Source organism: Agelaius tricolor, unplaced genomic scaffold, assembly GCF_023055355.1.
Source record: "Agelaius tricolor isolate 1412-34295 unplaced genomic scaffold, bAgeTri1.0.p SCAF_1, whole genome shotgun sequence".
In the NCBI taxonomy this organism is placed as follows: domain Eukaryota; kingdom Metazoa; phylum Chordata; class Aves; order Passeriformes; family Icteridae; genus Agelaius; species Agelaius tricolor.
The window spans coordinates 45,357,527-46,510,959 of NW_027269261.1; the positions used below are offsets into that span (position 1 = coordinate 45,357,527).

The 1,153,433-nt window shown below is 37.6% G+C and overlaps 9 protein-coding genes and 1 long non-coding RNA gene across 35 annotated transcripts; 7 read left to right on the top strand and 3 right to left on the bottom strand.

Moving 5' to 3' along the window:
• Positions 1 to 27,697: 27,697 nt before the first annotated feature.
• On the bottom strand, positions 27,698 to 70,961 carry NID1 (nidogen 1). Its single transcript, XM_071432340.1, has 20 exons — positions 70,724 to 70,961; positions 63,978 to 64,277; positions 62,630 to 62,859; positions 61,563 to 61,990; positions 60,492 to 60,641; positions 59,020 to 59,271; positions 57,706 to 57,906; positions 55,727 to 55,972; positions 54,608 to 54,751; positions 53,392 to 53,520; positions 50,431 to 50,574; positions 49,582 to 49,704; positions 41,631 to 41,855; positions 40,852 to 41,024; positions 38,754 to 38,880; positions 34,705 to 34,876; positions 33,751 to 33,908; positions 32,329 to 32,452; positions 31,027 to 31,139; positions 27,698 to 29,558 (listed from the first exon to the last, which is right to left on the bottom strand). The coding sequence occupies exons 1-20, from the start codon at positions 70,928 to 70,930 to the stop codon at positions 29,437 to 29,439; spliced, it is 3,768 nt and encodes a 1,255-aa protein (XP_071288441.1). The 5' UTR covers positions 70,931 to 70,961; the 3' UTR covers positions 27,698 to 29,436.
• A 23,975-nt stretch (positions 70,962 to 94,936) lies between these two features.
• GPR137B (G protein-coupled receptor 137B) lies at positions 94,937 to 120,308 on the top strand. Its single transcript, XM_071432354.1, has 7 exons — positions 94,937 to 95,458; positions 104,145 to 104,194; positions 109,004 to 109,226; positions 113,033 to 113,186; positions 115,136 to 115,260; positions 118,112 to 118,236; positions 119,703 to 120,308. Exons 1-7 carry the CDS (start codon positions 95,090 to 95,092, stop codon positions 119,812 to 119,814), a joined length of 1,158 nt encoding a protein of 385 aa, XP_071288455.1. The 5' UTR covers positions 94,937 to 95,089; the 3' UTR covers positions 119,815 to 120,308.
• A 2,011-nt stretch (positions 120,309 to 122,319) lies between these two features.
• Positions 122,320 to 151,571, bottom strand: ERO1B (endoplasmic reticulum oxidoreductase 1 beta). The gene is made up of 16 exons (XM_071432370.1): positions 151,117 to 151,571; positions 146,632 to 146,751; positions 143,473 to 143,556; positions 143,015 to 143,056; positions 138,839 to 138,921; positions 136,954 to 137,027; positions 134,281 to 134,401; positions 134,143 to 134,189; positions 133,059 to 133,070; positions 132,204 to 132,230; positions 130,717 to 130,809; positions 130,316 to 130,562; positions 129,463 to 129,532; positions 128,254 to 128,340; positions 126,698 to 126,831; positions 122,320 to 126,037 (listed from the first exon to the last, which is right to left on the bottom strand). The coding sequence occupies exons 1-16, from the start codon at positions 151,213 to 151,215 to the stop codon at positions 125,977 to 125,979; spliced, it is 1,401 nt and encodes a 466-aa protein (XP_071288471.1). The 5' UTR covers positions 151,216 to 151,571; the 3' UTR covers positions 122,320 to 125,976.
• Positions 151,572 to 159,631: 8,060 nt separating this feature from the next.
• On the top strand, positions 159,632 to 176,895 carry EDARADD (EDAR associated via death domain). 3 transcript variants are annotated; one of them, XM_071432391.1, is made up of 6 exons: positions 159,632 to 159,784; positions 163,991 to 164,049; positions 165,254 to 165,293; positions 168,263 to 168,351; positions 171,119 to 171,164; positions 173,644 to 176,895. In XM_071432391.1, the coding sequence occupies exons 1-6, from the start codon at positions 159,754 to 159,756 to the stop codon at positions 174,018 to 174,020; spliced, it is 642 nt and encodes a 213-aa protein (XP_071288492.1). In that variant the 5' UTR covers positions 159,632 to 159,753; the 3' UTR covers positions 174,021 to 176,895. The 3 variants fall into 3 exon arrangements, with proteins under 3 accessions (XP_071288492.1, XP_071288484.1, XP_071288500.1); XM_071432383.1 differs by having other exon boundaries at positions 159,651 to 159,784; positions 163,988 to 164,049; XM_071432399.1 differs by lacking the exons at positions 159,632 to 159,784; positions 163,991 to 164,049; positions 165,254 to 165,293; positions 168,263 to 168,351 and adding an exon at positions 168,368 to 170,411.
• Positions 176,896 to 183,292: 6,397 nt separating this feature from the next.
• On the top strand, positions 183,293 to 214,254 carry LGALS8 (galectin 8). 6 transcript variants are annotated; one of them, XR_011680009.1, is made up of 12 exons: positions 183,293 to 183,443; positions 185,136 to 185,345; positions 189,135 to 189,223; positions 189,783 to 189,993; positions 190,664 to 190,780; positions 192,447 to 192,503; positions 192,582 to 192,608; positions 194,010 to 194,098; positions 196,430 to 196,595; positions 197,058 to 197,192; positions 199,095 to 199,214; positions 208,174 to 214,254. XR_011680009.1 is itself a non-coding variant. In XM_071432429.1 (11 exons), the coding sequence occupies exons 2-11, from the start codon at positions 185,232 to 185,234 to the stop codon at positions 199,143 to 199,145; spliced, it is 1,056 nt and encodes a 351-aa protein (XP_071288530.1). In that variant the 5' UTR covers positions 183,293 to 183,443; positions 185,136 to 185,231; the 3' UTR covers positions 199,146 to 199,504. The 6 variants fall into 6 exon arrangements, 4 of the variants coding, with proteins under 4 accessions (XP_071288530.1, XP_071288552.1, XP_071288546.1 ...); XR_011680006.1 differs by lacking the exon at positions 208,174 to 214,254 and adding an exon at positions 200,654 to 201,079; XM_071432429.1 differs by lacking the exon at positions 208,174 to 214,254 and having other exon boundaries at positions 199,095 to 199,504.
• On the bottom strand, positions 199,343 to 235,284 carry HEATR1 (HEAT repeat containing 1). The gene is made up of 45 exons (XM_071432414.1): positions 235,221 to 235,284; positions 234,838 to 235,015; positions 232,961 to 233,177; positions 231,937 to 232,078; positions 231,308 to 231,409; positions 230,297 to 230,437; positions 229,524 to 229,735; positions 228,264 to 228,397; positions 227,464 to 227,572; positions 227,003 to 227,113; positions 226,436 to 226,553; positions 225,080 to 225,187; positions 224,577 to 224,672; positions 223,467 to 223,555; positions 222,956 to 223,167; positions 222,557 to 222,678; positions 221,085 to 221,282; positions 220,168 to 220,351; positions 219,756 to 219,904; positions 218,901 to 219,093; positions 218,190 to 218,362; positions 217,695 to 217,862; positions 216,625 to 216,867; positions 215,743 to 215,874; positions 215,230 to 215,336; positions 214,032 to 214,175; positions 213,192 to 213,310; positions 212,804 to 212,925; positions 211,239 to 211,367; positions 209,777 to 210,007; positions 208,974 to 209,100; positions 208,508 to 208,671; positions 207,835 to 207,881; positions 207,043 to 207,166; positions 206,137 to 206,277; positions 205,632 to 205,921; positions 204,726 to 204,876; positions 204,048 to 204,206; positions 203,294 to 203,428; positions 202,930 to 203,034; positions 202,668 to 202,836; positions 201,805 to 201,959; positions 201,296 to 201,454; positions 199,925 to 200,033; positions 199,343 to 199,561 (listed from the first exon to the last, which is right to left on the bottom strand). Exons 2-45 carry the CDS (start codon positions 234,977 to 234,979, stop codon positions 199,473 to 199,475), a joined length of 6,471 nt encoding a protein of 2,156 aa, XP_071288515.1. The 5' UTR covers positions 234,980 to 235,015; positions 235,221 to 235,284; the 3' UTR covers positions 199,343 to 199,472.
• Positions 235,285 to 237,903: 2,619 nt separating this feature from the next.
• On the top strand, positions 237,904 to 319,446 carry ACTN2 (actinin alpha 2). Of its 10 annotated transcripts, none has more exons than XM_071432505.1 (22): positions 237,904 to 239,728; positions 275,504 to 275,618; positions 276,850 to 276,969; positions 282,848 to 282,934; positions 284,013 to 284,100; positions 286,158 to 286,236; positions 288,877 to 288,958; positions 291,061 to 291,146; positions 293,781 to 293,873; positions 294,929 to 295,159; positions 296,275 to 296,422; positions 297,946 to 298,096; positions 305,160 to 305,268; positions 306,099 to 306,239; positions 306,387 to 306,569; positions 306,965 to 307,099; positions 307,585 to 307,764; positions 308,123 to 308,269; positions 314,518 to 314,595; positions 315,710 to 315,775; positions 316,666 to 316,824; positions 318,140 to 319,446. In XM_071432505.1, exons 2-22 carry the CDS (start codon positions 275,594 to 275,596, stop codon positions 318,296 to 318,298), a joined length of 2,547 nt encoding a protein of 848 aa, XP_071288606.1. In that variant the 5' UTR covers positions 237,904 to 239,728; positions 275,504 to 275,593; the 3' UTR covers positions 318,299 to 319,446. The 10 variants fall into 10 exon arrangements, with proteins under 10 accessions (XP_071288606.1, XP_071288616.1, XP_071288570.1 ...); XM_071432515.1 differs by lacking the exon at positions 237,904 to 239,728 and adding an exon at positions 242,620 to 242,714; XM_071432469.1 differs by lacking the exon at positions 237,904 to 239,728 and adding an exon at positions 252,318 to 252,764.
• Positions 319,447 to 330,626: 11,180 nt separating this feature from the next.
• On the top strand, positions 330,627 to 381,763 carry MTR (5-methyltetrahydrofolate-homocysteine methyltransferase). Of its 5 annotated transcripts, none has more exons than XM_071432626.1 (33): positions 330,627 to 330,862; positions 337,113 to 337,327; positions 339,797 to 339,886; positions 340,738 to 340,807; positions 341,889 to 341,981; positions 342,071 to 342,177; positions 343,460 to 343,519; positions 346,684 to 346,778; positions 350,461 to 350,561; positions 350,915 to 350,976; positions 351,693 to 351,760; positions 352,908 to 352,984; positions 354,078 to 354,190; positions 355,554 to 355,694; positions 356,333 to 356,518; positions 357,109 to 357,288; positions 358,275 to 358,391; positions 358,489 to 358,629; positions 361,103 to 361,192; positions 361,856 to 362,008; positions 362,530 to 362,637; positions 365,428 to 365,528; positions 367,972 to 368,039; positions 368,890 to 369,010; positions 372,108 to 372,189; positions 372,949 to 373,047; positions 373,890 to 373,965; positions 374,949 to 375,104; positions 375,803 to 375,999; positions 378,317 to 378,517; positions 379,218 to 379,410; positions 380,186 to 380,298; positions 380,431 to 381,763. In XM_071432626.1, the coding sequence occupies exons 1-33, from the start codon at positions 330,841 to 330,843 to the stop codon at positions 380,521 to 380,523; spliced, it is 3,789 nt and encodes a 1,262-aa protein (XP_071288727.1). In that variant the 5' UTR covers positions 330,627 to 330,840; the 3' UTR covers positions 380,524 to 381,763. The 5 variants fall into 5 exon arrangements, with proteins under 5 accessions (XP_071288727.1, XP_071288717.1, XP_071288738.1 ...); XM_071432616.1 differs by having other exon boundaries at positions 330,704 to 330,862; positions 337,116 to 337,327; XM_071432637.1 differs by lacking the exons at positions 330,627 to 330,862; positions 337,113 to 337,327; positions 339,797 to 339,886; ... (3 more) ...; positions 343,460 to 343,519; positions 346,684 to 346,778 and adding an exon at positions 350,182 to 350,344.
• Positions 381,764 to 413,317: 31,554 nt separating this feature from the next.
• RYR2 (ryanodine receptor 2) lies at positions 413,318 to 798,720 on the top strand. 6 transcript variants are annotated; one of them, XM_071432561.1, is made up of 104 exons: positions 413,318 to 413,623; positions 509,977 to 510,096; positions 528,903 to 529,007; positions 549,277 to 549,297; positions 569,237 to 569,311; positions 570,054 to 570,132; positions 570,923 to 571,035; positions 584,253 to 584,352; positions 587,753 to 587,849; positions 597,488 to 597,562; positions 600,530 to 600,686; positions 607,443 to 607,607; positions 608,659 to 608,780; positions 610,725 to 610,908; positions 611,586 to 611,721; positions 614,301 to 614,396; positions 620,441 to 620,559; positions 620,935 to 621,068; positions 624,634 to 624,875; positions 628,271 to 628,463; positions 630,220 to 630,436; positions 630,651 to 630,755; positions 635,337 to 635,440; positions 639,540 to 639,623; positions 642,614 to 642,773; positions 652,918 to 653,065; positions 656,898 to 657,106; positions 659,021 to 659,195; positions 664,121 to 664,329; positions 665,203 to 665,555; positions 665,780 to 665,894; positions 666,820 to 666,980; positions 667,601 to 667,760; positions 667,904 to 667,990; positions 668,678 to 668,904; positions 669,805 to 670,606; positions 671,122 to 671,322; positions 671,454 to 671,559; positions 673,913 to 674,056; positions 675,993 to 676,266; positions 678,951 to 679,065; positions 679,652 to 679,784; positions 680,960 to 681,063; positions 682,470 to 682,605; positions 683,287 to 683,473; positions 683,960 to 684,065; positions 685,269 to 685,389; positions 686,660 to 686,829; positions 688,508 to 688,728; positions 690,039 to 690,129; positions 692,610 to 692,750; positions 693,462 to 693,625; positions 695,583 to 695,661; positions 696,290 to 696,379; positions 697,459 to 697,596; positions 698,455 to 698,532; positions 701,235 to 701,310; positions 703,670 to 703,796; positions 706,823 to 706,938; positions 708,497 to 708,561; positions 710,347 to 710,468; positions 713,510 to 713,559; positions 717,247 to 717,307; positions 718,972 to 719,210; positions 721,420 to 721,501; positions 723,548 to 723,678; positions 725,419 to 725,739; positions 727,106 to 727,346; positions 727,756 to 727,843; positions 728,901 to 728,993; positions 729,361 to 729,531; positions 730,507 to 730,566; positions 734,679 to 734,813; positions 738,012 to 738,124; positions 738,758 to 738,854; positions 743,103 to 743,206; positions 743,749 to 743,800; positions 743,934 to 743,987; positions 745,610 to 745,633; positions 751,581 to 751,680; positions 752,569 to 752,648; positions 753,846 to 753,922; positions 755,308 to 755,381; positions 763,351 to 763,431; positions 764,396 to 764,484; positions 765,923 to 766,051; positions 766,713 to 766,817; positions 770,374 to 770,455; positions 771,348 to 772,651; positions 773,043 to 773,107; positions 774,955 to 775,102; positions 776,551 to 776,637; positions 777,457 to 777,675; positions 779,774 to 779,904; positions 780,491 to 780,533; positions 782,450 to 782,583; positions 786,517 to 786,577; positions 787,837 to 787,983; positions 788,845 to 788,979; positions 791,368 to 791,524; positions 793,326 to 793,390; positions 794,146 to 794,246; positions 795,743 to 795,794; positions 797,433 to 798,720. In XM_071432561.1, the coding sequence occupies exons 1-104, from the start codon at positions 413,576 to 413,578 to the stop codon at positions 797,526 to 797,528; spliced, it is 14,880 nt and encodes a 4,959-aa protein (XP_071288662.1). In that variant the 5' UTR covers positions 413,318 to 413,575; the 3' UTR covers positions 797,529 to 798,720. The 6 variants fall into 6 exon arrangements, with proteins under 6 accessions (XP_071288662.1, XP_071288672.1, XP_071288686.1 ...); XM_071432571.1 differs by having other exon boundaries at positions 703,673 to 703,796; XM_071432585.1 differs by lacking the exon at positions 745,610 to 745,633.
• A 157,500-nt stretch (positions 798,721 to 956,220) lies between these two features.
• LOC139590065 (uncharacterized) lies at positions 956,221 to 977,337 on the top strand. The gene is made up of 3 exons (XR_011679221.1): positions 956,221 to 956,368; positions 975,013 to 975,078; positions 976,825 to 977,337. It is a non-coding gene; the product is annotated as an uncharacterized lncRNA (long non-coding RNA).
• Positions 977,338 to 1,153,433: the final 176,096 nt, after the last annotated feature.

A 1,153,433-nucleotide genomic window follows, 5' to 3' on the forward strand; every position in this document is an offset into this window, starting at 1 on the left:
CAGCACAGAGTGAGTAGGTTGAGATGAGTTAAATGAAGCTCGGATTCTATGCACGGTACATTTAAGCTACGTGTTGTGCTTTGAATATAAAAGAAGACCTGGTTTACCCAACATTTATGTAACAGTTTTCCTCATTAAGAATTTATTAACAATTTCATCAGCACTGACATCACAAGAAGGAGTGGCAAAAAAACACCCAAGTCCATTTAAAACCATTAATTAGTTGGGCAATCTGATTGTTCATTCACAACAGCTGTTGCCTCCTTGGGGTTTCAGTGATCAGCTGTGGAAACAAATGCACACTGGAAAATACTAAAATAAGAGAAAACTGGGTTTCGATTTTTTGTTGGTTTTGTTTGTTTTTGGTTTTGTTTTTTAAGGAAACAATCACAAACAGTCCTCAAAGGTGGAAAAATTCCATGAAGGCATCAGGTACATAAATCTGCACAGTCAAAATTGAGTTTAGTTTTCCTGAGGAGCATTTAGAATGCTGAAGATGTATCCTGCTGCTGCATGATTTACTTCCCTCATAAAGACCATGGAGTACTTTTCTGAACCATAGCCATGTAGAGCTTTACTGCATACTGCAACTCATTGTTTGATTCATAATTATCCGATAGGATTTTCAGCTTTGGCCTCTGTTCCCCCTGAAAGCAATGGGAGCCATGTTATTGATTTCAAGGAGGTGCAAGTGTCAGCAGCTTTTCCATCCACAGCCACTAGATACATGCAAGAACATGCCACTTTGGGCTCCAGTTACTTAGAAGTTAAATGTACCAGAAAATAGTGCATCTTTATCTACTCTTTACTTCCTGCTGCCAGTGAGGGCAGGCACTGACAACACTGACTGCAATTCCCCTTTTTGTCTTAAGACACCAGCTCCTACATGGCTGCTACCTCTACAGAGAACCAGGAGCTGTTATAGGCCCTGTGCTACTGCCTAGGTTGAGGGGACTTTTGAACCAAGAAGGTTTCAAATCTGAAGTCCCTTGAAGGATAATGACCTTCATTTTCCCTTGAACAGAGGCTGACTCACTCAATTCTTTTGCACACCATGACTGAGTTATAGTGGTAATTTCAGCCAAAAACCATTAGCCAGCTAGTGTAAATCACACAATGTCAATGACATATCTTGCTTTTAATGTAATTTTAGAAGTGGTCTGCTCATGCAGTCTTTGCAGTCATGTCTTAGCTGGTGCAGGATGTATTGATGAGAATAGATTTTTTCATGTCTGTTCCAGAGGGACGGTGAGTCACTATAATAAAATCCAAGGCTATCCTTCCCTCCCCTCACATGATCACAATTCCAGGAAATCTTTTTTGTCATGCCTCAGTCGTAACTGCAGATCAACCACTGAAAACCTCTGAAATCGCATCTCTTCAGACAAGGCCATATAGCTGGTGAGTCACATTTTCTTCAAGTGCCCCTAATGAGCAGGGTTAGAATACAGTCAACATATTTAAAAATAAAGTAAGTTCCAAAATCACAACTCTTACTACTGACCTAATTTCTGTGACAACTTCCACAGGGAAAATGTGTCCACTTATTCCTCCTTCATCACAGAGCAGACAGAAAGAACTGTTTCAGCCTTCAAAGGACCAATGACTTATCCCCAGAGTTATGGACTGAAGCTTTTAAAAGCAAGCTTGTGAAAGATGTTTGCTGATATTACCTAATTTTTACCTAATCAGAGGCTTAGAGAGCTTGTCAGTTGGTGGCTTTTATGAACTCTTAGTTTTAAATTACCCCTCATCCTACAGGCTGAAAAATTTTCAACTAGTAATTTTTAATATAAAAATGTTCCTAATTATTTTGAGAATTAAAGTATAAGAGCTGACTGTACTATTTTGTTTCTTTTTAAACAGAGAAATACCCATGAGCACGATTATACATCCTCTTCCTGATTCCTGTCTAATAACGTACATTGACTTTGATCTCTCCTAGCTTCTACAGGTAGCTCTTCAGGGGAGGATATTGGGTGTTTTTACCAATTCTGTATGAAATCTGTGAGTTTGCTTTCTGCAAAAACGAAATCAGTTAATTATGATTTTACTGCTTTTTGTATTTACATGAGCTTTCAATTCTGAATTTTCAAATTTACTTGGAATGAAACACCTAGTGATACACCTATTGTGTACAAGAAAAACCCACCACCTCCCTTGTAGATCCCTGTCCTGATTCTGAGACTGTCTAGAAAAACTGCATCATCTTTAGTCCCATTATTTTTCTGTATTACAAAGAGAAAGGAGACCTACTTTTTCTTCTTAAAAAGGAAAATTAAATGCACTTAAATGCACTTAAATTAATCTTAATACACTGTTGCTACTCTGTTGTGAAGAACAGGAGGTTATTACAGTTTTTTCACATGCTCTGATACAACAGCTTATGTTGCTACCATGATTCTGTTACACACTCAGCAGACTTGGGGTTTGTTTTACAAATACATTTGCTTCCAGTAGCTAGCCTAACCCCTGAAATAGATATTCTACAAGTGCAAGTTGCAAAGAAAGCAAAGAAAGTTAGCATTTTACTCTCAAGCAAACAAATAATGTTAGGCATTAACTAGTGTGAGAAATTTTATCTTGTAAAAACCATTTAGCTATTCAAAGTAAAAAAGAATAACATGTAATCACAAGAGAGCATCACAAGAGAATCACAATTCTTTGGGATATTGAAGAGAAGGAACTAGACCTATAATTTTTCCAAGAATATTTTCTTCTGATAGTGCCCAGTAACCTTTTGCCAGTGAAGGTGTCTAGGGAGCGTTAACTGTACATGCACACACAGGTACATTGACAAGTCATGCTGTGCATTAATATTTGAACTTTCACTGTTTATCTCTTCAATAATATGTGAATCCTGCCTAGGTCATCTGAGGCCAGTGTAGCCAATGAGACTACAGAAGTTGCTCAGGCAGGCATTTAAATCTTGTTATCCAAGTCAAAACCCCCAAAGTTTGAATCCAAACCTGGTCAACAACAATAGCTTGGAGTGAACTCCTACCTAAGGTCCTTAGGAGGAAGAATAAAGCAGAGCTGAAAACAAAGACCCTTCTAAGATACTGAGAGGAAACCTAGTCAGTAAGAGACAAAGTGTGAGCTTTTCTTTTCCTTAAACATTCACTTCTGCAAAGATTTTAGTATATCCCCTTGCAGGGATAAATACAACCCCTAGTATTTCAGTGGAGGGGGAAAAAAAAGACAACCAGAACAGTTTTCAATGAATGATGCCAAGAATAAACATCTACTCCAGGTATGCAACCCTGTAATAGTGCAATCTCCCATTGAGTTTGTTGTTAACTGGGTAGAGGGAAAAAGAAAAGGAGGAAAGACTGAGCACAAGATTTTGTCAACCAGGTTTCTAGAAAATAGTTGATGAGGTAGGAAGACCTTTGACTGTGAATTGTGCCTTTAAGCCCAGCATGTGGGCAATTCTTTTCTCCTGTACACCAGCTAAACAGAAAGTCACTCACTTCATTTCATTTGACTGATTTAGACAGCCTCTGCAGAGAGCAGGAGTTGATCAAATGTGACTCAGTGTGTTTGCCTGCTGCTGTCAGCCCCAGAGGAAAAGTCTCACAGCTGCTGCATTTCCTGGAGCTTCTGAAGAGCTGTGGTTGGTAAAAAGCGACCAGCCCTAGAGATGAACACAAGATGACTTATTCTGGGATTTCACAAAAGACAGTGCAAGAGAGGGAGTACAGTCCAGAGGGGCCAGTGATAAGCAGAGATACAGATGTGCTTGGAATGCTCTTCTAACAGGTACAGGAACAGCCCAACAGCACAGAATATAGCAGCTCATCTTGCAGCTACCTATGAGTTCCCAGGCCTGTCCTCACAGACCTAGCAGGCAGTTGTTCCATCACCAAAAGATCCAGCTGAAGAGGTTTCCTGCACCCAGAGAGTCATCCCTTCCTCTCCTGTAGAAGGTGATGCTGTCACCCATACAGGTTCTCTCAGACACAGTTCAGAGTCCAGTCACACAACCCATTGAATCAGCTACAGCAGGGAGGGAGAGAGGAAAATTTTAAGGCAGATTTGTCATCACATGTTTGCAACATGAGGGTACAAACTGAGCTGCTCTGCACTGCAAATCTGTGCAGCTCTGGAGTCTTACTGTGTTGACATTCACATTTGACAAGCTAACTCAAGATGAGTTCTCGTGGACAGCAGTTTATTTGGATTAGTGCTGCGATGGAAGCAGGCTCTGCAGTGCTCTCACTGAGCTTTCATTCTTGAGCATGAAGGACATTGTGGGGATGACACCTATTTTAATAAAGCCTAAGATTTCTTCTTTCTCTTCCCATATTCAGTGAAAAGTGGTTGCTTTATCCACAGGCTCTGGACTCCATTTTTATTTACTGTGAACTATTAACTCTTCAGGTTTTAGACATTGCACAACAGATGATCATATTAAATGTGTTATGCGCAACACCCTGAGCACTGTTAAAAGAAATTATGAAGGTCCCAGGCAAAAAAATAATGGTTAAAAACATGGTGGTAGGTCATGCTAGTAAACTTTTGGACATGGGCTGATCACTACACGTGGAGTTATACAGAACATTTAAGGAAGCAGAATAATAACCTGATTCTGCTAATCAGTCAATTTCTGTGATGTATGGAGAGGCTGCAGCCTTATACTCTTGCTTTATAAAAGAATCACTTTGCAAGATGTACTGAAACCAAAGATGTCATACATATTGATGCAAAAGAGGAAAGTATCATGATATATGACCCATGGCACCATGTATAACTCGACATGCATTGGAAAATGTGGTCTGTATCTAAAATGAAGAGCCTCTATGCTTGACTCCTGAGAACAGCACTTGAAATCACGACACTGACGGATTCAATGTACATGGAATCCACCACCAGATCCTAAGAGTTGCCTTCTGTCTCTTTTCAAATGTCAAACCATTAGAAATCAGTGTTCTCCTGTTCTAGTGGAAGCACACAGGGGCTGTGGCTCACAAAAAGAGGAAAGCTTCTTCAAGCCCTCAACCATACATTGTAACATAAATGGAAAAAAAATTAAAATGCTGAAAAAATATAAACAAAACCTTGAAATGCTCAGAAAACTTGGCTTTCACAGGTGAGACGTGTTATACCTGTAAACACAGCCCCCAGGCCTTAGCCAGACTTCTGTGAGAAGGTGCAGTGACAATGGAGAGGAAGTCCAGTGGCTCTAGGCAGGTCACAAGGGCTAAAGGTGCCATTATTTATCTGGTCTTAGGGGTGTCTAAATTGAGAAGTAGTAATCTAGCTCTGCTTTATCTAATTACTGCATCTAAATTACTGCTTAGACGTTGAATAAGTCCTCCCCAGCAAAGAAAAAAAAAATTTTTGTGGGTTTTTTTCATACAGAGAAACAAGCTCCCTCCAGCTCAGAAGAGTTTGATGCATAATTTTCTTCTGGCCGTGATATTTCTGTGGCGTGTACTTCTGCATGTTGACCATGAACTCGTTTTCTGTCATTGAACAGCAAAAAGGGGGTAACAGCCCTCTCCTTTTTCACATTTTATCTCTAGTAATGGGCACACAGAGTTGGGCTATCTGTGAGCCAGCTTGCTCTCAGGCACAAGAGGAAGCAGAAGGAGCAGTCTAATACTCTAAAGCAGGAACAGAGAAGATATAGATAGTCAACTTCTCACAGCCACTATAGGCAATTTGTGCCTTGATACAGGCACATGTTGCTGAAGAAATCCCCCAAGACCACTTTTTAAATAAAAGTGTGGGAGTTCATAGCTAGCAACTCTTTTCTTCATCTCTTTGTTTGCCCCATACCTGGGTATACCACCACTGACATCTCCTCACTACCTGCAAGTAGATTTGCATGCACTTTTAAATTGAGGTTGCAGTTTAATATCATAATAAATGTGAATTTTTAGATTTGAGGCAATATATGAAAAATCCTGAAACTTCAGCTACTGGCAAAGCATGATACTGCTCAGGAAGGAAGTTTTTTCCATAAGGTACTGAGCCAAATTTTTAATGACATACATAAATGAAGGAAAGAACCCTGTGATTCAGCACATCATTATTAAATGCATATCTGACAGCATGAATACAGACAGACATGTTATATATATTGTTCAAACCCATGTTTTCAGTTCAATATCATGGTTTTCTCCAAGAAAGAATGAACTCTAAGATATGTGATACCTGCTGCAGACTCAAATGATGAATAATTTCAGTTAGTAAAAGTCATCCAAAGCCAATAAAAGCCATTCACCGTTTTCCTCCCTAAAGATAATAAGCATTCTATTAATATTTGGGACAGTACAAGGTAAATATCTGTTTTCTTTTAAATATTAGAAGGCTATCCAAATCTCTGAAGATTTCTCTTTTAAAGATGGTGATGACTAAATTCCTGAATTTTTTAATCACTTTGCAGATTTTATTAGAGACAAAGTCTCTTTCCATAAGTGATATGACAGTGAGCAGCAACATGACCAATCCACACCCCTGGCTGCAGCACAGCAGACTGTAAACAGAGGAAGCTGTTGACAGTGGCTGACCTGACCTGAGGAGAAAACTTGTGAGTCATGGAGCCTTTGTTCATTTGAAGATTAAGTTTGTACTCTCCGTGAGAAGGATTCTCCCCCATCCTTTGCCTCAGGAGGAAAAATGAAACATGAGCCTGTTGGAGCATGAGCGTGAGAGAGGTCCTCGTGCTAATGGTTGTTTTAAGAAGAAATTATACCATGTGAAAATGGTTGATTGCAACCTTTCTTTTTTTCATCTAGAAATTGCTTTTTATTGCTCATTTGACATCTCCATATGCTTTTTGCAACATGGAGATTTAAATTTTCACTCTTGCATTCTACGTCTTGATCAATGGCTGCTTGGCTATTTTGTACTAAAAGTTCCCCAGTTTCATTCTCACTGAAAATGACAAGCTCAGTAAATTATCTGAATCACCACTAAGGTTTAGAAGGCAGAACAGAAGAGCTTTCTGATCCCTCCCAGCCTGTGGGAATTTTGTTCTTTCTGAGAGTTCGCTATCACGCTGGCCTGGGGGTCAGTAGCTCTTACAGACAAAACCAGCACAAGGAAAATGCTGAATTACCCAGACTAAGAAGTGGTGAAGCTTTTTACCCTTTCCAGAATTTTACTGTTAAATAAAAGCATTTAGAGTAAGACAGCGGAAAGGAAGTGGTCACTGCAAGTCCCTTCAAAGACAGTCAGTGACTGTATGTGTAGCCTGCCTAGAGACACAAGTCTTTACAACATGTGTCCTTCCCACAGCAGGAGAGAGTGCTGTGGGATTTACCTGCTGTCAGGTCTTAGGATGGAAATTTAGTAACAGGGGTAATCTTGTTTCTATACAGACAACAAATACCTGGTGATACTTCCACAACTGTTAAAGGTTTCCCAGTACCCCAAAGCGTACGTTTTTGGCTGCTTCTCTCTATCACTGGATGACTTCAGAAATGTTGTGTCATGGGTAAGCAGATTTTTATTGTACTACCTTTAAAGTCAATTTTAACACTTCCAATTTTCTCTGTGTAGAAATTACAAATAGTAAATTTCTACTAAAGTGTTTCATCCCCTCCAAGTTGAATTAAAAAAAAAATAAATTCCAGAAGGTAAAAAGATCAAAAGCCCCCCATGTTTTAGGAGCTAAACCAGTCCTAGTTCCTAATGCTTAGGAGAGAAGATGGTAATAGAAATTAGTTACCCCCATCTATCTATTGCTGCTCCCCACTGTCAGGGATGGAATAAAGGAATAAAGGGGCAACAGGGTTGCACTCAGTAGGGCAACATTTAGGAGAGGCTTTGTGAATGCCTCTCCATATTGCCATGTGAATTATGGTTTCACTAAGAACTGGTGCAAATCAGTGTCAGTGACATCACAGAGCCCTAAACGATGTCCATCAGGCTGCCTGCTCTCCTGCAGACACACCATCTGTTCCAGCCCAGGGTGCTAGAGGCTCGAGTCAAAGCCTATTGAAGCTACTGGAAAGATTCCCGTGAATCTTTGCCTCTGTGACTCATCCAGAGCTTATACAATGCACAAAATGTCAGGCTCACAAACTGCACTGTGCAAACATGACAGCTAAAACCTAAACAAAATACAGTGAGAGCAGTCAGCTCTCTCACACCAACATATGCCAGGATCTGGCCTGCTAAAACCAACCCAGCTGCAGTCCTGTATAGCAGAAGTACACAAGAGGAGGATGAAACTCTGAACTGCTGCCTGTTACTTAGAGGACTTTAGGAGACAAGAAAAGTCTCTTACAGACAGAGCCAAAGGAATCAATTCTGCCTCTTGAGTGATGCTGCCATCAGAGGGGACGATGTGCATAAAAGGAAAACACGGGTCACAGTGCCTGAGTAGATCAAACACCACAGGAGAGGTGGGAGGAAGGAATCTCTGAAAGAGCAATAAGGCCAGGCAGAATTCAATGGCAGTGGGTAAAACAGGAGGATGACATAAAAATAGTCAGCTGTATCTATAGATTTAGCTTGTCTTCTCTAAGTAGGGATGACAGTGTTTTTCTTTCTCAAGATTACATAAAGGCACCCACTTCCCTGCACAGCGCTTCCACTGAAGTCAGTGTGACTCATTTGTGCAGGCTGCTGAGAAATACATTCCCAGGAGAGCTAATTATTGCATATATCATAACGAGCTTGCAGAAGAGGCTTTGTAAACATCTGCCACTGTTTCATTAGCTCCAGTTGAGGAAACAGAATAACTGTCAGCCTAAATGACATGGCTTGGTATTTTCCACAAATTCCAAAAATAGGGCAGTGAAGGGCAATTCCTGATAACACATTGAGCTTTCAAATTAATTTCAGGTAAAATGTGTATTTTAAAAAGCATGCTAATTTTATCTCCAGTCCCCCATCGCAACATGCAGTTGTTAGGATCTCTTCTATACTTTATGTACAAGAAAAAAAGACAACCAAAAGGCCCCCCCCCAAGCCCTGATTTACTCTTGGACCTGCACAAAACAAAACACTCTACCTGTGCTAATTGTTCAGCAGAACTCAATGAGGTGAAAACCTTAAAATTTGAATGTATAAATCCTGCAAAACAGAAATGAGGTTTTATTAAGGAAAATGCTTATGTGGTGCTCTCTGTAGATTATGAAGTCTGTTGGGCTAAAATTTATGGCCTAAAATTTTATGACTAGAACCTGTCCTGTCTGAAAAGACTTACCTTTATTATACTTACAAACCTATAAAGCATGAGTCTGCTTGTGATTTAGTCAAGATCTTTAAGTGATCAAATCCTTTTATTGATCAAGTACTGAGCATGAGCCTTATGTATGGCAACTGAGATGTCTGTCCCATCATTAGCAACAGTAGAAGTTCTATGGCAATTCCAAGCATTTAGATCATAGAATAGATGCAAAGTTTGTTCTTCTTTCTCATTCCAGGAGGAAGAATGAGAGACTGCAGGCAGGGAAAAGGAAAATTACTTCAGAAATCAGAGAGATGGAAAATGAGGGCAAAATGTCAAGCAGAACACCTAATCCTGAAACTAAACTCTGGGATTTGCAGCAGAATCTTTCAGGGTTAGTGGTTCTTTATATGTCTCATACTCAAGAAATCCCTTCTCCTGGGGGACTTTCCTTGGTGGGTGAGAAAAGTAGTTTCACATGACACTTTCCCCATATGGTTTGCAACATACTGAGGCAATAACATCTCTCACTAGGTACAGCCTAGAGAAAAATAGGGTTCTGATAAAAACTTGTACTCATCTTTATTATCTTGTACCAGACAGTGACGGTTCAATAAAAATTAGTAATTAATAAATATTTAGCAAAAAATGAGAAAGGGAATGAGGATTATGCGATTTTTCCCAGGCTGGCAATGTTTCTCTCAGTTGATCAGTTTACTGATGAAGGCCTTCCTTGTACATACTTTCCTGATAATTTTTCTGAGGAGTTTGCCTTTTAGGCAGTGTAGCCTAGTGAAGTAGCCCTTATTCAGCAGAGCAAGGCAGCAGAACAGATTGACTGGCTCAACAGCTATTTTAAAAAATTATCAAGCTGATCTATTTAGCTGTCATGAGCTTCAGCATCTGGACAGCTTTTTATCATTTTAACACTTCATTGACTTTTATAAAGTAACAAAACAATTCAAGAAAGAAATGCAGCAAATCTGGAATATGGTACTTAGAACAGAAAATAGACTCAAGGACTAAAAATGGCTCTGGATGCCATATTTTACTGATAATTGCTTTGGACTGAGCCACATTATCTTGAAAAAAACATGGAACTGAAAAAAATATACTATTTGGTTTTTGTTTTGTAAAAACACTCTCTGGAGTCCTTTCCATATCCCTGTATTCTGACTGTGTACCAGTGTAAGTGAGAAGTTACTCCAAAGGAGCCAACCAATATTAACTGGAATAGAAAAAATGAGAATTAAGTTCAAAAAAGCAGTAGCTGTATCTATCCCGCATCTCTAACACAAGAATTTATGGTGTTCTTCCAAACACTCTTCATGGGTGAGAATTCCACTCTACTTTCATTTTGTCACAAACTAAGAATCCAGCAAATACAGAAAGGCATTTTCCCAGTTCCAGGAAGATTTCTAAGCTGGAGCAGGTTTGGGCACAACTCAGATATGGCTTTCTCCTTTAAATAACATTAATAGGCCTAAAATATTCTCATTTAAAAAAAAATCTGAATAAAAAGTATCATGGAATAAATTTTATCTGGAATAAAATGATATCTGCACTGTGTAGCAGGTATCTGGGACCCTTTGATATATTTTTTACTGGTTACCAATCAACACGCCTCAAAATTACTTGGGAAAACCTTGTCATCAGACATTATCTGGCCACATTTGAAGAACTCCATATCCTATCAAATATATACCACAGGCTGCACCACTGTATTTATAGAACTGGGATATAGAAAGATTTAATCAGGGAAAAAACCCCACACTCTTATTATGGCTTGACCAATTCAGAAATGACAAAGTCTATACTCACACTGCTCAAAGGATTGTCTGATGTGTCCTTTTTAAGGGAAGATGCTGCAAGATGAATTTCCCTTTTTGCACCAGTTTTTAATTTTTTTTCCCCTGCAGTTTGCTTTCTCAGCTGAAGGAATGTAAAGACATAGGACACTCAACTGAGCTGGGCATGCCTGTGATGATGGATGAAGGGACTGGGTGCCAAAAGCTCGTACGCAGTGCAGCACTCTTGGAGAAAACCCTGTGTGAGAGTGCCACGCTGTGAGGCACTGCCTGGGTGAGGCTTTTTCAGGACAAGGCAGAGCATAGTGGATCCCCATGTTCAGAAAAAAACCCAACTCATGTTGGAAGGAATGCAGAGAAAGATGCTGGGGGTTTAAAACTATCTTATAAGAGGAGAGTAAACCAGCTAAGCTTGTTTCATTTTAAAAAGTCTGTGAGGGCATATGATTGATTTTTGTAAAAACACTGGAAAGGGACACAAAGAGGGGGAAAGAAAGGCTTAAAAATGGCATAATATTGGCACAAGAACACATGGCTGTAAACCAGTCACATACAAATTCAGGCTGGAGTTTGGGGATTATTTCTACTCATCAATAAAGTGATGCACTGGAACAGACTTCCTGTCAGGAACGGTAACTGGAGAAGGCCTAATCAGTTTTAAGATGAAGCTTAATAAATCCTTTAAAAGGATAATATGACAAGGCTGCCTGCAATGGTAGACAATTGGATTCAGTTTTGGAAGATTTCTCCAAGTACTAAGCTCCCAGACAATTGCTAAATGCTATATCAAATTTGCTAAAGTCCATGCAATATAAAGCCTAGAAATGCGTACTTAATTCAGTTCGTGGCTTAAAAACATTGCTATTTCAAAGTGTCATATATAAAAATTATTTTGCACAGAGAAGGAAATTGAATGGTACAATAGTGTAGAGATAATCTAAAAAAACTCTGATATTCTCAATTTGTATCATCCCTTATTTCCAAATACTTAGATGATCCTATTATTGTAGTGAAACCTTACATCATTATTTTTTGCAAGGTACTAGTAACTATCCTCATTATTTTGTGACTATAATAGAAAACATAGAGGGCTCAATTAATTCATTAATTAATAAAGCATGTTGTAATGCCCTGAGCTACTCCATGAGAAAGTTCTTTTAAATCACTATGCTCAGAATTTGGAACCTCTCCCTGAAACACTGGAGTGGAAAAACAGCTAGGCCATCTACCTCAGAGTTATTCAAACCCTGGCTCAAGGACCAGGCATGACCCTCCAGAAGAAGATGTTTTCAAATATTTTGGGTTTTTTTAACCACATTGCCATTCAATTGGCTCAGCTACATCAACAACCTGACAATCCCTGCTTGATGAAGGAAGGTGGATGAAAATCCTGGGAGACTTGAAAGGCAAAGGCTCTCTAAAGGTGGGACAACATTCATTACAACAGCTTCTTGATAGGCACAGTGGTCAGTCCTGAAAAGGTAGCCTAAGGAAGATTTTGGAGTTTTTTCCCCCTATGACTGGAAAAAATAATAGGGGGATAAACCCAAGAAAAATACATTTTACAAAGTTTCAGTGATATCAGATGAGTCACAGACCTGAACCTTCTCCCACAGTCCATTCCAATGGCTCCACTGTGGTGTGGCTGGCTGATGGGCAGGTGCTCTAGGCTCTGCCAAGGATGGGGACACATTGGTAACCCAGGACACTGGTGGCCTTACATGGCAGCTGGTCCCAATGGGCAGCCAGGCAGATGGACTGACTGACAGTCAGGAGAGTGTGCTAGGAGAAAAATCAACATTTTGGGGTTTGTTGAGCATTTACTGGAATCCATTTTCACAACAATTTGCTTTGTTGGAGCTTTGTTTCCACAGGGAGCTAGTTAATGAGAGGATCACTGACTAGTCCCAATGTTACTGTTGGCAGTGGCCAGTGTAGAGCAAAACAAAGTTTTTTTTCACAGGTCTGAGCTCCTTTCTGTCTGAGTCTCTCAGATTGTCAATGTTGAGGTTCATTTGTAACATCTTTGTTCAAGAAAACTAACAGCAAGTGCTGCAATATATATTACTGATAGAAATGAACTAAACTTTAATTCAGTTCAGCTTTTCAGAAGACTTTTTGTGAAGCACAGGGACCCATAAAGACTGCATAGGGCCTAGATGCCTTAATGCAGAGTCATCTCAGTAGCTTGATAGCTGCTGAGAGCTCTAAGACAGATTAATAAACTGATAGCAGCTTCCTCAGAACAGCTTTTTTGCAACCACCCACAAAGTCTGTTTGGGACAGTGCCAACCCAAGGGGTGCCTCATCAGCATCTTCGGCCAGATTATGGCTTGTCTCTTTTTTCTGCTGCTCTTTTATTGGCAATGGGAAGAAAAAAAAATAATTCCCAGCTGGTAGTTAATCTTTCTTTTGTTCCATATTCTACTAACATTTTACTTTCTGAACCCGCTGTACTTCCCGATGTTACCATTCAAACTCACGATCACCACAGGTTCTGCAGAGAACGTGCAAAGTTACATTCCTTTGCAGTCGAGGAACCACAGCAGAAGCTCTGCGGGTGCAAAGCCTGCCCAGCTTCTCCCTGCTCCAAGCTCAGCCTGGCTGCCCCTGCTGCAGGTTTGGCAGGATCCCAGCTGCGGAAGGCATTCTGTGTCCATACGCTACCACCTAGTGGTACCTATGCTCCCGCACAGAGTGCCGTGGGACAAACCCCCGGCAGCCTGCTGGGCTCCCAAACTTCATCTCACGGCTTCTGGGCAAGTCTGGAGCAAAGGCACTGCTCGTGCTCTACCCAGGCATGGCTCCTGCAGCACCTTCGGGCTGACAGCAATGTTTCCCTAGGCCGCTATGAACAGCGGCATCGATTCTCACCATTGCTCTTTTATTCAAATTGGCTGTCTGTCCCATGGAGAGCTCTGCCCAAACCATCCATCCCTCCTGCAGCACACAGGGCTAAATCTGTGTCTGAGCAGAGACCTTGAAGGACTGCCTCAGTAGAACTTGCTACTCTCTGGACCTCAGCTGCCCTTTCCAGGGTTAAGTAGCCAGCTGTGCTGTTGATCTGTGAGACAGATCCAAATTTCAAAGTGGCTCAGGTCCTTTTGGGCAAACTACAGCTGTGGCCATCAGCTGCCTAGGCAGACACCCTGTGCCTGCCCTCAGGAGCAGGACCCTTCAGCCACTGTACACAACCAACACAACCCAGCTTGGGGAAAGGAAAGAAGGAAGGGAAAAGCAGACACTAGGGCACAGCTTCAGCTGAAGGGTTTCTTGTTTAACACAGCACCATCAAAGTTGTTCTACCTCTGTTCTTATTTTCAGGCCCTGGACTAGAAGGTGTGGAAAACATATTAGGCTAAAGACACTAACATTTTAACCAATACACATTTTTGAAGATTTGAGAATGTTACATTTTACTCTGATGCTATGCTTGCCCTGAGAAACCAGACAACAGGAGGTGCTTAAAAATATTCCCCAAAACACAGAGATGAAGAACATCCCACAAAAAGTGCTTGCTGTAAGACAAAATATTACATCTGATTCTGCTCCCTGGTTTATCAGTGTGAATATTTATCAGTGTGAATATGTGTTGTCATCATATTGCAAAGCTCCCAAACCTTCTTGGTGATTTCTCACAGGCAGCTCCTCACAGCTCTGACTCCTTCTTCCTCACAGCACAACCAACAAACTCCAACTCTCCCCTCACCCAGCTAACCCACTCTTTTGTAGCACTCCTCTTCTTATTGGACACAGCTGTAGCCTATTAAGGGCAGGCCTGCTCCTAATCTTTGGTGATTGGTACAGCTGCAACTCCTCAGGTGTGAGACTACCTTCTGCACTGTCTCTATTTTCTTACATTCTATCCCACCACAAATATGCCATTGCAGAGCACTCATATTTCATGCTGAGATGAGGCATGTGAGTACTGACCTTAAATATTTCTCTGACTGAAATTCCCCCTTTGCTTTTTGTTTGCTAGTTAGCAGATTTTACAGTTGAAAGTACAAAAGAAATGTTAATTACCCCACCAGCTTAAATATGTAGTAAAAATGTGCAATAGTGCAAAACTCTATCTAACCTCAACTTTCTTTGGAAGAAAAGTAGACAATTCTTTGCAAAAACTCTTGACATTTTGTTTCAGCTGATTTTGCAACTTAGCAGCTTTTCACCAACAAAGGATCACAGCCCACTAGCTGGGGATTGTAGTGAGGTATGGGATGATTACTGTTTAGCAGTTCTTTATGTAATGTATTTCTAAAACTTCCTGTTGCCTCTCCTACGTATTTCTTGTCCTTGCTCCAAAAACATTCACAGGCTAGTTCTATCCTAGAAGAAGACTGATTTCCTACTTCTCTTCTGGTACTTTCACACTGCCTCCCAGGTTACCTCAGAAAAACCTTCCTCTTGCAAGTCACCAAACTCACCACTGGTACAATTTAAAAGAAGGCTGTTCCCTAATGCATCCTGCTAACTCTGACCCAATAACAGAGATCTAAGCACCAAAGACAAGGGACACAATTTTTACCTGGTTTCTGTTCATCTGGCCCAGCTCCAGCCTGCTGTATGATACCTACCTATCATACATCTTGTTTAAGCCTGTAACCCTCCATGGATGATGCTGTAATTTTTCTGATGTATTTATCTTACATTCATATGGGCTAGAATTTAAATCAAACCACATCAGACAAAGCTCCTCATTGCCTTAAGTTTGAAAACCTTTTTTTAGGCAGCAAAGGTATGCTGACAAAGCCTTTCCCCAATCATTAGTTTAGAGAAGGGCTGTGAAGGGTCCCATTTTTTTAAAATGCAGAAGTGCCCAAAAATTTCCCATCTCCTGCTCCTCCATCTTCATGAGTCAGGACTTAGCCCCAAAACCTGTGTGAGAGCTTGTTCATTCAGGAGTCTCTTGTGTCTAAGTGAGGAACAGACAGACTCACTGAGCAGGCAGCAGAGCTGTGGCTCATGACTCTCCCTGCCAGTGGAGCAGCCATCATGGGCAGGTTTATGCAGCCTTTCTCCTCCTGCACCTCCTCACATAAGACCAAGGCTGCATCTGCCCTGTTTCTGACAATTGGCAATTCTGTAGCCCTTCTCATACTCATGGTCTAAATTTGATCTTGGCAACAAACCCATGGGGTGAGGAGCTCTTATTTTCCCAATTTCTGAGCAAAATAAATGAGCAAGTCACATTGTCTTTCTGTCTCAAAACTATCAACAGAAAAGGTTTGAATGCAGAGCCTTGTGCTTAAGCTTGGAACGTGGCATGCTCAGCAGTCTCTTTCACACTTGACTTGCATAAGAACTAAGATAATATTTCTGAAACTGCCAATTATTTCTTTTCAAGCCTGTAAAAGTTTCACCATGCACAGCTTGCAATTCTGCACACCATTCAAGCAGAAAATGCACCCACAGGAGACCACAGAGCAGAGAGATCAGACAGATCCTTATCCAATCCCCAACAAATGCTGCAAAACTTTAACCCACGTGATGACCCCCTGACCTCTAACTCTAATAGGCACTAACCACCAAACCTTTCTCCTCTCTAACAACTTCTGCTCAGTCGGTGCTAATACTCTTAAATTCAGAGTGGCTACTTTTAATCCATAATTAAAATATGCTACTCATATTTCACACCTGTGCCTTAAAACTGTTTCCCCAGGGCTGTTAGCTCTATCAAATCACAGCTTCCCACAAATCTGAGTTCTTTCAAAAAACAGGGAATGCCAGCAATTGGGCTTCTCAGCCAAAAGCAGCATCAAAGACAACTTTGCTAGAGCTGCACAAAACCAGGCAGCTGCCAGTGAGATTATGAAGGGAGGATGGGTTTGGGGCAAGCTTCCTGGGCTGGAAAGAGAGAGAGATGGTGGTGGCTGGGTGTGTGAAAACCTGCAGCTGTGTAAGACTGCTGGTGTATTGACACTTCCCAAGAATGTAGAAAAGGTCATTCAAAGTGCTGGCAGCAAGTCTGGGCACAGTGCTGATGTGGCCCTGGGTGGTCCTGCAAGGACTGGCTGAGGATGGGCTTTCACAGGTGCCTTGGGAAAAAGTGAAGGAGGAAAAAATTCAACAGTGGGATGTTTAATACTTGATGCTGCAGATATTTTGTTCCTAGTGCTAATGGGACTGATTAAACCATTTGTGTTTCCTGTGTAAAGGAATGTAAAGCTATGTTTTAAGGCTTGGAATTTTTAAAGTTATGCTTGAGCTATACTTCATAAAGGTTTTAAATTTACTTCACGAGCTACATAGATCTCAATTTTACTTGTGGTTCATTTGAGACCCTGGATAAAGCAGGACTACATCTACTGGGATTTCTCATACAGGATTGTTGAAGCAAGATCCCTCATTCCTTCTGCTTTTATGTGCATAACCTGCCTAAAACATTTACTTCAAGACAGAGGTTAGTGTCTCAAATTTTCTGTGCAAAGCCTAAAGCTCTGGTAGAAGTTAAGGGTCTTTTCATAAAAGAGAATGAGATCCAGCTGTGAAGTTTCAAATTTCAGCTCCTCTTCAAACATGGTATTTGGACTGGAGTTCACAGTTCCTAAATTGCACTTCCCTGTTTGGATGGTCTGAATTAGCTGGTCTGTTCTTTAGGACAGCTCTTTTTTGTTCTCAGCAGTTTTGCTATTAAATGCCAATTTAAGACATTTACAAGCAGTGACCTTGCCTTTCACTTAGGTCTTGAAGAGAAAAGGATTGTCATAGAACGAAGTCAAGGAAATACATTGCTAACAGGCAACATCTATTTCTGTTGGGAGACGGGTCCAGTGAGAAAGGCACAGACTTTGTATCAGCTTCCTGTGCTTGCAAGAAATACATATTTTAGAGAGGAAAGGGATGAGTTTCAATTTTACTATTCTTCAGTTTTACCTTATTTTGACAAATATTTATCCCTGAGACCTTGCAGATCTCAAGAGAAGAAAGTACTAAGTTCTCAGCTTTAGTAACTACTAGCAGTACATTACAACTCAATAATGAAGGCTGAGATTTGTTCTCTATTCTTAAATTAGGCTTTATTATGCTACAAACAAACCAAGAAAAGGAATCTACACTATCAGCCAAGAACCTCCACAACTCATCCATCATGCTGTGCTAGCCAACAGAAAATGAGTTACTCAATATCTTATTTGCAGTGTAGAAGAAGAAAAAAAAAATAGTATTTTGTTTACAAAAAATGGGGAAATGGCACTAAAGCCTTAACAAATGTTTGCTTGCATAAACCATATCCAAAATAAACACTGAATTGTCTTTTGCTGTTTTAAGACACTGCACTCTCCAATAACCTCAGAACAACCAATACATGAAGTTTTAAGCAAATATTAGGTTAAACACGTGTTGCAAATACTAAGCAGTATTTCCTTGCCAAGTTGCTCTAAATACTGCACTCAAATAGTTCATGCTTTTAAATCGGAACTGACAAAAGGAAAAAAAACCAAAACCCCACACCAAACCCAACACCCAACTCACACCCAAATAAAAATCCTATGCACACTTAGGAACAAACTGGTTTTAAATGCTATACTGAATTCCACACATTGGACTACTCCTAATCAAGATATGGATTGATCACATGCACTAGAAAATCATTTCAAATGGTAAATACCCTCTTGAGGGCTGCAAATTACTAATAGATTATTTGACAAGAAACTGACATTTAATTTCCTGAGTTTTTGAGTCAGTACAACAAGGAAATTTTTTGTCTGTGGACACAAAGATCTTCAGAAAGAACCTTCAGAGCGCTGTAAGCATTTGAATAAACCCCAGAGGAGGGATCGACGTGATTGTAATCAGATTATTTTTGATGTTCTGCCACTAGATGGTGTCCGGTTACCCGAGCTGCAACCACAGCTGCATTAATCAAAAAACAAACTTCAGACTCACTGAATTCTCAAGCTTACAAGCTTTTGCTGATGTTTTGGGTAAGGTATTTTCAAAGGAGGTTTGGCTTTTCAAGTCTTAGTTTTGATCTCTGTATGGTCTTTTAAATGGGAAAAGATGAAGTCTTTGATGAGGATTCTTGCATAAACAGAAACAACAAACTACAGAGCACCTTGACTGCAACCAAGGGAATGTGAGCCAGGCTTGAGCAATGCAAAATATCTTTCCTAAAAGTAAGGGGGAGAACAAAAAGGAGAGCAATGCAAAGTCCAGAGGGCAAAAACCAGCACCACTGTCCAACTTAGCAAGCATCAAAGGACCATAAAAGTCAGTTTGAAGAAAAATGAAACCCTTCCTGTGTGTGCTGTGCAGCTTGGTATTTGTGGTGTTTTACCTCTCCTTTGAGAGCTACTTCAGAGTTGTTGAGAGGAAAGCTGCAAGAAAAGGAAAGGGTATGAGGGCACGGAAGAAATGTGGGGTCCAGGCTTGAATGTGTAGTGGCAAAGAGCATTATCTGTTTTACCCATGTAATTAAACACAAGGACAGAGAGCTGCAATGCTTCTCTCTGCTCCCAGATCTGCTAATAAAAAAGGCACCAGGGGGCCTCAGTCATTCACGGGCAAGGAAACCACATTAACTCTTTACTTGCTGAATTAATACACTTCAAAGACTTCATTTAAGCACGAGAGAAGTAACAGAAAAGGAGCATTAAAATTCAGCTACGTGGAAAATTGCAGTAAAATGACTAGAAAAGTGATTTGAGCTCGGTCCTTATCTGTGCATTGCAAGTTTCAAAGTATGGTTTCATGGTGGAAAAATAACAAATCCCCCTTACTGCTATCAAAATGGGGGGTGGAGGGATTTAAAATTGAGTTTCTAAAAAGTGTATTTGAGACTCTTTAATCAGCTCAAGTGTTGAGGGTGTTGGGAGCTACCTGTGCTGTGTGTGAAGGAAATCTAGTCAGTGATGAAACTCATGAGTTCAGGGATGTTTAGCCATAATTTAAGAGAGCCCTCTTTGAGCTTTTCCTCAGTGATACTGCACATACAAGCACAAAGCAGACTCTTATTCTACGAGAATATTACAAATCAGTGCACTCACCACAATTTCTTTTCACTGATGTCAGTCAGGTTGCATGTAGTCTCTCCCACACATCTGGAGCTTGTAACTTAGCACACTTGAAACCATTCAACAGCTGCCTGGCAATAAGATTAATTCAAAGTAACATTTTCTACAGAATGACTTGAATTTTGCTTTCTTTTTTTTTTTTTTTCTCTAAAACACAAGAATTACAGCCATTTGAGCACTGTAAGGAGACTGCCCAGCAAAGTAATAGGGTTGTGGGATCCAATTACAAGCAGCCTAAAAAAACCCCAAACCTTCTCTGATGTCCAATCTATTTTCCATTTGAGGCAGCTGCAGCTGGCTGCATCTTGGGAGTTCAAGGCAGCACACAGATCCAAGATACAAAGAATAAAACATTGTTCTCTTGCACAACTCTGGGAAGCTTCTCAAGTCATGAAAACAAACAGAAAACTGTACTTGAAGGCTCTCCCTTTGGAATTAGTGACTTGCCTAACCACCTGAAATGCTGAATCAGAAATTATTGTAATTTAAGTGATACTGGGCAGTTTTGCATTAAGAAAATTATACCTGAGCCATGTGCAATGTTATAGCTAACTTGAATATAATAAACTGTAGTTAGATGGCTATTAACTAATTATACTAATACAGTACTTAAACTTTAAAACATTAGTCATGTTTTACAACTAGATGGTATACATTGGCAGTAAGGAATAAATTCTGAGGTTTGCCAGAAGGTATACTGCACTCAGAAGTATTTTGCTGCTGAATATTTCAGCATCTCATGACTGGACTCACTGTCTTTTAAACATTCCACGAGACCAATGGCAACCTAGAGCAGAACAAATGCAGAATCTGAAATACAGTGAGATACAGAATATAAGAGATCTCATCTCCAGCATAGCCTGCTGTGATACAGCAGCAGTTCTTCATTTTCCAAACCCATGATTATCATTCAGATTTCTATATTAAAATCATTATTTTATTCATATTATGCCTTGTTAGTAATTAAAATGAATATTTAATTTATATGTTTCATAAGGCTCCCTTTCCTATGAAAACATTAATCCCGACTTCAACATAATATCAATCATTTTGATGAAGGTCCTTCTTGTCCTACTGATTTAGTCCCCATCCTGCATTTGCAGCACCTGTAACTTGCAGCAAATTCTGAGGGCTGTGCTTTTGAACTTCATGATTCAAGACTGTGGCCTGACAGGTGAGCTGCTCACCTGATACCTATGTCAATAGCCTTGCTTTTAAACCACCTAAATTATGGAAATTTTCACATCCTACCAGTGAGCTTAAAGCTGCTGATATCGCCTTGTACCAAATATTTATAAGCAGACAGTAATTTGGCACAGAATGTCTCTTGACACTGAATAATGCTGTTAGCCATCAGTGCTCAGCAAATTGCACAAAAGGAATGAGGAGCAGATCCAGAAGGGGTCTTACTCATCATAGCTGTGGCATTGAGACCTTCATATCCCCTCCTGCACAGTCAGTCACTACAAGGTCCAAATTTCACCTGGTGCATACGCAGCTCAATAGTTTGACCCTGTCTAGGGCCCAGCAGAACTTCAGAACAATCACCTGTTTGTGTGTCTCACAGCACCCATCCCAGTGAAGCTCTCTCTAAGTACTCCTGCCTTCCTGTATCCAGAAGCCTTTCAGCTGCAGTTTGACACTGGGAAAACTCCTGTGTTTGTGTCAGTCCTTCTAAAGTTGAAGTTTGGTGGATTAATTCCCCTCTCATATGGGGTATGAATACAGCTCTCATTTTTCAAGGCTTCTCCCAGTCCTAGGGCTTTCAGGGGACAGGGGTTGTAGTTCAAAGAATTCAGTCGAGGACCAGCAAATGCACAAATAGCTATTTTGTGTGCTGGAATAGGGCTCATACAAGACAGAAATGCCAACAGCCATGAAGAATAACATACTTTCAAAATGACCAGGAAAAGAAAGGACACCAACTCTCCCAGCTTCCAACACACATACTCCCTAAAGGCAAGCTTGGTGTAGTCTTCTTACCACCTAAAGAAAGGGCCTAGAACCAAACCCTTTTGGGGAAATGACAAGCAATGGCCACTAGTCACATTAAAGGAATTTCCCATTGGACTTGGACTGAAGTGGTTCAGGGCTGAAATGCTGCTCAGAGAGGCTGTTGCATCTCCATCTTTGGGGATTTCAGCAGCTGACTGGACAAGGTCCTAAGCAATCTGCTCTTACATGGAAGTTGTACCAGCTTTGAGCTGAAGACTTGACATGCTCCTTACAAAGCTGCCTTACAAGCAAAATTTCTCCATGAATTTTCTAAGAATGTGTATAGTTAACAAACTGGAGAAATAGTACCATGTGTATTGGTAATTTTATTTGCCTTTTGAAGCCAAGGTTATTGAGGGTCATGTGTATAAAAGCTATGGTTCTAGAAGAAAAAAATATTCTGGATAAAAATTTGTGAAAGAAACTCTTCCTGTGTGTTTAACTGTTGTACATTTGTTGCTTATTAAAACAACGTCTGAAGAAGGGCTTTTTATATAAGAACATGCTCATTCTCCTTTTATGATTCTTCATTAAAGTAAAAACCAAGCTCAAAATGAAAGAAATAAGAATTGCATAACTGCAGGAACATAAATTTGTCACAGCACCAGAGAATGAAAAAGAAGCTAAATTTTCTTGCTCCACGAGTAATAGAATAATATTTCAGAACAAATGTGCAGTCTACAGAGGTTTTGGGACCCTAATGTCATTTCTCACAGGCAGTCAATCTAACAGACAAAGTAAGAAACAGACAGACAAATATGAGTACCACCAAGCTGTCCTTGAAAAGCTTGGATTCCAGGGAACACCCAGTGAGGACTGAACTTTCACAGGGAGCACATAAATCCCACAAGAGAAGCAATTACCTCCTTTCTATCTTAATCAATGGGTAACATTAAAAACATTTACTGGCATATTCCAGGCTCCAGGTCCATAAAATTAATCAGCAAAACGTAGCAGAGAGATGGGTACCACAGGCAGCTAGGGTGAAGCACATGAAGAACACAGACATCTGTCATTACTGAAAGTTTGCCTGCCATGACAGAGCACAGACATGTCTGTCTGGAGGAGATACATCATGCCAAATGTTTTTGGCCCAGATCCAAATTCACTTTATTTAATAGATACAAGAGACCATATCAGAAGTCATCCTCTGACTTATTAGCTGTGTTAACAGTACAGAATCTAGCAGACACGTCAGGATTTAGGCTGAAACACCTATAAAGCAAAACCCATGGGTTCTTCAGGTTAAGGTCAAATAAAAATGCCAGTGTGGCCTGTCAGTACAGAAATCTATCTACAGAAATCATATAAGCACAGAAATAGATTGCAGTATATCAGCCTTGTACTGTTTTCAAGAAATCAGTGCCATGGTCACATTGTCAGTTGGGAAGCAAAATCCTGGCAGGATACTCTGCCTAGAAGAGGATGAAATGTGTGGCTTGCCATCTCCCATACGCGTATGCTTGAAATTACAACAGACCACTAACAATAAATTATCAATTACAGTGCCATCCCTTAAAAATACACGAGATGCATTTTCTCAAATATTAATCACTAATAAGACTGCTGTAATTCAACACAAGGGGATGAATCTCATGCTTACAAATGCATCAATGGGGACCTCTGGATTCAAGCTGCTGGATAGGTTTACCAGCTTCTTAGCACACTGGTACTTTGCTGCTGTTTGGTATTAAAGGAGGTCCCTGTAACACAGTTGCTGTACAGTTAATATGCACAGACACTCATAGCTAGAGGACCTAGTCCTAGAAAAGGTGGTGCAGGTGGGTATTAGTTGGGAGTACCAACTTGAGAGAGCAGCTGCACCATGAAATGCCAACAGTGGCTCACTAGGGTTATCTGGGGCTGTGTCAGAAATGAGGGAAGTTATGCTCAGTATCCTGCTCTCCCCCTCTGGTTGGGAGCTGGATAGACTATTACTGTCTTCTGGCTTATCTAGTTAGGTGTCTTATCTGCAGAGAACAGAGATGTGAAAACAACACCTCCTGCTCTTGGTTTTGCCTTCAAACAGAAGGGTCTGAAATCAACAGTGCCTGAAGTGCCTGGGATAGTATGGTTCTAGTGGGAAAGGAAGAAACTGAAAAGGTTTCTGAAATCCAGTGTAACACAGTTACTCTGCATCTGAGTTTCCCACCCAGCTGAACTGACTGAAAACCTCAAGTACACAGTACAACCATTATCTTGCTAATTGCTTACCCAATCTCCCAAACTTCACACACTTCTGCATCCACTGCCATAAAACCTTCAGCTGCCTTCCACAACATTTTCCCCTTCACTATAACCCTGGGAAGATTTCCCCAATGCTGCTGTGCAAGTTACTGGGTAAGATCCAGAAGCACCGTGTGCCACAGCCCACTGACATCCGTACAGCTGACCAATTTCCTCATGCCGAAGGCCCTGCACTACACAGCTCCTCTGTGTGCTTCCTGTGTGTTCCAGAGACCCCATGGAGTAGGAAACACTGCCTGCTTGGAGTGAGCAACACCACCACAAACCAAATGGATTCTGGTGAATACTGAAGACTCAGAAGCCAAAGGCTGAAACACAGCATATCCTAGTTATTTGTGGGAATGGCAGTTTGTCCCCATTCATCAGCTCCAGAATCCTGGTCAAAACCCCCATTAAGTTACTGCAGTCCCATCTGCTTTGCCACAAAGCAGCAGGGAAGCTCGTTCACTGCATTCCACTGCCAGCTGAGCCTTTTGTGTGTCAAGCAAAACTCCAGTCTCATCAGTATCATCAATATGTACATTTGTAGGATGCAATACACTGACCTTTCACCAATTTTACTGCCATGCTGTCCTAAACTTATAAATAAGATAAAGGACAGACTTCAATTAGACTAGAATTTAAACAAAGAAAGTGATTCAATCAGCTCATAAACAATCTCCTGCCACGCTGGGCACTCAGGTTCTGGAGGTAATATTTCATTCATACAGACAGGGTAAGCAGGAGTCTTCTCACAACTGTATTCCCTATATCCATACCTGTTTCACATCCTGTTGGCTTTTTTTTGTTTTTGTTGTTGGCTTTTTTTGTTAGTTTTGGGGCTTTTTGTTTTGTTTTTTGTTTTTTTCCTTCCCAGCAAATTCTCCAAGGAATACATTATTAAATACTACACAAAAGCCCCCAGTTTGCATTTAACCATAGGTTAAACTGATGCATTGTGACACTGCCATGGAGGGACCATTATCCTTTAGTAATCATCTGTCATTCTTAATCATATGCAGGCAAGTTAAAAATCTAATATGTTGTGACAAAACTGTACTAGTGGATAACTGCAGACTAAGCTGTTTGTCAGCCTGGTACAACACACTGGTCAGGATGCTGAGCTTCAGAAAGCCACACTGAATTTTCACCATGAGGAAGGTTATTTGCAAGTTAAAAAGTGAGTTAAATTGGGGTTTTCAAACACCCTTCAGATGGAAAGGTAACCAAACCATCCAATTAAGCCATAATGAAGCCACCCCTACTTTCAGTAGCTTCCACTATTTCTACTATTTTCTATTATTAGAAGATTGGTAAACATCATTAATAATCTTATCAGTAAGTGTTTTCATGTGTGCTGGAAGATCTGAACAGATGCATTCAAGAAAACATTTAACTTACCTCTGGAATAGCTCTAGGAAGTATTTTGTCTTTTCTTTAAACATTGAAGGAATTGTTCTTCATTCCTGGAAAACCTGGGAATCTACAGATTTTTGTAGCAAAAAACCCATGAACTGCAGTCACACAGAATCTTTTCTTCAACCAGAGACCGATATGACTACCAGTCCCAGCCTATCAGAATAATAATAAAAATAATAATAAAATATAACATCATAGTTTCCATTATCTCTTTAACCTCAAACAAAATGTAAAAATACATCTGAAATCGACTTGCTCCTGAGGCAAGTCTAGCAACAGTTAGAAAAAGGACAGAGTAGGTGAATTAGACCCAGGTCAGCAGGAGAAAACCCTGTCTTATAGAAAGATACCATTAAGTCTCTGGGGTTAGAAGAAGGAAACCAAAACTTCAGTATTTTCAGCATCCAAAATACTTTTGAACTTTGAAGTGGAAAAACATGATAGACACAGGAAGAGTATCCTCAAGTGGATAATGCTAAATATGTCATCAAAAATTGACATTCTTGGCCAGACTGATTAAAATAAGGAACTCAACACCACTGATCATTTTCAGAGGCCAAAGATTTAGCAAGATTCACTGAGAAAGCAAACAGATAGAGGAATAGAGAACTCTGGAGTGCCAGCACACAGAGACCACCCAAGCACCACCTGCATAGCTGGCTATTCAAGGCCCACCAGTTAACAAAAGGTGTGAAGAAAACTTGAGGGAACTTCAGCAGACACCCATCCTCAAACAGTTCTGTTGGGAGTTCTCAGCAAAGGCAATCCTTTTTCTCTGCTGTTAAACACTGCTTTAAAGCTGGGGCTCTCACCCTGGTACTTGCCTGAGCCATGCCACAGCCAGGAGCTCCATTGATTCAGGTCCTGGCCAACTTCCCAGTGTGGCTGTGGCCCTTTCTCACCACAGTGCACTTGGCTGGCAATCACAGATCCTGGTCACTATGCCCAAACCTGATTATGATCTATGATCCTGACTCAGTTTCCCAGCTTGACATCAGACCTACCCTTTCCACTGCAGATTTGCTTGGTGTTCTGGCCCCTGGCTGAACCCAGCTACTGGCAATGTCAGCCACACTTGGAGTACAGTGGACTGGTCCATGACTGGAAAGGCCACAGCTACTACTGGCCTCCCCTCCCTGAAGGAACAGCTTTACCCTTGCTGCACACTGGCATTGAGCTACACAGTTGAATTTAACAGAAGCATTAGCTGAGAAACAAAACATCATGCTAGAGTTTTTAAAAGTTCCTCATTTCTAGGGACTGGAATGCTGAATTTGTGCAAACTTTGAAGTTTTGCAAACTGCCACAGCTACACCACTGACATGGATCTGCTGAAGCTTCCCCTCGTTTAGTGCTATCTACTCCCAGATATGATACCTGAGGCTAAAAAACTCACTCCACAGTAATACTGTTTCTCTCTTTGTGCTACAGACTGCTCAGAGGCTCGCACAACAACACTAGAAGTTCTGCTGATGTATATTTTCCTTGGCATCTTTGTCATTGCTGATTGATTTGCATAGCATTAGTTGAGTAGTGTTTAGGAAGTTAACAACCATCATAATGCAAGAAGAAGCATAAATTAAAAGAAAAAAAATCAATGCATACAGTCCAATTCCATGTGCAGTCCCCAGAAAAGATCACCAACAATCTCCTGCTGTAACTCCAAATGCCACCCTTTGGATCCCATAATATTCTCCTTGCAAAGCACCCTATCACCCAGAAACCCAGTACCATTTGAGCATAGGGATAAATTCTACCCCTTTTTATTCTCCTCTTTGTTCTATGTTTTCACTGTTAAAAGTCTGAAGTATGGGATAACTGAATTATGCTTACTTGACCAAAAAGGTTAACAAGAATTTACAACCAGCAAAAAGATTCAGCCAAAACAATCTGAATTGAAGGCCCTATATTCTTCAAGCACTCTCATATGTGTTTGTTTTGAAGTATCCTACTGCTTCCAGAATACAAAGCCCCAAAAGCAGTTTTTTTCCAAGTGTGATGCTGCATCTTGGAAGAGAATTACCATATGAGTTAGCTAAAACCCAGAACACAACAAGAAAATATATTTGAGACACCGTATATCACTTCCTTCTGCAAGCACAACATTATTTTGTAGAGAAAATAAAAACCAACCATTTTTATTGACTGTACTGCAGATACCTGTACAGAGTGTAAACTTTAATATTTCACCAGATATGTGAATACTTCTGGAGAAAGAGTTATCAAGCACCTTCATTTCAACAAATTTTTGATATTTACAGTAAGACATACCTGATTAAGTGTATGAATAGAATGAATTAAGAGTTATAAAAAGTTATACAAAAAGATCTTTAAAATGTTTATATGTTTTGTTATTTTATGATAAATATACAATTAAAGAGGAAGATGTCACACAGTTAAGACCCAGAATTGGCTCTGTTTAAAACTGTCACCATTGTGTCTGAAGAGAGAGTGAGGAAATGGGGATGGTTAGCTTACTGCTCTGATCATGACACACAGTGAAATGTGCTCTGGCAGAAGCCTCACAAGCCTGTTTTGCTCTGCTACAGGTTGGTTTGCAGGCAAGCTTCCTTCCCAACACAGTGGGGAAACCAAACTTCACCTCCAGATTTGTTCTGCTAATTTGACATATAAGAGTGCATTTAGATTTTCCCTCTCCAAACTTACTGGTGATGACGAAAACATCAACTTGACTTTGATTTTCAGATCACCATTTTTGCTGTTACTGAACACTGGCACATAAATGGGGCATCAGCATCTCTTTTTCTTTTAAGCACCAAACCAGAGGTGAGCTTTTTGAAAATCAGATTTTAACTGCCATGGTTTCTTATGGTCCATAAAAAGGCATGGCATGGTTTGCTAAAGAAGAAAGATTACTAAGATAGAATTCAGAGACCACTTTGAGGCTTATAGGATCAAACATAGAAATACTATTTTAAAACCTCTCAGAAAACAAATGTGACTATCTCTTTAAAACCCCTTGTCTCCCAATGAATCAACATCCATTCTTTGATGACCTATCAGCAATTATTCAAAATATGTAAATTTTGTTTAGTGGATTTTAGGGAACTACTCAGGAATCCACCTCAAACAGAAGAAAGATAAATCTCTTAAAATCTAACAGAAACTTCAAATATATCCACTAAACTGCGTTGATTATCTATAACAAATCATGTGCTATAGAAAAGGATCACATGAGCCAGGGTGAGAATTATAATCCTTACAACACATGGATAAAATACTTCTGTAGTAGGGAAGTCAAAAGTTGAGATTCAGGTTTTAGAAGTGGAAGGACTGGTAGTGAGACGGAATGTGGTTGGGCAGTAAATATGTGCTATTGCTGGGTATTCCCCCTCATCTGTTCAACCTTGTGACCCCCCTGATTACTTCTCAGCTAGAGATAATCCCAGCCACAAATATGATGGGCCAACCATATCACTTCTGCAGAAAACTGCTGCTCACTCCAAGGTACAATTTAGTCTCAGGATTTGAGTAGTTCCATTCTCGTTACTCTGTTCTGTGTTTATTTACTTCAATTTTGCCAAGAGACACATCCTCCTTGTCTGGAGCAGATGCAACTATGGCCTCCACATTTACCTTTAAAAGCAAAGAGATAATTTTAGAAGAAATAAGGTGATTTTGGATCCAATATGGGCAGCTCTGTCTTACTTAACAGCTACAAAAAACAGCCTCTGTGTGTGCGTGTGTGTCTGCATATGTGCATAGTGGCTTGCTGTCAGCAGCATGGAGCACTTATCTTTAGGGCCTAATTGTGTTGATAGGAGTGAATTGTTTACAGCACATTTCCAAAAGGTGTCTGCTGCTCTAAAGCTTATTTTAATGCTCAGTTTCTTTCTATACAATCTACTCCAACTGTGTTGTCAGGGCAGCGGCAAGTGCGGCCTCCTGGGGTAGCCAAGCAGAGGTGAGTACAACCACCATTATTCACAGTACAGTAGTTATGTCCTGGAAAAAAAACAGAGATGCAAAACCTTAGAGAAAAGCAAATGCACGCCCACAATAAAATCTGAAAAAGACATGCTCAAGAGACGTTAAGGTTTATGGCTATGCTAGGGAAACAAGCCATAATGAGATTAGGAGTAGAAGAAAACTTTGCTTTGGGGAGATAAGAGTCACCGTATCCCTTGTGTCAACTTGACATTCACATGAAAGAAAGATCAAGATATCAGAGTGAAAGAGGCAGCATGAATCAAGTGGGCTGTTCCTAAAATACCCCTCATAAACTGACCACATGGTCACAGATATTAGAATGAAAAGAAGTGAGTGAGTAAATAGAGAAGCGCAATGTGGGGACAAAGTCCAAAATGCTACAGAACATCATCCTCAGATACCAATCGTACAAAGACAGAGGAATGATCCATGAAAACAAACACAAATGAATTGGGTGGTTGGGAAAGTGTTAACATTAAAGAGTGAAATGAAAGAGAAGCCAGAGCCAGAAGCAGTGGATCAGAGAGGAAAGGCATCCATCCAGAAAACCACTTGAAACAGACGTAAGACAGAGAAAGAAATTACACCAAGATTTTGAATATTATAGGTATAAGCATATACTCAGAGCACACAATATTGTTAAATTTTACACTCCCTACCAAAATGGATCAGTGAATTAACTAGTAATAACAATATAACTGATTTCTTAATTATGACATTTGTATCTATTTTTAAGCCCTGAGCCAAAACCTCCACTAAATTGTTTTTTACTGCATATACCGAGTAATTTGAAGAGAAACTATCCTAAGGGGTTTTTATAGTCCCAAAGTAAAAATAGTACAACTCCTATAATTCCAGCCATATTGCAATAAAAAACAGCAAATGCTTTCTCTTGCGATTTGCTAAGAGCAACATAACTGCACAGTGATACTTCTTCATAAAAACCAAGTTATATTTCAAGGGTATCAGTTTCCTCTCTTCCTCTTTTCAATAGCCTATCTGGAAAACTTCACATTCAACAGAGCAGAAGGGCCAGCTCAGTCCAGCCACTCTACCACCTGCTGTTTTCTGAACATTCCATTTTGAAAAACACTGGATCTTATTAAGGACATCTGGAAGACCATAATATTTCAGTAGTTTAAACTTAATAAGTGAATAAGGCCCTAGCCACGAATATAGCATTCAGTTTAGAAGATGATACATTAGCATTTCTGCCAGGTCAGATGCCCACCTTAATCATACACATCCTTTGACAAAGGGTAGAACAGGCCCCTTCTGCCCCTCCAGTCCTGGTTTCATGTGGGAACTACAACTGCTTTTATGGAAAAGAAACTTTTAATTTCTTACTAAATAGAAATCTAAGCACTAACCTAAATCTTCACTACCCAAATCAGTTCACAGCTTGTAATGGGAGCTGCTACTAAGCTCATTTATACAGTAAAGTGTTACACAGCTGTAAAAACTCAAGAATCATCTGGATTACCTCCTGGGCACTGAGCAAAGGCTGTGGTGATTCCATACAGTCGTGAGCGCTTGTGAGGCTGGAAGTTATCATTTTCTAATGAAATGGTGCGATCCACTGCTACAACAGCATCCCTGCCATGTGCAGAAGAAAATATACAGAAGTGAGATGAAGGTGAAAGTATAGGGGAAAACAAAACAACACAAAAGAAAGCCCCCCCCCAAACCAACAAAACCCCCAACCAACCAGACAAAAAAAACAAAACAGAATGTGGAGAAAAATTTGAAGTTGCTTTTTTTTTACAATTAGGAAGAGATACCAGAAGTAAAATCCCCCAGGACATCACCTTTCCTGGACAAACCTAGTATGTTATGACCGTCACTCTAGGCAGAAATTTATCAGGGAGACACCTTAATAATTTTGAAGGTATTTCCAGTACAGCACAATGTACCTCTACAGGAGGGATGCATGTGTTAGTAGTTTTGGCACACTTTTCACATTCTGCTCCTCTGACAAGTATTGTGGTATAGCTGACATTGCAGCTATTAAGCATAACAATTATGGAAAACAATGAGTTTTAGGTGGAGCCTGATCTCCAGAAGGAATATAGCTAGTCATAAGCAATCCTTCCTTCCTAAGTATAAAAGGTTAGTCAAATGACAGACCTGTAGCATACGGTTCTTCAAGCCTGTTCTAGAATAGAAACTAACATCTGGGAAATTCTCCCACAGTAATAGCTACTGCTTCTGCAATTGATAGAGGCATTTGGGTAAGTTTTCTGATAGAGCCCATAAAACCATTTATATCAAGTAAAAATATTTATTTTGAAATGCAGGGACTGGATTTTTTTTTTCAGAAGTTAAAGTAAACCTCTAAGTCTTGTTCATATGGCAACATTTTAGAGCATTTGCAATAAAGTGTCATCAAGATAGTGAACACTTTTTTTCCCTTAGTTTTGATTGAACATTCATATAATAAAGGGCATAGAAAGCTGAGAGTGATGAAATATCTGCCCTCTACAATGCAGCTGCTGTAAGAGAAACAAGTTACTGCCCACTCCTTTCCCAAGAATGTTCAGTGTTAAAAGCATTTTCTTCAAGGACAAATCACTATGCTAAAAAGCGAAAACTCAGTTAACTGGCAGCATCAATAGGTCAGCTCTACATATCCACTCCACCCTGCATCAGCTATTGCCAGGAAAGCAACAAAACAGGAATGTGTGAGAGGTCAGGCATGAGAAATGCAGTATATACTTCAGTTTCTACCAGGGAGAAAAAAAAAAATTATAAAAGTACTCCATAATCTCTTTAGCAGATAACGTACCTTCTCCAGTCTGTATAGTATAAATTCTTCCCATAGCTTGTAACACCAAAAGGATACTGAATCCCTTCAACAATCTTTCGTCTACCAAGCTGATTAGGGTTCATGCATTCCAGCCTCTTGGTACCTGGATGTAGTGAAACAATTAAGCCTTTGAATCAGAACAAGAGAGCTCTCATCAGGGATGAAAGACAAGCACAAATATGCAAGCATGAACAGCGTGGAAAGTCCTGGAAATCTTTCAGTGCGCTGCTTAGTCAAAGCCTTCCTCCGTGTCACATGTGTGCATGTGCCAAAAACTGAATGGATAAATACTCCAGTGCTAATGCTACTCAGCACATCACTGAAGTTAAAGAAACACAGATGTCCCATGCAGCCATGGCCAATGCTCACAAGCTGAGATTCCTTCTATGGATTCCAGAATCCTCGGGTTGGTGTGGAAGCTGACAGAAGGCTTCCTCCATTCTGGAGGGATACTTCAACCATTTACTTGGTTCCCCTCCTCTGGAAGACATTTTTGAGAAGTTTGGTGAGCATGTTCCTGAAATACTTGTTGGGTTGGGCATGAAGGTGAGACTGCAGGAAGAACATCTAACTCATAGATGCAAATAGGGTGCAAAAAGGTCTAGCTGCAAAGCCACTGCAGCCTGGGAACACTGCTAATGAATGTAAACACCTGGAGGTTTTTCCTAAGTAAAGTGTTTCAGAATTAGACAAAAAAGGAGAAGATGCAAATGTGAGAACAAGACTGGAAGAGAGAGAAAGTAACTAGAGATAGCAGAAGGTTGAAGGTTGGAGAAAGTGTTTTACAGTGAGAAAGAGAGCCTGGCCATTTTAATTCATCCAAAATTTGAAAGGTGACCTGAAGTGTAAAAGCACCTCCACAGGAAGGCATCCCTGCCAGAGTCTACAGGGCGAAAGACAGCAAGATCCCAAAAGATAAAAATTAAATGACAATTAAAAGCACACTTCCCCTCTACTCACTGTCACAAAACTAACAATGGGTTTGTGGCAGAACTTTGATCCCTTGATCTTTTGTGTGCATTGCTTTTTCAAGACTTGCTTCAGTCAAATATAAGCCAGACTTGGCCTCAGGTTACAGGCCTTAAAACAATAGTGCCAGGATGACATTCTGGAAGGCAGATTAGATAAATCTATGGTTTTCCCTAGTCTTAAACTAAGAACTTCTACAAAGCCCTAAGCACTACGTAAAAAAAATAGCCACATACAAGACATAAAGACATAGATCTGTTGCATTCCTAGAAAGTTTTGTGATCAGAATTGAAATCCTTCAGCTTGCACACACTCTCATGTGAACAGCAATGAATAAATTATTAAAGCCAGAAGCTATGACTGTGCATAATTTCAGGATTGGATATGCTTACACTACTACTATTACAAAGAAATATTTTAGCCCTCCTTTACCTGCATCTACCCAGCACAGCATTGAGGAATAAGGATCAAATGTCAGTCCATTTGGTAACCCAAGATCATCTTTAACAAGAATTCTTCTATTTGTGCCATCCATGTATGAAGTTTCAATTTTAGGAGCTTCTCTGTTCCAGTCAGTCCAGTACAAGTTTCTTAGGAAGAAGAAAAAGGCTAGAGTTAAGACAGGGACTTATCTCAAAAGATTGGTGTAATTAAGAAAGTGCTAAGAACACATAACTAACATACAGCCCCTAAATCATTTAAATAAGAAGGGCCATATTGCACTTTGATATAGAAGTCAAAAAAGTGTAGTAAAAGCGTAGCAAAAATACTTCCCTCAAAAACAAAAGGAGCAAGCACTGACATAGGAAGAAATGCTTTCCTTCCATTGTTTAGCTTATGATCAAAATGCCAGCCAAAAAGACTTGAAACATTTCTGAGGGCCGTTCAAAATGTACATCCACATTTCAAGTTCTTCATCTCACTTCCCATCATGTCTGCTCAGGCTAAAGAAAGAATATTTGGCATACATTTGGGACCCATTTGAAACAATATTTTTCTTTTCAGTGTACCAAGTAAGCAACAATGGAATCAGAATAGTTTATCCTCAGCAGAGATCCCCAGAGAGGGCCACTAACTCTCTGATGTTTTACTATTAATAGCCATTTTTTAATGGTAGGATGTTTTTCCCTGGGATGTACGTTCTGTGCCTAAGAATATGCACGGCTCCTCAATGGCGTCTTTGTTGTTTACTCCTTAACACTCACACAATTTACTATAAGATGGAAGTCCCTGATGCTTGACCTGAACCCAGAGCCTTACTCCATCACTCATCACCATCCTCACTCCATTATTTAATGACCTGGGTTCTGCATGGAACACCGGTCATTAAATAACCAGATAAATAAAATCAAGCTTTGCACATGTTTCTTGACAACACATCCATACCCTCTCACAGGATCCACAACAATTGCTCTGGGGTTCACCAAACCAGTGTCGAAAAGGATGCGACGCTGCCGCCCGTCCAGCCTGGCCACTTCTATTCTATCCAGCTGAGAGTCAGTCCAGAAGATGTTGCGACCTAGATGATCTACAGCTATCCCTTCAGGGCTTCCCAAGTCTGCAGGAGAACAGAGAAAAACATTCCTAGGTATTATATTTATTCCCAATACACTCTGTCAGCCTCAATGCTGCATAAGGATAACCTTTAGAAGAAATAAGTTTTCTTCAGCGTTCTGGCTATGGTCCGACAAAAGCTACTTTATATCAATTGGAAGAGGAGCATGCATTTTACCTGAAAGTTTAAATACACAAAACTATCATAAAGACATAAAATGAGAAGTTCCATGCGGAACAAACTTGCCACACAAAGAAATTGTACTTGGAGGGGCAAACATAGGAGTTTATAACAGAGAAAGGAACAGCAGATGCTGTCAAAATCTTATTCTACCATACTTAGAAGGCCATAAAATGGATTTTATAACCCTTAATATTTCTCCTTCTTTAGTACCAGCATACATGACACCCCTCTGACAACTGAATTTATGCTAAGTGATGCAGCAATTAAACAAATCAAACTCTAAACACTAGAGACAATGTTATTAACTAACTGATGCAATCTAGCTCCAGTTCTTTGTTTTTGCAGAGCTATTCTTTTTGGAACACATTTTAGCACAGTATGAGCACAGTTTTTCTTGGACAGTTAGTTGTTCCAAAAGCAACAGGAAATAGCAGATAATGACCTTACTGCTCTAGCATCAGTAATTTCTAACTTGGATGCAGAAAAAAATTATAAAGCTTAATTCAGCCACTATGAGAAACTGCTCTGTTTTTTTCAAGGTTCCATTGAAAAAGAGCAGGCAGGCTGTGAGGAATTTAAGGAAGTCAAAGACAAGTTTAAAAAAAAGAAGAAAGTCTATTTTCATTCAATTTCACTTCCAAAAAAAAGCAAAGAATTTTACATGGTCACTTCCCAAAAGAGGCAAAGTGACCCTTTATACCAGCCAGCTGTTTAAAAAAAAAGCACCTTTCAAATGCTGATCTACACACTGAATGGAATGTAGCCCATTAGCCTTCTTTTAATTCTTAGGTTTATTCACTGACAGCCATTAAACAAACATTATGTGACACAAGCAACCTTTCTGGAGAAAAGGCACTTGGCCCAGAACATCGGAACCTAGGGCTCTCTAGACTTCGCTACTGTGATGTTGCTGTGAGTAACAGTTGCACAATAGTTCAAGCATCCTCTGCTCTCCCACTCAAGTGGATTGCACTTTATCTGCACACATGACATTTTAAGTTTATATTAATTGCTGAAGAAGTGGAAAGGAACAAACAAGATGTATCTTTGGTTCTGACTCACAGCTCATGGCCAGAGGGGGAAGGGTGACGGGCAAGAAAGTAAATTTTAATCAGGCATTTCTTTACTTCTCCTGAGGGCTCTTGGGCACACTTTAACTCAGTTATACTGAGTTCACATTGATGGTCTTTATTTCTCTAAGTGCTTCTGTGGAGCTAAACCTATCAGCCACAAGAAACCACCTCACATATACTTCAGACCCTCAAATGATCCTACTTCTTTCCTTGCTAATAGCAGAGTCTGCTGAGGGTGGCCTCATTTTGAGTACAACAGTCCCCAGTGTCTGGGATCAGAAAATTACTGACTAATTGGTAATGGAGGAGCTCCCAGACTCTTTTAGGAAACAGGAGACAGTAGCAGGCAAAAGATTTGCAGTCACTGATTCCCAGGAGCCCCTGCTCCCTGAGTAGTTTCCTTGTTTCAATTTCCTTATGTCAGCTATATGTAGGAGATTTAGAGAAGTCTTAAAGTAAATGTCTCTTCTGTGTGGTTGATAATGAGCCAGAAAAAAACTATCCCCCATGGAGGGAGGGGTAAGGGAATATTTCAAAGCTTCATTTATCACCAGTGTTTCCAGAGGCACAAATATGTTCCTGCTATATTGTCATCAAGCCTGATACAGTCACAGGCTCTGTCCCTGAGGGCACGTTTGTACAGACATGCACAGCTGATAAGACTTTAAGCAATTACTGCAAAGGAAAGCTCTGCTTCCTAACCTGCTGCCACAGCTGCAGAGCTGAGAAAGCCTCCACAGCTGCAGGGATAAAGGAGAACTGGATGGGGCTCCACAATTAAACAGTGTTTCTGCAAAGCAGCACAACTTGGATCACAAGAGCTAAAAAAACCAAGCAAAAATGTAGTACATTCCACAGAAATACTCATTAACTGAAGAAAGCAGCTGGAGCTCACAGGAGGAAGAAGGCAAAGATCAAAACAAAACAAAAAAATTCTCATAAGTCTTCTGAGGGGGAGGCATTTTCCTATTTCATGAAATTTGCAAGTTTCAGTTTTGGCCTGCATAGAAGATATGCATTTGAATGCTGAATATCAATACTTTTTGATCTGAATCCTTATTGAAATGTCCATTAACATACAAAAACTAAAGTGCAACATCTCTCCTGGTCTCTTCAAGAAAAGTATCCACATCCTATGCAACCAACAGAACAACAGAATTCGTGAGAAAGCTTCATACACACAATATTTTTTGTAGCAGATAAAACTCATGAGGTTTCCATGTGGCATTGAAACATCTTGAATTACCTTAAATAATCAATCAAATTTAGCTGAAAACCTTCACAAATAATTTTCAACATTTTACACCAGAATTTTAATTCCTACACACACTCTCATTAGACAGACATCCATATCCATATAAAGTTGTTTGCAATAGTACCTTTCCTCATTTTTAAAAGTGCAGATTCTGAAACAAAAATCATTAAAGCAAAAATCTCTTCCCTGCAGAGTTTCTAAGTTGCACAGGCAAGCATAGGATTGCACTGCCGGTTAGAGTCCCTTTCATATTAAATACTTTGGGAAGGAAAAAGAAGTCTTACAAAATACCTCAGCCATCAAGTGGTATAGAAATATGAAGCTCCATAACTGCTGGAATGGTTAGGGATGGCCTTAAGCTCTCCCTTTTTCCTTCCTAGGACAATGCTAGGATCCAAACCATCCCCATCTATCTGCTGTCCCTAAGAGCCTGACTGGAATCTCACAAACTGACTATTCCAAAGCACAAAGTCTGGATGTGTAGAGAATCACTGTCTAAAGAAAACGAAATCAAATTAATTGCAGACCTTTATAACTGGCTGATCATTTTTCTAAAATAATTTCATATGTTTTTTAACAATGTCTGCAAAGAATTCAAAGCAAAGGTGACCTCTTCCAGTACCTTGACTTCACAGGTGTTCTAGGATCTTGAGGACACTAGTTTTTAAAATGTGCCTCCAGCAACTTTTGCTGTTGTTTTTTCTTTATTAAAAAAACACCTCCCCCCAACCACTCACTTTTTTCTCTAAACCTGTCCTTCCCCTTAGCCCTTTCCACTCAATAACAGGGTTTAACATCCAAGATGCATGGGCTTGCACTTACCCCTAATGAAAATGAACATGGACTACAGTGAGCAGGAGTCTTGAAGGAAAGAATGCAAGAACAAGACAAAAACTGGATAAGCACTAACTCCACAATACCCTCTAGTCTAATTCTCAACTCCTTGAACAACTACAAAGGGTAAAAACCAAACAAGGTGGCTTTACTCACTTTCCATGCTCACTTGAGTAGCAGGTATGGGAAAACCACAGCTGAAATGATTTCTAAGAATTTTTCAGCTGTTTGATCCCCAAGCCAAGGAAGAGAGAGCAGGAGTTCTTTTCAGCCTCCATGCTCACCAGCCCTTTCTCAGCAGAGCAGGCAGCTAACAGGTAGAGTTCAGGAGAGAAAAATAATACTACATGTCATAAAATCTCAGCTATCCAGCACCTACCTAGCTTGCCAGAACAAAAATCAAAGACACTGTCTGATGATATTCCATGTTAATGAATAAACCAAACTCTTAGTCAGCTCAGGCAACACCTAGGAAGTACATATTACTAAATTCAAGTCCAATACCATTCCTAGAGAAAGAATTTTCTGCGGTTACCTGTTTTGATTATGGTTGTTGGCTCCCCACCATGCAGGCTGGCCCTGCTGATGGAGGGGCCACTGATGTCTGTCCAATAAACCATCTTGTCCACGCAGTCATAAGCAACTCCAATAACAACTCTGTCCTGTTGGACAACAGGCAAATTAGATCAGCTTAGGATAAACAACAGTTACTCAGCAGCAGCATTAATTAATGCTTTTAAGTCTCAAGCCTGAAAAAAAAACTTCTTGAGGAAAGGTGGGAAATGGGGAGGAAAGGGCAAGTAAATAATTGGGCAACATTGTCAAATATCTTTAAAAAATACTTCAAGTTAAGGTCCCTTTTAACTATCAGACATCATTCACCATTATTTCAAAGAAGCATTGGAGATACACTGAAAAGTTAGTTTGACATCTACAGCTTCACCTGCATACCCATCTAAAAAAAGTTCACGTTGACATTTTACTGTGTCACCCCTTCCTGTACCTTTTTCCTCTCATTCTTTCCCTTTAAGGGGGAATAATGACTTCCATCAAATCTGGCTTGCACTAACATCAAAGTCATGCATTATGGCTATGCTTCCTATGTAGCACCATTGGACTCAAAAAGTTCTAGCAAAGTAAGGGTTTAAAATCAAAGTTAGCTTAAATAAGTACTACATAAATCATTGTGGTGGAAACAATATTCTAAGTAACAAGAAACATTTATATGCAGTTTTTTAGGCAGAAAGAAGGTAGGACTAGAGTTTGAGTTTAGAGTTCAAACTCCCTTCCCCAGGCAAATCAAAGGGACTATCAGGGTAAAGCAACAACTGCACATGGATTCCCAAGTCTGTCACTGCTGCTGCTTTTTATACACAGCTTCTTAGAAAGATGTCCCAAACCCATGAATTAAACCAGATGCACTTATTCATCACTGTACATAAATTCTGTGGGTTGCAAAACAGTATAAACACCTCTGGTACCACTTTGCAAATACACAACACAGACAACACAAAGTCAACAGTGCTAGCACAGACCTAAAGTTTCTTTTCAATCCAAAGTTTCAAGAAAGAATTGCAACTTATGCCTTGGAAGTTCTTTTGCCAACATACTTCTAAGTAATTAATTTAAGTTAGATCGAGTAAATAATGAGACTAGGTAACAAGTATTCAGAATCATGTCACCTTCAGCCTTATTACACCATTTTTTATACTGCTTTTAAATTTTTTTAATGTTACTGCAGCAGAACTTTACATAAGGGACAAAACCGTGATTTTGACCTTACCTCACAGCAATTTATGGTGCTATTTAATGAAGTGAATCTGTGCAATTTAGCCAGTATTTGATTTACTAACTACTCGGTATAATATATAAGGAAAAAAAGAAAGAGATCAGTATGTTACTTTATATTGCCATTTATTATAAATAAAGCAACACTGGAATGAAAAAAATCCTAGGCCTTGGGCAAAACAAATGAATGCGATGAAACTGCCAGTGAAAAGGGCTTGCATGTGACACAGGTGGTGGAAAAGAGAGATTCTCAGCATCAGGAATTCATTTTCTAGGAAAAAAGATCTCAAGATGGTAGTAACAAGCACGGGAAAAAGATCTACCACCCACTGGGCTTACACATGGGGAAGGAAGCAAGAAAAAGAGGAAAGAAAAATATATGTGTAGCCAAGAAGTGGAGACAACTGACTTAAAAAACCCAGGAATAGATTAAGACTTAGGAAAAAACTTTGACCGAGTAGGAATGGAAAAAAGAGCCTTCTCCACCTACTGATACTGTAGGTCTCCTAAACTTTTATACGGGAGTCAGAAAGTCAATAGAAGTGTGAATAAACAGTAGTTTATATGAAGGCATGTGAGATTAGATTTTTGTCTTGTCATCTTGTCATCTAAATTGTTAGCCATTCTTTAAAAGGAAATTATTTTTTTCTATACCTTAGGTTTAAGATTTTTAACTAGTCAGATCAGGAAATTTCAGTATCAAATTGGCAGGATACTGAAATTTTAATGAAGAGTAAAAATTGTGTTTTCAACTTATATTATTGAGATATGCAGACAAACAGTAGCTTTCATCTTTGTCAGGAAATTTTCTAAAAAATATGGACTTAGTATAATAAATTACTTACTGGAATATGCAAGAGTGCTTTTGCACCATTTTTCTTCATATTGTTTCCCTCTAGTGGAACATGTTCAATTTTACCACTTTGGGCAAAAAGCAAGTGCGTTCCTGGTGGCAGAGGTACCGTGTCTGGTCTAACAGAGGGCCCAACAACAACAGGGGGAGCGGCTGTGCTCAGACCTTGTTAACAGAGAAGGAAACAGATGGGCAAAAAGTTAGTCTGTACAGCACAACAAGGTTCCTTATTATTTGCAGAGACGCAATTACAGTCAGACTTCTAAGAAGGAAACAGCCCTATAAGCAGACATTAATAACTATAATCAGATGCAGAAAGCTTCTGAAATTTTCCCCTTGGCTGACAGAGAAGGAGCAATTGACATAATAGGTCTTTTCATGTTTGCCTCTGTAATTGCTCTTTGCTTCAAATGTTTAGAAAAATCTATCTTATTTTGCAGCTGAAGTGAGGAAGACGTAGGAAGAAACATCCTTCATTTCCTGAGGACAGTCAGCCATTACAGCTCCCAGAGGGCCTCTCACTGTTTCAAGGCAAGGAAGAAGCTGGAAAACCTTATTCAGAAGCTTACCACAGCTTCCAGATAGCCTGGCTGAAGGAAAAGTGTGTGTTGGGGTCACTGAAGGGCATGAGGCCTACCACAATGGGACAGCAGAAATGTGCATTGCTCCAAGCCAGTGCTCTATCTCGGGAAAGGACTAAGCCCCGCCTTTGGGAGACAGTGCACTCAGATGAAGAGATACTCTCAAGAAAGAACTGCTTCAGCCACTTACATGGTGGTCGGACTCCTGGACCGCTTCTGGTGCCATCAATCTCATTTCCATCCCTATCCACACACCAGCAATATCCACTGCCAGCATGGCACTGTGTGGGTAGGTAATTCCCATGCTCATCACACTGGGGAATGAAGTGACCAACTCTTACATCCCTTGGGAAAAAAGCACCTCCACTGCCAAGAGCTACTTCCCGTTCATGCTGGCATTTGGTCTTTTCTACTTCTGGGGAAAAAACCAAGAGAACAAAACAAACCCCAGTGAATATTTCTGTTTTAGTTAATAATTACAGTCCATTAACAGTTAGCATACACTGACCACCTACACACAAGAATTCTTACCTCTAGTGGAACATGACACTGTTACAAACCTTGAAGGCATGTGACTTCAGAAGAGCTTCAACCAGTCTGCCCTACGTAAGTGTGACACATTTGCTTTAAACTTATTTTATCTTTCACTGCCTAGTTTGAAAGAGAACAAACAGGTCACCTGCATCTTCCTTCATTGAAGGGTCATAAACAGAAGTTGGAAAACACCTTGAAGCAGATGAGCAAGAACATTCTGTCTGACTTTTGACCCTGCTGTCTACTCACTGGCAATTGTCCATGGGCCCTAAAATGTGACTAATTAGATAGACCCTACAGTGGCTGAAGGTTTTTTTGTAATGCTAAAAGTCGAGATTCCCTTCAAAGCCACAAGAGAAAACCACAACATGAGGCAGATGCCAAACTCTCTACAGATCTTAGGAGATGAAGCAATTAATTGCTATGATGTATATTAGGTTTTTAAAGTTCGGTTATGAAGTTCGAGCACTCATTTGATTCTTCTGGATCTAAGAAAGAAACTGGAGGGAAAGGTTGTCCGCTCCCTGGCGAAGCACAGAGAAACATACCATAGACATTGGCTACAGCACATACATATATATTACTGCAGAGACTACAAAGGAAAGAAAGTTTTCAGATGTCAAATCAGGACATTCAGGGATCTGGCTCTTTATGTTTCAATTTTACAAAATAGTCTGAACTAAAATTTACACCTTCTTATTATATTATCTATCATGCAGTAGGGAAAGTCATCTGGATCAATATATCTTCTAGAAGCCAAAGAACTTAATGAAATTAAAAGAATACAATGAAAATAATATATATCCTTCTCCAGACAAAGAAATCTGGCTTGGTTTTACCACACACTTGAGATCCCTGGGAGAGAAAGACATAATTACGGGAGAGTATCCTTTGCCTGTCAATGATTTCTACAGACATTTAGAAATACTTAGTCCAAACTGTCTGCTGAAGTGTCTTTAACACTACAATTCCATTTACTCCTTTACTTGTTTTTACACTGCCAGGATTAGGACAGGATTATTTTTTTGTGGCTCAGACTAGACTGACCCCAGCTGAGCAAAAAGCTAATCCCATGCATCTACAGACTGTTGTGGTGTAAATCTCTGTCCTGTAAAAAAGAAGGGAGGTTTTTATTGATATTTAAACCAGTTATGCAAGCAAAAGCTTTGGACAAGTTTCATGCACCTGGACATAATTAGAGAAACATAAATGACTGGAGAACAGCTCACTGAACAACTGCAATATTTGGCATCAGTTTTAATGTGGGTGGTGGAGAGCCTTGAATCAACCTACAAAACCAGGCCCTGTGGGAAAGCCTCCATTATCTGTCTCAGATTTTGTTTTCATGTATTCAGTGTCCTGTGCAGTATGCAGGTAAAGGAAATGTTGATTCCAAGTAAACAGATGGCTTTGCACAGTTTTTTTTATTCTAAACTTTCATTAAAGGCAGTGTTCACAGAAGAAAACAGGAGGAACACTGAGTATTGGTAAACTACTCCCCATGCATATTTTGTCCAGTGCAGAAAAAAAAAAATCCTAATTTCATTCCAATCAGCTTTGAGAAACACTATTAACTCCTGCTCAGTAGGATATTTAAAAAAAAGTAGAAATTATTCCTTTTCTTCTTTGCATCAGAAACCCATAAAAATAGGGTATATATCAACAGGTTACAATTTGTTACTCAATATTCTATGTGAATTATGGAAAGGAGGGTGTATACAATCCCAGGTAGGACCCAGTGGTTACACATAAAATATATTAGTGTTATCAGCAACTTGAAATACCAATATCTGTTCTAATTTAAAGACAATGGTCTTGATCACTGCAAGTTCTCTTAAAAAATACAATCAGAATTCCTGAGTAAAATCTGCAGATATTAATGTGAACAATCTCACAAATGGTCTGCTTATGCACTTAACAACACCAAAGTCAAGACACTTGTCAAACAAAATAATTTTCAAAATTAGTATTGAATTTCTAGAAGGCAGAGCATATAGTTGGTTCTTTATAAAAACCAGTCAATGCTGAATTTTTACTTACATAAAAATATTTGCAAATACCCTATTGTCACTCACTTTTAGGAATAAAGGTGTATTTTACTACTTTTTGGCTCATGAAAATCCCTTATACTAGTGATCACTTTATTAACAGTATCAAGTACAAAAAGTAATCAATGTCAAACAGATATTCTGAAATGAAAGAAAGCCAGGGTTACCATGTTCATCTATGCTGAGTCAATAATTTTAACACATCTTTCAACATTTTGTTTTGACTCCCTAATAAGAATTTAACCAGTATTAAAACTTATAAATCAAACAAGTGACTAAATTAAATGATAGTTCAACCAAGCATTTGGAATCCATTCTCCATTTTTTTTCTTCTTATCTCTGGATCATGGCCGGGATTACTATGCTTACAGCTAAGAGGCACCTAAAGAAATGTGAGTTGAAACCCAATCCAGTGTTGTAGCCTGTGCAACAACGAAGGCACAATAATATTGGATACAGATGACAGTGGGCTGGGATAAATAGTCTGCTTACACTGCTTATACTGTCATACCTTTTACTCAGTGATGGTAGGAGAAGATACTCTGATTTTGCAAGTTTTAAATAGCATTAAATAACTCTCTGAAATTAGTCTAGCTATGACAGAGTTTGAAAGATGAGATTGACATGACAAATAAAGCACATTTCCTGCTTTGATGAGCTAACAGCAGAAGCTAGACAAAATGAGTAACAAGAAAGGACACATATTTAGGTAGCACCAGGGCTACTTCTTAAGCCAGCATCCAGACACAAACCTAAGAGCCAGTGAATTTCCTTCACTAGAGCAGCCTAAATGTTGTTTCTTCATGAGCCTGCCTTTAACATAAGTACTGTTGTATTGCATCCAGTCAAGAGTCTTTAAAGATACAGAACAATTAGGATTAGGAGAGTTCTCTGACCTCATGATTGGCATGAAGAAAAAGTCCATTAAATACAACTAGTAGTGCCAAGAGCAAATATCACCTATCTGGTGTAATGGTGCTGTTACACCTACTGCACCTGACTCTAGCAAATGGAAAACAAGCCACAGCTGTTTCAAGGCTCCATATACAGGGATAACTAGCCCTGATTTTCAGGAGGTTCTTACCATTCTTGAAACCCATATTTGAAATGCAAGGCAAATGATTATGTCAGTGATGATAAAAATGGTTACACCAGGACTAGTTCATTCTGCTAGAGATGAAACAACCAGTAAAAGCAGGACCTAGGTAATCGTTGGTGATGAAAAAAAGCAGGGGGACCATCAGCTTTTCATTAACAGCAGGATCAAGTTACAGTATTTTTCAGTGTATAAATTTAAACATTACCAATCAGTATCTGCTGTAAAATTAAGTAAAACCCCATTCTCCCTGTGTTTTGCTGCAGTCGATGCTTGACTGCTGAAGGTAATACATTGACCTAATAGCTTTGTGTTTTCCTATGGTGCACTATTTATGCCCATACGAGTGTATAATTTTTGAAACTAAGCACTTAATTTGGCAAATAATTAAAAACTGAAAGAAATCATCTGAGTCAGAAGTCAAGAGTCATGAACTAGTGATATCTTCGGTAAATTCCCATATTGCCTTAGTATTGCTTGTAAATTTCCCTATTAAGAAATTTAATTCCATCATTTGGATTCCAGAGGAAGATATACAACCATAGCTTGCATCATTTGTAGACATGAAACAGGCCACATGAGAACGACAGGATGTAAATGTAGAGTTACGCTTCTTGGAATAAACTGTGTAGACAAGCCGCTAAAGATTAATCTATCTTTGAAATTACAACCCAAAAAAGCTATCAGCAGATCACAGCTCGGTGGTGTAAGGATTGTGAGAGGGTATAGAAAATAATTCAGCATATACACAGGGAATATACAGGCACAGAGAAGAGTAATAGGTTGGGGAGGTGATTAAAGAAATACTGCATCCAGCTCTGGCAACCACAGCTCAAAATAACAGCGAGAAATTGAATGAGTGTACAGAAAAATGCTCCTAAGACAGAAGCTGTAGAGCAGAACAGAGAATTAAGGTGCAATGAATAATTTGTGTCCCGTGGAACACGGTACAAGTCAGACTAAACACATAGAATGGTGCATCCTGAACCTCAGCTAAATGATCAATTTTCAAAAGAATCAATTTGTATTTTATGAGTATTAAACTTTTTTTTAAGTTGATTAATGAATTACCAAAAGAAATCTGGAATTTAAAAGTCACTGAAATAGATTAAGGATAAAAATGAAAATGGAAGTAGCATGAATATGGAAAATGAGATGAAAAACATACATGTACATATTTCTCACATATGTGAAGAAAGAAACAGAATGGAGAAAAAACCAAATTAATAAAGCCATAAACAAATATTCAGCGAATTTTTTAGCCATAGATGATTGCTCTTGTAGCAGCCATGTAGAAAATTACTTATGAACTTCTCTTGTAAAGATGGAAGCTGAATAAAAGGATGAGAAACTGAGATGTATGGACTTCTCTTATTCAAATACTTATACTGACATTTTTAATTGCTGTCCTCAGATACTGGAGAAAAAAAAAATTAAAAACTCGAATGAAAAAGCTTCCCTTTGTCCCTTCATTTTCCTTTGTAATTCCTCACTTACAGTTTTGTCCTGGTAAGTGTGTTTCTCATGTGAAACTAGTTGCACACAGATGATCAGACAACAGCTCTTAACAGTTCCTAGTTCCAAGAATCCAGGCTTGTTTCTGTTTAGTAAACAGTGTCTGGGGTCTGCAGGGGTAGAAACACTCAGACATCTGGTTTTTTTGAAATGGAAAAATGAAGCGTGAGGAAATAATGAAGTACAGGCTTCCTTAATAGCTGGGAGCAGCAGGACATTCCAGCATCATTAACTCTTTCATTAACATGCCCGTTCACTCCTACAGACATTCCCATGTCTGTGACTCAAATCCAGTTTTCTTGTTAGTCTACTTGTTTCAAGAGTTGCCATTGAGACTTAACAGTAGGTTTCATACAATAATAAAGACACCAAACAAGCAAGTAATTGTACACATGGGTTGGAACTGAGAACAGCAAAAAGAACTGAGTATTTGGATGAATGAAACTTTCCATGATATAAACAACCAGGAAAAACTTCAGTTACTACACTGAAGCTTATTAGATCAAAACCTCAAAACCTTAGTGCGTAAAAAGGGGGAGAAAGGGTCTCTAATTACAGCTGAATACAATACAGCCTTCTCTGCAATCTCCATTCTGAAGCAACTCCAATGCTAGAGTAAACTAAACTACTTCTGTGAGGCTTCAGAAAGTATAGCTTGTTCCTGTCCCTGGCAATGATTAACTGATGGATCTATCCATTCTAGAAGCACTAAAACTTTAGCAACAGATGACACCCCAAGGGCAGCTATTGTTCTATTAACTCTAAGAAGGGAGCAGTCGCTAAGTTGTAAACATTGCCATTGCTGCAGACTAGCTCAGCAACACAAATACTTTATACTTCAGTCACAATTCAGCAAAAGTGGGACTTCTTATCTACTGAGATTTTTGATTTTTTTTTTAATGCTCAGAACATTTAATGAGCAAAGATAATTGATACTGTGTTTCTAAAAGCCTGTCTTCTACTGGTAATACAAAACTGTATTAAGAAGAATATCAGTGAGGCATATATAAAGACTAACAAAGCCTGACAGATCTCCACTCATTAAAACAGTAGAGACAAAACTCTTAAAAATATTTTGTTACTGTTATTAAAATTGTGACATGGAAAAATCCCTATTCAAGACAATTGTGTTAAGCACAGAATGTGAAAAAGTGTACAGGATAAATAGGAAATAAAGTAACTACAAAATAATACCATGTGCTTAGCAGTTGAGTAGACACACTAACTACTACATAAGAAAAGGTTTTAAGAATAACAAAACAACCCCCTACTTAAGCAAATCATCACATACACTCAGAAGAAATTAATTGTGTGCCTGTAATAAAGTTAATTGGTTGATTGCAAATATCAGTCTACCAAACCACCTGTTTCATCTACAAAGGCATGTGGCAGACATGAAAGTAATGTTTTTACCTCTACATTTCTGCCTGAAGAACCGGAAGCTTTAAGGTTTGATTTGCTTCAAGTTATTCACATCAAGTTTCTTCTCTAGTAGAAATCATTTTGTTTTTATCAGCTGGATAGTTAGCTAAATATTTTGACACAGGTCATAAACACCAGTTAATTCCTCATTCATCTAGCACTAAAATGAAAATACACATGGGTAATTGTGTATGAAATGTTAGTTAAAAATTATATTAAAAGATGGACAAAGTGGTGAAAGCTATGTCTCAGAATTAAACACCAGAAATCCTCCTGAAATTTATCTATGATATAAAAATCTACAAGGACTGGGTGATTTCACATAACGTGTTACTATGCACATGGTGAACTGTCATGTAAATATGATTTAAAACTAGAATCAGCTTTGTGATGTTTTTTTCTCTCCTCCATACAATCCTTTGCCTTTTGATTTCAAAAGCTGAGCATCCAATTGTGGGGGGAAAAAAAAGTCAGAAATTCAGAATTAGGGAATATAGAAGCAAAATAAAAATATTAAGTCTCAGGTAGTAACATCATACCACACTGACAAGCACGTTGAAGCAAGCACCTCCACTATTAAAAAATAACAGAACAACCCAACCAAGACACCCAAACCCTTTCTTTCCTTCTGGCTCTAGGATATTCTTGTGACTCTTGTCTGCACAGTTTGAGTTTCAGTCTCTTGAGAAATGCCCACCAGCAAGAATTTTAGAGGAAGAAGAATTTGGTTTGAATATACTGAGAAGTTAGGGTTTATTTCCTGGCTGAAAGATTCACCATCTACAAAACCTGAGTGCTGTCCCATTGGTTTGCCATGCTTTTGAATTAAAGTAAAATAACACTATCTTGTGCTACAATGTTCCTTCCTCTTTCTTTTTTTTTTTTTTTAGCACACCTTCAAGATGAGTTTTATACTTCAAGCTTCAAAGTACAATGGAGAAACAGAAGTGTGAGGGTAAAGAACTTCCTCCTAAATAGAGAATAATCTGGATAAATACAGAAACAAGTAAGTGCCAGCTGGAAACTGTAGTCTTTTTAGACCACAGGCTGATGCTACGTATGTGGCACGTAGGCATCTAGATCTTACTGCAGACAAGAGCCTCGTGACTTTGGTCTCATTTTTCACTTTTCTCTTGTAAATATTGCATTCATTTGCATTGCCAACAATTCCAGATATTTTATGGTAAGTGATTACTGAGTATGCAAACCAAATCATCCCCACAGTCAAACCTTTACACAAGGCAACTTCAAAAGATAGTATCAGCTTGGGGCTGAAAACTGCTGGGGATAGAATAAACAAAGCATAAAATGGGACATTGAACAGGACATCGTGAAAAAGCGATAGCAGTCAAGATACAGTTTTGACACAAGCTTGGTAAAGTCCTTAACTTGAAAGACTTGAGAAGAACAAAGGCAGCAATGTGGAAGTAGGCACTGTGTTTCAGAAGGGAACAAAATTAAGATATATATCCTCCAAATCCCAAATTATATTTCTGGTCCAACTTTCAAGAACTATAGAATTTTACCTCCTAACACACATCGGAAACCATCCCCACGATAACCTGCCTTGCAGTGGCAGCTGAAGGACCCGGGAGTGTTGTAGCAGAAAGCATCTGGATGACAGCGGCCCTGTTGACATTCATCTACATCTGTAAAAGAAAAGATCAATCTCAGGTGACTGCTCCTTCTGATGGACAAATCAGAGTGATGAAATAAAGTACAAACCTGTCACATTTTCAGGCTCCTATTTTAGGGTAACTGATTAGACATACAGACAGTTCTTGGGAAATACATCTAGTACAGAAATGCAAGGGAGATAAAAAAAGGGGGCCAAAGAAGGGGAAGGGGAAGCATGCCTGTATTTTAGGTTCTCCATCCCAGCAAATCCCAAGATTCCCTTATTCTAAAGGGTAATAGGCAATATTAACTCACACAGTATTTTAGACATACATATCCATATTTCGTGAAGAAATGACTTAACACAGCAAGAGAAATAGGATTTGGTTAGCCATGTTTCCAACAGGTAATTAGGTAAAGCTCCCCCACTGCACTCAGACTGACATGAAACAGAATGCAATTTTTTTTACATAATCAGAGTATTATGTTTCACCATGTTTGTAATTTAAACCAATACAGTGCAAACAGTTGCAGCAGACAAAGGTCTGCAGCTGCAGATTCCTGCAGTTGTCTATCTTGGACCTTCTATGAATCAAACATTGAAGAGAAAGAGAAATCCTTAATAAAAATTTCTGCCTCAGGGACTCAGACTAAGAAATTTCTTACTTGAAATGACAAGTAGATATAGGACACAGCAAATACCAGCCCAGGAGTGCAATGCAGAGTATCAAAGTGCCACAATAAATGGTGCTACCCACCCTCACAGGCTCGCCCATCTCCAGAGAAGCCAGGGAGGCAGGTGCAGATGTAGGCAGACCCTCCAGTGTACACACACTGAGCACGCTGAGGAATGTCACAGTTGTGTGTGCCCCTCTGGCAGTGGTTTACCTCATGCTCCACAGCTGCAGGTTAAATGTGTAAGAGAGGAGATGAAAATCCAAACTTTCCTTCACAAAGTCTAAGCCTCATAGTAAGTTCATACAAGAGAACAACATCTGTGAAAGATTACAGGAGAGAAAGGAAACAAGGAACTGAGGGGTTTTTGCTCTGGGGATTTGGATTTCTTTCTTTTTTTTTTTTTTCCTCTGAAATCTCCCCTTTCAGTGGTGTTAAATCTTATTAATGTTTTACAATGAATTGACTGTCCTCAGCACCTCACAGGTGCTTGTTAATATAGAATGGGGCAGAAAAGCTACCATAGTGACAGATCCCAATATCCATATCAGTTTTGGTTGTGAAAAGGAGTCCTGAATGAAGAAATGTAAGGCATCACACTGAGCTAACTCACATGTTAGCTAAGTGGCCAGTTCCCTGCACTGGCAATTATTTAGATGACCTGCTACACTAACCTAGTACTGACCCAGGGCTGCAGTCACTTGGCAACAAATAGGAGCTGTGACTCACTCAGTGGGAGATAAAAACATTTGTCAACTGCTGGAGAGATCTGGGACCAGACCTGCAGCTTTTCATCACTTTCTCATGTTGACAGCTGTGGCTCTGAAAGCACTGCACTACTTTGCACATAAATTGTTTTACGAAGTTGCTGGAGCTCTGCCTATGCTTACCTATAACATCAGAGAACAGGGAAGGAAATCATGGTACTTGAAATAGGAAGAGGTAAAATACTACAAAAATTTTGGGCCTGAAAATAGGGTGTCCAGTGTGTACATCTAGGAACAGAGTTCCAGCTGCTCTAACACTGAGGCTGTCTTTACACAATTATGACAAGGATTTGAAAGGGGGCCAAGACATGAGTCTACAATGTTCATTTCATCACAGCACACAGATGGAAACTACCACAGTGTCAGCAGGGAAATAACAAAAATCTTCTATCAGAGCCATATCTGAAAACACTCATTTTGTCTGTTTCTCTGGAGGAAATGACATCATTGTTAGAATCATTAATATCTTTATTTGATGAAGTAAGTTTCAGATTAAAAAGAAATTCATTAAAAACAGTATTATAAATACATAAGGTAAGAGTTGGACCTCAGAGGGAGTCTCCAAGTCTTTCTGTTTCTGATCCTACAAAAAGGAGGACAAGATTTATTTACAACTCTCTTATAAAGCTACTTAGTGAATCACACAGCTGGTATGAAAATAAAAGGCTGGTTCCAAAGGAGCTGAGTCAGAGCTGCTATCCCAGAGAAAATTGCAAAAGCACAGAGGGTTGCTGTTGCCCCTTTTGGGGTTCAAATTCTTGGTAGGTTATAAGACCCTCCACCATGAAAAGATTATCATGACATTTATTTTCAATCTCTTGGGAAACTAGAGTTTATCTTCCCTCTCTTCAGCCTTAAAAATGCAATTTGTTTTTGGTTGAAGGAAGGGATCAAACTGAAATCCTTCAAGCTGGGCAAGTAATTACTTAGCACTTGCTAAAAGTGGAACATCAGCTTCATGGGAAAGTGGTAGAGTGAAGCTGGTGAGGTCATGGCTGGAGGGAAGAATGTTCCCTTTCAGGTCCAAGTCACAAAACTTCGGTTGGACATAATGGAAGGAACATAAAGCTGCTCTTCCACATCTCACCCTATCCCTTCCAGTGGCCTTGGTAGAAGGAGCTGCTTTTTCTGACTGTTCTGTGAGAAAGAGAATTAGGGTGCACTGTGACTTAGGGAACAGACATGAATTGTAATTCATACTGGAGCAGAGAAATTTGGCTTGTGAGAGAGTGTAATACACAGCATGCAAAGTCACAAACTCCGGGAAAGTAATGCTTCTCTCTGCTGTAAGATGAAGGCTCCTCACTCTTTGCTGAAGAGCAGTCTTTGCAATAATGAGCAATGACCTGGATGCATTAGCTGATCAAAGGGTAGCTAAACTTCCACCACAAAGCTGTCACAACAGAAGCAAAAAATCCTCAGCTGTTATCACTTCTTTCCAAAAGAAAGAGGAATTTCCAGCCATACTGGTAGTATAAAGTTTCCAGCCATACTGGAAGAGTGTGTATAGATTTTTTTTGGTACAGAATTACAGATTGCAACGAAAAATTCTAACAAGCAAAAAAAAAAAATCTCCATCCTATCCTGACAGTTGCAGCTCTAGAGGTAGAGTCATTATTCCTTTTTTGTTATTTGTCATTATCTCTCTTTTATCTACCATTTGTGGATTCCTTTTTCCAAAAGGAATTTCTACAACTTGAGTGAAAAATGGGGCAAAGAGGAAAAAGAAAATATATCCCTTTTTAGGAGAACCTTAGTCTAGCAAATAGAGATTAACTCAGGCTTCCTCCAGAAAAAGTTGTTAAATTACAGAAAAATAAACTAGTTTAGGTGACAACTACTGAATTCGATATTTAATGCTCCATTTAAAAAGCTAAGAGCCAAATTGCAAATATTTTAACAGTGAAGTGATCTGAAGCTACAACTCTTTTTCATCATGATAAATTATCACTTTGGAATAAGTCTGCAATAGCCAAGACACATTGGTTTAGAGCTGTACACTATCTTGTCCAAGGGATGAATTTGTAACTGAAATCTCATCTGTTAAATTGAACTCTGGATTAGACATTAGCAGCAAAACACAAATCCCCAAAAAGTCCAAAGCACAGCACCTAGAAAATGCAGGAAAACCCAGTAATCATGAGCTGCAGCACAAAGTCCTGAACCCCACTCATGCTAAAAATCAGCACAGATCATGAAGCAGAGTTTTCTATCCCTGTGAGATGGATCACAGCCCAAAGGCTGGTGGGCAATGCTTTTCAGAAACATGAAACTCACCAACACAAGTCTGCCCATCTGCTGCAAACTGGTATCCCCCAACACACTCGCAGCGGTAGGTTCCCGGCTGGTTGTTGCAGTCTGCATTGCTGCCACACAGCCCTGGCTGTTCTGAACACTCATCAATATCTAGGGTGTTAAAAGGATCTCAGTTATTACAAAAATGCATTTAATATGGATGCCAGAAAAACAGAAACTGGGGAACTCCAGGTTAATAGCCGTCTTCTGTACTTCTGTCTATCCATGGCTTGGATAGACCATACCTCTTAAGAGATATTAATAACCTGAAAATAAGTTTTGAGGTAACTGTGACCTCAGTTAGTCTGCACCAAAAAGAAGAAAACAAACCAGGAGAAGTTCTATCATGGAGTAATAAGGGCATGCCACAGGAAATTGCAGAAGAAAGAGAAGCCAAAGAAAATGCAACCTTAGGTGATCAGAAGCAATGATAACTACTGCAGGAGCATGTACTCTAAGAAAGGCTTCCCCCTTCATTATCCATAGACATCTCTAATCCACTGCTGCCCAGCTCACAGCATCAGAGGTCTGGAAGGGACAGAGTGATGCCATTGTTTTCACTAGCAAGTTGATTAAAAGGTTGGAGTGGAAGGAGAGTTGTGCTTTGGGTTTTAAAAGCCCCAAAACTTTTTTAGGTAATAGGAATAACACGTTTCATTAACACACATTTTTTCTTGAAAACACTTATTAGTGCTGTGATTTGATTGCAAGGCAAAAACCAAACACACTAGGAATACAGAGTAGAACGAACTGGGAAATATGAGTCTTTTGGAACAGAAATGGATTTTCAAAGTAGATTGTGAAAAAGATAATTTCAATGAATTGCACATATCTGTGCTCTGTCGCATGTGCATTTCCTATTTCTCATCTCTCTTGAGAACTTTTAACCTAGCTGACTCATTTTAACCAGAACTTACAATACAGTAAAGTTCTCACAACTAAGTTCCCACATATTTTATAAAAAGATGAACTGGGTGGGAAAGATGCTTTGCAAGATAGGAAAACATACTCTTCAAGACAGACAAACCTGCTTACTTTGATTATTGAGATACATAGCCCAGCAACCCTCTAACCTTAAAATCAGCCTCTCAGGGCAGTTCATTTTGCTGGAATGGCTAGTCCTGAGGGTCAATATACCCCAAGCAACATAAATTCTACACTAGCTTTCATTTTGCAATGTGTTGAAGTGTTTCGATACCGTAACAAACGTTTCCATCTCCGCGGAAGCCAATCGAACATTCGCAGAAAAAACGATTCCCAGTTCCTGGACGGCACACAGCATTGGTGTCACAGTTATGAGTGCCAGTGTAGCAAGGGTTCCGGTTAATATCAGCTGAACCATCTGGCAAGAGAGACCATATTTAGCCTTGATGACTCTTGTCCAAGTAATAGCACCCAGTTAAGGCCAGGAATGAGATTCCAGGTTTAATGTGTTTCCAGGTTTAATGTGCTCATAATGCACATTAAACAAGGAAACACATTTTTTGCATCAGGAAGAAAGGGCCTTGCAGGTGATATCTTAGATATGTATTTAATAGCACCTGTATTCCTTTTTACTTGTACAGAGGACTACTGAGTTTAAAAAGAGCCACAAAAACCTCGCTAAAGAACAAGATAGAAAGAAAATTCATTTTCCAGTCACTGACACAAGACTCAAAACATGATTCCCAGCAGCTTGGTTTATTCATTTAATTAGCAGAACTTTATTTTATAACAAACAAAAGTGAACACAACCTGGTTTTATACTCATCTGGTGTGCATTTTCAAATAATCTCCTTTCTTTCTTTCTGATATTAGTGGAAGCTTGGACAGCTCATCTAAAAAATACCTTTCAAAAGCAGCCTACAATTCAAAGATAAAATGCTATGTTTCAAGATAAATTATAGAAACTCATCCATGGTAAATCTCATTCCCCTCTTTTGCTCTCTTCTCTCTTTTAGGGAGGGACAGTGTCCCCCCAGAAAAAATGAATAGAGGAACTACAAATAAGGTAAAGATGACCAACACACTCCATGCTTCCAAGTGTAAATAGATTCAAGGTGGTGTATTGAGAGTATTTCAAGGAATTAAACATAAACCCCAGTGACTTCCAACAACACAGCATCACTTAAATTCTCTTTCTCAAGTAAAAATACAAATTTTCAATAATTCCGTTTCTCTCCTTCACTGGTGGATCTGGACTGCTACTAAATAATGAAATTAATTCATGTAACTCATTAACACCTATCTAGGGCAGGCTAAAAAAAAATGGATGACTGCTTTTAATTGCTTACAAAAGAGAAAAGGCAAAATTTGTATACCTATCTAAAATACGTACCACTGATGGGGCCAATGGAATTGCTCATGGCGTATCGCAGGATCTGCTCATCCCTGTTGTACAGGACAAACACACTGTCCACCGAGAGCTGCTGAGTGGCAGGAGCAGAATGGGGGGAGTCATCATGGATGCATTCATCAAAGGAGATGGTCTGGCGCCACTGATAGGCACCCATGTAGGTGGCAGCCACTCCATCCCTTTCTGGCTCTGTCACCGTGTACTCCCTCGAGGACGATGAAGTGATCACTGTGACATGACAGCAAACACACTGATCAGAGCAGAGACTAAAAGCACCCTGTCAAATGCTATGCAAATGGGAATTTCAAAGGCTAGAAGCTGTGAAAGGGGATGCATTTCCATGTAAAGGAACGAGCACTGGAGTATACTTTGTTCTCAGGATCACAGTTTTTAGAAATGAGTAATTTGATATATTTTGACATATTTAAAAAATTCAACTTGGTGGATTTCTACGTAATGAAAGGAAAATTCAACTCAGCAAACTCAGATTGCTTTAGGTTCCTTTTCAGATCCCCAAGCTAAGGACAGTCATCTCACCAGCCTAAACTACATCCACTTTTTAGTTCGTTGTAGGCTACTAGCCTTGGATTTTAACAGAGCCCTGAAGAAGCTGCATGTCTGAGAGCTCCTGCATGCTTCACAGTAGTTTTCTATACTAGGAAAAATTGTGAACAAAACTCTTCAAAAAGATCTGGGCTTGTGGATCTTCCCACTGTAGGAAGGGTCCTCAGAACACCAGTATTCTTTGTTTGGACACCAGAACACACCTATATCCATCCACTTGCAGCAGCTGGCTAAAGCTGGATTTCTGCTAAGTCCATTAGATATGCCATGGGACAGCAGATTTGCAGCTGTTTGAGTCATCTCCCTCCAGCCCCTAACTTTACCTCCATGGGAACAGCATTTCTGCCAAGTAGACAACTGTTCTGTAAAGCAGATACTGTCCAAACTCTCAAGCTGTTCAGCACAAAGCAGAAGCTTCCTGCTGCTTCCACTTCCTCCTCCTCCCAGTCCAAAACAACAGGCAAAGCACAAGCAGGTTCATTACTGACTACCAAACTCAGACATTAGTGAAAATAAGGCAGTGATGATGTAACCACAATATTTTCTAGCTCTAGCAACCAAAAGTGCACCCTTGGAGAAAAGTGCAGTATCTCCAGAATTTATGTGCACGTGGGTGCACCACAGGCTGCTTCATCTGTAGTATTCATCTCTTTGATGGCTGGCTGGCCAGCAGGAAAACTCCAACCTCACTTCTCCACTTTCTGTATTGAAACACCCACCATTTTATCCAGGAAGAGGAAAGCAAAATAATTAAGCAAAACAAGATTGTCCTGTAAATAGTGAATGAAGAATGGTTCTCTTAGGAAACCTAGGATCTGTGAGAAAGCAATTGAGAGAGAGGAGTACTGAAGAGAAAATGCAGGAAACTGATAAGGGAATTAAGAGGTAATTTCCAATTGGTTGTTAAAATTCAGCTCAAATAATACTGATAAATGCTTGTAGAGTCATTGTAATGAAGTTCACGTGAGACACAGTGGTAAACAATGGGTTTAGTCTCAAAGATCACAGCTCACTTAATGACATTACCACAAAAAGCTATACACCAGTACAGGGCTAAAGGGCTGTGGATTTACAAAGAAAACTTTTATTCCTTGTACACTGCCATCAACAGCATAAAAAAAGGGTCAGCAAAAAGGGAAATCAAGAGTGTTTTGCAAACAACAGTTCAGAGAAAGTTAAACCTGTATGTTTTTGATGAAAATATTAGAAATATTTGCACTGTCCCACTCAAAACCCACCTTCTTTTGATACCTTTTCCTAAGGGACAAAATGCAACTTTCTAAAAGTCAAAGGGTCCTAAATACACTTGTTAAAAAAGTAATAAAAGAATGTTTTTCAGATTGCACGAAGCAGAGATTAGGACACTTTCTCATCATTTCATCCTTATGGAACCTTACCAGAGCTAGAGGTGTGGTAGAGTTCGGTGTAGGGCTCTATATGGACTGATGCCCCAGATGGGATCTCAGGTATTCTGCCCTCCATTTCTGTGCTGATGGTGAGGTGACCATGTTCATCAATGCCACTGAACTTCTGCTTTACAACCAGCTTCTCATTGTTGCCAAGAAAAGTTACTTCTGTTTGCCGTGTAAACTCACCACCTAAAGAAAGATAATTGGTTTAACACTAAACTTAATAGAGGTTTCCAATTCCTTCTATTCCAAATATGGCTTCTAATAGATAAAATATAAATTACTATTGTCTGCAAGTGTTGATGTTAATTGCTAATATCTTGTGATTGTAATGAAATAACTTTCAGAGGCATACTGATAATATACTTGGATACTGCAAGCAAATTTTTTTAAGCACTGCACATAATAAATCATAAATCCTTGCCCTGAGGCATTCTTTTTAATAAAATTAAAAAGAAGTTCTGACTAAGCTAATAGCAGTAGGCCTTATCCTACCATTTAAAAGGACATTTTAGAGAAAATTTCCATTAGGAGTACAGAGAGTTAAAAAAAAAATCAAAATCCAGTACATCTGTTTCCAAATCAAAACCAAGTGGAATGTATGTTGCAAATTTCAGAACAAGCTTCAAACATACCAAATCCAAGAAAATCCCAAACCAAAAAGTTGTGTTCAACTGAATTTATATTACAAGTCTGTAAAGGATCAAATTTTCAAGAGAAACACATGTTCTGCTAGAACAGATTGAATCTACAGCTTGAATTCACAGCAGCATAACCAACCAGTTTTGGCCTTAATCTCTTATGAAAAGCTCAAATTGTGAGCAGGGGTTTCCCTCAAACTAGCTAACAGAGTTATTTGCATGTCATGCAGCAGCTGTTTCTGTAAAGTGCTTCAGACCCTCAGGAGGTGAGGTTACTATTTCTCTTTTGCTGGGTTGGGACAATCAGATTTAACAAGTTAAAGCTCTTGAAGACTTAGGAGAAGCTTTTTATAGTAACTATGCACACTCTAGTAACAATTCCCCCAACAGATCTTTTTTAAAAATCACTTTCTTGAAGAGAAACTGCCAAGTCAATCTTCTCTCTAACACAGTTGTTGTACACTGAGAGTAAATTAAAAGGTCCATTGTCTATGTATTGTAAACAAGAAAAACAGTGAGAAATTTGATTACAAAAAACACATTTTGCAGCTCAGAATAGATGTGTGTTTTCACCCTATATTGATTCTAAATACAGATTTCTTTTCTATCAAGATAGAGGAAAGCATAGCAATTTTGAACATTATTTTAATTTAGAAGTTACCAGTAATGCTGAATCCATTTTTATATCCTTGCTGTTCCACAGCAAACATCCATCCTATGATACCTCCAATAGAGGCAAGAGGTAGTAAAGAATACCCCAAAGTCTCTGGGATTGTGCTGATAGCAGTGTAGGCACGTCCTTGGTTCATCACAACATAGGAGTGGAGATCAGTGTTCTCAAATACAATTGGGACAGGGTTGTTTCCTACAAAGATTCTTCCTCTGACCTTGCCGTTGACTCTCTGAGGAGAACCTGGCAAATAATACAACACATCAGAACCAAATAACAGCATTCTCATACTCTCCAAGGAACATGTCCAGAGTGTTTGCAATGTTCAGTGCTTAGTGTTGAAATAAATGGCAAACAAATACTCAGAGTTCAGACAAGAAATTGCCACGTGCTCACTTGCTTATGTAGTCACATGCAAGTGTCTTGTCTTATGTGGATGATTAAATGGTCAAATTTGCCTCAAGAGATGGTCTTTATCATCGTTGAAAGTTCTGTCTGCAAAGATACACTGTAACACTGTTATGAAGTTATCTGGCAATAAGTGGCAGACAAACTCCTTAGGATCACACTTCATATCAATATACACTGAATACAAATTTGTTCATTCCCTATCAAGAGACTAATGTCATTAGGCATTAGAATAATTTACCTGTTATTCTAATCTATTACATTTCTTGGCTCTGAACTACTGGCCATTTTGAAGACTGTCAGTGTTATACAGAAGTAGCTATTTTGGATTGCTAATTTTCTCCTGTTTATAATTTCCTACATGGAACTTTTAATTTCACTATTATCAGATCCTTCTTTTCTTTCTATGGAAAATCCAATTTTATGAACTGACAGCTAAGTATTAGGTTTTGCTTTCCTGGTTTATAAAACACAGTCTTGCAGTAAACTATTTGAGTTGCTGAAACGCATCTGTGCTCTGAGCCAAATCACTATGAGGATTACAAGTGTATACATAAGAAATTCCTTTATGGATTTTACATGGGAACAAAGTTTAAATGGGTATTTAACAGAAATCTGGCAGATCACCCTTTAGTAAAGCAGCTTAAGAATCAAAGAGGAGCCATGCTCTTTGGTTCAATGATCAAAGTTAATTTGCTCATCACTTTGAACTGCCCATTTCTAGAGTGAGGACCATATCAGATTATAACACGTTGGAACTTCATGACTAATTCTAGGAAATACCACTGGATGTTATGTTTTCTTTTAAATAATGTCAGTTACAGAAGAAGTTTATTTTTTCCAGAAAGTCACATTAAAATGCATAAAGCCTATAATTGACCACTCAAAATAATTTGCTTCACTCAAAAAAACATTTTAAAAAATAGAGCTCACTGATTCAAATGCCTTTCACTATATCCCAGTGATAAGTCTTTTCTGGAATTGAATACAGGTCACCTCATTCAAGACCTCCATATGTAATTGTTGCTTATGTTTCTAAATTTCAAACCAGTTACCTTCTGCTACACACTGTCTGCCATTTCCTTTGTAGCCAGCAATACAACTGCAACAAAACCCACTGGGATAATCCTTGCAAAGAGCGTGAACAGAGCACTGGTGACGGTTGTTAGCACAGGTCTCTTGGACATCTGTGTGGTAGCGAAACACTGTGGAAAATAAGACCAGACATTTATATTTCATGCAGTTACTGTGGTATTCACATATCACTGGACTAGTTTAAAAGTATCTCTGGGCTTACTTGATCAGATTTTTATTTTCTCTTTAAGGAAAGCAAACTATTGCAATTGATATTAGTTAACCTTGCAATAGGCAGACAACTTCCCACTATTTTGTAGTAAACCTCAGGGCTTCAGCTGTCTTTTGTTGAATTATTGTCTATTGTTGAATTATTTAGTTGGAAAACTGTTTAATTCTGACTTCAGCAGATCTATATTTACACAGATCAGTTAAAATTCCTGTCAAAGCTAAACACATAATTTTTATTTGTCCTTGTTTCTGAATCAAAACAAAAAGGGGACTTTTTAACTTTAGAACAAAACATATCAGTACAGTACCCAGGACCATGCAGCAACTGATGCACCCTATAATCCTAACTGTTTTACCTTGTTATTTAATGAAGATCGCAATTCTCACACCTGCTTCAGGAAACAATTAACATCTGGGCTGTCAGTCACACTCCTCTGAAATTTCTAGAAACGCTTTATTAGAACTTAGAATTGCTAGTTCCACCCTTCTAAGACTTGAGGCCATGAAAGCCTAGCCAAAAAAAATTATGACAGCTTCTATTCCCAACCTCTATTAAGTCATCTGTATTCAGCAACATATCTGAGAAAGGTCTGTGAGCTTAACTAGGGGACTAGTTTACTAAACCGGCAAAAACTGCATCCGAGGTGACATCCAAATTAACTACCTCAATAAATAACACAAACAAATGACAGGTGTCCAGATTTTCAGATATTAAGCAAATGCGAAGGAAACATTGCTTTTTTGGTAATTCAATTTCCTTCATGTGTCTTTTTTGCAGCCTGTCCAGGTTAGAAGAAGCTCAACTGTACCAAAGACCTTACCTATTCCAGTTTCATCAAATTCTTCCACATCTATGACTTGAGGTGGCTGTGGGGGGAACTGCTGGATCCGAAAGTGGCGAGGTGGAGCTTTTGCTGTCGGGAAATTTTGAGGACTGTAAAAAGTCTCAGTTGAAGGTGTTCCTGTTACATCTTGGTATGAAGTCAGAAAGTCTTCTGCAGCTAGCTGAGGAACACTGTATGTGACAAGGTGCTGATCCTCTTCAGTGCTGTCTGTGCTACTTGTGATATACTGCTGTGTTATTTCAGTGGAACCATAGTCAGACATAAAGGGCTTAGAAGTCATCTCCTGGTCTTCTTCGTTGGGCTCTACGCTCTCCAAAATATTGCTGATGTTGGCAGGCATGATACTGTCAGATGAGCTACCAACCTCGAACACCCAAACGCCCTGCTTCCCAGCATTGCTGCTTCTGTCAAAGAGAAGCACAGGCCAAATAAAACAAGCTGTGTGGTATTTCTAGCCTACACACAATGTTAGCCTTCACTGCAAAGTGTCAGGACAAAGCTGTCTAATTATCTTATCTACATTACATACTTACCTACAGGTACAGTTTATTCAGCTGTGGAAAACCCCTGACAGTTTGGGTAACTTTTTTTCTCCTCATCCAAAACACTGTTGAGAATTTCTAACTTTCTTGTCTCCAAAGAAGACGAGATCAGGAGAAGATTTTAGGGCCACAAAGATCTTGCTACCACTTACTAAAACTTTCTAGCTCATTCCCTTTCCTGATAGTTCACTCTTTCTTTAAAAACACAACTCACAAAAACAACCTGCCCAGGATAGATTATGAAGAGTTGAAGTCTAAGTGATACTACTTATAGAAGAACTAAGTATACTGGAATTCCTACCAGTAACAATGGGAATATGGACTTTTAACAAATTCCACCGAAGTCCTCAAGGGGGTGGATATTTATCACTGGCAGATCTTGTGACTTCCCATGCAATGGCTAATGGGATCTTATTAGTTCTCATAGATTCATGCTACATTTAAGAAAACCATGGAACTCTGATGTTTTCTTGAGGTGTTTAAACAAAGAAAAAAGCATACTTGACAAGCTTTCTAATGCTGTCTTCATCTTCAGCAATGACATTGTAGGATCCTGGGTTTTCCCAAAAGTAGTAGTTTGTAGAGGCTTGACTAAAGCCAACGATAGCAGGAATATTTTCATTGTCCTTCTTGGAGTACGTGCTATAGAACTGCAAGCTATCTTCTGGATAAAGGAAAATAGCATAGGAACTGGAATCAGAAGAGGCTAAGACAGCCTGGAATGTGTTTCTCTGTGGAAAAAAAAAAATTAACACACTTTTACTCACATCAAAATAGTTAAGAAAAAGTAATTTTTTCTTTTTAAATGCAAAATGAAAATCAGAATTTTCATTAAAAAGAAAAATTTATCAAAAATAAATTAAATCTGTAGGAAATAGTCAGATAGGCTGCCCAAAGCATAACAACTTTAAGTTCTGCAGTGCCATAGGATGCTATTTCATTTCCTTAAAATAACAGATGTGCTAGACTAAATAAAAAAATCTGTAAACAGAATGTTTGAAGTTCAAGCTTCATGTTGCTCAAGTAATTTCCCACAGGAACCCTACTGCCTGCTGTAGGAACCACTGGGACAGCACCTCAGACATCAGCTGTTCATTGCTATCAGGGTGCAGTATTATTACTATAAACACAATGCTTGTGCCAAGTTCAGCAAAAGAAATTGGATGTTGACATAAAAAAATGTTTTAAGTAATGTTCTCATCAACTTTGATAACTATAATACAGACTTTATAATCAACTTTTATAATGGTATACAAAGTTACATATCCTTGCAGGATAGTACCTGCATGGTTTAAAAAGGGGAAAATGATTTGTGAATAATAACAAAAATAACCTTTAGCTGTTTCTTAACCCAATACTAACTAAAAAACATGAGCTTTTGCTAAATGCAATATCATCTGTTCAAAATGGGCTTAAGTTCCTACTAGTCCATATAGTTATCTGATTTTACATAGTTTGATGTCAAAATTACTTAAGAGTCTTTTGAAAAATGCATGCCAGCAGGATTACATTTCACAGAGAGAGGTCAGGATATTCTGGTTCAGTTATTATCACAACACATTTAACATTCAAATAAGAGTCATTAGGAAACAACTAAATCAGCTATGTAGTTTCAAGCATTATCTTTTGAATTAATAAAACATTATTAAAATAAATCTCAAGTAAAAGTTGTGGAAACTTCTATTTTGCTGCAGCCTTTTCGATGATGATGTACATTCTTAGGGCCGCAGAATTAATTTAAACACACAGAACTTCAAGCCTTCAAAGCAAAAGGTTACAGTGTTACAACAGTGTAACACTTTAGCTGAGCATGTGTCCAGCATGACTTAAAGCTCTGATTAACATTCACCTTTTCTTCCAAAGCATGATCTTCTCCTGGTGCCTGGAAAGGAGCCACAAGCTTCCAGGTAACAATAACAACACTGCTGGGATCAAAAGCAGTCTCAGGAAAACCTCTTTTGATATAGTCTGATGCAAGTTGCAAGACATCTGAGGATGAATCTTCTCTGTAGTACACATTTCCACGTCCATCTGTTGTGTCCAGATCAGCCATAAAAGGAGCAATAGCCCCAAAACTCACTGGGAATTGACCAAGGTATTTTTCTTCACTTGAGGGTTCATTCACTGCAATAATCCCATTAGTGGTAATCTAATAAAAAGATGAAAATTATAACACAAATACTGTTCATACAACTGTCTCCCACACATGTGCTCCAGATCACAATATTTTCATTTTAATTCCAACAGAAATTGAATCAAAAGTCAGCTTTGTATTTAAAAAGTAACTGTGGTTTTTAAGCTTGTGTGTTTTTTATCCCATGTCCGGAGTCCTGAGATTTCAGTTGCCCAAAATCAGAGGTCGACTACACAGATGGAACAGCCTTTTTTCCCTAGATAAAGATTTTAGCTATTTAAATTTCAGACACCTATTGTCTCTTCTAACAGGGACATACATAATCCTCCCACCAATGCTTCAGAAGCTGATAGAATTTCTGAGCAAAGAATAAATTCACACATAGGTGCCAACCCAAAAAAACTGCTCCATGCTTACATATTGTAATAGCCTGGGTGAAAGTCTTTTGGGAAGACATACAGATTTCTCTTTGCCTGGCCAAGGCTGCTTTGGTTTTCACTTCACTACAGCCACCCTCCTAGGAACTTCTCTGCTACTGTGCAAGGATTACAAGCTGCTGCTCCCTCTGAAGATATGATGAGAGCACAGCTCTTATACCAGAGGCTACAGAGCCTAAGAGACAGAATTTCCACAGCAGATATAGGCCACACGATAAATTCCTTTACAGCTGAGTGCCCTGACACAGTCTGATAGGAAAATGGGTCTAATACTTGAAGGGGGTTGGGGGAAGGAATTTACATATGTAAGTGAAACTCTTGGTCTGCAAATGCATAGGTACTGACTCAGGGAGATGCAACCCATCATTGAGATGAGGATTCACAGTCAGCCACCTCTGATTAAAATTGAGATAATTACATACATATATAGGTGCTAGGGCACATCCAAGTGTGACAGCCAAACTCCACTGGCAAACCAGAGCTGGCTCTCACACACAGAAGCAGTGAGCAAGACCTTGAGGGTCTGCACAAAATGCTCACACACAGCTTTTTGTGCCTAGCCCTTCCACCAGCTGTGCTTGGCACTGACTCAGCCACATACAAATCCACCTCCAAGTCTTGGACTACCTGCTAACAGGACACATCTGGCTACCTGCAGGCAGCCAGGTGCTCACTCTAGAGCTGCTGCCACATACACAAGTGACTCAAAATGTCACAGAGGTCCCAGAACTATCATTATAAGCTATGAAATTAAAACTGCAATCTCCCACAGAAAGGATTCTTCTAAGTCCAAGAAGAACAAACTGTTGCTGGATCTCTTTACACAGTCAAGATACTGTCAACATGATAAAATCTTTACAAATGCCTAGAAGTGGGTCAGAATGGCTGCTGACTCAAACTCCAAGGCCACCTAGCCCAGTAGCCTGCCAGCTTAGAGATTCAGCAAAAGAAGACATGCACATACTTCTCCAGTGTGCCTCCAATTGCATCTACTTCCAGGGATTCCCTGTGGTTTGACTGTTTTTCCTCAGTGGATGTCTTTCTCATATTTGTTGAGTCTTCCCTTAACACATACAAACTCTAGGTATCCACAAAATCCATAAAAAGGAACTCCATGAATTTGTGACTCAGGTCTCTCCTACTTTTGTTTGTTTTCAGTCTGGCTTCCACCTACATTTGATGGCCCTAATTTTTGTATTGGGACATACAAAAATCCTACCCAGTCTCTCCCGCTATGTAATTTCTCCTCCAGAATGACGACCCCCAGTCTACTCATGCACTCCCTGGCTAAGAGCTGCTCTCTGTCTTGAATCACTCTTCATTGTCTCCACATATTTCTTCACCCTTTTCCACTCAAATTTGTAAACAAGGAGGCCAGTGGGAACCCCACATATTCTTCACAGAGAAATTGTGGTCTATGCAAGCCCATCAAGGATGCTGGCTACTAGTGCCTTGGCAACATCTTTAAAATCTGGACCACCACTGCTGCTACACACAGTAAATCAGAAAAAAGTGTAGTACAATCATGATACAGAGCACTCCTCCGGACACAAGAAACACTTATGCCTTGAACTCTCCTTTGGCTATCCAGAGGGTCAGAGCATGTCATAGACCAGTGGTCAGTCAGCTTGGTGTATAACTGGATAATGCTTATCACAAACCATTAGCTAAACTTGGCAAAATAGTTCCCACAGTAGATCAGAATTTATTTTAAAAGTGCCTCAACATATGCCGACTGTATTTTCTGCAGACGTACAATTTCATTTGTAGCTAGAGCGTAAAATACTAAAAAGTTAAGATTGTGTAAAAAAATAGGTGAGTTGGCTTTATGCATGAACAGTATCTCTAAGGTATATAAGCAGTAAATAATCTGTGCAAACACGTTGGGAAAGCAGGTCATGTTAGAAAGGGGGAGAAGAAGCTGAATGTGAAAATTTTTATCTACTCATTCATGACTTGACAGTGACCAAAGACCCTAAGGTGAGCTATAGATCTGAGGAATAAAGAACTAAAAAGACAGCATGGATTACCTAATTACAGACCCTGCAACTGGAGTTGGATATATAAGAGAAATCTAGTCCAGAAAAGTTCCCAGAACTCCTACAACATCTGTACGCACTAGAAAAGGCTTCATATTCCTGTAAAACAAAGCTAGAACATGACCTGAAAATAAAAACCCACCAATTATACTATACAACTACTGGAAGACAGGATGGAGAGTGGTGGACATTTAAATCTGTTTGCCAAGAACTTTTAGCAAAGAGATGCACTCCATCTTTAAAGTTATAAATTTAGTGGAAGTTAAAATTTTCCTTCTGCTTTCTTACATTTTTTTTTGTACACAAACAGCCCTATCCTCTCCTAAATCCTCTTGTGAGAGATGACTGGAGTTTGAAGTATTTTAAACAAATTCCATGGTGTTCATAAGATCTGGTGTGTGTAGATTTTGCAGCTTCATGATCCCCCATTTATGGCAGGGATTAAAATAGCATTAAGAGAAAACACAATCAGGAATAGTTAATACTGCAGAATAAAGAAGAAGCCAGAAGAAATGGCCCTCCTCTTTTCACCTCCTAGTGGCATGCATCTAGCTATACCTTTCCTATTTGCTAAAAAATCTAGTGTAAATTTATTAAGGAGATGCAAACCTCATTTTTTAAAGGAGGTTTTTAAGTGAGACAGTTCAGCTTTAAGGGAATGTTTCTATAACCCAGAAAACATTTGCAAGCCATCACATGAAAATAAATAAACAAGCTGCTCAATTTGTGCAGTGATTTTTAAAGCAAAAAAAGAAACTCACCAATAATGAAAAAAAAAGGTTTTATCTTTCAGATTCAACAACACGTTTATATTGACAAATACAGTGAATACTCCTTTAACTTCACCCTGCTTCTTTCAAGGTCACAAACATAGGTTTAAGTGTGAATCCCAAAATAAAAAGAAGTAATTTTGGGTAAGTACTGGGTTTCATCAAAGCATCATTCCTGTCAAAAGGGAGAGGGGGGAAAAGAGGCCTCAGGTGGGCGTTGTCTAAAGACAAGCTTTAGAGTAGTCTTTCCTTTTAGGGTATAACACTATTTAAATTGACAGGAACTAACATAGATGTATTTTTAGCATGGTAAACTTCTGGATTACACACATAGTTAACATACATTTGTGGTTTGTAGCAGAACCAATAACACACACACACACAATTATAGGTCCACCTCAAAAAACAAGTGAGAAGAAGAATTCAAAGTAAGGAGTATTTCTGTTAAAAGAAAAATTGTATCTCTGTATGTACAACAAAAAATTAAAGTTTCTAACAAATGAGGCACTTTCTCCCTGTTCAATGAAGAGGCATGTTATGGACTTGAATATTTCTGAATAAAAAAATGTTTAGAAAATTCGAATTTATTTTTATAATGAAGTGACAGTTGACTTAAAGCAACAAAGCTTTCCAATATAAACATTACCAACTATTAATTTAAGGAGTTAATAAAAGTAAGGATTAAAAAAATTGAACCAAGCTTGCATTAGAGGTGTCTCAATTCTTTTCTAAATGGAGGTAACCCCTAATCCTTCAATTTTTCCACACCAGTGAGTTTTAGCGTAAACTGAAAAAGCCTTAATAGAAGTGTGCTATTAAAACAAAACAAATGGAATAGTACTGGTTAGTGATAGAGTTCAATGCTATAAATTTTACAAGCAAAAGCACCATATTGAAGATTACAATATGTGAAAGTCTGTTTCCACTTATATGAAATAAAAGTGTTCTCTTCTGTCTGTGAGGGAAGATTTTGTTGCCAGGGATTTTATGACAACTTGGTACTAAACAATCACTTCACAGAACGCCTTGCCTTTCTATTCATGTGTGCAGCTAACTTAGCTTCTCAACTGTCAAAAAAGATAGAAAGAGAATCCACATAAAATTTCTACATAAAATCATGTGCACTAAATGTTAATTGTATCAGCTTGATAATATTTACTACCAACTAGGAATACATCGGATACTCCAGCCAAGCAAGATTGTAGAGCTTCATAAATACACATTGCAAATATACAATAAAGACATGTATTGTGAAAATGCATTAAAAACTGCTCAGTACATTTCCTTAACAGGTATGCTTCTCTTCTCCCTACCCCCATGAAGTCTGTACTGTGCTTCTGCTCTGCAATGCTTGCACATTGTTCAGTGCAAGAAAAAGCCTCTGCATAGTGTATAGACTGATACTGAAATGCCATTCATTAAAAGTGCCCATTCTTAGTACTGAGAGATGCTGGCAGAGCCCTGGAAGGGATTTGGAAATAGACACTTCATGGGTATTCTTTCAGGCAAAAACTAATTAGAACTGTTCCTGTTTGAGGGCAGGGCAAGTAACAGGTCATTAAACTAAAGAAACCTAGACTGGTAAGTCAATTTACTGCTCTTTGAAAACTCTGTCCTGTCTCTGTGGCTTACCTGACATACTACTTGTCATCTTTGCTTCTCTGTGGCTGAATATACCGTCCACTATGTTTCAAGAATATTTTTGTGCTTTTAAAGGCATATTTTTTACTTGGTTTGACTAATCAGTGACCAAATTAGAGTACAGAAAGCAAGACAATGAACTAAGGGTCAAACTGAAGTCTGAACTCCACCTAATACTTCATCTCAGTCAGCTTCAGTGAACAACACCCATTTTCCACACAAGCATAACCCAAATCCCTCAAAATTTTAGATTTCAGATATGATGTCAGGATTTATCTAAGTAGTGGCAGTATGGACAATGAAAAGGAGTGTAACTTAAGTGTCAGCACTATTACACCTCAGTGTAGCATAAGCAAGTTATATCTTGAGTGAGTACCCATGAAACAGACTCAAGTGCATGGGAATTACATCAAATTTTGAATGACTGCAATCACATGGAGCTCTAGTTTCCCAAGTGTCTCCATGTAGGTTAATCCACTGAGTTGCCTCTTAGATCCATGATACTAAACCACACTGCTTTATCTGGCCAGGGAGGTGAGATGACATTTACCAGATTAATACACTAAACACATTGTGCCTTCTCTACAAAAACCTTTCTAAACGTGCTACTCAGCATGTTCAATTGCTAGCATAGGTGGGGCTTAAGGGGAAAGAGGCAATGATAAAGTGTGCAGTACCCTTGCAGTATTCTGAAGACATGCTGCCATTTTAAACTGTTCTCCTTATGGCTGCTTTTGAGCAGCTCTGCCCCAGACAATCTGTTTTCAATCCCACCTCCAAATACTGAACACCCTTCCCACCAGCTATACACATGCACACAGCACTCTGGGATGCAGATTCAGCTGTGAGACATGCACACAAGGCTGAGATATGCTTGCAGCCCAAAGCCTGCAGTTACTATGGATATGGACTTCCTCCTCTTTGATCACTCTTATTGTCTCCACATATTTATTCAACCTTTTCCACTCTATAAATTTGTAAACAAGGAGGCCACACATATTCTTCACAGAGAAATTATGGCCTGTACAAGACCATCAAGGATGCTTTAAGACACTCAAAGCAACGAATGCCTGAGAGTGCCCAAGACATTGAGGAACAGAAACATCTCCCAGTGCTTAGAGGTGCAAGTCTTCGACAGGTTAGGCTGCTGGTTGGACACCCCATTTCAGTTTTGTGACTCTGGCATGCTGAAACACACAAAGCAGACCACAACGAGGATGTTTCTGAGCTGAACACTCTGTATGAGTGCAGAAAACGCCTGGGGATGGCACTCACTCCGGCTAATCGAGTGCATTTTCTTTGCGCTCCTACTATCTGTTGAATTGTCTCCCAGCGGAGGCTGTGCACCTAGAAAAATCTGCCCAAGCCATAGTGTGAGAAGGGAATTAACACGGCCCCGATATCTGACTGAACACAACTGGAACAATTAAGTTCTTTGGGCCGACCTCTGACCTCGGCATTCACGCAACCCACACGGAACCCACAAGCACCACGGCGCACCCACCCAAAGCTCCCCGAGGAGTGCCCAGGAGCGGTCCCGACCCGCGGGCAGCCAAAGGGGGCCCCACACTCACAAAGAGGGAGCGCACAGCCGCGCCGTAGAAGTGCAGCGCCGTGCCCAGCTCCAGCGCCGCCGAGTGCACATCGTCCCCGGGCTCCAGCGCGGCATCGCCGCGCTCCTCGCCATGGGGCAGCAGCTCCAGCGGCTCTGCGGGCAGCGCCAGGACGGGCAGCGCCAGGGCCAGCAGCGCCCAGCGCGGGCAGCTCGGCGGGGCGCGCATCCCGGCGGCTCCCGGCGCCCGCGGCAGCGCCGTCCCGCCGCTATAAGCGCGGGCAGCGGGGCCGGCGGAGCGGGGGGGCCGCCGCCAATGGCAGCGCGGGGCGGGCGGAGCGGCGGCCCCGGGACCCCGCGGCCGCTCCCACAGCCCAAGCGGGGCTCTGCCGCGGGATCCGCCACGGGGATCGCCCCCAGGAGCAGAGCGGGGTCCGCGCAGCCCGCGGGGACCGACCCTCGGAGCGCTCCGGGGGCGCGGGGATGGGAACGCTCAGCCGCTCTCGGGATCAGTGTCACCTCTGGGGCGCGAAACTCGCGGAGTGAAGTCGGTGCGGGGTCGTAGGCATCCGGCAGATGCTTTCAAAGCACCGCGGCTCTCCGTCAGAGCCAGTGGGGTTTCCTGCGTTAGCTTGGAAAATGTGTGCTCAAAGCGACTCCAGCAGCCGCAGTACTTCCCAACAGCCAGAGCACCGAGACCAAATACCAAAACCAACATGAATCAAAAATAGGAATCCCCATGCTATCTTCTGAAATAGTTTTGATACCAGGTGCTCATTGTCGGGGGAAATGAATAAATGAATTGGAACGTGTTTCATAAATTTACACCATCCATGTCAGAATTGCTTTTGGTTGTAAGACAAAACTAAAAAATAAGTAAAACAAATCTACAAACAAAAAAAATTGCTGATGATATGAAATACAGAGAAAATAAATATGGTATATGTAAATATTTTACTTCTGACTATGTCTTCTTGTTTTACAGCGTAGTCCTGCTCCCTTGGAACACTCAGAAGCAAGTGAAGAATGGTTATATTTCATATATTTTTCCTAAAGCTACCAAGTGAGGACAGCAGTATTTAGGGATTAAATCTTGGCCAGTAAAGAATATGCTGTGATATGTCCATAGAAGGCTTACAGCAGATAACCATCTGAAGAAAGGCAGCTGAAATGCTACCCACATGCTTTTTGCATGGCTTTTTACTTTAAATGTCTGCGCTTTTTTTTTCTTTGTAAGAAAGCGTGATTTTGCATTTGGCAAATTGCAACAGCACAAGACACTCCTGGGTAGAGCTATAACCATGCCAGCCTAAAGGGGAAACACATCTAGTCACCATTATTACTAACATCTATTTACTACTGGGTTCTGTATGTCAGTGAAAACAGTCACTGAGACAAAGTAGCATGGAGGTCCGGGAGGAAGACAAGTCTGCTCTCCTTGACATACTCACTGTACTTTGACCTGCAACTTCCTTCCATGTTTTCAGAGCTTCTAAGACAGTAACTGGTGGACTCATGGAATCCATGGCTTTATACATCCAGGAATATGTGGCTAACCACTGCCACGAGAGCAGCCTTTTGGCTGGATCACCTCCATATGTGAGCATAGACATACCTTAGCTGGATGTTGAGTCATCTTTGTCTGTATCTTTCTCCTCATTTGACAAAGCAATGCTTAACCACAAGACCACTGTAAGTTCTTACGTTGTATGTGTGCACTGGCATACCACCAGCTGCCTTCACTACAAAATCATCTTCCTATTACAAACCTGCCCCCCCATCATAAGCCCATTTCCAAATTTGCAGAACCCATTCTTGTGCAACACAGTTCCATAGCAAAGAGAAAGCCTAAATTAACCCCCATGGTAACATATACACATTTACAAGAGAATAATTTCTGTTAGGCTTAATGTTTCCACAGCCACATTTACTACAACAGTGAGACTCAACAAAAGGAAAACATAACCAAAACAAGAAGAAAATTCTGAGGGGGTAACATTTTCCTGTCAGATTTACTTGATTTCCTAGTATTATGTCCAGAAGTTGAAGGACAGGGACTACTGAGAAGCTAGAAACTCAGTGTAGTAAATTTGAAGGCTCAAGAGTTAAGTATCTTCATCTGCATGTTTAAAACATGGGGTAATAGCCATGTTAGGGTAAACCCTTTGTCCATTAGTCAGCATATTGAGATTGTTTAGTCTATACTTACCTTAAGAGGATTTCAATGTTTCTCTTGTAGTTGCAAGTTTACCTTCTATACAGCACCCACTGTGAGCAGTTTTAAGCATTGTTAGTTCTAAGACAAGTAAATAAAAGTCCCGTTGTCCTTTCGAGCATCTTCAAGTAAGGACCTAAAAAGGGGGATGGAAAAGCATGTTTGCTTATATTGTAATTAATTGGGAGATACTGATTGGTAACTCCAAACAGAGTGGAGAATGCAAAGGACTCCAGCAAGATTTAAAAACAGAGGGAAAATATTTAAATGCAAACTGGAATGTTCCAATTGAGAAAGACCTTCCGGAAAGTCTTTCATAGCTGTTAAATACCAAGAACTCCACATTTCCATTGGATATTAAATCAGATATGGCAGCAGTTTACAAAGCAACAGTAGTCCCTGAGCAGCCACTGAGAACCTGTACAACAAACAAGCTGAGTTCATTTTGTTACAAGGAGGCGACATTTTCTAAAGGTGTATAATGACACTGCTTTTCCAGAGATTGCTTGTGAGATCAGAGGTGTCACAGAAAATTCACCACTGGAAAGAACTGAGACTGAAACTAAAAATAAAGATCAGGGGACAAAAGAAAATTGCTAAAGAACTGAACATATGTACTCGATTAAATTATAATGAGGAGATTTGATTGAGATCATGCTTCAAAGATACGTATCATCTTCAACTTAAATATCTGAAGAGGGGTACCAAACAGATGGAGGAATTAAATGGGTGAGTTTGAGGATTAAAGGTAACTAGGACACTGAAATAACTAAAAGAAATAACTAAAGAAACCATGTATCAGCAAATGCTTCCTTACCATGGGGTCTATTTTCAGATAAATCATAGATGAGGCATAGTGGAAGCAGAATGATAGAAATCTTTGAGAAGTCCACCCTAGGTTGATCAGATCACTAAGCAATAGACCTTAAGGAATAATTCTGCATTTAACAACAAATTGAGACAGTCCAACAGATCTGACTTAAGCTTCTATGTCCATACAGTACTAACATAGCTCACAGATATACATACATGTTGTCATATTGCAAAAGTTCCATACCTTCTCAGTGATTTCTCATGGGCATCTCCTCACAACACTAACTCTTCCCACAGCACAACCAACAAACTCCATCCCTCTCCTCACCCACCTAACCCACTCTTTTGTAGCACTCATCTTTTTATTGGACACAGCTGTAGCCTATTAAGGGCAGGCCTGCTCCTAATCTTTGGTGATTGGTACAGCTGCAACTCCTCAGGTGTGAGACTACCTTCTGCACTATCTTTATTTTCTTACATTCTATCCCTCCACACATGCACGCATATATTTGAGCATTTCACTGTCTAAATGTGAGGAGATTTGGAAAAGGGGGTGCAGATATGGAGAAGCCTGACCTTCTCAAGCCCCTCCCTAGGTTTCATTAACAGAGAAAACAGAGCTAGCCTTCCATTTGCTGGCATGACTGGAGTAAGGAAAGTAATGCCCTGGGTCTCCCATGATGATATTCTGCTGTCCAATGACAACAAAGTATTTCAGTGGATAGATTAAAGGACAGAGTAACCATATGGTCATAAACTGGAGAGAACTGAGTATTTGGGATACTGGCAGGAAAGAATAGTACTGAGGTCTGCTCAGAAGGAGCATTTTTTAGAGGGACAAGGTAATGGGAATCAGAGAGTCACAAGCAAAGGCAAAGCTCACAGGAAGATCCTGGAGTGCACATCATAAATTTAAATCGCTCTGTTTTAGAACTTAATGTTCATTGTTCACTAGAGATTCCTTCTGTAACTCTACATGAGCACAATGAGATTCCTTCTGTAACTCTACATGAGCCAGTATCACCAGGCAGGGCACATAACTCTGGAGCATCTTCAAAAAAAGTGCATTTTGCAGCAGAACTCTCTACAGAAAGAAACTAATTCTGAGTACTCTTAGATGCTTTTGAGAAGAGGTTCACATGAATGACGATATTAATTCTTGGCCTCTGCATTAGAGCAGAGTATAGCAGATTGTAGAATCCCTTCTTTTTCTCTCATGCAGAACTATTGCAGAGCAACAAAAGAGCAGCATTTCTGCAGGACAATCTTCTTGGAAACTCATATCCTGTTCTGGAGAAGAGCTGGGCAAGAATGGGAATGTGTTAACACTTGGCCAGTGACCTGGTCAGTACAGGAGAGCCACGCTGCTGTAATACAATGGTACATAGCAGCAGCAGATTCCTGCCCTGGAGCAGGGCAAGGAGCATGGGAGAAACAGAAGTTCTTAGACCCTTCCTAGGTCTGGTGCAAGGAGACACTTTGTATTTCTGGGGTTCTCTTAATTTATTTCTATCTCTCATTATTAGAGCTGGTAACTATAGTAATAGGGGACAGAAAAAAACCTCAAAGAGGAAGTAATACTTGTACAGAGTCACGAACTCTTTTTTCATCCCAATTTAATATTTATGGGATATATATAAATATTATATATATATATATATATATAAAATATTTAATTCCATTTAATATGGAAAAATTAGATGGAAAATGGAACAGAAAAATATCAGCACTGTAAAATGGCTAGACAAAAAAAATAGTCTTACAATCCTCCCACCTGACATGTAGTCATATGAAAAATATGACTTTTTAATATATATATTTTCAAAATATTCTTCTTACATCCTAATGTTTGATCTCTTTCAAAAACAGATTCTCTAATCCAGTAAGAATTCCAGAACTTCTCTGTAGTAAGAAAGAATTGTAACAGGGCCAGAGAATATATAATTAGTCTCCTATTTAAATATTCAGCTCAGCAGTAACTACTACATCTACTCCAAGTCTTACTGTTTTGTTATTATCTAAAGGTTTTTGCTTTATGCCATAAAAGTCTCCAAACAGACAATAAAAATTACTTCAGAGTTTTAAAAAATGCAGCGAAGACAGGAAGACAAAATGTACAATCATTTTCTCATACACACAAAAACCAGTTACAATATGAAGGAACATTGTTTTTCAAACAATGGGAATGGGATGCGGAAAACCAGTTTGAATGGGACAGGAAGACAGCTATGGAAAAGGTATCATTTACCACCTATCTTCTCCAAGACTAAGGAAATAATTACTCTGACCCACTGATAATTGTGTCAGATTTTGGAGCAGAGATATTACACACAGGTAAAATACATATCCTTGTAGTCTGGCAAAGTATTTAGTATTGTACTAGTATTCAATACATCTCAAGTTAAACACTGCTTCAGATTGAATGTGCACCCAAACCAAAGGCAATGATAAATGTTGTATTCTCTTTTATGTGGCATCCAGATTTTGACTGTGAATTTCAGGTGCAGATGTAACACATAAAAAATAAATGCCACATTGAGTATCAACAGCAAATCTTCTAAATGACAATCAGAAAGTAAAGAGAGGCCAAGCACTCTGATGCTTGTGGAGGCTGAAAATTCTCTAACAAATGGTTACATCCTCAGCTTTTCTACAAACATTCAGAAAGGCTACTAAAGTCTGAAACACTGACACAGTCTTTCCTGTGACAGCCAAGCTATTCTCTCACATCAGCTTCTTGTGTCTGCAGAGCAGCCAGCCAGCCTCACAGAGCCTGGCTCTGCCTGGATTCTCTGCCTGCTAGAATAATATATCTTGCAACAGTTGTCATTTAGAAAGAATATATGATTTCTCAGATGGGTCTAAATGTTCACAACAATTCAGACAAGACAACCTGTTTTCCCCCATGATTATTAAATAACATTTTTTACAAGGAAAACATCTTATATGTGAAACTGATCTTTCTGGAGTGGAAACCATTGCCCAAGTTAGTGAAATTCACTCAGGAGAATCTATCATTACCTTAAGTGACTGTGAGTAAAACACAGAAATTGACTTTCATTCAGGATAGGTGGTGCAGTGGTGCAGCAAAGGTCAACAGTTTTAATTACTGCTTTTTACAAAAGGACCAAATTAGGGAAGAAATATTTAATCAATATAACACCTATTCTCATAAACTGCATGGTCTCAAAATTAGGTTGTGGTTTATCCTTACATGTAGATATATTTGTGAAAGCCTCACAGAGAGGAAGAACAAAGTTCCCCACAACTCCATGCTTGGCTAGATTGAACACTAGATATTAATATTTCCTTTAATGAGGCTGCTTGTAAATGTTTTCATTTTTGGTCAAGGTCTACTGGGAAAGAATATTCCTCCATCCAAAGAAGAGGATGTAAACATTTCCTGATGTCTCCTGGTCAGCTGCTCAAGGTTGGCTACACCAAAGGCTTTTTGCCTTCAGGAATCCAGTCAGCACACCCCAAAGCTTCCTATAAGTTACTGAGATTTAGCTGTGAGCTTAACATAATTTTCTGAGGGGGGGGTGAGGGGGTGGATGTCTGTGCTTAAAGACAAAACTTGCCTGAGAATGGCTGAATCATAACCTTTGACTCCAAGAACATTGTCATCGGGCAAAATTTTGGAGCGACAATTCTGTCAATCACTCCACACAAAATGGTAAAAAATTGGTGGATATCAATTCAGTAGTTTCATGCTTTATTTTTTAAATTATTTTTCTTCTTTTTTTCATCTTCATAGGTTTTCCAGTGTCTTGAACTGAAATTTTAGCTATGAGGTGGCATAAGTGTAATAATTTATTCTTAGATTAGACATGTGTGAATTCAAGAACTGACTGTACATTTTCAACCGGAAGACCTAATTTGTGTGCTTGGGGGCAAGTTATGTTTAAAATGTTGGACATAGCACATGTAGATGGCTGTAACACACCAAACATTTCAATGCTGAAAGATTTTTTTTTGCTCCTTTTTAAAACTGTGTAAAGACTGTGAACTTTACCCTGACTTGAAACAGTCCAGATTCAAAAAGACCCAGGAGTAATTCCATGAATTACAGCTATTTATTCTTTCTGACCCAAGGATTTATACTGCTGTTCACTTCACTTGGAATCTGCAGACTAATTGAAGCAATGGCCCACTCACTTCTTCCCAGAGTTTAGTGATTTAGAGTAGGATGTAACACTATAGTTTTGCCACAAAGCAACAATAAAACATGGGGATCTGCACTAAAGTCACTCAGCACAGAAACAATTGCATTGCCCTAGGGAAAAAAACAGGCTTGATTCACAAACCCTGGGATTGATAACTTATTCACTGGAGAAGTGACAGGGTGAGAGGACGATAAGTCTTTTCTACAAGAGGTTGCTGGAAACAAAGTCCTTGTGTATCTACACTCCCAGCTGAGAGAGAGACAGAGGGTACTCCCTGAGGTCAAGCAGCAAGGACTGGATTGTGTCCAAGCTACTAACCCCAGACCTTACTGGAGTGTCCACCCTGCAGAGTGTTTAGCCCTCAATCTCTGCTGGGCTACTGCAGCCATAAGACACATCTTTTTTCATTCTTCCCCCTCTTGCCCACTTGTGTTCAATGTGTCTGAAATGAAATGAACCATTATGGAGACCAGCAGTGGTTTAGTTAAAGCACAAAACCAAGGGTGTTAAAGCACAAAACAAAGCCAGTGACATGAGGGAATGTGCAGGTATTTGAAGTCGCAAAGCCTTTGAGCTAGCTCTGGAGGATGAGAAAGGACAAGAATAAAGTCTGGTTGTGGCTTGTGTCTGCCTTTTGAGCATGGTCCTTGGAGCAAACTGTTGCCAGACCACTCTGTGTTTTGTCATGGAAAGAGCCTTTTGGGGCAGGCAGGAGATCAGCTTGCACTTGGGCAGATATTCAGATGTTCAGTGCATGAGGGAGATCCTTGTCCATCTCTCATTTAGGGGTACAGAGGTACCTGTGTACCTACATCAGGGGTGGGTTTCTCACCTTGTCAAGGGGGAGAGACAGCAAGACTGTCACAAAAAAAATGTAACAGCTACATCAAACCAGAAAAAAATGTAAAAGCTACACTAGCATATGAAAGGTTACCAAAGCCTTTTCAGGCAATTACTGGTTCTTGCTCTGCGGTCATTATTGGACCCCCAACTAGATGACCTCACCTGTCCCACCTTCTCTCCCTTGAGCTCTCTGAACCCACTGTCAACTTCCTTCTCCTTTACCTTTTCCCCACAAGGGCCTTAAACACTGTTAAACTGTTGTTATCTGTATCTTAGTTTCCTTCTTTATCTTTTTTCAGAAGAGTCTTTTAATTAACCTTATGGGATCTTAGGGCTGACCCTCTTTATGGCTCATTGGCCAGTTCTCATTCCTTGAGTTCTTTCGCAGAGGAACTCATGCCTGTTTCCCTTTAATTGTAAATCTTTTATGAGTCCCTCAAACTTCCTGTATGAAAAACATTTGAATGTTTTCCAGCAGCACAGCTCTTTCCAAGTTACTCAGTTGCACAGTTCTGCCAGCATGGGTTATACTTATTTACAAGTAAGGCCACTATACTTGAGGAAATAACTTAGGAAAGAAAAGGTATTATTCAAAACAAAACCATGTCTGGTCCTTAATTCTCTATTTTTCTTTGAAATAGATAATAATTGTTGATTATGATTTTATGTATTTGATGCATTTGTCCCTTAAAATGCTCATCCTATCCAGCAACACATTCATCTTTAGAGCCATTAAATACAATACAAAATTCTCATTTAGACACCCTTATTGAACTTGTCACAGCTGGTATAGTCTGAAAATAATTGGAGATTAAATTGTTGAAAACGAATAATTGGGAAAAAATATGTACTATATTGGACAGAAGTTTTAACAAAATTATTGATTTTCTGGTGGATATTAACCTTTTTATCATCTGAGGAGGAAGAATAACTTCTGAAGAATGAGCCACGGCATTTGAAGAAACAAGAGCATTGCGCTCTTTCTGAGGGAAATCTGCTGTTCTTTGCTTCTTCCATTTAGTAAATAAAATTCAGTTATTTAAGTACTCAGAACAGAACTTTGTTTTATCCAAAATATTTTTTTTCCTGTGGCTTATTTCCTGCAACAGTGCTAAAACATAAAGCAGATTTTTCACACAGCAATCACGGTACAATATTCTCAAAATCATGGTGTAATAGTTTCAACAGCACTTTCCATTTGTCAGATCTCCACTCTTCCAAATTTCAAAACCTTTTTTGATGATTTAAGAAACATTTATTGTTTTTCCACTTTCCAAAGAGAAAAATTCAGGTATCAAAGAAACACAGTTTGTCCACCTGGCAAATCAGAAGACACATAGGAAAAACTCAGTGAAGATTTCCTAGCAAACAGAAGCAGCAGATTAAAGTGGAGCAGATTATGTTTCTACCCAAGAAAATTCAATTTCAGCTAATTACCCTCTCTATGGGTGTGGACTTGTGTAGTTATTCCTAAAGCTCACAAGCCTTCACAGAAAAAGCTCACCAACTTGAGATCCTCTGTGGGCTACCACATGGCAAAAATTAATGAAAAAACCATCCCAAAGAAAAATCAGGAGTCAAGTTTTTTACAGTGAATATGTAACAAATGATTCTGTTGCTGGCTGCCAAATTCAGCCCCATTGGGGAGGATATGACTGACAAATTACAGTTTAGTAAGCAGGGAAAGATACAAACACTTATGCAACAATTTTCATTCTGTGTGGTGGAGGAATTATCTGCAAGCTGTTTCTCTTCTCTGTAAATTGTGCCATTACTTTGGAAACAGGATGTATGCTTCAGAGTAAAGTAAAACAAATAGATTAATTCAACAGCATAAAGCCACCCCTGACAGCGCAGTATTGTTCAAACAACCCTCTTCTTCAAGGACAGCAAAATACAAAGGTAGGACAATTAGAGAGGAAATTCTGTTTAGTATGATTCTTGTCTGAATAAAACCTTACCTTTGAAGTTTCCAGAGCATCGTGTCCATTTTGCTTGGCAAACTATGACCAAGAATAAATTAGTTTTCTTTCTTGCTGATGCTTCTTTCCAGATATTCATCAGCATGCCCTGCATGTTTCATGCATCTAAGTGTTCTCCAAAACTTGGGAACATTTCTGCCCAAGTATTTGCAACCGTGGGGCTTATATTCAACTGCATATAAGTTACATGTACAGAAGAACTTACAAGTACATTGTCCTTATTATTTCACTGCCACTAATGGTAATAACTTTCCTACTTTCTAAGATTTCTGAGCATTCCCTACAGTGTATTAGAGTTTTCAGACTGACTTAAACAGCAATCTCTCCAGACTGCTCAGCCTTGCCTGAGGTCAGGACATTTTTCATTTCCAAATAGCCGATCTTCTCTGAACATGCTTTCCCCTCTTGGTACCAGACATAAATATTTGTTGCATGTGCTGTTTCAGCAGAGTAACAACTCAGTTACTGTCCCAGTATCTGAACCAGCTGCTCTCAGCTGCTCCTGCTGTGGCAGAGCCAGACCCAGGACTAAGAGGAAGCCTGTTGGACTCGGTAATCTCACCCCATACTTTCAGAGTGTCTTTTTTTCAATTATGAAGGAACAACCAGGGAGAAGAGAACCTGGATTTCAAAAAGGAGTCAAATGAGAGAAGAATGGTGGGAAAGCAAAAGAGAATTTGAGTCTTTTAAGTCAGAGGATACAAATATTAGGCCTGTCACAACCAGCATTTGTTTGTGCAAGTTGCCCCAATGACTTCAAGAAGGGGGCTGGTAATGAAGAAAAGCACAACTTGGGCGATCCAGTCCTGCAGGCAAAGAAGCAAGAGGTGGACTGCTGCCCAACCATGTGTGCACTCCCAGCCATGCCAAATGAAAGCCAGGGTCTGCTGATCCTGCTGGTCTTGGCAGCCTGCAGGATAAAATGGATCTCCTCTTTGATCAAAGATTTCTCTTACTTACCTCCCGCAGTGCTCGGCTAAGACAAGTGAACTCTCTGAATGAGCATCTGCTGGTTTTAAATAAAAGAGAAATGCTGCCACTCAGTAATAAGGAAGGATGTTTGAAGAGATGAAAGGTATAGGCAGGACTGTCTTGCTAGAACAAGAAGGGCACTGGTATTGGTGCAAGGAGCAAAAACTGGGTGAAGTTAGTTCCAATCAAAAAGAGAACAGCACAAGAACAGCACAGATGCTAAGAGGATTAAATACTGTATTTAGAAGTTATCCCTTGTCGAGCTTGACTCCTGCTTCCTATGTCTAGTAGTTTATTTCTGTCTTCAGATTCTATTCAGTGAGAGTTAAAGACTTGGTGTTGCAGGCTTTCACAGCTGGTAAACTGCAGCTATAGCAAAGCAGAAGCTGAGGGCTCCAGCAGCTTTTTCCCTGGCAGAGGTCTCCTAGCTGTAAAGCCAACCAGTAAAGATTCAAGCATATGCTGTTCAACACGAGTGGGATACAGTACAGGACACTTTTATTACTGCATACTTTGCAACCTCCAAAAGGTGACTTTTCAATCCTGATCCTTGGCATTAGGATTGCTTGTGAATAGCCAAGAATCTACAGTATCACAGGGGAAGTGAAAATTCACCACAAAGGATGCACCATGCAGCCAATGCCTGGAGAAGACTGAGTGGAAATCTCATTGTGGTCTTCAACATTCTCATGAGGGAAAGAGGAGGGGCAGGGACCAATCTCCTCACACTGGTGATCAGTGACAGCACCCAAGGAAACAGGATGAAGCTGAGTCAGGGAAGGCTAAGGTTACATATCAGGAAAAACTTTTTCACCCAAAGGGTGTTTGGGCACTGGAAAAGGCTCCCCAAGGAAGTGGTCACAGCACCAGCCTGACACAGTCCAAGAAGCATTTGAGGAACACTCTCAGGAACAAGATGTGATTATTGGGATTTCCTGTGCAGGGCCAGGAGTTGGACTTGATGATCCTGATAGGCCCCTTTCAACTCAGCATGTTCTATGACTCTATGCTAAAGCATGTAAACCTCTGTTGCGCAGTTCCACAAAGATATTTCAAAATAGAAACAAGCAAACTGAACCCCCTGCCATGACAGAGTGAGTGCTGTGGCTGTGTCTGCCAGCGTGTCAAGCCTTACACTTGGAAAGTGAGACACACCACAGCCTACCCCCCAGCCTTTTGGAGCACTCTGCTGCAGGCTCCCTCTCTAGGGAAGCTGTTCCCCTCACGCTCCCAACCTCCTGCGGTTAGAGACGGTGCTCACTATCACTCATCATTAACCATTTCACAGATTTTCGGGGTGTGGCGGGCGGCAGCTCGCACAGCCTGTGCCGGGAAGGAGCCACAGGACCCCAAGCCGGCACAGGGTACTCCCAGCACAATGCTGCCCTCGGGTTTGTATTTTTTTTTCCATCGTGCTCTGGTGCAGAACAGTAACAGCAGCACCCTCCGCTGGCCCCTGCCATGAAGGCACCCGCAGGGAAGGGGCTGATCAGAGCTGCTGCTAGACCTGTTACGGTAAATCTAGAGAAACACACCTTTTTACCAGACTCATTAATAGGTCATGCCCTCTGTAAGCGGCCCCCAGCTGCCTCCAGTCACTAGGCACACACACGACGTAAAAGCAAGGTCAGGGACTGTAAACCTTATGCACAGAAAGAGCACTTAATTTTAGTGTTAATTACAAGACTCTCAAACAATGTTACAATATATGAAAATATGTAACCCCCAAACAGACTAATCTTAATTAGAACTTTATTTAAATTACCAATCTTATTTTGGTGCTTGTAATGAAAAGTTAATATCTTTAAATTTTTTATTTAATTATTAAAATTATTATAAATTATTGCCATTTATTTTCCTCCAAGATCTCTGGACATTGGATATGTGCAAAATTCAATAAAAAAAAAAGGCACAACCTATGCCAGTGCACCTGTGGAAGACCTGGTGTCTGTGTGCATGGCAGCTTGCAAAAATATCTTTTAGAAGTAGTGACTGATTAAGCACATACAACATATTTTAACTTGTTCTCTTTTTCTTTTAAGATCACCTGTGTAATCACATCAGTGATTTAAAAACTTTTATTCTGTGTAGTTACAGAAACTCTACTTATATTGAGGTGTCCAATAATAAAACCATAAAGGTCCATGTTGAAAATTATGGTCTACCTAAATCAGTTCATAATCTGGTATATGATATCACTCCCACCCCCTCAAATAATTATTTGAGGGGGTGGGAGTGATGTTTGCTTTCTGTTTAGCATATGTGCATTCATGCAGAGAAGCAGTGGTTCCAAGAGCTGGCTGATATGGATATTTTATTCTGATTACTCTTACACAATTGTGTAACCAAAACCACCTTGACTGAAACAGGGAAAGGTCATTAATATTTTCTTACTGTAACTACATGGATGTGGATATTTATATGGAATTTGAATGGATAGACAGCATTTGAAATACTCTCTCCAAGTTCATGTGAGTAGGTAGATACTAAATACATCTGCAGTGACTGGAGTAATTCTTAGCACAAATTTCTGGACACCATAACCATGTGTAAGAATTCTCATTGGATTAGATCTTTAGCCAGTATATCGTAGAAAAATGAGTGAGATAGGTATATAAAGTGACTTCAACAAAGAATGGAGTCATATTTTCCAAGACAGAAATATGTCCCTAAGTGGGGGGATAAAATCAACATTAAGTGTCTCTGCCCAAAAAGACAAGTGGTGGCACTGTTAATAAAGTTACTTACTTCCATTTTGGTAATGTTCAAGCTTTCTTTTTAACAAATTGTCAGTGTGTGGGTTCCTAGGAGTTTAAAAATGTACTGATCTAGTATTAGCAAGGCAAATTTTTTAAAAATCCTCATAAAATTGCTTAACTGTAAAAACTGTTAAAAATTAGGTTGATGGTAATAGGAGCATAGAATATATAATGAAAGCTAACACACTCAGACTGCTAAGTTTATATCAGTGAAATCCCTCTGAAAGGTTAGAATTTGTTACTACTGAGTGTTCAGGATTTTCAATTACTTTGCATATATAGCTGTCTATCTCAAAATTTCACAGAAACATTTATATGTCCTTAGTAATCTCAGGTTTTATGGTGAATTTCAAAAGGCTGATATTTTTCCATGTTCTCTGTCTTGCAGGAGAAAGCACAGAAAGCACATTTTGGGTTTTTTCCAAAATATATCTCATGCCTTCTACCATTTAAATAATTTTTTATATACTGCTATAAGGGTTTTATAAAGAGGATGCAGTGTGAAAACTAGCTTCATGTTTTCATTTTGCTTTAAATAGAAATTACTCTTCTCTATAAAGTTCTGTAAACTTAATAAATAAAAACTATTTAGATTTAGTCTGTCTTCTGAAAATACTTGGAAGACTGAATTTTTCTTGTGTTACTCACTGACAGAGCCCTGTGGGGGAAACTGACCATGCATCTTCCCTACTGTCTTCTGACTACCAAATTACACTCTTTTTTAAATGCAAACATTCTCTGACATTACTATTTTGCTACTCTTAATTAACAATTATTGAGAAACATAATAAAACAGATAGGTGGTTAGAACAGATTTGGTAAGATTGTAACCAAATTATAACCAAAGCTGCCTGCTGAGAGACCGAGGCTTGCATAGCCTGCCTTTGAAGATGCAGTCCTGGATATGAGCCAACCTTCCTTTCTTTCTTTCCCTCTCTCTCTCTTTCTCTCCTTCATGTCTTTAATTTTTTTAGCACAGAACAACAGGACACACAGCAATGTAAAATAAATGGCCAAGTGCCATATACCTTGAAGGACTAAAATTTTATACCTGTAGTTCTCAAAGCCCCCAATACTTAGCAGGATATATGCTGGGACAAGCAGTCCCAAGAAGAACTGCCAATTCCTTTTGCCCCAGCTTTTGATTTTAGCTGTCATTGACGCTGTTGGCTGAGGCCTCTTTAGTACATACACCTCTTGCATTTAAAACTATAAATTATCTTATGCAAATCTGAAAACATTTCATACCAGTTAGTAAAACTCAAATTCAGCTGCTCAGTTTCTTTCATTAAGGTAGATTGAAATTCTGTAGATTTTTTCTATTTATTAATCACATGGCTGTACCACCTTTCCTTAGCTCAGATTGAGATTAGTCATTACTTCTTAAAAAAATATGGGGCAACAAAATGTGAAAAATAGCCCAAAACCCAGCAGTTTCTGATGAAACATTCCCTGCAATGACATGGTTAAGAAGCAAATACAGCTGCATGCAGGAATACACCTCTTAGAACATTTTAATAGCAAACACGATTGAAGGCATTTTACTGCAAAGTTGTCCATTCTATAAAAGGATTGGAAATCTGCCATTGGGCTATTCTGTATTTTACTCAAAAATAAACTACAGTCAGCACAGCTGGAGGTGATAGAAGTATGTCCAGGCCAAATACTCCCTGCTCTCCATGCCAGCTGTTAAATCTTTCCTTTCACAGCATGTACCACTCCTCTCTGCAGAATTTCTCAGCTCCCCCCGTACTTACAAAGAGCTGATATGATTTGATGCAAACCCTCATTTTACCAAACCTCAGCTCACATATATGTTAAACCTTACAACCAACCATATCACATTTTAACAACCCTGGCTCCTCCTAAAACATTTGTTGCATTACCATTTTGTCCTCCTAAGCAAGGACCCTGCAGGAAAAACTTTCACTAAGGTAAAACTACAAAACACTTGCAAAGGTGTCCTAAACCTCACATCAACAACCTTAATTCCATCATGCCCTAATATTTAAATAGTTAATATCTTGTTACTTAATGCTATGACATTATAAATTATTACCTAATTATAATTTAAATTATATTTAGCAATATATCAAGAATAATATTAATATAGCTATATAATGTGTTTTTCTTTTATAATTATAATTTATTATAAATTTATTGTCAAATATTATTATTAAGAAATTATAATTGTAGTTGTGCTGGTTTTGGATGGGATGGAGTACATTTTCTTCTGAGCTGATAGAGTGCTGTATTTTGGATTTAGTACAATAATGCTGATTAATTGTTTGCTGGGGTTAAGCCACAATAATGGCCAAGATGCTTATTTAATATAATAAACTTACATAGACACAGTTTTATGAAAAGAAATGAAAAAGACAGAGTTTTTGCTATCCACATGATGGTATCATCAAACAACTTGCTTGTGAGAATTTTACAAAAAACCCCAAAGGTTACAAAATGTCACTTACTGTCTCCAAGCAGAATTTTTCTTTAATGTCGTTCCTGTAAAAACATCTGCAACTCTCTTTCTTCAAACGTTCTCATTTCTCTTTTCTTTTTTCTTTACTTTTGATTATTTTCTCTTTTTTACACTTTTACCGCTCTGCTCCACCCACTAAGGCAATTTTTTCAGCTGGGCCATTTGAAGTCTAACGCACCTAATGTTCTGCATGATAAAACAAACATAAATTGCTGGCATGATTATTGCACTCATGAAAAGATCATATTTTATTTTACTGTGTTTGAAACAAATGCAGTTCCGTTTATGGACATACAATATTACCTTGGCACTTTTCCCCCAATAAAACCAACATTTTTTTAAGCCAGATACTATTTTTTCCACATAAATGTATTTTAATTATGTTAAGGAGGAGGAGATAAAGCTCAGTCGATTTCTGCCACTGAGGCACAGTTCACAAGCAAGTAAACCCTGCAGAATAAATCAGGACGGTGCTGGTTACTGCTTTGCAACAGGGGTAAATACAGAAAAGCTGCCGGTCGGGACAGGAAACCGCCTGGCTCAACGCAGCTGGCTGGGGGACATGAACCTGTGTAAGAACCTCTGTTCCTCTTCCAGGGGAGCTTTATGGAGAAAACAGGCTGGCACTGCGGAAAAGCAGATGCCCTCAGCACACACAAAGCTGGAGGGGAAAGCAAGCAGCTGCAATCTCTGTGTCCATCTCAGGTGAACAGAAGAAAAAGAAGCAGAAGGAAAAAGAGAAAGAAAAAAATAAACTAACTAAACAAAACCCCAAACCAAAAACCCCCACCCTAACAAAGCCGGAATTCAAGCCCATCACCGAGCGGCCGATGAAGCTGTTCCCGTCTCTCCTCACCCACGAGGGGGCGCGGTGGCGCCGGCAGGCCGGGAGGGGGCCGGGGGAGGGCCCCGGGCGGGCCGGGGGAGGGCCCCGGGGGGCGGTGGCTGCGCCCGCCCCGCTGTGAGGGAAGGGGTGCGCAGGAGCCGCCTCACCGCTCCCCGCATTCCTTGTCCTGCTCCTGGGACAGGGTCTGCCCTCCTGCCGACACTTCTGGCCCTGTCCCCGCGGCCCCGGGCCACACGGGGCGGCTCCCGGAGTGAGGGGCTCTGAGCCAGCCTTCTCTGTCCTTTCCTGTTGGCAGACGGGGACAGAGGGACGGTGGCTTGAGGCGAGAGCCTCCTCCGTAGTGTCCTCACCTCCTCTCCGCTGACAGAGATGCCCCTCGGAGCGGGTGGGGACGCAGGAGGTGGCAGCCTCTGGCAGATTAGGTGCCAGCTCTGTCTCCTTCGTCTAATGGGAGCTGGAAGTGCTACCGGAGTGCTCTGCACTGGCAGCTCAGACAAGTCTCCTGCCGGCAGGGAAGTGCTAGCACAAACACACGAGGGTGACACATGGGGTACGGCATCCAAAGGATCCATGTGCAAGGCAAGGAAGGGCACTGTTGGCTCAATCTGACTTAACAAAAGTTGAATGCAAATTTGCTTGCAAAAGGTTTGTTTACTACTTGGTTTCAGCCCAGGAAATACAAATGTATCTCAGGTCTTCCCAGATACGCTTAAGTATCAGATTCACTAATGATCAAAGAGCTCATCTTGTAGGAATGCATCTCTGAGCTGTGAACTTGACACTATCTCAGGAATTCTGTTCTTCTGCTCAGTTACATCACCTTGCAGTGGCAGACAAGATCCTTTGCTTCCAGCTACAGTAGCTATCCCTTTCCACCCTGTTTTTATATCCCAGAAAGGCTAGACCAACAAACTTGTCTTCATCAATACTCCAAGGACAGCTGAGTAGCTGACAAGTTTCTCCAGCAGCCACATTCAGAGCACAGCCGTGGCAACGCAGTTTCAGAAACTGAAGGAGCACCAAGCTGCTCAGGCCTGTCTGTGAGCACTTCCCAACATAACCCTCATTTTCCTCCGAGCTAGCCTGGCTGTCAGCACTAACTGGCATAGATTTAGGACACTGGAGTTAAAAACCCTCTTGAGACATTAAACTGAGAAGGCTTAATCAAGATTCTTGACTTTTGCTTCCACAGCTGAATTCTCAGCTGCTTGAATGAACAGATAATCAGAGATGAATCAGGTGATTTCTAACATGGAGGGGTTTGTTAGCTGTGAGCCAGAGGCTTTGTATTGTCTCAGAAGCCAAGGGAAGAAAATTAATTAACTCACTTTCCTGGATGTGGCTAAAACAATCCCTTTTCAAATGGACTTTTGTTATTTACCTGTCAAGAGTCTTGTGAAAAGAAGAAAGAAGACATGTTCCCTGCTAGAAAATGTCACAGGTAGTATGAAATGCCCAGCGCTGGGCCAAGTAACCTTTAGCACTCAAATCTTCCTTCCTCTGTTATCAGTACACATCTAATCCACATCTTTTTTCCAGCCAGCTCATACACAACTGACAGATCTGTCTAAGGGAATCCCCAGTGAAGGGAAATGCCCAACTGCTTCAGTTCCCTTTTGATGGGTTTTTCCAGTGGAGGCTGGGGATGGGTGCAAAGGAGTAAGTACAGTGTAAACTGTGAGTCAAGGAAAGCAGAAGAAGGCTAGCAAAGGAGAGGATATATTCTGCTTGAGCTAACAAGGATTCAAAGTGTCTTTCTGGGTTATGGAGACATCCAGAAAACTGAAAGCTGCAAAGAATGATTTAAACAGTGAAAAGCAACAAATCATTTTTGATTCTTTTCAATGTTAGATCTCAGTTTGCTGAGTCTTGCTTTAAATCCCAAGGAACATGCAACACAGACAGAAATTTCAGGATGTCCAGGACTTTCTTAACCAGTCTAGAATCCAAACTACAACTCCAAGCTTCACACTGCTCCTATTGCATAATGCACAATGGAGAAGCCTGCAGGACAGCCTGAAATCAACATTCAATCAGCCTAATAGTGACAAAGCTCAAAAATGAAACACGGGCACTTGTATCCAGATGCTTCTGTTTTCAGAATTTGTCTCTTTCAATCTTCTATTCACTGAGTTGTGTATTTTGGAAAATTTTCTTCTGGTCAAGTATAGGCTGAAATTATGAAACCACACTTTTCTTGCTTTAAAGGTATTTGCATTACTCTGATTAGTTTGTGTGGTGAGCTCTTGCCCTCAAAGTGTAAGTATTACTTTATGTGAAGCCAATGAAAGCTTTGGCTGCCTTAAGGATTATGGGTTAAGGCCCTGAATTTGTACTGTTTTACGCCACTGTATGACCTAAATGAGATTAGAATAATAAATCCTGATTTTTTATGAGGGTTTTATTTAGACATGTTTTGAGTATGAGGTCTGTGTCAGGATTAATAGTGAAATGTAACATGCCCAGGCACAGAGAAAGCCCAGCAATGAAATGACATTTTTTTCCCTTGAGAAAACTGGTTCCCAGCCCTCTGTTTGGCTTTTAACAGAGTTACTAAATGTTGAATGGCAGAGAGACGCTGGATCCCAAAGATGGTGACGTAGACCATGACTTGGAGATGAGCCCATTCCAAATGAAGGACAGAAGTATCCCATCAGCAGTATTTTGCAAGCCTAACTACGTATGCTCTGCAATGCAGTAGCAGTGAAAAAGCTTCCAACAAGGTTCTCAGAAACCAAAGACAAACGAGAAATTACAGGTTAGGATTTATTAGCTAATTCATCCGTCATGTTGAGCAGGCACTGGTTTAGGTGCTTGCCCGGTAGTGAAATCAGATTGCTGAACCCGTTCAAAGAAAATGTCCATTTTTTTCAGCATCCTGGCCACCGTGTCTCATCAAGAAATGTGACATCTTGTCATGTAGTGCACCACGTTGCATTGGCCTAAGTTTTAGATGCAGAAGGTGTGTGCTTACACCACATAGTTAAATTTCTCTGTTCTAATGGTCACATTACACAAGGCTTCTGAGGAATTTGTATATTCAAAAGATTATTTAAAGTGAAATGAGACGAGTGCACGGAATTGAGCTTATACTTTTGTGGGGCACAAAATGAAAAAGGAGGAGGTGTAAGTGTTGTGACAAACTTGAGAGAATTAAATAATCATGAATTCTGTGGTACCTCTACCCTTTGCCTGATTCAGAGTATTAATACTCCCACTCCCCACCAGATACTTGGCAGATCTTGTTCAGCATCAGATTTCTGTCCCACTTGGGTTTTTTTTTGTGTAGAAATAGGAAGAATTATTTACTTCAAAATGATGTTGTTGAGCTTTGTAATCATAGGTCTCATGGGGTGCAGAGCAAAAGAAAATGTTGAACCAGAATACCAGTTTATTTTTGTTTGGTTTGGCAAGAGGCCTGTCTATCTGACAACCTCTACTGGTATGTCTCAGCTGGGGTGGAACCGAATAGAAAGGCCTCACAATTTTCCAGATAACTTTGGGAGAAAGCAACCTTTGAAGGACGGACTTTAAGGTCCAGCCATGATACTTTCTTTAGTACTTCAGGTTTGAACCATGAGAGCCTGAGGGTAGTTATAAGAAACACAACCCTTCCAAGAAGTCATGAAGCCTCAAAAGAATTTAAAAACTTGCCCATGTAACTAAGGAGGACAATTCATTAACTGCAAGTGACATCATAGGTGAGAACTCAGACCTCTTTGCACAGGAGCAGGGGCAGAAGTTCAACTTGCAGAACCCAGACACTTTATGTTAATTACTTTTGCTCATTTCAAGTCAAATAGCAGTGGGACCGCCTAGATAAGCAACTTTTTGAACACAGGCAGTTTAGTGAAGTTTCTTTCTGTGACCATGGTCACAAGGGTTTTCAGGATGAAGAAGAGACGAGAATGTTGACTCTATTATTAGAAGGTTTGATTTATTATTTTATGATATATGTTACATTAAGACTATACTAAAAAGAAATAGAAAGGAAAAGGTTTCTTCAGAAGCTAGCTAAGCTAAGAATAGAAAAGAATGAATAACAAAGATTTGTGTCTCAGACAGAGAGCAAGAGCCAGCTCTGCTATGAGTGGTTAGTAAATCTAAACATTCACAGGAGACCAGTCACGGGTCTACCTGTTGCATTCTACAGCAGCAGATAACTATTGTTTACTTTTGGTTGCTGAAACTGCAGCTTCTCACAAGGAAAAATCTTAAGAAAGGATTTTTCATGAAAGATGTCTGTGACATCTTTCTTTGACCAATGGCTCTTAGAAAGAAAATAACACAAACAGATCATTTGGAATTGCCCAACATCCACAGACAGCAGCAGGGCTGCCGAAGACCAAGAAGTGGATGAACTTCCTGAGCACTGAAGAGCTGCATGGGAAGATGGGCCTATTAAGAAGTTTCTTATAATGCTGCAATGCAGAGTTGCACAAGCAACCTTTGCTCACCTATGTCAAGGACACTTGTCTGGGGCATAATCTGTGTGACCACTGCTTTTGCTGTCCCTTGGCAACACCTGTCTGAGGCAGCAGCTTCTTCTTTAGCTGTTTACAACACACAAAGCATGAGCTGGCAATCACATCCAAAGGGCACTAAACCAGCAGACTGTTGAGTGGAAATGGATTCCTGCTCCTCTGTACATTTTATAGAATAGTTCAGGCATGTGGCAGTGTTAAAATCCTAGCGGCTCTTGCTGAAGGAATGCAATGGAAGCCTTTACCCCATGTAGCAGGTTAAAGTCCTACAGCACAAGCTGTGAAGAGCTGTTATAGGTCACTGATAAAAAGCAGTAGAGTGCTTCTGGTCACTGTGGGTTAATGATGGCCACAAGCACAATCAGAAAGCTTGTGCTGAGAGCAGAGAGGTGGTGTATAACCCACTTAATTTGTTATTGCTGTACTCTGGCCTCTCAATAGTGTATGTATGCACTGGGGTTGTGAAGACTGACAGACATACAAGGCTGGCCTACTAGTGAAACTAGGAAGGCTAGGAGGTTGTTTTCCTTGTCTGCTAGGAGGAAGTATGTTTCAATATATGGGAGATGTTTTCCCTGATCTGGGAGATGGAGCATTCTGTAGTATGTATTGAAATATAATTTATTGTGTCTTATTTGTTATAAATATTTTACATATTTTCTAAACTCTTGTTCAGGCCTTTTACCTCCCACCATCTATTCCTAATGAACATTACAGCCTGAGTACAGACAGCTTCTCTGAAAAACTTGCTTCAGCAACTGTCAGTTTTCTGTGTCCTACCCTGGTATTGAGTAAATTTACTCTTTATTTTACCCTTTCCTTTCCTTTCCTTTCCTTTCCTTTCCTTTCCTTTCCTTTCCTTTCCTTTCCTTTCCTTTCCTTTCCTTTCCTTTCCTTTCCTTTCCTTTCCTTTCCTTTCCTTTCCTTTCCTTTCCTTTCCTTACCTTTCCTTTCCTTTCCTTTTTTTTTTTCCCCAGGAATTATGCAGGATCTAGGAGCATGTGGTAGTTCAAAACTAAGTCCAAGTTTATTTGCACTGAAGCCATATAATTCTTTTTCTGCAAGCTCTAACCTCTGTACATGTACAAGATTTTTAATGCCTAGGCATTTCTTAGCCTCTCTCATCTCTCCTATGTTCACTCTGTGTTCTGTACATTTCTGTATGTAGTCAAATCAACCAGCACCCAGTGCTGTGTATCACCCTGCTTCTGTAAGCTGTTTTTCTGGGATTTTCAAGGCTGCCTGCTCCTGGTAAGAGTCTTAAAATCATATCTAGAAACTTTTATCAATGACTAGATTTACAGAAGCATTGAGAACCCACAAATCCTTTTGCAGTCAATGGAACCTGAGTTTACTCAGCACCTTGAAAATCAAACTGCTGAAGTTTCAGTACCTAACCTTGGATTTTGGAACAGAGCTTTAAGGCTTGAGGATGGCTATTTCTGGGGCAGAATGGGGTTCACTTTGAGATATTTTTAAATAGATATGCAAACTTTTATATATTTTATTATATTAATAAGCACAATTATGATAACTGTCTTTTTCAACAAAATAGTAGTTTTGAACTCCTCTTAGTGCAAGGCATTAATAATGGAAATCACTATTTTTGTTGATAGTGTCAATTTCTGCATATCATGTACAGTGTGTTAGTTTATTACATGGACCCTTCCACTACAGAAATCTTTTTTCATTGCTCACCAGACATATGGGGTCTTCCCTGGGGATTGGTCCAGGTAATAAGCACTTCTTGCAATCAGCTTACAATAAATGATAGAGAAAAACGTGTCAGTGCTACAGTCATAACCAAAGTAGCTTTTAAAATCTTGTTGTTGTATGGTACATGGCGCTGTACATGACCTAGAGATATATGAAGCATTTTGACCACACTACAAATGTCTAAACCGCTCAGTTTCAGTTCTCAGTTCTCACCCCCATGAGTCAAACCCATCAGCCTGCCATAGCACCTATTAATTTATAGATTTCATCCCAAGGGCATATCTGCACACTTGTGAGAAGGTGTGGCCGGTCAGCTGTTTCCAGAGTGATGGTACAAAAGCAACCAAGAAGAAAAGAACCTGTAACTGCATGTATGCTTTGGTGAATTTAGATCTCTAGGAGGTTTTATTTTGTTCCTATATATGCTAGGTTTGGAAGTCCTGATGTACCTTTTCTCCTATTCTAATGAAGCATCTTATAAGAAAAAGAAGAAACTGAATATATTAGATTTGCTGTGCCAATTGTGTAACTCTTTATAAACACAAAGCTTTCTGCAATGGCAAGCTGAGCTGTTGCAGCTTAATACAGCAGTTTGAGTTTCAGGAGTATTTGAAGGTGTTTAAAATGATTTCTAACAAAATGCAGCTAAATGAAGTACTTGTTAAACAGGAAACAAGAAAAAAAATCCTACAAAGATATTATGTGTCTGCCACTGGGAAAGTGTCAGGTACTTGTTTCTTGTAAAAAATAGAACATTACTTAACTAATTTAAAATCCAGATAATTTTCCTTAGGAAAAAAATTAGCAGCAAACCGTTCAGGGGCTGGTGGATTTCTTTGTTTCTTAAGGATGGCAAAGATTTGTGCAGAGACATCAGCAAAGAGCAGCTTTCTGAGCTGTTCCCTGCCAATTGCTGACAAAGGCAGTCCTAATGAATCATTCTGAATTGTGATCATGTGCTACCAGCCCACAGTGAGCTGCCAAAGAGGAAGTGCAGCTTGTTTTCTTTCATTTTCTTGATTCCTATGCTGTAGGAAGATGAAAGGAGAAGGAGGAGGAGGCAACAGCGGCAGCCAAACTTAAATAATTCTGACGATTCCCGATATCAAATGGAGGCCCCTGAGTGGGACCCACTGAAAAATGACACCCTTCCGCCGACCCTGACGCCAGCTGTCCCTCCGTATGTGAAGCTGGGCCTGACCATTGTATATACTGTTTTTTATTCACTGCTTTTTGTGTTCATCTACGTCCAGCTCTGGCTGGTCCTTCACTACAGGCACAAGAGGTTCAGTTACCAAACTGTCTTTCTGTTTCTGTGCCTGTTTTGGGCCTCTCTTAGGACAGTGCTCTTTTCATTTTACTTCAAAGACTTTGTCACAGCAAATTCTCTCAGCCCCTTCATCTTCTGGCTTCTTTATTGCTTCCCAGTCTGCCTCCAGTTTTTCACCCTGACCCTGATGAATCTTTACTTCACACAGGTAAGCAATAGATATTTAGTTGATTAAATCTAGCTGAATGGTAAAGTCTTATTATGTGAACGTGATGAGAAAAATGTAATTTACAAATGTACCTTGGCAATGCAAAAAGCAAATTTCAATTGTTTATTTGGGTACTTTAACTTCTGGTCTATATGCCAGTGATCAGTGTTATAATGAAACCAGAGCCTGAAGTGATCACTGCGAGAATATAAATTAACACGTCTACTGTCTATAAAAATAATTCAGAGATTGGAGAAAAAATGGGAGAGCTTAGAATTTGGACACCCAAAATGTCATTTTATTATTATGCTCTATTATTGTTATTAGACTTTAGGAACCCCCTATCTTACCAGACTTGATCTCTGTGTGCAGTCAGAATTGTAATGTCTGATTTTGCCTGCAACAAACCCCCAGTTCCAGTTTTTTCATAAGTTGGCCGACATTTCTCAGTGAGGTTTCTATTATGTGTATAACAATCGAAACTGTTGATGGAAAACTACTGTGGGCCTAAATTCCTGTTAGGATCTGTATTACAAACAGCTTTGACTCTGTTCAATAACTGCTAAGTGTTGTGCACAGATACACTCTCTATTTCAAGGACTCTCTGATGTAAAGGTAAATTCACTGTATATTGGAGTAAAGGAAATAGTGTCTCCTTTTCAGGAAGAGGTCTTTAGAGTGTATCTGTGCCATGGACATCTAAGAAGTCAGATGAGTCAAGCTGCACAGGGCTCCAGGTTGCTGCAGCTAGAATTGCTTGGAAATATTTATGGTGAGCATGGTGATCTTGCTGAAGGACAGGATATTGGCATGTTGAGACAAAAAAAAGGCTGCTGGGCTTGCCTAAGATCTCACAGGAAACTTGCAGGAAGGCAGAGACTGATTCTTTACCTCCTCAATCCCACTGCAGTACCTGGAGCAGGATACCAAGCCTGCACTCATGTGGCCCTGACCAAAGTCCACTTTCCCAGTGCAGGAGCAGTTAGTCAGGAGAGCATCAGCCAGCCCTGAAGCACACCAGGCACTGCTCAGGATGCTTTGGGTGTTGCTGTGTGCTCCACTTGGAACCAGCTGGGTGCCTGGGGCTGGTGCTTCTGTAGTCCCCATGGCGTTTAACAGTGCTCTGTAGTGATGACAGGCCTTATCAATTCTGAACAGCCTGACTGGAGACATCAGGCTGCATGCAAGGGCTGCTATCCCAGAGCTGGAAAAGCAGCAATGGTAAGCATGACAGCTGTAAGAAGATCACTTGAGTTGTAGAGGGTATTAAATACTTAGAACCACATACCCAGTTTTGTGCTTAGGTTTGCTTTCATGGATTCAGTGTCTGAAATGCCTGCTAACTCACCCTGCTCCACTCCCTGGTACTTGAGATATATTAAGGGATTACAAGAACCTTTCATCTGCATACTACTCAAATCCAGCTCAAGCATATGGTTACCTATGCTTTATCCCATAGCTATTGTGAGAGTCATTTGATAACTGTGCAGCTTTGCAGGGTCAAATGTCCATCAGCACACAGTCCACCCCATCACAGTGCTGGGGCTAAGTCACAGCCTGGGGTCAGACTCTTCCCTCAGACACGCATGTGGGGCTGCTGTGGAAGCCTGGAGGCAGAATGCAGCATCCTGGCTCTTGGCCAAGAGAAGCCTGGGCTGGAGCACAGGGGGGGCACAGCAGTCTGTGCAGTAGTGTCAGCACTCAGGAGGCTTAGTGCTGCAGGTAGCATTCCTTTTGTCTGAAGAAGATCTGAAAAGGCAGCACACAGAATGCAGACATTTGTCCTTTTCACTTATTTTTAGCATTGTTGTCTGATAGCGTGCAGGAAGTACAAGTCAGTGGTTGAAAACAGAAAAAAGCTAAGGCTGTTGGTTCTGCCTTTGAGACAGAATTCCTGCTTTGTCATTCTGAGTTCTCCTGATCTTCCTCTGAGCCCCTCTGAGAAAGAGTGGAATAGTTACCTGTCTTGAAGAGCTGCTGTGAGGCTTTTGAAACAATATTTGCAAGGGACTTTCAGAGTTTGTGATGTGCGTCATAAACTTTAAATACCTTGGGCCACTGTAGAAAGACTTAAGAATAGTATTGTTGTTTGCTCTAGAGCTAGTTGCAGTCAGTGAAATTTAATCTCAAATATCTCCCCACCTGAAACAAAGGTTTAAGAAATACAAGCACAGCCATTCTACGAACGCATGACAAAATAAGTGCATGTATTTTTAATTCACTGTTATTAATTCTTTACTTCTAACCATTAAAAGGTGGTTTGGCTTGAAATTCAGCATCTTGTATATAATGTACATCTAGCTTTCCACAGTAGACAAGCAAGAACTAGTGTGAAAGGGGTGGAGAGAGAAAATTTTGTTTTCAGTAATGGCTTAAAACTTCACAGACCTGTTTAGAAACAGCTTTTATCCTTTTATTCTCTAGAAGACAGGCAAGAAGGGTCTGCAGCTGTGTCTCATTGCATGAAACCCCTGCTATTTCACTGGTGCTTAGCTAGAGGGAAAGAAATGTATAGTATAGGTACAGAGCACTGGAAGAGATCCCATGGGTCTCTGGAATTTGTAGGTTTTATTATCTGCTGTAGAGCACCTACCATTCCTAAATGTAGCACCGCTAGGGAAACTGATAAATGTAGATGTGAGAGGAAAAAAAGTGGTTAAAAAATATTGCAAATCCTCCTGGCCAAACAAAAAGCTCATTTGGCAAGTGCCAGAGGGCATTTTTCAAATAACAAGCACCTTTGAACTTGATGGAAAGTTAGCCACAACTATTCTCTTTTTTAATAGGTATCCCAAAGCCATAGGGAATTTCAGGGGTGTTTCATGTGTAGCTGGACAATTGAACCCTGATGACATCAGCACAGCAGAGTTTTGTCCCCAGACTTGAGCATCAGCAGCTGCAGCAGAAGAACCTCTAGTGTGTTGGAGCAGGTTGCTAAAGCAGGGAAACTATGAACAAAAGAGAAGTTAGAATCAAAATAGTTTTGACTCAAAATGGGATCTTTGGGTTAAGAGCCAAGTTCAGTGTCCTTTGATGCAGTTGTAATACCCTACTTAGGGCATGTAGAAAGGGTGCTGCAGATAAGGCTTATAGAATATTGGTTACTCTCAGAGATTCCATACTGGAGAAAATGAATATGATTTTTAATGGAATAAGTAAATGTATTAGAATTTATTAATCCTGTGTCTGTATTGATTTCCTTCTAAAGAAAAATAATAGTGTGATCTACGCTCTCAGGAGGGGAAGCCCTCTGCCTACTTGGGAATCATTAAAATAAATCTCAAATGAAGATGAGATCCAGTGACACTTTTGTAAAACAGTAGCACAACGCCAGCAAGTAACAGCACTGTAACAGGACAGCCCCCTGATCCTGATCCACCACACAGGGAGCCAAGGTGTATTTCCACCTCCAGACCAAAAATCTCATAGAGATATTTGCCTCACACATGCAGCTTCAAATGTTTTATTTTCTGATAAATAACATATTTTCCACTTTAAAGGGAAAGAAGTGGAGGATCCCACAGTGAGGCATCCCAGGCTAATGAAAAATGTGAGGATTTCAGGACTTGGACACTTCTTTATTTATATCCTCAAATCTTCCCTGTCCCTGACAAGGGGACACTGAGATGAGTCCTCAGGCTTTACAGTTAGTGCTGTGAGTGAAAGAGTAAAGAGGCTCTGGGAAAAAAAATAAGTTGCCTTTTCTGGTGCATGTGAGGGGTGGGAGAGAAGGACTTGCTTCACTTTGTCCTGTTTGCTCAGGCTTTGCATTTCCCTGGGGAACAGAAAACAAATGAAGCAGGAGAGAGGCTAGGATGGAGGGTTACAGTCTCAAAGAACAAGGTCAGGGCCAAAGACCATGAGCTATAAATTTCCCTGAAAATCCCAGGCATCCCTTGTGGCCAGGCACAGAAAACAGTTGTGTGGGCTCTAGGTTTTGTCATCAGGTTGGGAACTTCTCCAGGATCAAGGACAAGTAGTGCTGAGCTAAAGAGCTGTGAGACAGTATGGGTGGAGAAGGCTGGTAGGCAGATTTTACCTCTCCTTCCTCCTCCCTAACCATCTTCCCTTTTCTTTGGCATCTGGATTGAGAAACTTACCCTGCCTCCCAGGCAGTGCTGATAAAATCAGGGACTTTCAAATGAAGAGAAGTTGTACAGAGTAAGAGAGTTCTGAGGGGAGCTGGCCATGCCTGGCAGGGTAAGGTAAAAACAGCACAAGGCTTTCAGAAAGTTTTCATGTATTTCAGTGGAACCAGAGTAAATGGTAGCTCTGGGAGGAGAAAATTCCTCATTCTCTAATTACTGAGGATAGCATTTCAAAAGTTCTCACCAGTCAGAGAACAGAGAGGGCTTTTTATTTTGGATTATTTTTTTAGCCAAAATTAATAAATCATATCTTATAAAGCTTATTATTAATTTAAAACAAGATTTAGATGTATATAGAACTACACAGGAGTCTAACTACATATGGTAAAGCATTAGCAAATATGTTTGCTGTAAAATGTTGCCCTTACTATTGTATCTACAGAAGACAAATTGCAATTGCAGGTTGGCTGGCTGTCAGTATCTGACATGAAGGATGAGGTCATTTGACTTAGAAAATAATTTGATAGGAAAGCTACTCTTGGAAGTTTACTGTAGCTGTCAGCCCCCACAATCATCCCTGTCCTTTTAGGACTATTTTTACCAATTTGTGGAAGACTGAGGATGGTAGTGAGTCACATTGCCCATGTCTGTAGGCCTTACAAGCTGTGTAGAATTTAGAGAGTAGAGGGAAAACTTGCCTGTTTTGGGAAATCTGATCCAAATAAAAGAATGAACATGGAAGAAGGAGAGGAAGGGGAAGGTGGGCCTGGGACTGAAAGATACACAGCTGAAGAAAGGTACATGTGCTGATGATGAGATTGTGGCATTATTTTCAGGTTTCAAAGGGAAGTTTGCATGGAGTGTGACAGAAGGAGAGAGGGACTGTGATGAAAAGAACTGGGAAGGAAAAATGCATGATATTGTTCTTATAGGGTTTTTGAAGTGAGAAGTGGTAAATAAAGCTGAACTTCATTCCTGTGCCGAGGGCCAGCTTGAGACATACGCAAGCATTTACCACATATCTGAGGCTTTTTGGTAAGCTGAGCTGCAGCTCCTGTAAAAGTGAATTGATCAGCTAGCACAGGAGAGGTTTGTGCCAGTCATCACATCAGTTCAGCTAAATCAGAGCACAGACAGGAAAATTGCTCCAGGGAGATTTTATTTTCCTTTTGCTTTGGGAATATCTGTCTTGGCTTTGACAGCTGTTTCACTGATACTTATAGAGCCAAAGTGGCTCCCGATTAGCTGGAACCCCCATCACCTACAACAGCCTGGCCCAGTCTGCCTGCTCTGCTGCCCAGCAGCTCTCCAGAGCTGTCTGCAGCCAAGCTGCTGATGGATCCCATGCCATCCCCACTCCTGGGGCCTGGTAAAATGTCTCTAAGGTCAGCTGTTTACATCAGTTCGTGCAATGGGAATTTTCTCTGGCTGTCTGAAGGGATTTTTGGAGTCCTTTTGAACTGCTGCAGTTTTATATGCCAGACATATACCTCAGGGGAGTGGAGGAGGGAGTGTGAGAATCTCATTTGAGGTTTCCAACCCTTTGGCAGAAACAGAGAGTCAAAACAGGATATTTCTCCTTCAAAGAACAAGCAGAAGGGGAAATACTTTTACGTCTAAAAAGTAACCCTTTAGACATAAGAAAATTAGCAAGGACTTTCACTGCGTTTTCCATGTTCATCTTGGGCCTCTCTGAAAGATCTTTTTAAAACAGCCTGCTCTCTGTTTGCTGTTTAGTCTATTCTTAGGAATAGTCTGGTTTGCTCTGGTTTGCTGGAAGACTTACTTAGATGACTCAGATATTGACTGGAAGTTTTCTCAACACTGCTGCGAGGAGGGGCCATTGAGCAACCAGGCTCTTGAGCTAAATGCTAAAAGCAAAAAGCTGCACCCACACATGTGAGGTATATTGAGATCAGCTCCTGACATCCTTACTCCCACTGAACAACCCTTTATTCTGTGACAATCCCATTGCTTACAGCAGGGCTACTCATGAACTAAAGCCTCATCAGTTTTTAAGCAAAGGTGGCAGAATCTGGCTGCCTGTGCTCCTGCCTAGCAGTGAATTGGTAAGAATTCTCCATGCCTTAAAGTGTAGCTTTCATTCTATGTAGCATCCTCTTGCTTTGGTTTGGTTGTTTTTGTAGGGTTTTTTTGGTTTGTTTGGATTTTTTTTTGTTTTTTTTTTTTGTTTTGGTTTTTTTTTTTTTTTTTGGTACAGCACTTATTTCTTTTTCTTAATGGTCATTTTGCTCTGAAAATTTCAGAACATGTATCACCTGGAACAGGTTCACCAAATGCAGAACCACAGTAACAGCTGCTTTGGTGATCTTGAATCTTGAGATCCCATTGGATCTGCAACAGGAACATCACATTTGGTTTTACCTGTTATCCATGGAGATTTTGCTGGACAGTGGTCTTGGATTGGTTTATGTGGCAGTACCTTGTGACTTAAGAGGGATGAGCAGATAATTTTTGGGGAGCCACTGGAGATGGTATTTAGGAACTTGACATTTGCTAGGTTTTGTGAAACCAGAACAACTCCTTGCCCACTGGAAATTGCTTGTCTTGTGAAGTTCTTTGCAGAGGCTCTGAACTCTTGTGTTCAGTGCAACTCCTGAAAGGTGTCATAATTAATGGTAGAATGTGTATAAGTGATACTCACAATAGGTGAGGATTGTGGAATGACCCTAGAGACAAGGATTACTCGTTTAGTTTCATTGAGGTCAGGAATCTGCTTCCTCCCTCCCTTCCAGAATAAGCAGGGTAGGCAATAAATCTTGTACAAAATGTATCTGAGAAGTATTTTGAACCTCATCCCTTCTCTGAAAGTGACAGCTACTCTTTATGCACAGCAGAAGTGCAGAATATTTGCAAGCCCCTTGTACCTTTCCTTTCAAAAGCAAGTAAATAAAACAACCTAAAACTTCTTCCTGAACTCCTGTGAGATTTCACGATCCAGGAATTTGGAGAATGAATCACAAAACTCCTCAATAAGGGATACTATCAGAGATGTTATCTATTTGAAAACAATATCAATGGTTGCAGAATATTTTTACAGACTTTTTTCTCCCAAGTTTTCAATTTTATTCTCAGTTTGCTGAAAAACTCCGTGTTCTCTGCTGCTTCAGCTAATGCTAAGCAAGCTGATGCATCACAAAAATAATTTCCATGTCAAGGCAGCTGTTTATGGTGAATAGGAGTTAAATGACAAGTTGTTCCAGGAGATCTGGAACAAGTTGAGCCTGATTTTCTCCAGATCTATGTCTCATGATTGACTCTCAGTTGTTCCCATAACTGGAGAATTTTTTACAATATTTTGCTATGCAGACTCTCTCCTACTGGGTGATGTGTAGAATCATTATGTAGGCTTGTCCTGACAGAGGACATATATTAGATATATTTATAGAGTTCCTTTTTTCCTTTAAGTAATTGATTTTTAGAAGGATGATAAAGGATACTTCAAGCATTTTCCCATCAGTTTTCTGAAGTATTTTAAGATTAGTAGAGGCCAGATAAAGAGACTGACAGGCAGACACATGTCTACAGTCATATTGTGATCATTTAAGTCCTATTTCCTTGGGAAAGCATAATCATCATAGAATATATTATGCAAACATAACTAAAGGGCATGCAAAACCAAGGTAAATGGATAAGATAGCAGAACTTGAGGAGAAAATGATTGGGAAACTACCCAGAATAAGTCATACATCATGAGGTTTTTATAGTACTTGTAACCAGTGTGCTTTGTTGTTGGTGTAAATGAACATTTGTAAACTAAGTTTTTGTTTTGCAACATTTGTAAACTAAGCTTTTGTTTGGAAACCATGTTAGCTTGTAAAAAAGCAGTGGTACTTTCAAGTGATTTTTTAATAAATAAGATACAAAACATGGTAATATATTTTTGTATAATTTCTGATGATGGTTAAACAACTATGACTGATGGCTCCTAGCTACATTACAGAAAACTTTGTCAGTATTTGATCTTTTCTGGTACAGCAAGCCAGCTGCTGGGCATGAGCTATCCCTCTGTAAAAGCACGTATTGTTGTACAGAGAAGAGACAGTCAGCAGATGCCAAATAATACCTCAGAGTAAAATAATGAGTTTGGCTCTCAATGGTATCTTTTTGGCAATGCAACATGAATGTGAAAGTATATATCTAATTTCAGGCCAGGTTACTATGATAGGCTCTTCAGGGGAACATTTGGCCTGGTGTGAGCTGGTCTGTGTGAGAGACATGTACTGTCAGGTCATGCAAGAGCCCTACAATAGTTTCCCTGTATGGTTATGCTGGCATTGGTCCTTTTGTTAATACTGGTATAAAGGACCTTATTCCTAAACCATTCCTAAACCAGAATAAGTGAAAATAATAGTGTAGGCAGTTTGTATACAAGTGCATCTGATCACCTGCTGAGTGGTTCTAGTACTTTGCTTAGAGCTTGCCTGCCATGGGCAAGCAATCCATGCAAATCCGTTATGTAATGAAACCTGTCATGACATATCTTGTGGCCTGTGAGACAGAATTGCTGTGACTCACACTGTCTTTCTTTGCTGACATGTATACTGTGTTTGATGCAATATTTTTTTGTTTTGCAGGTGATTTTCAAAGCTAAGTCAAAATATTCCCCAGAGCTACTGAAATACAGGTAAGAACTTTGCAAACATTCAATGTGGGAGGGAAGAGCCCTACTGTTTGAGAAACATAGTTTCTAATTTGTGATGCTCATATTTCAGCTATTCATATTTGTATACCAATGTTTGATGATGATGGCTCTGAAGCCACCTTCTTCCTATGACCTTTAGGGGACTGTGTCCTTTCTCAACACAGGGATCATTTTTAGACAGTCACATATTTCAAAAGCAAATATTTCAAATGCAAGTGGAAAACACCCACCCTGGGGATTTGCTTATTGGTTCTTAACATTTGTTTTACTAGGTAAATTCAGATCCAGTGCTGAAGAAGCAGAGTGATGTTTTGGTTTTTTTGACAGGAATGAGTGGGAGTGGATAGTTTTAACCTGTGAGGTCAATGTAATAGAAGTCTTAAAAGTTTTGGGAAGATGACAGACAAATTGTGAAGAGAAAGAGCTAGGGAGAATGGACTCAATTTCATGATGTGTTTGATAGCTTACAGATAGCCTCCCCTGATTCCATAGAGCTGAGGTTATGGTAGATTTACATTTAGGTGGAGAGATTCATTTGGCATCTTGTTGTGGACGAGAAGCTGTCAGGATGTATTTGAAAGAACCCCAAAGGGCAGTAATGTCCAGAAAGCTCAGGAAGAGCTCAATAAATTAATATTGGTTGTGCCAATGCTTAAAAGTTGGGCAATGCTGTTTAGAAGGAGGAGAGAGAGAGTGGTTGTCTCCATTCTAAAGAAAGAATTTACAATATGAATTCAGGATAGGAAAACAGAATAATTTAAACTGCAATCTGAATTGTCACTTGCTGACTGTTAGGAGAACATAGTACTGTATGAACAGGGCAAATATTATCACTGTCCTTCTCTAGAAATTTGTTATCCTACTGTTTTTTCATACAGCTTGTGAGGCAATCATCTGTACAAGTGCTTTGGGAACTGTGTTTGGTATAAGGGCAGTACAGTAAGAGCAGGCTTGAGGTGGGCTGGGGAGGACATGGGAAATGCAGAGTGTGATGGCTGGCTCAGGAATGTGGACTCCAGGCTGAACCGCAGCTTTGAACCCCCCTTTTGCACTCTGGTTCCTGTGAGAAGAAAATCCAGGAGTATGGGCTGGCAGACAAGCAGAGCACACCCCAGGCAGGTCCCCCAGGGCAGATGAGGCTGCCCCTGATGGGGCACATGGGCAAGAGAGACAAAGAGGATTGCTGTGCACAGAGCCAGCTCAGGGTGGTGGAGGGCTGTCTGTGGACAGGTTCCTGCATGGCTTTGGAGGTGAGAGCTAGAAGCTTTGAACCTCATCTCTTACTGATGCTTGTGGCAAGGCTTTATTCCTGAACACTGCTTGAAAATGTCTTTCTTGAAGCACAGGAGCTCGTGATATTTAGTCAATGCCTATGAAGTGACTGCATTAGCAACCTGCATGTAGCTTTTGGAGCATTTTGTTCCTAAATACAAATGTACTGTGGCTAGAATTACTCATGCACAGACTACCCTCCTCATGAGAGCTCCACGTCCACCCTGACTCTTCCCCACTGGATTTCTAAGACAAATCACTCTTGGATCTGGCCTAGTTTTTTCTTTCTTGTTCAGCTCTGTTGGTAAGGGATTTCAGTTGTATTTTAACATCTCAATTGCAGCATGAGTGTGGTTAGTTTGTCTAAAAGAGCTACATTAATCAAGCTGACCTCATTTCCTATCTTACACAGGGCAATTGAAATTATGTAATATGTGCACAACCACAGATGAATTAATTGTAATAAGCTAGTGAAAGAACACAGACTTTCATAGTAGCTTGTGTTGGAAAGGACTTTTAAAGATTATCTAGTCCAACCCATGTCCCATGGGCAGGGACATCTTTCATTATATCAGGTTGCTTAGATTCTGAGGGAGAGATAAATGATGGAAAGATGAAAGGCCTACAGACAGGTCTGGAATCTGCACTTACTGAATCTGATTTTTCTTCATTACTGAATGTTCACTTTTTCATTTTTTTCCTCCATTTTCTTTATTAAGTGTGAGAGCCTATTACCTGGTATTGCCATTTTTGCAACAGATTATGGCAACATAAATGGGGCAACTGAGAGGTAGGACTTCTGTCTGTGTACTGACACAGGTCTCAGAAATCGAAATCATTTCAGATGCCAAAAAAAATCCTATAAATCCTATTGGGGATCCAGAATCTTAAGCAAACTTTATTCAGAACAGCCTTTATAATATTAGTAAAAGAGCTCAAGGTGAAGTCTCTGTCCAATTTCATATTTAAACAGTACTTCTGCCTGTCTCCCTGGACATGGGCATGTCTTACTGTCACCAGGTTTTTGGATGAGGCTTACTGTGCTGTGTGTGCATGTCTTGTTACACACAAGCCTCAAACACTGCATACAAAATACAGTAATTTCAAACAGATTTTCTTGTTAAACGAGGCAAATCTCACTGCATTTATCTGAGGTTTTGTTTTCAGCTCAAAGAAAAACTTATGGGTGCATTCAGCCTGACACAGAAGGAACAGAACAGCCTGACATGTGTCTTCCCCAGCCAAACCAGATTACACAAGGCTCCTTTAAAGACTAGTCCCAAAGTGGGGATTAGGCACAATACGCCTTTGAACTTTCACTTGCACTTTCACTGATGCAATCTGGAAACACCTTTCCTGCCCTGCTTTTCTGTTTTCTATAAAACTCCATGTGCTTCTTCATGCCTTGTAGGTGCTCTTGTAGTTGAATTGTAAAGATACTTTCTGCCTTTAATCTGCTGAGATCCTAAAACCCTTCCCCTAGAGAGACAGTCTGCATCTCTATCAGTGCATTTCCATAAATTCAGCAACAATGCTTCTATTGCATTGCAAATCAGGCAGCCATTTCCCCAGCCACATCATGGGGGCTGGAAGATCCTCGTGTGAAGAGCTACACAGCTGACTGGCCACGACAGCTCACCCTGGCACATATGGGAGTGTGTGGGCATGGGAGTGTGAAAGCACCGGGATTTTTTTGTTGCTGTTTTTTGGTTTTGGGTTTTTTTTTGCTGAAGTCTGCAGAGGAGGAGCCTGGCCTGGAAGCCTCTCAGCCTTGCTGGTTGCAAGCCAGCTTGATGCTGCATGCCAGCATGCAGGCTGTGCTGCAGCAGAGGGTCCTTCTGCCCAAGGTGAGCAAGAGGAAGGCATGTACTTTCTGTCCCACAAGCAAGGCAGATGTAAGAGTGTGCCCTTCCTCACAAGCCCCCCACAAGGGGACTGGAGATGGGACTTTGGGAGAGGAAGGAAAGGAAGACATGTGACCACTATTTAAAGTAGCTTCTGAGCTACTAATAAAAGCTGTAAATGTACCACCATTGCAGAGGAAATCGTGTGAGAGAGGAGCTTCAGGAGTGCAGTGCTTCCTGCATTAGACTATGAGGTTTAAAGGAGCTACCTCCAGCTGCTTATCCTAAAAACAGAGCCCTGCCCTGGGAAGTTAAGAATGAGCACAATCTTCCTGCTGAGAGGGAATTTCCGTGCCTGGCAAGGAAAAAACAGCATCCTTACTCACTGCCAGATATAGCTGGAAAGAAAGGCTTTGATTCACAAGCTTTTAGGCTCTCAGTTCTCCCTGTAACACAGTTAAAATACCTCAAAGATGTATTCCTCCTTTCTTGCCCTCTGAAAGGAAGCCAGCTATGCTTCAGCTTTGTAGCTGCACTGATGCTAACCCAAAAGAATATGAATCTGTGAAAGGAAAAGATCCCCATTGGGTAAAGTATTGTTAAACAATTGGAACTGGATTCCTCAGGGACAGTCTGTATGTTTGTTTTCAGCCAAATTCAAAGTTCCCAACAGGCATGAAAAGCTTGGGCCAAAACCTCTTGTTCAGTGACTGCAGATTATGCATCTTATCAGTAGTTTCCTTGGTCAGCAATGATAATGAACTAAGCAAATGCTTTAAATGGAAACATACTCTTTTTTTTTTTTTCCTAATGGAAAGCCCCACAGGTTTGTGTAGGCATAAAGAGGAACTACAACCAGTAATAAATTAAAAAATTACATACCATGTAATACCTTGATTACATGGTATGCTTATATTGTACGTATCAGTGCCGGGTAGGTTGGAAAAGAACCAGATGGATAAAAACAGTCCAACTCCTGGGCTTCTGTCTGTCACATTTCGGTTCCAGGTCTGCTTCTGTGGTGGTGTAAACGCGTTTTTCCCGGCCTAGATGGCAAGATGCCAACCCAGAATCAATATGCATAGTTAAATTTCTTGATGTTTCTTTCAAGAGGTTCACCATGACCAAATTGTTTAGAAAAAGAGACAGAGATGGGAACCAGTAATCTGGAGATTTTTCCTGCTGTTAGACACTTCCCTAATTTGATATCTGATGATATAAATTAACAGTCAGTGATGCTTTACATGGCAGTGGTGGTATAGTAAAACCAGGGTCAAAACCAGTCCATTCCAGGCAGAGGTTTTTTTCTGGGAGTGATTAGGCAGAGGGTTTGTGCTGTGTATGAAGCGCACGGTCTAAGAAGGTGCATGTATTTTTTAAGTTGTTTTTGAGAACTGTGCTGTTCAATTTCTGCTGCAGTCTTCTGTGTTTTGCTGCTTGATATTAGTTGTTTTACTTAGAGCTTGTTGTGTAACTGTAAAAACAGGTTTGAAATGGGCTAGGTTAATCTCTCCAGCAATCTGGAGCACTTTGATTTTGGCTCAGGCACCTGGTTACTCTGTCAGCTGTGGCAGCCCAACAGAGGCAGATTTCATTTCCCAGAGTGCAACTTCCAGCTCATGATTGACACTTGCTGAACAATGTTGCTAAAACTGTTTTCTTCTCACTCTCCCAGGTTGCCCCTCTACCTGGCTTCTTTTTTCATAAGTCTCCTCTTCCTCTTGGTGAATTTAACATGTGCAGTATTGGTGAGGACACAGAATTCAGAGAGAAAAATCATTGTCTCTGTCCGGGTGGCAATTAATGACACATTGTTTGTGCTGTGCGCTGTTTCACTCTCCATCTGCCTGTATAAGATCTCCAAGATGTCTTTAGCCAACATTTACTTGGAGTCCAAGGTAAGGTACATTTTCAGTTCTTTTCAAGTATCTTCTGAGATACAAGGGCAGTACAAGGCAAAGCCACAAAGCCTGAGAGCTGGAGGCCTTAAACTTCACAGCCTGCGCTTGGCTGGCCATTGTGCTCAGTACATGAATTAAATATTAAATGTTAGCAAGGGAGCTTTTGGTTAGAACCAGTGATCCCAAATATGTGGTTTTGGGACAGATTTTGCATAACTTTTTGGCTGGAGTTTCTCACAGCTCTTTTCAAGCAGACACTGCTTTCTCTGGGTCCCTTGTCTGAAGACCACTTCATTTCAGTACTGCAACATAGAAGTGGCCTGTACTTCAAAATCCTTCAGCTTGTCAAATCATTGACTAAGCTAACTGTTTGAGGTAGCAGCATGCTGAAGATAAGCCAGACAGAGAAATATTAATCTCCCTTTATATACTTGCATATTCTTGTATATATTCCTATAGATAATGAGAATGTGTTTTAAAAGACAATACATTATAACTTAGCCAGCTGGGGAAAAGGGTTAAAAGGTGTCTCCTATTACTCTACAGGATGTTCTTTAAAGAAATATTGGTAGGTTTTTATCTTTGGACACATTCAGTGGTCAAGGAGCTGGATGGGATCACATAAGCATGCAGTGTTTATTATAAAATAAGTGAAGATGTTTTGTATCTATAAATAATGAAACAGGGCTTTCAAAAGTCCTTGCACTTGCAGAAGACAGTTAAATCTTGAATTATCAGTTTAACCAATAACATATTGCTGTTACCACAACAAAGCCTTTAAAAGTTTAAGGTTCAACTGCTATTAAGAAAACCTTAACATAGAATTCCTCTCTACATTTACCTAATCAGATGAAATAAGTACATTTCCTGTTTAATCAAATCCGGCCATGCTGCACAACAACTAAAAGTTCAGGACTGAATAGAAGATTTAAAAACACAGCTCAGTTTTGTTTCTTTCAAGCCTGTCATTTGCTGGCCAAAGGGCACTGGCAATGGATTATTTTTATTAGCAAGAAAAGTTTTTCTTGTGCTGCAAATCAGAGAGGCATAAATCTCTGTAACAAAGCAGTGTTAACCTAAAGGAGGCTTTGGTTCTGTTTTAGTTTGGTTTTGGTTTTGGTGTGTTTTCTCCTTCTGTGGGAAACCCAACCTTCCTTACTCCAAACTATTTCACAAAGCCCAAAGGATCTCTAACATTACTGCAGACAGGAAAGGACAGAACACTCAGCTGATGAAAGTTTGAATGTGGAAATGGGAGTTGAAGAGTGATTTGCTCCTCCTTTCTGCTGACCTGAGATGGGAGTTCCTCTGAGGACTTCCAGTAGGGTTTGACTGCACATAATTTCGGGATACAGATGACTGAAACTAGCTGTGACTAAAACATCCTGGTTTTATCTGCTACTGTTATGCCAAAAAACTATTTAGAGAAGAAAAATCCATTCTCTGCAGTGATATGACAGAATACTGTTGAGATAATGCATGCTCTGTGGTGCATGTAGGAAGGCATCAGTACTGGCAGCCTTTTATTTGCATTTCCCATTTGCTGGTATATATCTTCTGACCACATGTGAAAACAGATTCATCTCCATGACCTGGCATGGGGAACCATCATGGTGCCCTGTGCCAGGGCTGTGCCAGTGCCAAGGAGGTGCACAGCCCTGCCCTTGGGCTGGTTCTCTGGTGGGACACACTACCAGCTTGGGGCTCCCCTTCTTTTCTGTAGGGGTCTGTGACAGAAAAATGATTCCTCTGGATTTACTTTCACTGCTTCCTTCTCCCTTCACCGACCCACTAAGTTTACTTGAAGCATTTGAAGTGAATGGAAGCAAAACCAGGACACTTTTATCTGCTTTTTTGTATTTGGGGTGGTAATTTGTTAAATCTCTACACATTTAACTATTAACTGTTAAAGAATGACAGCTATGTAGGGAAATCTATACAGGGAAATACCAGCCCCGTTCTGCTCTTTGCTTCTGCTGTCTGCAATCTGTAAATGCCACCGAGCTGGGCTATGGTATGTGCCAGTCAGCAGCTTCTCTCTGCTCTCTCTCCCTCAGTTTCCATGACAGCACCACTGACTTGTTAGTATCGAAGGAGAACAGAGAAGTGCCTAGCAAACATTTCCTCTTTAAAGCATTTCCTGCTTGCTGGTATTGCCACAGCTTTCACCCCTGCCTGCTATGGATCTGGCTTCAGTTCCTGAGTAGCTGCAGTCTCTTGGCTCACTCCTGACATGGCTGCAGGTTATGGCCTGGTGAACGGTGGTGTTTCCAGGCTGTTATCAGCTGGAATTCAGAGACATTGACTGCAGTGGGTATTTTCGGAGCCTGGCTGTTCACTGAACCAATGCTATTTTGCTGGGAAGACAGGCAAGCTTATTTTCCACAGACTTTTTCATACTCCCTGATACTCCCTGAGCTTCTCTTAGCTTATGCTCACCGGGGAGGGCAGACTGAGGAGCTGGGTCAATAAAGCTGCAGGGCTAATACTCAACAGCGTGGGTGAGCAGCACTGCAGCCCTGGTAGTCTCCTGAAGTCCAGGAATTCAGGACATGGTGGCTTGATGACTTCCCCTGATACTCCTTTAGCCCTTCTGCTGTGTCTGCTCTGCCAACCACAGTGCTTTGAACCTCTGACCCTCAGCTGCAAACCTGGAAGCAGTGTGTGGGCAGAGGGAATAAGATGCAGACTTTCCAGTCTCCTACACTGATTTAAAAGGTCCTGTGGCAGGGAAAAGCAGCTTCTCTCTCAGCCTGTCTCTCTCACATAGATGAAAGGAAACCATCCTCCTGGTGTGAATCTCTGCCAGGAGAGGGAGAGGACAGGGCTAGAGAAGCAAATGACTGCAAATGGACACAGCACATTTACCCATCTCTCCCTCCTTTAGCTGTGCAAAGCACTATTCCAGAGCCATCTACAAAGAATTTACTTGGAGTTTCTTTCAAAGCCAGTCCCATTTTTGTACATCTGCCTGCCTCTCTGATCAGACTCACACAGATCCCTGCAGCCATGGCTCCTGAATTCCTTCCTTCCATGCTTCCTTCCTACTACAACTCCTGTGCTGATGTCTCAGCCCCTCTCAGTGACCTTGTCCACTTGACATAGTGGCAAGTCAGGCACTTAATCCTCCCACTGGATCAAGGTCTTTCCCCTGCTTTGTCCAGTCTTCTCTCTAGGGCTTAGGAACTGTTCCAATTTCACCCTGCAGTCTCATTCCTCCCCTTGTGCTCAAGCTGCCACTCTGACTGCCCTGCCATGGTTGCTCAGCTCATAGGCTGTGCTTCCACTTTGTCTCCTCTGTGTTGACATTAGCTGAGGCAGGATGTTCTGTTCCTGTCTGTGCTGTGTTTAAGTGCTGACTGTTATGACCTGCTCTGTACTTTTGAAATTGGTGCAAAGCAAGCAGTTGTAAAAAGATGCAAGGTTGCATCATGCTAGCCAGCATCTGATACAGGATGCTCTGTAGCTCGTGCAGAGCTGAAGGCTGAATTCTGTTGCTCCACCTCATGCCAAGTGTGGGTCTTCTGTGTTTTCACTGCTCTGAAAATAGCACTTGTTCAATAAAATGTAAAAATTAGTCACAGCCCATCTTGCTAAGGGCTGGAACTGCTACTGTTGCCTGGAAACCACTGTGCTGATAAAATACAGGAATATACATAAAACAGGATATATTAGCCAAAGAAGGAAAGACAAAAAGTCAATCGCATGAGACAGACTAGCATGACAACTCTCAAAGTCCATGCAAAGCAAAGTTGTTCTCAACTTCCCTTATGAATAACAACCTGTGCTTAAATCTCTTCCAGGGCTCATCTGTCTGTCAGGTGACAAGCATAGGAGTGACTGTTATACTACTTTATACCTCACGAGCCTGCTACAACTTGTTCATCTTATCGTTTTCCCAAACCAAGAAAGTCAACTCTTTTGATTACGATTGGTACAACGTGTCAGATCAGGCAAGTATGAAAATATTTGCTAATGAGAAAACCTAATTCTCTAGCTGTTGATTGACTTCCTAAATGCTATCACAAGAGGAATAAATATATTCAAACCCTATTTTATTTCTTTTATTCAAGGCATGAAGATTGTTTTGCTCCAGAGATACAAATATCTGATCATTTTGGCATAAGGATAAAAAATCCAGCTCTGTGCTAAAAGAAAAAAGTAACCACAAGACTAATAATTTTTAAAAATCAATCTTTTATTTACCTTGATTTTGTTGTCAAAAGAAAGAGCATCTTTTCTTAAAACATGTATTGTGTCCACTGTAAAGACTGTAATGTACTTAGAGAATCAGAAAAACAGTACTTGATTCCACTGAAATGCTCAGTTCTAAGACATCATGACATCTCCCACCACCATCCAGGGCTGTGGGGTTATTTACTTTAATTCTGGAATTAGCATGATAATTTCTGTTGTTTTAGGATAAGGCTCTGACTCTTCCCAACCTTTAATTGCAAGTGACAATTTACACTTCAAACTAACAGTAATAAAAACTCTAAAGGAAATAGCGGGGGATTCTTTGTTGAATTCTAATAAATTTCAGTATCTAGCTCTTTTCTTTGCTTTGAAGAGTGTATTTAGGTCCCAGTATTTTTTCAGCTCTGGGCCAGGGTCTGGATCGTGTGTATCTTTTTTTTTTGGTCTCAAAATCCCTTGTCTCCCCTGCAATCAGCAAGCACCTGCAGACCCAAAGCAGTCTTCCCAGCCATGCAAGGACCTTGTATTGCCCAGGTGGCCAAGCAAACCTGCAGCCATTAACAAATTTCTGTTGAGCAGTAGGTAAAACTCTAATTAAGAAGTAGGTAAAGAGTAGGATAGGATTGCCCTGAGGACCTTGTTATGAGTAAGTTGAGTAGGGTCTGTCAAGGGACCTTTAATCAGCCCTCTGCTGCAGTGCAGAGAAGAGGACTGCAGGTGTTGCCAGTGGAATTAGAGCACAGAGGTTACAGCAGAAGGGCATTGGGCTCTGACTTTCTCCTGAATCAAACAATTTCCCTCTTGTTAAGCCCTGAGGAGTTGCTGCTGCTCCTGCTGACCCCTTGCAGGGGACAACTTGTTCTCTGACTCCTGCAGTCTGGAGTAACAGGGGCTGGTATGGCCAGACTTCCTTGATCCTGTTTGCCCTCTGGAGGCAGAGGTTGTTCACTGGGAGCTCACTGGAATGCTTTTTAGCCCTTGAGTTACTACTACATGTTTTGAACATCTATTCTGGCTTGTGATGTTAGGGTTGCATGGATTTTGGGGTAAGTTGTTTGAACTATATGTAAAGGGCCTGGAATGAAGGAGTGGGCACTCAATTTGGTACCAGGCTCAAAAGACACATTTAATATTACAGCCCAATAAATGTACTGTAATATTGCTCAGGTCACCGGTCAGAAGCATCCTTTTCTCTCCTTTACAAAACACATGAAAGGACAAGATTTGCCCTCTGTAGCTACAGGCAATGGTGGAGATCTAGAGAGAAGATCACAGCTAATGTTGCAGTGCCAGCAGAGTTATTCAGCCTTAGAATGTGCACCAATTTGAACAGACCCAAGCCTTTCATTTTTAAAAGCAATGCCCTTGACCATTGATTGTTCCTTTACAATTATTTCCAGCCGGAAAGGGACTGGAAAACTAGTTTCTCATCACCTGAATTTGATCACTTCATCAAGTGATTGCTTGCCAGGCTTTTAAGCTGAGAAGATCCCTGCATTAAACTGATATTTCTGAAGGAAAGATAGCAAGAGGAGGAAAGGGAAATCATGTACCCAAGATAGCATATTGATTTTTTTAGTATGCCTTTAATCATTAGCCAGGTTGATCTGGCTCTACAGACTGGTATTTCTGGCATTGCCCCCTGCACCTTCAAATGAGCTGCCATCTTTATTTTTAAACACTTTACTCTTTTTCTTTTCAACAGGCAGATCTGAAATGTCAGCTGGGAGATGCAGGTTACATAGTGTTTGGAGTGATCCTTTTCATCTGGGAGCTCCTGCCTACTTCCTTGGTTGTGTATTTCTTCCGTGTTCGAAACCCTACAAAAGACCTAGTAAGTGGAATTTGTTAGTGTATTTGCTAGTGTAATGTCCAGGCAAGTCTGAGGGGCTCAGCTGCTGAGGGATCTTTTGCTTCTTTACATTCTGACTTCTCTTTTTCAATGTGTCCTCGGCAGAATAAGAGCAACCAAAACTTCCCACTTCTTTATGCTAACTCCTCCTGAAAGAAATTCATCAGGTTTATCCAGAAAGAAAGGCCAGGTTCTCAGGCAGGTTATCTAGAAAACCAGGAGCTTTCTTAAGCATAGGGACAACTTCCCTTTGAGTTAATGCAGCATTTTATTGGAATTGGTGGAAAAGCTGTTTGTTATCCAAACTTGGCATCTTTCATCACATAGCAGTGAAAATGCTTGTGTGCTAACAGCTCAACAGGGTTATGAAATAATAGTTGAATTTTTTCCAAGTCAAAGACCAGTGGCCATAATAAGCACTTGCTGACTTGTTGGCTATTTCAGAAGACCAGAAATTAAAGTGTGAGTTGTAAGGATAATTCCCCATAAATGTCCTTAATATCTATGGAGGTAATAGATGGACAAGCATTTTTTTGTAGTTGTAGGCAATGTCTCCAGGTCAGCTGGTTGACAGGCACACAGGCAATACCAGCCCTCACTAGGATTACTGAGGTAATGTCTCTGTTTCTGTAGGCCAAATAAAACCAAAGCTAATATTATTCAAAAGGGGTGTAAATGGTAAATACACAAGTAAAAGAAACAACAGAATAACCTAGACAAGGTGATGGGCTTTATCCTCATTGATAAATAAATAAATCCTCATGCACATTTCAGAGACAATGATAAAGCCAAGATGAACAAGGAAGCAATACCTGACATTGCACTAAGAAACCCCATGGATCCCAGTGCCTATGACAAAACCATCTCAGACTCACTCCTGCTTAGGAGTTAACCAGGACAACTGCAAAGAGAAGAAATGTTTTTAAGTATAGGCCAGAGGTCCTGTTCTTCTAAAAAGTGACCACAGAGAGATCTCATTTAATTTAAAGTGGGCTTAATAAGACTAGACCTGGTGGCCAAGTTTGGATAGTGTGCGGGAGATTCAGAGAGAATGAAAATAATGGAAGTGATCTAATCACTCATTTTGAAAAGCTAATCCCATGAAGGCTTGGAATCCTAAGCAAACAAGAGCTCAAATGGAGTCAAACAGGCAGTATTCCCTCACAAGAGCATGGCAGTAACATGTATAACATATTTTTGCATTGTAATTTGCAGAAAGCCTTAAATCTCCATAAAGATGCAGTTCAGAAGAGGCAATCAGTGATCCTGCCTCAGTATCTGCAATTGTACACTGCAATCAGTATCACTTCTTTTATGGATAACTTTTTTAGGGTAAACATTATTTGTCACATGGGTTAGGTCATATATAGATTTTTTTTTTTCACATGGGACAAATATTTCTTGGAAGACCAGAAATAAGTAGAACTGAACAAAAAATGAAGGGATTGTAGCAAAAGAAAACTGAACTTCAGTGTGAGGTTGCCACAAGAGGGAGATCAAGGGCCGCAGGATTTTAGGCTAATGTATTCAGTAGGTTGCTACTTGGCCAGAAAGCACGGGGTTAGAATTAAAGCTAACCCTCCTTTAGTTAAAAAAATCATAACAACCAGTCTGATTAGGTAAAAATCAAAATTATTCTTTAATTTTTAATAAACGATCCTGAGAAATAGTTCTTTGGTTTCAAGGTTCATTTGGGATTTCAGAAACAAAAAGTTTGAGTAGAGGCATCTTGCATTCAGCATTACTTAAATATGAAATAATTCAGTGAACATGAAATAATTCACTGAAATAATCAGTGCTTATAGCCTGGAATTAGCTGTCTGTTGGCTCTGGTGCTTACACAGGTTTACAGCAGAATGTGGCCCTACGCCTTGCCAGACAAATGTTGGAAATGGGGGCATGACAGAGATGCACTTAATCCTCATTTCATCTTTGAACGGTCAAAGTTATTTAGCACATAAAATAAAGGGGGAGACCAAACTGCTCTCCTTTTTAAGAGAGAAGATGTCATCCTGGCTTATTCACAGGCACAGCAAACCCCTCTTCCCTGGGGATGGGAGCAGTGGATCAGTGGTTGAGGCTCAGTGGGTTCTTAGATGTCCCTCTGTGCTATTTCTGGAATCAAACAAATTTCTTGCATCATGTATGTTTTCTGTTTTGATTCACAGGGGAAAAAAAGTGAAAATGCTTTGTAAATGAAAGAGGTACATGTACACTCCTTTCCCTGTTTTGTCAAAGGACCTGACCTCAGGATTTGACCGTCACAGCACATTTGAACCTCACTATAGATTAGATACTGAAATTGCTTGGTGAGGGCCTAAGGGACTTTTCACATGTGGGTTCACTAAGCAGGATGCCAAGCTTCAACATGATCAGTTCCTGTGGTAAGGGAGTTAAGGCACCAGAAGAGAGTGTTAGCAATGTGGGAGGTAAAAATCAAATCTCTTTAGATATTCCATACCTTTCCAGCTCCTCAGCTGCTTCCTATTGCTCACTTCAGGTCAGCTGCCTGAAAGCATGAAGTGTCCTGGATGGACAGGAATTCAGCAGAAAGGTTGAATGCAGACTGGTGGCTTCAGAAGAAGGTCAGGTGTTAGCTATGAAATAAGGATAAATAAAAAGCTGTTGAGATGAATATCATTGTGCTGGTAGACATGAACAGTAAATGCAAAACTATTTCAGTTGTCTTCAGCAAATGCAAAACTGCGTGTTTTATTTTGGAAACCGTGAGGTAAGTTGGCAGCAACTTCTTCTGGAAGTCAGGCACCAGGCAATTGATAAACAGCTATTTGATACATATTGCAAATACTGACTGAGGTTTCCCTTCCCTCAGGCCAATGCAGGAATGGTCCCAAGCCACGGCTTCAGTCCCAGGTCTTACTTCTTTGACAATCCCCGTAGATACGACAGTGACGATGATCTGGCCTGGAATATTGCACCACAGGGGGCACAGGGCAGGTGAGACACAACAGTGAACTTCTTGCTGCCCAAAACAGAAACTGGAGGAGCAGGAACTCTGACACACCACAGAAGACGGATGTGAATTGTCCAGCTGCAATTGCTGTGTAAATCCCAGCAGGGTGAGGGGAAGCAAAAGGGGAAGCTGAAGTGGACAGGCAGCACTGAGTGAATGTGAGGGTCCAAGGGCACTGTAGACACCATAAAGACACAAGAATGAAAATTGTTACATAATTTAAGAATTGTACAAATATACTGCTCATCGAAAAACTCAGGTCAGAACTTTGTTTCATCCTCTATTTCTTCCAAGAATGGCTTCAGAAATTCCATTTACTCATTCAAATTTGAGAGCAAGACTGCCTAGAAAAACAGCTGTCTCCCTGCTCAGGCAGAGCAGGGAAAAGCTGGACAGCACAGGTTTCAACTTAGGCTGCCCTGTAACATGGTTAAATATCTTGAGGGCGACCTGAAATGAAGGGAGCATCAGTGTTCCCAGATGGTGAAAGCTTAGAAAAGTCCATCAAACTGCTGAAATCCCACACAACCCAGAACTGGCACAAAAATTCTGTCTTCTCTGCACAGGTGTGATGTTTGGGAAAGGATTCCAGTCCAGGAAGGAGCAGTTCACATGAAAAATGGTAGCACCCAATTCAGAGAAGGAAAGGCACTGACAGGACTCTATCCTGCCCTGAAAGGAGTCTCAGTTGTGTTTTCCCTTTGCTGTTGCTGTAGCTACACTATGATATGAATAGATTAATGTAACCCAGATCTAGTTCTTGTCACTCATTCAGGTGAGACAGTGTAGTCACTGTCTGTGAGCCTAGACCATGGCTCAGTAAAGTTGCACACTCACTATTTACAGTTATCAGTCATCCTATTCCTGCATTAGTTAGTTTTTCACATAGTAACTAGGCCCATGGAGAATGCTAGAGGTGGCTTTGAGCCAGCCTGGTATCACCCTGTCTTCCACACTGAGCCATCAGGGAGCCAGCCACACTGGTAACACATGCACAGCTCCCAGTGGAAGCCAAACCAGCCACATGCACTGTGTCATGCTGCTCATGGGAGAAAAGACAGCATGGCAGAGCTGCAAACCATGTCCTGGGCTCTGGGACACAGACACGGGAGATTTAGATCTCTGACAGGGCCCTTGCAGTGCCAGGACTTGGCAGGGATAAGCAGCACCATTTCTGGGATTTTCCAACACCTTCTGGAACAGCAAATCAGAAAGAAGGGGGTCTTTAGTGAACTGAGAGAATCAGGAAATAGATAATGAATACTTGGGCCAAAATAATTGACAGATCAGAAAAATAGATAGCTGTCTGTACCTCTGGTTGGGGGCTTATTTTATTTTTGCACTTCAGCATGAGAACTATCTCTGCATAATTGCATTTTCCCCATATTCTCTAAGTAGGTGCTTAAAGAATCAATCTGCCAGTCACTAATTCTTCTATTTTCTTTCTCAGTTTCTCTCCAGACTACTATGACTGGAGCCATCAGAACAACAGCTTCATGGCTTACATAGGATCCCTCCAACAAGATCCAGCCCTGGACACAGACCGGCCGAGCCCTATTTAACTTCAATAAACTACAGCGTTCTAGGACATTCCAATGTTAAAGCCAATGTTCCGAAAAACAAAGCTTAGCAACTTTTCTTCACCTTTTGGTTTTTAGAAATTTTCCTATGCACACATAAATGAAGAACCTTACCATGAGCTTTTCATAGTTCAAGGAGAAGTATAAGCTAATGATTTAAACTTTGAAGACTGTTCCAATTAATACCTTGTTCTAAGCCATGGTATTTTGGCTTTGAATAGAGTTGTTAGAAGGTATAATTTAATCATTTTTATGCTCAATTTAAAAGAGCAAATTTCATGAAGTGAAATGGCATAATTATTTTCTAAGTATTTTTATTTTTACACTGTGTATAGTTAGAAATACATGATTATGATCAATATACTGTAAACACATGAATAGATTTTTCAAATGCATGACAGTTGCAATTTTTATGTGCACATAAAAGCCTGTAAGAAAACAATATCAACCCAATTAAATACTGTCTTTTCAAGTTATTGCTATGTTCTCAGAGCACAATTTACTCTTTGGATGTCACTGCTTACTCAGTGTGGTGTGATAGTTGGAGGCAAGAAGTTACCTGTACCCTATATTTTTCTAAGAAAGTAAGAAAATTGTATTTTCTCAGCAGCTTAGGGACAGTCTCATAAGAGTGGAGATGGGCATCTGCTGCAACTGGAGCACTGTGAAGTGCAAAACAAGCTGAAAATTTGTATGCTTGAAAAAGTAAAGCTATGCAATCGTGTCCATCAATTAGATCTATATATATTACATGGAAGAGTCAGTCAAATACCTCACCAGGGAGAGGGATACATAGAACAGTATAAAAAAACAGACTTGTTTATTTATAAAGAACCTGGGAATTGCAGTGTGGGAATAGAGCAAGAGCCGGAAGTACATAAAGCAGTAGAATCTCAAAAGTGCCTTTCTGCATACCAAGCAAGCAGAAAAGCTGTGCTTCAGCCTTTTATCTTCAGGGATAAATGTAGTGAGCTTTGAGGGGGGTAATGGTGGATAAATAATGTTCCAGGATGTGACGTAGCAGAGAGTAAGCCTAAAAGTAATTATTAGTAATCTAAGGCAAACAGGAACCCTGTCTATACTTCAGGTCTTTTTATTATGCCCAGTTCTCAGCAGTGAAGAACTCTGTACACCCTCAGCATCTCTTTCTGCTTATCTAAGTGGAACAAATACTGTAACTCAATCCACATTTTCCCAGGAGATAAATATACTACTTCCAATAATTTTACTTCTATAAAAATATTCCATTTTGAGGTGTACTAAAGCATTCCCAAATGATGGACAAGCCTCATGTTTTCCTCATGCTCGACTTCAGGAAGTACAAGTAGTTGAGAATTCTTATGCACATTTCACAGAGAATACAAAGAGTAAAAAAATACAGGACGGGGAGTAGATCTGATCAGATCTGCTTGAAAGCCAAAGTGCCATACTCCCACATCAAGACTTCCACAGCATCTTTGGGTTTTGGGGTCTTTGTAGGAAAGCCAAAGCACAAGCCTTGCCTCCAGCAGAGGTAAACTATTTGCTGTCCCAAAACTTACATTACATTCTTCACATATATTCATGGAAGAAAAAAAGCCAATTAAAGTATCAGTCAGATTAAAAGAAATAACCCAGGGTTGGGAGAACTGAAATTTTATTAAACACTTTGGAGGTCTACAATCATGTTTGTACAAAACTGCCTGAAGACCCAGTGCAAGAGAAGTCTGCAGCAATTTCATTTTGTTCACAGCAGTTACAGCTGCACAGTAAAAATGTAAGAGAATTCTCCACTTAGAACAAACTTCAGCCCTATGCCCAGTATGCACACAAAAAAAGTGGAACTGCAAATGACTGTAACCAACCATAGTGATGAACTAAATACTCTAAAACACAGGAAATTTGAACAACAATGTGAGAGGTACGATCTAAAATTTAATTTATCATCACCTGTGTAACAGGCACTTACTCACCTAAGCTGGGGATGAAATATGTCTATCAAATTTCAGTAAGATAATTTGTTAAAAATGCATACATGGAAGTAAAAAGAGAATTCTTTTCCTTTCAGAGAAATAATTTCAACATGAAGACCCCCATTGCATGAACAAACAAACAAACAAAAAAAATTCACAAAATTGTTTTTATAAGATATTCTGAGAAAGGGACAGAAGAGACTTAATTTCTAAATAAGCCTTTTTGTATCTTAAAACAATTTGACTGAAACTGGGGCTATATTTGGCAATATCCATACAGAAACGTATTGTAGTTCTACAATGGATTCCTGATGTGCACACACACCACAGTGCAATGTTATCAGCAAGAAATATACAGGTTACCTTCATCTTTTGAACGAAATTTAAGTGAGAGTGAAAATCTGCTCATAATTTTAATCTTACATGACTATTACAAAAGGAATTTATGTAATAGCTGCCAAGTGTCATTGAAAGGTAAATGAAAAGCAAAAAATATATTTTCAAATGAAATACCAAAAAATTACATCCAGAAAAAGAAGGTGTAGCAGAAAATACTTTAATTTGCATTTTGTAGATTCAAACATAGCAAAGATTCAGAAGTGTTTAGATCTCAATAAGCAGTTCCAACATTGATTCTGATTTTAATAAATATTACATTTTAATAGGATAGCTATATGGAGAAATTGTGAAGCGATGAATTGCTGATTGCTACTTTATAAACATGAGCATCAAGATTATTTACAACATATTACAGGTCATTTCCCAGAAAAGCACAAAGCAAGGTCAGATAAAGGCAACCCAACCATCAAACACAACTCAAGAAAATGTGGCACAGTGTATTTCATGCACATACAATGACAGCACAGATCATCAGCTGAAAACTAGGAAAACACTTATTATTCCAGCTTACACAAGTCTCTATATTTCATTGTTTTAAATTTATATTCTGACCTACCTTCTCAGGCACTGAAGAACAAGTTATTCAGCAAGTGCCCTACTTTTTACCTATGTAGTTTGCACCAAGTCTTTTTTCACCATTTCACGCAAGTCTTCATGACTTGGGAACAATTAAACATTTTTGTCTTTGTCTTCTCACTACCTCTGGGATTACAATCATTGTGTCATTTGTACAAGAAAATGTACTGCTACTCTGAAATGAATGGCAGACAGTGTTGACAAGCTGATCTCCAACAGGGAGCTGGAATTTAAAATAGTTTACAGATCATGGACGGTGTAACTAACCTTATTCTTTAGTATAAAAAAAGAGCTGTAAATTTTTAAAATTTAATTTAACATATAAAGAACTAAGTCATCCAACTCACACAGCAAAACTTCATAGGCAGCATAGTCACAGAATGTACATCAAATACAGTAAAAAAGATGGTGACAGGAAAATTGTTTCAACTAGATTTGTTACAGGAAAAATCTTATGTCCTATCTCTACAATGACAGTGAAGTGAAATGCCTTCCATATTTGATCATCAAGAGATATGTACCTTCAGGTGCAACAGAACTTGCACACCCAATTTGCTGTTCAGTTGCATTCCTGTGTTCCCATGACACAAAGGAAAAGAAGAAAAGCTTCACATCTCTTTATGTCCTTACCCTACAGTATTTGCCTTGTGCCAACGAGGGCTGCAAGGACCAGGTGTCCAGGATCTGCATGCCTGAATCTCTCACCTGTCCCATGAGCAAGTGCATGATTCTGCTTCAGTGTCTGTTGATTTTAACCAGGCACAGGTGGAAAAAGAAAAAAAATAGCAAGTTGCATCCCCAGGAGGAGGCTGGAAGCAATTCACTTTCCCCACACAGCAAGGGGAGAAAAGGAAGAAACGTTTCTGAGACTTAGGTCCTTCCTGGGGCAATGCAGTCATACAGTTTTGTTTTTTATTTTAACTAGAAAATCCTGCCTAAAGCTTTAGGCACTATAATATATAACAATACAGATAAATCCCAGTTATAGGGCACTCTTCACACAAGTGAGCCTACAGTTCTAGCCCTTGCAGGTCTATCCAAAAGGCAAAGAATTAACAGCCAATTAAAAATTACACTCTTTCAATATATACAATTACTCAGAAGATTTGGATACTCTGTATAACTCATCTACCAAACACAGCTGTTCACATCTGAGCTACTTACCTAGATTCCCACTTCAATTTAATAGAGAAAAATAAACTTTGAGGGTGCAAATACAGAGCTTGGAAGAGGCCAGATGAATGCACCTAGAACCCTCCTGCTCCTCTACCTAACTAGAAAACAAAAGCCTGTGATGACTTGCTCAGACACAGGTGCCCACAGGCCAGAGAGGCTACCAGGAAAAAACATAACATCCCCAAACTGGCATCAGCTTCCCCTAACACCATGTCCAATTACCTATAAGATTAAACAGAAACTTCCACTGGGATACCAGTTCACTGCCAATTTGTGCAACTATCACCAAAACTTCGTAAGGGCGGTTTGGATTTTTTTTTTTTTTTTTTTTTTTTTTTTTTTTTGTTTTGTTTTATTTCCCTTTCTATTCTTTTAAATTTCATTTAGCATATCCCAGTTTGACACAAAGGGGTTAACTTTCTTAAGCAACAGCATTTTTTATAAAAGCCAAGTGTCAGCAGAATAGCCTATTTCATTTCCAGTCAGGTAGAAATTTGAGGCTAGTCTGGAAACAAAGGACAGAGTGTATTCCAGCCTTCAGAAAATTTCAGCTGTAAAGGAACACAGTATGGAAGCCAATACAATTACAATCAATTATATAAATAGGTCACTCAGTATCTAAGAGGGTGAAAAATGTTTAAGAGCACTTAATTTTGTGAAGACTTGGTTTTAAAAACAAGAGATGTATCTACACTGCACCAGCACTTCCTACATTCATAACACCTAACTTCAATTTTAAACATGCTGGTTTAAAAGAAATTATTACTTCATTTTAAATTTAAACCAATATTTGGTTGCTACTAACAATAATGCTGTTTCTGAATTCTGTTTTGACACTGGTAAGTTATCACTGACATTTGTGGACAATGATACATGAGTAATTTCTTATTTTATGAAAGTAATGTTATTAACATACCCGTTTTTTATGCTGAATATCCTTTTAAAGAAGATACAGTATGGGTTTGCATAGATAGAGTATGTGGCATTAAATGTCAGTATGATTATGAATTTTAAAAAGCATCTTTTTTAAAAGTGACTACAAAAGCAAGTTATTTTTACACTGACCTTTTAACATAGCACTCAAACATAACCCATAAAGAGCAAATTTATTTCCATGGCTCAAAGACCAAGTGTGCTATTTTAACATTTAAGACACTAAAAAGACAACTTTTGGAAACTGAACTTGTGATTACAATCTAGAAAAATAATATGGAGTAAACAGAAATTTGATTGACTGAGGTTTTTCAGCTAGCAGCACTCCACTAACCATTTCCCCTGTCCTGATCTCTACCTCCAAGTAAATGCAGGTAAAAGGCAGCAGCAAGGGGCTACAGAAAAGTCACTTTCAACTCTGCTGCTTCAGAGACAAAGTAATAATTAAAAAAAAAAAGTGCTGAAAAGCACAAGACAAGGGTAAAAAAAAATGGTATCATCATGATGCAAAGAAGCCCAGCATGAAAAAATTTCTGCTCGGTAAATTTGCTATTTTTAAGTAAGTTTCATTATTACAGCAAGAAGCTAAAACTCAGCAAGAGCCTTATTTCCTTTTTGTGGTTAGTTTTTTTTGTTGTTATTTTTTTCTTTGTTTGTTTGGAGGTTCCCCCCGCTTCCTTTTGACAGTCAGAACTAACATACCAAATCCTCAGAATACACTGAAGTTCAGTAAATGGGGAGACACAGAAGTGATCCCCCCCTTTCCAGACAGGCCAAGTCAGGGTGGAGGTACATTTGTTTTCATATAAAACAGCTGTCTCAGAAAGACAAGGAAATAAGAAAATTTATGAAGTTTCAGTACAACAGAACTGTGAGCAGAAAACTTACAAAATAAACAGATCAGCATAATTTACACATTTAAAAACTATATATTCCATTCATAAATATATTTTCTAATTAATAACCATTCCTAGTTTAAACATAAATATTCAAGTTGGGATTTGATTTTACTTTTTATCAGTTCATGTGAGTCCTGTAAGGATCAGTTCCTTCTGCTCAATGCAGTCATGTAAATGATCTTCACTATCGGGCTGTGCAAAGACCTTCATTACCTAGTTTGTTGTAATAAAACTTTAAAATTCTGCAACTCTTTTATACTTGTGGAAAGCCTGTAAAATAAAAACCATCAAAGTGTTACCAATTCAGCAAAAGAGAAGTACAAATTATCACAATCATTTTCCTTTAGATTTTTCCTCAGACACAATTCTGTTCTCAAAAAGTCTATTGACTCTCCATTTTACATTAACATAATATATGACAGGGATTAAAGTTTATATATAATGTTTAATCATCTCAGCTTCATTAAACTTCTAAAAATCCCTAACCACAGGTAGTAAAGTTTATTACATTGTTTTATCAGATTGTTTAAATAGATTGTTTAAACAGGAACAGATTGTTATATTCAAGATCTGAAGAATCAACATAATGAGCAAAGCATGCTCTATGTAAACTTCTTTTAAAGCTGTTAAAATGTTTCATCATTTGAAGGAGATAAATTTGATTAATTTTTTTAAAATGTAAGAGACTTAAGTTTCATCTTGCAGAAAGTAGATTTATGAGACTTGAGACAGAGAGGATGAATTAGATCCAAACGTAAAATGAAGACTAAGGCTAATACTCAGTTTGAAGGCATTAAGTTTATCAATATTACTGGTAGTAATTCAGCCTTTCAAAACCTACAGCTATGTGTACAATACCTTCTTTCCACAGAAACTGAGTATTGGCACTGAAGTTTTATATTTTTCTTCTATAAATTTATAACATTTTACCTTCCAAAGGCATTTACAAGAGCAACTATTTCTTGCCGTGTGAGCTGAAAACCTTTTGATGGGCTATTCTCAGGAAGGCTCTGTATTTCCTTCTCAGAAAACAAGATCTTCAGAGCAGTTCCTAAGCCTTGAGTCTATAAGAAAAGTCCAATATTTTAACATCAGTAAAATCATTCCTTCAATTACTCATAAAACCATTAAAAAATAAAACCACACTAATCTAGGCAAACTTTAGTACCAATTCTTATACACTGACCCTCAACCCAAATAACTGTACAAAAACCAGGGCACTAATACAATTGCATGACAGCAATTGTGTACCAGGTTTGCATTTGTTTGCTCAAGTATACTTGCTCTTCACCCTTGCCTTCTTCATCTCTTCTTTTCTCATCTCTTTTCTTCTTGGTTATGCATATGAAAATATGTCCATTACATAGCTTCCAGTTCCTTCCTGTCCCTCACTTATAGATGCCCCAACTCCTGCAGGAGCACATCTCCCCTTTCCCTTTGAAGTCAAACTAAGTTTTTTATGAGGTATCACAACACATGCACTTTTTTCCACCTTCAATTCTAGTGGCAAACAATGCAGCTTCAATTTCAACCCCTATTTTCTACGCAGGAATAGAACAGAAGTAGATTTTCTTATTTTCACTTTTAGTTGGGCTACATAAACAACCACTGGCTTTGACAAGAAGTGGTTGAAGCTGGCTGCAAGAGAATTTTATAGGTCAGGAAATTTGGCCTTCTTCAGTTCTTAGTGAGGAGGAACAATAACAACAGATCAGAAGTATTAACTAGGACAGGATAAGCAGAACTCCAGAAATTCAGCAGAGACCAACAAATTTTTGATGCTGCAAACTCTTTGAAAATTGCACTCTGATAAGTTTAATGTGGTATAGTGGTATAGTACAACAGGCACTCCAAAATAAGTTTTCTCAGTCTGGACTTAACATTAGTCTTGAGGTTTAAAATACTGTTGTCAGTAAAAAAAAAATAGTAGGAGCCAAGAAAATGGAACTGGCTTTCAACTTTCAGCTTTACTGGGCAACTTTGCATTCATTTGCTGTCCTTTGCATAAACTGTGAAAATCTGTATTCTTTCTTTTTCTTACACCTCAATTTGTGGAGTTAAATATCACACTGGATTCCCTAACAAGTAAGTGCTGTGTTTAAAAGAAGGTTTCCCATAAGTGATTCTACAAGGCTCCTCTGATCACTGAATATAGGTAAGATACTGACTGTTAGTAATATCTCACCATGAAGCATCTGCTTTAAAAGTAACTTTTAGAACACAAACTCTACCTTTTAGTAAGCTACACAGCTGTTGACTAAACAAAATAAACAATTTGAAAAAAAATTTAAATGTTAAATAGATACATGTTTAATGGTAAATTAAACATGTATCTATTTTTAATATATAGGTAAGGATACCAAGGACCAAGCATGTGCAGAAAGCCTGAATGCTAAGGTAAGAGGTGTCCTGCCAAAATGAAATAGATGCTTATCTTGGGACCTGCCCCTGCCAGAACACACAGACCTACACAAAATAAACTGTACCTGCAGCTTGCCCCACAGCCTGCATTTGTCACATCCAACACAGTCCATTATGCGGGAGATGTTCTTGAAATGCAATCTGAATTCTTCCTATCAGTTAAAAACAAAATAAGAAAGCTTAAGCTAATGTACATCTTAGCTTTGCAAAAACAGAACATTAATGAATGTGGTATCATTAGAAATCTAGTACCATTAGAATATCAATTCTCTAACCAAAACTGAACAAAACTATTGTTTTATGTAGTCAGGCCATAACAAAGATCCATGAAAATCCAGAATCTGATTTCCAAGTCACTTCTAACAGTTAATTCTTTAAAAAATCCCCCAAAAATACAGAATATGCAGGGTAATGCCTGGATTCTATACACTGATTTCCTACCAACTTTCTCCAAATTTTCTGAGGTATAAGTACTGTATCTGTATCCCATTTTTTTTCCATTATTCAAATCCTTTTTGAACAAACCATCTTTTTGACAACAAGTTACAATTCACAAAAAATATTTTCAAAACTATGGGTAGATTGTTGCTGTGCAACTTTAGACAGAGCAGGAGCAAGCAACAGTGCAGAACTCACCAAGCTGATCTCAATTTTTTAAGGTCCAAAAACACTGGCTGGGCTGATAAAACACTGCCACTTTTCTAATAGCATTTTTTGTAATGCTGATGACATTCCAAACCATTACTGAATAAGTGTTGTAAGTGTTAATAAATATTAAAACAGAACTTCATTACCAACTATGGAATTGCAATTTACACCAGTGGCATGTTAACACCAGAAGCTGATGGTAGGTACAGCATTCCCATTAGGTTCCCATGTCTAGGAACTATGCTTTCTAATGTTAAATATCATATTTCTGAGACTATACTGTATATTGTGTTCTATTACATAAGTCATCATTTTGTAAAGCAAACATGACTGGGTGGGTTCTTTTTATCCAGATATTTATGAAACAGTTACTTTACTTGAAAATAAGCATCACTGCATTTACTGGTAATACTCATGTGCCCCACCACAGTCCTGATGCCAGACTCAAGGCACAAAGCCAGAGATTTCAGTCTTCTTGGAACAGGACAGCACCTCTAAGTTGATTAAAAGGCCTCATATACAGCTCTAGCAAAGGCAGGGATAAAATCTTACTCCCAGCAGTGTGTTTGTGGTAGGCAGAAGGGCTTTCCAAAGTAACACAGCCTAACTCCAAAAACTAGCTTTACCTTTAGTGATTTGGCTCCTTTTTTATCTCCAGCAAACATGGACTTTTCATCAAAGTGCATATGGAAGGACCTAATAAAGACAAAATGCAATCAAAACAAATGCTAGCATAAACTACAGTGCTCAATTAAGCTTGGTAAGCAGCTGATTCCATCAGTGTAAGATATTTTTCAGAGTTCCTAGTCCTTGCAGATTAGGCCTTAAAAAATACTCAGTGGTATTGGTTTTACTGTGCAATCACTGTAACTTGATATCTGTTATTCAGAGTTTTGTTCAAATTAATACTGAAACTGGCCTAATGTTTGCCTTCCAACTGATAATTGCCTGGCTACATCTCAATTACCTAGCAAGACCACGATTAGGGACAGCAATGAAACCACACAACATGTTACCAATCACAAAAACTAGCAAAAAGGAGAGCAATGAAACGGAACTTGATGATATTATGGAATAAATAGAAGGAAGAGGGGATGGCCAAACTACCAGAGGTTAAGTCTGTGATAACAGCAGAATTACTCAGTGGGCCATTAAAAGACTGTATGTACTACTTTCCTTTTCAAAATAAATCATGTGCATCTTATACTGAAGAATCAGAAAAAGCAACATACAGGAAGTAGCCGAGGGTGTTGATTTGTTTGGGGTTTTTTGGGTGCTTTTTGTTTGTTTTTAAAGAATGGTATATTCAAACTATTAATCTGTCCTATCAAATGTACAAATTCCACTTTAAGCCCTCCCATTACTTAAATTTTATTTCTTCATTCCACTCTCCTTCCTGTCCTATCCTATCAAGGATATTCTCACTTCCAAATATAACTAAAAATGTCAAACTGCTGATAAAAACCCCTCCTGCCTTACTTGGTGTCCCTGAAGATATCTAGTAGGAGAGCTTTAGATTCAGCATCCTCGTGGCCGTTGCCAGTGTAAAGGTCGACAACGGCACGCTCAAAGTACGGAGCAACCTTGGACAAGGCACGCAGCTCTATCAGGTACAAGAAATACAAGTTCTTCAGCCTCCTTGGGCCTTCTCCTTTCGTTTCAGCAGGGTCAAAGCGGCGAGTGAACTCTTTCACATTTGGTCCCCAGCGGGGCTTCCCCCACGTTTCTACACAGAGAAAGAAAAAGGGGGGGGCAGGGGTAGTAAAAGAGACACATTTAGAACATAAAGTAACTAAGCGTACCCCAACAACTTTCAGAAAAAACAAGATACATACTACAGATATTGTAGAATTCCATTCAGCAATTTTACCTAGACATACCTTCAAGAAGGTAATTTGCACACAGATGCAGGTTGATGCTAGCATGAAGTCCAGAAATGAGTTTATAAAACACTCTTTTCTCAAGGCACAGACCTGTCCAGGAAAAATGACAAACAGATACCAAACTAAATACTGGAAATAATTCATTAAAATGAATATACCCTGACATTTTAATGATGCAAATCTGCATTGTTGGCTTTCAAGAATTACAATTACAGCACTTGAGTATTGTTAATAAGCCCTTATAGCCATCATAGGAAAAGCTTACCTCCTATTTTTTATCTAAGTAATACTATTAATGACATTTGACATTTTTGCTTGCTATTTTTGTGTTCTAGTAAACACAGTCAAATAAGGATCTGTTCAATTGGCACAGATAAATTGTTACACAAAAATAAGATGCCTACACTGTTTGAGCAATAAATTTGAATTGATGTTGAATTTTTACAGTCTGGAAATCAGAAATATACTGTGACCCATCTTAATTACGATTAAAGCTACCACTGAATTAGAGGAATGGCTCTAAAGAAAAATACCAAAAGGCCCAGAAAACCTTACAGCACTGGAAAACAGCAAAAATACCTCCTTACAGCTGTACTACAAAGTCACTGAAGATTTAAATGCACAGGACAAAACCTTGGAAAATATCACTCGATCAATACAGACTTCTACAGCATCAACAGAAATACAGTAGCATTGAGATGTCAGAATACAATTTATATGCAGAAATTACTTATAATTCCAATTAGAACCAAAGTTAGAGACTACACTTGAAATTTAAAGAGTTTGTTCCTCTCAAAAATATGTTTGGGCAACTTTCCTGCCACTCCAGTCTCCACAAATGGAAGCAGGAAGAGCTGATGGTGAAGGCTACCTGTGAGGCTGACACGTGTCGTCACTTAGACATTACATTTTTAAAGGCATGTAAATTTATATGCTTTCCTATAATACCACCAGACAAGGACAGGCTTAGAAAAGCCAGAATGAACTAATTTTAAAATTAAGTACATTTGACTTACTTAATTTTCAGCACACCTCCAAAATGGGATTTTGATTGCTACTACTGCAATAATAATTTCCATTTCAACATGAATGAAATGAAAAGATTATAAGCTGGGAATAGAGCCACCAAAATCTTTAATTTTCTTTAAAGATGTTTCCAAATAATGATGCTTACCAATATTACTACTAATAATGCCTCTGCTTAAATGCCTAAAATAACCAGAAAATTCAAAGTAACTGGCAATGAAGTGAATTCCCTCTTTATGAAAGATAAAACACTGAAACGTTTAAGGCGTATGCTGTCTAAGTAAATGAGAAGATTTGTAAAGACCCTCAAGGTAAGAGGTATTTGAACAACACTTGAAAGCTCTGCACAATTTACAAAAAAGCCTATGCTATGAAAAATATTTGAGGAGATTAAAAAAGTGCTACAGTGTTCCTTCTAGTGAATATAACACTACATTAACTCATCCAAGAGCCTTTACCTTCTAGCCATGTGTAGAAAGATTCTCCTGTAAATACAAAGTACATAGTTAAATGAAGAATATTCATTTTCAACATTACAGCATCTTTATATTACTATGCATACAACATCAGCTGCCATCTAATTTAACATGAAGTTAAATAATTTAGCTATTAAAATGAGAATAGGCACTGAAGCAGCTAACTTGGAGGCTGGTTTAAATCTGTTGGGGACAGAATAGGAGAAATACAGGAACAAGCATGCCTAAGCTACTGGTCAGGGCATTCAGCAGTGTATGGAAGCACAAGTTTGATTATTTGCACTGCTGGTGAAAGACATGATGGCAGAGTGCAATTCTGACAGCCTTCACTGTAATCTGCCTAAAGGTTTCCTTCAGACTTAGATCTTTTGCCCAATAGCTTTCGGTTGGCTGAAAAATCTTTAAGTCTGCCTCACTGTAGGCAGATCAAATACTTTCTCCCCACTCTCTCCCAGTCTTCCCAAAAGGAAGGGCATTCAAGAAAATACACAAGAAATTGTCCCTCTTTTAAGACACCTGACATCAGTATCAATCGGGTTCTGGAAGAACTAATAACATTATTACAACACATTCTGTTACAAGAATAAGAACCAAGAAGAGAATTGTGTTTTGTTGTTATCCACTCCTCTTACTCCAAAAGAAAATATGAGTTCATTAAAAACATTTTCTTATTAATAACCTGCATAAAAACATAACTTTCCTGCTCTCTTATTTAATAACAGAAACATAACTTTCCTGCTGTCTAATTCGATAACAGTAAAGTGAATAAATCCAAAAATCCAAAACTCTCTAATGCTTACTTCATTTCTGCAGGTCAAGGAAAATAAGATGACTTACCATCATCTCCTCCTTAGAGGGAAAAAGAAAAAGAAATACATAAGCATTAAAAAGATAATTTCCACAGCAAAGCAGTAATGAAACACAGACTTTAATACAAACACTCAAAAAGTGCAAGAAATCTTATTTAATTTATAAAAAATAGGCTACTTTCCTTCCTTAATTCCATTCTTGCTGCTCAAGACCACACAAGACTTAACACATTGTATTAATGAAAGTCACTAAGAAATTTAAATCTTAATAGCAGCTGATTCACATATTCTTGAAAGCTGTACTTTAGCTTCAGAAAAATGGTTGAGAAGCCACAGTCTTTAGTTTGCATTGTTCAACAATCAGTCCAGTGTTCCTTCCTGAAATTCTGATCTCTGAATTAAACAATTCTCACAATTCTTTTGATTTGTGTGTATCAGCTTTTAGTAATTATAAATATTGAGGTATCTTGATTTTCTAGTGGATGGTGATTTTTTAACTGAATCTATTGTCTAATAGTTAATTTTTAAGGGAAATGAGACACACTGATAGAGGAAAGCTGATTCATTTGAAACACCAGGTTATAGCTTTCAACCTAAATTTGAAAACAAATCCCAAGCTATTAGAATACTTTTTTTAAACAATTTTGCACATAACTGATTCTTCATAAGTGTACAGTCCTTCAAATTATTTGTACACTTGCAATACATTGAGCACTATGGATGAAAAATGTACAACTACATTACACCAGGGTAAGCATGAACTGAAGTGACTAAATTAAATGCTTTTTGAAAAAAGAAACAAGAATACAAAAGTGCATTCAAAGTGGAAAACTAGCGTGACACTTCATAAACAGTTTGAGACTTACAATTTAGTTTTCATATCAGCTCATCTGATAATAATGAGCCTATTAATAGGGATAAGATTAGACATGTATGTAATAAAGTATCACACGCTTTAGTCTAAATATAAAAATGTACAGCTATCTCTACAGAAGAAATTTAAAAAGCAGAAAGCACACCTACAGACTGAAGATTGCTATCTGTATTCCTTGTACTGCAACAGTCACTATGTTAAAAGAAGTGCATTGGAAAATAAAACAGGCAGGACCCACCCCTACTAGGCGCCAGTGGATTTAAAGGACGATAGACAGATCGAGGCCTAAAAAATAAGTTGGAAAACACAAAGATCAGTTTTTAGCTAAACTGAGGTACAAGTATAAAAAAATAGGCTTCCTCTCCCTCCCAATTACTTGAAGCAGTTTTCTTCATAAATGCTGTTCCATACTCTCCAAGCAGAAGGCCCCTTGTATCCAGTGTAACGTTCTGGATTGAGCAGCAAATCCACATACTGTGCATCTGGAGATCTCTCATCTAAATAGGAAACATGTTGTTACATATGCCAAGTGATCAATTGAAAAAGATTTAACCAGTCCCACAGAACTAAATATAAACAAGGGGTCTCATATAATACTATTCTGTCTTCCAGTTGGATTTTAAGTGCCATGTATGTAAAAATGCAGCAATATACACACTAAATACAAAGCTCAAAAGCACATAATCTATTCCAAAGTCTCCTGTGTGTCTCTAATTTCTATAATGTCTGATGATCATCTATGTCGCTTCTTTAAATCTACCATAAACACTTGACATGCACTATAGTCCCTTACCCTAGGCTAAGACATAAACAGTGTTTTGTTTTAAATGGCCTCCAAATTTAGGGCTTGTCTGGCAGTATTTGCTTGGGGGTGTTGCTTTTATGAAATGGATATACTGCATACAGCAGGTTGTTAATAAAGACAAGATCAAAGTAGTACATCTTGAAGCTGGTACATACTGTAAATTGATTAGCTAAATCCATTTTTCCTCCAAATACCCTCGTATACTGGCAGAAAAGTCTGAATCACATTGCTTAACTGTACAAAACTTTCAGCATATTGCAGAACATATCTCTTGGTTACCACAGAAAGCATGTTACTTAAGCAGCCTTTCAACAAGCTATACCCTCATCTCAGAAGTTCACTACAAACTTCAGGTAATTTATCCAAAGAAAATTGTTAAACAAGACTCCCTCTGCTTAAAAACATTGTAGAAACAGAAATTGTTTCAAGCTACAACAATTTCTTACAAGTAAAAAGCAGGAGGAATTCACCACTCTGAAATTCTAGGTCAGGATCAACTCATGCTTAAACAAACCCCACATACAATACAAGCCGAAAGTCCAGAGACTTATTCATAGGAATAGGCCAAGAAGTGCCACGTAGTACTTCCTCAGATATCAAAAATCCCCACAGAAACAGAGAGTGAAACTGCTCTAAAAAAAGAGATGATTCTGCATGAGCAGTTAAGCATTGCTTCAGCAGCAGCAAAAACAAAGAAAGGACACTGATACAAGACAGACAACAATGAGTGCCAAATGAGAGAAAGTCAAATTACAGCTTTACTTATTTATTTGACAGTGTGGCTAACCTAAGCAGTTCCTACACTCCCTGATCACTTCAGGGTCCATTTTTCTTCTTGTCATCCACATACTGAGTTTATGTTCTCTGCTGGGCCATGCAACAGAAAGATGGAAAGGTGACCCAGGTTAGTAAGTTTTTTCAGCTAGATCAATTCTCTTATCTAGTTTATGATTAAGCCCAACAGGAAGAGAGGAGAAGAGAGCAAGGGTTTCTGCTTCGTCCCCATGACTCCCAGTAGTTATTCTCTCTCACTCTCCCTGCCCCAGATGACAAACTCACCTCACAAGCCAGTTCATCACAACAGCGTGGGAGGTGGCAGGGAGATGGCAACTTACTTTCCCGCTATTTAGGTAAGCCTAATCAGTTTACCATGCAGAAAGATGCACACCAGAGCCAGTGCAAAAAAAAACCACACTGGAAGAACACAGCTGGGGACAGCCTCCTCCAGCAGGGCATGATATAAGGAGAGATGGAGGTAGAATCAGGAAATACTTAAGTTAGTATTATATCTAAAAGAAATGCTCCTCAACTATACCTTTCACAGCTCAGTATTACTAAAACATGCATGTAGACAACTTGAAGATAGTAGAGACAAGAGCAGATAATTCCACACAACAGTTAAGATCTACAGTAATGCTCATCAGCTGTTACAGAAACAGCTCATATAGAAAGCATTCAGATCAGACACAGAAGTACTGAAAGAGAAGTCCACTGCTAAGTCCACTGCAGCAGCTACTCTCTCAAATGACACCAAACACAAGCCTAAAGGTAGATGAAAACATCTAGCATTATGCCCTAAATATTCCTTGCATAGGAAGCTTTCTAAGGTATTTATTAAAAAGGATTTCAGTAGTCAATCCTGAAGATGGCAATTCCCACACTTACCTGAAAAACACTCCTTTGAACTTTGATTGTTACAAGCAAATAAAAAGACACACACACGTGAAGGAGAGGAAAGACACAATCTAGTATCCTCATGTTTTAACAATAAGAAAGTCCTTTCAAATGAGGATGCAGAAATCATTTGGAAATAGCAAGGCTGGAAGAGGAACAAACTCAATCTAAGCATAGTAAAATAGCAACAAAACAATATAGTAGTAAGAAACAACCAGCTGCAAGCCATTTGTCTTATATTTGTGCTAGATGCAATTTTTTTGTGAGAAGCTTTCTAAAAAAGTGTTAGCCCTCTCCCATTTACCATCTTTTTTATTTACATAAATATCTCCTGTTCAATATACTAAAAGGAGGTAACAGTAAATGTACACTGTGTAGGTTACCAAACACTCCTTGTAAAATTGCAAAAATTTGCACTTTGTGTGTATGATACGAGCTATCACATTTCTGTCACTTAGAACAAAATTAAAACTTCTTAAAAATGGCTATTTGTACAGAAAACACGATCTTTTGCATTTTTCATGAGACAGCAAATAAAACAAACACTATGAAAAAGCTTAAACATTTTACCATCAAGTTCACAAAAATGATCCTGTGAATCGTCGTATCTTGCCCAGTCAATGAAAGCCTCCTTACTTTGGTTACTGAAGGGAAAAAAAAATTGATCTTAAATTTTTTAATAAACAATGTCAATAAGAGCTTCTGAAAGAAATATAACCTACATATAGCTTGGAGGTGGATTCTGAGTCAGTATATCTGAAACTTGAGAATATATGGAGCTACTCCTTGTTAACTGCAATGAGATTCAAGCAAGCATCAACTGCAATACTTTCAAAAGTCAATTTGATGTTGAGACAAAGATTTCACCATTATCTGAACAAACTGCAGTGGCTTCTCTTCTTCAATAAGAGCTTGGTAAAATATGTTCATAGTACATTTATAACACATTTCAAATACTACTTTAGCAGCTGTCACTTTGAGGGTGGGGAAGGAAGGAATCACCCTATTTTCATAACCTGTACTTTCAATGAAAGCTACAATTGTTAGTGACTTACTTTTTACTGGGAGACTAGATGTCTAAATGCCTCTTCTAAGCTAAAGTACTCAATGAATATGATCTGTCCTAAGCCATTTTAATAATAATGGCATTCCACTCACACTAGTATTTTCAAAGGTGCACTGTACTAGAGAGACAAATGGTTTGAAGCTCCCACACTATGAAACACAAACAGTGCCAAAACCTTCCTTCTGTGACTGTGCAGCACAGAACTGCTGATGCCACACTACTGACAGCAAAATGTAAGCAAAGTTAAGATTGGGAACTCTGCTCCGGGGTGCAGGGAAGTGCCTTGAAATAACAAAAACAACCTATTCTGTTTGATCAAATTAGCACCAGCTCAACGCTACAAACAGAGGCAATTCTACAAGATTAACTTCTAACCTTCTGCCAAATCACAATAGGAGACATACTTGGCATTAGGTGAGGAAATTCTCTGCTAATTACCAAGAGACAAGATTTGATAACCACAAGAAATACAACTTGTAGAGGAAAACAACTCAAAACCAAGAGGATAATGCACTGCTAGATAGAGAACATGGAGGTTTTCCTGCAAAGCACAAACTCGTCCTCCACTTGCAGGATCCATTACCTGCTCTCTTCCAACTTTAATTATCTATCCTACTTCCATAAAGGCATTTTCTCTAGCTCTCCATTTACACTGTCACATTCTTTTGCCTTACAGAAATGGAACAGAATTAATAATTTCTTACTTCCCCTAAAATACCACACACCTGGCAGAAACTGTCATTTTTTTTATGGCACAAGAAAGAGTTTCAAAATCTTTACCAGGTAGAACTGCTGAAATTTGTGGGCAAAGACACCATATCCTTCCATTAACAGTGAAAAATTGATTTTTCTATTTCTGCTTTTCAAAAGTGAGGAATCCAGTAGACTGCTATGTTTTCTAGATGCTATTCCACAGACTTCTGTGCCTAGAGGTAGCACCATCCTGAAGAATTCCTCCCACCCAACCTTGACAGTGCCATGCAATAAGCAAGATCACAGAATTGATCCAAGTTAAAAATAACTTTACCAACAACAAAAGTAACTCAACTCCCTGATCTGGTTCACTGAATGATCACAAATAGGCACATCAGTGCAACAGTGGGACAAAGCAGGACCAAACCCCTTAATCCAGCACAGTTGCTGAGAAAAAAGATTAGAGAAAAGGTGGTTTTATTTGCAAGTTTCTTCTCACTCTTGATGCTGTAGGATACCTCTTTTAAACAACACAAAGTCTACTTATCATTTAATACCTTTACCTTCAGATGTTCTTGCATCATTTCTCATTTACTTTCTAATGGGAAGAATGAAGAACAAAAACCACCACATCAGACAGAAAAAAATTGTTCCTATCTTACTATTTTTGTACTGTTGATGTAAATCCCAGCATACCTTAAGGTACTGTTAACTGCTCCCAGCTTGTTAGCTTGCTCGCAGTCTTCCAATTCTTTGGAATTATTTGCTGCTTTTGAATACTGTAAAAAAAGTAATATTTAATATGGAAATGAATTACTGAAATCCTCAAGAACGGGTGTTGCGAAAGGTCTTTCTAAGTTTAGCAGCGAGTTCCCTAGTATTAGGGAAAATCCTCTAATTCTAGAAGCAGTCTATGGTTCTGGAACATTTCTTACTTTGATTTTTTTTTCACTTAAGTTCATTGGACTGATTTCACTCTGAATTTAACTGCTACAGGGAATTCAGCTAAAGATGTGAAAATTTTGTTTTGCCTTTTGATTGAGTTCTTTTGTTATGAAACCCCCTACATGGAGTGTTTCAGATACTTATTTACCATCTTTTTTTTTTTGCAAGTATAATCATATGCCAAGTTTAATTTCATTTTAGTAGGCATATTTACTACTTTTGGCCATTTTCCCTTCACGTTTCCTTTAATCCAATTCATCAGCCCACTTCAGATGTGCATGGGTCTGGAAGACAAGCTTTTTCAGCTGAACTCAAATTTTGCTTATTTTAAAGACAAAATGGAAATGTATAAGCTGAACTTTGATTCTGAAGAATTTTTTAAAAAGTAATCACTAAAATACTTACATCTAAGGAAAACATTTGAAGAATTAAAGATTATATTCCACTATTCTATAATAATATGGTTATGTAAGCAGGGAATTTAAGTCTGCCAGCTTAAAGCTCAGAAAGTTCTTCTATGTTTAGGAACACAAAAGGTAGTAACAATGCTGTCTTAAAAGATAAACTCAATTTCCTCCTTTTGGGGGTTTTTGGATTGGGGGGGGGGGGGGGGGGGGGTAAGTGTATTTTTTCCAGACTAAACCTTAGGTCAATTATTAAAACAAATAAATTATAAATTTTAAAAGAAAGAGTAATTTATTTCTGTGGACAGCTTTGTGATCAAGATGCCAGAGGCAAAGTACCACCACAATATGTATCACTAAAAAAGAAATTTCATTAAAACTGTTCAGATGAGTAAGCAAAATTATTTGCTTTTTAAAAATGCATTTGCCTGGACCAACACAAGGAAAAACAGCAGAAGACCTAAGACACAAAGGAGATTAGAAAAAACAAATAATTTAAATCTTGTTAGGGACCTTGCCCACATATGCTTACTCCAGAAAGAATTTCTCACTCAATTTTCTTGTATTTGGCAGGCATTCTTCAGCATTGTATAGATGTTAAAAGGAAAAATGGGAACAAGGAATGGCCTTAACCTAGACTGAAACAGATACTGCTGATGAAATAACATACGGAGATGCTGAAGCAAATATTCTGCGTGTCTAGAGTTGCAAACCAATCCCTACCCTGAAGTGAAAAAAGGTTACTGCCAAGATTAGAATCCTAAATTTAAAGTTTCTAACAAAATGAACATTCAGGTCTCAAAACATGTTTCCAGGCTTTCCTATTCTCCAGTATTTAATAGCAACAGTTGTTGGATCAGTGCTCTGTGACCCCTGACAAGATCAGGACAAAATATCTGTTCTTGCCAACCAGGATCTCCTAAGGCCAGTTACTGGAAAAAAAAAAACAAAAAAACAAAAAAACAAAAAAACCCCAAACAAACAGAAAAGAAGGGCAGGAAGTAAATTACGAAGTTGAATGTTGTAACCTGGAGTTACTGTATCCTGTCCTTTGCTTTAAAGATTAATACAGCTTTAATGTCTAGCCACAAAATATGCATTCACCACTCAAATGCAACAGAACTATAGAAAAGGAAATTACTGTGTGCCTCTACAGCACTATTTCAAAAGGCTTATGGTGATGTCAAGAATTAAAAAGACATCCTCTGTTTCTAGCTGCACTCTGTGGGGAAGCTTTACAAGTGTAACCTTGGTCTTTGCAGCTAGATGGGCATTCAAAAGAACTGTTTTTTTCATTGCTCAACAAACCAAAAAATCCCCACAAAAACCTAAATAACGCTAGAAGTTTACAAGCTCCTTTACTTTAAGGGAGAAAGGCAATGGAAAACTGGACAGAAGCCACAGAAAACCTCTCCACAGGATTCTACTGTGGGTGTATCTATTCAAGAGATTGTAAGTGTCATTATTAAAAACATGCCTTTGGTTATTTTCAGCTTCCTAAGACTGACACTATCAGGATGAAAGACAGAAACTGGACATGCATGTGTTCTCAGGGAAAAAAAACATCCTTTTTTTAAATCCAGTACTTTACATATAAGCCATAAGGTGTAAGACTTCCCCAAATGGGAAATTAGCACAGGCTAATAGCACAGTACTTGCACAGTCCTTGAAACAAAACATTCATACTAAAATGAATTTGATATTTCCTTAAAAGGGATATTAAATGAGATTGTAAATTTTTAATTGGCTCTACGAAAGATCACTTAACTGAACCATAAGAAGTAAGAAAATGGTGTAGGTAAGATTCATGTCCATTCTGATGACAAATTTCACCCAGAAAAGCAGCACATATTAATGTCTTCTACTACAGATTAAAGGTACAGAATTGCTTAACTTTCAGTACTGTAGCTGGTTTCAACAACCTGCAAGGCAACTCAAAGGAAAACACTGTAGCGAACATACAGCAAATGACAGCTTCCCAAAGAATCTATCCAACTTTCTTTATTGTGGTGAAAGCAAAAGGCATCCATTTTTTCACTTCCTAAATCCAATTTGATATGCTCATGTGAATTATCCAAAGAACAGCATACTCTTTGGTTACTATTTAACACCTTATTTATGGCTCTCAGGATTAATCAATCAGGAAGCTCAAATTCAGAAAGAACCCTTTCTGAAGCAGTTTTTAAAGTTTACAGTCCCTCTCTTTAGGAGGCATTCCAGGAGTCATTTTCTCTACAATCAAGCTTGGAAGATAAAAGAGTCAATGAAAAAGAGAACTGGCAACACATTATTCAGCTAAAACACAAAATCTGCTGCCCAGAGATAGTGTCAGCTTTTCAGAAAAACTACTGCTGCTTGTGCTGGAATGGCAAACAACTGACATTTAGGTCATGTCAGTGAGAAAGATTTTTCTTTACTGATTACCAGGAACCTTTAAATGAAGAGGCAGTCTTTACTTCAAAGTGAGTTAACAATGTATGTGTAAAAGAAACAAGACTTCTTCCTCTTGAGCTAAAGCTTGGACAGATTTGCCTGCTCTTTTCCAGACAGCAGCACACAAGTCATCAATTCACAATGAAGTATTCATCTCAGCTATCTCTGATAATGCTTCTTGGCATGAGATCTCAACCTAATGCCAAAAGTCCCGTTCATAAGTCCTTTATAATCTGGTGAACTACACCCAGTCTGCACTGTGAGGTAGAAAGCACTGGGCACAATGGAGATATGATAGTTAATCAAGAGGTAAGTGCCTACAAAACAGTCAAGGCACTCAATGGGAAGATCTCTCATTTGGGCACCATTAACCCATCAACTGCTAAAATCCTCATTCTTGGGCACCCTGTTTCAGATTTGTGGGTAATCCTCCTGCTCTGACCTCTTTTCCTATGCATATATAGCCTCTTAACTTTTTAGCTTTGCTAAGATCACTTGGTGATCTAGAAAGGATGGCTTGGAGAGATGCAAGCAAAAGCCAACAGCACAGACTGACTGCTTAAGTTTGCACTGGCCACTTTGGCCTAAACTGTCTTTAGACTAATGACCAAATAATCTCTGGACTAATGACCTCTTGAAAATAAGGCATAGCAGAACTCCATGCAATCACTTGGGTTCTTTTAATATTTGATGTTGTGATTACTTATGATTGTTAAAAAAGATTGCGCTGCTACTGCCTCTGTGCATCTTAGCCTGTAGCTTTTTAAAAGGTGACCTGTACTCAGAAATGAAGCAACAATTCTGCATCAGGCATTCTGTGGCCATGCACTGCTGTCCCTTGTCATTCATTGATTCAGTCTGCAGCAGCTCTCCAGCAATGACAGACTCAAAATGACACAACAGTACCAGCTATGTCAGAAACACTGCTATACATAAAGGCAGAAAGGTTAAGTCACATACAGGAAATGATCAGTTAACTACTTCATCAGTGTAAGAACACTGAAGGTTTACACTAAAAAGTCACATAGATGTTCTAAATTTAAGATTAAAAAAAAATTAGAAAGAACTTTAAAAATTAAGGAGTACTTACCTTATTAGAGCTCCCAGCCTTAATTCCAACAGGTATTTTGCTCTAGAAACAAAAAATAAATCATAGCTTTTACACTGCTCATAGAAATACTTGATTAAAATCTACAAATTAGGTATCATTCCTATAGAGGTCAAAGCAAACTTGTTTTTTGAAAAATTAACTTTTTCCTTTACCTTATCAACATGCTATATGCAAAACAGTGCTAGAGCTTAGAAGATATTTACTCTTGAAGCTATCTGCTTTCTCCGTAAAATGACTAAGACCTTAAAATATTTTGGTTGTATTTATACTTTTGGAATAGAAAAGAAATTGGTCACTTTTACTTAAATTTAAGTTCTCACTAAAAAGTATTTCTAGTAGTGCTTGTATCATTAGCTAGTACTATAGTACTAGCCACTGCAAATTAGCAAATTTTTAGCCAAAACCCCTTTTTCTATTATATATTATTCAATCCATACCTCAGGACAAGGCTCTACATGACAATCTTTGATTGAACAATGGCCATCATCAGCCCAAAATGGGCATGGTCTCTTCAGGTTGACCTAAACATACAAAACCAGAAATTTACAATCCACACTGACATAAGGCAACTGTAGAAAAAAAGCTCTCAGTATCAGGAAATCCTTTAAATTCTTTTAATTAGTTTCTCTAACTACATAAGATGAAGCTTTGTGCAGTAAAACTGTTAATGATAATGGTCTCCAGTGAATGAACACAAACACATAATATATTAAAGCAGAAATTAAATCTCTCGCTATTAAATTGAAATTTACTAATTTAAATAAGTGAAAGTGAAATTTACTAATTTAAATAAGATTTTGGATTTCAAAATCAAACTAAAAACAGATTATTATTTTTAAATGTTAAAGATATTCCTCAGTCAAAAAAACCCCGACAAGACATTTAGCAGATGGTATGACTTCTTAGAAGTGATGACAAATATCTTCTCATTACAGCTCAAACCTTGCAAGCTCAGATACAATAAAAGCAGAGATTTTAGGTTGCCTCCCCCATTTCCTCTACTCAACACACAAACACCATTCCCAGAAAAAAATAATGCAAAAATATTTTTTGTACTTGTTCACTCATATCTTCTCAAATAAAGCAAGAAATAGTTTTACATTCTACATCACCTTCACAATAAGGCCCACCATATAAAACTTTCACCTCCCACCAATTTCTATCAAAAAAGATCAGCTAAAATAGTTAAATTACAGCCTTCTTCAAAGCAAACTCTCACAATAAAAAATGCTTACACACTGAGGAAGATATAAGTAACTAGGCAGTCACTGTTTTTGCACAGAGGAATGCTGTAAATATAATAAAAAAATAATCTGCTGCCTAAACTGCAGATTAATTCAGAAAGAACACATGGGAATCAATATGTACTAGTCCAAGAATGACTGAAGAGCACTGAAAACCAGTACACACAAACTGAGGTTGTATAGCACTTGTACTTTTATCAAACCAATCATGTACTGTCTACATAGAAGATCCGATAATCTTCAGGGTATGAGGCATTGGATTTCATTATTATCACTCAGAGTATTATTCAGTCCTTTCACAAATTAAAAAACATTCTTGATCGTGAGGCTTCCACAGTTGGTGTGCTTTGATGTATAAAATTAGAGACACAAATGTTTATTTCTTTCACTGGGAAGTGTTCTACTATTTAGAAACCACCTAGCACAATTTCTGCAAGACTTCATGAAGTTTTTTCTGGCCTTTAAATAAAAACTACCTCATCCATTCAGTATTAAGGTTTGAGTTATTCTATACCACCACATATCATTGCCAGGGGCAGGGAAAACTACTTTCTTCCAGGGAGAAGGGGTTCTTTCCAGTGGAGAAAATGTGGCAGAAGGAGTCATCTGATATTGTCTATTATTGTTTTCACCTCTGTGTGAATCACTTCTTTTCTTATGCCCTCTGTCATTAGTACTGTTGCTATTACTGTTCATTTTCTTATCTCACTGCTGTTTCCAGAAAACTGTTCTTATCTCAACCCATGATCTTTACCTTTTGTGCCTCCAATTCTCACCTCCATCATGGAGAGGGAGAAGAAAACAGGGGAAGAGAGTGAGTGGTGCGTGGTTTGGTGGGGAGTACCATTCCTAAACCACAACACCTACCTTCACAATTTCCACATCCATTTATGTACTTAAAAGCACTTCCATCATTCTGCACAGGGATATCAATTGAGCTGTTGCTTACTGAAACAGCAAAGGGTGAAGAATGTTCTGACTGACTTATTCAGTTTGTTTGTTCAACACAAATTCTTCCCTGCCACCAGTGAAAGTACTAAGTGAAGTGTGGTGCTGGGTGGGCTGCACACAGGCCCTTGGAACTGCTCATCTATTACGAAGATCAGTATAAAAGATGAGGCAGGACTGAAACACACCTTTAGAGTATGATCTGCAGAACTGCTGTTGAAATGAACATTAGCTCTAAATTTGCAAGATGAAGTTACTGTGTTATGAAGTCTCATATACCTGTTGCTCCTCATCTTCATATACTTTGTTTTCTATCTTTCTGTTACCTCTGGAGAATCTCATTACCACTACTACGTGATATATTAGTACTGAAGTTGCACATATCCTGTTTCTCCTGAAAAGTGAATTTAGAACTGTATCATGTAGAAGGAGATTCAAGGTGCAGTTGAATGTACATTACACTGCTTGCTCAAAGTAGAAAAGTTAAAGTCTAGTGCTTTCTTCTCCTTCTGCTCACTCATAAGGCCATCTTGCCTGAGTTTAGTATTTGCCTGACTCCAGATCGGCTAGATGGCTTCTTACATCCTGAGGAGAAAAAAACCCAAAACCAACAAAAAAACCCCAACAAAATCAACAAAACTTTACCAACAAAACCCCCTACCAAATGACAAATGGAAACACCCTAAGTAAATATCTACCAGGTTAAAGAGATGCATTCTTCTAACTGAGAGGTAAAAGTAGCAAAGGGGCAGGATGCTGCCCTAGAGGAGTGTGAACTCCCTTTTCCAGTGGCAGGCAGCCACCCGATTAGCTCAGTCAAAATGCAACTTCACTTTCAGGTTAAGCATATCTGAAAACAGAAGTATCAGGCTTCAAATCTTCATTTGCACCTCAGATAGTAACACAGACAAAAAAATGCTTCAAGTAATAAGAAGTGATATTACACACTACTTGAAAAAGGAACAGTTTTATCTATTTTTCAAAAGAATAACAAACACTAAAATCAGAAATAAGACAGTAACTTTTTAGAAAAGTAAATCATGCCAATATTTTCATTTCAAATTACACACATTTCTTAGAAGATAAGCACTTCATGCTTTCATAAAATTGCTAAAATATCATCCTTTTCCAGTGCCTTTTGCAAAGACCCTATCTTTAAAATTACCACTTATCAATTGAATGAAAGCAGTCATAATTTACTGTCACTGACTCCAGGATGAACATAGCAAACAAGACTTACTACCAACATAACTGTCAGGGACTAAAAACCTGCTTCAGCCAAATTAAAAAGCTGTGGGCTTCTAATAGGCAGCTTAACACTGGCAAGTTGATTTGATATGCAATCCTTCCTATATTTTCTGCATTTTATTTAAATTATTCAGAAAAATACCATTCTAAGTATACCTTGTAATATCTGAAGTAATCACGTTCTTGCAGTTTCTGTATTTTGGGAAAGATCTTGAAAGTATTGAAGTCATCGATGCTTTCTATGTCACATAAACAATCATCTAGGACTCCTGTGAGCTATTGAAAAATACATAAACACTTATTTTAATATAGAAATAGAATACTAGCTGCAGAAAAAACTATTAAAGAGAAAAAGATGGTAATTGAAAAAAATACTAGTGAAATGCAGTTCCATAGCAAATATTTCTCATCACAAAATACTCTGTAACACACCTCATAAAGTAAAACTGTAGCACTTTGAGCTTAAGCCCACCTCCAAATGCATTGCTAAATCAATGTTAGCAAGATTAATTTCACCCCTGAAATTTGTTGACACTTTCAGCACATAGAACTTTTTGAAGAATGAGCAACAAGAATTTCCAAATTACAAATACATGGTATATTAGCAAAGTTCCATATCAACTGTTCTCCTACCAAATGCTCACAAGTCAAATTGCCTAAAAAAACCCTACAATCACACACTGTCATCTTATTTTCATATTTCTTCTCAAAGTGTGAAAACACTCCATCTAGTTTCCTTAGAGGCATGGGGAAAAGGACTGTAGGTTCTTCTGCACCCAAGAAGTTTGCAATTTCACAAATAAATTCAACAAACAAATACAAGGAAAACCAGGCACGGGGATCTATATTTCAATGTTGTGAATCTACCATGAAACTGACTATGACTTTTCCAGGCCTCATCCCTCTTCTTTTGCCCGGACAGCAGGCTGTACTGCCACTGCACTAGGTTAGGAGCACCTCTAGGAAAATCAGCACACGCTGCAAGTGCAGAAGTTCTACTGCCAGCACAGAAAGGGAAGGCAGGACTGTGCATGTAGCAGAGAGGGCAGCTCCAACTAACATCCCCAACTAGGCTATGGAAACACTTGCTGAGAGCCTGGTGGTCTTATTGAAAGGTGGAAATACCGAAAGTGTGATTCTATGCACAGTTATATAATAAATTTCAATAAATCTAAACTAACTCTCTTAGGCATAGCTTCTTAAACTACTACAAACATGTCAGAAGGCTTCAGACATGTTTAAAAGGGAATGGAACCAAACACTGGTGCTTACTGCTTCTGTTCTTCATTGACATCCATTATGGCCTAGAAATTATTTAAAATAGAAATGCCCACACATCTTATATCTTGCATGGGATTAGAAGAACTTCTAACTATTGAAATGTTATGTGGAAAAGGAGACAAAAAATATTTTATGCCTTTTTTTTCTTCCACAGATTTCACACAGATGAGATTATTAAATCATCTAATCTGTTTTATGCATGATAAATCACTCCTGTACTTTACAGAACAGATACCCTTATATAACCAAGCTTGATGTAAAAGAGCCACTAGAAAACAAATTGTAGGCTTATGCTCCTTTATAAAGCATAAAGGAGGCCTGGAAAATGGATTTCCCCCAACTCTCTGTGCGAATAAAGAGGTGAGGATATGGCAATAAAGCACTTAAGTGGAAAATTCACCTTATGTAGATCCTACTTTTCCTGAGGCACTAAATAGGCTGTCACAATTCTGTAGAGCAGATATGGCAATGAAGTAAAGCTAATTTAAGGAAAGATACTTTAAACAAATTTTTTTTCCTGCTGTTATGCTTGCCTTGTTAATCAAACCTGGGCAAACAACTGTCAAAGAGCCAATGTGTAATTACAGGTTTTTCACAGTCCACACAACGTCAACTTCAAAGTCAGAAGAAGAAGCTTGTTATTAATGATGCTTACAGAGAGAAAACCCCCATACACTTTAGTCTATAATAATTTCATTTAAAACTTGAAATTTTCTTATTGATCACACACAGGCAGAAATCTGTAAAGGTGCAGCCCTTACAGGTAACGCTATACCACAAAGCAAACAGCCCAATATTTCATTATAATATAAAAAGGCAAAGAGATAACTCTGAACATTTTACTCAAATATTACTGAACTGTATAAATAGGATAATACACGGAAGGTTTTTTGGACTGAGAAGATAAAGAGCAGGAAACTATTTTGATGACCAGCCTGTAAGACTATCCACTGCTTACAAAAATAATTTTACCATCTATGCAAAATGGAAAATGCTTTTCCAGGGGAAAAATGTCCCAGGTAAATGCAATAGTTACATTCAGTGTCTAATCCTCATGGAAGAATAAAAAGCTGCAGCCATTTTATTTAACTAAGACCTCAATTCTAAGAACAACTTTGAAAATGCAGTACAGAGATCAATGAAGTTTCAGAAATAAATCCTCAAAAACTAGAACTGATCTAGGAAATTATGAAGAGAAAAATTAATTCAGAGTAGTAGAGCAAGCAAACTAACTTTTCCATTTTTTTTCCTCACAACTTTTTCAGAACTGGAACAGTTAGCTCCCTGTGTACATAAAATGGCAAAATCAATGTTTCCTTGGAAAGGATGCTCTAAAATTAAACTAAGCTGTATCTGTACCAAACCACAAATTATAACATATTTTAACAGCATGCATGAAACACTAATACTGCACAGCAGTGGAGTCAGTTCACAGCACAGTGATGCAACAGCAACCCTGGCTTCAAGTACCCCAGTCAGAGGTTTTTTAATTAGTCTAAGTGCAGGCTTCAGTGCTCTCACTCACAGTGCAACACTCCAAGAACATGCAGGAAATAGTTTCAATTTTGTCAGCATCTGGATCTTCCAATTAATTTGCTTTTTCAAATTGGAAATACCAAAATAAGAACAGTGTACTACACAGTTAAAACTACGTATTGCAAGACCTACTTTGTTATTCACACAATTGGTACTTTGCCTTTTTTTAATTGAACTACACTAGTTAAGTTAGTCTACAAATATAAAGTCAAATTCTAAGTACTCTAAATTTTATTATGGTGGACAACTATCATGGTTTCTTTTCATCTGTTAATTACTTTGAGCTCTAAATAAACTCTAAAAGCATTAGCCTACTATCATTTGTGTTCAAGAAGTCATCTGAAATGGTGCAGCTGCTATTTTTTCTACCTTTCCAATATGCTTATCAAAGTACTTCCATTGTTGTCAAGCCTAGTTTAGTTCTTGAACAGGTATCAGAGCTCTACTGGAGAAGTGAAACTTTTAACTTATCTTCTCCAAGATAAATCAGCCTTTCAGAAGGTCAATGTCCAACCTGCATCAACTTCTCCTTATAAAATCTAGAAAGAAAAACACAGTCACCACTTTAATATTAAGGAAAAAAAGCTAAATAAACACATATAATAATAAGCAATCTATTCATATAAACAACCTTATTAGTGTTATCAGGTTGTTGTACTTTAATTGCTTCGACACTTAGAAGACCACCTGGGACACCTTGTTTTGTTCCTCAGACATTTCACTTTGCCATGGCTGCGGAATGAGAGAACAGCCTCAGGTAACATGACTCCAGGAACTATTGGTTAGCTTACCATTCCCTGCACAAGCCAAACTCTGAACTCAATACGCTAACAATTGCATGAAACAGCAACAACCAATTTCTCTGCCAAGCATCACAAAAAACCCCATGCCACTTTATTAAGTGCTTCTTTAAGAACCCCATTTCAATTAGCATTTAGTTATGCTAAAATATAGTTACTGAAATAATGTCAATCAGAGAAAACTTCAACTTCCAACAAGCTGCAATAAAAGCTATCTATGATACTGTCATCACCACCTTGGGTAGCCACTTACACTACAGCATATTATGCAACACAGAAATTTAGAAACTATAAGAAAAATAATAATCCAGAGGACAAGCTTTGCTCCGTGTGGACGGTGTATTCCTCAATAAACTCTCTCCAACATCTCTGGCCCAGCTGAAAGCCTCTCCTACTTGGCACCAGCGATCTTATCAGTCACGGTCACACAGTGGATGAACAGCGAGCTCCAAACTACAGACACATGTCCTCCTAAAGCTGGGAACGCAGCTTACAGAAGGGAGGACTGGGTGTTCTCATCCTTGTCGCTAATGTGGGCAAACAGACACGACCTAAGCACAAGCCAAGCCCGGGCACTGGCATCACCATTGGAACATATGGCTTCTCACAGACTTTATCAGGGCACCGAAGTTTCTGCCTGAAGCCACGGGCATGATCCAATCCGGAGCTCCCCGACATATCCCACTGACTGATGCTACCTTTGGTTCCCAGGCCAACCAACTTCTCCCGGCGGCACCGGCCCCGGGCTGGATCCCGGCAAGTGCCAGCCGCAGGGTGTGGAAGGGGAAGGACGTGGGCTGCAGACTCGAATTAGACATTCCCCGACTTCTCCGCGGGGAGCCGACCCATGACACGGCCCAAAGCTGCCCTCTCCCCTATGACTCCCCGAAGTGCCCTCGCCTCCCGCCTCAGCCCTGCTGCCGCTCCGGGAGGGCTCCGCAGCCCTGCCCACAGCCGGCGGGCATCCCTGCCCGGCCACGCTCCCTGCCGTGCCACTCCGCCGCACCGTCCCGCCGGTTCCTACCTGGGCCTCCGCTGTCAGCACGCAGCCGAGCACCGCCAGCAGCCGCGCCGCCGGCCGTGCCCTCGCCGCCGCGTTCCGCCCGCCACTGCCGCCGCTCATGCTGCTGCTGCTGCTGCTGCCGCCGCCGCCGCGACTGACGGAGGAGGGGGCAGCCCTCGCCCCGCCGCCGCCGGCACAGGAAGGAGAGGGACGCGCCGCGGGTCGGCGGCGGCAGCGTCTCCTCCCGGCGCGGCCGCTCCTGTGGGCGGCGGGACCCGTCGGGCGGGGGCGCCGCTCTCACCGCGACCTGTCCGCGGCACTGCCGCGCGCGCCGGGATCCTCTCGCGAAGCCGCGGCACCGCCGCCGCCGCCACCACCCCGCTCCACTACCCGCCACTCCCGGGCCGCCGGCGCGCGGCACGCCGGGAGATGTAGTTCCCCTGGCGGTCCCCGGGCCGGGCCGGGCCGGGGCGGGGCGGGGCGGCGGTGCCCAATCGGAGAGGACCACGCGCGCCTCCAAAACAAGTGGTGGCGGCGGCGCGCGAGGGGCCGGCTGGGCGCGTGCGCGCGGCGGCGGGAGGGCCGCGTGAGGAGGGGCGCGCGAGGGGCGGTGGTGGAGCGGACCCGTGCGGCCCGGCCGGACCCGCATGAGCTATTCGGGCCCAGTAGGTCCCAGTATTTCCCTGTTCACCCCAGCCTAAACTGAGTCCAGGCCAGTATATCGCTGTTCATCCCAGTATAGCCCAGTCCAGGCCAGTATCAACTCGTTTAGCCCAGTATCACAGAATCCCCTGAGTTGGAAGGGATCCACGAGGATCATCAAGTCTAGCTCCCAGCGCTACACAGCACCATTCCCAAGAGTAACGCCACATGCCTAAGAGTGTTGTCCAAGCACTTCCGGAACTCTCTCAGGCTTGGTGCTGTGACCACTTCCCTGGGGAGTCTGTTCCAATGCCCAAGCACCCTCTGGGTGAGGAATCTTGTCCTGATATCCAACCTAAACCTCCCCTGACTCAGCCTCAAGCCATTTCCTTGAGTCCTTTCGCTCGTCGTGAGAGTGAAGAGATCGGTGTCTGCCCCCTGCTTCCCTTTGTGAGGATGCTGAAGACCACCATGAGGTCTCCCCTCACTCTCCTCTTCTCTAGGCTGAACAAACCAAGCATGTCCCAGCATATCTCCCTACAAGCCCAGTCTAAGCCTGGTCCAATCTGTCCAACCCAGTCCAGACCTGTACAAACCAGTTTGGCCCACTATATCCCAGGGCACTCCAGTATAACCCAGTGGGCTAGGGCCAGTGCTACAGAGGTGAGTTGGGCAGGGCCACAGGACCCCCGCCCTACTGTTGGGGCAGCTCAGAACCAATCCTTTGCTCCCAACAGTTAAATGTTTATCTGTTAAATGTTTATTTCCCGAATTGCAAAAAGTCATATTTCTGTGAAAAACTTGAGGGTTGCACTGGTTTAATGTGCAGGGTTGCTGAAATTAGGATTTTATTTTCAATTCAGATGCTAACTCAGGTTCTTCTTACACCCTTTCATTTGGAGAATCCCCCTTTACTGGAGTGTGGAGACAAGCTTTAAGTCTAGGGTAACTATGTTAGAGGGCTTAAAAGTTTTTAAACTGACTTTTGTTACTTACAAATTAATTCAAATAGTTTAAATTTTCCATTACATTGGTCCTTAAGGGGCCAGTGTGTTACAGATTTTTGCATTGCTGAAAATGTCTCAAAGGGATGCTGTCTAGGAATTACAGAGACCATAAAATGAAGTAGGCAGTAGTTAGTCTGGTTCCAGAGAGATGATGTAAGTGCTCCTTTCTTTCCTCTCTGGAGTATGGGCAGTACAGCTATAATTTGGGAACACACGACTAAATGAGAACCTAGTCCTACTTTCAGCACCAGTGGAGCAATACATTAGCTAGATACTTGAGAAGAAATTAGCAGAGCAGCTAATGTTAATGTTTACATTGCCATAGTTTGCTCTCAGTATCAGTACTCCATACTTTATCACAAGTGGCTTGTGCTTCTCACAAAGAAACTGTTTCTGTTCAGCAGATTAAGGTGAATTCATTGTATCTGTTTACATTTTGTACCTTTGATTCTGGAAAAAAGTTTCCGTCATGAGTATTTAGAAAAACCCTAAAACCTTGGAAGAATCAAGCACTGTCACACACTTGGGCTACATAAAGAACTCTAAAAGTTGGAAGTAAACAATCATATTTTTAAGTCTTAGTGTTCACTGAGTTTTCAGTTCAGAACACTTTATGTTAGTTACAGGGGGTACTTTATTTCTTCACCACTGAAATACTTGTACCAGAAGGCAGTTGTGGTTTAGCTTTTTACTGCCAGGTGAGAAGGATAAGGAATTGGCTGTAAAAATATATAATGGATCATTTTAAGAGGCAGTAAAAAAATTATTCCTTTTATATGTAAGTATTATCTAAGACAGCAGAGCTGAATGTAGCTTGACACAGTTTTCTAAATTCTAGGGTATTTTCAATCTTATTTTATATTTTAGTGTAGATTTAAATCTATGAATGCTACTTTGCTAGTGGTATAAACATGTCTAAAAAACCCCAACCATAAAAATCCTAATATAGGATTTCTGTGTGAAATCAGTTTCAGGAAAGATCTGCAGAAGAAGTAGTGTTACAATCGCAACCAAAACCCAACAGCATATTACAAAGCTGTGAGTGTCTACTAAGCCTCTTTCTTTTAAAGAAATTTGCCACAATGTTATAACATTTTAGCAAGGGCTGAGGACAAGCTCTTACTGGGGACAGGGATAATCACAGTTTACAGGTTGCTGGGGTCATGAAGAGTCTGGCCTATATATTTAATTTTTCAGTGTGGTTGTCATAGGAACAAACATCTGTGATTTCATAATATGCATTGTTGTTACACATGTTGACAGTTTCATTTACAAGCACAAATGTTTTCTTTGTATGTGCAAGCAAAGAAAGCCTCGAACACAGGAACTAGAAACATTATTCTTAAATAAGAATTAAGTAAAGAACATCAGAGTCACCTCCTCTTCATGTCTCTGTTATGTCCTCCAGCATAGGCACAGATCTGGGTGCATGAGAGAGAGACAGTCTTTTACTGGATGCAGCAAATCTGCAATTACCAAACTTGCCTCTGGCCTGAAACTGATCAAGTCCTGCAAGTTTTATTGTATTACCTCCAGTGGTGCTCTTTAGCCAGCTCTTATTTGCCAGAATTGAGCTTATGGACTCTGGTTGTAGACAGAAATAATGATCTATGGGCATCAACTGTGGAATCTAAAAATGGATCTTAGAGATCATTATGGACTGATTTAAGTGAACATGCATGATAAAAAAGTGTGGCTTCACATTTCCCATTAGGAGAAACTTGATAAATCCCAGCTGCTTTTTCAAGTTCTTGAGCTAGATTTCAGTAATGTGAAATGTGGATTTGTAGGGGGATAAAATATAAGAAAATAAAGATAGTGCAGAAAGTAATCTTACTCCTAAGGAGTTGCAGCTAGGCCAATTATCAGAGATTAGGAACAGGCCTGACATCAACAGGCCACAGCTGTAAGTAATGAGAAGAAGAGTGCTATAAAAGAGTGGGTTGGTTGGTTGAGAAGGGAATTGGAGTCTGTCGGCTGCTTTGTGAAGAAGAGTCAGTGCTCTGAAGAGTTGCCCATGAGAAAACACCAAGAAGGTATGAAACTTTTGCAATAGGAGACAACAGTATGGAACCCCTGCAGTTAGGTGACAACATGGATTTTTATTTTGAAACTTTTTGCCCTTGAAACATTTGCCTTTATTTATTTTTCTTTATTTATTTTTTGCCTTTATTGATTTTTCCAAATTATCTTTTGAACGAGTCCTTCCTAAACTTAGGCGAGTAAACCAGAGGAATCAATATGTCACAAATTTCTGTTTAAATCTGGCAAACAGCAGCAGTGGGAGAGCAGTGCCTGTTGAGCAGTGGAACATCTTGTGGTAGTCTAGATTTAAATGATACAGCAAGGCACAGCTGTGGGTGAGAACTTTCAGTAAACCACCTAACACAAGTACAGAAAGCAGCCAAGGCCACGAGTTCTGTGGTCTGTCAGGCCTTCTGCTCTGAAGAGCTTGTACACCCTGTTCTGTCCTACTCTCATTAGGCCTGATACAAGTTATGTTTCCTTGCAAGTCATGCCTCACTGACATCTTGTTCCCCACCTACTGATGTCTGCCTTAAAACCACAACCCGTGCTCATGTCTGCAGCAACGGGTGCAAATATCTTTTGAAAAGTACCTATGGATGTCTAGGGTTATCTCAGGAGCATGGCCTGCGAATGGCAGAACAGTATGTCAAATTCAGTATAGTGGTAAAAAAGGTAAAATTTTAATAAGAAAATACAGCAATATTTTCACAGTGACTATGAGGAAAAAAAGCAAGAATGATAGAATGCAGTAAAAAATAAAGAATAGCAAACTACAGGGAGGAAGTGCATTTTTAGGAAGTTTTTGTAGGTGGTGAAAAACTAACTACAAATCTTAGCTGTAGATGTGTATTCTCATTTCCATGTTTCACGTGTGTATGTGTTGCAGGTGGATGTTAACAAAGTGCTTTGTGTAGTCTATAACAGCACGATCTGAGTGAAGAGTAGAAGTAATCTATAGAGTTTTATTGTCATTCCTGTAGTACCTATACTCTTTTTAAGGAGTGCCAACATAGGAATGAGTCTACTAGCTCTGTCAAACTTCTGAGTATAGTGAGTGTGTTGAAAATACATAATCTTATTTTAAAAAAACATCTAAGATTTGTGCACTTGCTCTTTCAGTGTGTGTGCTTATCTGTCAGCAAATCTGACCATAAGGCCATGAGGTATAGATCTCATATAAATTGTACATTTATGGAAACAAGCAGCCAGGCAGGGGGACTGGGCTCATGTTCCTGCAGAGCCATAAGCTGCAGCCTGAAATCAATCGTGTTAGGCTCGGTTTCAACATGTCAATCTAGAGGAAGCAAGGTTTCACTGTTTCTGTGGTGCGTGTTTGACTTGGACCCAGCACAACTCCTGGAGCGGTGGGAACATTCCCATATCATGCAGTCCTGTCAGGCAAACAAATTTTGCACAGGGTTATATAAGATGGTCTAGGTATGTGTCATTTCTTATGTTTTCTCCATCTAGTGCTGTTTCTGTCAATTAAATGTCAAAATCGTGATGTTCCTGTAAAAGAACTATACCAATGTCATTATTGACAAAGAAAGCAGTTTTGACTTTTTAGTTGCTGGTTAATTATCCCTTCTCCAAAGCAGTCTCAGAATGTTCAAGAACTTTTCTAGCAGCAGTCTGAAGCTGTTGACAATTAAAAACTGTCTAGAAGATCCTGGGAGAGAAAATGCAGGGTGGTTTCTTCCTAAATCTCCTGAAATACAGGAGGGGTGAAGAGTTTATGTTGACATAGAGGTATTTTACTCAATGTGAACTTCCTTAAGTGAAAATATTTGAAGTGTAGAAAGCAAGCAGATGACAAAGAATAAACAAGGTTGCCACGTGATTTTGGTAGGCCCGCAGTTACCATGACTATTGGCAACCTGTGTCAAGGCATGGGGAATACCACTGATCCCCTGTGTTATAGTAGCATTTATGATCTGGAACAAAAACTCTCCACATGGAAAAGCTACAGAAGATCAACTGGAAAAAAATGTTTTGGTGGGTTTTTTTAATTTTATTTTTCGTGGGGTTTTTTTCTTCTTTTTTGGGGGGGTGGGGGGTTGTGTGTGTGGTTTTATTTTTCTTTTTGTTGTGGGATGTATATGTTATATTTTTCTGGAGAGGAATATATTGTCCCTGGTTTTGTCTGCGGTCTTGTGTTCAGGAGGTGGGAAGCCCCTCAAGACTGTGTTAATTGCTATTTCAAACAATAAATTCTCCAGCTCTATATTACCAGGTCGTTTGTAGATCTTTGAGAAAAGCCTCTGTCATCAAATATGGCTGGGTTTTTTGATGGGGCCAAGAGGAAAGGAGTGAGAAAAGATTTGCATAGACTTGATTTGTGAAAACGAATTGAAATTATTAATTCTGCATTTGAGGGGAAACTTACAAAATTCTGAACTCTTACCATTATAATTAGCTATGCTGAATTTAGTAGCTTATAGGTTTATATCAAGATAATGTATAGATAGTACTTAGGTTTAGAAATTTGATGAGAAAATTAATCCAGCATTCTATGGAATGCCATTGCTTAAAGTTATCTCATTCTGAACTTGGCTTTTATGATACGGTTGTGTTTAGTTTTGCCAAAATAATTGCTGGCTTTCTGCACTGGTCAGTTGGCTAAGTAACAAAGACTTCAACAACACTCATTAAAGAACGATACAAGAACAGGCATGCAACAGCCAATTTAATCTGTACTGTTATCAGTACTCTAGAGATACTTGTAAGTAATTGCATTCTCCTCCTTCAGTACTATGGAAAAACTGTTAAACTATTATTACTAACCTAAGTTTTAAAGCACTAATATATTCTAGACTATTCATTTCTATTAAATTTAATTATTTTAAAAAGTTCTCTGTAAATAATTTTTTTAAAAAATCTGCTTCAAATTGAAAAGCCAATCTAATTTATAGGTATAAATATTTATATTCTTAAAATACATGGTTTTGAGTAATATTAACCAGTTTTGGCTGCTGGCACAAGTGTTGTTCTACTAAAAAAAATTTGTTATTGTTTACTGAAATATTTTTTTAATCCTCATATAGGAAGATATCAGGTTGTAAGTTATGAGAAGAGTAAATGCCATGTTGATTGTAAAACCTGACTTAGCCCACAGCACCAGTGTTTTGTAGCCTTCTGTTGTTTACAGCCATCTGTGCAACAATAGTACACTAGGGATATTTTGAAGGAAATCAATAGATACATTTTTATATAGGTTGTAAATATATTTTCCAAAAGTTTTCACAGTCACTGTGTCCAGTAGTTTTTGAACAGCACATAGAGGCAATAAATACATGGAGGTCCTCAGGGTAGACATGGCTTTAATTTTATTGAAGGACAAATTTGACAGGTCTGAGTTTAGAACATTCTTAGCTCTACTGTGGCTGTGTCATTCCTCACAGTTATAAAAGAGACTCCAATAATTAGTATAGTATTTGTGCAGATAAGAATACACTTCTGCTCTCAGCCTAATTATCCATCACCAAACCCCTTGTGCTGTAAGGAAATCTAGGGAAACACACAGAATCAGCAGTGTTTGTTCTAATTTGATTTGGTGTTACCTTTTTGAAGTATGCCCTTATTCTTTGAGGATGAGTTTTAATATGAATGTGGAAGAAAGGAGATGCTACTGGCCCCTTGAACAGTTGGACTTCAATGATAGAGCTAAAAAAAGAAAAATCTTTTTCTGCACATGAATTGCAGAAATCGTAGTGATCTGTTAGCTGTGCCTTGGAGATTAAGATATATAGAGATATACGTATGTTTGTGTTTATAATCCAGTGGTGGAGCCTCCATTTATCTCAGATGAAATTCAGTAAGAAAATAAATGAAAAACATCAATATTACTGATGTTAAGCTAAAAAAATAACAGGTGTGGTGGTGCATGCCACATCCCCACCCTTTCCAGGCTGCAGTGTGAGAAATACTTGTTCAGGATGACAGCTACTGTCATCAATTTAAATTGTGGAAACAACAGCAATTTAATCTTGATCACTTTAAAAAAATTATTATTTGGAACATGCACAAGAAATGAAAAATAATCCATGGAAAAGCACTTAATTTAATGCTTAATGGACCAAAGGCTACTTATAGTTGTGCCAGTGGAAGCCAGTTGGCTAAATTGGAGCTCTCTCAGTGTTACAGAACAGAATCTATCTGTAAATTTACCTCTTTAATAAATGAGCCAGGTGGTTCACAGAAGTGATCTTTATAATGGCAGATTCAGTTGTGCCGGCTTCTTTTGCTTCCATTGTAGCAATACATAATATCTCTTATTTAGAGCTTGATTTCATGCACACCCCATTTAAGAAGCCTGTATTACTCTACATGGAAATCATAAGTGAGAGAATTTGCCAGAGATGACAGTGGGGTTCAAAAGCAATTATATCCAAAGATTTGACTTCGTCATGGTATTCGAAGTGCCTGTAGCATAAGAGAACAAACTTTAAATATCTGTGAGAAACCAGTGCAGTCTATGATTGTGGCTCTGCAGTACTTGCTTTTGTAAACTCTCCCTGTACACGTTGAGCCACCTGCAAATGCACCTTAAGCCCTAATGGAGACCGCCTTTCTCTGTCGGAAAGCGGTGATTTAGGCTCGTAAATGTTCGCAAGAACAGGACAGCGAACACTTGATTTCATACTGCTGAAGTGGCCCATTTTTAAATCCGAACTAGCACTACTTGACGAGCGGTACGTGCACTCCATGTCTGTGGTCTCAGCGAAACACGGCGTTTTCACTCAGGGGAGCACCTGAGTTAGGGAGGACTTAAACCGACGTATCCGCGGTATTTCCCGCTGGGAAATGCGGGCTCCCGGCAGACGCGCTTCCCTACCGCGCCGGCCATGGGTGGGACCGACCTGCGTGGCTCCGTCCCTGCCGGAGCGCCCTACCTGCGGCGGGGCGGCGCAGGAAGGGGGCGGCACGGCAGGGCGGCGGTTCCGGGCACGTCGCGTTCCTCGCCGCGGGAGCGCCGCGCCCCATGGCCGCTCCGCAGGACCCGCTGCCCCCAGGTGAGGCTGGGGCGCCGCGGGGAGCCGGGCGGGCGGGCGGGGATGCCCCGAGGGGCGGTGGCCGCAGCCGGGGCCCGCGGGGGTCCGGGACGGGCGGTGCGCGGGGGGCGGCCCGCGGCGCCCATCCCGGGCCGGGCGGAGCCGGGGCCGCGGCTCCTGGGGGCCAGGTGAGGAGCGCACACCCGGCCGGGCTGAAAAGGGTTTTTAAGTTGCTCCCTTCCCCCTCCGCACACGCCAGTTAAGTACGGTAATAATTTATCATGTGCTCTGCTGATGTGATTTAACGTAACTTGTCTTGTCAAGCCTGCTCCAGTATTTAGCGTCTAAGTTAGTTTGCGCTAGTTAAGAGCAGGTTCAAAATACCTTTTTAAAAGGCGTTTTCTTAGGAGCCCAGAGCTCGGGTGGCTACGAAGTCCACGTGCCTTAATTTACATAGTAATGGTAATGGTGTAAATGACTTTTAACGCCTCACCTGTGGTGTGCCAGCATCACAGACTTTTCCATGAGCTATCTGCTCAGACAGGGACAAAGTTTTGAGTAATTGACAGTAAACAAAAATACACAAGTGCTGATGGACTTGGGCTTTTCAGGGTACTGAATATTCTAGTATAATTTGCCATATCTTCTCCTCCTATTCAAATCTAAATTCATGTGCCCCTAGTCAAAGCAACATTTTTTATTTGGGTTTAGTCAAAGAATTCATCTTTGTGAGCAACATTAGTATTAGAGTGATTACTTGTTAAAGTTGTGCTAAGTTAAAGTATTAATGTGTATGCCAGCCTTGGTGTGGAAATGTGCATGGTTGAACTATGTAACTACAGCTGATTTCAGGGGCTTCACTCACTACTGTCGGTGTCAAGACTGTGTTGCAGAGTAAAACTGTAAAAGAGGAGAAGACTGTCTCTGCTCCTTGGTGCTTTTTGAAACCCCTTCTGCTTAAAGGTCAAAATCCTGAGGTCCCTAAAACTCGCTTTTAGACTTCCTTCCAATGCAAGGGTGAAAGGCAGAAAAACTGTTCGCACTGGTAAGTGCAGAGCATTGCATCCCAATAATAGCAGCGGTATTGGACAGAATGAAAAGGTGGGCATCGGTACAAGTCTGCTGCTCTTCTTGCAGACTGGTCATACTGGGGGGGCCCTGGCAGAGCTGTGGCAGCTGCTGAGCAGCATGCAGGTGCAGAAATGAACCTCAGGAGCAACCACTGAATCTGATTTGTGTCTGTCCGAGTCAATGTGCACATGCTGATTTACATCCATCTGAGTCAACTCACTTATGGCTCCCTGCAGAAGATTGGGGAAGTAAATGGTCCAGTGTCTGTATCCTGTTGGGGTGAGTACAGGGTAGTGATTTTGTAAGGGATCCCATGTAACGTTGTTATGAAGCTGTCTGTCAAAGTAACCATGAAATCAGACAGTCAATCAGATGATACCCTCAGTTCCTGTTGGCCTTTCAGCATGCAAAACTGTGGATAGTTTACATCTGAGATAAACACAGAACTTTCCTCTCTACTGCTTTGTGCACCTGTGTCCAGCTCTATGACATGAGCTGTGGAATGTTGGGGCAGATGCATGTGGGAAAGGGCGAAAGGACATTCAAATTGCCTTATTCACAATAAAATACTAGGTCTGTGGTTTTCAGATTATCTGCCATATGAGTGGTCAACAAGATCCTGGTGAATCATCTGCAGCCCAATATGTGGAGTTTTTAATCTTAGGTGCAAATATTTATACACATACATGCCACTTACAAAAAAACTGGAGACTTAATAGTAGTCTGCAACCTAAACAAAACAATGAAAATTACTATTCTTCATAAAGAACTGTTAAATAAAGGAAAGCAATTGAGGTATAGGAAATGAAATACAATTTTAAAATACTTTTCAGGATGAATGCCAAGCAAGAAAGATGCAGATTCTCATGACTGTGTTTATGTGTGAGACCTAGAAAGCAGGAGTGAGAGGTACCACCCTTGTACCCCATCACCTCTTGTAAAGATACCCTTGGGTCTATCAAGTCCTTGTTTCAAATGCCTGTTTTCTCTGAGCTTCTCCAATTTTTTCAGTGCTTCCCACTGGGTTGTGGGAAGTGAGTTACCAATGTCAAAATGTACCTTGGTGGTCAGGGAGATGTAACAGAGAATAGAGGACAGAGCCCTTTTATAGCTACAGTAGCCGGTGAGGTTCACCAAGGCTTGGACATTCTGTGGGGTCTGCCTTCACCTGCCTCAAGGCTCATCTTACATGGGAAAAAGAAAGTTCTGGGGGTTGTTTTGTTGGTTTGGCTGGTTGCCTTTTTTTTTTTTTTTAAAATTCATCTAAGAATCTGTAAGGAGGAGCTGAAAGGCTTCCAGAATAAACAACAGTAAGGTGCATGCTTTGCCACTGGTTTTGAGTGGAAAAACAGTGAGACTAGGGATGCCTGGGCTGGCCTTCTTCCCTGGAGCCTTTCTTTGGCTCCCAGTGCCTCGTTTTTCAGCTTTCCTTTACTGGGTGGGCTTCTATTTGCCCAGCTCCCCTGCAACTTTCCACTGCAATTCCCACTAGGAGCTTCTATTTTTGGTCCTACCCTCAAACAATGTCTTATGCCAGCTTATTGTATTTTCCCATGTCCCAGCGACTCTCAACTTCTCTGCATTTGAGAGTTTGTGCTGACTGTTGCTATCAAGGCAGGCTTTATCCAGAATATTTTGTTAATTCCATGTTTCTGGAGCAGGGATTTATTATATACAAAAAAAGACATATGACAAGAACATGGGGTTTAGGTTGTTTGTTTGTCTTCCTCTTCTGCATATGGCTTTCTAATTTGCAGTGTGAACAATGCTCAATGGCATTTTCATAGGCCCCTGCCTTTTTTGTGCCTTTGAATGTTTACATTCAGTGTGCAAAGAGTGTGCTCAGCCCTTGTCATCTACCCCTCTGATCATGTGCCACCTGCCTGGACAATGCCTGTGGGTTTCCTGGGGGCTCTAGCACTGAGAAAGGCTTTACATGGAATCTTAGGGACACCCAGGAACTGCTGGTGGTGGGGCTGCCTCACAGAAGCAGGAGGGAGAACAACTCTGTCCCACTGCTGCCTCCTTTTTTATTTTCAGTTTACTGTGCTGTCTTGCACTGGTTATTGCTGTAGCTCGTTCTGTTGTATTGAGTGGATTGGTAGGAGTGGGTCCCCAAATAAGCAATTATGTTAAATTTGAGCTCTTTAGAATAGTGTCTGTGTAACTTCTGTTCTGTTTTGGGGCTCAGTGTTTATGATGTGTGCTTTGTAGTTAATTTCTGTGACTCTGTTCTAAATCTACTGGTTTTTATATTCCAAAGAAGGTAATCACCAAATACTGATTACAATCATGTCTTTCTTGTTGCTGCTGAAAACTTAATGTGTACTTGCAGTAAGTGACTTTTAGAGCAAGAGTGACAAGAATGAAGATCTTAGCACATAATTTAAAATGTTTTTCAATTTTTGAAAACATTTATTCTTATCAACAGAAGAGATTTCTGAAAAATATGGCAGGATGATGTTAAATTATAGGAGTAATTTTGTGAATCCTGTCTTCTGTACGAGATTTCAGATTTTCTGTGCACTTTTGGTCAGTATCCCACTAGTATTTGTCAATTTAGCTATTGATGCAGAGGGGTTAACATTTCATGACTCACCTGCAGGTACTTTGAAGATTCATGCTTTGATTCTCTTGATATTAATATAATAGATTTTTACTGTTCTATTGTATACAAATAATTAATATTTTGCTCAAATATTTTTAAATGAGTGTTTTCAATTTTCTGTTGTAATCTGATGTTCAATCTAGTATTTTTTGTTGTAGTGGGTATGTTCGTTTCCTGTTTGAATTATTTCTTTGAGGAAAACTTTCAATGCTGTCAATAGGAGAACAGAACTTAGCTTTTAGAAAATTTACTGAATTTTAGTATTTATTGCTGACATGTTTTGTGATTTTTTTTTTCAATAAAGATAGACTTCAACTAAAATCTCTAACTAGAGTTAGGTGTCCTGATTACATGTAGTTTCTAATGTCTGTGCTAGTAGTTCTGACATTTTCCAGTTTGTCATGTTTTCTTGTGGAAATATGACATAACGCATGTAATGGCTGTACAGTTGTGTTTTACGTTGAAGCAAAATAGCAAAGAAGCAAAATATGAATTGGCAGAAATATTTTAATGACTATGCAGTGATAAAGTTTTCTTTTTTCCAGCAGATCATGCAGCAAAAGAGCCAGTGGAGGATACAGATCCAAGCACTCTTTCCTTAACAATGGTATGTGTTTCTAGTCTAGTGCAGTTGAAATCATTATAACTCTGTATGGTTATGTGATGCCACAGTGAGAGAAAACATTCAAGGATGCTAACTCACACTGTCAGTGTATATAAAAGATTTGAGTGCACAAAAAGCCTTAATAAATTAACCTGTGCAGTCAAAGTGTAAATAAAAATACCAACATGTGTATCAGCTGAACTGGATGGTATTATCAGTGAAGCTGCCCATGGGATAACCTCCAAAGGCTCTGGCAGTGACATCTCTTTAGTTTAAGAAAGTCCCAGCAACTGAGAAAAATTAGTGCTGACATTCTTTTGTCTACATAGTTTGAACGGATAAAATAACCCACCTAGGGCTTAAAAGTTCAACACTCCTAAGCTGTTATTACTTCCTGTAGCTGATTTGGAGTCATGGAAAGGCAGAATCCAAGAGCAGTGCCTTAGGCAGGCCCGGCTGAGCCTCGGGAGGGACCAAACCGCGCCCTCTGGTGCTCGCTGGCACACGAGCGCCGCTTGTGTCTCTCTTGGATCTCAAACATCCCGGGCTCCTGCCCACGTGGGAATAATATGAAATTCTGTGACAACTTTTTAAAATGTGCCTTTCTGTAAAAGGCAGACCTGCTTTCATATAAGGGCGAGAGGCATAGGGAAGGAGGTAAGTGTCAGATATAATGATAAGTTATGTTATGCCTGGGAATCAGTAGCTGCCTCCTTAAACTCAGTAATAACCACTTCCTATTCCCTCTTAATCAGCTATGTAAGTTTAGAGCAGAAGGGAAAATATTTCTTTTTCTTTCAATGCAGTAACATTTTATTAAAAGCTTAATCTCCTAAAAGACAATTTGAAGTCATGTCTGTTCTTTCTGACATGCGTTACCTTTTCAAGATTATCTTGCTACTTCAGTACAAAATTTCTTTCCTAAACTCTGCTTTTTCACTAAAAATAGCTTTAAAAATACCGTAGCAAAGCAGCAATCTCTATTACTTCTTCAAGTGCTAATGAGCAGTTTTAGTAACATCTCAGTTTCCAGAGAAGAGTGTTGCTGTATTTGATGGTGAACAGATCAACTAGTAGCAACTTGAGAGATACTACTATAATTGTGCACTTACAAAAGTACATAAAGAAAGAGTATATAACTGCTCTTTCCCCAGCACAATTGCACTCAAAATAACAAACATCTGTGTTTCTTGCCTTTTTGTAACAGACAGAAAAATATCCTGTCCAAGACACAGGAGTACCTAAAGGTAAGTATTGTGAATTCTCTCTATTCAGATATCATTGATCTGTTGCTATCTGCAATAAAACCAGTGGTGTTACCCAACAGATTAAAATACTCATGCTTTTTCTACATATTTGTGCTTTAAATGTAATGCCCTCTTTATTTTTGAGGTCAGTTTGGTGTGTTTATCTAACTTTTGAAATTTCCTTCTCAAGTTTAGTTTTCATCTTAAAGTCACTCTAAAAATATCATCAGAAGACCTGAGTTCTTGGTCTGAAAGGAAAATACAGTGGTGCCATTGAAAGACAGGGTTCAGACAACAGATGGTAGGGACATCATAATGTTGGGTAGTGACTTCGAAGGGACTACCAGTGCCTTCATGCTGTTAGAAATAAAATCAAGAAATACTTTCCAGGTCTTTTGCCTCTGACTGCATTCCCAGCCTTATAAGCTGTCAACTCTTCATGCCATCTTTTACCTTTAGCTGGTTTAATACCATCTACTGGGGAACCTACTATTAGGTCTACTCTGCACAAGTTCCTGCCCCTCCTTGCTGAAAAAGGAGAGAGGGAGTGCAGGTTCTGAAGAAAAATACATGGATTATACAGAGTGAATATCCTCCTTATGTTTCCTTGATGTGTGGGGTGGTTTTTTTTGTTGTCATCCCAGGCTTGGCCATTGACTTTTGTCCAGAGAATGCCCTGGCAGGGGCTTGCCTGAGGAGCACTCTGCAGGTAGTGTGTTCTCCATCCTGTATTGCAATTGCACAGCAGGTCTGCAGTGGGACAAGCACAGGAAACCAGGCTTGTCGTGATGGAAACTTGTGCTGAGGAGTGGGAGGGGTATATGGCTGGGGTTAAAGAAAAATTGGAGATTATTCTGGAGCTTGAGAAAGCCAGGCAGAAGAGATGAGCACTCTTCAGAAGTGCTGCTCAGCAGGGAAGGATCATGTGGGATGAAGACTCTTGAAGTTACAAACTAGTTTCTGTTTATTTGCAGGCAGGTCCTTCAAAATTGTTTATTAGCACCAAAGCAATTACACTAGAACATTATTTTCCATGTTCTGTTTTTTATTTCACCTGTGACATTAGATCCTCCTCAAAATTAATTAGATAAATTCCTAAATTTCAAATTTGCCATGGCTGTTTAAAATCCAAAATTGCATATTCTAAATGCATCTAATTTAAAAAGGAAAGCTAAGACATAAGTAAAAAGGTCATCACTTTCTGTAAAAAGGAAGTGCACTTGGTTTATATTTAATTTTCATTTTTATTTCCTCTTATTAATTGTAAGAAGATGTAATTACTTGTATAGCTTGACATTTCCCCTTTGAAGTTGAATGTAATACAAATACCTCTTAGTATTCTGTTCATTACTGTAAATTTCATTATTTCTTTAAGAATGGCTTTTCATAGTTATTTCTATAAAACATACAAACTTAGAAGTATGAGTCTGTCAACTAAAAATTGTGACAGATATGCCAGTCTGATTTTGTATAACACACAATTATATCTGTTTCAGATTTAATGTTTGAACAGACAGTACATTGGTGAGAGGGGCTGTCTGTATCTTTTATTGGTCAATTAATTAATGGACTGTTTTGGAGCCATAACTTGTTAAAGTTCTTGGCACCCTTTGCTGATTATGAGAGAAGATGGAGTTGAGGGAACTTCTTATCTTGCAGAGGTCGCCTTAGTGTTTATCATTATTTGATAATAATTCTATTTCCACCCAACTATAGAACAAATTTCATGCATATTATTTTCACAGGTTTGATGCCCATGCTTTGCATTTTCAGACAGGCTTTTTTTGCCTTTTTTTGGGGTGGGTTTTTTAGGTTTTTTTTTTTGGTTGGTTGGTTTTTTTTGCTGTTTTGGTTTTTTTGTTGTTGTTGTATCTGGACCTACAGTCATAAAGAATAATGATGGTCCTCTACCAAACACTGACATCACTGGGGATGAAGTATCTTCCATCTGTCTTACAAAACCAGAAAAAGAAGAGTGATTTTTGGTTTTCTTTTTCTTGTAAGTGTAAGGATGAATTATTTGATTCAGATCAGTTTCTTGAGTGAGTTAAGAAAATATTGCTTCTTTCTGTTATGTGATGATTCATAAAGGATTCAATGAGATCTTGCCACTAAACAAACAATAAATGGAAACATTCCAGTGCTACAAATGTAGTCACCCTCATGCAGGGTTCTTGTGTGTAAAAACATGTAGAATATAACCCTTTTTAACCTTGTGTTAATGGGTTAGGTCTCCACCTGACTCAGGAGAATCATGCAAATAGTTTGATGAAGAGGACCTTACTAATCATGCAGAGTGTACAAGGTCCACAAAGGGTTTATGTATCCTTTGTATCCCATTTTGAGGGCCGAAGTGATGCTTGAGAAGTTAGTAGAATTTGTGCTGTATTAGGGAATGCTGTGCTCTTCAGTGGACTCCCAGGGCTGTTGATAAACACACTTTGAAATGGATTATTTCAGTGCTTCAGCACATTCCTGTGTAGTAGGAATCACTAGGATGAGTCTAGTTCACAAAGGGGCAGAATAAAAGATAAATATTTATGCAGTATTTATTTTAACTGTCATTTTAAGTGTGATGAGAAAAAGAAAACAAAAATTAGAGCGACTTGTGACATCTTCAGCCTACTTTGTTGTATTGGTGGAGTTAATATTCTGTAGTCAGCTTTCTGAAAGAACAACATGACTCTTGCTTTAAAAATAGTGTGATGTTTGTTTAGAAAACAACTGCTACTTTAGTATCTAATCTCTGCAAGGATTATATTTCTTCTCACGGTCATGCTCTGCATGACTGTTACAGCCTCTGCTGACTTAACATTTTGGGCTTTTAATCTAGCAATTCCCAGCATTTGATCATGATATGGAGTTAAATCTTTTGTTAGGCAACTATACTGTAATTTGTTTGATAACATAAATTACTTACTATTTAAATTTGTGAGTGGAAGACTAGTGTTTCACACTCTTTGCCTTAGATGAGGAATACCTAACAGATCAAGTTACTTTGGAAATTGCATCTGTGAACATCAAGACCCTTACATCAGATTCTGGCCTAATACAACAGGTAAGAAAAATGATGCTTGAATGTGAACTAAGTTACTGCTGTTAAGTCAGTAAGTATGTTAACGAATAAGTATATTTTCAGACTGTATCTGGAGAGCAGAAAATTATTCAGTAAAACAGACCAGAAATTTGCTTTCTTTTCAAGAGTTCAATGAAGGGAGCTTTTGTGGAGAAGAGCAAAAAAAAAAAAGATTATTTTATGATTAACATGTACTTTTTAGTTTAAATAGGTTTTGATCAATGTATAGATGTTCTGAAGAAGAGCCAGCAAAGTGTTAAAGCTTTGTCATGCATGCTGTCCCTCTGATGAAAATATTTCCTGGTGAAAATAAAGCCAGGCAGTGAAGAAGTAAGAAAACCTAGATTTTGTCTTTAGGGAGGCATTGGATGGTTTTGCTTTGATTTTGGGATACTGCTCTTCCCATAGCTGAAACATTGTCTGCTTTTTGTGACATCTTGCATTGCCATAGGAAGGGCAATGCTGAGTGACTCCCATGCTCCATGGTTATCATCTTTCAAGTGAATGTTTTTTGCTGAATTTCAAATTGATTCTCTTTGGGTTGAGCAGAAACTTGGAGAAGAGAAATGAATGAGCATTTTCCAGCAAGATGAAGAATTAAAAGGAGTTCCTAATGCCAGAGTCCCAGCTGAATTCCATCAGAAACAAACATGGGTTTGGTATGCATTTCACAGATGATGGAGGTAACTGTTCCTTGCCATCATCAAGAAGAGAGCATTTGTTGGCAACTTAGAATCACCATAAAGATAATTCAGTGTATTAGGGTGGTAATGGTTCCACAGAGCTGGAAAATTTTCTGCTTACCTGCAGACTGCACATAAGTTTATGGCTTTGATTTGACCTGTAGAGGATGATTGGATCTTCACTTATTGCAATTACATTACAAGAAAATGATCTTGAATAAACTTGAGTGCATCTGACATGATAATTTGGATTATGACTGATCAGTAAAAATATGAATTTTGAAAACATGTGTGGCACAGGTAAGTATTGCTGCTTTTCTTTGTACTTTTTGCAGTACTACCCACTCTTATTTTTTATGCCTCATAAGGCATGTATAATGACACAAGGGCACTTAGGCATTGGCTTTCACAGTAAGGTTTGAACTTCAATGAATTGATAAAGTCTGAGAAATGAGGTTCAGTACAGCAGTTAAGTGAACAGTATCTGCTTTTCCTTTTTTTTTTTTTTGTTTTTTTTTAGTGTGGATTTTTTTTGTTTTGTTCAGTTTGTTTTTGTTTTTTTTAAATTTGCTTATTTATTTTCTTTTGAAGTAGATGTCTGGGGAGGCTGAGCTGTCCTGGGAAGTTCCTCATTCTCCCCAATGACTTAATCTTCTGGGAATTTGCTCCTTGAGGCTCAGTATGGCATTTGTTGGAGTGGAGACAATTACTATAATCAGAAACTGCAGATTTAATTTTTTTAAATTTGTGTGCTCACATGTTGCCGTGAAGGCCAACTTTGTGTTTAAAAAGCGTTGTCCAGATAAAGCTGTCGTGGTAGAAAAGTAAACTGCTAGAAGATAATGGCAAGGCTTATTCAGTTGCAATTGACATCTCTCTTAGATAGAGAGATGATCTCTCTTGAGCAGACATTTTGATGAGGTTGCATGTGTGGTCTTGCAGTTTTCAGGGAGTAAAGAAATACTGAAAACAGTATGCAAATTTTTCCTTTCTTAACAAAGTCTGTAAATATTTTGGAGAGAGTTCACCTTCTTTATAATTAGATCATGAATGCATGCAAGTTCACCACAGCAACTGAAATTGCCTGTATTCTATTTTTAGTGGATTTCTTAGTAAAGAAGGTGTAGCAGGTTGGACTAGAGTATCTTATTACACTATATTGTTACCCATATATTGACTTCTGTTTGTATGCACAACTTGCAAAATTAAGAAGCCTGCTGTTTCAGAAGAATGACACAATACAAAAAGATCAACAATACTTCATTGCAGCTATCTAAAGGGAAAATCCCCTCTACTTTCATCTTTAAATCCTCAACAGAAGAAAGCTATTTCACCTGGCTCCACACCTGCATAGTTAAAGTAAGGGCAGCTGCAGTTTCCCCACAGTTCTACAGTCAAGGGGCTGTCCTTCCAGTTATTAGAGGTTGCTAACTAGTAGAATTTAAATGTTACAACGTGTGTTACAGTCTCGGGCTGCTAAGTTATTTCATTATGTTTAATTAGCAGATGAAACATCATTGAGGGAATGTTAACTTCAAATAGGGAGAGGGGTAGATGTGATCTGCAAAAATATTCACCTCCACCTGTTGTCTGTAAAAGCTTCCCATGTATGTAAAGAAGTTCGTAAAAAAAATTTCTCCCCTTTGCCTAAATCCATAAAACAATCCCTTATTGCTGCTTGTTACAAAATTCTTGGTTTTTACATTGCAAAACATTTTAAAAATCTTTTAAATCAAAACATATGGCTTGTTAAATAACTTTTGGGTGTTTAATAGAGAGTTAGTCACAAGATGCAATGCTATAGCATATCATTAATAAAAATGCTGTTGTTCAGTGCATACAACCGACAGAGCAGTTTCATGAGCCAAAGCATGGAAATGCTGCCTGAAAAGACTCCAGATTGTTAGCAATTCCTCAAAACTATATGTCTATTTCCTGTCTGATTTTACAAGTAGCTTGGGATTCTTCTAAGTAATCTCCTGCTGGTTGTAAATTAGTCAAATACTTATTCTGTTGTTCAGTTACATTGTTTTATTTTTACTTTATATTTGTTTTCTGCTTTGTAGCCAGAAGACAAAGACACACAAAACCATACTGACGAATCGCTTTCAGGTAATATGTCAACTTTATTGTTCTTCCTATTTTATTCCTAGGTTTTATTAGAAAGTGCTTTTTTAAAATCTGCTATTTGTCACAACAAATAACTGCCTGGATAATTAGTGCTTATGGAGCTCATTTCCTTACCAGTGTCATTTACAGCTTCCTCTTTGTTCTAGGAGGATGGTGATCAATAACGCAGACCATACAAAATATGTAACTTGGGCTTTCCAAATACTTTTAGTACTTCTGCCTTTGGAAGTGACATGCAAATAGCTGTCAGGAGAGAGCAGAAGCTGGCAGTAGGCTGTGAGTGCTTATCCCACCATTTGTGTGAGTTCTGCTGGGGAGGGGTGTATGATATACAGTTCTCTTAGTCTAACAGTAAGAAACTGAGAGTTTCCTATTAGTAAGGCAGCTTGTCCTATCAGGTAGCATTAGGATCATGCCGTTAGTTGGGTAGTGCTTGTCAGTGTCTAGGACAGGACCACCTTAGAAAAGCAGGGTTCTTTATGATGCTTTTGATAGTCTTCCAGATGGTATAGCACAAGAAGCAGGTTCGTTTAGTTTTGTTTACTTATATCTCTGCCCTTTTACAGAGGTGTTTTCTTTACCCCTTCTTCCCTGTTTCTATTGGAAGAAAAACTTTCCCTGTCAACCCTGCCAGAGTAAATAAGATGAAATTCAGATAGGGTGCTCTCCTGCCCCATGCGCTCAGCCAGAAATTTGCTTGGATTATATTATATTCATTTTGCCTTGTTGGTATAAGTAAAGGTTGGCATGAATGAAGCAAGAAAGTTTTGTCTCACTTCAGCAAGTTTAGAGAAGAACAGAAGAGTTAACATACATATTCCTGTAGAGAGCAGCTGCAAGGCCTGTGGAATACTTGTTAGCTAAGATGTCACCAGAACATGTTTCCCTTTAACAGGGAATCTATGCCTTTCTATGAAGTTATGTCTCCGCAGCGGTGTTGTTGCTGCACGTCCTGACTTGTTGAAAACTTCAGAAGTTGTCCTTGGCCTGCTAAAAAAACAATCTGATGAGCAATGTTACAAACTAACAATAGCCTGTTCTTTCTTTAAAAATAAATAGAACATGCATGCAGACATTATATTCTGGAATTTTCACACAATCTGACAATAATTACTGAAAATAAATAATTGATGTTAAAAAAAGAGCCACAAAATCCCACAAACAAACAGCCTGAACAGATGCTGTTGTCCTTATGAGTAGGTGGCACTAACTACCAGATTTTTCCTTTGCCAGAGATACAGTTCAGGCCTCTGATACAGCACTTGTAAATTGTGTGTCACTGTTTTCTATTGTTTTTAATAAATCTTTTGATTACTATCAGCCCCTTTTTCAGAGTTTCATCTGAAGTAGGACTAGCTACTTCCCTATTTCAAGCTGTGCACTGAGGCTGGAGCACAGAAACTTTATGAAAAGCTTCTAGGCTGTGTCCATTATATACTATTTGGAGATACCAGATTCTCCCTGCTTTCAAAAAGGAGCAGGGAGAGTGAAGGTCATGTCTGCAGCCAAAATGCTCAGGCCATGTCCTGAAGTGTTGCAGTGTTAAAGGTCTTGGTATTAGACTTGGACTAGAGGTACGACTCGAACTGGTTTCTATGTGGTTTAAGGGGTATTAATATATAATATAGCCTGATAGCACCACATTTTTCCCAATTTTGGGGGAGATGCTGACTGTGGTGTGTAGGAGATATCTAAATGGCAATTTTCAGTATTTGATGCAGATTTTAGAACATATCACCACTTTTTTTCACCAACTTGGTATTTTTCTTTTTCTCGCGTGTGGAGGAGTATGCACTTTATTCCTTTTCTGATGTACCTTTAAAATAGGTCTTGTTGGCAAAACAGAGACAGTTTTTATTGCAAGAGCCCTTAAAAAGCAAAGGAACATATCTACTTTTTCATTGTGATAAAGTACTAGATATTAGTTGTATTTGGATCTGTCAGCAGAGATTCTCCTGGTGCATGTATTTCATGTTGTTTTGAAGGTAGCAGCTCATAAATGCAAAGCCTTTTCCTTCATTCTACAACACAGGCACACAAGAAGCACAGAATGCACACATAATCCTGTTGGTGATGTAAGTGGGTATTATGGTAGATTCAAGGAAGAGACGTTGTTCCAAAACAAAAAAAGGGGACTATACTAGCTCATATACTGCATTGAACCCTGTGTCTTTTCTGTACAAGTATAAATAACTTTTCCAAGTAATGTACTGTCTTTAAAAACTACTGTCTTTTTGATTAAAGCCACTTTTGATTAGAGTGTAGTGAAGAGAGAAGTTTTAGAAAGTAATTTAATGAGGTCTTCATGAGAAGAGGCATTACATATCACTATTCTGACTTTTTCAGAAGCAATTCAAAGAAATATAATACTCCTCAACCCTATATGCTTTTAACTTTTTGTTCCTGGTGATACCACAGCAATAGATCCTAATTTCTTCCCACGTAATTATTTTCACTGCAGATCTCAAGAAAACCTGCAAGGAAAATGTCACCTGCTCCTTGTGCTTATTCCGTGCACCAACCATCAGTGACATGCTCGATGATGAGGACTTGTTGTACACAGTGAGGCTAAAGCTGGATCCCTGCCATCCAACAGTGAAAAACTGGAGAAATTTAGCAAGCAAGTGGGGGATGACTTATGATGAATTGTGTTTCCTTGAGCAAAAGCCCCAAAGTCCCACCTTGGAATTCTTGCTACGGAATAGTGACCGGACTGTGGAGCAGCTGATTGATCTCTGTAAATTTTATAAGAGAATTGATGTTGTGAAAGTGCTGCTGAAATGGGTGGAGGAGGAATGGCCCAAGAGAGGGAACAGAACTTACCAGAATGATTTCTAGGTCAAAGTTGTTATTCTGTACGTGTTAAATGCTAGCTACCACTGATACATTGGAAGTTTCCCTTGCAAGAGAGAGAAAGCCTGTACTGAGGGTTTGTATACTGTGTAAGCTTTATCTACTGTATACACAATGTAAGCTTTATGCCCTCAGGGTTGCAAAGATAACCTTCCAAAGTGGATGGAATCATCCAGGTTGAGTTCTTGAGTCTGCAAATACCTTCAGTTTCTTTGCTGCTGTTCACAGCCTTCCTAAATAGAAAAGGAATGAAAAAGCCAGACTGCTTGTTTTACTGCAGCACTTGTGAACCACATTAGTTGTGTGCTGTTGTTATTGGGAAAGCCACAGTTAGAAGGCAAGTTTCTAGGCCTTACTGGTAGCCCTTCCACAATTTTGTATGTTCTACCTAGTGGAACATGAGGTGGAATCTTTTTTCTTCCTTTTTAGTTGTTTTTTTAAGCTTTGTGACACTGTTTTTGGCACAGGAACACCTCAGTGTTCCAGGCAGCAGTTTGGATCTGAATGTTGCAATTAACTGAATATTCAACATCACAGTTGAAAAAATTAAGTCTCTTATGAACAAGAGTAGACATTAACCAATAACAGCTGTTAAACAAAATAATTACATGCTACTACATCATAGTGTATATATTTACTCTTAAGAGAAATCATGCAATTCAGAGAGACTTTTCAACCCATAACCTTCAGGGGCAAAAAAAATCCAATTAAAAGGCTCTGTGCTTAAAACTACTTTCCAAAGGTTTAAAGACTGTGTACACTGTGAGTGCAGGTATCAAATCCCTCTCACTTTGTAGTGTGGGATGATGGCACCACAGGGTATTGTTAGTATTGACTGTAACTTCCCTTTTCACAGGCTGTGGTTTTCTTTACAGTTCTGTGGGTTGGCCTACTTTCTGTCCCACACCAAGGCAGTTGCAGTCTTGTGTGAAACTAGCACTATATATTGATTAGAACCACTCTAATGGAAAATGAACAGCTGAGTTCACCTACAGCCCAGGTGGATGGCTATTAAAGCACTTACAGTAGTTTAGACTGATTTTTTTAAAGGATTCTGATTGTCTGAATTACACTGTTTACATTTTAAATGTTTCAGAATTGGCCTTTCTCCTACCATTCTTCTGACATCTCAGACATGTAGTATGTATATAGGTGTATATACCCAAGCACTGGTCAAGCTGTAGGGCAAAACTAGAATGGGGTGCAGGTTGATACACTGTTTACTTTTCTCGAGTAGATATAATAATTAGTAGTGAAGCTGAGGGAAGTCTAATGCTGTATGCTGAGTTTCTTACTGTAAGAGTTTGAAAAGGGACCTCTAGTAATACTTTACTATAGATACTGAGTGATATGGTTACAGAGGAGCTAGAAGTAAAGACTAACATTTTCAAGTCAGGCACTTGTTCTGGACTGACATAAAATTAGCTTTATTTTAGTGATTTCAAGAAGCTGAAAGTCTTGTTTCAGGGTAAAGAAATTGACCTAAATTTGAGGTTTGAATTTTAATTTTTTTAGAAAAGACTGGATTTTGTGATGAATTTTTTTAACCATTCCTCAAAAAAGCTGCTACTCTTTAGAACTCTAGTTTTCTAGCTGTATTTTAAGGAGAAAATTTTACTGCTCTGTCTTCTTGGGGCTGGAGTTTAAGTGTTTAATGGTTCTCTTCTAAGAGTGGGTGTGTCACAACAGGTGTCTGTCAGCTCATAACTTTTGCAAATAATCTGTCTTGAGTTAGATGCTCTAGATTCAGCTTTGGGGACTATGGCTGTGGCTGGGCTGCCTGCTGCTTTCAGGTCCTGCACAGGCATCCACTGCTGATGTGCAAATAGCTCATAATGCAGCTTGTCCAACATAATTCCCATACCTTGGGCTGTCTGCATGCAGGATTTAGGTTCATATGTCTCTGTGTTTATTGTTATAGAGCACAACAAAGTACAAAAATACACAACTCCATCAAAAGGGTGCAAGAGAGAGATTTATTACAGCAACATTACTTTTACACATCTTCAAGATATTTACACCCATCCAACATACACATTCAGTGCCCATTGGTCATAAGAGAGAAACAAAATTCCCAGTAGGTGATCAGGGAGCCACATCACTCTGTGAGCCAGCCAGAGCCCATATCTCTTAACTTTCTCTCCTTCCTCTGGTCTCCATGGTAACAACCTTGGTCTTCCTTCAGGAGAGATATGGGGCTTCTCCTTATCTTCAGGAGGCCCTTGCTAGCTCACAAGGACAGCACAGAATCTTTCCTGCATGTGTTAAGTTGTTCTTCTGAGTGATGAGTGCTGGCATGTATGCACACAGCTTTTGCCTCCCATAACATACCACAGGTATATCTTGTGTGGTATTTTTAACATGCTGTGCTTTGGTAGATCCAGACCAGCTAGGAGCTGGAATCCTCATCTAAGAATCAGAATGGGAATATGAAATGATGCAGTAACATTCCTGAATCAAGGTGTTCAACTGAAATATACCCACTTTTGAGGAAACTCTGTTGTCTTGTGAAGATGAGTTTGATCCCTTGAACTTCTTCAAAAGTCAATGTCATATGCAAGAGTTCATGTTAGATGGAAATAAAGCTGCTTCTGAGAGTTCATAGGTGGATTCAGTATAAATTCAGCTCTGAAGGTTGAAAATGTTAGCCTTAAACTTCACCACACACTGGATTACTCATAACTATACTTGAAATACTTTTTTTTCCTCCTTGTATGGCATAAATGGAGATGTACACACTCTTTTTCTAGTTTTATATCTGTTTACAAGATATTGGTCTTGAGTGTTCAATTTATTCTTATGTCTTCTGTTATAATGTGTACTATTTTAGAAGAAATATAGTTGTCGATGTTTGACTTTATTGTATTTGTTTTTATTACAGCTGGGAAAACAGCTGTTTTCCTTCTCACCAGACCCCTTGGAATTACTGAACTATCAATTAGTTGTTCTGTGTAAAAAATATCTTGTATTGAAATTCATGATGCCTTAAGGCACTTTCGTTTGCAACACATACTGCTGTTGAAGAAAGGAACATACATTTTTTTAAAAATGTTTTCTGTATGAAATATTAGTTAATTTTGATAAGATGAACAAAAATATTTATCTAGAAACTTGTAGCTGAGTTACTGACTAAGAGAGGTAAGAAACCTATATGGGGTGAACTTTTCCTGAATTAATACCCAATCTGATACTGTACACTAAAAAGGTTCTACTAGGCTATCAGTTTTGTTCCATTATATCCTTCTCCTATTCCTGTGAAAGACCTGCTCTCCCTTCAGGGATTTCCAGTTTTTTGCTTGCTGTCTCTGTGCCTGCAGGATGATCAGTGGCCTTTGCCACCCATTTTGGCTTCTATGAAGCTGGTCAAACCACTGTATTATTTCATTCCTGCAAGCTTATCTAAGATAAAGTGAGTTTAATTACTGTTCTTCAATGACAAAGTTGTAGTCCTGTGCTCCAGGAGAACCTAGTTTTCCTGTGAGAAACTAGTTTTCAGCCTGTTTTGTCCTGTGAGGACAACTATGGTTATCCCCAGCAAAATGGTGAGAGTGTCCAGTTGCTTTACTCTCCATGCACTTCCCTTGGATCTGTGGAGAGGAATGCAGGATAGGTTTGGGACTGTCTTTTGGAACCTACCATAAAGGATAGGCATAGTCAGTGTGGTCCCAGATGCTTGCTTCAAAATTGGTTTACAGTTTCTGTACAAGTTAAGGTTATTCCTGAACCAGTACTGAAAAATGGAGATCTGCAGCTTGGCCTGGGCAATGCTTTGTGCAACAGACTACATGTTTTTCACTGTCTCAAAAGGCCTCCCACAGTTCCAAGTCAAGCTGTTAGCAAGAGGAGAGAAATGTAAATTCTGTCTTATGATTCTTTAATCTAGGGTAGCACTCTTGACTTGTGGCCAGACATAGCTGGAAATTATTTGTCAGACAGAAGAACTGTTTAAACAAGGTCAAAGGAAGTGCATGGCATTTATAATAACTTAAAGAGCAGCCTACTTGTGTAATTTTTGCAGCAGATCATGTTCTTCTGTCCATGAAGGCAAAGCAATTAGTTATTCATAATTACTTTCAATATATCTTGTAAATTTTAAATTTTGGTTCAGTTTTGGACAGAAGGGCAGAGCACCATTAAATGAGGATGTGAGCTTGTTGCCTCTTTTTTTCTGACAGAAAAGTGTTTTTCCTAGTCTGAATTCAGCTAGTCTTGATTCCATGTCTATGGTCAGTTGGCCTTAAGTGGATAGGGAAGGTATGGATCTACGGGTTGAACAGGCTGAATATCAGCAGCACTAAAAGAACTTACTTTGAGAGGTGCAGTCAGTAGTATTTGCCTGTATTTTGGCCAAGGACTGGGACTGACTCCATCTTACAAGAAACTAACAGCAAAGAGAAGTAGACAGCCTTGGGAAAGGGTTGCTGTACCCTCTGTTAGGGGCAGAGGGGCAATTAACAGCTGGGCATACTTACTAGCTTGATCTCTGTGTTTTGCCTTTGTAAAACAGTGATTCTTGAGTTCAAAGGCAGGTCATTTGAGGAAATGTATATTTGTTATTGTGGTAATGAGAGTTGCCCGAGATTCTTAAATGAGAAAGATCAGCGCAAGTAACTTGGATAATAAATGTGTTCTGTGTATCTATGTACAGCAAGGAATGGATACACAACTTTACACATGAATGTGAAATTATTCTTTTTTTATTATGAGTTTGTTTCAAAATTACCCCCCCAATATTTAATTTGGGAATGTTTTTTGTCTCAAAAAAAAAAATCCCAAACCCTGAAGTTTCATATTGTTGATGACATAAAAAAAATTTACATAACTAAAAAGTTCTTTAATGGAAAAAGCTATGATAAGAAAGGGGCACACAAATCCTTACAGTAGTAAAAATATCTTGAGTCTAAGCTGAGAATTTATTTTTGTCTTTGCACCCAATATATGTGAGCTTCCCCTACTTCATTCACAATCCTGCAACCAGTGGGTGGTTTTTTTGGTCCTTATTTACTTTTGCCTCTGCTTTCTCTGAAGCAGAGAAGTTCACCATCTCAAAGGTCTTTTAAAAGCCTGATTGTCTCTAACCATCAGGAAACAGCTACCATCTCGTGGTGAGAGGTGATACTACACCCTCGCACGTCTCCCTTGAAAATGCAGCAGAGCTGAGGGCAGGTGAGCTCATCTATAACTGCAGAGACCCACCAGGGATATCCAGGAGCAACTGCAAGGAGGATAATGAAGGTGTGAAGGTGAAGTTCTAGGGATCTTGGGCTTGGTCACGGTCCCTAGTTTGAAGAACATCACACAGTCTTTCCTTTGGCACAGATATGTGATATTTCCTAGTTTTTATGTCCCTAGGTAGGCAGGGATTGAATCACTGTGCAGACTGTGGCACAAGCGCCCGGGGGTGGGGGTGTGCTGGGTGTGCAGACAGGGCAAGCACAGCACAGGTTTGCTCTCCCAGCTATTGCAATGCAAATGAAGGCGTGATCCTGACTTTCAGGAAACCTGGAGTGTTGTGTCACTGATTTAAGAAAGAAGGGGTGAGTATGTTTTAAGGGTTATATGGCCTGTAATTGGTTTTCAAAAGGTCTAGTGACTTGGTATCTTCTTTATCCTTTGGCCCACATATCTATTCTGTAGCTTGTTTGCTCTTATGCTTCTCTTCAGTGTTTTGCTTTAAAAAGCAGGCATTGCAACAAAAAAATAGAATACTTGGTAGTTGCTGAAGCAGCTGTTGCATTTTAAGCTTTTGAATCTGTAAGCCCATTTAAAAAAAACATTACTTTTTGTTTCCTGTGATTTGCAACTTTAAACTGAAACCTGGAAAATCTGAATGATCACTGAAGCTAAATAGTGACATGTCAAGGAAGAGTTATGGAAGGCCACTGATTAACTCATAGATAAGTAAAAACTGAGCCAGCTGGGCTGTCAACTGAAATTTTAATGTTGGTGTACCAAGAGGTGGTGACTTATGTCCTCCTTGAGTCTAAAGCTTTTCAAAGAAGCTAGGGGAATAATTTCCATCAGAAAATGCTGTAATGTACAAACAACTCCACTAAAACTACAGAAGACACAACAATGTCAGTCTTTTGAGATCATGTGAAGTCCTTAAGCACAAAATGTCTGCTGAACAGTCCAATGTGCTAGAGGCTTTACCCCTGTGGCCTGTAGTATTGTATAAACTAGGGAAAATTAGTTATTATATACAACAACAATTTAAAAACATTAGTCAAGAGTAACTTCCATGGGCAGGTTTCTTAATGGAGACTAGTGTTAATTTATGTCAAGTCTAGGCAATTCCATTATTGATGGAAATTTTATAATTTGAACTGTGCATAAAATACCAGGCCAAGTAAGTGAGTGTGACTATGTTTGTTTTCACCTTGACTTTGGGACCATGGCTTGCTATCCTGAGAGACACAAGGTTACAGGCTTGGAATCAAGGACAGGAGAGGCAGGTAAAATTTCTTAGGGGTAACAGGGTCCTCAGTTAAAGGCCTTTTGGCCAAGAATAGCTGCTATATTAACTTCAGCTGAAATTGGCTGCATCTGTTTTGACAAAGCATTTCTGTTTTTCCAGCAAGCAAAATTCTGCCAGAACATGAGAAGTCTCTGCTGACAGGATTACACACAGTCCCAGCAATGGTTGAATGCACATCAAATTTGGAAGAAAAAGCCTGAATTAGGACTTGGACTGTGGAAATAAGGGAAGACTTTGTTATTTGCTGCCAAGACTGCCATTAGTAAATGGTGCTAAAAATAGCAGTCACAAGAAATCAGCAGAAGACTGACAGTCTATGAACAAAGCAACAGCACTGTAGCTAGCACAAAGCTGCTGAAGCTGTAACCCAACTGACTCATTGTCAACCCTGCATCAGGTTTGGGAGCTGGAATAGGGGCTTCCCTGCAAATTTCATAAACTGCCTATGACAGCCTAAAATCACATGAATCAAGCAGCTGTTCTGCTTCAGAAAAGAACTGGTGCATAACTCAAATCACTTTATTTCCTCTGGTTTGTTTCTTCCCAAAAGTAGAAGAGCCCTGAGCAAGAAGTAGTAAAGTAGTAAAACTTTATTTTCCGTGGTTCTAGAAACATTTCCACCTATTGCTCTTCCTTTCTGCATCATATTTTTTTATTCCAACCTTTCAGCATATTTTCTGTCTTTGCTGTTTGGCCTGAACTTTCAAACCTACTTTGAGGTTGCAGTCTAATACTGACAATTGAGTGTATTTCATGTACTTCTGTCAGTCTGGTTTTATTAAAGTGTTTTACTTTTTCAACTAGAGTGCCTAGAAAAATAGCTTCAAAGAAAAACTAAGTGGTAGTTCAGACCTTTTATTTGTTCTCTTTTTAAGTAGTGCTGTGGAATAATTCCCGCTGTGGAATTATGTAGAACAGTTGAATAGCAGGCTTTTTGCTAGCACCTGACTACACACAATAGTTGTCAGTCCTCTCTCACAACCATTCATGATTCTAAGGTACCTTTCCCCAGGCAATCTGCTCTGCTGCTCTTTTATCTGAGTACCTCATTTCTGCAATTCTCTTCAAAAGAAGTGTTATTGTACCTTTCTGTGAATGAATCCTTCCAATCTTATTTAGCTAAGCTGAGGTACCCATTAAAGCAGCAGTCCTACAGCTATCAGCAGAACTCTAGCAAGTAGATAGATGATTTGAGATGGGGCTTTTGTGTTGGTTAATTGTGGAATAAAAGACTGGATATTATCTAGCTAAGATACTCTAGTGGTCTTTGTGATAAGTGGCTGAATGCCATTCTAAATTCTCTACAGCCACATACACTGCTTTTTGCAAGGTAGAGGAATACTGAATGCCTCTAATTGAATAGGAGATGGTGATTTAAGCTTGTGAGCCTTTTATATTGCACTCTTTATTTTTGTGCTCATCTTTTCCCCATCCAGCATATTAACAGGGGAACCTGAAGTAGTGCTTCTCTGAGCAGACTGTTGTTACACATCATGAGCTGTGAAACTGCAAGGGACTTCATTGGCCATCCTGCTGACCTTACCAATACTGCCAAAATCACTCTTACTGGGGCCTGCAAGGGAACAGGAGGATGGAAGTGCAGCCTTGGGGCGGTGGTTTTAAAGATTGGGTTGGGTATAAGATTTCCATGTTTTCAGAAACACAAAGGTTCTGAGGCAGCCAATGACCCAGTCTGAGCTTTGAAACTGTGTTTGGGTCTGGTGACATGAAGATGGTCACAGAAATGACCACAGTCATCGTGGGCCATTGGAGAGCCTGGAGAGTTGAGCGGAGAGAAACCTAATGAGGTTCAACAAGGGCCAGTGCAGGGTCCTGCACCTGGGAAGAATAATCCCAAGTACCAGCACAGGCTGAGGGCTGATCTACTAGACAGCAGCTTGGCAGAGAAGGACCTGGGAGTGTTGGTGGTTGAAAGCTGACCACAAGTTGGCAGTGTCCTTGCAGCCAAGAGGGCCAATGCTATCCTGGGGTGCCTTGGGAAGAGTGTGGCCAGCAGGCTGAGGGATGTGATCCTGCCCCTCTACTCCACCCTACAGAGGCCACATCTGGAGCACTGTGTCCAGTTCTGGGCTCCTCAGTACAAGACAAGGAGCTCCTGGAGACCGTCCAGTGGAAGCGACAAAGATGATTTGGTGTCTGGAGTATCTCTTAGGAGGACAGACTGTGAGAGCTGGGCCTGCTCAGACTGGAGAAGGGAAGGCTGAGAGGGGATCTCATTAATGCATAGATCTCAAAGGTGAGTTCAAGAGGATGGTTCCAAACTCTTTTCAGTGATGCCTAGTGATAGGGTGAGGAGAAATGGCCATAAACTAAAACTCAGGAATATAAGGGAGAACTTCTTTATGTAGAGAGAGGATGGCAGAGCACTGGGAATAGGCTGCCCAGGGAGGTCGTGGAGCCTCCCTGTCTGGAGCCCTTCAAAATCTATCTGGCCGCATTCTTGCGTCACCTGCTCGAGGTGACCCTGCCTTCGCAGGCTGATGGGACTTGGTCACCAGAGGGTTGGAAAAGACCTAACAATTCTGTAACTCGGTGTGAGATGTGCCTCGTGAGGAGATGGGGCTGCGCTGTAACACGGGGCGTCCAGAGGAGAAGCGCAACACACATAGGAAGCGAACGGTTCGCAGGGAAGGGAGCGCAATGTAGATCACAAAGTTCAAGCCTGGCCTCCATAGCTGCCGCCTCAGCCCAGCCCCGCCGGCCGCAGGGGGAGGCGCCTGCGCGCGCCGGGGCCAGCAGGCCGCGCCGGGCACGCGCCGCAGTCCCCGCGCGGGCGGCGCCGCGGTGACGTCACGGCGGTGAGGGCCGGAGCGGGCGCGGGGCTGGGAGCGGCGGCGATGGCGGCAGCGGTGGGCGGGCGCGTCCCGCGGGTGAGCGGGCGCTGCTGATCGCCGCGCTGCCTCCTGCAGGTAAGAGACGGAGCGGAGAATGCAGGGGCACTCCCCCTGCCCGCCCCTGTGCGTGTCGGGGAGAGGGGCTGCTCCCGGCGGGGCTATGGGAAGCCGGGACTGCCTCGGTTCGCTGTAAAGCTGAAGTCACCGCGGTTGCTTGGTCCTGTGTCCTTCCAGTGTTCGAGAGTCTTGGGTTTATAGCGGGGGACGAGGGGGCATCGCCAGTGTTTTGTACTTTAATTGCTTGCAGATATCCAGAAAGCATCTCGGTAATTCTCTTTGCAGAAGCCTTGTTCGCACTGGTACAAAATCTCGCTTTAATTGTAAGGGCTGGCCGGAGTTACCGTCGTGAAGGTAACTCGTGAAGGACACATTTTCTCTGTGTCACAGTGGGAAGCATAATAGCTGCTTATTATTATTTTTTTGGTCTCTATGGTTTCATGTTTGTCTGTGGGGGATACTTCCAGCCCCTTGGAATATGTGAGATAACAGGGCAGCCAGGGAACCTTAACTTGCCGCGTTGCAGCTTTGGTGTAACACGTACCCTGGTAGTGGTTGCTCTGGCAGAAGGATACAGGAGAGCTTTGCAGTTGCATGTCCTGCTTTTAACAAACAGAGCCTGAATTGCAGCTTTCCTTCATCATTGCGACCTTGTCAATAAAATAGTAATAGGCAAACAAGAAAACCCCCAACTCATCACTTTGTCATAGTGCCACCTGCCCTGCCAAGATCCTGTGCCAGGATCCTCTCCTAGCAGGATCTAGATTGCTTTTGCAGGCACAGGAAGTTCACATAGCAGGCTGCTGGGTTGTAGGCTTCATTTTCGTGGGGTCTGCTGTTGGACCATACAACCATAAAGGCAAAATTATTGTTTGATTTGGTCTTCATTTTCTTCTTTTAAAAATGAAATTGATAAAATTTGCCTGCACAGGTAAAAGCGAATTTACGGTAGTATCTGTTGAGAAGGTCAAAGGGCAAATTAGTTTTGCAGTGTTTAATTAAAGTACGTTATGCTCTCTGAACTGTATTCTAGATACTGGTCTTAAGTGGGAGAGGTAATATCCATCTGGTCCAAATCTCCAACAAGTTAAGTCAGGTGTTGCAAAATGGACCACTCTATTGTTTAATCATTGCAGAAGATTAATCCCTGTGGAACAAGCCACAGACCTTGGAGTTTTGGTTTTGTGTTGTTTTGGAGTTTTTTTCTGTGGTTTTATTTTTTTGGGGTCTTTTTGTTTGGTTGGTTATTTTTTTTTCCTTCTTCATAACATTGCTTGCTGTTGTCACACAATAATGTGGCTAGAGCCCTCACCTTTGACTTCTTCCCTGTCTGCTTGTCATCACCACATAGCTTACATGCTACCTCTCTCCAGAATATGCCAGAAATAATAACACTTCTGTTTCTCTTGTTTTTGCCTATTATTTCTTAACTTTTATGTAAGATAAAGGTGGAAAAGGCAAGGTCACCTGCTAAGGCTTGACTGCCATGGGAAATCTGGGGATAGCACCCTGCTGCTGACACTATTTACCAGTGGGGCATCTCCGTGCTCTATGCAAGCCTTTTAATTTCATATTTCAAAACTCCAGCAGATTTACTGGAAAGATGTTTGCATCATTCTTGTGCTCTTTACCTTGGAGGTACTGAGGGTTTCACTTCATGTTGTGTCACCTTGTTTCTCTTTAACTAAAGTTTTTGGACTTTTTTTTAAGGGATCACTCCTTTAGTGTTGCCTGATCAGTGAGTTCTTTACATACACTCCAGCAGTGGCCACAGAGAACTGACAAACTTCGGCTGGAGGAGGGAAGATGACATCCTTAGGTGCACCACAGGAGGAAATGCATAAACTGACCTTGGATACGCCACAGAAAGAAATACATGAACTGCCCTTGGATACATCACAGAAGACAATCAGTAACCCGGTAACTCCTCTGGCATTTCAACAATGTGTCCCCTGGGAGGGGGGACTTTGCTGTTTTATATCAACAGCACTGTTGTGCACAGTGAGGGATGCTGCTGAGAGCTCTGCATCACTCAGGTTTTTGAGGGAGAATGTCGCAGGTGACACGAAGAGCTGATGGTGTTTAGAAATTGTGCTGTAAACAAATGGACAGGACTTCCAAAAGAGGACGGATGTTCTGTCAGCCTTGGAGGATAATCCTGTTTCATGTACAGTTTATGTAGATGTCTGGCATTTTTGCAGAATATGCTGGAAAGTGAAAGTGCTTTCACTTCTTATTCTCTGTAAATATGGGTGGTGCTTGGCAGCTCTCATGGAATGTTTTTTTTGTGGTGCCTGTAACTTCAGTCTGAACAACTGAACTTGGAATCTTTTTTCATAGTTCATATTTTAATTCATAATAAATTCTGTTTTCTACAGAAGACTTGAGCTGATGTGATTCAGCAATTGCAAAGACTGGATTTGACAGAATTTTGTTTGCCTAGCTCAGAGTCTGAAAACTTTCTCTGACAAGTTCTAGCATTCTCATGGTTTGTGATAGCAACCTGACTTTGGCTTACCCTGAAGGGGTGACCTGAAGCTGTGTTTTCTGTTGTGTCTTAAAAAAGGTTGTTCATTTGAACCTGCAGGAAATAGTATTTTTACCATTCTGTGCTAGACCCCTTTACAAGTACTAAAATGTGTGAAGTATTTATGGGGAGTGTGCAGTAGCACAGGCCTGCACACTTCCTTATCTGTTGCAGCTTTCCACTGTCACTCTCTTGGGCCCTCAGAGAATCTGATTGTTTATTCCCAGTGTATGGTCACTGCTTGCAGAGTGAATAGAGTTAGGGGTGAGGGGGGAACAATTTCAACCTCCTTCACAAGAACCCAGCTGGAAGAGGAAGGAAATGTATGATTAACTAGAAGGTGGAAGGACTGAAGTGCAAAAGGAGAAGGGAGGATGAAAGTTGATAGATGGAGATCTTGGTGGGAGAGGAGGTGTGAAGAGAAGGTCTAGGGGATGTTTAGGACAAATGAGTAGTGTCAGAGAGAGACTAAGAGCAAAATTGGGTGGACTGACCAGTATGATGGCTGAAAAGACCTAGCAGGAGAATTCAACTAGAGCTTAGGGGTCAAGAGTCTCTTGTGGGAAAAAGAATGAGTATTTGGGATTGGAATGTGGAGGCAGAGTTGGGAAAGATTGTGCCAGATGACTTTGGGGCAGCCTCCAGACAAGGCAGTGAGCAACCTGCTCTGTCTGACCTTGCTTTGAGCAAGGCATTTCGTTAGAGAGACCAGAGGTGTCTTCCAGCCTCAGCCCTTCTGTAGCAGGGCAGGCTATGAAAATGTCATTGTTTCAGTACATCGTTCCATTAGCAGCAAAACTTCCTAACTTTATTATAGGTTTGAGTCTGAGATGTATTTTTTCCTTACTGTACTGTTCTCAAACATGCAGAAAATCTGCTTTGCTCCTTTATGCCCTTTACTCCACCCATCTGACAAGAAATGATGTCATGTCCCATCTGGTGGGGCAGCTGTCTGATATCCAGCATGCTGGATAAAAGCTTTTGTCGCAGTCCTTTCCTCTGTAAGATCATAATTCTGCTCTTGTTTTATGAAAATTGGCATTTTCTTTTAGGAAGAACATCATCTTTGAGACCTCTCAAACTCAGTTGATATTGACCAGTTGGCTTTAGAGCAGCGTTTTGGAGATCTGGAAGAAAGGCAGGATGATGGTTGATCATGTCATGTGACAAGCACTATTCTTGATAAATGAGGAAAAAGTAGAACAGCATCTTGAGACATACGGAAATTACAGGCACATTCTGTGATGACAAAGTCAGTAGTATTGCACCCAGAAAATTCTCTATTATGGTCTTGTGGGTTCCACATCTGAGCTTCTGAAGAGTTGATGGGCCACCTTTTCTTTTAAATGAATGCATCCTTTTGAATATAAAGAAGTGCTTTTGCCACAGTTCCATTTCATGAGTATAGAACTTTGCTTCACTAAAGTGGTCAAGTACCAGTATCCCTGACTTGTGTGTGCTTCTTTGGTTTGTCTTTGGAGAATGAACCAGTAACTTACTACTTTATTGCAGTAGAGCTACTGCCCCTCAGGAGCAGAGTGTAAGAATGAGAACAATCAAGATACACTTTTAATTTTTTATCATTATTGTTTGAATAAAAATTATCTTCTGGTATGCAGCTTATATTTTAAGGAACCAAGCCACTACTAGTAAGCAAAGGGATTTCACTTTTCTTATACTTTTAACACTTAATTTCTCATTTTGGTCCTCCTCTATGGCACCTGCTAAAGCCAATAAACATGATGAAACTTAAAAATCCTACCAATTTGCTTGAGAAGCAAGTCCTATTTTTTTCCCCAGTGCAGAAGATGACTCTGAATTCGGTTTTATGCAGTGGGTGGGTAGCTGAGAAGGAAAGTGGAGAACAGGCAGAAGAGGATGTGTATCTACTGGCAGAAATGATCAACACTCTGGATTTAGACGATTTCTGTTGTTGTTGTTCCTTTTTCCTCACAGATTAACAAAAATGTGTCAACAAACACATATCCTTATATCTGCCTGTTTCATGCAATGATCTATATATTTTAAAAATAAAAATCTCAACTTGTTGTTTTATGGTCCAATATTCCATTCAAGAGTAGTATTACAATGTGTTTGTTATTTTTGTTGTTAAATTACTGAAACTCTTGTTTGCAGTTGATATTTCATTTCAGGAGTATCCTAAAATCTTTTAAACTACCAAAACCATCCTTGGCAGAATTTCCTTTTTGTTAACCAGAGCAAATGCAACATTTTCTACCATTTACTTCCGTTTTTAATCTGGGGCACATCACACATGTGATGAGATGTAGACTTACTGCTTTGCTCTTGGGCCAGGCACCTGGGAACTTTCACAGTTTAATGTTAAGGTGCTTCCCATCCCTTTTGGAAATGCTGGATGATCAGGGTAGGTCTTCTGTGAGCACGTCTGAGTCTTTGCCAGTGAGCTGTGCTGGGGTGTTTGGGGCTTTTATCCTAAAGGACACACCCCTCCCTATGGCTTATCAACTCTCACCGTGCTGCCATTTCAGTTCAGTGTAACATCCATATGTTACCTTCTCCAGCTATTGATAAGGAAGAAGACATAGTGAGGCTTTGAGCCAGTCTGCATACTGTAGGCACCTTAAAATCCGAGACTCCTGGACAGGGCTGTTTTAGTGCATTTTGCAGTTCTTAGCTCATTAGGATGAGGTATTTTGTTGTGTTTGTGTAGGTTTTACTAAGACACTCTGTGACAATCTCTTCCTATCACTGTTTTCCCTAATGGAGCAAGAGCAAGCAAAAAGGCAGCTCCTGTAGTCTGGGGTCAGAGGAGTTGTGGAAGTTCCCTTCTGGTACCAGCAAGGGGCAGATAATAGTCAACTTTTGGGAATGACCTACTTTGAAGTGAATCCTCTTTATGCTTTATGAATAGTGAGGCAATAAAATATTATGACTCTTCATTTGAGAGCTAAGAATGGAGGATGGAAATTTTAGTTTTATCTGAAAATCTTGGTTTTCATAGGGGAAAATATGCCAGGTTTTCCCTTCCTGTTGTGTATTCTTTTATATTAAAAGCTAGTTGTGTTTCTTCTAATGTTGTAGAGCATCATATAATTAAGAATTAGAATACTAATTTTTGAACTGGTTTGGGGTTTCTTGCCTCCATCACAAAATGGTATTGGAATATTTTTTCCTTCTTTTTTTGTTCTTCCCTCTTCTAGATCATTCCATATGTTGGGACAATACATGGTGGCCTTGTTCCTGGAGAGCTGATTGTGATACATGGGACTGTTCCTGATGATGCAGACAGGTAGAGGCTATGTTGTCATGTTTTGCAGTGTCACCATGTGAGCAAGACTGTAAAGGTTGAAATGTTTCCAGGGATCCTTCTTAGGACAGCACACAAAGGCTTGATCTAAATCCTTTTGATAACATCAGATTGAATGCAGGCTTAAAGGGTAATCTGACACTAACAAAATTGGTAACTGAATGTGTTGTATGTAGGAGTTAAGTGCCCAGTAAGGGAGTTCTGTTCCCTGACCTTATCCAAGGTTCATTTGATATGTTCTGCTGAAGGTGTTGGGAGGGAAGGTGATGAACACAGTAAGTGAGGAGTTTACATGATATGAATGATAACCATTAAATAAATTTAAACATTTATATTCACTGCAAGTAGATCATGGGAGAACTTTTCACATCTATGTAGGAAGAGAGGAGGACAAATGTTTCTTTGAGGGTTTTTTCTTATCCAGTGACATTCATTGTGTCTGCCTGTTCTGAGGCTCCACAGTAAAACACAATGAACCAAACCTTTAGGTGAGTTCTTGAGAGACTGAGATGAATGTGGTTTGTCTTATTTTTGTGATTAGGTTCCAGGTGGATTTACAGTGTGGCAGCAGCATAAAGCCTCGAGCTGATGTGGCATTCCATTTCAACCCCCGCTTCAAAAGGTCTGGCTGCATTGTTTGCAACACATTGGAGAGGGAGAAGTGGGGCTGGGAGGAGATCACTTATGAGATGCCCTTTGCAAAAGGAAAGTCATTTGAGATTGTCATCATGATTTTAAAGGATAAATTCCAGGTGAGTCTGGGTTGATTCTTTATCTGCAGCCATTTTCTGGCCAATAAAGTAGAGGTATTTTGTATAATTGAAATAAATATTGGAGGTCTAGGTGTCTCTGTTACCTAGGTATAGTCTAACTACAAAAAAGTTTAGAGCTTTTCTTTAAAGAGGTGCTAATTAAATCAGACCTTTAATTTTGTATTGCTTCCCTCCAAATTGGATGAGTAGGCAAGGAACTTCCTGCCACAGCTAATGGCTGCTCCACCCTTCCCTGTGTATGTTCAAAGGGCTAATCTTGGGATAAACCTGTTCTGTGGCTAGTACCGGACAATCCTCTTGGAGGGGACATGTGAGGTGTATTTGTCTTGCTCTGTTAGACTGCAGTAATATATTCTGTTGTATTGATAGTACCGCATTGATAAATGATCAGGTGTTAGAAACAAAGGTGTGAAGTGCAAATTTTAGTGTAGATAAATGAATCTCCCTCACAGTGATGGAAAGAGTGACTGAATCATGGATGAGCTGAAATTAGTTGATCTGATATTTCTAGGACACTCCTAGGAGTGTTTTGTACCAAATTGTTTCTGTACCAAACCAGTGTAAACCAGATGTGTGCATACAGTTTGATACATGGCTGGTGGAATGCATATTTAATACAGTTTTTCTGTTTGGTTTCCCATCTCTTTAGGTGACTGTAAACAAAAAGCACTTGCTGCTCTACAACCACAGAATTAGCCTTGAAAAAATAGATACTCTTGGAATATATGGCAAAGTGCAGATCAAAACCATAGAGTTTGTTTCTAAGGTAAGATGTATAGATAGCTGACTTGTTTGATTCATTTCCTCTGTCCTGCTAAGCTGCATAGTGGGATTTATGGTGAAAAGGAAGGAGAAGCAGCTACACAGTCCAACATTAGTAAGAAGATTTTGGTTTCCCCACATTTCAGCATGTGACTCTCATGAGGATTTGTATCTTCCTGTTTCAGTATTGCAGTTTAGGGGCAAGAATGTGACAAAAGTTTACAGCTTATAAGGTTAACAGGGCAAATAGTATAAGAATTGATTGGATAGTTAGTCTACAAGTGGATTAGACTTTCCAAATATTGCAGGGCTTCAGAATAAACTCTTGAGTATTCAGTGCTTCTGAGAGACAAGTGTAGCCACGGCTGTAACTTGTTTCTTGCATTTGAAATGCCAATGTTGGCCACAGCTGGAGCTCCTTGTGCACATAGCCCTGTTTTTTCTGACTGATTTGTTGACTGAAGTCAGAAGTGTACATTTATGGGAAAGAGAAGAAGTATTCTTTCTCAGACTTTGTAGTGGACCAAACTGCAGTGAATTTGAAGTGAAGGCTGTGCTGTGCCTCCTCTCAGCTGCCAGCTCTGCTGCTGATAGTAAACTAACAGGGAGTTTTTCCCTGTGGAGAAGATCCTTTTGTTCTGAATGAGTTAGATTTTTAGAACAGAAACTGAAGGTGATAAATTCCAGGGAGACTGAGAAGGTGAATGTCTTTTCCCTTTTCTGCCATTCACTAAGATAGCCTACCTTCTCCTGTGAGATACTCTGGGTCTCTTCAGCACAATCTTCACTACATTGTGGGTGAAGCTTTTGACTCTTGCTGCCAAACACCAGGTCTAACTCAGGTCAGCAGACTAATAATTGTTTTAGTAGAAGGCAAAGCTGAGCATAATGAAGTCTAAGCTTTAAACATAGGTCTGCTGCGTTTAAAGATCATTTGCAAAGACAGTAAACAGATCTTCATGGGTCCCATCACTTGGCCTTGGGCATGTTGCCAGAATAATATTCCTGCAAAAGCTGTCTGCATCCTAATCTTGGAGGACTTGACTCCAAGAAGAGCTTGAGGGCAAGCAGGTGCTGTAGGTTGGTTTCTGACCCAAGCACAAAACATACACTTAGTTTAATCTGTACCAGCTGATGCTGTATGCTTTGTGGAAGAAAGGAATGGAGAAAGGCAATTCTTTCCTTTTAATCTTTGCTTCTAATACACTTTTCTGAGGAGGAAGTTGTAAGTTTGTATTGAAATAACCAACCTGAAGACACAATCTGCTAGGGCTAAGCTGGAACTGTCTCTGCCATGGCCATGTTGCTCATCTGTCCTTCCCGTGAGAAGGGACAGTGATGTAGAGCGCTGATTAGAGTCCCAAGAACCCTGCTGTCTGGACTTGCTACACTATGAGGAAAAGTCTATGGGTACCCTCTGATCCTGAGGGTTTGACAGTGCTCTGACTGTTAAACAAAGATTGAAATTGTAATGAGGTGATCTTCAGAAATCATCAGAACTTTTCTGTAGTTTGTAAGGGTTTTGCTAACTTTTTCATTAACATAGCCCTAGATTTCCATCTTAACAGTTCACCATTCAAAGCATGATGATCCTTACATTGCTCTAAACCAACTTTATGCTAAAGTTATATGACATTAGCAATGACACCTAAATATCTCTCTTTCTGCAGTCTTTACAAGGCTCTCAGCCATCATCTCTAGGAGTAACAAAGATAAGCACAGAAAATGTACGTATGTTTGTAAAAGGTTGAATGAATCTCCCTGTTGTCTGATAAGCTAGATAATGTTGTTTTCTTCTCTTGTAGGGGGAAATGCCAAATGGTTCACAATTGGTAAGTGCTTCCTGTAGATTTGTGGCAAATGTAGAATAAAAAACAATCAAAAATACTTCAGTTATTTATGAAAAGACATGCACAAAAGACAAGAAGAAAGGAATTGACAATCAACTGCAGAAAGATCATCAGTGAGGTTTTGTGGAGGGTAATGCTCTGCTGCAAGTACAAATGAGATATTGTTAAATCATTTAGAAAACCCAAAAGATAAACGCAGCATCCACAATCATAAACAAATTTAAAGTGAAGTATCTGAAGTTTTAACAGACCAAGTCACTTTTTTTTTCAAATAGGCATACTTTTTTTCTCTGCCTTAGGGAATACCTGCAAAACAAAAGTATTCTGCAGTCATATTATGTTAACGTGTGGAACCTGTCTGCCACATCTTCCTCTTGTTGACAGATCTCTGTGTGCACTTCAGGTAGCTGGATGCAAGTATTGCACCTCAAGGGTGGAACTTGTACTCAGCTAACATGGGGTGTAGATGGAGTGAGTGCTCATCTTTTTGCAAAAACCTGTGCAGGTGAACTGTATCCCCCCTGGAGCAAGGACTGCACTCAAACTGAAAAGGGGCTGAAGCCAGGAATATATACAGATAGAATTTGTGGAGAAAGTGAAGTTGCAGTGAGTGCCATAATTTTAGATGCTTTGTCACTTGACAGCCTGCCTTCTCCAGTCTTTTTTCTAAACCAAGTAACACACAATATTGTAATTTGCAAGTGGTGGACTTCAGCAAAAACATAAAAGTGAAGTGCTTCTCCATTCCCTTCTTTTCCCTGGTAAAAATAACTCCTAACACTGCTAAAAATGAAAAAGTAAAGATGAATAAAATACTTGCACTGTCATTATGAACTGCTGCCTGGATCTCAGAACGCTTAGTGACTCTACTTCTAATACATATGTGACCATGGGACAACAACACACCTTAACATGAGTCTTACTCTTTAAAGCAAAACTGATATTTCCAGAGATGAGAAGGCAGGTATATGTCTGAATAATTATGTGATATGAATTTGAACTATTACAGGGAGTTTCATAATTACTTTCTTCTTTTTTTTTTTCTCTTCTTTCCCTTCCTCCCCTCCTTCCACCATTAGTAGTGGCAGAAGTAGTTGTAAATAAGGTTTGTTTTGAACCCAAGGTAGAAGTCTAAATTAAAACCCAGTACACTGATGTATTTATCTCAGTGTAAGTTTTCCACTGTACTGTCAGGATCCTGCAATATAACTTAGGAATAATATAATATAATATATTCCTATAATATAGGAATAACTTTAGCTGTAAGTGCAGGTTTGCAATTGTAGGCCAAAATTTCATCATGCCATAGTAAAGCTCAGCTTGTGTAAAAAAATCGAAAAAAGTAAGTCACAGTCAAGATTTTTACTGGGGGTGTACTTCCAGGGTGTTCCTTACGTTGGGAAACTTGATACTGCAGTTCGTCCAGGATGCACAATTGCTATTAAAGGAGAAGTGAATAAAAACCCAAAGAGGTATGTGTAATGATGGGCTTTTTTTCTGTTATTTAACGGAGGTGCTCTTGAGAATGAGTAGGCCTTTCCATTGCCTTTGTATATCCTTACTCACTAACAACTTAGCATCTGGAATCACCTGAAACTACAGTGCAGTTTCCTCAGGAACCAGCAGGATTACCGCTTTAGAGAGGACTTGAATGAGCAGCTCCGTTGTGAAAAGTGAAGGTAAAACCTGAGTGTCTTACCTACTAAATCTGTGTCACTCACAAATTTGTGTGTTTGTTCAGGGCTTTCCATTGTTCAGGAAGTGTGAGCAGATGTACTGTACAGAGACAGCTTTTATTCTAAAGAGATCCAGGAGTAAGGATGTGTCAGAAATAGGTGCAACATAAGTGAGGCGAGTTGCTGGTGTGCTCAAATGCTGCATGTTACAATATTTCTCTGACAAACCTCCTTGGGATAAGCATGAAGGTGCCTAATTGACAATAACTGAGTGATGAAAGTGATTAAATGAGTGATTAAGAAGGATGGAGCACCTCTCCAAAGAGGAAAGGCTAAGAGAATTGGGATTGTTCAGCCTGGGAAAAAAAGTGCTTCAAGAAGACCTAACTGTGGCTTTCCAGTACACAAAGGGTGCCTATAAGAAACCTGGAGAGAGACTTTTTAGAGGAGCATGTCATGACAGAAAAGGGGGAATGGCTTCCAACTGAGAGTAGGTTTAGGTTAGAAATGAGGAAGAAATTCATTACGGTGAGGATAGTGAGACACATAGGAATAGGGTTTCCAGAGAAATTGTGGATGTCCCATGTCTGGCAAGTGTTCAGGGCCAGGTTGGATGGAGCCCTGAGCAACCAGGTCTGGTGAAAAGTGTCCCTGCTCATGGCAGAGGGGTTGGAATGAGATGAGCTTTAAGGTCCCTCTCAACCCAGGGCATTCTGTGACTCCATGAAAGCTGATAGGGGAGTATCAGCAATAATTTTGATACCAAACTAGGAACTAAGAGTTGCAAAGAACACATTTTCCAAACATGAAATAAAGCTCAGGGAGTAGGGGAGCATAATGCAGTCAAAATGGAGCTGAGCAAATGTCTGTGCTTCAGCATGCCCTTTACCTGAGGGGTAGGTTTGGCTCTGCAAAAACATGCCTAAAAATGAAGCAACTAATGAAAAATGAAAATGATGGGAAGCATGTTTTCACATTTTGTGTGTGTATTGCACTCCTGCTTCCTCAGGGCATGTTTCTTACCTGCAGTTGAACAGCATTCAGAGTTCATACTGGAATCCAAGGTCTGGAATCTTATCCACAAAGTTTGGATTGACTTCAGATTGAATAGGATAATTAATACTTAGAGAGTAGCATTTCTTTCCCTTCTTTTAGCTTGAAAAGTTTATTAGCACTTTTCAAGTACTGAATGTGCTCAGATGCATGAAGAGGCTTTTGGCTGTTAAAGCATGCAGGTTGTCTGCTTTTTATGTCTATGCTTTTAAACTATATATTGAGTTTATAAGTTATTCAGTGTCTTTAGATCAGTTCACACAGCTTTAGATGTTTCTTTTTCTTGGTGAAAAAGAGAACTTCACAGCTTGGAAGTGTTACAATATTTCCTGTCTGGACTGAATAATTCTCAAGAGAGGGCAACAATCTGATAGCTGGAGCTAATTTGGTTGGGGAAGAAATATTTTTTTCCTTCAAATGCAGTAAGGTCTTTGCCACAGATTGAAGTATTCATTTGAATTTGAATGGCTGTTCCCTCTGATCACCCTTTTCCAGAGCTCCCCTTTAAGAACCCTGTTTGGTGGGCATGTGAGATGAAAGAGTATTCACTCAGCCTGGGCAGAGCTTTGCTGCCTACAAAATAATGTTTGTATGCATGGCATCCCAGCAGTCTTAAATGTATGGAGAGAATCCTTAAACTTTTCCTTAGAGTCCAGCCAGTTTGTTGGCAGAAAGGATATGATATCTTCAGGTAAAAGAAAGGCTCCCACTCCCCATTGCCTGAGTGAGGGGTGGGGAAGCAGGCAGCTCTGTGTGTTCCTGTGAGAATGCTGCTTCCTAGTGCACTATGGGAGCTGCTCTTGGCTCAATAGCTTCTTGCTGAGACATGTACAGAAAGCTGTGAATGATGAAGTGGATCTAGCAGGGTCATGTCCTACATTTGCTGCCTCCAGCAAAGGTTTCTGTGCAAAGATGAGTGCATGCTCGCTGGCTGCCTGCTTGGATCTTCAGGCGAATCACAGCCCTGGCTCCCAAACCGCCTCAATATTGGCTGAGGACTTGGTAAATGGCCTTGACTGCTCTTGTCATGTCTGTAAACCCTTGGTGCAATAAACTTTAAAAAATATCTTACAGCTTTGCAGTCAATCTGAAACCAAGTGACTCAAAGGACATTGCTTTACATCTGAATCCCCGAATGAAAAATAAAGTTTTTGTAAGAAATTCCTACCTTCATGACAGCTGGGGAGAAGAAGAAAAGGAAGTTGCTAACTTTCCTTTCAGTCCAGGGATGTATTTTGAGGTAAGATGAACTAAAAGAGCATCAAACTGAAAAAATCTGCCAAATGGATTAACATTGGTGCTTAAATGTCTTATTAATAATACAGATTTAAATAAAACTGCTATTCTTGCTTTTCATGTCTTGCAAATACTTCAAATTAAATGGGACCATAGAGACCAGAGATTTGTCTTTATTTAGTAACTGTTTTCTTTTTAAGTAGTTGCAGAAATTCAACCTGTGCTAAGAGTAAATTTAAATAAATTGAGTTGAACTTGATGATCCTTATGGGTCCATTGCAATTTAAGTTATTCTATGATTCTGTTAATTTTATTGATGCCCCATTTTTGTTTTTGAATGTTGCTTTTGCATGAAACATTCTTTGTAACCGAAACATGTCTAGCCCAAGTCTATACTACGACATCAGATTGTTTTTCACATCTTACCTGAGCTTAAATCTTAGCTGTTTCTCTTCTTGCTTTCCAGCTGATTATTTTCTGTGATGCCTACCAGTTCAAAGTTGCTGTTAATGGTGTTCACACTCTGCAGTACAAGCATCGTTTTAAACAACTTGAAAAGATCAACATAGTGGAAGTCACAGGAGATGTTCACTTGTTGGATGTGAGGAGCTGGTAGTTCTTTTCAATCAGTACTGAAATAATTTAACCTCTTCTAATGACAGTGCCTCCTTGTCAAGTACAAACAGGTGCTGACTCATGCTGAGCCTGCCTTTAACCTATCTAGGCTTTGCATTTGCCTCTGTGAGTTAGGCAAGTACCAGAAATGCTAACTGCAAATTTAAATCCTTCTCTAGTCTTCAGTTTCCTGGCAAGCTGTTAGTGTTTGCTCAGATAAATCTCCTGCATTACTGAACCTAGCAATATGAAAATGCTGCATCATACTGTGTCCAACAATTGCACTCTGTATGTTATGTTTAACTACCATTTAGCATTCCTCGACATCACACATTCAATATTGTGAAGTAGAAATGAGACTGAAATAGAATCCAAAGATAGTTATCCACCTCAAAAGGGATGTTTATAATTTATTTAATATAGAACTACGGATTATAATTTTATATGTCTTAATTTTATGTTAGACCAATAACCTTTACAGTGAGGCTTCAACTAACAGTTGATCCTTTACTTCTGGCAAAAGGCAAGAAGTTTGATCTTACCTCTTAGCCTGCTGCTGCAATAGCACCTTCTCTGACATCTATGGTTATGTCACCTCCTGCTTACAAGGGCCCAAGATTTCTAGCTTTTAGTTTTCCAAAGTGAAACACGGGAAAGGGATTTAGCTGGTTTCAATTCAACATGAACTTCGCACAGCTTGTTTGATCTGAAGTGGCTCCTAACTGGCTTAAGAATCCTTGGGGTTTGAAGTAGAATAAAATAATTTTTAGAATATGTCTGAATCCAGGTGGTCCAGGTAGAGTTTCAGCTGAGATGGCACTCAGTGGACTAGAGAAGGAATCCTTTTTCAGTCTTGTATTGCAATACTATCTATGTGTAATAAACTGTTCCTATTCATTTTCCATACAAATGTCAGTCTTTTTATATCCTTTTTAAAAATAAGTTACTATTTGTTGTCAATACATGCCTGAAGGATGTCCCTGTATATCTTAAGACTGCTAATACCGAAGCAATTTCCAGAATAAGATGTACACTAAAAGACTTTAAATGAGCAAATTTAATGTATAAAAAGCATCAATAAAAACATATGTGAACCCTGCTTTTCTTCAAGTGTAACTAAGTAGCTATGATCCCTTTTCGGTTTATTATCTTGTTTTGTTTTGTTATTGTCTTACCAGTATCTCTAAGTTGGCAAAGTGACCCTGACTGGAGAACCATTTCTACATCAAGGAATTAGTAATGCAGAGAGCAGTTAACCTGAGCAGGCACTGGGGCTGGGCTGTGGCTGTGCTGGGGTGGCCCTCAGGGCAATGTGGTGCTGTGCTGTGCTGTACAGACCCCTTGGCTGCAGCATAAACTCATTGGAACACGAGAGCTGGTAGGCAGCTCTTTATGGCAGTAACAGCACTTGTGTGTCCTTGCCTTTAGCTGAGAGTTCAGCAGATGTTCTCATGGGAATAGCCTTTTTGTTTGACACCAAACACAATTGACAGTTTTAAGAAAATCCCGTAAGAGCTTGATGTGGTAATCTTTCCACATATGGGACCTACATGTCATGCTGCACCCTGGACAGAGGCTCATTCCCAGCACCCAATGGGATATAACATTATCCTCTGTATAGTGCCACTTTTACCCTGTTGCATTTTAAACCCTATTTTACAGAGTCTGAATGCCTTTCTTAGTACCAGTTTAATGAACCAGCACCTCATGGTGCAAAACAATTTTTTGGGTAAATCCATTATCATAGCAAGCAATTTATTCTTGAACTTCAGCTAATCAGTAGGAGTCTTTAAAGACTGTAAAATAGATTTAGTTTCTACATGAATCATAGTTTCTTGGAACTTATTTTTCAGTATCTTCAGTGGGTATACTTTTTACTTCCCTACAGATGACAGAAAAAAACCAGATTTTTCAGGATTGCAGTGCATTGGTCCAGTGAGGACCAGGCTTGGAGCATGACAGCCCCTCCACTGGGACAGTAACTACGCCCTGAGCACAGTGGAATTCAGTAAGTCTCACATGTTGTCATTCAGGATTTGTTTATAGCCTGTGCCAATTTCCCACTGATAAGAAAAGAGCAGTTAAGGAAAAGTCATAAGAAAAGTCCCCAGTCCATCCAGAAATGATAAAGCCAGATTCTTAAAATATTTTATTAAAAAGTTAAAATCTGGTCTCTGATAAAAACTGTTATGACAGTTTGCCTGTAACACCTGAATGTGTAAAGCTAACACAATTCAGACAAAATTTGAAAATTAAGGGCATAAAATTAGAAGTAGCTTTGGAGTGGTTCTCCCAAAATGACTTCCAGTTGTTGAATTGTCTTCTGACATTGCTGTTCAACTTCTTCACATTCATCTAGAAAAAGAAATTGAGAAGGAATTACAAGGCTACCCAAGGAAGGCTTCAGCATCAGGGTTAGAACCATCCTCAAACACTGTATTTGAAATTATTATTCAGGAATATTTTGTCACTGAACTAGGCAAACTCCTTCTACTAACAGTGATCTAAAACTTGCACATGGGGAGATGTGCAAAGGCTACAACACTGAAGAAGCCACCATAATTTAACTGAACTTCATGAGTGTTTGACATAATCCATTTTAGTTTGCATTTTGCACAGTATAAGCTACCGTATACAAATTCATAAGATTTATAGCAGTTACAACAATGAGCTTGTCTGAATCTGAAATGAGTCACTAATGCCAGTTTAGAACATTACCTTCCATAAGCTCAGCTAAGAATGGAATAGATTCTGGTAGCAGGACCAGGTAGTTCTCCTTCAGTTTTTGTGCAACTTCTATCAACGCAAGCAGGGCGGCAAATCGGACCTAAACCAAAACAATTACGTAAGGAAACAAACATGACAGTATAGTTCCCTGTTTTCCCCCACCCCTGCCTTCCTTCCGTTCATTGTGGAAGATTATAATCTTTCATTACTGAAGGGAAGTAGTTTTAAGCTAATTTGAATACTAACATCTTGGTTAACATAATGGCAAATACAAAACAGATTGTAAGAAGCAGGTAATGTTGCTGGAAGTTATTTGATACAATGGATTTTAACTTCCTGTCACAATGCCACTTCCACTCTATCAGAGCTTAGCTCAGCACTGTGAAAAATCCAAGTACACTCCCTTGATTTCTGTAACCAATAGGAGAATCTTGACAAAACTCTGAACAGGTCTGAAAGCTGATAACTGTCTTCCCGTTACCCCTCTGAAGTGCCCCTGTCTTCGTACACAAACAAATATCTCTTATTCCAACAGATACCAAATCTTTAAAAAGCCCAAACCTCACAGCACAAAAGACATGTAATATTAACTGCTTACAGCTAGAGCATGTTGCAGTGTGATTTCCTGTTTCACCTATCCCAATCCCTCAGGTGTGCCAACCTTTCCCATCCACCTTTTGCCCTCCTGCTAAGAGCTGTCCATCAATTTTAACATTCCAGCAAGGCGTCGTGTGGTTGGCAGAAGTTCAAAAGATGCCCTCAGGTCTGGGCTCATTGGCCCGTCCTAGCGTCTGTATCCCTTGAGCCTTCCCCTCCTCACACCTGGTTGGCCCTCACCTGTCCCTTCCCTCCCCCTGTCCCGGGGCTTAAAAGGGGATGAGACCATGCGGCCAGGGTTCTATTGGGAGCTGTTTCAGAGGTCTACCATGCTGCAATAAAACTCTGGATTAAGACTCTACGATAGAATCTGCTCTTTTCACTGTCGCCTGAACCTTTTCCACCAGAGGTAAACTGAGTTCCTACTTTGCCTGGATTTGTTGCGAGTGCCCAGCTGCAGCACCCAGCTGGCCAAAGGTGTCTCTGAGGTGAAAACACCACAGCTGCAGCCTTTGGTCCAGCAGCTAGGGTCAGACGCGGCCAGGCACAACACACCCGGAAACATCAGGATTAATATTCTATAAGAGAAGAAGAGCATGTTGCACCCATCTCTACAACTTGGAAATACTGTTGTACAGCACCAGTATTTTAATTTAGGCTACTATTTCAGCAATGACTTGGTTAATTCACTTCTGATTTTGGGAGCACTGTTCCCATTTTCTAGCACGACAAAGAAAACCAGTTCAAATTCTGATGGCTCCCAACCTTAGGAGAACTGTGCCTTGTCTTCAGCAGGATCTGGTAGTTCAGTGGTTTCCAAAGAGAATCATCTGCCATTGCCACTGAAAACTGAGCTATGCAGGGTATCAGGTGTGCTGTCACTCTTTCCTGGAACTTCTCATCTCCTCCAAGCACATTTTCTAGCTGTGGAAGTAAAACAGATCCAGTCTCAGATAAACCAGCCAAAAACACAAGCTCTATAGCTGTGGCTTGTAGGTACTCAAGAATTAAGTCAAAGCTCATCAGTGGGAGTGCACTGGTCTGCAAGAGCTCAGTAAACATGCATGAACCTTAATGAATGAAGACATTTAAAAAAAGGATACAAAAAGTCAGTAATTCAGAGCCTTAGGCAAAGAAATCAATACTGTCTGTGGCCCAAAAGTGATGAACTAATGCCCCCTTTTTTGTTAAGGGAGAGGACTGACATCTGATTTTTTTTGTTAACTATGGAAAAAAAAAATCAGCTATGAATTGTTTCTATTGTTTGTCAATACCTGATCGACCAGAGGCTGCATCAAGGTTTCTGCTCTTTCTTTACTCAAGAACTTCTGGGTGTCAAACAGGAAGAGCTTGTGCAGACAGTCCATGGTGAACTGCAAGAGTAGACAGCTCTTTTCTGTGTTATTGTCTGAGTCAAAGAAAGCTTCATCTACACACGAGTCAAGGAGAAGAAAAAAGTATCATCAATATGATATGAAAACACAAAACTTTGCACAAAACTGCAGGACAGAAACATTGCTAGTCTGTCAATGTAGCTACAGGATGTACTCCATAGCAATTATGTACTTATCACTCAGAACAATCAAGTGGATGTGATACATTATCTGCCTTTGAGCTACTGCCCCAGCAGGTCTGCTACTGAGGGAAATAAAAGAGAATAGCCACTGGCTACAGAAGTGCTTGGCCATACCTGTGGATATGGAGAATTTCTTCAGGTCACGACAACCGGGATGGGCAAAATTTCCCACAGAAAAAAATAACACCTATTTTTGCCCAAGAAAGCAGAGGAGTATAGATACACCAGGCCGCATATAAGAGAAGTCAATGAATGAAAAATAAAAAAGTAAAAAGAGAAACCCTCTTTCTTTACAATTTCATAGTCAGGGAACTCATTGGGGCTGACACAGAAAATTTTCATTTGGTCACAACATTGTAATAGCAGCCCCATGCCCATGGATGAAAAACATCCTTTGGTTCCATCAGAGAAAGATTTCTCATTTACCACAGGAAGAAAAAAGAGAGAAATGAATTATGTGTGCTGTGAAATAAATCCTGTAAGATTAAAATTTCTGCAATTAAAATTAGCCTCTCAGCAATCAAGACTAAGCCTCTCTGTAGCCAGTAATTGACAACTTACCAGTTTTAGAAATGTTGACCTGGTTCAGTGTCTCAGCAAACGGCTTCACTAAGTGACCAGCAAAGAGGGTGAAGAGCCCCTTGAGCTTGTCTGCAATGCAGTCTGCTATTCGGTGGAATGTCAGCAGCCTGTCTCTTAGGGTAGCCTCTGTTTTGGACCAATCAAAGAGCTGAAAGTGAAAGGCAGATTAGCTGTTTCCTGTGTCTGTGCACTGGAAAACACAAACATGCTGATGCAGATGAATTATATTTAGACTTCTTACCTTGAAGAAGAGGGGCCTGAAAGAAGCCTCGGAAAGTTTCATAACCATACTGATTAGACAGTCAATAATGTAAGCCTCTATCTTACCAACTTCCTCTAAATCATCCTAGAAAAATCAGAAAACATAATTCTAAGTTTGAAATGCAAGAATTTGAGCTTTCAAAGCACATTTTCATTTTGTCTATTTCAGACTAAATACTTAACTACCATGTTTTCCACCATAAAACCAATGTGGAACAGAATATCTGATACCCAGAATTTCAGAGCACGTGTACCCAATAGAATCTACAAATCTTTTCTTAAACAAGTGATGCACTTGGCATGTAGAGAGGTGCCGCTGCTGCTCATCCTCCCAATCAAGCTACCTCGGCATGCTCTGTTCGGAAGTCCAAGACTTTCATGAAAAATGCTGTCAGTTCAGGCTGATGGGAGATCAGGTGCTCCTTCTCCATACCAGTAATGTGCTCCTTCAAAATGTTCATAAGAGGACCCAGGCAGTTCTGCCAAAACAAAAGCAAAGCAATGCAAAGGCAACTGTGATATTGACAGTAACTGAAAAACATAACTAGGGAATTGGATTTATATACTTCATGCATTTACTCACTGAAATACTGTTGATAAAATAAATAAGCTTTTTCCCTGTACTTTTGGGGGCTTAAGTTAGTAGGATTCCTGAAAAACATACTGGAGAAAATTCTCACTCACTTACATTCCTACCACATAAATGAAGTCCTTTATGAATAGGATGATCTCCCAAGCATTCATCATCTAACATGCAAAAGACATTAAACTGCTGGATCTCTTCCCAATCTACCTTTCCTGAATCACTGCAGCAGTACAGAAAACCCCAGAGATCATAATATAAAGCCTATGGCATATTTGGCTGGGATGGAGTCAGTTCTCTTCAGAGCAGCTCACATGGTGCTGTGCTTTAGATCTGTGACCAAAGCAATGCTGATTACACAGCGGTGTTTTAGCTATTGCTGAACCACAACACCAGCAGGCTGGTGGTGGCCAAAGTGCTGGGAGAGGACACAGCTGAACCAAATTTTGGCCTGCTTGTTTGTTTGTTTTTCCTCCTTCTTTATCACAGTACTGAAGGATGAAAAAAGCCCTTACCTTGCGGGTATGCAGCACTTCACTGTAACACTTGGTGACCGCAGGCAGGAGTATTCGGGGAGCCAGCCTCGTCGCTAGGATGGATTTCAGTGCTGCTACACGGACACTGATCTGGGAAGTGGGACCGAACTCGGCCACAATCTTTTCCAAGCGGACAACCTGTGAGGAATTCCAACAAAAGTTAGGCCTACTTAGCAACTTAAGAACTTACTTTATAGTAGTTGTCTGCTTCAAATGTCAGACAGGAATTTTGCTGTTTGCACCACTTGGAACACCTTATGCTAAGGTCTCTGTACAAAGCCTCACTGTCTTCAGAAGACAAACACTGAAAAATGCCCATGTCAGCAGCAGAGGGTTAGAATGATTCCAACAAGAGTGTCAGATACAAGTTTGAGGAGACTGAATATTACAGAATGATTTATTGTGATTCATCTCCCTTTTCAAAGAGGAAAAATACAACCTATCTGAGGGAGGAGAAAAAAAAGGAGATGCTTTTAGGTTCTGTATCTGAGTTACCTGCATAAGAAAGTGAGTAGAAGAGTGGTTATGAGCTTTCACAAAGTTGGCACATAGCCTTACTTCAGTTTCAGAGAAAAAAAAGTAATCTCTACAGCTTCTTCTGGGATCTGGGAAGGTCCTGTCCCCCCTTTACACACCTGTAGGAGTCACAGAGCTCACCTGCAACAGGCACTCCAAAAGGTAAGGACTAAGGAAGTGTGGCAGTGTTTCTGCAACCTTTAGCAGAGCAGTGATGGCACTCAGCAGGTAAATCTCATTGGAGACCAGCTCCTTCTTACTTTTTAAAGTCTTCAAGAGTGCTGGCATCAGTCTGTGAATAACCAAACATAAACAGAGAAATGTGAAATAACTGACCATTTGGAGGTATGTTTCCAATCCAATAAATCCATCTGTTAAGCCTGCAAGGACAATTTTCACAAGAATTTTTACACGTGTATTCGAGAAAGCTCAGTATTCTGGGCTCACTGTCATATTTTATTTTGAAGCTAATGAAGGATATTAGATTTAGAATAACAGAATGGTTTGATCAGAAGAAATCTTTAAAGATCATCTAGATCAACACCTTTCACTCTATCAGGTTACTCAAAGCCCTGTCTTTAATTTAAAGATTTAATGACAATAAGAGACTTGTATTTGTAAAGAAATGAAAAAGTTTTACAAGGAACAAGTTAGATACTTGGATTCTTCTTGGATAGGGAGAATAAAATAATGTAGCATGAAGGTTTTTCAACTGTACTTGTTCTCATGTTTTTAAATGCAATCTGTTCTACAGAAAAAATACCAACTATGGTCTGATTTTTCTAAAGCCATACAGGTTGCCTCTCTAGTGACAGCAGCAGACTCCATAAGGAACTGTACTGGGCATTATAAAAGTCTTGCAATTTTTCCCACTAGTTTCTTAGTTCTATGACCACAAAACACCTTCAAGCACTAGAAATACTTTTAATCTTGTCTGCACAAAACACACACGGGGCAGACTACTTTCATCAGCTTTCCTTCAGTAATGCATTTTGGTATAACTAATTCCTGCTGCAGTTGGTTCTGTTAAGAAGAACCCAACAGTACCTTGGAAGCTGAGGTATTGCTTGGGCTTTCAGTGTACAGGTGACCTCAGCTATACAGAGCAAAGCACTTCCCATCACATTTTTTTCTTCCTTCTCTGAAGAAATGAGATCAATGGCTGTTTTCAGAACAGGCACAAATGGCGCTGGATTTTCTGTGCCAAAACCTTTGCAGAGCAGCTTGAGGCTGAACAAAGCAGTCTGCCTGTTGATGGCTTGCTCCTCTTCTTCCTCCTTTCTTCTGCACTTGACAATGGCAATGAGCTCAGGAACCAGCTCTAAGAGCTGCAGGATCTGAGAGGACAGGAGAACACACACATCAGACATTCAGTGAGAAACTCAGGACCTGAAAGGTAGCTGTGGGCAGGTAGCCTTCATGTCACCGCTCAAGAGCCCTTGCCAGGCTTGGCACTGGTATGTGCCATCTTTACAGGGGGTCAAGCGCTTGCACATCAATCTCTCTCTGGGTACTTTTGCTAAAGGAACTGGGTTTAACCCCTTTGCCTCACCTGGCTCTTCTGCCACTTGGTGCGCTGCTGCACCTTGTTGTTCAGGAGGTCCATGGCCTTGCGTCTCACCGACGGCAGCTGATTCATCATCAGCCCCCCAATTACAGGGATGAAGGTTTCTGTCGGCAGTAGGGCATTGACCTACGAGAAAACAAACAAAACAGTACCATAAGTGTTTTTGCATGCACTGTGACATGGCAGCCTCCTGATAAGATTCTGTTCAACTCATGGGTTTCAAGAACAAAGAAGAGGGGACAAGCCAGCAATGCTGTATCTGAGGCATGCAAAACAATAAAGCAGGTTCCAGCTAGTCTGTGTTCACTGGCTGCTAAGCAGCCATTATCCACTAGCTCTGAGATTTCCTCAGCAAGTCCTTTTGTCTACCCTCGTGAGCTCTATCCCTCTTTAGCCAAAATAATTCTGCCAATGCCCTCTGCATGTACATAATGAAAACTGGAATATGCTTTACAGAAAACTTCCAGCAAGATAGCCACTCAAATTCTACAAATACATTTCTAATCAGAAAAAATAGTAAGATGAAAAGTGTAAGGATTTAATTTCATGTAGAAATATCCAACAGCGTTAGCTAATAATTTTGTGAGTTAACAGTGAGAAATGCTGCCAAGAGCCATTTTTCTCCACCAGACATAGTGAAATGACTGCTTACAGCCAGTAGAATATTAAACTAGAGGAAACAAGCATTCCTGATTTTTGTTCTGCTTGTCCTAAGAAGCTGTTATCTCTAGTTATTCAGGCTGTTAGCTGTGTTTAAACATTGATGTACCAGGCTGCAGACCCAATGAAATGTAGTACTAATGCAACAAGAAACCCTACAAAGTTTATAATCATATTAACAAGCAAAAGCAGCAATGTCCCAGTGCTAACATGGGGGCTAGTGAGACTTACTTTATCCAGCATATCATAGCACTTGCTAAGCAGAACCCTCCAAAATTTGGCCGTTGGCTTGTCCACATTTCCTTCCACTGAAGATGCCACAGTGTTTATGTACTGAAGAACTTCTTCTAACAGCCTAGACAGAAAGGAAGTAACTTTCAGCAAGTAACACGGAGACTAAAGAAGTCCATTGTTATTACTGGAAAGCATAAAATTTTACAAGGCAACAAAAATACAAGGAAATTAAACAGAAAAATTTTAAAATGAGCATTCATGGAACACAGCATTTAAATAAATCTTACACCCTTTTTCTCTTGGAACAAACATGTAAGTTAGGCCTCTGCAAAAGAAACCCTCAATCTCCCTATCACTGGCTTTTACAGCACAATGGCTACAACTATGATCTTTGATTACACCAATACAGAGGCACCTGTGAACAATGATTAATTTTTTTTTTTCTACCAATGAACCAATATATTTTGCTAAAAATCTGGAATTCCTTTAGTGATTCAGACATGAATAGCATGACAGTTATGGCCAAGCATGCAAATAACCTCTATCAAAAATAGAGAAAAAGAGTGCATATTGGGGAGAGCAATCTTTCAGAAATAAAAAGTTTCACATTCCATTAAAAGAAAAAAACAAACCAAAACCAAGTAACTTGTACATAATAAATACTGCTTGTTACAGAGGACATTTAAACAGTATCATTGGAGTAAAAGATATTCTAATGGCACTACACTTAAAGATATTCCTGAGTTGCAGTGAAAGCTAAAAATAGGATAGGGCATATTTGAAGCATACCTCTGTTCCAACTCCTGCAGCACTTCTGGTTCTTCATATTCAACTATCTGGTTTAAAAAGCAAGAATGAAAATATGAAACTTACCTCCTCTCATTAAACTAAAATGCCAGAATTCACAAATTTGTTTTTTTTGAATCAAATGTCCACTAACATGGTAATTATGAGTCCCTACATTTGTACTTAAGCCATCATTCTAGAAGGAAATCTGAGACCCTTGGGCAATGCAGTCACATTAGCAAATGCATTTCATGCTGGTGGATGATTTTCAGCTGAAAAACTGGGTCTACCTGCTAGAGTCAGAGCCTGAAATTCATAATATTTTGTCTTTTCAATTAACAGCATGAATCCCACACTGAATTTGGAGTTACATAGGCTGTGAGTGAAATCCCAAGCTCCATAAAGCCAGTGGGAATACACTGGGACCAGAATTTCACTTGGTTACCTATGCATCAGTCACATAAATGGAGACTGTCTGGAAAAGCCTTATTAAAAATAAATAACATTACTGAGAGGTTTCAAAACTGTGCCAATAAAGGTGTCAGCACGATACACTGGACAATGCCCCACCTTGAATATTAAGTCATACTAAAAAGTAAATTACACCTCAGCTATTACAATATGGCACAAACACTTACTGTGATCAGTCTAGAAGCAAATTACCTGCCATTATTACCTTTTTCACAAAACTCTGAGAGGACAGAAGTTGTGACATGAAGGAGACTGACAAGAATTTGAAATGCCGGAGTTGTTTGTCGGAGTGAGACTCCACATTAAAGAGCTGCCCCTCCTGATTTTTCGGCTTTGTCTTACACGTTAACTTTTTTGTCCCAGGATCATCTGTTGAAGACATTGACAAAACAAATTTGCATCCAAAAATAAAAGATATTTCATTTCTGATGACAGAAACAAAGTAAAATTACAGTTGTTCAAAGCCCCATCCAGCCTGGCCCTGAACGCTGACAGGGATGGGGCACCCACCACCTCCCTGAGACACTTGTTCCAGTGCTTCACCACTCTCAGAGTAAAAAGTTTCTTCCTTACATCTAGTCTGAATCTATCCCTTTTCAGTTTAAAACCACTACCCATTTTCTCTTCTATTCAGAAGATTTATATGCATTTGCTGTCTGTTTTATGGTTACCTTCTTTATTCTCTGGCAGCTCTGTCAGATACTGGATTATCTTCATCACGCTCTGGAACTGAGAACGTACATTAAATTCGCAGCAGATGGATATCCAAAATTCAGTGTCTGCTTCCAGAACAGCATCCTGTTTATGGTTCAGGAAAAAAAAGAAATATTTCAAGGATTAGGAAATAATATCTCTATCAATACTAATAAAAATACTTGAAAATGCCTCAGTGAGCTTGTGAAAATGCCATGCTGAGCTGGACACTTCCAGGATTAACACCAGTGGTAAAAGCAGCAAGCCCTTGGAGAGAACAAACCTCCAGAGGGTAAAGAGAGAGATTAAACTGCTGCAGCAAAGACTATCTTCTCACCAATGTTCCTTTAATAATTCTTTCTGTTTCCCCCATAAACTATGCTTTCACCTAATCTCAGGGCCTGCCTACACAAAAACCTAATAGGGTTTTCATCTTAGTCTGTAGAGAAAGACCAGTATCATGTTTCACAAACACAACTGAAGGGAAAAAACCAACTTCGTTACTACTGAAGCACTATATAATTAGATTATCAGCTCTTCAGATCAAGGATTGCTATACAATCTGATCTAATCTATTGTTCAGGCCCCAGGACATAACACTATTGAATGTGCAGTACAAGTCACAGCCAACATCACCATCAGGTTCTGCTGTAGCACAAATCCAGAGCTCACTACCTTTTCCAGCATAACCTGGGGCTTATTAGGAACCTTCCTAAAGACAAGACCATGAAGAAAAGAGATCAGGCTCTCAGGGAAAAAGGTGACCCCTCAGCCTGCTAACCTTGTCTGTGCTTGGTGTTGCTGTCACAGTTTTGGTCACGTACTGCTCAAAGAGCAGCACCAGGAGAACCCAGAGGAATTTGTCTACTCCCACTGTAGTGATCAGCTGGGACAGGATGGGCAGGCGCCGGTGCTCCGGCACGTGGGGCAGGGCATCCACAAACACACGAATGATCTTGATCACCACCTCCTCCACGCTTCCTGAGGACTCTGACAAGTCACTGTCTTCAGCCTGGGCACAAACACAGCAGCTCAGACACGTTACTGCAGTAGGTACAAGGCCTTTCTTGCAACTTCAGAAAATAAGAGAAAGCTCTAAGTGCCAGACAACAGCACTGCCAAATGCATAACCTCAAGGAAAACATAAGTGTTCCCAAGTAAAGTTTGTAATCATACAGCTCCTTTGCAGTGTTAAAGGAAGATGCTTCAAATAAAATTTAAAAAAAGGAAGAAAAAAAAAAAAAGAACAAAAAACAGAAAAACTCTACTCGGCATCAGCTGAAACAAACAAGACATTTTCAAGAGAAAGCAAAGCCACGTCCTTCAGAAAACTTTGAGTTAGGGTCTTAGATTCAAGGGCCTAGGAAAAATAATATACATGGGCTACACGGTCTCAAGTAACATTAGTCTCTTCCCACATGAAATAATTGTGTGCAAAAAATAATTTGTCACAGAAACTTGTGTGGGCTGCTAGGAAAGGTTTTAAAGAAAATAATAAAGAAATTAATTTGTCTTTCTTTTTATATAACAGAGAACTATAACTGATGAAGATATAGAAGGATGAAAAATGTGTACACATACAATTAAATGTAGTCTGGGAAATCTTCAGCCCATTATCAAAACCATTTTTTCCTCAATTCATTTTTACATGACATTATTCATCGTGTTTCATGTTTAAATCTAATTATGATCCAGAATCGAGATTTCTTAGGTGCAAGTGAAATCTGACTGAAGAAAATGTTGATTTGAAAAACAAGGATCTAGTTTAGTTTTGGCTGATAGTCATTTATCTAAGAGGTCCAGGCAAAATCAAGAAAGGCCCTACAAACACCAGCAGGAAGAATAAAAGCACTTCCACTTCTTTCAGACCACATCTATTATTCCTATGACCATGACATATTATAGGACTAATAACCAGATTCTTCCTTCCCATGGTTCCTCTACTAAACTTGCCTGCTATTTTTATGACAAAAAGCTTGAACTTAAAGTATGTTTCACGACCTTTCAACGTATAGTTGTGGTAATTTTGGTTAAACCATTTACAAAGTGCAGAAACTCAAAACTGAAAAGAAGCAGCATTCTGATGAACTTGGTCAGAGACAGAGGAGTCTGAATTACATTATATTACATACAATTTATTGTCTATCAAAATAATCCTAGAGTAGGTGAGAATTTATTCTACCACCAATATTCTAAATAAAGTTACTTAATTAATAATCTTTTCATTAAACAGACAAATGTACCTGTATAAGAGCAGGAATAACCATCTGCACTGTCTTGTTAATTACTTGGAAAGTGTAGGTATCATCCAGACGCAGGACATTTGCTCCCATGAATGTAAAAATGGGCATAATGTTGTGAAGAACTTTATCCTGGAAAAGAACAGATGAAATTAGTTCTTGCTGCTGTACCTTGAGATGTTTCTCATTCCCACAAATGACACTAGATTCCTATTAAAAAAAGCCCAAAAATAAAAAAAGAATCATGATTATCTTTCAAAATCTCCCTAAATGAGTTTTAAATGCATATTGTCCCTTAATGCTACTTGTTGTGTGATTGGTAGAGTACCAAACATTATTTAGAAACCAAGACACACATCTAAGCAAGTAATTAGAGAGTAGAAATTGAGAGTTTAGTGTGATAAAACACCTTGTATCCTTCCACTCAGTGCCAGGTGAACACATATAAAACCAGCTATGAGGAAATCTGCAGAAGCACAAATGTGGGTGTGGCACAGATTCCAGTGATTTTCCCACCCACCTTTTTTTGTATCTATAAAACATCTGCAATATCCACAATCATACAGTGTAAACTAACCATGCTAATTTCAATTTTTGGCTTTTTGGGGCCTAGACTGTAATGACAGTAAACAATTTTAAGAAGGCTGGATTAGAGGTGTCACCTAGCTCAAAAGTTAGTTTCCTAGATTTTGCCAGGACTTAGAGCAATAAATTATGGACATATTTTTCATTTAGTTTTAGTGACTGGAAAAAGTGTTTTAGATTTTAAAAGTGAGATTAAATTAATACAAAATGTTTCCTTCTATTCTGCCCTGGAAATTTTTTTAGGAGCCAATATTAATGTAAAATAAATGCCTGGTGATGGCAGAAAGATGGAAACAAAAACCCCAAACAATAAAACCACAAAATCCTCCAAAATATATCAAAGACTTCACAGTTTTGTCTTTCAGAAAACATGCTATAATTCCAAATGTGTGGAGAAAATATTGAGGTGAATATGAAGATGCAAACTGAGTTTGAGACACCTGGATACATTTTGCTGGCTTAGTTTCAAAACAAAAGAATCTTAGAACAGTGTACAGTCAAATTTCAGTCCATACAAGAAAGGCCTGTTTCTTGGTCAATTAAAATCAGAACAACTCAGTTCTATTATCAACTACAATTTCATTTTTCCGTGTTGTACAAGATAGGAACTTGTAAGAATGCATATGCTAACAGGTCAGGTGTTTTCCTTTTTTATATAAAAAAGAAGGCGAAAGAAGAGAAAGGCATGAGAACTCTGACCAGAGTGGAAAGGTCAGGCAGAGCTGGTGTCAGAAAGCTGCTTCCATTTCTGCTGCACTCCACTGTGAGCCACAAATGGCCGGTGACCAAAGCATCAAGACAGAGGTTTGTTTTCAACTAAAATGGAACAGAAAGCCCTAAAAGAGCAGGGAACCTGCCCATTTTGCCTCTGTCTCCTTTTCAGGAAGTTTTTCCCCACAGAACAGATCTGTATGTTCTTCACTCTACCCAATATTTGGAAACCAAAGACAAGAGCCGAATCATAAATTCCAGGTGTTACTTACAGGAAATATTCCAGCAACAGCACCAAGGAGCAGCAGAGCATGGTGGTGTGTCTGGGGCATTTTAGAAATCCTGATGCACTGAACTATCAGTTCCACATTGAATTTTTCTTTGTCCAGGATATCTGCAGGTAAAAATACTCACTGATTAACACATCAATGGTCAGCCATGTAGGAGTAAACAGTACACTCAAGCACTGTTTTCAGCGTGCAAACCATACCTAATGCATCTACAAAAAATGATTGGGAAGGCAAACTTGTATACCCTCATAGAGAAATCCCTCTCTCCTCAACAAAACAGTGTAGACTGAGGAAGAAAAGCAAGTTGAGACCATTGTTTTAATGCTGAGCTGTGAGAGAATTACCAAGAGATGAGTCTGGTGATTTTTACCTGCTGGGACCTTGCTACCATCTGATGACAATTTCTGACAGATGTTCAGCAGGCAGCTGAGGATCAGCTGCTTTGTATATTCCATATTTTCTTCTTTCGATGCCGTGCGTTCCAGACACCTGTACATTCATGGAAAAAAAAAGAGATGCAAAAATAAGTAACCAAACTGTATATTAAAACACAAATAAGAAACAGCAATTTTAATTCCACATAAATTCTAAATGGAGGCTTCCAAAAAGTCTTTGCCAAAAGTTTCTTTTTTTTGTTTTCAAATGCATCAACTGGTCTAATAAAAGACACTTATCAAAGCTCTGCCAAAAACTTATGTATAACCTGGACTATAATTGCTAGTCTATGTACAAGCAAGTCATAAGGAAAAAAAGACAAACACCTAATCTATATAAATTTATCCTAAGTGCCTGGATATAGGGCTGGCAGGAAAAACAATAATTTCCTTAGGTTACACTGGACTAAGACTGTTCCACAATGTATTGGGAGGAATTTCAAAGCTTAGAGAATTATAATAGCTCTGCTGAAGACACAAGTTCTGCCAATTATCCCAGTTTTAGGACAGGTGTCATCTTTCTTGGTAATCCCAAACTCTCTGCCCAATGAAGTTTTCACAAGACAAGCCATGCATCAGGTAAAAATCTTACTGTTTCAAAGAGAAAAAAATCGTAAATTCCCATTCCCCTCGTCCTCCTGACTGGCCTAAAAGAAGTTCAGCTGAAAAAGACAAGCTAAACTACAAGACATGGCAACAAAGCACAGACCCAGTAGCCCATATTTCCATGTTTAGGGTGTCTGCTGCAGCAGAGAGGGGTCCAGGCTCTGTTTTACCTGCTCAGAAGGTTGAAAAGTGCAGGTACCAATGCCTGTGGATGTCGAAGCTTCTTCTTATGCTGCAGTAACTCCAGAATAAGCATCACCCTCTGCCAGCTAGAGTGCCTTGTTTCTGGTGCCAATTCTGCACCTTGAGGCTTTCTAAAAAGACAGGACAAACAATCATGGATTGTCAAAGCAAATGCTACAGTGCTTCAGGAAACACACACACACACACACACACACAACTAAAAAAAGACAATTTTTCTTTCACATAGGATTGTATGTCCTTTACTGCTGCTCCCTGGAGGGGTGGCAGTGTGTGGGCTTTTGATTGAAGCAACACATTTTAAACAAATAACAAAAAAATTTCAGACTGAACTTGAAAAAACAAGTGTTTCTTGGAAACACTTCTGGAAGTGGGGAGGTAAAAAAAAAAACTGTTGCCAGGTAAATGTCCAAATTATGATCTGCTTGCCATCCAGGAAACTTGCTTCTCTGGAAATACTAGTGGTTAACACACTGACTATGCAGGCAATGGGGGGGGTGTATGAGTATGTCTGTTTGTAAACTGTGACAGGTACAGTTTACAGATGCATCAATCTAACTGGTTATGATTATTCAAAATGGTCAAGTGAAGGAAAATTAGAAAAGCTATTCCCGGTCAAATCAGAAAAATTAACTCAATATCCTGTTTCAATATGGCTGAAAGAATGTTTAAAGAGAGTAAGTACAGTGGGTAAAACAGTTCCTTATGAGAACAGAGAGAAGAAACAGGACAAAGATTTAAAAATTAGTGATTATATTACCACCTTACTGGAAACAAAATACTGTTTTTCAGTCAACTAATGAATATTTTGATGAACATCTGTTAGGTTTCAGCCAAGTGTATGTAATTTGTCCATGCATCTATATTTAAAACTAACTTTACCATTAACAAAAAAGAATCTTGGTGAACTGTGTCAAGATTCTATAACAGCAACTGTCAACATTAAATATACTGGATTTTAAAATATATTTTGACTGTATTTCCATCAGCTCTCAAACAGCGATATGAGCTGGTTTTCCCATGCCAAAAGTAGCTTGGATTTATTTTACTGTGAAAAGAAGAAATGCTTGCTTGTGTTTTCAGTGCAAACTATGCAAAGTATTAAGACAATACATTTGGTGTTTTCAAACTGCATGGATAATACTTGTGAGTTTCTAGTTACTTTACCTGTGTTGCTGCATTTTCTGCCTTCTAGTCTGTTGAACAGTGGCCAGACTTTTGGTTTTCTCAGGAGGTTCCAGTTCTTTGACAATCTGCTCAGCACACACTGTAATCTGAAACAAAACAATAACAGTGCAAGCACCAATGAACAATTTGTCACATCACATATCTGTGCCCTGCCTTTCTTAAAAACACATCCCTTTCATGCACATATGGGTATATAATCCACATATTCCTGTCATATTCCCAGAAAATGAAAATCAGTGCAGCAGAAAAGAAGTGACTTCTGCTGCATTCATTCACTTAGTGTAGTAAGTGACTGATAGGTGGCTATTAAAGAAACATCTTTTAAAAGCAGTCATTTAACAAAATTTTCATGCTATTAACACTATTCTTTGACAAAAAGCTTCCCATTCCTTTCCCACTATAAATGACCTAAACAACAAGTGTTACTGAATGTAGGTGACACAAAATCACACTGCAATGGGTTTAAACATATTTCTGGAGGTTGCCACTTACCCCTTTAAACACACTGCTGATTGTCTGGGCACAAAGTGGGTTCTTACAGTCTAAGAGTAAGTCAAACAATACTTTTAGTAGCTTCTGTTGTACCATCCCATCTGACACAGCTGCAAAGAATGGCTTAGTAATCTACAAAAGGGGGAAAAAAAAGATGCAGAGAGGTTTACTTTAAGAGGGTAACAAAATTGCAGGTTGTTGAATTACTATATGTTGGATTCTGTATGACATGCCCCATTCATGCAGTACTGCAAAAAATGCATATTAACTACATATTTGTATATATCCAGGAATGAACATACACAAAAAGATGTAGATCACTGACACATGATATATTCAACAGACAAACTGACTTCTGAAATTTTTCTCATAACTGACTGGTGTGGGGAACAAATTTGCTGTTGCCAGCCTTTGGGAAGGACATACCAACACCTGGCCAATATAGGCCCAAATCTGTAGCTTCCTTCAAATTAAACTATTTCTCACCTCTGTATTTTGTTGACAATTTTTCCTCAGATGAAAAACATTAAGTAAAGCTCTTGCCTGACTGACAAAAGCCTAAAACCTGTGGAACAGTAGTACCTGTAATGATACAGGAACTCATCTGCAAGCAAATACAGTATTGCTATTTTGTGCTTGTCAAAATGCAAAAAATAGAGCAAGCAGCAATATCTCCTTCTGATAATTTTAAGAGATCAAGTTTTTCAGCCTGTTTAGATGTTTCAAAGATAGTATGAAGACACTTGAAATCTTGTAGTGAAAAAAAGACAGGTTGAAAGCTATGGACTCCTCCACACTGAAAGAGCCCTTGTAAATCCAATCTCAAACACTGCTAGCTGCTTTAAGCATAAAATAAATAAAAGGTATTTCATAAAGCCATACCTGCCCAAGTGCTGTGATCTGAAATGGTGGAATTTCTTCATATATTTTCTTGGCAGCATGCAGACTTTTGATAAATAAATCCAGACTCTTCTGATTCTTGCACAGGAGGGTTGCTGAATATTCATTAAACTTTCCAAGGATTAGATGCAGGAGAATGACTTCATCTTTTAACATTTCCTCAGCTTTGTGAAAGACCTTCTCTAGCAGACGGTCTAGTAGAGGCAAGAGGTGAGAGAGAACCATCTGCAAACAGAGAAAATGCATAACAGGAGTTTTTATCCATTCTCAGTTTAACAACTTTCCAGTACCACAGCTTCATTTTACTGCAGCACCCCCTCTCTTGGACCACACTGCACACAGTATTTTAGGCAGCAGCTCTTCACAAGGCATAATATGAGATTACCCCAAGTACTTGCTCATCTGCTCCTTCACTATTGAAATAATAAATACTGTTCTGCAAATGACAAAGTACAGAAGCAAGGTAATTTTCCAACCCATTTATGACTGCTGTTTTCCACAAAACCCAAATGTGAAGCAAAACAACTAACCTCCTCTATGCAGTTCATAATCTTTTCAAGACACATACAACTGAACAGAACATAAAAATTCAAAATTAATTCATTTTTTGAACTTTGAAGTCATATTTTCCAGCACTTCGAGAATTCTGAATATGCTAGATGAGGCTAGGCTAATATATATAAAAGAAATTCACAGTCACTATTTAATACCTTGCAATTCTGTACAGAAAACTCAATGTTCACTCACCAAAGTTATACATTTCTTCTGTAACAATCTCTTCTGAAACAGTATTTTTTTGTAATATCAAAGGAGTTTCCTTAAAAACTCCAATGCAAAATTCTACAGCCATTACATTCCAGAAGGAGCATGCAAACGTTTTATATTTCATTAAACCTTACTTTGCAGCTTTACTGCATATTATTGGAGGTGTCAATACCTAATAATCTAATACATTATGGAATTATTTAACAGCATTATTACTAAATGATATGTGATTTCAGCATTTCACTCAAGTGCAGAATCCATAAAAAAACTCAAAAGGCAGCACTTACTTCACCATGGATTTCATGAAGAATTTTCATTAAGTTTCTTGCAATATATGATGGGAAAATACGGCTCTGTACACAATCAAGTATGTTTTCCAAAGCTTCCAACAATTTTTTCTTCTGGGATTTCTGTTTTGACTGTGTCTCAAGATCCTCAAATAGAGTTCCCATAATCTAGTTCATTAGCAAAGTGAAAATTATTTTCTTGCAATAAAAATGCCTTAAAAGAACAATTATTTGATGCTTTCATAACACTGTCATCTATATATAAGCAGAGTTCTTCATCTGGAAATAAACCACTGTTAATGCCTCTTATGTTCTCAGCTCTCTGCATGTAATAAATCACCTGAATGTTTTTATAGTGCCTAAAAAAATTATAAATCAGTCCACTATAGGATACAAAGACAACTTTCCTGGTTAAATTGATTTCTTTTCTGTGAGATAGAAGCTCACAGCAGCAGACAAAACTTGCATTAATGTATGCCTAAATTAAAAAAATACCTGTGCTATGTATGTAGGGTCAGATACAATCTCTTCTGTCTTTTGCTCCAAATGCTGAAGGACAGGATGAAACAGAGACTCCTTTATTCCTCTCAAGGAATGGAGGCAGTTGAGAGCAGCCCTTCGAACTTCACTCACAGGACTACCCAAGTTAATTAGCAAAGATATCACCACTGCAAGAACAATGAGGAAAGGAGGAAAAAGAACAGAGTAAAGTGAGTGGTGAAAATTTTACTGTAGCTGTCCCTGAAGAGGCATCAACATTACTTTGGAATTAAGAAGTTGTGTCTTTTCACTGTAAACCTTTAAGGTACACAAAACCAATATGAGTCTCACAGATTCATGACTCTGAACTTCATCACAGTCCTTACACTCATGTTTAAGCTCAGAGCTCATATATTGCTACTGACTGTCACACCCTGAGACTGCACAGACAGTAATGTCCTGTAACTGACTCCTTCAGCACAGCCCTGTGCTCCTTTAACGCTTATAAAAATAAAAAAAAAAGTGACTTCACTTACTTCAAGCTTGGACTTACAACTGCACCAGTGAATCAGCGAGAGAACTGTCTCAGCAAAGGAAGCTGAACATAAATAACTTGAGATACCCTTCATGGTATAAAATATTGTATAATTGCACAAAATTAAAAAGTACAGTGATTGAGTTCTAAGATGAGAGACAGACAGACAGACAGATACTCATTTAATTTACCTGGACATGATGGTGATAGCAGTTGTTTCTTTTTCTGGTTTGCTTGTGATTCAAGCAGTGCATAGCCAATATACAGAGCCTGAGTCTGTAGCATTGCACTGACTTCAAAGTTCAGTTGATTTGAAAGGTTATAACTGTAAGTCCATAAAATGGAAAGGAATTTGAAGAGAATATCTGAATCTTCTAGATGCACCTTAAATTTAACACAATGGAAAACAAAAGAAAAGGAAAAAAGCACTTTTTTAATTTATTTGGCAAACTACTCCTGAAAATATTTGATAAACCACCCCACCCACGTCAAAGGAGTACACTGAAAGAGAACTTTGTCTCACAAAAACAGAGAAACAGTGTCTTTTGGGAAGAAAAATTATTGAGTAAATGCTGCATGTATATACAAGGCCAGATGTTATTTACATATGCATGTGAAAAATCATGAGATGATGTAATAAGGAAACACAAAATTTCTCCTAGAAGTTTTCCTTCCAGTTTCTGTATATAAACACTACCAAATTTTACAGAGCAACTTTTGTCTTGCTACCAGATAGAACAAAAACTTTTTGCTCAAACTTAGGCTCTTGATCTTGTCCTGCGAATCAGTGTTGTTTTCATCTTTGCCTCCACTAGTACATTTGTGTTTTGTTTTGTTTTTAACTTTAGCTTTCTATTATTACATTTAATTAGGGTTAAGTAACCCAGGTGAAGCTTACGCTTCCATCTCCTCACAGTACTTGAATGCCACAAGCAGTGTTGCATCAATGTTGACCATTTTTCTCAGTTTTCCTTAAAGGTAATACAATCATGAAATAGTTCATGACTCTGACTCATAATTCAGAGCAACAAATGCAAAAATAATACCTTGAAAAAGAGATTCATCAATGCTCTGTACTGAAGAGCATTGCTTCCCTCACTAGCTCCACTGACAAGCAGGTCAAACAGCCCCAAAAGGAGGTGCAGGTAGTCTCGGCTATCTTGCTTCAGAGATTCAGGATTCCAGCAATATTTCTCTAAAAAATACAGGTTATAATTAAGACACAGCAGGTGCATAGGAACACCCTCAGAAACCAGGAGAAACCAGACATCTCTAGTTAAAAGAGGATAATACATTTAGTTGATTTCATGTTCACAAGTAAGCAATCTTTACATATGTCAGAAACAAAGGAGAAGGTTAGGGAAGCAACATTTCCATGATTCCAACAACTTCGGAAGGAAAAAATACAACCTTTCCTTTTTCACTGGTGTAAACAACAGGCAAAATCTTAACACCTACCTCTTACAAAGGCCAGGGGAGTTTTTAGGCCATTAATAAAGTTTTTCAATAAGAACAGAACCAGAGCTGACTCCTCTGCATGAGCAGTCTCATCACTATTGAGCTTTTCTATATATGCAATTAACAAGTCCTCAGGCACCAAAGTGTCCTCTACTGTTTCAACAGACCAGCTTAGGGGAGTTTCCTGTGAATGAGAATCAATTTTAATGTATTCTGTCACAATTCCATGCAAAAGAAACCAGAAATTTAGCATTAAAATTCAGCAACATTTCATTTCCAACCTTCAAAGAGATATCCTTACGGAGTGAATTACATTTCTGATTTTACATTGCAACTTGCATCTGCAGTTTTAAAACCTATGCTAGCTCTTTCTACCATAATTACAGTGTACATAAATGAGGTAACAGAAGAGTAAAATATTAGTCTCTCTAAAATATCTCTTCAAAGGGATTGGGAATTGCAGCATTTTTGACAGTCAGTTTAACACTTTCATCTAGCTCTGTTCCAGAAAAATAATCTATGTTTCAGATACTTGCATATACAAAAAAAACCATTAATGGAATAACCTGAGGTCAGAATAAATAATTACCATGTGCCATTATGCATTTGTATATGAAGGGATGAACACACAGAAACACAACCCTGCTCACATGGGTTTCTTACACACAGAAAAAAAACCTAGAGCTGTTTCTCAACAAAATAAGTCAAGAAAACTCCAATGGAAACACACATAAAATATTAGAGTAATTCTTAATGGCACTATTTCCAAGTGTGTGATTTTGCTCTGAGAGGAAATGAAGGTGAGATTTTTCATTTCAAGTTTCTGAACCTGGTCTTCAGTAAAAACAATTTAAAAACCTTCTTAATACTGTTTTCAGTACAAAGAAAATGCCCTCTCCACACTGTCTACATCTTACCTCTGCAGGTTCACAAGTTCTGAGATTCTTAATTTTTTTATCCAAGAACCGGAAGACTCTGATAGCCACTGGAAGATAATTTTCCTTTATGTGTGCATTGCAGCAGCGCTGAACAAGCACTGCACCAATTATATGAGTAGTTACTTTCTGTCTCACAGTGTCAGATTCTGTTTCAGCAACGACTATCAGGTCATCAACCTTAGGAAAAAAGAGTGGAGGACAACAAAAATCAGTATAAGAGTGGGACTTCCCTCTGACTAAACTGAACATGTAAATGAAAAATGGTGTGTCCTAGATTGCCAAGCAATATGTATTCTATTTGCCATCTATATGGCAGCTGTCTTCTGTTAAGTGGGCAGTTTACCATATCTCTTCCACAACCAATCCTCCCTCCAGGGAGACATCTGCTGATAACACGCTATTGAATGTCACTGCATGACTGATAAGAACTAGAGCATCTTATTGTGAGATGCTCCACCCAGAGGGAGGAGCCAAGCATTCCTACCTGGATATAGTCTTGAGATTCTGGAACACCAGCACGGCTTCTCCACTGGATTTCCCAGAGGAGCAGCTGCCTTTTCCACTAGACCTTCAGAGGAAGACTACACCCTTTCTACAGGATCACTGCTCCAAGAGAACCACATCTGCCGCACCAGGAGGACTGCAGCCACAATTCCAATTGGACTGCTACCAGCACCCTGACCAACAGGGTGACATGTTGTATTCTAACTCTATCAGTGTTGTTTTGGTTTACTGCATTGTTTATTTTATCTTTTTAAAATTTTCTTCTCCAAGAAAGAACTGTTAAACCTGGTCCCATATTTTTGCTTGAGAGCCCCTTAATTTCAAATTTATGACAATTCGGAGGGAGGGGGTTTACATTTTCCATTTCAGGGGAGGCTCCTGCCTTCCTTAGCAGACACCTGCCTTTCTAAACCAAGACATGTTGTAATACTGTTTAGTTTCTATCATAGGTAAAAAGTTACTGTCTGCTGTAATTGTACTCTTTAAAACCTTGCAATGCACAAACATCAGTTTCTATGAACTACCCAACGGTATACCTGCTTACTCTCTAGAACTTTTCTTTTACTAAAGTAAAAATTCCTCAAATTCAGTTACACTAATCATTTGTCAAAAAAGGTAATCAGTTCTTTTCCTTACGTTAAGGAAGAAATTGGTTTTACATGGATGGTATTATGGTTTGGTATTATATATATATATATATATATATATATGTATATATATACATATATATGTAAATTGTATATAAATACATGAATACATACAGACATAGATAGATATAATTTTTATATATACATGTATTTGCCTAGCAGCTTGACGATAGCATACTAGTGCCTAAAGCAGCCATGCAAAATTCTTCAATATCACATTTGTTTACTTACCTGAAAAGTAATCAGTCACCACCTGAAAAGTAAAACTTCTCTAAGGTTAGGTTGACATGGTATACTTACCATTTGCAATAGTAAGGAAGGGTCCTCTGATGTCAAATTTCCAGAAAGTAGAAGAATCATTTTCTCATTGGCCACTCGAACCAACTCTGCAGGCTCGGTAGATTTAATTGCCTCTTCAAGAGCTACTCCAAGGGAAAAAAAAAATCAAATCAATAGTCTAGGCATAAAATTCACATATTAACATACTGGTGACTCAATAATATTTAGAATGAGTCAGAAACATACTAAACAATTTCTACCTCTTCTCAAAGAGTTTTTCCTAAATCCATTCACAGTTACTGCATGATAGCCTGATAGTGACAGCCTGCCTCCTTCAATATGTGTTTAGGTTCAATAAGGATGAGGTCCTAACTTGCCACAAGTTTTCCCTTATCAAACTAATTACAAGGAATGCTTTACCTTCTGGCCAGCCTTTCAGTAAAGGATGTAAAGAGCAGAGATCAGACTGTGACAAACAAACAGCCATTTTCCAATCTGCAGATTTTGAATTTGCATTAGTGATTATCATAAAAGGTAATAACTGCATTACTGCTGCATCTAGCAGTTCTTTCTTCTCTTTCAAAATCTCCTCTTTGACTAAAATTTTTACTGCTTGCTCCAAAACCTTGTACCTGAAAGAGAACAAATCATGTTGAAAATACATTACTCAAGCACATCAGCAACATTTCTTTGATTTGTTCTCTATTCTCCATGGTGATTTTCTGTATCTAAACAGCAGTAACAACACATAAGGAATTAATGGGAAATGGTATGAAAATAATTGGACATCTCTCTTGTAACTCAGCATAGACAGCATAACAAACAGCATTTGCAGAAAAACACAGTTTTTAAAGTACTCTTTATAGTTACTTTAAAAAAAATTAATTTGTACAGAAAGAATGTAGACTAAAAAAAAAAAGCACAAACATACCACTTTCCATCCTTCGAAAGATCAGCTTTCTGGAAAATGCTCAAAAGACTTGATACTATTACTTCTGGATTGACTTGTTCTCTGAAAATCTGAACGATAATCAAGAAAAATGAATGAAAATACAACAATATACAAAACAGTCGACCACATCACAATGGAAAATGCATCTGCTATAACAAGTGGGAACAAAGGTCAAACATGACTAACTGCATTCCTGCTGATGTTCATAAAATGAAAATACTATCAGGTGAAAAGAAGTAATAAGGCGGCCCAGTATGCCCTCTCGATAGCTAAAGTATGGAGAATTTATTGAATGTGGAAATGTTTGGTAAAATTGATAAACGATATGCAAAATATGTTATAATTAAATAAGAATTGCTTTTACTTTATATTACATCTGGATCACAAAAATAAAAGGCACATTAACAAAAGACACTAAAGTTTAAAGGAGCCCTCACGTGCTTCTATTCCTATTTACTGGTGATCAAGAATGAATGAACACACAAGACCAATTCCACTACTGCTAATAATATTCTCCACTACTACTAGCAGAAGCCATGAAGAGAGACTGTTACTCTAGCTGGAAACAATCAGTACAATGCATACCAGAGTCCTATCCAGTAAACCTGAGCTGGAGCTCAGGACTTTGCCACTATCAACTGACCAAATGACTCGCATATGGAAAAACTCAGCTGAGCACCTCTCACTGGAGTAATGTCTTGTGACTGCAACACTTTCCATCCAAAAGACAGATAGTGCAGCTTGCCTTTTTATAGAAAAACATACAGAATAAGCAGGAAGTGTGCCTCAAATAATAATCAAAGATTTAAGTATGCTTCAGTAGCTACATTAAAAAAAAAAGGAAAAACAAAATTGATAAATTCACTTTAACTGCCTACCCCTTGGTAAGGATCAGGGAGCAGAGATTTGGGGGGAATTTGTGAAATGGCAAACAACACAAGCTTCCTGTATTTGTGCTGCTTTATCCTGTTAAAGGACAAAAGTCATCCAATAGGAACACAAGGACAAGAAAGACAACTACACAGAACACCTTCCAGACACACACATTGGAGACCAGGTAAAATCTCGCATGCCAAAAGACCCACTTACCTCCAAAGAACTGAGAGCAGACATCACAACATCTCTGTTGTCATCCTTGAGCCGTCCAAAAATTGCTTCTTCTATGAAAGCCTGATCAAAACCTTCCTGAAAAAATAAAGGAAAACAGAGTCAAAAGGAAAATAAATAATTTGTCTGTCAAACACTTTACAGGCTTTTAATATCTGAATTCTAGTGTAAGAGAAGTGGTAATATTATCTAAATTAAATCTCACAGGCAGACTAACTTTCAATAACAAAAGAAAGAAAACTAGAAATATTAACTAACTTGGATTTTATGAGAATGTGAGCAGCTTAATCAACAAGAACTATAACCAACTCCAGAATATGGGGAAATGGTGACAGAAGCCTACTGAAAACACCATGAAAAGCAGTAAGGATGAGGTAGGCACAGTTTCACATACCACTCATCTTCAACTGCTAAGTTTGGCAAACAGCTTTTTGAAGACATTCTATGTTAAATCAGTTCTGTAAGGGAGAGGTTCAGACACAAACCTTTGAAGTTTCAATAACATCTTTCAAATGCTGAAGAGCCAGGACCCGCACAGCAGGCTGAGGATGATTCAAACTAAGCAGAAGGGAGGTATCAGAGACGTCCAGAAACTGAAATACAGATTTCACAGTGACCCCAGTGCATGTTAAAAATATTTTAAATATACATGAGGATAATGGGAGACATTCTTATGGCAATTTTTTGTATCAGAAGAAAACCTGCACAATCAAGACCTAGAAAGTTCAACTACAGTACAATGTTATTGTATAACTGTTTTAAATTATTAATTTTCCTCACTGTTGCAGAAAGTTTTTGGAAGATAGCTTGAAAAGTACAGTAGGCCACAGACACCATTATGTCCTTATCTAAGGACGCTTATCTAAGGATTCTGAGAAAGCTCTAGTGACAATGTCAGTGTGACAGAGCACAGACAGAAACTGCTAAAAAGGCATCCCTGCTAGTCCAATTGCGTGCACTTATCTCAGGAACCTTAAAAGCTGGAAGAGAGTCATATGCCTTTGTTCTGCATGCCTTGTGTTTCTGTTAATCCACTGTTACTCTGGCACAGAATCTGTGTCTTTGTTAAATAAGTACAAAAATACGGAAGCGCTTCTTTTTGTAGTTTGTCATGTTTGCTTTCAGTCCTTCAATCATTGCAAACAACAGCCATAATACTAACCAGCTCTTCTAATAAATTCCCAGGCCAGATCTGTTGTAGTAATGGTTATTCTGTGTTAGGCTGAGTTTCAATTGCTCTTCAGAAATGGTACAGGAAGAACTCTGTGGTCACTCTGTTCTTCCCTGTTACCGACTGCAAATGTTCATAAAATCAGTGCAAGGAAAAGGACCAAGCCATCTTCTCTCAACAGTGATAAAGTTGTTTCTCAGCTTTCCCAAAACAGACTCCTCTGCCACTGACAACATCCTTGAGGCCTCGCAGGGCACCACTGTGTTGTCACTATTGACCCCTACAGTGTATGTAGTGGCCACGTGTCTAAGAAAAAAATTATTGGTAGCAATTGGAGCAGGTGGAAATGCAGACATTTTAACCAGGGGAAAAATCTCACGCTTACAAGTCCTTATGAAAAAAAAACTTAAAAGACCTGATAGCTTTTGTTTAACCACAATTTTGGCCAAGCTCCCCCCTCCAAATATTTTATCAAGTTAGGATCCTTTACTTTGGTATTGGGTTGGTTTTTTTTCTTGTTGCTGTTGGTTTTTTTTTTTCTTTTTTTTTCTTTTTTTTGTAGGAACGGCAGATAGCTTGTTCATAAGGAGCAATAGAGAGCAGAACTATGTTAAAAATCAGCCTTCTGATAGTATAACCATATAAGAGTTAGGATCATAATCCTACCTACCTTGTACTTGCCACAGCTTAATGAAAGAGAAATAAATTGATGAAAAAGATTTTGGTCAGCCTCATCTGTGCAATCTTCCAGGTGCTTCTCCAACACAGAGTCTAAGGCTTTAGGATACCTGCCAAAAGACAAAACCATCAATACTTTCTGCAGAGGATTATAGAAAAACGTGTATTTACAGGAGAAATACAGGGAAAACCAAGGAAACTGAAAGCACATGCATTCATCCAAACCAGATAGTTTAAGTGGTTTTGCAAAGGCAATAAACCATTATATCTTAACACAAATGAATGATATGCAGACCACTAGGAGACGTAATGAGCAGAGAAGGTCATGCTACAAAGTAAAGAGCTGTACATCCAGTAGGTCTGTGTCCATGTATTACAGTGATAACAAAATATATAAGGACAATCAGTAAAACAAAATTTGGACAGAGATTAGGAGTCAGTTATTACTTTTGTATCTATTTCAGCAAGACTATTGTGCTTACTACACCCAATAATCCAAGATCATAGTTGATATCACCACTCTACAGACTTGGGTACGTCACAGAAAAATGAAACTTACTTTCTCTCGAGAAGTCTGATGAGAGGAAGGATCTTTTGATTGAGTGCAGCCATTTTGGTGGGACTAGATTCAATCTCTGTGCCACAGGAGATAAACTCTTCAAGAAACTTGCTAAAATTACAAACAAAAGGAAAAGCCACCATGTTTTGCATGGTATCTTTTCATTTCTGTTATAAAGCACAGTACTTAACAGATAAGGATTAATACCCATTATTTACTGCAAGTACAGATTTGCTGCTGGCCTCAAATTTCACTCTGTCCCACAACTATTCCCACAAATGCTAAATGAATGACTCTTCTGGGTTACTGAATGTTTAAATTTCAAAATCCACATCTGGACTTAACTTATGAACTCATAAAAACATACTCATATAATGCTAATGCCATTGTCAGGAATTATTTATAGTTAAACCGGAAGTGACTGCACTACTGCATAGGAAAAAGAACTGAAGTCAACTCACGAAGCCAGCAGGGAATCTAAATCCTTTTCCAGTGGAATACTCTCAAGAATAGCTTGAAGATGCTGGATATAAATGTCATTTTCTATCTCCTCAGATTCTTCTTGCTCTTCTAAGGACAATCATAAAAGATGAACAATAGTTAGAAAACAGCCCCCTCCTACTCATTAAAGCAAACAGCTTCTACAGGCATCATCCTCTGCTGAACCAAGTACACAACTTGAAGACCGCAGCAGCACTAACTCTCTGTGATCCATTAGCAATGCTTTATACCAACATCATTAAAATGCCAAAGCCTGGATTGCTGCCAATAAATTCAAGGATGCTTTGGCATGTTCCAGACCTGCTGCTAAAAGCTATGCCAGCAACTACCCTAGAACATTCCTTGGTGTGAATCTGGACCTTTTTAACAAAACAGCTTTCCCAGTCGTGATTCAGCATTACAAAGCCACAGTGCAAACAGACTCTCTAGCACAGACACAGGCTACAACTGCATGCCAGCCAGCCTTGCTGCCCCAGACTGTTCCCAGGCACATTTAATCACTGGGTAAACACAGCTGTCCCCTAATTAACCACGTATGGAGTACATGCAATCTACCCAAGATTTCATAGTACTACAATACACCTCTAAGAAGAAAAAAAAAAAAAAGAAAATAGAAGAAAAAAAGCAAACACACAAAATCAGGTCTTCACAGATACTGGCACAGTTTCAATGGAAGAAGCAATTACACAGCTGTGACATCTACCACAGTTATCCATCCTAAGGCTGATCCAAGTTTTACAGAGAACCTGTGCTAACTTACCTGTATCACTTTTCATGATGGTGTGAACAAGGTGAGGCAACAGGTAGCGGAGGAGAGGAGAGATATCATAGCCTGCTGACAGGCCTTGCAAAAGCATTACCAGTTCTGGAGTTTTGCACAGATAATTAAACGGCCTGCACAATTAAAAGGGGGGAAAAAAAGGAAAGTATGTATGCTCATCTGGGTTACAAACACTTTCAAAAATATGCAGACTTCATGAGGATTCAATTTTCAGCATCAGGTAACAGCCCCATTATAAACAAACACTGAAAAGATTCAACGGGCTCCACTTAATGCCAGGTGTTTATTGGCAAATTTAATATCCAAGAAGAAATGAGGGTACTGCCAGCCATGTTGAGCACAGCTGCTGCAACAGCACAGTGAACCTACCTACATTTTTTGCAAAGCTGGTAGTAAAAAGAAAAATACTTGTATGAATTACAGAAGATATCCTCACACTGCAAGGAGCATATCTATCCCCCAGAAGCAGCAAAAGGGATGAGAAGTAATCATGCAATGACAGATCCTCTGAGGAGAAGCCATTTCGCTTTTGGCTCACACAAAGCCTCACCTTGTCTCCTTTTACACCCACCTGGCTGGATGCTGCATAACACATCAACCCCATACCTGCACTTTTTAACCTATGACAGTGTTTAAGCAGCTGGAAAGTAATCACTCTATATATCCCTCAGAAGATTTTTCCTATTGGAATACTCCTCTCTGCCAGCAAGCAAATTCCTTGTAGCATGTGGGACTATGTTCAAATGCATGTTACCAGCAGAAGCCAACTGTGCCAGAGCAGGGCAGACAGATGGATGGGAATCTCCCACACAAGCCCCCAGGAGAACACCTCAGCTGAAGTGAAACCAAACAAGGGGTGGTAGAGAAACACTTATGCTTCAGGTGTTAAACTACACCAACTCAAAGCCCTTCCACTGAAGGGGCAGAACTTCTTTGCACTTTCCAGAAAACCTCTTACTGGACAGGGCTCCGTTTTGCACACTGACATCAATCCCTTACTAAGAGAAGTAGCAGAGGCACCAAAAGATGACCAGCTCACACCACTGACACTCCCCTGCTGCAGTGAGCTTACAAATTTTCAAAGTAAGCCAAAGGAGCTTGCAAGCCCTTTGAAATGTCAACTACTATAACTTCTGACAGGGAAGTATCCCTTTCATGATGAGGATATAAAAATTTCAAATTATCAAAGCACAGTTTGGTATTTTAGAAAGAGGGAAAATCTGATTCATGTAGACTTACTTCTTCCCAAGTTTATCTCCTTTCTGAGTTTGCAGAAGTAGGTTTAAGCAAGCTAGCCCATCCCTGATTAATGAGGGCATTTTAAATAATGTCTTGCTTATCTGTACCATCAAGGAATGCACTAAGGAAGTCTCCACTGTCACTTTTACTGTCATCTGACAGATTATCATGTATGTTGCAGCTCTGTAATCCTGTACAGAGGATTTCAAGCCCTAGAAAAAGAGAGAAAGGTGAATTTTTAACACAGAATAACACAGAAGAGTACATTAACATAAAAATAATTTTTATTCTGACATCCACAGATGTTCTTTTCCATGTGTTAACGTTTAAGGTATCTATAAACTCAACTTTCAAAAAAAAGCTGTCATGCAGGGGGTCCACAGATAAAGAAGACACATTTATTAACTACTGCTTTGTTTGTTGACAAAGCAACAGTCATGGACAAGAGAGGATATTAAAGCAGGCTATCTACCCTGACACAATTCCCTCATGGTTTAGTGTGATAAATCTCAAAGCAAAGACACTTTCAAACCGTGTATCCATTTCTCACAGCTCCATTCCTCATGCAGAGTAGAAAACAGTTCTTAAAGTGCTCATCTGAGGTGTGAAAAAGCATTATTTCCCATGGGCCTTCACCTGCCTGAGGTTTCAAATCAGGCTGAGTGGTACAGTATGAATCACACAGGATACCTCCCTCAGAGGTTATCTGCAGATGCACATCTGCAGAACACAGCACACTTCATCACACAGGAGGGAAACAGAGCTTCACCCACCTTTTGGACATAAGGGAGCAGCAGAGACACCATAGTGTCTGTTATCTTCTCTGCAGCTCCAAGAGCTGACACAATGGTGGAAGCATAAAACACAAGGAGAACTCTCAGTTGAGCTGAGTTGCCAGGACACTCTGAAAAGACCTGGATCACAGAAAAAAATTGGTTGTTCAGACATCAGGGCAAGTGGACATGCACATATGGCTTCTCTCAAACCACCAAAATCTTAGAACTCCAGCCTGCAAGCTCCAGCAGCTCCTGCTGGCACAACTGAAGTCATCTCCTCTCACAGCAGCAACCCTCACCAGAGGTTACTGCTCCTCCTCACAGACAGAAATGGGTGCCAATGTGGTTAATCAGAGTAAGGCAGCCAAAATCACTTGTGATCCTGGTGTACTGCTCAAGACTCAGAGCTGGACAGCCAAGAAGCTAAATGGTGTTATGTTTAACACCTCTTTCTACACCTGTGAATGTTACTGTGTCCGCTTTGCTTAGTTTGACAGCAATTGCATCCCAGTTCTCTAAATAACTGGATCTGTCATACATCTTACCCTTCTGAGACTACAGAACTAGCCCTCTATTTGACATTAACTGAAAAAAACAAAAAAAAAATTGCCCACCTTCTAACATTCTCAATTTCAAATTCTCATTAATATTTGAAAATGTGTATTTAAAACACCCATGACAACCCCCAGAAGAGACATGGAAATTCAGAGCACAGTTAAAAGACTAATGGCAGGAATGAGTTTATGGAAGAAATTAAGACAATTAAGTACCCTGAGGCAACACAGTAAATAATACAGTATGGCTAAATTGTTTTGTCATGGCTCATTGGTTCTCAGTCACTTCCCTATAAGAACTTCTGACAGACTGTCATCTTCACAAGTTATAATAAAAGAAGTCCTCATACTGTTTACTGATGAATGAGTTCAAAATACTAAGAAATAGCACATTACTATAAAAACCCAGGAAGACAAAGTGACAGCAAACAATGCTCTAGAATAAATGAACAACCTTCACAGATTTTGCCACCAGCCTGCAGATGAAATCCATGAAATCCAGGTCTTTGTAGCAGTGTGTAATGACAGTACCCCTTGCCAGAGGGACTCCAGGTTTCTTTACACGGTGGAAAAAAAGTAAAGTTAGAACACTCAGAGTAAAGTGAAGCACAAAAAGTAAAAATTACTATAATCTCTAAATTAATCCTACTGATCAGTTAACACCATTGAAACTGAAATATGTAATGGATTGCTACACACTGCTTTAGAATGTCTTGTGTCTACATTAAGACAGATGATGAAGAGAATTATATTTAAACTACATGTGAATAAACCTAAATTTTAGTAATTGATGTATCTTCCTAGCAGTAGCAAATACTTACACCTTAAGTGTGCTTTAACTTAGCCAAAACAAAGAGTAATTACAGTCAAAGCTTTTTAATATCAACTTCACCTTTAAAGAATGATAGCAGCAATAACATGTGGGCATCCAGGCTCCACTCCTGTAATTAAACCTTTCAGTACAGTTCTAAAACTAACCACATAAATTGGTGGACCATATTCATAAGCAGAGTAGAAGTGTCAAGATATTATTAAAAAAAGTCCCTCAAGGTCCTTCTATCTCGCATCTGTTAAGTACTTTACCCGTATTGGATCCATCCAATGCCATTTATGAGTTGGGCTTTTTATATCTAAAAGTTGAATAACTCTCACAAATAGATTAGTCTCATGATATGGCAGAACACAACCGATCAAACTGTCTTGATTGTAGAGATGAATGTGAAATCTAAGGAAAAGAACATACATATGTAGTTTAAAAGTATCTGGAAGCCAAAAAGGAAAAAAGACCCCTCCACATTCTTCTCAGAACACCTTGTTTACTTGCTTTTAAGCAAGACCTGACATGGTTGTCAGACTGACTCAGATCTATGGTCCACCTACAGTCCAGAAACTCAAGGTGGCCTGTATGTGCTAGAAGAAAAAACAGTGCAAGCATATATTTTCCCCTCACTATCAGCAATTTTAGGTCCCTGTACAACAACAATTTCTTCTGCACAGGCTTCAAGAGTAAATCAGATGTTACAAAAATCTAGTAGGAATCTCTCAGTAAATATATGCATAGAACAAATGTGACTCAGAGAAGTATGTTTCAGGAAAATCACACACTCTTTCATGATAAGAAGTACTGCACTTTCTGCATTTGGATAGATTAATTTATATAAATAAATATAACATCACAAAATACTTCATTGTTTTTTTCTTCACACCTTCTTACAAAACCTTGAAATAAGAATAGTTAAGGTTCATGGTTTGTCTTAACATTGAAACTTTGCTATTTTACAAAGCCCACTTCTAAAAACACAATATAGAAGTGCCTCTCTGTGTGCTCTGTAAGATCCCTAGGGCTGGGCAACTTTGGTGAAATTGCTTTTATACAGAATATCATGACAGATCAAAATAATCACAGAAATTTATCAAAAGACAAAAATCTAATTAGCAAAGAAGAGCATCTGGCCCCATAAGGACTAAGTCTAAATGCACATCATTAACATTCTATCCTATTTTCAGAAAGCTGAAGTAAAATTATTCAAAATTTTTCTCACTGGGGAGAAATAAATCTTGCATTTCTAGCCTTATCTACTGACATGTAGGATATTCAGTGGATTACCTCTGAATCAGCCATTCAAGGCACTTCTGGGCTGGCTTAAGCATGAAGTAGGGGGACAGGTGAATGAGGAACAATGAAATACTCTTATCCAGCTGCTGATTTACTGCTTTAGTCTGAACACTGCGTTCAAGGCCTTTGGATGTGGAACTAAACAAACTGGACTGGAACTCTTCAAATGAAGGATCAATGCCCATCAGCTCTTCTAAGCCAGTGCACCCTGTGGGGGAAAAAAAAATTAATGGGAAGAATGCTTTTAACACAATAGTTTTTGTTCTCCAGTCCTACCCATTTACTTCCCCACTGGCTTATCCAACTTTTCTGCTATACTGGTACATGTCATCCTCACCAAGCAAACCAAAACAAAGAGTAAAGAGGGCTAAGATCAAAACCTTTGATATACTTGGAACTATTTCTGAACTGACAAAGAAAAAGAACATTAACAACTATCAGCAGAGTGCTCTTGCAGCAGTGAAGGCCAGCAGGCTGACGGAGGGGGGAACTGCCCCTTCCATTTGTGAGCTGCAGCTGGAGCCCTGTGTGCAATTTGAAGATCATCAGTAGAAGAAAAAACATTTCTGGATGTGAGTTCAGCAGAGGAATGCTGACATGGTCTAGGGGCTGGAAAACAACATAAAAGGGAAAGGAGGAACTGTTCAGCCTGGAGAAGAAGGAGTCAAATGGAAATCTTTCTGCTGTCTGCAGCTACTTAACAGGATATGGTGTTGGTTATCAAGGAGATGGAGCCACTCTTCTCAGAGATGCACAGTGGAAGGATGGGAGGACTACAGATGCAAGCTGAACACAGGAAACTCAAACTCAATGATGTATGGATTTTATTTTTTCTAACAGTGGAATGATCAAATACTGGATCATAGATGCAATATTGGATGAGAGACCATAAAACTCCATCTTCAAACTCAGCCAAGCAGTTCTAGAGTAACTATTTAAGAAACCAAACAAACACACTGTGCTGCATCAAAGATAGAGATCTACAATCCTGTTACTTAAAACGGAAACACGATATCAATCTGCCTGGTTTTAGAAAACAGCTTTCTTATTCAAGAGTATCACATGCCTGGATAAAAATTTATACAAAAATGGAAAGAGATAGAGCATAAAGAGTTTGAAGTGTGCCAACACGGCAAAGGCTACTGCCACTTCACATTATTTGTGACCATAACGTTACCCAAGAGCAGAGCATCAGCAAGTTTTCATGAAACAAGAATTCATGTCAGAAGGCACATTGGGAGATTTCCAGTCCCAGGCTCTGCTCAAAGCAGGGTTAAAAGGGTCTCCAAAATTGGACTAGGTTGCTCAGGGCATTATTCTGTCAAAGTTTTCAAAAAAGTCACTTTTTTTCTTTTCTCAACCACAATCGCCCCAGACAATCCTGTTAAATGCTTGACTGTCCTCACAATGAAAAAGCTTTTCCTTCTATCCAGTTTTAACTCCTATTTTTCCAACTTATTCCCACTGTCTCCTGTCCTCCAGCCATGCATGCCTGGTGCATCTTCTGGGAATATCGTCAAAGGCAATGGCTGGCTCCATGAGACACATCCAAAGCCTTCTCTTCTACAGACGGACTGAGACCAGAGATATTCCTCTCATCAACTTTCCCTTATTGGGCAAATTCTTCAGTCCTTGAGCATCCTGGTGATCCCTGACTCTTCCCCACCACCTTACCCTCAATTGCCTAGAAACATGCTCGTAGAGGAACTGGTTTTCCCGAGGACTGGAGTGATGCTGACCAGCCGGTAGCTTCTTCAACTACTCTTTTGGCCTTTTTTGAATACGGGTTTGCCTCTCCTATTCATCTTCCTCCATCTGTTTTTTTGGAGTGTTTTTAAAACCAGTGGCATCTAAGCAGCCAAACTCACCGATGGCAAAAAACGTGTCCCTGTCAATAGTCGCGGCTTCCTTGCAGGTGAAGAGCAGCGATGCCACCTCGCTGCGGTCCAGGAGGCTGGGATCGGTCTGGGGAAGCGCCAGCCGCTTCAGCTGCTCCGCCAGGGACGTCATGGCTCTGAGTATCGGGAAAGGAACCTCCGGAGAAAACTGGGGGGAGAAAAACACAGCAGGCCCGCCGATGGAGCAGCCGCATGCAACCAGCCGCCTCTCCCGGCCCCGGCGCGGCCCCGCTGCCGCTCGGCCGCGCACGTGTGGCCGGCCCGTCCGGGGAGGAAGGGGACAGAGCCCGGCGGTGACACGCGTCCCTGTCCCTGTACCTATCCCGATCCCGGCCCCGGTCCCCGCCACCGACCTGGCTCCCGCCGGGCCCACGTGGGCTGCGCGCGCCGCTCACCCGGAAGTGGCTGCTCCCGAGGCTCGGGAAGTTCCCGCCCCGGCGGTGAGGGACGGGCCCGGGCACGGCCCCGGCCGGCGAGCGGCCCGGCGGTAAAGGGGCTGCAGCCGCCGGGCGAGAGCTGCGAGATGGCCCCCTGTCCAGCCGGCCGTGGTACCCTGGCCTGTGTCAGGAGTAGTGCGGCCAGAAGGACCAGGGAAAGGATCAGATCCTGTGTCCAGCTCTGTGCCCTGCAGTGCATGAGGCGCTGGAGCGAATCCAGAGAATGGCTACAGAGCTGGTGAAGGGTCTGGTGCACAAGTCCTGTGAGGAGCAGCTGAGGGAGCTGGAGGTGTTTAGCCTGGAGAAAAGGAGGCTCAGGGGGACGTTGTCCTAGACGGTATCCAGGGAGGAGTTGGCCTCTGCTCCAAGAAACAAGTGGCAGGACTAGAGGAAATGGCTTCAAGGTTTGCTGTTTTAGTTTGGATATTTAGAAACATTGTTTCACCATGGGGGTGGTCAGGCATTGGAACTGAAGGGAAGTGATGGAGTCACCCTCCCCGAGGCAGTTAGAATACATGTGAATGTCGGATTTAGGGACATGGTTTAGTGGTGGGCTTGGCAGTGCTGGGATAGTGGTTGGACACAATGAGCCTAGAGGTCTTTTCCAACCCAAATGATTCTATGATTCAGCTGAGTGTGCGCCACCTGCGGGAGGCCATGCCGGCGTGTGGCTGGTGTCCGTGAGGAAAGCAGCTGTTGTGGCCATGGAGGATGGTGTCACCCATCCAGGCAGGTGCCTCGCAGGGCAGTGTCCCGTGGAGGGATCACCCAGGTGCGGGGCAGGCCCAGCAGGGATCACCCAGGTGTGGGGCAGGCCCAGCCTTTTCTCCTGGCAGCAACCAGTCCAGGCACCAGCCAGGGTGGGAAGGCAGCCGCAGTGGAGAGATGGAAACACCTCAGTGTGCCAGGGCTGCTGCTGGCTTTGTGCTGAGCCCAGCGAGGCAACAGCCTGGGCTGGGAGTGGGGATCCACCAAACATCTCTTCACAGTGAAGAGTAACATTTTATTTAAACGGTATGCTCTGTCTCACCCCTCGAAAACGTACGGTTTATTCCAAGCCTGTGATCCTCCCCTGCAGTGTCATGTATCTGTAATCCCATTGGCCCAAGTCCTATTCCGCGCCCACTTTGAATCTCCCTGTTAAGCTGTGTGGGGGAGACCAGGCTCTCTCTTAGCCTTATTTCTCCCTCTCTCCCCCTCCCTCACTTCTCCCTCAGAAACCATGCAGCTCCCGGGGGTAGGATCCCCAATAAACCCTCATCTCATTAGCGTCCTCAGAAGCCGTGTGGAGTCTCCTGCCTGCTGCTGCTATCAGCGAACATGCAGCTTAGGGGGCTCCCCGGAGACTATCCGGGAACCAACAAACCAACAGCAACAAGAGATGGAACAACGAGAACAACCAGAGTTGTTCCACTTTAAGATTTTTCCGTATCTGGAGTGAGTGAAGTTAGGGAAAGTGCAGGACTCCCATGAGCAGAAGGTACTGAAAGCTGCAGTGATTTGTGTGGGCTGGATCGTAGCTGCAGAACCAGAGAACGATACAGACTGGAATAGTCCTCCGATTCAGCCCCAGAGCAGGGCCAGCTTAGAGCATTTTGCTCATGGTTTTGCCCAATTGTGTTTGGAATATCTCCAAGGGTAGAAACTCCATGGCTTCACTGAGCCTCTCATCCGAAATTTGGTTAACCTCAGATTAAAAATAAATTTCTGATATTAAAACCTGTGATGTCTCTCCCATCAGTTTGCATTCAAGATTGCATGGATCTGGACCTGGAAGTTGGTGCATAAAGCCATAAAGGGAACATGGCTTGTGACAAAACCAAGAAAACCCTGGCAAAAAAATCAGAAATAAAATTTATCCCAACTGATGTCAGCAGATGGACAAAATGATGCCAAAGATAACAATTCCAGCACCAGTTCTGTAAAACTATTTCCACATATTGTTGGAAAGCTTCATAGCTATGACAGAAATAACAGATTTGTTTGTAAGACTGCTGTATTTGGCAATCATTTAACATGCAGTAGAAATATGAAATGCTGATAAAAGTCTGGGATTTTTTTAAATAAATCTCTGCAGAGATTTATTTAAATGCCTAATTTTATCCATTGTGAGTGTCCCCAGATTTCAACATTTTGTTATTCCTCTCTGATTTTATTTTGCTTGGGTTAAACCCTTGTAGGTGTGGCAGCAGAGGGAGGAAATGCAGCTGGACGTCCAACTCTGTGCCTGATGATATTTACCAGTGCCTTCTTAGAGAGTGTGTGTTAACTCTGTATCACGTTCCTTCTGACACAGTATGATCTGGATGTAATCACAGCAATTGCTGAGCTGGTAAGAGCTGCTACCACTGCAGTTACAACAGTGTCAGAGTGTTTGGAGGATATAACTGGTTTAACAGGAATTGATATTATTTTTCTGATGGTTCTAACACTTGAGATTCTGATCACTGAGCAAAGGGGCTGGCTGGGAGTGGTGCAAACCAAAAGGCCAGTTTTACTGCACATTTTCACATTCCCTGTGGCTTCTGTGTATCCTTTTCTTTCATGAAACTTTCAAATGACTTTACTTTTAGCATAACTTAAAACGTCCAGAAATATGCATATTTCCATGCCTAAAAATGCCAAACATATTGCAAGGGGCAGAATGTTGGTTCTAAAACAAGAAAACTAGTCTTGTTTGTTGTGTTCAGCAACAGGCTTCATTATTTAAATACTCTAGCCAGAAAGATAAACTGGAAGTTGTAAAAGCTGGAAAGCGTTCAGGTTCTGTTTTTTCCCATGGAGAGATGCAAGACAAAAGTTTTATACCTTTCTGCTTTCTATTCCATCCTTGTTTGGTTTCAGAGGAAAGCTGGGATTTCCCTTGGAAGTTAATTGGAGGAACAGAGACACCTTTTACAGAGAGAAAAATATTTGTTCTTGATTTGATTATAAACAATGTTTTGTGGAAAAATATTAGCTCAGAATGTCTATTAGGAAATATGCTTAGTTGGCATTGTAATTATTCAGTGTTGAAGCTGAGCCTCATGGAGACTTGCTCCATGCTAGACTCTGAAGGGTGCTTTTTTGAACTGACATCCAAACCCATTTCAAGTAGTCTATTTTCTCATGACATAGATGGTCTGTGTAGGTGAAATTCTGATAGCCACACTGCAGCTGAGATCACCGCTGCTGATGGCTGCTATTAAACTACAGGCACACAGTTTGTGGTGATTGGGAGTGGGGCTGTGGCAGAGCCTCATCCCCAATGGGCCCCAGCTGTGAGAAGCAGGTGAGCAGCATTGAAGGCAATGAGCCATGGAGTGCCCAGGGGCACTGACCAACCACCAAAGGGAACAGAGAGCACACAGATGCAATGCATCAACATGAGGGTATAAAAGGTTGGGCTAAATAACAAGAAGAGCAGATGCAGCCTTCTGAAGTGATATGATGGTGTTCTGTATGGGCAGCAACTTGAAGCTGTCTGATGTGGTAAGATGTTACTCTGTTTGGGCAAAAGCATAAAGCCTTCTGAAATGGTGTGGGGATACTCTGTGTATTGTGGCCATCTCAACTGTGACGTTAAATTGCATTTGAAAGAATATATTGCCTGTTAAAGTTCTTAGGGTCTTAGAATATAAACTGTCATATGCTAATTTTTAATTGGGATAAAGGTAATCTGTTTCAAGCATTTTCTGCATGTTATTCACTTGTAAGCATTGGTGTGTTTGAAAAGGTTTGATTGAGAAAGGTAAGTGCTATGAAATTTTAAGTGTCCTTTGCTTTTGTAAAAGTACCACCACTAAGTTTGTGGTATTTCTGGAGAAAATATAATGCATATCTTTATATAGTTAGAGGTCTAGTCTTTATATTCTTGTTTTTTCCAACTCAGCTCATCAGCTGTGCATTGAGCAGAGCTTCATCTACCTTGATAAGTAATGCACCCAGCAGGAGGGGATTTGTAGAATGAAGTGGTGCTGAGGAACCCTCATCACACTATATGCATTTCAGAAGTTTTATGCAGGTCTGATCAAAACCCTGTGAGCTGCACTCTTGGAATGCATCTTTCTGATCTGGCTTCATTTGTAAGCAAGAGGTGGGAGGAATTTCATGTAGAGAGAAAAAAGGATTCTCTTCTGATTAAAAAAAAAAAAAAAGAAGGGACTGTTCAGTAGTGTTCAATTGTAATATGTTAGAATGAATGTGAAGGAATTGAGTGCTACCTATTCAGTGTTTGCATACCAAATTACACAGTAACAAATTACAGTGCTTATATTAAATGCTCTTAAGCGTTCTCAAATTGTTATTAATTTACTAATATGCGACTTCTTTTTTCCTTCTTGCACCACCTTCTGTAATCTTGTGAGCCACCGTGATAAGCAATTCTGAAGGAGAGAGAAGAAAGCCACCTTCCCTGTGCTTCCTATCACTTGCTAATAATCTTGGTATGTTGCCTGACATTTCCCCATGCTATTTCTAATTCTGGTGTTTAAAGTACCATCTGATTGCAGCATAATGAAGTAACATTAAAACCTTTCTAGGATATACAAAGATTGTCACTTTTCCAGAGTGTATGAAGTTCTTTAATGTTTTAAGCAAAAGTAAGTTAACAAATCTGTGTGTTTAATGTGGATTTGTGGCTGCTAACTGAACTGTAAACCAATCTGTGTTTCAGAGTAGTTGCTTGAACATCTTGTTCACCCAAGGTAATCTTGTTGTCAAGGAATATATTGTGTTTTGCTGTTGGTTTTAGGAGCCATGCTGAAGTTTTGTAGTTTGGGAGACTGCTACTCTGAGCTAATCCATGTCCTTTGTTCTTAATTGATGTATGTATATGCTTCCTATTAGAACATTATCATTTATAAGGACACACCTGTCTGAATTTATAGAGTTACTGTGATTATCAGGAAGAACCGTGCTTTATTGTGTTCTTTAGGTTGCATTAATATATTTTTCTCTACTGTCAGTTCTTTCTGTACCCTATGACAACACAGCAATCACCTTTCACTGGTGGGCATTGTGAAATGATGAGGCAGTACCTTTCTGCAGGGCACATGTTGATAAGGCCTTGAGGTCATTATTCCCTTGGCTAGGCTTTTGCTATAAGCAAAGAGATGGGAGCTGTTTTGCCCTATAGCAATGCACGGATCTAAAATGAGGGAGTTAAGATTTCTTTTCCCTTTCTGCTTTCTCCCATAAGGGCTTGATCTTTTTATGCTTGCATCAGTGAAACTCAGGAGTAATTCTGATGAGGTCAGTGAAGCTGTATGAGTGTACAGCTGGACTACCTAGAGGCAGACACAATCAAGCATAATTCATAGAATCACTGAATGGTTTGAGTTGGAAGGGGCCTTATAGATCATCTAGTTCCAACCTCCCCACCATGGGCAGGGACACCTTTCACTAAACCAGGTTACTCAGAGCCACATCCAACTTGGGCCTTTAACACTGCCAAGGTTGAGGCATTTACCACTTCTCTGGGGAGCCTGTCCCAGTGCCTCACCACCCTCACATTAAAGAGTTTCTTCCCAACATCTAATATAAAGCCACTTTCTTTCAGTTTGTAGCCATTCCCTGTGTCCTGTCACTACAGCTCTTGACAAGGAGCCCCTCTCCTCCTTCCCTGTATACTCCCTCAGATAGTGAATAGTTACTGTTACATCTTCACACAACCTTCTCTCCTCCAGGGTGAACAGCACCAACTCTCTCAGCCTGTGTTCATAGAATAGGTGCTTCAATCCTGTTACCAACTTTGTGGCCCCCTCTGGATTTTGTGGTCCCAGCAGTTCCATGTTCTTATGTTGGGAGCACCAGAGCTGGATGCAGCACTCCAGGTGGGGGTCTCACAAGTGCAGACTAGAAGGGCAGAATCCCCTTCCTTGCCATGCTGCTCTGGATGCAGCCTGGGATTCTTTTGGCTTATTGGACTGTGAGCACACATTGCTTGATTGTGTTGAGTTTTTTGTCAACTGTCACCACTCATTGGTGGTTGAGGTTATAGAGAGTTGCAATTCTCACTGCTGGATCAGGCTGAAGGGAGAATGATTCTTGAGTTGAGCTGAAGGACTGGAAGAAGTTTCCTTGCTAGGCAATGCATCCAGCACATCATTGACTTACTGACCACTGTGGGAGGCTGTGTCATGTTTTCCTGGATTTCCTTGAAAATCTACTGTTGCTTCCCCCAGCCATAAATTCTCATGTTAAGCTGCATTCCAGATCTAATAATAAATAGAAATTCTTTAGATCGGGTGGTGGAAGCTGTTTTGGGGATCTTACTGTACTCAAGTCTTTCTGATATGGTAATACAGACTAAAGGCTTCTGAATCAAAATTGCTGTAAAGGAAGCTTTTAAATATATATTTTACATAAGGAGAAATAAGCCCAAAATAAGCAAACTAGCTTCAGCTAGACACATGCAGAGAAAGCATTGTCTTGAAAAGAGTAGGCAATAGTAATTTTTGTAAATCCATTTGGGGTAGTCTAGTTTATCCTAAGAGCATTAGGGAGAGTAAGGAAGACAAATGGAGAAGGTAAAGAATGGAAGAAAAAAAGCTGTTCTTTCAGTGCAGAGCTGCTTGATGAATAGTGACTTTTTTGTTTGTGTAAATAAGGCAGCTAGAAAGTTGGATTACAGAGACTGCATAATAGTTGCAATGAAAAGTAGGAAAAATGTCTCTCATGATTGCTGTGAATGTATAGTCCTTTGTCATGCTCTGATGTTTCTTAGCCTGGGGAGTACAATACTGGAGTGTATAAATTAACTGTTTTTATGAAAAGGTGCCTGTGCCAGGAAATCTGCTGAGAGAGTAGGTGTTATAGATCTGCTGTGTGGTAGTTGTGAGTCACATTGTTTAATGCATTGGGAGAACTTGGAAGTTGGAGTGTAGCAATGTGGCCATTGGGGACTTGGGTGTAATGAACAATAATGACAGTAGCGTGTACTAGACATGTCTCATTGTTCATAGCAGGGCTGTCAACAGGAGGAGAGACAATAAACTGAAGGATGGCAGGAGGAAGAAGTGATCAATAGGGGACATGCTTAACACTTTCCTTACTGCAGTGTATATCTTGCTATCACCTCCTTCAGTTGCCTGTTAATCACAGGTGTTGGCACAGCAGCAGATCTCACTCACCCATTCCTGAGTTGTTCAAACTTCTATTTGCTTGTCAGCCAGCCACTTTTTGTGTCTTTTTAAAAATGTTATGATGAATCACAGCTCTTTCCCTGAAGAAGAAATAGTGTTGTTCCTATCTGGATGCACTAAATACAGATTCCAGCCTTTTTCCCAGGCTGGCCACTGAAGTCTGTGTTGCTTTCATTTCTTCATTTGTCCCAGCCACTGCCAGTCTATGGGCCTTTTCTGCAACTGGTGAATACATGATTTAAACTACGGTGAGCTCACAAATTTATATGACAGTTCCTGAAAACAGGTATGGTCTGCATTCAGTAGCACAATAAAAAATATTTATTTGCTGATTTTGCAGTTATATTCAGTTACATATTTGGTTTATCCACATTCTAAAGTTTAATTATTTTACGTATTTTTTGTGTAGGAATGAGTTATGTGTTCATGTAATGCCTGGCACAGTGGCACTGTAAACACTGCAAGAAACAGAACATTTTTTAATGTTTGTGTATGTATATGTGTGTACATATATGAGAGATATTAATACTGTTATATTTTAAGAATATTAAAGAGTTAGTGCATTCTCATGATACTGAGTCACATAGAGTATCTTCAGTCACAAAAATACCCCAATTTTTTCTGTGTTTCAGTGCCATTTGAAAAAATGGCTTTTGTATTTGCTTTCATTGTGGATTGGAAACTGTTCATGCTCTTATGTATTGTGGGGATTCTTGGAGGGGAAAAAACCCCTGTTTTTAGAAGAAATAGTGTGTTAGATGAGGGTATGTATCTGAGTTTTACTAATAAGCCTATATCTCCAGATTTACTGATTACTAGAGGCATCATGATTTCAGATTTAAAATAGTGGCCCTGCTGTTTCTGTGCCTTGCATGAAGTAGTCTTGACAACTGGCAGCGTTCTAGATAACTGCTAACAGCTCTTACTGACAAGTGTATGTCAGTGGTTTCTCTGCTGTGTCTCTCACTCTCTGACACTCTGCCTGCACTGTCCATATTGGGAACTTAGGGGAGTTCTCTGTAGGGAAACTACTTGAGAGAGAACTTGGAGACCCTGTGACGTCAGAGGCAATTCCTTGGATACACAGAGATGAAGGAACTATTTCTACACAATGCTCGACAGGCACATAGTGTAGGGCCAGGAAGGCAGCCTGGCCTTGAACATGTAGTGGAGGGGAGTGTGGAGCACTGAGCATTAGGTGCTTCTGATGCTGATACTAATGATGACCAATTTAATGAAAAGTCTAGTCTGTGGCAATGTAACACATTTAATGACTCTTGTGTGAACTGCAGACAGATCTGAGATGCAAAACATGATGTTATTTCTTGAGCAGATGCTGTAAGGGTTATGCAGCTGCTGGGCTGCATTAGAAGCCTTTAGTGCTTTTCTTGATGTTGTGTATGAATTGTCTTCCAATTCAGAACCCATTTAAAATAACTTAATTGTGCTATAACTAATTATAAATAAGGTATAAATTATCTTAAAAAAATCAAGATCACAATTTAATTCATGGTGGGTTGTGCCAGAGTTAAGTTTTCCAAGCTGTTTTGCATGTATCAGAATGCAGACTTTATTTGCATAGTCACAAAATTTTTTCCCAGAAATTGTGCTTTTAGTGTACTACATAAGGCGTGCTCAACGCCATTGTGATTTTTCTTCTTTGTTCAGTGAATGTCTGTTGCACTCAGTTGGTGCATGTTCCTAAATATATAATTTATGGTTTTCTGCTCTGGTCATCACAGTATTTGTACTTGTCTTCAAGTATTCCAAATTTATCTGGTATTTGATTTTCACACACTTCCTTATACATCACAGTATTAGTATTATTCCTGGAAATAAGTCTCTAGAAAGAAAACTGAGGGACTTGGTCCAAACTGTATATACTTCCATTTCCCTATACAGTGCATAGTTTTAGGATAATGAATGCTGTTTGTATGGAATTTGTCTTTTTTTTTATGTGCTTTACGGAGTACAGTTGCATACTGCACTTTTCCCCACTGAGTAAGCCTGATGGTTTGAACCTTTAGGCCCATCAGAATTGTAAGTTTTCCTGGTATTTCCATCATGCACTGTTTTAAGCATTCTCTCCTGCAACTGGAAGTGCAGTGACTCTCCTAACTCCCACTACTGGTACTGTCACAGTAAAAAATCAGGCCCTACAAATTTAGAGTCTGAACAGCCTGATCTTCCACAGATCATCTATGTGCCGGGGTTACCAATGAAAGTGGTACAAGAGGAATCACTGAACCATGGGGAACAAATGAAAAAGTGTCATGGTGTTCTAGAAGCACATACATGACAAAATAATTTCCTGTAGAGAAACCTCAAATATATTTGAGTCCATTCATTTGAGTTGCAAAATGAGCTTTCTGCAGAATGTTTTTATCGGGGAAGATGTGTTCAGATTGTATCTACTGAAAAATTAAAGTGGGAGTTTGTATAAATACATGTGGAGCCTTACAGCCTGTAGGGGTAATTCCACCTTTGTTGCTGACTCCACCTCCAGTAACTGTTCATATGAACTGAAAAATTACCTAGAACAGCTTCTGGCTTAGGAAAAAAACCCCACACATGCTGAATTTGGTTCAGCTGTGAAATTCTGGAAGATTACAGGTATTTCAAATTTGACTACAGGACCCAAAAGAGATCTAGACTGCCCTTTAGCCAATTTATTGTAAAAATGAACTAGTTTCAAAGTGAAGAAACATTTAAATGCTTTCCTGTCCTCCTTTGCTTATGCTTAACTGAACTTAGGCAGGGAGAGAGGTTAGCTAGTTAAGAAACAGAGGACTTGTCGACATTCAGAGGGATTGAAAATAGACAAGAACCTTCACCATGAGTAGGTTGTGGCTGGTAGATCTCAAGAGCAGGCCAATACTGGAAAGTGTGTAAAACTGATACTTATTTCTCCTGACGTAAGAATATGTCTGAGGTTGGTGAAAGGGATCATAGCTGAAAGGAAACAATTGTCTTTAAAACCAGAATTGGAAAATTCAGGCCTTGAGCAATGTTCATGCCATGTCTGATGCAAAAGCAGCATTTTCACAGTGCTGGTTCTTAATGCAGCTGAGTGTCAGAGTAAGACTTTGTTGGACAGCATGGAAGGATGACAGTTCTGGAAAACTTGTGCTATCCATAAAGAACATAATTATCCCTGTTTGGCAGTAATTCATGTTGTGCCTAATACTGCTGTATACAAGGATGAATTTGCTGCTTTTATTAATCTCTATCTCTTCTGTGGAATGAATAATAAATAGATAGTATTCCTTTTTGCAAACTGGCCATTTGTTCAACCAGGTTGCCTTCTTGACTGTGTAACTTGAGTATCATTGATGTTAGTGATATTACACTGGTGTATCTGGAAAAAGAAATGAGGGCATTGAGACTGCAACTTGTCAAAGGTCAGTCAGTCAATGTGTACAAATGCTGAGTTTAGAACACAGCAGTGCCTGATGTCCTGTGCCTATAATCTCTACCTCATACCTCAGTGATTTAAAACGTGTGTCCCTTAGATAATTGTTGTCTGGAAGCTAGCTTAGTTGATGGTGTTTGTTTCTAGATAAATAAAGGCATCTTTTCTTTGCACTCCTTGTCTCACACACACCCCTCTCTCATTGTGACCAAAATTATTCCTGAACAATGTGCTGCCATTTTAGATGGCAGTCTCAGTGAAATAATTTAAGGGTCACAGGCTGGCCTACAATGGGATTTTTTAACTGGTTGTATTAATGAATTACAAATCATATCATCAGTTGCAGCTTTCTCATTGCCCTAGTCACACAGGATTTACTTAGTATCTCTGTGTGGTAAAGCTAAGCCAGCATAAAATAGGAACAGAAGCAGTATTCTGGAAACACATGATGTGTGGTTTCTTCAAAAGGTTCGTAACAGGCCATGCTATACCCCTAGTCCTGCCCCTTGCATTCTCGTCACTGAACCATTTTTAAAATCCTGGATCTGTCTCACCATTTTTTCCACTATTACGCCAGCCCTATTTGTAGTTTCCCCACCTGTTACTGTGTGTATTGCTCCATAGCTTCAGTGTGCCAAGACTGACTGCAGCGTGGTATATAAGTTACAATATACTTTTCCCAGTTTTTCCTTTGCCCACTTCTAATCTGTGCAAAGCATCTATCAAAGCTTCTGATTTTATTTAGTCCATGATCCAATCTGTCTTTGTGAGTTGCACCTATCCTGACAAGAACCATTAAATCAAAAAGACATTTGTGAGAGTCTAGCTCAAGGGATATGGGACTGCAGGTGTCATGGTTCCTTATGAATAGAAATGCATCAGAGTGGGAAGTCTGAGGGATCTGATCTTGTGCAGTGGTCCCTGGCAGTGCCATCCTAGAGGGTTTGCCCAGCTATGTTACACCTTTCAGCACTCTCCTTGCAGTTTGTGATTGTTACTATGTATCACAGTACTGCCTAGTGGCTCTGGCAGAGACCAGATGTTGATTGATTCCTACTGCCCTGAGCCCTCTCTGAGAACCAGGGCCATCTGCTGTGCAGGATGCAGGGCTCTAAGCATGGCCCTACAAACAGTGGGAACCATGCCTCCAGGGTATAAGGGACCCTAAATCCCTGCCATTCTAGAATAATGCTGGGCATGTTTGGGTGCAGGCCACACACAGTCAGGAGAGGCGAACACGGAGGGGAAGGATGTGTGATAGGTGAAGCACACTGTAATCATAATTGTTGTGTAGATCCCCCAGGGCTTTGAGACAGACAAAGTCTCTGCTCCTCTGACTTCTTTCCTAGGTGGACATTAGGGGCCAAAGGAAGCATTGCTGATAGTTTCAGAGATGGCAGAGTGCAGCACAATAAGCTCATTTCTCTCAATGAGAGTAATCTGACAAACTAACACTCAGATTTTTGGGAAAATTTTATCTGAATTGATTTGCTCAAGGTCAGATAAGGGCATCTTGAGCTGGCATGGTCACACCACATCTCAGCCCCGTGATTTTCCTTCTGCACAAAGGGTTGGCAAAAGCTGGTGATGTCAGTGCAGTCAGCATTTTCTCCATACCCCTGAAGCCCAAGCTATGCTTTGGTAGTATTTGTTGGTCCCATAAATGTTTCTTGCTACACTTCATCCATGGCTGAATTCCAGGGACAGAGCAAGTAGTCTCTATATATAGCTGATGAAACACTTTGGGGTCTTCTGACAATGACAGTTGTTACTATGAAGCCAGTAGATGAATGTTTTCTGTTCTTTCTTAATTTTTATTTCCAAACCTGTCATTGGAAATAATATACTTTAAAAAAAGGAATTAGCTACTATCTAGTTACTATCACCACATATGACTAGCATGGAAATTTTTCAGAGTCAAAGTTTGTGCCTCTTGGTGCTAAATGTGGGAGGGCTAAATATGCTCAGTGCCCACAGTGCTTTTCCTTAGCTCAGACAAAATTGAGGGTTTTGTTCCCAGATGTATGTCTCTGTTCTCTTCTCTCTTTCTGTTTTTCTTTTTTATGTGTTGGTTTCAAAAACATTAAGTGAATTTAAAATTTATTCATACTACCTTTACAAAATGAATTAAATTCCTTGGTTTTCATCTTACAATATAGTGTATTTTTTACATGGAAGAAGGCAGGTTATATTTATTGTATTGCAAAAAAAAACCAAAACCCAAAACACCTCTAATAAAATATGAATACATTTTATAAAACACCTTAACTTTCTGCTTAGCTTTGTTAGGGAAATTGATGCATAATTTTTAACAGAATCCAACATTTTGGCCCAATCTAAATCATAATTTTCTTAAATAATTCAGATTTTTGTTGGTTAAGCATTAAACTAGTGGATATTTGCTACAAGGAAAAATATATTTTATGTCCAAGTCACAGATATGGCATGCTTTGAAAAGAAAGGGCTTTTTGATCCCTGTTTTAAGATTCTCTTAACAGTTTATACAGAATAATAGTCACTTTGAATTTATTTTCTTTTACCTTTCATTGACTTCTTTCTTGAGAAAGCATCCTACTGTTCTTTTTCACAAAGAAGGAGGCAGTGACTAGGACAAGATGATTACTTAGACTCAATGGCTGATTGAGCTCTCATAAGGTTCTTTTATCTTCCTGTGGCCTTTCTGAGACAGTTTTGGCAGATATGAGCTATTGTGTTCCTACACAGAAGTATTACAGCTGAAAACTGATGGTGACCATTTTGATGTCAATTGATTGTTTCACAGGCAATTATTGAAGTAGAGAAATCTGGCTCATTTCTTATTCTAGATCTCATTAGGTTCAAATAGAAGAATGATCTGGTGAAACACTCTTGCAGTGTTCAGCATTTTTGAACTTTTAATAAAAGTTGTCAGTTTATTCTACAATTCTGTGAGAGGGGAAGTGTAAGAAACGTGTTGAAGGATTGAAAAATCTGAGAAACAGTAAAAATGTGAAGGACAGAGTTCTTGAAAGAATGGTATGATGGCTTTTGACAAGTGTTGAATATAAACTCTGTCAAAACCTTCAGTTTCATTAAGAAGAATGATAGAGATTAATGTCCTTTAGGTAGAAAAGCCTTTTGTTTCTCAAGGAGCTTCATGCAAAGCATACCAGAAGGCTTTCACTTGGGTGGTACTTATGTGAACTCCCAGACCTGCTGCTAGGAAAGATCTGGCCTTTTGGTGTTCCTCATGCATGGGAAGTGATGCCTGCTTGCCACAGTGGGTTTGAAGCACCATTCTCCTGGGTAGGCCCTTACTAGTTTATATGTTAGCATGAACTACAGCTGCACATCTTCTGCCAAATAAAAGACAAAAGTAGTTGACAATTCAGCTCTGCCATCTCTACTCCTGATCTCCCCCTGCCACCTTATTTTTTCTAATCTGTTTGGCAGTCATGAGTATTCTTTTGTCTTGCCTCATTGTAAACAGTCTGTGTCATTTCTGCCTTAAATATACTTGCTGACTTTCAGGTATGTTGCCATGTCAGCTTCAGATTCCCTATTCACATAGTTTGTGTTTCTTTCTTTTTCTCTTTTGGAGACTTTTGTCTATTCTTTCCTGCTCAGGTTACTTATTTCTTTTTTGATTTTATTTTCTTTATTTTAGGCATACATAGTTCATGGCTACGCAACTCTACCAGCTTTATTTGGAATAATCCTAACTTACCTCAGATGTGGGAAGAAGCTTGGTGAAGCAAACTGCTTTATTCATACCACTGTGCTAGGCACAGCTTTCCTATTCTCTTCTTTCCTATTCTCTGAAGTGGAAAGGGAGCAGAAAGAGGCAGCTCCCTTTCCACTTCACATTTGGCTGTCTTTCCACTACAGACCTCCATTCATATGCTTCTCATTACCATCCACACAGTTAGTTTATAAAATTAAATTAAAGTAGTAAACAAAATACCAGATACTACTCCTAAAGCTCCATCTATAAATATCTCCCTTGCCTACTCATGCTGTCTGATTAAGAGACAGTAAGCAGTTAGTTAGAGAACCTAGAACAGGTCAGATTCCATCAAGAGAGGCAGGATTTTTTTAAAAAAATGGGGCTACTCCATTTAGCTTTCTGTTTCATAGGTAAAAAGCCCAATGTTCCCAAAATGCACACTGACAATGTTGAAGCCTCCTATTTTGACATTTTCAGAATTAAAATATTTCAGAATGAAAAATCTTTTTTTGTTCCAAAATGGACTAATATAACATAGACGAAGTAGGTCTTGAGACACTTGATTTTTTTTAATCTCTCCAGCTAGCTGAGAGATACTATGGTTCTGGCTGTTGGTTCCTAGGAACAATGAAGGCATTTTTGTTTTATTTGCTTTGTTATCAAGTGGTGTTTACCTGTGTACAGAGTAAACATAGAAAAATGAACAGTACCTTTGTAGCAGTGGCTAGCTGTATTTTAAGAAAATCCAGTTATTTTATGAAAAACTTAATAACCTTCTTTAATAATTCTAGAAAATTTGGGTAAGATGTCCTTTGATTTCTAGAAATCCAGACATGGGTCTGATTCCAGTCCTAATTCACAGTGTGCTTGGAAACTTTTTCAAAGAAATTCTTTGCCAAAGCACCTCAGCTTTTATTTCATAACTGAGGTGAGCACCCTGGCCCATATTAGAGGGTGAGGATCAAAAAATAAAATGTGGGTTGTAGCTAATGCCTCCCTTTATGAAGCCATCAGTACCTGTAAGGCTCACCTGTACTGCACAGCGGGGACCTGTGCAGAACCATTTCTATCCATGTAGATCCCCAGACACAGCAGTGCCAAGGAAAGGCACAAAGCTGGTTGCAATGGTTCCCCTCTAATGAGGGAGTGCATGGAAGGTCACAGGTTTCATCAGTGCAGGAGAGCTCTTTGCATGGGGGACAGCTTGGGTCACACCATCACAATTTATGTGTGTACTTCTAGGACCTCTCTGCCTTCTTCTTGTATTTCCTTTAGAAACTTCTCCTGTGCTCGATATAGCAAATAAGAAGAAATGGTTTTAGTGACTTTGAAGGCTTGAATTATCATTTAAGTGATTGCAGTTAGACTTGTATTGAATACCAAAGGCGACTACCAAGCTATAAAAATAAACCACACAAGTTGGACCAGCATACATGTTATGTGTACACACATGAATTATGTTGCTTTGTAATTGCTATTTGATCTGGTCTCAGAGTATCCTAAGAGAATGCTTGTTTGTATTTGAGCAAAAAAGGCTAAGCATAGCATTTGCTTTGGTATGTAGATAGAAGTGTAGCAACCTTGAAAGTATTTGCAGTGAGCAGGTGAAGAGCATGTGGTTCTGTCTGGCTGCTTAGATTTGGAATTTCATTTTTAGACTGTTTCTCTCACAGTATGTACATCAGTCTTCAGGAGTTCAGTTTGCTGTTATTGCATGAATTGTTGCAATCCTCTTCTGAATTCCAATTTGCAACCTTGGTGCTGCATTTACCAAGTTTTTTTGAGCTGAGGAGTAGGTATTTTCTGTGCACGTGTGCATATTTTTCTATATTGCTTGGAGTTAAGGGATAGAAAGTGAATTGGAAGAAAACAGAGCTTTAGCTAGCAATATGAAATCGAGGGTATATGCTGTCTAGGTGTAAATTATCCTGGTTATTCATTCCCGTTGGTTTGGAGACCTACTCAGCCTTTAATGAGCACAGTTTTCCCTTACACCTGGTTTCGTAACTTGCGGTTTCCAAAAGCTCAGCTTTGGGTGAGCATTTTCGTTTTCTAGGTGAGGTTGGTATTGTATCCAGTGTGGACACCGCTAGAGAAGATGACCTTGGCTGATGATAGGTGCGGGCACGAATGACAAGCTCCATGAAGAACGTGGTAAACTTGCCAATTCCCAGAAGAAACATTGTTGCCAAAGCAGCTGAAACGAGAGGGCACGGGAGATACCGGACATGCTTGCCAGGATGTTTGATCTCAGCGCTATCCTTTGAGATTTTGCCCTGTGGAACACACGGGCAAATGGCTCCTGCCGCACGCTTGTAAAATTACCGGCTCCGCAGAGCTTTGTATGTGCTTCTTGGTGCCCGCTTTTGGATATACTGAGCGTGGGTTTTGGCGAAAATACATGTGTTGCTTTTTAAAGCTGTGTTTCCATGCTGTCTGGTTAACTCTAGACCCATTTCCACTGGAAAACGTTTCATCACTTGGGTGTCCTTGTTGGGCTGGCTCGTGTAATCCTTAATCTGAAAGTGCCAAGTGGCTCAAGGCGGGACGCGGGCTCAGACTACCGCTGAGCAGTGTCGAACCGCATTAGCAGATCGTAGGCGGCCCTCGGGCAGCAGGAGTAGGTGTCGGTAAGAGAGAAAGAGCCCAAAGCAGAGGCCAGGCAGGTATCAGGCTGGAAGAGCGGGCGGGCGGGCCTTGGGGCCGGGGCGCTGGGCAGCGCTGCCCGCCCGGCGCCCGAGCGCCACGTGACGGCCCGGCGGGGATAATAAGCGGCGGCGCGGAGCCGCGCCGGGCTCCTCCGCAGGGTCAGCCACAGGCACCGACAGCAGCAGCCGGCAGGGACAGGACACAGGGAGGGAGGGAAGGAAGGTCATCACAGGTCAGCGCCTACCTGGCAGTTTCAGCCTCTGCTCTCAGCAAGATTAGTCAATATTCGTTTCCTGTCACCTTGCAAAAAGAAAAAAAGGAAAAAAACAAAAGGAAGAAGGAAAAAAGACACCGATATCTACAACCTCTCAGCAAGTAAACTAAAGTTAAATCGTAGTAGAAGCCAGAGCAGCTGAAGCTGATCCCCGGGCAGCATGAATAGCATGAATCAGATAGAAACAAACATGCAGTACACCTACAACTATGAAGAGGATGAGTACATGACCCAAGAAGAAGAATGGGACAGGGATCTGCTCCTGGACCCAGCATGGGAGAAACAGCAGAGGAAGGTCTGGAAATAATGTGTATCTGTCTGTGTGCTTCTGTGTGGAATGATGCCCTATCTTATTGCCATGCTGTGTCTGGAATTGTCGGGGTTGTACAACCAAGGGACTGCAATAAAATATATTTTATGTTGTATAAACGATTTCTAGAACGTATAGTAGCTATGCCATATTTTTAGTTTAAAGCATTAAATTTTTTAATTCTGAAGTGAAACCTTAAATTGTTATTCATGGGAGCCAGGAGTTTATTTTTGTATTGCACTGCAAATATTATGTCAGTACCTCTAGATTTATGTGTAAGTATTTCAGTAGCTTTCAACTTCACTTCCTGGGTCTTTCCTTTTGGAAAGCAGACTCTGAATTGATGTTTGTGCCTGATTGATTTTCAAAAAAGTAAATTGCAATTGTAGGCAGAGATGAATGAGACTGTTCAAAATAAGTGTGCAGAAAAGTTTGCAATATTTCTGAAAGCAGACTGAGAAGTCACTTCTGAAATTGTGATCTTGCAAGTCAACTCTTATTAGAATTTATTATTTATCTCCATTCTGACTGACTGACCTGACAAGGAAAATATTGCCTAGAAATATATCCAGGCTATATTTGGAAAACTGTATGTCATGATTATTTTCCTATATGCCAGTTCACTGTCTGGGGGAAAAACCCCAACAACATGTCTGTAAACTCCTCAGAATACACAGTTTCAGAAGAAATGCTTTTTGCCTTGTAGGTATAAGAAAACTATTGTGCCACCAAGTACTGCTCATGTTTTATTTTTTAACAGAGGCAGAAATTATGATCCCAGCTGCAGTCATGTCAATGCTTTGTTACTTTAGTAATATTTCCAATATCTAATTTAATGATATTAAGTTTTAAGCAGCACATGGAAAAGAAAGACGAAATAATGCAAAGGATTTATTGCTTTCTAATTTAAAAGGTGATGTTGAAGTCACAGTTGACAGATCTGGGATTAAAAGGTTATCTGCTGGTTACAAGAATGAAAAAAAGGGAGGGAGTGAGAGACAGTGCTCTGGACAATAAGGCTCAATATACATTTTGCCTAGATGAGCAACTTAAGTAGAAGGTGACAATTTAGATCTAATGACAGTCCCACTGTTACAGCTTCTATAAAAGCTATACTGTAAAAGTGTAATTATAGAAGTTAGAGCTGTTAGAATAGTTGAGGCCAGTGAGTTTGCTTTTCCATTAAAATATGTAGAAGCAATATTTTTCTCTCAGATTTAGCTTGTAGCTTCCCTCCTTCTGTTATTTGTAGCTGGTTTTGTTCATTTTCTTACATTCATACCTGTTCAGATCCTGCTCTGTGAGGATAAGGGGAGAAGTTCTGTCCTAAATTGAAGTTCACTTTTCTTGATCTACCAGCTGCTGCAACTCCTAAGGAATAATTAAGTTGTACTCAAAACTGGTGTTTGTATTAATTTGTCACTCTTCAGATGGTGAACTATACTTTCATGTTTTATAATGAGAATGAAAATTATCTTAGTGCTAAAGTGCTTTAGTGATTTGAAACCCCTCAGCTGTAAGGGGTTGTGTTACATCTGATAAGGATTCAATTGTCCATTATTTCAGAGAAGGCTGTTTTCAAAAGAAAATGGGCAGGTTACTAGATGCTAATGCACTCTAATGCAGATAAATGTTAAAAAGTAAAGGGAGTTTGGATTAGGTAGACATTCTTACAAGTCTCTTGATTTTTACAGGAAAGCAGGGAACAATTAAACTGCATTGAAAATTTTATGTTTCCATTCCTCTGAACAAGCAATACTTCAGCAGAAAGTCAAATTTCCACACTGTCAAATGAAAGCAGACTCTGCTTTGCTTCCATGGAGAATGTGGTTTTGCTACTTAATGTTGCCAATTCCCAGGGTTTAGTTTTAATATTAATGTGATGCCATATTCAAATAAAATTTACAAGAGGGGATCCTTATTCTTCATCTTGGAAAGAAATCTGAATTTATTATTACATGAAAAGTAAGTACTCGCATGATAAAGGGCCTGATCAACTTTGTGGAATGTCAAGGCTTCTATCTTTTCCTAATCTTTGCTCAGACAGTTGCAGAAAGTGCTTTAGTTTCCTTATTCATTAGGGGAAGACTGCAAGTACATGAGCACAGATCTTTGTTCTAATTGGTAATACAATATTCAGAAGTGATCTTGGTGGAGCCCTGGCAGTTGGCAGCATATATTTTCTATGAGATGGTCTTGGAACAAACCAAAAATAAATGCCATTGTTTCTATTGTGGGCTGCCCTCTCCAGACTTGCCATTTCAGTGATATGCCTGGTATGAAATCTGTCAACAGATGCTGGTAACACATGATGACGTCCATAGGATTACAATGGAGGAGACGCCTAATTATAACCATAGTTCGTAGAATATTATGGTCTGCTGTAATCCAGGCTCCTTGGTGGTTGCAGATGTCCAAAAATATATGAAGAACACTATAGGAAGGAAAGCTGTGTTGTAGTTCAGCACTATCTCTCTGAATGTGAACAACAATTTCAATGACTTAGTTGAGGTAACAGCCTCAAGCCTGTGTCAGCTCAGGATATCAAAAAAATGCAACAATTTGACCATTTTTGCATTAGACGCTCTTGGCAAAAATTTAAATGTCATTGGGCACTTCAGACAGCAACTTTAAAGAAAGTAAAAATTACATTTTGGGTAGAAATGCTGTCTACTGCAGAAAATAGAGAACCATGGGCTTTGTGTCTTTTGAATATATAGATATGTACCATGAAATAGAAGACTTCTCAAGTCTGCTCCTTGACCCACTACATTTCCACTGCCCATGTGTGCTAAAACAGCAGCTGAAAGATCTATGGAAGTGGCCCCTTGTTTCTTCAGTACTGTACCACACAAAAATAAATAAGTATTGGAAATTAGAAAGCCTGGCCAGAGAGGGTGGGATTTTCTTCATTCTGCTCTGTAACCCTAGACAAGGTCAACTCACCTCTGACCTCAGTTTTCTCATTGGTAGAAAGAGGATGCCAGTGACATTTCTAAGAACTGGTAGAAGTGGTTTGTTCTATGGTCTGTCAGACTAGAGATCAGATGTCTTTTAGTCCCTACCGTGCTGGACTGGAGTGGAAGTGGAAATCATACTAGCTTATAATGGAAGACTTAAAATGTAATTTCTCTTTTCTTCATAGTAAATTTATTTCTTAAGTTTTCTAGAAAAGTTCAACAGACTTCACAAACCTTGTAGTGTCCCCCATATCTCAGTAGAACTAAAAGGAGATCATAAGGAAATGCAGTGTCCCCTAGCTTAGGGAACTAAATGCAACAATGCTACTTGAAATGCACGCACACTGTATTTTTGCAATGTTTTTGATCTGCCAACACTGCTTGGTTAGCCATGTGTTTAACATGGCTCTTGCCTATTTGCAATTTTTGCTGTAAGTAATTATAAGGGTGAGTGTGCTTTTTAAAACTTCGACATGCAATGTGGTTTGTTAGATTTCCAAGGAAGGTTGTGAAACAAGTGTGGTCCCTTTTTCAGGACAGTTGTATTGTATTGTAGGGCATTAAACTGAACTCACATATTTAACATGTGCCTTCAGCAGTCATAAAAATGTGAGTGACACTATTGCCCTAACACATGTAAGGAAAGAACTGGGAAACAAGTTCCTTGCCTTACTGCCATTGTTACAGATGAATGATCTTATTCTGGCTTGCTCTGTAGCCCTGGTACCACTTCTTTGTTAATGCAGAAGGGTTTTAATGTAGATGTCAATGTAAATGATGACCATTTGGCTGGTGTTATTTATACTGGTATAAAATAAACAAGATGATTTAAAATATTTATTTACTTTAATATTGCCCTCTTTATGAATGCAAATCCACTTGATGACACTGAACGTTGTGCATGAGTGAGGACTTTGGAAAAGATTCTTAAGGAAAAAAGCTGTGTCTTTTCAGTCTTCAGCAGTGCATATCAGATTACTTTTCAAGTGTGACCTATAAGGATTTATCTGTATTACCTCCTTTGGCTGGTAATATAACTCCTGTTGTCCTTGCAAGCAAAAAAAAAAAAAACCCAAAAAACCATTTGGAAGTCATGTGTATGGCAAATTATTTGGCAGGGCTATTAGAACTATGGATTATGGACAATGTTCTTATTTTTATGTTGCCGCAGCAACATAAGTTCAGCAGGTTTGTGAGGTTCTCTTTCTGAAAGAGAAATTGACCTTGTGTTCAGTCTGACTTCAGAGTCTATAAATAGAGTTACAGTCAGTATCCCGGATTTACTCTACAGTTTGCTTGGTCTTCTATGGATGGAATTTAAGTTGCTTTCTTATCAGAAACCTCTTCCTGTAAGTGGAGAGGTGGAAAGAAACAACTTCATTCTTCACTGGGCAAGAAAAATCAGCAAGGATAAATGAATGAAAGATAAGTGTAAGGCAGAAAAAGGTTGGCAGGAGAGGCTGGACGCCACCAACAAAATTAAATTCTACAGAACCACTTCTCATGGCTCCAGATTGAAACAGTTGTGGAGAATATAATGACATTTTCAATGTGTAGAGGGCATTCCAGCCTAGGTCTTCCTCTGTTACTGAGATTATCTGGAAATAAAATTGGCTTGGGTTTTGTTTTGTTTGTTTTAAACCATGTAAAATTCTTTCCTTGAATAATGAGCCTTGGTGTTAGGCTCATATGGCAGACACAGAAACCACCACTAGAGGGTTTTTACTGAGGTGGCACTTTTTACCCACTTGGAATACCAGTGGGATTGTTGAGAAGGCATGGATTCCCCTCTGCAAGTGAGCAACATGAGTAGGGCCTGGACATGAATGTAGGAGGTGTGAGGAAGCAAAAGGTCCTCTCCTTTTGAAGAGAGTATGAAAACTTCTCATTACCTATTCCTAGTACTAAACTGTTAACAGTTGCATATTTCTTATAAAGAGGATATTTCTTATGAAGAATTGAGTAGCTTTAGAACTACTTTCAGGAGGGGATTGAATATGTCAGGAGGAAAATCATCCAGAGTCAAAAGCAGAATGATAATGGAAAAAACCATGTGCCACGGTAGCGTATGCTATTTCATATGCTGAGTCCTACACTGCAGTTCTCTCCCTCCCTTACCTTTTATGCAGGTAATTAGGATTATGTAGGTGAATTAGGAATTCTGTTGGCTGAAATGCAGGATTTTCTATTAGTATTAAAAGTTAAAAAGTGCCAACAATTCCACCTTCTTTAGACTTTTTTTCCCCTGGTGTTCAGCAAGTATTTGGCTGTCTTGTATAGAATAGCAATGTCTTGCCAAATGATACATGTTACTGTAAATGCAGAGTGCACCTTATGAACCATAGGTTTCAGCATTCCAAGGCCAAATGCTCCTCTTTTGGGTGCATAAAGAATTTTTTTTTTCAAACAGTGGATGCCAAAAGCTCTAGCATTGAGAACACACAAAGAACATCTCTTGTTCTCTTTTAAATCCTATGTGCATTCTCAGTGGCAGATGGCCCCATAGAAGGTCTGCTGAGAACTTTGTAGTCAATAGACAAACATATATTTTTTCTACACCAGCATGTCTTGATTTCTCAACATACACTGTAACTGTCCCAAGTATTAGACACTGATGCAACAGAAAGTCGTGGAGTGGCAATTTCTTTTATCCTATGAAGAATTGCCATGAGAGCAGGAGGCTCTGTAGAAATAGGGAATGTGCTTATGGCCTGTTCTGTACAATTTGCCTCTTAGAGATTAGTGCTTTTTAAAATAGTAACATGTTAAATTCCTCTTGCTGATGTTACTTGCATGGAATGGTGCTTGAGAGAAGCATGCTGAAAGGATAGTGGAACGGTCACATTTTGTCTAGGAAGCTGTCAATAAGGTGTGCAGCCCTGAATACTGTGGTGCTGGTATATAAAGGAAAAATCAAAGAAAGATATTATGAAATTCACTTTACTAGCCATGATTATGTAGGTACTTTGTTTGAATGGGAAGGTTTTCTTTACCAGTACTAAGTGAGAGAAATCAATATATTACTCAATATTATGTTTTCTATTTAAACTGAAATGAACCTCTCAATGTTGACCCATTCCAGGCTCTGTATGCTTTAAGTGTTGTCAAATTGATAATTCCTACAGTCTCAGTTTAGCTGTTAATTTCCATTGACCCCCAAATATCTGCCAGCAACAGATTATGAAAAGAAATTATCAGAACCATTTTATAATGGGAAGCAAAGGCTACCTGCTTCCTGTACTCATAGATACACACCACAACCTCCCCTGAAATTTGCATAGTACAATGTCTGTCTGTAGATATGCTGATCCAATTAGTAAGACAATAAGGATTGGAAGAAAGTATGCATCTAAGTGGGTTTCCATAAGCTGCAACCAATGTGCTTAAGAGCTAGAGAAAAGCTGTGTGTTAAGCAGTAGACTTTGCAATAATCTCTTGGGGGTGGGATGTCTGTATCTTGCCTGAATCTCTGTTTGGGTCACTGGAGAGCTGAAGAGAGAGGCATGGAAGGTGTTTGCTTGGACAATCTGAGGGTTTTCAGCCCTGGGAACACTGTAAAAGTGAATCCATGCTTATGCAATTTCTAGCCCTGTGCAGACAAAAGCAGAATGGGGTAAATTCTGTAAACGAATGAATTTCAGTAAAAAAGTATCATGACGCTATCATAATTTTCCAATTTAAGCTAAAACAGCTTTACAAAATGAATTTTGACTGCTTTTGCCCAATGAGGCCAGGTCAAAATCTTTCATTAAAACCCATCTGTCCTCTCACAAGACAAAAGACGTCATTATGATGGAAAAATCAGTTGCCAACAAATGCCTCACATGAATTGATCACTGTTGCATAAATTCTCATCTATTTAATGACTTTTAATTTAGCTAGTGATTTCTGAATTGCACTGTGCAGTTCTCCTGATTAATTTCCAAAGGACTGAGCATTAGGATTTTCTTTAGTTTCAGATAGTGATTAATTAGTAGATATTAATAGTATTTTAGAAATTGTACTGCAGACCCTGCTTACAGAAGAATGCATTTGATTTGCAGCTGGAATGCAGGTAGATGTGATGCAGGAAGAAACATGTCAATGAAATAGAATTAGATGGGAATTTGTGCTGCTTTGCTTTGTCCCAAGTCAAAAGATGTCCCTCCTGTTTGTTGTTTTATAGCCTTACAAATAAACAATTATAAAAGTGCTTACACAGTTGGCAAAGTTAAGTTGGTTTCAATGGCTTTACTGCCAAGCATAACTTCTTCTGAGCCATAATTGTTGGGATAAACAATGTGTAGCTGATGTGGAATTCCTCCACTGTGAGCAATGAGAAGTTGCTGACTCTGAGTGAATATCTCCTTTATGGCCATGCATTCTTTACTCTCAGCTGATACCAGAAGGAAAGTGTATTCACACTGAGTACTCAATTTCTCCCTTAATTAAATTTCATTTCTCTAGTCTGGGGTAATTTTCACATCTTCAGTGCTTGGGGAACACCATTTCATGAAATGCTATGATAAGAGTGTGTGATGTTTGTTTTTAGATCACTGGATTTGTTGGTTTGAAATATGCCTCAGGCTGAGAGACTTGATGAATAAATGTTATCATAACTATACAGGTCCTATACAATGCTGTATTTCTACACCATAAAATTTGGCAGGTATTTAAACATAGAAAGTTCCTCTTTTTGCATCATTTAACAGCAAACACAGTGTTATGATCACCCTCTGTGCCTTGTTTCTGTACAGAACCTGTAGTAGCTCTTTCTGCTGGCACTACAAGGAACACTTCAGTATAGATCAAAGCAGCATGGTCTCGTTAATCCTCAAACTGCTGGTGTGAAAGGCTTACAGGGCAGGTGTTACTGCTCTGCAGAAAGAGACCGAGGCAGAAGGCTTAGAAATGCAATGATCTCCTTTTATGAAAGTGTCTCCTACTTGAAATGGTAGCTTGTAGAAATACACTTCATACTTTTAAAGCCTCTCCAGAGGGAAGCAGAAGGTGACAGCTGTCTGGCTGATTTTTAGTTAGTTTCTATAATTGGACCTAAAATTTGAGTGTGCACAGAGGGGAGAAAATAAATCCTAAATTTCTGTCCTAAGTGCAAGAATGGGCACTGCTGCTCCTGTGTCTGGTCCTAGTTTTACCCACTTTTGAGTTATAAGGACACATTGCTTTGTCCATGCCTTCATCTCCAAAAGAGTGGTTGTAATACCTATGTGCTGGCTTGGCAGATGGCAGTGTTAAGTGTTTACTGTACTTGATATGAGTAAGATTTTCCATTTACTTCAAATGCTTCCTCCCAACTGCTCTGAACTGCCAGAATTCCTTCAGCTTGAAATCTGATGTTTGTTTTTATTTCCTTTCAGAAAACTTGTAAATTAAAGAAGTCCAGCCATCCATTACTTCAATAACTTCAATAATTTAGAGCAGACAGATTCTAATCTTAACTGACCCTCTGAAAAGCCTTGCTCACCCCACTACCATAGCAGGAGTCAGTGGAAAGTGACTACCCCAGGCTAAATTTAGTATCCATGATTATTCCTTAAGCATCTAAGGAAACTCATTTTTTTTATAGGTGTTGAACACCCAGGCATTTCCACTGACGTCAGGAGGAACTTCTGTCTATTTTGCACCTTTGAAAATCAGCCTGCTATTTTGGCAGTCACAGAAAGGCTTAGCTATCTAGCATTAAGTGATTTTTTTAAACTCTGTTTTATATTTAATCTTGGCACCAGTGTAGCTTTTCACTGCTGCAAGACTTAAGACATTGCACTCTTTAATGTGAAGAAAACTGGTACCCAGCTGCATTGAATTCAAATTTAAAAAAAAGCAAAAATCCCAAACACCCAACTATAAATGATTGTGTAGCTCTGGGGTTAGAGGAGTTCCTTTGAGCTATGAAAACCTCTATAGTCCAAGCTCATCTCCAGCTCATTTCTGGAGAGTAGTTCCACTACAAGTTTTCTTTGGCAGAGTAGCTGATCATCTTTGACTCTACTACTCTCCATAGGCTTCTAGTCCCCTTCATTTGCTGGTACAATGATCTTTTGCTATATACCAGATCATGGAAGAAATTTGAGGCAACCCTCCCTCTCCTTAATACCTTTTAATCCTAAATAATTTCAGCAATGTGGTTTGCAGTGCAGCCCCACAAGCAGCTGTATCTGTGCATGCACATATTATGTACAATGTACTTGTCACCCATCTGGCATTATAGTAAAAGACAAGCAAAACACCAGACATGAGGCTGAAGTTGGTTTTCTTTCCTTTTGTCTAAGGCCCTCATTTCCATGATGGAGCACAGGTCCCGGAATGGCTCCTGTTGAAAAGAGAGAAGCTATAAACAAATAATTGTTTATTTAATTGATAAAGCAGTTTGCTTATCACAAACTGTCTAAAACTGTTGTTTATGCTTTCTGCAATTACAGTCATCATTGTTTATTTACCCATCTATTCTTAGTTAAGTGCTTGAGAACTGGTTACTTAGTTAAATTTCTTATTCATATATAATCAAGTCATCCCAAGTAATGTTTTGCTATTTAATCTTAAAGAAAATGTAAGTAATTTAGGAACCTGAGCCTCACTAAACGTTATGTTATTTAGCAACTCTGAAATTTTTCTGAATGTCTGCTGTCTTATAGGATATTTTAAATGTTTTAGAAAATGTATTCTATAGATAATGCCTCATAAAAATAATTAAAGCATAAACAAATTAACCCAGTATGTTTAAGTGGTATCTTTAACCACAGAAATAATGAAATTCTTTAAAAATCAGTTTCGTAAACCAAGCATGAAATAAAAATTGAATTTTTTTTTAGTCATCAGTTACAATAGTAAAATAATTCACATGGACAGATAATGTGCTTTGTGTATTTAGAAATACTACATTGAGTAATGTGGCATATAGGCCACAGAAAAGCCTTTTGTTGCATAATTGGGAATTAATGTATGAAGTTTTCCTTTCTCTGTAAGAGTATCAACTGAAACCTTAGTTTAGATTACAAGTGAAACTAGATTTGATTGTCTCCAGATGTGCTACATAACAGAGTGCAAAGACAAGGTTTACTGTGTACATGTTTTGGGATCTGACTATTGACATATTTTCCTACCATTTATTGGTGTCAGAGACCTAAGGATGTGTGTTTTGGTAAGGGTAAAATTGAAAAAACTTTCAGTATCTGTCACAGCCTGCTTTTATGATTATGGAAGTGCTTTAAAGAATGCTGCTAAATTGGATAGGAACATAGTTTTATCCTACTCTGACTGTATTGACAAATTTATACTGTATTTACTTACCTGGCAATGTAGTGTATAATTACTGGATAAAGATGGCATGATGAAGAAAATCAACAGAGAAAGCAAAGGAAAGACATTTAGAAATCCAGTCAACTAAATCCTGCATTAGCCTACTTAAATTAATCCTTCTATTTCCAGAGAACATACCTTTAGTTCCTTCCATACTGTAATGTGTGAATGCTTCTTTCATCTCATCCTAAATAGTATTTAGCCATTAAAATATGTATCTGCTGAAACAAAACTGTTAGCCAGTGCTGTCTGTGATAGTTCATGAGCTCTTGGGAAACCAGGAGGAACACTGTAAGGTACAGCTGGTGGAAGGACCTAAGAATACAATAGGAGATCCTACCTCTTTACTAAGAAGGTTCATTTGGCACTGACAGGGTAGTGACAATGCATGTTCCTTGTTTAATACACTTGAGAGAAAGCCCCAGGCAGTATGAGGGGCATGGATTTCCCCTTTGAAACATACCTGTGGATTTCTCCCTTGAAGATCCACCACAGGATCCTTTTAGGATTACCTGTACTTCATTTTCAACTCTCCACAGTGAGAGACAAATGAAACAGAGATAGTTCTTTTCTTCTGTAATAGTGAAGAAGTGGACAATTGGAAAAGAATATAGAGGGAGAGAGAAAACAGTCAAGTGGCTTGTCTCAAATATTTTATCATTGCTGAAACAGTTCCCTTCAAACCTGTTAGCTTTTTTAATGCAAATCTTTTCCTGAAGAGGCCTTATAGTTTGCTGATACTCTTGTGAAGCAGACATACAGGAAAGGTGGTGCTTGAAAATGAACTCATTCTGAGCCAAGTAGAAATGGGTGAATTTCTTTTGACCTATGACATTTGAACTTTTTGTTGTATGTTTTGGCCCCATGACATATGAAATACCATTTCCTATGTTTTTTTTTTTTAATGGTTTTTCAATATTTAGATGCTTTGTCTAACTAGCATTTCGAGTGAGACTTCCCAAATGTCACTTTGCTCAAAAGTGATCCAGAAAGCACCAGAGTGCAAATAGGTCTCTGCTGCATTAACTGAGCATGCCTTTGAAAATATCAGGAGTTGTCTTAATTTTGTTCGCCCAAGATCTGTATCTAAAAGTCTTGTAGAGAGCAAGAGAGAGGGTGCGTGGAAAAGAGATATTTGGGAGTGTGCATCAGTACTTTGGGGTTTCTGACAGAACCTGCAGACTTTGTGCTCTGCAAGCTCTCTGCTTGGGTCCCTGGTGCCCTGCCTGACTGACTGGGGAGGGGTATTTGGACAGCACTTTATGAGATATGAACATGTACCTCTGTATAAATGCAAAGATGCAGTCTTTATTGCATGGATGACAGAGTCCATTAAAACTCTTATAAAAGTGTGTACATTTCTTTGTGGCACTCAATTTTGTGCAGTGTAGTGGCAAATCTATTTTAATGCCCTGACAACTGAGCAAGAACTAATTTATTTCTAGGCATGCACTGTGAGGTTCTGTGGCATAAAGTGATTGGGAATGCTGTGTAAGATGTTAGTAGCCATACTACTGCAGGTTCTAATGTCAGGCTTGCTTGTTTATAGAGTGTACATGCAAGCTCTGCAAAGTGCAGTGTATCAGACCAGAGAATATTTGGTGAGGGCACTCTAAAGTTAGCTTACCCTTCCAGAGGGAAATACTGTTGTGCCATGCAAATAGCTGGCAGTCCTCAGAGGTTCAGGCTGGATGCTGTGAACTCCTTGCTGTGCTGTGTAGGAGTGCCCTGGTTCTGTCAGAAAGGCACAGGTCCTTGTGGGGGATGCATCTCTATTTCTGCAGATTTCAGTAGGAGGCATTTTGAAGGGCAAAATTTGGCAGTGCTGCATGTAAAAAGAAAGTCTCCAGTGATTTGTTAATTGCTGAATTAATAAATGCTAGAAATAATATGGCAAATTTAAAGACATCAGCATGTTCATAAACTTTTCCTTTGAGGGAAATATAAAATCAACATCTAAAAAGAAAAGATAAAAAAACAATTGACCAAAAATGGGTTATTCAAAACTTTTCATTTGTGTTGTTCCGTTGATTCCTTTTTTTGGTTTGTGTTTGGTTTTGTTTTCAAAGCTTTAGTGCCATTTAAGAACTGTGTTCTGAATATACTTGATTCACTGATAATTTTTTCACCAATATTTGTTTTTTCAGGATTATGAAATACAATTTCTTTCACTTTCTACAGCATTTTATGTTTTCAAAATATACATGAGACCGTGAAATACACTCCATTGTAAAGAGTAACAGCCTGTCTCATCCTGCATTTAGAGGTTTCAGTCCATGGAATGTATTTATACTTCCTTCTACTGTGGGATAAAGGTTTTGGACATGCAAAGAGGTTTTATAACTTGATGGAACTTGTACAGAAAGCTGTGGAAGAGCAAGAACTCCAACACTGAGTCATTCCTCACAGTCTGTCTTTTCACTCTCACTGGAGAATGCAATTTAATATGGGGGCTATTATAACTTGGAAATTTGTTAGTAATTTGAGAACTTTGTTTACTTCACAGACTATACAATTATTTACCATTCTCTAAAGCTAATCTTCCACATTGAGAATGTGCATTGAATAATGGCCTACAATCCAAAATGCAGAGGTATTAATTCTGTTATGATGAGGTATTAACATACCTGTTGGTTTACATAAAAGGCAAAGAGAGCAGAGTCATCAGAAGACTGTTGTGTAACTGTAAATGATGTCATGCATATTGTTACTGAAGTAGAAGGGAAAATGAAGAGCTAACATCATTATAAACAACAAGGGATTGCTCCTCATCACTCCTTCCGGCTACTGTGAATTATCCAGGGCTGACATAATATATCCGGACTTGAGTATTTGAACAAAGGATTCTCATAGAGTATTGTTGTTGGGGACCATCTTTTTTCCAGGGATTCATGCATGTGATGTGAATGAACAAACTGTACTGCAAAAATAGTCATTCACATCCAAGAGAAAGCTGACTTGCACTGCTTAGCAAGGTGGTGACATTAATTAAAAGTCTCAGTATTGCAAACCCTTCCTAGTGGAATATTCTGATAACTCCCACACCCCAGCTCATGATGAAAGATAACCTTGTGCTGAAGATGGACTTTTAATTTATTGGTTGGGAATGTGTGGCTGATGGGAACCTTTCACTTTTAGGTCAGTGTTTTGAACCCAGGCCAGGTGAGTAAGTGACAAGGTTGCTAACACATGCAGACTGTTTGGTAATATCTATGAGGTGAGTTGTAGGCTCAGTTTAGCTCTCAGAGGGACAGGTGTCCCCATCACTTAAACCACCAGAAATGGCAGCTTCATTGGAGGTGCCCAAAACTGACCTTATTAGTGAGAGGTAGGGACAGTGACTTTTCATCCTAGAGGTGAAAGCTAAAAAAATTCCTGTATGTGAAAATACTTTCTCAGATTGCATCTGTGGGGTTACTCACAGTCATTGCTATTCTTAACCATTCCCTGAGCTACTTCTTGCTCCATGCTGGAAAGGCTGGCACATTCACTAAAGAGTTTAAGGAGAGAAGAATAACTAGCATGTAACTAGATTTACAGTAATAGGTAACTGGTTATACTAAAAACCTCAACTTGGTTTTTAAATGCAGAATTAATGTTGGATGACAGTGTACAGATACTGAAGATGTTGGTAGTTATGTATTGTTTTCTGTCTGTTCAGAGTTGGTTCTGGTTTTGATTCATTTTTTCACGGTTCTCTATTTACAAGACATTTATAGTTTTGTCAACTTTCTAATCTCTCTTGCTACTTTTTCTTTATTGGGCTTTTTTTCAGGGTAGTGTTTCAGCATCTCAAAAACAATTATTAATTTCCCCACAAAATAGTGCTGTGGATTATGGAGGGTTTATTATTATCCTTGAATACAGAAGTGGGATGCTGAAAAGCACTCAGCTATGGCTAAATGTTAGCCATAGTTGAGTGCTTTTCAGCATCCCACTTCTGTATTGTTGTGAAAAGGATTATAGTCCCTTGTGAGCAATCATGGGTCATAATTTGCTCAGCATTTAAGACAGTAAAAAAATTTTAAAAATTCCTGTCTTAAGTGCCTTAAAGGCTGTTGCAAAGCTGGGGAGAAAACACAAGTGTCAGGGTCTCTTCTCAAGGATGATAATAGAGACCTCGGGAAAAGTGTGTACCCATAAAACAGATAATGGAATCCACTTTCTTTTTTTTGTTTGTTTGTTTAGTTTCCCATAAACACTCTTTTGCCTATTGACTTTGACTCTCCCTCTACCCTCTATTTCTTCAGCTTTGTTTCATTATTGTTCTCTGTCTTCATCATCTTTTCTTTTTCTTTAATATCACTGACAAGTCTCCAATATTAGGTTTCTTTTTGCTAGGGGAAATTAGAGGGTCATATGAAAATAGAGGATGGAAATGGGGATCACCACTTAAAGAACACCCTGACAGAAACAAAATTTACAGCTACCTTTTGCTTGCCAAGTGCTTGGATTCTTACAAGGGAGTTGCTTTCTGCTGAGTGACTTCTTTTTTTGTAGTCTTTGGATCACTTACCTGGCAGGACACAGTCTGGCAGGAAAAGCTGTCTTCTTGATATTCTCCCTTTTCACAGCTGCAGTGTAGATGTCTGTTAGGATATAAATCTTCCATGAAGATCATAGAAAGTACGATTGGGAGAATCGAGACTTCTTGCTTATCTGAATCTGGCTTTCTTCAAGTTATTTCACTGATTTGTTAAGATTAGTTTGAATTGTAGCTCTGACATGAAACATGCTTGCAGAGCCATCGTTTTTTTGTCTTACTCAAATGTGATAAGCATGCACCCTGTTCTGTTATCCATATGAGTAAGTAAAGGGCTGTATAGGAAATGCTTCAGGGCAGATTCCTACAGAAGTCTGTTTAATAATCCCTTCCACTTAGAGTGGGCTACTACTTACCATTAGTAGGAATAAACACCCTTTTTTTTTTTTTTTCCACTACAGTTTTGTGTTTAGTTTTCCCCTTTGATAAATAGTTGGCTGCTATTTCAACTGATCCAGGTACAAGAAATAAGAGATCTGCTTCTGTAGAGTCTGGGTGGAGGAACTCTAAAATACTTTGGCTTAACCAGTGCAACTAGGACCAATGGCTTGAGTCTAGATAAAGTCATGAGCAGAGGATGTGCGTGTACATAAATGCAGGCTTAGAACTGTAGTACAATGTTAGTTTTGCTTGCTTGTCCTTGGAAGTTTAATTTAATATAAATTGGGTTTAGCAGAAGCTGATGCTTAATTACCTAGTTTCCCACTTTCATGTAAACAAAATATGCCAGACCTTTTGTAGGACTGTGTTTCTCAGTTTTTTATTCAAATTGCCACATGCAAATTTTTCACAAACCATTCTGGTCTGCTTAGATGATAGGAGTGTGTTAAAAAATATTCAGAATTCAGAGAACACATCAGAAGAAGGCAGGAGTGGGGTTTTTTTCCACCTGACAGTTCCTTTGTCGTTCTAATTCCTTCACCTTAACAAATTGGGTAGCTTGCAATTGTTGTAAAGATAAGAATGAGTAAAAAATCTTACTATTTTTATAATGCAAGATAAAACCATACCCATGCTTTTACTAAAGGTTTTCATAGGATCCCTACATCTTTTATTTCTGTGTTATTTTTCTGAGTAGGCATCTCTTACATGCATGATGCTTGAAATTCCAAAAATTAAAAGTAGATTTAGACAAACGTTTTCCTATGGATCCTAAGTACCTTTTAGTTTCAAATGAATTTTTGATATTGCATATCTTCTCACTTCTGAAATATCTTTTTTTTTTGTTTGAAAATATATTTTGAATAAGCAGAATAATTTTAAATTGAAAAAATACTCCAACAGGCAACCCTATGGTACTGCATGTATTTTGAGAAGTCACATAGTTGGATTTCACAGATGCTTTCTCAAACATTTCTTAATGAGCGTCATCAATACTATTGAAAAAGGAAGGGGCTTCCTTCAGAGAATAGAGCTGTTGGAGCATTATATTGATGGTCCATCAAAGCTCTGAGTTGTCTGAACACTTGCCTAAATTTTCACATTTATGCCTGAGGTTTCTCTTTTGCATGTCAAGATGGGCTTATGTGCCTAAAAGCTCTGTGCCTTTTCCATCTATCTCAGGTGATCCAATAAAGATATCTGCCTGCTCCTAATAAACTTTGCAATATTTTAACTGTTTTACCCTCTTTAAAGACCTTGTGAAACCTCTCAGCTTCCTTCCTTTCCTTCCTGTCCTTTTGTTAAAAAAAAGGGCTGAGGTGAGGATAATGCAGCCAGTGATCCATACTAAATTTTCCATGCAACTTGCTACCACCTGAGGGTTTTTATTTTTTTTTGCAGTTTAGACCACTGGGAAAACAAACATTCTCTCTGTTGTCTCCTCTGAAAGAAAGAACTAATGTCACTCACTTTGAAACAAAAGGCTTAATAATCTTGACATTGCTCAGGGTTCAACCTTGCCAAATTATTCTTCAAGGGCTATTTACATGCTCTGGGTGTTTTTTTGGTAATAGTGATCACTGTAAAACAGACGTGCAGTCATTCAGTACTGGAGGGAGTTGCATGTTTTACAGGAAACCCTAGACTCACATGGGATTAGGCCACCTGCTTTGCAAGGACTGAGGGCTCCCCAGGCTCTTCCATGCAAGCAAAATGCAGAGTGCCAATAAGATGTGTGCAAAGTCCTGTGTGATGAATGCATCCCTTTGGTGACTTCTCCTGTGAGTGATAAAACTAAGGGAGTGGAAGGAAGTTCCCTGAGTTAGTAGAGCAAATCTGCTGACAGTGCAGAATGTGCCAGCAGATCATATCTGACACCATCTGTTCAGCTATATGGGTGGATGTGCTGGAGCAGGAAGGGCTTACCCCAGCTTTGGGTTTGGGGTACTTGTGATGGAGCTTCTATTCACTTCCATTGTGAGATGGTTCTGTGCTTATCCTTTCTGGCATTCCCAGGAATTTGGCTTTGACATGGTGCCTGTGATTTAAGGGTTTCCTTTTAATACCATTTTGGAATATGCTAAACATTTCCCCTACCTTAACCTTCATGCCATCCTTCACAATATTTTCCCTCTGCTTCACTTGAATTGTTGCTATGCTCTGGTACATTTGGTGTTAAAATCCCACGTTGCTTCCTGATGTTCTCATGTGATCCAGTTGTACTGGTGAAGCACCTCTGCTGTTAGTTATTCTAGTTATTTCACTAACATATGTCAATGTATTTAGGTTTCCACTGTAAGGGAAAAGTAGAGCAAGGGAACAGTTAATACTGATTAAATCCAACAGCTAAAATAGAAGATTTTATTTCTTTTCAATTCATAAAAATATACTCATGCATGTATACAAGTATAGCTGCTCTAGATGCTCTAGGAACAGCTGAAGATACCCTGTGTAGTTATTGGTTTACATCAAGCTAGTTTAAAAGTGCTGCTTTAAAAATTTTCTGCTGCATTTCACCTTCCAGCCTCCTTTGGTAACAGAATAAACAGTCAAGAGAAGGAGGGCCAACACAGACTGTATCCTAAGTCCAGAGAAAACCCCTGATTCTGCAGCCATCAGAACATGCTGTGGACACAGGAGCTAGGATATCATGTTGCAAGTTCAACTTATATTTTAAAACATGGATAACAGTCAGATGGGAAATTCTTCAAGGGGAAACCTCAGTCTGGCCTACTGGGAATGTTCTGGCAGAGCTCCTTCTGTAACACCCTTGTCATGCACTCAGAGCCCAGTAATGTTCTGTATAATTGCAGAGTGAATCACTGCATCCCATTTAGCCTAGAAGTAATGAAGACCCTCAGCCAACACAAAGAGAGAGGAAAAGCCCTTTAGAAGAAGGGCTGTAAATCAGTTTAAAGAAACAGCTCTATCAGACTGAAATAATTCAGGATAATATGTATGTAAACAGATGTGTTGAATGTTTGTATTTGAAGTTAATTTTAGTCAGGTGAGTTCTCTTGCTCTAGTTATTAGAATTTAAGGTCCAGGAAAAACAAATTGTGCTTCTGTTTTCCTTAGAAAACAGAAAATATTACATTTCCAATTCAAGTAAAACCAAATTATTTCTTTGAGCAAGTAGCCTTTCTTAGGCTACTGATAGGGGTACAGACAAGCAGACACACGGCTTTTGAAATAAATATTAATTTTGAACACTTATAAATACTATAGCAGACAGAAATTGATTTGAGTTGGAGTGAGTGAAAGGCAGAGTTAGCCTTGATATGAGATATATGTACTAAATAGGATACAGGTCCCAGTGCTTCATTAGGCTGGATCTACTTCTGAATTTCAATTCTGAGTGCAAGTGTATCTCCTGTGCACACAAGTTCTGCTGCTGCTTTAGCAATATTCATTATGGACTCGCTGTCAGCGCCAAACTAGAAATTTACTTTATGTCTGCAGGAGGTGGAACAATTGTCTTGACTCACCAGTGTTGGAGGGTGTGGTGACTGTTGCTTTCTCAGTTGTCTTTATCCATATTATTACATGCACGTGTGAAACTTGTTACCATAGCATCTTGTTTTCTGGCTTTGAGCCACTATCAAAAGCAAATTATTATTACACACACATAAAAAGGACACGTGGATGTTCGCAGAGCTGTAGGACAACTCATATCTCAAAGGCACCATTTTTCCCTGCAAAGCGTGTCTTTCATTGTGTCTGTGTAAAAAATATTTGTACAAATTGGGCATACCCTTTTCTTTTTTTGGCATTAATTATTGATTGATAGTTAATTAGGGATATATCCTTTTGCTGCCCCTGGGTTGCAATTTTGTCAGAGAATTGTGAAATTAAGTGGCCTGAGTAAATTACCAGGTAAGGGTTTTTCCCCCATAGATATACACTTTGCCATCACAGATCTGTGAATTGTGGAAAATATGCTATTGGCAGTCTTCACAAGGAGGCTAAGTGGGCATAGAACATAAACTGCATTCTCTTTCCTGGAGTTACTGCTTCCAAAATAGACCTGTGACAGCAGTAGACAATTAATGATGCATTAAGAGAACATTCACCTGTGGGACTGCAAGTTCTTTGGCTTCCTGCCCTGCATCCTCTTTTCTAGGGTCTCTCCTCTCAGAACATTAGCAAACTTTCTTTTGTAATAACAAACTTTGAACAGAGAAAATTTTATTTATTTATATTTTCAATTTATAGAGCCATGTAGGGTAAATAAAACCTAAAAAGAAATGTATAGCTTTGTAGACATTTATTTGTGTTCTTCCTGGTATTTAGCTTGGTGCCTTAAGTCCTGCTTTGTTTCTCTGGGCAATTTGATACTCTGAAATGTTCTGTACAGCTCAGCAGAAAAAGGAATTTGCTTTGTCTAAGTCATTTAATAGCTTTTAAATCCCAATGGATTACAAATTTCCAGGGTACTGTATGCTGGCTGTATCTTGATCTCCAGGACTTGAACGTGCTTTGAATTGTTTCTCAATAACTATGAATAGAATTGTTAGTTAAAGCCAAAGCAGTGAGAACAAGTGGTATTGCAGGGATGAGGGTTAAATAAAATGTGGATTGAGGAAATTGTTAAAATCTATAAGTTAAATTGTGCAGTAGCCTTCATGCAGTCATTAATAAATTGCATCACTGAAACAAAGCTAACACTTCTGTAAGAATCGTTTCTATAAACATGTTTAGTCCAGGAAGAAACAAGCTAGTTTGGAAGGCACCAGGCTTCAGAAGCCACACACCAGGATTCTGCTGTGAAGTGCAGTGGCATTTCCATGAGGCACAGGACAACTGTTGGAAGGGGACAGACAGCACCAAGGCATGGCCTGGGGCACTGGTAAAACAGAAAACTGAGCAACTGTAGTTTAAATAAAAGATGTAACTCTCTTATTCTAGATATAGAAGGTAATCAAAACTATCTAGATACAGATGGTCTAAATAAAGACTCCAATCACAGCAGAGTGCTTCAGCAGAACTTCTTATCTCATTGATGGAGGCCTTGTGGTAATTCCAAGTTTATCCTTCAAAATGCTACAAATGCAATACAAATGGAAAGAATCTTAAATAGCCTGCAAATATAGAAAAGCATAAAAAAATCATAAAAACCACTCTGTCATCAAACTATTTCTTGAAAACAGTTTGACTCAGCAGTAGCAGCATCTTTTCCTTGTCTATATCACAGCAACATAGGCTGATTGTTGTCTGCATAGAAAGAATGACACTAGAAAACCATTTGTCTCTCAGGAAATTCAGTCCCATAAAAATGTCAATTTTCAAAAGAAATTATTTAAATTATTTGAAAATTTTGTGGTCTTTGGATAAAACTTATGTTTTGTATCTATCAGTGCAGCATCAAGTAAGTTAATTCATATATATATATATGTATATATATATATATATATATATATATATATGCATGTATATGAGCTAAGTGCCAAGATCCTTTTCTTCTTAAGAAACTGAGAAGTAACCTTCTTCACAGTAGGCATCAGATTCATATTTTAAGACTTCTCACCCAGTGGGGTTGCTGCCATTAAACTCATAATTAAATGAAAAATGAGGAAAACTCATTTACTTGAGTGGTACAAGGTGAACATTTACCATAAATATCTAAAAGAAGAGATGGAAATGGCTGAGGTTTTTCTCCAGCTTCCTCTCCGAGTTTGTTATGGCGTGCTTGGAACAGTTCTACAAACTGTAATAGCATCTGCAAATAAGCACATGTCCATCACTTAAGCCTAATTAATGAAATGCTAATTTATTTAAAGGTTCAGATTTCTAATATTTATTGCTAAATTGCCATGCAAGGTTCATGTGCATTTACCCTGGAGTGCCTTCAGCTTTTTTTTTTTTCTGTATTGCCATAGTATTATTCCTTCCAAGAAGCTTGTAATAATTTTTAATGTTTGCAAATGACTTAATGTGGTGCTAAACCTTTTGGGATACATACCACCAAAACAAGATACTGCTTGAGGCAGACAAATGAGTCTTGTAAACTGGATCCTAACCCTATAATGATCCAAATGAAATGCCATCCTCACACTCCATCATGTCATGCCCCGATGGCAGAGGTGCCTACAATCTGTGCTGTGAGGATTGGGATGCTCTGGTTTCAGGTCTCTCATGAACTCAGTAAAGCTATTTACCTTAAAATGAGGAGTGTTCTGCCTTCCTGAATGGGAGCTAACATCCCTTTATTAAAATGTGTTTGCAGATATGCTTCCCCTGCAACCTTACTTATCCCTATGTGCACACAGAACAACTCACATTCCTACCTACAATTCATCCTCTGCATGTCAACACGGACCTCTGCCCAGAAACACTTCCAGTATTTCTTCTCTCTCCTCTTTTTTCTGGGTTCCTAGAATTAGGGATTTCACTGCACAGCTCTGCCATATCCATAGCATTTCCTGCTTCCTTTCGATTCAACAGGAGAAGATGACAAAAGGAAGCTGTTCCTTTCAGTGTAGGAGCACTGAGAAAAGAGCCCAGTAAGCTGCCCATCAATTCTTCACAGAAACTGAGTCAAGCCCAACAATAGTCACATAGTTATTCTTAACAAAAAGCTGCTTTTTTAAGATTAGACCACTTGGCGGAGTTCAGTCCATGTTTTATTAAGGTATCAAATCTGTCTAGAATTTGTAGAATTCGATTCCAGGGGAGATCTTTGTCTTAATCTACTGGCCTTCCTTTTTCTGTTTCTGAGAGATCAGAAATTAAATAGTCCAAAGGAAACAGGCAAGAATAAAGAAGGCCAAAGGGAATTTCTTATTTACAACTGGGATATATCTTGTTTCTTTCTAATTATTTGAATTAAATGTTTTTAAAACTGCAAAGTTGATGTAGCAAAAGAAGGGGAATTCCAAATATCTGACAAATTTAAAAAGCTGAGGTCTAATTTACTAAAAATATTCAGTAACAGTGACTTTGTTATATAACTAAACAGCTGCTAAAATACCTAGTAAATACAAACTTGCTTTATGTATTGTAACAAACGCTGAAAAGCAAGGACCATTTGTCAGAAGGCTGAGAGAAGTAATGGATATTTAAAACCAGACTAATTTAACTACTAAGTTTTATAGTAGCCCATGTTTTGACTTCATTCGTACAAAAGGTAACATGTATATGACCTCTGCAATGGAATTAGTTCTGCTTTTCACCTCTGCAAGTAAAAGCAGACTTGGTTACTTGCTATGGACACAAAAATATCCATGGTTGCTTTTGTGGTCATTTTTTCCCTGCAAACTTAAGTATCTGCATTTCTGTCCAAGTTTTGCCTTTATGTGTAGAACTTCTGTCTGGAGATGCATCTGCAAGCAGAATCTAGCACAAAATTGTTTCTATTCAAGAAATTCTTTGCATCTTCATGAACATCTGGGGTAAGAATTTTGTACTTGGCAACATGTATGGAGTGAATGGGAGCTGGACATCCAAATTTCAGATGCAGTATTTACTCAGATGGCTTAGCAGTTGTTTGGAAATAAGTATTGATAAATTGTTGATAAGTATTTTTTTTTTAATTGCTATTACAGACGTTTACAGCTTGGTGCAATTCCCACCTCAGGAAAGCAGGCACACAGATTGAGAACATTGAAGAGGACTTCAGAAATGGCCTCAAACTGATGCTTCTCTTGGAAGTTATCTCAGGTTAGCTAAAATAAAGTTTTCTGTGTATTTACAGCACATGAACTGAAACACTCTTAAATTGCTAATGATTCAAAACCGTGAACAAACTCTAAGTAGACTGAAAAGTGAGAGATGAAACACACTGTAAAGCAAAAAGGAGGGGAAAAGAAGCTCTGCTTTTTGCTTGTCTCCAGAATTTTCTGGTTTGTGCCTGTGTTCCAGGATATCGCAATGTATCAAGGTATCATTGACATCACAGTGGTGCTGGACAAACCAAAAACATTGAGGACCTTGTCTTAGCCCCTAACACTTAAAAACCCTTTACACATAGGTTACAAATGAATTTTATTCTGCTTTTAGCATAAACATTTTGCTTTGCTTTTAATGACTTTATTGGTCGTACCAACGCTTTCAAAAGTGAGCGCCTAAAGCGCGCCTAGATCAATCTTTAGTCACAAATAAAAGGTCTCATTTTTCAAAAGAGTGGAGCATTCAAGAACTTTTGCTAACTGATGTAAACTCACTATGCCCCTTTTGTTATGCATTATTCAGAGGGGCAGTCTCCAAGGTAAGATCAGAATGTCCCTTAATGGGAAGGGAATAGCTCAAGCAACAAATACACAAGACAGTTTAGATTTTTGCTGGAGATTTCAGTGTGGAAAGAAATTCTTTGAATGATCATTCTTCATGAAATGGACAATCCCTTTTGAAATTATTAGTCTTTGTGATCATTTGAAAAGATAAGTTTGTTCAAACACATCAGCCCTGAAATGAGCTCTGCTGTGCTGGATGAGGTTGTTAAAAGCCATCATTCTGGGTCAGATGTGTAAGGATGCTATGGCTGATCTGCTGGATAGAATCCAACCTCTCTTTACAGTCTGGCAGATAAGGATGATGAGCTCTGACAACATTTTGCCTTCTTAATATTCAGCTACTGTAGCAGACAGTAGCAATAAACCAGAAGTGGAGTAGGAAAAAGTACAAATATCTTCCAGATGTTTAGGAAAAACAAAAATTTTACTGTGGTTTTACTGCTATATCAGAAAGATCAAAATCAGATGCTTCAACATTTGAATTTTCTTTTCAGGGTTTGATTCAAACCTCTTTGGCATTTTTTCAGAAAAATACCCATATAAAATAATTGCTGACTTTTAGGTAGTGTTAGGGAACATCCACTCTTGATTTCTAATCACTTTTATGTCTGTAGCAAGGTGTATTTAAGAATAATCACATTAAATTTGTTGTTCTGCAGGGGAAAGGCTACCGAAACCAGACAGAGGGAAGATGCGCTTCCATAAAATTGCTAATGTTAACAAAGCTCTGGATTACATTGCCAGCAAAGGAGTGAAACTTGTGTCTATTGGTGCAGAAGGTATGTGACAGACCTTGACAGTGCACCTTACTTAGGTCACATTACAGAGCAGTCTGGTGGAGACCCTTGGCCACATTATGTTCTCTACATATGGGTGCCTCAATGTTGCTTGCTGGACTGTATCTGTGAAAGGACAAGAGGTGGAAATTTTTGGACTCCTGGAGAGGGACAGGGGTATAAGTGAACACTAAGCTTAGTTTGTCTCTAAGGTTAAATTGAATTGTCTGTGGTTCAGTAGGTGTTCAGATAATGTTTTTTTTTTCCTTACAGGACATTGTGGTTTTCCCATAGATAATTAAAAGTAAGGAACTCCTTTAGAAACCAGGTTGGATTCTGGGGTGTGCCTTATACAGTCTGGCATCTTTAGGAGATATTATTCAGCCAAAACAAAGGCTGACATCATTGCTGAGGGGCTGGAACCTACTCCCACTTTATTATGAGATTTTCTGCAGCTGTGTTTCTAAAATTCAGATGTAGAGTTAAGGGAGTGATCAAAAGAAACTGGTGGCTGGGGAGAGATTGAACGTATGAAGAAAGTGGAGTGGGATGCTATTAACTAAAGCAATTGCTTTTTTATTGTTCTGCTGTTCAGGTAGCTAAGTACCAACATGTGGTTGGCTAGCTAGATTCTGATAGATGTAAACTGAGCTAAAGAAGGCAGTCTCTCACTATAACTGAACCTATGTCTCCCTAGGAGATTCAATTAATTGTTTAAAAATTACAAAGGTTATGTAGAAATTGTTGCTCCATGCAGATATTTGCACACTGGTTTCCATAGCCATTACCATACCAAGACTGATGTGACTAGCATGATATTCAACTATTTTTGATTCCATAGCCTCAAGGATGTGCTTTCTGTGCTTTTCCCCCCCACTCTAACATGTCCTTAGAGCAAAATTTTGTTTGCAACCTCATTATGATGATAATCACTCCTATATTCTATGACATTTTTAGACCTTTTTAGATTGATTTATAAGCCTCTTCTTCTCATTTCCAGATTCCTATAGGCTTATATGTATCCTTATTCTGGCTTCCAAGCCTTGATCCCAGGGAGCTTACTGTAACTGTGGATTGAGCTGGAGATTCATTATGTGGGATAAGGGTATCTGTAGAAATAATGGAGAGATTTGGCAGCGTTCATTGATTTTACTATGGTTTGACCTAGCCCATTTAGTTCGTCAAGTGTTGTTCACCAAATGTGTTCAGGTTCTCAAAAATCCCAAGGAATGTGCTCTGTGGCCAGAGAGTTTGTTTGAACTCCCTCTTTATTTATTTGAGACTGAACTGTGTGAGTCACCTGAGCCCAAATTCATATCATCTGCCTTTAGGCACATAGTAGAGACCTTTTTTAGGGAATGTATCATCAGTGGGGAGAAATGGGCAATTCTTACAGGCACTTCAGATCTCAGAAGAGCTCTACTGCATTTCAGAGGTTCCTGGCTCCCTCCATCACTTGTACAGACTGCTGGGGCACCTGTGCCCTTTCCTCAATTAAATGAAATGGGATGGAAAAATATGCTTCTACCTTAAACCTCTGCAGCAAGGCTCTTCTGAGAGTGACATGGCATTGAATGGACAGCAGAGGGTACTGAAGAGACAATTTATGTGTGGAAATGAAAATTAAGAATAGAGATGCATGTTTGATAGCTGGTGAAGAAATGCTGAGATTACAGAGCACGGAGCAAATGAAAAGTAGCTTCTGTCATGTCGGGCAGAAGACTCTGAGGCTTCCTGGCCAAAACCAGAGCGTAGCAAAACAAATATCTTGTGAGACAGAGTAGTTGTTCTTGCTGATCACTGTTTACACAAGGCTGGAGTATTTAAACTAAGATACATCAGCTCATATCTGCTCCTGAAAGGAGCAAGCCTGCACTCCCATCTCCCTCATTTTGCCCTGTTTATTGCTGGTCACTACTGCCAGGGTACTCAGGCTGGGGAACAGCACTTGAGCACTTTTTGGAGGCAAAGCATCTGGGATAGCTCAGATCAGACATTAAAAACATTTAAACTCTGCTGTTGTCCTTAGCAGCAACTGGCATGGATTCCAATGCTCTGTGATTCAGGTGCTCTGTGATAATTCCCTTTGGAAGGTGGCAGGAAAAAGGGCAGTAATGTCTTCCAGCTTTTCAGGCACTTGCCTGTCCATGCATCCAGTATTTATTCTTGCATGTAGCAGCAGGCCATACCTAGTAACCCAAGAGATTAAGGCGATGGTTTTAGCTATTCCCTGTTTCTGGAATTCTCAATCTGTAAAATGGATGTATTGAAAGCAAAACCAAATTAATTATCATTAAAAAACCCCTAATTTATTAGATGGAAGCATGAGAGAAAAATTCCCAGCCACTCTAATAGCCTAGGAGCAGAGAGGAACCTGTCATGGTAAGACATGATGCTATGTTGAGTGTGGCCTGATGCCCACATTAGATGACATCCATGTGGGCAGGAGCAGATGGATTCACGTGCCTTCCCTCCCACCCTAAAGAGGCTGAGCACAAAGCCAGCTCTGGCACAGACATGCTTAGTGCCCTGTTAAGTTTACTGCATCCCCTCTCTAAATTTGTTACCTAAAGCACAGCTTTGTGCTGATGCAGCAAAGCAGTATCACATCTGACTGGGTATCGTTTCACATTGTGGGACCTCTGGCACCAGGGGGTGTTTAAAGAGTCCCTGTGCCCCCTGGAACTGCATTCCTGCTCCCACACTTCACAGCCCTGCCCTCTCACTTGGGCTGACAACTGTTGCTGTAGCTCTGCTGGAGACTGGATCAGCAATCTGATCTGTTTTTAAAACACACTTCACTTTTCTTTTTCCTTTTGTTGCATTTTTCAGCATTGTTGACCAGGCAGTCATTAATAGTAGGTTGGAGTGAATGCCAGAAAGGAGAGGAGAGCACAGTCTCCTTAAGTTTGTTTCCTTATCAAAGTCTACAATCCCTTAACTCTCTGCCCCTGTGGGTGAGCATGGGGCTCGTGGGCTTGCCCTCACCCATCTGTTTGGGCATTCTCTGAGTTACATGGATGCTTGGAATACTTTTTAATTTCCAAAGCATGAAAGTTTTGTATCTAAATCTGCTGAGGATCATGTTCCATTATCTGACATACTGAATGGTGAAGAGCACGAAGGCCCAAGGGGAACAACTGGCATTTAAAATGGGGCCTCAAAACAGTGGTTCCTGTGGGACATCACAGTACAAAAATAAAATTAGTATTTTAAGGGTCCAGGGATATTCTTTGAAGTCATCAATATTGTTCTGAGCCTGACTTTTCTGAGCTGTCTGTGGAGTGGAGAGAGCTGATCACTTTTAATTGTGATGCTGAGCAGGAGCCAAATTTATTCATGCTGATCTGTTGTGTCAAAGAATATCTCTCTCCACTGGTCATGAAATGAGACTAAAGAGTCAAGAAGCTAAAATTAAAAACTGTGAAAGTAGTCCTTATGAACTATTCGAAGTCCAGGATTTAGAAATTTTCTCTCAAGTTTTAAAAAAGTGCAGTAACTGCATTTGGAAGGCGCTTGCATCCTGAATGAAATCAACTAGATATGGAGAACCCCAAAAGACAAGTATCCTGTTAATAGTATTGGGAAATACTTCTGTACTGCTTTTCTGGGAAATGGGAAAAATGTTAAAGACCAAGTGATCTGTGAATCTGCTACAAGAAGGTTAGAATAAAAAAAAATTAATACATACAACCACAGCAGAATAAAAAAAATGGGACTAAAGCCTTTGAGAAATTGCTTTGCTTTACTTTTTCACTAGACAGTTTTTATTGTTTCTGCTTCATTTTCTCTTTTTTTCTGCCCTCATCCCCAGAAAGCTGTAGCTTTGTGTATGTGAGGGGTAGGAGCTATATTCCAGCCAGAGCCAACAGGTAGTGTGAAAAAATTAATGAAGTCTTCTATTGACCTGTAGAGGAAAATTATCGGAATGAATCTATGCTTTTTTGTCACTGATACTTTTCAATATTTTATCAACTTTGTTTTTCTTCCTTGTCCTGTATAGGAGTCTTTTTTGTTTTGTGCAAGCAGTTTTGTGAGAAACCAAAGCTGGAAAATCACTTGAAAATCCTCCTGAGGCACAACACAGAAAATTCCCTCTCTTGCTCTTTCATTCTGTATGTGTGTACATACAGATATGTAAATCTAAACAACGATGTGGTGATTATGCAAATCTATTAATTGATTGCCTGAGAATCAACAATGCCTCCTGAGTATTTAAATGCATTTATTTTACATTTGAAGAAATTTGTCTTTACTGTATATACATATCAGACAGCTGATCAAAATTGTGAAGTGACTTGATTTCACTCAGGAGGAGGGGAAGAAAGAGAAGTAGCTCCATGCTCTAATTGCCATTTGGTCTTTTTTTTTTTTCTGGAAGGGTTTTGTTTTTAGATTTGAGGTCTTCCAGGGCCAATAAAGCAGGATGCATGGAAGGCAGGCAGCGTAGTGTAAGAAATCTGGAAAATTAGTGCAGGATCTAAAGGGGAAGTGAGAAATTAGCCATTTATATATAAACTTGAATTATCACACTAACAAAATAAATATAGGGCAGTGATGGGTTACATATTTCCCATCACATTTGTTAATTCCATAGGTTCAAATGACAGCTTGTGTCACATCCTACTGCAATTTAACATGTATCTCTAGTCTCAGAGACAGCAGCTGCTCTTGCTCTGTAAAAGTTGCCCCTGGATTCAGGCAATTTTAAGTAGCAGAGTGACTGCATTTTCTGCTGGCACCTCAATTGGCATTTGATGTTAAATTGAGGAAATTCCTCCTGCTGCAAGTTCCTCCTGCTCCTTGCCCAGAACACCAGTGGGCCCCCAGGCAGACACAGCTGCTTACTTTTTGAGAAAGGCTGGAGGTGACTTTTAAGTAGGGGAGCAGCTGGTGCCTTCCCTGCTCCACTCTCCTTTGGTGTGAGGTGACTGGAAAGTCAATCTGCAGCCCCATCTCCTCCCTTCTCAATGCTGCACCCTCCTTATAGTCTCACTATGTTTTTCTGAGTCTCTTGATTCACTTTTGAGAATTATTTAACATTACCAGCACACTGAAGTGATCTGGAAGTACATTTTGGTGTTGAGAAATTTCAGCAGTATCACTTAATTACAGTGTGGGAGCATTGGATTCTGACCCGGCTTGTGGCAGGGATTCCCACATTCCCTGTGTTATAGGTAGTCTCAAGCAGTCTTGAAACAAATTGAAACCCCAGAGGTAAAAAAAACACCCCAACATTTATATTAAAGATAGTTAAATGTGTGTTTGCTTCAGAGCTGTGAGGCATTACAGCCTCGTGGCCGTGGTTCTGAGCAGCTTGGCAGGAAGCTGTGTAGCTCAGTGTCTCTTGAGCTGCTCTTCATGTCTTGTCTGGGCTGGCACTAGAGGTAAATTCTCAAACATAAATAGTACAGGGGAAATTCTGAGTACCATTTTATTAAAAAAACAATATTGTTAATGTCGAGTAGTTTCTTAAAAATTGGGGTAAGACTCCAATGTTTTTTTGATTCTGTTGTATTTGAAAACTGTTAATACTGATACTGTTCAAACTTTGAATATTTCCCTTCATGTTCTCACTAATACATCATCCTAAAAGGTAAAGATTTAAAACTGTTACAACCACCCTGAGAGAAGCCTTTCAGCATGGAAGGACTGAAGTGACCTTGACCTCAGTAACATTCAGTTCTACTGACAGAGTAGCACAAGCATGAGTTTGTTGAAAAATGAACCCAGGTGAACTACGTGTGCATAAAAAATTATAGTAAAAGTAAAATTAGTTTATTAGTTAGAATGTATTATTTATAGAAATGTGTGATTAAATAAGATGACATTGAAAAAAACCCATTTAAAATACTACTACTATATCTGTTTTTCACGTTAGAAATCGTGGACGGCAATGTGAAAATGACACTGGGTATGATCTGGACTATCATCCTTCGTTTTGCTATTCAGGATATTTCAGTGGAAGGTAAGAGTAATACAATTATGTTAAATAATTAAGAAATGTGTTTAAAGGCATTTTAAAATGAGTTGAGTATAAGTGAGAGAAGTATTTTAAAAATAATTTTTCCACAGAAAATGGTACTGTAAGTTCTCTACCTAGTGACAAAATGAATTTCTGGAAGGAAGGAAATTATTTACTCTCCTTATCTTGACAGAGACCTTGAGCCAGCTTTCTAAGTGCAGAAGTTCTGGTCATGTCTCTCAGCTAGAGACAGGAACATCACTATGTTTCTGAGCTTCTGAGATGTACCCTTTGTGTTTGGTTCTATTTCCAACATACATTTTTAGTCCTGTCCATTTGTCACATTTTTTGCAAATAAATATGATCTGATTATATCCTTCTTCTTTCTATCTATGCTTTTTTCCCCTCACTGTTTCAGAATTTTTTTCTTAACTTCCACTTGGTCACTGGCTCCAAAAAGCATGTTGTTACAATACTCTTTAAATCAAGTCTATGCTTTGAAAGTCTAGAATTCTAGAAACTAATCTCAATTTTCAGCAAAAGTAGAATTGTTTCAAGCTCTGCCTGCTTGTTGTCCTGCACACATAATTTGGATATTAAGTGTGGACCTAGTTGTTTATTTAATAATTTCTGACCTTTACTTATGCACTCAGATGCCCACAGGGTTCAGATAATAAATGTGTTTTTTTGGCACTTAAACCTCCCCATAAGCAAATGAACTGAGACTACAAGCATATTTCATTTACATTTCATGGCACCAACACAATCTTTTATGTCTATTTGTGTTATATTTTTATTGGATATTTTTCTCCAGTGTACAGTCTACTGTCCAAAAAAATATAATTCCTTTAATTTCTGACATCCTAGAACATTCTGTACAGGCTGAGACTCTAATCTTAACTGACCTTTGTATTTTAATGAAATGCCAGTAGTGCATTTATATGAACAACCTTTAGGATAAAATGTTGGTTTATGCTATTCGGTTTCAGATGGCCAACCACATTTAAGATGACAGGAAATTAATTACTTGAGCAGTTTTAAAATTTTTCCTTTTTTTTTTACTTCCTTGTGTCTTTTACAGAGACCTCTGCCAAAGAAGGGCTGCTGCTGTGGTGTCAAAGGAAAACTGCTCCTTACAGAAATGTGAACATTCAGAACTTCCATCTTAGGTAATCTTCCATTATTTCAAGAGATAGAAGCAATCTCAAAAATGTTATGTCAAATTTTCCCCACAGTTGTGCAGGTATATATTTGATCAGAGAATTTTGCTCTTCCCTAGACCTTTTTCAAATTCTCCTCCTCTATCTTCAGAGTGTTATTTTGGTTAGCCTTTAGCATTATTTACTATGACTTCCGGAGTTACTATTTAAAAGAAAAAGATCCTGCTATATACAGAATTACCATATTACATCTTTAGAGGTCCTTTGTAGTAATTCCTGAGTACTATAGCATAGTGGCAAATGACTGCTTTCAAATGAGAGCCACAGAGAAGTTCTTCTGGCAAAAAGACCAGTGTGCTGAGCATGTGAATATTTCATGATTATGATGAATCCATCTGTATTGTTTTGCAATGTACATTACTATAAGGAGCATAAAATGCACTCAGTAATACACAACAGCAGCACTGTAAACACATTTGTTTACAAAATCAGGCTCATAACCTAAGTTGGAAAATTTGGTGAAAGCTCCAGCCTTGTGTTTCTGTGTTTTCATTAAGAGCTAGAATGGGAATTCCAGGCCCTATACAGTCTGCCTGGTTTGGGGATTTGGCTAGTTCCTAAATCTCTGCCACTGGCCTACCTCATTAAAGTACATGACTTAGCACGTGCACTGTTTAATCAGGTGATCTTCCCTTCCCTGAGAGCCTTCTAGTATTTAAAACAAGAGCTCTATATTAGTGATTTGAATTCATTCTTTATGTGTAATACCTAAAGCACATTTAGTGGCAGAGAAGATACAGTTCATACATATGTTACAAGATAAGAAAAATTTGTCTGATGTACAGTCCCTGTACTGCCTCTCAGAGATCTGAAATTTTCTCTGTGTTACTTTCCTGGAATATGCAAAGAGCTGTGAGGGGAACTTTTTATGGATTGATGGTATACTGTAAGTTACAGTGTCAGAATCTTAGTGTATTTATGTACATACACTGGTCTGATACATGATATAGGGAAAACATCTTGAATAGAAGTACCTTCATTTATGTTTGTGTGGATTGGCTCTTACAGTACTACTTTGCAGCGGGCTATCCAGATCATTTTATTTTGCACCTTTTGGAAAAAGAAAAATAAATTTTTTGGTGCTCACTTTGATTTGGTTTTACATTCTAGATGATTTTATGTTATACAATGTAGGTATATTCTGCTTGATTTTGTTTTTGTTTGTTTTTTTTTTTTTTTTTGGAGATGGTTCTATTATTTGAAGAACATACCCAGACATCTCAGTGGTAGGGATTTTAACAGTGTTAACATGCTTAGGCTCACACAATTACTGCACAGGACAAGACCTCAAACCCTCAGTCCCTGTGATTGCTTAAAGTCTTTACATAAAGTATCTTACAGAATAATTGCTTCTGGCTGAAAGAAACCTCTCATAATCTTTCCAAAAATATGTTATTTGTAGCTGCATTCATTTCCTGTTCTTGCCATAAAAGGTAGCAGGTTCTGAAGTCAGGCTGAAGTGTAAGAACTCAGATCAACGCTGTCATATGTGTGAAGTGTTTTAAATAAACTGAGCTGATTGACGATTTCTTACTTCTCTAAGCACTTGGTTGTGCCAGTAAAATTCTCAGAAATAACAGAGGAAAAGCCAAATTCAAGTAATTGCAGGTTTGCTCTCCTTTTATTTTTTCACAAATACGCTGTGAGTGTAATGGGAGATGATGCACTTTCATGGATGAATGTGTACTTGAGCTGTCCTAGAACACTGCATGAATTAAGCAATTGAAATCAGGGACTGTTGCACAAAATGTACATTGCCTAGAAAGTATTTGAAGTCTACATGGAGTTTATGGAGTATACCTTAAGTATGTATGGATGGTCGAGTAAGATATGTACTATAGATAGATAGAGTACAGTAACAGAGCAGCTCAGAGAGAGTTGACAGGATCTAAGTTCAGGATTTGACAGAATTCCTGCTTTAATTTAAGCCTTGAGCAAGGATCAAATTGTAAAATGCCATGACTTTATTAACTAATTTTTTTTCCATTTTATTTTTTGCTGTAAAGCTGGAAAGATGGCCTTGGATTATGTGCACTTATCCACAGACACCGACCTGATCTTATTGACTACTCCAAGCTAAATAAGGTCATCAGCCTGGGTGGTACAGCATGGTGTCCTGCAGTGATTTGGCTGGCTTCTGGTTTGCTTAGCATGTTTTCTAAAAGACAGGCTGAGAAGTGCATACTAATTTTGACTGACTTTCTAAAGTCCTTCCCAAAAAAACCTCAGTGACACAAGGGAGAGGACCTCCTGACTGTCCTGTGTCCTTTCCTTCCCATTACAATGACTTGAGCATTTAATTGCAAATAATCTGGCCCTCAGATTCTGACAGTTGATGAAGTCTTTACACTGCCCAGTATGGATGTTAAATCAAATACATGGGAATTATCCATTTACCACTGATAGTATTGTCCATCCTGTTTTTATCTGGTGTAAATAACTGGAGATTGCAGACCAGTAAACAATGACATGACAATCAATCCTAAGATTCCTTAGAAAAAATACTGCTCTTACTAACTAGGAATACACAGTAAATTACTAGTCTTACATATTCAGGAAGTATTCACTGATTTTCAGATCTACTCTTCTACCTGTACTTCCAGACAAGTGGAAGCAAAACCCATAAGCTAACCTCCTTAGGTAGTACCTCATGGGGATTAAAAACTATTTTATTACAGTTTGCTACTTATGGCAAAATGCATGTTTTCTAAAAGATACTTTGGTTTGAGAGGGAGAAATGAAGAATGAGCAGTAATGTCAGAATTTCTTGGTATCATTACTGAAGGAAAAAAAACCTAGAAAGAAGTAGAATGTTCTTGTTTCACATTAGCTCTCAATACAGACACTGTTTTCTCCTCTCTGGAATGAATCTAAACACCAGTCTCATGTAAACACCAGTGCAACAGAAACCTTAATCATGGTTTTAATCTCTTGTGTGCAACTTTGCATTGATGAGAGAGAGTGGTAAAATATCAACTGTCCATGCCCTTTCATTGCAAACTGGTTTACTAGTGGAATCAACTGTTATTAGAAGGTCCTTGGTGAAGAATAGATAAATGAATGAACTGAAACTATTTTAAATCCTAGTCTGCTTTATATGTTTATATGTTCAATTTATGTCAGAGTCCCTGAAATTCGCAGTGATGAAAATTAAAAATTAATTTAGTACTGAGCACAGTACTAAGATTTAAACTTAGGCAGCTGTTAAGACAACTTCAGATCTGAACCAATGGGCAAAATATTAGCCATCAAAACCAGCTTGTTCTCCAATTCTATATGCAACCTTTCCTACAGATAAACAGAGTAATGGAATGACTGAGCTACCTGTCTCTGTGCACGTGTGCTTATTATGCATGGCATGAATAGAAGTGAGTTTGATTGAATCTGTGCTTTGAAAAGTGGTACGTGGTGCTGAAGAACATCACAGTTAACCATCCCATAGATGAGTGCTGAGAAAAGGGAACAGAACATAAGCAGGTCTGCTTCAATGGTACTATTTTCCTCTTAGAGGTTTCCAAAATAAGAACAGGTCAGGTTTCAAATTGAGGCTGAGCTGTTGAACATAAAGCACATGCAGAAAAAAAAATCCTAAAATAGATCTTGCTTTTCTGGCCTGGCTATGTTTGACTGACTCTTCATTTTGGTTACATTAACAGCTGTCTTGGTGTCTTGTTTCTTACCACCTGCATGCTGTCCTTTCCTTTTCTCACCAATATGTTTCATGTGAACCTGTAGCTGGAAAGATGGCCTTGCTTTCAACGCCCTTATCCATAGACACAGGCCTGATCTCCTTGACTATGCCAAGTTAGATGAGGTATTTCTTTAGCTGTAGCAGAGATTTTTAGTTACTGCAGCTTGTAGTTCTGTTTAAAAGGATGGGTGATGGAAATCTCCAATGCTTCAGAAGCTGCTATGATTTTAAAGCATTCCTTTACCAGTGGAGCACTATTTGCTCGTGCACTTAGTACCAAGCACACAAATAGGAGGTGATCATCACTCATTCATGGGCAAAGTGCTTTAACCTAGTCAATAGGTCTCACTTAGATTTACTGTCTTTTAAATTTTCTTTTACAAAATCTGTGTTCCCTATCTGAAGTGTGCTCACAGCTTGCTTTCTCTTTCCTTCAAAAAGCAAAATCTTAAAACCAGAGGAAGTGTTTGAATTTCCACAGACCTAAAATTTTGTTTGTAAAGGAATTACGGATTTTTATTTCCAAGCCCAAACTGGCAAGTTTCACTCCTTCTGGAGAACAATTCTGCCTGTGCTTGCTTCTTCTCATGCATGCACCTAACCAGCAGAGAACTCAGTGGAAGTCATATCCCTCTGATGTACTGTATAGTGGGTATAAAACAGGCAGGGCTAACTCTGTGTTGAACAGTCTCATTTAGCCTGCTGGTCCAGTGGCATTTAGTGTCTGTATAACTGCTGTACTTCATTCAGAATTAGCTCAGAAGTGAGAGTACACTGTTATCTGTGTTCACCTCCAGAGTGCATTTCCAGCAGAGTTCTAGCTGTAGAGAACAGCTTATTAAAGTTTTCTTTTGAAAATATAGCAGCAGATGGACCAAAAGTTTATATACCTAGACTGTTTTTTGAAGAACAATAGTTGTGACTCCAGTTTACAGTTTGGAAAAATAGAAGCTAAGTTTTAGTGTACTTACGCTAGTCTTGCTTCAAAGAAAAACTTCTATCTTTAACTCATTGTATTTTTTTCTTTAATGCAGGATGACCCCATAGGGAATATCAACCTTGCCATGGAAATTGCTGAAAAGCATTTGGATATCCCAAAGATGTTGGATGCAGAAGGTGAGAGTTATACCTTACTGAAGTTTGTGTTGTTTGTAAGCAGGGCACAGTAAAATTTCTTTTTTTGTTGTTTTTTTTTTTCCTAACAGATTTTCAGTATTCCTTCCATATGACTCATAATGTAGCAACTTGCTTCATTTTCAAAAATATATTTTCTTTTCTTTCTGGCATGCATTGGATAATTTCACTCACTTTTTGCTTTATTATTTATTGTTTGTTAATGGTTGCATTTATTATAGTGCTTTGGACCCTAACCTCAGCACATGGTCCCACTGTGTTGAGGTAGAATGCAGGATCAAAAGTTAATCCTTGCTTTTAATAATTCAAATTTAATAAAGGGAAATATAACTGTTAGCAACTTAAAGCATATTCAGTTTTTTAAACATTTAAGCAAGAGGCCAGAAATAGAAAAGTAGAAGTACTTCCAAAGCCTTCAAAATATGCTAACACATGGCTCACCTCTGAAAAAGAGCTAGGTTGAGGAAAGCATTTTTTTTGTTCATTTTAGTTGTAAGCTTTTTGCAGTGATACTTTTAACAAATAATTCATGTGTCTCCAATTATCTTGAGAATTTCCTGAATTTCTTCAAGATAATCAAACTTTCATACTCAGGGCTAAAAAATGCTGCCAACTACTGGAATTTGCCTAAATTAGTTCAAAGCATTCTTCCCCAAGAATGGAGACTCAGCTCTGGTGGCTTCTCAGTAAAGCAGTGATAAGATGGGAATCATCCAGAGCACTCAAACTGACTACACCGGCTCCTCTTGAAGTCTTCATTTGGAAAGTTAGACAGGATGATTTGGAAAGTCCAGGCTGTAATCTCTTCATTGAAGAGTAGTTTCACTTTCATGCTTTAAAACAAATTGTTTTCATCTTTTGAAATGCAATTCACCTTTCAACAACACCACTTAATTATTTTGTTCTGAAATACTGTGCAAGGAATAAACAGAGAAGTGCTGTCCCCTTGCCATTGAGCAGCTTTCTTCATTTTTTTCCTCTTCTCTTCATAATCAATATAAGAAACCTTTTATTTTCCTCACCAAATTTTCTGCACATTCTATTCCTTATCTCACTGTTCTCCTCTTGGCAGGGGAGGAGATAATGAAATGATATTCTTTCTAATACCCTTTAAGTATTTGTGGTCACTTTTTGCCATCTTTATTTCCACTGTGCTCTCCATAGAAACTGCAAAATTTTGTTCACAGCTACATAAAGTAGATGCAAAGTCAGTAAATATATTGATCCTGAACTTAGAAATCTCACTGTTAACATTAGAAATTTTCACTCATTTTAGGGTCTTTTCAAGTCAGTATCTTCCCACTCCTTTCATTGACAGGAATCCATGCAGGTTGCAGTAGAATCATTCATTACTCAGCCATAACTGCTGTAAAAGCACCTTTCCTGCCTTTCTCTGTTAAGTATTGAAAAGGTCCATTTTTACCTATGCATGCATACCTTGGTTGCACCCACTTTATATTTCCACTCTCCTGCCATGGTAGGGACAAAGCTATTAGCCAGCCAAGCCAAACCCTCCTGTGATTTATGCTATTAATGAAAAAGATGGGCTGGCACAGGGATTGCAGAGCTGCTACTGTCCAACTTTTCTTAGCACAAAATGTATTTCTGGCCTGCAGGAGTTGTACAGGTTCCCAGTATATGCCAGTACCCTGTCAGACACAGGGACCCTGTGCTGATACACACTGAGTGCAGTTCTGGTTTGTGACTGTCAGTGGCTGCATTTAGCTCTGCAGTAATTGCAGAGATTCAGATGAAGTTGCTTTGGAGTGGCAGTGAAGCTGAACCCAGCAGATCTGCCAGCCATGCCATCTGCTTGGAAGTTTCCACAAACCAGAAGGTAGCAATACCCTTCTGTACAGTCTCAGCCTTCAGATGTTTTGCCATTTCAGGGAGAATTGTATCTTTTGTGTTTGCTGATTGCTAAAGCTTAGGTGGCTTTGCACTCATATCAGTAAACAGATGCAACCTGAATAATTGTGTATTTATTTGGAATCCTTACAGCACTGAGGTGGCACCATTAGCATAATCAGATGAAAGTACCTTGTGAGAATTTCTGAGCAGTTAACCCTCTTCTCTCCACACAGATGTAGTAAACACTGCCAGACCTGATGAAAGAGCCATTATGACTTATGTTTCCTGTTACTACCATGCATTTGCTGGTGCTCAGAAGGTGAGATTGTAGATGGATCAGATCTCATCCTTCACCTTCTGTCTTGTTTTTTTCAGCAATTTTTCCTTTTCTGATCTTTTTCTCACTAGTTACTAGAACAGCATCTTAGAGCTGAGCTCATTTCCTGTCGCCTCTTTTCTCTGTGAGCTGCTGTTTTGGTAGAGCCAGTAGTAGTCTATCCATTTGTTCCATAGAAACAAACCTTCCTGTCTCATCTTTCTGCATATTTACTAATAATATCCAGTAGGTTTTTGACAGCTAGTTACCAAATGGGAGAGGATGATGTTCCCCTTAAAATGAATTTGTGTGCATTCATCTGAAGCACCATTAAAAATGTAAGATGAAAATAAGCTCAGAGTGAAAAACAATTGTAGAATTCCATCTTTCTTCTCTCTGCTGGATATTATTTCTGCTACAGATGTCAAAATCATCATAACATGCTCAGAAAATAAACCCTTCTCTTATGCTTTCAGGATTGTTTTTAAAATGTTAAATGCTTAATGGTAAGTACAAACAGCAACATCAAATGATGCTACTAAGCAAAACAGAAACATTTATAGACATCTCAGACAAGCTCTGGAATCATGTCCTAAAGAAAAGAAGGAAAATTCTGAAAAGTAAGGCGGTTTGGAGTTGGGCATACTTCAGGTATTGGTAATAGGAAAAATACTGATGCTAAAAATGCTAACATGCAACTTCCAGAGAACATCCCCCTAGACTGAAATGTAGTCTGTCTTTCCTGTGTCTTAGTCAAAACCCCCACAATTTAAGTCACCAGACATGTGTGCTAGTTCTTATGCAGACAGTCCTGGTAAAATTAGGGTCACTTCCCCTATGAAAGTACTGCTGGATTGAGCTTAATGAAAAAAAATCATCATCCTCTTTGTATGAGCTTACACTGAATTTTTAGTGTACTTTTTATTCTGTCAGCACCCCTCAATCTAACAGTAAATTTTTTACAGCTTTGTAGAATTTCTCGGATACAGAGCTAAGGACAAGAAAGCAGTAAGAAGGACGTGAAGTGATGCATTTATTTATTCATCCTGTTTTCTACTTCTCGATTCCTTTTTTTCTTGTTTTATTTTAATTTCTCCCCCCTCTTGTAGACATTGTGAACACTCCCAAACCTGATGAGAGAGCTATCATGACATATGTGTCCTGCTTCTACCATGCTTTTGCTGGAGCAGAGCAGGTATTAATCAACTGTCTCTTCAGGTTGCTGTGTTTTTGACTGGTTGTTTCACATTTCCACTAGTTTATTAAAAAACCAACCTCAACTAATTTAGTACTATGTAGTTTTAATTAACATTTGCAAGTATCACTTGAGCACTAATGTTTGTTTTTAACCAACTCTCAAACCTGTTTTAGTTAAATGTTGTGTAACAAGTTAACCTCTTTAATTCAAATACGCATTCTGTTTCTAATTTTGGGTCTTTATTTGATAATTTTAAGGACTGTTTCGGAAAACGCTGATTTGAAGATATTAAGTGGAGTTGTTGCTTGTTGCTACAACATCTTATGTGTTTGCTACATAACAGAATGTTTGACTTTTGGAGACTGAGACTTACTCATGCTGAGTCGTAATTTAGGGCTAGATTTTCAAAGATGCCTAAAGAGACAGAAAGGCACAGAAGACATCCAACATGGTTTTTGTGCCTGGTTCCCACTGAAGCCAACAGAATTTGTGGATGAAAGTACTAGTATAAAAGGCATGAACATCAGCAGCAGATGTTCATGTAATTAATGGGATACTCACTCATAAATGTGGCACTTCCACTCTTCTCTTTCATGCATTTCTAGCCTACAAATGGGCATAATCCAATTTATGTTACAAAAAAAGCAACAAACCTTTAAAGTAGCTGATATTTTGCCTTCATCCTCAGGACTGAATTTCCCTTCCTGTCTGCTAGGTCCCCTGTACCTTACCACAGCATAGCTATGCTGTTGCGCTCTCTCATTCCTGGGTAGGAGGGTTTTGATATTCATTCAAAAGGGGAATTCCAACTACTCTGTAACATGGGAGTCTACATGGATATTTATTTGATTAGATATATTCCAGAGTCATATTTTAATGAAAGTACTGCTTTGTGGTATCAAACTAGTAAATTTAAAATATGGCAGAGCTACACAGAGCCTTCACATATAAATTTGTTAAGAGGTGTGAAAAGATCTGCTGTCAGTGGTTGAGCTGCACTTAGTCTCAAGGGTTGAACATTTGGTATGCAGATATAGAGTGGTCTGAGACTCCTGCATCACATGTGGTGTCTATCTAGTGTGGCTAACAAATCTAATACTTTTTGGATATGACTTAAAAAAATAACCTAATAGGATATCTTTAAGAATGACCTAAGTTGTTTTTAAAAAGAAAAGATTTATTAGACAACTATATAATAAGGCTTCATTGTACAACAAGGGGACCTCTGTGTTGATCTGTGCCTCATTCTCAGGCCATTGGAATCTATGGCTGCAGAAGGAGGGAAAATGAGTATCTAAGCAACTTAGGAGCATAAATCACCAACTATAAAAAAAGTGATCTTTTATTTGCAGCAGCCACATTCTCTCTCTTTCTCCAAGCCTACACCTTTCTCAGAATGTGTTTATGAATATGTTCTGTTTATTTGCTGTGTGTTACAGGCTGAGACTGCAGCTAACCGGATCTGTAAGGTGCTTGCTGTGAATCAGGAAAATGAGAGGTTGATGGAAGAATATGAGAGACTAGCAAGTGAGGTAAGGATGCTCTATCTGTAATGTGGTGACAACAATGTTCATGAACTATTGAAAGCTGAAAGTTTTGTGCACTCTCTTCAAGACAGAAAAGCAGAGACACTGTGAAGGTAAATCTCTCAGTGGCAGGTTGCAAAGCCCAGCTGCCCAAGACATTGAGTTTCAGGTGAATCATTCACCACAACTTCCTGTGTGACTGAAGGTTGCACAGGAAGTCAGTCAGTCAGTGAACGTGCCCTAGTCAGTCAGACAGTCTTGTTAACGTGCCCAAAAGTGTGTCTTGAGGGTTGCCATCTGTATGCCCCAAGATCAGGCTTCCAGTTTCTCTAATCTTCCAAGACAGCCTACCTTGACCACATGTGGAACATTCCAGATCAAGCAAGCCCCTTGGCTTTGTGTACTGCAGAGCACACCTGGAGGGGGTCTGTCAGGTTGTTCACAATCCATCTGTGAGTGAGGACAGCAGATGAATGTACAGATGAACGTGCTCCTCCTGTCCTTTCTTGTTTAATGGCAAATCTGCCAAGCAGGACTACAGATGTAGAGTGCACAAATGAGCGCTCTCTTATCTTTTATTGCTTAATCTGCAAAAATAAACTGAAATCGCAGCACTACTTTCTGTATCTAAATTTGCACTAATGGCCTTCTGAGTGAAGATTTTAACATGACCTGAGGCTGGTTTCTGTCCTGATCCCATAACTATGACAAACCTGAAACACCAAGACCAATTGTTTTGAAAGTGGCAGTTGATGCTGGGTAACTCAGATTTTGAGTAATTAGAGGAACCTTAGGTGTGTGTTAATCTTTCTGAAAATCAGGTTATTTCTAGAAATACCTGGAATATCTGGGCAAATTTGTTACTTTTATAAAGCAATACAATATAAAAATATTGTTTAGCTTTGAATATTTTGTGCTTACTCACCATTAAGGCATCAGTACCAACTGAAGTCAATAATATTTAATTGGAACAAACTTAATTAAGATTTGTAAGTTCAATATAATATTTTTTGGTTGTTTTTCCATTGCCTTTATTTGACTTGTTTTTGTTGGCTTGAAAGCTTTTGGAATGGATTCGCCGGACAATTCCTTGGCTGGAAAACAGGACCCCAGAAAAAACAATGCAGGCTATGCAGAAGAAATTAGAGGACTTCCGGGACTACCGCCGCAAGCACAAACCTCCCAAAGTCCAGGAGAAATGTCAGCTGGAGATCAATTTCAACACCCTGCAGACAAAACTGAGAATCAGCAACCGGCCTGCTTTCATGCCATCAGAGGGGAAAATGGTTTCAGTAAGTAAAGGAGGCTTTAATATTCTGTTTGTTTTATCAATGATCTCCCAAAAAAGCCAATGTGAGGGATTGAAAAGCCATTCTAAGTCATTCTCAGAAACATCAGTTTGTTGTACTTTTTCAATACCAAACTCCTTTTACACATTCCCTTTTGTTCCAGAATCTTGCTTTCTAATAAGCATGCTCCTGCCTCTTTGAAGGCTTTCCCAAAAGCAAATTATCTGGAGATGCAAGACTATAGAGAGCTTCCTTTGGCAGTGTTATCAATACTTGTGTATCATTGGGCCAATGATTGCTTATTTAAGCAAAACTCAGTTGTTTCACTGACATTTTAATCATCAAACAAACAGACATTGCTCAATACATGTTTCTACATTTTTTCTATTCTGCCTTTTCTCTTATGTCTATGAAGATAAGACAGTCCATACCAAGAATTCTCATCTGCTGATAAATACTGTGGCTTGACTGGGTCAAAACATTTCCTGTGGAATCCAGCAAACCTGTTTCTCTACTCTATTCTATCATTGTGTTTTGTTTTTCATAAACAAAAAAATTGCTCTATCTGGAAAGGGTTATCGTCCACCCTCCATATGCAGAAAATAAGGGCCCCGTTACTTCAGCTTCCCACTCATGTCTTTTGAGTTTGCAAGAAAGCTCACAAAACTTTGTATACCACAGAAAGTGAAATGAATTTGTGTTCCAGGTAAAACATGCACCAAATCCTCTAGATAGTAATTACCTTGCTATTGTCCACTTGTGAAAGCAAAGCACTTTCATTTTGATAACACATAGATATATTATAAAAGAACACACACATTGTAAAATGGGAGGTAAAAGCAATATATTGTGAAGACATTGGACCTGCAGCCATGCTTGGAAACCATTTCTATAGGGGCTCCTTTCATAAATGCCCCTGAACACAACACACTGAGGAGCAGGTGTCCACACTAAAACACAACGCCCTGACAATGTGTTATATAATTCTGTGATTTTACAAAATCTGCACATAAAAACTTCTCTTTTTGAAGCCAAATTGTGAATGAATCAAAAATCTGTAAACGTAGATAAAAAGAGATTATAGTTTCATCCATCTCTCCCATGTATTCTCTTCACAGGATATTGCCGGCGCTTGGCAGAGACTTGAGCAAGCTGAGAAAGGCTATGAAGAGTGGCTGCTGAATGAAATACGACGACTGGAAAGACTGGAACACTTGGCTGAGAAATTTAGGCAGAAGGCTTCCACTCATGAACAGTGGGCATATGGTGAGGAGAGATGGCTTTTTACATTTTTAGTATTCGAATGTTTGAAGTCGACCTGTCAGTGCTGACTATTTGCCAGCTAGAAACTCACTCATAAGTAGTTTGGACAATTTCAGACAATCTAAAATAATAACAGATAAAATGTCAGGTTTTGTTGACTGTAGTAACGGTCCTAACTTGTTGGCATGTTGCTAATGAGATGTAACTGTAAAAATCATGCTTGAGGCAGTGAGTCAAACTTAATGGGAATATTCTGCATTTGAATAGAAGCCATTACTGCTAATGTATTCCTACACAGTTGTACACCAGGAATGCAGTCATACCACTGGCTAAGTGTGGAATTCTTAACAGAAATATTCTGAGTTTATTATTATTTGGTCATCATGATGTTCTGAATAGTCCAGATAAACTACATGATACTGGACTTGTGTCTGCTTTGCTCCAAACTCTTAATTATAAACTATTAATAGTTCTGGCTTCTAATGCTAACCTAACCTTACCTGTAGCTGTGACACCTGTAGGACCTTACAGTGACATTCAGTTTTGTTCGGGCCTATTAAACGTAGGTCTGCTCTATCATCCTGACGACTGTCTTCCTGTTTCTGCCATGCTTCTGGCTTTTCCCAGCTAGATTATTTTGACACTGTGAAAATGAATCAGAGTCCATCCTCTTACAGTTGCTGGAAGCATGCAAGGCTGTAAATGGTTGCCAAGCAGATACTAGAAGGGAAACTACAGCCCTGAGAGCCGATTTTCTGAGCATAAAAACTCCTCATGGTCACAAGTCATAGCTGTTGTGTAGGGAAAACTTCACATAAGCTGGTACACAGCAAGTGGAACAATAGTTGCTTCTGGCTCTAGGATTCACAGAGCTGCAAATGCCATGTGGTGAGTGCAGCTGCAGGGCCTGTCTGTGTGGATTCAGTTGTCCAACATAGGAGCTACTCAGCAGTAATATTTCAGTTTCTACTTAATCTTTGTTTCTCTAGCCTTTTGTAGATGAGTTGGCATTTTCCACTTAAAATTCAGAGTTCAATACAAAAGGCAGTCACACATCTCAGGTTTATTTTTTTTTTAAGTGCTGAAATGACTAATGAATTGAAGACAGAACATAAAAAAAGAATAACAGATCATTAGTAAGAGTGAAGCTGAGCATAGCAGTGTAATTTCTGGGTTTTTAAATCTATTCTACAAAAAATTATCACAGTGGTTTAGAGATACAGTTTTTGCTAATATACCATTTTTATGCCAGTTTCTCCAGCAATGTAGTACTCACTATTTTAGACCTGTATAAGCTGCCTATGCAAAACCCAGGACATTACTGTGAGAGCCTTAAAAATATATGTTTCTAATTAATATGTGCTGACAATTTGCTGCTGATTTCAGTAGGGGTGGGATTTAATCAAATCATATGAAATCATACATTTGATTTTCACCATGCCTCAACTAAAAAGTTGATTAAATTTACAATTTTCCTAACAAATAAATTGCTAAAAAATTAGTAATATTTTTATTTCCTCTTTCAGGCAAAGAGCAGACCTTGCTTCAGAAGGATTACGAGTCTGCCTCTCTGACAGAAGTCCGTGCCATGTTAAGGAAACATGAAGCTTTTGAGAGCGATTTGGCTGCTCACCAGGACAGGGTGGAACAGATCGCTGCCATTGCCCAGGAGCTGAAGTATGTTCCATTTAAAGGCTTGCAGCTGCTGACATTTAACTTTGCGATAAACTCTTTCCAATGAATTTGATAGTGTCATAGGTACCAACGAAGGAATTCCAGGCATAGCTTCATAAGTATATTATCTGAGCTGGTCACTGAGACCTTTCCCTCATCTCCCCCTTACCCCCAACCAAATATAGATATTCAACTGAACAAAACTATTTGAAAAGAAACATTTTAAACTTGACTTTACAGTAATATTTTAGATTAGCTCTACCCATGAGTCCATTATGGGTTGATGGGAATCCTGGAGGTGTTTATTTCTCAGTTCATATGGTCTGCTGAGAGGTATGAGCTATGAGTTGTTTAACTTAGAAAATAATTTCACTTACACAAATTACAGATTAAGTATCTTCACAAGAATATTGGTCCTTTCAAAATGCTTCACATCCCTTTATTATCTCTATAATAGTGGGTAATGCACTGACTTCCTGCAGATTTAACTGTCTCTAATATGCTTATTTTCACAATCTCTTGGTATTATATTTGGAATTGCCATTGTCTCCTTTTTACTGAAGGGACGCTGGAAACGAAATAATTTGCTCTCAGATTCCTGCCCTTGGCTTCCTTGAAGCTCTCCAAGCTACAATTTCTCACCTTGAACTGGCAGAACAGTTACTGCTCAGAAATGAAATCTTAGAAACATGCCCTTTTTTCACTTTGTGAAGGACCATGACTCACAAACAGCTCCATCTTCATTAACAATTAAAAATCAGATACTTGTCTAAAAATGTAGTGTATCATATCTCATAGCAGCAGCACTTACAGTAATTATGGAATTCCAATGGATTTAAAAGAAAAATTCCATCTTCGGGATTATTTAAAGGAAGAAAAATTAAGCATAGTGGGCAGACTAAGTACTGTGCTTTGGTTAATGTGAAAGAAATCAGAAAAAAACGCAGAGAATGGAGATTGCCCTGAATGAGTGAGATTATGAAACACTTTCTGGCATGCCTTGATCTCTGTTGTGGAGTTATTTCATAGGATGGCTTGGGTTGGAAGGGACCTTAATGATCATTTAGTTCCAAGACCCCTACCATGGATGAGGACATCTTCCACTAGATCACATTGTTCAAAGCCCCATACAACCTCGCCCCACACCTCTGGGTATGGGACATCCACAGCTTCTCCAGGCAACCTGTTCCAGTGCCTCACCACCCTCACAGTAAAGAATTTCTTCCTAATATCCAGTCCAAACCTGCCCTCTTCCTGTTTAATGCCATTCCCCCTTGTCGTCATTGAAAGTACCTCTCCAGCTCTCCTGTAAGTCCCCTTTAGGCACTGGAAGGCTGTCGTAAGGTATCCCCAAAACCTCCTTGTCTGGACAGCCCCAAGTCTCTCAGCCTGTCTTCTTAGGACAGATGCTCCACCACTCTGATCATCTTTGTGTCCCTTCTCTGGACCTGCTCCAACAGGTCCATGTCTTCTCTGGGGATTCCAGAGCTGGATGCAGGGTTCCAGGTGGGGTCTCAGCAGAGCAGAGCAGAGGGGCAGAATTCCCTCCCTGGCCCTGCTGTCCACACTGCTTTGGATGCAGCCCAGGACACGTTTGGCTTTCTGGGCTGGGAGTGCCCATGGCTGGGTCATATTAACTTCTTGTCTAGCAACATCCCCAAGTCCTTCCTCCAAGGGCTGCTCTCAATCCATTCTCTACCCAGCCTCTATTTGTGCTTGGGATTGCCCCGAGATTTGTTTCTCTTTATACTAAAGAAAGTTTCTGTAACACCTAATCATTGCTACTTCAGCTTTATGAATTATGAGAAACTTTGGGAATGTAGCATACATAGCACAGCATCTGCTTACCAGTGTTTTGAACCCTCTGTCCTTTACCTCTGGTGACGCCAGTGAGCACTGTATCCTGTCTATTTTGGGATTGTCTCTTCTCAGTTGTTTCAGTAATTTGCTGTGTGAAGTAAAACAAGTTATTTGTGGCCTGGGCTGCAAAGGTGCTGAAAGCTGATTGCATTTAGAGATGCTCTAATTTGACTTCTCTGCTTCTCCATACAATGGTGCTATCAGTGCCTGATTTTTCACTGTGACTGTGTAACTGAATTAGGCTTAATGCCCATGGGGAACACTGAATGAAAGGTCATAAAGGTCAGGTTTTATCACTGGTGCAAGCAAATGGGCAGCTTCTATTTAAATACTGATTTTAATTATTTATACATAATTCCTCCCACAATAAAATTATGGAGGAAAATGCTAATTTCTTTCTTAATCCATATTTTTAAAGAAGGACTAATGTCTGAATGCTAAGAAATGTGCATTGGCATCTTGATACAAAGACTGTTGAAGTCAGTGTGGATATTTATTTCTTGATTTTCATTTGGTTGGTGGGTTGGTTGTTTTTTTTCCTCATCACTGGAGCAGGCCCTTACAGAAAGCATCATCGTCTGTGTCTAAATTCCAAGTCAGTACACCTCCATGTTTTGTTTTAATCATCTCTTGGATGCCTAAAGTTGCAATTTCAAAGGAGAACTATTGCTGTATGACCTTGAACTCTACTAGTTACAGTTTCCTCTCCTGGTATTTCTGCTACAGCTCAGTCCACTGTGTGCTTAAGGTTAAAGTTGCTAAAACTTGTTGATTGATGTTATTTAATAGAGAATTTATGTGTGTATGCAAACAGGCAATTCCAGCCAGGATGCTGCTATAAGATTGTTGTGTTCCCAGCCTATATAAACTTAGATATTCCTTGGCAAAGAGGCATGACAGGGCTTGGATAGGGCTTTATACAAAGCTGAAGGGGAGAGGCATTTCTAAAATGAGATTTGCCATTTATGACATAGTAAATGCTCATTTGAGTAAGCTGTGCCATAAAAACCCATATTAATTTATTATGTGCTAATTTCAATGTTTTCAAACATCAAGACAAAAATTTTGGAAAGTAGTTTCTTGTATATCTGTCACTTGTAGTATAGTGACTGATTTTCAGCCAAGCAGACCATTATCTGTAAGACTGATTTTAGAGTCATTTTGATTCTGGAGACCTGGGCTCAAATTGTGCTTACGTGCATGGTTAACATGAGCCTTGTTCTGAAGCACTGCTAAAACATGTTGCTCAGCAGGTTATTTTTGTGGCACTATCACTGTTCCCAAAGTGAGCTCACACTTAAGTGTTTCTCTGGATCAGGTCAAAATTTGACTGGATTTTTAATTTTTGACAAAGAAGATTGAGTTGCTCATAAGATCAATAGTGGTAACTTAATGACTTTAAATTCCAAAGGCTGTAGGTTTCAAGTGGCCAAACAAATAGAAAGATTGTTCTCTCAGAAAGTCTGTAACACATGAGAAGCAGTACTTCACGCACTGCATTTTTACAAAATGTAAATCTAGTCTCCTCAACATTGAGAAATATACAAAAATTAATAGCACGGGGTATGTAAGCCTGTGTTTTATTTCCAGCTAATTAATCCTTGAGTTATTACTTCATCTGCTCCTGCTTTGAGCAGAAAAATGTTCTTTGATACCTATAATACACTTACTTGAAGTAAACAACAGCAGGCCAGAAAGGTAGTGGAGCTACACTGCTTAATGCCACTTGGTAAACTAACGTAGGATTTAGTTAGCACCATGAGTGCCCTTTTAAAAATTTGTTTTGATATTATTCTCCTACCTATTTGTCTGCAGCACATATCCCTGGAAGGAACAGGATAGTAGAGATCTTGCGGGGAATGACTGAATCTCCCTGGCAGAGCTTGTGGAGGAAGGTGGCGTATCACCTTCCAGGACTTTGACCACAGCTGGTACAATCAGTCCCTCACTTTCATGGAAGGACACCTGCCCTTACCCTTAATTGACAAAAGGAGATAAGTGATCCATTGAAGCAAAAATAAAGTTTGCTCACTCAGGAACATAATCTAATAAACTTAATATGCTCTAAAAAAAAAAACAAACCAACTTTCAGCCAAAAGCTCCTGACAGCAAAATCAATCTCAGCCTGTTTCATCCAAGACTCTATGCTTCTAACTTAAAGTTTCTTAGCAGAGAGGTGACTTTTGTTGTACCCCTTGAAGGCTAATGAAAAGGCTTCCAAAGAAGGAAGTGAGTTTTCCAGTTAAGGAGCCCTTGTACAGTGTGACTTGCTGTCAGTTTTCTCTTTACATATGAGAATTTACTTCCACAATTCTGGGGTTTTTTTTGTTATTTTTAAAACTTGTTTAGAGGATTGGATTAGAGAATACCTAGGCAAACTTGACATCTTACAAGTCTATAGGCTCTGATGGGCTGCGTCCATGAATGCTAAAAGAACTGTTAGATACCATAGTGAGGCTGCTCATGATGATCTTTGAAAGGCCATGGCAGTCAGGAGAGGGGCCTGAGGACTGGAAGAAAGCAAATGTCACCCTAGTCTTCAGCAATGGCAAGAAAGAGGACTCAGGGAGCTACCAGCCTCCAGCCTCATCTCAATCCCTGGCAAGGTGATGGAGTGTCTGATTCTGGAGGCCTTCTTTAGCCAGAGAAGACAGGAAGGTGATCAGGAGTAGTCAGGTAAATCACGCTTGACCAACCTGGTTGCCTTCTACAATGAGTCAACTACCTGGATGGATGTGGGAAGACCAGTGGGTTTTGCGTCTCTTGATTTTAGTGAGGCTTTCAACACCATCTCTCACGACATCCTCATGGGCACAGTCATGAAGTGCAGGCTGGATGAGTAGACAGTGAGGTGGATTCAGAACTGTCTGAATGGCAGATCCCAGAGGGTTGTACCCAGTGGCACATGGTTGAGTTGTCACTTGTGGTGTCCCCCAAGGTCCAGCACTGGGCCCAATGTTGTTCACCTTGTCCATCAATGCCTCAGGTGAAGGGGCAGATGCCTCCTCAGCAGGTTCACTGACAACACAAAGCTGGGAGGAGGGGCCAGTACCCCAGAGGGCTGTGCAGCCCTCCAGAAGGACCTGGGCAGGGAGGGGAGCTGGGCAGAGAAGAACTGACTGAAATTTATCAAAGGCACGAGCAGGGTCCTGCACGTGGGGAGGAAAAGCCCCTGCACCAGCACAGGCTGGGGGCTGAGCTGCTGGAAAGCAGCTCTGTGGAGAAGGACCTGGGGGTCCTGGTGGACAACAAGCTGCCCAAGAGCCAGCAGTGCGTCCTCATGGCCAAGAAGGCCAAAGGTGTCCTGGGATGGATTAGGAAGAGCATTGCCAGCAGCTCAAGGGAGGTGATCCCGCCCCTCTACTCAACCCTGGTGAGGCCACATCTGGAATGCTGGGTCCAGTTCTGGGATTCTCAGTACAAGAGAGACATGGAGCTCCTGGAGCAGGCCAGTGGAGGGATACAGGGATGATGAGGGGACTAGAACATCTCTCTTATGAGGAAAGGCTGAGGGAGCTGGGCCTGTTCAGCCTCGAGCAGAGATGACTGAGAAGGGACCTCATCCATGTCTATCAGTATCTAAAGGGAGGGTGCCAAGAGCCAGGCACTTCTCAGTGGGGCTGAGCAATAGGACAAAAGGCAACAGGCAGAAACTGATGCACAGGAAATTCCATCTGAATATGAGGAAGAACTTCTTCATTGTGAGAGTGACTAAGCACTGGAACAGGTTGTCAGGAGAGGTTGCATAATCTCCCTCACTGAAGATATTTAAGAACTGCCTGGCCTCAATCCTGTAACATATGCTCTAGGATGACCCACTCTAGTCCCTTTCAACCTGACCCACTATGTGATTTTGTAATTCTGTGATTCTGTTATGGTATTTTTTTTACCTGTTTTACTATTCTTTACTTTCAACAGTCAATCTGAAGCTTCTTTTAAATGAGAATGGTTCTCATACTTCTCAGGTTTTTCCCAAACCAGATTGCTCTGACTGGGCTTAGAAGAAACAACATGAACACTGCCCCTGGCCTACAGAGCTGATGGCTTCTGGCCTCTGGCTTCACAGAGGAAAGCTGCCTCTGTTCTCATTTTGTCCTCTGCGATTCTCTGTATTACTGGCAGTGTGATCTGTTCACTCCTCTTGCCAATTGCCTAGAGAAGAATGCTCAAACAAAAAGGGAACAAATTCTATTAGGACTTGCTGTCTTGTTCAAGCCTCAAAGTAAACCTTAGATTCATTATTGCCATGTGTCACATATTTACAGTCCCTGTAACGTTTAGTACTGGGCACAGTGTTCTCAAGGCAAAGCCAAGAGCTAAATTCAATGAATGGTGATGCACCAATAAAAGGGAGTTTCCAAAGTGTCAAACACATGTATTATGGATGATTTTCATTTGCCACTGAGATCAAAAGTTCAGTTTGAAGCAGAGTCAGTCCAGAATCTCAGGACATAACCTCAAAAATTTATTCCAGTCTCAGTCTGAATAGTAAGTTTCTTTCTTCAGGATTATACTAGCCTATTAAGCAGGTGAAAAAGCAATGGTAACTGTTGTCCTTTGTGAATGCACTCATTCATCCTGGTGGCATATGTGGGTCTGGAGATCCCTGTTCTCTGAAGCAGCCAGTTCTGGGGTGTAGATCTGTGAGGAGATCCTGGAGAGGAAGATGAAAATTGTTCTCTGTTCCCCAGATCCTGCGAGCCCCTATTAGTACTGACAGGCTTGTGAGAGGTTATACTTTGAATGCAACCTGATTTGTGTTTCTCAGTTAAATAATTTCAAAGCATATAAGGAAAGGATCATTGGATTATTTAAAACAAAGTGGATATTTCAGACCAATTAATTAAAAAAGGTACCAATCTTTGCAAACTTGTTAAAGACCAAGACTGAAACATTCTGGCCATCAGGGGATCAAATTGCTTGTGTCACAGGAATAACTACGACAAAGATGCTTGGACACCTTAAGTGTGATTAATACCTGGGTGTCACTTGATTTTTCTCAGAACAGAGGGGATTGATCCTGTTCCTGTGCTGTGCTTCTTGAAATGCTGAATGCCTAAACACAATGTCTGTACTGCAACACTTGCTCACCTTAGGAGAAATATTGCAAAGAAGAGGGGAAGAATTATTGAGGGGCAGTGGATGTGTGGACACTGCTCCTGTCTTTCAAAAAGTCACACAGAGTTTTGCCTTTGCTCTTTCCTAGTGAACTGGACTACCACGATGCTGCAAGTGTCAATGATAGATGTCAAAAGATATGTGACCAATGGGACAGTCTGGGAACACTCACCCAGAAAAGGAGAGAGGCACTGGAGGTAAACCATATAATAAGGATCAGCAGCTCAGCTGAGGAAGGGAGAGGGAAATGAACCATTTATTTCAGATCTGGAAATGGTGCATTTGAGCATCCACTTTGGAGTCCAAAGAGCAAAAAGCCTTATCTCAGATAATTTTAATTTTTGTGTGGTTACTCTTGCAAATGGACTGAATTACTCAGAGTAGACTTGACAGTTCTGAGCTGCCACAGACAGTTGTAATGCAGCAACAAATGTCATGTGGTTTGTAGCACCCCTCTGTGGGAATCTGATGTCCAGCAAGGCTAAAAAAAGCTGTTGGTTGGTTACCTTTTCATACCAGTCTGAGTTTGCAGTCTTGCATACCTTTCTGTCCAGCAGTAAGTTAGTTTTTGGTAGTGAGTATTTCAAAGCACTGAGATACTTTGCAAAACCTTGTTCTGTTGGAAAAGAGGAAGTCACACACATAAATGCCAAGGTGAGAAATGTGTAATTCTTCCTTTTTGTACTTAAAAGAAATTGGCAAATCAAAATCAGCAGATTTTAATTCATTTGCAGATAGATCCCAATAAGAAAAATACTTAATATACATGCATATTAAAATACTTAAAATATTAGTATTATACTTCACAAGCATACACCCACTCCTTTTAATGTGTTGCATATGAGAGTACTACTGCAATTAGTCCTATTGCCTCAAGAGGGAATCCTTAAAGCGGGTGGTGAAGTCAATGCAATCAAATGCATTTCAAAAAATGAGGCATGACTTTGTTTCTGGGTGGGTATGTGGTATGTGTGGAGCTAGATTTTGCCCTAATAACAAAAGAATGCACTTTTCCCAACCCGTACAGAGGACAGAGAAACTGCTTGAAACAATTGATCAGCTTCACCTGGAGTTTGCCAAAAGAGCTGCTCCTTTCAACAACTGGATGGAAGGTGCTATGGAAGACCTACAGGACATGTTTATTGTTCATAGCATAGAGGAAATTCAGGTAATTGTATTATTTCCTGCATCTACACCCAGCAGCCAGGATGTTTGAGAGCCTGAAAGAGGAGCTGTGCTTATTTACAGCAGATCTTCCAGATGCTGGAAGAAATGTTAGAGTTTTCATGCTTTCCCTCTCTGTTTCCGATTTTAGAGTTTAATCTCTGCACACGATCAATTTAAAGCTACTTTGCCAGAGGCAGATGGTGAACGACAGGCCATACTGTCAATCCAGAATGAAGTTGAAAAAGTCATCCAGAGTTACAGCATGAGAATAAGTGCAACCAATCCTTACAGCACTGTTACAGTCGAAGAGATTCGTAGCAAGTGGGAAAAGGTAATGTATGCTAAATTGCTAAATACAGAAAGGACATTGTAGCACATTATTCCGCTTGAGAATTACTGAGAATATTCAGAGAACTTTACAATACGTCTCTAAATTATTCTAGATCATCAGATGCCAGAATGAATTTCTACAGTACCTTATGCTCTCCTTTATGCTTGCCCAGCTCACTTCACAATATCCCTTGCTCCTGTCATGCAATATTACCTATGTCCTCTTTGTCTTTCTGCCAGGACAAGAGAAGCATGTGTTGAGGCTGGTGCCTGGCTAGGGGTGCTGTTAAAATACAGGAAATGATTGCATTCTTTCTCTGTAGACTTACTTGTTCTATTTGTTTTTAAACTATTGAATTGTGCCTACTCACCTTTAGTGCCCTCCCACTGTAACAGGTGAAGCAGCTGGTGCCTCAGAGGGATCAATCCTTGCAGGAGGAATTAGCCCGCCAGCATGCCAACGAGCGCCTGCGCCGCCAGTTTGCTGCTCAGGCCAATGTCATCGGGCCATGGATCCAGACCAAGATGGAGGTGAGTGCCAGACCCTCATGCTGAAGCTGATGAACAAAGTGATTTTTAATTTTTTCATCTTTATATACAGGGCAACAGCAAAGTCAATGACAGTTCGCCAGCTGTTTGAGCCTAAACTATTTAGCACCTGTTAAGATTATTCTTAAAACTTTGTGGAACTTTGTACAAGTGGTACCTTAATGGTAGACCAAGAGATTCAGCTTTGAAAAAATCAATCACTAACCAATTACTGTTTAGCTTCTGCTTTTTGTAGAAAAGATACCAGGTTCACTGGGGTCTCAACACTAATTCCAGATATAAATCTGACACGTTTCTTTTGAAATGTGTTTTCTACAGTAAAGTTTCTCATCTCCACTGTATGAAGGTGTTATTACTGTTGCTTTTTAGTATAAAATACAACATATTTATGTGAACATTGGTCAATTAGCACAGCTGAAGCTTAAATTTTGTGGGACTGGGGGGGTGTCTTTTTTTTCTCCTGACAGGAAATTGCCCGCAGTTCTATTGAAATGACAGGGCCTTTGGAGGACCAGATGAATCAGCTGAAGCAATATGAGCACAATATAATTAATTATAAACACAATATTGACAAACTGGAAGGAGATCATCAGCTTATTCAAGAAGCCCTGGTGTTTGACAACAAGCACACCAACTATACCATGGAGGTAGCCATTTACTCCCTTTTCTATTTATTAGTTCATTCTGTCCTCGTGTGCTGTGTAACTACCTGCCCTGATTTAAAGGGACTGCCACAGCAGAGGGAATTTGGCAGGCTTTCTGACAATCTCATAAGACTTGTTTTATTTTCATTTATTTTCATGTTTTAGTGAAGGAATACCCATTTAGTTTCGTATTTTTCTGAAGGCCATTTTTATTTTTAGTGATCGTTGGTCATAATACAGAGTTAGTGGTATGGAAAAAGTATCACATAAATATTTAGAGCTGATTTATTTCTTATTGTACCTTTTACACTCTTAAAAGAATATATTTGCTTCTGTAATAACTCAGAATTTTCTCTCATAGCACATCCGTGTTGGATGGGAGCTCCTGCTTACCACCATTGCTCGAACTATCAATGAGGTTGAGACTCAGATCCTCACAAGAGATGCCAAGGGTATCACCCAGGAACAGATGAATGACTTCAGAGCATCATTCAATCACTTTGACAGGGTACAGTACTCCTGCTTTTTCTCAACTAGCAATATTTATACTTCCCAAAAGCGAGTTTCTTGGCATTCCAAACATAAGCCTTTTAAAAAACCTTCAAATGAGCTAGCAATGGGCTCTTTTTAAAAGAGAAAAAAAGATCAGTTAAGAAAGAATTTATAAAGTCATGGGATGGCTTGGGTTGGAAGGGGCTTCAAAGATCATCTAGTTCCACTCTCCCCACCTTGGGCAGGGGTACCATCCACTAGATCATGTTGCCCAGGGCTCCCCACAGCCCAGTAGCATTGTGCAAATAAATTAAAGATTAATTTTTGCTTTTTAAGTGTAATGCAGAGTTATAGCTCTGCTAATATGATTTAGTATTTGTTCAAATAATAAGCAGAACTGCATAAATTCATGTGTTTTGGAAAATAACATGACTCTTTTATTTTAAGACTGTACAGTATGTTCTAAGTACTTGCTGTTGTTTCTATCTCATTAAATTTAGCTGTAATCTATATCACAGAGGTTTTTTTCCCCTTTGAATCACAACTTGTGTCCCTAGAAATTTATTTGTAGGGAATATAGTTGGGACACTTACAGCTGTCCAGGAATATCTTTTATTTTTCTGGCTGTATGTGGGAAATAAGAGGCTGTTCCTTTTTTTAGTTTTCTAAATATGGATGAATAAAAAAGTAGGAAGGAAAATTGTGCTGTGAAGAAACTTAACTCACTTCTGTGAGTTATGCAGTATTTATGGACAGGGTGTTATAAAGGTAACTATTAATATACACAATAGCAAAATATATGCAGATGGGGATCTGACATTTGCAGTTGGAGAACAATCTGAACATGAATTAATTCTGATGCCTCTGTGCTCACATGAACCCACCTTTAAAACCAAGTTCACAGTTCAAATACTGAAAACATATAATGCAGCACCAGTCTGTCAAGTCAGTCCTTCAAATAATTTCAGGGTACAGCAAAATGCCACTTCCTTTTCACCTACATCCTGTTGGTCCAGCTCAATTCAAATCGGTTGCCCATACATGCACTTTCATTTGATATGCAATGGATGCAGATAGTCAGTTTACTAAGCCTTCTTTAGACTGCACCTAACTATTTAAGAAGAAGACCAGAATTATCAAACCTCTGCTTGCTGAAGAAACATACAAGCAGAGGGAAATGTAGCTACACAGAACTAGGAATGGACTCTATGGAAAAATCTTAATGTGATTCTAGTACAGCATAATTCTTTTTTGTATTTTCTAAGAAAGCAGAATATAACATCACAAAAGCAGAGATAGTTTTCCTGGGGTGGAAGGAAGTAGCATACCAAATGGCTTTCCCAATGCACGGGAGCAAATAATTGAGCAATTAGAGCTATTAAAAGCAGACATAGTACCAGGCCTGGATAAATTACATGCCTGAATTGAGAGACTTCTCTAAGGGAAACCAAGGTGTTTGCACAAAGATTTGACAGTTCCCTAAAGATAAGGAGGCAAAGTGACTGAATCCAAGTCTATTTTATGCTGGATGGGCATCTCTAGCATCCCTGTACCTTTGTAGCTCATAGGTGAGTTCTCTGTCCTACTTGCAGCAAGGCTGGCTCTGTGGCAGAGGAAATATCACAGTCAGCGCTTGGTGCCTCAGGCTGCTTGAAGGGAGAAGCTAAATCCTACACCAACCAGCCCTACTGTCATGGATTTTCAGGCTTTGCAGATGCAGTAAGACACTGAAATACGAAAGCATAACACAGAGCAAGGCCTTAGGAAAGGCTGTATGACCTGAAAGGAGGAGGTTGTGTCACACAGCTGCTAGCACGCTGGAGATGGGCTACAACAATAATGAGCAACACAAAATTGCTGCCCAGCTCTTAGATTCTTACGTGTTCCTGACTGTCTCTTTCCTCAGGCTATAATGGGTCATGGCTTTAGGCTGTGTCCCTTTTGTCCTGGCTCCTGTTGAAGGAAGCCTGAATGGCCAGGTCAGAAGCAGAAGGTGACAGATGTTTTATCTGTCATACATCCTCATCTGTTTCTGTGGCCTCAACAACCTGGGCCTGGTCTGCAAGCTTAGCTGTAGACCCTGCCTTTCCCCATGACAGATATAATCCAATGGCTTAAAAAGAGAGGTCTGAAACGATCACATAAGGAAAGCACCATTTTACAAATGCCCTCTTTAGTATACCCCACCCCTCAGAATCAAACAAGGGAAACTGGTCTAGGTGGACGTTTGCACTGACAGAGTGTAACTATTATTTTCTCAGTAGCATAATGCAAGTTAAAGAAAGGAAGAAGATAAGATCTAAAATGACTCAACCATCAAGCCAGGCTTTTTGCAGGAACAGATAGTAGAAACACTGATAAAAGAGAAGTTTATAAGGATTAAATTACACTGTTATTTAATGGACAGATGCAACTCAATCTACAAAGGCTAGAAGGAGGCTTTGAACAAACATGTTGGAGAAAGACAGGCTTGTTTTTCATTTTTCTATCTTTCCTGTGTCCTTGCACATTTGAATATTTAGTGTTGGTGAATGAAGGCAATTCAGGGTACTTCAGACTTAACTTCAGTGTACATAAAATAATGAAGACTTTATATTTGTTCATCTTTAGAAAGAGAAGGCAGTAATGGATTATTTTATGGTTTTGATTTCCTTAAATAGAAATGAAGATAAAACTGGATTATCTGAACATAAGCACTAGCATGAAAAATACTGTCTTCTTCATGTCAGATGGAATTAACAATATATGTACAAATTTTGTGGCACTTAGCAGTATTTCTGAATGCTTGATATAGTTTAAAATACACTTGAAGGATTGGATTGCTGTTCACCATGATGAATAGCCAGAAAGGATCCCAAAAATTAATACTGTCACTGACAAGGAGGCTTTAAATATCTAAGTACAACAGAATAATTTATGCATGGTATAGCTCTGACTTGTGTGGCATTTCTCACATTTAAGACATTTCTTAATGTCTGACAGTGTGTGTTGAGGATGTCAGCAAAGTACTAATATGCAATTCCTTTCCCCATTTTAAAGTATGTATTTTGGTACACATAAATCTAAAAACTCTTTTTAGGGTGCTTCTAGAAACAACTTCCTTTACTTGTGAATCTGAAAAAGGAACCCCTGTCTTCCTCCCTGAGAAGAATATATTAAAAAAAAATTCTCACAGTGCATGTGAGAATTACAAGGGCAGGAAGAGTCACGCTTCTCTCAGTGCATCCCCAGCAGAGATGTGCTGGCACAGAGAGCTTTGCAAGTCATCCTTGAAAAGGCAAATGGCAAACAGGCTCTCTCCCCTTGCTCATGGGGGCGTGAGCCCTCTTGGCTCTTGTGTTCCCAGCAGGCATGTACACATGCTGGCACCCCAGGGGTTATTCCTGAGGGTGCTGATGCTTACCCTTGCTTACCCCTGCTGCCCCACTCCTTGCTAGAAATTGTGCCTGAAGGCACAGTCTAGTTGTAGTTATAAATATAAATCTTTAGCATTGCTGCTATATTTCCTTCCTTAATGTGACTGCATGGAGAAAAAAAGAGAAAGTGGGACACAATGTCTGAATCACAGAAGCGGTTTAGAAGTGTTCAAAATGGTGCATAGCTGAATAATGGTATGCAGCCAAATCAGGATACCACACAGATAGGTTGTCAGTCACTGGTTTTGACATTTCTTTATGCAGGGATTCCTTTTTCAGATTAAGTATATTTAATAAATTCTAAATAAGATTGCAAAGTACGTGATGAAATATCTGCAGCTGCTCTCCCTGTACTATTTTAATGGCTGCTAATACATTCTACTATTGATTTTTTTGCAAACTCCAGATTTCAAGTAGGAGCTCTGCATGCAGAAAAATAGCGTCATGCCACCCTATATTTTGCTAACAGAAAAACAACAGCTCTCTATTAAAGGAATCATATGTTTAGGCTTATGCAGGTCGATTAGCATTCAGGAAAATTAAGGACATATTTAAGAATGGATTAGTTTGACTCAGAAGTTCACTTGTTTTATAAGGTCACATATAAGTCACAAGAAGAAGGGAAAAGATTTCTGGGGACTAATAATGAAACATGAAGGAGATTTTAGTGTTTTTCTTTGCATTGGAAGGAAAATAAAAACAAGGCAAAGTTATTTATATTTGTTAAAAGATTAATTTCAGCTCCTAATGTTGGTCTGCAAACAATAAAAGTAAATGTCAAGAACCATTTCCAATTGAGAAAGCCTCCACATGGGCTTGATCTATGCTTTAATTGCAAAATGCCATTGAATTCCATGAAACTCTGATATACTTCAAAGATGCTTTTTTTAGGCACCATATGATGAAGATTTGAAAATTTCACTACAAGAATGTGAAAACCTGCTATAGCACTTGGCACTACTACTTGGACCCTCACTGGGGAGTCCCACTTAACCATATGACTGTTCTGAGCTGCAGCACAACCACTGCACTTCTCTCCTAAAGAAAATGGTATTTTGCAGCATGTGCCAGCCCCTCACTCCCATCTGCCCTTCACTGCCTCAGCTCCTGCTGCTGTGTGTGCCTGGCTGGGCAGCTCCTGCACACACTGCCCACCCACCCACCCACCCTCTGTGGATGGGGTGGTAGCTGGTGATCCTCCACCAACACCGACTAGAGGAGATGGTGGGGTAGGATTTGGCTCTTAGCTCTCATTTTTGTATGATTTTGTTTGCAGTCACACAGAAGTATCTTCAGCTTTAGAAATGAGGTAAAATGAATAACTTCACCCCTGGTGGGACCTGCCATAGCCTGTCTCCAGGACAGCTTTTGAAAAGTTTCAAACCAGCCTAGATTAACATTTTGAGAATGATAAAATAAGCCAATTTGAATGCTTTATAGCATCATCATAGCTTTATAGGAATCATCATATAAAATGGAAATATTAAAGGCTAGAAACTACTGTGATTATGGCTCTTAACTAAATGCTGCTCCAGATTTGTAACTTTGCTTTTTTCCTCTTCATTGACTTCCCACTGTTAGTTTTCATCTTTCTTTTATGGGGGTGGTGGATGTTGATGCAGAGGGAGTCAATAACAGCATGATATTTTAAAAATGCATGGTGTTATTAACTTACTAAAGCACCACTTCATCCTATTAGTATATTAAATAAGCCCAGTGCATTTGTTAAACTCTTATAATTTTACCTATGCATAGCTATATAGAAATGTTCAAAAATAAATTATTCATCTAGCAGGCAAGTATGTAGCAGACAGAAAACCTTGGATCTTCTCCAAACTATCTGTAAAATCAATAAGGGTAATAATTTTTCATCTTGGAATATCTCCTTAATTGTATTTATGTTAACTCACTCTAAAGTACCCCTCTGATAGGACACATTTTGTAAGAACAGGAAGAAAAAGACAAGCCAGTCTGTTTTAAAGAAGTTAGTGGGACTTTCTTCACCTGCAAAATAGAAAAATATATTGGTTCAGAACCATGCTCCAGTTTGATGTGGTTTTACTAGGAACCATTTAACCTGGAATTCAATGTATGTTTAAAGTCAGTTTTCAAAGCAAAACCTGACTACATATATTGTTAAAGAAGACTGATAACTGAAAATAAGTTGTCAATTATAAATTTATTTTGTATTTGTCTCCTTTGAGATATGCATATTATATTAAGTAGTATTACCAGATCAAGAATGAAGTAACAGTAATTGAGTGGGGAAACCATGTTTTGCCCGGGTTCTGTGATATTTTTATTGCATCTCACATACACTGAATCACAGAATCACAGAATTACTGGGTTGGAAGAGACCTTCAAGATCATCGAGTCCAACCCATTCCCTGACACCTCAACTAAACCATGGCACTGAGTGCCACATCCAGTCTTTTTTTAAACATATCCAGGGATGGTGACTCCACCTCCTTTCCGGGCAGACCATTCCAGTACTTCCAGTACACTGCATGACAACAGAAAAGGAAGGAAGCAAATGGAAGTTCATAGAATGCAATCTGCCTTGTTAGCAAAGGTATTTTTAAAAAAAGATGGAAGGAATCAGAGTTTTAACTCTGTAGTTGAAGTGAGGACCCTCTTCTACTAAGAAAAAGTCTAAAGAATGAAACTGCAAAAACTGCACACTTTTTAGGTAATTCATTGCATATGTTGACATTACATTTCCATGAAATTCTGGAAGAATGTAATTTTTAATTTGTGAATGGAAGGTTCTTTACTAACCAACTAACCTGATCTGTGACTTTTCTTTCCTTTCCCCTTCCCAAATGCATGGCCTGTGATGGGATGCTAGGACGAATCTGACAATCTACAGTCTGATGAATTTAAAGCCTGCCTCATCAGTCTAGGACAGGTTGGAAATGACTTGCAGGTAGAGGAAACTAAAATAATTCTATTTTCAGATGTAACAATAGCCAAAAAGTTTGCATGTTTAAACTCCAGTCTGTTGGTCATAATGCTTTGAAAAGATCCTGCCTCTGGGAAGACAACTGGTTTAGATGGACTGTCAGCATCACTTTGGGCTATATTTTTTTCATTTTTCAAAGATTCTTCAGTTTGTTTGTTTTACTTGGTTTGAGGTATTTTATTTGGACACTACTAGATGACTAGGAGAGCTCTTATGCTTGTTGCATTCAGACTTTTGTCAATTTTCCTTCCCTCAGGCTCAATACAAGTTCTCTTACGCTCTCTCCTAATACAGGATGACACAATTCTCTCCAAGCCACTGCAATCTATCACAGCACAGAAGAAAGATTTATTTGCCTTCTTACTCTCATGCCATTTTGTGTTTACTTAGCCTCAAGTCTAGAATGTTGCAGATATGTTATTGCCTGGAAAATGAGCAACCTCATTTCATACTAGGTCTTCAACTGATCTCCTAAGTCTTGCAGGTCTCATCCTTTAAGCCATTATGCACATCTCTGCTGTATTCAGGGTCTTGACAGCCTGCAGTCAGAGGGAAAATCCCTGTACTTATTTCCCATATATCAGCAGACTGCTCTCATAATGTATTTACTTTGGCCTTGGAATGAAGTATTTCATTTTTTTCACTGTAGTTTTGGCTGCTAGAGATTCCACGCAGAACATTTCAAAGATATTTCATATCAGGGAGGCAGCTTGAACATCTACTGAGTTTGACTAATTTAGTAACAAATTTTTCTCCTCGCTCTTCTCTTTGTCTTCTCTGGTTGTGTTCTCTGTATTCTTGTCCCATTCATCTCCTCCCTTATCTCTCCCCTGACCTTTCCTGACGTTACTTTTTTTGTGGTGAAAATGTCTCTTTCCTGTGTGTAATATGTTAGTTACTTCTTCCTCTTTTTTTAAAACTGATGATGGTTCTGGTGACCTGATCGGGCAACATCAATGAATACTGTTCATGCACTGGATCCAATATGCCAATGGTCCAAACTCATCATCTCTCTGGAAATTACCTTGGATTCTTCAAACCCTCCCTTCTATATTCCTTACATTGTTTTGGTCGATAGAGGAAGAATGGATTGATGGACCACGATGATTTCAGAGCTTGCTTAATTTCAATGGGTTATGATTTGGTACGAGCTTTAAGAAAAAATCTCAGCTGATTCTGCTTGCAGCTAAAATGTTAACCACAGCAATACTAAAGCTTATCTAAATAGAGAGGATACTAATGTCATTTACACTAGAGATAATACTTTCTTTGCTTTTTCTTTATTTTCAAATGGTTAAAAGGGAAGTTAAAAGTAAAACAAGACACTTGAAAACCATATTCTATGGTGCACTGCATTGCTCTTTGAATTAATGAAACTTTAAAAATTGAAATTTACAGTTATTAAACTGATGTTTTTGTAATTTTATCCTTTTCTACCTGCATGACGAAGAATGAGTTTGATACTGTTTAATTTTTATAAACTTGCCTTGGGGGTTACATTTTTCTTGCTTCAATTATTTGTTCTAAAAATTTCCTCTGGCGTTCACCTTTTTTATGGAAAAGAAAGAGATTATCCTTAGTTAAGCTGTCCTGTATTTGGCATGAAATTTTCAGAATTGTTTCCCTTCTTAGTTCTGTGGGTCTGTGACTACCCTGCTTGTTGGGCTATTGTTTCACTTCCCTGCATGATGCCTAAATTACAATGGCTTTAGGATGAGATGGAAAATGAAGTGTTAAGTTAGAACAAGCTAAACTGGTACTGTGGGAGGGAGAGAATATGGTGACATTTAATTGAAAGGTACATATTATGTATTCAGGACAAAGGATACACTTTCCAAAAGCACAGTCCTTTTTACAGAAGCGGGGTGGGCATTTAAGGTGCAGATTTAATTGGCTCTGATTGTTGATGTTCCCAAGTCAGGAAGATGCTTTATAAGCTCTATAGCCAGCGGTTCCGACTGGCTCATGAGAGGCTCGGGCTGCTGGAGATCAGTATTATGGTGACCATTTTCTTTGTTTTGGATTTTGTGAAAGGGTGAAGCTGAGTTTGCCCGGATCATGTCTCTGGTTGACCCCAATGGGCAAGGAACTGTCACTTTCCAGTCCTTCATTGACTTCATGACCAGAGAAACGGCAGACACCGACACGGCTGAGCAAGTGATAGCTTCCTTCAGAATCCTGGCTTCAGATAAGGTCAGTCACCATGCTGCTGCTGCTGCAAGGATTCAATTGCTCTCCTGTTTAGCCCTTCTTGTTACAAGCCTTTTAGTAATAGTGAAGCTTTGTTTGCAGTTTGTCAGACTTCAGTGAAAGCATGTGCGTTTTCTTCTTGTTTGGAACCAAGGCTCTTACCTGAAATAGGTGCAGAATAGAAGGCTTGGTCTTTGTATCCTCATATCATAAAGAGCCAACATAAAATTAGACATCTTAGACAAGACTTAGATGGTTGATCTGTATATTTTACATCAGGTTATTTCCACACTACAGCTTTGACTAGTGGGGAACTTGTTCTGCCTTTCATGCTGTTGTCTGGATATTTCAATGCAGTTTTGCCCTCTGGAACATAGCCTAGATCAGGTGCACAAGGCTAACCCTGATTGTGAGCCATGTTGTGACTGGACAGCTCACTCAACAGGATGATGCAATGTGGTGCATCCACATCCTAGAAGGAGCAGCAGGAGGAAGCCTCCTGTAGTTACTGGGTTTGTAGAGAAAGCTCCTGAATTTGGCATACTTTCATCCCCACTGCCAGATGCACTTGTGACTGAGTGGTGTTTGAAGATGTAAGGGAGTATAATGGCAACACAAGAGCTTCTGGAGGAGTCAGGGCCATAAACAATGCTGCCACAAAACCAATCCTCTGCTGTGGAGAAAGGAGAGATCACAGCAGTACAGGTCTATTTGCTCAGGCTCACTCTATTGATTTTCTCATTCCAGCTGCTTGTATTGATTTTGTGATTTCAGTTAATGTGGACCACATTTTAAATTCCAGACATGTTCTCAGTAGCAATTCATGTGGAAGATGGTCTCAGGAAAAAGTGGTTTAATTAGATTGCTATTTTAAGCAATGTCAAGTCTGTTAACAGAGGGTATCCTTCATGTCATAAATGCATGCCATTAAGAAAAATAATGCATCTTTCTTTACACATATATTAGAACCTTGAAACTAAGAGGAACTACCTGCATCTGTCCTGTCACTGCAGAAGGGGCAGTAGTGCACTGCAGAGATACTGACTATCTAGGAATAAGCTGTATCTGTAGCACTCTGCCCATGGCTGCACAGTGCTTGGTAGCTAACATAGGCAGTCACATATCCTGACACTGCATTTTGACCTAATCAGTTTGTTGGTGGAATTCAACTCATAATTTGTGATGGAATTTACAGAGGAAAATATTTGCTCTCAGAAAAATAGGCAAGATGCCCAAATCTATTAGTTACAGAAAATAAATATATTTTGTGATTTTGAAGAACAAATACTGAATTTGTCAATCCTTTTCCCCCTCCCAGCCTTATATCCTGGCAGATGAGTTGCGTCGAGAGCTGCCTCCTGAGCAGGCTCAGTACTGCATCAAGAGAATGCCTCCGTACACTGGCCCAGGCTCTGTTCCTGGGGCTCTGGATTACACCTCTTTTTCATCAGCACTGTATGGAGAGAGCGACCTCTGAGTCAGTAACTGGCTGTATTCATGGTAGACACTAAAAATACCCACCTTATTGCCCAGATTGCTTCTCAAAAGCTTTGACAAGCTGATTTAAAAACAAATTTTACAAATACAGTAGGTACCGTCAGTGTAAAGTGCTAGTAACTGATGTAACCGGTGTATATTAAAGTGTGCAGCACGCTAGATACCTGCCTTGTTGGTTTTAGGTTGTCCGTCCTATGCAATGCTAGAAAATCTATTAAAAAATTGAAAGATATTAATTTTGGAAATATACATTCAGAAAACAGAATGTAAAACCTAAAAACATTGAAACTCACAAAATATTTCTCCATTTTCAAAATGTTTCAATGCCATATGTGCTTCTTTTATGATGTTCAGAAAACTGTTTTAGAAGTCATGCTTTTTTTCTTTCATAGAGCAATATTACTTTCCTCTTATGATTTCTGATTTTGTATGCTTCTATTGGTAGAATTTAATAAAATACTAAAATGCAGATTTTCAGGGAAGAAATATAACAACCACATAAACTACTTAATTGCAAAAAAAATCCAGAATGCTATGCTTTTGTCTCAAAGAGTTGTAATATAAGGGGGAAAAGCTGATTAAAGTGCATTTTTAGAGCTCTGTAAGCAGTTCTTTTCTTTTAGGCCTTTAACTTTTGCAGCTGAGGGAATACAACTTTTATAATCAGAAAAGCTAATTTCATGTGAACTGTTTTGTTATGAAACCCTCATTCTTGTCTATGTTGGACAGTCTTTGTTTCTCAGTATAAAAATGCATTATTATATGTATTAGTGGGCAACATTCATCTCTATCCTGCATAAAGCAAACTCCCATCTGAGCAAATGTAGTATGGTTGTCTTGCAGCTTTAACTGTTCAGCGCTCAGAATTCACTTTGTCTTGAGTTCTGCTGCGTCGCAGGCAGTTCTGTCTGTACCCTGCTCCTGTGCGCGAGACGTTTACTGGTTTTTTCCATCTTGAGAAATGACAGAGAATAAAAGCAGTAACTTTTTTACTTGAATCCTACTGACACTGAGGAAATGCAATGTAATCAAACAAAACCATTTACAAATGGTGAAGCAAGCTGTGCAGCCCAGTGCTATTAAAGCAATGATGTGCCTATTAAATAAAGTCTGCTTTTCAAAACCTTATGAGACTCTGTCGTTGGCAATTAACCTAGTGGCTCCCTCTATGAACTGGAAACATCTCTGAACATCAAAGGAGTTTTCAGATGCAAAAAATTCAAAATCTGTCACACATTTCAATACATTGTGTCTGCATGAACAACAGTCTCTGTGTGCTGGAGGTATAGGTCTGTTTTCATGAAGAGAGATGGAGCTCAGGATGAGTTGGAGACCTTCCATTTAGGTCACCTGAGCACAGATGTCCCTAATTTGGTAGACTCCAAGCTTAGATTGATTTCAGTGGGACAGAGACACTACTGCTTTTGAGGACATTGGCCTTAACTTTTCTGTATGTCACTTTTTCCTCATATGCAAAAAAAGCAGATGTTAAGTATGCAATGGTGCTTTTTCTGGCCATTGTTTGGAAATTTATGGAATGGCAAGCATTAAAATTCTGTGTGTGATTTCAATCCTAAAACAGGCACCCTGCAGGTTAAGGTGGGTGGAGTGGGAGCGTTTTAAAACAATCCCAGAGGAGACAGACAATGACCAAATACCTATTCCTTCTCCCTTGTGTACAAAGGCCAACAGAGGACTTGCTAGGGCTAGGATCTCATCTCCTACAGTGCACATGGAGCCTTGCACACAGCCAGAAGCTGCTACAGCCACTGCTGATAAGGGCATGGTGCAGTGCCATCTCCTTCTGTGATCACAGTGCCTGTACAAACTAAGTCAGGAAGCTCTGCCTTAAAGCAAAGCCATCTCCAGCTGGTCAAGCTGAAAACCTATTAAAAAATAAATCTATCTATCTCTCATTGTCACGGTTTAATGCAACTGGAAGAACAAAACTTCTGAAAAGTGTGGCACAAAAGCAAAATGTCAGTGCTACAGGCAGGATTATGCAAAAAAAAATTGGCACAAAGTTTATATCTTACACCTCTCTCAGGTTCATGTTCTCTATCCACTATTTTTTATATTGTGATATTACTCCTGTTTCTGATAGTATGGACGGGACTTCTAAGCTCCTTTAGCTGCGTTCTGTTGATCAAAGCATGTGAGAGATAATGTTATCAGAAGCAAGAGAAAAACTTGAAAAGTAATTTTTCCAATCTTATATCAGGTTTCTAATTTCTAAAGCAGAATGAACAGAACCAGTGGCTGAGAACTGCAGGGATTAATTATCCATTCACACTTGCCTAAAAATGTTATACCATAATTATTACTTTAACATGACTTGTGTAAAATGAAGATATATCATAAAATGTTTCTCCCAGGATCAATATAAGTAAACTGTGTTATTTTACCCTAGAGAGGGTAATCCTCAAGGTCCTTTAAAATGTTCTGTGATCATGTTCAGGGACTGTGCGTTTTACAGAGAGATTTTCTTTTCCTCTAAGGCTCTGTTTTTAGTAGGTGGCATTTGTATATTTCTGCAGGATCACTCTTTCCACTGGGAATCAACACAGCAATGTTTTCTGTCCACATAATTCTGGCAGCGAACTAGTTTTACTATGAAAAAAGTACAGTAGTTGAGTCAGGGGTAATAAATGTGTTAATCACAGGGGCCAAATCAAGGTTCAGTAGCTGGAGGTATAGCATTATTTTGATGAACATGTGAATGAAGATTGTAGAATAAATTACAGTCCACAAAAGTTGGTAAGGTTTTAAGTTGCTTAAATGACTGTAATACAGATGTCTTCTGTGACTTGACATGAATACAGCAGTTCTTTGAAAAAATCTCCTGCCAAGATAATTTTCATTTCATTGTAATAATTTTCAGACACTGATTTTTAAAAGGTGCTGATACAGGTAGAAATCTGCTGTCAGCTCTATGCTACCTTCACACCTCCCTTCTTTGTACACAGTTTCCATCACTGTTTTTTTATCCACTGACCACAAAAGGCTTGGGTCAGAGCCATTCCTAGAGGCTTGTATTTTCATTAGAACATCCTGTTGTTCCATTTCTGAATTCTTGGAGATCATGTTCTTTTATTCAGGTTGTTCATGGTGTCTGTAAAGGTTTTCCCAGACACAAGTGGTCTCACTGAAGGAGGAATATAGCTCCAGTTAGCAGCTGGATTTGGATGGTAAGCAGTTTCCTTTCTTGATGGAAATAGCTTGTAGTTGAGGCTAATTCTGTAAAGTAGTAATAGTTTGATCATCATTAGTAAATGAACATGCTTTCCTCACTGTAATGATATCAATATTTTTGGTAGGCTTCTACAAATAGTTCCAGTAATATTTAATGAGAAAATAATATCTATTCATTACCTGTGCCACTCTTCCCCAAGTCTCATGGTTAACAACTGGTGCACATACTTCGTTGTGCATAAGTCTACCTTCTGCTTGTGTTCACAGGGTATTTTCTTTGGGAGCCACTTCAGCAGCATTAAGCCTGGACTACAGACAGTTGTTAGCATGTTCTGGTGAGATTCTACTTGTTTTAGATCAATATTTTTATATAGGAAAACTGACTGTTCTAAGCTGGATTTTATTTCACATTAGTCTCTTTTTAAAATGTGTAATTCCTTTCTAATTTTAACCCAAGGTGTGGGCTGCCACCACAAAGGACAAGTCTATCTCTGCTTTTTCCATGATCCCATTAATTTATAAATAGAACAGTTCCCTGGTCTGGTTACCATGCTGGCTGGGAATACATATCTAGAGTGCTTAGAACTGTAGATTATCCCCTGGAGCAGTAGCCTGTATTTACATTACCTTAAAGTGATTGTATAACTGTGGAATTAGGGACCTAGCCACCTACTTTCGCTGAAAGTCCTTTATTATTCCCAACAAAAGAACATTTATGTTCAGACAACAAACCTTGAGCCAGTACCAGGAGTGCCAGTCGTTCCCCTCATTAATTAGGGCAGCTATATTAAACAATAAGCCAAGTCTTTTCCATATATGAGCTTGACTAGGATTTCATATTCTAATCTTTGAAAGAAATTCCTCTGCTAATTTGCTAGGTTTTGGGAAATTGCATTAGCATTTGTAATACTGCTTTTCACAAATTTGTTTATCAGCATATTGCTTTAATTACTTGGAAATCGAGTATGTTGGATGAATGTCCTGAGAAAAAAATGTCCTGAGGCTATTTTAACACCCATCCATCCCTTATCTACTTGCACCTGGCTGTTTTGTTTCAAAACCTGGCTGTTTTATTTGGCCCCAACACATGGAAACTTTCTTCCTTTCAGGATTCCTTTTAATGCTTTGAGTGGAAAATGACCTTGAGCACTGTCCTTGGGAGGAGTGGTTGTCCTGTGTGCTCTCCTGAGCTGGAGCCTTCCAGCTGCATAAGGGATACTTGTGGCAGAAGCCCAGGTATAGAACAGCTCCTCTGGCTCAGACACTGAAGGTCCTGTTTCAGGTTTTAGCTGGTCTGCTGATAAGACTGAAAGAGAAGAAATGTTTGCACAAGTTGCCAGCAAGTCTGGTCTTGATTTGAATGGAACTGTCAGTACAGGCACTGCAAATTCTTATAATTAAGAAAAGGCGCCACAGAAAAGCAAAGAATGGCTGTATCACACATCTTGTTCAGACTTGTATCCTAGCTCTGACCATTATGAACTGGAGGAATAATGGAAAAGTCTGAAAAGGAAATGGTAAGTGGTCATGTGTGACCAATAGAGTCTCCAAGCTGACAGTAATTTGTGGATCACAAACTTGCAGAACTCTGTAGAACACAGTAGAACACTGATGCCAAAAATTTAGTTTATTTTTCTGCCAAAGTAATATATCTGCTTTGAGAGCTCCTGTATTCCTTTCAGTAGGACCTACTGCACCTATAAACCCCCTCCACTAGCCTATTGGATATGCTTGAAAAAAAGATTTACTTTTCATTCCTTTATCTTTTTCAAGCTGTTTCCCAAAGTCTTTTTGGTTGTTCTGGTTATCTCTTTATCTTCTGGTAACCTACCAGAATTAATATGGAAGTGATTCCAGCTTTCCGACTAAATGTTTGCAAAACACAGGCAGTCCAGGAGAGAGGAAATGTTAGCTCCCAGGAAACAAACCTCAGTAACAGTTGTGACAAACTCTTTAGCAAACCTATTTAAATGAAAATCAGACATCCAGTAATGTTTGGGGGGTACCCAGGTGAGTGTGATGAGCATGTATGGCAGATGTGATGTGGTCAAACACCACATCCCTGACATCTTGTCTATTGCTGCTGTCATTAAACCAAAGGCACAGGATCTAACATTGGGTGGTCTTGCTGTGATTTGTGCAGTTCTTGGGACAACCACTCCCTGGCACCTCTAACTTTTACCTTCATTATTTGCCAGTGGAAGCTGACAAGGCCTGATTTGCCACAGCAAGCTGGCAAACACCCATACTACCCTGCAAATAATTTTGGCACTTGGAAATAATAAGTGTCTCATTATCTGAAGTGACTTGTAGGTCACTTCATGGGCTTGAAATGTCAGTTTTTTAATATGTAAATAAAAATGTACAAGTATTATTACATTCTTAAGCCATTGAATTACATTTAACTTTTTTCCCATTTTTCATTTTAGTATAACTGCATATGCAGTTGTAAGAAGTGGAAATTATGCAAAAAGAAAAATGTAAACTTTATATAAAAAAGACAATACATTTTTAAACGTTTTTCATTCTTCTTAACAAAAAATACATTTCTATCAGCTGCCTAAACTTAAGAAGACTTGTCCCAACAGCACTACAAACTAATTGTTTTGATTATGGTTGTGCAAACACCTTCAATCCATCAAAAATTAATAACTAGCTTTTTCATTTTCTTACAGCATGAAAAACTGAAACCATTCAATTATGACCCCACCTGACTGCCCCAACACTCTTGCTCTCCTGGGAGCTAAAGCAGATTTCCTGTAAAACTCATTGTTTCTTCAAGCCAGACCCTTAACCCAGATGGCCTGGCTGGCCTTATTTGCAAGGGACAACTGGAACAGCTATAGTGAAATGAACATTCTGCCTTTTGGAATAAGGCAACATTCCTGATCAGGGTCATTACCCCTTCTTGTAGTGGTGGCCTTTAACTGAAGTGCTGCTCTGCAGACAGGATTGCCTTTAGCAGTCCTGGTCATTAATTTGCCTTTTCTGAGGAGGCATCCCTCTTCCTGCCAGCATTACAGTCTCTGGGCAGATCACTTTCCCTTCTAACTCAGACACCAGCCTCTGTCTGCCACTGCTCTCTTCCCACTTTTAACAACTGTCCCTTAGAGCTTAAATGTTTCTGACTGGAGATGTTGACTCAAATCTAGTTTAATGATTTCAAGGCTCCCTTGAACTGGATTTTAAAGGGAGACACTTTATTTCTGCTTGATCAGAATGCAGTTATTCTTGATTTGTACTAAGGCAATAGAGTGTTCTTCCCTTTGTTTTTATTTAATATCTTTATCTTTACCTGCTACTCCTGAAGTACTTATCAGACCCGTCAATAGACAGGAATTATAGTATGCTCTTCAGTCATCAGCTCTATATGGAAAGATGTTTGTGTACCACACGAAAATTTAAGATATAAACCACAGATTATTCCACCAGCACCTGCTGACATCAAAATCCAAGTGCTTGCAGTGAGTTTTGCTCTACATAGGAAAGAGGGGACAGGAGACTTAAGTGTGATTAACCAACATCCCAGCCTCTACCCTCTTCATACCCTCCTGGAGGTTTTGCCAGCTCCCAATGTACCTGTCCTATCTGCACGTGGGAGAGCAAACAGGAGAGGAGGGAAAGATAATACACAGTATTTGCATGTGCAAGAATATACAGGGAGACTTGGATCTACTTTCTCTTGCAGCTCTCTTATGTTGCCTCCAAGCTCAACTCATTGACAGTGACTCTGCTACATGAGGGGTTGTACAAAGACCACTTTCCTGATCCTGGAAAATATACAAGGAAAATGCTAATACGATGTAGCAATGCTAACAGAGACTTCTGAGGACTTGTCAGCAGATCTTAGATTGCTTAATACATTTTATTATTATGTGCCACCTTAGCACTTTAACAAGTGTTAAGGCCCAAAGTGAAGTCCTTTAGCTTGACAAGGCAAAAAAGAGATACCAAAGGAAAAGAAAAACTCAAATGGAATTATTGTAGACCACAGGCTAACAACAGAAATTTTTCACTTCTATGTTGAGAACTTGCCAAAGAGTAGGACCTGACAGGTATCAGTAACCAACAGGGTGGAAATACTTGGCCTTTAGGATGACAAAGTACACTCTGGGCATTTTTTAAAATGTAAATGTGTATTACTGATAACTAAAGAAAGACTCTGCCCTAGAGCAGCATTCCTGGTCAGTGTCTCTTGCCCATGTTGTTGCTGGTGTAAGAGGCTTGTTTTTCCTCACAATTTTATTTCTGAAGCTTAGGCAAGATTTAGAACCAACATCACCACTGAGTATTTTTTCATGTTTCTTCATTTCTTCATTCATACATACAACTTTCGGCATTAAGGTTCTTTTTTGTCTGATAATTCTATATTGTTGTATCACTTGCATTTTTTTTCATTTAGTATGTTGATTTGACAATAATTTTCTTTAGTCATAGTTAATATCCCTAGCAAAAGAAACTTTCTAGAAGGGTTTATATTTCTGGAAGAGGTTGCTTAAACTTGTTTTCTACCTCAGATCTGGGACTTGAATCCATGCTGCTGTTTCCTTGCTCCTGACCTCATCATCCTTCTCCCCTCTCTATTTCTGCTCTTCTAGAATGAATTGAATGCATGGGAGGGGATAGCATTGCTCAAATCCCTCTCAAGGTAAGGGAGATGGTGCCTGCCTATAGAAAGGGTGGGGAAAATGTCACGGTTAGGTCTGTGCTCATAAGCAGCTTCCACAAAGTTTTGAAACCTAACATGTTAGACTTTAAATCAAACTGAATGAACCATGCAGTTTCAAAGTCCTTTAATGAGAAGAGAACTGTCTATAAAACATGATTTTTAAGAGATTGTTGACAACATACTGGGCTGTTTCTCTGTGTAAGTTAGAGAAAGCCAAGTAGAGCACTGGTCTTTGAAGTTTTTTTACACAGAAAGATTCCCTCTGCCCTTGCAAGAAAAATCTCACAAGTTTTGCTTTTTAATGAAAGAAAGCGACAGAATTGAGGCTGCTTTCTCCCAGCGATGGAGCCATGCCTGACAGCTGGATGCACTGCTGGAAGCTCTCCAGTGCCACTCGCACATCACACAAAAGGGACCTGTGCACGTCCCTTTTCTCTGCCTCATTGTGCCGTGGCGGCACTACCAGGATGCAGATGGCTGGGCTGATTGGCTTTGTTTTTTCATTGTCCACCATTCAGAGCTGCTCAAACCTTTCTATAATCCTCCTCAGCCACCACATTTTCATAGATCTCAAGCTGTGTCGATCACAAACCGTTGTGCTTGTCAGGAGAAGTGTAATCCCATTTACAGTGCACAGGCAGCAAAAGTATGCCTGGGGCTCGTGCTCTGACAGTTCCCTTCAGCTCCTGGAGTCTGTATCTCTGAGCTTGTCTATCGACTGGTATGGCCCAGAGAACACCACCAGCCTCTCTTCTATGATTTTGATGTGTATACCTGAAAGGTGCATACTTAAGAGTTTTAAAAATGCTGCAAAATTTCATAATTAAATAAATACAAAATATTTACAGGCACAAACCTGTAACTAGTTGAAAGCAGTTGATACAATTTGCCAGCAGTATCAATAAGCTCTAAGACTACATCCCCTATTGAATTTCCAGTCCTCTCATGCCTGCATTTTAGTTCTTCCAGGCATTTATACACTCTTTCATCAACAAAGATTCTCTAAAGATGCAAAAGGTTATACTCAGTTCACTCTAAGTGTGTTTGTTTTCACTGTCATGAAGACTTTGGGTTTTTTTTAAGTAGTGAAGTCCAAAATCTTTGGTAAATACGTAGAACAAAGTTGTTGGTTTAATATCTTTAATAGGCTATTCTGACATTTGGAGTGTGCTTAGAACTGATCTCAAAGCACTCAGCTTTCTTTTACCTTCATGTAAGATTTTGATCCTGGAAGAAAAATGTTAAGATCATAATTTAACTTATACAGAACAGATAATTTGTATTTGGATCACAGAAAAATCACCCTCTAAATTGTGGGTCTACAAAATTATTAAAAATAAATAGTAATTCTTAAGCTCAGAGGAAATTCTGAAAATATGAAATAAGTCGTGCAAGTTAGTAATCAAAATTGAGCAAGAATCCAGCTGCAGCAAAACAGCACAAGTGGTAACTTCACAGAAGAGAGTGCCAAGACCTGTACTCTGAAATCAGATTAATCTGCTTTCCACTTCAGACTTCTGCATGGAGTTGTAAATGCTTTGCTTGGATATATTTCTCTAAAATGCAACTCTTCTATAGTAACACAACTAATTCTACTTTCTTGTTTAAATAAGGAGTACTTATGTGAAAAACCCATTAGGAACTGCATCCTCAGAAATAAAGGCAAATAATATGGGAGATGTGTATTTTTGTAGTTAATATTGTGGAGATATTTAAAACAACTCCAAAAGCTAAGAGTGGGCTAAAGACTTGTGTTTGACCTTACACACATGTAAGGTGAGTGTGTTGTTTGAATGCATGGGTGTGCAAGTAGAGTAACAAGCTGGTGAACAGATCCTCAGCACTGAAAAAATAATCAAAATATGAGGATGGCTTTGTTTGCTTCAAACACTGCCTGGTTTAAAAGATCTTTTTGTGAGAGTTTATCTCTGTGTGTGGGAGGAGCTGGGGAAGCAGTGGTTTGAAAACACATTCAAATATACTTGGAATAAACACCAGAACTCGATCTTAGAGTGTTTTTATTTCTTTTGCTAAGGATATTAATTTGGATTTAGTCTTGCTGCAATTAGGAAGACGCTAGCTTCACTAAACCACCACATATAACCCCCTTCAGAAACCAGGATTCTCACCATGATGTGTGAGTGACTCCATGTCTGCGCCTGATGTTTAAATAGGGCTAATTCCCCACAGTGCTAAGGTCAGGTTTCTCACACACAGGAATGATGCCAGCTTTGTGTTCTCACCTGCTTTACTCACTGCTCTGCAACTCTAAGCTGCTCCTGGTATTAAAGGGAATGTATTAAATGGAACAGTATTTTGACAGGCTAATTTAGCAAAATAAGAACAATGCTCCGTAACAGAAAAAAAGCCAAACCAAAACAAAAAAACCAAAAACCACCACATTTCAAGCTTAAGGACATGTTCACTGCAAATGCTTGAATGCTCCCTCCAAACACACCATGTGTTAGAGCATCTCAAAAAAACAGCTCAAAAATCTTGGTAATTGCAGGTGTGTGTCAGCCTTGGGATAGGGACACATATCGGACTCCCAGCACTGTGCAATACTGTCAGCATTGAAACTAAAGCAGGGAATCCCAGGAAAAGGGACCTGGGATTCTCTAACACTGCAAAAAACATTAAGGCTGAAGTTTTGTGTTGTTACTTCTTTGTTGGATGAATGATACCTTTACCACTCATCCACTCATTCCTCTTCAGTGTATCCTGCTACAGTTGTGCTCCTTTGGTTGTTTGTACAACTGTAGTTTCTCAAGCAGACTGAACACAGTCTGAGGCTGGAAGGTTGTTGCCCTCTCTTCCTGCTGCTGTTCCTACATCACCCCTAGAGATCATTCTGCTGCAGATGAATTGGATCAGAGATCTGTTACCACTGATAACTGACTTTTACAGAAGAACTGTGTTCAAGGGCTAGCACCCACACAAGGATAAGGATGGAAACAGAAGGACAGCACAGGGTGGCATTTGGGACTAATCTTTCACAGCATCACACAGTCAAACTGGCTTAATTTGATTGTGAAACTGCAAAGGATCTGGGATATGTGAAATGATCCTTTTCAAAAGCACCCTCAAATCTGCAGCTTTTTTTTTTTTTCCCCACTGACCTACTTTGCAGCAGTTACACAAACAACTGCATCAGCACAAGGACGTGCTGAACTGTGGTACAAAGATCTGTCGCCACAAAGCAACTGTGTAGACAGTGAGCTTTGTAACCTGCATTGCTGCCAGAGGAAATTTTCACTGTGTTATGTCACATGACAAAAAGGGTGGAAGCTGTCAAAAAGTCAAGCAAGGAAATGCACCCCCTAAAATCTCATAACGAGCAGTTTTCAAAGCATTGCCTACCTCTGTAATATATGCAAATTGTGTCTATTAGGGATCAAACTAGGCACTCATTAGGAATACCTAATTTCTGCTTCTGTTTAGTGTATTCCACTTCTCTTGTTAGGATTTTAAAGAGTATGGGTTTCCCAACAACCACATCTTACACTGGAATTTTGGGACACATTTTTGCTTTAGGAGCTCAGGCTGACCACTGCAGTGGTTTGCTGACAGGTAAGGTCTGCTCTCCAATGTCTCCTGTCATTCAAAACTGGAGCATGGCCTCCTACAACTGAAGTTGGACTATTACAAAGTTGATCTGTGGGCTGCCAGCATTTATTCTGAAAATGAATGAGATATATATATTACTTAAACATGACTAATTACATATAAATAAATAAATAAATAAATAAACTTGATTTACTATTCACCAAAGGGACTGTTGATTATGAAAGTTCTTACATCACACTGGACCCAAAGGAGTTTGTAATCACTGTTTCTGTGTCTCAAAAGAAAATTCAAGAGTGAATGTTCAGCTTCCATTTTACAGGCTTCCTTCTTTTCATATTTTCACCATTGAACCTGTTTAGATGACAATGCTCCCCAGGCTTGTTATTGGCACTTGAATTACTAACACGAAATGAGAGGACTGGTTATTCCTTTGAGCTACTCCAACTCTTGGCAGTACATTCTGTACACAGTGTGGTGATTGCAGTGTTGTTCTGTGAATATTTATTTCTTTCAGAAGGTGAGTCCTCACATAGCAGTTGAAAGGATATACCACCAAAAGTCAAACTCTTGTGTAAAAATATGTCACATTTAATTTGGTTTTTTTCATCTGTCAAGAAAACTGTGACTTGATTTTGATTTCTTTAGTATAATTTTGCTTCCAGGTTTACGTGACAGTAACGTGCATCCATACATCACTGGCATGTCCGGCTTGCAGCTTCCCTAAGGCTTATTTACAAGCCTCCTCCCAACACTACATTCGTCTCTAGTGGCAGCACATTTGCTTGAGTTTGAAAGAATCATCCTCCTACACCACATCCCCGCCCCGCTTCTCCTCGCGATGAGAGACAACTCAATTTTACTGAACTCGGCCTGGCTCCAAAATCATCCCTCCCCCCGGGGCATTTAACGCGTCGCCTGGGTTTGTTTGTGCGTCTGTCTCTCTGTCTGTCTATCGGCCAGGAACGACAGACGCCCGCCGCTGCCCTCACGCCAGGGGCAGCGCGCGCTGCCTGCCCCGCGCTCGGGGCGGAGCTCGTGCGTCACGGGCGGCGCGCGGGCCCCCGGCCGCGGGCGGTGACGTCTCGGCAGCAGCGATGGCTCCCACGGGGCCGACGGGTAACGGCCGCGAGCGCCGGGGGGCGCGGGGGCACCGCGGCGGGGGCGGCCGGGCGGGCTGTGAGGGGGCGGCGGCCGCGCCCGCCCTTCACATTCCCTGGTGCTGCCCGCGGCTGGGTGCAGGCAGGGGCGGCACTTACGCACCGCGTCTAACTTTTCTGCAGAAGCTGCGTGTGGCGTGTCGGGAGTGAGTGAGTGAGTGAGTGAGTGAGTGAGTGAGTGAGTGAGAGAGTGAGACAAAGAATGAGTGAGGGCGCTTTTTGGTGCCGGCCGCTTGGAGCAGCTGCATCCTGCCAGGGAAGGGCTGGGAGGGACCTCCAGGGTACTCGCACCGACCCGTCCAGCGGCGTAGCTATGCCGGGAGAGTAGCTGGGTGGGAGGGGCTGGGTGTGCTCCAGATGCTCGGGACTCTTGAGTCAAAAGTGTCATTTCACGGGTTAAACAGAAGTCGTTGGATGGGGAGGATAAGTAAAAGTACAGCTCCTAATTGGCGTTGGTGTTTTAAAATGGACTGGTCTGTCAGTGGCTGCTTTCACTGGTGCTGCGGCCAGCAGAGATCCCAAGAACTTCCCCTTTTAATACTTGTGAGAAGCAACTGCTCACTTTTAAAATTTAAAAAGGTTTATTAAACCTTGACAAAAATACAACAAAAGGACTATATAAGGAAAAATTCGTAGCGCTGGAAACTCTCGTGGGTACCACGTGGCCCGTTTTCTTCAAGATGGATGCTGAGTCTTTTATACCCCTGGGCGGTGCATCCGCCAGCCCTGGCCCCTCCCAAAGTCTGTCAGTCAGCTCTTCCTTGCCATTTATCGGTGGAGACTGCTTTCCTGTAACTTGATTGGAGATGAGGTGTTGCCACCCCTTAAGCAATAAGCTTTTCCATTCCCAACTGTCCCGTGTGTTCCCCCCTCTTCTTTTTACCTGACCTCGACAACCCCGGCTGTCTGATGGTCACAATACAGGGGGAAAAGGGCACTATGGGGAAAACAGAGGACATCTAAACTACAATGACATAACTATACATCACTAAAGCTTTTCTTAATATTCACACAATAGTTATCCCTTAATTTTGAGAGCCAATCATGTCATTATCCATCTGTAACAATACTCATGAGGGAGTGCCTGGTGCTGAGCTTGTGCTTCAGCTCGGGCTGCATCCCTTGGCATGTGAAAACAGGCCTGCAGTCCTGCTCGGCACCCACTCCACAGCCAGCTTCTATGGCCTGAGGTTTCTCCAGGTTCCTCTGGCAAAGAGGATGTTGAAATGACCTGCCCTGCCCTTTCTCTCGTGCCACTTGGGGTCCAGCTGTGGGCTAGTGACTGCCCTGCTGCAGATCCGAATGGGTTTGGCTGAAATGGAAAGTGTGAAGGTGTTGTGGCAGCAGCTTGAGAAGCGGTGGCAGTGGGAGAGAAGTTCTGCATAGAAGCACAAATTGCGTGACGGGCGTATTTGTGGAGCCCCAGTGAGCAGGCATGAGGCAGTAGGTGGTGGTGTGTCCCTCTGGCAGCGAGGCAAAGGACCTGGGTTCAGGAGTGGCTTATGGAGAAGCTGAGCACAGTGTTCCTCACGAGCCTTTGAGGGGCAGGGCGTCCCCCAGAGTGAGGCCATGCAGGTCTGTTTCCCTGTGAGTCCTGCCTATAATGAATATCTGTTGTGGACAGTTTAATGTCAGAAGATGAACAATTGTGGTTCTAACACAGGGAGCTTTCTAAACCTAGGATTTGCATGTTTAGCTGGAGACAGTGGGCACAGCTAACAGGGCACTGCTATTCTGAAAATTCAGTGACTTTTGTAGTGGTTGTTTGCCTCTCAAGCTGACTTTGTAAATGCATTGGGTACATAAGTATCATGTCTGTCTGTTCTGTAAGAACTGAATGGTTCATAAGACAGCTGCTGACATGGAAGTATTAGCAAGGTGCACGTAAGTGCCCAAGGTGAAGTGGTAAGATCCAATACTTCTCTCCTTGGATAGGCTGGGTAACAAATAACATAGCAACAGGGCGCTGCTGCCTACTGTTGCAGAGGACCTGTGTAACATCTGTTGCTACAGTTCATGAAGCTCTTATTGTTGCCAGAGGGCATCCAGTTGAAGACAATTAAATTAATTGAGTAGCAAATAATGCTGAAGTTATCATAAGCTGTCTGTGGCAGGCTGATAGCAAGAGCATTCTTTCTAGGTACTAATACTGTAAATTCTGCATGCTGCACAGTAATTTTTTGAATGATGGGCAGACTTGTGCTTGGAGCTGTTGGGGGGAATGCTGATTTGTTGAATTTGGATGTGCAAATATAGAGAGGCCCTGTTTCCAGTGAAGAGAGGAGCTGGTCAGCCTAGGAAACAGCGGGTCCTGTAAGTGCCTCTCTCTCTGCATAGTTCCTCAGCTTGTGTTCTGGCACATTAATGTGATGAAAACACTTTAATACTGTCACAGTTGGCTTGCTCCCTTAGAAGAGCTTTGGAAACAACTTGTAATCCTTTATTCTCTTCAAAGTACTTCTATACCAGACTATTTTATACTAAAAATAAATTTGTAATGGAAGTGCATCAATAATAAAAAGCAGTACCTTTTGAGAATCATTGCAAGCATCACAAAAGTTTGGTTTAGAGTAAATTGCAATCTTTGAAGTCCTGTTTCTTGTGGAAAACACACATCCCTTCAGTTCTGCACATGTGGTCTGTATGTGATTGAATTGGGATAAGGAGATGAAGGAACATCGTCTTGCCTTGTTCCCTGACTGTTTAGTTGCTTACATTGTGAAAAATGAAAGGTTACAGTTGGGAGAAGTTTATAATTGTTGGTGAATGACTGTAGGGGTGAACAGCTACTCTACAAGGAGTAGAAGTTCTTGTAACTCAGATAATTTCTCTGTTGTAGACAAGTCATTCCCTTGTTCATATGATTTCAAGACAGAGTGTTTACCTTGGGGAAGTGAAGCTGGGAATTAGGATTTTTTATTTTGCATTCTGTATCCCATTGACTTTTAGGCCAGTGCTGTTATTTTTGTTCATTTGGTTTGGTCCTCTAAACTAGTTCCAGCCCTACAGCACTCTGTGGTAATGGGCTCTATGTTTTAAGTTTCAGTAGAGTGTAAAATCAAGGTAATTGGTCCTGGGTCCTGTTACCGCTGCTGGTTTCCTTCTGTTTCTTTTATGGTAAGAGAAGCAGCTTATTTTCCTGGACACTTCTGAATGGAAAAGGATATCCATTTCCCAAAGCTCACCAGTAACCTTCATTAAACAAAATTTTCATCAGCTCCTGGCTGAGCAGCGGTAAGAGCAGGGTACATAAGCAAAATCAGCAAAAAAGAAAAGGCTGACCTGATTTTTCCCTGCTTAGGAATTTGTCCAAACATTTTTTTTCTTTCATTTTGTAATATTCTGTCATACCCTGTTTGTGCTGGAGAGGGGAATTGCTTGAGCTGAATGCTGAATTAAGGTTGTGATACTTGTTGGTAGAACTGACTCCCAGCTTCCTCCCTACTTTTGTTCCAAGGATGGAGTTCAGCACTTCCTAGCATGGCTTTTTGAATCCATCTTCTTTGACTTCTGGAGTGTTTTTGGACCTGTCTGCAAACTTTGCTTTCAGCTTGAAGTTGCACCATCAATATTCCAGGGCATGACAAGTAGTGCATGCTCCTGTTGGAAGAAGAGTCTGTTGTTATCCATAGCCAGGACAGGTAAATTGGGTTTTGGTGGGCTTGGAGCTGTTGCATCCCTCTGTAAAGCACTGATGGCCACCCTCATGATTCCCACCCTGTTTCCTGCAACTTTCTGAGTTGCTGCTGAAGAAGCACAGATCTGAAACTTCAGAGTAAGGTTCTTGCAGCAATGAGGCAGGATCTGTGCTCCTATGAGCAGAAAACCATAGGCTGCTCATTGCTTCTGTTCCATGAGGCAAGCAGTAGAGAAAACGATGGACCAGGGTGAGGTTCAGGATTTCAGCCAAAGGGTAAATCTTTGCTTCTCAGTGTGGGTGAGATAGTTGGGATGCACATAAGTTAAAGCCTATGGAAAACAGGACTGGCTCTGGGAGGACTCCAACAGCCTGTCTCAGCTGCCTGGGATGCAGCTGTCAGGGCCAAGGATTTCGCTTAGGAGGCTTGTTAAAGCACCAGTGAGCTTCAGTGCCTGTGTGTCTCACTGGGCTGTGGCTCTTGGAAGCACATGAGTTACACTCCATTAGGACTCTGCACTGCAGACCTACTTTCAGATACAGTTTTTCGTGTCTTGCTTCTAAAAGCCTTTAGCTCAAGGATTAATTTTATTTTCATGAATAATTTGATGGTTTAATGTGAGTAGATTTAAGCTCTTATGTAAGAACCTGCTGAGCCTGCCTGTGTGGTGTTAAAACTTATAACTTGAAGCAAGGGTGGCTTACTTTTTGGTGTTTTAATCTGCCTTCAAATGCTTCATACTTGTTAGAGAGCACATTTTCTTTGGCTTCTCTTCATGCTGAGCCTACTTCTGATTTTGAGCTGTTTTTCCAGCGTTGGTATAAATGTAACCTTGTAATGCTTTCCTCATGGCCTCAGCTTCTCTCCAGCACATTGCTTTTTTAACAGTACTGATGTCAAAACATCAGAAGATGCATTGCACAAGTGCAGAAGGAAGAAAAGTCAAATCAGTTAGCAGTTGCCAGTGATTTTTAAGTACCATTGTGTATAGTAGTAAGTTATGTTGTAATGAGACGTGTGGATGCTTTTGTGCCTTGGAAATCATTCATTTTTTTACAAGGGCTTTGATGGTAGTTCATAACCTAAACGCAAAACAAGTCTTTAAGAGTAAAATGAAGCTGAATGAATGAAACAGATGAGGAATAGCACATCATTCACATGTTTGTGAAACATCTGTGGGGTCCTACTCTTGTAGTTTGCATTCTTGGTAAAGAGGTTGTTTGGTTATTTTGCTATATGTACAATCTTATCAATGCCTGTAAGTATCTAAAGGGGGGATACCAGGAGGATGGATCCAAGCAATTTTTGATGGTGCCAGCCAACAGGAGAAGAGACAACAGGCAGAAACTGATGCACAGAAAGTTCCACCTGAATGTGAGGAAGAACTTCTTCACTGTGAGGGTGAACAAGCACTGGAATAGGTTGTCCAGAGAGGTTGTGGAGTCTCCCTGTGGAGATGTTTAAGAACTGCCTGGTCTCAATCCTGTGCCATGCGCTCTAGGATGACCCTGCCTGATCAGGGAGGTTGGGATGGATGACCCCCTGTGGTCCCTTCCAACCTGATCCACTCTGTGATTCTGTATGTGTGTTTGCATTCTGAAATGATTCTGTGTATGTTCTAAAGGGGAGAAGCAGAATTACTTTTGCTGTGGTCTTGGAGGTTTTACTGTTTTTTTTTTTTGTTTTTTGTTTAGGTTTTTTGTTTGTTTTCTTAATGCCTCAGATTAAGCTTTTTATTAATGTTTGGGATGGGCTGTGTTTGGGATCTTGAAGCAGTACTGCATATTCATTTCTAATGATAGTGCTGAAATGTCTACAGTGTTTTGTTTCAGTCATGGTTAGATTTACCCTGCTCAATGTCTTAAAATTAACCATGTGATTTGCCTGATCTATTTTCCTCTGGCATTACTTAGGAGGAAAAGAGTATCTTGTTACTTTTGTGCAAAAGAAAGTAAAGCCTGTATAAACAGATACTATCTGTTGGCGTATCTTGATGTTTGTCAAGTTGTCATTTACTACTGTAATCCTGAGGGAATTTAGGACTCAGTTGAAAAATTGTTTTTGTTTGCTCAGTTTATTTCTCTTTCTCATTATGACATAGGCAATTAGAGTAGATGTGGGTATTTGTTTGTTTGTTTGTTTTTTTAATGAAGTTTAGTAATTTCTGCTTTGTGCTTGTGTACCACTTATAGTCTGGTGTCTGGTACCAAGAGGCAGCTCTGTATTGCTGTTCAGACATTGCTGGGGTGGAAATTATCACACTTTTCAGTTTTGGAAACTAGTTTATGTAGAGATTTTCATGTTTGCCCTTGTGAACTTCTGTTAATGTTTTCTGTGGTTGACTGTGTGGGTGACTGTCCTTAGGTAAAGGACCAATTGAGCCTAATTGTATTTAGATAGATGCAGCTGTTACCTCACATCAGGTGATTGGAGCTGCAGGTGAAGTAAACCAGTTACTGTCTGATTTCAGTAGAGGATTACTTTATTCTTGAATGGGAAGAACTCAAGTTGGCCATGTGTATAGATAGGGAATTTCAGAATGACTTAAATATTGGGTTTATCTTTTTCCAGCAGATCCCCAGAAAAGAGTGCAAGATGAAATTGAATCTATTCTGCAGGAGCGGATAATGGTTTTGGATGGGGGTATGGGGACCATGATCCAGCAACATGCGCTGACAGAAGAGGATTTCCGAGGGCATGAATTTAAAGATCATTCCAGGCCTTTGAAAGGCAATAATGACCTTCTGAGTATAACTCAGCCTGATATAATCTGTGACATACACAAGGTAGGTGGTTCTGGTTTCTGTCTCTTGACAAGAGAAAGAGGGAGAGCTTGGCCTCTGCATTCCCATTTTCTGTACCACAGGCTCCTGGCTCTCCACTGTCCTTTGGGGATAGGGAAGAGAGAGCTAGATAGCCATGTGAAAAAGAATGAGCAGATTTGACTGTTCTGGTTGTGTGAGCACAGCATTTTTATCTTGGTTTCTGATGTCACCCAAGCAGTGCTATTTTTAAATCCCTTTTTGACTTATGTCCCTGATGTATTTCTATTAATTGCAGATTCTTTTTTATTTCATTTTTATTTTCTCTTTTTGTTCTCAGCTAGCACTTGAGATGCATCTAAGTAGGACATATCTGAATTCTGGATGTGTTTCTATAATTGTGTATTGAAGGGCTGTTAAATGTGGCAGCCTGAAGCAGGCTTGTGTAGTTAATGAGTATATGTGCTTCCACAGTCTTGTTTTTCCCTAGAATATTAATGTGTGGCCCACAGAATAAAACAGTCTAATCTTCTGATGATTAGGAATTTGCAAACAGATTTCATTGTTTTCCTGTCTTCAATTAGACTTTAAAAAACAACTTCCTAAGTCTATTTATTGAGCTGCAGGTATTCATAGGTCTTACTGTAATAATTGGAATGCTTGAATGGTGTTGCAGCTATTTGTTATTCAGTTGAAGCCTGTATTTCATTGATGAGAATCATATTTGGCTTATGTTGGTTAAACTTGGAAAGTAATCTATAGTTTTTAATTAAGTTTTAACTGCCATTCTTTGGATTTTAAGAGTGATGAGCTGGAAAGAATCAGTCTTCGACCTATAAAAATTTCAGAAGGAAGTATTTGTAGATTGAATTCAACTGAGCAGTAGTGCTCATGAATCTTGGAATTTATAATAGTTTGTGGTTTTAATAATGTAAGCTGCTTTAACAGTTGAATTTAGCAGGTTTAGCAGAGCAATATTGATGTAACTTGAGAATATATGTATTGATTCAAACCAAATAACCTGTTGGTATCTCTGTAATGGCCAGTTATAGGTGCTTTAGGAGGAGTGTTGAAAAACCTGTCTTTTGTGGTCCCCATCCCTGCAGCAACTATTGGGCCAGAGGCCTTCTGGGCAATGGGTAGTGACTTCATATTTTAGAGCTACCAGGGGGTTATTACTTCTGAGAACTGGACAGAAGGAACTTGCAATAATAGATGAAAATATTTCTACAAAGAAATATTTTGTTCAGGTTTTTTATTTTGGTTTTTTTTGTTTTGTTTGTTTGTTTGTTTGGATGAGTTTTTATATTTTTTTATTTTTTGTAAATGACCTAGTGAGTTAGATCTCACAGATATCAGTAGCTTAAAAAGTAAATGTTAGCTGTGCCTTGGCTGGCAAAGTCAGATTCAAAGGTTAGAGATGTGATGTGTTTTCAAAGGCAAAAATTAACTTCCTGCTTTGAATATGTTATTTCCTTCTGTATTTGTAGACAGGAAAGTTGGAGAGCTTTTATAATCTAACATGTTTAGATAATTTTCAGAAAATTAATATATTGTTGATTGACATTTAAGAGCTTGTATATTTTCATATCTCTATTTGTAGGTATTTTTATGTGTTTTCAAGAGGAGTTCAGAGAAAGCATATTTGTTTGCAGCAAAACATGTTTTAAAACAAATTTATTTTCAGCTGTCATTTGGATCAAGACTTTTTTTGCACTGTTGAACTCAATGAGTTCATCTGGTTCTTGTAGGAAAATCTGAGAGGTTTATGTTTAATGGTGGCATCAGCATTTTTGATTAACTAGCAGTTCAAGTGTTTTAATTTCCTTGAATATGATCATGCCAGGGTTTAAAGGGATCAAAAAGATGAGTTAGGGAAAAGGGCAACTGATAAAGGTTATACAAATGCAGGCTAGAATCTGAAAAATTGTTTAAGTTTGCATTGATTTCAGTTTACTTCAGTGGGAATTAGACAACAAAAATGGAGTAGAAGTCTTAAATGTTTTGTGAATCTCTGTCATTAGTTAACCTTTTAATGAGATCTGCATAAAACATAATTCTCCTAAGCTTCTATTTGTTCCCAATGTGCTCTTATCCTGTACAAATCTCTTCAGAACTTCTACATTTTCTAATCTTTTCTGTTGTTTAATTTGGGCCTTTTCTGAGACTGCCCACAGCAGCCCTTGCTTGCTGAAGGTGATTGGACTGTGTCTGACCATATCCCTGTGCAGAAATCTAGAATGTGCTCCAGTGGCAGAGGTGACTCTATAAATGTTACTTGTTAATAGAAAGTGTGACTGGCACTGAAATTCTGAAAATTCTTTACATGGAACACTTCTACTGCTTTGGCCCTCTGCTTTTGAATAAAGCCTTTAAAGTGTGATCAGATTTGAATTGGGAAATTATTTGTGACCTTTTGTCAACTGGATGAGACAAAGTAGTTGGGTTACTTGCATTCCATAGCTCAGGCTTTGTTTCTTTCGTGTCTTGCAGGAATACTTGCTGTCAGGCGCTGACATCATTGAAACCAACACTTTCAGCAGCACCCGAGTTGCACAGGCTGACTACGGCCTTGAGCATTTGGTAAGAATGCTTAACTATTTACACATTAAATATTAATTATGTGCTTGCAGCCAAGATTAGCTTAGTCCCAGGACTCATTGGTGTTGTGCCTCTTGGCTGCATGCTGCCTCTTGAGCCATGTGATGGGATTGTAGCTCCTTTCTGCTGCTGTGGACATTGCACTTGCTGTGTCACAGACATAGTGTGCTTCTTGTTGGCAGAGGTACAGGCAATAATAATCAGTCCTAGATTTTGTTTGAGCATTCGTAGAATCTCTCAGTTCTGTGAACAGGGATGTTTTGCTTCAGTCATTCTAACTTACCAATGCCACAATGGAACTGCTTTTTTCCTGGATATTTCTTATGTGTTGTTTGTGCTGGTGTATGTAGAAGTCCTTTCTAGTTTGTATTTATTGTGCCTATTCTTTGTTTTGTTTTCTGTATTGTTTTGAGAATTCTATGTGAAATATGGAAAGTAAATATTATATGGGAAATATGTGAAAGTAAATACTTGGAAATACACTACTTGAATAAAAAGTGGACTTAAGAGTAGGCTAATTTTGTCATCAAAGTCCTGTCTTTCAGCTTCTGTTGATCTCAGCAGGATTTATTTACTACCTTAAAGAATGAAATTTTATGATTGGCAGCTGTAGGCCGGGGCATGTGCAGGATGAGCCTGCCATGTAACTTTGTTGCTGAGATGTATTGAGCTGTTGCTTTTGAAGCCTCTTGATAGTGCTGATACCTACTTGTGTGGCTTGGCACCTTTGGAGTGTACTTCAAGCTGCGGGATGCAAGTGTCGTGTTTCTTTGAGGATGAGTTACCCTGGACTGAATGAAAGGTTGCTCAGTAATTTTCTGTAATTGTTGCAGGCATATCGATTAAACAGAGTCTCTGCACAGGTGGCCAGAAAAGCAGCAGACACTGTAACTGCTCAGACAGGTTAGTATTATTTTAACTTTTTACTTGTTTGTAGTTTTGACAATGCTGCCGTCTTTGAAATGTCACTAACTAGAGGATAACTTGATGGTTTACATTATGGGGACATAAAATGACACTGTGCATGTTTGCAAGTTATGCACAGTAACAGCAATTTCATATCTCTGTTTATATCACACTAATTTCATTATGTTTGAAGGATCTGGTCCTTAAGAGGTTCAGCACAGCTGTCCTGTGCCTGCCTGGTATAGACTGCAGGTGATACAGATCTTCAGATGTGTTTTAGAGAAAGTAAATTCAGCAGGGACTGTTAGAAGTTCCTTAGATTTGTACAGCAGAAGTCTTTGTACTCCAGAACTAGAATAGCTGATTGTAGGTAAATGTGAATTACCAGTTAATCCTAGTGTTTGTCTAGTAGTTTAACTTTATTTGGCAACTAATAATCTTAGTATTTTCATTTCATTTGTACAGATGCCTTCCAGGCATTATGTGAGAAGGGTTAGAGCTCCTTTACACTGCTGTAGACGATGCTGTCTTTCTAGACTCATTTCTGCTTGTATTCTACAATCAAACTGTATTTCAGGCTAACAGTGCTGCTGCTGTTTAGATAGCACCTTGCTGATGTGATTCATAGTATGCAATAAAAAAGTAAGATTTGGAACATGCTTTTAAAGAGTGGGGCTTTTATGACACATGCCAGAATATTCAAATAAGGTTATGTAGTGAAAAATGCCAGAACAGTTCTATGCTGTGCATTTAGAGTAATTAAATGAAGTTTCTTGTGTTAGAGACAAATGATTCTTAGAAGAAAAATTGAGATAGCTGACCTTTTCAGAAATGTTCTTCTGTCCTGTGAGTATATATTGGACATTCTGTTGGATTGAAACAAAAAAAGTCAGCTGTGCTGGATGATCCTGTGCTGACTAAACTCTAGATTTGAGACAAGAGTTTCCTGTTTTATAGTTCTTCATCCTTGAATGATATGTATGCCTTGGTGTCCTCTGAGATATTTTACATTGACTGTCACGGTAAAGCCAGAGGTTAATAATTTAGGGTTTTTTTCCCCTCCTGTGTCTTGGTCTAGGAATTAGGAGATATGTTGCTGGAGCCATGGGTCCAACAAACAGGACACTCTCTGTGTCACCATCTGTGGAGAGACCAGATTACAGGAACATAAGTAAGTATTTATAACCATCAAGTTATTTGACTTAGGCAGTAGTCTTGAAAGGTTTTTCTCCAGATGAAGTTATCATTCCTGTTTTACAGCTTTTGATGAACTAGTTGAAGCCTATACAGAGCAAGCCAAAGGACTTTTGGATGGAGGAGTTGACATCTTACTGGTGGAAACCATATTTGACACCGCCAATGCTAAGGTGAGACTTCTGGGGAAAAAACCCTACCACACTAATGTAAGTATTTGGTCTACTACCTAAGGAAATTCAGGATAATATTCTTTGAGCTATCAGCTACTGTTTCCTAAATATATGAAAAGACTCTTCAGTTGATAGCAAGTGGGTAGAATTTGAGAAGATGGTTTTTAATCAGCCTTTCCCAGAAGGTTTCGCTTAATATGTGCCATTTGTATCTTTCTGGCTGGCTGTGCCAGCTGTCCTCTTATTCCCAGAAGCTCTACTGTATTGCTCATCATCTCCAAATACTTCTGATTGTATTTTTCACTGTAAGCATGTCTGTCCAAGGGATGCTTGTGATGCCCACTGGAGAGGGAATGTCCAGTGAATCTGGTTTCAGGTGTGGGAGGCTTGTAAGGCAGTTCTATTAAAAGGTGTCTTTTGGGGGAGAACTCTGCCATCAGTTTTAAGAAAGAACAATTTGGAATAGAAGATTAGAAGGGTAAAATAGAAGGAATAAAATGTTGAAATATGCCACAATTCACGGGATTTTAACACCTCTTTCTTTATCTAATAACTGCTCAGCACAGGGGGTGAAGTTGTTAGGGTACTTAAAACTGTCTTACGATTTTATGGGGAAAAGTGGCTGGATGTGTTACACAGTGTTTCTTTAGATTTTTGCCACAGGCTGAATAACATGTGCAGTGACATCACTTGCCATTTGCAGATCTGACCAGTCATCGTGGAGGTTTGCCTAGGAGCCTGTAGGCTTCACATAATGCTAAGGGCATGTTCAGGGGTGACTTTCTTACCCTGAGGAGGGAGGACATTTTCAGGACCTTCAGAGGAGAAATTTGCAGCTCTTACTGTAAAATTTGTGGTGGTTGGAACCCTTTGGAAACTACGTGTCTAACCAGACTCAAGGGCAGTGAATGTGTACTGGGAAGAGTACATACAACCATATTTGGGGTGGGGATTGTGCTGCAGATGAGAGAGGGAACCACATGCTGATGTGATTTGGGTTTCAGGGTAGTCTTGGTCTTACTTGGTTTCCCTGTGATACTTCCTTTCTACTCGTTACCAAAAGAGTATGTGTTGTGGAACATCTGGAAGATGCTGGGGGTAAGGGTAAAACTTACTGAGTGTAGTAACTTCTGGCAGGCAGTATGAGCTAGCAAGTTGCATAAACAGCCATAGAATAAATAAATAAATAAAAAGGGCATCAATCCCATAGAAACAAAAATAAATGAACAATCTGAAGAACTCTCAAAACATCATTAATGTTTTGCAACATATTCTTCTGTAGGCAGCTCTTTTTGCACTCCAGATGTTGTTTGAGGAAGAGTATGCTTCCCGGCCCATATTTGTAAGTATATTTCAATATTTTACATATCCTTAAGCTTCATTTGTGAACTAGCTGAGATGGCAGTTGATTAAACTGCTTTGAAGTGAAGGTAATGAGTTTATTGGAAATGTACTTTTTTCCACATGATTGTGAAAATAAAACCTCTTATAGTTTTGTCAAATCAGCCTTGGATAGCTCTGTTCAGCATATCAAACCATAGTCTAAGGAATGACTTTATTCCAGTGTGCATTCATTCTGTGTATTTCCACAAGAAAAGATCTAATCATGGAGTTTTTTTCAGGCCTGCTGTCTTGAGGGCGATAGGAACCAGTGCTTCAAGGAGGAAATTAAGCAAATTCTGACATATTTTCAAGTAGAACGAGTGGCCATTTGAAGTCAGAAAAGTCTGTCTTACTCCATATTCTTTTTCTGATAGTTGCTGCTCATGAATGCATTGGAAGAAATACAGAAAAGGAATAGTTCTGAATGTATTCTTCCAGTTTTCTACAGTTTGCAGTCCAGGCTTTCTGATTTGCAGTTGATGTCTGTTTGTAGGCTTTTGTTGAATATTTTTACTCCTTCCTTGCATCTGTGTTCAAACCTATGTGGGACCAAGGGATCTACAAAATAATCTGCCGGTAACTTTCACAGCTTATGAATGTGCTGGTTTGAAAATTTGCTTACTTTTGGCCCGTCCACCTGATAACTTCTATTGTGTCTTGTCATTTATCTCTTGAGAATGATAATGAGCAGCTGTTCTGTGTTCCCTTTGCTGCGTAGTCGTGGCATTTCTAGTCCTTTGTGAGAGCCTCCTTTAGTCATCTTTTTTTCAGCCTGATGAGTCCACTTCTATTTAGCTGTTCTATTTGGTTCATTCATTATTGTTGCATTTTTGTTTTCTATTTCCTCAAGTCAGAGTGGAATGACAATAGAGCATAGTATTCAAAGTGCAGACATCAGGGATTATGTGACAGCCTAGTGATGTTCTCTGCCTTTTCCATTTTTTTCTTTGTAGTTTCTGATGTTTTGCTTCACTGCTAGTGAGCTTGGAAATTTCATTCATAAAAGTCTCTTTTGTTACTTAATTTAGCTTCTAGAACAGTAAAGACTGGTTTGGAGGTGTCATTGTGTAGAACTTCTGTGTACACAATTTTATACTTGGCCAGTTAGCACAGGGGGTTTTCTGAGTTGACTTTTTGTCTTCATTGCCCTGAACAGAGAGGTCCTTGAGCCTGGTTCCTTATTCTTTGTTCCCTGTTCAGTTATCCTGGGAAGTTACAACCCTTAGCACAGCTTTCTAAGATTCTGCTGATCACCTTTCTTGACTGAGTACTTTGAAGGCAGGAAGTAGCATCAATATGAAAGCATGCTTTGGAGTAAATAGTGGATTTACTTTTGCATGGAGTCTTCTAAACCCATTCCATCTTCTGGAAAAAAAGGCTTTTATACCTGGTGTTGTGGTGTAGGAATGGTACTCTGCAAGTCAGTGCCCTCACTGAGATTCTCTAAATCATGCGCTGCATTTTTTGCTCCCCCACTTTCTTCCCCTCTCTCTTTCCCTGCGGCAGGAGGGAGAGGAGAATTGGAAGCTCAAAAGGCAAAGATCAGGGCTTGAGGTAGGAACAGTTTACTGGAAACAGAAATAAGAAAAGGAACAGTAACAGCAACAATATTAATAACAGAAGTGTATAAAAGAGTGAGTGACTCACATGCAAAGATGCTCACCTTGGAGCTCAACCTGACTGCAGCCACGCAGGTGCTCCCTCTGGCTTGGGACCGGCATCTCCCAAATCTCCGGCTCAGAGCTGGTGTTACCCCACCGCCCTGTGCCACTGGAAGGAGCCCCTTCTCACTGGAGGGTCTCCCTTCTCCCACACCTGGCAATGATGTGGTATAACTGTTGTCCTGGCCATGTCCCCTCCTGGCTTCTGCAAGAATTAACCTTATCCTGGCCAGAACCAGGACATCTGAGGAGCCTTTCCTGGCTCATCCAGATGCCTCCCGAATTCTTGACTTCATAGTTAGTTGAGGTCAAGATATTATTTGTACATCTCTCTGTATACTGCTGAAGAAGTGTGATTATGCAGGTTAAAACTTATACTTCCACTACTAAGTTGCAACATTTGATGTTCCCTTGTGGTGAAAGGAGTAACTTGTTAAGGTCAGACCCACCTCTCCCACCAACCACCACCAAACAACTTAATAGTAGTCCTGAGGCCTGAAATAACTTAAATGGGGATTAAGTGAGGAGAAGGTGACTACTGAGAGCTGCCAAAACAAAAAACCCCTGTGGATTGGTTCAGAGGCTGCCATCAGAATGATACCATGGTACTCATGCTACCTGGCTGCTGGATGGTTCAGAGTAGTTTTCTCCCTTTTCTTTTGTTTTCTTTCTTCCCCCCTGAGGAAGTGAAACATGGACATAACAACTCTCCAACTAATTAAAGTTGAAAAGAAGGGTATTTATTACAGCTCCAGAAGCATGTGGAATCTTTTCCAAAGACATGCAGGAGGAGTTTGAGGTTCCTGCTCTGTATTTATACAGAAAAGGTTTTACATATCTGAGCGGTTTCTAAGGACGCATAATAAATAATCGTTACCTGCCCATTTTGTTTTATAATCAGCTGAAGATCCATTATGGCCATGCAATTGTCCTCTTTAATTGGATTGGTGGGCTTCTGGGGAGGAAGTAAGACATCTTCCTTATGGTAAACTCTTAACCTATGTCAAGTCAGCTGGGCTCCTTGATTTGCTCATCACAGTCCAAACCTGCTCTCATTTTTAGAAGTCAGTGGTATTTATGGCTTATGCACTCTTACAATACTTCATAAATCACCTGTCATTCCCAACCTTGTTTCAGGTATCCCCACCTGGTATTGACTGATTTTCTTGTTAAGCTCTAATCACAATATATGATCTTTGCTAACTACATTTCTAACTTAACCCCTTGACTCAGAGGAGGGAGAGAGGGAAAGACAAAAACCTTTAACCAATCTTCTTTCTACTAGAAAAATATTTAAACATTTATATGGTGAAAAGGGTTTAATTTTTCTGTTTGAGTTGTGCCTCATCACTTTGAGTGGAGCACAGGTCTCTCTACTTTGAATAACAGCAGTTCATCCGTTTTAATTTTCCATTCTGTTGTGCATTTAATTCTTCTTTCTCTGTGTTCAATTGATATTTAGGTTTCTGGAACTATTGTGGATAAGAGTGGGCGTACCCTCTCTGGCCAGACAGGAGAGGCATTTGTCATTAGTGTTTCCCACAGTAAGCCACTTTGGTAAGGAAATGTATCATTCATTCTCTTAGTTAATTAGTTGTAGATTGAGATTCTTTTCTATTTTAACCCTTGCTTGCAGCTAAATGGAAGCTATACAAATTGTAATCATACGTAATCATGTGCATTGCTAATGTGTTTTTTTAATCATTCCCTCAACAGAAATTATGTTTCCAAAGAAAGCTTAGTTTTTAATTCATTGCTTTAAATAATCTGAGGCTTTGTGTTTACACTGAAATCACAATTAGGTCAAAATCTGAAACTGTAGTTTGCCATCTCCTACTGTCTTGGGCTGTGCCAAGAGCCAATCCCTGGTACAGGCAGGACTTGTCTCTCTTAGAGGGAAGCAGTGCCATCTGAGAGTGTTTTAGAGTGTCTTGAAAGAGCAAAGCATAAAATACTATTGCAATGTTCTTTTTACTGAACTCTTAGAAGAATGTGCCCTGAGTGATTTTCTCAAGGATGTGCATGGTTTTTTTAAGAGCTCCTGATGCCTCAATTTATTTTAATTCTTTTCTCTCCAGGCAGAAAAGTTCAAATAAATGTGAGGTTAAGATCTGTGCAAATGGTTAATGTGTCAGATTTGGTCATTGTGCAAGGTTTTGCATGTTCATTTAAATACCATCCCCTGGTTATCTACTCTTCTATGTTGCTTTACCCTGTTCTACCTCCTTGTCTTCACTTCCTTCTTTACCTTTTTTCACTCTCAGGTTGAGTCTCTTCACACAAAAGCCAGAAATAGATGTTTTTTTATTAGAATATTCTAATTGAAAGCACTTAGTTCGCTGTTAGTAGTGCACACCATTCACATTATGATGAGCCATTGTTTGTTTTTACAACAAAATTTCAGCTAAACCACGCAATCTGTCATCTCAGTGATGCAGAAGCAGAAGACTGCATTCACAGTTTTCCTGACTGCCCTTGAGGCTCCACTTTCCCAGACCAGACGGTGTTCCAGAAGTAACATATGGAGCCTCTTGGAACAGGGTGGTAGTTGACTTCTTCTCTCAGCATCACGGCCTCGTGATCCATATTTGGCATGAGTCTGTCTCAGATAATTTTGCTCTAACTTTCTTGCTTCTGAAGAAGAGAGAAGGGCACTGGAGCAGAAATCAAGAATTTAATAAAGCATATTTCATAAAAGCTGTCTTATGGATCTCAATGTGTAAGGCCTGTTTCTCATTTGTGAAAAGGCTACTATACAGCACTGTAGCAGAAGGGTTTTAGTGGTTGGAACAGATTGCATTTAATGTTGTTTCTGTGGCCAAATTGGTGCAGAGTGGCTTTAGGGTTGTGAAAAAACTGATTAATGGTAGGATCCTAGGAATCGTGTTACACATGTTCATGTATTTCTGTTTGGGTTGTGTATGCCCCAATTAGGGTGATATGTCATACTTAATTCAGTTTGGTTTGGACCCCACCCTTAAAAATGTGTACTTTGTGTCTGGATGAGGGAAGTGGTAGCTGAGAAACTCATGAGCTGTACTTAATAAGTGCTGAAAGAGATGTGTCAAGCTGCTTGCCATGAAAGATGCTCAGATGTGTTGTTTCAGATCCTATGATTATTTCTACTGTGGCAGCATTAAGAAGACATACACTGAATTTTGGGCCATAATGTGGATTTGTTCTGGTCCCAAGGGGCTCTGCAGCCTTATCTTTCACAGGAGTTTATGTATGACTGCTGTGGAGAAATGAGCAAGAGAGGGAGGTGATGTTTAAGATGGGTGTGTGATGCTTATTTACGCTAGGGTAGCAGGGACAGAATATCACTATTTGCCTCAAGGCTGCTTGCTTTTATGACATGCTTAACAGTTGGCTTTTCTCAGATGTTTTCTTGCATGATGTTGAGTGCTGTGAGGAGAATGATACTGGCCACATGAGCTACTTTTTGTTTCTGAATGAATGTGCATGTCTTTGGTACAGTTCTGACAAGTAATGTTTAGATTGTGTCATGCTCATGAATATACTTGTCAGCAACTCCTATAATGGGTAATAATTCAGGCAGTTTGGAGTGTGGGGAGTATGAGCTGGAAGCTAGTAAATTGAGTGACTTAAGAGTAGGAAATACACTGCATTTGTCCTCATTTGATAAGGGCAGGCTTGGTAACTGTTCTGGACTTGCTTTGCTTTGAAAATCTTGAGGGTGGGGGAGCCCATACTTTGAAATGAATTCCAGACCCTCATTGCTGTAATGAATTGCGTATTCCTTGGGCTTGCTATTTGTACCCAGGGAATCTGTATGATGGATTTAAAGATATGTAAACATCAAATCTTGATGTGAGGAAAAAAAAGGTTATTTTCAAAATTTTCTGGCTAGTATAAGATGTATTAGAGTAAGCACTTTGAAGGTGGAGGTTGCTGTTTAAGAAAACATATACCCTCCCCCCTTAAGCACCAAACCAAAAAAACAACCAAATCCTTACTCATCTCATCCCTAAGTTATTTGGAGAAGGGGTTTGTGTGTTATTTGATCTTGATCTGTGACTGTGATATTCAAGATCCTTGATTTGGATGTTGCTGTGAGCCCCTTAGATTTCAACAGTTTTTCATTCTGTTCAACAAGTAAATCTGACTGCAATTGCTACTACTTACGGAGTTACCAATGCCCTGCCTACTCCTTGGAAACAGGAGAAAAGTCAAAAATCATTTTATGCTCCCAGTCTTGTGTGGGACTTTTCTGCTTTTGACCTCTGTGAAACTAAGTGGGCATACAGGCACTTAATTAGCTCGGCTGCCTGTGGAGCTCAGTCAGTTGGGAGATGTGGCTGTTGTGCATTCCTGTTTCTGTGGGTTAGCTTGCATCCTCCCTGAGACTGTTATTCCAGGAAAGGAGAAAGCATTTTTCTTGTCTTCCTCTTCCAGCAGCTCTATGAACACCTTCTGAGTTCTGCAGTGCTCACAAGGGGGTTTCTAGAATGGTGCAGAAAGATCAGGAAACATGTAAAAGATATCTATGTACTTTCTGCAAGAGAAATTTCTGTATTTAATACAAATGGAGATATTTTGAGTGCAAGTCTCATTTATGTATCTGTCATTGAATAAAAGAAAATATTATTATATCTCATATACTGGTAAAATTGTTTAGAAACTTATTAATGGAAAAAATTCTTCTGCTGTAGTGCTGTCATGATTAGTAAGATGTAGCAGATTCAGTTGCTCAAGCTTAGTGATGCCATGAGGCTTCTTGGGGGAGGCACTTGCTCTCTTCCAAAGTTGACGGAATTTATGTATAATTTGTAAAGGAAATTATGAGTTAGCAGCTTGAAGCAGGTCTTGCCTTTTCAACCTTTTTTCATACTTTTTCCTGCAGCACAAGACTCCTTTCCCATCTGCCATTCTCATTCCACTTGTTCTCTCTCTTACCTAGAAAACAGAGTCGTCGTGTTGCTGCAGTTGCTGTCAAAATGCTGCCACTTTCCTCCTGGATTTTGAAATGAAATCTTGATTTATTGTTCCCAGTTCAATTCAGCCCAGCCCCCTTCCCTCTTGTGCTTTTCTTCCATCTGAGGGTTCTCCTTTTGCACAGTCATGCTGTATTGATGATGATGATTAAAGAAATTGGAGATCAGGTTGGTTTTGTTTTAGATGATTGTGGGAGTTAGCAGTTGCCAGCACTAACTTTTATCTGTTCTGTGTGTAAAAGGTGTTTTTACTTCAACATAATTTTTGAAAATTTATTTTCCAGTATTGGCTTAAATTGTGCTTTAGGGGCAGTTGAAATGCGTCCATTCATTGAAACAATTGGAAAATGTACAAGCGCCTACATCATCTGTTACCCCAACGCAGGTGTGTTGGTGCCCATGTTCCTATGCTTACAGGCACATGAAATGTAACTAACCTGTTCCATCTCCTTAGCAATAATAGAGTTGAAGTAGCTTAAAAACATGATTGATTTTACTATTTAAAATAAAGTAAGAATATTTTAAACTGCTGAAAGTAACTGTTGTTAGTTCTGTGACAATGAATCCAGAATGCTTTCTTGCATAATTAATAATCTGCTGAGTAGTGATTGCAAGGGTGATGAGGCATTTTAGTCCTCATACAATTGTAGCTGTTTTAAATGTGCCTTTTATGGAATTAAGTTCTGTTCTTTTGGACTTTAAACAAATTGTAATACTGAAAAAAATTTATGTTTTAAGGTCTTCCCAATACTTTTGGTGGTTATGATGAAACTCCAGAAGTGACTGCCAAGCATATAAAGGTATAAAATACTTCTGATTATGTCACATCTGATCTACTAGTAGATAGGAACTCTGCTTGTATCCTGTGCATACTTGTTACAATATTGGGGATGGATTTTTTTCCTTCAGATAGCTATGTATGTCATTTGGATTGTTTATAGACAATTTGCTCAATGATAGTGATTTGAAGTATCACACTAGGAAAACTACTTAGGAAACTGAAAACCTTAATTACTTCCATGTACTAAGCTAAGGTTTCCTGCTGCTTGATCTGTGCGTGTTACTCATTGCACTCCTGTGTTCTTACTGTTCTATTTGGGAATTGTTCAAAAAGCTGAGTGGTGTTTATGAACTTGGCACAATTTTACAGAGTTGTGTGTACAGGAACTGCTGATGTTGGGGGTGTTACAGAGCAGGGTGTCTTTCCCCATGCCACTGGATCTGTGCAAGACAAAACTGTGGGTCTGAAGCTGCAGTGTGTCAGCAAGAACACAGTATAAATAGGCCAGTTTCAAATGTAGTCTCTTGAAATTGTCTGTTGAAATTGCTGGTTAGCCTTGGGAATCCAATCTCAAAACAAATCCTGAAGAGACAATATAGTGCAAATTGTTTTTTTAATTTCGTATTTTTCTTCTGAGCTCCCTGAATTGCTTCACATGTGGAGAAAAACAAATAAATAAATGTATATATAACATAGCTTTAATAACTCTGAACAAAATGTTCCTTCCTCTTACAGAATTTTGCATTGGATGGTTTGGTCAACATAGTTGGAGGTTGCTGTGGTACCACACCAGCACATATCAGGTACTTCATGTGCTACAGCTCTGGACTGCAAAGTAAATTTAAGTGCTGCTTCTCTGGCACAATATTCCATGGCTTGTCTTAGAGTTTCCTGAAAAGGTGAATCACTTGAATGCCAATAGCAGCAATATATGAAGTGGGAACAACCTGTTCATATCATGAAGAATGAGTTGAGGTGTGGTTCAGACAAGGATTAAACCTCTTTGGTTTTGTCATCTAAAATTGTTCTGGAATTACTTCTCCCTCTCTACTGATGAATAGAATAGACTCTTCATTTCTCTCCTTTATTGTGCTGTATCTTCTTTCTCTTTTTTTGCAATCTTAGCCACAAGGTGAAACTTAAGGTTTCCTTTGATGGTAGATGGAAGGAAGGGATGTGTGTGTGTTTGTTGGGGAAATTCCTAAACAGACGTTCTGTGAATGCTGTACAGCTGGTGCTGGTCCTGACTACTAAGCAGGAGCATTGGATGTCTTTGTCTCTGCAAGTAGGTCAGTGGGAAAGCCTCGTTTTTTCACTTAAACTCAAAAAAGAAAGGGCTGTTGTGATTAATTTTTACCCTGATATAGACTGGGAAGAAGTGCCATGTAAACTTGTGGAGGACACTGTGTGTCAGTCCTGACTAGTGTGAAGAGAAAATGAGTATGAACAGCATGAGTCATTCTGGCATCTGAGAAGTGTGTCTCAGTAGAGAGAAATGTTTGTCCCTTGGGTTTTTGCTTTTGTTTTTTTGTGGAGGGTGATTTTGTTTTTGTTTTTGTTTTGGGATTTTGTTTGATTTGTTTGCATGGGGTTTTGTGGGGTTTTCTTTGGTTGGTTTTGGTATTTCAGTCATTAGCAGTTGCTCAGCAAGTCATGAATATGGTAAGAGTCAGTGTGGTTGAGCACTGATTCTGAAATCCTTCAAGTATCCCATTGTATCTCATTCTGTACTTTAAAAACCTCCAGCATTGTATACTTCCTGCAAAGTTATGTTAGAATCTTCTGGGAGTATGTTTTTGCCTTTGGCCTCACAAAGTGAAACTACATAATTAGTCTTGTCTCTACAGGGCTAAATTGGAAATGTAGCTATATGTCTAGTATATACGCTGTTTGAGTCTTGTCTGGAGTAATTTCATTTTAATTGAAAACTTTCTTATTTCTGTAACTCAGAAAAATTGCTGAAGCTGTGAAATTCTGTAAGCCTCGTGTTCCACCTTCTCTCTCTCAAGGATGCATGCTGCTGTCAGGTAAAGTGTGTAACAGTTTAGTTTCATAACTAATGCAAGTTTCCTTTATAAATTTATTGGCTGTTTTCTGCTGATCAGAACAATGCTGTGAATGTCTGGTTCTACCTGACTCCAGCAAGCTTATGGACGTGTAACCACATCTAGGTCTTACTGTTTTGCTTAAAGGAGTAGTAGAGTATTTTTGCTGCCATCTTGTATAACATAATCGAGCCAGCATATTTACTCTGCAAGTCTCAGGCATGTTGTAATGGTGTATGAGTATCTTTGTCTTCACTTTACAACAGGGAGGGTCAAACACAGAGAGACCAGGTAATTTGGCTACAGTTATTGGCAGAGCTGGGATGAGATCCTTGTATACCAGCTGTGTGAGGGCTGTCCTGTCTCACCTCAGATGCTGATTCAGTCATACTGGGACTGTGTTCCAGCAATATATCCAGGTCTAGAACATGTTTTGTTGGTATGTTCCTCACTTTAGGCATTCTTTTAAGCCTTTGAGCCATATATCTGAATAAAACAGTACCATCTTTTCAGTCAGGCATTTTAACCTCAGGTCACATCAGTTTAGCATAAATAAAATATATCATGGTTGGCTTGGGATGTCATGCCTTAGCTTATTTGGTTCTTATGTAGAGCTTGTTTGCCTCTGCATTGCCTGCTACCCAAGGGCCCAACTGGCCTTGTTTCTCTGAACTAGGGTATGTGGTTATGAGCTGCCCTTGTTGGTCAATGGGCTGTTGCTTCTCGCAGGGTGTCATGCATGAGGTAAAATAGTTGAAAGTTGAGAGGACATGTGCACAGATGTCCAAAGAATCATAGCTTAACTTCTGTATTGTAAAAGGTGGTTGTTATTTTTTGTGGGTCAGGTAAATTATTGACTGTCATTGAGGAAGAACAGAAGATTTGGTATATGTATTGGCAGCTGTTTCATTGCATTGCTTTTCTAGTTACTCATTAGAGCACTGATGTACTGAGAAATCACTATTTGCAGAGATAGAGAGACCTTTATTTTACAGTTCAGAAAAGAGATTTTGTCTTTCTTACGCAGTTTTTTCTTTTCTGTTTTAACAAATATGTTCAAAAATATCTTTTTAAGGTCTGGAGCCATTCAGGATTGGGCCATACACCAACTTCGTTAATATTGGTGAACGCTGCAATGTTGCAGGATCACGGAAGTTTGCTAAACTCATCATGGCAGGCAACTATGAAGTATACATATTAACAATAATCTCATATGAAAAATAAGCTTTATAGCTGATGCTCTGATTTTCTATTGCTCCATTACACTATTACTGTTTGTTTTGCTGGCACAAAGCACTATTCTACACAGGTTACAAGAGTAAGAAAATGTGGAGGATTTATTTTTTCTCTGTTCTTTGTTTCTCTGCTTGCCAGTTACTAATAACTGTGAGAAGGGCTTTACAAGGACTTCTGTTTTTTTTGACAAGTGTTACAGGCAACTTTTAATTTTTAATTTAGTTATACAGCTGGTAATGGATTAGAAAATGTCCTGGTCTGTGCTGCATGTAGGGGGTTGGTTTACGGAGAAGAGGGGAAAAAGGTGGGTGTAATCCCCTATTTCAAGTTATGAGGAACATCTGACTTGGGATAGATTGTGGCACTGTGCAGCTCTCACTCTTTCTCCCCTTCCTCACTTCCCCAGTTCGACTCAGCATTATGATTACATCTAATTGCTACCTACTTTGATCTCTGAGTCCGACATGCTACATGAGCATTGGTACAGAAAAAGATGCTTAGAGGGTAATTGCTTTCTTGAAACTACTGCAGGGCAGAAATGAAGAAGCCGGAAGACTCATTTTTTACTGGAGTGAATTGATGCTGTAACATTGAAACAAATAGCAGAGTGACTTTTCTTGAGAGTTGAGACTCTTTTCCAGAGTATACTCTGATGTTACATCAAATCAGAATTAAAGCCTTAGTTGGTATTTTTGGAAGTCTGACTCTTAGGCTAGTAGAAGTCATGAAGCAGGTTAGGCTTATTAAATGAAGAGACCTTTAAACACAGGTTGTTAGGGACTCTGCAGAATGACAGGACATGGGTGTTCAGATAGTTATCTAGGCTGGGGGAAAAGCTTTAGTTTTCCTTCTTAGCACTTGTGATTATTATGCAGCTTGCAAAAATGTTGAACAGCCTTTAAAAGTTAAGTATCCTGTTGCAAAACACCAGAGCTTGTAATGCAAGGCCTTATTTCATACCATCACAGAGACTGTATTTTCCTGTCATCTTGTGCAGTCACAAGTCCTTGTTACCATGCAAATCTTAAATTATTCAATTAAGCATATGACCAACTTTCTACAGTCAGTGATGCTACCAGCACATCAGGTCTCTGATGTCATGTTCTGTAAACAAATTAAATATAGGTTGTTCTATATCAGCAACTTTTTTGTTTTGTTGTACATGACAGACCATTTCCTTATTTTCTTATAGGATGTCTTACAAATTTTTAAATTTTTGACTGCATGCTTAGTTTGGAGAAATGAAATGTTATCCGGAGAATAACTAGGATTTTTTCTTCTCAATGTTGTTTTGGTTTTTGACTTTCTTGTTTAGGAAGCTCTGAGTGTAGCCAAATTGCAAGTTGAGATGGGGGCCCAGATTCTTGACATAAATATGGATGATGGGATGTTGGACGGCCCCACTGCAATGACCAGATTTTGTAACTTCATTTCTTCGGAACCTGATATTGCCAAGGTTGTAATTGAGTCACAATAATGGACATGTTATTGACTTGTAAATTGCATGCAGGAGATGTTGATACGGTTTCATTTAAAAACCAGTTTATGTGCTTAGGCAGGTGTATTTGTCCCCCGAGAGGAAGTGACACTGTAGTAGGGAAGGCCTTTGGGTGAAACAGAGGCTTTTCTGTCTGTTTTGACATAAATATATGCCAGTCCTTTTCACTGGCTGGAAAAGCTGAATGCAGGTTCATTCTGGAGCAGTTATAAGCCATAATGTATATGTTAGCAGTGCATAATGGTATTGCTTTCCACGAACCTTAAAGTTGCTATGGATATAGAATGGCTTTAAAAAAATAGTTCTCCAATGTGCTTTCTCTAAAAATGAGTATCTAAATCAGAAACACTAGATATTATAGGGAGAAGTAGAGATCTCTATATGATATATGATGGAGCTGCCATTGAAGCTCTTGAAATAAATTTGCTTGGAGTTTTGCATTTAAAGCAAAGTGAATCTCAGAATATAATGTGGAAACATTTTTTCATAAATACTAATGTTGTGTGCATTTTTATGTCCAAATGGACAAACAGCACGTAGAACTGTAATTCATAACTTCTGTGTATTCTCCTGGCTTACTTCTCTCTTATTTACAGGTGCCATTATGCATAGACTCCTCAAATTTTTCAGTGATTGAAGCAGGTTTGAAATGTTGCCAAGGGAAATGCATTGTAAACAGCATCAGTCTAAAGGAAGGTGAGGAAGACTTTCTGGAGAAAGCGAGGAAAATTAAATTGTATGGAGCAGCTGTGGTTGTTATGGCTTTTGATGAAGTGGGGCAGGTGAGTGTCACTTTAAAGGAGAAGTGTTTTTTTCTGAAGTGTAAGGCTTTCTTCCTCTTTTTCAAGACAAATTTGTTTTGTTTCATTTACACGGTTGATTTAGACATGTTCTGTATAACCTAAGCAGTTATGACCTTAGTTTTGACCCTAATTTGTAAGTATTTCTTATGCTGCTCAAATGTTTGAAAAATCCATGTACTTATCTAAGTGGAGCTCTGTTAGTTCAAGAGAATTTCTTGCTATTCAGACATACTGAACTGTTCCTTCATAAAAGATATTTTTAGTTCAGAAACTGTCTCTCATGAGAGTGAAATCTTTGTGAATTAATTTAGTTATGTCAAAAATCACATATTAGGCTTTGCATAGGATGATGAAACATTGGGCAGTGAGATTGCTTTTTATAAACTGAGTGAAAACTCCAGGTATTGGGGTGGTGATATTTTAAGTACAATATTCTTATGTATAATCCTTTTTTAATATTTGTGATGTTCACATTCTGTCTTGAGTCACTGGAGCTGTAAATGATTTCTGGAGAGTTTATTTTTTGTGTGGTCTATAAGTTTCATGTCAGAATTCTTTTTCTTCACTAGGCAACAGAAACAGAAACCAAGATTGCAGTCTGTTCCAGAGCTTATCATCTCCTTGTGGAAAAACTGCACTTCAACCCAAATGATATAATATTTGACCCTAATATTTTGACCATAGGAACTGGAATGGAAGAACATAACCTTTATGCCATAAATTTTATCAATGCTACTAAAACCATAAAAGTGAGTTGTAAGGTTATTTTAAGTTGAAGTGTATTGCTGAGATGACTTAAAACCCTAAACGCCTATAAAACAGAAAAAACACCCCACCCCCCTTCAGACAACAACAAAACACTGCTGAAAAATGTTACACATTTTAGCCTAGTGAGCAGGACTACTCTTCTGAAGTCCAGACATTCCCCAATATTGCTGTATTTCCAGCAGAACAACTTCAGATAGTTCTATAAATATATTTCAGTCCATTTGCTGTACTGTAAATATACTAGCTTAATTAAACGAGGTAATGATCACATTTATGTGCAAGCTAGTAGGACCTCTTTGAAGGTGTGCGAAAAGTGCTTTTTTTCAGTAAAATTCCTTTTTCTGTGGAAGGCATTTGTTTGGCAACCTGACTTTTTATGTAGCCAAAATATGTGTAAAGGAGTATAGCAGTAAGGAACGTCACCTGCATGCAGCCAAGGAAACAGCACTGTTGTGTTTCACAAGACACCCTGATAGATGTGGAGATGCTCTGCCAGTAGCTGTCTGGGGGTGACACCCCACAGGCTGCTTTGTCACCACAGGGCCCCTGGAAGCAGGGCTGCACCCTTGAGTTTGGCTGCTCAGCGTCAGCCTGCTTCTGAGATGTGCAAGCAGGCAAACTGGCTCCTCCTGTTTCCAGAGGAGCGGGGACAGGAAGAGCCAAAAGTAGGTTTGTATGGAGAAAATATGGAGTGCTGCAGTGGGAGAACTGATGTGTTCAGAATAGCACCTGTGACAATGGAAACCACAGTAGCTGTTGGATCTTTCCTTTATTTGTAAATTTTCCTGAAGATTTGAATTGATCTTTATGAATTTGAGTAACTAGAAGGATATAGAACAGGGAAAAGAGAAAGGGTACATAGGCAATGCACTGAACTCAGTGGCCAATTGTTTTATGAACTGAATGCTTTACTTACATTTCCTTTTTGGAAAGCACTTCTCTAAAAATCTGTGTGCAATTCCTATAGGAAACACTGCCAGGAGCCAGGATAAGTGGAGGTCTTTCCAATCTGTCCTTCTCCTTTCGAGGAATGGATGCCATTCGAGAAGCAATGCATGGAGTGTTCCTTTACCACGCAATTAAGGTATGATGTGCTTTTGGCTTCCATAAGTTTGCACTTGGCAGATGTGCAGTGCTATGTCTGACAGCCTTTCTGGAGGATTCTCTATGTTTTTTTCCAGTATGGCATGGACATGGGAATTGTGAATGCTGGGAATCTGCCTGTGTATGATGATATCCACAAGGAATTGCTACAGCTGTGTGAGAATCTAATCTGGAACAAAGATCCTGATGCAACAGAGAAACTTTTACATTATGCTCAGGTAACTTCCAGTTTTAAGCTTTGAACAGTAGTTAGCTTAGCACCTGAGCCTTACCACCTCCCTGCAGGTGATAGGTAAAACAGCCTATAAACTGCATGTGTCAGTATAACTGTGGGTGTAAAAATTTCCGGATGATATTTCAAGTGGTTCAGTTATTAACACAGAATAAAATGAGTAATCTGTGATAAATCAAACCTCTCCAGTTTCATACTGTGGAAGAGCTGGTGCCAGAGCTCTTCATATGCTTCAGGAGACCAAGCTGAATGCATACGCATTCTCTACAGAAAAAAACCAAACCCCCAAAAAATAAGAAGCAAAAATCCCAATCAGACTTTCCCCCCAAAAAAATGCTCACAAACCAACAAATACCAGAAAAAACAGCCAACTCATAAGCAAGCTGATCTTGGTGCTCGAACTTTAATGACAAGTGCGCTGTGGTAGATTAAGAGTAAACCTCTCTCTCTGGTGGTAATGGTTTGCTTGGAGTATATAAAAAAGTGAAATAGTTGCTTGTGATTTGTGGCTCTGCATAGACTTCCAGTTCATGTAATGTGTCAAGATTGAGGATCAGGTATTTAGTGGTTTTGAGATATTTTAATGATGGTGGTGATAAAGGACAAAAGTTACAGTTGTCTGTAAGGTAACTGGTGAAATTCTGTTCTGAATGGGAGATACAGAAAAAAATCTCACTGGGTTAGGTGGCTGTTAGATTTGAATGCACAAGAAGATTTTCATGTCTGTTTTATAGCTCCTGGAGACAGTGTTTCTGTGCAGAGCTTTACTTGGTTTGTATTTTGCCCTGTGGTGGTGCATGGTTTATAGTAACAGTGGTGACATGTTAAAAACTAGTACAGGAAGACTCTCTTTATCCTTTGTGCTTAGGCTATTCCAGATGGTGTTCTTGGTGTCCAAGCAATTCACCTGAGAGGGATCTTGTCTGTTTAAGCTGAGTTGCACCATTGGTGTATTCAAGATTGCCTAAGGAGGAAGAAAAATAAAGGGAGAGTTAGAAAGGGATTACTTGAGCAAGTGTTTCTGCAGAAGGCTGAATGTGAATTTAAATGGAGCCTTAAAAGTAGAAATAAAGTGGATGTTGAATCCTAGGTCTATAAGTTTGGGAAGCCATTGTTGGAAAATCTGCTTTTATTAGTGGTGGTAGTTTTACTGAGGGAGTAAAATAGTCTAGTGGCAAAAAAGAGGAACTTTTTCCTTGCAGATTTAGAGAATCAGTCCTCGTTTGAAGTTTGAGATTAAAAACCATTTTCTATGATGTATGTAACTGCAGACATTCTCGAACACTTTTCCTCCTGCATGTCCATCTTACAGTGTCATGGGTTACTTTTAGGCTGGAGTGGTTCCCTTGTTAAACTTTCTGGCCAGAGGTTGAAGAGCACTTGGTATCATTTCAGTGAATCACATAAGGTGATTCCTGAGGTGGATAGAGACTTCTGGAGATCATCTACTACAAGCCCCCTACTCAAATCAGGGGCCAGCCAAGATCAGGTTACTCAGGGACATGTCCAGTCAGGTTTTTAATATAATTAAGAATTAATATAAGTGTATATTGTCTCCAGGCAGCATTTTATTCCTTCCTTCATTCCTTTTTACAATCTAGACATATGAGGGGAATAAGATTAGGAAACGAGAAGTTGTGAAGTTAGCTAATATTTGTATAAACATGAATGGAAGCTGTTCTGTTTTCTGTTCCCATGAGTGAGGTCTTGTTTCCATGGCTTTATCTTTAAAAACTTGCTGATGAGTACTCAAAAGTATAGGAAGTTCATAAGGCCTGAGAGATGTCAGATTATGTCTAATAACTGAGTAAGGAAAAGAAATTACTTGCCTGAAGTGTGTTGGATAAGGTGCTCTTCCATGAGTCTTCCTGGGGGGGTGCTTGTGAACTTCCTTGCACTATGAAGCCTTTTTGGCCTCTGTGTTCATAGCCAAGGGGAGTGTGAGTGTGAGACAGAGAGGATATGTGGTAGCTTGGGGCAGTCTATGTGTGTGACAAACAGTAGTTTTGTAGGCTGACTGATGAAAACATGTCTGTGATATGGAATAACATAACCTATTCCAGCAGAAACTGAATTAGTGCCAAATTAATTAGAATTTTAAAATTAAATGTAATGTGTGGGCCAGGAATCAATTTAAAATATGTTCCCAGAAGTAAATCCCTTAGGATTAGTCATGTCATCATTTTTATGAGCACAAAATTTGTCAAACTGCTCTCTCTTTTTTAAAAAAAAATATTTTGTTTAAATTTTCATTGAGGTGTATACCTATTGGGATGTAGACACCTTGGGTGCATGTATTACATCACAGGTGTTTGCAACATGATTTGCATGTATATAAACCTTTTGCATAGTCTAAAATTATTTTATGAGTCACTACTTGGAAATATCCTCGGTTTTCTGAATGTGAAGTCCATAATTGTACCTCTTATGCATGCAAGCTCCTATGGATGTCTTTTCAGAATCATGCCCAAGGAGGAAAAAAAGTTGTACAGACTGATGAGTGGCGTAAAGGCTCTGTGGAGGAAAGGCTGGAATATGCTCTCATCAAGGTAATCTCGCTGGAAAACTGTCCTAGCCATCAGAGCTCAGAGCCATGAGCTCAGCTCAGACCTTAAGGGACATATTTGCCTTTAAAAGTTCTTCAGCTACCATTTTTCCACAAGCTATTAATTAACAATGAATAATAAAGGCAACTGATCTATTTAATTTCAATAACAGAGAAAACTAGAGAAAACTTATCGTAGAGGTGTGTCTTTAAGCTTCAGAAGTTGAAGTCTTTGACCTATAATATTTTATTCCACTAGTGTTGGTAGAAACATGCAGCTTTTGCTTTGGAACACACTCCTTTTACTTCCTAGGGCTGTTTTTGGTCCTTCAGTAGTACTGCACTGAGTGGCACCTGGACTGAGGAAGCAGCCTTTTTTGAGTGTTGGGTTTTTCTGATGACAGAGTTAAGAAAAGTGAACAAATCTGTTAATACTGGGGAAATGCTGTGAGTAGCTTTATCTGCCTAAGACCTGCAGTGTTTTGGTTCCTTTGAACCAAAGGAAGAAAGACTATTTTCAATTCACATTTGAGGTATTTTTAAAGACTATCAGTATCTACAGTATCTATTTGTACTTTCATTGTGGGGTTTTTCTGGGGAGAAGGCAACTAAATAAAAGCTGTATTTCTAGCAAGATAAAAGCTTCTCTTTTTTTTTTTTCCCTCAGGGCATTGAGAAGTATGTCATTGCAGATACAGAAGAAGCAAGATTAAACCAGGAAAAATATCCTAGACCTCTAAATGTAATTGAAGGGCCTTTGATGAATGGCATGAAAATTGTTGGTGATCTTTTTGGTGCTGGAAAGATGTTTCTACCTCAGGTAATTAGAAAATAATGTCATATATTTTCCTATTTCCTACAAAAACTAGCATTGTAAAATGTAGGAATTGCAAAAATTCAGGTACTGCTGAGAAGCAGTCACTTTGTTACTTTACTTTGAAACTCGACTTTCTATGCGTATGATTTTGTTTGTTTCTGTTCTTCCTGAGAGCTTTTGCTTTATTTGAAATGCAGTTTTAAGTCTTTGGCCATGAAAAGTGCAAGAGAATAAAAGCCCAAATAAAATTTGCTGTGTTTAGCACCTTCCAAGTCTGGGTCTGTCTGCAGCTTTCAGTTCTATTGTGATTGGTCTGGGAAGCTGCACTGTGGAAGAAATGTTTTGTGTAGAGCCTTAGCCCAGTAAGGTCAGCAGCCTGCAGCCGCAGAGTGATCTGAAAACGGCCTCCTGGGGCTGCAAATGAGGTTTCATTTATTGCCTGAATGAGAAAGCTAAAGTAAAACTGGGTTTATTCCTATACCTTGTCTTTATTGTTTATTCTGCCCCCACCTTTACCTGTGCAGGTGATAAAGTCTGCTCGAGTTATGAAGAAAGCAGTTGGCCACCTTATTCCCTATATGGAAAAAGAAAGAGAGGAAAGGAGAGCCAAGCAAGGCAGCACAGAAGAAGAGGCAAGATACACTCCTTTGTGCTGTATTTCTTTCATAGAGTGCTATGACAAATATAAGAATTATTTGTTGCTATTTATATTTATTATGCTGGAGAGTTGATGCAGTCACATGGAGACTGACAATCTCAGTCAAAATTTGAATTACGTTTGAAATTCATGATTTTGTGGAACTCTGCTTGGTGTGTGCCTAAGTTCACAAAGTTTTCTGAACTATGCCAGTGAGCCTTTTTAAGCCCTTTATGCTAATGTTACTAATTTCTTGTGTTTTTACAGACATTTAATTTTGGTGTTATTTATTCTAACTTTATGGCAGATTTTGCTACTTGCTTGTAATACTTCTGCCCTGGGCGAACTCTCTAATTCTCCTTTAAAATTTTTAATGGTTCCTAATTCTTTCCTTGAAATCTTCTTACAATGTATTTGCTGTGTATCTGTTGTGTGATTGTCCAGCACAAATGTAACAAATACAGGAAATAATTTGGAAAGAAAGATAGCCTGATAATTAAATCTGACTGATCTTCATGAAAGAAGGAAAATGCCTTGTCTCTTCTCCCATGCTCTTTCCAGATATGAAGGTGTCTTCTCTCCTGTATCTCAAGTTAATGTGTTCTCTGGCTGTCACAAATCACCTTTCACTTCATCATCTCTCTCCAGCTCATGCTGTTCTCTTTTAATTCAGACAACAGGGCTGGTATTTCACACCCTCTGTTTTGTTCTGATGCTGTTTGAAGTTGTTTAAAATTGCTACCCCATTGATTCCATGAACAGTGGATTAGGATCTTCTGTGAACCCTCTGGCACTTAATTCTCTGGCTAGAAAGATGTGAAGTGGAATTTGAGATGTTCTAAAAAAGATAGCAAACACTCTAAGAGAGTGAGTTAGGTGCTCTGTGTGGCTGAGGAGAGCAGGACAAAAAGGCAGGGATTCTGTCATCCTGCCTTCTCTACCTTCTGCTGGGCATGGGATGTAGTTCCTTCCTCTTAAAAAGACATGCCCCTATATAGAGAATCAATGAAAGAGATAAAACAGCTGCATCTATTCCCAAAGTACATTGGCTTGAAGGAAAAAGATTTGCAGACTCTGGTAACTGATCTGTCTGATGTTACCCAGGCCACTGTACCCTCCAGGACAGTTTTAGTCACAGACTGCCAGGAAATGCAAAGCGTTGATAGTGACATTTGAGGATAAATAGCTGTGGCTGTGGATCTCTATCGAAGATGAAAAACAATGAAGGCCTGTTGGATGTATGCCCAGAACTTGAGGACCTCCTTGCTTAAGACAGTTGAAATAAGTGTGCCTTAAATAGGGTTTATTTAAAGTGGTATGTGCTGTTTCCCATGTTGTTTGCTATCCAGCAAAGATTTTCCTTCTTATGTGCAAATCCAATTTTTTTTTCTTTTGTATCAATCACTAATGAAATCATCAGTAATTATTAGGTATGATTAGATGTGATACCTAATGTGGGCCAGCATGTTTTGTTCTTCTCCCAGTCCTTGATTAATCTCTTACCCCATTCCCCAGCAGTATATTTTCAGCTGCAAAATTTTCTGTTGATTTACTGAGATGGCTGACTTACAGACCTTCATTTTGCTTCCTCTGTTCTCTGGCCTTGTGTAAAACAGAAGCTCTGGGGAAATACTAGATTTTAGTAAACAGCAACATTGGTGGAAATCCAGGGATTTTATTCAACAAGTGTGTTAGAACCACAGGAAAATACTAATGTCACTCTTGATAATATATCAAGATTTTTTAACCCATAATATTGCAACTACAAAAGCAATGTAGGTTCATGAAATAGAGAGCTGCTCTATGTGTCCAGAAATATAACATGCTTTATAGAAGAGTTCAGTCATCCAGTTCTGCCATGTGCGAAGGAGATGAGATACTGTCTGGAAAAATATTTTATAGTTTCACATACAATATGCTCAGATTTCCACTTTATTTAAATTCTGTGCAATTTTTGTAGTTGCTTACTGGCATCTGATGCTGCAGCAGCTCAGACATACTACTGTTATAGCCTGGAGCTGTTCCAAATGACGGCAGTGATTACACAACTAAAGAGGTATTGCCACGTCCTGTGTCCCGGTGGAGAACTGCTGTGGGAAGTTCCACTGTTGTGCTGCTGGCAGCACCCTTTGTCAGGCTGAATGCCATCTAGCCTAGGACCTGCTTGTGACAGAACAGCTTCCTTTCTTCAAGTTGATCCTTCTTCAGCCTGTTTGTTCAGCTTGGGTAGTCTGAAGTAGCCTGATCACTGCACTGAAAACTCCGTTGTTATTTGCGTTGCATAAAAATGAGCCTCTTCTGCTTTTTCTAATTGCTCTAATTTCTCTTCTAAGTTTGCTAATATCCTGTTTTTCTCAGCATTGCATCAAAAGATTGATCTTGATGCACAAACAGACATGTAATTATAAGTATTCATGCCCTTCTGTTCTAAATATTTAATCTCTTTATTGGCAAGGTGTGTATTTGGAGCAGAAGAACCTCAGGAGTTCAGTTATTGCACTGCAAAAAATGCTATCCAGATCTGAAATGGTTTTATGTGATGTTTTGTTTTTTCAAACACAGATTTTTGAATAACATCCATGCATTTTAAAAGAATAATTCATGTGCACGTTTCTATTACCTGGATCTTTTAAGATGGTTTTTAATACTTACTGTATTATCTGTACTACACTTTGCAGTACTATAATAGAAGTCTGGGTCGTGGATTAGGATTGCAGTGTTGAAGGATGTGTTCAAACATACCAAGGCTTCTGAGTAATTTAACTCTTGCTACTTCAACTTCCAGGATCCTTACCAGGGTACAATAGTTTTGGCAACTGTGAAGGGAGATGTACATGATATCGGCAAGAACATTGTGGGAGTTGTTCTGGGCTGCAACAACTTCAGGTAAAGAGACATCAGGTAGCTGAGAACACAACTGTAGAAGGGTCAGTAATTAGTACCTCTCTGTAGCTGCAGCTGTGGTGATAACAGAACTGGGCATTTCTTGGGAATTTTTCTCTGTTCCCCAGGTTGTCATTGGGAACACAGATCATAGCAGGTATTACTAAATGGGGGGGCAAGAGGGAGTATTGCATTCTCCTTGAGTATTGTTTTTCCTAATAAATTAACATCTGAGGTGATTCTGCAGTTGAACATCAATTGGAATATAGATGAGAACATCAATTTTTGTGTTTGTTTTTTATCAGTTAAATATAATAACTGTGATGTTTTTGTAATGTCTGAAGAAATCAGATATGACAGTTGCAGTAGGCAATACTGTATATGGCTTGTGTTGGGAAAAAATAGTCTTGTAAGATTCAAATGAATCTTGTAGTGTGTTTTTCATGTTGTTTGTTAACTATGAGGTTTTAAAAACTTGCTGAGGTATGTTTTCTTAAATAAGAGATGAGATTCTCATTCTGTTTCTAAACTTCAAAAGTTAGAACTTCAAGAAAAGTCAGGTCTTTCATGGCCTGTGTATGTGCAGAAGGCTTGGCAACAGTGTTGGAATGAATGGTCATGTTCCCATTAGTGTTTTTTTCAAGGGTCTGTCAGACATTGTGCAAAGCTGAATTGGTTTTGGAACTCAGTCTTACTGTTCATTCCTTTAGTTTAGTTTTGACTTTGGGTTGTCATTTGCTCTGGAAAGAGCCAAAATTATCCCTTTTTTTCAAAACACAAAGTGTTGAAGTCAGTAACAGTGCTGTATATATGCAATATATTCCATTGAATTTCCTCTTGAAATTCTGTTGATTGGATTCAGGCTTTCTTGAGCTTTATTTAGATTTACTGAAAGGAAGCCATAGTGTTCTCTGTCACCATGAATATGAGTGAGGCTGAGTGAAATCTGCAGGCTGGGGCGGTTTACTTGAAGAAATAAAAACCTTAGCAATGGCTAGGGTAATAGCAATAAAATGCTAGAAAGGGAAGTTCAGTGTCCTGTTTCATAAAATGTATGCTTTAATAAGGCAAACAAGCTTGGTGTGAATCATCTTATATTCCTGATGTAAGATATAATGTAGTATTTGCAGGGGTCCCCAGGATGAGGTGAGAGATGAGTGAATTTGACTCCATGTTTTTGGAAGGTTAATTTATTATTTTATGTACTTACATTATATAAAATAATGTTATACTAAAACTATACTAAAGAATAGAGAAAGGATACAGACAGAAGGCTTAACAAGAATGATAATGAAAAACATGTGACTGACTCCTCAGAGTCTGACACAGCTGATGGTGATCGGTCATCAAGTAAAAACAAATCACATGAAGCCAATCAAACATGCACCTGTTAGTAAACAATTTCCAGATCACATTCTAAAGCAGTAAAACAGGGAGAAGCAAACAGATAATTATTGTTTTCATTTCTCTCTGAGGCTTCTTAGCTTCTCAGGAGAAGAAATCCTGGAGAAGGGATTTTTCCAAAAAATATGACAGTGACAATACGATGTCCACAAAACATTTTTGTATTATCCAGATGCCTTCAGAAATGCTACTGCTGTGGGTAGCCTATTTGGTGGCTCAGCACCACACAGCATTCATTCACTTCCACCCAGCCAATCTCAGTGAGATGGGAAAAGAGGAAAGGAAGAAAGAAAGCAAGAAAAATTGTGGGTGGAGAAAGAAAGCAAGAAAAATGGTGGGTGGAGAAAAGTAATAACTGAAGACGAAGTGGAAGAAGAGAGAAAGAAAGAAAAAACAAGTGATGCAATCCCCTTATCACCTCCTATGGACAGACTAGGTGCCTATCCAGTTCCTGAGCAAAATATGGCTAACCCCTGCTATGTCCCTTACTCTCCCTTTTATTGCTGAATTTGACTTCATGTGCCATGGAATTTTTCTTTGGTTAGTTTGGGTCATCTGCCTAGCTGTGTCTCCTCACAGTCTGTTTCTTGGGGGGGGTAGAGTAAGAAACAGAAGAGGCCTTGATGCTGTGAAAGTATTGCTCATCAACAGTTAAACTTTAATTTGCAGAATTGTTTTGGCCGCAGATTTAAAATACAGCACCATACCAGCTGCTGTGAAGAAAATTAACTCATCTCATCCAGACTTAGTACAACCACAAAAATTTATTTTAAAGCAAAAGCTCTTCTTACACTTGAATTTTCTTAACTGTTATGCCATCTGGAACTCTTACTGAAAATTTTACCAGACCCAGAGGTATTTCCTATGTAAAGATTCCCCCGTTTCCCATTTCCCAAATAGTCTTAAGAGAAACAAACAAACATCTCAATCTTAATATATATTTTTAGGTCAGTTGTTTACAGCAAGAGGAATGTATTTGCCCTGTAACAGAAATTTGATTTGCTATTTAAAAGATCTTGTGTCATCTCCTTTCTTTCCACAGAGTTATTGATTTAGGAGTCATGACACCATGTGATAAGATATTAAGAGCTGCTGTTGAAAACAAAGCAGGTATAGAGAGACTACATTAGTACTTCTGAATTGTTTGATTTTTAAATCACATTTTTATTGCTGTTTATTGCATACCTGTACTGTCTATGATTTGATCAGATTATCTTCAGAGAAATCAGAACTTCAGCTTTAACCATGTTAATTATTTATCGTTTGGCACTTCTGTGAAACTTAGCCTGAGGAACTGAAACGCTGTATCAGATGGACAACTCTGAGAGAGATAGTGTATTTCTTTTACAGATGGATAAACGGAGCCTTGAAAAGGTCTAACTAACTTCTTTTTGGGTCTCAAATCAGTAAAAAGAACTTGGCATTTGGCCTGCCAGATCAGTGAGTGTGAAATCAGGAATGAATTGTTCTAATAAATAATGAACTTCCTGATACAACTTGCAGTTGCTTTGGAATAGTCTACTACATCTTGGAAAAGATGAATGGTGTGAAACATGGTGAAGATTGAAAGCACTTGCTGTTTCTAAGAGCAGAACTTATAATTATTTTGTCTTATTTCCCTCTTCGGTGCTGAACTTCTGAGACTTGGAGCTTGCTAATCAAAAGTGCTGTTTATTTATTGCTGAAACTAGAGCAGTAGGTGTTCAGCAACTGTGAAGACTGAGAAATATCTTAAACTGGGGATTTGGAATTGCTATCATTCTTGGAAAGCTTTCACTTTCTAATTGGGTCAAACATCCCTTTTAGACTAGTGACTATCATGCTTTTCATCTCATTATTTTCTATCTGATGCATGAGGCTATCTGATGTATAAAATAAACTTTTCTGTAGTAATTTTTGTGTCTTTCTAGAATGGATTGGCTAAAAGTTTTGTGCATGTGTGTTTGTAAATTTGCAATAGATATAATTGGCCTGTCTGGTCTCATCACCCCATCTTTGGATGAGATGATTTTTGTCGCCAAGGAAATGGAGAGATTGGCAATAAAGATTCCTTTGCTCATTGGAGGAGCAACTACTTCTAAGTAAGCTATCTCTGTTGGGAAGATGGGCAGCTTCTATGCAAACAATATTATTACATATAAACAGATGGGCAGCTTCTATGCAAACAGTATTATTATTATATATAAACAGTATTATATTATATATAAACTATTTCACTAGTTAACTAATGAAAAAGAAAATTTATAGCCATTTCTTCCCCCCTTTCTCTCATTTTCCTGCAACACACATACTGATATGTATTCACCCTAACATTGACTGTTATTTCTTGTTTCAGAAGTCCTAGGTTATTGAGGTAAAATCTAGTTAGTACATAACAAATAATGGACATCTTAAATGTTTAATTTTTGCAAGTATATATTATATGTCGAAGTACTGTGTTTTCTCTAAAAGTTTTTGCTCATATGGAAATAAATAAAGTCCTGTTCTTCTGAGGGGTTGGATGATCTATTTTAGTTCACCAAAGCATTTTAAAAATGCAGGATTTTGAGACTAGTTTTGAGAAATAGTTGACATCAGGGAGCTGTTATCTTTAAGGAAGTTACTGTATTTTCCTGGATCACTGTTCAATGTAGTGATGACTGTGTTGAGCCTCCAGTGCTGCTCAGGCAGGCTGGTAGGGGATAAAGCCCCACTGCTTGCTGGTGAAGTACTTATCATGTTGATTTTGATGGACTGAGCTGTTAAAATCTTGTTCTCTCAGATCTGTTCAAATGAAATAATACAGCTGCTGTGATTTCCTGAAGACCACGTTGACAGCTCAGTGACACCTAGTATTAGCATTACTGCACATGTGTATTGGGCACGTATAACAGCCGTGGGTCACGCTTTGCTGACTGATTTGTGTACAATATACTTGAGGGGGTGACAGCTCAGAAGACTGTAGAGGTCATTTTTTGTCTAACTAAAAGCTGTGAGCAGTGTTGCTTTCTTTATCAGAGCAGCACGTCCTGTATTCTGTATTTTTGGCTTTAGCAAATCATCTCATCATTTGACAGACAGTGAGAGTAGGATCACTACCTGCCTTTATTGTTCCTGTATTCCTTTTCTCCTTTTCCATACGAGCCTCTTCCTGCTGCTTCGATACTGACAGCAAATGTGGAGGATTTTTTCTTACAATAACAAAACAAAACAAAACAAAAACCCCACCAAAAATATGGGGAGTCGAGGGGAAGGCTTTATTCTAAGTCGAGGTCTTAGGAGAGCCTTTTCAGTTCTTTTCAGTTTTTTCACCCAGGGCATTTTGGCCTAGTAATTGATGTCAAATAACCAGCATCAAACAGTTCTGCAGAATTTATTAGCAGAGAGGAATGTAGCTAACAGGGAAGCTGCACTACTTTTATCCTTGAATATGGAAATTACTAAAGGATATATGTATACTTTTGAGTACAAAAATTGATTTTATTCATGTGAATTATATATAAATATATACTTGCACATATGCCCAGATACAATGCAGTGTCTATTAAATACTGTCCAGTAAAGGTACTCTTTATGGAAGACTGGATTCTTAATGTATATTTTACGTTACTTTCCTAGTCTTCAATTTAACTTCCCATGTGCATTCTTAAAGGTTGTGTATGTGTCAGAGGTTGCTAATGAAGAAACATCTGCATTTTTTTCACTGTAATAAATAGGCATTGTTATTTGGAATAAGGAGATCATGAGTACTTGGAAGAGTGTATAGTGAGGTTAGTTTGAAAGAGAGAGAGAGGGAGGCTGGATTTAGTCTCCAGAATCCACACAATGAGAGTTTCTTCATAATTTACAGTAATGAGGATTTTTCCATTCATATTATGCTACTTTGGTAAATTCAGGTGCTGAGAAATAATGGTGACATTCTCATTGCCATAAAATTTACTTTAAAAAAATACAAAAGTTAGTATGTAATGGTTGATACAGTGCCATTTTAGGACCATGTCTTCTTTTGTTTCCTCTGTCTGTTCCTATCAAAACAGATGAGATACCTTTTTGTAAAAAATAGAGCTGCCAAGATCAAAAATGCATCTCCTAGAAGCACATTCAGGGGATGCTGGACAGTTGTTTACACAGCTGTGTTGCACAGTCATGAGTAAACCTCCATATCCAAGTGCTTTAAATATTTGACAGAACCTGAAGAAAAGGGGGATCCTTACCTTTGTTAGGGAAGATTGCTTCTTGGGCTCTGATTCAAATTTAATTTTAGAAATGTTATTTGACCTTAGTATATAAAAAAGCAAATTATAAGGCCTATAACATCTTTGCTCCTACGCTTGCTTGCAGAGTTTTGGTAGGACTGAGCAGAGCTCTTTTTGCATCACTAGAAACTGTTAGCAGTGTTGCTTTCTTTATCAGAGCAATGCATATTGTAGTAGATCTATTACAGTCTATATTTTGTAGCTTCAGCAAGTAGTCTCATAATTTGACAGACTTCGAAGAGAAGGGTCTGTCCTCATTGCACTTAATGCAAAGTTCACTGCATCTTCAAGGTGCAAGTTTGTAATATTTATTGGCCACTGGCAGAATTCATTGTTCAGGTGTATAGAGGACTTGTGCCTCTGATACTGAGAAATGGGATAATCATCACTGAATTAGGTTAATGCTAATCCACAGAGCCAAAAATTAGCATGCAGGAGGAAAAAAATGTAAGATGAGCAAAAAGGATTAAAGAAATGGCTAGTTCTTGGTAGGCTTAATTTGGAATATTCTTACTGATTTCTGAGACTCAAAACTAATGAGTTGCTGATTTTCATTCAGCTGGTATGACATTGAGGGAATGTGAGTTGGCACATTATTTATGAAGTGTTCTGATACTCTTTGAAGGAAAATGTTTATACACCTGTTATTAAAAATCTGTGTTTAATGATTCATGGATAGCAGATGGATGAATGAATTTCTTCGTTTGAAGTTCTGGTCTATGCATTAAGTCAGGATTTATTTCCCTGGGGATGTTGTCTGCTTTTTTTGTTGGTGGGTTGCTTGGGGGTGTTTTTGTTTGTTTGTTTGTTTGTTTGTTTGTTGTTGTTTTTGTGGGGTTTTTGTTTGTTTTTGTTTTGTTTTCTTTCTGTTTGGTTTTTTGTTTGGTTTTGTTGTTTTTTTGCTTTAGTTGTAAAATGCTCACTCTTTCTCTTTTTACTGAAGAACACACACAGCTGTTAAAATTGCCCCACGATATAGCGCACCTGTGGTTCACGTCCTGGATGCATCCAAGAGTGTTGTGGTTGTAAGTTCTAAATTCTAGTTTCTTGTCCATGCAAAGATATGTGCCCTGTTTTTCTGTTGTCTCTTTCATCCTTTCCTCTAAGGCTTAGTGTTGTGGCAGAAAATTAAAAGGAGCACATCAGAGACAAGTTTCTAAATTACACTTGTTTCAGCTGTTTTGTGCTGCCACATAGTTCTCAACTGGCTTGTGACAGTTATTGTCACTGGGCACTTTCATTTAAATGTCCATTACTCTAGTGAGGGTGACATTCACTGAGTCCTTGACTGTAGTTTTGTAGTGAAACTGATGGAGTTCTATGTGTACTGCTGTTCTGGCTAATTTAAATATATTTCTGAAGTTAGATAGCAACATTTGTACTGAGAAACATGTGGCTGGAGTTTTTTGGGATGGATTCTCTTTCAGAGAAATGGGTGGTCTTAGCTGGCAAATACATGGTGGTAAAGAGTAGGCCAAGCTGTGTGTTGCTTCTGTGACTAACTTCAGTCTCTGAAGTTTTGGAGTATTTTCCTCTCAGGTCTTTCCAGACTTGGACTTCGCTCTGCTAATGTTACCTGTGTCTTAGGGCAGAGATCTCAGTAATAATTGTAGTCTAAACACAGCTAGTTTGAATGGAGGTTGCGGATTAATGGTAAAGTTTAGTTTAGTGTTGCCAAGAGAGTCCAAAAGACAGGTTGCCTAGTCTGAAACTTACACTGTCTTTCCCATAGTGTGTTACACTAGGTGTAACACTTACTGCTTTTTCCTCCCTGTTCTTTTCAGTGCTCCCAGCTCTTAGATGACAGTATGAAGGATGATTTCTTTGAAGAAATATTAGAGGAATATGAAGAAATTAGACAAGAACACTATGAGTCTCTCAAGGTACAAATATAATTGATTATCTTCTTGTTTGAAGCGGTTGGCACTTGCTGTTCAGTTATTATGAATAACTTGCTGTTCTCTTACTGTTCAGCTCCTTGTGAAGACCTTCAGGTATATTTGTTTTGATTTAAAACTTGCAGTAAAATGGATTGAAAACTTCCAGAAGTGCTTATGAAATCAAATTTTTTAGCCTGTAGGACCTTGCTGCATGACTCTTAATACATGCTTGGCAAATTCTTGGTTGTCCTCAATGGCTAATCAGTGGTATCCAGGACCTCCATGGAGCTGGCAGTCATGTCATCTTAATCAACTTTGGGAGACCAGTGCTTTCCTGGAGCAGTAGCAGGATATGTGGAGTTTCAGCTGGGGTAGGGAAAATGGTACTGGTAGCTTTTGTTGGTTCTGAGCCATACTCTATTGGGAATTTTAAACCACAATGCTTTCCTAATGTCTTAGTCTTGTTACTCTACTTAGGTAGAGTACTCTACTCTACTTAGGTGAGTGATCAGAGCTGTAGGAGAATATAATTTTCTGCTTGTATTTTAGTGTATTGTGAAGTATTAATAGAACTTCTGGTGTAGCTGAGAGGAACCAGAAATCTTGTAGGCCAGTTTCATTAGCCTTTCATTAGCAGTTTCATTAGCATTATACAGGCAAAAGTAATGATCTGCTTGTGATGTAATCTTACTTTACACATGGGAACTCAGAGTTGTTGAAGCTGAAATTATCTGTTGTTGGATTTAGCCTGAATAGTATTTTGAGTAAAACTCTACCATGAAGTCTGCAGTTACAGTTTGAGTCTGAAAGGTGGTGTTCTGAAATGAACCTTTATGTCTATATAGGAAAGAAGATACTTGTCTCTACAGCAAGCTAGAAGAAAAGGTTTCCATCATGATTGGTTATCAGGCCACATACCAGGTCAGCTATATGTTGTTGTTTGTGATTGCTGTGCCTTTATTGTATTTTGTCTGATTATTTTAGTTGTATTTTTAATTCAAATATGCTTTAAACTTCAGAATGTAGCAGTGTAACAGCTTAAGTAAATTGGTATCTGTCTCAACTGAGATTTTTTTGCATTACTTTTAACATTCTGTTTCTGCTTTTTTACAGCTCATTTAAAAAATATATTAATATTCAATAAATGTAACTGAAAAAAATCCCAAAACAATGAGTTACCCATCACAACAGATAATCAAAGAAAACACTAATGACAGCTTTTGAAAATACTGTCTGCCTGGCTCATTACATTGCACACCTTACTGTACCATATTTGGGGAACACATGCTGTAACATGGCATTTTAATCAAATGCCTCATTACACTCTTTCCTACCCCTTCCCCCATCAGTTTTTGTACTTTTTTTTTTTTTAATTATACTAGAAGTATAAACAGCATTCAGGTTGCATCCTGCAGTGACATTAACACTGCTTTCTGTCGTTTCATTTACAAGATGCAACAAGATGCTAATTTTCAATAACTTGCTTAATGCATTACAAAGTATTGTACAGACAAAACAAGTGCAAAGCTTCTGGCTTTATGCAGATAGATCCATCGTGCTTTATCACTTGTGTGTGTGCATCTAAATGTGCAAAAGTTCTTAGAAATTACATAAAAATAAGTTCCAAAGTCCAGCAGCTAAAAGCTGTTTATTTACGTGGAAGAACAAAAGGCCTTAATTTTTCCATTTCAACTTTATATGCCTTTTATACTTTTTTTTTGGGTTCTTTGTAACTGTGGATTATGGTATGGCTTAGGAAAATATGACTATGAGAATTTTAGGACAGTTAGTTTGGAAGAGATCATTTGCAGAGATGGAGGCTGCTGAACATCAGTTATACTGCAAATGTTAAAGCAATTTTAAATTATTTTCATCATGTCCAATTGTACTTCTGTTTCCTACAGTTAAACCAAAATTCATTGGCACAAAAGTCTTTGAAAATTATGACCTGAGGAGGCTGGTAGAATACATTGACTGGAAGCCCTTCTTTGATGTCTGGCAACTTAGGGGAAAGTATCCCAACCGGAGTTTCCCTAAGATCTTTAATGATAAAACTGTAGGTAAGTACTGAAATTGCATTTACTTCATATAACGAATTCTAACAGGCCCAGTGTGCTGCAGTGGGATTCCAAATGTTTAATGAAATACATTAGGAATAGTACAAATACATGCAAAGAATGTCACTGAAATAAGTTGTTCAAAGCAAGGTTTAGTGAACCAACTGTTGCCATGTAAGGCTGAAAAATAAGTGTGGAAAAATGCTTGGTCATCTTATTTAGCATTCACCTGCCAAAGCGCAGGGAAGTATTTTATTAACAGAAAATGTCAGCAGAGCACTTAATGTATCTGTGGGTGAAAATGGCAAGCTCCTTTTGAAGCTATTCAGTAGGCTTTGAAATGGGTGATAAAAATGCCAGGATGACACTGAAAGCAATGTTCTGAGTCTGCTGCACTGTGGTAATGTAGGTACACGCACCGGGTCTCTTGCTCATTTTACTCTGTGTTCTCTTCCTCTACTAGGTGCTGGCTGAAACATTTTGTGTTTTGTTTGGGTTTTTTTATTCCCTAAGATATATGTTGTTACAGCCCTGTGATCACACTGCAATCTTCCTATTTGCTGTAGCTGACAGATCATTGCAGTCATTGGACAATTATGTAGAAAATGAATCAGTCTTCAAACAATTCTTCAACCTATTTAGCCAATTATGAAAGCATGCTTTTTCTAAGGCAATTTCTTTTTTTCTTTTGTTTTTAATAGGTGAAGAAGCAAAGAGAGTTTATAACGATGCTCAAGATCTACTTAAAACATTGATTAATGAAAAGAAATTACAAGCCAGAGGTGTGGTTGGGTTCTGGCCAGCTCGAAGTGTTCAGGATGATATCCACTTGTATGCTGCAGAAGAGGCAGTGGGATCTTCAGAACCAATAGCAAAATTTTATGGTCTGAGGCAACAGGTACAGTGACAGCACATTTGTTAAGGGACTTTTCTTCCCCCTGAATTTCAGGAATGTAATAGAAGTGCCTTATTAAAATCTGTAGAAAATTGTTGTAATTTCTCTGCAGCCATTGTCTTGTCATTTCTTTCAATAATAACAAGATTCTGTTAGTGATGAGCCAGGTCTTTATATTGTAATATTTTGCATTGTAATAATTGTACAAAATGCTTTGTAGGTTTGACATCTTCAGATATGTTGTGCATTTTCTGTTTCAATTTTAAGATGTCCTAAAGCAGTATGTTGTATAAATTAATCACATGAATCTTGTTTCAAGATAAATTAGAACCTAATGAACCTTAGTTCTCTAATATCACTGGATTCTACTTGAATGTGTTAATGCTTAAACCCATGTATTTTAGCTGCATCTCTTCCAGCCTGGTGTATACAGTAACTCAAGAGAGTTTTCAGCAGAGCAAAGTAGAAGAGAATAATTGTCTTCTGTTTCTTATATAAAATGTTCCTTTTAGTACACAGAGTTCTATCCATGACATTGATGCTAATTAAGGATGTGATATAAATTTAAAAGTTAGAGATGCATGTAATATTTTCCTTAGCTCTAAAAATTGCAAATGAACATTAAAATTAATATAAATTTCACCTGTGGGGAAAAAAGATATTTTGTTAATTTTATGGTACTTTCTGTAACTTTGCAGGTTAATAGATTTTTTTGTTGTTGTTTTTCAGGGGTAGGAGTGTTTTATTTGCTTTTAAGATGCAGTTGGGAATGGGTGAAACACACTGCTAAAATATTGTCATAGGTTAAAAAAATTAATCTTCAGCTAAGTGACAGCCATTAAATAACTTTACTCTCTCTGTAAGTTGGGTAGATTTACAAGAACTGTGCCACCTCTTAAATAGCAATCATGCTTCCACAATGAATATACTGCTATGATTCAAGATTTCTTTTTAGGTGCTCAGGTACCTCTTTCTGTTACCTTTCTTCCATTTTGAAAAAGGATCCACTGAGCAGTATAGTTCCCTATTTCACAGAACCAATTAGTTGGAAAAGACCTCTGAGACTGAGTCCAACCTATGATTCAACAACCATATGTCAACTAGACCATGGCACTGAGTGCCATGTTCAGCCATTCCTCAAATATCTCTGGGGACAGTGACTCCACCACCTCCTTGGGCAGTCTATTCCAGCATCTGATCACACTTTCTGTAAAGAAATTCCTCCAAATGTCCAACCTAAACCTTTCCTAGCACAGCTTAGGACTGTGTCGCCTTGTTCTGTCGGTTACCAGGGAGAAGAGACCAGCCCCCACCTGGCTACAGCCTCTGTTCAGGTGGTTGTAGAGAGCAATAAGTTCTCCCCTGAGCCTCGTTTTCCCCAGCTCTCTCAGCCACTTCTCATAGGATGAGTGCTCCAGAACCATTACCAGCTTCATTGCCCTTCTCTGGACTTGCTCCAGCACCTCAGGGTTCTTCCTCAGTTGGGGATCCCAAAACTGAACACAGTATTCAAATGCAGCCTTACCAGTGGCAGGTACAGGAGAAGAATCACTTCCCTGGTCCTTCTGGCCATACTGTTTCTGATGCAGGCCAGGGTGCCATTGGCCTTCTTGGCCACCTGGGCACCCTGCTGATTCCTGTTCAGCTGGATATTGACCAGCACCTCAAGGTCCTTTTCCATTGGGCCCCTTCCCTTTGCATAAACCCACTCGAACTTTGCTTAGGATTCAACTTTCCAGTACTGATACATACATACATTTTGTTTGTGCTTGTGTGTGATTAGAAAAAAGTCTGCATCCTGGGCACTGTTTTGTCTGGATTACTGAGCACATAGCTTGTAGCATAAGGACTGGTTATAAACCCATAACCATTCTACAGTGGGAATTGCTGGAGAATTCTTCAGTTTCCACATCAGCCATCAGTTTTGTTAACAAATGTGGAATCTGTTAAGGGTAGAGATGAAATATTCCTCCTCTTACCCAGCTGTTGGCACAAGACTATTCCTTACTTTGTAATAATTTTTTTGCAGTATAAGCTGTTAAATCTTAGTAGCTGTCAATAGAAGCATCCCAACACTGTGTGTTCAGTGCTGCATCTCTCTTCTTTGGTGTTTGTTCTTCAGTGGTCCAAACATCCTCAGAGTAAGAGAGGTGGTTTTCTTCTAATTTAACTACAGAAAAGCTACCATGGCTCAAAGACTAGTTAGGTGTTTGTCAGAAATGCCCTAGGCCCTTTAGTCTTAAAAATGCTGGTCTTTAGCTTAATACTGCACTAATGATCTATTTTAAAGTGATTTATCGCATTGATTTTGTTACTTTAGGCTGAAAAGGACTCTGCCTGCACAGATCCATATTACTGCCTCTCTGACTTCATAGCACCACTGGATTCTGGCATTTGTGACTACCTAGGCCTGTTTGCAGTGGCCTGCTTTGGTGTAGATGATTTATGCAGTGAATTTAGGAAACAGGAGGATGAATACAACATCATAATGGTGAAGGCTCTTGGTGATCGGTTGGCAGAGGTATGAGGTTTTATCAGGTGTTTCCTTGCAATTTTCAGCAAACTTAGAGCCACTTCAGTACAATGCAAGTGGGGCTAGCTCTAGCTGGGGATTTCAAGCTATAGCAGGGTTTCAGAAATTATGATTATTATTGTTGTTGTTGAAGATATTTACTGAAGTGGAAATTCTTCCTGAAGGGCAACTGGTGCTGGTAAAATCACATAGGTTGCAGAAGCAGTCCAGAAAAGCTGTTGCCCACTTTGAGCTAGAGGAAAAGTCCTCTGCTAAAAGGAGCAGCAGCACATGCTTGTATCTGATTGTAGCATGGAAGCAAGAATGATGTGGCCTTCTATAGCTAGACCTGGGCGAGACACCCAGATAGTCAAGACCTAATGACCTCAGTGCTATAATGAGGTGTCGCTACCATAGGTTAATGAATTTTATCTTTTTGCGTTTCTTGTCCACATCTTTACCTCTTTAAAGCAGGACAATCAAAAAAGCACATCCACCAATAAGAGAAGTAACTAACATACTTGAATTAGCAAAATAAGTGTTTCATGTGAACTTTAATTCTTTCAAATAACACACCTGTGTTAAGAGCTCTCTTAAAAATGAAAATGGGAATGCGAGAAAGCATCTATCATTGTTAATCAATCAGCTATTGCATCAGTCTGTACAAAGTAAAAAATAAAAAAACCCGAACTTTTCATTCTATTCCAAGGCATTTGCTGAGGAGCTTCATGAAAGAGTTCGAAGGGAATTCTGGGCTTACAGTAGTAGCGAGCAGCTGGATCTCTCTGGCCTACGCAAAATTAAATATGAGGGAATTCGCCCTGCCCCTGGATATCCCAGCCAACCTGACCATACAGAAAAACTCACCATGTGGAAACTTGCAAACATTGAGGAAACAACAGGTAACTTGGCTTTGCTAAGATTCTTAAACAGCTTTTTACGTGAAATCAAAATTCCAACCAAAGAACAAATTGGCTGTTGCAGAGTTACATAGAATACTAAACTGAAGTGCTTCTGGGAATTGCTGTCTTCCCCTTTTTATTCCCATTTTTATTTTGCCTCATTCAAGGAAGAATTTGCAAAACATTGCCAGTGCTTTTGGTGGAGGAGTTGTGTCCCCTAATTAGCAGATTGCATGCAAACAGGGTTCTGCTGCACAGAAAAAATTTCTGGCATCCTTATGGTGGTAAGAAGACATTCCAGATAGAAAAAAAGTCAATTCAGCAGAGTATTTCCTGGTCTGCAGGAACCTTGAGATGGTAATTTTTAAAAAGGGATTAAATCCATTTGTTTTCCTCTTACATTTTGCATGTCAGATGTTTCACTGTTTCACTGTACACTGTTACTGTAGTTCACTGATACTGTTTACTGTTACTTCACTGTTACAATTCCAGAAATAATTTTCAGTGCTTCAAAACTTCATTTGCCAAAATGTCCAAGTTTTTTCCTTCAAACCATGGAGTTACTCTACAGTAATGGTAATGAAAGTCTGTGGTATGTTTAAAGTTCTGAAGTTTTCTTAATGATTAAGTGGAAAAAGGGGTTGGTTTCAGCTTTCATCTGAAAGCTGCTTGGTTTTTTTTGAGTTTGCTTGAAGCCACCCAGCATAAAAAAAGGCTCTGAATTTGTGCTTAATCCTAATTCAAAGAATAATAAAATCCTCATTCTCTTTTTCAGGAATTGTTCTAACGGAATCACTAGCAATGATACCTGCTTCTGCAGTTTCTGGCCTTTATTTTTCCAGTCCCAATTCCAAATATTTTGCTGTTGGCAAGATATGTAAAGATCAGGTAACTAACACCATCAATTGTAGCAGTGTTAGAGCATTCAAAATCATCTTATGAGCAGATGTCTTAAAAATTTTGTAAACATTTAAAGCTGGCGTTTCAAAATTTTCATCATATTTTGTGATCCCTTTGCAGGTTGAAGATTATGCACTGAGAAAAAATTTGTCTGTGGCAGAGGTGGAGAAGTGGCTGGAACCCATTTTGGGATATGATACTGAACAACTGTGATATTTGTGGGTGAACTTCCTTTTTTGATGGTCATGTTTGCCAGAAGGAGCAAGAAAATTCTTCCCACTGGAAACAGCTTTCTTCCATCCACCCCAGTAGCTTGTCTGATTGTCTTAAATTTTTTATCAAGGAACTTAATATTTCAAATCAAGTCTGCCTGATGCCCTTGGCTTGGGACCATGAATGTATTTAGTTTCTCAGTCACAGCAGCATACTTTTATTTATTTTTATGTTTTCACAAAGACTCTAGCAGAGAAAGTAGATGTAGGATGAGATGGGGAACTGCAAAGCTTTCCTTTTCTCTGGAAGATTTTGAAATCAGGGGCAAGAATTTCTCTCCCATGGCTGTGGATATGCATAGAACAGAATTTGATTGCTGTTATTTTAGTGTGTTTTGGCAAGTCCAGGGACAGAAATATGATGCAATTCTTCTGCAAAGTCACAAAATGTTTTATACTGAGTGATCAAGAACAACTGAAGTACAACAGATCTCCTTTATAAAAATCATCTGCTCGGTGTTTAGTCTTGTGCTTGGGAATACACATTGTTCTCAATGGTAGAACTATAAGAATAATACAATCTTCTGGAGTAGCATCAGAGATCTGTATTGGGAAATGGGATGACAGAGCCCATGGAGTTGTCTTCTCTGTGCTTCCTCTTCCTTTCAGCAAGTCACAATCTGTCTATTCTGTATAAAGGGTACTGGCACTTCCTACCTTTCAGTTAATGTTGTCAAGCTTAATTAATACATAAACAATCATTTGTACATGAAAATTATGAGAGTAGCATATTTGCTGCTGTAGACAGCTAGAAAGCTTGGAGCTGACTGTTACAAAATTTTAACCTTCTAGAAAACTGGATTTTAAAAGCAAATAGTACTGTCATATGTAACAGCTAATATTGTAGACTATTCTTCAGATTTAACTGAGTGTGCTAATCGTTCATAGCTTTCAATAATTTCTGAAAAGTGTCTCAAGTATTATTTAAATGCTAATTTGTAAAATATTAGGACAGAACCCCCTCATTTTTTGGTCTCTAATTGTAAACAAAAGACCAATATTGTAAGGAAGGTGTTCTTTTAATAGTTTATTGCAGTCTATTAATAGCTACATAATTTTTGTAATGTCTTCATCTAACTTTATGCTGAAAAAATCATCTTGTATCAGCAGTTTAATAAAGATGGTGTTATCCTATTAGAATTCTTTAAATGGCAACAATAAAATGTGTGCAGCAATCTGAACAGATAATGTCAAAATTAATATGTGCTTGTACCATGAACCTGAAATTACAGAGGCTGCTATGGGGTTTTTAAAGTAGTTGTGTGTGTTCTTAACTGAATCTTTTAGAATGGCTCATCCTTTAATGATTTACAAAAATAATTTCTAAATGGATCTCCCCTCCCCCTGCCTCCCTCCATGTCAAGGGACTTGTCACAAGTCCTTGCTGAGCAGCTGATTTTTGTAGTGGGAACAGTTTCTCAGTAGAACACTCATTTAGACTGCCAAAAATAAAGTAAAATGTTCTTAATATAAAAGATTATTTGTTCCTGAAATATGCAGCATATGAAAATTGAAATCCTCTCTGCTGTGTTTTTGGTAATTGCACTTCTGCTGATCATTTTAATGCTTGGACTCTCTCCTCTCCGGCACTCTTCCATATTCTTACATTTGGAAGCAGAGTACCTTATTAGTCTGAAAATTTTATTGTGTGAATGGGGTCAAAGTTTGACTTGCTCAGCTTGGTTTGTTTATTGATTTATTTTCCTGAAATCAGTGGCAGCCAGTTCAGTGAGTACAGCTGGCAGCAGGAGGTCCCTGCTGTTTAACAGTGGTGGTGTTACCTGGTGTACAAGCAGAGGGTTTCAGTGGAGTGCAGTTGCTTTAGCCCTTCACACATGGCATCACACACTGAGAAAACCTTCATGTTTGCCTGAAAAAATTGTCATTGGGAGAATCTGTTTGGAATAATTACTCCTTGTTATTATGCAAATGTTTTTATAAAGAACAATTACTTTAAAGCTTTGTTATTTTAAATTGTCAGTTGACATTTTGGGTAAGACAAATTTTCATTTTTGTCTCCAGAACTAAGTTAAATTGTGAAGCAAAAGAGTCTCATAATTGTACCAGGTAAGGCTGTTTTACTTGAAAGACAAGTTTAGAATGCATAAAATATTTTTGCAGTGCTTTTCTAAATACTACTAACAAAGTTTCTAGATGTAAGAGATGATGGAAAATTTAGAATGCATTGTAAATTACTCTGGTTTAGTTCTTGTGAGTAATAGAGTTTGGATACTGTTTTTTTTTTTTCTTGTAAGTCAGGCCAGCAGCCTGGAGATTAAGTTTCAAAGCACATAAATTTTATGACTGTCAGGAGGGAATACTACCCTTAAACCTGCCCTTTCATCACCAGGTCTGTTTCAGTGCTGCTGTTACTCCTGGGAAGAATCTAGTGCAGCTTATTTTGTCATGAGAGTGCTATCAAGGTCAGTTCATGTCTCAAAAAAATCCCTAAAACTCAGGTGTTTTTTTTTTCTTTGCAAGTATTTCTGCATTTTTTGTGAAGCTTCTGCTTTCTTGTTCAACAGTGTGAAAGTTATGCACCCTTTCAATTAATTTCTGCTTCTTAAAACACAAGTCATGTCCAGAAAATGAGGGGAATAGTGAGAGGCCTGTGAGGGCCTTGCCTTTTCTAAAAGGATTTGTTTACTAGTAATGGTGACTGGGTGTCATTAAACCTTTTTAAATCTTTGTCTGGTTTACCTGAGCATGCCTTGAAAAAGTGGATTCAGGGTCTTAAAATGAAGAACAGGAAAAGAAAAATGGAAAATAATCCATTAATTAGTTCAGGAGGGTGGTTCCCTTAGAGAAACAGTAGCACATGTTCTCAGTCACTGAGAAATGGATTCCTGTGCCCTCAATTTATCATGGTCTTGTCACGGAAAACCTGTTCAGCCCTGCTGCTAAGTTCTTTCATTTGATTGTCAGGCTTCTGTAGGTGCCAGTTTTCAAATGAAGATGGACTGTGAGCAGAATGCAAACACATCCACCCTGCTTTCACCCAGCATTTGTAAACTGTCCAGCTAAAGGCAGCACTGAAAACCCAGTGGAGTTTGCCCCCATGTTTGTTCTAATAACACCAGCATGGCTGAATATTGTGAGTTTCTGACCATGCTGCATGCCTGACGTAAATAGCTGTGCAAAGACCTCAGCTGAGATTACCAAACTTGGTGGTTTGGGTTTGAGATTCAGCTTCAGCCAGGATGGCAAAAGCAAGCTAATAATTATCCTTGCTGGCCTGAAGCTGCCGTGATGACTGTGGGATGAAAGGCGTCGTTTTCTTCCTCACTGCCCTGGTGTGTCCTGTGCCTACAGCTCCTGATCAGGCAAAGGGGAATGATCCCAGGCCAGGGTGGGGTCGTCTCTGCTGTTCCTTCCTACAGAAAGAGCACGAAGTATGTGGAGGGAGTGTGGAAACTCAAACTGACCCCATATTAGTTCTTAGCTCATGGTCTTTCCTGTCCCAGCTTCCTGTCAAATTGGCCTCCTCTTCCTCCTTTTCCAGCAGTCCTCCTCTATAGCTGCATGTCAGGGTTCTCTGTAGGTTCTGCCAAAATGAAGCTGTAGGAGTCTTTTTAAAAAGTTTCTTTTATGTCTGAACGAGTTACTGTTCCAGAAAGAGAGGATTTTTCACCTGGCAAACATTGGATAATATTAATAAATGGTGCTGATAGCTCTGCCTATGGGAGACTTATACTGTGTATGTCAGTCATTCCTAAAATACTAACGAGAAGGCCACACAATGGGATACACTATTCCCTGTGTTTTAACTGCATCTTTAGTTACATGGTGGTTTTCATCTAGATAGCAAAACCAAAATGTGTGTTAATTGCATCCTTTGTCAGTATGCTGTTTTAAGCCCACAATTAATAATAAGCTGCTAGTAAAACTAAATAAAACTAATGTAATTTTCAACGGAAGTATTTTAATGGTATGGACTACTAAGAAGTAAAGAATTTATCTGTGCCTTGCTGTTACAACAAACGCTTTTAAAATTCTTTAGGCAGCTGATGACTTAAATATTTTATGAAGCAAAATTTATCTTGACTAAAAACTCAGGTTACAAAACACTTATAATTTGATTGAAAAGGCTTTATCACTGCTTTCTAGAAATAGCTAATAAAAATGATTTATGAGACTGGAAAGTTTGCTGCACTAGCTGCAGAAATTTCTATGCATGTACTACATATGACAAAAGAAGATAGAGTAGTGTGGGATTCACAGAGGGTAACTTAATTGCAGAAGAACAGGCAGTTCTTCAGGGAAGAACTGAAAGATTAAGTTATGGCGAATGTAAGTCTCTTACAACCAAGATATTCACAATATTAGTAATTGCAGTAAATGAAAATAAGGGAAACATTTTTATGTATACATCAAAGTATAGGAAATGCAATTTGAGAATAATTTTTAAGGAGCTTTCATAAGTCTAATGCATACTTGGGATTGATGAGTTGTATTTGCACATTTAGAATGGGAGAAGGAGGAGGAAATAATAATTAGGTCGTGAACTTGTTCTGGGGTTAAGTAAGAAGCTGTTGAAAAAAAAGGATAGCCCATGTCATAACACCCTTTCCCCCATTTTGAAGTTGTTGGATTCATTACTTACATGATTGTTTCTGAAAGGATTTTCAGTGACACTGGCATTCCTTGACTCTGGAAAAATATTGGGAGAAATGAAAACAAACTAGCCAGTTTTTTCCACCGTTTTCAAAAATTAAAACTCTGCATCAGCTCTGTAGCTGCACATAGGTAGGTGTCAGTGCAATTTTGATCCAAGAATTCCTTCGGTCTAGCAGATAAAATGGCTCTGGGTGTGTAAGTGTAATGGATTTTTTTCCTTACTCAAGGTGTTGAAAAGATAAATTTTTCCTATTGGAGTGCAACTTTTAGGGGATGTTTTGTTCTTACTTTGCTTCTTTATATGCTTGATCTGTACTTGTTTCCCCTTCTCTGGCTTCATAATACAGATGTGGAGATGTGACAGAGTTCTCTAATGGCCTGTGAATGCCATATGTTTGTGGTTTTAACTAAAAATACATATTATTTTCAGGTTTTGTTGAATTTCATCAAGGTTCTTGCCAAATAACTTCTTCCCAGGAAGTGGACAACTGTATTCCTTTTGATCCGGCCATCAGTTGGAAATCTAGGTTGAGGTTCAGAAGTGGAGAGCAAATATGAGGTCTAGAAAAGGTGTCAGTTCTCTGTGGTTGGTGGACTCCTTCTGTACCTCTGTTCCTGCTGTGACCTAGTGAGAGCAGCTGTGTTTGTCTCTCTGTTGATGAGGGCAGCGGTGGGACACCAAGTCAGGGAGATGAAACGCTGCCCTGTACGGCCAAAGGACTCTTTTAGCAGACTGTCCTTTGCAGGTGCATCAGTACAACGTGTGCTCCTGCCTGCCTGCTCAGGGCCTGTTTTCAGCTGCTGTCTCAAGCTCATCTGTACTCAGCTGCTTTTATTTCAGGAAGCTGCTACTCGTGAGATCTCCTGCTAAGCGCTCCACGAGGCCCTCTTTCCATAATCGGTCATTTGTAATGGCTGGCTTCACACTAATTATCTGCTGGTACAGTTTTGGCCTTGTTTAGTTTTTCTGTAACCAAATAGATGGCTTCAGAATACTAATGCAGAGCACATAAACACATTGTTTCTCTCAGGCCCCTAAGACCAGATTTTACTATCACCACTTAACAACTTTACTCATGTGGTCAAGGATTTGCTACTTACAAAAGCATGACTTTGTTTGTGCTTTATTTAGGAAATAAATGTAAGCACTTGGGTTTATTGCTTTTATTTCTTCCAAATATTGTTCCTCACCTCTCAGGGCAGCGAAAGGAATAGAAGTTTTGATTCAGTTGTTATAATACCAGATGTACATGTGATAAGGACTACTAAGAAAGACATTAAAAACTTAACATGATGTAGGAGTGTACAAGGTACACCAATTATCATCTTGTCTAAAGATAAGCATTAGCTGAAAATGCTGTAAGACAGGAGTGAGCAGTCAGCTAGGGGTACATGAAGATTTTAGACTTTGAAGTGTTGGATCAGCAGTATTTCATTAGGCATTGTATTGCATGCTTTGCCTCTTTCTGTGTCACTGTCTCCCTCAACTGGAACCCGCTATTGCGTCCAAATTTCTGGTTATTCCACAAGAAGGATTTGACATGGGTTTTGTTGAAGTTTATGTGCATTTGCAGGATTATTTGTCCAAAAGTTTAAAGTACCACACTGGAGATAAATGATTCAAGTTCTTGAACCATAAAATCCTTGCTTTTCCTCAAAAAGTTCCCAAGTACTGATACATTTTTTATTTCTTAGTGAACAGAACCAAATATCTTGCATTTTCTCAAAGCTACAAGTATGCTGGAAGAGGGAGTGAATATCAGTGAGAGGACTTTTTGTGGTGCTGTTTTATTCTCAGTTCTTGATCAAGCATTGTCTTTTGGGTGTCATATTCATTGCTTGAGAGCTGAAGTGAGCTAGAACACCTCTTAGCAGGTTTTCTAGTGCTGACCCAGCTGCTATTAAAGTGTCAGGAGAAATTACTACCTCTCCAAAACACCAGTTTGATCAGTCCTAGTGCAGTAATCTGGAAAGAATATTCGGTCGAAAATACATGAGAACTAACAGGATGTACTGTTAAACCTCCTTCAGTGCTCAGCTTCATTGAAATAGATGGCTGGGACTATGAAAGTAATTTCTACTCTCATTCTGAAGCACTTACCTGAGAGAAAGTGCTACCCTATCAAGCCAGGAATAGATGAGCTTTCCAGTCCAGTGTGATTAATGGTAGCTATCCATCTCAGGGAAGCTTGAGGGAGATTGCCTAACAGAACCAGCAACATGGGCATTGATTCTATTCCGTACTCTGAGTGATGGAAGGTGTTAGAGTGCCTTGGTTCAGCACATGAAGATTGGCAAATACTCCAAAAATATTTTTGTGTTTTTAAATCTTGTGATTTTTTAAAAAATATTGTTTAATGAGAGTTTGAACTCCAGAGTCTTTGATAGTTGTGAACATACATTGCACTAACTTTCTATGTACTCTTGGAGTTTCACTTGGCCATTTTTTAAACAAGAACTGCCTTTTAGTTTAACTTCCTCCTTAAATATATGTTTCATGTTGTGTAACTCTACAAATATCAGGAAAATCACAGTACTGTCACATATTTCGTGCTGTTCGTGCACACAAAGTGCTGAGCAATGGCAAGGCAGCTGCTGCAGTATGGTTATTGCTAATCAATCTGAATAAATTTGAGAATATTATTGCGGTTTCTCTCCAGAACTGTCAGCATGAAGTATACAAAATCTCTTGCTTTTGTAGCTCAAATGAAGCCTGTAATGAGGTGAAATTCTTAATGTTATATAAGACATGTTATCATGTGGTCTCTTGATCTGTCAGTAAAATATGCCTTGATTATAAGTAAACTGAGAGAGCTTTTTCATTTCCTTATGGTACTTTTATTTGCTCTATACTTCTGTGGAACTTTTTTCTTTTTAATTCATCATATTTCTGCTGCCTCTGCTGCTTCCAGTCTCGCCACTGGAGTTTTTACTTGGCTTCTAGACCATTACAATTCTCTTTCAGTCATGTGTATTTGCCAAGTGTCTTGGATGTCATACTTAGCAGTTTTCATATCTTCTGTAGGAAATGCCACCATGCATTTGCAAAGAGTCCATGCATTGCACTCAGCTTTATTGTACCTGGGAATCTTCCTAAGCCAACTGCTGACTGAGGAGTTGAGGGTGCTGGGAAATTAGGTGGACCAAGTAAGTGTGTGAACAATGTAAATGTTTATCTCTGTACAATTGGGTTACAGGGATTTCTTTTTACCAAAGGAGGCCTGATATTCCAGAGCTTGTAACAGTGTATTCACTGATTGCTTAGAAAAAGAAATGCCTGAACGCTGCTCCTATCTCTTTCCCAGGTAAGAATCACTGAATTTACTACAAAGGTAATAATGACAGGATTTGAGGAAATTAAACATGAGACTGCTGCTAAAGTTAAATGTATTTCTTCACATTAATTTGACTGAAAAGTGCAAAATTAGCTTAAGGAGAAACGTGAGTGGTTTTGGTTTTGTGTCTAAAATAAGTTTTCCATAAGACATTTTGTGGGTGTGGCTGCATGGCTATTTTCTCTGAAGCAAAAACTGAAGCACTTCAAATATTTATGTCACAAACATTACAAGCTTTTTAGTATCTGTGGTGGGAGATATTTTCCCTTGCTGTAAGGAGTACACCTGTTTATGGGTATTGGGTAAAAGCCATTATTTAATCATAGAATCATAGAATATACTGAGTTGGAAGGGACCCTTCAGGATCTTTGAGTCCAGCTCCTGACCCTGTGCAGGACACCCCAAGAATCACACCATATGCCTGAGAACATTGTCCAGACACTTGAACCTCTCCTAAGCTTGATGCTGTGACGGCCATGATTGAAGGACAGCAGGTACCTGCACAGATTATTGTTCAAGTCCTGAAAATCCCACGTTATCAAATGTGAGATTTGTCCAACTCTGCTATTGAACTTTTAGGCACTTTATTTAAGTATACTTGTTTTGGTCATTTGCTAGTTCTACCCAGTACAGCTGACTGGTCCTCTAGTTACACTCTGCTTTGTCAGTCCCTGGAAACAGCCATGTAAATCGGAAAATGTTTCGGATTAAGAAACGTAATCTGTCACTGGATGATACATTTCCATCCTTCATAGCCACAAGAGCCACTTTCTGGGTTTAGTTCTGCAAATATGGTGGAGAGTTCACAACACAACAAGTTCTGATATGTTTTTAATTAATTTTTGAAGACTGCAGTCATTAGGGCCTCTACTTGTACATATTTAAACGGTTGTGAGTCTTGGATTAAGAAATTCAAACAAGCCAACTAAAACAAACACAGAGAACCCAGCAGCAAAAAACTGTAAATTTAAATGCTAATCTCCAGGCTAGTCTGTGGTACTTGAGTCCAGTTAGTATTTCCATTATCTGGTACACTCTTCACATGCACTTATGTAATATACATGGAACTGTAACAGTTGTCTTTGCAAGGGAGTATTTAAAAAAAATCATTCCTAGATGGCTACTGGTAATGACAAGCCAGTATTAACTTATATAAAACACCTATACCTATATTGATTAACATTTTTTGGTACCACTCTGATGGCAGAGATAAGAACAGGAGTCAGCCTGGTTTTAGACCTCAGCATTTTTGCTTTCAGCCAATTAAAAAACTGCAAACAAACAAAAGAATCTATGAATGATAAGACTTTGTTTCAGCCTGTTGAGTGCAAATGGGTCAGCATTTGCCTTGCAACACTGCTGCAAGGGGTGATGGGCTGAGTGTAGACTGCAGGATGCATCAAGATTCTGGTGCACTCAGCTTCAGCATGGCCCTATGCCCAAATGTATGCAGGGAGGAGAGCCAAGTGTGCACTTGGAGAATGATGTAGACTCATCCTGTCTGATGGCTAGGGATCAGTGAAATCCAGTTCCCATATGTCACCTCTTGATTTACTGTGAAGCTACTGTAGAAAATTGTCAGCACACGAAGCAGATTAATTTCTTCTAATAGTTTGTGTGAATTTTATTCTCAATTCTTGAGATTCTTAACCAGCTGTTGCCACAGAGTAGCTGCAATAGTGCATGAAAGCATTCCCTGTAGAAGCAACTAGTGCAGCACAGTGTGGAAGATACCACTGCTTATAGGATTGGGGAATTGACTGCTGGATAACCTTGCAACAGAGCACTTGAGATATGACTTAGCAGCCTGTAATTTGTGTTCCAATTTGAGCTCCAAGATGGTTTTTTAAAACCCATGGATATGGCTCCTTAATGAAAACCCGTAGATAATATAGTTCCTGTAATCTTCTGATTCTTCTGTCAAAACTCAATGATTGGCTCAACTCCAATTTATAATATAAACCTGATCCATCTTAGAATGCAATTGGCCTGACTTTAAAATATATTCTGTTGGTAGAGAGCAACCATGCTGCCTTTTCCCAGTAAAATGAAATGTTGCTGAATACAGTTACCCAGTTACTCTGTAGAAGCCAAATATACTGTACTCAAGGTTGTGCTTTATTAGCCAGCAAAATTCTTACTGATCCCAAAATCTGAAATCTGCTACATACCTTTTTGAATTCTAGAATGTGTGAGCAGTGGGTGTTAGATTATTAGACAAAAAATATTGCTGAGCTTGTTATATTTTCAAAGGCACAATAGTTTTAAGAAATAACTTTTGGCTGGAAAAAATTACGTATAAGCATAAAATATTTCATTCTTCCAGAGAGATAACTGGGCAGTATATATGTAAGCACATGAGGTAAGGACAGCGAACACTCAGGTTGGTTTTCATTCCATAAATATGTATTTAGCAGGTGTGTGCCATCCTACAAGCACAGCCTTATGCTCCATAAAGGAGAGCTGGAGGAGCACAGTGTAGTTAATCATCAATGCTTGTGTGAAGCAGCATGAATAGTCTTTAGAAAGAGTGAGAATTCTATATTCAGCTTGAGAGTTTACAGCTTTTATACAATATTCCTTTTGAGTAAAGCTAAGCACACTTCACATGCTTTGTGGGCAATTATACTCTTTGTTGCATGTGAAATGGAGAGCACCAGCCTCTTCTGCCACAGAAATGTTAAGTGAAGTGATTAATTTTTCTTCTGGAGTGGGAACTTAGTCTCACAACTTTTGATTATGTAAAGGATCCAAGTGCCATATAGGAATGGATAATTACCAAGAGATGCTGTTCACATGGGAAAAACAATATAAACTTTTTATTAAGGTTCTTACTGAAGAATTCTTATCCTCCATCAACCAAATAGATTTGCTTTGAGCTGACAGCAACTGTATATTTTTTTCTTTCATCATTCTTGATGTTGTAATAAATATTACAAATTTATAGGAAGCACTGTGTTATCAGGTACACATTTGAGAAGCTGCTGGGCATCAGCACATCAGAGTGTAAGCAATAAAATAAATGCATGTACCATGCATGTGGAAGTCAGATAAACAGTTTGAACCTCCTCCTAGCTGACTGGAAATAAAGGTTTTGAGATATCCATAGAAAAATTGTGAAGATAAGCACTTTTTTAACACACTTTCACAGATACCCTTTGAATGGTGTTATCTGTACACCTTTGTATTATTTTAGTAGTTACCTCAGAGAAATGCAATATGAGTTCCTTTGTTTCCAAACCTTCTGGTTTTGAGACTGGGTATTTTAATTCCCATGCATGTCATTACTATAGTAGTTTAGTAGGTTCTTTGCACACAGTTTAAAATCACTTATGTTTTCTCTTTCTTAAAACTGGGCATATACGTGTCTTTTGCAACACCATGACTTATAATGGAATTCTGTGAAAGATTGACTTGAAGTTTATTCTTGAGTAGTGGAGACAAACTGTTGGGAGTTTCAAGATTTACTTCTAATACCTAACATGGGACTGAGTTGGATCAGATTGGGTTCAGATTTATATTCTTTTTTGACTGCTTTGACTCCCCTTTTTCTGTTTTTCACTGTATTGTAGTAATCCTGTAGAAAGCAGTGGAGCTGTCAGCAAGGTCTGTCCTCTGAAATCACAACTCTTGAGGCTTCTCTGCACTGTTGCGTCAAGAATTGTGCCTTTCTTTGTTGTTTCCTCCTTGAAAAGGGATGCGCTCAGTGCAGAACTAATGATGACATTAAGGAGCGAGATGCTCTCCTGTGAGGTGTTGTGAGGCTTGCCAAATGCCTATTTAGACTGCACTAATGCACAGTGGGCTGTTCTAAGTGGAAGCCTGCCAGTGACCTACTGGTGCTGTTCGTGCCTGGGAGCTGCTGCTGTCATTGCCTGGCCCCGTCCCCAGCCTCCCCACTCATCCCTGCTGGCTCCAGTGCTCGTGGCTGCAGGAAGGTGCCTCAGCCACCTCAGTGCCTGCAGCTCTGACCCTCTCCCCACACTGCCTGGGAAGCCAAAGCACCTAAATAACGCTGTCTTGTTTCACTATCCAGCTGCTTACTGTGAATGTTCAAGGGAGATGCAGAGACAAGGTGGGCAGGGTGTGAGGACTCCTTTTATTTTGTAGGAGTGTCATCTTAAATATATGTTAATGCATAGCTCATAGCTCAAGTAGTTTGCTAAATGGCAGCCCTGACTCCACAGCAATTAAGGTTAGAAATGTGGGAGAAAGGGCAAAAGAAACCATCATGTTTTGAGGTGGAAGGTATAATGCTACTGACAGGACACCTAGCTTACCCTGCCAGTGTTCATGCTCCTGGTTTGCTGGTGGTGTTCAAACTAATCTGAAGTGCTTACTTGAAAAGAGTGGTAATGACATCTGGCTGAAAAGTCACAGTTCAGACATGCACTCTTCTTTGACTAAAAGGATAATTAACTTAGATTCTTATTGCTCAAGTTTGTTTATTCATGTTGAACCACTGACATCCAAGGACCATGTTTTAAGTTATGGCATTACTATGAATTAAAAAGCATAGTAAAAATACACATGCCAGGCTATAAATTATAAAAGCAAGAAGTGCTGTGCAAAGAAGTATTTTGGGCACTTTCTTGCATTGCACTTATTCTAAGCACTGAAAATGAAAGCCTTCAGAAGCTCTGAAGTATTTGAAGGAGTAAATGTAGAAACAAAAGTTTTGACAGTTTTGCAAAATCTTTTCTTGTGGCAAGAAAGACTTGATAAGATCTAAAATGAAGTCCTGCCCAAATATGGCCATGGAAGAGTGCAGGAGCACAGTGATTTTCACAAGAGCCAAAATGTTAGCAGCAGCCATATTTCAATGGGGACAGCTACATCCTTCCCACGTTCAGCACAAGACTCTGTAACCCTTGTCTTAAATAGCTGTATCATGTTTTTGTGACTTAGCAAACACCAGCTGGGCAGGGCTCTGCTTTGCACAACAGCATAAGAAATTTGCTCTGTATGGCACAAAGAAGCTTTGCCAAGACCAGTGCTGCTTTCCTGGTGCAGCTATGGTTGGAGACAGGGGTTTGTCTCCCAGGCTGTGTCAAAGAGGAGTCTGCTTCCTCCTCCCCATCTTGCAGAGCAAGGCTGGCAAGAGCCTGTGGATCAAACAGGAAATGAAAGACAGACCTTTATTTTTTTTATACTCCGGTAAGTGCCTGATCAACAAGCCACCAAGTCCTGATATACTAAGGATTTTCTAACACAACTAATTTACTGAAAGATATCAGTCTTTTTGTCTGCAATTACTCTGCAAGAGTCACATAGTGAAATCTCTGTTGTGCTATAGAGAAATGACATAATATGGTCAAAATCTGAAACTTGTAACTGGGATGGTGTCTCTGTCAACACTTAATTTTAGGCAAAAACTTGTCCCTTTTTTCCTTATTTTGTCTTAATTGTACTTATTTTTGGCCAGACTAAAGGACTACTACCCCAAAATATCTCTCTGCTCACTTACCAAAGGGCAATCCAAAACTCCCAGGCATGGAGACAAACCATAGGAATTTAAGATGCAGAATAACTGTCTAGAAACAAGAGGAAGGCACCCTAGACTGTACTTTGGAGCATAGTAGAAACCCAGTCATTTCACACCACTTCCCTGACCCTCTTCCCAGTAGCAGCAAAGGGAGAAAGGTATAAATGGCACCCAAATAAAAGGGCAAAAGAACTAAATCTCCCATGAAAGTCCAGGTCACTGACATTTTACTTTGTTCATTAAAAAAAAAAAAAAAAGGGTCCTTTTAGCATAAGGAAGTGGCAGAAGGAAGTGGTGGAAGGAAGTGGCGGAAGGAAGGAAGGAAGTGGCGGAAGGAAGGAAGTGGCGGAAGGAAGTGGCGGAAGGAAGGAAGTGGCAGAAGGAAGGAAGTGGCGGAAGGAAGGAAGGAAGTGGCGGAAGGAAGGAAGGAAGTGGCGGAAGGAAGGAAGGAAGTGGCGGAAGGAAGTGGCGGAAGGAAGTGGCGGAAGGAAGTGGCGGAAGGAAGTGGCGGAAGGAAGTGGCGGAAGGAAGGAAGGAAGGAAGGAAGGAAGGAAGGAAGGAAGGAAGGAAGGAAGGAAGGAAGGAAGGAAGGAAGGAAGGAAGGAAGGAAGGAAGGAAGGAAGGAAGGAAGGAAGGAAGGAAGGAAGGAAGGAAGGAAGGAAATTCTTGGAGGGGGAGAGAGAGGTTAAATAGACAGGGAGGGTCATCTTGGGCTTAAATTCTCTTGGGCAGTGGAGAATGTGTGGGCTACTGCTAGGGGAATCCCTTCCCCAAGCAGCATCTGCTGCTGTTCGGCATACTTTTGAGGGCTGGAAGGACGATTCTCAGTGGCTTTGTGTCCTTACTCCATGGGTCATGCAAAGAGCAGGATTCCCTCCTTGCCATATGCAGAGACACTTAGGAGGACAGGCTGAAGGCAGACTCAGGGGAAGAGAGAATTGATGGAGGGGCTGTATCCAGACTGATCCCCATGCCCTACACCCCATCATCCTGCTCTCATCCAGGAGCTGCCTGAAGCATGGATTATTTCCCTTTTAGGGATTTCCTCACCACAGAAATGAACCAAGGGAAGACTGGGGGGCTGAAATTGGAATATAGACAGAGCCTAGGGTGGAACTCTACAACTGCTCACAGGTCTACTGCTGAAAGTGCAGCCCAGCAAAACAGATCCCTTGTAAAATATTAATCCTTGGTCCTAAATACTATTATTCCCTTTCCTGTATTTTACCTTCTTGATGCTGCTGTCTGGTCTGAGCTCTTTCTCCTCCAGCCTGAAGCTTCCCCTCATACATCATCGTAGGCTGCTTGCAGAGGTGAGAGCTGGGGGAAGAGTGATTTTACAGCACAGTGACATTATCCCAGACATTCTCCATTCTCCTGGAACTGTGTCTTAGGAAAAATAGGTACAGGCACCTTGCTTTGAAGGTGTCTCTCAGCCTACTGCTGCACCTGAACCTTGTATTATCCTAAGAGATGAAGTTTCCCTGGGCTCCCAGCTGGCCATGTAGGGCAAAAGCCATAGAGCACTTTCTGGCAGATGCATGTAGTGCACACAGGTTTCTCCTGAATTAAACTCTGCCAGTGCATGAGAGAAGCCTGCTGGGAGAGTGTGCTCTGCTGTCTGCTTCAAATGGCAAAAGGCTGCCTTGGCTGTGGATGGCAGTGTGTGCTGTGCTGAGCACAGGGCAGTCACGCTGCCTATGGGCACCCAATTTAGCAATGTAGCTGTGCTCGGTTCCCTGTATGGGCTATGGAAAGAAAAATACTTATTTGGAGAGAGATTCAGAACAGCAGCTGAACTGCTCTTCCATTCAGCACAATAAAATGGAGACACTAAAATTTCCAAGCAAATAATTGTTATAAAAGGCCTACGCAACATTAACTGGTCTGGTAAAAGACTACATTTGCTGTCTTGTACCCAGAGCTGTAAGGTCTGTGTTTCTTTACAGCTACTTCAGTCTGTTTTGGATCTTTTAGCAGACTGTGGCATATGGAATGGAAAATTAAAGCTTTTGATTTATATGTTGCTGCTTTCCAACTTTGGCCACGGTAGAAGACTTACAAATGTGAGATGACAACAAATATTTAGTTGTACGAGTTACTGAGATGGTTACATCTGGGAGCAGAGGGAATGGATAATTCATCACTCTAATAGTTTCTATGTGCTGGAAGGGGCTCTGTGGTTTGTAGAGGAGAATAAATAGAGAAACATTCCCAGCCCCCCCAAGCTGCAAAGCTAAAAACTGAACTGCTGCAAAACAAGTTTACATGAGCATTGCCAGCCTGATGGACACACCAAGAATTAGCAAAACAGCAAGTGCAGTCTGAAGAGACAAATGCTGTGCATGAAAAATCTTGTTAATACATTCATCCTCTTACCTAAATTTTCTGTATGGCTAGCTTTTCAATATTTTCTTTTTCTCAAAAGTTTTAGGGAATGTTCTAAATTTTGAAAATCTGTGCAATATCTGTATTATCTTAGGACTTGTCCCAAAAATATCAGGAGGCACTGAACTCTTGATGATCAACTTCAGAAAAAAAAAGCAGGCAAGGCCTTCATGGTTTTTAAGATCAGAAGAGACCATTAAAATCATCAGTTACTCTAATTTCTTTTACAGAATAAGATGAGGGTACCTTATCAGTTAATTCAGCATAATACCTTTACCTCTGATTTAAATTGCATCTTTCTTAGAAAGCCATGTAGGCTGTGGGGTTAAAATATCTGTCTTTAGATGGTGCTTGACTTTGTTTCAGAAATACCTGTTATCTATGGATAGTACGATTCTTCTCATGTGCTTGCAGACAATGACACAGGGGGAAACCTCTGGCTATAATTTTCCTCTCCTGAATTTTGCAATTCCATTCTTTAATATATTCTTGCTGACTTGTGCCCTCTTAGAAAGACAAGATCAGGAAAAACACTACAGGCATTTCTTGCTAGCTTAGTCATCAGAATCTGTTCACTGTCACACTGAGACCTCTGAATAATATTTATAGATATAAGAGGAGAAACTCTTAGATTCATGGAGTTATAAGGAGGCTTCACTTAAGTTTTCTAGGAGGCAAAACTTAATATGCTAAAGTTAGCTTTTGAGAATTAAAGCAATGAGATTTTTCCTTAAGAATTTAGATTTGCAGAGGCTTCCCACTATACATTTATTCATCAGTAGTTGGAAAGTCAAAGACAGGGCATAAAATCCAAACAAATCAAGTTCTGTCTTGGTGAGTGCATGGCTATAATTGTGTTGTCTTTAACAAATTTTGAAGACTAGGCATCCTTACTGTTCAAGACACAGAACCCTCACTTTGGCCTGTTATTAGCAAAAAATCTTGTAAAAGTCAAAACACGATAGGCTAAAAGTGCTGAATATTCTGCCTGGGAAGCTTGGTATTCCTCTTCTCATATAGCCCTTCAAATTTAGGAAAATTACTCTGAAGGCTAACTGGACAGGGTTTAATATGAAAATTGGATATATAGCCAGCCATCTTCTCAATTTCAGACAAACATAGATCTTGCTTCAATATGTGACAAGTTAGTATTTCTAATCAAAATGATATCTAATATAATTTTGAAACAAGTCACTAAAAATACCTGTTCAACTAGATGCAATTCTTATTATATATGGAGTATAACAACCAATTTTTTAGCAGGTGGTGACACATATATGCGTACCACTGACAATTCAGAAACAAAACTAAAGGTCATAAAAACTAAAAATCAATGGCCTTTGTGGTAGAATCAAATTTTGGATAATGATATATTGAGTGGGAGAACAAAACAGGCAATCTGAAACAGCAATTGGTATAAAAATACTAAAGATAGGTAAGCAAAAATTTTACATGGTTATATGGAGCTTCAGAGTGACAATACTAGAAAATGCCTTTTGAAAATGGAAAGGAACACTTTGATAGTCCCTTTACCTAGATAGAATCACTGAGATAGGGGCTATTAATAAGTCCAAATAGAAAAGAAACAGGACAGTCAAACATCTTATTCACAACAGTCTTTTAAATAGGCTCAGACTGTAATTCTCTTTGGGCTGTTAATTGCATGTCCACCTGATATCCAGTTCTGAAATTAGGTCTTTGTGTTCTTGTTAAACTGGTTATTTAAATACTGAATAATATGACTGAAGGAAGTAAGTCTGCTTTGCATTGAAAGGCTTCTTTTAACAGGACTAATTTTTTTTTCATTAAAGCAAAAGAAAAGAGTACATCTCCTTAGAGATTAAGATTTCCTCTGTCAGTCTTCATCCATTCTCAGCTACAAACAAAAACTGTTGTCATTCACCTCATTGTGGAGAGCTCTTAAAAAGAAAGTATCGCTTTATCTCCTGCAGCTTGTTCTCAGGATGCTGCTTTGGCTCAGGTGGCTGTGAAGGGCAGTGGAGAACTAAAGTTTGTGTCTTTTTCACGTTGCTTGAATTTTATCAGAAATTCAAGTGTTTGTGCAGGCATCACTGGATATACCCATCTGAGTTCCAGCATCTTTGTAAAATTTACCAGAGGTCTGGATAGCACTAGTGTATTTATTGTGATTCTTTTCTGCATCTGTTATAGGCTTGGCATGAAATAACATATTTTCTTTTACCAAAAGTTAGCAAATTGCATGTGGATATGAGAAGAAGGCCACTGCTACTTGAGACAAACACAGAAGTAGTCACGGATAAGGAGATGATTTAGAAGATGATAATTTTCCACATCTGTGTTTCTTAAAATCTTTCAAGAAACTTGTCATCTGTCATCTTCTCTACAGTTTTTGTATATTCAAAGATATTTACTGTGTTCCTTTCCTCTTGGCAGTTTTAGTTTGAAAACAGCTACAACATGAGACATTACCTTCAGTTTCAGTATCTCTATTGTTTAGAAAAGTAGAGTCAAGTTACACTTGTCCATGTCACTGTCTGTCCTTAGCTTAACACTGTTTCAAGATAGTGTTGAAATTTTTGTACTAAAAATATCCACTATAGCTGACAACTAAATGGAATCAAACCTATAAGGTTGTTTTATGTAACACTGAAAGGGAAAGCAAATACCAAACCGAGTAGGAAACATTCGGTCAGTTGCATAGCAGACTTTCAGATTTCAGCTCTTCGTTTTATGTCTACTGCCATCCCTAAATACATGTATGAGTGTCTGGAGAAGATGATCAGTCAGGAGGCACACAAATATAAAAGCCTTCTGGTCACCTAAGGGAAATTTTATAGCTCTGTACTTAGCCAGAGCTCTCCCTGGGTGGAGGAGGGCCAGAGAACAGCTTGGAGCTACATTTCAGCCATAACTTTTGGATCTGTGGCTGGGACTATGTAAGCTCCAATGTCTTAAAATTCATATTAAATAAAAATGGGAAATTCATGGGAGTAGGAAAGAAACAGAATGTATTTGTTGAGCAGAAGCCCAGCACATACAGTGTAATGGCCTTTATTTTGAGATGAAATATTAACCATCTGTACAATGAAACTCATCCTGCAAGCAAAATATGTGATCAGATCTAAGTTTCTATGATTTCCTCACCCTTTGAAATTATCAAACCTTCTTTTACTCACTTTTATCTCTCCCATTGTTTTGGTGTCTCTCTAGCCCTACTGTTCCTCCTCTGGCACATGGCATACAGCTCCACAGTCAAACAAGTCATGGTTTCACACTTTCCTGCTGTCAAATACCTCTTGCTTCAAAAACTGCTCTTAGCACCAGGCTCTACTGTTGCTTCCTATGATGCACACACTAAGAGCAATCATTCGAGTTTGTTGGGGCAAGGAACCTCCTCCTGGCTTTGTTGTTAAGTGTTACAAAATTGCATCATCTATATAAACTGTTTTATGAGTTGATCTTTGATCAGTAATGCATTGCCGATATCCTCTTGGGTCTCTTGGTCTTCCTCCCATGACAGTGGGAGTTTTTGAAGTTCTCATCTTGTGATGAAAGTCTTGTTTGTTATAATGGGATTAAGTGTGCTTATGCAGCAATGTTCTTATGGATGCTCCTGTACCAGCTGTTTCCCTTATGGCATTGGTTGTCCTCAGTGGCGATGGCTCTGTTACAGTCATGTGTATCCATGTGCTTCCAACTTACACTGAATGTGTAGTTAAATTTCCTAAATTAACAAAATTTTGCAGTCCAAGCACTGTATGTTTGGGATGCAAAAACAAGTCCCAGGTGTACTGAGTATCCAGGGCTAGAACTGCTCTCCTTGTCACTGCAGACTTCTCTGTGGGAAGGAGCTCTGTGAAGGCACTTGCAGGAACTCTCTGCTGCCACACTGAGACACAGACCTGGCAGGTGTGGCTCCAAGCAGCCCAGAGCAGACCCTGTTGCTTCATTTCCCCACAGGGCACAGCCCTTCATCCCACAGATGTAACCTGCTGCTCCACACCTGCTTGTGCCTGTCACATTGCCTTTTCTCCTCATGGAGTGACTTCTGTTTCACTTTAGAAAATGGGTAGCAGCATTTTTTTGCTGCTAATGTCACCACAGATGGGAGCACAGCTTCCCTGAGAAATCTACACTGGATTTATTCCACTAAATGTAGTGAGAGAGGGCTTTTTCAGGAGTATGCAGTTTGTGTGATTCATATTCTGATCAAAAAGATGGGACTCATGTATTTATATAGTTTTTTTAAAGTCAAATGTCTTGTCTATTCTTGACACGTTCAATTGCTGGGCCATTTTTTCTGCACATGAATTGATCCTTGTATACTTTCAGTTGCATATGAGTGAAAAAGTTGTTCACATATCTTTTGATTTGTCACATTAAAAAGTCTTATTTTTGCAGTCTTATCATAACAAAGCCACCCAGAAGAACATGAGTTGTAGTAACAGGCCCTGTGTGTGCAAACAAAATTCTAATATGCACTCTGCAGAACCCTTAGTAATAATATCCTAAATTATGTATACCTAAAAGGATTGTTTTAGCATACTAAGAAGAATTAATAGCACAAAAATTTATAGATATTTCAGATGGATAACTAGTTTTTAAAATTTCCAATACAGTTTCTATTACATGAATTAATATCCTGAAGGAAGCTGATAGATACAAATAAATCTCAGCAAAATACTAAGGAAGCTGCAACTGGCAATAATACTGGGATGGCTGAAAATCTTTATTATCTCTAGATCTAATCTTTATTATGTCAAGATTCTGTGGGATCAAGAACAAATCAAAGGCAAATCCAATTGGACTTTAAAGAAGTGACTTCTGTGTGCTCAAGGGCAAACCTGATAATCTAAGAAAACCGAGAAAAACAGGCTTTTGTACTTTGAAAAAGGCAGTTACTGAGTGCTGCAGGGTTTAAGGAAATGACACAGTTATCTCAGCTTGTGTTTCCTTTAGTACAATTCCAATGATCTGGTTCCTTTTGCCATGTCTGATTAAGTCTTTTTTCTTCTTTTTGATAATAGGGAGCAGAATATGTAAAATGCTCCATTGTGTAAAAACAAACCAAAATACATCAGTGACGGATCTTTCTAAGACAACTAAACATCGTAAGTACATCCACCATCTTTCCCCCATCATTGGTTCTTTGGGCCAACAGATACTGAAATGAAGGGAAGGGACAGATGAGGCTGATGGACAGTTGTCATCTAATCCTGACAGATCTTCTGCCCACCTCCCCTGAGGAGAGACTGAAGGGTGCTGTCATTCCCCTGAGTTAAGCTAAATCCATGGCACCAAACGGAATCTATGCAATACACAGCAGTTGAGTTTCACCATCACCTCCTATCTCGTTTTCTTTTCTACCCTCCTCTTAGAGGTCTTTTTCTGACCTTTGTGTGTGGGTGTTTTCCTAGGATGTGTGACTTAGCTGATTAAGGCTATGGCATGTCTTGTTTCCCTGCTATGAACCCATGATTAAAAGGGCAGCTAAAAGCAGCATTGTAGTTATCAGATGCTGCTCAGAATTTGCCAGGTTTTGGAGTGGCTGATAAGACCATGTGCTGGGTCTGTCTTTTTCCAAGGGCAAGTGAGTTGAAATAGAAGTTATTTTTCCTTTCTAGTTCCCATGCTTTGCTCCCCTTTGCTGTGGGAGTCTGGTTTGCTGCAAGGAAGTAGTACTGATTTAGCAGTCCTGATTTCAACTAACTGTAATTTTGGTGCTCTCTTTCACAAAAAGTAAAATTTTCCCTTATAAAAACCTAAAGACTGTAGGGAAAGGCAAAGGAAAATCCTTTACTATTCTGCTTAATGTGTTTTATTGTGGTTTTTTCCCCCCCTAGTTAAGAGTCAAAGCATTTTAATTTTTGCTGTAAAACCAAGTGGATAGTTTGAAACTCTTAATCCAGATGTTATAGACTGTCATATTTAAATAAAGACTTTTTTTCCCTCCTTTTCTATCAAACTTAATATACTTCTCTCATCATTTGACAGAATGAAATGTGTTTGGGGAATGACCAAACCACTTGGACATCTGGCTGGTTAGTGTCCTACCCTGGATACTTCATAAAGGTTACTTTGTACCTCTGACTAGCAAGAACAATTTTATTCAATACCAAAAAATGTTACATAACCTTAGACATAAGTCAAATGTGCTTAGAGTAATTTTTGCCCAGCCCTAATCAGAGACCAGGATGTCTTCCACATGCAGGAATCTCCTCTAACATTCATTTTTTAAATTCAGCATACAGTAAGTACGATCTAAGACTTTGCTCTCCACTATTTGGAGCATGGGGCATAAGTATACTACATAAATTTGAGGGATTTTGCTTTTAGTTTGGCAAAAATTAAAGCTGTGCATGTTGCCATATGCAATGAAAGAAATAAACTCAGCTCTGTTGATGCAGCTAGTTTTCTGTGTCAGTTCAAGTGTAACTAAATAGTACTGCACTTGCACTTTGAATGGGCAGAGCTCAGAAGGGGTAGTTTTAAAAGCACCACAAGCTTTTATTTTCCACAAAGGAAAATAAATGAATGGAAGTATCACTACAAATAGCTACCTCCTTGAAATCCAGTATATATTTTGTTCCTAGGTTGTTTCTTTCTTGGACCAGTAGTGAAGGATAAAACTTCAGGCACTGTGGGAACCTGCAAGTGAAACAGAACCGTGATATCTTGCAAAAATAACATTTGAAAGGACAATGGGGAATCACACTTAATGGGAGAGGAACTACCACTACCAATGTGACTATTTGAATGCCAGAACTTTATGTCAAGACTCACTAAATGCCCTCCTTTGTCCTCGGCCAGGACTAATGTTTCATTTGAATGTTTTATCTTGTCTGTGAAAAATTGTATTTATGAACTCTGAGAGCAGATCCAAAGTGCAGGGGCTACTGCATGCAAAAGTCACAGTTCTTTCCCCTGTAGCCAACTGACATCAGAATACAGCTGAAGAACCCAACAACCAACTACTGATTGTACAAGCTGGGGTGAAGAGACTGTAGGCAGCAGCAATATAACTGCAGAAAATACTGATCCTAAAGCTAGTGTTACTTGATTTGGGCAAAAATTGTTAAAACAGTTTCCTCCCTTATAGTCTTGCTTGGATTTAATTAAAATAAGTTCAGCTGTCAGTAGGAAAGATCTGTCTTCTTGAGCAGCAATAAAAGCACATTTCTGCAACAGGAGAAAAGCAGTCTTAGTTCTGTCACCCCTAAAGTCTAATTCAGAGTGGATGTTGCAGTTGGTGCTGCTTTATTTGTACTGAGATCTCCATCCTCACTTAATGCTGATGGGTATACCTACATTCTTATCAGTGTGTATTTGTACTCTCATTATATCTATTCTGTGTGCTAAGATAGGTGAAGAATGTTAACATTATCCTTTAGGATCACTAGGCAGGGACTGAAATGAATTAGCAAATTATGTGTTTCTGTTAGGAGACAAGCAGTGAATCACCAGCAAATTGTTGCCTTCTGCTAAATCAGCAGAAACATGAGTGTCCCATTGTTAATTGTTTATGAGCTCCTAATAGTTTCCTGTAACAGTTAGCTCAAAATCTACCAGTATTATTCCAAAGCATAAAATCCTTATGCTCTGCTGCTTTGTAGTGATATACATCTGGATAATGTGTGTGTGTAAAATGTTATCAGTCTGTTGTGGGGGAGCTTTACACCCACTTTTTTGCTGGTGACTATATATGCTAAGAGGGAAGCATGAAACCAAGCCTTTAAAAAACATTTAATAAGCAGATTAGGCAGAGTTGTCAGAGAAACCGTAGTGCTGCTGTTAATGCTGGAAATCATGATGCATTGCTAAAAAAGAAAATGTTAATTGAACAATTAAAATCTCTACTTATGATATACAGAAAAGCCTGGGGTTCTGCTTTAATGTAAAGCTGCATTTTTCAACTGGAACTATCCATGCCTGCCTTGAAATGACGTGTGGCAATTTACTTATGTATGGTTTATAAATATCTGTACGTTTATGGATTTCTCTAATTTCTAGGTGGGTGACACTGCGGTGCAGTTTCCCTTTCTTGCTGAGGAATATGCTGGCCTGTTAGAAATGTTGGAACTGGATGATGCTTCAGTCATGCCACAGTGTGAGAACACTCACTCTGCTCAGACCGAATCATGCTGCCCTGAGCTGCCCTTTTCACACTGCGATTACCAGGAGGTTAGCCCAACTGCACTGGAGTTATACAATCTCCAAAGCTATTGAAATGACCTCAGTAACCTCGAAGAGAAGATGATTTTAAGTGGATCACCTAAGTGGAGTAAGAGTGATTTTCTTGCTTTTAATGGAGTAAAATCATACTGCTCAGAGTGACTCACTAACACCACTTTTCAATCGTTACTTCATGGATACAGATTTTAGGTGATTATTTTGCTGTATCCCAAGGCACACAATGCAGTGTCATATAAACAGACTTAACAGGCTGCACAGTGTTTATTGAAAAAGAGCTGTGCACTAAAAGGAGTGAAAAGAAAGATACCACAGTACTATGATATTATAATATGATTAATATTAAATAATATTACAATCAAAGAGAGAAAATCAGTAATAAAGATGGAAAATACCTGATATATTACCTAATATTGTCCTTCTGTTTCAGTGACTACAAAATTAGTCTCTGCTGTCAGGAAAGCAGAAGCACCTTAGTTAAGAATTTGAGATGATGCAAAAAGGAAACAGTTCAGCTTGTTTTCACTGGTCACTTGGTGAGATACCCATGCAACTGGCAAGAGTTGTTCTCTTAAAATGCCATGTTCTGGGCAATGTCATGGAACTTTGCCTGTGGAATCAGTCTCAGCTACAAGAAGTACAGCAGAATCCAAGAACTGGGAGGGAGAACTGAACAGGAAGAGTAAGGTCTGGAAGAAGCTGGTTCTTGAAAATTATGTGAGCAGTTCTACCAAATACCAAATAGTCACATCTAAGATTTTCGTGATGGTACAAAATGATCCAATCAAGAGGTAGAAAATATTTTTGAAACAGTTAATGATTTGTGTATTGTTTGACCCAACAAGAGTCATTGGGTTTTAAGTAAGATTAAGTTAGAATTTTGTACACAAAACAGGAAAACCCATTAAAAAATCAACTGAACAAAATATTCAACCAAGATGAAAAATTTATGACTGAAAATGAGGGAAGAACTAGACATTTTCCATTTGCATCAGTTCTTTGCTTGCCACAGAAGCTGACTAGAAAATAGCTCTCACAGATTTTAGGTCCAGTTCAGCATAGCAAAATATATCTGTCTTTAAAATAACAACACAAACCCCCAAATCCTTCCTTTTCAGAATTCAGCACATTCTACTCTATAAATTTTGATTTAGGTACATTTCAGCATATGTCCTTACTTAGTTCAGTGAACAGTCACAAATAGATGGTGTTTCCCGTTTCTAGAGGTGAGGAATTTCTTTAGGGCTATGGGATAAAATCCTAGGTACCTAAACTAAATATTTATGTAAGATAGTTTCCTCACAGAGCTTCAGAAAATGGTTTTCTTTTTAATTATAGAAGTAACTGAACCATAGCAAATAAAAGTTTTGTGCTCTAGCAAGAATGCTGTAAGTACTGTTAATGTCTTAATTTATTCCTGGAGTGTGATACAAGAATCCTATTCAGGAATTCTGCTACTCCTTTATAATAAATATTATTTTTCAAGAATTTAATCTATTTGTTTCTGCTTTACAATTGTGTTAATGACTATTTTCTTTCATGTTAGTGAAACAGACAAGTGAATGTCAGTTATTTACTATATATCATTTCCCAGATACCTTATCCACAACAGTTAAGTGCTTGTTGTGACTGGAATGTAATCTCAGTGGTTTTGGTTCTGTTACCTCCATGGAGCTTTCACTTCTTAATGGCTGCAGAGACTAATCTTGAGTTAAGAGCCAAATATTTTTTCCTCTGCAATAGCGTAATGATGTTTAGATTTGTGGCTTTTAACATCCAAAGGAAATTATAGCTCATGCATGCCTTTCCAAGCAGAATAGCTCATGTAGAGGACATTAGAATAACTTAAAGGAAGGCTGGAATAAACTCATAATAATTAGAAAGAAAAACAAATTATGTAACCTGTGTAATTATCCTATATTAAAGAAATTAATTAACTGTATGTGAAAACTGGGAGCCTGTGTTTATGCTGGCCTGTGGAATAACGGTGGGAAAAAGTAGCCTTGCTACAGATTTCTCTGAGGAGTATGTGGGGAACATCTATTTTTTTCCTCAGTTATCTGCACTGGCATGTGCACAGTGTTATTTGTGCTTACGTACGGTATGTAATGCTTGTCCTTCTGACTCTGTCACCCAGTGAGGCAGCAGAAACAATACTCTGTCACTTACATGACACCACAGACATCACAGAAGCTGTGGGAAGTATTCTAAGGAAAAACCCAAATGTATACCTCTGAAAACTATGGCCCTATATTTTGTTAACAATGCTGAATAACAAATATATTGGTGAATGACTTGGCACAAAATTTTTGATTCAAAAAAAGCTAAATTAGGTTCTTCATGCAGAGGGTGGTTGGGCACTGGAACAGGCTTCCCAGGGAAGAGGTCATAGCACCAGCCTAACTGAGCTCAAGCACTGTTTGGACAAAACTCAGGCACTCTTGGGGTGCCCTGCACAGGTTCAGGAGTTGGACTTGGATGATCCTTCCAATTCAGCATATTCCATGATTCTGATAATTTGTTCACAGTGAATAGTTTGCCTGGTAACAGTTGCAGTTCTGCACTTGTGTTGCCATAATCACAACTCAAATAAGATATTTGCATTATGACCAGCCTAAGTTTTAGTTTTAAATGCTGGATGGTTTTGTGTCTTGTGTGAATATTCAAATCTTGGGCTTTATGTTATGATATACTTGAAGAAGTGCACTAGAAAGGCAGACAGAAGGTGAAAATTAAGATATTACTTTAACAATGTTGTGGTACACAGGTTCAATATTTATGACTGGAAGACCTTAAAAGTTTTCCCTTTCTCTTTCTTTGTTTCCTTTCCCCCCCTTTTTATTCTGGCAGCTTCTCCAGGCTACCACATCATCACCTCACATAATATTTATGAGAAAAATACATTTCACCTGCTGGCATAAAGGATATCCAGTTGGAGAATGGTCAGTCTGAGTTTTGCATTGATTACCAAATTCTTTTACCATTAATTTATAAACATTTTAAGTAATGTAAATATTTCCCCATGGAAGAATATTCTTTTTATTGCCTCTAAAGACAAAAGAATTAGTTGTTTCTCCAGAACCTGCCAAAAACTTTGACCTTTGGTAGCTACTATCTGATTAATAACTGTAATGAATCCTAGCAGCAGTTTCATGTTGTTCCTAGTATTTGTGCTGTCTACCTTCATCCTTCCTCCACCTACAATTGGTTGTCTCAGCAGCCAAGGAAAAAGTATTCTTTATCTCTTTAGAAAAAATGCAAGTCTGCTGAAATTTCATTTTTTGGAAATGAAAGTGGGAATATAATGCCTTCTCAAACAAGTTTGTTTTTTGTTTGTTTGGGTTTTTTTGTTTGTTTGGTTTTTTTTGTTTTGTTTTTTTTTTTGAGAAAGACAAATCTCTTAACTATTATTTGCATTACTCAAGTTTCAGATTAGCCCTATAGCTACTAAAATCTCTCCCAGAAAACTGCCTGTTTCTTTAGAAACAGGGTTGTTAAATATCACAGAACTGTACTTTACAGCAAAGATTGTCATGGTAGGGAGAGGGGATGAAATTTTTCTGGTTTTATAAGTTTACTGGAAAATTGTACAGTGGATTGCTGCATATTAATAAGAAGGAAGGCTTTCCCTGCCTTTGTTGTGCCTTTATAATAATAATGGAATTATTTAAGTCCTCAGATATTAACTCAATGAGAATAAATCAGGAACATGGAGTATCTAAAATATTACTTTAAAAGATTTTGGAAAACCTAGAAGGGCTGATTTTCTCCAACTATTTGCAAAAGCATTGATTTTTGAGACAGACGTATGGTTAACATAAATTATTAACAAAATTAGAATTACCTTCCTATTGATTCCTTTTCACTGGCTAAAAACTGACGGTATTTCATTTGCAAGAATGCAAGCTGAAGAAGGCACCAGAAACATCTCCATTTATCCATAAAAGTGTGAGATAGATATATCCTTATATACATTATAGTCATATAGTACATGTGAATAGTTACATAATAACATAACCTGTTACAAGAGTGAGAAAACCAGGAAACTCTATTCTAAGGATGCTATTTGATGTGTTCTTTTAATTTAAACCAACATTTTTTTTGAAAAATAATATGTTATTGCCCCCAAAACCCAAAATGACCAGAGGGGAAAAAAGGCCACCTTCAAAAAACCACTTCTTCTGGATTTGTGCCACACCATAGATTCCAGTGATTTTATCAGAGAGTACACCAGAAAAAGATTAGAAGAGCAATAAAAACCTAAAAGGATGCAGGAACATGAAAACACAAGCAAACTGTTTTCCCCCAAAAGATAACCAACAAGATCCATAGTTCCCCCTTAATAATCCCTCTCCCTTCCCCCCACAACCCCCCATCAAATAATAAAGAGAGAAATTAAAAGCTTTTAGCTTTGCCATGAAGGGTGCTTCAGACAGTGATGGTTTCTTGTTCTTAGGTGAGAAGTGTAATTTCCAGCCATGTTCCCGACTACACTTAGACATGAGCTCTGTAGCTGCAGAACTGAGGTTTTTATAAAAGGAAAAGCTTTGCTCTCTAAATTTTATTATAGCACTGTATCCCTGTGTAAATCCTTGCATACAGGCTATATATAGAGTACAAAACATGTACCTGATGACAGACATGTAATTAACACTTATACTGTACTTTATGGGTTCAGGATAAACACTAATTGAAGATAATGCAGTATATTATTGAATTCCAGGGTGATCATGACAAGTATATAACTATGTGATCTTAGACATAATTACTCTCACTTAAACTCTGCTTATCTGCAATAAAATCTTATAAATTCTGTGCAGAATTTGGTCTGCTAATTTTACTATTTCTAAGTCACATTTGGGACCTAACTGGCATAGATTTTACATTGACTCAATTTCATTGACCACAGGGTGTTGATTTATGACATGTGGTAGGACATGCCATCTTGCTAGTTTTACAGTTTTTGGAATAACATGTTTGCAAGATTGATATTTGGCTGAAAAGTCTGACATACTGCAAGAAAGAGCAGCACCAAGAAGAAAGGACAGTAACTGCCCCATTTAATTCCTATTGGCATTATCTTATTCTGTGCTCCCAAGAAGAAAAAATAGTGTGGTAGTATATTCTGTTATAAAAAACAAAGAAACACTTGGGAGTTCCCCTCATGTTACTGAATACTGAATGTTCACAATACTTGTTATTATTATAAATAGAAAACATTGTTTGTTTCACATAGATTATTACTTTGAGTGTGTGCACACAAAATTACCTATGAATCTTCTTCTAATATTTAATTTAGATGATTAAAATTTATGAAATGAAAGTGCTAAAATCCTTATAATGGTGCAAATTTATGTTCAGTTCAGAGTCCTGCTGTGATACCTCAGAAGCACTGTCATGCTGGTGCTGCTGTGCTGCCTCTGCAGCACACAAAGAAACCTGGGTTTTTTTGTGAAAATTGCTAAGGGCATGTTATGGATCTTCAGAGTGCTGCTGCCTTGATAATCTAGGCTTGCAGGAACAAGAAGCCCTTGCTGTGCAAAGGGAAAATGCACTAAGTGAAGTATCTGTTGTAGTGACAATTACAGACAGCATGGACATGGGCAGATTTCAAGTGAGATTTTAAGAGGAACATAGCAAGAACAGGACCACAAAAAGTCTACAGCAAGTAGCTCAAGGTCATATTAGGTGGGAGAACTGGACCAAAAATTTGAAAGGCTGCTTCTAGATTGGGTGAAAAAGAAGTAGACATAGTACATGCATGTCATGCAAGACAACTAGATGGCTAACAAAACACAAACTGGAGCTGGAAGGGAACACCAGTTTTCTTGTGAAAACTTTTTTTTAAGCTTCAGAGGTTGTGTTAGAATATTTAAATTCATAAACCAGTACAGGATTGTTTTGGCAGAAGTTGAAAGTTTTGTTCTGCATTTGTTCTATGGAAAGCACAGTTATCAGAGATAAAAATCGTCAGAAAACATTGTGGAAAGTTGTGGAAAACTGTGGGTATGATGAGATGTAATATAGACTAAAAATGATCAAGTAACAGTGGGGAACACAAAGTGAATTGTCATGGGGCTGACTGGCATCTTGAACCTTGGGACTGCCAGTCCTGGAGCAGGGAGCCCTGTTCTTCCTCACCCACACAAAATATGCAATTCTCCTGAATTCCACCTGTAAATATCAGCCATGGAGGATGTTTATTCTTTCATTTTCCCACTAGTTCATCTAAGAAATAATTCTGTGAACTTTACATTACTTCCTGTTATGATAGAAATGATCATGTTTTTCCATTTTTAACTACTATTTTCCATTGTTTTAACAAACCAGTCACTTTTAATTATTCAGTGCAGTTAACCATAACTGCTGATTAAAACCTCACATTAGCTAAAATGCTGGAACTATATTTAATATGTATTTTGCACATGTACATATTCTATGTGTACTGCACATATGAATATTTGTCCTTGATGAGTAATTTAACAAGAAGCTTCCATCTACATTAGGCCTTTATCACCCTGTTCAGAAAGTTTCTAGAAGAATCTTTACTATTTTAACTTTACTTCCTAAGCAAATTATCTAATGTGGCCAGATATGGTGCATGTGTCTCTGTTACTGCATAATATCTTTTGAACTAAGTGGAAAATTCCAGCAATTTCACAGAAGGTTAATAGTATCATACATGCTCCTAGCCATTTCATTAGAACAGATGCATGGGTAAAGAAGATACCAGATAACACTCTTTGGTGTCTGAACAACTGCAGCATGCATTTCATTCATATTAGGCACCAACAAAACTGTGTGTTAAAGAAATATTACTGCCCTAGCATGAAAAAGCTTCAGATGGAGTTTTCGTCTTCATAAACACCAAGGAGTCTAACTATGAGCTCCAAATCTATAAGAAACCAGGTAAGAACTAATTATGAGCTCTAAATCTGCAAGAAACCAGCTATGGTCAGTTCCACAGTTCTTGGAACAACTTCCATGATGTCATAATGTGCTGAAAACTACAAAATGTTTCAGGCACTGATGTTAGAGTGAACTATTTTTTTAAAATTTCCTTTCTCTATAATGTCATTGCTTTCCATGCAGCAAACAAAAAAGGTATCTAATCTGATACTCATCTTCAAAGCCTTATGGAAAGTACCCTGGATGTTCTATGATCCAGAACTTTGACCAGTTGAACTGAAATTTACGACCATATGAAATACATTCAATACAAATACTTGTACTGAAACTGACTTGTGTGCTGAGCAGGAGAAAGAGATAGGATAGTATGATAAAATACATTTGTTTGGGGCCATTTCATGAAACCTATTTTTTTTAAACTTATCCAAATTCAGGACTTTTCTTCATAAGTGGGGTCTATTTCAATAAATTTCTCTCAGTCTAAATAATTTGGAGAAGAGATACTTAAGAGGTTTGAGTGAAATATGAATGAACAACATCAAAAAAAGTCTTTATTTTATCATTCTTAAAAAAAAGTTTTCAGTCAGTATTAATCTTGAGAGGTAAAAGTCACTTGAAAAGTCACTATTAATCTTGAGAGGTAAAAGTCACACTTCAGTACTAACTGAAACCAGGATATTACAGAGGAAAAGCTTAAGCTGTCATAACTCTGGAGTTCATCTTCAAACCTCTATATTAAACATTTGTGCATTACTTGCTCTAGAGGTCTTATGGGTCATGACTGCTCTTGCAGTTTCCAGTCTGTCAGACGAACAGGTTTTCCACTGCTGGAAATAATGATAAAATCTCACACTGCTGCACTTTTTCATTATGTCCTTGAACAGCATAAAGTTACAGATTATGGGTATAACTTCTCTGGAAGCACTTTCCACATATTTTGCTATGCTAGCCACACAGTCTGTTTAGCAAAATAATTGTGATTTCATTATGTTTGCCCGTTTTGGTCCTTGAGAAGCCTTCTGCAGCTATACATCCCGCACACATTTCACTATGTCAATGATCTAGTGTTAATTTTACTCTTTTCTGAGATAGCCTGCTGTCCTCCCCTCATGACCATTGCATTGCATTAACAGAGGCTCTCTGCCATACACGTGTTTCAGAGTGCTGTTGCTGTTAGTGCTCTGGTGGCTCTTTGGCTTGCCAGACTTCTTTCTGGAGGCCAAGCATCCTCCCTGATGGCCATAGGTGCCCTTGTAAACGTATGATCTGCACGAATGCTCATGAAAGATGAACTATTCCCTGGCAACCCTCGACTTCACCCTATGGAAAACACATGGTAGCTATCCTTCAAGGAAATGGTATTTAAAGCCTTACATTTACCCCGGGTTAAGCTCACTCACACGATGGTTCAAGTACAACACCCGCTGAAGCCATGTTGTACCTTCCATCTCTTCTCCCCGACAGTACAGTCGGCTGCCAAAATAACTGGCTCAGAGCCGCTTAGTCCTCCCTCTCCCCGGGCATCTCTCACTGCAGCACATCACGCCTAACTCCTGCGGGACAGCCGTGCCCAGGCAGGCACGCTGCCGGCCGGCCGGCCTTCCCCCTGGCTCCCGGAGGAGCGGAGGCAGCCCGAGGCTGGGGCCGTGAAGGTGACGGCGGGTCGGGCAGCGGCCCCGGGCAAGCCCCGAGCCGGGCGCAGCCGCCTCACCGCGGAGCGCCGGCAAGGGGCGCTGGGCGGCGCCTTTGGAGTGCGGAGGGAGCGGGCTGCGGATCACCTGCAGCGGCGGGGGGGCCGGAGCTCCGCCTCCCCTCCTCCCCCGGTTAATCGCATCCCCCTCCCCGCGGCAGGCACAGGCAGCCGGGCAGCGCTGCCAACCTGCTGCAGGCGCACGGGCACCCGCACCCCGCTCGCAGCCAGGGCCGGGCTGGGGCCGCCGGCTCCGCCGCCCTCGCACTTGCCCCAGCCCGGTGCGGCGCGGCCGTGAGCCTCCTGCCGCCGCCGGCCCGCGGGGAGCGACCGCCGCCGCCGCCGCCCGCCCGGGCACCGGGAGCAGCGCCCGGCAGAAGGAGAGACAGGGGCAGCCATGGCCGAGGGGGGCGAGGGCGAGGACGAGATCCAGTTCCTGCGAACTGTAAGCGCCGCGCTTGCCTCCCTCACCTCCGCGCCGTGGCGGGGCGCCGGGCGGGCCGGGGCTGTGGGGGCGACGCCCGGACCGGCCGGGGTGGGAGCCGGGCGGGGGCAGCTCGGAGCGAGCTCCGGAGCCCCGGCCCCGTCCCTCTCCACCTGGCAGCGTGTGGCTCCGTGGCCGGGCGGGGAGCGATAGCCGGCTGGCCGCGCCGGGAGGAGCGGGAGGGGCGGGCGGCCGTGCTCGGCCCGGGCGGGGGCACCCCGGGCAGGCTGAGGGCCGGGCGGGCGGGGGCGAGCGGCGCCTCCCCAGCAGCAGCCCCTCTCCGCGCTGCCTTCCCAGCGCACCTCTCCGCGCTGCCTTCCCGGCCGCGGGAGATGTGTGTGTCTACTGCAGGGACTAACCGAGCAGCCGTCCCCAGCGCGAAAACTGCAATCACGCTCCCTTGGCAAAAATAGGCTTGGGGAAAAACCCCACCTCTCTCACCCTGTCCCCTCCCCACGGAGGTTCCCACTAACTTGCAGGCGTTCTCCTCGCCGGGCACGGACTAATACGGCTTTTTCTGGCGTGCGCATCCTTTCGTTACTTCGGTCCAGAGCATGTTAAGGCGCTAGAGCGCTTCTTCCTTCCGTTTAATTATTGCATCGGGACTGCTGCATCTAATGCTTATCTGGATTATGTTTCTTCAAGCAATGCTTTTATTTATCTTCACGGCCATCTCCCAAGTGCCTTTTATATGCACAATCCTAGCAAGTTTACAGATAGGTATCTGTAATGGTGGTGTATACAAACCGTGCCACAGTTTGAGGAAAAATTGCTGAGACATTTGTTAAGTAGAGCTGGAAACACTGAGACTGTAGGATAAAGCTTAACTTCCCTTTTATTTAGTACAGTCTGATTTAGAAAACGTTCACGTTCAGTGGCTTGTAAGAAAATACATCTAAATGGGGGTGGAAAGAAAGCAACATAGTGTATGTGAAACATATTCATGTGCTGTTTGCGGCATTAAGAATCCTGGTTCTCAGTTGTCTTCCATTTCTATCAGAAACCGCACAATAGTACATGTATACCTTAGTGTTATTTTTTTTTTTATTTGTTTGAGGATTCTTAGAAAATCTGCTTTTACAGAAAATACAGCTGTTATGCAACGTTGTCATGAAGATCGGCAACTTTTTTTTCCTGTCAGCATTATGTGACTTGTATTGTAGTGTTGCCTAACACCTAAAGACAAAACAGAAAAATATTTCTGTGAAAGAAAATTTGTCATCTAAATTTATGGGTGTTTTTACTTTTCACTGGTAAAGATTTTTGGAAGACTTGTACCATGGCAGCCTTACTGCAGGCGTGAATGTTAAGCTTAGTTCATGTTATCTGAATGCTTAATAGGGAAGGAGAAGCATTGAGCATGCTAATACAGCTCAGCACATCTACAGTGATGTTAAACTCCAGCACCTGACAGCAGCAGCATGTTATGTAAAACAGCACTCCTGATAATGTGTGTCAGGCTTGATACAGATTTGGCAAACCCAGTCTTAGATAATACTTGAAAATGTTTAGCATTTTGCACCAGTGGTAAAATGACCTTGAATATGGTAAACTGAGGCTTTGGGGAGGCATGTTGTGTAGTTTAATCAAAAAGGCCTGAGAAACCCTTATAATCTGTAGGGGTGTGTAAGCAGTGATTTTTACTCTTCTTTTCCTTCCACTTTGTCCAAGTTATGAGCATTACTTGGAAAAGTCAGTGATTTTTTTTTGATGTAGTCTTCCACTTTTATTGTTAGAAGGCTTGGATCAGTGGTCTCTAAAGCTATTAGATGTGTGCAACTTTCTGCATGCCATTGGTAGAAAGCATTGGAAGTTTGATATTACCCTGGTAATTACTGCAGCTTTCCTTTTTATTTATTATTAAAATACTGATTAGGGACAGATGGACTCATAAATGTTTTGTAGATAAATGAGAACTTTTCAAATAACACTGTATGCAAGCAAAAAGCATTCTGTGCTTTCAATACTTTGAGGACGACATCTGTAGGCCTACTACCTGTAAACAGTGCTCTTCATATTTTCGTTTTTTGGTAGGACTTGATAAACTTCCTAAAATCTTTAGAGGCTACTCTGGAATGTAAACACTGAATTTTTTTAATGTTTAAAATTGCACATGAGATTTTACTCAATTAAAAATACCCTTTATTTGCATGAAGCTACTAGACTGAATTTGTATTTTTGCCATATGTTTATTGGAAATTTTGATTTTTCTCTCTTCTTCACACATTCTTATATAGCTAATGATTCCTCTTCTTTACTTGCTTCTTTGTTTTTGTAAAGTGGCATTAAGCATTACCTCCTGCAAATTCTGCTGCTTAGGATAGATTTCTGTTTCTTTTGGGAACAATTTGAGTTTGATATGTCACTTCTGAGACATGAACACAACCTTTTAATGCCCTGTATTTCTGGAAGCATCAGAGCTTACACTCTTTGGGACAACTTTGGACAGACTGGAGCTCAGCTCTCTGCTGTTCAGTTCTCCTCAAGGAGCGCTTTTGTATTCCTGTAAATTACTTGCTTCTCTGGAAACAGGCATGTCCCTCATTAGTTTGCCAAATGCTCCAGGTGGAGGTGACCTTGTATTATGTGTGGCCTTTTTTAGGCTTGGATATACATTCTCCCACGGAATAAACACGTACTGTGCAGGAGAAGTGAAGGGCAACAAGTATCCTGCTGTGTGTTTATTAGTTGTGTGTCCAGGCAGGACCTCTTCCCTGTAGGGGATTTTGTTTTTTATTTTATAATACTAGAAAGATTAAGGGTATATGTAACATAGATTTCACTGTTTGGTCTTTACAGTGAAGAATCTAAAATATTCATAATTAATAGGGAAATCACCTGGGTTTTATTTTTTTATTTTTTTTAATTTTTTTTTTTTTTTTAATTAGGATGTGTAATTTGATGAGAGTGAAAATAATTCCAAGTTCCAGGAGAAAATGGAAAATATTTTCCCCTGAATGCGTGGGCTCCTTCCTTAACATACACGTGCAAGGACTGTTTTTTGTGACACAGAGCCCCCATAAGGGAAGACCTTTGCAAGAAATGGGGTAGCAAGCTGGTGAGAGGATTAAAACCAATTGCAAGATTTCAAAAAAATATTGCCTATATTTGTCCCTTATATTTTTTAAAGGTTTCCTGACTTTGAGGAGCAAGATGTACCTAAAAGTGATGGGAAATGTGTAATTTAGCTATTTGATCTTGTGATGTTCCTGATGCCAGTTTGGTTTTCTAGAGTTGTGGAGTTTCTTAAATTAGAGGCAGGTCTGCTTTCAGCTGTTTATGGTAGGAGACACCAACAGGACATGCTGAAGTAGGGCTGACAGGGTTATGTTTTTTTTCACTGTCTTCTGAGGCAGTGATGACTACCATGCCTGTCAGGAATCAGGGGCGTAATCAGCGTGAGCAGCACATGTTCCCCAGGACCGATGGAGTCATCATCTCTTTGCATCTCTTTATTTTTTTTTTTTTTTTTAAGATTTGAATGCTAGCATTCTATGTTGCACTCTCTTCTAATGCCTTTTTCAATTTTTTTTTTTAATTAGCTTGCAGTAAAACAGAACCTCTTGCTTGTGTGAATGTATTCTGTGGTGCTTTATTTTCTACATTGATTTAATAGTTCTGAGTGTTACTGCCAGTGGAAAGTGTAAGTGTGCTTTGCAACACTGGAAGAGTAGTTTGAAACAAATTTAAACATTACTTATTATTCCTGTTTGACGTGCAAAAGATTTTTATTCACTCAATGCTGGGTTTTAGAATGAAGTTTATGGCAGAGAAGTTTGAAATGAAGAATGCTGTGTTCACATTTCAAGGACAGCAGTTCTGTGATTTCAGAGTCCCTTGTGTTCCAGATATTCCTCATTAGAGCAGCATTTAAACAATGATGTGCCACTTTATATCTGACTAAAAGTTGTATGCTTACATGCCATCCTACATGAAGATTCTATGGAATTAGAGGATATGAAAGGAACCAGAAGAAACAAGATCTGAAGATTATTTTAAGATATGTAACTCAACAGTAGAAGAATTATGCAAGTCTCTCAGTGAAGCAGAAAAGAAAATTTTTTTTTTCTTTTTTTTTAAATCTCTCACTGCTTTTCATGTGCTGCTTATCTTTTAAAGGGGTTTATCAAAATATGTGAGATTCTGGTAGCTGCAGTCATCAAACATACAATTGTCAGAATGCACAAAAAGAAAATGCTCAAAAGCAATCTTGGCTATTAGAAGCTATTTTAGAATTAAAATATGCCAAAACCCACTTTGGAAATCCTTTGTTTATTTAAAAAAGTGTTTCTTGTACTTGTCAGTGTGTGACTTTTGAAGATACACCAGGGACTGGCACATGAGCTGTTTAACAGCTCATGTGAGGATGGCGTGGCTGAGATTGCAGCATTTGTACCTTCCTCTCTAAGGCACTGCACTGCAGTACAGATACTGAATATGATCTCAAATTCTATTTTGGAATTGTGCTGGACAGCTTGTTTGTAGTGAAGGGGTTTTAGCTAGGACATGCAGTCCATTTCTTTTTTGGAGATTACATGTGAACCTCTCAGGTATAATTTTTTTTTATTCCAAAATTGGTTGCCAAACCAATTTTGGAATAAAATTTAAGATTATATTAGTGGATGAAATCACTTGTCTAGTACATGTACTGTCTTGTCCCATGTTCTGCATCTGGAAGTTGTCTGTATTTATGTGTGAGAAGGCAGGTGGGGAAACTCTGTAGCTAATAGTTGGTCCACCAGGGAAGTTTCTTGATAGCCCTGTGAGTTGGCTGACTGATATTCTGAGAGACAGAGCTAATTTCCTGTCAGTCTGAAGATGTTTTGATGCATCCTGCTTTTTGGAATTGTGAAGACCTGAGGAAACTCCATCATAGGAACTTAAAATGTGGACAGACTGTAAAGAGGGAATACCACTTATTTCTGACCCAAGATTTAGGATGGGCATGAGAGCTATGTCTGACTTGTACTTCCCTATTTATGTGCTATATTATTACAGGAATATTTTAAAGGTGGATTTTTCTCTTACATGCTGTGTGCAAAGTGCACAGGATGATTCTAATTCAAGAAAATAAGCTGATCTTTCTTTAGCAGGGATATGGATTTATTGAAGTATTTCTCTGAATCAAGGTAGAAAATTGGAAGCTGCGTGGACAAGTACTGACAGTGGACTGACCTCAGGAAGTATGTGGATTAAAATAAAAAGACAGAAATATTTTTCTTCTGATTTTTGATTTGTGTTGAAAATCTGCATTAGTTTTGGTATTGTTTTCTGAATTACCCCTATGCTCTTGCTTAAATTTCCTGATCTGACTGAAATGAAGCTTTGTGTGGATGTCAGAAGGAAAATCAAGAAGTGCATATATTCCTATACTTCCTAATAAAACTTCAGTGATGTAAATTTATTTCATTTGGTAGTAATACATCCATAACTGAACTGTAAAATGACCACATTTTACCAGGGTGATTGAAATAATTTGAACTTCCTACTGTGTTTGTTTGACACAGTTGTATTCTGGAATTTCTCCCAGTAGCAAAGTTAGGATAACCTGGCATCGTGTTCTGTCTTCAGTTTGTATTCTGCTAGACCTGTACTATGTTTTGCAGGTATATGGCACTTATGCCATGTGTGGCTGTGTTGTCTGTACCAGTCTGGAAATGGAGGGCCTCTGAGTCTGCCTGATGCATCTCAGTGACTGAGGAAAGGCATAAAGGAACTAGTTTTGATAACAGTTTAAGCCCTTTTTTATAGGCACCAACAGCAATATGGAACTTACTGCAATATCCTGTGACCATCAGAGGCACAGCTGTGGTATTTCTTTGTTCTCCTTGTAATAGAGCAGCTTAAGGGCACTGCCTGCACCATCACAAGAGGTCACCCCAGTTTCCTAACAAAGACTAGCAAGAGCTCCCATGTGGCTTTACTGCAGTGTAGTTTTATACTGTAGTCCCTTGTTATTAAGTGTGAGATTCATTAACTAATTATGTATTCAGTTGTTAAAGAACTTTTTTTTTTTAACCTAATAACCATGGAGCAACTTGTGAGGTGAAGGGCTTAAACTCTTCAAATGTGTTGCTGCTTCTTGAGCCCAGTGATGTTACTCAGCTACTATAGGTTGGAACAAATGTTTTTGAGGCATGTGATTTAGTAGAAGCTTTTCATAGCTTCTCAGCATTGCTAAATAAAAACAAACTGCTGTCTAAAGGCCTCCTGTTAGTAAAGTGAAAGATATGATAGGTAAGGTGTCATAACATGAACTTACATGTTAACTTACGTGACAGCTGCAATTCCTCTGTAAATGCAGTGCTGAAATGGTCAGATTTAAAGTAATATTGATGTGTTTATAAGAACTTTCACACTAGCAACTACATAAAATTGTAAATAAAAAGATGATGTCATTCCTTCAGTGTTGTGGCATACTTTAATGTTTATCATAGTCAGGAATGACTTCCTTATAACTGTCATGTACTTGAAAAAAAGTATAAGTATATTAGACTTCCAGAGGGACTTTGGCAAAAATCTACAAGGTACCATTCTGTAAGATGCGTGGGTCAATTAATTTTTAATGTGGATGACATTTTGGTTCAGGACAAGTTTTTTTGTCACTGAGATGGAGTGACAAGATCATTGTGTTTTGTGAGATGGCTTCCCAGAGGATTTGAGTAATAATGCTGCATCACAACAGACCTGTGTTACCTAGTTGTGTTTTACTTGACTGTGGGAAATAATATCTGAAGGATATTAGCTGGCAGAACCAAATGTCAAACACTGGCATGTCTTATCTCTCTACCTCTCTGAAAACCTCTCTGGAATTCTGATGTGAAAACTGGGTGCACTGAATTTGAAGTATATCTCTACTTAAATCCTTTTTTCAAAGGAGTGATGAAAGAAAGCAACACAAAATTTGCATTGGCTGTCTGTGAGTTTTCCTGGAGCTTGCCAGAATGTGGAGTTGTATTAATGGAATCAAGCCAGAAATGGCTGTCTCTTACAGCTATATTTCTTCCTTTTAAGCCAGGCAAAGCTGGAAAAAACAAGTACCTGGGATTTGTGTGGGATGCGTTCTTTGGCTTCAGAAAGAGGAATATATTTTCCTTTGCTGAATATGCCACATAATTTCCCGTGGTGTATGAACATCTTCATTCCTGTGATGGGCAAGCAGAACTCCTTGTATATAAATTTAGGTGGAGGAATGAATGGAATTTGTGGAGTTTTCAGAGTAAGCCTAGGCAATTGGATAGATCTGCAGTAAGACTCAGTGAACTTCTGGATCGTAGGATCCATTCACTGGTAACTGATCCTCATTGTACATCAGGCATGTAGCCATGCTGATAAACATTTGAACATCACTTACTGTGTGTTTATTTCCTAGTTGTGAAACTAGGAAATAATTTAGTTAGAACTAACATGCTAAGCACAAGCCAGATCGTTAAAGCTTTCTCTGCAGACACATGGTCTTCATCCTTAGGCTGCCTTTGTGAAAGCACTTGGTTCCAATGGGGACAGAAGCAACATAAATACCTGTACAGATAGATAAGAATCCTTAGCCCTGCAACAGTCATAAGAATTCTGTGTGCTCCTAACACTGGGGATTTGCCAAAAAATAAGTGTCAATCTTGCGACTTCATATTTTTGTCTATTTTCTGCCCCTTTATGAAGTGGATTTTGCAATGCTAATGCATAGATAGTTATGTGTGTTTGTAGTCTTTATGGCAAGTACCAGGGAGATAGAATGCATATTCCCTTTTCCATGCAACTGGAAAATAAAAATTCACAGTATGTGATGCAGGGAAATACTCAGTAAGTTCTCTCCATCCCCATTTCTTTCTTTCTTCTGGTGTTACGGACAATTTAATAGCTTTTTGTTGCTTAAGAGTTGGATTAATCTTCTCTTAAAAGCTTGTATTAAATAAATGTGGTTTTTATTTTTTTTTTGCTCTACCCCAGCTAACACAGAAAGTGAAGGTTTATCCCATGCCATGCCAAGTCTGCTGGGCTTTGACTTTGTGCCACACCAGCTCCACCAGGCTCTGCTGGGCTCAGCTGCCTATGTCAGCAGTGTGCCTAGTCTATTGTAGTCTTGGAATTATGTAGTCTTGGGTCCTTCAGAAAAGCTTGTAAGTGAAAGAAAAACCACTAGTCTCCTATTTAGTAATTGCAGGAGGGTGATAGCTGCACAGGTAAATCCAGAAAACTCAAATGTCATCGTTAACCGAATTTCAGTAGGGTAAGCTTGTAAATTAATGAGTCAATACCCCAAGATATTTTTCAGTAGGTCTTTACATGATGGTCTGATTGCCTGGTCAGATATGTCAGCCTTATTATTTAGTCTTTAATCAATTCTAATGAGTCTCATGTAATTATGTATTTAAAGAGTTACTACTTTTGCTAGTCATACGTCAATGGCAGAAGAATCAGTGGAGGCCTGGTCTTCATTTTGATCTGACCAGGGTTCTTGTAAAAATATCCTATAAATTTTCTTTGATTTGAGAAGGTTCCTGAAATCCTACAGAAGAAACATTGCATTTTTGGATTGTTTCAGAATATCGTAATGTTTTGCCTCCAAGTCCATTTCTGGAATCTGTTAGCAGTATCTTTTACAAGAAGGGTACTGTGTTTGTTCTCTGCCCTATCTTCTGGTTCATTTTAACTTGCTTTTCTTTTGAGTTTCAAGATCTGAGTCCAAAACTTTGTTTAATCCCTGCCACGACTTTTCCTTGGTCGTGTCAGAGCCAATGAGATCCTTCTCTTCCAGTATTGGGTTTGATGGCTCTTCCTGATTTTAAGTGTGGCACAGCTTCAACCTAAGCATGTGGTAGGACTTGCTATTGTCTATAGTTATGAATTTAAGAAGTCATTCAAAATGATAGAAAGTTATGAGGTTTTTTGTGTTTTTTTTTTTAAGGGGTCTTTTAAATTTGGAATTTCTTTCTGTCTTCTTTTTTTCTTTTTAATTTTACTCTTGGTCTGACAAAGGTCAAGGTTTTGTTCTTTTGCTCTCTCAGAACAAGAAAATAAGTGTTTTAAAAATGTCACACAAAGTTTACTAAGATATCATAAGTTATCACAAGAATTTCAGTAAAATGTATTCAGAACATCATTTGTCTTGATGTATGATTAGTTTGCATTTCCTTTCTCCTTTTCCTTTGCATGCTTCACCTCTGGAACGCTTCATCTTATTGAACTGAAAGACTCTGAAATCTTCAATTTCAACTGAACAGAATTTGTCTAGAAAGGGAGAGGGATGGAGTGTAGGAGGGAGGGATGCCATAATTTGCAGGTGAGCTTTGTCAGCATTTGGAGAGGCATAGTTTGTTGCCTGGCTTTTCAGAAAAAAAAAAGACAAAACCAACAAACCAGCTTTTGCATAAAAAGTGTTATTTAAGTTTAGATGCAAGAAGAAACACTTCAATTTTCCATGAGTGGGAGGTGAAAAATGAGCAATTAGGTAGTGAGAATTAGATGTTCATGTTCCTAAAGGTGAATAGAGGTATCTTTTTCCAGGTGAGATGTGTTGCTCAGTTCAGCAAAATACTGTATAACTGCATTTTAAAATACTGGGATATTTCCACTTGTTTATTGGCTTCAAGCAACTGAAAGCATATTTGATTTTTTTTCACCCATCTGACCTTGGAATTCTCATACCTTGTTTAATCTACTGAAAACTGAATGAATGTGGTTTAAAGGTATACCAAGTTGCACCATTGACTTATTCTGTTGAAAATGTTACAAGCATCACTTTATTCTGATTATGTCAGAAGTAATGTATTGCTGGTTTTTCCTTTGAAATTTCTGGTTGGATTCTATCTCATAATTTGTATGTCAGCTGCAATTGCAGCTGAATTTTCTGAATTTTTTCCTTTCTTATACTAGAAATCTGTTACTGAAGCAGAATTAGATACATTCTATTTTATGCCCATTTTTTATTCTGCTTTCTGTTCTACAGTTTATTTTTCTCTTGACAAGCTGTAAAGATAAAAGAACATCAGTGACAATATTTTTCCCTTCAAAACCAGTTTGTTTTGGGGGGCTGTCCCTCAGACTTGATAAATCAGCTCCACACATCCTGTGCCTGACTTATGGAATAGTTTACTTTGGCCCTCTACACAAAGGTACTTTCTGCTGATGCTAGGAAAACGTCGAGGTGAGAGTTACTATATCAGTTTTCTGAGGCTGTAATCCTGTAAAGTAATCCAATTAATATGGTGTATGAGAAGTGCTCAACCTTCCCAACTCAGTGGGGGACATTTATTTCTTATGCATGGCATTTGCACTTCTGTTTACACAGGAAGGCCTTGCTGCACTTTTTTGATTTACTAACAAAGTAAACTAACATGGGTCAGAACACATATTCAATAAAGGAATGAGGTTAATTGGTGGTGAACTGTGCGGGTTTATCGGTGCTAACAAAATTACTTCTTTATGTACCTCTATAACTTCTGTTGATGAGTGAATTTTTTTATGATGATTTATGTCTGTTACAGAATTACAGTGTGACAATTGGAACCACATCTAGAGCTTGGGAAGCGCACTTTGTTGTAGTAAGTTCTTACTCAAAAGTTACGGTTTGCTATTAGTGGTTGTACCCTAGTAATTTGTTTTATTGGGAGGGGCAGAGAAACAAGGAGTTCTGTGAATGAAATGGATTTGTAACCTTACTGTATACCTTTCAATTACTGAGTAATCAGCTGAAAAAAATAATTATATTCTTTTCAAAATTTCTAGCTGGATCTCATTTTCCTTGCCTAAAGAATAAATCTTTTTAAATGAAAGAAATACATAAAACAGGCAGATTGGTATAACAGGTTGTTAAAGGTTATTCTATTAACAAAAGTCTGGAAGAAAATACTTATGGCACAAATACACTTTTTGGCTAGAAGCCTAAAAACAAATCCTGTATTACAAGACTGCTTCAAATAAAAACCTGTCTCTCTTACCTCTTGCTTAAATGATACTGCAAATCAAATGTAAATTAATTGATTTTAGTATTTGTCTAGCAGAATAATCTACTCTTCATCTGTTAAACATTCCAGTGAATGTTTAAATGAAAATGATTTGTTGGTCTATGACTGTGATGTCTCTATATGGCCATGTATGTTTTTTATAAGTCTGGTTCTGTTCTCACTGATGTTTATGTCAAACCTCCTCTAGATTTTAACCAGAGCTGGATCATACACTAATTGTGTTGTGTGCTGTTGTATGTAATGGCCTAAATGTGTTGAATTCATGTCCTTGTCTGCCATTTTAACACAATTACTATTAATCTTCCTTAGGTGCCAGAAGTGTGTGACCTGGTTTTTGCAAAATTAGTTTAAAATTGTGTGCATGTTGCTAACTGTCTGTCAAAATATTTACATTTAATGGTTAATTGTTCCAATTTTGCCACTCAGATATATCATCTTGTCCAATTCAGTAAAGATAATCCCTCATGTGCTTTTCTTTTCTGAGAAGAAAGTTAGGTTTTTCTTTTTCTACAAATCTCCCTGATGTCTTCGTTAAGAAGATAAATATTCTTGCAGAGTTGCACTTGCGTGTTTTTTTTGTTAACAGTGTGCTTTTGCTGTGTCCAGCATAAGTTTTATTATGTCCACCATGGAGCCTGAAGTCAACTCTAACCTGAATTTGAGATTACAAATACTGTTTCATTTTCTCAGGAAGTTATCTATGCTGTGGGGGAATACTGCTTTTTAGGTACTAGATACATGCAAAAATGATGCTTCTTACTATTTATTTTTTACACTTTCCATGTCATATTTTAATACCTTTAAAAAATATATCTTTTTACTGGGTCTGTATTACAAGGTTGTGAGATCTGTTTGTCTTGAAGCATTTACCACTGCAATTACTTTTGTTTAGTTACTGAGGAAAGTATCAATTATACTTCAAAGTAAGAAATTATCTTGTCACAAAGTTTCTGAAACATCAGCAGTGCACCTGTGGTTTTTATTTGGTGTCTGCAAGCGTAAGGAAAGTCCATTTTAGGAATATCAGCCCTTTGTGGAGCTGAGCTCTTGCTGTGCAACATTGCTTTTTCAGCCTCATGTATTAACGGTGGCAGTGGCGAAATAGCTAAAATTATGTGCACTTTCAAATTCATTGTAGAGATCAGGTAGACATTAAAATGCATCTGCTAGTTTTCTGAGTTCCTCTGAGTGATTTACCTTGCACTTGGATTGGAGCAGAATATATAATGAAAAAATATATAGGCATAGGAATATGCTTTCTGCTCACATTTGTCTAATCTGCCTAGTCCAGCACTTGAGCTTTTGTCTTCCAGTAAAACTGCAAGGTTTAAGTGGAAAGAACTTCAGCCAGTTTTCTTGATTGCACATGGTTTGCATGGCAGTATCTGGTAACAGGCCATTTCCAGCTTCTATCCTGCTGAAATAGTCTGTGAGTTTCTTCATATTTACTGGTTTTTCCATTCACATAACCAAACTTTCTGTGAACCCTTGCATATGTTTTATTCTACAGTTTCCAGCTATCTTGTTCAGAAACTTCTATCAGAAACTAATTACTCCAAACTGTGGCATGGTCTCATGACTGTGCTTACTTGAAATGCTGTATAGCAGTTTGTGGTGTTTTTTTTTTTTTTTCTCCTTAAATGCTGGAGTTAATTTTATCAGAGTTAAGATAACAGTGATACTTGTATAAAAATGTGCCTTGTTTTCTCTTCTGGTTTTCTTGGTGCTTTTTGATTTGTTTATGGGGTTTTTGGAATCTTTTTTTGTGTCTAAACTAACCCATATCTGGAATTAAAACTTTTCTTTCTAAAACATGTATCTCTTTCATTGTGAAGAGCTGGAGTGGTGAGCTCAAAATGGTAGCATTTTGTCTTAAAGAGGATGATTTTGAGAAAAATTGAGGCATGTATAAACAACCTCTTGCTATAAACTGACCTACATTCTTTTCTTCTTCTAACCCAACTCTTGCTGAAGTAAAAGTTAATATACTTCTTGATTTAAATTTAACATTTTTTTAAAGTGTAATATATTTTCATAATAAAGATTTTATACCCTAAAGCGATAAGGGCATTGTCTCAAACTCATAGTAGTTTTATAATTTAACAAATATAGGTTTCTTTTTTTTTTTTCTCCTCAGGGTGGAAAGCAAGTTCTAGTCTGTAATTTGTGTTTCTTGGTAAGGAGCTACAGCATAGTAAAATCATAAATGACTACATTTTTTAAGGCTGGTCATGTTTTTCTGAAAGCTGTACTAAATCTTTCTATTCTCTGACATTAGTTTGTGTCAGAGAATAGAAAAGAATTTGGGTGTACTTCGATACTACGGGTCTAGATTGTAGCCCAAAATACCTACTTTTCCCACACCTTATGAGATGAGGGAGATCTTGTTGCAGATGAGAGTTACATCACTCCTCTCAATCCTGCAGGATGGAAAACAGGTCAGAATTGGACTACACAGATTTGGTGCTGACTTCCAGGAGGAATTTATCCCCCATTTGCTTTTAATTGCAGTAGCTTCAAACTTCTCATCAGGAAGAGAAAGCTCATCAGGAATGGATTGTGCTTCTCCCATGCAACCCTCTGGTCTATGGAAGGCAGTTTTGTCAGGTTCAGCTGGAAACATGAACCTTTTACTTCAGCCCTAACAGAAGGTCCTGAGTTCACAACTCCTGGTGGCCAAGGATTTTTTTTCCTCTGGATGTGCAAGAGAATTCAGATGAGAAAATGAGCAGTGTTAGAATTCACTAGGTTTTCATTGTGTGACTTTGTTTACATCAATAGTAATTCTTTTAATATCCAGTCTAGGGATGGTGACTCCTGCGCTTAGCTGTCGTTTGCCTATTTTGTTTTCAGATTCGTCAGTTGTGCCAAGGACTGGATTTTTACATGCTGTATGTTGAAATAGTTTTAACAACTAGTAGAGGCAAGGAGCATACAAAAGCCAGAGCATTGTGATGAGCCCAATGCTGCAGAATGTTGGTAATTGTAGGGAGGCACATTCCTAGCTGAAGTTAGCACAGAGTCCATCATGAGCTTTTGACAGTCAGAGATGTGTCAATTCAAAATATTGTAATTGATGCAGCACAATGTGGTGCTCATGAGCTGATTCTGGATGTTGACAGAAGGTACTGTTAGGAGATTTGGAGATGATCCAGGGGACAAACAGTATTAGTAGAGATTAGCTGACAGAGGTATCGTTCCCACCTCTTTGGTCAACTTGACATCTATGAAACTGTGGTACAGCTTGCAATGCAGTGTGTAACTCTTCTCTCCAATGTTGTTTTAAACTTAAGACTTTTCTTATGTGGAAGCACTACTTGTAGATTCTGGCTTTGTTTTTGAGGGGTTTTGAGTTCTTTTTTATTTGTTTTAACAGCATGTTATGTTTTTAAGGTTGCTTCAGGGAGCTGTTGAACTGCTGAGCTTCCTGAGAACTGTGGAGTTTTTTGTGTGTGTGTTTAGGTTGTTTTCTTGTTTTGTTTTGTTTTATTCTGCAGACTTTGGCCATTAGAAATCTTATTGCATTTTTCTGATACATTTCAATGCATTAGTTGCACAGCTTAACTGGCATCGTTTTGCTGGAAAACTAGGTTAAACAAAGGAGTGAATCAAGCAATTTTTAACTTTTTGGAGGTTGCAAGATAAAGAATAAAAAGGTGGGTCTTTTTTTTGGAAGATAACTAAATCATGAGCAATGTGATGATTTTTGACTGCTCTCTTAACTAATTCACTTAAATATGGATTGATTTTTAAACAATAAATATTGTGATACTCATTTTTCTCTTGGTTTAGCTTTTTCTTTGTATCAGGGAGGGAAATCTGATTGGAGTGCTTGAAAGATACTGGGGTCCAGGAAACTGAGAAATAAAGTGCCACTTTGTTTAGTTAGAGGCTATAAAGATCACCCGTGGTGCAAGTATTATGGATTCAGGCTACTTATTGCATAAGGAATTTGGGATCTTTGAAATATATTAAAAAATTTAGTCTACAATGAGGTCTCGCCACTATATCCTAATACTTGGCGAAGAATCTCTGTAGAAAGCACCTCTATGACTATCGGTGTTTATGAGTGAAGATTGGGGATACAATGACAAAATATATTTTTACTGCTAGAGACAGTGTGTGGTCTAACTGACAGCACACTGGCTAAGGCAATCTGGCTTCTGTTTTTTGCAAGTTCATCCTCTGAAGAAGCAGCTTAAGTACAGTGTTGTTGAAAAGTAGAACAATCCTCACAACCCTCATTAGGTGTTGAAAACCTCAGCTAAACCAAGACATACAATCATTATTTCCTCTACCTCTGCTGCTAAAACTGGATTTGGTAAAAGGCATATCAATGTGGGAATTCAAGCCCAGATTTCCATCTATAATATGAAGTCACATTCCATTCCCTGTAAATTGTCTGGAGACTGATTGATCAAAACTATCAAGTCCAAATTGATTATAATGATCATTGTTTTCCTGCTGATTTTTGGCTGTTCCAAAGGACTGAGCAGGTGTTTGAACTGAACTGAGGTTGTCCTGGTGATTATTGCAGTCTGAATAGTCAAAATTATTAGTGATGCAACATTTGACATTTTTTGGATTTTTTACAGAACCACTGGGGTTGAGAGGAACTTCTCAAGATCATCTAGTCCATTTTGCTTTTGAGCTCTCCACAAATGCAGTTCACAGTGTCTTGCAACAACTTATTCCAGGGTTTGTAATGTCCACTTAGAGAGGGATAAAAAAAGTAATTTTTGGACTTCAGCCTGTCTCATCTCAAGGCTCACCAATAGTTTTAGAACCTGTGTTGGTCCAAGCAAGACGTCATGAAATGTCTATGACATCATGTACTGAGCCCTATAACATGACTATAGGACTTTTTCATAATGCATAAAAGTACCATTTTAGAAAAACTTAATTAGGAAAAGTTGTTCACATGCAGAATTGAATTGGTCAGTGATTAGAGTACTCTTACAGGGTCAGAATTCCAATTGTCAGTCCATATCTACCCTGTTCCAGTTCTGGACACTGGAGTGAATTACAAGACCTCTTGACACGTGGCTTTTCTTTATTTTCCAGAAACAACACCTAGAAAGCAACAGAAAAAGTGAGTATTTCTCATTAGGAGGCTAACTACATTTTTTTAAGAGCAGTTACTAACTGCTATATATATCCTCAGAAGAGACTTGGTTAGGAGAAGAAAAAGATTACAGGAAAGAACATTTAGAAAATGTAAAATACGTATGTGAAATATTTCATCACTATCAGAGAAATGAAAAGGCACAATTAATCTGATGGCCACAATGAATAAGCAGAATTATTTCTGCAAATATGTAAATAAGAAGATAGAAAATTTAAAGTGCTTAAGTCAGCTTTGATTTGAGAGAAATAAATGTTGGAGTGTCTTTTGCAGAGAAATATTCAGAGTCTTCAGATAGTTGCTGATACATTGCATCACTTTGCATTTGCAAAGCTGGATTTTCCTTCACCATTTGAATGGTCTAAGTCCAGTTTATGAGTTGTCACAATCTGACTTTTAACCTGAAGCAGGGAAGTTTCATGTTTTGGGTTCTAAACTGAAGCAATTTTTGTCAATTTCCTGGGTAAGGATGAGGTCCCAAAGCTGTCAGACAAGCTGTAAAAAATCTGGCTTTGTTTGGCACTGTTTCAGTGCTCAACGTGATACTAAGACAAGTACTAAAACATTAAAACATCTTCATGAGATGTTTTACTGTCTTGCATGGTGTCGTCCTGGTTGACCAAGCAACCAAGTGGTAGTGATGTGATTTGCTAGTGCAGATGACCTGCTTGTGGTTTAACCCAAATTTGACTTATTTTTGCTCAAAGTGTCCTGTTGGTAGTCACTTAAAATAGCACAGGTTGCTTGTGATTTCTCTACATTCATGTCTCTGCTGCATAATGGGAACTCTTAAATAGTCATGTTAGAGATAGTTAGGTGGAAAGAACTTGAATTTTCTGTCTAGCAATAGGTACTCAGTGTTTAAGGGACTGATACACAGAAATTGTTGATGACTGGTGCTGGCACAAAACACTAATTTTCATTTGAGGTTTGTCTTGCCAAAAGAGCTCTGGCTTTGTTGGACTCTTGACTTGCTTGTGTGGGTGTGTATGTGTTTGAGTATGGGTGAAAGTACATGAATGTTTCTTCTGTGCATTTTCCTGTGTTTAATGTCAATAGAAATCTTGAAATAACTTAAACCATTGTCAGAAGGCCCAATCTGTAGTGGAAGATCTGCAGTGGTTTCAGATTTGTACTTGTCACCTGTTAGTTTGATAAGAGATAATATATATATATATATGGAAAAAAACCAATTTTCCATGTAACATTGGTATTTTAATTATAAAACACTTCTTGTAATCGTCTCTTAGTTGTTTAACCTGTAAGTTTGAAGTAGTGCATGCTACCTTAAATTAGTAATGAAAGTTTATCTGAAGGAAATGAATTTTGGGACAGAATTTGAATAAAGAGAACCAATTGCTGTGTTTTTCTTAAAGAATTCAGTATAAGTAGGTCTTATGAGAGGAGAACAATAGATATCTTTCTTAATGGGACAAAACATGAGGAGCTATGATGTATATTCAGTTATCAGAGGAAAGACCAACACAGTTGGATAAAAGAGGAAACAAGGCACAAAATTAATTACTGTTATTGATTGCATTTTGTAGTGCCTGGAGGGCTCAGCTGAGGCAAGGGTTGCCACTGTGCTACTGTACAAATGTGCAGTGTGTCACAATTCCTGCCTCAAAGAGCAGAGGAACTCTGAGATGAGACCAAGGGACAGGGAAATGAAGTAGTGTGCCCAGGAACACTGAGGATATCTTGGGGTTCATTCCAATCTCCTCTGGATTCCTGGTGAATTCGAATATGGAGAATTGGAGGGCTGTGCCTTTGAAGATGAGGACATACAATGCCGACATTATGTGGGAGGATACTGGAGGTCAGTGCATAGAGTCAAGGCCTCCTGGACAGAAGACTGAACCAAAAAAGGTGAATTTATTTGCAACTTATTAAATGGTTGTTACCAGAAACATGATGATGTCTTTGTACAAAATGTGTAATACTTCTAATAGTTGAATAAAAGATACATCACAGTTACTGAGTTGAAAGTTCTAAATTGTGGTTGCCTGATTGGTTTGAGATAGTTCCTGATCTTTAATGGTACTATTTATTTTAAAGTAGAATGCATTGCCTCTGTTCATGGCATAGTGCCTGGTCTTTAATGGTAATATTCAATTTAAAGTAGAATGCATTGCAATTCCTGTGTTCATGGCATAATAGGCTAAAAAGACTAGGAAGAAGTTCTTTTTGAGAAGCTATTCTTAAAGGAAAAAATGAAAGGGGGACATGGCAGTTATTCTGAAAAACTGCATAGCCAAATAATAATTGTAAAACATGCATCCTAGAGACCTGGAAGTGTTGAGCCCTCCTGTACTGGGTGGTGTGGGAGCATATGCATCCTTACATAAAATAATACTTGAGTAGAATGTTTTACATAAATGGGCAGAAACAGCAACCAATTTGTTCATTTAACTATCCAAAGTTTCAAGTGTTAATGGATAAGCTCTGTCTGCTCCATCGATATAGTGTAAAACCTGAAAGGAACTTTGGCATCTGTATAGTGTTTATGAATTTATTTGTCAAAAGTTATTTCTTTTGATTTCATGTAACCATTAGAAGAAGGAAGCTAGGCTAACAAGGTGGAGGGATTTTTTTTGTCTGCTGATTAAAAAAATTGGAATTTCCCGAAGTGTCTAAAAAGAAATTGTAATTAGAATTGAATAAATGTAGGAATTCTCAGATAATGTTTTCAAGGAGATGACTTTGGAGGTAATTTTTAACTCTTATGTTTGTTTTTTGTGTGCACCTACGAAATGTGTTGTGTTCCATGTACATAGAATTGTTTTTTCATCCTGTGTTATATATGTACCAATATTATAGGTGGTCAGTCTGGCTTTTAGTTGTACTTAAAAGTTGGCTTATTTACATGTTATTTCCTTGCTGCTGTATTATGTCAATACATGATACCTTCTGGATGAGAAGTCAAAGCACATTGCAAGTTGCTCTTGGACGTAGGATTGACCATCCTTAGTCATGGTGACATATGCAAGGAAGAAAGGTCCCTAATGCTAGCATAAATTAAATTGTTAATTTGGACTCTAAAATCCTGAATTGTAGTTAGCTATTTGTTTCCCTTGTTGAACTTCAGTATATTATGATTATTGTAGAAAATTCTGGATTAAATATTTCAAGTGAGGGTAATGAATTCTTACAATCTGGTTATTCTGTCTGTTCTGTGAAAACTGTGATATTTCAGTTTGATTTTTTTTTTAAATTTGTTTGAGATTGTGATTTCTTGGTACAAACAAAATAATGAAAGAACAGTGAATTATAAGACCTTACAGGTTTTGGATCTTGTGTTCTGGTAAAGCAGTGAATTTGTAGTTAAAAACTTGAGTAAGAAAAATGTTGAGTGGTTTAGCTCAGTTGATTTGTTTAATTTGTGGAAACTGCCTTTAGTAAGCTTTGAATAGCTCAAGATTTTCACATTTTGTTTCAGTACAGTTCAAGGATGCTCTTCTAGCCAGATCTTCCTCTAGCCAGACTTTATTGTCCTAGTCAAGTTACTACACAGATGTCTTCTCAAGGTATTACTAGGTTGTAAGAAGAACAAAAGATGGTTTTGTTGTTGCCATTAAGTCCGGTTGAGAACCAAGGCTGGCATTTTAACTGGACTTAATGACTCACCTGAAATTGGAATGCAAATCTGTACTAGTGAATAAAAAAGGCAAACAGAAGCAGAGATGTGCAATGTGTAATACATTGTTTCTAAAATGAGCAGAAATACCATATGAAGATGGAGTCTGAAGATTTAAGCAAAACAGGGATGTCAGCATGCAGTACCAACTGTTTTCAGCTTATTTAGTATGCAAGAGCATAGTTGCAGATGACTCACAGTTAAAATGCCTTACATAAAATTGCCAAAGTATTTAGTTCACATCAGGTGATGGAAAGACACTTTAAAAATAGTAGTAACAACTGTATTCAATTACTCTCACTGGTTTATATTTTTGTGGGGTTTTTTTTTTAGTCTTTTTTAAAGATCCCTTCTGTAGTCTTAAAATATAAAAATGATGCCTTAAAAGGAATAATTAAAAGAAATTATGCAAGACTGCATTTTTTACTTGTGATTTAGTGCCAGAAGTTTATCTTACTCAGGAAAAGCAAATTCCAGTCCAAAGCAGACATTGCTATCTGAAAGGAAGGACTATTCTAAAACTCTTGACTCTTGCTATCATATTGTGTTCCAAAAATCTATGTATCTTCTATACACTTCATCAGTGCTCCCAGAGAAATAGGCTAGGCTGCTTTTGTCCTTAATAGCAGTGCTTTGGGGTGCTGTATTTATGTATTTACTACAGATTACATAGCAGCATAAAAATAACTGAAGGAATAATTGAAGGTCAAGGGGTTCATTTAGTTCAGTATTTTATCTCCAGTAGTGGTCAATAACAGAAAGGGAAGAGGACAAGAATATACTTTCCCTGTCTTTGTTGTGTGCTGTCAGCCTGTAGCAATTTGTGTCTCTTGGGGGAATTAGTCTCAGGCTTGGTGACACTGAATTTGGTAGCAAATTGAGTTCCTCAGCTGTAGTGGATGTTAAGGAAGGAAGCATTGCTTTTTGTTTTGAAGCCTCTGTGTGTAATTCTTGATTGATAATCTCTAGTTCTGGTACTAGAAAGGGCCGTGAATCATAACTGAAAATAGTACTACATGTGTTTGCAACTTTTGTGATTTTTTTTTTTTTTTGTAAGCTTGTACAAAAGGTTCAGTACTTTTTTAAATCTGTTGTTCACTCTTGAAACAGAATCAACTGTTGAAAAAACAGTGGGATTTATTTTACCAGTAAGTGTGGTACTTTGTGTTTTTTTTCTGAAATCTCACGTTCCCCATCCACTTTTCCCTTTTTGTAGTTCTTAATTTGTATGTTTGTGGAAGGCTTTGCAGTTCCAGATTTTCTGACTTTTTATAGTCCTAACAGTTGCATTTGTGTGTAGCCTGCATTCTGGGGGCTTCCTGGCCCTTTGTAGCAGCAGCAGCCTCTTTGTCCCTTGTTTGTGGCTATTGGGAAAGGTGTTTGGGGAATTAGGAATATTGTCAAACATGCTTATGATTAACACCTGATTTGAGATAATTGCTACTTGCTTTTGTGCTTTCATTGCTGTACTGAAACATTTTTCCTCATGGATGCAGTGCTGCACACTTTTGTCTCTGCATCCTGAAATGGGGGTTGTGTTGAAAAGCCCACAGAAGCATTTCTGGGAGTGCACAGAGAGGGCCATGGTAGCTGATGCAGCTTGGGCACAGAAATCCAGTCTACTGTAGCAGGGTGAGGGGGTGAGGATCAGAGTGCCTCAAGTGAAATGGTATGGACTAAGCACCAGTATGTTATTTGGGGCTCTAATTGCTGACCCTCTCCTTTGCCCTTTTGAAAAGTTGCTGCTGTCATATATTTGAGAGAGATGTGGTTGAGTTGGAGCTTACGAAACCTGAAGTTGTGGTATGCAGCTCTTTTTAGCAGGACAACATAAGAAGTCAACAGCAGCTGTGTCAGATAGTTGTGGGCAACGTTGTGGCCAGATGGAGGAACAAGGTGTGATCTTCCATGGTTGCACAGGCTGCCTGTTTTGCACAGCAGGAAAAGAGATCCATCCCTTATTATCCCCCTGGCATTCCTGTGTTCTGAGGACTGGCAGGATGAGAAGGAATTCAAAGCCTGACCTTCATGCATGTGTAGGTGAGCAGAGCAAACAGGGAACAGGCGCTGGATTATGTGGTGCTGTGAAGGGACAGGCAATCTGTAATGTGCTACAGCTAAATGCTCACCCTTTAGTCAGGGTGGAGGACAAACTTACAGTCTAAATGCTTTATTATTAAGGGAAAATGGTGAAGTAAAGTCTATTCTTGAATCCTGTATAGTTTTACAGTAATGGTGCTTAGCAATTATATCTTGTCTTTGAGTGTTGGAAAGTATTAGTTACTGCCAGTGCTCAAAGTAAATCTTAGAGGTGAAAAATGATAAAAAATTATTATTCCATTAACTGCAGTTTGTTTAAAAAAGCAACCAAGCAAAACCCAAACAGCAGTATAGATATTTTTAATTTGACTTTTACAGTTCAATACTCTTTACAATAAAGTGGATATTTTTTTCAAAAGGAACCCTGAAAGATTACTGAATTGATTAATGTTCAAAGTGGGCTGCTGTCTTGAATGTAACAACGGTAAGAAATAAGAATTCCATTAAAACTAAACATTAATAATTACTGCTGTTCCACATGCTTAAATTTAATTGTGATGAGAACTTCCTCCCAGTCAAATATTCAAATGAAGGCTCTTGAAGCTCCCAGTGTGAGGTTAGAAACGAGATGAAGAGAATGTCCTCAGGTAGCAAATAAAATGATGTTGCTCCTTCTATTGCTCCTTTTGCATCCAGGCAGCAGACATGGTTTGCAAGTCCCACAGTAAAGATTTAGGGAAGCGAGAAAAATCCAGCTGCTTGTAGTGTTAGCTGTGCATTGCAAATAAGTGTCTGTAAGTACGAGGATGGTAGCTGAGTGGTGAGCATTTCTGGGCTTCTGAAGTTCTAGAGTGGAGGTCACTAATTCTTACCTTTCACTGATGGCCCCTAACACTTGGAGATCCTGAGGGATGAAAACTGAAAAATATAAGGTTGGCTAAAAATAGTGTTAATTTCAGGTGGAAAAAATGGTTAACTTTTAGTTTTCCATTTAGTTTTGATTTTAAGAAAGCTTTGTTTTTAAAGTTTGGTAGTAGATCCTTTATCTTATATAAGGTTTAAAGTTAAGATTCTTCAGAGCACCTCCATTCCATTTTCAAAAGCAGTATTTACTGGAAAGGACATATTTCATTGTAGTTTAGGGGCAAGAAAAAGTGCACATTATTTTTAATTATTAAGGTATAAGAGCAGAAAAGTCTTCAGCTTTGGCCTTGAGGGTGTTATTGCCATTTCAGCTTTGGTTTTTAAAACTAAACTTCTTTATCTGAAACAGAATTATGAGTGGCCCCTAACTTGTTTCCTTTTTTGTTTTTTTTACCCACTGGAATGTATTTTTGTAGATGGGAGGCATATGTCTCTGAGGGATTATAAGTACTCCCCTCCTCCTCAGTAGATGGACTTCTCACGTCCTTAGGCTAATAGGGAGAACGATGCATATACATTATTGCTTCATTTAAACAAGAACTGTTGATAAGAAATAAATACTTCCTTTCCAAATGGCATCTGCAGTATTTAAAGGTTTGGCCAAGTTTTCAGGAGGATAGGCATGAATTCAGCGCTAAACTGCTGCTGCCTCTGTGGAAAACAATGAACTGTGTCATTTGATCAGGGACAAAGTGACTACTGAGCAGGGGTGATTTCGAGGAAGTAGCTTTTAATAATAAAGAAAGAAAACAATTTCCCATGTGAAACCGTACCCATAGCTTGTTTGTAAAGTAAATAATGTAGTTCATGTGTTAGGGTGAACAAACAGAAATACGTTGTAACAAACACAGTCACTATCTGTTTCCCTAGAAATCCTCTTCTGGCTTTTTGCTTCTTGCTGCTGCTGTATACTTGTCCACTGGTTTGTTTTGTTGAAACACCTCCTGTATTCCCTTGCAGTCCTCTTTGCATAAGAAACATAAAACCTTTTTTTTTTCCCCTTTATTTTTCCATGAAGTATTCTGTTGCCTCTGTTGAACTCACGGGAAGAGTGTTGCATGAATGAATGGAGGTCAGTTGCTATTCTGTAAAAGCGTAGACTTTAGTTATCTGTTTTTCTGGTCTGATTTGGCCTGTACTATTCAGTACAGTTCAGTTTTACTTTCTAGTATGTGCTGGTTCTGACCAGGACAGGGACAACTTTTGCAGTAGCCAGGAGGGGACATGACTAGGACCTGGAGGTTTTTTTATACCACCTCACATCATTGCCAGGGGTGGGGAAAAAGTTCTTGTCAGGTTGAATATGTATGATGGAGGGAAGCCAAAAAATCTGGTATTTGTCCATTATCAGGGGGTTTATCTGTGAATTGTTTCTTTGTTATACCCTCTGTCCTCAGCATTTTTGCTGTTACTGTTCATTTTGTTATCTCATTGCTGTTTCCAGTAAATTGTTATTTTCTTAACCTGTAATATTTGCCTTATATGCCTCCAATTCTCCTCTCCATTCCACTGCAGGGGTGAGAGGGAGGGGGGAAGGTGGGGGAGCACGAGAGAGGCAGTGTGGCTTGAACAGTCCTGGTGGGGGCACCGAATTGGAGAGAACCATTCCTAAACCACAACATACTAGGACAGTGTAATAGCTCTGGCAGATTTTGACATATTGCTCTGAACTGGGCTAAGAATGCCTGGATTGCTCACCAGAAGCCTGTGAGACTTGTGCTTTATACCTTGGACAGAAACAGTCTCACACTGAGGCTTTTGCTGTGTTATCTTCTCTGAGATGATGCTATCTCAGAACTGCCTGATGCTGGAGGCTCTCACTGATTTTTACTGGCAGCTGTAGCTACCATTTTTTAAAGTCAAATCCTGAATATGTATGATCTGTCTAAAAGTGGTTATGGTAGGCAGAGTTTGCCATGCCTGCACTCCCTAAACAGCCTCTACTCTCTCTTGAGCTTTTAATTCTTTCTGGGAATGCCATAGCGCCTTTGAATTGAGACACCTCATAGGTTTAGCTGGGGTTGTTGGGGCTTGCAGAGCCGAGCCCACTGTTGCTCTTTGGTCTCACTTCCCATCTTAGCACAAGTCTGTTTTGCCCAGTGATTCCACTGTTCTGTCATAGGTCATCTTATCTGTCTAAGGTTGAATATTCAGTGACTACTCTTAAGTCCACTGGAGAACAGCTAAACTAAGTCACATCTATTTGAAAACAAAGCCCAAACCCCTAAGCAGATAATATTCTGTTATGAATTAGTAATTTCCTTTGACAATATATTCCTGTGGCTATTTACCCTCACAGTTAAAAATCATGCTTTCTTTTCCTGTGACTTTTTACCCCTTATTTGTCCTCTGGTGATGTCTAATTACCAAAAGATAAATTTAGAAGGCATTTATAACCTACAGTGGTATAAATACTTGCAGTCTCTCTGTGAGATATGACAGCAGTCTCATTTGTACCTTCTCAGGTTTAGTTTTATTTCTGTGTGGAGTTGGTTTTTCCACACAGTGGCTTCACCATAAATTATATTTAAATAGACACAATCACTTCCCATATCTTTTATTGTATGTGTATCTCAGCTGCTTCCAGTAAATTTTTCTACCTCAAGATTTTGTAGTAGAGGTAGCTTGTCCTTTAGAACAATCTCTAGTTTTTATTCAGTTGTAAATTGTGGTTTGGGGCATTTTTCCCCCTGTAATTTCTTTATTGTTTCAGTTTTGTTATATAATTCAGTGATGGTTTATCTTAACTTTTCAGTTTCCTCACAAAATAGAATAACTTCTTTCTCATTTAATTGCTGTTATAATTTTTTTTTCTCAAATAAGGATCACTGATGTACTATTTTAAATTTTTAGATATAAGTAAATGGGCTAATATTGGGTTTCTTTTCTTTCCTGGTTTACATCTCTCAGGTTGTTTACATTTTCTCTTTGGAATAATTAAATTATCATCTATGTATTTCAGAAGAAATGCATTATGTGCTTTTTATCTTTAAAAAATCATGTCATCTGTCATGAGTAGGGTGCAACAGTATTTTTGCAGGTGTCAGAATGTGCCAACACAATTCGGGTTATGTAGCATAGTAAAAAAAAGAAAAGGTAGGATTTTTTTCAAGTTGCATGACTATATAAATTTTATTTAGTTATTTGTCCTACAGATCTCTGCAGCAATCAATCAACTGCTGTTAAAGCCTGTGGTATTGATTTTGATTTGTAATATCACAAGCAAGCCTGAAGGCAGTGGTGGTGACATGCTGCATGTGCCCCAGCAGTGCCTGTTAACAGAGGCAAGCACAGCAAGGCTGGAAACTGGTTCAATTTTCAGTTTTTAGGTGCACAGATAGAAAGTGAATGAGCTTATAGGAGTTGGTCTTGCACTGTGTATTTGGGCTTATTAAACCTTAGGACTTTGGTTACATGACAGATTTAATAAATCCATTCAAATTGGAGATTTGTTTTCTGCTGTTGCTTACATAATGGTGATCTCACCTAGTTCATGTCAGTGTGAAGCTCCCAGATGTGCATGAGTGCTTGTGTCAGTTGTGAAAAATGTCTATGGGGGCTGAGTACATCTGCAACTTGCCAGCATGCACTAACTTAAAATTAGGTGCATGCATATGCACAAATGAAATTGTTGAGATTCAAAAATGCACATCAATATGGTCTTCAAGTTTTTATTAGTGAATTAAGCTAGGCTAGGGCTGGAGAAGTGGGTTAAAATCAAGTAATGTAAGGACACCTTTTCAAAAATTGTATTCCTTGCCATGGTCATCTTTGTACTTGTACTGTGCTTGGTTTATCGTTAATTTTTCAATTTCTTTCATTTTCTCTTGTGATCAGGGCACACAGTATAGCTTGAGATCAAAGTGCCAACAGCATTCTGTAGTCATAGAGAGGATCAATAATATGGTGATTTAAATTTTGTGAAACCCTCCAAAAGAGATTGAAGCAGAGAAAATTTTAGACTCTTATGTCTTAAAAGCAATAGTACATTCATAAGCTACTTCAAATTTTACAAAATGTTAACGTTATCAGAGCATCCCTTTGCTGTATCTCATGATGCTGAGTCTTCACCGAGCCTGAAGTTATTTCTCCTTTGCTGCCCAAGTTGTCAACAGCTGTTGTACAAAGTCTGCTCTCCTAGGCTAAACTCAAATGTCCTATGTCATGTGCTTCCTCTCTCTGGGGAGATGAAGACGTGTCTCTTCATTGCAAAGAGCCTTTATTTGCTTAAGTGACAAGCTAGTGCTTTTTAGCATTCTTTACAGTGTGTTTCAGCAAAGGATATGCTTAGTGTGTCTTTTCACCAAGACTGGATAAAATCAGGCTTCTGCCTTCAGGTCTGCTTTCAGTGCAGTTGCATTATGGTTTGTCTAGGTCAGGTGCTGACATAAATGAGGATGGTGTTTTTTCTCCTCCTGTCAACAAATATTAAACCAAGAACGCCAAGATTCTTTTCCAAGCCCTGAGCTTACTTTGCCTTGGTTCCAGGCATTATTGTGGATTGTGATGTTGGAATATACTCTGTTCTGAGACTGGATTTTCCAGTGTTGAATCCCTCAATGACATGAACAGAGGAGGCAAATATACTGCAGCATGGGTTGATACTGTTCAGTTTTGATTCTGAAGTTTGATTTATTCTTAGGTCTATCAAGTCTCCCTCAAGCACTCTGCATAAATTAGCATGCTGAGGGCTTCAGTGGCACTTTCAAAGATTTGTTCTTCTTTCCATAATGAAAGCTATTATCCATTTAACTAGGTGTTAGGTGTTTATTAGGCCTTGTCTTATTGATATCTGGTTGTAAGAAATGAAGAATAATAAAATTAAAAAATTTTATTGATCAACTCTTTTATTGACCAGCTAAGGGCTTAAAGGCTGTCAGATGAGCACTTATCTTTTGATTGTATGTCCTCAATTTGACTTCAAGTCTAACCTATTAATTCCAAAGGAAGATTTTCATATGTTCAATTTCAGGCCCTTGAATCTATTTGAAAAGTTTATTGACATTCTCTGTTGTGACCTCTGTGGGAAGAATAGCAGCATTTAGACTGTGTTGTCTGAATCTGCCCTCTGTAACTCTTGAGCATGCTGTGCTTGCTGAGACATCATGAAATTCAAGAGTAGCAGCATTGATTTGAGTTCTCTCTGCCTTAAAACCCACGACTTCCAAAGCTGTATATTTCTGTTTGTCAGCCATCAGCTGTCCCAAATACACAGTGTAAACAATAAAAATCCAGGGTTCCCATCCTGCACAAAATGGTGATTTTTCTTCAGTTTTAAAACCATGAGTGGCAAGAACAGGGACACTGATAAACTTGGCTTTCTGTCTGCATGTCTGTGAAGCCTGCCTGAAAGCTCTTAAAATTTGTTTTTTAAGTTCTTCTGTCAGTGTTAGAATAGGTTGAGTTATAATCAGATTATTTTAAAAATCATGTAAGTGTGTGCAAAAATTTGTAAATTAATTTTTTTGGTATTTTTTATTTCCCCCTTTCCCAACTAGAATGAAAATACATAGTGGATTTGTAATTTAAATTTCACATCCCTGATAGCAGGAGCTACATTTATATAAGCATAGTTTGCTTTTACATAAACAATATCCTATGGTTTGCTTTGCCATCAGACCAAGTCACAGCTTGCCTGGTAAATTAAAGTTATTGCTAGCCTTTTTTCATACATTCAAAAATTTGGATTAAGTCTCTTCAGCTAGGAAATTTAGGATTAATTATTTGCTTTTTGAATTCAAATTGTACCAGACTGTGTCTTCCATCTTAAATCCTGTCTGTCTCTAGGATGTCCAAGAGCTTGACTGTTTGCTCTGAGTGGAGGCCTGGCCTGAACAGTGGGAATTTTGAAACTGTGCACCATCAGGTTTTGGTAGCTAGAGCTGCTGCTCCTCCACCCCTTCTGTGTAATGCTGAGCACTATTGGACTAACTTTCATAGATGGTTGTGTTTTCTTGATTATCTGATATGAAATACCTGGATCTGAGTTGGAGAAGTACTGAGTGCTCACAGAATCCTGAATGGGATGTGTTTGGAACATGTAAATTGTTATTTAATCATAAGTATTCCAAAAGCACTGCCCCCAGGCAATTCATGTTGGACGCTCAAAATTAGCAGGTCATTTTTACCTTCACTTGGTTTTCCCTGTTTGCAAATTAAGGCAATGACATTTTACCTTGGAGGTCTTCTGCGTGGGATTCTGCAATGCTTGTGAAGCTGTGAGGTGCTGGAGTGCTGTCTGCCTGGCAGGGTAAGAATATGAAATATGAAATACACTGATGGATGGAATAGCGTGCAGTAAAGGTGGCAAGACATCGGCGCACGTACTGAGCACCAGAGGCAAAACAATCTATTGAACATCTTTCACTCTGCACTGTTACAAGACTTCATTCGTGGGGGGGGGGGGGGGGGGGGGAAGATATTTGCTCATAAAATTAATTAACAACTGCTTTGTAGTCCATATCTGTATAAGACAAAGGATGCAGTGATACTAATTGCAGAAAATCCAGAGGGAATTGTCTAATGCTATGGTAATTGTACACATATAGAATGGTCCATTGGAGCAGTTACAGCTATTACGCACAGCTTGGCCCTCTGAGAAGTCTGTGCTTCCTGAATAGGATTAGAAGCTCTTTTCCCTTTCTCTTTCCCTTCAGTTAAATCAGTGCTTGTGCATTGGTCTGGTTTTTCCTTCTTGCTACCTTATCTACAATCCTTTTCTTCATGCTTTTTTAATTTGTGTTTTCAGTTGAAGGCAGGTTCTACATAATTTTCTTGACTATGGGTGAAATATAAAATGTACAGTAACTTGATTTAACTCTGAGAAATAAAGATATCTACAGGAATTGCATCTCCATGTACACTTGGCAATGTAAGATTGACTTGTTAAAATTTCTTTCATTCCCTTTCACCTTGCTGGAGGCATTAGCATAGCAGAAAGTAAGTGTAGAATAAGTGCAGTGTAAGTGTTTCTACTTATTTAGCATAAGTGTAAATTACAATTTACAGGGTGCAGGATAACAGAGATTCAAGATTTGTATCTCTTTTTGTGCAAGTAGCTACACTCTTACATCTGGTATATGGAAGTGTGCCTTGTATTTCCCATTCCTGGTACTAGAAAACTGTGGATTAAGTTGTCCATCATGCTGGTACCCATTTTCTAGTATTACGAGGCATGGATCCAGCAGTTAGGCTTATAGCCCTAACAGAAAGCATAAGTTCCAATACCTATGCTGTGTCAGAGGAAATGAACTTGTTTGCATTTTTTAATTGTGGTGGGTTTTCTAGTAATTAAGCAAGTTAAACATTTGCTGCAAATTAATATGCGAACCCCCTGCCATTTTTAAAGACAGACTTTGCTCTAATGTTTTCTAAGAAATGGTACAATGGGTGAATAAGATGAATATTTGGAAGCATTTTATTACTCTCTAGTATCACTAACATAAATAAAATAACCAATTTTATTTCTAACACAGATTTGGATTAAAAACTAAAGGACATGTGACTCAGTACATGTACTGATTTATGGAGCAACAGACCTTTAGAGATGAAATCAAATCTGTAATATATGCCAAGTGAGATTTTAGGTGTGGAAAAAATAGAAACATTAGATGAATTCTTCAAGCCTTTTGGTAGGGCCTCTCTGCATTGTCTCTTCTAGCAGTCTTTGTCTTCTGGAACATGTGGACCAAGTTTTTGTAAGGGGAAGCTGAGTAAATGGGATGGAATTGAAGACTTTACCTCTTTGTTCATTGGTGCATTTTTTTTTTAGATGACTGCCTAAGAAATAGGTGTTTTTAAGAACAGTTTTTCTGTTTTCTATTCCACACACTTTAGTTTAAGCAAGTATTTGTTGTGTATTGTAACAACATTTTTGCTCGATGAGAGGTTGATAGGTTAAACAGTGAGTCTTACGGGGTTCTTTTTTATACAATTAGCTTAGGTCTTTCTCCTAGGTGTTTAAGATAAAACTCTCAAATTTAAAAGCTGTTGTTCTGTCTACTCCAAAGCAGTACCAGGTGATGGAAAAGAAATTCCAAGGCAAACAAGGAGATTTATAAATTCAATTTTCATTTCTATCTTTTTTTCCCCCACAAACTCCTGGCTACTTTGACTGTCTCTTGGAAGAGATCTTTAGAAATTCTCTGCCTCCAGAGAGCTTGCTTTCATAGCATCTCTAATTTGTCCAAATTGACTCATGTAAAAAAGTTAGTCTTAAAATCTTCTGTCCCATCTGCCAACTTCTCAACATTTTACAGGAAATGCTTCCCAAGAGAATCATTACATTCACCCTAGTGTGCTGGTTAAAAGGACTCTGGCTGTCACTGGGATACTTGCCATCTGGAATGTAGAGAAAATTGCTCTTTCTAATATGGTAACTACTGGGAACCTCACTGAAAGAGTGGGCCCCCTTTGTGCTAGGTGATTCACTTAAAAGCAATGGAAAAAAAAAGCCTAGTTACTGATCTTTAGAGCATGCAATTCACATTTTAGACAGAATGAAATGGATTAAAGATATTAAAAGTAGGGAGGATAAAATAATAAAGCAGAACTAGAAAAACTTAGTTTACCACAGAGTAAGCTACAGTTAAGAGTAGTCAAATGATTTGTTAGATGGACAGCTGTGGTAGGCTTCTTTATCTAATAAATAATGGGAGAAAACCTCTCTAAATTAAGTAGCTTTTGAATAAATTGCTATTTCAGTTTTTCAGATGGTGTTTTTATGTTGTTTTTCTCTTCTGGCCAACCCTGAAGGAATTGTAAAAGCAAAGCTTCCTTTCTGTGAAGTGTGATAGGGGTTTATGGAGTGAACTAGATTCTAAACTCTTTATCTGTTCTTTAGCACTGCCAGCTGCTAGACATTAACTCATCCTACTGTTAAGAGTAGCAGGTCCCTTTATTTGGCACCTGTTTCTGTCCTGGGTTTGAGTCCAGCTGGTACCCAGGCTGCAGGAGAGGACTGACGGAGAGAAGCTGTTGCAGTTGTTAGCAGCAAAAAGAACTGCAGGGCTTCTCTAGAGACTGGACACTTAAGGCGGTGTTGTTTTTCTGGACTCAGTTTTTAAATGGTTTTTGCTTCACTTGATTTCTATGCTGCTAAGTAAAAAACAAGTAGGTAATTGTGTGTTTTATTTCATTAAGCTAGAATTTGAATTCTGTCTTAGATATACGATGGTTAGGATTGATATTAGTTCAGATACCATCCCTACCAGAAAGTTTTCAGGAATGTAGGAAATAGTTACTCTAGTATGTTTTTCCCTAGACAATATTATATTTTCAGGTTTTGAATGATTGAGTAGAGAACATACCCACTAGGACAATAAGGGACACTTCTCATTATTATTGTTCTTTTGTGTTTCCTGGATACTGATTTCAACGAAATATATGAGGTTTGGACTTTTTTTTTTCCAAGAGATTTAATTTTAAATGAAGACAGTTGCTTCATATTCTTTAGCATTGTGTCCAAAAATGGTTGCAAACTTTAAAGACTAAACTGGATGTTAAGTGTCTACTGCTTTTAAAAAATCACTGAGATTTTCACAGCAGGAAGAATTACTTTTTTCCTTAGGAATAAATATTTTGCCAAAATGAACATTTTTCAAAGTTAATTGTAGAGTGAGAAAGCTGACATAAGTGGTATCTTTGGACCTTTGAAATTATTTTACTTACAATAATTTTGGGTTTGATGTAGAAACATGACTAGGTTTTCTTCCAGCCATCCTACCATGGATCCATTTTATCTCTGATACATGGTTTTGTCAGGAGTCTATTCACTGGTAATTATCATATAATACCTTTTCCTTTCCATAGTTCATTTTCTAGGCTTTGTAGCAAACTCATGGAATTGATCACTGATGAAAATTCTGAAGGCTAATATTCCTTAAAAAATCTGATTAACTTCTTTATTTGCTTGTATCGATTTCCTCTACTTTAGAAAAGGGTAGGAAGGAAGATAAATGATTCTGCTTTCAGTACTATGGAGGAAATATATAGTATATAATAAATGTGCATTGACAGCAGAAGCACAGATGTATATTACAGTGGGTGCTGAGAGTGAAATTGAAGCAGCCATTATATTCTGGTAGATTACTTGCCTGCATTCTGGTTCACCTGGAGGACATTAAGTTTTCATCCCAAGTTCTCCCACATAACTTCCATATCTGTGCAGCAAGAAGGAATAAAATCAGTATTTAAATGAGGACTTTATGTGGGAATCTTATTGGTAGAAATGAGCAAAACTTCGCTTGTTCATAAAATCATTTAGAAGGTGTAGCTGCCTGTAGGTGCATCTTTTAAATTTGCAAAACGTGAAAATATCAGAATATATTAGATGATACTGTTATTTTGGGGATGAGTTAAATATTTTATTATTATAGTGAAGTGAAAGTCAATCTTGAATCTAGTAATTTACTTCTTTAAAAATTTTCTCATCCATTGCATGGTATTAGTTTTTGGAGTTAATCAAAGATTGCATGCCACTGAAAAATAAATAGCAGGAGCATGAATAGACTTGAAAAAATGGGAATGGAAGCCTAGAATTAATATCAATCATTCTAACATCTGCCATGTCTCCATTGAATAGAAACATTATTTTGTGTGTTCTTGTGAAATTCTTATTTAATGAGAAAATTGTAATTATTGAAGTACAGTACATCCGTATTGTTTCTTTTGACTTTAGCACTGGACATGAAGACTTTACATCATCTATTTTTAGGGGGACTTTGGAAAAGGTTTTTCCTATTGTGTGAATGCATTTCCAATGGTGTCAATAACATTTTGAAATTTATCTCTAAAATAGCATGATAGAGTGTATGCACAAACTAATATAGGAATATCTTTGTATTGATGACCCCACCCAGTATGTACAGACACACGATGTTCTCACGTGAGCATTTGTTCTTACGAGGATTTTATTGGAGGCTTGTGTCAAGATAATTGTGGACTGATGTAATTACCAGAAAGAATTCTAGTACTCAAGGTATTAAGAAGAGCTGTTCTAGCATTTTTTTATGCCATACATTCAGCCTCTTGCTTAAAATATATTTAACAATCAGATAAATAACTCTATTGTTCTTTTATTAAACCATCCCTTGCCCTTTAAGTTCCAGCAGTGCTTTGACAAAACTGTGGTACAGAATGTTGTATGCAATAGGACTGCTTTATTTTCTGCAAGTTTTCAGGCATTGAGCATTAAAAGAAGTGAGACAATTTGGCCACAGGTGAATTTCTTTCCTAAATGTCCAACAAGAAAGCGTAGCAAACACCTCTGGACTGGGAGAGCTTTGAAAGACAGATGCCCATGAGTTAAAAAAAAAAAAAAAAATGGAAGAGCTGCAGGGTTGGAAGCTTTGCTTTGCTGAATATTTGATGGAACAGACTGCCGATCTCTGCAGTGTGAATCTGGTGAAATCCCTGATGGCAGTTAAGAGTTAGTTGTCCTTTCTGGGATTTGCAGTGATTTGATCTGTCCAACATTCCTGTCTGATAGAGAAGAGGGGGCATAGCAGAGACAGCAGTGAACAAAATGAACAATTACCTTAAACAGCACTCTTTGCATGTGGATCTGTCCAAGTAAAAATAAATTACTGGAAGTTTTCTTAGTTCTTAATCAAGGATATGATTTTTGATTTGTAAATTGAGTAGGCCAGGATCTACAGAAGATGTTGTGATATTTCTGTCAATGAAATCTGTTGTTGGGAACTGTGTTTTGGGAACCTTGCTTCTTGATTCAGAAAACCCACTTAGAATCTTACTCAAGGCCCAGTAGACTTAAGGGAGCTCTTGCTTGAAGCCAGGGTGCACTTCTTGAATAGATGTACTAATGATAATGATTCTATATGATTCTATGAAAAGACAGCTCTGTTTTGAGAGAGAGAGCTGCTTGCTGAGTTTCCAAAGGTAAATTTTAATGAATTTACACCCTTAAGGACTGTTGTACAATAGGGATAAAAAAATGAGATGAGAAAGGCTGAAATGATTCCAGTGTGATTACATCCAAATTATACTGCTCGTTTCTTTCAGAACAAAAAACAATGGCAGGCTAATGAGAGCTCTACTCTTTCTTAATAGAATAAAGCTATTAACTGACTGGTTCTGCAAATTTTTGTTTCTTGCAGTTTACATCTGTTCAAATGGCATTATGGAGATAAAACCAGTTAGATTCTATTAGCTCCTGATGTCACATAAAAGCCTAGAAAACTACTGTGGATGCAGTTATATTTTCAGTGATGCATTACTTCATCCAGCCTTAGGTCAAAAACATAATAAGTCACTATCTGGGTAGTATATCCTTCCTGTTTTTTCAAATCCCATCATAAAATTATTTATGGATTATTTGCAGAATTCGTTTCCTTCTTTCTATCAGGGTTCAGTAAAGATAATAGCAGTCAGATACAAGACAACACTAAATGCCTTCATGCAACATTGCTTTGGAGAAGTAAAATAATCTTATCCCTTCAGGTAAGTGATAAGAAACATCCTTATTACCGAATAGGTTAAATTGTGGGCAGGTAAGCTTGAAGTAGAATGCAGGTATTTATGTGAGTAAGCTCAGTAGTGATTAAAATATTTAAGTCAGCCAGGCTTGTAATCTGAAACTGATGTTTTCCTATTAATATTTAGGAGTGGAGGATAGGGGTGGGCACTAGGAGGTGTCTTTTTCCCCAAGCTGGGAAATGTCAGCATTTCATTGTGAAATGTTCAAATTTTTGTTTCTTCTTTGGTTATAATAAACTATTTCAAGGGACTGCAGAATTAGAAGATAGCTTTTGAGAGAGGCAAAGACTATGTCTTCAGGTGTTTTCCTTTAAACAGAGCTCTGACAATATGCAGGGCTGCAAATCCCAGTGAAGTGCTAGTTCAGTATCCCAAATCCAGTGACTCACTGCTACCTGTCTGTTCTGGTTATCATAGATGAGGAGGAGTACTGGAAATCTTCTGTCAATCTTTACACCTTCGTACTATCCACTCTTAGTGTGTGTATGCCTTGTGCCAGTGAGAGGTTTGGGAAGCAGATGGAATGCAGCCCTCATGACACTGTGGTGCAGCCAGATCAGTCAGTAAAACTGCTGAGTGTTGGATGAGACTGGCATGCGGATGAGAGTGACCTGAATTAAAGCTGAGAAAGCTGAACTTAGAGAAGATGTTAGCTGGCAGTGTGAATTGAATGAGGCCTGCTAGGCATAATACCAGATGCTGTGGCCAAGTACTGAGTGCCCTCTGTCAAGTGTGTTCTGAATCTGGGCCTGTGGTGACTCCTACCTGCTACTGGACTGCAGCAGCAGTGGCCACCAGTGTTCCTGTTTGGCCAAATAGCCTGTGTTACTGCACTTGGGCAGAGCTCTGCACAAGGTCATGCAGTTCTTTTTTTAATGTTTGTTTTCCATGAGTTCATTAGGTTTAATCTACAGTGTAATTACTCTTCAAGTCGGCAGGGTCTGCAACCCGAGTATTCATATTGTAGGAGATAATGGATTATGAATCACTCAATTATTGAAGTACCTATAAAGAAACTATAGGCAAGAACGAATGCTGTTTGTTTTTGACTCTCTTCAGGAGCTCACTCTTCAAGTTCTCATTAGTTTTTCTCCCAAGTATACACTGTATTGGATTTGTTCATTCTCCCGAGACAATCACCAAGAGCTATGTATAACCTAGAAATATATGTGCTATATTTCATGATGGCTTTGTCACAAAGAAACAATTCACATTAGTTCATGACAGTCAGAATCTGTTGGATATTGCCTTTCATTAGGGGAAAAAATGACACCATTGCCAGTTTGTTCCATCTAAAGAATGTGTTTAAAAATAGTAAGTGGTTCTAGAGAATTTCCAGGCTTGCAAATAGCAGATATGCTACAGTTTATCTCAGTTTCTAGAGGAACACCATCTGAGTGCTGAACTGAACTTTGGTCAAGATAACAGGGTGTTAAGATTCAGAATAACTAATGATGAGACATGAGAAATACCAGGAAAGGTTCTGATCATTTTAAGTATCTTGCTGAATGTGTTGGTGGGATTTGTTTTGTTTGTTTTTCAAGACTGACATTGCTGTTACAGTAGGTTCAAAAGCAGTATTCAAGTATTCACAAATTTACTCTAAGTCATAAAGTATCTCTTAGTGATAGAAGAATTTTGTCCCTAAGATACATACATTAAGATCACTAAGGTTTATACAAGGTATGTATCACTAAGATACAAAAGTTGTTTTGTTTTCTAGACATAGTCAGTAATTCAGACCTTTATTACAGTCCTTTTAGTAAGAAACTGGGAAGAGGTATAGAGACTGAAAAGAGTTATTTCATTTTTATTGACTAATTTTAACAGATAAGTAATATTTTGAGTTCCAAATATCACTGATTATTCAATTCATATATGATAATGAGGTAATATTTTCTGAAGCACTGGGCTGCATGATTGGGCTAGGAAATGTTACATACCTTGGCTTCTGTAAATGGAAGGTGGATAGCATGCTCTCAGCTGCAGTGCTTTATAATGCTCTTGATAAATCTGTATTTCTCTTTAATTAGAAAAGTATGGATTGAACTTAATGGTAAGATTTAGTTGATGTTTATGTCAGCATGATCCCTGAGAATTGTGTTTTCTGGATAGACTGTCAGTAGAAATGGAAAGTGGAGCCTGTATGAAACCAGTGGCAGAACAGCTACAAATAGTGGTAACAGAGAGGGACCTATGTGGCCTTTGTGCAGCTCTGGGAAATGCTAAGGCATTGGAATGGTGGAGTTTTGTGAAGCTTTTTCACAGAATCAGTTAGGTTGGAGATTACCTCTGAGATCATCAAGGCCAACCTCTGACTGCTCTGACTGAACACCCCCATGTCAACAGGACCATGGCAGTGATGTGCCACATCCTGTCTTTCCTTGAACGTCTCCAAGGGTGGTGACTCCACCACCTCTCAGGGCAGCCCATTCAAACGCCCATTTTGTAAAAAAGCTTCTCAGTCCTAGTAGGCATTTTGAAATGGCAAAGCAGTCATGACAGTCTCCTTCTGTGGGCATATGGAGGTTTAAATTATTTCTTCTTTAATCTGTTTCTATGAAGGCTATGCAACTTGTGTTCATGTGGATTATTCAACTGTTGTTCAAAATCTTTTGTTTGTTTGTTTGGGGTGGGTTTTTAAATTATTTTCTCTCTCTTAGTCTAGTATAAAAACTTTGCCTAAAAGCCTTGCTGGTGGAAGTGCATAATTGTATATATTAATAATTGCATCTGTTACCAGACTAGAGTCTTGATTAAAGCAATTTCATTTGCCAGAGGGCCTTGTCCTTCTTTATCATACTCAGACATGTTGAATTTGCATTCAGCTGACTACAATCAAAGATTTCTAGTGAAAATAAAGTCCCAAAACAGAATCTTCTCTCTTTTATTAATTAAACATGAAACTAGCTGTTTCTGTTCCCTCCATATTGACTTAAGAGATATAAGCAAGAACACAATAACTTGAAAGCAACATTTTACTCTGACAATCATTATATGCTATGTCTCTGAAGCCTAAGAATATCCAAGAGACAGTGCTGCCTTTGAAAAAGGCAGAATCATCTACTTGAGTAAGATATGTGGTATTTCTGGAATGAGAAATCTTGACAGAGATGTTTATACTTATTAGTAAAGTTTTTGTTCAGTTAAACAGTTTGATATTCTGCACAGCATATGTTAGGTTCATGTGTATGTGCCACATAAATGGGGCATATATTTACTTCTTAAATTTCCTTAGTTCAGCTGTCTTACGTATCCCAATGTGGTGGAGGAATCATCATATTCACTCCCTTCTTTTTTAACATGTCTTGTGGTTAAAACTTGCCTTCAGTCATGACTTTTATTTCTTGGTCCCATTGTACCATAGGCACTGTTCTCTTGAGCAGGGAGAGCCCTTCTGTGACCTGAATATCCTAAAGCTGAAAAGAGAATCAAGCTCAGAGCTTGACAATAATTGTGTTCTTTGGACCACTTTAATATTTTTTTTTCTTTCAAAACTACCTGTTTTTCCATTTCAAACAGAAAGACTAGATGATGACCTAGCTCCCTTGCACCCCTCTTTGAAATAGGACTAATTAATTGACGTCTCTCCTTGCAGCTACATTGGCAAGTTCTGTCAGCATCTTTCCTCCTGCTGAGTTCCTGCTGGGAGAGGCAGGGCTCCTTGCCAGCCTAGCTCAGGATTGTCTCCCTTAAGAATACCTCCAGTAATTCTCTACCCTCGTTAGAAACCCCAGCTTCCTTTTAATTGCAGTATTCAGGAGCTCTGCTGAAATCAAGAGTGTGATGCTGGTGTGCAGACAAATGTGAAGTTCTAAGTGTGGAGTTCTTAGTCATTGCTTGGCTTTAGCCACAGTCTTGACACAGAAAATCAGTACAGCTAAAGGGAAAAGAACATTTGAAAATGAGAGAAGATTGATTTGTACAGAGCCTACCTCTGGAGGCTTAGTGGATTGTGTTCAAGATCCTTCGAAGAAGGGTCTTTGTATTAGAAATTCTCTGTAATATAGTCTAATTAGAATACATTCTGTCTTTACTCCCTTTGCTCTAAAGAGTGAGCAGTAGGAAATTTGGCATTTGTGGCTTCTATAGCTTTGAAAAATTCTAACACTCTTCATAACATACCTTATGTGCATGAGTTAGAAAACTTTAACAGAAATGCACTGATATAGCATTTGTGCTGTAATTTGGTGAATTAGGATTTGTAGTCTGTCACCATTATGAGAGGGATGGTCGTATTAAAAAATCAGAATAGGAAGTTTACCCCTTGGTCATTGAGCATGTGACTCGCTAGGATCTTTCTCACCCCAGACTACAACGATGCAATTGTTTCCTAGATACTTGGAAGGGTTGCCATCAGAACTGCTCTATCTTCCTGGCAGAACTTGCTTAAGTTCACCATGGAATATTAGGAGAAGACAAGCTCAGTGCAGTGTCCCATTGCACGTGTAAAAAGTGTGTCAGGCAAAGCTGTAAAGCTGTGAGGTCATTTGAGGATTATGAAATTACTCCTTGAATAAGAGAGAGCCCTGGATTAGTCCCTTTGAAATATAATGGGAGAAGTATCCCCTTAGCAGCATTTGCATTCAGTAATCAAATGGAGCTTGAATTACAGCCCCTCAGCACACAACTACTGTGAATGCTATAGAAGCAGGTCATGCCTGGGACAGTGCTTATGCTGCTGCTTGTATGCTACCTAGTGAGGTATGTTCTAAATTCTCTAAGTAGAGAGAGAGAAAGAAGCAGCCAGCCTCTTGTCTGGATATTCTTATCCTTATTTAAAGCTTGCCCTGCTGCAGGGACTGTTCTACCCAGCTCCACTTCCCCTCCCCTGCTGGATGTCTGTGACAGTGTAGTGAGAAGATCCAGAGAACAGTGTATCATCAATTTATCATTAGTAAAATGTATAGTGTTTGAGAACTAAATTAATTAATGCCTAGTGAGAGAACTTACTGAATACCCAAGAAAAATGAGAAGACTGTGACAAAAATGCATGTACCTATACATCATTAGTTGCAGTGTTAAGAGTGGAGAAGAAGTAAATTCTGAGAATCTACATGAGTAGAAGATGACTGGATTATGTATGAAGGCATAAATTTTAAAAATAGTGTAATTGTGATAAAAAGGAACTTATGTTGTTGAGATTTCTGTCTTTGGCATTTGCTGAATTTCCAGTAATTTCTTTTAAATTTCTAAATCCTTGTTTACTTGCAACTTTTGGCAGAGGGAATTGATCACTTTCTTTCAGAAATTCTTTTGCAATTCTTGTCCTTTAAAATCAGTAAAAAAAAACCCAACAAAATACAAAACTGTGCAGATGAATTAACTTAGTGGTCCAATCCATTTAGAATCATGGTTGACGAACTTTTCATTCTCCTTCTCTCTGACTCTCAGTGCAGACAGGGAATGAAAGAACTAGAAAACTAGACATCCAAACATTTTCCTCTGTCTTTATGGTCCCTGAATTTTGGACACCATTGTAATGCAAGATGTTGTCAGTGAATAGTAAAGTATGAGGAAAAAGAGATAAAGAAACATGATGAGGATTATCAGCAAGACAGAGATGAGGAGCAGGTAGGCTGAGAAGAACAGGAAAATGTTAAGATTGGAGAAAAATTCTTTGGATGAGGTGCAGGTGAAAAAGGGAAGCAATAGGAAGATAAAGAAAGTGAACAGAGATTGAAAAACAAAAGTTGGAGGAAGCTATTCCAGGACAATAAGTGAGGAAGGCTTTAGAGGATAAGATTCGAACATAGCAGAAAGGGGATAAGGTGGAAGGACTTTCTCTCCTGTAAAGAAATGAATGAAAAGGATCAAGAACCTCCACACTTAGAGAGTGAATGATCCTTCAGTGATTCCACAGCCCGTGTTGTGTAGGAGCCATGTGAATAGTAAAGAGAAACTAAATTAGAGAGAAACCAACACTGCAGAAACAAAAGATCCTCTGCCTTATGAAGAAAAGATCAGGAAGAGTTCAGCTTTTTGAAAACATCCCACCACAAATCCATTCATTTATGTCTGCCTACACTGTAAGGGCCCTGCAGACACTCTCAGACACTGCTGTCCCTGCACAGCCCCTCAGGGCTCCCCTCCCAGCCTGTCCATGTACTGGGACCCCGTGCCAGCCCCCCAGCAGCACTGCAGCAGGGTCAGTCTCCAGCTGTCCCCAGCCCTGCTCTGCCCAGCCTCTGGCCATGCTGAGCCAAGCTCACTGCTGGCCCACATGGGGAGCAGTGCCCAGTGTCTGGGGAGGTGCCCAGTGTCTGGGGCTGGGATGTGGGATGAGTCTTGGCTACCAGACCTAGAGCTACACCCCTGATGAGGATCTCCCACTGCTCCTGGGCCCTGGCAGCCATGGAACTTTGTCTTGGCATTCACATGGTTGGCCTTTGGTAGCCTATTCATTTTTTTGGCTGCTTTAAAACACTGTGAGGTAAGCAATGTTGTTGGCATTCATGAATTATTGGCAAAATGCTGATGGAGTTGCATGGAACATGCAAGGTAGAGGAGCAGTTTGTAGCACCATATATTTATTAGGCTAGCATAATGTTTGGATATAAAGTAGTTTTCCCGGGTCTGCCTTTGCCTCCCAAAGTCCTAAACGCTGTTTGTATTCTCCCAAAACTGGAGGGGAGTTTTCCTAAAGAAGAATACTTTCCACTAGACAGCTGAAAGCTTTTCTTTCTGAGGAAAGTTACTGGAAGCAGTGTTGCTGGTGAGCTATGAGGAGAAAACAGAAGGTTTGCTGGTCATGCGGAATTAATTTATTTGTAGACAAAAAAATCTGTATTTTCTCTCCAAATGGTTTTGTTTTAAACTTTTAGCCTTTAAGTTACTTCTTGCTAGTTGATCAGGAAATTTCTTTACTGTGCTTCCAGTAATACTCAATTTATCAGTGTACTTAAGATGGTAGCTGCAATTATTTTCTTTTAATTCCAGACCTGAGTGTAAATGGTGTTGCACAGTTGAAAGTTTCATAGTTGGAAAAACAGAAATACTTACGGAAGTGGGGAAATATACTGTGCTACATATGCAGAGAAAATTGCATTTCTCTTTTTTTTTTTGTAATGATAAAAATAACAAGAATAAATCTTGAACTACATTCACACACTTGCACATGCAGTGTAGACACTGAAGAAATATTTCAAATTAGATTTTTGTTTTTTGCCAAGCCAGCACAAGGCATGTAAATTGCCTAATTTATAAGACTCAGTATGAACCAGTAATGGAATGTAGTTATGAGGAAGGGAAATGCAAATATAGGATATGTCACAAAAGATATTTCCAGTAGAAAATAATATTCATACTATTGTATTAAGTCACTGATGAGAACTGTTCTGTAATTTTAACTGTAGTTCTTTCCCCTTTTGTTTAAGAGCTGCAAAATTTGACTATAGGCTGGTTATAACAAAGGGAAATTGGCTGGGGACAGCTTGACTTGCGTAGCCTAGGACAATGCAACTTAGATTGTGGCCTTTAAAATGTTGAGGATATAAACATCAGAGAGGAATAAAAATTAGTTAAAGACAGTGTTGACACTAAAACCAAAAGGAATAAACTGACCCTGAATAAACTTAGCCTGAAATTAGAAGATGGTTTCTGATTCTCAGAGGAGTAGGACTTGATGCAGCTTCTGGATACAGAGATGAAGGGAAAAGAAAACTATGGTAAAAGTAGACCTTAGTAGGTTGGTTGATATTCTCAGATGATGTCTGAAGCAAGAATGGAAACAAAGGCTCAGATTGTTAGGGTTATCTGGAGTACTTTGTTTATCATCCTGAAGACAGTTTTTGTGTAAGATTCCTATTTGTTTTATTTTTATTCCAAACTACTGAGGAAATAATGAGATTAGATGACTATGATCCATAATTGTCAGTTGGTGACAAATGCCTCATGGGTGTGCCAACATTTAAAGTGAACTTCAGCAAGCTGAAATACTTAAGCTAGTGCAGGCTCTTCCAAACTTGTGAGTCGGGACTCTGCTCTGGCATTGTCTCCAACAGTGGCAAGAGTAAGGAGATATGGAAGGATGCAAGAAATGCAAACCATTCTATGATTGATGTCTTGATTGCATTCCATCATTTAGTAGGGGCACAGTTGATTTGCTTATTATGCAAACCTTCTAATGAGAAACTCTTTGCTGTAAGCTCTGTAGAGAAAGCAGGATGTTCTTTTATTATTCTTGTGTTCTTTAGAAAATCTCTATTTAATGTGTATTTTACACTTAAATTGTATCTCTGTGCTATGGATGCAGTGCTCATGCATTTGTAGTTGGTTGAGATGGCTGTACTGTGGGCAGTAAAAACTTCACACGGACATGTGCAGTCCCAAAATGACACAAGTTTCCTCAGTGCAGCCTGGGAAGCAGTCCATCCTCAGCTCTCTTAGCATGGACTCACAAACCTGTATAAAAATGACCATATACATCTGACTCTGACTGTTGTAATATATTGATTACTCTGACACTTGTAATATATTGATTACTTTCAACAAGTTATTTTATCAGGGAAAAAACAAAAAAACAAACTAGACTGGCTGGTATATGTGTATGTGTCTTTCCTTTTTTTTTTTCCCTCTGTTCTTGAATGCCTTGCCTTATTTTCCTTAGCATCTCTAAGAAAAACAAAAACCCAACTTTTGTGTAAGACAGTGACAGCCCCTGACCAAATAAGCACCATTTAGGCCTTTCCTTTTCTTTGAGCTCCCCAGCTCTGTTTTTTCCCCTCTTAACCCAAAGTGGAGAGTCTGAAAAAAGAAAATATAATGCAGAATTCATAGAACTCTGTTTCTTATCAGGATATAGGGCTGGAAAAACAGTACAGTGTGTCATGGCTCCTCATGGATGCTGTAAAGTCCTTGAAGAAATCCCATAGATGATAAGGATGTATACGTACACATATCCATGTATACAGAAAATGTCAGAAAGAGACCTGTTGAAAAAGAATGTTGATTTTCAGTTCTTTACTCTTAGGTGTAAGGTCTTGTGTGCCTTTAATAGAATTTGATAAATTAATTTTCGGAGGTTCCTGTGTATTATCTGTTTTGTTTTTTACTCGTGAAGAGTGATCTTCCTGTAAGTAATAATAATAATAATAATAATAATAACAAAGTGACAGTTGTTGGCAAAGGATTTGCTACATTTATTAAAGTATTATGCTAGTCTTTCAGACATAGATATATAAATTAGCATGTCCTGACAATTTATTACTGACAAAATGCTGACAACTTTCAACTCATTTTAAAGGCACAAAAGTGCAGAGGAACAGAGAGAAACAGAATGGTGGTCTCTACAAACTTCTTTTGACTATATGAGGTTAAATCAAGAGTAAACATTATATTGTGTATTCTTTTACAGATCAGCTGAGTAATGTTATGCGTTATATGTGGACTACACAGGTTATGTGTGTGAGCTATTTATAAGGATTTAGTTATTGAAGATTATTACCTTATTTAAAGGGATACTGTCAAGCTTGAAGATAGGAGTATTTTTTCATGTTTTTTTGTGTCACTTTCAAATCACTTTTATTAACAGCTGGTTACTTAAGCTTATGTAAGAATGTGAATGACTTATATAATCTGGTGATTTTCCAGTTTTACAATGTAGAGCTTCTTACTCTTCCTCCCAGAACTATTCTTCTGCTGTATTGCTCTTCAGGAGTTACATTAGAGTGAGCCTTTAGGACAGACTCCAGGAAACAGCAAAACAAGAAGTGACTCTCAGAATGTTGGATGCAGCTGATAGCTGAAAGAGCTCTTCTCAGCCAGTTAACAAGGATGCCATTTTGTAGTCCTTAAAAGGTGATGGAATTTTGCTTGCTGCTGCCTTAGGATGTGTAACTATTAGCTGTGACTAGAGGTTTATCTAGCCATATGAGTGCAAAACCCAAAGAAAGCAGTATAAATATCTATTGAACAGAGTACAGTTATGTAATTGGCACTTAAGGGTTATGACAGAGGACAGTGGTGATAAGCTAACGAATTCATGAAGGGAAAGTTAAGTGTTACCTGAATGTTATTTATTCTTCTTTGGTGAAGGGTAAAATACAACTGATGCTTAGCAATAGTAGATGGAACTGTCTTTTTCTTTAAGTTTCATTAAAAAATGACACCGCTGATAAAAGCTCAGAAAGTTTATTCTGGGGCATTATTATCTGTGTTGATTCAGGGGGAAGAGCGCCATCTGCAGAATCCTTAATCTTCCCTGCCGTAACAGCTCTGTCATGCCAGCAGTGCTCAAATGTTGGTGGACAGGATTTACTCTTAGCTTGTGAGATCTGATGTGCTCAGCCTTTTCTAAGGAAGCCGCCTAAAACCTGCTACAGAGCAGACTGCTTTTCTCTTGTACTAAGAAAACTTCATCTATAAGCTCCTTTCCCCAGTATTGTCCAAAAAAGATTAAGATTCACATCCTTGTTGCTTTTATAATCTTCTCTAGATTAACTGTGAGGAAGCAAGGGAAAAGAGATGAGTATTACGTCAAAGTGTTTTAGAGGGGATGAAAAAAGCAGCTGCTGCAAAGCAAAAGAAGCACACACTCCCAGCCAAAATCCCACCACCCAACCACCCAAAAACCTGCACAGAAAAAAACCTCAGGGAAAACGAGAGAAGTAGGCATTTTAGTTTATTTTTGTGGGTGTTTCTCACCCTACACCCAACCCAGCCCCCTTTCTGGACATTAAACTCAAGTTACGCTATGCTGTGGCTCTCACCACTGTTTGTTAGTTGAGGAGGGACGTGTTCATTTTACTGCCATGAATATAATGGATATTGAAAGTCTCTCTTTGAAGAAGCAGTCATCTAGGGCAAGTTCTGTAGCTACATTTCTGTAGCCTTGTATTTAATATCTAGGCTTCTACTGATGATTTCTCCTTCCAGAATGTGACGAAAAAGTTAAATGAAAGAATGAAAGAGACATTAAATGACATACACATAGACAACTTTTTGACTTAGTAAAGCAAAATGGAAAAACTGTTTTTCACTAGAAAAACAGAATTAAGACACAGTGAAGGAGAAGAATCAGGGGAGCCAGAAAACAAGACTTTGACTGCAGTGGCCAGTGATGTAACACAAGATAGCTCTTCACCTAGCATAGGTTCATGTTGGCAAGATGCAGAGACCTGGTGCATCTTGCCAGGGCTCACATGATGCTCACAAGCACTGCAGACTGTCAGATAGCTGTGACTCTCAGTGGCAAATGCCTGGAAGCTGAGGATTAGAGCACTGTTTCTGTATTTATATAACTATTTCTTCAGTGTCTTTGAAGCATGTAAGAAAGGAAATGTGTCTGAATATTGTCTTTGCATCTCGACAAGAGGGTCAGGGTCATGTAAGAAGTGAGGTTTTCCTTTATGAGGAAAAGAGATATTGCTGAAAGTTTGTAGCTTTCATTGTGACTTGAAATTTAAGCTCTTTCTGGATTCAGAGGAGCTGAAGACAGAATCCCAGAGAATCTGTGTGCCTTGCTGTAAAGCCAGGCAGCTGGCAGAACAAGCCCATGTGACACCATGCTTGGTTGGTGGGTCTGGCAGCCCCATGGACAGAAAAAGGCAGAGACATGCAAGAAGCAGGAATGCTGCCAGCCCAGCATGTTCAGCTGCAAAGTGGTGAGCAAGGGGCTTGGAAAGTCCAGGAATTCATTAGGTTTGGTGAAGGAGTGGGGCAGTTCAGTTGGTGGTGCAGTTGGGAACCAGCATCCCTGGGTGCCTCTAGGCAGAGGGTAGGAAGTTTCTTCAGCTGTCCCAAAGAAAATGGAAAGTTTTTCAAGTAATACCAAAGGCTTTGTGTATGATGATTGTTTATTATTGTTGTTAAGGCAAGAAGGAAGAAATTTTTTGTGATAAGAATGAAACACTGGAACAGGTTGCCCAGAGAGGTGGTAGATGTGGCCAAGATAGTAGATGCCTCCTTCCAACCCAAACCATTCTATGATACTGTTGCTGGTGCTGTTGTTATTATTATTTTTATTATAATACCCCGTTTTCCCCAAAGAAAAGAAAATTGTACTTTAGTGGAAAAATCCTGACCTGAAAGTTGCATGTTTTGATAGCTTGAAAAGAATTGTGTGTATTTTTCCTTAAGCTTTGGAGGGGGTGGATATGCAATGGTACCGATTTTCTTTTATGCACCCCTTTGTTCTCTTCATCTTTCTGGCCCACCTCACCTCCATCTGTAGGTTTGTTCCATCTGATACGCAGATTTGAGCCTTCTGGGATTGAGTTGCTTTTCTGTTGTGCCTTGCCTGGTGCAGTGATATTTATTAGCCAGAATCTGTATCATCTTTGACAGTATTTCAGGTAACCTCTGAGAAGTAAATATGTAGGAGGCGTTTCATATTCTTAGGAAACATATGATCACAGGATAAAATCAATTGAGGCCTTTATTTTTGCATCATAGGCAAAACTTGTCCATATTGTGATTTTAGTGGTCACTAACAGACCCCCCAAAAGCATTTTTCTGAGCTGATTTTTGCTGCTCTATCAACAGTAGTTTCAGTAGTTACAGTGCTGTGTCAATGAGATGGTGGGGAATGCAGAAGAGTGGTGATGAGGCAGGACTTTTAGAAAACCTTATTAGAATGCAATATGATTTCTGGAGTGAAATAATTTAGGAAATTGTAGCTTAAGTAAAATCTGTATGCATAAAGAGATTGTTATTAAAGCAAAGCATAGAAGATCTAGCTGGTATGCTCATTTCACTTGTATCAATTTTCAGTCTTTTAAATTCACAATTTGAATAAAGAATATCCTATGAGTATCGTAATTTTCCAATAAGTAGCTGGAAAATCTTGAGCCTGGAGATTTATACTGCCTGAGCTCATGTGGATGAGATGCCTGTATGCTTTGGATACTTTGTGTGCTGCACAGTATCTGTGAAGTGACTTTCTTCGTGCTGCTTTTTTTAGGTTTGTTTTTTTTTTAAGTTGGATGTACAACACAGTGAATACATAAGTGTGAGAATTAGGCATGTATAAATAAGAATATTAATTGGCAAGACACTGGCTAATGAGTTTCAGTAGTGCAAGAGACATTTCCAGGTGGTCAAATTAGCCTCCAAGAAGTTTTGAAATAAGGATTGATGGATTCCAGAAGAGAACTCAATTGGTAGTTTATTTTTTAACACAGCTTTTCTTACAGTAATGCAGCTTAATTTAGCCAATTGAAGTTTTTTCAGTTATTTAAGTGTAATTTAAATTTATGTGAAAGTATAATTGGAAATGGGTTATTTTTGCCAAGTCATCAATGAAATGTTGCTTTAGTAAAGTATGCAGAAGGTATTCCTGGTGTCTCTATAAAATTTAGCTATGCTGTAGTAAGCAACATGCTTAAACATTAACTACAACTGCAGATAGAAAAATACTATGTGATGTAAAAGAATTGTGGGCAGTGAGGAAATATTTTATATGGCACCTAAGTTCATTGGGTTGGAGAGGAGATACAAAGTCTTACAGTAGCCCTATTAAACTTACTAGACAGGGAGAAAATGAGATTTTGTGTGTACAATCCCTGCTTTTTTTCACTGTTTTCTTTCATTGTATGTGTTCGCCTTACCTTATGTTCTTAGCCAGTTTATAGCTACATCACAGTACTGTTGTGTAACATGTATGTATATTGGTCATTTTTTCAGGTAAATTAAAAAAAATGATCAAACTATGTTGGATAATAATTTTCAGAGTTGTGGGTGGTTTTTTTTGAATTATAATTTTTTATTCTTCTTTTATGTATGTACAGGAGATAAGCTCTTCTGGAGATGTCTTAAAATGAAAAGTTCTGAGTTCTTTTAAGGACTCTGTCCCATTTCAGTTTGAAAGGTGAGACATCCAAAAAAAAGGTGGCCTTTGCCTAAATTAACAAGGTTAAGTTATAAATGGAGTGAATAGTAAAAATCATTTTTTGTGTGTCTTATTTCACAACCTGTGTAATAACCCAGAAATAATCCTAAGTGCTCTGAAAATCCTCAAAGGCAGTTTCCCTCAGCATTATTTTGACTCTTAGTTTTAATTGGAAAAATAGGCATAGGATTTTTAGTCCATAATTTTAGTGCTAATTTTCAAAATATTGCATTTGGTTTTGTAAGTCAGCACTTGGCAAATACTTTTCAGATCTCATAACATAAAAAATAAACCGATAACTGAAGCACTCAGGAAATACAAATTTCGAGTTGGACATCTCGTTTCATTTTTTCTGGGTTCTAAAACTTTGCGTGGTTGTGCTTACTGGGAAGGAATTTTGTTTGTCACCTTTACCTGGGTTTCAGATAATAACACATGGACTTGAATAAATTTTCTTTTCCAAAGCTTTTATTTGTATTTATTGAGACTTGTGGTGATCAGCACCAACACTCTCAAATGCTTTGCTCAGTGTGCAGCAGATGGGAAGTTGACTCTATAATTTCCTTCTTGACATTAAAGCATCTCATCAATTTCAGTGTGCACTCAAGAGCAGCTGTGAGTTGAGCCCAGGATATTGATCTGGCAGACTCTGGAACCCCTCAACTCTTCTGTCATGTTATGTGACTCTCATCCATTTCAAATACAACATATTCATTGTGATGACAGCTTTTACAGTATGGTTTCCCTGAATCTAGCTCTATGGCCACTATATATGTCATATAAATATGACCATGTATAATTGACTACACTTTTTTCTTTTTTTAGTATTTTGACTCATTACAGTGTAAGCCAGTAAGGTTTATAGTATTCAAGGGCAGTCTTTTATTTTAGAGATGCCTCTTAAAATGATGTTATTAAATTTTATAATTTAGTTAGTAAAGACTTTAACCTTCATAAACCTGTGAACCCACAAAAATCCACATAGGCTTCACAGTGAGAAACTAGGGAGCTTTACTTCTCTTGACAACTGTTTTTGTTCATGTATCAGGAGCAGATGTTAAGCCTCAGTGGAACAGGCCGTTTTTAGCCTTACCTCTTAATTTGTGGTAGGGATTTTTTAGTGTTACTTGCCTAGAATGAGACTCTAAAATTGGAGTGTAATTTTAATATGCTTGGTCATAAGACTTCACCTTGTAGCCTTATTTCATAAGAAAAATGATATTTTAAAGCTAAAAAATTTGAAATTGAACTTCATTCTTTTTATGTACAAACAACTAAGTCAAAACTTTAATACAGCTTCATGTGCTGTTTTTCTCTTCCAATATTTTATTACATTCCATAGTTTAAGAATAAATGCCTTGAAAAAGAAACCATCCTTTTTCTTGAAAGTTAAATAGTCATTAAATGTGTGCTCCTTAATTTTCCTGTGCTATGTGTTTGCTTTTCTGGGATGTACAATTATGCTGATAATAAGGTGTTTATTGCAGTATAATTTATTCATAAAATATGAGAGACTCATGGCATTTAAATTTTTTATATAATTTTCTTACTGTAGATAATGACATTAAAGGTAATGTAATTACCTTGATGATGTGAGTAGAGTTGTATTATTTCCCGTGAAAGCTGCAGCCCTTATGGCAGCTGTGTGAGTTAAGTATAGTGATGTACAGTAATGGGGATAAAAGGAGTGAGTTTATCCTGCAAAACAAACATCCATTCGGATCTCTGATCCTTAGACCTTGTGCTCCATGACCCTCTGGTTACTTCATTCCTGCATCCTTGCCTGGTACCATCTTGGTTCTGCAGAAATTTTCATTGTGCTTGACTTCATGCACAAGGGACTTCAGTGTTGCTGTTCAAGCTTCAAACATGTAAGTGCCTTTGTAGAGGTTTGCAGGAAACCTTTACTGGAATTTGCCGCAGCACTCCTTTCTTTTCTTTGAACATTCTTGTTTGAAGCTATGAATCTCCATTTACCAAAAGCTGCAAGTCTTTAGAAGTAAATAAAAAAAAATAATATTGGGTCATGTAAGTTATGCAGACCTAATAGAAGTAACCATGCAATTTTTAGTTGCGTACTTGTCCTGCATAATAGTATATCATCTCTTTATTGGTTTGTGCATGAATTGAGAATGGTACCTAAATTAGATGACCAGCACCTCTAAGAGGGAATCTTAATCTTTTTGGCTGTCAGAAATGAAGTCACTGAACACTGTACATATTGCTGCTTTACTGAAGGTCTTTATATGAGTAGAAAAAGTGTTCCTAAATTAAAGATGTGTTTGTAATAAATACTTAGGCTGCCCTGAATATTAGTATTATTTGATGGTGACTTATATGAATCTGATTCTCTGACAGAATTATATTGATATTACATAATTGTCTTGTTCCTCCCCTTCATAATCTGCAGCCTTAAAATTCTTGCTCTAAAAATTTGTTGTCTAAATATTCATGGGAAATCTTTCAGCTGACTTCTAAGCAAAAGGATTTCTGGGAAGCACTGTTTAACAGGATCAGATATCTGTAGTCTTTAGTAGTGTCTGCTGAAAAATTTTTAATTGTTCAGAGGAAAAATGTCATACAATAGTAATCTGAATGTAAATGCACTGAGAACTAGATACCTTTAATTCTTTTTACATACGCAAAGTTACTGATTGCATTATTGCTTTTAATGGCTGCTTGTGTCCAGTTTAATTCCTAGAAATTGCTTTTCTTGTCCAAATCTGCAGATAAGCAGCTGAAATAGTGAGGACAATGCTTAAATGCTTTTCTTAACTATATCTAATTGCAATAAGGTGGCACCTACATAATTTTTCTGTCCAGCAATATTCAGTTAGAACTTTTTTCAGTAAAGTATATGAATGGTTTTTATCACAGGAAATTCTCTACCTTTCCTTTATTCTTAAGATGAACATCTAAGGAAAGCCCATGTTTTGTCTTGTTTTCTTTTGATTTTCCCTTTTAGAGGGCATATGACCATATCCAAAGTCTGCAGTGAGTGTTCAGCCCCTGAATGTATTTGTGTCAAGCGGCTGCAGTGATAATAGGCTGCGGGTGATGCAGTCTGCATTGTTAAGTCTTCAGGGAGCTTTGCTCTGATAAACCAAGCTTCATTCCACTGCTGCATCTCAAAGAATAAAGCGAGCAGAAATGAGCAATGTTATAAGTCCCAGATTAAGTTAGAGAGATGCACAATGTATGAAAGAGCTTTTTGGTCTGTGGCTAAATTCACAATTTTTCATCTGTGTTGTCTGTGCAAGAAAATAAATGTTATTGTTTTGCAAGTGTCTTACCTCCCCCAGCTCCTTGCAACCTTAATCTGAGTTCAGTAGCAAGCCACAGTGGCTATAGTTTATTTTTTAATGAAACAGAGGGAAATGTATCCTGCCTTTCTTTACGTCTTGTGTATTGAATTTACTTTGAATTCCTATTGCTTTTCTTCATTTTCTACCAACAAGTTGATATAACTTATATAACAAAAAAGTGTAATGCAAATCTCTGCCTAGCTACTAAAATATGGGTAACATTTGGTCTGGAATTAGTTGTCTGTTCCTTTGCTTTTTTGCTGAGTAATTGCCTAGAATTGCTGCCAGCAAGGCTTTGGATTAGCCCCTGGCTATGGCTGTGTCAGATGCTCCCATACTCTTAACAAACCACACAAGTTGGTACGTTAAGAATTAGAGATTTTGACCTTTTCTGGATATTCCCAGTTTGAACAAAATTTGGTGGTGTGATGGTAGAGAGGTATTTTAGTCTGCAGTCTTACAAAAAATGATTCTCAGTTTCTGAATAGGGGCTGGTAACACAAAGTACTGATTGGACTGCAAGCTTTGACTCAGCACTTCCATAGCTCTCCAAAGAAGTGTTTCTACTCTCTTCTTTTAGCTCTCTCAAAAGATGCAGGTTCAAAGCGCAAGTAACAAATAGCAGGAGCTGGGTGCAAGTACTTAGAGTGCCTTTAACAAATGCTAACTTGTTTCAGCCTCAAGTCCTTGATCCTAGGGTTTGCCACAGTGTGTGTGGAGACATTGGTGGTCTTTTTCTGTAATTCCCATCAGCATGAAGGAGCTCAAAGCTGCAGAGGAACCCTTGAATATTTAGCCCTTTGTTAGCAAGGTGTCTTGTTTATCAACAGAAAATATTCATTTGAAAGGCTCAATTTCTCAACAAGTATTAAGAGAACATGATTTTTAGAAGCCTTGATGGTAGTGCCTTTGTTGGAATAAGGATAGAAGTGATATTGGAGAAACAAGCTGTGGCAGTTGTAAAAACTGTAGCACCCATAGACTTTCAGAATTGTATTTCATTTTCAATAAATAAATCTTGAAAGAGTAGTTCTGAAAGTCTATGTGGGATTTTTTGGGGTTTTTTTATGGTTATACTTGAACATTATCTAATTGTTGTTTTCTTATGTTTGAGTTTTGTGCCTGTGTATTTCTTTATATGGAGACTATGAAAATTATGAATAGAGTTTATGTAAATTTAGAAAATTTTGGGTTTCATGTAAATAATTTTATAACACTTCAAAATTTGTTTTGTTTGATATTATTATGTCTGTCAACCTTTTTTCTTGATAATGCCCAGGCTGGTATATCACTGCAGCATACTAGGAAATTTAGCAAGATTTTTTTTTAGGTTGGTTTATGTTATTACAACAAAATGAAACTTACCACATTACTATTCCTTTAGTAAAAAAATTATACAAACACTTGGTGGTATTAAACTTCTAGAGGGGCAGAGTTTCATTTTCCTGTGTGGTCAGAAATGTAGCATAGATAATAAACAGAGATGGCTATTTTGATAGACTTTACACTCTTTAAAAATCTCTCTGTAGCTTTAATATTTAAAAATTGTAATTCTGTTGCCAACTTCAGTCTGTTATCTCCTAATGACAATTCCAGGTGCCCAAATAGCGAATTATATGCTTATATGATGTTCCTTCATAAGAAACAAGTGAGTTCAGCTGCTTTTGTGAAATTGAGATGGAAAGGAGCAGTGGAAACTAAACACATTTGTAGATGTATGTATTGAAAAAGGAGCAAGCTGTTTAGTCATTCAAAAGCTGTGAATACATGTTGCAATATCAGCATAGCAGAGAAGCAGTGAGTGAGTTTGAGGTCCTGGATGGTATTTATCACTACTAGCAAATTGTTACATGTAGGTATTCTTAAATAAACAAGAATGTAGCTAGTAAATGCAAGAGGACTGTGCTAGTTACCTGTAGTTTGGACTATTTGGTGTTTTGCTTAACTTTTTATTGGTTTAATGTGCTAGTGGATGGAGTATGTAGGATTACATTCAACTAGGTGAAATTTTTTTCAATATTTATCTTTACACCCCCCCCCCCCCCCCCCAGTATTTCTTTCTGAAGGACTATTGATAAAGATTCTTATAAGGTATTTGATCAAAAGTGCAATATGTGAAAAAAGCAGAGAGCGTCCAAAATTTTGCGGTAAAGTAGTCAGATTTATTTTTCAATTTTTAAAGGCAATTAGCAATGTAACAAATATTTGGTTTTCACTGCAAGGGATGTAATTTTAGTTGTTAACTGAGGCTCTCTGTTCAGTTGCTCTTCCTTTGGTTTCTTTTTCTGATATTTGTTGCTGTCTTAGCCTGTGTCCTGTGGGCATGGCAGCATCACAGTGAACAATAACAGCATAAAAGGTAGCATAACATATTTTGGGATGTCACAGGCTACATGGCCACGAGGATTTATTGTAATTTTGTTGTCTATCCTTTGGGTTAGCAGAGAATTAAGAACATCAGTCAGTAAATTTAATCCCAAATTGTCTCTAATCTTTGAACAGAATAAAAGTTTCTAATCAAGTATTTTTTCCTAGTCTTATAATAGAGCCCATATAAGGTTATATTTGCATATCAAATATGGATAAATGTTTACACTGAAATTGTTCTTACTAGCATTTAGTATATGTGCTATTTAACTTTAAAATCTCAGAACAATAAAGTTATATGGAAGTCTTTTGCACACTGATGAACTCTATTTTTCCATTATTTATCTGTATTTAATCTGAAGAGCTTCTGTGATTGCTTACTGCTTTTAGGGTTTGTGTTTGTGGGAGTTTTTTGTTTCTTCATTTTTTGTTATTGTTTTGGGTTTTTTTTTTTAGGCATGGTATGCTCTTTTGAGAGTCATCTGATTGCTTAGCATCTGAGATTAGAAACTCAGGAGGGATTTTGAACTGTTGCAATACATTAATTTTTCATAATATGGAAACTGGGAGGATAAAATTGAGGCAGCTGTAATATTTCCTCACCCTTCCTTGAAAGCAATGTCTCTGTTGTGGAGAAAGTAAAATCCAGAGTAGGAGAGGTGATGGCAATATGGATTTGACTGAATCAAGCCTGGAAGGGTGGGAGTATCAGTGCAGAGAGAGAAGAGTTGAGATCTGAGTTTCTCTGCTGATTTTTGGGTCCTGCATCTTATATAGCAAGTTTTTGCTGTTTCCTTGTTCTGGCAAATGCTTTTTGCCTTCTCCTGCTAACCCAGAATTTTCTGAAGTAACACCCAGGCTTTTTGTGAGTGGTATTTATCCTGCACATCACTTAACAACACTAATGTGTTACTGGATTAAACAATGGCTAAAGTGTAAGAAGTCATCTAGGTACAATGATTTTCAGATTAAAGGTGGCAGAATCCATATTAAAAACATTTCATTAATAATGTCAATTTGTGTGAGCAAGAGTTGTTTAAAATTGACTGCAGTGGATTTGGTGTTTACTTACCATTTGATCAAGGTTAATCCACAAAAAGGTTCCGTCTTGTGGTACAAAATCTAGTCTTTATTAAAAATAAATTAGCTGTCATATAGTATTTCCTTTGCTATTTGTATGAATCATCTGTGAAAAGTACATTATGTTCAAGTGTGAAGTTCATCTTGTTATGGTGATCTTGATTTTCTTTTTGTTTTTCTTTGCCTTGGAATGAGGTAAATGCACAAACACTGTTGGAAGGCAGACCTAATAAAATGCTCTATATTCTTTACTAAGAACCATGTATTTCAGATTTCAGTTTAATTAAGGTGAATAAAAAAAGTGGATCTCCAGAAGGGTTAATCCAGCCCAAGAAATTTAGTAGAGTGATGGTAGATGAAAGTTAGCAAAGACACAAGTGAGAGACTGCTTATGATTTAGAGCCTGTATGTTTTTGTACTTTCCTGATCGAGGAGGTTTCATCAGGAAACATTGTTTAGATTTTTAGTTTTAGAAAAGCAATGGGAAACTATAAAAACTATACAGAAAAACAGTTACTGTAGTAAGACTGATTTGCTGTTATCACCACTTCAGTATAGTATTAATGAAAGAAGTTCATGTACAGATACAAAATAAGTACTGTAACCACAGAACTTCAAATGCAGACAGTGTCTGATATATAAAAAGCAATTTGGCAATGATTTAAGGATCCTTCTTTTGCTAACTGTAGTACTGAAGTTTATGTGCATATCATGACCATCCATTAGCACACTTGCATTCTAAGAAATGGCTTGGATGCATTATGCAAAGTAATGAAAGATATGGTAAAGGGTGGTCAGATACTACCCTTGATATGGTTCTTAATGTATGGTAGAGAGGCATGCAATATTACTGCATTGTAAATCTGAAGATAGAAAACCTTGTACAGATGCCATGGGACTGGAGGTGTCTGCAATGTAAAGACTGTTTCATGAACTCCAAATCTCATTGTGTGGCTTAGTTGCTGTCCAGGACCAGCCCAGTCACTTGCTCACTCCCCAACTTAAGTGGGGTAAGGGAGAGAATTGGAAAAGCAAAAACAAGAAAAAAAACTTGAGTCAAACTAGTAGGAGTGTAAAGTAAAGAGGTGGGATACCCTTTCTAGCCCCAGAGATGCAAAAGCCATCTCACCACCTCTCAGATCAGACTGAGGCCTCGTGAGTCTCCAGGCAATGGCTGCTTGAGAGAGGTTATCCCTCAGTTTTTATGGCTGAGTGTGCCATTGCATGAAGTGGAATATGCTTTGGTCAGGTAAGTTCAGCTGGTATGGTTGTGCCCCCTCCAGCTGCTCAGCTGTCCCTGATGTGCCTGTTGTGGTGTCAGAATGAGGAGCAGAGACTCTGTGACACTGTGCAGGCACTGTTCTGCACTGGCTAAAACACTGCTCTGTTGTTCCCACACCAGTTCAGACACAAGTCCAGAACACAGCACTGCATAGGCCACTGTGGAGAGTTAATTCCATCTCAGTGAGACTCACCATAATCACTTCTCTGTCTTAGACATTCCTGAAGCGCACCTTCTGTAGTAAGAAATGCTGAAAATAATAGACTTGTTAACTAAGGTTTTAGTTCTGTATCTGTGTTTGTGAGGAGTAGAGGAGTAGCAAATTCATTTTACTTGTTCAAGTTCTCCATAGGCTGGGACATCTTATAGTGAAAGTCTCAAAATCAGCTTTAGACTGTAAAATTGATCATAATTAGTACCTCTTGTTTCATCTTCTGTGGCAGTGCTGTCTACAAGCTGGGGCTATGAATTGCTCTGAGGCTTAGATAACAAAGTATTTTAAAACTGGATTGATTCTTGGATTAAGGGAGTTTTACAGTTAATTTAAGAAACTGTGAACTTTAAGCAAATGATGTTGTATTTCATATCTGCTCAAGTTTTGTCATATGTTTTTACAACTTACAAAAGGCTGAATTATTTGTGGAAGTAAAATTTTCAGGGAAGCTGTTGCAGTCTAACTATTGCAAATTGCTGTAAGGGGTTAAATGTCCTTGGTTCTCGAATCTGTTTCTCAAATGTTTTGACCTTGCTTAGAAAAGGCATTGCAAAATAGTGCCATTTTTCTTCACCATCAAGGATATATAAAACTGTTATCCTAGTTCTCTTGTACAGAGAGTCTCTTGTGTCTCTGCTGGAGAAAGGAGGGCAAAACCAAGGGACGGTGAAGATCAACCATGTACACAACTGCCTAATTATTTCAGAGAGAAGAGAAAGCTTTAATAAAATGTATGTGTTAACATTATTCTAATATTTGGACCAGGTAATATGCTAATTCGGTTTTAATTACAGATGATTAACTTCTTCAGTCTTGAGCACATGGGATGTCAGGAAAATTGTTTGCCTGAAGCACCTTTGTTTAAATAAGCAATGACATGATGTATCAACATTAATCATGACCTTAACTGAAGGTAATAACATTTTTTCCCTGTTTTGGGCACAATTTTTGGTAGCACTGGAGAATCCAGGCAGCAGAAGAATTAAAGATTTTACTTTCTAGATATTACTCATTTTAACAAGGAATCAAAGTTCTTCTTAGCCTGCTAATTCCTTTTAGCTATTTTTATTAAAATTTTTTTCCTTTTCATGTGTGATGTTCTCTAGGTCCCAAAGAGTTTTAGAGATTTCTATTTCTAATGTAATTTGCAAATGAAAAACTGATTTTTTTCAAAATTTTTACAAGTGCACCCTTCTTTAAGGAGAGTTTAGATGCTAAAATGAAAATTTGTAGTCTACCTACTAAAAGTTACTATCATTTTCCTGAAAATTTGCGGATCACCTTGGGTGGAATTTATCTTACCTTGATGTAGATATTGAAAATCAAACAAATTTCACCCTATATGAAATGTTTTCCTTGTTCCAAATGAGAATGAGCTGCATGTAAATAGGCCAGATATGATACGTAATAGCTGTCTACAAAATATGTTTCATCCCCTTTGATGAAATTCAGGTAGGGGAGATATCTTTCAGAGTTCTTGAGCCAATGTTCATTGTTTTTTAATTTTAAACCTTCAATCATCTTTTTAGAGGAGACTGTTTATAGAGAGTTTTACTGCAAGACATGTATGTACTCTTGTCCTGCCACTTCTTTTATTATCTTTTATTTTATGTTTCTATCTGTTCTTGTTAGGACCCAGGACTATAATGTTTCAGGAGTAAAAAATATAGAGAAAGTGAAGATAGTCCCTCCATCAAAGCGGTCTAAGTTTAAAAATAGGAAAAGAAACAATGGACAAATATGTCAGCATGATAATGATAATCTTGTGCCAGTACTCTGAAAGTGACCTTTAGGTTTTGTGTAGAAGATGGAATTTGCTGAAAGCTTAATTGTAACACATTAGTTATTATGGGGTGACAGAAAATTATTTCATGTCAAAAAAGTGCCTCCTGTTTTGCACTGGAAAGCCTGGTGCTTGTGTGAGTAGTGGCAGTGTTGAGTCACGGCTCACATGGCCACTTTTTGGTCATCTGGTGCGGAGCCCTGCTGAATCCTTACGTGAATAGTGTTGTGTGGCAAGGGAAGCTGTTTGGTGCATTTTACAGTGATTGTCATTATTGGATACAGATAGCAAAGCAAATGTGTACAGATGAGATGGCTTTATAAATTGTAATTTGCTTTCAGGGAAAATTTAGAGCTTTGTGAAGAGGCTGGCAAAAGTCTAATGGTGCAGAAAGTTTTATTAGAAGAGAAGATAGTTGTACCTTTTTAGCATGCTATTTTTTCTTGAGCTTTCATTAGGATTAATTTATTTGAAGCTGCCATTGCATGAGGAAGAAAATTGAACATATTTTGTGGGAGTCTCTGCATTTAGGTTTTAGACCTGCCTACAGCTTCCACTGACATTGGTTGAACCCACATGTGGTCAGTACTTCTGCAAAAGTTTTTCTTGATCTAGCTTAAAGAGTAAACATGTGCCTTGAATCTGGCTTCTACCTTGCTGGAAACAAACAAGACAGAAAAATGTTATCTTTTGACTTGGGAGGGGGAATGGTTGGTGGGCAGTATTTTTATGCTGCCCTAACTGCTTCCTTCCAGCCTCCTTCTGGGGGTTGCTACAAGGATTCAAGTGCCCATGTTGTTGCAGCTGATTAAAGTAGTGGTCACTGAATGCTGTCCCTTGTTTTCCTTCTGTCACTGGGCTGTTTCACCCTGGTGCTCACTGCTCCATGGCTGTGCTGTTTGGGGGCAGTGTGGGTGGGGGTGAGCAGAGGTGGCTGGGGAACTGGAAGAGGGACAGGATGAAGAGGAGCTAAAGCCCAAGGGGAGAATTGGGGCTGCTGGAGGAATTGTTGCTCCTGCTTGTTTTAGTGGCCCAATTTGATGTGAAATCATGTTTTTCATGCCTGTTCTAACACACAGATCTGCTTCTGTTATGATCTCCTGATTCTCAGTTATACTACCAATGTTTGAAGAACTATATGAAAGATATTCTGATGTTATTATTATTGCAGTAAAAAGTATTTTGCCATTGCACTTAAGAATGAAAACTTGGAGCATGGCTATAGCCCTGCACAGATGGGGGAGTGGTTTGATTACCCTCTGATCCCATCAGATTGTGTGTGTTTACTCCCTTGGATATAGAATCGCTCAGGTAATTCAAATGTTGCAGCATTTGCTTCCTGCCTGCAATTAACTAGATTGCAATATGATTATTTCATTATTTGTGAATATTGTCTAAGCTATTTGATTGTGTGGTAGCTGGTTCTCATATTAAAACCAGAAAAGTCACCCATGAATCCTCAATAATTGTGTGGTTGATATTTTATCTAGACAAAAGTAATTTCTCTAACACTTGAAAATTGCAGTTCTCTTGTGTGTAACCCAATCAAAATCAACATAGAATATACTTCAGATAAATTTATCTCAGCTTTGAAACATCTCTATTCTTGTTAGTTTGGAAATGTATGACAAAATATTACCACAGCTCAACCTATTTGTAAGTGTATGGTGTGGCGGGGGGGGACTCAAATTCCAAGCTTTTTGAAGTGTTTTACTGTTATCAATAATTAAACAAGTGTAAATTGAATCCTTGGAATGCAGTAAAACTCTTGGTCACATTATTTTCACATCACTTTTATTTTTGTGCTGAGTGTGGGAATGTATTCACAAAATTTTGCTGTGTCATCTAGCTTTGAAGATCCAGACTGGTAATATAAAAAGAGATTTTCTGTCTGCCTTTTTCTTGAAGAGGAAAGAATTCTGATTCTCTTTCTTCCTTTGCTAGTGTGATAGGCTCAAAGAACTGAAGTATGCACTTTATCTCACAAGGTGAGTTCAAAATGCACAGCAGTGCATATTAGTATCAGAATTTTATAAAATTTGTTAGTGACTGTTCAGTCATAGCCTTTAATGAAAGACACTTAGGTTTTTTAACTGCAGAGTTTGCATTTCAACAGTTTATACTGTGGAACCACTGCTCTTCCCTGTCAGTTGCATACAAGACATCTGGCAATTTTAGCAATTATGTGAGGAATATGTATTTATGTGAGGAATTTATATGCAATATATCCTTTAATGAGCTTTAACTTCATTGGAAGAAGTTACTGCGCAGGCATAAAGTGATTCCCAGAGGTACTGGCTGAAGTTCTCCAGTAGTCCTTAGAACATCTGATTAAGGCTGTAAGAGAGTAAGGAAGGAGTAAGGTATTAATAATAGAGGCTTACAGTGCTCAGCAGAAGATCATGGATTGATTACTGAGTATTTATAATTTTCTACTAAAATCAGGCCATTTCTCAGAACTTGAACATTTGACCTTTTTTCCCAGGTTTCCCCACTTTTTGGCTATAAAAATTGTATTGCCGTTAAATGTAAGGACACTTTTAGGGATTATATTTTCTTTTTGAAATGGATGACAAATTAGAAAATTTATGCAAGTTATTTAATATTAGACCATTACTTTTAGATTCATTTTAGTGGAGAAAACTTTGCATATAAATGGTCAGTGCAACTCTCTGCTGTCTGGGGTGAATAGCAAAAAGACAAATTTTTGATGGGGATGGTGAAATTTATTTGATATGGATGGAGAGGCAATGCACTTCCATCCGTCTTGGTTTGGTTTTTTTAGGATTTGAATTTGATTTGATGCTTGTTGATTATCTCTGTCTATTAGCTTCCTTTATTTCTTGACACTGCTTTTCTGCAGGTTTTCCTTCAACAGGGCTGAATAGTGGTGTCTGTCAGTTTTGTTGTTAAAAAAATATTGGACAGATGTGTGTTTTCTATGCAATGCATAAATGTTGGATACTATAGAAGGGAAATGTGGTAGTTGGTAGTTAGTGTTTCTCGCTTAGTATTCTTTTTTTTTTTTTCACTACATTATAAAAGTTAGTCTGTTCTTGGTGCAGAAAGAATTTCCATGATCATTGACCTGTTTTGCATTTGAAATCAGTTTAATGTTTATGAAAGGCTTCAGGAAGTTATTGCCATGGACAGAAATCTGTCTGAGCATCCTGCAGTGTACATGGATTTTTTTTTTGTCTGTTTCATGGTCCATAGCTCTTTCACTGAGGAACCATATGCATGGATGAAAACTCATAATTGTCATGGTGGTTGGTGTTCTTTTGTTTTGTTTCTTACCTTGTTACTGATTTGTGTAAGGAGATGTTTCTCCCCCCTTTTTCCTTTTTTATAATTTAGTGGTTTTTGACTGCTTGAAGACATGGATGTCTCTAATGGTGTTACTATCAGAAGTACTAATTAAATATAATGATAGTAGTTATTTTCAATTTAATTTGCTAAGCAGAATATGAACAGTGTTAGTTTTCCCTGTAACATCCAGTGAAAGGAAATCTTTGCAGCCACTCTCCAAATTCAGTACTGAAAAGAAATACATATTTTGTGAACTGACAAACAAGCTTACAATGTGCAATAGAATTTTACTTCCTGTGCCTTAGACATTCTGTAGCTACAGAGGACAGAGAATGTACTATCTCTTGGCATTTTATGTAAATTATGCTTTTCCGTAAGGCAATTTGTAATTTTGTACTTAATTTTGATATAATATTTGGAATATTTTATGTGCATTAATTAAGTCAAGGTTACTATGTAGATAATATTTGGAAAGTAACATGATATTTGGAATCTGCCTTTTACCTGGCATGTTTTTTCTCCTGTGAATTGGTTTTGTTTCTGTAGGGCTATAACATATGTCCTGCCTGCTGCTATTATCTGCCCTTATCACCATTTAAAAAAAGACCGTGGGGAACATTAAGCAAATGCTGCTTTGCAGTCACTGCTCCATTTAGATTGAATGGGCAGGATTTATACATAATGCTCTCAAGGTTTATTTGTATATTATGCGTGTCTCTTACATAGCCTTGGAATACATGTAATAATACTAAACCAAGGTGGGGAGCCAAAAATATGAACTATGGAGCCTTTCGTGCCAGACAGAAGGGAATCAGGTTGTGGGTTTGGATTTTTTTTTTTTTTTTTTTTTTGCTAGATAAGGTGAAAAAATACTTCTATAATAGAGCCAAATCTGTTTTTCTTTGAAAGTGCATACACCAGTATCATGTTCTATCAGATAACCTTTAGTATAAACTGAGATGATGTCAGGAAACCATTTTTTTGAAAAATAAACTGATCAATGTGTCAAGGAGAGTTTTTTTTCCTCAGAGATATTGGGAGGAATTGAAGAAATGAAGTGTTCTGCAATCTAAGTGGCTGGATTTTTTAGGTGTTATGAAGGAGGGCAAATAAAATGTTCAAGCTAGTTGCAGCTTAAAGCCTTTAAGAGGCATTAAGAAAAAAAGTTTGATGTATGGAAAAATGTTGTTTCTTGGGATTTTGATTTTCTGAAAAAGAAAACCCCAACAAATTGTAATGTTATTGATATGTGAGGAGTGCTGAATTATCTCTTTTTTTGATTGCAGGTTGTAGCAGAGGAAAAGCAGTATTTGCAGTAACTCAATAAATACATCCAGGGATATGAGAAGGGAAAAAGCTGTGCTAGATGCTTATATCTAAAAACAGTGGGTGTATTGTTTTGTCATTGACCTTCCCGATCTTGTACTTTGGGTTTGGAAACCTGATTACAGATTCAGCCAAGTATCCCAAAGCAGGGAGGTGATAATTGTGATATTAAAGTCATTAATTCAGCTTTTTAATTGTATAATGATATTAAATATTGACATGGATTTCATTTCTCTATGCCATTAAAATGATAGAAGTAGAAAAGATAATTTGCACTTCATCCAGATTTATTTTGCAGTTTTAAACTTGTAAATCCTATATTCTGTGTGTTCCATTCAGAGTATTAATCTCCCAGTAGAGAAATATTAATGCTGTTGTGCAAATTGTTAGCAAAAATCAATCTGTTTAGTGAAACTGCAAGCAAAATGAAGCAGAGAAAGAGGAAAGTATGATGGAGAATTTATTTTATGAGGTAAATAAGAAGACAGCAGCTTCTTAGTGGAGGAAAGTTTTAAGGCCAAAAGTAAATCTAATTGTTCTGAGAGGAATAATACATCAGGGAGGGAAAAAACAGAATTATGGAACCTTGAGAATTTTTTTTTATGTGACCATATATATTATATAAAATTAAATATATTTTTTAATAAATTCCCTAACCTTCATAATTACTAGCTTCTCATTTCAGATCTGTGTAAGAGAAAGTATGTGTGTTTAAGATGGAGAGAATTTAAGGAAGTAATAAGATATGATACAGGCAACACCAGGGGATTTATTCACTGATCCAGGAAATCCCTTGTAGTGCTTTTCCTATTCTATATCCTTGTCTATTACCAGACCTATTGTTTTTTAATGTTACATGATAAAAAGTATGGATTAAGCACTAAAATTCAGTTCTGAAAATATTTTATTAGATTGTTAGCTTTGTGACAGTCTTTCAGTGCTTCATGCAGATATTTCACCCATGCTGAATACCACCATGCAAAATTTTGCTACTCAGCTGTACCATTAAGGCAATGAATTCTGGCCTGACAGAAAGTGAGTGATTTCTGACTGACCCTGACCAGTGCTTCTCTGCAAATTTATAAGGAGAAAGAGTTTATGACTCTTTTGATAAAACCCAAGAGGCAGGTCTGGGTGCTTCTCCTGTAGGTAGGCAATCCATGTGAGGACTTGGACAAAATAGGGCAGTACTCTCTGCAATAAGTTTTCATTGAAAGCTGCATGAAAAGTCAAAAAGCCTCCGATAGAAGCATAAAACAAGTCAGTTGAAAGCATAAAAAACCACCAATACAAGCAGTGGAACCTGTTAAGTGATGGCTCTCTTAGTCTAAGCCTAGCAGGGTGCTGTGGATATTCTTTGTTCATGGAATTCGCAGATAGACCCAGCATTAATTGCTGACTCAGCAGATTTACATTACTCTAAACAGACTTAGTAATAGATTTGCAATCAAGTGTCATTATTTTAATGTAATTCCCAGTACAGGATGATTGAGAGCCTTTATTAGCTTTGTGTCACAAAGTCCCAAACTAAAGATTTTCAGAATGAAAGAAAAGAATGAGTTTAATTACATCCTTTGTATACCTCACTTTTTTATATTACTTATTTGACCAAGCTGATTGAGTTGACAGATGTGAAACATAATCCTGACTTTAGAGGTTTTGGCAAGTTATGGATGGTCTTGGTGGCCCTGTTGTGTCATCTTTTGTAGCAGTGTCATCTTTTAAAATGTTTTATGTATTTGCGAAGACAACAGTGTTATGATGTATTAATGTACTGCGTTCTTATCCCCATAAGATAAGGGGCCAATATTTCTACGGTTAAGGAACTGAGACAGAATATTTGCTGTCATCTGAAAGGAGAAAATAGTCCATTGCCTTAGCCAGAAAGCCATCACTTCTCTGTATGTGTGTTTTCTGTTTCAACTACTGTAGTATTTGAAGAGTTAATTGGCATTCACTCCCTTTTCCTGTGATAGTGTTTGTGAAATAGAAAAAATTCAATTTTTCCTGTTACTTTGTCAAAATACTGAATGAAAAGGGCATCAAGCTGATTAAGGATAGCTGCTGCTTCTGTATGTGTGGCAGCTGTGCTTCTTGTCTGCTGAAGAAGTTGTTTGTTGCTTGGTCAGTGTGAAAAACACCAATCACTTTTAAAATTTCTAAAATTTTAATAGTAATAAAATGGTTAAAAAAATAGTAACACAATTAGAGTAATAACAATTTGGACATTTGGACAAATTGAATTAGGACAATATGAGACAATAAAAACAAAGAGTTACGGATGTCCGGGTACCTTTTTCTGGGCATCATGAGCCTGAAAAAGGACCCCCGTTAACAAAGGATTAACCCTTAAAAGCAACAGCCTGTTGCATATTCATACACTTCATACATGAGGCATAAATTCCATTCAAATACAGGATTCTGTCTGGTCATCGTCAGCTTCTTCCTCCAAATCCTAACAGCGCCTTCGAGGCAGGAAGAAGTTCATTTCTTCTGAAAAGAGGGCAATAAATTCTTTTTCTCTGGAAGATTTAGGTGTCCTGTGGCTGCTATCTCGGTGCAAGTCCTTTCTTTAAAAAAAGTATCCTACATAGCATAGCTTCTATTTTAACAATTTTTATAACCTAAAACTATATCTAACACAGTACTTAAGAGAATTAATACAGCATTACTTTCTAACACAACACATATAATATTAATTTTAATATTTGCGAAAAGCCAATCATAAAATACACGCATTTTTCACAGTCAGGATTGAGACACAGCTTTTATCATGTCCTGGAAAAGGGGCAGCCAAGTTTGTTTTGTTCCCTCCTGGCTGCAGACCATGTTTATGCTGTGGGCTTACACTGTGTGTTTTGTTTTGAGGAGTAGGTTGAATAAAATTACTATTTTGATTTTCCACCAATTTTCTCACAGGGGGAAGGATAGTTAGGGCGGCAGAACAGGAAAAACTAGGTTGAATCTCTTTGTTTCTCATTTTTGGGGGATAAAGGACTGTGATAATTTAGTCCTAAAAGTCCTCTTCCCAGTATGATGAGACATTTCAAATGCTATTAATGTCATGAAAGGTCTTGGTGTATGTAGTTGTACCCTGGGAAATTATAGAGAGGTAGCCCTTGGAGACATTTATCATACTACAGGTCCCCATTGTGTTACACACTGCACAGATGCACAACAAAAATCCAGCTCTTGCTATGTGTTTATGTCCCAAGCATAAGGCAAGATGGATTCCAGAGGCAGCTGGGATGGAGAGATGCACACAGGAAAAGCAGAGACATACACACAAACAGATTTATCTTTATGATCCCTTCACAGACTGCCACGGCTGTCCAGAGAAGGAGCAAACACTGTGGTGGGAGATTATTTTTTTCATCTGTCACCTTTCAAGTGCAATGTGATCAAAGCTAATGCTGGAGCAATGCAGCATGTAAAGGAGTCTGTTTTCATTTAGCTCAGCTGTCTGATTTTGCATTCATTACATAAGGTGAATGTTAATTTTATGACAATAATTCTGGTACTTCTTGCTAGAATAGTTACTTGGTTTCTGGGAAAAATCCTGTATCTCCAGGAACACTGATGCCCTTCTAAGAGAAACTGTCATTTTGAAAATTATTTATAACACAAGTGAAAAAATCGCTTTTATTACTAATCACTTTTATTACTAATGGTCACTTACCCTTCAAATATGTTCCTATGAAGAAGCTGCCTTGGGGACCCTTTTGTTTCCCTTACCACAACTGCATAGCAAACACTAGCAACAATTGCTTACTCATGGAAAAAATTAATGTTAAGTAACAAATACTTGAATTGTGAGTTGTGTAGCATGCTTTTCCACTGCTTTTATTTTTAATGATATTTCCCTGTTCTGATTATTTTGTTCTTTAAATTAATTTTGAATTGACAATGATCTACCACCATTTTTTCTGCCATCTTAGGCCAGAAAAATACACAAAGCTGATTTTTCTCTTCATTAAAAAAAAAAAAAAGCTGAAATCAAGAAAAGAACATTGTTGGATGCATTTCCAAAAACTAGGTAACGAAGTGAAGCTCATTATATCAGGGGCTGGCTTATTATACTCTGAACATAGTAATTGTGACCTCTTAACTTTCAGTCTTCTGTTTTTATGAAGACTCTTAGACTTTTCTGGTTTTATTTTAACATTTTCCTTAAGAAATGTTCTGTTAGGTCAGACCACTGTTCTGTCTACCTGAGGAGCCCTGGAGACTGTGCTCTAGATGGAGACTCCCTAGGGCTGAGTAGAGGGGCAGGATCATCTCCTTTGAGCTGCTGGCCACCCTGTTCCTAATGCACCCCAGGGTACCATTGACCACCTTGGCTGCAAGGGCCATGGTTAACCTGCTCAGCAGGACTCCCAGGTCCTTTTCATCAGAGCTGGTTCCCAGCAGGTCTGCCCTGAACCTGTCCTTGTACATGAGATTATTATTCCTTAGGTTCCTTATATGCCTGTGCAGTATCCTGTGAGAAATTCCAGAAATTATAGACTCTGTTCTCAAAATCAAAAAAAAAAAACCTCAGGAAAAAAAAAAAGAGAGAGAGAAAAAACAATGACCCCAACAACCGCTAAAATGGGTGGGAAGTATTTCTTTTAGTCTGTTGTAAACTTTGCAAGGTTTTCTTAGAATTTTCCTCCACTTTTCCTTTATTTTCAGTATATTTGATCTCTCATGGTTCATGTGCTTTCCTCTCCCTGTTTGTGTGAGTTTTCATGTTTTTTAACTGTTGGCTTTTTCATTGAGATAATCTCTACTTTCGTGTTGAGCCAAGAAGGTCTCTATCTGTTTTGTTTTCTATTAGAAATGTTAGGCAGTTTTATCTGGTCATCTAGCGCATTGTTTTTTGAATAGCTCATGCTTGCATTCTCTCATGCTTTTTTTTTGACCGCTCCTTTTGGATTTTGTTCATTTGCTTTGTCTTCTTGTACCATTTCTATTTGTGTCTTCTCTTGAAATTGAATATCATTATACTCAATTTATTGGAATATTCATTTTTTTTCAGTGTTGTTTTTAATTTTGTTGTGATTACTTTTAAACATTGTGTTTTCCCACTCACAACTTGATACAAGTAATTAGTTTCATTTCTGAATAAAGCCTGAAGAGCTTCTCTTGGGGGATTTAAGATTAATTCTTCTAGAAACCAGTCACTGCATCAAAAAATTGTATTCAACTTGTCCTGATTTGACATTAGTCCAAACTGCATGTGGAGAGATAAAAATTGCTGCATGTGCATATTGAGTTTTTTATGTCTCACATAAAATCTCCTGATCAAAGTCTCCTATCTAAAACATTTCTAGTCTTCTAATACTGTTGTACAAGCACTTACAAATTTTACCTGTACTTTGTTATTCACTATTGCAGGTGCTGATCAGCTGACATTGCAGGAGGTCAGACTTGCTTTTCTGGTTAATCCTGACTTCCCCAGTCCTTTGTATATCTCCTCTTATTCCCCTTTATCTCATGGTTTCATTGAGACAGCCTATTTCTTGGGCCTTGGGCAAGGATTTTTAAGCATTTTGGTGAATGCTGCCATGGAGGTCCTTAGCTTCAGTTTCCAACTAAGAAACAGAATGTAGTCTTCAAATACCCTTCCTACACTCTCCTTCTTCCTAAAGTAGCAAAGAGAATGGTGACGACGATGCCCAATTATAAGTAATCTAACTTTTTGCCTAGTGCTGCGGTCTTTAGACTCAGTGAAGGAATTATTTTTCAGTCCCCTGGGACTTTGCAAACCATCTGTCAAAATCTTCCATTGCCAATACTGGCTTTTGCCTATTGTGGAAATTCCCACAACTGCAGAACACCCTCGGTACGTGGGGTTGCTGCAATACTTCCTCTCAATCCAGCTTTGGCACCACTGCTGCTGCAGCATTTTGAACCATCTCATGTGTGCACCTCTCTCTTTGTGAGGGGTACTCATGCAAAATATGCAAGAGAAAGGACAGGTATCACTTCTTAGGTCAAAATGTCATCTGTGTTTCTGTCAAAGAACCCATATGAACAAGTTTCTTTTTTTTTTGCTTCACAGTAAATTGGAACAATGGCAAATGAAAGTGATCATTGTATAGAAAATGCCTGTGGTCTGAGTGTGTTTTTCATGTAATTCTTTTTGCATAAGTATTCATACAAAGTAAGATGAAGTAGCTCTGTGATTATGCTGAAACATTAGGTTTGGCCTAATACTGATAGTTGGTCATAAATTTGAACTCTTGAATATTTGAAACTTATTCTTTTAATCAATCTCAAAACTTTGATGAATTTGAATAGTACCTTTTAACCTATGCCAGTCTTACTTGTTCTGATTCAATATATTTTCTTTTCATTAAACCCACATAATTGCTTCTATTTATTGCTCCCATATGCTGGTATGTTCTGATATTGAAACAGTGAATCATTATTTTCCATGTCAATAATTCAATATTTTAGCTAATACTTTATATTATTAGTGTAGTACTACTTATTTGGAGCATACATTAGGATTAAATCTAAAACCCAGAAATGGGTAGGAATACAAGTATTAGAATATTTGTACTTGTCTGACAAGGTAAGATGTGAGTTAAATATATCTTCTGTATAGTTTCATTTTAACTCATTATGATTATGAGATGGATATCACTTCTAGAGGAGACTAAAGAAAAAATAATTTGGGTTATTGTAGGAAAAAATACATGTTTTTATTTCCTTCATGTACTCAGAAAAACATTCTTGCACAGTTCAGAATATTGAAAGCTATTGGAATTGTTTTTGTCTGTAGTCAGTATTACAAAGAATTAAATTAATCACAGTCCTTTTTTTGAAAATGAGCTCTGTTTTTCAGCTATCTGCATTAAACAGTGTTTACAATACCGTTTCAAATTTTGTTTCATTGTGTTTATTAGTTGGAAATCATACTTAGTACAGAGGACTTACAACTGGGTGAATTTGGGAATGCATTTCCAATGCCTTGGAAATTGCATTACGAATCAGAGCATTTTATTATGGTGGTTTTGCCAGCTTAAGTATGAGATTTGTTGTTCCTAAGCTATGTCTGAAATCTCATGCAGAAACCACCTAAAGTGTTGATGAACTCTGTTCATAGAACAACAATCATAATAAAAGTTGCTTATTTATTTATTTTATCTCAAGTTGCTTCAGAGAAGAGAGGCAGAAGCCCTTTAACGTGAATGGGAAAAGAGACATGCAGAGAAGCATGATCTTGTGAGGATATATGACTGTGTGCATACTTCATTGAAGTTTGTGTACTGACTTGTTTATATATGGTTTCCCATCAGCCTTGTTCTGTTTTCACCTGTGGTTACACATAGCCCAGTCTCAGCAAAATATTTTTACTAACTTCCCATGTATTTGAAGTGATGTAAACACTGAAGAGCTAAATCCTTCTTTGAACCCAGGCCTCTGGAGTTGTCTTCTTTATTTCAGAATCCTTCAAAGCGACTCAGTATATCACAGACAGGTTGCTCTCTAGAATTATCTAATGAATTGCTGAAGACAAATCAGCTGTCTGGGTTGCTTGGTTGGCATATCAAAATCTTGCAGACTGTTACGCATGTATTGGAAGAAAGACATTTATTTTTGTGTCCTTATTATTGCTCATTTTGTTGCTTAACTAACACAGACATTTACCTAAACAGTTATGTTTAATAGATTTTAATTGTGTCCAGTTATCCAAGCATAGTCCACATATTTCCACAGATAGTCCACTCTCTTGTAAGGAGGAGGGACCATCTCCTAACAGTTTTTAAATTAATGAATCTGCTAATTCAATCAAAAGAAGAGAGGTTCCCACATTTCAGCCATCCTCCATCCAGGTGTCTCATTATGAATTTCTTATACATTGGACTGCTGGATGTCAGGGATTTTCCACTTGGAATTGTGGTTGTTGTCTTCTGAAGAACCAGGATTGTTTCCTCTCCAATTCCACCTCAGCTTTTTTCCTTCTGTACTATTTTAATAATTTATAATATGGTATATGATTTTTCACATAGTTGCAGTTTTAATCTGTACTTGTCCTCTGTCTTTAAGTAGAAGTTTTTATTTTTCTTTGACTTTTTTTAGCATATGAATACTGTTTTGATTTCTGAGAGTTGTCTGTTGTTTGGCAGTTTAATGTTAAATTTGCGTAATATCAAAAATGACTAAAGCACTTTGATTTTGAGGAGGAGGAGGAGATCTGTTTTTTTTCTGTGAGTGAAAGGATGGAAAAAGAAATGGTCTACCATGCTTACATTGGTTCCAGTGTAATTTTCTTTGCCATTTGTAAGAGTTTGCATATTATTGTGCATGTTCTAGAATAGAGAACATGGTTTACCATTAAACTATAACCATGCTTAAAAGCCTGCAGTCATTATTTTAGTTTCCTTTTTGCTGCAAGAGGGTGGTGATTAAAAAAAGGGGGGGAAAAAGCCCTTTCAAAATTAAAATTTTATCTTATTAAGTTGTGAGTTTTTACCCTACCAAAGCAGTAAGTCTTGTCTTGAGTTTCAGCGACTTTCAAGACCTAAATTTATCAAAAGACTCTTCAGATAATTTCCTGCTTTTGTGGCTTTCTGCAAAGAATATATAAATTATTTCTCCATAATCTTTAATTATGCTGAGCCTGAGGAGCTGTTAGAAAGCATACTGGAAAGTCTTCCATAACATGCTTAATTCTGCATAGCCCCTATTTTGTGACTGGGTTGAACGACAAGAAGACAGAAAACACAAAAATATTCTCTCTTTCCTGCATTTTCTTGTTCTGCCACCCTAAATTTCAGTATTCTTAGAATTTCATGGTTTTCTTCCTTTCTTTTTTTTTTTTTGTAAAAGACTTTTTGTGTTATCTTTTAGAATCCTTGATTGTAGGTGGGTCTATAGCATCCTTCTATAGCAAGCCAGGCCTGGGATGTATGGTGTCCTCAGTTAGCTAAGTTGTGTTTGTGACACATTCCTGTAGCTGCTGGATAGTGGTCATGTGGCCACATATCTTAAAGCTTCCAGCTACTGTGCTTTGAAGAATATTTTTCTCCATTGTACTCTCCTTAATCAGTAAGTAGTGTATTAATCCCTGACTTCTATTTCCCATGTTATTGCATCAACAAGGAAAGTTTGTGGATTTTTTTAAAAGAATTTTTACCTCCTGTATGACTTTGGTTGAAGTAAAAAGGGACTCTTTAAACTAGGGCAGTCTGAAATGTAAGGAAGTCCAAGGAAAGTGCCACAACTCTGGTGAATTGCTTTTATTTTTGTGTTTGTTTTGGCTTCTGTGATTGTAGATGTAGGAGTTAGATGGAGGAATATGTCTGGATATTAGTTCCTTTAATTTGAAGAAGCCACCTGTTATTCTACCAGTATACAAGGAGAATTGGAAAATAACTTCTTTTTAATGTGGATTATTTATTACAGTAATATAGCTCATATTTTGTGCTAGAACTAAGGTGTAAAATTCTAAAGGGAGAGACAGTTGGTTTACTCAGAGAACCAGGTCTGGAAGGACTGGACATATTTGTACAAGATTTGCTGTGCAAAGCCTGAGCCCTGACTGATAGGGCCCATTCTGCATGTATTGGAAGAACTGAGGATCAGTGTGAATTCTTTCACTGGCATCTCTGTAGGAGCTATAAGGCCTTGCCTGGAGTTGACAGCTGTAGTGCCTTTGTTTTGAGATGTGAACATTATCTCTGTTTGTTTCTTCTGTGGTTTTGTTTATTTTGGGCTCATAAGGCAGCTATCAGAAGACAGCTGTCATTTACTGTCCCTAGTGACTGGTTTAGATAGGACTGAACAGCTACAGTTTCCTGTCCCCCAAACTACTCTGTATTCTTAATGCCTTCTTGTCTTGTCAGGAGGAAAGGAGGCCTGCCATTAAGGAGTTATTACCATGAAGCTGGCTGCAGGAATGACTGTCACCAGGCTGGTGTCTGATGTCATGTGTACATTAATGAGATGGAAATGAGGGTTTGCCTTTCTGTCCTTTGTAATGAGCGTCTTTGTGGTGACCTAGGGATTTCATTAAAGAGAGAAGAAGATGTATCAATACATTAAGTGACATTTTAGGGCTTCTATCTCACCACCCTTCATTCAGCGTGGAATGGTCTCCCTGTCTTTGACTTTATCTGCTTTTTTTTCCAGCAACTACAAAAAAGAAGGGTCGTATTTTCTTGCCCTTCAGTGCTTTCAGAAGTTTATAACACAGCACAAAGGAGAGGATTTGCAAAGCTGTGTTTCTGAGGTCCAGTGGTAGTCATGAGATCTGAGTTTGAAATAAACACAGTAAGGTTGAGGCAACTCCAATTTGGGGTGTTTGGTGTTGAACAGTGCAGTCATGTTGTGGTGCTTAGCCAGAAGATTCCTTCAGCCTCCAGCGATTAGCAGCCTGTAGAGTCAGAGGGGACATCCTTGTGCTTAACACAGTTCATCTAACAATGTAAGCAGTGTTCAGCTGTCTGCTGGGAGTAATGTCAGGGTGTGCATGGACAAGCCCATTAGCATTTTGTGGACAGAGTCCAGTGTTAACAGAACTGACTTGCCAGTCACCTGAATCCTACATGCAGTGACAGTGAGTTTGCCTGGCTTCCTTCCCCTTCTGAAAATGCTGCATTTCAGCTTTTCAAGTGGCCATATGAGGGTGATATCCTCCCTTTAATTTACTAATTACTAATTTACTTATGGATTATTGCAGTGAAAGGTAATTCATTGCTTTTGCTGGTATCAGTTCAAGTATTTTTCCTGGCTTTTATTTTTTCAATTTTTTTTCCCTCCAGTGTATTCCTGCATAGTTAAAGAACATTGCCAACCCTATGTGGGGCTCTTGGATGAGATTTCCTAACAGTAAAGTCACTTTTAAGAAATACCTGATCTCTGTCTAAAAAGACATTTGAAAAGAGACAACCTACATAATGCTGATTCATATGATTACCACAATTTATGTACAAGCTTAAAGTACAGACATTTGCTTTCAAACTCAACAGAATACTGAGGATCTTGTTACTGTGCAATGATTTAAGTAATTTAATTATAGTTCACCACATTCTTTATTACTGATGGAAGCCAATTTCTCAGGGGCCAAACTTTGAGAGCTGCATGGTTACAGATCAATAATATTTTTATTTTCTTGAGACTCTGTGCATCTTGTTCAGCCAATTAATTCCTCTATTCCAGCATTTTTGCTAATTGTTTATTTACTGCTTTGGATTCCAACTGTCTTACGAAAGCATCAACTTCATTAGTATGATAAAGTGCTTTCTTATCATAGCTCACCACTGATGCAGCTTTTCTTTAGATTCTCATTTTAATGATGTTGAATAAAAGCAAATAAGCTTACCCTAGTAATGTAAGAAATCTGAGACCTTAGCAGATTTTCAGTGCCAATAAGAAAGGACATCACCCTAAGTTTTACACTTAAATAATTTTCATGGTATGAAATCTGGCAGTTGTTTTACTTACAGATTTAAAAGTGAATTGAAGTAGCTCTTTTATGCATATGATCACAACATAGAGGTCATATTGCTGTTAGCATCATCTGGTATGCTGCTTAAGTTCCATTTTTGTTTGGTACACAGATAAAGGTCAAGGCGATTGACTTGGTTTCACGTTTCTGTAGCTCTGAGTAGGGATGCCCATTGCAGCCCCTTGAATTCAGTGTGGATGTTTCTCCAAGATCTGTCAGAGGTGTTTAGTTGTGCACTTGCCACCAATGTTGGTCTGAATAGAAGTGTCCTCACTATGCTGGAGAAAGACCTGTGTTTGAGTAACTCTGATAATGTGAAGATACGGGGTAGCACATAGTTTGAGAGAGCTGCCTGATCCTCAGCAAGGAAGGCGTTCCCCCATCCTGGTTCACAGTGTGAATGGAGAGGAATTAGGATCTTGAATTTTGACTCTGTGAGTAGAAGCATGGAAAAGTGGAACTAAGCAGCTTATCTGTCTTCTGTGCTCTGTGATGGCTATTCATCCTGCCAAGGACTGGAACAGATTGTTAATAGAGCTCCTGAAAATATTTTTTAAAAAAACCCAAACAATGAAACACCATCTTAAAGGTCTCTTGGCAGGTCAGTCAGCTATTGGACCGGAGCAATAGTAAAAATTCTTTCTTGCATTGCTGGTTGCTGTGAATTAAATGCTTCATTATATATGCCTTTGCTGAATGGCTGTGTTCTACAAGTTAAAAAACTGAAGGCATGTAAGAATTTGGCAAAACCTGAACAACTAAATGCAATCATAGTCATTTTCTCTATCTGGAGATCTGAGAGATTTGCTAAATTTAACACATATATAGGAGATTATGCCAAAAGATAGCAGCAGTGGTGAGGCAAAAATGAGTCATCTCCAGCTCTTGAGAAGCAGATGGAATTTTCTTTTTCTTTTAACTGGAGGTCAGTTTTATACCTATAATAGTATCAGAGCTCATCAAAAATATCTCTGAAGACATTTTTACCTCAAAATGGTTAATGTTACAAGGATTTTTCTTTCTGAATGAAATGTTTCAGTTTCCATTAAAATTTATAATTTTTATGCAAGACAGAAAATTATGTATGGGTTTTTAAAAGGCAGGTTTTTTTTAAAAAATGCAGTTTGCGAAACCAAGGATTTTAATGTCTGTTTCTCTTAATAACCTTCAGGAAACGTTACTCACAATAAATTAATTTCTATGGAGTTCTGTAAATTTGTGCTAGGCAACTCTAGGATTAAAAATAAGCTCAATATTGTAATTACTGTAAAGAAAAGGAGAACACCCTGCTTGCCCTACGAAGAAGAAATTTTTGGTTTTATGGTTTCTTTTCTGTACTCTATAGAGAAGGTCTTGTGATTAAACTTTTGGGGGCCTCTGGCTGTGGGATTTAGCAGTAGATAAGACAAAGCTGTTTTATTTTCAGAATAAACAATGTTCACAGGCTGTAGTTTAAAAGCCCCCCACAATTTTTTATAGATTTGGAATTTGCAGAACAGTGGATTAGCAATCTATGGTTTATCCTGGGAACATCAACTTGTTAAAATTGGGAAAATATGAGTCTAATTAAATTTTATGAAGGCAGCAGTAATATTTAGACAATCATAAAAACAAATGAACATTCATACAGAAAAAACCCCACAAAAACCTCTTCCCCTCCAAGCCTATTTTAAGAAAGCAAAAGTAACAAATACTGGTTAAATTCAAAATAAATCTACTCTTTATTTTTGTCAGCTTACTTCTCTCCTATTCCAGGAATACCTAGAAAAAGTGGTCACTTTATTTTTTTTGTCTGAGAAACCATTTTTAGTCATAAATTTTAGGAGGATTTCAGTATCACACTGTATTCATCACACAGGGAAAACATGAGTGTAGTTCCATTAGCCAATCTTGCAGCTGATTTTGTCTCAGCTGTGGTGTGGAAGGCACAAGGATCTTCCCAAGCTCTGGTGTTGCTGGTGCTTTGCAGTGCAGCGTGTTTTTCCTCCCTCCTCGTGTAGTTGCATATGCTCGCTGCCTTCCAGAGACGAGAGAGGCAGACTGGGGTGAAAGGGGGACTTGGAGCAAGACATGAGACGAGAGCTGCAGGCATTGCACTGGTGTAGCTTCCTCCCGTGTCCTTTAGAAATGCCTGAGGGCTTGCCTAGTCTTAATTTGTAATAACAAGTGATCTTTTATTGGCCCTACATCCTTTATGACTGTTTGGGAATCACCTGTCATTCTGGATACATGCTGCTATTTGGTATACGTGAAGGTGATGACTGTGTCTGTGTGGAAAGATCTGCCAAATAGCAAGATCTGCCCAGCAAATTAGAGGTTCTGGAGGGTTTTTTCTCCATCTTTGGATGTGTTTTTTCATATTTAGTTGGAGGTTTAATAGGAATTTTGCATAAGCACAAACCACCCGCTTTTATGTAAATATTTACTTTCGCATTCAAATATCTATTTAAAACTGCTATGGTTCTTAAGGATCTAAATTCCCCCAAAAGGCATCTAACTTGTGTGTAATTACTCTTGGAGAAGTAACTTGTTTTTTGGCTTTGCCAGGGAGATTGCTTAAGCACACTTAGAAAAATTATATAAACTTTTTAAACTGTAAAAGCTTCTTAGGCAGCCACCAGCAATAACAGTAAATAAAATGCTTGGGCTTTATTTGCACATAAACTCTTATTTTTACATAGGAATTAGGAATTTATATTTGATTTTTAATACAAAATGTTTCCAATAAATGCTAAGGATTTCAGTAATGCAGAAAGCTGCTACAAGTGTTTTTTTGAGCACTATGGAATTTTCCTAAAAGCTACATGAAGGCAGTAAAGCGTGAAATTACATGAAGTTTTCTTGAATGTAAAAGTGATTTTACATTTGTCATTTGCTATTTAGCCCTTCTTAGACCCCACTCCCCAATAATTTTCTTATTAACCAGGTACTACATTCCTTGACCATCTCTAATGAATAACAGAATTAGGCTATACATAAAAATTGCCATGAGGAAAAGCAAGAAGGTGATGAAAAAGGTGGCAAAGGCTCAAAGCAAAAGTTTAAGGAAACTCTTATATTTTCATTTTACCAAGTTAGGAGTTGAAGGAGAGTGTGTTTGTTGAGGCGAGAGAAGTGAGTGGTTTGGTAATTCAGATGCAAAGGAGCACAAGCTTGGAGAAACTGGTACAGAAAAAAATGCAGTGGCAGAGACATGTTCCTGAGAAAAGCCAGGACACAGTATCAGTTGGGATGTCTGAGGAGCAAGTGAGGGATCCAAGCTTGACACAAGGAGTCGAGGCTCTGCCTGCCTGGAGAAATCAAGAGTTTGGCACTGTATTGTACAGATTATATGCACAAGCATATACCTTATTTTGGAGAAAGGAACACATCTGATGCAGCAAGATCATTCCAGGTGTTACCTGTTCGAAAATGGTAATTGAATTGATAGTTATGGACAGTTTCTTGGCACTTAGAAAAGTGTATCAATCAAATAAGCAGGACAAAACAAAGGCTTGTATGTTTAGAGTCATTAAGCTTTGTGGCAAGTCATGTAGAGAATCAGTGTGTTTTAGGCAAGGGTGTTCTGCACTAGTTTTTTGTGTTATTTCTTAGTATTTGCTTTATATTAATGTTTATGCTTATTGCCCTTGTACTTCTGGGTAGGTTTGTAAGATCTGTTTTCTTTTTGATCAGCATGCTACAATTAAATATTTAATTCAATGGTGTTACTTAACTCTGTTTCTGGGAAATATTGCTGGTCTCGTATTTTTCTCTGTTTTAGAAACTTTATAGACTGTTATTTCATGACTTGAGAATAGAATGGGAAGGAACATGGAAGAGGGACTTGAAAAAAGTTGATTTTGGTTTTTGGAGATAAGACTGAGAGAGTTGAATCATGTGTTTTGGAGAAGACCATTATAAAGCCTAAAAATATTTTGTTTTGGTTTGTTTTTTTTAACAAAATATTTTGCTTATGGTGCAACTACATAGGTATACACTTCAGGATTTTTGGAAGCATTCTGAATTTGTGTAAATGTTATTACAAGCTGCATTCTGATAAAAAAAATTAGACAGCACATCTAATTGCAAGAATTAAAGGGAATTGAATGTTGAAGGACAATCCTTCCAACCAGCCCTAGCTTAACTGGAAAATGTCAAAACCTAACCAAGTCAAACCAAGAAAAAAAGAAATTATTTCTTTTTTTCTTCCTCCTCTTAAGCTGCAAAGTGGAACTGAACAGATGTGTAGACCTGTCTGGGTAAATTAAACAGATGTGGTCACCAGAGGATAGTCTTCAAGCTGCTAAAATAAATCTAAATAAACATATTACTGTAATCTATGTATCTCTCTTTTCTTTATTATTTTAATAGAATATTTCTTGTAAAGGCACACCTTGATTATTTTCAGTTTGTTATTCCATATTTTAGTAATGATTTAAGTCTGGTTTTGTTAGGCTCTACCTACCATTAGCAATGTGATATAGTGCAATGTGTTTCTGCCAAAAGCAGCACCTTCCAGAAAGCTTCTCAGCATGTCATAAAATAATCAGTCTTACAATGTTATATTATTAATGTTAGTGTTTCTTGAGAAAGCAAAAACTGAGTTGGAGCATCTGAGCAGTTTTTATTTTTGCAATTTGTGATTTTGCCTCACTATTCTTATCATTGCATCAATATAAGCTTTAATTTCCTAGTTAAGTGTGACAGATTTCAGCCTTTCAGGTCCTAAAAAGTCCTCTTAAAATCATCATTACCTTTAAGTAAAGACCAAGTCTGAGCATTTCAGAAAAAAATAATACCCCTTTTAGAACAATTCAAATGCAGACCCTGCATGTTTGAGTCATCAGCAGCAATAAACCATGTAATGGTGATGTCAAAAGTTTGTTTCATATTTTGTGTATTTGTGTTGTCCATAGCAGAAAAGTATTTAGTCAATTAACTTGTAGTTCCTTGGGCAACCATAGCAGCCGTTCCCTTCTGGAGCACTGAGGCTGGAGCACTGAGGTTGTACTGTAGGGTTGTCTATGCTGTGCTAGAGACCTACTGCTTTAAATTGATTTAGTTCTGGCATCCTGTAGTATTGTCAGGTGGTGGGCACTAAGAGGCTGTATAATTTCATTCTATAGGCTTCACTTTCCTTTAATTTTCACCATTTTTCTAGTTCAATAGCAAATGTGGGCTTTAGGGTGAACCTAAAAGGAGGTTGGTATTGAAGTAGAAAATAAGCTGCATTTATGTAAGCAAAGTTTGTGGTTCAAATTATCTGCCCTCGTCTATATATCTTTCTTTCCAAAGAGATTTTTTTTTCATATTTTTTTACCTCTGCAGTATTGAGATCGATGGCCTGTTCAACAAGGGTCAAGAAAATCTCTACCTAGCCATTAATATTCTTAAAATTTATGACAGCATGTGGGGAAAATACAAAATTTTTATGTCTTATCATTACTTAAGATGAATTATTGGGAGCTAGAAGCCAAGTCAAAAAAGAAATCTTGAATTTTAAGTTTTACCTGCTAGCAATACTGATTTGCTAATGATATATGTGTATGTGTGAATGTGTGTGTATGTACATATGCATACTTTAATGTAATTCCATGGTCTATATGCTGTAATCCTACCAGCATGCTCTGTCATGCCTCAGGCTTGCCAGCTTTCATTAAATATCCTTTTCTACTGTGGTACTTACTGTGAAAATTTGTGATTGCTGACCTGTACTTTAGTTCTATTATCTTATTCCTGCCCATAAAAATTGGACATGAGGACAGCTGGTAATGGTGACCTAACATGAGAAGTATAGCAGACTTATGCCAGCTATTCAGTTCAGGTTTTTTTTTGCCTTCACATTGGTTTCTTTCCTAATGGCACTAGCTTGGACAGAGATGCCTAAAGCCTGACTGCAGCAATTCCACTCCTCACCCTGGGACAACCAGTTAGGTGGAAGCTGGACTGCCAAAGCCTCACAAAATTTATATTTTTTTCACAGCATTTTCATATGCTTTTCCTGGTTCATCTAAATGTTTTGGAGCAGCTGACAGAGCACTGGAGAGTTGGCTGGCTCACAGTTTGTACTAGCTGAGGTCTGTAAATCCTGAGTTGCCTCAGGATTTATTCAGGTTGCCATCATGTTGGTTGTGGCCACCCTTTAGCTGTTTGGGGGCTGAAGGCTGCATTGCATGTGCTTTTAAGTTAATACCAGAACTGAGGAGAAAATGACCTTGTGGCCCAGGACTCAGGGGTTGTGAGTAGAGATGGAATAAATGACAGTTTCTTTTGAATATCCAGATTTGCATGTGATTCAAGTTGAACTTAATAAGCCAAGTATTCTTTGCTTGGTCTTTACTTGATTTGGTTGAGGCACTAGGAAACGAAAGAATGTGAAGATCCAGTTCACGCTGTGCTATTTGTTGTTAAGATACAGCTGTAATTTCAATAGTTATGCAAAGCTTGTCTACATTTTTTGCCATTTGATGCCTTCAGCTCTTGTGAGTTAGTTTTCATCCTCCCTCTTTACTGCAAACACAAGAGTCTTCTGCAGAAGGTGAAAGTTTCCCTGTTGCCTCTTAGTGGACTGGCTACTATAAATAAGCATGTTTAGGCTGGGATTCACCTCACTTAAACTGGGACACCTAAGTGTTGGTCATACCAGCCTAAGCTGATCATTGAGACAGTCCAAGGAGAGGAGTAGATACCTGCAGAGGGTGGTTTACCAGGGCTCTCTTTAGTCCTGGTTTCACAAGGTGTCTTGCTTTCTGGAAAACTGATGTCCTGCCATCCACTGCAAAGGAAGCTGAAGCTGAGTAGCTGTGAGTGACAGATGTAGCTAAACAGACTGAGCCGAGTGAATTTTAGGTGCTTTAAGGGTGGTACATCCTAGTCTAAAGGGTTTGCAGGGGCTCAGTGAACCAGATGGACTCAGTAGAGCCAAAAGAAACACATAAGGGCTCATGGTTCTTAGTCTCTTTGGTACACAGATGATTGTCAGCATAGCTTTGCTACCATACTTAAAAGTTGTTAAGGTAAACACTACAGTTAGTGAGTTTAGAGGACAAGCATTGAAATATAATTGTTTCCCAAAATGAACTTACATGAATGTACTGTGTTTGATTATGAAAACTTCCATGAAATTGTGGATTATGTCTTTGTTTTAATAATAGATGCTAAAGCATCAGTTAAAATGAAAGAACAAAAGTAGTAATGAAAAGTGAAATTCTTTGTAATAAGTATATGAGTTATTATGTTGTATTCTGTGAGTTAGACATATCTTACATTGAGAGTTAAAATTTAAAAATATTCCAGCACAGCTCTTGAGCCATGTAACAAATGAAGAAGATTAGAGAAAAACTGCCCAACATTAAAAGATCCAGCCTTGATTTTCTTTGGCTCAGATTGAAGCCATTATTCTAAATCCATTCCCTGGTTAAAATGTTCTTTTCTCTTTCTCAGATGGCTCTGATTTACAACTAATAGTGTGATTTTTAGCAAGCGTGGCACTTGATAAAGAGCAGCCTGTGGGAAAAAAGCTATACATAGAGCCTTATACTAGAAATAAAAATGTTTATTTTTCTATTGTCTTTAGTAGCAATTCTGACATATTCTGGAAGGTTTTCTAGTATTTCAGATACAGCTCCTGTGATAACATGATACTTTTTACTGTCCCAGTATTCTCAAAGTACACTGGAAGCAATGACAGAATTTCTTATTCTAAAGAAAAATGGGAAAAATGGCATTCAGCATATGATCATCAAATCAGTATTTGAGAATTTTTCCTTTTAGCCATTATTAATCTACTTTTTTTTTTTTGTGGGGAAAAGGTAGGGTTTAAAAAAAATGTAATACGGAAATATTATTTCCAATGTATAAACAGACATGGCAAGAATTTTTTGATGTTTGGGTTTTTTGCCCTTTCTCCTAGTTGGGAGCAGAGTGAAGCAGATAATTTATCCCATGTCATGTAAAAAAAAAATATATTTTTATGTATGAAAGAACAAAACATGAATATACAAATATAAACTAATGATTTATAGGTTTAAGTTTGTCCTTGTGCACAATTCTGTGTGTTGAAGCATTTGAAAGAGTTGAAGTAGCTGAAACATACTCCTGCTGTTTCAATATTCTTGATGATAATTTTCCATTTCACTGGCTCATGTACAATAGCTGGTGAGTTTGTTCAAGGGAATAAACAGGAAATAAAATCGAGCTGTCTCTGAATGTTACATTGCAACATGTACACAAGCCTGAAAGGTATTTTTGCACCTGCTTAATAACATATTTTTGGGACTCACAGTTCACTGCAGCCTTCTGTCACTGCACCTGATTAAAATCTGTGAGGAGTTACCTGCTGGCTTGAGAACATGGTGATAGAAAGCCATTTTCCTGTGTGCCTGAAAATTCCTTAATGTTTCTAAGTTAGCAGTATACAGTGTGTTACTTCAATCTTCCAGCTTTTCCTTGAATTGTTCCGCTCCACAGGAAGACTGTGAAGGACTCAAGATAAATGATAAAATAACTGAGTACCCTGAAAACTGTGGTAAAGAAAAATTCTTCTAGGAAACCCTAATTTTTTACTATTTCAAAAGGCAGGATCTGCACAGAATGCATGGGGATCTGCTTGCTATTCTGTTAATACCTTCACAGAGTCTTTAATAACCAAGTCTTCTGCCTCAGGGTGCTTTCATTTCTTATGCAGAAATTGTCAATCCTATGCTACTATTGTACTGAATCTTTCAGTCTTTGAGTACAAAAATTGCTTTTCATTCTATAAGAAAAAATGGAAATGGAATGGCAATGGAATTGCTACAAAATGAACACCGTATCCTTCTCTGGAGGAGGCATTCTATGGTGTTCTCCAGTACTGATCGAAGGGTAGCAAGTTGCAGCACTTGGTAGAGTACAGAGCAATATCCTATGCTCACTAAAAGGCATGGCTATGTGGCTGCTGGATGATCTGGACTGAAATCCTGCCACAGAAATCTGACCTTTGGCAGACCCTGCCTGTCAGCTTTGGTGTAAAATAGAAAATATATTCTGTTTGAGGAGGGAATGCTGCAGATAAGACCTGTTCAGGTGTTTGAATTTTCAAGGTGTTGATGCTGGAGATGTGTCATTTCAGGATGCCACAGATCTGCCTCCTCATCCCCTATTTCACGGCATTTCAGGAGTTGCCAAGAAGTAGCCTATTAATGTCAGAAACAGCAAGCCTAGAGGCCACCTAGAGCACTTGGCTCCTGTCAAAATATTTTGGGATTATTTTCACACCTTGCCTATTACATCTTGTTGCTTCCATGTATCATCTTCCCTACTGCTATTAGGACAGAGTTCTGTCACATTACAGCCCTTATACACTTTTTTAACGTTATACAGAGTAAATGGGTCATAAGTGGTTGAGAAACTGCTGCTGGGGAGAGCTCTTGCCAGGTAAGATATGTGATCATGATATGTCATGATGTCTCAAATAAAACAATGAGTTTTTACTTAATTATATTTTTCCTGGGATATATCAGGGCAATTTTATGGACTATATTGCATTGGTTTGAAATATAATTTTAAAAACAAAATACTATTTTTTCAAGCTTTCTGTTATCATCAAAGTGTGGCAAAAGTAGAGCTGGCAAGTTAAATAAAATGCTCAATTACTATTGTCCAGAGCATCTTTGTTGAAGCAGAGTTCACTAAAACAGGGCTGCAGTGATGTGGCTTGTCATATAACTTGATTAAAGTTGTGAAATAAATACAGCCTAACTACCGTGATTCAAAACTGAGGTAAAGTTAAAAAGAACTGTCAATATGGTCTGAGGTTCCTGGCTGGAAGAATATTTTCCTGATAACACTTTCCTTGTAAAGCTGAGTACCATTACTAGGACTTAAAATGCCTGACAATAAAAAAAGGGCCCTCTCAACCTTGCCTAGCAGGCTTCACATCCTTGGCTATCCCAGTGCTGCTGCCTGGGTTGGCACCTGGTATTATGGGTAGAACATCCTCCCCCCAAAACAAAAATTATTTTATTTTTGTCACAAAATATACATCTAAACTGTAACATCCTAGGTATATATTTATTTCTAAATGAGATCAAGATCAAGCTTCCTCTGTTTGGCATTTTGTCTTTCTTGTAGTGACAACCCTGGGTGTTTGGAAAGGCCAACACTTTTCCTTTTTTTCCAGCTGCTCAGTGTGGTCAATTGTGTGTGCATCATTAGAACTGAGGTAGAGGAAGTATCAGTGGGGCTTTTAAAACTGAAGTTTTAAAGTGGTGGGGTTAGAAAATCAGGGCATAACAGAGTACACCTGAGAAGAATAATTTTTTATGAGATATCTGGAAATCCAGAGGCAAATGCCATGGAATTTTTTTCAGGGATAGTTGGGTAAGAAATTAAAAATTTAATTCATAAAAAGAGTTCCATATTCAGAGGAGGATGGTGGTCTCCTGCTGTTGTGTATCTCTGACTTGAATCACTGGATGTAGTCAATATCACTAATCACTGCTGTTTCAATATATCAGTTCACATTTATCCTGCTACCTCTTTTTACCTTCTTTAATTGTTGAGAAGAGTAGTAAGACTTCAATAATATGATTTTGCAAAATATGAGTACTGTTCAAACCTGATGATAATTGTGCTAAACAGGAAAAATATCTCAGCTGCAGGCCACAGGCAGCCTTGGAACCAAGCCTTTGACCTATTCATTGTTGCCTGGTCCCAGGGTGCTGCAGGTAAGGCCACCAAGCAGACTTCCAGCTGCTTTATTGTGTTGTATATATTTTCCTAGCACTGTACTTATGGAGACTTTTTCTTCTGAGTCCTTTTTTAAAAGGCTAAACACAACCAATAAGTTGGGAAAAAGGTCTTAACCACAGGGGAGTAACTTGACAAATGAGAAGTTCAGTGGGAGATCTGGGAATGAAATTCATCTGCCACTTCTGTCAATTTAGTGTTCTTCCTGTCAGCTGCACTGTTCCTACAAAAGACATTTATTTCCTGGTATCTAGGTGTTATAGTTTCTTAGATATAAAGTTTATAGTGTTGTGTTTTAAGACTGATGCAGTTTTTATTTTGTACATTGATGTTTTGCGAAATAGGTACATTGGGGCAGGTTAAGAAGAGATAAATGTTGAACAGCAGCTCTCTTTAGAGACAGTGGATATTGGTCCCTTTTTTGATGGTACAACCAATATCTTTAATGAGAAAATGGAAATCTGTTTTGCACTTGATTATATAGTGAGGATGTCTAGGAACTGGGTTTTCAGTGTAATGATTGCTTGGGGTTTCATAATATGGTTCAGGTCCAGCTACATGATGGCCCTTGGTGGCATTTTAAGCTGGGTAGAGATGGAATATTGGCAATAGCTCTTTCAGCATGTTCATGGGAGGGTACCACATCTCATCTTAATGATTTTATTAATGGTCTACAGGAAAGAATAGGTATAAATCAAAGATACTCAGAGGAGAAGTTGTGAACTTCTGCAGAGTCTGAGAGAATTTTTAAAAATGGATTTGCTCTAAGAAGAATTCAGAAAGGTGATAGACTTCTCATGGAAATGAAGTATCTTTCAGCAAATGTGTGGAGTGAAAGGGTTAATCTCATAAATTACAGCAGTTTCAGAATTAAAGCAGGGAAAATATTGACAGAGGGTTACATGGCTGAAACAGATGAAGATGGGAATGAATCTTTGCCCCTGCTTCAAAAATAAACAGAATGATAGGTGAGTTTTTGGGAATTGGAGGGGAAAGTCGCATGATTGATTGGGCTGCTGAAAAATATCTGCTTGTCAGAGCACTGAATTGGAACAATTCAAGAAATACTGCCGATGAAAGATGAAGGGAAGAGAAAGTGAACTAGGATGGAATGTGCAGACTCAAGCAGATGGTCATATTACAGACTTAGCTGCCTGAGACTGCTCACAAGATCCAAGACTGGGGGCTGATAAACCTTTTCTCATGTATTCTTGAATGAAAGGGATGGTGTTGAGGGGAAATTTTCAGTCTGAATTGGAGTGAGAGGACCTGGTTCATGAAAGGTGTGTTCCTAGAGCCTTCTTGCTCTGGAACTCATTAGTTTCCATATACAGAAAAAAAAGTGTGTTTGTTCAGTTTGAGTCTCAGTATTTTATGACCTTGAACAAATTATTTACTTTAACAAGTGCCTCTGTTTTTCAGCTGAGATTAATGAGGTATTTCTCAGAAAAGTGTTGTAAAACGAAAACGCTTCAGTGATTATTTTCAGATACAGCATTTTCAGATATTGGTGAGGCTCAGGATTTATTAGCTATTGAGTGCTGTGGGGTTATTAAGTCTTTGATATTTGTTAAAGTCAGTTTTCTACCTTCCTAACTGACTCAGATAATAGAGATAATCTTGTGTTTGCCTGCAGAATATTATGGACACCTTTTCTAGCATGCTCTCACCTCTGTCTTTACTGCTACTGTTATTCACACCAGCAAAATCAAATATAGCATGGAGATCTCCCATGCTGTGATCACACTTTTGAGTGCAGAAGAGGCATAGCCTAGAACTAGTGAGTGAGGGTGGAACACAATACATTCTTACCAAATTCCTAAAATAGGTGAATTACATCAGAGATAAATTTGAAGTACTGAGGCTGTTAGAAGCTGAAATCAGCTCACCAGATGTTTGTGTTTAATTTAGTAGCTACACTTCATTGCAGATGTTTTCCACCACTCCATCAACTTTATCAGATGCAGAGTTAGCCATTGCTAAGTATGGTAACAAACAAATATATTATTAGACATTGACAGCTGAACTTGGCATTTTTTTAAGACTGTAGGACCACAGAAGGTGAGAAATAATAAAATGAACCATCTTATTTGGGAATATGATCATTAGCAGACACGGCAGAAGTCAGTCAAGAACATGCTAGCACATGCACATGAATGCTGAAACTAAATTTGACACTATTTCATGATGACTCAGTGGAAAAAAGAACTGGAGAGGAAGCATTTGGATTATGTGTATATAGAACATCTGCTTTCAGTGTTGTGTGCACGTTGCTATCACTAGTAAGTAGTTTGCTTGAGAAGGTGTCTGGCTAGCATATGCAGCTGAAGGTTACAGTCACCTACAAAACCACAGCAGTGCCCAGCCAGACCAAAGCCAGTGCTATCTATGCTTGTTTCTCCATGGAGCACCTCTCAGAGCACACAAGGTGCATTGTTACCTGGTTGTGCTGGAGCTGTGCATTCTGTTTGTTCATTGCCTTCTGATCATGCCTTTCATTTCCCTTGGGTGGCTGTGGAAGGCACAGACTAGGATGGGCACTGTGTCTGAGACACTCTGCAGTGTTGAAGCACAGCTCCCAGATAAACTCTGCTTTGCCATATAGCATCACACTGTTCATGTGGTGTGTAACAAGTTTTTTCCCTTGTATTTAGTATTTACTTTCAGACAAGCTCTTTGTGTCATTGTACTTCAGTGAAGACTTTTTCTGACAAGTACAGAATAGGAAACTATGTGACTCAATATGGGCTATTTTCTTCAGGTTTAGTTTTCCTTTTTTTTTTTTTCTGCCATGTGTCTTTAGTCCTGCAGATTGCTATGACATTGCTGTAATGTTGCAAATTGTTTTGATGACTAAGTTAGAACTTTTTGGGGAAGGAGGAGGAGGTAACATGGTTATTGTACTAGCAGCCGGCTTCATAGTCCTGTATTGAGAAATACCAGCTAATCTGGTCCTTTGGAATTCCATCTGTTCTGCCTGGGGTTTTCTTTCTCAAAGGAGGATTCCATTGGAATAAGGTTGAATTCTTAGGAAATTACTCCTCCTACAGGATAGAACTAAAACATGTACAATTAAATGTGTTCAGACCATTTAGAATTGCAAGACCAGAAAAGTCATCTCCTCTTCTCATCCTAAGACAAGTTCAGCTATGCATAAATCATCCTGAAAAAAGCTTCCTTGTGCAGTTTTTGCAGTCTTATTAGGCTTCTAAACAGGTCTATAAAAATGCTTTATTTTCTGAAAACTTTGCCCCGACTGTCTAATGCTTATTTCTTTAATTCATTAAGAGCCAGTTTAACCTGTCCCCTCTTCCATGTTTTAGTGACAAAAATACCAGTGTTGCCAAGTTTTCCCACCTCCTAAGCAGACTTCATCCCAGCAGTATTCCTAAATCTTTCTTTTTTTTTTTTCTCCTGTAACTATCATTAGTCTTTTTGCTCTCTGTCCTTCCCTTATGCAAAATGAAGAGTCAAAATGGCTGAACTGCACTATTGCAATGGTGATCTGCAACCAAAGAGATAGTGTAGTTGTGGTTCAGGCTCAGATAGAGTAATCAGAAGTTTGTGGCCTTTTCTTACTTCTGTCACAGTCTTTGTGTTCAGATGCCAGAAGCTTTGGAGTCATTGTCCTAAAGTGGTATTTAAAATTTGGTAGTTTGTTGACTGGCTGATTAGTCAAGAATAGAATTAACAGTAACGCTACTCTCTGAGTGTTCTGTTGCTGTCCTCTGTAGAGTTGTTGAAAAGCTATTTAATCTCTGCAGATCACAGTTCTTGCATGTTATGTACGTGGTGTTTAATAAATCTTGGTTTCTGTTTGTTGTCTGCAGGGACTTGGAGAAGGAAAAACACCATCTTAACTTTTTACTTGACTTCTCTGTTGTAGCTTTTTACCTTCTAAATCACAGAAGGAAAAGGCTCTGGAGCAACCAGTAGGACTTCTGTCAAGACTCAAAGCATGTTATGTATGGGTTTTTTTGTGGGTTTTTTTGGGTTTTTTTTTGGGTTTTTTTTTTTTTTTTTTCTGATCAGATGTCTAGGATCTTGTTAGGGGATTGATTTGTGGACCCTATTATCCTGTTAGCATATAGCATATGGTTTTCTGCAATTGTGTCTTGTGCTTGATGGCCTGTAGCTCTTTCAAACCTTTTATTCTACTCTCTAATCTAGTGTTTATCCCAACAAGACAAAGGGAAGTTGAGGTGAAGTTTGTAAGTCAAGAAGTATTCTACAGTTTCCCTAGGCAGAAAGCAATTTGTACTGGCTAAACTTCTATTTGTAAATCTACAAAATAGATTAAAGTATGTGTGGCACCTATTCCCATTGCACTGTTCAGTTGCACAGCTGAACAGTAAATTGGATGCAGTGAAGCAGAACTCTGCCTCTGTGACCTATTAAAAATTGAGATATTAAAATAAAGTCTGTCCTGAGATCCTGATTTATAGCATATGGAAGTTGAGGAAACCTTCCACTAACTGCAGTATTTGTCATAAAGTACAACAGTATGAATTTGAATGTACAAGCATAACTTACAAAGTTTAATCTTTGAATGTTGAATTTTGTAAACGTGACACTCTCTGTTCTCTATTCAGAATTGATATATTGTCAGGACACAGAAACATAGAGTCAGCATTATATCTTTGAGAGGTAATTATGTATAATCAGATTGTGAAGAGCACAGAAATTTATTTAGATTAGTAATAACTCATGTGTTATTTGTTGCATTCTCTGCAAAGAAGTAAAATATAAAGTATAAAATCTAAAATAAAGGAAAATACTTGGAAAAAGTTGCCTGTTTTTGTCATGAAATGGAAGGGAAACACAAACGTCGTAGTCATGATGTGATGAGTTAAAGCACCTCAGGCTGGAGCATACAGTGTTTCTAAATAAATGTATTATTTGTAATATATTGCTACTTTGTCTTCACCTTTTTCTGCAGAGGATTGTAGCAAGAGTAGAGGCTCCAATACTCTGCTCTTTTTGCATGGATAAAGTAAAACACTTGGAGGTAGTAATGGGATAGTTTGTAAAACAGGAGAATGACATACTGTAGGAAAATGTATTTTGCATTCCCAGAGAATGGTGAAAAAAAAAGAAATTATTCAATCTTTTAACTCCCCACTAAACCATTAGCAGATATGAATGAATTCAGAAGTTATAGAAGTATGTGAAATGATTAAAAGCTTAAAGGACTACAATGTGCAGAATAAAAATAAAATAAAAACAAACATGATGAATGTGGTATTTTAAAAAAAACCAACCAAACAAACCAACAAGTATCAGGTTTCCAGGAAAATGCCACAGCAAGTACTCCAAATCCCAGATACATCCATGTTGAAGAGGTACTAACACTGTAGATGTGCCCACCTGTGGGAATTGCCAGACGCTTGTTCTTTAATGGAACTACATTGAGAAGGTTAAGGATTAGTCAGAACTGACTTTACATGGGAGATGACAATTTTCAGGGTTTAATAGGACACAGTAAGACTATTAAAAGAAAATATATGCATGCATATATGTGTGAACAATATGACGAAAACATATCTACATAGAGATGTTGGAAGGTTGCCATGAGGTCTCCATACAACTTCTCTTCTTCAGGAAGAACAGGCTCAACTTTCCAGTCCTGTCTTCATAGAGATGGTGCTTCAGTCCTCAAACCCGGGGGGGAAAATACCTTTTTGGCTCAGGTTATCAGTCAGCTGGGCAGTGTGAGTGCCAGTTCTGTCTTCCTGTGGGCATGCTCTGTTATTGTAGCTAGATAGTATCCTCTTTGCTCCTCACATCCATATCTTTGGGATGGAGATTAAGTACTGCTCTTCTGAATTCCTTAGTGTCATGAAGCACCTCAGATTGTGAACTGAAGCATGAATGAGAATGGATAGAAGAATCATTCATTGAAGTATCTAAACTAAATGGACAGTTTCCCAAGTTAGATTCACACTTAGATGCAGTAAATGTAATACACCTGGGACTGTGCTCCATTGTTGTTATAGTGACTGACATTTCCTTGTACATTTGATAATTGTGTGCACAGAATTTGTGTGGTTTTTGGGACCTACTTTCCCTTGCTCTTGAGATGCCTCTTCTTTCAGTATCCACACCCTGGAAAAATAGAAGACAAAGCAGTGTCCTTGGACTTATTAGTGAAAGCTGCTATGATGACAGGGAATTGGGATGGAAATAGTAACATTTCAAATTTCTATGGAGGAAAAAGACAGATGTTTACCAAAGTGATGATTAATCAGCAAAACAAGAGTAGTTAAAATACCTGTCAGTGGAAAAGACTGCAGGGATTTTGGGTTTGTGCTACTGCTCTTTCTTCCAAGCTATACTGAAGCTTTTTCAAGACTATGAGAAACTTTGTATAATCTTTATCTGTTGTGGTTGTTTTGAATATGAACTTTAAAATAAATTTGAAGTTCATATAGATACTGGGTTTTATTTGCATTTTAATGAAATCAAGTATATACTAAACTCATTTATTTCAAAATTATTGAGACATGCTATTTTTGTCAAAGTGTGTTATTTTGATCTATTACAAAGACCTATAACTGTACGATAAAAGACTAGGTTTTGTTCTTTTGGCTATGCACTTCATATCATCAGCGCAGCTATGTACAGATATGCACAGACTTCTACATGTCTTGAAACACTCTGTCCAAGAGTTTATATTCCATATGGATAAAAAGTTTGTACAAGTGATTACATTTTAGCATTAGACACCTGTGCTTGAAGTTGGTTTCTTGAACTCTCAGATCTTTTTTTAGTTTACTGCAATATTAAATAATGTTCTCAGATGTGTTTAAAAGCCACCAGCATTATGGTCAGGAACTTTGCATTGCCTTTTACACCTTGAATTTTCAGTCATGTGTGAAGAGAGTTGATGTATTTGCTTAACTTTTGAAGGCTACAGTTACAGCCCTTTGAACTATGAATTATGTTGACCTGACAGGAAAAGCGATGATGATCTAATATCAGAAGATAATAGGAAGGAATGAGCCAGTTTGGGACATCTCATAATTCAAGATGTAAAAATATCTGAAAGATATTTTTCTTTAATAGACATTTAGTATGATGCATATTGTGGTGTTCGTTGTATAAGAACAAGGAGACCTTCAATGAAGGTCTCTTTGGTGGTGTGACTTAAGATAAGGAAATTTAGCTCTCTTGATACTGAAACTGCTTATCATTTCCTGATTTGAAAACAGTTTAGAAAAACACTGATGAGATGGTTGCCCACTTACCAGTCTGCTTTAAAGAAATGTAATGTAATGGAATTATGTATCTTAAAATAATTCTGCAGCGCAGTCAAGTTGAATATCTATAGGAAATCTTCTGAACACATAGTCAGTAAGTGTTGGAAGACTGAATCTAATGTGGAGCCTATATTAGACAATTCCATAATGATTGGCACAGAAATGCAAAGTAACTTAGAGCTCTGTGTGTGTGTGACACTCATTATCTGTAATTACCTTTCATGTGATCTGACAATGGCATCACATCTTTCTTAACCTCTGTGCCAGTTGTTTCAACACTACCTGGACTAGAACAGTAAGTTCCACAACACTGTGACTCTGAGGCCTGAATTAAGAGAACATTTTTTTTGAACATCTCCATAGAAAACAAAGAAAATATAACAGAGTTGAAATTTAGTTTGTTTTAATGAACATGTCCTACCAACCCAGAAACAAACTTTGGAAAATGGTATGAGAGAGTGATTGACTTTCATTAACTTGTAAGCATTTATTAATAAAATGTCTTTTTTTTTTGTTTGCCAAGTATGTAACAAAATAATCTGTGTATGCCATACACTGCGCAGAGTAGGAAGACAAAAACATTTGCAAAATGTATCGAGTAAATTTGTGTGTCAAGAAATTTAGCATTTGCTGTATTCCTGTTCTTTATCCATTGGCAGTCAGCATCTGCATTATACATGTGCGCCTGGTAATTGAACTTAATTGGTTTACAGAGAAGTGTATAATACATTAGATCATTAACTAAAATTAAGTATGTTAGGGACTTGCTCCAAACCAACTTATATTTTTCTGCTGTCAGCATGCAATAATTTTTGTAGATGGGGTATGTCGAGCACTTTTCAGATGTTCTCTAAAAACCTGGCTTACAATGGTAGAAAATGGGGCAATAAAAAACAAAATTAGTGGTTCATTTCAGTAGAAAGTTGCCTTATTATGTTGTTTGCTTCTGGCTGTGGAGGTACAATGTTCAAATCTTCTTTAGCGCTGCTTTGTGGAGACAATTCTAGGACAATGGTGACAGGGTTACTGAAATTTTGATTCTGCTGGGGTGGTTACTTCAGGAAGAAGGGCTAGGAAGAGAAAGAAGAAGGAGAGTGTATTTATATAGCTTCAATCTAACATCATTATTTTTAACCTGAAAAGAAACTTTATTTTAATCAAATGTAATTAAGATTAGGAAATAGTAATTTAGTGCTTTAAAAAGTAAACACAACCAACAACTTGCTCTCCCCCCCCAAATGCTCTGGGTTTTAATAGATGATTTAACTCTACAAAGAGTACACAACAAAGCTGTTAGGTCTGTATGTGTGGTCTTTTCCATCCTTGATATTGGCCTTCAGGGAATTTTCTTTGTTAGCTGTGATTTTACGTTGTGAGCTTCACCAGTAGCGTATGCATGTATTACGTTTTTTGGATTTAATGCCTGACTGGAAGCAGTTATTACTTTTCACCTCTACAATTGACTGTGGATTGCAGCATGGGCACTTCTGCTGGTATACAAGGAAAATTGCTTTACCTACACTTACCTTTTACATATGGGAACAATTAAAAAAGGGTAGCAGAAATTAATTTTTTCGAGTGTCCGATTAAACCCTATGTAAGCTCCTGTTCTTTTCTGATTGAGATACAATTTAATTTAGTCTAGTTAAATTATTTGAGTGAAGTAAATGGAACAAATGAAAAACTAGCTTAATTCAGGATAAATGTTTATGGGTGGCTTCAAATGATTCAGTTCAATTTAAATTCAGGCGTTCATTTAATTTGATGAACTTTTCTGAATGTCCCTCTGTAGTAAACTGCCTATAAGAACAACTCCTTTGGTAAACATTCCTGCTTTAATGCATGCATTTTTCAAGTCATAGCCTGCTTCTAGTTGCACACTTCATCCTGTAGTTTTATTGTTCTATTGAATTTTAGTTACAGTGTTCAATATGTCCTCTTCATAGTAATTAATTTGAAATTTATTATTGGAAACTCATAAATGAATTGGCAGAATGCATAGAGAGATGCTATTTTTTCTATTCTAAAACAAAAAAATCTTTGCTAGAAAATAGATTCATTGCAACACAATTTTCTTTCTTTAACTGGAACCATATTTCTATAGAGATTCTTAAGCTGCTGATTGTGTTACTTAAAAGAACTGTGATTTAAATAAGGGTCTGCCTCTGTTTTTTAGGGCTTGCTGATAAGATCTTTTACTATTACTACACAGTAAATAGTCCTGTAAAATTTTAGTTAATACATATTAAGGACTAAGGAACACACTGTTTGCTTTGCTGTGTACAAGATATCATTGCTTTCTCCTAGACCTTCCTTTCTTTGAAATACTTAGCAGAGCCATGGGACAGCTCTCCCAATAACTTATTTTCCCTTTTAATTCTGAGTATTTCCTGTCTGTCTTTATATGCTTGCACATTAGGATAAGCACAGAGCACTTAATAAAAAAGTTCATAAAGTCTATTAAACTCAGTATAAGATAGTGGTAGTACTTTCTCTGATTAGCTTCAGCACTCTGCTTAGTCATCATACTTTTGTTATCTTCTATCACAGTCTTTCTTGCTTGCAAAGGTCTCAGCAAGTCACCACACCTCCTTCTGTTAAGAAACTGTGGGTAGTTCTCTCCACAGCTTTTACAAGGAGCAGCAGTGAATAGGCACTAGCTTTTTGGAAGTAAAATCTTTTATTTATACAAGATTATGCTTTTCAACTAACTGCAAAAACCACTAATTTATGAACTATTTGTACAAAATGACTCTGAAGATAGGAAGAATATTTTTTTCCTTATTTCCTTTTTTCCTTATTTCTTTATTTCTTTACAACCTTCTAAGCAAGTTGCACTAACTAGAATACATGCAGTATATACACAAACAAGTTAATTCACATGTATATGGTACCCATCGATTAACTGATTTGAAGCTTTTCTACTTCTTTGCATTGTATGGCTGACCTATGAAAGAAATACTAATTCCTGTGTACTTCCTGTGTAGTTAAAATAAAACTCCCGCTCTGACTTTTAATACCAGGATAGGTAAACAGAAAAAATTCTTTTAATTGATTTGCTCACATTTACAATTCAAAATAAAAAAATATGCTGGGGTTTGATTCTGCTTGTGTTAAGGGAAAACAGTTTGTGCATTTAACAATTATTTTCTAAAAGCTTCCATACGTCTTACTGGGTCAGAAACATAACCCTAGTTCTCTTTTTGCTTTTTCTTTTTGGTAGGATGATGAAGTGGTTCTGCAGTGCACTGCAACCGTTCACAAGGAGCAACAGAAATTGTGTCTTGCTGCAGAAGGATTTGGCAACAGGCTTTGCTTTTTGGAATCCACATCAAATTCTAAGGTACCACTGAGTGTTTTAATTGTCATTTCATGTCACAAAGCAACGATAGTTGTAACATTGCTTGCTTTGATGTAATATACACAAATCTGTGGAGGAGAAGGGACAAATCAAGTCTATGAAGAATAAAAGGAATATTTAATGCCCGTTAAATGAATAATTTTTCCGTTGTCCTTTGGCTGGAGTCTAGTGTGGTGTTTTCAATTGATTTTAATTTACTTTAAAACTAGTTAGCTGCAGAAGACCACCCCAAATAATATGCTTGTTATTTTGCTTGTCTGAACTCAGTTGCAGTAAGCCACAGAGCAACTTGTGTATTGCAAATTGAGAGACAAGGTGATTGCTCTGATTCTAACTTCACAGAAAAGAAAGCGATTATTATATTTGTAGCAAGTTTTTATTCTGTGTCATTTATGTTGAAATGGTTATTACTTCGAGACCTGATTCCCTATCTGAGCATAGTGCAACTATCAAAATGACCTCATCTAACACATTTTATCTAAGCCTCCTCTAACTCTGGTATATATGCAGTAGATAGTTTCAAAAATAACTATGCTGTTTATTGCAAAGAAGGGATTGTGTTTCACAATCACATATGCTCAAATAAATACTATGAAGACAAAAATGGGCCTCCTGAGGGCAGAACTGGTTTTGTGGACAAAGAAATGGATATACTTAGACATTTTTTTCATAGAAAGGAAAGAATGTTGTTTAACATACTTTTTTCTTTAGTTAAAATATAAATATTCAGCAAGAAAATATAATAAAGGTAAGGCATCTGAAAAGACATTTAGATTTAGAACAAAAGATTTAGAACAAAAAATGATGGTTATCTTGCCAGCTTTCATAACATCACTTTGATTTTCTCTGATACTTCACAGAGTAATGCTTCATTTTCTGTCTCATCATTTTGAATGCATTATTCATAATAATAAATTTTTCACTAGGATATTAATGATTCATTATAATAGCAGTGATCTTGATGAAGTAATTCATGCTACTCTGTTTTAAATGAATCTTTTTAACAATAAAAATGTCCTAGGATAGAAGTGGTTGTAGTTATAGTTGCCTGTGAGGCCTGAAAGATTTATTTAATGAATTTCTTATCATCCAGTAGGTCTGGATATTAGATCTAGTCTCTCTCTTCCCATATAAAACTCCTGAATATTCCTGTCTTTGAGGAATACAGTGTAGATTTCATATCAGTTTTGTATGCTGGTTTGCTGATGCTGCTTTTTCTCCTTGTTTTATGAAACAATCTGTATTCTTCTCATTCTTCATGAGCTTGGGGCTAAAAAAAACAAACAAAAGAAAGCCCATGCAGCTCATCTGTGTTTTAATTTTTGAGGGCTGACAGTTGCTAGGATGAACTCATCTGAAGTCATTCGTAGATATAAATACTGAGGGAGCCATAAAATTATCAAATCCTTAAAGCAAAGTTGACTATAAATAACAGTAAATAAATTTATTTTTTATCCCTCATGTCTGTATCCGTAGCATGTTACTGTTGCATTATATAAGGAAGAACATAGGAAATATTCAAAGAGGTGTGGTAATCTGAAAATAGTTCTAACAGAATTCTTGAGCCTGTTAAAATGCATGCCTTAGAGACTGTTTTCCAGGTAGAGTGGGATTGTGATGCCCTTTAATGCAAATAGAAGTGGAGCATCTGATTTACAGGCAAGGATCAAGGCTAATAGACTTCAGCTATCATCCTGGACTTGCATTTTTGAGAATGCTTGTTGCTGTGCTGTGCTTTTCTCCAGTGTCTTTCAGGATGTGGGTCCTCACGGTGTAGCTGACGTTTTATTAGCACAACTTCTTTGTGTGCCCTTTCCTGCCCCAGGATCACGAAATAACTCACACTGCTTAAGTAATGGTCAAATTGAAGATATATCTTGATAAAATAATTTGCTAACAGTGGACTATTAATACTTATCTCTGTACAGCAATAACACTGGGAGATAAGGCAGAAGATTAATAGACAAAGTAAAACAAGTTCACTCACCTGTTCCCATGAGCAGCCAGGTGTTCATCCTGAGGAAAGCAAGGCTTTACTGTGAATCATGGTGGCTTGTGAAGACAAATGCTGTCATTCTGATCACTCCCTGCTTCCTTTTTCATCTTCCCTCCTGAGCATGAGGTCATATGGTCTGGAATATCTCTTGGGTTTGTTGGAGTCTGCTGTCCTGGCAGTGTCCCCTCACAACTCCTTGTGACCTCAGCCTGCTTGGTTGAGGACCAGAAAGGTCTTGTCATTGAGCAATTTGCAGCCTTGCACTAATTGACCCCATATACTGAAGAGCAAGATAAGAGATAAACAAGACATCAGGTCTAAATTATGTGTAATTTTACTAAAAGGAGACAGTCCTGCATATAAAACATACAGGCTTGCCCAAGATAGACTCATGACTACCTCATCTGTAGAGGTGTAGTAGCTCAAGAAAAAATATTTCTATATCAATTTCTACCAATTTCAAAGTAAATATGTCTCAAAAGAAATCTTCTAGGAATAGGTTGGAAGTGTCAAGTGTATAACAATATTAGATTTATAAACCATCAAAAATTTTTAGCATTGAAAAAGCTGTAGCAGCAAGAATAAAACCCAAGGAGGACATGCTGAAGACAAAATTTAAAATGCTTACTTTCCTCATCTCATGTGATTATTTCTTCAGCAAGTTTTGTCATATATATAGCATGAATTTTTATTTCATGAAGAAGAAGAAGAAAATAAGGATGGCTGTCTTCAGGAAAAAAAGGCAAAAGTCTCATTGTCATGGTTTGACCCCAGCCAGCAACCAAAGCCCACAGAGAGTGCTCGCTCACTCCCCCAGTGGGGTCAGGGGTGGGACCAGGGAGAGAACCAGAAGGGTAAAACTGAGAAAGCAGAAAAGGCCTTGGCTCTGTGCAAGCCCTGCTCAGCAATAACAAAAACATCTTTATATTATCAACCCCGTGTTCAGCACAAATCCAAAACACAGTCCTGTACCAGCCAGTGGGCAGAAAATTACCTCAACTCCAGCCAAAATCAGCAGACCTGTAGACTTCTGTTTAGGCAATTGTCTATAGGTAATTTTGCTTTATCATTGCTTGCTGTACTTTTAAATTCATCCCTTTTATTAAAACATGAATTAACTTATCTCAAGATCAGTGAGATCTATTTCTTTACATTTGAATGTTGTTGCTTTCTTTATATAAACATATTGGTCATAGGAGGCAGTCTATTCATTAAAAGATGATGTTGTCTTGCTAGTGAAGTGATTTTTCTTTAGACTTAAATAGTGCATAGATTGCTGAAAAGGAAACAAGGTGGAACTGTGTTTTAACAGCTTCTGAAAACTATTCCTGTCCATTGTGCAGAATGAAAAATATGAAGCTCTGGGTCAGTCACAAAGGTGGTGTTGATCCCTTGTGAATGACTGCAGAGCAGAACACTGAAAGCTAAGTTAGGCTTTTCTAAATGGCGTAAGGGTTTGGGTTTTTTTCCTGTTTCTATGGCAGGTGGTAAACTCATATTCATTTCATTATGCCCTGAGGTATGGCCCTACTTTACATCATTAAAAAGTACTGATAAAAACTATGTGTGGGGCTTTTTTCCCCTCTTGAAGTCTCTCTAATTTGAACTTGAGAGAGGGGAGGATAACATAGTGAGGGTTTTTGAAGGTCTAAAAAGGCCACCCAATTTTTTTTGGTGGTTCTTTTTTTTCCCTTCATTTAACTTTTTGAAGAAGGCAAGAAGGCAGTGCAGTGTGTGATCCTATGGTTTGATCTTTTTTACATATACTAAGTTTCAGTGCTGAGAGCAGAGTCCAGAAACTGATAATAATTCTATTTGTAAAGTTAAGGAGGTATTTCATATGGAAGACTTTGGTAACTTATTTTCCATTTTGCTTTTGAAGAATCTCTTCTGTATCAGAGCAGAATGGTTCTTCAGATTTGGTGTATGCCAGTTGGTTGGGAATTCTGACTCCATTATCCAGAGTATGTCAGTGATGCTCTGTTGTTTGTTGGCCCCTAGATGCTACTGTTGTGTAAGGAAGTAGAAAAAAAGCCTGATGGTAAGAGTGACATATTGCTTCTTGTGCTGACAAATAAAAATAATTAGATTTTTATCTTTGCCCTTTTTTTAGTCAAATGAATTGGCTGGAGCTGGACAGGTGGCCATGCTTAAAGGGAAGAGGACAATGTGGGGAGGGGGACTGGAGGCGGTTATACCTGGCACAGACAAGGCTACATGGAAGTATGATTCTTTAGGTATTTATGCAAGCTGTGTCCATGCCAGCAGTCAAATTATGTATGGATGTGTCTGGAGAAGGATGTCATCCTGAATGGTGGGATATTGGCCTGAACTCCTGTACCCTGATTGCCTCTGGGAGAAAAAAATCTTTTCTCTGTTTGTCTTCCAGAGCGTAAGATCTGAAGGCAAAGTTGCCTTATTTTTTTTGTCTTTTACAGCAAACGTATTCTCAGTGGCCAAGACAAATAATCTGTCTCCAGAGAGACTGAGTCTGAAATTCTCTCTGACAGCTGAGAAACAGTACCTGCATTGTGCACAGTTTTTGATTGTGTAAATCCAAATAGATAAAAAAGCATGTGGTGTCTATTAACATATGGATGCAAGCAGATACTTTTTGAGCAGTCAAAAGTTTGGTTTTGTTCTCAGAAATTAGATCAGTGTTGTTTGCTTGTGTTTACATTGGGTCATTCTCTGAATATGTCATTTAGTAAGGCGGTTGGTGGAATTTTTTTTTAATGTAATTGCTGTGATTCATTTCTGTACATGAGTTTCCACTTCATCCTTTTCTAATAAGTAAAAAAATTTGTAGCTGCACCTCTAGGGCCATTTAAATTGCTTTTGTGTCATATTGCCAAAATGATTATTCCCATTTAATGATAAAGATGGCATTTAATCTTATGTTCAGATGACTCCATTTAGCCAACTTTGACTAAAACTGGTGATTTCAATAATTTAAATTGAGAGAATTTATGAATATTTGCACATTACTTGGCCTACTTGACATACATAAATTAGACACAGGTAGATGAAGTCTTCATAGGTGTAGATCAGGCTGGATTTTGTTCAGTGAGTCATTCTTTCTCAGTAAAATGCTCTCTAGGAGTAATGTAAATAAAAACAGTGTGTTTCACAACATTTTATATAGTTTTATGCAACGTAGGATTTACAAATTTTTAAAAATTATCTTTATTATTTATGTATATCCAAATCAGTTTTTACTTCTTGTAACTATTGTATGAATTTTGAGCCTAAATGCAGATTGGTAGTTATATTCATCAGACCTGATTGTGATCCTTGCAATTAGTCCCAGAAACCAACATAAATGTTTATTGAGATGGAAATTAAACAATTTGAAATGAACGTGAAACATTTGGACTGTGAAAAACACTGTCAGATCTCCATGGCTGTAAAGCAGCAATAGAAATATGGCTTTTATGTCAGCTGAATATTGTGGGCATTGGTCCTAGGTACAGTAATATAGAATATTTGTACTGTCACCTGTAACTCAGGTAGTTTTTAAAAAGAAAACAAAATGTGTGATATCAAGCAGGTCACCAAAGACTAAATAGTGTAATAATCATAGATCCGATCTGTGAAACCTTAGTATTTTCATTTTTCATTATATCTCCCATTGAAGCAGATATTTGAAGTTTTAAATTCACATAGGAATCGATTATTTCTGATCTTAAAGAAATGTTTTTTATCAAATCTAGTTTTGCCTGAGATATACATTGAGTTTTAACTTAATAAGGCATTATTTGCTACAAAATTTGAATTTAAAACTCTTCCTATCTTCAAACTACATTCATGAATGGAAAAGGGTTTCTTTTTAAATGATGCTCACTTACTTAATATTTTTAAAAGTAAGACATTATTATAGGCCAGTTTTCTGGTTTTGGGGATAACCCTGAATGCTTAATACTAATTATTTGGAACCCATGGAGTTTTATTATAAAACTTTAAATGTACTTTAATGTATTGTGTACTTGGGATTTTCTAGTCAAAATCTATTTTAGAAATATGTAACACTGTAATTGATAAAGCACCTGGGAAAACACTTCCAAAGGAAAGTTCTGAATTCCTAAATATGCTGGTAGAGTTCATGACATGTAACCTGAACATACAGTGACAAAAACTGAAAGATAGAATCAAAGTAATATTGTAGGTCAGTTTAGTTGATGATAATACTCCAAGTGATGGCACTGAATGAAAGGATAGTATATATGATATCTATGCTTGCATCATGTTTGCTATTGATGAAACAATGCAAGAAAGATTTCAAAATCTCATTTTTTAAAATATTAGTGAGTTGTTTCACATTATTAGTGACATAGGCCATCCATTCAAGAAACTTAGCCCAAAGTTATAAAATTTATGAAATTTAATGAACAAAACATGAGTTGTAGTTTCTCCAGATGAAATGTGGTTTGCAACGTTCATCATTATCTAAATGTATGTTAAAAACAAACAAACCCTAAATGTTTACAAACCCACATATAATGTGGCTGTTTTGGCTGTTTTTTCTTTGTTTGTGTAGGAGGTTTTTTTGTTGTTTTTGTGGTGTTTGTTTTCATTTGTGTGGGTTTTTTTTTTTTTTTTTTGTAGAACAGATGTAGGAATTCCACTTCTGGTCTAAAATAAGTGAAGAAAACCTGAAAAATCCCATTAAATCAATTTTCCTTTATAACTATATATCCCAGTAACTGTTTAGGCATCTTATTACTTAAAGATTAAAATGTAAAAAGAAGTAGATATGATGCTGAAAAATCTTGTCTGAGATATGGCTGTAACACAAACACTGTGATCAAATGAAGTCAGATATGTGGTGTACAGTCCTGTAATTGGTTTGGTAAGTTTCTACAGGCTTCTAAAAGCCTGCCAGTTTGCTGTGATTTATTTTCTGAGTCCTAACATTTTTAGCTCAGTTCCTAGTAAAAAGGAAAGTTGCTGTCATTGCATGATCGGTTTATCTATTTGCATTTTGAACAGTCTGTTCAAAGCAGTGCCTTCATCCAAGTGCACAGTTGATGGCTTCTGATGGTTGGGTTTGTCTTTTTCCCCATATAGTATATAAACCTTGTGACTCTTTAATAATCTTGGGACTATATGTTAAGGACTACAAACAGATTACTCGTCTTCACCAAATGCAGTAACTGTAGTAAAATACAATAAGAAAGTCCTTGAAAGATAAATAAGTGATATATAGAGGAAATCAAAAATATTTTGAGGTAGGAGTTCTTATTTGGGTACATTCATGTCTGATGGGAGTTTGAGTGCTGGTTTTTCAGTGCAAGCTCCCCCCAGAAGCTTCAGGCTTGCTGCCTTACCCTGGGAAACTGAACATCACAAGGTTACACAGCTGGCATGTTCTGCCAAGTCCCCCGGAGCTCAGCATTTTAAATATTTTCTCTGAAGGGTTAGAGTGAAATGTACTTCATTAGTACATGCAGAGTAGTTACAAAGCAGTCATTTGAGTTTTAATTAGACTGATATGTAGCTACACATCTGAAAACCTGAAAAAACATTAATAAATCTGTGTTTCAAGCTAAGAACACATAAAAGTATAAATGCTTATTTTAAGCTTTTCAGATGAACGTTTGTCTAAAACAGCAGTTCCAAATTAGCTTTGTACCGTCTTTGCACTTTAAGTCGTGGTATTGCTACTTTGTACTCAGTATTTTTAAGAACTGTTAGTCTAAATTTGGTCCACCAGACTCTTATGAATAATCTTAGCACAATGGGCTCTCAGAAATTAGGGCAAAGAAATGTGGCCTATTAATGAGTAAATCTGTGTTTGAGGTATCTAATATTGATCATATCCCAAACAAAATGGAAAAAAGAGTATAAAATATTTTTTTGTTTATTTCTTAAGACTTTTTGAGACAAACTTTTTAGGTTGTGATTTTCAAGATTTTAGACTTTACCTCCTGTTTACTTCCCCATGAAAAAGGAGGAAGATTATTTGTGCTTTTGTAGCAACTGACAAATGCTGTAATTTGTTATCATAAAAAGAATATTTTCATCAATAAATTAAGAGTTTTAGTTTATAAATAGTCTGAATTGGATGAGGGAAGTTCGGCCAGTGGAAGTAGTTTGGAGTTTGAAGATGTATGCTTTGTGACCCTGTGTTTGAAACCCAAATGCAAATTGTTTTAGTAACTTTCCTAGTGCTGACTGTTGGGTTACCATATACAAATACAAGATTAACTTTTTATGGTTTCACAAACAAAAGAACAGTTGCTTTATTCTGCATTAAAAAAAACTCAGGCCAGATGGTAAAATAAGTTATTATGCTCCTGAAGATTTTGTGTAAATGCTCAAGGTTACAGTTCAGGCCGCTTTTCCTGAGTGTTTAATTGTTTCTGAATAACTGCTGAATGTCTGCTGTTTGTTTGAAAACCTGTACATAATAGAGATGAATGTGAATATGTGAATAATGCTAATGGATATTATGGAGCTTTAACTCCTTCCAAGTTCTCTTTTTCTTCCCTATGGGATATAAAGAATATATTTAGGAGTGGGACGTTTATTCCATCTTCCAGGTATTTGTACTCTTGTCTTGGCATATTTACGAAGACACCTTGCACAAAAGTGTTGCCTTTTTGTGAGCACTGACTTTTTACATGTGATTAAAAATCAGGAAACTAATGTCACTGATTTCAAACATCTGATACAATCTTCCCTTAATACTTCAAACTCTGCTTCTATCCCACATCTAAATGTCTTTTAATGATAACAGGGATGTAAGAATTTCAGGTTTTCTTGGTGTTTCTCCTAGTATTGACCAATTATATTTGCACAGTACAAAGTTTACAGCTGGTGATAAGGCAATAATTGACAGAACTGCAGATCAAAATCAAGAGTTGTTCAAATGGCTTTAGATAATGTAGGATGAATTAGTTTTGATAGTTTAAGATGCTTTAAACAGCCAAGGTATGTGTTGATCTTTAAAGGAAACAGCAGGGACAAGCTATTTCTACATGAAGGAAAATTGCAAATCCGTGACATTTTGAATACTGCAAGAGAAAAAGAAACAGGGCTAGCACAGGACTTGCATGAGAAGGTTGGACAGAGGTCCCAGAAAGCAAACAAATATTCTGCTCAGTGCAATATGAAATACAAACTGACTTTCTAAGAAACCATTTGAGTGCCCATTATTCAATAAATTAGAAAGCCCGTCAATACAGAATTTCTCTTTCTAGTGTATGTAAGTTGATTGAGTATTAGCAAATAAAAAGGCCAATAGAAATTAAGTCAAATTGCAATAAGGTCTTATTTTTAAATAAGAAACATGCCTAGTTTGATTAGCTGTTTTAAGAATAAAGCTTAATAAGCTTTGAGTGCCATATTTGATATTTGATTTGGTTGGTCCGAAGTACACTAACAATAAATTAAGCCTCTTTAGGCTGATACATTTGAAAAAGGCATCATAGATTAATGACTCTGCAAGTCTTCATTAGCTCAAATTGGCAAAATAATTCCTTTTTGTTTTGCATGTTTCTGTCTAATTTATCATGGAGGTGATACACACAACTGTCTACATAATTCTTACTAAATTTTTTTTTTGTCTATAGAAAGGAGAATTCCTTAGAATAATTAATGAAAAAAATAGGTTATTTTGAAGAACTTACAATTATGTGGATTTTTTTTGGTCTGTTTTTTAGAAAATAAACCAATACCAGAAAATTGAAAGGTTATTTTAAACCCCAGCATAGACAGGGACCTGAGTAAGGGAGTGAAACCTCTTTCCCTGGGTAGTTGAAAGTTAAGTTATTGACAAATTAAAATTAGAACCATCTAGAAAATGATATGTGCTTGTGTGTAATAGGTGTCTGCAAAGTTCTGTAGTTATCTTTTTATCTGATGTCAGAATGTGAAATTTTGAAGAAGATCTTGAGTCTGTGATAAAGGAGGAAACTCCAGGTTGGTCAATGATCTAAACGAATGCCATACTCTCATGTAGGGGTGAAATCTGTGAACTTGTTATACTCCTCCTCATTATACTCCTCACTGAACATGTATTCAAGTGTAGCAGGAAAAAAAAGTCCACAGGTTGTTTAGGTCCTTGAGACTGTCCTTACCATATCTAAATTTTTAAGCCTCTTGCTTTATTGCTTCTTGCATAATTCACTTCTGAGGCAGGTGGGAAATGCGTGTGGGTATTTCTGTCTAGACAGTACTTTGTGGAAGCTGTTTGTTCTGTGTGTTACTGAACGATAAGTAAAAAATTATTTAAAGCAGCAGTTGGTTTTATCTTAACAGCTTAGTAACAATATTTGGGCACCCCAGACCAAGAAAGAACAAAATTTGAATATTAAGGATCAATTACTCTTGCAATTGTTCTATTTGATTTTGTAGTTAATAGGGCTGTATACTAAAACAAGTGTTTGTTTTCATATCATGCAGTGGATGTTCAGATGTAGTGCCATGCCCAGGCAAGCAGGGGCTTTATATACTTAGATATTGATACATAAGCCACAGTTTCTAAGTATGCATGGTTAGCTTTTTTTTTCCAAACAGATATTTATTCCTGAAAGTATTATTGCACTTTTTATCAGCAGTGGAACCTTGTCAGTATAAGCCCTTAATTCCCAGGAATTTTCCTGGCAGGCAGTCTTTGCTTTTAGGACATTTCAAATCCTTCTGTCCCTGGCCCAAATGATCTGCTAGAGTCTCTCTTGAACTGCAAGAACTTCATTATTAAATATAGATTTTTTTTTTTTACTAAAAAACTTTCAATATATGATTCTAATTGATTTGCTTTACACTTCAGAGGTGGATGTATATATCTTCTAAGGTGATGTACTTTTTTAAATATAATTTTAAACTGTCTTGCCCAGGAGAGAGCTGATGATGCATCTCCTTTCCTTCATTTAAGGGCAAGTCAGAGGTGAATCAGAGCATAAACTCCCAGTGCCCCATTGAGCAATATTTGATTTTCTTAGGTACACAGGTTGACCACTGATTTCAGCAACGTACAATGGAAAATATAATAGTTGAAACTTACAACAAAATCCTTAAAAGTTAAAATTTGATGTCTTATGTTTTTTAGTCAACAATTTATGAGATAAATAAGCAGATTTTACTTTTCTTAGACATAGTTTTTCATGTTTACTGCAACATAGATGAATTGCTCTTAACAGTTTGTATTCTGGGAGGACTAGTGTTTATGTTATTTGGATGTACTTTTAAATGTGAAAATTCTACTGTGAAGATTTCAGATATGGGATAAATTTAACAGTAAGAGAATCTCAGCAAATAATGGCCTATTGGTTATTATGCAGGGGCAAGAACTTCCACTGACACAGGTCAGGCTGTTTCACTTATTACAGGCACAAAACATGTGCATGTCTGCCCTATTTGTTTGATCCTGAAAGGTTACAGGGTTGCTACTTAGAAATATGACTGCTGTAATGTGTTTGGCTTATATTAAATCTGGTCAGGGATTAGGAAGATTTTCCTTTTGGCTATCTGGTATGTTTTTCAGAGAGGGACAAAATAGTATTTTATAAAGGTCATCTTTCTGATGCTGCAAAAATTAAGGGTAGAGTGCTTCCTTCCAGGTTCTAAAGCAACAGTACCCTCCCATGATAATAATCATCCTAGATTTTTCCATTATTCATTGCAGTAGCTACAAATACAACATAATCTCTAAGAATAAAAGGGAACATTAAAGTTTTGAATTATACACGTAAGATTAGCATAATAAGATAGAATTTTCAACATTAATATGAAGATAAACAAACCATGTTTTTAATTTGGATGTGTGCCTAGACCTCTGTAGTGCTGTTGATCCTATGAGCTTTTCTTATTTTATTAATCAGCATGAAATTTTCCTAATTACCTTAAAAATTAACACATTTTCACTGCACTAGGGTGATACACTATTAATTAAGTTCATCTAAGCTTCTGGCTACAGCAGCAAATGTTGTGATGGGAGTTGAGCTGACTGACCAAGTTTATCCATCAATGCTGGGGTGTAGTTGTATGGCTCCTTACCTAATATCACTTCTATCTGTTGCAAAGACTTTTAAATTTTCAAAAAGGAGATAAAAAGGAAACAGCTCTCAGTAATGTAGATATGTGGGACTGATGTCCTTAGGTTAGAAAGGAGACTAGAGGGAAGAGATGGAGGGTAAGAGGAAAAAGCCTCTTATCCATTTAAAGATGGAATGTATGCAGCCCTTAATCTATACAGAAAGCAAATACCTTACCAGGAATTACAGCTTCCAAGTGATTAAGATAGTCTGCTCTGTTAATAAAATGGCCTCAAGACCTTTGACAGATTTCAGGATCAAAGCTATTTCCAAAGAGCAAAAACTGAAAAATTGTAAGATGAAACTCTGTTTTCAGCATAAAGGAAAATATTCTAATTGTACTTTAGTAAGAATATCTTAAGTAGAAGTAGATTTCTTAGGGATTTTGAAAGAAGATTGTGAGAAGGAAAAACCCCAAGTAGCAGTTTCCTTCTATGCCTTCAAGTTTGTACAGATTAAGTTTCAGGCACACACAATTTTCTTTGCCAATGAGCTCTGCTACACAGTGACCAGCAGATGACATTTCACTCTCTGAAAATGAAAGTGGGGAAGGAGTTTTGTCTTCACTTCTGTGCAAACTAATAGAGAATAAAAACTAGTAACTCCCTGTAATCATACAAAAACTCCTGTAGAAGAGTGTTTGATGTGTCAACAGAAAGTATGCTCAGTGTATCAAGGTTTCTTCCACTGCTGGTTTTATTAAATAACGCTTCCCTTATGGGAGACTTCTGTACTCAGGGATCTGGACAAGATGGTAAAACTTATATATGTGACCAGAGAGAGTATTTTTAAGAAAATTAAACCAGTCAGTTGTTTAGGTCAGATTAACAAGGAGATCAGCATGTGGCATAGGAAACCAACACAATTCAAGAGAACCACTGAGGACATGGACCTGTCTTGTATTTTAAGATTTGCAAGTAGAATGATTGCAATGTATTTGTGTCTGACTTCAGTTCCACCACTAGCTGGTTTTCCCTGTGTTTGTCTCCTTCTTCCTTTTCTTTTTTTTTTTTTTTTTTTATTTTTTTATTTTTTAATTCTAGACCCTGTTCTGATTTTATCCTCCTGTCATTTTCTAAGTTTTATCTCCTGAAACAGCTGAAACAGTTTTCCTGTGCAAAAAGGACACTTTTGAGCTTTCAGATGTTAACAAGAACTTTGCACTATGTGACAATGTTGTTTTTCAGGAAGTAGAACATGCCCAGATTTTTGAAGTATTTCCTAGAAAAAGTGAAAAGTGTGCTTGTGACAAAAAGCCACTTCCTTGTCAAGCTGCTTTTCCAAAAACATGAGGACATTACAAGTTTTAGGTAGAGTAACATGAAAAGCTTTGAATGCTGAAAATTTCTCTGCTTTTTAGAGAGACAATTGCTTGGGATGGAATGTCCTATAAAAGCCTCATACAGAAACTGATGGTTTCAGACTGAAGTTGTCAGAAGCAGCTGATAGCAACTTTCTGTAGGAGGTGTCCAGGCAACCTTCACAGTCTGCTCATGTTAAACACATGGAAGCTTGACACTGCTCCTGGAGGAGTTCTAGGGAGCGGACAGTGTTATTTGGCACTCTGCAGAACTGAAACTGTAAGGCTCATAATTCATTCTCTGTCTTTTCTGCTTTGGGATTTGATGAATATGGTTCATTCTGTTTGGCTGACGGGACTTGGTTTGTCAGACCCATATATTTCGGTTCTGTGCGCATGTTTCGATGACAAGCTTGAAAACAAGGAAAGCTGGGCCTTCTAGAGTCCTAGAAACAGAAGTTTTTCCTTGGTTATATATTGAGTGTATTTCATCACTGTCACCAGACAGAATCTCATTTAAATAGAAAGGGCTGCCAGAAAGATAGAGATGTATAAATTGAAATGTAACTTGAAAATAGCTAATGGGTTCAGTTTCTTTCAGACTACTCCCACAAATAGGACTACAGATGTTTTGCTTAAATTCTGTACTAAAATGAATTTTCTGAGTCCTCCTACTTGGATTCTTGAGGTTAGGTATCTAGTAAATGTGCTAGCATTAAAAAGAGTTATGAACACTCACATCTCATTTTTTGACATCAGGCTGCTTAATTAGATGATTGATTAGGCACTCTTGTGTGAATTCTCAGTATACAGTTAAAAACAAAATACCTGCAAGTCCATTTAATTGGGAATTCGGTTAGAAAAATAAGAAGCTTGCAAATATCTAGGAAGACAAGTAAAGCTGAGGTGAAGCTGCCTATTCTGAGAGACAGAATTCTGTTTGCTGATGCAATTTATTATCCTTCAGTCTTGTAGTAATATTTATGAGAGGCAGAAGTTCAGTTTACATTCACAAGATTATATGCAACGTATTATTTGAGCAGCTTCTACATTCCAGTGGCTTGTTAGCACTGTGTGATTGTCAGAGTAATGACAACAGCACTGAGTTTTGTGTCTCAGCCTCTTGCTTTCCTTGGAGTGTGTAAATAGAAATTCTCTAGAAAATTAAACTGAGGATAATTAATACATCCAGTACCCATGATTCACCTGTGGGTTGGAATGCAGTTAGGGTTATTTTGAAATATATTTTAAAAGCTTTACTTGAAACACCTTTTTAATAAAGGGTATGATTATCTAATTTGCAAATCTGCCTCCCACAGAGTAAAGAGTAGTTTAATATGCAAATATTACTACAGAAAACTAGTGTCCACAACAAATGTAGTTTTAAATGACAGGAAGAATAAGGAATTCACCAGTTTTCTAAATAATCCAGTAATTACTTCAGTAATGGGTATGCCTTAAAAATTCCAGATGACCGTTACATTTATTTTAACCTCTCTAATTTTCCTGATTGGGCTATATTACAAGACATGATGAAGGAACAATAGAAAAAGCTAATAATAATCTGTTGCTTTTCTCCTAGAGGTACTCCGTGTCCTTTTGAAATGTAATATGCAATTTCTATTTATTTATGTAATAACATTTAAAAAAAATTGAACTACTTGCATATTAGGCTGTAATTATGACTGAGTAGATTTTCTAAAAAGAAAAATTGATAAGAGGGCAAATCTAAACATAAGCTGGCAGCCAAATCAGTAATGCTTTAATTAATACTGAGATAAACTGGAGTTACTACTATTTATCTTATAAGTCAGTGAGTATATTTTATAGTCAAACCCATTTAAGTATGATTGATTTTGCAAATGTGTCAGAAATGAACTGAAAATAAATTATATTAGAGTTTTCCACTGGTCATATGAACTGAAGTGGTACAGATTCCCTGGATTGTCCAAGACCATTATATGCTGTGTCACAGAACAAAACAATCTCCTCTTTGGAATATGAATTAATTTTCTATGTCTTCAATTAATAAGTTACTGCAGCAAATATAAATATGATGAAAATTGGTGGAAAAGAAGGTTGAAGATTGCCAATATGGTTATTTATATCTGATGAGACCTCTGCTTTTGAGCTGATCAGTGTTTGGGGTTATAGTTTGCATTCTGTTATCAAAATAGAGGTGTATTGTTACCATTTAACTGTTAGTAAAACCTGGTAATTTTGATGTTTATTAAAAGTGCATTTGTGGGTTGTTAGATGTGTAGCAAAATATTTTCTTTAAAATTACTAATTATTTAATAGTGTGTTTATAGTCTAGCAAAGCAGTCACTGAAATATCTGCCAACACATTTCACCTGTCCTCAAAAAAGCCTGATGTTGAAAACAAATTCATGCAAGTTTTCCTTGCAGCCTCTAGAATATGCAGTTGCTCTCCAGGCTGAGTCTAAAATGTGCTGTGTACTGTGCATGAAAATAGTTTTCAGTAGAGAATGTTAGACTGCCACAGAATACCTTTATTTTTCATATGCCATACTCTGTCTGTGTGTGAGATAATTTGACAGAAAATAAGATAGATAATCAGAGGTCTGGCAAAGACTCTGGTTTCTTTCCTCATATTTATTTTATGCTTTGAAGAGATGGAAAAGACACTTGTGAATAATTTTTGTTATATTTAAATGACAGCTTTAAAATTACTTGGAATTACTGTCTTTGGAGGGGGCTATTCAAGAGAGGAAACTTCAGTCTGTGTCTGAGGCCCAAAGCCTCATTCTTTAAATCCATAGCGTTAAAAGCATCAGTATTGAAATAAAGCGTAGAGGGATGAGCAGAGCTGTAACTGAGCTAAGTACATTGGCAGTTCTGCATCTGTCTCCTGTTTTTCCATGCTTTGATTGTTGTACGTGCTGGGATTGATGCAGTCATGCCTGTTGGATTTTCAGTAGAGCAGAGCTGGCTGAGGAAGTGCCAGAGAAGAAGGTCTAAATCACATGCTTCCTGCAAGCATCAGTGGGTGCATCTTTCCAAAGCTCTTAAGGGAAGAACATTTCTCTCTGAGGGCCACCAAGTACCCAGGCATTCATGCAACGAAGATGAGGTGGGATAATGTGCTCTCCCTTTTGCCTCATGAAGAAAAGTCTCTAACATTTTGCTAGACTGTAAGAACACAGTACTTCTTTCACTTAATTAAAGCAAAACATCTCATACATTTCTCCTTCTTTACTCCTGAGCAGCAAAAAGTGTTCCTTACTCATCTACAATGAGAATAGCTGAGAAGTGTTCTTTGGGACTTGATGCCTTAGTCTTAACGGGTAGGAAAGGAAGTGCTCATGGCTGTCTTGAACATAAAGGAGAATGAAATGGATGAAGGAAAAGTGTCCTAGATATGTTGGTTTGATGAGTGTTTGGAATGATGCAGGATTTTTGATATTATAGAGTATATAACCTGTGGGGTAGGTTCTATAGTAAAACATTTGATATGTCCAAAATTGTATGTGTGAGACATGTTCTGCCAGCAAAAATGCTACTTTAAATAACAGCAACAACAGTGGGAATATTGTTAAGGAGACTTGGTTTGGTTATAGATGCAGAAAAGTTAGCCTTGACTCATTTCTGAGCACACTTTTCTCTTTTGTTTGTACTCTTGTTTGTCAGTTTAACTGGGCAGACTGGAGGGCGAGCTGCACTCTTAGGCTGTGAGGCTTTCTAGACTGGAAAAATGTCCTTATGTTAACTGAATAGAAGCAGCACCTTGCAGCCTGAGATCTCTGAGTGCTCTCTTTCCTGCTTTGTAACATAAGGGCTTGTGATGGTACTTACATAACAAGGATGTTTTGAAGACAATCTAATTGGTTGTTTGTTGGCCCAGTCTTACCATTAAAAGGACTGTTGTAGTGTCTGACTAGCTACATAAGAAAAATGGTAACAAGAACACTGATAAATAATGAGAGACCTAATTCTGAAGGAGTTGGCTGAAAAAATATTTCATGGCAAAGTATCATTGCATAAGTCAGTCAAAACCCATGCAACAGAAGATGCTTTTAAAACCTTTTCATCTGGCTGAAACTTAAAGTACAATTTTACATTAATTTCATTGAAATATAGGTATTAGAAAATAATGAAATATCTATTATGTATTAAACAGACCTGAATTGCTGTGTTTAGTAGGGATGAACAGAAATATAATAAGCTAGTAAGATTGTGAGGTATTCTGAGAAAACGAACTTTTGTATGGGGGGGAAAGATTTTGCAACTAACTTTTACAGTTTGGCCTTGGAAGTCGCCTGTTCACTTTGTACACAGTTTGAGTAAGTGTGCAGTTTTACAGATTTAGCAGCAAAAGAATTCAGGGTGTAAAAAACTGAATTCCAACAGTCAATAAAAGTATTCCTAAACTAAAATATGCAACTAACATGAAAAGAAAATAGAGAAGGGATGCCAAAGAATTTCTGGAGGCAAGTAAAGGTGCGTAGGAGTTGCATGTTCTATTAACAGAAGAAAAGATCCCCACATAAAATCTAATTTTACTTTGCTACTTTGTAACTAAGACATTGCTATTACAAACTTCTTTCAATTTTATATGAATTTTTATGATAGTCTGGAAAATTAACTTTTCAATAGTTCAATGATATTTATTTCAAGCATGTCAAGTTAACTAATAATTTTTGTAAGACTTTTTAGTTTTATCCCAGTTAGAGCAGCCTGTAGTGAAGTATAGTTCCCCGCAAGGCTTTGAAGCTGCTGACTTGGCCTTGATACTTGGTGTCCACTATTTCTACTATGAAAATTCATCTTGACCTTCATGATAATCATGAGCTCTGGCTAACTACCAGTAGCCTAAAGACTGAATTTGGTTTTCCTCACAATCTGAGCATAATGTCTGGGACACATGTTCCATGTGCTAATGTCCAAGCAGAGCCATCATTGCTTTGCCTAGCAGCCTTTCCACTCCCAGTTTTTTTTTTCTGATTTTCTTTGTACAACTTGTATTGCTGCTCCTATTCCTTCCAAGGACCACATCCAAGAAGAGTCTACTCTATTCCCCTGTAATCACTATTAGATTTTTAAAGAGAATTGCAAGATCCCTCTCCTCCTCTCTGCAGACACACAGGGGGAGTGCACTAGCCCTGACATTCATGGCGATCATCTGCTGAACTTGATGAAATTCGTTGGTTTCTTCTTTTATTAAGAGTTTCTTTCTCTTTTAGAGGGGACCTAAATCTTTTTTAGAGATTCTTTTTTAGAGATTCCCCAGGTATCAGCTTGCACACGCTGAGCAGAGCATTGCTTCCCTTTACTGGCTAAAACTTAACTGTTGCAGCCCAGTTATGTGGGTGGATTTCATAGCCTCAGAGATGTATTAGATCTTTCAGATCCATGGATGGTGAGGCAAAATAGAGCCACTGGAAAGTGTGGCAAATGTGTTACTAATGTGATCTCATGGTTTTCTTTTGCCTAGAATGTTCCACCTGATTTGTCTATCTGCACCTTTGTGCTGGAGCAGTCTCTGTCAGTACGGGCCCTCCAGGAAATGCTGGCTAACACAGAAGAAAAGGCAGAAGGGGTAAGTCATTAAATATTCACCTTTCTTTATCTTGCAAAATAGTACTTTTTTCATATGGGACCACAGGTTTCATGGCTGTCACATGCTTATAGCATGATTGTGCTGAATTTTCCTCCTTTGCTATGGGAATGTCTGTTTTTTTTTGAAATTAAAAGCACTTGCAGTGTCCACTGAAGCTTGCCAGAGTTGTAAATTCGCAATTTCAATGTGCTGTGAGTCAGTATAGAGTTACAACGGTGTTTTAATTTGGCAAATCTCATAATGTGTCATATAAAGCTTGATCACTTCTTCTGAACAAATAAACTTTCTGAGCATTCCTGCCTATATTGGGTGAGACTGTCAAAAGGTCTTAAAATGACTTGGATGTACGCTGGTTGTGTCTGGAAATAATCAAATTCATGTGTATGCCCTGATCTAAAATATGCTGTGGCAGACCTTTAAGCTGAAGATAAAATATTATTGAGCTTGGTGGACAAGAAATAGCAGTCTGGAAAATGAAGGATATAGGAATTACTTAAATCCTATAAGAATTATTATTATTATTTCTAATAGGAATTAATTTTTTGACTAACAAATAGTTATTTACAAATAAATCATAGTAGTGTAATTACTGTTCCCTGCAGTGCAGTTAATTTGATTTGTTATGCTGTAATTGAGTGTTCCATATGCACTTTATAGTGTTCATCTGAATGCTATGCTCTAGCTCAAATCCTGTTAATTTTTGAGGAAGAGTGACTGTAAACATAGGAGTTATACAGGCAAAAGACAAGTAGGTGTTAACCATAAGTCCATCAGTCAAGAAAGCTGGCAGGAGATAAGCGTGACTCTGATATTTATGGGGATGCCTCAAGAAACCGAACTAATGTAAAGTAGTCAGTCCCATGAAATGCCAGGCACTTAGACTGAAAATGGTATTTGGGAAATTAAGTCTGGGAGCAGTCCCATGGATGATCCAGAGGGTGTTCTGCAGTGACAATTTGCTCCAAGAGAATGACAAGCATATCTGAGAGAAGAGGTGGTACCAGAGTAAGCAGATACAGGCTTCTAAATCCCTCTTCCCTTTGTGAATACTGAAACCAGGAGAAGCAAATTCACAGGGAAAAAATAAAATCAAAAGGACAGACATACAAAGGCATAATGTCAAAAATCACAGTCCAATCCCCAGGATGTACAGTGATAACTGTGTATGGCAACATGTGTAAAGTAGAGCAACAGTTTTCTTTATTTTTATTCCCAACAGATGTGAGCAGGGCATGAACTAAAGGAAGTATAGGGGAATGTGTGATAAAGTAATGCTATAGGGTAGAATGCAGTGAATGAAAAAGCATTCAATTTTTGAATATGAAGTACTGAAACTTTTCTTTAAAACATAAAATCAACTTGCAGATTTTCTCTTGCACTGTCTTTAGCAGAGTGCTGGGGCCATGTGTTAGGAGAATATTTGCTTTTAATACAGAGATCACACCTGGAGAACTTTGGAGAATGAACAAACTTCTGCAGAATGATTAGACAATGTGAGCTCAGGTATTCTGCTGGGAACAGGGCAGACTTAAGAGAGCTTTGTAGGGGGTCTTAGGTGGAATATTTGCACTAGTTCTGGACTATTTTGTGCACTTGATGTGAGTAGAAAAAGATTTTTGTAGGACATGCTGACCGATGATTCATACTACGTTTGGTGGTAATCTGGTATTTTCTGGAAAAAATTGCTGATGTTTTCTGTGCATAACCATGAAAGTCAGAATTCTGGACGCTTACACCCCTGCCTAAATAACACTGATGGCAGCTGCTCTGGTTTACAGTGCTCTGTACTCAAAGGTCTTCTGAGATCTGCACAGGAAAGATAAAGCAAAGTTCTGAGTGTGGTCATTATGTGGCTCTTGGCTATTTACAAAGTAGTTTACTGTGCTCTCAGCACCTATTAAATGCCAACACTAGCAGAAGATACAGAGCTACAGCTATACCAACAGAGAGAGATGGTGTTCAGTAAATCATAAATATATTTCTACTGCAACAGCTTCTGTAGAAATGCATTAGGAATCTGCTTGTGTCTCTTGCATATTAATATACTAATATTAGAGGACAACAATCTTGAAAATAATGGTTTGTAGATGAACACAAGGTCATGTTTTCAATGTCTATATTTTTCTTTTTAGTAAGTCTCTGAAAGCCAAAATGGTACTAAAATGAATGACTATGTACTTGCTGATAAATTAATAGAACTGACATTTGGTATCTGTATGTGCTTTCTATGAAAAATACATAAATTTTGCCTTTGCATTTATATTTGTAAGTCATAGGCCAGATACTTATATAGACAGCTTCATATCTGTTTGAAGCAACTGTTAAAAGAAATTTTAAGATACGAAGTAATTTGTCTTGCCTGAAGCACTCTTACCTTCCTAGAGAAGCATCAATTCTTTTTATCAACATAACAGTGCTTCATTTCATTTAGTAGAAGAAAGTACAGAAATTTTTTGAGAAATTGTTGCTATAAACTGGTTTCAGTGTGACCTCAGTGTTTTAGTGGAAAGAATCCTGCAAAAGGAGGTCTTTTCAGTTCTCAGTTACTTTTCATTGCATTAGAAATCATTAAGATGCTGTGCTTATAAGAGTGCTGGTTTGCCTTTTGTGTTGTGTAATCTCTTGAATGATATGTTTATATAATAGGTGTTCTTGTTATATAACAGGTAAGTTAGCAGTAATGTAATGGCTGAGTACTATGAACAAAATCTCACGCTGACTTGAGTCAGAACAATAAGCAGCTTTCTTGTGCCTAAGAAAGAATAACTGTGTGCACTTACTGGATTTACTGCTATTTCTCAATTAGTGTGCATTAAAGGTGCAAGGTTTGCTCTGCAATAAACACCTACATTTTTAGTGCAAGAGTCCCAAAATGAGAATTTCCATACTTTGTGAGATCCGTGATCCATCTATCTGAGTATACCTACTTGACTCTTCTGAACCAGATAAATGCTAGTATCAAAGGCAACAGTGGAAAACGAAGGAAATTTCCTAAGAAAGAATGTGTGAAGTGCTCTGTTTCTTCTAGGCACTGAGTAGTTATTTTGTGCTCTGAGGTTTCATCATTTCCCTGTAAAATAGTATGGTTAGCTCTGACAATTTTTTAAAACACTGACATTCATAGCTTGCTTGAATGGTTTCGGTTTCAAAAATAAAATGACAACCTAGTTTATTTGCTTAGGTAGCATTATTTTCACTTTTCATTTTAAACAGGTATTTTTTTTATATTTTGCTGGGGTGTGGAGTGCTACATGTATGTACCACTTTCATCAGTTCATCAGCAAGAAAGAAAGAAAAAACCAAAAACTAACAAACCAGAAATAGATGAGGAAAAAGGGAGGAATCTTGTGGAGATGGAATAGTAAATAATTGTATAATGAGGAGTATCATCACATAGTTTGGGCTATGGTGTGTTAGGCAAGCAGAATTACAGGTGCACAGTCCTAAACAAGGGCAACCTGCAGCCTAGGTATTATTTTGTAATATTTTTGGCTCATTTTCTTAGTGTAACTTTTTATTATTAGAAAAGCAGATGTAAGATAAAAATGAAAGCCCTTATGTTTTTATAAAGCATTTAAGACCATAAAAAGCATTCAGGCCATCTATTCTTAGCCTGGTTGTTATTTCCAGTGAACCTTCTCTGGACCCAAGTGCCTTGTATTTCACTAAAGCTCATTAGTTGGAGTGATTCACCTGAGAAGGTGAATCCATTGCTTCTGGAGTAATTTAGGAATGGTCATTGCAACTTCTTGGAACTGTGTTTTGCTTTGGATTCTTTTTCCTTTATCTTTTTGGATAGTTTGATTTTTTTATTATTTTTAAATAATTTAAATGACATCTTCCTTTCCTAGATTCAAGACCTCTATCATGTAGTACTTTCTTCTTAAAGTAAAAGTGATTAAATGCCATAATCAAATCAGTTCCTGGAAATTTTCCCTAATTTTCTTAAGAAATGAAGCCTGGCCATCTATCCATTAGTGCTCTTGAATCCAGCAACTTCTGCAATTTCTGGACAATATGAACAATATTAGAAACAGGATTAGATAGTTCTTTCAGATATGATGGATATTGGGTAGGAGAAATGGATCTAACTTTATGTATCCTATAAGAGGAAAGGAAGGCAGAGTTTTCTCTTTTACCATCAGCTTTTACCATCAAAGTTGATGGTAAAAACTTCTGAACAGTTTTTTTTCACTGACAAAAGGTGTCACAAGGACATGGGAAGGAAGTTGCCAGGTTTCAGGTGTGAGGGATGGATTTATAATTTTGTGGCTTCTTTCAGTTTTGAGATTTAAATGACTTTTTCATGAAAGTTAAGCAACAGACCTGTATATTGTATGCTGTTACCTGTCTCACATTTTATGACAAGGAGAATTATTTCCCTTTGTGCTCCTGTATACCCAGTAGAAAAGGGTGTCCAGAAGAAAAGGTATCCAGACATATTTGACATGGAAGAATGCCAGGTATTTACTTAGTCTCAGTTGGTTCAAAAATGATTAAGATTTCGTCTGAAAGGTTTTTCTTTTTAAATAATTCTCAAGCAAACATGCTGCCTGAAAAAGGTATTAAGATAAAAATTTGCCAACACAGTGTGCAAAATAAAATTAAGTGTAAAGTAATCTTCATAAAGCCCATTGCTATTAACTATTATTTGAAATGTATTTCAGAGGGTTTTTCATATGATTAAATATGAATTATTTTTTTCTAATGGGATAATCTGAGTATTCCAAACACCATTACCCTCAGTATTTATATAAAAAGGGGCTAGTTTGAACTTTCATTCTATTCTAATGCTTTTGTTTCTTCAAAGAGATAAAAACCAGTTTTGTGCACAGTGACTAGGTACAGGAAATTAAATTAGTTTGGCATTTAAAGGAAATTTTTCTGTAAGTGGACAAGCACAAAATCATCTATCATCTGTGTTGGCTGGAAAAAAGAATTCTTGTTATTATGCTGAGTTACACTTGGTTTGCCTGTGTTTTCTGAAATATATCAAACAGTTTCATTATATAAATTATATATATATATATATAATAATATATATTTTTTTTTTCCACCTTGTTATGTCTTTTATAGTACCTCATGATAATTGTAATCAGTGATACCACTGAAATGTGAAGATTTTGGATTATATTTTACATGCCATACCTGATGAATAGACTATATACCTATGTGTGTATTTATATATGACATATAAATACAGGTGTACAGGACTTGCTTTCACATGTCAGTGTGTTGTACATCTGTGTGTGGATGGGAGACCTTGTATCCCAAACAGGGGATTGCTCTTAACTGCACCATCCCAATGGAGTGATTGAGAACTCTATTAATAAATTGTCTTTTACAGAGATGTAATTAGTTTTTGTCAGCAGTGGTAAAACATTCTTTTCACTCTGGTCTACCTGAAGACTGGTGAGTGCCAAACCATTCCGATTCTACCGCTGTACCATACATCCACAGGAAAATCTCATATCATTGGGAGGGTGTAGAGTAAGAGACATCTATTTTGGTGAGAGCTTCTGGAGCTGCTGTTTGTTGATCTGTGCTTTGTTCTCCCAACACAAGGTATATGCATGGGCTTTTTTTTTGTTCAGGTATATGTAGGAATATGAGACTCCTCTAGTTTTTTTTTTTTTTGTTTTGTTTTGTTTTTTGGGGTTTTTTTGGGGTTTTTCCCCCCAGTTTTATCAGCAAAGTATTTGGAACAATCAATTCCTTTGCTAATGGCTAGGTTTCATGCTACATGAACTGCTTGCTGGTAAAATCATCTACTCTTGGAGTGTAATGTGTTTCCTTTGGAACTGTGTTTTGATGACTCCAGCAGGACAGATACACCAAACTCACTTATCCTCAATGGAACCCAGTGGATTTCCCTCAGCTGCTTTTGTGGCCTTTCAAGTGTCAGCTTTTTGATTGTTTACTAGAATAGAGTGCAGTAGTGAAATAGGTAAGGATTTCTTTGCATGCCACCTGTAGAAGGAAGGTGAATGTATAAGTAGTTACAATTTCTGTTTTGAATGACATGATAAACTAGGTACTAGAATAGATTAGATGAGCTTAGGACTCTCTAGAATTTATGTTGAAATGATTTTAAGTGCTTATTCAGAAAATCATACTGTATTTGGTATTTTTACTTCTGAGAAAACTTGAAGTATTTTTTTTTGGATTTGTCTTTCTAGACTTCATTATACAGGGGGAAAATTTGCTCTCAGTTGCCTTAGTAAACTTGAAATTTATTTACTTTTAGGCAAAATGAAATGTAGGTTTAAATCCCTTTTCAGTTTCCTGCAAATTGATCTTAGTTGCTGTATTATCTACTGAACACTTCAGTGTGCAGTTTGCTGCATTTTCCCCAATATTTATTTGCCCAGCAGCTGTACTATTCTAATACTGCATGCCATGAAGATTAGCTGTGCCTGGCAGCTCTATCCTGTCCTTGTGGCTGGTAATGAAGATGTGTAACTCTGTCCATGCCCATATCAACTCCTGAGGGCTGGTCTTCCAGAGAGCTGCAGGGTCAGAGCTGGAAGCAGACTTCTTCTGTTTGATACTTTTGGGTGTTCTCCCAGCCCATCTGAAGAAGAACATTGGTTATGGAAGGAAAAATCTGATTGTGGAATGAGTACTCAGTGGAGCACTCCGGCACTGTTGCAGTCTAACTCAGGGAGAACTTTAGCAAATTCAATTCTGCCATTGAAGCAGAATGGAAAAGTGAGGATTAAAACAAGAATTGGTTCAGATTCCATGTGGTCCTAGGGAACAAACTGAAAATAGTTGGACTAAAAGTTGCTGACTGAATAGAAGCAATGTAGAAGTCACTGAAACTGGCATTTCTATGTATTGAGCTCCCATGAGGACAGCTGAGAAATACTGGCAGATAGATTAGGATGAGGAACTCAGGGTGTAGTGTGTCTCTTTCTACCTTGGATGAATAAAGAAGGGGATTGGTTGTTTTTATGTCTTTTACCTATAGGTAAAATTCTAAAGGTATTATCCCTCTGCCATCTATAAGCTATGGCTTGTTAAAATGAAGTATGGCAACATACTGATGCTTTTCAGTAAAGATTCCCAGTTAATTCCTGAAAGAGTTTGAGGGTTTTTTGGGATGAAATTTAAGCACAGCAAATTGAAAATGATACAGTTAAATTTATCTTCAGAATCAAATCCCTTTTTTTTTAATCAGCAGTTGGAATTGATGTACTAAAGGCTATTTAGGCAAAATGATGAAAAGATAAACTCCACCAAATCCTCAGATTCAGATGCTGTTCTAGAATGTTGAAGAGTCTCAGTTTTGCTGCTCAGTCCTCTATAAAGCTGAGATAGTCTCCTAAACCATTAATTTTGTTAATTCTACCAGATGTCTCAACATAGATAGTAACATACTGAGTTTTTAAACCAGGCTAGTATAGATAAGCATTTGGAATCAATAGGCTAAGCAGTGATTGATACTTGCATTTTTTGCTGATTTTGTTAGTCTTCATACCTCAGGACTGATTTATGCATGTGTTTAGGACTGTAGCTGATGAAAACTACACATAAAACAGTGCTAGAAATTGGGTCCTAGTCATATCAGACCAACTTCCCTGCTTTGTGTGTCACATTGATTTTAGATTCTTTAATTCTATTAAATTAGATTCTTTAAATCTATTAGTATGTCATATTGTGACATATCAATATTTCACAATATTGTGAAAATATTTTATTGTGAAAATTGAATTAATATTTGTGAGGTTACCTTTGCAGTAGTGAATATCATAAAATGAATAGGATTTATTTGTTTTGTGTTTGGAAGACTTTTTTAAAATCAATATTTAGTACAATGGTTGCACAACAAGCTGGAATGAAACAATATAGTAAGTGACCACACTCATCTATGTTTTGCATGAGGAAGATTTGATGTTAAAAAGATTATGGACACGTGAAAGGCTGCATCATAAAACAGTGATATTTTTCTGTTTGTCTTAAATTTGTTTACTTCTTTTTTAAAAGTTAGCATAATTTTTTGAAAACATCAAAACCTTAGACTTTAGCTTAGTCAGAAGTGTTTTGAGATACTAAATTGTTCATGGTATATATGATTATTGTCTGCTACAATTCTACTACTACTGATTGTACCAAGTGCAGTTTTACATTAATCTCTCAGCTGAGACAAGGCTTGGAAAAAGTTATACTCAGACTTGGTATTCTCTGTTGTAATGTGCACAGCTGTAAGATGAATTATTTGTAAAGCCCAAGACCTTAAATTAAAGAAAACATAACTTTTACTTTTGACCAGTTATATTGAGATTGGAAGTAATAATTATTCAATGTTTTTAAACCAACTGCTTATACTCAATAAACACCTCATAATATATATGAAAGCTCTCCATATCTCTATTTGTCTTGTAATGGCTTCTTATAAGGGTAGCTTCTGAAATGTTTTGCTAGGTTGGTTCAAAATTTAGAAAAGGAAGGATCCTTTTTTCCAACTCATTGACTTATAATAGCAAATTAAAAGAATATTTTGGTGAGTGGTGTAAAATGTTATCGGTGTAGGAAATGCATAGCAGTGCTACAGAGGCTGGCAGTGTGGAAAACGTTAATTCTGTCTGCACTTATGTGCACCAAGAAACTAGAATCCTATCAGCCAGCTTGGTAGGATCTCAGCAGCTGGAGCTGGGAGATTACACATGGGAGTCTCCCTCTTGAAATGTGCTCAGTGTGCTCAACCTTCAGGAGTTACCAATACCTTCTGTGGTAATTAAAGAAAACAACAGAGCACCCTTATCCTCAAATTCAGTCAAGATTTTTGTAATGGGAGTTTGTTCCCAGCTCTCCTTATCCTGCAGGCTTCAGCACCTTGGGGTGCTTTTGATTCTAATGGTGCTCTATATGCATCATAGACTCCCATATTGTTTAAGTTTGGATGTGAATTGTCCTCCCCAAAGGGGTAACACTTGAGCAACACCAACAAGGGTGGCATTAAAAGAAGAGATAGAGCTGGTGTAGTGAGACTGAGCAGGACTGAACAGACTGGATTCCTGTCTTGAACAGGAAATGGGAAGGATTTGATTTTGGGGTGGGTTCATCTCTATATTGCCTCTGTGGTCTCTGTATTGCCTCTGTGGTGTGTCTGTCAGTTGCTGATAAACATGCACAGTTTGTTGCTGCTGTCAGTGAACTCTGTTGCTGAGCAAGTCTGGATAGGGATGTTCTGCATGAGGATTCATCTGCATGTATGTAATTGCATCTCCTCAGGGCAATAGTAATGTTGAATCCATGGTGGCTGCATCACTGAGAAAATCTATGATATCTTAGCAAAAATAATAGGTTTAGTGAGAACAGGTGTTATTTCACTTCTCCCTGGAACAACCATTAATCTGTGGAGAAATTATTTCTTTTGATGCCCACCTGTTCCTTAGGGACTCTGGTAGTGTTGATTCACCAAGAAGGTTTCTGGTTCTATAATGTTTTGTTGGAGAGTCAGCAAATGGTTTGTTTCAATGATTATAATGAGACGAGCCTTCCAAGCAGGTGAGTGTATGAGTCTTGTATCTAAATACTACTGCAGTGTGAGAGCTACACTATTTCAGGTCTAAAGTTAAAATACCTATGTTTTGTTTCTCTCTTATCATAGAGAATTACCATTTTTAAATTACTTATCAGGATGGTAAGAACTCTTGAGCTGGGGGTGGAGGGAAGGAAAGTGAAAGAAATGAAGAGGTTTAAGACCAGGGGTGTTAACTAAACAGAGAGAGGCTGGGAATGGGGAGCAGCTCTGTAGGCAGAGTTGAGATTCTGTCCCTGGCCTCCAAATGCCTTTTCTGTAGCTGAGTCTGGGACCTGAGCACAGCAGAGAAACCTGAGTGAGCAGTGAACCCCTGCTCTTCACAGGGGCACTGACTTACCTTTTTGAGTGGTAGGATCATCCACCTATAGACCATGAGTTTGCCTCAAGCTCAGGATCACTCAGCTTTTCCTAAACCTGGATTTTAGTTTTTTAGTGTTTGAGTGGCCACTCTTGTGAACAGAGCCTTGTTCTCTCAAGGTTCAGTCAGAACTGCAGGCTCTGGGACAGGGAAGGGAGCTGCCCCTGCCTGCAGCACCCTGTGCATCCAACCTGCTGAGCTGCCTCTGGCTTCTGCGGTGGGGAGTGAGTCCCACGCCAGGAGGATCCATTTTGGACTGTTTGCAGGATCCCAGCAGCAATTAAGGCTCCTGCTGTGTTCCTGCAGGCAGTCTGGATTGACTTCTTCCTCTTCAAAAGCATGCCTGATAAATATACATGTATACACACACACACACGCACATATAAAAAGACAGGATGTGCTCTCTATGATGCTTCCTGACCTCGTTGTATGCACCTGTCCTTCATTTTTCCAGTGAAAATTGAAACCTATTTTTTAGAGTACATGGTAAGTGAGAAAGGGAAGTTTTATCCCCACATAGTTAGGTTTTTGATCTTGATCCATAAATATTTTCTTTTACAAACATGATAATTGCTGAACTCTGAAAATTGTCCTCCCTTTCCCCTACAGTCTCCTCTTTCTGCCTAGGCTACAGTCTTTTTAGCATTTGCTAGTCTAACAGTTAGTTGAACTAATCCTATAGTCTTTTAAATAATAGCCATTCCCTCTGTGTATAAATAGATAAGATGTTGATTTCCTTTTTTATGTGATAGGGGTGAAAGCTCAAGCCTTATTTTTCTTAATGGAAGTGATGTACTTCTAAGTAAACAGAGCAAAGAAAAGAAACTTGACAAGAATAAAGGGTATTCAGGTTTCTGCTAGTAAACCTGTGTTCTAATTACATTGGCTGGTGTCATCTGCTTCAGTCTGGGGAGTCCTGAATTGTTGTATATGACTTTTGTAGGTAATGCTTGTTGCTGCAGATACTGCTGATAGAGTGGATTGTGCTTGTAATGATGGTGGTACATGCAGCTTCCACTCCTGAGGCAGCCTTTGATAGCTGACAGTCTGTTGACAAATATGCAGAACACTCACTTTTTTTGAAAGATGTTTCTATTTAAAAAAATATTGGGATGAGTCACAAGATAACGGTAAGCAAATAGCAGAAGCAAAGTGACAAATTTGGAAGTCCTGTTTTTTCTTACTGGTGATTATTTAATGTAGTAAATTGACATAGTCTAGTGTATATGTAGGTCATTTGGCAACAAACTATTTTAGTTATCTAGGTATTCATGCGTTTTGCTCTTCCTGTAAAATTCCATTTCCAGGTGGTGTTTGTTTGTAAGAATATAAGTGATTTACTGGGTATAGCTTGGCTTCTTTAAAAGAACTTGTGCATTTGCCCAGATTTTAATAATGTCAGTAACTGATTAAATCCTTTGGCTGTTCCAAGAAATTTCAGGTGGGGTTTCATATTCTCTCTCCTCAGCCATATGCCACTATTTTTTAGGTACATTACTTAGGGAAATACAAACCTTTTCTCCTAAAGAAACAGCTTCTTGGTGGGTTTGGAGATCTTCATAGGGACATATGAGGCAGCTGGAATTTGCCTGTGTGCAGAAGACCACAGTTCTCTTTCTGTGTGCTTTCTTGGTGTTACTGCAAGCAATATGAGACTCCAGTGCTTCTTGTGACTCTGAGTATTCCAGGATGCTGCAAAGTATAAAATAAAACATTTTTAGGGAACTGAGAGCTTTGGGTGGAAAAACACAGACTTGCTGAGTTTTGAGACTGCACAACCTTTTTGTACCTCAGATGTCTGACCCTACCCAGTTTGAGTCCTTTCTCAACTCATGTATGCCATGGTATGAGTTGAGAGAAGAAATAGCACATGCAATAAGCTTTCTACTGAGATTTCTTCTTTAATTCCAGTAACTTTTCCAACTTTTCCCAGTGATACTAGAATAATTTTCATAGATCACTTCAAGATTTTATTGTTTTGATGTAAAAAGTGTAAAGAAAAATAATGCCTTAACACAAGTAAAAGCTTAAGCAAGAGATTAATGAAATAATCTGATTTGTGGATCTTCATGGTTAAAATTGATCATTTCTGCTTGATATAGTTTATCAGTGAAGTACAAAAGTTATTTTGTTACATGAAATCTCTCTTATTCTTATTCTCATCTTATTCTTCCGCTTTCTTTTTTTGCCCTAGTGTCTTATACACAATGTCTTTTACCACAGGTCACTCTTTGAAACCTTTTGTAGATAGGATGGGATAGTGTTTAGGGCCTTTCCACGTAACTTGACATGTAAATCTCTTGAGGATTCAAAGCTGCAAATATAGCTGTTGGTTTAAATATAGTAGAGTAGGAAGCATTTTCTATATTCTTTCTTACATGCTTATTCTGCTTGCATTTAAAACAGTTGGGAAATTTTGGTTCATAACGATCTCCTTTTTATAGTCCAACTGCATTCCACAAAGGGAAATTTCCTTTCTTTCGCTTCCTAATTGGAAGGAATCCTAACTGGATTTTTCATTTCCAGCACTTTCTTTTTCTTTTGGCTTATTGGATCACTTCAAACTGAGAGCAAGACTGGACTAATCACGAAGTCAGATTCAGAGAGCCAAAATGGGATTGTCAATGTGATTATTAAAGGGAGTGATGCAAACACATAACATTCACTCATGTCTGAGTGAAGACTTCAGTCTGTGGGAAGTGCTTAGCTAAAGGTTTCATTTGTTCTGCACCTTGGCATAACCAAATAAATGGACTACTATTGAGTTAGTTGTCTTTCTAATATAAACCTGACACTGATTTTTGCACTGATTTTAGAGTACAACATTTAAAAACAGGTATCTGTTTATTTAGTGTCAATATACATTTTTTCCTTTTTTTTTGTTAATTTATTTTAATAGCTTTTACTTCCTTTATTTATACTGTGATTTTTGGCTCTGCTGCATGGTTTTCCTTATCTTGTGAGACTGATTGTTTCTATACATTTTTGTCTCATTCCTGTTACTAACAGGAGAGCTTAAATTTGGTGCAGAGCTGATTGACTTACTGACAGAGCTGTCTGCTTACTGACAATAATATCCATATTTTCTTTCCTTCCTTAGTAACATTACTTCTAGAATGTCTGTATTTTCTTCCAAATATCACAATCTTTGCCTTGCCCTCCCCTTCCCTCTCCTTGTTCTCCAATCCAATTATGTTAGAGAAGCACTGAAACGGATACAAAAATAACTCATATACAACATGAGAAAATAGACATCAAAAATATCTTTTATTTAAAAGTCTCAGTAAGATTATGATAAAGCACTTTAATTAAGGCTAGGAGTTTTTTCAGACTTGTGTACTCATAAATCTATGTCAGATTTTATTAGGAGAATGAAAGCATTTGGTTGCACAGGTTGTGTGTGAATTCAAAGCTGAAGTGTTTCTGTAATATGAAAAAATTTAATTTCACAACCTCTACTCCAATAGTTGACAACTTCATTTTTCAGGAAAATGCTGTCTGCAAAATACCCATTGGTAAGGCAACGTTCTAGCTAAATTGCATCATGAGCTTATTAACTCCCATCTAATCATCCAGTCATGGCTGATTAATCACTCCTCCTGGTGCCTTGTTTTATTAAAATCTGTTTTCTGTGCCACTGGCCAGCAAACTGCTGTCTAATTTCATGTGTAGGATAGTCTTTGCTGTGGATTAAAGTGAAGCCCTTATCCTCTGATCTGAAGGGCTGTGTGAAGGAATCATCACACGCAAGAGTCTTGCATGTATAGTTATCCTTCTGTGTTTAAGGGATGGGGAAAATGTGTGCATCCTCACAGAGCTGAAAAGCTTTCCTGTGCTTCTAAGACAGAATGGAGCCATTTTGGGATAGGAATTCAACTGTAGCTGGTGGATTTTTGAATATTCAAATCACCTATCTCCAACTGTGGAACTCTGAATTCATTAATTACTTTGTATTAGTAAGCAGCAAGATAACACGGAGAGCTGGCAGATTTGTCATTTTCTCAGCATGGGAGGAGGGCAGAAGTAATTTCATCTCTCATGCCAGTGGAAAGAGGTAACACCTCCCATTTCTTTTAATAAGTGTTCTGTATGTTAATGAATAAGCCAAGTTACCAAGGTACTTCCTTAAAAAGAAGTATGAAGATTGGCAGTTAAATGCACTCTTGAAAATTTAAGCTCTCTGATTCACACTACAGTAGCCTAGTTAATAACCTATTTGAAAGCTAACAGCAGCTGTGAATATGACAGGCTGAAAATGTTTTCATTTTCAAATGTTTGCCAGAAGAACCCCCACATGTAGGAAGGAAGAATCAGAAATGAACCAGAGGTTTCTTGATATAACAAACCAGAGCTGTTTTAGTTCCCTATTACTGACCTGAAAATTTTCTTAATCAAACTTTTGGGCAAAAGGGCCAAGTTATAGTTTTTTATTTCTATACTTTGAGTTTTTTTTCATTAGTCTAAGGGTGGGCTACAGGTACCAGTCATAACTCACTTGAAATAACAAAGTTCAGTAATTTTCTTAATAAATGATTTGAGTAACTCTTTATCAGATGGTGGTGTGTTATAAAGAGGGACAGATTTGCTATGTCCAACAACTTTAGCTTGTCTTTAATGCAAGGTTGGCCATCCCAGGCTTTTGAGTTTACATGAACCAAGTGCTTCTTACTGCAATGAAATAAAGTGACAGAAGGAAGAGGAAGGAGAGGAAGAGGATCTTAGTATTTAATGCTGTGTGGGTTTTTGTATCATGTAGATGGACATACATCCTTGATACCACTGGAAAACTTTATGAAAAGATGAGCTAGAGTCTTATTCTACTTAAAATACTGACTACACATTTTAGTGATGCCATACTGCAAACAGGAACTGGAAGTAAAACAGTGGGGAAAAATGCATGGAGCTTTTAAAGAGAAACACATACTGTCATCTCCTCCTCTGTGCACCTTATTTAGCAGCAGAAGTGATTGTTAGCAGGCCATTTCAAATAAGGCACAAAAAGAATATGGCTTGGCTTTGATTAACTGCACTTTGATCAACTGCAAGTACTGGAAAAGATCAAGAATGGCAGGCACAGTGTTTTTGCACTCTGCTCATCCTCAGGGTCAAGCAAGGACAGGAATAAAATCAGCATCTATTTCAAATCACAGAATTGTGACACACAAATACTTCTGCCCTGGCACATGGGCCCGTCTTTAGTGTGTGTACCATGTTTGGGATGAGGATGCCTGGCATGAAATAAAACATTTTTATTATCCTAGACAAGTTTCCTATTTTGGACATAGATAGCAGCAAGCCTTTTTCTGGCCTTACCATGACCCTTGGAGTGCTAATTTGCTCAAAGTTTTCTTTCCAGGGTGATGGTCAGTAGAAAATGATGTTGGGGGGAGAGAAGTTATTTTGTTTCTACCCAGTAACATTTTTTGATCTAAGTTACATGCAGAGAAGGAGTTAAAGCAAATAGACATGAAAGCGCAGCCCTTGCAGTGTCTTGATGACAAAAGCCTACACTGGAAGACAACCTTGGGCTGGAACAGAAGGCATATCATTAATTAGCTTGTTAGATATTAAATTCAGGAAGTCAAGGTGTCGATGAAGCTAATCAAGTGTTGTAATAGAAGTAAAGAATACAATTCAATTTGGAATGTAGTTCAATTCTACTTATTCTCACCTTGCTTATCTTTATTAAAGTTTTAGACAAAGATTTTGCTATATGTTCTCAGTTTCCACAAGAGAGAAATGGAAAAAAAAAGCAACTTTTAAAATAAGAGTTTGGTTAAGATAAATGAGTTTAAGTGCAGGGGAAGGTATAACATCTACTAGTGAATGATATACATTTCTTCATTGAGATTTCAGTCACAATCCCGTGTGTGGATCATGGCAATATATTATAATTATCATGGCAGTCCTCATAAATTGTTGTAGAGAATGTGATTATCCGGAGTCAGCTGAGATTCTCCTATACACTGTGAAATAAAATTCCTTAGTGTTTTTGTGTGCTGCTCAAGGAGATGAAAGAAAACAGAATACAGAATTAGGAATGGGAGGTTGTTTTCATGGCTTAAAGTAGCTTACTTTGTAGCTTGTGCACTCATAATTAATGCCTCTGTATTAGTGGATATTCAGCACATGTTCTGTGATCTTGCTTTCTGTCACATTTAAAAAATGAAAAAAAACTCCTTATAATGCCAGCAAGATCCCTCTTTATTTCTCTGCAGTTAGTTCATGGCTCCTTATGATAAAGAGAAAGTTGGGGGAGCAGAATAACATTTCTGCTCTTTTAACTGGCTTTTATGTCTGGTTAGTGTAGTTCTGGGTATCTGCAGTGCTTGGGAAAAAATGATGAAAAAAACCAGCTTTCTAGTTTGGATTAAATGCATTTAAAATGAAAGGTTGACTGAAAAGATTGGAGCTCTGATGTGCCCCTGAAGAGAAGTCAGCAAGTGCAGATCAATCTGAGTTTTCTGGATTAGCATAGCAGTAAATTATTAGCCAAATAATTGGCTGTATGATGTTCTTACTAAAGCAACCTGAAATTTTAAGGGAAGTATTAAGACTGTAGTATAGTGCTCTCTTCTAGTTCAAGGAGGGAAATTATTTCATCATTCTAAATGCCATCTTTGATCTTTCGCTTGATTCTTAGAACAAAACTTGTAATCCTTGGGTTTATTTTCATGGCACTACTTGTATATTTTAGATGCCCAGATATATGGGTGCTGTACCATTTTATTATCCACTGCTCTCCAGTTTCAAGTGTCATAATTTTTACTCATTAACTTAGGTGGATGGCTACTTGCTAGCAGTAATTCTTTTGAGCTCAAATTAGTAGCTTTCTGTAAAATGATTATTGTATTATAAGTAGCTCACAGTCACTAAATAAATTCCAGACATGATATATCCTTCAGTCTTTTCCTAACTCTCATGTTCTCATGGAAAGATAATAATTCCTGTACTCAGAATTGTCATATGGAAATGTACTCACTAAATTATGATATCCAGTGTTAGATAGGGTCATATTCTTTTTTTTTTTTTTTTTTCCCCAGAAAATCTTTGAGTACTCAGGTGCATGAGGAAAAAAAATTTTCTAAGTAGCACACTGCCTTTGAGGTATATATGTTATAATATATATAACATAGAGGATCCTGCATCCTCTGTTGGAGGAAGTGTTGTAAATCCAAATACTCTTTGGGTAAAGAAAAAGAGAAAAAAATCAGTATATACATACGTAAACGTTTTGTTTTTCCAAAAAATATGACTTAATGGTCAGGAGACAAAATGAGCTGGATGAAAAAAAGTTACTGAATTCCAGGGATCTGGGTGTTTTTTCTGACTAGGCAAAAATTCCTGTGCTTTATTAAATAAATGATGGTACTGTTCTTTTGGACTGTGTCTAATGTAAAGTATGATTGAAATGAAGCAATTACTGTGAGATGCCACAGTGGGAGGTAACTTCAGAAGTGACTGCCAGTCCCTTCATACTATGTCCCCAGCCCATCCTGAATTTTAAAGCATCCTAGACTAGTTGAAAGATCTATACCTCCTAAGAGGTGAACAAGTCAGCAAAACCTGAATTATTTATGTAGAACAGGTAATTTCAAGTCCAAGAAAATTAAGCACTTCAAAAAAGTGAGGTAATAAAATGTGGTCTGGTAGAAGAGAATGTTAGAATTTGTTTACTTGTTTGTTCACTCTCTGGTGTGTATGTGAATTTTCTGTTTGTTTTGTTTTGTTTTGTATGTTGGTTTTTTTTTTCAGTTCTCCCCTTGGATTAATGACCAATGCATATATAGCAACAGAAGCTTTGAATCTTAGTGTTTCCTGAATTTGGATGGGTACTGGGAAATCCAAGGGAAAAGGGTCCCTGTGGCTTCTAGTCTTGAAGGCAGACAAAAGATGGAGGTGTCAGTGTGAAACAGAATCTGTATTTAGATGTGCTGTGAAGCATTTGCTTGCTTGTTTTCTGAATCATAGCTTGGATCTTAGATACATGTGCTAGACTGAGGTATCAGCCATTTAATTTCTGTTTATGTGAGCTTTGCATTTATTTTGTCTACATTAGGACAATTGCTCTTGGATATGAGTAATCTTATTTATCTTTACCTAACCTGTGTTCCTAGAAATTTCCAGATGAGTAAATATAATATTCTAGCATGCCTTTTTCCTCCTCCAAGGGAGATACTAAATGACAAGGTCACAAGTCTTCCAGAATAGGTTCCAAAAGCAGAAAAAATTTTATTTGCGTAAGTTACACAGAAAAGTCTTAGAATTTGTGTCAAAGTGGCCTGTAAGAAAGAAATGTCTTTTTGTGACTTGAGTCACTCAAAGGACTCTCCCACAGATGAAACAGGAGCACAGCAAGACCTGGGAGGGCTCTGACAAAGCTCACAGCAGAAGGCCTATAAAATACAGCTGTAATTACATATGGAGGATCTTATTGTGCTATGTACTGTACCACACTTTCAGAATCAGATCTCTGGATAAATTCATAATCATTCCCATGTAGGTGTCAAACTGTACGCTTTGACAAGTGTACATGCACGATTCAAGTGGCTGTCCTGAGAGACATTCTATTTAAACATGAATTTACCAATGCAGAATTAGTGTGTGCAGTGTATAAATACTTGGAAAATATTGCACATGACTCATTAAGCTATCCAGTGTCCATAAAAATAAAGTAAGTGGACAATTCAGCAATTATAAGGCAATTAAGTGTGAAACTGATAATGGCTGTTGAGCTTTGAGTGGGTTCTCTGATAACAGTTGAGGCTGCCTTGTTCACTTACGCTTTGGGACAGCACTTTCTTCTCAAAGCAGGGCAATAAAGCATGCATCACCTCTTTCTAGCATTGTCACACAGGCAAATTGCTTGCAGTGCTGTTTTCAGAGCGTATAAAATTTTACCAAAACAAAGGATGTATCAAAGGCAGGGTAATAAAAGAAATACTTGTACATAAATCTAACTTGGCTATTCTTTACTCCTTTTTTTTTTTTTAAGACAGTGTAGTTGCTTTTAGGAAAGTGTAGTTGCATTTAGATTTAAATCAATGCTTACTTTTATAACTTGCTGACATCTTATCAAATAATTTTTTATCTTGTATCTGTTTTAATACATTTAGCTGTCTTTGAGGAGGCATTTCTGCAGCTGTGGTTGATAACAAAAGTCACAGTAAAGATTGCTAAGAAAATAAATAGGGGCAAATCAGAATTTTGTGTAGCACTGAACAAAAACATAAAGCTGCTCTTTAATTGAAATGTATATTAAAAGTGAGAAAGTTCACTTTCAATTGAGCTATTTTAACAGATGAGAACTAAATACATTGCCTTTTATTACAGTAATTTCACAAGCAAGTTGACATCCAGATATTACTGGTTTTGAAAATTGCTCCTGCTTTTCTCTAAGCTATCTTAAATTATTTAACTTTTATGTGGCATCTGCTAACAAAAGGTCAGTATGTGAATACTGTAAAACCACTGAAGGCACGATATCATGCAGCATTTTCTGTGCAAAGTCCAGAGAGCAATCTGCTACAGATATACTGCTCTTGGTGCCAACAAAGTATTTAATAGGTAGTGGCATACTAACTGTTCTAGTAGCTGAATTGTGTTCTAGTAGATATTATCAATCCTATCTGAGACTGTAAGATAGTCCAAAGACTTTTTAGAGAGAGTAATTTAAAATCTGTTTCCTTAATGAGTCCTGAAACAGTTTTGGTAATGTAAAACCTTAAGCTTTTGGAGCTATTCTCACTTTCCCTGTAGAAGAAATGGATGACATTTTTATGTGCTGTTCTCTGTTCTTATGCAAGATATTCTCATATGCTGCAGGTTGTAGGGTCACGGTTTTACAGGTACCCCTAATTTTAACTTCAATATTATAACATTCTTTAAAATGACAAACCATGAATAGCAGCAATGAAACCTTTTCAAGTGAATGATGTTCACTAATGGTGGAGCTTTAGTCAAGAGGAAATGTAGAGACAATTTGTAGGATATTCTTCTATATTTGTAGGATACAAATGGTACTGGTTGGTACTGAATACAGTGTGGAAATAATTCAGCATCAGTCTTCCTTTTCTGCCTGTTATCTGATTTTAGAGGGACACTTTTGACTTGTAGAATTTGAAGTGCTTTCCACAAAATAAAGACAGAAATGAGGTATTGGCATTTTAAAGAGAAGATGCCAGGAGAATATCTTCATTACTAGAAGCTATAGAATAGAACACATTTTCTTTCATACTAGATACATTTCTGAAAATATGAAATGTTAACTTCAAAATAGACTTTGATATGCTGTACTTAAGGAAAGAGATTTACTGATTTCTTGCTTTTTCTTTCTACAGCTAGTTGATGTGGAAAAATGGGTATGTGATTCTGTCTTTTATTCACTTGATCCCAAATGTTTCATGTTGCCACTGAGTCTAACCTGTCTGTTTTGATGCCTTGTGTGTTCATGACCCTTCAACTTGCACGGCTCAAAAAAACCAAAAAAAAGAGGCAAATACATGATCATGTAAAATCTGGTCACTCCTGAATTGTCCTACCAAATTTCATGTTACCACAGTGACTTTTATCTCTTTAAATTTGATCACAGAGTCATGTAATATAAATGTATGATTACTGCCTTTCAGTTTTGAGCCCTGCTGTCTAATGTTATAACTCCATTCTGTAACCCACCCTGTCTTTTCCAGTATAGACACTGTAATTTTAAACTGCATGACAGTAAGATAGTTAATACTGATAAATAATGTGTGATGCTGTGTGTAGCTGCAAATATACAAAATATAGCGATGCAGAACACCTGCTACAGAATAAAAGCAGTATTTCCTAGATATTAGCAAATAAAGCACAATTCTCTGCTTAATGTGTTGTTAAGGCCTTTCCTAATGTGTCTGTGTATACCATACATATTTGTTTGGGCATCTGATATAAATCATATAACTCCCCTCCGTGGGACATGTTTATGTGTGTTTTTCTTCAATGTAATCTCTAACACCAGTGTTATGTAAGAGTTAGTGGACGTAAAATGTATGTAGAATTGTTTGTTCACCTTGAAAATATTTGAGGCCTCTCTGAAAGCTTGGACTATAATAGGTCTCCTTGGTTTCATATTACTTAGTTTGGGCTGCACATGCTAGAGGCACCCTCAGGTGTCCTCTGAAATATGGCCAATAACATAACTATAGCACTGGTCTCATTTTATTTCAGCCAGAAATTACAGAATTTTAATCTGTGATTATTACATCTTTGTAGTAAGTAGTGACTCAAGTTAGAGCTTGCCTGAGACTCCTGTAGGTAAGTACATTGTTTAAATAGTGGCTTAGGCTTTTCTGCATTGTTTCTACTGTACTCAAAAATATTTGTGTCATCTCACATAAATAGGTAGATGTTTATAATATTTATTAAACAATAAATGCAGTTAAGTATTAATTTTTGCTAATTGTATCAGTTATGACACCATTATCCATATTGTGGATCTAGTATTTATGACAACCATCAATTGTTATACAATTGATTTTAAGTGTTTTTAAGACATACTGATAGTTAAGTTTTCTTTTCATTTTGTCCAATTTATAATTATGACTGAGAAAGCTTGGTTATGCATCTTTAGATTCTGTTGTTTTATTCCTATGAAGAATTTTGCTATAAAGAGAAAAAACGGCAATAAAAAGCACGCTCAGTACTATACAGGCAGCTCTGCTCATACTCCACAATACATGAAATATTGCCAGTATTTTATTTGTGACACTGATGTGGCTTTTTTTTGACTGAAGCATTCATAATCTGTTAATGGAAAATGTAGTATTACTTGCATAAATAGAAATCAGATCTGCTGTTTTGGTGGTTTGGTTTTGGTTTTTGGTTTGTTTTTTTTTTGGCTGTTTGTTTTTAAATTCAGAACTTAGTAACATCAAAATCTTGCTTCAGAAAGACTGCTTCATCAAAATGTGTCCTTAAACCATTTTTAAAAGAACTGGTTCCCATGAGAGCAAAGCTAAATGTGTCATTCCAAGTTAAATTGGGTAACGACTTTTCCTAATAGACTGATTCTATAATCCAGACAACCTCTCTGGTGGGGGTGGAGTGCATACTGGCTTTACTGTCATACATGAAATTATTCTCTCTGATGAAGCTCCAGTCTGGCCTGTAAAGCAGCTTTTAACTCCCTCTGTAACTCCAGAGTGTTACCAGAGGTCTTATGGTGGACTGGAAGTGCAGTGAATTAATGCAGTAGAAAGCTGGCTGCTGTAAAGCTGCATGCTCACAGGGGCAGACACCTCACTCTAACACATGTATTTCTTGATAAGCCATTTCCCAGCATAGAGCACACAAGGTTAATGCAAGTGTGTTTAGCTATATCTATCTCTGGAAACCTTAAAGCCCAAGCCCAGAGAGAAGCTTCGTGTCAAATTAATGAGCAAATTGCTGTAGGCAGTTTCATGCTGTTCAAAGGATAAGCTAAAGTCGTTCACTTCTGAGCTGTTCTAGCCTATGAAGTGTACTAACAAAAGTTTTAGAAGAAATTACTCCAGTTCCTGTGTACTTCTGTCAAGTGACTATAATTTTTCTTGTGATTTTGTTCCAAAATCATTATTCTACTGAAGGGATGTGCTCTCAGTTGAAGCTGGGTACAAATTAAATAGCTTTAAGATACTTGTTGAACTCTTGGCTTCATCCTTTTGTCTCTGAGCAGGTATGAGTGAAGACTTGTAGATCTGCTTCAGTGCAGACTCAAATAGATTAAAGAATCTTGCCCAATGCAAAACCTAGTGGAAGTAAGGCATCCTGGTTCCCATTTCATATCTGAAAAACGCTTTTCGGCTTTTTATAAAACTACCAAGGTGGGGAACCCCCAGCACTTGATCAAAGGGATTTATTAAATTTGAACCAAAATTTAGAAGACCCTGAATGTATTTTCTTTACAGAGAAAATGACAGTAATGCAGTAAGATGAAACTGAATAACACATAGTGAAAAGAGTTCCTTTAATCTCCCTGACATTTTCTCTCTTTTAATGTATTTATGAAATAAGGGAAATAATTTTATAGTGTCTTTTTCTGTGAATTAGCAATGTGCTTGCAAATTTGTGATCTCAAGGGAGGTGTTGTATACTTGCATACAACAGGACTAATGCACTCATAAAAGCACGGGTGTGTCTGCCTTGCCGTTCAGGATAACTGCTTAGCTCTACAACAGGTATCAGTGTAAGGATAAGAAATTTCCTTGGGTATCTCTGGTGAAGTAATAATTTGGCCTTTTTTACACATTTAACTATATCTAGTTGGTAAATTATTTTGAAAATTTGGCATTAAGAGCCATCCAGAATTATTGTTTTCAGGAGGGATTACTCTGAAGAGCTTTTTACCTGAAAGCAAATGAAGTGTGTTGTTTCTTAAATACAAAGTGCAAGGTACAAGAATTCTCATGTTTATCCTGGCTGATGGCAAAGCTATGCTAGTTACAACATTGTACGATTGTCTTCAGTTTTTGAGACAGAGAAACATCTTCTGCTGAGGGTAATGATAAATTTTTTTCTCTTTTCCTCAAGTAGTAAGTATGTTAGCTCAGCTTTATGCCACTAGTGAAGCTGATTTTCAATTTCTTTGGAGAAAAGAAACTTGCAGAGTAAGAACGCCCACTTTAGACACTTTTCAAAAGAATTGTTTTCATTATAGAGACTTCTAAGCTGAGATGTAGTGAATAAATTCTCACTTTGATAGTGTGGACTGGATAAATATAACAAATGGAATTTGACTAGTGGAAACAACCTAGGGTTCTTGTGGAGGCTGGAGTGAGCCACAAAACAAGGCTTCATCAAGGCAAATTATTCAAGTAACACATCTTCAATTCTATTAAAGTAATTAAGTGCACATCAGTACTTAATAATCAGTATGATTTTCAAGCATTAAGTGAATTATATAAGGACAATTTTTTCTTATAATTTCTTGCTCACACTTTGTTAATTTGCTGAAATATAGATTGACTTTTCATATTGCTGTGGGAAAATACATTATTTGTGCACAAATATTTAATCCTCAAATATAAAGAATTTGCATTCAAATTTTAGATGTAACATAGACTGCAGAGGTGGCTCAGTGTAGGGAGAATATGAGCAGTGTAACTCAGTTTCATATACTGAGAACTCAGTTCTAATACACGTCTTGAAGGAAAATGTGAGATAATACGGTATGATGTTGAAGTGAACAGGCATATCAAAATGGAATGACTATGGAAATGCTACTTAAAATGTCACACCTGCAGTGATAGTTTCAACCAGATCTGTAATTCCATTCTTAGAGTATTGTATATTTTAGCAGATGCTAATTGCAGCCCAAGTCTAATTCACATCAGCAAAATAAACTGATACAAACATTTTCTAATGTACACTATTTAATTTCAAAAGAAATCTATGTGCATATGTATTTAAACTTATCTCAATCAAATGTGACATTTCCAAATGCATGCTAGGGTTTCTTTGGTGTTTCTCCTTCAGTCCATATTACAGAGCTGAGAATTTCAAGCTGTGTTCTAGGTAGCAATAGTAATTTCTGTGAATTACAGCAAAGTGTCTCAGTTTACTTGTTTTCAGTATTTGTTGGATAGGTTTGTGTAAAGATCTAATATTTTTATGGAGCAAATGGAATGCTATAAGAATTCCACAAAAGATATAGTCAGGAGATGATCTTTAAATTAAAGGATTTTGGCAACTTTTCTATTAAAAAAATCTAAATAAAATAGAAATAATATTTTTTCTCTTTGCATCTAGCCAGAAAGTTCAAGAATTAAGGTGAAATTATGATAAATTAGAATAGTAAGTGGTAAGTTACCTGAAAGCTGTCCAAGGAGCCAAGGAATATAATGGCCTCAAACAGCTGTAAATATTTATATTAAAAACACATCCTAAATGTGCTCAGATAAACCTTCAGTAGGCTTTAAATGTCAATTATCTGCTTTATTTTGAGAAGGAGGAAGTAATTAGGAGGATGAATAGAATGATGAGTGTTATGTTTCTCAAATATAATGATTTGAAATTCTGCAAAGGCTTTTCTATTGCTTTTCCTTTTTCAAGTACTGTTCCAAGCCAGTAAGGTATGCCAGCTGCTGAGTGCTCAGTGCATTTTCTTCATGAGGATATTTGTTTGATGCTAAGCACTCACATTTGTCCCTGAAAGGTCAGATAGCATATGCAGCTGAAGACTTAATCAGAGGAATATGATTATCCTGTTGTTGGTTACATTCAATCACCAGTCCTACTTCTCAGGACAACTTCTGAAAAAACTGAACACTGAAGAGATGCATTGCAAATTAGAGGACACTGATTTCTTTAACAAGAGAAGGACAAAGTGGTAATTTCAATGCATCTAGTCATCAAATTTGCATTGGTCTCACTTGTACAGGATTTACTGTACTCACTGCTTACTCACTCCCTTCACCCAGTCACAGTGGAGTGCTCTTGCCACTCATTCCTAGTCAGGCTCACTTCGACCTCCAATACAGTCAATTGTTGGGATCTCCCTGTCTCTCCAGAAATACAAATGGGAATTGAAGGTATTAAAACTGGTGTATACTAATGTATACTAGAGCATTTTATCACTGTGGGTCTGATGAGACAAACCGTTGGATCCACACAGTTCCAGTAAAATCCAGAAAAGTCCAGTTGTCCTTTTCATCCATCTTTCTGTGGGCGAGGTCCTTGTAGTCCTAGCACTAGTTTTGATTACTCACTTGTAAATATGAATCAGAAGTCCCTTCAATTAAGAGTAAGATAAGCCCTTCTGCTCTGGGGAATTTCCCACAGGAAACTGGACCAGCAATTTTCCTGGAAGAACCCCATTTGTGATTGTTTTCCCTTGCAACTCACATATTTGTGCCTCTAGGACTGAAGCAGGTTTTCCTCCTTAGTTCTCCTCTTTGTGGTCACTCAGGTCAAACTTTAGGATGGAGTGTACTCACTGTGTCCTCTCTTTTGAGCAGAGGAAAGCTTACTCCTAATAGTTGAGTTACTGGTCCATACAGGTGGGGAGTTGGATCTCTGTGCTGCTGGACCAATTTTTCCACAGCTGACATGATAAAGGAAAAAAGATTTTCTTCATTTTACTGGAGTTGGCCAGCTAGTTCATCCACCTCCAGCATGAGTAATTTCCTCAGGTACTGGATACCTTTCTCAGTGGTGGTCCACTTGCCTAGGTGGCATATAATATCTTTCTTGAAGGGATACTTTTCTTTCACATCCTATAGAAGTTGCCTTCAGAACCTAAGGACTTGTACCCTTTTTCCAACCACTTTGTTTATCAAAGAAAGGAATCCCAGCTGTTTTGCTTCCTGACCCTCTAATTCTGGGCTGCTGCTCCCGTTTTCCCAACATAGGAGCAGGAAGGTGACAATGGGCTTACCTAGACACTAGACAGCAGCTGAAGTCTTTTCACACATCTCACAGCTCATTCAGGGACAGAGATCAGTGGTCTGCACCTCATTTGCGAGTTTTTGCTCTTTCTTCTCCCTTATCAGTGTCTGCCTCTCTCCCTCATCCTGTTCTTATGGTGGCCCTGCTTTGGGATAGTCTGCCTTGTTCATTTTTTCCTCCTGCTCCCTCTTAGAAGATGCTCTTTCATCCCTTACTAAATGACCTCACTTTTGCTTCCAATATTTCTTTTTGTGTACTGAGAAGACTGACACTGGCATCTGTTGGTTCTTTGGTTCAGCTGCAGTGCCAGTGCTGTGGTAGCTGCAGAGCCTGTCCTTTTGCCATCAGATCCAGAGACCTTCTCTGCCCCTTGAGGGTACTGAATAATGTTAAACAGAGCTCAGTAGGCCTGAGTCAGGCTAAAGTATGTGATTTGTGTCTTTCTGGAATCACCAGGATGACAGAATACCTTTTCCAAATATTTTACTAGTTTCTCAGTATACTGCACTTGTTCAGAGGTGTAATTGCAAAATGTTGGAGGTGACCATTGTCCTAGGCACTTGTGTATTCTATCCCACACACCCTGCCACTCATCACTATCCAGCCTCAACACAGATCTCTGGGTGGTATTCTTAAATAGCTGTTTAACCTTAAACAAGACCTGAAACACATTCAGGAGCTCTAGCAATAGGAACATGCTGGTTCAAACATCCTGAGAATATTCAAAATTCTCAAGCACTGTTGTAATTAGCCTGGAGAAGGGGAAGATGGAAGAAGGTATTTCCCCATAGATTGGCTCTCCTTGAAGTAAAGATAAACGATGTAATTATTAGTAATTTCTAATAGATGGTTCCTGTAATACAGAGGTGGTGGCAATGCTGTGTACAAACCCCAGGTTAGTCTCACGACCCTCAATTTAACCTGTCCTAATGCAGTGTTACAAAATACAACAAAATAATGGCATTAATCCAGCCCCCAGAGCTGATAAACAGCATGCCAGGGAACATATACCACAAGTAAGATATGTTACATAATTCAACTTTGAGAACATGGACAGCAGCTGTAAGAAAGATGGCCTTTTTATCAAGGCTGGTTTTAATAGGATGGGTGTGATAGTTTTAATCTGAAAAAGGGTCATTCTATATTATATATAAAGAAGTTTTTTTTATGATGAGAGTGGTGAGACACTGGAACAGGTTGCCCAAAGAGGTGGTGGATGCCCCATCCCTGGAAACATTCAAGGTGAGATTGGATGAAGCTCTGAGCAACCTGTTCTAGTTGAAGATGTCCCTGCTCATTGTGGGAGTTTGGACTAGATGATCTTTTAAGGTCCTCTACAACCCTAAACTTTCTATGATTCTACATTTCCATGGACTCTGAGAGCAAAGAAGTCAACATTGTGACCAGAGACTAATAAACTAATAAAAGGAATGCTTATAAATAATTTTTATAGCATGCTCTGGTCAGATCTATTCTTATCTCAACCCTTTGTGCCCCATTTTGGGCTCCAGAAAGACTGATGAGTTTAAATCTGCAGGCAGTTAAACACCACACTGCTAGCTCACTGCCTCCCCAACCACCAACAGGATGAGGGCAAGAACTGAGAGAAAAAAAGCAAAGTTTGTGGGTTGAGATAACGACAGCTTAATAGGACATAAAATAATAATAATCTTAATGAAAAAAGAATTAGAATATTCAAAGCAAGTGATGCACAATGCAATTGCTCAGCACTCACCAACTGATGCCCAGCCAGTTCCTGAGCAGTGGCCCCAGGCCAACTTTCTCCTCACTTTGTATATAAAGCATGACTCTATATGGTGTGGAATATCCCTTTGGCCAGTTTGGGCTGGCTGTTCTGGCTACATCTCCTCCCAGCTTCTTGTGCTCTCCAGCCTGCTCCCTGGCAGGGTGATAAAAGAACCTGAAAAGTCCTTGACTTATTATAAACACTGCTTAGAAACAGCTAGAATATGTGTTACTGACACTGTTCTCATCCTAAATTCAAAACACAGCACTGTGCCAGCCACTAGGAAGAAAATTTACTCAGTCCCAGACAAAACCAGGACAGGAAGTTAGAATGACTTTAGAAATTTGAACTTATATGTGTGTTCTATCTGTTTAATTTTCATATATGCATTCTGAATTGCTAGTGTTAGTCCAGAAGCTTATGTGAACAATTGTTCTGAGACACAGAGAACAAGTGTTAAGGAGCAGGAAGTTCTGCCCTCTGCAGAGAATGAGTTGCAAATATTTCTTGTGTAACAGCTTGTTGCATACATAAAGTACATAATTTCTGCTGTTTTTTTTCTTTCTCTCTTTTTTTCTTCCCAAGCTGAGAGTTAAAGTAAGCATTCTCATTTAGCTAGCAAGAGATTTGGTCTAAAAACCTTGGAGAATGTTCTTGCAGAACAGTATGATGGGAGCATGACAGGAGTGTCCAGAACCCTCTGTGCTGGCCATTTGTTTGCAGCTGTGGCCCTCACAGGTCATGATATGTAACTTTTCAGGCTTGGCCTGAACTTTCACAGGGCATTTGCTTTGCATTTGTGGGCATTAGTTATGTTTAAGTATTTGCGATTACATTTCAGAGTATGGTGTTTTTTTAAAGCGATAGATAGACAGACAGACAGAGAGATATGTGTTCAAACTTCCCTAACCCACTCTTGTCTTTCAGTTGTTTCTTGTGGGGCTTATTCATAGCACATTCTAGCTCTAAGAATCATCTGTAAATTATCTTAAAAATTATTAAGGAACCAAAGTAGCTCTAAAGCACATGATATGACTGACCCAAATAGATGACAATTGCTTCTCTTGCATTTGCTATAGTTCATTTAATACTTCAGCTGAAGAGAATGAATTGTTATATCTGGTCCTTCAAAAAATTCAGCACAAGAAGCTGCTGTATCATTTTAGTAATCAATAGAAGATACAAATTATTCACTTTAATTTGAAGGTAGTTAAAAGATTACAATCAAGCATTTAAGTAAATTATCAAAAAGAGAACCAGAAGATTTTACAAGACTGTTGTTTATTGTACTTGTAATGTGAGGAAAAAAACCGGGGTTATGTAATTCACAGAATAAAATTTTATATATGAATGACAGCTGGAAGAAACTGAGGTCTTTTGATAGATCTAATGTCCTTGATAAACTGACAGCATGTTGGCAAGTGAAAGTCTCTATTGACAAATACAGACTTTCACAAATAGGAAAGGATTCATTTGAATTAATCATCTACATAAATTGTTTATGTAGTAATGAATTTACACACATCCCACTGTAATAAGCTCAGCAAAGATTCCTGGTTAGTTTCTGGAACCACCCAGTAAAAGCAGCAAAATTTCTGTGATAACTACAAAGCTATACTGATAACAACCAAATAGCCCTAAAAGAAGAGAAGGAGAGAAGTCTTTGAACATTTTAAGATTATTAGATTATAGGGTTTTTTTTTCTTTTAGCTAGAACATCTTGTACATCTTTGAGAACAGATACTTCTCTTTAAAAAAGCACATACGAAATGAAAGCAGCCAGCCTTGCTTGGAAAGCTCTCCAGCTAGATTATCTTTTCATTTGGGATAGAGACAAACTTCAGTCCTCAGTTTCAACCTTTGTGATATCAGAACATGAACTGATGAGGTCAAAAGGAGAAAGGTGGCCATAAATCTCTGACAAAGAAAAGAAAATCACTGCATGTAACACATCACTCTCCTTTTGTTCTTAAGCAACCTTCATGAAAATTTACCTAAAAATTTCCATAATCTTCTAGCATCAGCCGTGTGGCACTTAATTTTTTTAAACCGGTGCATGAAGTCTTACTAATGTTTAACTTTTCTTAATTTATTTTGCGTTTGCATACAATATGTTACTACAATAATGGTGTTGCTCTTCAGCAGTGCACTTTGAGTGCAGGATTTAACAGTTCTCGTTGTACTTTTTAGGAACTCATCAGAACAAGTTGTTTAAGATGATCAGACATGGCTCCTGTTTTGCTTGTACTGTGTTTAATCTTTAAGCAATAGGAGTCTCATGAGCTATATTATTTCAAGTTAAGAAAAATCTGAAAAAACTATTGTAACAACAAAAAAAGGATAAAGTCTTGTTCAGAGTAGCTGTTTTGCTTTCTAGCATGAGCTATAATTATGTTAATTGCAATGATAAATGTTCCTTTTAAATGTGGTTTCTGGTGAGTGTATCCTACTCACTTTTTCAGGGGAAACAAATCCCATTTTTATGCACCTGAAAGCAAATGTTCATTTCACATTTTCTCTTTTTTTTCCCCTTCTCATGGATCTACAGAAATTTATGATGAAGGTAAGGAAGTTAAACATTTGGTATTATACTTCCTATGTATTCCTACAATTTAATGAATTCTATTTATTAATTTTTAACAACAGCATCAAACTCACTTTCTTGAACATAAAACATACTGAATTAAAAAAAAAATTGAATTTAGAAACTACGATGACTGGTTTGTTTTGGGGTTATGATTGTGAAGGACCAAAGGCAGACTGTGGAGAAAGGACTTTTGTCTGCTTTCTCTAATTTTCACTTCATACTAATCCTTTCAGTGACAGTGTAGCATTACATGGTAAATACAAAATCTTGACACAATGAATAAATAAAAGAAGTTACAGTAAAACATTTTGGAAAGCAGGGACAGCACATTGTTTCTTCTGTCACAGTAATGCTGTTTGGATGGTTTTGTGTCTCACCTGTGGAGTGGCTGGGCATTTGGGATGCCCATTTGGATGCCCATTTTTGGGATGGGGCTGTCACTGGCATTTGCTGGAGCTCAGTTTCTTGGGGCTGTTGTTTGTCTTTTTTTTTGTCTCATTAAAAATATGACAAAGCACTTGAACCTCCAAGCATTTTGGATAACTGGTATTAAACAATTACCTGCAGTTTTCTCCAAAATGTGTTGCTTATCCATTTTCTACTTTAATTACCAGTCTATTCCCAATTCAACATATAAACTGATTTCTTTATTGATTTTCATCCCCTAAGAGTTTTCTTTTCTCTGGTATGGTCTTGCTTCACTGTCACTCTCCAAAAGTGAGCAATTCTCAGCTAGATAAGCAGTTCTATTTTAAGGGCTGGATTTAATGATGTCAGAGGAGTTTTCTTAGCATGATTCCTCTGCTGATCCATCTTTTCTTCCCACTCGGCTCTCTTATTCTTTATCTGTGAGTTTCTTTCTCGAGTGACAAGGATGATTCACATTCCTTGTACTGTTCAACAACAGAAAAAGCTTAGTCACGATCCTTAACCTGCCAAAAATGCCTCCCTCCTCCACTTATTTAGCTCTAAAATAACCAGGAAGATTTTTATTATTTCTTCTATGTTCTATGCAGATAAGGAGGAGGAGAATAGGAGAAGAGAAATCCTCAGTAGGCTAAAGGAGAAATCGATAAATTTTATCTTCCTGGGTGATTTCTTTTCCAAAACACTGGAAGTGCTTGAAAGTAGGCATTTGTAATGGAAGTATTGCCTCACCCATAAATATAAATCTTTGTTTTACATATAAATCTAGAAGCAGACAATCAATATTATTTACTTTTGATTAATTTTTACTGCTGTGTCTGCTATTCATTGTTGTGATGTTTCCCATTGCTAGAAAAGTGAAAACATAAATGTAGTGTCAAAAATATTAATAATGAAGTATATTTGAAGTGTTTCTAATTCTGCCTTCCAACAGGTCAATATTAGCAAAATTGGGATCATTTAGCATGGTGCTGGCACAAGTATTTGTCATAATTTCTAATTATTCCAATCTTTTTAATGTAGATAGTAAAATATTTCTGTGTTCTGTGAATAAGACATGCTTATGGGGTTTTTTTGGCCAGCTGATTTATTCAAATTCAGATTTTTATGTGATATTTATATAGAACAAAATTACATGTTGTGATGCAGCTTTAGATTCAGGCCATTTTTAGGAAACCTATAGTTTAGCTGAAGTCTTTTTTCTAGTTTTTTTTGGTTTTTTGGCCTGCCACAAAATCAGAGGTAACTGCTAATCAAGTTAATAAAAGAAGTTTGTTTTGTTACTTTTTTCTTGCTTTTTTTCTTACTTTTTTTTCTTGTTACAGTGGCCATCATTATCTGGGAGTAGGTATCAGCAGTCATCGATCATACTAATCTCTATGGCTGAATTTTTTCAGCATTTGCTGTTTGATAGTGAATTTCACAGAAAGTCTATAGTGGTTTAAGAGTAAAGTATCAAGACATGAATATGTATAGCATATGTAATGTCTTGAGAGGTTCAACTTCCTGTTTGTTCTCATGTAATGTGGTGTGTAGGCTACAGTGAGACAAAGAAAGGGATTTTAGGCTGTTTGAATTCATCCTTCGATATTGCTCTTATGTGATAGGAGCAAAGTGAGGGAATATTAGCTCAATGCCTCCTGTCAGTGAACTGATTTACTTTGTATCTTTAAACTTTAAGCAACTAAATTCTAGTTGTTTGGTGCCAACTACTGGAAACAGCAACCCGAGAGCACAGTGATTTCAAAAGGGTTAGGATTGTTGTTTTCTTCCATAGAAGAATTCAAGGGTTCTGGGCCTGGATGCTGTAACTTTGGAAAGGAAATTCTGTCTGTTTTGTACCAAGATTTTAAAATACAAATGTATACTTCTATGAGCAAGAAGAAGATGTAAAAATTCTTGGCTTAGTCTCTGTAGCTTTTTAGTCTTTACTGCTTGCAGTATTTTCAAGTTCTCTGATGTTGCTAGAGATTTAATTTCCCAGTGTTAGTATTCCAAGCATCAGTTGTTTAGTTTTGCCTGACTAATCTTGTCTCGCAAGCCTTCTAGCTTTCTTCCAGGGTTACTTCACAAATTCTGCAGTGATTCAGCCTGTTTCCACACACTCTATTTTCACCACTGCTTGGGTTTTCTGGACTCTGCTTGGCACTCATCTGGCAAAACTGAAATGCCAGACTTAGAGCCACGGCTATCCTCAGCTCTCTGTGTAACCACAAGCAGAATGCTCAGATTTTAGGTGGGCTGAATTACTGACCAAAAGGGCCTTTTTTCTATCTGCTGGCTATTTACTTGCCTTCAGCAACATTAATCTGAGTGTTTTGTCATCAAGTGTATTAGGTCTGGCTGAGATGGAGTTTGTTTTCCCCACAGCAGCCCTCACAGTGCTGTGCTTTGCATTGGTGTCGATAGCACACCAGTGTTTTGGCTATTGCTGAGCAGCACTGGCACAGCATCAGCACTGTCTCTCCAACATTCCACCTCTCATCTGTGGGCTGATGTCAGAAAGATCTTGGAATAGGACACACCTAGGACACTAGACCTAAATTTACCAAAGGAGTATTCCATACCATATGATGTCAACTCATATATAAAAGCTACGAAAAGGAGAAAATGGAGGCATTTGTTGTTTACAACATTTGTCTTTTGGAGCAACCATGATGCATGTTGAAGCCCTGCTTCTGGAGAAGTGACCAGACATTTCCTGATGATAGGGAGTAGCAAATAATTATTTTTTTTTCCCCTGTATGCATGCATGACCTCTAACTTCTGCTTTAGTAAACTGCTTTATCTCTCCTGTTTGCCATCTTACTTTTTCTCCCCTGTCCAGCTGAGATGAGGAAGTGACAAAGCAGCTTAGGGGCCATCTGGCATCTAGCCAAAGTCAACCCACCATATCAAAATTTTTTTTTAGCTTCTCATTTCCAACTTTTCATGTAATTGATCATAGTGGTATTAAGAGAACAAGCCTTCCTGTGTTTTCCAGCTGGCTGTTGCTTGGTATCAGAAAGAAGTTCTCATTAGTCATTTGAAGCTGTGTTCAGAGTGAAAGAGTTTAAACAGTATGTACTTGTGGGGAGCAAGAGGTCTCGTTGAACACTTGCCTGTTGTGGCCTCCTATTCTACGCAGCTTGTAGATCTGCATCACTGCTGATTTTAGATAAATACTGCCCTCCATCAATATTGGTCTACAACAGATTGAGAAATTGCACATTAATAATGAAATCAATAGGTGAATAGATATTAAATTGCTATGGAAATATTTTGAGAATCATCTCCTCTACAAAAATTATTGTAGTGTCATTCAGATATTTATGTGTAGAATCATGGTGGGATGGTTTTAAACTGTGGGACATTGTTCCCTCCTATCCCTCCCAGGTCCCTTTATTCATTTCCTGATTCCTTTCACTTCATGACTAATTCTGCCATCTGGGGTTTTCCTTCTTCTAAGTAAGGATTCAAAATTTTCAAGATTTACATGTATTCCACATCCTTTCAATAATTTTTATTTTCTTAAGTTGCTTAAATTTATTTTCTTAAGCAAGTTGCTTAAATAGAAAGCTTTAATTTGCTTAAATGAAGGAAGTTGCAAAGAATTTTATATAAACAAAGCACATTTCTTGTGCAGTCACTGTTTCTTTCTTCAGCATCTTGATAAAGGCATTGATGTCAACAGCCTTACATCTCCGATCATGACACAGGTTGTTTCAGACTGGGAACACCAGTCTGAAATACACTGAAATACACTTTTGCTCAGAATACATGGTTGCTTTTTTTCATGCCACTAAATGTGGTCAGACCTGGGTTTCCTATTTGATTTCTTTCTAATGGATCAAACCCAGAATTTCGGAATGTAATCAATTCTCTTGAATGAAAGAATTCACAGATGCAATGTGGGTCCTGGGGAAGGGACTTGGAAAAGATTTTGTCACTGGAAGAACATTTCCTTTTTTATGTAAATATAATTCTTTAGCATTTCCATCAGTGGTGGGTGCAATATCCTGCTTGGTTTATTTCTGTAGTGGTGGTAGGTTTACATTTAAAAGGGTTCAAAACAGGTAACTGTAGGCTAATCTGTATTTAATTCCATACTTCTGGTTATGCATTTAGTTTAAGTTTCTAGATTTAGAAATAGAAGTATTTTTTGAATAACTTCATGGTTTTCTAACAGTAAAAGCTCCTGAACTACATGAAACTTGAAACATCCTTGTGATGGTGAATATGATGCCTTTTGTATTCATATTTGCAAGTATTTTTATGGAAGTATTGGTGTCACATGTTTAACTTGCTGTTGTCTCCAGCCTCTAAGTTCAAGATGGCCAATGTCAATGTGTTCCATTTTAATGAAGTGTGAGTAGTCAAACCTTTAAAGGACATTGTTTTATTCCAATGTACATATGAAACAACCATTAATAGTCATATTTGAAACTTCTAATGGTGTCTTACAGTAGTTGCCTTGAAAAACACTTGTGAAGAAAAATGGGGCGCATGTCGCTTCTTTTATTTTACCACCACTTTACCATATTCAATGCCATGAAAGCAGTTGTGTAGTATTTTTCAGAAACCCATTAAAAGCAATATTGGTTGGTCATAAGTTCCATCTAGACTGTTAGGGCTGGATCTGGGGCACAGAGGAAATACAAGGCTGTACAGCTGATTGTGGTTAAGGCATGCTATACCATAACTGTAAGTTGTATGGACTGCAGTTTTGAAGGATTTACTGATGTAGTTCATTCTTTCATTTGATTTTTAAAAAATTATTTTTGAAGTCTATCAGAGCTATTTTTCTTCACACGTTAGTCTTTGTACTGTCATTTTCCATATAGCACATCAGTAACTCCATTCTAGTAATATGGATCTCTCATGGAATGAAGCAGGAAAAACCTTTACATTCTTCTTAAAAAACTTGCCATGTTATTTTGTATGAATGTTTCTGGAGTGTGAATCAGTTCCTGTGTGACACATTCAGTATTTTTAAATTGCTTTTGTGGGTGACTAGACTTGTTTGAATAATCATGTGTTAAATGCAATTACTGTCAGGCTTTCTTAAGCATTTTATTTCTGAATAATAGCATTACAGAAGCTTTTTCTTTACATATACAAAACATTTAAATAATTGTCTTATTTAAATACTTCTAAATGCTTTTACATGGTTCTCTCTCTGGTACCTCCCTGAAGATCAGAACTTTTTCCTCTTTTCTCACACATTTGAAGATTGTGCAGACCTGTGAAGAAAATTCAGCTAAAAAATCAGCATTTGCTTGCAGTAGAGTTCTCACTGGTCTAAAGGATGTTTTTGTCTAGTAGAAATAAGGCTGTTAGTATAAAAAGAATGGAAGGGCAATGGCTGACTCAGAATCACGGATGCCACAAGGTTATTCACCATCCTCTAAAAGGTCTCATTGTGAGGTTCCCAAAAGCACAAATGGTTTTAAAACATGTATTCATGTGACCATGGTTAATATCCTGCAGCTTCTCATGTATGTCCAGGAATGCAGCAGTGCAGCCATAGGCACAGTAGTGCAGGTGCTGTTGTGTGAGTCTTTTGGTCTGTGAGGGCATTGATTACATGTCTGTGCCTGTGACAGTCATGTATGTGCAAAGTTGTACTCCTACAAAGGGGTGGTTGAATCAGGTATAACATATCTTACTCCATATTGGGTCGGTATTCGTGGTAAAATTATCTTTTTTTTCTTCTATATTTGCACATTTTACTACATAGCTTTTAGGTTGTAGGTTTTGAGTGCTTTTTGGCATTTTAATCCTCTTTCTATTAAGAAAACATGGAAAATATATTTCCAAATTTTAGCTTATTATTTTTGATTTTGGTTTACAATAACACTCTTTTCATCAAATTAAACAGCTCAGATCTTAATAATCTGTCATCGCCTGGTCTTCCACTGTATTGAATTTGAAAGCTGTTTATATTTTTTGAATGCTAATTTATTCAGCTCTAATTCCTGTTGTTCTGTTCTAAATTGCCTTTTCTTTAGAAATGACTTTTGGGTAATGAGATGACTCCAAATTAATCTTGTATTTCAGCTGCAGAAATATTGCATTAGAGATGGGCAGTTTACATGAAGTTTTCACAAGCAGTGTGAATTTGTCAGTCCCGTATGCTTTCAATCTGAAATGATTATCTTTAGTGTTTGCCATTTCTGAAAACTTTTAAGTATTTTTGTATACCCCACATTCTTGGGGAATAAAATGTGAAGAGTTTTGTGTTAATATAATTGACACTCCTGAATACCATAGCTTGTAGTATTTCAATGGATAAGTTATTCTTTGAAAACAAATGTATTTTTATTCAGCTTGATTTTATTTGAAGAATAACTATGAATGTATTGTTCAACTTGGAAATTACCCTGAAAATTGGAAATTTTGAACATGAAGAAAATAAGACTCATGATAAACAATGTGGTTGTTAGTAACTGCCTTGCATTATAATGCCATTCATACATCTGTGCAAAAATCTATGGGCATTATGGATTGAATTAGTCAGCATTGTGGCTTCCAAGTATTCTTACTTGCAGGGTCTTCTGAAATGTTATTATTGCAATATTACAATAAATTTGGTAAAACTTTAGCATCAGATATCATCTTGAATGTAGCATCTTTGCCACAGAAGTCCAGTTATTAAATTTAATTTTTTTTTAATGTAGAAAATTTAAAAGTTTTCTGCTGGAAATGGAACAGATAATTTTAAAAATCAAAGAGTATTTCAGTAGGCAATCATGGTCCAACAGCTACTTGCTGTGCTGGTTCTGGCATGAAGATAAATGCTGAGTATGTAGTTATGAAATGAGCTGTTAAAATAGGAAATGAACTTAGAGGTATGTACAGTCCTGGAGGACAAGCTCCCAAATGGAAGGCAGTTTCATGGAGCCATCCTTGCTTACTATCCTTTTCTGTATTTTCCTGTTTCATCTTTTCCCTTTGTCTCCAAAAGAATGTTTTTTTTCTCAGAAAAAGGGTTTCTCTCAGAAACCCTTAAGTGGAAAATGCTGAAAATGTTTTTTACATTTAAGAAACAAACTGCAGACTTGGTTGCATTCTTCTAATGGACAAAGTAATACTAATTAAAAAGAATTGCTTTAATCCTCTTGGAAAAAAGAGGATTGGAAAATCCTCCATTTTTCCCAAAAGTGATTGAATTTTTTAGAACCTACCTTTCTTCTGTTCAGCTACAAGTGAGAATTTAACAAAATAGGTGCTAGACAGACAAATCAATATAGCCAAAGTAAAGGCAAGCTAATATTGCTGTGATTTTGTGGGTTATGCTGTTCTCAGCTTTTGTGCAACAGGCAATCAAATCTTTATGTTAGATATCTAATTTATGGGATAATAGAATACTTTTGATAAAAATACTGGTGAAATTTTGACAATTTGTTTGTATTACTGACTTTGTTACTTGGGTACCTATGTGTGCTGTTGATAAAGTTTGCAAGTAAATCTGAAATGCTGGTAGGGCAGTGTGTTCACAGCAGTTTTTTTCTCTCTTCCATAGTGTGTGATGAGTAGCAGACATTCAGTGCTCATCTTTGGCACAGTGGGCCTGGTATTATCAAATGCCTTTTTCTTTCCTTGTGCCTTTGGAAAAAGTGGTGGTGCTAATGGTAGTTCAGAGCTAAGTCTTCATATCTTATTGTCAAGACTGTGCCTGTGACAAACTCCATGACTTTGACTATTTCTTAGCAAAAATTCATGTCATTCAGTCTTCCAAAGAGATTTTTCAATGTGGCTCCCTGCATTTTGGCCATTATGCAGTTTGTTGACAGTCAAAATGTACCTTGTGTCCATCAAGCTGCTCTTTTCTCAATAAACATAAAAGCCAGAAACTCTTGGCAGTTTCTTAAAAATGCTAAAATTGTTACCTTTGAAGTGCTTGGTGCTTCACCACCTGCCCCTCTTGTTTTTTTCCTTGACCAAGTAATTCAAAGTTCAATAAATGCTAATGCATAAAAGATAAAGAAGGACAACAAATAAACAAGGAAGGGAAATAATTGTGTGTTGCTATCATAGCCATTCAGTTAAATTGATCTTCAGCACTGAAATGTAGCTGCCAGAGATGTAAGACAGTATGATTTTTTAAAACGTATTTTGTAATGAATCTGATGTTCCAGTCAAAGAGAAGATCAGTATTCTATGGTAAAAGAAAGGGTATAAATACCATAATAAGAACTTAAACTCTAAATTAAATATAGGATTCCTATACGAAAGAGTAATGCTGCTTATGGAGTTGTCACATTTATAGACTCATAAAATATTTACTTATCACTGCTTCTTGGAGAGTGTGCTGTGCATAATGTTACATGAGTTATTCTGTCAAAGTATGAACTTATGCTCTTGACAATGTCTTGTCAGACAGTCTCTGCTCCTGCCCAGTGCTAGTCATCTGCATTTCAGCATAAGGAATACATAAATCTTCAGAAGAAATTGAAGGCTTACTCATGCCTTAACAAAATTTATTTATTCTTTCATGAGTGATTAAACTGATTATTGATAAATAGAAACTGTAGTAAAAATATTGGGGGAAATGGTTGTAGTTTCTTGGAATACAAGTGAACTTTATCAGTTTAATTTTCTTTTACTCAAGATTTATGCTATTTCTCAAGAGGAAGAATTACTTGGATGTGATTCTGAATTTTCAGAACCCCCAAATACTGTTGAGTTAGCTTGGATGTCTTTGAACATTTACCTATCCTAGCAGATAAAGAATTCTCTCTGATAGTATTAAAGCAGTGTGGGACAAAGCAATTTGCAGGTTGATGGTCTTCAATGTGGTTGAAGACCACATTACTCTGGTAAAATAAGGAGAATATTAAAAAATCTCCCTCTGCATACCATCTGTCTTGGAAAGATATAATTTGTAGGAAAAATGGGTGAATATGAAGACATTTAACAATATCTGAGTTTGTAGAGGGTAGCATGACACACATCAAAGCTGCTCTTAGAGGCAGTTCAGCCTCTAAGCTGAACTCCTTTCAGCACAAGGAAAAAGGATTCAAGATTCTAGAACATATTTTTACCAAACAAGTGATGTCTCAAAGTACAAAGTGTTCTTTCATCTTTCTTTCTTTCTTTCTCAAAAGGCTCCATTTTATTAAAACATACCAGTATATCACTTCTCTTTGCCTTTCAGTCTGCTCAAGGTGGTGGACATCGAACACTGCTCTACGGGCATGCAATCTTGCTGCGCCATTCCTACAGCGGCATGGTATGTAACTGTGTTACATCAGTTGGGAGCAGCAGTGATTTCTTTTTTGTATGAAAATTATGTTTGAAAGTGCCCAGAATATTGCCATTTACTGATAATCTGGAGAATTACTCACATCAGAGGAATTTTGCTGTGGTTTCTAGAAACTTTTATGAAGGATAGGTGCTTAGAAATACAAAACCAAGCTGGTTGTATCTGGCTAAGTGCCAAAACTAAGTCTGGCTCCCATAGTGCTGAATCCTCCATTTGTCAGTCTGAGTTGGTGACTTTTCATTTCTTTCCTCTTGGATTTTCCATTTTGCATAAGCTGTGACTGAATCTACAGCTGGCACCTTGCTGTCAATCTGAGCATGTTAGGGACTGAGTGGAAAAGGAGATTTCTTCTTACATGTATTTTGGACAGAAGTCTTAGTTGGAAATTTTCTGATGAATTATACAGGTTCCAAACTCCTAACCTGAAAGTGAGGCTTCATGGAACTGAAATCTGATGCAACTACATTTTTTCCACTCTTAGTATTCCCATCTCAGTGAAACGATAACCTGGGTAGACTGAGAGGGTATTTTACAACACATATTTTTGTCAAGACTCCTTGAGTGCACTTCAGCTTATCAGGCATACTTGTTCTTGGTAATAACTAATGGGGATAATCTCAGAATATTTAATCATGTGTTAGTAGTTGATGGCTTTTTATATTATTTGAAGTGAGCAGAGAAAGTAATGTATGCTTTTTTCTTTTGGTAGTACCTTTGCTGTCTCTCTACGTCTCGATCATCAATGGATAAGCTGGCATTTGATGTAGGATTGCAAGAGGACACAACAGGTAACCACTAGTTTAAGAGACTATATAATGAAGAATGCTGTCAGTCTAAAAATAAAAGTCTTAAGAATTGCTTAGTTAGATTATTTGCTTGATTTGTAAAGCTTTGCTTTAGATAAGAGTAGTAAAATAACAGCTGCAACAATTTAACAGTTCACAGATGAGTTCTTTTCTGAACAGCATGGTTTTAGTTAAAGAAGCCCATCTGAAAACGAGATTTATCATGGGAACAGAATTTTTGACTTCAGTATTTGCACATGTTCTGGGGGATTAGAGGCACTAACAGTCAGTAAAAGTTGAAGAACATATTTGAGTTTGGATTTATGTGATCGTTCAAATATTATTTTAACTGGTATGTAAATGCTTATTTTCATTGCCCTTAGTTATGGATTGCTCTATATCTTTGTCCAAATTCTCAGTAGACTGTTCTTCAATGTTTTTTCCAGAATCTGTAATGAAAGTGACAGGGAATTGTTTAGCAAAAGTGATCTGGACCAGGTTGCCTAGAGAACACAGAGAGCCATCACCTTCTTCAACTCTGGAAGAAGGAGTCACTGTTTCAGAGTGACTGTTCCAGTTACTCTTTTGCTTATGTGCATTATTTTAGAGCTGAGTTTCCAACAAGGTGATGCAGGAATGATACCAGTTATGGAAAACACATGGACACTTGGTTTAGCCCAGTGAAAACTGGATCAGAACTTTTAAGACTGAAACAAGAGTGACAGTAACATCAGTAACATTGGGCTCTTTCTTTCTTGTTTCATTCTTTGCTGGTACTCGATCCTGACACTAGGTGAGGCTTGCTGGTGGACCATACATCCTGCTTCCAAACAACGATCAGAAGGAGAAAAAGTGCGGGTTGGAGATGATCTGATTTTAGTCAGTGTCTCTTCAGAAAGATATTTGGTAAGTTGTATAAAATGATCTGTACAGTGGTTCTTCTACAGGAAAAAAAAGCAGTTAATGAAAGTTTTACAGTAAAATCTGGCATACATTTCCACCTCCTAAATGTAAAACTTTTGGTTCTTAAACTGTTTTCTTAAATAATATTTTGCAAAACAACATACTGAAGGTCTGGAAAGTGTGATATATGGCTAATGTAATTTTTGTTCATTTCAGTAGTGGAATAGGAGTTTAAAAATTTACTTAGATGAAAAGAAGTGATTACAGAAAAAAGAAATAATTTCCAAATTTCATGATTGAGATGTGTAGAATCCGTGTGAGTGTTCATAGGTTAACAACATTACCATATATTTTAAAACTTTGTACAAAATTTTGGGATACCTAATGTAGGTACATTGGATTTGTGGGCTTAGAAGGTTCATGAAATGATGTACAATGTAATATATAGAACTGACATGTCAAATGAAATATAATTGAAATACTCAATATTTAAATATAATTGAAATATTTTACAAGTTATTGTACTAGCTGCTATCACTGGTTTACACAGCTTTCTTCTTCACAAAAGGATCTCCCATTTGTTCTGTAACGAAGCAGGTCAACACTTTAAGATGTATTTCCTTTTTATTCTTGGTGTAGCAAATGCCTGAACTCCTCTTTATGGCAAAAAAAAGGTGAAAATAAGAAGAAAATAATTTTGCTGAAAGCTTCTGAAAAATCAGCCCCAGTGATTTGGCCCAACAACTTAAAAAAAGATTCTTTATTGAGGACGTGTTTTGAGTTTGTCAGAAATCTGTCTCACATCTAGGAGGGCAATGAAGATGTTGAAGGGCCTTAAGGGAAGGCATTTGAGGAGCAGCTGAAGTCACTTGGTCTGTTCAGCCTGGGGTAGTCTGAGGGGAAACCTCATTGTAATTACAGCTTCCTCAGGAGGGGAAGAGGAGGGACAGGCACTGATCTCTTCTCTCTGGTGACAGGACACATGGGAATGGCCTGAAGCTGAGTCAGGGGGGGTTTAGGTGGTGTCATGATTTGACGCTGGTGCAGTGCCAGTGCCCCCATGAAAATACCCTCTCCCTGCTTTCTGCTGTGAGATATGACCAGGAATAAACAAAGCAGGCCCCCACTTAGAAATAAAGAAAAGAAAACTTTATTACTACAAAAGAAGTAATAAAAACTTTATTACTACAAAACTACACTACAACTATATGTAAAAAGGAACACACAGGAAAAATTAAAACCTTACAAATACATTTCCTTCTCCCCCCACCAAATTTCCAATACGTCTATCCCCCAGATTTCAACTCTCTGTCTAGCACTACCCTTCAGACAATCAATTCTCAGTTCATCAAGAGGAGAGGAGTCTTTCTTGTGCCATAGGCTTCCCCTGGAAACACCATTGAAACCTCGTGTGTTTCCATGTCACTCGTGGCACTGCCCGGAGATCATTGCCATCGTGACCTCTTCCTTTCATGTCCAGCTCTCTCACCACTGAACATGGACCAGAGCTGCTTCTAGGGTCGTCTTTCAAGGATGCTTTGTCCCGTTCCAAAAAGAGTGCAGTCTCACTTTTGGGACATCTCTCCCCCCCAAATTTCACCTCCTGGGGCCGAGGGGTACCAACACTGAACCGTCTTGGTTCTGAGCCATTGCCTCCCCCTGGATGCAGTCTCTGTGTCACAAGGAACATGGTTCTGTCCATGGCTATAACAAGAAGAGTCCAGCTAAGCCACTCCATCTCTTCCCACCCAAGATTCTTCTCTCCCAACATCTTTCACTTGCCCAGACCTTCATCCACTTGCCCATTTCCTTCTTCATCTTCCACTCTCTCTTCTAGGAAAGGTTAATGTTCTGTAAAGTTTTCATTGTCCAAAAAGGGGTTAAAAACTCGGGCTCTGCCTGCCCGGAGACTCCCACAAGGGGCCGGACACCTTCTCGCTGCAACCCCCCTCCCCCCTCGCCCCTTCTCCGCAAGCCGGGCTGCCAGGACATGATATCAAATTTTAAGGCAGCACAGGCTCTTTCTCTCTCTCTCTCTCTCTCTCTCTCTCTCTCTCTGTCTCCTGGTGGGGGCTGCCCGATGCCTCTCGGTGCTCTCTCTCTTCCACCCTTCCACCCTCAGGGCCTGGCCTACCTCTCCCGGCTGCATGGCTTTTCCCCTCCTCCACCCAGCCAGCAGCTGGGCCAGGGGAGGTCTGACCTGCTTCCCTCGCGGAAACCCAAGAGAACTTCCCCTGGGAGTGCTCTGCTTTTTAGCCCCTGTGTTCTCAGAGGCGTATCCATTGTCCCTAGTGGCCACACCAGGTGCCAATATTAAAATCTGAACACCTATTGGTGACTACAGCATATCCCAGAAAACCTACTTCCTGTCAAACCACGACAGGTGGGATATTAGAAAAGGGTTCTTTATCAGAGAGTGGTTGGGCACTGGAATAGGCTCCTCGAGAAGTTGTCACAGCACCAAGCCTGACAGAGTTTGGACATCACTTTTGGGTGCAGGTGCGATTCTTGGGGATGGTGCTGTGCAGGGCAGGAAGTTTGACTCGATGATCCTTGTGGGTCCCATCTGACTCTGGGTACTCTATGATTCTATGAGATGTGCATATAACATTAAAGTCTATTCTCTATTATTCACTTTTTTTAAAATGAGTTTTTAAAAAATTTTTTAAGAAGTATTTAAGAAGAAAGTGAATAGTTTAATAGGATGTCAAGTATAAAATTGAAAATATTCTCCCTTCTATTGGAAACACCTAGGAAAATAAGAATACAATTGTTAGAACAAAATTGTAACTTCTAATTAGAAGCTCAATAGGTCATTTAATTTTTTTTTTGTAATTAGATATTCTGAAAACTTTCTGGTCATCTTTGCATTTAAAATTATTTTAAATAATTACTTTTATGACAATTGTAACTACACATAGTGAAAAAACAACTTCTTGTGGACTGAATTTTTGAGAAATCCAATTAATGGAAAGATTTTATTCAAAGACATTGGATTTCTTTGAATTGCTGAATTGAGTTGCTGAAGTTGAATTTTGGTACAGATTGTGTCTCTGTGTAGGCACATCCTGGCCTCTAATTAGTAATATTCAGCTCAGCCTATTATTTAGGGTTTGTGCCTCAGCTGTTGATTCTGAAAGCTGTCACGTGTACTTTTATACATCAAGAAGCACAATTCTGTCTGCAGAGACTGATTTTCCTTAAGATATGGATTTAATGCATGTACTGCGTGTTCCATGCAAAATATCAATATACTAAAAATAAATATTATTTTCAGTGCAGAGAGAAATAACACTGTATTACATTCTTAAAGTGTTTTAGAGCTAGATTTTAATGAATAGTTATTAAGCCTATTTCAGTTATATAGCTCTGGTTTGACAGTAAGATGGAGCAAGGATTCAGCAGATTAATTTTGCTCTAACATGCACTCACACATTTTTATGATCAGATTGTTTCAAGACTAGATTAAGATCTGGAAAACTATGTAGCTCCACAATCAAAAATATTTGTGGCTTTGCTACCTATGCAGTAATTATATTAGCACTGGCAATAAAGCAGTGAAGTTTTTATGAAAATTGAAATAGTCGATAAAGAATAATCAGTGAGTTACCAATATTTTTCATGAAAGCTGTCTCTCTGTCTTAAACTGTTTGTCTTAATCCATTTGGCTGTTTCCAAAATAACTTCAAAGGATATGTTTGAAAGTATTCACAATTCATTGTTTACACGTTGAGTGCAGTGTCATGTTGTAGCTGCTATTTTGTACAATCCTTAAAAGAGTGTAACAACTGATATCCTTTACAAAAGTTAGGACTGTAGAGAGATGAAGCTATTTTTGTGAATCTGCTCCAATAGTGAAACCAAATAAGCTCTGTTGAATCTAGTTGAGGAGTGCTTTTTCTAAGGGAGTGGAATTCCTCATATGGATTCCTTGACAGAAAATGATGTCCATCAAGATGCTGAGGGTTGGGTTTATGTATGTTGCATACTCTACAATTAAAAGCTTAAGAAAATGTAAGTTCTCCATCAAATGTTTTATGTAAATATGCTCTTAGGAATAGGGCTGGGATGTCACCTTTGTATATTGCAGTATTGCTCTGTTTTCAAGTAATTTGCTAATTCTTTCTGAATGAATTCAAATAGGTTAAGCATCCTGGGGCAAAGATGTGCGTGTAAAAATAACAGATGAAAAGAGTTCATTCACAGGGCATGGCTTTTTCAAAATGTAGTCAGCTCTTAGTTGAATTTGTGTAATGCAAGAGGAGAGAAGAACTATGTCAGCTTCCGAAGTTCATCTTCCAGTTGTTTGGCTTTAGCTTAATTAATTTAACATTGACTTTGACACTTTATGATCTCAGTGTAATCAGTAGATTTTTGTTTAGAACTCATTTGGTTGCCAACACTCTTAAGTATTAGGAAAATATCAAGACTTTGTTGTAGTACCCCTTCTCGTCTTTCCACAAAATGAAATATTTTGGGACAATTGGCTCTAATTTTTTTCCCCAAAGAGTTTTCTTTCTGTTTACACCAACCAAGTACTAAACTGATAGGAAGATCAGTGTTAGAATTACAAGCTGAAGGTCCGGAGAGGTGGATTTTGACTCACAGCAATGTCCCAGGGCAAGTCATTCACTTTCTCTGACCCTCATTATCTACCTAGACAATGGGATTTTGGATCCTTATTATGCTGTGTAGCATTTCTGAAGAGAAGCACTTACATAAGTGCTTGTGGCATTATATAATGTCTGAGCTGTGCTATTGCCAAATACTTCAGAGGGAGAACTTGGCTCTGCTGAACTCTGTTAGCATAGAGCAAAAAGATGTTCTGCTATAAATATTGCCACCATTTAAGCTCAAGCCAGGGTTGCTATGTTTCCTTTCTTGAGGCAGTACAGCCTGACAAAGAACAGATGTGATATTTCCAGCATGTTTCCCCAACTTGTACATAGTAGTATCTACCTCAGCATTGAGCTTTGCCTATGCCTCTTGTTAACTCATATCCTGATTGCTTTCAATATTTCCAATTTTCAATAACTTAGAAGTTCAATTAGCTGCAATTTCTTTCAAATTCATCAAGTCTCTAAATAGCTTTTAAACAAAATTCAAGAAAAAGTCCTTAGACATGAAACTGAAATACAATATGCATAAATGAAGAAAAAACTGAAAATTGTTATCCATCAGGTTGGTGTTATTCTGGCTGAGAAATCAGGTAAGAGAGAAACCCCCCAGCTTTGAATCTACAGTGCACAGATTTCAGTATAATACAACAGTTGTATATACCCTGTGGTTTATATGTAGTTACTGAGTTACTGAGTTACTGTCTCAGTGACTGCAATGCTGACCTGCAACTGCATTATGCAGATCTGTGAACAAGCCTTGGCATTTATTTGATTGATATGACTTTTTTTTTTTTTTTGACTACTGACAACTAATAAGAAACTAATTGGGAACTGATGGCAGAGCTCCCTTTCAAAAATGATAGCATCCAAATTAGATTGAACTATTTTAAAGGTGGAGTTGATATATGCCATTACTCCTGGAAAGGAGGACAGGTTCCTAAATATTGCAAAGGCACCACTTCTGTATCCTTTTGCATCAAATAAATTGTCTATTTTCAGCTCCTAGTTTTATTTCTCTTGTCATCATATGCTTGGAACAGCTTCCAAGTATCTGTATTGCTTCTTGGTGCAGTAGTATCAGGAAACAGCAGTGTATGAGGATTTGTTTTTTGAAACATAAAAAGAAAATTATTCTTCCCTTTCACATTTTTTCTAAAAGCATATAACTCAGTATTGGATTTTACTCTCTTCTGTGTAAGTTCACAATTCCATTGTTTCTCTTTGCTGAAAAAATATAAAAAAGGTTTTTGTGAAGCATAATTTTAATCTGCATAAGCAAACCTGAAATTAGTGGAACCAAGGTAGTGTTGAGCTGCTCTGTTACACTGATCATAATGCAGTTCCCATGGAGTTTTTATACAATGATTTGAAATGTTATTGTGGAGGCTGGTAGGACTTTCCAATAATTAAGGCTGTCAAGCTGCTCTGCCTTATGGAGTCCTGCTTCCAAGTGCTTATAATCAAGTACATGTGATGTAAAAAGTCACTTACTAGAATTAGTAGGATCTATTACTGTTGTTTTTTTTTTCTTTATAATCAGTCTGAGATATTTTTTTTTATTTCATCCAGAAGAGATCAGATGTTATTGAGCTCAAAGACAGGAAAGAAAACAAAGCCACATGATTAAGAAAACTGATGTAATTTCCTTGTGTACTACTTGGTAACTTATAAAAAAACCCCAAAAACCAAAACGAACAAACAAACTAAAAACCCCCCAAACCAAAAACCCAAGAAAACGAATAAAAAGGCAACAAGTCTCTCCCTGGTTCAACTTAGTAAAGAAATGTTCTCCTGAAACACTGGAGCTTGATCATGACCAGCGAAGAGTGTTTAAATTTTCTTTGAGTAGGTAGAAGTCTGATGACTTTGTCTATTTTACATAAGCTAGCACCTCCTGTGTGTTAATGAACTGTTTAAACTCCCTCTACAGTGAATAATTACGTACATGCCAACCCTGGTGGGAGCAGATATTCCTTGAAATGGATTGCTCAAGGCAGGAATGAAGCCAGGCACTGTATTGACAGCTGAGAACTCAGTGTTGTGTGTGCTGCTGGTGATCTGTCATTTAAGATATGTGGAGGAAGAAGCTGTGACAAAGTAGAAGGAACAAAAGGCAGGTGATGTATCAGTGACAGGAGTGGGACTGAATTGGGAAGGAGGGAAACTGAGTGGGACTTGATGAGTGGCTGAAAAGATTGTCAACTGAAGGTAGGCAGGTAGATAGGGACTATCCAAATTGTCTGGGACAAGAAGCTGGTGACAAGGGAAGAGTAGGCACCCACTGGTTGAAGTTGTGCTCAAAATTAAGGATAGAAAAACTGTATTGTTTTGGCAGAGGGAATTGAGAGAAGAACCAGTGGAATGAGAATGGAAATGAAGGATGACAAGAGAGATCTGCAGAGCAATGAACTTTCTGGGGAGAACAAAACTGCTGGACAAAGATCCAGAGAGAAGCCAAGAAATGAAAAGGGGATTGAGGGTTAGGAGAGAGATTGAGATTCTTGTGAGATTCTGGAAAGAAGTCTAATGCTGGCTGATGTGGTGAGGATGAGCTTGAGCAAGAAAAAGAAGCTAAAAGACCCTGCGTAGGCTTTGTAAGTCTAAGGAGAACTTCTTGAAGTAGGTGGAGGTCCTAATTCTGGATGATAATGTGGGCTGTAATTAGGTCAGGAAGCAGGTTTGGCTAAATGGGAGACATAGAATTGTAGATTCTATGTTTGGGTTGGAAAGAGCCTAGAAGATTATCTCATTCCAACCTCCCTCCTGTGGGCAGGTTCACCTTCCACTAGAGCAGGTTGCTCACGGCCCCATTCAACCTGGCCTTGAACATTTCCAGGGATGGGGCAGCCCCAGCCTCTATGGACAACCTGTGCCTGTGCTTCACCATCCTCACACGAATTTCTAGTGAGAATGGGATAAAGATTTGGAAAGGAAAAGAGAGTGAGAGAGGCCTGGACCAATTAAGCTAGATGATAACTACTACCAGCAACTATCCAGGAAACCCATTGTATTAAGGCACAGCACTTGCATGGGGTTTGCTGACAATTCCTGTCATTATTTTTATAGTAGTATAAGAACAAAATGTCTGAAAAAGGGTTTTCAAGTTACCCATGTGGACCACAGGCAAAGAACTGTAATAGTGGAATTTGTTTTTGACCTTTTTTTTCAATTTAGGAAAATTACATATAAATGATAACATAAAAATAATTTTCTTACATTTAAAAAAGTTACAAGCATTCAAAAATGCAGAAGTTTTGGTACTGGTATATTTTTAGGACATCTCCTAAGTATACAGTCACGCTGGCTTTTTATAGAATGCTATTTTGGTGATGATAAAAGTTCAATGGATGTGTCAGGATTGTGTAGCAGGAGAGCTGTGGTATGAAGCAACTTTGAAGATGAAATTTCAAGCTGGGAATTGAATTTGGAGTATTGGTACAATTATTTTCCTGAAGAACTAGATTCTGTACCAGGCTCTGCTGTGGAATTTGCTGAGTAGATGCTCTTGTATACTAGGCTTACTTTCAAGTGGTCAATACTCATCCCTTATTCCGTACTGGAGTTGTGTCTCTTGCATCTCCTCCTTCTAGTAGAGGTTGAAACCTCAGAGTTGCTCAGTATTGATACCTGCAGCTGAGGTGAGTGTTAGATGTGGCTTGACCAATAAACTACATATAATGCAGTCACCTCAACCTCGGCATCCTAGATGAATGAAAATTTCTTAGTTTAATCTCTGTACCTCCCTTCCCCAATGGAAAATGGACTACAATACTACTTCTTTGGGGTTTTGAGAAAATGAAATCATTAATATTTGTTGTGTATTGTGAAATACTATAATTGGTGCAAGAGAAAAGCCTATGTGGAAATTAATAATTCTCTTTTCAAAGCTTTTTAGAATTGACTATATTGAATAAAGCATGCGGCTGCAAATTGAAGATTGAGGGGAAAACAAAGCACTGGTCAGCTGTTGACAAAGTGAGCTCCATTATCCTGTATATACAATGAGGCAGCACATGTGCAAAAACATCATATATCATGCCATTGGAGACTGTAAAGGGGTGTGTTCACTAGAAGCCATTCTTTTTCCATAGGGTACTTTGACATTTCCTAACTTTTAATGCTTGCTTCTGTAAAATTAATGCTTTGTTAATGAAAGCTCTTGTGACTAATCATGCAAATTGTTGTTTGGAAGCACAGTAGCTGATGTGCTTCAGGCTGTTCATGATCCAGTGCAGAAGGAAAGCAATTATGAAGAAGGGAATGCAAACTACCTCCTTCTACCCTCCATGGATCCCTTATGCTTTTCCTGCCATGCATCTGCACTTACCCATGCTCAGCTATGAGGTAGCAGAGTAGATGGTTTTCATTGTAATGGTAAATTTCCAATTATCTGTGGGGTTTAGCTTCTACTCTCCCTTTACTGATGGTAAATTTATGATGAGTGAAGGAGTTGGAATCGTTTAGGACATTGCTGTAATTTTTCTGTCTTTATCAATGAAAAAAATTCCCTCTACTTTTGGGTTTGCGGGCCAGCTGTTTAAGCACTGTGGAGAAACGTAAAGAAGCCAGGATTGTTTTAGTACTTTAAGCCCTTTGAAAATTTCTTGGGCTTTGCCTACTTTGAATCAAAATTTAGATACTATTTTTTTGTTCAGCAGTGTAAGTTTACCCATTTTTATTCAAACTTTTTCAAAGCGTTCATAGATGTTTCAATGAATATAAATATATTGCCAATATAAAACATAAGCACAAACCCCTAATTCTATAAAAATTTCACACAGATGCACTTTTTACTTTTAGTTCTGTCCAATATATTTTTTTCTTGTGAATAAATATTTGTATTTATTTTGAATATTTCTATATAATTCTCTGTAACAGAATAATTTTTAAATTACTCAGGTAATAAATTTTAATAGAAATGACATATCATAAGTAGGAAGTTAAAAAGTGTTTTTGTTTCTAGAGACTGTATTTAGTTAAACCTCTGAATTTTTACTGAAGTTTGCTAATTCATCAGGTTTTTGATGCAATTTTTTTCTCTTTCCTAATTAAAAAAAGAAAAAAAAATTAAAAATGTAAAGGAATATAGTTTGTTTTGTTACTTTTTTGTTTTTCTTTAGTTATAGATACAAGTAGATTCTTGTGCACCTGTTGTGGGAATGGTGTCTGTCCAAGACTTGGAACATCTCAGAGGTTCTTGGGTCAATTGAGGATAGGTGCCTAAATAGTTTGAAACTTCTTTTCTGTTGGGATCAGTGTAGTAATTTTAAGTCAGGAATCAAGAGCTGTCAGAGTGTCTGTGTACAGGAAAGGAAATAGCTTCCATCTATCTCTGCACCAGCTGGTACTAAGAAATCTGAAGGAGTGTGGTTGATGCTGTGGTTGTGCAGTACTTAAGCATTCTGAGAAATGCAATGCTTTATACATAGTTTTCAAAATCTACCAGTAAATGATGTTTTAGCTATTCTTGCTATTTCAAATGGCCTGAGATTGAAGGCAGAGTTATCAAACTGCAGCTAATACTGCTAGATGAACTATCAATATTGGCACACCTTAGCCAAGAGGAAGCCTGAAGCAACAAGTTTTCCATTCTTTATATTTTTGTCTTTTCACACGTGCATGTTTTGGAGAAGAGAAACTTTCTTGCAGACTGTGAAATTTAAAAGCTCTAGTTATTCAGAGCTCTTGTAAGTGCAGCTATGCTGCAGCAATCATTGCTGGAGGGTTCTTGTAGAAATTACCATCTGATTCTCAAGCTCTTCAGTGAGCTTAAAATCACTGTGTTCATTTTGAAGACCCAGGGACAGAGTTATGATTATGTTCCTTTGCTGCAGAGCAGTATAGAGTTTACAATATGTCATTAAATTCAGTTGGGAAACCTGCAGTATTCTGAGAGATGGGTCTTGAACTTTATCCTTGAGTTAAACTGCCTGTGGACCGTAGTGTTAACCCATATTCATAAAATACCATTATTTAAATCTGAAAAGTGATGAAAACCCTATTATGGGTTAAATGTTGGTTTAGGAGATTATCAGTCTATCAGCAGGGAAGATAAATCTACCTCTTTGCTTGAATTTGGACCAGTGCAGAAAGTATATTATTTGGTTGAGACAACCTGCCTGTGGTGGGGAAGACCCATATGAAGATTAGACTGGACAGCAAGATTCCTGAACCCAACATATTTCTGCTTTTCAAATGCTACTACATACCCAAAGACATGCTATGCATGTGGTCTTCATCAACAATGGCAACCTTCTACTCCTGCCAGATGCACGGATATGCCAGCAATCAAATCTCTGTGTAGCACATTTGGAGGCTGTTCAGCACCAGTCTGAGTGTTATGTCCATGACTTGGACATCGTGTTACTTGTTTCATTTTGATAGCTTCATTGTGCTGAAAGTACGAAACAAAGCAGGTAAACTCCAGTAAGTTATCGACAGAGAGCAGATTGCTTTAAAACAACATTGAGATAGTTAGAGTATAGCAGTAAAAGCTTAGGCAATGCCAGGATAAATACTGGCATCTCTAATATTTCGGGATTTTTTCAATACATTTAACATAACTGAGTTCTTGGAAATCCCTTAACAATGTATTTTTTCTACATGGCAAAAGCTTCCTTTTGCCGTTTTCTATGAATGGTTCCAGAATACCACAGTTTATGGAATTGTAAATGGTAGGACCCCTGCTGTCAATTGTAAATTTAAGGATGCTGCAAGGAATCTAGGGAAGTGAGGATAAGAAGGGAATTGCAGAATATACTCTGCTTTGGAAGTCATATGTTGTATCATTTGAACTATATTTTTTAAAGTTATAATTCACTGGTGACTCACCTTGAGACATCTGAATTAGAGTTGGAACTGGAATCCAATAAATGGATAAAAAGTACAAATACTCTGAAGAGAGATGTCAGCAATGTATTTTCTGTTCAGTGTCCTCTCTATAAAAATGTAACACTTATTCAATTGATACTACTATGTGTGAAAATAAGTTAATTAATATGTACAGAGCACACAGTTAGAAGAAGTGCTCTATTGATGCTGTAGATGACAGAGGACTTCTCCTCCTTCTCTTTTGTCTATCCTGAATGAAGTGTTTTCCTTAAAAATAATATTCCTGCTTTGGTTGAATTGCTTGTTGCCACTAACTGGATCTATGTGGTGATCTTAGAAGAACCCTAACAAAATAAAGACCCACAGGGCAAAAATAGAAATGGATCTGTGCTGCAGATCCTAATCTCCCATCATGGCCTGCTGCAGTTATATAACTTATAACCATGTTATAAGTTATATAACTGCAGTAAGTGAAGAATAAAAGGCAAAGAACTTGTTTGTTCAGTAATGTTCTCCATGATGTGCTGAGTGGCACTGGTGCAGTGTAAGCATGGCTTTTGTGAGAACTCTTACTTTGTAGGTCATTAGCTGTTATGGCACCCTTCTAAATGAGCTGATGTGCTATTTCTTGTACTTCTGTACAGCCAGAAGGTGTGCAGTCAGGAAGACAGAACTTTGCACGTGTCATGAGAATCTATGCTCTTCTGACTTCCACCGACATTTTTGTCTTTTGTATCATTAACTAGTTTACCCAGAATTTGTTAATGTTGGTCACAACATTTAGAAACAGAGACCAATACTACTCTATAAACAGAGTTACTTTCCAGTAGTATAAAATAAAATTCTGATAAAAGCATCTAAATATTACTGCACTTGAAAAATTAGTACCTGGTAATATAAGCAGTGTGATTCAAAACAGCTGCTTATTCACAGAATGCTTGGTTCCATAATCCTCCACAAGGTTATGTTGTTTGGCACTGACAATAGAAGTGGCTGATAGTGTGGGAGGGACAAACGCGGGTGCAATACAAGATACTTTGAGATAAGAATCTTTGAGACCATGTCACTGAACTAAGAGGAATTCACACACACGGAATTTCTGAGAAAAGACAGCACCTGTTGCACTTATGGCAAAGATCTGCAACGTTGGCAGAAGGTAGGGAGTAACGCAGCCAAAGAGCACCCATTGAATGCATAGGTAGGAGGTGAGCCTTACAAGCCTTACTTGTTTCAGTTCTGCTTGGATCTTGAGAACTTTGTTCAAGAATGTATTTTGTGAACTGTCTTAAGTGACTTACAAAATCAGTAGTTTATGTAATTTCTTTGACCTAATGGGAGCTTTTAGAAGCCAGTGGCCTGCAAGAAAAATTCAAGTGGTGAGTTACACTTGAAATGCAGATTAGGGTGATATCCCAATATTCAAACCTCATGGAAATTCCCGTTGTATGTAGAAGGAAGATTACTAGAGGAAGAACCCCACAGCATTTAACAATTAGTTCTTCAGAGTCTTCACTAAGTCTACAATGCCCAGCAGCTGACTCTGTTCTGTACTGTTCCTGTAGTTTTTTGAGGCAAATATGCTTTACTATTCTAGCTTTACTTCTAATGTCCCTTGAGGAGTACCCAGGTCGATCTTTGTATTTACTTATACAGCCAATGAGAACAATTAATGTTTGAAAGAAACAAGAGAATGTTTGGTATTATTTTTGTATACTGTAATGAGATTTTCAACTAACCTCAAATAAAAGCCTCCCTCTTTCCTGGTTCTAGCATCTCTCTTATGGCAATGGTAGCTTACATGTTGATGCAGCCTTCCAGCAGACGCTCTGGAGTGTAGCACCAATCAGTTCAGGAAGTGAAGTTGCCCAAGGTAAGATTGACTCAACTTGTATTATTGAAAGACTGATAGTAAATTAAATACTTAAAAAATAAAATTATTACACCAAGTGTTGGAGTGGTTTTGTCCTATGTAAACATTGAATACAATAGCTAAATAAATAAATAAATATTCCCTGAATATTTCTCTGAAAACAGAGGGAAGGTTATACTGAAAGTAACACTGATAGTTTTCTATGTATTTTTGCTGAATCCCAAACAGCTCATTCTAATCTCATTTTGCTAAAGATATGATAACATTCATAATATGTTTTTTGAAATGGCTTTTGGTCCTGGTTTAATATATTATCTCAAATTATTCTGATGTATGCAGTCATGGCTACATGTTTCTGAGACTGAGTAAAAAATGGGCAAGAGGCTTGGAAGCAGGATGTGAAATCCTAAGACTGAATATGGGAAATAGTTTTATGGGTAACATATGGTTGGAAGAAAAACAAGAGGAGGGTAAAGACAGAAAGAGAACAGCTTTCCAGAACTATTTATTTTCTTTAGGAATTAGGAAGGAATTTTAATGTAATTTCTAACATTGAAAGGACAAGGATCCCTGAATTTATGCCATACTGGTTCCACAGACAAGAACAACATTTTTCTGAAAAGTCTGTCACAATGTAAAGCTTAATGATTTCTGCTTTCCTGCAGACCAACTGTTTTGAGTGGGTGTTGTAATAGAATCTAAAGGTTAAAGCTTCAGGTCATTTCATTTTGTGTGATTTTTGGATACTGTTTTTTAAAGAGGCAATACTCTGAAATTTCACATCAATTCTTTTTATCTGGCATATTTTAAAACTCAGTTATGGAATGTTCTTGCAACTTTGCTAATTAAGATATTAGGGAGACCATTGCCATCATCTCTTTTTTATATAGCCATTTGGTTTTTACATATGAGAATCACTCTGCACATACAGATTCTCTGACATGGTTTATAGCACAAACCATTATTAAAAAATAATAGTGCATTGCTTGGCAGTATCCTAAACTTTATGGAGAAAACCTTTCTGTTAATGAGAAGAGAAGACCTTTTCCTTTTGCTCCTTCCTGTTCATTCCATTCTCCTTGTCCTCCCACTGCTGGCAGCACTGGTGTGTTATTCTTGCTAATAATCCCAGCAAGGTTCATGTGCTGAGACCACGATTTCTGCTATGCCACATCTCTGCCTGGTGAACTTCACTACTGAGACCTGCCTGTCTCTTTGAGAAGCAGAAGTCCACAATGACACAGTGGCATATTGTGTACTCATACTCCCAGGAAATAATGAGAAAATTATGTAATACAGTTTTTGTAGCTGTGCATTTATCTGTGTATGTGCCTGCTCTTTGTTGCTATTTTTTCCATTTTCACTTTGCTCAGATACAGACATTATCTTTAAGCTAAGCATGTTTTCTAGAGAAGTTCAGCTGGCTAGTGTCAGAAAGGATTACAGCTAAGGCCTTATTCTTGAAAAAGTGGCAACTGTTCCTGTAATCCAGACAGTCTTGTGAAGGGAAAGTGAATCTCACACTAAGGCCTTATCTCTATGTCCTCTGTAAAACAGCAGCAAAGCCTGAGAAAATTACCCCAAAAAGAAGGAAAAAGGAAATAAACCTATTTCTGTTAGTATCTGTAAAATGCTTTGTCATATTGATAACTAAAATATGAATGTATAGGAATAACTGCTCTGCAATATCCTCTCTTAATCAAAAACTCCCATTAAAATAGATTAATAAATTAAACTATTCAGTTTAATGAAATTATTTTGAAGTGAAAATAATGGATAATTAGTCTGTAAGATGAACTAGGATATTGGAGGTAGTTCAAAGAAAATAATTTGGTTTTACATGCATTTCTGTAAAATTGGCTTATGCAGAAGTCAATTTCTTGTTTCAATCAAAAGAGAGCTTTAGAGTTAAATCAAGTCATTCTGCTAATTCTGTATGATGAAGTAGATGGGGGTCACTTTAAAGACAAAACCTAAATTATAGAATTATATTGACACAGATCCATGTAAAAAGCAATGTATGTAACAACAGTTCCCTGGGAATACCCTGCTGTGTCAAAATCATAAATTTAAAAAATCAGTGCTAAAATTTGCCACATAAATTCCAATTTTATACTGATCTCAAAGGTTTAAAAATTATATCCTCAAATATTACCTGATATACTCAGGTAAAAGATGTAATGTAGTTTCAAAATAAATTCTTGAAAGGTGTTCAGTGTGACTGAAGGGTCTTCAACACCATTTCCTCGTAAAGATCTGTCTTACTTCACAGCATTACTTGTTAGTGTAGACATTGCTTCAAAATATAATTCCAGGTATAACTTTTTAAAAATCTTGTCGCTGTAACACTAAAGCCAAGGATTTATGTTATGACATCCCCCTGAAATGTAGAATTTGATATTAATTGTTTTTAGCAAGAAGAGAAGGAAACAAAGAAATGTTTACATTTAGCTTGTCAGACTAAAAAATACCATGGAATTGTGCTTAAAACCTACTAAGTTTTAGGATTCTTCAGTTGCTGATTATAATACAATAATTGTAGGATAATATAAAATTATATTTCTTTTTAATGTCACATCTCTAATGCAAAAAGACTGATGAAAAAAGATCTATTTTGTTAACGTCTTTACTGATTCAAATTATGGCCATATTTTCAGCTTCTGGCTGCTAAGTCCTGGGACTTCAAATATTGTGATGATGCTGTGTGAATGGTCTATGCCTTAATTTGTGAACACACACACCTGTAGACTGTAAAGCAAAGTGCTTGGCTGTGAACCTCCACATGCAGTGGAAGTATTTGCAATATAGGAGTTTCCCTTTGGCATCCAAATAAATCATGATTATTGGTTTTGAACTTTCTGTCAAGTAGAGTTTGGAGTGGATCTTTCCAGAAATTTTTCTCACAGAGAACTTCCAAATACTCCAAAAAGTGCTTTAAAAATAATGAACTAACTAAATAAGTCTTTGATTTTGTATTTTAACTAGAATTCTTACCTTAAATAAAATGAAAAGTGAGTAGGTAAGATGCAAGAGTTTCCCACTTTTACTGTTGTAATCTGGGAGAGGAGTACTTGATTCCTTGTTTTGGTTGGCTCAGTCTTTTTCTGAGTTGTGGTAACTTTGTAGGATTCCCTGCTTGTGGCTTCTCTTTATCCTGATCCATCCTTCCCAAGCTGCTGACTTGGAGCTTTTTTCACTTGGCAATGTTCTGTGTTCTAATGTAACTGGCTTCACAGAGTATGAGATACCTTCCCCTTCTGGCTCTTTTTTAAAAAAATAATATAAAATTTCAAACAGAAAAAACTGAAATCAACCTGATAGTATTTATTACAGATTGAACTATAGTTGCACATGTTACTGTGTTTAGAGAAATGAACTCGATTTTCTCCCTTTATTCAAGGATACCTGATAGGAGGGGATGTTCTGAGATTATTGCACGGTCACATGGATGAATGTTTGACAGTGCCTTCGGGTGAACACGGAGAAGAACAAAGAAGGTAAGTTTCCAGCTTATAACAGAATCATAGTAATGAATCTTACTGAATTAAGTGTCAGTCATAGTAAAGATGCTTGAGAGATGTTGTGATGATATTTATTACTCATAAGAACAAGAATTGTTGAGATAAACTTTGGATATGAGCCTTTTGTATTTTCTTTTCTATATTGTTCAAGTCTGACTTCACTTACCAGATGTAAAAGGAATAGTGATTTTTTGATAATTTATTGTCCCTTTTCCTGATTTAAAAGCGCTGTGAATTAAATATGTTGGGTTTTTAATTACTGTTTTTTTCTGTAATTACAAAAAATTCCCCAGGACAGGGTATGTAAGAATACTGCCCAATCTTTCAAAGCAATTAATCTGGGATTAATCTCAGGTCTACCTGTCATGGCAGTCTAGAATTAGATTTATGGTTATTTTCTTGACTCAAGGAATCCTAGAGTGGAAGTAGTGATGACAACCTGGTCTGTGTCTCTCTCTGTTAACTAAGAAATCAAAATAGTGAGAAGACTGACTCAGTGAGTGGCATGTCTCAGTGGAGTGATTGCACCAGTCCTCTTTATTTGCTCTAATAACATATGCCCTAAACTTTCCAGTAGGGCAGTGTGGTATAATTTATTTGTACCTTCAGGCTAAATGTTGCTAAATGTTACTAAATGTTATTTTAGAATAGTTTGCTTAATGCAGCATATTAGGTAGCTTCATTTCCATTACAAGGGAAGTGCTATTCATTAACATACTCATCAAAATGAGTTTTCTTGGTTTGCAAATAGAAATGTGTTTTTTATTTTATTTATTCTCATTTTTAAAGATAAGGACAAGATTCTGGAAGCTCTCATCACAAAATTCTTTTATGAATTTTTAGATGTTAATGAGAAAAGAAGTTATCTCAGAGTTTTCTTATAGAGCTGGTGACCGACACTTCATGGATATTTCTTACTTCAGACAAGGGAATAGTTTTTGAATGCATAAGATAGTTTGTAATGCTGATACTTAAAATGTGATCTGTTCAGGTTTTAATTTTAGTTATCATGTGAGAATCATTACCCCTTGATCACTGCTATTATTATCCTCAGCCTGAAACAGGAAAACTTAAGGTGATAAATTAATAGGATGCTATAGTGTTTGCTCTTACATCAGTCTAAATCCTGCAAAATTCCTTTAAAAAATGTAGTTGCAGTGTAACTTCAGATTTATGGGGTGATCAAACACTTCAGTAATGAACTTCAGTGCTTAAGAACACACTAAAAATCTGTCTCTTTTCAACAAGCCTAACATCATATGTAAAACACAATAATGGAGTGTGAAGTTGCAAATTAAGAAAAAAATTGATTTGTTCTACTTGTGCATTCACATGGTGCATTTTTCTGTCCTATAGCATGGGAAGAATATGGTTAAATTCTTAATCTGCAGAGCAGTGCCTGTAAACAAATTAGAAAATTGTATTTCTTTCTGCGGTGTCTGCGGTGTTCTCTATTTCTTTATGCCTTTCCCGTATCTGTCTAAAACCCCAAAAGAAGCAGAGCTACTAGGCAACAAATAGGATGTAGGTCTTTGCCTTTATTTTTCCTCATAGCAATACTGAGAAACATTGCTTCTATGTGCTTCTTAAAAACAGATTTGATCTTCTGAAATGTACTGTTTTTCAGGAACTTTCTTTGATAAACAAGCAAAATAAAAAATAAGTTTGTTTTCCGTAGTCTCATTTCTTTAATTTTTCTATTTTTCTGACGTATTTAAAAGTATTTTTTACTAATAAACCTAGAATATAATCTATGTTTACTTTTAATTATATGGAGTTAGTTATAATCACTCGATGACCCATGTTTTCTCCTCTTGAATTATTATTAATTTTAGCTATTGCTTAAAACATCTCTACTTCTATCTCTAATTAATACTGTTGCCTATTCAAAATAAATTGTGGCTCCTTTCAGTTTTGATTATGTATGCATACATCATTTTGATGGTTGTGATTCAACGTCTGGCAGAATTATGTGTAAATATATGTGTAATTTCGGCAGGTAGGAAATTTTAAGACAAATTATTTTTCTTTAATTTGAGTTTCAGTTCTGTAACATTTGCACATGAGGCATAAAATGATGTGTGATATGTTTGAAGTACAATAGTTTCATATCATCCTGTCATTGCCTCTTGAAGTAGTCTGATTGAAGACAGATTGTGATTTTGTTTGGTTTGTTTTGCTCCAGCATACACCTGAAGAGCAGGTCTGCTCTGCAGAATAACAGCATAAAGGAGCACGGGAAGTACCATCCCTGTTATGACTCACTAATTCCTCTATCTCATTTTTATTTTTCTGCAGAGACTTCCTCTTTATGCCTTTTCAAATAGATAAAAGATCAGACAATCCTAAAATAACAGTTTTATTCTATAATGTCACCTGGTATCTATTTCAGGGAATAAATAAATAGTTTAGACATGAAGTATCCTCCTAGGCAGTGTCCAAAAATAACTATAGTTTTACTCTAGTCTTAGAACATTGATACAATTGCAAAAGTTTCAAGTATAAAAGTGCTTCAATGAGTACCAGGAGTTGAAATTAAAGCATGCATTTTCAAGATGTTTATGCTTTTGTACATATGAGAGTTGATACTCTCACTTGGCACAGTGGAGGCCTATGAAGCAGTGACAGTGCAGGCACTGTCTTCATGATTACAGTACCTAACAAAGCTTCCTCTGAGTCAAGATCATCCAAATCTACACTGGAAGAGGCCTACTACAGTGGCAGAAGGAGTCACATAAAAAGCTTATAAAATAATTTTCTGCATCTCAATTTTTTTTCTGAGTCTGTGCTGTGTTTCCTTGCTTAATTGTTGAGCTTGTGTGTCCCTCCATGTGGCCTTAGATTGTGGTACAGGGATCCTTATAAGGTGGGGTGGACTCATATTGTGGAAGAGGGACTTTGCTGTCAAGTCAGAAACCTAACTTTCCCTTAGGATGCAGGTTTAAGTAGAAGCTCTGTGAAGTTGCTAGATTAAGTTTGCTTTGTAATTAAAGAACATTCTAATTGGAAGCAGTACAAATGAAAAAGTTTGTAATAATATGATGGTTTACTTGATATTACAGTAGAGGAATACAGTGGTATTATTTTAAAAATGCCACAGGCAGGGTGAAATACACCCTGGTAGTCTTCACTCACTGGCCCAGCCAAAGAACAAAAAAAGGAACAGACAAAAGATCAAGTACATGCATTTTCCCTGAATTAAATACAATTTGCTGCATATTCTAGTTAGGTATGTTGCTGTTTTAAGGCAGCTGGTTTAAACCTTATGCACAGAATCCTTAAACTGTGTTTTTATTCTTCAAAGTGTCTCAGTTATGTCTAGCAATCTAGACCAAGTTTTGCAGAGTAGCTCTTAAAGTGAAATTTCAGAAGCATTTCCAGGTAGAGTAAAAAATAAGATACAGTTATAGACAGACCAGAGAAGGCCTTATATTATCAGTTTGGTGTTGTTAAGGTGATTACTTTGATTTCCATCTATCTTCAAAGCCAGGGGAAACTTCTGCAGCAGCACAGTAGCTGGGAATCCATATTTATCTTGACTCCTTTTCCTTTAGTCTCTGTCTGTGTGGTTTGTGATGTAGATCCCATCATAGGAGCTGATATAAGCAGTTTGTCAGTAGGAATGAGGCAAACCCACCACAGTTCCTTGATTTATGAATGGTTTTTAAATTTAAATAAAGGATTGTATAGTCTTCTTTTCCACCTCCCTCCAGTTTTATAGAGGAGAAATTGTTAATTTTTAATACTACCTTTATTTTGGTTGGAGGGTCATATATGATTATCCAGCAGAAGATTTAAATCACTTTTTGTATTACAGGTACCTTGAAATGGTCTTTGCTTTCCTTTGACATATTTTCCTGTTAAAATTCTGACTTTATTTTTTTCTTTTTTAAACCTGTTTGGTAATTATAATGTCAAGCCTTCATTTTGAATTTATAATATCAAAGGAATGAATATATTTATTTTAATTATGATGAGAGTTGTTATTTAGAGCATGTATATATTAAAGTGCTTCTGTGAAGTTGCTTTCCATTGGCTCAATCTCTGAAAAAAATACTAAAAATATTCATAATAAGTTTATCACAATTTAATCAGTCAGCAGTTCCCTCCCCCCCTTTCTTTCTGCAGTTCAATTAAGTGAAATTGTTTTACACTGTTGACATGGTCGTATTATGTGTATTATTTTTAGTTTCCTGTAGAAATGTAAGCTGGTTTTAAATACAGACATGACTGTAGAGTTTTGGATTGCTTTCTTGTGTTGGGGGGATATGTTTTGTAGTTGAGTTGGGGTTATTTTTGTTGTTTGTTTGTTTCTTTTGGTGGTTGGTTGGTTGGTTGGTTTTCTGTGGTTTTTTTTTTCATAGATGTCCCCAAAAAAGCTTATGGCAGGTAGAAGTAGAACTATGTAATAAAAATGATGTGGTGGGTTTTTATTTTTTGATTGGGTTGTGGAGCTTGCTCTTGATTATACCACCATCTTTCATATTCTTTTAGAACTTAAATACTTCACAAAAGTAGGGCTCTTATAGTCATAGTTCCCAGTCTAGAAAGGAACTATGAGGGTTTCCTCTGCAATTAAATTGCATTTTGATTTGCAATATGTGCTTTAAAGTGATGATTGCAGTGCAATTTGGACCCTTCAGAAATATTTTATTATGGACAGAAATTACCTGTGACAGAGAGAAAAGCGCTCCTGGCTTTTCAAAGTATCATTTGGGCTGGAGCAGACTCCAGTTTCTCAAACCATCCATTCAGACTAGGCCTTCATGGAGGAAGGGATAAATGTAGCCCAATTTCAGAAGCAGTTTTACCATTCCTACCTTTGAGACTTTGTTTGGGTGAAAAATATGTTAAGGCTTTTGTAAATTACATTGAACACTTAGTCTCAGGGATGGACAGGCTTTTAAAGTGACAGTCAAAATCAGTATGACTTAGCTAATCCCTTTCTTATTTTCCATGCCATTCTCTGACACCTTTTCTTACAGCATTATGCACTAATGAGGTCTGTTGTATCTCAGAAAATTTGGGATCCAGCATATGTGGAGCATGATCTATCACTAAAATGTGAACTCAGAAAGTTTTCAACCAGTGTTAAGTCAATAACATTTCCCCTGCACCCCAAACAACCCTTGAGCCTTGAATAATGATGGCTGTGCTTTTTAAAATTATTTTGAAAACATACATAGAGATCTTCATGACTGATTTTTCAAACTAAAACCAGGCTTGCCTGTCATTGAGAGGACTGGAAAAAATTCTTTCATTTGAACTTTGACATCTTATTTGGATTTATTAATTTGTGTGTGATCCAGGTACACTGTTGTTCTTTATATTGCCCTGGTTCATTCCAAGCAACTGAGATTTGTTCAATTATTTTCTTGGTGTGGAACTTAGGGTTTTCAGTTTCTTCAACCAAGATTACTTCAGCAGTATCAAAAAACTGTCATTTAATCTAATTTCTTTTAACCTCATTTAATTCCCATTTGTAGTCAGTGAGTTTCGGTGAAATGATTGCCCTCTCTCTGCTGAACAATACTTTAATAAGAATATAAATTCAATAGTGGTACTCTAGGGGGGTTAACATGTGGTAGTCTATTTTAAACCTGTGTAATTAATTCATTATTGAAATTAAAGATGATAGATTCAGATATGGAGCTTTTTTTTGATGTTTACTGTCTCTTTGGTCCTGCATCCCCTCTTGGAGAGCTGGACCAGAGTGCTGAGAGGGTGCCGGGGAGAGCAGGACCCGGTCCCGCCAGGGCCATGGCGCTGTCCATGGTGCTGCACACACAACCCAACCCAGACTCAGGGAGAAAAATGCCATGTCCACTCCCAGCTCTGGTTTGGATAAAGGCAAATTAAATAGATGAACGACATAGTCAGGAAAAGGATGGTGTTTTAAATTCAACTTACAGTCATAGATCAGACCAGAAAATGGCTTAATCATACCAACTAATTAACTAGAATGTTAATAATACAAATTTACTGAAAAGTCTCAAAGGTTCTGAATTGCTTATAGATACTTTATTTTGAAATTAAGGTGGTTAATATCCTTAATCTATACATGTAGAATATATGGATAAAATGCATGGGAAACAATAGAAAAAAATGTCACGAATCAATATGGTGGGTATGGCTCTGAAGATACAAGGTATCCCAAGCTTTGAGGAAAACTGACTCATAGATTGTGTCCTCTCTTATTTTTTTTCATCCTGTCAGTGTAAATCTGTAGTAAATCTAGATAGTCAGAGAATTTTTGTGCATTACTTCATGTCATTAAAAGCAATGTTTCATTTGACCTAGCAGTACCAGTACCTGATATGACCTACTAGTATCAGCTTCCAGAAAAATTGAAATGTTTTGAACCATCCTTCCTTTTCAGCACTGGACTGTCATCAGAAGGATATATATAAAAAAAAAAATTAGGTACATCGCATCAAATAATGATATATTGAGCAAGTACTAAGGAAGTTGGTTTGAGCAATCTCAGAGCAATTTACTACATTTATTTTTATGAAAAGACCTAAAAATGAGCTTCCAATTCCTTAGCATAAAAACTTTTGAGATGGTATGGGTTATAAACCTATGCATCTGCTTTAGGACGATGTTCAGCATGCATGCTGTTATGGTAAAGGCAATGTGACTCGCCCTTCATTGAAGAAATCTTTTATTCATCTTTTCTTTAATCATATTTTCTATAGAAAAGACAGTATCTAGTTAAAAACACAAGGGCTTACACCCCATTCTAATGCTTTGTGCCTTGGTTTTTTTTTTTGTGTGGCATGTATCTTCTTTCCTGTTCTTTCAATGTCTTGCCATTTCATCTTTTATTCTAGTTTTCAGGCTTCTCCTTTTGCTGACTTCTAGTGATTGTTTATCCCTAGCCCTCCAGTCACCAGTTCTCTTTCAGTCGTCCTCCAGATTGCTGTAACTTGTTCTTTTGCTGAGGCTCAGCTTCTGCCTCTTTGGCTTTTGTCTTTAAGGTTCTATTACTGTCTTTTAGCCTTTACTCCCTCTCTTGCTGCCATACCTGGTCATTCATATGGAACTAACTGACAACCTTAGAATCATTTTTATTTCCTCTAGTAAACAGGTCATATGTTTTTATTTAAGATTTCTTCTATCTCTTTCCCATTTTCTCATCTTATTTGACCATTCTAAGACTGATAGCTCCCCTTTGAAGGAAGAAAGTAAAAAAATAATTGGATAGACAGTCATGTAAAAGTAAACTACTTCATCCATGAGAAGCCATTCTTTTAAGGTTAAAACGGGAGGTTTTTTAGATCTTTAGTGTTATAATGACCCAACTATATGTAATCCAAAACTAGCTTCAAAAGGATAATCAAACTGAGAAACTGGTGACAGCTTTGGGATTTCCATTGTGAGAGAGAACTTAACCTCTGAAAAGTAAAAAGGTACCAACTTAGGAATGAAACATTATTATGAATTTAGACCTTTACTTCCACCTGATTTTTCATATAATGAATGACTTGAAAACTGCTGAATAAAATTAAATTTCATATTATGCAATATGCAAGTGCAAGGATTCCAAATGCATTTTTGTGAGTGCAGTTCATATTTAAATAAGCCAGGATGTAATCAGAATGTTTCAGCTTTAAAAAACCAACAACCACCACCCAAGCTACCCAAACAAACAACCTACATCCTCCCACTCTCAATCCAAACCCACCAACCAGCTTGACATCTGATCTATTATTCTTGAGATATTGCCACATAAATCTAGTCTTGGTCTGCTAGCTGCAGAAGAAGAATTTAAACAAATACCTGAAGTGCAAAGAGAATATCTGAACAGAGAAATAGCTAAGTTCAAGGTTCTTTAGCAATTACATTTTACTGTAATAATAAAGGTAAATTTCAATTAAAAATAAGATTGCATTTGAATTTTATTCCCTTCAGTGAGAGGGAAATGACTGACTTGCTAATACTTGCTAGCTGCTCCTAGCATCACAAACCATTGCAGCAAATGGCTGAGATAATACTTGGAGAAAATAGTGGATATAAGGTCAAGGGGTGAATATTGTACATATTTATATTCATCTGTAACTTCTTGCTATGTGAAACATGTGCTGTAGTTTCTATTTATACCTGGGGTCATGAATGTTCAGTGTTTCTGATTCTATAATTTTAATGAGATGTATTTATTTTGTGTTTGGACTAATTTTTGCCCTTGTATGGTTCATCTTTGTTCTTTCACAATGTCTGGGAGTGTTTATTTCCATAATAGTTCATTCAAAGATGAATTTTAGCACATATATACTTTCATGTATGCTTAACAGTTCTGAGAAACATATTTTATTTCTTTTGGTTTTGAACCATTTCTTTCAATGCTGGGTTTTCCTCTGTGTTAAATGTTCAGTCCTTCTGTATTATATCCACTGGAGGACTTTGAAAGGTAAAGCCTAGTAAGTAGTATGTACTTGATTCCAAAACTGTAGTTGTCAAAAATTGCTTTTAGCAAAGAATGGGGAATGCCTACAATTTTGTTATTAATAGTCCCTTAAGTTATGCTGCTGGCTATTTTTGGTGGTGCCTGATCTTGACTGAAGTTCACAACATTTACTCAAAACATTATCTCTTCCAGGATCTATAAAACTAGGCCATTGTTTGGTAGTCTCTGAAATGCTTGATCTGATACGCATAGTGACATCACTTCTTTGCTTAAGTGACTCTTTTATGTATTTTCCCAAAAGGAAAGGCCTAGGCTTTTAAATTCTGTCCATGTCATAGGGCAGAATTATAGGTACAGGCAGGACACAATCCAAAGAATGGCTCCCTAAATTTAGAATGGCAATGCTCACTTTCCTTAGTGTTTATTTTGAAGGAAAACAGGGTTATCTGCTCAGGGCTTTTGGTTACCATAGGTCTTAACCATGTTTTCCATCTAATATAGATGACTTACCTGTGTGTAGAATAATGGAGGAAAAAAAAAATATATCTTTTTTAGCTTAATTGACGTTTTTCTAGAGATACTTAGATTTCTGGTTATATCCAGGAATTTGAGAGGTCATTACATATAAAAGTTTGTAACTAAGAAGCTGTTAACATCTGAGATGTATGAAGACTGTGTCACTGTGGTTGTTATATCGTAGGTGTTTATGGTATTAAAATAAAGTGCTAAATAAGTATATCTTCAAAATTCAGTGTCATAAGTTGCAGTTATTTTAATAGTATAAGCTCTGAAAAAACACTACCTTTCCTGGGAGATACATGCAATGCTCACAAATCTTAATCATTACTTGATACTCAGTTTTTGTTAGAATCTAGAAATGTTGTAATTATCAGGTTAATGGTACTATTTTCTCCCCTGGATTATTTATCCTTAAAACACTAGGAAAAATGTCTAAGCAAATGCTGTATAAACCTTGTTAGTATGAATGTTACAATTATGGATGCTAAGGACAATTAAAACAAAATTTAAATAACCAAGTCTGCAGGTTTAATTGACAAGACTGGGTTTTGAATCTAATAACCTTTGAATCTGACAAATTCAATAATTGTTTTGACAATCTTAAAATGAGAGATGTGGTTAAAAGAACAAACACATATGATGATGAATTCTGCTGAACATTTAGTCTGTGCCATTGCTTGGTTTTCAGAACTGTCCATTATGAAGGTGGTGCTGTGTCCATTCATGCTCGTTCCCTTTGGCGACTAGAGACTCTAAGAGTTGCGTAAGTAAAATCTATCTCAGAAAAAGAAGGATATTTGGCAAGACACTTTTTGAATAGTAAGAGCAATCCTATAAAATCAAAAGCATAATTATAAATCCAGATGCATAAAGCTAAAATAGTCCTTTAAAATGCTTTATATGACTTTCATTGAATATTAAACAAGTTCCTAGAGAGAGAGTGTGTGTTTTGATTATTTTTTAAAGTTGTTAGAGCTGTCAGTGAATTCACAATTTACATTTTTAGCACATAAATGACAAAAACAGGACTGATTTCCTTAAAATAAAAATCACTTGTGACACTCCTCCGCCAGCTTGTTTAAGTCATTTGGAAGACTTTAAAATAAAAAATTTAAAAGAAAAAATTCAATCATGATTTATTGGAAGTGTTGGAGTAATAGTAAGGAATTGTGCCTTGTTTGTTAAGGTAATTGCAGTGTAAAACTGCATTTAAATCATATTAAGATATGTGCTCATGATAAAGTTTCTAGTGAAGAATAAATGATTGCTCTTTAGAGATTAAATCAGAGAAGCTTATGAAAAGGTTACATTCCAATGATGCTGTTTTCTCTGTGTGCATTTTATTAATAGGATGACATTAAATGTCAGTGATAGGGCAGTGAGATTTTTCCTTTGGACTAAAGTGGACCTTGAGACAGTGATGACAACAATGAAACTGGAAGGATCTCTGGCTTTTTGCTTTCCCCATGGCATTTACTTCCCTAATAAGCAGTACAGGAGTTACGTGGGGGTTCAAGTAATGACAGCTTTCTGTTATGACCATCATATATATCACTTTGACAGGCATTGTATACAAACCCTTGAAGGGTAAACATTTGAACATACATGACTGAAAGAAATTGTAAGAATTGTCCTAAGAATTATTACAAAGGGAGTGGTTGTCTTTCTTCTTAAAAACCAGGACTTTCTTACCAGGAAAAAAAAGAACCAAATAAAATCCCAAGAATAACACTCTCTCCCTACACTTCCCTCACCAAACTATTTTCCAGTATGATACTCTAATTGCCATATACGTTCACTGCTGTATTGCAGTCCATTAATATTCAGGCAAATTTGTAGCTTTGTGTATGCATGCCTGAAGTTCTCAATCAGTTGTAGTCCTTCCCAGAATGACTGCAGATATGCTTTGTGGGTTCTGCATATTTCTAAAGGAACAATTTTTTTTTTCCCTCAGCTCTGTTCATTATTAGAGATCTCTCATAAAAAATTGCCTGGGCAGTCTACATGGACGGATGCCCTTGGGATGCCCTGCCATGGGACACCAAATACTATTGCTCAGCATTACTTTCTTTCCCAAAACGTGGCAGAGTTCATGCTCACACACTGCAAAATATATTTTTAGTAGCCAGAAATGGCTTCACAAGATACTTCCTGCTCAAAAGGCTTTTTTGTAAGTGCACATGAATTGGTATTTTTCCTATCCTGCAGGCATGAACTAGAAGCATGGCTCAATTATGCTACCTTTTTTTTTTCTTATGGTCTGTAGCTATTGGGGCCAAAAGAAAATTGAATCAGACAAAAGAAAAGGCAGCTCCCCAGCATGACCTGTAATATAAAAGGTGCAGAACCGATGTAATTTACCAGACTCGGCAACACAATAGCTGAGATTCATGACCTGACATTTTACTGACTGGAGAAACAGAAGTTATGCTAGAACACTGGACTCAGATGTCCTTTTGTGGAGTATATGGACTTTGCTGTGCAGAAAACAGAAAAAGATAAATGTGTTTCTAACATATCAAGCTTTTCTATTTCCTTCTACCTCAAAGCTCCCTCAATTTAAACAGAATAGATTCTAGATTTAAAAAAAAATAAATAGTTGAGGGCAAAAACCTTTTTATTTTTGTGTTCTCTCTAAAACCAATAACTATAAATGTTTAGAAGTTTAATCACTGAAGTGTAATAAATCCTGTTACAAAAAAGAAGCATTTTAAAAAATGCACTTTGAAAATGTTTGCCAAATTGGTTTTGCATACTTTGCATCCAGTATGGCCAACTCTCAAGACACATTTAAACAAGTGGATGTTGGTGTTAAATAGGTAAGTGCTTTAACCTGCTGCATCTGTGTGTCAGGGAAAATGAAAATGAATTTAAGTTAAACCTGTGTAAGTACTAGCTAAAGGGAATTTCAGACTTCCACGTGGATACATACAAAAACATATACATAGATATACAGAATTGATACATGTTTCCTCTCCAAAATGCAGCATTCACATACATCTGAAGTGCAAACTTTTGCAGATATATAACTGAAGAAAATTCTGTGAAGACTAGAAAAAGTTGTGAAAGTTTTCCAATCTGAAAAGCCTTTGTGAAGTACATACTCCTTAGTAACCCCTACACAAGGAATTAAACAGGAAGAGCAGCAGGGCTGAATTTTCAGTTTACAGCAAGAAGTTGGAAAGCTCTGACCTGTAATTTAAGGTGAATAATTTTTGGGGAGCTTAGATAAGATAAGCTTTGCCTTTCTTCCTTCTATAGAATATGAAGAACCTGGGCCATATTTTGCTTAATAACTTATCATATTTATTTTTTTTAGGCATTTTATTTTGCACAACATTTAAAGTGTGCTTAAAATCTGCTGACTGCTAAAAGGTCTCTGGGAGAGTGAAGAATGGCAGCTGCTGTTAGATGAAATGTTGGAGAGGGAACTGGCAGATCTAAACTCTTTGTGTACAGCATAAGCCTCCTTTCCTGTAGGCGGTCTGTACCTTCTCTCAAGAGGAATTCAGTCTGAACAGACAGCTTGTGCTAAGAAGACATTAAGATTATTTATTAGAATGGTTTTATTTGGGATAACCATGAAGTAGCCACTTTCTTGCTGATAATCCAACATGGAAATTTTATATTTTGTAGCAACTAGTTGGCAATATATTTTACTTTAAAATATTATTGCCTGTAGTTAAAAAAAAAACAATTGAAATAAATGTTTCTTTATGGACTCTCTTAGGTGGAGTGGAAGCCACATTAGATGGGGACAGCCATTCAGGCTAAGACATATAACAACAGGAAAATATTTAAGTCTCCTGGATGACAAGAGTCTTCTTCTTACAGACAAAGAGAAGGCAGATGTAAAATCTACAGCATTCTGTTTTCGGTCTTCCAAGGTATGGAATCAGTGCAGCATTGATGTTACTAGTAGTAATTCCAATCTCTTTAGAAAGCAAGATTAAGATACTTTCTGTTTGTTGTGATTGCATTAATTATTAAAAATTAAAAAACTAATTAGAGAATCCAATGTGCAGTATAATGAATAAATAGAAAATTTCTTTTACCTTACATTCTCTATGTATTGTTAGCTGTCTGTGTGTTTGTGGGTTTCTTTTTTTTTTTCTTGTTATATTTTGATGTTTTCTTGTTTTTTCATTGGTTGGGTTGAGGTTTTTCTGTACTGCTTTCCCACTTTTGAGCAGTATACTCATTTCTCATTTGTTGTTCTGATTAACTTCTCTGCTGCTTCACTGTTTATATCTGCTGTCTGACATAGGAAAACTTATAATATTGTGAGTTACTGAAATTAAATGGGAAATTCAGGATTTCTCTCAGCAGATACTTTACTGTAGTCTAATATGAAGTTACCAGAGTTTGACTTCTCATTTTGACAGCTTCAATAAGCATTTTGAGTTTAAACCAGTACTTTTGTAGTGGGTAAATAATACTCTAATAAATTCTTAAATATCCTTTATTTCTCATACTTTTAATCTGTAGCATTTTGTCTGAAAATTTTCCAACAATAATTTTGTTATTGTAAAAACTGTCTTCTAAAATACAAAGTAACAGTAAACAGAATTATACAATAACTTCTCGTACCATTTAATTTATATATATATTTTAATTATTTGCCTGCTTGGAAAGATAAGAAAAGAAAAGATACCCAAAAGAAGGCATATAGCCTTTTGCAATTTGATTACAAAGAACCTCTAGTTTAAGGTGATGATTTTGAGATCCAGACAATATATCTTTTTTGAAACCAATTAGAAAATCATAGAAATGCTTAAATATTTTAGGACAATGCAGTGCAACCATACTGGGAATTTCCTGTTGCAGCTACTATAGATTTCAACACTTGAAAGCAAGAGGAGTAGAATAACTCACTCACTGATGTTTAAGATGGGTTGTCAGCAGGGATTGCTCCAAAAAGAGTGGAACAATATACTATTACATTGTTTATTTAGTCCAAAAAATACTCGAAGGCCAGAATTTTTAGCAATAAAGAATGTCAGTCACCTGTTGAAATGGATAAGGTGGTTTGTCTCTATTTTTTATGTAGCACATACACATGTGCTTTGGAGACTAGGTGATGTTGTATTTGAAGTTTCTTCTTTTTATTCTTTTTTCCCAGTCTGAATTTGGAAGTCTCATTTGAAATTATTTTGAGATTTTATATTTTGAAATGGTTTTGTTCTGCCATTCTCAAAATGAAATGTTAACATTTATTTTGTTTTTAGTGGCCAATCCTATGCTGAGCAGAGCAGAGACAAAAGGCTCTGGGGCAGGTAGAAACTTGTTATGGTAATCAATTCTTTAAGTAATGAGAGAATTTTAAGAGGGGTATATAAGCTAATCAGCACATGACAAATATAATCATACTTCTGTTTAAATATGGATTTTCAAAGAAATTGGAAGTCTGGAAGATCATATTTGATGTAAATGTTGTGGATATCAATATTAATTTTAACAAATGACTTACCTGGAGGAAATTATAGATATACCACAGAGGAGGAGGAGGAGTAAATCTTTTGCTGAAGATGAATTGAGTCTGGATGCATTTCTGTGTCACATGCTTCAGAATGACCCTGCTTAAGCAGGGAAGTTGGACCAGATGACTCAGTGTGGTTCTTTCCAACTGACCCATTCTGCGATTCAGTCTCCTGCTCGGGACTTGCTATAGGAGTGTCATGTTTCACTTTATTAGGCTATCAAAAACTTTAGGTGCCTTCCCTCTCTGGGAAAGAGTATTAAAAAAAAAAAAAAAATCAAATTATAGGAGTGCTAGAAAGGCTTCTGTAAAGAAGGTATGCAGATTTAGGATCTCTTTTCCTCTGAGTATGTTTGAACAAACCATCCAAACTTTCATTTATATTGTTGTATGTGCTTAGCACTCAAAAAAATTAATCATGGATAAGAGGGAGCTCCTAATCATCTTTATTGAGTACAGACCATAAAAACCTGTGGGTGTTTCAAGTAGCTGGGTCTTTCTTATTGAAATTTCATCCCTTTTCTTGCCACAGTCATAATTCTTCCTTGCAGTAGCTGGAAAGAAGTAGGAAGAATTGTGAAGCTCTCAGTTTTTGCACAATAGCAAGTTTGCTTTAAATAGGCAAAAACAAACAAGGGAGAGGAAAGTGTTAAAGAATCAGTTCCTTCAAACATGTGAGTAGATAACTTCAATTTCTGTATGAAAAGCAGCTTTCATGTTTGCAGGGATACTGCTGAAAATGTATCACCTGCAAACCTGAAGATTCACATGCAAGTATAGAGGCTCAACATTTATTTTTATACCCTATTTTTGCAAGGGCTCATCATCTTAAACATTGCCAGTACCTTGCCAGTGCTTCGTTTAAAAAGTAGCCCAGAAGAGAACTAGAAAGCTAAAGGGTTTTAGTTGTTTGTTTGTTTTGTTTTATTTCTTTTTTTATGAAAGCTTGAAAATATCAGAAAGTGTTTCCAAAGAGCACCCAGAAGATAAGGGCTTTCTAAGGAGCTTAATTAACAGTCACTTAATTTTTCTTTCTGGTAATCAGCCTTTGTTCTCTGGTTATCATATATTACCCTAATAATTATCATTAAATGCAAAATATATTAGTGTGACTGTGGTCACAAGAGTTTTCAGGATGAAGAAGAGACGAGAATGTTGACTCCATGATCAGAAGGTTTGATTTATTATTTTATATGTTACATTAAGACTATACTAAAAAGAAATAGAAAGGAAAAAGTTTCTTGAGAAGCTAGCTAAGCTAAGAATAGACAAGAATGAATAACAAAGATTTGTGTCTCAGACAGAGAGCAAGAGCCAGCTCTGCCATGAGTGGTCAGGAAATCCCAACATCCACAGGAGACCAATCACAGGTCTACCTGTTGCATTCCACAGCAGCAGATACCCATTGTTTACTTTTGGTTGCTGAAACTGCAGCTTCTCACAAGGAAAAATCCTAAGAAAGATGTCTGTGACATATTAGCCTTTCAAGAATCTGAAATTCAGAAAATTTTTTTTTCTTTTTTTTTTTCCTCCAGTAGTTCTGCTTCATTCAGCACAGGATGTCCACAGATATATACAATTTATTTCCCAAACATACGGCTCCTTTAATACATTTTGTTTAAAGAGATCAAGTTTTGTGGATTTTTTTTTCTCTTCCGTTTACTCAATATTGATTCTTTTTGATAAAGAACATTGTTTTAATATCACTACTCCACTGAAATAAGGTAATTTTACCAATTTAGTAATGTTTGTACATTCTGTACCAAGTCTGTTTTTCCTGTCTGTATTCTTTTCCAGTGGACAGGAACACATCAATTTTAATAAAATTTTATGGCTCGTATTTTTATGTCTTCAGCTTTTTCTTTCATCTTTTTTCTTCTAAAATTTAATGGAAATTATATTAAATTAAAAAGCAGCCATAAATAAGTTTCTTGCAGTTGGTGAGGTCTTAAAATACCAGTCTTGAATGTGTACCACAGAGAGTATGGGTTAGGTTGGATGACAAGAGGTAAAGTTGAAAGGACAAGCCTTAATCAAGGTAATCCATTTTGGAATGTTATAAGGAATTAAACAGAAACATTAGACTGAAATAGTGGTTAAGGTAAGACTTCATAGAATAATTTTTCAACATTAGAATGAAATAATTTTAAAAAATTGTTCATTTAGCCCCAAACAGAAGTGGGAAGATTGACTTGTGCTCTTGTATGCATGGAATAAACACTGTTTATAAAGAGAACAGCCTTCTGTAGAAAATCTGGCCTATTGTTCAGTAAGCCTGTTAATTTCCAATGCATTCTTGGTTTGCATTACTGAGATGGTTTACAGACTGTTGCAAAACCCATTTGTTGCTGTTTGGTCCGTTGTAATAAATGAAGATTTTTGATTCTTGTTTAGACAAGGCTAGCATCAGAGAATGGATCTAGATTACAAATAAAACTGAAGGTTTTCTTTGTAAAATGTAGGAAGAGTTAGCAGATGGTTCAGTAATGACAGGTTACATATGTGGTAAGAGAGTGGCTGGAAACTTGTACCATGTAATGTCTGTGCCAATGCACCATTACTAATTAGCAACATGGTGATTTCTGATATTTTTCAGATCCTCATTTTCACTGATGAGCTATTGTGCTGTAGCTAATGAGATTGATTCATTGTGTGTACTTTTTCAACTACCTGCTGTTTATTGATGTGAACTGAGCACTCCATTCAAATCTTCCCCTTTATAAACAATTTGTGGTTCCTGTTCGCTCCCACAAAAAGCTCAATTTGTTGAAGCTCCCAAATGACTGGTGTAATGCCTGCTGCCCCCACATCATCCTCTAGTCTTTTGTTTCTCTCCTACATGTAATTCAACTACGACACTATATAATAGCTTTCCTGGCTACTATATTTATTTTGCAGAGCTCATTTTAATGGGATTGATTTCAATCTGGGCTTTAAACATACACGCAGAGATACATCAGTGAGAACAGAGATCTTCTTTGACAAATTGTTGGCACTGCAATTTTTATGCAAATTAAATTTAATTCTAATTTGAATTTATATTTCGGTATCAAACCCCTTCACTTTCTCTTACAGATTTTAACAAAGAATGCAAAAATATGTTAAATGAATAGTCCCTCATCTTATTTACAGTGCTTTATGAGAAAATTTGTGATTTCTTGTATTCACAACTAAAGAAATTAATTGTGAGATCTGAAAAAAAGAAAATCTTACAATGTAGAAGTACAGTATATGTTCACAGTATCTTCTAGCTATAAATGGAATTCAAAAAACTGGAACTTGAAATCAGGATCTAATTTATTTTTTCCCACATCATAATTTGTTTGCAATGTCATATTATAGGTAGCTTTTCCATTTCCTACTGTTAATACATTCAGGTTATTTGTGCTAGCTTTTGAAAGAATTGAATACAACATTTAGAGAAATTATATGAGAAAATAATAGGTTAATAAGGAAATAGAGGCATGCAATAACTCATATTGGCATCAGATTATTAATAAATCAATTACTACAATGTATCAATGGGCAAGACTTTAATAAGAATTTCAGCACTTAAGAAGTGCTGAAAGTCATTTACTAGGTAGTGAAACTAACATCTGTATCCGGAAACAATCAGAAAATAAACTGAATTGGCGACTATATTATATCTGAAAATTTAATATAATGAAAAGGTATAATAAGAATTTCACCTCCATACTATTCTACTTTTTTTTTTCAAATGCTTCAAAATGAGTTCATGACTGTAGGCTGAAAATCTAGTTACAGGACATTTCCCTTTACTTAAAAAATGCTTGAAAAAAACCTTTAATAAGGTAGAGATTGTTGTCTGTTTGCATACATGTAGGGAGAGAGAATATAAGAAAAATAAAGATAGTGTACAAAGTAATCTTACCCCTAAAGGGTTGCAGCCTGGCCAATTATCAGAGACTAGGAACAGGCCTGACTTCAACAGGCCACAGCTGTAACCCATGAGAAGAAGAGTGCTATAAAAGAGTGGGTTGGTTGGTTGAGAAGGGAACTGGAGTCAGTTGGTTGCTTTGTGAAGAAGAGTCAGTGCTCTGAGGAGCTGCCTGGGAGAGATGCCAAGAAGGTATGAAAATTTTGCAATGGGTGACAACAGTATAGAACCCCTGCAATAAGGTGACAACATATACAAACCCCAATCTTTCTTAACTTTTATGTGAAACTGTCTTCCCGCATTGTCAGGGGTAAATGTTTATGAAGTAATCACTTTTCTGGTCTATCCTGATGGTAGACAGGTAGAACAAGAAGTTGTTTTTTTCACACTATTTGTAATGTTACTCTGAGTAGCTGCAGGAAGATGCTTGTCGTCTCCTGCTGATCAGGAGAAGCCCAGAATGTTGAAGCTGTACCTGGTTAAGGGGTTTATGTTGCATACAGAATGTACAGCCAAGAAGGTAAATCTGCCAGTTGAACTTTGTTTTTGGAGAGATTAAATGGATGATCTGCCAGGAAGCAGGATGTGTGGGCTGTATGTCCATACAAGTCTGTTCAGAAGTAGTTTTTGCTTAGGAGAATTAAGCAAAAAGCTGTTTGGGGTACTGCATTTCCTCTCCTGAAACAACTTCTGTCTCTACAGGACACTAGCTGGAATGATGTGCTGTCATGCCATTAATAGTTTGCAGGCCAATCATGCAGAAACGGATTGCTTTTTTCAGGAAGTACTGAGCCCATTGTTGGGCAGTGACAGGTTAAAGGCCATCTCTCAGTGATTGTTGGATGGAGCTCATCTTTTCCAGGCTGGGAAAAACCACAAATGCTCAAGAAAAGTTTGTGGAGATTGTACATCTTGTACATCCCCTTGTACATCTAAGGGGAGTCAATGTGTCTGGGGTTGTTTTGCAAGCTCTTATGTTTCAATAATATCATGTACTATCAATTATGATCCTAATTCTTTCCTGTGCAGGTGAAATGAATACACACAGCCTTTCGAGTTTAACAGGCTAGGTTTTTTCATGATATTTCTCTTTGTCTTTAAAGTCTAAAAGTTACACTTTCCTATTTTTTTTTTTAGTAATATCTTTGAAGAATGATCTCAAATATTCTTTCAGGTCCTGTTCTGGATAATTTTCTAATATTTAATTTTTTATGCAAATATTAACACATTGGTTATTGTTCATGTATACATTTTTTTCTTCATCAGGAAAAGTTGGACATAGGGACAAGAAAGGAGGTGGATGGAATGGGAGCACCTGAAATAAAGTATGGGGATTCAATATGCTTCATACAACATGTAGATACAGGCTTGTGGCTCACGTACCAGTCTGCTGATGCAAAGTCTGTAAGGATGGGTTCTCTGCAGCGAAAGGTAAGGCTGTAAACAGGAATATATTTCATTTACTCATAGGATGGGTGGGGGCTGGGGGGTTGGGAAGTGAAGGAAGCTACCTGAACCAGCTAATTTCTGAATTTCAAGTATTTTAAGCATGCTTGCCAGATGAAAGACTGGGGTTTTCCAGTCACATATTGAAAAGTTAAGTGGTGTACTAAATTCTCAAACTCAAGACCTGAAGAAGGCTGTGTGTTAACATTATCTCAGAAATAATGATAAATCTCGATATATTTGATTTCAAACTAAAATATTAGTAACAATGTATAGAATATGCTAAGATTCTCTTCAGTGTAGCTTGGATTGAGGAGGCTTTTAGTTGAAAGTATATTTTTTTTCACATTGTAAGTGTATTACCTTTTGGGCTAGAATGTTCAAGTCTTGAGTCCTGAGAGATTTCTTTATAGAATAATCACAGCCAAGCTGTATGCTAGCTCAGCATCATAAAGTAGGGAAAAGATTCTTTTGCAACTTAACACTGTAGTGTTTTCCATGTCTATTTTAGGTAGCAGAACTATACAGAAGTTTAAAATATTTATGTGGAATGGATTGAGCTATCTAGTCCATTAGAGCCATGATAACTAGACATGAAAAACCTGTAAGTTATTGGAAATGACTCAAAGCATGATCAGAAAAGACCAGTGGCACCCTTAGAAATCAGGACCAGTAAAGAATATCTGTTGTGACCTTTTCTGCTTTAGGGATTTGCTGCTCTGTAAGGGAAGTGCTTTTAGTGTTGATAAAGGCAAAGAGCAAACAAAAACCCCTCAGTTGTTTTTTTTTTAAACAAAGCATGTTGTTTGCAAAAGCTGTAACTTTGAAATTATTATGGCACTGAACCTGCTGGCTCAGTACAGGTGTGTTCTTGGACATGAGAAACTAAACCATGGAATTATCTGTTTTTAATAAAATTGGTTTGTTTTTTTTTTATGTGACTTCATAATTTCCTAGCCTGCCTTCCTATATGAGTTTTCAGACTTCTTATTTAATCTCTCATTTTGCAGTGACTGCTTCTTGCTTTTGTTTCCAGGCAATAATGCACCATGAAGGGCACATGGATGATGGTTTAACACTGTCCAGATCTCAGAATGAGGAATCCCGTACAGCACGTGTCATCCGTAGTACAGTCTTCCTTTTCAACAGGTTCATAAGGTGTGTTTTTAAAATGATCTGTTCATCACTTTTTTTTCTATTTAGTTTTATTCAAAGTTGCCATTAACACAACAGGGAACAATTTATCCTTCAGAAAAAATAGATCAATGCTTCTCAAACTGGACTTTATGTCAATTCTTTGTGTTATCAGCAGATGAGCACTTCAGCAGATACTATTCAATTTTTTTTCTCTATCTTCTAAAATTAATTTATTGCTCAATCTTAATTTAAATGCATAAACATACTGAAAATACAAACAAACCATAAAGAGGTTTTTCCCTGCCAAAATTTGCTTTAAGTCATGTGGTGCATAAATTAGCTTTTTCTTTTCTAAAGGTTTTTAAAGGTGATCTTCCTTGAAAAACCTGGAAGAGTGAGATAGCTGTGTAACTGCAGATCTGTAAAAACACAAATATACTGAAGAAATTCATAGTATCAAGGAGAAGTTTTATTTAAAATCACACCTTCTTTCTACCAGCAGATTACACTTTGCTTATTTGTTCCTTTTTAATGCTACTTGTTTCTTTAATATTTTGAAACATGAAAATTTTATAGTGATTAGCCACTTAAAAATCCTGTCAGATGTATGCAATTTGCATTTATCTTCCTATTCCTAAATAATGCTGATAAAATGCTAATTCTCAAATGCTTGTGATTTCAGTAATTGATGAAAGGCCCTTTCATCAGTGTAGCTTACATTAGAAAAAGAATGATATGCAGTAAGACTGTATGGAATGATAAGAATTTCATAAAAACTCATTTGCCACAAGAAAAACACAATGTGGGAGATGGTGACCTGAAGCAAACATGTTCTAAATAAGGGCACAGACAAAGACCCAGACATATCAATTTGTTGAAAAACATATAACAAGGTACTTAAAAAAAACAGGACAAAATCACCTGTCAGGAGAATTGTCTACAGTATGACATTTGAAATACAAAGGAAATGTAAGCCGTAGGTCATTTTGTAAATAATACACCTTCATAGAAGCTTCTAAGAATGCTATAAAAGATAAAGATAGAGAAAGGCAATTTAATGATAAGGTTTACAAATCAAGATATTGCTAAATTACAGTGGAGACTTTTGTGGAGTGCACAGGGAGTCCAAGGCAGTGTTTAGCAGTTTAGTTTTGGCAGGATGTTACTTCAAGAAGAAAAAGCTCAATTGAAGAGGATGAAAATTATTCTTTTATGTGTATGCTCCAGTTCTTCCTACTGAAGTCAGTAGAAAAATTGTGCTTTAGATAACATGCTCACAATAAAAAAATTAAGTTTTAAAGGTAACTTTTGTAGCTATCCTTTTGCAACTTTGCATTATTTGCAAAGGGATTCAGCTGAGCAAGGGGCAGGTGCAACCTGGATGACAATAGTCAGCCCTTTACTTCTAAGAGAGAATGTTCATAGACTTCAGCAAGGCTAAGCTTGAATTGGATATCAGGGAAACAAAAATGCTAATGAAGTGCTGAGGTAGTGTGTGTACAAGTGCTTCATCTTTCCATACTGAAAAGGCCTTAAAAACAGGTTACCAGGTTAGAGATGTGTTTGAAAGCCTCCGTGGGCAGCCTGGACCCTCTACAGCACCGCAGGACTGGTCTTTTTAACTTGCATCCATTCCAGTTTCATGATGTTTTGTACTGGTTTACAAACTTCTCTTCATTTTTTGCTCTGCCTCTGAAACTGCTACATCTTTAGGTAGGATATTAAAATGAGTTTTTTGGATTTGAAAAAATATTACCAGAAATAACATTTTTCATGCTTTCACATTTTGTTTGGGAAAGAAAGACTAGGTTGTTAAATGGAGAATGGGCAGATATGAAGAATTTTTGACAAGTTGCTGAAAGAAAGTGAGCTTAGGCATCTAAGCAAACTTTGCTTTTAAATAAATAGTTTGAATGATAAAGTAAATTATTTTCAATTCTCAGGAGAGTTTGCATCTTCTTGCAGGGGCCTTGATTCTCTCAGCAAGAAAGTGAAGTCTTCCACCATTGATTTGCCAATTGAGTCAGTCAGTCTGAGCCTTCAGGACTTGATTGGCTACTTTCACCCCCCTGATGAACATTTGGAGCATGAAAACAAACAAAACAGGCTCCGAGCACTGAAGAATCGCCAGAACCTCTTCCAAGAAGAGGTACTTCTCTCAGTTTTACTCCTGATTTTCTACTACATTGTCTGCAAGTATACTTTCAAGTATCTGTAGTGTTGATGTCTAATATGGATTATGCTTGCAGTGGGGTTTTTTTATCCTATAAGAGTTAAACTATTTGCTAAATTTGTAATCTCTCTAGATCTGGTGTTTTTCCTGCATGTTTGAAGAAATACATTTATGGCCTTACTTCTTTTTCCCTTTTTAATAAGATTAGAATGTGCCTTGAACTCTACCCATAATTTTCTCCTTATGTGTGAATCAATTCTTTCTGTTATAATCTCTTGATGTAGAAGGGTGCTTTGGTTTGCTAAGCATTCTTTAAGCATTTTGTTTAATATTATGTGTTATTTCTCTGGTAATAATAGTTGCCTATACTTTGTCAGATGCCTAAATGTCCTACAGAATAAAGTCTTGCCTAAAATTATGTCGTTAATACTGTTTATTTTTGCTTTAATTTGACCATCCTAAATGGGAGATGTTTATTACCTCCATCAAGGAAAATTTTCTGTTGGGATTGGTAGTTTGACTTCATGCACATACTCTTGAGTTTTGCATATCTGGTCTTTCATGTTTTGTTTTCTTAGATTTTTGAAATCTTTTGTGTTTGCATCTAAAATGACTTTTTTTTCCTCTGATGATATAAGCTTTTTTATTTTTAGGGTATGATCAACCTTGTTCTTGAATGTATTGATCGCTTGAATGTATACAGCAGTGCAGCTCACTTTGCAGATGTAGCTGGGAAGGAGGCTGGAGAAGCATGGAAATCTATTCTGAATTCTTTGTATGAATTACTAGGTAAGACATATTATGGATTACTTGGATATTTTTAACTCAAAATAGTAAAGAATAAAGAATTATTCTTTATACAGAAAAATTTCTATACAGAAAACATTAACATATGTTTTCTATACAGAAAACATATAAACATTTCTATACAGAAAAATTTCCACTGTTTAGAAACTTGGAATACAAATTAAGTAAGATTTTTGAATTTGTAGTTATTTGGTGTATTGACATCAATTAAAGAAGTTGTGTCAAGAATTATAAACATTTTAAAGTATCCAAACTAGGTCCAGAGAGTGAGCATCTCCATTAAATCAAATTATGACCTTTTGGGCTGTAGGTGGTAGATGATGGAGTCTAAAATTCTGTGGTTTGGTTATTCAAAGATGTAGGGTAGAGTTGAATTTTTTTGTTACAGTTCAGTTAATCTCTTGTTACATTAAGCACAATGCAGACTGGAGAGAGTAGTGGCTTGATTTCCAATTGGCAAGGCTAGAAAATTCCTTCTGAGGAGTCTGCCTGTTTTGTGCAAACCATTGCTTCCATGGACTTGTAGTGATGAGACAACACAAGCTTTTGTTGACTTCCCAGTCTTTGTGCCCCTCCTGCCCTCTGATGTTACTTCTCTAACTGCATTATCTTCTGGCAGCTAATGCTCAGGAAGCTTGGCTTTGATCTGGCTATGATGAATTTGTACATTGCTCTGTTCTGAATAGTGCTGGATCTGTACAGTAATTACATGGATGACAAATGGATATTGCTTGCTCAGTCTTGCTTCAGCAAAACAGTACTTTGTTTTTTGAGTCTGTACATAAATAACAATAAACTGTAATGCCAGAATTCATGTCTTTTGTCATGTCATTGACGTTGTGTTGTATTTCACTGTGATGAGAATGAAGGTATTTATAGATGCTGAGACTGGATACTATCACATAAAAATCATATAATCTTAGAATGGTTTGGGTCATAAGAGAGCTCTAAAGATCAGCTAGGCCAGCCACCCTGATTGCCAAAAGATACTTCCTTATATTCAATCTAAGTCTACTGTCTTTCAATTAGAAATAATGGACATATGTCTACTAAAGCATCTGTCCATTCTCTATTACAAATACTTACATTCACTGTGAACTTGTACTTTGCATTACAAAAGAATGTGCAAGAGTATATGCAGTGATGTGATGTTAATGTCTGACTGACCACATCGTGGTTTTTATTTCTTTCAAACTGAATGCAGGTCTTGTTTGGAGTAGTAGGCAATAAGAAAAGCAACTGTATTTTTTGTTTGCAGTTTAAAGTGTCTGTGTGCCTCATTTAATGCATAGCTTTAACCAATGAATACTAAACTTTCACAAACTTGTGCTGAGCAGCATTTATGAAACTATCTGTGTCTCGTTGCTATTAATGAAGTTAAATTTAATGGTGTGTTAAGCACTGAACTGTTACTGCCTTCATTTTATGTTCCTACCTGAAGCACAGTGAGATTATGTGGCTTGCTATAACCAATAAAAAAGTCACTGTCAGAAACAGGTGTTCCTTAGTTCTGGTCTGTGTGTTTTAACAAGATGTTCCCCTTATGATTTCCAAGTATTTTCAAATAACTGTGGTCATGATTACTCAAAGGTATAAGATTACAGGGTGCATATTTTTTTCTATTATATAATACAGCAATAAAATGGATTTTGTTTGTTTTGTTATTAGGTTTTCATTTTCCTCATCAGAAAACTGGTGAGGAAACTGCCAGTTTACAGAACTGTCAGTGCTCCAACATTGCTCTTCCTCTTTGCTGATAGAGACTTACAAGATATATATGACATTAAAATAAGTTTAGCCTGTTATAAATAAAGCAGCATAAAAACATAGTAAAAATATACTACAGTGAGTTTGTGCAACAACAAAACACAGATTTTTAAGAGGCCGTTGTCTCTTAGCCGGACCGGAAGTCTCTGCTGCTGGAAATAATCACAGAAACTTCAGGTTGAAATAATTTGTTGGTGGAACTGGAAAAAAAAGCTTAAGAAAACCAGTTTGTGCTGTTTCACGCACTGAACAGAAATCTTTGTGCCTCAGTCCTTTCTTGAAGTAGAGCAGAGGCTTCTCTGAGAGCCTGTGTGTGCACACATATATCTTGTTTTACTCCTCATTACTCCTGCACAAATGTATTGTAACAGTTGAAAATAATTTGTATTTGTCACCCATGTTGTTGGCTTCTCATGCTCTGCTTTTGCAATGTTTTCTGTCATTACAAGGATACTGTTTTACAGAAACTTGTTTCTATAGTAGCAGCTGACTTCTGTGATGTAAGTATGGGCTTCTTCATGTAGAGCATTTTGTATGGATTATTGAGATGATTGTAGAGCCAAAATAATTCAAATAATTCTCTAAAGGTCAACTTGATATAAAAGGTATTTTTTATGCTGAATTTTATCACTTATATTATTTAAATTTAAATCTAAACATCAGTAATTAGAGCTTAAGACTCTATCTTACTGGATCCTTTCTGACAAGAGAAGACAGGAGGAATTATTTAAATTTAAATGCACTTATAACTTTGATTTAATTTCTCTCTCTCGCTCTGTCTCTTTTCCCAATAGCGGCTCTGATTCGAGGAAATCGTAAAAACTGTGCTCAATTTTCTGGATCTCTTGATTGGTTGATCAGCAGATTAGAAAGACTGGAAGCCTCTTCTGGTATGCTTTTTAGTATTTTAACTTCCTTATTTGACCAGTTCTAAATTCTTTAAAGTTGGCGATATACTTGTTCAGCCTAATTATAATGAAGTTCTTATGAGACCATAAATTATGTTAATAAAGTGAGATTTATATTTGTAACATTTTTTTACATACTGATTTCAATTGTACTTTTACTTTAAGTTCTGGCAGTCTTGCCATTTCCTTGACCAATTGGATATAGTGTTACCTTTTAATTCAGACAAAGCATTTGATAAAATAGCTGTTCAATAGTGTAAGTTAGTATTGAGTTTTTTTCTAATTCTAGTATCTTCCCTTTTTTGCAAGTCTGCTTGTTTTCCAAGATTTGCATCAAACTAAATATGACAGAAGTCATATGGAATGGCTGTAATTTTTTCTGCCTAACAGTGTTTACCTGTTTGTAATACATTTACATTTCCTTTTGAATCACCTCTTTTGCTCCTGAGGTGTAAATTTCTATTTAAAGTTAACAAGAACTGTTTTTTCAGTAGCAGCTGAGTCTGTTTTGCTTTAAATATAGTACTTTTTATAATTTGTTTGGAAGGTAGCTTCTTGAGACCCTTTCAAGACTTCTTTTTTGTAATAGTGCTAGAGTAAGTTGAAAGGCCATGAAGATTTGTAGTCAAACCAGTGGGAAATATAGCTACAATAACAGTGTTACATACCTCTCCAGTTACATATTTGTAACTTCTTCCCATCATCTTCTTGGTTTAGTGTCATGTGTTATTCCATGAACTGGAAGGAACATAATGATTGAATAAAGAGTTGTCCTCAGGAAGTGAAATTGCATTCCCCGTATGATTCTTTCCTGTCCTCAGTCATGTGTCTGCTGCAGATGGATGGTGTGCTCAGGAGTCTTTGAAATATTAAGGCTGGGAAGGAAGTATGTCCCCCATTGCAAAATTTCTTTGTTTTACATTAGAAAATGGTAAACATAAAAAAAAAAAGTCACAGGCAGAGCACAGCCTTTTACAGTGGCATTAATAAATGAAAAATACCCTGCTATTGCTTAGTATTTCACATAGTTCCAGGAGTTGTCTCAGTGCAGGTCACCATTTGGCATGCATTAATAAATTTCTTACCCTGGTTGAATTCAGTGGATCAGCAGCAGTGAGAACAGATGTGTCCTATAGTAAACGAGGTGTTTGTATTCCCCTCAGCTTTGTCATTAAACATTCATGGGCATTTTGTTTACTTGCCATAAATCTGTTCCTGAGATGAACTGACCAACAACATGGGAAAATATTGTCAAATGTCAGTGGCAGGAGTGCTCTCCTTCTCAGAGCTGAGGGTAAACTGGCACAGCATTCACTAGCTGATTGACAAGATCTGCAGTGGTTCATTGCTCTTGTAAAGAGCAGTTACACACTGATGCTTCTCCCCTTGCAGGTTTTTCCCTTTGTCAACTCTTGGGGCAAGCAGAGAGTTTAAAAGTCAGTTATTCCCTGGGCTGAGAGTGGTATAGAGACTTTGAAGCATTTGCCCATGTAAGCCCCTCCAGACAGCAATGTTTTATGGAAGTACTTTTGCAGAGTTTTCTTCCATATTTTAAATGCAGATCTATGGCCTTAGGGCAGGGGACCTGTTTTACTGCAGGATTACTTCCTACTCCTGGCATGCACCTGATCTGTTTCAGCCTGGTTTATTTATGCTCTGAATGCTTGAGCAGCTCAAAAGATGAGGCAACAGAACCACAAGGGTCTTTGCCTGTATCACTACTTTAGTTCTCAGCTAGTGACTCAGACAGATGGCTGCTTATAGCATGGGTGTCTAGTTAGAGGTTTGCAGATTGTCCTGTCATTGCAGCTGGTACACTAGGGTTGGTGATCCTAACTAAACAGATGTCATAACTGAACATAATTTGTGTTGCTTTACATTATTGTTTGGGGAACCTGCTCTGCAGATGATGTCACCTCCTTGCTCTATTGAGCATTTGAGTAACTGAATTTAAACTGAAACAGACATAGGAAAAATGTCAAATTCATAGGTTAAATTATTTTTCCACTATGCTCCACCTTTCATGTGACAGCATTAATTTAAGGAGAATGATCTCACAATTATGGATTTGCATGGGATTTGATTGCAACTTGCTTAATTTCAATGTATATCACAAGATCTTAATGGTGAAACTATTTCCTAAAAGACCAACTTTTACATCTGAAACTCTCAGGGTAAGGGCTTTCAGAAATAATGCAAAACTTTTTGCTCATCTTTTGGAGGTTCAAGATGAAATTTTTTATGACAGCTCTAAAAGTGCTGTGTTACGTAGTTTCTGTTAGGTACATATGTATTTTTAATTTTTAATCTCAAACCACAAAGATTTGAGAATTAAAAACTTTATGATAGTATAGTAAGGTATGAGATGCATTCTGTAAACTGCAGAGTATTCTGACACTAGTTGCTCTGGGTAGTGAACCTCCTGACACGCTACAAGAACTCTGAATGTACTAATATTTGCAATACTCATTTGTTCTGAGTTTTCTTCTAGGAACTAGGCCACTTGTAGTCCATCCCCTTGTGTATTGGTAACATAACTTCCATGTTGCCTCCAAAACTGATTTTATAATAAAGACTTTTTTCTGGTTTTGAGGGAGTCAGTTATAAAAGATGCTAATTAGCCTGTCCTTTTGTTATCTTGAGAGGCACAGTAGGTTTAGCTTTTAGTATGTAAATGTAATTTTCTGATTTTTTTCTTTTTGTGGGATGCTTGCTTGCCAGATTTTAAGCTTTATGGGCTGAGGATATTCACTGTTGTAATTTGCAGTCATAGACCTTCAATAGGGAGAAATACTGGCTTATATTAAACCTTTAAACTAAGAATACTTGGATACATATATTCACATAAAATAATTTTTTTCTAAGATACAGTGTTTATGAGGAAGACCATAACCACGTTCTGTTAATCACATCAAAATGTTCACCTTCAACATTAAAGTTGTCAGCTATGTCTCCTGCATGTGTTTTCTTGAATGTATTGCAATAAAGATTTGATGCTACCAGCTATTATGTATAAAATTCCTGTTTTTCACTTTTAGTCCTGGAACTAAAAGTGTTATGAAAACAGAACAAAGCCATTAAACATATAAACAGCAACAGTGAATTGATTGTACAAATTAGATCAGGAATTGATTCATTTCCCAAGCTTCACTGAAGCAAAACAAGGAAAATTACTATCTGTTCAAGTAGAAATATGTCTGAGAGTAGACCGTGTTAGAAGTGAGATATCACACAGCTGCAATGCAAATGCTTCAATTTTCTCTTCAATCCATAAATTAAGATTAGATTAGTCTTTCACTTTGAAATATATTCTAGATGGGATTAACTAGCCTTACTATAATTTTTACAGGCAGTAAAACACAGGTAAAAAAATAGAATACAGCAGTTAATAATCTAATGTTGAGGAATATATTCAGTGCAGGAGGCTCTGTTTGCAGCATGCAGTTGAGCTGCTGCTTGTGCTCTGGGTGAGGTGAGAAGCCTTGAACTGCTGACTCTTAGCACAGCAAAGTAACCTGTAGCCCAGGCAGCTGACACTCATAGACACAGAAGGAGCCAAGGATTTGCTCCCCAGATTTCTGCATGCTTAGACTGTAAGGGTATAAAAGCTTAGGAGCCCACAGACTCACAGACTGTTCTGAGTTGAAAGGTGCCAAACAGGATCACTGTGTCCAAATCTTACATAAATGATCTGTACAGGGATTGAACCCACAGACTTGGTATTAGCACCCTGCTCTAACCAGTTGAGATAATCTCAGGTTCTGGTGTTGGGGATCTGTTCTTGGTAGCACTCTGCTGGAGTTAGCTTGTTAGTCATTGTACCATAATGAAATTATTTTAAGGATTGGGGCATCTGAGATTCTGCTATGAAAAACTTGGGGTTGAGCTGGCAAGGAAACTTGGTCCAACTGTGTAAGTGTGGGGTGTGTAGCTCTAAAGGGGCTGTGGTGCAAGAGTGGCTGCCAGAGCAGCTCCTGAATGGTTGGACAGGGAAGTATCTCTAACAGAATTATCCTCTAAGTAAAGGTTTTTGGAACCAGATGAAACCAGGTTTTAATGATTTTTTCCAAGTGTGTTTTATTCTAGTATCCTATAGTATGACATTAGAGGAGTCCTGAATATACATGCTTCTTTTCATCTGTTAGTCATTAAGAAAATTTTCACTCTCTTTACTATGAACTCTGCATATCATACTGTATAATTATATTAGATTCAAATGCTTACTGCTTTACTGCCTTGAGTAACTCCAATGAAATTGGAACAAGTCGGATTGTCTTTAATATAGATAATCTAAAAGTGAATCAGTCTGAACAGACACCGTACACTCACATGCAATTTTTTTTTTCTGAAACAGAGGGAACAAAGCATATTTGGTAATTAGCATTCAGATGCTATGGTAATTCAAGAAGGTGCTTGGGCAGCTGGACCTAATTTATAGCATACATTTATTATTGAATGTTTACATCTTCAAAGGATTTTTAATTCTGTTATTGAAAATATTAAGACTACAAAATGAATCCTATGTACTATTTTAAGACAAAAGGTTATGACTCTACCTACAGAAAATTCCAAGGATATGGTTGCCACACTTATGGGTTGTCATTTAATACTGAATTACTATTTATATTGATAAAATATGTTTCAGTGCTAGAATGAGTGGTGGCAAATGTCCAGTTACCATGTTTTGAATGACAATTTTGAATGGTGATTTTTGTGAATTCCCAGATCACTGTCATGCACAAAATTGTTAATCTTGTTCTAGATTACCCCTCTAGGTTAAACATCCTTTTGTAACACTTTTCTCACCTCCCTAGGTTTACCAAGATCAGTGACCCCTGACCTCATCTAGTTTGTAGGCTGGGTGGACTGTGCTACTGCTATGTTGCTACAGAGCATCTGCTCTTTTAGCTGGCTCTCATGACTTTTAGGTTTTTACCCTTTTTAACAATATTGTTACTGACAGTATTCATAGAATCATAGAATGGTGGAGTAATGGAAGTGCACATCTATTGCAACACAGATTATACCGCTGCCAAAATGAAGTTTAGTATGTTATTTTATTTATCATTAAGGCTTCTTGTGCTTAAACCTTCAGGGCTATGGAATCACTTTGGGAGCTCACCCCTAGCTCATTACCCACATGTGCTTTGTCTTTGTATATGCCTTATTTTGTCTACAAATATATTAATCAACACACTTTGTTTGAAACCTGTTAACGGGATGAATCAAATGATCACTTATCTGTTGTCTTTCACCTTTTCTACATTTCAGTCCTTGATTAATCCCTACTGTTTATTAGTGATGACAGCCTATGTCTCTCAGACCTCCGGAAAAACCAATAAATAGTATGGGGATAAATGGTGATGGTAGTGTAGGTTATCTGTAGCAGCTGATGTTCTCTTCCTCACAAGGATCAAAGAAGAGACAGAGCACTCTCACTGAGAACCATCAGACAAAACCACTATTTTTCCCACATGAAGGGGAGTTTGCAGCGCTACAATTTCCTTGAATGGAGAGAGGGCATGGCAAAGAGCACAAGACTCATACTATGGATTTTGTTTGCAAGGATTAAACTGAGTGTTTGGAGATGTGGCTTGAATAAAGGGCTGAAGACAGAATGAGGAGAGCTGTACATTGCTAATAGGCGTTGCATAGCTCTAGATTGAAGGCTGCTTCTCAGCTTTCCTTCAGCTCCTTTGTTTTCTCTCATTGTGGCCTCAAATGTAGCAACAGATAACGATGAACTACATGTACAATGTTTCCCTTCCCCAAAGGCAGAAGATCCCAAAGCAGGTGTTGATTTGGTCCAGTACACACGGGAGTTTGTTTTATTTCCCCATTGCAGAGAAACGTTTTAAGGCTAATGATTCTTCATAGCAGTGACTGCTGCTTTATTGGGTTTGTTTGTCATACACGATGATTTTTGGAACTATTTCATGTTCATGAGCAACAGATTGCTAACTGTTATGTATAGTTATGACATTATATGCAGATTGATGAAATAATTCTTTTTTTTCCCCCCCCAGGAATTCTAGAGGTTTTACACTGTGTGTTGGTAGAAAGCCCAGAAGCTCTCAACATTATTAAGGAAGGACATATTAAATCAATCATCTGTCTTTTGGACAAGCATGGAAGAAACCATAAGGTAGGTAAAGACTAAACAAGTATATTTAGATGAACAAAGCGAACTAATTTTTCTGTGTGGAAGTTAATTTCAAATACTTTAATGCTGTTTTGATAATGAGAAATAAAACTTATCCAAAAATGCATAGAAGCAGTTTGAAGAAGCAAAGAGAAATCTTACCTTCTTTTTGGCAAAAAAACACTGATACATAACAATTTGTGAGGGAAGTGGGAAGATTGTTTTAATGTTAGGGGAATTTCAGAATTGTTCTACAATAAAACCACTGTGTTGGATAAATTACATGTCATTAACAAGGTATAGAGTATTACATTGCCTGAAGTAATTAACCATGACAATGAAAAAGTATTTAAGATTAAAAAAATCTCTTTTTTTCAGGTTTTGGATGTTTTGTGTTCCCTGTGTGTTTGTCATGGAGTAGCTGTGCGGTCTAATCAACATCTAATCTGTGATAATCTTCTGCCAGGAAGAGATCTGCTCTTACAGACACGCCTTGTCAACCATGTGAGCAGGTACAAAGAAAAAGAAAAAAAATCTCTATCTATGAACGAAGAAAAAAACCCCAACTTGAGCTTAAAAGAAATAGTCACTACAGAAAATCTCTTTTACTTCCAAAACTTTTGTTGTGATTTGTTATTCTTTTTAAAATCCTCTTTAAAGGATTTTAAATTCCCTTTGCTGTAGTGAATAAATTTGAAATGTGGCTCAGTGAGAGCTGTCACAAACTATAGCTGCCCTAAACTACTTTAAGCCTGCAAAGCTGTAGTCTTTTCTAAAGATTATGGTCTAGATCTAGTTGTGCATTCAAAGTATTGTCAACTAATGTCCTGTGATTGCCTTTATATTTATGATCTTGAGGTCAAAATTATGATCTTTGGTCAAAGTTAAGAATTTAGTGCTAAATACCGTCGTCACTGCGCAGAATATTTAGAGAGCGCCTTCACCCTTCCTTTCACTTTTGAAGCTACCTTCAAGCAGACATTAATAACAAGATGAAGCTAGTAACATCTTAAATTGGTAAAGTATCATTTACAAGTATTTTTAAGTAAATAATAAATACTCTTTTTCGAGAGTTTTAATTGATGCTGAGGCCAAAGAATGTGGCCTTGTGAGAAGATCTGTGGGATCTTCTATCTCAAACTTGTTTATTTTTAAAAGTCTCAATCATTGATTGAGAATGAAAATGGAAATACAGAAATAGTACTTATAATTCAGAGTGTGTAAGATTTACTAGAGGCTGAAAACCATAAAAAACCTACACTCTATATTATAAGGAGGCTACTTAAAGCTAAAGGATCTGGGGAACTGATTGTCTCTCTTTACTTGGCATTGGTGGGGCCACACCTGGAATACTGGGTTCAGTTTTGAGCCCCTCCCTACAAAGAGGACTGGGAGGTGCTGGAGTGTGTCCGGTGCCCAGCAGTGGAGCTGGGGAAGGATCTGGAGCACAGATCTGGATCTGAGGAGCCTGGTTTTATTACTCTGGAAAAGAGTAGGCTCAGGACAGAGCTGATCACTTACTACAACTCCCTGAAAGGATGCTGTGGCCAGCTGGTGGTCAGCCTCTTCTCCCAAGCAACTAGTGACAGGACCAGAGGACATAGCTCCAAGCTGCACCAGGAGAGGATTGGACATCAGGGAGAAGTTTTTCATGGAAGGGGTGGTTAAGCATTGGAACAGGCTGCCCAGGAAAGTGGTGGAGTCATCATGCCTGATAGTGATCCAGAAATCACGCGACTTAGAGGCACTTAGTGCTGTGGTTTAGTTGTCATGAATATACTTGATCAAAAGTTGGACTTGATGATCATGGAGGTCTTTTGCAGCCTTGGTGATTCTGCAATTAGTGATTGAGCTTCTGGGATGACTTTGGATCTTTTACAAGGAACACAGACTTGTCTTTCCCAAAAAAGGTGATAGAAAAGCATATTAGTTGTTCCATATTTTTGCTTTGCATCAGAAAGGTGTGAATGAGAAGATTATTATTCTTGCAATTATAAAAAAAAAATATTTTCTTCAAAGGTCAATAAGAACAAGGAATCATTGAAGAAATTTAGTGTTAGACAAAGACATGTATACCTTCATCCGAAAATATTTGCAAAAGAACTTTCCAGGGTATTACTGGAACTTTCTAAGATATTGCTTTTTAACATACTTTTTCATGGAAAATTCTATTCACAAGCCTCTTTTGAGCAAGAGGAATTTGGCTGATAAGGTTGATTAAGTTGTGAAGTCTGGGCAAAAGCATAATAAGGTGCTACTCTGTTTAGGCTGAAAAGAGTAATAATTTACAAATAATATTAATTTTCTGTAAGATAGATTTCTCAAACACATTTTGGTTTTAAGTACATTAAATTTTTATCTTGGAACAATGTGAATAGTATCTATACTTAAACATTTGGCAAAAGACAACCCATGTGCTTCTAGAAGGACAGTGTATTGGTCTTACCTGATAAAACTTATTATTTTATAAGCAACCAGATCAGTAGAGTCTGCTTTTACACTGACTTGTATTTAGCTACCCATACCAGCCTTTCTTCCTCCCCCTGCATTCCCTCTACCAGAAAGCACACTGAGACTAGCTTAGAGCTATAATTTTTTTGATTAATCAGCATGAATGGAGAAAGAAAATATTGATACAAGTAATAACCCAATCTAGTGGAGGAATGTGAAGACTACATACACTCAGTCTAGAAATTTAAAAGATTTTTTACAATATGGTTAACCAGCCATTGAAGAAATTGATTAGTATTGATTTTGGATGCTTCTGTGCTCTATGATTTTAATCAAGATTGAATGTCTTAGTACAAAGCTGACACAGAAATGACTGCCTGAAGAGAGATTTTTTTGGTATGTGAGTCTATCTTTAATATTATCCCCAAAATCAGATTAGAAAAGCATAGGTTTCTTTCATTTTTTTTCCTCCCTCATGACCTTATGATATGACTCTACATATTGCTCTTCAGCTAGATATTGAATAAGTACAGTAGTAGCTTGCCTTTTTAAAGTAGTCTTGTGAAGTACTGTTAAACCAGCAGCAGTAAGAGCATAAAATTGATATTAAGGATTTCTACAACCACTGCAAATTACTGAGTTATACAGGACTTGGAACAAAGAAGGAAGGCGTACAAGAGAATTTTCAAATAGAATGACTCTTCACTTTTGTATCTTTTAAAATGTTACTCTCTTGAATGGATAAGTGTTACAGAATGCAGTTTGCTATGTAAAATTAAACCTGCAATGTGTACTTACTACACTTACGTTGGTAACTGGTGAATAGCTGTGGGGTTTTTTTTTCAGGATTTAACATCTACTAATTGTTCAAACACATAAACAAATTACTATTGGCATCTGAGTGAGAATACTGTTTCAGTTACTGAAGCACACATTTTTTAAACTTAAAATGTATAGACCATTTTTTACCAGAAAAAATGAATGAATAAATAACTAAATATACTGCCTTCTGGGAACTAATGTCCAAGATGTTGCCTAGAGGGTGCCTCAGCTTGATCAGAGCACAGATTGCTATCCATTGTTACTCTTCTCAAGGGGGCATAAATGGCACAGCAAGCTGAAACCTGGTAGAATCAAGAAGGACTATACAGATTTGGGAGTGCAAATGAAAAGTATTGGAGCTAAAGCTACCTCTTTTTTTCCATTTTTCCAGTTAGAGGAGCAGGTGCAGCCAGGAGTCACATGGAAAAGCCAAAGGGTAATGGGTACAAGTATCTCCTGAGGAAATTCTGATTGGAGAAAAGAGTAACATTTTTCAGAATGAGAAGAATCATTCATTGGAATAATCTTGCTGGGGAAATGGTGGATTACCCAACATTGGGCACGTATAAAATTCAGCAGGACAGTATGCTGGGCCATCTTGTCCTGACTGTGCTTTCATCAAGAGAGGTTGCACCAGATGCTCCTTGCAGTCTTTTCCAACCTGTGTTTCCATGAAGTAAAATTGCTTCCGTTGTTTTAATTACACAAAACTAGCTTGAAATTTCAGTCAATGAAAAGTACACAGCAGTTCATCTTGTCCATGAGATAAGATTTTAATAACTACTTTTATTCTTTCTGTTTAAGCATGCGACCCAACATCTTCTTGGGGATTAGTGAAGGCTCAGCCCAGTACAGAAAATGGTACTATGAACTTATGGTGGACCATCTAGAGCCCTTTGTGACTGCAGAATCAACTCACCTGCGAGTGGGCTGGGCTTCAACAGAAGGCTACTCACCCTACCCAGGGGGAGGAGCGGAATGGGGAGGAAATGGTGTTGGTGATGACCTATATTCCTATGGCTTTGATGGTCTACATCTGTGGTCAGGTATTCTCTTGGGTATTTTGTGGTTGTTGATTACTTTTGTTTAAACATTATAATTGTGTTTGCAATCCCAGTGAATTTGGTTTTAACAGCAGCAAAGTGAATCATTTATTTCAGCTGACACTTGAAATATACAGAAACAGTACCCTATATCAGAATATGATTTAAACTGACAATGTCCATTGAAAAAAATTGGTTTGTATGAAGTAATGCAGGTAGACTAATAATTTAGATTTCAGCCTGGGATTTTGGGGGGGTGGGTGGATAGGGGGACTGTGTGTTCATGGTAACTATGAAAATCTTATTTAAATCTTCAAAGCTGCAAAAATTGAAGTACAACAAACTGTCATCTGGATTTGTAATTCCTCTGTGGTAGTGTAAGAACAGTCTGAGAGATTTAAGTAACAGGACTCTTCATTTTAGATTTTTTTTTTTTTTCAAGCCAGATTTTTATTATGAGTCTTTCAAAGTTCAGAGATACTTTAGAGGTGAAGAAGATTTTAAAATATGTTTTTTGCCATACATTTAAAATAAGGTATTTTTTATGTAGTGATGTTTTATTTGCATACATTAGGACTGATTACTGCAAAACTTGCAGAATCACATTCCTAGCTTGCATATGATATATTTGCTCAGGTATTCATCTTTAAAATGTTCTTGGCTTACTTTGGATCTAATTGTTAATAGTAATTTATGCATGAAGATTCTAGTGTTAGAGAAAGCCGAACTGAGTATCTAAAGCATTTTTATTTACTCTTGATTCCACAAATACCTTATTCTCTCTTCAGACAAGGTTAGCTTAGCAAAATCAGAATAATGATAGCTTGTTCTCTTTTTTTCTTAATCTTTTTCCCAAGTTTTGACTTTTGTGAAAAGATTCCCAGATATAATTGAGTATAGGTAGTCCTACAGTTGGACAGTCCTGAACTTTCTGAAAGGAGATTTTACTGCGATTTCACCTTGCTGAGAAGATTTTTTTTTTCTTTTGATTTTTGAGAGATTATTGGGTAGTGGTGAACTAGAGAACAGCCTGGAAACTGTGAAAGGCTTTTTGGATTGGCAGTTCTTTCCACTATAAAGTTATGAGCAGGTTTTCTTAAGCACCTTAGCAGACAAGAGAGATAATTTAGAGAGTCAGCTCCCTCATCCAAAGTTTTTGCAGTTTTGAGGCATTGAAGCTTGATACTTGGAAATTAATGTAGTTTTACATTTCAAAAGAACTTTGCAATCAAAATAGCAATGGATTTTATTAATAAATAATAGCATATCAACTGGAGTGGCATCTTAGGCAAGAAGCTGCTACTAAGCCTCGCGTGTGTAGTGAGAATTACTTAGGAACAATGATGCATAATTAATGGTCTCATTACAAGTGTCGTGACTGAGTTTGACAGAAAAAGTATTATTACAGAAGAACCTGAAAATAATGAGCTAACCAAGATAGCTTTTGTACTTAAGGTCACTTTTAGGGAGGAAACAAAGGCTAACTGAAAATCAAAATTATTTTTCTACCCACTGCAAACTTTTCAGTGAGAAATGTAACAACACAAAAAATTATTGTTTGTGGTTCTCAAGTCCTCCCGAAAAAAAATAGGTCAGACCACAAATGTATCTGCAATTTTTTTCATCTGTTATGGATGTGGCTGGTAGGTTTGAAAGGATTTGTGTCTCCTTTCTTTGCTGATAATATTGTGTAACACCTACGTACCTCTCAAACATGGAAGAACTTTAAGTTGTTGCATATTGAAAATAATGGCCTTTTTTTGCTTCCACAATTCAGGCTGCGTCTTGATAATCTCTGCAATGGCATTTTAAGAATAACCTTCTTACCATGAAACATTTACTGTATTAATGAATAGCAACAATAATTTCTGCCCCCAAATTTCTGTTCTGGACCAAGCCTGTACGAGAATCACAAACAATTTACGTTTGGTTCTTCAGTCCTGAAATAACCTATTATGGAGAAGTGGAACTCACAGATCCTTAAAGCCTAGGGCCAGAAAAGACATTTAGATAATTTGCTATACTGTATATTCATCAATGACAAATACGTATTTCTGTTAGCAGTCAGCATGCATTGATTTCCATAGCCTATATTTGCCACAATTTTAGTGTCAAAAAGGCATCTGGTCTCAAGTAGTATTCTTTAAGTGAATGAAATATCCACTCTTCATTGGTAGCTTTTTTTGTGTTTTGTTATCCCTACTATTGATTGTTTCTTTCTGTGATTTATTTTATAGTAACTCTCAGCTGTGATATTTTCATCTGGCAGTATCACAAAGTCATTTTTCATATATAGAGTTTTGAAAGTGTTGGTATTATTTTTTCTTTTTCCTCAGGGGTTAGGGAGATATGTGCATGAAAATTAGCTTGTAGAAAAATTACTAAGATTTCATTATTTCTGCTTCTGATAAAACCACATGCCTTCAGCTTCTTCCTAGAAATGTAGTGCTAGTTAAGTCTTTCATGTTTACAAAAGTTGAATGCCCTAGTTAAAAAGTTAGTGCTCTGTTCTTAGTATGCATCATGGAGTATCTCTTGCAGACAGTGCATAAGTTATTTTTGGAAAACATATGTAGACATGTTTTCAAACAGCTTCCATGTTTTTTCAAAAATTTTGTACTGTAGATGACAGTAAATTTCAGACAAAAAACATTTTCTACTTCTGAATTCTATAGCTTGTTTCTCTTGGGAAGCAGGTGTGCTTGTGTACACTTGATGTAAGATAGAATAATCCTCTAGAATTCATAAAAACTGATAAAAACATACATATATTACTGAACATATGTGCCTTCAAAATGCATCTGTCTTTGTATATTGCTGAAAAATGCTGGTTTGCAGTTTGATGATGAAACTGAATAGCATATATTCTCATAAAAGTTTGGAAGGGTACCATGATATGGCCATTAACAGGGAGTACCTAATTTTCCATAAATAATTCAAAGTGAAATAGTTTTCTTTGTCTAAGTAATGAAGCATTCTCTAGAAAAGTATGCTAGGTTTCATATTAGGTACTAACGGTTGCAATGTGAGGAATAAAATCTAGTTTTCTTGATTTTGACTCTTTATATGGATATCAGTAATTATTCTCACATTAAACGTAATTGAGTTTTATTATTTATTTTATTATTTGTTTTGGTTTGCAAGGATTAAGCTGAGTGTTTGGAGATGTGGCTTGAATAAAGGTCTGAAGACAGAATGATGAGAGCTGTGTTGATATGACTGTATGCTGCTATTCATGATATTGCCAGCTTAAAACCAGGTCTTGGATGTCTTAGGTTAGATATTAGTGTATTAATGTGCTTACGCTCTAAAGTGATGTTTTTCTCTTTTTTGGGCTGCTGTGAAAACCAGTGTGGTTTTCATAAGTTTCACTAAATGTGTCTCTGTTACTTCCATAGGTTGTGTAGCACGATCAGTAAATTCTCCCAACCAACATCTATTAAGAACTGATGATGTTATTAGCTGCTGTTTGGACCTGAGTGCCCCCAGCATCTCTTTCCGAATAAATGGTCAGCCAGTTCAAGGAATGTTTGAAAACTTCAACATAGATGGCCTCTTCTTCCCAGTTGTCAGCTTCTCTGCAGGAATAAAGTTAGCATCCCATGGGGTTGTTTGGTTTTTTTTTTTTGTTGTTGTTTTTTTGGTTTTTTTGGTTTTTTTTTTGTTTGAGATGAATATGCTGAATATTTCCCAGGATGTCTGCTCTCATTTCTCTTTCTGACATGTTTTTTTTTTTTTTTTTTTGGCAAAGTTCCAGATCTTGAATAGTGAGAGCTACAAAGAAGTCCTGAGGACACAGTGCATCTGCTGCTTTTTAGCACACCAGCGTATTCTGGTGGTTTGCAGACATATATTAAAAATATCTTAATAATTTCTTTGCTGATACATTGCTACACATTCACTCCAGGGCAGCATTTTGCATCAGCCTTTGATATTAAAAATATATTTTCCCTAATTCACCTGTTATAAGTTAGTAACTATTATTAAAAGAGGCATTATCTGCACTTACCTTAAGAAATAGTGGTCATACACTTCCTTTTCTGCAGCATGAGTTAAAACTAATTCAATCTGTATTCTGGTTGCTGTATTGGTTTTTTATAAAATTTCAAGTCACACTTGAGGTACCAAACATCTGCTTTCATGTACTGAGCAATTTGAAACTATAATATTAAAAAAGGTTTTGTGCTGTTCCAGTGGGGAGACCAACGTTATTAGGACCTGCAAAGGTGGAGGCTGAAAGTTGATTTCTGTTGGAGGCGGAGCAATGTTCTCTGAGGGATCATTCAAAGGATACTACAGAAGCTAAAAGCTATCACGCAGAGCACACACCCATCCTTTGCTCCAGATGCAGAATACACTCCTTTAGACTTTGATTTTGATAGTACAGGAGAGAAAATGTAGTAAAATCATAGATCTGCATGCTACAAAATGCAAAACTATAAACCTGCATGCTTTATTTCTGTTATCAGAGATATTATTGACAGATATTATTTGTGTGCTGCATACAGTTTTTGAGTGGGTATAGCATTAACAAAAATCATATAAGATACTCAGTAAACAGAAAAGACACAAAATTCTTTTGGTTTAAGGCTAGTCTTTTGGGTGTTTTTTGATTCCTTCTGGATGGCAATGTTCTAGGAAGATTTTTCAGTATTATGCCATGGCTATGTCATATTGGTATTATGTCATTGCTATACCATTATTACCTCATTGATTGCTTTTTGCAGTAATAAAGGGCCATGGCATATTTACCATTTTTCATTAATAAAAGAGTGTTTTCCCCTGAGTCTCTATTAATATGACAAAAGTTTTACGGAAGGAAATTTAGGAGATTTTGTATTGTGTCCTAAAGATTTAGTGTTTTGTGAGAGGAAAAAAAAGAACCACAGGGTTTTAGGTTCATTTCTCAAATGAGTTTGAATGGAGACCTCCTCAATGGGGAGAGAGTTCTGAAGTCCTTGATTGATGACTCTGGGTTTTAATTTCTGCCTTTGGAGACTCAAAAGGCTGCTGCTTACTTTATAGGTGTGCTGAGTAAACTGATTATTCTGTCTCTCAAAGATTATTTGTCTTGTGATTTAAAATGTCTTCGGTGAAGTAAAATTAACTAGAAAAAAGAATCATTTACTTTTTCTGTGTTTTTTCAATCTCCTACATCATAAACCACCAGCAGTTAGAGAAAATTGAACTGTAAACAATGAAAAGAAGCTGCAACATTGGCATTCCCCCCCCCCCCCTTTTTTTTTTCCCTTTTTAAAATAACATTTAATATTCTTTAGGCTTAGAGACTGATTAGGCTTTCCACCAGAAGTGTCTTGGTTATCTAAAGTAATTCTGATGTTTACAGGGTTCGTTTCTTGCTTGGAGGTCGCCATGGAGAGTTCAAGTTCCTTCCTCCACCTGGATATGCTCCATGCTTTGAAGCTGTCCTACCAAAAGAGAAGCTGAAAGTGGAGAACAGCCGAGAGTACAAACAAGATCGTAGCTACACAAGAGACCTATTGGGTCCCACTGTTTCTCTCTCACAAGCAGCTTTCACTCCAGTTCCTGTAGATACTAGCCAGGTATGGCAATGGAAAGATTGCATTCTCCTTTTTAAACACATACATATTACATGCCTATTTTACTTCATTTGTTTGAATTTGCACCTTGTCCCAAACTTGCTTTTTTCCTTGGGATTTATTGAGATCCAGTTTGTATGAAGCTTGTTATGAATGTTGGGATGGCATGTCAAGCAACTTATTTGTAATAGCCTCTTCCTCTCTCTTCTCTATTTAGATTGTTTTGCCTCCTCACCTGGAAAGGATTAGAGAAAAATTAGCAGAGAACATCCATGAACTTTGGGTTATGAATAAGATTGAACTTGGTTGGCAGTATGGACCAGTATGTACCTTCCAACTTAATTTTCTGTTAATTGCATTGTAGGATTTAGTACATTGGTTTCAATGTACTAATGGAACTGCATTTTTCATCATTGCCCCCAAAATTAGTAAGGTTTTAAACACTATCCTACCAAAAGCATGTGGAAACCAATGGGACTTGGGAATTTCTGAACAAACATTCTGGTATTAAAGATATTTGGTGTGACAGTGTTCACAGGGGTCTCAGGTTGAGGGAAGAGACGAGGATTTGACTTCAGGTTTCAGAAGGCTTGATTTATTATTTTATGATATATATTACATTAAAACTATACTAAAAGAATAGAAGAGAAGATTTTCTCAGAAGGCTAGCTAAGAATAGAATACGAAGGAATGGTAACAATGGCCCGTGGCTTGGACTCTCTGTCTGAGCCAGCTGGGCTGTGATTGGCCATTAATTAGAAACAACCAACTTGGGCCAATCAAAGATCCACCTGCTGCATTCCATAGCAGCAGATAACCGTTTTTTACATTTTGTTCCTGAGGCCTTCTCAGCTTCTCTTCATTTTTTCTCAGAAGAAAAAATCCTAAGGAAAGGATTTTTCATAAAAGATGTCTGCGACAATTTGGTGCTGAAATTTTCGGTCTAACTGTCAGCACAGAAAGCACATAATGAATTTTTCACCTCCTATTTGTTCTTGGAGCTAGATGTTCAACTGACTGATGGAATAAGCCAATGAAAACAGCTATTCTTGGTTCTCTTTACATGTGCTGACATGACTCTTTCAAAGTTCCAAATAAGTATTGCCTATAGAAAATTCCATTAAATCTGACTTTTGCTTTCCTTTTCTCCACTTCTTCAGTCTCATGTCTGTATTAGGTGCTGTACATAACTATTTTCTTATCTCTTTCCTACTTTTCGTGGAGTATGAAAAAAAATTTCTTTCAACATTCCATCAGTAAAAAATGATCATGTTATTATGCTCACTATTTATTTCCCAAATGCTGCTTTATGAAGAAATATTGCTGTGAAGAGTATATAGAAACATGCTGTATGTACTAAATATAAGTGTAAAAACATGTATGTATTCTATTTTTGTTACTAAAAAGCTTTTGGGCTTCTGAGGAGTTCACGTTGCAGATTTAAGATAACTGGGCATAGGTGTTTATTTGGTTTAGCATACAGCAGTACTTAAAAATATATGATTACTAGAGAAGATCTCTAGATTTTGTTGTAGTTAATTTCCCCACCAAACCAAATGCAAAACCTCAGTTAAATTAATGTGTGAAAACATTTTAATTGTGGTGTAATCATACCAGCTGTGCAGCAATCTGCAGGAACTCTTAGTGTACCATTACATATTGAGAGTCTAATTGTACAGTTGAACACTATTTAAACCATATATGATAAGTACCAAGTGATAAAGTTAGTTATGTTCAAAATGAAAATAGGTGTTGAACATTTTAAATTACCTTGCTTTAATGCATTGTGGTAGGATGCACTCTCTTTGGGATCCTGATAGAGCATATGCTGATCATTTCTGGAGGTTGATTTCTTAATCATACTGGTTCCTCACAAATGATTTTATCAGTTTCATAGAATACCCAGAGTTGGAAGGGATCCACAACGATCATCAAGTCCAACTCCTGACGCTGCACAGCACATTACCCAGAGTCCCACCCTGTGTCCAAGAGTGTTGTCCAAACACTTCTTTAGGTCTCTCAGGCTTGGCACTGTGACCTCTTCCCTGGGGAGCCTGTCCCAGTGCCCAACCACCCTCTGCATGAAGAACCTTTTTCTAATATCCCACCTAAACCTCCGCTGACACAACTTCAGGCCATTCCTATGGGTCCTGCCACTGACACTACAGAGAAGAGATCAGTGTCTGCCCCCTGCTTCCCCTCCTGAGGAAGCTGTAACTGCAATGAAATCTCCCCTCAGTCTCCTCCAGGGTGAACAGACCAAGTGACCTCAGCTGCTCCTCAAATGCCTTCCCCTCAACATCTTCATTGCCCTCCTTTGGACACTCTCTAACAGTGTCATGACTTTCTGTGGGTTGTGGCACCCAGAACTGACTCTGGCGCTCGAGGTGAGACCACCTCAGTGCAGAGCAGAGGGGACAATCCCCTCCCTTGCCTGGCTGGTGATGCTGTGCCTGATGCCCCCCAGGACAGGGTTGGCCCTGCTGGCTGCCAGGGCACTGATTCATCTCCAACTGATTCATCTGCAGCTTGCCGTCAACCAGGACTCCTAGGTCCCTTTCCCTGGCACTTTCCAGTGTCTCATTCCCTGGTCTGTCCATACATCCAGGGTTGCCCCACCCCAGGTGTAGAATCTGGCACTTTCCTTTGTTGAATTTCATGGGGTTGGTGATTTCCCAGGCCTGTAATTTGTCCAGGCCTCTCTGCAGGGCCTCCCTACCCTCCCAGGTGTCAACAGCTCCTCCCAGTTTTGTATTGGCTGCATTTAAGCCACTGTTGCCAATTCTAGTTATCTGAATTAATGCACTGCAGTTACTAAGTCGTGGGGGAAGGCATGGCACAGAAATTAGCTTGGTTAGATGCACACAAGCCCTCTAATATTAGATTTTGTCTTTTTACTTCAGAGCAAGATGCACTGTATGTAGTAGCTAGTGGTGTTTTTTCACTGTCTAAAAGTTTAAAGGCTAATAGACAGACTTTTAAAATGATCCTCCAGATTATCAAAAATTTCTGCTGTAGCCTTTTATATTCCTCCTACATGTCTGCATCATTAGATCTGTATGTTGTATCACCAAACTGATACCCACTATTGCATGTCCTATTACTACTGCATTCTATGCATGTAACAAAGTAAAATAGCAAGTTAATGTAGAAAAATAATTTAACTCTGAATATGTGTGCTATTGAAATAATCAGATGCATCTGCATATCTTTGTTTCTGTTCAATGTCAATGCACATTTAAAACGAGCCACAGAAATTATGAATTGATGGATGAGTTCTGCCACTAATGTAATTTGTTTGCAAGGCAGTAGAATTTTATTTTGTTCTCATAAAAAAACAGGAAACTACAAGGTAACTGACAAAATATGTTAGCTATATGATAGAATTATTATACATTGTAGTTGTAGGACAGAAATAGTGTCACTAGGGGAAATAAATTAATTTGGATTTCTGAGGAAAATACCTGACATCCAAGACTTAAATTAGCTGTACACAGATCTAAACTCAGAGACTATACTCAATTTTTTAATACACAGATTACCAAAGATTTTAGGAATCTGTAAATAAACATTTTCACTGCTAGTAAAAGACATTTCTCATTTTACCGTCTATTAAATTTTTCAAGTGTTTGACAGTTGAATTGCTTGTGTTGTCTGTCCAAGAACATTAATCCTATCAAATCAAGATAAATACCCCCTGGAGATTGTAAAGATTTTTTAGTCCAAAACATAAATAAATGACTGCTGTTCAATTTGAGAATTATGTGCTTGGATCAAAATGCAAAAACAACGTTACTCAGCAATGTTATAGAGAAATGTGATTTTTTTCATGACATTAAATAAACTAGATTAAGTAGTAGTGTAAATATCAATTTTGAAAAATTATAACAATTAGGCTTTTTCATTTCAACTGTTGGCATTCAGTTTTCCAGCAGAATTATCTGATTGATCAAAAATCAATAATGTTATTTTTCAATGACTTCCACTTTGAACCATTAAAAGTTAGTATAAATGGTGAACTTGTGGTCCTTACAAGATTGACACTAAAATGTTACTGGACAGATGTTAACAATTGCACTGGGGTCTTTTAGTTAATATTTTCAAACTAATGTATTTTATCAAGCCATAGTAGATGTTGTTGGCTAAACTCTAGATATGATGCTAAGTTGATGAGCTATAGAGTGCTTGGTTATCACAGCCTCCGAGGCTGCCTTTCTAGGTTGTGCCTAGTGTTAGATTAAACCTTTGTAAAATAGAGGAGGTTAAAAATGTTTCTAATCATATTTGCATGTTTATAAAATGTAGGATTTTGTAAATTATAGTCTGTATGTCTCTTCTATCACTACACTAAAAGTAAATTCATGTTCCACTCATATGTGACTTCCTAACAGTCATAACATATTCTGCTTCTATGTACTAGAAATAACTCAGAAACAAACATTTTCAGAAGTAAGATATGGGGAAGATTTCTTTTACATTGTTATTTTCATTGGTAAGGATTTCAGTGCTATCTGTATCAACATATTTATACAAACTGGATGTAGAATTTTTGAAACATGGGGTTGAAGATGAGATGCTACTTTATGGCTGTATATTAAAACAATATAGATTGCACTGTAATTGAACTTTGCATATTTCCTGTGAACATCTGTATAATAGCGTGCACAAATTTACATTTATTCCACTTGAGATATGCAAATCTGAAGTTTATTTGCAAATGCAAATTCTGCCTTGTTGAACACTGATCATGCTCTGAGAATACAGAATACTTTCTGTTTTGAGGTGTCATCCAGTTTGAGTACTTCTAACAGGATTAGCTTAAAGTACCTTGTGGATTGGACTGGTTTTAAATTTCTTTTAGTTTTTGAGGCCTGTTAAGCTTATTTTTTTACTTTTTTCTCAGGTTAGAGATGACAACAAAAGACAACACCCATGCTTAGTGGAGTTCTCCAAATTGCCGGAGCAAGAAAGAAATTATAACTTGCAAATGTCACTTGAAACACTGAAGTAAGTTGCTAGAACTTTTGAAATTTATAGTTAGAGTTTTGTAAGAAGATGCAGTTTCCAGAATTATAAATTGAGATGTGAATTAAAATTTGATGTGTAGGAGAGGGTAATAATATGCAAATGAGAGAGTGAGATACATTAATGAATTATGTATTTGGCACTGAAAATGACTTTGATAGTCTTTTTAGAATTATTGTTGTAATGCTGGTTGTGAAATGAAAATTCAGACAGTTTTTATCTAGGATGCAAGAAATAGATCCAAGGTTTGAAAAAAAAATCTTTGCTTCTTTGATTTTATTCAATTTAGTTTAATTATTTCAATTTTCTTTATTGATAAAACACACTTTGACACTCAATAGATATTTAAATTAAGAACTTTGCTTCAGGACCCCTTGCTGCTATTTCTGTGTCAGTGTGCATGTTGCCACAGAATAAACAGCAGCAGGCATTCCCTCCTTTTGTGGATGAGTGGTTAGATGTGTGAATGTCATGGAAGCTCTCCAGTTGGAATGCTAGCAAATTTCAATGGGACATTAAAGGGTGTGTTGAAGTAATCTAGTTTTGTGGTTTATAAGGATACAATTCCTCGCCTCAGCTTTTTCAGTCAAGGAGGTGTGAATTCTTTGCTGTGAATTAATTGAAAAATCTATTGGTGTAAGTAATTTCTCCCATATGTAGGATTGCATGTAGCCAACATGTAGAAATATTTCTCAAACTGATCAACGCTTGATGGTAGATGTGGTTCTCCAGTCAGCCATACTTCTAGTCTATTCTTTATTTTTTTTTCCTGCTAGAATATAGTTGCTTTTTACTATTCAGAGAGATTACAAAGGATGAATGTCTGCATGTGATTTTACTTTTCTGTGAAAAATTGTCCTATATTAAAATCCTTTCCATGTAAACTGATGGTGCAATATACTGTCCTAAGAAAAGGCCTTTATATCCTCATAGTGGAAAGCTATGTAGAATGCTCCTTCTACAACTTCTTGCAAATTTATTTTCAGGCCAGCTTCTCTGCACTATTTACTGATCTACCATTCCCACAGTAAATAAATTACTCAGTGTGAAACTGAGTACTTAGGGTCATATTTATGACCCTAATAGCTTGCCATTATTTAGAGGTAAAGCACTCAGAGAGAAATTGAACTGGAAGCAAGAAAATAAGTTAAAATTTTCTATGGGTAGATATTAGAATTAAAGGGAAGTTTTTGAGCATTTCTCATCAGCAGAGCAATGTGCTAAGGATTCAGAATAGATTATTCCTTTTTAATGTAACTACAAAAGAAGATGTCATTAACTTCCACTATGGTTAGATATTTTCCTAGAACACTCTGTATAATATGGCTCAAACAGCAGAAAAATCATGCCCTCATAATTAAATGCACACTGCTAATGTTCCACTAAGTATTGAACAAATTTAATGACTCCGTAGATGATTATTGGTTCAGGATCCAGTGCTTTTTTAATCTAACCCTGTAAAAAATCCCCAAGTTTTTGTTTTATAAGCATACATGTTATGGATTACTCTTCTTTAATTAATTTTATTGCTTACTCGAGAAAAAGTCTTTCCATTAAATGGATAATATCAAAATATAAAGCATTCAGTCCTTCAGTGGGTTTTAAAATGTGTATGCTTAGTGAACTAAGTCTTCCTTGCCTCCTTGGATTAGTCCTTGTTTTCTGATAAATGAAGTTCTAATTTTGTAGTATTGCGTTGTATTTATCACGTAGACATCTGTTGTGCAGGGATTTAGGACCCTCTTGCTCATTTTGTTTCTACATGCTTGAAAATGTTGAAAAATCAGTGAACTAATCAGTTCTAGGTGATCCATAGATGATGACTTGAATTGTAACCTATTTTGATTATTTCTGTACTAGATGTGTCTAGTCTACTAGCTGTCAATCTTGATGGGGGGGAAAAGGAAAGAAAAAGTTATTTTAAAACTTCTAATCATTTTCTTTACAATTTGCATTAAATTGCATACTTGAAATACTTGCAAAACATGGAGAATAATGCTGACTGTAATCTTGTTTTCCTTTGTGGTTTGTTGTCAGTTTTGCTGCCAGATGAGAGAGTTAGAAACCAAGGAAGATCTAAGTCATATTATCTGATACAACATTTATTTTTCATATACTGGGATCTTTGTTTATTTTAAGTAAGATTGAATACTTTTATGAGCTATAAAAATTACATACTGTAGGAAATGTCAAGATGCAGGAATGAGTTGCCTCTGAAAATGTCATGGGATTAAAATATGCTTGCTCATACTGTTTCTGCACGTGCTCATATATATGTTTTATTGTTTGGTCTTGCATATTTTTCTGGTTGTTCTTGCTTATTTTTTTGGGACTGACTTTCCCATTTTGGTGTGTTTACTCAGTTTTGTGTGACAATTACATCTACCATTGTGATGATGAGAGCTACATTCAGCCACTTTTCATTTTCTTACTTAGGTTTGAAGAGCTTTAATGGTCTTTCAGATTCTGCCAGTACAGTCTGTCATTTTATCCTCCTGTGGCAGTCTTATTTGAATTTGTTTTGTTTGGGTAGAGATAATTCCTGGCTTACATTACAGAAAAATTAGGGTTACCAGAGGTTACCTCCTCTGTACTGCATTTCACTATTAGGTATGTTCTCCTACTTATGCTGGTGATAGCTTTATAGGAATCATGTACTGTTTATGCCAGTTGAAGTCTAGCTGCATGGAGTATTCATAGCAGATAGTGTGTTTTGCAGGAAGGGGCCACTGGATATTTCCTCATTTCTGACTCTACTGTCTAGTTTTAAATCAGGGTTCACAGCCCATAGGAATAGGACTTACTTCATGTAGCTAGCACTAAAAATATGCTGCAAGAATCTCCTTGAAACAGACAATTCATCTGCCAAAAGAAATGTTAGAAGAGTATTTCCCCCCCTGCCCCCCCCGCCCAAAGTCAGTTCAAGAGCAGTAAATATAGTTGAAGTACACTAGAAAATATCATTTTAGCTAGTGGCAAGAACAAATAAAAACCTTGTTTGACACCTTTCTTCCCCTTCAGGAAAATTTGGAATGGAGTCTAAGGTATTTACACCTGTGATTTCATGTGTAATCAGTTTCTTTTGAAAATATGGTTATCACCCTCAGGTTTTGAGAAAATTCTCATCTGACTCCAAAGTTAAGTCTCTGACTTTTGTCTAGGATTTCTATTAATTTTAATGTCAATATTTTATCAATGTACCTAGACTTAAGAAAGACTATAAGCCAACATTGACTATAGATACAGGAACAAATAATTAATAATTTACAGATCAAGTCCTGGAGACAAATGAGATTTTAAAATTTATGCTCCTGAACAGTGTGGCTATAAGGAAAGCAAGAAGTCTGAAGTAATCAGAAACCCAATTAATACTGTTGACCCTGTTTTAAGTTTATATAAATAGTGATTGTTTTGTGAAATGACCTGAATTTTGCAGATTCAGGCCACAATGGGCTGGTTCAGTAGCTCTGTAGTATGAGCTTCATGGTAGGTACAAGACACACTGTCTAGATCAAATAAGATGGCACTTTTGGCCTAATGCTTATCATGCATTCTGCTGTGAATTCTCTCTTCAGAAGTGTGTCCTAAAAAATTCAGATCCAACTGAAATCTCTAAATAATAGCTTCTTCAGAATGAAGACACATTCTAAGGATAAGTGATATTTTATGCCTTTTTTCTTGTTATGACTGTGACATAAGTAACAAAACATATAAATATGTGGGTATGAAGCAGTATGAGTATGTAAGCAGTATGAATAAGTATATAAGGCAGAAATAATATTTCAAGGGCAATCTTCAAACTGATACCTCATAGATTAAAACCTATTATATGATATTACATTTTGCAGTACCTTACTCATATTTTTTGGAACATCTTGTGGCATTTTCTTAACACTATCAGAAAGCTTATTACATATACAAAAAGGCTGGTGTTGATCTTTCCATATTATACTGTAATAATTTCCATTGATCTCATTTGTTTTATATTGCCATTTGTAGGCACTATAGTGTGCCTATAAACAGTAGGAACTCTAAATATCAAAACATTATCAGTAATTAATCTCTGATTTCTGTGCCCTAGAACCCTGCTGGCATTAGGCTGCCATGTTGGAATTGCTGATGAACGTGCTGAAGAAAAAGTGAAAAAAATGAAACTTCCAAAGAAGTAAGTTCAGTGTGTCTTCTTGTTAGGCAGCGTGAATTAAGTGAATTCTATTTTAACAATTCAATATTTACACTTCTACTTTTATTAGTTCTTGGGTATGCATGTACATGCATGAATTCTCAGGAATATTCAGCAATTTTCAGATACCATAATTCACAATTTTTTTTCCAGATATTTGTCACCTAATGTGTAGACAAATTTTAGGGTTTTTTGTGCTATGTTTTAATGTCTGACATTCACAGTTATTTATTTCTTTTATATATGGTGTGTATCACAGAGGCTTTGTAAAGAATTTTTACAGTAAATTTGCCAATGTAGTTTACAGTGCTGCAGATATTTAAAGGTGACCCTTTTGAAAGTTCTCAAATGGCCATGACTTGAGGTGTAGAGAACCAGTACAATCATCTGACTTTTTTCCAAGTGATCTTGGATGTTGGCATCAGCATTGGTAGGACTGGGCTTAGCCTGGTGTGGTATAGTGGCCTCTTCTACCACAGCTCTGAAACCAGCTCTCATGGCCCAGCCAAGTTGCCCTGGCTTTTTAGCACCAGTATACGCACACAGAGTTTGGGAATAAAGAACTTGGGATCTTGGATACAGCTGAGATAATGGAACTTTAGTTTCCTATTCCTATCTGACAGCCTTACTGCCCAGCATACACTTGAGCCCAGGGTATGAAGGAAGATTATATAATATGTAAAAAGTCAGAAAGCTAAATGCCACTGTTTTACTAGGAGAGAACTTCTGCATGGTCTGTTATTCCTGAATTTAAGACAGTAACTTAGTTTCCTTGGTTATGACTCAGAGCAATGGTAAGTGCTAGTTGCTGTGCTCCTGCCACCAGTAGCAACTCATTGCTCTTTGCAGGAATGTGTTCTGTGCAGAAACAGCTGTTCCTCTGATATTGCATATCTCCATTATTCACTGCAATCCTTCACTGACCCATAGCTTTGTGATACATGCAGTCCCTGAGGCCAGTGTAACAACCTCCAGCACGTTTAACTAAAGCACATCTTCTTTCTTCCTTTTGTGAGCCAAAAGCCTGTGCCTCATTCTGGCAAGATCCCTGCAGCCTTCTAGGTAATACTTGAAGAAGAACCTGGACCATCAAGTCTTTGGTATCTACCATAATGCACAGATTTACATACCATTGATATTACAGTTTCAGAATCCCTGATGTGGTGGCTTTGCCAGAATGAATGGGAATAAAAGCAGGGTATTATTTTAAGTTCCCCCCCCTCAAACTGTTCTTCAGTTTCGGTATTCCAAAATAACTGTATATCTCTCAAAGAAGAAAAGATATCTAGGGCCTTCTGTATTTTTGTTCTGAATTTCCTGGGCAGAAATATTTGTACATTTGCAAGATTGTTTAAGTGAATTAAATTTCCTGCTTTTGAAAAACTGCAGCTAAATTTCAAGTCTGAAGAAATTATACTTTCTAATATAAGAAATCCAATAATGTTGAGACTTTTTAATGTCTTTAACCATCATAACTGTAGAAACCTGAAGTCATACCATACATACAAAGTTAGAATTTTGATACCTCACATATAATGGATTGAAAAAACTAGCAAAAAGGAAAGGAAAACATTGTGGCTGTATTCTTAAAAGCTTGTGCAGGGGAGTGTGACTGGAAAGAGCACAGTAATTGCCGACCTGACAAGTGTGCTAATTCCATATGTTTCACTGTTTCCATTACTGTCTTGTTTTACTCATCTCACTGAAGTGACTTCACAGAAATCTGATGAGAGGTAACTGAGGGCAGTGAACTCCTGTGGGGGCTTGCTGTAATAGAAACCTGCAGATTGGAAACTATGTAGAGGGCTGATTTTGGAATGATGTTCTTGAATTGTTGTTTTCTAGCTTAAACTTTTTCTTTTTATTGTGGTAATTTTGAAGGAAGATTCAACATCTTATTTATCCCTCTTAAATACCTGGTTGTTTTAAATTATTATTTTCATCAAATAATTTGTTTAACTGTGTTTTAAGATGGTTGTTACAGAAAAGAATTAATTAAGATTGATAAAGTATTTGAATACTTTAGGATATAAATGGGGATAAATACTGTTTAATTTTATGGGTTCTTCTTTGTCAGTACAAATAAAGAAAATTACAGAATTGTTTAGAAAATAATTGAGCAATTATTTAAACTAACAATTCTTTATACACCCCAGGGTGTAAAATTTCAATGAGAGAATGCTGTTGCTTGTTTTCTAGAGACTCCTTTTGTTTCAACCAAAGTAGTGCTTTGTATGCTGAAGGAGAAATAGAATCATAGAATCACAGAAGTTGGAAAAGACCTTTAATGCTTTATGTCCTCTATTGAAGGTTTGCTCATAAGTAAAGTAGGAGATTTCTATAATTAATGGGAAGGGAATAACTTTATAAAAGTAGCATTCCTAGGAGTGTTAAAAAAAGTGAGGAAGCTGTCTTTCTTTTCTGAAGTCATGCTTCCTATGATTTGAAGGAGAGTTAAGGTATGAATTATTATGAAAACATTTTAAGGTGGATTTCAAAACTGGTCTTGAGTAAGCCATTTGACCTGCTCTGTCTCTTAGCATCCCTTTATGCATCAGGAAGAATATATTTTCTTGTTTCAGTAGGAAGTAGATAGAATTTAATAAGTATTGTCATCTGCTCAGAGGAAGAAATAATATTGTTGATATAAGCATTTAGATAAACAGCATCTTAATCTACTACTTTGAATATGTGGCATTACTAAAATAGTTTAAGAACAATTTTAGTTTAGACCATTTTGCGTAGCTTTCATTACCAGTTACTTCATCCCATCACGATGCAATTAGCTTGAAACAGAATCAAATAAAAAACAAATCAGTAATCAAATTTAAATTATTATTCTTTATGTTCAAAGGCAGATATCGTACTTATATAGATATGTTGCATAGATGTTATTTCTTTCTTTTGTGGTTTCTCTTACTTTTCAGCAAGAAAAAAAAAAATTAACTGCAAGTTCTGTTTTTATTTAACAGCTATCAGTTGTTGAGTGGATACAAGCCAGCACCCATGGATCTGAGTTTTATCAAACTGACCCCCTCTCAAGAAGCTATGGTGGATAAACTAGCAGAGAATGCTCACAATGTGTGGGCAAGGGACCGTATAAGGCAAGGCTGGACATATGGCATCCAGCAGGTAAGTGCTAACTTCAGACACTTAAAACAGCACTTATCTATTGAGATATTTCACAGCCAAATGGAAATAATGGTGACACACAGTCAGGAAAAAACAGCTAGTGAATGCAAGTTTGTCGGTCAAAAAAAACCCCAACATAATTTAAAGCAATCTTGCTAAATAGCAGTATGAGACTCTTTTACAAGCAGTATTAAAAAACTTGGTGGTGTATTCTTGTATGCCTTCTAAATCTCAGGGTGAGAAAATTGCATGCAGGAAGCTAACATGCTCTCCAGTACGTTAGGATATGTAAATATTGACTTTCACTAGGGGAATCATTTAAATGTTTGCAGATCTGAGAATTGAATAATTTTGTTTATCCAGGAAAATAAGAATGTAAACTTCTAGTAATAGCTTTGCTGATATGTTTTATTTTTGGCAGAAGCCTTGAACTGAGAATAGTTAAGTCAGTCTCAAAGTTCCAGTCCTACTTTAGTTGCTCTGCTCCAGTGAATATAAATATTATTTGGTAGTTATCCCAATGTGTTACAATGGAGGAGAGTAAGAATAAAAACATACTGGATTACTAAAAGCAAAACTCAGGTTCTTTGGTTTCTTTAAAAACCATAAAATCAGTCAATTGGGTATACCATGAGCCTAATTTAGTATTTTCTAAGACATCAGTTTTCCCTTAAGATTTTCTAGTCTTTTCGTGATTGGTTGTGAATTTTATATACAGAAAGGTCTCTTCATTTGTGTTAATAAATGTGTGGTAGTATTTCAGAGTGAAATTTTAGGACAATTTACCCCTGGGGAAAAAAAGAGTTTTCATGGTTTTGTGCTGAGAATAAAAGGTCATTATTTTGGCAAAAATGAGTTAGAGCTGTTTTGTAGGTACATACCCTTTTCTTCCTTGTTTTTGACAAAAATTTGAGTTTTACATTTCAGTGCCACATATTTCAAATTTTGTTCTTCTACAGCACCAAAATTCATTTTATTTGCAGAACTTTTGTGTAAAATAATCAAATAATCTGAGTTTTTATATATTAAGTTAAGCACTTCACCTCATCACATACAGGTATGCTTATGTGGCAAAATATGCTGCATATCTGCATTTCAGTATTGTTCATTATAGTATCTTACTATGAAGCTGTCGTGTTACTCTGTAAGCTATTTAGGAAATCTATGTTCTCTATTTGGGTCTAGACAGAAAGTGAGTCAATTCTTCTGTTTGCAGACTGGAATATATGTATATTCTCTACTAGGAAAACACTGAAGATAATTCAGTGTTTGTGCAACTCCCCTGCTTTCCCCAGGATCAATTTTTTCCCTAATACTGCACCTTTAAGTAAGAGGTGGCCTTTTGAAGTGCTGTTAACATTTCTGATGAAGCGTGAATCATGAGAAATGTTGGAAGTGATGGTTTTCTGTTGTCAGGTAGGGGGAGGGGATTAATTGCTTTTGAACTCAAAATTTCAATCCTGTGTTTATGGAGTCAGTGCACAATTCATTTCTAGAATGAAAAACTGTATGTTCAAAAGAAATATTTCTGATATATAGAAGAAGGCACTCAAGAATTTATACCATGTCTCCCATATTTTTTATTCTTCCAGAAGCCAATCATTTTCAATACAGGACCTTGCCAATTGGGAGCTTTGAAAAAATGAAAGTTGGGAAATGGTTACAACTTGGATAGAACTTGATATAGCCCAAAATTAAATTTAATTTTGCAACAGAATTTATTGGTTAAGATAAAGTTAAGAAGTTTCTGGAGTCAAATGCATCTCTTAGCTAATTATATTTCTAACTAGCTTTGGGAAAATTTAATCTTATGACTCACATCTAGCAAATAAATTTTCTTAGATCTTCAAGACAATTTAACCTACCCTTTGTATCGGTATATCTTTGAAAAAACCCACAAATAATTTTGCCATATTTATTGAAGTGAATTTGCAGTTAAATTGCATGTTTTCTGAATTAGTGAGGTATTAGGTAGGAAAGTCATATATATAAGCCATATATAAATGGTGATGTCAAAGACTTTCCCAGTGTTACTGGTTTGGGAATAATACATAAACGATGTGTGGATGGAAATGAAAAAATGTCTCCTTTACATCTTCACAATATTTTTATTATAAACTGCCTTTATGTATGTTTTGGTGTGCCTGTTGATATAGAAGGTTTTGCATTTGACAAGGTATGATGCGATAGCCATAAATCATTAGTTTTATTGTGGTTCCCAAAAGGCAATGGATTTGCTCAAGGCCACAACTTGGGTTTTAAAAAACACCCTAAAACCCCAAAAAACATTAATCAGACAAATCTAGTATGGGATATAACCTAAAATTAAACACTTCAGAAGAATCGTGAAGTCTGTTTTATATTCTCAGTACTGTGCTTAGGGAAAGAGACTAAACTGACTGTTGAACCTAAAATATTGTAGCCCTGTGAGAAGACATTTTTGAGCCCCACCAGGAGAGAGCAGAGGGGAAAAAGGAGAGGACTCTGATCTACTCGCTGAACAGCTCTCTGTATTTTATCTACTGACTCCTAGTAAACTCTGGGGGGGGGAAACTCTGGGAACTCTGGCCTTCCCTAGGCTCCCTTCCTAATAAATGTCCTACTTGCTGGATGATGAAGTTTAACATGAAAATTAAATCTCTGCTCACTTATTAAAATTTATAGTCTGGTGTGAGAAAACTCATGGCAGCTAGAGGTTTTGTTTAAAACCCCTTAGCCTTGTAATTACTGAGTGGTACATTAGCCATTTTTCAAGAGTTTCAAAAGATTGACTGCATAGTTTCAAAGATGTTTGTCTAGACAAATAGGATTTACATATCTACTTCCATTCTGATGGCCAAGACAAGTTTTTTGTATAAAAACGTTATTGGAATGGTAACCCCTAGTTAAGTTTTCAGATATTTTTTAAGCAGTCGGTGTGTATCAAGCTCTGATACACACTCTGATACACACTCTTTTGACTACCAGGTTATGCTCTGAAAGAGTCTTAGGCAAATGCTTCTGCTCTAAATCTTGACTGGGCTTGGGTATATATGATGAATATTTAACTGTTCTTCCTTATCAAGACAAAGACAGGTATGGACATGCTGAGAAGAGTCTGGAGAATTTAAAACTAAAAAGCTTAAGTGCCTATGAAACTGATCACATTTGGAGTTGGAAGGACAATTAATTGGAGGGTTTTGCAGTCCTGAGTGCTTATGCTTTAAACACCCAAGAATTTTTTTACTGACTAAAGACTTTTGCATGCTGAGTTGTGCACTGTTGTTGAGAATGCAGTGTAGTGGTGCAGTGAGCAGTGTCATAGTTAGCTTTCAGCAGAATATGATTGTAAATGTGGACAAGAGCTCAGAAATATTAATGACCTTCAGGAAACAGATTTACAAGGTCAACAGTATACTTTACTCCCTAATTCCTGGCAGACAAGTTACCACAGTCTCATGGATAATTAAACAGGTAGATGATGACCTTTTTCAATAATAGTATGTCTTGCAGAAGGTGCTGTGCTTTGGATATTGATGTTGATTTGTTCTTAATTATGTAATCTTTCTCTTTTCAAATAATTCTTTTTCTTCTGGTAAAAAGACCAATAGCTCAGTTTCAAGAGTGCTTACAATATACAGATAACAAATACCATTTATTAAAACCTATGAGAAGAGAGCAGAAGGGCAAGATGCTCCTTTCTGGGTGCAGTGCAGAGATGCCTCTCATTTAGCTGGCATATATATCACATGGCAAGCTGCTTGCTCTAGGTGTTATCCACACTGCTACGTGCTTCTGCTTGACTCCAATGGGTTTATTTCATGGGCTACATTTTGTCATTCCCTCATATTACTGTGACATGCTTCGGTACTGGAGTGATACAGTGACATGGTGTTGTGCTGTATAATACTATAAACAGATCTTGCAGAGCTGTAAAATAGTTTCTTAGGGGAAAGAAGCTTACAGATGTTTTAAAGTAGATGAATTAATCACTGGGAAATATATTATGAACAGCAATCATGCTGTGGCTGTAGGATGAATTGAATAGTCTAGTAGGTCTGTTCAGTATGAGAGCCTCATCATTTTGGGATTATATAAAATGAAAAAATTAAAGGGATACTCTCACGTAGTTGAAGTACAAACTATTTCTTTCTTTAAAAAGTGTTGAGGAAAATGCCTTCCAACTTCCAGATTTTTGTCCTCTTTCTAAATCCATTGCTGCTTGTCAGGCTTTTTTCTTAACAAGATATAACAAATTACATTTTTTGCATGACTATATACAGTATTTTTGTTCTGCTACTGCAGAGCCAGCCAGGAGAGGGAGCACAAGTTAGCTAACAAATCTTGTTCCCAGAACTGTCCTGGCAGCTGTGATGACACTGATCCTAAACAAGTATTTTTTGGTAGCACAGACTCATAGTTGTTTGTTGCTCCATGAAGGGAGAAAGTAGGAGCGAAACAGGTAGGAAAAACATGTATTTCTGCTTAAAAGAACACATTCAGGAGCGAGAGTAAGTGGAAAAACAGACAGAAAAATCAGTATGAAAATACTTGACAGTGTCCCTTTTAGGGAGAACATGATTACCTGCAAGTTGGTGGTCTTGGAACTGGGGAAATGGTAAATGTACAAGGACAGATACGGGAGTTAGATCCAGGCAAAAAAATAAAGGCAATATAGCCTTGCTGTAAGTGAATTAAAATAATCCCATTTGTGCTATGAGAGAAGGCTTTTTTTTTTTACCTTTATGGATTTTGATATTAAGTCCTGTCGTGACTACATGAGTTTTTTCATTTGGTTACTTTTAAGGAATTTTTCATAACAAGATAATGGAAAACAATCTAATAGAAAATATTCAGAACTCATATAAATTTATCCATGAACTTAGGGTATATTTTGGCATATCCGTGAACTTAGTGTATTTTTTGACATTCATAAAACTGTGATTTTATGCATACAGGAGAATCCCAACATCCATATGAGTAAGGGAAAGACAGAAAAGAAATGAGTCAAGCTTAGAGATCAGAAAGCAAATGACAAAAATTTAAAGTACATTGCCTGCCTCGTCCCTTTTCCTGAATACACGACACCTAGATCTCCCCACTGATTGTAGAGATCACAGGCAAAGATTCTTTCACATTTTGCTTATATACATTGCCACGTATCCTTATAGCTTAATCAAAGGGTATCTTGCTTTTTCTTCATATTGCATTGTGGTCTGGCTAGAAAAGCTAACAGTCAGAAACCCCATTTATACTGAAAAAAGAAAAAGTATTAAAAATCTCACAGCTTTAACAATTGTTTATAAATATTGGCAACTTAAAATTTTCCTTCTGCTCTGTGAAAAACATCTTAAAAAAGATGCTCTGAAGTTCCTGTCCTAGAATAGTCAGTTGGTATTACTAAGCAATTTTATGAAATCTTACTTCTCTTTGGCCCAAAAATGCAAGACATTTTGGTCTCTTAAAGTCAAGATCTTATTTTTTCAGATGTATGGAAAGTATATGGATTCATCAATTAAAACCAGGTGTTGGTCTTCTCAGGCTGCCTAAGCCTGCAATGCAGAAGAGGCATTGTTCTGGAAAGTCAGACTGGGTGAAATATGCATGCATGGGAAAAATCAAGTTGTTGCTTATTTTTTCATTAAATATATATAAAGCCAGCATCTTGTCCTTGTAAAAACCACTTATGCTACCTCACTTTGACATTTTACATGATTTATACTGATATATTAGTTCCTTCCATTTATAGTCAGGGCACATTCTGCCAGGCGTTCCATATGGCTATGGTTCTCAGTGAAGATGGCAGAAGCTGTACATGTATTGCTAAGGATACACATACTTCCAAGGTTAGAACTCAGCTGCTAGTTGTATTCCAGGTGAGGAATACAACCTCTTCTTTGTTTAGGTGCATTTGGATTATTAACATTGTTAAGAATACAGCTTTGTTGGGCTTTCTGGTTCTAATGCTCTGGAGTTTGAAAATTACTTCTGTAGTAAATACCAATTTACAATTGTATTTTTCCTTTTCCCCCATAAGATGTTTTTTTATTTTCATGATTTCTGGTTAAATACAAGCTGCTATGATAGGTGTGGAAAAGCTAGCCCTCTGGCTAGCGAGGCATGAAAGGTATGGTGTGGGTAAATGATCCTGCTGGCAGTGCCCATGCTGCACATGCACATGGTGGCTCACTGGTTTTCTGGCAGCACTGCTGGCAAGCTTGCCCTGTAGCATTTGTTGTGGCAATTGCTCAGAAATCTTTGTCATAGTGAGAGGTGTGGATTTTGGGTGTTGGTGGAGATCTAACAGCAAGCAGAATCAATTCACAGCTGTGGAATGAGGGTTTGCTAATGGTGCAAAGGGAGCTGAGAGAACAGCAGCATGTCTGTCTCACTGGACATGTGCTGAAATACATTTGTTATGTGTTTGTAGTTTAACAGCCTTGCTTATGAGAACAAAATCATTTTAGTACCACACAGAATATGTATCTGTACAGCTTTTATACTTTAAATCACAAAATGTGTGTTCCCAACTAATTATCATATTTTTCCTGCACTCTTCCTACTATATGTTTTAACTTTACAGTCTTTTCCTATCTTTCTTTCTATTTAGCACTTATCTACATATGTTTCTGGTGACTTTTTATTCCCTTTAGTCAAGTGATCTGTGCTGTTCCTGAACTTCTTAGAGATTTGGGAATGTCCAGCAGTGCACAGCATTGCAATACAACAATTATAACTCTGAAAACTACATTATTATTTTCAGATGTCTTTTAGAGGTCTATATGATGCTTTGTTTTTTGTTACTAAATTAATGCTAAAGCACAAAACTGTATTACACTGCATCTCTTAATAGGTTCTTTTAGAACTGTTTGTAGAATTTGACTATGGTTTTCTCTGCTGCTGTAGACGGTATGGGCATTCCTCATTTCATTCTTACATGAGATCTGTCTGTGCAAGTTCCAAGACCAGTTGTAAGTCCAATGCCTCAAGATCAGTTATCAGTTATAGACACGTCACAGACTCATTGAACAAAAGAATGCACTTTACATCTGACATGTGTTTCCTTGGAGCTACTTTGCAGCAGTGTTCTTTACCTGTCATGGAAGTTTTAAGAGGCTTGTTGATATGTTTTGGTGTGTGTGTTTAGGTATTTTTTCTGTAGTTATTTTCCTTTTAAGAGCTACATGTAGTTTAAAAAATTTTTGCAGTTAAATTGGCCCATTGTTGACCAATTATTGCCTAATTGACATCCTTATATACCCTTCGAAAAAGTGTATGAGTGCCCATTCAAATAGTTGTTTGTCTGTCATTTGCTATGTATATCAGAATCTGTCATGTACACTGTGAAAAGTAATACTGACTTTTCATGGTCAGTGCTATATCACTGACATTTAACATTATTACTTCCATCCAGGGCACAATCTGCCAGGCATCCCAACTTTTTATGGTTGCAATGTTTTCCTAAGTAAAGTAAATTAAATTCTAAATTATTAATGGATATTTGTCATGTGAAATGAAGACAAAGCTGTGTAATAAAATTCATAGGCTTTTCCCCTTTTTTTTTCTGTGATATGATAGGTTCTGACTTCAAAACAAAAGAATTATATAAATATCATGTATGCTACCCAACTAAAACCATTAGTCTATTAACAAGTAGTTTCCAGACAAGCTCTCTACCAAATAGTCTTCTGATGAATCATTAGACTGTCAAATCTGGAAAATTCTGGCCAAAAAAAGCTTAAAAAATTAGGTTGAATGTTAAAACTTATTTTAACAGTCTACAATAACATCTTTGTATTGAGTAGGAGGAATTCAGTCTCTGTACTGCTTGGAAATGTACTCAGTAAAAATTACCGCTCTTAGCTAATCAGTTTTCTTGTTGACTTGATTGCGAATGTGCAAAGCTCAATCACTGCACAGGATCATTCTCTACACTTACACCAGAGAGGTGCAGAAGGTCATTAACACTAAAACTTATGATGAATATAACAATAAGAGTGCTTAATCCAGAAATTATTAGCACATTCAAAATTTAAATAGATGTGTAATAAGAAAAAAAAAAAAGAACCAAGTTGTTAAAAGAAATATCTTTTCTCACATTCAAATTTAAAGATGTAGCCACAGTCTTGAATAGGTGAAAAAGGTCACAATGTTATTAGAAAAAAGGTCACAATGTTATTAAATTAGATCCAAGGAAAAAAATCTGTAAAATCAAGTTGGTATAATACATTAAATTTCTGTATTCCTTTTTTTTTTTTCTCTCCTTGCTCTCATTTTGTGCTTAGACATTTTAAAAGCACTTATACTATATTTCATTTTACACATTGGTATCAGCTGATTGCCTTTATGGTAATTTGTGTTAATGGTTGTTATGGCAACTACAAATGCATTAGTCTAACATTATATCATTGATAAGAAGTTACATATTTATTGTTCCAAACTTTCATATTTTTAAAGACAGTATTTCACAATGTTTTTTGGATGTAGAATACTTAATAGGAAATTATTTCTCTTTTTGTGTCCTTTCAATCACAAATAATCAAACTCATAGTGTTGCATCATCTCAGATGATCTGAGGTTAACTCAGATGTTAATTAACATTAACTCAGATGTTAATGTGAATACTCTTATATAAAAAAATAATTTCTCATAACATTTACTTCAGCATTTGCTTGAAGGACACAGCCCTTTTTCACATCTACCAAATTAAACATTGGATAAAGTAGGATGTCAGCTTAAGAATTTGGAGCAAATATGAAAAGTGGATCCCTCAAATGGTATTACTGTTGGCCCTGCCACTGTCCTTTCCACGAAATAGAATTAGAGCTGATACGGTTTTGTAATTTGGGTCACCAGCAATGCGATACCTTTATCTTTCTGTTAGCACTTTTAGCATGTAGGTAATGCCTTAATATTTCTTCTCCTGGAGGCATAACTTGTAGGACCAGATTTCATCAAGCATTGGTTTATAATTAACCTTTCAATATCTGCTCACTATGACAAGGCAAGAGGCAGATAGTCTCGCATCTAAGCATTTAAAGAGTAGCAAAAGATGCCTGCAAGATGTTTTTCAGAATGGATGTTCCATTTCTTCTCTTCTTGAAAAGATTGAATTGAAACCACATATGTTCCTAAAACGAGAACTGTAATGCTGTAAAAGAAGTAAGGTACTTTCACTGTAGACACTGTCTTCTAAAATAATAGGCATTGGTTTTGGACAGCGGCAGCTATTTTTTATATACTATGTCCATCTGTAATTTTTTTAATAAATAAAGATATTAGGAAAAACACAGAGAGTTCTTTGCATGGTTTCTCTTATTGCCAACAAATTCTGACAGGATGTGAGAAGACAATACAGACAAGAAAACAATTCTGTTAGTCACTAAAAATTAGATTAGCCACTTAAATAATCCAGTTAAACATGCTTTCAAATAAGATCATTTTGCAGTAGAGGAAAACCTAATCAATGTTTTCTAATAAACCTAAAATTCAAAGATTAAACATTACCAATATTTTCATTTCAGCTGGAGAGTGATTAGTTCAATTACCTATTGCAAAAGCACTACACATGGAACACATAAAGCATACTCTTGCAAACCCCTTTATTTTTGAAAAATACATGTCTTAAATAGTTGTTATAGTAAGGCATGCATTTATTATCTATTCTGTAATTTATTAATTAGTGTTGCACACCTCTATTTTTTTTAATTAGTGGTATTTTGTTCTTTTGTTTTTATCACATTTACTATTTGGGCATTTTGTATATTTATGGTGCAGTAATGTCAGCTTTAGTTAGAAACAGGTTTCTTCTTAGGGCAGCTGCTTTATAAACAGTTTTTGAAATATAATGCTTTTGACTTTTCTGTCATTCTCTTTGGCTCTGTCCTTGTTTCTGTGGTTTGTATTGTTACTGTATTAAGTAAACTTGACAGAAACTTGCAGCAGGTAAAATAATAAGAGCTTTGTTTATTATGTGTGTCACTCTTTTTAGTGAATTCAGTCTTGTAGTTTCTAGACTATTTTTCTCTGATTCCTTGCCATATTTGAAGTTACATGATTTCAATTGGTATAATGGTAATTTTTATGGTGTTATTGAAGAATAATCTTGTCTGTAAGATAAAAAGCGGAGTTCCTGAAATTGAACTGGTTTTTCATACTAATGCAGGATGTGAAAAACCGACGGAATCCTCGCCTTGTTCCATACGCTCTTTTGGATGATCGAACAAAGAAGTCCAACAAAGACAGTCTTCGGGAAGCAGTCCGCACCCTTCTAGGCTATGGTTACAATTTGGAAGCTCCTGATCAAGATCATGGTAATTAATTTTGAGTTTTTTTCTCAAAAAAAGTTTAGAATTTTCCACTGTGCTATTGAATTTTTTGGTCCAATAAAACATTTTGAATAGATGTTTCCAAATATAATAGGTGCTTTTCTCCATCTTCTCTTCTCTTAGATCTTAATTTCTTTCTTTCCTTTTTGTTTCCTTTCCTTGTCTTGTGGCCTCAAACGAATATTTACAAAATGTAACATTTTTACATTTTAAAGCAATTATTTAAAATTTAAACCAATCAACAAATTTTTTGGGAATAGTTTTATTTAATGCTATATTTGCTATTTCAAGACAAAATAGGAAAAAAACTCTGTAAACTCAGTAGATGTGAATTTTATATTCCTAAAATTTTAACTTCAAATAATGAAGAATTCTACAGTTTTTGTACAGTCTTGTATTTAAACACTTAAAGATACAAGATGAAATTTTCTAAAATGAATGATTGCAAACCAAATTTCTGTGAATGGCAACCTGCAAGTCTATAATTAGATAGTTTGTTAGAGCCTTTAAGTTTCCTGGTCTTCCTCAGGTGTCTAAACCTTATTTTTTTCCTCTTCATATGGTGATAGTGGTTATGTTTTGACCCATTTAGGCCATAGACCTTCAGTAAAGCATTTCTGCAGGAGACAAAACTCATATCTAACTTGTACACAGGGAACCTACCATTTGGAATTTCTTTTCCAAAGCACATGCATGCTCTGATCCTTAGGTTTTATGAGATACTGCCATTAAATTACACTTAAATATGAGGCATTACTGAGACCATGAATGTGTAGCAAGGCTGGATTGCTGAATCGGTAGAACAATGTTCCTCAGTGGAATGGACAGTGTTGGTGGCAAAATGCTGTGGTCTCACTCTTAAATCTGCCAAGACTGGAGAGCGTGACCCTGCTGCATAACCCTAGAATTTCTTCCCCTCCCACTGTTGGAAAGGATATGCTGCAAAGAAAGACTGAGCATGTGTCATGGTTTGACACTGGCACAATGCCAGCGCCCCCATGAGAATACCCTCTCCCTGGTTTCTGCTGTGAGATGTGACCAGGAATAAGCAAAGCAGGCTCCCACTTAGGAAAAAAAATTATTAACTAAACTACAAGGGAAAGGAAAAAAAAAAAGAAACACACAAGGAAAATGAAAACTTCACAAATACATCTCCTCCTCCTCCCCACCAAATTTCCAATACAATACATCCCCCAAATCATCAACTCTCGGTCCGGCACCACCCTTCAGAATACTCAATCCTCAGTCCATCAAGAGGAGAAGGAGTCCTTCCTGTGCCAATGGTGACCTCTTCCTTTCATGTCCAGCGCTCTCACCACTGAACACGGACCAGAGCTGCTTCTAGGGTCGACTTTTAAGGATGCTTTGTCCCACTCCAAAAAGGCACAGTCTCAACTTTGGGACATCTGTCCCCCCCATATTTTTCACCCCCTGGGGCCGAGGGGTACCCACACCGAACTCTCGTGGTCCTGAGGCATTGCCTCCCCCTAGAATGCAGTCCCTGTATCACAAGGAAACATGGCTCTGTCCATGGCTACACAAAAAGAGTCCAGCATAAGCTATTCCATCATCTCTTCCACCTGAGTTCTTCTCTATTTCTCTCGTGGCCCATTTCCTCTTATCTCATCTATATCTCTCTTCTCATTCAGCTCCAGGAGGATTAGCATTTGTAAGGTTTCCATCATCCAAGAAAAGGGTTAAAAATCTGAGGCTCTGTCTGTCCAGAACTCCCACGGCTGCCCAGCCGGGCACCTTCTCACACCCCCCCTTCTCCTTCTCGGCCGGCCAAGCACAGGCACAGGCTCTCTCTCTGTCTCTCCTGGGGAGGGGGTGGCTGCCCGATGCCTCTCAGTGCTCCTCCTCCACCCTTCCACCCTGCAGGGGCCTTCCCCTCCCTTCTGTCCAGGCCCGGCCTACCTCACCCGGCCCCATGGCTGCCCCTGGGCCTACCTCACCCGGCCCCATGGCTGCCCCTGGGCCTACCTCACCCGGCCCCATGGCTGCCCCTGGGCCTACCTCACCCGGCCCCATGGCTGCCCCTGCCCCACCCAGCCCGCAGCCGGGCAGGGGAGCTCTGAACCTTTCCCTGACTGGAACCCAAGAGAGCCTCCCAGGGGAGAGCCCTGCTTTAACCTCGTGTTCTCAGAGGCAGATCCAATGTCCCAATGGCCACATTAGGTGCTAATATTAAAATTTGAGCACCCATTGGCCTGACCACAGCATCCCAGAAAACATATTTCCTGTAAAACCACCACAGCATGACTTCTGCTTGGTTCTGAGAAGGTGGGTTGGCTGGTACAGGGGACCTTTGATTCTTTTGAAAATATAGGGGCTGTCTAATGGTGTAGGGAAGAGGGGGTGAGAACACACTCCTTTTCCACAATCTCTTCCATATCCTGCTGAACAATAGTAATCCTCATTTTCATTTACAGCTCTGAGAACCATATGCTGCTGCCTTTACTTGGGAATGGACTGTTGAAAACCACTCTCTTTTTCCTTAGAATTTTTGAGCTGGTTCTGTGAATGGATTTAGTAATGGAATGTAAAGAACACTAGTGCAATCCCTGAATCTGAAAGATGTGATCAAGGTTGTTGCAAAATTCCCAGAGAAAAGGAACTGCAGAACAGTATCCCATGAACGGGTCTTTCTCCATGACTCAGTCTTCTACAAAGACTGGAATTGTATTCAGCAAAAGATTTTTTTAGTCATTTTGGGAATTTAGATTTTGCATTTTATGAGCTTCTCAAGTTATGGAGATGAATAAAACATGTCAGAAGGGTTGTCGTTCATCAGCCAAAATTCATGCTGTTATTAAGGGATTTAGAGCCCTCTAGTGGTGTTCTGTATCTCCAATCAATTTTTACTTAAACATTAATTTTACAAAGTTCTTAAGTATTAGTTTTTATGGGTTTTTTATTATTATTTTTTACTGGTTTCCCACAGCAGCTGTATTTTTGGGACTGATTAGACTCCAGAAAGCATTTTCTTACTTAGAATCCAAAAAAAAAACAATTTCTCAGGTACCATGCTTTGTAGTGCTTCATCTGTATAGGTGAGGCACTAAGGGTCTTCAGAAGTGTTTTTAAGGCATTAATTGCATAGACTATCAAAGAGAAAATTTTACTGATAAAGAATTATGTGGCAGAGAGATGTGTTGCTTAGAGGAAACTTAATGAACCTCACCTAACTGAAGTCAGGCATGGTGGCATGAGAAGTAATGGTTAATTCTGAAGGATGCGATTTTATAGACCGTCCTAGTGATATTGGAAATGTTCACCTTGATGTGTATGAGAAAATAGAAGAGAAAGGGAGAAGTTCTTAGCATGGCCTAACAAACAAGTGCAAGTAGGTGCAGACAAGTTTGATATTATAACAAAATCAGGGAGAAGTGGAATTGTGGTAATTAAACTGGAATGCTGACTTTTCAAATGTTGCACAGACTTTATTTGATACATTACAAATCTGTGGGAAAAGATCTATGCATTTGGCCTTTTTTTCCCTTAATCTGAGAAAAAGAATTGGAATGATCCTTGAGTCATCTATTTGTAGCTGCATTCAGATTTTCAACTTCTTTCTTTGTCTTATTTTGTTTCTTGTGTTTTGTTTTGTTTTTTTTTTTTTTCCTGATTCCCAGAATGGGCAAGGACACTTGCCCTGCATGGCTGGTCTGCAGGCACATTCTTCTTTTCATGTCTGTAATCAAAGGGATTCCTTTTGCTTTTGCTTTCAATATTTCTTGTCAGTAATTGAAAACAGTACTTTCTGCATTGTTTTTTTTGTCCCTTTGTACCTATTTTTATTTTTTAATCCTTTTAGCAACAAGACTGGATGTGTGCAGTGGAATGATGGAAAAGTTCAGGATCTTCCGTACAGAAAAGACCTATGCAGTGAAGGCTGGGAAGTGGTACTTTGAGTTTGAGGCGGTTACTGCAGGAGACATGAGAGTGGGCTGGACCAGGCCCGGTTGTCTGCCAGATCAGGAACTTGGCTCGGATGAAGAAGCTTTTGTTTTTGATGGCTTTAAGGTTTGTATGTATCTGTAATAAGATGAGTAGCTGCAAAAATTTTAGTTTTTGTGTCTCATTCCATGTATCATTGCCTCTATTGCCTTCTCTGCTTTCATTGATGTTTTATGACATTATTTCTCTGTCTTTGAGGGTCTAGGCAGAATAAATAGAATCAGTGTCACCTGAAAAACTAATTAGCAAGGTCTGGCATTTTTATAATGTTTTTTCACAAATTCACGTGTTTCTTTCTACACTATATATAAAGAATTGATAACCAAAGTGGCTAAATCAAATTCAAAATACTGGCAGACCTCTAATTAGCTATGAATAATTTCTTTTCAAGTTTTACTCTGTTGTTCTCTCTATAAGATGGGCCATTAGGGAATAAATATGGTTAAGATTATTAACACTATGTGTTTGAGGAAAACTTTGAGCCAAAGTAGTTGTAAAAATGTAAGCTTTCCAAAGAGCATAGCTAGGTTTTCCAAGAAATCCTTACAGCTTAAATGAAGTATGTTAGAACCACTAAAATTTGTTCAAATTTAACTCTGCACAAAAAAAAAAAAAGACTGATTTAAATATAGTAGTAAAAATATGTAGGAAAACAAACCTTTATATTACTATCATCAGAATAGATTAAATGACTCATTGAAATTTTTAATTTCAGTATGAGGACAAGTGCAACTGCTGTCTGAACCTTAATTGTTCTTAAGGCTATTGATGACTCATTGTCAAATTATTTCTTGTATCTGGTATTGGAATTAATTTTCCTAATTGCTGTTAAAATATGTAACAGAAATCAACAGAATTCCTGGATATTCCCAGCAAGATAAAGTTCTCCAGATATATTTTATTTATGGTGTGGGAATTTATTTATTTCCTGTTCCTGTGTTGCATGAGAAGATGCCTTGAAATGAGAACTGGAAAGTTTTTTTGTAAAGTGTTTTACGTAAACCACTTGAGTCCTCTATTTTTACTGGAATAGCTGTATAGTTGCCTTCTGAATCTTAGGGTTTGATGTTTAGGTCTCAGTCCATAAAGCTATTTTTGTTGTGTTTGATTTTAATGGGTTCTTTCCTTGGCTGGGAAAAAAAAAAAAGACATTCAAGATATCAAGGAAGGTTCATTGGTTTTGTACAGCTTTTAGGATGGATACAGAACATAAACATCTACTTGTGATGAAATACTTGAATAGGAATCCTATCTGTTATTGGTTATTAACACTTTTTTTTCCTGTGCTTGGTTACGATAGTTCTTAACAAATGTTAATTTATTTGAACTGCAGTCCAAGACCCCATTGAAAGCCTTTGCAGTCTTTGACGTGAAAGTCAGTTAGATGAATCATGCCCTCAGCTACTCTGGAATCTATCAGAAACCCAGTGCTTGTCTCATTCACAGACAGTTCTATTCTTTCCAAAATATGATATAAGAGAAAGATTAATTTATTTTGCACAAAATATTTTAAAAATTATACTTAAGGGAAAAATACAGATTGTTTGCAAGTAATGAATTTTTAGACTGCTAAAGTAAATAAAAGCAATTGCTTAAAAATGGTTTGTGGAGTAGCTATTAAACATTGTAATTGATAGCATATTATTGTGATTAAAAGTCTTTCATGGAGCTTCTGCAGAAAACAAAACCATACTCTTACCTTTTACTAAAATGTTGAAATAGCAATTTTCTCTATCAGCTCTCTTAACAATGTTTTATAGTGCTGGCATGAGGGGTGCTGTCAAGAAGTTAATTGTTGAATTTCCATATTCAGAGTCAGCTTGGAGTACTCACAGACACAGTTTTGGAATGATATTCTGTGAAAGTGTTAATTTTAATGCCATCTTAATTGAGGCAGTTAATTATTAGTTCTACCCATGAAGAGGAGAAGAACACATACATTGTCACTATTTTCCTTTTAAATGCTTCTAATTATTTCAGGCACAGCGGTGGCATCAAGGTAATGAGCATTTTGGCCGCTCTTGGTTGGCAGGAGATGTTGTTGGATGTATGGTTGACATGAATGAGCACACCATGATGTTCACCTTAAATGGTGAAATCCTGCTTGATGACTCAGGCTCAGAACTTGCATTCAAGGACTTTGAGGTTGCTGATGGTAAGTACTGTAATACATCATGCTGTTAACTTGCTAATGCCTGGTTTTTGCTCTGACTTCACTTCAATGTGTTTCTTTTGTGTTTCATCTCCCTGTTCTCATCCCTGACCCTGCCTCCCCTGACTTGTCCTTTTTTCTATGTGATTAGTATTAGTCTTTTGGAAAGGGAATTTGCTGGGTGTGACAATGAGGAAGGGGTTTTTCTGTAGTGATCTTTGTGGCTGTCTTTTGTTGTGAGACCCTTTAACTGTTTTTCAGGGATGTGTCTGATGAGACAGATTCATGACTTTTAATATTTCATCCTCACTGCAGTAGATCACCATATGATGTAATAGAATTATAGAATGTATCATAGAATGGTTTCAGTTGTAAGGGACCTTTTAAGAACACCTAGTCCACCCACCTGCCATGGGGGGCAAGGACATCAGATTTTATCTAGATGAAGTACTGAAATAATACCAAGTGTCTGTCCAATTAGTGAGAAACTGGTAGTGAGTTAAACCATCTTTAAAGTTTTGTTTTAACACTGGGAGGAGAAATGACCCCTGATCCAGTCAGCTTATACAAAACTATCCTCCAAAATATTCTGCTTAATTCTAAACCAGCAGACTGAGCTTTGTGCTTATTTTAGGGGTCTTGGTGCAGGTTTCAGCATCCACAAGCAGGTGCTAGTTTACTGTCAAGACATAACTTAAGAGATTGCTAAAGATGGCGAAGATTGTGAAGGTTTTTCAGGTGGCAGATTGATTCTGTACCAAAGATGTATCTTTGTTTATAAATTTAATTATATACCTGTGTGCAGATAGACACAGAAAAGGAGTAAGAAATTATAAGTTAACTGCCTAAAACTTCTGAACTATGGTAATGTCAAAAAAAATTAAGCTTTAAGCTTTCATTACTTGGAGGTACATATATTCTGCCATAAATATTATACATCTATTAAACAATACAGGTGCAGCTGAGAGATAAAGTTAAATTTTTTGAAAAATCAGAGTTCCACATGCTACTGTTGGGTTACTCATCCCTACCCTACTCCCATGGGTGATATGAATTTCATACTTCTTAATTAGGCAATTCAGTCTTTGAATTTTTACCACTTTATTTTCATCTGGATTTCAGAGTATTTTACTTTCAGGAGTACTTTGGGAGATTTTTTTTTCCTTCCTTTGCGATACATTGGGAATCAGAAATATTTGTATTTTATTTAAAATTACATAATTGCCATTAATTTTCTGGACTGGTTCCTGTTACTTTACTGCCTTTGGATTTCCTTAGATGCTGGGGTAGCATGATGAGGGAAAGGGATATGAGAACTGGCTTGCTGTTAGTGTTGTATGCAAAAAAAAAATCATCTCGGTGCAATTAAATTTTAGTAGCATTCTAGTTATTAGTTAGTATACTCCCATTGAGGAAGAGGGGATTCTGAAAGAAACTCAAATTCCATGAAATTCTGAGGCTGCATTTATTCCAAGCTGGTAAAATCACAGTGGTGTACTTTGTGTGGTGCTTGTTTCTAGCTGCAGGTCCAAATTGAAACAGATCTCTCTGCTAAAGGAGTTCTTGGCTTGGCACAGAGCTTGAAGGCTTTGGTAACCATGTCAGAGACTTTATGTCAAGCATCTCAGGTTTTCCACAATATCCTTGTAACTCACATTAAGTTCCTTTAGTATTGTTTTTGTAGGAAAGAGCTTTGCCTTTGTAATAAGATGTCCGAGTTAATTTTCAAGGGAATGTGCTGATTGATCTTATGTTTAATAACTCCAAAGCTATATTTGAAATTATTATGGGTGTTTAATACATAAATATTGGAGGCAAAAGGAGAGGGGAAGGGAAGACAACTGAATTGTGTATTGAGTGTGTATGTGCAAACACACATGTGAAATACCCAAAATAAATTTATGGAGTTTTTTTTATTTTTTTCTTTTTGGAAGGCTGGCTGTAGTTTGATTTTGTTGCTGGCTCTTGCTTAACAACACTGAGAACTTTCTGAAGGTCACTTCAATCAGTGAATGATGTGCATATTTTATTGCTGCAAAAAGGGACCTTTCCCTTTAGGAAAAAAGTTAGAATTTCTGATGCAGCTGTACAGTAAATCAGTCCTGTAGATTTAATTTACTTAGGAACAATGAGAAGGGGGTATGATGCTCTGCCAGCTTCGTAATACAGCTTGTGCTGTGTGTTGGGTTGTACTACCAACAAGAAGAGCTCTTTGGGATTATGGCAGATGAATTTATTTAAGAGATATCATCTCAGTAGTAGAATGGATAAACATAATGGCATCTTATTACGCATTTGTAGCAGATAAATTTGACTGTAGATATGAACAGGTACACTTGTACAACCCAAATTTTATTTTGTTGAGTCATGATTTCTGAGAGCAGAAACTGTATTGTTTGACAGATTGAATCAGGAGGTTCATGTTGTATTCTTGAAAGCAGGGAGCATTATGGAAAGTGTTATTCTCCTGTGCTTTTGCTATGTGTGAGAGACAGTGCTAGAGGGTTACTTTTCTTGGGGTAGTGTTTAAATCTTTTTACTTGTTTTGCTGTTTCATACAGTGAAATAAAATTTGCTCAATAGCCCAGTTATGTATCTGGAGATTAGGAGCCAGGTTAGGGGTAAATTATATTTTTATGTAGCCTCCAGCTTGCAAGGGTTACATGGTATCTGTGAATAATAATATTTTAAATGGCTGGATACCCATTCAAAGGTTGGCCATTGAAATTCATTTTTATTCTGTAGAAAGATATGTAGCTGTCTTAACAGCACACCCCCTATGAGATGCTCTGTCTTTACCATGTAGAGAAGAGCCCTAAAACACCTAAATAACAACTAAATAATTGGCAAATTGATGCAGAATTTCACCAGAGATGGAAGTAAGGTTTTCATGGTCAGGACTGGGACTGGTGTTTATATTCCATTTATAAAGAGCCACAGTTAGAATTATGTTCAAGAATCAGCTACATGTACAGTGCCTTCTGTTATCAGTGAGAACTGTATTGGTGAGAGGGACTGTCATCTTGATTTCACATTGCCTCCCTTGGCAAATTTCATGGGACACACTACATTGAGTAAAAACATCAATGACAGGTTTACATGTGTAGGAGTGTTTCTTTGTTTTCTTTCAGGGACTCTGTCAAATGCTTTTTATTACATTTTATTTATGTGTGTCTGTTTAAGAGACTTGCTTCACATCTAATCCATCTGGGAGTTTTGGGGCTTTTATGAAACCACAGGTAGGTAGAAGAATCACTGGTTTTTGGGTGATGAAATGAGAATTTTAAGGTTATTGAAAACAATTTTAATTTTGCTCTGCTTAGCAACTTATGCAACAGCTTGTGGATTCCTTTAACTCAACAGTGAGCCTAGTAAGTTGTCCCTGCTAGAGCTGCTAGGCTTTATCATGGCACATATCTCTATATGTAAAACTGATTTTCCTATTTATGTGTTGTTTAATATTTGGAAAATATTTGCATTATTGTCCATCTCTAGATTTGCAGTAGCAGAATTGACATTTATCATGTTGTCTATTATAGCTATGTTATCTGAGGAGTTGATGCCTTGTCGTTTAAGAGCCAAGCTGTGAAGATAAAAATCTGGACTTCAAATTATGGCTAATAGTGTTATTTCATTAAATTTATCACGTCTAATGTAAATACACATGACAACCAGTCTTGTGTACATGTAGTAAAATCTTCCAAAAGTTGTGCTGAAGGCTGATAATTTATCTGATGGACAATGATTCCTGTAGATGGTGCTCTGGAGTTTGCTTTGTCTCTGAAGAACAAACACCAAGAATAGACTTTTTTTTAAATTTGGGCAGCCTAAAGAAAAGTGAGGAACTACTTGGTACTTTTTCCTTATATTTTTCAATACCTGTTATGTTCATGTGACTCAGAATCACTGAACAGAACTTCGTGTTTCTTGTTGATAGAAAAGAAAACATTTTGTTAATGGCTAGGTCACATGAATCTGCATAGTAGTTTATAGCTGTGAAAATTAAAAAGCAGGATGAAAAGAAATAGAAGAAATAAAAGATTTTCTTAGGTTTTTAGACTGTGAAGCTGAAATCAAGACAAAGAAAAATAAAAATGTGCCTGCAGGACAGCTGTATTGGGAAAGTGCCCTTTGCCCATTCTGGGGAATCAGGGACAAAAAAAATTGTAAAAACCATCCACTTCTCATAGTATTTATTTCCCTTCAAAATGGCAGCACATGATTGCAATGCATTAGACTGTTGACACCATGGTGTTGCAGGTTTTGCAAGTCATGGATGTTTATTGTGGAAATAGAAATTGAATATTTACATGGCAGAAAAAGGTAAGACAGAAAAAATAATCCCAAATCAAAATACCTAAAGTTTCATGAAGCTATGGTTTCATATTGTCAGTTCTCATTTTCCAGAACCAGAGTTGTCTGAATTTTAAAAATATATTAATTTTATTTTTAAGGGAAATCTATGACATACACTTTGTGCATGGTTGTAGGTTTTTTCCACTATTATAGCTGCATGGACAAGCACTGTATTACTTTTGAAGTAAGATTCTCTCAAAGTACAATGGATAATGACATTTTAGGAGGAATACCAAAAGTAGTGAGACTTAAAGTAAAATTGGCAATACTATGCTGGCTCAGCAGAGAGATTAATGAAGAGCTGGATGTCTGACTCTGTGGAGTAGGTTGGGTGCTGCCTAAAAATATCCATGACTATTAGAGGGCTTTTATTTTCAGAATTATGTTTAAGATACATTACTTGGTGACATGCAAGATGTGACATGCTGTTGATGATTGCTTACCTTTATAATGTTTGCTCTTAGGGTTTTTGGCTTTTTTTCCCACAAATGGTTTTGTATTCAGTTACGGAAGAGAGCAGTTCACCAATATTCATTCTGTACAACCCATGTGTTCTTTCCTCTTGTTTTAAGGATTTCTACCTGTGTGCAGCCTGGGCCCATCTCAAGTGGGAAGAATGAACTTTGGAAAAGATGTCAGCACTCTAAAATATTTCACTATATGTGGCTTACAGGAAGGGTATGAACCCTTTGCTGTTAATACAAACAGAGACATCACCATATGGCTGAGTAAAAGGCTTCCTCAGTTTCTACCAGTGCCACAGAACCACGAACATATTGAGGTTTGTGATCCTAGTGAAATGTTTCTAGACACTTTATTATGTTTATGTCTCTACTTTTGTACTTCCAAACAAGACTTAAATGTGATATGTTGACCCAATTTTGGATGAATCTTACACCTGTTACAAATTTCTTACATTCAGTGGGGTTGCAAAGAATGTAATTGTTTGATTGGTAGTTTTTCTTCCTACAAAACCTGTGACCTGGGTTAATGTGACAATCTGAGAGACAAATTATACAAGATGTCCTCATTAAGAGCTCGTTGTGCACTGAGAGCTGTGTAAGCAACTTCCAGAAACAGGGCATTTTGAAATAGCAAATACCATGTGTTCTAGTGCACACACTTTTTAATTTTTCCATAGCTAATTGGTTTTGATTATAATAAATATTTATTAGCCAATTGTGTCAACACTTATGTCTCAATCAGTTGTGCATCTTGATGGAACTGAATTCATGCCTTGTAAGTTTGCCATGAAATTCCTCTGAAATGATACAATAAGAACTCTTTTTCAGCTGGTGTGTGGTATTTAAAAAACAGTTTATGTTCTTTCATATGTGCATGCATGATTTTTATTCCTTGGTTTGTATTGTTCTGGGCAGAGTTGGATTTATGTTGCTAAGAGTTATGGTGAGAGGCATAATTTCTTTGTGACTTTTTAAAAATTTTAATAATGGAGCAACAAAACCCATCCACTTCTCATAGTATTTATTTCCCTTCAAAATGGCAGCACATGATTGCAATGCATTAGACTGTTGACACCATGGTGTTGCAGGTTTTGCAAGTCATGGATGTTTATTGTGGAAATAGAAATTGAATATTTACATGGCAGAAAAAGCATCAGCTTTAAAAAAAACTGTATCTTTATGTTTCATAGGTGATGAGAATTGATGGCACCATAGACAGCTGCCCCTGTCTGAAGGTCACACAGAAGTCCTTTGGTTCACAGAACAGTAAAACAGATGTCATGTTTTTTCGATTGAGCATGCCCATTGAATGTGCTGAGGTGTTCTCCAGATCAGCTGCAGGAGGGTTACCAGGATCTGGTCTTTTTGGCCCAAAAAATGACTTGGAGGATTATGATGCTGATTCTGATTTTGAGGTTCTAATGAAAACGGCTCATGGTCATCTAGTTCCTGACCGGACAGAAAGAGAAAAAGATGCCACAAAACCAGAGCTGAATAACCATAAAGATTATGTTCAAGAAAAGCCCTCACGTCTTAAACAAAGGTTAGTAGCTTGCTACCTTTTCCCACTCCTCCCCCTTCTGCTTCTCAAAGTAGAGGAAAATGCCACTCATGTCTGACAAACCAGTCAAGTAACTTTTGAGTATACAGTTTAAGGTCAGAATTAAGTGCTTTTAAGAATAAGCTTGTCTCTTCCTATTTTCTGAATAATTTGCCTTTGTGATTGGGCTTTTAGTAGATATTTTAATTTTAATTTTTTTATTGCAGATTTATGCTCAGGAGGACAAAGCCAGATTATAGCATGAGTCACTCTGCACGGCTTACTGAGGATGTGCTAGCAGATGATAGGGATGACTATGATTATTTGATGCAAACTTCCACGGTATTGTAATATAGGATTGATGTTTTAGCTGTTTGGGGGTTTTTAGTTGTTTAGTTTGAGTTTTTTTAATACTTACTTTTTTTTTGGTTGTTGTAAGAATTCCAGAAACAGTCTAATTTTCAGTTTAAATGTCTGTGATAGTTCTGAACTTCTACTTAAGTTGAGAGTGTTTTGTTTATTTTATTTTGATTTGATTGTCAGACTAAAGCCGTTTCCAAATGAAAACCTATAAACTGGTTTAATCTGTATTTGAAACTACTGTTGATAACACTAGACGTAAAAGAGGACAATTAAACAGTTTTAGAATGATGGAATAAATTGGAAAAGGTACATTAAACTAGTAGGTCAGTGTTCTGGACCATTTGAAAACATCTCTACTAATTCTTCAGAACATTTATTTAATGGAATTCCATAAATTCCATTTATTTAATGGAATTCTATATATTCCATTTATTTAATGGAATTCCTAGTGAAAGTTTTTTGCAGGTTTTTTAGATCTTTCTCTGACAAGATCAGCTCCATAAGCACTGATTCCTCAATGTTCAAAGGAAAACAAATACTCCTTGTCTGAATGTGTTCTTCTCTTGCTAAAAGATATTAGAAAATGAGTTACCTGCAGTATAAAAACTATAGTTGCTGTAGCAATACAGCTTACAATGCTATGATGCAGAAGCCTTCAATAGAAGCATATAAGCTACATATTTAATCTTGTCCATTTTTTTGTTTTACAATGCATATTTTGTTGGCTGTGTTTTGGTTTATGTCTATAGTCTTTGTTGCTTTGCTTGGTGAATTGCACTTGAACAAGCCTACGCTACTTTTAAATAAGATGGCATTTTCAGATTTAGGGCAGCAAATTCTGAATCAAACCGATACACTGGGGAACAAACACTAACATTTGATAATATTATTCTTTTATTAACAGTACTATTACTCTGTGAGAATATTTCCTGGTCAAGAACCTGCTAATGTCTGGGTGGGCTGGATTACATCAGACTTTCACCAGTATGACACAAGCTTTGACTTGGACAGAGTGCGTACCGTCACAGTTACACTGGGAGACGAAAAAGGGAAGGTTCATGAGAGGTTGGTTACAATTTACTTAAAAAGACCTGTATTTTATACACATACAAGCAACTTGCAATTTATAAGGTGTAAATCCACTCCATTTAATGTAATTGGATTGATGTAGAAAGAATAATTAAAACAGCAGTAGTAGGAAAAAGTGTTAATTGTTATGTGCTCTTGCTTGTGAAGAAACAGTGAACTAATAGTCTAGTCAAATCAATAGGTACTGAAAAGTGAAATAGTGCAGCTTTCTATATAGTTTGAAATTATGGTCCTGTAAATATTGACTTGTGAGGCCAAAATCAGTACATGAGCTCGTATCAGCACTTCAGATTATAATGTGTACCAGAAGCTTTTCTTATACTTAACATTAAATGATTTAAAACTTTGACTTACAAAGTCAGTTTCATCTTTGGTATTTTACAAATGATGTGGACTTTTTCATACATTGTCATTTTAAGTTTTTATTTTTCTTTCAGTTATGATGTCCATGTTTCATTGAATTTGGCAGTGGTTAGGATGTGATCCATTGTTTTCAGCCACAAGGCCCTGTATGTTTGCAGCCATGCAAGGTTGTTCTTATATGTTGCAGGAATTTTGCACACCATTCATAAATAAATTTATCTTTTGACATTCAGTATAAAACGCAGCAACTGCTATATGGTGTGCGCAGGAGAGAGCCTGAGCCCTGGACAAGGACGTAATAATAATGGTCTGGAGATTGGTTGCTTGGTTGATGCTGCCAGTGGCCTGCTGACCTTCACAGCTAATGGCAAGGAGCTAGGCACGTACTATCAGGTGAGTATTTTTTAGGATGTATTGCAGCAAGAAGGGGGAAAACTGAATCCTTAGCCTGCAGCATTGGAGGCTTTAGTACAAGATTGTAGAGAAAAAGTAATCATCACTGCTACGGCAGTAATTTTTCCCTTTGTTTAATCTAGGTTGAACCAAGTACGAAGTTGTTTCCTGCTGTATTTGCTCAAGCTACAAGCCCCAATGTTTTCCAGTTTGAATTGGGAAGAATAAAGGTAAATAATGCTGGGTTTTGTGCAGGTTTAGGACTAACAAATCATACAAAATAAGTTTATTTTATTTTTGCCATTTATTTCCTGTGATGTGTTCTTGGTATTTGGGACATTTCTATGATTCCAAATGTTTGCACTATTGCTGTTTTTATTCTTAACTCAGTTTTCAATACTTAATGAATTTAAAATACAGTACATTGAATTAAAAGGGTTGAAACGAATCAGAATTTTCTGAGTCTTGTCTTTCATGGTGAAACAAAATCACTTGGGTTGGTAAAGCAAATCTCTTAGTTTTACAAACAGAGAATGGATGACTGGTGTATCTGAAGAATTTGGTTAGAGTTTTAAAATAATTTTTAAAGTACATTCAGGTAGAGCACAAGAAAACTGAGCTGAATTTTTCTGTCTTTCTTTGGATGCTTGGATGTCTAAGAAATCAGAAGAGGTTAAAAAAAACCCCATGGAGTCCAAGGAAGTAACCACATGTGGCAGTCAAGTTCTTAAAAAACAAATATGGAAAATGCTGTCTTGCTGCTAATCTTCCAACTGTTTCTTATTTTAAAAACTAGTGAAAATGCTGATTTCCTGTTTTACTTGACTTTACTATATGTTGAGTATATTTCTGGAAAAGAAATGCAGTGTTTGGTAAGGATGAGGAAACTGATTGTCTCTTCCATTGGAATTTTCCAGAATGTAATGCCATTATCTGCTGGATTATTCAAAAGTGAACACAAGAACCCAGTCTCTCAATGTCCCCCACGTCTCCATGTCCAGTTTCTGACTCATGTGCTTTGGAGCAGAGTGCCAAACCATTTCTTGAAGGTGGACGTGTCTCGGATCAGTGAACGTCAAGGCTGGATGATACAGTGCTTGAATCCTTTGCAGTTCATGGCCCTTCATATTCCTGAGGAAAACAGGTTGATGTTTGTTTTGTGCTGTACCAGAATTATGTTGGAATTATGAACCTAGTCATACAATTCCATCTATGTAAGAAAGGCCCAAGGTCTTCTCTGTGTTTGTAACACCAGTAAATACAGACAGTGTGTTTTAATTAATGTTAAGAATTATATAAATTTCAGTGTTTTAAAATCTCCCTTCTTTTACTCTGTTTCCAACCTCTCCCAATTTCTCTCCAAACATGTCAATAGTACATGTAGATTTGCAAAGTAAATTAAAGAAACACTGCTTATATATTATTAAAGATAATCTGTAAAATAAGCAAAAATCTGGTTATGTTGAGATTTTTCAAGATTTTTGACTGATTTAATTATTCTGTTCCCTTAATTTTTCTAAATTTAATTGAAACAATTGAAGAATTTAATTCTGTGATTTTCTTGATACCCAAATTTCTGAGCATTTTGCCAGTGCCTAAACTGAAAACAAAGTCACCAAGAACCCCAACCTTCTTCAAATATACTGGTTAGTCTGTTGCCACTTTGCACCCCAGATTTAAAGCCAGTAAATGATATCAATATCTTAACTCCAACTGGTTTTAAAACCCTAATTTTCAGTTACGTGAATTCTTGTTCATAGTATAAAAAAATATTCTGTGTTAAGTAAATAATTTGCATTTTTTTTCCCACTGAAAGTAGTTAAAGTAATGATTTTAGGAGTGACTTGAATAAATTTGATATTAAATTTTTTTATTAGTCTTGATTATTACATTGACAGTATTTCTTACATGAAAGCTGCAATGTAGGAAAAACCCATCCCTGGAACTGATATTCTGCTGTTGTTATCCTTAGGGAGAAGTTTGAATCCCTTAAAAAGACATTTTTGCCTATGTGATTTACTGTGTTGTTTTTTCCTCTCCCCAGAACAATTGATATTTTAGAGCTGACAGAGCAAGAGGAATTGCTGAAATTTCACTACCACACCCTCCGATTGTATTCAGCTGTTTGTGCTTTAGGCAACAACCGAGTGGCCCATGCTCTGTGCAGCCATGTGGATGAATCTCAGCTTCTCTATGCTATTGAGAATAAATACATGCCAGGATTATTACGTGCAGGATATTATGACTTGCTCATTGACATCCATCTCAATACCTATGCAACTGCCAGGCTGATGATGAATAATGAATTTATAGTTCCAATGACAGATGAGACCAAGAGTATTACTTTGTTTCCTGATGAAAACAAAAAACACGGCCTTCCCGGTATAGGACTCAGCACTTCGTTAAGGCCAAGAATGCAGTTTTCCTCTCCAAGTTTTGTAAGCATTAGCAGTGAATGCTTTCAGTTCAGTCCTGAATTCCCTCTGGAAATTTTGAAGGCCAAAACCATAGAGATGCTGACTGAAGCTGTCCAGGAGGGAAGCCTCCACGTCAGAGATCCAGTTGGAGGTTCTACAGAATTTCTGTTTGTTCCTCTCATCAAGCTCTTTTATACCCTCCTAATTATGGGAATCTTCCACAATGAGGATCTGAAACACATCTTGCAGTTGATTGAGCCCCGAGTTTTCAAAGAAGCAATGAACCAAGAGGATGAAATTGATTTCTCAGAGAAAGAGTTCAGTTCAGATGAGCTCAAGTCAGAAGAAGGAGAAGAAGAAACCAGAGGGGAGCAAATGCCAAAGGAAGGACTCCTTCAGATGAAACTTCCAGAACCTGTTAAATTACAGGTAAAAGTACTGTCTTGATAGTGATAGCTCATGTTTTTTTCATGTGGTAATTTATTTATTTTCAAGGAATAAAGCATTTTGAAATTAAAGTTTTCAGTTAAATAGAGATGTAATTTTGTTACAGAAAATGAGAAGACTTAGTATCTTTCTGATGATATAAACTTGCTCACCATAGAACAAGCAACTATGGTTTCATTAAAAAGAATTACTTGCTCAATGCCATTAATAGTGAATTCCTCCTTTTTGTGGATTCAAACAGAAAAGAAATTCCCTAGAAGAAAGAGATAAATCCATTCTCTTGTAGCTTTAGTTATGTCTGAGGCACATGAATCCCTTGCAGATGTCAGATATTCCTGGTGTAAGATTGCTTTACGTGTAGTAAATAACAGTATGAAATGATCCAGACAATTCATTTGATAGTAACTTGCTGTAGGAAATCCATCCTTACTTGCCTAATATGCAGAAGATATTTCTTGGCTTGCCAACTCATGTCTCTTACAACATTGTTTTCTCAGATGTGTCACCTACTCCAGTACCTGTGTGACTGCCAAGTGCGACACCGGATAGAGGCCATTGTTGCATTTTCTGATGATTTTGTGGCCAAGCTCCAAGAGAATCAGCGCTTTCGGTACAATGAAGTGATGCAGGCCTTGAATATGTCTGCTGCCCTGACAGCTAGGAAAACAAAAGAATTCCGATCCCCTCCTCAAGAGCAGGTACAGCTTACAGTGGACAGCTTCTTTCTTGTTGCACTTTATTTGCTTTTTATGTTGCAGAGTTCTGTTTGATTTTAAGGTTTTTCCTTTTGGAGATCAGTGTAATTTGTCTTTTCTTTGTATTCTCTAAGATTAACATGCTGCTGAACTTTAAAGATGATAAAAATGATTGTCCTTGCCCTGAAGAAATTCGGGATCAACTCTTGGATTTCCATGAAGACCTAATGACACACTGTGGTAAGTCTTGTTACTGAATATTTTTACTTTTTAAATTTTATTAGCTTTAGAAGCAATTTTAATAAGAAATTTTATGTAAGAAACATCAATTGAATAGTCTGTAAATTACACTGTAAACATTTTAATTATTATGAAATAAAAATAATTAGCTTTCAGACAAAACCAAGGAAATATTCTTATCCTTATCTGGTTAAACTAGAAGGGAATGTTGTATGTTTTGTTTTATAAGCACCTGTTTTGCTGGCTGGCAAACACAGTTCCTTCATTCTGTCCTTATGGGGCAAGCAGTACAGACATCAATGGGTCATTGTTTGATGCTTTCCAGCTTTTCAATATTTTTCTTGTGTTTGGGAACAAGAAATGCAGATTAAATAAATAATTTAGATGAACATTTGAAAGGAAAACAAGGTTTATCTTTTGATTCTTTGCATTTTTCTTTAGTTGTTTTCCATCATTCTCTGTTCAAATTACTTACCATAATTCTTTTCATTACCTTTTTCTGGTAGGGGATAATAGAAATTTGCATTATCTATGAGTAGAAAATGAATTTTGTGGGTCAGAGGGTGCATCATCATAGAGCAGAACTAATTACTCCATGTATTGCACAATAAGTAAAACAGTTACACATCCTAAGTCCAATGTTTGCTTAGTCAGCCACCACTTGGGGATTCACATTTTGTGGAATGGTTGAGAGACAATATATTGAAAGTTTGCAAATCAAAAAAGCACAACTAGAGCTCAGGGAGTAGCACAACTGTGGAAAAACAGACATTTCATTTGGGTAATTTGAGACCATCCCTGTGTTCCAATTGATAAGGCATTTCAGTGTCTTTACTGTTAATTAGTTTGGTAGAGAAGACTACTATCCAAATATTTTTTTAATATGACTTAGTGTGTAATATGAATTTACTGATGATCATTGAAGTGTAGTGTGGTGCCAATTGCCCTGTTACAACAAACTGTAACAAAATAACTTTTAATATAAATGGAGTTGTATCTAATGCAAAAAAATCAGACTAGAACCAGATGCAATAAATTTAGAAGAATGATGTTATGTCATGAAGACACATCCTATAAAATTAAAGACTGCTAAAGAACTCTACACAAAACCCTTAACTTCAGAAATTATTTTGGAAACTAAAAAATCCAGAAAATGGTTGAATGACATTTTTACTTGGACTTAGTGTGAGTAATAGGTGCGGGTCAAGATTTTGAATTCCTCTGCAATGTATGCATGAATCAATAAGTTTAAGAGAAATGAGCTGATAGGAATCCCATGAAGTTCAGCATTGAGAAGTATAAAGTTCTGCACCTGGGAAGGAATAACTCCTGCAGCAAGGACGGGATAGGAACCAAATTAGAAAGTAGCTTTGCACAAAAGGTGGGGTCTTCAGTACAAGAGAGACATGGCCATACTGGAGTGATGTCAGGAGAAGGCATCAAAGATAGTTAAATTCTTGGACCATCTTTTGTACAAGGAGAGAATGAGAGGACTGGGGTTTAACTTGAAGAACAAGCTCAAAGGGGGGTGGTATCAATGTATATAAATACCTGTTGGGCAGGGGGAGTTTAGAACACTAAGACACACTTTCCTCAGAGATGTCTGGTAACACAAGTTGAAAATCAGAGAATTCTATTTGTTTGTTACTATAGGATGCTGGAACTCAAGGATAGGTTGCCCAGAAAGGTTGTGAAGTCTCTTCACCTTAGGAGATATTCAAAACCTCACTGGACATGGTTCTGGGCAGCTTGCCCTAGTTGGACTTGTTTTGAGCTTGGAGGCTGGAATCTAAAGGCTCACTGCAAACACAACTGTTCTGATTCTCTGAATCCTCACATTAATTCTTTTTACATTTTTATAGCTTGTTATAGTAATGCCATGAAAGAGCACTGTATTGTGAGGGTGGCTACTTTCTTCTGACTGATCACTGGAAAGTATATTTGTTGTAACACTTCTACTTTCACTTCTTTTGTATGTTTTACCTAAAAATCTTTACTACTATCACTTCAATCACACTGTATCTCTAGGGACTTTATCTACACTTTTGGGCTACATATGTCCAAAACACAGGCATTGGTGTTAGTGCGGAAAAGTGTATACCGGGGGACATATATTTATTATATGTTTTATATGTAACATCACACAAGTTATACACTAAATTGCCCAGGTATCTGTACTTTCCTGCTTGGCACATATGTCTGTTCTATACTTGTTCCAAATGCTGGTTAAGCATGTCCCATATAAAACTCAGAGCAGAGCAACAGTTCAGTTTAATTATGTTTGTACAAACAAGAGGTCTGTAGCTTGCTTAATTTTATTCTTTCACTACTTGGTGCATTTATTTAATTTCAGGAATTGAACTAGATGAAGATGGAACCTTGGATGGCAACAGTGATTCAACCATTAGGGGTCGCCTCCTATATCTTATGGAAAAAGTTACATATCTGAAGAAGAAACAAGATGAGAAGACAGTTGATGAGGAGGAGAAGACATCCTGTAAGTAAAATTAAATCAGTTTATTGCAACTTAATTACCAAAAGGAAAAAGAAGCAGACCAGGAAGTTCTTCACACATTTTCTGCCCAAACAACGTGTATTTTTAGTGAAATAGCTGTGCACTTTAAAGTTTGTAGCTTAACTCAAAACAAGCACAGATGGATTTATTAGGCAGATTTGTTTCCCAGTGGGATGTAGAGGAAAATTTCTTTTAGCAGAACTTTTGCCCCATATCCTTTGTCGGCTCATAAATTTCTCAGAATATATCTTGCTTTTAATAGAATGAGTATAGACTTAATAATTGTAGCAAGGTCCTCTTTTATGAGAACTTCCTCAGCTGCAGCAGCTTCAAATCAGTATTTGCATGAAGATTACCATGTGAAATAATCTGCCATTAGACTGCAATTAGCAGAAGCCTCCCCACCCAACCTAAAATTCAAGATTTGCTGACTGTAACTGCTATTCTCATTTTCTGATATTTTCTGCCTTTTTATCTTGATAAGAATCAGTGCCAGTGGCATCCTAGTTCTGCAGTTGGTGCCAACTGACTATTTAAATTTTATATATCTTTTTATTTGTCAGTGTTGCCTTTATTTTTATCTTTTTTCCCCTTTTTTTGTTGTATGTGGCACTTTCAAATGTCCTTATTTTTTATGTGATAATTAGAGGCTAGGTCTGTGCAGAATCTCATGATGAATCTTATCTCTTCCTTTTTTTCCTCATAGTAAGTATAAAAGCTCTATAAAACCTGATTCTCTCTTTCTCATATTAGTAGAAAGACTATTATATTAAACAAATAGACCCACAGTATAACTGAAATACAGTATTGCAGTTATCAAAACAGGAACAAAGTGATTGCCTGCTCCCAGGATTCTTCATTAAAAAAAAAAAAAAAACCAGAACAAACTGACCCACCTAAAAACTGGATTGTGTTGTGTTCTTGCTATTTAATTATTTCAGTCCTTCTGAAGTATCAGCCCAGACACATTATTTTAAAAGTGTTTCTATTCTTAAAAAATGCTATACTCTATATCAATGGAAATACCTATAGTGCAGTGCCTGGACAGTAGCAATGAAATACATTATTACTATTTTTTTTTACTCCTTTCCCTCTATTAGCATGAATTCTCTTTTTTGTTAAACATTCTATTTTCTGTAAGCTCCTATTTCTTCAGTATCTCTCTTTAATTACTTTTCTTTTTGTTTGTTGGTTTGAGTTAACCTGGAATTACCTTAACTGCAATTACACAGCTTGTCTATATCAACATATCTTTCCCAAACATACATATACCCCAACTAATAGAGATTATCAGTGGCACTATCAGATACAGGTTTCTTGTTGCATTGAAGACTGAACTGGGAATATGCAAATGATGATCTCTCATTTATTTAATATTAGAGTCTTTATTTATTTTGAAAGGCCTTTGTCCTTGGCAAAGGAATAAGTTAAATTATTTTGATGTGTACATTATAAAACTTTGAGTGGATACAGAGCTTGGGCATGTAAATAAATATCATTTACATGTGCTACCAGTATAATTTTTCTTATAATTAGCCTTACTGTTATGTTAACTGTTTCTTATAATTAGCCTTACTTCATAATAGGCTAAAAAAGCACTCAGACCTGTATTCATAGAAAAATATTGAAAGCAATATACAGAAATAAATCTAATGACTTTGTGAGCATCCTGTATATCTTCATAAATGTTATGCATTTCATTTTAATTTTTAGTATAGGCTTTTGGTTTTGAGATATTTCTGCTTCTCTCGTGCGGTTTTATTTTTCTTTGATAGACTGCTGAAGAAATGCTAAGAAAAAAATGCTTCTTAGGAATTAAATTAATTCAAATTCAGGTTGCATAGTGGGTTCTGAGGGACTAGCAGTAGGGAGATGAACAATTAATGGTAATTCTGTGCTTTATTTATTTTCTTCCCAGCTACTCTCCAGCAGTTGATTTCAGACACGATGGTGCGTTGGGCCCAGGAGTCAGTGATAGAAGACCCGGAGTTAGTGAGGGCCATGTTTGTGCTGCTCCATCGCCAGTATGATGGTATTGGTGGTCTGGTTCGAGCCCTACCAAAGACCTACACCATAAATAGCGTGTCTGTGGAAGACACCATCAATCTTCTGGCATCCCTTGGCCAAATCCGTTCTTTGCTTAGCGTCAGAATGGGGAAGGAAGAGGAGAAGCTTATGATTCGTGGATTAGGGTAAATAACTGGAGTGTAACTTCTCTTTATTTACAGATTTTGTTATTTGCTGTATGGCTAAGGTTGCACCTGAAGTTTGAATCTGAATATGGGTATAAATGCAGGCACTGCTCTCAGTTATGCAGTATATCCTCAGTAGTAAGATAAAGCCTTTGCAGAATTATAGGTATCATATGAGGGGAAAAGTGGTTGACATCTGTAAGACTTCTGAAAAAAGGTGAAAAGATGTATGTAATATTTCATGATATCAGAATCTATCTTATTAATGCATTTTAAATAGTATGACTCTGAAGAATCCTGTCAAGAATACTACCCATTCTCTATGAATGCACTGGCTATTGGCTCTTGACACGTAGGATTTCCCACAGCAGTCAGTTAATGGAATTGTGCTTATCCATCCTTTGTTGTACATGTGCTGTCCTTTTTATTGCACTAAATGTAGATAATGTGTTTGAGCTGGGAAGTAGTTCACACACTGTTATTCTTCCTAATTGTATGATTAATAATAGTGAAGTATAGGCTAATAAAGAGGTCAATTGGAGGAAATAGTAAAGCAAACATGATAGTCTCTAGCACAAAAGAGGTTAGTTGGTTTTAATCTCTCATGTTTTTCAAAGAGATGTCTTTTGATTTTAAGCATCAGCTGTGATCTATTGAAAATCTCCAGTCAGCAAGAGCAATGAGAACGAAAAACAGCATTATGTAAAGAATGTCAGGAATGCAAACAGAAGCGAAGCTTTTGTTGTGCAAAATACTTTTTTTTCCTGTTCGCTTTTTAGCTTACTGAAACCTCAAATATCCAAAAAATGTCTATACATGATTTTGCATTGTCATTATAAACAATGCCTACTTCTCAGGTTACCAGCAGGTCTCATCAGTGTTTCATCGTTGCCGAAGTCTTTGGCATACTCATGGTAAGGCTTTGGCAAAAGGCAGAGTTTGGCATCAGTCAAGAGACATGAAGTACTGGCATTTCCAAATCTACCTTTTTATACAGATTGAAAATGTTTGATTTCACTCCAGTTTAGGAAGTCTAAAATGAGTGAGTGATTACTGAATTTGGTTTTCATGTCATGTTCTGTGTTTAGTTCTTATACATTTTTTTCCTCAACGTTTTCTACTGTGAATTAAGAACCAAGATTTTCTGAATATATTGAATGTTAATGGTTTTTTTGCTGATACGTGAAAGTCTGGTGTAACTTAAGCCACTGTTGTCACTATCTCTTCCTGTCACCTTTCTTGGTAGTCTCCATAATATCTTGTTTAACTTGTAAGTTACCCAGCTGTGGTATTTTTACCTTTTCTAGGCTAAACTGAGCTCCAATACCTTTTCAGAAATGCCAGGGGTTTTTTTGGTTTTTTGTTTGTTTTTTTGGTTTTTTTTCGCTGTGAGTGGTATTCCTTTCTTTCAGCTGAGAAATTGAAGTGTCACTTAATGCTGCTTTAAAACTCAGTTTCCTCAATAATACGGTTAAGATTTTTTTCCCTAAGCATGACATTTTATAATGCAGTTCACAGTTAAACAGAACACTGAAAGTGGATGTAATTTGCAAAGTAGGGCAATGTTGCTGGCCAGCCCTTGAGGTGACATTTTGACTTTCTGTACTGCTTTCTGTAAAAGAAAGCTGCTGCAGATAACCAAGAGTTTAGAATGTCTTGGAAGATTGATACAATTGAGGTCTTTTTTCAACCCTGAAGCATTAGGGGAGAAAGGAGATGAGACAGCATTTGGAGGCATCATTACTGATGTGAAATTCAGTTTTAGGTTTTAGGGAAAAAATTACTGGAAGTCAAAAAACTCAGTGTCAAATAGTCTTCTTCACATGTCATCTTTTAAGACACTGAATTTTCCCTGCCTGAGAGAAGGAGTTTTAGGTCAGGAAGAAAAAAAATCAAAACTGTTTAAAATGTACAGTGAAATTTGAACAGTTGCCAACAGTATTTTCTCTAGTGACCTGCTAATCCTTTTCTCCCATGGCCTAATTGCTTTCACAGTTATTGATGAGTTTTATTTGATTTCAAGACTAATTATATTTTTTAGAAATTTAATTACTCTTTAAACTGGACATTTTTATTGGCTATACCATGTCAAATAAAATATTGACATTATGATCTTAAAGTCTGATTTTAAATATGAAAATCTGTTCTGATTAAATATGTAGAAGAGTTCTGCTAAACAGTAAATTGTGAATAATATTTGTGCAGCTTCTGGTTTTGACACTTAGAAGATAGCTGGATACCTCTTTCCCCTAGGATTTTTTTATTGCTTTTGATGGCAGATAGCAAATGTCTACACGTTTTAATAATCTAAAAGACATTTTGTGTCAAAAAATATTGCATGATTGAATTTAAAATATAAAATAATATAGCAGTTTTGATGATGCTCTTGTCAGAACATAGTTTTAGATCTGAGCAGAATTTCTAATGAGAGTAGAAAACTCTTCTACTCCAGTGTAATCAAGGGGTAATTAATGCACTAACTATAATATGGGAAAATAAAGGTCACGTTCTTCCATAGTGTGCATAGAAAATAGACAGGCGAGATTGAAACTCAATGGGAAAAGTCCCTGAGGTAATTTTTTACTTCAGGAGGTGGTGAAGAATTGCACAGTAAATCAGCTTTGCAAATAACTTAATAGGTAAACTACTTGTCCATAACGTTTTTTAATTTTGTTTTCCTGTAGAGACATCATGAATAATAAAGTATTTTACCAACATCCAAATCTCATGAGAGCTTTAGGCATGCATGAAACTGTCATGGAAGTGATGGTGAATGTGCTTGGTGGAGGAGAATCCAAGGTAAAGCATTTCACTGTTAGAAGACAGAGGGTTTACAGTAGAGCTGTTCAAAGCTTTTTCCTATAAAGCTCTGACCTGTCACTGGAGGTACTGGGATCATAACTTCTTACTAATTTCCATTAACATAACAGTTGACTAAGTTTTTTAGAAGAATATGTCCTTCCATTCCAGAGGAAGGTATTATTAGCACTGTAATTTTAGATGCTTTAAAGAAAAAACTGTAGCACTTTCTATGTTTATTATGTTTTAAAGGGGAGATCTTTTTATCAACTAATTTAAAAAACAAATCAGTATTACTCTATGAAACTGAGTATACACCTTCTTTCATGTTTGAATTTAGAATCTGTGGGTGATCTCAGCTTTAGTTTTTAAAGCCACCTTGATCTTTGACGCTCAAGGTTTTACTATCTACCTGTGAAAGTCCTGTTGATTCCAATGAGAAACCTAAGCAGTTAATATCCCTGGGGGGCAATGAGTACACCACCTACGTATTAGTATGTTAGAAGGCTTTATATAAAATGATCCTTTGCATGTTGTATGTCTGTATTAGAGTTTGAACTTCAGTCTGCTTTTATTTGCTTCTTAGGAAATCACTTTCCCAAAGATGGTAGCAAACTGCTGTCGTTTTCTATGTTATTTTTGCCGCATCAGCAGGCAGAATCAAAAAGCTATGTTTGATCATCTTAGCTATTTATTGGAAAACAGCAGTGTTGGCCTTGGTAAGTATTAAAATAAAATTTCAAACTTCCTGCTGATTTATATACAAAACCACCTGTATCTTTCTTCATCCCTCTATTTACTCACTGTGTATTGAAATTTCTCGTATTTCTGGTGCAAAATATCTTTATTAACTGTATTGATAGCTCTAAACAGCTCCCTTGACAGTAGCATTAAGTTGAGCTAATTTACTACACTTTGTTGTATATGCCTGAACATTTAGAGAGACTCAGTGGTTAGTTGCTAATGTTGAGTAACAGAATATATTCCTGTTTTTGCTAGGAGAATCATTGATATGGTTTGGCAGCATTTCCTTAAAGAAATGCTGCCAAACCATATCAATGATACCTCTCACTGCACAAGCTTGCAGCCCTACACTTTTTTTCTGTATACTGGTCAGTATACAGCTATTGCAGTAGGAGAAACACAGAGCTCATTTGCTTGATTAGATGCATGATTTGATGCCCAGAAATGAACCTTGAAACTTTCTTAACATGTTTGCTTCCCTTTGCTCACCTGAAATGTTGTAGAGGAAATTTATTTATCCTTATGTAATTTTGTAATTGAAATTGACAATATAATTGTATTTAGGAATCATCATGGTAATTTTTTAAATGATCATGAATGTTTTAATGTAAAGGCATAGAGCAGAAGTGTAAACTCAAAATCTTTTTGAAGAGGAAGAGCCCAAATCAAATGACTTTGGAGAGTCAATATGAAAACCTTAGATTTTTCTAATGCTATATTTACTGCCATTTAAAAAAATACAGAATTTATAGTCTTATATTTTAAAGTGTAAAGATATTTTCTATTTCAATGCATTTGGTGGCATGTCCATGTATTAGACATACAGTCATTACTGTATTTTCCTCAAAACAGAGTTATGTCAGTTAGGAAAATGAGAATGAGATCTTAAAAGTATATGGTGAGAAGAGGAATGCGCAAGACAAGCTGATTTTAGCTTGAACATTCATATTGTATTTTCATTTCATATCAGTGTGAAATTTCATGCAAGTGTGTGATGATGTATTATAAAGTGATATTATAAATTATATATTTATAATCATGTCCTAACTAATGACAAAATGTTGCATCTTATTAAAAAAAGTTAACGCATTTTCTGTGACTTTGTTGGGGTTTATTAAATTGGCATTAAAACTAAATGTTATTTTAACAGCCTCTCCTTCTATGCGAGGGTCCACTCCTTTAGATGTTGCTGCAGCGTCTGTAATGGATAACAATGAGCTTGCTCTTGCTTTAAGGGAGCCTGATCTGGAGAAGGTTGGTATATTCTTCATCAAGCAATTTTTTCCCCTATGGAGAGGAGAAGATACCCATTTCTTGGAGTGAGCAAAATCCAAGATTATATGGGAGTTTCTGGTACTTTTCAGGGGAAGACTGAGACCCTGGTTAGTTGTTCTTTCTGCTGGTGGTCTGAAGAGTTGAACAGAGTTTGCAGTGATTACACACACAGTTGTAGCCAGAAGGAGTTGCTTCAAAGGCAGCTCTTAATTTTGCAGTAGTGGAGTCCATATCCAACAAAACTTGGTTGCTAAAATCTTTCTTTGTTGTTCTTTTGAATGGTGACATGCAGTGGTGACATGAGGCGATAAGGGTTACTAGGAGCTTTGTGACAACTTGTTACAATATATGACAAATTTTCATGGAGATATCTGTCTATATCTGTTGTATTTCCCCCTAACATTTAAACCTGTTTCTGAAAAGTTTAAGAAATTTGGATTAATTACACTAAAGAATGAAACACTCAAGAGAATCTGTGACAATTGTGCAGTATGTCTAAATTGCTGCTGCAAGGAGGATTAGAATAATAGTTACTCTGTGAGTAGTGGATAAAAAAGCAGTCTAAATAATGGAAAGACAGATTCAAGGTAGACATTAAAAACTCATTCTGAAGAAAGTACGGAGGAATTGCAATATCTAATTTCTTTTTGAAGACCTCAAATTCTGGAAATTATATAATCTTCAAAGGAAAACATCTGTCAGAAGTAATAAAAGTGCAGATGTTCCTTTCTTGGAATCGGAACATGGACCATCTGTGTTTAAAAGGACATTTTTTCAGTCTTACCATTCTTATAAGTGCTCAGCAAGAAGAAGCTGTCAAAACTGGCTAAAGGCTGTGCTTAGAATTCTTACAATTCAGAAAGGAAAGGGCCAACTGAAGACTACTACTGAGCCTACAGTCCTGAGTTACAAGGAGCGTAATTCTTGCTGTAATTACTGCTGTGCATTTAAAAAAGAAAGGAAAAAAAAGCAAGTGAAAATGAGTGGTCAAAATGAAAGAGTGGACCTTTTATTTTTCATGAAAGAAAAGATATGTTTTTGATTATGGATGGTGTGTAGTTGGAGGATATTGCAAAACTGACTAATTTGTAATGCTCAGAGTTGCAAGAGAAATGAGAAAACAGGTAGAGAAGCATATTCTAGAGAGACAAAGGATGAAATTGAGATAAGTAGGTGGTGCAGTTCATGGCAGGAGTAAGAAAAGACTGGAAAAGTGAGCTAATAAAGACGGTGCTCTTCAGATTTGCACAGAGCATGATACAGTTTTGTCAGGAATAAGAGATTGAGGATACCATATCTTGACAATGTATGAGGAGGCTTCCCTTGAATTTGCGCTTCTCTTCTTTTTCACATTTAGTATCTTTTTCATCCAACTTTGCTTTTAGGTGGTTCGCTACTTGGCTGGATGTGGGTTGCAGAGTTGTCCTTTGTTGATTTGTAAAGGCTACCCGGACATCGGATGGAATCCAGTTGAAGGGGAAAGATATTTGGATTTTCTTCGTTTTGCTGTTTTTTGCAACGGTAGAGTAGAAGCCTAAACATTTTATAACTTCCTCCAATATCCAAATACATTTATAATTTTAAATAGTAAGATAAGCTAACCTGGTAAGTTACTGTGAATTAAAAAAACCTGCAGAAAGAGTAGAATTATTCAAGACACACATTAACTTATATGATTTGTGAAATGGGCATTTAGGGTCCTGTGGACCTCTGCCCCATTTTTTGGATCCAGCTTTGGTTTTTGAAATGCCCATGTCTCCTTTGGAAGTAGAGCAGAGCTTGCTAAATCTTTTTCTGATAAAATCATGGTAGATACAGAGCCAAAGCCCTATCTTTTAATGAAAATTTAGATAGTCCAGTTTTAGTGTCCAAGCAATTATATTGGTCCCCTCATTAACCCTTGCACGTGACTGAATCTTTACTAAAATTCAGTAGTTTCAGTGGTGCTTTAAACATCCTTTACCACATAGTTAATTCCTTGGCTTGAATACATCTTGAATAAAAACATGTTTTTGGGATTTTTTTTCATTTCATTGCAGTAATAGAGGAGTATGTGTGTTTATGTAACTCTGTTGTGATATTTTAACTGTTTTGTAGTAAAAAGTATTTATGTTTCTGCTCTTTTGTGTGCCATTTTTCTGATTATATTTCAGACATCTTTTTGATATAATCTTGCATTTTGATATTTGTTCTTTGTGGTAGGAGAGAGTGTGGAGGAGAATGCTAATGTTGTAGTCAGACTGCTTATTCGCCGACCTGAGTGTTTTGGTCCTGCTCTAAGAGGAGAAGGAGGCAATGGGTTGCTTGCTGCCATGGAGGAGGCAATACAAATATCAGAAGATCGAACAAGAGATGGGCCTTCCCCAAGTAATGGATCTAGTAAAACCCTGTAGGTGCAGTAGAATTGCTTACATTTTCATAATATTTGTTTATTTGTTTTATAATATTAGATGTGAAATGACTACTTTGTTTTAACACCTGAATTATCAGTTCATTCTTCCTTGGATTCTGTGTTGGAGAGAGATTTATCTTTTGCTAAACAGTGCTTCCTCTTCACTATTAATTTAAGTTAATCTCTCTAAATATTAAGACATCTCTAGAATTCTGTTTGTTCTTTTTCATTCCATTAACAGTCAGTCCACTGATGCGAAATGAGACAGATAAATGGTACCAGTGGTTACAATGGAGATGTTGCTGCAATCTTTTAGGGACAAAATACATTCTGTCTTAGTCTGCTGTAAGTCCATTTGTTGACAGAAGCCACTCTCTGTAAGCTGTTACACCTATGAGAAATTTTGTTTCTTTATTACTGTTGTTAAAAACATTTTCTTTTTTTTTTAATCTTCTGTTTATTGTAACATCTACCTAATTACAGTGAAATAGAAGAACAAGAAGATGACACTATTCACATGGGAAATGCAATAATGACCTTTTATGCTGCCTTGATTGATCTCTTAGGACGTTGTGCTCCTGAAATGCATGTAAGTTCTATGTTCTTCATACACTGGAAAGTAAAGTAAACACATACTTGTTTTACAGGTTATAGGTTTGCCATTCATTTTTTTCTCAGGTATTAGGTATAGGATAGGATACCTCATGCTATCAAGTATTAAAGCAGTGGTATGGCCGCACAGTATCTTAGTGGACATAATGTCCTGTTCTATTCATTGACAACAGGAAAAAAAATCCTCAGAAGCTCTTCTTTTTAAAGGAATTATTCCCTTGCCTTTTTTTTTTTGTTGACTGTCCATTGTGACAATAAACTTCCTCAAATGTCCCTATTTGCTGAATAGTGTAGAGTGATGTATTTTTTATAAACTAAAGTTTTATTCTTCATAAACTTATTTTAAATAGACTTTTTAAGTTGCATGTAAATGTAAATACTAATGGGCATTTTTTAAAATGTAGGGATAAGCATAATACTTGGACATACTCATCAGTATCTCAAAAAGTATTCACACCAACAAACCTTCTCAAAGAAAAGGTGTCACTATTTCAGGCATTAGATACAAAGAATTAGAAACACTGTAAAAACTTTATCTCTTATTATGTTAGAGATTGAAACTATTTGAAAATATTTGTTGTTTATGATTGAATATACATTATTATTCTTCAGAAATTTAGTTATACATAGTTTCTCATTTCACCCTGGAATGTGCCCTAATTAATATACATTAGTATAGATCAGTATCAGATTTGTGCAGGGATAGATAACTTGAGAGAGAAGAGATATATGTAGTTAGTAAGGTCAGTGTATGAATACCTGTTTCATGTGAATAAAAAATTGTCTTGTTTTCTCCCTGACTTGCTGCCTTTTTTAAAAAGCAAAATAAACAATTGAGATACTTGAAAGTGTCTTATTTGACCAAGACAAACCCCTAATTTTTTCCATCTGAAAATCTGCTTTTGTTTTCCTCCCCACCCCTCCCACCATATGCTGCTACATTTTAAGGCTTTGTTCACCAGCTTTACCTAATTTCTGTTCTGAAAATGAACTTAGTTTTATTTAATAAGCGAACATGTAGATTTTTAGAGTTTGCACATTTGCATTCAAACTACAGCAAATCAATGCAGATTGCATGAAATTTACATTGTTAATTATAATGCAATTTTGAGAGCAGTTATTCTTTCGTACAGAAGATAAAATGAAGATCTTGCTACATTTTTATTTGTCTTTTTATTAGCTAATTCATGCTGGTAAAGGGGAGGCCATTAGAATCAGATCAATTCTACGGTCTTTGATTCCACTTGAAGATTTGGTGGGAGTAATCAGTATTGCTTTCCACATGCCAACCATAGCAAAAGGTAAGATTTTTCTGCACTTTTTCTCCCATCCTAGTCTTATGATTTGTAATTTACTGACATATTAACAGTCATACTTTTTTCAGCATTTAAAAAAATATAGAAATTCAACTATTTATTATGTAAATTAAAATACAGATCATGTGTATCTCGTACATGTTTCAAAAATCTTTCTGCATGCTGTAGTCAACAATTCAGTGTACCCCTAAATCACTGATATAAATCCTGTTAAATTGAATTATGAAAATCTATTACAACTTTAAAAAGAAATTTTAAAATGCATGCTTTCTGATCTTAGAACTATTTTACAATACTGCAGTCTCATTTCTCAGTAACATAATCCTTAGCTCTTGCTGTTCTAACCCTATCAATTGCTTCTAGCAGATCTTACTAAGACACCAGAGTTGTTCTCCAGCAACTATGGTGAAGTGATAGGTGTGACATTCATAGGCAAATGCATTTCTTTGCTTTTCCTGCCTATATTAAATTGATTGCAATAGTGGGAGCTATGTGAGCACCTATATAAAAGGGAAAGGGATAACCTCTGCTTTTTTGTGTGTTTGGAGAGAAAACATTATAAATGCAACCCAGATTGTTTAGACACTCAGAGCACAAGATTTTCCAATAGGTTACAGTGGAAGAGATAAAAAGATCAATCAGTCTATTTTACTATTACTTATTTATGTTCCAAATAGGGATAGACCTATAGGTGAGATCTCAGTAGCAATCTGCAGCTCATAGATACAGAAATGCTTGTTTCTTTTCCAAAATGGAAGTAACAAAGTTTTAAAATATTTCAATTCATTCCTTTCAGATATTTTGAAAGTTTTAAGATATATAGGGCTTGTTAGCACATTCCTAATTCTTTGTCATACATTAGAGATATGCTTACCAATGCTGCATTTCCAGGATCTCTGATGTAGCGTTCTTGGAATTTTTACTTTCCATCTGCTTCTGCTGAGAGCTAGGTAGTTATGTGGGTTAATTATTATGTTTTAGGTACTTAGCATTTAGAATATCAACTGTTAAGAATCTCTTAATATACAAAACATAAACAGAAAAGCATGCAGGGCCTTTGAGGTCTCTGGGTAGAATTTGTCTTATGGATTCTTTTTGATTTAACTGCAAATATGTTTCCTTTGTCTAACCAAAATTTGGGGAAGATGCCTAGGTGTTAACAGAGATTCAAAGGCTCTGTCAGGTAGCAGCATGACTGCCTAGTCTGCTGATGAAGGAGAATCCTTGTCACTGAAGTCTTATTTCTTCCTTTTAGATGGTACTGTGGTGGAACCTGACATGTCTGCGGGGTTTTGCCCAGATCACAAGGCAGCCATGGTTTTGTTCCTTGACAGGGTCTATGGAATTGAGGACCAGGATTTTCTTCTACACCTTCTTGAAGTTGGCTTTCTGCCAGACCTTCGTGCTGCTGCCTCATTAGATACGGTAAGGGTTCCAGTCTGTTTTTATGTTTCTTCTCTTACCTTATAGAACATTACAGAATTTTTCATCCCTTGGAAAAGCATTTTTGATGTTTTCACATCTTCTGTGTTTCTCAAATGCTGGCTGAACTGCATGTTGCTTCTTCTGAGCTTTGATAATTTTTCAAGATCCAGTGTAATGCTCACTTTTTAAGAATTTGCACTGATACCCTTATCTACAAAAGATGCAATGCTTTTCCCCCAGGAGACTTTTTGAGCTTGTGCTATGGAATCCAAATCAGATGAGCTGCCAGTGAAGCAGCAGGGAAGAAGTGACTGGGAGACTCTTTCCAGAGATAGACAGAAAGCATTCATCTCTGTGCATTTGTTAGGGACACCTACACTGTTATTTAGAAAATTGCCACATTTCTATTTTAGTTCCTCCTCACTGTTGCTGCCTTTTTTTTTTTTTTTTTTCCTCCTGTGAATCTTATTTTCTATCTAATTTATTTTAGCTGTCTTGGTCCAGAAAGCTTAGATTTAGAGAGCTATTATGAGAGCTAAGACATTAAATTTGGTTTTCTTATTTGACCTTTTATGACAACAGTTTTTTCTGAAAATAATGATGTTGTTATTTAGGATCATAGAATCATACAATTGTTAAGGTCAGAAAAGACCTCTAAGATTAAGAAGTCCATCTGTCAACCTAGCACCACCATCATGTTCACCATTAAATCATATCCTCAAGTGCCATAATATATATTCCACTTTTTGGAATATATATTATGTTTTTCTGAACCCTTCCAGAATTATGACTCCACCACTTACCAGGCAGCCTGTTCCAATGCTTGACAACCCTTTCTGTCAAGAAATTTTTGCTGATACCTCATCTAAACCTCCCCTTTGCAACTTCTGGCCATTTCCTCCTGTTCTGTCTCATTACTGGGGAGAAGAGACTGACACATCACCACCACAGACTCCTTTCAGGCAGGTCTCCTCTGAACCTCCTTTTCTCCAGGCTAAACAGCCCCAGTTCCCTTAGCTGCTCCTCATGGGACTTGTCCTCCAGACCCTTCACCAGCTCCATTGCCCTTCTCTGGACAGACTCCAGCACCTTGATGTCCTTCTTGCAGTGAGGGGCCCAAAACTGGAGACTGAAGGTGCAGCCTCACCAGTGCTGAGTACAGGGGCATGATCACTGGCCTGCTGGTCACACTATTGCTGATACAAACCACAATGCCAGCAATCTTCTTGGCCCCCTGGGCACAAGTTCATGTTCAGCTGTTGACCAACACCCTCAGGTCCTTTTCTGCAAGATATTTAAGAAAGAGCGGGTGAGGATTTTTAACTCACATGGAACTTGGCCTTGTTCATAGCAAAAAGATACTGACTTATATTACCTGATTTTGAAGTGTTCTGTTTAGCAATTATGGCATTTTTCAATATAATCTTGAAAATAATTTTTTGAATGGCTGCATTTACTGTTTTTGTTTTCGTTCATGAAAACAAAACCAAACTTTTCTATGAGACTTTAAAAGCAGCAAAAGAAGGTAGGCATCTAATTCCAGTAGGTATCACATCCTCCTTTATGTGTTTTGGAAATTTCCCCTTTTACAACAAAAAGGGGACAAAAACAACAATTTATTTTCATTTGTAACTGCACTGATGAGACAAGTCTAATTTCTGTCCTGTTTAATTTATAGGCTGCTTTAAGTGCTACGGACATGGCTTTGGCTCTGAATCGATACCTTTGCACAGCAGTCTTGCCTCTCTTGACCAGATGTGCTCCCCTGTTTGCTGGCACGGAGCACCATGCTTCCCTCATTGATTCCTTGTTGCACACTGTGTACAGACTCTCAAAGGGATGCTCTCTTACCAAAGCTCAGCGAGATTCTATTGAAGAGTGTTTGCTGTCCATCTGTGGGTAAGAAAATACTCCTGGCTGCGCAGAAATGCTAAGTGATAAAGCAATCTTTGATATTTATAATACAGGAATGCAGAACTATGCCACCAGTAACATAATTAGGATTTTTTTCCCCCTGTAAGACAATTGTGATAGTTGTTAAGATACTGTACTCAATTTGCAGTTTTATTAATTACCAGTCATTCCTCAGTTCTTATTCATTCAGTCCTCAGTTATTCTACCATCACCAAATCTTTTTAATTAAAACCTTGGTGATTAACTACGAGAATGCAAAAAGAAAAAGCTCTCCAGTAATACATAGGCTGAATTGCCATTTAAATAATTTTAGCTGTGCAGATTTCTGGTTTATATTCAGTAAATTATCTAATTCTATGTAGAGGTTTGTTTATGGTGTGTTCCATTTGAAATCCTAATCAATGACTAGTATTGTTATGTCTCCACTAAACAGCTTTGTGACAGATTTTGTTTGTGTGTCTGCAGGTCAAAACCAGTTGGTTATTATCCAATTTTTTATAAATCCACAGACTCAATTATGAAAAGCTGACTAGGCAAATATGAATTCAGCTTCTAATTACAGTTAGCATTTAGGCTTTCAGTTCACCAGAGGATTTGGTTTGGTTTTTTTTTTTTAGTATATCACCTTGACTTTTTTTTAGCAGTGTGCTTGTGTGCTCAGAAATTACAGACATTTATATTATAATACTGTAAAAATACCCTAAAAATATATTACATTAGATGGTATTTGATATGGCCATTCAATATATACATTGCATTGATAGGAACCAATAAAATTTACCAGATTTTGCTATTTATCTGGAAAGCTTTAATGTCTATGCCATTCTAAAATTCATATTATAACAATTTCTTCTCTCCTTCCAGTTAGTGCCCTCTGCCATGTCTTAACACATCTAAAGAGATAGTGCTCTTATGTCTTCATTAGCTTCTAAGATATTTTAAGAGTCATTGAGATATATTACAAGAAATTAACATTATACCTTTTTTTCATGAGCATAGTGATCCTAATACACATTATCAAAATGCAGGGGTTTTTTTCCTGGTTTTCTCTGTCTGTAGATCAGATGTTTTCTTGGCTTCTTTGAAGCATTTGATTTTCAGCTTGTTTGGAATATTTTCTTTGGTATACACTTGTTTGCTTTCTTCTGGACCCCTAGTGCCACAAGGAAAATACTATTTTATGCATTTGAAGAATTTTAACAGCATAGAGCTGATATGTTGCTTTAATTTATTTATCAATTATTTACATGAAACTGTGCTGGTACACCCTTTTGAAATGGTTTGTCTGCTTTTAGGCAGTTGCGGCCTTCCATGATGCAGCATTTGCTGAGGAGATTAGTATTTGATGTACCTCTGTTAAATGAACATGCAAAGATGCCTCTCAAGGTAAAAGTAAATATTAGTATTCAACACCATTCTTTATGCAACAGAAAGTAGTTGCATGGAGAAGATTCTCTGTAATATTTGTTATTTCCACTCTGCAGTAATCTAAGGCCATTGTTTTTAAGGATAAATTGTTGGTTTGGGAGAAATTCAGTCTGATTTACATCCATCCATATGGAATTATGAAGTCTGGGTCTAATGTTTGGTTCTCCTTAATTATTTCCTGTTTGTTTCAGCCTATGTGGAAACAGAATCCTTAGGGTCAGGGTGCAGAATCCATATGCAAAACATAACAATTGACAGTTTTGTATGTGCTCTTACATTTCACCTCTGCATTGGTTTTCCTTGCTTTTGGAAAAAGGACTCTGTTGGTGGTGGCTGGAAATCTGTGAAGTAATAATGTTTAGTAGTAATATTACATTTTGTTTTCAGCTCCCAAAAGTTTAGCTGTATCTTTTTATTCTGATTCCTAATGCATAAGAAAAATGAGGGTTTTTTTCCTTTTGGAGCTGACACATTCTTTAAAGATTCATGACATCATCATTACTTTTAATAAACATTTGCTTCCACAACTTCCCTACTGTTTTTAAGCAGTCCTTTTTAATGCTTTCCCACCACAGTTTTGCACTGGATACTTAATATTTTTTATTTAATATATTTTTATGCTTTAAGAGCACATCAGCACATCTGCAACTCTGGTGAAAGAAGAGGAATTTAAATTGTTAATCTCAAAACCAGGGCCTGCTGCTGACGTCCTGCCAAGGACTTCATAATTTGGTTATGCCCTCCCAGAAACCCTCAATCAAACTAAAGATTCTGGAGCAGCCATTCTTTCATGCTTGTGAGAAAAACAGTCAATAATTCAATATACTGCCCTGAAGAGGACTCTTCTAATGCATTATGGCATTTTATGTGTTGCTAAAACCAAATAGTAACTTGGCACTTCCTGTATGGCTGTAGTGCTTTGGGGTTTGTTTTTTTGAGGGGGAAAGAAAAAAACCCAGCTTCTTGACATCTGTTCATCTAAAAGAACAGATTTTATGATACCAAGGGTCATGACTGCAGTGAGCTGCCCTTGTTGCTGAACTGACCAGTAAGGAAATAATAATTGGATCCTTTTGGCTAGTCAGGCTTTGCAAGAGTACAGATGTGAAGAGAACCATGGTGTTATTTTGGGCAAAGGATTTTGTCCATTCATACCAAAAAGGCTAATACTTCTGAAGAGTTGAATCTTTATCTGAAGATAGACCTATAACTTTGAAAAGGTTTCACTGACAGTAAACTGATTTCCAGTGATTTAACAAGGGACTCCTACCCATATCTGCTGTGTTTCTGATTTGAAAGTATTGTAGTACTGTGGTGTGCATTCCTTACGGGCATGGGCTGGCAAGCCAGTTATAGTAATGTAAAGAGGCAGCTGGAAGTTAATCAGACATCTGAAAATCTAATTTTGAATGGGAAGAGAGGAGAAAATGATGAAGGCAAATCAGAATACAGTGCTATCTACTGTGAATACATTTGCTGGTTTCTACAGTTAAAAATTGCCTCAGGTTTTAAGCAGCATGCAAATTCAAATCTGTGATGCTGTTCCAGAATTCCATATAGTTCAGACATTTTGGAATAGGACTGCCTTGTTTTTATTTCCTCTTAAATAATTTCAGTGCTTCATCAGGGATTTCTCTAAGACTAAACCTACCTTACTCTCTTGACTAGGTTTAAAAACATATTCATATATATTATTATCCACATGTAGTCAAAAAGCAAACTTGTCTGGCCATTACATGATTGAGTATAGTTTTAAAAAATATTTTAAAATACATTCAGCTCTTAGAGTCCATATTTCTGAGACTCCTGTGGTTCTACATAAATAATAAAACTTCGGTCTATTTACATCTTATATGCATCTAAGTTCTTCTCTTCATTTTTTCTTTAGTCATCCAACAATTTAAATAGTAAATAAATATTAACAGATTATTTAAATATGAAGATATATAAATACACTTAATGTATTGTTTTGGGATTTTTTTCCTGATCTGTTGAAAGTGTAAAAGAACAGTGCAGTATCAAGGTTATATTTTTGGCTATCAAAATCCTCACTTCTACATATCAGACATGGGTTTTTTTTTTTAAATTCCTGTCTTTTTTTATGCACATATACACACTTATGTTATAAATGGCTGCATTTTTCCAACTTGAAGTTTGTTCAGACTTGAAAAAAGGAAATCATGTCAGCTCTCTACTGACTGTGACTTGGAATATTTTCCAAAAACAAAAAAGCTTTGCAAAATTGTATTGAAGCAAAGATGGAAAAGCTTCTCATTCTGAGTGTATATGCACCAGTGATTAAAAAAATATATAGACAACATGGCTTATTGATAAAAGTAGAAATTTTTCTGGTAGCATCTGTCTAATGTTTGAGGGCCAGAATGGAAGAACCTCAGCAGTTATATTTCTATTTGCTTTCAAAATATGTTCTGTTTCAGTTACTGACAAATCATTATGAAAGATGCTGGAAGTATTATTGTTTGCCAAGTGGATGGGGTAACTTTGGTGCTGCCTCAGAAGAAGAACTTCATTTATCCAGAAAGTTGTTCTGGGGTATTTTTGATGCTTTATCTCAAAAGGTAAGTAATTTTAGTATCCATCTATTACTGTAAAATCCTTACTGTGTAACCTTTTTTCTTAATCTGTAATTTTTACCCAGCTTATATCAACACTGTATCATGCACTTTGAAGGAAAAAAATACAGGCTTTAGTGAGCTTAAATCTTCCTCTTATAGCTTCTAATTTAATGTAGGTATAAGATATTATCTCCTAATTAAAAAAAACCATGACACTAAAGCAATGATCTTGAGATGTATCTGTACAGATCTGTACACTTTTCTGCTTAATAGTTGTACTTTCAGCACCCTTGAATGAATTCTGTGCTATACAGTAGTTTAATAATATGTCTTGGTATGTATTTATTGTTCATTCTGTGACTATTTTAAACAAACCTGTTTAAAATGTCATGATTTTAATTTCAAATCTAAGTGTTAAGGAATGCTGTGCATATTCCTCTGCTGTGCTGTCTTCCCGGCATCTGAAAAATGTTTAGCGTTGCTACCGGTGAAGTCAACGCTTTTCCGATTTACTTGAGCAAGATTAAGACTTGCATCTAACTTTCTGCTTTGGACAGTCAGTTCTCTTTATTTGCAGAACAAAAACTCAGTTTCACACTGAGTAAGAGAGCTGTTCTCTGGCTGCTTGGTTTCATCTACCGCTGCATCAGTTTCACTGGTGACGTTGAGGGTTCCCTTTCACTCCTCACTTTCTGTCCCCTGTGTGTTCCACAGAAGTATGAACAAGAACTCTTCAAATTGGCTTTGCCTTGTCTGAGTGCAGTTGCAGGGGCCTTACCGCCAGATTATATGGAATCAAATTATGTCAATATGATGGAAAAACAATCTTCAATGGATTCAGATGGGAACTTTAATCCTCAACCTGTTGATACCTCAAAGTAAGGAATTTGTTGCACCTGGAGGTTTTTTTGATCATGTGTGTTGAAAAGAGGGGGGGGAATCTGTTGTTTGGTATGATGTAAATTTAAAGCTTCTGAATGCTTACTTTATAGATAAAATGGATAAAATGGAGATCTTAATATTTTTATTTATGTATTTATTTTAAAACAAGTAAAGCAATAGCTAGCAAGTTACATTAATTTCTTGGTCCACTTAGAATGTTTTTAATGCATTTTTACCCAGGAGATAGAACTATCCAATTGTCTTTATATGTCTGCTGCAAACAAACCAGCATGCTCTTAGAAGCTGAAAAAGTAGACAAGTCTACATCATCCCTGTCATTATTAACATATGTCAAGACACTAATTCCAATCTGTGTGAATGACAGTGTACCTACAGAAAATTGTTTGATTGTGCCTTCATATAATCTTTTAAATATGAATAATGGGAATTGGACAGAATAATCTTCATTCCCTCTAGGCAGCCAGACTCTGGCCCTGCTTTTTAAAGTATACTAGCCTGAAAAAGCACGTATCTGAATGGAAATTTTCTGCTCTGATTTTTGACAGCAGCAAGCATGCCATTTCCCTTTGTATAGAATAGTCTTACAGAAGCATGGCTGCGGATTATATTTTAAAAAAAAACCTGTTGTAAAACATTTGCTTCACTTGCCCCTGTGAGTTTTCTGCCTGTATTAACATTCAGCACACAGGATGCTGTCAGTAGATTGGCACCTTCCTTACAGCATGTTTGTACATGTATGCACATCTAAATACTGCAGTAAAAGTCATAAACCAATCTGGAGCATAGAAAGGACATCAGTGACCATTTAAATTCATTTTTCTAAGATGTAGCTAAAATTTATGAAGGTTTTTAACAAATTTTCTTAAGAATATTATATTATCATTTAATTGAGTTTTTATCTGGTGTCATTTCAAAAAAAATGTAGATAGCTGGAATAGATTTGAAAAAATCAGAAAATGTTACTTGATATTACTGAAATTATATGTCACTTCATTGCTATAGGAGTCAGCAGTTCTGTAATGTTTCAAGACAAAGAACTGCTAGTATCATTGTAACCTCCAAATTATCCCACATTCTTTTAACATGCAAATCCAGCTTTGCGTTGCTTACTGGACCTATTTGTATGAAGGTATAGATAATAGGATGTTAGTGTGCTTGTAATTTTATTGCATTTCTGAAATTATTTGAAGTATTATAGTATTAATAGGGTTCCCCTCAAAATACAATCTTACAAACAATAAAAACCTTCTGACAGTGCTGGATGAATGTTTTCTGACCTTTGTGTGACTGTGAGGCTCTTGCAAACTGTTAGTCTGACATAATTTGGTTTTACATTTCTGCTTTTTGAAAAAGACTGAAAATCCAGACTTCTATTTCACAGTAGATGGCACTCTAACACTACTTGTATTGAAATTGTTTGTTAGGAGGGCAAGGTATTACTATTTCCTCAGTGATCAAAAGTAGTTATACCCTTTCATTTGTAGCAATGCTGATGAAGTAAACAACTGATATTCGATAAATATTTTTGGAATATATAAAATAGATAATGTTTCAAGAAAGACTGTTAGCACACTTAGTTTATAATGGACATGTGCTATAAGTTCCTACCATATTTCTGAAACTATACGTTGTAGTTATGGCTTTAATACTAAGAAAATACAGGACAAAAAGCACTAGTGCTTGATCTCATTACTGATTTTCCCCTGCACACATGTTTCAAAGAAGTTAAATTCCTACAGCATCTGTGGCTGTTGTTCAGTGCCCATAAAATAATTCCAATATCTTCCTTGATTTAATTGGGCCTTGGATCAAACTGTATGTGAAAAACAGGAAAGGGTGTATGCATTATTTATTATTTTGAAGTTTTCTTTACAACAAAAGCATTAAATTTTAGCCTGTGTGATATAATGTTGATTTTCTTTTCACTTTCAGCATTACAATCCCTGAAAAGCTAGAATATTTCATCAACAAATATGCAGAACATGCTCATGACAAATGGTCAATGGAAAAGGTAAAATCTACCTTCCTCTTAAAGTAAAATCATATTTTTGTTTGAATCAATTTCATCTTTAAAATATTTTATTCTGAATGTTATTATTTTTCATGATGTTACAAGTTGGTATGTAGGTAAGATATAGATATACTATTTTCTTGAAATATATTTGCAGGAAAGTTTTTAAAATGCATATGAGTATTTCAAAATAGTGCTTATCATTTCATATTTTTTTTTGCTGACTTTTGAGTAAATATACTTGGATATTGTCTAACAGTTTTATGGATCTGAATTTTCTTTTTTTTTTAATCAAATAAGCTCTTTATCCTTTTTATTCCTTTGTGCATTTTGTTTGTCCAGTGTTAAAAAAAAATAGTTCCTCTACTGTAGTACAGTATTCTGCTTTATAAAAATAATTGAAAGAGAAATGTATCCATATGGTTGCTTTGGTAATCGTTATTTTGCAAAAAGATGGCATGCTGCATGGTCAATATTTTAATTTGTAAATAATATAAATGCTGGTTGAGAAAATAGTAGAAAGGAAACTTTAAGAGAACAGCTCTGCAGAAGCATTATTCAGTTAATTTCTACCAATGGAAAGGATTTTTCATAATTTTCTGTGTTTCCCCATTTTATCCTTATTCAGTTTGCCAATGGATGGACCTATGGTGAAACATTTTCTGAATCTGCAAAAGTGCAACCATTAATGAAACAATATAAGTTACTGTCTGAAAAGGTAAGGGATTTGTTCATGCTTGATGGATGATTGCTGAAATATCACTGAAAATATATTGCCTTGTCTTTTCATTGTTTTAAGAAAAAAAATACTTACACTATGTCGCTAATGTGTGGTTGTTGCCTTTCTCAAAATCCTGAAAAGATAGAGAAAGGTTTCATTGTATAATAAATAGGCCACTCAAACTTTTTCTCACAAAGCTGAATCTACATGGCATAACTTACAGTGAAACCAAAATGTGATATTGCCACTCTATTTTTGCAGTAAGGTCACACAGGAACCCCTTCTTGCTTAGTGGTTTAGGTTTAGCCTTTGTCTGGTCTCCAGCAGAAAACCACGACAGCTGGAGAACTTGATATAAATGAAGCAATGCTGAATGAACTGGGTTTTTTCAGCTTAAAGGGGAGAAAGTTGCTGGAGAGATGGTCTTGGTTTCCTGGTTCCTAAGCATTAGTTACAGAGAAGATGGATGGATGCATTCTCTTCACAGGGTGCACAGTGACAGGAGAAGAGGTGATGGCTGTAAGCTTCTTTAGCAGAAATGCTTTCTAAAAATTCTTCTTATCTTGAGAGCTTACATATTGAAATAACCACCCAAAAAGGTGGTGAAATCAGCTGCATGTTGAAAGCATGATGCAGCAAGACCTAGATAACCTAATCTTGATAGCCCAGTTAGGTACCTTATCTGAACTCAACAGAAGGTAGAGGCAGATGTCCAGAGATCTCTTCAAACAGACTTATTTATGATTCTGTGATTATGGTTTTTGGTTCATGTAGCAGATAAAACACTGCATTACTCCTGATAATTTCTGCTCCACCCTTGATTTCATGCTATTAACACAATTTTCCCTGAGATCATCAGCTTCCTGCAGGGCCAGAATTCTTTTCCCCACCTCTGGAATGATAAATAAACTTTTTAAATCTATATGATTTATTTGCATAATTTCAATAACCCTGAGCCATAATGGTTGAATTCAGCACATTTCTTTGCATCTCAGTATAACCAGGAATAAGTCCAATAGTTACTTTTTGCTCTGTACAGCATAAACAAATTAATTATTGCATGTACTTTCTTCTAGGAGAAAGAAATTTATCGATGGCCAATCAAAGAATCACTCAAAACCATGCTGGCATGGGGATGGAGAATTGAAAGAACACGGGAAGGAGATTCCATGGCACTGTATAATCGGACACGTCGCATATCTCAAACCAGTCAAGTGAGCCATTTTTCTAAAAACTTTGTGTTATTCTCTATTATTTATAATAACTGCCTTTTGAAAGGAAGCCTTTCAACTTTTAGGGCTCTATATGCTCATATACATGCGTATGAAAATAATGTCACACACATAGGAAGAAAAGCCTGGACACTGTTCTTTTTAAAGCAAGAGGTACCTGTTACTGCATAATCCATAGAGGAGAGCCTGTCTATGCCTCTTTTCTAGCCACACTTCTTGTGTCAGTGTCATCCAGGAAACCTCTGTCACTTTTTATCCTCCTTTGACCATTTGTGTCAGTGTAATAAGCAAACCTCTGACAAATTTAGACAGTAAAAACAAAGAATAAAGACATGGTGATATTTTCTGGATTGGGAGGAGGGACAGAAGGTAAAAGAGAACTATTTATAGGTTCTAGTCTTAAATGTAGAAATAGGGTTGAAAAGTTAAATTGGAAGTTTGATTTTTGCCTGAATTCACGTTAAACTAGATTGTGTGAAATTGCTGAGAAAAAAAAAGAATCTCCAGATAATGTAGAGATTTAATCATAACTTTATTCTTGTTTACAGTAAGTTCAAACTCTAAATGAGTTCAAGTGAAACTTGTATTTAAATGAAAGGGATTTGTGTCTGATAGCCATCTGTCTTTGGGAACAAACTATGTTGCCCTTTGCCTAATTCTCACTGAAGTTTACTACTCCTGATATATTTTCAGCTGGACCACAAAAATCTTCTTGCTCTCTAGAGATCTACAAGTGACTTTTTCTTTAAATTTCCTAATTACTTTCAGTGCCTTGTTAGCGTTAACTTCTTCATAATATATGCTTGTGTAACTCCCTGGTTTTGCACATTTGTCATTCAGATCTCTGTAGATACAGCCCATGGTTACACTCCTCGAGCAATTGACATGAGCAATGTCACCCTCTCCAGAGACTTACATGTAAGTCAAAAACACCTAAAATGCTTATGGTTTGTTCTACAATTTAATTTTGCCTGTTTTGCTAGTTTATTTTAAACAATTTGGTACCAAATATTACCTATTTTGATATACTTTGAATTTGGTGGGGGCTTTTTGGTCTTTTTCATTGTTGCTCTCTGATCCTCTGTTGCTTAAAATCATGGTTTATGTTGAAAACCTTCAAAATTTTGTTTAGTTCTGGATTGATTTTCTTGTGAACATTTCCCATTTTGAAGAGAATCCTGTTCAGAAGAGGTAGAAGCATCAAATTTTTCTGTTTCCCATTCATTTCTCCACCATCTTTTCAAAGCATTTTGTCAACGCTCTTTATCTCTAAACTGAAGGAATGAGAATCAGAAACCATTAAGTACTATGAGAATAGAGAATGGAGGAATTGGAGGTAGGATTTTGACATGAGATGTGTCAGTAGGTTGCTGTTATTTGGACCAATGTATGTTTTAGTTGATGGTCTGTTCCTGTCATTAGATAGAATTTTTTTCATGGTGCTTGCTGGAGTATGGTGCTAGGTTTTACAGTCTGCCAATTTCCTGTGAGTACAATTGCAATTTAATGTAGGCGTATACTAAATAGCTTTAAATGAGTTAACATGAGTGTTTGTACCAGTCTAGTGATGGCATCATGGTGTTCAAAGCTGACTACAATTGAGTCCTGAAACACAGGCTTAACTTTGCCCATACTGAGCTTTGCTGTATTGCAAACAAGCAGTGGTAGTAAATTAATTGACTAACTGTGCAGTATATACTCTACTGTTCCTCTAAACAAATTCTCACATTGGATTTCCACTCCTTGATTACTGTCTTGCAGTTTCCAGTTTCATAGTTGTAGCAGTTTTAGATTGCTGACTAGCTTTAAAAGAATTTTCTACCAATTAACTGTCAGTAGATTGCTGATCATTCCAAAGAGTTCATAAAATTGATAATTGAATAACTGCCTCTACTGTTGTGCTCTTAAATTGATGAGAAAAACTCCTTACAATTATGACATTTAATGTTTCTATAAACTCAGTATAGTTGAAAGGCTTGGCAGACTTTGTTTAATGCTTAGGAAACAATTCATGATGTGAACATCATCATAATATTATGATGCAGTAAACCAAGCCCAGATGAAAGTAACCATCCTGTCACAAGTCACATAGAAAGGGCATTGCAACTTCTGTTCGTCCCTTGCTTATTTTTTTATGCTGTACCCTCTAACTCTTGTCATTGCTTGTATTTCCTTTGTAGCCCTTAGCTAGAAGGCAGAGCTTGTTGGCTTTATGATTCATTTGCCCTATGAAGAGAGGTCTTCTTTGAAATGAGCTTCAAAATCTGTTATTAAAAGCTAAGCAAATTTAATTCAAATGTAATTTCAGCTATTAATTGTCCTGACATAGATACTGAGGAAATTTATACACATGTTGGCTATTAATGAGATTTGAGTTTTAAAAATTAACTATGTGTAATTTTGAACATTTTAGAAAATGTTTAATACCTTTCAAGTTGGAGTTCAGGGTTAGCTAGCAAGACTCATGACCATGTCTTAAATTGTACGAGTGCAAAATAATCCTCATTTTGGTCTTAAGTCACCTGCTCACATCCTAGCTCCGTGAGCAGCTAGGTCTTGCTCTAAATACATCTTCATAGCACTCTGCTTTGCTAGGTTCTATGAAAACACAGGTTACTGTGCATCCTTTTAAGGTCCTAATTTGTATTATCAAAATACCAGGATCAGAGTGTGCATGACAGAAGGCATCTACCATACACAACAGAAATATATTATCATTTATTCAGTGGACAAGTGTTCATGAAACAAATTGTCTTGTGGACAGATAAGATATGGTTGAAAACTTGCTCAATTCATGAGTATTCTCACAAATAAAGAAATTGGTATTGAGAAAATACAATTACTCATTACTCAAAATCCTTACTGAAGATGAGAAGGTCTCTGTAGGTTCATGAAAGAAATGTAAAGTGAAATCTGCAGTACATTCCACCACTCTCTACATATAGAGAGTACACAGACAGGACAGTAGAGGTGAGTTTAAAAAGTCATTTCACATTGAAACGCTTCCTACCAGGTGGACACTGGAGAGCTTGTCTGTTTTGTTTAGTTCAGGGTCTAGCTTCTAGTTCACAGGTCTGAAGAAGTTTTTTTAATAGGAAAAATATATGGACTAATTTATGCTCTAAATGGTCTGTGGTTTTAACAGTGTGGTCACACAAATGAGCACAGTATCCACAGAGAAGAAGCTATATCCATGAGCTTATAATTAATCTGCCACAGCCAGCAGTAACAATCTTGATTCAGTGCTCTGGCTTGCTGTTCTCTCTTTCCCTTGACAGTGACTTCAGAGGGTTCTTTTTGGCCTTGTTTTCAGAATGAAATCCCCCCTCTGACACCCCAGTACTATTTCCAGAACTATTATTCTCTTTGTGGTTCCTTGTTTTCTGCAATAAGAGTTCTTTCTTCAGCACCAGGTTCCTGACTCATACCCATGCTGATTCTACCCAAAATCTATACAATATTTTTTCAGTAAAAACTTGTTTCCAGTGAACCATTGCAGTGTAATTGTATTACACTTCCCAGAGAACAGAACTTGTTATTTAATATCAGCCAGAAACTTGTCCTTCTTGAGAGTTATTCATTGCAGCAACCCACATCACTAAGCTCTCCATTTTCCTAAGGCTATGGCTGAGATGATGGCTGAAAACTACCATAACATATGGGCAAAGAAAAAGAAACTGGAGCTTGAAGCAAAAGGTAATGTTAACTCTATGTATTTACAATATTTTAAGTTTTCTGTGACTACCTTAGGTCATGCATTTCAGAAAAAATTAAAAAGAGGAAAAAGGAACAGCAAATTTAAATTGACAAAGAAGAAACAGTGAAGTATCTATTCTTGACTGTGATTTTTAGTGCCTAAAGTTTTTATAGTACCCATTGTAACTCTTCTTGTTTAAGTAGTCTACCAATCCAGATATATCAAGGGGAGGAAACTCAAAGGTTGTAAATAAATTTAAGCACATTAATCCATTTTCCTGCTAGCATTAATCTTTCAGACTATTACCCAATGGGTTATGATTTCATTTGTATTGCTTCTTTTATTGCAGGTAGATCTGAAGAGTGTTTACTAAGTACTGCACTTATCATGTGTTGAATTGATAAGGGGAAAACCTAGAGCAGATGCTTGATTCCATATAAAAATTGCATGTGCTTCATGATCTCTGCTTACCTAAATGATTTTTTTTAATATGTTGTGTAATTTACTGTTTTTCCTCTGTGTTAAAAGCATTTATTTATTTGTAGTAAAGCTGATTTTTTTTTCAGGTAACGGTATATTAGCAAATGGAGAAAACAAGTTCTCAGTTGCAAATTATTGAAGCTAGGGTTTTACCTTATTTGAAGGTGTCTAGTTGTATATTGTATGCACCAAAGTTGGCTTAAATCCATAAAATTCCAGAAAAGGTATATCAGTTAAGGTTTTATAAAAAAGCCCAATTCTATCTGGAACTGCCTTTGATAATCACTTTATATTTCCATGCCTTTAATTATATTTCCCCTTTATATAATTTTTATATTATTAATTTTTTGTAAAACCTTCCTCAGGATAAGTAGCCTCAGGATTGGCCAAGTTTGGGAAGTAATAGGCTACAGAAAGATGAGATATTTCAATATTTCAACTGCATTTCACAGCTTTGAAAGCAGAATTTTGCCTATGAGAAGCACTTCAATGAGAATACTGTATAGTGTTTGTTGTGTTGTGCACTGTGGGAAGGCTGGAGGTGGCTGTAGTGATTGAAGGCTTCTGATAGACAGATTTTGTATGTGAAAAGTAGATGAATTTGTCAGCTGAGCAAAACTTGGCCTTCAAAAATTCTGAGGGTTTTCCTCCAGTATATTCATATGCTAGTATTTTTAATTTTTTTTACCCATATGTAAAAAAAAAAAGAATAATGTGTACTTATGTGCATTTTGCTGTCTTCAGCTGTCCTGTGGTACAATTACATCATGTTGGTGATAAGAGAATAAAATCCAATCAATCCCAATGTTAAAGACTGTACTTCCTAAGACAAATCCAGACTAAACAAAAAAACCCAATCCGCCATCAGACTTGCCCACTCGGTTTTCATTTTGCATGTACTTAAATAGATTCAGGCAGAACTAACTGAAAACTTCAGAATATGTACATTTTAAAAAAAAACATCTAGTGGTATGTCTCCAGTACTTTCTATAGGGAATTCCTTCCTTTTAAAAAATTGTTATTATTTTTAGATACTTTCTTTGGTGGCTTTTTTTCAGAGATAAATCTTATCATTACTTCTACAGTTTCCTGGGGTTTCAGAGAAGTTACAATAGGAATTTATTGTGTTATGTTATGTGATAGTGATTTTAGAAGTTGAACTCCTGAGAATGTTGCTTTTTATGCAGATATTTATATTAAGAATAGAAACTTTATTTTCCTTCCAAATTAAATATCTACATGCAGTAGATATCAATACATCAGATTTTAGTAAGCAGTACAATGAAGTTTATTCTTTTTACCTGCGGTTTTGCAGCATTCTTTGGATTTTGCTACATAGTAGTGAGAACCATGTTTGAATGATGTATTCTAATTTTCTGTCTTTAATTTATTACTACATAGTACAACTGTATCACTTTAATATATTTTTAGATATTTGTGTATCTTGCTTAACTTGATGAACCCTGTTATTAGAATGTTTAAAAGCAGAACTTCATATATGCTTATATATTTGTTTTTATATAGGTTTTCTTAGGAAATGATGTATTATTTATTGAAATATTTTCAGTTTCATTAAATGAAGTTGCAGTTGTAATAGATGTTTGTAACCGTTAAGCATTTTTTTCTTCTTTAAGGGTTTTTTGCAATAGGTTCAGCATATTTAGCTTGTACTTGCAGCAAATATGTTAGAAAGATGTAATCATATCTCAGTTTCTATCTGGATATTTTTTAAAGTTTGTGTAAAGAAACAGACAAGTATGTTGTTATTTCAGACTAGAATGTAACATGCTGTGTATTATTGTGATAGTACTTTTACATACTGTGACTTACCATGTCAACAGATAACTCTTTAATTTTAATTCTCTTGATGCTCCATAGTAGGAGGAGGCAACCATCCCCTTCTTGTCCCTTATGATACACTCACAGCCAAAGAAAAAGCCAAGGACAGAGAAAAAGCACAGGATATTCTGAAATTTCTACAGATTAATGGATATGTTGTCTCCAGGTAATTCTCAGTTCTGTATTAATATCACAGAAGGTTTCTGATAGTCCTCAGTGGTCTTTTCTGTTTTGTTTTGTGGTTTGGTTGGTTGCGGTGAGGTTTTTTTGTTTCTGTTATTGCTTGTTTTTTGAGGTTTCTTCTACCAAACCAAAACTCTGTGATTATTTTTTATGTTTCAATACCTGGGAATAAGGATGAGCTCCATATAAAACATTGTAAGGAAGAAATGAATTACAGAGTTAGTAGCAGGGGTTTTGGAAGGCATGAACAGAGTTCTCCAGAATGTTTGCATGTCTTCTACTTTCCTTCTCAGTATTGCAGCTTTTTCTTTCTGGCATGTGTCCATGCTTCCAACTGTTAGTAAACTTACTAGTTTTCTACAAGTGATGGAATTATTAAGTCTTAGTTACAGGTTCATACACATCTTCAAACACATGTCTCTCTCTAAAGGAATTTCTAGACAATTGGTAAGATAAGACAGTTTTATTTCTAAAACATACAACTACTTTATTTCAATTGAGTTCATTTACAGTATTATTTTTTAAGCAATCCACAGTGTAAATGTAATAATAGTTGAATAGTCTGCTGAATAACATGCATAATTCATTTTAAAATGGTGTATATACCTTCTAAATGTAGCATGAATACATTTTTAATTAATTTGGAATCTTTTCTGCCTTATCTGCATGACTTAGGAAATCAGAATCTCTAGAAAAGGCTGAAAGCACATCTGAGCATTGCATTACTTGAACATTAGTAAGTGAACGAAACAGTCACTGAGATCAATTTAAGTAATCACTGTGAATTAGCCTTGCACATCTACCTAAAATCTGCCTACTTCCTTTCTTTTCTATCAAATATGAATTCCAGCCTGTTTCTAGAGTCCCACAGTCAATCTGATAATTTTGGTAAAATCTTACAGGTTAGCTGGAATACTTGATTTTACTTCCTCTCAGTGCAGTAGGATGTACAAAGAGGGATGTCAGACAGCAAAGGTTTCTTTCCTTATTCCCTGTCAATATGATCAACTGCATTCAGGAGTAATAACCCTTTTTATTCCTGTTAAACACAAGAGAAAAGTGGCTTTTGGGGTTTTTTTGGGAGTGGAAGGCTAAGAGGGATGGTAAAACAACTATTAACTTGGACACACCCATAGTCTTGTTACTAGTTCTTGCTACATCTGCATCCTCCCGTGCTGGTTAAATGCAGCCTTTTCCACGCTGTTTAACGCAATGTACTTGCTTCACCTTTGATAACTACCTTGTCTAAACAAACAAGGGCCTGATTCATGTTTTAATTTGGTCTGCTCACTACTGTACTTTCCATATATGCCTTGCTCCCATTTCTTTACAGTCCTTATTTGACAGTGACCATTCAGGTCTCTGCACCCCCATGCAAAATGGCTTCAGGGAAGATAGAAACATTTGCCCCCTACCAAGCATGTGGCACTCTGGCCCACTTCGACTGCTGGTGCAGAAGCCCTCTCTCATCTTACTGACACTGCCCTTTCACATTAGCTGGAATTTTTTTAGACCACAGCAGTCCCACCCCAGTGGCAGGAAGCTGGGACTTCCAGTTTCTGGAGTTGCAGACCCTGCTCTATGCCCTTGACTGTCTGACTCCAATGGCTGCGACCAAATGCACTTATGCCAGTGCCCTGCTGAAGCTGCCACTCTGGCCTCAAGGTCTGTAGGGCTCACAGAGCTGTCCCCAAAGCTGTGGCATCTCTAACTACTAATTCTTGAGACTTTCTTTCACCCCACTTGTCACAGACCTGGGGGCACCTGCACCCCAAGCCTGACTCCAGTTGCTGGCCCAGTATCCAGCTCATGCTGGTCTTGCCGGTAGCTGCCATCTACTTCTGACAGCCGGTGGAATAGTGAGTGATATTACATAGAGATACAGCTATGAAAGCATTTAATAGGAATTTAGGACAAACTCTAGCGATAAGGTACAGGGTTCAGCCAGTCAATTGATTTGACAATTTACATGTGACCAGCTGTTTTGAAATCAGTTTTCGTCCCTTCTGTACCTTGCTTTTTATTCTTCCCCCCTGTACAGTCTATCGTTGCTTTGTGTACTGAGCTGCCTCAAATAATCCAAATTCTCATGTCCCTTTCTCTTAGGAGTTCCAAAGTTCAGGTGGCCCTCTCCAAAGTTGTGTCTGAAGTTTCTTAATGGTCCCTTAGTTAGTAAACTTGAGAATTTTGTTCTCCGGCGTTGTTTCCTTTATATTTTGTCTACCAGATTTGTATCTCTAGGCATATGCTTTAATTTAAAACATAAATGTACAATACACAGGCAATTCTATTCTGTATGTACGCAGTAGGTATACTTTTTAAACTTGCAGCCTAGCTGAGTACCAATTTAACTTGGTGCATAAGTTGGGGAGATGAGGTGTGACTGATTCCCTTGCTGTTTAAGAATAGCTGTTTCATGTGCCATCAATTGAGTCCTGATCCTGCATAAACAAGGCTTGTGTCAATGCCAGCTTGTTGCTAGGGATGTCATCCCATGACATGGATTCATGCTTTGGAGTTTCATTCTTGTAGAAAGATGATTTTTTTTTTTTGTCAGACTGGTAACTAACATGGATGGAACATGCTGGAAAAGTGATTGCAGGCAGACTTTTTGGGAAAAGTCATAGTGATGGATATTTAGATTTATTTCTAGTTTGATTGTTTAAATCAAAGTATTTTTTCAGCTTCCAAACTTCCTCACCCAAGAATCAGTCCTTGTAGGGAAATGTAAGATATTACAAGTAATGGAAAGAAATTATAATAATAGTGGATTATTTTGATTGACAAATGTAATTTTTTTTCTAGACTTCTGGTTGGGAAATCTACTTGTGTCTTAACAAATTGCTCAAAATCTAAGTGTGAGAGTGCTGTTTACATTAAACACAAAAAAAATCTTATATTAATGAGCACATGATTATTACCAGAAAAAATGGTGTCAGACTACATGGAGAGGTAAGACTGCTTGGAATCCTTCTGTATGGGTAAAAATTTGCTTGTTTCCTTTTACAGAGGACTTAAGGACCTGGAATTAGACACGCCTTCCATTGAGAAACGCTTTGCCTATAGTTTCCTTCAGCAGCTTATAAGATATGTGGATGAAGCCCATCAGTACATTTTGGAGTTTGGTATAGTACCCCTTGCACATTTTTTAAAACAATTATTAGCTAATATTTCAGATGTTATAAAAACAACCAGAAAAAATTTTTAAAGATTGATATTTCTGGATTAGTTTTCCCTTTAATTTCCTGTAGTTGATGAAGATCATGAATTTTGGAGTTACGAACCTGCTATTCATTGCAATTTCCCATATTCATTCATCAGATTAAAAATTTTCAGCAAAAATTTATTACTTTCATTCTTTGTAAAAGAAAACTATCTGCCCCCTTGCATTTATGCACAAAATTATAATCTCTCACATGTGCACAGTAATACTATTCACATGTAATCCCTATTGTGTGCACAGTAATACTATTCACATGTAATCCCTTTTTCAGAGAGCAAATGAAACCAGTCATTTGTACCATTGTGAAATTTTCTCTCAAAAAGGGAGTAGAGAAACATCTTCAACAAACTCCCACAATGGGAATGCTCTTTCGCAAATAGCCAGCACATGTTTTGTGAACAGCACTATGAAGGATTTATCTGCTTTTGGTGAAGATAAAAAAATACAAAAGTTTGGTGACCCAAGCCAGCTTCTTATATGAGCAGTAAAAGCCAAAAACACCTGGCCAGATGCTGCTTCTATTGTCAACATGGGAGTTGCAATGACATATAACATAAACTGTGCCTCATAGTGATATATGCTGTAAATGACAGTAACAGGAACATCAGGGCAATTGAATAAATCAATACTCACCTAAAAACCAATCTAGTTTTAATGTGGAAATTTGGCAAATTTAGGAGTTATTATATGCCATGGTTACTTACAGTAGCAAAAGTCTGGTCTTGATAACTCACCAGGCTACTTCTGCTGCTAATGCTTGATTACCATGGCTTCATCATTCCTAATTACATAAATTTGAGCTAACTGCAAGAATGATAATGATTAAATACTGAAACACTAGAAACATTGGTGGAACAAATACTGTTTGAGTCCCTCAATAGATTAATGGAAAGAAAACAGTAAATAAACTAGAAATAGTTTGGGAGCTGTAAGAGATTTTATTTTGAGAGAGATTTTGTTTTTTATGGTAAGGGAGGAGAGAAGCAATTTAAATTTTAGTTGAATAGATCTAACCATTAATTTTATTCTTTAGTACCAAGTTCATAAATAAGAAATGAAAATTCATTAATTCCATTTCTCGTGGGAACAACTGGAGAAAGGTGTTTATTAGAATCTGAGCTCATGTTTCCAAATTGTCACCTGTAACAGGAAAAGATAAACACAACACCAGATTTTTATCTCACAAAAACATCCATATCTCTTTGTACTATGAGATGCCTACCCTTTTATGAAGATTCGGGCAGTTATTATTTATACATTTTATTTGCTGTTACTTTTCCTCTAATGAGGAAGTCATAAAATGCCACTTTAACTAGTGCCTATACTGTTTGAGGTGCCTTAAATCTACATCTAAAGATGACCAGTATTATTTGTTTATAGTGTACACTTCCTAGAGAAAAATGCAGAGTAGACTGTAATTAGGATACATGACAAGGAACTTATTTTTCTTCTCTCTGCAGATGGTGGCAGCAGAGGCAAAGGAGAGCAATTTCCATATGAACAAGAAATTAAGTTTTTTGCCAAAGTACAGTATATTTTTGCTTATTCTTTGTCAACATAGTGATTAACAGAAGTGAGAACATATTTTTTAGTAACTGTTATTGTTATAGTGGTGTTTTTCTGTGTTAAATCCATTCTTTTATTAATTAAAAACAGCAGTAATAAAAATAGCTTGAAAACAACGTGGGATGAAATATAGATGTGGGAAGATTACACGACTATATTTTTTATTCTCATTATTTCCTGCTCCATGATATGCAGCTACTCATATGATATTATTCAGAAGCTCCGTACATTTTCTGTTTTCTGGCTTAATCTAATTGTGAAGATTTTTCTCTTTTGCAATCTTCAGGTGGGTTAATGTGAGCAATAGTTATTGGAATTAACACGGCTGTGTATCTGTCAGTGTCATGGTAGTTATTTCTCTGGTTTTAAAACCGTCTCCATCACGGAGTCAAACAATGGCTGAGGTTGGAAGGACCCTTTGCTTAGCACTTTCAGAGAGCCATGTCAGACATCTTTTGAATATGTCCAAGGTTAGAGACTCCACAGTCTCTCTGCTCAACCTGTGCCAGTGCTCAGTCACCCTGACAGTAAAAATGTGTTTCCTGATGGTCTGAGAGAACCTACTGTGTTCTCTTGTACTAGAGAGCCCAGAACCAGATACAGCACTTCAGATGTGCTCTCACCAGAGTTGAGTAGAGTGGAAGAACCCCCTCCCTGGACCTGCTGACAAGCACTCTGTCTAGTTCAATCCACACTGCTGTTGGCTACCTTTGCAATAAGATTGCTTTTTTGGCCCATGGTCTGTTTGCTGTCCACTGAGGATCCCCTGGTCCTTCTTTGAAAAACTGCTTTTCAGCTGATTAGCTCTCAGTGTGTCCTGGTAACTGGACTTCTTCCTCCCCAGGTGCAGGAATTTGCACTTTTCCCTTCCCCTTCCTCCTGACGGCCATGAAATTCCTCTCAGCACAATTCTCCTTTTTCTGTCATGATTTTACACTTTGTAAATCAAGAAAATCTGCTGTTGCCTTTCACACATAAAATCCTGTATGATATTTGCATATTCAAAATGCCTTGTGAATTCATTAATGAGTAAGAAGAAGTGACTGCTTGCAGCATTTTCTAACTCTGGTGTCCTTTGCAGTAAGTTGTTATTTCAATGCCTTAGAGTACTTCCATGTGGTATTATTTGTCAAGCTGATTGACTCAGAAGCTAGCATCCCACTCTCTTGTGAACCATGCTCCAAAAAGGAAGCAATTCCATATTTTCTTTTCGGCCATTTGTTTTGGATCAGCTGCTGTCTGACACCTGTAGTGGGCACTGAGTAATAATCATCACAGAAAGTAAACAGAAAAACTGTGGCACAAGCCCTTAGTAAGTGATGTTATTTTGAAAAATCTAGAAATTAGTGCTGTTAGCATGCTGACAGTTGTAGGTGAATTTTTTTAAACCTACATTAAAAGGACCAAAAAGCAATAGTTGTATTTGGTTATGTGGTATAGGAAAAATCTTAAATTGTGAGATAAAATTTAATGACACTTTCTGACTTGTACTCCTCCTAAAAACCCCCACAGATAAGTCCCAGTGATAATGTAATTTCTTCTGCTGCCTTACTTGATGACATATTAAATGCCTTGAATATTAAATAAATTCAGAGAAGTTCTAAAGAAAAAATCCAAATAGACAGAAGTTTTAAGACAGAAAACCTGTTTCAAATCTCTTGTCTTTAGTTGTGACCTACAAAGTATAATACAGAACATAGTAAAGAACATCCTGAGATAACCACTCTTTCTGATATAATTTCAGGTTGTGCTTCCTTTGATTGATCAGTATTTTAAAAATCATCGCCTGTATTTCTTATCTTCAGCAAGTAGGCCTCTCAGCAGTGGAGGCCATGCCTCTAATAAAGAGAAAGAAATGGTGACAAGGTAAAGCTTAAAATAATATTAATGTCTATGCATATGTGTGTTGGTCTTTAAAGAGCAGCAGTTGAATGTGGGCAAGTGAGAAGTGGGAGGCACAGAGATATTTTTATGTACACAGAAATTAAGCATTTTTCACTTTCTTTTTCCATTAGGAAAATTCATTGTATAAAATGGAGAGGAATACAGAGTTACTATATGCTGTTTAAAAGGTGATGATTTTAGCATGCAGGGAACTTCAATTTTTCCTTATATTCAACAGCAAAACACTTGCACATTCTGTGGCACAAGCTATACAGTTATGTATCATTTTTCTGATATTCCTAACTGTTAGAAATAGGTATACACTGAAATCATTGTTTCTGCAAAATTTTATGTTAGATTTATAAGCCAAACTTATTTGTAGCCGAGTTTCAATAAGTATCATTATTAATGTCCATAATGTCCATGTCATAAAAATAAGGGAGTTGCATTCTTTCTGCTCTATAGTTTTATAAATAGTAATGAGTAGTACTATCACAGAAATACTTGATTCTTTCTCTGAAGTTACTCTTTTTTGCAGACCATCTCTCTAAGATGTTTTAATGTAATTTCACTTCTGGTTGAATTGAAACCCACATTTCCCCTTTAGTAAGGTGGATTACAAGCTTCACACAGGATCTCTTGAGTACCTGTAACGTGGGCATGTATGATGGTTGCCTTCTTGGCTGCTCTTGGGCATGACCCATGCAATATTGAATTGCTGCATTTTGAGGCTGACAGCCAGTTGGTGGTCATTCAGACATGACCACCATGGCTTGCAAGATTGTATGAATGCTGAGTGAAGTTTTTATCACAATATTAAGCTCAAGTAAGTAATGGCTGTATTGACTTTGCATCATCTCATGGACTAATCTGAACTGGCAGCTTATCTCAATGCTGTTCTTCAAGGGATTTAAAAACTGTATCAAAATGCATGCATATAAATAATTTTCCTGTCTTATAAGCTGCTAATTTTCTGTCTGTAATGTCCTGGATAATGGTATTTTTACAGATATTAAGTCATGCCAATAAACTCCCTACTTCTGGAAAATGTCAGCTATATCAGCATACCTGCTGCATAGAGATTCAGGATTTATGCACATATGCTCTGTAGCTGTGTGAGATTCCAGAACTTATAGTCCTGCAAAAAGATCAGAGCTGCTGCCATACTTGATTGGGTTATGTGCCATCCAGATGTGTCAGCCAAGGAGAAGAAAACAGATGCAGGGAAATCTTGGATGAGTAATAGCTAATTCCATTGAGTGCACCTCCAACACAGAATTTGTTTTAAGCTAAGAGCAATTCCTGTCTGCTTTCCTTCTCCAGTGACAATAAACTTGCATTCATTAAGCTGTGGAAGAGTATAATTTTGGATATTGATAATGCAGTGAAAGTCTTGGCTTATGCAACAACCATTCCATATTCAGAAAATACAGTAAATCCAGATCTATTTTGCTGACAAATATGGGTCAGACTTCTTCCTGAAATGTGGTGGCATTATATGCTGTTGTATTTGTAACCAACCTCTTCATGATTGGGTTTTTCGAATTTCTCATCCAGTAGACCAAGTTACAAGTTATCTAACTACTGTAGTTGTAGGAAATTGGTTCTAAATATCAATCTAGGTGTTGGAAATTTGGAGTTATTTATTTATTTATTTGGCCTCAACTAAAGGCACTGTAGATGATAGTTTCAGTCTCACTTTGTGAAAGCATAGCATCTGCTGAATGGTACAGTCAGTTGAGTAACATTTGTCTGTCAGAACATAAGGTGGAGTGGTGAGCTATTTATGTCTTTTCCAGAATGGACACAAAATCTATATGATGCTAACATGCTTCTCTACATCTTTTCCTGTTGGATTTGGTGATTCAAGATCCTCATAAAACAATATATAGTCTATGTCTGCTTCATGGAATAAAAAGTGAACCGAGATCCCTGAAAATGCACCAAGCAGGCTCATTTCTAAAACAGAGCAGTTGCTGTTGCTAGAGTGGATCAGTATGCATTGGCTAATTAGCTGGATTCAATCCCACATTAATCTGGCTGTTGTGATTCTGGACATAAATGTTTCCATTTGACACCGTGCTCTTGTCTGTCAATGGAACAACATGTTCAGATCTCATCCATAGGCTGTGCAGACATGCTTATTGTATCTTTTGCTTTTAAATCAGAGGCTAATAAATAGCTAGTATGCCTATTAATTACGTAGCTTAATAAAATGACATGATATTGTTCATGTCATTTATAGCAGATGAAAGGGTTTGCAGCATAAAATAATACCACAAAAATGGATGTTCCTGGTGAAAATTCTCATGCCAAACCAGATCTTGAAGATTGATATAATTCCAACTTCAATCTGGAGCCCAGGTCAATTTGGGTAGGCTAGTTTGCTCCTGCTTCTATGAATTAACAGAAAATTTTACTCTTATTTTTTCTCAATGGAGTGCTGTTTATCAGCACAGGAAGTAGTTCAAACATGCAAAACAAAATCATTGATCATATTGTTTAAAACCATGTAAGAGGTGATATTAAAAAAAAAAAAACAACTTATTTGAAGAAAAATTCTTACTGTGTTCAAGTTTACAAAATCCTAATTGAACTAGTTAAATATTTGCCATCACACACCTCACTTAATTTGATTCCGTTGCCTTGTGTTTTCAAATTGTTAGTGGTATCCTGTGTAGCACAATGACCACGTTTTACTTTTTAAAGCTTTGATGGTTATTTCCTTGTGGGTTATTGTATAGAACGCTTTTATATTAATTAGCTTTGCTTTTAATTTTTTGTTTGTTTTTTTTAATTATAATATGTGCTTATTTAACCATGTTTGTTAAGGATATGCACTTGAAAATTCTTTCTTTAGTATTCTGTCCCACATTCTGCTCAGACAATTGATTCTTTCTGCGTGACATCATGTTGCTTTTCCTGCTCATATATCAGCTGTTATTTTTTCTTTCTTCCCCCTCCCCCCCCCTTATTTTTTTCCTTTTCCCTTCTCTTCTCTTTTATTTTTCTTTTGTCTTCAGCCTGTTCTGCAAACTTGGAGTTCTTGTCAGGCATAGGATTTCACTGTTTGGTAAGGAGACCCTTGACAAATACTAGCATGGCCATCACTTGGTTTTCTTTGCCATTTTTGCATTGTGTTAAGTGCTGCTTTGTTGCATGCTGCATGGCTGAAATGCATGGTCTACACAGACCACCGATTGTTTAGACTGGTAGATCAAAGACTATTTTAGATTGAATAAAAAGCTTTTGTAGTTTTCAATTTGGGGGGGGGTGATTGGGGCTTTTTAGTTTTCTGTGTCTTAACTAATATTTGGGTTTTATTATCATATCAAAGAATTTTGATGAGTAAATTAAAATTACTGATTTGTTATGTTATTCTGAATAATTTAGGAAAAACATTTGACAATCAGAACTGCAAATTTTTATTGGAAAGTGATTAAGGAAAATTAGAAGTGGGCTGAGGTGCTTAGTTATTGTCTGTGGAATTCTTGAATATTCTCAGATGTGCTTGACTCCACATACGCATGTGTACCCTCTTTCTGGTATTATGTGACCTTGGCAGGAGCTTGGTGTTTGTCTTATGCCATGTGAAAATCACTGAATTGAAGTCAATCTGAAGTCTGTGTCAAGTGTATACATTATATGCAATGTTTGGCATATTTTCTTTGCAATTTTCTCTTATGCCGTGGTGCTAGGAGAGCTGGAATAGTACATCCTATGCATACATGGCTTCAATGATGGATGCAGTGCAAACTTCAGCATCCATGAACATACCTAATTGGGTAATTATCTAGTGAATTAGAATTTGATTATGTTAACATGCACCTAACTCAATTCCGGCATATTTCATTCAATTTGAAGGGAAAGAACTTGCTGCAGCAGTGTGGTGTTTAAAAATTTTACAGACCATTATGAAAACCATTAAACTAAGAAGAAAGATTGGAAGTTTTTTAGCATAATTGCTTTGAAATATTTTGGGAGGAGCTGAGTGGATTTGCCTATAAAGCCAAAAGATGATAGGAGGAATGGAGTTATTTCTGCAGCTGTGCGGCATTGTTGCATCTTTTTCTGGGGGTGGAATATGTCACAAACCTACACATAAGCTCTGATTTATGCCCTACATTGTTTCTTCAAAGAATGAACTAGCTCAGTTATGCTATTAAAATTTTGGAAATCTTTTTTGTTATTTGTGCACTTGGTTTTCAGATTTTTTTTTCCTAAAATGAGTCATGGTTGAAATTAAAAACCTAAATCAATATAACTTTCTTCAGTACTAAAGAAAAGATCTTTTCTATTCAACTTCTCAGCTTGCTTATTTCCTGTTGTTTGGCTGGGTTCAAATGCTAGGAGATAAGTCAGATAGGATCAGCTGATTATTTGTGACAGCTACAGTTTGTTTTTTAACTCTTTTCCCAGACTACAGTAACAACAGATTACAAAATCTTTATGCCAACACAGTAGTTTTGGCATGAACTGTGACAAGGTGATTGTGAGACTATGGAGCATGATTGGGTTGTTTACTATGGACTTAATAACTCAAGTCAAAATCCCCTTATAGTTTGCCTTCCCCTGCAAATGAATTGCATGATGTGAGAAAATCTGATTAAGAGAGTTGCACTTATTCCAGCAGAGACTGTGCAGAAGAGGAGAAAGTGCTCATGACTGAGCACACCTGGGGCCTAGAAAGTTATTTGTGCATTTTGAAGGCATCTTCTGTGAGCAAGTGTTGCTCAATAATAACTTTTATGTATAGTGTGGAGTTTGCTATAACAATTATCAAAATTCTATATAGTTTTGCTGTATAGGTACTTTATATTACTGTGAATATGAATGGTACTTCTGAATATAGAGCTGCATTTCTGAAAATCATTAGTGAAAGTCATGTAGCTTAAGATGTATATAGTAGTTTGTTAAAAGGGGAAATTAAGCATGTCTTACAGAGTGAACTTAGTCACATTTGATATCTGAGAGTGTCACTAAGATTATGGAATTATCATTCAACATAGAATCATTATTTGTTTACAATGTGAAAGTAGATTTTGGCTACAATAATTTACTGTTTGAGAGCTGTGGCTGTACATGAGGAAGAATGTATTGATTTACTTTCATTAGTATTACTGGGTAGATATGGAAAGATTTTGGTGAATAATTTTGGTGAATTGAGCGTATTAATTTATATTTTCTCAAATTTAAGTAGCTTGATTGTTTAAATTTCGAGTAAGCCATTCTATTCTGGAGCAAGTTGCTGAGAATTTGTTGCTGCCCTGTTCCTGGAAGTGTTCAGGCTGGGTTGGATGGGGCTTTGATCAAACCTTGTCTAATAGAAGGTGTCCCTGCCCACAGCTGGAGGTTGCACCTAGATGATTTTTAAGGTCTCTTCCAACCCAGGCCATTCCATGATTCTGTGGTGGTCTAACACACAGTCTGGTGTACTGTGAGCACTTCCTCCATACCTGCTGTCATTAGCACTGGTCTGCACTCTCTTCATCAGCACGGGCATTCCTATCACCAGAGCATCAAAATAATAAGGAAAAAAGTTTGATCTGACAAAAAATCTTAGTCTTTTGGGGTAGTGATTTTGGTAGGATTTTTTAGGTTGCCTCAGCTTTGTTATCTGCTTGCTTTACCATTGCATGATCACACATGCCAGTGAAAATAAGGTGAGGCTGCCTGGCTGAGGCAGCTGTGGAAGTTGTGCTCCAGGTTTTTTAATCTGCTGTGGATGAACACCACAACAGTATTTCCTAATTTTGGTAGCATAGAACAACTTTTTCAGTGCTGCAATGAACCTCCCACACCTTTCTTGCACTTTATCTTTTAAAATCTCTACTTCACTGAAGCAATTACTAATTTTACTTGAATGTTTGCTTGTATTTTTAAGAAATAACCAGCAGTGAGAAAATACAGTATGCAGACCAAAGTATTTTCAGAAGTCTTTCGTAAACATTTGATTTGTTTCTACTTTTTTTTTAATAAAGAAAATTTAAAGAAAAGCAAGAAAAGGCAGTTTTATTTTTGCATAATTTCATTTCAAAAAGTAAATTTTAAAATAGGCTGTGGTTTAAATTTGTATAGCATACACGTGTTCTGGATTTAAAAAGTGATCTTAGAGGAAAGAGGCTTGTACATGGCAGCATTTTGGGATGTACATATGTAGATATGTATAGAAGGCTTCTTGTATGTAAGTCCTCTTTTTAAATGGGAAAAAAATTATAGAATATGTGTATTATTTCAGGGACTGTTATTTATGTGGACCCAATTAAGCTATAAATAACTGTAAGCTATGGGGAACACCAGGGAATGAACTTTTTTAATGACAATTTTTATAAGTGTTCTCTTCCTGCAATATCAGGAAGTTGCAATAGCAACTTGGAAAGTTAATAGCTTTTATGTTACTGAGAGGGGGAAGATAAATAATCAGATAAACTTGAATTAGTTAAAGTAAAACTTAGAGAAATCAAATGGAAACCAGAAAATATGCTGCAGCTGTAATTAACCCCACATTTAAGTACTTCCATCTTGACTGCCTCAGCTATTTTATGAGAGATGCTTTCCTGCCTCTAGTTACTGCATTTGTGTAAACAAGGCTAAGACAAAAAACTGCATGTTCTTTAACATGAAATGATGGCAGAAGTTCAGTTGCTCTTCTGCTATGTCATTTATTCTTTCATTAAATCCAGGGGTACAGTTAGGAGTGTGTCAATAAGCTATGTGCTATGCTCAGCTTAATTGGTGGATAATTTTCCTCCCTCTCTAGGAAATGATGCAACATCAATAGTCAACTGTCTTCACATACTGGGACAGACCTTGGATGCAAGGTAACACTGATTGTATTTTCTAAAGTACGAGGAAAATCACTGAAGAAAGTAATGTGCAGTTACATTTGGTCTACCTGTGTAAGGCAACAGAATTTCAACACTTGAGAAGTTACAGTGCTGAAAAGAATTCCCATTGCAAAACAGCTCATTTAGTTGGATTTGACAGGACAGTATTTGTAGGCTACACTTTAAATTTCATTATGGATCGATCAGTGGTGTCCAGAAACTTCTGACTGTTAGTTTATGTGGTTTTAATCATGTGACTTTCTCAGAACCAAAATAAATTTAGAAATAGTTTATTATTTTCCTTACCCTGTTTAATAAAAAAATTCAGGAGTTAAATGCACAGTAAATCTGTCTCATTGAGTGGCTTTTTTTTTGCAAATTAATTCAGGTTCTAATTTGAAAAAAACCCAAATCCTTTGCCTGAAGTCAGTGCTACTTTTATGTTGAATTGAGCCACTTGAGCTATTATTGTGAGGTTTGTGGATGAGACAGCATTGATATATTGGAGAGTAATGTGTTGCTTTTCATTTGCTGTAAAGTCAGCCATCTCTGCTGAAAGCTGACTTTTAGATTTTTGCATTTTTAAACAAAATATGATAGCTTAAACTGCCTCCATGGAAACTTTAGGGAAAATTTTTTCACTTTGCATAAAGTCTCAAAACAATTGTCTGTATTATGTGCATATAGTTGTCTTTCTCAATATCTTTGCAGTTGCTTTTCTGGAAAAGTTTTATATTCCACTTGCTAGGGGGTAGAGTCATGATCATGGCTATTAATATGGCTCAGCTCTTGCATGGTATGCCTTTAGTTTGCAATATCTTGGTCCATGCAATCACACAGACAGAATACAGACACAAGTGAAGGTCACTAATTCAGCTCTTGGTAGAGATCTGAAAATAGCTCCAAATGGCGATTAAGGAATTAATGGAGGTAACATGGAAGTTTAAAGATAGTGCTCTTGAAACTGTACATATCCACTCTTTAAAATAAACAATCAGACTAAAAGAACTGGGCTGATACTGAATTTACAAAAGAGCATCACCTAAATTTATTTCATACATGCCTAAACAGATACTTGCTTTAAACAAAGGATCTTTGTAATTGAGCTAGTTAAATCATATAATAATTCTCCTGGTTTGCATCTTCATATTGTTGATTATGGTGCTATAGTTACATAATAAATGCATTTCTTGATTTATTGATTTGATTTTAACAGATGTGGTTGTTTTTACTCATTCCTTTCTCATGCCATTGTTCTGGAGATAGAAATGTTACTGCTTTAATTAGGAAGATTTTCTAACTTCTATCTTGAGACAAGTCTTCTCTTTCTAGAGTCAGAAATCACAGACTTACTAATTCTTATTTTTGTTATGTAGTTTTTGGGTTTTTTCCTCTCTGAAGCAAATGAATCACTTTATAAATTCTGAAAGACCATTTTCTTAGCAGGAAAACAGATAAAGTATCCTTGTGTTCTGCAGGATACCTGTGAATCTTGTTTTCAGTCAGTTATTCTGCTCTGAGGAGATTTTACAATGTCAAAAGATGAAATATTTTTCTTCAGATCTCAGTTATCTATTTCATATAATCCAAGGCTAAGCTTTCTTCCATGCTTGTATGACATAATATTCCTTTTCATTCTTTTTGCATGATATAAACAGGACTGTGATGAAAACTGGTCTGGAATCTGTTAGGATGGCATTGAGAGCATTTTTGGACAATGCTGCTGAGGATCTGGAGAAAACGATGGAAAATCTTAAGCAAGGCCAGTTTACACACAGCAGAAACCAGCCAAAAGGAGTTACACAAATCATTAATTATACCACAGTTGCTCTCCTGCCAGTGCTATCTTCATTATTTGAGCATATTGGACAGCACCAGTTTGGGGAAGATTTGATATGTATGTATCATACTATCATATATATGTATGCAGAATGTTCGTGCCATTAAAATATCTGTAGTGTCATGCAGTAAGCGTTACTAGACTCTCAATTCTATTAAAGAAGGACAAATCCTATGTCATTTTGACAAAATTTTTATTGATTTAATTAAGCATTTGCAGCAATTGACCAAAAACAGTCTGCAGATTTTAGTGGACTCTGAATAAATATTGAAGCAGATGTGTCCATGATTACAAAGCCAGAAGGATCAATTTTGTTTATAACTTTATCATAGATTTACTGTGGCTTTCTTCACATGTGAGAATTCACTTTGTGTAAGTTACTTTGTCTTTACTCCATCTATAAATACTACAAGAATGGTGTTGCAACGTCATACGTGCACCTCAGTTCAGTTTAGAGGGGAATCTGGGTGGCTTCTTAAATTCTGAAAATTCTAGGGAAAAGGGAGAAGTGGAAGGAGACCCTGAAAAATTCAGACACCAGAGAAGGGAATGTATATGAAAGTGTGGATATTGGATTTCTGTAAAGGTTCTGATTATAGTGGATTCATTGGTCCTTTATTCTCCCAAACCCAAAATTTTGCAGCCAAAATTTTGCAGACTTTGCAGCCTGCACACAAAAATTGCATTTTATATATTTCGGGAACTCACAGAAGTATTACTGTCCAGATGGCACTAAAGGGGGAAATCCTACCCTCCATAGCTAACTCTGAGACTCACTTATGAAGATCCATGAGAAGTACTTGGAGGAAAAGAATACTGAGCTCCATTTATTTTTCCTTTTAAAATCTCTAAAAAGTATTATTTAAAGTAGCCCTAAAAGAACTCTTCAAAAATTTGGACTTGAATTCTTGGATTTGAAAGTAATGAGATGTAAACTTCCACTTATTTTATTAAACTATTTCTGTAAAATTCCAGAGACTTTGATGGTATCCAGAAAAAAGTAATTGGTTCATCATAAACCACTTTTCCAGTCATCAACATGTTCATGCCTTGTATAATTTTTGGTCTCTGGTATCCCATGTTTTGGAATTTAATATTTAGCTTTGAATGCTTTATCACTTAAGTTGGTGTTCTTAATCAGCTATTCTACATACATCAGACTGGTGTAAAACACCAAATTTAGAATTCATGAACTGGAAAAGAAGAATTATTTAAAATTTGGCCTATTTATTGTGTCTAGAGCATAGAAGAAAGACTAATTTTTCTTACACACAACTTCTCTTTACATTTTGTTAAGAGTAAGATTTATCTTATTTGTACAAGCATCTTGACCTGGTGCTTGTACCTGAGAGTACTGGTTAGAGTATACTCCATGGGTGAATCATGTACAAGGATGGGTCAATCTACCTGAGGTTACTATTATGATGTAAAAAACACTGAACTCTGAGATGATCTGAACTCAAATCACAGTACAATAAAGGGCTGGACTTGTAGTTTGATACAGTATCTTGTAGGTTGTCCCAGCCCGTGCTGTCTTACCCTGTTTTAGTCACAGTATTTCATTAATTTCATGTTGAGGGATGAAATTAGCACTGTAGGAGAGACTACAAAAGATATGTATGGCAAGAATCTATGGGAGTGTTGTCCTTCTTGATTGTACTTACACTGTTGTTACACTGTTGCTGCAGAGTGCACTACAAAAGCATTTTTTCAAATAGTTTTTAAGGTTACTCTTACAGTTTTATGACTGAATTACTTGATAATTTTAAAACATCTTTTGGTGAAGTGTTCGTATGGAATAAATAATTAATTATTGTTTTTAATCCTTTGTAAGTTTAAAGTGTAAATTAAGTACATGCTATTACCTGCTATGAGTGCCTAAATGAAAAAAAATATAAACTGTTATTAAAATAATTAAATATCTGTTTAACAGGATTGCCTTTATTTTGCACAGTGGTATTCTGTTTGTAAAGGTGTCATGTGTGAGCAGTTGGTATGCCATTAATTTAATAAAATTAATGTACTAGTGAAATAGGTTTACTATTTTACGTATTAACATGATATTTAAGTAAATGGAAATTTTGAGTAAAAAGTATAGCACTTGGACATCCAAAGACTTTGTATTTAGTGGGTAATTGCTGTGGGTTGCCTTTGTTAGCTTAATATTTTAAATTCAGTTATTGTCTGAAATAATTTATTTTAATTCTTTGGGAACGTATTGCAAAGAAAAATCTCTTCGTAAATGTAGTTTTCTTCTTCTCTTTAGTGGAAGATGTTCAGGTCTCTTGTTACAGAATATTGGCCAGTTTATATGCTCTGGGAACTAGCAAGAGTATCTATGTTGAGAGGTAAGCGGGAAAATAATTCTTCTTTTTTTAATATTTGCATTTATATTTAGCATTATGAGTTTTCAGTTCAGAAATTAATATAGAAGAGTATTATTGGAAAGATATCTTGAAAGAATATATAGATGTGCTCAGATGTTAAGTGGAAAGCAGATGCATTTACTATAATATGTTTGAAATATTGCATTATTTGTTTTTCAAAATACTTTTCCTAATTAAAATAAAAATTAAAAATAAAATTATCTGACTTTATAATGAAGAGCACTTGATTTGAGGATTAACTAAGGTATTGTAAAATTATGTCATTCAGCTCAGGAATTGTTTATTCTTCCTTCTATAATGTTTAATTGTGATGTATATTTTTTTCTCATTACCCTAAATTTAATTTTGTCCCTTGTAAAACACTATATGTTTTCTAGCTGTTACCCAGGTAAATGAGGCATTGCAATTGCTGTTTTATACATCTCTGTATCTGCTAACCCCCTTTCAAGTTACATTTGGTCTATGTAAGCCATGTTTGATCATAAAAGAGAGACACCTAGAAATATTCAATTTTTAAAACAGAAGAGTTGCACTGCAGTGACTAACACTGTTCTGAAGGCAGCTAAACAGAATGCATTCATTTTGGATATTGGCAGCAGTATCTAGGAAGTTCAGTGTCTAGGAAGTAACACTCTTGAGCAGATCAACCTGTACGTAACTCTAGAGCAGCCCCATGACATACCCTTGCTTACTTGGTGGTGGTATCACAGGCAACAGTATGAAAAATTTTTGGGACCAAAATTTAAGTAAAGAAACCCCCCAAATATGTGGAAAATCAGGTCTCCTTGATTTCATTAAGGACATAAAATTAATTTATTTTCCTGTTTGGCAAATAAAGGATATAGGAATATAGGATTTCTTTTGAAGACAAAATATATCAGTATAACCAATAATTTTGTGTGATTGTCTGCCACCAAAATCAAAAAGCACATGCTGTTCTCAGGTGTGTGTGATGGATGTATGTTTTGCTTATGAAGACTTAATGAAAAGGGGGGAAAAAGGAAGGAGAAAACAGTATGAGTGATAATGGGAATGAAGTAAGATTTAACAAAATCAAGTTTAATGAGTTAGATCTAGAAAGAATAAAATCTTCAAGACTGAGATAAACTATAGACCAAGGATGAACCTTGTTAAATCACAAGGTCAGCTTTGAGGTATTTTTTCCTTTTAACTTGAAAGTTCATGGTTCTCCTGAATTCAAATTCTCTTGAATTTCTGTCACATCTGTGATTTGGTCTCAGCTAGGGATTTCTCACCTTTCTAAATTCTGCTGTGATCAATTAAACTGAAAATTAGAAAGACTATATAGCTGTCATGTGAAGAATCCAAGTGAAGTGATGGGGAGGGCATCACTTATTTCTTCCTAGAAGCAGGCTTTTTAAAATTTTGACACACAAAGAATTTTGATTATCAAATAAATGTCATATAGTTGAAGATATTAAAGCAATGGCTTTGTGATAAAATTTCAGAGCTCTTGATCATTAGAAACAATTTTCCACTAACAGAAGAACTTGACTTTCATACTAGACTAAGCATAAAAGTGATTATCATTATTTCTTAGAAAAGTGAATTATCACTTAGATAAAATGATAGTTGATTTTGTTCTCTTGTTCTATCCAGTAGCTTTTTCTTAATACTAGGCATTATACAGTCAGTAAAGTTGACAGGAAAGTAATAGAACAGAAGGCATTTTTATAATTACTTTGGTTTCCCCTGTATATTTTTCATTTTCTATAAGCTGTGTAGGCCACCTTTGAGATTTTATGTCTTTACATATCATTCATATATTAGCAGAGGGTTGCTAGACTTCTTTTCCAAGTACATCTCCTTGTGTTGATGATCCCAGTAACGTCATGGCTTCTCTTTGAAATGCATTGATGTCAGAACACAAGGTGTGGTCAGTCAGTACTTAACAGCTGACTCCACTGCTGGTCTCTTCCAACCTTACCCATTCTGTGGCTCTGTGATCAAAGATGTGTGTCACTAATGGTGTTTGTCAATTCACAGGCAACGATCAGCACTAGGAGAGTGCTTGGCTGCTTTCTCAGGGGCATTTCCAGTGGCTTTTTTGGAAACTCATTTGAACAAACATAATATCTACTCAATCTACAATACCAAGAATGCAAGAGATAGAGCAGGTATTTCCAGAAACTGACATCATGATTATGAAACCATGATTTCACTATAAATGCTGCTTGCCTTAAGATGTGTGATTTTGCATACATTTTATAATGCAAGAATTTTCTTGTAATTTCATGGATTAATTTATTTTCTAAATCTTCTTTCTAAATCAATTTTCTAATCAATTTCTTTTCTCAATCTGGTAAAACTGATCATTATATGTTCCTAATGCTACTGATATGTTAATTTTGAGATACCATTCTCAAAATACCATTTTGGAATTTAATTAATGAAGAGATTGCACATTTTTAGTACCTCAGATATTCTATATTTGATCATAAAATTAAGCATTCTTGTCAGGAGCTTTGGTTCCTCAGTTTACATAAACAGTTTTGGGTCCCTAAAACATGCTTGCAACTGAAGGAAAATAGCTTTGCTATATTAATTACATATTATGCCCTCATAAATTAAAAAAATAGCAGACTAGTATGTAGATTGGTTGTAATTTTGTTTGACTTGACATAAAGGGCAGTACAGATATTTTACAGTGACATTATGTATGTTTTCTTTACATATATCTTTTTATTCCATTCTTGATGTTTCATATGCTGCAACATGATTGTTGAATAAGGTCACATGCACAAATTGTTCCTGAAATAAATAGAAGTTGCAGTAGAACTTCACCAGCTCTGCATATATGCTGAGTCTGTATCATACTACAGACACACGGAGATGACAGTGTATGTTCATGTAAGATGTCAGTTTATAATGGCAATAATTTTATAACTTCACCTTTATTTTTAAAAAAAGGGAGCATAAATGATTTTTTCTCCAAGGAGCTCTATTATCCAAACTTTAAAATATCAAAAATTATGCATGCTTACTATATACATACAAAGTCCACTCTACTGTCATGACTTTTAACAGAAATTTGAATGTTTTGGCCAAAATTGCATAATATTTAAGGAGACTATGTGATGTCAGTGTAAAATATATTTGCTCTAAATAGGAGAAGATACTACTTGGCAAAAACAACAACAAGGAGTTGTGGGATGCTGGTAGAGACACTTGTATTCACAAGTTGCAGGCTAAATTTTTGCTCTATAGGTACCTGTGTATGTCATGGTATGTGTCTGTATGTTAAACATTCAGGAGCTACAGATTGTGCTCGCAGAGATTTTTTTGTAGATGAAGGAAACTGCCTCAAAAATCAAGGCAACTGCAGTGCCTTTTCAGAGGAAGGAACTAAAAATTCAAATGAATTCAAAAGTAAACATTTACAATCACATATTCATCTCTAGAATCAATTTCTCAAATCTGCTCAATTTGTTAGGATAGGTAATGGTTTCTGTTTGTTCTATTAGAATTCCAGGTCTCATCTGATGTATTGTTGAGAGATATTTCATTGTATCAATTTGTTTTCTCAACAGCAAAACTTACACTGGAAGGGATTTTGAAATTTAAGGTTTATTTTTTATATAGAAAATTGCATCTGATTTCTGTGAATTCATTCCACAATATTTACATTGTTGAAGGTTTCATATAGAAATTTTAATTACAGAACTGGTAATATAAACAGTTTATTGCTCAACAGTATGAAAGGATGTGCTTTTTATTGCTGTGTTGGGTACGTTTCCTTTGTATCACAAGGGTGCAAATGTAAACAGAAAAGAGAAGTTGTATTGAATAGCAGCTGAAGAGAATTGTTCTCCTTTTATGACCTAGTTTATTGACATTTGATTTTTTTTTTTCAACAGTTCTCAATTTGCCAACTAGTGTAGAAGAGGTTTGCCCAAACATTCCTTCCTTGATGAAGCTGATGGAAGAAATAGTGGAACTGGCAGAATCCGGTATTCGTTACACACAAATGCCACATATCATGGAAGTCATACTGCCTATGCTGTGTAGTTACATGTCACACTGGTGGGAGCATGGGCCTGAGAACAATCCTGACAAGGCTGAAATGTGTTGCACAGCCTTGACGTCAGAGCACATGAACACTCTGTTGGGTAACATATTGAAAATCATCTATAACAACCTTGGTATTGATGAAGGAGCCTGGATGAAGAGGCTAGCAGGTAAGATGTGAAAATAAATCAGCTGTCAAACAAATGTGTGTGTATATTCAGAATGTATATACACACAGAGAGACTCTGAATCTCTCTGTATTTACCCTTTTAAAGCTGGAATAGAAGAACACTCATATTTTTACATTTTTAAACAATACAGATCTGGATGAACCAGAAATACCAAGTATAAAGAAAAAGCAGTGTAAGCAGTGTGTTTTAATCTCTCTATAAGTAATGTAGGAAGTACCTTAGAACATTTCTTTTTCCATAGAATATACACATGTACCTTTTGCAGTAAATTAAATTCAAGGACTATAGTATTTTAGCCCCATTTTCATTACATAGCAAATTTTCATTTGCAGGCATTATACAGTTCCTTGCTGTTCTGTATGAGTGCTGGATCCTTAAAACCTGGGTTTGAAGGAATATATCTAACATATATTCATTACAAAGAAATGTTGAAATTCTCATGTCATTTTAGTAATAGTTACATTGACTATCATCTCGTGAACACTTGTAATTAATTTTAAAACACTTTAATTCTCAGTGTTACAATCTCTGAGGAAAAGTCACTTCAGTGGTGTAGATTCAATTTTTCAATTAGACTTTCTTATGACTTTCCAGTATTTACTGTACTAGTAATTTTATCCATGGCAGCATTCAGAATGCCTAGTGTTTTGAGAGTTAGCAATGTAATGCACTCTAAGAATAGATAGCAACTGCCTAAAATTCTATGTAATTTAATCAGTGTGTTACAAATGGTTTGGTACCAATGGGCCCAGTTGAAGTGCTAATTTACATAACTGCTCTTATGAGTAGATTTTCAAAAAGCTTGTGCTGACAAGTCTGAAATGAATCAATTGAATCACTCCCATTTGTGTCTACATACAAGACTTAGTGTGCAGAAGAAATACAGGCAAGATGTTTCCATGGGTTTTCAAATAACCAGAGCATGCTTTCCAGCTCCCCTTCGCTCGGGCAAGTTTCAAGCCAGGAGCCAGCAGCTGAGAAAACTTGTGCATGCGCTATGTAGCTATATTTGTATCCATCCATACCATTAAACAACTTTGGCATTGCTCAATAAAACTATGCAGACAAATACCATGCTGACAGAATTCCAGTAAAGAGGTGTTTCAAGTTTTATGATCTTGCAGCCTTAGTCTGTGAAGTTGCAATTTCTGCCCTCAGACAAAGTGAATTGACTTTGTGAAATCCTGACCACATTTAATTCTTGGCAAAACTTCTGCTGATTTCAATGGGGGCAGGATTTGGCTCTGTAGCATAGAAGTAAGATTCAAGAAAGCGGGAAAAGGTAAAAGATTTTAGTTATATTTTGTGGCCAGGTATATATTATAATATTCATTGCCTTAAATAGTGTTTTCCCAGCCCATCATAAGTAAAGCGAAGCCACAGCTCTTAAAGACACACTTCCTTCCACTGATGGATAAACTAAAGAAAAAGGCAGCAGTGGTTGTATCGGATGAAGAACATCTAAGAGCAGAAGGCAGAGGTGACATGTCGGAGGCTGAACTGCTCATCCTAGATGAGTTCACCACTTTGGCACGGGACCTCTATGCCTTCTACCCTTTGTTGATTAGATTTGTGGACTATAACAGGTATGTGGAGAGGAATAGGTCAATGAATCTCATAAAACCTTCCTTTTTATTGATACCGCCTCTTGTCCCTTGATGTGCCTAGCACTGAATTAAAGTGGCTTTTACTCAGTCTGACAATCTTGCAGTTGCTCAAGCTAATGCTTTCTGACTTTTAGGAGGAGCTGGGGGCTTTTTGAGAAGAAAACAAAACAAAATTTCAGTCCAGATCTATTGGATTAGAATTAGGATTAATATTAAAGGTTTGTAAGGGTTTGAAATAGGACATCAAAAAGCCACAGCTACCAGAAAGGATTAAAAGCATATATTATTGGTTTTGTTGACTTGTATCCTTGTAAAATGTTGAGAAATTATTTCAAAGCATTAAGACAATGAGGATTATCCCCTTTTTCACCTTTTTACCAAATTTTAGGGCAAAATGGCTCAAAGAGCCCAATCCTGAAGCAGAAGAGTTGTTCCGCATGGTGGCTGAGGTTTTCATTTACTGGTCAAAATCTCATGTAAGTAATTCCTTGGTAAATACTTCTTTTTAATGAGGCTTCTTAATAGGTAGATCAGTTATTTAGTGGTTATATTTGTCAAACACATTAATTACAAGTGAAACTGCAGATGGGAAGATATTAATGAGTCACATTTCTAATACTTTTGAAATGGCAGAGAAAATAAGAGAGTTGGATAGGTTTTTTGTAACATAGTAAATTGATTAAAGATATTTTTCTTACAGATTCTAGTTTGTTTGTTATGGGTTTGTTATTTGGGATTTTTTTTTTTAATGTGTTAAACTCATTGCATTTTGTATCCTTACCATTTTTTTCTTTTCAATTGTTTTAACCCCATAGCCTTTTTGTAGTCACACCTAGTAAGTACTGATATTTCTTAAGTAAAACCTGATTCAGTGAATACTGGAGCACAAAGAATTAAAAACCCAAAAGAATCAAATTGCTTTAAGGCATTAGATCTTTGTATGGACTCTTGTCTATATGAAATTTCTTTATTTGCTATAGCTTCAATTGTCTCAAGTCTGGGGAACATGATACCTTATAGCTTCAGTACTTGTGCCTGAATTTGGCTGTAAGATTTATTGTAAACAACACTGTGCACAAAAAGTGATTACACTGTAGGTAGATACCAGATAATGAAATCACCTGTATATTCATAATTTCAGTATTTTATTTAAGTATTTTCTTGTGTACCTGAATATAGTGGAAGTTTATAATGGGGAAAAATGAATTATGAATTTATTAGTAAGGGAAAACCTGTACAATATTTTAATATTGAATTGGAGGAGGGGTGAGTTTTTTATCATATCTTTTTCATAGCTAGAGAAACGTTACCTTCTCTCTAACATGGAGAAAATCCCCAAACATAGACTACCTGAGTTATGCAATGTGAATGAAGCTGAAATTCAAGGACATTGTTGATCACCTGTTAATTTTTACTGCTCTTGTCTTAACTTGTGGATTTTACAGATTTCTACTTAATTTGTACTTTTATTTAAGGTATGTTTAGATAGATGACTCGTATAAATGCTTCTAACTGAGATTTTTATATTTTCAGAATTTCAAAAGGGAAGAGCAGAACTTTGTGGTACAAAATGAAATCAACAACATGTCTTTCCTTATCAGTGACACCAAATCTAAGATGTCTAAGGTAGTGTAATCATATTTTTCTCTTTGTGAAGGGAAGGAGTCAGCAAGATTCCAGAGAAGCAGCTTTTATTGTTTAATTTTTTTGTTTGATTTTTTTTGAGGGGAGGGGATTTGCTTTTGGTTTTGTTTTTTTTTTTTTCTGGTGAAGAAATCTATTGAAAACACTGGGTTGAGATGCAAAAGGTAGTCATTTGAGTAACACATTACAAAATATTGGCAATGTTAAAATGCCAGTTCCCCTGGATGAGGTCACACCTGTATAGGTAATAAGGAAATTGTCAAACCAGAGACAAGTACAAAGTTGCTAGTAAAATTCTTTTATCTAATATTGGATTTGGTTTCTTTTTAATCTTTACTTTATTCTGCAGGCAGCAGTTTCTGACCAGGAAAGGAAGAAGATGAAGCGAAAAGGTGACCGCTACTCTATGCAGACCTCTCTCATTGTGGCAGCACTGAAGAGGTTGCTTCCAATAGGCCTAAACATTTGTGCTCCTGGAGATCAAGAGCTAATTGCACTGGCCAAAAATCGTTTTAGCATGGTAGGTGCTCTTTTTGCACTTCTAAAAGTTAAAAATATTTACTAATCTAATTTTTTTAATCTTTCACCCTGTGCTAATTCTTACAGCGTGATGCAGAGAATCAAGATTATAATTCTGTTTTATAAGGGCACAGTGGGTGATTATGGTTTATATCTACATATTTTCCTCATGGCTTAAAACATTTCAATTTGAACATACTTATGATCAGTATGGATGTATTTCAGAATGATAGGATATGAAAGGAGATAGCATTCAGTAGTTGAACTAGTTATTTCTTTCTCTTAATTTTTAATGCAAAATAGTAGTTTTTATATTTTTATGAAGCTTGAATTTAGTTGGAGTTGTTCTCTAAAGTCTTTTCTAATCTAGTTGATTCTGTGACTCTCATAAAATTAAGAACTAGCTGTTTCCTAACTTCTGTGCCCAATATAACTAATTCTTTTTAATCACTCTCATGTGAATGAAAGAATTTCTGTAGGGATAGACTGTTTCAGAAGTGATTCTTTTGGGTATATACTCACAGTGCAATACTTTGATTTTAATTTTGAATATACTCCTTTTCTCAAGCTATAATACTTTATACACTCTAGGGGGTTATAGGATCATTGGACTGCTGAACTGAATCCTATAAAGGATGCTATGAAAGAGCTCTGCAAAAAAAGAGAACTCAAATCATAAAAGGCTCTGTTCATGTTATTGACTTTATTTGGTCAAACTTTCTGTCTGTGTATGTTAGCAATTTGAAGTCAGGTTCGCATTAAATGTGCTGCTGTGATCAGATATGTATGATGACATCCAGTACTTGATCCTGCAAGCTTGGTTAAGAAAAGGTTTGTCTCTGATATATTTCTCAATCTTTCACATTGTCAGTTTCATTCATCATCTTCTGAAGCCCAAGGTTGATATTTATATGAATCATAACGTTTCCTAATTACCTTCCATTCTTAATTTATATGATTTGTAATCTATTGGCAGAAAGACACTGAAGATGAAGTACGAGATGTCATCCGTAGTAATCTTCACCTTCAGGGCAAGGTAATCTATGTGCAGCTTTTAAATTTGATTTTTCTTCCTTTATATTCATTTGTCGGCGCTGTATAATGGCAACCTGCCTTGGTTTATTAGGATAACTTGTAGTCCCTTATTCTCTTCTGTCAAGTAACTTGTTAATATTAACTGTTAAATGTTAGGTTTTTAATGGGTGTTTATGTGCACTATATACAATGATATATAGCCCTTCAAATCTCTCTCCATTCACACCATTAATACAAAGTTGGAGATGAAAGGAAGTTCTATCACTGTTTAAACTGCACCTACTGCTATTTGAGATAAAGTCTGCAAAATGCTCAGAGTTACTTAATATCAGCTTGAAGTGTGAATGAAAAGAAAGCTGCCATTTGGACATACTCTGTAAAGTGAAAAATCTCCAGTTTTCTCAGTTTGGTTCCTGCTTTTCAGCCCTGGGAAAATAAGATATTTTGGGAAAAAGTATAGATTTCTGTTACTGAATTCCAATTAGTGCCAGGTGAATAGCTTTAGGGGAGAAGTCTTGAAATGGCCAGCATAATGGAACTGTTTTATTGATGCTTCAAATAAAGAAAAAGAAGCCAGAATATGGAAGTGTAAAAAAATTATGCATCTTTGTCTCATTATGCAAAAATTGTCTCTACTACTGAAGAAAGATGGAATCGTACCAATGGATCTTGCTTTACTTAGGATTGTCCTCTACCTCCTCCCCCTTCCCCATCTTTTATTCACCTCAAGAGAAAACTGAACTACTGTTTTCTATGCTTATTAAAAGGTCACAAAAGAGTAAACATGATTTGAAAATCTGGTGCTGTTTTTTCTGGACTGTTACTTAAGAATCATTCAGAAGTCTAGATTCCACTGCAATCAGTGCATGGCAGTAATAATTTTTTTTTGATGAGCTGGTAGTGGGATGGTTCTTCCTGAATAATATGTGAAGATTAATTTTCTTCCATCATATTTTCCATATGTCTCTGCCATGTTAACAACAAAAGTGTTTAATCCAGTAGCTTTAAATTATAGTTTGCACATAGAAAAGTTTACTCAAAAGCAAAAGATTTGGTTAAATCCTAAAACCTTGAAATACTTATCCTTATATAGCAAATATTGTTATATACTGAGAAGCAGAAAACAAACAGGCAAAGTACTAGGAAGAAAGCAGTGTTTCTGAAGATCTTAACGAGCAACAGTAATTAAACAATATGAATGCCATGAACATAAAACCTTTGAACATGAGGTGATTTTGTGTATAAACTTCAATACTGTTTTCTTAGTGACAGTGATAGATATTTCTATTCTGGCATTTTCAGTATGTTTACATTGTAATTTTGTGAGCCATGCAGTTACAAGTCTTGCCTGGGATGTTGCTGTTTAGCACTTACCCTCCTGTTTTAACTACTTCAGTTTCTGTTTTGTTTCTTCAGTGATATATTCTGCTGTTAAGAAATTTCTCTCTGTTACTGCTTTGTTGCTGGAAGTCATTATACATCCTAATACCTTGGTCTGTGCTTTCTCTTCAGAAGCTTCCTATGCTTCAATTAAAAGTTTGCTCTTGTTAAGCAACTTACATCTTCTCTGTTTATACTACATGAGAATAAAATTTCTTTTAAATGTCTTAGATCGATGCAATTTCACAATGCCTTGATAATTAAGACAAAAGTAATTTTAGCTAAATCAAAATCCACACTGTTGGATTTTCCAATTGTAAACCTTTCATCAGTGACTGTAGAAGTTCCTATATTTGAATGAATTCCCAGTGGAAGATGAAAATCTGAAAGAGAACGACATAAAACATAGATAACAAAACTAAACTGCTGTTGTAGTTAGCTTTATTTTACAGCTGTTTACATATTGCTTTAATAACTTTTAAAAGCTCTGATTTAGACCTGCATGTGACAAGTAGTTAACTGCAGACAAAACTGTGATTTATCAGTGACACATTCTAGAGTTAACACTAAATGTGTGTAGCTAATTACTTAAAGTATAATGTCTAAAGTTAAATTCAGTAATTATGCACAAATTGCAATACAATTTATTCCATAATTCTCTGATGTTGTTAGATTCAGTCACTATACAGTCAAGATGATGTTTCTTGTTAGAAAAAATGATGCCATCATGCATAACTGCCCTTTTGTTGTCTAATTGAATCAGATATAATGGAATGAGGGCCAAATGGTCTTATAAATTGAAACTATTATTTTCTACTATGAATTAATATGTAACTTAGTTATAGTGGTGTTTGTGTAAAGTGGCTTTCAAAATATGGGAAAAATACTGCTTTTTGAAAGGCTGGTTTGCTTCCAACCATAGCAATATTCTTTCTTTAAATGGTGTTTTCTGTTAACCACTTCTTCTCACAGACAGCTAACATTCTGTTATTTACATTTAAGAGCTAAAATGCAATTTATCTAGATTCCTTTTTGGAGTACTACACTGTTAAAGAATCATCCTTCTGAGTCTTTAGCTATTAATGTTATGGCGTCTAGTTCATGCATTTGTCTACCTTTGTCTACATTTGTCTTCACCCTGTTTCTGTCTTTCCTTTCCTTGCATGCCTGCATGCTGTTACTCAGTACCAAGCCTTTTATTTCAAGAATTTGATGATGAAACTTGCATTCATTTTGACATGGATGAAGCTCAAGTCACCAAAATCTTCTTCCAGCCATTCTAATTCACACCTTGAAATGCCAACTAATCATGCCCTTAGAAAACTACCTATTCAAAAAAGCTGTACCTTGATAGAATGTGAGGAGTCCTCAGATCAAAAGACATCTCCACCTGTGATTAAAAAGTCTTTTGTGGACTATCCATTCATGATGATCCAGTCAAATGCTCAAACAAAGACTGTGGATGTGCCAGTTGTTAAGAAATGGAAAAGCCGAAAGGTGGAAGAAATGCCTGCAAAATGTGGCTTTCTAGGTTGTAATAAACTATTAATGAACGACTGTGTAAGTTTTTAATCATTCCTGGAACTTGAGTAAACCTTGTATCGGAATATGTTTTGAGGAGATAAATTAGCATTATTGTCTCAAGCACAAATTGAAATCTGGGTTCACAAAGTTTTAGACAAGTAAGTGTTGAGTTCAAGCCCTAGGGAAATCTGTAGGGTTTAGCCCCCTGAGTTCTCAAGCCATCTGGGCCAGTGTGTCTGCAACAGCAGCTGCAGAATCAGGAATGATCACTTGCCACAGTTCTTAGTAAAATGGGTCATCAGTGTCATTGGCACAGTAAATGGTTGCAAAGTGTGTTGCATTAGTCTTGATTAGCAGAAGGACTGGGGAGACAAAACAAACCTAAAAGAAAACACCAGTTGTAAAACAGAGAATTACAAATTAATGAAGTAGAAAAAATGAAATGTAAAGAGAAAAACTTGGTAAAAACCGTTTTGCTTCTTAAAGTTCTTTATAATTTGTAGGCTGATAAGCAAATGCATCTGAATTTCAGTTTTCCAAAGTAACTTCTAATTTTTTAGCTAATAATCAGTAAAATGAGGATTTTCTAACGATTAAAGAAAAATTTTAAAATAGATGTAAATAATAGCAATACTACTAATTTCCATGACTGAAAACTAAGTAATCCCAACTAATAGAGCTACTCTTAGTGTTGTTTCATTTAATAATGGGAAAGGCAGTGTACTACATTATGTCTGTGTACCTCATACTCATTACTTTTCCTCAAATACTATATTCATTGCTGGTGCCAGTGCTATTTGTTGACCAATGATTTTTTGCTATTGGTATGGTTATTAGTGTTTTAGTTCTGTGGGACAGGTCACCCATAGAAACTGTGGATACATCATCTCTGGAAGTATTCAAGGCCGAGTTGGACATGACTTTGAGAAATCTGCTCTTGTGGAAGGTGTCCTTGTGTATGGCAGAGGGGTTGGAAGTAGATGGCCGTAAAGTTGCCTTCCAACCCAAAACACTTTGTTTTCCAGAAGCTCTTACAAAGCATTGCACAAATTAGTCTTGTTCTCACAGTGTAATGGATGCTGGATGGGTTATGTAAATCTGTAAGTTAGCCATATAAAGTGTTTCAGTTTACCTTTGAAGCTGTTTCTCTACTAATTAAGCTGTTTGGAGCATCTTGCCTTGGTGACATGTGAAATCTTTCTCCTGCAGCTTGAGGATCCTGCCATTAGATGGCAGATGGCACTTTACAAAGATTTGCCAAACAGGACTGAAGATTCCTCAGATCCAGAGAAGACTGTGGAAAGGGTCCTTGATATAGCTAATGTGCTGTTTCACCTGGAACAGGTTAGACACATTTTACCAATTTCATTGCTTCTTAATCTAAATAAAAGTATTCCCCCTTTTATTTGTACTTTCACCTGCTGTATTTAATGTTATAATCTTTTTTCTTTCTTTTGATAGCTACTGTTTACATGCTTAATCCTGTGTTTTGTAGTCCAGTATTATGGTCATATCTATCTTGCAGTGTATTTGCAGCAGCTCCAACAATTTGTTTGGCCAATATGGAAAACTCATATATTCCTTGCTGCATTCAAGAAACAGCAGAAGCAGGCTGGAGGAATTATTTTTTTCTGAAAAACTCTGTCAGAAACTTTAAGTTGCTTCAGAATCTGGCAAAAAACTCTATTGTATTATTTAATGGTTTTTGCATTAATATATGAGCTTCTTATGTGGCCTAAACTGCAATAACTTTTATTTCTGTAATTTTGTTTTTTATTTTGTGTCCTTTCCATATTTTTTAAAATATGAAGTTTAAAAATCTCCTATATGAATACATCTTACAGGTCAAAGACTAGCTGATAAGTTATTTTTGTGACTTTTCTTTGAGTTATTCCCTATTATGCACTTAAGATTTATTATGTTTTTTTTCTTTTTAACATGTAGTGAAAAAACAGGACAAACTTGAAGGTGTTCCTAATAGCAGACATGAATATATCTGGTTGCAGACCATACGTTACAAACTCTCTTCATATAAATTTTACTTTTTTTTTTCCTTTTCAAAGAACATTTGAAAATTCAAGGTTCTCTTGCATTCTCATTAGATTAGCTGGTTTCATTCAAAAAGTTTTCAGATCCAATGTCAAGAAGTTTCCTCACTGTCAGGAAGTCACTGGCTCAGTCAATAGGAACCTGAGAGATATGTGATGTGCTCTTATACACACTCTGCAGAAGGTGTGTTGATCTGAATATCTGTGTCCTGTCTGTTGCATCGCACAACTCTTCTTCATATAGTTTGCCAGCCTTGATATGGATTTGCTGCAAGTTCAACAGCCTTACACAGTTTGGTAGAAAAGAATAAAGAGGAGTCACTAATTTTTACCTGTTGCTGAATTTGCAGGGAGCAAGCAAAAAGGGATAGAAGTATAGAAGTAAATCCTTGTCAATCATGGTTTGCCTCTGAGAGAGAGCGAGAGAGGAGAATGGGTGCTGATTTGAAAGGATATAGGTTTGCTCTGAGGAAAGAAGACTAGAGAAAAGCTAGAAGTATGAGGGGGAGGGAGGGAAAGGTTTTCTCTTCTACCTTGGTTTTATCAAAGTTGACTGAGATGATCCAGCAATAGTACAGAACAGGATGGATTCCCATCCAGATCAACATTAAAGATCAATACTTCTGATCAGACTTAAACAATGACTTGTTGACAAGTTTTCTGCCTTTTTTTTTCCTTAATGGCTGCCTTGCACCTATTTCTCAGGAGCTTTTGTTACCTAAATGGGAAATCTGGTCTTTAAGTCTTTAAAACTTAGTGAATATATGAGCACTGCATCTGTTTTTATGACAATCTTGTGTAATCCTTTGCTCTCTGTATACAAATACTCTGTTCTCCATATATACTTTAATAGTTTTCTGTATTGCACTGGCAATGAATGACCAGTCCATTCTTTGTGTTTTCTTTCCATGCAGACCTAACTTCTTTGTTTTTAATGTTTTCAGAAATCTGCTTGTGTAGGCCGAGGCTATTTCTTTTGGGAAAGTATTGAGGGTTTTATAATTGTTTGTGAAGATATTACTAATTACCTAACTTTCATATTTGGATTTGTCTGACTTTTAAATAGTAGTGCTGGCACTTGTTTTTGTGACTGTAAACATGTTTGCAATGAATGTTTTTTTGTCTTTCCTCTTAAAAAATATTTTTCTTTTCTATTTTACCTTTTATGAAGAACCTATTTAAGATTGCTCCTATTTAATCTTACAAGTTTAATTCTATATTTCACTGAATGGCAGTGTTTTTGTCTGTTTAATTAAATGTTCATTGTTTAACTATTAATATTTTTTTGTATTTCACTAAACTGGATAACCAAATTTGGATTGAATTTTGAGTCTACATAAATATCAGAATTTTCACTGCATTTTTTTCATATAATACTTGATTTTATTGCAAGGGAGAATTAGCAAGACTTTTGGGGTAGAAATGCTAACTTCCACTGGCTTCTTTTGATGCTCTTGGAACACAGAGCAGTGTAGTTGTTTGTAAAAGAAACAAACCACCCATAAAAAACCAAACAGCCCACTCCAAAGTTCAATTCCCCTTAACTCTACAACAGCTGCATAGGTTAAATCAAATTATATAATTTTTATGGAAGATGTGTAAAATAAGTCACAGAGACTAAATAGGCTGTGGGAAAGGAGTGATCTCTAGCACAGTCTGCAGTCATGGTTCCCAGTTATCCAGTCAGGTTATATACAGAAGTATGCAGGTGCTCTTCAGCACCACAGCAGTGATTTTCTTGGGATGGAAAAAAGAATTAAAGGTGGAAGAAGAAACCATAAAGGCATAAAAGATAAAGATGGAGCACACCCTATTTCATCTCATGCTGCTGTAGAGCCAAGATGCAGAAAGAGAATATATTTTAAGACAGAGCTTTAGTTTTCTGAAATGTAGCTAAAGTGTTTTGAAGTATTGATGTACATTTGATGTACATTCTGTGTGTGCTACTTCACAGGAAAGATTTAGTCTTGAGTCTTTGTACTTGTCACTCTTTCCTGAAGTTACTTCCTTTCCATCATAACTAATTATGGTAAATATTACAAATAAAAGATTTTTTGTATCCATGAAAATTTCTTTAACAATATTGTCTGAGGCAATGTGAGAATACAATTTACCTGTACATGTGTAAAGAGCTACACATAAAAGCTGGAATGAAAGAAGGCTCTTTGCATTGAAAGTTAAGGCTTCCTGAGAGATAGCCTTATTGATGATAGTGTGCTATATAAAAGATAGCAAAAGTAGAATGAAGTGAAAAAGAAGAATATCTATATCATACCAAGAAAGGGAGAGTTTTGCTTTAAGTTTATTTTCTAAATTCTGATTTTATGATTTGGCTGAATGCTTGAACTCTGTCTAGAACCCTTTTACTGATCTATTATTCTTCTGTTGCTTTTCTACTTGATTTATCTGTTAACTAACATTTTTACTAATATTACTGTTTCCTGACACTAGGGACATTGCCACATTATTTTTCCATGTGTATTTCGTGTAACAGGTTGAGCATCCTCAGCGGTCCAAAAAAGCAGTGTGGCATAAGCTGCTGTCTAAACAGAGGAAAAGAGCAGTAGTGGCCTGCTTTAGAATGGCACCGTTGTATAATCTGCCAAGGTAAGAGCTGTATTGTTCTTTCACAAATCCACTGCAGTTCATACAGAGCTATTTGGCAAGCTCAAAAGGAAAAAAAAAAAAGAAAGCCAGTAATTGATAAACTTGGTATTATAGCTTGTATATTGCTTTATTTATTAGGTTTAATTACTTTTCCCCATCTTCTGAAAAGAATAACAAAAAAATAAATTTTCAATTTCTAATTTCAAGTCTAATCCTCAGCTTTAAAAAATGCAATTATTTGAGCACAATCCAAAGTTATCCATTTCTGTTATCTTAATATTTGTATTAAAAATTATAAAAATATTTTATATATAAAGAACATGAAACTCACCAATGTGATAATTTATTTTTTATTTGTTGCATTTAAATTTCTTTACAGTTTTATTTATTATCTATTCCTAAATAATTATTACTATGTTTTAGCAAGTTAGTTTGACACAGTTTTAAATAAAACATTTTAGTATAAATTTTCTTTTTAAATGGGTGCTTTGATAGGTTTTAGCATAGAACTTTTTCTTCCCTTTTAAATTATTATTGTAATGACTGGACAGTTGTTCAAGCTAAATGAAATTCATATTGGCCAAAACTTCTTTTTACAAGTTTACAGCTTTTGTTTTAAATGTTCCTTTTTAGACACCGAGCCGTCAATCTCTTTCTTCAAGGCTATGACAAATCTTGGATTGAAACAGAAGAACACTACTTTGAAGACAAACTGATAGAAGACTTAGCAGTACGTCTGGGTGAAAGGGTCATAGGAATGTATTATGGATTAACATTCTCCTTGTATAGTAATAATTATAAATCTCTGAAGTAGCTAAGATATCACTTAAGCTGTCTCTACCCAAAGGGATGAGCTATAACCAAGTCACTTTGACAGCTTTTTTAAAATTACACATGATGGAGATTCCAAAATCCCCTCAGGCTCTTTGCTTCAGGGCTTCAATAACCTTTTATAAAGCTTTTTTTCCTAAATTACATATCAATTGGTGTCATTCCCCTATCTCTTATCTTCTGCCCTGTGGAGAACTTGAACAACCTATTCCCTCCTGTTTTGCAGCTAACTTTTGTGTATTTGAGGACTACATAATCCACATTAAAGCCATTTAAGTCAAAAGGTTAGAATATGAAACTAGAGGAATCTAGTCTTAGATCAGTCAGTTCCTTAGAACCTGTCAGAGTCTACTTCTTCACAGAAGAATCCTCTTGGCAGGGACATGAAGATTTTTCCCAGTAGTGAAGTGTTAGAGACATGTCTTTAGCCTTGCAAATACCTACAATGATTTCCATTTAAATCTGGGGTCCTCATCCCTTTACAATTGTCTCTCTGAAAGGTAGCTTTTTCACAGATTGGGCAAGAAACTAGGAACTGATTCAGTCCCTGGGAGGTCCAACAGAACACTATCTGAAATAAGTCTTTTTATTGTAAGGGGAGCCTGCTCTCTGTAATAGAGAGAGGAAGAAAACCATAAAATTTCAATTAGCAAAAAAATTAATAGTCTGCTTTTACTGCTTAAAGCTTATGCTTAAAACCACTCACCCAAGTTGTAAACAATTTTGAAAATTAGGATCGAAATAGTGAAAGGGAAATCAGCAGCAATGAGCTCAACACAGACAGACTTTGGAAGTTCAGTTTTGCCAGCACACGTGCAGAATTAATTTCTAGTGGCATCCTTATTTTACAAACAATATTATTCTTACTCTGAAAATACGAGACTTCTACAAATGTTTACTTTGTAAACAGCCTTTTAAACTGATATCCTTATGTATCCCAACACAATGCAAGTGTTTTAAATAGTGCAGGTTCAGTCTCAAAAATAATTCTATTTTAGCAGTTGGGAGCATGTGTGTGCAGTGGAGCAACATAGGTCTCTGCACGTGCGCGTGTAAGTGCAGGTGTGTGCATGTAAGGAAATAGCCCAGCATGGTAATTTGGCTTCACTGACATAAAGGATTATCTCCTTACCTCCATGATGAGCCCATATATCTGCTAAGTTTATTAATAACTCCTTGCCAACCAGTAGCTCGAGTGAAAAACTTTCTCAGAGGACAGAAACAGACTGACCTGGCTTTTTTAATCATCCTTTATTTTAAAAAAGGAAAAAAACCTACAGTAATTTCCTTTTAATTCTTCAAATATATGGATTTGGGTGTTTCCATTGCTCTCTTCGGGAGACATGTATTGCACCTTTTGTTAAAAAACACTAAACTCCATCTGTCTTTTAAATAAATTTGCATCACATTCTTGCTGCCTTAGAGCACTCACTCACAGAAGTGTGAGAATTTGAGTTTCAGCTTTGTGGATTTGACACAGGATGTTTTGTGGACGTGATGAAAGATGTGTTTGTGTTGCTGGTGAAGTTTCCTCTTAGGGAAACTATACCCTGGTTGAGCAAGGAATTAAAAGTTTATTGAACTGTCAAGATGGAATCACAGCCTAGGCTAGGGTGGCAGAACTGGAAGGGGAAAAGGGGGAGCCTTGGGCTCTCTGATGTATTCTTGAAACGTTGTCTGAAGTTTCTGGACTGTTCACATATTAAATGGGAAAGTTAATTGATCCAGGACCCAGAAACCATAGGCAAGATCCCTGTCCTTTAACTCTCTCTAGTTAGTACACTACAATCTTTTATGCCATGGTGAGTTCTTTCTCAATACTGAGAACCTTGACCATTCTTTTCTGCTAAGTAAAAATTATTGGAAGGACCAAATACAGTCAAAGCTATTTTACTGCTGACTTTGCCAGATCCTGGTGATTTATAGACTGGTGGTAAAAGCTTTTTCTGGGATTTGGGAATTGAGCATTTCCCTCACATAAAAGCAGAGAACTGAACTTGCAGTTCTTCTCCCTGAATCTTCTCTCCTTAAGTCTGTTATACAAAAGTGAATCTTCTTCTTCCATTTGTGAAGTTAAAGGATAAAAGAATTCACTTGTGCTCTTTTTGAGGAGTTTAATTGTGCTGATTCTTAATTCTGATTCAACATATCAATCCTCTGAGGCAACTAGATTTTTATGTTTGATGTTAGCATCATAAGGTATTCAGCACTTTTTATTAATTGTAAAAATCCTTCTGCTTAAATAAACAGGATATATGAACACTTAAGCTTATTTGACATAATTTTTGGTGGATGTTATTGGACATAATAAATTCTAAGAACAATCTGTTTAATAGAAATTTAGATTATATAAAATATTAATAATACAAATAAATTATATAAAATAATATTTTTTAAGTCTACAAGATTTAGAAATGGCAGCCAAAACTTACCCAACCTATTTGTTTTACCCTCCTATGTTACATTCAGGTAAAGCTTTTTGTTTTACACTTAAATAATTATAGGGCAAATGTCTCAAGACAATTAATATTAAGCATACTTATTTGCCAGAAATGCCAGAAAATCACTGATTCTAGTATTCATGCTGTGCTTAATAATGTGTTCTCCTTAACTCAGTCATTGGTGAATTTGATCCTCCATTTAATTTCAATAAATCTATGTGAACTAGTAACACATTAACACAACTTCTGCCCTTTTGTTTCATCAGTTTTTAAAGCATTAAGGAGATATCCTGGTTGATAACATTATGAAGTACAGAATACTGCCAGTTAATTAAAGAGAAGGTCAGCGTTCTAAATGAGATTGAAATAAAGAGCAGGGGAAGACATCCATAATTGTTCTGGTCTTGTTATTGATACTGTAAATATTATCACATACTGAAAAATGTGAAATGAACCTTGTGTGGCCATCATAGAATGGCACATGGAACAAACATTTTGCATAGGCATCAGCTGAAGGGAATTCTCAGCTGCAGCCAGTCATGTTTGGTACAGCTGCATGAGAAAGGTGGACTTCACAGGCCCATAGAAATAGTAGTATTCATAGAAAGCTATAAGCATTCCCACAGGAATCTCTCTGGCATGCAAAATTTGTTTTCTTAATAGACAACAATCCATTTTCCTCGTATCTCTGATACGAGTGGCCAACCCATCCTTATTGCTTAACAGATAACATATGGTGATATAATAATGTATTACTCATCCTGTCTTATCAATGCATGGAATTCTTTTTATCTGTATTTTGGTGTATAGTGCTAGATGAAAACAAGGGCAAAGAGTGGGCATATTTTATTCAACCAATTTTCTTTGAGCTTCTATATTCTTCATAGAAAAAAGTGTCTGGATGAAGCAATTTTGTTAATAACTTGATAGGCAAAAGTTGCTTTCTGAAAATGTCTTTTGGCAAACATTAAGAAGTCAGAGATTTGTATAGATGCTTTTCAGAACACTCCTTTCGTTGTTGTCATTCTAGTATTTAGGACCACATTTTCTTTCAAAGAAAGCCAACTGAAGCTGCCTAAAACTGAAAGAAAAATAACCACATGAAAAAAGAACCCTCTTTATGCATTTATATTTATTATTGAATGATATCTAATATTTTTTGTACATTATTGATTGTACATGTCCTAAAATTCTACATCCTGCCAACATTAGTGGAGCTAATTAGACTGGAGCTGTCTAAAACTGTTGGTAAGCTTCAGGTTTGGATTTCTTCTCCCTCAAAGTCTCTCAGAGTTTCTCAGTGAACGTTATACCTAGCATAGACTTGAAACAGGATTCTCATTTTTATCTGATGAAGCTCGTTAACATAGCAACAGACAGTATGATAATAAATGATGGCATGTGGTTACCACTAGTTCTGGATAACAGAGTAAGACTGAAGTTGTTTTCTGAATCTAGGGAAGAGAGTTGATTTTTATGAGAAGAAATCCAAAGCTTTGCAAGGGGCATCATCTTTGTAAGTCTTCATGGTCATAAACACAGTCAGGGTTCAATTGTGTCATACTTTGCTTGGAAGTTGCTTCCTCCTGGTTGTTCAAATCAAAATTACCTATGTTAATATTAAATGTTTAGAAAATTGCACAGAGTGAAACATTTTTCACTATAGAGAATTAAATACACTTTTAAATTATTTTTTTTCCCTAAAGAAACCTGGAGAGGAACCACCAGAAGAAGATGAAAGCCTTAAAAGAGTTGATCCTTTACATCAACTAATTCTGCTATTCAGTCGAACAGCCTTGACTGAAAAATGGTAGGGATGGTGTGAGACACTTCAGAGTGTATGCAGATTTTCAGATTACTCCTGTATTTGAAGTCATATATGTCTCTTTACAAGTGAGATTGCATAAGCTAGGCCAAACTGTGTGTATGAACATCCGGTGAGTTTGAGTTACACTCAAACCTTTTTAGCTTGTGGTATGTAAAGAGATTTTAATATGACTTTTTCCACAGCTATGAATACTGTGTTCAGGGCTCACTACTCCTCTGTCTTCTATGTTCCCTATTGACAGTTACATTCTGAATATGAAATATATTCCAAGTATACTTAAAAATTAACTATATTCACTTTACTGGAAGGTGTTTATGAATTTCTGAGTACTGTGTTAGTAGCTGGCTATACTTTTCTATTTGTATAAGTTAATAAAGTCTTCATTTTCCAAAAAAACTTTAGTAATTATTTATGAGCATAGAAGTTATTTTAAAATATTTTTAAGATGTTTAAAAATATTTTGGCACTTCAGTTCTACCTTAAATAATCTTCCTCATTTTACCTTTCCTCTGTCTGTTAACCAGCAAACTGGAAGAAGATTTCCTGTATATGGCTTATGCTGACATTATGGCAAAGGTAACTTGTTTGATACCTATTGCTTATTTTGTGCTTTAATTAAGTTAGTTTAGAAGATCAAGATAATTAATTTGTAAAGTGTTATCCATAAATTGTGAGTTATCAGCAATGTTTTCTTTCTACATGGTATCAGAGTTGCCATGATGAAGAAGATGATGATGGTGAAGAAGAAGTGAAGAGTTTTGAAGTAAGATTATACTTGTTTTGTTTTTCTTGTCATGTTAGACATTATTTCATAGCTTCCAGCTGACATTTATGTTTTTTGGTTCATGGCTTACTGCAGCTTATTATGCCAGTGAACTGCATGTCACAAGCTGGATATGGCAGATATAAGTCCCCAGATTAATATTAGTGAAATAAAACCATGCACAGTATTACATACGATTAAATAGAGAATAATTTAGTAGATCTTATGCATTTATCTCATTTAAATTTAACTTTTTAGTTAGATATTACAGATAGTAACTTAGTCTAAAAGTCTGATAATAACAGACTGAATCTTTTAAATTATTCTGCCCTACTATTAGTTTACGTTTTTAAAATACCATAATACTACGTTTTGCTGTAGTCATTTACATTCAGTAACTATAATTCATCCAGTAGTTTTATGTTCATATATGTGTTAGTGCTTCTTAATAAAATGTGGTGAACTTCTGTTCATTGGTACTGCTAAGAATTTTTGCTTGTGTTGACAATAGGAGCTTTATATTTATTACTGTTTAATGTTGAGTTTTTAGTGATCATCACTGTTTAAGGATATACACATGAGTTAATTACAAGTGTAAGAGATGAGTCCTTGTCCTGTGTTTGCTCTGGGATCTGTCTCTCTTTTTCCATTAATAAAAAGAAATTTGTCTCTATTGAGGGGCACTGAGGGAATTAGCTCTTAAATATTTTTAATATTTTAATGTGTTTTGGCATATTACAATTCTGATATTAAAAGGTGTCTCTTGTGTCTTTCAAATCAATTAGTATTTACATTTCATATCTCTACTAAAACACAGAAACATGAAATAAATACTTTTATTATTTTTTTTTTAATTCTAACTATAAGGATTGATTTGCTGTAAAACTATCTGTGCTGTTCTGATTATTGAGGAGTGGTTTGGGTCATTTTTACTTTTACTCCATTGTTTTATGGACATAGAATGTTCTTTATGTTTTCTACATGATGCTACATGATATAGCACTGAATTATTTAAGTACATATTCCCTATTTGACTGTATAAAGAAATCAGAAAGAATATAAATACTAAATTCTTTTCAATCACTCAGAAGTCCAGTTGAGTTACAAGTAATATCCTCAAAATATAAAGTTTTGTTTCTTGGTAAATATCTCATTATGAACCCAAATTTCAGCGTGTTTTTCTGAATTTTTTTTCTTTTCCCCTGGGAATGCAGTATATGACATACCACTGACAGAGACTATTCATGCCTATAGGGTCTTAGCAGTTAGCCTCTATATGCCTGTTAGATATCAAAAGTCTCATGCTTATAGATATGAAAATTTTTAAATAGGAAGTCATTGAGGTGTATGAAAAATCTATCAGTAAGAAATTTTTTAGTGCTCCTTACCTAAATTGTAACGGGTTCTTTGTTTAGCATTCAATTTTTTTGTCTTGAGAGAAGATCCTATTCATTTGTTTCTCTTTATTATTTTTCCTGTAGCTGTGAAACTTATGTTTAAATAATGTATTTGTATGTTCAAAAGACAATTTTGTGTATGTATTTGGTCAGTCACCTGCAGAAAAAAATTTGGACTTCTTTTTCTTATTACTATTTCGCTTCTTGTCCTTGCCCTTCCTTAAGGTGACAGGATCACAACGAAGCAAGGTAAAACAAAAAAAAATATGTGTGTATTTGTCTGGGTCTAATTTTGTGATTTTTCAGGCCCAACATCTTGGATAAGTTCAACTAAGGGGTCTTGATATAATTTTTAACATTTCAGTTTCAGCATGACATCTCTACCAAACCCTTTTTGTGCGCAAGCTCTTTAAAGATTTCAGGAATTACTTATGCAGAATATGCCGTGTAAAATTGTGATACTGTTTTGGGGAAAACAGTGTTGTTTGGCTTGTTCATTTTGTTTTGCTGTTCATGCCTTTTGTGCATCAGTTATGTTTCTGGTTTTAACTTAATTTTAATTAGTAAAACAACTTATGCGGTTATCAAGGGAAAGTTGAACTTTTCTTCTGTATCTTAGCAGAGACACGTTTCTGATGTAGTGGTAGAATTCTGTTTCCAATATTTGTCACAGAGAGAGCATCAATCATAGTTCATGTCTGATTTAGATCCTTTGGAACTGAGTTCTCAGCCTTCCACGTTATAGTTTTGGACAGCAACTCCTTAGATACTCCTTACCTTAAATGATTCATAGTTCTTCTATGTTTTCTCTAAGAACATAGAGGCAATAGCTCTGAAACTTCATTGTTAATTTTTTTTATTGGCTCTGTTTCTTACTCAGCCTTTTGTGTGTCATCATGAAAGCCTCACCATTTGTTTCTGAAAGGTGTTCCATGGCTATGTAGCTGACTACTTGCCTGCTTCATGCAGGTCAGTTCCCACTGTTGACTCAGGCCACTTGCTGGTGGTGCTGCAAGGCTGATATTCTGGGAGAAGGTATGGTGTGTGGAGTAGCTAGTTTTTGGTTCTGAGGTGGTTAAATATAGTTATTTGTTCTGTGGTTAATGACAGCTAGAGTTAAGTAAAGATGACTTGCTTGAGATTTGAAATGCACAGATTTAGCTAATGGCCAGACTTCAGTCAGTAACTTCAAATTTCATTTCCTATGGCAATTGTAACCTTCTCCATGGAAAGAAGGAAGGGGATTTTGGTATTTTGTTTGCTAGCCTTCTATTAACATTCAGACCACAAAAGAAAGAGGTTCCCCGGCATCTGTGGGGAGAGATGATGTATTTCAGGATCAACTTTACTCTTACACCTCCAAAAATTTGCACAGGTCTGTTCCATCTTCATATGATAAAGGCATTATTCTGGAAGATGAATGTGCTCACAAAAATTTATTTAAAAGGTATTGTAATTATTTTGAACAAAGTGCATATCAAAAACCCCAAAGGAAATATATAAGGAATCTAATAATATAATTTCTTCTTTTTTCATTCCAATAATTCAGCTATTCAAATGCTACATATCTATCACTCTGCTTACCTTGTTAGCACTAAATCTTATATGCTCCATAAAAATTTTTTTCTTGCTGACTGTGAAGTATTTTAAAAGGGAAAAAAAGCACAACAAGAAATAACCTTTGCTTTCTTCATACATGGCATCATACAGTTGTGCAGATGTGAAACTGTACATACCAGATGCGCGTGTGTTTGTGTGTGAATTTGTGTGTTTCTTCCTGTCTAGTGATCAAACGTCAATGTTGAAGGCAGTTCTTTTATTCTATCCTGTGTATCCATGTGAAAAGTGTGACTGTTCAGTTTGTTTGGGGATAAAAGTCTACTGCTCCTCTAGACTTTAAAAATGTGTGGTGTTTGAAGTCTTGGATCCTTTTGCACTCAGAGCCATAGAGATATTTGGGCAAGCTTAGAATGTGATGAAAATGCTGAGTGTATTTTATTGACAATTCTGTTGCTCATGTCTCATGCAGGGTAGTCTTATTTTTGTACAATTAATTTGAATTGGGTTAATAGTGTGAACAATAGATGCGACAATAATGTTCTCTGTATGTTAGTATGCTCCTGTCAACGTTTACCTGCTAGTATTTGCTTTGAGTTATTACAGATGTCTTTGCTCCTTCCCCTTTGCCTCTAAGTTAGCTTTATGTCTTGTTGAACAGATGCTCAATTGAGCAACCTGTAAAGTTGGTGTCACTGTCTCCTTTGATTCCATCTGATAAGAAATTCTTTTAAATCTAACTGTTTCACTAGATAAATGCAAATAATTTTCTGCATTTGAGTCACTCCTACATATTAATGTGCACTAAATACTTGTAGGATGGTAATTCAAAGAAGGAATCAAAATTTAGCTCTTATTTTTAAACTCATTTTTATTAAATTGATTTAAATTGACTCTTTACAGGAAGAAAAGAAATTGAGGAAATAGAGCTTCCTATGTCAGTTCTTTTCATTCCTGTTACTGGTAGCAACTTTTTTAGTAGACTTCTTTATTCACAAATTTTTTGACAAAATGATACATTGCGCTGTCACTTTCCTCAGACAAAAATTTTCATGGTTCTTTACATACAAATAAGGTCCAGTCCTTTGAAGATGATCACCTGTATCTCTTACTATCACAAATCCTGAATAAACCACTGAGTGTCCATATGCCACATTTTTACAATAAGTAGCTATTTATTCTGTTAATTAAGATCAGACTCCATATTCAATTTATCAATTCTAAGAAGGTAAACATTCAAATAACTATGTAAAAATGTGTTTTTCATCAGTTTTCCCTACATATAATGGATTGTATAGAACCTAATATATGGTTTCACTCCTACTCTACAGAATACGTTATTTATTAATAGAATAGTTTGGGTTGGAAAGGACCTTTAAAGGTCCTTGAGTCCAAACCCTCACAACAAGCGGTGATACTTCAATGATGAACTCCAAAAGAGGGATTTAGGAAAAAAATCATATTTTTTTTATAGAGCAGAAACCAGCATATATTGAACTTAAAGGATTGAAGTGTTTATAAAGATGTATATATAAAAAGGTACAGAAGTATTATGCATGAGTACTTGATATTTTAATTACATAGCTTATACTTATGCATGCCTAAAATTGAAATGAACAGATACCAGTGTAAGTCCTGCATAATAGGATTTGTTTTCTAGACTAAGCAGAAGTCTTGAAAAAATATGAAGACAATTCAAAGGAGAAGCATTCATCTTCTAATAGCTGAGTTGAAAGCAATTCCTGTTATTTATATATTTTTTTTATTTTCTTAAACTTAATTTCATGATTTCATGTTAAACAAAAAAAGCTCTGTAAAAGTAGGATCTTATGCCAGCGGTCTGTATTTTGGAGCTTAGTGGTGGCAGCAAACAAACCTCTCCATATGTCCTAGCTCAAAAGGAGACTCCAATAATCAGTCTCTGTATGAATTACAAGAAAGTTTGAGAATTTCAGTTGTCAACTGAAATTCTTTTTCAGTTAAAGTTTCTTTTTAGTTTTAGCAAGTTTGTTGTCTACAAATTCAAACTAAAATTTGTGGTTTTGCCTGATTTATTTTGGAGTATGATTGCTCATAATGATTTAAACCCCAAAAAACAGAATGAAGTAGAAAATATTTGGATCTCTATTTTCAAAGAATATGATTCAGATGTTTCCTTGGTTTGGTAGAATGCTGGAAAAAGTCTATAATACACGTGTATGTACATTTATAAGCGGTCAACTTTTTCCTATATGAGTGGAAATCATCTAAGATGAAATAGATTTGTTCCTCATTGAGGATTGGGGTTTGGGGTGTGTTTCTTATGTGTTTTTGTTGGTTGGTTGTTTTTTCCGTTTTTTTTTTTTTTTTAATTCTGTTCAGTTATTTTGAATGTTTCATTTAGTGAAGTATTTTTGCTATTGTTGTAATGGCTTGGTGAATGACAGAAAGCTCAAATCATTGGCTAATTAGTTTGGTCCTTTCTTGACTTCAACTGGCTAGCAAGTGGATAAAGTGCAAAAAGCGGAAACTGGTAGCACAGATAACAGTGTAAACAGTAAGCACATCTTAGAGAAATGGGGATAACCTTATTAATTTAGTATGCTTTGTAGGCAATGGGTGGCCCTCTTCATGTAAGTGCTACCATCACATATATATTTATATATATGTATTGAGCTGGCAGGGAGAAAGCAACAGTGAAAATGCATTGTGAAGCCGAAGAAGGAACCATGATCTTTATGGGTTATCATCAAAGAATGGTTGCTTCTAAGAGAAATGCTTGTGGTGTTTTTGTTCGTGAATTGGTTTGGTTTTTGTTTTCTTTTTTGGTCTGTTTTGTTACTAATATCCTACACATCTTGATTTCCATGGGAAATGCCACTTTTCTCATGCTAAGCTGTTTGGCAATGCCTCTTTCTACTGTTCTTCTATACTGCCATTGCAAGAAGTTAGTCTGTAGATTATGCAGATTCATCCTCACTGTAAGCATTCTTATAAATATTTGATATTCTTATAAAAAATGTTGCACAATGAAAGTAGTATAGCTGGTGTTAGGCTTGTGAATAGAAAATTTTGCAATGAAAGAAAGATGAAAAGGTGTTGGGTCTAAAACTAAAAGTATCTAGAAATAGGAAATAGTTTTTAAGAAAGGAAAGACTGATCAACTTTCAGTGGCTTCTGAAGCAATTGAAAATATTTTATTGTAGCTATACTGAACCTGTGATGTCACGGTTTTCTGGTAGTTTGTGTGTGTGTGGTGTGTGTGTGCGCGTGCGTGTATGTTTCTGTTTTGTTTTTGTTGAACTCCCAGGAAGAGGTTTAAACATGAAGGCAAAACTTTCAAACCCTAGCATGGCTAAATACAAAGCAACGCTGCCATTTTTTTTTCCTTTTTGTGCCTCCATCTAGATCTGTCACATAATTTAAAGCAAAAAGAAAGATACAATTTAACCACAGGAGAGCTAATAGTGTGAAAAAAAAAACCCTGATGAATTTTGTTTCCGCAGCACGATATTATCAAAGATTTAAGAAACAAATTTGCCAGCCTCGGCGAGAACTCTCTGGTAACAGCATAAATGTCTGTGTTGGTTTGCTTTTGAGTTAAAGGTTTCTTTTTCATTCATTTGAACATATTTCTCTTTTTTACCTCTTCTTTTTTAATTTATTACTCATATCCTCTATTTAGCAAGCCTTCATTTTTTAAACCTCTTCCATCTTCCAATGTATTTTTTCCGTAACTTGGATGGAAAGTTTATGGCAGCAAAGCTGTCATTCTGGCTACTTCTGCTGCAGCTGTTCCTGCTTCTAGGTCATACATGTTTTGGGCGTTGTGTTTTTGGACATGATACTAACTGATTGTGTCATGTTCCTTTTGAGTAAGCTTTTTACCACGCCATCTGATGGACTCACTGTCATAGGGCTCTATGCAACTTCCATTTTGCAACTTATACTGCTTAGTCATCCTCAATTCTCCAGCAAACTTCAATTAACGTGATGAAAGTTGAAACTCTTCTGGAATTAACTGTGCCTTTATGTTTGCTCTTTATGCTCGTTATGTTTTTGGTAGTAGTTTAAATTACAAAAAAGAAACTTCACCATTGCTCAAGCAACGCCATGCAGTATTGTTTGTTGCCGCTAGAGAATACAAAATATAAAAGCACAGTGTATTCTATCAAATATTCTGTAAGTAGGGGGGCAATCTATATTGTAATATAATGATATGTTTTGAAAAAAATTCTGAGATGTTTCTTTTACTCTGGTATTCAGCAACGACTTACAACTCAAGAGTCACATACTGAGCAGTATGAAGTTATGGTCACACTATAGAAGATTATTAAGAGTATGAACTGTTGCACAAAAACACAGCACAAACGTGCAAGTTTGATACATGCAGTATATATCATGAACATGGGCTTTGAACTAACCTAATGATTCACAATTGAGATGACTCTTTCCAGAGAAACTGCTAAAAGCATAATCAAGAAAAATACCAAGTGGAGATTATTACTTGAACCTGTTAATTATTTGTCCAATAGCCTTGTATGTATTAAAATGGTTCATGATGTTGCCATAGAGCCCATATACTAAGAGAAAACCAAGAACCTTTGGAGGATTGATAGTAACTCAAATCTCATGTTAAATGACCGGAATTTTTATTCAGGAAAAAGAAATGGAAAAGCAAAAACTTCTGTATCAACAAGCCAGACTGCATGATCGGGGTGCTGCTGAGATGGTTCTGCAGACAATCAGTGCAAGTAAAGGTAAGGTTTTGGTGTGTAGATTAAATTTTAAACCTTATTTCTAATAAACTTTGAAGTGATTTTATTTCTTATTGAGCACAACATGCACATGTTTGGCTCTAAGATTCACTTTCAAAATTAACTTGAAATTTCAAAATTTTTGACAGCTAATCCAGAAAAGTATAATGAATGATTTTCATGAGATTATTGTTTCTTTTGTAGTTTTAATTAATTTTTCTAGTGCTAATTTTGAGGATGTGTGAATTACTTCATAGCTTTAGCAGCACTGAATGACAAAATGACCCTTAAATTCTGGAATGTGTACAGTTCTGAAGTAGGTGTGGACTTCAGTTCTTTTGTTATTTCCCATTTGTCAAATAACTGCTTTATTGGTGTACTTTGATAAAACATTTCAGAACTTCAAATGATGATTTTTTCCCTTAGAAACCATCTTATTCTAAGGTTTTATGCTTTCATTTTTTTCTTTTGTGATTTGTTTCCACAATAGTGATGTTTTAAAACCTCCTGATTACAAATTTTTTTTACTGTAGTTAAATGCTTGGGTCACTGTCATTTTCTGAATAAACCAGAAGGAAACATCCAGATTTTCATGCAGAGGGGACATATTGTTAATTTTGAAAGCTAGCTTATCATTGTGAGCCCACCCTTAAATCAACTGTTTGATGCTCTAGTGCTTGAAACATGATTTATATTCACTGAACTTAGTTATTCCTGCCTTATATATTGCTTCTTCTGTGTACTTTGTATGCATTACACTATGTCTGTAGGCACTCATGAAGAAATTAAGGAAAAATAGGTCAGTTTTACATTTCATTGAATGGATAAAATAATTAATAAAACATTATTATTTTTTATATGATCCAAAAATATATTTTATAATATTTTAAGGTGAGATGGGGCCAATGGTTGCAGCAACCCTAAAGCTAGGAATTGCAATCCTGAATGGAGGAAATTCTACTGTTCAGCAGGTAAGGTACTAGTTTCTTCTACCCATTCTAGCCAGTATAGGTCTTTATACCATGGTCATTATTGCTGTAGTAGCACATTATGTAGTGTAACTGTCACACACTGTTTATCCTCTTACTCCTGTTTGCAGCACAAAATCGTATACAAAAGTAGCTTGTTTGATGGGTATTTATTATTTGTTTACATGGCTAAAAGATTAGTTTCGCACTTCAGGTGAAAGGCAGAAATTTTATGTTATATCATTTACTTCTGTAGGAATTCTTAGTGAAGTAGTGCTTTCTTGGGAGATTTCCATTGTCCTATAGCCTGTAGAGCAAAATTGCTGACCCCAGTCTTCACGAACTTCACAACTTCAGAAGTCCTTAGCTTGTGCAATGAGACTCTTGCTGATAAAAGCAGAGAAAATCCTGAATAACTAATCCATTGTAAGATAATTTGGTTCCCAGTGGACAAGTCTGATATGTTAAAAGAATCCTGCATTGTTGAAGTGAAGAGGCTGATATAGGGTACGTTCAGGGTTCTGTACTAGCTGAAGATTCCTATGTTGAGAAGGGTTTATAACTGCCATTATTAAATTATTGCAGTGCAGTTTAAAGTATGCAGACAACTGGGAGCAATTAAGGTCCCAAGTGAAGCTGCTGAATGCAACCAAAATAATGTTCTTTTCAGGGGCTATCATTGTTAGGAATTGACATGAAAGACTACAAGTAGTGTAGAAATTATTTGCTTGAGCCACTGCCAGTTCTTTGTGATGTCATAATATTAAATTGGAAAATCATGACATTTTGAATCCTACCATCTATTTTTAAAAATCATTTGGTAAAGACTTAATGAATCAAAATGCAGGAAACAATTAGTATTTTTAGATTGGTAGCAATACTGCTAGTCAAAATTAGATTCTTAAAACATCAAAGCATCAGTAGTACAGTTAGAATTCTTGGTTTTTTTAGTTGTCTCATGTATACCTGTTTCTTCTGGTGTATGCTCAACTTTCCAATTTTCCTTTAGGTCCTAAGATCAGAAATGTTGCTTTTGGTTTTGATATCTGTTTTTTTTCTCTGCAAGGGTCTTTAATATTAGAGATATTTCCAAACACCAGCATCACTAATAGTATTGAATACATATAGTCTTAAGTTACCTAGGTTATTATTATAATAGGAATATTAACTCTCTGTGTAAATTATTTGTGCTTGCTGCAGAAAATGCTTGACTACCTCAAGGATAAAAAGGATGTGGGGTTCTTTCAGAGCCTTGCTGGTCTTATGCAGTCCTGTAGGTAAGAAAGTATCAACTTGAAAATTTTATTATTTTGCACGTATGTTTTATTCTATGGGATTTATAGTTCTGGAATGATCCTTTACATAGTCGTTGTGAACAGCACTAGGGGTTTATAAAGAGCTAGATTTGGGTTAAAGGACAGGATGATGCTTGTGGTGGAAAAATCTTGGTGATATGGATCTGCCTTTGTAAGAAAGCTCTTTCCAAAAATATTTACAGAATTTGAGTCTACCTGAGATGTGGCAGAAAACAACTCCAGAGTTAGGAGCATTCCTCAGAGGCAAATCCTTAACTCTGGAGGCATCCAGTAATCCTGCAGAGATCAGGTTGATGATCAATGTTAAGTAAACACAAAAGATTTTGGGAAACCCCAGGTTTGTTAGAATTTCTGACTTCTTAGAAGTCAGAAAAAGTAATGAAATATCTAATTTCATATTAAATTGATGAATTTTAATAAATTGAGGTGATACTATGACTTTTCTGTTCATTCAGGTTTATTTATTATTTATATTCATTCTACATACAAATGTATGTGTTTAAATGTTTTTTACATAATTTCTAAGAATAAACCATATCAGTAAATGATGTATTAGTGAACATGAAACATAGGACTAAAAGGGGCTCCCTGGATCAGGTGATTCAGTCTTCTTGTTATGTCCAGGGTATCATGTTATGTATTCTTTTTTCTTAATTATGTATTCTTTTTTCTTAATGCTATCTGTGGCCAAGTTTCATTTTGAAATCAGTGAGGTTTCTTGCCAGCAGAGGTTCTGTCACAGTTCTGTGTTAATCTAACTTTTATAACCATTTTTGCTTGTGAACAAAAGTTATCCCTGGCCAGCTGACATGCTAAGCCCCGAAAGGCAGAATCTAACAGGTTCACAAAAGAAATATGTCAGGTATCGTCCTTCCTTGAATCTGGTTAGTTGAATACATATTCCTTTTTGGCAGCTTCAATTTTTCACAATGTGGAAGGAGAGAAATACTAAATGAAACTAATAATAACAGTTTCTAATAATGACAGTAATGGACCTTGCTGCTTGGTATGAATTGGGCTATAATACAAAATTAGTCAATAACTTGGCTTCCTTACAGCACCTAAAAATGAGTATGTGTATCCTAAATGCATACATTCCCCTTTTTTTTGGTCAGTCATACAGAGCTGAATTCTGTGGTCACATTCAGGGCAAAAGCAGGTTCAGGCTGTTGAGCTGAGATTTGTAGTCTCGTAACAGACATGTATCAAGCCACTGAGATGTATCTTTTTCATACTAGTATGCTTGTAAACTTCAGTGAAATCACACATCCTTTTTAACTTCCACAAAATTAAATATTGCATTTATTTAATTAATCACAGGACAAATGTAATTTTTCTCACCGCAGTGTTCTTGACCTAAATGCATTTGAACGTCAGAACAAAGCAGAAGGCCTTGGCATGGTGACTGAAGAGGGATCAGGTACTATTGATTCAACAGAAATTATCCATGATCTTTTTGAAGTTTTGCAGAAGCAAGCTGAATTTGAAAGAACCCAGGGGAGGTTTAAGTTAGGCATAAGGAACAGGTTCTTCACCCAGAGGGTGTTTGGGCACTGGAACAGGCTCTCTGGGGAAGTGGTCACAGCACCAGCCTGGCAAAGTTCAAGCAGTGTTTGTCTGGATGATGCTCTAAGGCATATGGTGTGACTCTTGGGGTGTCCCATGTGGGGCTAGGATTTAGAATTTGAAGATGCTTATAGGTCTCTTCCAATTCAGGATTGTCTATGATTCCATGAACCTTGTAAATATATATCTAGAGGCTGGAACTAAAACAGATTTCCTAAAAGTGATTTATATTTAATTGACACACCTAAGCCAGTCCTTGTCAACAGTAAATCATTAGCATGTGTTGAGTTTCAAAATGGTCTCAGAGGACTCTTTCTCATCATTTTGAAGAAGTGAAGACATTACATGTAAAATTGAAAACATATTCCAGTTACAAACAGCAGTGTTTATGCGTGTAAAACATTTCAGAAGTCCCCATCCAGTTTCAGCATAGAATGAAATTAAAAATTCCCACCTGATTTCTTGAACTGAAAACGACACCACTTACTTAAGCCATAAATTAAATATAAGAGGTTGATGGAAATCTATCTGCTCTGTGGGAAAAAGTCTGGGAAAAGCTTTTTCTTTGAAATTTTTTTTTCTATTTGTCTTTGGGGAAATATTGCAAAATTTTCACTCTACTTTTGACTTTGAACCAATTTGGCTTTTTACTCTTGGTGTTGTTACTTCACTTGTCAATTTCTTTCTTCTACTACTCCTTTACTGTGATTGTCTGAGTACATTAAGTTCGTTCTTGCGTGCTTAATAGAGCTACCAAAGCACATTTTCTTCCCTTATGTTCAGAATTTTTTACAGTGCATTTTTATGTTTAAATCCTACAGTGACCTAACCTTTTAACATGTTTTTATCTTAAAAGCAAGGTAAAAAAGCTTGACTGTATAATCCCTATTGCATTTGAGGGATCATAATTCATACCAGCAACACTGCATATCTCATTGTCCCTTGTGCCTGTAGGTCTTTTATGCGGCCTTTTTCTTTAATATTCAACTGCTTAAATAATGATTTTTCACTAACTATTACATTTGCCTGAATGATTTCAAGGCCAGTCAAAAATTCTGCATCTCCAAAAGTGCTCTCACAGTTTAAATTATAGATTAAATCTTTCTAGACTTGCATGAATGATAAAAAAACAAACCCATGTGGATAAAATTTGGTTACAAGATGGTAAATTGAGCGCTGGTACAGCTATCTGGCATATAATTTTCGGCCATTACTCTCATGTTTTACTGAAAATTATTCTGCACAACCTTTTGTTCTTTTGGACAACATTTCTACTAGTACATAACTAAACTTATTCAAAATGTTGGATTCTGAAATGGACTCTCAAGATATTGGCTTATTATTCTTTTGACCTCTGCCTCTGTTTCTAGAAATTACTGTTTTTGCATGCAAATATAAATATATCTTTAAATGCTGCATAATTGACTCTACTGATGTTAAGAGTATTTTTGTGCTTCCTCATTTGAGGGATTTTTTTTTTATTTTCTGTTTATTTGATGTTTCTCTTTTAGTGCAGAACTAATTTTGGCAAAACCAATACTAACTATATTTTGTATTTCCTAAAACAAATTCTCACCTTTTTTTCTTTTTTTCTTGTTTCTTTTTCTTTGAACTAATTGTCCTGTCCTCCCTTCCTCAGTCATCACCCATGAGCGTGGTAATTATTAAAAACAACTGCCTATTCCTTATTTTCCCTGCTCTTAGCTTTGTGTCAGCATTGTACAGCTCCTGAATATCACTAGATTTTCCCCTGTAATACTGCTAAACTAGTGTGATTTTTCTGTTAATATTACAATTTTTCATCCTGAAATTCTTGGTTTACGCATCCAAACTTCCCATTTTGGTCTTCCTCTCTTTCTCAGGATTTGCACAGTGACTGACACAGTAGATGTAAGAGCAACAAGCTTTTTTATACTTTTCTTTCCTGTTCTTTTTTTATTTGTTTTCATTTTATTGAACCCAATATTTGCAATGGATGAATGTTAAAAGGAAAAAAATAGTAATATCTACATATACTAAGCCTTGTGCTTTAGTCCTCCTGTAGCCTTTTTGTTGTGTATTGAATGTGGCTTTATTGCTGCACTGGTTTGTGCAAGCACAGGAAATCAGTGGTGGATCCAGTGAGGATTTGAGGGTGGATAGCGAGGAGAGGACTTGCCACTGGCTAGGTTTATCTAATGCAGTCAGGAGTTGATACAAGAAGGAGGTGGCACATTGCTCATTTAGAGGAATCAATGCTGTTTACAGGTTTACTCTTCCTTATTCTGAAAGCTACTTGGTGTGTTATGGTTGCTATACCTCAAAATTTCCTTACTTCAAGTAAAGGAAAAGCTTTGTAGGAGCAGTTGCCATGAGATGTTCATCATGTGAAAAGAGAATTTAAAATACAAAATGTGTATACCAGTCAGCAGAAACAATGAACTCCAACACAGCAGATGTCTTTTCATTAGCCAACTGTTGGTGAGGAGGATGATCTGGAATTTTGTTTGTTTTCTCAGTGGAAATTTTCTGTTTGGCAACTTAACAAAATTCTCTGCAGGGATTAGGATAATTTTTTTGGGGTTTTTCTTTGTTAGTGAGCAGTAGCAGTGTCAAGATACAGTAATCACTGTGTCAAAGATTACTTGGCACAAAAGGATAATATTTGCAAATACCATCTTTTCCTACATATTAATATCCAGCAACTGAAAATTCAAGACAAAAGAAAACCCAATCCAACCAAAAAATACTGTATTTTTCCCTTTCAAAGTTACATGATCGTTGATAATATGCTACCTTCAAATAGTAATTTTCTTTTTTTTATATTATGAAGCCTTTTTCAGTTAATTAAAAAGTAGTTTACATAAGAGCTGTAGAGGTACTGGTATTAATACCTGATAGCATTAAGAAAGCCAAGCCAGTGTGTCTGTGAGGGAACTCCTGTAGTGAAGTTTCAAAGTATCCTAGATTTTATAGGATATCTGAACTCTTATGTCTGCAATCCTGTAAATTACCATCTGTAAATACTACAAAGGAAGTACCAAAGATGAGAAAGATTTTTGCACTGGTTTTTATTAGTTTTGGTTTTTTGAGAATTATGCTTAGTCTATGAATATTTAATTAATCCTCAATTAAAAATAATTTTATTGATTCCCAAGGAAATTATGGGATGTAAAATGTGCATTTTTGCCTGTTTTTCATTTCATCAGAATCGGCTGCAGAAGCACATTCATGAATAATTGTCATTGACTTTGCAACCTACAAGCCCCAAACTATTATTCCCAAAGTCAAAGAAAAACTGTTGAAACTTATGGGAATAAAGTCAACCTTTCCTCATGTGCAGTTCTTGTTTCTGGTCCCATGCCAACATTAGCAATAGATAGAAAGCCCTTTATTGAGTCAACATGGATGTGAAATTTATTGCTCTATTCCAATTGTTTCTTTGTGCTGTCCACATCGTAAGTGCCTTGTCCTGATATTCCTCTGACTGGTACTACCTTCCCTTTCCAAACCCTGGAACCCCCACTGGTAACAACATTGATGGTTCTTTAGCAAATGTGTTTCTTACTTGTTTTTGTGGTGTATTCAATGTTGTTTCTTCTGTATGTATTTTGTTTTGATTGTTCTGTTTCCTTTTCCAAAAAGGGGGGTTCAAAATCAAAGACATGTAGAAATACTTACTATTTTGCAATGTTTTTTCATTTAACACTCATACTCCTTGCCATTTCACTGTGAGTCACAAAAATCTTGAAAGTGCAATGTTTTTCTCTTTTGGAGAGCGTTGTTTTACTTCTATGAAGTACAAAACTTAAGATGTTTGTTATGTTTACACTTAGATTATTTTAAATCTTTTCCCCCTTTTTCAGGAAAGCTTTTTTTTAATGTTCAATTTTTTAATATTTTGTCATGTCTTTTTTTAATTTCTCTGTAAGTTCACAGAAGTCTTATTTTTATAAAATACAATTTTAGAATGAGATAGTAGCTCTTAAAGGACTTTTACCAATCTGAGAGGTGCATGTGGTATAATAACTAGCTGTACTGTGGGTTTTCACATCAGGGCTATTTTCAGCCATTAATAATGTGGAACTAATAAATATGCTTTTGACCTTCACCAACCTCGTTACACCTAAAGCAGTTGCTTAGATTCTGTGTAATCCACTGTAGCCTGTATTGGAGAGGTGTTTTCCACCTTCATAAAACTGTATTTGAATCAGTGTTTGCATTTAGAAGGGGACATAAATAACTTAAGAGAATTTCACTCACCGAGGAAACAAGTGTATTTCTTACTTGAATTAGATTGTTGAGATGTCAAAGGCATGCAGCATTCACAAGCCAACCCAGTACTGTCTGGATCTTGTGATAAGAATAAGTTCACTTCTTTATTATGGGGCAGATTTGATCTTAACAGGCATCATAAAAAAGTCCTGTTCACATTTGAAAGCTGTAAGTATTTTTACATTTCTGTAATATGTACCATCGAACCCATGTTTCTGAGTAGCAATAGAAGCCAGATCTTTTCCACTGGCGATTTAAAAAAATAAAATCAAGAAAGAGGTAGAGAATCATTGAACTTTGACACATGCACTTTCAATGAAAAAAACCCCATGTATTTAATTTTTCATTGACTTTTATTTTTGTTTCCTACACATGATACCTCTGTTCCTGTATATCACAAACATAAACTGCCAATTTTGCAACAGCTGCAGGCTTAAAGCCTTTGTGTGTACAGCCATCCCATTTACCTACAGCATGAGCAATGGCAGCATTTTAACATCTGAACAAATATTTGCCAGAATATATCCAATATCAACAAAAATTAAAGTATGTTTTTTCATAACAACCTAAATAATTCTATATGTAGTGTCTATGTTTCTAAGTACATTCTTTGCAAATCTTTGTATGAACTGGCATGAATTTGTGTGCACAGAAGCAAAGGTTGCTCTCCTCAATTTTATAGAAAGAAATGGATCTCCATTTCAGTTCTGTAGTTGCCAGTGAGGTACCACTTGTAGTCAGTAAGTACAATCTGAAAATGAAAATTCCTGACCATACCAACCTTGGTTCTTGACTGATTTGAACAGATGTAAAAATTGTAAAGATGAAAATGTAAATCTTAGTGTGGCCAGGTGGTTTGAGATGGGCTTTTTTTGCTTCATTTTAAAATATGTAATAATATTTTTAAAAGTAACAGGCCTTTCAGCTTTTGTGCAATGCTGCACTTAACACCTTCTGCTTTTTAAGAATTTTGCAATAACTTGTGTTCAAGTTGTGATTTATTTACAGTAGAGATAATTAAAAGACCCTTCCAGGCCCTTCCAATAATATGAATGGACTTTATTTAATAAAAATTCCCGAAGTCCAGTAATTGTACTAAAACGCAGGATCTGTATAACATTTTAACTTAAGACTTGTTTTTCTTCTTGTTCTTGAATATTTTACTCCCTAAGAGCAAGAAATACAGGGGTCAAAAATATTAAACTGTAACTTATTCTGTAGTCTTATTCCTACAAATAACTTTGATTCAGTGGTGCCTTAATACACAAGAAATAGATGATTGGGCCTTTCATGGGCTTGATTTTTCCAAGCAAGTTTCCTGATGAGTTATTTTATAAAGTCATTTCCATCTCAGCAGTCAAGCTACAAGCATTATGTGTGTGATAGAGGCTTCAGCAATTATTTGGCTTTCTGTAATTTTTGCACCTAGTTCAACAAAGCATGTGACCCCACATGTAACTTTAGGTGTGATAGGAGTTCAGTTATATTGAAAAGAAGGAAGTAACTAACCCTGAGAAATCTTCTCTACTATGGCATTTGGCCAGCAGCATATGAAATGCTCTTGCAGAACTGAATCTGCATGTAACATTAAATAATATTCTTCTAGGAGCCCAGCCCCCTCCTGCTTTTTATCTTCTTGGGCCTATATTGCATGTATATGTTCATCATCACCGACAGAAATAGTAATTTATTTTCCATTGTTTAATTAGATGAAAGGGCTTTCATTCTCCTGTGACTGAAAAACTGTGTGCCTGGTACTTATATTTTCAGTGCAGAAAAGTGTAATGGAATGTCATTCAAAGTGTTTGACTCATTCTTAGAGAAACAATTGGGTATTTTTTGTGACTGCCCTGAGTACACGTCTAGAGTTAGGAGGAAAAGCATTTTATCTTTCCCTATGGTACAAGAAATTATGTTGGCATATGCCTTAGGGGTATATACCCTAAAACCCAAGCTTTGTCTTGAGAGCAACAGAAGAGTGTGAAATTATGTACTATAAAATATTCACATCAGTTTTCAAAATGCTTTTGATTTCTATTCCTAGTGTACTGAAGATTCTCACTTTAAAATTCACAGTCTGTGGACTGATAAATCCATTAGCTTGAAATTATAATTGCTCATGACTTTATGTAAAGTTAAACTTCTGATCATGCCCATTTTTACTCCAAATTGCACTAAATGCTGTTTACATTTCAGCTAGCTAGTACGAAGAAAATTAACTTGATCATAGCTAAATCTAGCCCAAACAGTGATGATCTAATTATAATAACATAGTAATCTGTAAATGCGGATATTGTAATTAGAATTATCTACCAGTAGAACAGCATGGAATTAATTGTTAATTTAACTAAGGTTTTTTGTTTTTTGGTTTTGTTTTTTTTAATTTTAATGTCTTTACTCACTTTTCTGGTCTCCTATTTACCCACTAAAGGTCTTGTCTTTGTAGAGCCTAAATTATATGCCCTCAAAGAAAAATTCTTTCAAACTGCTTTGCAGTTTGCTTACATTTTTATATCCCTCCTTTTTTTCTTGTTTAAAAATAGTGCTTGTTATGTATTAAAATTATGTGTATTGTTAAATAGTAGAAGTTTTCGTGACTTCCACCTTTGCATACATAGTCAAAATACTTCCCCAATGTTCTATGTGGGAATTTTCTGACTTTTGATAGGTGGCTCTTACTGCTTTAACACCTATAGTGTTGTCCTTCTGTGTCATTTGATAAGCTGTTCTATGTTTTCCTCAGTTGTGATTGTTTTCCTGGGTGAATGGTTATTTCTCCTCTTCTCATGTCCCTGTACAAAGTTAACTGTATGTATTGATATACTTGAAATAATGATGTGTTAATTGAGGGCTTTTTAGTATACTGTTTCTGGGGGCGGGGGCGGAGGGGGGGGGAAGGCTTGAAGCTTTATTCATTTGGATGTTAGTTGTTTACCAAGAAATTAACTGAAGGGCCTAATTCAGCAAAGCATTTTAGCATTTTGGCACTTGGTCTTAATTCATTCTATTTATATTGCTTTATTTTGTCAAAGGAGACACTTCTACTTTGTGTCAGTGGCAGACAGATAATCCTCAAATATTTCAGTGTAAATAGTTTTTGACAGTGCATATAGCTGTAAATTTCATGGGTTGTTTTAGAAAATTTTAAAATCTAATAGTTTACTTGAGGACTTATTTCCATAACTGTTTGATTAAATCTCATTCTGTATTTTAAGTACCTTCTTTTGTGAAGAATGAGAAGGAAATTGATCCAACCCTAACCTTTGTATGTGACACAGCCTCCATGCCCAGTGAAGTCAAACAAGAATGTAAATCAGGGATTATTTGTAAAATGTTGCCAAGCTCATGCTGCCATATTTATAAATCAAAAATTAAGTTTTGTAATTGAATTTTTTTTTATAACCAAATAACTATCTGCCAAGCACAAATCATAGGTGCTTCAGATAGATTGGTGGTTATAAATTTTCTCTCTCCTTCTCTCTTAATATTAATTATGGAGATTTTCTTCAGGGCTGTGAGGTGTTACTTGGCAGACTGTGATAACTGGCTTCCATCTGGCCTTTCTACAGGGGAAAAGGTGATGCAGGATGATGAGTTCACCTGTGACCTCTTCCGCTTCCTCCAGCTGCTTTGTGAAGGACACAATTCAGGTTTGTGGGCAGGAGAAATCAAGGTGACAGTAACTGATGATAAAAGCTCTTAATTGTTGGAGGATTGGCAGCCTTCATAAAATATTATGAAAGGTGGAATAGCTGCTAGACTGTACACGAAGGGAAAATCTTTAAGTGGAATTAAGTTGCCAGTGTTTTTTAACAGCCCTAATTTTTTAGATAAATAATTGTTTCCAAAACAATGAGTTTTGGATCTTGACCTACTAGGAAAGTTAAATTTACATAGGAAAATGTATGTGGTTTGTAACTTCTAGACATGGAAGATTCAGAGGAAAATGTAAGAGGAAGTTGTATTGATTGTCCTTTGGCATGTGTCTGCTTTCTGGTGCGCACTGTTTTCCACTAATGTCAGTTTGAATTGTATGTGAAGTTACAAGGCACACAATACCTTTCTTGAAGAAATGACATATCTTTTAAATATAAAAGAACACATTAAAAGTGCATAATTTAATTATTTTTTTATCATTAAATATATTCCTATGTGTTCTCTCTGTCATTCTTCAGGAATGAAAAGAGAAAAAAAGGGATATTTTTCCTTTTTAGGCATTAGACATATTTCTGACTTAGTCATCAGGATTTGTGTAATTATTTGATTTAATTTTACTTAACAAAATATATTCTGAGTATAATTGCATTGATATTGATGTAGTTCTAGTCATAAATAGATTAAAGAAAGACCGAGTTACAGGTGAAGTATATAGACAAGGTTCTGGCTTTAGAAGTTCACTGGTATGTGATCTCTGCAATAAGATGTCAAAACTCTTACAATGATTTATTGACAAAAATAAACAAACAACCCAACTAAAAATAAAAACACGGAAAGAGATTGGATAATCCATGTCTCTAAGCTAAACTTTTCTAGACCATCGTAAACCAGAATTAATTTTCTGTATTGTTTCAAAACTTAAATAAATTTAAATTAAAATTCTATTTGAATTTTTAGATTTTCAGAATTACCTGAGAACTCAAACTGGTAACAACACAACTGTTAATATTATCATTTCTACTGTGGATTACTTATTGAGAGTTCAGGTAAGTAATTTATATATGAGTACATAGATGAAAATATTACTTACTTCTATACAAGTTTTATTAGAGGAACACATTTATTTGTCATCATACTTATTCTGGTCCCTGTAGACCAAGCTGACGAGAAAGGCTGAAATTCTCTAGTGGCTGTAGTTCTTTAAGAATTGCTACTTTGTTCAGGGAGAGTGAAAGGCAGCATAGGTGTGAAAGACTGGTTCCAGGCTTTATCCGCAGGAATGTGAGGGAGGTTGTTAACCAAGGAGAGCACAGAAGATGGGGCCATGCTCAGTGGGTCCCTGAGCACAGGTGTTGACTGAAATTACCCTGTGAATGAGAAGCTTTTTGTATTGCTCAAGTTCAGTTTCAGCCAGCTGCTTTTTCATCCATATTCTGATTTAGGCTGAGCACTGGCCACTCTGTAAATGAATGCCCATGTGCTGGAGTAGAGTGAAGCATAAGAATAGCACATTTTCTGAGAAGGAGAAAAAAAGGCAAAAGGAAAAAATACTGCAGAAGGCAGTGTGTTAAAAACCCTTTCAGTAATCTATTTTTAACTATCTCTCAAATCCTTTTAATATGAAAACATTTAATTGTCACAGGACTGTAGAAATCAATGAAAAAAATCTGCTTTGTATCCAGATTGCAGCATGTGAATGGTGCAAAAACATATTTTGTTATAAATGTTCATAATTTTTACCTATAATTGTCTTCTTTCTGAAAATCACTGCACATGATAATATATTATGGTTTGGGGTTTTTTTAAGTATTTATCTAGTTAAGTTCCCTTTAGCCATTCATTTATTTGCTCTGAGAATTCCAGACTTTGAAAATTCTTTTTCTTTTTTTTTGTTTACACTGCTGCTGCAATCAACATTGCTTTCTATCTTTTTGCACTCTGTAGAAGTTGTGGAGACAATACAATGATTTTCATTCCATTGCTTACTTTGTTGAAAATTTAATAAGCTTGCCTTTGGGGAAGATGGAGAGAGGAATCATGCACACAAAGCAACATTTGCTCCCACTATTGACTAGGTGTCAAGCAGGCAGTATAAAGAGACATTGTTTAATGAACAGCGTGCAGCATGGCAGTACTACTGAGCACTCCCTTTCAAAATGCAGGTTGTTATATTTCTAAGATCAGATACCAAGTCATCTAATTTTAATTTATTTTATTTTGAGGTTTGCTGTGGGGTATTTAAGTTATTTCTTTCCCTGTATTTGTTTTCCTATTGATTCCCTTGAGATGAAACTATAATTCTTGAAGTAGTATTTGAGAATCGCTGGGTGGTTCATTTAAAGCCTTTTTAAACTAAATAAATTCTAGAACTAGAGCTGTCTAACACTGTTTTTTCTTATATTCATATATTCTATATGAATATCCAGTTGGAGCCAGTTTGGCCACAGAATCTCTTTATGCTTCTCACAAATGTTTTTTCTTTAGGAGTCCATCAGTGATTTCTATTGGTATTATTCTGGGAAGGATGTTATTGATGAACAAGGACAAAGAAATTTTTCCAAAGCCATCCAGGTTGCAAAACAAGTTTTTAATACTCTCACAGAGTATATCCAGGTAAATTAATTTCCTCAGAATGTTATGAACTTGAAAGAAAATTCATCATACATTTAGCATGAAGATATAAAGTACCTAGGTATAACATAGAAATATAATATAGATGCATTTATTCTTCAACATTATTTTAGTGCATTTGTTTATACATGAAGCTAAAGAATGAAATGTATGTATATAACTGTCACTACTCTTTAGAATTTTCTTTAAGTATTTTTTAGCGCTGTGCTCTACAATATGCTGGGGGGAAAACCAGGAAACTGATTCTCTAATCCCTTATGTGAATTTTGCTTTAACCTTCTCTGAGGTCTTTCCTAATTTACAGAACTACATAAAGAAGAAACAGCTTGAAGATTTGTATCCTTTCAGCACTTATTGTTTGAAGTTGCAAACAGTTACACACTTTGGGGGTCTGAATTAGTATATTGAGACTTGGCTAAAACAGGCCAAGTTATTAGGAGTAATTATTAGGTTATTTTTTTACAGTCAGTGGTGTTATTAAATACATAATTCTAGATATGTTTAATATTTCATAGGAGTTTCTAAAGGACAACCCTAAGCTATACACTTATGTGTATTTCTTCCTCTTTTTGTTGAATTTCTTTCAAACAAACTTTGGTTTTCTTTTTTCTTTTTCTTTTTTTTTATGTTGCCTGAACAATAGGGGCCGTGTACTGGTAATCAGCAAAGTCTGGCACACAGCAGGCTGTGGGATGCTGTAGTTGGTTTCCTTCATGTATTTGCCCACATGCAGATGAAGCTCTCTCAGGTATCTTTTTAGTTTACTTTTTCCTTCATAAGTCACTAGCATTTTTGTAAAAGAGAAACAAACATTAATAAAAACAGTTGGTAGAAAAAAATAAAAGCCAGAGATGATAGAATACAATAAAATTGAGGGAGAAAATTTTAAAACTAGAACGGGTGTGAATAGCAGACCTATAAGGGGATCACTGGCCACTGGTACAAAGCAGATTAGATCAAACTGCAAACAAAGTATATCACTGATATTCAAAAAGAACTCTCAGTTCCAGTCTTCTATACCAAAATTCTCTCACAGTGTTTTCTGCAGTTTCCTTTTATGCAGGACCCATCATGTTCATTGATAGCTCCTGCACTGAACCTTGATTCATCATTATTAAGCCCTAGTTCAACACATGTCTGTAAACCTTTTTCATATAAACCTTTTTCACTCTTAGTAGAGAGTAGTCAGACCTTATAATGAGTGAATTTCTTTTGGACATGAGTACTCATTTCATAAGCTGTAGAAAGAGTGAAGGGGACTGGCAGAGACACTTACTTAGAGTGTGAAAATGGGGTGTGAGGAATCCTATCCTTAAGCAGTGCAATTTTCAACTTCTTAAATTTTTAAAAGAATTACACATTTTAATTCAATGCACTGATTCTGATTTTTTGCATAATTTAATATGTTTAGAGAAAAATGTCATAAGCTTGTGAAAGTGTTATTTAGAAATACAGCTCTGAAGTCTCTGAGGTTTTAGATTTCATTATTTGTCTCCAGAGGTGTCCATGTAAGTATTCTTTGCATAAATTGAAGTAGTCTTGATCGAATTATTTTTCTCCCTGCCCTTGGAACTTAATGGATGAAAGTAGGCTGCTTGCTGACACTTGTGGACTTTGAGCTACAGGTACACTTCTCATTCTTTATGGCTACATAGAAAGTCTTCTTCCCACAAATGGCATCACAGTGAAACATGATTTTCAAGATAAATGCATTGAATTTCTCCTGAAGTGCATTTAAAAGTGCCTGTAGATACTGTTCTGGTTTTGAAACATCTTTGTTATTTAAAGAATTTTAAAATAGTCAGTATTTGGGTAGGCCACAGTGAAGGCTATTGTGCTTCTTCCTGTTCCACTAAAGCAAACTGGAAAGAGGTATTTAAGTAGTTACTGACAGTAAGGCAAGCACGTGGTAGCTATGTGTTGCTTATGAAATAAGATGTGGCTATTGGCAAGATTTGCTTTTACAGTAATGACAAGTTTATAGTCTCAGCTGTGCCCAGAATGGCTTCACAGCATCTTTGATTACTGAATCTAGAAAATAACGATACTCATCCCGCCTCTTCAAAGATAGCCCAGCAGCTGTGCACAACAGGAGTGTGCACTTACTCCTGATGTTCTCTGGGATGACAGAAACACTCCAAGTGTATAATTCCAAATGCATCACTCTAAATGATGATGGTTTCTTTCTCTTGCTTGGAGTTCAAGCTTTTGGCTTTTGAAAGCTCTTTATAGAGTCTAGCAGGAAACATCAGAATAGTTATGGGCTCTTTTGTTCATTTATATTTATTACAAAAATATTTCAATGTGTTTTTCAGATTCTGTTGAAATACCAGTTTTCAAAAGTGGTGTGGCTAAGTGGAGTTATAAGGAATTGCTGTAAGGCCTTGGTCTGTAAGAGGGACCTGCCTAGACCGAATACTTGGGGTTTTTTTTCAATCATGAGTTTCCAGAGCACTTTCGGAGAATATTTGAAGCAAGATTTTAACAGGAGAAAATTAAATCACTGTTCTGTTTGGGTTTTGCAGTTTATTTTTTTTTCCTTTTTTTTTTTTGCATTTGAATTCTCTATCTTGTACCAGGAAGGAACAATGTGATGATAGTAATATTCTTAAGAATCTAAGGTAGAAAAAGAAAGTACAGTTTTCAATCCAAATGAACAAAGATAATCTAGGTTGTAAATAACTTTTGTAGTTAAAAGTTTTGTAATGAAAACTTAGAGGGCAAATCAAAAAAATTAAAAATCTTGTTATTTCCAAATTATGCAGTTTTCAATCCAAGATCCAAATTGTCATTGTTGATGGTGGAGTGGGTGCTTTAGACAATGTTTATTAGAAAATCTTTTCATTTGAGTCTGAAGAACAGAAAGAAAACCTTTTTTGTATTTTAAACTCCTTCACAGAAAGGGGTTTAAAATAAAGTAAACCCTTCCTTAGCTTCAGATTTTTTTGACAGTTTAAATTTAAAGAATTACAGAGGTGTGATTAAATCAATGTCCTGCGAGTTTTAATGATGATGAATTTATAAAAGATGAGTTAGTTATTAAAAAAATTGAACAGACAGATCTTAACCAGAATTACTTACTACATAGTATAAAAACTAAAACCACTGGTCAACTATAACACTTATTGTCAAAGCACACCATATGAAAGCAATTCTGTTAAAGCAATTATATGCAAGCTAGCAGAAGAAATATTACATAGAGTTGAATGAATCTTATCACACTCTATTTTGTGGTGTACTTCTTCCTCTTTCTCTCAATCCTTGTAAAGTAACTGTGGAGAGGTGTCCCAAATCCAAGGGAGAAATGCCATATACATCAAGTTTGTGGAAGAATCTAACCATGAAAGTGGCATGGATTTTTGATAGCAGAAAGAAGTTGGCTGGCAGTCATAGGCCTCTAGGTCAGTTTAGCAGCTTATCTGTCAAGTCTGACTTCAAAGGGACAGGTGTGTGTTTAAAGATGGTAAGCCAGACCAGCCTTTTAGCATATTGAACACCAAGAAGCAGCACTATGGTAGCTCATCACAGATGGCTTGCACTGCTTTATCTCCTGACTGGGTTCCAGGCCAAGCAGATAAGCTTTATCAGGGCAATAAAGTACCTTGAGTTTGTTGTACCACTCACTGAAGTCCAGAATTGCTCAAATATTTGTTATCAATGGCATGATACAGCAGTGTATCACTGAGGAAGAAATTAAGTAGTTGAATAATTCTATCCAGACAGACTCCAGGCAAGTGACATAGTAAACTTGGTAAACCCAATGAGATAAGAAGTGGCTAAAAATCAATTTAATGCATGTCTAAGGATATACTAATGGAACTTTATCAGTAAATATTTTAACATTTTATTTCAACTTTTCTTTTTCCCTCCGAAAAGTTCAGTGACGTATAATAAAATTGCTCATTTTGAATCATGTTATACTTTGAGCTCTGTGTGCTACTGCTGTTGCTGTTTTTACAATTTTCCATGGCTGTAAACGTGATGACACCAAAAGTGACAATATTTTAGTTGACACAAAACATTACAGAAGAACCATCTGTGACCTTGACATATCCAGTTATTGCTTTAAATCTTTTATCACATTCAGTTTTCTCTTTATTAAATTACTATTTCTAAACAGATGATGATGTAAATATACTGTGAGAAGTTAAGCAATTAATTATATTTTCACTGTATTACCGTTTTTGACACTTCTAGCTTTTTAACTTCTAAGTCTGCTTTACAAGGTGAAATATGCATGCACATAAATAAATGTCAAAGAAAGCAATATATCATTTATATTTATATACTGTTTTGTTGTTTAGGATTCCAGTCAAATTGAACTATTGAAGGAATTAATGGATCTTCAGAAAGATATGGTTGTCATGTTGCTGTCTATGCTGGAAGGTAGTAAAAGTGTGAAATCTCTTTCGTAGTTGTTCTAGCAAAGTTTTTACCTTCCTGATTTTCTTCATTTGAGAGATAGTGCTCTATATTTCTTTGCATTTTTAATTTTCATGTCTCAATTGTGAAAAGACCTCTCAGGTCTGAAAGTAAATGGGAGATTTAAGTAGGGTAGTTAACACAGGTTATGTTAATTCTGAATGCCAGAACTTTATAAAATCTGGAGCTAACAGAAGTTCTGGGTTTTTTTTGTGAACTTGACTTATCTTTTGGGTTAGATGGTTAAATGGCTTTTACATTTAAGTTGAAATCCGGAATTCTGGGGATGAAACTGTTGGTCAGTCATTTTATTAACAACCTTAATATATTGCATTTATTTTGGTAGTGATCTTATCCATAAAGAACAGCTTTATTCATCTAGTGACTATGTTTAAGGTCCTGAAATTTTGATTCCCCAGGCTTTGGGCTCATAGAACATTACTGAAAAGCAAAGTAAATTCTTAGTACTGTAGGCTGTGCTCTGTATGGACCCTACTGAGCTGCTCATCTAAATATTAGTGAACTAGTGACATTAGATCTGTCTGTGCTGCACTATAGGGAAATTTATTATATGCTACCCCACTTTTAGTACTGCATTAAATGTATGATCTCTCTCTACAGGCCTTGTTAATTCTTCCTTTCTGTAATTGCAAATACTTAGTCACATTTTTTCCAAGTCTTAGGGTAGAGTTGATAGTAAAAGACTCCAGATTTCATAGCTAGCTTCCTCATGTAAGTGTGTTATCCAATAATTTATCATTCTTACTCTTTAATTGTTTCACTGATCATTATAATACACTTTTCTTTGCGAAAATATTTGCTGATATTATCTCTAATATCCTGTCATTATCTCTAGGTAATGTTGTGAATGGAACTATTGGAAAGCAGATGGTCGATATGCTTGTGGAATCATCAAACAATGTGGAGATGATTCTGAAGTTTTTTGATATGTTCCTAAAATTGAAAGATTTGACTTCCTCTGATGCATTCAAAGAATATGACCCTGATGGTAAAGGGATAATTTCAAAGAGGGATTTTCACAGGGCAATGGAAAGCCATAAGCACTACACTCAGTCTGAAACGGAGTTTCTGCTGTCATGTGCTGAAACAGATGAGAATGAGACTTTGGACTACGAGGAGTTTGTGAAACGATTTCACGAGCCTGCAAAAGACATTGGTTTCAATGTCGCTGTTCTCCTGACCAACCTGTCAGAGCACATGCCCCATGATACGCGCTTGCAGACTTTCCTGGAGCTCTCAGAGAGTGTGCTGAATTACTTTCAGCCTTTCCTCGGACGTATAGAAATCATGGGCAGCGCAAAGCGCATTGAACGAGTTTATTTTGAAATAAGTGAGTCAAGTCGGACTCAGTGGGAAAAACCTCAGGTAAAAGAGTCAAAGAGACAGTTTATATTTGATGTTGTAAATGAAGGTGGAGAGAAAGAAAAGATGGAGCTTTTTGTTAACTTCTGTGAGGATACCATCTTTGAAATGCAACTGGCTGCCCAGATCTCTGAGTCAGATCTGAATGAAAGGTCAGCTAATAAAGAGGAGAATGAGAAAGATAATTCTGAGGAAGAAGATCCTAGAATGGGTTTCTTCTCTCTTGTGACCATGAAGTCAGCTTTAGTAGCTCTCAAGTATAATTTAATGACTCTTATGAAAATGCTCAGCATGAAGAGTCTAAAGAAACAAATGAAAAAAGTGAAGAAAATGACCATGAAGGACATGGTCATGGCTTTGTTTTCTTCCTACTGGAGCATTTTGGTGGGCTTACTACATTTTGCTTGTAGTGTTGTCCGGGGCTTTTTTCGCATCATATGCAGTTTGCTGCTTGGAGGAAGCCTAGTAGAAGGAGCCAAGAAAATCAAGGTGGCTGAACTGTTGGCTAATATGCCAGATCCCACTCAGGATGAAGTGCGTGGGGAAGAAGAAGAAGGGGAGAGGAAACCATCGGAAGCTGCATTGCCTGCAGAAGACTTGACGGATCTGCAGACTCTAACAGAAGAGAGTGATCTACTCTCAGATATATTTGGTTTGGATTTGAAACGAGAAGGTGGACAGTATAAATTGATCCCTCACAATCCAAATGCTGGTTTGAGTGATTTACTGAGCACTCCCTCCTTAGCCCCAATGCCCGAGGTACAGGAAAAAATCCAGGTAATTGTATCTTCTATTTCTGATATCTATTTCTCTCTTTTGTGTATTAAATGTAGTCTTGAAATAAAACTTGCATCTTTGCTTTTCTGGGTTTTCTGACTTTTTTTTTTAAAGAACCATGTATAATTACTAGTGTTTACCCTTTCTGATGTCACAAACCTGAATTTCCACAGCCTTCTCTAAGGACATATTGTTTTGGATTGCTTTTAATTCAGTGCTAAATTGTCTCTCTTCATTCATGTAAATCAAATTATTATATTTTTTCAGGTTTTCCATTGTTTAACAAAAAACCTCAAAACCCCCTAACATTCTGCATTCGGGGTATTCTTTTAATTAACTCTGTACTGTATAATAATATTTACATGTGGTTTTTAATCCTGGTTTTCTGTAGGAGAAGGTGAAAGAAGATGAAAAGGAAGAGAAAGAAGAAACAAAATCAGAACCTGAAAAAGCTGAGTATGTATTACTTTAACCTCTGATCCTACCAAAAAAAAAATTGTTTTGTTTTACTGAAAAAAAACCTCAGGTTTGTTTGTACTCCTTTGCCTTTAATTTTCTATCAATTCTCATTCCAATTAGGCTGGGGTGCTTTTTTAAACAATTCTCCTCATCTGTGCACATTTGCAAGGAAATGCCCTATAAGCACCACTATGATTCTATAATTTCCCTTCCCAGAAGCATCCTTTGTAATCTCCCTTTAATTTCTATTTAATTTCTTTTAGAATGTGCTTAATTGATTTTTTTTTCCCTTGGCAAATCTTAAAACTGGAAAAAAAAAATTTTTGAAAACTTTCTAAGAGCACCTGAATTCCAGAGACCTGCTATCCATCAGTGATAGAGACTGAATCTGCTTTACTCTCTCCCATTTGCTATGGCATGTTTTGAGTTATTTGCATTTTGCAAAACCTTAACATTCCAGTACAATTTTAATGAATTACAGAGTACTCTCACATCTTTATGAAGATATTTGATCAATAATAATTTAAACCTTTTTAGGACATGTTAAAATCTAATGTTAATGTTATTAACTCAGAATAAAATAGTGGAAAGCAAAATATAGTGCTTCGTTTTAACCAGTAAAAACTGTGAATCTCCATCCCTGTATTTTATGATTCCTGATACATGTACATTTCTATGTACAGTTTCTGTATCTGATTTATCGCTGTCAAAATTCTAAGAAGATCCCTTAGTCTCAAACTCTAATAATTACTGCTCTTCTGGGATGACAAGCACTTGTCCATAACAAAAACTCATCTTCTTAATCAGTGCAGCAAATTTCTAACTTCTCCACTATAACTTGGTGAGGGGAAGTCTTCCTGACTTTTGAAGGTCATTCACTGTTGATTGCTCTGCTTGACTGTGTGAGTTGCAGTAATACTTTTATTCTCTGCCAAGAGTACAGTACCTGGCACTATTAGCTGCCCTGCAGCTACTCCTGACATGACAAACTTTCAAGTGAAAGTTTATCAAATGTCTTCTAGGAAGAGGAGCCTGCTTTGGACATCAGTCATTCTGTTTGTAGATAGGAACAGAGAAATAAATAATGTAATTTAGAAGTTGCCTCTCACTCTGGTTTGGCTTCAAATAGACTTCTGTGATCTTTTCATCTATCATGCTGACAGTTCAAATTAACTTCTAAGACAATTCACAGTTCTTTAGATCATGTATTTGGAGAAGGCAGCCTGTGAACTCTGACTTACTCTAATGAGACAGCATGGTGATACTCACACACCAGATGCTGACAAAATCTTACTTCATCTCCTCCTGGAGTGGGTACTTACGACTTCATCAGGTGGGCAGAAATGCAGAATTTAAAACTTGAGGTTTGACTTGTAAGTGCAAGAAGAACCAAAGATTTCTGCAGCCTTTGTGGGAACTGGATTGTTTAAGTGCATGAGGTTGGAGGGGAGCGTTTAAACATGTAGGCACTCATGCAGACATAGAGCTGCCAGCTTACAGACATTTTGTCGCTGCAACAATCAGCTGCATAGTTATGAAGAACCTCTGATAGCAAGGTTGGCAGATTTTTGATTACCTGCCTCTACCAGCTAACATTTCCACTTCAGGGTGCTGAACCAGTAAGTTCATCTGTGGCCTTAACCAGACTGTTACCCTTGCCAGCACTTTGGGCTGAAGAGGGATATTTGTCATGTGCATGAACTGCATGAGTCATGGCAACTTGAGCCTCATTAAAAGACAGAATTTCAGGGTGTTTTTCACAAAAAAGTCTATTTCAGGGTGTGATTTTAATTTAGCAATTTTATTAATTTGACATACTATTTTGCCTTTGTTTTTATCCTAAGAGGAGAAGATGGAGAAAAAGAAGAGAAAACCAAGGAAGACAAAGGGAAACAGAAATTAAGACAACTGCATACGCACAGATATGGAGAACCAGAAGTTCAGGAATCAGTTTTCTGGAAGAATATCATTGCATATCAGCAGAAACTTCTTGTAAGTTGTTATCTAACTTACATGTTTAGCTGTTGGCCAAGACACATTCTTCTATCCACCATTGTCCTTAAAGAGAACAATGAAGAAAAGGTTTAATGGGAATATTAGAGAAAAGAAACACGCAAATAACTTAGTATACAAGATATCAATTCTTAGGAAGACCATTATTATCTCAAACCTGGACATTCAGAGATGCCTGTGTATCCTGGAAAACATCCATGCATTTTTATGGTAGTAAAATCCTGAATTTTTACAGCAGCCAGTGAAACAGTAGGATTTCTCCTTCCCTGAGAGACACCTTTGGGAAATTACAAGTTTTCCTTTAAAAACAATCAACTAAGATACAATGCTTAACCTGAAGTGAATAAGAAAAGATGTTGCAGATTTTTTTTTTTTTGTGAAATAGCAAATCAGTATTTTTCAAGCTTTTCAAAACCTGTAGAAAATAAGACTATATGAAACTGTAAAACTGCATCTGAGAGTCTCTCAGTAAAATATCAGATAACATTTGCTCCATATCTGCTTAAAATCCATTCATATTCTCTGAGACCAGAGTGAATGCAAAGCAAAAAGAAGTACACTTTTGCTATGTATATAATATATAATTGTGTAAGGATGGCCAACTTCTAGTATGAGAACATAGCAAAGCTACAAAGCTGCAGTCAAAATCTTAAATTTGGCTTTTGAACTGAGATTCACTTTTAGGCTGCAATTCCCATTGCAATCATGTGAATTTAGCTAAATTTTTTTCTAATAGTCTCATTTTATATTTCACTAATAGTCATCTATGATTAGGGCTGAAAAATAGCAGAATTCCTGTAGGAGTGTTAAAATATTCAAAATGTGTGCTGTAAAGGTTTGTGTGTTGTCAGGAAGGGAAAAGGTACATTTCTGCAGTCCTTTTGATAGCATCAAAATGTCAGAAAAGCTTTCTATTCATGGTACTCAGGTCACATGTGAATTTTTCCTGGCCTGGTAAAAATGCAGTTGATTTAGGAATAGAAGATGTTTAAGATAAACTTATATGCAGAGGTTGTTTTTTTTTTTGGTAAAAGTAGCAATTTGCTTTATCTATGAATATTGAATTACAGGGAAGATAGAGACTTCTGTATTATTACATTCCTCTTTTATTGTCATGTCTCTGTGTTGTTTCCAAGCGTATTGAGAGGATAATGAAAAATATGTAAGAGGCAATTAGAAATCCTTTATCTTTTATGAATGGAGTGAAATGAAAGGTCCTTTATTCATTATTGCACATGTCAAGTAGTAGAGAACTTGTACATCATTCAAAATGTTTGTTAGTTGGTTTTTTTTTTATATTTATAATTCTATTAAAAATTCCATAAGGGAAAAAAATAACCACAAAAAACCCCCTCTCAGCAGCAACTTACTAATGATGGTTGAATCTTTATTAGGCAAAGTGTATTTATGTTCTGTCCTCTTTTCAGAATTATTTTGCACGAAACTTTTACAACATGAGGATGTTGGCGTTATTTGTTGCTTTTGCCATCAACTTCATCCTTCTTTTCTATAAGGTAAATTTCTAAAAATATTACTATTTAAATTGTACACTGGAAAACATCTGGATTTTGTAGTCAATATGTTATGGTAAAACTGCCTAGCCTAACATGTTAAATACCTGCTTCATCCTACCACTTCAGAAATCTAACATGGTAACAGCTGAAATGTTTGTGTGAAGTAAAAATAGATTTCCAGTACACAGATAGCTGTTGACAGAGCATTGTGCTAGGACAAAGGCAGCAGGCTGAGAGGCACACCCTTGCCTCAGATGCTCCATTTCCCAGTACAGTGAAGCTGCCAAGCTGAGCCTTCATAAGCCTTAAATGAATCCATGTCAGCTGAGATGTTTTCTTGTGCCATTATGCTCTCCTGAAAGGATTTTTACAGCCGGGAGTCACATGATCTTAAGCTACCTAGAATATCACTGATATTGTCAAGATTTTAGTAACATTAATGCAACTCTGGAGACTTTGGACATGAATAATTTTTGGGCAGAAAGCTGTGATGATAAAGACTACTGTCAAGCATTTCTTCTAAGAGGCCTGTGCCCTTTCTTGAATTTGAAGTGATAAAATTCATCATGGACCAGATTTGGTAACATGGACAGACAGTGGAAAAAAAAAGAAAGAAAAAGCACATTTTCACAACTGGTGTAACAAGATGAAAAGGTCTTGCTGAAGTATTCTTTCTGGACATTTTTATGCAAAAGCAAAAATTCTTTAAAGTTTCTTTACAATTATATTGTCTTTGGTATCATTTTTTCAGCTCAAGAACTTAACTTGTAGTATTGTAAAGCTCCTGTCAAAAGAATATTGCAATATTGCTTTAAACAGGTCTCCACATCTGCTGTGACAGAAGAAAAGGAGCTTCCGGTGGTATCTGATGGTGAAAGTACCAAGCTGAACATCCTGGAAAGTGATGATGAGAGGGTCATTGCAGTGCATTATGTCCTGGAAGAAAGCAGTGGCTACATGGAGCCCACACTAAGGATTTTGGCCATCCTACACACAGTCATCTCATTCTTCTGCATCATAGGGTATTATTGTTTGAAAGTAAGAAAAAAAATTAACTCTTTTTCCTGGGTCTAAACTTTCTAATCTGTCTAGCAGTATAACTTAAAGTCAACCTGCTTAAGCAGGTTGGGGCACTCTGTGAAAAAAATCTGAGTTGTTAGTGTAAAGTACACAGAAAGTGTGTGTTAGGTGATGTGTCTGTTCAGGAGGCTGTAGGCCAGAGTCTGATTTGCAGTCAGTCAGACAGTTACAGCAGTAACCTGCTTCAGAAGCTGCTTGTGACTGCCAAAGACAAGATGTGAACACACATGACACAGATGACAGTTTTAGATACTGCATTACTAGTCTGTCAATTAGGTCATTTGAAAAGAATGCAGCATTTTGGACTACTGCTGCTGCATATTGTGGCTCTATAAGATGCCTGCTGTTCCTCCACACACACTCTGCTGGTAGTGTTTTGGCAGGAGCCTAAGCATCTTTTAAAGGACTATTTTGGAGAAGATCTCTGTGAGGGATCTGAAAACTAAAGATGCCACTTCAGCTGGCAAAATGCTGATTGTGGTTTAAGAAAACCAAATTTCATAAATCTCTGGAGCAGGGAGAAGTATATCTGACATGTACTTCCCCCATTTTTACACACTTCCAGGGAAAAATCTGTGAGTCAAAGTGCAGGATAGTGCTAAATTAAATGGACCCTTGATATGACCCAGCTGCTCATTTGTCCTTATATCTCTGTATATTAATATTTTTCTTTTCCTCTTTCAATGGCTAGTAATTTGTCCTGTGCTAAAAGACACAATCTGCATTTGTAGCTCAAGGAAATGTTCATCATGTTACTACTTTTAGTGTTGATTTTCATCTCTGCTTTAAGTATGCCTACAGGTCAATAGATACTAAACCATTCTTTTGTTGCATGAGTTGCCATGCAGTATGAAAGCTTAGGTTTCTGGGTTTTTAGATGTTTTCTTCTCCTGCCTCATGCTTTTTTGTTTGTTTCTACTATGACCTTTTATATTACTTTTTTTTGGAAAATTTATTCTCTTACTAGAAGGGGAAAAACATTGTTATCAATATTTATCTTAATTCATTGACTTCTTTCCAATTCTGAAACCAAAATATGGTCCAAATACGGTTTCAGTCTCAGTTTTGGAGATCTTTAAGTCCAAAATCTTCTGAACTGCAGGCCAGTGTGTGATAGGTTTGCTTCTAAATATTGCTCAGCATGAAATCCATTACATTTTTCTCATTTAGCTGTCTGAAAACAATGTTGGAACTCTATTGTATCTACTGTAATTGTATTGCTGGAGTAGTCTTGATTTTCATTATTACTATTTCAGTATATTCATGTCCATGAGTATACTGAAATAGTAACAATTTTGACTACTATTGCAGTCAAGGTGGGTAATGCAAGGTGGGTGAATTTTGGGGATCTGTGAAATAGTTCCAGGAAAGAGTAGGATAAAGTAAAAAGTTTACTTTTTTTTGGTAGCACATTTCTTAGGAAAATTCACTCAACTTGGACCACTGTTTACATCTGCCTTCTTGAAATGTACTTTTGAAGTCATCCAGCTGATGAAAGAGGGTTGTAGATAGAGCCTGGCTAGGTGTCTCAGCTGCTGACAATTCTTTTTTGTTGCTCACAGTCTTTGGTCTCTCTGCAGCAAAACACTTTGTTTCCCACTGTGAAACCACAAAAATCCTTTAACAAATAAAAGGAGCCTCTAACATCTCTGGGTATCAAAATGAAATCAAAAAATACCATCCCAAAATAATATTTGGAACTAGAATTTTGAAGGATTAAAAAAAATATTTTAGGTCTCTTTCACTTGCCTACCTCTAATCCTTTTGTGGCACTGAAAAACTGTTTTTATTTGAAGGATCCCTCTTCAGGTATTTTGACCATCTTTTTACGACTGTTTAGCACACTGCAGTTTAATGAATCTGAATTACCTGACCCTAGTGTATCAATATATTTTCTGTGTTCTAGGGAATTGTTAAGTCTTTTAATTTTTTTCAAGTACTATTTTTTGCTTTGTTCAGTTTTGATACTTGTTTCTTCATAACAACCAGCTTTTCTTAAAGTTTGCAGACATATCAGTGCATTTTATATAATTCTTGTATTTTCTTTCAACTGCAGGTTCCACTGGTTATTTTTAAGAGAGAAAAGGAAGTGGCAAGGAAATTGGAATTTGATGGGCTATATATAACAGAGCAGCCATCAGAGGATGATATTAAGGGACAGTGGGATAGACTTGTAATCAACACACAGTGAGTTTTTACTTACTCTGTCCCATTATAACCCTGTAAGTAATTACTCTTCTGTTTCCCCAGTTACATACTTATCATCCATCTTGTCTAAAATAAACAATTATTAGAGATATATTTCTAGCAAGGATATGCAAAATTTTCAGGCACCTACAAGGCTAATGTTTACTGTCATTTTTACTCTTACTATTTAATCTTACGCATTCCCAAATTTTTGCCTTAAAATTATTTCTCTTCATAAAAGAAAAAAGGAAGAGGGATGGGTTTGTTTTGGCAAGGACAGTGATGATAGTTGTGCATTGCTGTAAGTTCAAAAGTGAGCTGTGCTTTGCATCACATACTCAAAGCTCTGTTTCTCTGCCTGGTGGGGCTGTGTGTGGGATGTAGCTGCTCTAGAATCCTGTGTGCAGGCATTGGCTCTGCTCTGCTTCTCACATCTACATGGTAGGCTGAACACCATTTGGCAACTTTCACTCCAGAAGGTTCATGAGTGACTGACTGGTGGTAGCCACCACATTGAGACTCATAGAAACAGAATTGTATATATTTGTCTAAAATGTAATCTTGTGTTTTTATCTGTGTTTTTCAGGTCTTTTCCAAATAACTATTGGGACAAGTTTGTGAAAAGAAAGGTAAGGCTTCTTTTTAAAGAGATTTATGAGGTTAAAATAAAATTTTAATGCATATTTCTGTTCGTGTTGGGAGAAATATGGACTACACTTCTTTGAAATATAACTGATTCACTGTAGATTTCAATATTTACAATTTTGAAACACTCAGAATTCCTTACCACATTCTTAAAACTATTTTTTAATATATTTCGAACTTTTTCTACATACAGATTTTGTATAAAACAGGAATTCAAATACATTCATGAAATTACATGAAAAATTTTGTGTGTACTTGTACATATAATGCAAATTATGTAAAATGTCTTGTCCGTATTTATGTATTCACCTCCATACACAGAAAATGGTGTTGTCTCTCACCCAATAGGTTAAAAAGTAATTAATAAGAAGACAGAAAAAATTGAGATATTTAGGTACACTGCATAATCAGGCAACCATAACTCCCTGAAAGGTATATACATGCACTGGCCTTTTTTGTCCCTTACCTCTTTGTTTTCCCATGGTTTTTCTTCCCCAAGTCACCTAAATCCATCCCTTTCTCCATCTTTGCTTTCTCCCTGTAACATCCAATAAAATCCCATTTATGGGATGCACAGTGTATGCATCCCTTGGCAGTAATCCTCTTAGTCTCACAGATGATCTGGAGAGTTTTACCAGTGACTCATTTTGATGGATTTCAGATTTGGGTCTGAGGCTTTCCTGAGGCTGCCCTGGGAGGAACCAGGCAGAGCATCCATTCACTGTGAATCCATATTTTGGGTTCCTGCCTGCCCCTGTGCCACTGTAGTCCTCTAGGCTTGAGCATTCTTACAAATGGTATTTTGAATGTTTTCTCAGCTTGCTCTTAAGAAATAAATCTAATGCTTGTACAATAGCTTACAGCAAAAAGAATCTTTTTAGTGTGTTTGGTCACAATTGAAAAAGAGAGAGTGCATGTTATTAGATTAGATTTACCCCTCCTTCACACTTTAAGGCCAATCTTATATCATAATTTTGGAAACCTGTTTTTTAATACTCTTAGCTCTTCTGCTTTGTAAATCTTAGGTCAACCTGACCAAAAAATTCCTTTGAATTGTGCACTCATTTTGGTATGGAAATTTTTTTTCATCTTTTAGGTTATTATGTAGAGATTTCTACATGTCTGTCTAAGCAAAGGGGAAGCATTAGCTCTCACAGAGTTCTTGAGAAAGAAAATACAATTCTACATTGGTTCTGTCAATGTAGATGGTCAAGAAAGGCTCAAATCAAAAGGAAAGGAGTTTGGTTTTAAGTTGTGTGGAAGACTTTAGCTTTGGCTGAGGAACTGCACTGTGTGATTTAACTGTCTTCAAATATACTATTTGCAACGAATGTCTTCTTTTATATATATATTTGTATTTTAATCCTCAGTCTACAAAATAATACATATAATGAAGCAGTGTTTCCAGGCTTGCTACAAAAAAAGCTTCTCTAAAAATCTGAAAAATATCAATAAATATTTAAAGCCTTTCCTATTAGAAAGCTGGCAAAATACCTCTTCACCTACAGGAGTCACTGAGTTATGATCTTCTTATTAAAAAAATTTTGTATTTGACTATTCTTTTTGAAATGAGAAGAGACAGATAATATTTAGGAAGGAGCTGTGTGTTCAGTCAGAATGAAAGCGAGTAAATATTTATTTCCAGGAAAATTACTTATGAAACACGTTACATTTTGTTAGAAAGAGATAGGGCCTAGTTTGAGTTCACTGAAAATTGTTTTTTGCCACAACTCTATGTTCAATCTATGTTCAAGATCTTGTGATGACAATGTCATTCATAATCATGAAGCACTGTTTTCAGGCTCCTTATGTGTTAAACCTCTTGTCTTCAGATCCAGGCCAAATAACTTCTGATCTACCCCCACTGATGAATATTTTTGAATATTCCTTCTAACTTTAGGTAATGGATAAATACGGTGAGTTCTATGGCCGTGACAGGATCAGCGAATTACTAGGAATGGACAAAGCTGCTCTTGATTTTAGTGATGCTCGAGAAAAGAAGAAACCAAAGAAGGATAGCTCCTTTTCTGCTGTGTAAGCATTTACCTACAGTTTGTAATTGGGATTTTTAGTTTGTTTCTTTTTTTTAAAATTTTGTTGGGTTTTTTGTAAGTTAAAATCAAGCATTCAAGTTTGTCATTCAGACAAAACATCTGTTGCTCACGTATACTTGCATAAGAAATCAATTCTTATGTTGTGTGATACAGTAAATTTAATTAATTATAGACAATGTATATGCAGGATTTCTCTGGTTTTTTATGTATGAAGATTTAGTTTAGTGCACAGCAGCTTGAATACATTACATTCCCACTCTTTGGATAGTGTCATCACAGCTGGTCTGGAATCTCCTTTTCAAGTTCTCAGTTCATCTCTGCTGGAAAGAATGGGCAAAAATGGCCCTGTGTGTTCTGATTATAAGGAGATGATGAAATAAATTTAAGTGCTAGTGACCAGTAAAATCTGGGAATTGGATGATTAATCTTCACATCCTTTTATAACTTGTTTTCCCTAAACTATGCATTTATATATCATTTGGGAGACGGAAATGAAGAGAAGCCCCTAGACATTCAGAGTAGTAAATTCTCCTTTGTAGAACAGGCTTTTATAAAGCACTGCAAAAAATGTTTTTTCCAGTTCTGCATTATAAAAAGGTATTCAACTAGATAGAACATATTTTAACAGATGGAATTTTAATGCTACAGAGATTCTGATTTAAGAGTTTATTTCAAGTTCTCTCTAAAAACATTTTATCAATGGGTGTGCAAGAATTATGAGAAGTAGGCAGTGAGACTACTGGTGGATTAGAAGTGCATTGAAGCAAGAGCTGATTTTGTGAGGATGGCTCTTTTATCCATCTTTATAAAAGATGGATATTAATAAATCAGGAGTCTGCCTGAACAATCAATCAGGTGCAGTGTAAAAGCTCAAGGACTCTGTGGCATTTCAGTACTAAATAAAATTTAATATTGTGGCAGTAGTACTTTCCTGATTGCTTTCTTCTATGCTGTTTTGCTCCTGCTGGATTGCAGTAGGACCCATGCTTCAGTTTAGGGAAAAACCTACTACTTTTATTATTGGTATAAAAACCAAAATAAAACTACTTTCCCTTCCCTGTGTGCTCATACTAATATGAGGGGAAAAATATTTAAATAATGTTTCTGTGAATAATCTTGAAAAAACAGACCAGAATAGAGCAGTTGAACAAGGCTGATGAAATATTAAATTTAAGAATCATGTCTGAAGGATGCTTTTTTTTTTAACATCTCTAATATCTCCTCCATGTTATATACAGTAAAAAAATTTATGACCTCATCCATCTTTCCTGTTCTCCCTGGAGGAGTCATTTAATATTCATAACAGATTAATATGTTGCAGGAAAATAAAAAACTATTATAAAAATTTGCAGAACCAGTCACATAAAAAATAGACTCTTCAGGAAGGCATGTTGATCCACTTTTTAACAGTTTCAAAAATGAATACTAATGAAGCTACTAAAACTTACACATATTCCAGATTCCAAATTTGACATGTATTTACCTTGCAGTGAAGAAAGAGGTAGAAAAAAGCATTGGAACTGATCCCTTACTGCAATAATTTGGAAAGAAAATAGAGAATGGTGCAACCTGGTGTAAGTTTCAGCTCTGATGCTTCTGCTTCTGCCTGTGCCAGGAAGAGGTGGCAGAGCCCGGATAGCTGTGTCTCACAACACAGGAGGGAAGTGCACTGAGCAGCATTTTCATCTTCAATGCAATTGAACAAGTCTTCTTGACCCCTAGCTCCTACTTTTTCTCTCTCTTTCCTTTGGAAAAATAGCCTGGGAATTGCATCTGTCCTTTTGCAAGGGACTTAAAGCACCCTACTTGCAGGTGACCATGCTTCAAAAACTTCTGCAGTGATAATACTGCATTAAAAAAATCTGCATTTTACTGACTCTTCAAAAGCCATCCAGCTCATTGATGCAGCCTTGAATATTTTTAAGTGTATTTATTTAAATGTATATATATTTTAATATTTATATTATTTAAATATGTTGCAGTATTATTTAACTGTAGCCAGCTTAGAAGGATGCTGTGGTTGGAGCTTTCCTGTAGATTAGACAGTAAAGACAGTTAAATTTTGCATACTGAGATGGAGACAGTGCTGCTGTTTTTCCATTGAATTTGTTTCTTCTTTTGGGTGGATGGTGTTAAATTAGATGCATCATGGATGTAGAATATTTGAGAAAATAATGTGGAAGGCACAAACATGAAAGTTAATTTTCAGAGGGTGCTATTGTTATTTCCCTTTCCCTTTCTAACTGCTGTTGTTTGTGGGATCATTAGTTTAGTCAGAGTCAATAGAAGAGGCAGATAAGGCTTAAGCATCTGCAGCAAGCTTTGACATAAGGCTAAATTGGAAAATAAGTAGGGCTTCTGTCAAATGCTCCCATAAGTCATCCACTTTCAAGAACAGAAAAATTGTAAATAATTTTCTCCTGGAAGATCTGAAGTTTTTATAGGTTGGTGAGAAACCATATCCTAAATATGAAGTGTACAAACAATGAATGCAGTTGGCCTCAGAATGTGGAAGAATTTAAAAGGTCTTGCTCTTCCTTTCCATGAGAAACAATGACCTAGGTTTTCAAAATATTCTGGAGTGGGTAAGCCCCTTTTTAGTATTGTACTTTCTCAGAGAGCAGAATTGTTCCTGGAAAAATAGTGGACTTTTCCCTCAAGTGACAATATATCTCTTGCCCATAATGGCTAGTGAAAAAGTAAGGACTTTGACTTGCAGTAGTTTTTTTCACCTGAAGTCTCAAGATTTGTACTTGCTATGATGACACTATAGGATTTACAAAAGTGTGGATGTGTCTGTTAGTCTGAGTAGAAGTGTATATCTGCAGGTGGATAGGGACTTCAGCTGTTGTGGTTGAGAGGCAGGCACAGTCACTGTTAATGTCCAAATTCCCAGCCTGTTCCTTTGATGCACATAAAGGAATCTCAGTTTCAAACCTTTCCCCTTATGGATGCTAATGTAAAATAACTCCTCCTTTGATTATTTACTTGGCAATCTTAAGCCTAGTGGATCCTTACAGAGGCTTTGTGCAGGATACTTCAAAATAATCTGTTCTGTGCTCTGTCTTCAAGACACACAGAAAGCTGACAAACACCCTATAACTCATTGGTTTGTTTTGGTTCAGTGGTTTCTTTTTTGTAATGGTCAAGGGGCACCATTCTTGATGAAGTATCACCTGCTGATGCTGTTAAGTGTCTGGCACAGAATTTTGACACAGTGCAATAAAAAGGGTATTTCCTACCTAGTTTACAGTTAATAAAGAATGTTTTTTATCTGATGAGATGCTTTCTACTTTTAAAAAAGTAACATTAATAGAAGATTTTCCTAAGTACCTATGTCAAAACTCATTAACTGGTAAGAATTATCCTGTTTTCATTAATTATTTTCCTTATATCCTTAGAAAAATGGGTCAATTTTCTGAACAAGCTCTGAGATTCATCTGATCTAAATTTGTCTGTCTTTAATGTCATCCAATTGTGTCACTCAAGGTATGCTATAATAACTAAGGTAAAGAATTGGCATTTTAGGGTGCAAATTCAGTTACCTTTTTTTGCTAGCTACTTCAGACTTAGGTGGGTTGCACTAAAAAGAAAATAAAATATTTTTTTCTCCATGGATTTTAAGGACAGCTTATGTCACTCGTATGCATGATAACATTTTCGAAATCAATCAACAATAGGTCTGATGAATTCAAAACAGTGCTTTTGAATTTGATTTTTGCTTTTTTGTTTCTTGCCAGATTCATTCCAGAGTAAAAGTCTGAATTAGAACAAGGTTCTATTGTATTTCAGCTTTTGAAGAAATTGATCAGCTGTTGACTCCTGCTATGGGACAATGCACTTCCTACAGATTGTGTTTAATATTTTCCAGCTGTGTTTTGCTATTAAATGCCTTTTTTCTTAATTTTTACAGGCTAAATTCCATTGATGTTAAGTATCAGATGTGGAAATTAGGAGTTGTTTTCACTGATAATGTAAGTTTCTCAGTTTATACATACATGTATATATTCATGTTCTAAAATGAACTAAGCACGTGTTAATGCAAAGTGCTTCAATGAGAGGTGTGAAATACTCTGGAATGTATTTATTTTACTACAAGAAGAAAATCTTGAAAGCTTAAAGAGGCATTGTCAAAATATTTTCAGTTACATTGGTAGTAGTTAATAGAACCTCAGTCAATTCCTGCCTTATTTCTGATAGCTTTATTAGAAGCAATAAGAAAGTACTGCACTGTAGAATTAGAAAATTTACTTTATAAATGCTAAGTGCCATTTTTCCTGTTGTTCATAAATATAATGAACACTTGAATATTCCTGGAGCACAATCAGATCAATATAGTTAATATATCTTGAATTGCTAAATTTGTATCACTGAAACCAATAGTAAGATGTGCAACAGAATGATACAAATTATTCCAATAATTTGAAAAAGGGAGTCTTTAAAAGAAAAAAAAAAAACAAGGAGAGATAAACAAGAATGTTAAAATGCAGTTAATTCAGTTATCATGATTTTTCCATCTTACAATTATTCGTTTGCCTAGTTACTTAATTTACTGGTAAGGAAAACAGTTGGGGAAAATTATTTTGGAACTACGACAGATGGAAAATGAAAGGCTAATCTGAAGGTACTCAAGAAAAGTGGAAACAGTAAGCCTCCAGGTCTAGAGACAGCATGATCTGTAAACAGTGTTTGTTTGGGACTAGTATTTTTTTTAAGAGATGGAGTATAATTTCTCTTATAAATACTTGTCTTTAAGTTCAATAAAAATTAATTGATAGAGGATCAGATGAAATTAACATTCATGGTTACTTAAATATACTTAATTATAAAATTTCTTTTGTTGCCTGCACAGTTCTGTAATTGTCAGTAGCTAACATTGGGCATTAATATTTTAATGTAATTATTTAGAAATTATTTTTAAAAGTAATTTAAATCAGATTTTATTTTACAGTAGAGACATTTAAATAAGGGTTTAAAATTTCCAAAATTAGTTTTATAGTATAAATTCTGAATTTCTTGATTTTGCCCATATCTTTTTGACTTTGTGTTTGAGGATTTAATATTGTTGCGTGAATAGAAAATTCTCAATAATATCTAGAAAATTCTCTCTTTAAAAAGAACTTTTTTCTATTTAAAGAAAAGCATGTTTGAGAAATTTTTACTTTTCCTTATTGTCTTGAATTAAGATGAAAGCCATAAATTTTATTTTGAATGTACTTGTTTTTTCTGTTAGTCTTTCCTTTACCTAGCGTGGTACATGACCATGTCAGTCCTTGGCCATTACAACAATTTTTTCTTTGCTGCTCATCTCCTTGACATTGCAATGGGATTCAAGACATTACGAACTATCCTGTCATCAGTTACCCACAATGGCAAACAGGTATCAACTGTCACTTCTTTCCAGTTTTTTACTTAAGGAGTACACAGGAAAGATCACTTCATTACTTGAGTCAGGTGCTCTGCAGGTTGACAACAGAAATGTTCTTTCATCATGAGCTCTAGAACTTGAGTTGATGATGAAGCTAGACAGTAGGATTTGTAAGCAAAGGTATTCTCCCTTCTGAAAATAGTCCTGAAGTTTTAGGAAATTACCTGGGGGCATTATTTATAAGGAACTTTTTCAGTCTGGGAGCTACAGAAGTGAAATATCAATTTGCAGAATACTGAAGCTCCCTCCCAGCTGCTTCCATTAAGCTCAGAGCAAAATCGGAATGATGCTGCAGTTGAGCAGTGGACTGCTTGTTCCTGCTTTTCTTAGATATCAAAATATTAGGAACAAGGTGCTTTCTATATGTAATTTCATACATGTAAAAAATAAAGTTGCTTTCCTATTAAATTAGTAGATAACTGTATTTCAATTAATTATGTACTAGATGATAGTAATATTATATTACGTAGTGAATTTTCAGATCTTCCATCTGATTTTGGGGAATTCATATGATTCTAATAATTGGATTAATGATTATTTTTATTTCTCCATAAGATTTGTCTTTGTAATTATTTTTCTGTGTAATTTGTCTTTGTAATTATGTTTGATCAAAAAAAAAAAGGAAATACACAATCTTTGTGTGAGAATATGAAGATATATTACTCTGTATTACAAAAATATATAAAGAGTAAAAGTTGTCCTGCTGCTACTACATACAGTTTATTGTTAGTTTCCTTTTTTTTTTTTTTTAAAGAAAAGATAAATCACAATTCCATAGTGGTGTTACACCCATTCTGTAATTTTGTCTTCCAGCTTGTCCTAACAGTGGGATTACTGGCAGTAGTGGTATACTTGTATACAGTAGTGGCATTCAATTTTTTCCGCAAGTTCTACAACAAGAGTGAAGATGGTGACATGCCAGACATGAAATGTGATGATATGCTAACAGTAAGTCTTGTTTTGCTTTCTAGTTTTTAGGTTTTTTTTGTTTGTTTGTTTGTTTTTCCCTCAAGCTGTTGTGGTTTTGTCCTGACCTTCTTGTTAATTGGTATTCATACAGTGATATCATTAGCCAGCAGGCAGGAAATATTGCAGTTGAAAACAAAGGGACAAATATGATGAATATCCTCAACAAATAGATCTTGTGTACACTCAAAAAACTCCTCTATAAAGGAGTAGAAGAAATGTGGTGCTGTACTTTGCTGTAGCTGTTCAAAAAATGCAAAATAACTACAAGCTGTGAAGCTGAGCTGGCTAAAGGGCAGCACTTCTGAATCTCGAAATTCAACAAGTTATTCATAGGCAAGCATTTTCATAGGTAATGAAAATACTTAAAATCTCGTTTAAGCTTTGAAATCTGTCAGTTTCTCTTAGATGAATTGCCACAGTTATCTTTAATAGACAGTTCGGTAACTACAGTGTTCAGAACTGTCTTAAATTATTTTATACTAACTAAGACAGTGACAGGCTTTGGGGTTAGACTGGTAGAGTTTAAACCAAAAAGAATTTCCAAGATGCATTGCACTTAATATCTCTCAAAAAAAAAAAGTAAAAAAATCATGGTGCATGTATTTCAGTGTGTATGCAACATGAATCTCTTCCAGAGAGTCAACAACATTTAAAAGCCAAATAAACAGATAAACTATTTATTTGATAAAATAAATAGATATATCTAAAATAGATAAACTAAACTAAATAGACAAACTAGAGTAGTATATGTTTATTTTTGTCATGTTTGGGACATTCAGCGCACTAAAACCAGATAAAATGGAATGTGAATCAGTGAAGGGCTGTTAAACTGTCAGGTGCTGGAGCACTTGCTGTGGGAAGAGGTGGAGGGAATTGAGCTTGTTTGGCTTAGAGAAGAGAAAGTCTCAGGGTAGAGGGTGGGTAAGAGGAGTTCCCACTGTCTGCAGAAAGATTATTGGGAAGACCCATCCAAGCTCCTAACAGGATGTGCATGGCAGGAGACTGGACATAAAGTGGAAAAATGTGTTCTGAATGAGGGGAGCCAAAGGATCACGTTGCTCAGAGAGGTTGTTACAGTCTCAATCCTTAGGAAGTTGTATTAATTAACTGACTTGGATAAAGCCTAAAACATTTTTTCTGAGGTTGTAGTGGGCCCTGCTTGGAGTCGAGATCTCATGAGATCTCATGAAGTCATCTGATCTGACCTGCTCTGTATTTCTCTGAAAATACTCATACCACAAGGCTATAATATTGTACAGGAATTAGTTAGAATAACATGTGATATGCTGTAAAATCAGGGTTGTGTCTTGTAAAAACACTAAGACTTGAAATGGGATTTAAAAGAAAATTAATATACATAACTTTTTAGAAATAAAAAACCAAAACCTTTTAAATAAGTAACACTACATTCACTCATTAAGTTAATAATTACCTTTTAGTCTTGGAGTATAAATTATCTTTGGAAATTGTTAGATTTTTCAGGCAAGGGTCACTCAGCATTCTATGGTATTATATCAATTTCTTACAGAAGGGATTTTGGGGACAGTGTGTCATAGAAATAGAAGAATGAATTTTTTTGTATGGTGAGGTTTTAGGAGTTACTTATTGTCATTTCTATTTTTTGATAGAGGGTGAGAACCCTTTACCTATAGTTTGCAAAGGTGCTTAAAGAAAAAAAAAACCAATCACCTGCTCTAGACCTCTAGAGAGTGATACCATAATTTTCTATTAAATTGTAACATGATAAAATTGGAAATTTTGTATAGTCAGCATCCCAGGCAACTGTTCTGACAGACCTATTATAGCACTTTTCGTATCATAGTTTCACAGTATTATTCTCAGATATTTTCAGTGATTAGCACAGGCTAATTCTCTGCACAAGCATTCACAAAGATGTTTTGCTTGGTTGTGGGTTTTTTTTGTTGTATTTTTTCTTGAGGAAGAGGGTTGTTTATTTTTAAATTTGAATTTGATACACTAAAATGAGGGAAAATCATTCACTTTTGAGCTGGGAAATTGGAAAAGGAGATGATTATGGTGGTGGTGATATTTCCTATTTACACTGCTGAAATGATTTTGCATGAATCCTGGGGTGCTGCTGAGCCTCTGGTAGTTGAACTTTTGATCTTATTGAACTGCTACATCCTGATAGAACATTAAATACTGCAGCTTCAGAAATGCTACTGCACAGTAGCATTTCCCCTCCATCAGAAATATGTATAATCTCAAAGGAGAGAAAAAGATGGTTTGACGTGTCGTAGTTCCTAGACCGTAGACCAGTTCTACCAATTACTGAATTTGTAACACTGGGTATTTCTGCTTTTAGCTGCAAACAGCCTTTGTACCCCTTTGTTTTGTCTTTTCTAGTGCTACATGTTTCATATGTATGTTGGAGTACGTGCAGGAGGAGGAATTGGTGATGAAATAGAAGATCCAGCAGGAGACGAATATGAAATCTATCGGATTATCTTTGACATCACTTTCTTCTTCTTTGTGATTGTCATCCTGCTAGCAATTATCCAAGGTATGCTTTTGTAACCCACAGTGGGACTGAAAGCATTATTTAGCAGTACAAAAATCTCAATGCTGTGGTAATCACAAACCTAAGAATCAGACAGAACAGCAGGGCAGATCACAAAGGATAGGTTTGTATAGAAAATCACACCCAACTGACTCTCATACACTGCTCTTCTGGGTCTCTGCAAAATCAACAGGCTCTAACTGGATCAATAGAAACAAAATAAATGTTTTGCCCTAAGAATACTGATGTCACTGCAGTTTCTGTCTTGTCATTGCTCTTTCTAAAAGCCTCCTGTAGAAATCTTGTGGCACAACTTCAAATTGTCCTTCAGTGTAACCCACCCTACATGAGCTTCAATGGACAAAATCACTACTGCTGTCAGTATTCCCTCTGCCAACATCATAAGTTCTTGACCATCTGGCAGATCTTCAGATTGGTAATAGTGGTGTGAAACTTGGACCATAGCTTTAAGTGGTTAAATCTTTTCTTACATAAAATTGCTCTTTTGTACAATGCTTCCTTATCTGAACAATGTATAAGAGTAAAAAAGTGCTTGATATGAAACAGCTTTAGTATAGCCTGGTTAATGACAGTGGAAAGTTAGCTGCCATTAGTTAGCTTTGGAATTTCAGTGATACTATTTGACTGATAGTGTTTCTCACTGTTATAATCTGGATAATGGATACCTTGGCATGTCAAGGATTACATATTTTGGCATGTAAAGGATTTTTAAAATTATGTTTACATTAATTATGTTTATTGATATTACCTGAAGTACTTAAACCCCTGTTTGTTTCCCTTCTATAGCTTTAAAATATTGTCAAGAATGCCCTAAAGGTCATTTTTTATGAAAGTTCATACAAGTTAACAGAATTATATTCTCAATTTTGGAAAAATTGATGAACAGTTTTGCTGGGTTCACTTGCTGTCATAAATACTGATACCTCATTGCTTTCTGTCAGCTGACAGATAACTTAGGATAATTTTGACAGCAGTAAGGGTGCTTTCTCCCTCACTATGAGGAAATTCAAAAGGCAACTTTTAACTTCTGGTAAATTGGTTATTACTGTTATTCAAGTAACAGGGGTTTTTTAAAGGGCTTGGGGAGGGTGGATTTTTTTTATACCCTGAGTTGGCATATCTCATGTGGTTCATTTCTTCATTTTGTGAGTGGCTGAAGAATAGAGTCCTTAACTCTCCAGATTTGGGTACAGGAGTGTCAATAGTCATTGTGGAGTTAGTCCTTATTTGTATTGGAGTAAGTGAAGGGAAAGTTATAAGCAGTTTACAGAGTGAGCCATAGTCTGTGATTCTTTTTGTTCTTCTTTCTGGATCTCCCTCAAATGACCCCTTACTTTTGTCAGAGCTCCAATAGTGGAACCTTGTACTATATGACAACCATCTTGAGAGAGGAGGCATGGAGCTCTGGGCCTCTCTGTATCTGCCATGTAATAAGTATCTCATCTCTGTTAAATGTACAGGATTATTTTTTCTTTTGGGCCCCTGTAAACCCATGTATATCTTAATGTACTAAGTCAAGATTAGAGCACTGGGAATAAAAAAAAGTTTACTTGTCCCATTTTATAATTCAAAATGGTACTGCCAGCCATGTTGCTGGTGTTTCTTTGACTTGTTTTCTTTTCTTCATGGTTTTGTTGTCTTCAGAATGTATATTGGTTTCTATTCTTTCTGCAAAGATTCTCCTTTAATATTCTTTATTAGAGATATGTTATCCCTGGATTTCCAGATATTCTTTGTCACGATTGTTATTGACCATTAACTATCATTTTAACTTAAACCCTAGGTTTAATTATCGATGCTTTTGGTGAGTTAAGAGATCAGCAAGAGCAAGTTAAGGAAGACATGGAGGTAAGAACATTCAGTTGCTGAACCATACCTATTTTCAGATTTCACGAGTATATGTTTTCAGTCAAAACATGATTTAGCTAGTGGATGGTTTTTCAAACTAAGAGAAAAATACAGTCCTGTACATGGTCTGATACCATGCAATGTGAATTATAATGAATTGCATGTCTGTGGCTATTTAAATCTTTTGGATCCTCAACCTAGAGGTTTCTAAAGCAGGGTGTTAACACTGTCATGTTACATTTCATCTCAGATGTAATTTTCTTTGCTTAATATATGTGTGAAGTATCTTGTACTTTGTGGTTTTCTATTCTGTCATTGAAGTATATGTGTAAGAAGTCAGGAAAGTGTTGCAAACCAGCTTCACTTTGTAATGTGAACTTGGAGCATATTCAGTTTCAGCTGGACAAGCATTGAGGTAAATATTGTCCGGTGTCACAGTAAGTGCTGCTTAAGATTAAAAAAGTCAGCTGTGATCATTGTATGCCATTCTGTCTCCTGATACCTGTTCACTTAGAGCTGGCAAAGATTTGTTTTTTTAAACAGTAAGAAGCTATTCTGATGGTAGCTAAGCTGCTAGTCATGTGTTTTTACTGAGTTATCCAGTCTGAATCATTTAAAGAAAAGCCTTTTTGTTCAGCACATAATATATATGCTGCATTGCCATTTTCAAGAAAATTGTCACTTTTTTTTGCCTTTTCTGAAAGCAGGGCAGGTGTTTTATGTAGTGTTGAAGTGCTCTGTATTCTTTCTTCTAGACGAAGTGCTTTATCTGTGGAATAGGAAATGACTACTTTGATACAGTGCCTCACGGCTTTGAAACACACACACTACAGGAGCACAACTTGGCCAATTATTTGTGAGTACACTAAAAATGCACTCCTCACTAACTCATGATCCTTGCAGCCTCCACAGGTACCTGGTTACTTCTTTTGCACAAGTAATAGTCAGTGCTATTTGGCTTTGGTGTGCACTTGTACTTTCTGAATATATTATTCTGGGGCAGTGACAGCAAGGAATTAATTAATTAAGTTTCATATCCTGCTTTCCAGCTTGGTTGTGGCACAAGAATTTTGTATGAAGTTGTAGGTAAAAATGAACTTGATATGTGGTTGCAGAGGTCACATAAATTGTAAAATTGAATGAGGGGTGTAAGGTACAGAGGAGCGGTATGACCTTGCCTGGAGACTGATGGAAAGAGAGAACAAACACAGCAGTAAGACAAAAAAAACTTGCATTGGACAAAATATTTTGTGTGGAGTGCTGAGGCTGACTAAGAGAACCAGGGACAAAAGGAGGTAAGGGAACTGTAATGAGGAACTGGACATGAGAGGGATCAACCAAAGGCATTGGGTCCACCTTTGGAAAATCCAAGCAGAGCACCAGTGACCACTAAACTAAATAAAGACAATTATCAGGTCTATAACCACTTTATCATACTGTTCCTCTTGTGTATTAAAATCCAGTGCCAGAGTGTATTTCATACTAGTGCTGTCAGTATGAAGCAGGGGATGGATTGTGTCTTTGTGTTTTTAAACTGGCATTGTATATGCACGAAATAAGGAGACTGCAAAGTCAAACATGGCTATAGAAACCTTCCACCTGAAAAACAGGTTGTGCAAACAAAATACATTGGAAGTACTACCATACAGGGTTTTGTTTCTATTTAACAAATACTGAATAGATAGTATACTATAGCATATTTGCTTTAAAGTGCCTCAGCCCGAGGAATTGTTTTTTTTTTCTTTCTGTGCATGATCCTATTTCATGTTTTTACATATATTTGGATAGAATGTGTCTTATGAGTGGAATTCTGAAATTATCACCCAGTGAATGTCAGCTCAAACCCTCAAAACTAATGTTGCTTTTTTTTAAATTAGAAATTCTTTTCTGCTCATGTTGATCTTGTGTACACTACTAAAATATTCCCAACCTGTAATTCCAGCAGTAGAAATCTCTTAGATATCTTCAGCATTTTTTATTCAGTGTGGGAAGAGAAAAAGAAGAAATTTCCAATGACCATTTTCTGTCTGCTTCCAAGTGGGTTTTCATGGGCAAGAAAATGTTGTCTGTTGTAAGTTTTGGAATAGAAAGTTTAGAAAATCTTTGTTTAAACTGAGTTGCTAACTACAGTGAATCAAACTGACTATCGTGCATTTTAATATACAACTCGTTGAACAATGAATGTAAACAGGAAAGTGTTTAATCTTTCTCAGAGTATTATCATAGATAAAAATCTGGAACTTGTAAGTTCATGAACAGCATTATCACTGTACATGCTGAAGAATTTCCCTCTCCTTGTGGTTTGCCTAATGTTTCCAAACACTCTATTGATAGCTGTTTCTTTGCTTGTAGGTTTTTTCTGATGTATCTTATTAACAAAGATGAAACCGAGCATACAGGACAGGTAGGTTGAACAACTCTATTAATGTCAGCTGATTCTAAAATAAAAATCATTCAGGCTTGGAAAAACTAAGATTTTTCTGATGGATAGCCCCTGTATGGTATGGAACCTAATTCTCATTCTAAGCAATTCTGAAGACTTTGGTTGCTTTATGTTAGGGCTTATCAATTCTGAAGCACTTTCCATTCCTTTTTTCGTATCTGAATGTGGTATTTTTAAATTGTTATTTCCACAAAATATAAATACAAACAAAAGTAATGACAAACAGAACATTGAAGTATTCTGTGAAAGCAACACTCTTAATTTCTCTTTTTTGATCCTTTTTTTAATAGTCTTTGTCTATTATTATTATCATCTGTATATAATCTTCTATGTCTACATTCCTGAATAAGTCCATATGAAAGAACTTGTGCATATATCTAAAATGAAAAATATGTGAACTTTTCTGTGGAGGTTTCTACTGTGTTCTTCTCCATTCTTTCAGATTTCTGGTGCCCCCTTCAACTTCCTTTAAATATACTAAAAGTCACTAATAAATGTATGACATTTACAGTCTTTTTCTTTCCTAGTGATAGTCTTTCAGCTGACCAAGCAAATGTTCCTGTGTTGCAGATCAAAACACAAAAGAACTGAATAGTATCACATAAATAACCCTACAGACTTGGGTCAGAAGGATGATTTGCTATAAATCTATATTGTTTACTCTTTCTGAACTCTGACACGTCTGCTGTAATCATTTTCTTTGCATAAATCTCAGCCTTGTCCAGTATGAGATTTTATGTGTCATGAGAATTTCATGCTATCTGAGATTTTTTTAAGGTCTTTTTTATATGCACTTTCTGTTTTCTTGGCAGTATGTCCTACTGTATTCACTGAAGACAGGTTTCTACTAACTATTCAGTTTTGATACTGTGATAGTGATAGGTGATAATTTGAAAATTGAGCGTACTTCATATTACATAACTTCTAGGAGCACGCTTTAGTGGTAGACTTGGCACTAGTTTATGGTTGGATTCAATGATCTAAAAGGTCTTTTCCAGCCTAAGTAATTCTATGGTTCTGTAACTGGTGTAACCTATGTCTTTTCTACCATGAAATTTTCATAATAAAAACCACATTTAAGTGGTGCGATTAAAATAGAAATAAAATAACATATTCTTTATTATTCTTTGGAATGTCTCGAGACAGAACCCTACCCAAACAAATAATCAGAAAGGAAGAATGTCACTGACTCAGAAAATACTGACTATAAAGGTCATTTTGGTTTATGTATTTTTTGTAGACGTGTTTTGAAATGACTGATGCAGAAATTCAGTCAAATTTCTATGACAGAAAATATTCTACATGCCCTATCTGTCTTGTGGCCAACTTTAATTGAGCTTTACAGTGCTCCTTGATGTGCAAAAAGAAGTAAACTTTCTGTGCATTTCTATAGTGCTTTTTGACCAGGTGACAAAAACCTAAAAGCTATTCTCAACTAATCAAAATCATTAACATGATTCTTGAAGACTGATGTTCAACAACCTTGCATGCACAGAATCAAAAAAAGTGAAGTGATATATAAATAAAAGAGAAAAAAAAGTAATGGTTGATGATTTCTCATTAAATCAAGTTAAATAATTTTAACTGTGTTTTTTTCAGGAATCATATGTTTGGAAAATGTATCAAGAACGATGCTGGGAGTTTTTCCCTGCTGGTGATTGCTTCCGAAAACAATATGAAGACCAGCTCAACTAAGCAAAAATGAGGATTTCTGGACAAAAATGTCCATTTCCCAGCTCTTTTTGGAATGTCTAAAAGATTTCTTAAATCCCCAAAGCTGTGTGCATTTTGGAGCACCAAAGCTCTGTTTTTAATGACCCAACTGCGCTTTTATTTTCTTGTGTATTTGCTTTGAGGACACTGGAGTAAAGAACAATGAAAAATTACAGCAACTTTGGAACCAAACCAACCACTTGCACAGACAAAAGATGTCCCTATACATAACATGCACACACAAGTAGAGACTTGAGACAGCTTATTTTTGAAACTGCCAGATGATACCCTTGTCTAAAAGATCACACATGGGGTGACATGGTAGCAACACTCATTTGGTCTGTTTATTTCATCATCCTGGAAGGAACTATATATAGTTCACAGAGCACCATAAAAAGATTGTTGTGGACACTAAGTTGTGGGGAAATAGTGCCTTACTATATGTGGGTTGAGCTATGCAGAAGATGAGTGCATGATGACATATTTTTTTTTTCTTTGTCTTCCCTTCCAATTTAGTATTTATTTTGTGGTTTTGGTGGGTTTAGGAGGAAGGGATTTGATTGTGCACATCTTTTTAACAAGACTCGAGTGTCTCAGGACAAGATTAGGTTATTCTCATCAAGTTCATTTCACATTTACCTTCCTCTTTAGCTTTTTGCTCTTATTTTGGTAATGCTCTGATACAACACTGCTACTTTATGAAATCTTTGTATGAATACAAGACAGCTGCAAAAAACACTTTAACAAGAAATGTTTCATTGCATGTTTATTATGCAAGTTTAAAACAATCAAAAAACAACCTTCAGAAACAAGTTGATCAACATGAAAAAACATTCACAATAATTATATCCATAGTAATAAAGTGTTGTGGGCTTTATTGTACATCTGGAACAAGTGTCATCAACCAACAATATGAATATATGTTATGAATTTGACAGTAATTTTAGTTTATTTTTTTTTCTTTCTTTCATTTCTGCCACCTGTGATCGATAGTGGAGTTGAAGATTTTCTTGTTAAATTATTTTTTAAAAGCAAAGCTGAAGCAATATCCATTCAGGGACTCCATCAGTTACATCATGAAACACCAATGATGTGTACATTACTCCATTTTGAGTCCTTTTCAATTGTAATGCCAGTCTTTACAAATAAAAAGAGACATTCAGAATGGAAACAAGCTGGTTTTTGGTAGCATTTGAAGTCTTTGTTATAGAGTCTTTTTATCAATTCCTAAATTAATTTCAACTACTTCAAACCAGGATTAAGCTACTCTTTCCTTAATGAAAGGTTTTGGTACTGTTTTTGGTCTTCTCTGCTGGACTTCTTGCTATTCTGTTGCTCTCCCTCATTTCTTTACACGTCACATTTTTGTCATAAAAAAAATTCTGTATCAATATTCAGTTATAATTAAAAAAAAGAAAAAAATTACAAATAAGGGAATAGTCACTTAAAAATGCTAAGGCTGTACTCTTAAAAGCTAGGCTTTCAGTTCTGTGAGTTTTGCTGAATTTGGTATCCTATTCACAGCTCTGGTAAAATTCTCAAACTTGCAAGATTTGAAGACAGACGCTGGGCAGGCTGGTGACAGTGCAAGGGACAGGTACAGCAACCACAAATCATATTCAGTTTTTAAACCACTCCCACCCAGACTGGACTGTTCAGTACAGCTCTGTTTACTCCCTATTTTGAAAAGCTTCATAAAGCACGTTTATTCAGCCTTTCTGGGATTTGTGTCTAAGATTTAGAAATGAGGAGTTGTAGTGATGTTTTTTTTGGATGTACAACATGAGAATAATTGTTATTTGACACACGTAGGTACACAGGCCGTTTAAGTTTTGCACGTTTTGTAGAAAAATATGTAGCTAATGATTCTGAGAGATATTTCAAGATTCCTTTTTTCTTCAAAACAGATTCAAATGGGCTTTGTGGGTAAATACCAGAATAAATGTTACATGTTTCTTTAACCTCAAGTTCAAGTCAAAGAACTCCTGAGGCATCCTTCCTGTTGAATCCAATATGCTGTTGAACAAATATTTGTGAAGCCAGGCTTAAACAATAGAGGTTTCTTTTATGATGAGACCAACTGATTATATGGTGGTGCAGTAAGTTTAGGTATGAAAAATCTTCATTTATTAAATCAATTATAGCTTTAACAGAAGCAAATTCCTACATCTAGGAGCTGGTCAGGAGAGTTTACAAGATTAGTGTTCAGTGCTGAAAAAGGATTTGGACTTTCTTTGGCAGACCTTCAGACTCTGGTTTATTCAGTCCTCTCTGCAGTGGCTGTAGGCTTTCTGTGAGTCACAGAAATGTAGCATTTCCTGTTTGATGCACTAAGTTTGCCATGGAGAGCCTTTATCTTAACAGGTAATTCAACAAAAAAACCCCTCTAATGTGCACTTTTAACAGGATAATATTATTCAAGCAGTCCACATACTATATAATACACACTGTGGGATACAATTTAATACAGTTAAATTTATTTTAGCCTTAGACAAAGTTGAAAAAAATTCTTAGATTTTACTGAAAATTACTGAACTTCCTGAGACTGTTCCAAATGCAACTTCTTTGAATTTTTGTGTTGTAAACAGTCAACTAATACAGACAGTTCACGCCTTTAATAGTTGCATCAGAAGAAATCAACATTGACACAAGTGTGCTGTATACTAGCACAATGTACAAGAGCAGGTGATAATAACATGTCACTTGAAAACTACAGTTTTAGATCCAAGAAATTTTAAAAATTGGTGTTTATGCATGTCATATTTAAGGTAAGGTTGTACTTACACATACATTTGTGTATGCTAATTTTTTTCAGCTGTTAATTAAATTTACTGAAACAGTAACTTTCAGGGGCAAATAAAGTGTCTCCCACCCTTTATTGAAAAGAGCAAAGACAGAATTTTTGCTGTTTATCTCTGAATGTCAAAAAAATTGAGAAGACCTCCAAAACTGATGATCCCAGCACATCCATGTTGATTTCAGCAAAGGAATGAAGAAATGAAAGGCAATGGAAAAACAAAGTAAGATGGAAGGGTAGTTGAAGTGTGGTTTATTTGTGGAAGTTGTTGCCTCCTTATATATTTCTCCCTTTGAACTGACAATTTTTACACCTTCTTCTGATTATCTGTTATTGTGTCTTTCTTTGTGCCTTAAAGTTTGAAGCCTATCTGTGTTTTTTTTTTTACTGAGACAATCACAGAAAATTGAAAGGAAGATAATGGTTCTATAATATCCTTGGCCACTGCATGGCTACAAGATTAATTCTAATAGCATTAATAGGCTATTTAAGTTGTTCAATATTTTAATTTCTACTATCTTCCTACTGTTCCGGAGCTCTTACTACTAGGAATTGCATTAAGGTTTATTTCTATAGCTATGATAATATTCCTGCCATTTTAGAGGCACTAAATAATTCAATTTATATACATAATCACCTGTGAAGTATTTATAGGATGTCATATTTTCTAAACTAGAATATTTTAATTTTTTTTTTTTGTTCATTAGCCAAAACAAATAAAGCTGGTGTCCAAAACAATCTTTGTCAAATGATAAGACATCTATCACAGAGAGCATGGGTGGGTATGTTCCTTGCTTAAATCTGTCTAATATTTATGCTCATAAATACAGCTTCTGCAATCTCTCTCTTTTAAGTCATAGCTGCTTTTATTTGTATAATTAGTTACTTCTTCATCAATTTTCTTTTCTAAAGCCACGCCAAACCATAGAAGCTAGGTTACAAAAACAGTTTCAGACTATACATATCTTAAATAATTTCTTAAGGAAAATTTGCAAGATATTTAAGCAGAAAGATATATTTATACCTTTTTTAGGGGGTTTTTGTAGGGTTTTTTTCTGGATTACACTTTTCATTTTCATTTGCATACTATTTTAAATGTATCCATGCAACTCCTTCCATTTTACTTCACAATTATCTTTTTGGTTTGGATATTGTGCATTGGATGTTTAGGCAAAAGGAAGTGTCTCTCTTAGGTGGTAGGAAAGACCTTTCTCAGCAGCTGATGAAGATCTCCATCAGCCTAACAGCATCCTTCTGCCATGTCAATGGAGGTCAGGAGTTGAGGCAATTCTTGGTATGAGCAGCTTGCTTCTCTAACATGGCTATGGGCTAATCTGCAGTCACAAAGGCTTAACCTATTCATTTGCTGCTGGATGGGAACATCTGAGCTAAAGTTCTCCTGAAAGGACGTATTGAAATTTTTGGAATGGAAGGGGGAAAAGCTGAAAACCTCACAATTAAAATAAACTGAAGGTCCTTGCTGTTGGTCCATTGTGTAAATGCTCCAAATTTGCATGCAAGATGCAGTCACTGACTTTGTAGCACTTGCAGTTACACATACAAAATACCTCTCTCTGTAGATATATGTTTTAATAAGAACCTTTGGAATGCTGAAAGGATGGCTAAAGAATTCTGGATCATGGAAATTGGTTAGTTGTTCTTCATGTGGTGCTAGGAGCATAGAATGAAACTGCATGAATTGATTGCACTGAAAAAATAGAACCATGCTGGGACAGTCAGAGAAGGGAAAGTTCTCCCGTCCTTTAGCTACAAGTGAATAAATGGAAGAAGTGTAAAGGGTCACGCGCTGTTGTTGTATTTCTTTGGAGATTAATAAAATGCAGTAATTTTGGAGAAGTGTTGTTCTCAGTGTGATCTGCACAACAGGCACAGTGTGGCTCAAAGAAGCATTATTCTGTGAGCCATGCTGTGCCTGTCGTGGAGATCAGTGGGAAGGGAGGAGAATGGATGGCATCTGCCTTAGACAGTGGCATCCAGAGGGGCTGCTCTTCCCTCCTGGGGTAATGTGCTCATGCTATGCTCAGTGCATCCCGTTCTGAAGGGGTCCCTTCCCATCTCCCTCAGAGCCTGGGAAAGGAAGACAAGTGAACATCTGTGTTCTCCTGGTTGTGTTACTGGCTCAGTCCTCTGGCAGCAGGCTGTGCACTGCTGTACCTGCTGATACACACACAGTTGCAGACTTCTTCCTCGGGAGACCAAATTGAAGTTAAATTGATTAAACAGCTGCTTGGTGCTGACAAAAAGGCATGTCCTTTTATCGTGTGGTCTACCTAATGGAAGAAAAGTTGTAAATTCACTGAATAGGAAATAGAAAAAAATTAATACCACTAGACCATATAGTGGCAATTGATTTTTGGTTCTGTCCAAACAAGATAAAATTTCAGGCACTAAGTAAAATACTGTGAACTTTTTAGGTATCTACAATCTATATTAGAATAAGTAGCTTCATAGTTTTGATGTAACTACTGATCTGTTTTAAAGGGATTTACAATGAAATCCTAAATAATAAATAAATAATAAAATGGTACTAAAAATAATAATATGATAATATATAATAACCTTATTTTAGAAAAGAGCAGTGGTTCATAGTGCTCTGTGCACATCTGGAAGACCACTCAGTGTTTAAATAAATCTGGCGGAATGAGCTTTGGACAGGAAATACTGACACTGAATTTATTTTTGTCACTGGTTCTTTATGCTCAGACAAGTGTAGAATTAATAATAATTTAAATACAAAAATGTAAAGATACATCCAGAGAATGAGGAATTTGTCTCTCCCTGATTTAGCTTTCTTTCATTGTTCTTGACTGTAATGAGGCAATTTTTATTTCTATTTGTTCAGACTTCTGCCCCATATCAGTAGGTTAATACCCCATACTTTGCAGTACTTGGAAGTGATTGTATAAAAAGGCCAAAATAATCCTGGATCATTTCAGAAAAAAATACAATATAATTTTCCTAACTAGTAGTCCTTGGCAATATATGAAGTCCATTTCTTGTCTAAATTTTGCTTCTGCAAATGCTTTCATAAACCCTCTTGTATGTCACAGACTGGAAATCATTCTTTTATCTTTTTCCAAATCTTTATTTGTCTTAATGATCCTTAACATCTAAAAAGCATGCAAATATAAATTAGGGACTTCCCAGTACTGAGTGTTAATAGCAATCTCCAAAGTATATAATCAATAATCTATAAACTTTTCACTTCTATATGCATCATGGAGCTCATGTATAATTACTTACTAATTAGTTATAATGTTTTTGTGAGGAATCTTTGTGCAGTCTGAATTACAGTAGCCTCTTATCTGGACTTACTTGGTTAAAAAAACAAAATAATCAAAGTAATTAATATGCATGCAAGACTAATATGCACATTTCACCTGCATCATTTTATGCAGGCTATAGGTTCCTTGCCGTAGGAATACAACAGAGTTACAAAAGGCTGGTTAAAATCAGCTTCTAAGGAGCAATCTGAATAATACTGCTCTAAGTGTTCTGCCTGGGAGAATTGCTAAAAAACAAGTCACGTCAAATTCTCCTATTGGTTGCTGCTTAATTGGTCAATTGCAGCAATTTAAATATGAGAAACTGTAACTCTGAAAGGAAATTACTGTACAAGGCTGTTTTATAGTTAACATTTTGCATATATGAGCAGCTCTTGACAAACTGTGGCCCAATTATACAGTTTGCAGTTTAACCATTATTTGTGTGTAGGAACATCTGTGCAGGTGTTGTTTTGACCAAGTTGACCTAGATGCAGTAAACAAGCTTATTTGCTCTGCTTGTGGTCTTGCCACTGTAGGCTGGTGAAGTTCAGATGTCCCAGAGCCCTACTCTCACTATCTGATGTCTTTTTTTGGCTTTGCATCCTCATTGTATCTTGCTGTGGCTTCATTTGTGTTCTCACAGTTTGGATTACTTTTATTACCTGAGGTCCTCTAAAGTTTCTTCACTATACGTAAATTGTTACATGCTCCAGAAACTTGAAAGAGTATAGCCAGGGGGTCTAAGGGATGCACCAGAAGTAACTGAACAGGGAGATGTTGGGATAAGATGGATTGTGGCTCAGGCAACTGGACCTAGTGTACCATATTTCTAAGTCACATGCCCTCTTCTGTGGACAAGACATGCACAGAATAATTATACAAACCTGTCCAGTTGCATGGGAGCAATGACAGTTTCAAACAATCATAAAAGCAGGAAGTGGCAATCCCTTATAAAATAAATGAACCAACTCACAAAACTTTATACAAACCAGGGTAGTAAAGGGTCAGGAGCAGGCAAAATGAATTCTTTTGAGAAAACTAGCATTATTCTAGTAATATACCCAGAGACAGCTGAGGAACATAGAAGAACTAACGTGTGTGATGATATTTAGGGAAGTCTCAGACTTACTGCATATATTCTGATTATGCTATGCATGGATGGCACAGTTAGCTATATTGCAGTGAAAACACAATTACCTGTATTATAACATGTGTGGTACGACAAGCTGGAAAAGGGGAATTCTGGCATAAACACTAATTGGAGAAGAATTAACATTTTTAGTGGAAAATAAGTCTTTTGGGTGCATACAGATATTGTTAAATACTTAATAACTGTTATTACATGGTGAAATGATATAGTACCCTCAATATTCAAAATTAACTAACTCAATATGGGATCTGATAAGATTGATGTTTCTGTATATTGCTTTTGCAATATACCTGTATTCTTAATATGATTCAAATTAATTAATCTGGTCTAATTTCTAGGCATAAAATAAGCATAAGAATAATGTTGGGAAGAAATGCTTATTTCATTTTGAGTCTTTTTACAGTTTAACTGAAAGAATGAATTTCCCAGATTTTCTCATGAGTAATGAGAACATACAATGTTGCAGCCACAAAAGGAAATCAATTTCTAAGGAAAACACTGTCTTAATTTCTGAAAATTCATGAGGATTGTATTGATCTGATAAATTTTTCGTACTTTTCTCCAAGGAGAACAGCCTTTGAAAACTATTGTTTCTGTGTTCTTAAAGACAATTCTTTTCTGAGGGGGTAGTGGGGGGAAGTCAACAGTATATCCATATGAAGCCTAATTTTTTTAAATCATAATAATAATGGCATCTCATACTTAGTTTTGTTAAAGGTTTGACTAACCATCTTCTGAGCCATTTGCACTAGCTTTGCAGGAAGGGCAGTTTCATTGGACAGGATTCTTCCATTTATAGAAGAGATTATTTTGGAAAAATATCATGCCAATTAAATAAAAGAAACAGAAATCTAGAAAGTCATGAGTGTCCTGCTCAGAATGTATGGGAATTGGTTGTGCTAACCCTAACCCTACATACAACGGACAAGGGACCAAACAGTGGATCATGGGATAAAGGCTGGAAATTAGAAAAAAATCTTTTCACTAGGAGAAGGGTGCAGCACTCTAAAAGTTGTCCAGGACTCCCATCCTTGGAGATGTTCAAAGTTCATCTCTGAGTAGAAGCCTGGGGTTAAATGCTATTCAAAAGTGCTATCCAAGCAAGACTGCTTTGATTCTGTTGGACTGAGACATCAAAAGTGTTTTTAATGTTTCCTAAGCCTCCAGTTATAGGTCAATTAATTTTGGATGCAAATTACTGGGCTTCATGTCCATTTAGCCAGATATAGTAAAGCCACTGTACTTTTGTGCTTTATTATCTGTCCTAAAAGTTTGTATAGAACTTTCTTTTTCTCCACAAGTTCACTGTGATTTAGAAAGGTCATAACAATGGGAAAGGCTTTAAAAACTAACTTTTTTTTTTTTTTACTGCCTGAAATAAATCTCTAAGTTCTCAAAAAATTTCAAAGTAATTCTGTGACTTAAATTTTATTACTTTGATCCATGAAGTGGAATAGCACAACTCCTTTTGGAAGGTAATAATCTGGGTATATAACTTTTTGAGGACAAAGCCATTGTTGTAGATCTGTGCCTGTTTGAAAGAGATTGAAGTGTGTCTGACTGAAGAGTTAGAATGCCTAACAGAAGGCTATTAGGGAACAAATTTGACAATAACTTTCATTTCTGCTTTCTTCTGCTCCCTTTCAGCTGCCATGGTCTTTAAAATTCTGTTTCCCAAATATCCTCCTGTAACATATTACTCTACTATTCACTGCATGAAACTGTTTATCCTTAAAACCAGAAAGAACAGGCAGCTAAAATGACCAACATTCTTTAAAAAAAAAAAAGGCAAATTGTCGCCCTGTCAAGATTAATTGCAAATAACACTATCAGAAACTAATATTACAAATTACGTGTAAGGGAGTCTTTTGGTCATAACAGTTTTTACAGGATAAAACATGTCTATGCATTCATGGGGTTGCAGAACTAAATAGGTGAATTCAGTAAAATAAGACTCACAAAAGATCATAATCAATGGAAGAAAAAAAGATCATTAATTATTATCAAAACCCTTTCTTGAAAAAGGAAATTACTTAGAATATTTATTTAATGACTTAGACAATTAGATGTGTTCTACAGAAGTGGAGAAAAGCATTCAAAACTGAAAACTCATTTATAAAGCAATAAGGTTTCTGAAATTTATTTTTTCTTTGGGGAAAATAATTTAAAATACAGGGTTTCTATTAGACTTCTTTAGAATGGTTCTTTTTTTAAGCAGAACAGGGAGCAGCCTCTAGCTAAACAGGACTTGGAAAAATAAATCTAGAATACAATGAGAAAATGTTTGTGTTGCCCTAGCTTTAGAAAGAGCAGGATTTGATAGAGGGCAGATATACCCCTGAGCACTGTTTTGTGGCAGTATTCTAGCATGCCTTCTGCTTGTGGCTGAAGAAATTTGTGGGATGGATTGCAGCTGCCCTACATGCTGAGAAATGCTAAGCCTCTTTTATATGCTTGACTGCATGCCATCACCAGGCATGCAGCAAAGACCAACCAGTGGGGAATTAGAGACATAAAAATTATCTTCTCAGCTTCTCTGGCTTGTTACAGACACAGGTAGAACAGAATTATTACCAGGATTTACCCACTGGGAGCTCTGCAGGCTTTGTAACCAAAATGAAATAATTGAACCATGCAACCCAACTGTTAAAAGAGTTCTGGAAAAAAAACCACTGAAAAAGTACAAGCCTTCCATACATCTTAGAGAGGTTTGAACAGGCTTCCAGCCCTTATGACAGTGAGCAGCTTGAGGAGACCTCTTCATTTTTGGAAAGGATATTGAAGAATTTATCTGTTAATGTGGTGAATGGTTAGGACTGAAAACTTCCTTTACACTACAAGATAGAAAGATACAAAAGTAGCCTGAGCTCTCTGATTCATAAGAATAATGAATAAATAATTTGTGTGTATAAAACTTGAAGCTTGATATTTGCAAGTAATTTCAGTCCTTTTAATAATGTGATAATTGCTTTAGGAAAGTGACAGAAACATACTTTATTTTAAAAAAAAATCATGGCAAAATTACCAGGTTGTCATTTTCCCCCTTCATTTAAAACTCAAAGTCCATTTGAGTTGTGGAATGTCTGCTTCCCAGAGTAAGGTGAGTTCCCAGCTGAACATGAGCTGCCATTCAGGCTGAGACCCTGGTGAGCACCAGAGTGGGGTGTCTGTGGTAGAGCCTCCTGGGGACCCTGATGTGTAGGTGTTGCACACCTCAGGGAGATCAGTCTGGTAAATTAAATGAAGAACACCCTGGCACCCTGGAGCAGAATGAGGCACAGTTATACAGATTTTAGTTTTTACTCCATTGTTTAAGAAAGAAAATAATTTTAAAAGCAACTGTTGCTTCTTATATTCTTAAATATTTTTATTCTTAAGAAACCATGGCAATATATGACTGTGTTGTCTAAGTAGATACATAATACTTTCTCTGTTTGTTGTCTGGAAACCAATTCCCAATTGTCAACAAGCTGTGCAAAGATATTCTGGTATTTTTCCTGTTTACTGATTTTCAATTCGTGATAATTTCTTGACTATCAAAAGAGTAAAAAAGATTTCTATTCAGAACTACCTACCTTTTCTTGAAACTTAATAGCAAATGTATGTTAATTTGCTTCAAATGCTTTCTTTTCCCAATCCTTTTTCATTGTTTCAAACGCTAATTCTTTTTTCTGTGTCATATGTTTTTGCTTCGTTAGTGGTTAACCTTTTCCCCCCAAGGATTTTGCCAGTCACAAAGCTGTTGAACTGTCTCCTGGAAAAACAGAATTATGACTTTTTCACCTGAAAATTTGTGAGGCTTATTTTCTCATATCTGTATTTATTATTTTGTTATTTCTGTTAAATTTTTTTTTATTATTATTTAGTAATCGCTAAACGCTCTCTGGATACCAAAGTTTTAGAACAGAAAATTTAGAGTAACATGCTTAACACTTAAATGAATGTATTGTCTATCAGACATTAAGAAAGAGAATGCAATTGAAAATAAGGATCCAAAGCCATTCCAATTTTTTTATTATCTCCAACAATCACTAAATTTGGAATGTTATCACATACTTACAGCTGCAATGAAAACATGTCTTAACTTAAGTAGGCTATAGTGTTCCTGTTAATGTCAACTGTGTGTAGGTATTAATACATTTTCACTTAAAGATTTAAATATAAACCAATGAAATAAAATTCCCTCTATAAGACTCTTTTCATGCCTCAAAAAAAAGTGACAGGGAAGAAACAATGAGTCAAAAATTCACTTTTTTTGCTTAGTATCTTTTCATGCTTTGCTTAAGAAATATTATGTTGTATCAAAGCAATGAAGACTTGCTAATTTAATATTCTTTAAAAAATTCCAGATTTGTTGATGGGGGGTGGATTTTCTCATAGATGTGTGTATATATATATATAGCTGAGATCCCAGTTCTTTATATAAAAAAGACTTTAAAAATCCTAAAAGAAGTGAAAAAATCTTGAACATGAAAATAGTAGCATTCAGATGTGGGACTTTGCATTTCATATGTTGTCCTTATGAAATATATTTAGATTTCTTTGCACACTATTACTGTTTTATGAATTCAGACTAGCTGGCTCCTTCAATTGCTTGTTTTGGTTCAAATAGAACCTCCTGCAGCCTTTTCCAGCCAAGGAGGTCAGTGACAGCTTTAAAAGAGGACAGGTTGTGAGAAAGAGTGGCCTCTGAATTTTGTAAGATTACCCTGACTGAAAATGTTGAACTCCCATTCTTTCAGAAATTTTTGAAAGAAAGAGCCTAAATTTAATATTTTGTTCTGGTTTTTGTATAGAATGGACTTATGTTTTATACAGTGCACATAACAAATTTTATTTGAAGCGAGCATATCTCTCAAACATCCTACTTTTCTTATATTAAGGTAACAGACTGTACAGAAACAAACTTTTCCTTATTTATTTCAATGCTTGATTAGCCTCAATTATAGAAATTAAAACCTTATTTATAAAGGTGCTTTGTCAAGTGCAACAAAAAAGAATTTTTTTATACTTTGCATATCTTAACTTCATTTTTCTAAAGCACTTTTGCATACTCTATTTTTCATGCCCACACAGATGTATTGAGTCATCTCTCAATTTTGTTTTGATAAATTAAGCATGCTGAATTCTTTACATCTTTCTCTGTGAGATGATTTCTTAAGATCTCATCAATTTTTTGAAAAGCATGAGCTGGAGAACCACATGCATGCAGAAGCATACACGGAGAATCAAGTGAGCACTCATATGACTTCTTTATGCTGTCAGGATTTGGTTAAATCCTTTTGAAAGCATTATGCTGAAAACATGACTCTATTTGCTCAAACACATATTTATCACATTTGCATATTTTCAAACCCCACTGCTTTCCAGGTTAAGGTGAGATTGTATTTGTTATTTGTGAACCTGTGATTTCAAACTATTCAAAATGACCAGTCAATATACAAACCCTTATGTGACTGTCTTGTCTTCCTTGCTGTGCTGTTTTCCTCTTGTAAGAGGATTTGAGCTGTTTGGCAACAGTTTTTAAACTAATTTCCATTAAAACACTGCTGCTGGGTACCGAACAGTAATTCCAACCTTAAATACTTTATGGAACTTCTCTGAATTCTAAAATGTCGCAAGAAAATATTCTAGGTTCAATTTATAAAAGGAAAATAATTGATAGTTTATGTTCTCTCTTTATGCAAGCAGTCAGTCTTTTAAAGGTGTCTGAAAATTTGGATATCAATATTCATCACCAATCCAACAGCTCCTACCTTGCCTGGCCCAACTACCCCTAGGTGCTTTCTCTTCCTTTCCTCCTGCTTGCTTTCTGTAGGGTTCCTTTGGAGGACCTCATTTGGGTAATGACTTCTAGATATTAGAGGCTTAGGAACTTCATTAGTATAAAAAGGGTGCTTTGCTTAACATTAGCTGAGTTTCCTCAAAGGGGCTGATAATGCATTTTCAAGAATTATATTATGAATAGAAGCCATACTTCACCTCTTTTGATGACACTTCTCTTCGAAGGATCTGATCTTTCCATTGACATCTGTTATTGTCCCCTCCTGAATTCCTCTAAAAATGCTTAGGGGGCCCAGAGGAAATGACATTTTAGCTGACATTTGGAAGTCAGGTTTTTTACTAACTTAATTTCTTTTTTGGTTTGGGATGCCTGGCATTCTTGTTTCCATTCAAATTAATTCCTGTGTGTGTAGCTGCACGGATATTTTAGCTGATATTTTGTGGCACCAGATGAATTAATTCCCTGTGGAAGTGTGGCAACCACAGCAGCTTCCTCAGGAAAGGCAGCACCCTCTGTGGGATAAAGCATGTGACCAAGTGTCAGACCTGCCTCCTCCAGACTGTTTCACTGGTAGCACATGTGTGAGTTGTAACAGAGCCATTTACTGCCAAATTCCTGCCATAGTGTAGCAGAGCAGGAAGATATAGAGGTCAATGTCTTCAGTAGCTCTGTTCAGGACCACAGAGGTGCCATCAAAATCCTTTACAGCAGTGTTCTGTTCTCCACTTTCTTTGCAAGTACCATACAGCAATACCAATAACCCCTAAAACTGTTCTATTTAATAGTTCAGGGCTATTTTACTGGACAATTTGTACTTATCTCTTCCATAAACTTTGGCTACAGACTTTAGATGTTAGTTGTTTGATTGCTGTTATTTTTCTTTGTGTTAGAAATGTTGTATCCAACTCCTGAGCTCTTGCTGTGAATACTTCACAGTAATTCTAAAACCAGCCTGTCATGTTCATATGGTGTTTTCACTACAGATTCAGGAGCCATTAAAAAAATTACCTTTATAAAGGAAACCTGATTCCAGAGCTTAAAACAGAGCAATTTCACATGTGAAAATAATTCAGTAGCATATTGGTTCTTAAAGACAAAAACCTGCATAATAATTTAAGCATTTATGTAGGCCTAACATCTTTTAATGGTTCTGCTAGAACTGCTTGATTAAAGATGCCCAAAGAAGATTAATGACTGCAGTAAGTATACGACCTTATGGCATCTCATAAAATTGTTCTCTGAAAGTTTAATGTAGGCTTAATAAACAGTAATTATTCCTTCCTACCATATGGCTGATACCAGATACATGAGGGTGGAACCCACTAGAAATACTATTCATAGTCTCAGGTAAGTTGAATGAAAACATTAATTACTTGTATCATGAAACATAAGAAGTGATTGCCCCTAGGGGAAATGTCATGTTAATAAAATTACTTGCTTTCAGTGTCAGAAGAGTTGAGAAATATGAAGAATTTTTATTTCTGTACAGATTCCTTTGTGAGAACATCAAAGCATTTGAAAGATGAGTAATTATTATTTCAATTGCAAACAAATTAATATGAGAAATCACAAAAATTAGAGAGAGAATTTAAAAGTTATTTTTTGAATGTAAAGATAGATATAACCAGGTGAAAGATGCTGATTTTATCAAAGTGTGCCTAAGAGTTTGGATGCTCATTCCTTTAAGTATCCATTGATTTCACTTGGAGGTAATCAAAACCAAATTTAGTGGCAAGCTAAAGACCAGGATATACTAACAGAACAATAACTCAGATATTTCAGATTTTTCTGGAACTGGATTACACTGCTGCACACCAAAATCAGGAATCCAAGCCCTGGTAATGAACTGAAATTTCTGAATTTCTGTATTAGTTGCGCCTGAAAGTAGCATTACAGATTGCTTGACTTTTAGTTAAGCTGAGGTGATAAGAGCCAAGTGGTCTCCATAGGCTGCATCTATGGAGCTTCCTTCAGATTATCCAGTCCATCCTCTGGAGAAGGGTGTTTTTCTCTGGTTGTGGTTTTACATTCACTTCAGACCATATAGCTCTCCGTCAATTGCTCATACTTTCACACGGGAAAATACAATATCATAATTTATCATATCTTATTTTATGTGTGAAGTAATGGTATGTTTTGAGTCAATAACAATAACAGAATAGAAGAAAATGCTCATTCTCTTCTGGGATTTTTTGTTATGTTACTCTGTCTTAAAATACTCTTGCATGGTTTGAATTCCCTGCAATAATACTAATAGTTACTTAGTCTCAAAAAAGTGAATGTTTGTCAGATCATATTAATCAATATCTGTCAGATTTATTTATCCTCATCATCTCTCTTCAACCTAGAGCTTGTTTCCCCCATCTTGTTTCTGCTTGCTTTCTTCTATGAAAGTGTATCAGATTTCTCCTGTGAAAAAATGGGTCAACAAATAATTTAAAATGAGAGTTTGACATAGTGCCCTTTAGAGAAATGCTCTTTCGGTGACTTTATAAATATAAATACACCAGCAAAGACCTAGTTTTGTGGTCAGAGGTAATATATCAAAGGCTGGCACTAATGAAGACAAAATGAATCCCACTTTTTAATTCAGTAGAAGCTGAGTTAGTCTGCATGCATTAGAGTAAATTGTTGCCCTTAAACAGAGATGGATCTAGCTTCATTTAGTGGTTATATTGGTATTTCAAAGTACTTTTTTCTGCATGTGAAGTGTGTTGTATGTTGTCTTGGCTTTACAGATCAGATGTGCTCATTTTAGTGGATCCCAGGGGAAACTTGTCCTTATTGCTGCTGTGTTAATGTTGGAAATTCATTTGTTGCAAAAGTTAATCTTATGGTAGCACTTTTCCACTGGGAATCAGATAGACAAAGTGAGCTGTCTTGTGAGTCCTGCTTGCTTGTGTACCAGCTGAGGTCTCACTGAGGTTGGTCTTTCTGCTCTCAATTCTGTCTGACTGGGGTAGAGGGCAGGACAGTAGTGCCAGACCTCAAGGCAGGCCAAAGCAGGAAAGGTGTGGTCCAACAAGCTGTCCAAGGACTTCTCCCCTGTCAGTGGAACAGCCTTCCAGTTTACTATAGCTCAGTGAGAAGATTGTTGCTCTTAGCACTAATTCCAAACCTTTTTGTCACTTTGATTTCACATAATCATCAATCTGAAAGATAGTGAGTGTTAACTAGTCTTTATTCCATTCTGCATTGCAGGGAATCACACTCCCCCCCAACAGAGTTACCAGCCCTAAAATAGACATCTGTGAAAATATTCACTGAAACTATTGCAACTTCTTGTACAGCAGAAGTTGAGTTGAAGTGTTGAAGTGAATGTTTAATAACTACCGTTATTAAATCCTTGATGAATATATATTTACATATTTATATATACACATGGATACTTTAGTGGTGGATATGCTGTGGAAACTTTGAGATGAAAGATCTGCACTAGCAATTTGAGAAACTGAAAAACATTGCCAGTGGAATCTTTTGAAACATGCAAGAAGGAATGTTCAAATGAGAAGAGCAAGGAGCATAATGCCTGCTCTGCTCCTTCAGACACATGTATTCATTTGCTTCAAAACATTTTTAGATCTACTTTTGCCAAGTGGTGCTGTGGTATTCAATTCTGTATGTCAGTAATGCCAGAGAGATGTAGTGGAGAGTTCATTAGCCTTATTAGACAGGGCAGCTGCAGCCCAGGATAATAGTGAAAGAATGAATCACACTGGCAAAACAGAAGACAGGCAGCATTGCTTCTCTGGCTTCATGACACTCTTCTGTCACTTTTGGGGTGGTGCCAGAATTCATCTTTGGTTGGAAATCGCTCTTGTTAGCAAAAACAACTGTTTGCCTTTTCCTTCTTCACAAGTGTTCTGCTTTGTAATGGTCTAAAATCTGAGGGTGGGAGAGAGTCATGGATCATGTCCCAGGTGCCTGTTAGTGATAGCCACACAAGCCTCATTATAAAACCTCTTGTTAGAATGCAAATCAATTTATAAACTAATAACTCCTCTCTGTAAATTCCCCATCGACTCTATAATTATCTTTGCTACTTAATTATTGATTATTAGTGTGCCAAATCCTGGCTTAATTTCAGTGAGGATTATAGCCACTAGCAAGATAAGGATATAATTTGGAGATAGTAGTACATTGATTTTTAAATAGCAATCTTTGCTTGAATGGAACAAAAAGATATTTATGTTATCTGTCTCTGTGGTTGTGTATGCAGTAGCTGCTGACAGATCTGCATTGGCTTGCAACAATCAGATGAGAAAGGTGCAGGCTGTAGAAGTTATGGTTCCGTTTGTTTGCAGCTTTGTGTTACTTTTGTGAGATTGAGATTAGATTTTACTCAAACTTCCTGCTCATTAAAATCTTATATATGAACCTTCCAAGATTTTTCCTAAATTTAAGAAACTAACTGTCTTCAGCCTGTACCTGAGAAGCAATGGCACAGGTTGGGAGAGTGAGTTTTTCTAACTTTAGGCAATAAACAACAGAAGAGATGCAAAAATAATTCTTTTGTCTTTTATTACCAAACCTGTGGTGTGTTTGTTCCTAGAAAACACTTGCAGCATCTTTGTTCTGTTGCATGAATGTCTATTTCTATTTGCCAAAATCTGCCTACTGTATGACCAAGTATGTCAAACCCATGAGCTCTATGTCCGTGACCCAAATGATACAAGTCTCTATACTGAATGTTTGTCTTGGGTTTTTTTGTGGAATTGGAGATTGGTTCTTTGGAGTTTGGTCTGTCTGACAGAGGGATGTGGTCTAGACTGATGTCAGAATGAGTCATTATGGGGGTCTTTTTTCTTTTTCATCACAGTGAAGCCTAAGTACAAGATGTGATGACCAGGGGCTTGATGCTACTTGCTCTGCTAAATGTTAAAGCAGAAGATGTGATGCAGTTTTTGGAAAAGTTAGGGTGTGTTTGAAACAGCTCTTGAACACTTGGGGTTTGTCCCTGTTTTAAGGATACATGGCCTGCCATCCATTAAACTGGCTCCAGCCTGTCTTGTAGGTTTAGGAAGTCTCATTTCAGGAAGCTAGTTTGCTTTTTACTACCTGATGTCTGTTTCACTCGCAGCTTTCGGTGGTTTTGCAACAACATTTAAACATGACCAAAAAAACCCCTCAATCTGTGTTTACACAGAGACAAGGAGAAGAGCAGAATAAAAATTACAGAGTAAAATGAACCTAAATTTAACAATAGTAATGTTCTTCCTCTGTGAAATGCCAACAAAAGTATTGTTTTTTTAGTCTATTCTGGAAAGTGGTTGTTTTGAGAAAGGATTGTCTCAGTTTTCTTACCTTGAACTTTTATTTTTAACAACTACAAGTAATTCAAGAATTTATTTGAAACTAATGAAATGCTCTCTGTTTAGGAGTTTAACATAATGTGGCAGGATAAGAAGGCATTGAAACAGCTGCAAATTATATTTTCAAAGGCAGGACACTGAGAAGTTGCTCTTTGCAAACAAGCATAACACATTTTGTGCCTTTCTTGCTAGAAGAAGTTTTATAATTACTAAGTGTGTGGTTCTTTTCATTCTGAGTAATTAGGACCAAGAAAATGTCCTACAAAAGAGGGAGCTTTCCATCTTGTTGAAGTATTTTGGATATGAAATATAGACAATTTTTATATTTTTTAAATTTTAATATTTTTCCTTTAACAATATAAATGTTATTGTGTGTGAAATTCAAGTCATATATATTTTCTCAGAGTGGAGAATGACCACTCAGCCTCAGTACTGTTACGTGCTCTACAGGTAAATCTCATTAGTTTCACAGCAAAAAGTGGTTTTTTTAAGTCTCTAAAATTTTATCTGTCTGTAACAATCATTTATTAGCAGTACTTTCCTGCAAATAAGACAATTGTCTAATAAACATAGACTTACCTGCAGGATTTTTCAGCAGCTGTGATTCTTGGTATTGGGCTGTTATTTACTGCTTTGCTTAATTTAAAGGAAATTATGCTAGTAGTTGTAGAAAGTAGTACTGATCGAACAAAGAAGTACCTTATTCTGTTCCTTTTGATGTCAAATGGTTTTATTTGATAAGTAATAGTAATTTTGGAGTCCTGTTCTGAATAAAGTGTTATCTTCCTTACTTCTAAGTCTCAAGCAATAACGGTGTCAAAGATTGCACTCAAGGAAAAAATACACACTGCAGATTGATTCTACTCTTTTGAAACCTGACAGACAGCACTAGCCCCACTCTCCCAGGCTTGCACTTATTGCTGTAGCTCCATGGCAAGGATGCAGCCACTCCAGATGGGGTTTTTGTCAGGGGAGCTGCTGGGATGCTCACAAGCTGACAGTGAAGCAGAAACAGCTGTGCTGCAGCTGTGCAAGGAGAAAAAGGCATGTGTGGGTGTTGATAACACAGTTTGTGTTCATGTCTGACACCAGAAAGCACACCCAGAAACTAGACTGGCTGCTTGACTGCCCTAAGGGGTTACCCCTTGTCTGTCTCCACCTCCAGTTAAGTCATCAAGTCATCAATTCCTTTGTCATCTTGTCCATTCAGGTGACTTTGTTCAGTGCTGTGTTCCGCTAAGTTGGACTTTTCCTTTCCCCCTGCTCTGTAATGGTGCTGCTCCAGTTCTCCCTCCTCTCCTGGTTACTGTCAGTTACCCCGACTGCTCCTCTGATGTCATAATAACCAATGTATCCTTTCCTCAACCCCTCCCCGGTGCCCTGCCATCACTCTCCACTCCCACCTTTATTGCTAGAAGCTTCCATCTGGAGAGCTGAATGATTGGCTCGGGGACTGGGGCCCCTCCTTCGAATTGCTCCTACTGGTGTTTTCCCCATGTCAGTCCTTTGGATCCCACTCCCCAGTGTATCCTTATTGGTCCAGGGACTGGCTCCTCCCTCATATCCTTCATCCTTTAAAAGTTGCTGTAGTCCCTCCCTCCTGGTCTTCTCCTGCTGGTTCTCCTGGGGTCCATTAGAGCCTGGATTAACCGCAGTTGGAGTCCACCCTCTTTATTCCGCTGGTTGCAGCTCTGATGTGGCCACGTCCTGCACCAGGCAACGTCTACAGCTGTAACGCTGGGCGTTGGCCTTGGGCGCTGTCCTGAAGCTGAGCTGTTGGGACAAGTGCCCCCTGTGCTGCTAGCGGTGCTGGCCAGCTAGCTGGATGTCCAAAGAGGACAACTCTCTCGCAGCCACACTGCTGCAGTCCTGCTTTCTCCTCTCTGGTGAACTGATGATCTGTCTCCAGTGCTACCTCATCTAGATCTCTTCAGTCCTGCAGTCCAGCCTAACTCTTTGGTGTCTGTTCTTGAGCTTGTTTGGGGACTTCATGGTAACTCTAGCCGTAAGTTTAGAAGAACCCTGACTCTAGAATAGATAAAGAAAATACAAGCAGTTTTCCATATTCCCCTGCTTGTTGCCTTTATACCTTTCCTCTTCTTTGTGTGTATTAGCACCTATGCATAGTGACTATAAATCCATGTTCTACCTACATGTAACTTAACCTTTTCACTTAGTTCCTTTTTTGATCTTGAAAGTGTTGTGTGTGGATTTCACCCACAATGTTCTTCCACTAGAGAATTTATTGCATTTTATTTGCAAGATGGCTCAGTTTTCTAGACAAAATTACTTTTTCATAACTGCTTTAGTTGTGCTGCTTTAAGTGGATCTGGTTGATAAATACAAGTTACATACTATTCTCCTCTTTTCTTTCATCCTGTCTTTTTATGCTTTCTGTATTTTGTGCATCCATCAACGCAAGGATAATTATTTTCTCAATGCTCAAAGCGTGCCTAGCACATAAATCTCAATTCCTTATGTCTTTGGAATGAAGGTGCTGGTTAGGTCAAACAGTGATAAGTATTAGCACCTATTGGATCAGCTTTGATATATATTGAGTTGCAAATGAGGGAAAAGGGCTTATTGATCTCTTTGTTGGACAAGTGCTCCCCTAGGTCAGCAGTACCTCAGATTTGTAAAGGTTATCCAAGACACAGGGATTTTTCTCATTTTTTTCTTTTTTCCTTTTTTTGACAAGCAGCCTTTTATACTGTATATATTTCGTTGTGTGAACAGTTTGCCACTAATATACTGTTTCCTTACTCTCACTAGTGCATCTGATCCTGCTCATTAATCCCCTTTGTGCTGCTGGTTGGTGGTGTCATGTCCCCAGAACAGCTACACCTGGGTATTTAATTATCTTTTCAATTTCTGTCTTGGGACTCTTTAATGTTATTTTAGCATGCTCAGAAGCTTTGTTCCTGTCAGCAACAGAAGAGTTAGAGCTCAAAATTTTCTGATATGTATTAGTAAAATCACAGTGTATAGACAGAAGAAAAAAGTAGCCATATCTTTCACGGATATAGGTAGAATAGGGTTCACACATGGTAATGTGTAGTAATTTTTTATTTTAAAACAGAGGGATTCAAAATAACGTAATATTCTATGGGATTTGGCTTCTGATATTTCTGCTCATTTTCCCATGCTCTCCTTTATTAGTGGTACATCTTATAAATGTCAAATACTTCCTTCCCACCTAATACCTGCTGGTCAAATTTTATCTAGTTTGTGCAAGGTAACTAGAAGTATTCCAAAAAATAAAGCAAGCTGAACTTATGGGAGGACATTCTCTTATAAAAGTAATACCAGACATTTTGGTAAGCATGTTTTCTTTTTTTATGTATCCACAGGATTCTGCAAACTTGGTTTTATTTTCAAGCTGATTCTTGAATGAGAAATGAACCTTAGTTCTCTTTATTACATGAGATTTTTCTAGATCCGATATAACTGAATCCTGAAATTAATATGACGATATCTATGATATCCACCTGCCCAGTAGAGAACTGGAGAAAGAAAAGGTTTCTGTTGCTGCTAATTCTACAAAATAGTAGCTGTGCCATTTGAAGGAAACACTGGCTAAAGGAGAAATCCTAGGATATCCTATACACTTTCTTTGTGTGATGGGCTGTAATGTTTAAGGTGGCACAAAAAATTACAAAAGGCAGAAGGATATATCATTCTTACAATGAAAGGCAATTAAAGATGGAGTATATTGAAATCACTGCTTCATTTCCCTTCTCTGCGTACAAAGTAATGTTTCTTTTATCTCAACAATGATGGCCTAATGGTGATGCTTGTTTTCCTCCATCCAAGTCAGATATTTTTTACTAAAGATCTTATTTCTTAGTGGCCCTTAGCTTTCTGTCCAGTCAAGCATGCAACTGTGCAGGCAATTTCACAAAAATCAATCTGAGAGTAGAGACTGAAACTGGGAAAAAATACACTGATAGTGCAGGAAGCACAAGTTGTAAATGAAATAAAACAGCATTGTTTGGATTGGGAGCAACAGTTAAATTGTACCTCAAGCTAACAGAGCTGTGAAGACATGTGAACCATCTTGTTGGCTAATGGTCTGCAAAGGTTTTTGTTTTTCAGTCTGCTGGGGCTATTCTGAAACAATCAATGCAGTGCTGCTCTTCTCCAGATGTCCCTATTCATCTGCAAAACTTTTAGCACAGATTGTTCTCTTATTTGTAAACAAATTATTCAACAATCCCAGTGTATCACGAAAATGACAGACAAACAGATGTGATGTGCTATCAGAAGTGGCTAATTTGAGATTGGATAATTCTTCAGTGCATAGTGCCAATTAGCCTTAAAGAGTAAAAAAGCGCCTGGTGAAAAAATGCTTCATTTTACAACCATCTGGTTTGTTACTAAGCCTTGAGAATCTTGTATGTATTGATGATAAAATAGAAGAAACAATTTAAATACCTTTTCTTTCTTATTCTTCCCAGTCAATGTGATTTTTAATGAGTTTAAGTGATTTAGGTTGGGCCTTCTGATCTTACTGCAAATTTTCCTCAAAGTTACCTTGTTAAGAAAAAAAATGGAAAAGAGTAACAAAGCCTGACATCCTTCACCACTTGCTATTGCCTATAAATTGCCATTTTCATTTAGAAAAAAACAAAGCTAAAACCTATATTTGTTTCATGGCCTATTCTTAGGCATCCCTTACTGTCTGTAAAAAATGTTACAGCCAGACGAGGCTTCTCCCTAGAAGACAGCAAAAGGTTAGATTTAATGAAATATATATTTGTGCTTGTGTCTCTGAAGAAGATTATATTTCTGCGTTTTACATTTAAACATTCCCTTTTCTCTGATTCTGCAGACATTTAAAGATCTTAAGATCTTATTTATTCATTTTCCTCTTACCTAGGTAATAGATGCATATGTGATCTAATAGCTTAAAATATATTATCCTCCATTTTGATGACCTTTAGCCCTGCTACACATAGATATTGCTTTGAGCAGGGAAAAGCTAGGCTGCCTAGTTTAATTGTTAAAGTCCATGGATGAGAGTGGAGAAGGAGGAATCTGGAAACTCTATTTTTCTATGCTTTAAATGTATTATGCTTTGCATTAAAAACTTGTATGGAAGAAGGTTTCACATAATTTTGCTTCTCTCTGGCTATTTTCTATTGTATTCTTGGCTGCAAGTCTCAGTGGAATACACTGGGATTTAGGAAAGGTCTTAAAGGTGGTGTGGGGAGAGTGGGATTTCATGCAAAAGTGAGCAGCATTTTCAATTAAAGTGGCTAAACAACTCTGCTTCCAGTTCCTACGAATTTTTAGTTGTAAAGTCCAGTAGCTGCTGGGTCTGTGCTGTCCAGCCCATGACTCTAACTGAGAACCAGATATTTCAGTTATCACCACCTCACTTTTCAGCTGTGTCATTTGCTTGTCTGCACAGGAGTCTCACAATTTGATTGTGCCAAATCTGTGTAATAACCTCAAGTTTTCTGGCTCCCGGAGCCTGGAATTTGAAGTCTTCCATCAAGGATATGAATTCCAGAGTCCTGCGTTAGCAGCTTGTAAAGTCTCTCTAGATTAGTTTCTGTCTAAGAGCTAAATGCATTAAGGACATTTAGGCTGTGCTTTGTAATATTTGAGGTGTTCAGAGTACAGAGAAAGAGACTGAGAAAATGCCTGGTGTGACTTTTGTTGATGAGGAAGAAGTAGGCATTAAGTTCTTTACTGTCATTTATTGGCAGACACATAAGTAACTCCAGGGTTCAGCAGCTGTTAATTAAGAGCAGCTGGTTTGGACATCTAAACATCAGGCTTAGGCTTCATGCGCCTTGCTTCAGATACTTAAATCTCTTTGTTGGTATAGCTCTTAACTATGTTGTTCTACCAACGGTGAAAAGGAAACAATCAAAGTCTTCATGGATGCTCAGTTCTGTTTCATTTAACTCACAAAGGTGTAAATGAGCAGAAGTTGATGAAGCTGCAAATCTAGTTCCCTAGTTGAAATAAACTGATATAACTTTGTTAAAGTTTTTTTTCATCACATTACATTGGATGGACTTTTATTTTATTATTACAAACCAGTGTCTCACAATTATTCCTACAGGGCTTAAGACAATAATGGGAGCAGTGCAATAATGAAGATAAAAATGCAACCTTAGGATGCAAAATGAGCATAAAATAAGTACTTGATTCTCTTTTCAGCTAAGATTAATCTTGTCTTATTTCTGATACAAACTTTCTGCCAATTGCCAGAAATATATAATGCCTCTGGCTGAATTTTTAACCTTTTTTTGTACTTAATCAAGGAGCTGAAAGCAAAGTAAAGCTGATTCAGTCTGCAGTGAGACTAAGGTAACTCAAGCATAACATGGAGAAGGAGAGATCTACTATTACAAACTCCTTGCCTAAGAATCAACCCAGACATCAATTCATGGGTACACCCAGCTTTGGTTCAAGCTGTTAATTCTCTCAAAAATTCAAAACCAATCCTATGCATCTTTCTGCTTGTTAAATTCTGTTTTAACAGTCCTGTAGACAATGATTGAATAATGAAGGAGGGATGTGGATCTTTTCCAAAGACTTGGGGGTTTGGGGTTTTTTTGCCTTTAGCGGACTTCTGGAGATTTTCTAAAAGTTTGTTGGAAGAAGAGTTCATCATGATCCATTCTGTGGAATTGGACTTAAGAGATTTCCTCACCAGAAGGGATTTTTCCTGAATAGAATTTTTGCAACCTCCAAAACCCACCAGTAATCTCTCTAGATATTAGATGCCTATGGCTTTTATTTTCTGCATAATTTTCCTTGACATTTTAGTGACTAAGAAATAAAATTTTAAAACTTTAGCTCTTTAAGCAGCAATTAAGAGAGAAAGGAAAAGTTGCAGTCTCTGGTGACCATGTTTTGCTTATTGTTCATAAAAAAAACACATCTCTCCCTCTGCTCTAGGTATCCTTTACATTATTTTCAATGCAGTCATCAAAGCATCAGTCACCATTCCCATCTAATCTCTAGAAAAATGAAGGACAGTGAAAGAAAGAAACACTTGTTATCATGTTCATCACTCACTTCTTTTGTAGCTCATCTGTCAAACTTTTGGAAAGTAGGAAAGAGGTTTCTGCACTATCTCTTGGATTATTACACAGATGATGGAAATAAACCCTTTCTAGAGGTGGACTCACAGCCATGGCATGATGTATGGTCATTTGGACTGCATGGGTGGGGGCAAATTGTGAGCAGCTGGGCAGCAATCCCATGGGAGTGAGAATACAAGTAATGCACTTCTGAGGAGTAGAATGACCATCATTTTCCCAGTTTGCCTCCCAGGACAAAGAGAGAAAGCTGGTGAAGATTTACAATGGTCGAGTGTGTGTTCAGGTTTGCCAGGTTTAATTTAGCCACCCCTAGAGGTTTCTCATGTTGAAAATGTATCATCTGGTGCTATAATCCTAGGGCAGTGTTTTGCTGTCTTTCTGTTTAATAAGGATGCAGCTGCTACTTGGTGCCAGTAATGTCTGTGATAGGAAGCCTGCACTGATGTATAGGATTGATGATATTTCACCTTCCAGAAAGATTGTCCCCACAAGGTGGATACAGGAGTTAGAGTCTGTCTTGTGTGTCACACCATTCATGCTACTAATAGCTGTGCACTCTAAGCACTGAATGTGCCTAGAATTCTTCCTTTGCAGAGGAAGTCAGTCCCAAGGACACATCAACATAAAAGCAATTGACTCAGGCACTTATTTTAGCCTGGAAGTGGCTTTAAACACTGGACGGAGCCACAGAGGTCCACTGTTGTTCTTATAAGTCATTATACTGTTGACATCTTCATGTAATCAATTTATGGACTATATTTGATCTCTAACTGAGCCCATGGCCTTCTGAATTAATAGGTGATATGTGGATAGATACAGTCTGGATCCAGATTTCTGTTTTACATTTAAACTCTTATTAACCTGAATGGGAGAAAAAAGTGTTTGCTTATTTCTTGTGTTATAAGACCCTCAGCCTGTTGCTTGAAAAGTGCTCCTAAATCTAGAAATTCATTTCCTCATTAGTTAGATAGTGTATACTTTTAGTGTGCAAAGAGACTTTCATCTTAAGCATCTTAGCATTAGAAACCTGTGTTATTTCTCTTTAGATGGTCGAGATAAAGGCATGATTGGAGTTAATTCTGGTAGTCTGGGATGAAGGAAAATCTCAACTGCATTGCAGGGGAAGCACTCTGTAAAGAAATTCAGCTGCTTTTTTTTTTTCTAATAAATAGGTGTATTGCACTAAGGGCCATTGGGTAACCCTTTTTGTTTTGCAGATACTTTGCTGTAAATTTTAGTTCGCTGTGAATTTTTTGTTTATTCCTTCTTTAAATAGCATTGGCATAATAAATAGGAAGCTCTAATTTGAAGTACTAAATATGCTATCACGAATGAGGTGATCAAAATTTGTTAATTAAACCTAAATATTTATTTTGCTATGAGTTCCTGTTTTCTAAACAAATCAGCTGAGATTGGTCCATTCTTTTGCTATGCAAACTTTTTAGAATTCTTCCAACAAGACGGGTCTGGTGAATAGAAGGCTGGGCTTCTAATTCCTCTTCTATACCTCTTCTCTTTAGCATTTTTATGTTATATGCAGACAGTAAATTTGGTAATGTGCTCTATTTGTTTCCCATGAAGAAAATCAATGTGCTGCTACTTCAGACTGTCTTCAAATTGTCATGAAAGAAATTAATCCCTAAGGCTCAATACTAACCTCTCAGTTACATTTTCTCTTCAACCTGTTCCATTTACTGCAGACCTTACTTTTACTAGCAATGTGTCACCTTCTTCCCTTTAAACTCCATCTGTGTAAGCTTGCTTTCTCCTTTACTCTCTCTGCTTTGTCTATTTGTCAGATTCAAGGAATCTGTTCTTTACTTTCCGAGTAGATTTCAGCCATTCAAATTTCTCCTTACCAATGGAATTGGTTAGAAGATTAGGTCTTATTCAAAATTTCTTACTGTTTTTCTGACAGAAGGATGTGAGGGAGCAGGTCTGAGCTGGAGACAGTGGGGTCTGGCTCAACAGAACTGGCTTTTACAAACCACTTCTTGCTCATTCCTCAAGCAGTGCTGACTGCAACCATCAACACTTGATTTCTTCTGTTCTCTCTCTGAGAGCATAGTGTAGGCATTTCCACTCTTGTATTTCAACTCTGGTATTTTATATGAAGTGGGATTTGCTCAGTGCATATCTGTCAGCTTGTTTATGTGAGAACATTCAGGAAAATTAAGCCTAATTAATTTTCTACATGGATTAGTTATGCAGTGTTGAATGCCTATATAGATGCCTCAAGTCAGAACAGAAATTATTCCAATGCTGATCACTTAAATTTGCTTTGAAAATAACAATACTAAAATTTAATTAAGGCCCTTTTATCCTGAAGTAGTCTTTGGCATGGTATATAAGAAACATTAAGAAGGAGCACCTTTAGATAATTTGGATTAATTTTCATCAGTGACTCCATGTTGCTGAATCCCTGTTTGCAAAATTCCATCAAGAAAAGGGATCTTGATGACTAATTTTTTTAAATCGCTCTCAGGTTTTGACAACACTTTTTCTGACATGAAATTTGTTTTCTGGATTCTCCAAACTGAAATATCTGTAACCACTGCTGGAGCAATGTTCTTCTGTGACATTATGCTGTAACACAAAAAGAAAATGCCTGCTGAAATCAAACACTTCATGATTTTAAGACTGATAAAGAATCCAAGACTAATCTATGACAATTGTACCTGGGTGGTAACCATCTGAGAGGAATTTTGAGGAATTTTGAGAAGAATGGTAAGGGAATTTTTTTCACAAGTATATTGTGAAAAAAATTCCCTTACTATTCAGATGTAAAATAATTAACTGTCATACAGGAACAGGATGAAACAAAGTGGTTTGCAGGGGTTAACAGATGCTACCTGCCTTTAGCTGCTATTTTAGCATGGGCAGAAACAGGTAGAATGGCAGGAAAAAATCAAATCCATAGAGTTTTGAAGTTATTTTAAATAAAATAAAAATAAGCTTAAAGATTGAAAATGCAACTTGAACAAAAACAGCACTGAAAAGGAAACATAAACACTTACCCTGTTACTAAAAGTCAGATAAAACCTGGGAAAATTATGTGCTTCAAACCTATTTTGTCAAAAAGGTGCAAGACATAAAGCAAATTTTAAAATTATGTGAAGAAAAAATAGGAAAGTAATACTTTTAGGCATTCTGAAAATCTAAGAGTCAAAGATCTGAATTCCAGCTTCTCAAGCACAAGAATATCACCACAAACTTGTTTTAAGTTATTCTAGGAGACTGGTCTCAGACAGGTCGTGTGTGAATAGCCAGAATCTTCTGCCATCATGCACACAAGCCCATCATGGGCCCATGATACTTGCAACAGAAGACTTTCCAAGAAATATCTTATGGTGCTTGAAGTGCAGAACTGTTGAACTGCAGAAATTATTTTCAAAATGAAGAGATGTCACAATTCAGTTACTGTATTGTGGAGAAGAGGAGGCAGAGAGCTATGCATCAAGGGGTCACTAAGCTGGATTTTCCATCCATTTCAGTTTTATCTTGGCACAAGAAGAAATAATGGCCCTATTTCAGTGGCTGGCAAAAATTATCTAAATGCAATATGTTTTAAGTAGTGTGAAATTTAAGTGACTTGTCATTCACCTACATGAAAGATACTACAGAGCTGTCAAATCTTTGTCTTCATTATGACAAAGGATCATTGTATTGCACAGAGTATGAATGATAAATGGAAAGACAGCCTGTTGGTTTGTGGTAGAAGTGCTTCAGATAGTCCCACAGTAAATATGACAAATAGACCCACTATACTGTGGCAGGAATCTGCTTCTCTGTACTTAATGTCTTCGCTCAGTTGTTTCCCTCCAGGAAGAGACACCTGTCTATAAAGATGCTACACTTATTTTCTGTTAACCTCTGTCACTTCAAGCATTTCTTTATACATGTTTACCTATAGCAGCAGGGAAATTTATGTGCCCATTTAGTCCAGTCTCTACCCTGGAGCAGATTTTCATTATTTTTCAACAAATCATCATTTCATCTAATCTATGTGATTATAATCTTGTAGACCAGTGAAGGACCAGTGGTTCAGTATCACTTTCAGGGTGAAAGATTAACTCTTTCTGGTTCTTTTGGATGACTACAAAGGGGAAACTTCCTACCAATAGTAACTTTTTCCACCAAAACAGCAGCCTAACAAAAGGTAGGCATAGAAATCTCTTTTGTGTTCTCTTTGGTATTTATCAAATTACTAGAGTATTTTCAATTCTTGAAAATAGTAATTCATAAGTTATCAAGGCAGAAAGCCAAAGATGCTTGCTGTGAAACATGTGTCCAAGAGAACTGTTTTCTCTAAACTTGTCTTTTCTCTCTCAAAAGGACCTCAATTCTTCAGGAAAGAACCAGACATTCAGAGACTGTGCTGAAACACTGCTTTTCCAGTTCTATCACTATGTGTTTGCATTTGCCTCATGAGGAAAAGTTCCCAAGTTCTCAAAGGATGTAAAAATGATTTTTTCAATAGTCACTTTTGCTGTTTCTGTGCCTGAAAAGTTCCTGGTTTAGTTGCCACCAGAAAATTATATGCTTTCCATGGAGTAGATAATGCAGCCCAAATCCAGTGTTCTCTTTGATCTTTATTTTACTTATAGCAGCTTTCAAATACTAAATACTTTAAAATTTGTGCAACTAATATATTGTTGCACATTCACCAAAGAAATTAAGAATTTGCTTTAATTCTGTTCTTTTATAAACCAGGTTTATATAAGCTAGGCACAATCACATACACAGTCTCTGTCATCCGAACATAAGGAATGCCAAATATAAGGTCATTGATGTCACAGCACAATGTACTGCATGAAATACACAAGACAGAAAAATTAACCTGTGTAGGTGACTTCTCTGAATGTTCTTGGCTTTCATGTACTCAGAAAAAGCTTGGTTATATGCAAATAGAATCAATTATTGAGCAGCTGTAGCAAAAAAAAACCAAAAAAACCCAAAAAAACCCCACCCAAGAGACTTGGGTCTTACTACTTCTACATTATCCAAAAGCTTGCCAAAATCCAGTACTTTGCAGAACAAACAGTACAATGTGCTCCATGTTTGGAACACTTAACTTCCTCTTTTGTTATTGATGTGGCTTATTTCAACTGATTTTTTTTTAATATAATGCTTTTCACGGGTTGCTTTTGAAAGAATATCTTTAATAATTGGATAGAACTGTGGGGAGGAAAGGGATAAAGAAAGGAATCAAAGTAGAAATGGATTTTTCCAGAAGGAGTTAAAGGTGCTGACCTTTTCTGAATCCTAAAATCAGAGATTAGCCAAGGAAAATAAAAAACAATGTTTTTCAAAATAACAAAAGATTTTGTTTTTTCCAATAGGAAAAGGCATCTGAGAAGTCCAGTTTTGGAAATTAGGAATTTAATATTATTTCAGAGAAAAGATACTTGGATGGACATTAGGAATACTACAGTAAATTTCCTAGGTTATAAAAGATGTACTAATCAATGCTTTTGTTTATTTGTATGCATATTACCAAAGAATTAGAATTATGAAGAATTCCTGCCCTTTGGATGTGACTTCATATACTTGTCCCTGAAACACATTAGTATGTTTCCTACGAAATAAATATCCTAATCAAGATATAATTAAAGCAAATTTTAGTAGAAGGTGTTAACATACATAGGTGAACAACCATCTGCCTAGAAAATCACTGACAAAAGTGTGACAGTTAAACAATTTTGATCCAGTGCAGCCTTATACTGCTAAACTTTGAGTCTTAGTGACAGGATGATTGTGGTCCCACAGCATGAGGCTGAATTTTACATTATCTCACACATTTAATGCTGAGAAGTGCAGTTTTGTTTTAATTCTACTCCATAACATTAATCTCTGTATTAAGATACCAATATTAATGGTGCTGTTAATGGTATGTTAATGTAATTTCAAGGGTCAGATGTTATGTAAAGGGGAACGATTAACTGAAGAAAGAGCAGACCATAAATCCTTCAAGAAGAGTCTTGTACTCAAAGAGTAGGAAGCTTAAGTCCAGGTTGTAAAATTATAGAATCATAGAATGTTTTGCATTGGAAGGGATCTTAAAGATCATCTAGTTCCAAACTCTCTGCATTTTTCTGTTAAAAGGGAGAAAGACTTTACAGTTCACACTAGCAATTAAATCAAATCTTAGAATATGTACAGTAGTCACCCACTTTTACTTTCCCAGCTTGGTTTTCACAAGTGAAACAGTTTTGTCTGTGTTCTCTATGAAGAGTTTTGTGGAAATACACAGGAACAATCTCTTATATGTGTGCCGTGGGTAAGCTACTGCCTAGGCCCTCCCTAGTCCACAGAGCTCCACTTCTGTCTATATGTACTACATATGTGAGTTACTAACTAGAACTATGAGTTAGAAATTAGAAATTAAGAGATGTCTTCCTTTTCTCCTTCAGTCCAAATCTTTTTGCTTTCTTCCCCTTGTCTTCAGAGTCACCATAAGCTCTACTTATGGTGAGAGCTTTCTTTTCTTCACTTAAGGGTGCATTTGAGCCCGTGTCTCCAAAGGTAATGAAATGACAATACTATTATTGACTTTCAGGAGAACAGGATTTCATCTGTGTGGTCTTCTGAGAGAAATACAAACAGTAGTTCATTATGTTGGGAATCTTGGGTGGTTGAAACATCCTCATTGTTAAACTTTATGTTGAGGACGTAGGATAGGATGAAGAACAAAGTTTTTCGGATTTGAATTCCAGGGATTAATAACAAAAGATTTCTGTCACAGCACCTAACTTTTAAAAGCACTTCAGTGTTTAATGGTCCTGAGAGAAGCAGACTGCAATATTTTTGCAGAGAAAGCTGTGGACCGAAAATGCTGTATTCTATAAGAGAGTGATCTACCAGAGCCAGAAAGCACTGGTCAGAAGCAGTAATGTAATATGAATGCTGGAACCCACTAGGGCTTAAGCACCTACTTAAGGTCCATTTCTTGGCATCTGTGCAGCTCCATAGTCCAACTCACGATATTGATGTAAGCACTTAGGATGTAACTTGATAGGAGGATCTCAACTCCAATATTTCTGCTGGTGGATCTCACCACTAGGCTGAAATGTCACATATTCCTTCACTCTTCTTCTAATCCAGTGAGGTAAGATGGAAATCTGCAGTAACAGGGGCAGAGCAATCCAAAATCAACATAGATAATGGCATTTATTCTGCAGGTAGTTTCAAGGCTCTCTCCAGTCTTCAGGAAAGGATACCTGCTGATCTGTAAAGGGGACAGACAGAACCAATAGTAACTTAAACCATGTATGGACCCAGCTGTAGGAATAAGTTATTTTAGAGAAATACTGCCATGCTCAGCGATCCCAAGACTCACACAGATCTCTGGGTATTAAATCAATCAATCAATCTAACACAATTTTTACTAAGTCCTATTTAATAAGGGCCTGCTGGCTTCAGGTAGCTCTTGAATAAGTTCTTGAGGCTATAAAATCTCAAGTTGTATGCCAAAAGGATAGTTCTGTTGTCTAACCCAAAAAATGCGAGTGATTTGGAAAATTTCATTTTACTCCTCTTTGCTGGAACATGTGTCCCATCCCGCTGTAAGGGGAGTTGGGGAGGATTCTTTTTGATACATTTCTTGGATGGAAATAAAGCCCAGAAGCAGCAAACAGTATCTGAGAACTGTTTATTGATAAAGGTTATGGGTCCAAACTGGAGGAGGATTCACTGCTTTTATGTTATAATGCTCCTCCCACAGCTCAATTCCCTGGGAATTTTTTCCCAGGCATCCAGGGGTCTTCCTGCCTCCAAGGAATAAGTCACTAGCAGCTCAGCTGTGGAAGTTTTCTCTCCCCTGAGGGGCTGCCAGGCAGAATCTCCCCAGAGACAGAGCCTCCCTTGATTTTCTCCCAAATGCTCCCTAAACATGTGGCACCTGCTGAGGGTCCCAGCACGTGTACAGCCCCTGTGGTCATTTTTCACCCCATGTCAGAAAACAGATTTGTGACATATGCTGAGGCATAAATAATAATGAAATTGGTTCTTCACAATATGTAAACTGCGAAAGAAAGTCAATACAATGAAGTGGTGTTTACAGAAAAGTAGAAAGAATCTGAAATTGGTTTAGGGCATTGAAGTGATAGAAATTACCATTTTGGTTGTACTCTCCTGCTTTTAATGAGATTGTTTTGTGAAAATAGGGAAATTAGTTTTATGAGTGTGCAGTGACTAATACACAGATGGCCCATGTTTTGGAAAAGAAACCTCTAAGAAGGCACACAGACTAAAAACTGACTTTGTAAGTTTTAAACAACATTGAGACAGTACAGCCTAATCCACTTAGTTATACACTTAAAAAAAAACAAAAACAAAACCCTCACACATTTTTCACAACCCACAGAAACACCTGCTGTTACTGCAATTTTGTCCCATGTTTGCTGAAACTCTTCAACTTTCTATATCTTTTCAGCTTCCACCTGCAGGTGCAGGACTTGAAACCATTGAAATTTTGTATCTATTGGCATGGGAGCTTTAAATGCTTTCATTTATGGTCTTGGGATGTAAAAAGAAAAAGATTTCTGGAACAAAGTAATTTAAATGGAAAGGTCTGTCCCAGAGGACTTGAAATAAAGATGTATTAGGGTATGGTTTGAGGGAACAAGCTGAATGAGCAAATCCTGTGCAACAGTTCCTTAAGCACCTAGATTCCATCTTAGCTTACAAACCCCACTAAATTAAATACATTTGATAAATTAGGTGCATGTAGATCATTTGCTGTATTAAATCCATTTTTATATTTAGCTCCATTTCTGTAGATTAAATGCTTCACTTTGAGGAAATTGTTCTGAGTATTTGCTTAACTGCAAGTCATATATCCTGACTGAAAGGTTTTCTGGATGAACTAAATGCCATTTGGTCTGTTGCTTTATTGTGTTTTATAAGCAGAGCTGAAATAACCAAAAGTCTGACTCCTGTTTCAGCCTCTTTTAAACCAGTTCATGCTATGGGTTCACTAAGTCTAGTGACAAAAGGGAGGGAGCAGTGCAGAATTTCTTCTGGTAATAAAAATTCCAGGTTTTTCTTGTCTTCAACTCCTTTTTGTGAGGACAAGCATGGATATCATCCTCCCTTCCCTTTTCTTTTACTCCTTTGGTCCAGAAATTTGGTTCCTGTGAAGGCTTCATTTAGAGAAACACAAGAGAGAGGGCTGAAACTAAGTGACAGATTAATTTTTTATATGTGGTTCTGATTTAAATATAGAAAATTAAATTATGGATAAATAGCTTGCCTGCCATTCCTTACTGATGGAGTTATCTTTGGATATACAAGCACTCACACTTCTATGAGTGTGTATGCATAAATATAAATACACATTTACATATTAAATAACCTCAGGTACATAAATTTGGCTAAGCAGTTCTGTTGTCATAATAGACTGTTTTGTCTGTTTGTTTTAGCTTCAGCAGTAGAGGAAAAATACAAATGAAGGTGAAAAAAAGCAATTTGATGGCTGCCAGTTTGTAAAATTCAGTTTCAAAAATTGCTGTAAACTGTTAGTTTATCAAAGGCTTTTAAAAATATAATATATTTGAGTATTATGACTGATTACCAACTACCAAGTCTTATTATTATTATGGGGGTTTTTGGAAACTTGAGATATGAAGTTATTTAACTGAATATTTAAGATCATTAAGAACAAAGTTAAATGCTTACTACTTACTATAGAAAACATAAAAGAAATTCAATTTAATTCACAATGGAATCTTTATAAACTGTCATGGCACTATGGCTGCCCGTACAGTTTTGTGGAATAAGTATAACTCTGAGTGTAAAAACTACCGTTGGCATGTAAGAAATGAAAGTGAAAATATGTTTTTAGTTACACTGTGATAAATCTATATGGTAAACATACAGTACTCTCCAGGCATAACAGTAAGACTAGTTGAAATATTTTTATGGGAAAAAGAAATCTGAAAATATGATTATAAAAAATTAAATTGTTTCTTCTGCGTCGTGATTGTACATGTCTAAAAATGCAATATTTCAAGGTTTAAAATTCTTTCTTCCCCATCTTTTCATGTGACTTTCATTGCAAATGCAGTTTTAGTGCAATAGGAAGAATTAAAGTATTCCCAGATGGAGCAGTGTTGTATTCTGTGACAGAATTGGCTTGGAAATTTAAGCCAAGCTCTTGAGCAAACTAAATGCCAAGTAGAAAAATAAGCTAAAATAAAATATACAGTACTTTTCTACCCTATTAGGGAAGGATTCATATTTCCACACAGGAATCAAGCAGACCATGCCTCAGTGCTTAAGTTGCGCTGGTCCCTCCACCCTCAGCTCTGACACCTACCACACATCTCAAAGCATGGTCAGCCACATTGGTGTATTGAAAGTATTACCTGTCTCCCCTGATATGAACAGGAGAGATAGGTAATACATGCTGTTCTCCCCCTGCTTCTGAGAACTTCATCATCCAGGTCCTGTGGCCATACATCTTCCCATGCCAACCATCTCATGTCAGCAGGGCTCAGGAAAGCTTCACAGGGCAGAGCTGGGCATCAAAGGTGAGCTTGAGCTAGTTTTACCCTTTGTGAGAGTGGATAATGGGCATGGAGATACTGACAGGTTAGCAATCAGAATTTAGATGGCATCAGCATCAGGAGAGATTAAACAGTGATAGGATTTGGGAGAAACATTAATGTGAGGGTATAGACAAAGCCAAATGGCAGTGGCTGTATCAAATTTTACTCAGTGCTGCAGCCTCCTCCATCTTCCTGTGTCTAAAGGCTGAAGCAGAAAGCAAAAATTTGCATACACTCCTTAAAATCCTGACTTAGCCCTATTTATAAAGTAAAAGTTGTTGCTTTTATATGTGATTGCTGAATATACAGTGGCAAAATGTGATGACTGGCAAATCAGAGAAATGGTTCTTACTGAGGGAGCAAGGTTCAGAGCAAGGTTACTAATCCTATTATACTCCCCTCATAAACTGTCCATGAGCTCATCTCCTTTTAACAGGTGCTTGCTCTATTGCCAGAGGTCAGTCCATTTCTGCTTTCATTTTCCTGACTACTGCACCAGATTCTTCTGACCTGTCTGTGATGCTCAGATTGACATGCTGCTAGTTTGCCTTCAAAGTGAAAGACTCAAGAAATGTGCTAGTGCTGCAAAGTACAGAAAGACAAGCCTCATAGTCACTGGAAAAGTTCCTGTGTAGGGTGTGAAGAAAGAGGGAGCTGGCAGCTGGTTTTTGATGGGGTGGACAAAGAAGAGCCTTCTATTGCTGATTTTAATATTACATTGTCTTTGATGTGGAGTAATTTCTGCCTCTGGTGGTTTGTGTTCAGCCTATGGCCATTTTTCCTCTTCCATTGTGCTTGCTAGCTGGGACAGAAAAAAGTGTGGCTGCAGTGATGTAGACATCAGAGTGATCCTCAATCTTTTATTCTCCATGGAGTTCTTTGGTGCTTCCCAGCAGGGTGAAAGCTGTGTGACATCTTCACATGCTGTGTTTCTTGTCTCTAGCTACCTTGAAATTTTCTGTTCTATGCAAATTTCTTGCTTTGTTAGAGATATTTCTCAGCCTCATGGCTGTTGAACAACTATCCAGTCATAATTTTTTGTTGCTATAAGTCTGAAGTTTGAAAACATTAATCCAAATCTTCCTCTTTTTTAAATGCTCATAAGCAGGTATTGCAAGCTTCTGACTGTCTAATAGTACTACAAATTGCAAGACGTTAGAAGCAAACTAAGTCAAAATATTGTTATTGAAGCTCTAGAGATAAAATTGCACACATTAATTTCAGAAGCAAATATCTGTTATCAAAATACTGAATTTAAAAATATTTTAATGGAGATTATGTGGAAGTTAAGGTGTTTAAAACAACAGCAGTAAGTCAAAGAGTATACTGAGGTAGTTCATATTGCTCTAATATGCATGTCCTGAGGAAGAAAAACAGAGAATCTTTATGAATCAGTCACTGCATACAACCAGGTAAATTATCTTGATAGGATGCTCTCGGTTTGGCTTTTCTGAGGCTCGTGGCTAGGGGAATTTTTTTTCTGTAAAGGTCACAATATCAATTTCATACCCATGCTCCCTCACATGTTCTCTACAACTCATCAGTGGGCTTAGATCCAACAAACTCATTGTTACCAAAAAAATTTCTGAAAGTTATTTAAATAATAGTTTTCTAAGCATGAGTTCCAAGCCATTATCTTATTGCAGGCTAAGAATAAAGTTCAATATGAAATTTACTCAAATGGGAGTAAATGGCAAATTTTGAGTAATGGCAAGTATTTGTTTTGAAGTTCAGATAAAAATTAATAGAAGGACAGTGGTTGTATATATCATACCCTACTCATCTGTCAGCAATGTTGATGATGTGGTCATTGAGATGTGTTCAAAATCAAATGCTAATTAACCATGGACTGTGAAAACAGAAAGCTGCTTTTTCCTTTCTTTTTTTGGTATCTTTCATGGGCTGACACAGGTGTATATGAAATTTTACCTTTTTTTTCTCCTCGGTGTCAGAAATCTCTCTGAAATATTTGCAGAGGTCAGGAAGTCTGTTCTTTCTGTCTGAGTAATCCTTGTACTTTAAATGTTTTCATTTTACCACTAGTTTTTCTCACCCTACCCGTTTCCAACTAAATCTAGCTTCGTTTTTTTTTGTTTATTCTTGATAATTTGTTTCATTAAGAAGGAACTAGCTGATATCAAGTTGTTAATTGTCAGGACATGAAAGGACTAATTTTCACTCTATTATGTAAATATAATAATCTTTATACATGCACTCTGGCTATTCAGAGGTTTGTAAAACACAAAGATTTTGGGTACTATTTAAAAGAACATTTTGATGATTCTGCTAGTATAAATAAGTACCTATTTCCCCCCCACACACATTCATGGTATTCATGCTTATCACAGACTGTTAAAATGCTCTCTGAGCTCAGATAAGTGCAAAGGAACCAGAAGTTCTTGCAGAGACTCAAAAATCCCTGCACCTTTCTAACCTCCTGGTTGCACGTGGACCACTTGCAAGCAAGGGAGGGCTATGGCATGAACTGCAATAGGAAAGGATTTATAGCCTTTGCTGGAAATCAGTAAATGGCTTGATGGTAATTAAGTACAATAAAGAAATATTTAGATATAGAGACAAATTATTGTCTCCTACCTTCTCATATGTTTTTTTTTCTTAAGAATGTATGTATTAAAGGAAGAGAATTTATCTCTGGTTTAGAAATGTTAAAAGTTTAAATAATTGTCCTATGAAAATGTCATTTTATTTAAAACACCAGATCTCAAATCTAGTTTTTAAATATATACATACATACATATCTGCTAAAGACTTCCTAGGTGTTACAGTGAATTTACTGAAAGCTGAATTCCCTCTTCAGCCACAGAAATTAGTCTTTCACCAGTCTATTTCTGACACCGTGGGTTTTTTCAGTGTTCTATTTTATATTTAGGGACATTGGACTGTGCTGAAAGAAAAAATAGTTTTCTCTTTCTGATGCCTTCCTCATGGCCACAAAAGGCATAGGTGCAAGAAAGACATCACTCAATTTATTTCAGGTGTTACATCAGGCAAGAAAAAAACCCGAAAACTTATTCACTTAACTTCAAGTGTTAAAACTTTGGAAAGGAAATAAGGTAAGGTTCTGCAAAGAGAAGTGATAACAAAAGACATAGATAAACACAGAGACGTGTGGGTGTATGTACAGATTTTCTCTGTGGTGTCATCTTTTAGATGTCACTTTCTCTGATCAAAAATCTTGGAGAGAGTTCACTCAAGTCTGTCAGGCCCTGACATTGCCAAGAGAAGAGACACTAGGACCAGGCCTGACCAGAGGTGCAGACCCCATGAAATGCCAAACTCCAGCCCCACTGTGCCACTAGAATATATGTCATGATAATTCCTCTCCTGTTCATTTCAATTCTTTAACTGATTTCTGGATTTCAATGAGTATCATTTCAGCATGTTTGGGTCCTTTTCACTGCACCTCGTGTCCTCCCATTCTGTTTAATTGTATTCAGTCAATTTACTTTTTTTATTAATAGCATTTCATTTCATCAAGAAAGGCAGAGAAACAATCTTGCTAGCAAAGAAAGCCATCTTGAAGAGGGATGAGTAGATAAAGCCATCAACCTACCATAATTATTAACAGCTGAAACCACACAGTCCTAAATATTGCATTTCAGTGTGGCTGTTGGAACTATCTGTGTTTCATGGGCAAAAAGCCAGAGACTCTTTCTTTTTACATTTTGCCTTCCATGGCTTGAATTGGATTAAAGGGGAAGTCATAGCCAATAGTATTTACTTTAGTATTTACCAACATGAAACTGATTCTGGTAAAACACTGGGGCATATGATTAAAATCATCAGTGTTCTGAAACATATTTCAGCAATTATTAACTTATAAAGTCCTCCTGAAGCCATTGGAATTTGAGCATGTGTGTACAGTTAAAGATATTGATGTGTACAAGAAGACTTTGCAAAGGAAAGACACTTTTTGTCTGCTACAAATATGCCTTTTTCTCTTGTCATCATTGTATCAATCCTTATGGCACCAAACTATTTTTTTCTTTGTTTTTCACAGTTTTTCAAGATTCATGATAACATTTTACAGGGACAAATTTGAATAGTAGCTGGAGGCAGATTGTTTTGGGAAAAGAGACTGAAATTGGCTGAGGTACTAGATAATAAATGGGTGTAATCTGTGTGATAGTAAAGGCTTGCCTTATTAAAATTCCCCACATTGGGGCTGATTTGATAAACACCTTTGTTAGGATATATCACAGAGTATATTAAGAAAGCTGTTAATGAAAAATGAATATTGCAGTGTCTTTTTGGCAGGTTGAATCAATATGCTCTTTTTAATAATTCAGTTTATTCCTCAAAATATCATTTTACTCCTAGAGCAGAAAAGAACATGACATAATTACCGAATCTCACCTTTTCCCTTTCCTAGCAACGCACATCTGACTGGTGCCCACCTCCCCTCAGTTTTTCTGAAGCTGTGCTACTCTATAATGACTCAAGAAGGCTCCGTTTTTGGCATGAAGAAAGGTCTGTTATTTCCTAAAGAATGGCAGGTCTGAAGGATTGATCTTCATTTTTTAGACATGATGTGTTTTATTTTCTCTGTAGCGATCAAAACTTATAAATTTATGAGGCTTCCTGTGTTTCCTGCATTTAGGGGAAAATGAACATCTGATTTGACTTGCAGCCCATTTTCCTCTTTAAGAGGTCAGATAAAGTATGAACAGCAGAGATAGTATATCACCTCCTGACCCTGACAGCACAAATTGTACAATTCTACTTTCCTGACCATTTATTTCTTCTGTTTATCTCTGTCCTGGCAGTCATATTACGGTATGAAGTTTCCTTGCTATTTTTCATGTGGATGTCTTCCTGGGATAAGAAGCTCTCTAGAAATCAGAGAAAGGTAAACGAATTAAATTGTCTGGGATATCGCATTTGTTGATTTACATATCACATTAGATTTATCTTTAGCTTGGCTTCCTAAGAGTTGGCTTTTCTGGCTCTTGCTATCAAAGCTCTGGGGACCTGAGAGGAAACTGGAGATGTTTTTGTATGGCTCAAGGGACAGAAGAGATGATTGAGTTATGGTATAGGATGGACACCCATGGTGTTCAAGGAGAAGCTGCATTTTTGTGAGAGCAGAGACAGTTTAGGTTGCATAAGGCTAGATAACAAGCATACCAGCTAATAAAATAAGGCTCCTCTCCTCCCCTCTTCCTGGTGCACCAGTTTTGCCTCTGAAATGATACTGCAATTTCCCATAAATTAGGATACAGAACTGGTGGTGCGCGCTGGTTTCAGCTGCGGTAGTTAATTTCCTTACCAGTGGCTGGCATGGGGCTGTGTTCTGGGTTTGTGCTGAGCACAGGGTTGATAACACAGAGATGTTTTTGTTATTGCTGAGCAGGGCTTACACAGAGCCAAGGCCTTTTCAGCTTTTTGTAAGGCCATGCTGGTGAGGACATTGGAGCTGCTTGGGGCACTGGGAGGAGACACAGCCAGGACAGGTGGCTGGAACTGACCAGAGGGACATTCCAGACCATATAGCATTACACTCAGTATATATAGCATTACACTCAGTACATAAAGTGGGGGGAAAAAGGAGCAAGGAGTGGATGTTTGGAGAGATGGCTGAACACCCACCTGCCTATGGGAAGCAGGGAATTAAATCCCTTGTTTTGCTTAGCTTTCATGCACAGCTTTTGCTTTTCCAATTAAACTGTCTTTAGTGCAGCCCATGTGTTCTCTATCTTTCACCCTTCTGCCCTCACCCAGATCCCACTGGTGGGGGAATGAGCAAGTGGCTGCGTTGGGCTTGGCTGGGTTTAAACCATGATATGGTGTAGTGAGTTATCCCCATTATTTATGCTTTAAGCATTGAAACTATTTTCTTAATGAGTGCATATGTTATACTTCAAGACACCTCAGACCATTTCAGAAAACTACAGGGCATGAGCTTGAGATTCTCTGCTTACTCACTACCTCTGAAAGTGTGTTTAGATTGGTTACCTAATGACAACCAAAGTATCTGAAACTGAGCTGGTTGTAAGAGTTGCTGTACTCTTCTGCATTCAATATGAGCCTCTTGCTAATTGTTCAGATGTCTGAGTCATGTATTGTAGATGTCAAGCTGTAGTCATTCAATTCCATATCCTGTAGCCTTAGTGAATCAGCTTTAAAACTAAAACATGAGAGAAATGTTTTGCCCAGGTGACACAAAGCCCAAGTTGTCCTTAATACATATTCATGTGCAGTCAGAGGAGAACTGAGGAAGAAATAAAAAGTATTGTTTTTTGTTAGCAGTAAAGGCCAGAAATCAGAGTTTTGAAGATTCTTTTCCTTTAAGGTAAGAGAACAATACTGGAAATCAGACATTTTCAGCAGAAAATCATCACTAAAATGTAGCAGAAGCTGTTTTATTTTTAAATGTTCACATTAAAACTACTTGCAGGATTCTCAACTGTAAGAACTGATGTGCCCTTAAACATTGCCAACAAAGAATTGTTCAGGAAGCTTTCTATTTTAGCATACTATAGGAATGTTAGTTTTGTTTTGTTCCTATTTGCTCTTCTCCCCTCTGGAGAACTTGAATTAGATGAAATTGAAGAGATAATGCTTCTTTCATTTGTTGTTTTCATTGTCAGGTTTGGCAAATCTCTGAGTCAAAGGACATTTCCAGAAACATGTTATTAGACAACCACCTTCCAGGTGAGACTCCCTTCAACACTTTTGACATGTGAGTTACTGTTTCTGAACATGCTGAGCTTCCACAGCCCGTGTGATAAGCTGGACCCATGAGCCTCACTGTGCTTGTCAGGAAGAGTCACTGTCTGTCTGTGCTAGATTTGCAGCTTGTGTTCAGGGTGATGAAAGGGCATTCCAAGTCCAATGCATCTGCTGTCCTGCAGGGCAAGCCAGGGAATATAACTGACTTTCTTGAATGGAGAAACGTGGATTGAAACTCTTGAGAGCACCAACCATGGAAGAAGAAGTGGCTCCTGTCATTAATTTTTTATGGATGTTTGTTGTAGGTACCATTCACTCAGGTGACTGAGATGACTTTCTGTTACACTGAAGGAGAGCAGTATTACCTCTGAATGCCTGAGACAGTCAGAATTTAAGGGCTTCTTTGCTTTGGGGTAAATGGGAAGAACATTTATACAGTGTTATACCAATTTCATCAGATGATGAACACACTGAACAGATTGGAATAGAAGTGTTAGAGACTGCCTCAAGATATGGCTGTCTGCTTAAAAATTACATCTAGCACAAAACCATTAAAAGTTCATTTCTCCTGACTTATTAAAGCCCATAGTCATCATCCATTTTATTGAACACCTCTCTCTTGCACACAAAGACACTATTTTTGCTGCAAGTGGAATTAATGTCCTGTTTACATGGTTCAGATGTTAAAAATCCAGCCTGTATTTCCTCAGTCTTACAACTTAAAGAATGATGAATTGTATAAAAAGATGTGAAGATACAACTTGCCTCCCCTAAATGTGTAAGAAATGTTGATACTCAGTTGGAATTAATTTCTTAGTTTCTAGAAAAAAAGCTTTATGAACAATAGAGGATGCAAGAGAGAAAAAGAGCAAGGTTTGCCCTACTGTTTGAGGGCAAAAAAGACAGAACCTGTGGGAGACTGGTTTCTCCCTGGTTACTGCAGGTGACTTCTGTCACAAGGACTCAAAAATGCAAGAGAACCTCAGCCTTTTTCAGCTAACAACTTGAAGCCTCACATATAATTTGCATAGAAATTACAGAATGTGGTAATTATCACTGTATTTTTTCTTAATGCAGTTCTGCCTGACAAAGGCAAATGGGAACCCTTTAGCAGGCTTTTACAGACTCCAGTGAAGAGTCTCTCAGTGTTATCTATGTATGACCTTGGGAAGGGAAAAGAAGTGATTATTTTCAGGACTGTCACCCTGCATTCCGTGTATACTCTTTGTATTTCATAAGTGCCCTGTACTTTCACTTGTCTCAAGATATGTCAGCTGAAGTGTGTGATCTTTGGATGAAAAAAGGATGCAAAATGATATAAATCTTGAGTATATTTTTTGTTAGCAACCACAAACTGAAGAGCAAAAGTACCCTACATTTACTCTTAGCTGTTTTATGTTAGTTTAATGACACCCAGCATTGTTAAGAGGGTGATGGCAGCACCATCACCTTTTGATCAGTGAAAAAGATACTAAGGGTAGGCATGAAGCTTTATTAATTGCTGTGTTTGAACTTGGAGTGGGTGGATGCTGGCTGGATTCCAGGAACCTACAAAAGCCATTCAGTCCCTCCCCTCCACAGCTGGACAGGGGAGAGAAAATATAACCAAGGTGCCATGGATTGAGATAAAGACAGGGAGAGATTACACACCAAAGGGAAGTATTACTTTCTTTATTACTTTCTCTTTACATTTATGTAGTATTATGCATATACAGTGAGTAAGGGAGAAAATATATATCAGAGAGGCATTTTTTGAAGGATGACTCTTCAAAGCTGTCCAGAATTTGAAATAAAATTGTCTTGTAAAACTTTGACTTATGACATGGGAGGTGAGAAGATAAAAGATTTAACCAAAAAAAGTATTAACAAAAAAATTAACTATATCTGTGAAATGTATCCAAGGAGTATATTTCAAAGTTGTGAATATATGTGTAGCAATGCACCATCTCACAAAGCACAGTCTTTTTATAGCACTTATACAGTGCATAACATAGATCTTTTTTACTGGAAGATGTTTCCATCATCAAAATAATATATCTATTGGATTTATGAGAATGCCAAATTTCTATTACCAGCAACATTATTCCAAATAAAATCAGGGAAACCAAAGTTCACACTTCAGGGCATAAACTGAGACCTCACACAAAGGCTCAATGGCAATCTATAATGCTGGCTTGGTGAATAGAATTATCTTCTTCCCCAGTAAGAAGGATGCTGGACACAGCTAGCATGCTCACCAGTCTGATTGCCATGCATTTTTATACACCTTTCAACATTGCCTCTGACGTTCACCTCTCTGCTGTGCTTTTGGATTTTGAATTATTTGCACTTGAAGCTGTACTTAGTTTATTGATCTTCATGTTTTATCTTGATGTCCTGTAAACAATATTGACCTTTTAAGGTTTCTGAAATCTGTGGAATGATTTTACACCAAGGATGTGACTAACTCCTGTGTATTTGTGTTCCTGTCATGCAGAACTGTCTCCTTTATTGTATAACCGAAAGCAAGAGAAACAACAAAGAATTAAATGGAGCAGAAAAAAATGAAGTGGAATAAAAAGGTGAGAAATTTGTCACACAATTGTGGATTACTGAAAGTTCACAAACCCAAGAGGACATACAAAAATACAGCCTTTCTGATGAGACTGTGTCTTCTGTTTTCCTTAATTTCCATAATGCTGATTCGTGACCCATTCCTAAATGAGCAAAGTCAAGCTCAATCAATGTCTGGGTAAAAGACCTCTTAGGCACTTGCATGGATTTCAGTAATGGAGTAGATTTACTCTCATGAGACATTGAGGTATTATTAAAGTGAGTCCTACTGCTTATGTCAGATATTTTGATTTTAGATGCATTACTGGGAACTCATAATTGTCCAGTTAATTCTTTTTTTCACTTCAGAACATAGGTTAGTTCTGCTGTTGTGACAAAGTTTTGATTTGAAATTTTAAAGTTCCTGTCTTCATTTTTGAACTGATTTATTGTATTGGTATCCCTTTTCAGTCCTGAGCAGTTGTAGAATCTGTATGCATTATTTAAGCACCACTCTGTTTCCCTCCATTAATGCATGAGTGTACAGCAGAGACTATTTTAGTGCAGACACCTATCAACTTATGTTACTCATATCTTTGCTACAAATTCCTGCAGAGAAGCAGAGTGAATTTTAATGTAGCTTTTACCTTTCATTATGGCTGCATGATTTACAACATTCTTCATTTGCCAGAAGCTCCTCCATTGCAATGCAGATTCTTGAAACGAAGTATATTTGAGAAGTGGGATATGAAAAATTAGAGAGGAAAAGTTGCTTGTAATCAACTCAAAAACCAATCTTCAAAAATTTTCAGGGTCCTCATATCTAGCCTATGTAAGCACAGTTTCTAATCTGAGAGATTGTCTTTAGTGTCGTGATTTGGCCTTGGGTCTAAACTTGAAAAACATGAAGGATTGAACTTGTATTCACTTCAGTTTAAAGGCTTGATAAGGACAAATGGCATAATGGCTTAACTTAAATATTATTCCCTTGCATACCACAGCTGCAGATTAAATTTTATTAATACATTAGCCTAGTGAAGGTGATAATGAGGTGTGACATAAGTACAAGGAAGGACCTGTAAAATGATGAGAGTTAGAGCGGTTGCCAGTCACTATTAAAATTAGAGGTAGTTCTAAATGCAAAAAGGGAAGCCTTGTATAAACATAATCCTTTAAAGCTCAAATCCCTCTGAAAAAATTATTTTATTTGTGGCTATAAACACTGCATTCATAATAAAAATAATTTAACTAAACCAAAACAATTCAAGAGACATATATATTTTACATGGTCTCCCTTTTTCCCAGTGCACTTTTGCCTGTGGCTGAGCTATATACTCCAGAACCACAGATCTCTCTTTCTATTTGCATTAGGCCTGGCTTACTGGTAGAGCTACTAGTGTGTACTCTTAACAGCATGTGAAGACAAACCACTCACACTTTCAGTATCTTATAGACTAGGAGAGAGATACTGCATGATTTTGTCATCTGCTGAAGAATCTGGCAAGGGTGTGTTTCCATAGTGCTATAGTTTGTCACCTCTTGCAGAAGCTATAGGGTGAGAGAGTAAGGATCCCATTAAGATTAACCATAATTATGGCTGCTGAAAATTTTTGTTGTTGCAGAGCACCAGTGTACAAAATCAGATATGCTTGTGGATGTTGCTGAGGTGAATGGTAGACTTCCTTCTGTATTTGTAAATTTAATGACTGAGTTCTTAATTCCATTTTCTATTTGTGAGAGAAGGACAAATGCATTAATTACTCAAGAACAGAGATACCAGTAGATGGAAACTGATGTGCCACTAAAGGTTTTGAAAAATACTTCCTCTGTTTTCACATATTTGTAGTTTTCTTCCTTAATACACATCATCTTACACATACTCCTAGCATGTGCTTGCTTTCTCTGGGGTTATGCCTACATATGTTTACAAATGCTGCTTTTTCAGTGTGAATATAACCTTCTTGTTGTAGGACAGCTATGATGTTGAGACTAGAGCTCTCTGGAAAGGAGGCAAATTTGTGTGCCACTTCAGGTAATTTTACGTTTGATTTACTGTTTTGGTGTCCTCGGTGTAAAGTGTAGGTCCTTTAGATGTGCATGTCTCTTTTCAAGTTGTAGAAATTTCAAGAAAAGTAAAAATCAAACACCTTAAATATCCATCTGGGTTTTACCATATTTAAAAAGACTGTATTCATTGTAGAGGACAACACATACCATGCAGGAGAGCTGGGACTCACTGATCTTTAAGATCCCAATCCAAACTATTCTATGATTCTATGATATGTGATGCATATCTTTACACAAAATCTTCACAGGCTATAAATGTAATATCTTAAATTTGAAAATTCTATGCTATTATGTCTGTGAAATGAGTTTTTTTTTCTTTTGGGCATATGTTTGTTGACTTTCCTGGCAAAAAAACTTAAAGCCTTTCAGAAGTATTTGCTCCATTTGGTATCATACAGGACCTTTTGGTAAATAATACTCCAGGCACTTCAGATATAAGAACCTTTAGTAAATAAATGATATGGTGAAGTATACATGTGTAAATCCAGCTTTGTAATTAATTTGCTATGCCTCTTTTGATTTACACAAGTTGCTATAGAAGCATGACTGCACTTTGTACAACTGTAAATGACTGCACAGAGTCGGAATTTTGAAGAATTTAATCATGCAAAAAAGAGTAGAAGTATGTGAAACTCAAAAAACTATTTGAACTTTAAAGTTCAGAATATACTTTTCTCAGACCTGCCCTTTAGGTTTTCTGAACCTCACTAAAACGAAGAGAACAACCCTGAGGCAATAGAAACTGCAGGGAGAAATTTCATAAAAGTTACACACAAGTAACTTTTCAACTGATGCATTGAGGAAAGTTCAGATATTATGCAGAGTCCTCCAAGAGTACTCCAAGAGTAGTAGGATTGCATCCAGAGCAGGCCAATAACATTTAAACCTTTCCACCAATGTGAAGGCTAAGAAGTCTTCACAGGCTAAAAATTTTTTTTGATGATCCTTGTGAAATGAAGGCATTCTGTAAGAAATAAAATCAAGAGCAGGAGAGAGATGAATGACAATTACTGTGAAAGAAGTGAGGCAACATATATTTAACTACAGATGATATTTTATTTAGGTGATATCAGCACCTTCCCCCCCCCCCCCGCCCCCATGGCCCCCACATTCCCAAAAACCAAGTCCAAAAAACCCCACAAAGAGCAAAAAAGACCTGATGAAAAAATTTTCCTCCTCTAGTTGAAATGTCTTCAAGTCCTCTCACATCCGCAAAGAGAATAAATTCTCAAATCTGGTAAGTGGCTTTGTTAAAAATGTTTTGGATTTTTAGTTGATGCTACTAGCCCAACTCAGACCTGATGATTGAACAATGCTGACTTGTTTATATTCTGTTGCTTCAGGTAAAGTGGCAGAGATCACAGTTATAGATATGACATGTTGTGACAAATATAGCATCTGGTATAGTTATGATCTTGTTGATCAGACTATACCACTGGCTTCTTCCTTAGGTGTTCTAGCTGTCTTCTCTCTTGCCTTATTATTTTAAAGTTACAGCTGAGGAAAAATGTCATTTGGAGGCTGATACTTAAATTATGATAACATCTATCTATCTGCTAGCTAGCTAGCTAGCTTGCTAGCTACTTACTGACCTCTTACTGACAGACAAATAGCTCTTCTCACAGCCAGGCATAAATCCTTGTATTAGTTCCAGTTTCTTGTTCACACCTGGTTGTCTGAACACACCCCCTCAAATGTCAGCTGAAAGTATTTCTTTCAAAGGCAAATGCAAGTGCTCGTTACTAATATGGTTTTAAAAACTTTTAGATGTGTTAATCTATGCCCTACCAAATTAAGAAAGAATGTGATCTTCCACTGTTCATCCCCTGCCCCATCTCCTCCATCTCAGCGAACATTTTGAGCCTAGAAAGCTTCAGCAGAAGGGGCTCTGCCATGGTTGCTGTGGTCAGTATGGAGGAAGATGGATTATTGTAGGTTCTAGTTCTTCTAAAAGTACTTCTATCCTCAATAGTCAAAGCAAAAAAAGCCCCAAACTGACTATGCTCAGCTCCTTGAAAAGGAGGCTTTCATGGTACAATAATCTTACAATGAGAAAATATGATTACAAAAAGTAATTTCCTCAGAGTAATCATGTTTGTAATATTGCAGAGTCAGACAGTCAAGTTTCTCTTAATAAAATTATCTTTCACAGCTCAGCTGCTGCTTTTGCTTGCTCCTTCCATCATCATTCTGCATTTTTGAGAGCATCTATCCCTCTAGTTATGAATATGATGTGAAAAAATCCATGGTTAGAACAGTGGGCTATTCAGTTTACTGATTGCTTTTTAAGGGGCAAAATGTCTTCTAGACACCTCCTATCCAACTGTTTGTATAAAGAATTGCAGCTTCTCACATCAATGATTTCATAGCATTCCCTCCAAATTTCAAAGGACAACAGTAACAGAGATGTATGAAAATATTACTAATAAGAAAATATTTTTGTTTTATTAAGTGTATAGTAATTTAGTCAAAAAGCACTAAAAACAAAGTATTTGTCTGTGAGCCCTGGACCAATGCTCTACAGATAAAGAATGAGCAGCATGAAATTCATTGTGTGAGTGAACTCCCTACTTGTGAGAAGGTATTTTATTCCAGCCATGAGGCTCTGTAACTGCCAGGGAAAATGAAGCAAATCCTGACAAAGTTTATACTTTCCCAGACACGGTGCTTCCATGGCAACGTAGCAGGCCAACCCTATCTGCTGAAAATATGTGAAGTGATGCCATGATATGCCTGGGCACCACAGTAACTGCTTCTTGAGCTGTGTGAGGTAAATCATGAGGCACAGTAAGCATGTAAAAGCTGATTCGTTCTGTCTCAATAGTTCTAAAACTATTAGAAGTTCTACAATTGTAATGTACTAACTTACAGGTTGTTATTTCATCCAAGAAATACTGAAATTAGTAAGAATAATATTAAAAATTCTTATGCCATTCAGTATTTATAAGCACCACATCTTCCCTCCATAGTACCTTGATGGAGAAAAAGGTCTGTGGCTGTGGTTAACTCTCACGTGACAAGCAAAAAGTTGGTTGTTCTTTTGGACTTGTTTTGTGAACTCCTAAGATTGTGAAGTACAAACTGGCTCTGAGGAAAGAGGCAATCATTGTGTTTATAGATTTTTGCTCTTACTAATTTGCTATGAAAATTCAAACCATTTTACAAAGAATAGAATATACTGCTGTATAAAGAGAGGTATATTCTAAGAAGAATATATCTCTATATAAAAAATAAGACATTGTAGATGCTTTTAAAATGTAATTTATTTTTGAGCAGAATGTGTGGCAACATTTCTTTTGTGATTATATTGGTATAAAAGACAAATAATGATGTCAGAGGTAGAGTGGTGACCCTACTGTCTGGTAAAACGCAGCACATGGAAGTGGAAACAAGAAAACTTCAGACAATATATTTAGCTGAGAAGTCAATTGACTGTTGTAACAACTCACACATGTTTTTGCTGTGTTCTGTCACTCACTGGAAATTAAAAAAAAAAAAAAAAAAAAGAGCTCAAACAACAGCAATTAAATTTGTCACGAGGAGAAATTCAGGGAAAGTCCAAGTGTTAGGTGGAAGACCAGAGTGTGGTAATAAGGTTGTTCCTGTCTGGCTTTTTTGAATCTCCTAATCCTAATGAAGAGTGCAAGTGTAAGCCATTTGTACTTGTCTGGTGAGTTCTGTTTACAGCTGCCTGAAGAGGAGATTATGTGTTTCTCTTTCTATATCCTGGACCTCTGTGGGAACATGGGAGTTACAAGTAACTGAGCCAGATCTCGTGACTGTCCTACCAAAAAAAGTCCCCACAAAAACCCAAATGAAGCTGCCAAGTTTACATGTCATGCTAGAGTTATTCCTAAGATACCATTCTCTGGTTGAGTGCTCCAGCTCCATCTGTAGTTTCCACCTGAGTGGGAATAATTTTATTGCATAATGGGGACAGGGTCCCTGTTAGATCATCAGCAACAAGGCAAAAAAAAAATTGATTTGTGAAAGACTATGAACCAGGGATCCTATCTACCACTGTAGAGAATGGTTTAGAAGTGGTAAAGGCCAGATATATGGAAGAGTACATGAAATTTTGAAAGTTTACATATGCTTTCACATTGCAGCTCTTATAAAGTTTTTCTTTGCTAGTGTTTCATTTAATCTGTATATTTAATTCACTACCTTTCATTCAGCAGCTGAGAAATAACAAAGGTATTGTTCTCAATTAGCTGATCTTTATTGGTTGTTATTATTTTTTAATGCTACTTAGCAGAGTAAGACAGTACGTCCTCCACAAATCAGGCCATTTAATAATTCACCTTTATTTCTTTCTCCTTTTCTTAATTTTTTCAAATAATGTCATTTCCTATAGCAAAATTTTTTTGAACTGTATGTATAAAGCTGTGATGGGCAATGACGTATAAACATTTACAATTAAAATTTCAGCTTCTAAGCTGAAAATATTTTGCCAGCTGTACATGCACAGGTGTGTGCCTGCATACACACAGGCATACTGGTGCTGGAGAAAGCAAGACTGGAGAAAATATAAATTCTTCTGCTAATAAAAGTAGTGAACAGTCAGTACAGCCTAGCTGTACTGCCCTAGCTCTGAATAAGCTTAGGGGATCTTTTAAAACCCCTGGATTAGAAATCCAGGAGCTGCCTTTTGTATATAGACTTTTTTTTTTCTTTAAGGATTTGCTTTTTAAAAGTCCAGAGATTAAACTCAAAGTAAATTACAGGTGCTGGATTCAGCACAAGGTTCAGGAGAGACACATGAATCAATATAATGAGTGAATGAGACTTTGCTGATGGAAACAGATACCCTGTCAGGTCATCAGTGCAATCTCCTGAGAAAGCAGTTTATCCTCTGATGTATATCTTCCAGTTTTTCTCCTAGTGCATGGGGCAGATAGCCCATTTTATAGTGACATGTAACTCTGAATCCTGATCCTACAGTAACTTTTCTGTAGAACATATTTGCTGAACACTGAATTCCCTCAGTGTTAGCAGTTTGGGTTTATGTGACAAAGGCGCTACAGTCTGACAGATGTCATCTATTGTTCTTATGATTTCTGTATGTATTGCAGTGAGAACTGCTATAGTACCAGAGATATGAACCAGAGCTGACAACAGAACTGAATGTGGCTAAAGGGTTTTCTGGTTTTGTTGTTCAGTAAAAGTTACCATAAAGATGACTTTATTAATTCAGGTAGATGATTTAAGAAAAAGTACATGTTGTGTGTGACTCTTCAGGAAGACTGTATTTTATTTCCTCATGTTTTGTATACCTTCTAAGCTAGAGGGTTTAGTCAGACTGATGAAAAGCTTCATGCTTTCAAGTCTGCTGGCAAAAAAAGAATCGTTGATCACCATTACCCCCAAGAAATTAATCACATATTTTCTGTAAGTATGCACATATCCCCCTCATAGATTACCCTTAGACTTAAGCGCAGCATTCTTGTGAGTGCTTAATTGGGTAGCAGCCGGACTGCTCTGCAGTATGTAGGATACATGAGAGCAAAAAAGGGTAGTAGGCATGAAATTCATTGTTATTGGAACCTGGAGTTCTATGGACTGTACACACCTGGGCAAGCTTTACTTGTTTGCAAACGGGGTCATACCCAAACTATAAGCGCACAATTGTGGTTTTTTTCTTGGCTAACACAGAGTGAGAGGCTGAGATGAAGACACTGCTGTGCAGACTACCCCAGCACAAACTCCTGCTGGGAGGGCAGTCATCAGCCAGGTGGAGAAGTGACAGCCTTGCCCGCTCCTTAGCACAGTTTGAAGCTTGATGTGCTGTCTTCTGACTTCCCTCTGTCTTTCTAAGGACTTTTTACAGTGATGTTGGTTTACTACTTGAGTTTCTACTACCTATTCAGAATGTTTCCTATTGTGTAAGTAAGTAAATATTTAATTCTCTGAATGAATGTGAAACTCTACCATAATTACCATTCTATAGAGACCCTAAAGTCCTTCTAGAAGTCCCATAGGCATATGTTAGGGTTTCACATTATTTCTTTTCATCCTTGGTTGAATATGAGAAGAGTCATTTTAAAGCTGACTGAAAGACAAGTTAATTTCACAGCTTTGAACCAAGTTTTAGAGCCTTCTTTCACTGAGATGCTTGTTTAGATTCATTCTGCATGAGTAGTCAACAAAATTCACAGTGAGGTGATTATCCTTAGGGGACTTCCATGAAATGAGTCTGCTTTTTGTGGCTAGTCCTGTGGGTAATTATTCCTGACAAAACTCCTGCTGTGGCTGATTCAGAGCAGGAGCATGTCCAATATGGCCATGATGAACTACTCCTTTTAATGGTGCAAATCACATCTTTCCTTTATGGAATGAGTCATTGATTAACCATTTTGTAGGTACTTTCTTTGCAGAAACCCTCAGTCAATACGTATTGGGTATAGCCTCTGTTCCTTTCCCTTGCACTTCTTAAAACAGTGTGAAAATCACAGTTAAGTATTTGCAAAAAAATCCATAAAAATATAAAAGCTATAGATGAGTCTTATTACCATCAAATCTGTAAGGGCCAGAGCACACAGAGGCAAGTGTATGTAAATAGGAGCACAAAACAATTGCTTATGATAATCTATGAGTAATATAGGTCAGTTTTCCACTGTAGATTATCCTGCAGGTTAAATAATATTTTGCCCTTTCCCGTCCTTTTGGAATTCCTTTGATATATGTACTTTGACATACTAGAGTGCAGTCTCAAGAGAGAAAGTGTTCATATTTGACACTGCGCTGTGTACATTCAAGGACCTCATTTATGATTCTGGTTGTCCATTTCACACTGTGTTTCTGACAGCTTGGCACGGGCTATGTGTCACAAACAGCTGAGGCAGCTCTGTGAAAGTGACAACCATCTGGAGCTTTCTGCCTTTTTTCAAAGTGGCAGCCTTGTTGTCCTCCTTCTTTGAGTACTTTATTCAGTTCTCCTTCTCTATTGCCAATGGAGATGAGAAACAATAGCAACATTTTGCTCTCCACCCTCCTTGCCATAATTTCTCTGGATAATCATCTGACATTTCTGTGCTTATGTGAGCTTTTGATGCCAAGTGGGCAGAGAGCATTCAAGAGCAAAGCTGTTGTTCTTCTTCCTGCTGTTAACCAGCAGAGACAGGACAAATGATTAACTTGGCACAGTCATGTCAGAAGAGTGAAGTGGTGGCAGGCTTCTTGGGTCGGAGTTTAAATTGTCTTGTATAACTGAAAAAACGCTATGCAAGCTTTATGTCATGCTTGCCTTGTGCTGGCAATAGCAGCACTGTGGACCACAAAGCAATTGAGATGCAGGCCCTTAAATCTCATCGCTGAGGCAGCTCCACTGGTGCCCCATAATTGGCTTCAGCACCAGTCCTCTGACATAATTTAGTGAAGCATGGTTCTCTTGATGTTGTGGATTATTTTTATTGTCACTCATTGTACTATTGGCTTCCTCTGCTAAGCATTTCATTATATGTTCACACACACATCTGTTGCTGAACAGAAATATCCACTGGGAGCTGCTCTAAGTGCCATTATTCTGCTATGGCCATATTTTGGTAACAGTAACAATCTCAGGCAAAAACTAGGCATACTTACCTGTTTTGTTAAAGCTGGGGTTCAAAACTGTAGCATAATATTAAAAATAATTAGCTTTTTTGTGGGTATTCAAATATCTTTTTGTTGCTCCATTGTTCTTTAGAACCTAATGCTAGAGACATTGTTTGCCAAGGCTCACCTTTAGTTCACAAGTGTGCTGTGGCATTGGACAAAAGAAGTTATGTCTGCACTGACAGCTAGTAACTGTGAGGTTTCCTGTGCTGGAACTCTTGGTGTTATCAAGGACCTTATGCAGAACTCAAAGTGTGAAATCTACTCAGATTTCAGTGGATGTGAAATAATTTATCTTTGGCTCTGCTTGTCCTATTTCTGTTTTCAGGATGTATTTCAGAACGTATTTCAGGCAGCTGTGCTAAAATAGCTGAGGATCTTCCTCTGTTGGGAGTGCTTGAAAGTGTTAGAGACATTAAAGCAGTGACAGCTCTGTGGGTTGACTGCACAAGAACCTCACACAGTTGTGAGGCTGGCTTCCCTGGTAAGGCCTTGAGTTCAAAAGGAGTAAACCTCACTCATAGCATCAAAGAAATCATAGTTACATATTCATTGTTGTGCTTCTAGATAGTCTGGCAGGTTTTTGTGTGCTGATAAAGTGTTACTTTTAAGACATTTTTCAGAAAATAAAGGTTAAGCATTGCTTCTGAAGAAAGATCAGTAGTCAAATTTGAGCAGATAACCTTCTCCTGGCTTCTGGAATCCCTGTGGAGGTGTGATAGCTCAGTACACTGCTGAGGGGGAAAGCGTGCTGGGAACTAAGGCTTCTTTTCACTTCTGCTATCAAGTCTTTGCACTCTGAGGGGAAAGTTCAGTCTGAGAGGACACTGCTGTTGTGTCATTCTCTTTTATGTCACAATGTAAAGCTGCCTCATATGAATTCTTTTTAAGTCCCAACTTCCCATTCAGATGAGGTTCCTCTCAGCTGTTATAACTGTTCCTGTTATCAAGCATCCCTCAGAGAGCTGTATTAATATGTCCTTCAAAAACCTCTACTAAAAATTTTTTTGTCAAGTTTTTGTGACATCAGATATAGATATTTTTATTTGAAAGTCAGTTTAAAAGTATGTTTTGATGGATATATCCAAATATTTATATATATATATCCAATATATATATATCCAAATATATATTTTGATATATATATCCAAATCATGGAGGAAGGGCCAGTGCAAGATGGTTTGCAAATCTCCCACAGAAACTCGCATAGGCACTGATATGCTCATAATTACTTATAGGGGGTTTGCAATTACTTTAAACTTCCTGGACAGAGGGACACATATCAGGGATTTTCTGGAAGGATGATAGTGCTTTTTTTGGGTGAAGAAAGGTACCCTAGCAGGGATATAGAAGGTGCAATTAGAGGCAGAGCTGGGCAGGGCAGAATTAAGCTTGGCAAAACTGGTATTTGTGCTTTGGATACTACTAATGCAGACAGAGGTACCTACAGTTTCACCAGAAATCACTGGAAGCAAGATTCCTAACTGTCTCTTAAATATGGAACTCAGACTCCCAGGTTACTCATTCACTTTTGAAAATATTTAGCATTTGCAAATCACTTGGGCTATGGTTGGGTTTATCTGTGGCAGGAACCTACCAGATGAATCTTCCTTTATACTTGCTTATTATTTTTTATTTTTGATTGAACAGACTTAGGAAAAGAAAAAAAATATTACCAGATGACTTACTCAATTAAAAGTCTTAAAGAAACTCAGAGATCTGGGGGAAGAGGCTGGTTGAAGAGAAACAAAAAAAAGCCACTGTGTTACATTTATCAGAAGCCTCTCTAGTACTTCTGTATTTCTTGGCTGTGCAGTCCCAAAGCATAAAGTCTGTGCAAATAAATTCAAGTGTGAAAACAATCACACTTTCTTTCCTGCTTTACCCTTTCATTAGAAATAGAGAATGAAGAGAACAAGAAAAAAAAAACCAAAACCCTAACCCAAAACCACACTATATTTCTTTGTGAAGTCATGGAAAAATGAATCCAAACATAAATGATGTATGCAGATCTTTTGAGATAGGCTTGCAGACAGTTTTTGATGGCCAGGGTAAACAAGATAAAACCTATCTAAGTCTCTGTAGCACCTAAAGAAATCTGGGCTTGGCCATTTAGGAGATTGCTATTTCTTGCTTTATCAGGAATCTCATGACACTTGTGTGTTCAACACTGGAATAGTGATTTTGTGGGAATCTGAGTAATATTTTTTTTTCAAAAGATGTTTCTCATTGTAGAAAGTAAGTGGAAAGCTTGAATTCTAAGAGCTCACAAGAAAATAAAAGAGAGACCACAACTTTGTTGGTTGGAGAATGAGATTTCAACATATAATGGGCTTGATATATGAAGGAAAAAAAGAGAGCACAACTGGATGGTTTGGAAATAGGATTTCAACATACATGGACTTGATATATTCTGAAGAACATCTGATTCAAATTTCTAAACCCAGTAGGCCCCCTTTCCTCTGTCAAAATGCATTTTCAAATGTTTGAAAGAACTCTTGGAATGACAGTTCTCCATGAAGAAACAGAGAATGATACTGAAAACGCCAAACCTGTGGGTTCAATCCCCAGTTGTGCCAGTCTCTTAAGAAATAAGTTGGACTTGATGATCCCTGTGGGTCCTTTCCAGCTCAGAATATCTTGTGATCTGAAAATGTTTCCTGAGGTTGGCTGGAGAGGGACACAAAATCTAGTTTGAAGGCTCCAGCCATTTGGAATCACCATCCTGCAGCTTCACTGTTCTGTGACTTTTTCTATAGTACCACAGTAACACTGAGATTACTTGGAAGGGTGCTGGTTTAGGTCTGTAATGTAACTCCTGCTGTGTATTTCATCTAGGTTAAGTATTGTTGGGAAAATGGGCTGGTTCCTTCTTTTCTTCTTTTTTTTTTTTTTTTTTCCAAACTGCTCTCTGAAGTTTCTGGATGTTGTTCATGTCCTTCCTGCAGTATGAGTTGGTACAGTTTCTGTTTGCAGGAATAAGAGGCTATGTAGATTTATAGATATATATATATATATAAAATCAGGGAAACAACATAATTTTTTAAGTACTTCAGAGGCAGCCAAATTATTAATAGTGAAAAATGAAAGGATTCAGTTTTTATTTTCAGCTCTTTTGCATTTGTACCACTTCCATGTCCTCCAAAGTAGCATCTCCTTTCTGAGGAAAGCTTAGGAGAGGTTTGGAAGCCATTATTGCAAGTTGAAATGCTTCTGAGTGAAAGCGAGCATGTTTTTATTACAAAATAATCTTTACTGGGGGAAATGATACAGCATGATCTCTTCCACCACCGTGCATTCAAGAAAATAAAAACAGAAGGATGAGGCTACATTAATTAGTAATTTTCCCTCTCAAGGGCTCTTTTCAAGTCCTCCATGATGCTGGGAAGTTGGGGATTTTCTTGGTTTTTTTCTTTTTTTTTCTTTTGTGGTTACACTGCAAGTTAAACAGTTAGCTAATTCAGGCTATATTAGCGAATTTGTGCCCAATATGGTGTTTGCAAAGCACTGTTAGAATGATTGTGTTGCTGCCATTAGTTTGAATCTGTTTTGTTTGAATCTGGAAGTTTCTCCCATTACCCATGGATGACTGGTGTTATAGGCAGTACCTGCTACATTCTCTCACATTGCAGCCTATTAAACGAATGTTTAGTCCACAGATTTTGTGGATACAGATACAGGATGCTGTTACAGCTCTGCTGAGGCCCTTTGGGTATATCTTGACAATGCCTGCTTAGGGAGACATTAGACTGTTAAATATTGATGTGATACACTGCAATAGTTCCTTGGGCACAGTTAGTGTGTGTTATGTGAATTTAGGAATTCTTTATTGACTGATGCAGAAGAATTATTACTTAGCATGGTAGATGCAGTTGTTGATTATACACAGTGCCACCATCATTTATAGGGGGTTAAATCACTCTATTCAGCATGTTATTTTTCCAGTATTCTGAAAGAAATTAACTGATGCAAAGGCTTTTTGCTTTCTAAATGTCCCTATGCCTACTTCCACTTATCACCTCACCCACAGGATCCTGCCACCAATCTTGTGCTGACTCTGGCTCCTTTCTGACAGTGTCCTCACTGACACCTACAGCTCTGTTTGCCCAGTTCTCTTGTGATGGTGCTACTCTGCACTATCCATAGGACTCCTTGCGTCTATCACTTTTTCTGTTTTTTGACCTAACGTGGTTTTTTTTTCCCCATGCTAGAAACATCTCATATGCCTGGTCTTTTTGCTTTTTTCCCAGATTCTGTCTAATTCCTTTCTGTCCTTTTCTGACTTTGGTCTTCCTTAATTACTCCCTATTATCTTTCCAGTTGCTTGTCTGGGACCCCAGGGAATGACATCATCTCTCATGTGTCTCTCTACTTTCTGCTTTCTTGAAGTGTGTTGAAGTTGCTCCCCTGACAATCCAGATCCCTTAAGCGTCTGATTATGATTCTGCGTTTGTCCTGGCATACTCTTTGTTTCATTCATTTCCTATGATGACTCCATTTCAGAGCCCTTGACAAAAGGCTGCACAGCTGTATAGGAATGGAAAAGATTTTTTCCTTTTCACACCTGTAATAATAAGGACTAAAGAATGATGTGCTGCGTCTTCACAACAAAACCTGAAAATGAAACACATTTCCCATCAGTTTTATTTTTCCTGTTACTCTATTCCCTTTTAAACCTCACCCTTCAAGAAAACCTTGCAGTTAAAATGCTTTAAAAAAACATTTGTTATTGCTTGTAATAACTTGGCCACTTCCTCCTTTATTCCTCATTTCTTCATGCATCTTATCCTCTTCCTCCTCCAGATCTGGCTGCTCTGTTTGATCCTTGCCCTCATCATCTTAGGTGGTGACTGCTGGAGCTCTGAGAGACTCTTGGCAGATTGAGAGCTCTTAGAGCACTGCCTGCAGAAAGAAAAATATCTGCCCTTTTTATCCTTTAAAAGCTGAGATTTTAATGTCTTCCCTGGCTTAGTATCTTCTTTTTAGTACCTTACCTAGCTCACATTCAGGAAAATTATTGCAGCTTTCTTCAAGTTTTTCCTACTATTGCTGGGACATTTCATCTAAGCCCCAGTGATAAATCTTTTCACAATATGCTCTTGATTATCCTTATGACACTTTCTCACCCCATTCTCAAATACTCATGGTAAAAACCACTCTCTTTTGACCTTTGTCTTCCTGTCTGACTTACAATTGATGTCCCACAAAACTGAGTCTGGTCTGGGTTAAAATATTATCTCACAGTCCTCTGTTGCAATTAATTCCAGATTAGTTAGGGTTGGAAGGGACCTGTGGAGATCATTGAGTTCAACCTCACTGCCAAGGTAGGGTGACCTTGAGCAGGTGACACACATGTCCAAGTGGGTTTTGAATGTCTCCAAAGAGGGAGAAGATTCCATGACCTCCCTGGGAAGACAGTTCCAGTGCTCTGCTGCCCTCAACCTAAAGAAATTCTCCCCCATGTTGAGTTGGAACTTCCTGTGTTTCAGTTTATGGCCATTGAAACTTGCTGTGTTTTAGTAAATTCTGTTTTATTACCTTTCTTATTATAAAATACAGAATTGTCAAAACTACCTATTTTTCTGTTTCTAAAAGTGGCTATAGTTTTGAATTCTTTCACAGTGTTTTAGGCAAACAAGTGTTACTGTTAGGATTGTTAATCTCTTAGGGTCACTGAGGCAGTAAAATTTATTATGCATGAGTGAAATTTAAGGGCAGTTTGTAGTGTTCTGCATGGTCAAGAAAAATGGTTTAGCCAGCATCAGATGGCATTTCAGTCTAATAAGAACTGGCTGTTAATCTCTCACCAGCTAGCTTTCCAACGAAAACCTTCCCTCTCTGTACAGGATAGAAGCAAGAGTTGACATATCAGAGTTTTTCTCAGGACTGAATTTTCATTTTAAACTTTCCTATAATTCAAATTTTGTCTCCTAATCCTGCCATGGATATTGACCCTTGAAATAATTCCCTGGAAAATGAGAGTCAAAAGACTTTCACTTCACTTCTACTTGTGATCAAATATCTTCTCCCCTCTACCTTCCTGCTCTTTTACCATCTTACTCTAGCTGCTTATTTTCATAAGAGATTCAAACTCAATTCCTAATAAATTCAGGACAAAAATCACAGGTAAGTGAAACCGTTTAGTATTATCAGAGAAAACAACCTCAGTGAGAAATCCAGCATATGTTTAAAATATTTCTTAGTTTTCATCATTGAGACTGTTCACTATTTCATGACATTTTGTTTTATGCACTTACTAAAGAAAACCTTGCTTCACTCATTACATCAGTTTCAGAGCAATTGATTTGATTAAATTTCTGCTCTTGGTTTAGGTTTGTGAAAATTAGTAGCTGAAAAGCTACTACAGACTAGATAGAGTTTTCAAAACAATCATCCTGCTTCATTTTACAAGCAAAACTGAGAAATTGTCAGTAGCCCTACTGACAAAAGTTGAGATACAAGAGAAAAGAGAAAAAACAAAAGTTAGCCTTTTCCTTGAGATTAGGAAAGGAGAATTAGTTCTCGTCTCAAGAAGAGCATTAGTGTAGGAAACCGTTTGTGTAGGATTTGCAAGTCATGCTGCTTTCCCTCTTGCCTCTAATGTGTGTGCCCTGGGGTTATGGCCACTTGGGGGATACTTACTGCAGCACAGACTCTTCCAGAACAGCAAGCAGTCAAAAGGACTCTCACTGAAAACAACCTCCTCATCCAAAATCAAGTTCCTTTCTCTTTTTTGAAAGCAAATGAGAGTTAGTATCTCAGCAATCAGCTGATGTGAGTTAGCAGCCAATTGGTGATACTGGCACCTGGAACCTGTCTGTATCTAATAGTGCAAATAAAGGATGGGAAGGTATGTTCCTGTATGGATAGCTTGGCAGATCTGCAAACAAATCCATGCATACCTGAAGAAATGTGGATGAAAGAGCACTGAGAAGATTTGTACCAATCAGATAATTTAAATAATTTGGAAAGGCAAGGATTTGTTGTGAGTCTGCTTATTAGAGTGCTGGCTCCTTCAAGGTCTACAGGGACACACACTCAAAAACCCCAAAGGCAAAGAGTTTTGGTACAAAAAAATGGTTTTAGTGCTTCTGAAAATATAACCTGAGTTGCTCTAAAATGCTTAAACAGCTTTTATGGCTATCTTAGAGTCATGAATTTGCCATCCACCTTACAAGCTGTTCAAGTTGCTGAGAGAAGCTAAAATATATGTCAGTGGGAAAAGTTTGTGCCTTAATCTTTTCCAAGGCTTTCAGTGCATTTTCTTTTCTTTAGTTCACTCTGCAGCAACATCTGATGTCAATTGTTGAGGGAAGCTTGGCCCAAATTTGTTAGCTTGAATTAAATTTGTAGTGAAGGAACAGAGTGAAAAAGGACTCTAAGACCAAGGCAAATGTTTTTTAAATGGTTAGGAATGGCTAGTGTACAAGGACACACTATGAATAAATTATCTTGTCAAGGCAGAACACTTCACCTCTCTTTGCCTACCTTTTTTTTTCTTCAGTTTTATACACATGCACATATATTCACACTCAAAAACTTTGAGTAATTTCAATCAGAATGAAATCCATATACAATTGAAGCCTTCACATATTAAAATAATGGTAATGCACAAGAAAATTCCAAATAATACTTCTGGGAAATATAAGCAAATACCTGAAACAATAAAAAGATTTCCTCTTCAAAGTACTATTTAAAATTTGTTTGGAGTAACTAATTTTAAATTGCCACTCTCTTCTTTACTGTACCAAAGCAATGTGGGGTTTTTTGGCTTTGAGAATTCATGCTGTGGGACTTAAGAGTTATCAAGCTGCCTTATTCTACAGTGAGGGTCTCTCATCAAACAGCAAAAACCTGATGGTGCAGGTCTTCCAGAGTGCTCCTGCATTGGCAGTGTGAGGAGGGAGAACTACAGTAAAAAATACCTTCTGTGTTGATCTAGCAGGATCTGAGAGGATCTGAGATATGCTGAGATTATGTGGAGGGACAGGATGGGACAGGATGACCTGCAGCAATCTCTATGCTATTCCCAGGACATATGCTGGAAGCATCTTCGTTGTACTTGGGCATCTAATCCAGTAATTATAACACAAGTCCCACTTCAAAGTACTGCCAATTCTTCGCAGCAGAAACAGCTGGATGTGCAGGGACTGAAAAGTTAAGTGGATACCCAAACCACAGAGTTAAAATGTGGCTGAGAGTATAAGGTGGTGTTTCTTCCAGAAAGATGAGACAAATGGGCAATCTTTCCACCAGCCAGTTGTGTAGTAACCCAGAGGAACGCTTCAAGCCAGAAAAACAGTGGTTTACAGAGCCTGTAAAGAAATTAAATGCTGCTTTTGGAAAAATATTTGTTTAAAAATTGAAATTTAATACTCCAAAAGCATTTTTTGCATTGACTCAGGGATTCAATCCAGATGCATAAGCATTGCTGAAAATAAAGAAAAAACATTGAATATTTTGCTGTCTGGTGTTATCTGGATTTTTGAAAACAAGATCTTAATACAGAAAACAATATGGGGATTACTGTAGAAATGAAACAAAAGCAGAGATTCCCCTCTAAGTAATGAGGCCCAGTGGTAGCTTGGATCTGCTGGGTGTTCTGCACTGTGAGGAGGCAAAATGAGCAAGCAGCTTCTTCACATAGCTGCTCCAAGGTTTAATGACAAGAAGCACACATACACACATTCTTTGGATTTACATGAATGACCTGTTGTTGCTGGATTTTTGGCTCCTCAGTTCTCTCTCCCTAAAAGAGTAAAAGTTTGATTATTTTAAGGAAAGACAAAGTTGAAGATGTCATAAATTATGTTTCAGCAGACAAGCTGGGAGTGTTGCTGCCTCTGAGCAATAAGAAAAGGAGGCCAGGAGTTCTCAGTTATTTTTGAGGAAATTACCTTATTTCAGCATTTCTGTTTTCCCACAGTTCTAATCAGACAAAATTCAATTTGTCTGTAGGAAAGGAATGAGAACAAGCTGTAATTGCAATTGAGGTACAAATATTTATCCTTCAAGCTCTAAGCCAGTTACAGTGTTTTGACTTTTTTCCATTAGAAATTGCATCTTTCATGTAAAATTTGATTGAAGTCGGCTCCCTTAAAAGATAAGGGTGGAGAAATAAGTCACATAACAGAGAAATGAAACCAACCTTTTTCTTTCATGTCTAAATGAAATATTTCAAGTTAACCTAAAATACAGTTTTCTAGAGTTTTTTTCCCCTGTGTTTCTTCCTCCTTACAGTGTTGGTTTTACTTAAACAATTACGTTCTCATCAATCATTTAAAATTCTAATTTAACCTCAAAACCAAAACACATAATGTTATAACAGCCTTAAAATAAAGGTTCAAGTTTTCTTTCTTAGTCCACTTCCCAAGTTCATTATTTCTCTTGTTGTGGTGCACTTCAAAAGCTGCAACACCAGAGTTGGATCCAGCTGCACAGACAGTTTCATATATACATTTGAATGAAGATGAGCTCTATTTCAAATAGCATACAAAATCCTCTTTACATTTTACTGTTAAATCTGAGGAGGACAGCTGTTAGTCACACTGAAGGATTTTAGTTTAACCTCAACTGCATGTTTTGTTCTGACCCTTGCAAATCCATTGAAATGACAAGAGTGTTCCAAAAGGCTGAAATTCAGCATGTTATTTTCAGCATGCTGAAACAAAATGTTTTGATGCTGTTAAAATGTCTTCCCCTCATTATTTTTCTTAAAAGCATAACATCTGTGGAATTTGACCTTAACTATAACAAGTGTTAATGTTCCCACATTCATATGTAAAGCCTTATTATTCTAGTCACTGAACTGATGCTGTAGTCTAGTTCATGACATCAGCAATAGCAGAATAAGAATAGAAAGAAAGAGCATCATGTTTAAGGGAAAAAAATGAGAGAGAATATGTCAGCTGGACAGAGCAAAGGCACAAAGATGTACTTTCATGGATACCCCTAAGACTGAAGTTGTCCCCCAATTTCTTACTACATGTTGGAGAGCTGGCACATGTTACCAACAGCCTCTGCAGGATGTTTCTGAGCCTCCTGCCCCTGACACTGCTTTCTGCCAGATCTGGGCAGTTCAGATGCATCACCTTCTGGGGATCCCGGTTGTGCTGGGAAGATCCGGTACGGTGTCCCAGTTATCCGTTTGTAATTTTGCTGCACTCCTTTGAGGAGTGCCTTGTTTCCATTCAGTTAGCCTACATGTAGGTCAAGTTAAGGAAAACAGATTAAAATTGTTCAGAATATCTAGAACAGATAATGTGTTATAGCACATGTTTTTCTTTCATGCTTTCATTCAAGTTTATTTGTGGGTATCTGTGACTGTCCTAGAGTAGATAATATGGATAACCAAAAGTGTGAAAGACTAGTTTTTTCTCTTTCTCATTAACTGTCATGCTGTCTTGCTACCGCCTGGCCATGCTGTTCAATGGGAAAAATGATTTTCTGATTTTCCTCTGTTTTCCTCTGAAGCTAGATTGGTGAGGAGCTTGTGAACCATAAGAAGAGTTTGAGACAATGCTACAAGCATTTTCTCTTTCCATCTTATGGCACATGACTAGCCAGTGAATGGCAGAAACATACTGCTCAGCTGCTAGAATTGGCCACCAGTTTCTTGTTTCAGATCTCCAATGCATTTTGAACAACAGGTAGTGGCCCCTAGCCAGAGGCAGGGACTCTACTCTGTAAAGCTCTCCAACCTGTTGCTTACCCAGTTATTCCCCCTTTGGTTTTTCACATCTCTTGCCAAGCACTTCTTTTTTGTGCCAGAAGTCAGTGCAATGCTTTCCTATTTTGAACATGGCTGTCATGAGCTTAATAGGGCAGAAAGATAAGAGTGAATGAAGAATTAATCTTCAGAGCCTACTGAATAGAGAATTTTCCTGAGAGTGATGCTACAGGGAAACACAGAAGTCAATGGTGACAGCATATACTGGAGAAGTTGGATGACAATAAAGAGAAAAGGTAGGGAAAGCTGACCATTTCTCTCTTTCCAGTAACAAATAAAGCAAGAAATAATCAAACATTCTCAATTTTAAAAAGTGCTAATAAATTTTCAAATTAAGTAGTCCATTTAGACTGAACATCGGCAAAGCTGTAGCCCACCTTTGTACCACCTGTAACCAACTTTCTTTGGATTTAATCAGGCATTGTTGTATACCAATTAAATAATCACTGAAAAGAGAGTAAACTGACTTTAACTGCATAGGGTAAATCCTTTTGCCACTTTCTATGTCCTTAGATTAAAACTAAAAAAAACACTAAATGCAAAAAAATTATATCCTTTATACCTTGCTGAAAAATTAATGAAGGATGGATAGGTTCTACTAATTAAAACTCAAGTAGTAAATTAGATGGTATCTTCTCAAATTAGAAACTAGCATCCAAAAATGTATCTTAATGTTTTTCTTTTTCTATCTGTTATTTAGGTAGCAGTTTAAATGTGTTGAAATAATATTTTTACTCACAATAAGGGCAAAGTTACAGTATGGGAGCTGCTAAACAGCAAATTTTATTAATAGGGAAAGCCTGATAAAGCACTGGACTACTTCTTGACTTTTCTTCTTTGTCTGCTTTCAAGCAATAACTTTATCTTCAGCTAATGATTTTGTAGAAAGAAATCTCCAAGTGAAAAAATAAACTCTGGCTCATTTTGCCTGAGAGGGATGATTAACAGGGAGGAGATTATTAGGAAACCTTCCAGAGAGATATGAAATCCTCTTTTGTTTAGTGCAAGGGTTTGTATCACGATGTCAGTTTTTGATCACTTCTGGTTTTTCTGTCCTTGTTAGGGCCATCAAGAATCTTGTAGTGCCCCTGGAGTCTGCTATCTTGTGTGTAGAAAAAGATGCAATTGAGCAGTGCATATTCATAATCAGCCATCTTTTTGCTGGCTAGGTAGTCCAGCTTATCAGCATGAGATGGTCAATAGAAAGGGTAAACCTTTACTGAAGGTCAGCCTAAGCAGAAGCTGATTTTATATCCTTGTATTTGCTCTCTGGAGATCTTCTTTTTGGCTTGTTTTTTGTTTTTTCCCCCCACTAACTAAATAGAGATATAAACCAAAAAAAATGGTGGTGTTAAATGCACAATCCTACTTTGTGTGCATGTATGTAGATAAATTCTTGTTTCCACTGAAGAGTCAGCATGGAATTCTATTCTTACTGTTTTCTCCCAAAAAAAACTCATGCAGCCCTGCTTGTTATGGCTGTGTCACACATGCTGACACCAAGTCCTTTGTGATCTGCTAAGTGCTCTTCCATCTAGGCAAGAGATACTACATAAGAAACAGCTTGCCAGGGATTTTCAGATTATTCTGAGCCCATCTGCAGCTGAGGAAAGGACTTTATAAAAACAAAAAAAAGGCAGTTAAAGTGCTTATAAAGCTCCCAGTGTGTGTGATGCTATACATAGTTAACTTTCACATGAACCTATTAAGCTATAGTTTTTACCCTAATTGAACATTATAAGAAGCAACCTATCCCCAGGCCATTATGCTGTGAGACAACAGATTCAGAAGGAACAGTTTTGCTAGAAGTGGTGCACTCTGTGGTGATTTGTTGGGGATTTTTTGTTTGTTTTTTTGTGGTTTTTTTCTTTGTTTTCTGTAGAAGAAAGTAGCAATGCTCAGTGGAGCTTTTGTGAGGAACACTTCAAGGTGTCTTAACTGAAAACTGAAATTAAGGATAGGGCACCCTGAGTTCATGAGAAGGAGTCTGAGGCCAAGGCTTAGTAATGAAAAAAAGGCACCTCCTGGATACGTAAGGTGACAGATTTTCACTCTGGAGACCTGTGCTTTTTAACATGCAGCAGCTGAAACAGATGTTTGGTAGAACATTAAAGGAAAGAAGCAAAGATCTTTCACCTGGAAAGTTCTTTGTGGCCTTGTAATGATTTTGTAAATGTACCCATTAAGCTACTGTGCTCCATATCAACAAGCTTCTGTCAATCTGGAGCTTAATAAGACATACTATTACACAATTTATTTACTGCATTGCGGGGTAAGTGGGCTCAAGTGTAGACTAATAATAAGTTCTGATTTAGAGGGGTTAATACTAAGAAGCACAGCCACAACTGCTAATGTAAAACACTCTATTTTTCCTATCCCCGTGTAGAAATGCTGATGCCTATTGCACTTTAAAGAATTTTGTTGTGTCATTTGTGTGGACACGAAAATTTTGAAGACAAATTAAAATCTTGCAGGTATTATTTTGGCCTTATATAAAATTTGTGTTGGGCTGAAAAAAAAGCAATTTGCATGGAATTAATGAACAAGAGATACCAATGAAAGGGATGTTTTCCTTATACTTTGTAAAATTGAACAAAAACCCCATTTACTAGAAAAATGGTCTGATCAAAAATTTATTTAATATTATTTACTCTTAATAACCCAGTATTGTTGTAGTGCTGTTTCATGACTTGGTGGGACATGGAATTTTGTTCTGAAAATTACTTCAGAAATATTTTCTAGCATATTAATTTTAATGTCACCCCCTTTGCACTTGAGTTTTAGTTATCTATCTAGCAATAGACAGGAAGCTCAGTTTTTGGAGCTGATTAAAGATTCAACTTGCTTTCAGACCAATCATGACAGCTGTTTATTACATGGTTTACCTTAACCCCATTGTGATTAGCACTTAATTCCAAAGTTATATGGCTGTGATACAGCACACTCCTTTTGAAACACATAAGTACTGAAACCAGGACAACCTTAGAGTATCTAAATTTTTGGCTAGCCTTTTTTTTTTCCCCTTTAAATATGATTTCATTCACATGATTAGAATGGCAGCATCTGGTCATGGTAAATTAAGCACGGCATATAAAATGGGAAAGAATTATGTCTTAATTTCATAGGCTTGAGGTTCTTTTATTCTTTCTTAGTCTCCTTGGAGAAATATGGACTATTTCTCTTCACAGGGAATCTTTTAGCTTGCTGATGGCTTTTTTGAAGAGATTCTACAAGATATGCTTCTGAAGAGCAGTCAAAGTGCGTCACTAGATTTTTGAAGGGTAACATGCTGACTGTGGAAACAAAGCTGGAGTGAACAAAACTCCAAAGATAAATGAGTTAACAGAAAAAAGTGATGGCAATTTTGATAGGGCTGTCTCATAAAAGGTAGCAAATTCATTGAATGCTTTTCTCGTGTAAAAAAATGTGAGAGTCCATCTCATTTTTCTTAAGCATTTTTATGTTTGAATGAAAGTAATCCCTTAGTGCTACAGGAGCTGTCAGATCAACATTTTATTAGCCAGCCTTATTTCTATAAAATAAGCCCTCTTAAAGATGGTCCAAGTCTTCTGCTTCAGCTTTCTACATCTTAAATGCAAAGGAATGAATTCCCTGCAAGCTGGTGCTGATGAGCTATTGCTTACTTTTTTGACAAGCACAGTGTCATTGCTGACAAGTGACTCAATTGTGGCCAGGTAAGGGGCTGCTCTTCTGCAACCTGTGGTCTGTTACTGACCAATTACTGGAGATGTTTGAACTTTCTTACACCTTAGCTTTGCTTTCTTACACCTTAGCTTTTCCTCTTGAAGAACACTCTGCAAACCACAAAGATAAGAGTTAATCCATTCACTTTCTGTGAGAAATCCATGGGTCCATCTATTGCCACCTCAGTCAGAATCTTGCTCCTGAAGTAAAGAGAAATTAGTTTAGTCTGTACCCCTGAAACTCTCTACAGTCATTGCCTATCTCTGCTTTTGCAAGCAGTGTGGACAAGTAGACACAGATAAGAAAGGTGATAGATACCTTTGCTACTGAGCTTGAAATGTCCACAATAGTTTTAAAGATTCTAGTTTTGAGCTAGAATGAAAGAAGATTAAAATTACTTTTTCTTAAAGATACATTACTCCGTATTTCTTCAGGATAGCAGCTCCCTCATTTTCTCCTGAATAGAGAGAAGCAAGGAGTTATGGTTGTCCTTGTGGCTTTCTTTGATTTGTTTTTATCAATATTCAACCACCCAGGTGATGTTTCCTTTTCACTAATATCTCTTAAAGGCACTGTCCTTAACACATTTTCAGGCATGTGCATCAAGTGGCTTACAATTCTTCTAGGATTCTGAGCTGAGATTTTAAGCACCACAAAATAAAAATCATTTGTCCAATCAATGACTTCAAAATTAGATCAAGACATGGTTGTACAAAATTATTCCTAAGATAATGTGAGATGATTTATGAGATTCCTTGCTTAATCTATGTTTTTCAGCTTTTAAGGATAAATAATATTTGCATATATTTTGCAGAGGAAAAGGACCTGTGAAATAGTATGGCATGTATTTTTTTCTTTGCCTTGCTTTTGTAATTTTTTTTGTGTGGAAAAAAAATGGTTTTTACAGTTTCTGGTAATTTATAGGTTTTTCTTTATCTCTGTTCGTATGTGGAATATTTAATGAGTTTTCCTGTATAAAAAAATTCAAATTAATATAAGGAGATAAAGTCAGACAAATCAACCTGTTGTTTTGCTTTTCTTACTACACATGTGAATGCCAGAAACAGACAAGATGAATGAGATGCTCTTTCCAGTCTTGATTCTTGTACAGAAAGATGTGTGAAAATACCCAAATTTGGCCAATTAGTTTTGTTTATGAATGTGAGTAACTGAAAATTTATCATCTACTCTGGTAATTGTGGGGTTTTTTTACTCTCAACACTCATCCCTGCAAACCTCTTCTCTGAAAAGCTGTTCAGATGTTACTCATCTGAAGATATGTTGCTCCTCACAACAAAGACAACTGGAAATATCCAGCCAAATAATCTAAGAAGCAACATCAGAATTAAAAAAAAAACATGGCCCAGATGACTGGCTTTTATGAGACTGACCCAGTGCCTTTTCAGGTCAATAGAAATTTGCTGTTTAATTTTCAAAGGACTTTTTATATCCTTTATTGTTTACTGGAAAACAGAGAGAAGAGGTCTTTAGGCACTTTGAAACCCCTTTTCCCACTGAAGACCACTAAAATAAGAGACACGGTGGGATTCAGTTTCTTAAACACTGTGTTTGATGGCTTTAAAGCAGTGGCTTTAAAGCATCCTGCTTGTTCTCCAGCCTCCACTCTGGCAGGCCATGTGCCTCTCCCAGATCTTCGGGCAGGCCTGGTCTTCAGGGCTGTTATTTCCAAACAGACCTTGTGTTTCAGGGATTGAGTTATACTCTCACTGTCTGAACTATCACCATTGCCTCTATAGAAGGATGCTGTTTTACTTTTTAAGAAAAAAACAAGAAATATTTTACTTCTTAAGAAAAAAACAAGAAAATAAGGACTGTTCTACCTTTGTGTATATAACTAGCTTAAATTCAATTTATCCTCCCATGGAAATGCTTTTTTGTAACCTGAAGACATGTTTGAAATAATTTTCAATTATAGCAGAACATATGTTCCTCGAAATATATGCTGCATGGCAGTTTACTGGACTTAGATAGCTCTTATTCCGATTTTGCTGAGACTTCATTTAAATCTAAACCCATGAATAACAATTATTTCCAAACACAATGTCAAATGTTGAATTCTAATAACTTGGCACCCTGCTTGGTTGTAATTGAGAACATTACCAAGAGCAGTAAAATTTAAATATTCCTTCTGATATAACCAGGTGGAAGTACTGCAATTTCAATGTGAAAAAAAATGTGAGATTATTTGTTTTTGTGGCTGATTCTTTCACATGCTGATGGCTGCCAACTCTTGAAGTCAATGCTAGTGGAAGCCTTTAGACCCTGGCACAAAATGGTCTGTGCCTTTCAGCACTGAGCTCTGGGTTGCATGTGCATCCTGCATGCCTGTGACCTTTATGTAGGGAGGCAGACTCACAGTTGGTCCTGTCATGTCAAGAGAAACCAAATTTCCAAATCAATTTTGAACTCTCAGGTGTGAAATAAAAAACTTAAAATGACATACATATATTTTGATACCTCTTTATCCTAGCTCTGCTGTCAAGTGGATAGACTCCCATCAATTCAGTGCAGCAATGGAGGTTTGAGATTTTTGTCTGTAATGAACAGCAGTAAGGAAAGGATTGAAGCCAGACAAGAGGTTGTTGTTTTTTTTTTTTTTAATGATGAGTTTGGAACTAGTCTGCCTCCTTTCTAGTCTGTCTGGTCTAGTCCTGAGTTATGAGTTTATTGAAGTGCCTTTGAAAATGGAGGTCTGAGAGTACAGTTTATGAAATGTGGTGCATCAGGCATAGTGGTGGGGACAAGCAGGCTTAACTTGTTGAGCTGCAACTCTTTCTCTTCTTCCCCAATGGTATCTCTTTTTGTTTCCTCTGCACTTCATAAACAGAGATGCGGTAACAAAAGAGAAGATTTTTGTTTTGTGCCTTTGTTCTTTAATCCCTTTTGCCTTCCAGGCAAGGAGAGAGCTGTCTTTATTTTCTGGAAGGAAGTAAAGCTTTCTCATGAACCCAAGAGACAAGATTCAGCTGGGTTACAGAATAAAAACTGCCCTGGTTAATTAGCTGTCAGAGTAGTGTGGAATAGTCTTGTTTTTATTTTCCTGCCATATTTGAGCAGAAGTGTAGAGTTTGACAGTGTTGTGTTTTTGGGATTTTGTTAGCCTTTTTTTGAAGCCCAAAGTTAATGGAAAAAAAATTACTTGTCCTCTTTCACAGTTCTTCCTTGGCTGTTACCTGGAAAAATTTCAACAGAAATCTGGAAGAAAGTGCGTAAGAATTCTTGTAATAAGGTACTGTGAAATCTGCCTTTAGTTATACATAACTCTTGCTATTGGCTGTGACCAGTGAGAGAAACTCACATAGTTTTAGAGTGCTGACTGAATTGAACACTATAATTGCCTGATCTCATTTAGGAGAACAGTAGAAATCTATACTTTACTTTAAATTTACTTTACTTCTACTTTTTTTTAGTATTATTATTATTTATAAAGATTCTTTTTTCATGGTAATGAGGCTCCACCTTCTGAGCTACCAGTTCTCCTATTCTTGTTGTCCCTTTAAGATCCTACTCTGTTGGTGAAGCAGCAAAACTACTAGGAGCAATAGGGCACAAAGAGCTGGGAAATGGTCTTAGTCTGATCCCTGTCCTTGGTTGACTGTATGATGCTTTTATCCTCAATCGTCTCGTTCTGTTAATGCTGAATAATAAGTTTTGCACCTTTAAGCCTTGTTCCAGAGAGTGAAGGGGGGAGAGAAGAAGCAGCAGTTTTTTTCAGATACTGCACTCACTCCTCCACATTCCTGCTCCTGACTGTGTTGTCTGCGGATGAACAGACAGTGGGACAGATCTCTCCTTTGCTTTTAGTTAACTTTAGCTAGCTGAGGCAGAGAAGTTCCCTGGACTGTGGGGTTTTTTTAGCTGTTCTTTGGACCTCTTGAAACCTGCTCTGAACTGAACACCAGCAGAGCACTGGCAGCTCACACCTGTGGCCCACCGGGCCAGGCCTGGGCTGCGGCATTTCCAGCACCGCAGGGCCTGATCAGAGACTGAGTGAGCTCAGCTGCAAACTGGGGAGGGGACTTTCTCAGTTTGTCATCTCTTTTGGAGTGGCAAGGGGTTTTATTGTTTAATATTGTGTAGGTTTTATTGTTTAATAAACAGTTTTTTCCCACCTTTCTCCAAGGAGGTAGTTTCTCCCAGACTGGTTGTGGAGAGGGGCTGATTTAATCTGCTTTCCTAGTGGAGCCCCTTTGGGATTCTCTCCCAAATTTGCTCTGAGCCAGGACAATCCCTTAGCTGTCACCTATATTTTCTTGCTGGCACAGAGAAGCCAGAGAATGGTTAACTGATGTACCACAGGGGTTCCCCTCTCACTTAAAGGGGTTCTCCCAGACCTATAAATCTCTGAGTCAGCATCTTCCTGGAAGTGAAACAGGTAGGTGTGGCTTTGAGCATCACTGGAGCAGCATCACTGCTGCTCCCCCTCAAGGCAGGGGAGACCCACAGAGGGCAGAAAGCAGAAGGCTGCTTTATCCACAGGAGCATGAACTTTGCCTTAAGGCAGATGTTCAGGCCAGTAAAGGCTTTAAGCCCTTATTGAGATGGTGGCCAGAAATCCAGGGGTGGCAGGAATATTACGCAAAGTTGATCTCTTTTCCCTTCTGACTAAAAGAAGCAGTGGTGCACAATAAAGATGTGTTGCACTTCAACAAACACACCCTGAAGCCTGGGAGAATGACTGGTGGCTTTACTATATTTTTGTAGTTGTTTTGCTCATCCTCAATTGGAAACAAGATAAATTTATGTAAAATAAAAATAAATAATTTTTCTAATATATATATATATACTGAATTGCAGTGATTGGTATTTTGGTAAAAAGTATAATTCAAAATTCTAAACACTCCTGCCCCAATGTTGACTGACACTTGAATTCCATTAGTGAAAACATATTCAATCTCTATATTTTAAATTTTCTGTATTATCCAACAGGCAGCAGAGAGTGATTGTTACTATTTAAATTTCAGTATTGACAATATTTTCAAACGATCTCTTGGCTGATATTCACGTAGACTTCAAAGCAATCAAAGGGAAATGTGAGAAGGTATGAAGCAGTCACTCAACAATTTCTTATCCTATGTGTGTAAACTCAAAGCTGTCCTGCCTTAAGGAGAAATCACTTCACAGACAATAAATATGATTAAGTATATGCCAGAGCAACTCAGCAGCTGTGGAACTGAATGCATCCAAGGAAATTTAAAATTCATTCCAAGATGTAGTGAACGAACAGAAAGGGCTTTTTCGGGGAGGGCAGGAAATGAGATTGTAGATGACTTGGCTTTGCAAACAAATTGCACACAACTCTCTCTTAACATTAGGCCTAAATTCACATGTGGTTAACAACTGTAAAATATGGCAGCCAACTGGTGGACTTTAATCACTTTCCAGGGAAAGGGCAATGCAACAGGACACAAATAATGCAGGAGGTTTCTGTGGTGCATTGTGGAAAATTTATGAACATTCATGGAGAATCTGATAAAGGAAGATGCTCTGCTGGACCTTACACTTTCAGAAGAACTGGTGCTTGGCCTTTAGGATCCTGGCAGAAACATGCCTTACTCTTGGTGGAAGAGGGCCTGGTTAAGTAACATTTTTAAAAAAGTGGACACACGCAAGTGTGTGCAACATTAAAAAAGACTTATGAAGCATGGCTAGAGAAGTGGACAGTGAGGTAGACTGCAAACTGGATGGATGGATGAATGGTGAAGCTCAAGGCTGTGTGATCCAGCAGCACAAAGATGAGTTGGAGGCCAGTCCCTAGCAGTGGTCCCCAGGTGTCAATGCTGGAACAGTACACATTAATGATATGGACAATGGGGCAAAATGTACTCTCAGTAAGTTCACAAGTGATGCAAAAGAAGGATGGGTGGCTTATACACCAGGTGGTTTTGCTGCCATTGAGAGAGATCTCAACAGGCTGGAGAACAGGACTGAGAGCAATTTAATGCAACTCAACATAGTTTTGCATCTGGGGAGGCATAATCCCCTTGGAACATATGCTGTTGTAATGGAAAAATAGCTCTGTAAAGAAAATTGCAGGGGTCTGACCTGATGGTCAGCAAGGTGAGCATGAGCAGCAGTGTGCCCTAGGAGCAATGGTGTCCAACTGCATCAGGGGCTGCCTTAATGCATGGTGTTGCTAACAGGTAGAGGGAAGTGGTCCTTTGTCTCTACTCAGCAGTGAGTGCTGGGTCCAGTTCTGGGCTCCTCAGCAGAAGACAAACTTTAGGGGATTGAGCCCTGTGGAAGATCATAGAGCATCTAACATAGGAAGAAAGTCTAAGAGAGCTGGGTCTAAAACTTGTGTGTCTTTGCTCTTCCACCCCTCAGGAAGCTGCAGCCTGCTGCATGCTGCACCACAGTGCTTGTTACCCCTCCATTTGTGTCAGAGAGTCCTGAATAGCACACAAGTGAAAGCTGATTCCTTGACCTTGTTTGTCCTTTCACTGTCATTTGATCTGTTCTCTTCCTTATTGCTTACCTTGCCCTAGGGCTCCCTGCAGACTTTACAGAAGTCTGGCTTTGGCACTCAGGAGAGTTAAAACTTTTTTTATGCCTCTTTGTATCTGTAGCCAAAGAAGGAGCTAGAGGTAAACACCTAAACCATCTGAGGCCATCGGTATGGCCCAGGGAGGTCAGTTCATGTCTTGGAGCCTGGAAAAACTGTTCTCTGTCAATATTTCTCCCCAAACTGCATTGAAAACATAACAGGTTAAGAGGCAGAAGTTGCCTTGTCATCTTTGTTTTTGTTAGACTTCATGTGTAGATTTTACATTAGTAACATTATTAAGTGGAGCTTGATATACTACAGCAGATATCACACTTTTGCCTCCCACAGGGATCATCCATAGAACCATTGGAAGAGGAGTAGGAAAGTCCTTTCTCCTGTTCTTCTGTCAGCTCTCAGCTTCTACATTCATAGAGAATCACAATGTACAGTTAAAATTCAAAGCAGATTTAATACTTCAATGAAATGTTTCATTTTCCTTTCATTAAAGCATAATATAAGAATAATAGACACTGTTGTCTGTTTTCCCACTTACAAAGGAGATCAAGAGTTTGCATTCACAATCTTAACCAGGATTTAAATGCCTGGACCTGTTGCATGAGAACACTAGGAATGTAGGAATAGCCACAATTTGATACTTAACAGGTCAAGAGTAAGATAGGTGTATTTCTCTTGTGAAAACTTGCCAAAAGCTCCTGAGATGGATGATGTTTCTATGTATTTCTGTATATCACACTCTTCCACTGATTTGTGTAGTGCCACTATCTGGCAGTATCAGGCTGTAGAATCCTTTATTATCCTTGACAGATTTGACAAGGAGTTTAAGATTCGTGCCTATTTTTCCATCAGAATTAGCAAAGCAGCACCAGGCAAAGGGATGCAGGATTTAAGGCAGAGAGAGCACATAAGGGACAGATCACAGTGCCTATGGCAATGTAGAGATGTAGGGATGCTGAATGAAAACCAGCTTTTTTCTCTTATCATAGATCACAACAATTTTCACTGAAGTTTATTCATAATTTATTTAATGCTACCATTTTCTGTTTTGGGAGACTGCACTTTTTTTAAAAATGTGGTTTTTAAAAAATTACTGTCTTTAATGAGATTTCTCCAGGCTGCAAATGACTGAGGCAGGTCTAGGTTCCCAGGCAGGTGAGTACAAATTGAAGTGTCATATACTTCTCTGTTGCTGTGTCAGAGTTGGACGCATTCATGGCCAGAAAATACCTAATTTGAAATGCACTGATTCAAATCTACCTCAAGGTTGTGGATAGGGGGAAAGTGGGGAAATCTACTGAGCAGAATATGTAGGGATTTCTCTCCTTCTAGCATGTTAGCTCAGAACAAGAGTATCCTTTCAGTGTTGATTTTGGATGAGGATGCTGCTTGAAAATCATTCTTTTTTTTTTTTTTTTAAGAATTTGAAAGTAGTTGAAAAAGTTATTCACTGGAGTGTTATAGCTTAAAGACTTGAGGCACTTGAAGCTGTCTTCCTTGATTTCTGGTAAGTAAGAGTTATCAAATATGTTCATTAATAACCTTCAAAGGGAGTATTATATCACTAGAAGCAAGAAGAAGTTATTTACTGGGTGAGGATTAAAATCTATGTAAGAAGCATTGCAATGGGTACCCAGGTCATGGTCTATACATCACATAATACATTTGACTTCACTGCTAAGCTGTTAGTCAAATTCTTTATTTCGCAATATTTATATAACTTCAAGGGTAATGTGTTTGATTTGTTATTAAGCCTTTGATTTTCTTTTGATTCGAGAGTAAAATTGCATTGCATTTATCTGAATATTATATCTGTGTAAAAAGTTGAGAGTAGCTTAACTTTCATATAAAAGCAAAATAAAAAACTTGGTCAGGGAACAGCTCTGGGTTTGAAAAATATCAATAGAGCAATAACAGCAAAAATAATTTTTAAGCTGGATCAGTTCCCTCATGGCTCTCAGTGTAGTGCCACAATCAGTGATTGCTGACATTGCGAGAAAGTGATGAAATAAATGAAGGGAGATGAAGGAAAGGAGGAAGGCTCTAAAATCTGCTTCAAATCATGGCTGAATGAACAGAAGTCTTCTTGCCCTACATAGCAGATTAGAGTGAAGGGTGTGTTTTTAACTAGAGGTGGGTATAATTTCAGAAGGACGTTGTGACCCAAAGGGAGCACTGCACACTCTTTGTTGCATTTGATTCCTGCCCCACAAAAGGAGTCTAAGAACACATCTCAGGAAAATTACTTGGGATTCTCAGTGAGATGAATGATGATAGCCTGAGTCTGTGTTAGAATTAAAGTGAAGATACCTTCTTAGGACTTTCCAAACTATATAGCAAAGCTGAAACGATTTATTGCATCATTACCTTGGCTAGAGATATTCCCTGCTAAAAGCATATATTGCATGTTGAGCAATTTTTCTTTCAGTACTATCAAAGCACTACTGAAACTGTACTGGGGTGAGAATCTTGACCCCAAATTGAAATTTCTCTACTGTTATAATTTGCCATGCATTACACTGTCATCTATTGACCAAATGTATTCATGACACTTGAGAGATTTATTTAAACCATTTCTCCTAAGCCTGTTCTTTCCTATTCCATTGTACTAAAGCAAGAGCAACAGCTTGACAGCTAGTTGGCTGCCAGTCGTTACTGGAGAGTAAATCGCTCATGGTGACATCAGGGAGATTCCTAGCTATCATCTCTGAGATTTACTCATGTCATTAACAGAGGTGATACATGGCCACGTGGGAGAAGCAGTTTGAAAAGGTGTGTGCACAGGTGGGTAGGTGGAGGGATTAGAGGAGGACTAGAATTAATTTCAGAGCTGATCTACGTTTATTCTGTATGATTTTGTCCTTGATGGATTGATTCTTTGTGGGGGACTGACTGCAGCTCTGTGCTGCTTGAAATTCTTCTCTTTTTGATTTCTGTGTTTTATATCTTAAAACATCTAAAACTGTACCTGCTTGCAGTAATGATAACCATATCTTCTTAGCAACCTGTCAAAGGCCTACTAACTTTGGGGTTTGGGTATAAAGTCCACCTAAAGATAAAGTCATTCATTTAAATACCACTCCATTAGGTGAAAAGTATGGTACAGAGAGAGTTCCAGTAATTCCATGTATCCACTGTGACTTTGTTTTGAAGGGAGTCTGTATCCTGAAAATACAGTGAAAATATGGGTCTCATAGCCTTACAACTGACTTCACATGATCATACGGATCACATCCATGAGTTTGTTTGAACAAACCAGAAAAAAAATCTTATTTCTTTCTTTCACACAAGTCTTTTCCTTAGAATTTCGAATAATTTTGTGATTTTTAATATGACATTCATTATAGTAGCTATAATGAATATTAATACAAATTAACAACAAGGGTTATATGCTTGCTGTAAATGTATATATTTTTACAGTGTAAGTTAAGGCATTTAAATGGCCTTCCAAATACTAGATGTCCCTATTACTTAGTTCCTGATTTCTTACAAATACAAAGTGCACTGAAAAAAGTCCTTCATCAGCCATAAGTGACTTATTTGAAATAAAAAAAAAGAACATAAAGTCTCAAATCTCAGGGTTTTTAATAAACAGATTTTTCCTTTTTAGAAATAGGCTTTTCAGCTACTGCATTTTCTCCTATTTTGAACAGACTTCATGCTGGAAAGCCTCATATCTTATTCCCCAAATACTTGCAACAATTCCAATGTTTATTGATCACAGCAGGGTTCCATAATTGGACTCACTTATTTGGGTTGCAGAAAAAGACCAATAACAGCATATGCAAATTGAGAAAAAACCTCCCACAGAAAAAGATTATGTCAGACTCCTGACCTCCCAAAGTCAGGATCTGCATATGCTCTGCAGCTCACACAGAGAAAACACAGGATTGCATGGAGAGGAAAGAAATAACATTGCTTGGTACTATAAAAGAGCAACTGTCATCATAAAATAATACTGTTCAACACTTTTTGTCTCCAGAGCTGAGAAAGAGTTATTTGAATAAGGTGGCAGTCATCCACTGGAAGAGTAACCTTGTGCTGAGATTAGATTAAATTTCCTCCGGAGTCTCTTTGTCAGTGGCCATGTCTATCTACATAGACTGTCGCAGACATCTTTTCACTAAAAATCCTTTCTTTAGGATTTTTCCTTCTGAGAAGCTAAGAGGCCTCAGAGACAGAATGTAAACAATGGTTGTCTGCTGCTGTGGAATGCAACAGGTCCACCTGTGATTGGCCCATCTTGGATGTTTATAATTAATGGCCAATCAAGGACCGAGCTATCTCGGACAGAGTCTGAGAGAGCTGCCTTTGTTATCATTCTTCTTTTCTATTCTTAGCTTAGTTAGCATCTGAGAAAACCTGTCCTTCTTTTTCTTTTTAGTATAGTTATAATGTAATATATATAATATATCTCATGAAATAATAAATCAAGCCTTCTGATCATGGAGTCAACATTCTCATCTCTTCCGTCATCCAAGAACCCCTGTGAACACGGTCACAAGAGACTGCTTTCTGTATGCTAGGTGTGAACAGTGAGGTGCCTCTGGATAATTATGATCTGATATTAGGTTTCTAGCATATGAAAAATAACTCCACATCAGTATATTTATCTTCATTAGCATACAAATTCAAGAGTCTTTTTCTGTCTTTCTTTGTATTAGTGAAGGAGCTGCATATTTTCTGTAATAATCAGAGGCATTTTAATGGATTTTCTTAGATTTGGATGTGATTTTATCTAGCATGGTAAATTGTATGCTGATTCTTTTCTTTCTCTTTACAGGTTTCCCAAATTTAACATTCACTAATTTTTCTAAATTAGTTCTCCTAAGAGTAAACCTGATGAGCTCTTGCATTTGCATTGATATAATTATTGATATAATTGCTATTACTATAACAAGTTTGACATGTCCAGTTTGGACTTGATTGTACATTACTGAGAGAACTGTATTCCTTTTCTGTCTCTTCTCATGGCTTGTTGGGAGTGCCCTGCTACAGGGAAGACTTCAGATGTATCCTGGTGATGTTTTCCTCCTGTCCAGAGACAAAAGACTTCAGGAGGGCAGGATATTGACAGAGGAAAGCAGCAGAAGTCATGACCAGCACAAGGGTAAGTTGTCTTATTTTCAGGGTTGCAAAGTAAAAAGGAAATTATTTGATAGACAGCTCTGCCTTCCTTTTCCTTCCTTTCCCTCTCTGTCTTCTCCAGGGAATCTGAGAACTGCCGTTCCTGCCAATACAAAAATCAAACTCCAAGTAAGCCCTGTTCCCCTTGCCTCATGCTCAAAGATACTGGAGTGGTAGTACATGAGTTCCCCGCCCAGTCCTCTCTGTGTCATTTATGTCACAAAATGAATGTGATGAGGAACAATTTTTTTCATTTGGAGATTTGCTGTTAAGGCAGTGAAGTTAGAACGCACTCTCTGCCAATCTATTTAAAGCTTTATAAGAAAACTGCAGTCCTCATTGACCTTTTTTTCCTGCTCAGCCTGCACATTTTCCTTACCTCAGCAAAGCTGAGAAATACTAATCTCACAAAATCCAAAGTGCTTCATGATAATTTATTGATTCTATCTAAACCTTCATATGAAATCATTTGGGAAGATGGGCCAACTGGCCCTGTCCCCTGTCTCATGTTTTTCCAGTCTTCCCTGGTTTCCAGGAGGTTCTCCCTTCCCTCACCTAGCCAGGGAAATTTTGGTGCTTCCTGGCCAGGTGAGCAGGTGTGAAGGGAGGAGGCACCAACCTGGCCCCTGCCTGAGCCCCTCTGCCCTGCTGATCCCCAGATTGTGTCCACAGAGCAGCTGCACATATGGTCTGGATCAGCTGTCCTCTGGGCTGCTTAGCTTTCTGCTCTTTTTTCTCAGTGATCTGGATAAAAAAAAAAGGAAAAATGTTGGCTCACTATGCTGGAATCCTTCTTGCTGGCTCTGAAACAACACAATGCAGTGAAATTCTGTAATCTTTTTGGCTGTTTTTTCTTTTCAAATTCTGATGCAAGATGACATTTCTCTTTAAGATTGTGTGTTCCTTGAATAATTTTAGTTTTATTTCCAAATCAGCTGGGAATAGCTCAGGAAAACAGTATTTAAATTCTTTCTAGATAAAGAAGGATGCATATTAAGCTATGTCCCCGCTGCTTCAAGAAGATCAAAAGAAGTAATGAGTTGTCTTAGCAGGAATAATTAGCTGTGGGAAAGTTAGTTGTGAAAATTGGAGATGATCTTTGTCTTTGATGTGCATCTTCTTCTCTTGAAACTGAGAAAGGATTTAGCAAATAACCTTTTTTTGGTTTTGCTTCACAAAGTTCAGAAAAGACCTTTAGATTGTGTTGAATTGAAAGAATTGCAATTTTTACTTTATTCCTCTATTTCCTTTCATTAGGTGACAGTTTTTCAACTTATTCCTTCCTTCCTGGTGAAGGATTTAGAGGATAAGCCCTATGAGGAGTGCCCGAGGGAGCTGGGGGTGTTTAGCCTGGAGAAGAGACCTTATTGCTCCCCACAACTCCCTGAAAGGAGTGTGTAGCTAGGTGGGGGTTGGCCTCTTCTTCCAAGCAACCAATGACAGGACAAAAGGACATAGCCTCAAGCTCTGGCAGGAGAGATTCAGACTGGACGTTAGGATGGATTTCGTGATGGAACAGGTTGTCAGGCAGAATGGGCTGCCCAAGAAGGTTGTGGAACCATTAAATAGGAGAAGGGTTTAACCCAAAATGCTAGGCAGCAATTTTCCTTCATTTTGATATTTAACTTCCACCATGAGACTCTCCCCTGAATTCAAGGCCCCATCCAAAGAGAGTGGACAAACTCAGAAGGAATCAAGGGGAATCAGGAGGGGAACTATAAATTCCCACAAGCTGGGTGGGTGATCCTCGTCCTTACACACAGCTGTAGCACCTGAGGGATGCCACCATCTTTGGCTTCTCTGCAGTCAAGGGACTGGTAAAGGCAATCATCTGTTTCCAAAGGGCAGGCCTGTGGGATGTACTGTAGTGGATTTTCTATACATCCCAGTCTCCATGGTCATTTCTCTTAACTCCCACTGAAAGGGCTCAGCAGGCATTTTTCTAATGTTCAACTTTTATGCTCTTCCTTATGTTCAGTTCCTACAAATGCCCAGTGTGATTAGAGAATATAACCCAACAGTGTAACAATCTGCACAATCACTGCTCTTATGCCAAATCCTGAAAAAAGGTAATTCCCAGAAGAAAAAAAAAAATAAATGCTATACTACCTTCTCCTCTGTGTTCAGTTTGCCTCATTAACATTGCCAGAGCTCTTGGGATAATTAATATGTTGTCACTTTTGCACATCATTAATTTGGTAATTCACAGTAGGAGATGTATTCTATAATGGCTTAAAGTATAATTCATTAATTGAGGTCAATGCCTCCCTATAAGTATGGAGATGGCTCCATCACTATCTTAGCTAGCTGCCTAAATAGCAATATGTTGCTCATTTCTAAACTTGTCATAAAACATGAGTTATAGCAGGTAAGAAATGCCTTCTATTTATCTTACAGTCAATTGTAGAGTGTTTCCCAGCAGAGAAGAGAAAGGTCCCTGATTCTCACGTGCTCATGTGGAATTCAAAGCCCGGCCTGTGCCATGCTTGGTGTAATGCATCTGGAAAACCAGGCCCTTCACCAGAGAAGTGATCTAAAGTTATATGTTGAGTAAGGAGCTTGTTTAATGCTTCGAACTGCCAGGGTCATCATGCAAACTGATGTGATGAATCTGATCCCTGCTCTGAAATTGTTTTTTGTCCCCTTAGGATGTGCATGGGGAGACCTAGGAGTCTAGTGATGATGTGAAAACTGTACGTGGTAATCAGCAAGTTTCTTGAATTTTTCAGTTGGAAATAAGTTAGCCACTGTGATGGCTGGACTGCCCTTAGCACAGGGATAGCAGTGGATCAAATACTCCAGCCCTGAGAGGCTGAAATTTCTTTGTTAGAAGTACCCCAACCTCTGGGCAATAAAGCAAGAGATGAGGCAGCAGGGTACTTTCATGCTGTTGTTATAAATGATCAAATCGGTAGCCAAGTTTATGAAAAATTTAACAAAGATTTATTGGATCGATAACAAAAAAAATAGAATTTCGAAAAAGGACTACCACAGCCAAGACAGCGTCAGCTCTGGGTGCAGGCGCTGGGTGAACTAGGGTCCACTGACAAAGTGACAGCGTGTCCCCAGGAGCTCACCCCGAGTGCTTCCAGCGGCCAGCTTATATACAGTTTATTCTGCCTGAGGCAGAGATGACCACACGTTTCTTTGTGTCTCTTCACATGTAGAGCTGGCTCCATACATGTGCAGGAACAGACAAAGACGAATCTGGAGGCTCAGATGGGGAATGTCTGAGTATCCAGGCAGAGGCTGCATTCACATGTAGTAGAGTGATACCAGTTCCTGAGTACCGCACATGTAATCATGCCCAGGTGCAGGTCTTGTGAGTTTCTTGAGACATTCCATTAATCATGGTCCAGGAGGTTTTAGATGCTATCTCCCAGGTGCAGATGCCAGGGGAAATCATCTATGATGATCCAGGACTGTCCCATTCATACGGTAACAGACCTGATATTATCTTAATGCTGTCCAGGAACTGGTTACAATGAGAATAGAACTCTGCTCTCAGCCAGAGTGGTCAAAGGCATAACTTTGGACCTTCACAATATTTTATACACACATATATCTATCTATATAGCATGAATTATCTCTACCATATATTACACTGTCTAGTTGAAGGTAGAGCACAGTCCATCAGAAATTGCCAAATAATGAAACTACTTGCAGAATGAACAAAATGGAGTCTGATTCTGTGGGAAGTTACCAGCTTAGTTTCTGGAAACCTTGTGCTTTGGCTTCTGTTCTGAAGGGAAAAAATCTATAAACTGCCTGAAATCCCAGAGTTAAAAAGAAAAATTAAATATGAATGAAAGAGGGAAAAAACCCCAGCATGGCACACTGATTCTTATAATCCGGTCTACATGTAGGGAAATATTTAAAGATTTTGCTCTTGCTGTTATAGAGCTCCTTGCTTTCCAAGGGTGAAATAATTATGTTTCAGCAAAAAGTCATACAGATGACTCAACCCTTTTTCTTGGAAGGATTTCATGTCTATGATATGTCTTTTCAGATACCATTGTCAGTAATACTGTATAATTTGATGGTACTCTTGATGGGGAGTAGTGTTTTGTCTGTAATGAAGTGTATTACTCATTAGTATTTTATTCCTGATAGCTTGTTTGGTTCTGAGAGCCAAGTTCCCACTGTGTATCATTTTCCTTTATTGCTGTTATTATCACGAGATAATCCAGTGTGATTCATAGATTAAATTTGACTTTATTGTTGTAGGTATTAGAGTGATAATTAACTGCAAAAGACATGGAGATCAAACTAATTTAAACTTTAATTAGTTGAACTAGCGTTACCAGTTCTACTTGGCTGTTTTCATAGCTCTAGTGACTATAACTGCAAAGAAAAACTAGCAATTAAAAATACCACAGAAGTATTGCAGTGATCGATAAATATTCCTCTTAAGTTTTGTCTTTAATAGGCTCCGTGCCTTAGTGAAGCATGTGTTAGATTAATGATTAAATATTGAGTCTCCTGAGCATGAGACTCCACATCATTAATCTCTTCAATTATTTACAAGAACTTCTTATGAGGATGGGTATGAGCACAGGCTGACTGTGAGTGCACTTGCAGGACTCCTCTGCATCCCAGGGACTTATCTGACTGATCTGCAGCACAAAGGGGACAAAGGGGCAGAAAAAGGAGAGGACTTCAGGCTGATTTACAAAGATGTGGAACTGAGTCATTGCCACCCACTTTACAGGTGCTTTGGGAGGCATGGGAGGTGGGTGGGGAAATCTGTTGATGCACAACTTCGTGACTACAAACTTTAGTCATCCAGACCAAACTGCCTGAATCCAAGCTAAGAACCTTGTTTCTGTAAATTAGTCACTATCATATTAAAAAAATATTATTGAAGATTATTTTTATTTTGGCTTTGTTTTCAGAAATTTCAATTAAACACTATTCCAAAACATAAGCAATTTGGAAATACCTCTATTTTTAGTGCAATTTTAAAGCCACTATCCACCTATTCATTCTATAATACTACTTTTCTGCTTGGGGTTCTTCTTTCCTGTATATATTTGAAACAGGTTCTGGAACTGATCTTTCCAAGAGTGTATCACACCAAAGATTTATGATTTTTTTTGCCTGACAAATACGCAGAGATACTTTTCCTCTTTCATTGCTTCCAATCTCAAAGGCTGAAGCTCGCAGCAGAAGTTCTGTCTGTGTTTCTAATGCTTAGACATTTGGTTCTTACACAGTTTATGTCAGCCCTCAGGATTTGTTAGTTCTTTCTGTACACAGCGATGCTCTTCTGAACTTTTAATACTGGTGCACTGCAATTTTGCAGCACCATTTTAAGCACTTTGGTTCTTACAAGAAGAAATTGCTGTATGCCCTTCTTTTCACCTGTCTGGGAAGGAGCAGAGGAGGGGAAGGGGATTTAGTTCACTGATTTTGTTCACTGTTGAGTTTACTGTATCTCAAATTTACCTACTCTATTATGTTTAACTCTGTAATTGCTGATGCCTTTCTGCCTCTTTTGACACTGTTGCATTTGTCATAAAGCAGAATTTTACACTTTGTTGGCAGGAGCAAGTTGTTGATCCAGAAGGTTTCACTGGTGTGATGGGATTGCATTCACAGTTTCAGCTTTTAGCTGAGAATGATAAACATTCACACTAGCAAGAGGATAGCATGTGTGAGAACTCACATGTTTTCTCCTTGCAAATTGTGCCACAGGAAAGAGCAGCTGACTTCTGCCACAGGCCAAATGCAGCCTGTACAAACAGTTCAGTGGTCTAATAGCTGGTTCCTTTCCACCCTCTTTCCTCAGTGGCCCATGGCAGCACGACTTGATGCACCAGCCTCCCCCTGATCACACTGCAAATGAACCATTTAGAGATGAACTTCCAGCTCATTAGACAACTGCACATCACGAATGGCTGTGAGGAGTGCCTTTTGGCTCTGGGACAAGCACACATCTGGTCAAAAATTGATAATTTACAGTGCTGTGTTCTTCTTGAATGCTCCTATGAGAGGATATGAGGCATAACTTGGCCAAAAGTTTCAGCACCTCTATGCTGCTACCTAAGAAATTTGAAGAAAGGTGACTAAAAGGGAAAAATAGAGATGTCATCAGTCTTACTCTTTCAAGTTTTTTAAATTAAAAGGGGAAACATCCATCCTATGTGGGATTATAACAGTCTGGCTTTTCTGTTCTATGGATTGCTCTTAGGAATAGTAAGATTTACAGCACATCTTTTCTAATAATGTTTCTTTACCAGCTGGATTTGTAATGGAAGAACTGCAATGGCAGCAGGCTAACAAACAAGGCAAATATTGATTGCAAATGTCAAAAGGCAGAAGAATAGAGCAGGGGTACGTCTCAAGTTCTGCTGGGGATGCTATGACAAGTCTGAAGCCCTTGTGGTCAGATCAATGCCATTCAAATGCAAATGCAGTGCTATGGAATTGCAATACTCCTCATCCTATCACAACAGACCCTGCTGAAAATCCTGTCCCCATTTTCCATAGCTCCTTTTAAGTACTGAAAACCCTCAATATGGCTTCCCTGGAGCCTCTTCTCCTCCCAGCTGAACAACCCTAACTCTTTCAGACTTCAGTGACTGGAGAGGTGCTCTGTCCAGCTGCTAATTTTTGTGCCTCTCCTCTGGGCCTGCTCCAACAGGTCCCTGCCTTCCTCCTGCTGTGGACCCACAGCTGGACACAGCTCTCCAGGTAGGGAGTATCTATGCAAACAGCAAAGGCTGCCAGAGGCATGACCATGATATGCAGGTTAGGGCTTTCAAACAGAGTGAGAGAGCAGCTCTTTCTAGCAGAGACAGACTTTTTAAGTTTGATTCTTTCTGTGCACTTGGGAAGCCATTACTCAGGACTTGGAGGGATGCCAGATTCACAGCAGTTGCACAACACAGACAGACAATGCAGACAGCACAGTTGCATTTGTGGTTTATTGTCCCTGCAGTCCTGGAGCTCTAGATCCAGATTCCCTGAGAGTGAAATATTGCACAACAAAGAAAAACTATGTTTTTAACAAAAAAAATCATGTGTAATCATCATTAGGACGTTTATGGGTCCTAATCAGCAGAGAGATATTCTCATCTCTGCTGACACAAACGGAACAATTTTCACTGGTGCAAATGAAATCAGAATCCAGTAGAGCATTTTCATGAGAGATCTTGAGAGTTCATTACTTTGGGATATGAATTATTTTTCCTTTTTATGGACCAAATTGCCAAGCCCTCTTCATGCAAGTAATTCACCTGCCTATACTGAGTGCACAGGAATTGCCTGTGGCCTTATGGGCTGTTAATGTTTGTAAAGGTGCCTACATGGCCAGCAATTCTCTTCCAAAATGTACTGCCAGGGAGACAGCCCAGTCATTTTTTAGCAATATAGGTTAATTACCGAACATAACCAGTCAAAAGATGTTTCATCCTCTTTGATTACTTAATATCTTTGTTCTTTAACTTTCATTCTGTCTTGTTATTCCACCTTCTGGGCAGGGAAGTGGAGGAACTCATGCACAGAAGCACAGATGGCACTTATCAAGATTGGTGCAATCTGCAAAATCTGCAGTTAAAAGCCAGTTCTTGTTATTCCTTGCAGCCACTATTAGAGATGCCTGCTGGTACACCACTTACTTTTCTCTTGGGAAAGGTGCATCTGCATTCCCTCCCACAGGATTTAATAATGAAGATTTGAGGCCCTGAGAACTTCACATGCCTTATAGATGAGTACTGCTAGCAAAAGCACTCAGTCTGTTGTGATACTAAGGTAGTTTATTTACTGTAAAATGGCAAAAGTGCTGCCAGAAATCAAAACTGCTGGAAGACCCAACAGTAATCATGTAGTCTTCTCCTTTGTATCTTTCTGTGAGCCTACTCCTGGGGCACTTGATACTTGAACATTTTATTGTGTGGAGTGTAGATAGTTGCCAACAATTCTCAAACAAAACAACTGTAAACAGAGAGTAGTTTTGTGCTGGCATTTTTCAGAATGCATCATATTTTGATAGCAGCTATTACTGTTCTGCACAAGGGATGCAATAAATTGACTCCTCATAGATCTGTGAAATAATTCCCCACTGGATTACACTCATTTGTTGTTGGACAAGCTTCTATCTGGCTTTGGTTCAGTGAAGCAATATCAGTTTAGAGTTGCTATATGTCCTACCTGCCTTAAGGCCTTTAAAAATTAAAGTTTTTGTAGGGAAGTGATTAAATTAGTACTAAGAAATAGCCACCAGGTTGAAAGAGGGCTAATCAGGTACTACTATCCTGATGGCACCACTATAGCTCAGAAAGATTCTTTATCACTGAAGTAGGAAAGGGTTAAGTTTGACAATTATTTTCTGTCATAAGGCAAGATAACAGTGGTGATGGAAGAAGAAACTGAAACCGATTTGATATTAGGTAATTCACAATCATTTTTCAAAATCATTTAGCAACAGACCTCAGAAAATTTTCAGTCATTCTCCATAAGCATTTTAGTTTCAACCAAAAATGCATTTTGGACATAATTGTATGTTTTCCCCCATTTGGGGTATTTTGTCTCACATCAAAGAATGGTTTCACAGTCTGAAAGTTAGATTTCTTTTAATTAAACTAAACTAGAAGTGTCCCAATAATGAGGTTCAGCCAGTAGAGACAGATTAAAACTAATCACAAGTAATTCCCTTGCCTCAGAAATGTGTGAAGAATAGACAACAAGATCTTAGAGATTTGACACTGACTTCTTTCTGCCTTTAGACCTTCTCTTAGTGGGCTGTGAGACTTGTTGGTGTTAATATGATTTGTCATTTTAGTGCTTACTAAGCTTCATTTGGTTTCTCCTTTCTTTCAAATCTGCCAATACATAAAAACTTTCAGACAAGTTACACATTATTTTTTCCAGTCTTCCGCTTTCCAGACAGATGCCAGCTCTATCCATTTTTCTCACTGGAAGCAAGGACCTATGAAAATAACAGACATAAAAACACACGGGGGGGGGGGGGGTGATTTTAAAGTTAAATCAACTCATTCCACCTGTCTGTCTCCCTGTCGCTGAAAAATGTCTAATTGAACACAGGCACTTAGTGTAGCAGCAATGACCTCCAAACCTCTTCAGCACTGGCTGTGCATGGTGAGGTGTACAAAATCCAGGCACTGCCACCCACCCCATTAGTGACATTCACCACGGCTGCTGCATGACAGTGCTTACTCCTCTGCGGAGCTCTTGCTTCAGAATTATTATTTCCTAGTTTTCACAGCTGGTCACCTCCTTGGAACATTAAAATCTGGTGGGAATGTTTTACCCTTTCTTTGACTTATAGAAATCCCTTAGAACTGGGAAGCAAATATCAGGGGTGGATTTTGGTATGAAAATGCTGAGCTTATATCCAGCTGTCATTTGAGTGCTTAATAAAGGTGTTAGTAGAATAGCTGTCAAAAAAGCAGCCAATTAGTTAACAATGGAATAATAAGCATAAAAGCCTTTCTCCAAAAGGCTAAATGCTGTTTTGAATAACTATTGACAAAAAGAAACTTTACTAATTTTGTTGAGTTTTGTTCTTCCTCTCAGGTAAGTGGTCTCCATATTTGTCAATGAGTGATGTAGGATTGCCAGCAATGGTATTAGCAAAAGTAATTTTAACATGAACTTATAAAAGTGAGACTTGACAAAACTCCATGGCAAGGTCCTGTAATTTACTGCATGGATGAAACACACAAAGGAAAATATGGTACCAACTGATTCAGAGTGAATTACACAGAGACTGAAGATGCAAAAGGGTAAGGCCCATCCTCCTGTTGAGTCATAAGGCAGAGAGCAGACCCCCTTACTTTCTAAACTCCTGATAGAGTTTGAGTCAAGCTAGGTCTAATCTTAGTCTCAGACTTGGAAAACGGTTTATATCTAGTGGAAGAAATGTATGAATTTCATTAGTGTTGATTTAGCATGTTATCAGCAACCTACCAAGGATCTGTTGTGAATAATGGGTCTCTGTCTTGGGGAAAGAAGGATCTCAGCCTCAGATAAGGGATCTCAAAACTGGAGAATTGTCCCAGCAGTGAGGGAGACAACAGCCATGCAGTAGTGCCAACACTACTGTTCAGAGAGATCAAAGAAGGCTCAATTATTGACAGCTGTTCATATTTTTGGGATAAAGTGCTTGGCTAGTAAAGAGCATGGGAAGGGTATACATTAGACTCTGTTTACTGACATTTTTTGTTTGTGAGTCTTAGAAAAAGAATCTGCTATTCATGTACTGGTCACACAGTGTTCCAAGCTCATACATGCTGCTGCTCATTGGGTTAATTTGTGGGATTTCTGGAGGAGTTGTCAGCCTGACTATGCCTCAGGCCTTTGCTTCCTTTGGAGTCTGTACCAAACTATGGCTATTTTGATTAAGGGGATTGAGCACATCCACTACACTAACTTAGCTGTTTGAATCATATTAGTTCACATATTCTCTCAGAATCTGTCCTACTATTTTTAGCAATAAATGTAAAATTGAGTCAACCATTCCCCCCCCCCCCACTCTTAAGCTCCTCCAAGCGCGATGGATTTGAATATTCAAATCAGCCCAGCAGTTCTCAATAGTGCCTCCTTTTTTCTTGAATGAGGAAAAAAACCCATGTACAGAAACTTGGCTGGCAGGTAATGCTGAAGCTGATCTAAAAGTTCTACTAATAAGGCTCAAGAGAGGGAGAGGCAGGGAACCATGATGTTTGGATTAAAGCAGGCATATGATACACAGACACCTCTGTGTATGTGGGAGAAGAGTCTCAGCTGCTCAGCCCACACCGTGGAGCTCGGCACTCAGCAACTCCTTATACAATGTTTAAAACTAGATTTTCAAGGAATTGGCAGTGGCACTGAGTGAAGGTGTCACTTTCCTAATAAAGAAACACAAACTTGCATTTGGTGAGCTGGGGTTCATTTCACCAAGTTTTTAGGGTAGGCAAAGGGGAAGAAAACTAGCTGTAATTTTTCAAATTTGAAGTTAATAAGGTTTCAAATGTTTGATTTGAAATGAAGATTGTACCTTTGAGAATTAATTTAATTATTTTTAAGGTCAAAACAAACCCAAAAGGCTTGGGGTTTTTTTACAGGTAGCTGAAAAATGTTAAATTTCTCATTGATTAAAAACATATTTAGGTTCAAAATGCTCTTTGATATCCAGCACTGTGCTCTTTGGAAAGCCTGATAAGAGAAAGGCAACTTGTCTTTGACTGCCTATTTCAGAATATTCTTCTGTCTTTTCTCATAGAGTGTAGAGTAACCTTTTTATAAACTAAAAACAACAACAACAAAAACCCAAACAAACAAACAAAAAAACCAACCAAAAAAAAACCCAAAAAAACCCCCCAAAAATCCACTAAAAACTTGCAAAGAAAGCCTGGAATGCAGAGTGACCTTATGCAGAATGCTCCTGTCCAGCAGGACTTGTGCAGATTGAGAGATAAGGATATAGCAGTGATGGATACTGAATGTGGGTCTGTGTTCCAAAAGGAGAGTGAATTTTCTGGTAAATCCTACTCTACTTGGACTTGAAACCATTTCCTTCCCTGTATATGGTGGGGCTAGGAAGTCTTGCCTGGGTGTCTGCTGATTCCTGACAGAGGTATAGGTTCTTTTAAACCTGTGTGTTTGGAACAGTCTTGTGCCAGACTCTGTGATCTCTGAAATAACCACCAGTATGTTTCTATGTTGGTGTGCATTATGTTCACATTATATAATACCCAAGGTTTACTTGTGTTAAGGAAACCAGAAGCAGTTAATTAAGTTGCCTGTTTTGTTTATATAACACAAATACTGAATGAATGCCAGAATTGCAAGGTATGATCATAACTGACATTTTTGGATGTAGCATTTGTATTTCTGTATTTTTAAAACTTTGTATGTTGGAGAAACTCTCTTTTATTTAAACTTGTGATCTTATTTATAGATAATCTGTCATTAACAAGCCTCTGCTCAGAAAATTAATTCTAGCTAGACCAGAGATGGCAATCTGGAAACCCTTACAGTGTTTGGGTTAATTAACGCATCACTTAATTTGTTCACATGTTAATAAGCTCTTGAGGATCAATAAATTCTCATTCAGTATAAATAAATTGGATTGGGGAAGCAGTTAATGCTGTAAAAACCATGGTGCCCATTTGGGCTGGTTTGTGTACATATTTCACTAGTTAATCACCAGTCAATTTGAAATGAAATGTGCTGCAGTGTCTGAATTAGTTTATTTTCTTTCCACTGGCTGAGAAACAGAATGGTCTGGTGTGAAAGACTTGGGACACTGCCTAGCAAAAAACTCAGTCTGACTTAACCACAGAACCTTTTGGTTTGAGCTTAAAATGCATACTGCTGATCAGGTAATTTTCACCTTTCAATCCTCACATCATGTAAATGTCTTTCATTTAAGCTTCTGAAATTTATTCCAATGGTTTGGCTTGAGAATATTTAATCCTCATCATGGATGCCCTGTGCACATTTTCTTTCTCATCAAGATTTTTAAGACTCTTAAAAAAGACTCATGCACATTGGTAATGAAGATTGGTGGAACACAGAAGACATTTTCATAAGGTGTTACAAATTCTTGAGGACAAATGTCCCCTGTGAATTTTATTTTTCTCTTAAAAAGTATTCACTTATTATTTGAGTGCACTTGAAAGCTGCTGTTATGATAATTTTTTAGAGCAAGGGATCTTTGTCCCGTGTTTCTGACACCTCTCACATAAACAGAATCCCCACCTATAAGAAATGTCTCAGAAATATTATCACAGGATAAATATAACATAGGATTGTTTATATTGCAATTATCCTAGAAATAGGAAGGAAAATGAATCCTAAAATTAAAAAAAAGAATGACAAAAACCTAGATTCAATCATCCCACTTGCCCAGAATTGTCTAAATGTTTTAAAATGTGGATTATGAAATTAATGTTATGGAGATAATTAAAAGGTACTGAAAATCATCTCAAGTCACACACCTGAGTCAGCTGATGCTTATCTGTCTTTGTAAATCTTAACAGTATCCAGTGAGCACTTATCTTCCTCTTTATAACTTTATTTGCATTCCTTTCTTTCTATGTACTTCACACAGCTCCCTCATTCTACAGTCTTTTTGCTCTAAAAATGCCGCTGCTTCTATGGCATTTCTCTTCAAAAGCCTATGTACAATGACATTGACACCAAATCACCAGTGTACCTATAATTAGTATTTTTTTTATCTTGTACTATTTGACTGCTAACATCTCTGGTGGTAGGATTGGTAGATTTTAGGTGGATGCATTGCACAGTGATCTTTGATTCATTAAGTCTTGGAAACAGATCTAAGGTCCGATGCCATAGTGAGTACCTTGGCTTCTGCAGTTCTTTGTACTTGCAAATAGCATGAAAATCAATCACCCTTCAGGACATTAAGAGGTGCTAATGATATTGACAGCTTATGAAGCTGATGTAAATGGCTGCAGCTAAACAGAAGAGATTACAGAGATCCATGCAACTATGCTCTTTTGCTAGTGAAGAATCTGAGGCACTGGGTTTTTTCCCCCTGCATTGCATTAGCATGTGTTCCCTCTCTTACAGGGGTGTCTTTGCTCTTCACAATGTAATTGTTATTTTTCAAGATTTGCACTCTTGAAAATTCAAGCAGATGAACCTCAAGCTCATAACTGGAGGTCACAGCTAAACTGGTGTCACAGACTGAACATTTTGCCCTTATGTTCAAATAAAAGTGCCTTCAGTCAATTTTATACCATTACACTTAATTATTAACTTTGTGCCAGTCTAATTGTTATCTTAAAACATTAAACATAGCTGCAAATCATGGCATTAGTATAAAAACCCCAATATGCTGCTAAATGATTATTTTATTCACTGTAGCATGACAAGGACAGAGGAATTGTCCTCCACTGATTTCACTGCCAGGCAGACAGGATCATTTTTTCACCTTCTATTCACCTTTGCTGCTTGCCACCCCCACAATTTCCACATCTATGCTTGTTTCCCTGTTTTGGAGCTGGAAGGTGATCAGGGATGTCAGTGGGAGCTGTGCAGTCCCCCTCTAGGGTGCAGGATCTGTTGCAGCTGCTGCAAAGGCTGAGAAGGGTCCCTCGTTGTGAGGGAGCAGAGGTGCAGGTAGGGGTGTCAGACACCTGCAAGGTCTCTGGGGGTGCGTGGGCATGTAGCCCTTAGCCAAGCCTGCTGAGCTGCTGGCAGGGAAAATCATCAGGTGTGATGTGCTACACAGCTGGCAGGTGCCACCATTCCTGTTTGTGGTCACACATTTTGGAAACTGGAGAGTGCAACGAAGCTGAATATTAAGGGAATCTAGGAGGGAATTTCTGAGCTTTGATTTTGAGTCAGTCTTTTTTGGTGTTTTGGTTTTTTTTAATGCCACATTGTCTGGTTTAAGCTCAAGCCAATAGGACAAATCCTGGCTGTCACAGTTTGAATGATGGGTGATTGTGACCTTTGCTGGAAGAGACCTTGAGGTTTTCCTTTGCCATAAGTGGGTTTGTATTTAAGGCTTCCCTGTTGAAAGGGTTTTTTTTTAATAAAGATTATTGTTAAGGAAGAATGCAACTGCATTCTGCCTGCTGTTTTACTAACCAATTTCTATGGGAATCTTTCCTTGCTAATCTCTCTTGCAAATTACAGAGAGAGGAAGAAGAAAGCTTGTATTGATCTCAAGTGTTGGTCAATGTGTTTGTGTAAGGAGTCACGTCATGTAGCGGATAAACTAACACTGATCTTTGTAATCAATTGCTCCTTGATTGCTCCCAGGAGATATATGTTTTGATATGAAAAAGGGACTTGTTGTCAATTCAATTATGGTATGCAAACAAAGTTCAGGATTTATCTGAAGGAGATTGTAAAGGTGATGGGAAAAGTTCATGGTTTATGTTCACTTCAGAGAAAGCTGATTTTATTTGAAATTACCTACTGCCTATCAAGGCAAACACTTTCCAATCTACTGTAATGTAAAGAGCACTGTGCTTTTTCTTGCCAGCACACTGCCTATCAATAAAAAAAATAATTTTAACAATTAACTAAGTGATTCAACCTAACCATACATGCTGTGCTTGGTGTGGATAACCAGAAGCTCAAAAATTATGACTTTAAGTACCTGGAGTGAAGGCATAAGCTGTGAAGTTTGGGGCTGGCTGAGTCACACTATTCAACTGCATTTCTTTGAACCGCTTGATTTGTAAATTATTTTAGTTTGAGATTTCTGTAATACCATATTTGAATTAGCTGGAAATAAGTTTCTGGTTCCAGCGGATCACTGTGTTGAAAATGGTTATTTAATGCAATCCTACTTTACAGATCCCAACAGGTTACCCAAGCCAACAGATGCAAAAAGGTGAATTTCAGTTAACATCTATTCGAGTTGGATAACTTCTTGTGCCTGCTTTTACAGTCAAAGAAGAAAAGGAATTCTTAAATATAAGGCCAAGAATTTATATAACTGGAACCTAAACATTCTAATGAGATAACTTGTTAATGCAGATCTAAGCAGAACAAAATAAAATAATGTTACTGCACAGAAAAGGTCTCAACAATAAAAAGTAAGTAAGTGAATATAGATATGCATATTTTGTCGTATTTAGCCCTTTCCCAGATGTTATGTTCCTCATGGCACTGTCCTTTGTGTTCTAAGGTTGATGGTGGGGTCTCTTTGAAAGAGTACAGTGGGAAATCAGCATCTTGAGTCCTTTGCCAAGAGGAAGATAGTGTTAAAGTAAGTGCTTTCCTCATCTTCATTCTAGGATCTGCTTGGCATAATTTTTACATTTTTTCTTACAGGTTTTTACATCCTATTATTTCTTCATTGCTCTGAAAGTCCAGGTCACTCAGTACTCTGGATGGTGAGTTTGGTAGGTGCTATTCTCATACAAAGAATGACTTTTACAGCTAAGCCAAGCAGCAGTGGACTTGGCAGGTGCAGAGTGGGACAAGCAGCAAACCTCAGGGATGACACCAGGCAAACCCTGGGCACAGCCTGAGGCATGAGCTGCATTATATGCCTTGGTGACATAGTGACATTTAGTGACAATAAGGACATGGCTTAGTATTTGACTTGACAGTGCTGGGTTAATGGTTGGACTTGACAATCTTGGAGGTCTTTTAACCTTTACAATTCTATGATTCTATGATTACTGAGCGGAAGGGCTGCTGTGCCTCCTGTGGGGGATGGATCAGCTAGAAAAAACAATAGCATCTACATTTATGAGGGCAGTCAATGACTGATCCTGGATGAATATCCCAGATTGGACTATGTCTTAATGTTTTCAATGTGAAATAGAGGTTTTTTTCTTGAATAATTGCGGCTTTGATGGTGTCAATGTTTTGTGTAAATAATAGTGTATTTTGTCCTCAAAGAATGTGACACACTGGCATCAACAGAATGATACGTCTTCCCTTTGTAAGTTGTTGCAAATATAGGGAATTCCATAGGGACATCTTGTACAATATTTCTGCTATAGTACACAAATTTAGCTATTAGCCATAAAATTTTCAAACTGGTAAATCTACTTGTTATCAAGAAATAATTTACCAAATATTAAAAATTAAGTCAAAGTACTGTACAGATGAAGAAATTTAAGAGTTTAGGGGTCTGTGAGAATAATCCAGGTAATTTAAACACTTGGAATGGTAGAACATTCTATTTTAAACTCTGATTTTCAAAGGATTTGGTGGGATCAGAAAGAAATGCACTTGTCCTGATATACCCAAGATAACAGTGACAGGAAAGTAACCCCTGAATTATTTCACATGGTACTGTACCATAATTCCCACTGAAGCATTTAGGAGCAGCCCTTGGACTAGAGTAGCTGCCCTCTGGAGCAGGTCATCTGAACTGGAAGCTATGGAAAATTGGTGAAGGGTAGGCTGATATATTGCTTAGGTTTACTGATACTTTGCAAGCTCTAGCAATATTCTGTTTAGCTCCTTTGTTTTTCTTTTGTGCTGCACTTTTGTCCATTCCCCTTGAAGAAGCTGGCATGTGTCCTGTTCTCTCTATTGATAAATGTATGCATGGATCACAAAATTCCTTATCATTCTTGTTTAATGAAGTTTGGTCATTTTATAGATTCTTTACACATTGCATCACAGATGGCTGGTTTTCAAGGGATATCAGAAAGAGGCATTTTTGACATGGGCCAGATGTGCCAAGTAGCAGTGACATTGCAAATATAAAACATATGCTAGCAGGAATTTTTTTTCTTATTTGTGCACCTGGCAACTGTTAAATTCCAGACAATCCTTGGGGCAAATGGCAAGTGTCCCTTATTTCCTAAAAGACCTCAAATAAAAAAAGACATGTAAACACTGTTTTTTGGCATTGTTGCAAAGGTAAGTGTTCCTATTTTGGAACCAAACCCTGTTTGGTTTCTGTCACCCAAATAGCCTTCTTTATTTAAAAAACAATTAGAATTTCCTGCGTGAACATCTGGACATACGATTTCTATTACTGTACGCTTCTCTAAACAAACAAAGTATTGTTTGGTAAAGGATGCTGGTAATTGGGCTTCTTTTAAAATTTCTGATAGATAGAATGTCTTTTTTTTTTCCTGCTGGAAGCTCTCATGTCCAATTTCTTCTTTGACCCTTTTCTTTTTCCTTAGTTTTTTGATGATGTGTCTTTTTTTTTTTTTTCCTTTTCTTCATGTTCCACATGATCCCTGAAGGAAAAGGAAGAGGGTGCTAGGGACATAGAATAATTTGGCATGCTAATAAAAAGTAGGAGCAGGAACTGAGGTCAAATGCCACAGACTTGGAAAGGTAATAGAGAGTTTTCCTGAGGAATGAGACTTTTTAAATACATGATAAGGATTTCTTTGTTTAGGAAAGAACTGCTCATGCAAGACTGCCTCTGTTGCTTACAGCATCACTTGTGGAGTTGTACAGTACCAGATGCTTATAGCATAGATGTTCTTAACTACATGGGTTAATTGTGGCTATAGTGGTTGGGATTTCCAATAAAAAAAGACCAGGTGGTAATACTTCTCAAAACTTTCATCAGCATGAAAGAGGACTGAATGAGAAGAAAGAATAGTTTATCTGGGAAACACATGCTTGACCAGATACATCATAAATATGAATCTATCAACTTGAACAAAATATGCGAATATTTTATTTGTCTGCTTTCTTTTAAATTAGCTAGCTTAGTTTAGAATTGACTGCACTAGGCAAAATATTAGTTAGTTCAAGGGCAAGATTAACTGAAGCAAAAATGCTACCACTGAATATATTTATGATCGGTGAAATAAGTCTTTGTCAAAAAAGCTGGTTCAGTTCAATTTAGAGGTTTACTACATGTGGAAATAAAAATTTCAAATAAAACCAAAAGATCTCTGGACTTCAGAAAATCTTCAGAGGACATGAAGAAAAGAGTGCATGATAGATGAGACAGAAAGTATGGCACTGTGAAAAGTAAGATCAAAGTTAAAATTCTTCCTCCCTCTCTTTTTGAGCCTTGTTCCTAAGCCAGGAAAAATAAAATGTAATTTCCAAAATGCCAAAAATTGAACATAATAAAAGAGATTACTTGTAACCAATGTGAGATTTGAGTGCAGTGGTCAAGAATATAAAGAAAACAAAATATTTATGTTCTTTTCAGGGTTTTCTTCCTAGATTTATTAGTATTAGAACCTAATGCATTTTTATCCTGCTGTCAGGTTTTGACTGTACTGAAATAAGTAAAGCTACACTGATCTCAGTACTGGAAGATTCTGAGCAGTGCTCTCTTTGACTTGGAAAGTGAAAGGTACAGCCATATTTTTCATAAAGTGTATGCTCCTTTCTGAGCATTTTTTACAATGTAAGATAAATTAACTTTCAAATTATGAGTTTCTCACCAAAATGTGTACACTATTGGTTTAAAAATACTGAAGATAATTTAAACCCTTAAACAACAAGCTATAAATAGATTTTGCAGATGTCATTATTTTTCAATGCTGGCAGTGACACTGTTTCTCTTTTCTTTTTGCATGTCTTTCCTTTCTCTCTTCTTTCTATTTTCTTTTTAGAGGCAGTATTTCTTCTGTCATTTTTTATCTTCAGTATGCACCATGCAAAATAGGAGAAAATCTAATTAACCAAATATTGAAAAAGATTGCTCAAGGGAGAAAAAAAATAACTCATTATCACTACAAAGAAATCATAAAGTCCCAAAGATTTTGTTAAGTAAAAGCAAATATTGCAAAGAAGGCATCCAAAACAATGCAACACTGTTCCTCAGTATTCACCTAATGCCAGTCACCTGCATTGCCAATCACATTTATCTTTATAGTAGTATTTCTTTTTTATTTTTCATAAATAGTATTTTTTTGATAAATACTATTTGCTTTAGATCATAATTTATATTCTATAAAAGTTACATATATATATATATATATTTGAATTTATAGTCTCATTTTTACAGTTTTGAAGAACAGAGAATGCAGGTCTGATGTCTGGCTTAGCAAATTCGATAACTTGGGACTTGAACCATGTCTTGCTTTCTTAGTTCTTCTGATATATGTATCAACTCGGTTGGTGAAAGCTTAGTGAAACATTTTGACATAGCAATGAAAGATAGGTTGTTGGTTTTGACCTTCAGATCTATGGCACCAGCAAATATGGCAGAACTGTCACATTTCTTTCTAATTTCTTGTAAACAAAGTTTCATAAGTTAGATCTGTGAAAGTTGTTTTGTTTTTTTTTTTTTAATTTTAGGTCTTATTTCAGATCTTTCTTAAAAAAAGCCCAGCAGCGAGAATAGGCTTTTTGGGAAAAAAAAAAAAAAAACAAAACCAAAACCAAAAGAGCTCTGTAATTTTCCAGCTTACTTTCTGTTTTGTTTGTTGTCATACATTTTTTTTATAACAAGTTAGAAGCAACATTATTTGTATAAAACCAAACACTTGTAACGAAAGTCAGGGGTAGGGGTGAGAGATCTGTACAGTTTTGCAGCCTCTTACCCGTCATTGACACAAGCAGATGTCACAGAGACCAGTGCTGGAGTTTCTCCCAGTCCAAAATGGGAGTAAGAATCTAGAATAAGCATTCTAAGACAGGTCCAAAGTCTAAGTACAGACTTATTTCTTTCATAATTCTTCCCCTGCCAAGAGTTCATTGTGTAACACGGTGTTCAAGTTTTTGGACATTCAAGGTCACAGCAAAGCCTGCAAAAAAGTCCAAGGCTTTATCCTGCTTCTGGTATTATGGTATGTTTTTGCAACCTTTGCAAAGGCTGGGTGGATCAAATAAGTCTAAACATGAGTAAAATAGGTCAAGAAGTAGAAAAAAAGCCTTAAATAATTTTTACAGAATTTATATGAGTGTCTTTTCTAGGTGTGTATGTTTAAGAATAAACTGAATTAGTGGCAAAGTCCTTGGGAAGTGTATCATAAAATCCATGGTTGAAAGATTTCTACCAAGTGTTAGAGGCTTTAGATGCATATATTTTGAAAGCTGGGAATGAAAATGGTGATTAAGATTTACTTAGCCTCAGTGCCTTCCAGCCTTATCCCAGTTTCAGGTGGATTGCTGCCCAGGAGGAAGAAGGGGAAGTTGGTTATTTTGGAGTGATTCAGCTAAAAGCTGAATTCAGGTAAAAGCTGTTTGGTTATCTGCTGGTGGCAGAGGTACTGTTAGATGCCTACTGAAGGCACTGAATTGTCAGTGCAGACACAGGCTTAGCTGGGCTGGCGTGGGCAGAGCAGGTCCAGTGCTCTCTGGAAATCTGGCATTTACCACCAGTTCTTTTCCATGGTGTAGCTGCTCACATTTCTGCTCAGGAGATCACTCTAAAATGGGAGCCTGCATACAGTTTATCACTTAGTCCAAATAAATGAGTCATATCCCTAGGTTCTGTGTGCTCTCTGCTTTACCTTGCTTTGGATCCGTCCTTGAAGCATTCCCAATTTCCCAAAAAGCCCTTAGGAAAGCCTGGTGAAGACAGATCCCCTTGGCTTTGCCTCAAGACAGAAACAGTGTGCTGCAGTCTTAGCTGGTGAAAACAACCTATTTTTTTTTTTTTTTTTTAACCCAGGGTTTACTTTTAGAAAGTGATTTTGCTGTCTCTTCTCCATCCTCTGAGCCTGCTAAGGGTCTCTTTAATTTTTTTCCTCTTTTCCAAACTGGGCATTTTTCTGTTCAAGCAAATCATAACCCAGCTGAGTTGAAAGAAAAAGCAATTTATAGGCTTGAAAGTGTAATTCTCTCCAGTCTCTCAGGTGCTCGCAAAACAGCCAGGAGGTACACTGGGACATGTGGTGGAATAGAAAATGCTCTAATAAATTTAGTTGTGATTACTAAAAAGAAATCCTGTGCTTATGCCTGCAGAGGCATTTTGTTTTCAGAGATCTTTATTTAAAAAAAAGGAGACATTTTCTTTGTCTGAAAGAATAGGATTTGCCCAAGTAAGAGGATTTGCTAAAGACTATGTTAATTTATTTGTTTTCACTCAGTGGTGTCATTGTATTGCCTGCCATATTTGCATATTTCTGTTGCATACCTTTCAGGGGATTTTGCACAAATTAAGGGGGAGCTATGTGCATGTTTTTATTTTGGAAGTTCTGGGAATGAGAACACTGTATAAATGGGAATTCATTAGAATACAAGTGGATATTGTTATTATATTCTGCAGTAAGAACTCATCAAACTGGTGCCACCCACCTGTAATTCTTCTCAGTTAAGGCTGAGACTGCAGAATGAACAAGAACTGGATTTAGCATATCATTAAAAATGAGCTGGGGTAGGGATTTGTGGCCCTGCTTCATTCCGCTCATTCAAAACCAAACTACTTCCCCCCTCAAATCTTTATGCAGAAACCCACAAAATGTAGAAATAAAAGCAAGGTTCTAGCTTTTAATCTTTTGTGTAGCATATGCTGTAAATGTAGCTCTAACTCTGCAGGACTCTGCCCCTGGAGTAATTTTTGAGTTCAGGGAACGATGAGTTTCCCAGCAGTAAGGTGAGGCACTCCAGCCATATGGGACTGGGGTATACTCAGAGATCTTTAGCCTTGAGTGTTTTACTTCTGATTTTTTTTTTTATTCAGGAGAAAATGTGCTCTCTTTGGCATGATTGTTTTCCCCAAGTACTCAGGTTATTGAGGAGAAATTCACGGTAGGAACTCTGAATACTTTCAATGTACCCCTGGAGTTACCTGAAGCTCTCCAGCAACTGTAGGAAAAACCAGGAGACACCAGAGAGGTAGTGAGAAATTCTTGGCTTTTCTTTGTTCTCCCAACTTGTACTGCATGCCCAGGGGATCACCTCCATGTCTGAATATCACTAAATTTCTGTTTACCTGTTGTAATAAGTTATAGGTTCCAACCTCTTCCCGGTCAAGAAAGATATTTGGCTTCTGATCATTGCCTCAGATTTCTGCAAAACAAGGTGCCATATAAATTACAGCATAAAAAGAAAGGAGAAAATGAGTCCCACAGCACTGAGAAATACCTGTTAAATATGTGTAATTTTTCAGGGTTTGTTATTTTGGGGTTTTTTTTTTGGGGGGGGGAGGGATGTTGTATTTTTTGGGGGGTTTTTTTGGGTTGGTTTGGGAGTTTTTTTGTTTGTGTTTTTGGTGGTGGATTTTTGTCATTGTTTTGGGATTTTTTTTAAACTTTGCCTCTGTAACTTGCTGTGTGGTAATGACTATAGTTCATATGATGCCTTTAATTCATGCAAAATCCATCCCAATGAGCAGTGCTGAAATGCTTATTCCAATTTAAGACCACTATTGGTTGCTACTTTCTACCAGTGGTAAAAGTAATTTTCTGTGCACAGGAACACATAAAATTTCTTCTATCAGGTTTCTTTATTTCGTCTCCCCGTCTGAAAGAATCATGATGCTAGGGAGGAGGTGATGCCTCATCTCACTTTGCAGCCTCAAGAACTGTCCACTTGTGGCTCCACAGCCAGCAGCAGCCCCTACCTCAGCCTCTGAATCTCTGCTTCCATAAGGCATTGCAGTCACTGACAGCTTGACTCACATGCTGTGGATATGAATACCATCTTCCTTGAGTGTATGGGAGGGGAATGGCTATCCTTCTGGAATTAAAAACTATGACAAAATAACTTTTGAATATGGAAGACAAAGCATGGTGACTCACCTCGTCCTGTTCTGTTTTCAGTCAATTGTCTTGATTTTCTAATTTCTGGTCATAAATGCTAAATTCTATCATAGATAACATGAAAACAAGGTATCAGTGAGTCAGAGAGGAGATAAAATACTTTCTGAATTTACAAGGGTTTATTCTCTCCCTGCTATTAGTCACTATGGTTTTTTGGTGTCTTAGTATGGAGTCATTGGTCTGTTCTGACACTGCTATTTTGATTTGATTCCCATTTTGAGCAGAAGATTAATTTAATATATAGAAAGCTCTGTCTATTATGTTGTGGCTAATAGCAGAGCTGCCTTTGTGTTGTGAGTGGCCATACAATTGATAGACAGAAGTATCCTTAACAGAGGTTATATTTTGAATACAAATAAGGAGGAAAAAAAAATCTGCCATCTGGTGAGCAGACATTTACCCTATCCATAATTGACTGTTAGGTAATGGATTTGGATCAGAATATTTTAATTCTGTACATTCCAATCAGTCTTCAGGCTGGTCATATGATGTGTAGCACAGGAGAGAAAGCTGGACCATCTTCCCACACCAGACAAAGAAATATCATTGAAGCAGAAAATTATGTCTCTAGAAACATAATTTTCTAGGTAAGAATTTAACTAGTTGTTAAACAATGAAGTGGCAGTAAATATGACATTAGTTTATTCTTTTAAATACAAAGAGGCTTAACTACCCTTCTCTATATAAATCAGGGACAATCTTTTGGTATGTAACTGCTTGGGATGGAGGAGGTTGAAATCCACCCAAACTTGAAATCTGACTAAAGTACTTTCTCACGACTGTTTTATTTCATGTGTAGGTGCTTATTGTATCCAGGTCAAAACACTGCAGCCATTTTCTGACTTGCCTCCCTCCTCTCCCTAATACACTCCTATATTTCTGTGTTATCAAAGCACTCTGCAGTGAGGAAACTCTTCCACAGATAAGGTCCTGTGCATATACAAGGAGGCAACTAGGGGTGGGAAGGAATGGGGTCAGAGAGTGTAAGGATGCTGAGATAGTATCTGCCTCCTCAGAGGAGCTTTATTCCAAATGTACATTAAAGGGCAGAAAATATTTATGGTTTTGTTGATCCTTGAGAAAAATCTGGCATGGTAATGCTGTAAAAGCTTTTTAAAGTGGCAATAAATAATAATTATTTTAAATAAGCCTTGGAGTCATAAAAATCCCTCCTTGGCCACCTGAAATCTTCTCTATTACCATTATTTCAGTATAAATAGTAGTGCTTTTCTTAGACCAAAATATATCATACAAATGAGTGCTTTGATCCAAGTCCACTTATTTTCCTAAAGGGTAATGAGTGATACATTATTTATTGTAAGACTCCGGTTAATCCCAGTTTTTCCCAGTTTCTGAAGAGAAGTTTAGGTCATTCTCCAATTTTTTAGCTGCAGATGTTTATAAGTACAAGGAAATACTGGTGCAATCCATGACAGAATGTGTATCAGGTTTTTTAAATCAGACTTTTTTTTTAGAAGGTAAGTAGAGACTGTGTAACACTTCAAAGCAGAACAGAGTTGTCCATGAAAGGACAGGGTGTCTTTTCCTCTGGAGCAGAATGATTGATACTGAATAGTGTGGAAAACAGTTACCAGAGAGCAAAGCCCTTCAAGGCTTAAAGCTTTGATAAGCAGAAGCAAAACTGTAACTCTTATATGTACATATACACTGCAGCACACTCCAGCCTCAGAAGCACTATCACTGTCAAGATTTTTATCAATATTTATTAAAATACCTCTCTATATATATATTTAGATGTGGTAGCATCAGGTCGCAGCTACTCCTATCATTACTGGTGGCTGTAGTTGGTCAACAACTGTATAAAAGGGTGCATGTATTAGAGCAAGTATTACGGTGACCTGGTGGGCATTTCTAGTTGGGTAGAGCATAGGGCTTGTTGTGATCTGACTGGTGGGAGGTGCCTCTACATCCTTTTTCCCCATCTTTGTTAACCTCCTCCTAGGCCTGAGATAACTTCTGGACAAAAGTACCACCTTTACCTTTATCACAAGTTGCCATTGTGGTGGCTTAACTTACAGTTCAAATTTCAAGCCATATTTGGGGGGTTGAGCTTCAGTGGTGGTCACAGCTGCCCTCTGTCCCATAATTTGGGGTGATCTTTGTTTCACTGGTGCTATGCACACAAGCAGTTCTTCTTTACACAGTTTGCCATGGGGGAATTTTTGTAAGGCTGCATTACACAGTTTGTACTCACCAGATCTCTGCCAGGCCTACAGTTAGTGCCATCCTGTTGCTCCATTCTGTGCTCATCTTATTGCAAAGTTCTTCTGGCCTTAAGAGAGTTTGAGATGGGCAGCTGCACTCTTTAAATCCTTGCAGGACTGTGTCTCCCTGTTGAAAGAAAAGATAACAGCAAACTTTGAGTCATATGCTGGCTGCTAGCACAAACACTTTCAGCATTCAGTTTTCAGATCTCCTGTTTTCTTTTGGCACCTCAGTGCATGAAAAGCTTCCAGGAGCTTCTCAGTCCTTAAGATCGATATCCCTAGGAACATTCTTGACATATGAAATCCCTAGCATGCTGCCTGTCCATGTGACTGTCAGCCAGTATGGGGAAACAGAGTGAAACACATGCTAAATTGCACCATAATTTTCCAGGCAAAGCTAAATGTTATAATGTATTTTTTTCCCAAAATATTTATGTATGCATTGCAGCATTCACAGAACTGCAAATCATCAGCGGTTGGCCAACTGAATGTATCATATTACTACCCACATCACACTTCAAAATGACAACTTTAGCCACCAGTATGAAGTTTGCCTACTTTAGACTTCTGTTAAGAAACAGCAAAATTGTTAGTAGAAAAACTGTTATTCATCCCAGAATGGACATACCTGGAATAGAGCACAGAACCCATTCTTTGCCCTTGAAACCAACCAAAATGTTTTGACTGTACCTATATCTTTGAAGCATTCAAAACAGAAGGGCTGTATCCAGATAACCTAGTGGAAATGGTCCCTGACTCTTCAGAAACCCCAGATTGTCTTCCAGTGGTTATGCAGTGATTATGTACCAAGATGCCGACATTAATGAACTTGCCCATTTAGATGTAAGAGCTGTATGCCCATTTAGATGTAAAAGCTGTATTCAGTTTTCTAGATTAATACAGCCTGAGAATCATATCTGAGTATAAAAGCACTTGTGTGCTGTCTGAGTATAAAAGCACTTGTGTGAAAGAGTGACTGCTGTGGTCTATACATTTTTTTTCTAGTTGAACAGCTCCCACAAAGGACAGAATAGTTTCCCAGGCTCATTTCTGGTTGCCAGATCCTGCTGGCTAGACTACTACAACAGGCATTATTGTCTTTCTCTACAGTCCTTTAGACAATGATTAGGTAGAGGGACTCTCAACCCATTTCTCTGAGAGTTTTTGGGGTTCTTGGTAGCTTCTGTGATCTTGGTCTTGCAGGACTGCAGCACCTCAAATCACAAAAGCTTGGCCAACAGGGCATCTTGAATGAATTTAACACCCACTATTGGCTCCTGAGCTCTGATGCATTGAAGCTGTGACTCGCCAGCACATCAGTAGGACAGGGATGATCAGTTTATTGTGTGTTACTGAGGTGCTTCTTCATCCAGACACCTTTAGACAGCTGCTTTTTCAACTTCTGTGGCTCTTTTCTGACTGTTGGATGTTCATCCTGGATGATCTGGAAGATAAACTGCAGGCTTCCTTCCCAGCTGGCAACATCTGGGAGATCCTCTATCCTGAATATCCAGGTATTCAGCTATCTAAGTCTAGACAGATGAATTTCAGGATGTGTGCTTACTTCTGCTTTCTGGGGATCCAGCTTAGTGATGTATAACCACAATGAAGAGTACCTGGTCTCCCTGCTACTTCCTTTCTGATCACCAAGAGCAGCACCACATTTCTTGTATCTCAGAATTATCTTCAACCAAGCCCCTGCCCAGGGCTGACCTGAACTTCACTTTTCTCTTGCCTAGTGGCTTTAAAACACAGAGGCTGCTCCATACCTTCCAGTAGCTACACCTTCAGCCTTTTCTAACTCGACTATTGCAGCCTCCTCTCTTCTTGCGTCCCACATTGCTCACATTTATCTACAACATTCCTAGCTTCCTGCTTTCCCAGTAAGAACTTTGGCCCTATCTTCCCTCTCTATGTGCCATTCTTCTTTGTTCATCTTTTGTCCATTCTTTTTTTGCCCATCACACCTCACAAGCATCTTGTTTTTGCTAGGAGATCATTATTGGCTCTGTTTTATCTGCTAAATGAACAGTGCCAGGGTAAAGGCAGAGGGACGGAGAATTAGGCTGCCTGCACTGTTAAACTGTTCAAAAGTCCCATGCACAGCCATGGTGCATAAGCAGTCTTCCAGGTAACTCCTGGAATAGTTTGAGAATTAGTATAGGAAAAACTATTAATTCTGGGCAGTTTGGATATGGCCATCTTATTTCCAGGACAAGTTTACCATTCCAGGTGGATATGGTCATACTGTGCCACCTGGTCTCAGGACCAGAGAAAGGGCTCAGGACATCTGTGGAGTGCTTCAGGGTTCTGAAGGTCTTAAAGAGTGGTAGATTTCTGCTGCAGAAAGCTAAAGTGCATAGTAAGAAGTAATTGAGATGTGTAATAAAAATTGTCATTGTAACATATTTTCTCTTGGGACTCCAACTCCCACTGTGTTACTTAATTACTTCTGCTTAATATCCCTGCTCTAAACAAGCTCTTGGTTCCCCCGAGATTACTTCAGTCACCTTTGCCAAAGTTTAATGGTCCAGGCAGTGATTATAGTTTTGTTATTTAGTAATTACTCTGTAAAGAAAATGAGTCTCCAGATCCAGACTTTAAAAATGCATACACATCTGCCTACAAGTTACCTTTTCATGAATAAAGGAAGGATACTTTTCCAAAAGATTCACCAGTGCCATACTCTAAATCATACTGCTGTTATAATCTCTTCTCAGAGAGCCTCAGATTTGCCTTTTCCATGTGCAATTTAATTTATATATTTCACACAGATGCTTCATTTGTCAAATCTGCTTTTGCACATAAGGTATTATTGAATTAAAATTTTGCCTATGAAAGAATGGCTAGATAACTAAGCCTCGTGAGAATAAGCCTTCAGAATGAAAACTTCAACACCATATTGATATGCAGGAAAGCATCTGAGTGGCAAATTTTGTTACAACCTATTATGGAGTTCAGCCATTTCTCTTTTGGTCATCACTGATTTGCATTAAAAATGTCCTTACAAACACTTGAGTGTCAGACACTGCAGAGACCACAGAACTGTAAATACCTAGTGTTTTCCAGAGGGCCTTTGTTTTCAGAGAGATGTGAATGATTGGGTAGAGTTGTCCTTTGGTGGCTAAGCTGTCGAGTCATTTACTGCTAAGGACAGAACACTGGGCTGGGATTCAGGAAACTTGGATTTATTTCCAAATCTGTGTCAGCCTGATGGATCACTCTGGGCAGTCACTCCACCTTCTGTGCTTTATTTTGTCCTCTGGAAAAGCAAGGCTGACCCTGAAACCTATCGATGAGAAGTGAAATATAATAAATGGCCACTTTTATTACTACTCAGAATATGTTACATAATCCTTTTTATTTTTAATTTTTTTGGGATAGATGAGGAATTTCACGTCTCTTTCACAAAGTAAATGTGATGCCATAATGAGAACAGCCAGTTTTCTTCTGTTCCATTTTCTGCTTTAAACAAAGCCTGTGCCTTTGAAACAAGCCTATGGAATCAATCCTCATTAGCACGGGTTATTTTATGTATGAAAATTTGTAACAATTACTATTTTATTACAGATTTCATTTACTTGTTGGTACTTTTCCACTCTCTTCAGTCGTCTACCTTAGAAGTAGTACTTATACCTAAAGACTGCTTACTGTATTCAAAAAGAAAGTACTTTACTTCTGTAGCTTAATTAGTGCTATAGGTAGTATAAGTTGGAGGGTTATTGATCACTGAAAATGATTTACACTTCTATGGAGAGGAAGGGTGAGATGAATCTGGGAAGTCTGTTGCAGTCTGGGCTCTCTGTATGGTTCATCTTCCTCTTCCTTCTGAGGCTGCAGAAGTGGAAGACAAACTGAACTCTGGATTGTTACTGTGATCTGAGTTGTGCAAACAATGTGGCAGATATTACCACCTTCTCATCTCCTCACAGCATCATAGGGCTGTTTCCCTTGGAAAAGACCCTTAAAGTCATCAGTTACAACTACTGACCCAGCAATGACAAGTCTAGCACTGAGCCATGTCCCCAAGTTCCACACCTATACATCTTTTAAATACCTCCAGAGATGATGATTCAGCCACTTCCCTGAGCAGCCTGTTTCAAAGCCTGACAACTCTTTTGGTGAAGAAAATTTTCCTGATATCCAATCTAAACGTCCTCCAGTACAACTTGGGGGCAAGGGACTCTGTCACCCAGTTTCCTACACAGGCCAAAGTGTGCCCTACAGAAGTGAACAGTTCGGCTAACTCTTCTTACTTTTCCAAGAATCTCTTACCATTTCATAGTAGCTGTGCCCAATACAGCCTCCAATTGTCCCATCACCTGCCAGTCCTTCTCTGTCACAAGCAACAGATCCGGTGGGACACCTTCCCTAGTTGTCTCCCTCACTAGCTGTCTCAGGGTATTGTCTTTCACACACTCCAGGAATGCCCTAGACTGTTTCCTCTCTGTTGTGTGCTATTTCCAGCACACATCTGGTAAGTTTCCCAATGAGATAAAGGACTGGCAATTGTGGGACTTATTGCAGCTTCTTAGAGAGAGCATTTCATCTGCCTGTTCACCTGGTTGGGAGGTCTATAACAGACTCTTAACATGACATCTGCCTTATTGGCCTACCTTTCTGAACGTCATCATCCTCATCATAAACCTCCAGCTTTCTAACATACAAGGCTAACTGACCACTTCTTCCTTGCACGTTGCTTCTGGAGTGCTTATAGTCATTCATTGCAGAACCCTTAGGGTCTGGATCCTTCAGAGGATCTGTCCCAAAACCTGAAGGGCATCTTTTTAAGTGGAATGGATGTGCAGATCTTTTGTGATTACTCACAGATGGGAACTGGAAGAGAGGAGAGAATATATTTTTCATGCCCTGGTTCTAACCCATAAAAACTTTTAGGCTCAGGAGAGGAATGTCTCTCATCCAAAAGGCACAAGTTGAAAGTTGTTTGTAGTTTCGAAATGCATTTTTTTTCTCTCCCACTTAGGATCTTTTCCCTTTATTGTCATCACCTTACCCTAGAATGTTTTCTTTCTTTGCCAGCAGCAAATCCTTATGGCTTAGGCCATGGAATGATTGATGGATTTTTTCAGAGAAATGTGAGAAGTGCAGGCATTTGTGTGTTTCCTGTGTTTTTCTGTTTTACAGATCAGTGTAGGTTCTCCACTGCTCTGAGAGGTACAGCTGAGTTTGCCATGGGAAAATCCAAAGCCACATTTTGGCTTTGTGTGCTGAGATACAAGTTGCTGGAGTGCAGATTTCGGTGTGTGTTAGAGTGGTGTCTAGGGGCCCTTGTTACTGACCCAGGTGCTGTTGTAGTAGGTGTTGCAGAGACTCAGCTCTTTTTGTCACCTGTCTCCTCTCTGACAGCTGTGTAGCATCATCCAAAACCTTTCCTTCCCTGTGCCAGGCTGAGTGTGTAGGTGGGTGAAGCTTGTTTGGTACCATGCAGGGCTACAGAGGGATCAGCAGAGCCTTGGAACTTCATGGTTGTTTCCCATGCATGTGATGTCTGGTTCTGAGTCAGGACCCTTCTGAGAGAGTAGGATAGGAGCTCAAATATGTATCCTTGTACCTCCTGTTTCCTCCTGGCTGTGTCTAAGTAGCTGTGGATTCATCCTTGCCAGCTGAGAAGGCAATGTCTATGTTCTTCCAGGCATGAACTCACAACTCCTGAATCCTGAGGGCACTCACAGAAGTATTTATATCTTCCAGTAGTTCCTTTACACCCAGGGAATGGCTTAAAGGTATGCTTGTGCTTAAATGATCTGCTATCCATTTAAAGTTCCATAACAGTAGTAAGTTGCAATTACTCAGGAACAAAACAAACAAACAAACAAAAAGGACTTTGGAACTCCTTAAGAATTTGTGGAAGTCATGTGGTTAGTTGGAAATGTTGGTTATGTTGTGGTTTTTGAAAGAACAAATAATATGGTAGATAAGGAGTAAAGTCTCTTCCCATGGAGGAAATCTGAGGAAAGAAATCTTGGAAACTACTGATCCAAGACTGGCTGCCTGGGCCTTGTCTCATTGTGAAGGCACAGATACAAGCTGCAGCAGTGACAGAAGAGAGTGCATTTACCTCAGGTGCTGGCTTCAGGACATTGGCTATTTCCCATAACAGATTGATCCAGATTTTTCTCAAGATCTGCACATTAGTTATTCATGGGAGAGAGCTCCATTTCATTTGGAATAAGCACCACAGGAAATCTTGTAACCCTCCAACAACATACTGCTAGTGACTAGTTGAGAAAAACAAACCAAACCAAAGCCACATGAAAAACCAAACTTATATGAAAAGATGTATTTGAAAATTCTGTATTTAACTATATTTTTGTGATATCTAGCTACTTGCTCTCTTCCTCTCTTTAACCTTGTTAACATATCTATCAAAAGACACTGAAGACCCTATTGATTGCTCCTTCTAGCACAGTTGTCCACAAAAACAAGACAATCAAGCAGCCTTTAACTCAAACCACTCAAGTTCAAATGAGATGTCTATTGCAGCATATGAGAAAAAAATAAAAAAAGGAAGACTTTAGTCTTCCTTGACTAATATTTTTACTCTAATAGCTCTGGAAAATTCTACAGGTATATGTTTCCAGGTATATGTTTCCATAGCATAGCAAAGTCATCAGGCAGTACATATTAGAGCAGATGAAACACGTTTCAGTGAGTCAGAAGCCAGCTGACATGAAATAAATTCAGTCTGAGGCTAAATAAAAGGTTTGGCTCTGTTATTGGAGAGTGAAGGTTATTATTATTATTATTATCATTTTATCTAAGACCTTTTAAGAACTCAATATATTGTGAGTCACTTTCCCTATTTTGTGTTATTTTCCATTTTCATAGTACCTCCCTTCCTGATATTAGCAAAGCAAGTTCCTAAGTACTGTGAGAAAGGCTGTGCTCCTAATGATAACACTGGTGATGTTTTCAGAGTTGGAAGCTTAATGAGGAAACTTGTTATGCAGATTCAGAAGGATCAGATAAGCTTCTACTTCAATGGGATCAAAAGTGGAGTCACATTTTAAGAAAGCATTCAATATGTGTTTTCAGATTTTTGAGTCTATTTTAGGCACACATGAAGAGAAGTTCAGCTGAGATGAATCATGCTGGGGTGCTCTGCCAGTCTACATCTGCTTAATACCTGCTGCTGCAAAGTTCTCCCAGTGCTCTTTAGATAATAATTCAGCTCACAAAAAACACTTGGGACTAACTCAGTAGAATGGCTTAAATGATAATATATATAAAGGGGACTTGTAATGTCTGCAGACAAAGAAATCTGTTTCTTACATGGTGTGAAGTAGTTAGAGGGTATAAAGGCAAACAAGAGAGGTAAAAGGGATGCATTACCTAGAAACATATTTGAGAAATAAAATTAATGGAATTTTGTAGAATTCACAATTCAGGACTTATTTAATCAAGAATGACATTTAATCAAGTAGTGATGGGTACACCTAATGAAGAGGAACTTCAAAACTATCTAACAATTTTGGTATAGCTTTTACTTTATGATAGTCAACATGACATGAACAATGAACCGCATTCTACTTCCTTTATTTTTCTGCTTTGGTTGTTGTTTTTTTTTCTTTTTTTTTTTCTTTTATTTTCTTTTCCCATTACATATAAGTGAAACATAAACTGTTTCAGCAGTTTTAGAATCAGAACAGGTAGCATTTGCCTGCAACAAAGAGTATAGATTTTCCCCTTTAGTGCTTTAGACTGAATACTTTCAATTCTTCTAGCCATTAATTTCCTCTGTTAATGGGCTTTGCAGCAGGTGGACAAGTCTATTATTTAGTGAATATGTTTGATTAGCAGCTAAAAAATTTCTGTCATTTTCTTAACACTCATGATATCTGCTTTCAATACAATATATATATCCTAAGTCATCTTTCACTATATATGCCAGACTTCCTGCTTTTTGTGGCAGCCTATTTGTTTGCCCAGTAATCTAATTTATGATGGATACAAAGGAATCCAGGGTTGATAGCAAGATGGGTGCCCTGATTTATTGGAGTGTTCTGACTACTTGCATCTGTGTAGGCTTTCCATGGGCAGCAAATCCAAAACTCCACATGGTTCACGAAGTTTGGCTGCATACCCCTGAAGGTACTCTTTAGTTCTGGCAGTTTGTGATAACTGTGTAATTGTATGTATTAATAATAACATTTGTTATATAATAAGCTTTGCTTCATGAGCTGTTATTTATGACTGCGTAGAGTTGTGATAATTCTATGGGGCTTTCATTGTAATTTTTATCAATTGTAGCTTCCTGAGGCTAGTAGATGTTTTGATGCCATATCTTACTTGTGAACACACTTTATATTAGTTCCTGCTTTCATTCAGGGCTTCACATTCCAGTGCTTTTACTGAAGCAAAGTTCATGTATGCTATTGTGTTGCAGTTGTACCCGGTAAATTTTCACCTTACTGACACACCAGAAGAAAACACACAGAAAGGAAATGAAACTGTTCTCCTTTTAATAGCGACTATGGAATTCTTCCTCCTTTCTGAAAGTACTTTGTGGCCACCTCATGAAAGGTACTATCTGTGTGACAGCAATAAGCAGTAAGTTATATAAGGAGCAGTTGATACATGCTTTGAAATTCTTGAGACATTTTTACAATCAGTTGTGCACCCAGTTTTTCAAAAGTGTTAAAGACAGAGGGAAGCATAATAATCCTTTGTAATTCTCATGTAACAAATGCAATGTTCTGTACATTATCAAATATATGCTGAAGACTAAGAACAGAATAAACCTAAAGGAAGGGATCAGAGAGGGGGCATGGGCATGTGCCTCAAGTGGCTTTTGAAGCTCTTTGTTTGGAGCTCTTGGAGAGGAAGGGGTGTTTGAGGCAGGGCTGGGGATAGGGTTGTAGGTGCTTGGAAAAGTGGGGAGCCCTTGGCTCTGGCTGTCCCTTCATCGTAAGAAGGCAGAAATTGTGGTGATTATTCACAAAAAGGAGGAACCTGCACTTTGCATCCCCTTCACATGCTGCTTTCTGTTACACCCATGACCTTTCCAGCCATAACAAATCCAACCTGTGACCATCCCAGCACCTCCTACTGTGTTTTGCCCCAATATATTTTATAGTGTTGTAATTTTTCCTCTCCAGCAATGGACCCCGATCTGCTGGTTTAATATTGGACAGAACCTAAAGTGAGATGCAGGGTGATTTAAATCAAAGCAAGCTTCCCTGATGCTCAGGAAGGTGTGTTGGAGCCCAGAGCCAATTGAGCTGGTTTTACTTATCTTTTTGAAATAATTGAGAAGCCAATCACACCGAAAAGCACGTGTGCAGCTGCCTTACTGCTAAAAATATTCAGGAGGTTGGGAAGACATTCAATATAGGAATGTATCTTCTCTTGTGGAACTTACAGAGTTATTTCCATAAATATATAATAATTTACCATAATGGTAACACAACACCTTGGGGAAATGACAGTACACATACATTAGTCCTGCTAACTTGACTGGGCATGTCTAAGGGGAGTAGCAGAGGAATACAACCCAGTCAGTGGAAGATCAGAGGTATTGGCATGAATCAATAGTTTTTTATAATTTAAAGTCATCAGATTGCATTTTACTGTTAATGAAACATGTGCAGATATGTTTGATAGAGTAATAGAAACCAAAATTTCAATTCAGGTCCATTTGAAAATTGCCATATACTTCTTGTGTTCTAATTTTATTGCTGTGCCCTACCTTTGTCTTTTTATCACATAGATTTATTATTATTCTACACCCACTGTAGTCTAAAAAGAGACAAAAATACTGAATCTATGCAAAAATTATCTCCTTTTTTATTTTTCTACCAGAAAAGCTGGCAATAACTTCAAGAATATTCATCATTTTGTAACTTCTTTTGTAATCTAAAATGTCATCCAAAATTGTTTATTTTCAGAAGCATGAGGGATTTGGAGAAAAATTCTGTTATTTTCTTCTCTCAAATGTAAGAAATTGCAAAGTGAAACAGAAAAAAGAGTTGTTTTTGTTCAGTATAAAAATTAACTGCTGCAAGTGTCTTAACTACCTGGCAACGCATGTTTCTATAATCTAGAAATTAAAATGTAGAAGTACTTTTAGCAATTTCATTAAAAATAACATTTTTTAAACAAACAAGTTTTTTAAAGTAACACATATGTATTACTGTAGGCAGGAAATGACAGGGAGAAAGAATTTTTACCAGAGGAAGTTAAAAGACCTGGGCCATATATGTAGTTCTGTTATTAGCAGGTGAAGATTAAGTTCTATTGCAATGTCTCCAGCTGAAAAAACAGGAATATCAAATACACACATAATTTGAAGAGCTTCAAGATTACAAATAGCAGTGCCTAAATGATTAAAGGATGTTGATATTACAATGCATCTTATAATGTGTGTTCCAGGGTGGAAACAAACAGTGAAATTCTCCTTCCATATTTCATTTGTTAAAGCCAGATCTAACAGTGGAACAATATTGTGAAAAGACAGGTCTGATCTAGAAACCCAGGTTTTTAGTTAATGTGTTATTAGTTCCCCAAGGTGTTTTGAGACATCTACTTTCCTTCTGACCCAGTGTGAAAACTGGCACATAGTCCTAATTTTTCATTCCCACAGAAAGCTAAATTTGTAAGGTGAATCACCTGATTGAGGAGCAAGTAATTGTTTATTAGAGGCTCTGAATGTTTCTTGAGATAGAGCTGGGTGCTTCATATTAATTTAAATGCATTTACCCATGAAAGTATCTACAGTCCTCCTGCCTGTCAGAATGGACTGGAAAATACCTTTTCCCTTTTCAAACTCAATAATGTTCCATGGGAAGTGTTAGAAACTTCCTGTAATTTCAGTTTTCTCCAGTGGGAAGGATTTGCTGAACCTGGTGAAAAGACAAACTCAGAAACCGCCACAGCAGCACGTTACGATGATGAACAAACATGACACCAAGTTGTCTGTATCTATACAGAGGTGAGGTAGTACAGGAACATGCACCAAAGATGGTAATGGACAGTACAGGAGAAATTAATATAGAACAAAAAAAGAAAAAAAAATCCAGCTACTTTTTATTAAGTCAAAAAACCCCTACCTAGAGTAGTTGAAGCTTTCAAGTGCAGCTTGGAGTTTGGGGACTGACTGGTTTTGTAGATTTCTTTCTGACTGGAGTAGGTGCCTTCAGATTTAAGTCTTCCCTTTGTTTTTGCTCACAACACAGGAAATGACTGGTATGTTCAGAGGCAAAATAACAATAGTCATTAAAATGGTGAAAAAATAGAACTGTGCTCTAAAAATATGGTTAATGGAAGTGAATGAGCTCTTTATCACAGAGGCCAGATTTTTCTAGCACATTGCTTGTACAAACACTTCTGTATGAAGTTGAATGCCTGACTCACATTGCTTTTTCATTGCACTTTTTAAGATGTCAAATGGGAAAAATAAAGGGAAATTTTGAAATATGTTATTCTTCAAATGTGTAGCAGGGTTCTACTGCCCATAATGAAATTGAATGTCCAAATAAAGGTAGGAAGAAATTAAAGATTGTTACTCTATCTCCTAAAGACATAAAATTAAACTGCTGTTTTACTAAAGTTTAGGCCTTTACATTGAGAAAATAAAAAGGCCTGTTTTGTTCCAAAAATTTTGAATTGGTTAGCTAATTGAAAATGCTTAAATTAAATGGTATTTCCTAGCAATTCCCAGGGTGTAGTTTGGGAGTGCATTCTTCCCTGTGAGCTGAACTGCTCAGGGGACTATACAGCCAAGAACATAATGAAGAATTCCCTCCTGAATAATGTTGTGCTATATGCTCTAAGATGAGCATAAAAATGGAGAGAGTTTGATGAGGTGGGTTGCACTTCAAGTCCTGAAAACCATTGCAATTTAACAGACTCAAAATGAAATCCTGTGCATCTGCCCTAGACTGAATTGGAAGTTTTCTTTTGCTCAGCATTTTTGAAATGAAAATTTTCAGCATATTTGAAACAAAAGTATTGGATTTTTTTATTGTATGCAAACATTTGATATTCTAGATCCTGTCTATGCAAACAGCAAGTGCTGAAATACAGATCTCCTGGACTGGACATTTGAAATTTGGTTGATGTTAGGTTGGCAAGTAGTCTGAGATTTAGTGATCCTAAAGGGGGAGTAAAATGTCTGCTGAAATATGTGTTTATTTATACTTCTCACTGTTGTAGAGGGCAAAGGAGACTGTATTCCTCTGTAAAAGGCTTTGCTAGCTAAATGATGGGGCTAAATGAGCATTTCTTTAGGCCCATCCACAGAAGGGCAAAAAAGTCAAGTTTTCAGTATCAACAATTAGACTGGCAATGAATATTCCCTGTGATATGAAGGACTTCCCTCAGATTTCTCCTTTGGGTCAACTCTGAGTGGACAAAGTAATTTCAGAAATGAAAAATTGAAGCCAGCATCTGAATTAAGTGACTCAGTAACTCCTGTTGGCTACAGTCACTGTGCACTTGCCTTGTTAGAAGACCACAGGATGTGCATTTCAATATGTTCTGTGTAACCACATAGTGCAATAGAGATGAACTCTACTGAACACTCACTAAATGTTGAAACAAGCAGAGCCAACGAATGCTGAGTATTGACAGAGTCACAGGCACTACAGAAACCAAGACTATGGCAAACATTTTCTTGCCTCTATAAACTGGAACAATTAAACTGTCAAGAAAATTATCCTTGTTTAAATTGTTCTCAGTAACACCACTGTATGTTTCAGTAACTTGATTTGTGTTCCATATAACCAAGAAGGAGAGTTCTGATTTATGTGTTGAAAACATATTAATCAAATGATGCTTTTTCTGCAAACTTAGCTGCTACCAATGCATTCTCAACTTCTTCAGTCTCAAATTATGCACTGAGCATAAAACCATAATTTCAATGAAGTTATGATAATTTATATCAGTTTAGTACTTTGATCCCCTATATTCCATAATCAGAGAAAAAACCCACAGATTTATGGAATTATTTTCTTTCACATCTCCTCAATTTCTTATTGCTGAATTTGTAATTGACTCATAAACCAGTCTGAATTAAACTAAATGTAATTACCGAGTCCTACCCCTACATCTGCAGCTCAGAGATTGCTTTAAGGGAACATTCTGCTGGTTTTTTTCAGTGTAAATCTACCAGATGCATCATCATCTCTAAATCCCCCTGTTTCTTCAGACACATGAGCAAAAGGAATTGGGAGTACTTTGATATGTGATATGTGGCCCTTAAGCCCCCTGGTTCTCCACTATAAGACATGTGCAGCCATCTACAGTGTTCACCGGGAAAATTATTGGAACTTTCTATAACTGACTTAGAAAGAACTGCCCAAAATAAGCAGAAGGAATCATCCTGTTTTGGTAATACAAACTTCAAATGCAATAACATATTCATTTGGGATAATTACTTTCTTTTTTTCTTCTGTGAGTATAAAAAATGCTGTAACCAGAAGCTGAATTTAAAAATATGAGGTACTGAAAATGCACTTACCTTTTTTTTGTTATTGGATCTTAGATATTCAAGGACTCAAATCAGTTTTTTACAGGTTTTTGCCCTGTGTTACCATGGTAGCTTGTCATGCCGTAGAGTTTTACCTATGCCTCTTTGTGAGCTGGGCTGCGCTTGCAAGCATTTACAGAATTTGTATCCTAGTATAAAAACTAGGCTACATTTAAATTACAGTATCATTTGGACTGGCCAAGAGTACCCTATCAAATGATTGCCTTTAAGCCAACAAGATTTGTACAATGAGACTGTTAAAATCTACAGCAAACAAAAGGCTTCATGGCCTTTCTTTAATGGATGAGCTGTTCAGCAGAACCATTTATTTGGGTAAAGAGTCTGGCCCTGATGAGCTTCCAAGCTTCAGAACATAATTGCAATATTTACTATGATACACCAGTAGGCAAAGCTAGTGAAAAACAAAATTACATCAAAGGAGAACATTTAAACTAGAAGGCAGGCTTTGTATTAGAAGTAACTTTCATTTCCTTTTGCGTAATAATTCTTTTGTGATAGTTTTGTACTGAGACAGCCCAATGCACTAAACTCTATGAACTGTAGAAGCTGCACAAATGTTATCACTTGACAAAAACTAATTCCCAGAGAAAGTCCCATGACAAGATAATTCACATTTCTACTGTTTTGAGCCATTTTACTAAAAGGGCGTTTCATATTAAAGATTCACTTTAGTCTTAATCATGTTCAAAAAGCATTTTTTCAAAGCTCAACAGAGAAATGTTTAAGTAACACAAAATAAGAAAAATAAATTTGCTACTTTATAACACAATGAAGACAGATTATGTTTAGATTTTTGTTGATTCTTCTATTTTTTCTGCTAATCTCAGAACTGTTTTCTCTCTGATGAAAAGGCTATCACAAAGTGTTAAAACAGCGTGCCAGAAACAAGCAGCAGGAAGTGAAGCTACCCTAATTCTACTATCCCTAACCTGCCAAAAACATCAAAAGATACTGCAAAAAAAAAAAAAAAAAGTAGGAATGTTAGTTTTTTTTTTCTTTTTTTAAAACTTTCACAATTGTGGTTTTTGTCAGAAATGCAAGCCAGATTTTGGAAAAGCTTAGAAGGTATGTGATAGAATATAGTTTGGAATAAATACAGCATATTCAGGAACTGTGTTCACACAGACAGGGATGATAAGAAAATGCTTCCTCATTTTCAGAAAGGTTAAACAACTAAATTTTACTGAATGCCAATGGCTAATGATATAAAAGAGAAAGCCCAGATTTATTTTACTCTTAAGGCAATATGGCAAAATTTCTTTTGGACACATGGCTATGAAAACACATCATGGGCAAAATAACTTCAGATTAAATAGATGCCAGTGCATTTCTTGAAGATTTTATTGTGTCTGGATTTTCTTTTTTTTATAACAGATGCATGTTGAAAATTTGCACTGTTGTCAGTAGCTCATGGAAGCAGCTATCTCTGGAGGCAGTCATATATCAGCTCATACTTGGGCTGTTCCTATTAAAGGCTGGGTTTTTGCAGTGTTTAATGACAAAAGAAAGGTCACACAAACATAAATATGAATAAAAATAATAAGAATAGGTTTTGTAGGCATAGGTTTTTTTGTATTGAATAACATTTACACAAAGGCTGCGCTACCTCATTTAGTACCTCTGGTGAAAGGTTGTGAAGAACTGTTTCCTCTTTTCTGGGTTGCATTTTCTTCACAGATATTTGAAATTTTGGATTTATCAGTAACATTTTAGAAGAAGTAAACTTGTCTGAACAGCTTGTTTTCTGGGAATACTGTACTACAGATCTAGATACCACCATAACAATCTCTTCTTTCTAATGCAAGATCACACAGGAGCTGTGTTGAAAGGCTCAATAAGAAGTTTATTAATTTGTCTTTATCAAAATAATGACTGAGATATGATTCATCACTTAATCTCTCTATTGAATACTAGATGTAAAAGGGTTTTAACTGGAAAGCAGTCTAAAGCACCCACAAGTAAGGACTGTCTGGTCTGGTCTTAACCTGGTGAAGTGTGTCCAATAATTTATCTGGCTTGGGATTCAATCTCTGTGAGCAGGATCAGTATTGCAACACTCAGTGATTATTTGCAAATAGTTGGGGTAATCATAATATTTACATAAAATTTTTTGGTTGCTCTCTGAACATTGAAATTCTTGCACAGGCTTTATTTTATCCTCTTCATGAGAATCCCACCTCGCCTGGCACTTCTAGCCTGTCTCAGGAAAGCAAATACTTAAATATTTTTGAAGATGCACTGTGCTCTGGATTGCCTTTCTTGTGCATCCACAAACAGTGTTTTACATGATGACCAAGAGGAAAAGTGATCAAAGACATCTTTACACATACCAAATCTGAGCACATTTGAGCAAACTGAGATTCCCAGCATGCTCCTTCTGATAGCAGAGACAGCATGAAAGACCAAGCGTGATGTATATCTTTCTAAGGTGCATAAACACTGGGATGTGAAACTTGCTAAGTTATTGAAACTTGATTAGGTGATTGGGATAGGTGTTGGGTACATATAATTAAAGGGAAGAAACAGAAAAGAATTTTGTGATATTTTGTTGTAATAAATACATTCTGTATCACTTAATACGTTTCATCAAATGTCTGTGATTCTGAGTATAGACCACTGGATTAAGGTTGACAGCAATAAGAAATATTAATTGTTTTTTTGAAAAATGTGTCTGATATAGGGGAAAAGGTGCACCAGTCAGCTTTAAAGTAAAGAAATGGGATTCTTCATAGAAAGCAGACTTATTTTCTTAGGGGTTTTTTATTGGCAATTTATGTAATTTATATTTTCATTTTCTTTTATTTATGTTTGATTTTCACAGTAATATTAATTGTGAAAACAATTCCTCCCTCTATAGATTTGCAGAAAATATAACAGAGGTAGGATCTAAAAAGACTCTTGGAATGCAGGAAGTGCCACTCGCCTCCTCTATGAATATGTTGATGGTGCCCAGAAAGGATAAATGAGAAAAAAAGGAGCTAATTGCACTTGCTGGTCATAGCAGCCAGATGGCCAGGTGTCTGAGGCACTGTTTGCTGTGGACAGTTAATTTGAGTTGGTGATGTGCTGTGCTAGATCTGGGTAGGATTCAAGAGTCTTATTTCCGTAGGGAAAAAGGGTCTCTGATCCTATCTCTTCTGTGTGTGCCAGGGTCCAGTAGAGGAAGAGCTGTGCCTGAGCATTGATGTGGTCTGGTACCCTAAGCAAAAATGGTAAAGAAATAATGATTTTGAGCAGTAGTTTATCAGAAACTTGATGGAGGCATGCCCACAATATCAAGAGACCCCTGAGCTAAGAAAGACATCTTCCCTGTGAGAAAGCATGTCTGTTCTGCTTCCCATCTGGTAATGTTTGAATGGTAAGTGTCCCCAAACTTAGCTCCTGGGTTTAAAAGCACAGTTTATTTAATGTGGAAACAGTGCAAGCAAATCTTACTGTTTTCAGTTATGCTTGGGCTCCTTCACAATTTGTGTCTTTTCTGTGCAGATCCAGAGCTGAATCCAGCTGCTCCATGGACAAGCCATTGTATGGCTGGCAGCAAAGCCACAGTGGAGCATGCTGGGTCTCCCAGCAGGCTGTGTGTTTCTCTGTTTCAGTAAGTTTAAGATCTTTAAATATTTACTTGGCTTTTGTTTTGCTAATAGAAAATGGTGAAGCAGTTTGTTTCAAAGAGGCAAAGAATGCATACAGATGTTTGCCAGATCTTTATGCTTCAGAAATACAGTCAGGCTATAGAGACCTTGATATTCTTGACCCCAGTAACTGAAAAATGCTTCAGCTTTTTAGTCTTTGTTCATTATATTAATGTCAAATGTGTCTTCAGTAATCACACTACTATGTGGCAGATGGGGGAATTCAGACATATGGAGTTCAATTTCTTCAGTGAAGAAAAGAGTTTTCCTGGTGCAGATGCCATCAAAGACTAAAAAGTACCACAGCACATGCAGAATTATTATGTTCTGTATTTATGGCTGAGTTAGTCTTGGCAAATAGAAAATAATACCTGACTGGGAGCAGACCAAGTCCTGGGATTGGATTCATTGGTATGCTCTGGCTGCTCAGGGCTCCATCAGAGAGCCCAGCTGGTTTATGTTGTCAGAGCAACAAGACAGTCAGGAGTTACAAGAGAAACTGGGCCAGCTTGGGGGCTTCAATGATTATTATTTTTTAAATAAAATTAAAAAAACCAAACATTGTCAAGCATCACAAAGGCAATATTAGCTCTGTAGTTAATTTGATATGACAGACTGACTGTTCAGAGGCTGCTACAGTTACTTAAAAGCAAACTACTCTTGAATATAATTGCTGCAGCAAGTGTCCAGCTACTAGCCATGTGCAGGAATGTCCTTCACCATTTCTCTGCAAGCAACCAGGAACCTGATGTAGAGCCAGGATTTTCATCCTGGATTTGGTTAGGTATTTTCAGGCCACAATTCCTGCCCTTGCCATGCTGTGTGAGCAAGTTCCCCTGGCATAAGGCAATTCAGATACCAAAGTTCTGTGCCAGTCCCTGAAATTATGATATTATCGGTACTGAAAATGAGGCTGTGAGGCTGGGAAAGGGTTAGCTGCTTTGAAAGTACTGATCTCTGTGACACATTGAGGCAAATGTGTCACCTCAATCACAGCTTCAGTCTCCTGCACCCTTTCCACTTTAAAGGTAATTTGTGATTATTTGTGTTTATTTACAACTGATTATATAAATGAAAACTTCTGGCAATATTATTGTTTTTGTTCTTGCCTTAAGTTTTCTCTTCAGAAATCTCTATTGCCTTACCTACCAGTAGAAATTCTTGTGTGCTTGCTTCAGTTTGCTCCAATTCAAATGACTTCACTTGCAGACATGCTGTGTTCGACTGCTTAAAGCAACCTAAGTAATTTTGACAAAAATAAATTATGGACTGATTGCCTCAGAGAGGTTGGCCAGCAGATGTGACTGAGAAGTGTCTTCCAAATGAGGTCAGTCAAAACCTTTAGCATCTTTAGCCAGCATATGGGCCAGAGGACTGTGTGTATGTACACACTGGCTCATCAAGCCTTCTGGTCATCTGCCCTGTGCCAACTGCTGGCCTCTGCTAGGGATTCAAAGCCCTGCTGAAACAGAAATAAAGGCAAACAATCTGGTTTCGATCATCATGCAAAAATCTTCCTGCAATTATTTTGCAAATTATCATCTCTTTGAATATTAACTTATCTCCACGCAGGGAAGACCAACAAAGACAATATTGCCAAATTTTGCAGAAAAAATACCGTGGATGGTAACTGCATTAGGTCTAGGTGAGCAGAAGAGCCGAGAACTGCTGTAAAGCAAATCCCCTGAACAGAAACTTTAGAAGACAGTATTACTCAGAGAAGTATTGTCTCTTCTGTATCAGATACCTGAGTAACAGAAAAGATTTTATGATTTTTTCCAGTTAGTTGGATTCTTTTGCTTAGTTCTTAGATTTACAGGAAGTACGTGCTTAAGAACCCCACTTTTTCTATGCCTGAAAGGTTCATAGCCTCAATTCTATGATGTACTCACTACCATCCTGGTTAGCTGAGTCCTACCAGGGACATTGAGGAAGTAGTCACACCCTTAAAACTGGCCCTGTAAAGCTGGAAAATAGAGAAAATGTGGTTATGTCATAGTTGACACTAGGATAACAAAGATACTGCTATGGGTTGCTATTTTATAGGCATGCAGACAAGAGTATGAAAACCCTTGTTTTATTTTTTGTTTTGTTCTTGCTGATTAGTGAAAGCAGAGGGTGAGATGACCTAGTGATGCTTGAGATCGGATCAGTAATTGAGACAAATTCCAGACATGAAAGGACTGCCTGATGCTTAGAAATCATTAAAGGCTGAAAATTACTCTCTGTGAGAGAGGGCTGCAATGAAACAGTTCTTTGGAAAATAAACAAAAACTTTAGAAATTGCTTTCAGAAATTCTGCTGTAAGGTTGATTGTGCAGCTGCTGGGTTTGTAAACACTTAAGTTGTATGCCAACAGGCAGCAAAGGGCAACTGATCTTGCTTCTAATTCTGTGATGATCAGCGACTCATTAATTGGCTTTGTAAAATTAAAATCTGGTGCTTATTTTTACTAAGCAGAATGGAGTTACTGCTGATATTACTGTGTAATGTATGCAAATAAACAAACGTTACCTTTTGTGGAATACAATTTGTGAATGATTTTTTGGCATTTTTTGACTCATTATCCTAATCCCAGTGTATGCAAAAAGTCATGCCTAAGAGGGGTACATTTGTTTTGTGTTTTGCTTTCTGTTTTCTTTTGTTTTTTCCATAGTTTCCATAGAGTGAGGGCTTTACACTAAATCCTGATAAAAATGAGTTTTGTAGTGTGTCTGTTCTTTGATGCATTTCAAAGAAATATCACCAGGAACATTTTACTTGGTGAGCAGCTTATGAGATCTCCTGCAAAAGTGTTGCAGTTCTCAAGAGAGCTGATTAAATGGGAGGCATCACTCTCTTTTAGAAATAGAAGAGAGCAGTTGATGTACTGCAGGACCTAAGTTATAGGGCATTACTTCCTCTTTCCTGCTGCAGGTTTTTACTTAGTTCCCTTAATAGCTCATGTAGCAAAAACACTTGCCAACTTATGGTAGGTTTTACTGAACCGGGAGACCTTGGAATTAGTCTGTGTTGGCTGAAAACAGGGCTGGTAAGCTGTGATGGCCAAGCTGACCATCTGGTTGGTGGCCACCTGGCTTTCACACTGTCAGGAATAGTGTTGTGCCTGTCTGTGGAGCCTGGGATGCTGCAGCAAGCTAAACTCTTGTGCTTTGTCTCCTGATGGATGTTACCTGGGGATGGGCTGGGGCAGCAGCTTCAGTCAGTGCATGCACTGGCTGCCTCTCTGTTGCCACAAAACAGGCGAACCTCACTGCTCACCTTATAGTGTGTTCATTTTTATTTCTCTGGAAGTAACTTTCTTCTGGAATCAGGAGAGACAGCACTAATAAAAAAACATTTTTCCTTTATCCTTCCCCCTTCTCATTCACTTGTCCTAGCTTTTTCTTTGAAGTGTTACAGTTTGTCTAGGGCCTCTTTGTAACTTAGGGACAGCATTATGTAGAGATCTGCTTATCTCTTACTTCCTTAACAATCAGAAATCTTCAAGACTTCCTGACACTCACTCCAAATCTCCATCATAACCACAGTGACTTCGAAAACTATTAGCTCTCCTGCTGTATTATGTCAGGTTATAATGATATAAGGAGTGTAGACGTCTTTTTGCACAGGAGTTTTATGACCTGTAGAAGGTACAGGAACTAAACTAAGATCTTCATTATCTGCCTCCTTTCTAGCAGAACCCTAAAAGATATTGTCATGGGGGGATTCTCTGGGAGATGTGCCGTGGTAAATTTTGCCACAGTGGAAATTCAGTTCATTTCTCAGCATGTTAGTGCTTAGGACTGGGGCAAAGATCTACCTTGTGCTCCAGAACAGAGGGAAGGGCAGATAAAAACCCTAAGCCATTTGGCTGAAGGGTCAACCAGATCAGTTTTCTTGGCTGACACGCGTCATCAGTTTATCATTCTATTTCAATGAATAGCACTAATAACTCCCTAAAATAATTAATAATTAACCTAAAAACTTCATCCAAGAGCTGAAAGCAATGTAAATAGGTATTTGAGATTCTTTTCTGCTGTGAAACTGCAGTGTTATAGAAACAAGCAAACTGTGCAGCACAGCCAGCTGCTGGTAACCATGTGCAGCTTGTGCTATTAACACCTGGAAATTGTCTAAACCAACAGCTGCCTAGCAGGGCAAAATGGTCATACATGTGGATTCAAATACCCCAAATTGATCCTACTTAATTCATATCCATAAACATCCTTAACTTCTGAAGTATATAATTATCATACCATAAATGGAAATATCATATAATATTGTAATACTGCATCTGAAGCTAGTGTAGACTGTTTAATGTGTTTTCCTTCTTTGGAGGTTATATAATTGGCTTGTTTTTATTCAGATGGCATGATGATTGACAGATAGAGTGAATGTAGCCAAAATACTTGCACAGTTACTAGATTACAATGAATTCTGTTCACCCACCTTTGCTTTAATTTTGGGTTTGTTTCTCACAAATGTTTAGCTTCTGCAGTTTCTAGAGAAAACGTTTCCAGACAATGGATTTCAAAACAATTTTCCTGAAATTGCCCAGCACTTTCCTCCCTGGATATCCAGACAGCACCTGCACACCTTGCTCAGGGCCAATCTGTCAGGGAGGAAGAGGAGGCCCCATGTGTGAAAAAGAGACCCAGGAGCCAGAATGGATAATCAGCCTGGCATTGTAATATAATGTCCATTTATTGTGGGAAAGAAATGCAATTAATCTCTCCAGTCTGTAAAGCAGAGAGAGGGTGCAATTGTACAACAGTGACTTCACTGTCTCTAAACCTGTGCAGCTGGGTAAAGTTCAAGATGTTATGAACAATCCATTCTGCAAAGATCTAAAAGATAACCAAATGAAAATATTTTTGATGCTGTCACATTGTGAGTGGAGGAAAGAGCCAAATCAAGGAGTACCTTCATGCATTTTTGGTGCATTATTACTCACCTCTTGTCTTGCTTGCAGGAATTCAGTCAGTTATCTCTGCTTGTAAACACATTTCCACAGTTTTTAAGTTAAGCCTAAGGAAATCCAAAATGTTTTCAAGGATAAATTAATTTCAAAAATAATTAAATGATAAAAAAAGTGTGATAAATAGAAATAGAGGTATTACTACATATTTTCTGGTTTTCATCTGTTCTTTGACAAGCAGAGCTGACATTTAAAAGCAGCAATGGCCAATCCCATTTCCTTGAAAATCAATCCAAAACCTCCAAGTCCTGTTGCAATAACATGAATTCAGGAGAGGATTTTAATTTCTGTAAACCCCAGAAGGGCTTCTATGTTTAATTTAAAGGGATAGATGGCAGGATTTAAAGTTTTTATTGCTTTTAGTACACCAAGTTCTAATTAGACATTATAAATTGTCTGTAAAACCATGGTTAGATGTTTGCACATAAATTTAAGTATGCTTCTATTTTTTCCTCAGAGGTGTTTGTCACTTTCCTCTCAAATTCCCTGCTGAAGTAAATTTTTACTTCATACAGCGAGAATGATTGAAAGCATATATTACACATTTTATTTTATATATTTTATAAATATATATTTTAAGAGGAAGAAAGCCTAGTCATTCTTTTAATAGCTCAAATGGTGGCACTTTTTCTTTCAAAAGTAGCTGGCAGCCATCCAGGCACTAAATGGCTGAGTCCTTTGGTGACAGTCTAGGGATGTCGTGGTCCATGAGTGCTTTAGGGAGAATCTGACTAAATAAATTCTTTTGCCAAAAGTGAAACAGGTGGTTCCCATTGCAAAAGTTTGTCAGATCTATAGCAGACTTAATAAAGAGCCCAAGTGGCAGTGGATTGAAAAAAAATGAGGTTTAGACTGAACCAGAAAAACACACCAGGCTAATGGTTGCAGTGATAGTAGGAAAAGAAAGTTCTTTGACTTCAGGTCATCCTTAAACCTCCCATGTACTCCCTGGGCCATCTCTGTGAATCATGCAATCATACCTTCTGAGATATTCTAGATGTACACCTGTAAGTAATCAGTAATTTTAGAATGTGATGGAAATAATGAATTTAGAATGCCTAACAGCAAAGACTTGCATAATTTAAAAGTAAAAGAACTGCAAAATTCATATTTTTTCTCTTCCACTACTACATCATTTCACCTGGTTTCATAAATTCTGCTGCTTGTCCAGAGGCCAAAAAACATTAAAATTCCAGGTTCACTGCACGTAGGACAATGTATATTCACACAGTCACAGTGATGTATGAGGATGTAAGCCCATTCTTATACTGTCTGATATCCATAAAAGTTAGATTAATTAATTTTTTCTTACATCTTTTTATTTTGAGACTCTTTTAAACCAATTTATGTAAATCACCTAGAAATTAAGTATGCTCAATTATTTGTTCCATGCTTTAAATCTGTTCTAGTCTGGATGCATTTATTAATCACTCTTAATCCCTATGAAATGCTCGACAGTCTCAGCAAATAATGATATATTGTGGATATAATTGAAGCTGAAGTAAAAATATTGCTTTCTTTTGTAACAATTATACCATGGGATGACTAAATGTTGACCTCATAACTAAGGGAAGATTGCTATTGCTTTATATCAAAATGGTGCTGAAATTGTTTTGCTATAGCTGTGCTCTTCATTGCCAAAGTCATATCTATCTTCTCTGTCTTACCATCCCGTTACTAGGTAGTGGTTTTAATAACCAGAGAAATAGACTATCTTCATGCCACACCACTCTTTAGCTCTTACTGAGGAAACAATGAAATGGGACAATATTACAGCATAGCAGTATTTGTATTCTACCAGTAGTTCAGTGGAACTGTTCTTACTTTCTTGGCTCCTGAAAGGCCAAGAAAGCTGTTGTGTTTTTATTTCTAATTGCAAGTGTTTCCTCTACCTACCTTCTCCCTGTGATGTCCATGGAATTTTACAAGTGCTCCCAAACAAGAGCAATATTTAGAGAGTTTATTTATTTTTAAAAATTCCTACTCTCCTTTTCAACCCTGCCACCACTCTTGATGCAGCTGATCTGTGTTGGGGCTCTTACCAGGGTACCAGGTTTAGCTACAGAACTGAGACACAAGTTAAAGGAGAGGTACTGCACATGTGGAATAATTTTTACTATCTTGGTATTCTTCCTGCAATGACTTTGTATAATTTTCCTCAGGCAGAGCAAGAGATGTCTGTGGAAGCTGTTGTTTTTGTGAGGCAATTTACAATTTTTTGGGAGGGAGGAAATTTTTTAAGTTTATACTTTCTAGCCTTGGATTTCAGTAACATATGTTGAGGAAAAAAAATATTGCAATTCTTATTATGCTGAGCTAGGGTTAATCTGGGCTCTGCTCAGCTTGCTTTATTTCAAAATCAACTGAAAAGTGGTATTAAGGAAAAGAAATTGAAATATAATGAATATGTATGTATAAAAGTATCACAGCCTGAGACATGCAGTTGGAAAAGATTTCTGGTATACAAAATACTCACTTATATACAGACACTGATACCAAAACACATAAATCATGGGCTGCAACATGAAACTTTTCAACTGAGCCTTTCTTCGATGTCCCAGGTCCTTCCAAAGAGCACCTTTGCTTTTTTACAATAGGAAAGCAATCCTGTTAAAACAAAACTTCTTTCAGCCATGGAGTCTGTAAAACCTCTTGATTTTCTGTCTCACTGACACCTGCTTCACTTCTTTAAGTTGCATGGCTTTACCTGCAGGAGAAGGAAGGGCTACAGTGCCCCAGAGGAAGGGTGGAGAGATGGTCTCTGGGTAGCTCTTAAGAGTGGTCACTCCTCTCTTGCAACAAAGGAAGACCATGAAAGGGAATTAGCATAAATCAGTAAAGCAGGGAAGAAAACTGAAGAAGACTTCTGTTTCTCTGGTGAATTCTCTTACAGAATGAGAAACTAAAAAAAGTCAAGCTCTTGGTAATGCTCTCTGGCATGCATTACAGAAACCTGTCTTATTTTTGAGGTATGATATATATTCAGGGAGCACATGAAAAGTCTTTTCCTATTACTATGCAACTTTTTTTTCCCCCAGCTTCCCTACTGTATCTCACAAGTAGTTTCTTGAAATTAATTCACTCAGCTTTCCCTAAAATCAAGAGAACAGCACGGTATTGATTTCATGCTAATAATTTCTCTGACTTGCACAAGGAGATAGCTAATTTATTTGCAGAGAGAGACATATCCTTAAAGCTGTTTTGATTACAGACAATGTGGATAAAATATTATTTTTGTGGCAAGAAAAATTTCTATAAATATTTTGATGAAAGTACATGGCAAGGAAAGTATTTCTTATGATGTTTAAAATAATTGTAAACTTACAAGGAAGTATAATAATCTCTTGAATGAGACCATTTGCATGCATTGTTAAAATACAGTGTACAGTATCAGCAAATTTGATGACACAGGACAAAATTTGCTCTAGGATGTATTGTTATCTACTATAAGTTGCTATCAGGATGGACTGGTCCTTTTTTTATTGGCATAATTATGCTTTAGTCAAAGCTGCATTTTCTCCCTCTTAATATGGGCCTGATACCTATTGAAATCAAAGTGTGGTGTGCTCCCTTATGCTTGGGACTTTGTGCTGTGTTTAGCTGTAGTTTCCTGGAGTAAAATGAGCTTTTCCCAGCTAGGCAAAGGCACTGCTACTGGGATTGATTGTAATCTGAATTTTGCACACAGAAGTAACTCACCAAGATCAGACAAACTAGTTTAGTGTCTGTGCCTTTAGCCCCATGTTAAAGCAGACTCTTAGGGTCTGTCTCAGCCATAGCTTGCTTACCCATGCAGTTCACACATCTCTGTGTCTCTTGGTGGGAGGGAAAATGGTACAGCTATGCAGTGTGGTTTTTTTGTCCTTGATTGTATTAGTTTTTCCACTTGTGGAGTATTTTGAGCCATATCTGTCAAGAGAATGTGGCCATGGATGCTATTGACTCTCTCTCTGCACACCAAGGCATTGGGCACCAGGCTCTGAGCCTCCGCCTCAGGCAGTACCCTCTGCCTTGTGCTCCAAAGGGCTCCTCATGCAGCAGTCCAAAATGTGCAAGCATAAATAACAGTTTTAGATGAAAATGTTTGCATCTGCATTAAAAATAGCATCTATTTGGCTCAAATCAGAAAGGTCTTTCCTAACTCAGAGAGGATCGTGGTATGGTTAATGCCATGTAACAGTCAACAGTACAGCAGAGGTACAATGAGAGTTGCTGGATCTGCACTTGGAAAAATGGTAAGTCCAAAATGTTTTCTCATTCTCCTAAAAAGAGGAAAAATGTCATGAATTTTCTGTTGCCTGTTGATATACTAATTTTCACAACCTGCTGACTGTTTTCCTTCTGGATTTTTTGTCTCACTATTATGTCTGCCTCCATCTCAAAGTTGTTATGTTTGGGGGTGGGGCTGTGCCTTGAATGCAGCCACCTGTACTGGAGTTTTCTTAACTCCCAGTGCAAGGCAGAATAAATAATTGGCAGAACTAACTTTATGATACACACCAAGAAACACAGATGCTCTGTGTTGATTTCTGAGGAATCACTAAAAGATCCAACCAGGCTTTCCAAATTCTACCTTAAGCCTCAAATTGCAAGCCAAACTCAGCTTTTGAAGAAGTGTGTTTATTTGTACACTTTCCAAGTCAAACATCCCACCCCAACTTTCATGGCTGATAGCAGATGTTATACCTTTCTAACATGTGCTCCAATATTTTAGAAGAAATAGAATTTGTGAAATTCTGCCATGTGAGGTCAGGCATTAGGAAATCCAATGGGGATGGAAGTGAAAGGAATTATACAACTTTAATTATAGAGCCTGCTGTCTGTGGTGTGAGGCAGCATCAGGGCAGCATAAACCTTTGAGAGAAAAAAATTCTGTTTAGGCTGGTATCAGAAATCGGGTGAAGATGGATGCTGCTTCCACCTGCTTCAAATTTTTCAGATTGGACAGACATAATTCATAATTTTAAATAGTCTTTTGACAGCTAGAACATGTGCTGTCATTTGAAATTATACCACATAACATCTGTATCATTTCATGTTAGTTTATCCTGGTTATCTTTAAATGAGCCATCACTAACCATGCAGACATGTGCTTCTACATTAGAGGACTTGTTCCATGAAACAGAGAGAAATGCTCCATTACAACATCATTGGTATATAATTTCTCTTTCTAATGCCTTTTGTGAAAACTCCTATTCTGATTTTTCTAGTCCACCTAAGTCAGATTTGGCTTTCTGGGGTGTGAAGTAAGCTGTTGTTCACATGCTGGTTTTATGCCTTAAAATTTAATTTTCTGAGCTTTCACAGATTTATTTTGTGGTGTTACTATATTGTTGTCAGAAATACATAGGTATTAAATTGAGGTTTCACAAAATCTCCAGGAATGCATGCTAGATGGATTTCAAATCATTCTGTTTCCTCCTTTATCCTCTTCATTAGGTTTTGACATCCTTCATTTTGGCTTCAATTCAGGGAAGCACTCAAGCAAGTACTTAACTTTAGGAATGTGCTTAAATTCAGCTATTTTTTTTGCTTTTTTTTTCTTTTATTAAGTGGAAATGCAGGCTAACGCTAAGTGCTTTTCAAAGCAAGAAATGTTGCCATTTTTCCATAGGGTGTCCCCAATGTGTAATTCATGTGCTTGCTTGCCACTTATTTTCTGTATTTCATGTAGAAGTACAGAAATCATAATTTAAAGGGGATTGGATGAATTCAAACCTGTTTTCCTATCTTTATTTTAAATAAATTTATTCCCTTTACAGGATTAAGAGACAGTTAAAAATTATGAGTAGAGCCCAACCGAGCTCTACCTTTAAAATGGTACTCCTATGCAGTTCTAACAGTGACACTTTCACAAGGATACTATCTTCCTGGGAGTAACTGATCATCCCTGGATGTCACAAAATTGGACAATTTTTTTAATATTCAAATTTTTTCACATAAAATTTGCATGAGAAAGTTGAATGTAGGCTGCATATTTTCTTCATCGCAGCTAACAGGTAAGATGGGGGAAAAAAAGCCACAAAACCAGATGTGGAACATTTAATAATCTGAATTCTTGCTGTCTCTGGAACCCTATCTTAAACATGGTTTTAAGCCTTCAGTTAGGGGAATTATCTATACAAAGTATCTTCAAAGGGTTCATAATTGAGAAATCTTGCTATAGTAAATAAGATTTTTTTTTCCTTTTTTAGCAGCCTAACTACTGAAAACAGGGAAAGACAGCAGTCATTTAATTCTTTTCACTCAACAATTTATGGTGGTAAGCAGAGCATTTATATTTTCTAGATTAAAAAATATTATTCAGAACTTTAGATCCTTTTAATTTCTTTAATCAGTTGTGATAGGACTTATTTGAAATTATTTTGCTGCTATATTTGATATCTTCAGTCTTGGCCTGTCTGTTCTTAAAATGCTAAAGTTTTGTAGATGATTATTTCATTAAACAAAAATTCTGTCAGTATTTGGAGGTGGTTCTAGAGGTGAGACACAAATATTGAGAAGAAACCATACTGACAAAATAAAATTACTGCATTGAAATATGTGTTATGATACTATTATCAGTAATATCGTAAGCACCAACATTAGCACCTCGAAAATGAGTTGTAAGAATAAAGCAAGCAGTATCATTTTATAAGTGTATGAAGGGCTGCACATGCATGGATGGTTTCCATTTAAGGACTGGTTGGTTTGTTACATGACCTTTTGAGATTTTCTTTAGTGGGGCATCAGAAATGGGAGTTTGGGGTGTGGAATCGCTCATAGTTCTTGAAGATGATGGAAAAGCATATGCAAAGACTGAAAAATAGACTGCACAACACATTTTTGTAGGTGATAAACAAGCAGAAAAAATCCTTTTCCACATCGTCCTGAATAAATCATGATTATTTAAAAAATTTAAAAATACAAAATATTACAGACTTGAAAAAAAAAGCAGAAATGTAATTTACAGATGTAAAGTACAATTCCTGGCTAGATTTCCAAACAGGGACAGTTTCTTTCTTCTTTTTTTTGCCTTTTTTTTAATTCATGAAAGCTACAATTTTATATATTTGTAGTCCCACATTTGATTGATTATTGGAAGATTTTTAATAGCAATTAAGAATATTCTGTGGATATCTGCACACATGCTTTTTTCTGTGCAGTTTTGAGTGCGTGAGAGCTAAATTGGTTGTATTCTTACAGATGATTTTTGAAAGCAATTCTGCAGTTTCATTGCATGTCCCTGTGGGCAGGGATATGCTCACTGCTCTCCTTCTGTACAGTCAAAGCATCTCTGGATACACAGAAATTAACAAAGACATTGTTATCCAGCCTCATTCTGCTCTTATTTAGACCCCAATTAACCTGCATGTAGCCATAGGAGAGGGATAATTGTTTCTACATGGCAATTCCTGTAGCCTGCTCTGGGGGCTATCTTGAGACAGATTCCTGTGTCTCTCTCATAGCTGAAGATGCTCCTGATGATTTCAGCAGATGTTGAACTAGATGACATTTAAAGGTCCTTTCCAACTCGAATTATTCTATGCTTCTATAATTAGTAAAGGTGAACATCCATTTTGAAAGCATCTATATTTATGGAAGAAAAATTGTACTGTTTAGGTACATCTAGAGAGTAATTACTTCCCTGTTTTGGGGAATAACTTGCATTCTGAGTAATTTCTGTAATTAATGAGAAACACAATCCCCAATGAATGATTTACTTCATCACACCACTGAGGGCTGTCTTTAACAGTTTTGCATTCTCTTCTGCTCCCAATTAGAGGATGCAGTGGTACAGTAAACAGGACTTGTTTGTTTTATTTTTAAGCCCTGGGTAGTTTATTTGAAGATCACTCTAGTGTAAACATTTTCAAGCAATCAATTGTGTATTGATCTCTTTCCCTTCAGGCAGAACTTGAGAAGATAATAGTATGTATGTATATATATTGTAAATATATTTCCATTGCAAACATGGATAATAACTTTAAAAGTACCATCCTTGTTCCAAATACTCGTGGATTTAGAACTGAAGTGCTGTGCAAGAAAAAGCAATGTCAAACTCAAAAAAAGATGTTGAAGTAAAAAAATTGTAGCTGAATAGGAAAACTGGCAGAAAATCGAGTAATAGAACAATACCTGAAGACAGCTTTATCCACTTTTTCAGTTGATGAAGGATAGTATTATTCCCTGTAAATATTGTCTCAGACACCATCCCACCATTGTGGAGGCAAAAGAATTGGTACTAATGAGCCTCAGAGATTGCTGTGAGAAATACTCCTTCAAGACTTAAAGGATGCATGGTGCTTGACTGAAATTATTCATGTTTACTTCAGCCAGGTTGTATCATAAACAAATGCAACTTATTACAGCATCTGCCAGCAAATACAGTGTTTGATTACTCTACAGAAGGATATTTGGAGACATACTGGCATTCGTATATCCCTAAAGGCAGCTCCTGAAACATGTTTGTTTCTAGTTTCCAGAACGCAGAATGATCAATAGTCTGGTCCAAGGAGCCAGAAGGAGGAAGTTAGATCTTAAAGACAGAAAGCAATGTGAAAGCAAATTGAATTACATGTCTTTCTTCCAAACAAACTTGATGTCCCACTGGCATGGAAAGATATGCTTGCTCAGTGCTACAGAAAATGACAATGTGCTTTCTGAAATGTGTTCTCTGTTATATCATATTCCAGAGAACCCAATAGTAAGTTTAACCGCCAGAAACTGGAGAAAGAAATTGGGTCTCCTGACACTTACAGCTATTATTCCATTCTTTCTGAATTAAGAGTTTTCTCTAATCACTAGTTTTTAAAATTATTACTATAATATGAAAAAGCATTATAGATTTCTGGATTAATGTTTTAGGTTCTGCAAACTAAGACAAGTGTGGCTGAATAGGTCCTGTGGGGGTGGTCAGGAATACAAGGGACTTGTGCAAAATGATTAATTGCTGGGGCCACAGTCTGCAGTGACAACTCTGCTCCTACAGGTAAGAAAATGCCCCAAATAAAACAGGCTGGGATTTTCCAATTAAAAGAAATAGGCATGAGAGATTTTGCTGGAAAAGTGCCATACACTTGATCAAATTCATCAGGCTAAATACTCTTTTTTATTTCCCCTGAAACATAGCAGGAAGCCTTTCTGCATAGGGCATTAGTTGGTACACAACAAACCTATTAAAGAGACAAAATTCACGACTGTAGGCAATGTGATGACATGGACTCCCTCACTGAAGGACAGACCTCTGCTGGAAGGTTAGGTACCCATAGCTTCCATTTCACCCAGAAGCCAATTCATATTGATAGATTGTGTACATTTTCCAAAAACACTGAAAGTGGGTTTCATCTCAATTAGCTTTAGACACTTAAAACATGTATGGGATATATCAGAGCTGTTCTGTTAGATTCCCTTTATTGTCAGCAGGGAGAAGTAGGTACCAAGAAAAATGATTCATCTGACCTGCCTTAGAAATCTGCTGAAAGACAAGATGACTCATACTTGAGCAAATTGTATTCCTTTCCACTGACAGGGAAAGAAGTTCAGACAAGTAGCCTGACTGCAAGTAAATCCAACACAGGAAAACAACACTGATTCATAAATCTGGAACCAACAGAAGTTTTGTAATAAAAGGGAGAAACAGCCTCATTCCTACAGAAGAGCCACATTTTCAGTGTGCCTGCTTCAGACATTATTAAAACAAACTCATACAAAGAAGTAAATCAAAACCACAAGTCATAAAAGTTTGAAAATCAACCTTTTTCATATATTGAAGGTTTTTTACCTTCAATAAAGCTATGGGAGATGAGAATGATAGTTTCTTTTTCAGAATCTTTATATATCTGAACCATATTACATTAGCTTTATGTATCTGAACCATTATTTGGCCACCAACAAGTTCCTTCTGAGTATCATCAAGTATAACTTGCAGCAAGTAGCAAAAATTAAAAGCTTCTTTGGAACTCCCCTTGTTTCTCTCTGGAAGAGTGAGGTTCCTCCCAGTCTGAAATCTATAGGGCACCACTCTAACCAACAAAGAGTTCACAATCAGCTCACCATAAGTCTTTCTGTTCCGATTTTTCAGCATTATAGATAACAATTTCCTAGAGCCTTCTTTGAGGAACTATGTAATTGGGTGAAAATATGCCTAAATCTACTGCCTTTTGTCTTTTTTTTCCTTTTTCCAAATGAAAAAAACAACCCTCAGTTTTTTTCTCTGATGACTGCAGAAAGCCATCAGAGATTACTTGAGTGGGAGAAAGTGCTCAGCCAGAATCAAAAGAAACACAGACAGAAGTCCCAGAGCTGCCCTGGTGGCCTGTAAGGCTGCCAGGCAGTCTCCCAACTCCAGAGCTCAGCATCATGCCTTGCCTAAGCCCTCTGTCATCCCCCCTATAGTGCTCAGCTCTGCTGCAATTCCAGCTGCCCAGAGTGACTTTCTGAGTCATTGCAGTTTCAGCACCACATAATCCTGAAAGGGATGTGAATGGAATAAGTTGAGACTGTGGGGGGAATGCACACATGCCAAAAGAAAAGGGAAGCCAAAATGGTAGGGACATGGTAAGTGTTATCACTGAACAAAAACATGATACATCCAGAAAGCTGAGGAAAGGAAAAATTGTCCTGGATGCCTCCACAGTAGCAATGCAGAGCCTTGAGTGTGACAGAGGGAGCACAACATTGACATGGATAGGTCATCACCTTCCCCACCATGGAGAAGAGTAACCAGAGAGGACAAACTTTCAACGAAAGGGAGGTGAAAGCTTCTAGCAAGTGATGATGATGATGGACATTCAGCAAACTTCAGGCTTATTTAGAAAAACTGCAGGAAGTTTTCAATAATTTATGCTGGATCTTCTTAATAAAGAGAAATGAAGCTTATTGTTGAACATAGTAATCACAGAAAAATGATGAAGAGTCCCCTTCTTTCTCAAGAATCTAGTAAAGGAGAAAAACCTGCCGTGCTGCTTTCTCACAACTTAGCACATGGGACCAAAATAACAAAGCATCGGAGGTGGTAATTTTGACCAGAGTGGCTGACCACAATATTGAGGCTGTGGTCACACATCCTGACCTAACTGCAGCAGAGCCAAGTGAAGACACTGCCAGCCCTGCCTTGTTCCCATCTGTTTATCTGCACTATTTGCTGGGGCTACTGACTTGTGGACCTGCTGGCATAACTACTCAGTCAAGTGCTCTCTGCTTCAATTAAAGCAAGTCAGATGAGCTGATATGTCATAAATATAAGGTCTTCTCTAGGCTGAGCTGTTGCAACTCACTGGGTCCTGAGGTGATCAATCACCAGCATTTCCAGGGATCTTGAACCTTACCAGCACTGCCAGGGATCTCAAACTTCAGCTACCTCTGGCCAAGTACTGTTTCTTAATGGAGAAAGGAGACTAACCCTTTGCCCCTCATGCTGCTGAATTCTAACATCTCCATGCTTTTCCCCTAACAACTCTCTCCCTACAAACTCTGCCTTTTAAGTCATGCTTAAAATTTTTCTCTGATTTTTCTGCTGCCTTGGCCATCAGCTTCTTTAGCTGTCCTCAGCCTGCCTCCTTCCCTGGTACTTTGTCCCACAATGTCCAATCTCCCTCCAGCAGAGGCCTACTCCCACTGTGTTCAGATCCTTGCAGCTGCTGTGCATTTTGACTCATAGTTCCCAGTGCTTTGGTTGTCTGCTCAGTAAAGAAGCTTAAATCCTTTTTGGCAGGGTAGCAAAGTGCATGGGTTCTTCAGGAAAACAGGAAATCAGCTGGTCTTGCTGTACATTGAAACTAGACACAGAGAATTGCAATAAGATAGAAATTTCAGTAACTCTCCAGTCCAGGAGGTATGGTGGGCTGGCTTTCAGAAAGGGACACTGAAAAATGTGCATAGGGAGTCCCTGTCTTTAAAGAGTCTTACCCATTCTTCTCTATGGACTCATCCCCCAGTGACTGATGGGTAATTCAGAGGAAAACAGACTGCGTTTTCTCTCTGGTCTGAGCTGCCTTTCCTTATGTCTGAAGTAAAGCTTTGTGGCTGACAGGCCAAGCCTTGTTGGCACCCTTCAGCCTGAGCCTGCTGATGTGGGACCAGCCTTAACAGGGTACACTCAGCTCCCAGCACTACACAGTAAAATTTGAAGTGGCAGAGAGATATATATCCTCACAGAGGTGCATACTGTTAAATATTACAGCTGGTTTCTCCCCAGAATATTCCTACACTGCTGTGTTGGTACATGTATCTTAGTTGGTATGGTTTAACTAAGAAAAAACACATGTAAATGCAACAGAAATCATCATAAAGGTACCACAAGTAATTTGTAAAACTAATTTTTTATCACTATGTATAATTAATGAGACTCAGTTTGCAAATACTTGTGTTCAGCAGATAAAACTATAGACTTTCTATTCCAGAAATGAGATTTGTGATACACACAAAGGTCTGAAAAACGGACCAGAAGTGAGGAAAATGTGCATTTGTCACTCATACCTCAAAAATGTTAGAAAAATACGGACAATGATTTTTGAAACGGGCTTAGTCTTTTAACAAAAATATTGAAAAGGCTTAGAAATAGATGAATGCTTTAAGGGCTTATTAAGTTCATTTTCCCAGAAGTTCTGAACTAAATTCTTCTGCAATTCCAGTATTATAGTAAACCATTTATTCTAAATACAGCAGGAAAGGAATATTTATCACCTGGATATTTTTAAACAGTCTCCCATAATACATTCCTGATAAATGAAGCATTGTGGGGCCAAGCTATAATGGGAGAAGAGCACAACCAATGAAAGCACTATTGTCCTTGTGCTACCTTTCATCTCAAACTGCAGATGTACAGATAGCCTTTTTTTTCCTTGGGAAGAAAATTTTCTTTTTTCACTCCGTTCAATTCATTTGCTTTGAAAGCACAAATACATCCACAATATTTTTGTCTGACTTTTTCATCAAAGCACTTATCAAAGTGAAGAGACATTGACCTTGTGTTCCTTTAATATTTCACTCATATTGAGTCACCACCTAAGCAATGCTGAGTATTGTCTTAATTCTCAGTTATAGCCATATTTGGCAAAGAACCACACTATAAAAATACAAATTTTAGAACCACTTTCCTATTACTAGAGAAAAGCAAGTAACTGGTTAAGTCAATAAATGGCATATTAAAAATAAAACTTTAAAAGATGTGCACACAATTAGGGTTCATGGAAAGTGTAACTTTGTCATTGATTTGGGATCTATTATAAATTTTAGCAGTTGTGTTTGAAGCTTGAGTGATCAAAGCACAAGCAGAAAATATGCCCCATGAGCCCTGCTCAACAACCAAAGGTACTTCAGCCAGTAAAACAAAAAACAGTTCAGCATGAAGAACTCTCATATTTTATTTTTAACGAATATGGGATCAGAGCAAAAATCATTGCTTCATCAAAGTAAGCTTTCAGTTCATTAGATACACAAATTTGAAAAACACCAAAAATGTCATACTTAACAATATACCCAAACCTATTCTCCCAAAACAGTAAGTTTCAAAGTTGCAATAATTCATTGAGAAATGCATAAGAATTCCATAGAACTTTAGAAAATAAAAGACATTCATTGGTTAGATTGAGAAACTCACAAATGTTGTCCAAGTTACATCTCAATATACTTTTCTATTAACATAATTGTTAGTCATGACATGGAAGACAGTTGTGCACATCTTGAAGCTAAAACATTCCTGGAATTCAGATTAGTCTTTGAACATGTGAGTAGAGTGCTTTTCGAAACAGAAATAAAAGATATGTCACTCAAAGCGATGAAGTTTTTACTCATCATCCCACACACATGCAAAAAATCTGTTATAAAATGAAATATTATGAAATTTTTAATTACCCTGACTTCAGAGTAAAATGAAGTAAAAGCAGATGGATAAAAAAAGGAAAGGTCATACTGTATGTGTATGAACCAATGATATAGCATAGATTTCTAGTATAACTGAAGTGTCTCTGATAACATTTTAAAATGAAATAATAAGTGTAAATATTTGAGGCAACTAATTTCAATGGTATAAATGCCCAAAAATGTACAGTGCTGCAAATATAATTGCTGCACATATTCAGGCATACAGTTTTCTAATTACATATGCAAACTTTTGCTTAAGAAGTACTTCAGTCAATATGGAAGAGATTCAAAATTATTCCAAACATTTAAAAATTACACATTATTTCCTGAAAGCTACAGTGAGATGTTTAAATACAAATATTGACAAAATTCTCCATTAAAAATGTAATTTTGAATTATAATATATTTAAAAGTAATGTTAAATTTTTCAGTTATATTAGACTTGGGATGAACTAGATTTTCTTCATAATCTCAAAATCTGATTGTTTTCTTGCCTCAAATACAAATTTTAAGTCTTCATCATGTTCCAGTTACTCAGGTTTGTTGTCTACGCCCTCTTCAGACCAAATGGCAACTGACTTTTTCCTGAGTTGGGACCCATAGAACTGTTGCACACTAAACATTCTGTTCTGCCTTTGGAAGTCTGGTTTGGTTTGTTTATCTGAAACAAACTTGGTTTGGTTTGTTTATCTGAACCAGCCCCTCTCATAATCAGAAAACGGACAACCGTGATCCTCATCCAAGCTGCAATTTTCCTCCTCTCCTTCTCCAGTATGGAAAAGAGGTTCCACATCTTCAAAACCAGCTGCTATGCTGTCACTTACAGTGTACTTTTATGGGATGGCCAGCAGTTAGTTCAGGCCTCTACACATGGCAGGCCATTCTCAATGTCCTTTTCAAAAACTTGATCCTGTCATTTAAATGCCAGAGCATTAAATTAATTAATTAAAGTTAACACATCTGGCAAACTGCCTAGTGAATAGTGACACAACTTTCTCCTGTACTAGAATGAAAATCCCTACAAAGGCGAACTTCCCTTCCTGGAACTTCCCTTCTCTTTCCAGAGCTTTCCTTCCTTTCCCGGAACTTCCCTTCCCAGGACTTCCCTTCTCTTTTCTCTCTCCCTCTCTCTCTCTTTCTTCTAACGTTCTTTTCTCAAAATCAGTGAAACTTAAAGTTGGATGAATTAGAGTTTGCTAAGTCAGTGCCTTGTGGAGTTTTTAACTGGATGTTGATTTAAAATTTGCTAAGACCTTTGCTCTCTGAAGCTTGCAAGTAAAAGTTTGCAATTCAGCCTCCTGAGAAGTTTGTTGTCTTCTCCTGCACTCCACCCAGCAGTGTCAAAGCATTTAAGCCCCTTTAAAACACTCTGGGTGAACTTAGGGTGTAACAAGGCAGGAGAAAAGTGTTTTGAGAACATTTGGAGTCTTGTACATTCCAGATTCTTTCTGTGGGCCAATTAACCTCCTTTAGGTCCTGCCAGAATGGAAGCTGTGTGTCTGGGAGAGTCTCCATCATGGCAGAGGAAGTGATACAAAAATTTAGTCAGGTATTATTCCTTTCTATTGACTCAAGGACAGTGTCTGATCATCTAAATGACGTTTTGCTCATCTGTTCTGCACTTCTGTGGCATACATTCATTGTCAGAATCATTCATTGGCAGAAAATGGTTAGGAGCATGTTTAATTTACTAGACATGGCTAGGAAGAGCATAGAGAAACTATGTTAGGTGGGGACATGAGGCTCATCTCCTGACTGTACAGTAACCCATGTCCTCAGGGATCTGTACTTTTCCTTAATTTGAAAAGGCGACTGGAACAGGAGGAAAAACAGCACACATGCCTGCAATGTCAAATAGCTCTTCTGACAAGTTTAAACAGGCTGCTTTAAATTGTAAATGAAGCAAATATCAGAACTGTTATGTTTCAATTTTTAAGATAACACAAAACACAGCATTTGCCATAGTGTTATTTTTTGTGTGGGGTTTTTCATGCTGAAAGTTTTCAGACAAATTCAGACTCCATCACATGAAAGTCAAACCTATAACTAAATTATGGAGACATTATAAGCAAATTAAAACCAGACTTCCTAATATAAACTGTTGCACCTATTTAACAAGACACAGTTCTCCAATGAAAATCTGTCTTAATCATTGATGTCTTTCAGGTCCACTTTTAGAAATAAATTACTCAGGCCTTTGTATTTTCTGTTCTAATGCTCACCTATTCAAATAACTATTTTTTAATACAATTATTTGGGTTCCAGCAGGATGGCATAGGGCTTTCTGAGGTGTTATAATATATATAAAAACCAAGAATATTAAGATTTTTCTTTAAAATCTTAGGAGTTATTTTTCTACGAACATCAAGACTCTTTGTTGTATTGCGATTTTATTAATAATCTAAATTATTATTTTATGGTCTGAAATGGATGTATCTGAGACTACTTGAGTGAATTAATGTAGAAGTCAAAACATGGCCAATATACTCTGAGCAAGCTTGCCAGACAGTAATTAATTCATTATATGTTTTAGGTTAAAGTGAAATTTTGCAATGTTTAGGATGAAAAATGAAAACTTACCAATGGCATGATTTGTTACCGTTTCCTGTAGACCCTTTTAGGAAGAAATCAGTGCTGCTGGCAAATCTGACTGGACTAGCTGACCTACTGAAAATTCAAAAGGCTTAAGGAGTTCAAGGATTACTGCAAAGTTCCTATGAATATTTAACCAACCATCCTGTCTGACTGATAGATGCCACTGACACTTTTAGAAATTCATTTATTCAAAGAAATGCCGTGTTGTTGTCAGAAGCTGATCTAATAGACATGTCCTTCTTTAAAGCTGGAACTTTGATCTGTGTTTTTTAACTAAGTGGAAACACTTTTCTGGTTGGAAGACACCGTGTTGTTTACTGGATTTCTCAGCATGAAACTGCAACCAAAAGGTAAGTCATAATCTTGCATATAGTTACAACAAATTTGAATTTTTTTTTTTTTGACTAGACAATGGCTTCACTGAATTTGTGGACTGTTACAGTTGCTTTAGAACATGGTATAGAAATATTTGGAATTTGTTATCCAGCAGTAAGCTGTCTTTGCAAATATTCCTCTAAACAGGTTCACTCTTCAGCTGTTACACAGTAAGCTGAATGAGCCTAAATATTTTTTTTACGGGTCAGAGGAAAAAAATAGGAGATATCTAAAAGCCAAAGTGGGAAAAACAAGAAAAGTTCTCTAGGGCTGATGTAGTTTCCATCTATGACTCTGCTGAGCCTCTGTTTTTTGAATCACAGAAGAAGGTTTAACCTGCCTCTTAACCTTGGTAAAACTTTTCATGTTTTGTCTTCCCCAACTCTCTCAAGAGTAAGCTGGGGAGATAGGGCCAAAGTGGAAAGGTGATTGGGTAGGTGCAGATCTTATCAAGTAACTGCACCAGGGACATTGGAAAGTGGGACAAAGCAGTTCTATTTTTATTTAATCATACACTCCTTTTTCTTTTGTTCCTCTACATTTTTTTATCATATTTGCTAAAGAAAAGTTAGACTTTCCACTTGGATTTTGGAAAGTCTTTAAAAAGAAGAGAAGACATACTTTCTCACTGTCTTGTATCTTAAGTATGGTTTATTTGAAACACATTCAGTTTCAAAGTCTGCTATTTTTAAAGATAAGTGTTCTCATTGTGACTTGCAATAAAAGGTTTAAATCTAGATCAGACCTCACCTGGAACATCGTCTTGTCTCCTGAAGGCCTAAATTTGATTCTGTGTTTCAAACTCAGCTACAACAGTGCTGTGTCTACAGTATCTACAGTATCCCTGAAGAGGGTAGATATTGAGAGATTTATTAATAAATAACCCAAGAAGTAAAGGAAGACATTATAGGCAAAAATCACACCTTAATGAAGTTATGACACTTCAGTTTGCAGTTATTGTAGGGCATAGTAGTCAGGTGGAAAAAAGCATTTTAAATGTTTTTTAAAAAAACGTTTAAAATATAATAAAGCTGTATTAATGTGGAGGGATAGAATGTAAGAACATAATGATAGTGCAGAAGGTAGTCTCACACCTGAGGAGTTGCAGCTGTACCAATCACCAAAGATTAGGAACAGGCCTGCCCTTAATAGGCCACAGCTGTGTCCAATAAGAAGAGGAGTGCTACAAAGGAGTGGGTTAGCTGGGTGGGGAAAGAGTTGGAGTTTGTTGGCCGTGCTGTGAAGGAGCTGCCCTATGCAAGGTCACCAAGATGGTATGGGACTTTTGTAATAAGATGACAACATATTAATATCCCCTATTGTGCTATTCCAAATAATTTTTTAATATATTTCTGCTTGTGACAAGTATCTGGGACTATCCTAGATTCTTTATTGATAAAATTAATCCAAAGAATAAAATCATGATAAAAGCAAATTTAGAACTTCTATGATGTTAAAGCTTTTGAGGGTATCTAACTTTTTTATACTGCTTGAAAAAGTGAAAATGCATAAATGGTTCTACCAGAACAGAGTTGTTTAAAGAATGCACTTGTCTCATGGAGGGGGTTTATGCAGAAAGGCAAGGGAAGGAAAAAATCTTTCAGACGTTTAATTAACTGTTACTCTTATAAATGTGTGCTTTTGCAGTAAAACACTCTTTCATGTAGCTAGAAGGTACTTTTAATTCATGTTCTAGTCAGCTGGAAGGGAACAAAAATTAGTCCCACAGTATTACAATGCTCTGTCAAGATCCTGAAGGATATTATGAAACTAAAAGTAATTAATGTGTTCCATGAAAAAAGTTGCTTTACAGTCAAAGCAATATTTGGTATCAATTTAAGGGACTAGCAGAAATACCTCTCACAGAACAAATGATATTTCTGATGGGGCATATCTGATGCTTAAAAGTAGTACTAGACTTATTATGACAGGCAGCCTGAAGGTCAGAAATACTTAATTCTCACTCTGTCAGCAACATTTTCAAGTCTGTTTTTGGCTGTAGCCTTGTAAGAGGCTCATTCTTTGCAGATGATGATTTTTTTTCAGTAAGAGGAACATGTGAGGGTTCCAATAGCTTGTGAATGCATCAGCTGGGGAGGGAAAATCTCACCTGTTTTCCTCAACTCAAAATTACAAAGAAAATAAGCTGATTATTTAGTTGCTTAAATTAAACAGACTTAAGCCACAAGAAAAGTGGGACAAAACCAGGCAAGAATATTCAAAGAACTATTGACCTTTCTTAATGTCTCCTAGGTTTTTACTGTGAATTTTCTCTTTGTTAGAAATTTGTTTATCTTATGCCAAATAAGGCAATTTTTCTTCATTTGACAGGAAGTTTCTGTAAAGTTTTATGGCTTCAATCCATGTGGATACTTTTTTTTGTCCTTGCCCTCTTAAAATGAGTATGAAAGCAATCCATCTTTATTTTTTTGTGTGAAATTCAAAGAGAATTTCTCTATTTCACAAGGATTGTAGGAAAGAAAAAGAAAACGCACTAGCTTGCTTTATTTTTCTGTTCCTCATGCAAAACTGTTTTGTCAGCAGTCAGAGCTACCTTAGAGTTCAGCAGAAATATAGATGCTATTTAATGTTCTTGTCTTGGACTCCTTGCGGTTTGCTCTCTGTAAAGCAGTGAGCCAGGACAGCTGAGAGAAATAGGTGGGAGCAAAAAGGGTAGCTAAAAAGGTTGTAAGGGAGAGGTGACATGAGTCAATGGTTCACTGGCCACACTGCTTTTTGTGCTTCCTATCAAATTTTAGAAAGAGACTGGCAAGACTTAAAAGCTGTAGGGGAGAAATATTCCTATTTCACTTTAAATTTGTTCCTCCTGTTACACATTTCTCAAGTATGAGACTTCCTTTGCTCCACCTTTCACTGTTCCTTATTTTCATTGAGTAGAGGAAACCCTCCAACTCTTCATAAATCAGTTACTCAGACTTGTGTGCCTCAGTAACTCTCAGAGGTGGGAACAATTCTGGGAACTTGTTGGACTGGATCAGCTCTAGGATGCTCTAACCTCTGCTGGTTTAGGGAACCATCTAACATATCCTTATTTTTAATGCATTCTACAGTCAGAACTCTGACATTTGAAGGATGAAGTAAACTCTTGTTCAAGATCTATGTACAAAGGTGGAAGTTTAAGTTTTGCAGCTGAAATCTCATGGCACTACTGCACTGAGATCTGAAGCTGCAGACAAGAGCACTACTGAGAGTTTCTGCCAAATATGGAAATAAGTTATTACATGTAAAGACAGCATTTAGATATATTGCTGGGACTGCATCAGGGCATGGCATCTTAATCTGAGTTATTGATGCAAATATAAAAGGAAAGAAGAAAGTTTCATAACTCTTTCATATACTCTTCAACATTGGTAATGATGCATTTCCTTTGGGAGTTTGTTTCATTCTTTCCCAAACCTAATGCATGACTGTATAATACTTATCAAAGTGTTAATGGCAGTCTTTCACCTCATGTCCAGCTGTCTGTATGAGGGATCATAAAGCTGCTTTTTCATTAATTTATGGGCTTTTGCATTAATTTATTTGATTTTTTAGATGCTAAGTCATACAGAAGGTTTGACTGTTAGTGTCAATGGAAAGAGGAAAGACATGATGCACGTAATTCCTCAGAATTCAGCTGCTGAAATATTTTAGTATATTTGGACTTAAATTCCTCTCCTTATCTTCATTAGTCTTCATTTCATTTGAAAAGAGCTGAGAAAGGCATTTCCAAAAGGAAGGATTAAAAGCTAATTTAAAAACACAGCCTCTAGAAAATTCATCTTGACACAAAATATGTAACTTTTAGCACAGATTGACCAAGAAGTTGCAGTATTCTTGTCTGAACAAAATCTCAGCTAACAATATTAATTTTATTTCTTTAAGTAACACATCAATGCTTGTTATGTAGAAAAACTTAGGATTCATATGTTGCTTCCTAAATCTAAAAAGGGCATAAAAATCCCATTCATATGTGTGAGTAAATTACTCTACTTGCTGTTTTAATTTTTTTCTTTAGGATTATTAATTTTCTTTAATAATTCTCATTTAGTTTAAATTTTGTAGACTTCCATCCATAATTCAAAATCTTTATCATGAACTAAGAAAATCTCTTAATAGTCTTGTCCCACAGAAATAGCATGATATTATTCACCAGTTTCTAGGCAAAAATGACAGGATCATTCTCAGGATGCTTTGTGGGAAAAAAAATGAGTTGTAATGTGTCAGAACTTTTGTACTTGGATAATAGAGAAGCTTAACGAATATTTGTTATAAAGAGAATATTTGATACCTGAAAGAAGTCAAAACTCACATGCCATGTGTCTCCCAACAAGAAATGCAGTCATTGCATGGCCACTTGAGTGTTGGGTTGTTTGATTCCTCAGTGTCTTTTAACAATAATTGTGTATTTTTTATTTCTGCCTTTTACTGCGTAATTGTATAAGAAGCTCCTTTCAACATTTTAAAGGCATCATGAGTTAGATTATTTGCAAGTAAAATGGCTGCCAAGCATTTGTTATGCAAATACAATTGATCAGGTTTCTCATAATGTTGTTTTTTAGGCATGTTCGATTTCTCTCACTGAGAATCAAACAGTGGGTTCTATGCATTCCTAGTGACAATTATCTCTTTATACAAACAGCACTGGACTGCAGGGGAAATGCAATAATAGCTTTAAGTAATTTATTTCTTCTGTCATTTGTCAAAAAGCCCTTGAACTTCAAAATGCTTTCCTTTGCGTTGGCACTTAAATGCTTCATTTTCCTCGCTAGAAAAAAAATTGAAATACTAAAACAATTCTGTAAAGTTCTTTAAGTTCCAGCAAGTGCAGCAAACAGATTTCAGTGTCAGCTTTCTGCTTTCAAATTCATAATTTGAACTGTGTGATCTCTTTGAGGAGCTCTGCAATATGGAATTATCACCATGTGATGCAATGAAAATGAACCAAAGGGGAATGCTGAGTATAAACAGCGCACTTCAATTTCTCAAGATGACACATGTTTGGAGAAAGCAAATGCAAATATTGTTCAAAACGAGCATCAGCTTTAAGCTCTCCTTTTCAGCCATGTTGCTGGCCTTGTTCTCCACAGGAGCGGCTTCCTTCTTCCAAAACATCATTTATCAGTTGCCTTTGTTTACTGTTCTTGACACTTCACTTTGCCCATGCTGAGTGATTGGTTTATCCACTGGCTTAAATGAAGGACAAGCCAGGTTAGCAAATACCTAAACATGGCCATGCTTCATTCAGATTTTTTTTTTTCTCTGCATTTGTGATCAGTCTTCACACTCTCTTGGAAGTCCCAGCCCAAAGGCTTCCCAAGGGATCAACCACTGTGTCTTGTAGGAGATGAAGGATCTGAAGCAAGGCCATCCTATTTTCCTTTTACTGGCTCACTGGTCTGTCTGAGGCTCTTCTATCCTTCTCTGGGAAATCTGTGTCCTCCATCAGCACTCAAGAAGCACAAGATATTTCTACAAAGCTGAAGTACTGTGTCAGCAGGGCAGAGAAGAGCTTGCTGCATAACAAAATGCTTAACTTAAGAGTCCAGGGACTTTTTGACAGTTGTGCTTCTGTGCTTCTTTCTGGGCTTGCAGATGAGCTTTTATCACATAACTTATCAGGAATGACTCCAACCATGAATTTCATTCCATAAAATGATGAATTCTTATTTGTCAGAAGAGTAAAGGGCATTGCTATGCAGGTGCATTTCCTATTGTTTTGCTGCCTTGCTGAAATTAATTTTCATGCTTATGCTGCCCTCACCAAACTTTAAACGTGCGAAAATTAACATTTCATCCAGTGCTACTCTGTGCCAAGAACAGGAGGACTGTTTTAGTAGATAAATAATGGATTCCTCAGCAATGAGCGCTAATGCCTGCAAACACATGAAGAAATTAGGTTTAATTAGCACTGTGTACAAGTCATTGCCATTTTTAAGCTGTGTAAAAGATACATCTTTAATAATTAGTTTATGTACTAATAGTCTAGTGGTGTCTGTGGGTGTTGGGAGGGCTGGCAGCAGAGCATCCTGCTCCTGGTACATCAGCCAGGGTGCAGATTTGCCTGGGCTGTCTTGGGTCAGGGAATACAGAACAGACTCCAAGTGCTGTGTATCACTAAGCAAGGTATTTGAGTACAGATTCTTTCCTCCCCTTGACGGACACCAGGCAGTGAAAAATTCTGTAAAACTGTATGTGTGGGCTCCCCTTTTGATGTGCTTGTCCTGGTGCTGACCCAGTTGCCACACGGATGCCTTGAGGGTAGCAGGGAAGAGTGTGAAAGGAGGAAATGGTGATATTCTGACTCAAGTTCAGGAGGGCAAAAAGATACTGTAACTTAAAACAATATTTTCCCCCTAGTAGCTCACTTTCCTCCTCACTGGCTGTTAGGGATATTTTGAATAGTAAGGCAGAAGCAGATGTGTTAGTGTGCCTTGCTCACTGCAGTTCAACCTGTTGTACTGGTATGATTCCAGCCTTCCTTGTGGTTAAAATCACATGGCAACTGCTTACAAATTTTCTTTTTTTTTTTTTCTGCCACTGTTATGGCAGGGGTGCTTGGCAGGAACATGGTGTGGACAGATGGGACAGCAACCTCCTGAACTGCCCTTTCTAAATTCACAGCATCCCATGACTGTGATTACTAATGGAATACATGGCTTGAGATCACTCAGAAGTTCAAAATAGTCTGCACAGGATGCAGCTGATTATTTTTCCATCTTCTCCTCCTACTGGCAGTCATCAATATGTCTTGCAACCAGATATAAATTACTTGCTTTTCTAAACTGTTTGATTTAAGCTACTCTGCAAAAGGGAAGCCTAGCTGGCCTGTTTCTCATAGACACATGACCTAATTTTTCTGTCATTTTATTTTGATGATTGTCAAATTGAAGGACTTCCTTCAGTACACAATTTGATGGGGCCAACACAGAGGTCTGCTTTTGCAATGGGAAGTTTAAAATAAGTGATAAAATCCAAGATCATATGTGAAAGATAGATTTAGAGTGGGATTCTAAAGTCTTTTTTTGTTGTTGTTGTTTGTGGTTTGTTCTTTGGTCTTTTTGTTTTTTGGTTTTTTTGTAATTGAACATTACAAAACTAAATTATAAAAAGAAGAGATGAAAAAACAGAAGCTGTCAATGAAAATGATGGCAAGACAGAGGAGGATTTCTAAAGGCTTTGCCAAAGAAACAGTTGGAGAGAGAAAAAGGGAATGAAAATTAGAAGATGGTGTCATGGGCACCAACAGAGAGTAATATTTTGGGAAATGGTGTTTCTGGGTAGTACTAAGACAGCTGACAGGTCCAGATGGATGAAACTGATCAGGTTTTGCGGTTTGGTGAAGAGAAATCCATGCAGATTTGAGAAAAAAGCAAAAAAAGGAAGGCTTTTGATGATTATGAATTGTAATTGCAAAGTGCCTAAAATGAAACTGGAGAATAAAGTCTCCAGGAAGAGCAAATTTACAGGTATGAGAAAAAAGGTGGAATGACAGGTATAGATGAACTGTGTCTGTGCTAATGTGGCTTACTAAAAAGGGTGAAAAATAGCCTGTGATGAGGTAAAGACTAGAAGGTATTCAGTGCAGGGATGCAGGAATGGGTTAGCCTGTGGTAAGGCAAACTGTTCTTGTCATAAAATCTATGACCACTGTGAAACAGTTCTTGGAGCAAGACACTCAGAGTGGAAAATTGACACATAAATTAATGAGGGGAATAAGTACCAGATTTCTAAATATGTGTCAGTTGGAAGTGAAGGAAGACAAGCTGAGGATACATAAAAAAGCCCAGGTAATGTTGGGGATGTGCTGTACAAAAGCAGCAGTGAGGACTGGGAAGGTGGGCCAGTGCAAGGCAGCAGAGGTGCAGGAACTGCTCTGTGCTTCCCTGCCAAGCTGAAAGAGCTGTGCAACCCAGGGATCAGCAGGACTGAGTGTGAAGAGGTGTGTCCTGGAGGCAGATTAATCCAGGATTTCAAACTCTCATACTCTATGAAAGTGTTAGGATTTTATATAGCTATATAAGTATATGCCTACTTTATTATTATTGTTAATTAATAATAATAGTAACAGACACTGCATTTAGAGACTATACATTTCAGTGAATCTCACATCAAACTTTAGAAAATTAAAAGTAAAACACAGTCATGTTGAAAATGTAGTAAAGAATTGGCAATACACCTTCCTTGACCTTCTGACTACATGTCACAGGTGGTGTTTAAAATACAAAACCATCTGCAGAGGGTAAACTTCTTCTTGGTCTGCAGGGTCAAGATGGAACAAGCACATGTATTTAAGGGGAAATACTTTTCACTGTATTAATAAAAACAGTTGATGATACTGCATCTCAAATCCCATGTCCAGTTTTTGGTCCCTCATTACAAGAAGGACATTGAGGTGCTGGAGTGAGTCCAGAGAAGGGCAGCAGAGCTGGGGAAGGGTCTGGAGCACAGGTCTGGTGAGGAGTCACTGAGGAATCTGGGGTTGTTTAGCCATAAGAAAAAGAGGCTTGGGGGTGGCCTTATGGCTCCCTACAACTTCCTGGAAGGAGACTCTTGCCAGGTGGGTGTCAGTCTCTTTTCTCAAGTATCAAGTGACAGGATGAGAAAAAGTGGCCTCAAGTTGTACCAGGAGAGGTCCAGACTGAACAGTAGGAACTTTTTTTTTTTTTTCCACAGAAAAGGTTGTAAAGCAATAGAACAGGCTGTCCAGGGAAGTGATGGAGTCACCATCCCTGGAAGTATTCAAAACATGTGTGGCTGTGTCACTTGAGGAAATGGTTTGATGGTGAACATGGTAGTTATATTGTTGGCTGGACCTGATGGTCCCTTTCAAACCTCAAAGGTTCTATGACTTTTAAGTCCAGGAAATCTTGATTCACAAACATCAGCTGAAATTGAAAATACCCTAGAATCATAGAATAACCATAAAATGTTTAGGGTTGGAAGGACCTTAAAGATCATCTAGTTCCAACCCCTCTGCCATGGAAAGGGGTGCCAGTCACTAGATGAGGTTGCCCAGGGCCCATCCAGGTCTTGAACGCTTTCATGGGTAGAGCACCTACAGCTTCTCTGGGTAAATTCTTCCAGCACTTCACCACCCTCTGAGCAAAGAATTTCTTCCTGACATCTAAACTAAACCTGTCCTCTTTCAATTTAAAACCATTGCCCCTTTTCCTGTCACTATTTGCTTGTATAAAAGTCCTTTGACCTCCTTTTTATGAGCCCCCTTAAAGAACTGGAAGGGCACAATGAGGTCTCCCCAAAGAATTCTCTTTCCTCACGTTGAACAGAAGCTGACAAACCATACCATCTCAATATATATGTAATAAATCAAGGTCTGGGGAGGACAAAACCTGTGGGTGTAGACAGTTTTAAGTACCAGATGATTCAAGTATGGTTACTGTGATGTAAATAATGACTCTTTTGAAGGCACATTTTTCCTATGGTCCTGGATGTTTCCAAATGCATGGGTAATGTAATAGTTGTTTGCTTAATATGTTACATCAAAAAAGCTTCTGAAGCAAAGCATTCCCTATTCTTCAATGTTGTCAGTAACATCTCTCATTTTTTTCTTTATTATCATCACCAAAATTAATTCAGTCCACATTCTGAAATTATTCCAGAATGCTCAATCATTTGGTTTTGCAACTGATTATATGGTGTCTCAGAAAACATGAATGTGTGAGAAAAGAGGATTTTTCAGAGCGCTTCAATTTGTCTAAAATATTTGCTCAAAGTTTACCAGAAATTAAAATTATATGTCCAGAACCTTCTGCATTTAGAAGTCTTCTGTAAAATTTGTCAAGCACTTTGATTTGATGAAAGCAACAGCAGTTTAATAAGGCCAGACCAACAGACAGGAATGTACAAAACCAGGCCTAATAGCTTCAATTTACCATTTTTCCCATGCTCATTAATGTGCTCGACTTTCTTCTTAGAACAAGCCCAATGTCAGTGCAAAAAAGACCAACACTGTGATTTTCATTCAAGGAAAAGCTAACACAACCCATGCCTAACAGGTATCAGAGAGTTCCAGGAGTTTTGGCTCATATTTCTGTGCTTGACTCCATTTAGATAAAATTTTGGTTTAAATTAATTACTTGATTTATACCTTGCCAAATACTTGCTTTAGAGACTCAGCATGACATGACCTCAACATAGCAGAAATATCCTTTTATAATTTTTTCACGTCTATAATAGCAAAAAACCCAGCCATCAGCATTCTGCTTCAATTCAGACAACAGGTGAGAAAACAGTGAATTTTTATTTTGTGATTTTTGGGCCCACTTACATCTTATACCATCCTGATTACTTCACATTTCTCAAAAGCATAAGGGCTGGGCCCATTTTTTGTAGCCTTCACTGCATGTCCAGATGGTAAATCTTGCATTTATAGAGATCAGAGCATGACAGGCCATTTTGATAGCTGACACCAATGAAATAAAAAAGTATCCAGCTGTCCCTCCTTTCTCCCTTCGGTCTTCTAATTCCACCTCCTACATATATGAAGAAAGAAAAGTGATGCAGGAGCTCATGATTTCAAATGTTCTATTTGACTGTCTTTGTGTCTGTGCTTCCAATGACTTGATAAGCTTGAGAAATGCTAAATTTTGGGAGAAAAATTCATATTTTGTCATGACTTACAAATAACATATGCCCTTTGTATATTAAAATCAGAATATTTCAGTGATGAGTTGGATTACTAAATTTAGTTTCTGGTTAAATTAACTCACAAATTTATCCTGAACTTTCATTAACTCTATAAATTAATGATATTGCACTTGTCCTCTTATGCATGGCAGTGCAAAGCAAGACTTGGGCATTGTGTGATACTGTAATTAATCAGTGTAATTAATCTGTGCTGCAAGAAAAAAAGAATTCATTTGGTATGAAATATGCATCCTTAATCTTGATTTTTCTCAACTTTTGACTGCTTATTTTTTATATGTCAGTAATATTCCTCTATTAGATAATGCAATGCTCATGCATAGAGGAGATATATGTATTACATTGGTTTCCTTGCAAAATGTAATCTTTCAATGCAGTTTATAGGAGGAAATGCTGGAGATCCAATCACAGCAAAAGAAGAAAGCAGTTTTGTTTTTTTGAATTACATCCACAATGAGCTTGCTGTTGAAAACACAGTGAATAATCCCATACTTTTGACACAAAAACATTCAGAAAAAAGCATCATAAAAATAATTTTTCCAGCATTTATATATGCAAAATATGGTAACTTCAGCCCAAGTTCCTGCCAGTGAATCCAGAGAATGAAAAATACATTAAAGAAATGCCATATGTAAACAAGGCAGATTGTCAGTGCTTCTTAACAGTGTGTTGAGAATAACAGGAGCATTTGCTCCTGTACTGCTCACTGTATCTGATGTCATTTAAACGTGACTGAAATTTCTTTCAGGTATACATCTCTTCGTGGTGTGTACTTCAAAGTGAGCATTAGACTACACACATTGCAAAAATTAGGGCAGATTTTCCTGAGTCAAAATCTGTGACAGTGTTCACAGGGGTTCTTGGATGAGGCAAGAGACAAGAATGTTGACTCCATGTTCAGAAGGCTTGATTTATTATTTTATGATATACATATATTACATTATAACTATACTAAGGAGAAATAGAATAAGAGGTTTCCTCAGCAGGCTAGATAAGAATAGAATAGAAAAGAATGATAACAAAAGGCAGCTCTCCTGGACTCGGTGCGAGATAGCTCGGTCTTGATTGGCCATTAATTATAAGCATTCAAGATGGCCCAATCAAAAATCTACCTGTTGCATTCCACAGCAGCAGACAACCATTGTTTACATTCTTTTTCTGAGGCCTCAGCTTCTCAGAAGGGAAAATCCTAAAGAAAGGATGTTTAGTGAAAAAGATGTCTGCGACAAAAATCTACAAATTCTGAAAAATTGATAATCAGTTAAACTGAAAAAACCTTATAATTACAGTTGTTGTTAAGAATAGGCTCAAATTTTCTTGAAAGAAAATTTGACCGGCTGATTGGATAGTCAAGGTCAGGCGCCATTTGGTTTTCCAAAATTCTAGCTATAGTTACTGTGTCCCTCACCCTGGACTACTGTCTCTGATAAGGATGCAGATATATTAGCTTATCATTTATAGCAGCCACACAATATATTAATTTGAGCAGTTTAAAATATGCCATTACATGTACTGGATTTGCCGTTACTGGATGTTGCTGTGATGAAAATCCCTTGTTGAACCCAGTATTGTACCAAGCCAAGAGCTGTAGCTTCAAGAAAATCATATCCCTATGTATGTATCAAATATTAGAATCAGTTTTAAGGCTTATGAAACGATGAAATATACATCACTAAAAAGGATCTTTGAACTTAGATGGTTATAGATGGTGTATAGGCTGTAGCTATATATAATTTGAGGAATTTGAGTATTACTTTATATTAATAACTTTACTAATTGTGGTCAGCCCTGTATGTTTGGCATTAGAGGATTCAGGGAACTGGTTGCTCCATCTATGTCAATTCTAAGCTAATGACTGTGCTGATTCTACCTATTTATTCATACTTCTAATTTGCAAATAGGCTCATTTCCATTCTTTCCTCTTTCCTGGAAGGAAGGAAAAGTTTTTACTTTTTTTCTGAAGAATATCAACAACAGCAGAAGCTGAGTAGCAGGGCAGAATTTACTTTTTTAATTGATTTTACTTTTTATCTTTTTCTTGATTTTTAGCCTGATTATATAGCTTTTAATCACTGATTGTAAGATGATATTAAGATGGCTTCAAATGGTATCCATTGAGTACTTTATACTACATTCTTCCTTTAATCTTTCAAATGAAATTGAATTTAGAAACATCACTCATTTGGCAGCAATTCTTTGTTGAAGTCTCTTTTCCTTTTTCTGCCATCAAGCTGTGTTTTGCTAAGGCTGCTACCTTGTTAACTGTCTCATATTCAGTAATAATGCTAATAGCTACTACATACCTTGTGCCAACAAGCAGTTCAGAAAATGAAATATTCATTTGAAATGCACATAACTTAGCAGTGGTAACTGAAAGGCAGCAGCAGCAGCAAGTACAGACAGAGTGATTTAATTAATTAGAATTATGGCCTTTGGGTTTTGTATGTGCTGTTGCAATTATAGGAATGTCTTTACTATTGCATCCTAAATATCAAAGGAAAATGTGAAATCTTACTGCCTTTTCTATTAAAAGAGGTACATTTTTAAGACCTTTGTTACATATTTTGCTGTTCTTTTTCAAGTATTCTGGTTTACCATGGGCTAATTTCAGGGTAACAGTCAGCTGATAACTCATACACTTCTTTTACCTGTATGACCAACTTAGATCAAAATTTGGTATTCCCCTATTATCTTAGATGGCTCTAGTCAACACATTGAACGTTGATCTTTAAGAAAGGAATCCTTAAATTTTAGATCATATCAGTGTAACCACCTTCCTTTCTGATTTTAAAAGTTACCATGCAAAGCAATAACCAGTGTTCTTTCACTCCTACCAGGTCCACAAATATCTCCAAGAACCTACACTGAGCCCTTGTCCCTGTGGTTTGTCCAGCCTGGGTTTTTATGCACATATGGTGACCGTAATATTATGAAGAACGGAATTTTTTGAGACAGAAAGAACTCATTGCTGTCCTGGGGATTATAAAACACCAAATGTGAGTATCTGTTTTATTTGGTGTGGTGATTTGGATGTCTCTGTTGAGAAGTGGAAGGACTGTTTCATAGAAAGGTGACACTGGCAGCTTCTGAGGAGTCTGATTACTCTGCCTGACAAGGAATCCTTTAAATGTCTGACTGGGCATGACCAAAAAATATACCAATGTTACTTGTACTTGCTATTTGGCTGAGCATCCAGGTCAAATTGTGGGGAAAAAATGTATAATGGGGAAAAAAAAAGTATAATTTGGCATGCTAAACTAAAAGGGTTGAAGTTATATAGACTGCATCTCTAAAGCTTATAAATCAAAGTTTACTCCAATTGGCAAGGTTTTCCGTGCTCAACACACCATATGATATCACCATTGGAATTATTTTTATTTCAGGAGTCATAAAAGGAGATGCAGAGATTTTGTCAAAACAGAATTTCACATTTAGGCATTGTGTTAGAAATAATGGCAATGATAATGACAGACTAATGGCTCCAAACTAGACATACAACGACTGGACTCAAAAGTTGTAAGCAAGAGTGAAATTCCAAATGTTTTTCTCTGCTACAACTGCTTCATTTATATAGAAACCAGGAAGCATTATGAACCTAGGGAAAGACTGTTCTGATGCAGGCAGGATCCAATCAAAAAAGGGAAAAAATAATTCTACGGAAATCTGTTGCAAATCCAAAAACTGCCAGTATATCAGACTGGAACTGCATACTATGAGAATGGTGCTCTGAAATTTGAAAGGTCTGGGTTCAGTTTCTGGCTTGGCTACAGATTTCCTCTAGGCAAATCACTCACATCTTGCTGTGGCTCAGTTCTCCTGTAAAGGGAAATCTGTGAAAGGGAGATAATGTTTCCCTGCCTTTCAAAAGGTTTGTGAAGATGAGTTCATTAATGTTTGATAGATGCAGTGCTGGAGACCATATCGCTGTCAAGCAAGTGTGGAATACAGCCTCAGCAGTACCTCCTGAAGCTTGTGAAGTGCAGTCTTTTGGGGAAATATACTTTGTTTTCCCCAGTCTGGTGAATGGCTGCAGCTTTCCCACTTCATGCAATGAGGCACAGGCTGTGGAGAACTGAAGTGAACTGACTGAACATCCACATGAAGACTCCAGATGTTTGAGGAGTCACCTTTCTGGTTTTCTTAGTCTTGTCTTTATCCAGGTTATACTCTGATTTTGCTATTTAGACTTGTTGATATATGCAATTGTCTTGACACAGTGAGAGGTTTATCTGCTTCTTAGTGACTTCTCTCTACCCACTGCAGAATGCAGGAACTGTTGCTTACTCAATGAGCAAAAAATAGATGGAATTTATTCCCTTCCCCCTTGCATTGCTGGTATTCAAACAATGTTTAAACGACACCCTTTTTAAAATCTGTAAAACTGGAGAACTACAAGACTTAATATGATTGCTACATTATTTAGGTCTGACAGCTCTCTTGTTTTATATTCTAAAGGAGCTGACCCAGGACGATGTTACATGTGCTGTCCATCAGAGCTGAATTTTCAAACCCTCCCTCTGTAAGTTTTAGTCTTCTGACCTGAAACACAGCTAAGAGGAGTTGGTGGATTCTCTTAAGAAAATCCATCCAGAGTCAGGGGGAGGGCATTAGGCCTTTGACTCTTGCAATGCTTTACCCCAGAGATATTATACTAACTAGTAGTCATAAATCCTGTATGAATAGTATTTGTCAGAAAAGGACCAATGTTAGAATGAGCAGCCTTCAGTAACTATGATATTTATACAGAAATTCACTTTACACTCCCTCTGATGAAACAATAGTAGCTGCAACATTTTAGGCATGAACAGTTTCATCTGAAAATGTTGTGAGAAGGCAGCACTGAAATAGAGAAACTAAACAAGATTCAGAGTCATGTGGCTGTCATTGTTTCCTCAGTAAATTCAGCTGTGGGAAAAAATAATGCCTTTTTTTGGACAGAATGGTCCTGTTCCACATAGTGATCATCCTGCACATATAATTTTTCACTGCAGAATTTCTTCAAACTTCTGACCTAAATCATAAAAAAAAAGTCAGGTAAGTCAAGAGACAAAAGCGAATACATCTTGACCAAGGTGTTAATTAGTTTGAAGAAAAAATTGCTAGCAGCATGTTGACAGATTGTGGGTGGCTTCAATGATAGCTGGCAGCTTCTCTGTGAATATTACCCATTTTCCCCTCTAAAGGATGCCCCCAATGTCCATTTTTGGAAGGGCATGAGTTTGCGAATATTGCATCTGTGGTTCTTTTGTGCCTTAATTCCTTGCTTTCTGTAAAAAACCCCCCATAATTGGTACTATTACATAACCAGGCTTTTAAGATTATTTGAGGACATCTTCTGTTTATATCCTCAATCACCTGCCAGAGGAACAAAATTGTGCAAATCATCATTCTCCCAACCTTGAAAAACTATTCTCTTGCATATGATTCTTGTACCTCACTGTTTATTAATAAAATATCAGTGCCTTCTATATTAACATCTATCAGCTGCAGTTCTTTTTCTTTTTTCCCTCCTTTAATATTTCTCTAAAATGTTTAATTTATATTAATGGGAATAGTTGCAGAATGAATCATGGTATCTCTCAGAATGGGTCACGTTGGAAGGGACCACAGTGGGTCATCTGGCCCAACCTCCCTCAAACAGGGTCATCCTACAGCACCTGGCACAGGATTGTATCAAGACAGCTCTTGAACTTCTCCAGGAGGGAGACTCCACAACCTCCCTTGAAAATTTGTTCAGTGTGCAGTTGCTCATGCAATAAAGAAGTTTTTCCTCATATTCAGGTAGAACTTCCTGTGCATCAGTTTCTGCCCATTGCCTCTTGTCCTATTGGTTGGTATCACCAAAAAGAACCTGGATTCATCTTCTTGGCACCCTCCCTTTAGATACTATTAGACATTGATCAGGTCCCCTCTCAGTCATCTCTTCTCAAGACTGATTTGGCTCAGCTCCCTTGGCCTCTCTTCATAAGACAGAAGATCCAGTCCCTTGATGAACTCTGCAGCCCTCTGCTGGATCTGCTCCAGAAGCTCCATGTCTCTTCTGAGCTGAGGAGTCCAAAACTGGACAAAGCAATCCAAATATGACTTCACCAGGGCTGAGGAGAGGGGCAGGATCACCTTCCTTGACCTGCTGGCAGTACTTTTCCTGATGTACCCCAGGATACCATTGGCCTTCTTGGCCACAAGGGCACATTGCTGGCTCATGGGTGAGGTGCAATTCCCTGAGATGTGAGAACTGGGGGTGATATAATAAGGAATGAGAGAGATAAAATGAGAAGATCAAGTGACTTTCCTCCATCTCTGCTCTAGAGTACAAAAAGAGCTGTATTTCTCTCATTTCTTTCTCTTCTGCAGCCACTAATCAAACAATATGAAAGCAAACACAATGAAAGCATGGATGTGATGGCAATAATGCTGTCTTACCCTGAAGCCTGGCTTCTGTTCAGCAACTATTTGGAGGCAGCCTGTGTAATGGGAGACAGGCAAGACCTTGGCGTTTTTCATGTGCTTAGCAAGACAGAACAAAGACCGTGCTGTTATACTGTTCAGGCTTCCTAGAATCCCTGGGATGGTGGTCTGTGCTCCATAAAAGCACTGGTTGGGACAGTATTCAACCACATGCTTAGTCTTCTTTTGCTGTGGGTATACTTTTCTGTGTTTGGAATTATTGCTGGTTAGTTTTTTTTAAGCAAAGAAAAGTAGATCATCTGGTACAAAAGTTTTACACAAAATGTATTGGAGAATATGATGAAAACTGTTTTTAGATGTTAAAAAAGTGTATTTGACACATATATATATATATATCAATGTATATATGTTTGCCAAGTTTAAGTCCTAGAAAATATCAGTTACTTATTCACAGATGAAAATATTAGATCAAATCAGGCAGAGATTGTCCTGCAGCAGTGCAAGCAAGGAGTCTAAAGTAAGGCATTAATAAAGGCAAGCAGGGTAGAATGTCATTCGCAGTACTTGCCCATCAAATTATGTCTTTAAAGCTGCACCTGTCAGTGTATTTGATATTAGCTTGTCAAGGCAAGTTATTTATTTCTCCCAGTTGATACTGAAGTTCACTATAAAGCCCTATCCTGCTGTAAGAAAAGTAAGTGAAAGCTGCCTGCATTTAGGTCTAGGCAGAGGAATCAGCAGAGGGCAGGACCACCACCTGGAGAGGGGCAGGAGGAGGAACTCAAGTTTTCTAAAATATAATACAATAGAAACTGTCATTCCTTTTCACTGGGATATTCCCCAGATGCTAGAATTCATTTCACCCACCTAAAGAAGTGTAACAGCACTTTTCTCAGTAAATTTTGACAGTTTGGGAATTTATCCTCATTATGTTATAAATGTCATTTTGCTTGGTGAAAAATGTACCAGCACATTTGCCTCAAGTTCCACCTGGGAGGTTCTCATCCACAGATGAGAGGAACTATCCCAGAAAGGTGATGCTGAAGGCAGGGGAGGGGGATCTGCCTCAACTCTAGTCACAAACAGAGGGTCCAGAGGGATTCTCTGCTGGTGTGACACTGAGCCTGATGGACCGTTTCCACAGAAATCCACATTAGCTGATGGGGAGGGGAAACACCTGCTGCAAGCAAGTAGGTGGAAAACTGGTTGGTTTTTCAATGATGATCTGCACTCTGTATGGGAGAGAAGTACCTCATTGCTACTGAGCAAAAGTGCATAAGCACTAGGGCACTGAGATGTTTGCTCCTGGTTGGGGTCCAGTGTTGCTGTGTATCTGGAGGCTGGGAGTCCAGTGACGCAGGGGCTCTTCTTCCATGGAATGGGTGCTGCTGGACAGGGAGGCTGTGGGGAACAGTGCCTTGGGGGAGGGTTAAATGCCCTTATCTCCGTCTCCGTCACACTTGTTGGTTTCAAGGCCAGGGTTTGCTGGAGCTGGACAATGGAAGTTCAAACACTGTTTTTAGAGGTTTTTCCAAGTCTCTGAGAAGGAAAGAACAGGATTTACTGCCAGTTTTGAGGTTCAGACAACACTGTCATGAAGTGGCCTCTGTTAACAGGTGTCTCAAATGCATCAGTAACCTCATATTGAAGAGGAGGAAATAGAAATCCCTGGTTGTAAGAGAGAAGCAATATACATTGAGTAAATGGGCCAAAAGTAAATAAGAGCCATCAGACATAAGGAGACTACTCTAATGATCTCTGTTCTGTTCCTCAGGCTAAATGATCCCATTTTGCCAGAGAAAACATGTTTTCTTCATGTGTTTCCTTCATGAACTGGCTTCTTTGCAAAAAATCCTTCTGCATAGTTAAGGTATAAATAATTGCAAGTAATGCTCAATTATTATAAATGCAGTAGAAGATATAAAGAATAGAAATTTAATATTTATATAAATTTTCTACCTAATATTCCAACAAAGGCTTGTGTAACCTTAAACTATGAGATCCATGTGAATTTTCTTTGGAATTTTTATTAGGTCAGTATTCGAAAAAAGTAGAACCAGTAGCTGGTTTTCAGACAACAGGAATTTCTATACATTTAATACTGTACTTCAGTATTCTAGAAAATAACATACTCGGTTTATATGTGTGGTGGTTTAACAGGAAATATGTTTTCTGGGATGCTGTGGTCAGGCCAATGGATGTTCAGATTTTAATATTGGCACCTAATGTGTCCATTGGGACATTGGATCAGCCTCTGAGAACACAGGGTTAAAGCAGGGCTCTCCCCTGGGAGGCTCTCTTGGGTTCTGGTCAGGGAAAGGCTCAGAGCTCCCCTGCCCGGCTGCGGGCTGGGCGGGGCAGGGGCAGCCATGGGGCCGGGTGAGGTAGGCCCAGGGGCAGCCATGGGGCCGGGTGAGGTAGGCCCAGGGGCAGCCATGGGGCCGGGTGAGGTAGGGCCAGGGGCAGCCATGGGGCCGGGTGAGGTAGGCCCAGGGGCAGCCATGTGGCCGGGTGAGGTAGGCCGGGGCCTGGACAGAAGGGAGGTGAAGGCCCCTGCAGGATGGAAGGGTGGAGGAGGAGCACTGAGAGGCATTGGGCAGCCACCCCCTCCCCAGGAGAGACAGAGAGAGAGCCTGTGCCTGTGCTTGGCCTGCGAGAAGGAGAAGGGGGGGTGCGAGAAGGTGCCCGGCTGGGCAGCCGTGGGAGTTCTGGACAGACAGAGCCTCAGATTTTTAACCCTTTTCTTGGTGATGGAAACCTTACAAATGCTAATCCTCCTGGAGTTGAATGAGAAGAGAGATATAGATAAGAGGAAATGGGCCACGAGAGAAATAGAGAAGAACTCAGGTGGAAGAGATGATGGAGTAGCTTTTGCTCTTTTTGTGTAGCCATGGACAGAACCATGTTCCTTGTGATACAGGGACTGCATTCTAGGGGGAGGCAATGCCTCAGGACCAAGAGGGTTCAGTGTGGGTACCCCTCGGCCCCAGGGGGTGAAATATGGGGGGGACAGATGTCCCAAAGTTGAGACTGTGCCTTTTTGGAGTGGGATGAAGCATCCTTAAAAGTCGACCCTAGAAGCAGCTCTGGTCCGTGTTCAGTGGTGAGAGCGCTGGACATGAAAGGAAGAGGTCACCATTGGCACAAGGAGGACTCCTTCTCCTCTTGATGAACTGAGGATTGAGTATTCTGAAGGGTGGTGCTGGACTGAGAGTCGATGATTTAGGGGATGTATTGTATTGGGAATTTGGTGGGGAGGAGGAGGAGATGTATTTGTGAAGTTTTCATTTTCCTTGTGTGTTTCTTTTTTTTTCCCTTTCCCTTGTAGTTTAGTTAATAAACTTTTTTTTTTCCTAAGTGGGAGCCTGCTTTGCTTATTCCTGGTCACATCTCATAGCAGAAACCAGGGAGAGGGTATTCTCATGGGGGCACTGGCATTGTCCCAATGTCAAACCATGACAATATGCTACAAAGTTATGTGTCCTTTTGGTGTCAATAATCTGTAAAGCCTGTAGCTGGACCTAGACTCCCTATTCTCAAGACTCATGCAACTTCTCAAATAGGGAGAGTTGTGGAGTTAGATGTATTTTGACCCAATGTAAAAAGCAGGACAAATTGAGAGGGAAGTGCAGACAATTGGTGAAAAGTTAGCAGCGTAGGAAAGCTGAAATTCCCACCTGCATGAGTTAGCAGTAAATGAGGTTATTTAACATCACTCAGGGAACAGAAGGTCACCCTTGCTCTCACTGTGAGCTGCCGTGCAAATAAATAGGCCTTTGCTTCCAACAGTGGAAACAGGCTTATCTTTTCACAAACTCCATGGATATTCATCTCTCTCTATGATTCATTCTTTGTAGTTACCTAAAAAGCTTTAATCATCTAGTGAGGAAGACTAGCTAATGCTCCATAATTTAAGTGACCTGTCACACTACATAGAAAAAGCCAAAGCAGTTCACTGAAGCTTGTTTTTCAAGGCCATTTATAGACTCTAGGGTTTCAAGCCACGAGCCAAGTACTTCTGGGAGGAAAAAAAAGTGAAAATGACAACAGCAGCAACAACAAAAAGACAGAGACCAGAATTCAGATCAATTTATGCATGAAAAAATTTGGAATGGAAAAATATGCTGAAAATTTTGGAGGTTTATCTGGAATGAAAGGACAAGTAATGGTCGCCTGACAAGTTAAGATGAAAATTTGTAAATATGAGACTACTCTTCCAACCCTGTGCTTGGCACCAGAAAAAGAAGTAGTTTGACTGCAACATTCATGGGGGCAATTAGCTTTGTAGTTGTGAATTAATTAAAGCTTTCACTGTTACTTTTGTTGACTAAATCATATTAGAAAACACAATGGTACTTCTCAATGTCCTTAGGAAATCTGCATCCTTGCATTAGAGCAATTTTGTTTCAAATGTGTTCTTATCCCTGCAAAAAGTGAATTACAGGCACGCTGAATGTACTGAGGACCAACTGTATAATTGGATGCTCCTCATTACAGAGTGGTTTGTATTGTTACCTAGTGGGACACTGAGTAGGCTTTTAATCCTTTTGACCATAATTGCTATCTCAAGAAATGAGCATTAATTCAAAATGTTCTGTGTCTGTTTTACCCTGTCAACACTTCCACTCAGTGTAAAATAACATATCATCAGTGGTGTTATTTTATGCTGCTGCTGTACTAACTAGTTACTAACCCTAGTTACTGATTAGGAGTTTCTGACACTATCCCAGTTGTTGTGTGATGCCCACAACAAATATTTTTCCAGAACTATAACAACTGAGCAGATTGCCTAGATCACAGTCAATAAATGATATTATTGCTACAAGCTGAACCCTATTTAACCATCACACAATGGCTGTTTGAAAGTGGGATGCTCGAGCTCCCAATTGTGATTGTTCTGACTGAAGACAGAAGTATAATGGCGAAAATCCATGTCAGTCTTTCAGTCTGAATAAAGTGTTTAAGTTTTCAAATAAACAGCAAAGAAATAATTAAACCTATCTGCTGAAGCCTAAAGCAGTTTGTGATTTAGTTTGTGATTTATGTACTTTTAGTAAACTCCTTCCTCTTCTCCTGGTGCTCTGTTATACTCCAAGTGGGACTAGATACCTCATAGTGGAAAGGTTTCTGTCAGGTAGTGTGAGATATGCTGGGAAGCAGAGCAAGATTTTGCTTGGGGAAAAAAAACCAAACCTATAAGCTTTTGATGAGTGTTGCTTTTTTTAACAGTTTATTTGCTTTCAAAACTCCAATTCTCATGGGAAAGTTTCTTAGACATGTACCTTTAAAGCTATGTGGCAAATGAGAGCCTTGAAAACAGCAGATGACTGCTATCATGGAAAGGAAATAGGAGCTAATTATTAGCTGCATAGTAATTGTGACTTTTTTAACCTCTGTACCAAAAATAAAATAAAAATTCAGTGAAAAGAGCTTTTCTTAAAAGATTATAAGAGATTAAATTCAATTTTTCAGGGGAATGCTGTACCTTCCTTGCAGTAAATGCATCTGAAAAGATGTTTTCTCTTTGAAGCAATGGTCAGATCTTCACTTGTCAGAGGTACAGAATAGAAAAGCTATAGAGTTAAAAAGGCAAAGGTTACTAGTCATTCTGAATTGCCTCAGTTTCTGTTTGATCAGTAGAAATAGCAAAACCATATGCCTTATCCTCTGTAGCAAAGTGAGCCAGAGTTATCAGGGATAAAGTCCAAGATCCACAAGTTCATAAGGGCAGACAGTAATTTACCTTAGCCAAGATCTAAAAGACCTAAATAACATCAATATTATTGTGGGGATACAGTTTAGAACTTCTACAAGAATATTTAAAAGGATCTATTTTTTCCTATTAAGAATTATGCATATCCATCTTTCACATAAAGACCATTAGGTTGTTCTGAAGTACTTATTCTTTTACTGCTTTTCAAACTGTCTTTTGTCTGACAAGACCATGACCTTCATAGCTATGAGCTGTCTGGGGCTACAGAGGCAGATGTTTGTGATAAGGTGAACAAGCACAGATTCGTGTTTTCCTGATAATTTTTTAAATGTAGTTGAGGAAGACAACTTGAGAGAAAAATTTTTAAAAACATGTGAACAATGGAAAGCCAGCAGCAAATGAGACAAGATGCTAACCAAGGGAAGGACTGACCTTGAAAAATTACCAAACTTGTGAAGTTTATTCAGGAATTTTTTATAGATTCATTGTTAACCTTTACATAAAATATTTTAGTGCTGATAATCAAATATTTACTGTATACACAGAGGTAGATCTAGTGGTCCTGGAATTGAAAAGGAAGATACCACTTTCTCATTCAATTTATCGAAGCATCCTTCAACAGCAAAATTTTATTCAGTAAACTCAAGGTTTCGTTAGGGATTTCTTTTTGTTTTGGCTTGGGGTTTTTGTGAACTTTCAGTTTGCTTTTATACAGAGATACTGCTATAAAGCCTTTTTGTAGAGGATTATACTCTGAGAAGTTACTTTCTGAAACCCTCCAAAAGTAATTTGATTTTCTGCCTGCCTAAGGGTCTTCTGTTTTCTGCTCTGATTAATGAAGAAAAATACTGAAAGAGAAGTCAAGTTTTCTCACTGAATTACATACATAATGAGATAGGAAACTCTTGATCCTATAGATATGTATGAGAAGGTAGGTATACCAGAAATGCGGGGGGGGGGGTGGAATCCACAAGAAAGATGTCATATCATGGAGTTAGTTATTTTACATTCTCATAATGGACTAGCAAATAGAGAAAGACAAAAGTGATAATTTTTGGTATCTGAATCATATACTACGTTGAAGATCTCACTCTGGTTTTTTGTGACACTTTTAAAGTTGGCATGCTCAATTACTGGGGTGAAGGCATGTTTCTTTTTTACTACTTTTAAAAATGCTGGTTTTCACAGTGTATTTTAATGCACAAAAAAAGGTCTTTTGACTGTTGGGTGTACTTTAAGTGATTGACTGTATTTCCAATGGAAGACTAAAATCTGTATGCCTCTGGTGAGCTGATCTTCATCATGTCAAATCTCTGGGAAAACTGCCATCCTTGTCCTTACTGACAGGAGCTGTCAGATCAAGAACAAGAATGAACTCCTAAGGAACCACAATGAAATTGCAAGGTAGGGCTCACCTGTATGTTTTACACTCTGACACCAGTCCTAGTTTAAGTAAAGAGTCTGTGCCTGTTAAACCCAGGAAGGGTTGAGGAGGAAGCATAAGAGCTGCTGTTACCTAGTATGAACCAGCACTCCCAATTCATTGGAGTGCTCAGCCAAAAGAGGGTCTTAAGCAGAACAGTTTATGCATTAATTTTGGATGATGAATTATCTGAAACTTCTATGTCTGTACATTAAACATATTTAGCAGGCCCTATTAAAGCTTGCTTTTGTAATTTTACTTCCTTTCCAGTATTCTCCAACCTGCTCTCAGTACCTCTTACAAAGACATTTTGAGAGAGAGAGTTCATGTGGTAAACAGAGAGATTTCCTCTAAGCAGTGTTAAACCTGGACCAGGCTTGGTGTGCCCCTGCTCAAAGGTGGATTCCAAAGCAGCTATGTGAAGGGGCCTCATGGCAGTACTGAAACCATTTTGCAGTTACCACTGTGGTCTCACAGAAACACTTGTCTCTGTAGGCACTGAAATTTCTTTCACCTGAGTTTACAAAAGGATGTCAAGGAGGTGATCTTTTTGGCTGTAAATTAATATTCATATTACTGCTAAAACACTCCCTAGAGTTTTCAACGATGCCAGGCTATAGATGTGAGAAATTCTACTGACCTCTGGAATGCTGCCCCCGACCCTGCAGTGCTCTGCTGTTTTCTTTCTCTTTTGGTCTTTAAAAGTCTGTAGAAGACCTGAATTTGGAGCGATAAGGAGGTCAATCACAGAAGCACTGGGCAGGTCATGGGCGAACAAGAGATACAGGTTCAAAATGTTAAAGTGCAAATTATTAAAGACACAGTGAAAAAGAAATCAAAATGTTAGAAAGTATGTTCCTTTCCTAGGATACAGACAAAAGATTTTTTCCTTCTAGTGCAAAATCCTCCTGCAGAAACTGAAGACCAATTTTATTTCTTGCAAACAGTGAAATCTGTACCCATCTCCATCATTATGAGGTAAACCCAGATTAGATCAATAGAAGTCATTCAGTCACAGTGGAATAATTTGCTTTTTGAAGGTTTTGAACTGTGTCTGAATACTCTCCTGAGATTTTTGTCTTTCAGCTATGTTATTAACAACTCTTTTCTTTTTCTGTTAAAAACAGCTCTTTTTTAAAGTATTTCTTTTGTCCTTTCCTTTAAACCATTGCCTTACATTTTTCACAATGTGTTTTCTTGCTACAAAGGGAGATTTCATGATTATAGATGAAGATAAAGCAGCAGGAATGCAGAAACTGAGAAACAAAGATAGTACTGCTATACAACTGACTTTAGGGAAATAGCAGAAGAGTAAAAATAGGCAGTTACCTGGATTGACATTTATCTCAAATATTCTATTTATTTTCAACAGATCTTTCAAACGACAGCAAATTATTAACATTCATCCACTTCTTACTGAAAAGTATATTTAATATTTTTCATTTTTAGTAGGGAGATTCCAAAGCTATACCAAATATTTCAATCTACTTATGGTTACTGTCAAAATTGACAAGGAAATTTGTATTGGACGAATTCTATTCACAGTTATTTTATAGAATATCAAGAACAAAATTCCAAAGTTTAATAGAATGATACAGCAGCACAAGTCTTACACATAAGCAATTTATACATGCTCATATAAACCTCTCTTAAATATACAGCTCTAGTTATAAACCACACTGTGTCCCAATCTAATGGCTGTGTGGGATGCTTGTGAGAATTTATAGTATGCTGTTTTGGGGACAAGGGGGATGCTAACAAAGTCCTCCTTGGAAGGCTGTTCACTTTGCTGCATAACATGGGTTTTAAGTGAGTGTACATAAAAGCTAACCAAGAACCCAGTCCCATCCAATGCATCCAAGCCTCTCTGTGGGAGAAAACCTGGATACAAGCAGTCCAGACCCACCAGCTCCTTTTTGCCATTTTTGAATCGGAAAGTTTCCCAGCTTGCAGCCCAGCTTCCCTTGCCTCAAGGAGAGCAGTCCAAATCTCTCCATTGCAGACACCCTGACTATCTCTGTGTTTCTTCCTTCTGTTTTTGAAGCCTCTTTACATGTCCATCATCACTCAGCAGCAAATGTGATGTTGCCCAAAGCTAATTATCCAGAAATTTCCACACCATCGGCTTAATATAACACTGACAACTGGCAAAGGAGCAGAAAAACAAAGAAATGACAGATACGTAAGTATATAATGGGAAAGATTTTAAGCAAATCATGTTGGGTAGGAATAAAAATGGTAAGCAGAACATTATGTATTTACTCAAGGAGTACCTGCCAATGGAACAAAATTCAGGAGTAAGATGATATTTTTTTTTCTGTGAGTTTTTTGTCTTAGAGCTCTCAGGAAGACACAAAGGTATTTCTGCAAATATTTGGGTTCTGGTAGCCCCTCCATTCCCACATGTGATATTCTGTGCTCATTTGATGGCTTTTGGCACCTTTTCTGCACATGATTTTGTGTGAATCCATAGCCAGCATGTAGAATGGGGTAAGAGTTTTTTTAAATAAATTCAGAGATGTAATATTTGGTTTACATTGAAAGGGTCTTTTTGGGATGTGGTGGGGTAATAATAGGGGCAGGTCCTGTAAGACACCAGGAGCTGCCCCTGTAGAGGCCAATGGCAGCTTGAAATGGCTCCAGAATGGACGTGCCACTGGACACAGTGGCACACTGGGGGCAGTGCCTCTGTGATGACATATTTGAGAGAGGGTAAGAACATGCTGCACAGCGTCTTTAAGAAAGGAATGAGAATATATGAAAAAAAAAACCCTGCAGACACCAAGGTTAAAATAGGAGGAGGCAGTGGAGGGGCTCCTGGCACTAGAGTAGGGATTCCCTTGCAGTCCAGTGGAGAAGACCACAGTGATGCTGGGAGGTATTGGATTAGGGGAAAAAAAGCTCTATTTATTTATTTTATGTTATTTTTTATTTGGGGGTTTGTTTGTGGTTTTTTGGGGTTTTTTGGTTGGTTTTTGTTTTTTTTTTTTTTTTGTTGTTGTTGGTTTTTTTGGGTTTTTTTGCACTACAGCTCTGTAAATAACTTCATTTTTCTTTCTTAAAGAGAAAAAAAAAAAAAAGCCCAGAGCTAGACCCTCATGCAGTCATGTGGGCATCTGTGTAACAGAGGTCAGCTGTTCCTCAGTGTACCCTTGTCTAAGGCCAAAACTTCACTGTTTCTGGTGTGTCACTTTCCTAACCAAAAGGGCAGAAACACTGAGCAGCAGCAGCAGATACCACAAGGGCCTGTCCAGAGAAAGGAGCAGGAGTTGTTAATGGTAGCAATTTTCAGCTAAAGTACTATAATTTTTGGGGAAAAGTATATGTGCTTTCAGTGGTTTTCCACCAGTAACTCAACTTTTTCTATGGAAAGGAAAAAATATTTCTTGTGTCCTTCTAAAATGAAGGTTTACTGTTTTGGAGTTACTGCAGAATTTTAAGGTGAATACCCAGGAACTTTTCCCTGTGATTAGCTGAGAATAAGGATAAAAAGGAATTGTCTTGGGAGTACTTCAAATATAAGCTGTCATCACCACAATGATGAGAGCTAATTTTCCATTTCTGAAGGTTGTATAAGTGTTGTCACTGTGCTTTTATTTTGCCTTATTTTAGGAATAGAGTGTCCTAACTTATCCTTTTGGGACTGAGACATTAAATCCCCTCTTTTTGGTTAGGTTATTACAGACAACTAAAAGAAAGAGTAAAGAAATGGCTTTTGATAGCAGAGAATATCTTTGGGGATTCTTTTCAAATCACATTTGTAGGCTGCTAATATAATGCTAATTGCTTAAATTCATACCTGAAGGCTTTATAAATTTCACCATTTTCATTGACTGTTATTGGGCAATAACGATCTGATCACAGCACTCCTCAGTCAGAAAAAAAAAAAACAAACCAAAAAAATCAGCTTATTACCTTTGGGAGATTGAGATGTGGACTGTAAACCAAATGAGAGGAGAGAGTTACAAGTATCTGAGCTGGGTTACGTAGTGGACACTTAACTCACAGTTTTTTGTTTCTATTCTGTTAGCAGACTGTAATGTAAATAACCATGATAACAAATAGGAATTTCAGATTGTGGCTAGTCTAATATGTGGTTAAAACACTATTTGTGCTACTATTCCTGCCACTTTTCTTTTCCTAAAATACCAGGAAGAAACAGAAAAAAGGCAGGAATACTTGTCTTGTGGATTTGTTTGCAAGTTGTAATTTTAATGTCTGTGGCATCCTTCTGCAGTGCTATATTGTTTGCTAACAGTATTTTCTTATCAAGCCATACTAGTTGAAGTATTAGCAATAGGCATGGCAAGGCACTAAGGATAAGGAAATTGATGACAGTTAGTGCCAGCAATGCTACTAGTGAGGAAAACGTACAGAAAAATTTAACAAGGAAGAAAAAAGAGTGCAAGCTTAAGAACATAATATAAAACTAAGGATTATTTTTAAAGTCTGTGGTGAAAGTAAGAGTAGTCAGCAAATATCTGTGGGAAGGTATGCTTAAAATCGAATCAGTTATGGAAAATTTTCATATACATGCCAGGTAATCTTGGGAATATGCTATCTTAAATAGGCATAAAACACATGCTATCAAAAAGCCTTCTTTTCCACGGAGTGTGTTATAATCATATGGGTGAATTATCTTTGATGAAGAAACTGACATAATTTAGCAATATTTTGAAGTATTAGTGGATAATAAAATTGTTGGGAAACACTGCCATAAATTTACAGGCCTTGAGATATACCACATGTCTGGAAAATGTCATTTCAGTAAGGATTCCACACAGGGTAAGGAGGTGAAAGAAATCACACTTTTGGGTTTTTTTTTTTGTCTTAGATGATTTCTTTGATGTGATGCTAAGATGCTGTAGTCCAATGTGATGGCATCCTATGTCCTGTAGCTGAGAGAATGAGGTACAGCTGTGTTAGCAGGTGGAACAGGAAAATGGAATTATTGGAACGTTCTGTATAATGGGACTTCCAAAGCAGCTGACATGAAAATCTAAGCTTAAATATGTTTTACAGTACATCTGAAAAAGGTATTGGCTCTGCTCTTCTTTTCAGAGAATTGCATGATGTTCTCAGGAGGGTTAATGATCAAAGACAAAGCATTGTCCTTAATTTCCATTGTGACACCTTGCATCACTCAAAATTTAAGATCATGCTTGTTTTCTACCATGAATAGACATGGCCTAAGAATGTTTAAATGCTGGCCAAAAAAAAGCAGGCTATAATACAATAATACGGAGTATCATTGGTTCTCAGAAGTCCTGTGACATTTTTAATGTGAATATACTTGACATTTCATAAATATTTCTTGAAATGCTATGTAAAAGCCCAGGAATATTTGTGAGTTTTGCAATAGCATGTAAAAAATGTACTTTGAACTACCACCTCAAATCCAAAGCCCTAATTTCCTTTATCTTGCAACAGAATGAAGAATCTCTATAAGACTGCCTTTTCTTTGCTGTTTTTTTTGTTCTCTTGGCTTTTGTTAGCATACTCAATTTAACTGCATTAGTTCTCACACTGAAGGCCTTGTCAAAATGTTAACTTATAGTTAGATTTTATACTATTATTACATACTTGACATACACTTTTAAACTCAGAAATGCCAAGACATGATTCGACATCAAATCGAAATCTGAGCAAAGACAGTTTATGTATTTTGCTATGTCAGGTTTGCAGCCAAGTGGTAATGAGGTCAGCTGGATTCATCCTGAGACTTAAAAGATGATGCATGGCAATGCCTGAACTTACAAGGAAAATCACAAATACCTGTTCCAAATTAATGTAAATGGGTACCAAAAAATGTTGTCTTTCTCACTGAAATGAGGCCCAGTGTGCTCAGACTTTGAAGTGAAGTGATTCAGCATTTATGCAGTAATGCTGAGCCCCAGCATGGGCTTATGTGCCAGTTCAGTGGGCTTTTTCTCTACCTACAGATAGGCAACTTCCCTGCTCCCTTTGTAAAGCTGCCTGTGAGAGATTGGAAAAATGGGATGGACATGACTCAATACTTCTCATACACAAAAGATATGATTCAAGAGTAGCATCTTCCCATGTGGTATCCAAAGCAATGAGATTGCCACTGAGAGTAGTGCCAGTGTTCTCCTCTGCTGGCACCTCTTCCATTTCTGGATTTCCAGAGGATGCTAAGCGAAAAGAGTAAAGTATTATCATTTGCTAATTTCTGTATGGCAGCATCTTTGCACAAACCACTGCACAGAAGCAACTTTTCTGGGAGAAAGTGATCTTTGGAAGTTCCTAAAATAATGGTTACTTGAAAAAAATAAATAGAAAAATAAGTGATTAAATAACTGCTTGTGCAGTGAGCTGTGAGTACTCACCAGAGTTTAATTAAGGGAACACCTACAGTTCCTGAACTTTTCCAGTTGCTGAACTTAGTATTCAGGTCAGCTTTGAAGGGAAAAGGATCTCAGGAGAGCAAGAGAAATAAATTTACACTGACTCAATCCTAAAAATTCCAAGTGCTATTCTTATATATAATATTTCTTTGCACTTCTTCCCCTGAACTAGTACAAGAACATATTTCTCCTTAATAAGAATATATGCATATATAAGTGTTAGCAAGAATCCTCCACATAAGTCATGGTGTATGATGACAATCTTAATAATTTTAATGATGTTGCAATCATTCAGCTCATGATAGAATTTCCTCCCCAGAAGAAAGTGGATAAGACTTCACATGACTTTAAGCAAATTGGCTGAAATATAAACATGTGGTAATATTGTCCTAAAGTGGAGCTTTGACTACTTTACCTTTTTCCTCACTGCAAACATTTATTCATTTTGATCCTATAAAAGGCTTTCCTTTCTGTGCTCCTTTGCCAAGTAACAACTTTTGTGGTCCCCTTTAGATTGTACTCAAGCTTACATGTTTCTTCTCTCACACAAGCCATTTGCATACTCTGAAGTGGGTGCCGACTTACATGGGATAAAACTCAATGTGCCCAGAAGAGATTATATTCCAGCTATCTCAGCTGACACATTTTTGAGAGCTACACAACAGTGCATAACAAAAAAGATTTCTGTTCATTTTTAGAGGAGTTTGAAGGCTCAGGACAGAGGAAATTAAAAATCCTGGGACAGGCCCAATGTTTTCTCTTTCTTGATGTTGCATTAAGGGAAATCCTGATGTCTTTTTTTTCTGAGCGAGCAGTAAGGAGCAATTACCTAATTCTCTAGTTATGGAAACTGTACAGGGACCATAGTATTCAAGGCCTTAAAACATACTTCCCTCCCAGTGTCAGTAAAAGTGAACAACTATGAATTTATTTCTTCACATCTGAGTGCCATTTTTAGCTATGACATTGACCTCTTCCTAGTTTTCCTCCTTCTGTAGAGTTGGTGTCAGGCCCAACACAGCTGTTTCACTTTGACATAAGTTCAGAAGTTCAAGAAGTTCAAAACAATAAATTTTTCAAACAAAAGAAAGATAAAACACTTGCAAATCCCAATTCTGTGCTTGAAGGGTATTAAGGGAGACTGGGTAAATCTCTGAAGAAACTTAGGGGAGCTTTATTTTTGGCAGGTAAGACTCACTAACTGAGCTTACAGAATGTGCCTTTTAAATCCCAGAACGTATGAGTCACTCCTGTCTGGCTCATGGCAAAAGGCTAGGGAGGAATGGTTTCTGAAACACAAAAACCAAAATGAGAGAAAATAGCATATGATGAGTGTATTGACTAGAGCAGAAACATGGAGATTATTACTCTAGTTGCACACAGAATTCTTTAACTGGGCTAAAGTACTTCTGCTCTCTTATTCTTTCTTCTCCAGCAGAAGACGGGAAGAGGGAAGGACAAAACAATTTTCAGAAGCTTCTTGTATTTACTGATGATTTACTTTGCCGAAGGACCATTTCACCTTGACAGTGTGTGACAGTAGCATTGCAGTCTCTTGAAGGCAAAGCAAAGTGTTAAAACATATTTTTTTCCCCCTAACTTTAAAGCAGATTAGTTCAGGTTTTTATTTTTTGATCTTTTTGTTGCTTGTTTCTTTTTCTATCAAGTATTTCAAGCAGAGATGTAAACTCTAAACTGATGTTTTTAATGATTTGTGTCTTATACCTGCAGTTTTTCTGAAGACCTGTGATTTGTACATGGCAAGTCAGCAGGTGAGATCCTATTGAGCATCCTAAGGTGGGTAATGCTAAAGTGTATGTTTTGCATTACATGTTATGCAGTAGAAACTGCAAAAGGCATATTTGACTTATAAGCAGGAGAATCATTTTATTGCCTCCTTCTGCTTTGTGAACATAACCTTTAATTTGTTTTAAGATTTGACATAGTCATGTATGGATTTTGATCTTTGAATAATTTACTGTGGTATAGTTACTCTTTGTGTGACTCTTGAGACTACCAAGGCTCTTCTGATAGCTAGCCTTTTTTTTTCTCAGACACAAAATGCATGTTAAACACTCAGATAGATAGAAATGCATCTGTGCTATGGTAATTTCAGTTTTAACTTGAAAGTTTTCTTTCCCTTTTTTTTCCCACTTGTTTTTTTATCTTTGATTCAGTACTTCTATATTATCTACTTTTTGAGAGTTTTGCTTTCATTGAGGCTGAGATCTATTTAATGTATTTTTGTCATGAATTATTGGTTAATTTGCTAGCTTTCCTCATTAAAAACAGAGAAGAAAAATGTTCAGTCTTCTAAAGGAGACCTTTGGAGGGATCAACATGCAGAACTAATCTTACACCCCTTACCAACTCTTTTATGATGAGGAAAGTTCTTTCAAGACTTAGTCTTGAAAATTGTTTTGTTAAATCCCATTGTTCTGTTTTTCTGGTTTGAAGAGCAAAAATTCACGACATCTGCAGCATGGAATAAAAGAACTTCATGTATGAAGAGTATCCTTCTCTGCACTCTAGGACTCCTGCCATCTGACAGCAGGGAGTGCTGCAGAGGTAGAGAATCCAAAGAGAATCCAGGCTGAATTGTTGCGCAGTTGATAATTTCTTTCAGAACAACATGAGTTTCTTTCTCCATATGGGCTAGGGTAGTATATAGTTCATTCTCCTATAGTGCCTGTTTCCTTCCTTCCTGTTCCTTTATCCCACTTTTTCTCTAAAAACTTAGGACATTTTCTGAAGAAATCCAAAGCCTGTGTTTGCTGTAAATCATTTCAGTGCAGAAGATATGACAGATATTATATAAAAAATTGATTAGATTTTTGTCTATTTCCCTTGGACTTTCTAAGTCAACGCGAGTCCCAGTTACTACAATCATTATGGACAATTTTGTATTTAAACAAAACAACCCAACCAACCCACCAAAAAAACCCCAAACAAAACAACCCCAAGGAAACCCCAATCAAAATCAAACAAAACAAGACAAACACAGAAAACCCACCAAAATCAAAACAACAAATACACACCAAAAAAACAAAGAAGGAAACATATCAACTGGTATGTAATATCTATTTAAAGAAAGCTTTTACAGAGCTGCAAAGGCATTCAGAACACTACAGGCCCCGTCTGTTGTTCTGACTCCTGCCTGTGTTTCTTTCTGATTCTGATCCTGTTGCACATCATTAACGAAAGGCACAGAGAAATGTTACAATTTGCTGGTTTTAGGAGAGCTAACCAAAAGGGTCAGGCCAGTTTACACTACATAAAATAATGCAGTGGATCATCTGGGGATTGTTGCATGTGAGAAGTGATTGTTTCATGTGAAAATCATTCTCCTGGCTTTCAAAAATCTGCCCTCACTTGAAACTTACACAGTGAAGCTGAGTTTCCTACTTCACGTTGTGAACTGTAAGGAATCACCTGTGGTTTCCCCTATAAAGTTGATGGACTCTAGAAATGCCTGTGCTCTGATGAAATAACATTCTGTCTTTCATTAATGCCTAGTGATGTTGCTCTGATCTTTATCCTCAGGTCTGACAGTCCTATCAATCATAACAAAACTGCCTGGGGTGGCTGAGTAAGGACTTGCAAGACATCTTACCCAAGATCTAACTCTGCCATGTTAGTATTTGTATTATTTTTCTACCTCTGTGATTTCTTTACTGTGGCATATTGAATTTGTTTTCACAAAAAGGTGAAATAGATCTGTTATGTAAGACTTCTTGCTTCTCTGGTAACATAGTAAAAAAACTCAACCAAAAAACCTAAAAGCTGTTTGATAATCTGATTCTGGCGGAAATCTTGTGACATTTGAAGGTCAGTATAATTAAATTTCACACAAAACCCCAACAAATATACGTTTTTATTTTTATATTTATATGCGGTTTTATTTTTATATTTATATACAGTTTATTTTTATTATTATAGTTTATATTATACCCAGTTTGAATGCTATATTTAGTTACAAGGCTTAGGCAAGGGACAAAGCCTTATGATGTCCCAAGAGGAAGGTATTTGGTAAGAACTAGTCTCATGTGAAAAAAGGAAATTTCCTTGACCCTTCACTACAAAATGTGTCCTGAGTTTTACAGTAGATGAATGTCAGAAGTTCTAATTGATTTGATTAACACTTAATATGCATTCAGAAAACATTGAAATGAGTCTGTAACTCCTCAAAACCATGTGTTAGTTACCTGATTTAGGATGAAAATTTAGGAAAAGTTGATTTAAAAGTCTCTGAACTTGGAGTAGTTTATTTGTAACTTTGGGACCATGCTGCATTAGTAAAGTATTATGGAGATTATTCAACTAATCTTAAATGAGTTTAAGAAAAATTATAGGCTTAAAAGTATAGAAATGGAAATAATCTAGTTACCCAATAATGTAAATATTTCTTCTAAAAATTTTAATTCCTGAGTATATTGATTTTGCAAAGATGAGGTAACTGGCCTAATAAAGTGCTGAAAATTTCTCATATTTTGTGCTGTTCGATATATTTTGTATAGTGTGATGCTCTAGTTATTTTATTGCAGATGAGTATCTGTTACTATTTATTGGGCAAAGAACATACATTGTATGTTGTACATTATTCTTTCCCCTCAGAATGTAGGCATTTCTGGCCCAGGGATTTTGATACTTGCCAATTCAAATCCCAAGACAAATAATTTTAGTGTCAGTTATGCAGGACATATTCTGACACTACAGTTGGTAAATAGAACATAAAATGAACAGAAAAAAATCCAAGACAGCCATCAAAAAAAAACATAACCATAGCTGACTGTGGAGTGTGAATATAAGATGGCAAAGAAATTAATTGCTGTCTTTGTCCCCTGAGCTCTTCCCTCTAGCACTGGGTGGAAGTTCTGCAAGATTTCCAGGTGCCACTCAGCCATGTGCCAATCACTGCTTTGACAGACCCCTAAACTGTTGGGATGGTATTAGTCTTAGGGGATATTTTCTTGTTCCTTTCCAACCCTAGCTGGAATTGGAAGTCAGATGTTTAAATAAATAGATGCAACTCAATTATTTTTGCCATTTCCTTGGGACAGGTGATAATATGTGGGCATTTTTTAAATCTAGGAAAACTGCTCATGTTTTTCTCTTCTAAAGAGAGATTTCAGTACATGGTGGCCCTTACTTTGTATTTTGTTACAGCTTATCTGGTTTTAAAACATCTTGGTTTTATATCTAAGTATTTATTTGAAAAGTGCTTGAATCAGGAGTTGAAGTCTTATTCTACTTCTACTGCAACTTCCTACAATATGTTGTCAAAATGATGATGGCAAGCACAGGACCTCCCTGTTTGGCTCCTGAAGCATGTCTGTGTGTGTGAACTGAACTTCACAGGAAGAAAAAGGAAACGAGCACTTGTCTTCCCTCGAGGAGCGCTCCAGCCATGAGGTTATCACAGAGAAAGAAGTATTGCACTCCTACCTGCCACTCATTCCTTCAGGTAACATTTCAAAAGTGGTAACTGGAACAGCAATCTGTGGTACATTGAATGTAACGGGACACTTTCTAGATTGAGCTCCCAAAAATTATTTTGGCAGTGGTATATCTTGTTTCTGGATCCTACTGTGCTATTAGGATTTGGGATTCTCTGTCTAGCTAAGACAATTTAAGTGCAATTAAGCTGATAGATCTGAAGAACAACAAAGCACTGATGGATTTTGCTTAGTAGCAGTTGAAAGCAGAATGTTTTTCCAAGTAACCAATTTGTATTTGAATGTCTAAATTCCATCCCACTCCAAATGATTCATTATTGAATGAGCAGCAGGAAAATTTGCAGGTGTTTCACCAAGCTGCAGCACCATGAAGAGGCCCATAGCAGCAATAGCAGACACTTACTTCGTTCTTAGAAGTCTGAGGAACACTAGAATAAGCATGCATCTTTAGGGGACCAGGCTGAAAATATAAATTTTTGGTTTGCTCTGGCCCATATAGGTCGCAGAAAGCTGTGAAGAAAAAATCCCACTCAGCCCAGTTCACCTCAACACTCTAGAATAAACTATTTCTGTGAAAAATTCTAATATGAAATGTAGACAGATTAATGAATTTAAATTAATTTTTAAAAATTTGTGTAATGAAACTTTTAAAGGGTTTCTGGTTTCAAATAAGAAAAATAAATAAAAATATTCATGCAAAAGGTCAAGGGATTTCTGCCTCCACAGAAGCCCTAGAGAGATTGCAGAATAATGTCAAAACACTAAGAAAAATTGATACATTTTAGAAAAATAAAATTATTTTACAGGACCATATCCAGGATGCAATGAATCAAGAATAAATAGAATACACTAACTGGGTATGGCATGGATAGACTCATACCGGAACAATGAAGTCATACTGTACCTCATTTATCTTTCCTGAAATGACAATTGACAAGCTTCAACCTCAGGACTGCATCAGAGTGAGAAAACCACTTCCCGAGATGTTAATTATGTCACTCCTATTTTAGTCAAAAATTTATCCTTCCTGCTCTTTTTCCAAGCCATTTTCCTCCCATTCTGCATAATCACAAGTAATCAAAAGCATAAAATTTTGGCAAAAGTAGACTCATGGTTTTGTGTTAATCTCAGAAAGTTTTCCCTAAGTACTAGTATTGCTGTGGAAGAGGCAAGATGGGCTTCATGGTCAACTTGAAGAGTAGTATAACACTGACTGACTCCCTTGTTAAAGCACCAAATCACTGTTATCTCTTCATGGCTCTTGGCATTTTGCTTCTTAGTACTTTCTACACAATGTTTTGGTCACCAGAATGATATACAGGGCAGCAATATGGTTCCTAAAGATTCTTGATATCCCAATTCCAATACAGTAACTTGATAACCAAAGATATATTACTTCAGCCATTTCAGTTCATTCAGATTTGCAAAAACCCCAATTGGTATGTGAAGAGAATTAAAGTGGTAATATCTAATCCTCACATGCAGTGATTGGTAAAGAAAAATTGTATGAATCAGCCTGGAATGATTTGGGCATCCAAAACCATTACAATATCATGAGGTCATGCAGTCTGAACAACAATGGCCCAGCATTTTATAGTGCAAAGTCAGATGACCTTTTGTTGCACAGTTCAATTGATTTGCTAGGGAACAATTTTCTCCAGCAGTATCATTTATCTGTGTGTTATACAAAATCAATGTGAGCAGCAATAAATAAATCCTGATTCCAATTACCATAATGAAGCTACTGGAAAACTCAGTGGAAGCTGTCAAACTGCTTTCAGCAGTACTTGCATGGAAAACTTGTGGAGGAGCAGCAGCAAGTGTGATCAGCAATTTCCAACGTAAAAAGCTTTGACTCCAGCCAGCCACTGCCAGTCTGTTTTCAAAGGGAAAAAAATGCTGTCAGTGTTAAGGTAAGGTTATTGCAACTATTGGAGAGATGCCTCTGCGCAAATTAAGGGCAAATGAGGCCACATACTGAAGTTAATAGTATGATTTTACTTAACAGTAAATGCAAGGGAGAGAGAAAGAAATAGAAAGAAGGAAATAGAAAACAGGTAGTAAGGAGGGAAAGTGACAGAGGCAGATTAAGTACAAAAATATCACCACTCCATGGATTCTGATGGAGTCCATTTAGTCCTGTTCTTCTGCTCTTCTCAGTGGTGAGGGTCCCATGAAACATAGAGTTCAATGGATTAGTATATGTTCAGGACAGGTGGGAACACCCAGATGCCTCCCCTGGGGTGTGCATGGGAAATATTATAGTCTTTTGTAATAGCCTCTGGTTGTGTTGCAACACTTGGATCATGTGCAGTCATCTGATGCAAGGCCTCAGGAATCAGTCTGAGCAGCGCTTTGGGGGTCTTTGATGGTTTATGACACCTCCTCAACTGTCTCTCACGTAAATGTCCCATATGTAGGTGGCCTTCACAGGCTGGGGGGGGAAGTTGAACAACCAAGACAGTTTGTGTAAGTGAAGATGGGTGTTTACTCCCTCTGTCTTGAGCATCACACCCTCAAAAACTCACTTTCTTCCCCCTCAACTGACGTGGACTGAGTGCAAAGGCAGTCAAATGAGCAAATGAGTTTCATTTGCCCTCAGCAAATAAGTCTGTGGGCTTTGGTGGTCACAGCTTCTTTCTTTAGTTTTGCTATTAAGGGCAAAGTCCTTCAGTAATCTTAACAATGTTTAAGCCATAAGCCATTTCAGTTTCTTATATGCAGCGAGAATACAGGTTTAGATCAGGTATTACGGAAAAATTCTTTACTGTGAGAGTAAAGGTAAACAGGTTCCTGAGGTACAGGAACCTGTTGCTCAGAGAAGTTGTCGATGCCACATCCCTGGAAGTGTTTAAAGACAGGTTGGGTAGAGATCTGAACAGCCTGGTCTGGTGCAAGGTGCCCTAAATGGCCCTTCTAAAGATACTTTTTAATGAAGTTCGTCCTTTCAAATGGGCATCTGGATGCTATTAAAATCAAAACAGTAAAAAAAGTGTAATACTTAAAAAATTTAATAAAATGTTTTTGTCTATATATCTATAAAAGTGAAAAGTGAACACTCCATGTTTATTCTACTCACAACTTTTCTGGTTTGGCAAGAACAATTAAAAGGACACAAATCAGATATCTCAGCATGTGGAAGCAGCTTCTCCTTTAATGGATGTGTAAATGTATGTAAATACGTCCTTTTATCCCCAAGAACATCTGCTGTACATGTGGATTTCTGTTCACAAGTTAGACACGCTACAGTAATTCAGTATAAGGTTGCTCATATCACTTTGATGAAAATAATGTGTGTCCTCCCCTGCATTCATGATGAGCTCTTATATCTGAGATGCTGTGCCCATGCCTCTAATAATAAATGTTCTTCTGTGCCTGCCAACGATGGGTACAAAGACACCCTTAAAAATGCCTCTGTCTGAGGGTATCCACAACCATTTTTCCAAGATACAGGACAAATAAGGACACTGATGGTTTTATTAAAATGATTTTTAAAGAATTATTGGTTTTTAAGGAATCAAAGAGTTTTGTCAATAAAAACTGAGAAAAACAAACCTCCTTCCACCAGTGAAACTGATGTTTAACAAAATCAGCCAACACACTTTTTTTCCAAAGGTTTAGTGTTTTTCCTTTCCTTTTTAATTTCTGTTGCTCTGTTCACCTTGCAAACATGACATAGAAAAAGAAAAAAAAATGAGAGAAGACTGAGGGAAGAAAAAGGAAACAAAAGAGAAAAGTAAAAACTATTCTGAAAGTTTAATATTTTAGAAATGTGAGCCTTAACTAATTTAAATGGAACTACTACTTTGTGGTTTATCTGATTTGCTATCATGGAATGATGGAATAATTATGAAATAATATTACCTCTAGATTGTACTATAGAAAGCCTGATCTCGACTTGCAAGCAGATTGAAGCCATTCCAACTGATTGAGATTTTAAGCCATTTGGACCATGTGACCTTTGAGTTACAGAGTAGAAGGGAAAAAAATTATGTTTTATTTCAACTTCAGCTAATGAATAATTCATGGTGAGGTTTGAGTGACTTGAATAAATAAATTAAAGTATTAATTTCAAGAGGCTGAGATTGAATAATAAAGTAAATATAATTTGAGATAATTTCATCAGATATATTTTAAGTGATACTGCTGACAGAATCATCTTCCTTTTTTGGAAGGAAAGAGGAAAACCTGTGTGTAAATTAAATATGACTCAGGCCATTGGAATAATAATGAATTTCACCATTTAAAGTTAAGACATAGAGCAAATTTTGAGACTCATAAATATAGATATTATATATTCAGATATATATATACACAAAAGCATTTCAATATATATATGAATTTAGTATTAGAAATTTAGAGAACTGTATATATATTTTATGTACATTATAGATATACCAGCTGATCAGTGTTTGCTGCACTTTAAAATGAAGAAAAGTAAGAGGTAAAGAAAATTTAGTAGGGAAGACCAAGCAGGTATACAAGTAAATCAAAAATACACTCACTCTAAGAGGAGTAACCTACTACAATGTTGTCTATATAAAACAACCAAAAGGCTTTGTGAAAAGTAGGCTCCACTTTTTTTTTAATGGAATAACGCAATTATGGATATTAAAAGGAGCAATGATAAACTAAATTAAAAGGGGAGAAGACTTAAAAGTAAGAGTAGATCTTAATATACCGTGAAATCTTTTCTGCATTGCTTGTCAAAGCAAAGATCATAACACAGTTAAGTGGTTCCCCTTCTTGAAGGATGTCATATTTAAGGGAGAAGACAACAGCTGAAATGTTTTGGATTTTTTTTCTGGTGCTCTTTAAGGAACTGTGAAGCTACAGTAAAAACCCCATTCTGCCTCCTCTTTGCTTCTTGTGTTAGACCAAAAGCCACAAAATGCTGGCACAAGATCTACTGTCCCCAGATTTTCAGTTCAGCTGATCAGAATAAATGAGAGCAGTTTATAGGAGTTGAGGTTCCCCTTGTCAACATGATCTTGTGCTTGTGTCTTGTTTGTCTATGTTTCTATTTCTCTTTTAAAATAACAAAGTTTAAGTTTTTACAATAGCTTGATTTCTTTGGTTATAATGTGATGTCTCACTAATTTCTTTGCATAGCCTCTTTTGGAGGGGGAGAGTTTATGTGCCCTGGATTTCACCGGTTTTGAAGTAAGAACAATAATATTTCATTGTTGAAAAACTGTATTGCCATCTTGCCAGTATTAAGCACTTTTAACGTTTACAGTTGGAAAATGTAGGGGAATGGAATATAGGTAAATAAAGGTAGTATAGAAAGTAATCTTATCCCCTAAAGAGTAGCAGCTGGGCCAATTACTAAGGATTAGGAACAGGCCTGATGTTGACAGGCTGCAGCTGTAGCCAATCAGAAGAGTGTTATAAAAGAGTGGATTGGTTGGTTGAGGGGAACTGGAGTCAGTTGGCTGCTGCGAGGACAAGTCAGGCAGCCTAGAGGAGATGCTTATGAGAAACATCAGGGAGGTATGACACTCTAGCAATGTGGAACTTTTGCAATGTAATGACAATAGAACTCTTGCACTATAATGACAACAGGAAAATGCATATATAATCACTCATTTTGCCTTCTTTTGCTAAATAGCATTGAGTTATTTGCTATATTGTTCTGCAACATCCCCTGGAATAGCAAAGTATGGACAGGGACATTATTATCAATATAGATATCTCAAAGTAGTCTTAAAAATAATGTTATTATCTTAATAATAACTTGAATATATTTTAGCACCTAAAGCATCAACTTTATTGGAAAATTATTATTATGAATATGTATTTGATATTTCTCTTCTGAGCTGCACAATGTTTGGGGCGAGGTTCATACTTTCTGTATATTGCCTAATTTGTTGTGCTCACATGCCGAACATAATGAGTAAAGGCATGTCATTAGAGCCAGATGGAAACATAAAGGATCTCTGTGTCATGGTGTTCTCAGCTCTCTTCAGGCAAAGTGCTCCTCACTCCCACTATTTTCAGAGCTTTTGTGTTAACCAGTATTTTTAGTGCAAATCCCACACTGGAAAAACTTGCTGGCTTATGTAGTCTATTTCTTCAAAGGAAATATTGCTTCATAATAAATTTGAACAATTCTTTGGTAGAAAACAATAAAATCAATATTGTAACTGCATGCTCAGGGAAATGGATATAATAGTTTCACCACCTCTATATGCTGCGAAAGAAAAAGTATCTGTGCTTATTTTTTGACAAGAAATATTTATTCACACAAAATTGCTCAGACCCAATGACTTCAGCTGACTACATTTTTCTTCACAGTTAATCCACTCCAGCAAAGTGAAAGGCCTGTAAAATGTGTGCACTTGGAAGGACTCTATCCCTTACCTTGAAAAAGTACCTTAATGCTCCTTAGTTTAAGGGAAGATCAGTTGCTTCGGCCTATGAAAGGGCCATTCCTGTTTGTCAGGGCCTTAATCTCAAGTTTTCAAGGGCATTGATGTTCATTCACAGCATAAGGAAGAATGGACAGATCTGTAATAATTTCACTAATGATGTAATAAGAAAAATGATCCTATTTTTGATGATCCCATGGAGGGCACATACTAAAAGTATTCTTTTACTTTCTAGTGTTTTGATTACCAACTAGGCTGCTCATTTGCAAAAATAAACAGTGGTGACAGGATGTAGAGATATATTTCATTAATATACTTGTTCCGTTGTGAGGCATATTGTTAGCTAACCATTACAATTCCTGTTAATACATAGTAATCAAAATCTAAATTTTATACCTAATATTTGGAGCACAAAGGTTAAAAATAGGTAAAGAATCCTTCTTCTGGTGTACTTGTGCTAAGCAAAACATGCATATGATTATCCTTGGTAAGTTTATAAAATGTGAACTTCATGAAAAGTAATCTGATAAAATTGTGAAATTAATTTTACTCAGCTCCAAAAAGGGGATATTCCATGCATGTTAATGAGTGATACATCCTGTTCTCTTGCTCACTGAAGTTAAACAAGCTGAAAATTCTGTACTGTAGTATTGTAGTCTAGTCTTGGTTTGCTGAACGTTTAAAGGGTCCATGGAACTATCTGACTGTACCTATACTTATCCTGTAAGACAAAATATGAGCTACAAAGGTCGAGTGAAAATATCTTCAAAACTGAAACAACCAGTCCAATATAGGTAGATCAGATTATATGTTTTCTTTTCATTATAAGGGATTAATCTTATTTTTTCATTCACCTAAAGGACTTAAAATAACTTAATACCTAAAGTAATTAATTTCCAGTGCTGAATAAACTCACTGAAATATGAATGAGCTGGCATAGGCAATGAATCTGCTCTGGATCTTCTTGTGGCTGTGAGGTCTGTCCTACATAATTACTTTAGTAGAAGAACTTGATATAGCAAAGTACTAAGACTTCAAAGCTCTCCTCTATCAATAGGTGTGACAAAAAGCTGTCTTTTCTCATTTAATGCAAAGATTGCAGTATGGAATTTGATGAGGACCTTTCCTTTTCAGGAAAAATATTTAGTAATGAGTATTCTCTGATGATTTCATATTATTGAAGGAGTCCTTTCTTTTGGGAAGATTTCTGAAGCACTCTGGCTTACTGTAGAAGAGCAAAATAAACCAAAGTAAGCCAAGAGAATCTGATTTTCATGCTGTTGTTATCTCAGGGATATCCTTCAGTTTTGAGACACCTGACAACTAAGATCTAAGCCAAAGCCCAGGAAAGATAATGTGGCAGCTACCTGCTGGGAAAAACTTGTCTGTCAATAAGAGTAGAAAGGGCACTTGAATTCTTTACTAAGAGAATAAAGTGGAAATTGTGTTGTGTCTCCATTTCTCTAAGCAAAGTGGCCTCATTGGCCTCCTGCCTTGTATGTCCTAGAAGGAAATTGTTTAATTCTCACATTCACTGACATTGCTTCTAGCACACTTGACACATCTGTGCATATTACTGATGTTTCTGCATCATACAGCTGCATCCTGGATACCTTTTAGTCCTGTTCAATGATTCTCACTACAGTTTAACAAGATTATTCCTGATTCTTTTAAGCATTTAGATTTTAATTTTTATTCTGGGATTAAGAGGGCATTGTAATCAAAACTGGGAGGTGCTTATCCCACCCATAGATGGAGTCATAGTTCACTGGTATTGAATTTGTTTTGGCTTAAGAAAATGTATAAGGATATGTAGTGAAGTGGGGGTCATCAAGAACAGTTGAGAGAAATGCCTGTCAGGAATCATCCAACAGCACTTCCTCCAGAGGTGTGATGGGAGAGCAGGGCAAAGGGTGGTCTCTGTGATCTCAGATTTCCTCTCACCCACACTTCTGTGGGTTATGTGCTCTCTTGAAGCCAGTTATCTTAGAGACTCAATAATTATTTCGCTCATGTCTTTTTGGGCAATGCTTTTACATTCGGGCAAATTCTGTTAAGTTAAAATCACACACCTTGACTACTTCCTTTATGTTCTAAGGATTCACTGAGCATTCCATATTTGCAATGCTAGTTGTCAGGATACATGCACACACATGTGCAGGGAAATGTGTTCTGACGTAAACATACTGTCCTTACAAGAAAGATGCTAAGAAAACATTAGCCTCTTATTTCTGATGTATTTTAAATTACCATGCCCATTTCCAGCACTCTCACTCTTAGAGGCAGCTAAACCCAACAGAGTGGGAAAAATCTCTCCTTCTACCTTTCAATTCAAATGAAGCCAAGCAGAAGATAAGTAATTTTGTACTATACATGCAGCCATCCCAGGCATCAGAAAAGGGGGAAATGGTTTTCTGGACAATGTGATTTTTTTACCAGGGTGCTTGGTTTATAAGTGTACTTTTCTTTCTACTTCAGAGATCTGTCAATTTATTCTTGAAAAAGACTGATAAAAGATTAGAGGAGAAAGAACACATTTCAAATCTGGTACTTGTCATAAATGCAGAGCTTTTCGTAAACAGGACGCTTTGAAGTAGGAGATACATATTTGTACAAGTTCATATACCACCCAGCAAAATAGGCTTTTCACTTTCACTGAGGACTCTGAACTACTATAATTATTTAAAAATCTTTTTAACTGTGCCTCTATGTCTGTGTAATTTTTCTTTATATCTCTTGGGAATGCTGCTGTTTATTTATCACACCCAGCCTCCACTTAATGTTGATGTCAGTGGGCTGCAGGGCAGAAGACTTACTCTGCTTCTTCTCTAATTTACTGCTGTGTTTTCTCATTCAGCCCTTCTCTTACCAGAAAAGGGGGCACAAAGGGAATTTCTTCATCTGAAAAGAATGAATTTGTTTTATCTGCATGATAGCACAGTCTCCAGAAGGTTAAGAAGCTCTGTTTAAAGTAGCAGAGGAGTATTCACACCCTCAAATCAGGTGTCTGTATGTTGATCACAGGCTGCTGTTATAGTAAGCATAGTTCTGTAGAATTTTAAAAAATATGAATACTTTGGATTTATGTTGTACTGAGGATTTCAGCTGCAAAATCAACATATGTGTGCTTTCTCTCATTGCCTTTTTTCTTCCTACCATTTTCATGTTGCTGATGGTTTTGGATGGTTCTCAGTTGTGTTTGTAACAGCCACACAAAAGCTGCCCAGTGAGCCTGCTGCACCAGGGAGCCTGGGGGTTTTTTGGCACAAAAGGAAAGCTGTAGTAGAGTTCACAGAAGGGCTGAGGTGGGAAGGCACCTCTGGAGATTTTTTGGTTCAGCCCCTTTGTTCACCCAGAGAAGGACATCCCATCTGGTTTTGAGTATCTCCAAGGACAGAGACTCCCTCCCCAGGCAACCTGTGCCAGTGCTCATTTACCAGTGACATTATTGAATCTATATTCATGTAACTATTGCATCTATTCCAATCAGATAAAACAGAACATGTAACATATGCCTATATTATACTTTATACAAGCTGTTTTTAATAAAAAACAAAAGAAGATAAGCACATTAGTTATTGCAGAAAAGCAGCAATATTACAGCACTGTTTTATAGAATGCAACAAAGCTGTACCCAAAAAAAAAAAAAAAAATCAAGCTAAATGCTTGGTTTGAAGAAAACAAAGGAGGAAATCCAAGTCCTTTGCTGGGGATTAATTTGAAAAGTGTACTTTCAAGGATAAGCAGATGCAGCAGTACTGGCACGAAAAACAATTTTATGCAAGCTGCTTTTGTCACAAAATTAACTGTTCTCAAAATAAAGTTTGCTGTATTTCCCACAGGTGAAGTAATGCTTGAAGGTATTATTTGGACATAATTTCAGTGATCAAATAAGGCTTTTGTTATTAAAAAATATTTAAATTCTCATTCCATTATTTATTACCCTTTGGTGGGGTTTTTTTAGACTTTGAAAGGAAACATCCTATATTTAAAATAATTTTTTCATCAGTACTTATTACTTAAGGTCATATGAGGACTTTCAGAATGAGAATGAATGTTTCAGTGTGTGTGGCAAGGTTTTTTCTCTAGCAAAAATTTTTAGTGGTGCACAGGGAATAGAGGAATACAATTGACACAGCACATCCATTGCACTGGACACTTGGACTTGGAGAATGATCCAGGGGTTTCCTTTATTATTCTGTGGATCTCACAATTAACATTTAGCACAACCTTTATGTCTGGATGTAAGATGGAGAAAAATGTAAAATGGACAGAATGAAACCAGGATTCACTTGTAAGGCTTTGGACTCTGAGGGAGAATAAAATAGAGATTATATATTGTCATTGAATGTTTTTTCCTTTTATGGATCATTTATTGCATGTGTCTCAGATACAGAGGTTTTACATGCAATGCACAGTGCAAATTCCCTATAGGCTTCATTAAATGGTTTACTTGTTTAAATCAAGCCTTTTATTTATTGCTTTATCTATTCTTGTAACATTCTGTATTTTGATCTTCCAATCCATTTGCTGTGGGAGCTGCTTTATAACTGAAAAATCATGAGCACAGCACTGACTGCATAAGTTCTATCAAAGCAAGGAAGATGAGATAACTGGAAATGATGATCATATCCAGTGGCCTACTTATTTTTATCATGCATAGTATGTGTTTAAGAGGTCCAGGTTTATATTCATGCATTGTGTACTTGTGCATGCATCTATGCACGTGTATATATAATGTTACCATAACATGGTAGAAGATTTCTATCTGCTCTTCATTGTCCAGGGGCAAGCTGTTATAAAAGCCACAGTAATTTCCCAGGAGCCCTTTGAAAACAGAAGAGTGTGTCTGCTAACCCCTCCAAGTGCATATCATGTATACATAATAATATAGTATTATAGATACTATATATGCATATATGTGCCGACTATATCTCTTTATACATGTATTCTATATGTGTGTGTTCACACGTGTATATATGTGATAAGAATATCATTGCTACAGACTGCTATATTCTCTAACTTTTGAAAAGCTTTTAGTTATTACAAAATTTTGCAGATTTAATAAATTATAAAATTGATAGTCTATGTTTAAATATAGTATATAGAATATATAAGTTAGAGAATTTCTAGACATTTGTAGTTTAATTTTGACTTTTTGTAGTTTAAACTACATATGCTTCTTGTTACCTGTGTTGAATTGGCATTGAATACTAGAATGGGACTAGTTTAAATGAAATAAAATCACATTCAATTTAATAAAAATATGTATACTCTTTGTACCACAAATAATTAGTCAGTGAAACTGCTTCTCAGAAAATACTGTGGATAATTGCCTAATAGTATGAAAACAATAGGATATATGACTAATATTGTACCTAATTGCATTATCTAAGCTGGAAATGTAGAATGGATATCAATAGTTATGACGCACAACAAAATATAAAATTACCCATTTAACAAAATAGAAATACTCCCCGCAGACATAAGATTGCATGATTATCAATCATGTATTTGGACAGGCATAGATTTTAGGGTCAGGAGGATTCATTCTAATTATGTCATCTGATTAGGTGATGACTAGATGTTACAAATTAAATATCAGTGGATCAGTGGACTAATCTTGGGATCTGTTTGTTTACATTTGTACATCCATTAATTGTTTCCCAAAGCATTTCACAGGTATACGTTTCAGTTCCTTTTTGATATGTGGCAGCAATGTTTGAAAATAAAGCACTTGCATTTGATAGGCAGATCATCTGCAGCCCAAATGGGTATTTTTTTTAAGATAAGTGTTTATATTTTGATTTACAATGAACCAAATCAGTGGTTACAAGACATAATGATTAAGAAAGAAATAATTTATGCAGTAGGTCTATATTTGTTCTCTACTAGTCTAAATTTTTCTATTGTTTTAAAGACAAAGTACAAAGATACGTCAACTTGATGTAAAATTAAAATAACTTGTATGTAAAATTATTCATAATGGACAGTAGATGCTACAAAGCAATAGTTACCACAAAGACATGAAACCTGAATTTATGAGAGTCATGAATATATTTATGATTTATCATATTCAAGAGATATATAATTTGATAGCCTCATGGTATACAAAAATTAAGAATATTCTTTAGCATGTGAGCTTTATCTGTATCTGTTGGTTGATTTATGCCCCATTTTTCATATCCTTCTTTTACCAGTTCAGCTTCTTTTAATTTTCATTTTCCTGTTTATCCATTTGTGTCTGCTCTATATCATATTCTATTGTTTTCTTTCCACATAATTGCTTTTATTTATTCATTTATTCCTTATTCTATGACTCAAGAATGATTCCACTGACAAAACATTTTTCCCTACAATTTCTTAAGAGCACTCTTTGATCCTCTTGTCCTTGCACTTCACCCTGTGACTCATTGCTGAATGTTTTTCCCCATTCACCCTTCTCCAGCTATGTGATCATCAGCTTTTTCTGTGCTTCCATTTCATAAGCTCAGCACTTTGTATTTTTTGAGTTCTGCACATATAGTCAATGAATTAGAAACTACTGAATTCTCACATGAAGAAAATTGAGTACTTTTCCAAAATTCAGAACAAGCAAAGCTTTCCTTTTCCCTTCCCTCTGCCTCTTCTCTCTGAAGATTGCAGATTTTCTAGTGCTGCTCCCCATATAATTTTTGAGACTCTCTTCTCCCCAGTCACTTTCCTCTTTCTAATCATGTCAGTAGAGTGCTCTGATTTTTCCTAGTACGCCATTACCCCAGGTAATACTGTCACAGGAAAGATTTTAGTATTATTTTTATCTATTCTTTTATTTTATCAGGGACATTCCTGGTATTAGAAAGATGTGAGAAGCTGGATGTTTGGGCATGACATCCTTTGATGGAAAGACAAGAAGCAGCATGACATGAGATGGAGATGAAAGGCTCTGCCGTGCTCTTGGAGCTAGCAAACTATTTGATTACAAACCAGTTGTAGCAGGGAGAGTCTGCACCAGATGCCCTTGATGATAAATTTTCAGATGCTGTGGGTGGATAATGAACACCTGCTTTGATGCTTAGATCTGACCTCAGGCCAATTTGATATTAATTTTATATCACACCCATCCAAGAGAGGATATTCATTTCTCTCTTTCAATATTTTCTTTCACATGTCTCTACTGAGACTTCTTTTTCCTTACCATCCACATTTTGTGTTGCTTTATCAATTTCTTATTTTCTTTCCTTCTACCTGCTTCAGGATATATTTTCATGTCTTCTGTGGAATTCTATTTTAACCAGTGACTAATTTACCTCTCTCTTTCTTACAGCACTGAGATGTGGTAATTGCTGAATTTGTTCCAATATTGTGTAGTGTAAAAAAGGTTTCTCTTAATAACAGAGACATGACTCTGATCTCATATTGTTTAAAACCAATTCAGCTGATAATTTGCAAGGCATTCCTCTTGATTTACTCTAAGTGCAATGGGGTCAAGCCCTTTGAACACGGTATACCTGCAGCATTTCATTTTCTGTTTCATATGCTCTTAAAACATATTAAATGATGTGTTACAGACTCTGCTAACACTTATGACATTTTACAAGTGAAGACAAAGCTTGAGAACTTATTATTTTGGGGACAGTTTATTGGGAGGATCAAGATTAATTTTAATTTCTAGACATCAGTGATCAAGATACCCATATTTATTTATAAATCACTTCAGACTTTGTCCAATGCACAGATTTTGCTTTCATGGGAATATCAGTAGTTAATGTTCTGTTCTACTATTTTTTACCTAAACAGCAGCAATTATAACACTGTTTGAACACTTTGTATTTCAGTTTCCTGATCCACTTGAAACTCAGCAGTTTGGTCATCTTTACACTTGACCTGACATACATATTTCACTCACAGATTTTAATCTTCTCCTGTGGCAAAGATTCTTCATTTACAAGGTGTTAACCATGGGGTCCAGGCTTTGAACATACCCTCTTCTTTTCTTAGAAAAGCTTGTTGGGCTTTATTGCTGGGTTTGTCTTGAAAATCTTCCAATCTCTAGCTCTATTAAATATTTTGTCCTCAAAACTGCTTAATCAAAAGTTCTTTAATACATCAAGATCTCTTCTTTGGCAGCTAAATAGATTTCTTCAGCAAGCCTTAGATTTTTTATCAATGTATAGATTAAAACCAAACTATATTAATATCTTGCAATTAAACTCTTTTAATTGAGATATTTCTCAAAAAGAATCAGTTATTTGGGGCTCACAACAGGTTTGATGTGGCTGATGCCCACATTCTTAGGCATATTAAAAAAGTATTTTGCAAAAAGTTCTGCAAGAAAAGTTAATGCGTTTCAGATAGCCTTTAATTCAAACAAGAGTAACCTATATGCACTATATTTGAATGGCCATGGAATGATATTCAGAGATCTCCCGTGACTGTGAAAAAAACATCTGAATTTATATGATGCAGCTGTAGGTTTTATGGATTATATTCTTAAGGAGTCCTTAGCAAAATGAGTTTAAATTTAATAGTTATGAAGATATGATATTGTTACATATTCACTGCAGTGTTAGTGACAATGTACTTTCAAAGACAATGTTGGAATTAGAATTAATGCTTGTTTCCCAAAATACTGTTCTATCCCATAGATGGGGACAAAAAAAAGGCAGTGAACCTTTTCTTAGGAAAAGGAAATTCAGTATAGTAGCTTCTTACATATCTATCTTTTCTAAGACAATTGACTTTAACAGAAGTATGAGAATAAAAGGAAACAATGCTGTAAAACGTAGGAGTTTGGTTTGATTATTTTATTTCTCACAATACAGATTTGCCAGGGAGTTTGTGATTGATAAGATTCTTATCTAGTCTCCCAAAGGGCACACTCAATGGATGACTAGATTACACTGAGATGCAAAATTTAAAAGTAGAACATCAAAAAATATGAACTCTTATGCCTAAAGGTTTATATCCAAGTTTATTAGATTTTGAAGGAAATATATGTGGGGGCATATGTTCATGCATCATTGGTTATGGCTTCCTATAAAGCTTTTAGTAGTAACCTCTAGGATATTAAATTGGATAAGCTATCAGTTGGAAACTCTGTGGCAGTTTTCTCAATACATGGCCATACTGTAGTTGCTGGCTGAGTTTTAATTTGCTTTACTCCTTGATACAGCAACAAAATTGTCAGTGAATGTGTATGTGTTAAAGAATTACCTGCCTCTACTGGTCACAAGTAATTATTTGTTTCATTTACAAGTGACTTTTTTTATGGGATGTGTTTTAGCTAAATAGTAAGAGATGCTTGCTGTTCTGCTCACATCATTGGCTGCACTGGAAGGAGAAAAACTTATTTTTACTTACTAGGATGATTCAGTTTCTAGAACACCTGTTTCCACCTTAGTCATTGATTATTCATGTTTCAGTAACAACAGATTAATGAAATGGAGGTTTACAATATCAGGATGGGAAGCCAGAGTGCAGACAGATCCAAGCCCTCTTCATCTACCTGTTAGACAAAATATGTGACAATTCTGTGATCTCTGCCTCAAACTGATTCTTCTGAAGATGATGTTTAGGAAAGCAGGTGTTCCTCCACCCAGTGAATGGTATCAAGGAGAACTCTGAGTAATGGTCTGGAATATCATGTACTCAGACATAAGATTTATTTTCACCTGTATTTGCAAAGAGATACATTTGAGATTTTATAACTTTTTATTTAGAGAACTTTGAAAATACATTTAAAATAGAGTATAGACAAATGGTTTTCCTCCAAAATTGCCCACGTATATTCTATGTGAATAATTAAACTGAGATTGAGGTACATTCATTGCATTGTAATGGAATTCCCATGCTGTTTCAACCTATAAAATAAAAGTAAGAGAAAGTAAGCTTCAAGAGTACTCAAGTTTCTCCACCAGTCTCAGCACATCAGAATTCTCTTCCTGCAGCTATTGGCAGTGCAGCCACTAACTGTGCCACTACACTGAGGTGTAGTGATTTGATTTAAAGCCAGGCACTGTGCCTTTTAGATAACTGGACACCACACCATTTACTTACCAGTCTATCAGTCTTGTCACTGGCAAGGCATATGGTGACTGAATGATGTTTGAAGGTTTTCTTCCAGATGTGAAGAATAAAAGCTTTAGAAATGCCAATCCATAGTACAAAAGAAAGTTTCAGGGGACAGTGGAGCTGGCTGGCTGGACAACTGGACAGAGGGTCATCTTTTTAAATAAAGACAATAAAATAAATAAAGTTCCCTCATACCAGATGGCCTGATGTGAGAACTGTGTAACTTCTTCCTTGCCAAGATGCTGTACTGCAGAAAAAAATCCTACCTCCATTCTAAAAATGATGCTGAGAAAGAAATGCAAATCAAAAGCTACATACCTTTTAAACAAGAACAAGGAAAAAGAAAGGCCCACTGGCCTCTAATAAAACCTGATTTTTTTCAAGACATACAGAAAAAACAATAAAAATTACTTTTCTCTTGGTACTATAAAGATTTAGATAATGGAAAGTTTTATGGATACAGGAATAAAATTGAAAGGGCATGACAAAGCTTCTTAGAATAATCTGCTTTAAAATAAATTCTCACTACTAATAATAACATACTGTTTTCTTTCTGATCCTATAACATTTTTTCAAGCTTGTACTGAAACAAAAAATAGTGTAGAAACATTTCAAAATATTTTACTGATAAATAGCCTTGACTGAAAATGTATTTATATTATTCATGAAAAAGTGGGATTTTTCTATGTTCAGGCTACAATTCAGATTTCTTATATAAGCAGTTGCTAAACTACTGTTAGAGATCTTCTGTGATATGAAAGCACTACTATTTATACCACAATGTTTACTTTAATGTCCAACAAGTGAAAAAGTAAATAAGATGTTGCAGAGAACATAGTAGATTTCACCTTCCAGAAAATTATACAATTTTGAATTTCCTAATCAAATCTGCTTCTGTTGCCAACAGGTACAAATCAGGGATTAAGGCATGCCAATAAAAGTCACCACTTAATGAGTTGTCAAGAATTGGCACATTAAAAATGATAAATTCCAAAGACAACTGCAAGTGTGTTGGTGCAAGAGGAGACCCAGGGTAGGAGTCAGAATATGAGTTAAAGAAGTCCTTTTGAATGCCTTACAAATAGGTCCATTCTGAAAAAAAGGATGTATGCAAACCATAAGCTTTTGTTTCTTTAATTTCCTAGCTTCTCTGCATTGTATTGGGAAGCAGGTGTTAGTTGCAGAAGTAATGCTGTGATAACAGAAAGGATCAAGGCATGTGAGGAGGGCAACATTTCTGAAGAAATTGTTATCTCCTGAAGCAAGGATGAAAGAGCGGGGAAGAAAACAAGAAACAGAACTGAACAAGTATGATGGCATATTTCTTCATTAAATTCTCCCATGTCTTTCAAACAGCTTAATTCTTCCAATTGTTTCAGCCAGCTTAGCAAAGGTATATTTCCTTTCCTTATGGATGTTTCTCCTCCATTTTTACTTAGTTCATAGGGTTTTTTTTTTTTCCTTTTTCTTTATGCACATTATGTTAAACAGGAGAATTTTGAAAAGCAATTGTAAAGTCAATTTTAGTGCTAATTATATGCTTCATTGTGCAAAACAGCTGAACAATCACATGAATTTGAAGAGTGACAGGTGAACAAAACTTCTTCAAATCAACCCAAAACATAACTAATCAAATCTCCCTGAAATTCTAAGATCATTTTTCACTTTAAACACAGAAGATAACTTCATGGGTAATATTCAAATGTTTTCTTTTATTCAGGTGTTTTGATTGCAATGTAATTGTACTATATTTTATTAGATCCCTGGAAACTCATCAAACTCTTGATTATGTGGTATGTCTGTGCCATAAATATATAGGAAAAGAGAGAAAGAAATCTCCTTGTTTCACTGAAGAATAAAATTTTCTCCATAATTCTTTCCCATATTTAGCAGTCTGAGAAGACCAGATGATCACCCCATTCTAATGTCTGAGCCTAACATTTAGGCTGGGAAAATTTTATGTGAAAAACTAACATTGTGGATATTTAATATTTTGTGAAATCTTCTCTCAAAGACCACAAAAAGCACCAAGTCCTTGGTGGCTTCAAGGAAAGAGGAAGATAAATAAATGCAACTGCATGTGGATTTAGAATTTGACTGAAAGTCTAGTCAGACATCAATGTAGATTATCATAATGTCTCAGTGCCCTAATATATTATTCATATCTTTATTAAATAAAATAAATTAAATAAAATTATGGATTGGGGTTTGGATTATACATTTTCCTTTCAAACCAATTTTTCTGGACTATATGTTTCATTAATTATGCCACTGGTAAATAGGCGAGTATTGAGCAACCAAGCAGTAAATATAATTATCAATATATAATTATTAGCCTTTTAAAACAAAATTCCTAGACATGCAAAAGTAGCAAAGCAGAGAAATTAGTAAATTGGAGAAAAGTTACAAAATCAGTATTAACTTAATCAGAGTAAATCTTTGCTTTGTCATCCATTGTATTATCATTCCTTGTTACTTGTCATAACTTCTCCTTTATCTTCTTTCCTCTTTCATTTTCAGTTTTAGAATATCCTTACTGAGAATCAAAGAGCAGAACTGCATCCAGTACTCAACATGTGGGCACATATATGGATATTTTCCTAATCTTTTTTTAACGGCTTTCCTAAAAGTTTGTAACATTTTAACTTTTGACAACTTCTGGAAATACAGAGACCTTACTAAAGGTCTTAAATCAGTTTGTGTTATAAGACTATGACATCTCCTTATATGCATAAAAAATGGAAAGGGCGTATATGGATGTGGGGAGGTCCACATTGTACTTTAATAATTTATTTTTGGCTGTAGAATGCAAATGCAGAGAAAATTAATCAGAAAAATGTAGTCTGTTTTTCTCCATTCTAAATGACTACTTTTAAATGAACCCATTTAATTATTTTTCTTGGAAATATAATATTTTTCTAATATAATATACGAAATATTTTAAAAAAGGCTAAGAAAAGAAAATAAACCAAATAACCTTTTATAGCCTGGCATCTGTTTTTCACTTGGTTATTGGAAAGTTAAGAACAAAGGAATATTCTGCTATGCGGCTTCAAATTAATTATTTAGGTGAAGTATTCAGCAAAAAAAGAGAGCATAATACTGTTTAAAACACAGAAAACTCCAGATAAGAAGACACTTTCTGCTAAACATATGCGCACCTCAGAAATATCAGAAATTAAGGATATATACTGAATGTATTGAAAGAACCTAATTCACCTGAGATTTATGAGCTCATGGCAGGTCCTTTCAGGTGAGTCTGTTGTGAGGATAGGGTCATGTAAGAAGTTTGGGCTACCATGTTCTACAGGTTCTAGCTCCAGGAAGAACTGGCAGACTTATCAGAAGATAAAAGACTTTTCCAATTCAAAACAAGCACTAAATCAAGAGCAGTCTCAGGTTATTGGGTCCAGGCCTCCATAACCTGAAGCAAAGACATAATACAAAGCTGCTGCTATTAGATACACATTGGTATTAAGTGGCCATCCCACTTCAAGCCTTCAACCAAAGGGGTTTTGGAATTCTGGAGTACTGTCACTTTTGAGTTTATACTACTAATTCTTCTCTTAAAACTGTCCTATAGTACTCAATGATCCTCCAAATACATGGATTTCTATATCAGCACAAATGAGAAACATTGTTGAAGAGTATTCACTCTTTTTCTAGCACAGTTTAGTTCGTGGAAGGTAAAAATCAAGATCTAACTGCAAACAATGAAACAGGTTTTAGCAATGCATGATGGATATTGTGTTGTCTGTGTTTTCCTCACCTGTGTCTTCAATGGGAACATGTTAGCTAGAAGTTAACTAATTAAGGATGTTCTAATTTTTGTGTTCCCTTTTCCATTCTCTGTCCACCTCCACCAGTTATCACACACTGTGTCCCAGTATGCATTGAAAAAAACCTTGGGCATGAATGCTCTGGGAGGCACAGTATATCTCAGCATGTGAGATGGGCACAACCTTTAACAGGTATATACGCTATTAGAGGTCAGAATCAGGAATCATCTACTGCAGATTCTAAAGAAATTAGTCCTGGCATGCTACAGCATGCATTTCAGACTCTAACTACAGTATGAGCAGACATATCTGCTCTTAATGAGGCTCAGGCCTTTTAAAATGTTTTGTTTGTTTGCTGGTTTTCTTAGTTTCTTTCAGAATCTTTAAAAATATGGAAAGTTGCAAGAAAATAAATGTTAGGTTCTGCCTAGACTTAACTTTAAAGTCTCATGTGTGCTTAATTTCCCAAGTCTAACCCTAAAGGGATACAAGAACAATGATTCTTTTACCACAACAGTCAAGATCAGGCAAGAAAAATTCCTTGGGCTCCTATCTAACTGCTAAAATCAAAAGCTTGTAAACCAGCCTCAAACAAACCAGAGTTTGTTGAATAACAAACTCAAAAGGAGGATCTTTTACATCTCTGCTGCTTCCTCTAGAGACTTCCCTAGTTTCACATTCCAGAGTCACACCAATGTTTTCCATGACAAATCTAGCTACAGCCCAATCTCAGCTGTTTCTCAGTCACTGCACTACAACTGCACCATGGTCTGGTGGTGTTAGATGATTTCCAGCCAACCTGTATCATCAGCATATCATAAATCATTCCAAGCTGTCTCTCACTGGCTATTCCTTTTGCTGCTGACTTCCCTGTATGCTACTGCGTATACATACACTGGATAGGAAATGCTGATACGTCTCCAAACTGTGGACCAAGATCGCTGTTTATGACTCTTTCACAAAGATCTCCAAATCATGTCCTTTGGATACACACATGTTTTAACACTGCTTCTCAACAGCATGCTATATCCTTTCTGTTTCTAAAGATTTGAAGTGAACTTGGTGACCTTAGAGGAGGTGCATTTTCAGGAAAAACTAACCACTTATCATAAGGCTATCAGACAATTTTATAAAAACATAGATGTTCATAGTTAATATACTTCTGAGTAACAGCCTGAAAATATCTTACCTTGTGCAGAATATCCTACAATGACACGAGCTCTAAATGCAAATACAAATTAGGAGAGGACGAGAAAAACATAAATTATTGTCCTCTGTGTAAATATTCACTATTGAAAATGGAGTAAGACAAAACCAAGATTATCCTGTTTTTATAATGCACTAAAGGACCAACAATAACTGAAGGTTAATTAATATGGAGACTTCAATAGCAAATTCAATAACAGGGTTTCAGATTCAAGTACTGTGTTATCTTAATAGCAAAATTTAAAAGGTTTTTCTTTCACTGTTGATTTATGTAGCTTCATCTCTTTTATTTCCCAATAGATTTCAAATTTTCTAGTTAATTGGCTGAACTAAAAGGACACGTTACTTACTATGTATTACACCAACCAAACATATTACTTGTCAATCCATTTAAATATCCAGATTTTAAAAGTTTTCTTTGTTTGGGTACTTTTTTCTTAAAAAAATAATACCTGCCCATGTATTAAGACATTTTTTAAATTATTTCTTTCTCTAAATGATTTGCCTCAGTGACAATTTTGGAGAGATATGTTTGTGATATTAGAGGGATTGGCAAAATCTCAATCAATTCTTTGCCTTTCATTTCCAGAAATGAGAGATTTTGGAAAAAGAAGGTTTGCTTATGTGTGAATATACAGTTGATGATATTGAACATGAACATAGTTATAATCCAGACAAAAATGAAAAAATCTGCAGATAGGCTCAATAACTTGGCTTTCCATTCTTTATGATAGAAAAAAATTGGGGTCTCAAAAATATTTTTGCTTTGAAGTTATTCAAGATTGAACATGATAAATCTAAAAAGCATAGGCTGGCTATAAATACATTGAAACTTACATATTGAACATCACTGATCAAAGGAGAGAGGTTTGAGGTAGAAAAAATGTAGTTGTTTTTACATGAAGTTTGATATGTTTTGTCAGTGCTATATAAAATGGATCTTGGTAAAGGATCAAGGGACATACTGTCCACTACAGGGCCTTGGCCTGAACTCTAGAACCAAGACAGGAGACCATGTTCAGCAAGAGGAATTGGCACATTTTCTTCAAAAGTCAGTCATGCACAGGGTGTCCTATATAAAGACACTGCTTCAAATATGTGAAGGTGCAGGAGAGCAGTATATAAAATGTTGTTAACTCAGTGAGAAGGAGAAAAGGAAAGGAAAAGCTTTATAGGAAAGACCTTAAGCCTCAACTAGATTGGAGTGATCTTGATAAATCTAGATGATCCAAAAATTCCTTCTGGCCCTATGGTGTTTTTCTTGATGTACTTGATATTGAGGATCATCACCTGAGGAGTCATCTATTATGAATGCAAGATTGGTCAACAAAACAGAATAAAGTGAGACTTTCAAGTACAGTACTCAATAAGTTGGAAAAGGTCCTAGTGATTACTTTTTCTACCAGGAAAGTTGAAGGGTTTTTCATGACAAACCTTTCTTTCTTTCTTTCTTTGGTCACAAAGGAGAAAAAAAATGCCTAGGCTTCTACGTCTCTGCATTAGCATGCTATTTGATTCTGCAAATAAATTGAGTATTAACTGACTCGATTACTAAGTAATCAAACACCTTTCTCTGTCACTGCCCTTCACTGGCATTTCACTTAAGTGATTCAGGCAGGTTGTCTGTGGCTGTTAAAGACTGTAATTTCCTTTAAGTTAAGACATCTTGTTCAGTGAAGATTCTGTTGTCAGCCAGGCTTAAGTAGCAGTGATGCAATCCAAGATGCTTTCTAGCAGTGCCACCAATTTCTTGCCTAATGCTAATCTGGATAACTTGCTTCCTTCTGCTGTTAAAGATCCAAGTGACAGACTATCACAGTTTAAGCTCTTCCTGTCATTTATTTCTAAAGTGTCTTTTATTTGTGTCCTAGTGCTGTCAACCCACAAAAAAGCTCTTTTTCTAAATAACAGATTAGGCATGGTCAGAAAGCAGCTGCACTTCTTGATATTGAAATTCATTTCTGTATTCAATCTTTTCCTTTCTGTCCCCACCTTTAAAAGAAGATATTTTTGCATATTCCCTCTGATTAAATAAATAATTCTTATGTTCAGGCTGAAGGAAATACGAGGCTGGATATTTCCATGTTACACGGCAAATATTTCTAGAAAAGCAACATAGAAATGCCCGAGGAAAACCATCATTAGTAAAAGAATATCAGTAACAAATGCATACGTCAGGTATCTTGGGTTTTCTTAAATTCTGGCTGAAGGAAAAGGAACATTTTAAAAAGCTAAATATTAAGGCAGCAAAGCAGTCAGGGTGTGGGAGAGGACACAGGAGCTCCAGAGTGACTTGAGTCTCAATGGGATCTTGGACAAATCATCCATCAGTCATGCAACACAACCCAGCAAGCAGCCTCAGCCTCATGTCTGCTCTGTCTCGATAGTGCAGCACATCTGAACTTGTGGTGATGGAGCAATTTGGGGTGACTGGCATGGCAAGTGCTGTGTAATAGGTAATAGAAAGGAGAAACAGATTTCTTATATGTGAAATTGAGGCAGTGAGAATTACAACTAAATGAAATTGAAGTGCTGTCTTGACCTTTTACTATTTCACAACAACTGGCTTAGTCAACAACCTCTGACATCTTGCCTGAAAACCAGACCTTTCTTTTTACCTTACAGTAGGAAAAGATTGAAATACAATCACAATCATACTTTGTGTATAACTGAATTTCCTCATGACTGCCAAATGATTTGTGCAGTTCTGAAAAGAAATGGCCTGTACTTACCTTTCCTTTAGTTGAATACAGCCTATGAATGTCTCCAACACCAAGCCCTTTTTTCTGTGAAAGATTATTTCAAGTTTTATCAGCTCTCTGAAACCCAGAGACATGAAATATCCTACATATATTTTCCCTGTGCTCCAAGTTGCTGACTTTGCAGTGACTGTTATAAATTGAATTTTGTGACAGCAGAGTGTGGCTAATTATGCCTCAGCACAACTTTTGATTTGCAAAGACTTGCAGAATGACTCCTGTAAGGACAGCAATTTTGGAGGGCCTAGACTCAAACTTGATTTAACCCAGACTTTCTCTGGCAACCACAATTATTATTTCCCTGGATTTGCTTCCAGTTCTCCTTTAGGTAAGCAGCAACTCCCTTGCAGGGTGTTGTGAATACCCCTGATCTTCCATAGCTTATTTTTGGTTTTATGCCACATATTGGGTCTATGTGTCTTAGGTTTCTCTGGTACAAGTTGGCACAAACCCTGGGTCTTTCATTCTAACTCACCAGTGGCTGGCTCCTTATGTGTCACCTTTGGTGAACAGGAGACAGCTGCTCTGCCTTCCTAAAATCAGCTCTGCTTATCAGAAATGAGAAATGTCTCAAAACTGTTCCAATCCTTTGTGAGTTACACTCTAAGTTCAAAGGCAAGCAAATACCACATGCTCTGGAATTTTTAAGCCTTTCTTCCTATTTGTTTAAACTATACAGCTGAAAGTAAATCTCTCCTGCACACCTTCTTCAGCAAATCTGTTTTTCAGACAAGACCTAGGTTTTGTGACTAGTTGCTTCATTAACTTATTCTTTACCATTTTAACAACAGATGGAAGGAGATGCAAGAAAGAGCTCTGCCTTATCAAGACACACTATATATTATAGCATATAGTATTACTTTTTAATTTACTAGAATTAATGGCTAGTAAATTGAGAGCTACTGGAGATGACCACATCTGGTACAGATTATTGCCTCCTTTTAAGGACAGCACTAAAAATAATATTTGAGACCTCTCTAAATTTAGTTTTATTGGGCATCTTGTTTTAGTTAAAATTATTCAAATTCTGGTCATGCAGACTTTAAATGCCAATATGCAATATGATAAGAGAACAGCAGCAATATGAGAATGAGAATCCAGCAGTATTTATGCCTTATTTCTGTCAATTCATTTAGCATGGCATTAAAATGTTCCATTAAGAGCTCCTAGAGTCAGAACTTCAAAATAAAAAGTAAATGTTTTCTTAGCTATAGGGATATCCAAAACATTTCCTGAAAGTAAGTTACCAATTCTTAATTCTTGTCACCTGTAATATAGATTAATTATTTAAAATCTAATCAGACAGAGATTTGCCACTGAGCTATCTGAATATATTCAAGAAGACACCCAGAATTCCATATGTATTAAACCCGGGGTATAGGTCTTATAACTGACTCAGAGTGCCTTCCTTAGTGGCACCTGATTCACACTAGAGGGAACACTGTAGTGATATTCATAGCTGTACAATTTGATTCTCTGAACAAGAATTTTATTTAATATTTATGGGATAGTAGCAATGTATATTCCATTCCAAGAAGATGCTATAAATTCTGTCAAGGAAAATAGAACTTTTAACAAGGTATTTTATAGTTGCATTTATGCTGCTTAAGTTTTGTTCAGTATATAAGTATTTATATATACTGCTTGTATCAATGATTTGGGCTATAATATTAAAGTTTTACCCTCGAGGTGAAAAATTGTATGACTGATCCAGTAAAAACAAGAACTGAAAAAAATGCTTTTATGACATGATTTTCCGTGACTGTCACTAATATTCATTCAACAGGTACAAGAGCATATTATGAATGTTCTCATAAAGCATTTTTTACTTCTGTAAGTTGTGACATTTCCAAGAAGGTAGAACTCTTTTGTCTTACATATTCACCATTTAGGATACTATAGAGAGCATGTTTAAGACATAAGATATAGACAAACAAAGAAGTAGAAACACCATTTATTATAAAGGAAGCATAGGAGTGTAATAGGATATCAGCGTGGCTAAACAATGGGTTCTTCTTGGACATCAAGACTTAAGTGGGAAGTTTACAGAAAGCAGAAACTAGAAGGTCGGATTCAAGGGGAAGATGACAGAGTAATAACACAAAGGAACAAAATCAGGAGGTACAAGGCACAAAAAAGACCAAGCTAGTAGGGGACATAAAAAGTAACAAGAGAGGCAACATAAGTGATAAGGGAAAATGATGTGGGAAATGTAATATATGCTGCAGGAAAATGTCATGCTACAGTTAAACAAAGATGGAAATTTATTTGTAAATGGCATAAAGAATGTGAACAGATGGATGACATTCCTTGCCTCAACGTTTTCTAAGAATGAATGTGATCTGCAATTGGGTAACTGATGCAAGTTCTGTTAATGACAAAAAAGATGCTACTTTAACCTAGAATAGGGAAAGGGTTTAGTGAACACCTATGAAATATATATGGTGATACTGGATGACTAATGAGAAACAAAATAAGGCTTCCCTGAAGCAAAGTATGGTTTGTGAAAGCTGAATTATAAATGCATAACTTTAATTTTTCAGGAAAATGTAGGAACAAACAGTGTCAAGAAGAAAAAAAAGATGTTTAACAATCAACAAATATTTTTTGAAAACATACCATATCAAAGAAATCTGATTTCTTGCTATAATAGAGAAATAAGACTCATGAGAAGGGAAGAAGCAACAGATATTCATTACCATTACCATGTGTTAATATGATGGTATTTCTTGCAAACAACTTGGGGACAAGTGTTCTAGATACAACTCTCAGAAGCTGGCTAGAAAACTTGTAACTGAGATCACAATCAAATAGAAAAACATATGTATTGAGCTTGTACAAGTGCCTACTGACTCAAGTACTGGCTGCTGCAGTTAAGCAAAATGAAATTTCAAGAGAACAGGTTAATGGTTAGAATTGAACTGGACCTTGATAAACTAAAGAAAAGACCAGAAAAAATAAGATTAAATTTACTAAGGATTTGTCCTTAGTAAATTAGCTATTTATATTTATATTTTGATATGAGCAGTCTGTTGAATAACTACAAGCTATGAAAGGTCTCATTTGGCAGCAGTGCTACAGAAAAAAACCCTTCTGGTAAAATGGATTACAACATGACTCAAACATTGACATTTTTAGAAAGGGCACATAAACGGATAAAAAGTATGTACAAACAGCAGTGTAGCTGTATCTTAAGATCATTGCTCAATTTTAGACACCTCGATTCAAGAAACATATTGACCAGTTGGGCCAATCCAGTGAATGATCAAAGGTTTAGAAAACATCAAAACCAAGAAAAAATTTGAAATGGTTATTTGAAATCTAGGGGAGATAAGGTTGTAGAGGCAACTGACAGTACCTTTAAAAACATAAAAGACTGCTGCAGAGAGGAAAGGAACAATTTACAGTTTATCATGCACAGAGCAAGAAACAGTGCTCCTAAATGACAGCAAGAAAGATTCAGTTTAGATGTCAGGAAAACCTTTTTAACAATAAAGGTAGTAATGCACTAGAAAAAAATTACTTCAGATGCTGTAGAAATCATTTGAAGTGTCTGAGAATAGGTTAAAAAAGCACCAGTAAAGATAATTTAAAGATTATCTGACCATAAAGGAATGAGAAAGGATGAAGCACAGTTTTTTCCAGGTCTATTTTTTACCATTTCTGTGGACCTGCTAGAAAATTTTGGCCATCAACCAAAATGATACAAGGTTGTGTCAAGTACAACAGAATCCTGTAATGGATGTGTAATGCCAACAGCAGCAATGCAAAGTGTAAATGCTTGTCAAGCTCAGCAGAGCTCAAGTTCAAGGCTGGGCTGCTGATGAGGTTATCAAGAAATATGTTACAGGGAATGATCCTGATTCTGAGATGGAAATTTTCACCTCCAACCTGGGAGAGCTGCCTACAAATCTCAACATTCTCCTTTTTTCCCCTCTATAGTATTTGAAGACTTGAATGTACAATATTTGTACTAAAATCCCTTCCTGTCACTGAGGTCAGTGTCTATAGAGACACTCTAGTGACACTCTAAGCTGCTTTATAAGGCATATTCTAGAAAATCTGAAAAATACTAAATTTCTGTGACTTCTTCCAGAGAAATTGTTTGATAAACTATAGCTAAAGAGCATGATACCTGAGTCCCTGCTGATGACTTGCTGTCAAGGATATACTCCTGCTGTCAGTGATATGCAGCTGATTCTGTATTACCTACTTCTAGTACAAAGTACAGTGAGATCTCCTGAAAACTATCTCCATAGTCATCCCAAGTAACTATTTTACAATATTTTCAAGGTTATAATTTTAGACTTTATAAGAAAGATACTGGGGAAGAGTAAGACCAAGAACCAGAAGGTAATATGAATCACCCTTTTCTCCTTCTAATAGGACACAACAGGCTAATATTTTTTTACTTTTTTCCTCATGCCAGGAGTCAAAGAAAAAACACTGCTGACAGAACCTCAATGTATGTCCAGCTTTGGCATTCCATCCCTGCTGCCTAACATGCTATTAATACTTTAATGATACAGCAAATCCTTTCACCAGCCTCACCAGAACACCAACAATATCTCCATTTGCCTTCCTCACAATCCAACCTCTATCTTCATAACTTAGCACAGCAATTTCCCCTGTATCTCTTCAGCTTGCTGAAAACTTATTAGTGACTCAGATGTTTCTACTTTCAATATAGTTTGAACAGTGAGGTAATACACATAATTTCAGTCCTCTGTAAAAAAAATTTATGGTCATACTCCTGGCCTTTGTGTTTTTGATACCTCCTACTGATAGAATTATGCGAATTGCTGTGCATGGTTTTTCAAGGCAGATTACAGGGAAGTTTTATGTGCTAGTTTATATAACTTTCACGTACTTCCTCACAGCACAGCGTACTATCATGGAAATTCCTGATTTATGAGAAGAAAATGATGTGCTTTTGCATGAACTAAGAGATAAGTTCTGGAAAGTCTCTTCTTAGGATGACATTATTCATTTATCAAAAATATGTTCAAGAAAATTATGTGTGAACTCTGAAAATATGATTAGCTTTGGCATGAATAATGGTTACTTCTTTTTGCTTTTGTGAACTCTTCAGCAAAAAATTACAGATGCACAAGACCAGTACATGAGCAATACTTGACAATCTGATGATGTAATATAGCTACACTCTTGAGTAGAAACCAAAACACACGTCATTCAAAATACAACTCAGAGGTAACCTACAAACATCTTGTAAGTGAAAGAGAGATCTAAAGCCCAATTAAACTAGAAGTAATGCAAATATAAAAGGAAAAAAAAAAATGAGTTTACCAATAATTGCTTATAGCCTGAGGTGAAATGATGGCACAGAAAACTTACACAACCCAGTGGCCAGGTGTCCATTAATTTACTACAGGCTGCCTGGAAGCTGTTGACAAAAATGCTGTCAGAAATATCACTTCAGCAGATCAGCATTCAACTGATCTGTAGAATGCAGTCCCTCATCTCTCACGGAGTTCAGAGGTGATTGCCTTCACTGGCTCTAATTAGTAAGGGAAAGCAAATAAATAAATCCTTTCTATCTTTTTTTCCCCAACACTGTGTAAAATCCAAACATACTGCTTAACAGTGGGGGATGACAAACATCAGAAGTGCCTATTTATATCTTTGTCTGTGTGCTCACAGACCTGTAAGGAAACCAGTTAGTACTGAGAATATTATCCTGTGCTCAGAATTAATTTCTCTCTTAAATAAAATACTGATCATAAAATTAATTCAAAGGCATAGTCAAACATTATTATCACTGAACTATCTATGATTTTTTTATGTTGGAAAAGACCCCTAGAATCATTGAGTTCAAGCATTAACCTATCATTGCCATGATCACCACTAAACCATGTCCCTAAGAAATTAGCAGATGGATAGTTAATCACCACAAACACTCCTGGATTAAGCAGCTCCATGTAAAGATTCATTTTATCTGTAAGAAGGAAATATACTCTTATATTTTTATTGCAAAAATATTTGTCCTAAATTCAGACTATGTTTCCTTCATCTGGAAACCTCATTAATTAAGCAAAATTGGTACGTTAGTTTGCTTTTTCTTTATCTCCATGTATTTTCATTTCAATTAACTAAACTCCACTTCATTAACTTTCCTCAATAACTACTCTCTTCTTACTTTTGTTATCATTTAATTGTAACTACAATTAAATTGAGATGGGAGGTGTTTAAAAGCAAACACAAAACCAATGAAGACTTCAAGAAACAAAAGATAGGATGATCATTAATGTCAGAAATGGCTAACTTCTTGAGATTGTCTCCCTCAAAAGGTAGTAGTTGCCCATTCAACATTATAGGAGAACAGTGCTTTAAGGAGATTCAAGGTGTTTGTTTTCTACATAGTCACAGTGACCAGCCCTTTGAGTATTTTTGCATAACTTTTACTTAACCATTGAATAAGCAAACTAAGCTTGACTGTTGCCACTAAGAAAGAAAGAAAGACATAAAGGACCCTCCCATCCTGTATTTTTACACTTCTATTCTAACTTTATACTCCATTGGTATTGAAACCAGCTCTTAAATATTATGCTTGAAATTTAGGCTTACAGTGCTTCATGCAGGTGTGTGGGACAAGAGAGATAACTTATGAATTGTTGTGACTGACTAAAGGATAACAAGACTTAACAGTGATGAAGTTTAGGCTAAACACATGCTAGGCATTTACTCAAGGGAGAGATTTTAAGCTTTTCAAAGAGTGATTGGATTCTGCATTGAGATTATTTAATACAGAATTTCATGCCTACATTATTCATACCCGGGGTATATTGATTCTTTTCTGTTTAGAAATCACTCACTATATTTTGTTACTTATGGTTTATGAGCTACTAGCTGCAAAAAGGTAAAATTCTATGTGTAACACTCAGGGGATACAACCTTAATTCCACTTAAATTATTTTAACCTGCGGCATCAACAGAGGTGTAGGTCACTGAATGTTTTTAGGAATCAGGCCAAAAGAATTCCAGTGTATCTACTGGGATGAAATTCTTGTCTAACAGGAGCTGATGTGAAAACTCCAAATCTGAAACAAAAGAAATACAAGCAACTGGGAAGAACATAACAGCTTGTGAGCTGAGGGGCTATAGAGAGATTCTGTTAAGCTTCTATTGAAACAGACATCTCAAGCACAATTCTGGATACAACCTAAACCAAAACTAATTTCCCTAGCTAGCCACAGTGGTTTGCAGCCCCACTAGTAAATATGGTTAGTATATAAGAGCTTTTTCCTGAATCTGTTGTTGACAGTATTGGGGGGTGTTGTATTTTAAGGACTGTGCGTTTGAATAAAACCTCACCTTTAACCACAAAACAGGATATAGACTGGCTTTGGATTATACTTAATGAAGAGCAAAATCAGAAACAGAAGCAAAGTCAAGCCCACTCATCTGGAAAGTATTATCTCTGAAAGTAGCCAGTTAGGACACTTAAGAAACAAAGGCAGAAATTAGGTGAGATACCATGTAAAGTCTTATGTGACAGGACTGTCCAGCATCCTCTGTAGATATTTCTATTCCAGTATGCTAACAAGCATAAACTATAGAAAACTTGCGTTTCCTGATGTTATTTCTTATATTCCTAAAACTAATCTTATTTTTTTGTGTTTATATGACTTAATGTATCTCCCCAGGCTTATTTCAAGTTAAAAACTTTTAATTTTGTTTTTAATGGAGAATGAATCTCATTTTTTCTGTATAACTTTGAGATTTAGCTTCAGCATCAAGAGGAATAGCTCCTTTCAAGAACATATTGCTGAAAAAAAGCCACTTTGAAAACCGTGGAATAATCGACTGCACATTCTGAGTAGGTGCATATGGAATACAAGGATAGCTCGTGTCTCTTGTCAAATGGTAAGGCATACTGACTGACCCTTGATTTTTATTTCAAAACAATTCAAACTAAAAGGTAAAATCTCACTGTCTTGCTCATTAGAAAAGCTTCTAAAGGAAGACAAAACAAACCCATATGTTGGTCCTTTCTAGCATTTACCTTGGATTTGTGAACAGAAGGGAAAATAACTGTGTTAAGTAATAACCTGGCACACACTCCTCTTCCACAGAGACAGGATTTTACAGCTGGCAAACAAACTATCCCCTTGCAACAGAGCTTTAGAAAAAGCTAAAGCTGTCTGTTCTGTCCATTTTGGATGAGATGGCATATTGAATGTGTCAGGCTTGGACTCTGCACTTTCCTGAAATCTCATCTAAACCTAGTGCCTGAACATCTGAGTCAGATGTCAGGAGTGACAAAAGGGCCAGCTAAGTGCTTGCGGCTGCCCAACCGGCAAGCTGCTGCTCTGCTGTCAGAGAGTAATCAGTTTGATAGGTCTTGTCACACATGGAAAGCAGTGATTTTGGAAAGAAAACCAACAAATGGAAAGCTAGGCTTAGAGCAAAATAGTTGGTGCCTCCATGGTTTTAAGTTACTGTCACATTTAGGCGTCTCGCCATATCCCTTGGATGGGATTATGAGCAGAGTGTACTTCCTCATTCAGACCTACACTCACCACATTTGTGATTGGTTTTGGTGTGAGAAATTTTAATATCACTCAGATACACCACTTGGTTCATTCCTCTGAAAGGTGCTGTGAGACCACAGGCATCTGATCCTCATTGGCTTAAGGATTCATTCTCACTCACTCAAAGGAAGGAAACTGCAAAAGCGTAGATGGCAGCCCATCCAACATACCTGCTCTTTGCCTCCACAGTGGACAGACAAGGACAGGCAGATGTTTGGTCCTGCTGGTAGGAAACTGAAGACAGCAAAAGAGAGAAATTAGAGAACATGTTGTGTTTATTCCCTCCCTTCTGCCAGGCAAACACACTGAGGAGCTTTTGAAAGATCTGTGTCACTGTATGTGTCTTTGGACAACCAAATAATTATGTGTCCTTTCTCACTGAGCTAACTGAGGAAGGGGAACAGAAAACTTGGGTCATTCTCACTCCTGGAGGACAAAACCTTGATCCAAACAACCAAATCCAAAATAAGTGCTGTTTACCAAGGTCTATTAACCAGGGGGAGTATGTTACACAAAAAAATTCTAGGAATTAACGGATGTTTTAACACCACTTGCAGTCAAATTCAGTGTTAGTAAAACAACTTGTAAGAAAGTTAAATATCAGTGAGCTATGGAAATTGTTAGATCCAGATGATTTAGATGCACATGGCATATAGGCACCAATTACTGATGGTGATTCTTATGGTCATGCCTAATTCTAAATGCTGAAGTTGTAATGAATAGAACTTTCCCACCCTTCATTGAGCAGCCACCATCCTGGAATGAGAAGACATGAAGATCTCCATCTTTCCACTATTTCCCAGCATACAGGGGTCAAGTGTGCTTATCACTATAGAAATTGCCATTCTCATTTATTAATTAACTGCTACCCCACATAACACCAGAAAAAAAAAAAGAGGTTCAAGGGCCTCCTCAGCTTCTCTTTCATTTCTCAGCTGTGCCCTAAGTCGTGTGACTAGGCTAGTTTAGCACTTGCTGAAGGACAGGTATTTTGTGAGATGGCTGCCTGATCGCAATCCTTGGAGCTGGGACCTGATGCTGCTCCTCCTGCCTTGTTCTGTTACTTCTTTCTAGAAATGAGTGAGAGAGTATTTTCCCTCCCTTTCCTTCCCAGCCCAGTTTCTACCTTTGTCCACAAAAGTGAAAGGTGAAGATTTGAATCTTTTCGTACTGAGGTAAAAGAGACGAGATCTTGGGATACTTGGTTTGATATCAGCAGAGTAAAATCACAATGAATTGGATCAGTTGCTCTTAAATGCTTGTTTCTCATAAACAGATGGCATTTATCATGTCTAAAGCTATGTTTCAATTTTCAGCCTTACTACAACCTTTATTAGACTATTTAAAGGCATTATTAGTCTTCCATGGGGTTTTCAGAAGGAAAATCCCATATCAAAATCTAAATGTAAATTATGTGAAGGATGAAAGTAGGTGGTTTCTGCTCAGTAATTCAAGGCTAAAACAAATTAGAATGAGATAAAAAATATTGTATTAAAATTTTATTCTCTACAGCTCGGAGGAAAATATTTTCAAATGCAAATATTGTCTGCATAATAAATTTTGGTGAACTTCATTAAAACAGGTATCTTCTAGAAAAAAAAGACTAAATTTTTCTGTGATTCCAAACACAGAATTTCAATATTTATTAGGCTCTGAAATAGAATTAAAAGTAGTTTGTCCTTGCCAAACTATAAATAATATATTCTGAGGAAAACCTATTCCTCAAATGTAAATCACATCCACTATTGGTTGCATTAAAGCTAATGAAAAAACTAATTTAACAGTTAGGATATTGTATCTCATGCTCTTGCCACATGCCTTTGTACAGAGAAGGAAATGCAAGTATCATTTTTAGTAATACTAAATATGGATGCTAGGTGAGGTTATTTATTTAATTTAATGATTTAATTAGCTTTTTTTTTCCATGTAAAGAATCATGTGTTTACCAGTATATCTGCTGAAATTTTTTATAATCCAAACATCTCCAGCTTTTAAACCAGTCAGGTTTTCAGGTTTCCTTCAAATACAGATAAATAGTATTGCATTAATGAAAATACCAAGAATAAGAAAAAAAAATGTGCATTTTCATTGATCTCAGGTGAAAATAAATTGTTTAGTGTGTTGAAATTTTGTGAGCCACGGGGATTGCTCAGGCTGTGAGACAACATACAAAAGCTTGCTTGACTTACGATTTTAATCCGAAGTTTTTCTGTGGAGTCAGTTGTTGCTCATGTAACTTCTGGTGAAGGAAGAAAATGGTTTAATTTGGTCTCTGAACTGATGAATTGTCTCAGGTTTAATGGATGTCTCAGACAAATTTCAAGGGAGTTAGAGAAGGAAAGGGAGGTTGAAGATTGTGTGACTGCATATCAGTTTTAAAACAAGTCACTTTTTATAAAGCTCTCTAATTGCAGGGAAATTATCATTATTTGAAGCAACCTTAGTAGATAGTGGAATATAATCCCGTTTTACTGTCTAAAATTTAAATAAAGTGTTACAGGAGATGTAGTAAAGGACCAATAAGAATATTTCATATGAAGAAAATGCCATGTACTTCATTCCCAAAGAGCACACAGAAAAGGGACCTGTAAGCAGCACAGATGTATGTTTATAAAATAAGGCATAAACGTTCATAAAGTAAGCCAAAGACCTTTTAACAATAAAACCAAGTAACAACAAAATGCTGATTGCTGGTTCTCAATCCAGCACTCTGTCTCATTAAGGGGCACATAGAGACAACTGTTCCCTTGCTCTTTGATGGCTGAGTTATCTATCCTGGTTGTTCTGGATTTGGACAAGAATCTCTTGCTACCATTTAACAGCAAAGACTATTTTGAATGTGTGGCCTAGAAGGGCAGTGATCTCTAGGCCATTTTCATTTCCATATGGCATGGCAGCAAGAGTAAAATATGCCTAAAAAGACAATAATGTGGCAAAGTTTTAGTATTGATTCATTTTTGCTTCTAAATAACATTTTAAAATATTTGCACATCAATTCAGCCACTCCAATTTTGAATACCTTTTGATGGTCATAGATGTTTTACTATAAGATTGGTACTCAGTGAATTTTACTTTCTTCTGAGTTTTTGAGGTTTGATGTTGTCTTTGTTGACACCATCTTGGGTACCTTTTGCTCTGCTTCATTACATGATATATGATGTTTGAACTTTTTTTTTTCATTAGAATTCAGTGGCATTTAGAGACCTAATTATTCTCTTTTTCTTTGTTAAGCTTTGACTGAAATAATAGCTGAAATACATTGAGTGTTACTCTTTAGGTCTTCTTTTTTTTTTCCTCCAAGTCTCATTAAAGTGGAGTTACACTTCTAATGGCCTCTTTGTTTATTTCAAATAATTTTTATTTATACTTCTCTCCTTCTATTTGATTTTAATAATAATAATGTTTTCTCCATGTTTATGTATCTGTAGAGGAAGCCTCTGTTCCCAGTTATATGAATTTCTAGTAATATGGAGGGTTTGTGATCCTACACGCTGGATTTTACTGTACTTTCCTCTGGTTATTTAATTACATAATTCACTTTTATATATAACTTTATGTACTTTTGAAAAGATTTATATTCCAGTGTAAATCTACATCCCTCTACATCCTAATTTTATTACTCTAGTTTCTGTTGTATTTTCTGTCTTACTTTCTTGTCTCCAGCTCTCTAATTAAAACTGTCTGTAGTTTGTTTTAGGAAAGAGTTATAAGGACAATCCAGGGAAAACCTCCTAATTTAGCCATTAGATTTATTAGGCAATCCTAGCAGTCTTTAAGGAAGAGCAGTTAACTATATTTTTTTTCCATATTGGTCAAAACCAAAGTAATCAAAAATTCATCACCACACTTGTGCCTGGTTTAGAAGACAATTTACCTTGAAACAAATGGAAATACATTGCAGTCTGAAGACCTTCAAATCTCACCCTTACCACAGGGGAAGTCCTGATTCCTTAGATACCATTGGTGCTCAGCATCTTCCTGAAGATGCCTTTTGAAGCTAGGGTTTCAGGCAGGCCCACCCTTCAGCCCATGCAGGCTAATTAGTGTTTAGATGTGCTCTTGTGTTTTGAAGAAAGGTGAAACAAGAGACAGCTGCTAGTCTTCAGTGATGCCAAATGAAATTAAGAAGTCTAACCCACACGAGTGCTTAAACACTGGAATTAATATGAAAGATGCTGACAGGCTCTTTTTGTCAGTCACCTTTTAAACATGTGTAATTGGGATCACCACAGGAATATCATATTAATGTGTAGAGGAGGTAATATTAAAGGGAACAGGTGAGATGAGATCACAATGGAATTTTTGAAGCTTCTTTTATCTATGAGGACCAATATACTGCAGCTGAAGTATGAAGTGCCCCAGGAATGACATAGTATCATTAATCCATTTCATTAATCCATTTAAGTGGCATATGGGCAAAAATATTAAAAAAAAAAAAAAAATCTAACCTGAATCACCCAAAATTTCCCATAAATGTAGAATATAGAAATCAGCATCAGCAAACAATGTAAGCAGTGTGCCCTGATCTTCATCCCTCACAGTGCTGGGTGCTTTTCCCAAAACAGGAGAGCTACTAAAGGCCTTCTGCGTTATCTCCCTACTCCTCTGGATACAGAGCCCTGCAGGGCTGCAGCATGGCATGGATCAAGCTGTTGAAAGACTGTTCTCAGCAGCTCTTCCTTTGCCCTTCAGGGAAAGGTAACACCACCCCTGTGACCAACCCAAAAGGTGAGAGTGATAATAGACTCTTACACTTGCAGAAGACAGGTAATATTTTCGACTGTTATTAGAAAAACTAGTGAGATAGTCAATTTGGGTACCACAGCAACATTTCCAGACATTTTATAGTAACTATTGTGACTCTTTATTAGGAGATCTCTGGTTTGTTTCAGGGATTTTTTTTTTGTTTTGTTTTTTTGTTGTGTTTTTTTTTTTTTGTTTGTTTGGTTTTTTTTTTGTTTTTTTTTGTTGGTTTTTGTTTTTTTAATTATCATAAGAGATAATCATTTGCTAATCATTTTCTTTAATGAACAGAGTTCATTATCACCATAAAGTTGCTATCTTTAGATACTTTTTAGAAGTAATGTCACAAATTATAAATTCCTGATGAACTTTCTAAGATTAAATTGTATTGTGATATATATTGACTTTTTAGAGGATACATATAAGAAGCCAGCTCTCATATTTTACAATGAAAAACAAACTTCAAAAAAAACTTTAACATTTTTTCTTTCCTGGTGAATAGTAATTTCAAACTACACTGTCTTCTTGTTGTCTTTTCTTGTGTGGGCAAGAAAAAGAGGAGTCATGAAGAAACAAAAATAATTAATAAGGACAAACCCCATTCTTTATTCAAAGAGATTAAATTAGAATCTCATTCAAACCTTATTAGTCTTATTTGGGGAACTCCCACTGGCTTTAGTCATATTCGGCTCCAGCTCTTTAGTTAAGTAATTAATATTCTGAATCACTGTTCTAAGGACCACGTAATTTATATTTTGGTATTCTTCTGACTTCCAGAGCATTAGGGAAAACTGCCATGAGCAGAAGTGTACAGTTCATCTGAGACAGTGTGCTGTTTTACTACACAAATCTTGTTTTGTTTGTCTGTCTGTAAACAAGTTGCCTCCAGATAATTAAATGGAACTGTACTTGAAGGCAAAATGGTCCAGCCTTTAATTCTCTCAAGAGAACATTTTAACCAAGTGGATTTTATTTTCTGTCTTCCAGTATTATACACAGTCAGTTTATCCTGATACTGAGAATAGCTTGTTCAGATTCCCAGTAACAAATGCGACAGAGAAAATATAAGTCTTTGAGGCTGTAGGTGCCTCTGACAAAGTGCAGAGATTTCATTTCATGCGATTTCATAGCCCCCATCAGTGACAGGGACAATTTGTATCCTCTTCTACCTGTTACCTTTCTCTCTCTGTTGCAATTTGTATTTAGCTTTCTGGTATAATTTCCCAACCCTCCATGTATCTGGGAAGGAAGTTCTTCTATTCTACAAATATTTAGAATTCTTTTTTTTAATATACCAGTAGAAAACTAATGAAAACTTATGAGATGCTTTTCTACAGTCATTTGGATTGAAGGTTTATAATGGCATGAACACTACAGATAGAAAAAGGAGAGAGTGCATATTATGCTTTGTGATCAGGGAGTTAGCAAAATTAATTTCAAGTGCCTGGGTCAAAATATATTTAGGCTAGTACTACAGAAGAAAATTAGTCACAAAGAGAAGCTGAAAGAGGACATCTTCAGAGAAGCTGTTAGACTAGACAATGACATGACATGAGCTGCAGTACCCTGGTGTTTGAGATAATTGGCTATACCAGAGATCTGTCTTTACTGTTTTTTACTGACTGAAAATATTTCCATTTAAAACTGCTTTAGGTTCCAGTAGTATTTATCTTCCTATAATTTATCCCTCCCAAAGGATAAGTGAAAAAAATATTCCTAATCTGTTTATGTTTCTGCAGATTCAAGTCTTGAGCACAGCTTTTCTTGTGCCTGTTTTCCTTAAATTTGCTTGTTGTTCATAAATAACAATTTGTGACTACTCAATCCACTGATAAAATACATTCTCAGAGACTTCAATAATTCTTAATGGTCTTAAGGGTCTTTTGAGGAAAGACTCACAAAGGAGGCGCTCAGCACCTTCCTGAATATGTATTTCTCAGGCCTTTCACTGGCCTTTGTGTAATGAGTTGAGTGAAACATCCTTTGACTGAACTGTTACACAGCTAAGGTGGAATGGTGCTGGCCACACTGGGAATTCCTACAGTGAACAACAAGAGCAATCAGTCATCCCATGACAAACTTGCAATTTTCTCTGCTGGAGCTGTAGCCTAAGGAGAGCAGTATTGTTATTGCTGGAGTTTTGAAAAACAATTTTCCATGGCATTGGGAACAATTCTTTTGGAAACTCCATTAGTTGCTGTCCTGAGAATGGAAAAAATACAGTTGGCTAAAGCAAGTCGTCCTGCGACCCCATTAACAGCAGTCCTAAATGAGAAATTTTGAGCTCTCCTGGACCACAGTGGACTGTGGCCAGTACCTGCCTGTACGTGGGACAGCTCTCAGCTCTCCAGTGTGGAATACTTAGAGGACCTGATGACAGGACCTGGGATGATACCCTCAGTTCTTGATGCTCAATCCTTTCCCCACTGAGAAAGGCCAAAACACTGGCATTTCAATAACTCTTGAGGGGAATTTTTCACAGGTACATTCACATTTGTACATACTCCTACATCTGTGTGGGCATTGATCTAAGTGCCTTACAAGAAGTATAGTATTAATATGAGGAATACATGGCTAGGTCACTGATATAATTATAGTGAATTCTATTGAACCACTTTATAAATTAGTTAGTAATAAACTGCTGCCACAATCCTTTTAACATAAACTGCTTACCAGGTCTGGGAATAAGATGAGAAATAGACACAAATAGAAGAATTCCCTCTGACAAGGAGCTCAGGTGGCAAGGTGGTCCTTTCTGAAACTCATGACTCAAAAGGACAGTCTCCTCTGCTCCTTGCTTTTCCCTAATAAATTCTTAGACATAAACCATTGACAAAATCTGGAACAAGGATTGGACTCTCTGAGGAATTAGAAAGCAAGGGGGCCCTCTCTGAACCTTGTGACTCAATGGAGGGTCTCTCTCTTAAAAATTTACCCCTTTTTTACCCCCAGTCTACACATAAATAATTCTAAATAGATACTAATTTCATATTCTTGTGTACCTTACATCCATGTAGTAATCAGTAGAGTGAACCTTGCAACCAAACTTTGTCATATTTTCGCAAATGTATATAAAACCTGCTTTCACTGACACCTTTTTCACTGATGCTTTAAGGAGCCCAAACCACTCATTTTGCTACAGTACTGTCCCTTAATATTTATTTCAAAAGTTTTCTCATATTTTGTAATGTTTTGTTAATGGCCTTTACTTTTCACGTCCTTTTGAACCAGGAGTCTCTGAATTTTTGATACTGTTGGATACATTACTGGAAAGGGTTTTCCCTTATCCATCTATGGTCAGAAAACTTGTTCCATGAAATCTGGAGAAAAGAAATCAGGGATTCACTCATGCAGAGCTCTCAATGCTCATCCTGCACTAATGTTCCCCCCTGCTGCCATGGTTTAGGGCACAGACATGAGAGTCCAGTTTCAGGTTGTTTTGTCTTTTTTCCCCAAGTCCTCCATGGAGCTGGACAGTGCTTTCTGGCTGCTGAGAGACCCTATGCTACAACAACTATGTTTTTTGCAAACAGTGGAAATGCCACAGAATATACTGCGGCTCATCAGCATAAAAGGCATCTCTTGTCAACCAGAAAACCTCCAGCATTCCGAAAGCTGAATAAATGGAACCTTTCCTTGAGCATAAATTTAAGACAGATAGAAAAGGACCAAGTTGCAGGCCTAGGAGCTTCCAGATACAGAAATAGAAGAAAGAATTTGTCCTTTAAACTCCAAACACAGGGAGGTGACACCATCTCTCATGCTCTTACATATTTCTATCAATGACTTCTGACCTCTGGAGACACCAGAAAACCAGGATACCAGTACATTAGTAACCATAGCTCTATCATTACCTGTTTTGGACCACAAAGTAGATCTGATAATATCTGAATCTATTTTATTCCCTGGTCTCCCATATCCTGTCATCTTTTAATGACTTTTTTCTCTTCACTGGTCTTTGTTGATACTCACAGCCACATTCAGTTTATTATCAATTCATAGCCAAGGCTAATTATCTGTCTTTAGAGAGCCAACACTCTAAAGTGTAATTAACATTCACATAGGTCAATTGTTTTGTACCTTTGTAGGCAGTAAGGTTTTTCCAACATTCAAAATTAACAAAATGCTTCAAGTCTCAGTTATAAGGCAAAAAGACTAGTGGCAGTGGTATTGTGAATATAAAAATTAAATTGTCATTACTACAGTCAAATCAATTATGTGTGCCATTGTGACAACTTAAATGTGCATATGTTATGCAAATGTATAAATCATAATCTTCCCTCACTACTTAGAATTTTCCAAAATAAACATATTCTGCTCTGGTGAGATTAAAATAAATGTAAAAAAAATCAGACCACTGTGAATTGCTATTTGGCCAATACCTTCTTCTGTAATCTTTTGTTCTTTAATTTTTAAATGAATAGATTGCATATTTAAGAAGGGGTAATTGACTGAGAGGATCTACTTATAGAAATTACAAAGAGATCCTTTTTAGTCAGACAATTTTTGGGTTTTTTCGTGAAAGATTTTTAGTGTGTTCTTGGTATGCAACATTCTTGAAGCACAGCTAACTCTGGAAAATAATCCAAAAACCGGTTTTCTCATTCAAAGTTAAGCACTACCGTATTCATGTTTTTATTGTTCTGATTGCAAGTACCACAGTATCATTACACCCCATGCTCACAAATCAGAGGATTTATTTTCATTCTCAATGTACCCTTGGGTGTTATTTTTTCAACTCATCTATTTTAAGACTCTCATTTTTCAGAAAAAAATCTGCATTTGTAAAAGCAATTTGAAATATTTTACTGATATCTAAGGAATAAAATTGAAGTCTGATAAAATTTATGGCTTTACCACTCATGCTTTTAAATATTCCCTCTTTCCAGAAAAATGTCTTTTGTCCAAAACTTTTATTTAACTCCTCATAATTTTTGCAAACAAAAAATCATCTTATCTAAAACTTCCATGCATAATATTTATAAATTTTAAGACAACTTCAAATATTAACTGTGCCATGAAGTAAACTAATGTGAATGACTCATTTCATGGTTATCGCAGACAAGACAGCTTATGATAAATGTTAATATATTTTGCAAACTTCAAAATTATCTTAAAAGCACAAAACCTTTTTAAAGAATAAATTGAAGGGGTTTTTTTGTTGGGTTGTTGATTGAGTTTTGTTGTTTCTTATTTTAATTGGGGATGCGTGTCTATTGGTTGTTTTTCTCCCCAGGGAAATGCAATCAAGAAAAGTAGAAGGAAGATATAAGGCAGAAATTCTAATGCAGATCTTAGTTAAGAAACCAGTGATACATATCAATACTTACCTCTTTAATCATTAAAATAACTACATAAAAGAAAATCTGTCAAGTTAGACTTAAGGAAGGCTACTCCTCTGCCTATTTACCCTGTTAAACATAAATATGAATGCACACATTATATTAGACTTAGTAAAAACATTTTATGTACACTTACACACATTTGGGAAAATATTATTAGAGAAGTGTTTTATATCAGAGATTGATGTGATTATTTCCTGCAAACCATCACCCATCTAAAGCTTCAGTGATTTCCTGTGCTATTAGTTATTCTATTTGCTTAGCAAAATAATATGTAATGTTCATGGTTCATAAATCTTTTCTCTAATATTAACAAAGGAATTTATCAAGACTTTGGTTTTTTTTTCCCCATGTAACCCTGACCCAGTCAAGTTGATTTGATGCAGATAACATTAATCTTTACCATCCTGACATTAATTTGGGCTTCTGCTTTGCATGAATGTCTCACTTTACTGTCTTGCATAAGTTTGACTATTGATTTAGAAGTAAGAGTGCGTTCTTTGTAGAGGAGAAAAGCATATTTAGAAGAAAGCTCTTAGCTGACTGTATCCACAGCTATAGTACATTTTTCCCAGTGTGTCAGGAATAAAATATTTTACATTTTGTGGATAAATAAAAGCTTTGAAATTGAACCAGTGTAAACAAAAGCAGAATTTAATATATTTTATAGATTAGAAATATAATGCTTAATTCAGAGCTTCCTTTTTATTTTCCCCTATGTCTGCTGTTGCCACTGTTCCTCAAAGAATCAAAAGGACAGCAGTTTACACCTACCACTGGATGTGCAAGTTGAGATAAATCAAAATAATTGCTATTATGTTGTTAAACATAACAGCATTATGGTGTTAAATATGTACAATGTAGTACAACAGTGTAATAAAAACAAAAAAAGCTATGAAAATAATGTAGTAATAAATTAATTTCTATAAAGCCTAAGATAATTGGTTTATTTTTATCTAAACTGTTCTAATCCTTGAAAACCAGAAAATGAGTGCATCAATCCCTAAAAATAATGGTTTGCAGCACTAATAATATATTTGCATGTACTCTCTCTAATTACTGTAAGAAACAATAATTTGGCCTTGCAGGGGAATCTATATTTTTTTTAAATAGTATGGAAAATGAAGAATGAAGGAGCCTCCCTTAGAAGTGATCTCAACTGTTTTTACAAAGAAGTTAGTGTATTTTAAAGCCAGTAGGTGTAATGCGACCTAATACACCTGAAGAGAAAGGACAAAAATAATGAAATCTAACAGATATTTAGAAATGACAAACAAAATTTAAAGTATTTCCTCATTGAACCCAGGTTAATTTTTTATTTTGGAAATTTTATACCAAGGAATATGAAATCTCTACGAAATTCACTTGGCTCTTCCAAACTTCCAGTCCCATGTTACTCCATGACTGTGTATAATAAACTCCTTATCACAAAAGTCAGGTAAAAAAAGATAAAACAGCACTTTGTGAGCTGTACTGCAGTGTTATTGAAGAACTTAATGCTTGCATCTTCAGCTGGTTTGCTGAAACAGTTATATAGATATTAACATTTGTGCAGCTCTTCTCAATTTCACACTAGTCTAGAAGATTTGATCTGCTTTGCTGCACTGCTCCATGCATATTTAAAAGTTTACAAAACAAAACATAGGTTTTGATTGCCATGAACCTCTAAAACTGCTTCAGAAATGACAAAGGTTGGCACCATAGATGAGTTGTAGTCATTGCAATGTAGTGAAGAATGTGTTAAAGAGTGGTATACTAAGAAGAACAGACCTCCATCAAGTTTTAAGGTAGCCCAGTGCAGCTGATAGTCTCAACAAAAAGCCTGAGAATAAATCCATTTTAATTTGGAGAAAAGTCACTAAAAATTATTTAATTGTCAATATTCCAATGCTGACACTGATAAAGAAAAAGTTGGTTTTTTTTTTTTTTTTTTTTTAATAAACAAATACTGGTATTCAAATTACACAAAAATCCCTAAGGCCTCACTGCTGAAGTTAGGTTTCTGGGTTATTCCTGGGCTGAGATGTTCTACAAAGTTAAATACAGCCAAAAGATATACTTTCAAGAAAAAGAACCAGCTTTAGAATATTAAAAAAAAAAAAAAAGAAAAAAAGAACAGACTCCATGTATTACTGTCCTAGCTCTGGATCTGAAGTCAAACTGTGCTTTTGCCTGTTCAATTGCTGTGTCCTGAAATGAGAGTGTCTGAGCAGGGACAGTATGAGTTCATGTGCAATACTGTTACCACCCAGGCATGACTTCATTAGGTAAAGCTCTCTGAAATCCACACAGCCTGAGCAAAATTCAAACCTCTGCAACTCATTGTACTCCAAACTTCTTCCTTGGAAAGAAACAGAGAATGCAAAGGAAATGGACCATTTTAATCAACAAAATTAAATTACCCAGTTTAACTATCCCTTGCTTTAAACTTATCCAGGCAAGATTTTTCTTTCAAACTTGATGAGGCTCATAATCCTTTTACTAATCAAATGAAGACTGAAGAACCCAAATGCTACATTGCCATTTAACAGATGGTTATACAGACCAAGAAATCAATACCAGTTTTCTGAATAATTTAACTTTTTAATCTTAGTAAGGACTAAACTATAGCACCTGAAATAACCTGATTTTGAATCAGTTTGTGGTTTTCTTGTATGCAGGAAAAGCAAAAGTGCTGGTCTTTTAAGACAGAATTTCTTTTTAAACCTGAAATATGGAATGAAGAAATTTCATCCAAAAAGGAATTACTTTCAGAAACCCATGAGCAATTTTAGAAGTGGAAATAGGAAAGAGTTCTTTCTCAATTATAACACTGTCAGCTCCTGCTGTAATGCCATGTACTCACTTTTTGCTGCTATTGAAATTCTTATTACTTAAAATTCTGCAAAGTAATGCCTCTACTGATGGATGATGAGCCATCAAGTTATCTGCCATCCTTCTTGATTGCTATGGATATTATTCTTATGTGCTATGGTAATAGGATGGAAAATAATCACTTTTAGGAACCATTTTCATGCATTTCATTGTCCTGTTTGCTTCAATGAGTTATTCTAGTTTATGTATCATCTATTAAAAATTGGCCTTGTCTCTGAACTTGATATAACAAGCTATCTTGAAATTATAATTGACATAACCAATAAAAATGTTAATCTTTTTTAAAAGCTTTGAATGTACAGTATAAATATTCACTAGTTGGAACTTGATAGTCAATAAGAAAATGCATTCTACTAATCATTTTCTGGAGAAAGCTTTTTATGAACAAACTTTTTATGAGCAGGCTTGATCTTTTATGTGGATTTTTATTTACAGAAAGAACACCTTTGTGTTTCCCAAGCATAGAAATTGACTCCATGATTTGTGTATGTAATTCAGGTTGATGGCTCAAGGAAAGGTATTGAGACAGGTGAAAGGATGTAAGATCCTAAAGGCAGGGGCCCCCACACATCAGAACCCAGAGCTGAGTAGAAGCAAGAGCTTTGTTGTTGGTGTGAAGGTGCAGCTTGTAAGTCCAGCTGGCCCTGTGCTGTCCACATTTCAAACATTTCAGGTTCTGTATTGAGACTCAGTCTTACAGTGCTAGAAGATTTTGTTAATTTTTTTAGTCTGCGCATTTTTTCCTGACTGACATGCTGTTAGGAGTGGACAGGTAGAAAAGCCTGAAAGCAACTGAGCCCTTCTCTTGCAGTGTAAAGTGGTGGAGCACTGCAAGGCTCCATGAAAGCTGTTTTTTGGGCTATGACATAAATCAGATACGCCATTCCTTCCATTGGTCTTTTTTTAAAGAACATTGATCTACCAAGCTATGCTGCTCTGTGATGTAAGTCCTGTCAGTGCCAGCTCCACAGTGTTAGTAGAATGAGCTTTTCCAGGATATTAGGATATGGGCACCTAAATTTTCAACCCCAAGTGGACTTCAGTGTGAGGTAAATGTCCAATCAATGCCTAATAACGCAATAAAAACAACAATAACTCTGGTCATTCCAAAAAAGCAACAACATAGGCACCTAACCCCTATCTGGAAAACCTAACTGTTCAAAAGGCTACAGAAATCCAACTAGTTAAGAACATATTTTTTTAGCTTTTTTCCTAGACTTGTTACCAAAAAGTTTATTTGTGCTACACTTAAAGCCTGTATTATATCCATACTTATGCTGTATCCTGTTTAGTTTTTTCCTTTCCCACATTACAAGAACTTAACTTTTTCTCTTTTCTCTTCTCTTATATTCTTCTAGAACAAATTCACCATAATTTTGAAAACTACATTTTGGTATTATTATTGAAGCTATTATTTTCACACAAAACTACACATCCTTACTTTTGGGCTGATGCCAATTATTCTTCAATTTACTGCTGTGGTACTTAGAGCTGTAGATCCCTTAAGCCCTTGGCCAGTACTAGAGGTCTGATGAAATTAGCACTATGTGTTACTTTCCCAGTAACAGGGTCTCAAATATCTGCCTGTGAGTTCTGTTCTCTCTAGTCACCCACTGAGCTGTTGTCAATCTGTTCCCTGTGTTACACGTCTGTCTCAGCTCCTTGACTCCTCCCAAAGCCTTCAGGCAGAAGCTAACAACCAGGCAGGAGAGGAAAGGCAGAAAATCTTCTAAAACTTGTACAAACTAAAGACAGGTTTTCAGGCTTTCTCAGCTGGGTGCTGGTGTTTTGCCCAGATGCGTGGGCTCCTGTGAGAATACAGACTGCTGAAGTGACCCTTTGTATACCAATGGGAGCTGTGGGTTCTGCTGGACTTGCACAGTGTGGGGAGAAAACAGTGACAGCTCTGGTTTTCCCTTGCTGTCTACCCTGCTATGGCTGGACCCCTGCAAATACCCCTGCAAACCAAAGACTTCAGTGAATTAAGGCATAAATCATAAAATATACCTTTTCTTAGCAGAAAAGGAAGTGTTTTTTCTGGCACTTGTGCTTTGCAGAACCCTCTGCAGACAGGCATATCCATAGTGTGGATCCTCTGGGTTGATATTAGCTTTTGTTTTATAGACCTATATATAGACCTACCTTTTTTCTGAAAGACCTTCTGACTGAAGAATTAAGATTAAAATCTAGACATCTCTCAGTTTATGTTAGCTCTCAGTTAAAAGGTAACCTGAAAAAAAATTATTTTGATTGCAAGCAAGACCATGAGAAAACAAAGATCAATTATCTATTATGAAGGTATGGAATTTCTTCACTTTCACCAATGATTGGTTCATTTATCTGTTGTATCTACAAAGACAGCTAGGTACCCTCTGTGTTAAATTACTACTGTAACCTAAAGAAATATGTTCTGGCTGCAATGCCTTTTTTGTTTTCTTTGTCGGTGGATGACAAGATTCATATGAAATAAGCATCAGTCAGTAAAAACATAAGCATCTGAGTCAAAAAGACAGCAGATTAGGCTATAAAATATTGCCATTAAAAGTTATCTTCCATAAACATTAATCTGAATACTATAAATCATTGGGTTGTCAAAAGGGAATTGGAGAAAAAGATACAATGATGACAAAGAATGACTTTCAATGTTTCTAATTTGTTTATTGCTGTGGTAAAATATTGCATTCAGCAAAAGTACTGGAGAGGAACAGCCTCCATTACAATAAGAAATAAATGTTAATTCAGGAGGATGGATGATTCTTTCTAGATGAATCTTATTTGTTATAGATTAAGATTACTGTGCTGTTTACAGAAGCATAATTTATACAAATGAAAAAGATAGGCACAGAAGACACAAAGAAGACAGAAAACTTACCTTTCTCCACCTATACATATATACACAGACATACATATGTATATGTGTATCTATAAATATGCTCTATAATTTCAGAAGGCAGAAGCTAATAGTCCTTACACCTTGGGGAGCATTGTTTTAATCACACCAAAGTGCAGTCCTTACTTTGGGTGCTCCCACCCTGTACTTTACATATTTGTCTGAATCAAGTTGAGCTGATCTCTCCATCAACTGATAAACTCTTTAAATTTTTTCCTCATTAATTTTGTGCAGCCGTAGACTTTTTCAGAACAACTTGTAATTTCAAAATTAAATTTTCCAGACCAAAAAAAAAAAAAAAAAAAAGCAAAAAAAGCAGAGTGGTGAAGGAGAGGAAGACTCTGTTAGCCAAACAGTGCACAGCTTCCAACCACAACTGAACTTACAGGGGTGATACAATGAGAAAAAAGCTTTTTCTTTCCTTCACCTTCAGATCCTTTCTTCCCTCCAACAGCATTAAACATGTTGCAATGTGGAGGGACAGCACAGGTGCCTGACTGCAGAGCCCACGCCTCCTGTGCCACCTTGGAGGCCAGGGCCAGGCAAGGGCCAGGCATCTCCTTGGGGCTTGGGGAGCCCAGCCATGGTCCCTGACAGGGGTCTGGCAGCATCCAGGGATGTTGGGTCTTGGAGCCTCTTCTCAGCAGGACCAGTCCTGCCCATCCCTCCTGTGGCCAAATCCCCAGGGTGTGAGGCTGGCTGCCAACAGTCCCAGTGGAGAAGCACAACACAAGGGATGTGAGCGCCTGCTCACTGTAAAGAGAGCATTGGGAGCGGCAGCACTGTTTAATTAACTGAAACAACTTGAATTGGCTTTTTTTAACTGGTGTTTGGCAACATTTACATTAATTAAGGATGTGTTACAAGGAAACTGGTCTCACAGCAGAAGTTTTATCAAACCTTAATACCCCATTACATCCTGCAGGATTAATTCTTTTTTCCAAAACCTGCGGGCCAGAAATTATGCTAATTAAACCAACACTTACTTCTCTTGTTTACAAGAAGTAATATTACAGAGTAAATTAGGAATTAAATGAAGGCTTTGCTTTTTCCTCAAATGAATTTCTCTCTTTTTTTCAAGAACACAGTGTGATCAGGTATATCTGAAATCAACAGGAAAGGTTGACTTACCAAGTTTCTGTAGAAGGAATAGCAGACTGGGCTCTGGTATCCTCATGAAAATGCATGAAATGTCAGACATGAAAACACACACTCATTCTTTTTCGGCTGTAAGAGTATTTTCTTCCTTGGGTTAGTCAACTCCAAGATGTGGAGAATTATAACAAATAATGTGATCTAAGAGTAATGTTTCATTAGTCAAAATGAAAGTAATTTTTAATTTCTTTTTTTATTTTTAAATTTTTTTGTGTTAATGGTAGGATAGGTCCTCTCTGCCCCTAAAGGGATTATTTGATGTTTTTTATTTTCTGGGCTTTTTTTTAATAAATAAGTTGGCAAGAAGTATGCAGGAAGAAATATAGTCATGATTAATCAGGAAATGTGAGGTTATATTCACCATTTTCCCCCTCTTCCTGTGAGGTATGCTGGGGAATGTTTGAAAACTAATTGAAAATAACTTATGCAGGGAAAAAGAAACAACAAAAAAAACCAGAAAATACTGTACCTACAGCCATGACACAATTCAGGGAAATGACAGTGCATAAAAGAGCTGAGATTTTCCAAGAAGTTATTCCATGATCAAAAGTATTGTCAAGTTTTTATTACTTCCTGAAAGTTTTTAAAGTTTCTTAAGCATATGTGTATGCATCTGTGTGTGTGTAAAATGTTGACAAACACCCACTGAAGCTCATTACTTTTGATACATGCATCCATTTACATATACACATAATTATTCACACACAGACACACACATATATATACACACACATTAATAAAATTCACCCTAGCCAACAAAAAAGAAAACAAAAAAAATCACATGTAGCCAGCAAATAGTAATATATATAAAATAAGATACAACTGTATTTGCTGTTCTGTTATTCATCATCCTAGTTTATTCTCATGTAGGATATTAATTATTCATTTTTAAGCACAATAGGAAAACATTAGCACTGTTTAATGGCCAAGTGGGATTTTCTAATGAAAGACTTGTAAGCGGTTCATTGTAATGAGAAGCATTTTTACAAGAACAGTTATCAAGTATGAGAAGTAGTCATAACTTCTTTTTCAGACTATGATATTGTGGGTCATGAAAACAATTGCATTTTAGTTATTGACAAAGAAAATGAGAAGTGGGTGACAGTATTTTCTTTTTCTAAAATATAAATCATTGTATGAATTAGCTCCCAACTAGTAAACCACACTCACTATATCCTCAATAAGAGAAAAGAAAAAAAAAAAAAAAAAGAGTGGATTGTTGAGCAATTCCACCAGCACCCCCAAGGGTACTGAGGGAGATGGTGGAAGAGCTCACCAAGTCACTTTCAATCACTTAGCAGCAGTCCTTGCCAGCCAGGGATTCACAGTTGATGGAAATTAGCCAGCGTGCCACTCATCTACATGAAGAGCTAGAAGGAGAATTCTGGGATCTCTAGGCCTGTCAGTCTGACCTCAGTGCCAGGGAAGGTCATGGAGAAGGTAGTTTTCAGTGCCATGATGTGACATATGATGAACAACCAGGGATCTGGCCCAGCCAGCAAGGGTCTATGAGCAGTAGGTCCTGCTTGACCAACTTGTTCTACTCCTATGGCAGGTGACCTGCTTAGGGGATGAGGGAAAGTCTGTGGATGTTGACTATTTAGACATTGGTAAAATGTTTGACACCATTTCTCACAGCACTCTCTTGGGGAAACTGGCTGTGCACTGTTAAGTTTTATCAGTGATCTCGATGGGGGCATCCAGTGCACTCTCCATCAGTTTACAGACAACACTGAGTTGGGTGGGACTGTTGTTCTGCTGAAGGGTAGAAAGATTCTGCAGAGAGAGCTGGACTGGCAGGACCAAAGGGCCAAGGCCGGTGGTAAGAAGTTCAACAAGGCCAGGTGCCAGGTCCTGCCCTTGACAGCACTGCAGGCTGGGGGCAGAGTGGCTGGAAAGCTGCCTCATGGAAAAGGGCCTGGAGGTGCTGATCCACAGTGGTTGAAAAGGAGCCAGCTGTGCCCAGGTGGCCAAGAGGGACAGTGGCATCTTGTCCTGGATCAGCAATGGTGTGGCCACCAGCACCAGCGTAGTGATTCTCTCCCTGTACTTGGCACCAGTGAGGCAGTACCCAGAATCTTCTGTTCTATTTGGATTGCTCATTGGAGGAACTACCTGAATATGCTGGAGTGTGTCTAGAGAGGGGCAATGGAGCTGGTGAAGCATCTGGAGCACAAATCTCATTCTAATTATAATTATATTTTCATAATATTAAAAGTTAAGAAATTTAAAATTTTACTATCAATAAAAATAATAAATACTAAAAATGTAAACTTTTAAAGAAAATACAATCCTGGTTTTTTTAATCTACCAGAGAAAAAGAAATGGCCTTAGTTTAATTCTCATTGTTCTTTTTTTATAATCTGAAAAAATAACTTTCTCTTTCATTCAAGCTAGTATCATTTCGGGTCAGAGCCAAATGCGTCATTTGCTTGATTTATTGCTTTACATGATCTCTAATTATAATCAGAATAATTAAGTACAATAATAATCTATGTATTAAGCTGATATGATTAATGAAAGGAAATCATCTGCTATACGGTTTTACATTTCTAGCCTATCCTTATTTAGAATTATGTAAGCCTAAGAGGTGATAGACTTAGAGATGTTCCATTCCAAGGCAAAAAGAAGAAATAAAGCTCCATTTTCACAAGCTATTGTGCAAACAGATTTTCTTGTCCTGTTCTATTGCCTCTTTTGCCATCATTTTATCAAACTTTTTCATGTAAACTGTTTTCACTATGACTGTAACCTGCAAAAGGATCGGACAAGGTAAGTCTTACTGAAATAAGGTTTGTATACAATATAGAGATGGTTATTCCAAAGAGACCAGGGGGCTTGCTATTTGTTTCCTACAGAAAATGACAAGGTTTGTTGCTTTCTGATTAAATCTCTGACACTATTGCTGCAAAGTCAAGGATTTAACTGGCTCAGGTGATTGTTAGGGTTTCGCCAAATTAAAACATAGAAGATAAAAAAGAAATATAAAAGAGCAAAAAATGTTAAGTAGGTATTTCTGAATGAGAAACTGTTTGACTTCTCTGAAAAATACTAGGGCAAATCAGTGAGCTGGGAAAACTTTGTGATACACACAACTGCATAAGTTAAGCCTGGTCTTTAAAAAAACTATGAAATAATTTAAAAATTATTTTACTTCCCCCTATACTCTGTCATTTTTTTCCCCCAAATGGGACATGTTCTAAATTAGATGAAAGTCCTTGAAAACTTGTACATGCTGAAATTTGATAAAACATATGTATCGCCACATAGCCTCAGGCATCCAATAAGTGAAAATCATTGAACCATTTGTTTTATCCAAGTCACAAAATGAAATCTGCTACAAAATGCCCTCTAGTAATTATACATCTGATTATGAGTCTTGATTCTTTCTAATTTTGCTTGCTGCAATTGTTATTTCCTTGTCACAGTTCAAAGTATTTCTCAATGGATTTTAAAGACATAAAATTACTTTTATCATATCACTATATAATTACTGGAAAGCATCAGTAAAAATGTATCCAGAATTATTTTATTGTGATTTTACTATCTGTGTTTCCTTATGTACTTTCAAAGGTATATTTGGGAGAATGAGATGGATCTACAAGGAACTCTGCTTATCAATTTCCTTTGATCTCTCTGAGAAAGAAGGGACATGTGACTTCTGTAGTCACGTAGACATGCAAACATGTCCTTTGTGCCTAAGAGCTTTGGGAATTCAAAGTTTGAGACAGAAAAATGTATGAAGAGTAATACAAAATAGCTGCTGAATCATAACATGAAGTATTGCAACCTACAATTCAAGCTTTTCTGAAAGAAACTTGCCATCTCCCTTCCAGCACTGGTTCTTTGTCCATTATCAAAAAGTGAAGATATTTGTGTGCATCCAGAACTTCCCCTTATTAATGTGAAACAGTCCTAACTGATTGGATCTTACAGATCTACTGTTTGCACAGGCCATTTTTGCCATCCATGTGGGTGAGAAAATGTTGTTTACCATATAAACATTGTTTATATGTCATTCTGTCCAACTGTGTTTAAATAAGTGCTTTCTATTTTGAAAAGAAGGGTAAAATAAGATAAAATAAAAAGGAAAAGTTTAGACATAGCTTAAAAAACCTGTGTTAATGTGGCCTCAGATTGATTTTTTGCTTTGGTCAGTTTTAATGTGTGCTCTGTCTTTTGGGCTCTGTCTTTAAACAAATTATTTGGATGTACAAGCAATATGGACTGTAAAGTAGATTTAGAAATAAATCTGAGTTGGAGAATTTCCTTTCAACAGCTCGTGAAAACTGAGCTCCTGCATTGTCTCTTCTGTGACTGATTTGCTAAATTAAGATTATTTTTTGTTTAATTGTATTTTTCCATTAGTATGTTATATGCTTACTTTTCCTTTTAACAGGCAATTTATTTGACTAAACTTCATAATGATTGTAGTTCTCATAATGATTGTACTCATACACCAATAATCACATGCCTTAGAAATCTCTTGGTTACAAGAAAATAAGTGTCAACTCCAAGTGGTTTAAAGTCACCTAATGAGGCATGGAATGTCCCCACAGTTTGGTAAAAATCTGTGCTCAAGAGAGAAGTTCTAACACAGAAAATAACCAGATCATTTTTCCAATAAAAGAACAAGGCACATTTTCTGTTCCTTTCTTACTGGAAGCCTTTTTTTTTTGTTTTTCCTTCTGGTATATTGACAATGACTAGTTCACTTAAGCTTCCAAATACTGCAACAACAATAACAGCCACCTAAATAAAAACCAATTAAAAAAACCAACTTTTTTCTTACAGGAAAAAGATTCTCTTCATGTAACAGTTTCAAAATACTGGCCAATAATTGCTGTAGCTGTGTGAACACAATCCTTGTGCTGCTCCTCTGTCCCATAAAACAGGATATTTCTACCTAGCCAGCTTAAGCTTAGTAAAATACATGAACAGAAATGCCTTAGCTTTTTTCCTCTTCTTTTTACTTTTCTGATTAGAAAAACAACACACAGTAAATAAGCAAGCAAATTGTAATAGAAGCAAAAGAAAACAACAAGAGCTGACAAATAGAAAGCCAATTCTGAAAGCCTTTGACTTTAACTTCCCCTGACAACCTATCTTGAAGTTCATTGTAAAAAGGTAGGAGAGATATTAAGAGAGGAAATCAGCTGTCAAAACTAATGCCACAGGAATCTGAGTGTGAAACCAGGCATGGAAGGCTGAATCATTCTTTGAAAAGTGGAGTTTTCCTCAACTATAAGAATTCTTGACTTAGAGTAGCCAGCTGTTTTATGCATGTGAGCAGTGTGTGTATAAGCAAATCAGTGTAGAAAGATATGTAGATTTTGAAAATTATCCAGATTACTCATATAAGAGAATTTACCTTAGCAAATGAAGCCCAAACTGGAAATTCTTCTTTCTGCCATTTTAAAGGAATGTATGAATCATTATTGGAAATGTTTGAAAATATTGCCTTAAGTGCCCTTTTTCAATATTAAGGAGAGGTAAAAAAGGTGTTTTCTGTTTAACGATTTTTTCTCTGTCTTACAGAAAAGGGTCCCATTTTATACAGTAGCTTTATTTGTGCTATTCCTAAAGTAAAATATTTATAAACTTTATATTTCTGACCTTCTCAAAAGAACTCCTCAAAAGAGAAAAGGTCATACACATTCCCAAGGTTTAGTCAGAATTTACCTAAGAGTTTTGTTGTACTTGGAACTACAGATTTTAATATTGTTTCATTCCCAAGGTTTATCTTCTCACCTCATTTTATGGGTGAGAAGATAATACCCATTTTTGGGTATTCCATTACCCAAAAGAAACTAAATGAAAGATTAAGCCATGATGCATGATTACATAAGCTTCCAATAAAAATGTAATCATTTTTTAGTTCTCAGATAATTAGCAAACATAATGTATCACCTATTATAGAAGGAGGATAGTAACCTCTTTTAAAAGAGGTTAATTGTTAAATGTATTAACTGTGTTACTGATCCCAGTAAATGCTAAAAGGGAGTTTGAAGAAGGTTTCAAATAATGACAGTGATGAGTTTTGTAGAAACAAAACTTATTTCAGAGGAAGTGAGAAGAGAGGGAAACAGGTCTTGATTTAAGACAAAGTTTGATCACTACTGATGTGAAAAAACCATTAAGTAATCAGTTAAAATAACAGGGAAATTACCTCTATGACCCAAAAGGTCCCTTGTACTAGAATAGATTGGCAAGAAGAATTGCATCATAGATGCATTTTTAGATGTATGGTTTGCTTCTCATGGGGTCTCACCACAAGATTTGAGAAGTGTGAATACTTGACCACAAGCTCTATGTGGTGGGAAAAAGAAGAAAGAGAAAAGGTGAGACCTCAAATAATTGTCTACAGTCGTCCTAAAGAGTTGGGGTCTGAGACTATAAAAATTAAAGACTGAAACAAGTCAAATGATATCAAATCATATGTATATTTTTGTGTCAATAATAATTTATGTATCTGTAGAGGACAGATGCTGAATAATACACAAAGAGAGTAACTCCTCTGCTTCAGGACACTGCAGTATTTCTCAGTAGAAGTTAATGTACTTTTCCAGCTGATGTTCTCTGCTGGACAAGCCCAAGGAGATGTCAGGATCTGGTCATCATTCTCTGTTTTCCAAAGCAAAATTTCAGGATCTTAAACAGAGTTAAAATCAGAAGTAATGAGAAAAGTAATGATACAGTGTCAGGTACTAAATACTTTCCTGCGATGATCTGATGCTCATTTCAGAAAGACTACTGAGATCTAGTCTTGATTTATTACAGTCCAACAGGTTTTTAAAGCATGTGGTAAGCACCACTCCCCTATGCATTCCTGTCTGGCCATAGGACACAAGCTTCCCAACCGTGTGGATACTAGGGACCAGGAACACCAGCCTGAACCACCTGCTCTACCAAATGTGCAGCCAAAGACCTTGGGAACCATGTCTGCTTGTCACCCAGCCTAACCCAGATGCCTCCTTGAGATATGGATGCAGGTTTTGTTTTGGAAAGGCGGGAAGTTACTGACATCAGTGTAGACCTCTTGTTTTACAAAAACATGGGAGCAAACAGCCCACCTCCACACCACTCAGGTGAGTGCTGTGTCTCACATCTACTGCTTGCCCTGCTCTCCTCTCATGTCAAGGATTTTGATTAATGTCAGGGGAAGTTGTTCAAACCCCAAGTATTTTACAAGTCATGAAGTATTGGCAGATGAACCAAAAAGTTACTTAATTCTTACAATCTTGAAGCTATTTGCCTCAAAGTCACTGCACTGAATAATTTTGGCAATAAATAATAAATTTTTGATACCTTAAAATTTGAGTATAAAACCACAGACATAATGTACCATGAGGCATAAAAACTTAGTAGTGAAAGAAGAGTTTGATGATGCTTTTCCTATCCCTTAAATCAACTATAGACTCTCTTGAAGCCTTTTCTCTTCCACAAGCTATATATTTTACACCCAGTAGTACACTATTAACATTAGCTATGTTCCTTGAAAGTAAGAAAGGAAAGAGTGCCTCTGAATCATGGCTCTGAGCTGCAGCTGTTTAATTTAACAAATGGAAATCAATTATTTTAGAAATATCAGATGTCACATTACATTGGTTTCAATGTATTAAGTTCCATTAAACTTCGTTGATTTCAGATAATTTTAATGATTCTTCCCCTCTGGGCAGACTGTCACTTTCATCTCTTGGAGATAAAGTTTTTTTCCAATTAATTTTAAGACAGTTTAAAATTTTGCTTGCAAAAGAAATGGTATGAAAAAGGCTGAGAGATGAAAAAGTATTTGGGTTAAAGGTTTGATTTTGAGTAACAAGTATTATATCCACTGCAGGATTCCAATCAATTTGCCTTTTGGCCTGTATACAACTGCTCGTATGCCCTTTCTGAAGAAAAAAATAAAGCTAAAATTATGGCAAAACCCTCACTTATTGCATTTATTTATTTCACTGTATTATACAGACACTTCACACTGGAAAGACAGCCAGACATGCTTTATGTGTTATTGTTCCTTGAGAATTCACGCACATTGACACATGCATTTTTTTAAGGATTCTAAATTAACAAGATGTAGTTGATATGCTAAAGAGCTTTCTTTCTCCTGCTGGAGCCCTAGGACTTCCTTTCATCCTTCCAGACTTTGCTTTTTATCAATCACTTGCTTTTCTGGGGGCCTCATAAAGATTTGATTGCAATCATTAAACGCTGGCCTTCTAGGCCATGTAGCCAGTCCTTCATCTCTGAGAATAACAGATAAATGCAAACACAGGATTACATTGCTTTTAAAGAATACCATTCACTGCTATTATTTCCCGCACAACAAAATATAATCAAGTGTTTTCCCGCTGTTAAAATGTGAACAGAATTTCAAGATTAATCTTTCCTTTATAACAGCTTGCTTCTATTTCACTCAAACTGGGCAGTCCCCAGCTGGAGTTTTAGGTCATGAGTACCATGCAGCACTGCCCATTCTGCTCTACAATATCTGCCTCTGAGATACTTGGGTTACCCACACCTGCTCTCCTTCCAGCTTTCTGGCTGAACCTCTAGGTTTCTCTTGAAGCTGAAAGAAATATTTTCACTCTAACTGAATAACTAGCTTGCCACCTGTAATTTTCAGCTGCTGCACATTTTCACCCTTCATCTCTCAAACTGTCTAACCCTAGTCTGAGGTTAGAACACATCTAATATTTGCTCCCATAGGGAAGCCTTTCTTCATGTCTCTCAGGGACAGCCCATGGGATGATCTATTGTTTGATCTCCAGTCTCCTCTGGGGAAAAAAAAAAAAAACCAAAAAAACAAAAGGCCTGGAGAAATTGAATTATACTGTCTTTTTTATCACAGCTATACCAGTTTGGCTTTAGCAGCAGCACCTTCCAGGACTTTTCAGACCTTGACACCAGAAATGAATCAGAAGCTTTGCGATGCATGTTTCCCAAGCTGAGCTGTCAAAGAAGGCAACAAAACCTCCTGAGTGGACCACAAGGCAGTTATAAGTCACTCACCACTCTTTTTTGTGAGCTGAGTATTCCCAGCAGAGCACCACTTTTAACTTCACTTTTCCTGTTCACTCTCTTGTCAAAAAAGGAGCTATTCTAAACCTCCACAATAGTCTGGAAAAAGGAAGCAGCTGGCTGTCTGCAGGAAAAGGCCAACTTTGGGAATTTCCCAAAGGACAGAAATCATACCCATCCTGTAGTGTGATCATGTTTGATGCCAGTGTGAGAGAGTTCTGAAGATTAGTATCAAAGTTCACATGATCTACAGGCTTTAATTCCCCCATACTATAAATACCTTTTGACTGTATGCTTTCAAAGGGAAAAATCATTGGAGTTGTGTACTGCCATGGTTTATCACTTTGCAACGCTGTTGTTCCATATTAGACCTGCCATCTAAGAAAACAAGAAGAACTTCGTTTAATCTATTTAATTTCTAAGCTGAAGGACAAGGAACATGTCTGTTTACAGGAACAGAGCATGGTATGCTGTCTTCCCAGTGGGAGCTGTTTAAGCCTGTCCAGACAAGAGGGTTTCCCCTATTTTCACCAGCCAATTATTAATGCAGACAAAATGGACACAGAACTGAAAACATGTATATGCCAATTCAATACTCCTCCTTTCTCTTCTCTCCTGAAGCCACAAAACTAACTGAAACAGAATTTGTTGCTTTTTGCTATAGTGCGTATTCTTGCTAAAAGGAATAGCAAATTAAGTACTGGTATAAAGGCAGGAAGAATAACTAATACTGGGACAAGGAAAAATGTTGCTTAATCTTTATGGAGTATTTAATACTGGTTTCAATTATACTATACTATTATTTCTGTGTGAAACTGACACTAAATAATTTAATGCCCATTATATTGCCAGAAAATTATCTTAGTCTAATAATGGCAAATGAAAATTTCACCATTGTGTCTGTACTTAGTAGTCCAGAGTATTCAGACATGTTTTATGCTTGATAGATTTTAATTATGATTCAGAAATAGACCTTCAAGAAATAAAATATTATTCTTCTGAATGGGAAATTGTTCTTTAAACTCTGCCTTTTTAATTCCTTCCTCTTCTTTTTTTAAATTGATTTTTTATTCTCATCATCCAAATGGTAAGTGACAGAAATGTTTCCTATCTCTGAAAAAAATACTTCTAATAAGATTTAAATGGTTTAAGAAGTTTGGGCTACACTTTTCTCCCATTTCAGGCTTATCATTGTTTAAGCTTATTAAGGGCTGAATAAAAGACTTAGCAGCTTGACTTAATATGCCTTTGTGAGATATTTGAGTTTCTTTTCTCTCCCCTTTCTACAATACACTCTGCTTTTTCTGCTGGGACAATGATTTTAGCAGATTCATTGAATAGCACAAGAGCAGGACATTTTCTGCCATTAATGAATGCAGTTGCCTTCCTAATCAAGTAGCGTGTACTGCAATATATTCATTTACAGCAGTATGTGGGAAAGAAGAGGGGGAAAAGACTTTTTCCTACAAGCTTTTTGTATTAAAACCCTACATTAAGAGAAACCTAGGTCATTAATAACCAAATCCTGTAAAGGTTTACAGTGCTAAAGTAGCTTCCAGAGTGAAATTCAGACCACAGTAGTGTTTGATACCTGAGCTTCTAATGCTGTGCTGGATGAAATCCACAGCAATGTGAGGAAAACATCCCAACTACTTGTCAATGCAGTCTCTTTGAGACCATTCCTGGCTCAATAGTTTTGTACAACCTCAACAAAAGACCAGCTGTTTTTTTTCCTCTGTGTCTAGCCTGTAGCCTGGCTCAGATATTTGTTCATGAGTAGAAAGTTTCAGGTCCCAGAGTAGATCCTGTTCCTTTTATGAATTTTACACCAAGTTTAAGAGTTCAGGAATTCTAAGCAAAAATACACAGAACTATCGCAGAAGTCAGAAGATGAAACACAGTTCCTGGATTTGTGAAGATGACAATTTTGACATTGCCCTCTAAATAGCCACCTGAACTACCAAACATATTCTTATGAGTATAAAATCTGGTCCATCCTTACTTTTAAATACTCAGTAAGTCTCAAAATAAGAAGCCACTGCAACATATTCTTCATTGTAAATTAAAGACATTAGAGGTAAGTGCCCTCTGTATAAAATGAAAAATTAGGTCTTTCAGCAAAAATCTCATTTGAAATACAGATTTAATAATGTAAATTAATTCTGATGATTTAAAAAGGACAATTTTATATATTTTCTATAGCATGATTTTACTTCCCCTAATAATTAATGTGATCGTCATGAATCACAATTTCCTACATATCAATGTCTACAGCTTAATAGGAAATTTTTGGAGAACGAGGGCTCATTCAATCTTTTCAGGTCAAATAAACTCACACATTCAGTACTTCTTTACTCTATAACATTTATTTAACATCTGCTCATCTGAATTTCTCAAATATTACTGTCTGTGTTAAGTCATAGTAGGTAGTTAACTTAAGATCTGTCAAAGAACCATTTCCTTTGGTTTTTCTTAGCATCTGCCAGCCATATTTACACTTAGGGACACTTTCTCAGCATGTGGGGAATAATCAGCCTCTTTAAAAAGTTGTTTTGGCTTTTTTGTTCTTCTTTTTCCATGTGACTACTCCTAATCTTTTACTAATATCTTCATTTATTACTGAGCTAGACTTTTAGAAGGTGAACCAATCCTTTGATGCTCTGGCCCCCCTTTTACCTCTCTCTGACTGGAGACTTAAATCCATTTCCACCTGGAAGGGATGGCTGCAAGCTGTGCTTCCACTGCAGCTCTATTCCACCTCAATATCCATGGCTGAAATCTTCTGTAATTGAAAAGTTGTTGGTGACCTTCCCAAATAACACAAGTGGGTATTACTCATTTACCTTTATCTGTTATCCAGAAATTCTAACTAATTATAAATTCTAGCTGGACACTAACCTGATGCTGAATTTACCTTATGACAAGGGTTATTATTTATTGATTATAAAAATAGTTTTTCTGTTGATTCCACCTTATACCTGATTTTAACTGCCTTCATTCCTAAATATCCATTCATTCCTCCCTTTTTAGTTTTTATTGCCTCTCCATGTTGGTTGTTCTCAATAGACCCAGGGTTTCGTTTCCTTTCCCTGCTTGGATGACCGATCAAGTACTCCTGACATTTTTACTTTCAAATTCAGATTGTATCATCAATGTGTGTTCAACCAAGTGACTTCAAAATTGTCTTTACATCAACATTCATGCTTATTAATGTCAGCTATGGGACCAGAGGAAAAAAATAGAATATATTCATAAGAAGGATTGGAATACATTTATTTTTAAATGAATAGTCCTAGCTACTTTTTTCCCCACTGTTTAACTGGTAACTCTAGACAAAAAAATAGGATGATTAGGAACCAGAGTGAAAAAATTAAAGTATTGCAGTCCAAAAGTGAAAATTTAACAGCATTAGATGCCATATAGCATACATTAACTTTTTACTGGAAAAACAATACTGTTTTCCGCACTCAAGCAGAAAACAAAAACATGACAAGTTGGACAATATGGTTGTACACCTCCAGCATATCCTGGTTTTCACGGAGTTTGATTTTGCAGTTATATAGTTGCATTTCATATGGCTGTATCCAAGTAAATATAATTTTAGCAACAACAAATCCTTAATGCAGCTTCAAAAATATTTTAAAGGGAGGGCTAGTTTTTTCATTGAAATAACACCATCTGCTCAGTTGTAAAAAAGAAGCGTAAGCTGCAGAAAGGATATTCCTCATAAGTCATCCTGATTCAAGCAAGAGCAGAGGAACCTAGACCTGTTAATTTTTAATAAAATATTAAGTCATATTAGACCTTGTCCAGTAAGGAGCTGTCAAATACTTCTTAGTTTCAGATGGCTACTAAAAAATCTCAGCTCTGAAGTGATTCAAACATTTAAACTCAAAAATAAACCTCTCCCATGAAGCGACATTCGCAGGGAGAAGTATTAGATTAGAGCAACTAATGCAGCTAGGGAATGGGGGCATACAACACTTTTCTCTTTCAACTTCTGCATCCTTGTTTCTCTGTAAAGCTGTAGAAACTTCCTTGTATCAGAGGAAAATTATGTTTAAGAATCTCATACATTTTAAAAACTTGGTGAAAATAAAATGAAAACTATGAGACTGCTGCACAGTAGTATAATACTAAAAAAATGAAGGGAAGGAAAATTTTTGAAAAGTGTATGTTTACAGTCATTGATTCAACCTAAAAATGTGACAACAAACCAGCAATCTGTGCCTTTAGGACAGATGTTCTCCAAAGAACAAGAGATTAGGAATATGAGTTTTGTTCTAAGGAGGGCAGCAGAAAGCATTGAGTCATTTTTGCCTGCCACAGACATTTAGCAAGTTGATGTCTGCTCCCTCTATGTGAAAAAGACTAGAAACCCTGTAGAAACCCTCTTTCTTAAAAGATAATCCTGTTATATGTGAAAAGTAACTTGTAACTTTTAATATCTGTCTACTGTTGAATGAGCTTTTCTTAGCAGGACAAAGGCTGCTAAAACCACAAGAATGAACATCTTCACAGAACTCAGAAAGGATTGTGGAAATCCCAATTGCTGCTCTATTTACATATTTCATATTGTTTCAAAAGCTGGAAAATACAATAATAAACAAACAACCAAGAAATCTCCAAAATTGAAAGGACTAGCATATGAAGCAGTTGGATTTTTAGCCTCTTCTTTACCAAGTCAGATTAAAGTTGCCCAGTTTGTAGTCTGCCACAAGACCACACAACAGGATGCACTGCCTGGATGTCAAGATAGTTCCTCCTGTTGAATGCAATTATCTTGGTACCTTTCTGGGTATTCTGCCTTTGTATCCCTGCAGGGTAAGCCAAAGACTTTCTCAACAGTTTAAATAAGGGTGTTTTCCTTCATGAATACACAGAAGTGTCACAGTATATGTCACAGTTGACACAGCCACAACACACAGAATATCATCATACAATTTCAGAAAGCTTCAACCCATCCAGAGTAACACCTTACCACTTCAGAAGGCTTCAGATTCCTGCCCATACAGAGCACCACCACATCACTTCAGAAGGCTGCAAGCATTGACTGGTCTCGTTGTTTAGCCCAACCTTTTATACCCTCATGTTGATGCATTGCACCTGTGTGCCCTCTGCTCCCTTTGGTGGTTGGTCAGTGCCCCTGGGCACTCCATGGCTCATTGCCTTCAATGCTGCTCACCTGCTTCTCACAGCTGGGGCCCATTGGGGATGAGGCTCTGCCACAGCCCCATTCCCAGTCACCACAAACTGTGTGCCTACATGGAAGTGTTTGAATCTACTCCTTGGTTAGCATTCATTTGGAAAGTCAGTTAAAACTGACTTTCCAAAGGAATGTGGTATTCATAACTCTTCTGTGTCCTCTGATATTAAAACTAATCTTAACATTAGCCCTTGTAGTGTTTTTCTGTCCCATTCACACAAATTCTGTGGTTATGAGCTTTTATTACCCCTTTGTTTCCATATCATGAAAATTAGAGCATGCCTGTTGAAGCCACTTCAGACTCACAAAGGTAAAGCTTTTGTGAGGCTGGTGACTTTAAGGTAAAGTGGATGGAGTAAATGCCCTCTTACCCACCCAGCTGGTGTTTAAATTCCTTCCCAATGCTGTCACGGAAGCCAAGTCATCATATTCATTCTGTGCGAGACTCCAAACCAGGGTGGAAAGCAAAGCCAAGCAGCAGCTAAGTGGAAAGGGATCTGTGCTGTGGGAGCAGGGCATGTCCCTCAGGCAGCAATGATTGCCTGATTGAGAGACACCAGGGAAGGCTCCTGGTCCCCACAATTGCAACACTTTCCATTTGAAAGGGATGCTCTATGCTCTGTGAGAGGGTCATTCCCTAAATGTTAGTGCTAACAGAATTCATGCTCAGCAGGAAGTCATCTGATTTCCTCATTTCTCTCTCTGCAAACAGGCTGGGTTACTTTGGCTCTTATCACTAAAACTTTTAATACTGAGTACTCTCACCAAATCTTGAAAAAAACCAAATGAGATGCAGCCTTTTTTTACAGGCAGTGAAAGTTTCTTGAGGCCTTTCAGAGATACCCGGATTTCGGCCAAAAGATTGATTCTTCAAGCAGATCCCCCTTTGCTGCCTCTCACAAAAGCTGGGATTCCCAATTGGTCTCATCACTGTCCAAAGTAACATTTAACACCTGCCTTTAGCATTTTCATGTGAATCTTAACTCAGATGTACCACTCTGCTAATGAGGTGTCAGATAGCTAGGGTCTCTAAGGGTTTTTGATGATGAATTTGTAGAAATTATAACTTTAAAGATTAGTTACATTAAAAAAATCTTGGTAGCTTTCAGTCCGGCAATGAAAAAAGAGATTATACATTCAATGAATTAACACAATACTGTTATTTATCTGTATCTGTTAGGACTTGCTGTTATATTGACAACCAGTGGAGCAACTCAGGTCATGAAATCATTTCATGATGCTGTTGCTAAGCATCTGATGGTTTTACACTCTTCATCATAATTTCAAACAAAATAGTTTCACAGTTATTGAAAGAAAGGAAATAATTTTTAGGCAAGAAAAAGTAACAGATGCACTACTGCATTAGCAGCTATACACAGATGACCTATAAGCCTGCTTAGTTTAAGAGCGAGCTTTGGACATATTTCAGGGATCAAAGTTTCTGTGATACTGAATAGAATTTGTGCTCATTTTTATTCTGCAGTCTGTTAAAAAGACATTAGCAGATTATTTTCCGTTCCAATAGGCAAATTATAAAATATTTGGGTGGCCAAAAACTACAGATCAATTTTCCAGCATTTATATGTTGTACCATGCCCCATTATTCCAAAATATTGTAAAATATTTTGTCAGATATACAATATCTGGAATTTATTGTATAAATAAAATATCCTAATTCTTTGCTCACTAGCTTAAGCTAATGTGAAAATGAATGCTAGCCAGGCTCAATTATTTCTGTTAGACATTACTCCTGTTTCACTAGTAAAGTGCAAAAGTGCTTTCAAGGAGAAATAAATAAACTGTAGTGCAGTTTTGGCCAAATATACAGAGTAAAAAGTATTAATATGGATCACAAGCAAAACAGCATGGGAAATTTCACTTTTGACTCTTAAACAATATTACTGCTTTGTTCTAATATAGTTGTTATTATAGTCACCATCTTAAGCCAGCATATGAGTCCAGGCTGAAAGAAAGATGCTTTTCAATTTGGGACATGTCCCTTTTTATTTTTAATAGAAAAAACTATTTATGCAAACTAAGCATTGCATTAAGTCTTGTTTTGTAAACATAGAAGAACATTTATGAAAGCATAATTGATTTGACAGTTTGAGAATTTTTGGCTGTTGTTTCAAAATACTGGGTGTGATTCTGAGAAGACAGAAATGAGAATTTTATCATTGATGACATAAATTAAATTCTGTGCGTATGGAAATCCGTAGTTAAAACAGTCCCAATTACACTACTGCATGTAGAAAAGAAACATATCTTTTGATATAAATGTCTGAGAAATGAGTTCAACTATTTTGAGACATTCCTTCTTTGGGGACATAATGTTCTGGTTATTGATTTTGGTTGTCACTGTGCACTGACAATTCATAGCTGAAACATAATTTCAGGAATTTTCTGGCTTTGATCAGTCTCAAGTAATAACAGGTTGGATTAAAAGGACACTTTTGTGTCCACATCTGGTCTCTTTTCCATTCAGCTACCGATCACTACACAAGGCATTCGGAGATTAGCACTGATTATATAATTTTATGCCTTCTTCTAAGCAAGTAATTGTCTTTTAAGTCTTGTAAGTAATGATGTTCCTGCTGATTCACTAGGGGCCTCATGGGTCCTTGCCACTTTGATGCACAATTCAAATGTTCATCACACTCCATCGTTTTACATAAAAATTTTGTGGGAAAAATGGAAATAGCATTGTTCAGACTATTTCCAAAGCAGTTAAATTAAAAAAACCCTCAATTCACCTAGCTCAAAGTCAGCCCCCTTATGTAAAGGGGGAATAATGACTTTTAATTTGTTCTAGCTCTGAACAACTCTGGATGTTTCTGGAACCAGAGGATGTTCTGTGGAAAACCATTCCACACCAAACATTGTCAGGCCAGGAAGCAAGTTTTCTTTTGGCAGAACAGAGGTCAAACTAGCTCTTGGAAGGCAAAAATGATCAGGTAGACTCACAGCATCCTTTGGGATATAATGTCTATTTCTTTTCTCAGCACTACAATAACTATGGAATATTGCAAGCCAGATAATACCCTTTGATGCACATTATTTATTCATTACCTTGACAGCTATCAAAAAAACTTTGCTTAGCACTTAAACTGGACAAATATAAAAAGCTTCCATTTAAGAAATCAACTAAAATAATGCACAGACAAAGAAAACAAAAAACCTGGACCCTAGAATAACACTAGAAGTAAGTCACTCAAACATGATATTTGTTCTAACCCCATCAATATTTGGAAATTAGAGGTAGCAAAGTGACAAGAATGGGCTGCTCAAGCAGAGAGGAATATTACTGGGCCTGTTCTCATGTTTTCTCTTAAAAAACGACCATTTTGAGTGTGCTAACAAAGCCCAGCCTTGACAAAAGTGCCTGGATAATGATTGCCTGAGGTAACGTGAGTGTTCGCAGAGCTTGCAAATGGCATGCACAGACTGTGGAGGAAACACAAAGGAGGAAGGGAAGTATAAAAGAATCCTGAACATCTGTAACTGTGGGGAAAAAGAAGTGGTACCAAAGCAGCAGTCAAAACCTGATTTGATGCTGCCACCCCATCAGTAGCAGCTCATGTCTGCATCTCTGCCTACCCCAGACAGCTTTAGGATCACAGACTCTATATTAAAAAAAATCCTTCCATGTACAATGAATTTGAGAAAAAAAACCATATGAAAATTAGAAATCTTCTAGAAACATTTAATAGGGAAAATAGACTTTATCTTCCCCAGTAAGAATCTGAAAAATGTGAATTCAATTAAAATATCTTTGGAAGTACGTTCTTCTCGAGTGCTACTTTATTTCTTGTTAGCAATCAAATTATTGGCAGATGCTCAGCAAACTGTCTATCCTGATTATTTATCTATTTCTTCTGGAGCCCTTCTGATCACATTAAAATAAAGAGCAAACATTAATTGAAGTATGATTAGATCAGCAGCCTCTCAAAAATGTAATAGACAAGAAATTAAGCTACATTTTTCAGGATACAATTTTCCTGTATTTAGAATTTTAAAACATGACAAAACATTAGGAATGTAGAAACAAGATCACAGTAATACCTAAATGGTTGTCAGCTCCAAATATTCAAAGAGCCTGAGAGTTCTTGGATTTGGGGAATTTAAAGAAAAAAAATTTGAAGTAAGTGCATTTATTATAACCATATATAGAGATGCATTTGGACCTACTCATGTATCTAGACTTTTTTTCTCTTCCATCTTGAAGCTGAAAACACCTTTAACAAAGAATAAAACATTGATTCCCACAAGATCAAGAGAATCTAGGTGTGAAAAACAGAAGCTATTGAGAAACATGTAATACTACCAGGAGACCTCTCAACTGTTTTCTACACCACTCGAAAACCCAGACATTTTCCTCCTATTCTTTTCTGTCTCCGCTAGAATAAAATGCATTCAAAAGTGATATGCAAAAGCTGCCATTGATTTTAAATGTTAGCTCCTCTCTTTCTTCATTTGAATATGACACATTTCTAGAGAGATCTACTCTAGTCTTATTTTGCTGACTCTTTTGAGGGGCTCAGAGACTTTTAATTGAAACATTTCACCAAGCTTGCATAGTGAAGCAATATTATTTTAGCATTTTGACATAAACTATCTAGTTAATGAAAAGTGAAGTTAATGAAATTAATCCAGTGACTCACAAAATGTATCTTTTGAAAACTGCCTTCAATTTGACAGTAAGAATTAATCATGCTTGAATTGAAATAAAAACAAAACAGGAAGCGTGTATTTCCCCTTCCCCTTCCTCTCCTTGAAATCTTGAGGCATTAAGAAAAATCATCTACAAATATTCCTATGTTCTGTAGTTTCTCAAGTGTAGCAGCTAAAGATATTGAGATCTGTGACAAGGGAAATTGGAAAAATGAACAGAAGAAGGCAGGAGGTTTTCAAAATGAATTAGCCACTGGGACCAGAAACTGTTTCCTTTGGTAAGCTCTGTCATCAGGAATATCTAGCCCACTGTCAAGTTAACATCCAACTTTAGGGTGTAGAAACCACTGTGAAGGCAGCAAATGAGATACTTTCTACTCTTTTCTGCAAAAGAATCAATGGCTCTCTTGATTAAAGGCAAACCTAAAACTCTGTCTTTTGTTCTTGTTTTTGTATACTCAGGCAATCGGGGGGGGGGGGGGGTTGGGGGTTAAGAAAGGGGAGTTGCTTCATTTTTCACCACTGAATTACCTAAAATCATCTGTATCTGAAGATTTTATGAGTGCATGCAACCATCTTTGCTGAACAGTTGAGGAATTATTAATCTGATCAATATTTTAGAGTGTTGTGGTAATAAAGTTTGAATCCTCAACATAGATGGTTTTTCCAATGTATTGCAACTATTAGGCCATCAGATGAGCTTGAGATATCAATTTTATGATGATATTTTCAATTAGATTCACTTGATTTAATTTCTTCCGGAACTTCTGCCAAAATATCTGAGAAAAAGTCAGATAAAATCAAAGTGTCCTGACATTTCTTGAGAAACCAGTGTCAACATAAGTTACTGTGCAATATGTGATAGAATGCAGATTTAATCTTTCCCCTTCCTGCTATTTTAAACCATTCATCGGTTTTGTCAGTTAGTGTATTTTTATTTCTGATCCATACAGGCCTATGAAATGCACCCACTTAATCCACTTAGAGGCTTGACTGTCAATTAATTCTACATCTGGCACATGACTCTGAAGCATGATATAGAGCTTCAATTATTTGTCAGGTGGACAGGAGATATGGGTAGAGTGCCATCAAATGCCATGGAGAATTCAGAGATGTCATGTTGTCATCACCTTCAACCTCTGCAAAGGTTAAGGATACCAAAGCTTTCAGTGATCAACAGAAAATTTAAGTGAAAAGTGTTCCTGAAAAAAACAGAAAAAATCCTGAATGGATAGTACTGAATATACTTTTTTTTTTTTACAAAACTCTATTTTGAATTTTTTTAAAGTACATTTAAGGGATACATAAATCCATAGTTCTAAACGTTCTATACTCAAAACAAATGATTTTCTGGGATAAATAACATTTAGAGGAATCTACAGACAGAAATCTCAGCAGAATATCAAGAGAGAATGCAGAAATGGCCACAGGTTGTTGCCACAGGGAGATGTGCAGTGATTTGCTTTCCTAAAGAAGTTCTGATAAAGGATAACTTTTAGACTAAAATTCCCTAGTTATAATTAACAGTGTTTACTATTATTCATTTTGAGAAAATTCATCTTGAAGATATTTTACCTGTTCGATGCATTCATGAAATTTCAATTTTCCCTTCTTTAAATCATTATTCCTTTGATTTTCTCCAGTTTTCTTTTCTTTTCTTTATTTAACTCCTTCTCCTTGTGTCTTATGATTCATGAGTCATGCTCATGCATCATTTTCTGCTAGATTTCTTTGCACTATTTGGCTTTGCATTAGATTCTCACTGCATCAGCTATCTGACTATGACCTTTAAGGTGATGAAGAAGTCTGTCAAACTGTTTTAATTAAATAAAATACTATGTATTTATATGGTATGGAACTGGATCATTTTCTACTGCCTAAACCTTATCCTATAGTACACACTCCTATATGTATGGGTTTTTTTCCTAAAACTGACATTCTCTTAAATGCCAAAGAATACTTTACATTTCTTGCTAATGTCAGTAGACAGAAACTTCTTGCAAGTATCAGAGTTCGTAAGGTTTATTCCCAACGGACTTCAGAACTGGACGATATACGGCATCTCTTTGCAGCATTATACCTAACCATGGTATGTGCTAGTAGAATCTCAGACTAGAGGAAGCATCAATTGGTCATATTCCTGTCACCAGTGTTATGAAAAAAAATACAGCAAAGACTTAAATGTCCCATATCACTTGACTGTCCTGCTTGGCTCCCAGTAAGCTAAAAGCTGTGCAAGATGTCAAGCAGTAATCAGAAAACCTTCTTCCATACTTTATTTTTTCTGTTTTTGTATTATCTACATGGGTAAAGAATGAATAAACTAAATCGAGAAGAAGATAGAACTAATTCATTCAATGAAATTTCTTTCTATTTTCACCATAGCCAAATTTTACTACTTGGTATCCAAGGTGTAGATGAAATCCTGATTCCAAACACTATGGTATTCAAGTGAGCTTACTGTACTTATCAAGTACAGTGATAAATTCTGAGATTTGCTTTTCTGTGAAGGAAATTATTGAAAGAATTATTGAGAATTAATTATTCAAACAGGTATAAATACCTATCTGTTGTATTCTGTGTAATAAGAATTAACACATGAAAGGCAGCAGAAATATGCATGCCAGTTATGACCAAACTGGAATCATAGACCTGAGAGAGGCTGAAAGCCAGTGCTAAAAATCTACTGATAAAAAAGTATCAGACCTCCCCCAGGAAATGTTTTCAGTATGTACCCATGCTTCATGTTCGCTGGTGCATCTTAGAAGTTTAAAAGTCTGTTCTTGCTTTCCTCTAGACATAATTCAAATTGCAGATCCTTTCTTCATACCATCAGACTTCCTAGACTATGATGATTGCTTTCCATCTTCGGATGGCCGTTATCCATCCAGATTGATGCCTTCCAATCTGGTTTGTGTCTGTCTCAAAGTGATGAATATAGACAAGTGCTCCAGCTGAGACCTTCCCAAAGCTGTATAAGTAAGGACTGCTTTTGCAATGCCTGGGAGCTTAGTTTTGGCATGTTTTGCTATTTTGCACTGCTCTGCTATAATCCCCGTCCATTTTCTTATAGTCACTAAATTGCCCAAATTTCCCAATTTTTTTTTTTTCTCCTCCAATTGCAATTCCTTCGCTGGTGTCATGGTTTAACACTGGCACAATGCCAGTGCCCCCATGAAGATACCTTCTCCCTGGTTTCTGCTGTGAGATGTGACCAGGAATAAGCAAAGCAGGCTCCTACTTAGGGAAAAAAGAACCAGAACTTTATTAACTACTCTACAACTACAGATAAAATAAAACACACACACACAGGGAAAATGAAAACCTCACAAATGCATTTCCTCCTCCCCCCACCAAATTTCCAACACAATACATTTGTTCTTCAAATCACCAACTCTCGGTCCAGCACCACCCTTTAGACAATCAATCCTCAGTTCATCAAGAGGAGAGGAGTCCTTCTTGTGCCATGGGCTTCCCCTGGAAACACAGTTGAAGCCTCGTGTGTTTCCATGTCACTCGTGGCACTGCCCGGAGTACATCTGCCGTCGTGACTTCTTCCTTTTCATGTCCAGTGCTCTCACCACTGAACACGGACCAGAACTGCTTCTAGGGTTGTCTTTTAAGGATGCTCTGTCCCGATCCAAAAAAGGCACAGTCTCTCCTTTTCGGACACCTGTCCCCACAATCTCTCCTTTGGGACACCTGTCCCCCCCATATTTTTTCACCCCCTGGGGCCGAGGGGCATCAACACTGAACCCTCTTGGTTCTGAGGCCATTGCCTCCCCCTAGAATGCAGTCTCTGTATCACAAGGAATGTGGTTCTGTCCATGGCTGTACAAAAAGAGTCCAGCAAAAGCTACTCCATCATCTCTTCCCACTAGGATTCTTCTCTATTCTTCTACTATCTCTCACTTGCCCAGACCTCCCTCACACTGGCCCATTTCCTTTTCATCTTCCACTCTATCTTCTAGGAAAGGTCAATGTTCTGTAAAGTTGTAATTTTCCAAAAAGGGGTTAAAAGCTCCTACAATTGGCCGGCTGAACCCCCCCCTTCTCCGTCCCAGCCGTGCTGCCGGCACAGGCCCATGTTTATCAAAGTTACAGTCTCAGGCAGTGTGTCTCTCTCTCTGTCTCTCTCTCTGTCTCTCAGGGGGGGGCTGCCCGATGGCTCCCGGTGTCTCTCTCTCTTCCACCCTTCCACCCCGGGGCTCAGGCCTACCTCTCTTGGCCACAGGGCTTTCCCCTCCCCCTGCCCAGCCAGCAGCTGGGCCGGGGCAGAGACCCGAACTCTTTCCCGCCGGAAACCCAAGAGGACCCTCCCAGGGGAGAGCTCTGCTTTTAACTCCGTGTTCTCAGAGGCGTGTCCATGTCCCAATGGCCAGGTTAAATGCCAATATTAAAGTCTGAATACCCATTGGCCAAAAACACAGCATCCCAAAAAACACATTTCCTGTCAAACCACCACAGCTGGTATCTCCATTCCAGCCTGTTTGTAAGTCCTTCTTTTTTGTTTTGGCCTTCAGGAGCTATTGTAGAGGAAATGCATTTAAATATCTGTATAGAGGCTTTGCCCCAGAAGTCCCTGTTGTCCTTGATGGGCTGCAGCTGTGATGTCCTTAATTGGGCTGCAGCTGTAACCAATGAAGATAACTGGGATAAAAGGGGGCAGGTTAGCCAGTCAGAGGGAGTCTTGGAGGAGCCCTGAACTGAGAGGGAACAGCATGCAGAAGGGGAGTCTGTGAAGATCTGCAGCTATGAGAACACACTGAGGAGGTATGGCCTTTAGAAATCTGATTATAGTATGGGACTCTAGAAATAACAGAACAACAACAATTGATTACCCTGATGTGATAGTTAACAGAAAAGAAGACAGCCAAGAGCTGTGACAGAACATAGCCTTTGGGTAGAGGTGCTGTGAAAGAGTATGGCCTTTGAGCAAGGAGCTATGGGTGTTGTACATGGCCTGTGAGTCATGGGGAAACGTATGTTTCGTACTTGAACATCTGTCCAACTGTTAACTCCAGTAAAGGAAAATGGGGTACTATAGTAGAGGAAATGTATTTCAATATCTGAATGGAGGCTTTGCCGCAGAGGTCCTGGTTGTCCTTGATGGGCTGCAGCTGTGACCAAGGAAGATAACAAGGAAAAAACGGGAGAGGTTAGCCAGTCAGGGAGAGCCTTGGGGGAGCCATGAACTGAGAGGGAAGAGCATGAAGGAGGAGTTGGTGAAGATCTGCAGATATGAGACCACTCTGAGGAGGTATGGACTTCAGATATCTGATTACAATAACAGTATGGGACTCTAAAAATAACAGAAAAACAACAAGCGGCAATCAGTTTTGCCAAGCTTGCCTGTAGGTGCCTGAATGAACACAATAAAGGAAATTTCATTTCCTTTTGGGAAGGGAAACGGAATCTTGCGATTTCAATGGGGACCAAGAGAGGAATCTTTGGTGCATGTCCCTGCCCTAGATGACATGCCATGACTTTTGATGGCTTTGACTTTGGGAAAGATTTTTTCTTTTTTGTTTTCATTTTTTTTAAGCATCCACGCCATGTCTTTTATATCTTCCCCTCCAAGTTGTGTCTTGCTCCTTGACTTTTTTTCCTGCTTCTGCAATGTCTGGCAGCTTAGTTTTGGCATGTTTTGCTATTTTGCCCTGCTCTACTATAATCCCGGTCCATTTTCTTATAGTCACAAAATTGCCCAAATTTCCCAATTTTTTTTTTTTCTCCTCCAATTGCAATTCCTTTGCTGCTATCTCCATTCCAGCCTGTTTGTAAGCCCTTCCTTTGTGTTTTGGCCTTCAGCGGGGATCAATTTTTGCAAGCTTTGCTGCATGTGCCTGCACTTCATAGCCTATGGGAAAATTTTTTCTTTTTTAATTTTAGTTTTTTTCTAAGTGTCCATACCATGTCTTTTCCTTCTTCCCCTCCACGTTGTGTCTTGCTCCTTGACTTTTTTTCCTGCTTCTGCAATGTCTGGGAGCTTAGTTTTGGCATGTTTTGCTATTTTGCACTGCTCTGCTATAATCCCGGTCCATTTTCTTATAGTCACAAAATTGCCCAAATTTCCCATTTTTTTTTTTTTCTCCTCCAATTGCAATTCCTTTGCTGCTATCTCCATTCCAGCCTGTTTGTAAGTCCTTCCTTTGTGTTTTGGCCTTCATCGGGGATCAATTTTGGCAAGCTTTGCTGCATGTGCCTACGCTTCATAGGCTATGGGAAAATTTGTTCTTTTTTATTTTATTTTTTTTTAAGTGTCCGTACCATGTTCCTCATCTCTTCCCCTCCACCTTGTGTCTTCCTCCTTGCCATTTTGCCCTGCTTTGGCAATGTCTGGGAGCTTAGTTTTGGCATGTTTTGGTCCTTTTCAATGCAGCTCATTTCCTCACCGATCATTTCTTGAAGCCACTAAAAGTGCCAATTTTCTGCATTTTTTTGGCTTTTTTTCAATTGGATTTCATTTGATCCTATCTCCTTTCCAGAGCGTTTGTAAGCCTTTCTTTACAGGTTCGCAAGATTCCGTTTCCTTCCCGAAAGGAAATTTCATTTCCTTTCGGGAAGGGAAACGGAATCTTGCGATTTCAATGGGGACCAAGAGAGGAATCTTTGGTGCATGTCCCTGCCCTAGATGACATGCCATGACTTTTGATGGCTTTGACTTTGGGAAAGATTTTTTCTTTTTTGTTTTCATTTTTTTTAAGCATCCACGCCATGTCTTTTATATCTTCCCCTCCACGTTGTGTCTTGCTCCTTGACTTTTTTTCCTGCTTCTCCAATGTCTGGGAGCTTAGTTTTGGCATGTTTTGCTATTTTGCACTGCTCTGCTATAATCCCGGTCCATTTTCTTATAGTCACAAAATTGCCCAAATTTCCCAATTTTTTTTTTTTTCTCCTCCAATTGCAATTCCTTTGCTGCTATCTCCATTCCAGCCTGTTTGTAAGCCCTTCCTTTGTGTTTTGGCCTTCAGCGGGGATCAATTTTTGCAAGCTTTGCTGCATGTGCCTGCACTTCATAGCCTATGGGAAAATTTTTTCTTTTTTAATTTTAGTTTTTTTCTAAGTGTCCATACCATGTCTTTTCCTTCTTCCCCTCCACGTTGTGTCTTGCTCCTTGACTTTTTTTCCTGCTTCTGCAATGTCTGGGAGCTTAGTTTTGGCATGTTTTGCTATTTTGCACTGCTCTGCTATAATCCCGGTCCATTTTCTTATAGTCACAAAATTGCCCAAATTTCCCAATTTTTTTTTTTTTCTCCTCCAATTGCAATTCCTTTGCTGCTATCTCCATTCCAGCCTGTTTGTAAGCCCTTCCTTTGTGTTTTGGCCTTCAGCGGGGATCAATTTTTGCAAGCTTTGCTGCATGTGCCTGCACTTCATAGCCTATGGGAATATTTTTTCTTTTTTATTTTATTTTTTTTTTAAGTGTCCGTACCATGTTCCTCATCTCTTCCCCTCCACCTTGTGTCTTCCTCCTTGCCATTTTGCCCTGCTTTGGCAATGTCTGGGAGCTTAGTTTTGGCATGTTTTGGTCCTTTGCAATGCAGCTCATTTCCTCACCGATCATTTCTTGAAGCCACTAAAAGTGCCAATTTTCTGCATTTTTTTGGCTTTTTTTCAATTGGATTTCATTTGATCCTATCTCCTTTCCAGAGCGTTTGTAAGCCTTTCTTTACAGGTTCGCAAGATTCCGTTTCCTTCCCGAAAGGAAATTTCATTTCCTTTCGGGAAGGGAAACGGAATCTTGCGATTTCAATGGGGACCAAGAGAGGAATCTTTGGTGCATGTCCCTGCCCTAGATGACATGCCATGACTTTTGATGGCTTTGACTTTGGGAAAGATTTTTTCTTTTTTGTTTTCATTTTTTTTAAGCATCCACGCCATGTCTTTTATATCTTCCCCTCCACGTTGTGTCTTGCTCCTTGACTTTTTTTCCTGCTTCTTGAATGTCTGGCAGCTTAGTTTTGGCATGTTTTGCTATTTTGCACTGCTCTACTATAATCCCGGTCCATTTTCTTATAGTCACAAAATTGCCCAAATTTCCCAATTTTTTTTTTTTCTCCTCCAATTGCAATTCCTTTGCTGCTATCTCCATTCCAGCCTGTTTGTAAGCCCTTCCTTTGTGTTTTGGCCTTCAGCGGGGATCAATTTTTGCAAGCTTTGCTGCATGTGCCTGCACTTCATAGCCTATGGGAAAATTTTTTCTTTTTTAATTTTAGTTTTTTTCTAAGTGTCCATACCATGTCTTTTCCTTCTTCCCCTCCACGTTGTGTCTTGCTCCTTGACTTTTTTTCCTGCTTCTGCAATGTCTGGGAGCTTAGTTTTGGCATGTTTTGCTATTTTGCACTGCTCTGCTATAATCCCGGTCCATTTTCTTATAGTCACAAAATTGCCCAAATTTCCCAATTTTTTTTTTTTTCTCCTCCAATTGCAATTCCTTTGCTGCTATCTCCATTCCAGCCTGTTTGTAAGCCCTTCCTTTGTGTTTTGGCCTTCAGCGGGGATCAATTTTTGCAAGCTTTGCTGCATGTGCCTGCACTTCATAGCCTATGGGAATATTTTTTCTTTTTTATTTTATTTTTTTTTTAAGTGTCCGTACCATGTTCCTCATATCTTCCCCTCCACCTTGTGTCTTCCTCCTTGCCATTTTGCCCTGCTTTGGCAACGTCTGGGAGCTTAGTTTTGGCATGTTTTGGTCCTTTGCAATGCAGCTCATTTCCTCACCGATCATTTCTTGAAGCCACTAAAAGTGCCAATTTTCTGCATTTTTTTGGCTTTTTTTCAATTGGATTTCATTTGATCCTATCTCCTTTCCAGAGCGTTTGTAAGCCTTTCTTTACAGGTTCGCAAGATTCCGTTTCCTTCCCGAAAGGAAATTTCATTTCCTTTCGGGAAGGGAAACGGAATCTTGCGATTTCAATGGGGACCAAGAGAGGAATCTTTGGTGCATGTCCCTGCCCTAGATGACATGCCATGACTTTTGATGGCTTTGACTTTGGGAAAGATTTTTTCTTTTTTTTTTTCATTTTTTTTAAGCATCCACGCCATGTCTTTTATATCTTCCCCTCCAAGTTGTGTCTTGCTCCTTGACTTTTTTTCCTGCTTCTTGAATGTCTGGCAGCTAAGTTTTGGCATGTTTTGCTATTTTGCACTGCTCTACTATAATCCCGGTCCATTTTCTTATAGTCACAAAATTGCCCAAATTTCCCAATTTTTTTTTTTTTCTCCTCCAATTGCAATTCCTTTGCTGCTATCTCCATTCCAGCCTGTTTGTAAGCCCTTCCTTTGTGTTTTGGCCTTCAGCGGGGATCAATTTTTGCAAGCTTTGCTGCATGTGCCTGCACTTCATAGCCTATGGGAATATTTTTTCTTTTTTAATTTTAGTTTTTTTCTAAGTGTCCATACCATGTCTTTTCCTTCTTCCCCTCCAAGTTGTGTCTTGCTCCTTGACTTTTTTTCCTGCTTCTCCAATGTCTGGCAGCTAAGTTTTGGCATGTTTTGCTCTTTTGCACTGCTCTACTATAATCCCGGTCCATTTTCTTATAGTCACAAAATTGCCCAAATTTCCCAATTTTTTTTTTTCTCCTCCAATTGCAATTCCTTTGCTGCTATGTCCATTCCAGCCTGTTTGTAAGCCCTTCCTTTGTGTTTTGGCCTTCAGCGGGGATCAATTTTTGCAAGCTTTGCTGCATGTGCCTGCGCTTCATAGCCTATGGGAAAATTTGTTCTTTTTTATTTTATTTTTTTTTAAGTGTCCATACCATGTTCCTCATCTCTTCCCCTCCACCTTGTGTCTTCCTCCTTGCCATTTTGCCCTGCTTTGGCAACGTCTGGGAGCTTAGTTTTGGCATGTTTTGGTCCTTTGCAATGCAGCTCATTTCCTCACCGATCATTTCTTGAAGCCACTAAAAGTGCCAATTTTCTGCATTTTTTTGGCTTTTTTTCAATTGGATTTCATTTGATCCTATCTCCTTTCCAGAGCGTTTGTAAGCCTTTCTTTACAGGTTCGCAAGATTCCGTTTCCTTCCCGAAAGGAAATTTCATTTCCTTTCGGGAAGGGAAACGGAATCTTGCGATTTCAATGGGGACCAAGAGAGGAATCTTTGGTGCGTGTCCCTGCCCTAGATGACATGCCATGACTTTTGATGGCTTTGACTTTGGGAAAGATTTTTTCTTTTTTTTTTTTTTCATTTTTTTTAAGCATCCATGCCATGTCTTTTATATCTTCCCCTCCACGTTGTGTCTTGCTCCTTGACTTTTTTTCCTGCTTCTGCAATGTCTGGCAGCTAAGTTTTGGCATGTTTTGCTATTTTGCACTGCTCTACTATAATCCCGGTCCATTTTCTTATAGTCACAAAATTGCCCAAATTTCCCAATTTTTTTTTTTTTTCTCCTCCAATTGCAATTCCTTTGCTGCTATCTCCATTCCAGCCTGTTTGTAAGTCCTTCCTTTGTGTTTTGGCCTTCAGCGGGGATCAATTTTGGCAAGCTTTGCTGCATGTGCCTGCACTTCATAGCCTATGGGAAAATTTTTTCTTTTTTAATTTTAGTTTTTTTCTAAGTGTCCATACCATGTCTTTTCCTTCTTCCCCTCCACGTTGTGTCTTGCTCCTTGACTTTTTTTCCTGCTTCTGCAATGTCTGGGAGCTTAGTTTTGGCATGTTTTGCTATTTTGCACTGCTCTGCTATAATCCCGGTCCATTTTCTTATAGTCACAAAATTGCCCAAATTTCCCAATTTTTTTTTTTTCTCCTCCAATTGCAATTCCTTTGCTGCTATCTCCATTCCAGCCTGTTTGTAAGTCCTTCCTTTGTGTTTTGGCCTTCAGCGGGGATCAATTTTGGCAAGCTTTGCTGCATGTGCCTACGCTTCATAGGCTATGGGAAAATTTGTTCTTTTTTATTTTATTTTTTTTTAAGTGTCCGTACCATGTTCCTCATCTCTTCCCCTCCACCTTGTGTCTTCCTCCTTGCCATTTTGCCCTGCTTTGGCAATGTCTGGGAGCTTAGTTTTGGCATGTTTTGGTCCTTTGCAATGCAGCTCATTTCCTCACCGATCATTTCTTGAAGCCACTAAAAGTGCCAATTTTCTGCATTTTTTTGGCTTTTTTTCAATTGGATTTCATTTGATCCTATCTCCTTTCCAGAGCGTTTGTAAGCCTTTCTTTACAGGTTCGCAAGATTCCGTTTCCTTCCCGAAAGGAAATTTCATTTCCTTTCGGGAAGGGAAACGGAATCTTGCGATTTCAATGGGGACCAAGAGAGGAATCTTTGGTGCATGTCCCTGCCCTAGATGACATGCCATGACTTTTGATGGCTTTGACTTTGGGAAAGATTTTTTCTTTTTTGTTTTCATTTTTTTTAAGCATCCACGCCATGTCTTTTATATCTTCCCCTCCACGTTGTGTCTTGCTCCTTGACTTTTTTTCCTGCTTCTTGAATGTCTGGCAGCTTAGTTTTGGCATGTTTTGCTATTTTGCACTGCTCTACTATAATCCCGGTCCATTTTCTTATAGTCACAAAATTGCCCAAATTTCCCAATTTTTTTTTTTTCTCCTCCAATTGCAATTCCTTTGCTGCTATCTCCATTCCAGCCTGTTTGTAAGCCCTTCCTTTGTGTTTTGGCCTTCAGCGGGGATCAATTTTTGCAAGCTTTGCTGCATGTGCCTGCACTTCATAGCCTATGGGAAAATTTTTTCTTTTTTAATTTTAGTTTTTTTCTAAGTGTCCATACCATGTCTTTTCCTTCTTCCCCTCCACGTTGTGTCTTGCTCCTTGACTTTTTTTCCTGCTTCTGCAATGTCTGGGAGCTTAGTTTTGGCATGTTTTGCTATTTTGCACTGCTCTGCTATAATCCCGGTCCATTTTCTTATAGTCACAAAATTGCCCAAATTTCCCAATTTTTTTTTTTTTCTCCTCCAATTGCAATTCCTTTGCTGCTATCTCCATTCCAGCCTGTTTGTAAGCCCTTCCTTTGTGTTTTGGCCTTCAGCGGGGATCAATTTTTGCAAGCTTTGCTGCATGTGCCTGCACTTCATAGCCTATGGGAATATTTTTTCTTTTTTATTTTATTTTTTTTTTAAGTGTCCGTACCATGTTCCTCATATCTTCCCCTCCACCTTGTGTCTTCCTCCTTGCCATTTTGCCCTGCTTTGGCAACGTCTGGGAGCTTAGTTTTGGCATGTTTTGGTCCTTTGCAATGCAGCTCATTTCCTCACCGATCATTTCTTGAAGCCACTAAAAGTGCCAATTTTCTGCATTTTTTTGGCTTTTTTTCAATTGGATTTCATTTGATCCTATCTCCTTTCCAGAGCGTTTGTAAGCCTTTCTTTACAGGTTCGCAAGATTCCGTTTCCTTCCCGAAAGGAAATTTCATTTCCTTTCGGGAAGGGAAACGGAATCTTGCGATTTCAATGGGGACCAAGAGAGGAATCTTTGGTGCATGTCCCTGCCCTAGATGACATGCCATGACTTTTGATGGCTTTGACTTTGGGAAAGATTTTTTCTTTTTTTTTTTCATTTTTTTTAAGCATCCACGCCATGTCTTTTATATCTTCCCCTCCAAGTTGTGTCTTGCTCCTTGACTTTTTTTCCTGCTTCTTGAATGTCTGGCAGCTAAGTTTTGGCATGTTTTGCTATTTTGCACTGCTCTACTATAATCCCGGTCCATTTTCTTATAGTCACAAAATTGCCCAAATTTCCCAATTTTTTTTTTTTTCTCCTCCAATTGCAATTCCTTTGCTGCTATCTCCATTCCAGCCTGTTTGTAAGCCCTTCCTTTGTGTTTTGGCCTTCAGCGGGGATCAATTTTTGCAAGCTTTGCTGCATGTGCCTGCACTTCATAGCCTATGGGAATATTTTTTCTTTTTTAATTTTAGTTTTTTTCTAAGTGTCCATACCATGTCTTTTCCTTCTTCCCCTCCAAGTTGTGTCTTGCTCCTTGACTTTTTTTCCTGCTTCTCCAATGTCTGGCAGCTAAGTTTTGGCATGTTTTGCTCTTTTGCACTGCTCTACTATAATCCCGGTCCATTTTCTTATAGTCACAAAATTGCCCAAATTTCCCAATTTTTTTTTTTCTCCTCCAATTGCAATTCCTTTGCTGCTATGTCCATTCCAGCCTGTTTGTAAGCCCTTCCTTTGTGTTTTGGCCTTCAGCGGGGATCAATTTTTGCAAGCTTTGCTGCATGTGCCTGCGCTTCATAGCCTATGGGAAAATTTGTTCTTTTTTATTTTATTTTTTTTTAAGTGTCCATACCATGTTCCTCATCTCTTCCCCTCCACCTTGTGTCTTCCTCCTTGCCATTTTGCCCTGCTTTGGCAACGTCTGGGAGCTTAGTTTTGGCATGTTTTGGTCCTTTGCAATGCAGCTCATTTCCTCACCGATCATTTCTTGAAGCCACTAAAAGTGCCAATTTTCTGCATTTTTTTGGCTTTTTTTCAATTGGATTTCATTTGATCCTATCTCCTTTCCAGAGCGTTTGTAAGCCTTTCTTTACAGGTTCGCAAGATTCCGTTTCCTTCCCGAAAGGAAATTTCATTTCCTTTCGGGAAGGGAAACGGAATCTTGCGATTTCAATGGGGACCAAGAGAGGAATCTTTGGTGCGTGTCCCTGCCCTAGATGACATGCCATGACTTTTGATGGCTTTGACTTTGGGAAAGATTTTTTCTTTTTTTTTTTTTTCATTTTTTTTAAGCATCCATGCCATGTCTTTTATATCTTCCCCTCCACGTTGTGTCTTGCTCCTTGACTTTTTTTCCTGCTTCTGCAATGTCTGGCAGCTAAGTTTTGGCATGTTTTGCTATTTTGCACTGCTCTACTATAATCCCGGTCCATTTTCTTATAGTCACAAAATTGCCCAAATTTCCCAATTTTTTTTTTTTTCTCCTCCAATTACAATTCCTTTGCTGCTATCTCCATTCCAGCCTGTTTGTAAGTCCTTCCTTTGTGTTTTGGCCTTCAGCGGGGATCAATTTTTGCAAGCTTTGCTGCATGTGCCTGCACTTCATAGCCTATGGGAAAATTTTTTCTTTTTTAATTTTAGTTTTTTTCTAAGTGTCCATACCATGTCTTTTCCTTCTTCCCCTCCACGTTGTGTCTTGCTCCTTGACTTTTTTTCCTGCTTCTGCAATGTCTGGCAGCTTAGTTTTGGCATGTTTTGCTATTTTGAACTGCTCTACTATAATCCCGGTCCATTTTCTTATAGTCACAAAATTGCCCAAATTTCCCAATTTTTTTGTTTTCTCCTCCAATTGCAATTCCTTTGCTGCTATCTCCATTCCAGCCTGTTTGTAAGTCCTTCCTTTGTGTTTTGGCCTTCAGCGGGGATCAATTTTGGCAAGCTTTGCTGCATGTGCCTACGCTTCATAGCCTATGGGAAAATTTGTTCTTTTTTATTTTATTTTTTTTTAAGTGTCCATACCATGTTCCTCATCTCTTCCCCTCCACCTTGTGTCTTCCTCCTTGCCATTTTGCCCTGCTTTGGCAACGTCTGGGAGCTTAGTTTTGGCATGTTTTGGTCCTTTGCAATGCAGCTCATTTCCTCACCGATCATTTCTTGAAGCCACTAAAAGTGCCAATTTTCTGCATTTTTTTGGCTTTTTTTCAATTGGATTTCATTTGATCCTATCTCCTTTCCAGAGCGTTTGTAAGCCTTTCTTTACAGGTTCGCAAGATTCCGTTTCCTTCCCGAAAGGAAATTTCATTTCCTTTCGGGAAGGGAAACGGAATCTTGCGATTTCAATGGGGACCAAGAGAGGAATCTTTGGTGCATGTCCCTGCCCTAGATGACATGCCATGACTTTTGATGGCTTTGACTTTGGGAAAGATTTTTTCTTTTTTTTTTTTCATTTTTTTTAAGCATCCACGCCATGTCTTTTATATCTTCCCCTCCAAGTTGTGTCTTGCTCCTTGACTTTTTTTCCTGCTTCTTGAATGTCTGGCAGCTTAGTTTTGGCATGTTTTTCTATTTTGCACTGCTCTACTATAATCCCGGTCCATTTTCTTATAGTCACAAAATTGCCCAAATTTCCCAATTTTTTTTTTTTTCTCCTCCAATTGCAATTCCTTTGCTGCTATCTCCATTCCAGCCTGTTTGTAAGCCCTTCCTTTGTGTTTTGGCCTTCAGCGGGGATCAATTTTTGCAAGCTTTGCTGCATGTGCCTGCACTTCATAGCCTATGGGAAAATTTTTTCTTTTTTAATTTTAGTTTTTTTCTAAGTGTCCATACCATGTCTTTTCCTTCTTCCCCTCCACGTTGTGTCTTGCTCCTTGACTTTTTTTCCTGCTTCTCCAATGTCTGGGAGCTTAGTTTCGGCATGTTTTGCTATTTTGCACTGCTCTACTATAATCCCGGTCCATTTTCTTATAGTCACAAAATTGCCCAAATTTCCCAATTTTTTTTTTTTCTCCTCCAATTGCAATTCCTTTGCTGCTATCTCCATTCCAGCCTGTTTGTAAGCCCTTCCTTTGTGTTTTGGCCTTCAGCGGGGATCAATTTTGGCAAGCTTTGCTGCATGTGCCTACGCTTCATAGCCTATGGGAAAATTTGTTCTTTTTTATTTTATTTTTTTTTAAGTGTCCGTACCATGTTCCTCATATCTTCCCCTCCACCTTGTGTCTTCCTCCTTGCCATTTTGCCCTGCTTTGGCAACGTCTGGGAGCTTAGTTTTGGCATGTTTTGGTCCTTTGCAATGCAGCTCATTTCCTCACCGATCATTTCTTGAAGCCACTAAAAGTGCCAATTTTCTGCATTTTTTTGGCTTTTTTTCAATTGGATTTCATTTGATCCTATCTCCTTTCCAGAGCGTTTGTAAGCCTTTCTTTACAGGTTCGCAAGATTCCGTTTCCTTCCCGAAAGGAAATTTCATTTCCTTTCGGGAAGGGAAACGGAATCTTGCAATTTCAATGGGGACCAAGAGAGGAATCTTTGGTGCATGTCCCTGCCCTAGATGACATGCCATGACTTTTGATGGCTTTGACTTTGGGAAAGATTTTTTCTTTTTTTTTTTTTTCATTTTTTTTAAGCATCCATGCCATGTCTTTTATATCTTCCCCTCCACGTTGTGTCTTGCTCCTTGACTTTTTTTCCTGCTTCTGCAATGTCTGGCAGCTAAGTTTTGGCATGTTTTGCTATTTTGCACTGCTCTACTATAATCCCGGTCCATTTTCTTATAGTCACAAAATTGCCCAAATTTCCCAATTTTTTTTTTTTTTCTCCTCCAATTGCAATTCCTTTGCTGCTATCTCCATTCCAGCCTGTTTGTAAGCCCTTCCTTTGTGTTTTGGCCTTCAGCGGGGATCAATTTTGGCAAGCTTTGCTGCATGTGCCTGCACTTCATAGCCTATGGGAAAATTTTTTCTTTTTTAATTTTAGTTTTTTTCTAAGTGTCCATACCATGTCTTTTCCTTCTTCCCCTCCACGTTGTGTCTTGCTCCTTGACTTTTTTTCCTGCTTCTCCAATGTCTGGGAGCTTAGTTTCGGCATGTTTTGCTATTTTGCACTGCTCTGCTATAATCCCGGTCCATTTTCTTATAGTCACAAAATTGCCCAAATTTCCCAATTTTTTTTTTTTTCTCCTCCAATTGCAATTCCTTTGCTGCTATCTCCATTCCAGCCTGTTTGTAAGTCCTTCCTTTGTGTTTTGGCCTTCAGCGGGGATCAATTTTGGCAAGCTTTGCTGCATGTGCCTACGCTTCATAGCCTATGGGAAAATTTGTTCTTTTTTATTTTATTTTTTTTTAAGTGTCCATACCATGTTCCTCATCTCTTCCCCTCCACCTTGTGTCTTCCTCCTTGCCATTTTGCCCTGCTTTGGCAACGTCTGGGAGCTTAGTTTTGGCATGTTTTGGTCCTTTGCAATGCAGCTCATTTCCTCACCGATCATTTCTTGAAGCCACTAAAAGTGCCAATTTTCTGCATTTTTTTGGCTTTTTTTCAATTGGATTTCATTTGATCCTATCTCCTTTCCAGAGCGTTTGTAAGCCTTTTATTACAGGTTCGCAAGATTCCGTTTCCTTCCCGAAAGGAAATTTCATTTCCTTTCGGGAAGGGAAACGGAATCTTGCGATTTCAATGGGGACCAAGAGAGGAATCTTTGGTGCATGTCCCTGCCCTAGATGACATGCCATGACTTTTGATGGCTTTGACTTTGGGAAAGATTTTTTCTTTTTTTTTTTTCATTTTTTTTAAGCATCCACGCCATGTCTTTTATATCTTCCCCTCCAAGTTGTGTCTTGCTCCTTGACTTTTTTTCCTGCTTCTTGAATGTCTGGCAGCTTAGTTTTGGCATGTTTTGCTATTTTGCACTGCTCTACTATAATCCCGGTCCATTTTCTTATAGTCACAAAATTGCCCAAATTTCCCAATTTTTTTTTTTTTCTCCTCCAATTGCAATTCCTTTGCTGCTATCTCCATTCCAGCCTGTTTGTAAGCCCTTCCTTTGTGTTTTGGCCTTCAGCGGGGATCAATTTTGGCAAGCTTTGCTGCATGTGCCTGCACTTCATAGCCTATGGGAAAATTTTTTCTTTTTTAATTTTAGTTTTTTTCTAAGTGTCCATACCATGTCTTTTCCTTCTTCCCCTCCACGTTGTGTCTTGCTCCTTGACTTTTTTTCCTGCTTCTCCAATGTCTGGGAGCTTAGTTTCGGCATGTTTTGCTATTTTGCACTGCTCTGCTATAATCCCGGTCCATTTTCTTATAGTCACAAAATTGCCCAAATTTCCCAATTTTTTTTTTTTTCTCCTCCAATTGCAATTCCTTTGCTGCTATCTCCATTCCAGCCTGTTTGTAAGTCCTTCCTTTGTGTTTTGGCCTTCAGCGGGGATCAATTTTGGCAAGCTTTGCTGCATGTGCCTACGCTTCATAGCCTATGGGAAAATTTGTTCTTTTTTATTTTATTTTTTTTTAAGTGTCCATACCATGTTCCTCATCTCTTCCCCTCCACCTTGTGTCTTCCTCCTTGCCATTTTGCCCTGCTTTGGCAACGTCTGGGAGCTTAGTTTTGGCATGTTTTGGTCCTTTGCAATGCAGCTCATTTCCTCACCGATCATTTCTTGAAGCCACTAAAAGTGCCAATTTTCTGCATTTTTTTGGCTTTTTTTCAATTGGATTTCATTTGATCCTATCTCCTTTCCAGAGCGTTTGTAAGCCTTTCTTTACAGGTTCGCAAGATTCCGTTTCCTTCCCGAAAGGAAATTTCATTTCCTTTCGGGAAGGGAAACGGAATCTTGCGATTTCAATGGGGACCAAGAGAGGAATCTTTGGTGCATGTCCCTGCCCTAGATGACATGCCATGACTTTTGATGGCTTTGACTTTGGGAAAGATTTTTTCTTTTTTTTTTTCATTTTTTTTAAGCATCCACGCCATGTCTTTTATATCTTCCCCTCCAAGTTGTGTCTTGCTCCTTGACTTTTTTTCCTGCTTCTTGAATGTCTGGCAGCTTAGTTTTGGCATGTTTTGCTATTTTGCACTGCTCTACTATAATCCCGGTCCATTTTCTTATAGTCACAAAATTGCCCAAATTTCCCAATTTTTTTTTTTTTCTCCTCCAATTGCAATTCCTTTGCTGCTATCTCCATTCCAGCCTGTTTGTAAGCCCTTCCTTTGTGTTTTGGCCTTCAGCGGGGATCAATTTTGGCAAGCTTTGCTGCATGTGCCTGCACTTCATAGCCTATGGGAAAATTTTTTCTTTTTTAATTTTAGTTTTTTTCTAAGTGTCCATACCATGTCTTTTTCCTTCTTCCCCTCCACGTTGTGTCTTGCTCCTTGACTTTTTTTCCTGCTTCTCCAATGTCTGGGAGCTTAGTTTCGGCATGTTTTGCTATTTTGCACTGCTCTGCTATAATCCCGGTCCATTTTCTTATAGTCACAAAATTGCCCAAATTTCCCAATTTTTTTTTTTTTCTCCTCCAATTGCAATTCCTTTGCTGCTATCTCCATTCCAGCCTGTTTGTAAGCCCTTCCTTTGTGTTTTGGCCTTCAGCGGGGATCAATTTTGGCAAGCTTTGCTGCATGTGCCTGCACTTCATAGCCTATGGGAAAATTTTTTCTTTTTTAATTTTAGTTTTTTTCTAAGTGTCCATACCATGTCTTTTCCTTCTTCCCCTCCACGTTGTGTCTTGCTCCTTGACTTTTTTTCCTGCTTCTCCAATGTCTGGGAGCTTAGTTTCGGCATGTTTTGCTATTTTGCACTGCTCTGCTATAATCCCGGTCCATTTTCTTATAGTCACAAAATTGCCCAAATTTCCCAATTTTTTTTTTTTTCTCCTCCAATTGCAATTCCTTTGCTGCTATCTCCATTCCAGCCTGTTTGTAAGTCCTTCCTTTGTGTTTTGGCCTTCAGCGGGGATCAATTTTGGCAAGCTTTGCTGCATGTGCCTACGCTTCATAGCCTATGGGAAAATTTGTTCTTTTTTATTTTATTTTTTTTTAAGTGTCCATACCATGTTCCTCATCTCTTCCCCTCCACCTTGTGTCTTCCTCCTTGCCATTTTGCCCTGCTTTGGCAACGTCTGGGAGCTTAGTTTTGGCATGTTTTGGTCCTTTGCAATGCAGCTCATTTCCTCACCGATCATTTCTTGAAGCCACTAAAAGTGCCAATTTTCTGCATTTTTTTGGCTTTTTTTCAATTGGATTTCATTTGATCCTATCTCCTTTCCAGAGCGTTTGTAAGCCTTTCTTTACAGGTTCGCAAGATTCCGTTTCCTTCCCGAAAGGAAATTTCATTTCCTTTCGGGAAGGGAAACGGAATCTTGCGATTTCAATGGGGACCAAGAGAGGAATCTTTGGTGCATGTCCCTGCCCTAGATGACATGCCATGACTTTTGATGGCTTTGACTTTGGGAAAGATTTTTTCTTTTTTTTTTTTCATTTTTTTTAAGCATCCACGCCATGTCTTTTATATCTTCCCCTCCAAGTTGTGTCTTGCTCCTTGACTTTTTTTCCTGCTTCTTGAATGTCTGGCAGCTTAGTTTTGGCATGTTTTGCTATTTTGCACTGCTCTACTATAATCCCGGTCCATTTTCTTATAGTCACAAAATTGCCCAAATTTCCCAATTTTTTTTTTTTTCTCCTCCAATTGCAATTCCTTTGCTGCTATCTCCATTCCAGCCTGTTTGTAAGCCCTTCCTTTGTGTTTTGGCCTTCAGCAGGGATCAATTTTTGCAAGCTTTGCTGCATGTGCCTGCACTTCATAGCCTATGGGAAAATTTTTTCTTTTTTAATTTTAGTTTTTTTCTAAGTGTCCATACCATGTCTTTTTCCTTCTTCCCCTCCACGTTGTGTCTTGCTCCTTGACTTTTTTTCCTGCTTCTCCAATGTCTGGGAGCTTAGTTTCGGCATGTTTTGCTATTTTGCACTGCTCTGCTATAATCCCGGTCCATTTTCTTATAGTCACAAAATTGCCCAAATTTCCCAATTTTTTTTTTTTTCTCCTCCAATTGCAATTCCTTTGCTGCTATCTCCATTCCAGCCTGTTTGTAAGTCCTTCCTTTGTGTTTTGGCCTTCAGCGGGGATCAATTTTGGCAAGCTTTGCTGCATGTGCCTACGCTTCATAGGCTATGGGAAAATTTGTTCTTTTTTATTTTATTTTTTTTTAAGTGTCCATACCATGTTCCTCATCTCTTCCCCTCCACCTTGTGTCTTCCTCCTTGCCATTTTGCCCTGCTTTGGCAACGTCTGGGAGCTTAGTTTTGGCATGTTTTGGTCCTTTGCAATGCAGCTCATTTCCTCACCGATCATTTCTTGAAGCCACTAAAAGTGCCAATTTTCTGCATTTTTTTGGCTTTTTTTCAATTGGATTTCATTTGATCCTATCTCCTTTCCAGAGCGTTTGTAAGCCTTTCTTTACAGGTTCGCAAGATTCCGTTTCCTTCCCGAAAGGAAATTTCATTTCCTTTCGGGAAGGGAAACGGAATCTTGCGATTTCAATGGGGACCAAGAGAGGAATCTTTGGTGCGTGTCCCTGCCCTAGATGACATGCCATGACTTTTGATGGCTTTGACTTTGGGAAAGATTTTTTCTTTTTTTTTTTTCATTTTTTTTAAGCATCCACGCCATGTCTTTTATATCTTCCCCTCCAAGTTGTGTCTTGCTCCTTGACTTTTTTTCCTGCTTCTTGAATGTCTGGCAGCTTAGTTTTGGCATGTTTTGCTATTTTGCACTGCTCTACTATAATCCCGGTCCATTTTCTTATAGTCACAAAATTGCCCAAATTTCCCAATTTTTTTTTTTTTTCTCCTCCAATTGCAATTCCTTTGCTGCTATCTCCATTCCAGCCTGTTTGTAAGCCCTTCCTTTGTGTTTTGGCCTTCAGCGGGGATCAATTTTGGCAAGCTTTGCTGCATGTGCCTGCACTTCATAGCCTATGGGAAAATTTTTTCTTTTTTAATTTTAGTTTTTTTCTAAGTGTCCATACCATGTCTTTTCCTTCTTCCCCTCCACGTTGTGTCTTGCTCCTTGACTTTTTTTCCTGCTTCTCCAATGTCTGGGAGCTTAGTTTCGGCATGTTTTGCTATTTTGCACTGCTCTGCTATAATCCCGGTCCATTTTCTTATAGTCACAAAATTGCCCAAATTTCCCAATTTTTTTTTTTTTCTCCTCCAATTGCAATTCCTTTGCTGCTATCTCCATTCCAGCCTGTTTGTAAGTCCTTCCTTTGTGTTTTGGCCTTCAGCGGGGATCAATTTTGGCAAGCTTTGCTGCATGTGCCTACGCTTCATAGGCTATGGGAAAATTTGTTCTTTTTTATTTTATTTTTTTTTAAGTGTCCATACCATGTTCCTCATCTCTTCCCCTCCACCTTGTGTCTTCCTCCTTGCCATTTTGCCCTGCTTTGGCAATGTCTGGGAGCTTAGTTTTGGCATGTTTTGGTCCTTTGCAATGCAGCTCATTTCCTCACCGATCATTTCTTGAAGACACTAAAAGTGCCAATTTTCTGCATTTTTTTGGCTTTTTTTCAATTGGATTTCATTTGATCCTATCTCCTTTCCAGAGCGTTTGTAAGCCTTTCTTTACAGGTTCGCAAGATTCCGTTTCCTTCCCGAAAGGAAATTTCATTTCCTTTCGGGAAGGGAAACGGAATCTTGCGATTTCAATGGGGACCAAGAGAGGAATCTTTGGTGCATGTCCCTGCCCTAGATGACATGCCATGACTTTTGATGGCTTTGACTTTGGGAAAGATTTTTTCTTTTTTGTTTTCATTTTTTTTAAGCATCCACGCCATGTCTTTTATATCTTCCCCTCCAAGTTGTGTCTTGCTCCTTGACTTTTTTTCCTGCTTCTCCAATGTCTGGCCGCTTAGTTTTGGCATGTTTTGCTATTTTGCACTGCTCTGCTATAATCCCGGTTCATTTTCTTATAGTCACAAAATTGCCCAAATTTCCCAATTTTTTTTTTTTTCTCCTCCAATTGCAATTCCTTTGCTGCTATCTCCATTCCAGCCTGTTTGTAAGCCCTTCCTTTGTGTTTTGGCCTTCAGCGGGGATCAATTTTGGCAAGCTTTGCTGCATGTGCCTACGCTTCATAGCCTTTGGGAAAATTTGTTCTTTTTTATTTTATTTTTTTTTAAGTGTCCATACCATGTTCCTCATCTCTTCCCCTCCACCTTGTGTCTTCCTCCTTGCCATTTTTTCCTGCTTCTCCAATGTCTGCGAGCTTAGTTTTGGCATGTTTTGGTCCTTTGCAATGCAGCTCATTTCCTCACCGATCATTTCTTGAAGCCACTAAAAGTGCCAATTTTCTGCATTTTTTTGGCTTTTTTTCAATTGGATTTCATTTGATCCTATCTCCTTTCCAGAGCGTTTGTAAGCCTTTCTTTACAGGTTCGCAAGATTCCGTTTCCTTCCCGAAAGGAAATTTCATTTCCTTTCGGGAAGGGAAACGGAATCTTGCGATTTCAATGGGGACCAAGAGAGGAATCTTTGGTGCGTGTCCCTGCCCTAGATGACATGCCATGACTTTTGATGGCTTTGACTTTGGGAAAGATTTTTTCTTTTTTTTTTTCATTTTTTTTAAGCATCCACGCCATGTCTTTTATATCTTCCCCTCCAAGTTGTGTCTTGCTCCTTGACTTTTTTTCCTTCTTCTGCAATGTCTGGGAGCTTAGTTTTGGCATGTTTTGCTATTTTGCACTGCTCTACTATAATCCCGGTCCATTTTCTTATAGTCACAAAATTGCCCAAATTTCCCAATTTTTTTTTTTTCTCCTCCAATTGCAATTCCTTTGCTGCTATCTCCATTCCAGCCTGTTTGTAAGCCCTTCCTTTGTGTTTTGGCCTTCAGCGGGGATCAATTTTGGCAAGCTTTGCTGCATGTGCCTGCACTTCATAGCCTATGGGAAAATTTTTTCTTTTTTAATTTTAGTTTTTTTCTAAGTGTCCATACCATGTCTTTTCCGTCTTCCCCTCCATGTTGTGTCTTGCTCCTTGACTTTTTTTCCTGCTTCTCCAATGTCTGGGAGCTTAGTTTTGGCATGTTTTTCTATTTTGCACTGCTCTGCTATAATCCCGGTCCATTTTCTTATAGTCACAAAATTGCCCAAATTTCCCAATTTTTTTTTTTTTCTCCTCCAATTGCAATTCCTTTGCTGCTATCTCCATTCCAGCCTGTTTGTAAGTCCTTCCTTTGTGTTTTGGCCTTCAGCGGGGATCAATTTTGGCAAGCTTTGCTGCATGTGCCTACGCTTCATAGCCTATGGGAAAATTTGTTCTTTTTTATTTTATTTTTTTTTAAGTGTCCATACCATGTTCCTCATCTCTTCCCCTCCACCTTGTGTCTTCCTCCTTGCCATTTTGCCCTGCTTTGGCAACGTCTGGGAGCTTAGTTTTGGCATGTTTTGGTCCTTTGCAATGCAGCTCATTTCCTCACCGATCATTTCTTGAAGCCACTAAAAGTGCCAATTTTCTGCATTTTTTTGGCTTTTTTTCAATTGGATTTCATTTGATCCTATCTCCTTTCCAGAGCGTTTGTAAGCCTTTCTTTACAGGTTCGCAAGATTCCGTTTCCTTCCCGAAAGGAAATTTCATTTCCTTTCGGGAAGGGAAACGGAATCTTGCGATTTCAATGGGGACCAAGAGAGGAATCTTTGGTGCGTGTCCCTGCCCTAGATGACATGCCATGACTTTTGATGGCTTTGACTTTGGGAAAGATTTTTTCTTTTTTTTTTTCATTTTTTTTAAGCATCCACGCCATGTCTTTTATATCTTCCCCTCCAAGTTGTGTCTTGCTCCTTGACTTTTTTTCCTGCTTCTGCAATGTCTGGGAGCTTAGTTTTGGCATGTTTTTCTATTTTGCACTGCTCTACTATAATCCCGGTCCATTTTCTTATAGTCACAAAATTGCCCAAATTTCCCAATTTTTTTTTTTTTCTCCTCCAATTGCAATTCCTTTGCTGCTATCTCCATTCCAGCCTGTTTGTAAGTCCTTCCTTTGTGTTTTGGCCTTCAGCGGGGATCAATTTTGGCAAGCTTTGCTGCATGTGCCTACGCTTCCTAGCCTATGGGAAAATTTGTTCTTTTTTATTTTATTTTTTTTTAAGTGTCCATACCATGTTCCTCATCTCTTCCCCTCCACCTTGTGTCTTCCTCCTTGCCATTTTGCCCTGCTTTGGCAACGTCTGGGAGCTTAGTTTTGGCATGTTTTGGTCCTTTGCAATGCAGCTCATTTCCTCACCGATCATTTCTTGAAGCCACTAAAAGTGCCAATTTTCTGCATTTTTTTGGCTTTTTTTCAATTGGATTTCATTTGATCCTATCTCCTTTCCAGAGCGTTTGTAAGCCTTTCTTTACAGGTTCGCAAGATTCCGTTTCCTTCCCGAAAGGAAATTTCATTTCCTTTCGGGAAGGGAAACGGAATCTTGCGATTTCAATGGGGACCAAGAGAGGAATCTTTGGTGCATGTCCCTGCCCTAGATGACATGCCATGACTTTTGATGGCTTTGACTTTGGGAAAGATTTTTTCTTTTTTTTTTTCATTTTTTTTAAGCATCCATGCCATGTCTTTTATATCTTCCCCTCCACATTGTGTCTTCCTCCTTGACTTTTTTTCCTTCTTCTGCAATGTCTGGGAGCTTAGTTTTGGCATGTTTTGCTCTTTTGCACTGCTCTACTATAATCCCGGTCCATTTTCTTATAGTCACAAAATTGCCCAAATTTCCCAATTTTTTTTTTTTCTCCTCCAATTGCAATTCCTTTGCTGCTATCTCCATTCCAGCCTGTTTGTAAGCCCTTCCTTTGTGTTTTGGCCTTCAGCGGGGATCAATTTTTGCAAGCTTTGCTGCATGTGCCTGCACTTCATAGCCTATGGGAATATTTTTTCTTTTTTAATTTTAGTTTTTTTCTAAGTGTCCATACCATGTCTTTTCCTTCTTCCCCTCCACGTTGTGTCTTGCTCCTTGACTTTTTTTCCTGCTTCTGCAATGTCTGGGAGCTTAGTTTTGGCATGTTTTGCTATTTTGCACTGCTCTACTATAATCCCGGTCCATTTTCTTATAGTCACAAAATTGCCCAAATTTCCCAATTTTTTTTTTTTTCTCCTCCAATTGCAATTCCTTTGCTGCTATCTCCATTCCAGCCTGTTTGTAAGCCCTTCCTTTGTGTTTTGGCCTTCAGCGGGGATCAATTTTGGCAAGCTTTGCTGCATGTGCCTGCACTTCATAGCCTATGGGAAAATTTTTTCTTTTTTAATTTTAGTTTTTTTCTAAGTGTCCATACCATGTCTTTTCCGTCTTCCCCTCCATGTTGTGTCTTCCTCCTTGACTTTTTTTCCTGCTTCTGGAATGTCTGGGAGCTTAGTTTTGGCATGTTTTTCTATTTTGCACTGCTCTGCTATAATCCCGGTCCATTTTCTTATAGTCACAAAATTGCCCAAATTTCCCAATTTTTTTTTTTTTCTCCTCCAATTGCAATTCCTTTGCTGCTATCTCCATTCCAGCCTGTTTGTAAGTCCTTCCTTTGTGTTTTGGCCTTCAGCGGGGATCAATTTTGGCAAGCTTTGCTGCATGTGCCTACGCTTCATAGCCTATGGGAAAATTTGTTCTTTTTTATTTTATTTTTTTTTAAGTGTCCATACCATGTTCCTCATCTCTTCCCCTCCACCTTGTGTCTTCCTCCTTGCCATTTTGCCCTGCTTTGGCAACGTCTGGGAGCTTAGTTTTGGCATGTTTTGGTCCTTTGCAATGCAGCTCATTTCCTCACCGATCATTTCTTGAAGCCACTAAAAGTGCCAATTTTCTGCATTTTTTTGGCTTTTTTTCAATTGGATTTCATTTGATCCTATCTCCTTTCCAGAGCGTTTGTAAGCCTTTCTTTACAGGTTCGCAAGATTCCGTTTCCTTCCCGAAAGGAAATTTCATTTCCTTTCGGGAAGGGAAACGGAATCTTGCGATTTCAATGGGGACCAAGAGAGGAATCTTTGGTGCATGTCCCTGCCCTAGATGACATGCCATGACTTTTGATGGCTTTGACTTTGGGAAAGATTTTTTCTTTTTTTTTTTCATTTTTTTTAAGCATCCATGCCATGTCTTTTATATCTTCCCCTCCACATTGTGTCTTCCTCCTTGACTTTTTTTCCTTCTTCTGCAATGTCTGGGAGCTTAGTTTTGGCATGTTTTGCTCTTTTGCACTGCTCTACTATAATCCCGGTCCATTTTCTTATAGTCACAAAATTGCCCAAATTTCCCAATTTTTTTTTTTTCTCCTCCAATTGCAATTCCTTTGCTGCTATCTCCATTCCAGCCTGTTTGTAAGCCCTTCCTTTGTGTTTTGGCCTTCAGCGGGGATCAATTTTTGCAAGCTTTGCTGCATGTGCCTGCACTTCATAGCCTATGGGAATATTTTTTCTTTTTTAATTTTAGTTTTTTTCTAAGTGTCCATACCATGTCTTTTCCTTCTTCCCCTCCACGTTGTGTCTTGCTCCTTGACTTTTTTTCCTGCTTCTGCAATGTCTGGGAGCTTAGTTTTGGCATGTTTTGCTATTTTGCACTGCTCTACTATAATCCCGGTCCATTTTCTTATAGTCACAAAATTGCCCAAATTTCCCAATTTTTTTTTTTTTCTCCTCCAATTGCAATTCCTTTGCTGCTATCTCCATTCCAGCCTGTTTGTAAGCCCTTCCTTTGTGTTTTGGCCTTCAGCGGGGATCAATTTTGGCAAGCTTTGCTGCATGTGCCTGCACTTCATAGCCTATGGGAAAATTTTTTCTTTTTTAATTTTAGTTTTTTTCTAAGTGTCCATACCATGTCTTTTCCGTCTTCCCCTCCATGTTGTGTCTTGCTCCTTGACTTTTTTTCCTGCTTCTCCAATGTCTGGGAGCTTAGTTTTGGCATGTTTTGCTCTTTTGCACTGCTCTACTATAATCCCGGTCCATTTTCTTATAGTCACAAAATTGCCCAAATTTCCCAATTTTTTTTTTTTTCTCCTCCAATTGCAATTCCTTTGCTGCTATCTCCATTCCAGCCTGTTTGTAAGCCCTTCCTTTGTGTTTTGGCCTTTAGCGGGGATCAATTTTTGCAAGCTTTGCTGCATGTGCCTGCACTTCATAGCCTATGGGAAAATTTTTTCTTTTTTAATTTTTGTTTTTTTCTAAGTGTCCATACCATGTCTTTTCCGTCTTCCCCTCCATGTTGTGACTTGCTCCTTGACTTTTTTTCCTGCTTCTCCAATGTCTGGGAGCTTAGTTTTGGCATGTTTTGCTCTTTTGCACTGCTCTGCTATAATCCCGGTCCATTTTCTTATAGTCACAAAATTGCCCAAATTTCCCAATTTTTTTTTTTTTCTCCTCCAATTGCAATTCCTTTGCTGCTATCTCCATTCCAGCCTGTTTGTAAGTCCTTCCTTTGTGTTTTGGCCTTCAGCGGGGATCAATTTTGGCAAGCTTTGCTGCATGTGCCTACGCTTCATAGCCTATGGGAAAATTTGTTCTTTTTTATTTTATTTTTTTTTAAGTGTCCATACCATGTTCCTCATCTCTTCCCCTCCACCTTGTGTCTTCCTCCTTGCCATTTTGCCCTGCTTTGGCAACGTCTGGGAGCTTAGTTTTGGCATGTTTTGGTCCTTTGCAATGCAGCTCATTTCCTCACCGATCATTTCTTGAAGCCACTAAAAGTGCCAATTTTCTGCATTTTTTTGGCTTTTTTTCAATTGGATTTCATTTGATCCTATCTCCTTTCCAGAGCGTTTGTAAGCCTTTCTTTACAGGTTCGCAAGATTCCGTTTCCTTCCCGAAAGGAAATTTCATTTCCTTTCGGGAAGGGAAACGGAATCTTGCGATTTCAATGGGGACCAAGAGAGGAATCTTTGGTGCGTGTCCCTGCCCTAGATGACATGCCATGACTTTTGATGGCTTTGACTTTGGGAAAGATTTTTTCTTTTTTTTTTTCATTTTTTTTAAGCATCCACGCCATGTCTTTTATATCTTCCCCTCCAAGTTGTGTCTTGCTCCTTGACTTTTTTTCCTGCTTCTTGAATGTCTGGCAGCTAAGTTTTGGCATGTTTTGCTATTTTGCACTGCTCTACTATAATCCCGGTCCATTTTCTTATAGTCACAAAATTGCCCAAATTTCCCAATTTTTTTTTTTTTCTCCTCCAATTGCAATTCCTTTGCTGCTATCTCCATTCCAGCCTGTTTGTAAGCCCTTCCTTTGTGTTTTGGCCTTCAGCGGGGATCAATTTTTGCAAGCTTTGCTGCATGTGCCTGCACTTCATAGCCTATGGGAAAATTTTTTCTTTTTTAATTTTAGTTTTTTTCTAAGTGTCCATACCATGTCTTTTCCTTCTTCCCCTCCACGTTGTGTCTTGCTCCTTGACTTTTTTTCCTGCTTCTGCAATGTCTGGGAGCTTAGTTTTGGCATGTTTTTCTATTTTGCACTGCTCTACTATAATCCCGGTCCATTTTCTTATAGTCACAAAATTGCCCAAATTTCCCAATTTTTTTTTTTTTCTCCTCCAATTGCAATTCCTTTGCTGCTATCTCCATTCCAGCCTGTTTGTAAGTCCTTCCTTTGTGTTTTGGCCTTCAGCGGGGATCAATTTTGGCAAGCTTTGCTGCATGTGCCTACGCTTCCTAGCCTATGGGAAAATTTGTTCTTTTTTATTTTATTTTTTTTTAAGTGTCCATACCATGTTCCTCATCTCTTCCCCTCCACCTTGTGTCTTCCTCCTTGCCATTTTGCCCTGCTTTGGCAACGTCTGGGAGCTTAGTTTTGGCATGTTTTGGTCCTTTGCAATGCAGCTCATTTCCTCACCGATCATTTCTTGAAGCCACTAAAAGTGCCAATTTTCTGCATTTTTTTGGCTTTTTTTCAATTGGATTTCATTTGATCCTATCTCCTTTCCAGAGCGTTTGTAAGCCTTTCTTTACAGGTTCGCAAGATTCCGTTTCCTTCCCGAAAGGAAATTTCATTTCCTTTCGGGAAGGGAAACGGAATCTTGCGATTTCAATGGGGACCAAGAGAGGAATCTTTGGTGCATGTCCCTGCCCTAGATGACATGCCATGACTTTTGATGGCTTTGACTTTGGGAAAGATTTTTTCTTTTTTTTTTTCATTTTTTTTAAGCATCCATGCCATGTCTTTTATATCTTCCCCTCCACATTGTGTCTTCCTCCTTGACTTTTTTTCCTTCTTCTGCAATGTCTGGGAGCTTAGTTTTGGCATGTTTTGCTCTTTTGCACTGCTCTACTATAATCCCGGTCCATTTTCTTATAGTCAGAAAATTGCCCAAATTTCCCAATTTTTTTTTTTTCTCCTCCAATTGCAATTCCTTTGCTGCTATCTCCATTCCAGCCTGTTTGTAAGCCCTTCCTTTGTGTTTTGGCCTTCAGCGGGGATCAATTTTTGCAAGCTTTGCTGCATGTGCCTGCACTTCATAGCCTATGGGAATATTTTTTCTTTTTTAATTTTAGTTTTTTTCTAAGTGTCCATACCATGTCTTTTCCTTCTTCCCCTCCACGTTGTGTCTTGCTCCTTGACTTTTTTTCCTGCTTCTGCAATGTCTGGGAGCTTAGTTTTGGCATGTTTTGCTCTTTTGCACTGCTCTACTATAATCCCGGTCCATTTTCTTATAGTCACAAAATTGCCCAAATTTCCCAATTTTTTTTTTTTTCTCCTCCAATTGCAATTCCTTTGCTGCTATCTCCATTCCAGCCTGTTTGTAAGCCCTTCCTTTGTGTTTTGGCCTTCAGCGGGGATCAATTTTGGCAAGCTTTGCTGCATGTGCCTGCACTTCATAGCCTATGGGAAAATTTTTTCTTTTTTAATTTTAGTTTTTTTCTAAGTGTCCATACCATGTCTTTTCCGTCTTCCCCTCCATGTTGTGTCTTGCTCCTTGACTTTTTTTCCTGCTTCTGGAATGTCTGGGAGCTTAGTTTTGGCATGTTTTTCTATTTTGCACTGCTCTGCTATAATCCCGGTCCATTTTCTTATAGTCACAAAATTGCCCAAATTTCCCAATTTTTTTTTTTTTCTCCTCCAATTGCAATTCCTTTGCTGCTATCTCCATTCCAGCCTGTTTGTAAGTCCTTCCTTTGTGTTTTGGCCTTCAGCGGGGATCAATTTTGGCAAGCTTTGCTGCATGTGCCTACGCTTCATAGCCTATGGGAAAATTTGTTCTTTTTTATTTTATTTTTTTTTAAGTGTCCATACCATGTTCCTCATCTCTTCCCCTCCACCTTGTGTCTTCCTCCTTGCCATTTTGCCCTGCTTTGGCAACGTCTGGGAGCTTAGTTTTGGCATGTTTTGGTCCTTTGCAATGCAGCTCATTTCCTCACCGATCATTTCTTGAAGCCACTAAAAGTGCCAATTTTCTGCATTTTTTTGGCTTTTTTTCAATTGGATTTCATTTGATCCTATCTCCTTTCCAGAGCGTTTGTAAGCCTTTCTTTACAGGTTCGCAAGATTCCGTTTCCTTCCCGAAAGGAAATTTCATTTCCTTTCGGGAAGGGAAACGGAATCTTGCGATTTCAATGGGGACCAAGAGAGGAATCTTTGGTGCATGTCCCTGCCCTAGATGACATGCCATGACTTTTGATGGCTTTGACTTTGGGAAAGATTTTTTCTTTTTTTTTTTCATTTTTTTTAAGCATCCATGCCATGTCTTTTATATCTTCCCCTCCAAGTTGTGTCTTGCTCCTTGACTTTTTTTCCTTCTTCTGCAATGTCTGGGAGCTTAGTTTTGGCATGTTTTGCTCTTTTGCACTGCTCTACTATAATCCCGGTCCATTTTCTTATAGTCACAAAATTGCCCAAATTTCCCAATTTTTTTTTTTTCTCCTCCAATTGCAATTCCTTTGCTGCTATCTCCATTCCAGCCTGTTTGTAAGCCCTTCCTTTGTGTTTTGGCCTTCAGCGGGGATCAATTTTTGCAAGCTTTGCTGCATGTGCCTGCACTTCATAGCCTATGGGAATATTTTTTCTTTTTTAATTTTAGTTTTTTTCTAAGTGTCCATACCATGTCTTTTCCTTCTTCCCCTCCATGTTGTGTCTTGCTCCTTGACTTTTTTTCCTGCTTCTCCAATGTCTGGGAGCTTAGTTTTGGCATGTTTTGCTCTTTTGCACTGCTCTACTATAATCCCGGTCCATTTTCTTATAGTCAGAAAATTGCCCAAATTTCCCAATTTTTTTTTTTTTCTCCTCCAATTGCAATTCCTTTGCTGCTATCTCCATTCCAGCCTGTTTGTAAGCCCTTCCTTTGTGTTTTGGCCTTCAGCGGGGATCAATTTTGGCAAGCTTTGCTGCATGTGCCTGCACTTCATAGCCTATGGGAAAATTTTTTCTTTTTTAATTTTAGTTTTTTTCTAAGTGTCCATACCATGTCTTTTCCGTCTTCCCCTCCATGTTGTGTCTTGCTCCTTGACTTTTTTTCCTGCTTCTCCAATGTCTGGGAGCTTAGTTTTGGCATGTTTTGCTATTTTGCACTGCTCTACTATAATCCCGGTCCATTTTCTTATAGTCACAAAATTGCCCAAATTTCCCAATTTTTTTTTTTTTCTCCTCCAATTGCAATTCCTTTGCTGCTATCTCCATTCCAGCCTGTTTGTAAGCCCTTCCTTTGTGTTTTGGCCTTCAGCGGGGATCAATTTTTGCAAGCTTTGCTGCATGTGCCTACGCTTCATAGCCTATGGGAAAATTTGTTCTTTTTTATTTTATTTTTTTTAAGTGTCCGTACCATGTTCCTCATATCTTCCCCTCCACCTTGTGTCTTCCTCCTTGCCATTTTGCCCTGCTTTGGCAACGTCTGGGAGCTTAGTTTTGGCATGTTTTGGTCCTTTGCAATGCAGCTCATTTCCTCACCGATCATTTCTTGAAGACACTAAAAGTGCCAATTTTCTGCATTTTTTTGGCTTTTTTTCAATTGGATTTCATTTGATCCTATCTCCTTTCCAGAGCGTTTGTAAGCCTTTCTTTACAGGTTCGCAAGATTCCGTTTCCTTCCCGAAAGGAAATTTCATTTCCTTTCGGGAAGGGAAACGGAATCTTGCGATTTCAATGGGGACCAAGAGAGGAATCTTTGGTGCATGTCCCTGCCCTAGATGACATGCCATGACTTTTGATGGCTTTGACTTTGGGAAAGATTTTTTCTTTTTTTTTTTCATTTTTTTTAAGCATCCACGCCATGTCTTTTATATCTTCCCCTCCAAGTTGTGTCTTGCTCCTTGACTTTTTTTCCTGCTTCTTGAATGTCTGGCAGCTAAGTTTTGGCATGTTTTGCTATTTTGCACTGCTCTACTATAATCCCGGTCCATTTTCTTATAGTCACAAAATTGCCCAAATTTCCCAATTTTTTTTTTTTTCTCCTCCAATTGCAATTCCTTTGCTGCTATCTCCATTCCAGCCTGTTTGTAAGCCCTTCCTTTGTGTTTTGGCCTTCAGCGGGGATCAATTTTGGCAAGCTTTGCTGCATGTGCCTGCACTTCATAGCCTATGGGAAAATTTTTTCTTTTTTAATTTTAGTTTTTTTCTAAGTGTCCATACCATGTCTTTTCCTTCTTCCCCTCCACGTTGTGTCTTGCTCCTTGACTTTTTTTCCTGCTTCTGCAATGTCTGGGAGCTTAGTTTTGGCATGTTTTGCTATTTTGCACTGCTCTGCTATAATCCCGGTCCATTTTCTTATAGTCACAAAATTGCCCAAATTTCCCAATTTTTTTTTTTTCTCCTCCAATTGCAATTCCTTTGCTGCTATCTCCATTCCAGCCTGTTTGTAAGTCCTTCCTTTGTGTTTTGGCCTTCAGCGGGGATCAATTTTGGCAAGCTTTGCTGCATGTGCCTACGCTTCCTAGCCTATGGGAAAATTTGTTCTTTTTTATTTTATTTTTTTTTAAGTGTCCATACCATGTTCCTCATATCTTCCCCTCCACCTTGTGTCTTCCTCCTTGCCATTTTGCCCTGCTTTGGCAACGTCTGGGAGCTTAGTTTTGGCATGTTTTGGTCCTTTGCAATGCAGCTCATTTCCTCACCGATCATTTCTTGAAGCCACTAAAAGTGCCAATTTTCTGCATTTTTTTGGCTTTTTTTCAATTGGATTTCATTTGATCCTATCTCCTTTCCAGAGCGTTTGTAAGCCTTTCTTTACAGGTTCGCAAGATTCCGTTTCCTTCCCGAAAGGAAATTTCATTTCCTTTCGGGAAGGGAAACGGAATCTTGCGATTTCAATGGGGACCAAGAGAGGAATCTTTGGTGCATGTCCCTGCCCTAGATGACATGCCATGACTTTTGATGGCTTTGACTTTGGGAAAGATTTTTTCTTTTTTTTTTTCATTTTTTTTAAGCATCCATGCCATGTCTTTTATATCTTCCCCTCCACATTGTGTCTTCCTCCTTGACTTTTTTTCCTTCTTCTGCAATGTCTGGGAGCTTAGTTTTGGCATGTTTTGCTCTTTTGCACTGCTCTACTATAATCCCGGTCCATTTTCTTATAGTCACAAAATTGCCCAAATTTCCCAATTTTTTTTTTTTCTCCTCCAATTGCAATTCCTTTGCTGCTATCTCCATTCCAGCCTGTTTGTAAGCCCTTCCTTTGTGTTTTGGCCTTCAGCGGGGATCAATTTTTGCAAGCTTTGCTGCATGTGCCTGCACTTCATAGCCTATGGGAATATTTTTTCTTTTTTAATTTTAGTTTTTTTCTAAGTGTCCATACCATGTCTTTTCCTTCTTCCCCTCCACGTTGTGTCTTGCTCCTTGACTTTTTTTCCTGCTTCTGCAATGTCTGGGAGCTTAGTTTTGGCATGTTTTGCTCTTTTGCACTGCTCTACTATAATCCCGGTCCATTTTCTTATAGTCAGAAAATTGCCCAAATTTCCCAATTTTTTTTTTTTTCTCCTCCAATTGCAATTCCTTTGCTGCTATCTCCATTCCAGCCTGTTTGTAAGCCCTTCCTTTGTGTTTTGGCCTTCAGCGGGGATCAATTTTGGCAAGCTTTGCTGCATGTGCCTGCACTTCATAGCCTATGGGAAAATTTTTTCTTTTTTAATTTTAGTTTTTTTCTAAGTGTCCATACCATGTCTTTTCCGTCTTCCCCTCCATGTTGTGTCTTGCTCCTTGAGTTTTTTTCCTGCTTCTCCAATGTCTGGGAGCTTAGTTTTGGCATGTTTTTCTATTTTGCACTGCTCTGCTATAATCCCGGTCCATTTTCTTATAGTCACAAAATTGCCCAAATTTCCCAATTTTTTTTTTTTTCTCCTCCAATTGCAATTCCTTTGCTGCTATCTCCATTCCAGCCTGTTTGTAAGTCCTTCCTTTGTGTTTTGGCCTTCAGCGGGGATCAATTTTGGCAAGCTTTGCTGCATGTGCCTACGCTTCATAGCCTATGGGAAAATTTGTTCTTTTTTATTTTATTTTTTTTTAAGTGTCCATACCATGTTCCTCATCTCTTCCCCTCCACCTTGTGTCTTCCTCCTTGCCATTTTGCCCTGCTTTGGCAACGTCTGGGAGCTTAGTTTTGGCATGTTTTGGTCCTTTGCAATGCAGCTCATTTCCTCACCGATCATTTCTTGAAGCCACTAAAAGTGCCAATTTTCTGCATTTTTTTGGCTTTTTTTCAATTGGATTTCATTTGATCCTATCTCCTTTCCAGAGCGTTTGTAAGCCTTTCTTTACAGGTTCGCAAGATTCCGTTTCCTTCCCGAAAGGAAATTTCATTTCCTTTCGGGAAGGGAAACGGAATCTTGCGATTTCAATGGGGACCAAGAGAGGAATCTTTGGTGCATGTCCCTGCCCTAGATGACATGCCATGACTTTTGATGGCTTTGACTTTGGGAAAGATTTTTTCTTTTTTTTTTTTATTTTTTTTAAGCATCCATGCCATGTCTTTTATATCTTCCCCTCCACATTGTGTCTTCCTCCTTGACTTTTTTTCCTTCTTCTGCAATGTCTGGGAGCTTAGTTTTGGCATGTTTTGCTCTTTTGCACTGCTCTACTATAATCCCGGTCCATTTTCTTATAGTCACAAAATTGCCCAAATTTCCCAATTTTTTTTTTTTTCTCCTCCAATTGCAATTCCTTTGCTGCTATCTCCATTCCAGCCTGTTTGTAAGCCCTTCCTTTGTGTTTTGGCCTTTAGCGGGGATCAATTTTTGCAAGCTTTGCTGCATGTGCCTGCACTTCATAGCCTATGGGAATATTTTTTCTTTTTTAATTTTAGTTTTTTTCTAAGTGTCCATACCATGTCTTTTCCTTCTTCCCCTCCACGTTGTGTCTTGCTCCTTGACTTTTTTTCCTGCTTCTCCAATGTCGGGGAGCTTAGTTTTGGCATGTTTTGCTCTTTTGCACTGCTCTACTATAATCCCGGTCCATTTTCTTATAGTCAGAAAATTGCCCAAATTTCCCAATTTTTTTTTTTTTCTCCTCCAATTGCAATTCCTTTGCTGCTATCTCCATTCCAGCCTGTTTGTAAGCCCTTCCTTTGTGTTTTGGCCTTCAGCGGGGATCAATTTTGGCAAGCTTTGCTGCATGTGCCTGCACTTCATAGCCTATGGGAAAATTTTTTCTTTTTTAATTTTAGTTTTTTTCTAAGTGTCCATACCATGTCTTTTCCGTCTTCCCCTCCATGTTGTGTCTTGCTCCTTGACTTTTTTTCCTGCTTCTCCAATGTCTGGGAGCTTAGTTTTGGCATGTTTTGCTCTTTTGCACTGCTCTACTATAATCCCGGTCCATTTTCTTATAGTCACAAAATTGCCCAAATTTCCCAATTTTTTTTTTTTCTCCTCCAATTGCAATTCCTTTGCTGCTATCTCCATTCCAGCCTGTTTGTAAGCCCTTCCTTTGTGTTTTGGCCTTCAGCGGGGATCAATTTTTGCAAGCTTTGCTGCATGTGCCTGCACTTCATAGCCTATGGGAAAATTTTTTCTTTTTTAATTTTTGTTTTTTTCTAAGTGTCCATACCATGTCTTTTCCGTCTTCCCCTCCATGTTGTGTCTTGCTCCTTGACTTTTTTTCCTGCTTCTCCAATGTCTGGGAGCTTAGTTTCGGCATGTTTTTCTATTTTGCACTGCTCTGCTATAATCCCGGTCCATTTTCTTATAGTCACAAAATTGCCCAAATTTCCCAATTTTTTTTTTTTTCTCCTCCAATTGCAATTCCTTTGCTGCTATCTCCATTCCAGCCTGTTTGTAAGTCCTTCCTTTGTGTTTTGGCCTTCAGCGGGGATCAATTTTGGCAAGCTTTGCTGCATGTGCCTACGCTTCATAGCCTATGGGAAAATTTGTTCTTTTTTATTTTATTTTTTTTTAAGTGTCCATACCATGTTCCTCATCTCTTCCCCTCCACCTTGTGTCTTCCTCCTTGCCATTTTGCCCTGCTTTGGCAACGTCTGGGAGCTTAGTTTTGGCATGTTTTGGTCCTTTGCAATGCAGCTCATTTCCTCACCGATCATTTCTTGAAGCCACTAAAAGTGCCAATTTTCTGCATTTTTTTGGCTTTTTTTCAATTGGATTTCATTTGATCCTATCTCCTTTCCAGAGCGTTTGTAAGCCTTTCTTTACAGGTTCGCAAGATTCCGTTTCCTTCCCGAAAGGAAATTTCATTTCCTTTCGGGAAGGGAAACGGAATCTTGCGATTTCAATGGGGACCAAGAGAGGAATCTTTGGTGCGTGTCCCTGCCCTAGATGACATGCCATGACTTTTGATGGCTTTGACTTTGGGAAAGATTTTTTCTTTTTTTTTTTCATTTTTTTTAAGCATCCACGCCATGTCTTTTATATCTTCCCCTCCAAGTTGTGTCCTGCTCCTTGACTTTTTTTCCTGCTTCTGCAATGTCTGGGAGCTTAGTTTTGGCATGTTTTGCTCTTTTGCTCTGCTCTACTATAATCCCGGTCCATTTTCTTATAGTCACAAAATTGCCCAAATTTCCCAATTTTTTTTTTTTTCTCCTCCAATTGCAATTCCTTTGCTGCTATCTCCATTCCAGCCTGTTTGTAAGTCCTTCCTTTGTGTTTTGGCCTTCAGCGGGGATCAATTTTGGCAAGCTTTGCTGCATGTGCCTACGCTTCATAGCCTATGGGAAAATTTGTTCTTTTTTATTTTATTTTTTTTTAAGTGTCCATACCATGTTCCTCATCTCTTCCCCTCCACCTTGTGTCTTCCTCCTTGCCATTTTGCCCTGCTTTGGCAACGTCTGGGAGCTTACTTTTGGCATGTTTTGGTCCTTTGCAATGCAGCTCATTTCCTCACCGATCATTTCTTGAAGCCACTAAAAGTGCCAATTTTCTGCATTTTTTTGGCTTTTTTTCAATTGGATTTCATTTGATCCTATCTCCTTTCCAGAGCGTTTGTAAGCCTTTCTTTACAGGTTCGCAAGATTCCGTTTCCTTCCCGAAAGGAAATTTCATTTCCTTTCGGGAAGGGAAACGGAATCTTGCGATTTCAATGGGGACCAAGAGAGGAATCTTTGGTGCGTGTCCCTGCCCTAGATGACATGCCATGACTTTTGATAGCTTTGACTTTGGGAAAGATTTTTTCTTTTTTTTTTTCATTTTTTTTAAGCATCCATGCCATGTCTTTTATATCTTCCCCTCCACATTGTGTCTTCCTCCTTGACTTTTTTTCCTGCTTCTGCAATGTCTGGGAGCTTAGTTTTGGCATGTTTTGCTATTTTGCACTGCTCTACTATAATCCCGGTCCATTTTCTTATAGTCACAAAATTGCCCAAATTTCCCAATTTTTTTTTTTTTTCTCCTCCAATTGCAATTCCTTTGCTGCTATCTCCATTCCAGCCTGTTTGTAAGCCCTTCCTTTGTGTTTTGGCCTTCAGCGGGGATCAATTTTTGCAAGCTTTGCTGCATGTGCCTGCACTTCATAGCCTATGGGAATATTTTTTCTTTTTTAATTTTAGTTTTTTTCTAAGTGTCCATACCATGTCTTTTCCTTCTTCCCCTCCACGTTGTGTCTTGCTCCTTGACTTTTTTTCCTGCTTCTCCAATGTCTGGGAGCTTAGTTTTGGCATGTTTTGCTCTTTTGCACTGCTCTACTATAATCCCGGTCCATTTTCTTATAGTCACAAAATTGCCCAAATTTCCCAATTTTTTTTTTTTTCTCCTCCAATTGCAATTCCTTTGCTGCTATCTCCATTCCAGCCTGTTTGTAAGCCCTTCCTTTGTGTTTTGGCCTTCAGCGGGGATCAATTTTGGCAAGCTTTGCTGCATGTGCCTGCACTTCATAGCCTATGGGAAAATTTTTTCTTTTTTAATTTTAGTTTTTTTCTAAGTGTCCATACCATGTCTTTTCCGTCTTCCCCTCCATGTTGTGTCTTGCTCCTTGACTTTTTTTCCTGCTTCTCCAATGTCTGGGAGCTTAGTTTTGGCATGTTTTTCTATTTTGCACTGCTCTGCTATAATCCCGGTCCATTTTCTTATAGTCACAAAATTGCCCAAATTTCCCAATTTTTTTTTTTTTCTCCTCCAATTGCAATTCCTTTGCTGCTATCTCCATTCCAGCCTGTTTGTAAGTCCTTCCTTTGTGTTTTGGCCTTCAGCGGGGATCAATTTTGGCAAGCTTTGCTGCATGTGCCTACGCTTCATAGCCTATGGGAAAATTTGTTCTTTTTTATTTTATTTTTTTTTAAGTGTCCATACCATGTTCCTCATATCTTCCCCTCCACCTTGTGTCTTCCTCCTTGCCATTTTGCCCTGCTTTGGCAACGTCTGGGAGCTTAGTTTTGGCATGTTTTGGTCCTTTGCAATGCAGCTCATTTCCTCACCGATCATTTCTTGAAGACACTAAAAGTGCCAATTTTCTGCATTTTTTTGGCTTTTTTTCAATTGGATTTCATTTGATCCTATCTCCTTTCCAGAGCGTTTGTAAGCCTTTCTTTACAGGTTCGCAAGATTCCGTTTCCTTCCCGAAAGGAAATTTCATTTCCTTTCGGGAAGGGAAACGGAATCTTGCGATTTCAATGGGGACCAAGAGAGGAATCTTTGGTGCATGTCCCTGCCCTAGATGACATGCCATGACTTTTGATGGCTTTGACTTTGGGAAAGATTTTTTCTTTTTTTTTTTTCATTTTTTTTAAGCATCCATGCCATGTCTTTTCCGTCTTCCCCTCCATGTTGTGTCTTGCTCCTTGACTTTTTTTCCTGCTTCTCCAATGTCTGGGAGCTTAGTTTCGGCATGTTTTTCTATTTTGCACTGCTCTGCTATAATCCCGGTCCATTTTCTTATAGTCACAAAATTGCCCAAATTTCCCAATTTTTTTTTTTTTCTCCTCCAATTGCAATTCCTTTGCTGCTATCTCCATTCCAGCCTGTTTGTAAGCCCTTCCTTTGTGTTTTGGCCTTCAGCGGGGATCAATTTTGGCAAGCTTTGCTGCATGTGCCTGCACTTCATAGCCTATGGGAAAATTTTTTCTTTTTTAATTTTAGTTTTTTTCTAAGTGTCCATACCATGTCTTTTCCTTCTTCCCCTCCACGTTGTGTCTTGCTCCTTGACTTTTTTTCCTGCTTCTGCAATGTCTGGGAGCTTAGTTTTGGCATGTTTTGCTATTTTGCACTGCTCTGCTATAATCCCGGTCCATTTTCTTATAGTCACAAAATTGCCCAAATTTCCCAATTTTTTTTTTTTTCTCCTCCAATTGCAATTCCTTTGCTGCTATCTCCATTCCAGCCTGTTTGTAAGTCCTTCCTTTGTGTTTTGGCCTTCAGCGGGGATCAATTTTGGCAAGCTTTGCTGCATGTGCCTACGCTTCCTAGCCTATGGGAAAATTTGTTCTTTTTTATTTTATTTTTTTTTAAGTGTCCATACCATGTTCCTCATATCTTCCCCTCCACCTTGTGTCTTCCTCCTTGCCATTTTGCCCTGCTTTGGCAACGTCTGGGAGCTTAGTTTTGGCATGTTTTGGTCCTTTGCAATGCAGCTCATTTCCTCACCGATCATTTCTTGAAGCCACTAAAAGTGCCAATTTTCTGCATTTTTTTGGCTTTTTTTCAATTGGATTTCATTTGATCCTATCTCCTTTCCAGAGCGTTTGTAAGCCTTTCTTTACAGGTTCGCAAGATTCCGTTTCCTTCCCGAAAGGAAATTTCATTTCCTTTCGGGAAGGGAAACGGAATCTTGCGATTTCAATGGGGACCAAGAGAGGAATCTTTGGTGCATGTCCCTGCCCTAGATGACATGCCATGACTTTTGATGGCTTTGACTTTGGGAAAGATTTTTTCTTTTTTTTTTTCATTTTTTTTAAGCATCCATGCCATGTCTTTTATATCTTCCCCTCCACATTGTGTCTTCCTCCTTGACTTTTTTTCCTTCTTCTGCAATGTCTGGGAGCTTAGTTTTGGCATGTTTTGCTCTTTTGCACTGCTCTACTATAATCCCGGTCCATTTTCTTATAGTCACAAAATTGCCCAAATTTCCCAATTTTTTTTTTTTCTCCTCCAATTGCAATTCCTTTGCTGCTATCTCCATTCCAGCCTGTTTGTAAGCCCTTCCTTTGTGTTTTGGCCTTCAGCGGGGATCAATTTTTGCAAGCTTTGCTGCATGTGCCTGCACTTCATAGCCTATGGGAATATTTTTTCTTTTTTAATTTTAGTTTTTTTCTAAGTGTCCATACCATGTCTTTTCCTTCTTCCCCTCCACGTTGTGTCTTGCTCCTTGACTTTTTTTCCTGCTTCTGCAATGTCTGGGAGCTTAGTTTTGGCATGTTTTGCTCTTTTGCACTGCTCTACTATAATCCCGGTCCATTTTCTTATAGTCAGAAAATTGCCCAAATTTCCCAATTTTTTTTTTTTTCTCCTCCAATTGCAATTCCTTTGCTGCTATCTCCATTCCAGCCTGTTTGTAAGCCCTTCCTTTGTGTTTTGGCCTTCAGCGGGGATCAATTTTGGCAAGCTTTGCTGCATGTGCCTGCACTTCATAGCCTATGGGAAAATTTTTTCTTTTTTAATTTTAGTTTTTTTCTAAGTGTCCATACCATGTCTTTTCCGTCTTCCCCTCCACGTTGTGTCTTGCTCCTTGACTTTTTTTCCTGCTTCTCCAATGTCTGGGAGCTTAGTTTTGGCATGTTTTTCTATTTTGCACTGCTCTGCTATAATCCCGGTCCATTTTCTTATAGTCACAAAATTGCCCAAATTTCCCAATTTTTTTTTTTTTCTCCTCCAATTGCAATTCCTTTGCTGCTATCTCCATTCCAGCCTGTTTGTAAGTCCTTCCTTTGTGTTTTGGCCTTCAGCGGGGATCAATTTTGGCAAGCTTTGCTGCATGTGCCTACGCTTCATAGCCTATGGGAAAATTTGTTCTTTTTTATTTTATTTTTTTTTAAGTGTCCATACCATGTTCCTCATCTCTTCCCCTCCACCTTGTGTCTTCCTCCTTGCCATTTTGCCCTGCTTTGGCAACGTCTGGGAGCTTAGTTTTGGCATGTTTTGGTCCTTTGCAATGCAGCTCATTTCCTCACCGATCATTTCTTGAAGCCACTAAAAGTGCCAATTTTCTGCATTTTTTTGGCTTTTTTTCAATTGGATTTCATTTGATCCTATCTCCTTTCCAGAGCGTTTGTAAGCCTTTCTTTACAGGTTCGCAAGATTCCGTTTCCTTCCCGAAAGGAAATTTCATTTCCTTTCGGGAAGGGAAACGGAATCTTGCGATTTCAATGGGGACCAAGAGAGGAATCTTTGGTGCATGTCCCTGCCCTAGATGACATGCCATGACTTTTGATGGCTTTGACTTTGGGAAAGATTTTTTCTTTTTTTTTTTTATTTTTTTTAAGCATCCATGCCATGTCTTTTATATCTTCCCCTCCACATTGTGTCTTCCTCCTTGACTTTTTTTCCTTCTTCTGCAATGTCTGGGAGCTTAGTTTTGGCATGTTTTGCTCTTTTGCACTGCTCTACTATAATCCCGGTCCATTTTCTTATAGTCACAAAATTGCCCAAATTTCCCAATTTTTTTTTTTTTCTCCTCCAATTGCAATTCCTTTGCTGCTATCTCCATTCCAGCCTGTTTGTAAGCCCTTCCTTTGTGTTTTGGCCTTTAGCGGGGATCAATTTTTGCAAGCTTTGCTGCATGTGCCTGCACTTCATAGCCTATGGGAATATTTTTTCTTTTTTAATTTTAGTTTTTTTCTAAGTGTCCATACCATGTCTTTTCCTTCTTCCCCTCCACGTTGTGTCTTGCTCCTTGACTTTTTTTCCTGCTTCTCCAATGTCTGGGAGCTTAGTTTTGGCATGTTTTGCTCTTTTGCACTGCTCTACTATAATCCCGGTCCATTTTCTTATAGTCAGAAAATTGCCCAAATTTCCCAATTTTTTTTTTTTTCTCCTCCAATTGCAATTCCTTTGCTGCTATCTCCATTCCAGCCTGTTTGTAAGCCCTTCCTTTGTGTTTTGGCCTTCAGCGGGGATCAATTTTGGCAAGCTTTGCTGCATGTGCCTGCACTTCATAGCCTATGGGAAAATTTTTTCTTTTTTAATTTTAGTTTTTTTCTAAGTGTCCATACCATGTCTTTTCCTTCTTCCCCTCCATGTTGTGTCTTGCTCCTTGACTTTTTTTCCTGCTTCTCCAATGTCTGGGAGCTTAGTTTTGGCATGTTTTGCTCTTTTGCACTGCTCTACTATAATCCCGGTCCATTTTCTTATAGTCACAAAATTGCCCAAATTTCCCAATTTTTTTTTTTTCTCCTCCAATTGCAATTCCTTTGCTGCTATCTCCATTCCAGCCTGTTTGTAAGCCCTTCCTTTGTGTTTTGGCCTTCAGCGGGGATCAATTTTTGCAAGCTTTGCTGCATGTGCCTGCACTTCATAGCCTATGGGAAAATTTTTTCTTTTTTAATTTTAGTTTTTTTCTAAGTGTCCATACCATGTCTTTTCCTTCTTCCCCTCCACGTTGTGTCTTGCTCCTTGACTTTTTTTCCTGCTTCTGCAATGTCTGGGAGCTTAGTTTTGGCATGTTTTGCTCTTTTGCTCTGCTCTACTATAATCCCGGTCCATTTTCTTATAGTCACAAAATTGCCCAAATTTCCCAATTTTTTTTTTTTTCTCCTCCAATTGCAATTCCTTTGCTGCTATCTCCATTCCAGCCTGTTTGTAAGTCCTTCCTTTGTGTTTTGGCCTTCAGCGGGGATCAATTTTGGCAAGCTTTGCTGCATGTGCCTACGCTTCATAGCCTATGGGAAAATTTGTTCTTTTTTATTTTATTTTTTTTTAAGTGTCCATACCATGTTCCTCATCTCTTCCCCTCCACCTTGTGTCTTCCTCCTTGCCATTTTGCCCTGCTTTGGCAACGTCTGGGAGCTTAGTTTTGGCATGTTTTGGTCCTTTGCAATGCAGCTCATTTCCTCACCGATCATTTCTTGAAGACACTAAAAGTGCCAATTTTCTGCATTTTTTTGGCTTTTTTTCAATTGGATTTCATTTGATCCTATCTCCTTTCCAGAGCGTTTGTAAGCCTTTCTTTACAGGTTCGCAAGATTCCGTTTCCTTCCCGAAAGGAAATTTCATTTCCTTGTGGGAAGGGAAACGGAATCTTGCGATTTCAATGGGGACCAAGAGAGGAATCTTTGGTGCGTGTCCCTGCCCTAGATGACATGCCATGACTTTTGATGGCTTTGACTTTGGGAAAGATTTTTTCTTTTTTTTTTTCATTTTTTTTAAGCATCCATGCCATGTCTTTTATATCTTCCCCTCCACATTGTGTCTTCCTCCTTGACTTTTTTTCCTGCTTCTGCAATGTCTGGGAGCTTAGTTTTGGCATGTTTTGCTCTTTTGCACTGCTCTACTATAATCCCGGTCCATTTTCTTATAGTCACAAAATTGCCCAAATTTCCCAATTTTTTTTTTTTTTCTCCTCCAATTGCAATTCCTTTGCTGCTATCTCCATTCCAGCCTGTTTGTAAGCCCTTCCTTTGTGTTTTGGCCTTCAGCGGGGATCAATTTTTGCAAGCTTTGCTGCATGTGCCTGCACTTCATAGCCTATGGGAAAATTTTTTCTTTTTTAATTTTAGTTTTTTTCTAAGTGTCCATACCATGTCTTTTCCTTCTTCCCCTCCACGTTGTGTCTTGCTCCTTGACTTTTTTTCCTGCTTCTCCAATGTCTGGCAGCTTAGTTTTGGACAGTTTTGCTATTTTGCACTGCTCTACTATAATCCCGGTCCATTTTCTTATAGTCACAAAATTGCCCAAATTTCCCAATTTTTTTTTTTTCTCCTCCAATTGCAATTCCTTTGCTGCTATCTCCATTCCAGCCTGTTTGTAAGCCCTTCCTTTGTGTTTTGGCCTTCAGCGGGGATCAATTTTTGCAAGCTTTGCTGCATGTGCCTGCACTTCATAGCCTATGGGAAAATTTTTTCTTTTTTAATTTTAGTTTTTTTCTAAGTGTCCATACCATGTCTTTTCCTTCTTCCCCTCCACGTTGTGTCTTGCTCCTTGACTTTTTTTCCTGCTTCTCCAATGTCTGGCAGCTTAGTTTTGGCATGTTTCTCTATTTTGCTCTGCTCTACTATAATCCCGGTCCATTTTCTTGTAGTCACAAAATTGCCCAAATTTCCCAATTTTTTTTTTTTTCTCCTCCAATTGCAATTCCTTTGCTGCTATCTCCATTCCAGCCTGTTTGTAAGTCCTTCCTTTGTGTTTTGGCCTTCATCGGGGATCAATTTTGTCAAGCTTTGCTGCATGTGCCTACGCTTCATAGCCTATGGGAAAATTTGTTCTTTTTTATTTTATTTTTTTTAAGTGTCCGTACCATGTTCCTCATATCTTCCCCTCCACCTTGTGTCTTCCTCCTTGCCATTTTGCCCTGCTTTGGCAACGTCTGGGAGCTTAGTTTTGGCATGTTTTGGTCCTTTGCAATGCAGCTCATTTCCTCACCGATCATTTCTTGAAGCCACTAAAAGTGCCAATTTTCTGCATTTTTTTGGCTTTTTTTCAATTGGATTTCATTTGATCCTATCTCCTTTCCAGAGCGTTTGTAAGCCTTTCTTTACAGGTTCGCAAGATTCCGTTTCCTTCCCGAAAGGAAATTTCATTTCCTTTCGGGAAGGGAAACGGAATCTTGCGATTTCAATGGGGACCAAGAGAGGAATCTTTGGTGCGTGTCCCTGCCCTAGATGACATGCCATGACTTTTGATGGCTTTGACTTTGGGAAAGATTTTTTCTTTTTTTTTTTCATTTTTTTTATGCATCCACGCCATGTCTTTTATATCTTCCCCTCCAAGTTGTGTCTTGCTCCTTGACTTTTTTTCCTGCTTCTTGAATGTCTGGCAGCTAAGTTTTGGCATGTTTTGCTATTTTGCACTGCTCTACTATAATCCCGGTCCATTTTCTTATAGTCACAAAATTGCCCAAATTTCCCAATTTTTTTTTTTTTCTCCTCCAATTGCAATTCCTTTGCTGCTATCTCCATTCCAGCCTGTTTGTAAGCCCTTCCTTTGTGTTTTGGCCTTCAGCGGGGATCAATTTTGGCAAGCTTTGCTGCATGTGCCTGCACTTCATAGCCTATGGGAAAATTTTTTCTTTTTTAATTTTAGTTTTTTTCTAAGTGTCCATACCATGTCTTTTCCTTCTTCCCCTCCACGTTGTGTCTTGCTCCTTGACTTTTTTTCCTGCTTCTGCAATGTCTGGGAGCTTAGTTTTGGCATGTTTTGCTATTTTGCACTGCTCTGCTATAATCCCGGTCCATTTTCTTATAGTCACAAAATTGCCCAAATTTCCCAATTTTTTTTTTTTTCTCCTCCAATTGCAATTCCTTTGCTGCTATCTCCATTCCAGCCTGTTTGTAAGTCCTTCCTTTGTGTTTTGGCCTTCAGCGGGGATCAATTTTGGCAAGCTTTGCTGCATGTGCCTACGCTTCCTAGCCTATGGGAAAATTTGTTCTTTTTTATTTTTTTTTTTTTTAAGTGTCCATACCATGTTCCTCATCTCTTCCCCTCCACCTTGTGTCTTCCTCCTTGCCATTTTGCCCTGCTTTGGCAACGTCTGGGAGCTTAGTTTTGGCATGTTTTGGTCCTTTGCAATGCAGCTCATTTCCTCACCGATCATTTCTTGAAGACACTAAAAGTGCCAATTTTCTGCATTTTTTTGGCTTTTTTTCAATTGGATTTCATTTGATCCTATCTCCTTTCCAGAGCGTTTGTAAGCCTTTCTTTACAGGTTCGCAAGATTCCGTTTCCTTCCCGAAAGGAAATTTCATTTCCTTTCGGGAAGGGAAACGGAATCTTGCGATTTCAATGGGGACCAAGAGAGGAATCTTTGGTGCATGTCCCTGCCCTAGATGACATGCCATGACTTTTGATGGCTTTGACTTTGGGAAAGATTTTTTCTTTTTTTTTTTCATTTTTTTTAAGCATCCACGCCATGTCTTTTATATCTTCCCCTCCAAGTTGTGTCTTCCTCCTTGACTTTTTTTCCTTCTTCTGCAATGTCTGGGAGCTTAGTTTTGGCATGTTTTGCTCTTTTGCACTGCTCTACTATAATCCCGGTCCATTTTCTTATAGTCACAAAATTGCCCAAATTTCCCAATTTTTTTTTTTTCTCCTCCAATTGCAATTCCTTTGCTGCTATCTCCATTCCAGCCTGTTTGTAAGCCCTTCCTTTGTGTTTTGGCCTTCAGCGGGGATCAATTTTTGCAAGCTTTGCTGCATGTGCCTGCACTTCATAGCCTATGGGAAAATTTTTTCTTTTTTAATTTTAGTTTTTTTCTAAGTGTCCATACCATGTCTTTTCCTTCTTCCCCTCCACGTTGTGTCTTGCTCCTTGACTTTTTTTCCTGCTTCTGCAATGTCTGGGAGCTTAGTTTTGGCATGTTTTGCTCTTTTGCACTGCTCTACTATAATCCCGGTCCATTTTCTTATAGTCACAAAATTGCCCAAATTTCCCAATTTTTTTTTTTTTCTCCTCCAATTGCAATTCCTTTGCTGCTATCTCCATTCCAGCCTGTTTGTAAGCCCTTCCTTTGTGTTTTGGCCTTCAGCGGGGATCAATTTTGGCAAGCTTTGCTGCATGTGCCTGCACTTCATAGCCTATGGGAAAATTTTTTCTTTTTTAATTTTAGTTTTTTTCTAAGTGTCCATACCATGTCTTTTCCGTCTTCCCCTCCATGTTGTGTCTTGCTCCTTGACTTTTTTTCCTGCTTCTCCAATGTCTGGGAGCTTAGTTTTGGCATGTTTTTCTATTTTGCACTGCTCTGCTATAATCCCGGTCCATTTTCTTATAGTCAGAAAATTGCCCAAATTTCCCAATTTTTTTTTTTTCTCCTCCAATTGCAATTCCTTTGCTGCTATCTCCATTCCAGCCTGTTTGTAAGTCCTTCCTTTGTGTTTTGGCCTTCAGCGGGGATCAATTTTGGCAAGCTTTGCTGCATGTGCCTACGCTTCATAGCCTATGGGAAAATTTGTTCTTTTTTATTTTATTTTTTTTTAAGTGTCCATACCATGTTCCTCATATCTTCCCCTCCACCTTGTGTCTTCCTCCTTGCCATTTTGCCCTGCTTTGGCAACGTCTGGGAGCTTAGTTTTGGCATGTTTTGGTCCTTTGCAATGCAGCTCATTTCCTCACCGATCATTTCTTGAAGACACTAAAAGTGCCAATTTTCTGCATTTTTTTGGCTTTTTTTCAATTGGATTTCATTTGATCCTATCTCCTTTCCAGAGCGTTTGTAAGCCTTTCTTTACAGGTTCGCAAGATTCCGTTTCCTTCCCGAAAGGAAATTTCATTTCCTTTCGGGAAGGGAAACGGAATCTTGCGATTTCAATGGGGACCAAGAGAGGAATCTTTGGTGCATGTCCCTGCCCTAGATGACATGCCATGACTTTTGATGGCTTTGACTTTGGGAAAGATTTTTTCTTTTTTTTTTTCATTTTTTTTAAGCATCCATGCCATGTCTTTTATATCTTCCCCTCCACATTGTGTCTTCCTCCTTGACTTTTTTTCCTTCTTCTGCAATGTCTGGGAGCTTAGTTTTGGCATGTTTTGCTCTTTTGCACTGCTCTACTATAATCCCGGTCCATTTTCTTATAGTCACAAAATTGCCCAAATTTCCCAATTTTTTTTTTTTTCTCCTCCAATTGCAATTCCTTTGCTGCTATCTCCATTCCAGCCTGTTTGTAAGCCCTTCCTTTGTGTTTTGGCCTTCAGCGGGGATCAATTTTGGCAAGCTTTGCTGCATGTGCCTGCACTTCATAGCCTATGGGAAAATTTTTTCTTTTTTAATTTTAGTTTTTTTCTAAGTGTCCATACCATGTCTTTTCCGTCTTCCCCTCCATGTTGTGTCTTGCTCCTTGACTTTTTTTCCTGCTTCTCCAATGTCTGGGAGCTTAGTTTTGGCATGTTTTTCTATTTTGCACTGCTCTGCTATAATCCCGGTCCATTTTCTTATAGTCACAAAATTGCCCAAATTTCCCAATTTTTTTTTTTTTCTCCTCCAATTGCAATTCCTTTGCTGCTATCTCCATTCCAGCCTGTTTGTAAGTCCTTCCTTTGTGTTTTGGCCTTCAGCGGGGATCAATTTTTGCAAGCTTTGCTGCATGTGCCTACGCTTCATAGCCTATGGGAAAATTTGTTCTTTTTTATTTTATTTTTTTTTAAGTGTCCATACCATGTTCCTCATATCTTCCCCTCCACCTTGTGTCTTCCTCCTTGCCATTTTGCCCTGCTTTGGCAACGTCTGGGTGCTTAGTTTTGGCATGTTTTGGTCCTTTGCAATGCAGCTCATTTCCTCACCGATCATTTCTTGAAGCCACTAAAAGTGCCAATTTTCTGCATTTTTTTGGCTTTTTTTCAATTGGATTTCATTTGATCCTATCTCCTTTCCAGAGCGTTTGTAAGCCTTTCTTTACAGGTTCGCAAGATTCCGTTTCCTTCCCGAAAGGAAATTTCATTTCCTTTCGGGAAGGGAAACGGAATCTTGCGATTTCAATGGGGACCAAGAGAGGAATCTTTGGTGCATGTCCCTGCCCTAGATGACATGCCATGACTTTTGATAGCTTTGACTTTGGGAAAGATTTTTTCTTTTTTTTTTTCATTTTTTTTAAGCATCCATGCCATGTCTTTTATATCTTCCCCTCCACATTGTGTCTTCCTCCTTGACTTTTTTTCCTGCTTCTGCAATGTCTGGGAGCTTAGTTTTGGCATGTTTTGCTCTTTTGCACTGCTCTACTATAATCCCGGTCCATTTTCTTATAGTCACAAAATTGCCCAAATTTCCCAATTTTTTTTTTTTTTCTCCTCCAATTGCAATTCCTTTGCTGCTATCTCCATTCCAGCCTGTTTGTAAGCCCTTCCTTTGTGTTTTGGCCTTCAGCGGGGATCAATTTTTGCAAGCTTTGCTGCATGTGCCTGCACTTCATAGCCTATGGGAATATTTTTTCTTTTTTAATTTTAGTTTTTTTCTAAGTGTCCATACCATGTCTTTTCCTTCTTCCCCTCCACGTTGTGTCTTGCTCCTTGACTTTTTTTCCTGCTTCTCCAATGTCTGGGAGCTTAGTTTTGGCATGTTTTGCTCTTTTGCACTGCTCTACTATAATCCCGGTCCATTTTCTTATAGTCACAAAATTGCCCAAATTTCCCAATTTTTTTTTTTTTCTCCTCCAATTGCAATTCCTTTGCTGCTATCTCCATTCCAGCCTGTTTGTAAGCCCTTCCTTTGTGTTTTGGCCTTCAGCGGGGATCAATTTTGGCAAGCTTTGCTGCATGTGCCTGCGCTTCATAGCCTATGGGAAAATTTTTTCTTTTTTAATTTTAGTTTTTTTCTAAGTGTCCATACCATGTCTTTTCCGTCTTCCCCTCCATGTTGTGTCTTGCTCCTTGACTTTTTTTCCTGCTTCTCCAATGTCTGGGAGCTTAGTTTTGGCATGTTTTTCTATTTTGCACTGCTCTGCTATAATCCCGGTCCATTTTCTTATAGTCACAAAATTGCCCAAATTTCCCAATTTTTTTTTTTTTCTCCTCCAATTGCAATTCCTTTGCTGCTATCTCCATTCCAGCCTGTTTGTAAGTCCTTCCTTTGTGTTTTGGCCTTCAGCGGGGATCAATTTTGGCAAGCTTTGCTGCATGTGCCTACGCTTCATAGCCTATGGGAAAATTTGTTCTTTTTTATTTTATTTTTTTTTAAGTGTCCATACCATGTTCCTCATATCTTCCCCTCCACCTTGTGTCTTCCTCCTTGCCATTTTGCCCTGCTTTGGCAACGTCTGGGAGCTTAGTTTTGGCATGTTTTGGTCCTTTGCAATGCAGCTCATTTCCTCACCGATCATTTCTTGAAGACACTAAAAGTGCCAATTTTCTGCATTTTTTTGGCTTTTTTTCAATTGGATTTCATTTGATCCTATCTCCTTTCCAGAGCGTTTGTAAGCCTTTCTTTACAGGTTCGCAAGATTCCGTTTCCTTCCCGAAAGGAAATTTCATTTCCTTTTGGGAAGGGAAACGGAATCTTGCGATTTCAATGGGGACCAAGAGAGGAATCTTTGGTGCATGTCCCTGCCCTAGATGACATGCCATGACTTTTGATGGCTTTGACTTTGGGAAAGATTTTTTCTTTTTTTTTTTTCATTTTTTTTAAGCATCCATGCCATGTCTTTTATATCTTCCCCTCCACATTGTGTCTTCCTCCTTGACTTTTTTTCCTGCTTCTGCAATGTCTGGGAGCTTAGTTTTGGCATGTTTTGCTATTTTGCACTGCTCTACTATAATCCCGGTCCATTTTCTTATAGTCACAAAATTGCCCAAATTTCCCAATTTTTTTTTTTTTTCTCCTCCAATTGCAATTCCTTTGCTGCTATCTCCATTCCAGCCTGTTTGTAAGCCCTTCCTTTGTGTTTTGGCCTTCAGCGGGGATCAATTTTTGCAAGCTTTGCTGCATGTGCCTGCACTTCATAGCCTATGGGAATATTTTTTCTTTTTTAATTTTAGTTTTTTTCTAAGTGTCCATACCATGTCTTTTCCTTCTTCCCCTCCACGTTGTGTCTTGCTCCTTGACTTTTTTTCCTGCTTCTCCAATGTCTGGGAGCTTAGTTTTGGCATGTTTTGCTCTTTTGCACTGCTCTACTATAATCCCGGTCCATTTTCTTATAGTCACAAAATTGCCCAAATTTCCCAATTTTTTTTTTTTTCTCCTCCAATTGCAATTCCTTTGCTGCTATCTCCATTCCAGCCTGTTTGTAAGCCCTTCCTTTGTGTTTTGGCCTTCAGCGGGGATCAATTTTGGCAAGCTTTGCTGCATGTGCCTGCACTTCATAGCCTATGGGAAAATTTTTTCTTTTTTAATTTTAGTTTTTTTCTAAGTGTCCATACCATGTCTTTTCCGTCTTCCCCTCCATGTTGTGTCTTGCTCCTTGACTTTTTTTCCTGCTTCTCCAATGTCTGGGAGCTTAGTTTTGGCATGTTTTTCTATTTTGCACTGCTCTGCTATAATCCCGGTCCATTTTCTTATAGTCACAAAATTGCCCAAATTTCCCAATTTTTTTTTTTTTCTCCTCCAATTGCAATTCCTTTGCTGCTATCTCCATTCCAGCCTGTTTGTAAGTCCTTCCTTTGTGTTTTGGCCTTCAGCGGGGATCAATTTTGGCAAGCTTTGCTGCATGTGCCTACGCTTCCTAGCCTATGGGAAAATTTGTTCTTTTTTATTTTATTTTTTTTTAAGTGTCCATACCATGTTCCTCATATCTTCCCCTCCACCTTGTGTCTTCCTCCTTGCCATTTTGCCCTGCTTTGGCAACGTCTGGGAGCTTAGTTTTGGCATGTTTTGGTCCTTTGCAATGCAGCTCATTTCCTCACCGATCATTTCTTGAAGACACTAAAAGTGCCAATTTTCTGCATTTTTTTGGCTTTTTTTCAATTGGATTTCATTTGATCCTATCTCCTTTCCAGAGCGTTTGTAAGCCTTTCTTTACAGGTTCGCAAGATTCCGTTTCCTTCCCGAAAGGAAATTTCATTTCCTTTCGGGAAGGGAAACGGAATCTTGCGATTTCAATGGGGACCAAGAGAGGAATCTTTGGTGCATGTCCCTGCCCTAGATGACATGCCATGACTTTTGATGGCTTTGACTTTGGGAAAGATTTTTTCTTTTTTTTTTTCATTTTTTTTAATCATCCATGCCATGTCTTTTATATCTTCCCCTCCACATTGTGTCTTCCTCCTTGACTTTTTTTCCTTCTTCTGCAATGTCTGGGAGCTTAGTTTTGGCATGTTTTGCTCTTTTGCACTGCTCTACTATAATCCCGGTCCATTTTCTTATAGTCACAAAATTGCCCAAATTTCCCAATTTTTTTTTTTTTCTCCTCCAATTGCAATTCCTTTGCTGCTATCTCCATTCCAGCCTGTTTGTAAGCCCTTCCTTTGTGTTTTGGCCTTCAGCGGGGATCAATTTTGGCAAGCTTTGCTGCATGTGCCTGCACTTCATAGCCTATGGGAAAATTTTTTCTTTTTTAATTTTAGTTTTTTTCTAAGTGTCCATACCATGTCTTTTCCGTCTTCCCCTCCATGTTGTGTCTTGCTCCTTGACTTTTTTTCCTGCTTCTCCAATGTCTGGGAGCTTAGTTTTGGCATGTTTTTCTATTTTGCACTGCTCTGCTATAATCCCGGTCCATTTTCTTATAGTCACAAAATTGCCCAAATTTCCCAATTTTTTTTTTTTTCTCCTCCAATTGCAATTCCTTTGCTGCTATCTCCATTCCAGCCTGTTTGTAAGTCCTTCCTTTGTGTTTTGGCCTTCAGCGGGGATCAATTTTGGCAAGCTTTGCTGCATGTGCCTACGCTTCCTAGCCTATGGGAAAATTTGTTCTTTTTTATTTTATTTTTTTTTAAGTGTCCATACCATGTTCCTCATCTCTTCCCCTCCACCTTGTGTCTTCCTCCTTGCCATTTTGCCCTGCTTTGGCAACGTCTGGGAGCTTAGTTTTGGCATGTTTTGGTCCTTTGCAATGCAGCTCATTTCCTCACCGATCATTTCTTGAAGACACTAAAAGTGCCAATTTTCTGCATTTTTTTGGCTTTTTTTCAATTGGATTTCATTTGATCCTATCTCCTTTCCAGAGCGTTTGTAAGCCTTTCTTTACAGGTTCGCAAGATTCCGTTTCCTTCCCGAAAGGAAATTTCATTTCCTTTCGGGAAGGGAAACGGAATCTTGCGATTTCAATGGGGACCAAGAGAGGAATCTTTGGTGCATGTCCCTGCCCTAGATGACATGCCATGACTTTTGATAGCTTTGACTTTGGGAAAGATTTTTTCTTTTTTTTTTTCATTTTTTTTAAGCATCCATGCCATGTCTTTTATATCTTCCCCTCCACATTGTGTCTTCCTCCTTGACTTTTTTTCCTTCTTCTGCAATGTCTGGGAGCTTAGTTTTGGCATGTTTTGCTCTTTTGCACTGCTCTACTATAATCCCGGTCCATTTTCTTATAGTCACAAAATTGCCCAAATTTCCCAATTTTTTTTTTTCTCCTCCAATTGCAATTCCTTTGCTGCTATCTCCATTCCAGCCTGTTTGTAAGCCCTTCCTTTGTGTTTTGGCCTTCAGCGGGGATCAATTTTTGCAAGCTTTGCTGCATGTGCCTGCACTTCATAGCCTATGGGAATATTTTTTCTTTTTTAATTTTAGTTTTTTTCTAAGTGTCCATACCATGTCTTTTCCTTCTTCCCCTCCACGTTGTGTCTTGCTCCTTGACTTTTTTTCCTGCTTCTGCAATGTCTGGGAGCTTAGTTTTGGCATGTTTTGCTCTTTTGCACTGCTCTACTATAATCCCGGTCCATTTTCTTATAGTCACAAAATTGCCCAAATTTCCCAATTTTTTTTTTTTTCTCCTCCAATTGCAATTCCTTTGCTGCTATCTCCATTCCAGCCTGTTTGTAAGCCCTTCCTTTGTGTTTTGGCCTTCAGCGGGGATCAATTTTGGCAAGCTTTGCTGCATGTGCCTGCACTTCATAGCCTATGGGAAAATTTGTTCTTTTTTATTTTATTTTTTTTTAAGTGTCCATACCATGTTCCTCATCTCTTCCCCTCCACCTTGTGTCTTCCTCCTTGCCATTTTGCCCTGCTTTGGCAACGTCTGGGAGCTTAGTTTTGGCATGTTTTGGTCCTTTGCAATGCAGCTCATTTCCTCACCGATCATTTCTTGAAGCCACTAAAAGTGCCAATTTTCTGCATTTTTTTGGCTTTTTTTCAATTGGATTTCATTTGATCCTATCTCCTTTCCAGAGTGTTTGTAAGCCTTTCTTTACAGGTTCGCAAGATTCCGTTTCCTTCCCGAAAGGAAATTTCATTTCCTTTCGGGAAGGGAAACGGAATCTTGTGATTTCAATGGGGACCAAGAGAGGAATCTTTGGTGCGTGTCCCTGCCCTAGATGACATGCCATGACTTTTGATGGCTTTGACTTTGGGAAAGATTTTTTCTTTTTTTTTTTCATTTTTTTTAAGCATCCACGCCATGTCTTTTATATCTTCCCCTCCAAGTTGTGTCTTGCTCCTTGACTTTTTTTCCTGCTTCTTGAATGTCTGGGAGCTTAGTTTTGGCATGTTTTGCTATTTTGCACTGCTCTACTATAATCCCGGTCCATTTTCTTATAGTCACAAAATTGCCCAAATTTCCCAATTTTTTTTTTTTTCTCCTCCAATTGCAATTCCTTTGCTGCTATCTCCATTCCAGCCTGTTTGTAAGCCCTTCCTTTGTGTTTTGGCCTTCAGCGGGGATCAATTTTTGCAAGCTTTGCTGCATGTGCCTGCACTTCATAGCCTATGGGAAAATTTTTTCTTTTTTAATTTTAGGTTTTTTCTAAGTGTCCATACCATGTCTTTTCCTTCTTCCCCTCCACGTTGTGTCTTGCTCCTTGACTTTTTTTCCTGCTTCTGCAATGTCTGGGAGCTTAGTTTTGGCATGTTTTGCTATTTTGCTCTGCTCTACTATAATCCCGGACCATTTTCTTATAGTCACAAAATTGCCCAAATTTCCCAATTTTTTTTTTTTTTTCCTCCAATTGCAATTCCTTTGCTGCTATCTCCATTCCAGCCTGTTTGTAAGTCCTTCCTTTGTGTTTTGGCCTTCATCGGGGATCAATTTTGTCAAGCTTTGCTGCATGTGCCTACGCTTCATAGCCTATGGGAAAATTTTTTCTTTATTATTTTATTTTTTTTAAGTGTCCGTACCATGTTCCTCATATCTTCCCCTCCACCTTGTGTCTTCCTCCTTGCCATTTTGCCCTGCTTTGGCAACGTCTGGGAGCTTAGTTTTGGCATGTTTTGGTCCTTTGCAATGCAGCTCATTTCCTCACCGATCATTTCTTGAAGACACTAAAAGTGCCAATTTTCTGCATTTTTTTGGCTTTTTTTCAATTGGATTTCATTTGATCCTATCTCCTTTCCAGAGCGTTTGTAAGCCTTTCTTTACAGGTTCGCAAGATTCCGTTTCCTTCCCGAAAGGAAATTTCATTTCCTTTCGGGAAGGGAAACGGAATCTTGCGATTTCAATGGGGACCAAGAGAGGAATCTTTGGTGCGTGTCCCTGCCCTAGATGACATGCCATGACTTTTGATGGCTTTGACTTTGGGAAAGATTTTTTCTTTTTTTTTTTCATTTTTTTTAAGCATCCATGCCATGTCTTTTATATCTTCCCCTCCACGTTGTGTCTTCCTCCTTGACTTTTTTTCCTGCTTCTGCAATGTCTGGGAGCTTAGTTTTGGCATGTTTTGCTCTTTTGCACTGCTCTACTATAATCCCGGTCCATTTTCTTATAGTCACAAAATTGCCCAAATTTCCCAATTTTTTTTTTTTTCTCCTCCAATTGCAATTCCTTTGCTGCTATCTCCATTCCAGCCTGTTTGTAAGCCCTTCCTTTGTGTTTTGGCCTTCAGCGGGGATCAATTTTTGCAAGCTTTGCTGCATGTGCCTGCACTTCATAGCCTATGGGAAAATTTTTTCTTTTTTAATTTTAGTTTTTTTCTAAGTGTCCATACCATGTCTTTTCCGTCTTCCTCTCCACGTTGTGTCTTGCTCCTTGACTCTTTTTCCTGCTTCTCCAATGTCTGGGAGCTTAGTTTTGGCATGTTTTTCTATTTTGCACTGCTCTGCTATAATCCCGGTCCATTTTCTTATAGTCACAAAATTGCCCAAATTTCCCAATTTTTTTTTTTTTTCTCCTCCAATTGCAATTCCTTTGCTGCTATCTCCATTCCAGCCTGTTTGTAAGTCCTTCCTTTGTGTTTTGGCCTTCAGCGGGGATCAATTTTGGCAAGCTTTGCTGCATGTGCCTACGCTTCCTAGCCTATGGGAAAATTTGTTCTTTTTTATTTTATTTTTTTTTAAGTGTCCATACCATGTTCCTCATATCTTCCCCTCCACCTTGTGTCTTCCTCCTTGCCATTTTGCCCTGCTTTGGCAACGTCTGGGAGCTTAGTTTTGGCATGTTTTGGTCCTTTGCAATGCAGCTCATTTCCTCACCGATCATTTCTTGAAGACACTAAAAGTGCCAATTTTCTGCATTTTTTTGGCTTTTTTTCAATTGGATTTCATTTGATCCTATCTCCTTTCCAGAGCGTTTGTAAGCCTTTCTTTACAGGTTCGCAAGATTCCGTTTCCTTCCCGAAAGGAAATTTCATTTCCTTTCGGGAAGGGAAACGGAATCTTGCGATTTCAATGGGGACCAAGAGAGGAATCTTTGGTGCATGTCCCTGCCCTAGATGACATGCCATGACTTTTGATGGCTTTGACTTTGGGAAAGATTTTTTCTTTTTTTTTTTCATTTTTTTTAATCATCCATGCCATGTCTTTTATATCTTCCCCTCCACATTGTGTCTTCCTCCTTGACTTTTTTTCCTTCTTCTGCAATGTCTGGGAGCTTAGTTTTGGCATGTTTTGCTCTTTTGCACTGCTCTACTATAATCCCGGTCCATTTTCTTATAGTCACAAAATTGCCCAAATTTCCCAATTTTTTTTTTTTTCTCCTCCAATTGCAATTCCTTTGCTGCTATCTCCATTCCAGCCTGTTTGTAAGCCCTTCCTTTGTGTTTTGGCCTTCAGCGGGGATCAATTTTGGCAAGCTTTGCTGCATGTGCCTGCACTTCATAGCCTATGGGAAAATTTTTTCTTTTTTAATTTTAGTTTTTTTCTAAGTGTCCATACCATGTCTTTTCCGTCTTCCCCTCCATGTTGTGTCTTGCTCCTTGACTTTTTTTCCTGCTTCTGGAATGTCTGGGAGCTTAGTTTTGGCATGTTTTTCTATTTTGCACTGCTCTGCTATAATCCCGGTCCATTTTCTTATAGTCACAAAATTGCCCAAATTTCCCAATTTTTTTTTTTTTCTCCTCCAATTGCAATTCCTTTGCTGCTATCTCCATTCCAGCCTGTTTGTAAGTCCTTCCTTTGTGTTTTGGCCTTCAGCGGGGATCAATTTTGGCAAGCTTTGCTGCATGTGCCTACGCTTCCTAGCCTATGGGAAAATTTGTTCTTTTTTATTTTATTTTTTTTTAAGTGTCCATACCATGTTCCTCATCTCTTCCCCTCCACCTTGTGTCTTCCTCCTTGCCATTTTGCCCTGCTTTGGCAACGTCTGGGAGCTTAGTTTTGGCATGTTTTGGTCCTTTGCAATGCAGCTCATTTCCTCACCGATCATTTCTTGAAGACACTAAAAGTGCCAATTTTCTGCATTTTTTTGGCTTTTTTTCAATTGGATTTCATTTGATCCTATCTCCTTTCCAGAGCGTTTGTAAGCCTTTCTTTACAGGTTCGCAAGATTCCGTTTCCTTCCCGAAAGGAAATTTCATTTCCTTTCGGGAAGGGAAACGGAATCTTGCGATTTCAATGGGGACCAAGAGAGGAATCTTTGGTGCATGTCCCTGCCCTAGATGACATGCCATGACTTTTGATAGCTTTGACTTTGGGAAAGATTTTTTCTTTTTTTTTTTCATTTTTTTTAAGCATCCATGCCATGTCTTTTATATCTTCCCCTCCACATTGTGTCTTCCTCCTTGACTTTTTTTCCTTCTTCTGCAATGTCTGGGAGCTTAGTTTTGGCATGTTTTGCTCTTTTGCACTGCTCTACTATAATCCCGGTCCATTTTCTTATAGTCACAAAATTGCCCAAATTTCCCAATTTTTTTTTTTCTCCTCCAATTGCAATTCCTTTGCTGCTATCTCCATTCCAGCCTGTTTGTAAGCCCTTCCTTTGTGTTTTGGCCTTCAGCGGGGATCAATTTTTGCAAGCTTTGCTGCATGTGCCTGCACTTCATAGCCTATGGGAATATTTTTTCTTTTTTAATTTTAGTTTTTTTCTAAGTGTCCATACCATGTCTTTTCCTTCTTCCCCTCCACGTTGTGTCTTGCTCCTTGACTTTTTTTCCTGCTTCTGCAATGTCTGGGAGCTTAGTTTTGGCATGTTTTGCTCTTTTGCACTGCTCTACTATAATCCCGGTCCATTTTCTTATAGTCACAAAATTGCCCAAATTTCCCAATTTTTTTTTTTTTCTCCTCCAATTGCAATTCCTTTGCTGCTATCTCCATTCCAGCCTGTTTGTAAGCCCTTCCTTTGTGTTTTGGCCTTCAGCGGGGATCAATTTTGGCAAGCTTTGCTGCATGTGCCTGCACTTCATAGCCTATGGGAAAATTTGTTCTTTTTTATTTTATTTTTTTTTAAGTGTCCATACCATGTTCCTCATCTCTTCCCCTCCACCTTGTGTCTTCCTCCTTGCCATTTTGCCCTGCTTTGGCAACGTCTGGGAGCTTAGTTTTGGCATGTTTTGGTCCTTTGCAATGCAGCTCATTTCCTCACCGATCATTTCTTGAAGCCACTAAAAGTGCCAATTTTCTGCATTTTTTTGGCTTTTTTTCAATTGGATTTCATTTGATCCTATCTCCTTTCCAGAGTGTTTGTAAGCCTTTCTTTACAGGTTCGCAAGATTCCGTTTCCTTCCCGAAAGGAAATTTCATTTCCTTTCGGGAAGGGAAACGGAATCTTGTGATTTCAATGGGGACCAAGAGAGGAATCTTTGGTGCGTGTCCCTGCCCTAGATGACATGCCATGACTTTTGATGGCTTTGACTTTGGGAAAGATTTTTTCTTTTTTTTTTTCATTTTTTTTAAGCATCCACGCCATGTCTTTTATATCTTCCCCTCCAAGTTGTGTCTTGCTCCTTGACTTTTTTTCCTGCTTCTTGAATGTCTGGGAGCTTAGTTTTGGCATGTTTTGCTATTTTGCACTGCTCTACTATAATCCCGGTCCATTTTCTTATAGTCACAAAATTGCCCAAATTTCCCAATTTTTTTTTTTTTCTCCTCCAATTGCAATTCCTTTGCTGCTATCTCCATTCCAGCCTGTTTGTAAGCCCTTCCTTTGTGTTTTGGCCTTCAGCGGGGATCAATTTTTGCAAGCTTTGCTGCATGTGCCTGCACTTCATAGCCTATGGGAAAATTTTTTCTTTTTTAATTTTAGGTTTTTTCTAAGTGTCCATACCATGTCTTTTCCTTCTTCCCCTCCACGTTGTGTCTTGCTCCTTGACTTTTTTTCCTGCTTCTGCAATGTCTGGGAGCTTAGTTTTGGCATGTTTTGCTATTTTGCTCTGCTCTACTATAATCCCGGACCATTTTCTTATAGTCACAAAATTGCCCAAATTTCCCAATTTTTTTTTTTTTTTCCTCCAATTGCAATTCCTTTGCTGCTATCTCCATTCCAGCCTGTTTGTAAGTCCTTCCTTTGTGTTTTGGCCTTCATCGGGGATCAATTTTGTCAAGCTTTGCTGCATGTGCCTACGCTTCATAGCCTATGGGAAAATTTTTTCTTTATTATTTTATTTTTTTTAAGTGTCCGTACCATGTTCCTCATATCTTCCCCTCCACCTTGTGTCTTCCTCCTTGCCATTTTGCCCTGCTTTGGCAACGTCTGGGAGCTTAGTTTTGGCATGTTTTGGTCCTTTGCAATGCAGCTCATTTCCTCACCGATCATTTCTTGAAGACACTAAAAGTGCCAATTTTCTGCATTTTTTTGGCTTTTTTTCAATTGGATTTCATTTGATCCTATCTCCTTTCCAGAGCGTTTGTAAGCCTTTCTTTACAGGTTCGCAAGATTCCGTTTCCTTCCCGAAAGGAAATTTCATTTCCTTTCGGGAAGGGAAACGGAATCTTGCGATTTCAATGGGGACCAAGAGAGGAATCTTTGGTGCGTGTCCCTGCCCTAGATGACATGCCATGACTTTTGATGGCTTTGACTTTGGGAAAGATTTTTTCTTTTTTTTTTTCATTTTTTTTATGCATCCACGCCATGTCTTTTATATCTTCCCCTCCACGTTGTGTCTTCCTCCTTGACTTTTTTTCCTGCTTCTGCAATGTCTGGGAGCTAAGTTTTGGCATGTTTTGCTATTTTGCACTGCTCTGCTATAATCCCGGTCCATTTTCTTATAGTCACAAAATTGCCCAAATTTCCCAATTTTTTTTTTTTTCTCCTCCAATTGCAATTCCTTTGCTGCTATCTCCATTCCAGCCTGTTTGTAAGCCCTTCCTTTGTGTTTTGGCCTTCAGCGGGGATCAATTTTGGCAAGCTTTGCTGCATGTGCCTGCACTTCATAGCCTATGGGAAAATTTTTTCTTTTTTAATTTTAGTTTTTTTCTAAGTGTCCATACCATGTCTTTTCCGTCTTCCCCTCCATGTTGTGTCTTGCTCCTTGACTTTTTTTCCTGCTTCTCCAATGTCTGGGAGCTTAGTTTTGGCATGTTTTGCTCTTTTGCACTGCTCTGCTATAATCCCGGTCCATTTTCTTATAGTCACAAAATTGCCCAAATTTCCCAATTTTTTTTTTTTTCTCCTCCAATTGCAATTCCTTTGCTGCTATCTCCATTCCAGCCTGTTTGTAAGCCCTTCCTTTGTGTTTTGGCCTTCAGCGGGGATCAATTTTGGCAAGCTTTGCTGCATGTGCCTGCGCTTCATAGCCTATGGGAAAATTTTTTCTTTTTTAATTTTAGTTTTTTTCTAAGTGTCCATACCATGTCTTTTCCGTCTTCCCCTCCATGTTGTGTCTTGCTCCTTGACTTTTTTTCCTGCTTCTCCAATGTCTGGGAGCTTAGTTTTGGCATGTTTTTCTATTTTGCACTGCTCTGCTATAATCCCGGTCCATTTTCTTATAGTCACAAAATTGCCCAAATTTCCCAATTTTTTTTTTTTTCTCCTCCAATTGCAATTCCTTTGCTGCTATCTCCATTCCAGCCTGTTTGTAAGTCCTTCCTTTGTGTTTTGGCCTTCAGCGGGGATCAATTTTGGCAAGCTTTGCTGCATGTGCCTACGCTTCATAGCCTATGGGAAAATTTGTTCTTTTTTATTTTATTTTTTTTTAAGTGTCCATACCATGTTCCTCATATCTTCCCCTCCACCTTGTGTCTTCCTCCTTGCCATTTTGCCCTGCTTTGGCAACGTCTGGGAGCTTAGTTTTGGCATGTTTTGGTCCTTTGCAATGCAGCTCATTTCCTCACCGATCATTTCTTGAAGCCACTAAAAGTGCCAATTTTCTGCATTTTTTTGGCTTTTTTTCAATTGGATTTCATTTGATCCTATCTCCTTTCCAGAGCGTTTGTAAGCCTTTCTTTACAGGTTCGCAAGATTCCGTTTCCTTCCCGAAAGGAAATTTCATTTCCTTTTGGGAAGGGAAACGGAATCTTGCGATTTCAATGGGGACCAAGAGAGGAATCTTTGGTGCATGTCCCTGCCCTAGATGACATGCCATGACTTTTGATGGCTTTGACTTTGGGAAAGATTTTTTCTTTTTTTTTTTTCATTTTTTTTAAGCATCCATGCCATGTCTTTTATATCTTCCCCTCCACATTGTGTCTTCCTCCTTGACTTTTTTTCCTGCTTCTGCAATGTCTGGGAGCTTAGTTTTGGCATGTTTTGCTATTTTGCACTGCTCTACTATAATCCCGGTCCATTTTCTTATAGTCACAAAATTGCCCAAATTTCCCAATTTTTTTTTTTTTTCTCCTCCAATTGCAATTCCTTTGCTGCTATCTCCATTCCAGCCTGTTTGTAAGCCCTTCCTTTGTGTTTTGGCCTTCAGCGGGGATCAATTTTTGCAAGCTTTGCTGCATGTGCCTGCACTTCATAGCCTATGGGAATATTTTTTCTTTTTTAATTTTAGTTTTTTTCTAAGTGTCCATACCATGTCTTTTCCTTCTTCCCCTCCACGTTGTGTCTTGCTCCTTGACTTTTTTTCCTGCTTCTCCAATGTCTGGGAGCTTAGTTTTGGCATGTTTTGCTCTTTTGCACTGCTCTACTATAATCCCGGTCCATTTTCTTATAGTCACAAAATTGCCCAAATTTCCCAATTTTTTTTTTTTTCTCCTCCAATTGCAATTCCTTTGCTGCTATCTCCATTCCAGCCTGTTTGTAAGCCCTTCCTTTGTGTTTTGGCCTTCAGCGGGGATCAATTTTGGCAAGCTTTGCTGCATGTGCCTGCACTTCATAGCCTATGGGAAAATTTTTTCTTTTTTAATTTTAGTTTTTTTCTAAGTGTCCATACCATGTCTTTTCCGTCTTCCCCTCCATGTTGTGTCTTGCTCCTTGACTTTTTTTCCTGCTTCTCCAATGTCTGGGAGCTTAGTTTTGGCATGTTTTTCTATTTTGCACTGCTCTGCTATAATCCCGGTCCATTTTCTTATAGTCACAAAATTGCCCAAATTTCCCAATTTTTTTTTTTTTCTCCTCCAATTGCAATTCCTTTGCTGCTATCTCCATTCCAGCCTGTTTGTAAGTCCTTCCTTTGTGTTTTGGCCTTCAGCGGGGATCAATTTTGGCAAGCTTTGCTGCATGTGCCTACGCTTCCTAGCCTATGGGAAAATTTGTTCTTTTTTATTTTATTTTTTTTTAAGTGTCCATACCATGTTCCTCATATCTTCCCCTCCACCTTGTGTCTTCCTCCTTGCCATTTTGCCCTGCTTTGGCAACGTCTGGGAGCTTAGTTTTGGCATGTTTTGGTCCTTTGCAATGCAGCTCATTTCCTCACCGATCATTTCTTGAAGACACTAAAAGTGCCAATTTTCTGCATTTTTTTGGCTTTTTTTCAATTGGATTTCATTTGATCCTATCTCCTTTCCAGAGCGTTTGTAAGCCTTTCTTTACAGGTTCGCAAGATTCCGTTTCCTTCCCGAAAGGAAATTTCATTTCCTTTCGGGAAGGGAAACGGAATCTTGCGATTTCAATGGGGACCAAGAGAGGAATCTTTGGTGCATGTCCCTGCCCTAGATGACATGCCATGACTTTTGATGGCTTTGACTTTGGGAAAGATTTTTTCTTTTTTTTTTTCATTTTTTTTAATCATCCATGCCATGTCTTTTATATCTTCCCCTCCACATTGTGTCTTCCTCCTTGACTTTTTTTCCTTCTTCTGCAATGTCTGGGAGCTTAGTTTTGGCATGTTTTGCTCTTTTGCACTGCTCTACTATAATCCCGGTCCATTTTCTTATAGTCACAAAATTGCCCAAATTTCCCAATTTTTTTTTTTTTCTCCTCCAATTGCAATTCCTTTGCTGCTATCTCCATTCCAGCCTGTTTGTAAGCCCTTCCTTTGTGTTTTGGCCTTCAGCGGGGATCAATTTTGGCAAGCTTTGCTGCATGTGCCTGCACTTCATAGCCTATGGGAAAATTTTTTCTTTTTTAATTTTAGTTTTTTTCTAAGTGTCCATACCATGTCTTTTCCGTCTTCCCCTCCATGTTGTGTCTTGCTCCTTGACTTTTTTTCCTGCTTCTCCAATGTCTGGGAGCTTAGTTTTGGCATGTTTTTCTATTTTGCACTGCTCTGCTATAATCCCGGTCCATTTTCTTATAGTCACAAAATTGCCCAAATTTCCCAATTTTTTTTTTTTTCTCCTCCAATTGCAATTCCTTTGCTGCTATCTCCATTCCAGCCTGTTTGTAAGTCCTTCCTTTGTGTTTTGGCCTTCAGCGGGGATCAATTTTGGCAAGCTTTGCTGCATGTGCCTACGCTTCATAGCCTATGGGAAAATTTGTTCTTTTTTATTTTATTTTTTTTTAAGTGTCCATACCATGTTCCTCATCTCTTCCCCTCCACCTTGTGTCTTCCTCCTTGCCATTTTGCCCTGCTTTGGCAACGTCTGGGAGCTTAGTTTTGGCATGTTTTGGTCCTTTGCAATGCAGCTCATTTCCTCACCGATCATTTCTTGAAGACACTAAAAGTGCCAATTTTCTGCATTTTTTTGGCTTTTTTTCAATTGGATTTCATTTGATCCTATCTCCTTTCCAGAGCGTTTGTAAGCCTTTCTTTACAGGTTCGCAAGATTCCGTTTCCTTCCCGAAAGGAAATTTCATTTCCTTTCGGGAAGGGAAACGGAATCTTGCGATTTCAATGGGGACCAAGAGAGGAATCTTTGGTGCATGTCCCTGCCCTAGATGACATGCCATGACTTTTGATAGCTTTGACTTTGGGAAAGATTTTTTCTTTTTTTTTTCATTTTTTTTAAGCATCCATGCCATGTCTTTTATATCTTCCCCTCCACATTGTGTCTTCCTCCTTGACTTTTTTTCCTTCTTCTGCAATGTCTGGGAGCTTAGTTTTGGCATGTTTTGCTCTTTTGCACTGCTCTACTATAATCCCGGTCCATTTTCTTATAGTCACAAAATTGCCCAAATTTCCCAATTTTTTTTTTTTCTCCTCCAATTGCAATTCCTTTGCTGCTATCTCCATTCCAGCCTGTTTGTAAGCCCTTCCTTTGTGTTTTGGCCTTCAGCGGGGATCAATTTTTGCAAGCTTTGCTGCATGTGCCTGCACTTCATAGCCTATGGGAATATTTTTTCTTTTTTAATTTTAGTTTTTTTCTAAGTGTCCATACCATGTCTTTTCCTTCTTCCCCTCCACGTTGTGTCTTGCTCCTTGACTTTTTTTCCTGCTTCTCCAATGTCTGGGAGCTTAGTTTTGGCATGTTTTGCTCTTTTGCACTGCTCTACTATAATCCCGGTCCATTTTCTTATAGTCACAAAATTGCCCAAATTTCCCAATTTTTTTTTTTTTCTCCTCCAATTGCAATTCCTTTGCTGCTATCTCCATTCCAGCCTGTTTGTAAGCCCTTCCTTTGTGTTTTGGCCTTCAGCGGGGATCAATTTTGGCAAGCTTTGCTGCATGTGCCTGCACTTCATAGCCTATGGGAAAATTTGTTCTTTTTTATTTTATTTTTTTTTAAGTGTCCATACCATGTTCCTCATCTCTTCCCCTCCACCTTGTGTCTTCCTCCTTGCCATTTTGCCCTGCTTTGGCAACGTCTGGGAGCTTAGTTTTGGCATGTTTTGGTCCTTTGCAATGCAGCTCATTTCCTCACCGATCATTTCTTGAAGCCACTAAAAGTGCCAATTTTCTGCATTTTTTTGGCTTTTTTTCAATTGGATTTCATTTGATCCTATCTCCTTTCCAGAGTGTTTGTAAGCCTTTCTTTACAGGTTCGCAAGATTCCGTTTCCTTCCCGAAAGGAAATTTCATTTCCTTTCGGGAAGGGAAACGGAATCTTGTGATTTCAATGGGGACCAAGAGAGGAATCTTTGGTGCGTGTCCCTGCCCTAGATGACATGCCATGACTTTTGATGGCTTTGACTTTGGGAAAGATTTTTTCTTTTTTTTTTTCATTTTTTTTAAGCATCCACGCCATGTCTTTTATATCTTCCCCTCCAAGTTGTGTCTTGCTCCTTGACTTTTTTTCCTGCTTCTTGAATGTCTGGGAGCTTAGTTTTGGCATGTTTTGCTATTTTGCACTGCTCTACTATAATCCCGGTCCATTTTCTTATAGTCACAAAATTGCCCAAATTTCCCAATTTTTTTTTTTTTTCTCCTCCAATTGCAATTCCTTTGCTGCTATCTCCATTCCAGCCTGTTTGTAAGCCCTTCCTTTGTGTTTTGGCCTTCAGCGGGGATCAATTTTTGCAAGCTTTGCTGCATGTGCCTGCACTTCATAGCCTATGGGAAAATTTTTTCTTTTTTAATTTTAGGTTTTTTCTAAGTGTCCATACCATGTCTTTTCCTTCTTCCCCTCCACGTTGTGTCTTGCTCCTTGACTTTTTTTCCTGCTTCTGCAATGTCTGGGAGCTTAGTTTTGGCATGTTTTGCTATTTTGCTCTGCTCTACTATAATCCCGGACCATTTTCTTATAGTCACAAAATTGCCCAAATTTCCCAATTTTTTTTTTTTTTTTCCTCCAATTGCAATTCCTTTGCTGCTATCTCCATTCCAGCCTGTTTGTAAGTCCTTCCTTTGTGTTTTGGCCTTCATCGGGGATCAATTTTGTCAAGCTTTGCTGCATGTGCCTACGCTTCATAGCCTATGGGAAAATTTTTTCTTTATTATTTTATTTTTTTTAAGTGTCCGTACCATGTTCCTCATATCTTCCCCTCCACCTTGTGTCTTCCTCCTTGCCATTTTGCCCTGCTTTGGCAACGTCTGGGAGCTTAGTTTTGGCATGTTTTGGTCCTTTGCAATGCAGCTCATTTCCTCACCGATCATTTCTTGAAGACACTAAAAGTGCCAATTTTCTGCATTTTTTTGGCTTTTTTTCAATTGGATTTCATTTGATCCTATCTCCTTTCCAGAGCGTTTGTAAGCCTTTCTTTACAGGTTCGCAAGATTCCGTTTCCTTCCCGAAAGGAAATTTCATTTCCTTTCGGGAAGGGAAACGGAATCTTGCGATTTCAATGGGGACCAAGAGAGGAATCTTTGGTGCGTGTCCCTGCCCTAGATGACATGCCATGACTTTTGATGGCTTTGACTTTGGGAAAGATTTTTTCTTTTTTTTTTTCATTTTTTTTAAGCATCCATGCCATGTCTTTTATATCTTCCCCTCCACGTTGTGTCTTCCTCCTTGACTTTTTTTCCTGCTTCTGCAATGTCTGGGAGCTTAGTTTTGGCATGTTTTGCTCTTTTGCACTGCTCTACTATAATCCCGGTCCATTTTCTTATAGTCACAAAATTGCCCAAATTTCCCAATTTTTTTTTTTTTCTCCTCCAATTGCAATTCCTTTGCTGCTATCTCCATTCCAGCCTGTTTGTAAGCCCTTCCTTTGTGTTTTGGCCTTCAGCGGGGATCAATTTTTGCAAGCTTTGCTGCATGTGCCTGCACTTCATAGCCTATGGGAAAATTTTTTCTTTTTTAATTTTAGTTTTTTTCTAAGTGTCCATACCATGTCTTTTCCGTCTTCCTCTCCACGTTGTGTCTTGCTCCTTGACTCTTTTTCCTGCTTCTCCAATGTCTGGGAGCTTAGTTTTGGCATGTTTTTCTATTTTGCACTGCTCTGCTATAATCCCGGTCCATTTTCTTATAGTCACAAAATTGCCCAAATTTCCCAATTTTTTTTTTTTTCTCCTCCAATTGCAATTCCTTTGCTGCTATCTCCATTCCAGCCTGTTTGTAAGTCCTTCCTTTGTGTTTTGGCCTTCAGCGGGGATCAATTTTGGCAAGCTTTGCTGCATGTGCCTACGCTTCATAGCCTATGGGAAAATTTGTTCTTTTTTATTTTATTTTTTTTTAAGTGTCCATACCATGTTCCTCATCTCTTCCCCTCCACCTTGTGTCTTCCTCCTTGCCATTTTGCCCTGCTTTGGCAACGTCTGGGAGCTTAGTTTTGGCATGTTTTGGTCCTTTGCAATGCAGCTCATTTCCTCACCGATCATTTCTTGAAGACACTAAAAGTGCCAATTTTCTGCATTTTTTTGGCTTTTTTTCAATTGGATTTCATTTGATCCTATCTCCTTTCCAGAGTGTTTGTAAGCCTTTCTTTACAGGTTCGCAAGATTCCGTTTCCTTCCTGAAAGGAAATTTCATTTCCTTTCGGGAAGGGAAACGGAATCTTGCGATTTCAATGGGGACCAAGAGAGGAATCTTTGGTGCATGTCCCTGCCCTAGATGACATGCCATGACTTTTGATGGCTTTGACTTTGGGAAAGATTTTTTCTTTTTTTTTTCATTTTTTTTAAGCATCCACGCCATGTCTTTTATATCTTCCCCTCCAAGTTGTGTCTTGCTCCTTGACTTTTTTTCCTGCTTCTTGAATGTCTGGGAGCTTAGTTTTGGCATGTTTTGCTATTTTGCACTGCTCTGCTATAATCCCGGTCCATTTTCTTATAGTCACAAAATTGCCCAAATTTCCCAATTTTTTTTTTTTTCTCCTCCAATTGCAATTCCTTTGCTGCTATCTCCATTCCAGCCTGTTTGTAAGTCCTTCCTTTTTCTTTTGGCCTTCAGCGGGGATCGATTTTGGCAAGCTTTGCTGCATGTGCCTACACTTCATATCCTATGGGAACATTTGTTCTTTTTTATTTATTTTTTTTTAAGTGTCCATACCATGTTCCTCATATCTTCCCCTCCACCTTGTGTCTTCCTCCTTGCCATTTTGCCCTGCTTTGGCAACGTCTGGGAGCTTAGTTTTGGCATGTTTTGGTCCTTTGCAATGCAGCTCATTTCCTCACCGATCATTTCTTGAAGCCACTAAAAGTGCCAATTTTCTGCATTTTTTTGGCTTTTTTTCAATTGGATTTCATTTGATCCTATCTCCTTTCCAGAGCGTTTGTAAGCCTTTCTTTACAGGTTCGCAAGATTCCGTTTCCTTCCCGAAAGGAAATTTCATTTCCTTTCGGGAAGGGAAACGGAATCTTGCGATTTCAATGTCCTATATATGTAGTTCCTGGTTCAAATCTCTCTATGGGATCTGCTTATTGGTGGAACACAATATTGCAACATATAATACTGTCTGTTCATGTTTAAATATGATTTGCTGTTACACTTAATATATTTTTGGTATTTCCATCCGACCTGAGCAACTATTTCGGCAGAATCACAGATTTTTCTACTGGTTGAATTGTATTTTCTTTTTGTCTTATGTTTGACAAACTCATTTTGTGTTCTAGAACCTCTTTCTGCAACCTTTTCCAGCTGGGTTGCAGCTTCAAAGGAATTCGTGCAATCTCTGTTCTTTCATCCTGCTTGTTAATGGAAAATTACCCTCTGGAGGATCTCACTTGCGCGTCTTTTTGTTCTGCTACACTAATACTTATTCTGTCAGGAAGGTTTTCCAGTCACTGGATCCATGCTGCAGTGCTTCCATCTGAACATCATTTCCACATATTTCTTCTGAGATGTACCTGATGTTATTTGCTTGTTTTCTGTTCCAGATTGAGCATTACTCATTTAATTGTTTTCCTTCTACAATTTCAGATTTTACCTGTTTCAATATTTGTATCGAGATCAAAATTATTCTGATTATATCTTCAAGTCCAAACTCCTACTTTTCTATCCTTTCTAAAGAAAGCGCCTCTCTTCAATTTTCTTTATTCTTACTGAATATTCAGAGATAATGCTAACACAATTCTATTTCATTAACTAATTCTTTTAGTAATTTGCAACATGTTTTAGTGCACCCGTCATGACAGATAGAACACAAATGCCTCAGTTCCTTTATTTTAGTTTGCTGTCTGAATAACAATACTAGTAATTCAAATTATATGCTTTTACATTAATATTTCACTATTAATTTAATCTATCATGTCTCTGGTATAATAGTTGAGTTATTTTAATCCTATATCTAGATTGCCTAGTCTTACAATTTTCCTCAAACATCCTTTGGTATCTTTGCCCATCAGGAAATCGTCACTTCTTTCTGCATGATATGTCTTGGAAACACCACACTTACAATATTCTCATGCAGGGACATTGGCTTTCTTTCATTCCTTTTGTACTATGCTTTCTTATGAATAGGAAAACAGCTTAAAATGCTTTAAAAATATCTAATTTCCATGTAAATTGCCTACAATATTGTTTGCTCAAAGGATGCAATTCTCATCATTTGATTGATAGAAGGCCAGTAGCAAATCTCATTTCAATTTGTCAACTATTTTGGTATTTGGCACAATCAGACTGCTGGCTAAAAACACCTTCTGCATCCCTTCTTTGGAGACAGGTAATGATGACAGACTTACTCACACAACAGCCTTTCACCCAGGAGGATTCTGAAAATATTGCAGAGAACATGGTTTAAATAGCATTTGCAGTTTTGGATTGTTTCATTTACCACAATGAAGAGAACTATGGCAACTGTTTAAGAATCTCACTCCAGGAATAAATAATATAATATATAAAGAAACACAAGAATTCTGTGTTTTAGTGAGCAAAAACATAGAAAATTTGAAAAATCTGGTACCATGTTAACAAGGATATTCTAAAGAATTAATTAAATTTTATAACCTTTTATTTTCTGGCATGAATCAAAGGCAGTATTGCAGGTGTTGAGAGGCAATGAAAATCAAGTACTGAAACAATAGTCACAGGTTATTCTGAAATATTCAGCTTTAATTATTTAGAAATAATCATGTTGACTTGTGTGAGTACTGCCATAATCTTAAAGAGAGACATCATCAGAGAATCCACAGGTACAAAATAGTAATGAAAATAAATCTGTCCCCTAGGGCTTTGCACTTTTTTGGGCAACCTTGAAAAAGATGGGTGAGTGTTACATAAAAGAGTATGTATACAAAACCAGCTTTCATTTCCACATAAGTTTTATTTTCAAGAAATCCTGTTCTTGAAACAGCAAGACAACACCACTTCCTCCTACTTCACCTGAAAAAGAAAAAAAAATCCAAAATCCAACCAAGGAGTTTATCAGAGTTATTTTAGAACCATATAAGAGCCAGTGGTCTACATGAGGTAGAAAAAATTGGTGGAGATGACCTGAGAGAAATAACAGCAAGAACACAAAGTCCTGAGTTCTCAGAGAGAAAGGCCAAGGGCAGTCACCTTTGAATTGAGAGGTGGAATTGGATTTCTCCAAGTATCCTAGGTAATCCACAAAGTGTCACAAGAGCACTGATACTAGAAGTCAGCTGATACCATTAGAAATCTCATGGAAATGGAAGCCTGCTCACTAACTCAGCTTCCTATACAATTAAAAAAAAATCCAACATGTCAGTGATATCATGGGAAGACAACATGTTTCAACTTTGTACCAATATATCCTGGTTAGCCAGGTTCAGAGATTTTGAAATAAAATACTTCTTTATAGATGACAACTGTGACAATATTTTTACAGTGATTTTGCACAGAACCACAGAGGATAGATTCTCTTGAAAACTTATTTCCTCACAAAGTTTGAAATATTTGGAGGGTTTCAAAAAGCTTACACTACTATAAAAAATTATTAAAACAAAAAAGAAAATAAAAAAGAAAAAAGCAAAAGCATGTATTAAGGATGAAGAAATATTTAATTTTCTTTGGATGTTGATATGTTCACCATGTGGGATGGAGGGCAGGCACTGTGGGACATTGATCACACCCTTGGTGCTGCGGTGATTATTAGTCCTAATTATTTCAGAAAAATTACCACATCTTTTGTCCAGAAGAAGAAAAGGGAGAGTAATCACACATTAGACCCAAATCTAGTTGGATATTAAAAATGGAATAGTCAAAAAGTATGGTTAACCCATGCTGTTTATAGGTCCTTTCTTTCTATTACAAAATTGTGGTACCTCCTATTGTGATTACTATTACCCCAGTGGGTTTACTCAGCTTCTCCAGGCACTGCATTCAGTATGATAAATTTTTAGACTGTGCCCTTTCATTGGGTCTGCTGATGGAGAAATTCCAGCAGCCCCCTTCTGAGGGTTTTTTGTAAAAGAGTAATGGTTGCCTTCTTGAAGGAAAAAAAAAAGACTTATTTAAAAATGTCTGTTCTTGTAAACCAGTCCAGCAAGAGCCAAAGGCAGGGGTGAGCAGATGACCAAACCAATTTTCAGAAGCCTTTATGGATGAAAACACTGTGTTACAATGGACATGAATGCAAATTATAACTCCTAATTATTCTACATTGCCCTGAACAAGGGAGATAAAGCAAGATTTTTTAAATTCAGATTAGTATTCTACCACTCAAAATTTGTGTTTCATGACTATAATGTAACTAAATATTTCTGCAGTGTTTATGTAAATGAAAGAAAAAACATAACACAGAAAAAAATCCCTTAAAAATGGCAAAAAAATCTTGCAACTAGTGGTGGAATGGAAAGTACAGAAAAAAGGGAAAGAATGAACTCTTTTTAAGACTGAAGAATGCAGGAATATAAATTTGTGGATATAACCAGCCATCTTGAGTCATTGCAGTTCTTTGATAGTGCAAGAATTAAAAAGTATGTGCCGTGTCTTTTCAGGGTGGAGGTTCATGTGTGAATCATTACCACTTCCCTGGCAGGGAGGTGGAGTAGCTCTGCCCATCGCCTTCTGATTTACCCTGCACAGGCTACGTGGAGGCAGAGCTGCCCTGACCAAGGTGACCTCTAACATGACATATGGTCCTCAAGCTTGGGAAACACAGTCAATGAGAATTAGAGTAGAACATGAGCCTTTGGTGATGGGGTTGCTGACAAAAACATGTATTCTCATGCTAGCCTTCATCTTCACATTTTTGCAAGGCAAATGCACCTGAGAGAAAAGATTTTTTTTTTCTCCAGGATGTTACCAGGGCTCCCTTTCCAATACCAGTTACTGGAAGGTTACTTCCTGCTTTTATGTCATACACAGATTATCAATGTTCAGAATTCAACTTCAAAATATTAAAAGGGACCACTCATAGAGTTTCATAACAAATACTTATATGTAGAGGTATGAATTTTCATGTATTAGCCTGAAGGAAAAGTTCTTTGCTTGGTCCACGGTTAGACTAAGAATTACCTGGCATTCCTTATGCATGTGAAAATTATTTTAGCAAGAAACTTTGAAGTATTTGAGCAATAGGATGACACCGTATAAAAAAAGCACATTATTAAAGTATGTGCACTAGGAACTGTTATGCTGTAACTCAAGGAACTTGATATCTTTCCTGAAGTTATATTAAAATCCTAATAGATTTGGACACTCTTCTTCAGTTCTACTACTCTATTGGACTTCAGTTAAGACTTTAGAATATGTGAAAAATAAAAGTGCAATATATACATTTTGGAAGAGATACGAAATCCATTCCAAGTTAGATACAAGATTAATTGTACTGCTCTTTTTTCTTCTACAGCAAAGTGAACTATTTTTTATTATACTGGTATTGTTAGGTAGGAATATATGAAATTTGAAACGAAGTAGTCTGAAGTTGGGTTTGTTTTTTGGTTTGTTTCTTTGATTTTTTTTGTCTGAGATAATATTAAAATGCCCTGAGGGTTTTATGATGCGTGTACCAGAAAGATTCACTGAATTGCTAATGACCTGGTGGGTCAGTGTTTCTGAAGGCAGACTTGCTTTAAAGCAGAGGCTGTGACTGACTTACTGAACACTGAGTGGAAAAAGGTATGAAATGAGCAGAGAGCATTTCTGAGCAAAAGTAAATCCCTTCTACTTTACACAAAATAAAGTTAAAAGTCTATTAAAAATGTAAAGATTTCATCATCTTGAAGGGATTCAAGACTATAGAGGAGATTTTTCTGATTGCTCTTTTCTCAGAAAGACCACATAAAAAGTGATGCTTACACACAGGATTCGTAAGGGAAGATGCTGAAAAAAGGACACAAAATTCACCCTCTCTGCATAAGTGTCAAATGGTAATAGCTGACAAAGTAAATGAAATGTAACATGGACACCTACAGACTCATAGGTAAGACAAGGTGACTCGTGCTGTGACATGAATAAATAGCTGAAACAATGCACATTTCCTGTCCCCTGAGATGTCACCTTGTCTGGCACACTTCTGGCCCCAGTCCTGGTTCTGCTGAAGTCACTGTTCTGCCCTGAAGTTCTGAAGTGTGCTGAAGTGACTTTTCTGCCCTGTTCTGATCTGAACTTCTGCCCTGTCACTGCTACACCACACATGTTTGAATTACAAGGTTTGAGTACAAAGTCTTTCGCAACAAACTCCTATAAGTCTGTACAGAAGTCCCTGTAAAATCTGACTGGTGTGACAGCCAGCTGGGAGGCACATGCAGGAATAAACATCTTGGGAATTCAAAATAGGCAAAACAATAATTAAAGAGGAAGAATAGGACAGCTAAATTTTCACCAGGATGTTTTGCTCATATATTCCCATTTCTCAACTTCTCTTGGTAGAAATACAGATGCCTCAGGAAGATTCTTCCTGAAGATCATTCTCTTTCCTTTATTTCCACTAGAAGGAAATTTAATTGTTATTTCTTGAATTTATTTATTTTTTTTAGTAGTTAGCCAAGAGAATATGAATATATATATATATGTATAGATATGTATGTATATATATCTATAATCTGCATCTGTTAAGGAGCAGAGATGGAATGATGGGCATTTATAAGGCAAAAATCTATATATAGGAAGCACGAGAGCTCAGATATTTAATGGAAATCTGGATATCTTCCAATATAAATAGATTTTAGCATCATCTGGCTTTCTCATCCTCTTTGCAGTAGATTTTTATCCTGTCTCTTTTTTTCTTTTAAGTTCATGGATTTCAGTTAACAATAAATTACATTATGCACAATGCAAGTTGTGTATACTAACATATTACTGTAATTTTAAAATGCTATATTAGATTTATTTAGCATAATAATAGAAATTTTCTTTTCCCAACTGTAAAATAGAGTTTTTTACCAAAGACATATTAAGCATGTAATTCCAAACAATAAGAAAAAAAAATTGGAAAAGTTTGAAGAACATTTTATCTAAAAGAAAAATATAAAAATTGTAGAAATTCCTATCCATCCCTATCCTTGCAATACTTATTTATATTTCTTCTAATTCAGTTCAAGCATCACCTTTTGATTTCAGCAGTGAACTGGATTGCTCTTGCCAGCCATGCAGGGTGGTTTCATAACTCTGCATGTCCTTACACTACCAATGTCATGTGTGTGTGTGTTTGTGTGTGTATAACACTTACATAAGTAGTTTTTCTATTCTATCCCTAATCTCTTTAAAGCCTTATCAGGATAATTTGAAATTCTGACATTTTTATGTGGGAATCTCATAGATGACTGCGGAGATGAAGCATGAAAATAAAATAAAAGCTGGAGTTGCAGGATCAATACACAAGACAAACATATCTTGGGAATGGATATCAATTCCATTAAAGAAACATGCTGCAAGTCAAAGTCAAAGGTTTTTCTACCTATAACATGTGGATTATAATGAATAAGCTTTTGTTTGAAAAAAACAACCAACCAAACAACAACAACAACAATAAAACAACAACATAACAAAAACCAAAAACCCCTCAGACTATTATCAAGGCAGAAATGACCTGGCTGTCATTCTTGCCATCGCTGTGATGGATGTGATCTGGTAGTAATGGAGTAGAGCTTCAACTGAATGACTTGTGCAAGACTTTTGGTGCACGTGTGCAGCTGTGTGTTTTGCTATGACCTTTCAAATGTTTTGAAACTGAAGTTATCTATTATGAGCAGAGAGCTGACCAACTTCTTATAGGCAGCTTTGTAGTCAAGAAGGATCCAGAGCCCAGTGACAGGGTCAGCAAAGAGGATCAGCCCAAAGTGGGCATGGCTGCGGACAGGGACCCTCCCACATCTCCGTGCACCTCTGTGCCTGCCCCTCTGGCACCAGTGCAGCCTTCACCAGGTGTTTGGCTGAAACCAGCAGGAGCCATCTGCTGAAAACCAAGGACAAGGCATTTCATGTGCCCACTGGCTTTTCCATCCACATCCTGCTGGCAGCCTGGGAAAGGTTATGAGCCACCTTTCAGCTTAACAGTGATGGTTTCACAATGCACAAGCACTTGATATTATTTCAAAATGTTATACAAAGGTGGAAAAATAAAGGACAGATTACATGTTAGAAAACACCTTTCTAACCATCTGTATGTTTATATGTATATATAAATGTATTTGTATAAATCTATGCATGTATGTAGGTATATACGTGCAGAGGTATAAATATTGGTAATATTTCACATCTCTGCCTTAACTGGAGAGGGCAAAGAAATTTTCCAGAACATCAGCCAGTTGAGTGAGACTACATAATAATCCAAATTACTTTCCACAGCTTTCATCTCAGTGACTCAGAACAGCCCACTGGATGGAATCACTACAAAGGTACACGGTCAGATACTTTTCCCTGTGGAAAAATTCAATACCATCCTTCTCTGGTATTACCTTCAATTATTTGATGAGGCAGTTTAAAGAAATAGATAAAACAATGAAGCAATGTTTCCTATTAAAAAAAAAAAAAGAAGAAAACAATTTATCCCTTTTCCATTCAATTGAATAAAGAAAAATATGAAGTAGAGCTTGCTATAATTTGAAAGGTGCCTTAAAACTGACAGGATACGAAGTAATTTTTGCAACTCTATTAGAAGCAAAGCTAAGGAATCAGTAACAGACCCTATAGATATTAAAACAAGAATAAAATTATAAATTTCCAAGCATTTTACCTATATTTAAAAGCAAGCAGGCACATACATCAGAAAATGGGAGCTCAATGTTTATGCCACATTTAAAGGCCCAGAAATTTCTCACTCAAAAGACACCTGGGAAAAAAAGAATTTATATTCATTAAAAGATAAAATCTTTAAAAAGTTTTTTAAAGTTTTTAAAAACTTTGCTGGATCCTTCAAGTAAAGTTCCACTGATTGTCATCCAGTTCTGGAGATGGGGGAGCTCCTGCTCCAGCCTGCCCAGGGACAGGTTTTGCCCTGCAGGAAGGGTCTGTGCAAATCCTGCTACCTCCAAATACAAAGTAATTTCTGTGTCTGACACTGAGGTGTTATAATACAATGAGTTAGAAAATTAGGATAAAGTAAAAATTTTCCTACTTTCTCCCCTTCTTTCCTGATAATTAGAGATATTATCACTTAATTAGTACTATTAGTGCTTCATTAGCACATATTCATTCACCCACGCCTTCCAAGAGTATGTTATCTTTTTCTTTCTTTCTTTTTCTACCTTTCTTCCACAGTGACTCTTGCCTTCGTTTCTGAAATGCTAAGTTATTTTGCTGCATTTTGCAGGAAGATGTTGAAAAGATGTCATCATTAAAGAGTTACCTACCAAGAACAACAAATATTTCAATTTCCTTTATAAACACAGCTCAAGTTGCATAAAGAAAGATACTTTCCCTTCCTCCTATAAAACAAATATTTGATATCTATTTTGCTTTGTTTGCTTTCTTTTTTGTTGTCTTTCTCATTCTAAAACAAATATCAGTCAGTTTTGCTTGCCACTGATACAACAACAAACAGTGTTATTAATATAAAAATGGTCCCTTGATTCATTTACAGCATGCCAGAGGAAAAACAAACAAACAGAAAACCTTAAAACAATCCCCACCAAGACCCACAAAGGAGTAAACAAATAGATCTTGTTCTGATGAAATGATCCATAACATGCTAAAACCTGCTTCAGGCTAAAACCAATCAACATTTCATTAACACCTTCTGCTAATCAATAGATGATACCAATGAACAGTAATTTATCCCAGTCATAGCAAAAGAATGAACAGAAAACCCAAACACAGACTTGCTGAAGTGGGAGCTGTATTAAGAAAAACTTGAAAAGGAGCTCCTGGGCCTGCCTTATTTCCAACTTGATTCTGTTATTTCCATGGCATTCCTCTCAGGATGTGTGGTGGATTGTAGTTTGGCTCCAGTTGTGAAACATGCAGATGCAGGCCAAGATTGAGCTGCACCATTATTAGTACTCATCTTCATTTCTGCTGCTGTCACTGGCACCATGGAGGCTTTTGTGAGCCCTTACCCTGCAGCTGGCGCCGAGAGGGAGCCAGGTCTCCTGCAACCTGCTGCAGCTCTGGCATCTGCTGAAGTGACCTGCTGAGCTCCAATGAGGGGCAGGGCTGAGACAAGAAACCCCAAAGCAGCCAGACCTCTCCTGCCTGCATGGGCAGCACCAGTGGGGCAGTGGCACCCTTTTCCTGCCCCCTGTGTGCCTGACTGCTGTGGAAAGTGATGGCTATCCCTGCCTATTGAAACAAGGAATGGTACCAAAATCTAAATGTAGGTGGTAATAAATGCATGTAAGAGAGAATACAGAATCTCCCTGAGGAGCTCCCCCTTCTCCAGAGCTGGATCACAACCACTGGAACTTTACCTGAAGGATCCAACTTTTTATCTTTTAAGAAGTCTCAATACATGTAAGAGAGAATACAGGGAATACTTGATCTCTTTCTCTTTAAAGTACTTGAGACATGTTAAAGCATTCAGAAGGCAAGATATAATTTTCTGTAGGAAACCCACTTTGTGAGATAAAAATGGTGAAAGTATATATAATTTTCAGTGAAAGTATAGCTGTCTGATCTGGAGTCCATTTCAAGCTAACGCCTTCACGCTGAAAAAGAAAATCCCTGCCTTTCACATGCCATCTCTGATGGTAATTTTTGTCTCTTACAAGTTTTTAGCAAAGTGGAATTTGGCAGTGAAAGAATGTCATGCATCTTCCAAGAGGCAAGATAGCAAAGAAAAGGAAAAACCTATGAAGAAGCTTTAGAGCTTATTTTATTACAAGTCATAATGATAAGAACTTTCCCCTAGAGGCCCCCAGAGAGTCCATCAGTGAGACTTTTTAATGTATAAGTCCAGTAGAAAAAAATAACATCATTTCAGGCAAAGTGAAATAATAACTGATTTTTGTCTTGGATTCCCCACTGTACAACCTACACTAGAAAACATTTCAAGTATTAAATAAGGGAATAGTATAAAGACATCTAGAGAAGAAATATTCTTTGATCTTTCAAGAAATCATGTTCCAAGGTAGTAATAGAACTTCAAATACAGTGGTTATTTTTTTTTTCTTTTCACACCTCTGTTTTATCTAGAAGACTTGCTTACTCCATTCTGTAATTTTCTTCCTCTTTTCTTCTTCATAAAGCCCCCAAATAAACAAACAAACAACTCCCCCCCACAAAAAAAAAAAGAAATAAAGCTTTCAGTAATGCAGCTTTCAGTGAGTTAACAGAAGTTGCAGTTTAGTTGAGTAGGGTGAGGTGAAATATTATTAAAAAAACATAGGAACTCTACCATTTTTCATTTTCTTTTTCATTAAAAGAACATTTTTTAAACAGCACATCAAGAATTGCAGTTCTGTAAGGGTAAATATAAACATCTAGCCATGGCATCAAGTTTCAAGGTCCTCATTCTTGGCAGAATAATTTTTTTCTCAGTTTTGTGGTGTTGCTTGACACCTTCCAGATGCTGAAGCACCTGGTTTGCTAGAGAGACCTGATGGAAACAATTAAAAGCATGACAGAACACCCAAAAAGGAAAGGAGGAATTAATAATTAATTTTTAAATCCCAAATGACTGAGATGGAAACTGCTTTGCAGTATTTGAGGTGAAAGAAAATACATTAGAAGTGGAAAAATGCCACAAAGGGTTGAAAATGCTGCTCAGCTTCACATACAGCATTATCCATTAAATGACAGTGCATACACATATAAATGTTATATGCAGAACTTTACATAATGTCCTTAATGGCTAAAGAATGCCTTCCTGTATCAAGTCATAGAAATGTATTTCGTTTCTGTTACTTTGAGGTATGAATGTAACAAATGTAACTATAATTACTTACTGATATTAGTGTGATTTTAACCTTTCAAAAGAAAAGAAATAAAAATTAGCTAGGGGGCCATTCTAAGGAAATAAAGAATGCAAGCAAAGGTTAAGTTTGTAAATACTATAGTAACTATATACTATACTACAGTTATTATATACTATAATTCCTTTAAAGGACATGTCAAGTTGACTAAACACAGCTGAGTTCCTGCAAACTGTAGGGATGAGAAGATGGCTCAATAACCAGTAATTCAAAACTTAAAATTTGACTGTGTCTGTGATCCCTCTCACTACTTGATTTGCCAGTTCTGGGCATTTAGGAGGGAGCAGTTCCCAAAGCACCAGAATTTTTATGTTTGGGTACAAGCAGTTTGTTTTATCCCACTCCTTCAGTGGAAGGCTGTATGGCACTCTATGAAGTCCATGCAGTGGCACAGATTGGAGTGGAGTTCAGAAGTAACTGTGGTTATGTCTTTAAAGCAGAGATTTCTTCCCTCCACTGTCATGACCCAGCGATGGCTGGGCTGCCGGTGGGCGGCCAGGTCCGGGATTAGAACACTCACTATGGGGAGCTGAGGGGCTTTTCATACATGGAAATCCTCACCAGCACTAAACCAAACATGGTAATGTTGAGTCAGAAGCAGTTCATACAAACCCTTCCCACTCTTCAGAAGAGAGAGCCACTGTTCCCACACGCTTTCTCCTTCATTACTCATCTTAAAGCCCTTTCTCTTGCTCCAAGGCTGTGGTTAACCATTTGTGTGCTAGGAATGAAATCACTTTTGTTCACATACCAGTTTTTCTGGAACTTTAGCAGAAGTGACTTGGATTTAAAGGAAAAATATGTTTTGAAGAAAGCTTCCACAAGGCAGTTATCCAGAATAACTATGAGCACTGAATGCATAATATGAAAGGACATGTGTGTTAATGTTATGTTTGATTACACAGTGTTGATTTTTCTAAAACATTTGAAACTCTTCTTTGGTTGTAAAATATATGAATAATTAGACATCAACATAAAAATAAAGTGAATTAAGAGATTTAATTACAAACTATTAAAGTTAACACATTTCTTTAAACACAAGAATGAACCCACTAGTAACATGAAAACTTTCTTAAGTGTCACACTGTATTTAATCATTCTGCATTCGCATTTTGCATCAATGACAAGGTATGAAGAATACTCTCCCTCTGCACAAACCTTTCATCTGCCCTCCTTGAGGGTCTTTTGCAGACAACATGAATTCTTTTAGGTGTATCTCAGTATTATATATACAGCTGGCTGAAAAAAATTCTAAGCTGGTACAAATAATGATGGTGTCTGTGCACACCTCCTGAGTCAGAATTGAAGCCCTCTTTCTCTCTTGGATTCATCCTGCTTGAGAGGCAACTTCCAGGGTGGAAGATGCATTTTTTCTCTTGCAGGGTATCAGGGAGATTTGAAAATACTGAGCAGTCATAGCATAACTGGGGTACCAGGTGTTGCAGTCTCCTGTAGGCTGCTTTCCCAGTGAGGAAAAAGAACTCTCTGCTGCCTGGACATAGTGCAGGATTGTGACCTACAAACAGGAGATTGCAGCTGCCCTGGACAAATGGCAGCTCCCTGTGCTGTATTTCATTATCAATCTGCACTATGGGAAATCCACACTTATCAGCAACCCAGCTAGAAAAGTGTCCTGGTGGTCACAAAGAGGAAAGATTCAGATAGATGGAAATAAACAGAGATTTACCTCCACAAAGGAGGGGAGGAAATGAAATTTTTCTTTCAGAAGTGGAAAGATTGAGAATAACAAGTCTTTGAATGAAAACATATACCCCGTACCTACCTAGGAATAATAAATCTTAAAGCAGGTGTCATCTCCGAAATTCCCTCCACCTTACATGGCTTTTGTGGGAAGTTCTGGTGGATTTTTACCAAGAATTTCCGTGATCCTTTATTTAGATGATGTGGACCATCATAAACCCATCTTCAATTAGTGAAATTGATTTTCACTATATTTCTTCATTTAGTGAAAATCTTCCACAGTGGGCAGAAGATGTTCCACATTGGATGTTGCAGGGTGTTTCAGTATTTTTTAGTACTGAAGGAACATTGTTTAAATTTTTTCTCCCACTCTGATGTAGGCTGGGTAGCTTGTGGAAAAGATAATAAGGTAAAAAATAGATAGGAATACTCAGGGAAGCTGGAAAAGAAGTAAACGAACTTTACCAAGTTTGGTGGCATAAAAATAGTTACTAGGTAATTTTTCTCCATCTGTCTGCTCTCAGAAAATTATATACATCCCCACTGCATTTATCCTCCCAAGCAGTGGAATATGTTACTTGGAAACAATCAGTCATGCACACAAAAATAACCTTTCCATGCCTGTCACCAATAACCATAATTCTGTGTTAAAAAAAAGCCCTGAGGTGCTATCCTTCATCTACTTTTAAGCAGCATTCTCTGAACCAAAATGTATATTTTTTGTGTGAATTCCTTGAAGGGAAATATTTCCAGTGTTATTTACAGGTAAGAAAATACAGTGGTTTAAATTTTAGGTCTATTTAATTTTCTGTTGTAAAATGGAAATTTTAGCGCTTGTCTGCAAGAGTACATGAACATTAATAGTAAATGAAAGCTCCATAAATTGCCATGATTAGAACTAAAATCAACAAATGAGTGCAGGTGGGCCACTTTTTTTATGAATAATGAAAATTTGAGTTGTGTTTTGAGTTCGAAGCAAGTATATTGACCCAAATCTGTGCCATCCATCTGTCTGATGCCAAACTGAGTTTGAAATTGTTCTTTCTACCAATGTTTGCCATACTTTTGAATGCTAAATTCCACTACAGAAAATTGAAACCAGCTGTGCCTTCTTTCATCTCACCCATATGCTCTAAAATCTTTGCCAAATAAACTCCATAGCTTTTCCTGGTAGGATGTCTTCTTTCCTGTTGTTCTTTTGAGCAATGAAACAACTATCAGAGCCGGAATTTGGATGCCATCAGTGACTGGATTAACATATAGAGGAATTATCTCCATAGCTGGAGAGGTTGCTGTTGGGCACTGCAGGAGCAGCATGGCCTTGATCAGTGAAAGTACATGAGGTGAATGGAGCAGCAGCACATGAAACACATGGCAGCATCAGCACAGCTGTCTTTTGTCTGCACTGCTGGGTGGGTTTCAGAGCAGATTTGGATGCTGAGGAAGGTCAAGTGGTCACTCAGAGAGGTTGTGCTGTCTCCATTTTTTATGTGTTCAAGACATAGCTGGATAAAGTCCTGATAAACCTGATGTGGTCTCAAAGGTGATTCTGCTTTGAGCAGGAGTTTGGACTACAGGCCTCTTGATGTCCCTCCTAAGCAGAGTTATCTGGTGATTCTGTGATTCTGGGATGGATCTGTAGCCATGCTTGGGGTATTTTCTTTGCAACAATAATAGACAAGATTTTCTTTGTGGCCAAAATAGCCCACTGATAACCATTTTCCTGTCTTTTCTGGCACAAAACCATCCATAACTTCAGGAACAACTGTGGTCTGTTTTAGTATTAAGCTGTACTTTATGTAGAACAGCTAAGACCATGTTCACAATGGAAGAAGCATCGTCCTGGAGCAGAAAAACATCTAGCTGCCTTAGTTTTTACTGCTGTTTTCACATAGGTATTGCAGCTTATTATGGGATCTGTGAAGAAACTGTTTCTACTGAGGTGAAGCTTAGCTCTGAATCAGGAAGAGACTAAAGGGTGAAGATCTGAACAGCCCCAGGTTCTACAATACAAAGGGAACAATCTTAAATATGTTTCAGTTCCAGAAAATTTTGAAATTATTTTTGTTTGTTTCTATCAAGGTTTACTTTTTTTGTTAAAAAGTTCCCATCATGATAAGGACTCAAATTGAATACACTTGTACAAGTTGACAGGAGTTTCAGGTTGGGAACATGAAGGTCAGCAGAGCATGTTCCTGCCAGTGCAGGGCAGATTCTGACATCCTCTTCTCAAGCAGCTTGGTGCCACAGTTGTTTGAATTCTGGAAGAGCCTTTCTCATGTGCAACCTGCACTGAACATTTTCCTGCAGGCAAGAGCAGCAGCTCTGATAGTTCAACCTAAATATGTTTGTTCTGTCACTAATAACATATCCTGTATCTCACAAATTGAAACAAAAGAGAATTTACAACTAATATTCATCACTGACAAATATTCACCAGCAGGTTAACTTCTGTTGTTTGTTCTCTGGAGGCAATGAATAAAATTACCCTGTCAGCATCTTTTTCATTTATTTTATTTTTTTTATTTAGAAGAGCACCTTATGAGCTTCTGTAGAAGTGAGTTAAAACTTAGCTAGCTAGCATGAATCTGGGTAATGACTCTTACTAAAGCTTACTTTAGTCTTCATAGGAAAAATAGTGTTACATGGGTTTCAAAGAGAACATCAAGTACAAGAAATTCTTATGGAATTGGGTAACAGAATTGTGTCACCATTTATGATCTCATTTTCTTTTCAGAGGATAAATATTTTTTCTGTTGTTGCCCTCCTGCAATATGATATCCTTTGATGATAATAGGATTTTTCATATTGTCAGACTATGTGATAATTGAGTGTATACATTGAGCATTCTTCATCTACTAGAGTAGAAGGGAAGTGGGATGAATTGTATCTAGTGGCAAGACCTCTTTGAAGAGACAAAAAGTTTTTGTAACCAAAACTTCAATGAGCTCTTAGTAAGGAGACATGCCAATTTGTTTTAGTGCAAATTACTGGGGAAAAAAAGGTGCCATAATGACCAGGCTAAAATGCAATGTTTTGCAATTTGTTTTGACAGTGCCCCAAAGGACCAAATAAATGAAGCTCAGAAGAAATTAATTTAGAAGTAAATGCTAAATGTAATGTAGGGCATATTGGCTAGTTTTCATGCTGAGAAAAAGGGAATTAACATTCTGGGCTCCTTTTCCCAATAATATACCTTTCCTAAGCCATTTAAATAAAGATTTTTGCTAGGATCATGCTTACAGCATTATATAAAACCTCTCAGAGGTTTAGTAGGTCCAGTTAAATTTCTGTGTATTAGAAAATTTTCAACACCAGTGCAAGTGGCAAAATCAAACCTTAAAACTATTTGGACAACAATTTGCACATTTTCAAAGTTGTGGCACTGTTGGCTGTAATCAGATGTTATTGATGAAAAGAAGTTTAAGCCAAATAATGTGATTTAAAGAAACAGTAGAAATAAATTGGATTTTATGTTTTCAGCACAGGCACTTCCATTTTCCCAGTCCCAATTTTCTCCTTTTTAGCACATGCAAGAATTTAACAAAATGTTCTCTAAATTTCATCTTGAGTAATGGAAAATCTAAGGCTTTTCTGAGACTCCTCTTACAAATAACACCATAACCTGTAAATAAATTATCCTCTCTCACAGAACTGCTATGTGCTTTCATAAAAGAATGTTGAGTACTTTCCTGGAAAGCTTTTTAGGCACCAGATCAGAACAGAAGACACAATTGGCTCTTTGTAGCTGACTTTATTACTCATTTACTGCTTCCTCATTATGTTTACAGGATTATATCTGCTTCTTTTCATTCATATGATTTTATTTTTTTTTATTTGACAAATAGGGTAATTTCTCTCTTTTTTTTCAATGTCAATCTTATTTGTGTTGTTTGTTTCTGCTTCTCTCCCTTCTCCCTGTGACTTGTTAACAGTGGCCAACATTCCTTGCCTTCATCAAGCAGATTTGTTTTCTTGCTTCATCTGTTTCTGTATTTCAGAACTTGAGCTGTTTTACTTTTTCCTGGTTTTCTTCACAAGAGTGGAGCAGTGATTACTGCTCACAGGAGGACAGTGCTGTGGGGCTCTTTGCTCTGCTGATTGCCTGAAGGACTCACTTGGTACCAATGACCTGCAGCCACTCACCTTAAGCTGTAGATGTTCAAGGAAAGCACACGTTAAATGCTTTTTGCCAGTGGGATTTTCTTCATTCCTTTTGAAAAATCTAAGACTCCATCCAAGGAAAAAATCAGCCCTATAGGCCAAAATAACACACAGACACAGAACTACTCTTAGGTTTGTGCTATTGCTGTACACAGATATTCTTCCATAACACCAGAGACAGTCTTTGGGTTTTCTTCCAAAAGAAATCTTAATTGAGAAGTGAAGCCAGAAGACCTGCTACCAGATTTTTTTTTCATTCTCTCCAATACAAGTAATTTTGTGGCCACAAACTCCTGTAGAAAGACAGACGAAAAAAAAAAAAAGAGCCCAGATGTGTGTCAAAGCTTCCCCTTATGTCAGAGAAGATAATGTTCATTCTCATAATGAACAAAACTTTAAGTAAACCTGCTTCTCAGACATGCTTATTTTGTGTCCTCTTTCAAATCTGCTATCCATATGGATAGAAGTACAATACCAGATGAACAAGTGAAAATACTGTTTAAAATTTGACCACCCATATGTAAAAAATTTACCAAAGAAAAAGGCTAGCTGTGTTCTGATAGTCCTCATGTCTCAGTTATTCAAATGCTCAAAAGTTAACCCTATATTTCAGAACCAGAGCACTCCTCAGGAGAAATTTTATAACCAGTCAACACTCAAGACAGGGCTCTTATATTTCCTTTGCAATGTGAGGGGATGAATGTCATTGTTTGACATTCTTCAGCTGCGCCACTAGTAGTTTAGGACTAAATAAGGACTAAATGATGAAAGAAAGTGAAACTGCTGTTTAGTTTAATTTGTGTCATGCTGGCAAGACTTGGGATTGCATTTTTAATTTCAAGCTCAGTATTGCTGTGTAATATGCAAAAGTAACCCCACAGGTTCTGAAACAACAGAAGCCCAGCTTGCTAGGCTTTCATGCCCTGAGGCCCACAGCTGTGAGTAAGTGTGAGGCAAAGATGAAGCCAACACTAGTCGTGTCTATTCACCTATTTTGAGAACAGTCTGTGGAATTTGCTGGAAATTGGTGCCTTGTTTTAGAGATGGCAAACTGAAAACTGGCCAGTAAGCAGAAATGTAAGGACTAACAGTAAGAGTAGACACACATAAAGACATTTCCTCTCAGAACTGAGCCTAAAAAGCTGTAAGAATTGCTAGTGCCATTAGTAAAACCAAGAAAAAAGAGTGAGAAGTGGTTTTGAGGGCTTATCTGAACTAACTTCTCTTGGCACATTTAACTTCCCATAATTGATTTTCAAAAGTAGTGTCAAAATATCTCTTTCTTTTTATCTATCTGTCCCTCTATACCTCTATATCCATATAGATAACTCCAAGAAGAGTATCTAATGGACTGAGTAAAATTCTGCTTTTATATTAACTTTATTAATGAAATAGATGAGGAGTTATGCAGTTTACATGACTGTCAGAAAATCTCCTGGCTTCCACCCACCAACCAGAATAGTTTTGTTTGTCTAGTTTGCTTTGTCTACAAAATAAGCCTAATTTCTCTTTGCTGTTTTCCCCAAAATCTCACCTGTTCATGGTGATGTTTATCACTTTGAATTCAGCCCAAGCAGGAACCCAAAACCATTAGACCTGAACTGTTTCTGAAGCCAAATAAGTATAAGGTAGCAAGTGCTATAGTTCTCCTAGATAACCCTTTAAAATCTTAAACCCTTTAAAATTTTTCTTTTTAATTAAGCCATTTAAAAATAGAAAGAAGGAATATGCCACAGAAATGTACTACAGCTTGATTCCTGACTGTGAGATTTGCTTTCAGACTTATTGCAATTAGTTTAAGTCAGGCTGAATCTTATGAGCATATAGGATTGAATGGGATTTCTCTGTATTAAATGAATAGTATGCAAGTTATTTTCAGGACTTGAAACCAAACCCAAACTTTCTGGCCAGCCACAAGATGAAGTTAGAAAATAAGAAACAATAAAAACCAAGCAAATCAGCCATGTTCTCATTAAAGTCAATGGACAATTTGTCATTGGCCTTGGTAGGAATGGGATCTGTCCCAAATTCTTCACTTCTTGCACAAGAAAAAGGAAACTGAAATTCACGTTGACATTTTCCCACTCCTAATCTCATTTCCTCATTTTCCTCTCTCTCCCTCAAACCTAGTTCTCCAGGGACCTTCTGAACAAAGTAACAAGTATGAGTGGAGGGCTACAGAAAGGATGTGATAAGGCACATACAAGGCCACTTAAGTTTTGCTGCATCAATGTGCTGTGCTTACAGCTCACAAACTTTGCATTACTTATCCTAGACTGTGTCTGATATAGATCTAGGTATTTTGCAAGCAAACAAGATCATCCTCTGACTGGCTGCTTGCGTGGGCAATATTCACATCAGTGGTAAAAATGAGAAGGTGTTTTAATACCTATTTTAATAAAGCACTGGGGGGCAGTGTGATATAGAGAAGCATACATTGGCACAGCTGCTCTGCCATCTGCCCAGGGTGTCACTTGCAGGAGGGACTCATGACTTTATCTGACAGCTCTGCTGCACCTCCTTGGAGGACTGAGAGTATGAGCCTGTGCTCTGCCTCTTCTGGGATGAAAACTCTGCCAAGCAGTCATGGTTGAGAGGATGATCAGTTGTAACTGTATCTATCTAAAACTTATGCCTCCATCTAGAAACTTCAAATAAAATTTTTAGGCATAAGAATGACAGTATATTAGACATGGGAGGATGAGACACTGTAAAATAAACTACAATGTAATGTCAAGAGAGTCTGACAGTCCAAAAGGTTTGACTTACCATGAATGTGCTCTGAATAGGTAGATGTTTGTTTCTCTGTGGATCCATATGAACTGTGAGAACAAAAACATTAGTCTCTGTGCTTGGGTCTGTGATTGTGCCTGGAAAGAAAGGCAAAACTTTTCTATTATTTCTGAAGTGTACTTCTTCCTGACAGCAGACTAAGAAGAGTAGTATAAATTGTTATCAGCTGTTGCGTGTTTTCTACTTGGGTTCTGCTTGTTTGTTTGTTTGTTTTCAGTTTATTATTTCTTATCTTTTACAAAAGCAAGCAAGCAAACTAATCAACTTTATAACATCAGCTGACCTGGAAAGCAAACAAAAGGACTGCACACACAGTGGAAACAATATACAAACAAAACATTTCCCAGAATGTGCTTATGTGAGTTACTGATTTTTCTCTTTAACATCAAAGGGTATTGCTATTCTTATTGGCCTTTTAATTCAGAAAAATCTCACCTGTAGGACTACACTGGAATTTCAAAATTATTTGGAGAAATAATGGAGGGTTTTTGAGCAACCAGAATGTCTAATGTGGAGGTTTCAATTTTGTAATTGAAAGCAGTCACTCATAAGTATGATCTTTACAAACTTTTTATCTGAAAAGAGTACCCTAAAGGGGTTATAGTATTATAGGCCTAGAAAAAAATTCCCACGTTGATTTTCTGGATTAAGAACAGGGGAACTGTTACTGCTTCAATAAGGAAATGCAGGCTGTCTAGAAATTATGTTGAAGGGTAATTTCCCTTAATGTATATTACAAGAAATTCTCACCTTGGGGCTGCCTACATGACATAATGTATTATGCAATGTCTCAACTTGAATATGAAAGGCAGTACAGTGAGAGTTTCAAAGAACTTTCATGTGGTGCATTGTTTCTAGTCTTCAGCCAAAGATCATATTTTCAACCAGTCACTTTTTCTCTACAAAGTATTCAAAATAATTCTGAAAGGAAGAGTTGCAATCTCCTCTGTCTCCTGCCCAATAACCCACCTGGTATTAACTCCTTTACAGCATCCATAGCTGCACCTATATTTTTCAACAAACAGATAAATCTGGAAAAGGGAAGAAAGTGCTGAAAGCAAAGCTTAGCTCAAAAAAGAGCAATCATAGTTCCATAAGGCTTTCCTGGTGTATATAAGCTTTTCCTAAATAAGCCAGAAATGCAATGAAAGGTTTTTTTTGGTTTTTTTTGTTTGTTTTTTTTTTGGTTTTTTTTTTTTTTTGTTGAGAGCTTTTTTGTGAAATGAAAACAAAACAAAGCCAAGAAGCCTAAGAAAATTGCCCATTTCAATATGACATTATCACTATCTTTCTGGTAAACCTGTAAGTAATATATTCAAACTTGACTCTTGCAAAATAGACATTTTGGAGCGTCTTGATTTCACATCACATTTCAGGCTATACTCCTACTTTGGGTCTGATTTCCATATATAATTTTAATTATCTTTTGCTATTTAAACATCTTTTATATAACTACATATAAGTATATAAAGATAGAATGTGTTGTCATATATATGCTGTATGTGCCAGAAAAGAGGCATCATATGGAAATGTACATGGGGTTAAACAAGGATACTGTCCTCCTCTGTCTTTTATGGGGAAAATAGCTGAAAGTATAAACTGTGATGAAGATTAGCCTGTATTCTGTAGGGTGCTGAGCAAAGACAGAGGGAGGTAGTAGCCAGCAGAGACAGAAAGATATTCAGCAGCACTAAGTTAGGGGGTTTTGGCATTCTTGATATGAGTGGCTGACCTCATATTTCTGAACAATAACCAGGAACCCAACAAATGAGAAAAGAGATACAGCAAACACTAATTAAATGTGTGCTCTCTCTCAGACTAATTAGCACACATAGAGGTTAAGCCCTAAGAATAAAATGCACAGCTTTGAGAGTACAAGAGAAAAATACAATGAAAAATTCCAAATTACTCTCCATGGAAAGTGTATTTGCTTCCGCTCACTATGGGTTGATGATTCAGCCTTCTTTCCTTTTCAGCACAAATAAAATCTGCAAGTAAAACTCACAGCCACAGGTTTTCTTTATTTTCCCTAAGAAATGCAAGAAAACATGCAAGACATGTGTGCCACTTCACCAAGTTCACTTGAAAGAAGGTCATTCAGATAGTCTGGGAAGGTAGCACTTAATGCCTCTGAATTGCATAAAAAATAAAGGTATTTTTTCAGAGAATAGACCATGGCCTGGGATTCAGACAATATGACTAGTATTCAGACAGCAACATTAAAGTGGTATCTTGAGTCACTTCTGTTCTTTAGCTCTCAATTTCATTTTCTAAAGCCACTTCAGATGAGAGCAATGAGACTATTTAAAACAGTTATTGTTATTCTATGTTATCTTCCAAGATTCAAGCTGGGGAGAAAATTCTAATCCTGTCTGTAGGATTTTTAAGATTGAACTTCCATAACCTCTGCATGCATGTTTTTATAATATGTACTGATAGACTTCAAATCATCTCATTATCTTTCATATCATATACACACATATAACTTATTACTTCCCCAGCATCAATCTTTGTCATCTTTATGTCTTTACATCTATCAGCTTCCTTCTCTAAATGAAAACCAAGGTCTACACCCTTGCATATTTTTATTTGCACTCAACTATGATACAGTATACAGAGTAAAAAGTGGTATGTTTTCCAAGTGGATTCTTTAGGATATTATAAACCACAAATTTTAAAAAGCTTTTTAGTAATATACACATTATTTGCTCTGAGGTCACACATATAATCATTGAATTTAACCAAACCCTCTTCTGTTGAGGAAGCTTTTGTTAAAGTAGCCACCAGTAGGGAAAGTGTGAGTTTCCATGGAGGTACACATAGGGAACATCAGGAGTAAGGACCCCCCTTGGCATCTTCCCTTGTGGTCTGCATTTACACATTTTCAGTCTTGATCTGACTCAGCTCTTGGCCTCTCCATTGTCTGAGTTTCAGGAAGTTAGATGTCACAAAAGTCTTGCAAAATTTATGATTCCAGAGCTGGTCAGGTGTCTAAGAGTAAATCAAATCCATCTAGCCATCCAAATCCATTTTCATTAGTTCCTTTCAGCAAAGGGGGTAGGACCTGGCTGTTGGTTTAGGAGGCACCTTTCAGTATCTTCTACACACTTTGGTGCTTGTGGACAGCCTAGAGACCACAGGGAACAGTACTCTGGAGTGGGATGAAAACTCTGCCAAGCAGTCATGGTTGAGAGGATGATCAGTTGTAACTGTATCTATCTAAAACTTACACCTCCATCTAGAAACTTCAAATAAAATTTTTAGGCATAAGAATGACAATGTATTAGACATGGTTGTCCCAGATCTATCACAGTGGCTCTATTCAGAGAGTGTCTTTGAAGAGATATGTTACTGATATCTTTGTAGCCAGTGAAAGCAGATGAAGTTCTCCACTTTTATATATATATATATATATATACAATTATATATATAAAAGTGATATATAAAAGTGATATGGAGAAAGACCTGGATATTCTCCAAACCCATCCTTATTTCCCATCACCGCAACTGAGTGGATATGAAAGGGACAAAGAGCATTCATTGAAGATGCATACTACAAATGACATTAGTGTTGTGTAGGGGGATACAATATAAGAAAATAAAGGTAGTATAGAAAGTAATCTTACCCCTTAAAGAGTTGCAGCTGAGCCAATTATTAGATTATTGGGAACGGCCTGATGTTAACAGGTCACACCTGTAGCCAACCAGGAGAGTGTTATAAAAGAGTGGATTGGTTGGTTGAGGGGAACTGGAGTCAGTTGGCTGTTGTGAGGATGAGGAAGAGTCAGTGCCTAGAGGAGCTGCCTACATGAAACATCAAGGAGGTATGAAACTCTTGTTATATAGAACTCTTGTAATGTAATGACAGTCGAACTCTTGTAATATAATGACAACAGTGTCCTATATTGTTTTCTAATATGTAAAATCAATCACGAATTTCATTTGAAGGTACCCATTAACATGGTGATCTTCACTGCAGATTATATTAATAAACAGGTATGACATCATTGCTTAATATGTGCTACTCAGATTATATAAACCTCACTGGAAGTCTAAAAGAGATGTATTAGGAAGTTTTATTATGTATGCTGAGTTAAGTCCTGTAGAGTTGACAGAGGAATCTGAAACCTTTGCTTTGGATCTCCAGGGCTTCATCTATTGGCAGAAACATCTCTCCTTGTTAATCAGACTTTAATCACAGTTACTTCATTCCAGCAGATACTAGTAAACATACATGCCACTAGACACAATGTCATAGATGCAAATAATGATGAAGAGAATGGAGAGGATGCTCTGTTAGCAAGCCACATTTTTGACAGCTGGATATTGTTATGAACGCGAGTAACCCAATGAAATCCTTGGAAAGGGATTTGGTTGCTCATATACTTTTAACACCAGAGTACAGTGTTTTTAAAACCTCTTGGAAATTCTAAAAAGGCATCTGTTTCATAGCTTATTGGGAAAGATTGGTTCATGCTGGCCACTAAATTTCATAATTCTTCAGCATTAGAATGTTTTTCCTAATCTGATTTGATTAGGAAAATCTTGCTTCTTATTTCCGTCTTGTTTTCCTCTGACTTCCTTCCTATGTTTTCCCCTCTCTTATTGGGCGTGAAGGAATTACGGGGTTTAGTTTCTTAACAAGCATCCAGAGAAGTGAAGCTGTAAAATGGAATTACTAATGTGGCAGCTAGGGCACTCATATTTCTAGACATGTGTTATCTAAACATATCTGCTGGTATTCTGAATTAAATGGTAGAGTAGAAATACATGACCAGAATAAAGATCCCAGGCATCCCACATTGCTACCCCCTTACCCTTGACCATTGGAGGTTGGGCACCAAGACTGCTGCTGTTCCCTTTTTTTTCCATTAAATCTGAACATGAAACACTGCACTTGGCATCAAAATGATTCCACAATGGATTTGTCTTTGTTGACCAGTTGCACCATGTGCCTAGAGATCACACCACCACTTGACAGTATTACTGAGTTTGACCCTGCTTGCAGGGGACTGCCAAACATGGTTCACAATGAACATTATCCCATAGTAGCAGATGAGTTGGCCAGGAAATCTCTCTGAAGAGCTCACGAAAGCTATTGAGGCAGCCACAGCCATGACATAAGGCGAGCTTCAGATTGTAGTTTTGTGAGAAATATTACAATGAATCTCTAGGTTTCACAAGCGTCAAACATTAATGAACAACTCACAAACTACTTTGGTGTTCCTCTTTCCTCATCAAACTAAAAAAATCCCAAACACCAAAATATGCGTGTTTTTTCTCTGCACTTTATTATTTTGCGGATGTGATAGTGGACATTCGTACTTTAAACTGTTGCTCCTACGTCACCAGGTTAGATAAGTATTAATATGCGTCTTTTGCCTGTGAACCATTTTCATTCAATTGTATCTATCAGTACAGGACAAGACAAAATATTTTGGTAAATATGACCACAGGCACAAGTAAGGATCTGGACATCTATTGACAGTGGAGAGAAAGCACTTGACAAAACAATCTCTCTGATGTGGTACATCTTCTCGAAAATCTGACTTCTTCCTTGTGAAATGTTGTGAAAATGATAGTAATTTTGATTGGGAAAAATAAAAAGAAGAATTGCTTCTGATTTACAATAATTTAAAAAGCATTTTAACTGAAATGGAAAAAAATAATTGTGATTGAGCCCAAACCAACTTAGAACCATTTGGAAATTTATTCTCTGATGGTCTTTACTGTGAAGTGCACTATGATTACCATTTAACTACATATTTATCTTGCTATGCTGTGTTCTTCTGCCCATTATTTTACTTTTGGGTTCTTTAGTGACCTCAAAGTGCCACATGCATGCTTCGAAATAACATGGTGTATATATTTACATTAGCAAGAGCAAAGGTAGCATTCCATGGATAACCATGGTGATGTCCTTGTGTACAAAACACTTCAATTTTTTCATAGCAAAACCGATTCCTGGTGTGCTTAAATAGAAAAAGAAGGCTTTCCTGCATATGCTGTGCTCTTGATGCCTTCTGAGCTTCAGTAATTTACTGAACTTTAGAAGGAGGAATCAGAGTGGTAAAGCAGCAAATCATAAGCGATTACCTTTTAAGCAAGAGGCATGCAAGAGGCATACAATTTCTAATTAGGCAATTCAGGCATTGTTTAAACTGAAGTTAAATTACGTAACCTTCACTTACTTAATAAATCATCATTAATTCTAATCAGGAATATTTATTGGTTTTGCCACTAGAAAAAAATCAAAGAAATTCTGATTCAAAATTCACATCTATCTTGATTCAGTGTGCTGCAACATCATTTTAGTGAAAATATCTATTTCTCCTGGCATCCCATTAGTTAAATGACTCTCTCTGCAAAACCATGATTCATGTATGTAGATTAATAATGCCATGTTTTACAATTCACTGCAAAACTATCAAGGATGCTGCTATGGCATCTGGTTTTAATGGAATAGTAAAAATTTTACATGGAATTTGATTGCATTATTTAAATGAATTTTTATAGTATTTTAATTGAATTATTAATAAGTTTTCCCTACATTATCTTTACTGATACTGAAAGAGCTTCATAAACATTTCATAAATAATTCTTTATGAATGTTATTTATGCAAGATCTTCTTTTAATGAGCCGTCATCTTCAGGATATATTTCGCTATCCAGGTTAAGTAAACCAATCACTTCCAAAAATCTACCAGATTCTGATTCTGTTGCAGCAAGTAAATAATTTAATTACACAGATAATATAAATTTTAAAAGGTAAAGATCAAAAATACTGAGTCTGAAAAATCTTGAAGACTATAAAAAATCACAGCCTTGTATTGCCAATAAACTTCACTACAGAAATCTTGCTGTCTTCTACAGTTTCTGAGGTAACCATGACAAAGTTATAGAAATAATAAATGTATCTGCATTCCAGCTATAGGAAGGGGATTGCATCTTAAAAATTACTTCAAGAGTATTTATAATAAATGAAAGGCAAAAGTGTCAACTATTAGCTTCTGATATCTGCAAATCTTTAGTTGTTATAAAATCTGTATCTCATATTTTGGTGCTTAACTAATCAGTATTTTAATACACATTAAGTATAATACGCACCACGGGGGGAAAAGAAACCCCTTCACTAAGAAAGATTTTGGCTTTGATAAAACATCAATTTAATATGATGAGGTTGGGAGGGGAAGTGGTAATGATTTTAAAGGTTTAGATCAGAATAGTTCAGTATCTATACAGTTTAGGTGAACCTTAGACTTCTGCTTGAATTTTTTATTAGAGTGGTTTGTAAGTAGCTGTCTTGCTCTGGGATGTTCTTAACTGCATCTCTAAGAAGGTTTTAAGCTTAATGATTTGAAACTGCCCTTCTTTAGCACAGTAGGAAGACATGTAAATCTTTGTTAGAGATAATAGTTTAGATAATTACAGAAGTTTTCAGACTTGCTCTTTAATTTGACAGGCAATTTAGAGGATGAAGAAAATGTCACATGTGAACCCTCTCAACCAAATGCTTTTTTCTCTCTGCTTCACCACTCTCTGCTCTGCTAATTCAACTGCAGAATGAGAATAAAAACATCCTTGCAATATCAAATTTACAGGCAAGATGTAGCAGTTCTTTTGCTCAGTGGCCTTTTCAGCTTTGTGTAGAAATGCAAGACTCTTAAACAAAGCAATATTATCCTACAATAAACATTTCCCTGATAGAGATTTTTGGCTCCACTATCAGTAGAATTGATTATTCAAAGTTTAATACATGAAAGATGTAGAAGATTCAATAAATAATTCAATGAATGAAAAGTTAAGACCTTTATTTAAGATCTATATTTCACAGTTTTGTTTGGAAGAGAATAGCAGATTTGTACTGTCACTAAGAAGAGGGAAACTCATTTAATGTAGACCATTAGGTATATACTTAATTAAAATTTAAGAATCATAATTGCAGCTTTGCTACATCTTATGAAGCTTCATCTCAGCCTCATTGATTCCTAACAGGATCCTGGTAGATGGTAAATTTGTCATTTCCTGTTTATAAGGAGCTGTACTCAATATATCTGGCTAAAGGATAAAAAAGATGATTGACTGTAGACATGCCAATATTTAATGTAAGGTTGATTGACATTTTATTGTCTGTAAACACTGGGACTAACAATAATGACTGAGGCACAGAAAGTTATCTGGTTCTCACTGGTTACCAAGTGAGCACATATGCTGATAAGCCTTCTTGGGTTGTAGAAAAGGATGCCTGCTTTATTGATTTTTTTATACATGGGTTTAATTTATAATGTTTTAGACAACAGACATAGCCTTTAGATAAGACACAGGTATAGTGGCAGGACTAGAACAACAGTGCTCTAATTGCCCAGTCCAGCACCATTGGACATATGATTTTTTTCCCTAGAGTAATATAAAAGGTCTTTTTCTAAGCATCCAACTAGTAAGAAACATCACACATACAAGATGGGCATTACAGCATGTGCTGTGAATGTCTGTAAACAAGTGAAATGGGACTGCTTTCTCTCACAGCCGAAGCAATCTAAGAGAGTGTTAGGGGTAGAAAGCCTTGAGAAATGCAGACTGTGAAACACATCAGGATGTGCTATAAGTACATTTCACCTGACAAAGAGGAAAATCATGTTGGGAAATTCATTTGGGAGAGAAGAAAAAGCAGTTCTACAGGAAAGAGGAGTCATAGAACCCTGTCCTCTAGAGGGAAAACTCCCACCAGCCTCAGTGTCATGTGCATGCCTGGCCACTCTGCAGAGGCAGCAAATAACCATTTTAAATTGCAAAAGAAAATTTTCAATTCTGTCTCTAAATTGCTGATAGATTCATGCATTACAGAAATAAAGTCCTAATCATAGAGTAGGAATTTCACACTCTCCCAGTGACTTTTACTAAGGGATACTTCTGTTCCCTTCTGCTTGAGAAAATGCCCTGCAGACATGAGGTCCACCTGCCTACCTGTGGAAAGCCATTCTTCACAGGTCTGCCAGAGCTCCCTCAACCACATAAACTCATTTCTCTGATTAATTTGGTCCTAATATCCAGAGTTAAAGCTCCTGTCCTTTCTCCATGCCAAATTAGATCACATCCCAAATGAATCCCAGGGATGATATTGTCAACATACAGTAACTTCCCCAAACTTTTAGGCCACAATTCATGCACAACTCCTAGACCTCTCATTGTGCCTCACAAACTATCACAGCTCAAGTTCCCTAATTCCCACATAAGCAATTTGTAGGCAATGTAGACCACTTTACCATCAGGAAGTTGTAAAGAACAGCTCCTTTTTTTACTTATAATAGGAAACTGCTGTGTACTGGTTGCAACCCTGTGATACCATTAGGTAAATTCTGTAAATTGCATTTGCTTTTACACAAACATAACAAGAGGGATTAAATCTCAGTTGAGAGCTGGGTAGTTCTCAACAATACAATAAAATAAACAGGCATTTATTTTAATTGATCATTGTAGAAAAATATGAGATTGAGATGTGACCATCAACTCTGTGTGGATCATAATGATACAAATACTTTAAATGGAACAGCTGGATGCATTACTTATCTATCCTTTATGTGCACCCAGCCATCAATGTTGATTGTTGTCTTCTGGCAACAAAAAAAATGTCCATGTCTATGCAATGAGGGGATAGCTCCCATAGGAAATTTCACCATTACTAAGATAAAAAATAACAAAAAGACATTTCCTTTCCAGGATAAACATAACCAGTTATGCTGGGCTTCAGCAGAATAGTCTCTAAGGCACTCTCTGCTTTCACCAAATCTACATAGCCTCAGGCTAATTTCATTCACTGACTTGCAGGAAAAAGCAACAGCCAGTGTCACTTAACAGTAATGGATATTTGAAACCACTTAAGCCTTAAATTTTTTTTTCCTCATATGTACAAAATTAATCTTCATTTATTTTCATGGGAAGTCAGTGCAATGGAAGTCAGGTTTTGAGAAATGTTACCAGGATGTAACAAGCTGAAATTAAAAAGATAGTGCTGTGTACTATGGAAGTATTGTTACATGGAAGTAACAATAATACTACTGTCACTATTAATGTTGTTGTTGTTATCATAATTTATTACTATTATTGTTTTTGTTGTTATTATTACTCTGGATCTTTGAGACTGAGGCAGATTCAGAAAATAAATTTTTTGTCAATGTGAGTGTCTGAGTTATGTTTGCCATAGAAGAGTCAGGAGGATCAAAGAGTCAGGAGGATTTTTTTTCATTTCTGCAGTGCATTTAAAATAGGTTTTTTCACAAGGTTCAAAAGACAATTTATTTTACATTGAAAAACAAATATGACAATTAGAAGGCAGAAACAGAATAACTGAATTCAGCAAATTTTAAACCTCACTGTAATCCTGCACATTAAACAGCTCCCTATTTGCTGGATGGCCTGTGTAGATGAAAATAAATGCAACTGCAGACCAAGATCTTATTAACCACAGCCTAAGCAGCTGCAAATATAATGCCTGTAGTAACTGCTCACTGTGCACAGCTGTCAGGAGATATAAACATGATGTAAACTGAGTGTGAGAGGAATAGCAGGACCTTGATAGCAAAAGCTCTAGTCAGTCAGCTGTGATTCCTCCATAGCCATAGCTCTTGGGTGCCAGATTGTCCAGGTGGTCCTGATGAAGCTTGTAGGTTCTCCTATGGGAGATGGTAATCCCTGAAGAAATAGATCCCTTGATGTATTGGGAAAGTTTGAATGGCATATTCTTTCCATCATCCAGCTGGTGCATCATGTGTATAATCTATCCAGTACAAAAATGGGTGAAAGCATTAGATCATGATCCCAGTGGAAAGTCTGTCTCCACCAGTTCTTATTCAGTAATTAATTGAAAGCAGTAACCTTATTTCTTTTCTCAAATTAGTCTGCTTGTCACCCTTTAGTTAGAAGATATGACAGTTTTGGTTTTATAGGAAATCTTTAATTCCAAAGTTTCCCTAAAACTGTTCTCTAGCTTTAGAGATTTATATGTGATGCAGAATGAAATCTCCTGTTGGTCACAATATGAGAGAAGCTGGCTGACACTAGTGTTCCCTTTGACCTTTATGATAGCATGCTGAACAGAAACACTTCTGCCCTGAAGGGAAAAGCAAGACTACCAGCAGTTTTTTGTTTGTTGTTTGTTTTTCTTTTTCATCTGAAATGATGTGAGTCAGTAGAGCATGTGTAGTATTCCCAGAAAGTACTGGCAGCAGAAGGTCAGGCTTCCAGGAATTGTACTGCTTAAAGCACAGAGCTCCAGGTTTTCTGTTGCAAGGCCATTCCATAAAATTAAAGGAGGAATTTATTTAAATCATATGAAGATCAATAGGGTCAAAAATATATAAAAAACTATATACAGTTGAAGGCAACCTGGCAATCCCTGGTGCAGAGCCTCTGGGCAATGCTACCATCTAAGGAAAAATGACTTAGACAAACAAAATTCCCCTTAATCACCACCCAGAATCACTATTTCAAGAAAAAAAAATACTTTAGCTTAGCACATCTTAACTACAAGCACTTAGTACATCACCATCTTTGAAAAGTACTCTTTGCTGACAAATGAGAGCTTATACTACACCAAATAGCACTTAATATAACCATATCTACCTCTTTTAGGCTCTAGCACAAGGTCCAGGCCTTTGAATTTTCTGCCAAGGAAAAGTCTAAACAAGCCACAGCAGAGTTATGAGGGCACTGTGACACTGAAATCTCAGCATGGTGAAAAGCAAGCTTAAACAAATTTGTCCACAGGGTCATTGTTTCTGTGCATGCCCTAAGAACCAGGGTAAGCATGGGCTATACCAAGTGTATTCACAGCTTTGCTTACTTTTAGTCAGCTCCAATATATTAATTTGTTGTCAGGAAACGTATTTGATTACTGTGTGTCATGCCCATTAGCCAGTGCTCCTTCCAAAATTTCTGGTTTCACCCTTGGCTTCATATTCTTTAATTTAGTCCTGTTTCTCTTCAGTTTTCAGTATGCTACTCTCTCACTGTATGGCATCCTCACCCTTCTCTGCAACTTCCTAATTCAGATCATAAGAAATTATTGTTTGGCTTTTTAAATTAATCAGTAGTTAATCATTACCAAAACTTTGATTAACTTGAGGGAGAGCAGGATTCTTAGGTAATAGCCACACACTCCATACACATGCAGTTTTCTAGACTACCCACAAGGAATGCCTAGTCATTTCCAAATTCAACTTCCCCTTCTTTCTCCAGAAAAAGCAGAATGGGTGTTGGGAAATAGTTGACATCTTTTCCTCATTAATTTTTCTGCATTATGATGCAACAATGACCTTGAGTGACAATTTAAAACTATACCTCATTTTTCCTCACAAAAGAACCATGACTTTCCTCTCTGCTTTGTTAAATCAACAAAGACTGGAAATGAGATGTTAAAAAAGTAAAAATGTTTCGTTTTTGGGTAGCATTACTTAAAAATTCATAATCATTCTCTATCATTAAATACACTTTCTTTCTGTCACCAATCTCTTAGTCATACAGGATACAGCTTAGGACACCAAGCCTTTGAAATCAGTTCATTTATGCAAAGATTTTTGTTTTGCAAATAACTATTATATGTAAATCTGTACTTCCTAATACATTTAACTCCCAAATAAGCTTAATTTATGGCATCATGACTTCTCTGGAGCATAACAGTCCTTGGTTCTCAGAGAGTAAAAGGTCTGTTTCAAATAAATGTTTATCAATTCTTCATTCTTCCTTTTTTCTTCATCTTTTTCAAACTTTCCTAGATTTGACATGATAATGGTCCTGTGTAATCTAATGACTGTAAATAGGAGAAAAGAAAATTAAGCACTAGGATTGTTAAATGGGAATTTTTAAAGAATTACATTTTTCATTTCCAAAAACGTTTTCACACTAAAATTAAATTATGACACCCTGAAAGAATTTTTATCATAGAAGAGAAAAAATTCAAAAATGCTAAGACAGTTTCCATATGTTTCCTTTTCATTCTTTGTATAATTACTTTGCCAAGAAAAATGTATAAATGCTATAATTATTTCCTCCATTTAAAAAGTAATACATTATGTGGAAAATAAATTGATTGCTATCTACACATTTCTAACATGACTGACTAAATATGTGTAAAATCTCACAGCACAGTCTGGACACCAGAGCTGACATTACAGTTTTATTCAGGTTCCGATATCTACCTGCTTATCATAAAATCAGAAATTAGTAGAGGAAATAGGTAGGATCAGTGCAATTTCTATTTTCACCTAAGTGTGATGACATCCAATTTACCCATCCTTTTTGCTGCACGGTGGTATGAACCAACATTACTGACACTGCATGTTGTGCCTTTGTTTTCTTCACCTTTTAGGTTCTTGTCTGGTCGGAATGAGGACATCAGGAAAAGAGGTTCTTCATCCTCAGGCACTGAACAGGTTCCCCAGTAAAGTGGTCACAGCACCAAGACTGTCAGAGTCCAAGCAGTGTTTGGACAGTGCTCTCAGGCACATGGTGTGATGCCTAGGGTGTCCTGTGCAGGGCCACAAGCTGGAATTTGAGGATCCTTCTGGGTCCCTCCCAACTCAGCATATCCTATGATTCCAGGGAATCTCTTCTCCCTGGAATTCTGACTCCCTTCTGGGAAAGGACTGAGTGGTGGGAGAGGCCCTACCAGACCTGGATAGGAACAGGCTGAACTAAAAACAACGGCCATACTCTCCAGCAAGGTTGTGACTAAAACCTCCCCCTTTGTCATCTTGTCTGACAAAGCTGGCAGAAATGCATCATTGCACAGACTGAAAGTGCCCCCATTCGAGCAGGTGCTCTCTATGTAAACTGAAATACAAGGTGCATGTTTGACAGAACCCTCTTCTGTTTTGCTGAGGATCATTGCAGGCACACTTTTGACATCTGAATATCAGTTTCCAGATAGGCTCTACACAGGCAGGATCAATAGCCCTGGCCTAGGGGTCATAGACAACACTGCAGTTCACAGCCTCCTGCAGGGAGTCAAGCCAAGACCTAACCCCAAGCCTCTAAACTCAATGGTCTCTTTATTCCTTGTTACTTTCAGTCATTTCCTGGAAGATTCTCTGGATCAGAAAGAAGACAGGACATCTAGGTAAATTATTAAATGAATTGTTCTCTAATGCAGTCAATAGTTTGAGTGCAAATACTTGGGTTTTTTTTTTCCTCTATTTGAACACATTCTTGGCTATTATAGAAAGAATAGAATGCATACCTAAAATTCAAATCATAACACAAGTATTTTGGTGGACAAGACAGCATTGAGTGCATTTTACGTGACATTTTATTTAATGCAGTCCTATGATATTTTCCCCCAGCATATGCTGAATAAAATACAAAAAGCTCTATCTTCAAGGTATTAAAATGAAATCAGTTCTTAGTGCTATTGCTTGTAATATGAAGCAAATTTTAGTTTTCAAAGATGAATGTCTCTCAAAAACCTAATCAACCATGACTAGAAAACAAGGTCATTATTACTGCTCTTCTAATTCAGATTTTGAATGGTACTATTACTTTCAAGCTATAGGAAACAAAACTTCACGCTTTGTTTCTGCTGTTGAATGGTTTGAAGGTACAAATTACCTCCCTTGCATATTTAATAAAACTTTTCTTCAGTCGGAAAAGGGGTAGGAGTGAATGTGAGAGCCATCTAGTTAACTGATATTGACACAAACAGTTTATTGTTCAACATATTAAAAAGAAGTTCATATGCAAAATGTTTTAATTCTTAAAAACGAAAATGGGAAGCTTCAAATGTACATCCAGAATTTAGCTGGGGAGAATTTTCTCAGAAAATTTTCTATTCCAACATGAAAAAGGTATATTTTCTTTAAAACAATTAATTTATAATATTAGCATCCCATCAAAATTAAAACAGAAATGTTAAGCTAGCAGTCAGTCATGATTCATAAAGCCGAACATGATAATTCCTTAAATTACTTGTGTGTAATTCAGTTTTAATTTGTCACAGATGAAATACTTCAGGTATTCATCTGACTTCAGCTCTGTAAAAGTGTGACACTTAGCACAGGTTGTCCATCTCAGCCTCTTTGCTATTCAATAGAGTGGTATTGAAAGCATGTTCATTTTTTACAAGAAAACAGAGAACCTACTTTTTACTTCCAAACACTAGATGTCAGAGGGTCTAAATCAAGGCCTAAATTAACATGATGGGTTTTTTCCCTCTTTTTTTCTTTTCTTGGATAACTTATGTAAATAGCCAATACTGAATTCCAAGGGGGCAGATAAAATTAATATTCATTTTCATGAATATTTATTCCAGTGAGCTTAGGGTTTCAAACATTTCCAGGTGTAACCTGGGAATAATTAACTCATGTTGTAACACTGAGGAAATCTACAGCTTCATAGTCAGAAGCTGTAATGTTTCCAAAATACCTTTATGTTCTTTTTCGGAATTGTTGCTTTGACTGTGCCCAGTCACTGTGTAAAGTCATAGGGAAACCATGCTGCAGTAATGTCAGACAGATGAAATCCTCCCAGGTGGCCTGGATACACACTTTCAAATCCTGCAGCAGCCAAAGGGAGCAAGCAGGATACTGTACCTCAAAGCTTGAGATCAAAACTGGTGTGATTTTGCACCATTGACAAGAAAAAGCTAAATATTGAATTATAGACATCAAAAAAATTCAGTAATAACTAATAAATAAAAATGAAGTTCACATATATCTGTTGCCATCACAGAAAAGCAAAAGGGACCACACTATGCCTCTTGCTTGCTATTGCAACTAATATTATTAGAGTCTGAATTACTACCAGATTCTGAAGTCTTTGGACAACATTTTCTCTCTCTCTCTCTACTGTTTCACTTTTAGTTTTCACTTGCTATGCTCTCAGACTTGTGTTAACATTCCCTGGAATAAGAATTAAGTATCACGAGAAAGCCCTTTCTTCCTAAGCTTGGAGAGAAACCTTAAGGCCATGTGTTTGTTTGTTTGTTTAACAATTGTTAAACATGGAACACTTTTCCTCTGAAAAGTGAAGTAAACCTTCAAATTCAGATGTTTGTCAGTATCTGTTTCTCTTTAATATTAGTTTAATATCCAAAGACTCAGCAGACCTTTTAACAAGATTGCAGTGCTCCCAGCAATTGAAACCTTCTTTGCAAATGACTCCACTGAGGCAGAACTGCATTTGCCCTGTAGTGCCAGGCTCCTGACAGAATCACACGATCAGCTAGGTTGGAAAAGACCTTTGAGATCAGGAAGTCAAACTTAACAACCCCATGTCAATTAGACCTTGGCACTGAGTGCCACATCCAGTCTTAAACACCTCCAGGGACAGTTTCCTGTATCACTTCCCTGGGCAGCCCATTCCAATGTCTAATCACCCTTCCTGTGAATAACCTCTTTCTAATGCTCAACCTAAAACTTCCTTGGCACAGCTTAAGACTGTGTCCTCTTGTACTGTTGCTGTTTTTCTGGGAGAAGAGACTGATCCACTTCCTTAAATGCAGTTGTAGGGAGAAATCAGGTTTTCCCTGAGCCTCCCTTTCTTCAGTCTAAACAATCCCAGCTCTCTCATCTGCTCCTCATTGGGCTTGTGTTCTAGACCCTTCAGCAGTCTTGTAGCCCTTCTCTAGACATTCTCCAGCATCTCAACATCCTTCTGAAATTGGGGACCCAGCACTGGACATAGTACTTAAGGTGCTGCCTCACCAATGCTGAGCACAGAGCAAGAATGACTTCTCTGGTCCTGCTGGCCACACTATTCCTGATACAGGCCAGGATGCCCTTGGCCTTCCTGGCCATGTGGGCACATGTGGCTCATGACCAGTCTGCTGCCAACCAGTACCCCAGGTCCCTTTTTGCCCACTGCTGCCCAGCCATGCCAGCTCCAGCCTGTAGCACAGCAAGGGGTTGTTGTGGCCAAGGTGCAGGACCCAGCACTTACGTTTTGTTAAACCTCATATTTTCGGATTCGGCCCATCTATCCAGCCTGTCCAGGTCCCTCTGCAGAGCCCTCCTACCTCCCAGCAGATCAACACTGCCTCTCAGCTTGGTTTCATCTGCAAATCTGCTCATGGTAGGCACAATCCGCTCATCCAGATCACCCACGAATGTATTAAACAGGACTGGCCACAGCCCTGATCCCTGGGGACACCACTGGTGACTCACTGCCAACTGGACATGGCACCATTCACCACTACTCTCTGGGCCCAGCTGCCCAGCCAGTTTTTAACCCAGCAGAGCCCTGGGATGACAGATTTTTCAGGTGTGTGCCATGGGGGATGCTGTCAAAGTCTTTCCTGAAGTCCAGGTCGACAACATCCACAGGCTTCCCCTCACCCACCTGGTCATAAAAGGAGATCAGGTTAGTCAGGCAGGACCTGGCAGAAACATGTCCACAGTGACTTGGATCTGAAAGCTGGAGGAGCACAGGGAAGGGTAACTGCTGGGGAAACCCTTCCCTTGCTGGGTCTGAGTCACTACTAACCATGTCCCAACACAAATCCATGTAGCTCCTTTCT

Excerpts from the sequence above, each read along its gene's own strand:
- ACTN2 (XM_071432469.1), top strand. The coding sequence starts at position 252,630 with ATGAATAGCATGAATCAGATAGAAACAAACATGCAGTACACCTACAAC. Across the intron at positions 282,935-284,012 it reads TCAGGATATTTCAGTGGAAG|AGACCTCTGCCAAAGAAGGG; the intron begins GTAAGAGTAATA and ends TGTCTTTTACAG. Across the intron at positions 316,825-318,139 it reads GAATCCTGGCTTCAGATAAG|CCTTATATCCTGGCAGATGA; the intron begins GTCAGTCACCAT and ends TCCCCCTCCCAG.
- GPR137B (XM_071432354.1), top strand. The coding sequence starts at position 95,090 with ATGGAGGCCCCTGAGTGGGACCCACTGAAAAATGACACCCTTCCGCCG. Across the intron at positions 95,459-104,144 it reads TGAATCTTTACTTCACACAG|GTGATTTTCAAAGCTAAGTC; the intron begins GTAAGCAATAGA and ends TTTGTTTTGCAG. Across the intron at positions 113,187-115,135 it reads CAACGTGTCAGATCAGGCAA|ATCTGAAATGTCAGCTGGGA; the intron begins GTATGAAAATAT and ends TTCAACAGGCAG.
- EDARADD (XM_071432383.1), top strand. The coding sequence starts at position 159,754 with ATGGCCGCTCCGCAGGACCCGCTGCCCCCAG. Across the intron at positions 159,785-163,987 it reads GCAGGACCCGCTGCCCCCAG|CAGATCATGCAGCAAAAGAG; the intron begins GTGAGGCTGGGG and ends TCTTTTTTCCAG. Across the intron at positions 171,165-173,643 it reads TACTGACGAATCGCTTTCAG|ATCTCAAGAAAACCTGCAAG; the intron begins GTAATATGTCAA and ends TTTTCACTGCAG.
- MTR (XM_071432626.1), top strand. The coding sequence starts at position 330,841 with ATGGCTCCCACGGGGCCGACGG. Across the intron at positions 341,982-342,070 it reads ACCAGATTACAGGAACATAA|CTTTTGATGAACTAGTTGAA; the intron begins GTAAGTATTTAT and ends CCTGTTTTACAG. Across the intron at positions 361,193-361,855 it reads TGGAATATGCTCTCATCAAG|GGCATTGAGAAGTATGTCAT; the intron begins GTAATCTCGCTG and ends TTTTTCCCTCAG.
- ERO1B (XM_071432370.1), bottom strand. The coding sequence starts at position 151,215 with ATGAGCGGCGGCAGTGGCGGGCGGAACGCGGCGGCGAGGGCACGGCCG. Across the intron at positions 130,563-130,716 it reads TGCAAATTACCTTCTTGAAG|AAACGTGGGGGAAGCCCCGC; the intron begins GTATGTCTAGGT and ends TTCTCTGTGTAG. Across the intron at positions 126,038-126,697 it reads CTTGTAAATGCCTTTGGAAG|GCTTTCCACAAGTATAAAAG; the intron begins GTAAAATGTTAT and ends TTTATTTTACAG.
- NID1 (XM_071432340.1), bottom strand. The coding sequence starts at position 70,930 with ATGCGCGCCCCGCCGAGCTGCCCGCGCTGGGCGCTGCTGGCCCTGGCG. Across the intron at positions 55,973-57,705 it reads CTACCACACCTCTAGCTCTG|TGATCACTTCATCGTCCTCG; the intron begins GTAAGGTTCCAT and ends GTCATGTCACAG. Across the intron at positions 41,025-41,630 it reads TCCAGGAGTCCGACCACCAT|GTCTGAGCACAGCCGCTCCC; the intron begins GTAAGTGGCTGA and ends TCTGTTAACAAG.
- RYR2 (XM_071432561.1), top strand. The coding sequence starts at position 413,576 with ATGGCCGAGGGGGGCGAGGGCGAGGACGAGATCCAGTTCCTGCGAACT. Across the intron at positions 607,608-608,658 it reads TGGGTTCTCTGCAGCGAAAG|GCAATAATGCACCATGAAGG; the intron begins GTAAGGCTGTAA and ends TTTTGTTTCCAG. Across the intron at positions 729,532-730,506 it reads CCAAAAATCGTTTTAGCATG|AAAGACACTGAAGATGAAGT; the intron begins GTAGGTGCTCTT and ends ATCTATTGGCAG.
- HEATR1 (XM_071432414.1), bottom strand. The coding sequence starts at position 234,979 with ATGACGTCCCTGGCGGAGCAGCTGAAGCGGCTGGCGCTTCCCCAGACC. Across the intron at positions 227,114-227,463 it reads TTAGATTCCCTGCTGGCTTC|CAAGTTTCTTGAAGAGTTTA; the intron begins GTGAGTTGACTT and ends TTGTAATTTTAG. Across the intron at positions 211,368-212,803 it reads CTGTTGCTGGAATATTTCCT|GATAAAGTTCTTCACAACAT; the intron begins GTAAGTAACACC and ends GTTCTTTTCCAG.
- LGALS8 (XM_071432429.1), top strand. The coding sequence starts at position 185,232 with ATGACATCCTTAGGTGCACCACAGGAGGAAATGCATAAACTGACCTTG. Across the intron at positions 190,781-192,446 it reads CCATAGAGTTTGTTTCTAAG|TCTTTACAAGGCTCTCAGCC; the intron begins GTAAGATGTATA and ends CTCTTTCTGCAG. Across the intron at positions 194,099-196,429 it reads GTGAATAAAAACCCAAAGAG|CTTTGCAGTCAATCTGAAAC; the intron begins GTATGTGTAATG and ends AATATCTTACAG.